We start from the raw sequence: 1,061,757 nt of genomic DNA, 5'->3' as shown, positions 1-1,061,757 counted from the left end.
AGGCGGCGCGCGCGACACTGTCGGTGCCCTCCATGGTGCGGGCGGACAGAGACGCCGATGCGTGCAGCAGCGTGCCACGCTTTGCTCATGTTTTTTTATTTGTGTACCAAGAAAATGCTGCTCGCCTTGTGAGCCAACATGTCTGCAATAAAACAATGAAACGGCAGTGAAACAAGAAAAACCACGAGAAAGAGACAAAGCGATGCAGGTCTGTTTTTACTCCTGCTTTTTTGTTTGTTTTAACAATACCTTGCGAGCGTTGTACGACGAAATAGTGTACCAGACCACCGTCTTTGAAGTTCATGCGCATTTCCTAAGGGCTATAAACTTGTTACACTATAATCATTCCAGGTCATCAAATATTTTTTGGAACTGCTAAACTTGACAGAACAGAATGCGATTCAAAAGAACCTGAAGCATTTTGCATCACACCAAACGACAGAGTCGCCGCGAGTAACTCTGAGACATTATCGATAATCTGCTGCGTCGGCGTGCGCCCCATGTTTTGACAGCCAAGTTAAATCAAGATCCATTGGAGGTACACTGTTCACATTTGTTGTGACTGCATTCACATTGCACTGTTTGCTAGGAAATTCACTCTCATGTTTTTTCAGCGACACTTTGGACTAGTGCGTTTCTTCGGTGGAGATGAGACCCATCCAACTATAATCAACTTCACGCGGATATCCCGCCTTCTAAGCCTGTACCTGTTAAAACGGCGCTACGTGGGAGTGTGGAAGTATATATGCCAGGCCCTGTGCTCGTCGGCGTCAACGACACATTCAAGCAGACCAGAGAAGCCTGCAAGTCAAAGCCTAGTCTTCGCAATGCCATTGAGGCGATGTTGATAAGTTGCGTGGAGCCAACCAGCTCACCAGAATGTGCTCGCAATGAGCATACTTATGCTCGAGGGGACAATGTTGGTTATTATCTGTGTGGATATGTCATTCATGAAGTCAGAAAGGGTACACCATGTGATCTATGCATAGCTGGACACGCATGGCGGCTGTACGGCCGCCATTATCCGCAGTGGCGTAGCCAGAAATTTTGTTCGGGGGGGGCTACGCCACTGGCCTCATCTATATATATATATATATATATATATATATATATATATATATATATATATATATATATATATATATATATATATATATATATATATATATATATATATATATATATAAATGGTGCCAGTGGCGTAGCCAGAAATTTTGTTCGAGGAAGCTTTAGCTCGGGTGCTCCTATTTAAATACATGTAGAAGGAGAATCCGTTTTTCCCTGCAACCACTTCACCAAATTTGAGGAGGTTTGTTGCATTTAAAAGAAAAAGTTTAATTCTAGTGACTACTGGTTTCGAATTTTTCATTTAGGTGGTCAATTATTTATTAAAAATTGGCCAAATCGAAAATTTTCAGAAAACGAAACTATCATGTTTAAAACTCCGTGACTCAACAATGAAAAATGATATCACAATTCTGTGAATTGGATCTAATAGTACATCTAGAGCGGACAAAATGAATATGTTACACATGAATCTCAAAAAAAATTAGTATTGTGGAAATATGGCTTGTGCAGAACCCTTGTACACCACGTAACCAATTCACGTAAGATACAAATTCAGATACCAAACTTGTCCGCTTTGACTGTTATAATAGATGCCGTTTACAGAACCACAACGTCTGTTCTTCATGCATAGCTATTAGTTTGTAAGCGTCGTGCTTCTCTTTTTTCAAACTTTCTAATTTTTCAAAATATTTTAAACAAAATTCAGGCCCTAAATCGAAGTTGTTTCCAACAGAACTAGGATTTAGCTTTCTCTCTCAAATACAACGAATTTCAACAAAAGCGATTAGCAGGATTTTCTAAGAAAAGCGTTTCTGCGTTTTACAAGTATTTGAATAGGCCGCATCGGATTGGGCCCGAGCTAAGGCTTCCTCTTAAACAATTTGTCAAGGGATCAAATCCATGAATAATAACTGCATTGTCATTGCCAAAGATGCTGCAAACGAATTCTTTAACGCTACGCACAGTCAAAACAATACAATATGTATTTTTTCATAAAAGAATATACTCGTACGTGCCAAAAATTTTGCCCAAAATAACTGATATCAATGCTTCCATATTTTTGTCTATTTAAGTAAAGAAAATATCGCACGAACTTTAGAACTATATCAGTTCAAAACCAGGAAAGCAGTGCATGCCACTGATATGAAAAATTAAAAGGCAATGAACTGAACAAGTTGAGGACAAATATGTTAACGAAACTTTTTCATTCAAGAACCGTGCTTACATTCTTGTATATATGCAATGGCCAGTGAAAAATCTCAATGACGCTGTAATTTGTTTTAATGTATTACGCAGGAGCAGCTGTCACCGGTCGTGTATCGTGAGTAATTGCACCGAAATCATAGTCGCAACAGAGGGCACGTATAAAAAGCAGGAATTCTGCAAGATATACGAGGGTAAGTCAAATGAATGTGAGCCAACAACGGGGTACTTTATTTAAAAGTAGTCTTCATTAGAATTTAGACATTTGTCCCATTGACTAACGAGTCGCGTGATTCCCGTCTTATAAAGCTCCTTGGGTTGCTGCTTCAAAAAGTCTGTATCTGGTTCCCTTGAGCTGTTTTTTCGGTTGCCCCAAAATGTAGAAGTCCCAAGGTGACAGGTCTGAGCTGTATGGCGGATGCTGCAGCTTTTTCCACTTTAACTTTGCCAGTTTTGTATTAACGCCATAAGCGACGTGGGGACAGGCATTGTCGTGGAACAAGATGACCCCATTCGTCAATTTTCCACGTTGTTCGTTCTTGATTGCGACTGCTGTTCTGGCGTTTCACAATATCGGAAATAATTGATAGCCTCTCAAGATTTAGCAAATTCTATCAGTAATGGACCCTGACGACCAAAAAGAAGTCAACAACACCTTTCCAGCGGAAATGATGGCCTTTGCGTTCTTTGGGCTTGGTAAATTTGAATGTTTCCACTGTAAGCTTTGCCGCCGTGTTTCAGGCTCGTAGTAGTGGCACCAAGGTTCGTCCCCGATCACAAATGCAAAGAAGAAGTCGTTATCCTCATTGTGATACCCGATCAGATGAGTCAAGGCAGCGCGAAACTTCTCCGTCTTCTCTCGATGGATCAAAATCATGGGGATCCATTGCGCACCATAGAGCCGATAACCGAGAAGCTCATGAATTATGGCGTGAACCGAACCGTGACTGATGTTCAGACGGTCTGCCAGTTCATCGATGCTTATCCTCCGTTCTTGTTTCATCAGCCCATGAACCTTTGAAATTGTGTGGGGGGTGATTGCACGATGGTTTTGGCCCGGTCTTGGAATGTCTTTACAACGTCCTTTAAACCGTTTGCTCCAACGCTTCACAGTGGTCAATGAAATGCCGTGTTCAACGTAAACGGCAGCCATACGGCGATTAATTTCTGTTTTGGAAACACCTTTAGCTGTCAAAAACTTCGCGACACCGAGCTGTTCAACTTTTGAAGTGTCCATTATGTGACGCAACCATATTCAACCCAGTGTATGAGAGCATTAAAGAACAGTTATCTTCACACCTGCGTAAATGAGACATGCCGTTCTCCTACGCGCATGCCTCGCAGTATGAACCGTATGAACCGAACCATTATTGCGAGGTTAGGGTAGGCGCACTTTCATTTGACTCGCCCTTGTACATTAGAAATGCAGATACAATGGGATATACAAATGCGAAAATACGGCTTGATAAAGGACAAAAAAGTATCACTGGAAACAAAGTTCACTGCATGTATACACAAAACCTCGCAACAAGATATTTAAGTATACGTATAAGTCTCCAATGAGTCTATGTATGTAAGAAAAAGTAACTGTATGTAATGCGTGAAACAAGGCAAATAAACATGTTGCACAATCATAGATTCACAGAATCCTAGATTGCGCCCCCATTCCATCCACTCCCTCCGATGTATTGCGCGCGACGGAAGGCGGCGCGCTTGCTCCCCGCTTTTCTCCTTTGCGCACACAAGACTGAGCCACCACAGTCGGCTCACCCATTCCACCTCCCCTCCTACGCTTTCACTCGCACATACAGAATGCAGCGCGGGGTCACGATTTGATCACCCTTGGACTTTATACGAAACATGAGGGCGACGGCGACGGCAGGAATGAGCCTGGAGTGTCCATATAATTGCTTTCGCAATGATATAATAAACGTATCCGGAAACTGAAGCGTGCCGTCGCCCATTACTTTCCGCAAAAGAAGTATCAAAATCGAACTTTCACCATGCGACAATTCGCTGCGCCGCAACAATTAATTTTTTTTCTGTGGGGCGGAGGCACCGAAATGAAAAAAAGAACGCATAGGAAACTATGTTGGCCAGAATCGAATGCCTACATCGGGCACCTAATGGGGCTACGGAATTAATACCGAAGAAAACATGAGACGATTGGCCCACTGAGAACCATACGCATACTGCTCAGTATCCTACACCGGCGAAAAAAGACTTTCCGGAAAGGTTCCGCTCAAGGAACGCGATGCAATCCTTAGAGTCCCCACAGTGCTGGCGGCGAGCGACCATTGTTTTTTTTTCTCGCCTGCTATCCAGAAATCTTCCAAAACTCTGTCAGGTGAAAATCCACTCAGCCAGAGCAAACCGAACGCCCACCGAAGTGCACCGCGCGGTGGTCGGGGCCATACGAGAAAAACATATGCGCTCTGGCTCGCTCTGGCAGCCCGCGGGTAGGGTAGCGAGAACAAAAAAAAATTGAAGGGGCTCAATGTGTCCTCGGCGAATAAAAGTCAAAGTAGAAAAAATAAATAAGAACGTAGTTACTTTGGCTGGCTTTAGTGTCTTGACATGGATGTTCTGGCGTAGGTTGAAAAAAAATGGTGACATTTTTTATGTGACATGATGGCACAAATGAACCACCCCAACGCATCGTCTCATTGGACCTCGCTGCGTGCTTTGTCAACTCGTCTGCTAGTGTGTTGATTTGGCTTGTCTCGTTGTATGTTCCGATGTAAGACTTTAGAAAAGTCAACGGACCTTTGGCGTCAAATGTTTATAACAACAATAAACTCACAAAGTTCCGCAATTGAAAATTTAAAGCACAACTTTGGAAATGTCAATGCACATTTCACATCAAGAGCTTATGAGATTTATACCTATAAAGTTTCGCAATGGATATCCGCGCTCCATAGATTCCGTGGCCTCAGTGAGATGCCGTGGTGAGCCCGCTCACAATCAAAGTGCCCTTCAAACTTTGTGCTCGGATGGGACGGCTTGGCGTTATGTGACTGCCGGTGTATGGGCGTTGCCACGAAATCCAGCCCGAGTTGTCTTTTCGAGCGTCAAAAAGACATTCTAGACAAAATCCAGGGTGATTTCCGGCGCCGGGGGTCGCTTTGGTCGGCGATGCATGGACAGCACGAAAAAATTTCGGGGGGGGCTGAAGCCCCATAAGCCCCCCCCCTGGCTACGCCCCTGATTATCCGCCATGTTTACTCTCTGATTGGCTGTCGAAAGGTCACGTGTTTTGAAATTTGTGCCGGGAAGCGGAAGTATTGCAAAATGCAATTTTGCGTTTTCATCAAGATGACGAAACGTGACGTGGAGCTGCAAATGTTATGGACTAATACATTTTTTTGGTCCTTGGCAGATATATTGTGATGTTAGCGCTTCAAAAAGAATGTGAGCGGTAGCGTGCAGAAGCCAGTGCAATGCATCTGCAATTGCGCGAATATGTGGTGGCGATTCAAGATATGCGCCATGCCAGCTTGCTGATTGGCTGAAGGAATATCTCATGAGGAGCGTCACAGGAAGGGCTGTTTCGTAAACGTCATTTTGACGATGCGTGACGTTGCGCAGGGCCGCCATTGCTGAGATTTTCCGCCATAATTTTTGCTGCGACGAGCCGCGCGAATTATGCTAATGGGCAGCCATATGCAATGGCAGCCGAGAGGAATGCGTATCGCCACATTTTCCCCGTCGTTTGGCGCCACGAAAATCTTTTGTTCATAACGCGTGCTCATAGTATTTGCATCGCTCTCGGGTGGTGTTGGCATTTGTGTTTTGGGCCATCGTTTTTTAAAAGAACGCGTAAATACGAAATAATATTGATTGAATATAGCAAACTTTCAGCAATGTTGTCCACTTTTCACTGCTGCATTTGTATTGTAATCGAGATTAATGCCTTTTCGCACAATCAAAAGTTATGACAACGGCCTTTTTCTAACTTACAAAAAGAAATGTACGCAAGGCGGCGCCTTGAAGTTTCCTCCCGCGGTGCGAGTAACCAGCGAAATGAACAAGAGATGGCAGCGCCGGCGCTTGCGTCGCTCTAGTGGATATCTCTGGCGCGCGCAACGCTATCGGTGATATTCGGCCGTTTCTAAGCCAGCCGAGTCGGGCTGAGTCACTTGCGTTTCACGAAATAGCGATAACGTGGCCTAGAACGTGCGCGCATCACCACTGGTAGTTCGCGTATGTTGTCTCAAGAAAGAAAACAAGCGCGTTGGCACGAACATGCGATGACTCATTCCATTTTCCAGGGACACGCATCCGAGCTACTGAAGCAGACGACGGCTTGTACGCAGCAGACGACGGAAGCGAGAAGCGTTTTCGACAGAATAATCATACGCTTTGAGATAGCTGCTTTATTTTTACTGCCGAGGAAAACTGTTTTGCTTTACCGATAACGCTACATTCAGTGCCTTCATTTCAGTTTCTTAGGCGAAACGTCAAGTTGGCGTCACGTTACGTAAGCAAAACCGGGCCACCAGCGCCATTTTGTTTGCGTCGCGGCTACGTCACGCTCCGAAGAAAATGGCGGAATGTCCAGAATAGCGCCCAAGCTCTGAAATCCCAGCAGTTGGCTGCGACAGTTACTTGAGTATAGAAGACTCAAGCAAGGTTCCTTAAAGCACCCAACGCCGAAGATGCTGGGCTTTATGAACGCTGCTAACAAAAGTGTGTCAGCTTCCCTGGATGAGGCAGGCCTTTACGGAGAGATATTTTGGAAGGTTTTAGCTAGATGATCTCCCTCTTCTTGGTTGTCCAGAGCATATGTTCGCGTTCACGTGCGAAGTACTGAATTTCTTCATTGTTATACGAATGCCTTTTTAGTCCAGGGATACAAACTGTCAACTAGAAAGCAGTCACAAGGTAGCTGTAGCAACCAAGAAAGCGCGTCTTTTGTGAATATCAATGCAGCATGCTTATAGATTCATCAATCCGGCGTTGTACCGGTACTATATATATATATATATATATATATATATATATATATATATATATATATATATATATATATATATATATATATATATATATATATATATATATATATATATATATATATATATATATATATATATATATTTCATGTGTACATAAAACAACATGCCACAAACGAAAAGCCTCACTCTCCTCTTCATTCACCTATTAGCTGCTTTTTACAGAGTGCACAATGCAAAAGGCTATTCTTTGAATATTTAGCGCCACGAAGAGCAGTAAAAAAAAAAACGAAAACTGGCTTTGAGTTGGCGGCGCGCTGCTGCCTTGGGAGCCAACCAGGCTGGATGGATGGATGGATGGATGTTATGAGCGTCCCCTTTGGAACGGGAGGTGGGTTGTGCCACCAAGCTCTTGCTATTATACTGCTTTACACTCTAAGAACAGTTTACACCCTTTGGCTTGCCCCTTCTGCCACACAAAAATAATCGTCATCTGCCTTGATGCGTTTCCTTTCTTTATCGCTGCGAGCCCGGAACTTTCCAGTAACGAACGGCACGCGCGTTATCAGCATAGAACAGTTTACACCCTTTGGAGTGCCTCTTCTGATAACGCGCGTGCCGTTCGTCACTGGAAAGTTCCGGGCTTGCAGCGATAAAGAAAGGAAACGCATCAAGGCAGATGACGATTATTTTTGTGTGGCAGAAGGGGCAAGCAAAGGGTGTAAACTGTTCTTAGAGTGTATGTCCTACTTAGGTTAAAAAAGAAAAAGAAGAAAAAAGCGCACGATGAATTCCCATAACCAATTTTTCTGACCCACTATTGTGAACTTTGTTTTTGCACGTCTCCGTTTTTTGTCGTCTGCCTACTTTTCTTACGCCCAACTTCCAACCGCCTCTTACTAATCTCTGTTGCGGACACGTTTAATTTCCCCTTGCTCTCGCTGAATCCCTTTAAGGAGTCCAGTGGTGCCTAAATCGACTTCTGGGCAGATATATTTACATGTCAATAAAACATGCTCCATCGTTTCCCTAGATTTACCGCAGCAAGCACACAATTCTTCTTCCTTCTTATATCTCGCTTTATAGGTGCACGTTCTCTAAGGCATCCTGATCTCGATTCGAAAAGTAATGAGCTTCCCTTTGAGTTATCATAAATTGTTTCTTTCCTGATTTCGCTTTTTCCTCTTGGCAGGTTTCTTTTCCATTACCGCCACCCACGAGATTATTTCAGCCTCTCTGACTTTCCGCTTGACGTTCTTTGTTGCGGTGTTGCTCACCCTACAGGTCACCTACTTGCTGGTAAGCTTCCTAGTCATTTTCCTGCACTGTGAATCAATGTTCTTTCTGTACAAATACCTTAACACTCTCCCATACCAATTACTTTCTTTCATATTCCTCAGTCGTTGTTCATAATCAATTTTATTGTGAGCTTCCCTCACTTCAAAATTTGTCCAGCCCATATCACCCTGCGCAGCTTCATTTGTAGTCTTCCCGTGAGCGCTCATTGCGATCGCGTCCCACTGACCGTTGGTTGACATCGAGTCCTGATTGTACCCATGATTTCAAGCAAACAACCGCATTTCCAAAAGTAATTCCTTAAACCATTACACCCTCGCACATACACTCTAAGAACAGTTTACACCCTTTGGCTTGCCCCTTCTGCCACACAAAAATAATCGTCATCTGCCTTGATGCGTTTTCTTTCTTTATCGCTGTGAGCCCGGAACTTTCCAGTAACGAACGGCACGCGCGTTATCAGCATAGAACAGTTCACACCCTTTGGAGTGCCTCTTCTGATAACGCGCGTGCCGTTCGTTACTGGAAAGTTCCGGGCTCACAGCGATAAAGAAAGGAAACGCATCAAGGCAGATGACGATTATTTTTGCGTGGCAGAAGGGGCAAGCCAAAGGGTGTAAACTGTTCTTAGAGTGTAGTTCCCCGTTACATTCAACTGCAGGGTGAAGTTGCTTACAAGCAAGCATCAGGTGTTCAGCCGTTTCCTCCTCCTCTCCACACGCCCCGCACAACAAATCTATCTCCTGGCATCTGGCTCGGTACGTTTTAGCCTGCAGTACACCTGTCCTGGCCTCAAACAACAATGAGCTTCCCTTAGAGTTATCGTAAATATTTTCGTTGGCTATTTCTTGCGTAAACGTCCTGTATGTCTCTAATGCTGATTTGGTTTGCATACCTGTTTTCCACATGTCCCTTTCTGTCTCCTTAACCTTTTTCTTGACGGATGATTCCTTACCTGTCCCCCCACTGCTGGCCAATTATTTGCTTGACAATTTTCTAGTTCGCTTCCTCCACCTTGTGTCAACATTCCTCGTGTATAAGTAACTGAAAACTTTCCTAGCCCACCGCATTTCCCCCATTTTTCTCAATCGCTCCTCAAATGGTATCTTGCTACTAGTCTCTCTGCCCTGGAAAGAAGACCATCCCAGATGCCCCTGCACCCCATGATTTGGTGTCTTGCCATGTGCTCGCAGAGCGAGCCTACCCACACCACGTTGCCTAGTTTCCAACAGTGCCCGGGTCTCTGCTCTCATACATAGAACTGCAGTGGCAAAAGTCAGGCCCGGAACCATCACCCCCATCCATATTCCTCGTACTACCTCATATAAATTGTAGTTCCACAGTGCCCTACTCTTCATAATCGCTGCACTTCTGTTACCTTTAGTCGTTACATATTTTTCGTACTCTGTCAGATACTCAATGCCATTATTTATCCACACCCCAAGATACTTGTGTTTATCGACTATCTCCAGCGTGGCCTCCTGTATCTTATGCTCGCCGCAAATGTTATCACTAAAAATCGTGACTGCTGATTTTTTTTTTTGCTAAACTTCAAGCCTAATCTGTCTCCTTCTGTACCACATATGTTCATCAATCCCTGCAGATCTTCTGTATTGTATTCATGGCTGACAATATCATCAGCATACATCAGTCCTGGTAATGACTGTTCACTCAGTTTTCCTTGTTTGAAAAATGATAGGTTGAAGCCGAGTCCGCTTTGTTGTATTTTGGCCTCTAAACCTTGTAGGTACAGCATAAACATCAGAGGTGACAATGGACACCCCTGCCTAAGCCCCCGCCGAATCATTACACGCTCCGAAACCTGCTTTTCCCATTGTATAATCACCCGGTTACATTTATAGATTTCTTTTAAGAAATTGGTTGCTCCATCTTGCATTCCTAATGTTTCTAGAATGCCCCACAAGCGCTCTTGAAGTACACTGTCATAGGCTCCCTTGATATCCAAAAAAGCCAGCCATAGGAGTCTGTTCCTTTTCAGCTATTTCAGTGCACTATGTTAGTGAGAACAGATTGTCTTCTAGCCCACTATGCTTCCGGAACCCATTTTGTAGCTTTCCAAGCCCCCCCTCGTTCTCTACCCACGCCTGCAGTCTGTCCTTTATAATCTGCATAACCACCCTGTAAACCACTGACGTCACTGTTATAGGCCGGTAGTTATTTATGTCAGCTTTGTCCCCATTTCCCTTATATATCATTCTCATCCTACTTAGCCCCCATTCGTCAGGTACTTTACCATCCATTAGCATTTTGCTCACCACCTCCCTTAATGCTTTCTTAGATTTCGGGCCCAATTTCTTTATTAACATAATTGGAATACCATCGGGGCCTGCCGATGTGCTACTTGGTACCCTCTTCTCGGCCCTTTCCCACTCTCTTTGTCCAAGCGAAAGCAGTGGATTGACCGGGCTATCCCTCTCCGACGTACTGCATGTACCGTTCTGTAATTTTTTCCCTCATCATGGTTCCTATATATGTTCGATTGCCTCCTCTCCTTCTAACCGAGTACCTTAAGCTGTTACTATATACCTTTGCTTTTGGCTTGTCCTATTACCCAAGGAGTTCAGATGTTGCCAGAATTTCCTATCTGCCTGTTTATGTTTTTTATTGCTTATTTCTGACAGCCATTGGGACCCTTTTGTCTTGATTTTCTCGTTGATCAAACAGGATGCCTCCCTTCTGCAAACGATCTCTCCGTCGCTATTCACAGCATCTTTACAGAAGGTATTCAGAGACCTGGATTGGGAACAATTGGGGATGATGATGTGTGGTGTTTTGTGGCGCAAGGGCCAGGTTTGGCCAAAGAGCGCCATGACAGGTGGTAGTGTTATCGATGTATTGTGGAAGATGTGAATTGGCTGTAAAGAGGCCTAAAAATAGTCGCTGTAAATGGGTAAAATCTATGTACTATAAAATTATGGCGATGACTAATGACGAATACTATGAACAATAAAATCTATCGTAGAAGAATGATGCAAAATAAAAATATATAGGATGGTAAAAAAACTTGGAGCACTACTGCCTCGCCAGAGCCCTTGAAACCCAAGGGCCTAGAGGCATGTGCTATACTAAAGAGCTATCGCAGCGGCATCCTCTGAAGAGAGGACCCGCTACGAACATGTGGGGCTAAAAACATGCAGGACAACATCTTTCAGGAAACTTAGGACTGCGTTGGTGTCAAATAAAGGTTCTGGGCCGAGTAGCATTACGGGATGTAGGGGGATGTGCTGCCGGTATGCTAGCGAAAAATGTTTCCTTCTTTCGGATTCGGCTGCCCGACACTCCAGGAGGACGTGGAGGACGGTCAGCCTCTCCCCGCATCTACCGCAGGTTGGAGGATTATTTTCAGTGAGTAAATAGTTATGCGTGCCAAATGTGTGTCCTATTCTGAGGCGACAGAATAGGACATCTGTTCGCCGCGATTTTGTTACGGAGGGCCAAGAACCTAACTGTGGCTTTATTACGTGCAGTTTATTATTTACTTCTGCGTCCCACATACGTTGCCAGTGGTTTCGCAGTTTTCTTCTTAGGAAAGGCTTCAGGTCTGTGACAGGGACCGAAGCAGTAGGACTAACTGAATGCAATGAAATGGATGTGGCCATCTGGTCAGCTAGTACGTTTCCCTCAATGCCCCTATGACCAGGTACCCAGCATATAATCACATGTTGGTTTGATATATATGCTTTACACAGTGCGGAGTGGAGTTGATTAATTACCGGATTTTTGTGGCTACAGAAAGACATCAAGGCCTTCACAACACTAAGGGAGTCTGTATATATAACTGATTTCTGGAGTTTTGACTTATTTATATGCTTTGCGACCGACAGCAGTGCGTAAGCCTCAGCCGTAAAGATACTAGTTTCCGGATTCAGTACATCGGTTTCAGAGAAGGATGGGCCGACGGCTGCATAGGACACCCCGTCGTGTGACTTCGATGCGTCTGTGAAGAACTCCGTGCAGGAGTATTTGTGCTGGAGTTCCCGGAAATGCATTTGGATTTCAATCTCTGGAGCATGTTTTGTAACTTGCATGAAGGATATATCACATTGTATCAGCTGCCACTCCCAAGGAGGTAGCAGCTTGGCTGGATGCATTGGGCAAAGCTCGAGGATTGGGACACGCATTTCGTCACTAAGTTCCCTCACACGCAGCGAGAAAGGCCGTCTTACGGAAGGACGATTATTAAATAGTGTAGCATATGTCGTATCGTTAATGATATTAAAACACGGGTGTTGAGGATTAGAGTGGACTTTCAAAAAATATGTTTGGCTGATGTATGTTCTCTGCAGATGAAGTGACCACTCATTTGATTCTGCATATAAGCTTTCAATAGGACTTGTTCTGAAAGCTCCAGTGGCCAGTCGGATTCCTAGATGGTGGACCGGATCTAGCATCTTTAGCGCGCTCGGGGCTGCAGAATGATAGATCACGGTACCGTAGTCCAACCGTGATCGGATGAGGCTCTTGTAAAGATTCATTAAACATTTTCTGTCGCTGCCCCATGTTGTGTGGGATAGCACTTTAAGCAAGTTCATTGTTTTTAAGCATTTGTCCTTGAGGTACTTTATGTGTGGAATAAACGTTAATTTGGAATCAAGTATGATGCCTAAGAACTTGTGTTCTTTTTTCACAGGAATTCGCTGACCATACATTTCGATAGTGGGTTCTGCAATGAGCCCTTTTTTCCTTGTGAAAAGCACAGAAGAACTTTTGTTGGGGTTAACTTTAAATCCGTTTTCTTCTGCCCATTTGGACACTTTGTTCAAGCCCTGTTGAACTTGCCTCTCACATACAGTAAGGTTGCAGGATTTGAAGCCCATCTGTACGTCGTCTACGTAAACAGAATAAAAAATGGCTGGCGGTAATGAAGCACGAAGGGTGTTCATTTTCACGATGAAGAGCGTGCAGCTAAGTACACCTCCTTGAGGTACACCAGTTTCCTGTATAAAAGGCCGCGACAATACATTGCCGACTTTCACGCGGAATGTACGGTTGGACAAATAGCTTTCTATTAGGACGAGCATATTGCCACGGATGCCAATTCCCGACAAGTCTCTCAAGATTCCATAGCGCCACGTAGTGTCGTACGCCTTCTCCATATCGAGGAATACGGATAGGAAATATTGTTTATGTAGAAAGGCGTCGCGAATGTTTCCCTCAATGCGCACAAGGTGATCGGTTGTGGACCTCCCTTCTCTGAAGCCACACTGAAAGGGATCGAGGACATTGTTAAGTTCAAGGAAATGTACAAGTCTGCGGTTAACCATTTTTTCAAAAACCTTACAAAGACAATTTGTAAGAGCTATCGGACGGTAGCTTGCCGCCAAGCAGGGGTCTTTACCCTGCTTAAGAACAGGGACCACAATCGCTTCTTTCCATGCGGATGGGAGGCATCCCATAGCCCAAATAGCGTTGAAAAGCGTGAGTAGTGTAAGTTTGGTGTCAGTGTGTAAATTTCTGATCATTTCGTACATGACTCTATCAGGTCCCGGTGCAGAGCTTTTGCATGTGGTCAAAGCAGCTCTCAACTCTGCAATACTGAACGGCCGGTTATAAGGTTCATTCTGTCTGGATTTTTGTATTATTGGCTTACATTCTTCTATTTGTTTGTATTTCAAAAATGATTGCGAATAGTGGTTTGAACTCGACACGCTCTCAAAGTGTTCTCCAAGTGTGTCTGCCTGATCTTTCAGTGTTTCACCTTGTGTGTTGACCAAAGGAAGTGAATATGTTTGTCGCCCTTTTATCCTATTAACCCTGTTCCAGACTTTGGCCTCATCTGTATAGGAGTTGATACCAGATAAAAACTTCTGCCAACTCTCTCTTCTGGCTTGTCGGCGGGTTCGCCTGCCTTGGGATTTTACTTTTTTAAAATTGATAAGATTCTCCGCAGTGGGGGAGGCGCGTAGCATCCCCCACGCTTTGTTTTGTTTCTTACGAGCGATCCTACATTCGTCGTTCCACCACGGGACTCGCCGTTTGCATGCCAATCCATTTACTTGTGATATACATTTAGTTGCGGCATCTATTATAAAGGCTGTAAAATATTCCACGGCAGCATCAATTCCTAACGAGGACATGTCATCCCATGATATACTAGTTAAGTTACGGAATTTCTCCCAGTCTGCTGTCTCAGTCTTCCACCTAGGAGCCTGTGGTGGATATTCGTCTTCTTTAAGTGTTCTTAATAGTACGGGGAAGTGGTCGCTTCCGTAAGGATCGTTCGTAACTTCCCATTCTAGTTCAGGCAGTATGGACGGAGAAACTATGCTCAGATCAATTGAAGAAAAGGTATTGTTTGCAAGACAGTAATATGTGGGTTTCTTCTTATTCAGAAGGCACGCACCAGAAGAGAAAAGGAACTGTTCAACGAGACGACCTCGCGCATCGATACGAGAGTCTCCCCACAAGGTGCTGTGTGCATTGAAATCGCCAAGAACAACATAAGGTTCTGGCAATTCATCTATGAAGGACTGAAATTCAGGTTTCTTTAATTTGTAATGTGGGGGTATGTAAAGCGAACAAATAGTGATGAGTTTGTTCAGCAGGACAACTCGAACCGCCACTGCTTCGAGGGCCGTTCGTAGCTGTAAACGTTGACACGCTATGCTTTTTTGAATTACAATGGCAACACCACCCGATGATGCGACAGCATCATCGCGGTCTTTGCGAAAAGTAACGTGTTGTCGAAGAAAATTTGTGTGTTTTGGTTTTAAGTGTGTTTCCTGTAAACACAGCACTTTTGGATTGTGTTTATGGATAAGTTCTTGCAGATCATCGAGATTCCTGAGAAGACCTCTGACATTCCATTGGATGATTTGTGTATCCATATTTAAAGAAAAATTGGTGCTGTGTTTACGGAAACGGAGGTGATGCCTTAGGTTACAGAGCTCTTTCGAGGCCCTGTAACGGGAGTTCTGCCCTTTCTGGAGCGTTCGAGGGAGCCTCGCCGCTCCTTAGGCGCTTGGCGCGCCGTGGAGATAGGTGTAGTGTCCATTGCCTCCTGTGAGGCGCCGGACACGTGCTCTTGCGAGCGGGAAGTTACCAGCGAGGGTCCCGACTTGGAGGGCAAGACCCCTGCGCCCACCAGCCCGGAGGTCGATGGGGCACTGTGCGGGATTTGGCTGCGCCGGCTGTTGCCAGCGCTGGAAGGGGCCGGGGAGGTTGGGGCAGCCTTGGCTGCGCCAACCTTCGGGGTCGATGGCCCCTTTTCCTCGGTTGGCGGAGCAGCGCTAGCTGCAACCACCGTGGGGGCAGATGGCGTAACTGCCGACTCACTGCGTGTGGGTCGGACAGTCGCCGGAGGCCGTTGTGACGCTGCCCCCTGACGCGCCACTTCGGCAAAGCTTTTCTTTGGCAGGTATGCTACCCGCCTTCTTGCCTCTTTGAACGATATATTCTCTTTCACTTTGATCGTTACTATTTCTTTTTCCTTCTTCCAGGAGGGGCACGACCGCGAGTACGCGGCGTGCTCCCCATCACAGTTTACACAGTGGGGAGCGTTCTCACACGTTTCAGTGGTGTGTTCTTGGGCACTACATTTAGCACAAGTTTGGCGGCCTCGGCAACTCTGCGAACTGTGGCCGAAGCGCTGGCACTTGAAACAGCGGAGTGGGTTGGGCACATACGGCCTAACGCGGAGCTTGATGTACCCGGCCTCGATTGACTCGGGCAGGACACTTGAACCAAAGGTGATTATTAAGTGCTTCGTTTGAATCTCTTTACCATCTCGCCTTATCTTTATTCTTCTAACATTGATAACATTTTGCTCACTAAAGCCCTCCAGGAGCTCCGCCTCAGTCAGCTCAAGCAGATCATCATCGGAAACAACACCGCGGGTGGTGTTCATTGTGCGGTGTGGCGTTACTGTTATGTGGGTCTCCCCGAATGACACTAGTTTCTGTAGTTGCTCATATTGCTTTTGGTCGCGGAGCTCCAAGAGGAGGTCACCGCTTGCCATCCTGGACACCTTATAACCTGGTCCAAAAACATCAGTCAAGGACTTTGAGACAAGGAATGGTGATATGTTTCGCACTGCTTTGTTTGGCTTTTCAGAGTGAATGACGTGGAACCGGGGAAAATTCTGGATTTGGTGTCCGAAAAACTGAAAAACATCTTCGGTGCGCCCTCGTTTCGGAGGGCGATCAGGAAGTTTGGGGAAGGGAGTTTCCATGGGAATATATAAGATTCGGCAACAGCGCCGACCGCCCACCACGGAGCCCAACGAGGGGACGCGGCAGAGCTTGTGTACAAGCCTGCACGACGCCAGCCGTACGCCATCACTATAACCCAATATGGTGTACCCAAGGTAGGATATCCACACAAGGTTAACCCTAGCCGCCGTGGAGAAAGGAAGTAAATGGAAGAGAGAAGGAGACAGGAAAGATGTAAAGTGAGAGATAAAGACGAAGGGTTTGAGAAGAGAGAGACAGGAAAAGGCGACTACCGATTTCCCCCGGGTGGGTCAGTCCGGGGGTGCCGTCTACGTGAAGCAGAGGCCAAAGAGGTGTGTTGCCTCCGCCGGGGGGCCTTAAAGGTCCGAGCACCCGGCATTGGCTCAACCCCCAGGATCCCCTTTTCCCCGGACACGGCTAAGCCGCGCACGGCTACACGCGGGAGGGTCCAACCCTCGTGTGCTCGGGTCCGTGGTGTCGCAACACACCAAACGCCTGCTTACGCAGACGCCCCTGCGGGGGACAATTGGGGATAAGAGTTAATGGAGAATACCTTAGTAACTTGCGATTTGCTGGTGATATTGCCTTGCTTAGGGAACAAACTGCAATGCATGCTCACTGACCTGGAGAGGCAAAGTAGAAGGGTGGGTCCAAAAATTAATCTGCAGGAAACTAAAGTAATGTTTAACACTCTCGGAAGAGAACAGCAGTTTACGATAGGTAGCGAGGCACTGGAAGTGGTAAGGGAATGCATCTACTTAGGACAGGTAGTGACTGCGGATCCGGATCACGAGACTGAAATCATCAGAAGAATAAGAATGGGCTGGGGTGCGTTTGGCAGGCATTCTCAGATCATGAACAGCAGGTTGCCATTATCCCTCAAGAGAAAAGTATATAATAGCTGTGTCTTACCAGTACTCACATACGGGGCAGAAACCTGGAGGCTTGCGAAAAGGGTTCTACTTAAATGGAGGACGACGCAACGAGCTATGGAAAGAAGAACGATAGGTGTAACGTTAAGGGATAAGAAAAGAGCAGATTGGGTGAGGGAACAGACGCGAGTTAATGACATCTTAGTTGAAATCACGAAAAAGAAATGGCATGGGCAGGACATGTAATGAGGAGGGAAGACGGACTGGATTCCAAGGGAATGGAAGCGTAGCAGGGGGCGGCAGAAAGTTAGGTGGGCGGATGAGATTAAGAAGTTTGCAGGGACAACATGGCCACAATTATCACATGACCGGGGTAGTTGGAGAAATATGGGAGAGGCCTTTTCCCTCAACTGGGTGTAACCAGGTTGATGATGATGATAATAATGATGATGATGATCTAGGGGCTTTTGCTCCTTGAATATATGACTCTGCCTAGGCACTTAAAGAGGAGGTTTCTTAGCGCGTGTTGTACGCGTTTGTCCCCTAGACATGCTGACATTGCGAAGTGCGGCCGAGTTTGTTACGCTCCACCGCTGGCTACCCGCGCGGTGAGGCAGCGCATGGACGCCCCATATGGTGATCGCTGGGTCTGAAGGGGCAATGTTCTGACTGGTGCTGTATAAATCGCAAGTCGCTTTTTTCGTCGCGGCGATAGATTGGACTTTAGAAGCACTGCTCCAGGAGGGCACATGCAACTGGCAAACTGAGGCCTCGTGACAGCACGATATAGTTTTCATGTGACGTCATGGACGCAGCTCTCACTGCGCTAGTACTCAAACATGGCGGTCACGATGACGCGCGTGCGTGCATTGTAATATCACGCGCACATTGTTTCGCTTATTGACAGCGAATGTTTTTCACCGGTGTATCACTGTTATCGATTTGTCGTTCGACACAATATGGACCCGTCGTCCTGTCAACACTCCTTATCGACGTCCTAGTGCTACTTGAACCTCACCGATGGCACCGGCTGTTGGAATCTCAGCGCTGCCACCAGCTGTTGGAACCTCAGTGCTGACACCCGTTGTTGCAACCGGACCGTTGGCGCCCGTTGTTGCAAATGGGTCGCAAGCCCCAAGGGTAGCGTTGGCCTGGCGGCCTGGGGCACACTGGAAGCATCCGAAGGTCCCAGCAAAGCATGAGTCGACTGCTAACAGAACAACTTGTTTATTCTAGCATCGCAAAGAGCGGGCGGTCAGGTCGACCGAAGTAGAGAGCCGGGAGAGCACGTTATTCAACAGAAGAAATCGGAGCCTCTCTCCTGGCGTCCGGGGGCAGCAGCTCTTATACTCTTGGCGTCGCGGGCAAGAAGGAAGGTCACGGGATGACACCACGTGACAGTGAGGCACGGACGGACTGAGACATGTAGAGACGAGTGTAGTGACGCATCAGCCGGGCCGGCCAGTCCTCCTCGCTTCACACTTGGGGAGCTCCTCTCCCCGGCTGCCGCGCTTTGACAAGCGTGGGCACACACACACACACGCACACACAAAGACACGTGGCACTGAACATGCCGGGACGCGCTCGGCGGGGATGCGTCGCGGCCGCTCTGAACGGGCCAAAATGTCCGCCGCTTTGAATGAAGCCCCGGCTACCGGCGTCCGCTGCATCCGCGCAGGCTACAACGCGCGTCGTAGGCGAAACGTAACAGACCGCCCCGCCGGGGGAAGGAGATCCCGATGGTCAGGGGACTGCATCCGCTGTCCGGAGGGATGTCGCTCGATGATGCTCATAACCGAAGTCGGTCGTCCCTCGGCGTTTCTTGAGCGCAGCGCACCGAGAAGGCCTCGTTCTCACGTGCAGGTTCACACAGGACACTGCAAAGTGACTTCAGGAGAGTTGCCATTTTTGTTCTCTTTCCCAGCAAGCGTTAGAACTGCGCCGAAACTCAGCCGCTCAGTCAGCAAGCACGGCACAACCCTCACTAAGCCATGCCAGGCTCTTTCCCTTTTTATACTACTGCCTAGTTCCTTACAGTAGTCTAGCAGCACTCAGAACGCGTCCACAAATCGGAAAATTGCACTAGAAAGCACATCATCACTTTGAAACACTACACAAAAGCAATATGTTAAAAATCCTGCCTCAGGAAGAAAAACATCAATAACAAACAATTTTGAGGCTGATTCCCACGTTAGGGGCTTCGACTTAAGCCATCGGCGTTACCGTTGAGACTCCCCTTTTTGTAACGCACCTCAAAGGAATATTGTTGCAAAGCGAGGCTCCAGCGCAGGAGGCGGCCATTTGTGAAAGAGATGGTCTGCAGCCATTGGAGAGGGCAGTGATCCGTTTCGAAGCATGCGAAGCGGAGATCGCAGCGAGCGACCGTACACTAGCTCAGCTGGCGAAAACCCCGTAGCCGCATGCGGCGCGCTCCTCAATGCAAACATCACCCCAGGCAGAAACAGCTCCCAGTCAGTTTGTTCTTCAAACCACAATGCTCTCAACACGCGCTTCATGACGGAGTGGAGCTTCTCAATGGAATTCGACTGGGGGTAGTACACTGAGCTGTGTAACAGCTTTACCCCACACCTTTCGAGAAAGGCTGTCGTCAAAGCGCTAGTAAACTCTGTGCCCTGATCTGATTGGATATCCGCAGGAAAACTAACTCGCGCAAATATGGACAGTAGTTCTTTAAGCGGCGCTGCTTCAGGGAACTTTGTCGCTGGGCAGATCACAGTCAAAATGTGTCTGTACCCCGTGGCTGTTACCGGCAGAGGTCCCACTGTGTCAATAACGAGCCGTCTAAAAGGCTCCGTAATGATAGGTACCAACTTCAACGGCGCCCTCGATTTGTCCCCTGGTTTGCCCACCCGCTGACAGGTGTCACATGTCTTCACAAAGTGGTCTGCGTCCCGAAAACACCCTGGCCAATAGTACTCTTGCAAGAGACGGTCCTTAGTTTTCTTAACTCCTAGGTGTCCGGACCACGAACCCCCATGCGACAAGCGCAACAGATCCTGACGATAGCATTGAGGCACGATCAGCTGATCGAACTCCACTCCCCTGCGGTCTAGATACTTCCGGTACAGGACTCCACCTCTTTCCACAAAGCGAGCATTTTTCTTGGCGATACCTTCCTTGACAATGCAGCGTATGTTTTCTAGGCTGCCATCCTTCTTTTGCTCGGCTATCAAAGCCGACCGGCTGACTTTTAGCAACCTATTAAGTCCGTCTGACGTAGGCGCGATGAGCAAATCTTCAGATAGCTCTTCTAACTTTCCCGTGTCGGGCATTTCCTCTCCAGTATCTGGTGCCTTTAACGCTACAGGCTCAATTTTATTCAGTTCGGGCGTGCTCTGAATATCAGCTTGCTGCGCCTCTGACCCTTTCTCATTGTTCGACAACGTCGGCCCCGCAACTACCGCCTTTGCAGCGAGCTCCCGAACCTTCGATCTGGCTAAGGCCTGAACGCTAGCCTCACCAAACAAAAGCCCCTTCTCGCGCAGGAGGTGATCGGACCTGTTCGAAAATAGATACGGGTACTGGGGGGGCAGCATAGATGACACTGCAGCCTCCGTCTCAAGCGCTCCGAAAGGTCCTTCAATAAGCACTTTTGCTACGGGCAGACACACGCTATGAGCTTCCACGGCTTGCTTGATCCATGCGCACTCGCCCGTGAACATATCGGGTTCTACGTAAGAAGGGTGAACTATATCCATTGTAGCTGCGGAATCGCGAAGCACTCGGCACTCTTTCCCGTTCACGAGGAGGTCTCGCATGTAAGACTCGAGAAGCTTCATGTTCTCGACAGTGCTGCATAATGACAAAAACACGACTTTTGTTTTTGTTTCTGGACACTGCGCCGAAAAGTGACCCGGCTTCTGACACGTATAACAAACGCGCGCTTGCCTCGTCTCGAACCGCTTTCTGCGTTCGGCTTCGGTTGCCGCTGTCTCCTTATGTTCGGTCGGACTGCTTTCACTCGCATCCGCACTACGTGTGTCCCCCTTTGCTCTCATGGGCGTGAACTTCGGCCTCTCAAACTTGGAGCCAAATTCACCCTTTTGACCGTCCTTAGCACCGCGAGCCCGACGCGTCACAAACTCTTCGGCTAGCTCAGCGGCTCTAGCCACCGTACTAACGTCTGGCCTATCCAAGACCCAGTACCGCACGTTCTCAGGTAACCGACTATAAAACTGTTCCAGCCCGAAACACTGCAGAACTTTCTCGTGGTCACCAAACGCTTTATCTTCTTTGAGCCACTCCTGCATGTTTGACATTAGCCTGTAGGCAAACTCTGTATATGACTCACTTTTGCCTTTCTCATTTTCTCGAAACTTCCGACGGAACGCCTCCGCTGACAGCCTGTACTTTTTTAGCAGACTCGATTTCACTTGGTCGAAATCCTCTGCCTCCTCTCTATTCAAGCGAGCGACTACGTCGGCCGCTTCGCCGGGTAACAAAGTGAGCAAGCGCTGTGGCCACGTTTCCCGAGAGAACCCCTGCTTCTCGCACGTTCGCTCAAAGTTAACCAGGAACAAACCAATGTCCTCTCCAAGCTTAAACGGCCGCATCAAGTCAGTCATTTTGAACAATACTCGTTCTCCTGCACAGTGTGCCTGACTTCCATTACGAGCGCGTTCCATCTCTACCCCGAGACGCTTCATTTCCAAAGCGTGTTGACGGTCGCGCTCTTCTTTTTCTTTCTCTTTTCGTTCTTTTCGTTCAAGCTCATCTTTCTCTTTTCGTTCTTTTCGTTCAAGCTCATCTTTCTCTCTCTGTTCTTTACGTTCACGCTCATCTTTCTCTTTTTGCTCCTTAAGTTCGCGCTCCTGTCTTTTTGTCGTCTCCCTCTCCTCAATGGTCTCAAGGCATTCCGACAGCTCGTCATCCTCAGCTCCTAACTCAAGAATAGCCCTTAGCAGTTCTGGTTTTCTGAGTTTGTCTGAGACATCCAGACCCAACTCTCTTGCAAGCTCCAGCAATTTCGGTTTGCGCAACGACTTCAAATCCATGGCTGCTCTGAATGCTGCTTTCTCTGCTGCCTACTATTGTCTTGCCGCAAACTAACCCGGCAGCAACGACAACCACAATTACCAGCTCTGTTTCTGACACTAACAAAAGCCTGGCAAAACTCAGAAGAAGAAAGTCCCGCACTCACCAAACCTCGCAGCCAAGTATTCAGCGCAGTCGTTCCGCTGCAGGCAACCAGTCATCACACAGGGCTCGTTGCACTGCTCCCGGATGGTCGTTGTGCTGCTCAGCATACAGTCAACCGCATATCTTCGCTGCTGGCCTCCGTTGTCGCCATCTCACCGCTGGCAACCAGCTATTTGAACCTCACCGATGGCACCGGCTGTTGGAATCTCAGCGCTGCCACCAGCTGTTGGAACCTCAGTGCTGACACCCGTTGTTGCAACCGGACCGTTGGCGCCCGTTGTTGCAAATGGGTCGCAAGCCCCAAGGGTAGCGTTGGCCTGGCGGCCTGGGGCACACTGGAAGCATCCGAAGGTCCCAGCAAAGCATGAGTCGACTGCTAACAGAACAACTTGTTTATTCTAGCATCGCAAAGAGCGGGCGGTCAGGTCGACCGAAGTAGAGAGCCGGGAGAGCACGTTATTCAACAGAAGAAATCGGAGCCTCTCTCCTGGCGTCCGGGGGCAGCTGCTCTTATACTCTTGGCGTCGCGGGCAAGAAGGAAGGTCACGGGACGACACCACGTGACAGCGAGGCACGGACGGACTGAGACATGTAGAGACGAGTGTAGTGACGCATCAGCCGGGCCGGCGCCGGTCAGTCCTCCTCGCTTCACACTTGGGGAGCTCCTCTCCCCGGCTGCCGCGCTTTGACAAGCGTGGGCACACACACACGCACACACAAAGACACGTGGCACTGAACATGCCGGGACGCGCTCGGCGGGGATGCGTCGCGGCCGCTCCGAACGGGCCAAAATGTCCGCCGCTTTGAACGAAGCCCCGGCGTCCGCTGCATCCGCGCAGGCTACACCGCGCGTCGTAGGCGAAACGTAACAGTGCCTAAAGATGGCGGCCGCGATGACGTCTGTGCAAACTGTGCGCAGGATCTCCAGAGCATCCAAGTGGTAGCGGGGAGATCAAAGCTGGAAGCATGGAGGCCGCGGAGGTGGTGGTGGTGGTGAAAAGGCTAAACCCCATGAGCGGCAATTTTGTGCGCGACAGCGACGAGCGACGGCTTCGAGCGACGGATCGGGCCGTCGCTTGAACAGATCGCGCGGTCTTGTCGCACGATCGCTCGGGTTTGCAAATCTAGAATCTGTCGCTCGTCGCCCGGAAGTGCTATGAGCGACTAGCCAATAGCACGAAGCCGGAAATGGATGTACATAACCCAAGTGCTTCCTATTGTCGCACGGAACGAGAAAACGATTGAATTTTCATACGTGCAAGGATAAGAACCTACTGGAAGACCTTCAGCAATATTTTATGCTGATTTTTACAGTAAAACACATCAACTTAAGGTAATAAAGCGCGCGTCACGCTAGTTTCGGCGATTGATTGATTGATTGAAACGTTTATAAGAAGGGATGGCCCGTGGCCTAAGATAGGGTTGGGGGTCAGGTGAAAGGAAGGATGCCTGGCTCCTTCGCAAAGGAGAGCAAAGCGAAATGGGAGCAAAGCGTTGATTCTTCTGGTGGCATCTGCTTGAGGTGCGACCCAGTCTTCGCACGATGCCACCTTTAGAGGTCGGGCGTGCTTGTCCCTGAGGGTGGCTGTGGCAGGACAGGACCAGATCATATGTTTAAGACCGACGTTGATCGCAGGGCAGTTGGGGCATTTCACTTGTGTTCTCCACTTGCCCAGGACCTCTGGCTTTGTGGATGAGAATCTGGGCTGTTCTAGGAAGGCGAGTGGGAATGGGAGGAAGGATGCTAGGAAGGGACTCCCGTAGTAGAGCCTTCCTCTCGTGTTTCAACCGGGCAATCTGTTGATCTGGTACAACGACGGATGACGGGGAGCTATAGGTATGGTCCAGCAGGGACGGGCTCACTTCACGGCTGCGATGGCAGTCTTCTCTAATTTTCTCGCCTGCAGCTTCATGGGCCGCCTGTTCCCCGCTCCCCTCATATTGTGACCAGGTGTCCAGTGTACGAAAATGCGTGCATGTCTATTGTCCCGCAGGTGGCGGCAGGCTTGTTTTATGCGGTGCGCTATGGTAGTCGTGTAGGATCGGGAGTTCAGTTGCTTGACGGCCTCTTGACTGTCGGTGTAGATGTGAACCGCGTCTTCGGTGTTCGCCTTACAGAGTTGAATGGCTTCCTCTAGATCAAGATCGGTGGCTGTCCAGGAAGCACAGCCGCTGTGGCTCACGGTGTGTGCTTGCCCGTTTTCTCTGTAAAAAGCGGTAGCGGCATACATTTTCCTGAATGTTCATCGTATTGTAACGCAGCATCAGTATATATTTTTGTTCCTTCATGCTTTTGTTGCGCTTCTAGTACACTTTGTTGTCGGTGTGCCCTGCCTTCACCTTTGGTGTTCGTAAGTAGTGGTCTGGGTTCCGTAACCCTTATTTCATCCCAGGGTGGAAGGAGGTGATCCAGCTCTGGCAGGTGCAGGTTGGTGCCATGCAGTGCAGATAGCAGTCGCTGACCATTCCACGTGTTCTTCAGCCTCGTTTCATGGTTATCCTTGTGGGGTTTAACCACTGCTTCCACCGTCGGGAGGCCGGAGTATCTGTGCAGGTTTTCTATTTTTGCGTGTATTGGTAGGCCGGTGATTGCCCTCATAGCCATGTTGTGTAGCTTGTCAAGTCGCTTGTAGTTTGCGGCCGTCAGGTCGTAATGTGGAGCTCCGTATCTTATCTTGGCGACGAGAACAGCTACCGTAAGCCGCCGTGCAACCTCTGTTCCTGCCCCTCCGCTGTTGTGGGTTAGCCTCCTGATAAGGTGCACCATCGGTTTCCATTGCTGCTTCAAATGTTGCAGCCATGTGCTTGCCGTACCGTCCTTGTTGATTGGGATGCCCAATATTCTGAGGTATCCCTCTTCCGGTTGGCGAATTTGGTGGCCATCGAAGTAAAGGGTTACGTCGGACCTTCCATGTTTGTCGTGTATTGTGATGTAGTGCGTCTTCTCCGGCGAGGGCCTCATGCCTGTTGGTTTTAGCTCCTGATCAATTATGTCCAGTGCATTTGTAGCGTTGTTACTTGTTCAGCTGAACTGAGCCTATAGGTCGTCCACAGGGTTATATCATCAACGTACATTGCAAACCAAAGGTTTTCAACTGCGTTTAACTTCCACGCGATCTTGGCCATGACGACATTAAAGAGTGTAAGGGGAGATGACTGACCCCTGTGGGCAGTGGCGTAGCAACAGGGAGGGCCAGGGGGCCGTGGGCCCCGGGTGCAAGGGGCCAGTGGGAGGGGGGGGTGTCATATACGCCTGAAGACACCCTTTCCGCCGGCTAAACCCGGGGGGGGGTGACAGAAGACCTATGGGCCCCTGGTGCCAGACGACCTAGCTACGCCACTGCCTGTGGGACTCCTACAGAGTTGGTGAAGTGCCTGGCTAAATGACCGGGAGATAGCTGAAATTCATATGTCCTGTCTTTTAAGAATGCTTTCACGAAGTTTACAATTCTGGTGAATGCTCGAGTGCTTTCGACTGCTTTTATAACAGCAGGGTGGCCAATGGTATCAAAAGCTTTCTTCAAGTCAACTGCTACTAGAATGTGTGGTCGTCCTGTGCAAAATTTCCTCTCGCGGATGATGGTGGTATGCAGAAGATAGAGGCTATCCTGTGTGCCCAACTGCGGCCGGAATCCGGTCTGGAAGGGGTGGAAGTACCCACACTCTTCGAGGTGTACGAGAAGCGTGTAGTAACCATCTTTTCCGTTAACTTACAAATGGTCGGAGTAAGTGAGACTGGTCGCATATTGTCGAGTTGCGTCGGTTGCTTCCCAGGTTTCGGTATAGGTACGACAACGGAGTGCTTCCAGTGCTTAGGAATGGAGCCGTCTTTCCGATGCTTGTTTATCGATAAACTCTAGGAGCTTGTGCTTAATATTTGTGTTTGCGTTGCGGGATATGCGCCAGGAGACCCCGTCTTTTCCTGGGGCACTGTTCTGCTTCACTTGCGAAAGGGCTAGCTCCAATTTAAACAGGCTAAATGGAGTATTGATGCCGTCGGAGTTCTCAGACGGCAGAGGGGTGTAGATATCGTATGGTGGCAAATGAACGGGCTGCGGGAAAAAGGTGTATGCTGCCTCATGCTCTAGTCATCGACGGTCTGATCGGTGCGGATCAGGATGTTCTCTATGTTATTCCTAGTCTTCTTTTGACCATTCATAGCTCGGAAGGTGCGCCACAAGCGCCCTGTACCGGAACGGTGTGACAGAGTGCTACAGAAGTCTAGCCATCTCTCCCGGGTGAGCTGCTTAGCGTATCGTCTCGCCTCTGCTGTTCTTTTGCGCAAAGTCAGCAATTCTTTATAATCCTTTCTTGATAATAGGTATTCTTGCTCTGCCTGCTTCCTGCTCTCCCAGAGATTGAGGAGGTGGGTATCTAGTGTCGAGACATCTGTTGTCACCAGTGTGGTAGTGGTGGCTTGTTCTTTGGCCCTGCGCAGGAGGTCTTCAAAAGGAAGTTCCTCTAGATGTTCATCGAGTGCCTCTCTGAACTTTTGCCAATTGACTGTTTGAGTAGTGCGTCTTCGTTTTCTGAGAGTCGAGTTCAGCTCAATCTAAATTGGGTAATGATCACTACCCATTGTCTCATGGCCGCACCGCTAATCCTTAAGGATGTTTCCAGAGTGCCAGGTCAGGTCTGGAATCGTGTCACGTTGCCCATGTTGCATACCGCTTCGCGTGGGATAGTCTATATCATTGGCCAACAAAAGCCCTGCCTTTTCCGTGGCTGCATTAAGTCTTGTTCCTTTTGAGCTTGAGTTTCGGTAGCCCCATGTTTCATGCGGCGCATTGAAGTCCCCAGCTACCAGAATGGCATCCCTTGGGTAGGCGTGTTTCAGCTGCCATAACCAATCATAATTTGTATCCTGCGATTTTGCCGATGGTCTGTAGTATACGCTAGCGATGACTATATGCTTGTTGTTGTAGCGTATTCTCGCTGCCAGAATTTCTTGATGTGGTGTGCAGAAGGTGGCGGTGTCCAGCTGCGAATGCGGTGCGTCTTTATGTACAAAAATGGCGGCTTGCGCTTGTATTTTCTCCTGTCCACAATGAGCATGCGTGATGCTGGGAGAAAACAGAGCTTTGTTGTGATGAAGACCCGGAGATGTTCCCTTGGTCTCCTGCAGCAGAAGAATGCTGGGATAACCTATACGCTCGAATAGTGATGCACAGGCTTGAAGACCTCGACAATTCCACTGTAGGATGCCCGGTGTATCTTCGGGGGAAACAGGTGCCATATTTATGCTGTTAGTAGGGGGCCGACCTTTGCTTTCCGGCGGAGATGTGCTTGGTTGGGGGTGGCTGCTTGTTTTCTAGGGCGTCCAGGCGCTGTAAAATGTAATCTTGCTCAAGGCGGAGCCTCTGATATTCTACGTGATCTACGCGAAGCTGGTTGCTAATCGTGTCTAGTGCACACAGTTTCGTCATGATTGTGGCCAGTTGGGTAGTTACGTTGGTCTGTTCGGCTTGCTTCTCCTCTTAGGCGTACAAGTCTTTTCCCGATATCCGCCAATGCTGCCGTAATCCTTTCGTTCGCAAGCATATCGGGCTTTTCGTATGCCGACTGCGATGTGGGCGGCGGCCATACCTTTTGTGGGGATGGGTTTGGAGGAGCAGAGGTCTTATCCGGCACTGGAGGAGTAAGAGGGCTGGTCAGGGGGTTTTAGGCCCAGAATCTAGCTGATGCCTTCTGAAACTTCTCCGCGCTTTCGACTTTTTTTCTTTTCTTCTAGTAACTCGCTGAAAGCACTTTGTGTCGTAACTACTTCAAATAATTGATCATCAAAGACCGTGCCTTCTCTAGATCGGCTTGCGCTTTGGCTATAGCTTAGTCAAGCTTAGACAATGACTGGCGAGGTTGCTTCGGTTGACTTGACGGACTGCGGTGCCTACTCGGTGTTTTGTGTGGATGGTGCTTGGATTGACCGCTTGCTTCCTGTTGTGGTGCTGGTGACTTCGATTCCTGTCTGTGCATTGCTTGGGTGAGTGACCTTTTGTTATTACGTCTAGTGGCCTCATATCGTCGCGATGGGCTCCTTGACCGTACTGATCGAAGCGAAGGCACCTAGGATGCTCTGTACGGACACGTGGTGCTTGTTGCCATATGGCTTTCTTCTTGGCATCTGACACAAAAAGGCACTCCGCACTGGGTGTCTTGGTCATGGTCGACTCCACACTGGGAACACACCGGTTGGTTTGGACAAAATGTTTGCATGTGGCCACTTCTCTTTGATCTGAGGAGTTTAGTGTGCGATCTGATGAAACATTTGCGCAGCTAAAGTCGCGTAGCATGCGTTGCACCTATGTTTTCGCCACGCTGATCCTTTCTCTGTACATTTCAGAGCATGCAATTTCCTCTTCGAAAGCTTCATCTTCAACGCCTTTTTCTATCTCCCGATCTAGCTCTTTCAGTGAGTCTTCTTTAAGAGTAAGAAGATTTAGCTTTTCTTCCAGCTCACCGATTTATGCGCTGTCGTCCATGGTGGATACTTCATTGATCAGCTTGGTTGTAGATGATCGCGCCACGGCCCTTTTTCGCTTGATTCTGTCGATGTCCATCTTTTGACGTCTCTATTCCCGGATTTCGGCACCAAAAATGTTGTGGAATAAGAGACGGAGAACTTTGAACTTATGGAAAAACGACAGACGTCCTTTCGCTTCGAGCGCATCAAGAAGACTGCTTTATTTTTCACTAGAAGGTATGGGAAATGGGAGAGAGTAGTGAGAAGGAGAAAGTCATAATACACCATGCCACACAAGCATTCTTGCACCACGCACGTGCCAAAAGCCATCGCCACAGGCCGGGCTGCCAGCGTCAGGAGCCTCCGGGACATGAACGTTTGAGTGCAGTAGGGCCGTGCGGGGACCCAAGGACCTGCGTGTCCGCAACTCCCCTGTATGCAATAAAGTTATCACCACCACCTCCACACTTGGAAGACACCACCACACCGCCGGTTGGTTTGTATACATCGCGCCCGCCAGTAAGGCACGTAGTTTGAGGGGTATCAAGTGTGCGGCGCCTCTGAGTTCTCCTTGCCACTTCGTCGGCGGCCCGCAGCGCGGGGGTTTATCAGATGTCTGGCGCCGCTGGGGAGGGGGACTTTTGCTCCAGAATGGAGGATATACAATATTGGGAGGACCTTGAACCAGATCACAGCCCTCTTCTGTCTTTTAAAGACATTACTGAGCACTATCGTGCCCAACACCGCCGTTAGCCGGTTCCTATGAAGGACTGGGTAAAGCTGACGAACGAATTCTCCTTAGGCTCTTTACAAATGGCCCAGTATTGCCCAGTATTGCAAGGGCTGCGATCCACTAGAGGTCTCTCCCCAAGCACCTCTCTGTATATATAGCCCAATAAATGCTTTAAGTATAAACCCCATGCAAGTGATCTTGCACGCGACAGCGACAAGCGACGCGATGGAGATGACTGTCGCGTTTGCTCGTCGCTTACAAGTGGTACCCCATGCGAGCGACGATTTCGAGCGACATCTCTCCAGTGTTGCCGGTATGAGGGCAGCAATATAGGCGGCAAAACTAGGGGGCTCGCTTGGCGACAGGTCCACGTGTTGACAGTGCGGCTTCCCACGGCATCTACTTTCGACCTGACCAACCCAAATGCGGTCACCGTCACCTCATGCGCACTTCGACAGCAAGTTGTAAGTTCTGCGCCCTTTTCACATTGTGATTTTAACGCCGCCTTCACTATAAACGTGATCATTAGAGTTGGGCCTAGCGTTAGGTCTAACGCTATAGAAATATATCTCTACCAGCTTTCCCTTTGGGCACGGCGCCGCGTTCTTCCACCATCAGACTTTATTTTCTTAAAAATAATCAAATTCTCCGTAGTTGGAGAGTCTCGAAGGTTGTTCCAAGCTTTATTTTGATTTCTAAGTGCTTTTTTGCGGTCATCGTTCCACCATGGAACACGTCGCTTACAGGACGATCCATTTGTTACGGGGATACATATTGACGCCGCATCAACTATGAACGCCGTGAAATATGCCACTGAATCTTCGATAGAAAGATTACAGATATCATTCCAAGTCAAATGTGTCATGTCCCTGTATCGTGTCCAGTCGGCACAATCGACTTTCCACCGGGAGTCATGTGGAGAGCACTCATCACCTTTTGTTAGTTTTATGACAATGGAGAAATGATCGCTCCCGTAGGGATTCTTAATTACGTTCCACACCAGATGCGGCAAGAGTAAACTCGATGCGATGCTTAAATCGATAGATGAGAATGTTTTGTTTGCGATACTGTAAAATGTAGGTTCTTTCCCATTAAGCAAGCAAGCATCTGTAGTGAGGAAGAAGTTTTCAACTAAGCGTCCTCTGGCATCACAGCGACGGCTTCCCCAAAGGGTGTTGTGTGCATTAAAATCTCCAACGACAATGTATGGTTCGGGCAGTTCATAGATAAAGGTGTGAAATTCTGTTTTTGAAAGTTGGTAGTTCGGGGGGATGTATACAGAGGTAATTGTGATCAGTTTATTTAACACATAGGTAATTGTGATCAGTTTATTTAACAGTACCGCACGGTAGTTGCCGGCAAGCAACACCCTTAATACTATTATTGCCACGCCGCCAGACGAGGTGAGGGCGTCGTTGCGGTGTTTTCGATAAACGGCCGGTATACTGCCGGAGAAAGTTCGTGCGTGAAGGATTAAGATGTGTTTCTTGGACACACAGCACCGTTGGACTGTACTTATGTAAAAGTTCCTTAATGTCGTCTAGGTTGTGGAGTAAACCCCTGACGTTCCATTATATTATCTGTGTATCCATAATGTATGTGTTTTGTGCTGTGTGTCTAAGAAATATGGATTAGATTATCTCACGAGACCTTTCCAGGCCCCGTGAAACGAGATGTCTATATCTTCCGGGCGCGCTCAAGGGAGCTGCGCCGTTCCTTCGGCGTCTGAGATGCCGGATTTGTATTTGTATCCATTACCTCGTCTGAGGCGGTGGATAGTGCCTGCACAGCGGGCACGTTCGCGGAGGCGGTGGGCCTATCTGCACGCGCAGTTGCCTTGGGTCCAACAGGCCCGAGGGTCTGATGGTCCTCCTTTGTGGGGGCCGGTACAGCGCTGGCTGTTCCAGCCGGGGGGGCTGATGGCGTGACCGCCATCACACTCCGTGTGACTTGGGCGGCCGCCGAAGGATGTAGCGCTGCCCCCCGGCGCGCCACATCGGCGTAGGATGGTCTAGATTGATTGATGGAGAAGCGTTTGCGCGCTTCTTGGAAGGAAAAGTTCATTTTTACTTGGATTTCGATTATTTGTTTTTCTTTTTTTCATGATGGGCAAGAACGAGAGTATGCATGCGGGGTGATCCCCTTCACAGTTAGCGCAACGTGTGGCGGAAGTGCAAGTGTCGGAGGAGTGCTCGTTTGATGCACATTCTGCACAAGTAGTGCGCCCTCGGCAACCTTGCGAACCGTGCCCGAACCGCTGACACTTGAAGCATCGGCGTGGGTTAGGAATGTATGGCCTTACCTGCAGTTTGCAGTATCCTTATTCTATTGAACCTGGTAAGTTGCTAGTTCCAAAAGTGATGATTATGTGCCTGGTTGGTATTTCTTTGTCATCTCGCCTTATTTTTATCCTTTGTACCTTGACGACGTTCTGTTCTTGCCATCCTTCTAGTAATTCACTTTCGGTAAGTTCGATAAGGTCATCTTCCGAGATGACACCGCGCACTGTGTTCATCGACCTGTGCGGGCCTACAGAAACGGGAATGTCCCCAAATGCTACAAGTTTTGAAAGTTTGTCATACTGTGGCTTGTCGCGAACTTCGAGTAGAAGATCGCCACTTCCCATCTTCGTTACTTTATAACCTGGGCCTATTGCTTCAGTGATAGATTTGGCAACTAGAAATTGTGATATCATTCGGACTGTCTTCGTTTCGTGTTGACTGTGGACAACGTGGTATTTAGGAAAGGAGACTTTCGGTTGCATAAAAAAGTTGAATTGTTCATCGGTGCGCCCCCTCTTCAGGAAGCGATCAGGTAGTGGGGGAAAAGCGTTTGTCATACAAAGTTTGCAAGTTCAGCGGCGATGGTGGCCACCCACCACCGAGCCCAACAAGGGCACACTACAAAATTGGAAGAATACCTGCAGACGCCAGTCATGCATCGCCGCTATAACCTAATATATATACCCAAGATTGGATATATTACACACGGTTAACCCTTGCCGCGGACCCGCCGTGGTTGCTCAGTGGCTATGGTGTTAGGCTGCTGAGCACGAGGTCGCGGGATCGAATCCCGGCCACGGCGGCCGCATTTCGATGGGGGCGAAATGCGAAAACACCCGTGTACTTAGATTTAGGTGCACGTTAAAGAACCCCAGGTGGTCAAAATTTCCGGAGTCCCCCACTACGGCGTGCCTCATAATCAGAAAGTGGTTTTGGCACGTAAAACCCCATATATTATTATTATTAACCCTTGCCACCAAGAAATACGGAAGTAATAAGAAGTGAAGAGGAGACAGGAAAGATGGAAAAGTGGGAGAGAAAGACGAAGACTAGAGAGGAGGGCAGGAAAAGGCGACTGCCGGTTTCCTCCAGGTGGGTCAGTTTGGAGGTGCCGTCTATGCGAAGAAGAGGCCAAAGGGGTGTGTTGCCTCCGCCGGGGGGCCTTAAAGGTCCAAACACCCAGCATCGGCTCAACCAGCAGGATCCCCCTTTCCCCAGACACGGCTAAGCCCCGCACAGCTACACGCGGGAGGGTCCAACCCTCGTGTGCTCGGGTACGTGGTGTCGCAACACACCAAACGCCTGCTAACGCAGACGCCCCTGCGGGGACCGTGACTGGGACTTGGCTCTACCTTACATTACCTTTGCATACAACTCTTCCCGTCTCGAAACTGCTGGCTTTTCCCCGTTTTACCTCTATATGGCCGGGAACCAACGCTACCACTGGACACTGTGCTTCCGTCCGCCACAGCTTCAACGAGTGATTATGCCCGTGATGCAATAGCCCATGCTGACCATGCTCGCCAACTTGCGCGCGCTCGTCTACAAGTGTCGCAAGACAAGCAGAAACAACGCTGCGACCTCCGTCACCGCGATGTCCATTTTGTGCCCGGCGCCCTCGTTTTGCTTTGGTCACCATCGCGTAAAGTCGGCCTATGTGAAAAGCTGCTTTCCTGTTCACACAGGCCCATATCGCGTGCTCCGCAGAGTGACCGATGTCACCTATGAAATCGTTCTAGCCACGCCCACTACGTCCTCCGCTGTGACAACAAGTGACATTGTCCACGTTGCCCGACTCAAGCCCTACAACTATCCACGTACCTTGGATATTTAACAGCACCGTGACGGTGCTTTTGCCACCGGGGGGTAGTATTACGCTATCATCGAGCTATGCTCAAGAGACGAGCCGCCGCGAGAACGACGATGAAGTGGGTCTGTGCCCTTGGCGCGAGCGAATGTCGGCCTGGCGCTCTGGCTCCAGTCCAGTGTAAATTCGTGTAAATAGCCTGTAAATAGCCTCTTTCCTCTGTGTCTTTCTACACGTAACAATATATATATATATATATATATATATATATATATATATATATATATATATATATATATATATATATATATATATATATATATATATATTACGCCAAGTGATGCCGCAAGGAAACAGGAAATGACGCGTAAAAGCGGGTGCTCGCAAGGCGCAATTTGTTCCTCGTTACTGCGAACTGCCGTCGCAAAATACAGTGAAAGAACGAGTGCCTGCAGCAGGCACGTACCCAGGATTTTTTCCCGGAGGGGGGGGGGGGGGAGGGGCAACCCAAGGTAACCTTTCTATGCAAATTAAGGGGGAAAATTACCTTTACTAGTACAAATGTGAATAGAGCCCACCATTCACCATAAATACGCGTGAACCCGCAAAAGAGAAATGAAATAAGGTGTAACTCACAGATACGCCTGTGAGATACACCTCTCCTTTACTTGGCAAATAAGGAACCACATCAAACGGACTCGCGCAGAGAGAACACTGCCGACAACAGGTAAACAAGCGAAAGTGTAAAATAAAGATTACTGTAGTAGAATACAACTTAAAAAAAAACAGCAGTTTGCAACCAAGGCGCACAAACCGCGCGGGGTTGTGTTACTCCGCCAGCCACTGACAGAAGCCAACATAATCGTCCTCATGCGGCCTTTTGAAAATGGTGCCGTACTTGACACCTCCGGAGCGTGTGCTATTCTTGAACAGTCTTTTCATCGGCGGAAGCAATGAGGTGTGCAACAGACATGGACAAAGTGTATGGAGTCTGAGCACTTCACTCTTCAAAAGTCTGCGATATACAGTTCATTTCACCGCTTAACCCGTTTCACTCATGAAACTTCGCTGCCAACTCAAGTGAAACTTGACAATAAATATAGTTTCTGAGAAGCAAGCATTTTATTTCAGTTCAATAAAAAATTAAGCTTTCGCCATTCGACTATAGTAGGCGAGAGAAAACGTTTAAAATTCCGTGCTAAAAATTAAAATTTTTGTGGTTACCGCCTTATATATGTAACAGGAAGTGTTTGAAATACGAATCATTTGCAATTTCGGGAGGAACGATGCTGACGGTTATGAGGGCGTGGGCGGGGCTTCACTGCAGATTTAAGTTGTATCCGACTATAGTAGCGTTTTTTGAATTAGCTCTGAAAGAATTATAAATATACGTATTTGCGGAACAATCGCAGTTCTTTTGGATCCCTCGTTTACTGCTCTACCAAGTGCCAAAACCTACTCCGATTGTTATTTGCAAAGTTGCGTAACGAAGCGTGGCCGATAGTCCGGTGCAACCGCGTAGAGGCAGAACGCTGCGGTTCTAGACGTACTGCGCCCGCCGCAGAAGGTTACAAAAACACCTATAGCGCAGCAGAGAAGTGGATACGTCAGGCGGCTTGACTGATAACTGTGGAAGCGTTATTCAACACACACGGAATTGTTCTCCGCTTCCGGCAGCGTTTTCTTTACATCCCTTTTAAATAAAAAGATGTTAAATTATTTCATAAATAACGGTTAAATTTGTTAATTTTCACTTTTCCTTCCTGTTCGGCTATTGCCTTGGCTCTCTCCCTTATTGGATCGCTTAATTTCTCAACTACTTGCGACTCCAGTTGCCAATTTTGCACGAAAAGTGCTGTACAATAAGGGAAAAACCAGACGAGGTGATGGGTGACAGTCATATTGCTTATGGGTTTAAGGGTTATTACAGGGTTTTATTATGGACGCTGTCTCGCATTATTTTATTTTTCACCTTGTCTAACTCATATCACGGGTATATGGTTCCGAGGATGTGCCAGCGTCGCGGCGAACCATCACTCGAGGAAATAATGAAGCAAAAGGAAAAGACTGCGAGGAAATAAATCTAAGCTTTTTAATTAAATTATGGGTTTTACGTATCGAAACCACTTTCTGATTATGAGGCACGCCGTAGTGGAGGACTCCGCAAATTTCGACCACCTGGGGTTCTTTAACGTACACCTAAATCTAAGTACCACGGATGTTTTCGAATTTCGCCCCCATCGAAATGCGGCCGCCGTGGCCGGGATTCGATCCCGCGACCTCGTGCAGCCCAACACCATAGCCACTGAGCAACAACGGCGGGTAAATCTGAGCTTTTTCACAAACGAAAGGTGGCTTCCTTCTAGTCAGCACTATATATGTTGAATCAGAGAAATCCGCGCTAGGGTTGAACAAAGCAAGCGGTCGCGAACAAGGACAGCAAGATCGGCAAATACGCGACAAACACAATCAAAATACCATCAAAATACTTATCAGAATAGATATAAATAACGCTAGCAAATATAAAGTAACCCTACAAAGCAGCTGTCACGCATATAAAAGGATAAAGTTAAAGGCTTGCGAGGATGCAGCAGAACCAGGCCTTGGGACCAGCGGCAGCAGAAACGCACGAGCCGCAAGCGCGGCTGACGGGGTGCGTACTGAATGTCACGTGCGAACACTCAATCAAACCACGCGCCCTCGGAAAACCAGAAATACGCATGCACGTGATGTTGTCTTTTCGTGACGTCACTTCCGTGCGTTGCAGGAGTCGATTTTGTGTGGAATCATCTGGGGAGCCGCGCGTTGCATCAGTCTCTGACAAAACGTAAACGCAACTGGCGTTTTCTCCAGCCGCAACTCGTTTCTCAAGCATGCAGACCAGCTGATCACGAACCGAATCCCTTTCCTAATCTCTGGATCAGTCTAAACAAAGAAGGTTAAATTAACGAAGCAACAGCGATGCACGTGACCGTTGAATAGATGGTGACAACGCATCTCGAGGTAATCGCTCGGGCACCGAATCGGTGAGGAAACTGGCCTTCACAGCGCAGGAGATGTCAATAACTACCGCCATCCAAAAGGAGTGAAATAGGCAGCAAACTGTTGACCGTCGAAAAGCTGTCAAGTCTCAACCTATATAGATTTGGCCACGCGTAAGGAATGTGTGTGAGGGAGTGGTGGCGTGGGCGGGAAAAAAAGGAACAAGAAAAAAGGAACCTAAATAGTATTGCCTATTGTAAGCCGTTCCATGGGTTTGAGACAATTATTAGGTAAAGCTATATAGGTAAAACTATACTGAATAGAAAAAGATACTCCAAATCGTCTGTACATTTATTGCGACGCACTATAGCGCATGCATCCATGTTAATTTTTCCGCGTGCAAGTGCTTTTGGGGTGCTGCCTTTGTCGTGTTTCTGAATTTCTCATCTCGGGCTCGGATAGATCGCACCGTTTATTCAAAATTTACTGATGACAGACACCGCTGGCTTCTCTGCCGCAAGCGCAGCGTACAACTCCAGACGATGTCACCCAGCTGCAGACTGGTCGAAAACATGGAGGGAAAGAAAAACGGCCGGAAAGATAAGTTTCCCGCGCTTCTCCGCCTGCCTTCCCTGGTGGCACACGTTCTTTTTTTTATTTTATTCTTTTTCCCCCTTCTAGCTCCATACCGCGGTTACCCGGCCACGCTACCCGGCCTTGGCTCGGTTCTCCCCTCTTGCCCGCATTCTTCCCCGCCGCTGGACCGTTTTCCTGTACTTCCTTTATTTAAATTTTCGCTTAGCCCGAGCCACCAGAGGGTATGTCAGCTTGTCGTTGGAAGTAGGCATGCGCGTTTGCTCTAACATGCTTTAAAAGAGTCCTTTACATTGCTTGGCTTCTTCGTTCGCACTCGAATTTCGCAATGAAGTCGTATTCTTTCTTCTTGTGTTTTTCACAGAGTGTTTAATTAGTATTTCTGCTTTCCATGGTTCATGCGAAAAGGCACCTCCTACCCAGTCGAACCAGACCAGCTGCGTACGAACTACGAGTACGAACCAGTTTAATAGCAATGCAAAGCGTTTTACCAATGCAAACAAACAAAAAAATTCGACCTTTTAGCGAAAACATTGGAGGACGCTTTAGCTTCACCTTCAAGAGTGGAACGCGATAGCGTTATCGCACCCCGTTCGCACCGCCTACTCAAACGCGCTACGCCAGCCAAACGTCGCGATCGGCAGAGATAGCCGGGCCCCGACGCGCCATGAAGGCGGACGCGGTCATGGGGCGAGTGGCGCGCCACGTGTCGAGGCAGCGCCGTACATTGCGAGGAGGGGGTCTTCTGTGTTTGCCGCAAGATGGCTCTGCGTGTGGGCAGAGCGCAGAAGTTTAGCGGAAACGCACTTCGCTACTCGTGAAACTGCGACTTCTGTAAGTTACATGGTCATAATTACCGATATACACCGCAGTAGAACTTTCTACGGCGCGTTTCTAAGGCAACACCGCTACACTAGAGGCGATTGGTTGAAATTTTCAGAAATAAGTACAATGTATGCGTTTGCCACGCGAGTGGTACTTCTGGGGGCTGCCTTTTGTTTATTAGAAATAGCATTGGGATAATAGAGCAACAAGTTACTTCATGTGAAGGGGGGCGTTTGCTTATTTGTGATTTTTCTTTTTCTGGATTGCTGTGGCGGGCGGTTTGTGTATACGCCCCTAATAATGCTCGAGAACGTGAACAATTTTTCGTTTATCTGAGGTCTTTCTTGCGGTGTGAAAGACACGTTCTAATGTTTGGCGACTTCAATTGTGTATGCCGGCCGATAGATCGATCGAAAAAGCAACTTAGCCACGATAAAAGTGCCGCACTTCTGCATGAAATTTTGTGTGATGTTGATCTAGAGGATGTTGGGAGTGTTCTTGGTTCTTACAGTCATGTGCAGTATACGCATTTTCAAAGAGACAGCCACTCAAGGTTAAACCGCATCTATGTTCCTGTTCACTTAGTTCCACTACTTTCTGAATATGGTGTAGAATGTATCAGTTTCAGTGATCATTGTTTGGTAACGGTTACGATAGGTATGAAAAAGAAAGAACAGAAATTTAATTGGCACCTATGGAAACTTAATGACAACCTTAGGCAAGATGAAGTATTTCTTAAAAGAATAAAAGAGAAATTAGACGCTGTTCTCCTTGAGGATGCAAAAAATGTTGTAGAAGCTTGGGAGATGTTCAAAACCGAAGCGAAAACAATTGCTTTAGAGAAAGCATGCGTGTTGCGGCAGAAACAAAAGCAAGAAGAAAAGCAACTGCAATGCACGTTAACATACCTGTTGAACATGGAAAGCGGCGGGGCTGGTATATTTGCACATGATATTAAACAAATTAAAGCGAAACTTGAAGTGATTGATGAAGAGAGATATCGTGGCGCGGTTTTAAGAGCACGCGCTGAACGTGTATGGCTGGGTGAAACGCCCACCAAGCGAGCTTTAAGTGAAGAGAAGAGGTACGCTATGACCAAGGAAGTAAAAGAAATCGTTTTTCAAGGGCAGCTTACAAATGACGGGGAAATGATAGAACGTGCTTTCGTTGACTATTATAGCACGCTGCTAAGCAAGAGTACAAGCGAGATCTCTGCGTTTAAGAGTGAATATTTACCTCTTATGCCGAAAATTGATGGTCAACTCAAGGATGCCCTTGAGAGGCCGATTTCTGTAGCAGAAATTGAAAAGGCTATAGATGACCTTAGTGCAAGGAAATCGCCTGGACCGGACGGACTTGGGGCAGCGATATATAAAATTTTCAAGGTTGAAATGGCTGAGGCTCTGCACCGCGTCATAACCAAGTGTTACGAACAAAAATGGACGCCTCCTTCTTTCCGACAGACACACGTAGTACTGATACCTAAATCAACAGACCCCATTAAACTTCAATCCGTAGAGACCTACCGGCCAATAAGCTTAGCAAATATTGATTATAAAGTATTTATGAAGGTGCTCGCCCATCGCCTTCAAAGTGTAGTCAAATCCCTAGTAGGTACACATCAGACATGCGGTATAAAAGGCAGGACTATATTCACAAATATACATATAGCGCGAAGCATACTTGAATGTTGCGATACGATGGGAGATCATGTAGCTATGCTACAACTAGATTTGGCCAAAGCTTTTGACAGGGTGTCCCACGAAATCCTGTTTATGCTTCTTGATTATGTTAATGTCGGATCAGTCATTTTGGACGGGGTAAAAATGATGTATGATGATTGTACCACAAACTTAATTATTAACAACAAACTGAGCAGGCGGATTGCAGTAATGCCTAGCATAAAGCAAGGCTGTCCGACCTCGGCCTTGCTCTTTGCACTTTATTTAGAACCTTTCTGTTTAAAGTTACTACATAGCCATAATATTCGCGGGTACACATTCTTTGGTAGAGAAATAAAAGTTTTAGCTTATGCCGACGACATAGCAGTGTTCTGTCGCGATAAACAGAGCATTGCAGAAGCTGTGAGGGAAGCCCAAGCTTTTTGCAAGGCTTCCGGTAGTGCCATAAGTTGGTCAAAATGTTTAGGGCTTTGGCAAGGGAATTGGCCAGATGCACCAGAGGTCTTTTGCAAAATGCAGTGGAGTGTATTACCCGGCACTTATCTTGGGGTTCCGCTCAGCGCCTACCGTGAGCCAATCGAATACTGGACGAGCGAGAGAGACGGAATGAAAGAGCAAACTAACAAATGGGGAGGCCACAACCTTTCTATGTTTGCTAGAGCCAAAGTATGTAATATCTTTTTAGTAGCTAAAGTGTTCTACGTCCTTCAGGTCCTATGCATGAGCCGATCTTCAATTCAAAAAATACACAGAGTGTTTGCAGAGTTTATTTGGGGTTCGGTGTGGGAACACACGAGCAGAAGTAATTTGTTTCACACATTGCGCAATGGGGGACTTGGTTTAACGCATTTGTTTTTCAAGCAACTTGTATCGAGATTTGTTTTCTTCCGCGACCAAAGCGATGGGTTTCTGCGGAAGGTAATCCAAGTGAGATTGCGCAACGCTTTGCCCGATTTTGTTGTATCGTCGCACGCAATCAAACCGATGGCACTAAAGGGCTATCTGCGTGAAGTTTCCATGGCGATACGTCTTCTAAATGCTCGGTTTTCGAAAGACTACTTGTTTGCAGTGTCACGAAAACAATTGTATAAGGATCATGTTGAAGTGTTTATACCTACACCATTGTATCGTTCTATGTATTACTTAGGGCCTGAACGAGATGTTTTCAAGCGAGTCAATAATATGCCTGTACGAGCTAACACAAAATCATTCTTTTTCAAACTGCATACCGGCACACTGCCTGTTAAGCCATGGCTAAGAAGCAAGGGCTTGTTTGTCCCATGGTCAGACAACTGTCTTATTTGTAACAAGGAAGAAACTGTCGAACATATTTTTCTTGACTGCCACGATGCCCGCTTTCTTTGGGACATCCTGCAAAGAACATTGAAAAAGGAGCTTCCTATCACTGCGTTCGGAATAAGGTTTTTGCCATGTGCTGAACCTGACGGTGTGCCGGTGGACATGTTGATGCTATTGTGTATGCAAAGTGTGTGGCGAACTCGTATGGCTGTACGCAATGCTGATGTTGATGCAAGGCCAGCAATGTATTATTTTACTGAGAATGTTAATTATACAAGCGAAGTGTTGAAACTGCTAAGTGATCCGCCAAATTGGCTTTCAGTGTTGGACAGTTTGGCTTCGATGAAGCTATTTTAACATGACACGTCAGTCTTAGTAACGACTAGACGTTTTAACATTCGGTTTTATTTGACAATATTTGTATGTACTTGCCAAGCCGGTAATAAAGAAAAAAAAAACTCGTGGCTGAGTGGTAGCGTCTCCGTCTCACACTCCGGAGACCCTGGTTCGATTCCCACCAGCCCATCTTGCAAGATGTTTTTTTTTATTTATGAAGTGCCTTCTGGGATTTATGACCCACGACTAACGCCGCGGACGCCGACGACACCGGCTTTTCTGCGACACCAGCTCCTTAACGCTGTCGCGTTGAGTTGAACCAAGCAGCAGTACGTGCAAAGTCATTAAACAAAAATTTAAGGAAGTCCGGAGTCGCAGTCTGGTGCTCCTGCAGTCTTCATCAGCTGTGGGAGCATGCAAAATGATTGTTATTATTGCAGTTATGTACTATCGGCGTCAAATGAAAGTTGAACAGCGGAGCGCGTGGCCCAAGCACAAGTTAAGATATAGTGCGCGCCGTCCAGTCATCACCATTGACAGGCGCGCATATCCGATGTTGCCGCACTGCGCGATCCCCCTCTAGTGAGATAATTTCGCTTCTGTCCTGGTTCTTACATTTGAAAGGGAGGATATAAAAAATAAAAACGAAGCTAAAATATTGCAGTTTACGGCGAGTCTTGTCGCACAGATCGCCGAAGCCACAAGTGGTGTCAGCGCGAATAGCGGTGTGCGTGGTGCAGTTTGCACCGTCATCGCCCGCACCGTGCACCGTCATCGCAAGGTAGATTCGCCTGGGCAAAGACCTCTCCCATACTTCTCCAACAACCCCGGTCATGTACTAATTGTGGCCATGTCGTCCCTGCAAACTTGTTAATCTCATCCGCCCACCTAACTGTTAAAGAGGCGGCATTAGTCCTTAACATTAGTCATGTAAATAAATATGCGGTGGAAATTACCAAAAAGCGATTGGAGGACTGGTGGCTCAAAAGCAGAGAGGTGACAAAAGGTTAAAAGTGTAGGAAGACGTATTTAAAGAAAATGGCGAATTTTAATAACTGAAAACACAGTTATACAAAAATAAGCTGAGCATGGTGAAAACTGCCATCACCCCGTTTCAAAGGGGACGCTCCTACTTTCCACCCATCCATCCATCGTGCTCTGATAGAGGCCCGGCAGCGTATTTCCAATTGCTAGTAGGTACAGCGGGACGTGGCACTTGTGGAGACGACGGACGTTTGCGCGCATGCGTGAATAAGAGCGGGTGCGAGAGAGGAAATGTGGGGACTTTTGCTCTTTGAATATACGACTCTGCCTAGGCACAACGGAGAAGTTTCTTAGCGCGTGGTGTATGCGCATGTTGTCAGAGTTGTCGGACGATCCTACCGCTGTCAAGCAGATGTAGGACTCGTCGGACTACTTCGCCGCTGCCACCATTTGAAGGAGTCGAAGGTCGTAGATGAGGAACTCGGTTAACAGGATTTATTTACAGGATTTGACATTTTAAGACAAGATACATTGGTTGTCTAGCGCGACTCCCATATGGAGCCCGCAAGATTAACATTCAGCAAACAGCATTCGAGCACACAGCTCCCTGCGACGAGCACGACACGAGCACACTCTAGCAGTCGGCAAACGCTGCTTATAAGCTCTCCGCTTGACGTCATAGTTCGACGTCATCGCTCGGCGTGGACGGAGTGCGAGTGGTCGGAAACGTTCGTCCAATCATTGTAAACTTGCCGCCGCCCCGCAGTACAGCCCACACACACAAAGGCTAACACGTTCGAGCCTACACACACAAAAGCTAACACGTTCGAGCCTACACACACAAAGGCTAACACGTTCGAGAGCCCCGTGGACGGAAATGTTCGTGTTGCACACACACACAGCTCTCAGTGCCGCACAGCTCTCGGTGTTGACGTCAGAGGGCTTCGTGGAACTCTGCTCCGTACCACATTCCTGAGCTGACCGCGCGCCACGTGGCTGCCGGTAATCGGCAGTTCTCGGAAGGGTGTCTCGTCTCGTGGGCTTGGAACACGTGCAGCAGGCTGAAAGCTGGCACGTTGCCACCCCGTACGGCCATTCCTAACAATGTCCCCAGCAGAAGTCGCGGGGCGCGGTAGTGCTTAACCTAGCATCGCAAGTTAGCGGCTCGACGCAATCATATTGATTCACTCGTGTTGTTTGCTCATTAAAACAACGTGTCACTATTTCGCATTATTGGCGGCGCCTCCAGTACACCAAAGCGGCAGCGGGGACATCAAAGCTATAGAAGCCGGACTGGTCCGTGGGTTGGGGCTCGCAGAGGCCTGCGCGTGCCAGGGGAGTATAAGATCGGCTGTCCGCTATGAACACCCCCTGGCACGCTTCGGCCTCCGCGGCCACAACCCACGGGCCGCCCTGCTTCCAGCTTTGATCCCCCCGCTACCGCGTGGGTGCCCCGGAGATCCTGCGCCGCCTGCTTTAATAGCCTGTCCGCTATTCCGGCAAATAGGGGCGGTTTGGGCTGAGGATTGCCGGATTTGCGGGGGCGTAAACGTGAGCGACCAGAGCGGTGCAGCCGCCTGGTGGCGTAGAGTTCAACCAAACAAACACAGAGCTAAAACTGCGTGTAAAGGATGTTGACAAACGGCATGAAGGCTGGGAGGTAATTTCGGCCGAGAATTGTGGGAGGTCGCCGTTTTCGGCTTCGCCGAGAGTAAAACCAGCCGGGCGCTTCGGTAATGAGTTGGGAGGCGCTCTTTGGCGGCAGATAGCCCGCGCCGACACCTCGGGACATCTTAACCTGTCGCGCGTGCGGTCTTGAAACGTAAGAAAGGGTGCGACGTTGGGCGCCCTTTGGCCCGGAAGCGCGGACGGAGGCGCCCTACCCGGGACGGACCACGGGCAGAGCGTCGTTAGGGCGTCAATGGCATGCCGGGGGTACAAAGGGGCAGCTTAAAGCCAGAGGGATCGGTGACCCGATGCGCGGTCTCTTGAAAGGCAGGCTGGCACCCGAGACAAATCCATCTCTGCACTTAGCTTTATGGGCCCGCCGGAGGAGACGAACCATGCACAAGACGGCATGGTGAATCGGCGGGTGCGCTTCGGCAGGGGTGCCCTTTTACGGCACGCAGTGCGCGATGGTTTTAATTAAGGTGCGAGGACGGGGCGACGCAGATGGTCGTTCCCCGTAAGTGCTTTTCAAAGTGTCGGGAGACTTTCCAGTACGTGTCACAGAGCTGGACAGTTGGGATGTTGTTTGTTTATTTGTTGTTTGGTGGTTCCTTTCTCTCCCTCTATCTTTCTGAATGTTCCGAGGAACGCAGGGAGAGGGTGAGAGAGAGAGAGTATGTCCAATGAGTGACAGCCCAGTTGACCCTATCAGGTCACTGGGGTGTCGTGATTTGCCGTGAGGGGATTCGGGAGGAGCAACTGAAGGGTTAAAACCTGACTCCCGACCTCTCACGGGGGGTTCCGGGCGCAGGAAAGGTGCTCTGCACTTTCGACTCTGCCGAGTTAAGGCGCCGGTCCCAGTTCGTACGTCAAGACCCCAAGGGTCTTGACGTACGAACGGTGCTATGAACTATCGGCTATGTCGAGTTGATACGTCAGAGCCACTGTAAATTGCTGTCAATGTAAATATCGTGTACATAAAGTCCATTCTCCAAGTGCAACGTCTATGGCGTCCCATCTCTGATGGAAGAGGAGAAACGACGACAGCTGAAGCAAAATTTTCTACCAAGTAAGCTGGTTACGCCAGCTTGGAGCACTCGGTGCTCACGAAAGTAAGAAGAAGGTAAAGAAAATTTACTCTGCGCATTAACCCACCATATTCTGCTGCGCTGCAGATGCAAATTTTCGGCAGCGGCGTAATTGTGAACACGATTACGCCGCTGTCGAAAATTTACACCAGCAGTTAAGCAGAATATAGTGATTATCTTTGTGTTTGTGTGGTTCATGTAACCGGCAAACCGCCCAGCTTGCCGGGATACCGACGTACTAAAATTCTCCAATATAACCTCAGGTGCTCTCCTCCCAAGCAACCCTAGCCGACTGCCAATGATTGGCCGATTGTTGGGAAGTAGTCGGCAGCCGGCTTCACTGGCCGCCAGACTTCCGAAAACAGTCGGCCTGACGTCTCCTTCCAGCTACATCGGCACGCGGCCGGCCGCGCGGGCTGGGCCTCCGTCAGGGCACGACTGAACGCCGAGCGCGCCAAACGCTCGTCGGCGCGACAAGCCGGCAATGCATCGGGCCGGCTTTAGTTGCCGACTGAACTTTGGCTCCACGTATTTTGTTGTTGTTGTTGTTGGACAGCATAAAATGTATTGCACTAAGTAGATAACTACAATAATAACGAGCATTTTGCATGCTGCCACAAATGATGCACACTGCCGAAGCACGAGACTGCACATCTGGACCTTTTTTTTTAAATTATTTTTTATGAGTTTGCTCGTGTTGCTGCTTGGTTTCAACTCACGTTTCGCTAAATAGCGGCATTCTTTTGTTTCTCAGCATTGGTGAAACGCTTTGCATTGCTTTTAAACTGGTTCGTTCGCAGTTGGTTTGGTTCGACTGTGTAGGAGGTGTCTTTTATGCGAAGCATATTACGAGGGCTCAACCCAGCTCCTCAGGCGCGGCGGTGACCATGAAATCACGTGACACCGTGACGTCACGACAGAGGAGAAGTGGCTTTGGCTCAACTCTTGCAAGACGGGCTGGGTGGGAATCGAACCAGGGTCTCCGGAGTGTGGGACGGAGACGCTACCACTGAGCCACAAGTACAACGCTTCAAAGCGGTACAAAAGCGCCTCTAGTGAATGCGGTGTTGCCTTAGAAACGCGCTGTTTCTAAGGCGTGCGTCTCTTGCTCAGGCGCACATTTCGTTGCCGCGCCGAACGCTGCTTTGCTCGACGCTCACCGCGTCCAATGCGGGGCGCGTAGTCGCTGCCCTGTAGCCCATTGTCTTACACCCCTTGGCGGGTCGACGGGAACGCTGTCGCGTTCCACTCTTGAAGGCGAAGAAGTAATGCATGAGTTGTTTCTTCGTCTAGCCGAACCAAATATAGCCAAGCAACAGCAGTTCACCAGGCTAAACAGTGGTTCAACAACTAAAATAAAGGCTAGTATGCTTCGCATCCTGGGCTTAACCTTACCTAAGCCACAGCCATTTTTTTTCGCATGAACCGTGGCAAGCAGAGATTAATTAAACACTTTGTGAAAAATGCAAGAAGGAAGAATGCGACCTCATTGCGAAATTTGAGCGCGAACGAACAAGCAATGTAAACGCGCATGCCTACTTCCAACGACAAGCTGATATAGCCTCCGGCGACTCGGAGCAAGGGAAAAAAAAAGTAAAGGAAAATAGTCCAGAGGCGGGGAAGAATGCGGGCAAGAAGGGAGGACCGAGCCCAAGGCCGAGTAGCGTGGCCGGGTAACCGCAGTATGGAGCTAGGAGGGGAAAGAAAAAGAATAAAGAAAAATACAAAACGTGCGCAACCAGGGAAGGCAGGCGGCGAAGCGCGGGAAACCTTTATTTTCGGTCGCTGTAGGCTGCGCTTGCGGCCGAGACGCCAGCGGTGTCTGTTGTCAGTAAATTTTGAATAAACGGTGCGATCTATATCTGAGCCCAAGATGAGAAATTCAGAAACACACCCAAGGCAGCACCGCAAAAGCACTTGCATGCGGAAGAATTAACATGGATGCATACGCTATAGTGCGTCGCAACAAATGTACAGTTTAATAGTAAGATTTTTTTAATCAGTATAGTTTTACCTGTACAGCTTTGCTTAATATAGTTGTAAGTTTCTGGCTGAAAATATGTAACGGCTTACATTATGCAATATTGTATAGGTTTCTTTTTTCTTGTCCATCAATTCCTGCTGTCAACTTTATACGTTTTCACGTATAGCGTTTTCACATATCGCTCTTGCGCAAGAGGAAGGGCCTTCTCGACAATGGCGCCACTCCCCAAATGGCAGACTGCGCGCTGCATGCAGGCGGCCACGTAACCTATAGCTCTCATCTAAAATAAAGCTTCGTCATTACAATATTTGACTCATGCCTGTACTGCCTCAGTATACGAAATCGCATCCGTCGGAAGTCTCATTGTGGATATTTTACATATGAACGTCCGGTAGATATCCCACACTTCTAGCTGGCACATAAAAAAAAAAAGTCGTTTGACGTGATCGAACTTTCGGTTCCCGCGTTCGAATATACATGTTTTCTGGTTTTTATATGGGGCTATGATGCACTTATGTGACAAATCGAGACCACCGAACATCCGAAAGGACGTCTAATTGATAAAGACACCATAATGCATAAACGAGGTTTACGCCTAAATGAGTATTTGTAATTAATGACATAATGTAGCGAATGGGTACAACCACACACAGAGACACACGTAGCTATAGAGTACCTGAATGCTGGTGTAAGTTGACCATTGAAGTAATGAAATAACATTACTATAAAGGAGGTGTTCCTTACTTGCTGCTACCAGCGTGAGCCAGAGAAGAGGCGACACACGAGAGGTGCGCACTTAATATTTGCACGAATATAACGCAAGTTATTTCCCCGAAATTTCGAGTCTTGGAACGCGCCTCGCATTATATTCGGGTTCGTGACATGAACATAGCGTGTGCTATTTTTATTTTACTTTATCTAACGCTGACATTTCACCGTGCGCAAGAGCACGCGAGCTGGGAGTTCTCACTGTTCATTTCGCGCCGCCTTTATCCTCCCGGTTGAAAACGCTCTTAGTGCCGCATCAGCATGGTTACGGCGTATTAATCGAAACCTTGTGCAAGACGATCAGCGGTGATGTGCAGGCGCGCCAAGCGAGCGGCCTTCGAAGTCGCCCGGAGAATCGTCGCACAGTGCCTTCGCCGTATTCGATTCTATTACGGGTATGTCTGAAGTGCTGCCTACCGAATAACTATGGTCGCATGGGGGGCAGAAACCGTCATCGCCGACGGTGACAAAGAAGTCAGCAGTAACAATGAGTGATTGTGCAGGCACTTCTCCTTTCACGGCATTTTGCGACGGCAGTTCGCAGTAACGAGTAATAAATTGCGCTTTGCGAGCACCCGCTTTTCTACGTCGTTTCCTGTTTCCTTGCGACATCACTTCGTGTAATATATATATATATATATATGTCGTTTTTTTTTTGTGAGACCGAAAGTCCCCTCTCATGTTATATTAGTGGTCGCGTCATTTTGTGCATATACGCTAAGCGTTTAATTGTTTTTTTAGTGACGTGCCACAAGGGACCATGCACACTGTCCGACAGCCGCTGAGCCAATTCGTATATTTAAGAAGCTGTGTTGATGCAGCTTAGTCTTGCAGAGGCCGCCAAATTTAATGTCTTGTCATCGGTCACAAGAAAAGCTAGCATAATAAAGTAACGGGGCACGAAAGGTCATCACGAATGGTTCAGGCAGCAATTGAACAACACTTTGAAATTGAACCTTCAGGCCACGCATTCACACGCGCCAGTGCGTTCCGACAGGCTGCGCAGTGCTTTGAAGAAGTGAGAGGCAGCAATTTTTTGTTGTTGTTGCTTTTGCGTAACAAATGGTTGAAGGACGAATATATATAATGACGGAATATATACCAGCTATACAAAAGCGATGATGGCGGTTCATCACAAGGGGAAAAACAGCAACCATCACATACAGACGTTAGTGACAGTTCATCTGGCAGTTAGATCACCTTCCGGCTAAATGATGGTTCTGTGTTTTGTTCTGGACTGATAGAACTCTAGTAAATAGAGTGAATAATGAAATCAGAATCAAATTTATTTTCGCCATACATGCGGGCGCGCATGCAACGACCACTATTATGAGAGCAAGAGTACGTGGAGACCAGTGTGCAAGTCGCAAGAAGAAGACATATCGCGTAAGTATTACATTTGCTTTACCAAAAAGCACAAGATTTCAATACTTCAAAAACGGATATATTTGCAACACTATTGTGTCGTTCATTATTGCTTTCTTCTTTTGTAGTTAAACTATCGAGAAAATAACTATTTAACGGGGAACAAAATTTAATCAAGTGGATATTGCATTAGACAGTTCTCGTAATAGTCATCTGAACTGCAGAAAGAATCAAGCAAAATTGTTCGCGAACGACGCGTTAATTGTAAACGGCCCTGTCGCAGCACAGAAAAAATCGTCAAACGAACTAAGCGCAGGCGACTCGTGGACTGTACAGTTCTAGGAAACATTTCAGTTAGATGTTTTCTCTGGGAAGGGTGAAAGAAGCGATTATACGAAGGCGAATTGTGAAGAGATGTCAAAATCTGCAATTTTTCTAGCTATTGTCGATTCGTCTAAGAATAATTAAGGCTGCATGCCAATCAATGTAAATCATAAAATAGAGCATTTCTGCTGTCGACGTGGATTTGATTGGGAAGAACTAGAGTTAGATCAAATTCTTCCAATTTTCGCTCAATTAACTAATGACGTTTAACAATCAAGCAGTTAAGAATTAATAAATTCATGGTATATCATGAGGGTTTTTTCAAGCGTCGTCTCCTGTGAAGCATATCTACCATTTTCGTGCAAAGCTCCCTGGAAAGCGTATTGACTGTGTATGCATGCATGCACCTACCGAACTTCGTGCACATATAGACGTGATGCTTTGACGATAAATACTTATTAAAATTCAAATTATTTATTTCTGTCTTGTAAAGGTACAGACAGCAGAGGCGCAGAAAAAGCTGTCAGATACAGATTGACAAAGCCGCAGCCCCCTTTCGCTTAGCAGAGCCTTTACAGCGACACTTTTAAAACAAAGACAATTGCACATGGTAATAACAGGTATATATAATAGTGAGCAAGTACAAAAGGAAACAAATCAAGATTATACGATATTTGTACAATACTCCCAGAGTGAGTGAGTAAAGACTTTATTTGAAAACAAGGTATTGACGGATGACCTTGAAAACAGAACCTACATGCTAACGTACATAGCACCCAAAGTACTGTTCGACGCGTTGAAGAGGTCAAAATTATTGTTCACATAAGCTATATACATATTCGTATAGCGCTACCCATCCCTGCAAAATATAGAACGCAGATTTTCATTACACACACGCACCACGCATGTGCACAGCACACACACCAAAAGGAAACGGCAACGCGCTCACAGGAAGCGCCTGAAAAAAGAAAAAAAAGGAAAAGTGTGGGGAACCGAGGTCGTCTTGGAAGCTCCTGACAGTGGAGTTTCCCGGCGACGGCCGCGCCACCTGTAGCGTCGAAAGCGCAACTCTGGTACTGATACAACTTCAGTCGACGGCGTAGTGGCGCACGTGTTGTTGTTATGACCGCGTGTTATTTGAAACTTCTGAACCACGTGCGCCACCGTCCTGCGGGTAAACGTTCTCATACCGCTGCTTTACGATGGCAAATGTGCAAGACATCTAAAACAGCCCAGGAAGAAAAGCGTGGGGACAGCGGTATTACGGCCGTGCAGGGCTGCCTGCTAGCTCTTCGACTCCACATTTCCTGGCCGGCCGTCGTTTTGTGCTCGCGCTTCCTTCCTGGAGGATCGCACTAGAAAGTATTGTAGTCAGTAGACTGAAGTTTTTGGTCAAGAAAGAGTCTTGCCGGGCAGCCGACTTACATATTTTTGCAAATTATCCGTATCTTTTAGAGCTGTTTATTTTGCTGTATACGAGGCGTACTGCGTGGTGGCTGCAGGTGTTCTGGCTTGCGTGAGTCGCTCAGCACTTCACGCTGTATGGCTCTGCTTGGGTTCAGGTTGCCGGATACGGTCACCCGAGTCTTGGCGGCAGGAGCGGCCCAAGCTTGGTCGTGCCGGTGCCTCGGCAGTTGTAAACAAAGTACTGCGGTTGCTTGTCTAATAGCAGTCTAATAAAAATTTTCTGCAAGTTGTTTACAAGAGATTTTTAGTAATTTTAAAAGATATGGCGCCTATCATCCCTGGCCAATGAGGCTTTGCAAGCGTGTCAAAACAGCATCACGGAAGGACACGTTTTGTCTACGGCGCGGGTGTACGGTAACTCAAATGGTTGGATAAGAACACCTACGGTTTAATTTGTAGCAATTGCTACGAACGGGTGGATGTCCGAATTTCCCTTCTTTAATTACTTATCTCCGCCTTGCGGGTTTCCGCAGAACTATTACGTCAAACTCTTGCCTTTGCTTGGTGTTGTCGATAAATTCGACTTCGCACTGTCATCGGCTAGCCGCCTGGTTAGATGGCTCAGATGGTAGAGCGGCGGCCCCGGAAAGGCGGTGGTCCCGGGTTCGAGACCCGGACGAATTTTTCTTCAACTTTAAGGCTTTTCTTTCGAGGAACCCGTTTAGGTTTCCTTTGTAGCACGAACGGGTGGATGTCTGATTTTCCCTTATTTACCTACGCCTAACGCTTAATAAGCTCCGCCATGCCTGCACTCAATTGAGCTGTTTGATCAAAGCATAATATGATAGTTGAGTGTACTCAGGCTACAGATACGCTGCTGTTGTGTTTGCCTTAGTGGAAGTGACACTTCTCACGATTCAGTTCTCATGAGATGAATAATAAAAAAATTGGGCCCCTCGGTTAACCCCCTTTTTTTCTTGTTTACTTCGCCAGCACAGTCACACCGGCGACTTATTTCACGCTGTGAACGTGCCCGGCAGCGTAGAACTTTTCCCCTTTACGACGAATGGCAGGGCGTATCCGACCGGCTAATCTTAAGATTGGTCTGAAACCCCACAGCAAAACTTGCGCCATTTGCTCGTTTCAAAACAAGCATGAACAAGCGATCACGTTGGCAGATCCGCGTGAGTAGCGCGGTCCGTCAGTGTCAGTTTTGACGGAAGGTGCCGCAAGAGGCGCTGACGATCGCTGCTCGGTCGCGCCCCCCCTTGGGCTGTCGCCTCTCCCTCTCCCAGAAGGAATGAAGAGGTTCTTGGAAAGCAGGGACGGGCGATCCTCTCTGTCAGCATCAGCTCCAACCAGCGAGGACGGGGCGAGAAAGCGAAACGGGGCTTTCCTTGCTGTCTATTTTTTCTTCGTCAGGACAACGCCGCTTGCTCACAGGGGCGCAGGCGAGTTCCCGCCAAATGGCGCGGGGGCGCAAGCAGTTGCGTGAGTTGCCGCCAAATAGCTCTGGATGCCAGCTCGTTCCGCGTCTCTTGGTAGACTAGTTGGTGCATTTCTGCTATCATGGACTGCGCATATAAACGCAAACTACACAAAAGTGACATGGACAAGAACAGCGCAAGGCAGTGGAGCCGCCGTATCTCGCCGTTCAAGATATGCGTACTCGTAAGTGGCATTTTAATTTCACGTTGTGTAATGCATGACTGTCTTTTTCAAGTGAACAAAGGTCGCTTTGTATTGTGTAAATGGTTTTGCAACGTATGATAAACTCCTTGTTTTTCAGGCTTATTTTTTTCTGACAGGAAGAAAAAAAAAAAGGCTTTACATGAGAACTGATCAAGCGTTCGAGAGTTGGGACAGGGAAATGTGAGACGTACTTTCATGTATATATTTATAATATTATTTTTTCGTCTTGTATTTTCGTTAATTTTTTTCTAGGAAACACTGGAACGACACTGCTTAAATTGAAGCACAGTGTGCGAATGACCTGCTACGCTCGGAACTGTTATCACCATTCGGGAAGAAATCGGGTAAGACGCTTGTCTGGTTATTATTGCGGAAAAGTCATAATTAATTAGAAGTTGCTTTCGTTCCTTCCCACAGATGAAAAAACATAACTGTATGATATACGTCTGGTGCATTGCAGGTAAGAATGGATTGTGTGTGGCGCGCTTCACCGCATGTGGACTAGAGTAGATCTAGGAACATCAGACAAGAAAACACGTATGTGAAACCCTGCGGATAGCCCATATGTAAGTTCTTCCTCAATTATCTTTTGTTGCATTTTCATAGTTTACGTGTAATACTTTGTCACCGCGGTCTCGACGTTATGTATACCTATACATTTGTCTCGTGGCAGTCTGCGTGCTATTTTGTTTGTGCAACTATGTGTTGTATTCATTTATCGCGCTGCCTGGGTGTTTTTTTTTTTTTTCACTGATATTCCGACCAAAGTCAGTAAACCTATCCTTCCTGTCCTCATGTTTCCTTGGGCGGCTCTAAAGCGTATCTTAGAGGAATATTTAGCTTCAGATTCCCGCGTGGAACAGATGGTGAGTGACATGCTGAGTTTTCTTTTTAGAGGAAACTATGTATTCATGTTTAATATTTGGTTGATTTTCATTTTCCCATTCATACAATACCGCAGCCATATGCCATTCTGTCATAGAACGTTGTTTCTAGATATATTTGTTTTATGTGGCTAAAACATTTAAAACGAGAGCGTTTCTTATCCTGGCCATTATTTTTTACAGACCACGATAACCACGTATTTGGATGTCTGGTTTAACTCTACGTGCGCTGGTTCGTGCAGGTGAACTTTTTTTCCATATACGGAGGAACGGACACCGGTCGTGCCGTGAGCACTATTCTGCAGGGCATACTTACAAATGAAGCTGCACTGCAGTTCAGCTGGAAAGGGTCGCAGGGGACGAAGCACGCCTTCGTGAAGCTCATGGCCATCACGAATATAAGTAAGAAATATGGCATAACAATCAGCTTTCTAGTGCACGTTGCGAACATCCGTACCAACTGCATGCTTAGTTTTTTTTTTCTTCATTCAAACAAGCTGCCTGCTGCTTATTGCATCTTGCTGCGTCCAGTATTAGCATTTTCTTTAATAAAATAATGCCGTAATAAGTGAGTTCTATTTGCGGCGTCCATATTTTGCCACTGCTTTTGAGGAGTTTGTTTTGCTTCACCATATAATATATGCTGTATATGCTGTTTCTGCTTTAACCCATGTATGCTAACTGTTTTCTGCAAAACATAGACCTATCATCGTTGCCATCATGTCAGCAAGTATATGTATCATGCCATAAGCTTCCCCTCTTGCCTCTCCAGACATTTACCTATTCACCTCCTTGTGCCGCTTGGCGCTCCGGGCTCCGGCGCGTTCTTTGTCTCAGCGTTTCAACTTGGCTGTTTCATACAGTGCTCAGGGGAAGCAACAAGACCTATCGTGGTGTAAATAGCCGCGCTACCTATAGACACAGTAGTCACTGTGTATGCGTGTTTTGTTATGGTTCCGTGTTCAGTCCCCCCTATTGCTAACGACATATAAATTACCAACTATCCGGTACTTACACGATTTGTGTCGTCCAGCCACTCTTCCTGACAGCTTCGATACTGATTTGCACGTCCCTAATATTGCTTTGTTGTCGTTTCTTTAATGTTTCGTGAATATCTGGCTTATGATGTTTTTGATTGTTTCACTTCAAATGGAATGCGACTCACCAACTGAACTATAAAGCGGGGGCAGCTTTCTTATATGTGCCGCTTTATTGCAGCATCTGTGAGAAGCACCTTCCCTGACGCTTCACTGGCATCAGTGGCTGGAGTCGCAAAACGCTGGTTAGTGGGAGCAGCTGACAGGGATGGAGGCCGGAACGAAAGAAGGGGCCGTGACCCCGCTTTAAGCCCACCATGAACTAGTGTTTGAAACTTGTGAACGTGTGGGTGTATATATCCAATTTAAGACAAATACAAGAAATAAAGACCTGTATAAGAATCTTTTGCCTGGCATTTATGTGGCATGAAAAGTACAAAAAAGCGTTCGCTTTCGTGTGGTACTTCTATGCCGGCCACCACACAAGCATGATGCATGATGCGCATGCATGATGCAAAAGCTACGATTATTCGGAGCGTCAAAAGTAACGTCGGCTTTCAGCACCGGGCCGATGCAATGCCGACCATTATTGTCGTCAGGGCCATGGCTTGCCCGCGTGTGGCATGTGGTCGGCTACGTTGGCCAAATAGAATGGCCTTACGGCTGGCCGACTGACTACGTACCTAAAACCTTGGTAGACCCTCGTATGGGACGCCGTCGGCCAAGTCGGCCACAGTGGTCGGGCCTAGATCGATTGCCGACGATCGGCCGACGTTAGGCCAATGTCAATCCCCAAAGCTGGGCCGCCCTTGGTTGCCGAAGTCGGGCCAACCGTTTTGCAGTCGGCCGCGGAGACGTCGGGCCGACTTTTTGCCACGGACTTTTTGTTGCTTGGGCTGAGGCCTCGGTTTGCCGGTTACACGTGCCCTCCTGGAGCAGTGCTTGCAAAAATTCCATCTATCGTCCGCGACTAACAAAGTGACCCGCGTCTTATACAACACAGTCAGTACCTTGCCCCTTCAGAGACAGCGATCACCAAATGGGGCGTCCGTGCCCACTGCCTCACCGCGCGGGCAGTCAGCGGCGGAGCTTACTCGCGCCTGCGCAGAAACGTCGAGCGCCGTCAAATGCGCCACGCCCCGCTGTACCCGGCCTGGGGCTCGGCCCATGTGGCTGACCGCGTGCCGATGTAGCTGGAAGTAGACATCGGGCCGACTGTTTTTGGAAGTCGGGTGGCCAGTGAAGCCGGCTTCCGACTATTTATTTCTCAACAATCGGCCAAGCATCGACAGTCGGCTAGAGTTGCTTGGGTACCCACTCTGATTCCAAAACAATTATCTCTGACTCGCGAGGGGCCTGTCGGAACGTCGAGCAAGGCTGGGCTCCATACTTAGACCACCGACTACTTCAAAGTTGTACCTACACCGGGGACCCCGCTCACCGCGGAACATATAGTATGGGATAGTATGGGCTCCTGCTCATATGGGTCTCGAGGGGAACGAGGCAGCCGATGCCGCCACCCGCACGCTCTCTCTCCGGGCCTCCTTTCTCGACCCCCTAGATAAGGATCTCGAATTCAATCCCGCGTATTCTTTTAAAGACATTGTCCTGCATTATCAATCTGGCCATAGCCATTAGCCTCGCCCGAGTAAGGGACTATCGAAGACGGAGGAGCGGCTTCTACTCCGTCTCTACACGAACACTCAGATGTGCCCGGCAGCACACAAACATTTTGATCCTTCCTTCGCGGGCAGTTGTCCGCACTGTGCGGAGAAGTCTTCGGACAGCTACCACAAGTTGTGGGCCTGCCCATGCAACGCAGCTATTGCCCCTCACCCCAACCCCGCCGGGGAGGACTGGGCTCTAGGACCCTGCTCGGCTGCTATGACCTGCAGGCCCAAAGGGCCTTGGTCAAGCGCAGCCGGGCAGCAGCCGAAGCCACATACCTCCATGTGCTTCTCTTCTGAGAGCAATAAAAGTTTTGCACCACCACCACCACGACGCGCATTTAGCCATGCCAGATTAGAGTGACTCTACGCCAGATCACGATGTCCCAACGATTACGAAGCGCCTGCCGCTCTCGGCACGGACGGACTCGAGAGTCGAGTCCGGCGTTGGCCGACGCTTGTATTGGCGGCGAGGATTACGGAGTCGCCATCTAGCGGAAGCGCCTCGCTGGCGTAGTATGAGGGATCAGGCGGCGCGCTCCTCATATATGTTTTCATAGGTTTTGCTGTCAGCGCTCACTGAAAACACCACGCGCGAGCTCTCCCGGACATTTCTGCAAGTACTTTCGAAACGAGAGAAGTTTTTTACTGTCTAAATAATAACCTTGGGCAAACTGAAAGCACACAATCGTTTACAGACGCTATCTCTTTACCGAATACGTACAGTGAACGCCACTGCGCGCGGTCGCAGCGATGGAGTCTCCCGAACCGGCTTCTTGCGTGAAAGGTAGGTGAACGCTGAGAGCAAGCTATCTGAAATATGTTCTTATAGTGTTTGTAAAACTAAATGGAGCGTAATAGAACGAAGCCTCAATGAAGCGATCGCGAGGATTCCCAGCGACCGGCGCGTCTGGATGCTTGTCCGCGCACTGTTTCGCTTTCTCCGCGCGCGTTTTCGCACCGTGCCATGAGCTTTAGGCCGCAGAATATGAGCATTTGACAGTATACAAGCAACCATTGCTGCGTGGGTGTTATCAGAGCTGTTCAAAAATAACTTCATTGTAGAGACTTCGAGGCCTACGGGGACTGTGATGTGCCGTCGCGACGATTCAATCTTTTTTTTTTCTTCTAAATTCTTTGACCTTTCAATATTATTTCTCGAGTTGCGTCACACTGTATGTTTATCGGTGTTCTCAGCGTGCAATTTCTCGCTGCTCCTTTTTTGTAATCCAGTGCATGCATTAATTCATAACACAAACATGACCATATGCCATGCTTTTTTAAAATGTGCTTCTTACTGCTGCCTTTCGACTCCACTCAACTTGCCACTATCTATAGCATCGACAAGTTCATAGACCAAACCGTCATGACATTAGTCGGGCAGCGGACTCGGGCGAGCGCCTCAGTGCGCGTTTTCAGAGCATCGCAGACCGGGCGCCGTAGCAGAAATCTTCCTCGCGTATGTGCTTGCTGCATACCCGAGTTGTAGCCGATGTGTGCCGGTTTTATGTTTCGCGAGCCAAACTTCACGCAGCTTGTCCTGCGGCTACGTGTGAATAAGGCTGACTGCGGGCTCCGTTGCGTACATCTGGCATTGTGGCACCGAGCAGCAGCCTACCATCTTGCGCGCCTTCAAAGGCAGCCACTACCTATTGTAGTGCTTTTAAGCGTTGTAAAGGAGACACTCGAAACGGGAAAATTTCGCCACTAAATGAGGACCGCAGCGTACGAGGGAATTGAAACTCTCGTTTTCAGCTCGCTTCGGCGCTCCCGAAGCAGCCGACGCGGCCGTGATCGTGATCCACGTGATCCTCCTAGCACGTCACGCCGATGGTGGCGCCAGCTTTTCCAGTGGTGGAACTCTGGCGCTTCTTCCATGGTTGGCACCATGTTGGCACTACAGTCATCTAGTGTTCTAGATGGCACGGTCGGCCGTGCTCTCGCTTAGCCACTAAGATGATGATGATGATAGTCATCTAAAGAAAGGAAGGGCGCACTTCAGCTGCTGCAGCAGCACACTCCGGTGAGAGGAGGAAAACGGCGACCAATGGCAGCTACGCGCTCCTGCCAGTGCCTCCTCTATCGTGTACCTCTCATTTTCCTCCTCGATCGCGAAAAGAACCGACAGACAACGAACGCGAAGGACGAGACTTACGTCCTTATTGCTTCAAAATAAGCGTTTTTACAGTAGCTGCGAGTGGTGGAGGTGCTTAATCAATGGAACAGCTGACAGAAGACGGCGGGGTGCTGAAGGAGGTGGGTGCCGACGTGCTGTCCTTTTATCGTTACGCGCCGTGCCCAACTGTACACGCAGCTCGGTCCGCTCGGTCGTAGCGTATACGTTCAGGTTGCGTTTCTCGCTGTGGTTTCTACATGGTCGATTTAAATGCATGTGGCAAGGAGGATTGATGTCATCTTATTAGAACTAAATGAGAATTTGTACTATCATGCAGGGGTAGTTGCAGCTAGGTCGCATTTAAACCTTGTAACTGTGAAAGAAAGCTCCACAAGGATTTACCCGAGAAACGCCGATCGGCGTTCGAGGTTCGACAACCAGCCACATAGTGCTTCATTTTTAAACTGCAGCGACTGCCCATGTTGGTTGACGTAGTGATGCTCAATAAGCCATCATAAGGCGGCAAAGTCAAAGCGCGCGTCTCCGTACGGTTTCAGCCCCACGTAACTTGTCCCCCGTAACTTGAGCGAAATACAAAAAATATGCAAATGCCACGTAGCTGGACAGAACCAAGGGAATGTCGTTTGCCGTAGCTTGGAGATACTCAGATTATTCCTTTTTCATTCCGCCTAATTAGATAATTAGCCTTGATTAATTAATCAACTTCTCAAATATTATAATTATATAAAAAGTGTCGACGAGAAAATTGCAGAGCGACATGAAAAACTCCCGATACATAAAAGCGCTTTTCCGAGCGCGAAAGAAGCAATCGCAAATACACCCAAAATTGCCGCGCCACTTGCCGCTCGAGCACTGCCGCCTTTACATTGGCTCGAGGCACCTCGCGTGTATTCGCGGGCCTCATTCACGCTCGGAAAGCCCAGGTGTAAGAATGCGGAGAACACTTTCATGTAGCGCTTATATCCTGCAACAGAAAGCTGTATCGGGAGTTTTTCATGTTCCACAGGTTTCTCATCGACACTTTTCATCCAATTATATTTGAGAAGTTGATTAATTAATTAGACTAGTTATCTAATTTGGCGGAATGAAAAAAATAATTACAGGGTCTTGTAAGATCCCTCTTAACAGGTGAACGGCGAAAGCCTACTCTCTTAAGCAAAGTTACACCCTTTGGGGTGTATCCCTGCCACACAACGGTAATCGTCCTCTGCCTTGCTTGCGCTTCCTTTCTTGAAAACGCCGCGCCCGCTACTTTCCTGTGGTAAATGATATGCCATGCTGTTAACGCGCATGCCGTTCGTTGCTGAGAAGTACCGGGCTCGCCGCGTTAAAGAAAGGAAATGCGGACAAGACAGATGACGATTATTGTTGTGGCAAAAGGGCGTAATTTTTTTTAAGAGTGTACTTGACTACAATTGGTCATTTCATACCCATTACAAGTCATTAAAAGCCATTTCAGTCATTTTTAGTAATTACTGCTCACTACTAAGCATCTTTAGTCATTTGTAATCAATTGTGATCCTTACAAGCCGTCATTAGACATTTTGGTCCTATCATTATATATAGTCATTTTAGTGGTCATCACAAGTCATTTCAGTCATTACTGGTCATCACTAAACATATTTAGTCATTTTTAATGAATTGTGTTGGTTTGCTGAGCACGAGGTCGCGGGATCGAATCCCGGCCACAGTGGCCGCATTTCGATGGGGGCGAATATGCGAAAACACCTGTGTACTTAGATTTAGGTGCACGTTAAAGAACCCCAGGTGGTCGAAATTTCCGGAGTCCTCCACTATGGCGTGCCTCATAATCAGAAAGTGGTTCTGGCACGTAAAACCCCATAATTTATTTTACATTTAATTTGTTTTTAATGAATTGTAGTCGTTACAAGTTGTCGTTAGACATATTGGTCATTTAGTAGTAATTACAAGTCATTTCAGTCATTATTAGTCATTACTGCTCACAACTAAGCATCTTTAGTCATTTGTAATCAATCCGCCTCTTTCACTATCCTTCATGTTCCTGTGCTGCACTCTGACGCACACCTCTGGAAACGTTTTGGAAGAGTGCCGAGGATTTTGCCCATATTGAGTGTACGTCGGTTGTGCGTTTCGTGAATCGCGATTGATTATTCATGGCTTCTCCGGGGCAGCTTGTCGTTCACCCATCGACTATACTGGGTGAACAGGCCCGAGTGCACTATTGGGGTAACAGTGCGGCCGATAAAGGTACGCTGAGCTTCGTCTGCCGACGCGGCTGCCTTAGAGTTCATTGTTGCTGATGTCAGCGCTTGCACATCACTTTCTGTATTCCTTTTACACATTCACTAAACATTTTGCACATTCAAGAAGCCTTTGAGCGCAGCCTTCCACATCGGATTTGCCAAAGCGGTGCATTTGTTTAGATCTACAGCTTCAGATCGCTGTTAGCTTCCGATGTTGTAGAAACGGTGCATTACTTTCTCAAAACATAGGAAAACATACATATCTGCGCATATGAGGTGTATTGTTCCACCTTGAGACGAATCAATATGAGCAGCCGAGCCACTGAAACAACTGCAACTGTCATCCGGACACATATATGTTACGGGCTGTTAATACTGATTCTCACTTTTTTTTAACTTCATCATACTTACAGTTTGCGAGTACCATAACCTTTTATTAGAGAAAACTGTGCTCGGCATAAGCCCTCACTTATAGGCCATGTAGTTCCCTCGCGAAAACGTGGATGCCATCGCTGACACCATTGGTAACTGAGCGAGTTTATGCTGCTGTACTGAATGCACCGTTTTTTATTTCCTGTTTCACGTAGAGGTAAAAAGTGCTTCTCTGGAATTAAGAAATGTGTCAGCATAACAACACACACAGACTCACCATCTGCGTGACTGCGACTGGCAGCGTTAGGGGCGGTGACCAAAGTACAAGATGTTTTATTGTCGCTGCTTGCCGCTTATTCTGCGCGTGCCGTGTGAAGTGAAGAGTTATGAAACATAGTTCCAGCGCACAGTCCCCCACCCCCTCCCCCTGTGTACATAAAGCCCTGTTTTCCATGAATAAAATTCACTTAAGTCCGGCGTTCGTGTTGTCTTTCTCTCCTCGTCCGTGTCCAAATGTGTGCTGGAACTATGTTTCATAATGCTAATCATAACCAACTAGCCCAGCTGTCCGTACTTAGCGAAGTGAAGAGTAGTTGTTAAATCCCACAACTGAACTATGAAAGTGGTTTCTTCATCCTGACTGCTTATTTTTTAAGTTCAGGTCCATCGGTAGCGAGTGCACGAACTCGACGGGGTGAGGCTTAACTTAACCTTCGCTAAACAGGATCAACTTTGGCTCAAACTTCATGTGCATGGCTTGAGAGGACTGAGGCTCGTGCATTTCAACTTCGAAGGCATGTCGACGCATCTTGAGGGCGAATAATTATATATATAAGGGAATGAGCGCTGCAGCTATCGTGTTGTCGGTTCGACGGCTGATCGCGTAGGGTTCTGTCAAGCTATCATATGGTCGGCATGCTGATTTTGTCAGTGCCGTCGACAAGAAAGCCCGTCGCGCTGTATGACAACTTGCACCCGTCTGTTGCGTCGTTGTCGGCCTGTTATGATCAGATGGTCTCAGTGACACTATGCCTGGCTAGTCATTCGCCTGTTGCTAGGCGACGGAAGTAAGCTGCAAAGTTTAATTTAATTTATTGCAGATATTTTTACTTTTGCCAAAAGACAATAAAAAAAAACAATTTCTGTTAATCTCACTTCACATTCTTTTTTTTCGATGCTCGCGGCAGCAAACGGTCGTTGTTAGTACTATAGCGTGACATATTTCCTGTTGCCGCTTTTTGCCGAGTGTCTCCTCTTGTTACATTTCTTTCTCTATGGTGGCACAGTGCTGAATAGTCATCCAATCGTCGCAGTCACCGTCTTGTCCGTCTCGTATCGACCGAGTGTTACCAGGCCTTAAACGAGTATATGCAGTCAGGCATGCGCTGCCATCACCAGCAAGAGTGTGCTGATGCTGCAAGAAAGCTGTGTCAGCGGAAACTACGTGCTTCAGGGTGCAGTCTGGACGAAGCCCTACACTACGCATGTTTTCTGCACTGCGCCGATGTCGAGCTACCAGTAGAGTTTCAACGCGGTACACAGCACAAGTGTTCGCTGCAGTGAGCGTCCGTGTGTTTCTATTTTTTTTTTCCGGAGTACTTTCTCTCGATATCTGGCCGCTAGGGCAGATATCGGGAGGGCAGATATTTTCATTCATATGCCTTATGGCATAAGAATGAAGATACGCGTCTTATGGTAGAGGCATGGCATATCTATAATGGTGGAAGTGCATGCGTGAGTCAGCCTTCGATTACTTTACATAAGGAAGAGATTAAGTGCCTTAACAGTTCTCTCACGTAGACCGGCACATGTACCCGACTGACACGTGGTGATACCATTCCTGAGCTTGTGTAGATGAGTTTTGTGTCTTTTTTCTTTTTTCGCCTCAGTGTTCCCTTCAGTTGATAGTTGGCGTTCGTGTTGTCCACTTCTCTACTCTTGTGTTCTGTCTGCACACCTCACCTCTTTTTTGCATAATGAATCCTTACCAACTAACTCAGCTTTCTGTCGTTCGAAGAAGTAACAAAATTGAACTTTGACCATGCGACAATTCGCTGCGTGCAACGATGTCTTTCTTTAATTCTTTCTTTTGTGGGGCGGGGGCACCGAAATGAAAAAAACCTGAAGGAAAGCATGTTGGTCACAATCGAATGCCTACTTTGGGCACATAATGCGATTACCGAAGGAATAACGAAGAAAACGTCAGACGCTTGGTCCACAGAGAACCACATGCATACTGCTTGGTATCCTACACCGGCAAGACAAGACTTTCCGGAGAGGTTGCGCTCAAGAAAGCACGTTGCAATCCGTCCGTCACAGTGATGGCAGTGAGCGACCATTATTTCTTTTTCTCGTCTGCTAGCCGGAGAACATCTAAAACTTTGCCAGGCAAAAATCCACTCGGCCAGACAAAAACGAACATGCACCAAAGTGGCCACGCTGTAGTTGGGCCAACACTAGAAGTACGTAAGTGCTCTGGCTGGCTCTGGCAGCCCGTGGGTACCGAGAACAAGAAAATTAAGGAAGCTCAATATGTCCTCGTGAATAAAAGTCAAACTACAAAAAAAAAAGAAGAAGAAGAAGAACATAGGTACCTTTGCTGGCTTTAATGTCTTGACATGGATGCTTTGGCACATGTGAAAAAAATGTTGATATTCTTTTCTGTGACATGACGGCACAACTGAACCACCACAATGCTTCATCTCATCGGACCTCACTGCGTGCTTTGTCAAGTTGTCTGATAGTGTGTTGATTTGGCTTGTCTCGTTGTACGGGCCTGTGTACAACTTTAGAAAACTCAATGCACCTTTGGCGTGAAACGTTTATAACAACATTAAACCCCCCAATGTTCCAGAAATTAAAATCTAAAGCACAAGTCTAAAGTCAACGCACCTTTTACGTCAAAAGTTTATGGGAACCTTATATACCCATTAAGTTTCAGAATTGAAATCCTCGCGCTCCGTAGATTCCGCGGCCTCTGCGAGACACCGCGACGAGCCCGCTTGCCATCAAAATGCCCTTGAAACTTTGTGCTTTGATGAGGCTCCTTGCATTATGTGACTCCAGGCGCATGGGCATTGCCACAAAATCCAGCCCAAGTTTGCAATGTTCGAGCTGAAATGCCTATGTCTTTTCGAGCATGAAAAGGACATTCTAGATAAAATCCAGAATGATTTCCAGCACTGGGGGTTGTTATGGTCTGTGGTGCATGCAGCACGAAAAAATTTCGGGAGGGGGGGGGGGGGGGCTGAAGCCCCGTAAGCTGTCCCGCTGGCTACGCCCCTGCATCTTGCCTAATCCTCAGATCATGCCTCTTCCTTACTGCAACATTACCCTACCAACACAATGTTTTCCTCTTTGCAATTGTTTCTTTTCTGTTTTGTTTTTCTTTTTCAACTTTTGGTGTTGTGTTCGTTTGTTCCGACACTTTCACATGGAATGAAGCCCTCCCATATGTAATGCCTCCGGGCCTTTAAGGCAGAAATAAATGAAATGCAATACTTTTGTGCAGGTGGTTCAACCTGGTGTGGGCCTACTGATCCCTGAAAATTGCACTGTCATCTTCCACTACAATGCCTATGTAAGTGACAATGAGAGTGAGCCCTTTGACTCTACCTGGCTGCGGAACCAGCCTTACAGATGCAGGTCAGTACACCTGCTTCACATCATAATTCCACACAGAATCTCCTTAATCATAAAACACTAGCTTGCTCATTTGTGTATGTCACATCTGGCCAACCACTGCCTATAGACGGCAAAACTCGTGCATTGGTGGCTACTTATCATACGCTTAAAAGGCATTAATTTTTACCCTGCATTGGCTTTGTGTCCCAGCAGTAAATGATGCCCACTATTCATAGTGACTGTAGTACCGATGGCTGTATATTTTATTTGCTAGCTGGGAACTAACCAGGAGCTTTTAGCTTGTGCTATTTCAGTTTGCATTAATTAGTCACTATAAAATCCTTTTTCTATTGAGTGGAAATGTTTCGAGTTGGTGCATTGATTGTGGAAGTGTTTTTGTCGCTGTCAGTTTTCAAGCTTGGTCCCAAAGAAAGATGTTATTAAATAAGCCCAGCAATAATTCCAATACAAAAGCTAATAGCCCATCAGGGTTATTGACGCCAATGAGCTACTAGTTTAGCATACATATTATTAGTCTACTTTTCTTCTGTGCACAAGTTATTTCAGGACATAATGACAACTTTAGGACTAGCAGCAATAGTTCAGGCAAGATTAAATATGTTCATTCCAAATATATTACAGTGCTTCTTTTGCTGCTGCTTTAGTAGACTGTTAAATAAAACAATCTTTAGCCTCAATTATTGACTGAATTCAGCTTCGATAATAGCTGCATGCCCACATCAAATAATGCATGTTGATGTTGGGCAGTGCTTCCGCAATCACAGCCTTCTTTGAGTTTTTATCATTGTGTGGCTGCTTGTTAGTCTCCCTTTCAGTGATACCTGGCATACATAGTAGCACACATTTAGATATACGGAATTTGGAACTAGGAAGCTTATGTACATGAAGGGTGATGTGACCGCGGAAGTTCACAACCAGACATCCTTGGATTGTGCATGCACTGTTGGAGAAAGCAAACCCATTACTTAGGAGTGGCGCCTAATGAAATCGTGCATAGGAAGCTTTAATATTGACTCTGGCACTTGAAGCCGCTTTGAAATGCCTGTAATCGATCCTTCAGGGTTCTCACTCATCACGACCTCCACCTGCTGGAGAAACTCAATAGTCTGTATGGCTATTGAATCTCACCAGTGGTAGGGCCTATTTGTCTTTTTCACAGATTATATTGACCTAAAGCTCTTGTCTCACATTAAAAACAAAGGACTTTGTGACATTCAAGAAAGTCGCAATCTCCAAGTTGCCGTGGTCAGTGTGTAAGGAGGCTACTGGAATGCACGGCTTCATCTCCAGCACCAGACTGAAAGCTGATACCCTGGAATAAGTTTTCTAGATAGATCACAGAGGAGTTGGTGTGGACCATGGAGGAAAGAATGCATAGAAGAGGCCCTGGCTAACACGGGTCAGTTGAAGAGAGTGTGGTGGCAGTCACGTGGTGTTTTTCGCAAAGGGGCACTGAGACTGGTGTGCCAAACATCAACGTTGCCATAACAATAGCGCACCTGAAGCTGTTGCTGCCACTCTCAGCCTCTGAAAAGTGAGATAAGGTTTTTCGGCTTGTGTCTTTCTCTCAGCACACTCTGTTCATGAGCCAAGCTGACTTTGGAGTGTGGTGTGTAAGCTTGAACATTGCATTTTGGGCCTGTGAGTGCGAGTGTCAGCTAGCAACACACACACTCAAGTAAGCACAGTGCAGGTCTTCGTCATCATCTTCAATGTGCTGCGGAAAAACATGGGGTTGCATCTGCTTCACTAAAATTGTTGCAGAACTTTCGTAGGCTTTTTTCTGATGCGCTTCAGCAGCAGACACCTTGGACAGCTCATACCAATGCAAGTTCAAAGCTCATACCTACCTGCTCCAGCGAGCTGATTGGAGGTGCAAAGAGAGATGGCACACCAACATGGCTGCACTTCCGGCTTCAAAAACGTGATGTCAGGGCCTCTCCTATTTTGTTTCTTTCCTTCATGGTGTGGACGGAGTAAAGCACCTAGGCAGATGGAACACAAACGTCTATGTTTATAGGAATTCAAAGTTGTGTCCTCAGAGACCTTGCGCACCCAGTAAGTGCTGTGGGCATGTCCAACAGGTAGTGCACATATGTATTGTAGCTGAAGGGCGATGAAAAAAAAGCAGTGTTTGGATGACCATGTTGTTATACACTTGCAATCTTCTACCCTAGTAAAAATTCCAATAGAAATACTAGTAGCCTCTAAGTTTAATGACAACTAAGAGCTTACTAACAAGTCATAAGGAGAACCTAAGTTGCTACAGGGAGAACCAATGGTCTATTTGCTTGTTGAAAGTCAATAGCCCAGTCAAAGAAAACACCGAGATTTCTAATTGGTCTTCTTAACACAACTGGACACACCATATGGTCCAACAGATGTTTGACACCCAATCTGGGATGCTTGTATACTCATATGCATGAACACATTATGGCAATTTGCTTCAGCGACTTACCCACCATTTCCCCATGTGCACTCTCTCTCACATGCTATGTATGAAAGTTAAATTTTGGTCACCAAGTACTGCCAGTGGTGCAAGACAAATAAGTTTTATGGCAGATTTTCAACTTAAAGGAGCCCTGAACCACCCCCTCGGGTTTGGTGAAATAACATAGCTTGCGGGTAGCATACGCTGCTGTGAACATCTCAGCCAAGTTTCGCTGTCGTACGCGGTGTGTGGAGATCGCAAGCAGATTGCAAAGTCGCCTTTCTCTCAAACGCTCTCTTTTAAACAGAAGGCCCTGTCCTCAGCCTCTTCTATATGCTTTATTTCATCATCAGACACTTTATTTTGTCATTCCTTTAGACGGCTGCTATTGGCTGATAGCTGACATGAAGCTGCAGTCGGCTACATGGGTAGATACCGTGGCCGCCACAGGGTGCCACCATGAGCCCACTGGCTAAGCGCACTGCAGCTCGCTGAGAACAACGCATTTGGCTTGTGTTTAGCGCATTGCAGGCACCAAAGACAGAAGTTGTGACATCTAGTTAACATCCAAAATGAAATTTGAACTGCTCGCCACGGTGACATCTAGAAGGTGAAGATTTGCCCCACCACACTGTAATCTTCGCAGTGTAAGGCATTGAAAAAGGAACGGGAGCACAGCGGAAGCCGTGTTTGATTGCAAATAACTCCACTTCTGCTCAAAGCATTGAAGTACGTCTTGCGGCAAGGTATTTCTAACATCATCATCATCATCATTTATTGGACCCTTAAGGACCCTTTACAGGGTATTACATAAGGGGGGGGAGTCATAGATATACATAAGTCAAAGATGTTACATAAAGAATGAATTGAAATAGCGCAGGTTAAGAAATGCAGGAATACAAAATAGGAGTACAGGCGACTTCAAATGCAACAACACTTGGAATGAAAGGAGAGATTGTTCAATTGTAGTTTCCAAAATGTGAAAGCAACCGCTCTTTAAATTCTTCAGGATCCTGCTCCCTGACAATTGCATCTGGGAGTGCATTCCATTCCTGGATTGCTGTGGGTAAAAATGATTTATTGAAGGCAGCAGTTGATCCATACAGGCGCTGTAAACTGAGTGAATTGAACAGGCGTCGTGACGAACGTGCTGGTGGTAGAAGAAGTGATTCGCGCAGATGTTGAAAATGGTAGTACAGCTTGTGGAATAAGCATAGACGTGCTATCTTGCGTCGATAGACTAATGTGGGTAAATTGAGCGATGACTTAATACTACTGATACTAGTTTTGTAGTCATATTTTGAAGATATGAATCGTGCAGCACGGTTCTGGACCGATTCTATTGCATTGATTAGGTATGCTTGATGTGGACACCAAATCGCGGAAGCGTATTCAAGTTTTGTTCGAACAAAAGTTTCGTATGCCAGTTTACGGACGGAAGGGGGTGACAACGATAATGTTCTTCTGATGAATCCTAGTGTTTTAGAGCTGTCGGCTATCAGTTTCGTGATGTGTTCCGACCAGTTAAGATTGCTAGTGATTAGGATACCGAGGTAGCGATACGTTTGTACTTGCGAGATGTTGACTGTGCGCAATGAGTACTCATGGGTGATGTTAGTGTGCTTGCGGGAAATTTGAATAAATTTGCATTTAGAAATGTTAAGCTGCATCAACCATTTGGTACACCAGTTATCTATTAAGTGCAGGTCATTCTGAAGAAGGGCCTGGTCAGACTCAGTAGAAATTCGACGATACAGGACACAGTCGTCCGCGAAGAGGCGTATGGATGATGAAATACCACAAGGGAGGTCATTAATGTAGATGAGAAAGAGAAGGGGACCAAGGACTGATCCTTGTGGAACTCCAGAAAATACCTTGCTTGAGGCTGAAGAACATCCACCTATAACGGTGTACTGGAGGCGGTCGGTGAGGAAGCATTTAATCCAGGCTAGAATTTGCGGGTGTAGGCTGAGAGAAGAGAGTTTGCAGATTAGTCGTAGATGGGGAACACGATCGAATGCCTTTGAGAAGTCTAAGAATATTACATCAGTTTGAAATAATGAATCTAGGTTTAAATGAAGCTCGGTGGTAAATTCAAAAAGTTGCGTTTCGCAAGAAAGACCAGACCTGAAACCGTGTTGATTGGCGAAAAAGAACCCGTTGTTATCAAGGTGTAGGGCGACTTGGGAATAAATTATATGTTCCATTAGTTTGCACGCAATGTATGTTAAAGTGATGGGACGATAATTTGAAGGATCAGACCGGTTACCACTTTTGAATACTGGAACTACTTTGCTTACCTTCCAGTCATCTGGAAGCGCGCCTTCATTGAGGGATTGCGTAAAGATTATTTGTAGTAAACGACTTGATGGGATTACGGTTGCTTTGAGCACTTTAGCAGATATGTTATCGGGGCCGGGACTGCTTGATAATTTCAACTTTTCGATCAGCTTTGCGATGCCTTCCGCCGTAACTGTAATGGGCAGCATCTGAGAAAATTTGGGATCAAAAAAGTTCGGAATGTTATGATGCGGTTCATGAGTGAATATCGAAGAAAAGTAGGAGTTCATAACATCAGGACGTTCGTCAGGCGACACATGCGAACCATCCGGGTTAGAAAGAGATATGTTGTGCGATTGATAGCTAGAAGGGGAAATCAGGTTCCAGAATTTTTGTGGATTTTTGCTCATTATGTTAAGTAGATCCTGATGAAAGAATTTCTTTTTGGAGGTCTTCAAGAGGCTTGTATACTCTTTCAGACATTTGAAGTATTTTTCCCACCTGAGGGCTGAACTAGAACGCCTAGCTATGCGAAAAAGACGTTTTTTCTTCCGGGATAGTTTAGTTAGGGCACTACTGAACCAGGGTTTGCCAGCGTCGCCACGAATGCATATGACTGGAACACAGGCTTCAATCAGTGCCAAGAGTTTGCGCTTGAATATTAGCTATTTAATTGAACATAGCCTATTTAATTCACTTCAAATGCCTTTCTCCACTTCGATAAAAAGGGGTTCAATGCCCCTTTAATAAAAACCTAAATGCTGCCCTTTACTGTTCATGCCAAACTACAAAAATCTCTTATGACCACTTCCTTCTTTCCTGATGCAATCGTTTATTGGAATGCGCTCCCTGACAACTTCGTTACCTGTACTGACCGAAAAAAAAATCGTGAATACCTAACAAATCACTTTGAATAACTTTCTGTTCCCAGTGTACATCGTTCATGAACCCATCATAAACCACTCGGAATAGTCTATTCTTGTCAACCCTTCCACCTAGTTTTTTTTTTTTGCGAATGTATTGCGGTGTTATCTCTTTAAATTCGAAATTTTTCTTTGATTGTTGAAAGTCATACAAAATCAGCAATGTTTCTTTTCTTGGTTGTTTTGTACGTAACCACTCTTACATGTGTTTGTATTGTCCCCTCCCCCCCCTTGTGTAATGCCTTCGGGCCTTCAAGGTGATAATAAATGAAATGAAATGGAAGACTCATATTATAATTCTGCTATTATTATTTATGTGTTTTATAATGAACTATTTTGTTGTTTCATGGCATTAATTATCCAGTGGGTTCCATTTGGGACCTACTGAAATTAGCTGACATATCGAGATTTATCAAAAGTGATTAGCATTGATAGTCGAGCCCACATATAACACCTTTGTTGCACTAAATGTGTTCCATATATAAGAAGTTCGTTATAGCTGAACTGTCGCTCCGTACTACTGTTTAAGATTCATCTAAGATTTGGGCTGGTCATATTAGACAGGTCAAGATTTATGCTGTGCTGCAACAATATTAATTATGAGATTCTGCTGTCATACGGATTGTGTTACATCGGCCAAACGGGTCAATGTTTCATAAGAGGTTGTGAGAGCATTCTTTTAGAATCCAGATGGAAGAATGCAGGTCAGGCACCCTTGGCATCGCATTGCTCAGTGTTTGGTTGCACGCCTGTATTTTATTCTACTTGTGTGCTTTGGAGGTATGAAGACGAAAAAGCCTGCCTCATAGCAGATGTATACCGAATCTAAAAAATGCGACAAGCATATAAGTGAGGTGTTGATAGTGCTACACTGCAAATAAGTACACTTCCTGGATACACATAAGGATTGAACTTGCAATCGTGTCTCTGGGGTGTCTTTATCATATTTCGAGTATTTTTTTTTTGCCACTTTCAATTTGGTTTGTGTGCACGAGTGAGTTGTTTTGTTTATATTGGATTTATTAGCAATAAACTTTGACTTGAGTCAACACTCACATTGCTTGGTCCTTTATTAGTGTCCAGTATGCTTAATTAATTTATGTATATTCAAAACCTACAGTGCCCATTGGACTTGCCAAGGTTGAAGACTGGGCGTGTTGGTATAGCATGTCAGAGGGGAATAAAGCTATTGTTGCAAGTAGTGCTCTGTGGCGCATGTTTCTCTTCTGTGTGTCTCGTCAAAATATTGCACAATCCAACCTCTAAAAGCCCATTGGGCATCATAGTAGGGGGATTTTGTTTGTGCTGTAGGTAAAGATGCAATTGCATTGAATAATCTGAATAACTACGATAGCTTCAATTGAACAGCTGGCAGTAACCTGAAAGTAGCAAGTTTTAGACAGCATTTTAGACAAGTACTGTGTGGAGGTCACAGCGTGCCTAGTGATTCTCACTTTATATCTGCACAAGTGCTGAGGGTTGCATGTGAAAGCACCATTGAAGGTTAAAACACGTTGGCGGGCTAGTTGGTTAGAATCCATGATAAAATGTGCAAGTGTGACTGAACGAGGACGTAGGATGGAACAGACACACAGACAGTGCTACTTTCAACTAAAGATTTTTATTTTCGCATGACCTGATAAATATATACCAAACAAATGGAAACAAAAAAGCACACCAAGTGGTGCATATCGAAGAACTGTTCATGTGTCCAAAACATGATCAAAACATACACTGCAATAGTTACAGCAATACACCGAGGAATGGTATCTCTTTTTCAGATAGTAACACTTAAGGCTTGCTTATGCATCTTTTTTCCAATTTTGCAATTTCATAGGCCTCCACAATCTCCCGTGTCATCCTGCTATGAGCCCTATACAAAATAGAAGTACTTTCAAACGTGGAATTGCAGCCACAGTCTCAGCAATGAACACTCAAATGTCATGTATTGCTCCCTGCTTGGGACTTATATCTAGCTAACCATGACTATGTGGTATAAAGTTTATAAACAGGGATAAGATGCCTCAGAAAGGCTGGCCAACGTTTCGATAGGAGGACCTATCTTCGTCAAAGGCGGCCTCGTCATCCTCGGCGTGTTAGTTTTAAAGGGTTAGTGCAGTGACGTCACGTGTGGGTGTTGTCGCTGGCGACTGGTTTTAAAGAGAGAGATTACCAGAGGAAACAAGCGCTGTCGTCCGACGTCTGTGAGCTTCATTCCCAAGACGAGGGGACAAGAGCGTGAGAGTTGGCACGCGGGGAGAAAAAAAAGAAATAAAAGCAGAAAAGAAAAAAAAGAGAAAAAAGGGGGGTGGGGGAAGAAAGGGCGGCACCAAGACAGACAAAAAAGGGGGGGGGGGTCGTGAAAGAAAAAGAAAGAGAAAAATGAAATTTTAAAGAAATACGGGGGCTTGGGAGCGTGTTGGGGATGCGAAAGGTTAAGAGGTATTCAGGGGGAGTCGTTGGCGGCATGTTTTTGAGGCATTAGAACGGCCGGTCAAGCGGTCAGTGCGCGAGTAACACAAGACACAAAAAAGAGAAAAACAGACACACACATACACACAAAAAAAACCATGAGCTGTAAGTGACTTGAGTAGCATAGCAGCAGCACGTCGATTAATTCTGAAATAGTTAAGATGGCGACGAGGAGTCTGCGGCGCAATGTGTGGGGTGACTGAAAGGCAGCGGCATGGTCTTTCAAGGGGCACTGCCCCAGTCGCTCATCGTAGGTGTCGTTACGGCGGCATCCAGAAATGGCGATTCTCTGGGTTGAGGCGCCGAAAAAGGCATATTGACTTCGGAATGTGTTGATGAGGGGGTTTAAAAAAAAATAAATAGATTTTAAAAAAAGGGGGGGAGGGAAGGGAGAGGGGGGGACAGAAACCGGAATAACAAACAGGAGGGTGACGCGCGCAGAAGCGGGCGGGGGCAAGTGTACATGGAAGAAGGGGTCGTACAGTTGGTATAGACGTAAAAACCTGAAAGAGCACATTAAATTCAGTAGTAGGCCGGAAAAAATTCTTTAGAAATGGAAGAGTAGGTGAGGTTAAGAATTAAAGTTAGCTGGTGGCCTAATGTGTTTTGTGTCTTGGTTGATGATATGAGAGTTTCAGATTTAAGTTACCGCTTTTAAAGATTCTAAGTTGCCGCGTGCCAAATTAATTCCTGTCGGGTGTAGGCAGTTAAACTTACCTCATACACAAGTTTAACTGCCTACACCCGACAGGAATTAATTTGGCTTCCCCCACCCCCTTTTTTCTCTTTTTTTTCTTTTCTGCTTCTATTTCTTTTCTTTTCTCCCCGCGTGCCCACTCTCACGCTCTTGTCCCCTCGTTTTGGGAATGAAGCTCACAGACGTCGGACAACAGCGCTTGTTTCCTCTGGTAATCTCTCTCTTTAAAACCAGCTGCCAGCGACAACACCCACACGTGACGTCACTGCACTAACCCTTTAAAACTAACAAGCCGAGGATGACGAGGCCGCCTTTGACGAAGATAGGTCCTCCTATCGAAACGTTGACCAGCCTTTCTGAGGCATCTTATCCCTGTTTACAAACTTTATACCACAGTGTGCTATTCCATCTGTCAGCCTCTTTCTTGTTTTTAACCATGACTATGTTCTTGAACACCTGAAATATAACACCGATGTCCTGAAAGTATTTGACTGATGTCTTGACGATTTTTTTATTCACGAGAGACGTTCCGACAGTAAGTTTCATAATTTATTTTCGCTTGGAAACTTTATTGCCAAAAGAAAGATACACCATGGCATCATGAACTATACACCTTGCACTATTTTTCCACATAGTCACCACCGACATTGAGACATTAGTCGTAGCATGCAATCAGTTTTAAGAAACCGCCCTGGTAAAACTTGATGCCCTGCGATGCAAGGCGTCAGGCTTGATCTCTTCATCATACATGATCTGTAGGCATTCATGGATGATGGACACACCAGTCCTACCTGCCCATTCATACCGGATAACAGCACGCACTTCCATTAGCGACCACGTTGTGAGGACACGTCTGTCTGCCATGGTGTTTTGTGCTCGAATAACCTTCTACAACACTTTGATCTTAGCCAAAAGGCCGAGAAGCGATCTCGAATAACCTTGGGCACGCTGATCTGCTGCTACTCTCTCTTTGGCACTCTGTGCATGCGTCATTCCTCCTCCGCTGGTGCTTCTTCCGTCCTTGAACCAGGAACGGGCATGGATTCTTATGGCGATTGTTTGTTTCACTTGGTGTACCATCTTCTCGTAAAAAAAGAGACAATGAAATTTAGTTTCGGAACGTCCCTTGTATTTTGAATAATGATTTGGGTAATTTTGACTCTGTGGTTTCAAAAGCCCTAACCTCATTCACTGAAGTGTTTTCCCCTTTGTCGTTGATGCATGAAGTCTCCCCGTAGGCGATTACATAAGGTTTTTAGACTTGGAATTGTACTTTTCACCACAAAAGGTCTGCTGGAGTCATCAGCCAAGAGGCAACAAGCCAGTCCTACCATTTTCTTCAGCTCACTCAAAACTTGTAAAATGTGCGATAGTAGCATCTTGTTTCAATGATTTTCTCATGAAGTCATCTGACCACGAAGTGGAAAAAAGTTCCAGGTATCAGGCCAAGTGCCTGGCAGATTCTGGTTACTCGTTGCATCTGCTCACCTTGGTCGCAGAGGGCTTGAGCAGGAAGTATAAAAATGCATCAAAAGGGAGCAGTAGCACTGCTAGAGCAAGGAAAGTTGCTGTGGAATTCGTTGTATTTCACTTAATATCAGAAGAATAGCAGGGAAGTCTGGGGTGGACATGGTTTTCGTCTGCTCCTGAGCGTCTACAGAAGCTATGCAAACAGGTTAGCTCAGAGAATAACAAGACAAACACATGTTCTGCACAACATTGCAAACATTTTGTAACCTGCATCCATAACGTTGTCTATTCCATTCTGCTTTCACGCAAACGAATGTGTGTTGGTTAAACTGGCAGATACATCGATCAGAGACTAAAGGAGCGTCAATATAGCATCACTAGAGTAACCTTGAGCCATTTGGGCATTCATTGCCGAGATTGTGGCTACGATCCCATGTTTGAAAGTGCTTTCATTTTGTATAGAGCCCATAGTAGGATGACAAGGGAGATTATGGAGACCTATGAAATTGCAAAATTAGAAGAAAGGTGTGTAGGCAAGCCTTCAGTGTTGCTATCTGAAAAAATTCAGAGCCACTCCACTATGTGAAGGTGGATGACTAGCGGAGCTGTATATAATTATAAAGAAAATAAAATGAAACAATATTGCACAAGTGTGCACTTCTTTTATGTTTATTTGCATTTATGTTTATCTTGTGACCACAGTAATTATTGCTTTATGGTCGCTACGATAGACGGCCATGGGCTCTGTGACAACATTGAAGAACTTACCGAACGTTAGGTCTATGCACGACTGATGGTGCGTCATGGAGACATTGGTCTTGGGGTAACATTGAAGGCTGAACCTTCCCAAGAGAAACGCCAAGAACCACTTTCTGTCGGGAGGAGACACATTGATGTTAAATTCACCCACAATGGTGATGGGATTGGTGTCCACCGGGAGGATCCGCCCAATTGTGTCATTCATGAATTCTTCAAGGCCCCTCTTTGAGGTTGTGGTATGAACGTATACGGTGGCAACAACGATTCTGTACCCAGTATGTATGGTGACCGCACTAGCTTGAACGATCAGAAACTGCCTTCGTCGGCAACTCAGTTCAGTCTTTCCATCCAGGGTGAGGCGAAGGTATGCAACTCGATGGGCACCCAGTCAGTCATGATCTTGATCCCCCATCCCTGAGCAGCATGTGTGAGGGGCTTGGCTTTGATATAAGCCAGATGGCCAGTATGTGGCACATCAAAATTTACCCAAATGCACACTGCATCGCGCGAGTCACCTTCTATGTAACTCATCTCTCGAAGTGCACCGATGTCACCATTCACGAGTTTGACCTTCATGTCAATGTTGGATGTGACCACGTAGGGCTTGTCCCGAGCAAGCACCATCATATGGGGTAAATTGCCCATTTTGACATTCGTCATACCGGCGACCTCGGCTTATGCCCGAACACACTTGTCGTTGGATCTGTATCCGAGGTACACATCAACTGTTCTAGCCTTGTGAACGTCTCCCACACCCTATAGGGCAACATCGGTGTTGAACGCATCGGCGTCCTTATTGGAGCAGAAGATTCGCACAGCACCGGGCCCAACCACCAAGGCTCGATCAGCGCTGACAAACCGACTCTCGATGATGCGCACCTCTTCCGGTTGGAGGGCCCTCCCATCCCTAATTTTCGTGAGGATTGCCGAGAATGCGGCATACTTTTGATGCACAACCTGCTGCAACTGGAAGTAGGAGGGATGCCACTTCACCTCTAGGCTGAACACCTTGTTGTGATCACCGCTTGAATGCCTATAAAGACCGGAGAAAAGACGGGGAATGCGGGAGATGGAAATTCAAGACGATGAGCAAAACGTGAACAAGGTGAATGCAGGAGCCAACGTTTCGACAAGTGGACTTGTTTTCTTCAAGGCGACATATGCTTTCCTCGCCACAGTATATATAGGTGGGGTTCTTCTAAAGGGGAGAGGGTGTGAGGTGAGAGGACGTGGAAACGATGGAAATTGTGTTAGTGTGTCGAATTGAGAGTAAAGAAACGCTGTGTACAAGGTCAAAGCCAGGGGGGGCCACCACCCCGGTCTGTCAACACACACGTGTTAGCAGGCGTGTCAAGGGCGTCTGACAGGCCGGCTGACAAAAAAAAAAAAAAAAAAAGAAAGGAAAGGAAAGGGGAAAAAAGGGGGGGATACACCAAGAAATCAACTAAATGTTGTTGCCTATAGCTTGAAGTTTAGCATAGCGAATAGATTCTAAAGCTCCCTTTGAAACGTTTATGCCTATTGGTTGCAATGTCTTGAGCTTATGGATAAGGTATGATTCTCTGTATTTTCTTTCTCGTTCAGAATGGATATTTGACTGTAAGATGTAGAGTTTAAGTTCATCAAAGTTATGACCTGGTTGGTTGAAATGCTCAGCGACGGCTTTGGGAAGCTTTTTAGTTGTGCCGCGCGATGTCTGTTTAATCTGACGTTCATTGATCGTCCTGTTTCACCGATATATTGTTTCTTACAGAAGGAACATACAAGCATATAAATCACATCCGAACTTGTGCAAGTGAAGCTAGATTTGCCTTCATGTGTATGACTACTTGTGGTGCTTTTAATTTTAATGTCACTTTGAAGGTGCCTGCAGGTTTTGCACCTAGGGTGACGACATGCTTTTATTAAGGGGGAATGCTGCTGGCTGACTTTTGCGTGCACTAACATGTCTTTAAAGTTCTTGTTTCGGCGATAGGTAACCCTGGGTACATCCGGGAACGCTTTTTGCAGACGCTCGTTACTTGATAATATTGGGTGGTATTTTCTTAGGATGTTGTTTATGTTTGGGAGTGCATTATAATATTTTGTTATAAAGGCCGGCGGTCTGTCAGATTCTAATGTGGGCTGTCTCTTCGCCAATTCCGACTGTCTCTCCAATCTTGATGCGGTATTAGAGTTGTCGGACGATCCTACCGCTGCCGACCAGATGTAGGAGTCGCCGGACGACCTCACCGCTGCCACCATTTGAAGAAGTTGAAGGTCGTAGAGAGGAACTCGGTGAACAGGATTTATTTACATATTAACATTTTAAGCAAGATACATTGGCAGTCTAGCGTGACTCCCATATGGAGCCCGCAAGACTAACAAACAGCAAACAGCTTAGGAGCACACAGCTCACTAGTACATTTTAGCATGACGAGCACTCAGCTCCCGATGACGAGCACACTCTAGCAGCCGGCAACCGCTGCCTATAAGCCCTTGGTCCCCCCCCCCCCCCCCCCGCCCCTTGAGTCCCAGTGGACGGATACATTCGTCCAGTCATCGTTCGACGTCACCGTAGATGACCCGCCCTTTTGGGGGAGGCGGGCTCACATATTCGTGTTGCACACACACACAGTTGTCAAGGTCCGGAGCCGACGTCAGAGGGCTTCGTAGAACTCTGCTTTGTCCCGGACGGCGCAGCCGATTACCACAGTCCTGAGCTGACCGCACGCCACGTGGCTGCCGGTCATCTGCAGTTCTCTGAAGTGTGCCCCGTCTGGTGGGATTGGAACATGTATTAGCGGGCTGAAAGCTGGCACGTTGCCACCCCGTACGGCCATTCCTAACAGCTCCTCCATGGCCCGGAAAATCTCACCTGTGCAGTGCTGGCAACCGCTGGGCAGGAAGAGAATGGCTGGCGAACAAGACGATGGCTTTGCTCTCTGCAACCCCTGCGTACTTGGAATGCCTTCAACCATCTCACAACAACTGGCACAGAAGAGTCGACCCGGCAACACAATACCGCTCAGCGTTCAAACGCCCGGAATTAGCTGTTAACCCACCAGGCCTCCAATCAAAATTTCAATGCAAGTCACTCAACTGGGAAACCCAAATTTTGCCCCAAAATTTTGTGCCGCCAAAGCGAGCGTTCACGTTCCCCCTGAGTTTGACCAAACCTGACCGTCGCGCTGCACAAGAGTAAAGGTTCACGCAGAACTAAACTGAAGGCTCTCAAACACCAATACCCAAACATAACTTAAGCAGGCTAACTTTGCGAACAGCCTGTTCTTATCCTATCACAGTGGCGTACTTATCTCATGTACTGCTGCCACTGAACAGTCTGGCCAACTCCACAGCTACGTAAATACAATCGCGCTAGCTTTGTGGTCCCTATTCCAAACGCGTACTTGCGAAGCTTACTCACATTTGTTCCTTTAATCCACACAGGACACGTTCCTTAAACAAACAACCAAACTTGCGCAACTTACGCAACACAGAGGAACCTTTGAACAAATGTGTCTTTTACTAACTAGCTCTGCGCACGCGTACTAGAGAAGTTGAAATATGGCTGCCCTCGACACACACGAGCAACCCAGTCATAAACCTTTTGCTTCCTTTCGTCCGCACAGGACACGCGCTAATGGACCTAAGAGCTCTTCTCAGTGCAAATTGTGCACTTACTGAATACCTACGCGCTTAACCTTAGAAAATAAAAAAACGCATAGAAAAAAGAAGGTTAACTAAAACACACGCGCGTTACTATAGGCCTCTCAACGATAACCTTGACACTCAGGTTACTCACACACACACAAAAAAAGAAAGCCTATCTACTTATTAATGAACACCTCACGATACTACATGTTTACAAAAAACGCGTCTTTCAAATTTCGAGCTTCTCTAACAAAACACAAACTAAGCTCATACTTTTACATATTGAAAGAAACTTAAATCGCGAAAATTATCTGATGCTCAAAAAATAAAACAAAACAACGTGTTTCACTTCTACGGAAGTTGCCTTCGCCTCCAGTTTCAAATGTTTACGACTGACTCATACTTTGAGCCGTACTCGAGGGGGTCGCGGTCCGAAAGCTACCCTGGCTACCAAGGAACAACAAAAGGGCTGCCTCACTATCAGCTCCCCCAAGACGTTACAGTCCCCTGCCAATTTGCGTCCTGGCGCCCCGCTTTCATCATGACCTCGATTGACCGCATCGCTACTCCCCACCTGGTCTTGTCTTGCCACCTTGCGCTTCTTCATACTGCACGCTGAGCTTTGAAAAGAACTATGGAACAACGAGGAATTTAACTGCCCCGTGCCCTTTGCTCGCGTCCGTGCAGAACATGCTTCTTGGTCTCTCTTTGAGCAGTGGCTCGAACGTGCTTGATGCGCATAGGTTGTCCGTGATGACCGCACCTTTCTTTTCTTCGCGCCCTGCCCTCTTGGGTCTCTCGCCGTCTTTGGCAGCGCTACATGAGTCACTGTCTTTCGGTCTTTACTGTGCTTCTTTTTACAGCGCTTTTTCCTCAAACTAGATTTCATGCCGTCATCTCGCGCCTCGTGCTGGCCGTTACACATCTCGTCGGCCCGGATCAGTCTCTTACTTGCACAGTCTGAGTGATTAATAACTAAATCACCCCTCTCTTGGCTATCTAGGCTGGCGGAGAGCTGCACCAATCCCTGAACAATGCAGTTGTCTTCTCTTGAGCTATGTAGCTTGCAATCCTGAGAACTACCCTCAACTGCATCGTCCAGCTCGCACATCACTTCTGCACGCAGATCTGGCTCGACATGGGTGCTCGCGTCTGTCATGTCCGCAGTATTCTGTACCTCGCTAACGACCTCGCTACCATGAGATGCGACGCACACGCGCGGTAACTGTGCCAATTTGTTCGCAGCTGGCCTAGCTGTCTCTACAGTCCTCTGTTGGCACAGCACCTCGTCGCTCTCACTCTGGCCTTTAACGGCCTCTGCTGCCACTAAGGCATTGTTAGCTGCTAGCACTTCGAGTTCACTTATGAACGTGGTGCTAATCTCACAGGTACTACTACTCTCGGCTTTCGACTGAAATCTGCTGTCGACATCCTGCCACTTTCGCTGCGTCCAGCCTACAGATTTTTCAAGCCGCTGTTGACTTAGTTCGATTGCCTGCTCTAAACCTTGAATCTCTCCGTTCAATGCATCAATGTACTGCCTCGTTACTTCTGTTAGGCCTTTTTCTTGAGAAATTCTTTCCAGTTCCTGCGTAGCTTTTTCCTGTTCTTGCTTAAATTCTTCCTGTTCTTGCCTGTTCTTCCTGTTCTTGCCTTCCTGTTCCCGTTTTTTCTTTAGAATTCGTTTACTCATTTGTTCTATGAATTTCGAATCAGTGTTACTTTCTAGAATTGTCTTACGAATGTCTTCTTCCGTCAAGTCCTCCTCTACGTTTACCTCGATCTCTTCACACAACCACAACAGGTCAGCTCTCGTCAAACTCATTAGGACCATGGTTGCTACTTTAAGCTTTGGCTCTGCTGTCACACAATAGTTGCTGCAATACCCACGCAGATCAGAATACAAGTAAAAGATTGCAGCGAATCAAATCCAAAAACACAGAGAAATGGAAGCCTGGTAAATCTTACAGCCAAAACCAAACGCTTACCCACTGAAGCAGCGCCATATCACCAGTCCTTACCCGCCGTATCCAGTCAGTTGCAATAGGTGGTCAACCTTAAGTTGCCTCCAACTTGATCAGGATGCCGGTCGGTCACCATGTGCCAACGTCTGTCAGCTGCCGTTGCTGTCTCTGAGTCGTAGGCCGATTTACGAGCCGTAGGCCGATCTCACCGCTGCCATTCAGTTATTAGATTCGTTGGACGATCCTACCGCTGTCAACCAGATGTAGGAGTCGTCGGACGACCTCGCCACTGCCACCATTTGAAGGAGTTGAAGGTCGTAGAGAGGAACTCGGTGAACAGGATTTATTTAAATATTAACATTTTAAGCAAGATACAATGGCAGTCTAGCATGACTCCCATATGGAGCCCGCAAGACTAACAAACAGCAAACAGCTTACGAGCACACAGCTCACTAGTACATTTTAGCATGACAACGAGCACTCAGCTCCCGACGACGAGCACACTCTAGCAGCCGGCAACCGCTGCTTATAAGCCCTTGGTCCCCCCCCCTTGAGTCCCAGTGGATGGAAACGTTCGTCCATTCATTGTTCGGCGTCACCGTAGATGACCCGCCCTTTTGGGGGAGGCGTGCTCACATATTCGTGTTGCGCACACACACAGGTGTCAAGGTCCAGAGCCGACGTCAGAGGGCTTTGTAGTACTCTGCTTTGTCCCGGGCGGCGCGGCAGATTACCACAGTCCTGAGCTGACCGCGCGCCACATGGCTGCCAGTCATCTGCAGTTCTCTGAATTGTGCCCCGTCTGGTGCGATTGGAACACGTGCAGCGGGCTGAAAGCTGGCACGTTGCCACCCCGTACGGCCATTCCTAACAGCGGCATCATAAGCTCTATCGAGAGCAACTTGGGGATAGTTTCTTTCTGCTAGCGTTGATTTAAGGTCATTTAGGTGGTGGATATAATCGTGGTCTTCGCTGCAGATTCTTCTTATACGTTTCAATTGTCCAACAAAATTTCTTGCGTGCAATGTCGCGGGTGATAACTGTTGTAGTCTAAATATTGCTGGCTATCTGTAGGCTTCCGGTAAAGTGTCGTTCTCAGTTTTCCGTTTTCTATGTAGACCGTCGTGTCCAGGAAGTTGATCTGACTAGGAGAGTGGTTAGCAGTAAATTTAATACTCGGGTGAAAGCGATTTAAATGGCTAATTAAGTCGGTTAGGGCGCTTGTGCCGTGTTCCCATATTATAAATATGTCATCAATGTAACGAAGATAGGTGTGGGGTTTTAAAGGGTAGGATTTCAGCAGGTCTGCTTCAAGCTGTTCCATGAAAATTTTCGCATATGTGGGAGTGAATGGCGTACCCATGCTAGTGCCGAAAATTTACAGGTAGTGTATAGAATCGAATTCGAAATAGTTGAGCGTGAGAACTAACCTAAGGAGCGATAAGTAAACTTCAGGAGCGGGTGCTTGGGGATTGATTGCGAGGGATCTAGAAACGGCTTCAATTCCTTCACGCATGGGAATGTTGGTGTAAAGGACAGAAACATCCAAAGTGACTAGAATGGCACGGTCGGAAAGGATTTGGTTGGCGTTGATGCCATCGATAATTCTAAGGAAGTGCGGCGTGTCTTGAACGAAGGATGGGAGGGTAGTGGGTATGTTTGACAGGTGGTGATTTAAGAATTTAGATAGTGACTCAGTAGATGTGTTGTTATTAGACGCAATAGGCCGACCTGGGATTTCTGCTGTAAATATTTCTTCAACTGGAACTTTATGTATTTTAGGAAGAAGATAAAAGCAGCCTGCTGTTTTGTTCTTGGGCATCATGAAGCGATATTCAGATTGCGTGATTAGTTCCCTGGACCGGAGCTCCGCTATTGTGCTTAACACAATATTGCTGTAATCTGAAGTTGGGTTAGAGTCAAGTTTTCTGTAATGGGTATGGTTGCTCAGTTGTTTAGAGGCCTCATTCTTGTACTTTTCTATAGGCCAGATTACGATACTGCCGCCTTTGTCTGCTGGTTTTATTACAATATCATTCCTTTTCACAAGTTCTTTAAGGTTTTGGTGTTGAGCAGGGTCAAATTTTTGCGTTACCGGCAATGCCGCGTTGACTCTAGAATTTCTTTTGATATCAGTTTTAAGTATAAATCGAGGTCTGGGCACTGTTCGGTTTCCAGTGTCCACGTGCTAGGTGGTCTAAGAGAGTCTATCTTCTTTTCCTACATCTGGTCTACCGAAAAAGAACTCCTTGATGCGCATGCATCGTGAAAACTCTGTTATATCTTTGTGGAGTTCGTATTCATTTACTGCGTTGTTCGTCGGACAAAACGTTAGGCCACGTTAGGAGATCAACTTCTTCGGGGCTTAGACTTTGGGATATGTCTACTACATTGCTGCAGTGCTCTGGATGCTCTCCTGTAGGACTGTCGGTGAAGCTACATGCTGCTGGGGTTACATTAGTTTCTTTGGGTGGATCTGCAGCTCTGATGTTTTTGCGCTGGTATTTATCTAGTAATTTTTCCTCCTTAGTTTGGACGAATTGTTTAAGTTCTCTTCTTTACGTTTCAGTTAACCTTATGCTGTCGAGTTGATCAGAGATTATCATAAGTTGTTCTTTGCAGTGTTCTTCAAGAATGTCGATAAGAGAGAGCGATGCATTTTCTAGGACAGCATTCCACTTTAATAATAGCCTGGAGGGTAAAGAACCAAGGGCGCATCTAACCTTAATTCTGAGACCTTTTGGGATTTTCCTCTGTTTAATGCAGCTAGTGTAAGTTTTTAGGTGAAATCTGTAATTTGTTTGTTTGGTGACGAGTTTGTGGGATTGGAGGAAAGGGCGAAATTTGTTGTTGCGTGTGCCATCCCTAGTGCGTGATAGTCATTTCTGTTTGGTTCGGGCAGACCTCTGGGGCGAAAAATCTTCAGGTGGTGTCTTTTTACGCTTAATTTTCTTGTCGAGGCCTGCACCGATGTCTGTCTGCGTATCGGTTTGCTTGTTAGTGTATGTAGCTGTTTGCGTGAAGGCTTCGAGGGTAGTTGTGGGCTTCCGTATGCGCGGATGTTGTAATAGTGGTGTTGGTTCCGCGTCCACCGTTTGTGTAGATGCTTCTTGGGTTACAGCTTTGGTGGAACGTGCGTGCGAGCTGGTGTTGAAAATATCAGGCGTGTGTTCCTGTGCTGAAGCTAACTGGGATGCAGGATTTATTGTTGTTGTAGGTTGCGTCGATTTAAAAGAGTCCCTGAGCCTGTACTTGATGTTGTTAGCCATTACCTTGACGCCAAAAAAATTGGGGTGAAGTCCGTCCCGGGCGAGCAGAATGTCGGGGTCCTGGTGTATTTCAGCGTGGTGGATGACATCGACGTTTTCGTGTTGGTTTCCAATATCAAGAAAAAAATCATTGAGCTTACGTGTCCCTAGTGCGTGAGCTAGGAGTGTCGCTGATTGTTGAATAAGTGGCCTGTGTTTGTTTGCGATCCTGATGGATGGATGGATGCGAAACTTTAATAAGGTCCTGAGGCACGCGACTCAGCGCGCTGCGGGCCGCTCCCACGTTGGGACAGTCAGGCCTTGCCCGACCGCCGCATCGTGGGCCCTCTGGACAGCCCATAGTTGCACCCCGGCATCAGGGCTCTTGATAGCGGAGAACCACTTGTCTTCATTGATTTCTTCTGTGCCTCGTAACGAGGGGCAACGCCAGAGCATATGATCTAGGCTAGCGATGTCATTGCAATGCCTGCAAGAACTAGTGGCATAGGTGTCGGGATAAATTTTGTGGAATAAAGCCGGGCTGGGATATGAGCCTGTTTGCAGTAATCTGAAGGTCAATGCCTGCGCTCTATTTAACTTCTTGTGTGGAAGGGGAAACTCTCTCCTGCCGAGATAAAAGTGCTGCGCAATTTCGTTATATGTGGTTGGTTGATCTCTATTCTCCACCGCTGCGGGCCGGCGTTGGAGTTCTCCATGGTCGCGGAAAGTGAGACCTCGCGCCTTGGAGTGGGCCAGCTCGTTGAGGTTTGTGGGGCCTCCCGTGATGGATCCCATGTGAGCGGGGAACCACGTGAGAGTGTGGGTGGTGATGCTTTTGCCGTCGAGGATGCGACAGGCTTCCTTACACACGGCGCCGACGCTGAAGGCGCGGATGGCTGCCCTGGAGTCGCTGAAGATATTGGCATGTCCGTCATCCAGGAGGGCCAAGGCAATGGCCACTTGCTCCGCCGCACGCGACGACGTGCTTCGTACCGAAGCCGCGTTAACGGTCGAGCCCCTGTGGTTGATTGACACCACCGTGAAATTGTCGCTGTTGCCATACTGGGCCGCGTCAACGAAGCAGCTGCCTCCAGGGAGTTCTGTTGCGCGGCGTAGGAGCGCCACCGCTCTGGCCTTCCTTCTTTCTACGTTGCGCTGGGGATGCATATTGCGCGGGGCGGGCGATATGATGATGTTATCTTTCTGCTCTTTCGGTAGGCCTTGGTAGGCGTCTTCGACAGTGGCCGGAGGGACGCCCATCTCAGTTAGGAGTCGTCTGCCCGCCCTGGTGCCGGAGAGCCTGAGAATCTGTGCCCTTTCTTGTGCTTCTGCAATCTCTTCCAGGGTATTATGAATACCCAACTGCAGGAGTCGGTCGGTGCGTGTGTAGTTTGGTAGTCCGAGCGCGCTTTTGATCCCCCTCCTTATCATGGCATTTAGTTTGTCTCGCTCGGCCCTCTTCCAGACGTGCATGGCCGCTACGTACGTAAAATGGCACAACAAGAAAGCGTGGACTAGCCTTAACAGATTCTCTTCGCTCAGGCCTCTCCTTCTGTTAGCTACCCGCCTGATGAGACCGATGACGCTATCCGTCTTCTTTGCTAATTTGTGAATGGTGATGCTATTTGTGCCTGTCCCTTCGAGTGTCATTCCCAAGATTCGAATGGACGCGACTTTGGGAATGGGATCTCCGCAACTGGTGTAGAGATTAATGTCAATTTCATTGGGGGGTTTCCAGTTCTCTGGCTTGCGGCCCTTTCTACTTGGGCTGTAGAGAAGGAGCTCCGATTTCTTTGGGGAGCACCGGAGTCCCGTGTTGGTTAAAAAGCGCTCTGTAGTGTCGACAGCTTCCTGGAGAGCGGCTTCGACTTGTCCGTCACTGCCACCCGCGCACCAGACAGTGATGTCATCCGCGTAGATCGTGTGACCGATGCCCTGGACCTTGCCTAGACACCTTGAGAGGTCAACCATTGCGATGTTGAAGAGGAGTGGTGAGATGACTGATCCCTGGGGGGTGCCTCTTCTACTCAGCTCCATTTTCTCCGATTCCAAATCTCCAGCCTTGAGGATGGCGCATCGTTTGCTCAAGAAAGACCTGACGAAGGCATGGAAGGACGAGCCCAGGTCGAGCTTGGAGATGGCGTCGAGGACGAACTCGTGACGGATGTTATCAAAGGCCTTCTCCAGGTCCAAACCAAGGATGGCTCTCGTGTCCCGAGTGCAGCGTTCCAGGATTTGGATCTTGATAAGCTTCATGGCGTCCTGAGTGGAGAGGCCTGGCCTGAATCCTATCATGTTGTGAGGGAAAAGGTCGTTGGTCTCGATATACTCGGCAATTCTGTTATGGATGGCGTGCTCGGCCACCTTCCCTACACATGACGTCAGTGAGATTGGGCGGAGGTTGTCCAGGCTCGGCGGTTTACCGGGCTTTGGGATTAGTATGACCTTCGCCAACTTCCATTCTTCAGGTACAATTCCCTGCTCCCAAATCCGATTTATCTCATCTGTAAGAAACTCGATCGATGCGTCCTCTAGGTTTCTGAGAGCCTTGTTGTTAATGTGATCCGGGCCGGGTGCTGACCTACCATTGAGGTCGTGTAGGGCGCGGCGGATTTCACTGATTTTGAAAGGCTCGTCCAGCGCGGAGTTCGGCTTCCCTTTGTATACCGGGTATGCCGCCTCATCGGCCACAGTTTTGAGCGGCAGGTACTTCTTAGCCAACATTTCCAGCATGTCCTTTTCCGAAGACGACTTCTTGGCTTCGTGGAGCGCTTTAGCGAGGACACTTCTCTGGTTTGACTTGGTGCCGGAGTCGTCGAGCAAGTGTTTGAGAAGATTCCACTTCCCTCCCGTGCGCATCTGCCCGTCGATTGAATTGCAAATTTCGTCCCATTGCTGCCTAGACAGGGCTTGGCAGTGCTCGTTGATCTGCTTGTTGATCTCGGCTATCTTTTTTCTGAGCTTGCGATTCAAGCGTTGGCTTTTCCACCTCTCGAGAAGTGATTGCTTAGCCTCGAGAAGGTGTGCTAGCCTGCTATCCATTTTGTCTGTCTGTAGATCCGTCTCTATGGTTTTGGTGGTGGAGCAGACATCTTGCAGAATTAGTGCGCACCACTGGACGAGACTCTCTGGCTTTTCTCCACGGGCGGTGCGGGCCTTGCGAACCTCACGGAATTTGTCCCAGTCAGGCACCGAGAACGCCTTCTTTCTTTTCTGCTCCACTTGTAAGCTGGTGACCGTGATGTAGTGATCACTACCGAGGTCTATGAGCAGATTCGACCACATGGCTGAGCCAGCGTTTTTAACAAAGGCGAGATCCGGGACAGAGTCCCTGGTCGAGGAGGTGCCCCGTCTGGTGGGAAAGGCTGGGTCCGTCAATAGAGAGAGTCCCGCATCTCCCGCCTCCTGCCACAGGCTTCTGCCCTTGACCGTGTCGTGCGTGTAGTTCCACGCGTGAAAGGGGGCGTTGAAATCGCCGGCCACAACCAGGGGAGAGTTTCCGGCGAGTTTCGTTGCCCTAGTGATGATGGTTTTGAAACGTTGTCTGTGATCGCTCGGGCTGCTATATACGTTAAGTATAAAAATGCTAGAGGTATTGGATTGGCTTGGGATGACTTCTACTAGGGAGGTCTCCGTCTTGCTAGGCCGGACCCCTAGATCGTGTGCGACGAAAGTGAACTTGTTGCTGACTAATGTGCAGATTCCTCTGCCATCCCCACGGAGAGTAAGAGCTTTGTATCCCTGGAGTGAAACCTGATCAGTCATCGTTTCTTGCAATAATATAACATGTGGCTTTTCTTTGTGAGTGCGAACAAACTGCTGCAGGGTGCATCTTTTATGGCGGAATCCCCTGCAGTTCCACTGCCAAATCCTAAATTGGGTGTGTGGCGCCATCCTTGCTGTATAGAGCGCCTTCCGGCGTTGCTACTGTCATGATATATGGTACGCGGGAGTGCGAAGCCTAAACATATGAAGACAGTGCGCCGTGCGGTGGCGAAGAGGACCATCATCATCATCGACACCAATTTGGCAGCGCCGGCAGCGGCGCCTCAAAAAGCGTGGCGCGAGAGTGTGGCCCGTGGCCTGTGGCGTGAACAGTGCGCGAGGTTCGGCGGTCGCCGAAAAGCAGCTTCCTCGCTGGGCGTCTGGCCCATAGGAGCTATCGCCGACCGCGCCAATACGCCACACCTGAAGCAACACTGTCGCCCGCTGGGAGGCTACCTCGCCCCGCTCTTCCGCTGGGCACTGGTCCAGGAGGGCTGGCGGTCCGGAACCAGGGCACTCGAGCGTTCGGGTGAGCGGCCACAGGGCTACCCCGCCAGCTGTGGACGCGACCCGGTGACTGCGGCCGGCTACCTGAGCGCCGCGAGGCGGTCCGACCCGGCCGTCCAACCCGGCCATCCGACCCGGCCGACCGTCCCGGCCGTCCGACCCAGCTGTCCGACCCGGCCGTCCAACCCGGCTGTCCGACCCAGCCGACCGTCCCGGCCGTCCGACCCAGCTGTCCGACCCGGCCGTCCTACACTGTTGTCCGACCCCGCTGGCCGGCATCGGTTCAACGAGGTCTAAGACACGGCGACACAAGCTGCCGCCGGAACTGTAGGCCGATCGTAATCCACCGATACATATAGTGCATGTCGCCTATGAGGCATTTTGGGACATTGTGACGCGTGTGTGCCATTATCCGTGTTATGTATGTAAATACATGTCTGATGTGTGTTTTTGCTTTGGCGTGCTGCTTCTCCCTTTTTCTGGAGTGATCCGGCCCAATAACATCACAAACTGGCGAGCCTGCCAGGATCCACTCGTAAATACAGTGAAAGGGGGCAGTTTCGCTTGAGCGCAGACACACATTAGTAGACGGCACCATGGACTTAGAGAAAATCACGGCTATAGGACTCCAAATAGGATTGTCAGGCGCAGAACTTCGCAGATGGATTGAGGCCGAACAGGCAAAACAAAGGGACGAGAGAGCTGCGGAGCGAGAGGCAGCGAAAGAAGCTGCTGAATTAGCGCGCTTAGCTGACGAGAGGCAGCGTGAGATCCTCCAGCTAAAGCTGCAGCTTCAGGAAGGAGCTCGCAATGTGCCGGCAGCTGCTTCTGAAATTTTGACTGCGCCCAGCACCTCGTCGTCATCCCTCAATCCACAGAAGTTACTTCCTTTGTTCGACGAGAAACGCGATGACTTACACGCGTATATACAGCGATTTGAGCGCGTAGCGACAGGGCAGGACTGGCCACAAGAAAAATGGGCTCTTGCTTTGAGCATGTGTCTGTCTGGGGAAGCGCTAACTGTGATCGGTCGGATGACTGCCACCGATTCATTAGATTACTCAAAGGTAAAGAAAGCTTTGCTACAAAGGTTTCAATTCACGGCTCAAGGCTACCAAGAGAAGTTTCGTAAAGCACGAGCAGTAGAGGGCGAAACTGGAAGACAGTTAGCAGCAAGAATTTCAGCCTATTTTGACCATTGGATTGAGATGGCTAATGTGCCTAAAACATATGAAGATCTACGAAATCACATGATCTCTGAACAGTTTCTGCGTTGTTGTGAGCCAAAGCTAGTCATTTTCTTGAAGGAGCGAGAGTGCAAATCTCTTGACGAACTTGCTAGCTTGACGGATCGCTTTCTTGAAGCGCAGAACTGGACAAACCTAGGAAAGGGTCCCGATAACGCAAAGGATTCTGGTGGAAAGAACATTGAAGCTCCGAGGAAACCACAACTTATGTGCACCCTTTGTCATCGGTTTGGACATTTGGCTCCTGACTGCCGTGCCCCACCTAAGCGTATGCTGAAGTGTGAGTTGTGCGACAGAACGGGACACACAGCTGAAAATTGCCGAACTCGGTACGGGGCCAACAAACCAAGTTCAGCGTGTGCACTCGCCAAATCTCAACCAGTCCGAACTCGTCCAGTGAATGAATCAAAGCGTCCAGGAAAGAAGACTCGCCGATCAAGCGACAGCGATGACAAGAACCCTGGGACTGCTGTAACTTTCCTCATCGACCGGATGCCAGTGGTTGAAGGCCGGCTGCTAGGAAGAAGTGTTCGTGTATTACGAGACACCGGTTGTAATACCGCAATTGTCAGACGAGAACTCGTTCCAGAGGTGTATATGACGGGAAGAACGAGCAACGTTGTTCTTCTGGACGGCTCAACAAGCCACCTACCTGAAGCTGTCGTACAACTGAACACGCCGTACTTTACAGGAGAATTAACCGTGGCATGTATGGACGAGCCCCTCTACGACGTAATTCTGGGAAATCTTCCAGGCGTCAGAGGACCATACGATCCGGACTCTGACTGGAAGCACCCCGCTGCTCCCTACGCTGAGTCGTCGCCGATAGAAATGAAGCTGAATAAGGCGCCTAGGAAGCCTCAGCATGTATCGAGCGTGGCTGAAGCCAGAACTGAAGAACAAGGCAAGATTCGTCCCTTGTGCGTTCCGACAATCGTCTTACGCGACGTGACAAAAGGACAACTCATTGAAGAACAGCGGAAAGACCCGACGCTGAAACATATTTTTGCGAAAATAAGCAAGTCGTTTAACTCGGGAAAGGGCCACAGCTACGAATTCGTGGAAGAAAAAGGATTGTTGTATCGCCTTTACCACCGGGCCACTGGCAGAACCTTTAAGCAGGTGGTAATACCAACAGCATTTAGATGTGGCATATTAGAAGGGGCACATGGAAACATCATAGAAGGGCATAAAGGTTTCAGGAGAACAACCAATCGTATCCTACAAGAATATTATTGGCCAGATGTACACAAAGACGTAAAACGCTTTGTGAAGTCGTGCGACAAGTGCCAAAGGACAACAGCTAAAGGGAAAGTACAGGCCGCTCCACTTCCTCGTCAAGGTGTGCTTGTGTGTGCGTGCAAGAATGCGACAAGTTCGTTCGGTCCTGAAGTTTTAAAAACGCCGACACAAAGGCCGCCGAAGTTGAAAAAGCACCGGAGACCAGGCCAGCGAAACCAAGCCCACAGAGGAGCACGCCAAGAACGTCAGCAACAGAGTGTTGCGTTGGAGTCTCCTTTTGCAGGAGTCTTCTTTTACTATTGACTATATAAAAGATTGTGACAATGCGACCACTCAAGCGCTTAGTGTTTAGTACAGACTTGTGTGTTAGTACTTTAACTGGGCGCAACGCCCTGTGAACAGTGTGTTGTGAGCTCATATGAGCAATCGGACAAAAGTGCATGACAATTTTCCTTTTTCTTTCTTTTTTCATCCCGCGTCCATGTGTTAGAATAGTTGTAAACAACTTTCTCGAAAAGGGGGGTATTGTCATGATATATGGTACGCGGGAGTGCGAAGCCTAAACATATGAAGACAGTGCGCCGTGCGGTGGCGAAGAGGACCATCATCATCATCGACACCAATTTGGCAGCGCCGGCAGCGGCGCCTCAAAAAGCGTGGCGCGAGAGTGTGGCCCGTGGCCTGTGGCGTGAACAGTGCGCGAGGTTCGGCGGTCGCCGAAAAGCAGCTTCCTCGCTGGGCGTCTGGCCCATAGGAGCTATCGCCGACCGCGCCAATACGCCACACCTGAAGCAACACTGTCGCCCGCTGGGAGGCTACCTCGCCCCGCTCTTCCGCTGGGCACTGGTCCAGGAGGGCTGGCGGTCCGGAACCAGGGCACTCGAGCGTTCGGGTGAGCGGCCACAGGGCTACCCCGCCAGCTGTGGACGCGACCCGGTGACTGCGGCCGGCTACCTGAGCGCCGCGAGGCGGTCCGACCCGGCCGTCCAACCCGGCCATCCGACCCGGCCGACCGTCCCGGCCGTCCGACCCAGCTGTCCGACCCGGCCGTCCAACCCGGCTGTCCGACCCAGCCGACCGTCCCGGCCGTCCGACCCAGCTGTCCGACCCGGCCGTCCTACACTGTTGTCCGACCCCGCTGGCCGGCATCGGTTCAACGAGGTCTAAGACACGGCGACACAAGCTGCCGCCGGAACTGTAGGCCGATCGTAATCCACCGATACATATAGTGCATGTCGCCTATGAGGCATTTTGGGACATTGTGACGCGTGTGTGCCATTATCCGTGTTATGTATGTAAATACATGTCTGATGTGTGTTTTTGCTTTGGCGTGCTGCTTCTCCCTTTTTCTGGAGTGATCCGGCCCAATAACATCACAGCTACTAGGGTCTCGAGGGAGGTGGTTCTATTAATCGGTCCGGGAATGTGCAGTGGTGGCGGCGTAGGTACCAACGCGCCATCCGTGAAGTAAACTGGACGTACGTGGGTTGACGTCATGATGTCCATTTGCTGCACCTTGGACTCTATCTCTGGCATTCTGTTTTCTAAGCATTGAATTTTGACATTTTGTGCGTCTAACTTCTGATCCACGACCAAGAGTCGCTGATCCACTGCAGATAGTCGTTCGGTAATCTTCTTGATCTCGTAGCAGATTGAATTCAACATTTCTCTGACTTCGGACTTGGCTTTAGCCGGTACATTTTCGGGCATGCTGGGAACGGCCTTTCTTTTGGCTGGGTTGCCCGAGTGGCTCGCATCCACAACCATGGGAACGTCTGCGGTTAGGGGAGAGGGGCTCCCCGAAGGGGATGAACTAGGGACTGGAACGGCGTGAGGTCCCCGAGGGGTTTGGGGAGAGGGGGTCGCCGAAGGGATTCCTGAAGGGGTTGAACTAGGGACTGGGACGTGGTGAGGTTGATTAGCCTTTCTGAGCTCTGCTATTTCGGCTCGCATTGACTCGATTATGCTGCGCATCTCGGCATTTTCTTTTCTAAGCTGAGCTATTTCCGACGAACCATGCTCTGGCGCCGCACCCCCAGTTACCTTTACGGCAGTTCTTCCTCCACTCCGCACCCTGTCTGCCCAAGTGGCGCCTTGTTTCCCAGCACCGGCTGGCTCCTCGAACCGGACCCTGTTCTGTGGGCCCCGGGAGTGGCTTCCCGATCTGGAGCGGCCGCGGGACCTGGACCTGGAACGGCTCCTGGACCTGGACCGGGAACAGCTGGACCTCGAGCGGCTTCTCGAGCGGGAGCGCCTGCTCGATGTTCTAGCTGGTTCGCTGTCGGCGCTTGTCTGCGCTGGTGACGGGTCTCACTTCCTGGATTCCGCATTTCTTTCCCTTCTCCTCCGCCGAACGATGTACGGGAGTTGGAACTTTTGCTTGCAAATCTTGTCCGCTGTGGCGTGCGGGCCCCCGCAGAGGCTGCAAGTAGGCGAGCAGGTGTGGTTGTCGTCGGGGTTGTTGGCCCCACATTTCCTGCATAGCTTGTCCTCCGGCGCTGGGCAGACGTCGGCTCTGTGGCCTAGTCTACCACAGGCATAGCAGCAGTCGTGCTGCCTGAGGTACAAGGAACACTTGACTAGCGCCGAGCCGTAGAATACGAAGTTGGGGACCTTGTAGCCATCGAAAGCGATGACTACCGTTTCGCTATTCTTGATTCGCTTGGCTCCCAGGGCTAACGGATTTCTCTCGTTGAGAATGCTTCTGTCCAGGTCGGCCTGGCTCTCCGACACATCAATTTGACGTATGACACCCTTACACGTAGCGTGCGGTGCGGCTTCGTAAGTGCTGAGTTCGTACTGCTTGATGCCCAGGGTGATGCAATTCATTTTTAGATAAGCATCTGCGTTATCGCGAGACGCGGTGCTGAGGACGATAATATTTTGTGTTGCGTTGGGGCAGACGATGTCATGGCTAGCTTGCTCGGACGCGAGTCCTGCCGCGGCGGCGACGGCCCGACCAAGCCGAGCGGAGCCCGTTTTCTGAACATCCAGACCACCCCTGGGGCGGGCGATAATCTTCCAGTGTTCCTTCGGGAGCTGAGGCATTCGCGACGACTTGATGATCTTGTGCTTTAGGCCAATGGGCTTTCTGCTGCCATTGAGACGCTCGCGGTGCCCCTGGCTGCTTGCCGCTTCACGGGTGCTGTCGCGACGAGAGACGCGCAGGGCGTTTTTCTTGACAGCGGCAGAGCGCCAGCCGTGCTCTTCACCAAATTCTTCCGGCGGGAGATCGTCTCCATCCGTTGCAACAACCATTCTCTCTGCCATGACGAGGCGGGGCTAACCTTGCCCGGCGAGCGCTGGTTAGGCCTTGCCGTCAGACTGAGGGGAGCGCGGTGTCACGGAAGAGAAGCAGCTCGAAAAACCAACGAAAAGGCCACCCACCGTAGAAAAGTTGGTATCTGTGGGTTCCTCTTTTCCTTATGCATCCGTCGGTGCAGAAATCATAGAGATTGAGATGAATTTCTCAACGAAAATATCGAAGAAAGCAGCAGCCGGTGCGGGCACGACCGTACTACTCGGCGTCTTCTTCTTCCTCCTTTGCGATCCTGAGAAGTACTTTTATCAAGGTGATTTCTGTGTTTGGTCTGTTGGTCTGCAAATCGTTTATGAGCGTTTTTATGGCCTCAACTGTGTTGTCACCGGTGTCGTGGTTAAGGTCATTAGTCCCACAGTGAATGAAGAAATGTGTGATGTGCTGTGGTGCTGCAGCAATGAGGTCTCGGATGGTGTGTGTTGTGGCGCCGCTCTTAAAGCTAATATATGCTGAGTGTTGGCCTGGTGGGAAGTGTTCGTGCATGTACTTGTAATGACTGTCTCGAATTAGTGCTACGTGTGAAGAGGAAAGCAGAGGGTGCTCACCTTGTTCCTTCATCTTCCGTCAGGAGAAATCCAGAGAAAAGACGGGGAATGTGGGAGATGGAAATTCAAGACGATGAGCAAAATGTGAACAAGGTGAATGCAGGAGCCAACGTTTCGACAAGTGGACTTGTCTTCTTCAAGACGACATATGCTTTCCTCGCTACAGTATATATAGGTGGGGTTCTTCTAAAGGGGAGAGGGCGTGAGGTGGGGGGATGCGGAAACAATGGAAAATGTGTTAGCGTGTCGAATTGCGAGTAAAGAAACGCTGTGTACAAGGTCAAAGCCAGGCCCCCCCCCACCCCCACCCACCCACCCACCCTGGTCTGTCAACACACGCGCGTTAGCAGGCGTGTCAAGGGCATCTGACAGGCCGGCTGCAAAAAAAAAAAGGGAAAGGAAAGGAAAGGGAAAAAAAGGGGGGGGGATACGCCAAGAAATCAACTAAATGTTGTTGCCTATAGCTTGAAGTTTAGCATAGCGAATAGATTCTAAAGCTCCCTTTGAAACGTTTATGCCTATTGGTTGCAATGTCTTGAACTTATGGATAAGGTATGATTCTCTGTATTTTCTTTCTCGTTCAGAACGGAAATTTGACTGTAAGATGTAGAGTATAAGTTCACCAAAGTTATGACCTGGTTGATTGAAATGCTCAGCGACGGCTTTGGGAAGCTTTTTAGTTGTGCCCGCGCGATGTCTGTTTAATCTGACATTCATTGATCGTCCTGTTTCACTGATATATTGTTTGTTACAGAAGGAACATTCAAGCGTATAAATCACATCTGAACTTGTGCAAGTGAAGCTAGATTTGACTTCATGTGTATAACTATTTGCGGTGCTTTTAATTTTAATGTCACTTTGAAGGTGCCTCCAGGTTTTGCACCTAAAGACCGGAGGCAGTTGTCGCAGACAACCGAATGGCTTGTCGTAGTTGTGCATGATCTGTCCGTTGTTCGCTATAGAGTCATACCCCCTACAGGCTCATACCCCCTCAAGCCATGGCTCATACCCCAGTAACTGTGGCTCACATGATGATAGCTTTTGCACACACACATCACAAAATGCTGGAAACTAACCTAATACAGCTCTGCTGTAGAGGAGATTTGATTCCTTGGTTTATCGCTGTAGCTATTGCAGTGTATGTTTTGATCGTGCATCAGGCACATGTACGGTTCATTGATATGCACCACTGTATGGTCTTTTTTGTCTATTTTGTTTCTGCTCGGTCGGTATATACTTACCGGATCAGGCGAAAATAAATATCTATAGTTCAAGAAAGCGCTGTCTCTGTGTTTTGGTTTCTTTCTACGGCCTCGTTCATTCGTGCTTACACATTCTATCATCCACCACTGAAGGCTTGCGAGAGGACATCTCATTACAACACAAACACAGAAATAGCAGGTGCCTGCATGTAAATAAAAGTTTGCAATCAGCAGCAATATAGCGTACATGAAGCTCTGTACATAATGTACATGAAAGTTTTTCAAAGTAACCTTGGAAGCACATCCTTTATCCTGCTGACTGCACCTAACCCACGAGTGAGACATTCTTCTGTATTCTTCAATGCTCATAATACCTATTTTCTGGACTCTAGTCCGTGGACATATGTCTTTACAAGTGTAAATTTCACATAATGCAGACTATTGCTCACTGTAGGCTGTACTTGATTAATTTTTTTTAAAGATTGTAGACACACTTGGAATAAAACATTCAGCATAGACACTTAAGACTGCTTATGTGTGGGAATGTGAAAGCATTAGACTGTTTGTAGACCTCGGAACATCATGAACACCCTCATCGCACGTGTCAACGCGCTCATTAACACACGCACTAGGTGCACCTTTTGTCAACCAGAACTGTGGAGCTGCCATGGCGTTGCGGAAATGTGCTCTTCTCACACCTCATATGCCCTGGTTCGGTTCCCACCCAGACCAAAATGTACCAAATTTTCTTTTCAAAGCCATTTATTTACCTTGTTTACTAGAACTTTCCTGAGAAAATTGACCTCAACCTGAGCGTCTTTTTACGTGTTTTTACCCTTTGCACCATCAACCATTTTTGGTACAATCTTTGAGTCACGCAGACACCGATGGATTTTCGCGTAATGTGGGCATATAATGCTTTCGCATTAAAACAAACCCAGGCTCGACTGCTTCTGAAACATTTTGCTGGTATGTGCTATACACATAACAAAGTTAACTGTATAGCTGGTTGCTGACAATCTATTTAAAAGTATACATATTTCCAGACAAAAGCCCTCCTTGCCCAGGAAGGAAGCAGGTGCAAACTATCTGAAGAACATTTTTACTTTACACCCAGATTTGTCCCTGTGGAATATACACCAGGAGCAGACTATTGTCCAGAAAATATGGTAATGTTTGTATACGGTAATAATTGCTTGCACTGTTAAAGCTACAAAAAGGTTTACGTACGCACCATTGTATCACCAGTTTTTTAATATATTCGATGACAAATGAACTAGTTATGTTTGCCTAAATGGAATGCACACGGATAGAAAAGCTTATCTCATTTGTGCACAGCTTCATGCAAGTGAAGGACAATCAATGCCTAAATTAAAATATGGCTTTCTCCTAAAAGCATTGAGTGATGCCACTGTTACTGAGGTGGGGAAAATACATAGTTGTGATTTCCTTTCGGTTGCACAGATTATTTTGCACACAATGCGTGCCTGTGCTTGAAAAGTGTTACGTGCATGCAAGGTATCGCTTTTGCAAACATTATTGTTGCTAACCTCTTGCTCTTCTTCGCATTCATGCCTTGCTAGCTGATTGCAACTAACTGCTTTGATATTCGTTATTGTAGGAAGGATAAGTACTTTGGACATTTCTTTTCGTTTTACTTTTCCATCGGTCATGGTTTTGCGACCATGGTATCCTAAGTAAAGTTAGTGCTATGGCAGAGCTGGCATAGCAAAATGGGATGGGATGGATGAGTGAGTGAGTGAGTGAGTGAGTGAGTGAGTGAGTGAGTGAGTGAGTGAGTGAGTGAGTGAGTGAGTGAGTGAGTGAGTGAGTGAGTGAGTGAGTGAGTGAGTGAGTGAGTGACGAAACTTTGTTGTGAACGCCTGCAGAACGGTTAGCCTTCCCCTGTTAGGGAGGCGTTACCGTGACGGCGTTACTGTGCTCTGTGATTCTAGGATGGCAGTGGGATGGATGAGATTTTTTTGATGACTTCACATTGTTTTAATAAATGTTGGATTACTGCTGTTGTGATATCTTAGGGAGAACAGTACATAAAAGAATGGTGGGAGAGGGAAAAATACAGGAACATGCACCAATGCTTACTCACAACTGAACAGTTGACTGGACACAGAACATCACATGTAGGTTACCTTTATCACTGGTGCATAAAAAATAAAGTTTCAACAGAGGAAGTACTGCATTAACATCAATTCACTTGCAGCCATCCTTTAGCCATATTGAAATGAATTAAATTTCTCAGTAAATGATAGAGTGATGGATGAATTCTAAATGTGTACATGTTTGTTATTCTCAATGTAATACATTTCAACAATAAGGCTGTAACATCATTGTTGTCATTCCTTCCATGTCTTTTGTCTTTATGGCTAATGCTCTTTGCCTTTCTGCCAATTACACTCTCATTTTGGAAGGCCTAGCTGTGATCATGTCATCTGTGTGAAAGGATTGATACATTTATGTCTGAACAGAGTTTCTGCATTGAAAATAACCGGTTTCTCATTGCAACAGAGATGTGCAACTATGGTCTGCCTGCATCAATACTTTCAGGGGATGTAATATCCAATATTTATGAATCTAAATTGCTGGACAAGAGATAAAACTAATTTGCATTTGTTTTTGTTGATACACTTTCTTCTCCACTGTGTACTGACTTAAAATGATTGTGCAATGCAAAATGCATAGTCTCATGCCTTTTTCAAATGAAATTTATTGTATGGAACATGCATTGCCATGCAGCTAGTAGGTGTGCAAATGTAAGGTCTTCTATTTCGAAGTGAACTCGAATAACAAATATCAAGAGCGAATCGAATTTAATATTTTATGCGAAGCATATTACGAGGGCTCAACCCAGCTCCTCAGGCGCGGCGGTGACCATGAAATCACGTGACACCGTGACGTCACGACAGAGGAGAAGTGGCTTTGGCTCAACTCTTGCAAGACGGGCTGGGTGGGAATCGAACCAGGGTCTCCGGAGTGTGGGACGGAGACGCTACCACTGAGCCACGAGTACAACGCTTCAAAGCGGTACAAAAGCGCCTCTAGTGAATGCGGTGTTGCCTTAGAAACGCGCTGTTTCTAAGGCGTGCGTCTCTTGCTCAGGCGCACATTTCGTTGCCGCGCCGAACGCTGCTTTGCTCGACGCTCACCGCGTCCAATGCGGGGCGCGTAGTCGCTGCCCTGTAGCCCATTGTCTTACACCCCTTGGCGGGTCGACGGGAACGCTGTCGCGTTCCACTCTTGAAGGCGAAGAAGTAATGCATGAGTTGTTTCTTCGTCTAGCCGAACCAAATATAGCCAAGCAACAGCAGTTCACCAGGCTAAACAGTGGTTCAACAACTAAAATAAAGGCTAGTATGCTTCGCATCCTGGGCTTAACCTTACCTAAGCCACAGCCATTTTTTTTTTCGAATATGAACACTATTAATTTTGCAGAAACCTTCCACCAACCAGAGGTATGAAAAAAAGAAAAAGAAAACTCAGTGCCCTTCCACTCTGTGAAGAAGGATGACCAGCAAAGTTATGTAGAACATGGGCTCCTTAATGGCGAACTGCACGTCTGCCGTGGGTGGGCCCGGTATTGCGCTATCTTCGAGACTGGCCCATGTATGGAGAGAGCTTAATGCCTGCTTCACCTGTGCTGCGGATCGGCCCGGTATTGCACTATCTTTGGGATCAGCTCACGTATGAAAAATTGTTGATTCATGCGCAGACGCAATCCGCTAGATCCTAGCCCTAGGCAGCTTCGCTGTAAAAAAAAAAAAGGGAAGTTTATTGCACAGTAAATGATGTACAGAAAAATTATGCTTTGTGGTCAACAAAATTATCTAATACAACACTTTTGCTTGATAATATCATAACTGCAATTATTTAATGCTGTCATGAAGGAAGCATAGCTGGTCAACATGTTTGGGGAGCAGCGACACCTATTTGCATGTCACAATTCCTTCAGACACCAAAAAGAGCCCCTTACTGGACACATTATATATTGACACATGTACTTGTCTTTATCGGGCGACACGTTTCACCGCCTAACAAATGTTATCGCACAGCGCAGGACGCGCTTGCGTGTGTGGGAAGTTTCTGGAATGTTATCGATGGTTCCATCCACTGTCTGTGACCAAAACTTGTGTAATATGATTGCATGTGTGCACGATGCGAATAATGTAGAACTTTGTGGAAGGTGCGCGGGTCCCAGCGATTAGTCTGGAACGTTCGACAATTGATGTATAAAAGCCGACGCGCTTGACCCATTGATCAAATTTTCGTCGATCGCCGACTGTGTTCGCCACTCTCGTTGTGCTTTAAGTGTAGCCTGTTTTGTGGGCACAGGTTTGCCCAATAAAAGCTAGTTGTGCTTTCACAGTATTGCTACTGTGTTCTTTAACGTCACGACCACGAGGCATCTGGTGGAGGTGCTTTGCGTTTATGTACCGGACGCCCCCACAAAGCCGTGACCCAAGCCCTCACGCGGAAGACAACACCAACGTCGCCAAGAACCAGCAAGGTAGCCGCTGGCTGCAAGGACTGCCCCTGGAGCATGGACTTTTGCCTGAGACGACCAGGAAGATCGCCACCAAGTCCACCCCAATGGCAGCCCCAGCGTCCCCCGCCGTGCTGCTGCAGCCCAGCCTCCGACGTTCCGCGGTTCAACGTTCGAGGACCCGGAAAGCTGGCTTGAGATGTATGAGAGAGTCGCTACATTTAACAACTGGAACAGCGACGACAAACTGTGACATGTCTTCTTCGCATTGGAAGACGTGGCCAGGACGTGGTTCGAGAACCGAGAAGCCACCTTAACGACCTGGGAACTGTTTCGAAGCGGCTTCCTGCAGACATTTGCAAGCGTCGTGCGCCGAGAACGAGCCCAAGCGCTATTAGAAACCGGGGTGCAGCTACCTAATCAGACAACCACGATCTTCACGGTGGAAATGGGCCGTCTATTCCGCCACGGTGACCCTGAAATGCCCGAGGAGAAGAAAGTCCGCCTACTCATGCGTGGTGTGAAGGAGGAACTTTTTGCCGGAATGGTTCGAAGCCCATCAAAGACCGTCGACGAGTTTTTTTGCGAGGCCACCAGCATCGAGGAGACACTCAAGATGCGAAACTGGCAATTCGACCGCCGCACGAACTCGACAAACTACACCGGAGTTCAGTCACTGGCCACCGACGACCTACGTGAGGCTAGCCGAGCGGTCGTGCGGGCGGAGCTCCGGAAGCTGTTCCCATCATCACAGCCTCAAGTGGCTTCGATTGCCGACGCCGTACGTGAGCAGCTCCAACAACAACTCGGAGTAGCCCTGAATCACCGCAAGCGATGACCTACGCCACTGTCGCCCGTCGTCAAGGACCCCCTCCACGACCGTGCCAGGGCCCCGTAATGCTGCAGTTTCGTCGACTATCACCGCCGCCGTCAGCACGCCCACCCGTCGCCCAGTGCAGCTACCCGAGGAAGACAGACGTTTGGCGCGCTCCTGACCACCACCCGCTCTGCTACCACTGCGGAGAAGTGGGTCACGTCTACCGAAAATGCCCATACCGGGAGATGGGACTGCGAGGTTTCGCCATCAACGCTCCGTGCCCACAGCAAGGTGAGCGCCCTCGCGATATCGCCGACTACCTCGCTGCTACTCAGTGGAGCTCTCGACGACCGTCGCGTTCGCCATCACCAGGCCGCTACCTGTCACCGCGGCGCCGACCATACACTTGCCCAGCCCGGGGCCGCTCTGCGAACCCATATCCGGAAAACTAAAAGCAGCAACTGATGGAGGTGCGGTTGCTGTTCGTCGAACTGACGAAGATCCTCCGCCGCCGCCGAAGATGACAAAAAGACCACCTCGATGACATAATGACACGCCGCCGTCCCGACGAAGTCAGGAAGCCAAGACTGCACCAACGAAAGACGACTTGACCACGCAACGTTCCAGCTTCAGTTCAACACGACGCAGCCATGAACCGATGCCAAGACCTAATTGCAACGCCAGACAAAGAACCACCGACCTCGACGTGCTTCTCTACGGCCACGCAGTCACAGCCTTAGTGGACACAGGAGCCAATTACTCCGTCATAAATGGACCCATGGCCGCGCACTTGAAGACATTTAAAACTGCATGGGAAGGCCCTCAAATTCGAACCACTGGAGGACACCTCATTACGCCGACTGAAATCTGCACTGCAAGAATTACCGTTCATGACCGGACTTACCCTACCACCTTCGTTATCCTCCAACAGTGTTCACGAGACGTCATTCTTGGCATGAACTTCCTGAACCAACACGGCGAGATCATAGACCTGAAGTCAAAATCGATAACGCTGTCGGAAGATCAAGCGATACCGCCAGAGAGCTCTCGTAGTCACCAAGCCTTGAGTGTGCTCGAAGATCAAGTGAGCATCCTGCCTTGCTCGAGCATTGTTATTTCGGTCGGCACAGAAATACCCGCTGGCGTAGAAGGCGTCATCGAAGGCAACCAACGTCTACTGCTCGACTGTGAAATTTGCGTCGCTAGAGGAATCGCTCGACTGCACGGAGGAAACAGGAAGGTGTTGCTGACAAACTTCAGCCAGCAGTTCAAGCACATCAACAAGGGCATGACGATCGCATGCATCGAGGACATTCTGGAAACCAGCAATGTGTTTGTCCTCTCGGATTCTGCCGCATGTACCCTGATGACCGTAGTTCCCGAACCAGACCAACATAAATCCAAGTTTCCCCATGATTAAGCAACAACAGCTGAGAAGCTTACTTCGATGATACAAAAAGTGCTTTTCGACGTCATCAAGGATTCGACAAACGCCAGTCGCAAAGCATCGCATGATAACCGAAGTGTGTGCTCGACCACTCCGCCAGAGCCCTTATCGAGTTTCTACACGAGAACGCGAGGCTATAGGGCACCAAGTCGGCGAAACGCTGCGCGACGACATCATCCAGCCGTCCAAAAGCCCATGGGCATCTCCTGTAGTCTTGGTGAAGAAAAAGGAAGAAACCCTACGTTTCTGCATCGATTATCGTCGTCTGAACAAGATCACGAAGAAGGACATATACCCCCTCCCATGAATAGATGACGCATTGGATTGGGTCTGTAACGCTAAATACTTCTCGTCGATAGACCTCAGGTCTGGCTATTGGCAAATAGAAGTCGACGAAAGAGATCGCGAAAAGACGGCCTTTATCACCCCAGACGGCCTCTACGAGTTCAAGGTTACGCCATTCGGATTGTGCTCAGCGCCTGCAACGTTGCAGTGCGTGATGGACACGGTTTTAGCAGGATTGAAGTGGCAGACCTGTCTCGTTTACTTGGATGACGTCGTCGTCTTCACCGGAAATTTTGACGATCACCTCAGGCGGCTTGTGGCAGTACTAGAGGCCATCAAGTCATCAGGGCTTACTTTGAAGCCGGAAAAATGCCGCTTCACTTACAATGAGCTTCTGTTCCTAGGCCGTGTAATCAGCAAATCTAGTGTCCGTCCAGACTCGCAAAAGACAGCTGCCATCGCACAGTTCCCGCAACCCATCGACAAGAAAACAGTGCGTAGATTTCTTGGCATATGTGCCTACTACAGGCGCTTTGGCAAGGACTTTTCACGCATCGGTGAGCCGTTGACACGTCTAACTAAATGTGATGTTGAGTTCAAGTGGGAAACCCCGCAGGCTGGCGCATTTGAAGAACTCAAACGATGCATGCAGTCGCCGCCGGTACTTGCACACTTCAACGAGTACGCCGATACAGAAATCCATACTGACGCCAGTAGCCTAGGCCTCGGTGCCGTTCTAGTACAGAGGAGAAACGGAGTCGAACAGGTGATAGCTTACACTAGCCAGTCACTGTCAAAAGCGGAAGGCAACTATTCTACGACCGAAAAGGAATGCCACGCCATCGTTTGGGCTACAGCTAACTTTCACCCTTATCTTTATGGCAGACCATTCAAAGTCGTCAGCGACCATCATGCGTTGTGTTGGCTAGCGAATATAAAGGATGCTTCAGGACGACTGGTGCGGTGGAGCCTCAGACTACAAGAATACGACATCACTGTAACCTACAAGTCCGGACGAAAACACTCCGATGCCGATTGCCTATCATGCGCGCCCATTGACCCGCCGCTGCAAGATGACGAGAATGACGACGCCTTCCTTGGAATGATAAGCTGATAAGTGCGGAAGACTTCGCTGAACAGCAACGGGCAGACCCGGAACTAAAAGGCCTCATCGAATATTTGGAAGGGCACACGGACATTGTCCCTAGGGCATTTAGGCGCGGATTATCTTCCTTCATGCTTCAAAACAATCTACTCGTGAAGAAGAACTTCTCACCAGTCCGTGCCAACTACTACCTTCTTGTTGTTCCGTCGGCACTGCGTCCCGGAGTACTGCGCGCCCTACATGACGATCCGACCGTCGGGCACCTCGGCTTCTCCCAGACGCTATCGAAAATACAAGAAAGGTATTACTGGCCGTGCCTAACGGCCGACGTTGCCCGTTACGTCAAGACAAGCTGAGACTGTCAGCGATGCAAGACACCACCCACAAGGCCAGCCGGATTACTACAGCCGATCAAGCCTCCTTGCCCACCTTTTCATCAGATCGGGATGGACTTGTTGGGACCGTTTCCGACGTCAACGTCTGGAAATAAGTGGATAATCGTGGCGACGGACTACCTCACCCGCTTCGCTGAAACTAAAGCTCTGCCAAAAGGCAGCGCAGCCGAAGTGGCAAAATTTTTCGTTGAACGCATTATGCTGTGACATGGCGCCCCAGAAGTCCTCATCACCGACAGAGGAACGGCCTTTACAGTGGAGCTCACCCAAGCCATTCTTTAGTACAGTCAGACAAGGCACAGGAGGACAACTGCCTACCACCCACAGACGAATGGTCTTACGGAGCGCCTGAATAAAACCCTCGCCGACATGCTAGCAATGTACGTCGTCGCCGAACACAACACCTGGGATGCCATCCTGCCGTACGTAACATTCGTTTACAACACGGCGGTGCAAGAAACAACACAGATCACGCCGTTTAAGCTGGTTTACGGCAGGAACCCGACGACGACGCTCGACGCCATGCTGCCGCACATCACTGAGGAGGAGAATCTTGACGTCGCTATCTATCTCCAGCGCGCTGAAAAAGCCTGACAGCTCGCCTGCCTATGGATCAAGAACCAGCAGCGTACCGACTGCCGACATTACAACCTCCAATGATGCTTCGTCCAGTACCAGCCCGGTGACCGTGTTTGGATTTGGACCCCAATACATCGACGTGGACTCAGTGAGAAACTATTGTGACATTACTTTGGACCCTACAAGACCATCCAACGGGTTGGCGAACTGGACTATGAGGTCGTGCCAGACGGCATTTCGCAGACACAGCGGCGCTGGGCGCGATCTGAAGTGGTCCACGTTGTGCATCTGAAGCCCATTTATGCATGCTGACAGACTTCCTTATTTTTGTTTTCTTTGCTACGAGTGCTTTTCTTTATTACTTTTGTTTGTTTGCAATATCGGGTCGATGCTTTTTAAGAGGAGGGTATTGACACGTGTACTTGTTTGTCGATATCGGGCGGCACGTTTCAGCGCCTAACAAATGTTATCGCGCAGTGCAGGAGGCGCCTGCATGTATCGGAAGTTTCTGGAATGTTATCGATGCTTCCATTCACTGTCTGTGACCGAACCTTGTGTAATCTGATTGCATGTGTGCACGACGCGAATAATGTAGAACTTTGTGGAAGGCACGCGGGTCCCAGCGATTAGTCTGGAACATTCGACGATTGATGTATAAAAGCTGACGTGCTTGACCCGTTGATCAGATTTCCGACGATCGCCGACAGTGTTCGCCGCTCTCGTTGTGCTTTAAGTGTAGCCTGTTGTGTGGGCACAGGTTCACCCAGTAAAAGCTAGTTTTGCCTTTCACAGTATTGCTACTGTGTTCTTTGACGTCACGACCACGTGACAATATGTAGTGTCTGGTATCAGCAGGTATTTCTTCGCAAGCCAAGCCAACAGTGGGCGCCATGCTTGCACCACCAATCACATGGATCTCTTTTTGGCCTGAAATTTCATAATGCAGCTATCCTTTAACCTGTGCTTGTGGCAGTGAAAACTGATGCTACAAGCAAGTGAAATTTGCTGCTGGTTGATATCAATATCTTTCCGAAGTGCTGATGTGGAAGAAGCCTCTTCAGAAGCTTTCATTGCTGAGGACATAGCTGGGTTCCTTGCTGTTGAAAGTTTCCTTGCTTCTTCTAAAGCCAGGTTTTTAATCCTGTTTGCCACTGAAGCGTCCTGGTGGTACTCAATTAATTTAGAATGAGGCTCTAAATACATCACCAAGCTTGCTACTTGGTCAAATTTGTAATTTGAAAACTGTGTTTTTAGCTACTTAGCCAGATTAGTAGCAGAGACAGAAGTTTCCACTTAGCGGCTGGTATTGTCAAAATGCATGAAGAGGCCGCACAGTGTGTGTACTTGAGCTGATAGTGTCAGGTAGCCATAAGCACCAGCAGGGGCCCCTTGAGTGTGTCCAATCTTACTTTTTATATGCTTCACTGTACAGCACGTATGTTTCACACAATGCAATTTATATGCTTTGCCGCATAACATAGTTGTATGCAGCGAAGGGGACAAGAAATTGACATCAGCAATTTTCAGGAGTTCAAATATTTCAAATAGTAAAACTGTCTTTATGAGTGTCGTTTGATAAGTGTAGTAAAAAGCAATTAAAAATACCATGTTTGTAAGAAGCAATATTTTATTTTTCTACATAGTTCCCTTCCAGCTCCACACACTTCTTCCAGCAGTGCTCAAATTTTTTTTATCTCTTCAGAAGAAAAGGATGGCTCGAGGCCCTTGAAGTAGTGATTTGCCACTGAGATAACCTCTTCATCTGAAGAAAATGTCTTTCCACCCAGCCAATTCTTCAGGTTTAGAAAGAGGAAAATGTTGCATGGAGTCAAATCCGTAGAATAGGGTGGATGAGGCACAGCCTGAAAGCCTAACTTGCGCAATTTGGCCATTGCAACAAGTGATCTGTGGGGTGGTGCATTGTCTTGTTGAAAGAGGAGTTTTTTCCGTGCTAACCCAGGTCATTTAGCACGCAATTCTTTTTTCACTTGATCTGGGAGTGTTGCATAATATGGTCCTCTTATCGTTTTGCTATTTAATTGTAAGCAGTCTACAAAGATTATTCTTGTAAATCCCCCAAAACAGTCGCCATTACCTTTCCAGCTGAACAAACAGTCTTTGCCTTTTTTTTGGAGCACCTTCATCAGGCCCAGTCCACTGCTTTGACTGCTGTTTAGACTGTGGTGTGTAATGATGCATCCATAACTTGTCAGCTGTCACAAATCAACGCCAAAAGTCCTGCGGATTGCAATCAAGCATCGATAAACACTGCTTCGAGATGTCTGCCCTCATGTGCCTTTGGTCGATCGTCAGCATTCGCGGCACCCAACGTGCACAGACTTTCTTCATCTGCAATATCTTATGAAGAATATTGTGCTCTCTCTCTGCCGAGATGCCTAGAATTTCAGCTCACGTACCTTCACCCGGCGGTCTTCCATGGCAGTTACATGAATTTTTTATACCATTCCTGCCGTGCTGACCTCCACTGAACACCCAGGACGTGCTTCATCTTGTGTCTAAGTTCAGCCATGTTTGAATTCATTTATCCAGTAGTAAATGGTCTTCAGTGATGGCGCAGAGCCTCCGTGAACTTCACTGTACTCTAAATGTGTTCCAAATAAAAATGTTTGATCACTGCTCGAAATCCACCTTTTTCCATCATGGTGGGGACCACCACACAGCGCAGTGCCAATGGCTGTTAAAAGCTTACTAACTGTCGGTACGAGTGTAAACAAAGCTCTGTGGTCATATGAAGAGTGCTTCTCGCGTGCCACCTAGAAGCAAGCAGAATTGTAGCGCCATCTCTTGTATTTTTACCATACATCAAATGACCCTTGTAGAATCGAATATACTAACCGATTTGAATAGAATATTTGAAGTTTTCAATATTTGCTTACTGCTAAGTAAAAGTGCTGGATTGGGTTATTGATATCAATCATTGGCACAGCCATGAAACGATGCCATTCTCTCTTCTCTTTCTCTCTCTCTCTCTCTCTCTCTGCAACAGTCTCGAAGAGCTGGTGGTCCCTGGTTTGGCAGTGGCAGTACGAAGTATGCGTCGAGGTGAACAGTGCCGTGTAGTCGTCTCACCTAAATATGGGTTTGGTGATCTGGGCTGCCGACCCCGCATCCCGCCACATGCCACTCTGCTCTATGAGTTGACGCTGCTTAATTTCATAGAGATCGAGTTTGATGGCGACATGGATGGTTTGGAGCGTGAAGACTACAGGGAGCTTCCCTTTAATGTTGTGTATGAGGTAAAATTATTGTCCTTCTGCTTTTTCATGCTGCACAATAGGCCTTTCCTGTATAACTGTAGGGGCTAGCTGTTCATCGTATTTATTAATTAGAAGGGAGTTATGACTAGAAAGTGAGTGTGCTCTAGGAGAGGAGAAAAAAAAAAGACATTAGGCAGATCCGCTGCAGTTGTAATCTAAGTGAAGCAGAGCTTTGTTTGGGTGACAAAGAGTATGGAAACCAGTGTTTATGGCTGTGTCCTTACTCAACGATAATGCGAGGTCACATTCAAAGCCATTTACATGGTCTTTTAGGAGCCCAGTAGATTGCCTTGTGAATGAAATGGGCTGTCTTGTGAATGCTCAATGCTGTGTGTATTTGGCACCAATCTGTGTGAGGTATCTGATGCATCTTCTCAGGCACCTAGTTTTGTATGGGCTATAGAATGTGTGCATGACGTAAAGCTGCCCTTCCTGTCACCATGCACTATCCCTCACCTAGCCACACCATCCACATTAGAGCCTACAAAGCACAAATTGCGTGCACATTTCTCTCACTTGGTGCCCCTCCGCACCTATAACTGCAGATCCCTTCAACTCTTATGCATTGTGGTTGGAAACATATGCACCAAAAAACAAATAAAGCACATGAGTTTCTCCCTGTTGGCAACCTGCAACATCCTTTCACATTCTTGCCCATGCATTTTAGTCACTCTTGCATGTAGTGCTTAGAAACATGTAGTAGTGTTTTTCTGTATCCTGAGCTTGAGCCAAACTTGTATTGCACTGTTTTGATATAAAACCTGGCCGAGATGCAATAGGCTGTGGGGTAGGCTGGGAAAGCCTTGCTTTAAAAAGCAAGCATGTGTACACAAATATGAGGCAAAGCAAGGACATGCAAAGCCACAAGCATCACAGTACAGGTTGACCTGTTTCAGATTGGAGTAGGTCTGAAGGGCTGCCGGTTCTGCTTTCTGTATTGGTTAGAGAGAGAGCCCTACTGATTTACTCTGTAGCTTGGTGTACTAGCCTAGAAAAGTTTCTTTAAAAAATACATTCTATTAAAAATTAAGAAACTGAAATTAAATTGGTGCATGGTCTACAACTTTCAGGCACATCCCCCACTGATGTTGACCTGCTGTCAAGGCAGTGGCAGATTGAAGGGTGGGTGGGGCAAAGGGCAACAGTCTTCTTTGACATACCTTCACTTTTTCTAAAAGAAAAGAAAAAAAGGTCATATGTAATGTATGATAACATGTAATAGCATTCTCTCAGGTATTTGTGGCACCTCTTTAATTAAGCACGAATGATTCACATCGACAGAATAAATCGAACCCTAAACTTGATTCATCTGTGTTTGTTTAAATGTTTATTCATTGTATGAGCAGTAATAGTTTCAAATAGTTTATAGTTGCATACTTTTACTTTCAGCAAGTGTATTGCAAGAGATGTGTGATTCAACTATAACACCAACCACAAAGAAAAACGCAGTGTATTGTTTTACGTGTTAGAGATGAACATTTTCCAAGGGCAGCAAAAAAAGTTAGAGGTTTACAACCCAATCATGCATCACTTATCGAACAGGTTTTCTGTATACTGTAATGATGTGGTCAGCATTTGAAAGTAGATGAGATTTAATATGTATATACGTGCTACAGGTCTTATATGCTTAATCTTATTCGTAAAAGAATTTGCTGATTATTATGTTACTCTGTAATGCGAAATTTGAGTGCAGCTCTATGTGTGTTTTCATTTCGCAATATATTGAGGCAAAGAATTTGAGAGAGACATACAGCAGAGTCGGCAATCGTCGGAAATCTGATCTTCGGGTCAAGCACGTTGGCTTTTATACGTGATTTGTCGAAGGTTCCAGTGTAAATGCTGGTGCCGCTTCGGTTCCAGAATGTTCTACACAATTCGCGTCGCGCATACAATCAGATTACAAAACAATCACAAACCATGACAGTTGAACAAGTGCGAACAAGACCAGGCCAAGCAAACCAAACAAGCGTGTGCGAGAGCTGACGTGAGCAGACATTGGTTTTAAACTAGTGGTCCAGCTGAGACCAGATACGAGTATGCATCAAGCGGTCGGCCGCGTCCGCATGAAACCAGTTTCCTGTGCCCACATCACTGAAGGGCCGCTCTCATTGGCGTCTGCCATTCGCGGCTCACGTCTTTCTTCATCTGCCACTCTGCATTTGCTCTTTTATCCTTAGCTGTTGTGCTCATTCGCTCAGTTATGCTGAGATCGACGCTGACGCTTGCCGCAGGAACAGGCACCTAAGATCTCCACTCTGCAATCAAACACTTAGTGTAAAGACAATGAACAGACGAATAAAGACAGTTCCTGTTGCCCCCACTTAGACGCAGAAAAGATTTATCGATTAGTCTATGTCAATTAAGATATGATGCCTGCTCCAGGAAAATGTTTTTCGAGAAGAGTAATAATAAGGATTAGTAATCTACCTCATAGAGCACGTTTTCCTAGGCAAATTGAAGTGTTATACCAGAATGTGTACAAAAATGTGAAAATTCTTTATTCAAAAATTATTGACAAATGTGAGTTGCGTACCAGCACTTATAACGTAAATTTAGCTCAACATAATAAAAAATGTTTAGCAGCCACATAGGAGAGATATTGATCTGTGCAGTGAACCAAAACTAACGAGATCTGAACGATCTTGGGAGAGTAATGATGAAATAACCAAAAAAAGCATGCTCCTCTGACAGGCGCGCCTTGCAATTTTAGACAGAGCCTGTTCAATGACTGGACACCCATTGCTGCCCCTGTTTGAGTGCAGATGTGCTGCCGCAAGCACCGAAATGGAAACCGCTTCTATGATGCTGACGAATATGCAAGTGCAGCACGCTGCTATGCTGCGGCCACCAAAGTTTTGGAGTGGACACAGGAGAATGCAGACAGCATGGACCGCCAGCGCGAGCTGCTCTTGAAGCTCTACACCAACCAAGCACAGTGCGCACTGCGGATGCGTAATGCAAAACTGGTAGGTTCCGGAGATGGGGGCTTACAATGGAATATTGGAATACTTATTAACAACTGAGATAAGCAAGGCATTCCACTTATTGTAGCATGTAGTAGCGAAGTACCAATTCAATGGATCGGTATGACCACAGAGCAAGGCCATGTGTCATAGCCAAGCGAGCAATTGCACAGCTATTGCGTGTTTGTGTTGTGCATCTCTAGAGTACTATAACCACCTCAGGTGCTGCACATGCTGTTGTACACTTCAAGGTAGTACTTAAAGACCAGAAGCACGAATAAAGATAGTGATGTTTAAAATGCATCGCATACATCTCGCATACATCGCACCATCTACAGTTCAGAGGACGACAATGTTTTAGCTCTGACTGGTGCTAGCAAAAACTATGTCACACCAGCTGTGTTTTGGAGATAAAAGGTAAGGGGAGTGCTGCATTGGATTATCATTTGGTGGACACCAGAGGAACTTGCAGACAAAAGTCTCTATGACATTCGAACTTCTCATTCCGATGGTTGCGGTCACATTAATTCACTCAGGATAGTGCGAATATGTGTGTGCATTGTAGGTATACAGGGTGCACCAAATAGTGTTAGGCAACCCACTGAAAACACTTTGTCCATAGGACATCTAAGTCATGTCCCAATGTCTGTGCACCATTTCGGAGGCAAATAGGACATCCGCCAGACGTCTAGAATTGGATATCCTACCACGGATGTCCCAAGAATATTGTACATAGACTTGTTTTGGATATCCCGTCCGAACGTTATCCCCCAGACACCTTTTTTCGCCACACACATGAATGTTTGTCCTCCAATTGAGACTTTTTGAGACTTTTTCCTCATTACAGAATTATTTTTTTTCATATGTTCAAATTACAATCCAAAGCTATCATGTATAGCTAGTGTGTACATTGTATTTTACGAATTGCCTGGTGCAATTTACTTTGGAAACTTCAGTTCATTGAATAAGCCACTTTCGTTTGGTGGAAAGCCTAGAAGAATGAAGAGTATACTGCACTGCCGCACTTGTGTGTGCATGCATAACATGTGCGCACAATATATCTGTTCTAGATGCGTGGGCACTCTGCCTGTTGCATCTGTACATAGCCTGTGCTGCAACTAAAATATACATTATAATAAACTATATGCAAAACTTTCTGGCTTATGTTCATCAAATGTACTGTCGGCCAAAAAAGTAGACGGACCACGACTTAGGTGGCCGGAGCGGCTGTGGGGCAACACCAGGGTGCTGCTATCTCGCTCCGCACGCTGACGGTGAGAGTGCCCCGAGTGACGCCAGACTTCGCCCTCACTCTCATGCGAGGCCTTGTCATGCTTAATAAATTTCTAGCGCGCCGTTCGGTTGCTCTGGTGCGTCAAAGGAGACCATGCATTGCCGGTAGTCTAGCATATGGTGCTGTAGCAACAGTAGCTGACGACAGCGGGGCATCAAACCACGGCACTGAGAAGGAACGAAGTCAGTTCTGATTGCTGTTTTGCTTATATTCACCTTATGTTTCATATTAGTGCATGTCGCCAGTGTCCACTGCTGCTCGATTTCAGGCAACATAACGCAAGTAGCTGCGACGGCGGCTACGATGATGCGCGCTCTTTCATGATCGTGATGACTCGGCTTACTCACCTTGGCATAGAGAGCTTAAAACTGAGCAACAGTGGACGCTGGCGACATGCACAAATATGAAAGATAAGGTGGATATAAGCAAAACAACAGTCGGAACGGGTTTTCGTTCCTTCTCAGTGCTGTGGTTTGATGCCCTGCTGCCACCTGCTACTGCACGACAGCGCCATGTGCAGGACTATTGGCGATACATGGTCCCCTTCGTCGCGACCGTCAGCAGCAGAGCAACTGAACGGTGCACTAGAAATTTATCAAGCATGATGAGGCCCTGTGTGAGAGTGAGGGTGAAGTCTGGTGTCACTCGGGCTCGTCATCAGCATGCGGAGCGAGATAGTGTTGTGTTTCGAGGGAATGTCTCGGTAACACAAGCGGAAAAAGCCTCTTTTAATTTGCGTGGATCATCTTTATATGCTACTACGGTTACGTCACAATGATAGGCAGTATGTTGTCACTCGAGGTGTCATCACGAGCTATGCTTACTGCTGTCGGTTGATGACATGCTTGCATGACGCAGCATATCTCTCCCTTTTACCAATTAAGCCTATGAGGTTGTCATCGTTGCCTGATGGACCAGCGAAGCGGCTGTGGCTCAGAGCTACAGTGGGTGGGTTGGGGGTGGCGATTTGCCGGAGCGGGGTTCGCCATGCCGGCTGGCTTGGGTGAGGTTTGGTCAGTGGTGGTGATTGCTGTGGTGCAAGCTGGCTGCTTTGTGTCAGAGTTCTTGGGGTCGCGCGGTCACAGCTGGTCCACATGACGACGTTGCTTGCTGTTTGGTGAGGACACAGTCGTCATCTGAGCCCTTTGGGTGCTTGTGACAACTCCAGGCAACCATCTCGGCCGGCAGTGGAAGCTTCCGAGTCACACTGGCTGTCCTGCAAAAAACGGCATAGTAGACGAGCGCGCATCAAAGTGCGGTTCATCTCCTGCACTCGGAAGGCAACAGTCCAGCCTGGTAGCTGGTAACCCAACAGCACTTCGGATGGAAACTTCCCAGCCTTCACAGGTGTCGGTCGGTAGCGGAATAAAAGCTGACTGAGGCAGTTAACGAAGCTGCCCCTTGAGCTTTTTGAAGGCCTTCCTTGATTGTGCGGACTGCATTTCCCACCAGGCCATTGGACTGCGGATCGTAAGGTGCCGTCGTCACATGGTTGATCCCGTTCATTCTTACGAATTTCTTAAACTCTGCTGAGACAAATTGAGGCCCATTATCTGAAACCAGTGTATTGGGCAATCCGAACCTGGCAAATATGGCCCTTAATGCTTCCACGGTGGATTCAGACGTCGTACTCTGCATAGGTATGGCCTCTAGTCACTTGGTCTCGGCATCCACGATCACCAGCAGCATGTGTCCCTTGACGGGGCCTTCATATTCAATGTGCACCGAAGACTATTTCTGGCCTGTTTCAGGCCACGGTGTTAGTATCTGCGCAGGAGGCATCGTACTGGATTGTGCACATGTCTCACACTCGCGTGACATCCTCTTGATGTTGGCATCGAGCCCTGCGTACCAAAAAATTGTTTGTGCAGGGTTTTTCATCACAGCCATTCCTGGGTGTATTTCATGAAGGAGCCTCAGAAGACCTGCAGCAGCCGCTGACGGCACTACTATTCTGTCCCCAGTAAATGAGGTCAGGGGTCCTATAACGTAAAACTATTCCAATATGTTTTTATTCTAATCTCCTGACGTCATATTTGCGTAACCACCGACGCAAGCATCTAGCAGTCACCCGCAGTGTTGTCTGAACAGACAAATCAAATGCTGTCCTCATTCATAGGAGGTCACTTTTGTTTCCTTGAAAAATGAATAAGATTGCCTACACTGGGCGGCTTGTCTTATCTAATTCGCTGACAAGAAGTGAGCACGCTCAAGTGGAGAGGGATTCGATGGGGCCGAGCCACTGCACTGAAAATCGATAACCGGATTAAGAGGGTGATGCCGGCATCCGCATTGGTCCGCTTTCCCTTACTGAGCTTGAGGTGGCTGGTCGAAAATCGTGGCGGCATGAAACGGAAGCTTAAGAATGACACTAACATGGATCCTCAGCAAAGAAGAGTTGGCAGAGCAAGGTTATAAACTTGCCGAAAGTGCTCGAAAAGGTTACACGGCCACGCAGAAAAATTTATTGTACGAAAATAAACTGATGCTCTCCGGCAGGCGCGAATAGCCAGTGCGAAGCGATCGGCGGCAGCCATCTTTTATTCCTTTTGGAACGGGGCAACCTGAGGTTATTCAGAAAAAAATTCAGTTTTGTTCGGCATATTAATGCTTCTTTAATGGGTACACGTCACTTTGACGCAGTAAGTTTTTGCAGTTTTGTGACGTCGCATGACAGGTAGGTGAAGTGGGTGCAGCCCAAAATCTTTTTACCAATAGCCGACGGCTAATGGCGAAAAGGTGTCGAATCAGAAATAACTATGTTCCTTTGGTTCGGTCAAATCATGACAATCAGCGTGTACACGTCATATCAGATGGGGAGCTATTGTGGTTTTTGTGACGCCGCGTGATGGCCAGGTGAAGTGGTGATGGTCCAAAAAAGTTTTTAACCAATCGCGGAGGGCCGATTGCAGAAATGGAATAGGAAAGTTTGGAATAGTTTTACATTATAGTGCCCCAGGACTTAGTCAACTCACACTTTTTCTGAAAGAAAGGCCGGAACCGCCCCTCTGTCTCTGTCAGGTAGGTTGGCCAGCCCTGCAGGATTAATTTCCACGCTTGCTGTAACATAGGATCACGCATGGTTATAGCCGCCAACTCTTTGGCACTGATGGGTGTCACATTCACAGTCTCAGCGTAGAATACATACTCGGGTGCATCTTCCTGTTTTTTATCGGGCTGCCTCAGGGGAATAGGGAGTTGGCTGAAGGCATCGGCATTCACGTTTTCGGATCCCTTATGGTAGGCCAGACTGTACCGATATCCGCCCAACAGCAAGGCCCAACGCTGAATGCGGGTAGCGGCCATTGGTGGAATCACCTTGTCCGGGCTGAACAGTCCCGTTACAGTATTGCGGTCTGTTATCAGCTCAAAGTGGTTCCCATACAGCTGGTCTCTAAACTTTGTCACGCTGAACACGAGAGCAATGGCCTCCTTCTCTAGCTGGGAATAGTTATTCTCAGCTTTCGTTAGGGTTCGTGAGTTAAATCCTATAGGGTAGTCAACGCCGCCAACTCGATACGACAACACTGCTCCCAGACCTACTGCTGATGTGTCACACTCTAAACGAAGGGGCTTGTTTGGGTCAAAATGCACCAGAAGTTTTGCATTCTTCACTGCCTCCTTGGCTGCTTCGAAAGCAGTCTGCTGCTGTTTGCCCCAGAACCACTTCCCGCCCTTTGCCAACAATGCATATAAGGGCGCTAGTAAAGTTGACACATGTGGCAAGAACTTGCCATAGTAATTTAAAAGGCCCAAAAATGCTTTTAGTTCACTCATTGTGGTGGGTCGTAGGGCGTCAAGCAGCGCTGTGATGTTATTGATTTTAGGGCGTAGGCCGTTGCTATCAGTGCAGTGCCCAAGAAACGTAACTTGCTCTTGCTGGAACTTGCACTTCTCATGCCTTAGATGCAAGCCTTGTTCCCTCAGATGCTGTAGCTTTTGCTCCAGGATCATGTAGTCGTTCGCCTTTTCAGTTACAATAATGTCGTCTAGATACACTTGCACCCTGGGGATCTCGCTGAGCATGGCTTCCATGCGTCGCTGGAAGATTGCCGGCTCTGACGACACCCCGAAGGCCAGTCTGTTGAAACAGTATAGACCCTTGTGAGTGTTCAGAACGGCTAGCTCCTTCGATTCTTTGTCTAGGGGCAGCTGATTATAGGCGTTCCGCAAATCCGAGGTGCAGAAAACTTCTCCACCGTTGAGATTCGTAAGGATATCGTCAACCCGCGGCAGTGGATATTGGTTCATAAGGGTCGCAGCATTCACCGCAAGATGGAAGTCATCGCGCAACCGCAGCCGCCCATCCTTCTTGACTACAGGCACGACAGCTGTGGCCCATTTAGAAGATTTCACCGATGATAACACCTCTTCGTTGACTAGCCTATCTATTTCTTCTGACACCATTTGCTTGAGCACGTAAGACACCATCCGAGCTTTACAAAACTGAGCCCTGGCATCTTGTCTGATGGTCAGGTGGACCGGTTGTCCTCGAAGCAAACCCAGACCTAGAGCAAAGACGTCATTCTACTTTGAAAACAAGGTGTCCAACCTTCGGACTGTATTGTCTGCTTGTACGCATGCCACAGCATTTTCAGTGAGTACCAGTACACCTGCTGTATTGAAGCTTTGGGTAGTGTCACGGCCGCAAAGCGTCGGTCCCAAAGAATCAACGAAGACCAGTTCTGCTTGAATTGTCGCGCAACCCATGGTCGCATTGAGTTGTAATTTCCCAGTGATAGGAAGTGGGCCCTTGAAACACAACAGCTTCATTGTTGTTGCCTGCAGATGTGGCCACTTGCCTCAATGTTGCTCGAACACGGCATGTGGAATCACACTCATAGGTGACCCCCTGTCTACCAACATTCTGAGCGGCACTCCGTTCCAACTTATTTGGCGAAGAATAGGCTTAACGTGAGCTGTTCGTTGCTTGATGTGCAATCAGCATGTACAAGGCTTCGCAGTTTTCTGAATTATCTTCTGGGCTTTGAGAAAGCACATACGCGTGTCGTCTCCCCTTAATGCCTTTGTCCGAAGCTCTACACATTTGAGCTAAGTGACTGCACTTCCGGCACCGATGGCACACTGTTCTGAGATGATGGCAATCATCTGCTTGGTGTGAGGATGCGCTACATCGGGTGCAAGGCCGGTGCTCATTGCATGGTAGCCCGCTTGGTTTCCTAGACTGCGGACGTGAGTGGACCTACTGAACAAAATTAGCTATGCCTGCCTCCTGGGAGGGTAGTCTCTGCATGTGCTGCACGTTTTCTGCTGTGGCCTCAGCAGAAATTGCAAAGTCTTCTGCTTCCTTCAACAACAGGGACCTACATGTCAACAATAGACGTCTTATGTCTATGCTTCTATACTGTGCTGTCCCGCAGCACGATGCGGTGCAACATGTTGCCCAAATTACAGTCTTCGGCCATGCGACGAAGTGCGGCTACGAAATCCCAAGCTCTTTCACCTTCTGCTTGTGTGTGCATAAAAAACCGGTAACTGGCTGCTGTTTCGTTGACTTGTGGCTCATAGTGGCTCTGTAGATGCTTGATGACATTGCTGTATGTGAGGTCGTTCACGCTTTTGGTTGGCATCATCCCTGAAGTACCTTGACAGCGGTGTTGGACAGAGCGGCCACCAGCAGTGCTCGTTGTTTTGCTGTATCCGTGATATCTTGTGATCGAAAGTAAGCATCTAAGTGCACCTTATAGATGGACCGGCCTCCTTCCTCTTCTGTGAGTGTGGGCGCTTGCCCCGGTGCCATCACTGCCTGTTTCAGTAGACACACTTCAAGGCACTCCCCTACCGCGTCGATCCCACCCTCGTTGCCACTGTTGTGTTTCGAGTGAACGTCTCGGTAACATAAGCGGAAAAAGCCTCTTTATTTTGCGTGCATCATCTTTATATGTTACTACGGTGACGTCACGGTGATGGGCAGTATGTTGTTGCTCGAGGTGTCGTCACGAGATATGCTTCCTGCTGTCGGTTGACGACACGCTTGCATAACACTGCAGATAGCAGTGCCCCAGTGTGGCCCCGCAGCCGCTCCGGTCACCTAAGCCGTGGTTTGTTTACTTTTTTGGCCGATAGTACACATCATGTCCCCGCAATGTCGCTCGCAGACATGCTAGTGATGTCCACGGGACACAAAAAATGTGGCCCATTAGATACGGACAGCCGAGCATCTGCTTCCTCTGCTTCTAGCCAGGAATCACCCGCTGTCGCAACTGCACTCCCAGGTATTCGACACGGCTAGCCAAGTGACAGCTGGGCACTTACTACCACTGCTCGGGGCCAAGAATGACTCGACGTCGCACTGCACACCATTGTTCATCAGCAACCTATGCTTGTGTGGTTTGTCAGGCTCGCATCCCCCTAAGTGCATATGCTCTTGGATAAGTGGCCTGAATGTTGACCCCACTCCGTTGTTTGCCTTCCAAGAACCACCCAGAGAGCTGGAGGCCACCATGACTGCTGAGCTGATGTCACATGTTGGGGAGTGGGTGGAGACCCCAAAGAGAAAAAGCCCTTTTTCCTTCCGGCGGGAGAAAAGGGCATAAAAAGCTGCAGTGCGAAGGTGTGAGGAGGCACTTCCTGAAAATTTTCAAGCCCAGCGCGCGTTTTGCTGCCGTCTCATATTTCTTTGCATATTATTTATTTTCCTTCTTGACCTAATGCCGGCAAAAATGTGAAATAAACCAAGTTAATTTTTCCTTCACCAAGCGTCAGTGCTCTTCAGTATGCAGCATCTCTGTCCGGAGAGCATTGGAGGTTTCTGGACAGCGACCTGGGCAGGGGAAACTACCATGTGTCCTGGAAGAAACTTCCAACTTCAGAAATCCAACAGGCCAAACAATTGTGAGGGATGTCTGCTGGACATATTCAACACATCCCTAGGATATTTATGTCCCAGCACTGGAGGTCCATGGGATGTCATGGGATATCCATGGGATGTCATAGTTGTCACTGGGAAGTTGCTGAAGAGGCTAATAGAGTATGCAGTTTTGGGATAAATAATGCTTTTTCAGGAGGTCTCCTCTGCCGCCAAGATAATATTTGTGTACTGATTGCCTTTATAATTAGAAAAGGTTATGTAAACAAGTTTCTCATTCTTTTTATCTGATCGAAAAGCTGTTATTGCTTCCTAAAGCATCCCATTCAGTGGTCACCACTGCACTGCATCCTGTGTAATTATTTTTTCCATGCTTTACTGGTAGCATGCAAAATATATGAAAAATGCCACATGTTTGAGCGCCCTTAGCTACAGCATCAGAGGCCTGAAAAGTTATTTGAAGGAACTAACTCCGCTCACTGCCTGACTCAGCAGTTGCCTTGAAGTGTGCAGTTGTCAGTGTTGGTGCTGGCTTTCATTGATTGTGAGCTGCGCCCTCTGAATGTCAGTAGCAGTTTACACAATGACCACACAATTGCAGAGTCAGGCAATGCGTGGTGTTAACTCGTTGAAACAACTTTTTGGGCCACTGCTGTCTTGGCACACTAAATCATGCGGCACTTTCCATATTTTGCGTACACGGTTCTAGTATAGCGAACAAAAATAATTATATATTTATATAATTATATATAATTATATAATTATATATGACAAATAATTATATATGACATAGCATATTGAAAATGACTGAAAGGGGCGTTTAAAAATAACGGCTTTAAAATCGGAAGTCATGCCCTGTAACTTATAAACTTAGGTAATACTTGTTCAAATATTCTTTTCTAATTACCATGTAATTAGAACACAAACATTCTCGTGGCCAAACACAACTGATGACTGGAAACTGTTGGTCTCATAATCATGTATTCTGTGCTCTGCCATGAGCTGCTTTAACTCTCACTTTGGTTAAAGCTAAAAAGCTGGCACTGAAACAGAGAAGTTGCCCAGCTAAGATTGAGAAATAAGTTTAGTGCTACCCAGTGTGGTTCTCACTTTTCTATAAATGAGCAAGCATGTAATGCATGCAGGTCTGTACAAGAAGATGTATGCGATGCATTTTAGACATTGTTATCTTTATTGGTACTTCTGGTCTTGAAATGTCATCTTGAAGTGTACAACAGTATGCATAGCACCCGAGGTGGTTATAATACTCTGGATGTGCTTAGGCTGAAAGACACTGCACTGAAAGTCATTCCCGTACTGGCTTTAAATGTGGCAAATGAGTTCCACAGTCAGAGTGGCATGCCTGGGAATTCTTGTGATACATGCACATAGAATTGCTGCTGTCTCTAACAGTGCAGGTAATTTAGAGCAACCCAGCAGTAAATACGAAGAGAAAATAAATAAGTACTGCCATCGAAGTAACAAGACAGGGTGCTCCACTTTAGCCTATTGAATTGCAAGAGTGTTAAGTGAATGCTTGATCACAACAGCCAGAGATTGTTAGGGTTGTGTGGACCAGCAGCTCCTTGCCTTGCTACTATTACAGTGGCATGGAAAAATTTCGCTGAACACTGCGGCGTTGCACTATGCCAAGTTTGCAATTGAGGTCAAGCAGCTCTGAAGACGGCCTTGCCGGTAACACATTTGGCGGTAGGAGCTGTTGGCATCTAGTTGCTCTGCATCCTTAGTCACTAGAAACATGGAGAGAGCACAACAGGTTAGCTCCACGTGTACCCTTTGAGTGTTTGTCATGCTTGAAAGACACACAGTTCCTCAATCGCCTGCAGGCAGTGGCCAGTGCGCGGCGTGCACTCCAGCTGGACCCCGATTCTGCCAAGGCACTGTACCGGTGCGCGGTAGGGCTGCGCATGCTCGGAGAGTTTGAGGAGGCGGCTAAGCTGCAGCGGCGAGCCTATGCTCTGATGCCCAACTCGTTGCTGATAGAGCGCGAGCTCTGTGCTCTCAACAGAGGCCTCTTTAACCAGAAGCAGGAGGTCGCTCAGCTATGCCGGTATGCTCACTTGCTGCATGCCCTTTGCATGTCAGAAGAGGCTTTCTGTTACATAAGAGCACCCACCAGAAGCAGTGTTGTGTCTGTAACGTTCAACAAAATTTTTGTTCTATATTCCACAGTGCTGGTTGCTGTATGTGTAAGGAATGAAGTTAAATCTGATGTCTTGTGTTGGTACAAGTGTTATCATACAAACACATATTAAGCAATTAGGGTTCCTACACAGAAGACTGAGTAAAGCACCTCAGGCCGTAAAATTAACTGCCTATAAAACTCTGGTCTGACCTATTTTAGAATACGGAAGCATAGTGTGGGACCCTCATCAAAAGTACCTTCGTGATAAGCTTGAAAGATTACAGAACAGGGCTCTTAGGTTTATCTATTCAAAGTATTCTTGGCACGACAGTGTAACGGACATGCGCAATCAAGCGCATTTGGCAACTCTTTCCTGCTGGCGTCATGTTGCATCTATGAAGTTTTTTTATCTCCTCTTTAATGGACACATCAAAATCGGAAAAGACAACTATATTCATCCGCCTGGCCGTCGGTCTAGTAGGACAAACCACGATAAGTGCGTCCGGCCATTTAATATGCATTGCAATACGTTTAAGTTTTCCTACTTCCCTCGCGCTGTGAACGCTTGGAATGCACTACCAAGCGAAGCTGTAAATAATCCAAATTTAGATCAGTTTTGTTCTCTAGTGGAGCAGCTAATGGACCCTGTATAACTACTTTTCTTGTTGTAAAACCCCAGAAAGTATCTTGTAGTGTTGTATTATTTTCGTGTGTACATTTTCCCCTGTATAACTACTTTTCCTGTTTTCCTGACCCTGTATAACTTTTCTTGTTGTAAAACCCCAGAAAGTATCTTGTAGTGTTGTATTATTCTCGTGTGTACATTTTTCTTATGTATAGCATACGATACATAATGCTAGATTTTCTGTTTTCGTGTACGCGAGGCGTAACCATGTATGTAATAATATATTGATGCACTTGTTGTTGAAGTGTTCTGATCTACCTCATGTTTTCCTGTTGTCTTTTTGAGAACTTGATGTATATTATTACATGCCTATGATGATGAAAGCCCGCTCCCTGTATGGGTCTGCAGAAGACCTACAGTATTGATAAATAAATAAATAATAAAATAAATAAAAAAGCGAAAGCCTTAGATGATTCATGGGACAAAAAATCAGATGTCCGGTGTTACACCGTCTGGCGTTATGGCACCAAAATTCATAGGGAGTCGAACCCTCTACCTTTGGTGGGAGTCGAATCAACTACTTGTGGTGTTAATTAAGGCAAATTTAATTAAGACCCTTGACTTTTGGTGGGAGTGGAATGCTCGACCTTTGGTGGGACAAAAATTCAGTGGCACCAAAATTGATAGAGCCACCACTGACGGTCGAACCAACAACCTTTGGTGGTAGTCAAACCCATTACCTTTGGTGCTAATTAAGGCGAAGCTAATTAAGATATAGTTCATTATGGCACCCAAACCCACGATCTTTGGTGGGACCAAAAGTCAATGGTACCAACATTGATGGTGCCACTGTTGATAGTTGAACCCACGGCCTTTGGTGGGAGTTGAGCCCACGACCTTTGGTTGGAGTCAAATCCACGAACTTTGGTGGGACCAAATATCAATGGCACCAACATTGATGGTGCCATTGTTGATAGTTGAACCCACGGCCTTTGGTGGCAGTTGAGCCCACGACCTTTGGTTGGAGTCAAATCCTTGGCATTTGGTGGGACCAAAATTTAATAGCACCAAAATTGATCATGCCACCATTGACGGTCGAATCCACGACCTTTGGTTTTAATTGGTACTGTTGGAGGTCCCTCCCCAGTCTTTGACTATAGGACCTCCTAGAGTTACTTTTTCTGTAAAACATTTCAAGCGCATCAATAAACTGAAACTGAAACTGAATTAAGGCACTCGAACCCATGACTTTTGGTGGGAGTCGAACTCACAGCCTCTGGTGTTAATTAAGGCAAAGTTAATCAAGGGCAGATAATCAAGATAGAGATAGTTAAGGATCTCGTATCCACAACCTTCGATGGCAGTCAAACCCGCTTGGAGATATGGGTGAAATGGCTGTTTCTCCAAGTTGGATTCCGATTGACATTGTGAAGGTTGAGAGTCCAACCAACGACTTTTGGTGAAAGTCAAACCCACGACCTTTGGTGTTAATTAAAGCGAAGCTGATCAAGGCACTTGAACCCACAACTGAACATGGAGATATGGGCGAAGTGGCCGTATCTTCAAGTTTGATTCCAATCCTGATCATGAAAGTTTACAGTTGAACCTACTACCTTTGGTGGGAATCAAACCCGCAACCTTTGGTGGGAGTCGAACCCCCTTGGAGGTAAGGGTGAACCGGTGTTGCAGCCCGGCCTCCTTCTTATAAAATTTGTCAATGGATAAATTACACGAATAATAGCTGCATTCTCATTGCCAAAGATGCTGCAAAGATATAATAGGTAAAGAAAATATCACATGAACTAACTACATCACTTCGAAACCAGCAAAGCAGTGCATGCCGCTGATATGATAAATCTAGAGGTCATGAAATGAACAAGTTGGGGACAAATATATTAATGAAACTTTCTCTTTCAAAAACCTTGTTTACATTTTTGTACATATGCAACCGCCAAGGAAAAATCTCAATTACGCTGTCCTTTGTTTCAATGTGTTGTGCAGGAGCAGCTGTCTCCGGTCGTGTATTGTGAGTAATTGCACCTAAATTATAGTCGCAACGGAGCACATAAAGAAAGCAGGAGTTCTGCAAAATATATGAGGGCAAGTCAAACGAAAGTGAGAAAATGTGAATATATGACAAACGAGGTACTTTATTTAAATGTAGTGTCCATGAGCAGTTAGACATTTGTCCCACTGACTAAAGAGTCGTGTGATTCCCATCTTGTAAAACTCCTTGGGTTGCTGCTTCAGAGAGTCTGTAACTGACTCTTTCACACCATCGTCGAACACGAATCTGGTTCCCTTGAGCTGTTTTTTTCAATTGCCCCAAAATGTGGAAGTCGCAAGGCGATAGGTTTGGGCTGTATGGTGGATGTTGCAGTGTTTGTCACTTGAACTTTGTCAGTTCTGTGTTAACCACATCAGCGAGGTGGGGACGGACATTGTCGTGGAGCAACATGACCCCATTCTTCAATTTTTCACATCGTTTGTTGTTGATTGCGACATGCAGCCGATCCGGTGTTTCACAATATCGCAAGCGATTAATAGTCTCTCCAGGTTTATCAAATTCGATCAGTAATGGCCCCTGACGATCGAAAAAAAAAAATTCAAGAACACCTTTCTGGTGGAAATCTTTCTTTGGAGTGGTGAATTCGAATGTTTCCACTGTAAGCTTTGTGTCCTGTTTCAGTCTTGCAGTAGTGGCACCGTGATTCATCCCTGGTCACAACTGCATACAAGAAGTCGTCACCTCCATTGTGATACCGGATCAGATGAGTCAAGGCAGTGCCGAACCTCTCCATCTTCTGGCGGTGCTTCAAAACCTTGGGCATTCATAACGTGCACAAAAGCAGATAACCAAGAGAGAGAAAGAAAACATTTATTTATCATGAGTTTGGGCGACTTCCTCGCAGGGTGGAGCCCTTAGTTCAGGGCCCCAGTGGCTCGCGCCACTCCGTGTGCCTGCCGGATCAGCCGTCTCTGCTCTTGCAGGTCTGAGCTGGTCAGCGCAGTCTCCCAGGAGGAAGGGGAAGGTGAAGGAATAGGGGAGTAGCCCGGAGGGTGTGGGCACTGCCAGGTGCAATGATATACTGTAGGCTTAGCTCCACAATAGGGACAGTATGAGGGATATTGTGTGGGGTGAAAGAGGTGAAGATAAAAGAGGCAGAGAAATGAATTAGTTTGAAGCTGTCGCCACGCGACGGCATCTTCTCGATTAAGGGAATCATGTGGTGGAGGGAAGTGTCTCCTGGTACCTCTGCAATATTGTAGAGTTTCAGTGTAGCTCAGTGGTTCTGTCGGTGCGTCGTCTGGGTTGGACAGCTCTTCCAATGGCACCCGGTTAGCGAGCTCTCGGGCTACCGCATTAGCGCATTCATTACTATGGAGAGAGGCGTGTCCAGGTGTCCAGACGATACGCACCCTGTGTAACGCTGTGGGGTGTAATGATGTAAGGATGCGGTGTGTGTAGGGTGTCATCCTCTCTTGTGCCAAAGTCCTGCAGGCGGTCTGAGAATCAGTGACCACTGTGATAGGTCCATCCGGTGCCGGCATGGTTGAAGCGTGTATGATGGCTAGGGCAATAGCAGCCTCTTCCGCCGTGCCACTGTCCACAGTGTTGAGCGTGGCTGAAGCTGTCAGAATGTCTGCACTATCTAGTACGACTAGACATAGGGCACGTTTCTGTGGGTAGCGGGCCACGTCGGTGTATAGGACTGGAGTGTTTGATTTGTGATCGCCAAATAAGCGAGCCAGGGCTTGTGCTCTTGCCTTTCATCAACCTTTATGACGGTCAGGGTGCATAGTCTGGGGAATTGGGGCCACGTGAATTATGTTGCGAATGCTAAGCGGAAGAAGTGTGCAGTTTTCCCATTGTGGTTTTCTTGGTATTTGGTATCCTAGCCGGGATAGAATGTGGCACCCTTGCATTGTTCGTTGCAGAAGTTGCAATGGGCTGTTAAGATGAACTTCAACTAGTTCGCGAATGGGGTTGTGCACCCGCAGTCGTAGTAGGAGCTGCGTAAACGCATGTTGGGGTAGTCCCAGCGCTGCCTTTAGTGTCGTACGGAGGAGGGTGTCCATCTGGTGCGTCTCAGTCTGAGTCAGGTTATGATTGGGGAGGTGGTAGGTTAATCGGCTAATTATGAGGGCTTGCACGATTCGGAGTACGTCTTTTTCTTTCAGTCCTTGTCGGCGGTTTGTAATGCGCTTTATCATGTGCGTTATTTGGGTAAGTTGTTGGCGGAGCACATGTAGGGTATGTGTGGCCTTCCCGTTGTGTTGTATGTGAAATCCTAGTACACGTAGTCTGTCTACCCTTGGAATAACGTTGCCATTGAGATGCAATGTGATGGCTAGAGGAATATCGGCCTTGTTCCGTTTTTTGAATACAAGCAGGAGCTCTGACTTCTCAGCTGCGCATGTGAGTCCTCTGGCTGTTGCATACTCTTGAACTATATTTACGACTTCCTGTAGTGCGTCTTGAATGGCGCCGTCTGACACTGTGGTCACCAAGATTGTAATATCATCGGCGTACGGGGTGTTCTGCGCACGTTCAGAAGTTTGTTGAGGAGCGGTGGTAGCTTTGCCATCGCCACGTTAAACGGGGTGGGTGAGAGAACCAAACCCTGGGGAGTCCCTTTGCAGGAAAGTTTTATGATATCCGACCGATTATCACCTAGGCCGATGGTGGCTGTTCGGTCAGATAAAAATGCTCGGACATAATCATAGATGTGCTTTCCACATCGGGAGAATGCAAGGTTGTTTAGAATGAGGTCATGTGAGACGTTATTGGAGGCTCCTTTGAGGTCCAACGCCAGAATGGCTCTTGTTTGAGCTTTACTTGGACCATCTACAACATCCTCCTTAAGTTGTAGGAGTATGTCCTGCGCAGACAGGCCTGGTCGATAGCCGAATAAGGTATTGGGAAAGAATTGGTTCGCTTCGAGGTGAGGCTGGAGGCGATTTAGAACTATGTGCTCGAAGAGTTTGCCAATACACGAAGTCAGGGAAATGGGTCTGAGAATTTGGAGGGACAGCGGTTTCCCGGGTTTCGGAATTAAGGCGATATCGGCGTGTCGCCATTCCTGTGGAAGCGTTCCGTTTTGCCAATTTTCGTTGTAGTATGCAGTGAGTTTCCATATGGCTTGGTCGTCGAGGTAGTGTAGTAGTGCATAGTGAATGCCGTCTGCTCCGGGCGCCGTGTTTCGTCTTATGCCGTGTAGGGTTGCCCTCATTTCTGTCTCTGTAATATCGCCGTCCAATTGGGTTTTTTCCTCATGTGGATAGTCTTTGTACTCCGGTCGGTGGCCTGTAGCAATGTATCTTTGTTGCAGTGTTTGGAGGGGCGCGTCATCATTCATTTGTTCTTTGTGGATGATAGTGTGGACTGTGTTTATTGTGTGCGTGTTTGTGTGCGTTGGGTCAAGTAGTGCTTTGAGGAGGGACCACGTTTTGGAACTACTTTGTGTGCCATTAATGCGGTCGCAGAGGTTGTGCCAATTGCTATTAGTGAGGCTGGTGGCGTGTTCTTAAGCTTCTGCTGTGATCCGGGCGATTCTTTGTTTCAGCCAACGGTTGTGCCTCTGCCTCTTCCATCGTTTGGTCAGGCCTCTTCGAGCATCCCAAAGATAGAGCAGATGTCTGTCCACATCCAGTGTCTCCGTTGTTGCAGTAAGTTGCTTGATAGCTGCTTTAAAATCTGCTTGTAGCTGTTGTGTCCACTCGCGTAGAGATGGCGGGTCGTGTTGTTCAGATTTGGTTCTGTTGCGCCGGAAAGTGTCCCAGTTTGTTATTTTAATTGAACGTTCTGGGGTGCGTATGGCCACCAGTTGGACGTCTGTGGCTAGAATGCTGTGGTCACTGCCCAGATTCTCCATTAGTTTGTTCCAGGTGCATTGAGTCAACCCCTTGACCATTGTTAGGTCAGGGCATGTATCCCTGCTTACACTGTTGCCCGTTCTGGTTGGTTTGTCAGGTTCTGTCAGCAGAGTGAATTGATGAAGGTTCATGGCGTGGGCTAGATGGCGGCCTTTTGAAGTTTCTGTTTGGTACCCCCAGGCTGGGTGGGATGCATTGAAATCTCCCAGAATAATCAATCTTTTCGCTTGTTTACTGGCGGCCGAAAAAAGTTGTCCGAAGTCGTCTCGTCGCGATTTGGGTGCACTGTAGATATTAAGCAAAAACAAGCTGATTTAATATTGATTCCTAGGTACAATTTCTAAGAGCACATGCGGAATGTGGGAGCTGTCGAGCGTACGTGTGCTCGGTCACTGTGATTTGTTTGGACCCAAGGGTGGCAGCTAGTGGTTGTTTGGTGGTGTCATGCTTGTCGGTGTATGCATTGTATCCACTGAGTGTGGGAGTGCAATGTACTTCTTGAAGTGCTATAACGTCGGGTGGGTGAGGACGTGTGGCTAGGAACTGTGTGAGGGAACCCTTCTTCCTTCGGTACCCTCTACAATTCCATTGCCACACCCGGAAGGTGGTGGTAGTGCGCCTCTTAGGTTTGCTGGCCATGATTGGTTGATACCGCCTCGCTGGTGAGGGCAGGTGTTGTTGTACGAGCCGGACGGGTATAAGGTATAAGAACCTTCTTGGTTCTCTAGTGGCGTTAGTGTCATGTGGAAGTGAGTCGTTTTGATTGCTGAAAGTTGAGCTAAAAGTTGCACTGATGAATCGTTTCATGTCAGTCATGGCTTGTTGTATGACCTGTTGTAGCATGTGCTTGACATCAGCCATGATCTCTTCCTTCATTTTTTGCATCTCCGCTCTTAAAACAGTTGCCATTTCCTCTATCATTTCGCACTCTTCTTGTTTGGTGCAGGAATTGTGAGGGAGTTTCTCAGGTGCGAGTGTGTGTGTCTGGGTGAGTGAAAGCGTCGCTGTGGGAGACAGTTTGTTTTGTTTGTTTGTTTGCTGTGCGGACGGAGGTGAAGAAAGGGAGGAGGAAAGAGGGGGAAACTGCACTGACCAACTCACTGCTGTCGCCTTCCTGGTGTGATGGTCGGGCGTTTTCGTCCACGCGGCCTGAGGTTCCTTTGGTGGCTGTTTCTGCTGCGTCAGGCTGCGGCTCCCAGATCGGCTTCGGCCACGTGGTTCCTTCTGGTCCTTGGACGGTCTGCGGACCCTGGACCTACTGCGACTTTGGGACTGGCTGTGTCCCCGGGATCGGTAGCGAGGACAACCATGTGTTGCATCAGTAGTCGCAGGTGCCGCGCCGTCGAATGTCGTTACCTTGCAGGACTTCTTGTCGTGCTGGAATTGTTGCTCCGCCATTTTCTGCTTGTCCCGGAAAATATGGCTCTTGTTAAATGGTTTGCATTCCCTTACAGGACATCGAGAGTCAGTGGTGGGGTGCTCACCACCACAATGAAAACATTTCAGCATGCAATCATGTCCTTCGGAGGGGTTGGAAGTTCCGCACGCAGCACACCGGGGTTTATCCGTGGTTGGGCAAACCTCTGCTCGATGACCCGTAGAGAGGCACACGTTGCACAGCTGCTGTCGGGGTTTATGAATGTAGCACCGGTATTCTGCTCCATAATAGTAGATGTACCAGGAAACCCGAATGCCAGAGAATGTGATGATGGCCATGGCTGAATTTCCTATCATTCTTGCACGCAGGACCTGAGGCATCGGTGATCGGATATTTGTAATCGGCGTTGTCGGCGTTGTGTTCTTTTCTATGCCGGAGATGACTCCTTTGCAGGAAGCATCCGGAGCAGCCACATAGGCCTGAACCTCGTACTGCTTGTTTTCCAGGTATATAGACTCGATCAGCTGCAGTCTTGCCGCTAGTTCTTCGTCCGGTGTGCTGACCACTGCGACGTTCTGCTCTCGGCGTATGCAGATGGTTAGCTGGTGGAGCGTGCTCTCGTTTAATTGAGCCGCTGTGCCTATAGCTCTGGCTATAGAGTGCTGCGGCCACTCACCGAGATTCAGTCCATCTCTTGGTCAGAAGACTACTTTTAAATCGTCGATCGGTAGCGGGGGCAGCTGCGAGCTCTTATTGCGCAATGTCATATGTAGGTGGTCCTGCTGTGCGGGTTCGGTGTTGGGTGGCAAGCTCGACGTAACTTGGACCTGTTTCTTGCGCTTTCGGGCCACGAGAAACCAAGTCCCGTCTTCGTTCTTGAGTCAGTTCTTGAGTCAGTTCTTGATCCATAGCGGCGGCTGGTGTGGTTTCGTCCAATGATGCAGCAGGCAGGGGTCTCGGGCAGCCATCGTCACGGTAGCAGTGCAGTGGGCATGTGCGGCACGCGATGCTGTCACGCCGTAATCGCGGCGCCTACGTTAGGCCTAGCGATGCGGCCTGCTCGCCTCGAAATGTCCAAGGGCCGAGGTCTCACCGGATCTGGCAGACCTTGGTCTCAAAAGATTTCACCCATTAAGATCCGTTGACTGGTGGTAGTAAGCATGTTGTAAAAACAAAAGATCAGCTGTGAGGCGTTCCAAGAGCCGGAGCTCATTCGGAGTTCGTCCTTCACACGCGGTCTTCTTCTTCTTCCTCTAGAAATGTGTCTGTGTAATGGGCCGAATTGGAAATGTACTCGAAATGGGCACCTAGAAAATTAGCCTGGTCTTCAACCGAGATGCTCATGAATTATGGTGTGAAACAAACCGTGACTTATGTTCACATGCTCTGCCAGTTCATCAATGCTTATCCTCCGTTCTTGCCTAATCAGCTCATCAACACACGCAATTTTGTTGTGGGTGATTGCACGGTGGCCTTGGCCCAGTCTTGGATCGTCTTTGCAACTTTCACATCGTTCTTTGAACAGTTTGCTCCAACGCTTCACAATGGCAAATGAAATGCAGTGTTCAGTGTACACAGCAGCCACATGACGACCAATTTCTTTTTGGGAAACACCTTCAGTTGTGAAAAACCTCACGACACCACGCTGTTGAACTTTGGAGCATCCATTATGTCCCGCAACCATGTTCAGCCCAATTTATGAGAGCATTAAAAAATGTTTATCCTCACACCTGGGTGTCACTTCTGTAAATGAGAGATGTCTATGTGCTACGCGCATGCCTCACAGATAATGAGCCGAACCATTATTGTGCGGGCTTGGTTGGCTCGCTTTCGTTTGACTCGGCCTCGTGCATTCGAAATGCAAAGATACAATGCAATATACAAATGTGAAGATACAGTTGATAAAGCGGAAAAAAAATGTCACTGGAAATAAGGTACACAAAATACACAAAACATTGCAACAAGATATTTAAATATACGTATAAGTGTCCAATAAATCTACACATCTAAGAACAACTCTTGGTATATAATGCGTCAAACAAGGCAAATAAACATGTTGCGCAATCACAGATTCACAGATTACAGAATCCTAAGGCCCGCCACCCCTCCCTCCACTCCCCCTGATGTATCGCGCGTGACGGAAGGTGGTGCGCTTCGTCCCCGCTTTTCTTCCTTGAGCACGCAATACTGAGTCACCATGGTCGGCTCACCCATGTCACCACCACCCTCCTAGGCTTTCACTCGCACATATAGCATGCGGTGCGCGGTTTTTATGTTATCGCCCTTGGACTTCATACAGACCATAAGGGTGACGGCGACGGCAGGGTCTTCGCCTAAGTGTCCATATAATTGCTATCGCAATAATATGATAAGAGTATCTAGCAGCTGAAGTGTCCCGTGGCCCATTACTTCCCGGAAAAGAAGTAACAAAATCGAACTTTCGTTATACAACAATTCACTGCGCCGCACAAGATATCCCTTTATCTTGTAGGGCGGAGGCACCGAAAGGAACAAAAAAGAATATACGTAAGGCAAGCATGTTGGCCATAATCAAGGGCCTACTTTGGGCATCTAATGTGGCTACGGAAGGAATAGTAAAGAAAACGTGAGACACTTGGTCCACCGAGAGTCACGCGCATACATGTACTGCTCGCTATCCTACACCGGCAAGACAACACTTTCCAGAGAGGTTGCGCTCAAGCGGATGCGTTGCAATCTGTCGAGTCACCACAGTGATGTTGGCGAGCGACCATTGTTATTGTTTCTTTTTCTCATCTGCTAACCGGAAAGCGTCCAAAACTGCCAGGCGAAAATCCACTCAGCCAGAGAAAAACAAATGCGCACCAAAGTTCTCTGTGCACTGGCCGGGGCAACACGAGAAAAATGCATGTGCTTCGTCTGGCTCTGGCAGCCTGCGGGTAGCGAGAAGAAGAAAATTCAAAAGGCTCAATGTGTCCTCGCGAATAAAAGTCTAAGTAGAAAAATAAATAAGGATGTAGTTACCTTTGCTGACTTTAATGTCTTGACATGGATGCTTTGGCATAGGTGAAAAAATGTTGATATTCTTTTCTGTGACATGACAGCACAAATGAACCACCACAACGCTTCGTCTCATCGGACCTTGCTGTGTGCTTTGTCAATTTGTTTAATAGTGTGTTGATTTGGCTTGTCTCGTTATATGGTCCGATGTACGACCTTAGAAAAGTCAGTGCACCTTTGGCGTGAAATGCTTACAACAACATTAAACCCACAAAGTTCTGGAAAAGAAAATCTAAAGCACAATTTTGGAAATGTCAATGCACCTTTCGCATCAAAACTTTATGAGAACTGTATATGTACCCATAAAGTTTAGGAATTGAAATCCATGCGCTCCGTAGATTCTGTGGCCTTCGTGAGATGCCGCGACGACCCCGTTCACCACCAAACGGCCTTGAAACTTGGTGCTCGGAGGGGGCTCCTTGCGTCATGTGACTCCCGATGCATGGGTGTCGCCATGAAATCTGGCCCAAGTTCACAATTTTCGCACTGACATCTCCTTTTGAGCGTGAAAATGACATTCTAGACAAAATCCAGAAGGATTTCCGGCGCCGGGGGTTGTTTTGGTCACCGGTGCATGACAGCACAAAAAATTTCGGGGATGGGGGAGGGGCTGAAGCCCCATAAGCCCCCCCAGCTATGCCTCTGGTCACAGAGGCATTGCGTAATCAAAGGAAACAGGAGGCACACGTGAATATTTTGGGAAATAAATACAAAGATTGCACAACTACTTTGGACTTCCACAAGAAAAGTAGAAAATTGCCTACCAAGAAAAGGGTGAGGCATGAGAGACACAATGTCTCCAATGCTATTCACGGCCATTGCTTTCTTTGGGGGTGGTGAATTCGAATGTTTCGAACTGGAGAGGCTTAGGAGTGAGAATTAATGCCTAATATCTTGGCAACCTTCGGTTTGCAGATAACATTGTCCTGTTCAGCAACACTGGGGATGAATAGCAACAAATGATTGAGGACCTTAACAGAGAAAGTGTAAGAGTGGGGTTGAAGATTAATATGCAGGAGACAAAGGCAATGGTCAGTAGCCTGGCAAGGGAAGGAGAGTTCAGGATCACCAGTCAGCCTTTCTGTACAGGAGTATGTTGAGTATAAGAAGGAAATTTACAGAAGAGTAAAAATGAGTTGGAGAGCACATGGCAGGCATTACCAAATTATGACTAGCCACTGTCATTGAAAAAAAAAGTGTATAATCATTGCATTCTACCAGTGCCAACTTACGGGGCGGAAACATGGAGGTTAATTAACAAAAGAAGCTCGAGAACAAGGAAATTACCACACAAAGTATTATGAAATGAAAAATGTTAGGCCTTACGTTAAGAGAGAGGGAAAGAGCGGTGTGGATCGGAGAGCAAATAGGGATAGCCGATATTCTAGTTGAGATTAAGAGAGAAAATTCATGCAGAAGCTGCTTTGGGAGTTGTCTAAGTATGGGTAAGAATTTTGCCACTTGCTCATTTCCATGCAGCCCGGTGTCATTATCTATGTTATGAAACTTAATGAGGCCAGTACTAATAGCAGTGCAGTGGTGACATGAACTGGTGCCGACGGCAGCGCAAGGAGCATTGCTGACGCAAGCAAAGTACTGCAGGTGGAGGTACCAGGTGCACTGATGATATTCCGACCAATGTAAGCCGTTATGACTATTTAGCACCTTATCAATTCTTGTCAAACCCTATGAACCGTAACCAAACATACTCAAGCGGTGGCTTAGTATGGCACCATTGCGTCGGCTGCACCTTGAAAGCGATCTGCGATGCCGACAGAGAGTGTCGACTGCTCATAGCTTCGGGCACTGTGTTGTCGCCGCTTACTTAATGTTGAAGAGAGGATGTGCATGCCTGTATCTTGAAAGCCATCTGCGAAAGTGACAGAGTGAGGTGTGTGCTGAGAGCTCCATGAGCGCTGTTTCTGCTGCTTCATTGACATTTCTATGCTTACCCAACAAGAAAACCCTTCAGTTTTCTTGTCGGGTAAGCATAGAAATGCTTACGCATTTGAATAGTAGAGCTGGGCGAGCCATGTAGTGCGAATGGCAGATAACTGGTGGACCATTAGAGTTAAAGAATGACTTGCAAGGGAAGGAAAACACAATTGGGGATGGCAGAATATTAGGTGCAGTGATGAAATTAGGAAATTCACTGATGCAAGTTGGAATCGGCTATAGTCGGATACAACTCAAGTCTGCAATGAAGCCCCGCCCATGCCCTCATAACCGCCAGCCACTGTTCCTCCGCAACACTGCAAATAGTTCGTACTTCAAACTTTCCCTGTTACCTAAATAAGGCAGCAACGACAAAAATAAAATTATAAGCGCGTAACTTTGTACGTTTTCATTAGTTTATTATAGTGGAACGTTGGAAGCCTAATTGTTTATTGAACTGAAATAAAATGCTTGCTTCACGGCAACTATCGGCAAATTATTCCGTTCTGCAAACTCTACTAATAACTCTCCCCTGCTATTCCTATAACTTATGCCATATTCCCCCACTGACTTGTTTCCAGCCTGCTTCTTGCCTACCCTGGCATTGAAGTCGCCCATCAGTATAGAGTATTTTGTTTTGATTTTACCCATTGCCGATTCCACGTTTTCAGAAAATCTTTCGGCTTGCTGGTCATCATGACTGGATGTAGGTGCGTAGACCTGTATGACCTTCAATTTGCACCTCTTACTAAGTTTCACAACAAGACCTGCCACCCTCTCGTTAATGCTATAGAATTCCTGTATGTTACCAGCTATATCCTTATTAATCAGGAATCCAAGTCCTAGTTCTTGTCTCTCCGCTAAGCCCCGGTAGCACAGGACGTGCCCACTTTTCAGCACTGTATATGCTTCTTTTGGCCTCCTAACTTCACTGAGCCCTATTATATCCCATTTACTGCCCTCTAATTCCTCCAATAGCACTGCTCGACCCGCCTCACTAGATAATGTTCTAGCGTTAAACGTTGCCAGGTTCATATTCCAACGGCGGCCTGTCCGGAGCCAGAGATTCTCAGCACCCTCTGCTGCGTAGCGTCGCAGGTCTGACTGCCGCCGTGGTCAGTTGCTTCGCAGCTGCTGGGGACTGAGGGCCGGGGTTTGATTGTTGTGTTCATATAGGAGGTTGTGGCCAAGTACTGCACCAGGGTGGCCAATGCTGCTCTGGTGAGGGAGTGCATTACCGGTTCTGGTCACCGGGATCAGGCCGCACTCCAGGCCTGTTTATGCAATTTTATCGACACGCGGATTATTTTTTTTTAATCCGGTGGAAAATTGTGCAGCGCCGAGATTTGAACCACAGTCCTCTTGCATGCGAGGCGGATGCTCATCCTACCTCTACAAGTACCTACCCACGAGCAAAATGTATGTAATAACTGCACTACGAAATGGTACAACAGCAGTGATGCTGGATGCTACAGTTGCTCCAGTGGCACCTATTTTGCACTAACAGCACATTTTAATAAAGGGGAGAAAGAGTGAAAGAAAAAGGAGACAGGAATAAAAGAGAAAAAGAAGAAAGGGGACCAGACTTGGGCATTTTCTGCACCTTGCTTAAGTAATATTTCAGTTGAGCATATTGGCTACTTCTTAGGTTACGTTTCAAAAGTATTTGCTGTAACTACATAAAGGAAATATCCCGGTGGTAAATGCTCCATTTTATCTCATTTGCATCTATTCGGCTGTTTGACTGATCAGTTATGTTAGCAGCAAAAGGCTGTTGTCACCACTGAGCTACTGCTGCAGGCTGAAGTATTTTTGCATACTTCTGTCAATTGATAAAGCATTTGCCAACCGTGCAATCCAGTTGACTTGGTGGGTGCACCTCTGCACACAGTTGGTATTTTTCTTAGCATGTCCAGAAGGCTGCAGTAATAGTTAAGCAGTCTTCTAAGAATGTCTTTCTCTCCATTACCGAAAAGGTCACATTCTTTAGCATCATTATCACTATGATAACCATGTGCCTCATTACAGTCACTGTTCATGAACAAGTATTCTGCACCTGTAGTTTCAATTTCAAATGCGCCATTCTTTTACACCTTCAGCCATTCTAGTGTTAAACAGCAAGTTTAAATAGACACGTATGAACGCTAATACTGTGTCATGATTGTTCCTTGCATGGAGCCCTTAGGCGCTTATAATCAAAAACGCTGTCTGCAGTCGCCTAGCCTCGGCTGCTGAGGCTTACTATATAATCAGTTCGACGCTGTGCCCAGCAATGTAAACATTGTGCTCTTTTTAAGCAATGCATTTGAACATCAACACTGTAAAGGAAATATATATGCGCAGAATAGATCTAGTTAATTATTCTGTAAAGCATTATGAACACAAGGCAAGATTTACAAATGCGATGACGAATGCACTTATCTTCGTTTAGAGCTCATCAAAATAACCTGGAAAATGGCAGCACGCAGTGACGTGCTGCCATTTTGACGAGTGATCATCTCGATACTTGCGGCAGTTTCAGGATAGCAACTAATCACCCTTGTGATCTTTAAAGAAGACCCGCAATCGAACATGGGTGACATAAAGATAAAGATAAAGACTGGAGTTTAAACAAAGATGTTTTACCATCCGCGCATTGTGTAGCATGGCAACGCACATGGTTTGCTACAGCCGCAGCGCGCTACACCGCTGCTACACTGAAGCGATGCGGGAAAACAAGCACCAAGTCTTGCCGCAGAGCAGCCGCCATTCCGACATGGCGACCAAATGCTGACGTACAATAATGCACTTGAAAACTTCATTATTAGGTAATAAATCTCCTGCAACGCAGCATTCGAGGCGCGGTCGATTAACGACGCCATTCACAGTAAGGAACGAAACACTCATCACAACAGCTAATTTTAGTTCGTTATAGGTGAACTTGAGTGTATGGAATTATCTGATATAGTAATAGAACTGTTTTTAGCACATAAGCTTTTTCATTATTATCATCATCATCATGACCCTCAGCCTATCTTTATGTCCACTGCAGGACGAAGGCCTCTCCCTGTGATCTCCAATTACCCCTATCCTGCGTCAACTGATTCCAACTTGCGCCTGCAGATTTCCTAATTTCATCACTGTACCTAGATTTCTGCTGTCCTCGACTGCGCTTTCCTTCTCTTGGCACCCATTCTGCAATTCTAATGGTTCACCGGTTATCCGTCCTACGTATTACATGGCCTGCCCAGCTCCATTTTTTTCTCTTAATGCTAATTAGAATATTGGCTGTCCCCGTTTGCTCTCTGACCCACAGCCCTCTCATCTTATCTCTTGACATTGCCCCTAAAATTTTTCGTTCCATCGCTTCCTGCGCGGCCCTTCATTTGTTCTCGAGCTTCTTTGTCAACCTCCAAGTTTCCGCCCCATATGTTAGCACCGGTAGAATGCAGTGATTGTACACCTTTCTTCTCAATGATAGTGGTAAGCTCCCAGTCAGAATATGGTAATGCCTGTCGTATGTACTCCAACCCATTTTTATTCATCTGTAAATTTCCTCCTCATGATCAGGGTCCCCCTGTGAGTAATTTACCTAGATAAATGTCCTCCTTTACAAATGGTAGAGGCTGACTGGTGTTCCTGAACTCTTGTTCCCTTGCCAGGCTATTCAACATTATCTTTGTTGTCTGCATATTAATATTCGACCCTACTGTTGCACTCTCTCTGTTAAGGTCCTCAATCATTTGTTGCAATTCGTCTGCAGTGTTGCTGAACAGGACAATGTCATCTGCGAACTGAAGGTTGCTGAGATATTTGCTGTTGGTCCTCACTCCTAAGCTTTCCCAGTTTAATAACTTGAATATAGTACTTCTTCAAAGGATGCAGTGAACAGCATTGGAGAGATTGTGTATCCTTGCCTGACCCCTTTCTTGATAGGTAACTTTCTAGTTTTCTTGTGGAGAACAAAGGTAACTGTGGAATATGCAGATATTTCGGAAGATATTCATGTATGCTTCCTGTGCTCCTTGATTAGTTAATGCCTACATTACTGCTGGTATCTCTACTGAATCAAATGAATTTTCATAATCTATGAAAGCCGTATAATTGGGTTAAATTGTATATAAATAGTCTACTTCTGTTAATTTGACCGTAACAGGACTGACGAAATTGGTTGAATTAAACAGTATGTCAAGGAGGTGGCATGTTCTCTTAAACTGTTCAGGCAATGCTCTGTCTGGCTGAAAAATACCTAATTATCTATGGATATGTATGTCAGCCTGCTTGCCAGCTTGCCTGAATGACGAGCTAAGGAAACAGGCCGCCTCCTAGACCATAACTTGAGGAGCACCATTTGGCCTCGCACTGCAATTTTTGGGGCTGTCGCCCCCCATACCACGAGACTCAATGTTTTACATTGTGCTGATAAAAGATGGCAATGGGAAATATTGGAGGCAGCCGAAATAGAAAAGCTAGGTTGTGGTATTTGTGTAAGTGCACCTTCCGTGGTTTTGATGTAAAAAGGATGTCTCTATCTTCTGAGGTGGTATGGACCCTGATTCTGTGGTATGACCTAACTCTCATGTTTAATCAGCTGCCTGTCAGATGTTATCACTGGGGGGAAAAAGGGGGGGGGGGGGGGAGTGCAATAAAAGTGTATATTTTATTCCCCTTTCGGTGAAAGTGTATTACTGAAAATAATCTGCTGATATCACTGCAGCAGTGACTTCTACTACTAGAAAGAAAAAAAAAAGGAAATCTGCCGGAAGGCTTGATGTATGTGTGTATGATGGTTTGACAAAGCCAAGGTTTCCCATTGTACATTAATTTGGTTGCAAATTAACGCTTGTGTTGTTTCGTCTTGCTGTCTGTCCTTTTTGTTGCGCTATTTTGTACCTGACAATGCTATTGGGGCCAAGGACTTGTGGAGTCACCGTCTGTTGGAAGCGCCTCGCTTGCGTAGTATGAGGGATAATGTGGCGGGCTCCTCATAGATTTGTCTTACGGCACTTAATGAAAACACCACACGGCAGCCCTCCTGGACGTTTCTGTAAGTATTCCCAAAACGAGGGAAGTTTTTTACTGTCAAAATAATAATCTTGGGAAAACTGAAAGCACAGTATCCTTGACAGACACTATCTATTTACCGAATATGTACAGTGAACGCCACTGCGTGCGGTCGCCGCGATGGGGTCTCCTGAATCGGCTTCTTGCGTGAAAGGTAGGCAAATGCTGAGAGCAAACTATGTGAAATATGTTCTTATAGTGGGCTGTCTGTGTAACCGAATGGAGCATAACAGAATGAAGCCTCAATGCAGCGATCGCATGGGTTTGCAGCAACCGACTGCACATCTGCACGCATGTCCGTTTCGCACCATGCCGTGAGCTTTAGGCCACAGAGTATGAGCTGTAACAGATGTGTTCATCTCAGCAGCATGGGCACGGCCTCTGGAAAAGGGCCACTAACACAAGGCAGCCACAGCACGGAAAACCAACAGAGTGAGACACACACACGAAAGCCAACTTCTTCCTCCGTATTGGCACAGAACTGGCACCGAAGTGCTCCCAAGCAGAGCATTTGACAGTACACAAGCAACCATTGCTGCATAAGCACTGTCAGAGCTGTTCAAAAATAATTTCATTATAGAGACTTCGACAACTACGACAACTGTGATGTGCCGTCGCAACGATTCAATCATTTTTTTGTTCTTCTAAATTTTCGGACATTTCAATATTATTTCTCGCAGTATTTCTCGCAGTTTCAAGCAGTGCGATTTCCCACTGCTTCTTTTTTGTAATACAGTACATTAATTCTTAACACAAACACGACCATATACCATGCCTTTTTTTAATGCTTCTTACTGCTCCCTTTCCATTCCAGTGAACTTGCCAGTATCTAGCATCAACAAGTTCATAGACCAAAGTGTCACGACATTAGCTGGACAGTGGGCGCCTTATGCTATTCACCGAACATCACAATCCCGACGCCGTAGCTGAAATCTTTCTCGCATCTGTGCCTGCTGCATACCTGTGTTGTAGCTGATGGCTGTTTGCCAATTCTAAGTTAGGCGAGCCAAACTACACACAGCTTCTTGCCCTGCAACTAGATGGGAATAAGGCTGACACCGGGCTTCGTTGCGTACGTCTGGCACCGTGGCACCGAGCAGCAGTCTACCATGCTGCATGCCTCCAAAGGCAGCCACTACCGCTATATAGTCGCTATATAGCCACGTGCTTTCGAATGTTGTCAAGCAGATACTCAAGGCGGCAAAGCCTCACTGCTTAATCAGAACTGCGGTGCAGGTGGGACTTTCAACTTCCATTTTCAGCTCGCTTTGGCACTTTCGAAGCAGCTGCTGTGTCCACGTGATCCCTCATGCCACTACACGCCGACGATGGTGCAAGCTTTTCCAGTGGTGGAGCTCACCCCCAATACCAATTGGCCTGCATTCCTTCACTCAATAACAATGCCTTGCTTATAAGCAATCTTTGAATCTGCTGTCTTGATTGAAGTGAAACAATTCATTACTTGGGTAGTTGCTATGTGTGCATACCATTAGAACAATGTGGTGCTTGTCGTATGCTATATAATAGTCTGTCTCTACTATATCAGAATGTATTTGCACATGTACCTACAATGATGTTTATTTAATCTCTGTTTACTTACACCAAGCTGGATCACAGCTCTCAAATGATCAAGTTCACCCACCAGGGGGCAGGACCTGTTAACTCCCTATACTACCACAGTGCTGCAGTAGTGCGCAATTATCTCCTTCAATCAACATTGTGCTTGCCATGCATCAGATTACTGTTGTTATGGTGCATGATATAACTGAATGCAGTTGTATAAGCTCCTCAGTTGAACCAATGTTCAGTTGTGAATGACATTACATGTATGTATCAAATATTGTGAACAAGCTTTTCACACAAAATGAATCCCATGCTGACTTTATACTTTGCCTTGTTTAGAAATTAGAAAATATTTGGTGTTCGATGGCAGTTCTTCTTGAATATTCGTACAGTCAACTTCTGTTAATATGACCCTGACGGGGCCAATGGAATTGATTAATTATCCGGTGGCTCGAATTAAAAAAGATGCTGAAAAAGAAAACCCAGAACACGCTGCCGATCCATTTGGCAGTACATTTGGTCGAGTCTAACATGCCTTCGATATCAACTCAAATGCCCGCCCACTTTCTATGTGTCCGAAGTAGAAAACTAACATTGAAATGACATTAACGCTCCTAAACAAAGTAGAAATCTAACGTGCACCCAATTTTTTAGCAAGACATATGGGCGAGAGTCTAATTATTAATGTTTTGAACAATGGTGGCCAGTTTGCAAAAGTCAACTTGGCTGCCTAGATTTTAAGGTTAGTTTCACTGCAGTAAATTTTTGTTATGCAGTAAAGCATACAGACACCACGACTGTTGTTTTGGTTTTGTATTTGACTGCACCAAGCAGGGCAGTTTCCAGCCAAATTTTCTTGAAAGGAAAAGAAAGAAAAGTGTGCATTAAAATCTAGTAAATGCGGTGATCAGACATTGTGAGCTATGGTTATTGCTTGAAAATCTTCCTTGGGCAGGCTGGAAATAAATATTTTCGAAGGGAGATTATGTATGTTCAATGCATTCACTGTCCTCTAAGGTCCACCGAGGAAGACACTGCCACTAAAGGAGTCACTATCGGGGTCACCGTATGGGTCAGGCGCATGCGTGCTGACTGGTCCAGTTTAAATTATCCAGCGAAGTCAAATTTTAGGATCATCAATGCTACAGGTACATTTAGTGATAAAACTATAAGTCTGGCAAATCATTAAGATGCACATAACTATGTTTCTGTCGCACAGGGAACCCATATTGTTTTTGCTAGGGATAAGTTTCCAACTGAACATGCGATTTTGATATTGCACACTAGCTCCTATCGAAATAATGAAACTTTGGGTCCATAGAAATGCGTGGGTGCCAAGCTAGGACCTTCAGTCAGGGTTGAATTAACTGATAAATCGAATTGAACAAAGTCAAATAACAGAAATCTACTGTATTCAACTTCATTGGGAAATCAGTATTTGAACACCCCCTCCATAGAAGTCATCGTTGACATTAGTACACATGATTCTGATATATCGACTTAGTATGCACAACTGTGGACAAAGTGCCACAAAGGGTTAACAAGAAGCTAAATCAGCCAAATGAGAATTGTTAGCTGATCGTAAAGAAAGAGCTGTTGATGAAAGAAAAAGGGGAAAGGCTGTGTGGGACATGCTTTCTCAATACTGCATTTGTTAACAGCATGTTAGCTCCCAATCCAGGCGTAGTTTTGGGGACATGATGCATCATACTTTCTTTTTACCTGTAGGAGACGAGAATCTCTAATGCACATGCCGAGTCATGAAAAATAGGGGCCTTTTGGTCATTCTGAAACTGGTACTGCGATTAAAGAGGGCTGCTGGTGCATGCCGTAATTTATTTATTTATTTATTTATTTATTTATTTTCACATACTGTCAATCCCTCATGGGATTATAACAGGAAGGGCAAGTACATAGGGTAGTGTTTGTGAACAAAGAATATAAATAGATTATATAATCATAAGTGTGTTATTGCAAAGGTTTGGTTTCACTAAACAAAAGAAATAAGTAGTTGATCACAAATGCAATATTTGGGCACAATATACTATAACAAGGAAGAATCTGAGAAAACAAGAAACCAAACAAGAAAAAGAAAAAAATACACCTGAAAGCACATGTGATATACAATACCTAATGAACATGACAAACAGGATGCAGTCATGCGTATGATGCATCATACAAAAGGCACACTCGTAGATTAAAGTGTTAGGCTATGAAGATCGGTAACAAACCTGGCTATGTGTCGGAGCTGTAAGGCAAGGAGGTGTTCTTCCACTGAATTAGCAAATGTATCTAGTGAGGAGCTGTTACTAATGGATTCACTCAGTTTATTCCACTCTCTTATCGCTAAAGGAAAGAAAGAATTCTTAAAGCAATCGGTATGAAAAGAATACTCATTGAGTGTTTGTGTGTTTTTATGCCGCGTCGGCCGTGTTTCATTTCTGGAGATATATCTAGAGGTATCAATATTTAGCTTGTTATGTAAAAGCTGGTACATAAGTTTAGAACGGGCTAGTACAGCTCAGTTTTGTACTGTTAGGATTCCGGCTTTGTTAAGTAGTTCGGTGGGCGAGTCTGTTAATTTATGTTTATTGTATATATACCGTAGAGCTTTCCTTTGTACACCTTCTAGTTTTTTAATTAGTTGTTTAGTGTGTGGAAACCAGATAACATTTGCGTACTCAAGGACTGACCTGACGAAAGTTTTGTAAGCCAGAAGCTTTGTATCGGGTGGTGCTAGTCTGAGGTGCCTTCCAAGAAAGAAAAGGCGTTTCATTGCAGTTGCTGTGACATTATTTATATGGGAGTTCCATCTGAAGTCATGTGTTAATGTTAATCCGAGGTACTTGTGTTCATGAACTCGTATTAATGGCACGTCGTTAACGGTATACGTAAAGCTCAAGTTATTTTTTTTTCTGGTGATTGAAAGAACAGCAGATTTCTTAGTATTGATGGTCATCTGCCAGTGGGCACACCAGTTAGACACAGCTTTCAAGTCTTTGTTTAATGTTATATGGTCATCATACGAGTTAATATTGCGATAAAGGATGCAGTCATCTGCAAACAGCCTAATGTTTCCTGTGATATTTGCAGGTAGGTCATTAATAAAAATTAGAAATAAAACGGGAGCCAGAACGCTTCCTTGGGGGACTCCCGATGTTACCCGGGCTGTCTGGGAATCTGGGAAATCTGTCCATTCAATTCCACAAACTGGGTACGGTTAGTAAGATGGTTGCAAATCCAGTCAATTATGGGGCCTGTACCTAATGTAGCCTCAAGTTTCCTTATGAGCTTTTTGTGTGATACCCGATCAAACGCCTTCGAGAAATCGAGTAGGATGAGGTCTGTTTGTCTGTGTTGGTCGATATTAAATGATATGTCGTGGGTTAGTTCCAGTAGTTGAGTGATTGTAGAAAGGCCTCTGCGAAAGCCATGTTGATATGGTGATATGATACTCTCCTTGTCTAAGAAAATGGTTATATGTTTTAGTATGATGTGTTCTAGAAGTTTGCACACGGTACTCGTAAGCGAAATCGGCCGAAAGTTGGACGGGTCGTCTTTGCAGCCTGACTTATGTATTGGGACAACTTTTGCGGATTTCCAATCCTGTGGAAGAACAGATGATGATAATGACTTGTTAAATATTATACAAAGGTACTTCGTCATCCATTCTGTGTACCTTTTCGAGAAAGCGTTGGGTATTTTATCCGGGCCTGGCCCTTTTTTTGTGTCCAGGTTTAGGAGAAGGTTCAGTACTCCAGCCTCCGTGACGGTGAGGGGGCTTAGTGTGCTGTTAACGGTGATGTCAATTTGGGGTAGTTTCCCATCGTCAGATGTGAAGATAGAAGAAAAGTAGTTATTTAGTGAATTAGCACTTTGTTTGCTAGTTTCGGGCGACACTTGGGGATCACTTGATGCCTTAGGATTAAGGTAGTTCCAGATTTTGCTTGGTGAATTTCTTAGAAATCCTTGAAGTGTGTTTGTGTAAAACTTTGACTTCGCTGTCTTTATTTTAGATTTCATGTCTTGGAGATGTCACACCGCCAGGTGCCTTCAATTTTTGAGTGCCATTTCTGCTTTAGGAAATGCTTTGAGGCATGTCACGCACCAAGACACATTTTTGGATGAAAAGATGATCACGTGATCCGTCCTTTTTGAGCAGTGACATGATGCGTGCACTGGGGACTGACGGCAGAGCCTGTGAGGAGCGCAAGGCCAACTGGAGGCGCCTACGCCTGACCACTGAACAGGCTGTGGAGCCACTCACCCGTCACATGATCCGCAAGGCAGTCGAGGCACTGGCTGCTGCAGAACCTGGCACCGAGCTACCGTTTGTTGACGACTTCAGCAAAGAGGAACTGGCATATGTGCAGATGCTGTGCGACGACCTGGGTCTCCCCTGCCGTGAAGTTGACGGTGGGCTCAAGGCACATCAGGCAGCACTGGTCCGCGACAATTTCGGATGCACCTGAAAAGTGCGTCATGTGCATTAACACATCACTAATAGGTTGACGTTACAATGAAGCTGGAAATACTAAGTGAAATAAAAGAAGCAATAGACGTAAACTCTGTGGAGTGTTGGTGCATAATTTTAAACTGATACTGCTGAAACAGTGCATTGCTCGCTGCTAAACTTTTGAGGTGCAGAACAGCTAGATTACTTAAGGAAAGGACTTCAAATGAGTAGCGTGTGGAAATGTAATTTTCGTTGTCAATGTACTGTAGGCAAGAAGACGACGATAGTGGGTCTCGGAAGACACACGCTCACTCATCCATAGCTTTGACTGCCTTTTACGAAATCTGTTGTGTAGCTTCGCTGAGAAGTGGCAGCAGACCAACACTCTCATTATATTATGGTATAAACTTTTTTAAAACAGGGTTGAAGTGCCTCAGACAGGCTGGCCAACGTTTCGATAGGTGGACCTATCTTCGTCAAAGGCGGCCTCGTCATCCTCGGCGTGTTAGTTTTAAAGGGTTAGTGCAGTGACGTCACGTGCGGGTGTTGTCGCTGGCGGCTGGTTTTAAAGAGAGAGATTACAAGAGGGAACAGGCGTTGTCGTCCGACGTCTGTGAGCCTCATTCTCAAGACGAAGGGACAAGAGCGTGAGAGTGGGCACGCGGGGAGGAAAGAAAAGAAATAGAAGCAGAAAAAAGGGGGAAAAAAGGAAAAAAAAAAGCAGGGGGGAGCCAGAGCCGTACCAAGACACAACAAAGGGGGGGCGGGTGAAAGAAAAAGAAAGAGAAAAATGAAATCTTTAAGAAATACGGGTGGACTCTCATTATATTAGTTTTTCCTAGGGCAAGATGCTTCAATATCATGAAACTGTTGATTTCGATTGAATACAACGGACTTTCATAGCTCATATGAATGGGAAGCATTTGAAAAATTAACCTTCTCTGAAACAACTTGCACAAATAGGTAAGCACTACCAGCTAAGTTGAGATAAAGGCTAACAGCTGACTCTTAGACCTACCACACAGTTATCATTTGTATCTGTGCTTGCCTTGTAAACTTGGAATATCAAAAGCTGTTAAATATGAAATCTTTCATGGAGTTCAAATCGAATTGCAGAACTATATTCAATTTGTGGACATCCCTAGTTTTCATATCCAGGCTTTTGCCAGAGAATCCATGCTTCTACACCAGTTGAAGATCCTGCTCCACGTAGTGCAGCTTCTCCTTTCCTTGTATTAGGCAAAAGAGCCATCTCTTCAAAAATACGACATTTCTTAAGCTCACTCAATCATTCAGATGTGCAGAACTCCATAGAAAAAGCATGTCACACAGTGGCAGGCTTGTATGTAACTATTTTGCTATGTACGTAAATACCCTGCTCAACTTGCTGTAACCTAAAAGGGTGCTGACATCTTAATTTCTTGCATTATGTGGCAGTCCTGCAACTCAAAACCCTAGAAGAAGTATGCAGGCCTCAGAATTCCATAAATATACTATAACAGCTTTTCTATGGCCAGGCTCGGTTAGGTGATGTATGTGTTGTGACGTCATGACACAGATGGTCGTCATGTGAGAGCAGCACGGTGTGACGTTATGGCACCTGCGCGGCTGCCCATCATGCTGCTCTATCAGGCCATGCAATGAGTGGCAGCGTTGTGGATGGCCGAATGAGCCGGAGTAATTGCAATAACGTAACGATGGCCTGCTGTCATGTGACCACATCTTCAGCGTCATGACGTCACGACACATATACAGATCCTGGGAAAAGGACATCGAAACTGGCCATAGAGAAGCTGTTTATAGTAAATTATTTAGGGCATGTGATGTAACAACAACAGTTGAAAAGTTCAAATAAAGATTTTCATCAAGTAAAAGAAGAAAAGGTTGTAGTTTGCGTCCATTTATTTCTTCTACATTTGCACTTATATTCGTTTTCGTGGGTTTTCGTTTGTACTCCTGTAGATCACGAGCATGCATTTGCAACGGTGAAAGGTCATTGGTACGCTTGTATGGTTTGCCTAGCCGAGTTCACGGCCGCCTGCACACGTGAGATTACAGAACTACTAGGCCAGAACCGTTTAGAAATCATTCTATATTGAGTTACCCATCACGATCAGGAAAACACACCGTGCAAAAATCAAACAAGTTTTGAGGCACGTAGGGCCCCCTGGGCTGTACTTGTCGACGATAAGGTAGCCTTGCCGCCTATGGGATTATCTGACTGACCTATGTCGAATGCTCGGTTGCCATAGTCGGAAGTTTGAATCCTTTTATAAGGTGGTTCTTTCTTTAATTTGATGATGGTGAGGTTGAAATTCACCTCCTCCAGTGCACAACATCTGCAGACGTGGGTTTGGAGTGACGCCTGACACCGGCAAAAGATGCTGAGAGCGGGTAGGGCTATACTAATCCAGGTACAACCAAATTAGGAAGGCCCGCTAAGCTTCAACAAAGACACTCCCTCACCAGAACAGGAATTGGCCTCCCTGGTACAGTATTCGGCCACTACCTCCCGAATGATTCATACAATTAACCCATGGCCCTCAGTCCCCAGCAGCTGTGGAGCACCTGACCAAGGCGGCGGTCAGACCTGTAACGCAGCAGAGGGTGCTAAGAATTTTTGGGTCTGAACAGGCCGCCAATGGAAACTTTAGTTGCCGAACTCTGTTGAGTGAGGCTGGCTTAGCAGGACTCTTTGAGGAACTATCAGACATTGTTTGGGATATCACCGGCTTTAGTGAGATTAGAAGAACTGGTGAGGCTTATACATTGCTGAATAATGGAATATCACCGGCCTTAGTGAGATTAGAAGAACTGGTGAGGCTTATACATTGCTGAATAATGGACATGTCCTCTGCTATAGAGGTCTACCAGAGAAGAAGCAACACGGGGTAGGATTCCTAATCCATAAGGACATAGCGGCAACATTGACGAATTCTACAGCATTAATGAGAGGGTAGCTGTAGTCGTAATCAAACTTAAAGGGACACTAAAGCAAAACAATAAATCAGTTTAGACTAAGGAAGCATTGTTTGAGAACCCTGCATGCAGTCATTTAAAAAAGATAGTTTGATTATTAGATGAGAAAATGAAGGTACAAGTATCAGTATTTGAATTTCGTGCCAAAACCCCAGCGCCGGTATGTCAGCTTGACGTCAGGGATTCCAAAGTATGTTTTCGCATTTGGGCCGTGTTGGCGGAATAAAGGTTCCCGAAACTATCCATGTTTAATATTTGGTTCCTTTAGAACACAATGTAGTCAATCCGTACCGCTCTGTATAATTAGTAGGCCCTAGAAGATCCCATCAAAATCCAAGACGTCACAGCCCCCAGGTGCGGGAACTTAAGTAGGCGTTGCCATTCGTATTTCGTTCTTGAACTTTTTCTGGGTTACCAAACGTCTTAGCATTGTAGGAGCAGTGTTTTTGGTGTTGTAGAACGGTAATTTACTGATGCAGAAGAAATTATTTTTCACTTTAGTGTCCCTTTATTATGAGGTATAGATTAAAGGTAGTACAAGCCTATGCTCCAACATCTAGTCAGGTTGATGTTGAAGTAGATCAGTTTTATGAAGATGTTGAATTAGCGATGAGAAAAGTGCAAACTCAGTATACTGTAGTAACGGGCGAGTTCAATGCAAAGGTGGGAGAAAAGTAGGCTGGTGAACAAGCTATGGGCAACTAGGGCGTTGATTCTAGGAATGCTAGAGGAGAGATACTGGTAGAATTTGCAGAAAGGAACAAGCTTCTAATAATGAACACCTTTTTCAGGAAGCATAGCTACAGAAAGTGGAACTGGAAAAGCCCTAATGGTGAAACAAGAAATGAAATTGATTTCATACTTTCTACTAATCCCAGCATAGTGCAGGATGTAGAAGTGTTGGGTAAAGTGCAGTGGTCTAGGTTAGTGAGGGCTAGGGTTCACCCCAATTTGAACAGAGAAAGAGTGAAATTGGTAAAGAAGAAACAGGTCTACCTAGAGGCATTAAGGGTAAAAGCAGACAAATTCAGGTTGGTACTCGCAAAGAAATATGCAGCCTTAGAACAAAGATGAAGATGACATAGAGGTAATGAATGAAACCGTAACTAGGTTGGCTTCAGCGGCAGCAACTGAAGTGGGGGGCAAGGTACCAAGGCAACAGGGTGTCTACCAACCGAGAAAACCGGGAATTCTCAGGGATTTTGAGTAGTCTGGAAGTACTCACGGAAAAGTCAGGGAATTTGTGCTTCTATCAGGGAAAATTAGCTGTAATTTTATTGAAAGGGAACGAAAGTCGCTGTAATGCTGGCTCGAGTAAGAGAGAGGAATCGCAGCGAATTGTCTTTGACGCCGTGTCATCGGCTGGAGGAGTTGCTAGTGTACAGTCAATGGCCGACTTTCCGGATGCCCGATAATTCGGACGGCTTCGCGGCACCACCATGTATTCCATAGAGCGTCTCTGAAAACGTATCTGAAATTTGGGACGCAAGAACCCTTCGCCATCCGATTTTCCGGACTTATTGCCGTGACCGAAGGTCCGAAACGGCGTCAATCAAAGCCACCACCGCTGCCGTTTTGATTGCCACGCAGCCTCGAACCGGCGCTCTCGCACGCAGATCCGATGGCAGCCGTAGCCACCACCACTGGCGCAACGCTAGGCCCAGCTTCTTCGACGTTCGCTATTAAGATTCTTGCTGTTCGGTGCCGTGTTCTTCATTGAAAAAATTGCCACTGTTAGCAATGGCACCGACTCCGCCTTTGTGGTCATCGCGATTCCATGGCTTCGACGCTCGGAAAGCACAATGCGTTGCATAAAGCCGGTTTCCGAAAGTTAGTTTTACCTTTGTACAATTGTACCATGCGGTGAAGCATGCGCAACTGTACTGCGGTGAAGCATAACAATAGCGGGATATTGCTGTTCCGGCTGTTCGGTGTGCTTTTCTTTTTCAGTCATACTAGACTGATGAAATGTAACGTTATCCACCCTTCATGAGATATTGTAAATAAATCCCATATTCCTCGTTCTCGATGAGAACAAGTCCCTCCCTTCAACAACGTCCTTAGCGTGGATGAGTCGGACGACGGCATGGGCCAGCTACCACTTATTTCATGTCATATCCCAAGTCTTACAACTGGCTGGTAGCGGTGAGACGGACTTTGCGACGTGGTGCTGTGTCTGCGGTGAGTGCTTGGTTCTTGCTTTGACTATATAGGCTTCATTTTGTGGTTGTTCTATTTAGAACAGTAAGGAAGCTGGATTGTTGATTGTTCGCTAGGTTGTATTTACCTACGTAGGTTTAGCGAGCAGGACTAAGGCAGTAAAGCAGCAATCATGAAGTTTAGGATACTGCTAAGAGACGAACTGTTGATTGTTGGTGAGCCACTAGGCCTAGAGGTACACAAGGAAATGCTAAAATGGGAATTATTGAAGCTGATTTTCGACCAGGCGAGGAGGACATTGAAATTGGGTTAGAACTTTTTAGGAAAAGAGAAACGGGACAGAGAGAGAGAAGAACGGGACAAAGAAAAACGGGACAGAGAGGAATGCGAGAAAGATCGCGAGTTAAGAAAAATGTAACTTGACCTTGAGAAAAAAGAAAAAAAAATTACCGACGATTACGTTACTTCCTAATGCGAAATTTGAGCGCAGCAAATAAGCTGTTTCACCTTTTCGATAGATTGAGGCAAAGAAATCGAGCAACACATGTATGCGCTATCACAGAATTTTTTTTTTTTCACACGTATTCCTTTAACAAAGACTCCACTAACAGTTCTTGACAGCCGTGAAGGAAGCTTTGTGGTCGGAGAAATAGACTGATATATGTTTTGCGAGCCTTTGTTTGCGTTTGGCCTCGGCCTGGGCCGCGCGAACGGAGTCTTCTCCGACGGCGGCGATGAGCCTCCGCTTCGGCGGCGCGAACTGCAGGGTCTTCTCGGCGGCGGCGATGAGCTTCTGCTTCAGCCTCGCTTACTGCTGGTTGCTCTCGACGGCGGCGATGAGCCTCCGCTTCGGCGGCGCGAACGGCAGGGTCTTCTCGGCGGCAGCGCTTAGCCTCTGCTTCGGCGACTCGTACTCCTGGATCATCTCGACGGCGGCGACGGTAAGCTTCTGCTTCGGCGGCACGCACCTCTGGATTCTGACGGCGACGGCGCTGGGCCTCTGCTCTGGCAGCTCGTTTAGCAGCAGCAGCAGCAGCAGCAGCAGACGGAGGACTTCCATCGGTCGTCTCGCTCATGGCTCAGAAAGAACTGGCAGATAATTTCGCAGTGGCGAACGGCAGCGGCAATTTCGGCTCGGGCGGTGCACATATACAGATCCGCCGCCACCGATCTGGCTCTCTGATTGCCACCGCACAGGGCGAACGGCAGCGGCAATTTCGGCTCGGGCGGTGCACATATACAGATCCGCCGCCACCGATCTGGCTCTCTGATTGCCACCGCACAGGGGTTGCATTGGAGGAGGAGCGAAGGAATTAAGTTCGATCCGGCGCTTTGACAACCGGAGACTCGCAGGAAGAGGGGGGAGGGGGGCGGCGTGTACACCCAGCGGCAAACGATGGGGGCAGAAGCGCGCGCAGCAAGCGGACAACACGATAAAGGGAGGAGGGAAGAGATAGCAGCGACTGACTGATGCCGCTGACGCCGATAGTGAGTCAACCCCAACTGCGGAGTTGGTTTCAGGGACAACGCCGCCGATGCCGACACAAACAATATGATACCCTCGCTTCCGCAGCGCTAAGAACCAGGTCTAGCCGTGGGAAGGTGGTCACGTATTCGTCGACGTGCCGGGGCCTACGTGAAATAACCGGCGCGTCGGCAACTGAAGAGCACCCTATCCGCCACACAAGAACAGGGGGGGGGGACCCTTTCCTCCTCTTTCTGCATGGCGGCGACGGTGTTCTATGCAGTCACGTTATCTTGACTCTCTAGCGGCGTCAGCGGCATCCAGCGGTATCAGTCGGTCGCTGCTAGCGCTGGGGGGATGAAAGGGGGGCGGAGCTGGTTACGAGGCCGACGACAACGCCGACGACGACGCGAAACCCAGGAACGGACGCCAAAGAGCTGCGCTCTAAAACGTTTGGAGTTGTAAGGCAGTGAAGGGGCTCTGGAACGATCAAGTGAGGCAGTATCATACCGCGTGGACAGGCTGTTAAAGCCATTTGAGGTCGGGAACGACACGTGCTTGTTCGTACGAAATATTGAAGGGACTGGCGAGATGATGAACTTCGGTCCGAGTACATGGCCACATCGGCTGCTGTCTATGTTGCCGTGTGAGGCTGCGGAAGTAAGCGCCAGACTCAGCACAAGATGCATATGATTACGCGAAGGTTAAGACTAGTCTTTTGAAGAAGTACCGCCTTTCAGCCGAAGCTTTCCGGCAAAGGTTTAGAAGCATGGCCAAGTAGGATAGCGAGGGGTATCCGGAGTTTGCATACGGCTTAGAGGCCAACCTAGTCGAGTGGTGCACGTGGAAAAGCGCGAAAGCGTACGAGAGCAGAGACATGATTATTGAATGCATGTGTAATGCAAAAGCATACCACAATCTGTGAAGCTGTGGGTGCAAGACAGAGGAAACGTAAACACCGTGAAAAGGGCGGCTGAGGAGTACGCAACGCGTAGAAAGCTGAACACCGGGGAAGGAAATTGGGATGGTCGGGAATGGACCGCGGAAACCATTTACGTTCAAAAGGGGTTCGCAGACTAGACGACCGGAGTCTGTAGACGTCAGGATTGGGGGCTCAATCCCATCGCTCGTGATCCGTTGTCAAGATTGGAGTCCGGCATGAATTCGAAGGTAGCTGGCCCATGCCGCCGTCCAACTTATCCACGCTGAGGACGTTGATGAAGGGAAGAACTGCTTCTCATCGAGAACGAGAAATATGGGTTTATATTTACAGTATTTATATCAGTCTAATACCCGTGTCACACGGGCACATTTGGAAGGCCTTCCAGTCGACGGCCTTCGAAACGCCAGAACTCTATCGACTCAAAGGAGTTGTCGAGCTGCTACACTGCACTTTTGAAAGGCCGTTGAGTGGTTCCGGCGTTTCTCGCCAAATTGTGTGGCGTTGCGTATCTTTATTTTCGTTTTCATGTCGCAAAAAAGTTAAACAACATTAAAACCACTTAAAAGCACTATAATTTCTTTTATGTTTGTTTATAGATTAAAACAATTGTTTATACATTGCCTTACATGTATGTTTAGTTTTTAAGTTGTTGAGTAGCGAAACTGCGGCAACGTTTGCGTCGCTACACGTCGCTGTTGTCGAGAGTGTTGTATCTGTGCAACGTTTATCAAGCGTATTCTCTTGTTACTGTGCGCCGCGTATCTGATGCGCGCGGTCATTGTTCACATGTGCCATTGTATCGCTAGCCAATCGCATGCCTCGGCTGCACCCATGCTCCCTTTATAAGGCGAAGCCACTGAATCGTTGCTGTCTGTTATGTTCATGTTGCTGTCCGAATAAATACTTGACTTCACGGCGTCTATGGTCAACATGGCGACGAGGATGGGATCGTTCGGGCAGTGGCAATGACCAAGCCTGAGGAAACGGCAACGACGCCACGGCAAGCGAGGACATCAGTGATGACCAACACCCTGGGATCTTTGGCCGAGTTCTGCCCAGACTCTGGCAATATCGAAGTCTACCTGGAAAGGTTCGACCTGTATGCAACCGCCAATGGAATAGACTCAAGTAAGAAGTTGCAAGTCTTCTTAACAATCCTGGGTGAAAAGGCTTACGTGACTCTGCGTAGCCTGCTGCTGCCGAAGAAACCAACGGAAGTCAAGTACGAAGAAGCTACAGAAGCTCTCCGAAAGCACTATGCTCCAAAACGGTCAGTGGTTACCGAACGGTATCGCTTTTACCAGCGAAAGCAAGAGCCGGACGAAAGCCTAAAGCAGTTCATCGTCGAGCTGAAAAGACTGGCTGCAACGTGCTCGTTTGGAAGCTTTTTGGAAGAAGCGCTCCGGGATCGACTGATTGCTGGACTCAGGACGGATTCGATTCGATGCCGTCTTCTTGCCTTGTCAGACGACGAAGTCACCTGGGAGCGAGTATGCAAAATTGCCACCGCCTGGGAAACGGCCCAGAAAGACACCCGAGAAATGCTACCGGAGGGGTCAACCGCCAGTCCTGCCGACGTTTACTGGCATCGGGAGCCCACCACGCAAGGCAGGCGACACGCGACGAAGACCGCTAGCAGCGAGCAGCGTGCCCCCCAAAACGGTCCAAGGAAGCAACGTGGGAAAGGCATTGTTCGCGCCTGTCATAGATGCGGCGGACTGCACGCGCCAGTGAGTTGTCCTTTTCTCAAAAGTACCTACTTCAAATGCTCGAAGTCAGGGCATGTAGCGAAAATGTGCAAAACTAAGGTCGTGCACAAAGTTAAGGAGACCTTGCCGTCAACAGACTTGCTGACTGTTAGTACGACTAACCAAGTTCATAGCTCTCCGCCTATTGTGCTTAAAGTAAAAGTAAACGGCAAGGAGATTCCGATGGAACTAGACACGGGAGCAGCTGTGACCATAATGTCTGAAAGAGACTTTGATGAAAATTTTCCAAATTACCCATGTTCCAAAGACGACGTGCGTCTAGGAGTGTATAATGGCACTGCACTCAAAGTGAAAGGCGTAGCAAAGGTCAATGTGTCTTATCAGAACCGAAGCTACGATCTGCCTCTGATAGTCGCAAAGCAAGAAAATGAAGCCCGCATGCCGACGCTTTTAGGTCGAGATTGGATGACTACACTAAAAGTTGACCTGCAAAATGCTGTTCAGCCGTTGCAATGTGACGTGGATAACGTACAGGAGGGCAGGCAGATGGTAGCAGCGGAAGCTGAAAAGAAGTTGAAACAGTTGTACGGTGATGTGTTTGAGCCAGGCTATGGTTCTATCAAAGGATTCACTGGTATTATACGAATGAAAACCGATGTGCATCCAACTTTTTGTAAGGCGAGACCAGTACCATATGCCTTGCGCGAACAAGTGGAGAATGAATTGCGTGACCTTGAGAAAGCTGGTGTGGTGTACAGAGTCGGGCACAGTGATTGGGCTACACCGCTAGTTATCGTGCCAAAGAAAACAGGAAAAGAAATTAGGATATGTGGGGATTACAGAGTCACGGTCAATCGAGATATTGAACTTGACCACTATCCACTGCCTCTGCCAGAAGACATATTCGCGTCACTGGTTGGCGGGACCGTGTTCACCTTACTAGATTTGTCGAAGGCTTACCTACAGCTTGAGCTGGATGAGCAGGCACAGCAACTGCTCACGGTGAATACGCACATGGGACTTTTCAGGTTCCGGCGATTGCCGTACGGAGTGGCAAGCGCACCCGCAATGTTTCAGGCCGTGATGGACCAGGTTTTACAAAACATACCTGGGACAGCCTGTTTGTTACCTGGACGATGTGCTAATAGCAGGTAAAAACCTGACGGAGTGCTATCACCGTTCCCAGAAAGTGCTAGAAGCGCTTAGTAAGCACGGCATTCGTGTAAACGCAGGGAAATGCAAATTTTTCCAAGAAAATGTTTGTTACTTGGGGCACGAGCTAGACAAGCATGGCGTACACCCAGCAGCGGAAAAAGTAAAGGCGATTCGAGAAGCGCCAAAACCAAGTAATGTGACTCAGCTAAAGGCATTTTTGGGCCTAGTAAACTACTACGCTAAATTTTTGCCTGACCTAGCAAATGTGCTAGAACCTCTCCACCAACTGTTGCGCAAGGGCAGCACATGGAAATGGTCGAGCCAGTGTGACGCATGTTTCAGTCGCTGTAAAGATTTAATCAGTGAAGACACGGTCTTGGAACTGTATGATGTAACGAAAGAAATACAGCTGACATGTGACGCTTCTGCTTACGGCTTAGGCGCAATGCTGTCGCACGTGGTTGAGGGCGTAGAGCGACCGATCGCGTTTGCATCGCGGACAATGACGCCTGCTGAGCGTAACTACGCGCAAGTGGAAAAAGAAGCGCTTGCAGTTGTTTTTGGAGTGAAGAAATTTCATAAATATCTGTACGGGCGTACTTTCAGTGTAATCACTGATCACCAGTCGCTCACAGTCATATTTGAAGCAAAGCACCACACAAATGCAGTAGCTGCAGCTCGTGTGCACCGCTGGGGAATTTTTCTTGCTAACTACAGTTTTCGTATTTTGCACAGACCAGGAACAAAGATAGCCAATGCAGATGGTTTATCACGCCTTCCACTGCCGGAAGCCGGTGACGAGGCAGAAGAAATCTTATTTTTCGCCTGTCAATAAACTCCCTATAACTGCGAAAGATATCGAGCGTGAAACTGTGAAAGATCCAGTTCTCAGTGCTGTTCGTGAAATGGTATGGCACGGATGGCCGCGGGCTGTGGACGCTCATTATCAGCCTTTCTTCGTGAGGCGATTTGAACTTTCAGTGGATTGCGGCTGTTTGGTGTGGAACAACAGAGTCGTGATACCACATTCGCTTCAAAGTGAAGTTATGTGTTTGTTGCATGAGCAACACATTGGCATTACAAAGATGAAAGCTCTTGCAAGGTCAATGGTTTGGTGGCCAAAGATAGACAACTGCTTGGAACAAACTGTAAAGCAGTGTGAAATTTGTCAAAGCACAAAATCTTTGGTGCCACTTGCGCCGCTTTCATCTTGGAAGTGGTGCACAAGCAGTTGGGAGAGGATACATCTAGACTTTGCTGAAAAAGAAAAAAATATGTTCCTTTTAGCTGTAGATTCCTATTCCAAATGGTTGGAAATAAGAGTCATGACGTCAACGACCGCGCAAAGCACGATCGAAACAGTGCGCTCGTTGTTCGCAAGTCACGGCCTACCTAAAGAAGTAGTCACTGATAACGGGCCGCAGTTTCGTGCAAAAGAGTTTGAGGACTTCCTATTGTCAAACGGGGTTAAGCACACGCTTACTCCACCATATCATCCTCAGTGCAACGGTTCGGCTGAACGTGCGGTTCAAACAGTAAAGCAGTCGCTGTTGAAGCAATTGCTGGAAGACCAAAGGAATAAAAGTTCCAGGTCACTGCAGCACAGAATTGATAATTTTCTGTTCGCTTATAGAACAACGCCGCATACATTCACCGGCCAAACACCAGCTGAACTCTTTGTGAGGAGGAAGTTGCGCACAAGGTTGTCGTTATTGAAACCAGATATGCAGGATGCAATAAATGCCAAATGTGAGAGTACTGTACGTAGTGCAAACAAGAGGAGGAGTTCACCCAGAGTATTTTCTGTTGGGGATAGAGTGTTTGTGCGTTCAGTACGTGGGGAACAGGTGAAATGGCGTCCAGGCAAGATTGTGGATGTGAAATCGGCAATGACATACCTTGTGGTTGTGGATGGACAGACGCGGTTTGTGCACGCGGATCATTTGCGACATTCTTGTGTAAAGCTTGGTAGTGTTGTGAAAGAAAAGGATGTACCTTTGCCACATGCAAGTGAACTGCTTGAAAGTGAAAGTTTCCTTGCACCCGCCTCAAACCGGCCAGTGTTGGATCGTAGTGATGGTGGCCCACTCTCACATGGAGCCCAAAGTGCATCAATGTCAGAACAAAACGATGCCGGTTCACCTGTGCTACCCAGGCGCAGCGCTCGTGATAAGCGGAAGCCGGATCGTCTGACGTATGACAGATTCTGATCTTGTTGGAGGGGAAGTGTTGTATCTGTGCAACGTTTATCAAGCGTATTCTCTTGTTACTGTGCGCCGCGTATCTGATGCGCGCGGTCATTGTTCACATGTGCCATTGTATCGCTAGCCAATCGCATGCCTCGGCTGCACCCATGCTCCCTTTATAAGGCGAAGCCACTGAATCGTTGCTGTCTGTTATGTTCATGTTGCTGTCCGAATAAATACTTGACTTCACGGCGTCTATGGTCAACAGAGAGTGTGTGTAGTTCGCGCATATCAAGTGGCAAAAATACTTTATTGAAAAATTGATAACACTCATATATAGTATTTTTAGAGCATTTTGGTTTGATTTGTTTTTTCTAACCGTGAGTTGGAGCACACTGTGAACGAGAGGGCATGTTCGCGCCGTTTCCGTTTCCGTTGTTCAAAGGCCATCGAGATTTCGATAGAGTTGTAAGGTGCTCCGTTGACTCGATAGACTATTGACTCGGCGGCCGTCGAAACCGCCCGTGTAGCAGCTCGAACTTGACCTTTGAGTCAACTGACTATCGGTTGGAAGGCCTTCCAAACGCCCGTGTGACACGGGTATAACATGACTGCTTGAGAAAAGTGCATCAGTCTAACATGACTGCTTAAGAAAAAGAGTGTCAGTCCAACATGACTGCTTAAGAAAAGTGTCTCGAGCATTCGCACCACAGCAGTTTTTAAACACTCGGTCCTCCCGCGATACAAGGTGACGCGAACGTTCGTTTGCTCATTGTAAACTCGCCGCCGCCCCGCAGGACAGTTAACACACACAAAAGCACCCACGGGCGAATGTCCGGAACCGACGTCAGAGGGGAGCCGTTCCGGGTAGCTCGGAGCCATTCTGGGTAGCTCGTTGTCCTACGTCCCGGTCGGCGCGTGGGAAGCAACAAAAAATGGCTTTCCCGCGGCAGCTCGCGCACGCGTAGCAGATCAGGTCCGCGCTGGGGAGTTTGGGCACAAAAGTTCGCCCGCCGAACTCATTCCGTCACAACGGCGATGAGGCTAGAAGTTCGCGGTGATGCTCCCGAGATGTGGCTTTCCCCAGTCGTAACTGGGTGGCAATCTTGCATTGCAGCTCGCCATTCTTAACAACGTAGAGGAAAAGACATCAGGAAAGAGCGAGGAGAACAAACGGGCAAAGCGCACAAAAAGAATGGAAAAGAACAATCGAACCTTTTAGACCGATCCGCTGCTATAAATGCCACAAACTAGGAGATACCGCTGTAAACTGCGGGGAGCCTAGCGTAGTTTTCTCCTACGTGGATGAAAAAGACGAAAATATGGAACTTTTAAGCCCATATCTTCACGACCTGCAAGTTAATGGCAAACCATGCTGGGTGCTGCGAGACAGTGCCGCCACTATGGACATTGTCCATCCGTCTCGCCTGACGGTAGATGACTTCACTGGAGAAGTAGGATGGATCAAACAGTAAGTATAGAGGAACACAGCGTGTTTGTGCCCATGGCGAAAGTCAAAATCCGTGGACCGTTCGGGGGGCTCGTGACCGAGGCTGCAGTTTCCAAATTCTTGTCGCTGCAATACCCTTACATTTTCTCGAATCGGCCGGATCAGTTACTGCTGGATAAGGGGCTTAAACTGGGAGAGGGCGTAGTGCAGACGTTGACGCGAGGCCAAGCTCGTAAAATCGCGTCGCTTTCGGCTGAAAATGCAAAAGCTGCTCCAACGGAAGTAGCAAAAGAGGTAACTTCAGTAACCGAATCCGAACTAGGCTCGAGGGACGAAAAAACGGTTGAGGAAACCCTGCCAGCTGACCAGCTCAATGAGAGCGTATCACTAGGGTGTCAAGGTTCACGCCTGCAGGAAGCGCCAGCTGACGCAATCGCAAGCGATACAGGGTCGTTACTATCATCGGCCTCAAGTAACTTTGATCGGCTTTTACGTGTGGACAGAGGGTCACTGGTAGCCGAGCAAAAGAATGATGACAGCTTAGCTAAATTGCATCACACAGCTGAAGAGAGAGGAGGATTATAGTATCGGCACTACAGAGACCGAAAGGGCAAGATTCTAGATCAGTTAGTCGTACCTAAGTACAGGGAGGACCTTTTGTGTCTCTGTCATGGAAATGGGTGGTCGGACCACCTAGGCATAAACAAATCGAAGGAAAGAATGCTTATGGACTACTACTGTCCTGGCTGTTTCAAAGACGTAGAAAACTTTGTAATATCATGCGACGCCTGCCAGCGCTCGGGTAAACCAGGAGAAACCTGGAAAGCTCTACTAAAGGTAGTGCCATTAATTTCAGAACCTTTCAGACGACTTGCGATAGACATGGTAGGGCCTCTACAAAAGGCAAAGTAGGGTTACAGGTACTTATTTACCGTGCTGTGTCCGGCTACAACGTTTCCGGAAGCAATCCCTCTGGAAGTGCTCAGCTCCACCGAAGTAGTAGACGCGCTTTTGTCAGTATTCGCACGAGTTGGGTTTCCAGCCAAAATTCAGGCGGATCAAGGGTCAGTATTCACCAGCTCGCCGACTTCCACATTCTTACAAAAGTGTGGGGTAAACTTGATACACAGTTCCGTCTATCACTCTGAGTCAAATGGTGTAGAGAGGTGGCATTCAGTGCTTAAGCGAGTTTTGCGGGCGCTCTGTTACGAGCACAAGGAGGACTGGGAGAACTGTCTTCTGGCTACTTTGTTTGATTTGCGGACGGTTCCTCATGAGGCTACGCAGTTCTCGCCAGCAGAACTAGTGTATATGGGAGGACACTCCGTTCTCCATAGAGAATGTTAAGATAGATGTGGGAGAAAAGAGGAGAGAGTCGAACAGTGGTAGAATACGTGCTAAATGTGCTGGAACTGCTAAGTGGAACCCAATAACTAGTCGAAAAGAACATGGGAGTAGCTTAAGAGAACGCCAAGTTCTTTTACGTCAAGAATGCGAGGCTTCGTACGTTTAACGCCGGAGACCAGGTAATGATCTTCAAACCTTCAAGAAAGAACAAGCTTGAAGTTCACTGGGACGGACCCGTTAAAATGTTGCACAAGCTTTCCGATACTAACTATGCTCTGAAAGTGCCCGGTCGCGGGAAGGAGGTGAGTATACACCATTGCAGTTTGATGAAACCGTACGTAGAGTGGAGTAGAGTCGTTAACTGTACCATCAATGAGCAGGATGACACTAGTACCCAGTTTAATGAGTATAAGGCGACCTCCAACTCTGAAATCAGCCTGGAAGAAGTCGTAAAACAGTCGCTAAGCTCGCATGCTCTTAGACTCGAGTAGCTAGATGAGCTAAAAGGGATGTTAGGGGAATATCTCGACAGATTCAGCGATCGGCCAGGCAGAACCGAACTACTAACGCATGAAATAGAGCTGACATCAACCGAACCAGTAGAGAAATTAGTAGAGAGTAGAGAAAACGACAAAGAGAAATTATGGAGGCAAAGATACAGCGCATGCTAGAGTTGGGAGTTATTGAGCCCGCTGAGAGTGACTACACGTCACCGCTAGTACTTGTAGAAACCCCTTATAAGGACCCTCGTCCGTTAAATGCCATCACTAGGGATCAACTGCACCCGATACCCAACATTGAGGAACGAATCGAAAGGGTTAGCGCTGCTAAATACATTTGAACTATAGACCGTTTTTGCGTAGGCGCCGCCATATTGTGAACGCAGTGGCGCCGCCTATGAGCAGCGCCATACTGGCTTGGGTGAAAGCGGTGTTTTGCATGGCAGGTATACGCTCCTCGGTAGTTTCTGGTGTTTGTTTTCGCGCGCGCGTGGTCTATTTAGCATTACGTGCGTCTTCTACGCGCTTAACGGTTCTGTGAGACGTACTGAAGTGGTTTAAGTCGGTCTAGCCGGACTTTCTGCTGACATTGCGGCGGACGGAGCTCGTAGCTCCATGTGTACGCGCATATATTTGAGCCTACTATCAGCCTCGGAGACCAGTTGTTTATTTCTGAATGTTCCATTCACTAATGTTACCTTATTGCGGTATTATCCTCTATTTCTAAGCTGCGGTTTAGGAGCCATGAAACATACGCGACGATTGCAACAGCGTGGGTACCGTTCTGCTACGATAGGAGCTGTGGTGTTATACTTTGACAAGCGTTCAAACTGTTCGCTGCAGGTTACATTGCGTGACTACTTGGTTCGATGGATGAGGTTTCCGCCCCTGAATAAAATAGTTTTGGCAAGTAATATCAGCATACCTTACAGTCTAAATTAAGCTTGTCCAGCAAAGGGACTGCTTACGAACTGCGCGAGCGTCCCAAGCAGTGGTAGGTGCTGGATTACTGATATCTTTGTTCTATATACCGCGTGGCCCAAGCACACGGCATTAGCGGTTATATATCTATAAACCTTGTGTGGCGTGACTATGCGAGGTCGTATTGCGGCGTTAGCCCGTTTTCTCTCGCTTTTCCGAGAATAAAAGATGATAACAGATTTTTTTTTTTCCGGTTGTGTTCGTTCCGTTCTCTACGATGCACTCGCACGTGTTACGGAAATTTTGTCCTCAAAGATAGCCATCGCATTCTTTTTATGCGAACCCTCTCATATATTATGGCTGTATATAGGCCAAAAAGGCAATGCCGAAGCGCACAGCTTACATATGTATCGTTCTGGTTCATCAACCGCAGTGATCGCTGTGTTGAGCAGGGCCATTGGCCTCATGCAGGAAGGCTAACGTAGACATATAGTAATTTCAAGCCTACTAGACTTTACATGCGTGAGAACGATGCCGGTACATCACAAATATTTGATAGTGCCTGCCGCTTAGATGTTTAATGGTTCCCTTATGTTGGCCGTGCACGAGCATGCGCTCTTATGCTTTATATGTTTTACTCCCTACGCTAAGCGATCAGACAGTGAGCTGATTTATAATTTAATACTGGTAATACAGAGACACCGGTTTTCTTTCTTGAATTAAAACCGACATAAGCAAAATAGTTCACAACACATACACACACCGCGACTGATAATGTGCGTACGCCGCGGCTGATTAAGCGCGTCACATTTTTGCGCCCCCAAGACATATTTCCGCCTTCTGTAGTTACCGATGCACCGAAAGGCTTCCCTGACGACCTTACATGACCAGACATGGCGTAAATTTCACAAAGTACGATCTAAAACATCTCGAAGTCGTTCCGCAGCACGCGACAGCAATACTTTCAAGCAGCGCCGCGCCGGATCGCCCAATCCAGAGAGGAGGAAAGGCTCTCCGCGCGCCCTTTCCTCCTCGCCCGATGAAAAGGTGTATAGATCTCGTGTGGGGATACTGGCAAGTTTCCCTTTGAGAAGGTGCCAGCCGCTATGCCGCATTTATCTCACCTGTAGGTACTTTTCGCCCTCTGGCCCTCAGCTTCGGGCTGAAGAACGCGCCGTTTAGCTTCTCAAAGTTAATGGATATTGTCCTAAAAGATTTACAGGAGTTCTCTTTGCCATATTTTGATGATGTAGCAATTTTTTCGGATAGCTGGAAACAGCACGCATCGCACCTCAAAAAAGGTGTCCTCACGGTTGAGGGAAGCAGGCTTATTAACGATGAAGGCGGAAAAGTGTAGGTTTGGCTGCTCGCAGGTTGCTGATCTGGGCCATGTTGTCGGTCAGGGCACGAGACGGCCGGCTGAGCTGAAAACAGCTACGACCGGAGATTTTTCACAGCCGCGCACGAAAACAGACATTCGTTCATTTTTGGGATTCGTGGGGTACTATCAACGGTACATTCCGAATTACTCGAAAATAGCAAGTCCTTTAACGGACGCGCTCCGAAAGGGAGCACAGTAGCGTGTACTGGGATAGGGGCAAAGAGAACGCTTTCCAAGGTTTGAAAACGCTATTGGTTTCTCGTCCTGTGTTTCGCGCGCCAGACTACACGACGAAATTCATAGTTCAGTGCGACGCAAGCGACAGGGGTATGAGCGTGGTACTTAGCCAGGTTGGCGACGATAATGAGGAACATCCTATCCTCTATGCCAGTCGTAAACCAACTGTAAGAGAGGAAGCCTACAGCGCTTCAGAGAAGGAATATGCTTGTTTAGTTTGGGCAGCTCAGAAGTTGTCGTGTTACTTGTACGGAGCGAGGTTCATCTTTGAGACCGACCACTGTCCTCTGACGTGGCTCAATCAAATGTCACACAAAAATGGCCGCTTGCTCCGATGGAGCCTGACTCTCCAAGAGTACAACTTCTCCGTTAGATATAAGAAGGGAAAGTTGCATAGCCATGCGGATGGTTTGAGTAGGCTAATTTGAATTCTGCGTTTAGGGATCCCGCCTAAATTTTGGGGTTGTTATTATTAATTTTGTTAAGCCGAGAAGATCCTCTCTAATTTAGCAGGACTCCATCCATGATTGCTGAATTTGTCAACACGAAATTTCTTCAAAAATTGGCGTAGCGAAATGCAGGATTTTGTTTCTGCACTTATGTTTTCTTTGAAGCCTAGTAGGTTTAAAGTTAGATTCAAGATACGTCATTTCGGTGCAGAGGAGTGTTGTGGGGTTCGCTTTGGATTTGCCTGTCGTTGTTTGATGTTTTGGGGCGGTGTCATTATTTCACAGCTGGTCGCTGCAAGCCAAGGCATCCACCCCCTTGCCACCATCCAGTCTCTTCCTGCCCAGCGGTTTTGTCAGCACTGGCCAGTCGAGATGTTCCGGGCCATGGCGGAGCTTTTACGATCGGCCTGCAGGGGTACTGAACTGCAAACGCTTCCCAGCCCGCTTGGAGGTGTTTCGGTCGACTTGCACGGGTGGCGATTTTCGGAGAAGTGACCTTCGAACCCTTCCCTGCCCGCTGCGCCGAGTCCCTTTGTAAAGCCAACAATGCGCCGCTTCGGACAGCCCAACGGCGCCAGGAAGTCTAGCCACGTTCGGCGGACCGAGTATTGTTAGTTTGTTCGCTGTCGCCTTCACGGTCTACTTGGAGAAAGGGAACTCCTGGAAAAGGGTGCTTTGCGGTGCTTTCTCACGGGCCCCAGAAATCGTCACAGTCAATGAACAGACGCGGCGTCTAAGTACGAGGTCAGCTCTGAAATCAAGAGGCGCCTGCTTGGGTCAAGCGTATCAACTTCTATCTACGAGAATCCTCTCACCTCGGTGTGTTAAGTGAAACCAAAGTGCGGAAGTGAGTGTGTGAACCCCTCCCTCCTCCTCAAAGGCGGGTAGACAAACATTACTGCGGACGCTCCCATTGGACGAAGGTTGAACGGCAGTTTTTCCCTCACCCAGGCTTCTGGGAGCACAGAGGGTTTTTAAGCAGCCGTTTTCTGTTCGGTGTGCTTTTCTTTTTCAGTCATGCTAGACTGATGAAATGTAACGTTCCCCACCATTCATATAGATATTGTAAATAAACCCATATTGCTCGTTCTCGATGAGAACAAGTCCCTCCCTTTAACAACGTCCTTAGCGTGGATGAATCGGACGACGGCATGGGCCAGCTACCACTTATTTCATGCCCGCCCCCAACTCTTACAGCGCACGGCTACACGCTGGAGGGTCCAACCCTCATGTGCTCGGGCACGTGGCGTCGGAACACATGAAATGCCGGCTTACGCAGACGCCCCTGCGGGGATGGAAAACATGAACAGCTAATTACATCTAAAGAAAAAGGAAACGCGGATACAATGAAAGCGCTATGATCGCGCTGGAACACCGCTTTCTTCTGCAGATCCAAGACAGTGACGAGTTATCTGACTCCCGTCTATTATTGTTTTCGATCCCTTCGTTTATTCAAGCGCTTCCCTTCTTTCCCCCGTTGGGTTTGCAACGTCGCAAAGAACGACAAGGCAACTTGATGCATCGGTGTATTTCAAAAGGGGCTCTGCCGATTGCAGCCACGTGTGTTTACTCACGCTTAGATCATGTGGAACGGGCTTCCAATCTAAAAAAGTACGTTCTTTTTCGTTTTCAAAACACAGAAATATGAGATACTTCTAGAGAAAACTTGAAACGATCGGTTTTCAAGGCGATCTGGTGGCGTATTCTTCAAAAGCATTGCATTGTAGCGATACCTTTGAGCCGTAACCTAATGCGACCGGAGCGAACGCCGTATTTCCTCTCTCAGTGATTTTCAGAAACCACGGTATATACCTAGAACACTACACTGCTCAAGCACGTATCTTGTACCATTGGCTTAGACTTCGCGCTTATTTTTTCAATTGTATCACTTTAGAGGCTTGGAAGCGTCACTGAGAGAGCAACACCGCATTGACCTTTGATTCACGAAACGTCTGTGTGCTTCCTGCGCTCCCTTGTTTTCGTCGATTGGCAAGTGTGAATGCATCGGCACCGAAATATTTACTAAACACGACTCTCATAGTGAGACTCGGCAGTCGGCGCCAAACTTGTATATTTTGAATTACAATTCAATACGTCCAATCAATTAAAGCTTATTGCAAATTTGATTATGCGCATATTTAAGCAAAACATTTATAATATATTAATTCTTTTGAATAATATGTTACTAGTAATTAGTTACCGCCACCAGAAAAGAGTATTATTAACCATCAATAGCACATCGATCATCTGGATGCGGTGGCGCATGGTGACGTCAGCGGAGATCCAAGACGGAGCGACAACAAACCTCTTATAGTATAAGTGTTGCGCATGCTCGATGGAGCAGATAATTGAAATTTCCTTGCCCAACTCGCCTACCCACGCTGTACTATTAAATAGCGAGTCTTCTTATTGAGACCGGATATGAAATGAATACATGATTATGAGGCACTCATAATCATAGTGTGGTTTTTGTAAGTAAAACCTAAAAATTTAATATTAAGTCTTGCGATTCGCTATAGTGTCGATATAGTAGCAGGTTTAATTTTACCGCGATATGGTGGCAGCACATGGGAATGCTAATGCTGAGAGCATTTTAACTTGGTTTACTCAGATGCATTGGTGAAAGGTTTCATAAGAAGCTACAATAACCATTATGTAAGTAGGTGGCCTGCTTACAGACTTAATTAGCATTGATCCCAGAACTTTGTTTGTACGCAAGCGACAGAGTAACGCTGCCCTTCATACAGAAGACATCAATGCATCGCGTAATTATGAATTGGAGTTGCGATAGCACATATACAGCATCGCCCTGGCCACGATCGCATGTGCTGAGAGTGTTCTCATTGCGGCTGCGAACATATTTGCAAGAAAAGCTGGTGGCGAAAATTGTAGAAAGAGCTGCTCGCGTGCGTCCACTATGGGTCAACTGAAATATGTAGGCCACACACGAAAGAGCAGGACGAGCTCGTCTTATTCGTTCAAATAGGTTATAAGGAGAGTAATAAAGAAAACAATTAGTCGATTACTTCTCTGCAGTCTTACAGTTCTAATTTTGAAGTTTTAATTGATAAGTAAGCCAAGTACATTTTGGAGTCGAATAGTTGCATGTGTAATTTGCTCTGTATACGTACAACGCTTGTCTACGCTGTGGTAAAGGACGACTCAATGCGGCTTTAAGAGAATGCCTTCCCGAGAAGCAACGTGAGCTCGTTATGCCAAACATAACCACCACTTTCCTAACCATGTGGTAGCAAGCTACGCGGTGTACATATATATTTCGGTTTTCCGTGCTAAACAACGGAAACACCATGTGCAGTTTGATGAAAAAAAAATTGACAGTCACTTTAGCATACGCCAAAGAGGGTTAAAGCGAAAGCCAGCGCGCTCGAGACACATCCATTAAATTGACATTCACATTCAAATGCGTTGTTACTTCTTATTACTTACTTTCTCCCACTAAAGGTCGTGAGTTCGAGTACCTTAATTAAAGCTACCTTAATTACCTAGGCTTTAATCAACTTCGCCATAATTAACACCAAATGTCGTGGGTACGACTTTTACCAAAGGTCGTGGGGTCGAGTGCCTTAATTAACTCTATATTAATTAACTGTGCCTCCTTTTGTATGATTAGCGGCATCGATGTGGCAGCGATGCAGAACAGTTCAGCCGTGAACGTGGTTCCCCTGTCGGTTACTGTGACCGCTGGAACACCGTGCCTCAGCACGAGGTTTTCGATGAAGAACTGTGCGGCCTCGGCTGCTGTGCTGCTCGGAAGTGCTTTGGTTTCAGCATATCGCGTGAGGTCGCAACTGTTATCTGTCGCAACTATTATCCACTTATTACCGGCAGTAGAGATTGGGAATGGGCCCAAAACGTCCATCCCAATTTGTGCAAACGGCGTTTCCGGCCCTGGAACAGGATGTAATAGTCCGGCATGTTTCGTAGGTGGCATTTTCTTCGCTGACAGTCAAGGCAGGTTCGAACGTAGTGCTTCACCTGTGCTGCGAGTCGTGGCCAGTAGTAGTTCTCTTTGATCCGAGCTAATGTTCTTGTGTAGCCTAGGTGACCTGAGGTAGCTTCACCGTGACAGGCCTGCAAGATTTCATTGCGGAGAGTTTTAGGGACGACTAGTAGATAGCTTTTCCCTGTTGAAGAGAAGTTCCTCCTGAAGAGAACACTTTTGCTTATGTAGAATGATGACAGGTGCCTTGAGAACAATCCGGGTTTGTTTGTGGTGCGTCCTTCTAAGAAATCAATTAGTGAAGCAAGCTCCTGGTCCTCTTGCTGTTGTTGAGAGATGGTGGCCGCATCAACAACTCCTAAAAAGCCTGCGGGTTCGTCATCATCTCCGCCTGCTGATTCGATCGGCGATCTGGAAAGGCAGTCAGCGTCTAAGTGCTGCTTTCCCGATTTATAGACCACTGTCATGTAGTACTCTTGAAGCCGTAGGCTCCAGCGTGCCAAACGTGCAGATGGATCTTTCACGTTGGTAAACCAACAAGGAGAATGGTGGTCACTTATCACTTGAAATGGGCGGCCGTATATGTACGGGCGGAACTTGGTAACTGCCTATACTACAGCCAAGCATTCCTTCTCTGTGGTGGAGTAGTTCGACTCGGCACGTGACAGTGTTCTACTCGCGTAAGCGATGACTCGCTCAGCGCCGTCTTGCCGCTGAACGAGGACGGCGCCTAGACGTACGTTGCTGGCATCGGTGTGGATTATTGTCGGTGCATCCACGTCAAAGTGGGCAAGAACAGGCAGAGTTCGTAGACGGTGCTGCAGCTCGTTAAATGCTGCCTCTTGCTCCTCGCCCCACACAAACGTGACATCTTCTGTGGTTAAGCAGGTGAGCGGTGAGGCGATGCGTGCGAAACCCGCAATAAATCGCCGGTAATATGCGCATAGGCCCAGGAAGCGTCTGAATTCCTTCTTGTCTGTAGGCCTTGAAAACTTTGCGACGGCTGCTATTTCCTCAGGATCAGGTATGGCACCTGTGTGACTCACAATGTGGCCCAAAAACTGTAGTTCTCCATAGCCAGAGTGGCACTTTTCAGGTTTTAAGGTAAGCCCAGCGGACCGTATGGCTCGAAGAAACGACCGTAGTCGTCTGAGATGTTCATCAAATGTGGCAGAATAAACAGTGACATCGTAGGTAGAGTAAGCAAGTTTTCCACTTAAGGTCTGAGAGAACAGTGTCCATTAGCCTTTGGAACGTGGCTGGGGCGTAGCACAAACCAAAAGGGAGAACTTTGAATTCATAGAGCCCATCAGGCATTACAAAAACAGTCTTTTCGCGATCCTGCTCATCGACCTCTATTTGCCAGTATCCACTTTTTAAGTCCATCAATGAGAAGTAACGTGCATGCCGTAGCCTGTCGAGGGAATCGTCGATGCGTTGTAAGGGATACACATCTTTTTTGTGACCCGATTGAGCTTGCGATAATCGATACAAAACCGCAGGCTACCATCCTTCTTAACGAGTACCACGGGCGATGTGCAAGGGCTTTTTGACGGCTGGATGACATCATCTTCTAACATTTTCTTGACTTGCTGCTGTTTGCTTCACGCTCTTTCTCAGTCACGCGATACGGATGCTGTCGGATGGGTATTGCTGTTTCCTCCGTAATGATGCGGCGTTTCGTCAGTGGTGTTTGACGCACTCGGGACGTTTATATTTATATTTCACGTCCTTTCAAGGCCCGAAGGCGTTACAGAAAGGAGTGGAGTCAAAACAAGAAGTAATGCACTAAAAGTACAAACAAAAAGTATTAACAAAAAATATTAACAAAAGGCATTCTGAACAGCGGTCTTGAAGTTGGGGTTGAACCCAACTACGTAACTGGGGATGTGGCTTGCAAGCGACTGTTCTTTGCAGTACGAAACGTTCGATTATGACAATTTATTTTTGAAAATGCACCGGTTTTCTTTAACACAGTGCTAATCGCAATTACCGATGTAAGATGCTGTGAAATTTTCCATTTCAGCGGTAATGGAAGCCAAGTCGGCTTTGCTGTAATCGCGGATCACCTTCGTAGTTTTCTTAACAGGAGCCCGTGTGTTGATATGAAAAGTGAATGCAAGGTGATCACTTAAGCCTTTTAAGTAAAGAATTGGGGAAACTGCGTCAGTGTTCGTAGTGAGAATCAGGATTAGTATTTTAGATGAAGAGGCAGACACGCGCGTTGGTTTCAGTACAAGCTGGGTGAAGTACAAGTCTAAACAAGCGTTTATAATGGGTAATCTGAGAAGACTGGGACGTTGCCGTGTCGATATGCCAAATGATATCGTGAAAGTTGATGTCACCAAGAAGAAAAAGGGGCGCGCTAGGGTATCTGACAACTAATTTGTTCAATGCGTCATCAAGGTCATCGCAAAATGATGTCAAAACAGTTGGAGGGCGATAGCATGTGCAAAAAATGACATCTCTGTTGTAGAGTACAACGCGCACGCAAACAAGTTCAAGTGGTGTATCTATGGAAACTCAGTTCGAAGTGAGCGTTTCAGTAACTGCAATCAAGACACATCCACCTGATCACACACCACGATCGCAGCGACATAATGAATACAGTTTCTCACAATCAAACATTTCGCTATTTTTTATCCGAGCAGAGAGCCATGTTTCCGTGAAATATACGATTTCAGCAGCGCATGAATCAATCAGTGAGGACATTGCAGCATGTTTGTTTAGTAGACTTCGCACGTTAATGAAAAAAAATGATATGCTGTTATTACATAGCGCATGTGCTAACTATGTCGAACCATTTCCTTCGATAGCTTGACGCGACCGAACTGAAGAGCGTGCTGCACGTTGCATGTCGACTTCGCATACATTGTCAGTGGTAGAACAGTAAAGGTAGCACTTTTTGTTCAAAAATAGCTTGTTTAGCCGCATTCAGTAAGTCTGGCTTGATGCCTTAGCAAAATCAAGTAGGTTTTTCCTAGACTGGCGCGTTGCTCGGCAAAAATCTTCGCCCACAGATACCCTGGTGAATTTCAGATTAGATTTTAGTACCGTAGAGAAGCAGCCCTTAAAATCGTAAAGCAGTTCCCTGAGACTTTGTTTCTGTTGCGGCGCTAAACCTACGTCAACATAGACGACGGGTGCACGTGGCATCGTGTCGGTGGTCAATTCCTCTTTTACAGCAAATCAGTGTTGAACGTGGTCAATTTCGTAAAAGTATGCCACAGCGGTGCATTTACTGATTTGCCGGCTTTCATTGGTGAAATTTGTCAGAAGTACCTCTGTGCAACCACCGATTAGGCTGACGATACCCCGAGCGATGACAACACCCTGATGGAACAGAAGTGCAGTTAATTTTTCGGCTACACCGTCCTTGTTCAACTGTTCTCCGCAACTGACGGAGACAATACTGCATGATAGTGTTGGTATACAGACATCGTCGTCGGCGACACGTAACGATGTACGTTGGCGCTCTTCTTCGTGGCTCATGTCTGTACTAGTTGACAAGGTTATCTCGCCGTTCCGTATGTTAACCATGGCCCCGTACTCCCGCAAGAAGTCCATTCCAAGGATGAGGGGTCTACAGCACTCTTTTAAAATCATAAAAGTGGCGACAAAAGCTGTGTTTCCTATCTGAAGTCGTGCAGTACATTTTCCTATAGGTGTAATTATCTGGCCCCCGGCATTTCGAATATAAGGGCCCGTCCATTGCATTTTGACTTTCTTAAGCCGGTCTGTTAACGGCTCACTCATTATGAGAAAGTCTGCGCCAGTATTAACTAAAGCTGTCACGTCGTGCCCATCAATCTTTAAGAGTAGGTCGGCACCCTATTCTAACACCATGGTCGGCACTCACAAATTCTTCGGCGTTCCGTTTCTCCGGCTTGCTCTGCTCATTTCTCAGTAATAATGCGGGTCTTTCGGCGGTTCGACGACTTGCAACCTTCCCCCGGAGCTCGCTGATTTCAGTGTCCCCGCTGTGGGCTTGGAGAGCGGCCTCTTACCAAGTCGGCGAAACTGCGACGGTTCGGTGAAGAATAACGTAACTGAAACGGCGAGCGCGGCCGGAGATTAGCTGAGCTGCCTTGTTCCCGAGTGACACTGTCGTCGAAGCGTGGATGTCTCTTTGGAAATTGTCGCGAAACGGCAGGTGACATTTCCTGAATGCCACTTCGGCGATGAGGGCAAAAACGGTAAATATGCCCTGGTTCGACACAGTGAAAAGACAATGGTCGGCGATTAGCAGTGCTCCATACGTCGGTGCTGCGAAGCTGGGGTCGCCTGAAATGCTCCCTCTGTATCCAAGCATCAACAGGTGGCCGCTGTTGGTACTGCTGTACTGGCACGGTAGAAAGCGGTAGAAAGTAACTGTATACGCGCGGCTCGAAGAGCGGCTCGGGGCACGATTCAGGGAATGGCTCAGGTGATGCAAATGCTTGCCGGATTTCTTGGCGGACAACTTCAGCGACAGAAGCAACAGTAAACTCCTTCGGTGTCACAGTTTGCTTCGCATTCTCCTCGCGCACGATGTCTCATTAGTTGACGCATCGATGTCTCGTCTGTCACTGTCAGTACTGTGGCTCCTGACAGCATGTCGTTAGTCAGGCGTTCGTATTGCCGGCAACGCTGCTGCAGCGCCCGCTCGATTGCTGTAGCTTCCTTAATGAGTTCTTCCACTGTTGTAGGCGGGTTACGCGCTAGACCAGCGAATAGCTGTTCTTTGGCGCCGCGCATGAGATGGCTCAGCTTCTTCGATTCAGGCATGTTGGGATCCGCGCGGCGAAACAAGCGAGACATGTCCTCGGCAAACATCGAAACACTTTCTTTGGGCTTCTGAATGCGCAACTCGAGAAAGCGTTGTGCATTATCTCGGCGATCAGTGCTTCCGAAGGTATCAAGCAGCCGACGGCAAAATTCGTTCCACGTTGTCAAATGTGCCTCGCGGTTTCGGAACCACGTCCTTGCGCTACCTTCAAGAGACATTGGAAAGTTTCTGGTCCGGACGCCACTGATTGACCTTAGCTACGCGTTCGTACTGGTACAGCCAGTCTTCGGCGTCTTCATATGTGTCACTGTGGAAGTTTGTGGGGACTAGATTGTTTTGAACAGTCACCTGTGTTGGACTTGCAAGTGCCATTTTCTAAGTCGATGAGGTCGCTGACAGTGTTCCTCGCAAGATGCCGAATTCCGAGCACAGATCTTGCAGGTGGCGGCTTGCGCGGTGCACAGGTGTCTCGACGCGTGGATGTCTTGAAGGGCTGGATGCAGAGCTACTCGCAGGAGTCGTCCCTATCATTAGGCGATGATGCAATACCCAGCACGTCCACCAGTGTCACGGCTCACTGGAGACAAGAGCGGAGAGCGGTATTTAATCGAGATAATAAGGACAAGCGCTCAGTTCAGCCTTCTTCTCTAGCACCTCGCTTGCACACACGAGGTCGTCGTCTTCGTCGTCAGCATTGTTATATAAGGCGTCGCTGCCTACCGCAGCGCCATGAGAAGGCGCGAGCTTGGAGCCGCCCAGGGGAGAGGAAAAAGAGGATAGAATAAATGCAGAGGATGAGTAATGTCTCCATTCCTGTCGTACTGATTTAATATGCACGATATAACATAATTGGCGACGAGGATTTAACAACCCATGTGCTACCGGCTTGCCCTTCATCTGTGCCGTCGATTGCTGCATATCACCCTCTACGATGAGTATTTCGGGGCTACAACCGCCACCCCCGTTCCTGTCATCACCTGGAGACCCAGTCATCCCATGGGAGCAATGGATTCAAGCGTTCAGGAACTACATGGTGGCGTCGGGCGCCTCCGACCTACCTGCCATGCGTCGGAAGGCGATTCTGCTCAACTGCTTGGGCTTGGAAGGCCAACGCATCTTCCAGACTCTCACGTCGGAGGACGACCCGCGCTTTTTGGCTTCGAGCGCCACCGGAGGGCCGTTGACGACTCCTGCTCCAGATGAGTTCGACTGCGCTGTTGCGACACTTGAAAGTCACTACAAGAGCTCTGTCAATGTCACCGCAGCGCGTCACCGTTTCCGTCGACGTGCACAAGCCCCAGGTGAGACTGCGCTCGATTACGTCACCGCGCTACGAGATCTCGTAGCAGCGTGCAACTTCGGTGACTTGGCGGACGACATGATGCGCGACCAGCTTATAGAAAAAACTACTAGCGAATACTTGCGTGAACGTCTTCTACTGGAAGTGTCTCTTACGCTTTTCCGGGCCCTCACCATTGCGAGACAGCATGATCAGGCGACTAGAGAAGCGAGAGAACTTGCACGACATGAAGCACAAGTGCATCACGTTAAAAACACAAACACTTCAAATATGAGAGAAAAGCACTGTGGCACGTGCACATGCTATACGACGCCAACTGAAAGTCGTCGAGCTCTGAAAGAGCAAGAATGTTATCGTTGTGGTTCTTTGGACCATCTGGCGAATAGCCCTCACTGCAAAGCTAAGACACTTAAGTGTCGCAGATGTGGAAAGACTGGCCATCTGGAAAAGTTGTGCAAGTCTTCCCGAAAGTCTGAAAAGAAAATTCAGCATGTCCCGGAAGGCGACGCAGATACAGCTGACACGGACGATCACATAAGTGTTTGTCGCATCTGGAGTCGTAAGAAGGGAATTTATGCAGTTTTGGAAATTGAAGGAATTTCCGTGTCGTTCCTGATTGACACTGGATCATCAGTTTCAATCCTAGCCGAAGAGCTTTACCGACGCCATTTCGATACTGTATTTCCCCTGTCATCAACATCCGTCCAGCTCCTCGATTATTCTAAGTCAGCAATTCCTATAAAAGGATGTTTCATTGCTCCAGTTTCATTTCATGGCCGATGCACTTCTGTCCTTCTGTACGTTGTGTCGGGAGGAACAACCATTCTTGGTTTAGATGGCGTCGCGGCTCTGGATATGAAGATTCAAGGGTCACCTCTCAGGTGTCTGCTAACGACGCAAGAAACTCCTGTGCTCCCTCCTGAATTACGTTCCGAGTTCGAGCACTTGTTTGAAAAGCAGCTAGGAACTGTCAGAGGTTTCACTCACAAGGTCCGAGTTCGCGCATCTGTTCAACCAGTGGCCAGCAAACTGAGACGACTACCACTTGTCATTCGTGAGCAAGTCTCGGCAGAAGTACAAAAATTAGAAGCCCAGGACATCATTGAGCGCGTCGATTCTTCAGAGTGGGTCTCGCCAATTGTCGTAGCCAGAAAAAAGGATGGCTCGATTCGCATGTGCGTAGACCTACGAGAGCCAAACAAATCTATAGTAGTGGACAGTTTTCCCCTGCCACAAACTGAGGAACTTTTGAACAGCTTGGCTGGTGCACAGCGATTCTCCAAGCTAGATTTAGCTTCTGCATACCATCAGTTACCACTAAGTCCAGAGAGTCGTGATCTTACAACGTTTATAACCCACGACGGACTATTTCGCTTTAAGAGGGTGTGCTTTGGACTGGCATCGGCACCGTCAGCGTTTCAGAAGATGATGCATATGATCCTCCAAGGATGCAAAGGTGTCTTGTTTTACATTGACGACATAATCGTGTACGGACGCTCCAGAGAGGATCACTTGGTCAATTTGCGCACTGTTTTGAAACGGCTCTCTGACGCTGGCCTCAGGCTCAACTATAAATGTGTTTTCGACGTCACAGAGTTGACTTTCCTAGGCCATGTTGTCAGCGCCAAAGGGTTATTCCCACTGATGTCATCTATCGAGGCGATAACCAAGGCACCATCACCTACAAATATTAATGAACTTCGCTCGCTGCTGGGACTTGCAGGTTTCTACTCGAAGTTCATCCCGCATTTTTCTGATGTTGTGGAGCCAATGCGTGCTTTGCTTCGCGGAAACGCGCCTTTCGCTTGGACTGCGGCAGCCCAAACCGGCTTGGAGCAGCTGAAAACGTTGATAACATCTTGTGAAGTTCTTCACCTTTTTGATCCTCAATTACCCGTGTACGTTACAGCTGATGCCTCGGGATTTGGATTAGGTGCTGTACTGCAGCAGGATAACGGAACATCACTGCAGACTGTCGCGTTCGCCTCACGCACTCTTCAACCGCATGAACGGAAGTACTCCGTCGGTGAACGTGAGGCCCTTGCCTGCGTCTGGGCCTGCGAGCACTGGCACATTTACCTGTGGGGCCGACCTTTCATCTTGCGGACAGACCACGCTGCTTTGGTGACGCTCCTCTCAACGAAAGGCACAGGTCACCGTCCTTTAAGGATTGCGCGCTGGTCATCCCGGTTGCTGTGCTACAACTGCATCATGGAATACAGGAAGGGTAGCGAAAACGTCGTGGCTGACGCACTCTCCCGGCTGCCCGTACAGAGTTTCATCCATGATGCACCCGAAGAAGAATTTATATGTCTCTTGTCCCCAGTAGTTACCATGCAGGAGCTTCGAGAAGCAAGTGCCGCCGATCAGGCTATCTCTCAAGTTAAGCAGTTTAACACTACTTCTTGGCCTGACAAGAAATCCTTGTCAAAAGAGCTGCTACCTTACTTTCACGTGCGATCTGAACTCTCTGTTGTTAGCGACATTCTTTGCCGGGGTGACAGGATTGTCGTGCCTTCAGCTTTGACCCGCCGTCTTATGGATCTGGCTCATGAGTCACACCCAGGAATTAGGTACCAAAGCTCGTCTTAGGGAGTCATATTGGTGGCCGTGCATGGATAATCACATTTAAGAACTTGTACGCACATGTGTAGCCTGCCAGTCATGTGACAAATCAGCACATACTTCTGCAGCCCCAATGCAACCCGTCACTCTTCCTGAGAAAGCCTGGGACAAAGTTGCTATCGACATTGTGGGACCTTTCACGCAAGCTCCAACTGACTGTCGATTTGCCATTACGCTTATTGATTACTACAGCAAGTGGCCTGAGGTGACTTTCGTACGCGATGCGACCACGTCTACAGTGACCAAATTCCTACTTGAACTTTTCGCGAGAGAAGGATATCCACGTGGGATCGTATCCAATCATGGACCACAATTTTCTTCAGCGAATTTTGAAGATTTTCTCCCAGAGCGCGGAATCACCTATTACAACTCTTCAGTGCATTACCCGCAAGCTGACGGTTTAGTGGAAAGATTTAACAGGGTATTAAAGTCCTATATTCAATTAGCCCTGTTAGAACGTCGTGAGATAAGAACAGCGATGTTTGATTACCTACAAATATATCGCTGTACGCCTCATGCGACTACTGGTGCTGCACCCGCTATTCTTCTTCACGGACGCCAACCTCGCACCAGACTTGACATTGTGGGATTCCCTGACAAATGTTTCACCAATGACCCTTCAAAGGCACTACAGCTGTTGAGAGAACTGCATCAAGAACAAGCAAATGACGTCGAAGCGCTACACCGATCAAAAACGCGGTGCCAAGGAACCCAACTTCGCCGTTGGTGACTACGTGCGGGTTAAATTACCTGCAGTCCATGGGAAGTTATCTTCACAGTTTTCTGCGCCCAAGAAAATTATTGGAAAGCGCGGACCCGCCTCCTACCTCTTGGAAGATGGGCGGGTGTGGAATGCTTCCAAATTAGCGGCCGTTCACCCTGAAGCTATCAGCAAAATGAAATTAGGTACCACGGCTGTCATGAACTGGTCACCGGCATCCGATCACTCAACTAGTGCGGCTGTAAGCCATCCGTCACAACCTGGCACATCACGCGCAGATAATGCACCCCTGATTCCTGAACCACGTGCTGCAGGGCACACGCAACAAGCTTCAGCTAATTTGCCAAGATGCGAAGAACGCGTGAGGAGAAGCGCCCGCAACAAGAAGACACCAAAGAAGCTGCACGACTACATCAGGAAGTAACGGACCATTTTTTTTTTTTCACGAGGGGATATGTTATATAAGGCGTCGCTGCCTACCGCAGCGCCATGAGAAGGCGCGCGCTTGGAGCCGCCCAGGGGAGAGGAAAAAGAGGATAGAATAAATGCAGAGGATGAGTAATGTCTCCATTCCTGTCGCACTGATTTAATATGCACGATATAACAAGCATGGTCAGGCACAGATGGCGTCACAGTATGAAAAATACTACGTGAGTGTGCTCCCACCCACATCATAAAGCAGCGCTCTCAAATAAGCTGACTGAAAGCAACTGCATTGCCTGTCGAAAATCCGAAGAGATAGCACATCACCTTGATAATGGTACGGAAGGAGCAGCGACAGCAGGTTTCGCGGCTTCGCAGCTATTCCTTCTTCTCATTTCTACGTCACACTTATTATTCGTCTTTCAAGGCCGACTGATCACATTGATAACAAAAGCCCATTGATAACGCGGCCGAAGCGCCGCTATGACCACGCACGAAATGCGAAAAGCAATAGGCATAGAATGTTTCCAAATCCCGGCTTTGCTTGCACTGCAACGAAAGAGTGCGCGCGCGAAGCTATATTACGCGCCAGAAGCTTGCTTCGGACCAGAGCCAAATTAAAGTGACCGTTTTATTGTAGATGAAAGTGCACACGTGCTGAAAAAGCAGGTTTGTGTCAAAAAATAAAAACGAAATAAACAGACCAGGAAGCGACCAACGTGTAGTGATAATGCAAAACTGATGCGTTCAAGAAAGTAAATATACCACTTCTAAATGAGCACACATCCTGATTTTCGTCTCAAAGAACACACACAAAAAACATAAGATTTCAGTGTGCCCTTATATCTATGAATTCGTTAGCTACGTTGAACACCAGCTGCTGCCCAGAGGAAGCGTTCGAATAGGTCTCGTTTTGCAGCTACGCAGTAGTGTGTCGGTTTTATCACATCTTCAGAGGCTTTCTTGATGACCGACGCCGGAATTCTACGGCAGACGTCCGTTATCCTTGCCTTGAAGTAATCTTAATCTGACTTCCGTCTCAATCATGTAAGCACGACCTTTCACATAACTCTAAAGAAAGAAATCGTGTGGAGAGAGGTCGGGTCAGTGAGTGAGTGAGTGAGTGAAGAAACTATTGCAGGTCTGGCGAGGACGCGAACTCGTCGCGCACCCGGCTAGTCCCACGTAGGGACAGCCAGGATTTGCTTTTCTATAGCGGGGCTACGCAGAAGCGAGTCCCACTCCTCCTTGATGAACTTGGGGTATGTTGACCCGCACTCCCAGATATTGTGCGCTAGAGTGGAGGTCTGCCCGCAGGACGGGCAGGCGACGTCGCGATACACGTCGGGGTAAGCCTCGTGGAGAACGGACAGGCACGGATATGTGCTGGTCTGTAGAAGTCTGAGCGATTCGGCTTGCGCCCTATTCAGCTTGGGGTGAGGGGGTGGAAAGACCCTTCTAGACATGTAGAAGAATTTAATAACTTCGTTGTGAGAAGCGGGAGCGTCGCTGTGGCCGTAGGGAGGAGGGGAGTCGGCGCTCCTTACAGAGGAAGCGCGGTCGGTCGGTGAGGTCACGCGCAGCCTCGTGAGCAGACTCATTCATGTTCGGGGGAGCACCCTCGACCGACCCTACGTGAGCGGGAAACCAGTGCATTGAATGATGCGGGGAGCATATGGACTCAAGCCGCTAAAAAGATGAGCAGCTTGCTTGGCGGTGCAACCCTTTTGAAAAACCCTAATTGCTGTTTTCGAATCGCTATATTTCGGACCCACGACCGCCTAGCAGGGCGAGGGCGATCGCGGCTTACTTGGTGACTCCGGGGTCTGAAGTGCGAATGGAGGTGCTATAGGAAATCTTGCCGCTGGAGTCGACCACAACGACGGCGAAGGTCTTCCCATCGCTGTACTCCGCGGCGTCGACGAAGCTTGCTCTAATGTCTTGTTGCTTGATCCGTTTGAAGATGGCTGCTGCTCTGGCCTTGCGTCTGCCCTCGTTGTGGAAGGGATGGACGTTTCGCGGCACAGGGGCCACTTCGAACTTGTCTCGAATGCACCTAGGGATCGGGGTATTGACCATCGGGAACCCCGCAGTGTGGTAACCCAGCCCTTCGAGGATGCGTTTACCTGCCGCTGGGGTGCTCAGGCGAGTGAGTTGCGCGTGTTCTTGGGCTTCGGCAATCTCCTCGGCGGTGTTATGCACCCCCAGCTTGAGGAGATTCTCGGTATGAAATCGTGTACGTGAAGTGGCATAGTACGAACGCATTGATCAGCCTGAGGAGATTGCTTTCCTTCATGCCTCGTGCCGGTTTGAAATTCTGCGAACGAGGCGCGTTGTCCGTCTTTGCGATGATATTGCGGAGAGTCGTCCCGTTCCAGCCATGAGTTCGACAAACATGCCCAGCACCCGAATAACGTCGTCCCCGAATAACGTCGTCACTAGATAACGTTAGAACGTTATCTAGTGAGGCGAGTCAAGCAGTGTTATTGGAGGAATTAGAGGGTAGTAAATGGGATATAATAGGGCTCAGTGAAGTTAGGAGGCCAAAAGAAGCATATACAGTGCTAAAAAGTGGGCACGTCCTGTGCTACCGGAGCTTAGCGGAGAGACGAGAACTAGGAGTCGGATTCCTGATTAATAAGAATATAGCTGGTAACACACAGGAATTCTATAGCATTAACGAGAGGGTGGCAGGTCTTGTTGTGAAACTGAATAAGAGGTACAAAATGAAGGTTGTACAGGTCTACGCCCCTACATCCAGTCATGATGACCAGGAAGTCAAAAGCTTCTATGAAGACGTGGAATCGGCGATGGGTACAGTGAAGACGAAATACACTATACTGATGGGCGACTTCAATGCCAAGGTAGGCAAGAAGCAGGCTGGAGACATGGCAGCGGGGGAATATGGCATAGGCACTAGGAATAGCAGGGGAGAGTTATTATTAGAGTTTGCGGAACAGAATAATATGCGAATAATGAATAGCTTCTTCCGCAAGCGGGATAGCCGAAAGTGGACGTGGAGGCGCCCGAACGGCGACACCAGAAATGAAATCTACTTCATACTCTGCGCTAACCCTGGCATCATACAAGATGTGGACGTGCTCAGCAAGGTGCGCTGCAGTGACCATAGGATGGTAAGAACTCGAATTTGCCTAGACCTGAGGAGGGAACAGAAGAGACTGGTACATAAGAAGCCAATCAATCAGTTAGCGGTAAGAGGGAAAATAGAGGAATTCCAGATCAAGCTACAGAACCGGTATTCGGCTTTAACTCAGGAAGAGGACTTAAGTGTTGAAGCAATGAACGACAATCTTGTGGGCATCATTAAGGAGTGTGCAATAGAAGTCGCTGGTAACTCCATTAGACAGGATACCAGTAAGCTATCACAGGAGACGAAAGATCTGATCAAGAAACGTCAATGTATGAAAACCTCTAACCCTACAGCTAGAATAGAACTCGCAGAACTTTCGAAGTTAATCAACAAGAGTAAGACAGCTGACATAAGGAAGTATAATATGGATAGAATTGAACATGCTCTCAGGAACGGAGGAAGCCTAAAAGCAGTGAAGAAGAAACTAGGAATTGGCAAGAATCAGATGTATGCGTTAAGAGACAAAGTCGGCAATATCATTACTAATATAGATGAGATAGTTCAAGTGGCTGAGGAGTTCTCTAAAGATTTATACAGTACCAGTGGCACCCACGACGTTAATGGAAGAGAGAGTAGTCTAGAGGAATTCGAAATCCCACAGGCAACGCCGGAAGAAGTAAAGAAAGCCTTGGGAGCTATGCAAAGGGGGAAGGCAGCTGGGGAGGATCAGGTAACAGCAGATTTGTTGAAGGATGATGGGAAGATTGTTCTAGAGAAACTGGCCACCCTGTATACGCAATGCCTCATGACCTCGAGCGTACCGGAATCTTGTAAGAACGCAAACATAATCCTAATCCATTAGAAAGGGGACGCCAAAGACTTGAAAAATTATAGACCGATCAGCTTACTGTCAGTTGCCTACAAAGTATTTACTACGGTAATCGCAAATAGAATCAGGAACACCTTAGACTACTGTCAAGCAAAGGACCAGGCAGTTTTCTGTAAAGGCTACTCAACAATAGACCATATTCACACTATCAATCAGGTGATAGAGAAATGTGCGGAATATAACCAACCGTTATATATAGCTTTCATTGATTACGAGAAAGCGTTTGATTCTGCCGAAACCTCAGCAGTCATGGAGGCATTACGGAATCAGGGTGTAGATGAGCCATATGTAAAAATACTGGAAGATATCTATAGCGGCTCCACAGCCACCGTAGTCCTCCACAAAGAAAGCAACAAAATCCCAATAAAGAAAGGTGTCAGACAGGGAGATACGATCTCTCCAATGCTATTCACAACATGTTTACAGGAGGTGTTCAGAGACCTGGAGTGGGAAGACTTGGGGATAAAAGTTGATGGAGAATACCTTAGCAACTTGCGATTCGCTGATGATATTGCCTTGCTTAGTAACTCAGGAGACCAATTGCAATGCATGCTCACTGACCTGGAGAGGCAAAGCAGAAGGGTGGGTCTGAAAATTTATCTGCAGAAAACTAAAGTAATGTTTAACAGTCTCGGAAGAGAACAGCAGTTTACGGTAGGTGGCGAGGCACTGGAAGTGGTAAGGGAATACATCTACTTAGGGCAGGTAGTGACGGTGGATACGGATCATGATACGGAAATAATCAGAAGAATGAGAATGGGCTGGAGTGCGTTTGGCAGGCGTTCTCAGATCATGAACAGCAGTTTGCCATTATCCCTCAAGAGAAAAGTGTAATAGCTGTGTCTTACCAGTACTCACCTACGGGGCAGAAAGCTGGAGGCTTACGAAAAGGGTTCTACTTAAATTGAGGACGACACAACGAGCTATGGAAAGAAGAATGATGAGTGTAACATTAAGGTATAAGAAAAGAGCAGATTGGGTGAGGGAACAAACGCGAGTTAATGACATCTTAGTTGAAATCAAGGAAAAGAAATGGGCATGGGCAGGACATGTAATGAGGAGGGAAGATAACCGATGGTCATTAAGGGTTACGGACTGGATTCCAAGGAAAGGGAAGCGTAGCAGGGGGCGGCAGAAAGTTAGGTGGGCGGATGAGATTAAGAAGTTTGCAGGGACGACATGGCCTCAATTAGTACATGACCGGGGTTGTTGGAGAAGTATGGGAGAGGCCTTTGCCCTGCAGTGGGCGTAACCAGGCCGATGATGACGACCCAGGGTGGAGAGTCCGGCGCGGAAGCCGATCATGTACGATCATGTAAGTGTAAACCTCGTTGTTTTCGAGGTACCCGCCAAGCCTGTTGAGGACGACGCGCTCCGTGACCTTGCTGACGCAGGAGGTTAGAGAAATCGGCCTGAGGTTAAAAAAAATTATGGGGTTTTACGTGCCAAAACCACTTACCTTATTATGAGGCACGCCGTAGTGGAGGACTCCGGAAATTTCGACCACCTGGGGTTCTTTAACGCGCACCTAAATCTAAGTACACGGGTGTTTCCGCATTTCGCCCCATCGAAATGCGGCCGTCGTGGCCGGGATTCGATCCCGCGACCTCGTGCTCAGCAGCCCAACACCATAGCCACTGAGCAACCACGGCGGGTAGGCCTGAGGTTCTCGATGTTCTGGGCCTTGCCCGGCTTGGGAATGAGCACCGTGTAGGCCATCTTCCATTCTGCAGGAACAATGCCGCTCTTCCGGGACTCGTTGATCTTGTCGGTCAGAAAGACGATCGACTGTCATCGAGGTTTCTCAGCATTCTGTTGGTGACTCCATCCGGACCCGCCGCAGACTTGCGGTTGAGTGCGACGATGTCTGACCTCGGCACGTGGAGGGCCTCGGTAGTCTTTGAGTTGAGTCGACTTTCGTGGGCTCGGCGGCTGTGCACAGACGCAGATCGCTAAACCGTTCACTCTTGTCATGCAGGTGTTTCAGCGCGCATTCGTGCGCCTGTTGCCTCCAGCCCTAGTGACGGCTTCCCTGTCAGCTCCGCTGCAATGTCGTGCTTGGTCAGGTGAAACTGACAGGATTGCCTGTCACCTCTCCCTGATGTGCGCCCCTGGTTCTTCAACTGCACCACCCTTCAAGCCCCTGGATTTCTTCGGGAGCGGCGGATATGCATTTTCGGTGATACCACTACTAAAGACGGTGGTGCTCGATGCAGCATGGACAAACCCGTCGTCATCGACATCAACTTTACGGTCAACTATAAAAGAGCAGGCACTACCGGTGGCGCCTTGTGGGCTCGGCGGTTGTGCACAGACGCAGATCGCTAAACCGTTCACTCTTGTCATGCAGGTTGGTAAAGCTTACAGTCTTTTTTGTAAGAAGTCTAGCAATTATTTCCTGCTTCAACTGCCGAGCCCGCACTGCTGCCTTCTTGTCGCTCTTGAGTGCTCTCATGTAATTCGTGCCTTGTTGATGATGTCGGGCGATATCGAAAGCAACCCGGGGCCGGACTCCAACGCATTACTAGCTGAATTGAAGAACTTATCTGCTGGCCAGTCGCAATTAATCAGTCAGGTTCAAGACCTGAAAGTTCATTTATTGTTGACGGACAAAGCTATTGCGGATATGGGCAAACGCATGACTGATCTAGAGGGGCATTATCAAAATCTTGTCTCCCTGCGCTCTGACTTTGAAACCGTGAAAACCTGTACCGCTCAAGTGGCCACCGGAGTACACAGGCTTGAAACGTGTATTCATGACGCCGAGAACCAGTCACGACGCAATAATCTTTTTTATGGCCTCCCTGAATGAACTGTATCAGAGGCGTTTGCCCAGACCGAGCAATTTATCAAGCACTGCCATGATCATTTGAATATTTGTATCGAGCCGAAAGAAATTGAGCGCGCACATCGTCTCGGTCATCGCACATGTACTAACCGCCACCGTCCTATCATAGCAAAATTCACCTTCCATAAAACAAAAGAATTGATTCTTTCTAACGGCCGCAAGTTCAAAGGAACCAGCTTCAGCGTTGGAGAGGATTTCACTCGTTCCGTACAAAGCGCTCGCAGGCATCTCATTACTTACGCAAAAAGCAAATCATTACATTTTTCTTTGCGATTTAAAACACTGCATATGGGCCATAAGCGCTACGTCTACGACGAGCAAACGCAGTCTGTCAAAGAAATAATATAGCAATTTCCCTGTCGTAAAAATGTCTGCTACACTGTTAAACCCAAATCTAACATATCATTGTTTGTAACCTTCGCAAACGCACGCAGTTTCCTTCCCAAACGTGACGCTTTTTCCAACCTTATTTTATCATCCAACAGTAATATAATGGTGATAACCGAAAAGTGGCTAACAGAAGATATCAGATACAGAAGTACTACTCGACCTACCGGAATTTCATGTCTATCGAAAGGATCGCAAAGGCATGCGGGGGGGGGGGGGGGGGGGGGGGAGGGCGGTGTACTGATTGCTGTGCACCAGCAGTTATCTTGCTCCGTAGCCAAAAACATCACTTCTGATCTTGAAATATTATGGCTAATTATTCATGCTTCCCCCCACACTATCATTCTAGGTGTTTGCTGCAGGCCTCCAAACAATATTCCAGATTTCACATTTAAACTTAATAACACTTTGAGTGACCTTAGAATCAACACCCGCAAGCAGAAGTCCTCCTTTTTGGTGATTTTAACTTTCCTCAAATAGACTGGAGCAATGACGTCCCCATAACTATGGGCATTGAGCCTGCCAGAGATCTTGTGGATTTCTGCCTTAATTTCAATTTAACCCAACTTGTATCAGAACCTACACGCGTTGCACTGAGCACATCTAGCATCCTAGATCTCATCCTAACCAGTAATTCGGAAAGCTTATTATCAATAGCATATCTACCTGAAGTCAGCGACCATAAAGTGATTCACGCCACATTTTCGTTTCAACCCGTAAAACGCCATTTAGTCAGCAAAACAATTCGCCTGTACAATAAAGGTAATTATGATGCAATTAATAGTGATCTGAGCGCATTTCTTTCTACGTTCGTGAGGTTATGTTCTACGCGCTCTATAAATGAAAACTGGGCAATATTTAAAAACAAACTAGGTGATCTCGTTGATAAGTTCATACCGAGAATAACGTTCCGCGGAAACCGAAACAAGCCATTGTTCACTAAAGCGCTTAAGCGACTTGAAAACAAAAAGAAACGTCTCTTCCGCTCAGCCAAACTAAACGGACACCCCTCTGCTTGGGAGAAATACTTTGTGGCTGAAGACGATTATGTGAGGGCTATACGGAATGCTAAATTCTCCTTTTTCCACGATGAACTGCCTAAAATGCTTATGAACAGCCCTCGTCAATTTTGGAAAACAATAAACCCTCAGGAGGCGCGCATGATCAGCGTGTTAAATGCACATGGCGAAGTGGTCAGCGACAGCGAGTGTGCTGACATTTTTAACGCAGCTTTTTTTTCTGTATTTACTAACGAGACTTCAGCTCCATATCTTCCCACATCTACTAAAATAACTGCGCGTATGTCGCCAATTATATTCTCGGCAGACGGGATCACCTCGATTATTGATAACATCAAGCTTTCATCGTCAACAGGTGTAGATGATATTAATTCCAAACTCTTAAAAATATTAACCATGTATCTGCTGCGTACCTAACTTTGTTGTTTTCGCAGTCACTTTCTACAGGCATCTTACCATCCGATTGGGAAGTGGGCAAGGTCGTTCCAGTCTTCCAATCAGGCAACAGAGACACCCCATTAAATCATCGTCCTATATCATTGACTAGTGTCCCCTGCAAAATCATGGAACATGTCATATACTCGCATATCATGAACGTTTTAGACTCAATCTGTTTTTTTCACCCTTGTCACACGGATTTCGAACAGGCTACTCTTGTGAAACACAGTTGGCAATTTTCATTCACGACCTGCATGTTAACCTTGACAGTAACTTTCAGACTGACGCCATATTCCTGGATTTTGCAAAAGCATTTGACACAGTTCCTCATAAACGTTTGCTGCTAAAATTGTCTCAGTTAAATTTACACCCGGGCGTACTAAAGTGGATAGAAGCATTCTTGACTAACCGCTCTCAGTTTGTTTTTGTTAATAACCATTATTCTAGCAGACTCCCCGTAACATCAGGCGTCCCCCAGGGATCCGTCTTGGGACTACTTCTTTTTTAAATTTACATTAACGATCTACCAACGCATGTATTATGTAACACACGCCGTGGTTGCTCAGTGGCTATGGTGTTGAGCTGCTGAGCACGAGGTCGCGGGATCGAATCCCGGCCACGGCGGCCGCATTTCGATGGGGGTGAAATGCGAAAACACCCGTGTACTTAGATTTAGGTGCACGTTAAAGAACCCCAGGTGGTCAAAATTTCCGGAGTCCCCCACTACGGCGTGCCTCATAATCAGAAAGTGGTTTTCGCACGTAAAACCCCATATAATATTATTATTATTATTATGTAACATTCGCATGTTTGCAGATGATTGTGTAATCTACCGCAAAGTTACTAACACATCCGACCACAAACTGATCCAGAACGATCTCAATAATGTACAAGAATGGTGTAATCGCTGGCTAATGAACCTAAATCCTAACAAATGTAAACTCGTGTCTTTCACTCGCAGCCGTAACCCCGTCACATTTACCTATTCCATTGCTGATGTTCCAATAGAATCAGTCCAATCATTCAAATACCTTGGTGTCATCCTATCTTGTGATCTGTCCTGGCGCTTGCACGCTACTAACATAATCTCAGCTGCTAATAGATCACTGGGATTTCTTAGGCGACATCTGCGTCATACCCCACAACAAGTAAAAGCGTTGGCCCATAAATCATTTGTAAGATCAAAACTTGAATATGCATCAGATTTATATCATAAATTCACTTGAGGCTGTGCAAAATCGTGCAACTAGGTTTATTCAATCTTCAGATTCATACGTTATCAGCATTTTATTGATGAAAGCGGAATCTGGCTTGGAAACGCTTTCTTTCCGTCGACAGGTTGCCACCCTCTCTCTCTTCCATTCATTTTTTTCAGCTCCCTAAACCACCCACCCTACATCACGCCCCCTTCATACATATCTCATCGCACCGGTCATCCGCTTCAAGTTACACGCGCACGTGCCCGGACCACCACTTTTCAAGCATCATTTTTTATTCGAGCATCAAGGGACTGGAACGGCTTCGCACACGCCATCGCAGCCATCACAAGCCCATCTGCCTTTACTGAAGCTGTTGTCACCCATATCTCAATATGAACGCCTGCTTCTAATGTTTATTTTATTAACCACCCCTTATGTAATACCCCTCCAATGGGCTTTTTAAGGCAATAAAGTGAAGTGAAGACGGATGTCCGTCGCGACGGACGGGCAGGTACTACTGTATGAGTTTTGAGACAAGTTCATCGACCGTGTGAGACCTGGTGGCTTCGTGAAGGGCCCGGGCCAACGTATGCCTCTGCTTTGACTTCGAGCCACTTTCGTCAAAAAAGTGCTTCAGCATACCCCAGGATTTGCCGTTACGCATCTGTCGGTCGATGGATTCGCAGAGCTCGTCCCACCGCTGCTGGCATAGCACCTTGCAGTGGTCATCGATGGTCTTGTTGAGCTCCTAGATCTTTCGGAGTCTGCGATTGAGCCTTTGACTCTTCCATCGGTGGAGCAGGGCGTTCTTGGCCTCGATCAGGTTGGCGAGTCTGCTGTCCATCCGCTCGACGTCCAGATCGGTTACCACTTTTTTGGTGGCCGCGGAAGCGTCGTTTCGGACTTCGCGAATCTTGCGAAAATGATCCGAATCGATGAACGTAAATTCCCTGACCCTACTCCGAGACACCTTGAATTTGGTCTCGAGAATGTAGTGGTCGCTGCCGAACTCCATGGCGGTGTTCTCCCAGTCCACGTCCTCAGCGTTTCTGTGGAAGGCGAGATCGGGTGTCGAGTCCCGGGTGACGGAGTTGCCGATGCGCGTAAGAAAATCCTTGTCAGTGACCAGAGTGAGGTCCATCTCGTTGGCGTCTTGCCACAGGTTGCGCCCCTTGGTAGTGTCGTAGACGTAATCCCATATGCCGTACGGTGCGTTGAAGTCACCGACGACGATCAAGGGTCGAGGGCCAGCCAAGTTGGTCGCTTTCTTGAGGATGGTCTTGGACTGCTGGCGCGAGTTCCTGGGGTTGCTGTAGACATTGAGGATGAACCCGCTGTTTCTGCGCTGATTCCGCCTCGGCACGTCGAGCAGGATCTCAACCATGGCATATTTGATTCTACCACTCGCCAGCTTACCACTAGTCAGCGTTCGTGTTGCCCACTTCTCTGCTCTTGTGTCCTGTCTGCACGCCTCACCTCTTTTATGCGAAGCATATTACGAGAGCTCAACCCAGCTCCTCAGGCGCGGCGGTGTCGCCTTGAAACCACGTGACACCGTGACGTCACGACAGAGGAGAAGTGGCTTTGGCTCAACTCTTGCAAGACGGGCTGGGTGGGAATCGAACCAGGGTCTCCGGAGTGTGGGACGGAGACGCTACCACTGAGCCACGAGTACTATGCTTCAAAGCGGTGAATGCGGTGTTGCCTTAGAAACGAGCTGTTTCTAAGGCGTGCGTCTCTTGCTCAGGCGCACATTTCGTTGCCGCGCCGAACGCTGCTTTGCTCGACGCTCACCGCGTCCAATGCGGGGCGCGTAGTCGCTGCCCTGTAGCCCATTGTCTTACACCCCTTGGCGGGTCGACGGGAACGCTGTCGCGTTCCACTCTTGAAGGCGAAGCAGTAATGCATGAGTTGTTTCTTCGTCTAGCCGAACCAAATATAGCCAAGCAACAGCAGTTCACCAGGCTAAACAGTGGTTCAACAACTAAAACAAAGGCTAGTATGCTTCGCATCCTGGGCTTAACCTTACCTAAGCCACAGCCATTTTTTTTTTGCATAATGAATCCTTACCTACTAGCTCAGCTTTCTGTCGTTATAAGCCAGCTTGAGGTCGTGGGTGAGATGAGTCAGCTTTTTATCGATCAAGGGTGCAAATTCCTCGCCCCCCGGGCCGGCCCGACACGGCTTTGTAGCCCTGGAGCAAAACGGCGGATACTAATATAAAATAAATATACAATATACTGTAAAAGCGTAAATAAACTCGACCCCACTCCACAATGCCGACACGCCTAGGGACAAACGCCTACAACACGCGCTAAGAAACCTCCTCCGCAGTGCCTAGGCACAGTCATATATTCAAGGAGCAAAAATCCTCGCATTTTCGCTCTCGCGCCTGCGCACGAACAGCTGGCGATCCCTCAAATGAACGTCTCGTCTCGATGTCTTCCTCGCCCAACGCCCAGTACAGAGTGGAGACAATGCGACGTCACCTATGGCGTTGGCCATGGGAATCGCGGACGCCGTGGTAGACGCCTTCGGCGGAAGCTGTAGGGACGCGTTGCCGGCGCTCGTTTATCTTGAAAGCGGCCTGCGACGTGGCTAAAGTGCGCGCCTGTGCGTGCCTCATCTTCAAAGCGATCTGCGATGATTGCAGAGCGCGCGTAGTGCCGGTAGCTTCGTATACCCTGTGCGTTGGGTGTTTCGTACGCGTTGAAGCAACATATGCACGGAGGTCAATTGGCTCGCGACTCCTGCGGCGATTTCTAACTCCAGCGTTTTCACAGACAGTTTCCGCTGTCATCGAGCGATGTGTGTTCATGTTTACGTGTGCGCGCGTGACGCCACGCTGGTTAATTCAGTTAAAACAGGAGAGCACGTTGTTGGGCGAGTCGGTCGTACATACTTAAAGAAGGGAATTGCGCTAAAAAAGACACGGACGAGTAAGGACATGGACGGGCGCAAACTCGCGACTGATTTTATTCAGAAGGAACACAAATATATATACCTAGATTCTTATTGCCTAATCATTGCCTAAGCGCACATGCCAAGAACGTTTTTTCTTTCTTATACAAATTTATACTGGAATCGCTTACACAATCATCACCTGACTTATCAATGTAAAAAGCTTCTGCGAGTTCACGTGCTACCTGGTTACGACTGCGCCTTAAGATTTTGGTTCTAGCCAGCAAAGGCTGGCATGCTTTATCAGGCGTAGCCAAAGGGCATGCGCCGCAATGTAAGGGCAAATTTGACCCGTTTTCGTTAACCATAGAGAGCTTGTGTTCCCTTAGTCGTTCATTTATACAACGGCCCGTCTGGCCAATGTAAACTTTTCCACATGTCAGGGGAATTTCATACACAACCCCGACCGAACACCTGACAAACTGGGTGGCGTGACGTTTGGTGCAGTCTCGCACGCATTCCTCGCCGGAGACAATCCGGGGGCACAAAGAGGCCAACTTGCGCGGGGCAGAAAATACCACCGGCACACCGTAGCGATTGGCTACATTCTTCAGGTTGCGGGAGACCCTATGAATATAGGGGAGAACCGCCGGTCTGGTCTTCGGTTGACCGCCACCATCTTGAGGTGTTCTAGGTTTCAAGCTTTGCAGAAGCTTCTCTGCCACAGCAGCCACGACGGAAACGGGAAAACCAGCCTTCTGCAACCTGCCAATCTGATTGTTGAGGCTGTCATTTACCAGGTGAACACATGATTTCTGCAGGGCTTCTTTCAGACACAGCATACACAGACTCAGTTAAAACGCCTTGGCTGGCTCGTTGGTTTGAATCCATAATAGAATGTGTAAGCGCGACTGAACAAGGACATAGAAAAAGAAGTAGACACACAAAGGCAGTGCTGTCTCCGTATGTCTGTTTCTTTCTATGTCCTCGTTGAGTCACGCTGGTCGTGTCAGCTAACTCCAGGGTAAGAAATTTTGAACGTTTATTATTTCTGAGCGGGTTGCTTCTACCGTTGGGTTGCAAGCCTTGTTTACAACTCCTTTGTAGCACATAAGGGCCAAATGCGTCACACACAGCCCGCGATGTCAAGTAACCGAGCTTATGCTAGGATACATTTATATTGTTTAGGTGTCCGAGCGTCACTTTAAAGCCGAAGACACCGTTCGAGAAACAAGCTTTATTGACGAAGCCACCGGCCGCACAGTGACAGCGTCGCTCTCACGTTTACAGCTTCGACTTGATGCTATACTGACGGTATTTCCCGATTGCCCAAGCTACCTGTCCAGAGAAGGGACCAGACGAGAGAACCCAAAGAGCAAGCGAATGCGCTTCGACTCCGCTGCCCGTGAGAAAGTGCTTGCAGAGTCAGTTATCACTGCTCAGAAAGAGGACGAAGCAGACAAGCTTTGTGATTTGGAAGAATTGGCAAACTTCTTTCAAGGCAAGCAGCTGAAATTTTGACATGTCATCGAATGCAATGAACACGACATTTTGGCTCACATTTGTAACGATGAGGCTCCTTAGATTAAATACTCTGTTATAAAAGCAGACCTAATTCTAACAGTAAATGTCGCAAAAGCACCAGTCAAACGGCTCGGCCCCAAATTGCTAGTTCCGTCGGCGGTCGATAGCAAACGACGGCTGCTGGAGTTGCTTGAGGGAGTCGAGGGGTTCGATAGTACCGTGAGTTCAAGTTCTGAAAACTCAGATATGGGCATCTGCGAAACTGTCGTTTCTCTTCTGAGGAAAATATGTGCAACACAAGGTGACGATAACTTCGCGGCCATTCAACTGCTCACCGAGCAAGTGCAGCTGATGTCAACAAAAAAAAAGAACGACGCCGTTACTCTGTTGACTTCATGGTGTACTGCTGTATACTTTTTACAACATCGCCCCATGCATACAAGTACATGCGCAGTCACGGGAGCATCATCATGCCACACCCAAGGACTATTCGATCAATATGTTCATTATTCGGGATGAACCCGCAATTGGAGCATCAAGACAGTACATTCCTCCGCTACATGTCCAAGAAGATATCCCAGTTAAATGAGCAGCAAAGCTACGTGACTTTGATGGTGGATGAAATTCACCTAAAGTCCTTTTTTTGACTACAAGGGAGGCAACATCGCTGGTATCGCATTGAACAACGCAGAAACAGCAAACAGTGCATTTGTGTTCATGGTGCACAGCCTCATGTCAGGCACGTACCCAGGATATTTTTTCGGGGGGGGGGGGTACCTTTACTAGTACAAATGTGAATAACGCCCACCATTCGCCAAACGAAGTGTACAACCCAAATTGCCCTATCCCTCGCTAGCGGACCTATACCAGAACACGACAGGATAAGAGTGTTGGGAGTTAAATTCTAGTGACTGTTGGAAGCGGAATTTCGACTTAGGGCTTGAATTTTCTTAAAACAATTTTCAAATATTTGACCATTTGAAAAAAATTAGAAGCACGAAGTTTACAAATTCATAGCTCTGCATCAAGAACTGATATCGTGGTTCTGTAAACGGCATTCATTAGATCATTCAAAGCGGACAAATTCAGTATGTCATTTTACATCTTACGTGACTTTGTTACGTTGGTTACAACGGTTTTGCAGAAGTTGTATTTCCCTATGATTAATTTTTTATGCGTTGCATATTGCAATCACTCAGTTCAGCCCTTGGGCGCGGCCGGGCAGCCACCATTGACCTTGAGCACAACCACGTGACGTGACGTCACGACAGCCGGAGGAAAAGCTGGGCCCCAACTCGCGCGGTCGCGCGCGGCCGCGCAATATGCAACGCATTCTTGGCTTAACCAAGCTAAGCCTGGCCATTTTTTTTATATTCATGTGTAACATATCAATTTTGTCCGCTTTAGATGTACTATTAGATGCAATTCACAGAATCGTATTATCATTTTTACTGGTTCAGTTACAGAGTTGTAAACTTGATAGTTTCGTTTACTGAAAATTATCGATTTTGCCAATTTTAATAAAAAATTGACGATATAACTCAACAATTTGAAACCAACAGTCACTAGATTTTAAGTTTGTCTTTTAAATGCAACAAACCTCGTCAAATTTGTTGCCGTGGTTGCCGAGAAAACGATTTCTCCTTTTACATGACCTAGGAGCACTCGAGCTAAAGCTTCCTCTTAAGAGGAAGCTTTAGCTCGGGTGCTCGTATCTAAATACGTGTAGAAGGAGAATTAGTTTTTCTCCGCAACCACAGCACCAAATTTCACGCGGTTTGTTGCATTTAAAAGAAAAACTCAAATTCTAGTGACTGCTTGTTTTGAATTCTTCATTTAGGTTGTGAATGTTTTATTAAAATTTGGCATAAATCGCAAATTTTCAGAAAACGACACTATCAAGTTTAAATCTCTGTAACTCAACAACGAAAATCGAATTCTGTGAATTGCATCTAATAGTACACCTACAGTGGACAAAATTATTATGTTATACATGATTCTAACAGAACTTATTACTACGGAAATACGGCTTTTGCAGAACCCTTGTACACAACGTAACCAATTCACGTAAGATACCAATTGACGTACCAAATTAGTCTACTTTGACTGTTATAATAGGTGCCGTTTACAGAACCGCAATATCTTTTCGTGATGCAGAGCTATTAATTTGTAAACATCGTGCTTCTATATCTTTCGAACTTTCGAATTTTTCAAAACATTTTAAACAAAATTCAGGCCCTAAATAGGAATTTCGTTTCCAACAGACACTAGAATTTAACTGTCTCTCTCAAATGCAACAAATTTCATTAAAAGCGATCCAGGGGTCATCTAAGAAAAGCGCTTCTGCGTTTTACATGTATTTGAATAGGCCATATCGGAGTTGGGCCCGAGCTACACCGGCTCGCGTCGGGCTCCGTAGTTTCGTGAGTTTTTTTATGGTGTTTTCAACAGAAAACGACACGAAACGCTTTCACCAGCTTCCTAACGTTATAGGGACCGCATCGACGCCACCCCCGTGGAAATCCGACCACCGAGGGCCCCAGGAGTATTCTTGAAAGTTTCGTCACCACGGGTGAGCCGCTAACCTTAACCGGCGGCGGCAACCGCTCGCTTCGCCGACGGGGATTCCCGCGACGGCACTTGGCCTAACCATGGTGAACGAAGCGACTACGATCGTTGACTCCCTCCATACAACTTCCGGAGGACACGAAGAAGAACGCATGGACCAGACTACCGAACCGGTGAGCCAAGAAACTCTGTACCATAGCACTATGAGAGAAGATCTCAATTGGCAATCCGTACGAACACAAAAGCAACGCAAGCAAGAAGCCTTGGAGAGGCGACGCGGTAGCGTGAAGCCCCAAGACCCCGAAACTACTACTAAGACATCAACAACGCGGAGAGTCGCTAGACCTCCGCCGCTTCCGAAAAATGACTACAAAATAATCATTCGTCCAAACCAAGGTCTGCCATTAAGAAACGTGCTCACTCATACGCTTGCACGAGCGATCATCGACGCTTGCCACAACGAGTTCACGGATGACAAATTCATACTGAGAATCAACCCGGGATCCAACATGGCCATCCTATCGACCCAGTACGAAGAGGTCGCCGAAAAAGCAAGACACATCCACACCTTAACGCTTAGTGGCAGAAATCACGTAGTGCGCGCATACACCGCTCAAGGAGAAGGCGCCCTCAGAGGAGTGGTACATGGAATACCGTTACACACAACCACTGAAACCCTCATGACCCACCTCAGAGTGAGAACACAAGGCGTGGAAATCCTTACAGCCAGGATGATCGGTGCCACTCAAAGTGCAGCGCTTACCTTTATTGGTCCCCATCTACCACGATTTGTGTACTACGACGGAGGTGAACTCCGTTGCTACCCATTTAGACCCACGCTCCAAGTCTGCAAGATCTGCGGGGAAAAGGGCCACCGTACCGACGTGTGCCCAAACCCAGACAGACCCATCTGTAGATTGCGCGGACTGCTTAACCCAACCGACGGACACAAATGCGAGATAAACTGCGCCTCGTGCGGGGAGGCCCACCCAACCGGTGACCATTCGTGCAAGTAGCGACTCAAACCGGTTCGACCCCGGCCCACACCATCATCAGCCCCGATGAAGTCGAAAGCCCCACGATGGTTCGCCTCGGAAGACGAAGAAGAGACCTACAGGGCGGACACTCGCGGCCGGCCGGTCAATACTGAGGAACGCTCCCGCTCCCAATCCCGCTCCCGTTCCCGGTCAGCGAGCCGCGAGCATCGGGCACCACCGACACCCAAAAGGAACCCGTCGCCTCTGGCCAGGAAGCAGAAGCCTTCACACGAGGTAAGCTGGGCGGAAGTCGTCTCTCCCAAGCCACGAAACACATCCACACCCATCGCACAAAATCCAGAATACCAGAGAGTCATTGAGGAAAATAGACAGCAAAAACAGCGTCTAATCGACTACGAGCATAAAATCGAAACTTTAATGAAAGGAGTAGCCATGCTTGAATCGGCACATGCTGCGACCTGTGAGCGATCGCCACAATCTCAATTACCACAGCTAAGCACTCTCACCGGACATCCGCCACTACAAACACAACTGCTCCCCTCCCCCCAAACAACACAGCCAAAGCAGCCTCAGGCGCACTCACCGTCTGAAAGCAACCTGGTAACCCAGGACCAAATGCAACAAGCACTGCAACAATCACAACAACAAATAATACAACAAATACAGCAACAATTTCAACAGTTCTTTAAGGAATTCCAAGAATTAAAGAAATACGTTAACGAATCCCTAACCAAGGAACCCAAGCGTAAACGAAAAAGTAGCAAAATACCCTCTCAGACAGATGACGGTAGCATGCTAACTTCCGACACAGACCGCACAATACCCTCTAAGTCCCATCATGGCCCGTAAACCTCAAATGGAAACCGAAAGCATCACGATCTGGTCTTGGAACTGTAGGTACATCAAAAGCAAGCACGCATCCCTCTCGCTATACGTACAGGCGGCGCTAGTACCCCCGGATATTATCTGCTTGCAAGAGGCGGGAGAGCAACCGAAGCCAGTTATGGGGTATAAAATACAGTACGACCCCAGCTACCGTAGAGTGGCCACGCTCGTCCGCAAAGATTTGGCAACAACCCTCACAGTGCTCCCCAGTGAGGAAATCCCACATCTCATCACCACGATATGGCCTGTCAAGAAGGGAAGACCTAAACAAGTCGTATGCAACGTATACAGTCCCCCCCGCGACAGAAAGGCTGACTTCGCGTCATTGTTCCGGCACCTACAGGGAATGCTGGAGCACCGCGATCGCCTAATTATAACCGGCGATTTCAATGCAAAGCACAACACGTGGGGCTACTCGAAAGCAGACACCAAAGGCGCCAAGCTCTTAGAAGCCATAGAGCGCCACAAATACACACTAATTACAGTACCAGGTACGCCTACTCGAATAGGAAACAGTGCCAGCAGGGACACGACTCCTGATCTCACCATCACCAACGATACCGTGGGAACAAGCTGGAGGGTCCTATACGACTCACTGGGTAGTGATCACTACATTATCGAAATCACCAGCGCCTCGGCCAAAATACGCCGACCCCTAGGGAAGGCCAAAATTACAAATTGGCCTAAGTTTAGGGAGAGGCAACAGCTCGATTTAGATACAAGTCTGCCCTTCCCGGAACATCAAGGCCGCTTAACCACGATCAAGGAGTGGGCCAAACGCATCAAAGAACTATATGACGCCAACACTAAAGTGTACCAAACCGATACCGACACGCTGGCAATCGACAACCATCTAATACACTTATGGGAAGCATGCAGAGGCCTCACAAGAAGATGGCGCAAACAGAAGCTAAATCGCAAACTTAGACTTAGGATTTCAAACATCACTAAACAGGCTAACGATTATGCCCTGAAGGTTCACAGGGACAATTGGCGCACGTTCTGCGATTCGCTTAAAGGCACGCTAAGCACCAAAAAGACATGGAACATACTCCGCAGCATCATCGATCCTTCAAATACCAAAACAGAAACAAGCACAACCCTACAAAGACTCGTTGGCGAATATCCGGGAACCGAGGATGAACTCATACAGGAACTCCAGCAAACGTACACGGGAATCCGGACCGGGCATCCGAAACCATACCCTCAATATCCGGGAGCTCCGAACGAGATACTTGATGCACCCATCACGTATGCGGAGGTATACGCGGCAGCACAGAGCTTCAAGAAAAACACGGCACCGGGTCCCGACGGGATCACCAACGCCATCTTGAGAAACCTAAGCGATGAAACCCTGCGAGCCTTTACAAAGCAGCTGAACGAAGAAATATGGGCACCGGGCGGAACATTACCCGAGGAATGGACTACAGCTCACATAGTCCTTATACCCAAACCAGGAAAACCGCGCAGGCTCGATCAATTACGACCGATCTCGCTTACGTATTGCCAAGGCAAGCTTCTTGAACGAATTGTACTCACTCGAATGGAACAACACATGGAAGAACATGGACTATACCCCAATTGCATGTACGGCAGCAACAACAACATACTCCTAGCCCTCGACGTAGAAAAAGCATTTGATAATCTAGCACACGAAACCATCCTAGATGGCCTCGCCGCCATAGGATGCGGAGAGCGAGTTTACCATTATGTCGTGGCTTTTCTCAGCCACCGTAAAGCTCGCATCGGCATAGCAGGCATACAATCGGACATATATGATCTACCGCAGAAGGGTACTCCGCAAGGGTCAATATTATCTCCTTTCCTCTTCAACATCGGACTTAGAAAACTTGCTTTACAACTGGAAAACATACCAAAACTCGGATGTGCCTTCTGTGCCGACGATATCACTCTATGGGCAACCAAGGGTTCATACGGCGACAGAGAAAACACGTTACTCACAGCTATCGGATACATCGAGTCATACCTAAGCACAGCAGGAATGAGGTGTGCCCCACACAAGTCGGAGTACCTTCAAGTCCGGCCTAAGCAAACTAAGGAACATCGAGCCCCGCCAATACATCTCGAGATTGCCGGGCAACCTATAAAGCGCGTCCCGACCGCACGCATACTAGGTATGCACATCCAGGAGAACAACGGCGTAAAGCTAGCCTCAGAGAAATTAAATCACGTAATAAGAAGCACCGCATCACTCATCGCCAGAGTAGCGCGCAGCAAAGATGGTTTCACAGAGGACGAAACCTTAAGACTGGTACAAGCCCTCGTCATCAGCCGTGTCACGTACGCGCTACTGTATCAAGTCAAGCGCAAAAGCGAGACAGAACGCATGGACACTCTTATAAGAACGGCGTACAAAACGGCCTTACAGCTACCGTCAAGCACAAGCACAAAGAAATTACTAGCGCTAGGCGTATACAACACCTTTGAGGAGCTAGCAAGTGCCACGCTCATAGCGCAGAGGGAGCGCCTCAACAAGACTCAACAGGGAAGACACCTTCTTCAACGGCTAGGGTACCCGCTGACACCTCAGTACTGCAAAGAAGAAACACAACTCTTGCCTAACCACATTAGAGAGAACATTGTAGTAGACCCTATCCCCAAGAACATGCACCCCACCCACAATCAGGAGAGAAGAGCAGCACGTGCCCGCATGTTGCACAAACGTTGTTTCAGAGACCCGGATACGTACTACACCTACGCTAGCCCGTATCCCTCATCGCCACGTTGCGGGCTCAAATACACAATCGCCGTTGTCAATCAGGGGAACCTGGTAGCCTCAGCCTCCATCCGCGCCACATGCAACGCAGCAGCAGAACCAGCAGCAATCGCTCTCGCACTTCGCTGAGAGCAAGGGAAGGTCCGCCCATGTCCTTACTGACTCACAAGCGGCTTGTCGTTTATACCTGAATGGAACACTCCCTATACAAGCCATTCGAATCCTGGGTCGCACAGTACAATGGACCCATGGTATCGTCTGGTGCCCCGGGCACGAAGGCCTGCGGGGCAACGAAGAGGCGGACTGCGCAGCTCGAGGTCTCACTAGCCGAGCGGCAGACCACACCGTTCTTCAGCCCCCGACAGACCGACGAGCGACCCACGAGTTATTAACGACAGGTCAACAAATACTACAGGACCAACGGATCGGAAGAACGCAGTACGCTCCCCCACACAAAGCTCTCAATAAACTCCAGGCAAGGGACTGGCGCCGCCTGCAAACTAACACATACCCACGCTTGTCTCGTCTACACGCAATCTACCCAGAATGTTATACGTCCCGAACATGTCCCTGGTGTAGCAACCACACAGCGACACTCGCGCACATAACACACGAATGCACCGACCGTCCGGGCGACGCAATTTCGCCACGAGTCACAACACACACACTCACTACGTGGTCTTGGGAGGCGAGACTCTCCGAACTAGACCTGGGAAGCCAGCTGGCGACCCTCGACCAGGCCCGGCGAGCCGCGATCGCCAGTGGAGCCCTGTCAGAGGGAACCACCCAGGAATAAACCGCGCAACGGTTTCTGCAATAATAAAGTTTCTCCTCCTCCTCCTTCCACTTAAACAATTTGTCGAGGGATCAAATGTATGAATTCATAGATCAAATATATACGGCATTCCCATTGCCAGAGATGCTGCAAACAATTTCTTGAACGCTACGCACTGTCAATACAACCAAAATATGTATTTTTTCATAAAAGAATATTCTCGTATGTGCCAAAAATTGTGCCTAAATTTGCGCCCAAATTAACTGATATGAATGCTTCCATATTTTTTGTCTATTTAATAAGTAAAGAAAATATCACACGAACTTTAGAATTATATCCGTTCGAAACCAGCAAAGCAGTGCATGTCGTTGATATTAAAAATGTAAAGGCCATGAAATGAACAAGTTTAGGACAAGCATATAATGAAACTTTGTCATTCAAGAAGCTTGTTTACATTCTTGTACATATGGAACGGCCAGTGAAAAATCTTAATGACGCTGTCATTTGTTCTAATATATTATGCACGAGCAGGAGGTCGTGTATCGTGAGTAATTGCACCGACATTATAATCGCAACAGAGAACACGTATAAAAAGCAGTTCTGCAAAATATACGAGGGCCAGTCAAATGAAAGTGAGCCAATGCGACCGTATGACAAATGGGGTACTTTATTTAAAAGTAGTCTAGACATTTGTCCTATTGACTAGCGAGTCGCGTGATTCCCGTCACATAAAACTTTCTTGCGTTGCTTTTTCAAAACGTCTACAACTGACTCTCTCACGTCATCGTGTATCACGAATCTGGTTTCCTTGAGCTGTTTTTTCAGTTGCCCCAAAATGTGGAAGTGGCAATGCGACAGGTCTGAGCTGTATGGCGCATGTTGCAGCGTTTCCCACTTGAACTTTTCCAGTTTTGTATTAATCGCATCAACGACGTGGGTACGGGCATTGTCTTGGAACAAGATGACCCCACTCGTCGATTTTCCACGTCGCTTGTTTTTGATTGCGATACGCAGCCGATCAGGCGTTTCGCGATATCGGAAACAATTGATACTCTCTCAATATTTGGCAAATTCTATCAGTAACGGCCCCTGATGATCTAAAAAGAAGTCAACAACACCTTTCCGGTGGAAATGATGGTCTTTGCTTTCTTTTGGGGGTGGTGAATTCGAATTTCTCCATTGTAAGCTTTGCCGTCGTGTTTCAGGCTCGTAATAGCAGCACCATTGTTCAGCCCCGATCACAATTGCTGACAAGAAGTCGTCGCCCTCACTGTCATACCAGATCAGATGAGTCAAGGCAGCGCCGAAATTCTCCGTCTTCTGGCGGTGGTTCAAAATCTTGGGCATCCTTTCCGCACACAAGGGCCGATAACGGAGATGTTCACGAATAATGGTGTGAACAGAAGCGTGGCTCATGCTGACATGCTCTGCCAATTCGTCGATGCTTATCCTCCGTTCTTGTCTAATCAGCTCATCAACATTCGCAATTGTGTTGGGGGCGATTGCACAATGACTTTGGCCCGGTCTTGGATCGTCTTTGCCACTTTCACGTCCTCTTTGAACCATTCGCTTCAACACTTCACAGTGGCCAATGAAATGTAATGTTCAGCGTACACGGCAGCCATACGGAGAGTAATTTCTTTTAAGGAAACACGAAGCACTAATCAAACGCTTTGATTCAATGAACAGCAAGTCAGTTGCGTACGTGGACGCGGCAAGTGGCAAGTCGGGTGCGGCGGTCGCCTCGGTGGTCGACGGCCGAGGTGCCCCCGTATCGGCCGCCACCATTAGAAGCCGCAACTCGGAAACGGCTGAAGAAGTTGCGATAGCGCTCGCTTGCGTGGGAACGGAAGCAAATTTCATAATTAGCGATAGCAAAACGGCCATCTGGAATTTTGGAAAGGGCAGGATTTCGCCCGAAGCGGCAAGGGTTCTGGCCAGTAGACGGCTGAACAGAAAAATTAGCCTAATTTGGACCCCTGCACACACGTCCGTTCCTGGCAACGAGGCGGCCCACGAGTTAGCCCGAGCTCTCTACTTCCGGGTGGCTGTGGAACCGCCCGACTGCCGGAACATGGACGAGCGTGTGCAAAATTATACGGAGATTGTCGAAAATTATCGGCTACGCAGGAGACTGGTGCCACCACCGGATAAAAGTCTAAACAATAGAGAGGCAGTCGCATGGCGGCGCCTGCAAGCTGGGAACTTCGTAAACCCGGTCTGGGCATACCATGTTATGCATGACAGAGAAACCGATAAGTGCAAACACTGTGGGGCGAGAGGGACCCTCGATCACATAATCTGGGAATGCGCTAGCTCACCAGGGGCTAAAGCAAACATAAATTGTAGAGAGGCCTGGGAAGCCCTGCTGCGGAGCGAGGACCCTACTCCACAGCAACACGCCATCCGCCTGGCGGAAGAAGCCGCGAAGAGTCAAGACCTCTTTGCTTGCTTCTAATCGCGGAGGTTCCGGCCCCCGTCCCCAAGGCCTGTGTGCCGGGGACGGGGAGTAGGGGCCTCCTTATCCGGCGGTACAATAAAGTTGCTATCATCATCATCAACCCAGTGTATGAGAGCATTAAAGAACATTTATCCTCGCACCTGCGTGTCACTTTTGTGAATGAGAGATGCCTGTGTTCTACGCGCATGCCTCTCATGTAATGAACGGAATCATAATTGCGCGGGGTGGGTATGCCCACTTTCATTTGGCTCGCCCTTGTACATTAGCAACACAAATATACAATGGAATACACAAATGCGAAGACACACGATGATAAAGGGCAAAAAAGTGTCACTGGAAGCGAAGCTCACTGCACGTATACACAAAACCTCGCAACCAGATATTTAAATATACATATAAGTCTTCAAAAAGTCTACGTATCTAAGAAAAAGTCACTGTATATAATGCATGAAAGAAGGCAAATAAACATGTTGCGCTCTCACAGATTCACAGAATCATAGATCTCGCCCCCATTCAATCCACTCCCAACGATGTGCGCGATGGAAGGCGGGGCGCTTGCTGCCCGCTTTTCTCCTTTGCGCACACAAGACTGAGCCGCCATCGCTGGCTCACCCATTCCAACCCCTCTGCCCCTCCTATGCTTTTACTCGCGAGTACAGCATGCGGCGCGCGGTCACAATATTATCGCCCTTGGACTTTATACGAAGTATGAAGGCCACGGCGACGGCAGGAATGGGCCTGGAGTGTCCATATAATCGCTATCGCAATAATATTGCTACGAGATAGTACTTCCAATGACGAAAAGCCGAGCAGTAAGAAGACGATGACAACGATTGGAAGCTTGCGCGGGCTGTTCCCTCTTGGCCAACTGCGGCGTATTGCCTTGTAAATATACTCGTAAATAGCTTTTCGTCGGTGTCTTCCTACGTATACCATATCTGGTGGAGGTGGAAATTCCCTGTACCTCGTCACGGAGCTTCGCAGTGGACGGTACGTCGAGCCTTCCTTCATGGCTCCCGGCGACGACAACTCGACTCCGCCGGCTCCGACACCTGCTGCCACTTCAACGACCTACATCACTCTCCCCGCTCCCCGTGATCCTGGCGTATTCTCGGGAAAAGATGGGGAAGACGTCGAGGACTGGATCAGTCTGTACGAAGACGTCAGCCGCAATAACCGGTGGGACCCTACTATAATGCTCGCCAACGTAGTCTTTTACCTCGGTGGCACACGTCGAGTTTGGTATCGGACGCACGAAGATGAGCTCACCAGTTGGGATTCGCTCAATCAAAAGCTCCGAGACTTGTTCGGCAACCCCTACGGTCACCAACTTGCCGCGCAGAAGGCGCTTTCCGGTCGTGTGCAGACGTCAACGGAGCCCTACGTCACGTACATTCAGGACGTCTTGGCTGTGTGCCGCAAGTTGACGCACGCATGACTGAGTCCAACAAGGTCTCCCACATCCTCAAAGGCATTGCCGATGACGCCTTCAACTTGCTCGTATTTAACGAGGTGGCGACGGTGGATGCAGTTATAGAAGAGTGCCGCCGCCTGGAACTCGCTAAAAGCCGACGTATCGACCAACAGTTTGCCCGTCTTCGCAACACCGCAGCGACATCTTCCAGCGCCGACGCTCCTCGTCCCACCAACATTGGCGATGTTACCCGGAATTTCCGGCGTGAGATCGAGGCCGCCTATCCGGCTGCCTTCGACTCCAGCCCCTCCAATGCACCTGCAGTCACTGTTTCCCTGATCCAGGCAGTTGTCCGCCAGGAGTTCGCCAACATGGGTATTCACATCATCTGCTCGGCCCATCGCCCTGATACCCACCCGGCTTCTTCGATCCCGCCCCGTCCCGCACGTTTTTTGGCGAGCCGGTCTGCAACTCAACGCATCGAACTGCCGATTCGGCCGTCGCCAGATTACCGTCCTTGGACATCTCGTTGACGCGAACGGAGTGCAACCGGACCCAGGCAAGATCCATGCTGTTACGCACTTCCCTGTTCCGAAGTGTGTCAAGGATGTGCGCAGCTTCATCGGCCTTTTCTCGTACTTCCGCCGTTTCGTGAAAAATTTCGCGGCCATAGCACGACCACTAACCGAGCTTTTGAAAAAAGCCGCCCCTTTCCAGTGGGGCGATAACGAGGCCTCTGCATTTTCGCTTCTAATTGACCTTCTCACAACGCCTCCCGTTCTGGCCCATTTCGATCCTTCTGCGCCTACCGAAGTCCGTACTGATGCCAGCGGTCACGGAATTGGCGCAGTACTGGCACAACGCCAGCGTGGCCACGACCGTATTATCGCTTACGCCAGCAGGCTCCCCTCGCCCGCGGAGCGCAACTATTCCATTACTGAGCCTGAGTGGGCCCTAGTTTGGGCGGTTGCGAAGTTCCGCCCATACTTATATGGGCGACCCTTTTCCGTTGTCACAAACCATCACGCGCTTTGCTGGTTATGCTCATTTAAAGACCCTGCAGGAAAACTTGGTCGCTGGGCGTTACGCCTCCAAGAATATTCGTTTTCTGTCACCTACCAATCTGGCCGACTACGCAAGGACGCTGACTGCCTGTCTCGCTACCCGGTAGACGAGCCTGACGTCGATAAAGCTAGCCTCAGAGAAATTAAATCACGTTATAAGAAGCACCGCATCACTCATCGCCAGAGTAGCGCGCAGCAAAGCTGGTTTCACAGCTAGGACGAAACCTTAAGACTGGTACAAGCTCTCGTCATCAACCATGTCACGTACGCACTACCGTATCAAGTCAATCGCAAAAGCGAGACAGAGCGCATGGACACTATTATAAGAACGGCGTACAAAACGGTCTTACAGCTACCGTCAAGCACAAGCACAGAATTTGCTAGCGCTAGGCGTATACAACACCTTCGAGGATCTAGCAAGTGCCACGCTCATAGCGCAGAGGGAGCGCCTCAACAATACTCAACAGGGAAGACACCTTCTTCAACGGCTAGAGTACCCGCTGACACCTCAGTACTGCCAAGAAGAAACACAACTCTTGCCTAACCACATTAGAGAGAACATTGTAGTAGACCCTATCCCCAAGAACATGCACCCCACCCACAATCAAGAGAGAAGAGCAGCGTGTGCCCGCATGTTGCAAAAACACTGTTTCAGAGACCCGAATACGTACTACACGTATACGCTAGCCCGTATCCCTCGTCGCCACGTTGCGGGCTCAAATACACAATCGCCGTTGTCAATCAGGGGAACCTGGTAGCCTCAGCCTCCATCCGCGCCACATGCAACGCAGCAGCAGAACCAGCAGCAATCGCTCTCGCACTTCGCTGAGAGCAAGGGAAGGTCCGCCCATGTCCTTACTGACTCACAAGCGGCTTGTCGTTTATACCTGAATGGAACACTCCCTATACAAGCCATTCGAATCCTGGGTCGCACAGTACAATGGACCCATGGTATCGTCTGGTGCCCCGGGCACGAAGGCCTGCGGGGCAACGAAGAGGCGGACTGCGCAGCTCGAGGTCTCACTAGCCGAGCCGCAGACCACACCGTTCTTCAGCCCCCGACAGACCGACGAGCGACCCACGAGTTATTAACGACAGGTCAACAAATACTACAGGACCAACGGCTCGGAAGAACGCAGTACGCTCCCCCACACAAAGCTCTCAATAAACTCCAGGCAAGGGACTGGCGCCGCCTGCAAACTAACACATACCCACACTTGTCTCGTCTACACGCAATCTACCCAGAATGTTATACGTCCCGAACATGTACCTGGTGTAGCAACCACACAGCGACACTCGCGCACATAACACACGAATGCACCGACCGTCCGGGCGACGCAATTTCGCCACGAGTCACAACACACACACTCACGACGTGGTCTTGGGAGGCGAGACTATCCGAACTGGACCTGGGAAGCCGACTTGCGACCCTCGACCAGGCCCGGCGAGCCGCGATCGCCAGTGGAGCCCTGTCAGAGGGAACCACCCAGGAATAAACCGCGCAATGGTTTCTGCAATAATAAAGTTCCTCCTCCTCCTACTCCTCCTCCTTCAGAGTTGTTGATGAGTTCGACTTCGCCCTACCATCTGCTAGCCGCCTGGTTAGCTAATATAGTAGAGCGGCTGCCCCTGAAAGGCGGCGGTCCCGGGTTCGAGTCCCGCACCAGGACTAATTTTTCTTCAACTGCGAAGCTTTTTCTTTCGAGGAACCCGTTTGGATTTCCTTTGTAGCAATTGGTACGCTTGGGTGGATGTCTCATTTTCCCTATATTATTAAGTACACGGATGCTTTCGCATTTCGACCCCGTCGAAATGCAGCCGCCGTGGCCGGAATTTGCTCCCACGACCTCGTGGTTAGCAGCCCAACGCCATAGCCAACGGCAGCAAGTACTCCTGAAATCGTTCATAAAGTACGTGTCACGTAGTTATCTTGTTCTGGAAGTGTCTTGTTCTTGTTTGTCATTCGTTCCTGACTTTCTATGCATGATTACACGAAGTTGTACCATAATGTCGTCCCTGATAAGCTTGATCATCAGGTACCATGTGGCGAATGAATGTCTTAAAAAAATAAACAGCACTCTAGTTTTATATTTGTTTGCCTCGTTCTGCCTTTACAGAGGCATATACAGAGACCTAATAGGACAAGGGAAACGGCTCTTGTAATCCAAGTAGACCCGGCTATAATGCTGGTAATTATAATGCAGCTGTGTTAGTAGCGCTTGCTTCGTCTTGTAGTTCGTGAGTGCATTATTAGCGGTTGCTACATTTTTGTGAGTCCTATTAGGAACGGTTACTACATTCTTTAGTAAATTAATTATTCAACTTATAGGGTTTTACCTGCCAGAACCACGATCTGATTATGAGACGCGCAGTAGTGAAAGGCTCCGGAATAATTTGGGCCACCTGGGGTTCTTTAACGTGCACCTAAATCTAAGTACACGAGAGTTTTGACATTTCGCTCCCGTCGAAATGCGGCCACCGTGACCTCGATACCTTCTTTATTAGGTTACTACTGTCACTACCTGCATTTCACTACATAGGTAGCCAATATTGTGACAATAATAACTTAAAGTTAGCAAATACAACCACATTTTTACTAAGAGTGCGCGGCGATGATGAAACTCGTAAGCAGTCGTCGTCAGCGTAGCGGAATGGACGGATGTTCAAGGCAAACTCAGTTTTTTTACCATTGCCGAGAGTGAGCAGAACTTGTGTATATACTGATGTCTCCCTCAGCATGTGTTCTTTAAAATCCTGGAGCCCGTAATTAAAAAAAAAGATTCAACTAGCCTTGGAGTAGCGAGTGGATGAAGATGCCCTTCAGTGACCTTTCACTCTGGGCGCCACAGGAGGTTATCTTCGCATGTAGTACAGATAACTCTTACAGCTAGTAAGGCTGCAGTAAACCTTGGAAGAGAAGAGAAGAGACGGGCGCTGCGGCAGAGGGCATCCTCAAAGCTTCTAACAGGCATATGCAGATTTGAGCGAGTACTACAGCACCAGCCAAACATTGTTTGGAAATACTTGCGGACACAAGAGTTTGCTCTTGGCGGACACTGTTCTCGATGTATGCCTACCAAGAGTTTTCATTGACCTAGTTAGGGTACATTTTCCTTTCTTTCTTTTTTAACTTCCGCCATCGACAAAATTGCGTCTGTAAGTGTCCACAATTTACGGACACTACGATCGCGAATCGGGAGCAGCGCTGTCCACTGCGAAAGCGTGTCTAGAGAGGGCACCAAAAAGGAAGTTCAGAGCGCCCACACCCACATCGAGCTACATTCGTCTCGAGAATTCACGCTCCACCGCTAAAGCAGGTCATGCGCGTACGTCGATAAGTCAAGTGAGTCTCCAGGTTCTACTTGCGTTTCACTTCCGAATGAAGTTAAACAGAAGTCAACGAGACGCAACTTTACATTCGCGGCTCCAAGGCTGATGTAGAAAAAGAAGGTCTAATCTTAAAACACTCTGAATCAGAATTGAAGTCTTTTCTTTTGGTGTTACATATAGTCATAAACAAAGATATATGGGGTGGCGCTGCGAGCAGCCGTCCCGATCAGACGCACGTTGGCATCGCTCCGACGTTTTTGAAGCTTCGGGCCCGGAAGTTTTTGGGCTAGGCTCCCAAAGATGGATAGGCCACCACCTTCATGTTCCTCGACACCCCAGGATAACGTTTCGAACGTTTCCACGTCAACGAGTGGTCCAGGAAACCAGTTGGAATCATCGGACACGCCCGCCGCCGGTGTCAACATGGCTTCAGAGCAGCTGCAGCAAGACGCCACGGCAGCATCGCTTCAGAGTGGTGGCAGAGATAACGCGACGGAATCTTCCGAACTGCTTGACGCCAACGCAAGCATCACGGATGCGGATGACGAATGCAGACAAGTGGTTGCGACGATACCTGTCTCCAATTCCTTTTCTGTTCTTGCCACGGAAAACGCGCCTGGAAAGAGCCGTTCTCAGGTAGGATCTTGCAATTTTCCATCTGCGAAATTTGCCAAGAAATCAAGGAGGCCGTTCGGCGCTCCCAAGATAGTTCAACACAACGAATGCCTCGCGAGTAAACAGCACGGCGGACAACTTAGCAGCTCCAACGCAGCTAACAAAGCCCGCAACGCGAATGCGCTTTTCCGAGTGCAGGGCTGTGCGTCAGCTTTCACGGCCACTTTGTCAGGCAGGCTAGATCGCTTTGCTGGTAATGGGCATACTGAAGAGGATGACTGGCAATATGTCCGGCGAAAGAACAAAACTACATCTGCCGATTCAATCAGTGTTAAACACACTGTGATAATTAGGCTCACTTCGCCTGGTTTACTAGGTACTTTGCCAGCACACTGGCTGCACGGAGCCATTGCCGATGAGCTGCAGACAATTCATTTTCACTCAGGCTTTCGAGTACGGCCTCTTGAACGAAGCAGTCAGTTTGCAGTTGACGTTTCGCACACTCATGCTAGGGACCGTCTTCTCGGACTTCAGTCTCTCATAATTTATCGAAGGGAAACACCAATGCAGGCTTATGAAACCATTCGCCCGGGCCAGATCCGCGGTGTCATCTATCGTGCCAATGGGCTTACAAGCGAACAGCTTATGGCCAACCTCAAGTACTACTCGTGCAGGATAGTGAGTGCCAGGCCCATGGGAAAGAACGGAGCAGCTCTTATCACGTTTGAGAGCTCTAAACTTCTACGCAAGATCCACCTATACAGCACTCTCCTACCGGTAATACCTTACCATCTTAGAGCTGCCATATGTGAGACCTGTCACAAAATCGGGCACCAAAAATATTCGTGCCCGCTAGTCGACCAACGTGGATGCTCGGTCTGCGGTCGCCCTGCATATGGCAACCTCGAGATCTGTCAGGCAGAACCCCTATGCCGCAACTGTGGAGGTCAACATGTAGCCACAGACCGGAAGTGCCCTGCTCGGCAGCTCGCTATGAAAACCCCGAGGAACACAAACCCCGAGCCCTACAATCTGTACTATCAGCTCTGCATCGCGGGCCATTCGAACAGCTCGTATTCGATATTAGATGCCTACTCCATACATCACAGGAGAAAGGACACCATGTGACGTTTCAGTGGCTGCCAAGTCACTGCGGCGTCACTGGAAATGAAGACGCCGATAATGCCGCTCGGGCAGCTCTTGAGGACGCACAAGAAGAGGCCATACCGCTTTCACGATCCGACGCAGCTAGCAGACTTCGAGTGCTTGCACATGAGATCACGCTATCTCTATGGTGCACACCAAACAGCCAGACCACCCAGAGCAACCGTCAATACCACCTGCCCTCTTTGATGCATCTCTATATGCCAACTGGACTGCGTCGAAGAGAGGCGACCCTGCTTTATCGCTTATGGCTGGGGGTGGCTTTCACCAAATCTTACTCCTTCCGCATTGGAATGGCCGACAACGATCTCTGTAATGCCTGCCTTTGCGAGGAGACGCTGGAACATGTTCTGTGCGACTGTCCTGACTATAACGTTCAGCGACAGTCCCTGGCATCTGTTCTAGCGCGCCTTGAAAGTAGACCATTGTCGCTCGACACGATTTTCACATGCCGCCGACAGAAGATATCGCAGGTGAAGGCGACAAAGGCACTACTTCGGTTTTTGAAAGAGACGGGATTGGACAAGCGGCTGTGAGAGTGACGTCGCGTACCATGCCAGAATGATGGACTCCAACGGACCATGTGTGTGTGCTGTGATATGTGCTCTCTCTCCCTCTCCCCCTTCCCCATCTTTAATCTCCCCCATCCCTCTCCCATGTGTAGGGTAGCAAACCGGTTAAGCCATACTGGTTAACCTCCCTACCTTTCCTTCTCCACTTTTTCCTTCCTTCCCGAGGAACGGCATTCTGTGCCGTATCCGACTGTCCCGACGGAAGGAGCGTCAGCAACGAGCTGAGCTTCATCGAGGCAACCAAACGTTTACGCAGGCTGTGCAAAAGAGCCCTGCCAGTACACAGCCGTCATCCTCTGGGCAATACTTGTTTGCTCCCAAGGGCTTCCCTCCGATACAAAACTAGCCACTGTCAAAGACAATAGATAGTAGGCGTAAACCTAAGGGGGAAGGCCTTCGCAAGCGATCCCCCAACCTGAGAGCTTTTGTCAAACGAATGCCGCTCCTTCATCTTCACAAACAACACCCTTTGAACAACAGGTGACGGTAACCAAGTAGGCACGCGTACATAGGGCCTATGCAGAAGCCCTCTGCAATACACGACAAGGTGCAGAAATGCATGCTGATACTGACCGCTCACGCACCGTATGCTTAGACAATGACCAGCTTAGGCAAATAGTCGAACTAGTTACAACCGAGGTTATCAAGCGCATGCTTCCAATCTTGGGCCCGCCGAAGATTTCTCCAAGGCAAGAGATCGAACTTGGGCACGCATCAGCTTCAATTTCGCGTACTTCTCAGTTTAACAATGGCGGGTATTAGCGCGAAAACTGATAGTTTTGCTCCGGATTCTCCTGTTTGGTTCTTACAATGGAACTGCCGGGAAATCTGGCGTAAACGAGCAGAACTCCAGAGGAGACTGTTCATCACGTGCACGCTTCCGATAACTATCTTACTTCAGGAGACTAGTAATAATAGCCCTAATCTAATAGGGTACAAAGCTTATTGCACCCCTTACATTCAACACCGACGTCCTGGGCCAGGATCACGAAGGGCGCCTGCAGTAGTCAATGGGCAAGCATGCGTTCTTGTCCTCTCACACGTGGCCCACACAGAGCTTGATACTTCCGCACGGTGCACGCAGACGCAGGAGGTAGTGGGAATGCGCCTCACTCTAGACGGTGACCAACAAGCCTTGGTGTTTTCAGTTTATTCCAGGTCGTTCGGCACTACGACATATCGAGTGGGTATATCTTTTGTGACACATTACTTAAGAATATACCCACAGGATCGCGTTATAGTTGGGAGCGATTTCAACGCCATGCACACATGCTGGGGCTACCACAGGTCAGATGCCCGTGGAAGACCCTCATAGCAGCACATTGCCAAAGCCAAACTAACCATCGTGAACGGACTAACGTTGCCCACTTGCCTTGGTCAACACGGAGGCCAGCAAGATACTTCTCCAGACCTGACACTAGTTTCTCATCCCCAAGAAATTGCATGGACGCGGGCTGAGAATGTCATGGGCAGCGACCCAGTGGTGGTGTCATGGACCCCTCGAAGGCAGCAATCTTGGGAACTTCAAAAACGCCATCGCATAGAGGATCACGTCTCATGGGATCAATTCCGGCAAGCTCTTGGCGAGGATCACATTCCCACCCATTTAGATAAGATCATCAGTCAAATTAACGATGCTAAGAAGAAAACTACAGCAAAGCTTTCAGTTAAATTCGATGCCCCGAAGCCGGACTCCCATCTTTTGAGTCTGTGGAATCGTAGCCTCCGTGCTCTCAAGGCGTATCGTCGATCTGGTCACACAGCTCATCGTAGGCGAGCGCTTTCTTGCATTATTCAGGAGGCTGAGCGGTATAGTATGGATCTCGCTCTCAGAGATTGGCAGCTGCTGTGCCACTCGCTTAATGGCACAGGTAACTTATCGAAGGCCTCGCGCATATTTCGCGCTATCCTCAGACGCAAGTGACCAAATTCACCCCCCCCCCCCCAAAGCATAGCTCTGAAACTGAACGTCTCCCCGGCTGAGCTAGCTATTCAAGCAGGGAAGGTCTCTTTTCCCCAACCTCAAAATGTGGGTTCCTTCCCTGCGGACTCCTCGTCAGACAAATCCCACGAATACGACGTCTCCTTCATGTTGGATGAACTAGAGGCAGCACTGTATGACTCCAACCACAATAGCACTCGAGATCGGATGGAGTACGCTATTCAACGCTTCTGAACCTACCCAAATAGTATAAACTGGCCCTGTTGAAAGTGTTCAATGAAGATTGGATCAACGGTGATCTTCCTCCTGCCTGGAAGAAATCGGTGGTGATACCGATTCCAAAATCTGCCAGGCCAAGTCGGTCATTACAAGACCTCAGGCCAATTTCCTTAACGTATAACATTTTAAGGTATCTGGCTTTACGTAGACTTGAATGGTGCTTAGACAAACATAACATTCTGTCCCCTATGCAAGTAGGACTTCGCCGTGGGCATTGCGCGCAAGATATTCCCAGAAAGCTTCATAGGGACGTTCTCGCATACCCTAGAAGTGCACAGCTCCGAGTAGTGGTTGGTGTCGAGTTCAAAAAGGCGTTTGATTCCGTGCCCCACACTACCATACTTCACCGACTTCAGGCAGTGGGGATATGTGGGAACCGGTACCGTTTCGTGAAAGCATTTCTTGCGGACAGAACATTCGCGGTGATGGTTGGGGATACGCTCGGCGAATGGAAACATAATGAAATCGGAGTCCCTCAAGGTGCTGTCATATCTCCCGCTCTTTTTAACATTGCCATGTCAGGCCTTCCACCCATGCTGACATCGATACCCGGTCCTAATTATGCCGTGCATGCGGACGATATAATCCTGTGGACCAAATCGGGGTCCCCCAGAGAGCAAGAACTAGCCCAGCAGGCAGGCCTCAACGCCGTCCACGACTACATTAAGGAGTGTGGCATGCAAACCTCACCGCAGAAAACCGAGTACGTGACTGTCATTAATGGACAGTGGCTGCGAGCCGAGGCCGAACGCAATCTTATCTCCCTTCGTTTAGGGCACTGTCATTTGCCAGAAACAAACAATCAGCATATTCGGCATGTTAATTGACGAGGATGGATGAGTCGAAAGCTGGCTTCGTGGCACAGTTCTCAGTCGCCATCAGGCCTTACACCTCATGCGCAGCGTCCCTGCGCGTAGGTGGGGAATTACCGAAGTTGGGCTGCGTCAAATAGCCCTAGCTCTCGTCGCATCAAAAGTACTTACGCATATCTTTACATGCGACTTAACGCGACCCAATGCCTTCAGCTTGAGCGCATCAACAGCAAGGCGATCCGCCTGGTTACCGGCCTACCACAGTACTGCTCTATTGTCGACCTACACGCATGTAGCAGAATCAATGCCCTGCAGGATCTGGCCGAACAGCAATTGCACGCCCAGCGTGTCCGTCTATCCCCAACGGTGGCTGGCCGTCAGACCGTACGGACATTAGGCTACAATGTCGATAATCTAGAGCCGCTCTCATCTCCTGCTCCACCATGGAACTTATCGATCTTGTAGATGGTACGTCGCTACCACAAACATGAATTCCGCTAATCCACAAAGGCGTAAAGCTGCCGCAAAACCCCACGCGAAGATGTCACGCGAGCTAGCCGAAAATGGGTCATTCAACTTTACACAGACGCCGCTGAATCTCCAAATGGTGCCGGCGTGGCTTGTCATGATTTGGAGTCAGATACCACGGCAATCCAACGGCTTCCCGACGATCATACTGTCACTAACATTGAACTCATAGCCATACGCCTTGCCATCACTCGCATAGTAGAAAGACAGGATCCGGCTCTTTGCACCTATTATGTTTATACTGACTCGAAAGCAGCCTACACCGCCTGTCGCTCAGAGGGAGCAGACTATGCCGTTCTTAAGACCATCCATGCTGAAGTCCACGGCCTGCGAGGGGAAGGCTACACCACAATATTCAAATGGATTCCTGCACATGAAGGAATCATTGGAAACGAAAAGGCACATGGGGCCGCGCGCGCTGCAGCTCTTTCCGCACCTTTGCTAGGGCCCACTGTCGTTCCCGCTTCCTGGGCCCCTGCCGCCTTTACACACCCGACGTCGCCCCCTATGGATAGGGCCGAGACATGGCACCGCGCACAGTGCTACCGCCGCAACATTCTCCTGTACTTGGCCAATCCTGAGAAACTATATCGCCGCCCACCCAGCATATTTCGCAGGATAGAGGCGGCTCTTCTTCACCGAGCCCAGACGGGCCAGCTTTTGTCATGTCACCAGTAAGGCTACATCTCATCAACCTACACTCATGCCCGGCATGCCCGCCAAAGGTACGGCCGAGCATCTTCTGTGGAGCTGTTTTGCCTTTGACACGGTTCGAGAAAGGACACTCCACTCCCTGGGCGGGAACCGACCTGGCACCCTGCAGGGGTGGCTCGACCCGCCATCGCACATCGGGCCCAAGGATTCAGCCCAGCTTTGGAGTGCTTTTTTGGACTTTTTCAGGGACAAGGAAGGGCCTGGCCGCCTCTTTGCCAACCTCGGGACCACTCCACATCGAGGAAGAAGAGAGTACCGGTCCCCCTCCCACATAGGCACCCCTTTTCTGCCGCAAGGCTTCGCCTATTAAACACAGAAATAAAGACGTTTAAAAAAGATATATGGTGGTACGGTTGGTAGCCTGGGTACTCGTTTCAATATAACTTGAAGAAATAGAAGGACGAATATTCTGAATTTACCTAAGGTAGCCCTACGTACGGTAGGGAGGGGGGGGGGGCAAAATATTACGGGATCTGAGAGCATTCTTGCGCCCTTTAACGAAGCAAGTACGTACCTTCTGTCATTTTGTGCTCATGTATTTGGCAATGCGCCCACTGTTTGCCAGCCTGCTGTCGGAATTGCCACACTTGCAGACGACCATGCTAGAAGAGCGCTGTCCTTTTCGGCCGGTAGAGTGTGCAGCGAATTGTCACACATCCCAACGGCCGAAACAGACACCGCTAACCTTGCGTAATCTTCTGCAATGATCGCGATTTCGACAGCAGGCAGGCAAAAGGTGAAAGCATTGGAACGGAAGGACGCGCATGCGCAATGTCATGTCTCCATAGAAGGCGCTTGCTTCGGCAAAGGGCGCAAGAATGCAGTTTGCACGTTCTCGCACGTCCCGTATTATTTTTGCAGCATGAGCTGTTATCAGTTTATTCCAATAGCCATTTCGGTTGGCGATGGTGTTGGCCACCGCGGTGCCCGGTGTCCGTCGCAGCTATGGCCTGGGGCGCGAGAATTCACGCGATGTCCGGCTCAGAGGCGCGCCGCGTAGCGTCGAGACGTGCTCACTTTGCATTTCAGTTACATACTGTGGTGCGTATAAAGCCATACTTATCTGAGTGATTCGTGCTTTAATGCTTCGTGCATACACACACTCAACATTCACATTGGGAAGATGCGTCCTTTGAAATTGAGGAAAAATTTGGAGGACGCTTAAGCTTCGCTTAAGAGCAAGCTTTAGCTCGGGCCCAACTCAGATACGACCCATTCAAGCACATGTAAACGCAGAAACGATTTTCTGAAATAACTCCTGGACTAATTTTAATAAAATTTGTTGCATTTGAAACAGAGAGGTAAATTCTAGTGACTGTTGGAAGCGGAATTTGGAGTTAGAGCCTGAATGCTGTTTAAAAGATTTTCAAATATTCGAAAGTTTGAAAAAATAGAAGCACGAAGTTTACAAGTTAATAGCTCTGCATCAAGAACAGATATCGCGGTTCTGTAAATGACATCCACTAGATCATTGAAAGCGGGCAAATTTGGTATCTTATTTTATATCTTACGTGAACCAGTTAGGTTGCTTACAAGGGTTCTGCAAAAGCTGTATTTCCATATTACAATTTTATTTAGATTCATGTGTAACATATCTTGGCGCTTCACTGTCTTACTTGCATGGCGCTCTTTGGCCATACCTGGCCCTTGTGCCAATAAACCTCAAACATCATCATCATCATCATAATCATCATAATCATCATTGTCTTCCTTTCTTCAGTCCCTTTTAAAGAAATGTATTTTGCGCCACAAAGTACACCTCGGACATGTAACATATCAATGTTGTCCGCTTTAGATGTACTATTAGATGCAATTAAAATAAATATCATTTTTATTGCCGAGTTACAGAGCTGTTAACTTGATAGTTTCGTTTTCTCAAAATTTGCCATTTTTGCCTATTTCAATAAAAATTGACGACATAAATAAAAAAATTCGAAACCAACAGCATCTAGATTTTAAATTTATCGTTTAAATGCAACAAACCTCGTCAGATATGGTGCAGTGGTTGACGAGGAAAACGAATTCTCCTTTTCCATGTATTTAGATAGGAGCACCCTCAAAGATCCCTGACTGCTACTCACGCTTGCCGGCAACTGCAGCTTATGTAGCCATAATGTACCTGGAAACGCTGGCGGCGAACGAACGCTATGCACGAAGGCGAGTTTTCTGGTAGAAGCGCGGCCTCTTGTGTAAGCCGATCCCGGAAGTAATCCACAGCCACGGCCAAAAATTGCGTCAGCTTTCAGGTTTCACACTTTTTTTATTGATATGATATAAGGAGATGTTGGCGCACAATTTAAGGCGCCGGCTACTCCTTATCTCTTGAATGGTTCCGTCATACAACATACAGGGTTCAAGATTAGATATGAAATTATCTTTTCACAGAAGCACCAGGAGTTATCACGCAACGTTTTCACAGAAAGACTGTGACGTAATAAACACATGGTACATACAATATACAAGGTAAATGTCTCCACAGTTATGTAGATAAAAGTCTCAAAAATACAAACGATACTGTCGCCTAATGACACAGTCTCTAGTCAGCGGGTGGTACATTCATCGTGTAAATGCATTATCACGTATAGTCACAACAAAACAGTCAACATAGCATAATTGACAAATACATGCATATATACTGCGACAATGAAATGAAAGGAACAATAAAAGCGCTAATAACGACCAAAAATGCCGTTGTCTTCAAGAAAAGTATTTAGTGCTCTTAAAGAGCTCTTCTGCAAAGACGTTGTTGGCCAAGGACCCAAAAGTTTCTTTAAACTGAAAGGTCTGCGGTCTAATTTAATGAGTGTTGAATTAGGTCGGCATCTTGGTGTGTCGTGACGTGGGCAATCTGGGAGGAGGTGGTATATATCTTCGTCTACAAATCCAGAATCACATTCGGAGGTTTCCGCACGGCCAATTCTGTGTAAGAAATGCTTTGTGTAGGCAGTGCCTAGCCTTAATTGATGAATAAGGGTTTCTATAGTTCTGTCTAATGATAATGAAAATTTGAATTCAATGAACGGATCAATATAGCATAAGCCCGAGCTCTTAGAGTTCTGGTAAAACCAAGTGTTTCTACACATTTTGAAAGACGTTGTCCTTATAATGCAACGTAACTCATTCTTTGATATTGGGAGCGGAACCCCATCATCTTTGAGGTGTGCTTGTCGTGTTGCTTCATCGGCTGCTGTGTTGCCAGGAATGTTGCAATGTCCTGGTATCCACTGGAATGCTATTGCATGTTTCGCTTCGCTTGTCTTTGTGAGGTGTTTAGGTGTTTCGTATATTATATACTGTCACTGAATGGTTTCCCTTTTGTGCTGCAGAGGGATGTTAGAGCCGCCTGTTAATCGCAGAAAATTACCCATTTTTGCGCATCTCTTACTGACAATATAAATTTTATCGCACATAGGATTGCTAACAGTTCAGCCATTGTGGACGAAGTCGGACGAGGTAACTTAAATGATTCTTGTTTGTTGAGGTGCGGTACAATGAATGATGAAGTTGAAGAGGTTGCTGTACTGGAGCCATCTGTATAGACGTGTGTTTATCCTGAATACCGCATATATATCTGGTAAAGTGTTAGTTGTTGAGCCGCTTGAATGGACATTTCTGTTTTTTTTTAATATCCCGTGTACTGACAATTAAATTTTTGGAAGTGTGAGCAGCCATGGAGGATATTCGACATCTGAGTTCAAAAATTCATTTCTTGGCAATATGTGAAGATTTACTCGAATTTCTATATAGACATAACTTCTATCTCGTTTCATTATGTCTAGAGCCAAGGGGTGGTTTTTATGCTTTGTTTGAAGACGGAAATAATGTGGGCATGTTTCTGTAGTTCGCATAACTGGAAATGGTGATTGGCGAGCCTCAGCTATTACAAGAGAGCTAGAAGTCGCTCGTGGAACTCCTAGACATATGCGTAGTCCTATAACTAAATGTCTCTGAAGTCGCTCTTCTGACGTGTGGGAAAGTCCTTGTAAGATGGGCGCGGAATACTCAATTTTTTGTCGTATTAATGCATTGTAAACAGTCAGCATGGACGATACTGATCCGCCCCATGATGTGCCTGCAAGTCTGCGAAGTACAGTCACTATGGCATTGACCTCGTTTTCGAGCTTTTTTATGTGGGGTCCCCAGGATAGCTGCCTATCAATTATTATGCCAAGAAATCGATGCTGTGTGACAATAATTAGAGGGTGTTCTTCCAGATTAAGAGTGACATTTTTAAACTGCCTCTGAGGGAAGGGCAATACAGCTGTCCTTGCGTGTGATAGAACCATTCCTGTGATAGAACCATTCCTCTCTCTCTCAAAAATTTGTTAATGATATTTATGCCGTCTTGCAATGCCATCTGAAGTAGTTGAGCATTAGACCCAGATGTCCAAATACACACATCATCTGCATACAGTGAAAACTTTAACTGTGATGGCAGTCTTCTTGTTAAATCAGCCATGACGCAGTTAAAAAGAAAGGGGCTGAGTACGCTTCCCTGTGGTACTCTCTGTTTGACAACATGTTCAGCGCTCTTTCCTTCACCCGTCGGAACAAATATTTTGCGACCTGATAAAAATTCAGAAATCCATCGCAAGGACCTGTCAGACAAGTCAAGTTCGAACATGCTTAGCAGAGCATGAACGTGACTAACAGTGTCAAATGCCCTCTTGATGTCTAGGAATACTGCTATCGTCATGTTTCCACGTGCACGCTCGCGTTCCACACAGGTTACTATATCTAATATTGCATCCATTGTGCATCTATGTTTTCTAAAACCTACCAAGTAGTTGGACAACCACATCCGTACACCACCATTGAAGTCGCGCGTCAATAATTTTCCCCATTACTTTGCATAAAAAGCTTGTCAAACTAACTGGGCGGATAGATTCAAGGCACAAGGGCGTCTAACCCGGTTTTAAAATTGGTATGATTCGAACGACTTTCTAAGAGTCAGGTACAGTTTCTTCTATCAATAAGTTATTATAGATGTCTAAGAGAGAATTTTCACGTGTCGGTCCAAGATTTCTTAGCATATTGTACGTAATGCCGTCCGGCCCAGCAGCGGACCTTTGGCGACATGATGCAATTGCACATTGAAGCTCGCTTAATGTGAAAGTACGATCTAATTGAGGATGTTGGGCCCAGTAGAAAGCAGTAATTTTTTGCTTAGCCAACACTACTAAAATATCAAATTCTGCACTTTGCGATGAAAAAGCAGGTCTAGAAATAAGCTCACCAAATTCGTCTGCAACTATTATCTCACACGTGTCCCCAGCTACAGCGAGAACACGAAATGGGAAGCTCTGTGTTACAGGCCCGCTTAAAGATCAAATTACTAGAAAAATTCGTGGGACAGACGTGTGAGGAGACAGCGTGCCGCAGAAATCGCGCCAGCGCCGTTTGCCTAAATTTTCCACGCGTCTGCGCATTACATTGTGTATTTTCTGATCATTTCTGTATGTTTCTAAACTTTCGCTCCGTTGGTACGCTCTTTCGGATCAGCATCTGATGGCTCTTAGGTGTTCATACTCTCCGTCAACTTCAGCATAATCTTTTAGAATTGGGACCTTTTTTGTGCATATGTTCATATTATCCTGCGAAAATTCTGTAAAATTTTCCGCTGTTGCATGTTAATTTGATCCCTTAGGCGGCATCGAAAAGCTTGCCAGTAGGTTAGTCTGCTGTAACGCCTGACATCATAGTGCATGCTAGGGTGATTTACAAGGATGGGAAAATGATCACTTCCGCGCGTTTCCATATCTGTTGTCCAACCCACACCATTCACTAGATCATGTGAACACAGGGTAACATTTATGCAGCTTGAGTAATTATATCCACGAAGAAATGTTGGCGACCCATCGTTTAAAACAGTCAAGTTGCATTCATTCATGGCGCTCTCAATAACGTTACCACGTGCATCACAATCATCACTGCCTCAGATGACGTTGTGTACACCGAAGTCGCCACATATAAATACATTAGAATGAGCCATTTTGAAGATATCCACTAGCGCTTCAACTTAAATCCGGTTTGAAGGTTGTAGATATAGATTAACCACTGTTATACACAGCTTGCCAAAGGATACCTTACATGCGATGAATTCCGGGAAGTCTGAATCACTGGACTGAATTTGATAAGATGGTAGGTCATTTCTGACGCACAGGAGCACTCTGCTAACTGCACCTTGACGAGTAGCCTTGTATATCACACAATTCGAGATGCGAAAGTCGTCACTGATTCCCGCCTCTTGAATGCACAGTATTGGAAAGTTGCATTGCACAAGCAGTTTACGAAAGTCAGCACACTTCGAAGACTGTTGGCATTCCACTGAAATATGGAGACATTTTTGTAGCGATTACTCATGTACTGCCTGCTGTAGTTTCGGCCCGGATTGTTGACACAATAGTGCTTCCAGAGGCAACAAGGCTTTCACTTCTGGTAGGTTGCTTGCTTCCGGCAGAGCAGATAGTATTGCCTTAAGAGCTGCGAAAAGCATTGGCAAAGTCAGTTGTGTCACAGATGCGGTGGTATTCGCTATTAGCTGGCGTTACTCCTGCAGTAGGTGCATAAGGTCGCTGAGAAGAATGTGTGCGAATATTGGAGCTTCCTTGTGTATTACTTTCTACCTGTTGTCTGGGTTTCCGTAGCACTGATGCATAAGACTCGGTGCTTGACTGTGATTGGTCTCTCGATTGCACTATCGTTTGTTCTCTTGAGGAGGATTAGCTTGTTGATTCTCTTGGCCGTAGTGGTTCCGGTGCCCGCTGTTGTGGGTGATCTTGCACTGGATGAACAATCTCAAGGTTTGGGGCGGGTTCCTTGCGTCGTGGTTGTCTTCCATGGATAAGTTCATGTCGACGTATTTGTGCCGCTGCCGTGTTCTGAGGGCAGCCTGAGAAGGAGGCGGCACAGTTCCCCGCACAGTTCGCACATTCAGATTGAAGAAGTGAGTTGCACTCCTTGTGGTCATGATCTTCTGAGCAGATTTTGCATCGGCGTGTTCTGCGGCAGGTTTTCGACATGTGCCCAAATCTCCAGTAATTATAGCAGCGAAGTGCTGGTCGTAGGTATTCCTCGACAAGATGACTGGTGAAGCGCAGGTAAATTCTTCCTGGAATAGGGCGATCGTCTCTGAAAGTCAGAATTACCGTGTGAAATGGATGTGACTTTACTGCTCCATCTTCATGGCGGGAATACCTTATCTGTCTGCCTGCCGATATAACTCCTGCGTCTTTAAAGAAGTCTAGGAGTTGTTCGTCTGTATACTGCAGAGGCACATGTCTTACTTTCCCAACGTTTCGCGTGTATGACTCTGGGATGAAGGGCTTGACTTCCAGATCGCCTACACTTGAGAGCATCAAAAGGCGTTTTGTGGATGCAGAGGAAGCAACGCTGACACTTGAACTTCCATCTCTGTTCGTCCTGAAAGACTACTTTTTCTTTGGCAGCGGAAACTATTTCGGCAGAAACTCGGGTTGGATTTACACGTCAAAAAGTAGTGCTTTCATTTGTTGGGCGAAAGACAACCGGAATGCCTTCTGCTCACTTTTTCTTATACGTGACCAAAGTAAATGGTGCATCTTCACCCATCTCTTCTTCATCACTTAGCTCATAATTCGATGTTGTATCATCATATTCGCTGTCTTCTAGGCGAGGTTTCTTGGTCTCGGCTTCGCCGTCAGCCATTATTCCTGAATTCGCCGAAGTTGATTCCGAGTTGTGGAGAACCAAACGTGCCGGCTTTATGGAGCTTTGTGACGCTTGCAAGGCCCAGGCTTTTCATTATGGCCTGTATCATCATTCATATGGCTTGCTACACTTGCCCGAGCATAAGGTTCGTGACGATGTTCTTCGCTTCCGACCACCGTAGTGAAAGGGCAATAGCCAGGTCCTCAAAAAAGAAACGTCGTACCTGTAACGCGCCTGGCTCGCTGAATCTTCGCCCGACGTCTTGTTAGTCAATCGTCGTCAATGGTAACCGTAAATGTCCAAAAAACCAGAAAAATTAGAATACCACACAATGACAACGACCAAACAGATACACTTCTTCTCTTTCGCACTTTTAATATTGTTGTCTGAGAAGATTTAACATATAAGGCATGCGCCGTCGGTGTTTTCTTTCATGACATTTGTTTGTGGGGTGTCATTCTCAACATGCGTAGGAATAACTTAGTCAAGAATCTAAGGCAAGGTATCAGCAACTTTAGTGATATAATGGTGTGGCAATATAACCCGCGTATACAGCATGTCACATGGCAAGGCGTGGCATATACATATACCTAATTTTTTACGGAAATTTTCGCTCACAGACAACTACGCCGACGCCGGATTTTCCGCAACACGGGGCCCTTAAAGGGCCCTTCACCAGGCCCCATAGCAAATTTTGGTCATACGCTGGACGTTGTTACGTGTCCTCTAGGGAGAGTTCTGCCGCAAATATTTTTCAAATCGGCTCATTAATAGCCGAGATAGAAATATTTCAATGCCGCGAACCCATGATTTCAGCAGGCAAGCAACAATGCATAGCGAGATGCTCTCTCCATTCGCCCCATCTAGCCTCTGCAAGCGCAATTCCTTCCCTGCGTTCTCCCATACCGGACCTCGAGGATCGCGTGACGCATACGTCAGGGGCCCCGCCTTCATTTCTTTTTTCCCCCCGCTTTTTTTCCCCCTGCGCTACGCATTTCCTATGACCACGCCGCGCGCGAGCTATTGTCTCGTTCGAGCAGCGCACGATTTTGCGCGTTGTGCACAAGGAAACATAACTAGCGGTATAATTCAATGCTGCACGAACACTGAGGCAGAACAAGCGGATCGCAGCGCATGATGATGCGCTGGTACACGGTAGAAAATGGCATAGTTTCGGTACCTGCGCAGGTGACCGCACGACCATGGGAACAAGCAGACGACGAAGTACATCTATCTCTCTTGCTTCGGTGCGAAGTAAAACAAGAAACACGCAGACATTCCGTTTGTGTATTGTATTATTTCTCTATACTTCAATTCGTCAATTAAAGCAACAGATCTTGCAGATAATAGATGTTGTCTTGAATAATTCTCGAAGTCACATGTCACCACGAGCGACATCGCACTGCGGGCGCAACTTCGTAGGCGCAGTGGCACGACTACGTCACCGTCCGGCTTGGAGCGCGGCGGCCGCGAGGAGAAGGAAAAACGGCGTTCGGTTTGAAATTTCAGATCTTTCCGCGGTGCGTAGCGATGTAATACTTTGCAGACACAATTGTTATCGCGCAATGTATGTTCTGCGCTTGACAGCTCAAAATGGCCAGACCTGGTGAACGGCCCTTTAAAGGGCAACTCCGGCGATTTTTAGATGCCCAGTGATCTTAATAAAAAAATTTTGAATATATGTTCTCTTTTGCACTCTGATTATCTATGCCAAATTGTATGGCTGCAAGTGATTTAGTTGTCCTGAAAATGAATTTTAAGGATTGGTTGCGTTCACGACTCATGACTTTCTACTGGCCACCCTGTGTTTGTTACGTCAGAGACTAGATTACACTGCTGCTGAAATCCTTGCTTGAATCGCCGCTGTCTAGTTCGGAAACTCTGTAAAAGCTCCCTGTTTTTTCAGGAGGCATCAGCTTCGCTCCTTCGGCATTAGCGCTAAGTGTACTGCTTGCTTAGCAAGTGTTCTGCATGTTTACATTATGGTAGTGTAGGATGTGATGTCATCGACTTATTGTGACGTCACAGGAATCATCTGCCCGTTTCGGTTTTGGTATCTCGTTTACTGGTTGTTTAATATTATCGATGAATTTTTAAGCAAATTGAATCACCCTACCGGTGACAGGACTGTGAATGCCATTTGAAAATGACAATATCCTAATATGGTTAAAAAAAGCGCAGGAGTTGCCCTTTAACGCTTTCGCGTTAAAATGCCGCGTCTGTAGTGCGGTGTGGGCAATGAAGAAACGAAGACATATAGCCATTTACAAGAAACATAGCGAACTAGAAGAAGTGACTAGCGCGCGGTATTAAGTAGTCCGTTCTTGTTACTGTTCCTGTGGATTGCGTGCTTTGGAAACTCCATGTCCACTTGCACCGTATCGTGACACGTATCAAGGAATGTGACACGTGCGCCGCGCAGTCTCGATACGTGTGTTACCTCTTCGCAATGCGTTATCGCGCCTCCTCACCAGATCCGAATCGCTGCTGAGGAAGCGACTCTCAGAGCCACGCGCGCGGCTGCAACTAGGCAACGTCGGGCTCAGCTGACGGCACAAGCCGCACGTCGCCGTCGACGCCGGGCGGACGGCATTATTTATTATTTTATTTATTTTGTGATACTGTCAATCCCATCAGGGATTTTTACAGGGGTAATTTAGAAGGGTCTGTAGACATTGTAGTACAGGCATTTACATAAGGATACAGAAGGTTACCTAGTAAGTGTTAAGGATAATGGACCTATGTTAACGGCAACGAGTATGGCAAAGACATAACGCATAATCAACTTTTTCAATTACATGTGATGTTCTGCAAAAAGACAAAAAAGAAGAAAAGAATGACAAGCATATGAGATATACATTTGATAACATCATCCATAATTTCACATAACAGATTTCCAAAAACACCTGGTAATTAAAACAATGACAGACACAATAATGATAACATCACTTACTCGTTGCTGACAGTACTGTTTGGCCAGCAAGTCCAACAAATTTGTCAACAGTGGGCTGTGCGACTGCCGTCTGCGCTAAAGCATTCCAGTCGCGAACAGCTCGCTGGAAGAACGAAAACCTAGATGTATTGTTTCTCTTCCCCTTCTCCCTTCCCCCAGTGTAGGGTAGCCAACCAGACTATTGACTGGTTAACATCCCTGCCTTCCTGTATTCTTCTCTCTCTCTCTAGATGTATTGTTAGCGCAAAAATATTCTTGAAGTGTAAGGTGATGCTTATGACGGGTTTCTCTGGATGTGTTATAGGAAATGTAGGTGTTAGAATCCACATGAACCTTATTATGCAGGATGGAATAGAAAATTTTAGTCGGTACAACATCGCACGACTAAGTGTCGAAATAGAGAAGGCCGATCTCAGATAGCATTTGAGTGGGCGAGTCGGTGCGCCTGTAGCTGTTACGATAAAACGCGCGGCTTGTCGATGGGCAGCCTCAAAAGTAGCTATCTGATTTTGAGAAAAGGGAAACCACGCCACATTCGCATATTCTAAGATAGGACGTATGATTGTGAAATGGGACAAGAGCTTGGCTTTCTTCGTAGAGTATCGCAGAGCCCGATTTAGTAACATATGCTTTCGCCTCGCTTTCATTGCCACGTGCTCTACATGATCCAACCATCCTAAATCTGATGATGAGACGACGCCCAAGTACTTATACTGAGTGACAGTGTTAAGGATAGTATTATCACAGTCGCATGTAAAAGTAAGTTGGGATTTCTTTTTTGTTTCTGACATTGACAGTGTTTTATCAAAGTTGATGGCCATTTGCCAGTTTTCACACCATTTAGCTATCAAAGCAAAATCCTTATTAAGACTAATTTGATCTTTTCGGTTTATTACTTCTCTGTACAGGACGCAGTCGTCTGCAAATAACCGAATCTTGGATTCAACCTGACTAGGTATGTCGTTTACGAACAGAAGGAACAGGATAAGGGCCAAAACGGAACTCTGGGGTACACCAGAAAGTACTGGCACAGTTTCAGAAGTGCGGGAGCCTAACTGAACAAACTGGCCGCGGTCAAATTGAATTTTCCCTCGACTCTGAGGCTTTTCTTTCGAGGAACTCGTATGGGTTTCCTTTGTAGCAATTGCTACGAACGGGTGGATGTCTGATTTTCCTTTTTAATAATTACTCCTCTCCACCTTGCGGGTTTCCGCAGAACTACTACGTCAAACACTTGCGTTTGCTTCGTGTTGTCGACAAATTCAACTTCGCCCCATCTGCTAGCCGCCTGGTTAGCTCAGATGGTAGAGCGGCTGCCTTGGAAAGGCAGTGGTCTTGGGTTCGAGTCCCGGACCAGGACGAATTTTCCTTCAACTCTGAGGCTTTTGTTTCAAGGAACCCGTACGGATTCCCTTTGTAGCAATTGCTACCAACGGGTGGATGTCTGATTTTCCCCTTTATTGACACTTCGGTTTGGGGCGGTCTATACAATGCGCCAACATTGATGTGGGTCTGGCCCAACTGAATTCTACGTCAGACCGCCTCCACACCTGGGACATGTGGCATCACTGAGCAATTTACGCCTTGGCCTATGAGCAAAGCAACACGACCACCTCTAGTTCTATCTTTTCGGACGATGGAGTAGCCTGGTTGGGCCACTTCATGGTTTCCGATGTCAGCGTGCAGCTATGTCTCAGTCACGCAGATAATGTCAGTTTCAAGAGCGATCAGAATCGTCTCTAGCTGTCAGATTTTGTTCAAAAGGCTGTGCGCATTAACAATGAGAACAACTAAAGCCGACGGCAGTTTCGAGTTCACTTGGCTGGTCCATGTTTTAGTTTTTGTAACTTCCACTATGTCTAACGTATGATCATCCCAGGTGTACAGGCGATTATTTATTTTGACTTTATCGTAGGACAAACTAGTTCGTTCTTGAGAAAACTCAGGCACAAGCAGTGACCACCTTCCTATACGTTTTGAGCTCGTACGCCCATTGACTAAAATTACTATGCATTAAAACACTTTTGTTAATTTCAGCGCATACAAAAATGTCTTACGCATGACTTTATCGAATCAGAAATGGGATAATGAAGAAAATGCCATAAATTTATTGTCTGTTTTAAAAGATTCCGAAAAAAAAGAATCTCAATTCAATGTGCAACCCTTGGTGGAACGCAGAGTGTTCACGCGATTACAGGACAAGAAAAGCAGCGTTGCAAAAACTACTTCATAACCAGTGTCCTAGCGATTGGAGGGACTGTAATTTCGCGAGAGCAACAATGAAAAAAACAACATTTGCAAATGTGAAAGATAACTTTGACTGCGAGCACTTCGAATTTCTTTCAAAGGCCACCAACAAAGAGGCAATCTTTCGATTTCAGATAAATAAAAAGGTCCTTCCGGCCCTAATAAACGGCGACTCAGTGGTTCCGACATCCTGCGAATTGGCCAAATGACTGGAAGACATTGTTAAAGGTTTGGAATGTCTCGTTAAGTCGATTTTGTCCAATCACGCAACACCGCCTACTCATGGTGAAGACTTCCAAGAGGTTACGACTTCTAAGCTGAATAATGTACTAAGCCAGCTGCCTAATTAAGCGCCAGGCACCGATGGAATTACTTCGGCAATAATAAATACTTAACATATCATCGCACGCATTGCTTACCCTGGTAAACCATTCTATTATATATTCGTGGATTCCCCCGAAATGGAGTCTTGCAAGAGTAATCCCACTATTAAAAAACCAAGGTGCCGGTTACGTATTAGATAACATTAGGCCAATATCTCTCACATCTAACCTAGTAAAACACGTTGAAGGAATCTTACACAACCGCATAGATAATTGGCTGATAGAGAACATGATTTTGAGCCCATGCCAAATTGACTTCAGACGTGGGTGCTCCATTTGATGTGCCCATGTACACCTAGAAAGCTGTATTCAACTAGCTCGACGCCGGAAAAAGAAAAGCAGTTTTAGTCATATGGGATATTACTAAGGCGTATGACAGCGTAGAACATCTAGGCTTAATAAACGCGCTTCAGAACGCCGGTCTGCCAAAATATTTTGTCGCGTGGGTTTATAAATTTTTGAACGACAGGGAATTTTGCTGCTCTCTACGCGGATTGTCTTCATCATCGTATCAACAGTCAAGAAGTCTACCATAGCGATCAGTCCTATCACCATTACTGTTTAATGTTTTACTGAGTACTGTACCTTTGCAACATGATGTGCATGTACAACATAGTATTTCGTGCTTCGTCGGTAGACTTGCATGCTTTGTGCCAAACTCTACTGTCCTATATGAACCGCCTATAAATGTGGCTTGATGACATTAACCTCTCTCTTAATATCAGAAAAATCGCCGTCCTAGTTCTCCTTCAAAGCACACCTGTGAAAATTTCGGCTCTTTGGTGAATTCACTGAAATATTTCGGTGTTATGTACACCGAAAACCTTAATTGGAGTCTGCGTATAGAGCACGTACCTCAAAGGGAGCACGCGCAGTAGGAATGCTGCGTAGACTGCAGCAATCGATCAGGGTTGCGTCGGCATGCTCTCATTATGATCTGTTGCATGTATGTTCGCCCGATAATAGGGTCCGGCTGCGTTTTGTTTTCTGGCGGACCTGCATACGAAATTCGGTCTCTGATTCTATTAGAACGAGACATTACGTTTATGACTTGGGCGTCCTAAATTTGTCGCCAATGATAACTTACATCAAGAAGCATGCCTGCCTTCTCATACGATTTCATGTCCTAACAGTACAAACTTTTCTAAAGATATATGCGTCACCACAGAGGTGATTACAATGGGTTTTCGATAATGAACCGGCCTCATTCTTTAACTATCAATGGTATCGCCCACGTTGCAGTCAAGTTGTTTTCGTACAAAAACTATTGGACCCATTACAGCCTTGCCACAGTCGGCGGCAAGGCTTTACCATGTACTGATCCGTTATTTTACTGTCGACAGGCTTTCCGGTTGCGCACGCACTCGAAGCTACCGGTCCGGTTATCAGAAAACACGCATCGACACGTGTTGGCTGCCTGGATCACCGATTTTCGCATCAAGATACCAAAGGTCCAACCAAGTCTGACTACCGTCTACAAGAAGACTGCTCTCGCTGACTTCCGCCGCAGTCGGCGGCAAGGCTGTACCATGTATTGATGCGTTATTTTACTGTCGACAGGTGAGGTCAAACGACCACCTGGCCGCGTTCCTTTTCTATTTTGTTCTCTGCCGCCGACTGCACCACAATGCCTGATTGTACCACTTGTGCGGAGCCATTGCCGCGAAACGATAAGTTTCTGACGTGCTCTGTTTGCAATGAAGCTTTTCACCTAGGTAAAAACTGCTCGACGGTTGCTGAATCAACTTTTTAGAAAATGTCGGCAGCAAAACGGGGATATTGGGTATGCCCGGCATGCAAGACGCAAGCCGTCAAGCAACCTGCAATGGGTAATAAATCGGATGATGGAGCACTAGAACAGGAACTTATGACTGAACGATAAACCGGACCGGCTGACGACTACAGTCGTATAGTAGGCTAGTCGTGTGGAAGAACTACTGACCTTTAAAGCTTTCGGAGAAAAAACGGCACAAACTGTTCTGCAGACACAGGGTCGCTCGATTCCCTTGCTGTTAAATATGAATCGGTGTCGTCCACTGTAACTGCGAACCAGATAGCAGTCGGCGAGCTTGGCACGCAAGTCGATACACTCTCCTCTAAGATTGTTGCCCAGGCTGAGCTGCTTGAGAAGATTAATTCGCTAAACCAGAACCAGAGCAATACAGCCGACGCTGCAATTTTGAGATTCGTGACCTGCAATATAACCCGAACGAGGATTTGCCTTCCTTCTTGTCAGGACTGGCGGCGAAGCTAAACATTTCCGAATTCAGACCGACCGATGTTTCTGCCGTTCACCGACTTCCCGCATGCAGCAATACCATTCCTGTAATCCTTGTGCAAATGCACACTGTCTCGGCCAAATAGCAATGGCTCGCTGCAAGAGGAATCCTACGTGAACTTGCTCATGACATTACCTTTCCGCGGCTTTACTTCAACGAAAATCTTTCGCGTGCCCAACGGGAGCTGTATCGGCTGGCAAGACAGAAACGCAAAGAAAAAAATTATTCGTTTGGACCAAAAACAGCAGGATACTAGCTAAGAGAGATGAAGATGCACCCATTCTGTATATGAATAAGGCATCTGATCTCGAGAGTATTGCATGAGCATGAACAAAGATGCATTCAAGGTATGTACTAATATGAACGAGGTCTGTAGTTTCTTTTCAAACCCTAATGGTTGCGTCTTCCGTGCTGTTCACGTCAATATTCGCAGTATTGAAAAACATTGGGACCATTTTCAGGCCTTAATTACTCCTTTTGAACTCCTATTTTGATGCGATCGTGCTTACCGAGATTAACATTCCGTCCGCCTGCATCAATCAGTATCAGATAATTGGATACCAAGTTTTTTTCATGCACTAGTCCAATTAAAGAGAGGAGGCGTGGCAGTTTTCATCCGAGACACATGGGCCACAACTGAGCTGACTTTCTCGTTTTCTCAAGCTGAAATTGTGGCAGTGCGTCTTTGCGCACCTTCCTTGTCTCTAATTCTGCCTGCAGTTTATCGCCCACCGTGCTGCAATGGTCGTATATTCCTGGATTAACTGGATGTCGCGCTGGCTTCGATGTCGTCAATGGACCATGTTTGCCTAATTGGAGATGTCAACATAGATACGCTACGCCCTTGAGCGACTACAGTGAGTAATTATTTGGACGTCATTTCCAAATGGGGCTTGCAAAACGCGATCTGTGAACCTACGCGCGAAGAATTCCTTGCTGGTCATCTTGTCACATCCTGCATAGATCATATAAATATACGTGCAGATAACTTGAGTGTCCAATCTGCCGTTATTTCAACGAAACTTGCTGATCATTATATGGTCTGTTGCTCTCTAACTGATGACACTACTCACTTGGTCGCTTCAAACGAAGTCAAACAAATCTCAGTTGTTCGACCCCTTGGCTTTCGACAAATTTGTAATGAATCACGACTGGTATAACTTTTTCATGACTGTTCCTCCAGGCGACGCCTATGACAACTTTGTAACACTGTTCACCGATTTCCGGCTTGCAGCTACACGGGTCTGTAAAATCAAACAACGGAACTTGGACCAAAAATGGATGTCGACAGAAATACTTGCGGCAATAAAAGCAAAAGACTTGTTACGGGTTCAAACAAAGAGAAGTCCTAATTGTACTGTTTTGCGGCTTCGGTTCAAAGAGCTTCGAAATAAGGTCAACGCTATGATACGTCAAGCAAAATGTAGTAACATACGAGCAAAATTCACGGACGCTCGTTGTGACAGCAGGAAAACGTGGTCCTTAACAATCTTAGAGGTGGTGATGTAAACGCTAATCGCCATGTTGATCTGATGTCTCGTTTTTCTTCAAATGATACTGTCACCGCTAATAATTCTAACTCTTTTTTTTTCGAAAGTGTCTGATGTAGCGAGACCTCATCCATATATTTGCATATTGCAAACTAGTATTTCAGAATCCGCCTTTCTTCCCATGTTTTCGGAACATGATCTGAAATCAATCCTTTTCAGTCTCAAACCATATAAGTCTCCAGGACTTGATGGTATTTCAATGTTAGAGCTGCGCAGAACTTTCTAAGCAATAAAAGATGTGCTACTACTCATTTTAAACAATATAATTACCACTGGTATCATTCCCGATAATCTGAAAAATGCGCTGGTCATTCTTCTTTTTAAAAGTGGCGCACGCAACAATATCGAAAACTACCGGCCTATTTCAATCCTTTCATGCATTTGGGAATCCTTTCAATCCTTTCATGCAGCAGATGTTTTCCCAATATCTGCCCAAGACAATGAGCAGCTTTTTAAACAACCATGGCGTGTTATCTCCTCGCCAGTATGGCTTTGTACCGAATCAGGGTACGCAGTTGCTGCTTCAAGATTTTACCGATACACTAAACTCTGCGTTTGAGCACAATCCGATTGCTTGTGCACTGTTTCTCGACATTCGCAAAGCGTTAGACAGCGTCTGTCATGCATATCATATTGACCGCAAATAAGACGGGGACAAAGGGAGAGAACACATAAACAGTACGGGCGGTAACTTTCAACTGTTTTATTCACAGCAGCCCGTGGGCATATATAGGCAAAAAGAACATGCGCAGATCGCAGCAAACAAGAATACACATCAGCTTAGCGTGGCAACCAATTATCAAAAAAATCTATTTCCGATTGAAACAACCTAATGGAGGTATCGCTAACACAGCCTTCGCCTTTCTTTTTCATGTGTTAAGCCTCCATCAGTTCACGGGCAGTCTGGTCATGGCTTCTCCCCAGAATCTTTATCTCCTCAAAAAGAGGTGCATAGCGACAGGCATTGCAGTGCGCAGGTAAGTGCGCCAATTCATCTTTCGTTAACTTTTGTTCATGTTCCCTGGCTCGATCATTTAGGCACCGTTCAGTCTGCCCTATGTAGGACTTGCCACACGCCAGGGGGATTTCGTACACAACTCCTACACAACTCCTGTGAATAAAACAGTTGAAAGTTACCACCCGTGCTGTTTATGTGTTCTCTCCCTCTGTCCCCGTCTTATTTGCGGTCAATATGATATGCAGTAAATACCAACTAGGCCAAAGTGAAGTTCTTCTGGAGCGTCTGTCATAGTGTACTACTAACCCATCTTTCTTAGCTAGGCTTTCGGGGTGCGTTTCTGCGGCTTCTGGAAAACTTCTTATCTCACAGGCACCAACTTGCGTCTATTGGAAAATTTCGTAGCAACCTGACCGAAATTAAAGCTGGCGTCCCCCAAGGTTCAACTTTAAGTCCGCTATTATTTACTTTAAATTCTAACGATTTATCTAATGTTGTGAACGTCAAATTATATCAGTATGCAGATGACACTGTCCTTGTTTCACACGCTCTAAGTTACACTGACGCCATCTCTTCTTTACAAATGGCAACAACAAAAGCGATGGACTGGTTTCGGAATAATGTAGTCCATATCAATGCGTCCAAAACTCAACTAATCTGTTTCCACAACCCTGTCAAGCAAGTTACCCTATCGTCCCCATTATATCTGCACACATCACATTGCAATCCCTGTTCGTGTGACCCTGCGCAATACGCTTGTTCAATTAAATACCTTGGTGTTTTTTTGAGAGTGATTTATCCTGGAACTCTCATTTCGCATATATTTGTCAAAAACGTCGCACAGTGTCTTATTTTTTGTATAATATTAAATTTTACATGCCATTGTCTGTCCGAAAGCTTGTAGTACATGCCTTATGTTACAGTGTAATCCAGTATGGAATATCTACATATGGTCATGGCGCTCAACATTTGGTAAATCGGGTCAACTTCGTCCTTCGTGGCATTCTGAAGCATGTTGCTTTGATGTCTTTCCCAAATCTGATGTGATGGGTTGACTACAGGAAGTTAAATGCCATCACTAGGGATCAGCTGTACTCGATACCCAACATAGAGGAACGAATTGAAAGAGTTAGCGCTGCTAAATACATTTCAACTATAGATCTCGTGCGGGCGTACTGGCAAGTTCGCCTTTCAGAAAGTGCCAGCCGCTATGCCGCATTCATCTCACCTGTAGGCACTTTTCGCCCTCTCGCACTCAGCTTCGGGCTGAAGAACGCGCCGTTTAGCTTCTCTAAGTTAATGGATGTTGTCCTAAAAAACTTACAGGAGTTCGCCTTGCCCTATCTTGATGATGTGGCAATTTTTTCGTACAGCTGGGAACAACACGTATCGCACCTCAAACAGGTGTTCTCACGGTTGAGGGAAGCCGGCTTAACGATGAAAGCGGAAAAGTGTAGGTTTGGTTGTTCACAGGTTACTTATCTGGGCCATGTTGTCGGCCAGGGCATGAGATGGCCGGACGAGCTGGAAATAGCTACGATTGGAGAATTTTCTCAGCCGCGCACGAAAAGAGACCTTCGTTCATTTTTGGGACTTGTGGGGTACTATCAACGGTACATTCCGAATTACTCGCAAATGGCAAGTCCATTAACGGACGCCCTCCGAAAGGGAGCACCGAGTAATGTACACTGGCATAAGGACAAAGAGAACGTTTTCCAAAGTTTGAAAACGCTATTGGTTTCTCGCCCTGTGCTTCGCGCGCCAGACTACACAAAGGAATTCATAGTTCAATGCGACGCAAGCGACAGAGGTATGGGCGTGGTACTTAGTCAGGTCGGCGACGATAACGAGGAACATCCTATCCTCTATGGCAGCCGTAAACTAAATGTAAGAGAGGAAACCTACAGCGCTTCAGAGAAGGAATGTGCTTGTTTGGTTTGGGCCGCACAGAAGTTGTCGTGTTACTTGTACGGAGCGAAGTTCATCTTCGAGACCGACCACTGTCCTCTGACGTGGCGCAATCAAATGTCACACAAAAATGGCCGCTTGCTCCGATGAAGCCTCACTCTCCAAGAGTACAACTTCTCCGTTAGATATAAGAAGGGAAAGTTGCATAGCAATGCGGTGGATTAGGTGGATTAGGTGGATGGATTAGGTGGGTGCATAGCAATGCGGATGGAGCAGGTGGCTCGTCTGGAAGCAGCGGACTATCCTAGACATATCATTATCTCGGTTGCTGAAGGCCTGCATCGTCAAAAGAAACTAACTTCATGCATGAGCGATGAGCAGAGAGCGGACCACGTAAGAGAAAGGAAAGAAGAAAGGGAAAATCGAAAAGTGGCGGCAATTCTTTACTTTCATAAGGTTTCCCACAACCTAAAAAAGGTCGGGCAACGTTCTGGTGTAAACGTTGTGTTTACAGCACCTAACAAACTCTTGAGGTTGAGTGTGATGAGCTGTCCCATGAGGAAACCAAAGCCTGGTTGCACTACCGCGCACAAAGTTCCTTTTGTTGCATGCACTCGCAATGTTGTGTATAAGATCCCACTCTCGTGTGGGAAGTACTACGTGGGCCAGACGGGCAGATGTTTAAGCGTGCGTCTGGCGGAGCATAGTAACAAAGTGGAGAGCATCGCAATAGATGGGCATCTGGCTGCCCATTGTAGAAAATGTGACGCGAAGGCTCCATGCTTCCCGCTATTATAGACAACAACGAACTGTTGTTGTCTATCGCCACAAGAATAAGATTACGAGGGAAATTGTGGAAGCAGCTGAGATAGCCAGAGCAGGTGACGAGTGCGTTAGCACGCCGTCTATATTTTTATCAAGGAAAGAGCTTGAATTTTTGGGCATAATAGTCACATGACTGTCTTTTCCCCCTTCCCTTCAGTGTGTTCTATTGTAGTGGCGTCCCAGTGAGTATATATTACACCTTGCTAACAGAGATACCAGACTTCGCGCATACAGTTCTCTTATCAGGCCTTCTTTAGAATATGCGTCAATAATTTGGCACCCCCATCACTCTAATCTCACGAACCTACTTGAATCAGTTCAAAATAAAGCTGCGCGGTTCATCTTAACTTCATACTCTCGCTATCAAAGTGTGACCGCCTTAAAGAAATCACTTAATATCCCTTCACTTGACATGCGCAGGAAATTATCACGGTTGACCTTCTTCCATAGCCTTTACCACAGCAACATTGCATTCGCTCGAGCCCATATTCTTCCCGCTCCCCACATCTCTACCCGCACAGACCATGTTCATAAAGTAAAACCTATATTTGCCAGGACTAACGCTTATCAAAATTCGCCTCTAGTTTTATCTATTGCCGAATGGAACTCGCTACCTGCTAACATTGTCTCGCTTACGGAATCATCATCATTTCATGCAGCACTGCTAACCTTTTTAGAGTGTGTCAACCTGTCAGATCCCACGTTTTCTTGAATATTTATATAAACAGTGTTTTCAAGTGCTTGGCATTGTGTAAAATTCATTCCGTTTCATCAGATATGTGTCTGTGTAGGCTGTTTACCTAAGTGTTTATCCCTAACCTCTTGTTCTGATGGGTACTGATTGTTTGCATCACATTTTATGTTCTTATGCGCGTTTCACGCTACTAAACATTGTATAAATTTCGTTACCCTTTTCTTTGTTTCTTTTTTTTTTGTTTGCTTCTGCTAGATGTTCTTCATGGTTCCTAATGCCTTCATATATTTACATTGTACAGATTTCAATCATACTTGAACTTTTTCGTCCCCCCCTATGTAATGCCCTAACGGGCCCTTAGGGTACTCAAATAAATAAATAAATAAATAAATATATACTCACCAGCTGCAATAAATCAATTGTTGAAAGTTAGCGCTCGTCCTGTGTTCTGCTTGTCCGTGTGTAATTTTTTGCGCTATGTATCCCAGTCTGGATGGATTAAGCAGGCTAATTTGAATTCTGCGTTTGAGGGTCCCGCCTAAATTTTAGGGTTACTAGTGTTAATTTTTTTAAGCGAAGAAGATCCCCTCTCATTTAGCAGGATTCCCTCCATGATTTCTGAATTTGTCAGCAGGAATTTGCTTCAGAAATCGGCATAGCGAAGTGCAGCATTTTTTTTTGTTTCTGCACTTATGTTGTTTTTTTAAAGCCTAGCGGGTCTAAAGTGAGAGCCAATGCACGTCATCTCGGCGCAGAGCCGTGTTGTGGGGTTCATTTTGCAGTTGCCTGTCCTTGTTGGATGTTTTGGGGCGGTGACATCAATACACAAGTGGTCGCTGCAAGCCAAGACATCAATTCTCTCCTGACCACCAGCCGTTCTCTTCTTGCCTAGCGGTTGTCAGCGCTAGACAGTCGAGATTTTTCGGGCCATGGAGGCGCTGTTAAGAATGGCGAGCTGCAATGCAGGATTGCCACCCAATTACGACTGGGGAACAAGACGCGCATCCCCCACTCTCCGTCGCTTCAGCTAGGATGCGTTCGATGAAGCGGGCTTTGTGCTGAAACCGCCGCCATCCTCTAGCCCCATCGCCGTTGTGACGGAATGAGTTCGGCAGGCGAACTATTGTGCCCGAACTCCCCAGCGCGAACCTGATCTGCTACGCGTGCGCGAGCTGCTGCGGGAAAGCCGTTTTTTGTTGCTTCCCACGCGCCGACCGGGACGCAGGACAACGAGCTACCCAGAATGGCTGCGAGCTACCCGGAACGGCTCCCCTCTGACGTCGGTTCTGAACATTCGCCCGCAGGTGCCTTTGTGTGTGTAAATGGTCCTGCGGGGCGGCGGCGAGTTTGCAATGAGTAAACGAACGTTCGCGTCACCTTGTATCGCGGGAGGACCGAGTGTTTAAAAACTGCTGTGGTGCGAATGCTCAAGACACTTTTCTTAAGCAGTCATGTTGGACTGACACTCTTTTTCTTAAGCAGTCATGTTAGACTGATGCACTTTTCTCAAGCAGTCATGTTAGACTGATATAGATACTGTAAATAAACCCATATTTCTCGTTCTCGATGAGAAGCAGTTCTTCCCTTCATCAACGTCCTCAGCGTGGATAAGTTGGACGACGGCATGGGCCAGCTACCTTCGAATTCATACCGGACTCCAATCTTGACAACGGATCACGAGCGATGGGATTGAGCCCCCAATCCTGACAGCACCGGCACATACGATGGCTGGAGTAACCGGTGGAGATGTCGGGCTGGGGTCGTCAGGCATGACGGATGGCAGGGTTCGGGTGCGTAATTCCAGGTTGGGGAAAATCGTAGCACCTCCACCAGAATGTAATAGCAATACAGCACAAGAGAGCAGCAGAGAGAGAAGTGGAAAACCGTAGCACCTCCACCAGAATCTAATAGCAATACAGCACAAGAGAGCAGCAGGCAGCGTGTCTCAAGGCAAACTCCAGCTCGCGCCTCCCGGGCGACTGGCGATGTGGCTGCGGCGCCGGGCATTCCTCTTCACTACAATTTATTTATTTATTTATTTCGGTACTCTCAGGGCCAGAGGCATTACAGAGAGGAAGGGGCGTACCAAATCGGCGGCAGTTTTCTTCAATTTATTGACGTCGATGATGGCAGCGATGAAGGCAGGGAATGGTTGCAGTCATTTCCAGTTCGAGAAATAAATGAATTTATAAAAAAGCTAATTCGGCATTGCGGTCGGTGTCCCTACCTTGAAGTTGTGGTCAGTGCGTGATGATATATAAGATGGAGAGAGGAGTAACTTATCTTTGAGAATAAGGTCGGTATGATAAATTCTATGAAAAAGACGTAAGCGAAAATATTTACGGCGCAGAGAAAGAACGGGGAGACCAAGTGCAGATTTCATTGCGGATAGGCTTGCAGTTCGGGAATAATTTAAAACAATAAAACGGGCGGCGCAGTTTTGAACAGAGTCTAAAGTGGTACATTCAGACTGGGATATATACATAGCGCAAAAAATGACACAGGGACAAGCAGAATACAGGACGAGCGCTAACTTGTGAGTATATATATACTCACCAGCTGCAATAAATCAATTGTTGAAAGTTAGCGCTCGTCCTGTGCTCTGCTTGTCCCTGTGTCATTTTTTGCACTATGTATCCCAGTCTGAATGTATCCCACCAACACGCCCAAACTTCTTCCCTTCTAAAGTGGTAAGTAAAGTTATCTGATTAGGATCCCAAATGGAGCAAGCATATTCTAATTTAAGTCTTATTAAGGTCCTATGCAGATGAAGCTTAACGGTGCTGTTAGAAGCTATGAAATGTCACCGTAAGAACCCGAGCATGTTGTTAGCCTGGCTAGATATGTAGCTCCCGTGCATTTTCCAGGACAGATTGTGTGTTAAGTGAATGCCCAGATATTTGTACGGTGAGACAGGTGATAACAGAGTGTTATTAAGAAGATAGCGAGGGATGTATTCAGGAGGACGGCTGGAAATACACAGGTGCTTGCACTTAGTGGTGTTAAGTGTCATGAGCCATTCGCTGCACCATGAAGAAATAGCGTTCAAGTCCGATTGCAAACATGCTTAATCAGAGGGATTAGTAATGCACACAGTCATCTGCAAAATATTTATATGGGAGATAACGTTGTCAGGAAGACGACTAATGTAAAATAAAAACAGGAGAGGAGGGACCTAACACAGAACCTTGAGGTACTCCAGAAGTTACGGAAACAAGAGGTGAGTCATAATCATTAGGTGAGACATATTGACTACGGTTGGAAAGAAAACATTTGCTCCAGCCTAATACCTGATCGTTAATATTAGGAGCACTGAGTTTAATTAGTAATAGATCATGAGAAACGGTGTCAAACGCCTTAGCAAAGTCTAAAGAAATTCAATCCGCAGTAACGTTGGGATCCATAGTGCGAAACAAATCATTAGTGAAATATAGGAACTGTGTCTCACGCGAAAAAAATTTTCTGAAGCCATGTTGACATGAATTGAAAAAATTTGTAGTTTCAAGGAAGGTAATAAGATGAGAATAAATAATGTGCTCAAGAAGTTTACATGGTATGCTAGGTAATGAAGTGTGGCCGATAGTAAAGTATTCAAGCGTTACTACCTGATTTATGCAATCGAACCACCTTCCCCACCTTCCAGTAGAGAGGGATGGAACAACTCTGTAATGACTGTTCAAAGATTTAACGAAGAATCGATGAGGAGCAGGTAGATGTACTTTTCAAGAACTTTGTAGCAATGCCGTCCAGTGGCGTAGCCAGAAATTTCGTTCGTGGGGGGCTCACTTCTCAGCTCGGCCTCCTCCTTATAGAATTAGTCGAGGGAACAATGTGTATATATATATATATATATATATATATATATATATATATATATATATATATATATATATATATATATATATATATATATATATATATATATATATATATATATATATATATAATCTGTCATTCAACAACCTTGTTTACATTTTCGTACACATGCAACGACCAGGGGAAGATCTCTATGACGCTGTCCTTTGTTAGAATTATTGCGCAGGAGCAGACCGGTTGTATTGCGAATAATTGCTCCGAAATTATAGTCACAACAAAGAGCACATGTAAAAAGCAGGGGTTCTACAAAATATACGAGGGTGAGTCCAATGAAAGTGAGCCAATGCGAATATATGACAAACGGGGTACTTTATTTAAAGGTAGTCACCATGAGTATTTAGACACTTGTCCTACTAACGAGTCGCGTAATTCCCGTCTCATAAGACTCCTTGGGTTGCTGCCTCAAAAATCTGCAAATGATTACACGTCATCTTCCGACACGAATCTGGTTGCCTTGAGCAGTTTTTTCAAATTTTACCAAATGTGGAAGACGCAAGGCAACAGGTCTGGGCAGCATGAGGGATGTTGCAGCATTTCCCATTTGAACTTAGCCAGTTTTGTATTAACCACATCAGCGACGTGGGAACGGGCAACGTCGTCAAGCAGGATGTTCCCAATGCTCAATTTTCCACATCGTTTGTTCTTGATTGCAACACGCAGCCGATCCGACCTTTCACAATATCTGAAATGATTTAGAGTCTCTCCAGGTTTAGAAAATTGGATCAATAATGACCCCTAACGATCTAAAAAGAAGTCAACACTCTTCCGGCAAAAATGACGGCCTTAGTTTTCCTTGGAAGTAGTGAATTCAAATGTTTCCACTGTAAGCTTTGCCGTAGTGTTTCAGGCTAGTAGTAGCGGCACCATGAGTCATCCCCGGTCACAATTGCAGACAAAAAGTCGTCACCCTGATCACCAGATCAGGGTGACGACGTGCACTTAAATCTAAGTACACGGGTGTTTTCGCCTCCATCAAAATGCAGCCGCCGTGACCGGGATTCGATCCCGCGACCTCGTGCTCAGCAGCCCAACAGCATAGCCACTGAGCAACCACGGCCTTTTCAATTGTGTTGGGGGTGATTGCACGGTGGCTTTGGCCCGGCCATGGATCGTCTTTGTAACTTTCATGTCCTTCTTTGAACAGTTTGCTACAACGCTTCACAGTGGCCAATTAAACGCAATGTTCCACGCATACGGCAGCCATACGGCGAATAATTTCTTTTTGGGAAACATCTTCATTTGTCAAAAACCTCACGATACCAAGCTGTTAAACTTTTGGAGTGTCCATTATGTCACGCAATCATGTTCAACCCAGTGTATGAGAGCATTAAAGAACATTTAACCTCACCTCTGCATGTCACTTGTAAATGAGATGCGTATGTGCTACGCGCATGCCTCTAAAATAATGAACCGAACCATTATTGCGTGGCGCGGGTTGTCTCACTTTCATTTGACTCGCCTTCGTACATTAGAAATGCGAAGATACGATGGAATATACAAATGTGAAGATACAGATTGATACAAGGCAAAAAATTGTCACTGGAAACAAAGTTCACTGTGCATATACACAAAACCTCGCAACAAGATGTCTAAATATACGTATAAGTCTCCAATGAATTACGTACCTAAGAAAAAACCACTATATATAATGCATCAAACAAGGCAAATAAACAGGTTGCGCAACCACAGATTCACAGATCACAGCACCCCCCCCCCCCTCGCTGCACTCCCAAAATGTATCGCGTGCGACAGAAGGCGGCGCGCTTCCTCCCCGCTTTTCTCCCTTGCGCACACAAGACTGAGCCACCATCGTCGGCTCAACCCCTCCCCCTCCCCCCACGCTTTCCCTCGAACATAGAGCATGCGGCGCGCGGTCACGATGTTATCGCCCTTGGCTTTTATTTATACGGAATATGAGGGCAACGGCAGGAATGCGCCTGGAGTCTTCGTATAGCTGCTATCGCAATAATATAATAGTATCCGGTAGCTGAAGCGTCCCGTGGCCCATTACTTTCCGCAAAAGAAGTAACAAAATCGAACTTTCACCATGCGACAATTCGCTGCGCCGCAACAATGTCTTCTTTTATTTCTTTTGTGGGGCGGGGGGCGGCGAAATAGAATAGCGCAAAGGAAAGCATGTTGGCTACAATCGAATGCCTATTTTGGGCACGTAGTGTGCCTACCGAAGGAATATCGAAGAAAACGTGTGACGCTTGGTCCAGAAAAAAATATACGCATACTGCTCGGTATCCTACACCGGCGAGACAAAATTTTCTGGAGAGGTTGCGCTCAAGCGAATGCGTTGCAATCCGTCGAGTCCCCGCAGTGCTGGATGCGAGCGACTATGCATTGTTTCTTTTTTTCGTCTGCTAGCTAGAAAGCGTCCAAAACTCTGCCAGGTGAAAATGCAGTCGGCCAGAGAAAAATGAACGCGCATCCAAGTGCGCCGCGCGGTTGTCGATGCAGCACGAGAAAAACGCATGCGCTCTGGTTGGATTGACAGCTCATGGGCTGCCGATCCAACCAGATAGAAAGGTAGAAAAATAAATAAGAACTTAAATAAGTCTAGATAAATAAGAATAAATAAATAAATAAATAAATAAATAAATAAATAAATAAATAAATAAATAAATAAATAAGAATAAGTCTAGGTAGAAAAATAAATAAGAACTTAGTTACAATGGTGGCTTTAGTGTATTGACATGGAGGCTTTGGCGCAGGTGAAAAAAAATGTTCATATTCTTTTCTGTGACCTGATGGCACAAATGAACCACCGCAACGCTTTGTCTCATCGGACCTCGCTGCGTGCTTTGTCAACTTGTCTGATAGTATGTTGATTTGGCTTGTCTCGTTGTATGACCCGATGTACGACTTTAGAAAAGTCGATGCACCTTTGGCGTCAAATGTTTACCACAGCATTAAACCCACAAAGTTTCGGAATTGAAAATATAAAGCACGACTTTGGAAATGTCAATGCACCTTTCGCATCAAAATGTTATGAGAACTTTATACCCACAAAGTTTCAGAATTGAAATCTAGGTGCTCCATAGATACCGCGGCCTCTGCGAGATGCCGAGACGAGCCCGCTCGCCATCAAAACGCCTTTGAAATTTTGTGCTCGGTGGGGCTCCTTGCGTTACGATATGCGAGTCCCGATGCATGGGCGTTTCCGCGAAATCCAGCCCGATTTCTCAATGTTTGCGCTAAAATGTCTTTTCGAGTGTGAATTAAGGACATTTTAGAAAAAATCGAGCATGATTTCCGGCACCCGGAGGTGTTTTGGTCGGCGGCGCATGAGAGCACGAAAAAATTTCGGGGGGGGGGGCTGAAGCCCCATAAGACCCCCCCCCTGGCTACGCCCCTGATGCCGTCGATACCTCAACAAGATGAAATCTTCTATCTTTCAATTAAACATGTCACACCAACGGAATCAATAAGTATTAAATCCATGGGTAAAAATTCAGATGTACAAGGATGAGGGAAAACATTCGGCAAAGTAGAGGAAATACACGAAGGAAAAATATCATTTAACACTTTGCAGCAGTCACCCTGGTGTATTGGAGTGTTGTGATAATCGCAAAGATCTACTGTATTCGGCTTATTCCCGCTGACCACATTCCAAAATTTACTTGGATTAACTCTAAGAAGGAGCGGGAGCGTCTGCTGGGAGAATTTTTTTTTTGCTTCAGACGAAATTTGTTTTTAATCCGTCTTAGCGGTGGCGTAAGCATGCCAGCGTTCGGCCGTTTGGGGTGCCTTGACCCGCCGGAATAGTCTTTTTTTCTTATGCAGCAGGTGCCGCAGACGCACGTTAAACCACGGAGCATGAGAGTTAGATATGATGCGTTTCTGAAGGATGAATTGATTATTAAGTCTTTTTCAACCTTACCAGATTTGGTCTAACCCTTATCGGCCCTTATCAACGTTATCGCAGTTGATACGATCTGTATCAACCATTATCTATCATTATTCACATCATCGGATATGATCCGACCTTTATCAGCCTTTATTGCTCCTTATCAACCTTATCGAAATTGCTCCGACAATTATAAGCCTTTATCGCTCTTTAGCGCCTTATCCATCCGCGTCGAACCATAATTAATTTTGCTGAGGCCAACATATAACCCCTCATGGCTCCTTATGATTCTTATAAACTCATTGACTGCTTATCTGGCTGAGTTGCGCTCCGCGAAGCGTATGAGCCCCCAGAGGTGGGTGGCATTTCCGTCGATGAAGGAACGCCCCGAAGGAAGGCGCATCCCGCGACCACTGAAACACATCGGAGATATGACGTGTTTGGCATAAATAAATTTGGCAAGTCCGAAATTTTCCTGAAGTCTACAAGGCTCTAAATCGTCACTACAGGTGGTCCTAAGACTGATTTTATTCCACCGTTACCAGATCTGTCAACAAGGCCTTTACACAAACTGTTCTTCTTTGACTTCGTGCGTCTGTCCTCCTTTTGCAGACCGTCGAATCGCATGAAATCTTTCAAGTTCAATGTCGAAATCCGTTCGGTTTGACGACAGCGATCATGAACACTTGGTAGCTTTCATTGCATCTGCGAGGGTGTCGTCGACGTTTCAGGCGAAATCTTCCCGACATGCTTCTTCCACCAGCGACTAAATCAATTTATGGCCTAAGAGACGCACCACGCATTCAGAAGAAAGTTTAGTGTCACATTGACAAACTAGATAGTGAGCGATGGAAGACATGCTGTGAATCACTGGACCTTTGCATGCCGCTTTCACGTAACTGAAGGACAGTGCGTGGTCTTCGTTCATAACCACAACAACGACACCCACCTTTTGTATGGCCCTCCATCTTGGCCAAACTGAGCTTGGTGTGGCGGAGAAATTCTATGAGAAAGCAACTGGCGAGCCTATCTACACCAACGTTGATGTAAGTGACCTCCCTGAGGCTGGGGTACCAGAAATGGACGTGTCCTTTACCATGGAAGAACTCGATGCTGCTCTGGGGGTTTCTAAACGATCATCTTCTCTAGGGCCTGACAGCATCACCTGTGCTGCCTTGGGACACCTTGGATCAGACTAGAAGACCGCTTTTGAACAGTTTTAAGAACCCATGGCATAGTGGTACAGTTCCCCGGCAATAGAATAAGTCGGCTGGTACCATTGCTAAAGCATGGAAAACCTCCGTTGGACTTTGCGGCATATCGCCCTATCGCTCTCGCCTGCTGCATCGGAAAGGTGATGTAACGGATGGTCCTTGGACATCACGAATGGTATCCCGAACGACACAATATCTACCCCGCTTCCATGGCAGGCTTTCGTCGGGATCGTTCCTCACCTGATAGCGTCATTGACCTGACAACGTTTGTGCAACAAGAGAAAAGCCGTAAGCGTATATCAGTTGCTCTCCTTTTTTACTTGAAAGGCGCGTATGACACCATTGCACATTACGCCATCAACTCCCTGGAAAATATTTGAATAGGCGGCAGCATGCTTCATTGGCTATCCGACTACATAACTCGCCGGTTGTTCTCTGTACAAACAAAAGATGGTCCCACAAGTCAACATTCCACATACTGCGGCATGCCTCAGGGAGGAGTATTGAGTCCCACGTTGTTCTATGTGACACTCATTGGACTAGCTGAAGTTTTATCTGAAACACTCTACCTCTCGATGTACGCAGATGACATTTGCCTTTCGACTTCTGCGGTTACTCGCCTTCAGGTGAGCGCGTGATAGAAGCGGGCATCAACCTTGACATCATCATACATTCAAACACAAGGCTTAAAAAAATTATGGGGTTTTACATGCCAAAACAGCTTTCTGATTATGAGGCACGCCGTAGTGGAGGACTCCGGAAATTTCGACCACCTGGGGTTCTTTAACGTGCACCTAAGTCTAAGTACACGGGTGTTTTCATATTGTTTTGTGTCTAGCACAATGGAGTAGTAAAATCAATGGAACTGAAGAGAAAGCGGTGAGGTAAGTCCACGAAAAGTACTCGAGGATCACTGAGCATCAACGCCGACTCGGCCTGACTGTATGGACTGAGAAATGTGCATTTATTGCATTCACACGTAAACATATGACGCCATACCCAGTCTCCATTAATGGACACATTATCACTTATAGAAAGACCCATCGATTCTTGGGTTTCATGATCGACCGAAATCATTCCTGGAGCCCTAATTGCACCTACCTGAAGAAAGAACTGTCGTCGGTTGCCCAGTTACTGAGATTCTTGTGCGAGAAAACATGGGGTGCATCTTTACGCTCCATGCTTCAGTTGTAGAGATCTCTATTACAGTATTATCTACGCTACAGCCATCCTGTGTTTTCCAGTAAGTGCAGGTCAAATGCACAAAAGGTATCATACACACTACCAACACTTCTAAATTTGTTTCTATAATCAAGTCTTGATATTTGTATAACTGATGTGCGAGCTTTATGTTCACAATTTGTCATTCAATCTTTCTTAAATAATTGAAGAGATTGAAGAGCGTTTTTCAGGAAGTTAGTGTTCTTGCGTTTATTTTTGGTGCATATTTCACATGTAGTCAATCGCTCTATATATATATATATATATATATATATATATCCTGTTCAGTCGCTGTTTGCCTTGTAAAGGAGGCTGCGGGCGCTAGTCAGGTCGCTTGCCTCTAAAGTGACTTATACCCGCAGTCTCCTCCATCACTGATGGAAGTAAAGGAGTTATTATTATTATTGTAAGGAGGTTTATTGGACGAGTCCAACAAACAGGCGGTAGCTCAGAACAGTAGGTCGGGAGAGCAAGATGGGGGTGTTCGAGTGCCGATCTCGTGCCCTCCGCTCTTGATGATGATCGGGATGTCATTTCTTCCTTTCTTCATTACAATTGCCCCCGTCGAGAAAGGTGGAGCCATCCTGGCGTTCTAACAGGTGGGGGGGGACAAGAGGGTCGAAGTACGGCTCGAGACGGTCTATGTGAACATCACGTCCACATCGACGACGGTCACCTTGCAGCGTAAAAGGTTCAATGACGTGGTTTACGGGCGAAGTAGTACGCTCGACGACGCGGTAGGGACCATGATAATTTGGGAGAAGTTTGGACGACAAGCGAGGGGCGCAGGGTGGTACAAGCAGCCACACAAGTGCTCCAGGAGCGAATGTTGCGGCAGGAGAGTGGTCATCATCGCGGGCGTTTTTCTGGCGTTGTTGGTCGGCTGTAATAAAGCGCTTGGCTAGTTGTCGGCAATCTTCAGCGTAACTGGCGGCTTCCGACAGGGGCGTGCACTCTGAGGCATCTGGTGCGTATGGCAGCAACGTGTCGATAGTGTGCGTCGGCTGGCGACCGCACAGAAGGAAGAAGGGGGAATACCCGGTTGTGACTTGCGTAGCGGTGTTGTACGCGTATGTCGCAAATGGAAGAACCAGGTCCCCGTTGAACTGATCAGACGCAACATGTGTCGCAAGCATGTCGCCCAGTGTCCGATTAAACCGCTCAGTGAGACCGTTCGTCTGAGGGTGGTAGGCACTACACGTCCGATGTACAATATTGCACTGGTGGAGAAGTGCTTGGATTACATCAGAGAGAAATACGCGGCCACGGTCACTGAGGAGTTCGCGAGGAGGACCGTGTCGAAGCACAAAACGCTTGAGAATAAAAGAGGCGACGTCCTGTGCTGTAGCGGTGGGAAGAGCAGCGGTTTCGGCGTATCGTGTAAGGTGGTCGACAGTAATGATACCCCATCGGTTTCCCGCCGTGGTCAAAGGTAAAGGTCCATAAAGGTCGATTCCAACGCGGTCGAATGGGCGGTCTGGGCATGGAAGGGGCTGTAATGAAGCTGCGGCAGGATGCGGTGGTTTTTTTCGTCGCTGACACTCGTGGCAGCCGCGAATGAACTTGCGGACAAAGCGACACATTCCGCGCCAGTAGTACCTTTGGCGTAAGCGTTCATAGGTCTTGAAGACACCGCCGTGAGCACACTGCGGGTCGGAATGAAAGGACGCGCAGATTGTAGAGCGCAGCGTTCTGGGGATAACTAGGAGCCACTTCCTACCATCCGGCGAGTAGTTGCGCCGGTACAGGAGGCCATCACGGATGCTGAAATGCGAAGCTTGGCGTCGCAGTGTTCGAGTGGTCGAAAGGGTGGGTGCCTCGGATAAAACGTCAAGAAGCGAAGCGATCCAGGGATCGTGGCGCTGTGCAGAGGAGACGGTGGCGACGTCAAGAGCTGACAATGGGTGGTCTATAGTGGATATGGACGCAGTTTCGGTGGATAGTGGTGACCGCGACAGTGCATCAGCATCGGCATGCTTGCTTCCGGAACGATATATAACGCGGATGTCGAACTGTTGAAGTCGAAGAGCCCAGCGGGCAAGGCGACCTGGCGGATGCTTCAACGATGACAACCAACATAATGCATGATGATCCGTCACTACATCAAACGTCCGGCCATATAAGTAAGGGCGGAACTTGGCAAGCGCCCAGACTATTGCCAAGCATTCTTTCTCGGTGACGCTATAGTTTGACTCAGTCTTGGTGAGCGTTCTTCTGGCGTATGCGACGACATACTCTGCCAACCCAGGCTTTCGTTGTGCGAGAACAGCACCGAGGCCGACACCACTGGCGTCTGTGTGCACCTCAGTTGCTTCCGTAGGATCGTAGTGGCGCAGTATAGGTGGTGACGTCAGGAGACGGCGAAGGGTGGAGAAGGCTTGGTCATACTCAGAAGACCATGACGAAAGATTGGAGGCGCTACTTAAAAGTTGGGTCAAAGGCGCAATTATAGAGGCGAAGTTGCGCACAAACCGACGAAAGTAGGAGCATAACCCTATGAAGCTTCGTAACTGCTTTAGAGTCGTCGGTTTTTCCTCAGCGACGCGTAATTCAGTTTCTTGACATTTCCTTGATCTTCGAACAAAATCATGTTTGTTGGCAGTACTCCCCATGATCTTCGAAGCCGTTGCCAAACTTTCAATCCAAGCATTCTAAATGAGTAAAAAACGGAATTGCCATGTCGTGCCTTATGTATTCCCTCACCACATCCTGCATGCACAAAATGAGCGCCAGTTTTAATGCGCAGGTCCGGCGCCTATTAGAAGCAGGTTATCCTAGTGTAGCGGTGGCTACTGTGGCTGAGCGCCTAAAGAAGTCGGTTTCGAGAGGGACGGACGTGATTACAGAATGCAGTAATAGCAAAAAAAGAGTAGTGGCTATTCCGTATATTCATTCAGTGTCGCACAGGCTTAAAAAAAGTTGCAAGCAGATATGATGTTAATGTTGCTTTCACTGCTCCCAATAAGCTAGGTAAGATATGCGCTGCCGTACAGAATAAAAAGGAGCGGGTAAAAGGCGAAAAGCGAAAACAGATATTTCTCCAGTGAAACACCATAAGCACAACAGTTTTACTGCCTGTCGTATGGGTGTGGTTTATAAAATTCCCCTTAGCTGTGGCCAGAGAGAGAGAGAGAGGGCTCTTTATTAGAAAAACAGAGAATTTTGCCGGCACGTATATAACCGCTGGCATGCTACTCTGTATAGGGATGGGGAATGGGATTAAAAGATTGCAGAAAAGAGTGGGAGAAAAAAAGGATAAAAGTAAATATGAAATGTCTGAGTGGACCTGATGCTAATAATTACAGGTGACATGGCGGGTAAATTTAGGCTTTTGTATAGGAAGGATGCAATTTTTAAAGCTTTCCTATTTGACTAATTTCTGTCAGGTATTTGAACAATAAATCCAAAACCCGTCGCTGTTTTGCAGGGCCGCGCATAGGACCTAAGATGCTCGGTAACGTTAACGGTTCGTGGCAAATCATGTCCATTTGGTGCTCAAAAAATTGTCTCTCGTCGCGGTACGCGGGGCATTCTAGTAATATGTGCTCAATTGTCTCTAAGTTGCGACAGTTATCACAGTATGGGTTAGTGGTAAGTCCTATGCGGTACAGATAATTGTTCGTGTATGCCACGTTCAGTCGAAGACGATGGTACAATGTCTCTAAGTGTCGAGGAAGTGGTCGTGGAATTTTCGGTCTCATTTCTGGGTCAATGTAACGTAGGAAGTTATCTTGGTGAAGCGGCAGATTCAAGATGCGGTCTTTTTCTTGATAGGCATACTTTTTGGCCATGTTTGAAGCTTCGGCTTTTGTAAAATATGTTCTTTTGAACTTTGCGGTATTGGAGTCCATTTCTGGCAGCTTCGTCCGCTCTTTCATTTCACGAAATGCCGGCATGGCCAGGTATCCACTGGAACTTTATGCAATGCCCAGCAATCTTAGCCCTGTGATCAAGATAAGCAATGTCAAATGCTGCTGGTTGATTATTGCAACGCTTGTGCCTGTTTCACATACTTTGTAGGGCTGCTTTTGAGTCTGAAAATCAGCCATGTCTTTGGCGGCTGCTGTCGAAGTACATACACAAGGGCCTCCTTAATGCCATATAGCTCCGCTGAAGTAGATGATGTCGCTCGCTCAAGACGAAACGAGAATCGTTGCCCTGTAGAGGGAACAAAAAGTTCGCATGATGAACGATGTGGAGTTGTAGAGCCATCTGTGAAAATGTGCGTTGCGGCTGCGTATTCTTTGTGCATATATTCTAAAGCTATCTGATAAGTCGCTGCTTGAGGCATTTTCTTTTTCGCACTGATTCCAGGTATATATGGCACGATTTCCAGTGGGGACAGTGTCCATCGTGAAATGTTTCGCGGCATAATTTGTGACGCCTGAGCAGGAATTGAAATAGATATTCTTCCGACGGCCTGCCCAAAGCTAGATGTAGCACGGTTTCTGGAAATATCCTTTAAAAAGTGAGTCTTCGTATAAATGAGTCTTCGTATCGTAAAAGTGAGTCTTCGTATAAATGTATCCGAAGTGTCTCCTGCGAATATAGCACTTCCAGAGGCAGGCATCCGGCTTCTGCTACAGTCCCTGAGCGGGACGACCCCTTCGGAAGGCCAAGACATACGCGAAGGCAGTTGTTTCGTGCTGCCTCTAGTTTTCTCTTGCTCGTGGGCGATATTTTGTGCAGGATCGGGAGGTAATATCGTAGTGTTCCGTCGACGTAAGCCTTATGGAGGAGCACCATTGATCGACGGTTGCTGCCCCACTGTGATCCGGCTAAAAATCGGAATACGTGCGACGCCGAGGAAATCTTCTCACCCAGTTTTTTCACTTGGGGCGACCATGTGAGGTTCCTATCGATCGTCACTCCAAGAAACCTTTGCGTCTTGACCTATGGAAGGGCACGACCATTCAAGACTAGTGGGTATTTTTCCATACTTTTCCGCGTGAAAGCCATGGCAACGCTTTGTCGGGGGACAATTTCAGACGCCTTCGGATTTTGGTAGGCCGATATATTTGCTAGCGCTCGCTGGAGGCGTTGTTGGGTGGTACTGCGGGAACGCGCCGCACTTCAAATGCAGATGTCGTCCGCATACAGTGTGATTTTGACGCCAGGGGGCAGGTTTCTTTTCAGATGGATGAGGACTAAATTAAATAATACCGGGCTTAACACAGCTCCTTGTGGCACTCCCTCCTCGACGGCATAAAGCGCCGTGGGGCCATCCGGGGTACACATGAAAAGTTGGCGTCCTTGAAGATAGTCTTCAATCCATGCGTAGAACCGTCCTCCAAGACCAAGGGTTTCCAAAGCGTCAAGTATTGCTTTATGATACACCGAATCATATGCTGCCTTAATGTCTAAAAATAAAGCAGTATGTATGTTTCCAGAGACCAATTCCTCTTCAATTGATGAGACCAAGGCAATGACATTATCAATTGCGGATCTATTTTGCCGGAAGCCATTCATTTCCTCCGGGTAAACTTTTGCAGTTTCCAGGAACCAATTTAGACGTTTGTAGATCATTTTTTCGAATAGCTTCCCTACGCAGCTAAGCAGAGATATGGGTCTGAAGGAGGCGTAATTTGTTGGCTGCTTCGCTGGTTTCAATATAGGAATGACTTTCGCAAGCTTCCATTCCGTAGGAACCTCCCCAGTTATCAATGAGGCGTTGTAATACTCCAGAAGGCGTAGGCGAGATGTGTGGCATAGATTTGCGAGCGCTTCATAACTCACGCCGTCATGGCCAGGTGATGATCGCTTGTTTACGTCGCCGATTGCTGCCGTGAGCTCTTCGATGGTGAATGGTAAGTCAGGTAGGATAGCTCGAGGTGGTCTAGGCTGACGACTTGCAATTTGCCGCAAAGGTTGTGCCCCGTTGGAAAGGAGCCTGCAGTACCGCTCTGCCACCTCTTTCAGGGATGCGCGCTCATGTAATGAGAGAGCGATAAAAGGATAAAGCTGTTGCGGCTCTTTGCGAATGCCTCTGACGACTCGCCAGATTTTGCTCAGCGGTTGTCGTATGTCCAGTGTCCCACAAAAGTTCCTCCACCTTTTTCGGTCCAGTTTGGTGGGGTAACGTCGTATATGTCTTTGTGCCCGTCGACAAGTCCTGAGGTCTTCGATATTCGATACGTAGAGCCTTTCTTTCGGCACGCCTTCGAATGGCACATAACCCTTCAAATTCCTCGTCGTTTGTTGGTACATTACAATGCTTAGTGGCAGAGCGGGTACTTTGTTTGAGGCAATGAGCTATTGTCGGTATTATTTCTGTATTCGTAGTCGAGGCTGTGATTCTTTTGTCCACGGCTGCTGTGTAAGCTTCCCAGTCTACCGACTTCAGTTTCACTTTTCTGGGCGACGTCCGAAAACGAAGGGCAGAGATTAGGATCGTGTAGGGATCACTACCTCGAGTCTCGAAATCTGTACACCATCCGAACATAGGGGCCACTTGACTTGATACGAATGTGACGTCAATGCAGCTAACAGTCGTCGGATTTTTCAGGTATGTTATGCTGCCATCGTTCAAGGGCTCTATATTGTATTTTGCAAAAAGCTTCGCCAGCTTGGCACCCCGAGCACATGTATGTGAACTGCCCCAGATCTCGTTATGTGCGTTGAAATCGCCACAAATACTACGTGGAGACTAAGTGTTTGTCAACAAGTTTTCCAATATTGTCACGTCGAAAGGTGATCCTGGTTCCAAGTAGACGCCGATCAGGGTAAACACTTTGGATGCAATCACTGTGGTTGCGCAAATATATTCGTTCTTGTCACGTGGTGCTACGTCAATCGCAGAGGCCGGTATGTCGTTGCGAAATCCAACGAGCAGTCGGCTAATTCCATTTTGCCGCCTTGAATGATGAAAATAATACCCCTTTATCCTAAAGTGCTCGTCGACGCGAGACTCGGACATGACTAAAAAAAGGAATCGGTACACTCGCGTAAGATGCTTAAAGTCTGCTAACTTCGAGCGCAATCGAGGCTATTCTCCGTGCCAGCCCATCGTTTAAAATCATCCCTGAAGTAGAGGCCGTCCTGGCTTTGGAACCGCTAGTGTCGTCTTCTTTCACGGCGCAAAGCCATGATTCCTCGCAGTAGCAACTATGGCTTCGCCAACAATCGTCTCACAAGCGGTGTCCACCAACAAACACTTCCGCACATGTACTATATTCCAGTGGAACGCTGTGGCCAGTTCTACGTAGGGAAAACGGGATCGTGTATCAATCAGAGGCTAATGGAACATAAAAGGTTGTTAACCGGTGGATCACCTTGTAATCTTTCACTACATTGCCGAGATTGTAACTGCACGCCAGAGTTAGATGAATGCGTGATATTGTATAGGCATAAGAATGAAGGTACGCGTCTTATGGTAGAGGCATGGCATATCTATAATGGTGGAAGTGCGTGCGTGAGTCAGCCTTCGATTACTTTACATAAGGAAAAGATTAGGTGTCTTAAAAGTTATCTCTCACGTAGACCGGCACGTGTACCCGACTGACACGTGGTGTTACCATTACTAAGCATGCGCATATGAGTTTTGTGTCTTTCTTTTTTCGCCTCTGTGCTCCCTTCAGTTGATAGGCGGCGTTCGTGTTGTCCATTTCTGTACTCTTGTGTCCTGTCTGCACGCCTCACTTCTTTTTTGCATAATGAATTCTTACCAACTAGCTCAGCTATCTGTCGTTATAATAAACACACACACACACACACACACACACACACATATATATATATATATATATATATATATATATATATATATATATATACATATATATATATATATATATATATATATATATATATATATATATATATATATATATATAATTCAATGAGAAGTTCTGTAGGTCCGGTGCATAAGTAGATTTAGAAACGAAGGTGCGCACTTACGAAAATTGCATCTTTAATGTTTGTAACGTTTCGGCCGTGGCACGGCCTTCGTCAGAATAAACATACATACAAGCGCGCAGCCGCTTTTATGGGCATGCGCACGTGGGCGTAATCAGTAGTACATGCACGTGTACACTTGCAAATAATAATAATAATAATAAAAAAAAGTACAGCAGCAAATATAACTTAAGCACGATAAATGATATGCATTAAATATCATTCACGTGAAATGATGATTGTACATGAAGTACAGCATGATATCGATTGCGATATGGCAAAACTGATTTGGCATGCTTTGTCAATTCTTTACAAGGACAGGGACATCAAGATATGGCAGAAAGGCACGACACTTTTCCTACGCTCTCGTTAATACCGGATGACACAGTGTTAAATTTGTGGATGAGAAAGGATTCTCGTACCTCTCGATCATGGTGCGATTTGAAACCTGATTGTATTATGGTTACACTGATATTGTCAAACGCATGACCTGGCAGTCGAACATGTTTAGATAATGGCAGGTGTGGCAAGCTGTTAACGTGTGATTTGTGGTTATTGAATCTGACACGAAAGGATGTTTCGGTCTGACCGATATACTGCATATGGCACACTGAACATTCAAGCAGATAGATGACGTTAGCGCTGTCGCAAGTGTTTCACGAACTAACCTTATCCTAACACACTCTGCATCTATTCCTAACGTGTCCCACATTCTCAGGAAGCATTATAACTTACTAACACAAAGCGACCGTCTTAAACACATTTTCACGGAATCGCCAAGGGTTGTTTATCGTCGCTCTAGAAACCTGCGTGACCTAGTAACCTCTTCCAAGACTAAATCGATTGCTCCTGCTGGTTGTCATCCCTGCAATAAGCCCCGTTGTAAAGTTTGTACACACATGACCACATCAAAGACTGCTAGAAGCACTACATCCAATTTTTCTGTTAAAATCAACGGCGACTTCACTTGCGACAGCGCTAACGTCATCTATCTGCTTGAATGTTCAGTGTGCCATATGCAGTATATCGGTCAGACCGAAACATCCTTTCGTGTCAGATTCAATAACCACAAATCACACGTTAACAGCTTGCCACACCTGCCATTATCTAAACATGTTCGACTGCCAGGTCATGCGTTTGACAATATCAGTGTAACCATAATACAATCAGGTTTCAAATCGCACCATGATCGAGAGGTACGAGAATCCTTTCTCATCCACAAATTTAACACTGTGTCATCCGGTATTAACGAGAGCGTAGGAAAAGTGTCGTGCCTTTCTGCCATATCTTGATGTCCCTGTCCTTGTAAAGAATTGACAAAGCATGCCAAATCAGTTTTGCCATATCGCAATCGATATCATGCTGTACTTCATGTACAATCATCATTACACGTGAATGATATTTAATGCATATCATTTATCGTGCTTAAGTTATATTTGCTGCTGTACTTTTTTTTTATTATTATTATTATTTGCAAGTGTACACGTGCATGTACTACTGATTACGCCCACGTGCGCATGCCCATAAAAGCGGCTGCGCGCTTGTATGTATGTTTATTCTGACGAAGGCCGTGCCACGGCCGAAACGTTACAAACATTAAAGATGCAATTTTCGTAAGTGTGCACCTTCGTTTCTAAATCTATATATATATATATATATATATATATATATATATATATATATATTGTTACGGTTAATGTTCAACTGGCTTTATTCAAAGGACGAAAGGACGAGATTGATGGTAAAGTCAAGATGTCCTGAGGCTGCACCAGCTCACGTCTTCTTCCTCTTCTCCTCGCCCGGCTCATGCCGTAGCAATCCCCGGTTGCCAGACGAAGCCCGCTGGACAAGTCCAAATCACTCGGAAAGCGTAGGGTCAAACCGCTTAAGACGGGCAACATGTACTAACTGGGTCCGGCTAGACCGACGACCAGCCGACGGCAAGCGTGCCACCACGTACGTCAAGTCACTCAAGCGATCTACAATGACGAATGGGCCCGTGTACTGGGGTAAAAACTTTTCGCATAAGCCACGTTTACGTTGCGGAGTCCATAACCACACAAAGTCTCCTTTGGCGTACGAGACAGCCGACACGTTTTAGACGCCTTTTTTTTACAAGCCTAAAACAGTCATGACATACCAACTCGCCCAAACTGCCACGCTTTTGTCATAGCGCTCTTTCGATCGGTTTTGCGATGCCACAGTACGAAGACGAGCGATACGCCTGGCTTCTTCGGCAAGACAAAGCGTCTTGGCAACAGAGTACTCGCTGTGAAAGTCAAACGGTAGTATAGTATCAATGCAGCTTAGCGGTGAACGTGCGTAAAGGAGATAAAAAGGACTGTAATCGGTCGTCTCATGCTTTGCAGTATTATAAGCATAAGCGATGAAGGGGAGTACGTCATCCCAGTCCTTGTGATCAGAAGATACGTACATGGCCAGCATGTTAGTTAGAGTTCTGTTCGTACGTTCTACAAGCCCATTTGTCTCAGGGTGATAAGGCGTTGAATGACGGAACTGCGAACTGCAGAGACGAAGCAGTTCTTCTACGGCGTCCGCAACGAACTGACGACCGCGATCGCTAATGATTACACGGGGGGCCGGGGGGACCATGTCGAAGAATAATGAATCGAATCAAAAACGTTGCAACGGACGCAGCTGTTGAAGATGGTACGGCCGCCGTTTCCGCGTAGCGGGTCAGATGGTCGACACATACGATCACCCATCGGTTGTCGTTAGATGATCGGGGAAATGGGCCCAGAAGATCGATACCCACTTGTTCAAATGGCAGGCGAGGCGGCGGCAGAGGTTGGAGAAGACCTGGCGGAGCGGTCGTACGGCGCTTGTAGCGTTGACATTGTTCGCAACTGGCGACGTAGTGCTTGACTGTGTCCAGCATTCTGGGCCAACAAAAACGATCCTGTGTCTGGTTCAAAGTTCTGATGAAACCTAGATGGCCAGAGGTCACATCGTCGTGCATGGCTCTCAGTATGTCCGTTTGCAGACTTTGCGGCACCACCAGAAGGAAGCGTGCGCCTTTAGCCGAATAATTGGTCTTGTAAAGCAGGCCATCACGGACACAAAATCGACCGGTGGCTCCAGGACGCGATGCGGCTACAAACAGAGGTTCCAAACTAATGTCATTTTCCTGCTCTGCTTTGAAAGTCATCGAGTCTGGGAATGTAGAAGAAATAGGAGCAAAACAGTCATCAAAATTATCTACGTCACACTCCGTCGTCGTCAGAGGAAGGCGGGAGAGACAGTCCGCATCTGCGTGGCGACGCCCGGACTTGTAGGAAATAACGAAGTCGTACTCCTGCAGTCGAAAAGCCCAACGTGCCAGTGGTCCACTAGGGTCACGGAGATTCACCAACCAGCACAACGCGTGGTGGTCAGTAATGATAGTGAACGGGCGTCCGTAGATATAGCGCCGAAATTTGTGGACAGCGAAAACAGCTGCCAAGCATTCTTGCTCGCTCACACTGTAATTGCTTTTCGCCTTAGTCAAAGAGCGACTAGCATAAGCCACAACGTGTTCAGCTCCTTGATGACGTTGCACAAGTATGGCACCGATGCCGATGCCGATGGCATCAGCGTGCACTTCCGTAGGTGCGGATGCATGGAAATGACGCAATATGAGCCCTGACGTTAGTAGAAATTTTCGCTGATGGAACGCGTCGTCGCAAGCCGATGTCCAGTTGAAAGTGACAGCTTTTTGGAGAAGACATGTTCGGGGGTACACCACGTCGGCGAATCTTGGAACGAAGCGACGAAAATACGAGCACAGGCCCAAGAAAATCCTCAACTCCCGCACTGACTTCGGTGCTTCGAAGGAGCTGACTGCCTCAATCTTCCGTGGATCTGGCCTCGCACCGTTTTTGTCGACCAGATGCCCAAGTACTAACGTCTCGGTTTCTCCGAAACGACATTTCTTGGAATTTAAGATCAAGCCGGCTTGTTTGACACAATCCAGAACAAGATTGAGATGGCTGTTATGCTCACTCAATGTGCTGCCAAAAATCACCATATCATCGAGGTAGCACAAAGAAATTTCCCATTTAAGTCCTCGGAGGATAGTATCCATGAATCGTTCGAATGTTGCTGGCGCGTTACAAAGGCCGAAAGGCATAACGTTAAATTCATAAAGACCGTCTGGTGTCACGAAGGCCGTTTTCTCCTTATCGTCTGGCTGCATGGGTATCTGCCAATACCCTGATCGTAAATCCAGTGATGAAAAGTAGGCAGCGGAATGTAGACAATCGATGACATAATCAATTCTAGGAAGCGGATACACATCCTTTTCGGTGACCGCATTCAGTTTCCTGTAATCAACGCAAAACCGCCACGATCCATCCTTCTTCTTTACTAAGATTACTGGTGCTGCCCACAGACTAGAAGACTCTTGAACAACATTTTTCCACAGCATGTCTTTCACCTGTCCAGCAATAACTGTCCTCTCTGTTGAAGAAACGCGGTAAAGCCTTTGCCGAATGGGGTGCGCAGATCCGGTGTCAATTCTGTGGCGAGCACGAGAACGCGGGAGTGAAGCCTGCTTGTCGCCTTGTGTGAAATCGAACACAGAAAGATGTGACCACAAAACTTGTGCGAGAGCGCGGCGCTCATGTGAGGGCAGTGCCTTGTTGATCATTCGTAGGATCTGCTCTTCAGAAATGGGCTTCTTCAATTTTCCACTTCTGGCTACCCGCGGGATGCCAGAGCCAGCCAGAGCGTCTTCGTTTTTCTCGCGTTGCTCCGCCCACCGCGCTACGAACTTTCGCCGGGCGTTCGTTTTGCTCGCGCTGGACGGTTCTGGCTACCCGCGGGCTGCCAGAACCTGCGAAGACGATTTTGGTCTGGCTGCTCTCTGGAAGTTCTCTGGCTAGCAGACGACTAAAAGAGGCGATGGGCACTCGCCGCCATCTTTACGGGGACTTCACGGATTGCAACGCGGGCGCTTGAGGACTTAAATTTACCTCGCTCAGCCAACTGTCTACGGTCATCTTCGGATTTCCTTACTTCTAGCGTTATCTTTTTAGGTGCTAATGCTCCGTTCCGCATCGCGAAGCGGTGTGATACGAGCCGTGGTGAACCGTTTGAAGCTTTCGTGTGTGTGTATGTGTGTGTGTCCTGATTGCTTCTTCGCGGCGGTGAACAGCGCGCCGCGCTCTCATGCGTGCATGTTATCTACATCGTGTTCCACGCAAGTTGTAGACGCTCATTCACACATTGCGGTACATTTTGGGTTCGTATTTCTCTGGTGGCGTTCCTTTTGACATATCTCGCGTATGTACATCTTTCCTTTCTCTGCAGTTAGCGAAGGCTTTGCAGCTAGCCCGTGTTCGCTCCGTCTCTCCGTCGTATGCTTAGGTGGCAGCTCGAAACCGATATGTGTTTGAACTGCAAGCCGTTGATCTAAGAATACACTGATTGCACTCGGTACATTTAGACACACGTACATTGGCTTATCGCTCTCATGATTGCGACCAATGTTGTTTTTCGTGTGGAACGTTTCGCTGGTCACAGGCGACGTGCATTTTCACGCGCCAGCCGCGTCCCCAGCTCCTTAAATGAGAAGCACCATCAGCCGCAACAAACCTTCTGAAATCGAAGCACAAGCAGGTCGGCGCGAAATTTTATGCGTATGAGACGTACCCCATAACCTGCTTTTTCATGTCTTGTGATGACACAACGCTAACTCATCAATGTCGCCGGTGGTCAACGTGATCGCTGAGAGCAGGGATCCTCCAGCCATCGCTTTCGAGTATACAATCACGATTTCACGTCTTGTCATCCGCCGCGTCGGAGGCCATTTGTTGCGCGGCGCAAGGCGAAGTTGGCCGAGTACGCGTCCTGCGCCGAGTCGCGCGAAAGTGATCGTATCCCTGAATGCAACTATATATTTTCAAGCTGGCAACGCATAAATGGGCCGACTACGCCAAGCGCGCCAGCCTCGCCGGGCGCTGCCATACTGGTAGCATGTTTGCATTTGGCCAGCTGAATCGGCGTTCGATTTTGCAAACTTCGGGCAGGTTCGGGTTGTCTTGGGATCCCAGCCCACGTGACTTCCTGTCAGAACCGGAACTAGCTGGCTGCCGTCTGGCTCCCAGCGGGCTGCCAGAACTGCGAAAATCGAAGAGGCCCATGCTTCGCTGGGGATCGCTAGTATGAGACTGCTCCTCCTCGCTTAGAACTGTAATGGAGCCTAAAGTAATCTCGTCAAATTCAGCGAGCTTCATATCCCGCGGGAGAATGGCAGGGATGCAAGAACAATTGAAAGCCCACAAATTTGAGGCGCCATTCACTACTCTCACGACAGAGCGTGGTACAAGTACATCTTTCTTTGCGCAGCTCGATGTAAGTGGCTGGACTTGCGCGTCAAACGATGAAAGGTCGGCAGCAACGAAATTGACAGGGATACGTGACAGCGACCAAAGCGGTAGCAGCAAATCGTTCGAAACAACACAATAGTTTTTCACTGGTAAGGATGTGTCGGCAAGGGTGGCGAGAAGTGCGCTATTCAAAGTAATTTCGCCTGTGCCACAGTTAACGGATGCACCACAATCCTGAAGAAAGTCAATCCTGAGAATCACATCATGAGTGCATCGCGGTAGTACGTGAAATTCTGTTTTAAGTTCTTCTCCTCCGATTAATGCAACACAAATACCAAGGGGAACTAGGCACTCTCCACTGACACCACGAAACGTCACACCATCATTCCACGGGAACATAACTTTCCGACCCAGCCTCTCTTTGAAAGTCACACTCATGACGGAAACGGTAGCACCAGTATCCACTAATGCTCTCGCAGGTATACTATCAATTAACACACGCACTTTGTTCTTCACCATCATAATAGGCAGAGGAGTATTTCGCAGAGACGCAGACTGTCCGGCGACCTTACCTCCATCGGCCTCGCCGGCTAGTTTTCCGACGGCGGTGGAGACGTAGCACGTCGCCGTGGTGACGGTGAACGGCGTTGGCGACTGGCTGGGGCGTCAGGCTGCGGTCTGAAGCTGGCGAGCCACTCCTACTATACTGACGGAAGGTATTCCGAGGTGGCGCGCCTGTGGTGTTTGCAGGGTCTATCGGCCAACGGTCGTCATAACTATCACGTCCAAAACTAGGCCAAGTTGGTGGTGGGCCATATGTTATTGTCTGTCGGCGCCGGCGACAAAAACGAGCAATGTGTCCTGAGGCACCACAGCTGTAACATACAGGCGATGCGCGACCGACGTTGTATGCCTCGGAGTCAACCCTGGGACGCTACGAATAATAAACGCGATCTTCCGAATTCCGATTCGTGGTGGTAGCTCGACGAGTTCGTTGATCATGCGTCATGTCGTCGGAAAAGGTACGTCGGTGCAGTCGCAGCTGATCGACTCGACAGTCTGCAACGCCTGGCATGGCAGACAATGCTGACACAGCAGATGCATGTTCTTGAGGTTGGTTGGAAGCGCAACGAAGCTGTTCGACATCCGCCCCTTTGGTGTGTCGTTCAAGTTCTTCGCGGACAATTTGCCTTATAGTTGCCGCAAGGTCAAATTGAAAACCGTAGTTGTCGTTTTCGTCAACACTTACCACCATTGTGACATTTGCTAGCCTGCCAAACTTTGGCGTGATACGGCGCAGCTTCAAGGCCTCAAATGTGCGGCAATCCTTGATGAGGTCGGCGACTGAGGCGAGACTCTCCTTTCCGATTAAATAATTGTAAACATCCTCGGCTATGCCTTTGAGAAGGTGTCCAACCATGTCCTCTTCGGACATTCGAGGATTCACAGTCTTACAAAGCTTCAGGATCGCCTCTATGTACGTAGTACAGGTCTCACCTGGGACTTGAGCGCGCTGAAGCAATGTCTGCTCGGCCCGCTTCCTTTTCGTGGTGGAATCGCCAAAGCACTCTGTGAGGTGAGTAACGAAGCTGTCCCACGTTGAGAACGTATCTTCATGATTCTCGAACCACACAAGCGCAGTGTGTGTGAGGAACAGAACCACATTGTTGAGCTGAGTCGTGGAGTTCCAGCCGTTGTACTTGCTCACACGCTTGTAGTAGGTGAGCCATTCCTCCACGTCCTCGCCGAATTTTCCAGAGAAAGGGCGGGGCTCCATCTGATGCAGCCAGGCGCCGGTTTTTCGCACTGGAGCAGCGGGACATCGGGATCTCAAGTGGTGTTGGAGGCAGTAGAGCGAGGCGTCGGCTCCGGCTTGGCACTTGCTGCAGCAGCTCCGTCGTCTTGGTCGACGTACCCCGCACCTCCACCACAAAACTGTTACGGTTAATGTTAAACCGGCTTTAGTCAAGGGACGAGATTGATGGTAAAGTCAAGATGGCGTTCTGAGGCTGCACCAGCTCACGTCTTCTTCCTCTTCTCCTCACCCGGCTCCTCACCCGGCTCATATATATATATATATATATATATATATATATATATATATATATATATATATATATATATATATATATCGTGACCGGCTTCCCACACTTCACATACACCTTTTTCCCACTTTGACACTTCTAATGGCAACCCTTTAAACTGGAAGTGGGCTTCACGCCAAGTTACCTATAGCTTCGCTTGGCATTATCAAGAATGGCGAACTGCGAAACAAGATTGCCACACAGTTACGACAGGGCGACACGACGCGCACCTCTCCCTCTCCGTCGCTGCAGCTGGGAGGCGTTCAAAGAAGCGGCCTTTGCGCTGGAATCCGCCGCCTTCCACCCGCCCCATCGACATTGTGACGGGACTAGTTCGGCGTGTGTGAACAATGATTCCAGAGTTCCCCAACGCGGGGCTGATTTGACACGCATGGACAAGCTGCCGTGGGGACGACGTATTTTGGTGCGTCGCACGCTTCGGCCTAGCACGGAACAACGAGCGACCCTCGATCGGCGCCGATAGTTCCCGGAACGGCACCCCGCCAACGCCGTCGTCGGGCATCAGAGCGCGGTTGCCTTTGTGTCTGTAAACTGACCTGCAGAGCAGCGGCGAGTTGGTGATGAGTAAACGAACAGTCGCCGCGTCGTAGGACCGGCGGATCGAGTGTATAAAAACTGTGGTTGTGCGAATGCTGAGGACACTTCTCTTGAGCAGTCATGTTAGACTGAGTCACTTCTCTCATGCAGTCCTGTTGGACTAATACTCTTTTTCTCAAGCAGTCATGTTAGACTGATTTAGTTTCTGTAAATAAACCCTTTTCCTCGTTCTCGATGAGAAACAGTTCTTCACTTCATCAACGATCTCAGCGTAAATAAGTTGGACGACGGCATGGGCCAGCTACCTTCGAATTCATGCCGTACTCCAATCTTGGCAAAGGACAACGGACGATGGGATTGAGCCCCCAATCCTGACAGCATTTGTACAGACAGCTCTCGTCGTATGTGAACCATAGGAGTGCATTTCATTCGCTGTACGTCACGTATGTGACGCCAGTGTAGCCGGACATATTGAATCAATCTGTCTACTCCGATCGCGCTTTCGAAAGAAAGCGAGTCGCATGCCGAGATTCTTCTAGTCATCCTGGGTTCCTACGCTAAACTAACAAATGATGCTTGCTGCCTGTCAATAAGTGTTGGCCGAAAAAAGTTAGCCAGAAACGTCGTTTTCAACAGCGAAGCTCAGCAATAATTTTTTTTCTGGTATGTTGCCTGTGGGCAACATTGGTCAATAAAAGGTCAACTGTTGGCATCAATAGCATACCCTTAGGATGGACGTTGAATCCTTCTATCAAGCGGAAGCTTGAGCTCAAGAGCTGATATATATATATGGAAACGGAGAAATCGTTTTTCTGGGCGAGTACTGCACCGATTATGATGAGCTTTTGATGCAATAAATGAAAAGGCTAAATTCTCGTTGCTGTGAAATGCAAACTTGTTAATTATGCAACCCTTGTTTAAAGGAAGGTTCTTGAAAACCAAAAAAACAATAAAAAGCTCAACTTATGTTTGCAACTGTGTAACTCAGCCAAGAGAAAAAGATATCACAGTTCTGTAAAATCCACCTTTGAATAGATATAAAATGCGAAAAAAGATTTCTATTATACACTGCTTTGCGATCTACTGTTCATTTGTAAATAAGACTTTTGCAAACCTTATTAAACATAGTAACAATTTCATGTAAGTTGTCGATTTATGTATCAAGTTTGTCTTTTTAGATGCTCTAACAGATGCAGTTTACAGAACAGCGATATCTTGCTGCAAAGTTACGAATTTGTAAATTTCGTGCTTCAATGTTATTTGAAGATTGCCAATGTTCTGGAATTTTCGTAAAATATTCCTGGAAATTGGCGGTGTACTTTTGCACTGAAGAAAGTGGTATTTCCGTACTATCGCTCTAAAAAAGTTAGAATTTCTTTTTGTACTATGGAAGACACAATATGGCTTATCGCACTTTGCAGACAAGTCAGCACGCGACTATACTGTCGCTTGCGAACTCGAGAATGCATACTGACGTTTGTATGATTTTACACAGGGAACTCCTACTGCGCGCTGCATGTGCGGTTACTTGTGCCCTTTTGCCTGCTTTAAAACCGCTGAGTGCCAAGTAATACATGACCTCCAACACACGACGTCACGAAGTCTCCCGGTTATCCTTTCATTTCAACATAAATACAATGCACACAGTGAATTTCTGAGAAGCCCAAGGCTGTCTGCAGGGGGGTACGAAGTAAGAAAATAGAAAACAAGTTTACTCCAGCTATTTCATAGAGGAGATTTGCGACTGGCTGTAAAAAGCCGGCAAACTCGGCGAACATCGTTTAACGTTTAAGGAGGAAAGCTCGGAACGCGAGCAGAGCTTGAAAAAAATCAGGACGGAGAAAAAGCAGAGCCAGAAAAGAAGACGCCGTCGCCTAAGGAAGGCGAAATGCAGGCCAAAAAGTGTGGGCCTCACTGAGCATAGCACTAGAGCGACGGCGGAAATGTCAGGCAACGTAAAGTATGCGAGAAAACAAGTGCTCGGTCCTAATGCACGCATACTTGCGAGAGCTTGTGGGTGCAAACAAGGCGAAGACTGGAAGTAAACCGCTAACACCACCTGGAGTGCAGACTCGTCAAGCGGAAATAAATGTTGCGGCAGCGGCATGGATGCGCCCTCTGAGCAACCGGGCAAGCTTGGTGCTCACTGTTGTGAAGCGAGTGGCCAGAGCATCCCAATTGCTTCAGATTCCACGACCATTGTAAAGATCCTTGCTCAAAGAATTATCCGGTAAGACATTCCTTAGGGTGTGGTTAAAGATACTATGGAATGCTAAGGAGGTAAACTGTACTTAACATTAGTAAGCGTGCCACATCTGTATGTTAGCACCCATATAGTTTGTGAAAATAGCATGCGTCAAGACTAAAATGAAATTTAAGTGTTTGACGGTCCTGTTCTAGACAGACGAGGTAACAGTCTGCCTTTGCCGCTGCTTATTCGTTAAGCTTAATTTTTTTATTCTCAAACAACAACAACGACGATGACGACTACAGCAACAGCAAAGTTGTACAAGGTGGGAACTGTACCTTGTAAACATTACTGTACTGTACTGATAAAGAACGCCGGAAAATGTGGCGCATCGATGATAAGAAGAAAATCCTGATTCTTCGAGCTTTTAGCCTTTGCCAAAAGGGCGCGTCTTGGTTAAGTTCACTAGATGCACTGTTGCCCAGAAACGAGTGTGTGGCTACCAGTGCAGTTCGTGTGCACTCTGTCTTTCGCTACTGCCAAAACGGGGCTTCTTTTCTTTCCGGGATTAGTCCATCACCTAAGTGCCTTTCTCTTGAGCAACCTGCTCAGAAAGCTCAAGAATCAACTTCCTCGCTTTACCGCCGTCGCTTGGCAAAGAGTTAAGCTTTTATGCGAAGCATATTACGAGAGCTCAACCCAGCTCCTCAGGCGCGGCGGTGTCGCCATGAAATCACGTGACACCGTGACGTCACGACAGAGGAGAAGTGGCTTTGGCTCAACTCTTGCAAGACGGGCTGGGTGGGAATCGAACCAGGGTCTCCGGAGTGTGGGACGGAGACGCTACCACTGAGCCACGAGTACGATGCTTCAAAGCGGTACAAAAGCGCCTCTAGTGAATGCGGTGTTGCCATAGAAACGAGCTGTTTCTAAGGCGTGCGTCTCTTGCTCAGGCGCACATTTCGTTGCCGCGCCGAACGCTGCTTTGCTCGACGCTCACCGCGTCCAATGCGGGGCGCGTAGTCGCTGCCCTGTAGCCCATTGTCTTACACCCCTTGGCGGGTCGACGGGAACGCTATCGCGTTCCACTCTTGAAGGCGAAGCAGTAATGCATGAGTTGTTTCTTCGTCTAGCCGAACCAAATATAGCCAAGCAACAGCAGTTCACCAGGCTAAACAGTGGTTCAACAACTAAAATAAAGGCTAGTATGCTTCGCATCCTGGGCTTAACCTTACCTAAGCCACAGCCATTTTTTGTAAAGAAAATTCGTAGAGAAGTTAGAACGTCGTGTTCCGAACGCTCATTTGTTCAAATTAAAATTGTCCGTACATCAACTATCATCGCAATACCACGTCCGCTCGATGCAAACGCACAGGGTGCGGCCCGCTGCGTCGCGTCTGAACGGCGTATCGGGCCTAGTTCTCCGCGCGCCCGCTGCGGCACCACTGGTCGGGGACGGCTGCTGATAGAGCGCCTTCACAGCTGCGTCACCACGCGCGATCTCCAGTCCAGTCCAGTCAAGGCGTAAATAATGCGTGTTATATTTGGAAATTGCAGATAAAATATTTAAGTTGTCGTTAGAAGTGCTGATTATGCCACAAACGCCGACAGATTGTCACAAGGGTGGAAATCTATTCTATACATAATACGCCTGAACGCTATCCGTGACGGTTGCCCGTACGATGCACGACCGGGTAACGCACTTCCATAGAGAGGTTCTGCTTGAAGCAATCTATCAGTACTTTTATTCACTTCTCGTCAACATGTACGCAAAGTATAAAGTTTACATAGGGAGAACTTGTACCGAGTTTCCCAAGTAATGCAAACTAACGCGGCTGAAATAAAAACGCTTATCATTGCAAATAATCATAAGTAGATGTTTCTCATCTACTTATGATCTCATCATCAGCATATTGAGTGATGCTGGAGCTTATATAAGGAGTGCGCCCCTTATAACGCCTCCCTCATCCCTATCCTGCTTGTTATCAAAATCACCTCAGGCCCTGTTAAAAAAAAAAAAATCTGGCTACATGCCGGGTGTCCACATTTAAGTCATTAATAGAAACAAACAATTCAATAAAGGTGCAGTTGTCGGAAGTTTACAAGTGCAGCTGCCGCCAAGAAAAGTGCAAAATATGCCTTAGCCAGCAGCTTGACATGTTTATTGCATTGTCATAAGCAAGGAACAATATATTCACTGGTATTCACAAACCGAGAACCTTCCTTGAGAGGGGTTTATACGACAACTTTAAAAGTCGCTCCACTGTTGAATTAACATTCCCAGCCCAGTTGGCTAAGAGGGGCCGCAGCAACTTCCTCAAGAATATTCTGCAAAGCTTCACAGTGTGAGCATGGTCCTTTCTCGCACACATTAACTGCCGATGCTGTGTGAAATGTGGAAGTAATGCTGATATCAACAGGTGGCCCAGATTGCTGCTTTTTCGAATCTAATCAGTCTTCATGACCCGCTGAACAAAGATGCAAGTCAGCTGGCAAAGCTTAACAACTTCCATTTTAGGGTATGTCAAGCCTCCATTGTTTGCTATCAGCCTGTAGAGTGGCCCGACACTCCTTGGCGAGAGATATTGTTCAGCCACGCTTCTCGACGCTTCAAGTCGCAAGGGAACTCGTGATATTTCACAGTGGGGTCCTTTTTGGCATTTGTGTCGCAGAGTGGCGCAGAACAGATGCGCGGCATCGCGCCAAATGAACAAGGCTGGCTATGGCACACACGCACACCGAAGAGCCTTAACAAAGCACAACAAGCACAGGAAAACTTGCTCACTCGCACGTACGCTAAAAAGCACGAGATAAATGCATATCGCACGAGGCAAACACCTTCTGACGCTAGAACCAACGCCCGCTTAGCCCCGGCGCGAAGTCGCGAAAGTATCCCCGAGCAGTGGCGCCCTCACCAAGAAAAGTGGTCGCAACTTTAATTTTGGCCAAGACGTGCCCGCCTATTGTCCGCGGCGCGACGTAGCTGGCCACACCTTGCTTTGCATCGAGCGGCCGTGGCAATGCACAGCTTTAAGATGTTGCGTGCGCAACCTCCTAAGCTTATCGTTAGTAAGCTTGCAAACAGCCTAAAGGGAGTATAGAAGGGTGAGAGAGGCACGAGTCAGAGAGAGGAGAGAAAAAAATGGCTGTGGCTTAGCTAAGGTTAAGCCCAGGATGCGAAGCATACTAGCCTTTATTTTAACGCGACAGCGTTAAGGAGCTCGTGTCGCAGAAAAGCCGGTGTCGTCGGCGTCGGCTCAGGCGTGCGGCGCTTGCTCAGGCGCACATTTCGTTGTCGCGCCGAATGCTGCGTTGCTCGACGCTCACCGCGTCCGATGCGGGGCGCGTAGTCGCTGCGCCGTAGCAAAGCCACCTAGAAACAGTCTCTGTAGCACGCCGCAACCTTCGCTTCTCATTCCAACGAGCAGCTCTGCCTCCAGGAGGCATCTTACCTCGTGAGTGTCTAGCAGAGGCAAGCGCAGCTGCTTATATACCGCCGCGACGCCGCGAGCGACGGCGCAAGTTGGAGCCCCGTTTCTCCTCTGTCGTGACGTCACGGTGTCACGTGGTCAGCCTTGAAGGCGACGCCGCGAGCGACGGCGTGAGTTGGAGCCCCGTTTCTCATCTGTCGTGACGTCACGGTGTCACGTGGTATTGAAGGCGACACCGCCGCGCCTGAGGAGCTGGGTTGAGCTCTAGCAATATGCTTCGCATAAAAAGGAACGCTTCTAGAATGGAAAAAAACAACAATCGGCGTACAGCGCGTGACCGATCGAAACTGCTACCTTTCTGCGGTAGTCGCTATAATGTATTCAAGTGCGTCGGGAAATTGCCGCATATTCTGGCAGACGGGGTTCAACCAGGATATGTACGCACAAAACAATGTTAAAAACTAAGTAGCTGAAATTTAATGCAAGACAACGCTAGACACACTGTGCGCGCGTTACGAATCAGGGGTCTCCAAACTACGGCCCGCAGCGGTCCATCTGTGACTGTTGGCTCGCAGGTGGGCTGTTTTTCTCAGCAAATAAGCCTCCACAACGCCTTAGCCTGAAAGAGGGGCTGCTCCAGAAAACGTTGCGGTATTGCGGTTTTTCTTGGGAACCGGCTCCATTGGCAGTTACAAGATCACGCCACGAACCTTACTACCGTGGTGGCTGGCGTTTGCACCGATCTTTGTAGATAAGCATTCAAATTGGAGGTTTGCAAAGACAAAGCAATGTGAGGTGATTCAATGCTTATAGACTACGTGCGCTATCAGTTACCACTGCAGAATTTAGATTTGCCCAAGCACGTTAGGAAAGCAATATTTTTAAAGGTATTGCGCGCAGATAGAGTGTACCTTTTTTTTAATGTTTTAAATACCACTCTATAAATTAGAAACGTCGAAAAGGAAAAAGGTTGTCGTTTCGAGCGTCCTATGATATATTATATATATAAGGGGATTTATTGACGGCACGCGACAGACGAAAAACCAACGCAGTCCCAAAAGAACAACGGTCACGGCGCCAATATCTCGTGATCTGCGCTAGCGCACTGCATCGATGATAGCGCCCCTCTACTGCTTGCTTCCTGTTGTTCTTATTCATCACACACACACACACACACGAGCGAGAAGAAAAGGAACCGAGGGGCCTGATTTTTATTAAGCATAAGAAGCCGACCAACAAGGACATCAAGGACGAAATAAGGGAAACGCCTAGGCTTTTGAGTGGTGGCGCTGGCTAACACTCCCAAAGTTAGTTCTCGTAGTAAAACATAAATACCCGAGAAAATGGATGTAAGAACGGCGTCGCGGTAGCTCAATTGGTAAGAGCATTGGACGCGCAATGCGAAGACGTGGGATCGTTTCCCATCTGCGGCCAGTTCCTCTCGCGATAGCAATCACACGGACACTCCAAGCGCATTTCTGCCGTCGCCGTGATGTTCTGCAAAACATCCAAACACGATAACACCGTCGCCGCGCGCCGTACGCTGTATGTGCGAGTGAAAGCTTCCGAAGGTGAGCCGACGATGGCGGCTCAATCGCGCTCACGAGAAAGGCGGGGCGGAAGCGCGCCGTATTCTGTAACGCGCGAGGCATGGGGGGGGGGAGGTGAGGGAGCGAGGGGGGGGAATTGTAACGGCAGGGCCGGGCGGGCGCGCCCGATCTTGCAAGTGATCTGCGACACGCACAAAGTGCGCGCCCGCGCCGGCCTAATCTTCAGAGCGATCTCCGATGTGGACAAAGTAGCCGGAGCGCCGGTAGCTACGCATGCGCTGTGCTTTCGGCGTTTAGTCCGCGTTTCAGCGAGCGAGAGCGCAAAGGTCAATTCGCTCGCTGCTGCTGCCGCACTTCTGCCGAGCTTCCGCGGTCATTTAGCGAGGTGTGTTCATATTTACTTGTGCGCGCGTGACATCGTGCTTGTCAATTTAGTTAGCAAGCGAATGCGTGTAAGCTCATATGACCAATAAAACTGATATCCTTACTTCGTATGGATGTCCATTACTCTAGTATCGCATTCGATGCTTTGCGTTTCGGGTGAAACTGCACGCTTTTATTTTTCTGCGGCCTGAACTTTGAAGGGACGGTAAACGTTTTCCGTTCTGTCGTTTTTATTTCCGTTTTACGGGACGATGTCCTATTAACCATAGAAGCTGTCATACCATAGAGCGCTTCGAGGCTTTTAGAGCGAACCTGTATATAGCTACCCTCCCGTGGTGGCCCATGTATGTACGTCCATCTACGCGTGGCATGGACACGAAAAAAAATTTCGTCCACAGTTTCTCGTCGCGCATGCTCTGTAGTTCTCAATCTAATGTAGGTATCTTGGAAAAAATCAAACTAAAATTGGCCCCTAGGACAACCCCATAATTACGCCGAGTTTCATTTACTTGTCATGACCAGTTAGTTCGCAATGAAGTTGTAAACGTTACAGTATTCTTGTTTACTATCAACAAATGTCCGTCTGCAGAGGGAGTATGGTTACAGAAAATTCGCTTACCCATACATTCAAGAACAGCACAGCTTCATGATAGTTTAACGTACAATGTCTGTAGCTTTGGCACTTTTGCTGCTCTTAGGTTTGTTGCTTCATTCTTCTTCTCCCATCGTAGGCAAAGAAGCAGAAAAAAAGCATTTTTTTTTCGTCGCACACATCCAGCAGTGCTTGTGGGGCCGCTCCCATTGGGATGCAAAAATGAGTGGGCTGCTGTTTTCGCGCCTTCGGGCGCGGCTAAGCGAAGTGGTGTTACCACCGTTTGTCACTCCCTGACATATTATGGATCACGCGTCCGTCCTGGCGTTTTCTTTCCTCCTCTTTTCCACTGCCTCCATTCGCTACGAGAAATGCAAAGTGCGAAAGGGCACGTACGCACTTCCATGAAACAAGCTCGCAATGAAAAAAAAAGAACCATCCAAAACTGAAGAGGCGACAAAGTGGGATACAGCTGGTCGCGCTCGGAGCCTTAGCGACGTCACGCTGTACACACAGCTCCCCTGCGTGCTTCTTTGATGTTTGCCTCTTTTTACTGAACTAAAATTTGTAGAAAGTCAGGGCCTCTTATTTTGAAATTCTTTCGTGTGTGTGCCAAAATTTACATGGGAACGTTCTCCCCACGGTGCAGTAGGAATGCAGGCCATCATCATGCGCCGGTCTCCATCACTGTAACGCGAAGGCTGTCTGCGTTTACCCGAGCCCTGCGGCTGCAGACAGAGTGAGCTGGCTTCAGGATGACTCGCGCAAGGTGTGTTTTGCACTCTTGACAGCGAAGTCGGAGAACACAGAGTCACTGTACTCAACCAGCCCCTGTGTTCCACCTCTGCCTTCAGCTGAAGGTATGCTTGCATAAATGACTTCGGGAAACAGATGCTTTAATCCATGGTCGGACCGTGTTTATTCTATTGCCGTTAATTAATGGACACTCTGCTGCACCAGTACTGTGCTGCATCCAGCGTACTCAAGTCCATTTACTCATGCCTTGCTTTTATCTTTTTTATATGGAGAATATCGCAAGGTTTTGTCGGATGCATAATGGACATCATGCATAATGCACATCATAGGTGCACGATGCCCCCGGTTATATTGAAGTCAACTTTGCATAAGGTGCATTAATGTCTTCCCCAGATGCTTGTTTTTGACGCAGTCCACCGGCTTTTTGTATAGCTGATGCAAACAAATTTGTTCACTTCTACACAGTATTTCGTATTTTTTCATCGAAGCGAGAATACATGCAAGTGTTTTATACGTTTCCATTTACAGCGCACCATTGCTGCTTCTACGAGACAATGCCGATTTTCGTAGCTCAGAGACATAGCTCAGCGGCTCTAAAAGCGTTTCCGCAGTTCTCCGCATGCATCGACAGTTGCGTTGAGGTCTGCAGTGAAGTGTTGTAGCAATCCTTACTACAGCAATGGTAGACCACTTTCTCTTTTTGTCGTTAACCTGTGACTTGCCACGCCTCTAAGCACGGTCTCTAGCTATCATGCTTCACCAAATGGCCCCGTCGCGGAATTACGATTTCATAAGCACCCTATCACGGGGTACTACGACAGGCAAGGCGGCTGTAACGAATCCTAGGGCGCAGTGCATCCATACGTATGAGTACACTATGTACTGCACTATCAGCTTGGTGGGCTGTAAGACATTTTGCATAAATAAAATGAAATGAAAAAGGAATGCTTCTCCTGACGGCGCAACTAAATAGCATCGCACTAAGGCTTGGCTTACAACGCAGATGCGTTGTGTAGGGCTTGCACGGAACAATGCTTTAGCGGCATTTCCTTCAGACTCAATTTTCGTCTCAGAGCGCAGCTGTTAGGCGCCCGTTCCCGCGTTGAGCGTAGGCCTGCCTCGGCGTCGTACCTTGTAAACGAGCGATCGAGCACAGCCAAAGATGAAAGACAACGAGGAGGGCAGTGGGAAATCAAAGAAGAGAGCACGATGAGGAAAGTGGAGGAGAAGCGGAGAGGAAACGGCCAGTGCATGCGCCGAATTGCTGGTGGCTATGGCGTCCGCAGCCGCGTGGAGGGTCTTATCTACGCTTCCGAGGGGAAGCCAAGGTGGCGTGAGGTGTGGAGGGCTATTCTTGTTTGCGGCGTCAGCTGCTGAGCTCAGTCCGTGGTAACAGCGTGTGTGACTCCTGCAAGGGGCGACGGCAATATACTGGTGGCACGACTGCTCCGCAACGAAGGGCCACTCTCGTCGTTGATGGAACGAAAACGTGACAAAATAGCAGTCTCACCCAAAAGGCGAAGCATTGATTGGGATAGCAAATTAGCAGATGCCTAAACGAAGTGATAGCAGTTTTATCGGCCGTATAAACTTGTAAGCATTCGCTTACTAACTAAACATTGATATAAGATGTAAGCACGGCTGAGCGAGGCCGTAGAAAGAAACAGATGTCCTCGTTCAGTCGCGCTTACATATTATATCATTCAGTTAGTAAGCGAATGCTTACAAATTTATACGGCCGATAAAACTGCTATCACTTCGTATAGCTATCTACTAATTTGCTATCGCAATCGATGCTTCGCCTTTTGGGGGAAACTGCTAGTTGTTTCTATGTGTTTTTTTTTCTACGTCCTCGTTCAGTCGCGCTCGCACATTCTATCATGGATTCAAACCAACTAGCCCGCCAACGTGTTTTAACAAAATTGACAAGCACGGAATCGCGCACGCACAGGTAAACATGAACACATCTTGCTCGATGAGCGCGGAAACTCGCTGTGAAAATGCTGGAGTGAGGAATCTGAATGAGAAATTCTGGAGCGATCGAATTGACCTTCGTGCATCTCTCGTTTCAACGCGAATGAAACGTCGAGTAGCCCGCGTCGTTTGCATGGAAGCAAAGCGCTGTATGAGCGGAGGTCTGTCTGCGGCGGCTGCTGTGAATCGCGCCTACGCGTCCAACACACGCTGCCTCTCTCGACCTCCCGATTAGCGAGGCAGGTGCGCCACACTTTGTTTCGTTTGCAATGTGGCGTATGGGACAGACCGTCCGCGCCAGTTATGCTACGCCCTTCTCTTCCTAATATAAACCGGGTACCTATAAAGCGTGTCCCAGCTAAATTTAGACAGGGTTTCGAAATATGTCGATGCGCTCTAAGACGACGCGACCAACTGCATGTTGCTGACTATTGTATAGAGTAAGTCACACTATTTTGTGTTCTGCTTAATTGCATGAATAGTCAATATCAATTACCAACTCCTGAAATAAAGAAGTTAGGCAAAGATTTGCAATTAGAAAGTTGTAGAGCGCTTTGCAAAACGTCTGATTACAGTTTTCAACTCTCTATCTACTAGGTAATAGTTTTTTTTTGCTTACTGGAGAGCCCGCGAAATATATATTAAAAAAATATCACGTGATAAGCCCGCTTGCGCGTTGTGCTAGCAGCGCTCATCCCAAACATCTCTCGTGTAAACGGACATAGAATGTAGCAGGGCGTGTTGCTGCTGCGCCTGCTTATCGCTATCATGAATCGCCGCGAGTGAAGCACATCGGTGGCGTAACTCGCACAGCCAACGCCTGCGTCACTGTCCTATTGCCTTTAAGCGGCATCATACCTTGCTGGAGTGCGGCCTGATCCCGGTGACCAGAACCGGTAACGCACTCTCACCAGAGCAGGATTGGCCACCCTAATGCAGTACTTGGCCACAACCTCCTATAGGAATACAACAATCAAACCCCGGCCCTTAGTCCCCAGCAGCCGCGAAGCAACTGACCACGGCGGCGGTCAGATCTGTGACGCAGCAGAGGGTGCTAAGAATACCTGGCTCCGGACAGGCCGCCATTGGAATCTGAACCTGGCAACGTTTAACGTTAGAACGTTATCTAGTGAGGCGAGTCAAGCAGTGTTATTGGAGGAATTAGAGGGTAGTAAATGGGATATAATAGGGCTCAGTGAGGTTAGGAGGACAAAAGCACATACAGTGCTAAAAAGCGGGCACGTGCTGTGCTACCGGGGCTTAGCGGAGAGACGAGAACTAGGAGTCGGATTCCTGATTAATAAGGAAATACCTGGTAACATACAGGAATTCTATAGCATTAACGAGAGGGTGGCAGGTCTTGTTGTGAAACTTAATAAGAGGTACAAATTGAAGGTGGTACAAGTCTATGCCCCTACATGCAGTCATGATGACCAGTAAGTCGAAAACTTTTATGAAGACGTGGAATCGGCGATGGGTAAAGTCAAAACAAAATACACTATACTGATGGGCGACTTCAATGCCAGGGTAGGCAAGAAGCAGGCTGGAGACAAGTCAGTGGGGGAATATGGCATAGGCTCTAGGAATAGCAGAGGAGAGTTATTAGTAGAGTTTGAAGAACAGAATAATATGCGGATCATGAATACCTTTTTCCGCAAGCGGGTTAGCCGAGAGTGGACGTGGAGGAGCCCGAATGGTGAGACTAGAAATGAAATCGACTTCATGCTCTGCGCGAACCCTGGCATCATACAAGATGTAGACGTGCTCGGCAAGGTACGCTGCAGTGACCATAGGATGGTAAGAACTCGAATTAGCCTAGACTTGAGGAGGGAGCGGAAGAAACTGGTACACAAGAAGCCAATCAATAAGTTAGCGGTAACAGGGAAACTAGAGGAATTCTGGATCAAGCTACAGAACAGGTATTCGGCTTTAACTCAGGAAGAGGACCTTAGTGTTGAAGCAATGAACGACAATCTCATGGGCATCATTAAGGAGTGCGCAATAGAAGTCGGTGGTAACGCCGCTAGACAGGAAACCAGTAAGCTGTCGCAGGAGACGAAAGATCTGATCAAGAAACGCCAATGTATGAAAGCCTCTAACCCTACAGCTAGAATAGAACTCGCAGAACTTTCTAAGTTAATCAACAAACGTAAGACAGCGGACATCAGGAGCTATAATATGGATAGAACTGAGCAGGCTCTCAGGAACGGAGGAAGTCTAAAAACAGTGAAGAAGAAACTAGGAATAGGCAAGAATCAGATGTGTGCGTTAAGAGACAAAGCCGGCAATCTCGTTACTAATATGGATGAGATAGTTCAAGTGGCTGAGGAGCTCTATACAGATTTATACAGTACCAGTGGCACCCACGACGATAGTGGAAGAGAGAATCGTTTAGAGGAATTCGAAATCCCACAGGTAACGCCAGAAGAAGTAAAAAAAAGCCTTAGGAGCTATGCAAAGGGGGAAGGCAGCTGGGGAGGATCAGGTAACAGCAGATTTGTTGAATGATGGTGTTCAGATTGTCCTAGAGAAACTGGCCACCCTGTATACGCAATGCCTCATAACCTCGAGCGTACCGGAATCTTGGAAGAACGATAACATAATCTTAATCCATAAGAAAGGGGACGCCAAAGACTTGAAAAACTACAGACAGATCAGCTTACTGTCCGTTGCCTACAAAGTATTTACTAAGGTAATCGCAAATAGAATCAGGAACACCTTAGACTTCTGTCAACCAAAGGACCAGGCAGGATTCCGTAAAGGCTACTCAACAATAGACCATATTCACACTATCAATCAAGTGATAGAGAAATATGCAGAATATAACCAACCGTTATATATAGCTTTCATTCATTACGAGAAAGCGTTTGATTCAGTCGAAACCTCAGCAGTGATGGAGGCATTACGGAATCAGGGTGTAGATGAGCCATATGTAAAAATACTGGAAGATATCTATAGCGGCTCCACAGCCACCGTAGTCCTCCACAAAGAAAGAAACAAAATCCCAATAAAGAAAGGTGTCAGACAGGGACATACGATCTCTCCAATGCTATTCACAGCATGTTTACAGGAGGTGTTCAGAGACCTGGAGTGGGAAGACTTGGGGATAAAAGTTGATGGAGAATACCTTAGCAACTTGCGATTCGCTGATGATATTGCCTTGCTTAGTAACTCAGGAGACCAATTGCAATACATGCTCACTGACCTGGAGAGGCAAAGCAGAAGGGTGGGTCTAAAAATTAATCTGCAGAAAACTAAAGTAATGTTTAACAGTCTCGGAAGAGAACAGCAGTTTACGGTAGGTGGCGAGGCACTGGAAGTGGTAAGGGAATACATCTACTTAGGGCAGGTAGTGACCACGGATCCGGATCATGAGACTGAAATAACCAGAAGACTAAGAATGGGCTGGGGTGCGTTTGGCAGGCATTCTCAAATCATGAACAGCAGGTTGCCATTATCCCTCAAAAGGAAAGTGTATAACAGCTGTGTGTTACCAGTACTCACATATGGGGCAGAAACCTGGAGGCTTACGAAAAGTGTTCTGCTGAAATTGAGGACAACGCAACGAGCTATGGAAAGAAGAATGATGGGTGTAACGTTAAGGGATAAGAAAAGAGCAGTTTGGGTGAGGCGACAAACGCGGGTAAATGACATCTTAGTTGAAATCAAGAAAAAGAAATTGGCATGGGCCGGACATGTAATGAGGAGGGAAGATAACCGATGGTCATTAAGGGTTACGGACTGGATTCCAAGGGAAGGGAAGCGTAGCAGGGGGCGGCAGAAAGTTAGGTGGGCGGATGACATTAAGACGTTTGCAGGGACAACATGGCCACAATTAGTACATGACCGGGGTAGTTGGAGAAGTATGGGAGAGGCCTTTGCCCTGCAGTGGGCGTAACTAGGCTGCTGATGATGATGACACCTTGCTAGATGCTATGTTTCGTTTGTACGAGAAACGTTGGTACAGTGGAGAAACGTCTGGAGGATGGTGCAATTGATCACGCCCTTTGCACGGTGCAATCCTTCAGAGATGACAAATGAATGCCTCAGAGAATTCACTTGGGCATCACTAGCCCGTGGTTGCAAAGCGGCATGGTTTTATCGAAGCTCGAAATTTTCACATTTATTTCACATTGACTCATCGCTTCAATTTAAGATCCTGTCCACATTAAATAGAAGAGCCTTTGAAACGATCATTTACTGTCTGTGGTTTGGTACCGCGTACACAAAACGTTTTATGAAGAAAATTTCAAGAGCTGATAGCCCGGAGTGCACATGTGACCACGCGATTAAGGATGTACACCCGGCCACAAAATATTACGGACCATGAAGTGTGAGAAAAAGCTGAATGTCTCCGCAACCTCGCAACGCAGCCTGCTATTTGCATTTCAGGCCTCGGCTATAATATGCTAACAACAGTGTCGTGTACAGTTTTACTGGCTATTGCTACAGGCTGTTTTGGAATTAAACGTTTTCCGAGATCCCGTGGTCCGTAAACTTCTGTGGCCGGGTGTACATCTTCCGGTAAAATGCCCGTGACACGACGCACACAGACAACGCTTATCACGTGATTTAGGGGAATAAGATCGCAGGCCCTTCAGTCTCGGGAAGATCTTAGGTCCTTAGCCAACTTACTCACTGTAAAAAGGAGCGTTACTGGCCATTGAAAGATTTAGGGAGGCGAGAAATATTATCGGAAACTACTGAGTAGAGCTTTTAAATGTGGTAAGCGCATTCTATTGTCTTTTTTTTCATCCGAATTTGGTCAGTTCGATACCTGGGTTTATGTACCTTCATTTGAATCTTATCCGTGCTTTTTATGTGCCCTGATTTTAGTCAAGCTATGCGACCGGGCTTTGTGTTGACTTTACTGCACCTATGTGACTGGACTTTGTGTTATTGTGATTTGGAGTAGACTTTCAGTTATAGTGTGGAATTAGTGTAACTACGTGACTGGAATTCGTGTTATGATTTATTTTTTTATTATGATTTGTTCGTTTGTTTAAACCTTTAGGTGAAGATGGAGTAGCCGGCGCCAATTAAGGGCGACAGTATCTCCTAAATACCATATAATAAAAAAGGAATTTGAAAAAAGTTTAATATACATCTTTCAGAGGCTTCAGAATGTAGTATCAGCAGTTTATCGATAGTAAATTATTTTGCAACTGCCGGATTTGAGACGTGCTACTTATAAAGCACTAGACAACTGCATTCCTTATTGGGTGTGGTATAATTTTAAATATTTCTGAACTCTGATGTCCCACTTCTCTCAACGCACGGTAGTTTGCTCATGAAAGTGGGAAAAGTCCTGCGGAATCACAATGTCGTGCAATCGGCCAAATAATTTTTTTCTGTGTTTCCGTAGATACTGTGGGCTCTTTCCTTGCAATGACTTATATATATATAAGCATACTGGCATATGGCTGCTGTGGGCTATGGGTAATTAAAATGCAAGCAGGTCAACTTTATGAATTCCTACCCTGTAGTGTGTGGGGATGCGTGACTCTCACGCCTCCCCTGAGATCTAGTTTTCCCGCATAGCTCGTCTCCTGCAGGGCGGCTTCGCCCGCCGTGTGGCCTGGCGCCCGCGGCGGTCGGAGTGGTTGAAGCGCCGCACGAAAGATGGCGCGAGTGTTGCGCTGCTGATGCCGCCTACAGGCGGGGCTTGGGCGCGGGAAAGGAAGGCTCGCTCTCTTGAGCGGCGGACTGGCGAACGCGGCAGACGTTCCGCGCGTGCGCCGAACCAGGCTTCTGCGAGACCGTCTCGCGTGGCCGCCTTCGAACGCGCCACCGTTCGCGTGACCGTACGCGCGAACGACCAGGCGTTGGGATCCAGCATGGGGCGAACACATTCGCTCGTTATCCGGTCGCGGTGAGTCGGACTTCTAGATTTGTCGCGCGCCCATCGGCATGTTTTGTGGATAGCACCTCGGCAAGCAGGCATTGATCTATGAAAGGCGCAATAAATGCCCTTGTGATTGTTTGCCCTACTGTGTTGTCGTTCCTTTGTCCCAATAGTACGGGAGGAGAACCCCACAAGTGCTAGAATAATCCGCCGTGGTTGCTTAGTGGCTATGGTGTTGGGCTGCTAAGCACGAGGTCGCGGTATCGAATCGCGGCCACGGCGGTCGCATATAAATGGGGGCGAAATGCGAAAACACCCGTTTACTTAGATTTAGGTACATGTTAAAGAACCCCAGGTGGTTCAAATTTCTGGAGTCCCTCACTGCGACGTGCCCCATTATCAGATCGCGGCTTTGGTACATAAAACAATTTTTTTTTTGCCAGAATGCATTCACACGCATCAAGTGTAAGCAGCGAGTAACACCGCTTCTTGCTGATAAAGCAGTGTAGCATATTGTGTTGATTTGGCGAAGGCTCTCCACCCTTGTTAGCTTATATAGGGCGATTATAAAAAGGCTCGACTCTTGACTACAAGATTTCCATTGCTTTCTATCCACTTTCGTATTAAGAGCTCCTTGATTTTTACACCTTGAGGGTTAAAATTGACTGCAACAGTTCTGCAGAGTCTGTAGTGGTAGACCATTACATCACAACCACACTAAACTCGGTAATCGAAAGCGTGCAGCCATAATTTCAACATTACTTCAACAAAGTTACACTAATAGTGCATCGGCATAGGAAATACGCACAGAAGAGAGCGCGCCTGAAAGCTTTTCATCTTATCGAATCAGCACATATTATTTTGCTTAGCAAAGTAGTTGGTGCTTTGTATAGCAAAGATTACCACTTCATCCACGAAAAGCGTTTTCAGTGTATCTACTTCAGTCAGGGTTGCTTCTTCGTGAATTAAGGTGCCGCAAGCCTATAGGCGCTAGGAAAATACTTTCAAGTCAGGCTAACGCTCACTTTTTACATATTTTTTTGAGATTTTACTGGTGGCTGAGTGATAGCCTTGTCATCAGCACTGCATTAGAAAGCTTTGCCTACTGCTTCAGCCACGAAAGTGCTGCTAGACGTGTTGTACATGCCGGTGGCATATTCATGCCACCGGCATGAGAAAGCTTTGCATTAGAAAGCTTTGCCTACTGCTTCAGCCACGAAAGTGCTGCTAGACGTGTTGTACATGCCGGTGGCATATTCATGGCTGCTTTGTTCAGTTCAGTTCAGTTTAATTCCAACACAATGTTGGGGGTCCTCCAGGCAAAATAGTTGTTATAGACAACTTGAGGGGACCTGAGGACGATACAGACAGCAGGTAAAGTGATACATTTACAATAGAACAGTTTGAAGGACTTTACATCACAGGGTATTTTGAAATGGTGAAAATAATGTGCAATGCAAGACAATATCAAATACAGATATGGCAACTACGAGCATACAATGAAAATACAGAAACATAAAAACAGATATGCACTTGTGTTAAAGGGTTCTTTACTCATTCAACAAAAAAACATCTTATTTGCGACTTGAATTTATAGAGTTGCATGCTTAAATTTATTTGTGAATTCACACGCTTTATTAGTGTGGGTATTTGAGATGCGAGGACTGCCCTTCCGCAATTTGTACGTGTTCGTGATGTTGTTATCCGTTCGTTACACAGTGCATAACGAGTTGAGGTTGTGTGTGCTGAATCTAACAGGTTATGTTTATGTATGTGCAGCAGGAGTTTGTAGTCATATTTTGCTCGCTTTGGAGCAAATTGTGTTTAATAAACAAAGGATTAGTTGGTGGATCTTTGGGATCACCGTGATAATTCTCAAGAATCTTCAGCACTTTCTTCTGCAATACCTCCAGTTTGTTATAACTCGTAGTAGTTGTAGTACCCCAAACTAGTGGGCAGAAGGATAAACGAAAGTAGAAGTGGGCATAATATATCGCTTTCTTTAGCTGCAGAGGAATTAGATCTGACAAGTTGTACAATAAACTAATTGTTCTGCTTAGTTCTGAGGTTAGTTTGTTTAGGTCTGTATTCCACGACACACTTTCTTCAAACCACACACCTAGAAATTTTAGTTGCTGTAGCAGCGTAATTTTCAGGCGGATTATTGGAGTCTGTTGAAGGCGCCTCATCACGAGTGCCAATGAGGTTGAAAATTACCTTCAGCTTTTGTGGAGCTTTGTTTGCAAAAAAAAAGCCGGATAAAGGAATCTCTTGCTTATCTACAAAAAGGAACGAAGCGGTTTATGTGATACACACGAATTCGTGATTATGTTAGCCTCTCTTTGATAGGATGTCCGGCACACCGAATGCTATGGCTCTCGAAACCACACCCTATCTGCCTAGTGTACTACATATAGGGCACCGGTGTTTCAAACGCTGCAAAAAAGTGTGAAATGCAGAGCATAGATACTCAGCCACATATGCATTTCGTCCGTTATGAACAGGTAATGACATTCTCAGCAATAATATATAATTCAATCAATTTAGGTAAGATTTTCTACCGTAAGGTGATGTTCATCTTGAAGTTGCAAAATCCGCGATGTTGCAGCTGTCGGTACTTAGAAACGTGTTATACAAACCTACCAAATTGTGCATAGAGAACAGTTATGAAATTATGAATACAGGCTGGGAACCACAATATATTCTATTAGAAATGTGAGGAGTTACTGCGAACAGGGAAGGGGTATTGCATTATAAAAAACTAGGTACATATGAGTTAAACTTTTTACCGGAATCAGGAAGCAGAATACTACACCTCCGCAGTTTAGGTCGCTTCTCCCCCACAAAGCCATTTTCCTAAGGGTCATGGCTTGCTCACTTTTAAAGCGAAGCTTTGTTTGCCTCTTCCTTCGACTTTCCCACTGCTGCTGCTGCTGCTGCTGCTGTCTGGCACACCACGTCAGGTGGTGGTTCAGAACGTGTATGCATGACAGGAGCGCGGCAGAGAGCAAAGGCGACGCAAGGAACTCGTTTGGACCTTTGCATTACTGGATGAATGGATGGATGGATGCTATGAGCGTTTCCTCTGGAACGGGGCGGTGGGTTGCCACACCAAGCTCTTGTTATTATATTACCTAATCTTCTACCTATGTTAAAAAATGAAAAAAAAAAACAGACAATGAATTCCCATAACCAAACTTTCTGAACCCCTATTGTGAACTTTGTTTTTGTACGCCTCCGTTGTTTGTCATTTCCCTACTTTTCTTCCACCAACCTTCCTATCGCCGCTTTCTAATATCTACTGCGGACATGTTTACTTTCTGCCTGCTGTCGCTGAACCCAAGCGATTCAAGGAGGCCAGAGATGCCTAAACCGACCGCTGGGCAGATATCTTCACATTCTAATAAAACATGCTCCATCGTTTCCCTAGTTTACCGCAGCAAGCACATGCTTCTTCTTCCTTCTTATATTTCGCTTTATGGGTGCGTTTTCTAAGACATCTTGATCTCGCTTCGAAAAGTAATGAGCTTCACTTTGAGTGATCACAAATTATTTCTTTCCTGATTTCGTTTTTTCCTCTTAAATTGTTGCTCACAGCAGGTTTCTTTTCCATTGCCGCCACCCATGAGATTATTTCAGCCTCTCTGAATTTCCACTCGACGTTCTTTGTTGCAGTGTTGCTCACCCTACAGGCCGCATACTTGCTGGTAAGCTTCCTAGTTCTTTACCTCCACTATGAATCAATATATATTCTGTACGAATATCTGAAAACTCTCTGAGTCCGTTTAATTCCTTCCCTATTCCTCAGTCGCTCTTTGTAATCAACTTTGCTGTGAGCTTCCCTCACTTCAAAGCTTGTCCAGCCAATGTCACCATACACAGCTCCATTTGTAGTCTTCTCGCGAGTACCCTCTGCGAGGCGTCCCATCGACCTTTCGTTGCCATCGAGACCTGATTGTGCCCCTGATTTCAAGCAAACAACCACATTTCGGAAAGTAAGTCCTGGAACCATTACACGTTTCCACATACCCCGGAGCACCTCGTATCCCCATAGAGCTGTGTGTTTCATTATGCCGCATTTCTCTTCCCCTTTGCCGTTATTGTTTTCTCCTGCGTTTCCATATATTGCCTTCGTTTATCCACATACCAAGGTATCTCTATTCTGTTATTTGAGGTATTTCGTGGCCGTGAATTAACACTGCCTGTTCACTGTTTTCACTGAATACCATAACACCTCATCTTCAACGCTAAATTTCAGACCTAAATTCTCGCCCTCCTGTCCACAGATATTAGCCAGACGTTACATACCATTTTGCTTATTAGCAAGCAGACGGTAGTATCTTGCTTGTCGGTGGACTGATATTACTACAAAATCTTTCAAAAAGTCGAGCAGTTTTCCTTCAGAGTACTGAAGTGGCACGTGGCGCATCTTTCCGACATTTCGAGTGTACGAAGCCAGTACGTAGGGCTTAACTCTTAGTCCTGCTACTGCGTGCAGCAAAAGCAGGCTTTTCGCAGATGCACCGAGGTAACACTCACTGAAAAATTGCCCTCTGTGCTTACTCGGAAAGTCTGAACATCTAAATGCGAAGCATTTTTCGGCAAACACTTGCCACTTTGACAGTATCTATCTATCTACGCCTGCGTCTCGGTGCTCTCATGGTCGTTTCGCTAACTTGGTAGGTACCAAAATTTGCATAGTATGACAACAGTGCATGAGGAACACAAATGTCATGACATAAATATCATGACATGTGTGTCGTGTAGGTAATGAAACAGCCGCTTAGGTCTTGGTGCTTTCATGGTCGTTTCATCAACTTGGTAGGTACCAAGATTGGCATAGTATAACAAGAGTGTAGGACTAACATGTATGATAGGTCATGACATGAATGAAGCGATCTGACGAAGAAGATGGAAACAGAATAGGGAGCGGGAAAGGGGGAAAATAAAGAAGTGACTAATGGTTAAGTGAATCATATTTGTTCTGTGTTATTATGTACAGTACCACCACATATTTTGGCGCAGCGGTCAGCTATTCTGCAGTGATTGGAGATACAGCAGCAGCAAAACAAGCTCACTCAAACGTTAATGTCAGCAGTGAATCTTGGTGAGAGTCACCGATTTGAAATTTTACGACCAAAAAGATTCAACCGCTGCTCTGACTGTCCAGAAAGCTGGATAGATTTCTACAAGCAGGCTGCAGAATACAATGAATGGAAGACTGACAGAGACCGTATAGTTAACACGACCATTTCTTGCTGGACTAGCAAGAAAATGGCATGTGTCTCGTTTGTTGGAATGGAAATCTGGACCATGGTCCAAATGGAAAGCATGCTTTATAACAACCTTTCAAAGAAATTCAGTAGAAAGATGGGACCAGGCTATTTACTACCGCTTCAGGACTTGAGCTACACTAGAATATTTCATTGAAAAGTAACGCCTCCTTTGTACTGCAGAGCCAAAGCTGGCGTTGAAATCCGTGTTAACACTCATTACTCAGGAACTACCAAAGGAACTGCAATAGGTGGTGCAGGTTAGATGTCCCGAAACGCTAGAAGCAATGTTAGAACTGTTGCAAGCTTTTCCGCACAACTAGATGGAGAAAGCAAACTAACATCGACAAGATGCTCACGAAATATCAATTGGTAGCTTTCACACCACTTACCAACGCTTTTCGCAGGAGACATAAGAAAAACTTCTGAACTTGCTTCGGACATTTCAGGACCCAGTAATACCTCATGTGGTAAAACATTTGGTGACGGAGGGCAACGAGAAACAATAGATGTCAAAAGTGCGCCTTTATTGACTACAGAGACCGTCTTACTGATGTCGTCAAGCCTTATATATATATTCAACTAAAAGTGAACGGACAACCTATGCGAGCTCTGTGGACAGTGCTTCGGTGTCCACAATTAAGAAAATCAGAGTAATACCTGAACACATATTTCCTGGCAAACTAATACTTGTACGGAGCTATGACGGCAAGGAACGTGAACACTGTGAATGGGTATGTATTAAGTTGAAATATCAGTCACAGATTACAGAAGTACTAGCTTTAGCTATTGGAACCATGGAATACGATTTTCTGCTCTCCCGTCCGAACATGAAGTTAATGAAACTGAATATTTACTATTTTGACAATATGTGGGTGTGCCCTGGCGTAGATAATATGGACTGCAGAACACGGCTCGAAACAACTGCGGGTAGTGAAGAATAGAGACGACATTCGCCAAGTTTACCCAGAACTGGTCTGTTTAGGAGGATATTCGCCAGCCACAGCCAAGTTTGAAGTCCCGTTCAGGTTAAACGACACAAGTGTCGTACGAAAGAAGCCATACAATCTGACAAGGGAAAAGAAGGCGTGGCTCAAAGAAGAACTCCTACAGATGCTGGATGCCAACATCATTCGGCCGTCCGTGTCCCCGTTTGCATCACCGATAATAGCTCCGAAAGAAGACGGTAGCCTGCTGCTCTGTACGTACTATAGAATAATAAACAGCCAAACACACCTGATCCCTTTTCGAATGCCCAAGATAGACACCGTGAACTGAACGGCAGATTGGGTGAGTTGGTGGTTTTCCATAATGTCTAAAGACAGCGCAACGACGTACACCGGACAACAGAATAGAGGATGGGACACACACGTCGCTGACTTACAGCTGTGTTCATTCGAAAAAAAAAGCACGATGGCTTTTTAAAGCCTTACATCGAGCGTGCGCGCATGCTCGATGTTAATAAAAGCACTTGTCACTCCCAACACAGTGCCTCGGGGTCGCCGGTGAGACTAACACCGTTGTTCACCCCGCTTCAGCAAGCCCATTTCCTTCAAAGATAAGGTTACGGAAGGCTGACTAACACACCGACTACCTTCTCTCATTAGGTGAAATGCTTCCGCCACTTCCCTTGTAAATGCTACTATTACAATATCATCGAGAGATGCTTAAAAGACGAGCCGCCGCAAGAACGACGATGAAGTGGTTCTGTGCCCTTGGCACGAGTGTCGGCCTGGCTATCTGGCTCCAGTGTAAAGAGCCTGTAAATAGCCTCTTTCGTCTTTGTCTTTCCACACGTAACATTCTGGTGGAGGTTACCGATCCCCGTCCTCACCACGGAACTCCGAAGTGGTCGGTACATCGAGTTTGTCACCATGACTCCCGGCGACGGGGCCCCCTCTGCAACAGTTTCGGCTTGTCCGACTGCTCCAATCATCACGGTTGCCCATTATCGCGACCCTGGTGTGTTCTCTGGCCCGGAGGGACAGGAGGTTGATGAATGAATGAAGCTCTATGAACACGCCAGTGCTAATAACAGGTGGGACCCAACGATTATGCTCACCAATGTCATCTTTTGTCTCGACGACACCCCACCCATGTGGCACCATACGCATGACGACGGGATAACCAGTTGGGACAGTTTCAAAGAAAAGCTACTGGAACTGCTCGGCGACCCCATTGGGCACAAAGCTGCCGCGAGAAAGGCTCTTGCGTCTCGTGTTCAGTCATCTACAGAGCCGTACGTTTCCTACATCCTCGACGTCTTGGCTCTATGCCGCAAAGCTGACGATACTATGTCAGAAGCAGATAAAGCGGCACATGTGGTAAAAGCCATCGCGGACGACGCTTTCAATTTGCTTGTTTTCGGCAACGTCTCGACTATCGACGCCATCATAAAAGAATGCCCTCGCCTTGAACAAGCTAAGAGCCGCCGTATCATACACCACATCTATCCACCGCCGTATCATACACCACACCAGGCTATCCTGTCACGGCACTTATCGATACTGGAGCACATATTTCTATTATGAGTGATGCCTTCCGACGACGACTGAACAAGCTCCTCACCCCAGCGTCGGCACGCGTCTTCCGCGCTGCGGATGGTCGTACTGTGCCTATCATCGGCATGTGTACGGCACGTATCAGCATCGCCGACCGCCACACTCCGGTTTTCTTTACCGTGATTGCTCGTTGTCCCCACGACCTAATTCTCGGCCTCGATTTTCTCTCCGCGCATTCTGCTCTTATTGACTGCTTTGTTAGTACCCTTCGCCTTGAGTTGCCTATTCTCGGAGAACCTTCTGCCACACCCCAGTGCCGCCTACGCCCCACCGGCTTTCTTCACCTGCCGCCAAAGTCAACAGCCTATATTGAACTGTTGTCTTCCCCATCAGTTCCTGATGGCAAGTACCTGGGCACTCCTCTGCCCAGCATTCCACTACAGTATGACGTTACCGTGCCTCAAAGTATACTTACTATTACTGCAAACCGCATTTGCATGCCTATCTTTAACTTCTGATTGGCAAAGTAAATTGTACCGCCAGGTATTTGCCTTGCCAACGTTGTCTCGGCGACCATCACGTGGCAGCTTTGTCGACCGATAATTCTTGCGAGCTAAGCAGGCCTCTCGCGCCAGCCAGCTTCGAGCGCCGATCCCAACATAAAGAAAATGGTCGCGACGGACTTATTCTCTGCGCAGGCTGAAGACCTTAGCAAGTATTATCGTTCTACCGAGATATTTTCGACTTCGACAATCGCCCTTTAGGCCAGACGCTCGCGGCCAAGCATTGGTTTCTTACTGGCGATGCTACGCCTATTCACCAACGACCGTATCGAGTCTCTGCGTCGGAAGGCCGAGTAATTCAAAGCGAAGTTGACAAAATGCTAGATAGAAACATCATTGAGCCTTCTTCTAGTCCCTGGGCGTCACCTGTGGTGTTGGTTAAGAAGAAAGACGGCACATGGCGCTTCTGTGTAGACTACCGTCATCTAAACAATATTACTAAGAAGGTAATATCATCGTCTACCCGCTTCCACGTTAGACGACGCCCTTAACTTCCTCCACGGTTCCAGCTATTTCTCTTCTCTTGATCTTAGTTCTGGATACTGGCAGGTTGCTGTTGACGATATGGACAGAGAAAGAAACGGTCTTCATCACACCTGATGGCCTATACCAACGCCCCTGCCACCTTTGAGCGTATGATGACTCCTTGCTCCAAGGTTTCAAATGGTCCGCATGTCTCTGCTATCTCGACGACGTCATCGCCTTCTCGCCAACGTTCGACACTCACCTTTAGCGTTTAACAACTATACTTGATGTATTTCGAAAGGCGAAGCTGCAACTTAACTCGTCCAAATGTCGTTTTGGCCGCCGCCAACTTACTGTTCTGGGCCACCTCGTTGACGCTTACGGAGTACAGCCTGATCCCGACAAAACTCGCGCTACCGGAGACTTTCTGGTTCCGAAGGCAGCCGCAGACGTTCGGAGTTTTCTATGGCTGTGCTCGTACTTTCGCCTTTTTGTTGAAGATTTTGCGGCAATTGCTAGACCCCTCACTAATCTTTTTAAGAAAGGCGTACAATTCTCGTGGGGTAGTTCAGAAGCCGCCGCCTTCTCTCGTCACGTCGCTCCTCTCACCTCAGCACCCATTCTCGCCCACTTCGGCCCTGATGACCCTACAGAATTGCATACAGCGGTCATGGCGTAGGTGCCCTCTTAGCCCAGCGTCAGCGAGGCCATTGTGCAGAAACATGATTTTTGTGTCATCAAAGACCGGTGTACACTCGCATTGGAAACAGTGCTTTGCCAGGTTTGTAGATTTCTTGTCTAAAGAATTCTGGTGCTCCCATAGCCTCACATTAATGCATCGGCCTATCTGCCCTACGTACGAAAGGCCGCAGGGCAATTGAATTTGGTAAACAACAGCTATATTATAGGGCCCAGGCGTTCTTCCATGGCTTATTTTACAGCCTGTGTTCTTTCCTAGGCCTTCTCTCTTGCTTTGGACCGCTGCTCCCGCCTTACCAACTTTATTAGGCGCTGAAAACAAAACTTGGACACCATAGCTGGCGCCTACTTTTTTAAATGTGTGAAAGAGTATAAACGCAAGGCATTACCGCTACTTATTTAGTCCATTCTACCGGGCTATTACGCTGCTCCAAGTCGCATTCAAATGGCTTTACCTTCCTGAGGCTTTTGCTTGCATATGAGACAAGGACCGAGTCATTGAAACCGGCCTCCCTGCATCGATGTATCTGTGCTTCGAGACTAGTGCTCATCTTATGATGACCAGACTTCTTGACTGCCATACCCATGCAGCCGGCTACTATTCCATTTTTTACAAGCTTTGAGCGACCTTACTTGTAGTTCAACAGGGGCTTCTCGCTCTTAGGGGAGTACTGCCAACACAGGTGATTTTTCTCGGAGGTTAGCTTTAAATCTAAGTATTGCAGTATGCTATGTTTTGGGACTTCATGCATGAATTTGAGTTCGGAACCGTTTTGTTTAAAAACATCAAGAGCCTGTGGCACACTTTCAGGTTCGAAGGATTCGACAAGCACAAGAAACTCATCTACGCACATAAAAATGCGTATAAGATCACCGGCCAAGCGTTTCTCCATTTGTTTGATCAACACGGCTAAGAAGAATATTACTTAGGACAGGGGCTACTTTGGCACCTATACACAAACCAGACTTTTGCATGAATGTTTGGGCTTCCCAAACAACGTACGTATTGTTGAGGTAGAAAGGCATCCTGTCTTGAAAGGATCCAGTATTAATGGAACGTAAATACACGCTCATCATTTTCACCCTCTATGCATTCTTGAACGTACTGCAGGAGCAGTACTGCAGGACGACGACGAAGTGTTTTTGACACAGAGCTGTTCTTCCTTGCTCCAGTTTATTTCTGTGAAATTCTAAGTTCATCCGCTGGTCCTCGCTCCCTGCTCGGTCGTGATGGAAGTGGACGACCCCGCACGTCTGCCGGCGACGGCGGCGTCAGCGGCGGCCGCCTCCAGGAAGCGGAACGGTCAGCAGAGCGACAGCGACAGTGAGGACACCCATGTCTACTCTCTCAGCAGTGAGGACACTTCCGATGACGACTTCCAGCTGGTGCAGAGCCGCAGAGCGAAGAGAAGAAACACCAGGACGTCCTCATCGTCAAGCACGCAAACAGTAAGACACACGCAGAGGCCGGACACCAATACTATCATATTTGTGCCCTTGCTTCCCACCGTCAACATGAAGCTACTCAACAGGCAATCTGTGTCGATGTCACTGGAAGCCCTGGTGCCAAATGAAATATCGGACATCCGAGTCAACAGTCGGAAAAATCTACTGGCGGTTGATGTCCAACATGCGGCTGCTCTGAGCACTCTACGCAGCGTAACGGACATCGATGGCATTCAGGTGCGCTCTTACATCCCTCTGGGATCTGACGTAGTCAGTGGCGTTATCTACGACGTAGACGTCGCCATCCTTAATAACGACTTGCCGATTCTTATCAAGCCAGCCAATGATGAGGTCATTGTTGATGTTAAGCGCCTAGGCAGTTCACGCTGCGTGAAGATTGCATTCAAGGGTAAATATATACCCTCGCATGTTAAGGTGGGACACTTCAGACATGCAGTGCGGCCTTTCATTGCGAAACCTCTTCAGTGCCGCAAATGCATGAGACTGGGACACGTGAGCAGCGTCTGCGAAAATCAGGCAGCATGCCCCCGTTGCGCCGAGCCCCACGCTGCAGATAAATGTGGCGCGACTGTGATGAAGTGTTCAAACTGCGGAGGGTCACACGAAGCTCCCTCGAGGAAATGCCCGCTTATTAGGAAGGAAATGGCTATCTTGAAAGAGATGGCGAGAGATCATTCATCTCATCGCGAAGCCGCCGAAAAAGTCAGGAAGCGACGTTCCCGTCGCCGGCGCCCCTCAAGGAAGGCTGTTGTCTCTGCGACGCGCATGCCACTGCCTACAACACCTGCTCCTCCTCTGCCGCCCGGGCCAGACACTGTCGAAAGGACCGCGAAGAACAAGGCAACTGAGAAGACCACACCTGCAGAATCTTGGCTGGCTCTACCGAAACGACAGCATCCACCGACAGAATCACAGCAAATTTTTGCTGGACAACCCCCGAAGTCTACTGTCCGTGATTTGTGCGACCAAGACAAGCAGGTGGCTGATATGCTGCAATCGCTAATTAATACAATGCAAATCATACTGAACAAGCTGCAAACCCCAGCAGCTGGAAGTGCTCTGCAAATACTGGATGCACTAAATCCAGTGCTTGCTAGCATCGTTTAAGCATCATGGCTCGAACAATAGTCCCCTTCCGCACTGAAGTTAAAGGTGCGTCGATCTTTCCGTGGAATGCTAGGGGTCTAAGGACCCGCATAGCAGACTTTCGCCAATTCATTTTTACACATCGCTTTCCCATACTGGTCATTTGCGAGCCAAATACGTCAACACCACTCAGACTGTCCGGTTACGAATCTTTCGTCTCGTCCACATGCGGCGCGAGCACGAAAGTAATCATCTACATCCGCACGGACTTTACATATGTCGCTAACGCGGTAGAGCCTCACGACGACAACCAATATGTCTGCCTGAATATCCAAAAGAAAGATGTGTCATTCACACTAATTGGAGCCTATATATCCCCAGCGGGTCACTTTGACGGCGAACGACTCAAGAAAATATTACTGATGAACAATGGCCCCTGGGTTATCACAGGTGACTTCAACGCGCATCACCAGCTATGGGGAAGCACTAAAATTGATTCCAGAGGCAGGAGTCTCGCCTCCTTTGCTGCCGACCATGATTTGTGCTGTGTGAATGACGGCAGCCCTACGTTTTTGCGAGGCACCACCTATAGTAGCTGCTTGGACTTAACTTTGGTGTCACGGCGCTTTGCCTCGAGCGTCGACTGGTTCACGGACATTGAAACACGTGGAAGTGACCATATTCCAACCTACATAAAGATTAGAGGAGTTGAGCAATGCTCCTCTACTGTCTTGCGTACAGTTGATTGGACAAAGTTTAAGAAGGATATGGATGACGCATGTCGAGAAGGCCTTTCACACACCATCGAAGAAGCAATCGCAGAGACATTGAAAACATCCATCTGCTCGCTCACAAGGTCAGCAAGGCGAACAGACTCAGATATGGAACTGGAGAGGCTTCGTGCGGAACGCCGACGGGCGGAGAGGAGGTATCGGCGCACTAAGTCCGTCTTGGATCTGAGGGCTTCACCACGCATACAGAAGAAAGTACAGCGTCGTATAGATAAACTGGATGACAAGCGATGGAAAACTTTCTGTCAGTCGCTTGATCCCAGAAAATCGCTCTCGCACATATGGAGAACTGTTAGGGGACTTCGCTCAACTCCGCATCAAAGGAAGCCCTTTGCTGCTCTGGCCCTATACCAACTCCGCTCGGAACTTCAAGTGGCTGAAGAGTTCTGTGCACGGGTTGCTGGGTCGGCGGCCACCATTACTGACGCAGCATTGAATGACATCCCTTAGGCACGTGTACCAGAAATGAACGTGCTCTTTTCACTCGAAGAGCTCGATGCTGCGTTGGCGACCTGCAGACGTTCGTCGTCACCAGGACCTGATGGCATCACGTATGCTGCCCTATGCCACCTTGGACATGACGCACGTGATGAGCTGCTCAGCTACTACAATGAATAATAATAATAATAATATTTGGGGTTTTACGTGCCAAATCCACTTTCTGATTATGAGGCACGCCGTAGTGGAGCACTCCGGAAATTTTGACCACCTGGGGTTCTTTAACGTGCACCTAAATCTAAGCACACGGGTGTTTTCGCATTTCGCCCCCATCGAAATGCGGCCGCCGTGGCCGGGATTCGATCCCGCGACCTCGTGCTCAGCAGCCCAACACCATAGCCACTGAGCAACCACGGCGGGTAGCTACTACAATGAGTCTTGGCAGAATGGCGCCGTTCCTAGACAATGGAAATCGAGCCATTTGATCCCCATACTGAAACCTGGAAAGTCTCCCCTTGAGCTCTCATCATACCGTCCGATTGCGCTTTCGAGCTGCGTCGGTAAACTGATGGAAAGAATGATTCTTGCTCGCTTGGAATGGTACCTAGAGCGATTCAACATCTATGCGGACGCCATGACGGGCTTTCGTCGAGGTCGCTCGTCCATCGACAACGTCATTGACCTCATAAACTGGGTCCAAAATCAACAAAGCCTCAAGCGCCTATCAGTGGCACTTTTTCTAGATATTAAAGGAGCATACGATAACGTCGCCCATGAGGCCATACTGAACTCGCTTGAGGCTGTTGGAGTTGGTGGCCGGATGTATCAATGGATTCGGGACTATTTAACTGAGAGGTGCTTTTTCTTACAGACTGAAGACGGCCCAACTTCGGAACATTACATCAGGCATGTTGTGCCGCAGGGTGGAGTGTTGAGCCCCATTCTGTTCAACCTCGTCTTGGTAGGACTAGCGGAGTACCTACCACGGTCAGTTCACGTCTCAATATACGCCGACGACATTTGCATCTGGGCTTCTGCGGTGACACGACCTCAGGTACGAGCCAGGCTCCAGCGGGCGGCAACCATGACGGCATCTTATCTACGAGAACAAGGCCTCAGCCTGTCTACTGAAAAGTGCGCATTGGTTGGCTTTACGCGCAAACAAATGTCATCATATCCTGTTTCAATTAATGGTCAGGCGGTATCCTATTCTAAGACACATCGTTTTCTGGGTGTAATCATTGACCGCAACCTCTCGTGGAGCCCTCACTGCGTCTATCTAAAGAAGAAATTGGTTGCCATTGCTCAGGTCTTTGAGTTTCTCTGCGGCAAAAACTGGGGTACACCAGTCCGTTCTATGATGCAGCTCTACAGGGTACTGTTTCTCGGACTCCTACGTTACAGTCTACCAGTGTTGTCAAATGCATGCAAGACGAACTTTCGCGCCTTGGAGAGCATACAAGGTCAAGCCCTACGCACGTGTTTAGGGCTGCCTCGGTGCACGTCAACAGCAGCAACAATTGCCATCGCTGGGGACCATATGATCCAGACACACGTAGTTGTCGACTCTCTCAGAGCGCACATTCGCCATCTGTCAAAAATCCCCGACCATCATTTGACCTCCCTACCAGCCAAAAGACCTCAAGCGACCTTTTCACGAGTGATTAGCGCTCACCAAGAGTGCATACCGTCATCTTTTACACCGGCGACAAAGCCTTCATCTCCCCTGTGGTGCCTACGACAGCCTCAAGTGAATTTTGATATTCCTGGAATTACAAAAAAGTCCAATCATCCATCGCCGGCTCTGAAGCAACTTACGCTCCTATTACTACACCAGACGTATCATGACCGCATACATATATATACCGATGGTTCGACCTCACGTGCCAGCTCAACTGCCGCATTCGTCGTTCCAGCCAAGAAGGTTACAGTTCAATTCAAATTGTCGCACACGACTACATCGACATCAGCAGAGCTTGCAGCTCTCCATGCCGCTATGATGTACGTCACCGAAGAGCCCACAGAGAAATGGGTCGTATTTTGTGACTCTAAGGCAGCCCTTCACAGCATCAAGTCTGCATTACGTCACAGAGTATACGAGCAAATGATATCTGACATCAGGGAAGTACACCACCATGCTCTGGAAAGAGGGCACACCATTACATTTCAATGGATTCCTGCTCACTGTGGCATTGTCGGCAACAACCTAGCAGACAAGGCTACCCGGTCTGCCCACGAAGATACTCAGACGCGTTCCATACCTTTGGCGAGGTCTGACGCTGCCAGGGAACTTCGCCTACATGCACGCAAAAAGTCGCAAGAACTCTGGAGTTCAGGTGCCTTCAACTGCCGATTATATAAACTGGAGCCCATGCTATAGCTACACGTGCCATCTAGCCTTTTCCGCGGTGAAGCAACCTTGCTGTGCCGCTTGTGGCTGGGAGTAGCATTCACAAACTCATATTCCTTTCGTTTGGGAATGGCCGAGAGCCCGATGTGCGATTACTGTGGGTGCGAGGAGACCATCGAGCACCTATTGTGTACTTGCCCCCACTATGATGTACAACGCCTCTCTCTGCAGGAAACTTTACACCGACTAGACTTACGACCTTTCACCGAGTCAAAGATACTCGGACCGTGGCCACACCCGTCACTGGCACGAAAAGCGAATCGTGCATTACTGCAATACTTGAGGTACACCGGTTTAAGAGACCGTTTATAGTGTCCCTGTGCATAGTGTCCCTCCCACACGTACTCTGTGCTTACTCTCTCCCTTTCTTCTTTCTATTCCCCTTTCCCCCACCCCCAGTGTGGGGTAGCAAACCGGATACTCTTCTGGTTGACCTCCCTACCTTTCCTGTCCTTGCTTTCTCTCTCTCTCTCTCTCACTGCAGGAGCGTGCTATTGTGGAAGGGAAAAGACCAAATCTTCGCTGTTCACGCTGAAGCCGGAACATGCTCCTGGGCTACCCTTCATTAGGAACTTTACGATATCCTCCGAATTAGGAACCAGGAATGAGCCTGCTACACTAAGCGTGGACAGATGCTGCCACGTAGTGGAAGGGCGCTGAATTTCCTTTTTTTCAAGTCACGAATGTGAAAGGTGCTTCATCGCACTCAATGGCTTCATAATCACTTTGGTCATAGTTTGAAGTACTGTCGTTCTCCTGATTGGGTGTTTCACCAAGACGAGGTCCCTTGCTCTCACTTTTGCTGGGTTCCATCATAGTCACCAGAGGCGGGCCGTCAACGCCTTGATGTTCAAGGACTAGTCCTGGCGACTTGATGACGCCAAGCGCACTGTGTGATTTGGCAGAATCTTGGAAGCGCTCCTGCGTTGCACGCATGTGCCTCAAAACACACTGGCGGCCAAAGGGCTCGTGCCACCGTTCTCGGCTGCCTACCGCCGTAGCGGTTGCAGACACTCCGAGGGAAAAGGCAAGCAAGAAGGATTGGCACTGCCTTGTCTCAATGAGCTTGTAGGTCGCTACACTTCTATATTCCAGAGCATTGAAGTCCAGGCAAACTGTAAAATAAAATGCTAGTTGAAATTGAAGTAAAAAGCGAGCAGCAAGAAACAGTGCCATAGCCTCGGAGAACTTCGTTTTCTTCTTTCTTCAAATTTGGGCATATATGGGTCAAGAAAGGCCACGGGGCAGAATTGAGAGAGCGCATGGTAAATCTAATAGGCTTCACGAGACCGCTTGCACCTTCGCTACTGCTTCACCTCTTCCAATCAGAGCAGTTTGTATTCTGGAGAAAATTAATGTCGAGAAATATTGTTATTAACGAAAAAAAGAAAACGTCATCGTATAACAAGAAAAACAATTGGCGACGGGAACATATTCGTGGTGCTCCACATATCAAACAATTAGGTTAGAATAGCCCTTTCTACTGGCCGTAGAAATCTGAAAAACAGATATAATCTTTAAGCATGAAATGCTTTTAGCTCCTGTTGTCGGCGACCTTCAAGAGAATTTGAGCCAGAAGCGGTTATCCAGGCATTCAAGGCGAGAACGAAACGAGAACATCCAGGCATCGTTGCGAGAAGAACACGCGATCATCCGGGCAACCGGTCAAAGCTTAAGAGAATGCGGTCTCTGGCGCCCAACCCTTGGCACAGGACCGCAACATACGCCAGTTACCCCCCAAGTGTGTAACAAAAAATAGAGCTTCCGATTTCTTCCCAATGTTTGTTCACAATATCACTCAAGCTGTAACTTCTAGTACGCTGAAGTTTCATTCGTCGTTTCTAACAGCGACGTTCAACATGCAGATACCGGGTGCCATATGCTTGATTGCCATCTTTTCGCCCTGAGACAAGGTTGCCTGTGCTCTTTTAAGCGCCAGTGGTCCACGAGTTTCGCGGCGCGGGTTTTGCTCCGTCTCTAGAGATTGCGCCACGCTATGTGGCCAAGCCGGCAGTGTCAGGTACGCCGCGGACACCTATCAAAGGGCGTACATTTGCAACCGACCACTTCGACGCGACAAGAAAAATAGCGACAGACGGTCAGCGCGCTGCACTGTTGGAAGGAGAAAAGAGGTGGAAGGCGGCGGCACCACAGGCAGCCAAAGAAGCGATATGGACCCAACTGTTTGCTGTCACTGTTACAGGAAACAATTGCATCCATATAGACCAGTATACTGCTACGCGCGTGTGGTATTTGATTGTTTGAACGAGGCACGTGGGCGTCATCCCTCGAGAAATAGGAGGAAGAACGAACTGGGCTCCCGCTGTGAATCTAACAGGTCAGCGCTGCAACCGCTGTTGTAAATATAACCTGTAAATGGTGGCTTGTCTTACTGACTCGTCCTTCGCGTAACATTGTGGTGGAGGTGGAACGTCCCGCGTGGAGTTGGAACGTGTGGTGGAGGTGGAACGTCCTCGCCACGGAGCTCCGAAGCGGCCGCACCGTTGCCTTCTCAGCCATGGCTTCCGATGGGACCACCCTGTCGCCACCTACACATGCGGCGTCAACCACAACGTACGTTATGGTTCCTAGTCTGCGTGATCCTGGGACACTCTCCGCCCAAAATGACGCTGACGTCGAGAACTGGCTCAGCATGTATGAGCGTGCTAGCCAAAGCCACCACTGAGACTCCACCATCATGCTTGTCAATGTGATCTTTTATCTGGATGGGACACCGCGTGTCTGGTTTCGCATCCATGAGATCGAGCTCTCCAGCTGGGACATTTTTATAGAGCGGCTTCACGACCCATTTGGCAACCTATCAGGTCGCTAACAGGCTTCGCGCAAGAAGCTTGCCACCCGTGTTCAGTCGTCGAACGAATCGTATGTCTCCTACATAAAGGAAGTGCTCGAATTTTGTCCGAAAGTCGACGAGCACGTGACCAAGGTTGACAAGGTGGGCCATATTCTAAAAGGCATCGCGGACGATGCCTTCAATTTGCTCGTCTATAACGACATTTGTGACCAAGGCTGACAAGGTGGGCCATATTCTAAAAGGCATCGCGGACGACGCCTTCAATTTGCTCGTCTATAACGACGTTCCTAACGTCGATGCCATCGTCAAAGAATGCCACCACTTCGAGGTAGCCAAAAGCCGCCTAGTCATCACACAGTTTTCCCGGCCTCCCAAACACCCCTGCCACGTCCTCTTGCTCCGCTGTTACCGCCACACGACCATTTCAAGAGAACGTCACACGTATCGTTCGCCGTGATATTGAAGCGACGTGTCCAGCCCCCCTTCATCCATGACCCCTGACTGTACCTTTTACCAAGCGGCCCCCACTATTTGCGTCATTCAAGTAGTTGTGTGGCAAGAAATTGCAAACCTTGGCATCCCTACCGTGTGGTCTGTCTCCCGACCTGATTCGGCACCCGTTCCCATGTCCACAACCTGTAATGACCAATATTTCGCTCCCAGACCACGCAATCCCGCTGAATCGCAAACCCCAGACAGATCTGCTTCTGCTGCCACGGCGCTGGCCATGTATCCCGCCACTGCCACACCACCTGGATACCACCGTACGGGAGCTCATTCCCTGCTCCTCGCCATTACGCCGACGCTCGCTGTTATTCACCTCGCCGTCTGTGCCCTTCTTGTGATGACCCTGACAGCCGCTCCTCCGTGCAATCGCCGTCGCCTCAACGCCGTCGCTCCCTGTCACTCCAACCTCGCCGCTTTTCCTCGCCAAACCGACGGACGGAAAACTAGGCCATGCAGCTCTTGGAGGTAGAGCTTGTGGGGATGCGCGACTCTCGCGCGTCCCCTGATGTTTTTCCCGCATAGCGCGTCTCCTGTGATCCGGCTTCGCCGCGTGGCCTGGCGCCCGCGGCGGTCGATTGGCTGAGGCGCAGTACGAGAGATGGCACGAGTGTTGCGCTGCTAACGCCGCCTACAGGCGGGGTTACTCGGGCGCCGAGAGACAAGGCACTTCCTCCAGGCCCCGCACACTCTCAAGTTCAGCAAATGGCCACAGAGGGCGAAAAATCAATCAAGGCGTGTTTCAGCGTAAGCGCGCAAGTGGAGCTACTGTAATTTGGTCGAATACTTTATTTTTGTTCTTTTTCTGCTAGGGGCGTTGAACATGCTAAACTTTTTACTTTACACAAACCACTGACATAAACAATCGAGCTGTCTAAGGATGTTTTTTTACCTCAGGTAAATAGGCAGTTGATTTTTTTTAATTTGATTGTTGAAGCTGCTTTTTAGTCATAGCGTCAAGGTTTTTGTATTTGATTACCCACCGACAGCCGATTGGTATCGATGTGTTTCCTGGCCGTTGGCGTTCGAATACTACGGTGGTAAAACATTTTCGAAAGCGTGCTGGTTTTGTCTGCGAGTCATTACATAGACTTGCTGTAAGAAGTTCTACTCTTGGCAAAGAATAGTGCCTCATTTTGTTTAGGCGCTGATTATCATAATGAATGCGGTGGAGATTGAGGGAGTACGCTTGAAGGTACGTTTTTATGCCGTTGATCTCTATAACACCGTAAGTACGCAAACCGATGTCACAGAACACCCGATGCATCATTGTGTGTTCTCCGTCATCGTTTGTTTGCTGTACGCCTACTAATTCTTCATTTCTTCTTCAAGTGTTGTATCCTCCTTTTGTCCTTGTTCTCTTGTACTTCACTTACAGTATGGCGTTCCGTCAGCTGTAATGCGCATTTGCAAAACCAATACGTTTGATAAGACGCAGTGGTTATCATAATTTCACTACACATGTATTAAGCTGGCACATATGGTTCAGATACAGATACCTGTATGCGGACTTGCACGACGTTGATGCGGAGATTAGGATAATTATGACACCCCTAAGGAAGAGGCAGCTGATGGCCGTAAGCTGTTGCGTTCTTTCCGCCAAACTACCCGCCCTGGTAGTGCTGTAAAGATGCTATATAAAAGTGACACGCGGTGACAGGGAAATTATTATACTTAGCAGCCGACCGTACGTTCTGTAGCTTAGGTCTTCTTTCTTGTGCGTTTGTGCTACCTTTATTAATGAGCCATTTCTTGACTATGTTCTTGACTACGCAACCGCGTTTGTGTGGATGCGTAGACGTGTGCTTTTTGTTGTACTTGTAAAATGCAAATAAAATATTTTCAGGCTTACTCAGTCTTTGGTGTCGTGTGCGTTTATTCGAGTCGAGGCCATCGTGCCATTTGGAAACCGCATTCTGTCAGTAGCCCTACACGAAATGCAACAGCTGGAGCGCGGCGGCAGAACTCGGGGTAACGGCGGCGTAATAAATGAAAAACCGCTCGGGATGCCCTTAAAAGTCAGTTCAGAGTGTGCCTTAACTCGATATGAATCATCGCTACATGTATTCTGCTGCTCCTTGATCGTGTTCCCGCCAGTTCGGTTGCTGTGTGGCAAACGTAGCGGCTACATAAATATGTAGGCGCTACGTTTGCCACACAGCAACTAAACTGGCGGGGGCACGATCGAGGTGCAGCAGCCAGAAACCCAGTAAAGCAAAAGAACACCTCGTAAACTGTGCAAAACCCCGTTTCCGTTTCCTGTTGTACAGCGCCACCCGTGGTCGCATACTTTAGTTCACGACGCCACCGCTACGCTTATTTCCGTAGCACTGTGGAAGGCACAGTTTCCCTTCTCTAAGTTTGTATTGTGTTCTGTGCTTCCTCTTGGGGGTTCGGGAAGCAAGCGGGACGGACGTACCGTGTCGCGCGTGCGCCGACCCAAGCTTCTACGAGACCGTCTCGCGTGGCCGCCTTGGAATGCGCCACCGTTCGCGTGACAGTATGCGCGGACGACCAGGCATTGGGAGCCAGCATGGGGCGAACATATTCGCTCGCTATGCTGTCGCGGTGAGTCGGACTTCTAGATTTGTCGCGCACCCATCGGCATGTTTTGTGGATAGCAACTCGGTTAGCAGGCATTGATCTATGAAAGGTGCAATAAATGCCCTTGTGATTGTTTGCACTACTGTGTTGTCGTTCCTTTGTCCCAAGAGCACGGAAGGAGAACCCCACGAGCTGCATTACGTTCGTCCTGTCCAAATCCTCCGTTGACGCTCCTCACCAACACGAACCTAATTGAAATAGACGTAGACGGTGTTCCGTTGACGGCAATAATTGATACTGGAGCCCAAGTGTCCATAATGAGCGCTAACCTATGTCGTCGCCTCAAAAAAGTTCTTACGCCTGCCATCACTCGAGCCGTACGGGTCGCCAATGGCGCCACTGTTGCCGTCAGGTGTAGGTGCACTGCTCTCACAGGAATTACTGGCCGCCAATCTCCAGTCCTGTTCACCGTGCTGTCTAGTTGGCCTCATGATCTAATCTTCGGGCTCAACTTTCTGGCGGCGCATTCTGCACTCATCGACTGTTCCACCGGTACGCCGTGCCTCGAGCTTCCCCTTCTTTGAGACGTTCGCCCCGAACAACCGAACGCCCTCTGCACTACAGCGTTTGTTCGCCTACCTCCAAAAGCCCTAACCTTCGTCAAATTGGCCTCAACGGGAACCATGTCTGATGGCGACTATGTCGTCGCACCTATTCGTGATGTCCTCCTGGCACGCGACATCTCTGTGCCACATTCCGTATGTAACCCTTGCTCCTAATCGGATGTTTCTCCCCGTTATCAAATTTGGCTTGACGAAGCACGTGTTACCTGAAGGCATAGCGGTGACCACGCTCCTATCTGTGACAGACGACCGCGTCACTGCTGTTGCAGCCGACGCGTCTCTAGATGATCCTGATTACCCGCAGGATACCTTGAAGCTCGACGGCCCATTACGTCCCACGGTCGCTCCGGACCTCGCATCTGCCGAAGCAGCCGCCCTATATCGGCTTTTGCTTTCCTACCGCGACATATTTGACTCTGACAATTGACCAGTTGGTCAGACGTCCCTTGTTAAGCATTGGATGAGCACTGGTGATGCTGTTCCCATTCACCGCCGACCGTATCGCGTGTCCACAGCACAGCGGCAAGTTATTCAGCAGGAAGTAAATAAGATGCTCGCCAGGGGCATTGTTGAGCCCTCGTCGAGTCCTTGGGCGTCGCCGGTCCTGCTCGCGAAAACGAAAGATGGCACGTGGCGTTTCTGCGTTGATTACCGCCACCTAAACCGAATTACTAAATAGGACGTTTAGCCTTTACCACGTATCAGCGACACTCTTGATTGTCTTCACGGTGCCAAATACTTTTCGTCCATCGACCTTGGATCTGTTTATTGGCAGATTTCCGTCGATGAGCAAGACCAAGAAAAGACCGCTTTCGTTACTCCAGATGGCCTCTACGAATTCAAGGTTATGCCGTTCGGTTTACGCAACGCCCCCGCCACGTTCGAAAGGATGATCGACTCTCTGCTTCAAGGTTTCGAATGGCCAACTTGCCTTTGTTACCTCGATGACGTCCTTGTGTTTTCTACATTTCAGACGCACCTTCAGCGCATCGCAGCTATCCTTCAGAAGAACTTCATTTTGTCCTAGTTGGTATTTACTGCATATCATATTGATCGCGCATAAAGACGGGGACAGAGGGAGAGAACACATAAACAGCACGGGCGGTAACCTTCAACTGTTTTATTCACAGCCTATATATGCCCACGGGCTGCTGTGAATAAAACAGTTGAAAGTTACCGCCCGTGCTGTTTATGTGTTTTCTCGCTCTGTCCCAGTCTTTATTTGCGGTCAATATGATATGCAGCAGCTATCCTTGACGTCTTCCGCAAGGCTGGGCTCCAATTAAGCACATCGAAGTGCCAATTCTGGCGCCGACAGATTACAGTGCTAGGCCATCTCGTCGATGCTTCCGGAGTACAACCCGACCCGGAGAAGGTTCGAGCAGTAACGGCTTTTCGTGCACCTTGTTAGGATCGGGGGCTGCTCAATCCCATCGCTCGTAACCTGTTGTCAAGATTGGAGTCCGGCATGAATTAGAAGGTAGCTGGCCCATGCCGTCGTCCAACTTATCCACGCTGAGGACGTTGATGAAGGGAAGGATTGCTTCTCATCGAGAACGAGGAATATGGGTTTGTTTACAGTATCTACATCAGTCTAGCATGACTGCAAGAGAAAGTACCTGTCTAACATGACTGCTTGAGAAAGTGCAGAGCATCCGCACAACAGCGGTTTATAAACACTCGGTCCTCCCTCTATGCCAAAGTGAGGGAAAGGTTCGACCAGGAGACGAGCCGCCTCTCTGCGGGACGGCTTACACACACACATACTCACACATAAACTTTCTTGCACGAAGTTCACGGTCCCCAACCGAGGTCAGCCGGCCTTCGTAGAACTCGGAGATGACCCCCGCAGCGCGGCCGTCGTGGTGTCCATTGTCTTGCGTCTCGAATGGCGCGTGGGAAGGGGCCTTCGTAGACGTCCCCGCGGCAACTGCCCCACTCATAGCAGATCAGGTCGGCGGTGGTGAGTTCGGTAACAATAGTTGGTCCGCTGATCGCATTCAGTCACAACGGCGACGAGGCTAGAGCGTAACGGTGGCGTTTCAAGAAAAGGTTGCCGCCGCTGTCGCAAATGGCTGGCAAAACTTGCACCTCAGCTGGGCCGTTCTTAACAGCGCATCCATGGCCCGGAAAATCTCGACTGTCCAGCGCTGACAACCGCTGGGCAGGAAGAGAACGGCTGGTGGCCAGGGGGTGATGTCTTGGCTCGCAGCAACCACTTGTGTAATGATGCCACCGCCCCAAAACATCCAACAAGGACAGGCAACTGCAAAACGAACCCCACAACACGGCTCTGCGCCGAGATGACGTACCTTGGCTCTCATTTAGACCCGCTAGGCTTCAAAGAAAACATTAGTGCATAGACAAAAAATGCTGCATTTCGCTATGCCAATTTTTGAAGCGATTTCGTGCTGACAAATTCAGCAATCATGGAGGGAATTCTGCTAAATGAGAGAGGATCTTCTTGGCTTAACAAAATTAACACTAGTAACCCTGAAGTTTAGGCGGGACCCTCAAGTGCAGAATTCAAATTTGCCTGCTCAAAGCATCCCCATTGCTATGCAACTCTCCCTTCTTATATATAATGGAGAAGTTGTACTCTTGGAGAGTGAGGCTCCATCGAAGCAAGTGGCCATTTTATTGTGACATTTGATTGAGCTACGTCAGAGGACAGTGGTCGGTCTCGAAGATGAACTTCGCTCCGTACAAGTAACACGACAACTGCTGGGTGGCCCAAACTAAACAAGCGCATTCCTTCCCTGAAGCGCTGTAGGCTTCCTCTCTTACATTTAGTTTACGGCTGGCATAGAGGATTGGATGCTCCTCGTTATCGTCGCCGACCTGACCAAGTACCACGCCGATACCTCTGTTGCTTGCGTCGCATTGAACTATGAATTCCTTTGTGTAGTCTGGCGCGCGAAGCACAGGACGAGAAACCAATAGCGTTTTCAAACTTTTGAAAGCGTTCTCTTTGTCCTTATCCCAGTGTACGCTACTTGGTGCTAACTTTCGGAGGGCGTCCGTTAATGGACTTGCCATTTGAGAGTAATTCGGAATGTACCGTTGATAGTACCCCACAAGTCCCAAAAATGAACGAAGGCCTGTCTTCGTGCGCGGCTGAGAAAATTCTCCAATCTTAGCTATTTTTAGCTCAGCCGGCCGTCTCGTGCCCTGGCCGACAACATGGCCCATATAAGTAACCTGCGAAGATATTCTACTTGCAGTTTTTTGCCAGGTTTTGGAATCACGTGTTTTTCCCAGCTGTCCGAAAAAATTGCTACATCATCAAGATATGGCAAGGCGAACCCCTACAAGTCTTTTAGGACAATATCCATTAATTTAGAGAAACTAAACGGCGTCTTCTTCAGCCCGAAGCTGAGTGCGAGAGGGCGAAAAGTGCCTACAGGTAACATGAATGTGGCATAGCGGCTGGCACTTTCTGAATGAGGAACTTACCAGTTCCCCCTTACGAGATCTATAGTTTAAATGTATTTAGCAGCGCTAACTCTTTCAATTCGTTCCTCAATGTCGGGTATCGGGTACAGCTGATCCCTAGTGATGGCATTTAACTTCCTGTAGTCAACACACGGACGAGGGTCCTTGTTAGGGGGTTCTACCAGTATTAGCGGTGACGTGTAGTCACTCTCAGCGAGATCAATAACTCCCAACTCTAGCATGCGCTGTATGATGATTAGTAGAGTTTATTGGCGCAAGGGCCAGATGTGGCCAAAGAGCGCCAAGTCGATGATCGGTGCTTCTCAATGATATATGGGTGTTAATTGCGGGGATTAATGAAACACGGCTGTATAGTGGCCTAAAATATTCACTAAGAAGTGCAAAATATGCATGTGGTACAATGTGGCTGTAAAAGGACCTAAAATTTATTCGCTCTAAGGTGCGTAAAATACAAGTATGTGCATATTAATGATGACAGTGATTGATCGTTTCTCTGATGACAATAGATGTTTCACGAGATAGGCATGATCAGTAAAATATGTAGTATCTGTAGCACTAGTGCCTCAGCAAGGCCTTGAAAGCAAGGGCTGGGAGGCACGTGCTCTAGAAAATAGTTTCATTGCAGCTACGACCTCCAGGTGGAGGCCGTGCTACAAGTAGCCTGGCCAAATTGCATATAAGGTGCCACTTTCAGTTAAAAAGTTTAATACTGTTTGAAAAGTACACAGGGGTTCTTTGTTCAGAAAGAATGCTGGGTGTAACGGTATGTGTTGGCGATAAGCAGAGGGGAAGTACTTTTTCCTTCCTGCCTCTATTTCAGTGCATTGGATAATAACATGAATAACTGTAAGCCTGTTGCCACATTTGGTACATGTCGGAGGTTCGCTACCCGTCAAAAGGTAGGAGTGCGTGGCGTACGTATGTCCTATTCTTAATTTACACAGAAGCACTTCCTTATGTGTTGCTGTTCTTTCAGATATCCAGTTCCCTAATTTGAGTTTGATAACGTGTAGCTTGTTCCCTACTGCATTATCCCATTGATCCTGCCAGTACTTCCTCAGTTTATGGCGTAAGAAGGACTTAAGTTCTGTTGCTGCTATGGATTTATTCACATCCGTTTCATTAAAAGCGACTGACGTTGCTCTTTCGTCAGCAGCTACATTATCTTTTATGCCCCTATGGCCAGGTACCCAACATAGGACGATGTTTTGGTTCTGCATTAAGGCTAGGCTTAGTTGTGTGTATAGTTCATTAAAAACAGGGTTCTTATGTTTTCGAAAACTCATTAGGACCCTTATTACGCTTAAAGGGAAGCTGAAGAGTCTGTCGAATTCAATAAGACGCTCATATACGGATGCGGGAACCTTATAAACCATGTAGGTCAAATTTGGTTTTTTTTTTTTCAAATAGGAGCGACGTAATCGTCGGTTGAAATTGCGCTGTAGCTCCGCCCCCCGTCGAATGCCGCGCGCTGCTGCTGACGCTGACGATGCGAGCGGAGACCGGAAACCGCGGTGTTGTGACGTCAACTTTAGTGTTTTGCTCCTTCGCAGCCTGCGCGACCGTGCCTGACCGTGCTTGTTTCTGCGTGCGTGCCGTCGTAATCTGCTTCGATCGACCCTGCATTTCTTTGTTGGTGCGTCTGTGTGTATGTAGAGTGGTGGTCAACGTGCGCAGCATCAACTGATGTGGTGGGCCGATCATGCCGTCTTTCTGTGCAGCCTACGGTTGCACGAACACCAGCGGCCGCGAAGATGTTGTCTTCCATTGCTTCCCACAAGACAAGAAGCTTTTAAGGAAGTGGGAGGCTGCTGTAAAGCGAAAGAATTTCAAGCCCTCAAGAATAACACTGCTGTGCTCCAGCCACTTCCGTGACGACGATTATCACCAGAAGTTCCACTAGCAGGCTTTCTAAACGCAGCGCGAAAAGATCGGAGCAATGAAAACAAAGACGGCACGAGTGCGAACTGACTGATGATAACTGGTGTTGGAAGGCCTTATGAATACACGAACTCGCCCAAACGTGGATTTTGATTTACTGCGAGCTCCTTCATGTTAGCACGCTGAACGGAAGGTGCATGTTTATTTCCCGCCCTCGGCGCAGGTTTCGTCGCAAAGCGCCGCGAATTTTCTATTTGCACGTGTGTTGTAAAACAGCCTGCACGCAGCTACCATAACGCAGTGCAAATGTAGAGTTTGCATGTGCTGGAAAGCCGGCGCACGCCAGGACGCTACGCTCCCCCCGTCTCTCGCGCACAGCGAGAAACCGACCGTCTCACGTAGCCGACGGAATTCGCCACCTTTACGACTTCGGTTGCGAGTAGTGTGCGGATGGCGCACAGATGAAGGTCACTACACGTACTGCATGAACCGGGAAGCTTTTCACGCGTTTGAACCGTCTTTGTAGGTTGCCGACAGCTTTGGACAGCGCACAAATGCCGACGATCGCATCCCCGCTTACGTTCCACGAGGAGGCATGTAGGAACACAACACTGCAGTTGTTTGACCGGAAACGAGCTCACTAGATCGGCGAAAGATCGGCGAGTTCACTAGATCGCTTTGCAAAAAACATATTCACCAAAGAGCATTTCCAACGCGAGGAGATCCCAAGACTTCGCTTTCGTTCTCGTCGAAAGCACTGCTCGCACCAGCATCGTTTGCTTCTTCGAGAGGCCGGCTCTTTGCAATCGGCTCGTACATGTAGGGAGCAACGCCGAACTCTTCAGAAAAACGCAGTCTCTCTAAATTTTCTATTACCTCTGAAATTTCTATTACGGCACCAAACTTCCTGGCACCGCGCTTCATGTGGAGCGGCAGCGGCCGGTCGCTAAAGTTGACGTCACGGGTCGCCCGACCAATCACAGGCGGAAACGAGACACGCGAGCTGGGCGTGTCCGCTGCTGCACTTTTCGTCGAAATAAAATATATTTGCGCTTTCTTTCGCTCAATTTCGATATGATATTCGAATTCGGAGGGTTGAAAACCATTATGTACACATGTTCACTCATTTTTTCTGGAAAACCTTTCAGCTTCCCTTTAATGAATATGTGAAATTGATGGCCTTATTGAGATTTCGTTGTCTGATATGTTTTACAGCTGAGAGTATCGCGTACGCTTCAGCTGTGAAAATACTTGTGTTGGCATTTAGAGCACCGGAGGTGCAAAAGAATGGCCCAAGAGCTGCATACGCGACACCAGCAGATGATCTGGAAGTATCTGTATAAAACTCGGCACAGCAGTACTTCGCTAGGTGATAGTATTTGTGCATCAGGTGCATGTTTCGTTATTGCAACAAAAGAGATATCGCACTCCATGGTCTGCCGTTCCCAAGGCGGTGGAAGACGAGTGGGAGGCATTATAATATTTTCTGGGAAGTGAATGTCTGTTTCTTCTGCCACTGCTTCCAAGCGCAGGCTCAAAGGAGTTCCAATAAGTGGGCCGTTACGGTAAAGTCTGGCAGCGGACACATCGCTAACGATGGAATGACATGGATGTTCGGTGTCTTATTTTACCTTAGTGTAGTATGATAAACTTAGGAATGTTCTGCGTAGATGTAAGGACAACGCCGACAACGCCACGCTACCCAATAAGGAAAGGTCGGTCAAGCTTCGAAAGGCAGGCGCCGCTACTTCTCGGCAGCAGTACGGTACGCTACCCTGGAGTACACAAGAGACAGGTCGCTAGCAGTGGGATCGCCTACCAATGCAACAAACTGGTTGCTAACGGTGGGATCGCCCCTCAAGCACAACACTATCCAGCGCTGATTCACCTATATCGAAATGAATTCGCAGGTTATACCGCGAACGGTGACGGGAGTGACAGCTTTTCAGGGAACACCAAAAAAGAGAGAGGGGAGCTATCTGATGTTTCCCTCTCGACCGACGGTGATGACGTAACGTGGCGCTGCTCGTAGTTTAGGCATAGAGAAAGGAATGGTTTAGGTCGCCGCTCGAGCGATCACCTTCAAGTTGCTCGCGACTGTATACGTGCGAAGCTCGCGTGCTCGGCGACCCGTCTGTTTTGGATATAGCCCCCTTTTTAGGCTCCCGGCGTTCTCTATGCTTCAGTTGCGTATCGTCTGCATTTCGACTCGGCGCCACGGCACTACTGGACTACGGCAAGGTGAGAAATTGTGTTTGACAGTGTGCGGCCCATTTTAAGCACATTTAGGCTTAGTTCGAGTGGCGCAGTAAGCGAAAAACAGCTCCGCCGTCCTGGCGCAGGTAATTGGAGTTAATGCCTCGTCCTGGGAGATGTTTGCGACGCCTTCTATGAGTCCCAACATTACTGTAACTTATTTCGGTAGTTTTTGGGCACGCTTGCCGCGCCCGGCTCGGCCGTCACCGCGTCACCGGCTTCACCGGTGACGCGGTGCGTCACCGGCTCGGCCGTGTGACGCATTTGCGCGTGTACTACATGCGTGTACTACGTCGTAGCGCCTAAGACAGACAAGTTTTGGCGCATTCTGTGGCCCCCAACGATATTGTAACTAACGTCGTTATATTTGGGGTAGTTTAGAAGCACGGTTGCCGCGCCCGGCTTATTGACGCAGTTAGCGAAAAGCAGCTCGGCTGTGTGCCGCAGTTAATTTCGCGTGTACTGAATCTTACTGGTAGAAGTTCGTGACGCATCCTCTGACCAGAAAAAGTATTGTAATTGGTAACTTTTTGGGATACCTTGAGGATTGCTCGCCGCGCCTGGGGTTGTGAAGCTGTTAGCAAAAAAGCAAGCCGGCCATAGTGAGTTAGTTTTGCGTGTATTGAATTTTAGTGGGACAAGTTTGTGACGCATTTTATAGCCCTACAACAACACATACCTTATTTCGGTACTCACGCTTCTCGAAAACGCGACGAGCGATTGCCGAGAGTGATAACACGGGAGTGTTGCATGCGCCGGCAGGACGCGTAAAAGATAACACGGAGGAGCTCAAGAACATGACATTTATGTATTCTGAGCGACTGAAAACAGGCTTTGCACCCACGAATCTGACTTGAGTGCGATCAGAAGGCATTCTGCGAGCGTGTAACATGGTCTGGCTGAGCCTGTGTTGTAGCCACTTTTGTGTACTTGGCGTACCATCGTGTCGACTGAGGCCAAGATATTTTGGAAACGCGCAGTCACCCGTGTATTTGTGCACCTAAAGTTCACAAATAATAATAATAAGGAAATAATGCCCGGGAAAGGAGGGGTGCTTGAAAATCGGATGTTCAGATTTTATGGCATTGTTTGGGACGAGCCTTTGCTGCGAAATGTACGTAAAAGTGAATTTATCTGTAATGCCGCTCATTCACCACTTACGCACGTTTCGCCTCTACACTCAATACTCCTGTTAGGTCAATATACCGAAATGATACATGCTTGTAATTTACTTTCTTTCAGCTGCTGGCATACGGTGGAGCACCGTACGGCAACGACTGCTGCTTACCTGGTGCCACAACTTTGGATGAATGCAGAAGCCCGGAAAGAGCATTTATATAGAGCAAAATAAACATTTCATCATTTCAGAAGACGTCTTTCGTTTTCTTTATGAAATTGCACCTGACAGATTCGGCGCAGTCTTGTACAGGTCAATCGCAATCATTTCTACTTAACAATGAAACGATTCCACGCCAAGGCCACGCGAGCTTCAGCAGAAGCGAGAAAAAAAAATGGCTGTGGCTTAGCTAAGGTTAAGCCCAGGATGCGAAGCATACTAGCCTTTATTTTAACGCGACAGCGTTAAGGAGCTCGTGTCGCAGAAAAGCCGGTGTCGTCGGTGTCGGCGTCTGCGACGTTGGCCATGAGCGATAAATCCCAACAGGCACTTCATGAATAAAAAACAACTTGCAAGATGGGAATCGAACCGGTGTCTCCGGAGTGCGAGACGGAGACGTTACCACTGAGCCACGAGTTTTTTTTATGCGAAGCATATTACGAGAACTCAACCCAGCTCCTCAGGCGCGGCGGGGTCGCCTTCAATGACCTTTGACCCCATGCCATACCACGTGACACCGTGACGTCACGACACAGGAGAAACGGGGCTCCAACTCACCCCTTGGCGGGTCGACGGGAACGCTATCGCGTTCCACTCTTGAAGGCGAAGCTTAAGCGCCCGCTTTGCAGCTGTTATGACGTCATATGGTAGCTACGCGGCCGCGCGCGGCGCAGCAAGGAAGAGCGTGGTTGTGCGGCTAGTATGCTTCGCATAACAAAAATGAATGCCGCGCCGAGCAGCCGAGCCAGCGCGGCGTGTACCAACTCGTGTGCAAAACGCGCGCGCCCAAAACCGAAACCGGAAGGAGTCAACAACATCCGCTTGGTGTGCTACAGTCAATTCGGCCGCTGGGCCCTATGGGAGTGTCCGCTCTTGTTGAAATTTCTTTCTCTATGTTAAAGGTGTCTTTTTATTCGAGCTTGTTCGCTTAGCTGCGAAAATCGTAGTACATGCGTCTGCTCGCTGTCGGCCGAAATGCCTTGTGAATCTAGTTCTGCGATTTCCGCGGCAAGAGCGAGGGCCTCGGCGTCAGCCTAAGCAAGTCTTTCTTCGCTAGTCGCCGTTTCTGTAACCTTTTGGACCTTACACTACACACTATCCGGTCTCTTATGTTGTCCAACATTGACGGAAATCAGCAATCATTCGCCATTTGTTGTACGGCCACAATGAATGCGTGCATAGGCCCACTTTCTGGCTGGCAGCGATGATAGAGCTTGAGCCGCTCGGTAATTTCATTCGGCTGTGGGTTAGAATAGCTGTTTAAGGTCGTCAAAACCTCATTGTAGCTCAAAGAACTTGGTGGTAAGGGCGCTACTTTCCCACATAAGACTTCAACTGTCGAAGTTCCGAGCGCGGCAACAAGCAAGGCTCTTCGCATCTTCGGTGATACTGATGTGTGGTTGCCACTTATCACTCCTATCATTGAAGTCTGGTAGCTTGTGGGCCATGGCTGGCGTTGGTTTCGGGCGGTTTTCAGGTCCTGCAGGAAGCTTCCCTTGTGTCAATCCCACCCTCGTCGCCACTGTAGCCAAGCCATTGGAAAATTCCGTGCATCTGGAAGCGAATCAGACAGCCTCTCCAGGCATAATCCGTGTTTATTTTCGTCTCGGAAATGCATATACGAAAAAAAAGGGGGGGGCGGAGGTAGGAAAGAAGAAAAGGTGGCACATGGCGCATGGGCAGCTGCCGCATGCAGATTCGGCGGACGTAACAGTGATAGCAGTTTCAGTCATGGGTGGAGTCTTCAGCTCGCGCACTTTAGTTTTCCTGTGCTTTGTTGAGCTGAAAGGAGATTTCTTGTGGCGCACGTGATTGTTTTAGGTTGTTAAGGTCGTTCGATGGTAGATTAATGAAGTCATGAACTGTTTCTTTATCGGATGACGGTGCTAGTATGGCAAATGTAACGCAACGAAAAATTTGCTATTCGTGCCACCTAGGATCCAAGAGTTGTTCAGTGCGTACAGCACGAATTTTCTTAAGAGCTGCTCCTATGTTCCTAAGAACATGACTGCGAAAAAGAATGTAGATGGAGGTTCAGTTTCCGATCAGAGCGCTCTTATAGTTACGTTTCCTTGTTGAGAGCGAAGCTGTTAGCCTCTAGTTGGTGGGCGTTTTCCCCGTCCCCGTCCGTCAGCGAAAGTGTGGGCCGATCCCGGCGGCAGTGCATGATTAGAAGCAGTGGCTCGTACCTCCGTAAGGCGGAGGCTTCAAGTAGGCAGCAAAGTGAAGCGAATAGTGCATAAGTCCATACATTCTTTGGAATCACGCATGCAACATACCGAACACCATACGTTTCAATAAATAGAACGCCCGAAACAAGCATCCGAACAACATAATATTTGCTGAAGATTGTGCAAGTTATCGCTCAATCACCAACTGCTCTGACACCACTGCTCTTCAAGACGATTTTACTCGCATCCAACAGTGGTGCAACACTTGGCTAATGTCACTAAACTTCTCTAAAACAAAGCTAATATCTTTTCAGCTTCGCCGTAATTATGTCTCATCCAATCATACCATTACACAACCAGTTGATCGACACTACTGATTCGTTAAAATACCTTGTCGCTTATATTTCATCTGATTTAACTTGGTCCACTCACGCTAACAGCATAGCAAATTCCGCTTACCGTGCGCTTAGATATCTCCGCCGTAACCTTGCCCTGACGTATTCTTCAGTTAAATTGCTCGCCTACATCAACTCTTATACGACGTAAGCTTGAATACGCTAGTGCTGTTTTTGATCCTCACCAAATTACCCTGATTAATGTGCTGGAATACGTCCAAAATCACGCAACAAGATTCATACTTTCCGAGTACTCTCGTTGTTCAAGCACCTCCGCCCTGCAAACCCAGCTTAACCTTTCCACTCTTGTTTCGCACCGCATAATCGCACGACTTTGCCTGTATCACAAGTTTTTTGCCCATTGAAAATAACTACATCAGAAGAGCTCACCGCATTTCTCGCACCACCCATCCATATGCAGTGTATCCTGAGCATGACCGCACCACTACTTCCCAGCAATCGTTTTTCCTGCGCACTGCTCGAGACTGGAGTGACCTGCCAGGCCGGAACCGCTATTATCGATTCGCAGCGTTTTAAGCGGACCATTGAAGCACGCCCATGATGTTTCGCGATAACCCCATCTGCCGTATGTACGCCCACTCCTGATGTAATGCCCCTCGGGGCCCTTGGGCAACCAATAAATAAATAAATAAATAATTGATGATAAGGCGGTTCTGATAACAATGCAAAGGCCGTAGCGCTCTCTACCTACGTTTTCCGGTAAAGATTACTGTTAAGCAAGCTGTCGTACCGACGGCAGCTGCTTGCGACGTGGGGAGTGACGTCCTTAGCCTTTCGTATATAAATGAACCAGCGTAGGAACTGATTTTAATCTTGTTGCAGGAGAGCTATGGGCGGCGGCGTGCTGTCAAATTATCATTACTCCCATTACTCCAAATTACCATTACTACCATTACTGTAAAGTAATAGCGCATCGCATGCCCCCATCCCCACGAGCAGTTTTAGTAGTGGTTTTCACCTGCTTCGCTCGACGTCCACTTTCGTAGGGCCGGAATGGTGAGCCATTTTTTTAAGAGCTCTCCCGTGCGACGTTAACCATCCCATAATTTTTTTAAAAAGTAACCATTGGGCCGGAATATGCGGCAGCATGCGCTAAAAATAATAAGAAATAATTAAATTCAATATAAAATTCACAAGCAAGAAGACACTATGTGTGATATGTATGCTCAGACAGCGCCAAGGTGTAATGACTTCACAAAGCTGACATGAATGTTCAGCGAAAGTTCACAGCTCGAAGATTACGAAGTTACAATATTCGAATTCTAAGTGCACGCCATAGTCGTAGGTGGAATGAGACATACTTTGTATAATGGATGAACATGAAGATAACATTTTAAAAAATGGTACAACTAAGTACTCTATCCTATGGAAACTCAGTTTCCTGGATAAATGGCCTGGACAGAGCATTGAAAATTCTACCAGGGAATTCATGGTTTTATGCAATAATAAAATTATTATTATTTTGGCAGTAACGCCAGCCGCCCACCTTGGAGCCTAGCAAATCCTGTGGGCGCCAACTCTACGTTTCTGCTATATCAAATCTGTACAGTAAAGTCATACCTTCCTGCTTGGAAAATCGGAAGTAAACGGAAATGAATAAAAGGCAAGAAATATTGACAGTGAGAGAGAAAGACGAATGTTAGAGAGGAGGAGGACAACAAAAGGCAACCATCGATTTCCTGCGGGTGGGTCAGTTAGAGGGTGCAGTCTACGAGAAGCCGAGGGCAAAGCGGTGTGTTGTCTCCATCGAGGGCATTAACTGTCAAAGCACCCAGAATCGGCGCAACCCCCGTGATTTTTTTTTCAAGATACACAGCTAAGCCGCGAACGACTAGACGCGGGGACGTCCTATCCCCATGTGCTCTGATGCGTGGTATCTGAACCCACCAAATGCCTGCCCACTCGGTTTTCAGATATCTTGTAACGACTCACGTCAGTGAATATCTGACTGTATAATACATAACTGTTTCATTATAAAGATGTGACATATAAGCTGTTCGAACACTACAGTTCTTACGTACTAACTCGACAAACTCTAATACAGTATCTTAGAAATCACACAGCTTGCACTCCCCCGAGTCGAGGACTATTATTCAGCTCTAATGACATGCACCCCTTCATTTGAGCGATCTGTTTGCAGGAGCAATGCTCAGGACTTGCCCAAATTTCATGGTGTACTTGTCACTTGTCACTTTGAGCCTTTGCAAGTGGTCAAACGCATCCAAGTGGCCGTTTGGCTTATCGGTGAAATTCGAAGTTCTCCAGTGCGTCAGAACCATAAGTCCTGGAATAGCCCCACTAAATAGTACACGTCGATAACGAAACGCAAGGAAGCTTCCTTGTAACATGTAGCACGACTTGCCTTTCTTGTCTCCACTGTGTGTACGGCATATGTTAGGAGCCAAACCTCTAAGGGCGCCCTTCAACAACCCGAATAAGTTTCTTGAGGTGAGTTTGCCGTGAATTCTTGATCCCAGCACTCAAACACAGATGCTCAAGCGTCAAAAAAAAAAAAGCTTGAATTTGCACCCGCAAACAATTTGTTTTCGGAGTGTCCTTTGTGCTCTTGGAATACCTTTTGAATAGCGTATTCCGCCTTGTAGTGGAGTATTGTATTCCACTTTGCAGCGAAATGCAGTATAGCATGCGTGAGGAGGCGTTATTTTATGCTGTAAATGTTTACAAATAGACGGTGTGGGTGACGGCGTCAGCAAGGAGAAAAGTCAAAGCGGACAGTTGAATTTGCTGGGTGTGCGACTCAGGATGATGTTCGCACGTTTCTCGTAAATTGAACTGGGTGGCATCCACTTCTTAAATATTCATGCAGGCGGCCGAGAAGAACGACCGCCGCAGCCAATTGCTTCCATCGCAACTTCGGCCCTCGCATCAAAAGGCGATCTTCGCCTTGCCGCTGCCTCGTTTCGCACCAGATCAATATGAACGTGAGAGCTTCTCTCAGCCAAGTTTCTTGCGTTCCCGTCACTATCACTGCTCTGTCTTCACGGCCTGCATTTTAAATGCAACTATAAATGCAGCCTGGTGGGTTGCATCTCGTTCTTTGTCTCTCGTCTAGCATTATAAAGTACTGAGACGCCCTCGGAGCAAATTTCTTATGTTCACTGTACCTTTCATTTGATGTATTAGATTTACTGCACGCACCGACACGGACAACTTCGACTACGTTTGTTGAAAGAGACAAGGGAGAGCGCTGGAAATCATCCCGATGTTGCATGAAAGCGAGAACGAAGCGGACAAGACATAACGACAGCGAAGCACCTTTATTAATATGAACAACAGGACCGCTGTAGACACTAGTCAGAATCGAGCAAATAGGTTTAGAAGTTCACTTGACAAGGGGGGCCTCCCTCAGTGTTTGAACCCGAGGTGTACGTGCTGAATAAGACGATGTGGAGAAGAAAAGAACAAGGTCCCACTCAGCGAGATGGTAAAGAAAATAAAGAGAGAAGGCAGCTCCAGAGAAAATGCCTAAGAAGCTCGTGCTCACGGTTGCAAACCGCCACCAGAAAAGCCACGACGCCGTACAAACCACATATATTCGACGAACCAAAGAAGTTAGTTAATTCGGGTTTAATGGCGCAAAAGCGACTAAGGCCATACTGCGCCAGTCACAGGACAGTATACGATCCAATGTTAAGGCCGCAATAGCTGCGTTACGTTAAAGTCGATGTAGATAACCGGTTTCATCTAAAAACTCGAACAAGTTAGTGAATGGCACTAGTGGATCATCGCCCAATATTAAGGCAGGGTGTAAAAGTATATGCAAGTGATACAATTTTTTTAATGTTTCCGCCACTGTGTTCCAGTGTGTGGACATTGGTTCAATTTCACTGCACAATTGCTTCACTGAACATGCAGAAAGCAGGAGGGGGGGGGGAGTGCTTTGTAGACACTGGGTTGTCATGCTTGACTCAAGCTGCCACGCCTTGGTTCCTGATATGACCCCACCGTTAGCTGGGGCGTCTGTCAAATGACCGTGGCGGTTACCGGAGTTCGTGGGGCTGCCGTGGAAGACCCTTTTCCAGGAGTTTTCTTGCTCCCATTGGTCCGTGAAGGCGACAGCGACTAAGCTAACAATACTCGGTCCGGCAAGCGTATGCCGCCTTGTGGCCACGGGTGGTCTGTCCGAGGGCGCGCATTGTTGGCTGCACAAAGCGATTCGTCGCATCGGGCTAAGAGAGGTTAGAAAGTCACTATCCCCGCTGGCCGATCGTAACAACAACATATTTCACAGGCAGGATATTCGTTGACACTTGCAAAGCTCTTGGCGTGCAACACTAAAGACGACATCCTAACACCCTCAAGCCAACATCACAGAGAGGGTCAACAGAAACCTTAAGACAATGCCGGTGGCTTTCACAAGGCGGCACAAGGACTGGGACTTTGGTGTCCAGGAGATGGCTTTCGCCACAAGGAGCACAGTAAACCGGTCGACAGGGTTTACGCCGGTGACTATTCTTCTCGGTCGCGAACTCCGGTTTCTTATTGAGCACGCTTTCACCATTGGCTCTGAATTACCAACTTGTAATTACTATACGCTCACACAATATCTTCCCAGTCGCCTGACCCACACTCTGAAGGAGGCCAGAGACAGCTTGGACTTTGCCCACCTGGAACATGGCAACCAATACAACAAGAGCAGGCAGCCCCTGAAGTTCGCGGTCGGCGACGGTAGGCGGTGATAGTACGGTGATGGTAGTAGAGTAATAGGGCCCATAAACGTATACGACCTCAAAGCGTACTACGAGCGCCCAACAAACAGTTACGCATACTTCAGTCATTAGACGAGTTGACAACATCAACCCAGCTGTGCGTGTGTGTGTGAAAACTTTTATTGTACTGAGGTCCGGAGGCTCGACTTCTCAAGCCAAGGCGGGCCGCTCCCACGTTGGCACTGTCAGGCCAAGCCTTTCAGCGACATCATGGGCCCTCTGGACTGCCCTTAGTTGGTCCTGAAACAATGGACTTTGAATCCTTTTCTCCCACTGTGTCCATTCTTCAACGAGGTTGGGGAGAGTCGCGGGACACCCCGCCAGCATGCCCTACATCCGTTGTCCCCACTATAAAACAGAATTAAACCCTTTGGGTTGTATCTTGCCACACAACGATAAACGTCATCTGTCTTGTCCGTATTTCCTTTTTTTAACGCTGCGAGCCCGGTACTTCCCAGTAACGAACGTCATGCGTGCTATCAGCATTACGTAGCATTCCGGACAGGAAGGTAGCCGGCGCGGGGTTTTCAAGAAAGGAAACGCAAGCAAGGCAGGTGACGATTATTGTTGTGTGGCAGATATACACCCCAAAGGATGTACCTTTGTCTAAAAGTGCATTATTCGCGACGTTTTACACATGCTATCATCGGATATTCTTGCCTTACGCAGAATGCCATGCTACAACTCCAACGGGCGTGATCACCCTGCACTCTAAGAAAAGTTCACACCCTTCTCAGTTGTATCTTGCCACGCAACGATAAACGTCATGTCTTGTACGCATTTCCTTCCTTTAATGCTGCGAGCCCTGTACTTCCCAGTAACGAATGGCATGCGCGTTATCAGCGTGACATAGCATTCCGGACAGGAAAGTAGCCGGCGCGGGGTTTTCAAGAAAGGAAACGCAAGCAAGGCAGGCGACGATTATCGTTGTGTGGCAGATGTACACCCCAAAGGGTGTGCCGTTGTCTGAGAGTGTGCACTCTAAAAACTGTTTGCACCCTTTGGGGTGTATATTTGTCCCACAACGATAATCGTGATCTGCGTTGCTTGCGTTTCCTTTCTTGAAAACTTGGCGCTCGCTACTTTCCTGTCGAGAATGCTGCGTCACACTGATAACGCGCATGCCGTTCGTGACTGGGAAGTACCGGGCTCACAGCGTTAAAGAAAGGAAACGCCGGCAAGGCAGATGACGATTATCGTTGTGGGAAAAAAAACACCCCGAAGGGTGCAACTGTTTTTAGAGTGTGGCTGCTGCACTCTTCACTCTTAGAAAAATTTACACCGTTTGGGGCGTATCTTGTCCCACAACAATAATCGTCATCCGTGCTGCCCGCGTTTCCTTTCTTTAACACTACGACCCCGGTACTTTTCAGTCACGAACGGCATGCGCCTTATCAGTGTGACGCAGCGTTCTCGACAGGAAAGTAGCGAGCGCCGAGTTTTCAGGAAAGGAAACGCAAGCAAGGCAGATGACGATTATTGTTGTGGGACAAATATACACCCCAAAGGGTGCAACCGTTTTAAGAGTGTTAAGCAAATGTACACCTTTGGGGGTGTATATTTGCCACACAACGATAATCGTCATCTGTCTTGCTTAGGTTTCCTTCCTTGAAAACGCTGCCCTCGCTACTTTCCTGTCGAGAATGCTCTGTCATGCTGATGACGGGCATGCCGATCGTGGCTTAGAAGTACCTGGCTCGCCACGTTAAAGAAAAGAAATGCGGACAAGACAGATGACGATTACACTCTACACTCTAAGAACAGTTTACACCCTTTGGCGTGCCCCTTCTGCCACACAACGATAATCGTCATCTGCCTTGATGCGTTTCCTTTCTTTACCGCTGCGAGCCCGGTACTTTCCAGTAACGAACGGCATGGGCGTTATCAGCATGATAGCATTTAATGTTGGCAATGCTATCATGCTGATAACGCGCGGGCCGTTCGTTACTGGAAAGTACCAGGCTCGCAGCGTTAAAGAAAGGAAATGCATCAAGGCAGGTCACGATTGTTGTTGTGTGAAAGAAGGGGCACTCCAAAGGGTGTAAACTGTTCTTAGAGTGTATGGTTGTGTGGCAAAAGGGCGTAATTTTGGTTAAGTGTACGGCGGTTCCCCGGAACATCACCACCATCGTCGTCGGCCTCACAGATGTGGCCAATGTGCGCTGGCGTCGGTTCGGTGAAAAGTGCATCGTCTCAGAGAGCGCACGCCTCACTCTGTACCATCGCGTGCCAACAAGGACGATACATGGTGCGATACATGGGCAAGGTGTTGATTATACTGTGCTGTTGGACACACAGGGGGTGTCCAGTCGTGTGTGTGTGAGGGGGGGGGGGGAATTGAGAGTATCGGGCCTTTGACCCTCCTTTGCAGCATGCGCAGTGGAGGCCTTTGAAACGCGCGCCACAACAGCACGCGTCGCATGGAGCATACACACCGATTGCGTTGGCGTTACAACTCGAACAGGGGCGACCGGGAATGTGGATGCCCAATAAGGTAGCGGAGACTGCACTTGGGGGGTGGGCCTGGTAAGACGCTGGTGGGACGCGACCCATCTGGGATTTTTTTCCGAGCTAGGTGCAGAGTAAGAGAAGACGTTTCCATAGTGTCCGCGTAAACGAAGTCTGCTTTTCGCATTTGCAACTGTTTGCCTGCCCGGTTCGGCGCTTGCGTTTCCGCTTTATGTGTTGTTATCGACCACACGATTGTGGTGTTTGACTGTCTGCTACGGCTGTTCTTTTGCCGCTCCCTTTGCCAGTACGCTTCGTTGCCTCGCTCTTCTTGTGCTTGCTTCTTCGCCTTGTTTCTGCTTTCGGCCGAGAGTCTGCCGTAATTGTTTGATTGTTGCGTTACATCGTAAATTAAAGCGGTTTCTGTTCCTTGCGCCACTAGTTCTTTGTCGTGCTGGTCGCGGCTCACAGACCCCCTGAGCGATAGCGTGGGGCCTTCAAGGGGTGTATATATATTGTTGTGCGACTGGATTTCTCAATGAGCCAAACGTATTTAGAAGGATGATAAGCATATATTCGCATTCACCTTCGCTTTATTTGTCCAACACGTTCAGTAGGTCCATTACCCGAAAGCAAAGGGGTGCTTCTCATCCTTTACGCTCACACGCACTCGCAAATCCCCCCGCCCCCCCCCCCCCCCGCTCACCTCCACACGTACAGAGACAATGACTGAAATCTGACAAGATCGACCTTTATTCCAAAAGCTTCATGCGGGAGGCATGCTCTAAATACGGCCTCCTACCGAACGCCACTGTCAACTAAGGGGTTCAAAAGACCGCTGTACGACATTGCAGCGATGTGCGACGTTTAGATACAGGCTCTGTTACAAAAATGTTACTAGTGGAACATGCAGTTTCACATAAAAAGAAATCGACCCTCTAAATTTCACATTTTGCCATTTTCGCGAAACAAAAATTCCGAATTGTGGCCGCTATGAAGGACGACGACGTGAGATGCGCCCCGAGCGACAGACGAGCCGAAAGCAGTGCGCAAACAAAGTATTCTTCCCTTTGCCCTCCTCAGTCGTTTCATCGGCACTTTTTTTTACTTTTTGGATCTCTGATGGGAGGAAAGTATAAAACAGCTTGAGAGATCTGGAGAAATGGCGAGTGTCGTTCCCACAAAGAAGCGTCGTTATGCCTCGCGTAGTCACCTCTGCAACCTGAAGCTCAGATCTCACTTACAGTTGTTGCGTGTGACAGAAACGGGTAAATAAAGGCAGAAACAAAAAGACTAATCGCAAAGGAGCAACTCACAAAAGCACAGAAAAGAGCAGCGAATGATGGGGAAGGAACAAAAGGGCCGTAAAAATTGATGACCGAGAATATAAGGAAAAGAAGGATCCCTGCTCAGCCAACTGCGAGCCCCGAATTGCCGCGCAATCGAGGCAGTCATTCTGGTATGCCGCGGACCCCTGCTTCAATCCCAGGCGGTCAGCTTGCATCGACACACGCGCTAAAAGAAAAAAAAAAGGAAAATGAAAACTAAGGGCCGCTGTAGCATAGAAACAAGCTTCGGGCTACTCCTATTTGACGGCACAAATGTACCCACTGGAAAGCGTCCACTCGATCGTGGGCCAGAAACGCAGAAACGTGGTCATACGCGCGACATGTCCAGGGTGACCGCACGTGGGGCTAAGGGGAAAGGACAAATGGCTGCCAAATGCGACGTGTAAATGCGATTTCAGGAGTACGCCACTGAAATATCGACGAAGAATCGATTGAAAATGATGTGCGGCTGCGGAAGGCGAAGCACCTGGATGATGTTAGGGAAATGGTCATCGACATCGGTGACTGAGCGAAATAAATACATATCTAGATGAGCAATTAAACAAGTAAGACGAGAAGCCTTCCAGAGAAAATTGTGCAGTAGCTTGGGATATCAAAAGTATCCATGTTTCTATCTTATTTCAGCAGGTGCCGCGCTATCAAACTTGTTGCGCGTGATGACTACGGCATTTGCCACCATATGAGAAGGACTTGTATGAATACCTTTCGTAAATATTAAGGCAAAAACTTGCACAGATGGCGAGGCATCACATGTATGTGACTGTTTCGAGCAGCTTGCGCACTAAGGCTCCTTTTGTAGTCGCGTCAAGAGGCGCCCCTCATGATTTTCGGTTCTCGGAACTCCGAAATTCCTCTAGTTTCCCTCTTACTGCTAACTCATTGATTGCCTTCTTATCTACCAGCTTCTTCCGTTCCCTCCTCAAGTCTAGGCTAATTCGAGTTCTTACCATCCTATGGTCACTGCAGCGCACCTTGCCGAGCACGTCCACATCTTGTATGATGCCAGGGTTAGCGCAGAGTGAAGTCTATTTCATTTCTAGTCTCGCCATTCAGGCTCCTCCACGTCCACTTTCGGCTATCCCGCTTGCGGAAGAAGGTATTCACTATCCGCATAATATTCTGTTCTGCAAACTCTACTAATAACTCTCCCCTGCTATTCCTAGAGCCTATGCCATATTCCCCCACTGACTTGTCTCCAGCCTGCTTCTTGCCTACCCTGGCATTGAAGTCGCCCACCAGTATAGCGTATTTTGTTTTGCCTTTACCCTTCGCCGATTCCACGTCTTCATAGAAGCTTTCGACTTCCTGGTCATCATGACTGGATGTAGGGGCGTAGACCTGTACGACTTTCAATTTGTACTTCTTATTAGGTTTTACAAGACCTGCCAACCTCTCGTTAATGCTATAGAATTCCTGTATGTTACCAGCTATATTTTTATTAATCAGGAATCCGACTCGTAGTTCTCGTTTCTCCACTAAGCCCCAGTAGCACAGGACGTGCCCGCTTTTCAGCACTGCATATGCTTTTTTCGTCCTCCTAACTTCACTGAGCCGTATTACATTTGGTTTGAATATATCTTTATTTCCAACTGATTAGGGGAGACAGGGAAGAAAAGCTGCAAGTGCAGCTTGAAAAAAAACACCCTGCCCCCTATGACCACAAGACATCGGCAGCGTGGAGCTTCCACGTGTTTTTAACAATACAAAATGCACAGTTTGCAAGAATCCATAAGAATCACTAAGTGAAAAGTGAGTAGTTTCGCGTAGTGAAGTTACAAAACGTTTCACACATGACAGATGAAAAAAAAACATATATATACACATATATATGTAATATAAATGTGAAGAAAAAGCCCATTTACTGCATTCTAATTCCTCCAATAGCACAGCTAGACTCGCCTCACTAGATAACGTTCTAGCGTTAAGCGTTGCCAGGTTCAGATTCCAATGGCGGCCTGTCCGGAACCAGGGATTCTTAGCACTCTCTGCTGCGTCGCAGGTCTGACCGCCGCCGTGGTCAGTTGCTTCGCAGCTGCTGGGGACTGACGGCTGGGGTTTGATTGTTGCATTCATGTTTTTTGTAATGTAACGTTAAATACAACTGTTTTACATATGTATATTGCCCCCTCCCCCACCCCACTGTAATGCTCTCTGAGCGAAAGTGGGACTGTATTATAAGTAAAATAAATAACTAGTCCGAGCATTCGTGGCCTGTTGACATAGCCCCTCGTGCTGCGACGCGGCGACACTCGCGCACGTGCTGTGTGATTGAAGAAACACTCTGCCCGACTCTACCTCGGACAAGTGGGAAAAAATTGGAGGACGCTTAAGCTTCGCCTTCAAGAGTGGAACGTGACAGCGTTCCCGTCGACCCGCCAAGCGGTGTAAGACAATGGGCTATACGCCGCAGCGACTACGCGCCCCGCATCGGACGCGGTGAGCGTCGAGCAACGCAGCGTTCGGCGCGGCAACGAAATGTGCGCCTGAGCAAGCGACGCACGCCTGAGCCTTAGAAACAGCTCGTTTCTAAGGCAACACCGCATTCACTAGAGTCGCTTTTGTACCGCTTTGAAGCATCGAACTCGTGGCTCAGTGGTAGAGTCTCCGTCTCACACTCCGGAGACCCTGGTTTGATTCCCACCCAGCCCATCTTGCAAGTTGTTTTTATTCATGAAGTGCCTGCTTGGATTTATCGCTCACGGCCAACGCCGCCGACACCGACACCGACGCCGACGCCGACACCGACGACACCGGCTTTTCTGCGACACGAGCTCCTTAACGCTGTCTCGTTAAAAACCCTGCGAAGCCCGCTACTCTAAGACCAGCGATGGGCCGTCCAGCAGGCCCGCGCAGCGGCCGCCAGGTACTCCCTGTCGGTCACTGCGTGGAAGACGCCCGCTATGCGCAGACGCGCGTCCTGCAGGACCTTTAATAACGTTTCAATCAAAGTCCTGGCAAATTAGTGCGTTGCACACTCCTGTTGTCGTCTTAGATTCTCCTGCAACCAGTCATCGCATCGCGAATGACATAGGAGACCATGACATTGAGAAAGGCCCACTAAAGGATGTGCCGACTTGAAGTATTAATAAAAAAATACGATGAGCTTTATAATTTGACCGTATATATTTGGTGACTAAAAAATATTTTTCGTATTGTTTATTGCTTTGCTACAGAACTTTACATTCAGATTAAAATTTACACTTTACACTTGTAGCAATTAACCCACTTCTATCCTTCGGCTAAGTTCGAACGAGCATTTCCCTTCATCTGATCTAGTTCCATTGCTCTTTTCGTTCCAGTGAACTTAGGTTGCCGCATTACAATGCGAGTTGGTTTCTATGACAACGAACCTGCGAAATAGCTATCCCTCCGGGTCCGCTGTCAGCACGCTATATACATTCTCTGCGCGAGAAGCGCGAGGTACTGGGCACTGGATGTGACAACCGGAACCTAATTCTGCGGCCCTTTCCAGAAACTATTCAGACATTGACAGCAGCGGCAGCGTTGGCGAATGAAATTAAGCCCCAGAGAAGTGGAGTGAGGTGCATGCACTTCGAATAATGTGACAACACGCCCTCGTGTTCCTGAGGCCACATGCAGAGAGTGAGGGAATAACGTGCGCTAGAACGCACTCGCTAATGATTAGATGCGAGGGCTCTCCTCTCTCGCATGATTTCCGAAAGCCGTGTTCCCAGAGGCAGAAATTGGACAGCTGGCCAGAATGTCCGCTTACCGCATGAAGTTGTGCGCCGGCACGGGCGTGTCTCAACTAATTGCGATGCGGTGGACGCGCACTTCTAGCTACCACAGCACAACCTTCGCAGTTCGCAAGACCCAGCGGCGAGAGGAAGCGAACTGCATTAGCATCTTGATCTCCCTAAGCGGATACAATAGTTCTCACAGCCACAAGTGGTTCTGGAGCACTGGAGCAATCTGGGGTTGCAGTAACATTCTGCAATTCCTTACCTTCAATGCAACTTACTGCTGCAATGCACCGCACGCCGAAATGATGGAGTGCTGATATGCCGAGCAGGAGCAATGCGGAAGATGTCTCCAAATGAAAGACACAGTTTACTGCACCAGAGTCACACAAATTCCGCACGGGTTTATGGTGTGCCAAATTTTTGCAGCGACGTTCAGAACTCGGCATAGGCACCGCCTATATTATTGTGATTAGTGTTATTAGCACTTCGTGATATTTCACTGTCTGTCTATATAAATGCCTCTGTGGTGTATCAATGACGAACTGGGACAACACCTAATACGGTTTTCTCGTGCCGGGCTTATCAGCCATCAATCATCCTTGCCCAGAGATGCGTTTATGAGCAGCTGCCTTTATGCGGTCACTTCTAAATTGACCTTATAGTTGTTCACCGGCAGCCAGGCTGCTGCCCGGATACCTTACCAAGAGCTACGGTCTAAGAATATTATGGGAGGTGTCCAAATTGCGGCGCCTTGCCGTTTAGAGGGCGCGTCGACAACTTGCGTGCGCTTCTGCCATCTTCTGAGTGACGGCGCTTCATGTTCGGGGGCCGTAAGGTCCCTCTATAATATTCAAGGTAGCGACACATGCCGCGCGCGCGACCTAGGAAGTTCCTGTAGCAGACGGCGACCACGTTAAACCGCGGAGCCATGGCATTCGTGAGGTGAAAAAATATCTGCACACGTGCGGAAATATAAGCTACTGGTGCCTGACTGTGGTGAAAAACGAAAGATAGGCCCGAACTGCTAAATCTAGTCCTTTAATTTCAAATGAGCGCTGAAAGAAAAACGCTCAAGAGAGCCGAATGAGGGCTTGATCGCCTCGATTCCGCATGTTTACATTTTGCTCGTGTGCACTCAATCACCGCGCCAGCCTTGGTGACTGCTTGCGCTTAATCCCATTTCTTCTGTGAATTCTTCTGCTTGTAAGTGTGCTGCGTACACGTAGCGCTTACTTTGAACGAAGAAGTCGTTTAAAAAAGAAGGTTGACGGTCGCTTGGAACGAAAAACTTACGACATACTGTCGCTGGAACGTGCGACCCTCACGGCAACTAAACAATATCCTGTTTGTGTGGAAACGAGTGCGCCGACAGTCTTCTTGACGCTGAGTGTGTCTGTCCTGTATCGATTACACGACGACCGTTGTGTTTTATGGTTCAGTACTACTAGCCAGTGCAACTAGCCAGTGCAACTGTCGTTACATTTTGAAGCGGCGGTATGGATCGTGTCCGCGAGTCTCCTTGATCGTGTTCGGGCTGCCAGCGCGGTCTAATCTCCCGGCACATCAACATCGAGCGTAGTATGTGCGCGTGTGTGAACGCGGTTGACTGCTCTCGTGAACCGTGCGACGTCACCACGTAAACTCGAATCATGACGCGCATTGTTTGGTTTATGCCTTTTCGCCTCCGTGGACCGCTAAAGCCCCGTAAGAATTAGAGGGCCCTTATACGAAAGGCACCTACGTGGATTGGCCTAGCTATTACTGCACTGTGTTTTGCCGGCAATCCGTGTATCGCTTCTGGCGTTTTCCTTATGTTAATTTGCAGTTGTGTGTCTTTCTTCAGTAAAATGGCATCGCCGATTACTGAAACCTCTGCGAGTGTAAGGGAAATTCTGAAGGAACGAGCTCGCAGCTGTATGTAATGTACTTTGATTTATTGTATTATACTTTATTATTTGGGGACCAATAGCAGTGGCTATGCAGTATTTGTTTTTAAAAGCAGAGTAATGCAGGCACTTAGGAATATATTTATTCACGTATGCAATGCACAAAATAAGATTAGGATATTAGAAATGACGTTTTGGACATATTGTAAAACGCAGTTAACAACACGTGCACAAACACAGGAAAGTGTAAAAGTAGAATTCGCAGCTGAAATTTATTATTCTTTATCGCACGTCATAATATTTGTCAGCGAGTTAATGTGCTTCTCCCCTACTATTTACTTGCAGGCTAGGTCATATTGCACTTGCTAAGTTAACGGGCTCATAATGCACTAAAATCAATAATCTCCACAAACTCCGGCCGCCAACATTCATGCGCGCGAATGAAATACTATCGCAGCTCTGCACACACACGTGTATACTATCTCTCGCACCTGCGTATCGCTCTACGTTACTTTCCTCGCATAGTCGTGCAGTTACCGATGGTTCAGTCTTTCCGTCCAATTCTGTGCGACCATACTTTTCTTCTAGTTAGGTTCTGGTGGCCGCGCGGGATGCAAAATAACTTTTTGCCATCCTTCGTCCGGTTTCGGCACCCAACCGTACAGCAACAAGGCATTTCGGGCCTCTCGGGACGAAATTATCCCAGCAATGTGCATAACACAATAGGCGAAACGTGCGCACTTCGCCCGGCTCGCAGGAACTTTCATGGCGGCAAAGGGGTGGAGAACGGTCACATTTCACCGATAAGCCTATCGCTGGCTTCGTCGGCTAGATCAAAGCCTTTCGGTACTTTAAAATTATTGAGGGATTTTAGGGGGCCGCTGTTTGTTTCAAATCAGGTGTACAATCAGGACTCGATGGGAACCAAAGATCAGTGGGTCGCCTCGCATTGGGCGCTCACGGGAAGACTATATATGAAGCTGTGCAGGGTGATATGGGTTGGACTGGTTTTGAAGTGAGGGAAGCTCACAGTAAATTTCATTATGAAGAACGACTGAGGAATATGGAAGAAAATAAGTGGGCTGGGAGAGTGTTGAGGTATCTGTACAGGAAAAACATTGATTCACAGTGGAGGAAAAGAACTAGGAAGCTTACTAGCAACCATGCGGTCTGTAGGGTGTGCAACACAGCAACAAAGAACGTCAAGCGGAAAGTCAGAAAGGCTGAAATAGTCTCATGGGTGGTGGCAATGGAAAAGAAACCTGCCATGAGTAACTACTTAAGAGGAAAAAACGAAATTAGGAAAGAAACAATTTGGGATAACTCAAAGGGAAGCTCATTACTTTTCGAAGCGAGATCAGGATGCCTTAGAACACGCACCTATAAAGCGAGATATAAGAGGGAAGAAGAAACATGTGCTTGCAGTGGTAAAGCTAGGGAAACGATGGAGCATGTTTTATTAAAATGTGAAGACATCTGCCCAGCGGTCGATTTAGGCACCACTGGCCTCCTTTAAGCCCTTGGGTTCAGCGAGAGCAGGGGAAAAGTAAACATGTCTGCATTAGAGATTAGTAAGAGGCGATTGGGAGATTGGTGGAAGTAGCAAAACGACAATAAACGGAGACGTACAAAAGCAAAGTTCGCAACAGGGGGTCAGAAAATGTGGTTGTTGGAGTTCATACTGGTTTCTTTTTCTTTTTATCTTTGTTAACTTGGGTAGGACATGAGGCAGTATTATAGCAAGAGCTTGGTCGTGCAACCCACCACCCTGTTCCAAAGGGGACGCACTTAACATCTATCCATCCATCCACGAATCATCCGCGCTAGAGGCGCCGTAGTAAGCGCAATCTGAACCTACAATCTTTCTTCAACAATAAACAAAGCGTTTTTATTACATGACAAAGAGTAAAACATTATCATTCATATTTTAACTGGTACTGTTTATTACCAACTTTGTTGTTTTTTGCCATTTTAAATTCAACATAGCGTTCAGCATCGTCGACCTCCCACATGACTTCTGGCCTGAATTTAAATTTTTTACCGGTATGTTCGCGTGCATGGCAGGCACAGATTCTTTGGTTCGTAGATCGGTTAGTTATTTTGTGCTAAAACCAGTTTACTGCGCTTCGTCTTTCTCGCGCTATTTAACCAGGGATGTAAGCCCGAAAGGTAGGTTTCAGTCGTGAGCCATATGGAACTCGTATGCATCGAAGTGGGAGCCGGATTTTGCTGCGACTGGGGACGGCAGTACCAGTGAGTCGTTTAACATCGCTGCTTCAATCACTATGTACTATATTCGTCTCGTTAAGTTGCAGGCGGAGGCAAGTTAACGAACCAGATGCTGCATTACGTATGGGCAGTCGGACCCTCCGTTGCTGTTTCCGAAATAAACTTTCAGTTACGAGGCCATCATTATATCCCTTACAAAAAATTTTATAGAAAGTCCATAGACAGTCTATAGACATTTGTCTATGAAGTCTATAGACCGTCTATAGACATTTCTTTAGACTAGTCTATAGACAGTCTATAGACTCATGGCCATACACTATTTATAGACTAGTCTATAAGAAGTCTGAGTCTATAGACTGTCTATAGATGGTCTATAGACTTATGGCCATACACTTTTTATAGACTAGTCTATAAAAAGTCTGAGTCTATAGACTGTTTATACACTAACTATAGACAGCCTATAGACTTATGGCGATACCTTTTACAGACTATCTATAGACTTATGGCCATACACATTTTATAGACTAGTCAATAAGAAGTATGAGTCTATAGACTGTCTATACACTTATGGCATACACTTTTTATGGACTAGTCTATAAAATGTCCGAGTCTATAGAGTGTCTATGGATTAATTAAAATTTATGGTTGTAGACAGTTGTCTGCAGAATGTCTATGAACAAGTGTATAGGCTTACAGTTCTACTTCGGTAGGCTGAAGTCGATAGAATGTCTATAGATGACATTTTTCTGTAGACATTTTATACACTTCAGTCTACAAAAGTAGAACTATATATACAGTTCTACTTTTGTAGACTGAAGTCTATGGAATATGTACAGACAAATGTATATAGATAGTCTATAGACATTCTATAGACTTCAGTCTACAAAAACAGAACTTTATAATCCGATACACTTTTTTCTATGACATTCTGCAGACATTTGTCAACAAACATGAATTTTCATTAATCTATAGACACTCTATAGACACACCCATTTTACAGACAAGTCTACAAAGATTGTATAAGGCCATAACTCCATAGCGGCTATCTACAAGTTAGTTTACATTTTTCTTTACATGCGGTAGCAAAACGTTTTGAATGTATTTATGCATGTGCATCTGTTCCTTTTCATCTGCACTTATGCATTACCGTCAGTAGATTAATAATGCTCCTGAACCAGCTGTACTTTCATATATGTTGCATAAACAGAAAGAATTTATGTAGTGCTGAATCATGCAGTGCAAAAAATAAAACAAATGCACCGGCAATGCTTTAACCGTTTCCGGCAATGCATTAACCGTTTTTTTGCTCGATATAATAGATGAATTCCTTAAATTAATGTCTTATGCTATTATGGAAACAGATTAAATATTTACACTACTCCTTGGCAAGCATGGTCGCCAGGCTGGCCTTGACCTTTGTGTCATTAGCCCCAAAGGTGCTGCAGGTGTATGCCGCAAATAAGTAGCTGCAGCAATATGAGGCAAAAATAAGAAGTATGTGTTTTTTGTATGTTCATTAAGCAGCTTAATATGTTTGCTCAAACCATCTAAGTCAATAATTAATGCGGTTTAACTATGACTAATGGCTGCTTGTCAATACAAATCAGTACCTTTATACAATCTTTTATTGCATGGTATAGTGAACAATTAAACAGTCACAACTGCTGCTCGTGCCAGCAACAGTATGTTCCTTTTTATGAAAAGTTCACATATGATGCATTAATGTACTTATCCCAAATGGTCTCTACATTTATTGCTGAAACGTTACCCAGTTGGGCTATCTGTACGCTTTTTTGGCTCGTGGTTAAGTATGCCCGTGCAGAGGGATATCTTCAGAAGACATGACTGGAATATTCACAGTATCATGCCTAAGATTGTAATTTATTTTGCTTAATACACATTTAAATGTCTTTGTCATACTTTTATATGAATAGGTGATTGGCCATAACTTCAACAGAAGGCAGATGGGTTGATTGTATTGATATGGTCACTTAATTTCTTACAGGTAACGAGGCATCTTGGGCATGCTAACAGGTTTCAAAGTTAGGCATACCACATGAGCACCCGAAATACCACACGAGCACTTTGTGTCATGGCATGACAGATATGCACCTCCTAGGAAACAGAACTGATAGTATAGTTCGAATGAATTCTATCACAGTAAATTATTTAAGGTACTTTGAAAGATGAACATTTTTTCTAGGCTATCGAGGTTCAGGATGTTTAGTTAACGCAAAAACAAACACATTCAGTAAGAAATGCCCTGACAGTATGCTTGACTTTCTTTTTTTTCAATAAATAGAAACAATTTCCCTCAATTTATGAAATGAAAAGTTTTAAAAATATATTTAACACAGAGATACACTGGAAAATTTGTATGACATAACGAGACAGCATACCAATGTGGCCATTTTAAAATTTGCCGATCATTTTCCAAGCCTTCCCTGGCTGTCTTCATGGAAATTTTCTGGCAATCTATGACGCCTTCAGCTTAAGTGCAATAAAAAATATTGTGGTTTAATGCTTGCAAAGTACTGCCAGTCCATAATATTTAGATAAAACGAATAACACGTCAGTCACTTGACATGTAGTATTGGATGCAACTGACTTGAATCCCTTGTTTAATAAAGCTGACAAGGGCTTCGGCAAGTTCGTAATTGATGGCCACACGAGTACAGCATGGAAGACACAGAGACACACGTAAAACAAATGCAACAATGTGAGGGAAAACTATACAATGAGTTATTTTTACGGTTCAATAGTAGTTTTCTATATAATATGCTCTCATCACTTAAGCCTCTAGTTAACTTTGTTTACCTCCGACTAAAGACTACATGGCAATAATAATCAGTACCATTATGATGTTTCGTTATATTACAGTATGATAAGCAGTTAGACAACCGTAATGGTCGCCGGTGCCAGCAACGGTACGTTTCGTTTCAAGACAGGTTCACGTGACACACAGTGTACTTATAAAAATAAAAGAAATGCGAGAATCCAAAACGATTCCTATAATAATAATTGTTGAAACAAAGATACCAGGCTGGACTGTGCACATTTTTCAGGTGTTAATGCAATATACCCGTGCCGAACGAACATGCTCAGCATACTGACTGCAGTTTTGAACAATCACGTTAACATTTGCAATTTATTTCCGTTTAGAACAGTCCGCAATGTCTCTTTTCTCATACTTCGAGATGAATACATTTGCCATACTTTCAGTAGAATGCACATGAATGGGGGCGTACTGATCAGGTTACTTATCAACTAAAACATGTTACGATCTCTTAGGTGTGTTGATAAGGGTAGAACAAATGCAATGTCCACTGAATTATTTGAATCATCTGTGCGTTACCTACCAACAAAAGACCACCAAATTGATAATCTGGCTCTTTTTTTTCTTTTGTACAGCGCATATAGTATGCAGTCTGTCCAAGACGACGGCACTACATGCAACAGTAATGAAAACCGGAACGCTTATTACGCACGACAAGGGCTTCATACAATGCGAATCTGCGCCAGCAGCTGCCTAGTGATTATGAGCACGTAAACTGCATAACGCCGAAGCTTCGAAAGGCGCTTAACGCTTTTCATATAGCTCGAAAGATAACTTCTGCTGCTAAACTGTTTAAAAAAGAGACAAAAAAAAAATCTTCCAACTACCGTCAAACGCAATGCCTTCAATTTGAAACGTGTAAAGGTGCTTCGCGGAGCGACTAATTTATTGTTCTCCAATCTTTTTTCGGCTAAGTTGCGAAGCTGCGAGTGACTGAGCTTATCGCAGGTTTCATGCTCCAAAAGCGTTTGTGGTTGCATATGAATAGATTGGGTGAATCTAGAGATTTCTGCTTGATATTTCTTCAAGTCTCGTGTTTTGCTTGCGGTAACTTCCCAAAATTATTTAGATTGGTTGCCAGGAACCTTAAATATACTGCTACTTTTAAACAATGCGAAAACGGCAGCGCACACACTGCTGATGCATGCCCCGCAAACACGGCCTTTCATCCGAGTACGTTAGCAGCTATTCAACTATACGTGTCTGTCTGAACATTCTTGATGATAACACAATGTCGAGATATATACGTAAAGCGCGCCACGATAATTTCACTACACATGCGGCGCAGCATTCATCGCGGCCGGATCAAGCGCCACGAAATGAGATCTACCACACTGGCTGCCCAACATACACAATCCGCTTAGTGGTAGCTCAGTATCAAGTTAAAACATGGTGCACTTCTTTCTTTACGCACCTAAACTATAATGCTAAAATCAACAAGCCCCAGCGATCGCTCGCCGTAAAACATACCGCATAGTAGAAGCGAGAACAAGAGCGCGTTATCAAATCATGTCAACGACAAACCGACACTATACCCGAGTCGCCAGCGCTACATGCAGCCGCTTCGCGCTACGAAATGCGCTCACATAATCATGAGCTATTGACGCAAAACGTATTTGCTAAAGCTTACCGTTCAGTGTAGTTGACGTGTGATGCCACAAAGACACGCATACACTGACACCAACGTGCAGGCAGACCCTGCACACCGGCACAACCGTTTACGTGCCTGGCGCACTCGTTGAGATGGCGCACCGCCGCGCATGCGCAAGAGCTCCGAGCATGCGTAGGAGCTCCGCGCGCGAGGGCGTGGGCGCTCGGAGGAGTGTGAGCGCCTTTTCCTCCTTCATTTTTTTTGTCTCTCTCTCTCTCTGCGCGCCATGCGCGCCGGAACGGGTGGCTTATTCATCTTTATCACCATTATTAATCTTTTTTCATGGACGAAGGAAATGCGCTGGCAGGTTGTATGACAAACGCTGTGGGCTATCGTATGAGACTGGAACGCTAACATGAATGCGCTGTTTGTAAAAGCCGTTACAGGGCCCTTCAGATGTTTCAGATGCATTATTTCCAGCGTGGATTAGTAATACAGCGTACTTGTAGCATATCTTCCAGCGTACCGCCAAATGTGATGCCCGCATGTATGTTAGTGCTAATTTTCTGTTCCGATGATAGGTCAAAGCAATCAGTACAGCATTGAGGTACTCATATGCGTGGCTGCGCAAGCATACCGCCGGCGAAATACTGGGTGGGCTCAGAGAATTTGGCACCTATCTTAAGTGAATGAGAAACTTTGATGGGTTTATAGTGCAGGATATCAGTCAACAAAAAACCGCCCGATGTTACTGACGCAGCCGAGAAATGAACAAAATGTGAAAAGTATCCGAGAATCGGACGACACACAAAGCGAACACCACATGCGCGACATCGGTTCATCGCACACTCGCAAAGTCCGCGTTGTCAGCTACAAACATTACGAGTGTCTTTGCTGTTAGCTTGATGCCTGTTTGAAATCCAGTTGTAGCTGAAGCTGGCGTTCATAACATCTATTATAACAATTGGATCGGCGTTTTGCTTTTTTTTATTGTACTGCCGCAAAAGTGATGCGATAACTGTGGAGACTGTCTTGGGATTGCCGAGAGGGACTACGTAGATCATATCATGTCGTCAACAAATGCGGAGGTATCCACTATGTGTATACTAATGTCTACAAATAGGCTCTACAGCAATCTCAGCAGAATACAACTTCAGTGGCTTATATCAAACGCAGCTACGTATTATCCACCGGTACCTGCGCTTGGTTACAGCGTACACGGGTTGGGCCCAGATTAATGATGTTTGTCTATTGTTAATCAATAGACATGCAACACCACGACAACTCAGAGGCAGACCAGGTGGTTACTTCACCACCTCGTCTGCCGGCTTTCGCCACTTATTCACCACCTTTGCCACATCATCACCATCTGACCTTCACCACCTGGTCTTCGCGAAGTATACGTCCGGGAAGCAGCCAGATTTAGGGCCTTCGGGTGCCTGGAAGACCTTGGTGACTCGGACGGTGCCTGCTCCGCCGCGATCCTCGTTCGGTGCAGCTGCACCGAACGCAGACTAGCAGTCTGCACGGTTTTACCGCCGCGCCGGGGTTGCGGTGCCGTCGTGCATGAACCAGTGCCATATCATCGCGTTCGCATAGGGCGGGGGGTTCCGTAAAGGCTACTCAACAATAGACCATATTCACACTATCAATCAAGTGATAGAGAAATGCGCAGAATATAACCAACCCTTATATATAGTTTTCATTGATTACGAGAAAGCGTTTGATTCAGTCGAAACCTCAGCAGTCATGGAGGCATTACGGAATCAGGGTGTAGATGAGCCTTATGTAAAAATACTGGAAGATATCTATAGCGGCTCCACAGCCACCGTAGTCCTCCACAAAGAAAGCAACAAAATCCCAATAAAGAAAGGCGTCAGACAGGGAGATACGATCTCTCCAATGCTATTCACAGCGAGTTTACAGGAGGTATTCAGAGACCTGGATTGGGAAGAATTGGGGATAAGAGTTAATGGTGAATACCTTAGTAACTTGCGATTCGCTGATGATATTGCCTTGCTTAGTAACTCAGGGGACCAACTGCAATGCATGCTGACTGACCTGGAGAGGCAAAGCAGAAGAGTGGGTCTAAAAATTAATCTGCAGAAAACTAAAGTAATGTTTAACAGTCTCGGAAAAGAACAGCAATTTACAATATACAGCCAGGCACTGGAAGTCGTAAGGGAATACATCTACTTAGGGCAGGTAGTGACGGCAGATCCGCATCATGAGACAGAAATAATCAGAAGAATAAGAATGGGCTGGGGTGCGTTTGGCAGGCATTGTCAGATCATGAACAGCAGGTTGCCATTATCCCTCAAGAGGAAAGTGTATAATAGCTGCGTCTTACCAGTACTCACCTACGGGGCAGAAACCTGGAGGCTTACGAAAAGGGTTCTACTCAAATTGAGGACGACGCAACGAGCTATGGAAAGAAGAATGATAGGTGTAACGTTAAGGGATAAGAAAAGAGCAGATTGGGTGAGGGAACAAACGCGAGTTAATGACGTCTTAGTTGAAATCAAGAAAAAGAAATGGGCATGGGCAGGACATGTAATGTGGAGGGAGGATAACCGATGGTCATTAAGGGTTATGGACTGGATCCCAAGGGAAGGAAAGCGTAGCAGGGGGCGGCAGAAAGTTAGGTGGGCGGATGAGATTAAGAAGTTTGCAGGGACGGCATGGCCACAATTAGTACATGACCGGGGTTGTTGGAGAAGTATGGGAGAGGCCTTTGCCCTGCAGTGGGCGTAACCAGGCTGATGATGATGATGATGATGGGAACTCGGAATTACATATTATCGACTTTCTTCTATAGACATTCAATACACCGGCAGTAGGGAAAAAGAAATAGAAACCTTGTCGACTATTGTCCATAATATAGAGAGTCTATACACAAAGTATGGGCAAAAATAAATAGAAACTGTATCGGCTTTCGTCTACAGGTAGTCCATATATAGGGGAAATAGACAAAGAAGAAACAAACACGTTATCAAATTTTTTCTATACACTGTCTATAGACTGCGAGTAGACAAAAAGAAATTGAAATCTTATCGACTTTCGTCTATAGAAAGTCTATATACAAAGTATATGGACAAAAATAAATAGACACTGTATCGACTTTCGTCTATAGGTAATCCATAGAGGGGAAGTAGGCGAAAAAGAAACAAACACCTTATCGACTTTTTTCTATAGACCGTCTATAGACTGCCAGTAGACAAAAATAAATAGAAACCTTATCGACTTTCATCTATAGAAAGTCTATAGACAAAGTATGGACAAAATGCATAGAAACTGTATCGACTTTCGTCTATAGGTAGTCCATAGAGGGGAAGTAGACAAAAAAGAAACAAACACCCTATCGACTTTTTTCTATAGACCCTCTATAGACTGCGAGTAGACAAAAAGAAATAGAAACCCTATCGACTTTCGTCTATAGAAAGTCTCTAGACAAAGTATGGACAAAAATAGGTAGTGACTGTGTCGACTTTCGTCTGTATTTATTTTATAGAGGTGAAGCTAGCAGACAAAAAAAACACCATATCGACTTTTTTCTATAGACTGTCTATAGACTGCGAATAGACAAAAAGAAATAGAAACGTTATCGACTTTTGTCTATAGACAGTCTATAGACTTTGTATCAACAAAAGTCCAGATGTATAGAAAGGCAAGGTCGTCTATAAAAAGTCTATAGACTTTCTATAGATAGTCTAAAGTCATTTTTGTAAGGATACACACATTCACGAAAGAGAAAGCGATATCAGAATGCGCGTCATATTTTTTATCTCGTTGTAGTAGTAGCTATGGGTGACTCAGTAGCCTTATCAATGTATGTTTTTTTCGAGTCCGCCGGCAACTTCTTTCTTCCACGGAACCTAATAACCCTTTGATAAACTGAAGCTAAAGTACTGATTTTAATGTATTAAACTGTTGCACGCATGATAATTCACCCATATTTGTTACCTGTTGGTTCGAAATGTTCTTGCTGTTCAGTTTGGTTTACCTCGGGACATTTATTTTTGCAGTAGTGAAGCGGTGCACCACGTTCATGCAAAAAAAGAATAAATCATTTCTAATAGTTTCATGTCTTTCATGCATTTGCTTGTGAAGCCAGCAGTGTGATCTCTTCTAGTGTATGAATGAGTGCACAAATGTTCTCAATTGTGATCCTAATAATACTTGGCCTGTTGACATGCATTATAGTTAGGCAGACATCAATTTTACGGCGAGTAACAATATTTATTTACCATGCTGCTTAAGCACGCTAGAACAAACAGTGTACATTTTTATGTGTTCTGTAGTCACAAAATATTACAATGTATATGTCACACCTTCTCGCATTTGATATTGGAAGATTGTGCTTATTCAGTTTCTGATGCGCTCAAAATTTCTGTTCCCGACATGCAATAATGAGGACGGCACTAGTAAAAAGCAACACACTCCGCGCTCTAAACAGAAGCTGCTGCCTGCTACAACAAGCTCATTGTGCGGACTTGGGCTGCTACTACGAGGTAAACAACATCTGGTTCATGCATAAGTATGCTTCATATATGCTGTATTGGCTTGCTAGTCTTGAGATACATGTCATTTGATTGTAGCAGATGATATGAACGTTTGTTCGCGTTTACAGTTCAGCATAATTGGTTCGAACATAAAAGAAAACACTACATGAGTTCGGATAATCTCTGCTGTACCTCATGTGTCACTGTTCTGCCCCAACAGATTCTGCCAAGTACATTTTGGTCATCAGAGGAGCCCCATCTACACCAACAGGAAGCGGCTGTAGCTGAATTCGCAAGGCTTTACACCACGAACAAAGAAGCCATTCCTGACTTATTTGGATAAAATATGAAGTCTACGGACAACTGTGTCAAGATTGAAAAGATCCTCCGCCATCATTCCACCAGCACGGATATTGGCCGAGACATCCGGGTACATCAACAACAAAAATTCTGTGTCTTCAGATGTACCTGCAACTTCTGAACAAGCACAGACGACGCTGGCCAAAAGAGTTCCGTCAGCTTGCCCTTCCTTATGAGCTTCCTGGCCTTGCCAATTCCACTTGTGGTAACTGCAATGTTTTCTTCAATGAATGCAAGCTTTTTCATTCGAAATTCCTGTTAGAGATGATTCCTCTTCTTCATCGAAACATTAAAGGTCAACCGATTCTGTGCTCATACTTCATACCAGTCACCGTCTAGAAGCATAACATATCTGTAGCAATATTTTCTAGTGTACGTTACCATGTGCACTTCCTCTCCTGAAATAGCTGATGCGGCAATGGTGTGTCTTGCATTAACCTTTACACTGTGTGCTATGTAGCATTTAACTTTTCTTAATGTTTTTGGCTTTCTGTGCTTGCAAGGTAGAGTGGCTTCTTTCTTGAATGCAAGCTTTCTCATTCCCATATTTAATTCCTAGTCTCGGTCAGGATTGCTATTCTTGCTCGACAGCCTGTATTTTTGCGCAAGCTACATTGAAGTGATTCATTGCAGAATCTGGTTTCGCTGCTGTCTGACTTGGTAGTTGTCACCGTGTCACGTTTCTCGCATGTGGGAGCCTGGTCAGTTCTATTGGGAAATAGTCTCTCGAGGGAAGCACCTGCTCCTGCAGTCCGCACAGTGACATAGACTGCGAATTTACACGCAGCGTGGTTGGTGCTCCCCATTCCGTCCTTTCCTACTGCTGCCATGTGCAAGTTTTGTTTGTGGCCTTCCCTCGGCCATGAATTGGCGTTAACGGATTCTCTAATACATGATTATATGGTTCTAAGCGCATGAAGCTGATATGCTTATGTGTGGAAAGGCCTGCAAAAGTGGCTGCAGAATGGTGATGTCCACAAAACCGACCATGCCCATATTTAGAGAATGTGGGGCACCAAGTGTGAGCAACCAACACATTTGCGGCCACCGAAAGAAAAAAAAATGGCTGTCGCTTAGCTAAGGTTAAGCCCAGGATGCGAAGCATACTAGCCTTTATTTTAGTTGTTGAACCACTGTTTAGCCTGGTGAACTGCTGTTGCTTGGCTATATTTGGTTCGGCTAGACGAAGAAACAACTCATGCGTTACTCTGCTTATTCCTTTATTTTCAAACCAATAAATACGCTGTGGTGATCAGTAAAGTAGTGGCTCTTTGTTTGAACATCGCCTATCTCGTATTTTCTCGCCACATTTCTGTGTAGGATCAAGTCCAAGCTGCTACCCCAGTGGCTCGTAGACTTCGGCTGTAATGAGCACAAATCGAGAGAATATCTCGACGAGAGCGCGTCGCTCTTCTATACAGCTGTTATGACGCCAGTGCCCTAGCGGGAGGAGCGGGAGTTAGGCCGCAGTACCATCTGTGCGACCGCAGGCGAGCGCATGAGCTGAGACCCGGCTCTGTAGCTACTCGGCCGCAAGCGAGCGCATGAGTTGAGCCTCCGCTTTTGCAGCTGTTATGACGTCATATGGTAGCTACGCGGCCGCGCGCGGCGCAGCAAGGAAGAGCGTGGTTGTGCGGCTAGTATACTTCGCATAAAAGAAACGTGCATGTAGGAAAGGACGCAACGCTGGAATACCGGGTAGTTCATGTCGCTGTGTTGGCTATGGCAGCAGGTGCCTGCGTCTCCCGATTGATTCGCAGTGCAAGTTCCGGCGACTGTCAATGCAAACAGATGGGGCACTGTCCAATCTGCTTGCACAGCTGGTTGTCACTCGTTACTAAACCGCCATGTGCGACGTAGGCACTGTACATGCGACCGCACATGCGACGCACATGCGATGACCGCACATGCGACGTAGGCAAACGCAATGCCTTCAGTTTGAAACGTGTAAAGGTGCTTCGCGGAGCGACTAATTTATTGTTCTCCAATTTTTTTTCGGCTCCGTTGCGAAGCTGCGAGTGACAGCTTATCGCAGGTTTCATGCTCCAAAAGCGTTTGTGGTTGCATATGTATAGATTGGGTGAATCTAGAGATTTCTGCTTGATATTTCTTCAAGTCTCGTGTTTTGCTTGCGGTAACTTCCCAAAATTATTTAGATTGGTTGCCAGGAACCTTAAATATACTGCTACTTTTAAACAATGCGAAAACGACAGCGCACACACTGCTGATGCATGCCCCGCAAACACGGCCTTTCATCCGAGTACGTTAGCAGTTATTCAACTATACGTGTTTGTCTGAACATTCTTGATGATAACACAATGTCGAGATATATACGTAAAGCGCGTCACGAGAATTTCACTACACATGCGGCGCAGCATTCATCGCGGCCGGATCAAGCGCCACGAAATGAGATCTACCACACTGGCTGCACAACATACACAATCCGCTTAGTGGTAGCTCAGTATCAAGTTAAAACATGGTGCACTTCTTTCTTTACGCACCTAAACTATAATGCTAAAATCAACAAGCCCCAGCGATCGCTCGCCGTAAAACATACCGCATAGTAGAAGCGAGAACAAGAGCGCGTTATGAAATCATGTCAACGACAAACCGACACTATACCCGAGTCGCCAGCGCTACATGCAGCCGCTTCGCGCTACGAAATGCGCTCACATAATCATGAGCTACTGACGCAAAACGTATTTGCTAAAGCTTACCGTTCAGTGTAGTTGACGTGTGATGCCACAAAGAAGACACGCATACACTGACACCAACGTTCAGGCAGACCCTGCACACCGGCACAACCGTTTACGTGAATGGCGCACTCGTTGAGATGGCGCACCGCCGCGCATGCGCAAGAGCTCCGAGCATGCGCAGGAGCTCCGCGCGCGAGGGCGTGCGCGCTCGGAGGAGTGTGAGCGCCTTGTCCTCCTTCATTTTTTTGTCTCTCTCTCTCTCTCTCTGCGCGCCATGCGCGCCGGAACGGGTGGCTTATTCATCTTTATCACCATTATTATTCTTTTTTCATGGACGAAGGAAATGCGCTGGCAGGTTGTATGACAAACGCTGTGGGCTATCGTATGAGACTGGAACGCTAACATGAATGCGCTGTTTGTAAAAGCCGTTACAGGGCCCTTCAGATGTTTCAGATGCATTATTTCCAGCGTGGATTAGTAATACAGCGTACTTGTATTAGTCGATACAGCGTACTTGTATACAGCGTGCATGTAGGAAGCGTCGATTAGTAATACAGCGTACTTGTAGCATATCTTCCAGCGTACCGCCAAATGTGATGCCCGCATGTATGTTAGTGCTAATTTTCTGTTCCGATGATAGGTCAAAGCAATCAGTACAGCATTGAGGTACTCATATGCGTGGCTGCGCAAGCATACCGCCGGCGAAATACTGGGTGGGCTCAGAGAATTTGGCACCTATTTTAAGTGAATGAGAAACTTTGATGGGTTTATAGTGCAGGATATCAGTCAACAAAATACCGCCCGATGTTACTGACGCAGCCGAGAAATGAACAAAATGTGAAAAGTATCCGAGAATCGGACGACACACAAAGCGAACACCACATGCGCGACATCGGTTCATCGCACACTCGCAAAGTCCGCGTTGTCAGCTACAAACATTACGAGTGTCTTTGCTGTTAGCTTGATGCCTGTTTGGAATCCAGTTGTAGCTGAAGCTGGCATTCATAACATCTATTATAACAATTGGATCGGCGTTTTCCTTTCTCTATTCTACTGCCGCAAAAGTGATGCGATAACTGTGAAGACTGTCTTGGGATTGCCGAGAGCGACTACGTAGATCATATCATGTCGTCAACAAATGCGGAGGTATACACTATGTGTATACTAATGTCTACAAATAGGCTCTACAGCAATCTCAGCAGTATACAACTTCAGTGGCTTATATCAAACGCAGCTACGTATTATCCACCGGTACCTGCGCTTGGTTACAGCGTACACGGGTTGGGCCCAGATTAATGATGTTTGTCTATTGTTAATCAATAGACATGCAACACCACGACAACTCAGAGGCAGACCAGGTGGTTAATTCACCACCTGGTCTGCCGGCTTTCGCCACTTATTCACCACCTTTGCCACATCATCACCATCTGACCTTGACCACCTGGTCTTCGCGAAGTATAGGTCCGGGAAGCAGCCAGGTTTAGGGCCTTCGGGTGCCTGGAAGACCTTGGTGACTCGGACGGTGCCTGCGCCGCCGCGATCCTCGTTCGGTGCAGCTGCACCGAACGCAGACTAGCAGTCTGCACGGTTTTACCGCCGCGCCGGGGTTGCGGTGCCGTCGTGCATGAACCAGTGCCATATCATCGCGTTCGCATAGGGCGGGGGGTATGGGAACTCGGAATTACATATTATCGACTTTCTTCTATAGACATTCAATACACCGGCAGTAGGGAAAAAGAAATAGAAACCTTGTCGACTATTGTCCATAATATAGAGAGTCTATACACAAAGTATGGGCAAAAATAAATAGAAACTGTATCGGCTTTCGTCTACAGGTAGTCCATATATAGGGGAAATAGACAAAGAAGAAACAAACACGTTATCAAATTTTTTCTATAGACCGTCTATAGACTGCGAGTAGACAAAAAGAAATTGAAATCTTATCGACTTTCGTCTATAGAAAGTCTATATACAAAGTTATGGACAAAAATAAATAGACACTGTATTGACTTTCGTCTAAAAGTAGTCCATAGAGGGGAAATAGACGAAAAGAAACAAACACATTATCGACATTTTTTTATGGACCGTCTATAGACAGGGAGTAGACAAAAAGAAATAGAAACGTTATCGGCTTTCGTCTATAGAAAGTCTATAGACAAATTATGGACAAAAATAGATAGAGACTCTATCCACTTTCGTCTATAGGTAATCCATAGAGGGGAAGTAGGCGAAAAAGAAACAAACACCTTATCGACTTTTTTCTATAGACCGTCTATAGACTGCCAGTAGACAAAAATAAATAGAAACCTTATCGACTTTCATCTATAGAAAGTCTGTAGACAAAGTATGGACAAAATGCATAGAAACTGTATCGACTTTCGTCTATAGGTAGTCCATAGAGGGGAAGTAGACAAAAAGAAACAAACACCCTATCGTCTTTTTTCTATAGACCCTCTATAGACTGCGAGTAGACAAAAAGAAATAGAAACCCTATCGACTTTCGTCTACAGAAAGTCTCTAGACAAAGTATGGACAAAAATAGGTAGTCACTGTGTCGACTTTCGTCTGTAGGTATTTTATAGAGGTGAAGCTAGCAGACAAAAAAAAACACCATATCGACTTTTTTCTATAGACTGTCTATAGACTGCGAATAGACAAAAAGAAATAGAAACGTTATCGACTTTTGTCTATAGACAGTCTATAGACTTTGTATCAACAAAAGTCCAGATGTATAGAAAGGCAAGGTCGTCTATAAAAAGTCTATAGACTTTCTATAGACAGTCTAAAGTCATTTTTTGTAAGGATACACACATTCACGAAAGAGAAAGCGATATCAGAATGCGCGTCATATTTTTTATCTCGTTGTAGTAGTAGCTATGGGTGACTCAGTAGCCTTATCAATGTATTTTTTTTTCGAGTCCGCCGGCAACTTCTTTCTTCCACGGAACCTAATAACCCTTTGATAAACTGAAGCTAAAGTACTGATTTTAATGTATTAAACTGTTGCACGCATGATAATTCACCCATATTTGTTACCTGTTGGTTCGAAATGTTCTTGCTCTTCAGTTTGGTTTACCTCGGGACATTTATTTTTGCAGTAGTGAAGCGGTGCACCACGTTCATGCAAAAAAAGAATAAATCATTTCTAATAGTTTCATGTCTTTCATGCATTTGCTTGTGAAGCCAGCAGTGTGATCTCTTCTAGTGTATGAATGAGTGCACAAATGTTCTCAATTGTGATCCTAATAATACTTGGCCTGTTGACATGCATTATAGTTAGGCAGACATCAATTTTACGGCGAGTAACAATATTTATTTACCATGCTGCTTAAGCACGCTAGAACAAACAGTGTACATTTTTATGTGTTCTGTAGTCACAAAATATTACAATGTATATGTCACACCTTCTCGCATTTGATATTGGAAGATTGTGCTTATTCATTTTCTGATGCACTCAAAATTTCTGTTCCAGACATGCAATAATGAGGACGGCACCAGTAAAAAGCAACACACTCCGCGCTCTAAACAGAAGCTGCTGCCTGCTACAACAAGCTCATTGTGCGGACTTTGGCTCCTACTACAAGGTAAACAACATCTGGTTCATGCATAAGTATGCTTCATATATGCTGTATTGGCTTGCTAGTCTTGAGATACATGTCATTTGATTGTAGCAGATGATATGAACGTTTGTTCGCGTTTACAGTTCAGCATAATTGGTTCGAACATAAAAGAAAACACTACATGAGTTCGGATAATCTCTGCTGTACCTCATGTGTCACTGTTCTGCCCCAACAGATTCTGCCAAGTACATTTTGGTCATCACAGGAGCCCCATCTACACCAACAGGAAGCGGCTGTAGCCGAATTCGCAAGGCTTTACACCACGAACAAAGAAGCCATTCCTGACTTATTTGGATAAAATATCAAGTCTACGGACAACTGTGTCAAGATTGAAAAGATCCTCCGCCATCATTCCACCAGCACGGATATTGGCCGAGACATCCGGGTACCTCAACAACAAAAATTCTGTGTCTTCAGATGTACCTGCAACTTCTCAACAAGCACAGACGACGCTGGCCAAAAGAGTTCCGTCAGCTTGCCCTTCCTTATGAGCTTCCTGGCCTTGCCAATTTTTTCTTCAATGAGTGCAAGCTTTTTCATTCCAAATTCCTGTTAGAGATGATTCCTCTTCTTCATCGAAACATGAAAGGTCAATCGATTCTGTGCTCATACTTCATACCAGTCACCGTCTAGAAGGATAACATATCTGTAGCAATATTTTCTAGTGTACGTTACCATGTGCACTTCCTCTCCTGAAATAGCTGATGCGGCATTGGCGTGTCTTGCATTAACCTTTACACTGTGTGCTATGTAGCATTTAACTTTTCTTAATGTTTTTGGCTTTCTGTGCTTGCAAGGTAGAGTGGCTTCTTTCTTGAATGCAAGCTTTCTTATTCCCATATTTAATTCCTAGTTTCATTCAGGATTGCTATTCTTGCTCGACAGCCTGTATTTTTGCGCAAGCTACATTGAAGTGATTCATTGCAGAATCTGGTTTCGCTGCTGTCTGACTTGGTACTTGTCACCGTGTCACGTTTCTCGTATGTGGGAGCCTGGTCAGTTCTATTGGGAAATAGTCTCTCGAGGCAAGCACCTGCTCCTACAGTCCGCACAGTGACAGACTGCGAATTTACACGCAGCGTGGTTGGTGCTCCCCATTCCGTCCTTTCCTGCTGCTGCCATCTGCAAATTTTGTTTGTGGCCTTCCTCGGCCATGAATTGGCGTTAACCGAGACTCTAATACATGATTATATGGTTCTAAGCGCATGAAGCTGATATGCTTATGTGTGGAAAGGCCTGCAAAAGTGGCTGCAGAATGGTGATGTCCACAAAACCGACCATGCCCATATTTAGAGAATGTGGGGCACCAAGTGTGAGCAACCAACACATTTGCGGCCACCAAAAGAAAAAAAAATGGCTGTCGATTAGCTAAGGTTAAGCCCAGGATGCGAAGCATACAAGCCTTTATTTTAGTTGTTGAAGCACTGTTTAGCCTGGTGAACTGCTGTTGCTTGGCTATATTTGGTTCGGCTAGAGGAAGAAACAACTCATGCGTTACTCTGCTTATTCCTTTATTTTCAAACCAATAAATACGCTGTGGTGATCAGTAAAGTAGTGGCTCTTTGTTTGAACATCGCCTATCTCGTATTTTCTCGCCACATTTCTGTGTAGGATCAAGTCCAAGGTGCTACCCCAGTGGGTCGTAGACTTCGGCTGTAATGAGCACATATCGAGAGAATGAATATCTCGACGAGAGCGCGTCGCTCTTCTATACAGCTGTTACGACGCCAGTGCCCTAGCGGGAGGAGCGGGAGTTAGGCCGCAGTACCATCTGTGCGACCGCAGGCGAGCGCACGAGCTGAGACCCGGCTCGGTAGCTACTCGGCCGCAAGCGAGCGCATGAGTTGAGCCTCCGCTTTTGCAGCTGTTATGACGTCATATGGTAGCTACGCGGCCGCGCGTGGCGCAGCAAGGAAGAGCGTGGTTGTGCGGCTAGTATGCTTCGCATAAAAGAAACGTGCATGTAGGAAAGGACGTAACGCTGGAATACCGGGTAGTTCATGTCGCTGTGTTGGCTATGGCAGCAGGTGCCTGCGTCTCCCGATTGATTCGCAGTGCAAGTTCCGGCGACTGTCAATGCAAACAGATGGGGCGCTGTCCAATCTGCTTGCACAGCTGCTTGTCACTCGTTACTAAACCGCAATGTGCGACGTAGGCAAGCACTGTGCCTGAAGTCGGATAGCTTAATGTGCTTTAAGCATCCGTATCCAGCTTTTCTGGACACGAGGGTTTAGTTCGCGGGAATGCCACCACGTGGCGTACTCACCTTAAACTTTTCAAACTTCCCGCGGTGACGCGTGATGACGTCAACCAAACAAAAATAAAAAAGTAAAAGCTATCCCTGTGCATTGAACTTCGCCACAATGCTTGTCCCGCCAGCGTTATCAGTGTTCTTGATCAAGCGTATTCGCTCGTCGCCTGGAAATTGCTCGTCATCCAGCGTTTACTCGCGACGAGCAATTGTTGATTCTGGGCTTTTGATTCGGTTCTTATTTTTTTCTCTTTTCCTTTTCTTTTTCTTTTTTTCATTCTACGGAGTAAAGAAGATAGCCTAACCGTCAGAAGCACTTCGGGGCAGCCTTTCTTCAATCGGCATACATTGTTAACGTCCGAACATCGCACCGCGCCTACTAGAGACGCCGTCGTGGATGGATTTTGATTTTCCCTTATCGAATTCATTAAGGTGCACACAATTATTTCACTAGCGACTTTGCAATGCGCACTCATGGGCTATCGACGCAGCTGCAAATCTAGATGTGCTTAAGTATCAGGACATATACATGGATATGTCGGTTTTTCACCTTGACACAAAAGTCACGAAACAAGAGTTGAGCAAACTGTCCCTGTGTCGTCGCAGGGTGTGAGAGGGGGCTAGTTGGTATTCCATGCTAAAGTGACTAGCGCAAGAGTGGACACGGGACACTAAAGAGGCGACAAGGATAAGCGCAAACTTCCAACTGGGCGCTTGTCCTTGTAGCGTCTCTCTATTGTCCACTATTGCGCTAGTCACTTCAGTCTGTGTCGTCATCCGTTAGCATGCTATGGCCGAAGCTGCTCGCAATATTACGTCACATTTACTGGCCACCAGGCCAGGTACACCCTTGGGTACGACATATACAGTACTTGCAGTTAGTTTCCAAAGTAGTCTCCTATGGCGGCTATCCACGTGTGTGAAGCAAGAACGCTATTTAAAATTATTGTGGAATAATATATGCGGAATTTGTATGTTCTCCACATTTTCTACCATGTTGCCGTTCCACCTTTATTATATAGCCGCAATGTAGACTAGCAGCTATCGAACGCCATAAAGGCTATCCACATATTCAACCCTTAATGACCATCGGTTATCTTCCCTCCTCATTACATGTCCTGCCCATGCCAATTTCTTTTTCTTGATTTCAACTAAGATGTCATTAACTCGCGTTTGTTCCCTCACCCAATCTGCTCTTTTCTTATCCCTTAACGTTACACCCATCATTCTTCTTTGAATAGCTCGTTGCCTCGTCCATAATTTAAGTAGAATCCTTTTCGTAAGCCTCCAAGTTTCTGCCCCCGTAGGTGAGTACTGGTAAGACACAGCTATTATACACAGACTGGATTCCAAGGGAAGGGAAGTGTAGCAGGGGGAGGCAGAAAGTTAGGTGGGCGGATGAGATTAAGAAGTTTGCAGGGATGACATGGCCACAATTAGTAGGTGACCGGGGTTGTTGGAGAAGTATGGGAGAGGTCTTTGCCCTGCAGTGGGCGTAACCAGGCTGATGATGATCATGCTGCTGCTGCTGCTGATGATGATGACATATTCAAGGACCTCACGCGCAACTCCTGACACTTAATTGTATTCAAATTCAAGAGTTGTGCGACTGCCCAGGACATCCTCAACGAATGTTACATAACGTATTATGAGGTTTTACTTGCCAAAACCACGATTTCATTATGAGGCACGCCGTAGTGGAGGATTCGGGAATAATTTAGACCACTTGGGATTTTTAACGTGCGCCTAACCCTAAGTACGCGGGTTTTCGTATTTCACACCCATTGAAATACGGCTGCCGTGGATGGGATTCGATCCCGAGACCTCGTGATTAGCAGCCGAACCCAATAAAAGCTAAGCAACTACGGAGGGAAACGAATGTTGGCAGTAGGAGGAAGGTGACGGCCGGCCCGTGGGACAATTTGTTCCCATCCTCATTGCTGGAGAATGGGTACCATCTGTCCAAGAATGACACCGTAGAATGCACTGTATTCAATGTGATGGAGTCCGCGTCCAATATTTCAGAGCCGAATCATACTGTAATTACTGACGACCAGGTATCTCGCTAATACGTGCAGTCGTTTGACAGCTGCCGAGCGCTGGCGTCGGCCACAGGACCTACTTGACCTTTTTTTAACACTTGCCGACATTCTCGCCTTATTTCGCACTTTTGCGTTTCAGCTTAACTGCTTCAACAGCCGATTTATTTGTGCCAGAATTTGGCCACCCTGTCAACGTTATGGTTTCTTATGTTAAGTCATCTTTTATATTGACACGTATACTTATCTTTATCGGGCAACCACGTTTCGCAGCCTAAAAAACGTAATCGCACAGCGTGGGACGCGCCTGTATATGTATCCGAAGTTTCTGGAACGTTATCGATGCTTCTATCCGCTGTCTGTTGTCGCCGAACGTTATGTTATCTGATTTCATCACCTGACGCGAATGGTGCAGAACTTTGTGGAAGGCACGCGGGTCCGAACGATTAGTCTGAAACATTCGATGACTGCTCTAAAGAAGCCGACGCGCTTGACCCGCTGATCATATTTTCGACGATCGCCGAGCGTGTTCGCCGCTATCGTTGTGCTATAAGTGTAGCCTGTTTTGTGGGCACAGGTTCGCCCAATAAAAGTTAGTTTTGTCGTTCACAGTACTGCTACTGTGTTATTCAACGTCACGACCACGTGACAGTATTTAGGCTAAGGCTGTCGTGAAATTTCCAGCGGTTTCACCTTTCCCAAAATGCCCGCATTTTCGTCGGCCTCTTAATATTTTGGAGGATTTTTAATAGACGTGGAAACCATTGCATGGCCCCCTGGCCAAGCTGCTCAAAAAGTCATTTTATATCCCTGAGGTCATGCGCAAGCTTCCGCCTTCGTGCCGTTCCTCAACCTCCTGATTTCCCTGTCACCTGTATTCCATTTTGACGACTCCATTCCCACGGAAGTTGGCGAAGATAAGTCCATGGGATTAAAGCCATTTAAATCAATTCTACTGTGGATACGACAGCCGCTTATGCTCACTGTGGATGGAAATGTTGCGTTAATGAGCGCCATTCTGAGGAACCTAAATTGATAGTCACAAAATTATGCGGATCCCACGTATGTGCGAATCGATGTAAGCAAAGCTTTCTGTGTTTGTTGTCATTGTTAAACGTAATCTCCACAGAGTAGTCAGGCACCCTCTAATGAAATGCTGTCAATGTTTGCCTGATTACGCCCACCATTGTGATGCAAATAAACGTAACTCCAACTCATTTTCTCAGAAATAAACGCTGAATGAAACGCTGACGTCATCCTGAACAAGATCAACAAGCGCCCTAGTGCTCGATCTTATGATGCCCCTATTCGTAAGCTTATATTCGTGATTTAGTTACTTGGGGGGGGGGGGGGGGGGGAGGGGCGAGAGCGATGTGTTCTTATACCGTAGAAACATCCCTCAGACCTCTCTGATGTGCTCGTTTTTATTCTCAAGTACCCAATGAAAACTGTAATCGCTGCAACTTCATGATGTCCTGGTGGCAGGCCACCATGGCATGTCGCGCAAGTATGACCGCGCTGATTCATTTGGGTTGGCATATACTATTTGGTGCGTCATACTTCGCCACATGCATTTTTCAAGCAGAGCTTGAAAAGGGCGGCCAACTCACTACGTCCCTTTCCTCTGTTTACTTCCGCAAAGTGTGTGTCTATCGCTGTGGTTACCAAATACGCCCAGCGGTATGCTACCACTCAAGCCTTTCTGTCGGCTGAGCAACTGAAGTCGCAGGCTTTCTTCAACACGGCGTCGACGTTCAATACGGCTATCCTCAATTACTTTTCGCGGACTTCGCTCACCGCCTTCCCTCCAGTGTCATCTCTTACACTACTCGCTCCTGCTAGACACAACACAAACACGCAACGACCCTAATGAAGTATCTATAACACGCTAGTTGACATGCTGTCGACGTATATTTCCGCTGAGCACCGGGATTGGAGCGTGGTCATGTCTATGGTGACATTATCGGTCTACAGCTTCGCTCAACAACACCGCTCGTTACTCATCACTTTTTTTTTCCCGACAAGAGTATAGCGTATCTCCGCTGAATGTACTTCCGCTTTAAGTGGGACCTTGCACGCCCGCTTATTCTGTTGCGTTGACGGCGACCGTTGTCGTCAGGCTGCCGCCTAATTCTGAGCGTCGCAGTCACCAGAGTGCACAGAAAGCTGTCTTCCCAAACAAACCACCGGGATTCGAGCCCATCTCCCAAATGCAGCATCTTGCATTTGGGAGATGGGCACTCTAACCATTACGCTACCACCTGCCTCCACCAATTTCCGTTTATCTGCCTTCCCACTTCTCGTTTTTGCCGCAGACGCAGGAAGAACGGATGCAGAAACGAAAAAAAGAAGTAAAGATTGCTTGAGCCGCCAGTGACGCATGACTTTAACTTTGGCAGGGGACCTTCATTGGATCGCATGTAGGCTTGCGGCATCGTGCAGATTGTGGGTCGCCTTAGCTTTAATGTAAATTTGCTTTCACCAACTCTTTTCAGCTAGAACTGAAACGCCAGACAAAAATGAGACCTATCGTTGACTATTTTTCTTGTTTTCAAGGTTTAAAGCAAAAATGCTCATTAACACAAACAGTGATTTGTTTAAGAAATGGCATAAGGATACTGTATTTCAAGGTCATGTTTTGTCAATACGGCCCGGCACCACGTATCGACGAAAGGGCATCACAGTGCCGATGCACGCGGCAGGTTACTGAATGAAGAAAACAGGAAACGACTGTTTTTCAGTTCTCGCAACACATTGTACACAGAACACAAGGCACCCACCATCATGACATTCTTTTTTTTTTTACAACAGCGACACACAATGCCGGACTGATATACTTCCTAAAAGGGTCTCATTTGATTTTTCATCGCAGAACTGCAAGCACAGTTGCGTCGCGCGTGCTTGCAGCCACGTACTGTAGCCGTGCTCCTTTTCCTCTAACAATATGGCTACCGGCGGCTTCAAGCGCTCCCGTAGGTGGCCGATTGGACTGTCACTCGAGAAGTTTAAATACATAACCTCTTTGCATAGAAATGACGGCATGATTGTTAACATCATTGCTCTCCAGACTGATCTTGATGAGCTAACTCATTGGTGCGGTAGGGCAGATGGTAATTAACGCAGACACAACTATACATCTCAAGTTTACTTCCGCTGCTAAGACGATTCCTAATGCCCACACAGTTAATAATACTATCATTGAAACTTCAGCGGCGGTAAAATACCTCGGTGTAAATTTTAGCTCTTATTTATCGTGGAGCACTCATATTGAACTGATTACTACGAAAGACTTAAAAAAACTTTGTCTTCTTAAACGCCGACTACGCCAAGCCAACCAGGATACAAAACTACACGCATACAACGCGCTAATCAAGCCTGTGATAGAATACGCACCCGTGATCTGAAACCCTCATTTTATCTATCTTGTTAACATGTTGAAATCTATACAAAACAAAGCTGCTCGATTCATCCTTTTCCGTTACTCTCGGTATCAAAGTGTAATGGTGCTGAAAATATCGCTCCGTCTCCCGCCTCTGGTCATGCGCAGAAAACTCAGCCGTTTATCTTTTTTCCATACTCTCTACCACAGCAACACACCATTCGCAAGTTCACATCTTCTCCCGGTGCCGCACACACCGGCTCGTCTAGATCACATGAAGAAGACTAAACCCATTTTCGCTCGGACAGACCGACACAAATACTCACCTCTTGTCCTGGCTATTGAAGAGTGGGATTCGCTTCCTTCTAGCATTGCGGCTATCGCTGGACCATCATCATTTCAAACAGCTCTTTGGTACCCCCCCCCCCCCCCCCCATACTGAGAACATTCCACTGTACAATGATGAGCGTTTTTTTTTCGTTTTTTTTGCAGTGTGTGCGTGTGGGCCGTAACGTTCCGTGGAATGTTAGATGGCATGTTTTGTAACTTCTGAAGGTGCGATTTTTGTTTTGTTTTGTGGGATTTGCTACATGTGCATTTTTTCAGCACCTGTTCCTAGCCACTTCTTCCCCTGTCAACTTGTACCTGGCTTATTAACTTGTTTATTCCTGTCTTCAGCCATTTATATTCTGTGTTGTATATTGTTAAGTTTCTTTGATGAATCCCCCCCTACGTAACGCCCGCATTGGGCCTTTAGGGTATTGAAATCAAATAAATATTGTTGGCTTGGATATGTTTGGCACGAGGCCCAAGTCGGTACCCTGTCTTCTAACGCGTTCTTTTATTTTTGTCTCTGTCTTGAAGGGACGCGCACCGTAACATGCTGCAATGGTGATTGCGTTGCGCGTATGTAAGGTGAGAAACGCGGTTCTAAAATGTCTGTTCACTAACTTGTGTAGTAAACCCATGTTTATAGTATTCGCACAATAGTAAGAGTCACGAGTATGGCAACCGTAACCGCAAGCGCCACGTTATAGTCGTAACTTGTCGTGACAGCGTAGTTGAAATCCACTGACCCTGCCACTAAGAAATACGTGGCGAGGTATGGCTGATGAATAATTAATTGCGAAGATTGGTTTTCAGTAAACGTTTGTTACCAAGAACGGCGGGTGCTTATACTACCGCAAATGACGGACGCTTGGCGGTGACTCCAATCATTTACTCGCCACATCACAGATCTACACTAGAATTCAACTGGTTTCACCAACTCTTGCTTATATTCTCTCGCCCCTAAACTGCGACTTCGCCTACCACCCGGCCTCCAGCTTTTCCTCTTTGTCCCCCGCTTCTTTCCCAATCTGCTGAGACGTGCTTCCACTGATGTTTGGTCTTATTTTTTCTCAATAAATGAAGGCATTCATTCATGCTTTCATCTGTTACTGCAAAAAATAGCGTGTCTTTATCTACATAACCACCCTGTCTCTCACCTGGACTCTCCAATCGCGAAACAAAGTTGCGGTGTTGCAAATGACTGGGCGTCACATATACAATTTTCTAGGAATGGCCAGTAGCACGGCGGGCAATTTTCGGTGGGTGACGAGACAGTATATAGAACACTTTCTCTGCAATATCCACACTCAGTGCTCTGCTTCGTGAGCTACTATTAGCCGCTACTACGAAGTACGAAATGAAAGAAACCTAGCTGGGCTGGTCACGGACAGCTCTTTTTGGATTCGTGATGCGTCAATATAAAATATATATATTTCGTATATAATCCTAAATGACAGCGATATAAGTGAGGTGAGTTACGCTAGCTCGTTGGTCTTGACTAACGACACTCTTCATGCAGCACTTTCGTCTTATGCGTGTTTGCGAACGGGAATGAAAGACAGGAGGGTAACACGCCTTCCTGAAATTAAGCATTCGGAATAACTCTTTGTTTGACGGTTAGACATGTGTTGAGGGCCCCGATACGAACCACCTGCAAGTCTGTATCAGCTTGCAAAGAGGAACTCAGATTAAACGTTGTCAAGAGGATAGGCTTTTAATTACCATAAAGATATCTTTATTGAAATTCCTTACCATTAGGTGAAAGCCGACTAATAAGCATTCATATTTTCTGTGTTATTAAAACGACCTGTTAATAAAAGGTTGCTGTGTTCTACAGCCTCCTAAATTAGGGCATAAAAAATAAATTGATGCGGGAAGTGTGTAAACGCAGACGCAAGAAAAGGCCGTGTCCGTTTCCAAGTATTCACTCAATGAAGAAGGAGCGCCTCTATACTCTCACATTGTAGGGATGTCAAGAACAAAACACTTCCAAAGAGTGAGTCACGAATATAAGTCATTATAAGGTGAGCTTGCGCGGGAAAAGAAAACGCTCAAAGCGCAACGATGGCTGCGCGCAAAGTGCTTGCTCTGATTCCGATCTACGGATCAAGGCGTCAGTTCGTCAGACTGAAATGGTCGTACATTACAGCGCAATCTCGGGTCCTCAAATGTGACGGCGAATGTAGGCCCGTATTCGTTTCACGCGCGCAATCTGATAAGATAACGCTCTTTCGCTATTGAATCCGTGACAACATACTGGATGTTAGAAACACATGCAGGCACATCTTGAGCTAACTGATAACTCTGGAACTGTGGTTAGACGCTAAAAAAAGCCTCCCCCATAAAAAAAGAATACAGTTGCTTTCAATATTAGCTGAAAAATAGTGCTTGTCGTTTAAAAAGGGCCTCCAACACTGCACAGCGGCACTGACATACAGGAAATTCAAGCGCGAACTATCAAACCAGCGTATCGTGGTTCAATGTATCCCAATAGTTCAGGGGCCAGTTCCACCACGGGTACTGTGTCGGAGCTCATATTTCATGTCAGCATTAATTGTCACAAAATCACAGTATTTTTTCTTTAGATCTTATCATTACACAGCTAAAATACATCCAGCGAAATCCTCATCTTAATATTTCAGTACTTTTCGTTCTAACGTACACATCCGTGCTGATTCATATGTTACAAAGTACTGAAAATGTACCCTATGCTTTCCTCCAGGCAGCAGTTTTTATTCCATATGATGCCAGGAAACCGAGCCTGATGCCACCAACACTCAGGAACCTAATCGGGAGCGCGCACAATGTTCTCGCACACCTTGTGGGATGTACCGTAACGCTGAGGTGCGTCTTGTATAATATATGAGAATCGGCTGTAAAGGCAGTCGTGCAAGGTTTGACACATGCGCTTAAGCTCATGAAGTTGATTTGTGTCAAGATAACCTGTCCAAGCTTTCACAGTTACTTTATAAGATGTCTACAACACCATCAATATGCCGGCTGCTTTTAACTGCACGAAACAAAACTATTGAAATGATACAAACAATGTTAACATCATTTTATCATTCGAGTGTTCAGATTGGTAATCTCTAGATGCGGAGTAAGTTGAGAAGTTGTTTGCGTAATTAACAAAGCTACGTTAATTAAATTTTCAGTAATGGTTCTTACGTGGCTAAAGAAAGTGAGCAGTTTGGAGCCCGTCCACGAGATTATGCAGCCAATCGAAAAACTTTCGACTAAACATGCTTCTGTAAGAGCCATGCGAACAAAAATTTTCCAAGTAAACACTCTTGGAAGGCGTAACTGACGCAGAAAAGGAACATCTGTAAAGCGACAGAAAGAACAGCAGTTCACGACGGGACACAAAAGAGGAACCACACACAAACTGCGCTAACCTTAAGCGCTGTTCTTTATGTGATAATGAAGCAACTAGACCGTCAGTCATTCCTTCCAAACCTGTAAAGTCAACCTGACCACATCTAGCCTTTCGGGATTCTGTCATCAATAGTATGGCCCCGCGAACATATTCCCCGTGGCCTTATAGTCGCGTTCCATTTTTATTCATGCTGTTTTCTCGAAAGCAAGCAGTTTAAAGTTTTGGTGTCAATGCGGCATTGTACGTGTGCCGCAGAAAGCTTGCTTGGTCGCAGGAGTGATGCATGACGCAATGATGGTGCAGATTTAGCGCGTCGCTGGCATCAAGACAATGCGCTGCCGCCGAGGGAAGGAAGATAACGAAAGTGAAAGCTTGGTAGCTGCTCACGGAGCCGTGCCGATGGGGACGGTGCCATCATGACGAAATCTGAGCCGGCGATATTGATGGCTGCAGCGTTCTTGTTTTCTTTTATTCTTTTATACTTTTTTTTACAGCGATGTCGTTAAGAGGAAGCTTTAACACGGGCCCTACTCCGACTCGGCCTATTCAAATAGATGTAAAACGCCGAAACGCTTTTCTTAGATAACCCCTGGACCGATTTTAATGAAATTTGTTGGATTCGGGAGAGAAAAGTAAATTCTAGTGACTATTGGAAGCGGAATTTCTATTTAGGGCCTGAATTCTGGTAAAAGATATTAAACAATTCGAAAGTGCGAAAAGTACACAAGCACGAAGTTTAGAAATTATTAACTCCACATCAAGAACTGATATCGCGGTTCTGTAAACAGCATCCATTAGACAATTCCAATATGCCGAGTTATATCTTACGTGAAGTCGTTACGTTGTGAACAAGGGTTGTGGAAAAGCTGTATTTCCATATTACTAAATTTTTTTAGATTCATGCGTAATATATCAATTTTGTCTGCTTTAGATGTGCTGTTAGATCCAATGTACATAATTTTGATATCAGTTTTCATTGCCGAAAGAGAGTTGTAAACTTGATGGTTTCGTTTTCTGAAAATGTGCAATTTTTGACAATTTTGAATAAACAAATGATGACCTAATTCAAGAATTCGAAACCAACAGACACTAGATTTTAAGTTTTTGTTTTAAATGCAACAAAGCTTGTCAAATTAGATGCAGTGGCTTTCGAGAAAAAGGAGTTCTCCTTTTACATTTATTTAGATAGGACCACCAGAGCTAAAGCTTCCTCTTAAAGGCTACTTTCCCCACTATCGCGTCCGCGTGTAGAGCCAAATCCCGAAGATAGCGTAATACCGGCCCGACCCACAGTGGTGGTGAAGCATGCGTTCCGCGCTCCTCATATGTGGGCTGATCCCGAATGTAACGCCATGCCGGGGAGACCCGCGGCGGAGATGAAGCAGGCGTTAAGCACTCCCCATACGTGGGCCGATCCCGAAGACAGTGCAATGCGGGGCCGACATACGGTGGAGGTGCAGTTCGCCATTAAGGGACCCACATACACAGCTTTGCAGGTCATGTTTCTCCACAGAGTGGAAGGGCACTGAGATTTTTTAGTTATCCGCATTTACCCTGCATGCGTCTGCGATGAAAACAAGAAACAGGTATGCCTGGAAAATCTAAGGTGGTGGAAGCAGGTGGTAGCGGAGAGGTTAGCATACTCAGCCCCTGCACGTACTTATATCTGCATTGACATGGGTTCATGGTAGTGATAGCGACCAACGCTCTACTTTTTCTTCGTACTCTAGTCATTGTGAAAATAAGGATGTGCTTAGCATCCTTACGAGTGGTGAAATGTGAGTGGCATCCTTACGAGTTACGAGTGGTGAAATCCCACTGGGGCTGATTGTGAAGAAAGCTTCCTTCCTCTGTCCACTCTCGCGATGGTGAAGCTAAAAATGAGGAGGAGGCCTGACGGACACAACGTTGATCGTCACCATAACAGAATGGATGGACGACCTGCGGAAAGGACAAGGCACACCAAGTTTTTAGCACTTAATTTGTCCTACAGTAAAGCGCTACAATGGCTAGTATGCCCTCATGGGAATGGTAGACCGAACTGCTGCTCACTGCTAACACTGGACTGATACTAAGAAAATACTCCGTCCGCAGGCACCACGCTACACTGAAACTAGTAAAACAATGTCAGTTTATAAACTGATATTGCCAATTATCTGGTGTCCTTCTTGTGTGTGTGGAGGGCATAGAGGTCCTGGCAATGAAATGGTATTATTTTCGTTTTTGCTGCAGTTGCACACAAACAAAATTCTTTGAAGTTATCCGACAGCGATCTACCGGTGGAGAAGACCAACCCACAAATTAAAAATAATTGCTGGTTTCAGATCTTCCAATTTACTTCGCGCTTAGCTACCATCTGTTATATTCTTCTTTTTGTGCTCTTATAAAGAAGAAAACTCCACATTACTACAATATCAACAACCGTACACAAAATAGACTGGCTTTGAAGCTGTGACCACGCACCGCACTTTTCTACATTTAACACATGTAGTATTGGGGCAACACGTTTGAGCAAAATGATTAGGTTTTCGATCAAAGCACTGTGACAGGCGGGAAAAACTCGTTGTCATGCCCGGTCGAAACAATACCATCTGAAATCTTATTTATTTATATTGATTTTTGAAAAATCACTATAACCGTTTATACATTTGCTTCGTATGAGTTATATACTAGCTTGCCTCGTCAATCTCAAAAATGTATTCTCTTTTCGGGAGACGGCCTTCGTGAAAAACGACGCAACACGACAGTAAAACATCCAGCAAGGCTCTATCCAATGATTGGCGAAATAGTGCACTGAGAGCGTGTCGACTAGCGTGCAATGGAAAGTTGAATTATGATCGTTGTAGGCTTGTGTTACGTCTAGCACGCGCGAGTAGTGTTAACAATGACATTGGTGTGAAAATGGTCAGCTCTATCTGCGATTTGTTCTTGTGGATCTCCACATTGAACGTCGCAGTCGTCACGATGAGAGCACTCCTGTGACATTATTAGCTCAGTGGGCTGGGAAGGCTCGAGTGGTAGCTCACTTTGAGGGGTATTGGCTAACAATTATTAATGTACGTACTTTGCGATGATGAAAAAGATGCAGAAACACCACTGGTGTTGTCTAACTATTCGTAAACAGGCCCCCAAATTTCAATTGGCCCACCCCAAACATTAAGTAGGCTCACCCCCGAATTTCAAGTTGGCACACCCTCAAATTTAAATTGGCCCACCCCCCTCAAATTTAAATTCGGCCACGCCCGATTTTCTTTTCGCCCAGCCTTAGAGGAAGCTTTAGCTCGAGTGCTCCTATCTAAATACATGTATAAGGAGAATTCGTTTTTTTCGGCAACCACTGCACCAAATTTGACGAGGTTTGTTGCATTTAAAAGAAAAACTTAAAATCTAGTGACTGTTGGTTTCGAATTCTTGAGTTAGGTTGTCAATTTGTCGTTAAAAATTGCTGAATATCGAAAATTTTCAAAAAACGAAACTATGAACTTTACAACTCTGTAACTCAACCACTAAATATGATAATACAATTCTGTGAATTGCATCTAGTAGTACATCCAAAGCGGACAAAATTGATATGTTACACATGAACATAAAAAAAATTTAATCATAGGGAAATACAACTTTTGCAAAACCGTCGTAACCAACGTAACAAATTCATGTAAGATGTAAAATGACATATTGAATTTGTCCGCTTTGAATGGTCTAATGGATGCCGTTTACAGAACCGTGATATGAATTCTTTATGCAGAACTATGAATTTGTAAACTTCGTGCTTCTATTTTTTTAAAACGGTCAAATATTTGAAAATCGTTTTAAGAAAATTCAAGCCCTAAATAGAAATTCCGCTACAACAGTCACTAGAATTTAACTTTCTCTTTCAAATGCAACAAATTTCATCAAAATCGGTCCAGGGGTTATCTCATAAAAACGTTTTTGCGTTTTACATGTATTTGAATACGCCGCGTCGGAGTTGGGCCCGAGCTAAAGCTTCCTCTTAAACTCAAATCGCAATCCCAAATTTCAATTGGGCCACCTCTAATTTTCAAGTTGGTGCATGCACGCATGAATTTCCGTAAATCGACGTCCAAATTTCGAGTCGGCGCACCCCAAAATTTAGGCTTGTCCACCCCCATATCGCCCCCAAATTCAGATTGGCCGACCTCGAGATTGCCCCCACATTTAGGTAGGACCAACCCCATATCACCCCCGAATACAAACTGTGCTGCCTCCACAACACCACCAAATTTAGGTTGGCCCACTCCAATACCACCTGCAAATCGAGGTTGGCCCACCCCCATATCCGCCCCAAACTAGCGCTGGCCCACCCCTCGATCACCTCAAATTTATGATGGCCCACTGCAAATCACACACCAATTAAGGTTAGTCCACCCATATATCACCCCCCAATTCAGCTTGGCGCCGCCGCACATCACCGCCGTGGTCAGGTTAGCCGGTCCCAATGTCACCCCAAATTTAGGTTGGCCCACCCCCATATCATCCCCGAATCCAGGTTGGCCCACCCCCATATCAGCCCCAAACTTAGCCTGGCCCACCCCTCTATCACCTCAAATTTAGGATGGCCCACCGCAAATCAATCCCACATTTAGGTTAGCCCATCCCCTTTACACCCCCGATTCAGCTTCGCCCAGCCCCATGTCACCCCCATGGTTAAGGTGTCCCACTACCCATATCCCACCAAATTTAGGTTCTCCCACCCCCGTATCATCCTCAAATCCAGACTGACCCACCCCCCATATTCCCCCAAACTTAGGCTTACCCACCCATATATCACCTCAAATTTAGGTTGGGCCACCCCCATATCAGGCTCAAATTCAGTTTGACTCATTACCATTTCACCCCAAATTTAGGTTGGGCCACTCCCATATCACTACCAAATTCAGCTTGGCCCATCCCTGTATCACGCCCAAATTGATACTGATGGCACTTCCAATTTCAAGTTGGCCACCCCAACCCTTTTTATGAAGACCTATGTATTCATATGGGAAATGCGTCAAGTTTTTTGGCGTTACAGACACGATTTTGCACGATTTTGCTACCAAATTGCTGGGGTACTCGCCAACGAATGCTGCGCATTAAAAGCAACTGCACCGAACGAGCGACGCCATGTGTTGATCCTAAATACTGACGGCTAGCCAAGCTAGCTTCTCTGTAGAGCGACCGGGGCAGCCACAACACGGGACATTTATTCAAATGGATTTTTTACGGGCACACCTACACATTCATACCACTTGGCTGTAGGCAACACATTAACAGTAGCTATTAATCCAAACGCTGCACGTCTTCTCCTAGTTGGCGCATTTTTTATTTGAATGAATCTTTAGAAATAGTTAACGTTCGGGCAGCGACTCAGCTTAGCAGACCCTTTGTTCCGCACGAATGTTGCATAGGAATAGCACTGGCCACCGGGTGGCATTGTGGCCCAGGTGGACCTAATTCGCTCGGAGTATGTGCCATTAAGGACAGGCGAAAGTCGTGAAAACGGACCTTCCAGAAGAACGCAATAAGAATAGCCATTTTGTTCTCCCAGGTTCCAGCTACTAAGCACTAAAGTGTTTTTTTTTTGCATAACACAAAGCTATGCGCAAGCTTCTAGTTATGATGTCCAATGAATAAAATATTCATAAATGCGGTGACCTAACTAATGAACACAACACTGCTATGTTTTAGGAAGGAAAATAGAAAACATAATATTTCAAGAGAACCACTGGAAAACTAGAAACGAAAGCAAACCATGAGCTTTGTGTTTCTGCCATCTGTTGGGAGACTGTAAAACTAAGTCCTATGGCTTCTAAAAAAAAAAGAAACTGCAACGCTGCAAAACCAGAACCGAAAGCAAATATTGGATTTTGTGTTTCTGCCATCTAGTGACAGACTATAAAACTAGGCCCTATGCGGCTTAAAAAAAAAGTGCGAAGCGGGAATCGAACCGCGGCCACCGCGAAGGGAGACGAAAGGTGCGCGCGATTCTACCGCTCGGCCACGGCTTCCTTTTTTTTTTCTTTATTACATGGAAAAGAAAACTGAAGGTGTATTACAAAGTGGACACAACTACACACTTAAAACTCAGGCAAACACACACATGCATCCAACAAGTGCATCCAGTCTGGCGGAGGTTCCTGCGCAGCGTAGACACTTCTTACATAAGCAGCACTTTCGCGAAAGAAGGACTTTGTAGATCGCGGGCTTTCGGCATGGCGGTCACACAGTCTACTTCTCCATAGGCTATGTAAGCCAAGTACTATGAACATGTCATAGGGAGGACCACCCGTAACCTTAAACGGTAGAAACCTAATTGTATATGGAGTCATGTCAATGTCCTTTTTGAGCGTCCGTTGGAGAATGTCCCAAAAGAATACAGCGTCCCTACAGTCTATGAAGCAGTGATCTATGGTTTCGGCACGTGGACAGAGCCGACAGTTTGTTGACCACGGCACAAAGCAACTCCTCGAATTCAACCAAGTTTTAACAGGGAGTGTTTCCGAATGTAATTTAAAGAAAAATGTTTTTACTCCAGGAGGTACACACATTTTTCGGACGCGCTTAAGTACATCCTGATAAGGTCGGCTTAAATAAGGTGCACGATACAAGGGATCTGGGAAAATAGAGTCAACCAGTGCCGCAGAAATTGCTTTTCGACTCGCTGTGAACACGTACTCCAGGTTGAATCTAACTTTCAAGAAAAGAAATGTGTCAACAACCTCCTTAAGAAAGCCCCAAGGAGCCTGTGGGACATCTTTGGCATTTGATGACACTACTATATTAGGAATATAATGAACTAAACGGAGTTGCAACATTTCACGCAAAAAAGGATGGTCATTGTCTCGAAAGAAGAACAGGCGTGAAACAATTTGCCTGATGAAGAGGTGTACTAATCCTAGACCACCACGTTCAAGAGGGAGGAACAGATTGTCGCGCCGCATCGATTCACAACTGGAACTCCAAATGAATGTTGCAAATACGCGATGCAGTGCCTGAAGGCGAAGTCTTGAGCAGTGCAGTACTTGCAGTACATACATAAGACGGGAAGCTAAGAAAACGTTACACACTTCAGCACGAAAGAACATTGACAAATTCCGCCCTCGCCATGAATTCACTTTACGTTGAATTTTGCCAACTTCTCCCGACCAATGAGCGTTGCTATTTCTATACTGTGAGAGAGGCACACCTAAATAACGCAGATCTTCTTTCCATTGAATGCCTGCGTAATGTGATGGCATTGTGGCCCATAATCCAAACCAAAAACCTGAACTTTTTTCAAAGTTAACGCTTGCACCAGAAGCCGCACAATATTCTTCTGTAATTGCAAGAGCAGTCTTCACACTCTCTTTATCTGTACAAAAAAAGGCCACGTCGTCTGCATACGCAAGAACCCGAACCTCATTAGTCAGTAATTTAAACCCTTGGAAATTTTGTTCTTTAACAATGCTCATACAAAGTGGTTCTAAATACAAGCAGAACAGGAGCGGTGACAAGGGGCATCCTTGTCGTACTGATGATACAAGCCTAATCGAATCGGAGAGAGAGCCATTCACTATCAGCCTCGTTGAACCATTAGCATAGCATATCCTGACACCTCTAAGGAGCAGGGACCCGATATTTATATGCTCTAGTACAGTAAACAGGAATGAGTGATTTACCCTGTCGAACGCCTTAGCCAGATCTAGCTGTACCATTGCCACCTGTCCAAACCCTTCAGCTACACACTCTAGCACCGATCTCGCAACATGAATGTTCGTCTGAATGGACCGGCCCCTGATGCCACATGTCTGATGATCACCGACCACAGATCTTATTACAACTTGCAAACGGTTAGCTAATACCTTAGCAAAAATTTTATAATCAACGTTGCATAAGGAGATAGGCCGATATCCGTCAACTTTTTGCAATTTAGACTCATCATCGCTTTTGGCTATAAGGACGGTGTGTCCTTCGTACATTGTGGCGGTTAGGTACCCTACTTCCAAGGCCTCACGGTACACCTGAAGTAACAATGGTGATAAGAGGGAACGAAAACACTGATAAAATTCGGCACTAAGGCCATCGGGGCCGGGCGTCTTGCCCTTCGCTAACGCATCGATGCATGAAGTTACCTCATTGATATCAATGTTTTCATTTGTGTAATCGTAATCATCCTGATTTAACTGGGGCAGCAACGATACAATTTTTTTGGCAGCATCTGTATCCAATGGCTTGTGTTCTCGAAATAGTTTTTGATAATGCTCGAAAAACGCTTTAGTTATTAGAGTAGGCTCGTTAACAATGATTCCACCATACTCTATATGTAGTATTTGTTTCGACAGCGCGTGTCGGCGTTCATCACCAAGGGCCCTACTGCAAGGCTGTTCTTCCAGGAAACGCTGCTCTCGCGCCCGCACTAGTGCACCTCTGTATTTTTCTGCATTCAAAGTTTGTAACTGTGCCTTCACCTTATAAATATCATCAATATATTGACCCGGGTGTAGGCATTCAAGCTCATGCAATTCATTCAGAAGTTTATACAATGCTTTGTAATTATTCTTTTTTTCAAAGGCCAATATCGACGATTCTTCGATAGCTATCATTTTAACTTCCTGTTTGAATAATTCCCACACAGCAAAGAGTGGCAAGTCCTTGCGGCATGACGCATGAGCTATAAGCTCAGTAACACGATTTAAGAAACACTCACGCGAAAGTAATTGGTTATTAAATTTCCACAGCTCCCAGCACATACGCCGACTTTGATACCGACGGCTGCCAAACGATGCTGAGACTAAGCAATGGTCACTAAAGAATATAGGGTGCACAGTGTAACCATAAATAAGAGGTAGTGCGCTAAGTGAAACATAAATTCGATCAAGCCTTGCATGCGAGGTGCCCTGGAAGTGCGTATATCGACATCCTGCCTTTTCATTTTCCCCAATGTCCACAAGCTGATAATCACATATCAGGCGTTGCAATGCATCACTACTTGGATCATGTCTCAGCTTCAGTGACGTACGATCTTGCGCGCTACATACACAATTAAAGTCTCCAAAGAGGACCAATGCACGATCAGTACAGAAATGATGTTCTAGAGATGAGAAGAAGCACTCGCGTTCACGTAACTTGGTCGGAGCATAAATACACACAAATCTAAAGCTCATACCACTGATATCCATATCGCAACATATTAGGCGCCCTTCCCTATCTGTAAACAAATGTAGCAAATCACATGGTAAATGTTTTCTAACAAATAACATACAGCCTGCGGAAACGCCGACTGCATGGCTGACACAAACATTATAGTCAGATAGGAATGGAGATAGAGCTACTTCTGTGTTTTCGTCCGATTCAATCTTTGTTTCTTGGATAGCCGCAATGTCTAATTTTCTATTGCGTAACAAATGAAGAAGCTGTACTTGCCGTCGCTTACTTCGTAAGCCACGGACATTTAAAGTGCCAAAATGGAAGGGAAGAGCGCCCGCCATGATTACCTATGTAGGTGCAGCGTCTAAACACTGCTCCTGAGGTGCACCACTCCCTTCTTGATGAGGTGATGCACAATGGGCCTTCTGGTGCACGTTAACACAAGGGACATCTGCAGGAGTAGGCGTTCCCCGGAGCGGTTTTGTCAACTTTGACACCTTGGGAACGCGAGCCTCTTTTCCGGAGGGCGATGAATTGTCAGATGGCGCTGGACGCTTCTTAGCGGCCTCGCACATCGATCCAGATTCCCCTGACGGTGGGCGATCTTGAACTGGTGGCGATTCTGCCCATGACACAGATGGTTCGTCGTCAGGCGCCTTAGTCTCATCCTCGCTCGTAGGCTTCTGGCTGAGGCTAATGTCAGCCGATGACGGCTTAATCTGTTCTTGTCAATGAGTCTCAGGGAGTGTTTCTCCAGTTGCATCCACAACTTCGCTCACGTCCATGAGATGATCGGTGATGGTATCATCCTCAGCTGGTCTATTTGCACGAAGCTTGTCAGCGTAGGTTCCGACGCATGCATCTGCAGGGTGACCGTAGCGGTGACAGTTACTGCAGCGTGGTGTTCGACATTGTCGCCGGATATGCCCAACTCTGTTGCACCGGAGGCAAAGTGGTGGTCGGCCAGGTACCAAGATAAGACACTGGTGGCCATATATGTTCAACAGATGTGGCAGATTACTGGCAGAAACGCCATCTTTCAATGTGAACGCCACGTCTCGGTTAGTCATTTGCCAGCCCTCCATGCCGTCACACCGCCACATTTCTCTCGTGATGGACTGCACTGTGCCATATGGCTCTAGCGCTTCAACAATCCGTCTCTGTTCGAGGTGTGGGGGAAGCCAAAGGAGCTTCATCTTGATATTTTTGCATTCCGGGTCAATGACAAGGCACTTGAGGCCCTTCACCAACAACTCGCCTTTGTCGACAAGTTTCTGTTTCGCGATGCTATTAACACATGTCACCAACCACAAATGGCTCATCTGGTATTGTCCAGCACCGAGGATATCAGTTGCACTTAGCACTGAAAGGAGAGCGTCGCGAAAGTCCGGGGCCCGATACGGCCGCCCTGCCAGGTCAGCATGCAGGAAAACTGAATTGAGGACGGTGTTGCCAGTCGGTAGACGAGGAAGAACGACTTTATAATTACCGGAATCGGTAGATGACGGTGGGTGTGATCCTCGGCCAAGGGCCGATGCGCTGTTTCCAGCGGAGCTCATCGCAAACGTGGCCGTTCGAACAAGCCTCTTCTTCTTCTAGCCACGGCTTCCGTGGCTACGCGCAGTGTTACGCTCATATTTTTATAGATACCACGTGAATTTTCACGACAGTGTTTCAAAAAACGCTTTTGGGAACAATGTTGCACCATGTGTGGAGAGTCGAGATAGGCATCAATCGAAAGCTGAGTCTCCGGACTACATACGCTGCACTGCGTATTACGATAGACGTCGTAGGTTAATTACAGGCACCGTTCGTGCCTCGAAAATCGAGTACAAATTTTCGTCGTTTCCATAGGCTCCCATTGCTAAACCTTTAACCGCTGTGGGAACAAAATTCTTACGTGCCTTAGCGTGATCACTGCATTTGGCTCGTGTGGATTGTCTTCCAGAACACGTCTGTCGCCTGCGTTTTTCAATAATCGACCTGCAGCTTTTGTTATTCGCGAAAAACCCGCTCGTTCCATTGAAAACGCGCTAGCTTCGTGCCGGGGCCGCTTGGGGCGCTAGTTGGTACGTGTCCAGAAAAGCTGGATATGCTGTAATGCGTGAATGCCCACTGTTGTCATGTGGATCTTAGCCAATGTACAGTATATTGCCTGAACCTTATGCGGCGATTGAATGTCGAGTCTCATTTGATAATGGTGGCCGTGTTATCTTTCTTGGATGTGGCGACCTGGTCAGCTGCATGGGCAACAGTCTCTCGAGGTAACCATCTGCTCCTGCCGTCCACACAGCGACAGACTTCCAACTTACATGCAATGTAATTGGTGTTCTCCCCGTTCGACCTTTCCCGCTGCAGCCGCGGGCAAATTATGCTTGTGAGCCTTCATCGGCCGTGATGTGGCGTGAACGGAGACCAGCACACGTGATTACATGGTCCGAAGTGTATGAAGTTGGTAGCCACATGGGAGGAAAGGCCTGCAAAAGTGGCTGCAGAATGTTGATGCCCATATTGAGAATGTGGGGCACCAAGTATGAGTTACACATTAGCGGCCGCCGAAAGAACAAACAGAAACGTGCAGGTTGAAAAGGAGGTAACGCTAAAATGCCGGGTAGCCCATGTCGCTGTTTTGGCTACGGCAGCAGATGCATTGCGACGCCCATTGCTTCGCAATGCAAGTTGCGGCGACTCTCGATGCAAACAGGTGGGGCACTGCCCAATTTTCTTGCGCTGCTGATTGTCGCTCGTTACCGGACCACCATGTGTGACGACGAAAGTGAGCAGTTTACACGCTCGCGTTAATAGTTGCAGCGCATGTGGACATGCAAATTTTATTTCTGCTCTTGTACGAGAAGGTGCACTGCTTTTCTTCCGCCAATGAAGTCGCACGTCCTGCTCACTCACTTGTGGCTTGTTTGCATGGGCGTCAGTAGAGGCTCTTTAGTCTCCTGGCAATTAAAACGTGAAAGCTGAGACGTGCCGCAAAGCCAGCAAGGCGAGCACGGCTCGTACCCAGCGTACGCCACCGGTAAAAAGCAGCCATATTGGATAATGTTTAATGAAACATGTTTCCTTGTTACGCAGATATGCAATGGCAAGCCCTTCCGTGTGTTCCAAAGGTAAAATTTAAGCTCTAAAATAAAGAAGGCATTTCTAGTCCGAAACAACAAGCAAAAATGGTGAATGCATAGTATCAGAAGCCCAAGGTACAGAAATTATGAGAAGTGTCGAATGATTTTAAGGAAAGAATGCTATTTCAAAATGCAAGACTCTTTAGTGGAGGTCAAGCAAGTCAATATAGGTAGAATACTCTGAAAAATTATACGAGTGAGGGGATGTCAAACAATGGGTCAGGAAATGCGTTGTTTTTATGCAAAACAAAAGCTGAAGATTCTCATTACATAAGTCACTTTAGCATCATGAGACTGCTGCTTGATAAATTCAGAAATAAACCAAAAAACAAGACACGCAAAAATAAAAATATTAATGATGCTCTCTCCACACTGGGATAAATAAAAAGAAGCACGTCACATCTAAAGTGGACATATCAGACGCTTTGTGAAACATTAAAGGAAAAATTCAGTTTCGAGCTAAGGCACTTGCCGCATAGATGTGGGGGGCCTTGCACTAATAGTGATAGTTACCACTGCATTTACAAATTGAAAGCATTCATGCAGACAAGGATGATTCTTTATATTTTTGGCTACCACTTCAAATGCCTCCGCCAAGTGTTACAATGCTGCACGCAGCCATACTAAGGATCTCGCAGCAACACCTGCAGGTAAAAAGAAAAAAAACAGTCAAAGTGCTGGTGTATTCTGGACACTATCATCGAAAACTTTTAGGCAAGAAGAGTGCAAGAAGCAGACATAAGAACTGCACTTACTTTCATAATTCCCCGTTTGAATGGCCTTTTCTTTTTGCTAAGACAATGCCTACGCCTAGCCACAGGAGCTCCCTCATACAGACTCCGCAAGCCAAGAGGCCGTGGAGGGAAATGCAGGTAAGAGGCAAGAAGCAATAGCACTGGTATAAACATTAATCTAATTTCTTTCGTTTTCTATCGGTTAGGCAGCCAGCACACCTCGAACAGCCCTTGACTGCGGGTGTGTCACCCTAGTTGCCAAGGGAACATTTGAGGGAAAGTGACAGGCAAGGTGAACAGCCACTTCTCCATGTAAACGATACTCTTTCTCTCGGATGACTCCTACGCCTCGCCACGCCAGCTCACTTGCGCACAAAGATGCCGCCGAGGCACGTGCAGGTCAGAGGCAAGAAGCAGTGGCACTGATATCGACATTCACCCAATTTCTTTCTTTTTCTTACACTGAGGCAGCCAGCACACCTGGAACAGCCACCTTCACTGCGGGTGTGTCAGTAGATTCTTGTTGTACATATGCTCATAATAAACTTCAGTAAATTTGAACTTGATAATAAACTTGAAGGCAAACGGGACATTGATGCATTGTATTTTTGAACATTTATTGTGCACATGCAATATATGTTATACTTTGCGGTGCAACATAGCGTATTTTGAAGCTTTCCCCTATATTTTGCACCATTAATTATTGTTGCAATCGCACCGCTGGCACGAGTTGTTGCAAATGGGTCGCAAGCCCCAAGGGTAGCGTTCGCCTGGCGGCCTGGGGCACAACTGGAAGCATCCGAAGGTCCTGGCAAAGCATGAGTCGACTGCTAACAGAACAACTTGTTTATTCTAGCATCGCAAAAGAGCGGCCGGTCAGGTCGACCGAAATAGAGAGACGGGAGAGCACGCTACTCGACGGAAGAATTCGGAGCCTCTCTCTTGGCGTCCGGGGGCAGCTGCTTTTATACTCTCGGAGGTGAGGGCAAGAAGGAACGTCTCCGGATGAAACCACGTGACGGCGGGGCACGGACACGCTGAGAGACACGTTGAGACAAGAAGGTGACGCATCCGCCGGGCCGGCGCCGGGCGGACCTCCTCGCTTCACACTCTGGGGGCTCCTCTCCCCGGCTGCCGCGCTTTGACAAGCGTGGGCACTAACATGCACACACACACACACACACACGCACACTTGAAGACACGTGGCATTGAAACATGCCTGGACGCGCTTGGCGGGGAGGCGTTGCGGTGGCGCTGAACGGGCTAAAATGTCCGCCGCTTTGAACGAAGCCCCGGCGTCCGTTGCATCCGCGCCGGCTATACCGCGAGTCGTAGGCGAAACGTAACATTATGTATGTGTTGTGTGGCCCTCAATGCAGTTCATGTTGTAGCAGCTGCTTTGTCAGTGTATCGCACATTGGCTTAAGCTTATGATATGCACATAATTCTCTCACATATACAAAAAATGGCTGTGGCTTAGGTAAGGTTAAGCCCAGGATGCGAAGCATACTAGCCTTTATTTTAGTTGTTGAACCACTGTTTAGCCTGGTGAACTGCTGTTGCTTGGCTATATTTGGTTCGGCTAGACGAAGAAACAACTCATGCATTACTTCTTCGCCTTCAAGAGTGGAACGCGACAGCGTTCCCGTCGACCCGCCAAGGGGTGTAAGACAATGGGCTACAGGGCAGCGACTACGCGCCCCGCATTGGACGCGGTGAGCGTCGAGCAAAGCAGCGTTCGGCGCGGCAACGAAATGTGCGCCTGAGCAAGAGACGCACGCCTTAGAAACAGCGCGTTTCTAAGGCAACACCGCATTCACTAGAGGCGCTTTTGTACCGCTTTGAAGCGTTGTACTCGTGGCGCAGTGGTAGCGTCTCCGTCCCACACTCCGGAGACCCTGGTTCGATTCCCACCCAGCCCGTCTTGCAAGAGTTGAGCCAAAGCCACTTCTCCTCTGTCGTGACGTCACGGTGTCACGTGATTTCATGGTCACCGCCGCGCCTGAGGAGCTGGGTTGAGCCCTCGTAATATGCTTCGCATAAAATAAGCTTCTATGTAGTCCTCAGTGTTACAATAAAAACTGAAAGTAAACAATCCGATCATGTAATTTGTGTTTATTACAGTGATTCTTATGACAGTGACTGACAAGTTGACATCTTGAACTGGTCAATCCGTCATGGCAAGGAATTGTATGCATACATATAGAAAACGAAGGGGGTATGTGTGTGTGATTGTAGTGGGGGGAGGGGGGTATAGTATTAGGCCGGTACGAAAAAACGTACCAACACCATTCTCTAGACCCATTCCGTTAGGGCACCGTAACAAAGCGTATTATGCAGAAAGTTCATACAAGTAAGTCTGATATTACTACATACGCCCGACGACGCGAGCTACATATGCCATGACTCGCATTCGCGACTGCACCGGATGCCTCCCACATTATTCTGGTTAACTGTGCTCACTGCACCAAGGTGAAAGAAAGATCATGGGCGCAGGTGCCTTTAAAGTATCTCGACCTTGCGAGGAACCACTGCGCGTGCCAGGGGAGCTGTCCGTGCGAACACTCCCTGGCACACACCTGCCTCGGCGGCCCCAGCCTACGTACCGTTCTGTTTCGAGCTTTGATCCCCCCACTGTTCCTTGGGTGCCCTGGAGTTCCTGCGGCGCCTGCTTTATTATAATCTCAGGAGCTCTCCTGAGACTTCCGTTTGTCGGTTACATGTGCCCTACAGCTGGATCATTACTTATAATAATAAAAAAACCCGATCTATCGTCGCAACGATAGATCGCGAGAGCGGCTTTTGCAACGTACCGCGCCCGTGCGAAGAGAATTACGGAACGCCAACGAGGAATTTGACCACAGCTTCGAACTCGTTAACTCGTCGAGTGACACTACTGCAACAGGCGTGACCGCTGAAACCCGCACGCCGCTGGAAACTTAATCAGGATCATCCTTCGGTTGCAGAACCGCCACCTGCACGGCCAACATGGACCACACCCACACCATTCCGCAAGATAGAATAAAGAACCAACTTATAAAGCCCAAACACACGGCTGCACGCACACCACTTCACGATACTACAAGCGAGACGCCATGCTGCTACGCTGCTACGGTTGCCGGATTAAAACTGACTACTGTAACCAAGTCTAGCAAGCGTCTCAGGAGCTGGCAACCTCAGCGCGTAGCAACATGGCGGCGCTCTTGCGGTTCCCGATTTCAATGCATTGGGCCCTATGGGTAGCTTGCCCTCTAGAGTCAGTATAATAACTCTGTTTTCGTACTACTGTGGAACGTACAGTTTCCTTTCTCTAATGTTGGTTCTTTATGAGCTCGCCTTCATCAAGGCCTCCTAGACCTTTCAGGCCTGCTTGTCACGCGTCATGACGTGAGCCACGTCACGAGTAACAGTGTAGACGCCGCCACGCTGCTTCGGACGCGTTCTTTACCCAACCAGGCTGTTGCTGTATCCAAAGCGTGCGCGCCGTTTAATCAAGCCTTATCAAGGAAAATTCTATCTATTAGCTCTGCTGATTGGTGCGCTGCATGCAAGCTCTGCTTAGTCAGAAAATACGCTTTGGTTCCGATAGTGGTGCCCCGGACATTTGGTGGCATGAGTTTATTATGTACATTTAAGTAAGCACAAGAAGACCACAATAGGAAATGACACTATATAATACAAAAACCGCAAGCAGCACTTCACTTCGAAGTTAAGGTTTTCAGTTTTGGCGCTTTCGCGTCGTCTTTTGCAACAGCAGCAGCGTCGTTCCGTTGCTTACTGTTGCACTTTGCACTGTTCCGTTGCACTTTGTAATCATGCTAGTCAGCAAACTTCGATCATGACCATTCGAGCATGTCACCAGGTGTTCGAACTCTGGCAAGGATTTGATTACCAGTTGCATAACAACGTTCCTCTGTTTTTTTTTTGCTGAAGGAACGTTGTAGCATTCTCTGGTTGCAGTACCTTTTTTACTACTACTTCAGTGTGCATCACGAGAGTGATGACACATTCTCTAGGAAATTTCAACCCACCTCGAGTTAGACTAGCTACCAAAGTAAGCACATCGGCATCATACTTTGCTGCTGTTTCGAACTCTATGACAAGCTGCTGTCGGCAGAAATCGGACTATAAAGAAATCGGACTATAACAGAATGAGCAACGGGCCCAACTTTGCTCATTCGAGGATCACTCTGTAGCATCGATTCCAGTACACGACAATTCAGCCGATCCTCCTCTACTATCGCAGTCGGCAATTTGTACCATCGCCAACTTACAGAAAATGATTGCACCCGACATGCCGTCCGAGCACGCTCGTGCGCTCAACCGCGTTCTGATTTCCTACCAAGATATTTTTGACTTTAACGATCGTCCTTTGGCCCAAACAACAGCTGTTAAACATCGCATTAATACCGGCGATGCCCCTCCTATTCATCGCCGCCCGTATGGAGTATCACCGGCTTAACGTCAACTTATTCACACCGAAGTTCGCAAAATGCTTGCCAAGAACATTATTGAACCATCATGTAGTCCATGGGCGTCACCTGTTGTGCTGGTAAAAAGGAAGGATGGCGCATGGCGCTTTTGCGTGGATTATCGGCACCTTAACAGGGTTACCAAAAAGGACGTGTATCCCCTACCCCTGATTGATGACGCCCTTGACTGCCTCCACGGTGCTCGCTATTTCTCCTCTATTGACCTTCGCTCCGGCTATTGGCAGATTGCCGTGGACGATCTCGAACGCGAGAAGACTGCCTTTGTAACACCCGACGGTCTTTATCAATTCAAAGTGATGCCGTTCGGTCTATGTAACGCTCCTGCCACTTTTGAACGCATGATGGACTCCCTTCTTCACGGTTTCAAATGGTCCACGTGCCTGCGCTACTTGGACGACGTTGTAGTATTTTCCCCAACATTCGCTACGCACCTCGAGCACCTCTCAGCAGTATGGACGTTTTTCGGCGAGCCGGTCTGCAACCCAACGCATCGAAGTGCCGATTTGGCCGTCGCCAGATTACCGTCCTTGGACATCTCGTTGACGCGAACTGAGTGCAACCGGACCCAGGCAAGATCCATGCTGTTACGCACTTTCCTGTTCCAAAGTGTGTCAAGGATGTGCGCAGCTTCATCGGCCTTTGCTCGTACTTCCGCCGTTTCGTGAAAAATTTCGCGGCCATAGCACGACCACTAACCGAGCTTTTGAAAAAAGCCGCCCATTTCCAGTGGGGCGATAACGAGGCCTCTGCATTCTCGCATCTAATCGACCTTCTCACAACGCCTCCCGTTCTGGCCCATTTCGATCATTCTGCGCCTACCGAAGTCCGTACTGATGCCAGCGGTCACGGAATTGGCGCAGTACTGGCACAACGCCAGGGTGGCCACGACCGTGTTATCGCTTACGCCGGCAGGCTCCCCTCACCCGCGGAGCGCAACTATTCCATTACTGAGCCTGAGTGTCTGGCCCTAGTTTGGGCGGTTGCGACGTTCCGCCCATATTTATATGGCCGACCCTTTTCCATTGTCACAGACCATCACGCGCTTTGCTGGTTATGCTCATTTAAAGACCCTACAGGAAGACTTGGTCGCTGGGCGTTACGCCTCCAAGAATATTCGTTCTCTGTCACCTATAAATCTGGCCGACTACACAAGGACGCTGACTGCCTGTCTCACTACCCGGTAGACGAGCCTGACGACGCCGACAGTAGTACCGCCCACGGCATTTTCTCTGTGTCTGCCTTCGCTAACATCGCCGATGAGCAGTACCGAGACCTACCACTGCGAGCACTCATCGAGCGTCTGCGCTCTACACCTACCGACGCGTCCGTTCGCCGATATGTCCTCCAGGGCGGCATTCTGTACCGAAGGAACTTCCTCCCTGACGGATCTGATCTTCTTCTTGTCGTGCCAAAACATCTACGACAGACTGTGCTCTTTGAAATGCATGACGCACCCACTGCAGGACATCTTGGGGTAACCCGCACGTACGACCACGTCCGCCGCCGCTTCTATTGGCCTGGTCTCGCTCGCTCCGTCCGACGCTATGTTGCAGCCTGTGATCCCTGCCAGCGTCGAAAAACGCCTCAGGTGCTACCTTCCGGTCATCTCCAGCCGATCACCGTCCCTGTGGAACCGTTCTTTTGTGTTGGATTAGACCTCCTCGGTACCTTTCCCACGTCATCCTCTGGGAACGAATGGGTAGCCGTCGCAACTGATTACGCCACCCGATACGCTATCACGCGGGCTCTCCCTACCAGTTGCGCCACTGACGTCGCGGACTTTCTCTTGCGTGACATTATCTTAGTGCATGGCGCCCCGCGACAGCTGCTTACTGACCGTGGTCGTAACTTCCTCTCGAAAGTTATCGCCGACATTGTGCGTTCCTGCTCTATTCAACACAAGATGACTTCCTCATACCATCCTCAAACCAATGGCCTGACAGAGCGGTTAAACCGTACTCTTACCGACATGCTGTCCAAGTACGTTTCGAAGGACCACCACGACTGGGACGTTGCCCTTCCTTACGTCACATTTGCTTTTAATTCTGCCCGGCACGACACCGCCGGTTTTTCTCCATTTTATCTACTCTACGGTCGCGAACCGACCTTGCCCCTTGACACTGTACTTCCTCCTGATGCGATCTCAAGAAGCGAGTAAGCGCGCGACGCCATCGCCCTCGCCGACCTTGCACGCTAGCTTGCCCGTGCTCGACTGACGGACTCGCAAACCACGCAGCAGCGTCAGCACAACGCCCGCCACCGTGACGTACAGTTTTCGTCTGGTGCACTCGTGCTCCTGTGGTCGCCCTCTCGTCACGTCGGACTTTTAGAAAAGCTCCTTTCGCGATACACAGGGCCCTACCGCGTGTTGCGCCAGGGGTACGAAAAAGACGAGCAGTAAGAAGACGACGAAGACGATTGGAAGCTAGCACGGGCTGTTGCCTCTTGGCCAACTGCGGCGTATTGCCTTGTAAATATATTTGTATATAACTTTTCGTCGGTGTCTTCCTACGTAACAATATTCTGAGTATCTCCATGCGACGGCAAACAACATTACTTCAGTTCTGTCCAGCTACGAGGCATTTACACATTTTTAAACCTTCGTGTAAGATTACTTCAGTTCTGTCCAGCTACGAGGCATTTACATCTTTTTAAATCTTCGTGTAAGATAGTTGGGACACCCTGCATATGAAAACAAAGCACTGCATTAGCGAAGATGTCCTTGCGGCGGCTGCTGTGAATCGTGCCCACGCGTTAACCACGCATTACCTTTCCCGATGAGCGAGGCAGTCGCGTTACACTTGGCTCAATTTGCAACGTATCGCACGAGACAGATTGTCTGCGCCAGCCAATGTATTGCGAAATGACTCAAATTTCGCGTTAGGCAGTGTCGCAATCATTGGTGAATTTTTAGAGCGCAGCTCTAAGGCGCCCGTTCCTGGGTTGAGCGTCGGCGCCCCTCGGCGTAACCGCGCGAACGCCCTCGTGCCACTGCTCGCGTATACGTAGTCGTCTTCTACTACAGTGGGCTCGTCGGCGACCCTCTGCGTAAGTGCGCGAACGCGCTTGCGCCACTGCTGGCGCATTCGTCGTCGTCGTCTACCACAGCTAGCTCCTATGCCGCTCATCATGTCAGCTGCCCCTTCCTCTGCGTAGGCGCTGACGGCACTGGCCCACTGCCAGTCGGTGCGGTCATTTGGGTCTCCAATTTTTTGCCTCAATATACTGACACGTGTACTTATTCTTTTCTCGGGAACTGCATTACCGCTCAGTGCACTACGCGTCTGCGTGAATGGAACCTACTGGAATGTTATCGATGGCTCTACCCGTCATCTGTTGTCACCGAAGCTCGTGTAATCTGATTTTACATGCGGCGCGAATTATGTAGTACTTTCTGGAAGAAAGTACTGCAACAGCGATTACTCTGGAAACTTCGATGACTCATGCATAAAAGCCGACTCGCTTGACCAGCAGATCAGATTTCGACGATCGGCGACTGTTTTCGCCCCGCCATCGTTTTCCTTTGAGTGTAGTTGCTCTTGTGAGCACAGGCTCCCAGAATAAAAAAAAGTTATTCACAGTTTCGCTGCTGTGTTTTGAAGCGAAAAGCTTCACTACGCTAGTCGACACCGCGCTTCGCGCGAGCCGGCGTATGTCGGAATTGGCTCCGTAAAAGTGTGTTCGGAGTCGGCGCAGGTGGCCACTGTCGCGCGCTATGCGTCATCGTTTGATGTTCGCCGGAAGCGCGTGTTTATAGCGGAGGCCGACTATATAACCGCTTGCCAGAGAATAGGCGTGCGCATTCAACATGGAAGGAGAAGAAAGTGACACTACCGATACAGAGAGCTGTGGTTATGGCTGTACAGAAATCGCAAGACAATGTGCCCAACAATGATGAATAAAGAAGTTTAATAATCCTGCATAACTTATGGTACATATCATTGATAAGCTATTTGCATAACTACACAAGGCACACGTGTAACATAACCATAAGCTAACCAAAGCATATCCATAAGTTAAACCGTAAGCATATCCATAGACTAAATCATAAAGCATAACCATAAGCTAAACCGTAAGCATAACCATAGGCTAAATCATAAAGCATAACCATACGCTAAACCATAAGCATCACCGAACCTTTTCGCTTCCAGATATTCAGGCTGAACCTTAGCTAAGCCCCAGCCAATTTTTTGCACCTTCACTGCTACATGACAATATCGCCAAATTCAAATGAATACACGTATCGAGCCGCGTTCAAATTTCGAACTAAGTGGTGTCGTAATCGTCGGACAATTTTTTTTACTTTCACTTTTTTTTACTGCCAGTGCGACAAAAAATAAAAGCGGGAACGTGACAAAAAAAAAAACAAAGGAGGGGGGAGGGGGGTATGAGGTTTCCTAGCCGTTACAGATGGCGTCATCCTTTAGTTACAGCAGAATCAAAAACTTCTGACTTGCGTTGCCGCAGACGACACTCACATTTAATTTATCGCGGTCGAAACTGGTAAGCAATAGCCTTTAAAGTAGTATCAAGCTAAAGTCCATGCAATACAGTACTTCTGTACCTAATTCGAGCAGAGATCAGCCAGCGGCTTAGCAGGAAGAGCAGGATGGCACTCTTATTTACACAAACGTCGAGTAAATTATCCTGATGTAACGGTCCGTTGGGCAGCAATGTTGACACGGCGTAGCAGTCGATGCATGCGATGAAGTGACCCCATGCGCACGAATTCTGTTGGAATGCGTGCGTTCATCATGCGCAGAACATTTAGGCGTCAGCGTTAAACCAATTAAACTAGGCCGATAGTGCCGAGCGCAATGCACTCCCGCGTTCACTCTCAAAAATGCCTGGATAGTAAACGCGACATTTACAGAGGTCAAATTACACAGAACAACTTCCAAACTCTTACAGCTGAGAACATCTTCTGTGCAGTAGTTGTTGCCAAATTTCTCTCAAACTGTGTCGATTCTTATCATGGGGTAGTGAGACACACGCAAAATCACGTCTTCGGTCGCTTTCCAAGTTAATCGCTCGCGCAGCGAACACAGAGCGACGTCGTGCTTAACTAATAACGGTCGTACTTGACGCTGCCTGGGTGTAACCGCGCGCCTCAAGAGAGCCTGCTCGTACGCAGCACGGATAGCAGCAGTTTTACAAATCACGAGGGGACCAGCCTCAAGGCACTTACCTCATATTTGCACCTCCATGGCAATGGTCACTGGTGTTCAGCCAGCCTGGGTCCGCGACAACGGCCAAATCTTTCAAGAATATGCGTGCCATCCACCACTGCCTTCCGCGCCGGTCGAGAACTTGCAGTCTCTCTCGACCTGACCTATACGGCTTGACGACGACATCGCATGAAGCTGAGTCCAGGTGACACTTCAACAGTCCAGAGGCCTCGATGCACTTGAACTGGGTCCTGCCGTGCCTGAGCACGACGCCGTTGTGCACATCGGCTTTGCTGCTATTTTCGTCGCTCATCGTACTCGCGCTGCTCTTCAGGCAGCGCGAGTACTGCGCGCTGCCTAACTGCGCGTGGCTTGTTTTAAGAAGGAACCGCTGCGTCCTACCTAGGGTGAGCACGACGCCGTTGTGCATATTGACGTTGCTGTTCCCGTCGCCGCTCATAGTGTTCGCGTTGCTCTTCGAGAGTCATAACTATGCGTTACTTTTCCATATCGCGACCAAAACACAAATGGAACCAGTTTCCAAGCGGACAGTCCGGTTATTCTTTTATATATGAAAGTGTAGTTACCTCAGCTGTGGCATCACCTGATCCGATAGACCAATGTGCCAGGCTACGTCACATTGGTCTATCGGATCAGGTGATGCCACAGCTTCGCTGGCAAACAACCTTCGCAGCATAGATTGAATCACAGTTTTAAATAAATACTTTACGGCGCATACTGCAATTTACGACTTACCCGCCGTGGTTGGTTAATGGCAATGATAAAAAATTATGGGGTTTTACGTGCCAAAACCACTTTCTGATTATGAGGCACGCCGTAGTGGAAAACTCCGGAAATTTCGACCACCTGGGGTTCTTTAACGTGCACCTAAATCTAAGTACACGGGTGTTTTCGCATTTCGCCCCCATCGAAATGCGGCCGCCGTGGCCGGGATTCGATCCCGCGACCTCGTGCTCAGCAGCCCAACACCATAGCCACTGAGCAACCACGGCGGGTCTGGCTATGGTGTTGGGCTGCTAAGGACGAGGTCGCGGGATCGAATGGCGGCCACCGCGGCCGCATTTAGATGGGGACGAAATACGAAAACACGCGTGTACTTAGATTTAGGTGCACGTTAAAGAATCCTAGGTGCTCCGAATTTCCGGAGTCCCCCACTACGGCATACCTCATAATCTGATCGTGGTTCTGGCTCGTAAAACCCCATAATTTATTTTTAACTGCTATTTGCGAATTGTAGCCAGCGAATTCCCAAGCGGTATGCACTCGAAACGACTCTTCAGAATGACACCAGCCTTGACATATTCATTCCCAAATTGCGTGTCGAAATACACGGGCATCTCACTTATTTTAGTGCTTCAATGGATCAAACGGCGCTTTGTTTGAAGCATCGCAGTTTCGCGCGGCCGCGCGCGGCCGTGCAAAGGCGCACTTGCTGGCGGAGTCGCCCCTTCCCTCCCTCGCTGCTTCTCCGCTTGCCTCCACATATGGCGCGCGAGCTCGTGTTCGTCAGTTTCCCTTGCGCCCGGTCGCAAAATGCGCAGTTGGTGCCAGAGCACAACGCCGCTCCCTCTTCCTACCGTGCCCTTAGGGCCTTTGGCGCGACGGAAAACGGCGTGTTTGCTCTCCGCTTTCTTCGTTCGCGCGTGCCAGATTGAGCCGCGATCGTCGGCTTCCCTCGCGGGCTTTCACTCACACGTACGGTATACGACGCGCGGCCACGGTGTTATGGCCCTTGGACTTTGTACGGAATATTACGGCAACGGCGACGGCAAAATGCGCTTGGAGTGTCCATATAATTACTATCACAGTAAAATGACAGCAGACTTCAGCTATTACTTCGGCTATGAACTCATTAACTGCGACAGAAGCATTCCCCCCGAGTGAAGACCACCATCTCCTTTGTTGCTGTTCGTGTTGTTGTGGCCTTAACACATGGCTTATGTGCTCACCAAGGTGGACTCGGCGATTGCGCCAGAACGCAGCCACTTAATTAACTTACATTTGCAATGCAGACGACCATCCTAGCCAGTGCCAGCCCGCTGCTGTCGACCGTGACCCACCTGTCTACGTGGCGTTCATCGGTGTTCACACTACTGGGCACAGAAACTGAACTGGGCTTCTGCCAGCTGCCGCCGGTCAACTGCTCATCCCCGCTGAATGTGCCGCCAGAGGAGCTGCGGTCACCGGGAATCATCGTGCCATGGGCGGCCGCATCGGCAGTGGTAACAGCACCATCGTGTATAAAAGAGCTTCACCCACTGACACCGCTCCATGGCTTCGATGACTGCACCACAACGTAGCCACTTATTCCACTTACCTTTCCGATGCAGGGGCGCGACTGAGATCTTAGTTCGCGTTCTGTTCGGTTGCTGCAACGACAAAAAGTGGCAGTATGCAAAATTTGTGAGAACGGTGCGCTGAAAACAGCCAATCGACAAACGGTGAACTCCCCGGAAGCTTACTTCCCTCGTTTGCCGCCTGCTTGCAGACAGTATACTACGAAACGGAATGTTTCTCGTCTTCCAATGAATGAAATCGTTATCTAAAAATCTATTTTTTTTTCTCAAGCTTAAACACGTTTTAAAATAGTAATACGTGTGACTACTACAATTTATAGCTATTCGTTTCTCAGCGTTGTCCCTAGGTGGTATCGCGCACAGCGAGGAAAAGGAACAGTGGCGCACTTTGCAAGAGGCAGCAGCAACATTCTAGTGGTTCGCTGGCACCCGATGATGAGGTCGAGTTCGCCGCACAACCAACGCACCATTTGTTCGAGAAACGAAAGCGACGCCGGTATTCGCTTTCTGCCATTTCTTCAAATGTTTTCGCACCTCCATTGCACTTGTTCTTCCTCAAGCAACGCCAATGCAACAACCGAAGTTCCCATCGCAAGCGCCATTTTCTCGAATTAAACTATGGATTGGATCCCAACCTGCCATTTCGAGGCCGAAGCCGCCGTTTGCATCCAATCCAATCCACCAGACGCGCGATCTGAAGCCACTCTCGTACGAGCGTATGAGCGCTCCAAACTTCCAACTCCCAAAAGGACTTCTTCTTGGGGAAGTTGGTGCTTAGATTTCCTAGGTATACGTTGTGGCGCAAAATACATTTCTTGGAAAGGGACAGACGAAAGGAAGATAGTGAAGCGCCTGTCTGGTGTCGCTTCACTGTCTTCCTTTCATCCGTCCCTTTTCAAGAAATGTATTTTTCGCCACGACGTATACCTAGTATTCCCAACTCCCAGCGCGTTCAGCGCATAGCAGACGACGTGCTCAATTACAAGATGATTGACAGGAGCTTGTCGTCATTTTGACGTAACCAAAAACGTGGCCACGCCCTGTGGCTGGCGACGTCGGCGCAGAGTAGGCCAATCACGCGTGCCGGTAACCGAACGAACGCGCCGAACAACAATCTCCGATCGCACCCCAGATCAGTAAATCGTACGTTTTCTTCGTTAGAAAATCAATTATTTCCTGATGAAGTGTCCGAGCCCGCACTGTTGTATTGCTATTGCCGTTGAGTGTGCTCCTGCAAGTCGAAACACCCTGGCCCTAACGGGAATACCGTTGTGCTGGCTGAGCTACAGAAGCTAAGTGCTCGCCAGACCCAATTGATTACCGAGACACAGGGGTTGAAAACTCAGCTAAGCACAACGGATATAACCATAACAGGTTTAAACGAGTGCATGGCCGATCTTGAAACTCATTACCGAATATACTGTAGCGAAGTGACGCAGCCGTGAGACATCTGACGCATCAGCTCACCAGGGAGACGAAGTTGAACAGGGATGAGCTCTAGCAGGGGCAAGTACAAATCCACAGATACGATGACGAGAAGTAGCATTTCAATAACTAAGTTTATTCACTTGAGATTTACTTTAAGTTAACACTGTATAAAAATATTTACAAACAGATCGATGTCATACCCGTCGTCGTCGGCCTGCCTGACCGGCCTGGTCTCCCCTGGTGAAGTTGCGCCGTGTCTGCTGCTGTCTACTTGCTCACTCCAAAAAACTACCCCAAACTATTCCTTAAATAAGTTTCCCCAGCATCCAAGGGACCCGCGGACCGGCGGGAGGCGCAGGCTTCTCCACCAATGGGTTACTTCGTTACTCCGACCAATCAGCCAAGCCGACATCATCCAATGAGTGTAAGAGTTCAAGGGGTCAAGAAATGGTCGCGTCAACACTCCGTACACAAAAGCACTCTGACCATAACTAATCGGCTTTTGACAGCCGAGCGTGGGACAAAGACGCGTCAGGTGCACGTGTGACGTCAGGCGCGTCTTCGTCCCACGCTCGGCTGTCAAAAGCCGATTAGTTATGGTCAGAGTGCTTTTGTGTACGGAGTGTTGACGCGACCATTTCTTGACCCCTTGAACTCTGACGCTCATTGGATGGTGTCGACTTGCCTGACTGGTTGGAGTAACGAAGTAACCCATTGGTGGAGAAGCCTGCGCCTCTCGCCGGTCCGCGGGTCCCTTGGATGCTGGGGAAACCTATTTAAGGAATAGTTTGGGGTAGTTTTTGGAGTGAGCAAGTAGACAGCAGCAGACACGGCGCAACTTCACCAGGGGAGACCAGGCCGGACAGGCAGGCCGACGACGACGGGTATGACATCGTTCTGTTTGTAAATATTTTTATACAGTGTTAACTTAAAGTAAATCTCAAGTGAATAAACTTAGTTATTGAAATGCTACTTCTCGTCGTCGTACCTGTGGATTTGGACTTGCCCCTGCCAGAGCTCATCCCCGTTCAACTTCGTCTCCCTGGTGAGCTGATGCGTCACATATCTCACGGCTGCGTCACTTCGCTACAAAGTGGTGGAGGTGCGGGGTACAAAGGTTTCCCCCGCGTCGATGAGCCCACAAAATTCCCGGAAAACAAGCAAAGAGGCCCGCGCTATACTCTTTTCGCGACAATATCTTACCTCCAGAAAAGATGCCGAAATAATGCAGACTAACACAATCAACATGGCTGGAGAGACTCAGGAGCTAGAAGAGCGCCTAGATGACCCAGAAAACAGGTAGCGCCGGAATAACCTGCTACTTACATTTGCAAGCACCTTCTGACAAGTGCTCCTTCCGAATCAAAACACTGCACATGGGGTCGAAACGCTGTATATTTGATACGTCTTACGATGCCGTTAAGGAAATAGCATAGAAGTTGCCCCGTCATGAAGGATCAACCAAACGCCGACCCGCTGCACCCTGGAAAGCTCTATCGTTTTTTGTAATATTCGCTAACATCGCGAACATCATTTCGTCATCCAAGAGCAATATACTCATACTAACAGAAACCTGGCTAAACAGAGACGTAACGGACGCTGTAATTTAAATGATTTACCCAATTTTCGCGTGTATCGAGACAATCGAAATTGTTCAAGGGGGGGGGGGGGGGGGAGCGCAGTTTTTGATGCAATTCATCGGGGTGTATCACGCTCTGTTCTTAACGGCGCATCGGATATCGAATCGTTGTGGCTCATCTGTCATGCTCCCCCGTAACAGCGCTGCTTGGCGTTTGCTAAGACTTCCCACGTCATCTGAATAATGCCATTCATAAACTTGTTTCCACTTATCCGTATTCGCGCATTCTTATTTTTTGTAATTTAGCTATCCGGACATTGACTGGCAAAACAAAACTAGTTCCAGATTAAAATGTCATGCAGAAGAGAAAAAATTCATCGATGTCTGTTTAAATTGTAACCTCACACAATTAGTCTTCAATCAACTCGTGCATCACGAGGATCAGCAAACACCCTCTATCTGATACTAACCAATAGCCCCCAGAATCTATCATCCATCAGTTACCTCCCTGAAATTAGTGATTACAAAGTCTTACATGCTCTATATTCATTTACCTCGACTCAAAAACCAACATCCAATAAAACAATACGCCTCTAGGATAAGGGCGACTATAATGCAATAGCTTGAGACCGCAACACCTTTTTTCCTTCCAATACGAATCCGCTTTTTACACTCGCTCAATTCATGAAAATTGGTTGATCTTCAAGAACAAATTAAACCATCTTACTATGTTTATCTCGAAGGTTACTTTTCACACTAATCACAATAAACCATGGTTTACCCGGCGCTTAAAACAACTCGAAAACAAAAAGAAACGATTGATTCGTATACCTGCTACATGGGGAAAATATTCGAAGCCGAACAGTTCTATTACTTCCAATTCGTAAAGCTAAATACTCATTTTATCACGACGACTTACCAAACCTACTAATCAGGAATCCCAAGTAACTCTGGCAAGTTTTAAATCCTACGCATCCTCCCAATATAACACTGATGAACGTTTCGCACGAGGCAGTTACTTACCATGGTTGTGCAAAAATATTTAACAACACATTCGCATCTGTCTTCACTACTGGACTTGTCGCGTCTTCACAGTCACCATCCGTAAACTTATAAATTTTCATGCCGGCTGTCACCTTCGAAAAAGGCATTTCATCCATAATTACCAAAATGATGTTTTCATCGTCAGCTGCTCTGTACTTTAGCAATTCGAAACTGCTGAAAAACCTGGAACAAATTTGCGCAGCATATTTATGTTTCTTTTTGTCACAGTCACCCTCCTCGACAATTATGTCATTTGACCGGAAAGCGAGCAAGGTCGTTCCAGTCTACAAATCAGGTAACAGAGACTCACCCTTGAATTACCGCCCCATTTCATTAACTATAGTGTGCCTTGCAAGATCATAGAATACGTCATCAGTTCACAAATGATGAACTTCTTGGACTGTAACGAATTTTTTCATCATTCCCAACACCGATTTTGTAAGGGCCTCTCTTGCGAAACCCAACAACCGCTATCCTTACGCGACTTGCACACTAATCTTGACTGTAACATGCAAACTGACTCCATTTTTCTTGAGTTTGCGAAAGCATTTGACAAGGTTCCTCACCGTCGTCTGTTACTAAAGCTTTTGAAGTTGAACCTTGTGGGGATTTGGGGAATTCGACGCGCCATTGCGCGGGCGCATTTCACCCATGTCTGCGATTCTTAAAGCCACGTCGTTCTTGCTCCGAACTAGTTTTGGCGGTGGCGCTCCACTCGCGGTGGTTCGCGGTGAGGGCGGAGCTAGTGACGTCACGAAGCGGCCCCTGGTGGCTACTGCCGTGACGGTAGCGGCTCTCTTCCTCCTTCGGACAGCACCCGGTACGTACATGCTCCCTCTCGTCTGCCGACACCTTTATGACTAGGATTGAGCTCACGCACGGTGCCTTTGCCCATGCGGGAGCGCGTACCTCGTGTTGTTCCTATCCCGACCCTAAGCCGAAGAACGGGTGCCTAGTGCTCGCGCGAGGTCGTACCACGCCGAGCCGCACTCATCGGAGGCCCAAGCCGAAGGAGATTGCCCGAGCTCTCGCGAGTTGGTCCATTGGTTATCGCGAGAGCAAGTAGCATAGCCGCCGGGACTTTTCCTAGCGGCGCGTCCCAGCTTGAACCTGTGCTCTCGCAGCGACGTGCTACAGGCGCCCCTAACTGTATTTTTCGCCCTTGGTGCGGGACCCCTTTGGTTCCCCGCCGTCCCGGGACCGGGCGTTCGTGCAGTGTTGGGTGCCGTTGGAGACAATAAACGGTTTCCATCAACTTAGGGCAATACTGTGTTCTTGCGTGCGTCGCTCGGTAGCCCCTTGTGGCCTGAGCTCGCGCGCAGCGGCGCTAGAGGCTGACGGCTGACGCGGCCCTGTGGCTCGCTAAGCTCGAACCCGCGGTGGTCGGTACTCCTGTGAGACCCTAAGACCCCACAACCTGCATCCCGATATTGTTAAATGGATTGAAGAATTCCTAACTAATCGTTCTCAGCCAGTCTACCTAAACGGCCACCTGTCCGAACCCCTCCCAGTTACCTCAGAAAATCCGCAAGGGTCTGTCCTCGGTCCCCTCCTGTTCTTAGTTTGTTATAACGACTTACTGCTGCCTGTTCCTGTAGTATTCGAAAGTTCGCTGATGATTGTTTCATTTGCCGCATCATTACTAATTGTCATGACCAAAATATCCTTCAGACAGATCCTGACAGCGTACTAAATTTGTGCAATGATTGGCTAATGTCCCTCAATTCTGCCAAATGTAAACTAATTTATTTTGCTCGTCGTCACATTTTATCTCGCTTTGATTATTCCATTTCTAACACATCGATTAAGCTAGTAAAATCATATGAATGTCTAGGCGTCACCTTCTCTTCCAACTTATTATGGCGCACCCATATTAGTAACATCATTTCAGCATCGAACAAAGCACTCGGTTTCTTTAGGCGCACCCCCGCCTTGCTCCACCACAAGTTAAATTGCTCGCATATAAATCACTTCCAAAACCCAAATTAGAATATGCATTTGCCATCTGGAGCCCGCATCAAGTGTATCTAATCACACCATTGGAAACCGTTAAAAATCGTGCCACCCGATTCATTCATTCCTCATATTCATAAGACGTAAGTAATTCCTCTCTGAAAGCATAATCCGGACAACCGTCCTTCTCTTATTGTCGCCGCATTGCTAGCCTCGCCCTTTTTCACAAGTCTTCTTTTTTAATTCTTCTCTTAACCAAGCACCGTAATTACAGCCACAGCACGCATAGGATACAGCACGAGTCATCCACTTCAAGTTGCCTTCGTGCAGTAACACACTACTATGTTTTCTGCTTGGTTATGTTTTAGAGCAGCTGCAGACTGCAATGGCCTACCCGATGACATCGCCTTCATCATCTGCTTTTGCAAAACGCGTAACTGATCACCTTCAATGTTAAATAACCTTCTCTGTTTTTCTCATTCGAAATGTAATCCCACCCCTTATGTAACACCCTCTCAAATGGCAGCCCTCAAGGAAATAAATCGAACTGAACTCATACGCAAGAGGGCCATTGGCCACACTGGAGTGAATGAGTTTGTTTTGGTTACATGGCTTCTTCCCTAAATAATTGCATTCACCCACAGCGGGGAATTGGACAAGAACCCAGCGTTTATGAACCATAGAGCGGTTTGTTAGGGGGGAAGGATCAGTAAGAAAATGTAATTTAAAGCTAGAAATACAAAAATAAATGTATTTTTAAAAGTAATTATAAATATTTGAAATGTAATTAAAATTTTGTAACTACAGTAAAATATTGTGAATTAGGTAAGTTCTCATATTTTCTTCCCTCTGATGTAGGTAACTTCCTTCCTGTATGACATAGTAATGCATGTTGTGCATTTCGAACTACGTACATGGACAGACTTCACCGCTCTCAGACTCCTCCTGTCTAGGTAGGCTTATATTTAGGAAAGCGAGGAACGGGGCTAGTTGGTGGACGTTCATGATTGTATTGCGCTTAGTGTTACACTCATGGGAAGAGCTAAAGAGCGAACATAAACGAAGAAAACGTGGACCTATGCGGCGCAATCAACAACTCGTTTAATACTGCTAGAGAACACGCTTATAAACATGGTGAGGGGGGCGAGGGGGTAAAACACAAGACATCACAAGTGTATCATATCAGCACAGGTGCCTGCCTGTCATCATCGGCTGTTCCTGTTCAACGTGCCGTACTTCCCTCTCTATTGTTAACACTAACCTTCTCTCCCTACGGAGCTATATATGTACGAACGGCAATAAACCCGCATGGATTGTGCTTTGAACTTGTGCCGCCCGCAGTCCCGGTTTCTTGTTGATACATGGTGTCAGGAGCGGGGTAGCTGCCCGCGTCAGAGAGCAGCAAGGGCGGTCGCCAACTTCAGGCAGCAAGAATGGATAGCATCAGACCTCTCGAACAATTGCGCATCACCGGAAACGGCGATAACAGTTGGAGACTTTTCAAACAAAAGTTTGAAATTTTTTGGCGAGCAGCGTCGTGCGCCGGAAAGCCAAGATCAAGCGGAGGTAAAACAGCACAGCTTCTCAGCTTGGCGGCTGAAAACGCGCTAGAGGTCTTCCATAATTTTACTTTTGCCACGGGGGAAAGCAAGGAGGACGTCGACACAGTGGTCGCCAAGTTCGAGTCGTACTGCGTCGAGCAGCAAAACGATGTCAATGAAAAAAACATATTTCGCACTCACCTCCAAGCTCAGGGGAACCCTTCCAGCAGTTCCTGTGAGACCTGAAGAAACAAGCCAGGCACTGCAACTTCGGCGTCATGGTCGATGAGATGGTGCGTGACCAAATTGTTTTGGGTACGAACTTGTCCAAGCTTCGGGAAAAAATGATAAGGGACACAAAACTAACGCGTGAAAAGACTGTTACGTTGTGCAAGACGGCAGAGACTGCAACATGTCAAAGCGAAGTTTGGAACACAGGAAAGCTAGAGGCGTAAGTAGCCGTAGTTAGCTGAAGCCAGCATACGCCTAAATTACCGAAACGACGCCCACAACCTGAAAGCCGATGTACTTGTTGCGCCCAGGTACACGCCCCTCGTCGATGCCCAACGCATGGAAAGACATTTCACTCATGCCACGGGCTCAACCATTTCGCGTCTTACCGCAGAACCACTGGCGTAAATGAGGCTCAGAATGAAGAAACTTCGAAGTGCTAAACGTTGCTGTTGAAACTGTGACACCAATCATGACTGGCGGGTGAAGGCGAAGATTGGCAGCCGAGAAGTGGTGTTCAAAGTTGACACCGGCTCGCAAGCAAACATCATACCCTTCCCGATGCACCGCAAGTTACGTATTGCTGCACTAAAGCTCAGTGGTGCTACACTTCGCTCGTACAACGGTGCGCTTATGAAATATTGCGGCGTGGTTGCAGCAAAAGTAGTAGTCGGAGACAGCGAGGTGGCTGCTCAACTTTTCGTGGTAAAAAAGAACCACCAAGCCATTTTGGGACTCGATAGTAGCGAGCGATTGGGCCTGATCCAACGAGCGGTGGAAGCGATCACGACCACAAATAGTGTAGCACAACAGTTTCCTCAACTGTTCGAAGGAACTGGATACATACGATGAAAGCACAGAATTATGCTCCGCAAAAAGACGCCGTCCCCCGTCGCGAGCCAGCGCGATGAGTGCCCCTGTCGCTTCAGCAGCCCCTGCATGCCGAACTGGACTGGAAGGAGCAAGAGGGCATCGTTCGGAAAATGAGCGACCCAACAGACTGGGTGAGCCCATCAGTCATTGTACGCAAAAAAGACGGAAAGTTGAGAGTTGTCTTGACCAGAGAAAACTTAACGAAAGCCTGAAACGTGCACATTACCAGATGCTTCGTATAGAGGACATTCAGGCGTAGCTGACAGGTGCAAAATACTTCTCGTGTTTAGACGCCAATGCCGGGTTTCATCAAATTCCTCTCGACGAGGAGTAATCCAGAATATTCCAACTCGCAACGCCCTTCGGTGGTTATTGTTTTTTGCGGCTTCCTTTCGGCATTGCCTCCGCCAGCGAAGTATTCAAGAAAGTTCTAAATGAAATATTTGATGGCCTTCCTGGTGTTCGCGCATGAACCGACGATGTGCTCATCTGGGGTACAACTAGGGCAGAGCATGACGAACGACTGCGTAGCGTGCCGAGTGCGGCTAAAGGTGCAGGAGTGACCTTTAACGCGGCAAAATGTCAACTTGGCGTCAAGGAAATCGCATTTTTGGGCGACATTACTAGCAGGAAAGGCATAAGAACAAACTCCGCTCTGGTGAAGAGCCTTGTCGAAATACCAAATGCAAGCGGTGCAAAGAATGCTTGGTGTTGTGAACTACTTTAGCATTAGCTCAACGAACATCAGCGTTGCGCTCCCTTATCACGCAGGACGCGCTGTTTGAGGGAACCGCGAGAGGGACTGGCAGGACATTTGCAATGCTTTGACCGAAGCACCCCTTCTAGAAAACTTAGCTCAACTCATTTTCTCTTAGCGTCCCTTTAACTCATACGTGGCGTTGTGATAGCGCCTTTAATGTGTGTTTACAAACGGAATCCCATTTTGATATTGACACGTGTACTTATTTATCTTTATCGGGTATCCGCGTTTCACCGCCTAACAAATTTTATCTCACAGCGCAGGACGCGCTTGCATGTATCGGACGTTTCTCGAAAGTTATCGGTGAGTCTATCCAATGTGTTATCACCGGACCTTGCGTAATCTGATTTCATGTATGCGCGACGCGAATGGTGTATAACTTTAGGGAATACACGCGGGCACCAGCGATTACTCAGGAGCCTTAGATGACTGATATATGAAAGCCCATGCGCTTGACCCGCTGATAAGATTTTCGACGATTGCCGACTGCTGTCGCCGCTATCGTTGTACTTTGAGTGTAGGCTGTTTTTGAGGGCACAGGTTCGCCCAATAAAACGCTAGTTTCGTCATTCGCAGTTTGTCTGCTTTCTTCGCCGTCGCTACCACGTGACAATAGGTTCGTTTGCATTTATATGGAAACGGTGCTTAGTCATTAAAGGGTCAGAAATGACTGGAAGCATGTTAAGAAAGTACCTGCATTTTGCAAATAATTGGGTAGGCAATACGAGGGATAGAAAGGTTAGGACAACATCTCATTTCCATCCTTGTCTCAGTCGCCTTGTAACTCCGAGGTGAGAAACATCGAACAGTAATGCGAGAAGAAACGAGTCGAGATTAAGAAAGTGCATCAAAGTGATTCTTCTATAGAATTGAGCTCATTGCTAGTAATAAATAATTGGTATTTATTAGTATTCTTGAATCGCGGAAAGAAACATTTTACAAAATGTGGGAAGGAGTTGATCAAGCGACACGTGATGAGCATTTTATCTTGCCGCCACAAGACAGGTTATGGCGCGTTAATGTTACTACGCAACATTTTCGTCACGTTGTAAAAAGAAGTGACCAGATTCATGCAAGTCCTTCTATTTCGAAAAAACAAAGATGTTCATATTATGTAACATGCACAATGAGCAGCTGATTATCTGGCAATTATTGTCACCCTTTGTCAGCAGCTAATGCTTGTCGCTGGCCTGCGGTTTTATATGCACATTTACTTTGATATACTCTATTTTCGCTCTTATTATAAGCAATGTGAGCATTGCTATAGTATGCATACGAACTTTCCAAGTAAAGTTATTGTCTGAGGCGGTGTAGAGCTAGTGAAGTCCTGGAGCATATAATGGCATTGAGCTATGGGGCACATGAAGACGATCGCGATTATCGAAAGGAAATAGAACTTTTGAAAAATAAATAAATAAATAAATATATATATATATATATATATATATATATATATATATATATATATATATATATATATATGTATATATGTGTGTGTGTGTGTGTGTGTGTGTGTGTGTGTGTGTGTGTGTGTGTGTGTGTGTGTGTGTGTGTGTGTGTGTGTGTGTGTGTGTGTGTGTGTGTGTGCTTTTTTGAGTTGAAACATAAAGCGTGTTGATAAGTCAACGGAAATTCTCCGAATTTCGGCCTGCGGAGCGGCAAACTACAATTTAATATCCGTAACTACTGAACGACCTCACAAACCAATTAAAGCACCGCAAAGAAAAGTGAGAACACAGTGGGAAGAAGTTTATTTTTTTAGCAATGCCCTGTTATGTGCATTAACTCCTTCCAAGAAGAGCATTTTTTACCAGAAGACAGGCGATGTCAGCAATTTTATAAAATTGCACCCTGATGAGATACCACAACGAAACGAGGAATCAACTAAAATCAGAAAACTGGTTCAAATGCCTCCATCACGAGTGATGCTGATGATCATTCCATAAAAATTATGTGAGAAAGGTTAATTTTACAGCTGTAAATGTGCGATTGCCGATGTTAGCAGCGCAGTCTGGATCGCAATTGACTGCTTTCTCCTAGCATGAACAAAACAAGAAGGCGGGTAGAAAGACTCGCTACTAAAGCACCTACGGGTCGCATAAAAATGACGGAAGCTATCTTGTAACAACCACATAACTGCTTCGTAAGGGTAACAACTGGAAAAAACTAATGTAGATTGCACATTTTCTTAAAGCCGCCACTTGTGTTTATCTTCAGTGAGATGAAAGGAAAATAAATAACTAACATGTTACACTCCGAAAGGCACTGCCACGCAGTTATCAATACACGGTACATTGAATGATCTCATGAGCGACACCTCATCACGCTGGCGACAAGCTAAGACAGGAAGAGTGATGAGTGGGAAAAGTACCAGGGTGAAAGTATGTCCTTTTCCTCACTCTTTTTAATAATAGCAGCACCAAATGAGAGAGATATGCCACTTCTCAAAGGAAGTACGAACATTTAGGCAACTCAAACGACCTGTTTACTCGTGTATACTTTAATGGGAGAGCACCCAGGAATAAAATGCAATAAATTATCTTTGCGCGCTCACATGTGATGCGCGAAAGAACTTGCTGAGATTGTGCTGTGTTTTAGCTGAAATTTTGGAATAGCGGGCTGTTTAGCACACCCCTTTTGTCGCAGTTATTGTTTTTGTTGTTGACCTGAGTGGCTGTGGCATATTAACAAACAACATAGTACACGAGCGCTCAAGTGTTCTTTCAGCATCACTTGTACCTATCGACATGAACGCACTGTAGTAACGGGCCCATCTGACTCAGTCCGCAGACACTTTGCACACAGGAGAACGCGAAATCTGAGTACGTCACATAACAAACAGAGAGACACAAAAAAAAGAGACACTGCAAAAGGAATGGATCTAGATGAATTTTAAACTATGGAAAACTGCCGTTCTCAATCGCGATGGAATTCTAGCAGTACCAAGATGAAATAAAACCTAAGCTGCCTGGTTTCACGTCGATGATCGCACTGTTGCAATATCCACAACAGAGTTGAGTGTCCGAGCGCTGAAGCATCCGTAGCAAATGTTTCCAAGTGTGTAGACGTGTCACGTGGTTGCCATTAGGTCCTGCTCCTCCGACACTGGCTATGTTCTACGCGTAGGACGACTTAGAGGTTTGGTGTGTCTGGATGAAGAAACGGGAAACGCGCACGCATTTTCACATGTGCATGCACGAACATGATCTAGAGCACTGTGCAGACGTGAGCAACTGTGGCACATAAATGTCGAATATACAAATGCAGTGAATTATGTGGTCGGAAGGGTGCCTTGGCAGTAATAATTTAAAATGCACACTTATTAATTATTACAGAAACGAAAATATTAATCTCAAGTTGTAGGGATGAACCACAGCGACTCACTGAAACCTGAAGAACGCTGAAGTAGAGCGCTCACTGAAGAAAAACGCTGGGCCGCACGGATGCAGTGAGTTAACGAGGGTTGCAATGTGGGCTTGTTGGTAATGCATCTTCAAGGGGAGTATGGTAGCGCGATTCAAAGACGGGACAAGAGAAGACACAAAGGGACACACACAGCGCTAACTTCCAACACTGTTTATTGTCGAAAACCAGGTCGTACTTATACACTCAAAGAACATGAGTCACATCCACGTGAACAGATTAACACATAGCGATACATTTTTGTGATAAGTTAGGCCATGCGCAGAAATTTCAGTTCTTTTTCAGAGAGAGCCAATGATGGTTTGCTAATACATGTATCTCCTAGGGCATCAATCTGCTCGGCTTCTATTATAGTTCTAGTGAGTTCGCACTTGTTTCTACCGGTAATGGTTGTTGACTCGAAGATAGGGGAGCAGTTATGTTGCTTACAATGAAGGGAGAGAAAGCCATCTGATACAAGTTTGTCGACTTTATTTTTGTGTTCGCGCAGTCTATCGTTTATGCATCTGCCCGACTGTCCGACGTAAAACTTCCCACACGATAAGGGTATACGAAGTGCCCTTATCTGTATATAAGTGCCCCTAGCTGCCAAGTTAAACACAGGAAGAAGTTCAGAGAATGTAAGACTTCAATTGTATATCGTATACCCTTATCGTGTGGGAAGTTTTACGTCGGACAGTCGGGCAGATGCATAAACGATAGACTGCGCGAACACAAAAATAAAGTCGACAAACTTGTATCAGATGGCTTTCTCTCCCTTCATTGTAAGCAACATAACTGCTCCCCTATCTTCGAATCAACAACCATTACCGGTAGAAACAAGTGCGAACTCACTAGAACTATAATAGAAGCCGAGCAGATTGATGCCCTAGGAGATACATGTATTAGCAAACCATCATTGGCTCTCTCTGAAAAAGAACTGAAATTTCTGCGCATGGCCTAACTTATCACAAAAATGTATCGCTATGTGTTAATCTGTTCACGTGGATGTGACTCATGTTCTTTGAGTGTATAAGTACGACCTGGTTTTCGACAATAAACAGTGTTGGAAGTTAGCGCTGTGTGTGTCCCTTTGTGTCTTCTCTTGTCCCGTCTTTGAATCGCGCTACCATACTCCCCTTGCAGTGAGTTAAGCTTCATCTGCTGAGACGGTTATTGAGCACTGACTATGGTTAATGATAAAAAAAGAAAGAAAAAAGAAAAGTGTACGTGTTCTGTCCAGATCATCATCGAAGAACACGACGCTTTTGCTGGTACGCGCTTCTATTAGGCGAATATATTTTTTAGACTTTAGTAAGTCATTTTAACAATATTGATGCACAGTCTTAACAACAAGTAGTAATATTGTCATCAAAGCTGTAGGTACTGTATTATAGAAAAACTTTAGTGCTTTGACCTTCTCTTGAGGTCATATTCATTCTTCCATCCCAATTACCAATAAAAAATTCAACATATGCTTCACGACGCTGCATTTCGGTTAAATCTTTAAAATGTTTCCACTTCAGGCATGATGAATAGGCTTGGCCATGCTCTTCAAATTGTTGCTGCATCATCATTTATAGGTTTCTATAAACTTTGATAATGAAAACGTAAAATGATCATTTGTCATCTCTATCAGAGAACGGGGTTGACGGCAAAAGCTCACGTTCAGATTGCCTTGCCCGCTAGATACACACCACTCTCTAGAGAAAAAGAAGCCTGTGAACGGTGCTGGTGATATTAATAGATTGCAATTTCAGTCATGAAAAAGACCTGCAGAGAGACTCAGGATATATCGAGTTTCTCTCTTGCAATTGCTGCAAGAGTATCCGAAACTAGTCGATAAGAGTGGCTCCTAGCAGTTTTAAATTTATTCCGCCATGCTGTATAACCAAACTCTCTTGTTAAAAGGTGCTTCATTGTTGCAAAAGGATTTGCGGGCTTGCATGGCCTTCAAGTTACGTTTTAGCACATATCATCCCAAAGAAAGGACGTTTGCATTCTTTAAATGCAGATATTATTGTGACAGTTGCTTTACAATATCAATAAGTGAGAATAGTTGTGACAAGACACCCTTCCGATGTCTGTTGGCAAGTTTTGAACTCGTGTTCCGGTGTCAAGCGAGGAACAGAAAGAAAGCTATGCACAGGAGGGGTTGGCGGAATCGAGTGGCCGTCTGTTCTGCAGAAGGGAAGAGTCACTTGCTGTCACTGCAGATTCCTCTCGTCGACGTAGGAAAGTAAGAGATCGCCGTCGTTCCTCCTATAGTCTTGCACCAACCGCAGTTTGCATGGTACGGCAAGGACAGCCTTGTTTCAGCTGGAGCGCTAAACTCTGCCGGCTAGTTGCACCGCGACCATGCCGCTGTGGTCGGCCGGTCACCCTACTTTCACGGGTCGGCCGCTCTTCACGCTGAGTGCAGGCCGGGCCTCGATGACAGCGTGTTGCTGCGTCCAGCTGCGACTCAATGCGGCTGTATCTGCTAGTCACAGCCGAGATTCAGTTGCCATTGGCCAGTGGCTTGAAACTCTGCACGAAAGTAAAGGGGACGACAGTGGAACTAGTTACTCGCATTTCTTGGTGACGACCAAAAGCGCACAAATTGCACAAAGGGGGACGCAGACGCGGCGATGAGTACCGACTGCTCGGTCTTGATTGCCTTCACCGCGTAGCAGACGAGACAATATTATAATAATAATAATAAGCAGGACAAACCGAAATGCAGAACGCAGAAAAATAATTAATAGAAAAACACAATAACAAACAAAACAAAAGCACGAACGACATGGAGATCAGTAAGATGTTGCGGCTTCCTTCTGGTCGCCACTTGCCCTTGAATGTGGCAACCAACATGCAAACAGATAGGCACCGCGCAAGACATCTGTTCTCTATCCAATATCCCTTTCATGTTGTCGGTCTTATGTGGGACAGACGGGAAGTTGTATAAATATTAGATTAGGAGAGGTATAGATGTAGACAAGAAAGGCAGAAAATATTTGGATGATCGTTGTGTAGACAGTGGCTGTTTGCTATCGTTCAACAACGCAGGTATCTGGTTCCGGAACAGTACTACAGTTATAGGAGAAAATACGGAAGCATACCATATCATCAAGAACACCGGTGAATAAGTCAAGTGGTCATTCTGTGGCACCATCCGCTAAGGAGCTATATCTTTTGGAAGGCACGTGAATAGCGACGCTGTTTGCTGCAACTTGGTCATTATTAGCTTAGATTCTGCACATGCGTGACACGTGTGAGGGTTTTTCTCAACTATTCCTTCACGTAGCTTTAACGAAGTCATAAGTTGCGAGTGGCATCGTTGTCCTCTGTGTTATTGCTTAGTGCCTGAGCCACTGCAATTAATATATATCAACTATCACAAATATCAGGACAGAAAATGACAGCCCGGGCCCTATCTTCAAGTTTCAGCGCAGGATGACTAAGACAAAAAGCAGGAAAGACACAGGACAGCGCTGAAATCGCAACTAACTTTATTTATTTATTTTATTTATTTACATATACTGCCATCTTGCATAGCAAGATATTGCAGGAGTGAGTGCATACATATGTCAATCAGTTGAAGAATAAATTTGAGTGGCAAAAAGAAAACAAACAATAAAAAAACAATATCAGGAATAGCTAGTTGATTAATGAACATGATTAGGTAATAGGTTGGCAAATAAATCACTTGGTAACTCGCGCAAGGACCCCTCAAGGCCATTCCAAATCACAATTGTATGCGGAAAAAAGGAAAACCTAAAACAATCAATCGTTGCATTCAAAGGAACAATGTTAAGATGATGACTTTTTCTGGTGGGCCGAGAAGAAGGGTTAGTGAAAACAATAGGTGCATAGACATAAGTTTTCCCATGAGCAATTTTATGTAGCAGAACAACACGGTCACAAGTACGTCTATGGGGCAGTGGCTTTAGTAGTAGCTTGCTCGCATGTGATGTCGGTGAGAAATGGCGGTCATAACGATTATATATAAACCTTATGGCCTTTTTCTGAATAGACTCAAGCATGTCTATGTCTTTGGAATGATGTGGCGACCACACTACCGACGCGTATTCAAGTAGAGGCCTTATTAGTGATCTGTATGCCGTTAATTTACATTCTTTAGTTGCATCTCGTAAGGTTCTTTTAAGAAAACCCAGTTTTCTCAACGCCTTGTTGGTTATACAGTTAATGTGAGCATGCCATTTTAGATCAGGGGAGAAAGTAACACCAAGGTATTTAAACGTGTGGACGCTTGCAAGCTTGTGCGCTTCATTAAAATATGTAAATTGTAATGGTTGTCTTTTATTCGAAAAAGTCATTGATACGGTTTTCTTAAAGTTAAGTGACATTTGCCATGTTCTGCTCCATTCGCAAAAACGGGTGAAGACTTCATTCAGCTCTAACTGATCATGATTATTACTTATAGTAGAATAAAGGACGCAGTCATCAGCATATAGTCTTATTTTGACAGAAGTGCCCGCGGTTACTTCAACGACATCATTTACATAGACTACAAACAGCAAAGGACCCAAGACAGACCCCTGTGGTACACCGGATATAACATTGACACGAGATGAGTGAACATTGTTAAATGCAACAAACTGGGTTCTTGTACTTAGCTAGTCCTGTATCCAACCTAGTAATTTATAATCATGAATTATTGCCTTGAGTTTAATGAGAAGCTTTTTATGGCACACTGTGTCAAAAGCTTTACTGTAATCAATAAAAATGGCATCAAGTTGTCCTCTAAGGTTAAGTGTGAATGCAATATCATGGGAGAATTCTAGAAGTTGTGTTACCGTGGAGAATCCGGAACGGAAGCCATGTTGAGCATGCGAAAGAAGATTATGTTCAGATAAGTACTCAATGATATATTTATGAATAATGTGTTCCAATAGTTTACAAGATGTTGATATTAAAGAAATAGGTCTGTAGTTAGATATTTCCTGCTTATTACCGTCTTTGTGAATTGGAACAACTTTAGCACATTTCCAGAGTATTGGAACAGTGGATGATTCTACAGATTTCGAAAAAATTAGGGATAAGTACCGAGAGCTCCATTCAGAATATCGCCGTAAAAACATATCTGGTATATTATCTGGCCCAGTACTTTTCATAGTATCGATCTTGAGTATATGATTGTGTACACCAGCTGAAGTGATTGCCATACTTGGAAAAGGTGATGACGAAAGAGTAGTGCAAAACGTGGGGGTGCGTCCATCATCACAGGTGAACACTGATTTAAAGTAATTATTGAAAGCTTCAGTAATGCTAAGATTATCTGAGCATGGTTGATCAGCAATTATGAATGAAGGAGAGCTCTCACTTGGTGGACTGATGGTTCGCCAGAACTTTGATGGCTTGTTTTTAATGAAGTATGACAAGGTGCTATTAAAATAGAAACTTTTCGCATTTGACATAGCAGATTTTAAGTTGTTTTTAAGTGTGGTCAATACTGAAGCTTTCATTGGATTGTTTGCATAGGGTTGTTTGCGCAGACGCCTGATGCGACGAATTAGGTGTATAATTTCACGTGTGTACCAAGGGTGCTTGGGATTGCGCTTTATACACTTGGTTGGAATGTAATCAGCTATACATTGATTGACAATTGAGTAAAAACGGTTCACTAACACGTTAACAGAGGAATGGTTTACGCAACTCGAAAATTCATCAAAAGAGCATGCGAGCAACTCAGTTATGGAGTTGTCATCAGCACGTTCAAAGTTCAATACTGTCTGATGTGAGGGGCGCTTAGGCATAGTTGATAAATTCAAATAAACAATGACCCCCTTATGGTCCGAGAGGCCTTCAACGATAGTACTATCGTAACCATTTTGTCTAATTTGTTCATTTATGAAAACAAGATCTAAAATTGAGCTTTCTCGGGTTGGGGAATTCACAATTTGCGTCAGATCGAAAGAAATAGACATGTTAATCAAGTAATTACAAATGGCTTTGTGACGGCCACCAGCAGATAGCGTTGGCCAATCTATGCCAGGGGTGTTGAAATCACCAGCAAGTAACATTTTACAACAGTTAAGTTTATGTTTGGTTATATAATCGGTAAGATCGGAAAAGACACTGAGATCTGTGTCAGGGGGTCGATAAACAGCTCCTGCAGCCAAAGTGAATCCACAAAGCCTTATTTTGCACCATACTGATTCGCAGTTAGGAACGTCAGGCAATGCTGTAAACTCAATGTCTTGGTTTACGAAGAGTGCCACACCGCCACCGCGCCGGTCACTTCTATCTTTCCTGAGGACGCTGTAACCTGGTGGTAAAATTTCAGTATCTAAGATGTGTTCAGCAAGCCATGTTTCAGTCACGCAAATCACAGAAGGATGATAAAATGCCACGAGGTGGTGAAAGTCTTGAATTTTGTTAAGAAGACTGCGGGCATTAACGTTTACATACTTAGAAAACGCATACATACTTAGGTAACCACTTATACCTATGTGCTTTCCCATCGATGGCGTCGTCATCAGTGCACAGGCAAACAGCAAAACCATGTAATCTAATGCTATATTATGAAGCATTAGATAACAGGGTAATCTAATGCTTCATAGTAATTGTAATTTATTTAGCACCAATGCTATAGAACGATACTATAACATACCACATGATGATTTCATGGAAAGTGTTGAGCTGTGTATCACCGAGGTCACCAATAAGCTCAAATTTTCTAGAATCAGTGATGTATCTGTTAGTAGTTTTCTCGAGATTCACTCATTTCACTTAGCTTCAACTTTTGTTGAATGGAAAGGAAATTTATAACTACAAAAATATGGCATATGCAATGGTTCTAAAGTTGCTCCAGTACTAAAATTCTCATAGGTAGGGTTGATAGAAGTATAGAAAATAACCTAGATGACCAAATGATGAATGTGCTAGGGGATGTTGCTGGTAGCCTAATCTTTATGAATGGGACCCGCTGTGGTTGCTTAGTGTCTATGGTGTTGGGCTGCTAAGCACGAGGTCGCGGGATGGAATCCCGGCCACAGTGGCCGCGTTTCGATGGGGGCGAAGACACCAGTGTACTTAGGTGCTTAGATTTACGTGCACGTTTAGAACCTCAGGTGGTCAAAATTTCCAGAGTCCCCGACTACGGCATCGCTCATAATCAAACAGTGGTTTTGGCAGGTAAAACCTCATAATTTATATTTTAATTTACATTTTTGTGAAGACTCATAAGTTCAAACCGACGGTTGCTAACATAGTTCAAGCGCTGTACAAGTGTGGCTGAGGGTTAGCACTAAGTAACGGAAGTGCGAGCTAAGAACGAGTTACATTTTTTAGATGCGAGGCTTAAGTTAACTGAAAAGCATGTGTGCCGGATGTATTGCCCAATGGGAGAAACACCAATAACTCCGCACATTCAAAAGTGGTGAAAATGGCATTGCATTTCCGATCCTATTTCGCGCACTTTCTAAGGTTTTTCACCAGACTTCTGACAGTTTTTCAAAACAACTTGAGCATTTGAGAGCGGCTAGTTTTCAGGAAGGGCTATCCGCGTGATCGTGCGGAAGCACGTTAAGCATGTAAAATTAGGAGCGCCTACAAGAATGAGTAATTCAGAGCCTGCTGAGAAGAAAAATGTAGTTGTAATTACATATGTACATAAACTGTCGCGCAGCCTCAGGAATGTAGCAGGCAGAACTAGGGTGGTTGTTTGGGCTAGTTGGTAATTCATGATAAAAAAAAGATGAAAGCCACCGTGGTTGCTCAGTGGCTATGGTGTTAAGCTGCTGAGCACGCGGTCGTCGGATCGAATCCCGGCCAGGGCGGCCGCATTTCAATGGGTGCACGTTAAAGAACTTTATATATATATATATATATATATATATATATATATATATATATATATATATATATATATATATATATATATATATATATATATATATATATATATATATATATATATATATGTGTGTGTGTGTGTGTGTGTGTGTGTGTGTTCTTCGTTTTAATAAAAAACTTAGTTGAGAGTTAGCGCTCGTCCTGTCTGTTTCTAGTCTGTGTCCGTGTCACTTCGCGCTACAATCCAGTATCACGTTAAAGAACCCCAGGTCGTCGACATTTCCGGAGTCCTCCACTACGGCGTGCCTCAAAATCAGAAAGTGGTTTTGGCACGTAAAACCCCATAATTTAATTAATTAGTGATGAAAATGACGTACAGCGCGAAGGACAAGGACTGCGAGAGACGACGTACACTGCGTTGAGTTCCAACAATACTTTATTGCCTTGCCCCCTCTTGTATATATACACACGATGTGGCAACGCAATAAAATATTGTTGGAAGTCAGCGCAGTGTATGTCGCCTCTCGCAGTCCTTGTCCTCCACGCTGTACGTCATTTTTTATCATGTAGCAGGCAGGCTTGATGTAAAGGTTGTGTTTAGGTCGCAGCTCTTAGGCGTAACTTAGGCGAGCGTCGGCGTAACCGAGCGCCGCGGGAGGTAGAACAAAGGTCATAGCGCAGGAGGAGGGTGCAGCTGTTGTAGCGACTGCCCGTCTCTTCATCGTGCCTCGCTATGGGCGTCATTGCCCCTCGCTTCGGAAATCCAGTTTGCCTAGTCTAAGAAAGAGCATGGGTCATTGCCCCACGCTCTTTCTTAGAACCGAGGTGGCAGCCCGAATGGTCCGCCACTACAGCCACTAGGCAAACCTGCGTTTACATTTAAAGGGGGCATGGCGCCCAATTTTCGATCATAATCTGTATTGTGTGAGATAATCTTTGTGCGTTCATGAACATGCTGGCAAAATTTTAGCGCATTTGAGCGAGCGCGTAATTTGCAATTGATTTTTTTATATTACGCCCGAACGGGATAACAGCAGGGCAACACTGGTACGCTCATGAGCCGTGACGGCGCAGGCTGCGTGCCTGTCGAGCGGGCGATGAATCGGTGTGCCAGCTGTGCGTGCATGCGGGAAACTTCTGCTTTGTTCAGTTTGCCACTGGAATTGTAGCGGCTCAAACGATGCCACCGCAACGCCTATGTAGCGCTGTTGGGTGCTAGAGCGAACGGAGCAAGAAGTGCTCCGTATCGTACTTCAGTTTCCCCAAGGAGCCCGTATAAATGAAGGCTTGGAAGATTAATGTGAACAGGAAGGAATGGCGCTTATCTGACGCTTTTGTATTGTTCTCAGAATATTTCACGCCAGGCAGCTAAACGACGATTTGCGCCTGCTCGTACCCGCGAAAAAGCTGAGGCTGCGGCCAGACGCGGTGCCGACCGTGTTCGCGCACCGACCCATCCGGCAGGCAGCGCCCGGCGATACGTTAGCCTTACTATTTGTTTTGTGGATATCGGGTACAATAACGCAAGTTGAAGTAAAGCTTCAACGAAAGCGTACTTCACGCCAACTCCTTGCGCCGCGGACACATACATGTGCGCGGGGATTCGTTTACATATACTGCATGCAACTACAGTGGGGGAAAAAAACTGGTGAGAACGCGCTGCAGCTTAACAACATCGCAGTTTTGTTGAGTACGGATCCGAGAGAAATGCATGCCAGCAAACAATCTACGCGCGTAACAATTTGCATTGTGCGAAGTAGCACCAGACTTTGCCTCCCGTGAACGGATGGCTAAGCAGTGCTGAACGCATGAAATATCGAGTGCGAAAAGGCATCAGCAGCATTTAGCACAACACCAATGTCGCCATCTATGTTGACGACGTTTACTACGCGGTCTTCGTCCATGGCATCCAAAATTTCTGCAAGCCAGCCGGCGCGCGAATCTCGGAGGCCGTGTTTCGTCACCTTAGCTGGTGGCGATGAGGTCGAAGTCAAAATGCGCAGCGTATACTACGCCATCGCTGCATGTGCTGTACAAAGATTCCTCGCTTGCTTTATCACGCGATGTTGGCAATGTCGAAGACATGGCACGCGACATCTGGAGCAAATGCGGCAATACACGGCAGCTATGCCCCGACCTCACTTAGCGCAGTGGCCGATTTTGTAACAGACGACGGCTGCGTTCTATGCAGTGCATTGCGTCACATATGGCTTGGCAATATGGCGGTGAGCGCCGGAGGGCGGGGCTTAGAACCAGCGAGTTCTAGCTCATATTTTGGACAGAACTGCACTTTTCCTGCCCAGTTTTTATGCGTGTAAAGCCATAATAAACCCTCTGCTACAATTTCTCGCGGGAAATCGCAAATGGTTGGGTGACTGTGTCACGCCCCGTTTAAATAAAGCCAGTCGAGTCTCCATTCTCAACCTGTGAAAACGTGTATTGCTTGCCTCCGGTAAACCTAGGTCATAACAAGTGATGACCCAGGACATTTACGATTGTTTCAAACATTATCCATATACGACGCTGCTCCCACTCCTGCGGACAGAGACGACGCCACAATTACGCCTGCTGTCATTGCAGAAGAGCTTCGGCTTCTCAGCTTTTGGCCCGAAGATCCACGAGTTTGGTTTATGCAAGTAGGGGCCCGTCTTCAACTCCGGTGCATCACTTCACAAACAGCAAAGTACCTGCACGTCGTCACCGCGCTACCCTCGGACATCGCCGATGCCATAGGCGACTTTCTGGTGGGCACGCCTTCAGCAACAGCATACTATGACCTGAAACGCACGGTCCTGCAGCTGCTCGAGCCATCGCGAAAGCGTAGGCTCAACAGCTCCTCTCTGAGGAACACGGCGACCAACGACTGTCACAACTCCTCAACCAGTTGCGCAAGTTACTGGGTGAGCACTCCGCAAACGAGAGCCAGCTTCAAATTTGGCGCGAGGTGTTCTTGCAACGCCTCCCACCGTCTGCACGCATGTTACTGGCTGGTTCCGACGAGGCGATTCTCGATCGGCTAGCTGCACACGCTGATTGCATATGCTACTGCTCGCCTGCGGCACAGCTACCTATCGCCGATGTGAGTCTCAGAACCAGGAGACCGACTCTCGCGTCTGGAGGAAACAGACGACCGCCTTATCACTGCACTGGAGAAGCTGACGACGGGTGGCAACATTGGCAGCCAACTTGGGCGCAACCAGTCGCTTTCACAATCCCGCATCGCATCTGGTGATTCGCCGTGGCTCTTGTGCTGGTACTACCGTCGCTTTCGCGAACAAGTAAGTCGCTTTACCCAGCCCTGCTCGTGGACGGTGAACGGCCCGGCCCGTCGCTAACGGCGGCGTGCGACATCGACCATCGCGCAAGCCGCCTATTCTTCGTAGTCGACCGCATCACCGGCACCCGCCTCCTCGTCGACATCGGAGCCGAGCTGTTTATCATTTCCGCCACGGCCGCAGATCGCCAACTTGGCAAGTCCACACGCACACTCCACGCAGTGAACACAGCCATCGTGTCGTATGGGCTCTGGTCAAAAACACTAGACATTGGACTCCGGATCGTCGACGTCAGCTTTGCCATACTGGGAGCCGATTCCTCAGCCATTTCAACCCAGATGTCAGTGTTTGCGATCGGCACCTAAACGATAACGTCAAATCCCTCGATGTACTTGGCCTGCAGTCCAATCTCACCTCTCTTGGCATCCTTTCGTTTCGGCGGTTTTAACGTGCCACAAGATAGTTGCTGAGTACCTGCAACTCACGAAGCCCCAAAATGATGCGCTTCCCGTGAAACACAAGGCGTCGCATCATATCACCACCACCGGCCGCCCTGTCGCCGCCCGACCACGAAGGCTCGGTGGACGAATATTGGAAGTCGCCCGCCGTGAATTCGAACACATGCTTCAGCTCGGCGTTATTCGTTCTTGCTCCAGTAATTGGTCTTCACCTCTGCATCTGGTTCTAAAACAGGACAATGGCGACTGGCGGCCTTGTGATGATTACTTTGAATGCCGTCACCACTCCGGATCAATATCCCCTTCCCCACATACCTGACTTCGGCGCTCGTCTTGCAGGAACCAAAATATACAGCAAAATCGATTTGGTGTGCGCGCACCACCAAATTCCTGTCGAAACCAGCAACATTCTGAAGAGAGCAATCACTACTCTATTTGGTCTCCTTCAGTTTGTCCGTATGCCTTAGGGTTTGAAGGATGCGGTGCAAGCTTTTCAAAGGATAAAGGACGAGGTTACGCGCGGACTTCCATTCATTTATTAGGCGCGGACTTCCATACAAGCTCGTTGCAAGTCGCACATACGAAGAGCACGAAGAGCGCATTCGCCTTCTATTTAAGCGACCGGATAAACACGACCTGGTTCTGAAGCCCTCGAAATGCAATTTCGGAGTTGAAGCCCTGGACTTTATCGGCCATCGCATTTTGCCCCCAAGGCACCAAGCCACTGGAATCACGGGTGCGGGCAATCGAGGACTTCCCTTCTCCAACCTCCTTCCGAAAGTTGCGCAAGTTTCTGGGGCTCGTGTATTTTCACAGGCGCTTCATACCATACAGTGCGCAAGTTCTTCAGCCGCTTATCGATTTACTGCGTCGCGACTCCAAAAAACCACCTACCTTCCACTGGCCCTCATAATACTCACACTCCTTCCAGGAAGCCAAAACGCATTTGGCGACTGCAGTGTTGTTGATTCATCCGTTGCCCGACGCGCCAACTCGCCTTGTGGTAGACGCGTCCACTACGGCAGTGGGTGCAGTACTGCAGCAGCTCGATGGCACAGATTGGAGGCTGCCAGGCTTCTTCTGAAAGCGTCTCAAACCTACAGATGCTGGCAAGGCACCTTCGTCGTTGGCCTGCTGTTGCACTGTCAAGCATTCCCGTTTTTTTTTTGAAGGCTGTAGCTTTTGCGTTCTGACCGACCACACGCCCTTAACGTTCGTTTTCAAGAACAACAGTTCCTCGTACTCAGAACGTGAGCTCCGGCAACTTTCCTGCATCTTCGAAATTTCTACGGACATCCGCCATACTTCTGGGACCGAAAATAAGGCAGCTGGCGCACTGTCACGGATCGGCGCTTTGCCTGCTAGTCCTGTGTATTTCCAAGCACTAGTCTCCGCCCAGCAAAATGACCAATCGCGGGAAAAAGGCTCGTCGCTCCAGGTTGCGGAGGTGCCGCTTCCCTACGCAACAACATCGGTCACGTGCGACACATCGCAGGAAGCTCCTCGCCCGTTCGTGCCCCATCAGTTTCGGCGACCAAAATTCGATTCACTTTACGGGCTAAGCCATTTCGGCATCATAGCGACACAGAGGCTTATCACAGGCCGCTTCATCTGACCAGCGATCAAGAAACATGTTCGAAGCTGGGCAAGAAGCTGCCAATCCTTTCAAGCCGCCAAAACGATCCGGCACAGGCGTTCGATCAGCGGTGCAGCCATTTTGACCTCCAGAAAGCCGTTTCGATCATGCGAAATTAGACTTGGTGGGGCCTCTTCTGCCCTGCCAATTTTTCAGGTACCTCATCACATGTGTCGATCGGTACTCAAGGTGGCCTGACGCGACGCATCTACAAGACATCACGACCGAAACAGTGGCGGAAGCATTTGTTGCTACGTTGGTGTCACGTTACCTTGCACTTTGCGCATAACTATTGAGCGAGGCGAGAATTCCAAAGCTCGCTTTTTTCTGCGCTGGCGAGACTGCTCGGCATGCGCCTTCAAAACACCACGGCTTACCACCCACAGAGCCACGGCATGGTCGAGCGTCTCCACCGACAACTGAAGGCGTCGTTGACCGCCACGCGCGACAGACAGCACTGAGTGGAAAGGCTATCTCTAGTGTTACTGGGGCTGCGATCAACAATCAACGATGATCTTGGAGTCAGCGCAGCCGAGATGCTCTATACGTCAGCAATCCGCGTTCCAGACCTGTTTTTCGGCACCCAGCTAGGCACTCCTCGACCATCCGCGCAGTGCTTAGAGAGGCTATATTCCTGGCTCGACCAGCTTTGACCTACACCCTATTGGGATTGGAGCGGTCGTAGTTGTAGGGAGGACAGGACTAGGCGAGCATGATTTATTTACATTATTTACATCTTAGACAAGACATATATCGACAATCTAGCGTGACTCCCATATGGAGCCCGCAAGACTAACATACAGCAAACAGCTTACGAGCACACAGCTCACGAGTACATTTCGAGCATGACAACGAGCACTCAGCTCACTAGTACATCTCGAGCACGACAACGAGCACTCTCCAGCAGCCGACAATCGCTGCTTATAAGCTCTCTGCTTGACGTCACAGTTCGACGTCATTGAAGATGACCCGCCCTTTTGGAGGAGGATGAGGGCTAACGTACACGTGCCGCACACACACACTGGTGTAAAGGTCCGGAGCCGACGTCAGAGGGGCTTCGTAGAACTCTGCTCCGTCCCGGGTAGCACATTGACTGGTGTCTCGAAAACCTCGTGGGTAGGTTCCGCCAGTTACCTCCCCTCGAGAACTCCCCTGAGCTGCCCCCGCGCCACGTGGCTGCCGGTTATCCGCAGTTCTCTGAAGTGCGCCCCGTCCGGTTGGATTGGAACACGTGCAGCAAGCTGAAATAGCTGGCACGTTGTCACCCCGTACGGCCATTCCTAACAACCCCAACGTATCGCCTGCGAGGAGCCTGTGCTTAAATTCCCGACAGTGGACACAACCACGCACGCATTTCTGCGGCGCGACTCTCTCAATTCACCATTGACGCCTTCCTAAGAAGGCCCCTTTCGTGTGGTTTCGCGCGGCAATCTTGCGTGCGTTTGTGGTCTTCTTTCACACTCGGAAAAACAATTTTATATGGCACGTATTGAGGAATAGACTGCTGTATCGGGAGTTTTTCATGTTGCTCTACAATTTTCTCATTGACACTTTTCATTTAACTACAGTATTTGATAAGCTAATTAATTAAGACTAATTATCTAAGTAGGTGGAATCAAAACAATAATATGAGTATCTCCAAGCGACTGCAAACACCATTACCTTGGTTCTGTCCAGCTACGTGCCATTCATATATTTTTAAACTGTGGCTAAATTTAACTGGGACACCACTGTATATATACACTCTCAGTACTTCCTTTGTAGCATTTAGCTACGTTTGGGTGGATGTTGTTAGATATGGGGCTCTTTCCTGTGCCTACTTCGAGTTCCCCAGACCACATCGAATCGCAGCACAGCTAATTCAGAAGCGCAGAAACACGGAAAGCACATTCCAGAGGAGCGCACGTGCAAACAAGTTGAAGGCCCCCACTTCGTACGCCGCCGGTAGCTATTCACTGCTTGACTCTTCCAGAAAGCGAGGGGATATCCCGGCACTGTTGGAAGTAAAGTGGGTCCCGAACAGAGACGGCGGTATTGCGCCGGGACGGCCTGACGGCGGTATTGTGCCGGGACGGCCTGACGGCCTGACGGCCTGAGGCTGTGATGTAACGGGACGGCCTGGCAGCGTCGCACCGGCCGCCTTTGAAGAGGGCATTTGCAAGCCAGCGTGGCCATACCGCCGGGAGTAGGGGGCCCTCGGACAATTGGGGCCCAAGCGTCGCCCCCCCCCGTCCGCCTTTGTGACGGCGCGTAAGTAAGCATCGTAAGTCGTCAAGGCAAGACCGCAGGGAGCCGCCGGATGTGACACCACCGCACGGGCGCCTACCATTGGCCGAAAATGGCGTCATCTGAGCGGGCTCTCCCATTGGCCGAACATGACGCGTCTTCCAGACGTCGAAGGGCTTAAAAGAGAGACCGGGAGCAGCAAGAGCATTCCAGGATTCGTAGAGCATTCCCGGATTCACCTCTCTCGAACTTCTTGCCGCGGGCCGCAGTGTCCGAGTTGCTGCCGGCCCGTAATGATTGTACGACTGTTCATTGACGTCTCACTGTAAATAATGTAAAATAAACCTCCCAAGTATTTCATCCCGAAGTCCGTCCTCAACTCCTACAACTGGTTGGCAGCGGTGAGATCGCCTCCGAATGCAAAAGCTGGTGGCAATGCTACGGATCAACCTTCGTCGAGAGAGATCCTAAGGAACCGGGAAGAGCGAAGAAGAGAGAGCCTTCGTCAAAAGAGGTCCGAAGAAACTGGGAGTGGCGAAGAAGAGCGAGCCTTCGACCCAGGGAGTCCGGAGGAACCGGGAACAGCGGACAAATGAACCGGATGGCAGGGTGCTGCAACCGTAAGTGAGCGCGTGGTTTTTTTCCTTTTGATTCGCCAAGACTCAAATGTTGAGTGTTCATTTTGATAGTTCTGGGAATCGGGAGTTTGTTGCATTGTGTGTTTGCACAAATTAAGGAAAACAGTTCTAACCACCTGTCGGGGCAGCTGCCATGGATCTTAGAAGGTTGACGAAGTTAGACTTGTTGTTGGTGTGCGACGATTTGGGAGTTGAGGCGGACGAACGGATGAAAACGCCAGCTATAATAAAGGTGATTAACGATAGTGGCAATGATGGCAAAATCATTGAGCTTGCTTGGGAGGTGATACAGGAACCACGGGAGCGTGAGCGTCGTGAACGTGTGCGTGAGCGTCGTGAACGTAAGAGTGAGCGTAAGCGTGAAGAACGCGAGAATGAACGGAAGCGTGAGCTTCAAGAACTAAAGGCCAAGATATAGTCCGGCGTTCTCGGCGCGCCAGGCCGCGGCAGGCGAAGTCGGATACGCTGCGCTAGCGACGCCAGGGCTGCAAGAAATTTGCTTCCTCTATAGTTCGGCGTGCGCGCGCAGCTCGAGGCTGGCGCCATCTGTGCGTCCGGGAGCGCAACTTCACCGCCGCGGCGAACAGTTGTTTACATGGCGCATGCGCGTCTAGCATATACCCGCGCTGTTCGGGTAGCGCGCGCACTTCTCGTTTCGCGCGCTGTTTGTGCGCTAAAATGAAAACTTTTGCGGGATGGCGTTAACTTGTCCTGACAGCCAGAAAAAAAACATAAGGTTTTACGTGCGAAAAACACTTTCTTTCTGACCTGTGGTTCTTTAACGTGTACCCAAATCTAAGCACGCGGGTGTTTTTCGTATTTCGCCCCCATCGAAATGCGGCCGCCGTGCCTGACAGCCAGAACATCGCACTCATATTGCTAGTACTTCGGCTACGTCAAAAACGGAAGCGGACCATGTATGTACATGCGAAAGCTATTCGACAAGCGCCCTCAACTCGGCGACTACCACCAGCTAGTACAGGAGCTGCGAAATGCAGCTTACCTGTGGCGAGACCACACTGCTTTCGTATAGCTTCCCACGCGATGTTCTTGCGCTCTGTGTCGCGGTAGTCCATGCGTTTCACATCGTATACACATGGAAGGTTGCAAATCGCTTCAAGCAGGCGTCCTCACTCGCGCTGTCATCCCACACGGATGTTGAAAAAAACCACAGCCGCACTGTCAGTACGCGCACCGCATGCCGCCATTCTGCCTTCTGCTCGCTGCCGCTGCAGCGCGCAGTGCATTTTGGTCTAGCGGCAGCCGCGTGAAATAGAACACGCTCTATGTCCGCGCCAGCGGCGTTGTGCTCGCCAAGCGCGCCTGGGCACGCCGGCTACGCCGTGACGCCGGACTGTAGAGTGCGCGCTTTTCACCGATGTCGCTTAACCGCGCCGCACGTGGCCGCGCATGCGCGTTACGCCGGACTATATCTTGCGCTTTACTCTTAGGTGTGAGCGTCACGAACGTGAGAATGAACGCGAACGTGAGTATCAAGAACGTAAGCGTGAGCCTGAGCAAAAGTATGAGAGAGAGAAGGCAGCATTGTTAAAAGAGATACAATATTGTGACCAGTTAATGGCACAGCGTCAACACCTGTCTGAAAATTTTGTAGGCAGTACAGAGCACAAGAATGAGGAAGTGTCTAGCGGATTTTCGCCAAAAGCCGACGAGAACAGTACTGTCTGTGAGATTGGCTGCACATTCATAGGAAAAGGGAAAAGGCCAGCTGCTAACGATGCCTTAGTGGCATCAGAGGCCGTTAAAGGCCGCAGTGAGAGCGACGAGGGCTGTGCCATCATATGACTGTGGAGACAGCTAGGCCAGCTGCGAACAAATTGGCACAGTTACCGCGCGTGTGCGTCGCTTGTAATGTTAGCGAGGTTGCTGGTGAAGAAAAGGGTACTGCTGACCCGACAGACGCGAGCACCCCTGTAGAGCCAGATCTGCGTGCAGAAGTGAAGTGCGAACTGGACGATGCAGTTGAGAGTAGTTCTCGGGATGGCGAGCTCCGTAGTTCACGAGAGAACAACTGCATTGTTCAGGGATCGGTGCGGCTCTCCGCCAGTCTAGATAGCCTAGATAGGGATGATTCCGTTGTTAATCATTCGGACTGTGCGCGTGAGACAGCGATCGATACCGACGGGCTGTGTGCCGATGCACAGCGTGAGCTGGGCAATGCAGTAGAGGGCAGTTCGCAAGAACACGAGTTGCATAACTCGAGCAAAGCCTGCTGCATTGTGCCAGAGTCGGTTGGGCTGTCCGCTAGTCGAGGCAAAGTGAGAGTAGATTTAAATGTAAATCACTCAGACTGTGCGGGTAAGAGACCAATCCGGGCCGACGAAATGTGTACCGGCCAGCACGAGGCACGAGAAGGCGACATGAAAGCGAGTGCAAAGAGAAAGCGCCGTAAAAAGAAGCGCGGTAAAGAGCGAAAGACGGTAACTAATGTAGCGCCGCCAAAGATGGCGAGAAACCCAAAAGGGCAGGGCGCGAGGAAAAAGGTGCGGTCGTCACGGACGATGTTGACGCATCCAAAACGTTCGAGCCACCGGTGAAAAGGGGACCGCGAAGCATGTTCTGCATGGACGCGGACAAAGGGCACGGGGCAGTTAAACTCCTCGTCGTTCCGTAGTTCTTTTCAAAGCTCAGCGTGCAGTACGAAGAAGCGCAAGGTGGCAGGACGAGACCAGGTGGGGAGTAGCGACGCGGTCAATCGAGTTTGTGAGGAAAGCGGGCTGCCAGGACGCAAATTGGCAGGAGACCGTAATGTCTTGGGGGAGCTGATAGTGAGTCAGCCCTTTTGTTGTTCCTCGGCAGCCAGAGTAGCTTTCAAACCGCGACCACCTCGGGTACGGCTCAAAGTATGAGTCAGGCGTAAACGTTTGGAACAGGAGGCAAACAGAGCTTCCAGGATTCGTAGAGCATTCCCGGATTCACCTCTCTCAAACTTCTTGCCGCGGGCCGCAGCGTCCGAGTTGCTGCCGGCCCGTAATGATTGTACGACTGTTCATTGACGTCTCACTGTAAATAATGCAAAATAAACCTCCCAAGTATTTTATCCCGAACTCCGTCCTCAACTCCTACAATGTCTCATTTTCTTTGATTAATTACTTAGCTCCACCTTGCAGGTTTCCGCAGAACTATTGCGTGGAACTCTTGCCTTTGGTTCTGAGTTCTTGATAAATTTGACTTCGCCTGCCATCTGTTAGCCACCTGGTTAACTCAGATGGTAGAGCGGCTGCAACGGAAAGGCGGTGGTCCGGGGTTCTCGTCCCGGACCAGGACTAATTTTTTCTTTAACTGCGAAGCTTTTCTTTCAAGGAACCCGTACGGGTTTCTATTGCAGCACTTAGCTACGTTTGGGTGGATGTCTCATTTTCCCTTTATTAATTACTTCTCTCCACCTTGCGTGTTTCCACAGAACCATTACGTCAATGTTTTCCTTTCGGGGTGAAAAAATAAATAAAATGAAGCTAGCACTATTCCTTTCATCACAACACCACATCCACAAGTGCAATGTTAAAATATACGTGAGATTTTCTCGCTTGCGACCAGACTTGCACATTCAAGGCAGGTTCTCGCTGCAGGAACGGAGCATAAATATGCATTCGCGGCATCAAATAAAATTGGATGATACGGGCCGTAAACTCGTTAAAATGCACATGGCATTGAAAACGCACAAGTGTGCTGCAAGAAGCATCGAGACTGCAGCAAAACACGCATGCATACAAACAGCCAAATCACGTGAACAACCGCGGACAGTGCTTCGCCGCACCGTCCGCGCTGTGCTGACGGAGTAAAGTTTAAAGCGAAGTGCGACAGCAGCGCCACGAGATGCGAGGATCGGCGCATGGTCCACGCAGTCACAGGAGTTTGAAAACTGAGCCTAGTCTAAGAACGTTGGGGAGGGCTACGCTCGTCCGTGGCAGTTTTTCCAGGTTTGGCTATATATAGCCAAATTAGGCTACAGAAAAAAAAATTTGGCGTCGAGTTGGGTGACTTGGCTATGAAGCTATATTTGGGCTACTGAATATGCGCAACTAGGCTTTGTTTGGCCAATAAGTGGCGCCCTAATCCAGGCTCCAGAAGCGGCTCACATCGAGTAGGAACAAATCTCGAAGGCTATGTTTTAGCAGGCGGATACGGCAGCGCGGCTGTGCGTGTATGCATGCGTGAAATGCACCCCATGCCCTCAGAGCGCGGTTGTCTGAGCTGATGGCTTTGATATTTGATGCACTTAAAGTTACACCGCGCTTCACCATGCTAATATTTGCGCGAGCAACATCGCCGCATCTTCGTCTTATCGGTTTCACTAACATGTCTATGCTGAGAAAAGGAGAGCAATAAAATCCGGCAGGAAAGAAGGGAAGCACGGGTACACGACACGCTCGAATGTGTTCATGACCATAGCTTCTCGGTAAAGTATCGCACCGGGCCCAGCTTTCGACCTACGCCACGTTTCTAACTTTACTGCTATAATTCCCTTATTTGCGAGATGAATTTTAACGCGATAGCGATAAGGGCTCCGTGCCGCAGCATATCCGGTGTCGGCGCACGGTGGCGCCGCCGTTGTCTGTATGATAAAAATGATCCCGAACCACGCCGGCCTGGCGCCATAGGCGTTAGTGAAGTAATCAAATTTCTCAAAGTAAGATCCGTCAGAAAGTTCGCGAAGTACGACTTACACACAACGTGCAGACATGACAGCGTCGGAACTGTAACTTGAATGTACGAAAAAAATATTTCTGTTAGGCGGAAACTTAAACACAAGTTAAAACGGACGCTTGGGAAAGTTGGTAAGCCACATTTGAAGCGGAACCAGGTCCCGCCCACTCTCAAGTTCAACAAATGGCCACAGAGGGCGAAAAAATCGACGGCCCGCTGCTGCTAACAAAACTAGCATAGTAGAATCACTTCGGGATGCTTATGTTAGCTTTAACATGTTCCGCTAGAGGTGCCGTAATAAGCGCAATTTTATCTTACAAACTTTCTCTTACAATTACCGAAGAATTTTCATTACATAAGAAAGAGCGCGAAATTATCATGGGTAATTAGATATTGTACTCTTTGTAAGTAAGTTTATTGTTTCTTTGTCGCTATAAACGCAAACAGCGTTCAGCATCATGGATCTTTCACGTGACCTCTGGCCTGGATTTAAATTTTTTAGCCGTATTTTCGAGTGCACGGCGGCACGGATTCGTTAGTTCGTGCACTTAGACTGGTTGCTTCTTTTTTGCTAAAACTAGTTTATTGCGCTTCGATGCCTCGCGTTATTTAACCTGGGGTGAAGTGACGTGTTTGCAAGCGGACATGTAGGCCCGAAAGTTGGGTTTCGGTCATGAGCGATTCGGAACACGTCTGCATCGAAACGGGAGCTGGATTCTTCTGCGGCTGACAACGGCAATAACGGTGAGTCGTTTAACACAGCTGCTTGAATCGTTATATAATATCAGTCTCATTAACTTACAGGCGGAGACAAGTTAACGAACTAGATCCTGCACAACATATGGCAGTCGGGATCCTCCGTTGCTGTTTCCTAAATAAACCATTACTTGCGAGGCTGTCGTTACACACATATAATCGGGAAAGAAAGAGCGATATCGGAACGCGCGTCTCATTTTTCATCTTATTGTAGCCGGGGCCATAGGTGACTGGGTAGCCTTAACAATACACGTATAAATCTTTCTTTTTTTTAGTCCGCCGACAACTTCTTTCGTCCACAAAACCGAATAATCATTTGGTAAAATGATGTGAAAGTACACAATTTAATGTACTAAACAGTTGCATGCGTGATAATTCTTTCTTATTTCGTATTTGCTGGTTCCAAATGTTCTTGCTGTTCAGTTTGGTTTACCGTAGGGCATTTATTTTTGCAGTAGTGAAGCAGTGCATCACGTTCGTGCAGAAAAATAATGCACCAGTTCTAATAGCTTCATGACTTTCATACATTTGCTTGTGGAACCAGCACTGTGATCTCTTCCAGTGTATAAATGAACGCACAAATGTTCTCATTTGTGATCTTAATAATACTTAAGCTGTTTACATGCATTGTATAGTTAGGCAGACATAAATTTTGTGGACAATAGCAATATATATTTAACGTGCTGCTTAAGCACCCTAGAAAAGACAGTGTAGATTTGCATGTGTTCTGTAGTCGCAAACCATTAAAATATATATGTCACACCTTTTGCATCTCATATGGCAAAATTTCGCTTTTTCAATTTTTGATTCAGTCAAAATTTCTGTTCCAGACGTGCAGTAATCAGGATGGCACCAGTATAAAGCAACACACTCCACACACTAAACATAAGCTGCTGCCTGCTACAACAAGGTCATTGTGTGGACATTGGCTGCTACTACAAGGTAAACAGCACGTGGTTCAGCAATAAATATGCCTGATATATGCTGTATTGGCTTGCTAATCTTGAGATACATGTCATTTGTTTGCAGCAGGAATTAATGTTTGTTCATGTTTATGGTTCAGTATAATTGGTTCGAACATAAAAGAAAGCACACATGAGTTTGGCTAATCTGTGCTGTATCTCATGTGTCACCGTACTGCCCCAACAGAGTCCATGCCAAGCATATCTTGATCATCACAGGAGCTCCTATCCACATCAACAGAAAGGGGCTGGAGCCGAATTTGCAAGGCTTTTACACAACGAACAAAGAAGCACATGCAGAAGAATTTGCATGAGATATCAAGTCTGCACAGCACGGTGTCAAGACTGAAAAGAGCTTCAGCCACCATTCCATCAGCACGGACAAATTGGCTGAGTCATCCAGGTAACTGAAAAAGGACTTTATGGAAATTCTTCGTCTTCAGATGCACCTGCAACTTCTGATCAAGCATGGACGACGCTGGCCAAAATAGTTCCGTCAGTTTGCCCTTAATCAGCTTCCTGGCCATGTCAATTCCATTTGTGCCAAGTGTAATTTTTCTTCTATAAATGCAAGCTTTTTCATTGCCCATTCTCGTTAGAGATCATTCATCCTCATCCAAACATAAAGGTCAACCGATTCTTCGCTGATACTTAATACCAGTCACTGTCTAGTAGCATAACATATCTGTAGCAGTACCTTTTAGTGTATGTTGTAATGCACAATTCCTCTCCTGAAATAGCTGATGCAACATCGACATGTGTCTTGCATTAACCTACGCACCGTTCGCTATGCACCATTTTACTTTTCTTGATATTTTTGTCCTTCAATGCTTGCAGAGCAGAGTGGCTTCTCTCTTGAATGCAATCTAATTTTCCATATTCCTAGTCTCGTTGATGATTGCTCTTTTTCCTCGATAGCCTGCGTCTTTGCGCAAGCTACACTGAATGATTGAATGCAGAATCTGGTTTTGCTGCCCCACTTGGTTGTGGTCACCGTGTTAGATTTCTCGGATGTGGGGGCCTGGTCAGTTGCATTGGTAAGCAGTCTCTCGAGGTAAGCATTTGCTCCTGCAATCTGCACAGCGACATGGACTCCCAATTTACACACCGTGATTCGTGCTCCCCGTTCAGCCTTTCCTGCTGCAGATATGGGCAAATTGTGCCTGCGGCCTTTCTCGGTCGCGATTAAGCACGAACGGAGACCAGCATACGTGCTTACATGGTCCGACGTGTTTGAAGTTGATAGCCACATGGGTGGAAAGGCCCACAAAAGTGGCTGATGAAGGTGATGCCCGCGAAAGCGACTTGTCCATATTGAGACAATGTGGTACACCAAGTGTGAGCCACACATGAGCGGCCCCCGAAAGAAAAGAAATGTGCAGGTTAGAAAGGAGTCAACGCTAAAATTCCGGGTAGTCCATGTCGCTGTGTAGGCTGCAGCAGCAGATGTCTGCGTCACCCGATTGCTTCGTAATGCAAGGTGCTCATCGTTAATGACGACTGTTGCTGCAAACAGGTGGGACACACTGTCCAATCTGTTTCTGCTGCTGGTTGTCGCTCATTACCGGACCACCAGATGTGACGAAAGCAAGCATTATGCCTGTAAGTAGGCGGCTGAATGTATCCTAAGAAACCCGTGTATGTGAATGCTCACTGTTGCCATATGGTTCATAGCCAATATATAATGTATTCTATGAACACAATGCGGTGAATGATTGCCGCTTATTTTTGCTGTTATATCACTTGGTTACGGTCGCCGTGTTATGCTTATCGGATGTGGCGGCCTGGTCAGTTGCATTGGGAAGCAGTCTCTCGAAGTAAGCATTTGCTCCTGCAATCTGCACAGCGACATAGACTCCAAATTTACACACCGTGATTCGTGTTCCCCGTTCAGCCTTTCCTGCTGTAGCCATGGGCAAATTGTGCCTGTTGCCTTTCTCGGCCGCGATTAAGCACGAACGGACACCGGCATACGTGCTTACATGGTCCGACGTATGTGCAGTAGGGTGCAAAGGCCCGCAAAAGTGGCTGATGAAGGTGATGCCCACGAAAGCGACTTGTCCATATTGAGACAATGTGGGACACCAAGTGCGAGCCACACATCAAGTGCGAGCCACACACTAAGTGCGAGCCACACAAAGAAAAGTCACGGGCAGGTTGGAAAGGAGTTAAGGCTAAAATGCCGGGTAGTCCATGTCGCTGTGCTGGCTGCGGCAGCAGATGCCTGGTTCACCCGATTGCTTCGCAATGGAAGTTGCTCATCTTTAACGGCGACTGCCGCTGCAAACAGGCGGGACACTCTGTCCAATCTGCTTGCGCCGCTGGTGAGTGAGTGAGTGAAGTAACTTTATTTTGGTCCAGAGAAGACGCAGGGGAGACCCCGCGCCACCCGGCTAGTCCCACGTAGGGACCGCCAAGCCGAGCTTGACGGCCCGGTCGCGGGCACTCTGGACGGCCAGGGTTTGGTCGCTGAGTTCGGGGCTACCCAAGAGCGCAGCCCACCTATCCTCGCTGAAGGAGGAGCCGATGGCTTCACACCCCCACAACACATGGTCCAATGTTGCCCTTAGTCCACAGGCAGGGCAGTCCGCACTGGGGTATCTTTCGGGGTATATGGCATGAAAAACCGCGAGGTTAGGGTACGCACGGGCTTGTAAAAGTCGAAGGGTAACCGCCCGCGCCCTACATAAGGCGGGGTGCGGGAGGGGGAAGACCCGTCTTGACAGATAGTAGTGCGTGGTGATCTCGTTAAACGTAAGCAAGGGTTCACCGCGGGGCTGAGGGACTGCTGAGGCGGCGCGGTCAGTGAGTCCTCGCGCGGCCTCGTGTGCGCCCTCGTTAGGGTTAGAGGGAGAACCCTCAATCAACACCAAGTGAGCGGGAAACCAAAATAGAGAATGCGGAGAGATACTTTTGGCGCTTTGGAGAATGCGGAGGGCCTGGGGGGAGACCATACCGGTTTGGTAGGCCTTAATGGCTGCCTTGGAATCACTATATATTGCCTCTCTGCGACCATCGAGCACAGCCAGCGCGATTGCAACCTGTTCGGCTACCACGGGCCTTGAAGTGCGTACCGTAGCGCAGCAAGTGAGCCTTGAATTGGAGTCTACGATGGAGACGGCGAATGCCTCTTGTTGGACATATGCCGCGGCATCCACGAAGCTTGCCTCAATGTGGTTATTGCGGACATGCTCGAGTAGAGCTCTACCCCTGGCCCGACGTCTGCCGACGTTGTTTGCGGGGTGCATATTGCGAGGCAGGGGCGCGATGTGCAGTTGAGACCTGATGTCGCTGGGAATCCGCATGGCGTCAGGGCACTGGTCGACAGGATTGAGGCCCATCTCGTCGAGTATCTTGCGGCCCGTCGGGGTGCCGGATAGCCTGAGCAGCTGTGAGTGCTCTTGTGCCTCGATAATCTCTTCGAGCGTGTTGTGGACTCCGAGCTTCAACAGGTTTTCGGTTTGGGTGCTTGCAGGCAAGCCGAGGGCAAGCTTAAAAACCTTTCTGATGAGTGAATTGAGCTTGTTCCTCTCAGCCACATGCCAATTATGCATGGCCGCCGAGTATGAAAGGTGGCAGAGTACAAAAGCATGTATAATGCGGATGAGATTTTCTTCCTTGATTCCCCGGTGCCTGTTGGCGATCCTCCGAATGAGGCCGAGAGCACTCTCCGTCTTAGCGGTGATCTTTCTGAGTGCGGTTCCATTGGAACCGTTAGAATCGATATACATCCCCAATATTCGGAGTGAGTCCACTCTAGGCAGCGGAGACCCGTCACCAGTGAAAAGCCGTATTTCGCTTTCGGACGCCGGTTTCCAATCACGATGGCCGCCACCTCTGGGTCTTTTCTTGTAGAGAAGTAGCTCAGATTTTGATGGAGAACATCTGAGCCCAGTGGGGCGGAGGAAGCGCTCGGTCTCATCGATGGCGCTCTGCATGGCGGCTTCAACTTGGCCGTCGCTCCCGCCGACGCACCAGATGGTGATATCATCTGCGTAGATAGTGTGGTTGATTCCTTGAATCTTCGCGAGCTCCTTAGAAAGCCCGATCATTGCGATGTTAAATAATGTTGGCGAGATGACTGAGCCCTGAGGCGTGCCGCGTGAATCGAGGGTGATCTCTTGCGAAAGGTATCCTTCGATCTTGAGCTTGGCAGTTCTCTGGCTAAGGAAGGATCGGACGAAGTCGTAGACCCTCTTCCCGAGCCCGAGGCCGGCAATAGACTGGAGAATGAACTCGTGTGAAATATTGTCGAATGCCTTCTGCAGGTCTAGTCCAAGGATGGCTCTGGTATCTCCCGTGCTCCGGTCGATGATCTGATGCTTTATCAGCTTCATGGCGTCCTGTGTCGAGAGGCCAGCTCTGAAACCAATCATATTGTGGGTGTACATGTCATTGGCCTCGATGTGCACCTTGAGCCGGTTGAGCAGGGCATGCTCTGCAACCTTACCAACGCAGGACGTCAGGGAAATTGGTCGTAGATTCTCTATTCCTGGTGCTTTACCGGGTTTGGGGATGAGTACCGTGCAGGCCGCCTTCCACTGTGTGGGGACCTGTCCACTGCGCCAGACTTCATTAATCCTTTCAGTGAGGAAGTCTATCGACTCATCATCGAGATTCCTCAGCATCCTGTTAGTGACGCCATCTGGACCAGGGGCAGATTTGACGTTGAGCGAGAAGAGGACATCTCGGATCTCGGCCGCGGTAAAGTCCTGGTCCAACTCCGGCACCGCACACCCCGCGTAGTCCGGGAACTGGGTAGGGGAAGAGCTATCCGCGACCGGCAGGTACTTCTCTATGAGCCTGTCGACAATAGACACGTCCGGGGTAGAGTCCGTAGCGAGGTGGATGGCTCGCGCGAGGGATCGTCTCTGGCTGGATCTGGTGCTGCCCTCATCGAGAAGGTGTTTGAGCAGACCCCAGCTCTTGCCTGATCTGAGCTGACCCTCGACGGATTCGCAGAGCTCATCCCATTGTTGCTTACACAGGTTCTTGCAGTGATGTTCGATCTCTCTGTGAACTTCCGAAACCTTCTTGCGGAGCCGCCTGTTATGCTTCTGCCCCTTCCATCTCGTGAGGAGGGCTTGCTTGGCTTCCAGCAGGTGCGCCAATCTGCTATCCATCTTGTCAACGCTGGTTGTTGCTCGTTACAAGACCGCCATGTGCGACAACGACGGTGAGCCGTTTACGAGCTCGCGTCAAAGATTCCAGCATATCTTGACATACAAGTTCTATTTATGCTATTGCACGAGAGTGTACATTGCTTGTCTTCTGCCAGTGAAGTCGCACGTTCTGTTCACTCACTTGTGGCTTGTTTGTATGAGCGTCAGTAGAGGCTCTTTGGTCTCCTGGCAATTAAAACGCACCGGCTACGCGGCAGCCGAGGCATGCCGCATAGCCGGCGGGGCGAGTACGGCGCGTACGAGCGGATACAAGCGTACACAACCGGCAAAAAGCGGTCATATTGGATGATGCTGTAAAAAAAATGCGCATTTCCGCCTCCTATTTTAGCAGCGCTATCTGGCGTCCACCTAAGTAAGTTCTATGCGCTGCCGCTGCTAATTTTCGAACTACTGCAGAAGGTACAGTTTCCCTTCTCTAAAGTTGGTCTTTATTCTATGGCGGAACAGCGCGGTTTTGACGGAGACAAGCAGAGAGAAACCACAGCGCTCGTCCGTGTCGTTTCTCTCTGCTTGTCCCCGTCAAAACCGCGCTGTTCTGTTTCAAACAGAAGCCCCTTTTCCAGCTGCCGTTTGAAGACTGTCGCTTCTTGCAATCTACCCGCTTCTTGCAAAGCTATCCGCGGCAGCAGCGGTGGCCGCCGAGCAGGGGAAAGAAAACAGTACCAGAAAGCTCGCCTTCGTGCACGACATTCGCCGCTTGCGTTTGCAGGTAAACATTACGGTTACAAAATCTGTACTTGCCGGGAGGCGTGAGAAGCACGCCTCCCGGCAAGTACAGGGATTTTGAATGCTACCACGTTCCACTCTTAAAGGCGAAGCTTCCTCCAAGTTTTTCTTGCTTACATTCGAGATTCGTTTTGATAGGTTCGCCCGCTGCAGCGATTCGCTACAACTAGAGTTTCCGGCGTCAGCCAAGAAGTGTTCTATGTAAAAGCATGATGTCGCTGTTGTTGACATCAAGGGTCCATCACGGCGACACGCACATTTTGTTACGACGGGCTGAGAAAAAAGGGATTGCCGTATAGTCGAATGCGAAAATGTACATACAAATAAAACTGAAAATAAAAATGGCTACATTGGGCTAAAAGTCTTTTTGCTCATTTTTCTGTTTGGCGGCATTTGGGCTACAATTTCAATTGCTTCGCACTAAGCCGCCTTGTCCGACCTGGCCACACTGGTGCGCGGCGTCAGTTGCTGAAGTATGCTTCATAGTCATCTCCAATTAGACGCCACGGCCTTCCAGCGGCCACATAGACTGATCCGCTGTTCCCGGTGCATTCCGGGCTCCATGCGCTGCGAAGCCTGCTTGAGGTTATAGATGCAACTGGAATCGCCAACCTGTGAGTGCCCGCTGCAACACTGGCCCTTTTGTCTGGACTGCCACCTGTCGCACGCAGTGGAGTCTATTGGGCCTCACCCTCTCTATTTCTCTACCCTCCTTCACTTTTCCCTACCCTGACGCCGCTTCATTGTGACCTTGAGGTGAAACTTTCATTTGAGGGATCGCCAGCCGTTCGTGCGCAGGCGCGAGTAAGAGCGGACGTGAGAGAGAAAATTTGGGGGCTTTTGCTCGTTGACTGCCTCGGCACTACGGAGGAGGTTTCTTAGCGCGTGCTGTATGCGTATGTCCCCTAGACATGCCGGCATTGCGGAGTGCGGTCGAGTTTGTTTACGATCCACCGCTGGCTGCCCGCGTGGTGAGGCACTGGGCACGGATCAGTGATCAGTGATCACTATGCCTGAAGGGGCAAGGTTCTGACCGGTGTTGTATAAGTCGTTGGTCGCTTTTTTCGTCGCGACAATATATTGAATTTTTCATAAGCACTGCTCCAGGAGGGTACATGTAACCGGCAAACAGAGGGCTCAGGAAAGCACCTGAGGTTATAATAAAGCAGGCGGCGCAGGATCTTTACGGCACCCAAGGTGTAGCGGGGGGATCAAAGCTGGGAGCAAGGCGGCCCGTGGGTTAGAGCCGCGGCGGCGGAAGCGTGCCAGGGGGTGCTCGCATAAAAAAATTGGCTGCCCGCGATAGCGGACATCATCATCATCATCATCATCATCATCATCATCCTGGTTACGCCCACTGCAGGGCGAAGGCCTCTCCCATATTTCTCCAACAACCCCGGTCATGTACTTATTGTGGCCATGTCGTCCCTGCAAACTTCTTAATCTCATCCGCCCACCTAACTTTCTGCCGCCCCCTGCTACGCTTCCCTTCCCCAGGAATCCAGTCCGTAACCCTTAATGACCATCGGTTATCTTCCCTCCTCATTACATGTCCTGCCCATGCCCATTTCTTTTTCCTGATTTCAACTAAGATGTCGTTAAATCGCGTTTGTTCCCTCACCCAATGTGCTCTTTTCTTATCCCTTAACGTTACACCTATCATTCTTCTTTCCATAGCTCGTTGCGTCGTCCTCAGTTTGAGTAGAACCCTTTCGTAAACCTCCAGGTTTCTGCCCCGTAGGTGAGTACTGGTAAGACACAGCTATTATACACATTTCTCTTGAGGTATAATGGCGACCTGCTGTTCGTGATCTGAGAATGCCTGCCAAACGCACCCCAGCCCATTCTTATTCTTCTGATTATTTCCGTCTCATGATCCGGATCCACCGTCACTACCTGCCTTAAGTAGATGTATTCCCTTACCACTTCCAGTGCCTCGCTACCTATTGTAAATTGCTGTCCTCTTCCGAGACTGTTGAACATTACTTTAGTTTTCTGCAGATTCATTTTAAGACCCACTCTTCGGCTTTGCCTCTCCTGGTCAGTGAGCATGTATTGCAATTGGTCCCCTGAGTTACTAAGCAAGGCAATATCATCAGCGAATCGCAAGTTACTAACGTATTCTCCAAAAACCGATAGCGGACAGCCGATCTTATACACCCCTAGCACTCGCAGGCCCCGGCGAGCCCCAACCCACGGACCAGTCCGGGTTCTGGCTTTGGTGTATCCGTTGCCGCTTTGGTTTCCTGGATGTGCCGCCGATAATGCAAAATAATGAAACGTTGTTACAATTAGTAAAAATACGATTGAATAAATGTAATTACGTCTAGCCATCAACTTGTGACGCTAAGCTAAGCACTACCGCGCCCCGCGACTTCTAAAGCGCTGTTTTCTACATATTCAACACATGCTGCCCAGAATCTACGACGGCCGCTATTGCTCCCACCGAAACATCTGTGATGTTATTTACAAGGTACATCTCCGCACGGAACGAGAAAGCGATGATCTGCCACGATTCACTTAGCCCGTTGCTTCACCCATTTTACCGAGCCGGCAGCCAGCGTCCGGGCGTAAACAAACTCGACCGTCGACCCAACTCCGCAATGCCGGCACGCCAAGGGACAAACGCCTACAACACCCGCTGTTAGGGTTGGCGTCTGACAACACGTGTTGAAAGGAATTTCAGCCGGCCATCTCACCCTGCCTTGTCAAAATGAGGCGTGACCTCGCCTGCTTTTGTGGGCGTCCTGATCCACGTGCAGAAAGAACTTTCTCTCACCGGACCTTTTACCTGCAGGCCTCGTCGAAATGAAGCGTGACTTTCTAATTCGCCATGACCGTTTCGAGTGTGCCTGTCTGCCCGAAGCAGTGTACAGCCTCTTTTGTGCGTGTGTGCGCGCGCGCGCGCGCGTGTGTGTGTGTGTGTGTGTGTGTGTGTTTGTGTGTGTGTGTGTGTGTGTGCGCGTGCGTGCGTGCGTGCGTGCGCGCGCGCGAGTTTAGAGAGGCTCTTTCCTCGAATTGGACCTAGAAGAGAACTTCCACGAACCCGCAAAACGCAGAAGAGGCGGACAGGCGTCTACAATTCCGGGAAGCGGGACGACTTCTTCCTTTCAGCAGGCTCGGTATAACCAGAGGACGAGGGGCCCTATTTCCGTGCCGGTCACGTGACATCGACCGAAGCAAGATCCCGCCCACGATTGCAGAGAGCCTATTTAAGGGGCTCCGAAATGTACTTTTAAAAACTTCATGCTCTTCTCATTTTCTTTCATCTACCTTTGAATAAACCGTGCAAGTTTCGCACTAGAAATCGTCTCGTCCTTGCTTCGTCGCCATGGTCTACTGGATGCTGCCTGCAGCCTGCCGACAACGCCACGCTACCCATTAAGTAACGTCGGTCGAGCTGCGATAGGCAGGTGCCGCTACTTCTCGGCAGCAGTACGATACTGTCACGTAGGTGACGGTGAGCTACCTGGCACGCAGGCAGACAGGAAGGGACACTGCGTCGGCGTTAGACGTAAAGAGAGTTTAATGGGCGAACTTGTGCCCGAAATCAAGTGAACAACGCGGTGACGGCGAAAGCAGCAAGCGCGTCTGGGGCGTTCGTCGGACTGAGCCAGCGCAGGCGGTGGTCCTGTATTTATACGTTTCGCGTGCATGATCGAAACGCATCAAGCGACGCCGCCTGCGCCGCAGCGACGCCGGTCGCGTCGCTAGAAGCCAAAATAAACGCACGTGGCATTACGCTACCCTGGAGTACGCAACAAACTGGTGGCAGCGATGGGATACGGAACCATGGAGACCCCAACTTGGAAACGCACGTGGCATTACCCCCCCCCCTCCCCGTGAAAAAGCATCGCCCAGATGCTAAAGAAAACTAGAGAGCTGTAAGCATGCAATCAACCAAGGATAACGAAAAAAAGAAAAATGTCTGTTAGTCCGCTAACGCTAAAAAAACTTCTTGAGGCGCGCGACGCGCACCATCTCAGGTCGTGCGCGACGTCGCTGTGACTGCGTCACTCCATTGGGCACAACCTCGTACACCAGCGGTCCAAGTCGTCGAGTTATCTTGTAGGGCCCGAAGTAAAGGCGCAGGAGCTTCTCACTAAGCCCGCGCCGACGAATCGGTGTCCACACCATAACGCGGTCACCAAGTGCGTACTCTTGGTCTCGTCGTCGTAGGTTGTAGAGTCGGGCGTCGACGTTTTGCTGCTCTTTAATACGCATTCGGGCTAGCTGACGAGCTTCCTCGGCACGTTGAAGGAAGCCGGCAACGTCTGCATGGATGTTGTCGTCTTCAACGTGAGGCAACATCGCATCAAGCATCGTGGCGACTTGGCGACCGAAGACAAGCTCGAATGGCGTCATCTGCGTTGTCTCCTGTGGATCGTGGTTGTAGGCAAACGTCACGTACGGAAGGACTTCGTCCCGAGTCTTGTGCCCGACGTCGACGTACATGGCGAGCATGTCGGCGAGGGTTTTATTTAAACGCTCCGTAAGGCCGTTTGTCTGCGGGTGGTACGCTGTAGTGCGCCGATGGCTCGTGTGGCTCAAGTGCAGAATCTGTTGCGTAAGTTCAGCTGTGAATGCCGTACCTCTGTTGGTAATAAGGACCTCGGGTGCACCATGACGGAGACCGATGTTCTTTAAGAAGAATCTGCCGACCTCAATTGCATTTCCCGATGCTAAGGCCGCTGTCTCGGCATAGCGCGTCAGATAGTCCGTTGCTACCACTATCCACCTGTTCCCGCAAGTAGACGTCGGGAAGGGGCCAAGCAGATCCATGCCTATCTGCTGGAATGGTTTCCATGGTGGCACGATTGGTTGCAGGAGGCCGGCTGGCCTTGTAGGCGGTGTTTTCCAACGTTGGGAATCTCAGCAGGTTTTCACGTAGCGTGCGACGTCTGCGTGCAGGGCCGGCCAGTAGTATTTTTCTTGAATTCTTCTGAGAGTTCGAGTGAATCCCAGATGCCCTGCTGTCGGCTCATCGTGAGACGCTTCTAAAATATCTTGCCTTAGCTTGACTGGCACGACGAGTACATATGCCGCTTTGTACGGCGTGAAGTTCTTTTTCACAAGCACATTGTCGCGCAGGCATAGCGATGAAAGTGCGCGTCTGAATGCCTTTGGCACTGAATCGGTCTTCCCTTCGAGATATTGAACCACACAGCGTAGATCAGGATCGGCACGTTGATCTTGTGCGAAGGTGTTAGAGCTTATGGACCCAAGGAAGGCATCGTCGTCATCGTCGCAGGTCGGGGCGGATTCCACAGGGGCTCTCGAAAGGCAGTCGGCGTCTGTATGCTTTCGGCCTTATACACGACGGTGACGTCGAACTCCTGCAGTCGCAGGCTCCAACGAGCCAGGCGACCTGACGGGTCTTTCAGGTTAGCGAGCCTGCACAGAGCGTGGTGGTCACTGACGACCTTGAAGTGCTTCCCGTAAAGATACGGCCGAAATTTTGTGACCGCCCAAACGACAGCGAGGCATTCCTTTTCGGTCGTCGAATAGTTCAATTCGGCTTTCGACAGTGATCTGCTCGCGTAGGCGATGGCTCGCTCCAGGCCGTTCTTCTTTTGAATCAACACAGCACCGAGTCCTATGCCGCTTGCATCCGTGTGGATCTCGGTGTCATCGCTCTCGTCGAAATGGCCGAGTACTGGCGGTGACGGCAAGCGTCGTTGAAGTTCGCGAAAAGCGTCTTCTTGGGGCTTCTTCCATGTGAACTGCGCGTCGGCTTTCGTAAGGCGAGTGAGAGGCTCTGCGATTCGAGAGGAATCTCGGACAAAACGCCTGTAATACGCACAGAGCCCCAAAAATCTATGGACAGCTTTCTTTTCACTAGGTATCGGGAAACTTACGATGGCTGCCGTCTTTTTGGGGTCCGGACGCACGCCTTCGCGATTAACTACGTGACCGAGGAACAGGAGCTCTTCGTAGGCGAAACGACATTTCTCTGGTTTCAGAGTGAGTCCCGACACCCTAATTGCCTCTAGCACGGTCTCCAGCCTAATAAGGTGCTCGTCGAAGGTGGATGCAAAAACGACTACGTCGTCGAGATATAGGAGGCATATCTGCCATTTCATCCCAGACAACACGGTGTCCATGACACGCTGAAATGTCGCCGGCGCTGAGCATAGTCCGAATGGCATGGCTTTAAATTCGTAAAGACCATCCGGCGTGATGAAGGCAGTCTTCTCACGGTCCCTCTCGTCGATCTCAATCTGCCAGTAGCCGCTCCGGAGGTCCATAGACGAAAAATACTTGGCACCGCACAGTCGATCTAACGTGTCGTCGATTATCGGAAGCGGGTAGACGTCCTTTTTTGTGACGCTGTTGAGACGCCTATAACGCAAAATCGTAGGGTACCGTCTTTCTTCTTTACAAGCACCACCGGTGAAGACCACGGGCTCTTGGACGGCTGAATGACATCGTCGCGAAGCATTTCTTCAACTTATGTCTTGATTGTTTCACGTTCTCGCGCTGAAACGCGGTGGGGACTTCGGCGGACGGGACGAGTCGATTCATCAGTTATAATACGATGCTGCGCTATGTGCGTTTGCCGGATCCTCTACGACTTAGAAAAACATTCGGAATATCGCAGAAGAAGGCGACGTAGCTTTTCTTGCTTTTGTTGAGGCAGGGCGGGGTTAATGTCGAAGTTCACCTCATCAGCCACCGTCGACGACGCCTCATGGGCCGACTCGGAGAGTGCTAATGCGTCGCTTATTTCGGCGAACTCTTCCAAGAAAGCGACCGTCGTACCCCTGTTGAGGCGCTTGTGTTCCGTGCTGAAATTGGTTATTAGCACAGCCGCTCTGCCTTCACGCAGGTGGACGACACCGCGTGCGACGCATATTTGGCGATCCAGAAGCAGCTGCAAGTTCGCTTCGACAATCGCATCGCCGCTTGAGGTCGCGTCTGTTTCGACGAGTGCCATGACGCCAGCATTTGGCGGGAGGCTCACTTGATCGTCTAGGATGATGAACGCGGCACGATGATAATGATTGCTTTGCATTCTTTCTGACCGTTTTGTCGTCAGTGTTATGGTTTTCGTCTGCAGGTCGATCACCGCACCGTTTTCGTTCAGGAAGTCCATCCCGAGGATTACGTCGCGAGAGCAGTGCTGTATAGGATGATGAAGTTCACAGGGTAGGTGTGACCGCGAACAGCCACTCGCGCAGTGCATCGTACCGTCGGGGTTATGAGGTGGCCTCCTGCTGTGCGTATTTGAGGACCTTGCCATGCGGTTTTGACTTTCTTGAGTTGTGACAAAAATCGTCCACTAACGACGGAGTAGTCGGCCCCGGTGTCGACGAGTGCAACCACAAGTCGACAGTTGTGGTGGCAAGGTAGTGTTGTGGCCTTCAGCCGCGTCATCGAATTTGTGGTGTCGGGTCGCGGCTTCGTGTTTTGTGGCGTCGCTGCGTCGGGTCGCGTCGTGTTGTCGGAATGCAACGAGGCGTCGGAATGCGTCGAGGCGGCGGAATGCATCGTGGTTGTAGGAGGGTTTTTCGGTCTTCGCTCGAGAGCGGCGTCACCTCCTCACGTCGCTGGCTTTAGTTTCCCCAACGAGGGCTCGGTGACCTCTCCCTCGCGTACCATTGGTGCGGCGAAGACGAACGGCGTGGGTAGGGTGACGGCGACCTGAAGCGACGTGGGGCGGCATCTTCGGTTGCTCGAAGACAGGCTTCAATTTCTCGAGGCCGTTGGCCAGGAAGAGGTCGTGGGGCGTCGATGTTGTACCCGCGGAGGCCCATCTGACGGTAGGGGCATTCTCGTAGGAGGTGACCGGCTTCACCACAGTGAAAACAAAGCGGTCGTCGATCTGGGGTTCTCCAGATGTCAGTCTTCCTCGTGGTGGTTTGCCGAAACGTGTTTGAGCGGACGGCCTGCTGCGGACGCGGCGGTGGCGGGTAGACTTGGCTGCGTTGAGGTGGCGCGTACGTTTCCCGTCGCCAGCTGGTCGGCCTCGCTTGGTTTTGCAGAGCGGCGGCGTAAGTTGAAACGCGTGGCTCCTGGCAAGGTGGCGATATGGTTGGCGCCATTTCGGCAGGATCGAGTGTGCCCAGCGCTTGTTGTACCTCGTCCCTTACAACATCGGCGAGCGAGGATATTTGTGGTTGCGCACCCGGTAGCAACTTGCGCAGCTCGTCGCGCACGATGGCACGGATGGTATCTCGAAGGGCCACTGCGGAGGTACTTCGGGAGTCGTCGCAGTCTGACGGAGGAGCGCGTAAGTTGCGGTCGTATTGCTTTGCGCTAAGCTCGAGCGTCTTCTCGATAGTGCCCGCTTCGCTAATCCATTCGGCGACGGTTCTCGGCGGGTTGCGAATGAGAGCGACGAAAAGTTGCTCCTTGATGGCCCTCATAAGGTACTGAAGCTTCTTGTCTTCAGTCATGTTGGCGTCCGCGCGGCGGAAGAGCTTTTGTATTTCTTCCGCAAAGACGGTTACGGACTCGTTTGGATGCTGCTGGCGAGTTTGAAGCAAGGTCTCAGCTCGTTCTTTGCGCAGAATACTTTCGAAAGTTGCAGATAAGTGCCTCTTAAAAGCCTCCCACGTTGTCAGGGACAGCTCCTGGTTCTCGTACCAGGTTCTAGCAGAGTCTTAGAGAGAGAAGAAGACGTTCCGAAGTTTGTCTTCGTCAGACCACTTGTTGAAGGTTGCCACTCGTTCGTAACGTTCCAGCCAGTCTTGTACATCTTCGCAAGTGGAGCCGCTAAAAAGCGGAAATACTCGCGGCTGCTGGACGACGAGCGGCGCAGGTGTAGTGGCGGCTTGCATTGGTGACGTCGAGCGGTGGTTCACACGGCGACCAGGGGCTGGTAGTGGTCTCAATTCAGCCGGCAGTCCTTAAAGTCGGCGGCTGCTCCGGGTTTCTTCCTTCTTGTCTTCTCTGGAGCTGTCTTCCGCGTCGCCAGCTCCAGATGCACTTGGGCTGGTGTCCCGGCTTTGAGGGGGTGTCCGGAGCATAAGCACCTCCACCAAAATGTCACGTAGCTGACGGTGAGCTGCCTGGCACGCAGGCAGACAGGAAGGGACACTGCGTCGGCGTTAGACGTAAAGAGAGTTTAATGGGCGAACTTGTGCCCGAAATCAAGTGAACAACGCGGTGACGGCGAAAGCAGCAAGCGCGTCTGGGGCATTCGTCGGACTGAGCCAGCGCAGGCGGTGGTCCTGTATTTATACGTTTCGCGTGCATGATCGAAACGCGTCAAGCGACGCCGCCTGCGCCGCAGCGACGCCGGTCGCGTCGCTAGAAGCCAAAATAAACGCACGTGGCAATACGCTACCCTAGAGTACGCAACAAACTGGTGGCAGCGGTGGGATACGGAACCATGGTGACCCCAACTTGGACGACAACTACGAGATCGTAGCCTCTTCGTCCTGGTGACAACGTTCGGAAGGAAGGCGTCTGGATTCATGACTGCATATGGTGAGTCCACGGCTTTTCTTCACTAAGATATCACTTGGCTTTACGTATTTCTTGGAAAGTACATTGCAGTGATTTTTTCTTTAACCGTTGGCGGAAGTTTGAGTATGTCAAGGTTGTATAGAGTGAAGAGTTAGCCGCACTAAGGGCAGCCATGAACTTGAAGGCACTTAAGAAGCCGGAATTGTTGAGCTTGGCCAAAGAGTTATTGGGCCTCCAAATTGCCGAATCAAAGAGAAAGCCGGAGATAATTGAGGCGATCGAAGCGACCGGGGCAGACGACGAGGAACTGACGGAATGCCTAGAGAGCATCGCAGAGAAAGAGGAGGAGCATAAGCGCCTAGAGAAAGAGGAAAAAGAAGAGCGTAAGCGCCTAGAGGAAAAAGAAGAGCGCGAGCGCGCCGCACGTAAGGCCAAAGAAGAGCGCGACCGTGTTGCACGCGACGCACTCGAAATGAAGCGCCTACAGATTGAGCTTCTGAAAGCCCAAAAAGTGAAAGACCTAGCACAGAGGCACGTGAAAGCGAGCGCAGAATGACAGACTTGATGGCACCCTACGCAGTAGGAGGGGACATAGGTCCTTTTCTGGTATAGTTTGAGCGCACGTGTGACAAGGCAAAATTCGCGAGAAACACGTGGCCGCAACGCTTACTTACGTTGCTGCATCGTGAGGTAGCTGATAATATCACCCGCATGAGGAAGAAGAAGCAGAGGACCTCGATGAAGTCAAAGCAAATCTGCTTAAAAAGTACAGATTATCAGCGGAAACATTTAGGCGAAAGTTCAGGGAAGTCGAGAAGACCAAAAGTGAGTCATATTCAGATTTTGCATACACTTTGGAGGTAACCTGAAGGAATGGCTCAGAGAAGAGGGTGCACTTGGCGAAGCCGAAAAGACAATGCAGTGCGTTGCTTTAGAACAGTTCTATCGCCGGCTGCCAGTAAACATCAAGCATTGGGTTCAGGATAGGCCAGGTGTAGACACTGTTACGAGAGCGGCAGATCTCGCTGAGGAGTACGTAACTCGCCGTACGGACGAAGGCAATGAAGCTCCTAAGAAGGAGATGAATAAATACAGAACCGACAAGCCAAAGCGATGGTCAAAGTCGAGTCGGTATAAAATAATGGATAGGTCAGATTCGGTGAAAACTAGTGACGGGGAAAGCGAGGGAGAAAAGGAACCACCCGAACGGAGTGCAGAAAGGCAGAAGGAAAAAACTTTCGAGGCCAAGAAACCAGTAGTTTGCTGCAACTACCAGCAAACGGGGCATATCTCCGTGGGGTGCAGAAATCACAACTAGTATTAATGTCACTAAGTAGTAACGTAGAAAATCTGAACTTGCTAGAGCCATACACTCGAGACGTCGTGTAAACGGCAAACCGTGTAGAGTGCTTCGCGACTCGGCAGCCACAATGGACGTAGTGCATCCGTCGTACGTAGAGGAAGATTAAATCACAGGAGAATGTGCTTCGATAAGGCAAGCCGTAGAGGCCTCCAGTGTTTGTCTCCCTGTGGCCAAGATTCGTATCGAAGGCCCTCTTGAAGTACTAGACACTGAAGCTGCCGTCTCGGCACATCTCCCGCCTCAGTATCTGTATTTGTTTTCTAACAAATCAGATGATTTGCTACGACGTAAGGGAATCGGGTTTAGTGAGGGAACAGTGCAAGCCCTAACTCGTTCCAAGGCAAGGGAGCTCGAGGCCAAGGCAGTGTATGCATATCCAGTGGTGGAGGAAACCGGTTTGACGGAGGATTCGTCAACCATCACCAAACAGGACAGCCCTATAGGGGATAATGAGGAAAGTACACCAGCTAATAAAGAGGTCAGGAAAGCAGCAGAGCTTGAAATGTCTCGCGAGGCAGAATGCAGAAAGTTATTAAACGTAAGCTCTGCCACAATGATCGCTGAGCAGGAAATGTGTAAGGCAGAAAGCAATGCTGAGCATTACTATGACAGGACGGCTAGCACGCGACGCTTTGAAGTTGGGGAAAAGGTAATGATCCTGAAATCCTCGTTGCTTAACCAACTTGAGGAGATGCCTGTCGACTTTCCAGAGTTAACAGCAGTGACAGAGGCAAAAGACATTCACGAGACCATTGAGAAGTTAGTAGAACAGGCGGAGTTGAATCCCAATCAAAGGGCCGAACTGAGGGAACTCGTGTTTGAATTTAAAGACGTATTTTCAGACACACCGGGCAGGACCACTGCGATTGTTCGCGAGATCGAGTTAACCTCATCGGACCCAGTTCGTTCGAAAGCTTATCGCGTTTCGCCTCGTCAACGTGAAGTCATGACCGCTGAAATAAACAAGATGTTAGAGCTAGGTGTAATCGAGCCAGGAGAGAGTGATTATACCTCGCCTGTTATCTTGGTTGAGGTCCCAGGAAAAGAGCCGCGACCATGTATCGACTACCGCAGGCTCAATTTAATCACGAAGGACCAGACTTATCCTATACCGCATATCGAGGAAAACTTGCGAAAGTGAGCAGTGCTAATTTAATCTCTACGCTCGATTTAGTCAGAGGGTATTGGCAGGTACCGTCGACCGAGAGGGCAAGCAGGCTTGCGGCGTTTATTTCCCCGATGGGAACCTTTCGTCCGAAAGTCCTGAGCTTTGGATTGAAGAATGCGCCGTATTGCTTCTCTACCCTCATGGACCAGCTGCTACGAGGAATGGAAGACTTTGCACTTGCGTATCTCGATGACATAGCAATCTTTTCTCCATCATGGGCCGACCATAGGCAACACCGGCGAACCGTGCTGTGTCGTCTACGAGAGGCCAACTTAAAGGGCCCCTGAAACGATTCGGACAAATTTTGTAGACGCGTAGGGTACAGCTTAAGTGGAACATCCGCACCGCAATTTAAGTGAAGCGTTACGTATTAATGGAGCTACAAGCGATTAGAAGTTACCCTCCTCCCTAGCCATGCTTTTGCTCCTCAACTCGTTCGCCGAGCGGTCGGGGCTAAGCTCCGCCTTCAGTGGTTCTGCGTCACGATGCGACGTCACATCGTCGATTTCCGGTTGTTTTGGAGCCCATCCCCACCCGCGCGAAACCTCTCTGCTAGCAGCTTGGCCGTCGAGCCCAAGCGAGAGCTATCAAAGGAGCGTGCGTTGTGAGCATTCTGTCGTAGCGCCGAACGTGTCTAGTATTCGGGTAACCACAGGCAAGCTGGTCATTTCGGCAAATGACTGAAGGCATAAACTCAAGCTGATGAAGGAACTTTAGCGTAGACGTACGTGAGCGGCCTGATCGGTCTGCACGGTCCGGCCACTTGACGGCGCAGCGCTTAACCAGCCAAATAAAGCGCTAACAAAGTGAAAAACATTTTAAACATTTATAAAAACAACGTGTTGATGATTACAGTCCTGCGAAAAATCCACACCAGCAGCAAAGAAGAATACACTTCGTTACTACTACTGTGTGTGGTTGAGCTCTGTGCCACCAGGTGGCTGCACCATGCAGACCATTCACATTTGCGCTGCTTCTCATCGCATGACTCATCGCGTTACAGCACAGTAAAACCGCCAGACCCTGTCCCATTGCGCTTGCGCTTGCCCTAATACCGGACTCGTGAAAGCCATTGCGTTAGTAATCTACTACTGTGTGTGGTTGAGCTCTGTGCCACCAGGTGGCTGCACCATGCAGACCATTCACATTTGCGCTGCGTTAGTAATCTACTACTGTGTGTGGTTGAGCTCTGTGCCACCAGGTGGCTGCACCATGCAGACCATTCACATTTGCGCTGCTTCTCATCGCATGACTCATCGCGTTACAGCACAGTAAAACCGCCAGACCCTGTCCCATTGCGCTTGCGCTTGCCCTAATACCGGACTCGTGAAAGCCATTGCGTTAGTAATCTTCCGGTGTAAAGTGACGACCACAAACGCGCAAATCCCGGCGCCGATCGGATAGCGGCAGTCCGATGCGCAGCAGCCAGCTCGCTCGTATGCTGCCTTGCAGAGGGACACGATGTCGCAGCTTGACATATTGCCAGTCGCTACGTTTGCAGTCCACAAGGCAACAAAGTCGAATCATAGTGCTCGCGAAAAGACGGAGACCGACTCTGACCGCGGAGCTCTCTTCAAAATGGAGTACGTTGTAACACAAGCAGACGACACTTGCTGTGTGCCGGAAGTGCTTAAGTGTACTGAAAAATTGTTCTTGTGCATTCTCTTTATGTTACTTTCTTTTTATAAAAACAAATGAACTAACATTACAACAATTACGAAGATCATTTGTTTACCATGAAGTTGGAAAAATTATCGATCACGCGCTCTGGTCAGCCAATCGTATAGCTCACCTCATTGACGTCATATGGGTGATTTCCGTCATATGGGTAGGGGAGGCTTAAAATTCCGCCGAGCAGTGTGCTGCGATCGGCAGCGATGTGCATATCTAAAACCTTATAATAAATTACACGCTTTACGCGGAGCACTTAGATGTGTCAATTAATGATCAGAAGGACCTACTCTAACGACTCAGTACGTTTGTAGAAAACCGTCAAAATCGTTTCAGGGTCCCTTTAACTGTTAAGGCTCCCAAATGCCAATTAGGGCGCGCGGAGGTAGCTTATCTAGGTCATGTAATAGGGCAAGGCCATCGTCGGCCTTCCGAGGTTAAACTGACCGCAATAGACACCTTCCCGCAACCACGCACAAAGCGGGACATCAGATCATTCTTTGGCTTAGCGGGTTATTACCAAAGATATATCCCGCGGTATTCCGAGACTGCGAGTCCTTTAACGGAGGCTCTCAGAAAAACATAACCACAAACGGTAAAGTGGGATGACGCAAAAGAAAAGGCTTTTAGTATGCTGAAGAAAGCATTAACGAGCCAGCCATTGTTTAACGCACCCGACTACTCTAAGCCATTCATTCTTCAGTGTGATGCCAGTGACAGGGGTTTGGGGGTGGTCCTCTGTCAAAAAAGAGATGACGAGAACGAACACCCTGTACAGTACGCCAGTAGAAAGTTTTCAGTTCGTGAGGAAGCATACAGTGCATCAGAAAAAGAATGCGCCTGCGTAGTATGGGCGGTGCAAAAGCTAGCTTGCTATATCGCTGGTTCAAGGTTCACCATAGAGACTGACCACGGTCCCCTCACATGGCTGCAGTCCATGTCTACGAAAAACGGTTGTCTTTTGCGCTGGAGCTTGGCTCTTCAACAGTACACCTTCGATATTCGCTACAAGAAGGGTAGGTAAGCTTAACGGCAATGCCGACGGTTTGAGTCGTTGCTCCTGGAGTAACGAAAGCCTCATGCTGATCCGGGTTTCCGTGGCATTTTTACGTTCGTTCATCCGTTTTTCCGAATTCATATGTTTTTCCGAAGTGAAGCCGATTGCTAGCTGATTTTAATAACCACGTCTTAACGCTTTCAAGAAATGGCTGGTTTTAGTGTCCAGGGGGGGGGGGGGGACGCGCGTAGGGAATGGGAAAGGTGTAGCAAATTTTCTCTTTTTTTTAAAGCCGGGTGTGTCTCGGGGGAGGGTGGCCTTGTGCTCGCTGCTTTGTGGTTGTGGGTCCGGCACAGTTCTAGGGTGATTGCTTGCCCACGCAGGAGACGAAAAGTTGCGAGACCTGCTTGCAAGACCAATTTCATTGGACCGGACCAGGAAGAAAAGTCACAAGAGCGCCACGAGGACTGATGACCACTTCCAGGAATCTACCTGCCATGAAATAAGGGTTCGTCACCTCTAAGGAGAATTCTGCTACCGAAACGCCGATCCCTCGTACAGCGGCTGCTGGCCCCTACACGTCGGGATCTTCCTCCCCCGCCGGAGATGATGTTAGGGCTGGCGTTTGACAACACGTGTTGAAAGGAATTTCAACCGACCATCTCACCCTGCCTCGTCGATATGAGGCGTGACTTCGCCTGCTATTGAGGGCGTCCTGATCCACGTGCAGAAAGAACTTCCTCTCACCGAACCGTTTACCTGCAGGCCTCGTCGAAATGAAGCGTGACTTTCTAATTCGCCATGACCGTTTCGAGTGTGCCTGTCTGCCCGAAGCAGTGTACAGCCTCTTTTTTGTGTGCGTGCATGTGTGTGTGTGTGTGTGTGTGTGTGTGTGTGTGTGTGTCTGTGTGTGTGTGTGTGTGTGTGTGTGTGTGTGTGTGTGTGTGTGTGTGTGTGTGTGTGTGTGTGTGTGTGTGTGTGTGTGTGTGTGTGTGTGTGTGTGTGTGTGTGTGTGTTGCTACGAACGGGTGGATGTCTGATTTTCCCTTTATTCATTATCAGCACTCTACACCTAAAGCTTTCGTGGGCCTCCAAAGAAAGCATGTTCTGTGCAGGGGTGAAATTTCGACAACCGTATACGGCTGGCCTCTTCCTGCATCTCTTTCCGCGCTAAATGTTCGAAACGCCCATGAAGTCGAATGGCGGGGCATTTGAATATATAGCTCCAAAGGCAGGCCAACAAAACAAATTTTGCGCCTTTGAAAACAAAATGACGTCACTTCTGTTTTTAAGGGATCTGGCGCCACATTATTTTTTATTTCGCAGGACATGTTCCCTCCACATACAGATGGCGCTAAGCCCCATGAACCATCGATGAACTGCCATGTTTTGAACGTATGGGCTCCTATGGAAGCTTCTCTATCATGTGTGTGACGTGGACCATTGCTCTTGCTGCATAGAGGTGTGCGCCGTGTCGATTTCGACCGGCGGCGGCATGGAAACCGGAACCCCGAATTTATAAAGCCGTTTCGCTACATCCTTCTTTGCTAAACTAGTTGAAATTCTGGCCTTTTCATACTGAATGCTGAAAGGACCAAATACAGAGGTGTTGAAAGTGAGAGAAATACAAAACGTTTGGTAAGTCTTTTGCTCTTCAGCCGACATATTTATTAAAAAAAAAAGATTGGGCGCATATCTTAAAGCGTCTATGACGAGTGTGCTTATATATTCCTTCCTGCACGAATGTGCAGAGCCTTGCTGTTGCGCCATAGTCGCAATTGTTTTCTTTTTTGCGCTGCCTCGGTTTATATGAAATATGTTTCCATTGAGCAAAGAGTCAGTGCATTCGTCTAGAATTGTTAAACCAGCACCGACGCGCGTGACACTCTCTAGATATGTTAACTTTACCTCCACTTGTTCTAAATGAGATTGTGCTTGTACAAAATGCTTTACGTAAAAACAAAAACAGACCTCTTCTATGACCAACTCTTGCTGTGTTCAGCCCCTAAGCTGCCAACCAATCAGCAGACACAATAGCGCACATTCCCGAGTGGACAATAAGTGAAATCACTTGTTCTTAATATTAATCATCCTTTAATAATGTAACTTTTCTTATAACGTCCTTTTTTCGTGAATAAAAAAAGAATCAAAACACCTTTTTTTTTCTGCACCAAGTGAACATTCTTTTTTCAACTGAGATATGTTATAATGCTGTAGAAAAGAAATTTCCTCAATTCGTCAACTCGTCATAACAATGTTGAATGAACGAAGGGTGGATTAGTAGAAATGCAGGCCTTGCTCGGATGCACAATTATTTTCGAAAAACAAGTTCTTTTTACATTATGCAAAAAAGAAGTGAGGCGTGCAGACAGGACCCAAGAGTAGAGAAGTGGATAACACAACTTCTCTACTCTTGTGTCCTGTCTGCACGCCTCACTTCTTTTTTTCATAATGAATCCTTACCAACTAGCTCAGCTTTCTGTCGTTCTAAGCTTCTTTTTAACCTGCACGTCCAAACTGTTTTATACTTCAGTGTGGCTATTGGTGTCAATTGCATTCAAGCTTATATATGAATGCCAAAAAGAAGCAGAGCCATGCAGCAGAGACGTAAAATTATTTTTTTTTTCGTGTGGAAATGCAGAAAAACTCTTTCGAATGCAACGGCCGTAGAAATGCGAAAACTTCCAACCGGCATCTTAAACACATAGACGCATGAAATTTCTATCCTGCTACAAATTGCATCTACCGCGTTGATGCCGCTATCAGCCTTATCGCCGATTCTACCCATGTCTACAGTGCCAACGACCCTCAAGCCTAATTCCGACGTTCCGAGGCCACTGTTTCTTCTCGTTGCGACATATTGCGCTTTTGAAGGAGAAGTTTCGGAATCCCACGTTGCGCTGACTTGTGAAGACACGCATGCGCAGACACATGGAGAACAGGGTTACTTTTGTTTGTATTGTGTTGTTCATTGCTCCCCTGCTTGACATGATTCTGTGCTTGAGACAGGCAAAAGAATAAAAAAAAGACAACACAAAATCTCAAACGAAGCTGGAAATCTTTATTCCTATTTAAACGACGGGCCGATCTCGCGGACAAGAATCATCGGCGGCGGCGGCGGCGCCGCAGCGAGAACAGTCGGTGGCGACGCACGGACGTCTGGTCGCACACCTCTACTCTTACAAGGGACGATAGCGAAAGGCTACGAGTAAGGCTCCATGTGGCGCTCCTTTGGGTGTTGTCGCCGCCGACACTGGTGGCACGGCTTCCCCGCTCACAAAGGGCCGCTCTCGTCGCCGGTGGAACGAAAGCGTATGAAAAGCGTAGTGCCGCGCAACACGGGCTTTGCGGCGACAATGGATACTATATGGCGCGAGAGTAGCGCGCGTCGTCTGTATGGAAACAAAGCGCTGAATGAGCGGAGGTCTGTCTGCGGCGGCTGCTGTGAATCGCATCCGCGCGTCAGCCACGCGCTACCTCTCGCGATCTCGCGATAAGCGAGGCAGGTCTAGTCGACGAGCCAGATATTGCTCCGTTTGGAACGTGCCGCGCGAGACAGGTTGGCTGCGCCAGTCAGTATATCGCGAAATGAAAACACGTATAGAGTTGAGCTCAAATTTCGCATTAGGAAGTCTCGTATTCGTCGGTGAATTTTTTCTGCGCCTAACAATATGAGCAAAATTTGTGGTAAGATTGATAGGAAGTTGGCACAGGTTGCTTCCACATTTAACAATTCAGGCTGCGCTGCCAAGCAAGCGTCTCCGTTTGTCTTGTAGAATGGGAGTTGTTTACCAGCTTCCTTTTTACTGCGATCAAGTCTATATCGGTCACACCGGTCGCTGCCTGATTATTAGATTGTCGAGCATAGGCACTCGCTAGTAGGTAATGTGCACTCACATGTCGCGCTGCATTGCTTTGAACATGGGTGTTCTCCACTCTTTACAGATATCACAATTCTTTCGGCACATAGAAATCAGAATACGAGGGAGATTACTGACACCTACCATATCAGGAAAAAAGGAATGCGTTGCACAAGCATGCTTCAGTAACTTTGCATCACAGTGAATTTGCATTTTTAAACCGTTTCATGGTGTAGCACTAGATTACAGGGTTTTGCAGGGTTGTGCCTGTGCACTGATGACAACGCCATCGATGGGCGAGGACGTGGGTATAGGTGGTATAGCACTTAAGTATGTGTGTATTAAGTCGTTAAGTATTCTTCATCATCATCAGCCTGGTTACGCCCAATGCAGGACAAAGGCCTCTCCCACACTTCTCCAACAACTCCGGTCATGTACAGATTGTGGCCACGTCGTCCCTGCAAACTTCTTAATCTCATCCGCACACCTAACTTTCTGCCGCCCCCTGCTACGCTTCCCTTCCCTTGGAATCCATTCCGTAACCCTTAATGACCATCGGTTATCCTCCCCCCTCATTACATGTCCTGTCCATGCCCATTTCTTTTTCTTGATTTCAACTAAGATGTCATTAACTCGCGTTTGTTCCTTCACTCAATCTGCTCTTTTCTTATCGCTTAACGTTACACCCATCATTCTTCTTTCCATAGCTCGTTGCGTCGTCCTCAATTTAAGTAGAACCCTTTTCGTAAGCCTCCAGGTTTCTGCCCCGAGGTGAGTACTTAAGTATTAGATATACTTAATACTTAACCATGTGTGTGCTTTCTAATAAAGTTAGTTGTGAGTTCGGCGCTGTCCAGTGTCTTTCCTGCCTGTTGTCTTAGTTGTCTTGCACTGCCTCTTCAGGATGTTCAACCAGTACCAACTTGCCCAAATATCTATTCTTCTGGTCCTATCTCTCCTCGTCTTTACCTCGTGCTAATATTACCATGAGAAAAATGAGTAGAGGGGGGGAAACGCGAGCCGAGAGCATCAACCTTCAAAGCCATAGGTATAAAAATGTGCAGATCCCACGCACTGTGGGAATCGATGTAAGCGAAGCTTTGTCTGCTGTTTGCGTTCATTGACGTTATGTGGTGGCAATATATTGACGGCATGCGACAGTCGTGACGGGATGTGAAATGTTACCTTGCCTGCTCCGCCCGACGCTTTATGCGAGCCTTTCTCTCGTCTGCAGGCTCCGGCGCCATTCTGTGTTGTAGCGTTGTAGCTCACAAAATTGCCTCCTCTCTCTCTCTCTCTCTATTCTCTCGCTACTATTCTCTCCACCTCCTCGCTTTACTATCATTGCTGTTGCGGGTGAGCACAGAGACAAGCGCGGCAGCTCCTGCATAGTATTTGTGAGGGGTCATGCCTAGTTTTGCGTCCAGAGGCGTTGTGCAGATGCGACGCGGCAACTACGTCTTGACGTGGCCGGCGTTAGCGGCGTGCCGGACAGCAGCAGCGGCAATGGAAAAGTCGAAGGAAGAGGCAAAGAAAGCTTCGCTTTAAAATACCTCATGCGAAGCCAACCAAGGCAAGTTGACACACAAAGGACCCTATGCGTAAACTGCATAAACCCCATTTGCTGATTACGGCCTCAGCTTATTGACTATGAGATCTATTCATTAGAAATGGTGTTGGCATCTGCACAGGGCGTGCTGCACAGTCATAGGCTACCCAAGCACCGCGAGCGGCGCCACTGCTCCTGACGGGTAGCGCCATCTGTGGCAGAAAAAGTCGCAACTGGGAATATCCACTGCGCATTTCTGCTGCGCCGCGCTGCAGCCGCTCGCTTTTTTGTGCACGTGCAGGGCCCTCTCGTCGCTTTGCACGTGCGGCGCGTCACAATGTATCGCCTTCAGTGCGGCTTCAAAAAGATCGGCCAGCTATTTTTAGGAAAGCCAACTTGTAAAAAGGAGAAAAAGCTCGTCAGTCACGTAAACTCTGTGGAGCAGACAATCAACGGCAACGATGCACAGCTCAATGCAAAATGTATTTCATATCGTGTACGGCGTGTACCTCGAGGTGAGGGTCATTCTGTCATATGCTAAAAAATATTGATTGTCTATACACACTGCGAAATGAAGCCGCGCACTCTCGATGTTTTTTCGTTGTCGAATATGAAGCGTATGCTTTAGTTGTTTTGATATGGCAGCCTTACAGTTGTTGTCGTCTACTGTCGGAGTCGAACGTTTGCGGCGTGCGAAAAAAAAAATTGTACGGCCATGGCATCCCAATGAAAAGCCTGGGAAGATACAACACTTGTGCTTCGTCCGTTGGAGGATCACCCACTGACTTGGTGGCGAGGCAGCTGAAATTTAAGCACTGCGAAGCTAGTTGAACTGCTCACCTCGTTGATTTCGGCGGTTGCGTCATGCCTGCACTCGAGTTTTGTGAAAGTATCGGCTTTACAGGCGCATAAAACCTGCTGCGCGAACGCAGTTCAGTGTGAGTGATGCAGAATTAAAGGCGCGATATGGTATCGTGCGCGTTATGCGCTCGCGTAATTAGCGCGCTAGTGAACGCACACTCGAAACACTGTGCTGAATGTTTATTAGTAAACGTAAGCATATTATGTTGCCTTTATTTTCGCTTTATAGGGCAGCCTGGAGTATTGTGGCAGAGGTGCAAACTTGGAGTTAGTTTTGGAAATGCGCACCATGCCATGTTGCTGAATATTTGTAGAGGCAACTTTGGAAGGCAGCTGCATTTGAAAAGTAGTGGCAAATGGCTTCACTGTCTCGCCCTTATTTTCATTCTTTCATAGCTGCAGTGGTCGTGTCATGAAAAGAGGAATTCTTGCTTTCGAGAAGGAGATGCACCTGCAAAGCTGGCATCACGGCTCAGTGCAAGCACGCAGCTGCGGTGTGCATTTACGTCAACAATAAAGAAGTAAATTCATGCATCAGCCAGCCCCAGAAATGGGGCAAGCCAAGCGGGAAGCCAAAGAGACGCCTAGAACAAGATGTCTCGGACCTATTCCCAAATGAGTTATAAAAACATTCATGCTGTAGAATGCACTGCTTCAGTGAAGTAACTGTGCCAGTACTGAAGGTACGAGAATTAGGGGCTCGTTACGGCACACCCGCCCACGACACAGCAGTACTTCGGACCGCGCTTTCGCTTCGGTGGGGCCGCTTTTGCCATTGTGGAAAGTCAACTTCGCGCAAGAAGCCTTTTGACAACGTTCCCAGCTGGCGGCGCGACGCGCCAGTGCCCCGGCTCGACTGAATAGCGCGGGCGCGCACGTGCAGTGGCCGCCTGCAAACTGGTTGCGCCTGGCGGCGCGGGCGCCGTCTATCCCCAGTTTTGCACTGCTCGCTCGCTGGGGCAGCAGTGCGCGCTGTCGTCGCGCGCCCAAACTTGAGCTTGGGTTCCCTATAATGCTGTCCGTGCTTCGCTAACAAATGTTAGTGTTGCCGTAGACGGTTACTAGCACAACGACCTTTCTGACCAAAACAGGAAGGACCAGAGACCTCCTAATCGGCACCGGTCTTGCACGCATGCGTGCCATGTGCGGCCAGGCGGAAACCAGCACTTTATCAAGCGAATTTAATTGAATAATCCAGCTGGTCCGCCACTCACAGTTAGCTGTCCCATTGACTGCTCAGACAGTGCCTTGTCAAACTCCTTGCTGCTTTCCGAGTAAGCGGAGTACTCTTGAAGCGGTGTCAACAGGATGGTGTCCTTTTCCCGCGCGGCGCAAGGAGAGCCCCATTCCTGCAAGAAAGGCAATGAACGATAACCTATCGCCTGACGGCAAAATGACTGTGAGTAGAAGCAATTCCTTCACGCTATGGTGCGCCTACATACAGAGCTGGTAAAGCAGATCGTGCGTGTATCATTACTCTATTTATGTGCTTTGTAATCTGGAAGCGCGCAAAAAGACATAGGAAAGACAGACAACTGCACAAGCGCTCACTAGCGACAGACTTATTTTGGGAAAAAAAGAAACATACCGATGATGAATGAATCAATGTAGCGACACAGGGTATATATTCCTGTAGGTAAAATGACTTTTGTATAAGACGTGTAATACAGCGGGATTCTACCTCCACACTTCGGGTGGATGGATTTGTGGCAGCTATGAGCGTATCCTTCTAGCAGGGCGGTGGGTTGCGCCAACTACCTAGCTCATTTTCCTGTTTTACCTAATGTCTTATCTATATTTTATTGCGATAGGAATTACATGCTCTCTTCAGGAGCATGGTTACCACCGGCGTCGCCGTGGTGTTTCGGATAAAGCCCAAGGGCGATAACATCGTCAACGCGCGCCGCATGCTGTAGGTGCGAGTGAAAGCGAGCAAGGGGAGCGGGCGATCGCGGCTGAATCTCGCACGCGCAAGGGAACAAAGCGGGGAGGAAACGCGCCGTCTTCCGTCGCGTGAAAGACCCCGGGGGAGGGGGCGGCGTCGTACTCCGGCAGCAACTACGGATTGCGCGACCGCGCCCGGAGGAGTGCCGACGATCGCGGCTTAATCTCACGTGTGCAAGGAAGGAAAGCGGGGAGGAAACGCGCCGTCTTCAATCGCGCGCATGACACCGGAGGAGGGGAGGGAGGGGAGGCGGCATTGTACTCCGGCAGCAACTGCGCATTGCGCGACCGCGCGCGCCCTATCTTGAAAGCAATCTGCATCGGCGGCTGAGTCTAGGTGCGACGGCGGCTCGTACTTTTGTGCTTGCTGCGTTCTCGCTGCTCAGTTTGCGTTGAAGCGATACACAACACGAAGGTCACTTTGTTCGCTTCTGCTGCCGCACTTCCTCACGCTAGCGTTTTGACAGCGGGTGTCCGCGGTCATCGAGTGTGATATGTTAAGTTTCGCCTGTCTGGCCTGACACCATGCTTGCTAATTTAGATACTAAGCGAATATTTGCGAGTTTATACGGCCGATAAAACTATCCTTACTTCGTATAGCTGTCTATGCATTTGCTGTCGTAATCGATGGTTCGCCTTTCGGGCGAAACTGTGGCTTTCTTTAATAGACAAAAGTTTCCTCGCATCAAACCTAGCGAATCATTATTGGGAAGTTTATTTTTAACACCACTATTACTTGCGGTTTCCTTACTTTTCTGCCACCAAACCTCCAATCGCCTTTTACTAATCTTTGTTGAGGACATGTTTGGTTTCTCCCTGCTATCCCGGAATCCAAGAGTTTCCCGGAGGCCAGCGGAGCCTAATCCGAGAGCTGGGTGAATATCTTAACATTATAATGAAACGTGTTCCATTGTTTCCCTGGCTTTACTGCAGCAAGCACATGCTTCTTCTTTTTTGGTGCACCTCGCTTTATAACTGCGTGTTCCTAAGGCATCTTGATGTCGCTTCGGAAAAAAAAAAAAAACAATCTGTCAGTCGAAGCACTGCGTACAGATGGTTAACCAGCCAAGCTGAAATGCACGGCCCCGGCGTTTATCCTGATGGTTCATTAAAGTCTTTCTCAATGATTGGTTACGTCTTCGCGTTTCTTTATTTATTACCTGTTAATTAGTTTATTCGATAATACCTAATTAATTGATCATCTAATTAATGGCGACGACGGAAGCGGGTGCAGTGGCACGAGCGCGTTCACGCGGTAGCGCCGGGGAGTGGGGAAGGGTAATGAAGCCGTGGAACAAAAAGCCGACGCTGAAGCCAACGCTGATGATGATAGTTTTGCGTCTACATACCGACGCGATCCTGGGAGAACTAGCCCTTGGCAGCTTCGCTGTAGAAACTTCCTTTTAGGCCACCATAAATTCTGTCTTTCCTTATTTCGTTTTTACCTCTTAGGTAGCTAACCATAGCCGGTTTCTTTTCCATTGCCGCCACCCAGGAGTATCAACCTCTCTAACCTTGCGTTTAATTTTCATTGTTGCCACTTTACGCGAAGCATACTAGCCGCACAACCACGCTCTTCCTTGCTGCGCCGCGCGCGGCCGCGTAGCTACCATATGACGTCATAACAACTGCGCAACCTCGTGCGCTCGCTTGCGGCCGCGTAGCTACATAGCCGGGTCTCAGCTCGTGCGCTCGCCTGCATGAGTTGTTTTTTCGTCTAGCCGAACCAAATATAGCCAAGCAACAGCAGTTCACCAGGCTATACAGTGGTTCAACAACTAAAATAAAGGCTAGTATGCTTCGCATCCTGGCCTTAACCTTAGCTAAGCCACAGCCATTTTTTTCTCACTATACCGGCTGCATACCTGCTGGTAAGCTTCCTAGTCTCTTTCCTGATGATGATGATGATTTATTGCCATCCCCTTTGAAACGGGTCGCTCACAGGTAGTCACGTAGCCTGCTTGAGTTACTCAGGTATGTTATACATGCTTTTTATTCTAGCATTTTTGTATACATCTCCTTAATCTGTTTCCTCTTCCTAAAAACTTCTCAATCTACCTGGTACCGCTATCTACACCTCTAAGGGATCCGGTTGCACCAGCCAGTCTCTTCCCTGCTTCTTTTCCACCAATACTCTAAACGTCCTTTGCTTATGTCGACTGCTGACCAGTTGATGCTTCGGTCCCCTTTAAATCCAAGTGCTTCTGGAAGGTGTACGTTACCTATGGGTCTCACTGGGTGAATCTCTTCGCATTTGATTAGGATGTGCTGACTGGTCTCTGGATTTTAGCTGCAGCATACACATGCCTCATCTTGTTGCCACCATTCCACTATCAGCGCCACCTCGGGGCAGCGCTTGCCGTGTTGCAGTTTTACGCGTTAGGTGTTTGATAATCCGTCAACGAAATCGGTGAGATTACGTTTGCGGCGGAGGAGGAAGGCGCCTGGAGGCAACGTTACTAGTCTAGTAACGTTGCCTGGACAACGTTACTAGACTAGCTTCAGTTGTAAAACTCTCCGCCCGCGCGCTTACAGCCGGTGTCGCCACTTCTGTGACAGCCGCCAGATGGCAACGCCGTTCCATCGGGCTCCACTGCAGACGCCTCGCCGCAGCCGTCAGCCCGTGCGGACGGGCAGTTTGCGCGTGTTTCACGCTCGCTGGCGTTCTCCCTTGTCCGAATTAGTGATACCATGAGAAAGCGGTATCCACCTACAGCAATAAGATTTATCGGGCCAGTTGGTTCATACTGTAATAAGGGTAAACTGCACGAAAGAAAGAAACGCATAGAGCGAAGCGCGGAAGCTGTGTTTTTTTCCTGCCGTCTTAACGTTTCGCGCAGTTTAGGCTCAGAAGCCTGAACATTTGGCCAAAGTGTATGATTAGGATGATCTTCATCCCCACCGAGGCTTCTCGCCACGCCAAAGAAGCGCAACAAAAAGAAAGATGAGGTCAGTCTTTGAACACACAAGCCACACACACACACACAAAAATATCATCTGCTCTTCCACTCCGTGAAGATGGTTAACCAGCGAAGCTGAAACGTGCGGCCCGTGTTTATCACTGGGTTAATCTAGAGGATTCATTAAAGTATTTCTGAATTATGCGGTAACACACACAATCGGCTGCGACTGAGAGAACGACGTCACTGACGATATGCCCGTAGTCCGCCGTTGTCGCTTGCGTTCGATGTCTCGAGTTTGCTCGGAGGCGTGATTAGCTGCTTTCGCCCGATTTGCGATTATTCAAAATTAAGTTTCTTCAGAAATTAAATCTATCCGTTACGTAAGACAATGAGTGGCTCATACTGCCTTAAGCAATGGCCCCTCCCACCGTAAACGCGGCCTCCCCATTACGATGACAGAAGTGAAATTCTACGCTGGAATGATGAACGGCAACGCAGCCAGCTGTGGAAGACGACGATGAACGTAGGAGCAGTGGCACGAGCGCGTGTGCCGGTCGGCACCAGGAATAGCCGAATTCATGGCCGTGGTGCTAGCATTACGCAAATTAGGACCATCAATTACGTCAGCCGTGATAGTCACTGATTCTTTATCATTGTGCTCATCCCTTACTGCTTCTAGTGATTCTCGCGTGATGAGGACATTTCAATCATTGGTACCTGGTTACTTGAGAAGCGTGCGTTTGATTTGGGTGCCCGGCCATAAAGGACTAATCATTAATGAAATTGCAGACTCTCTAGCCAAGGCATCGATAAGTGGCCCGATTCTTCCTTGCTGCCCTTTGACTACTTATGTAATTGCAGCTAGATTTCGCAGGAGTATCATTATACAGTCAGTATCAGGCTCCGAAATTACTAACACTGTGGATTACTGACATCTCCAGCACCCTTGGAACAGAGATTTCTGCCGAACACGGAAAATTGAAGTGTCCATCACGAAGCTGCGCTGCCGTATACCTGCATTGAACTTCTACCTCCACAGGTCTGGTCTGGTCCCCTCACCACTATGCTCATTCTGTGGCGAAGCGGAGACAATCGACCATTTCTTGTTGTCTTGCAGACGTTTTTCTATTATAAGAAAACGACTACTCGAAATCCCGCTTCGCTCTATTGGTCTGACTTTATCAGTGCCTGTGATCCTATCTTTTGGAGCCTCCATTGTTGGGTTCAGCAACAGAAATGTTTGCTTGGCGATCCAAAATTACCTCTATGAAACCAATCGATTTCCATGTTAGATTGATCGTTCTCCCTCCCAACCATAGCTTTCTTTTATTTCTTATCTTTTATTAATTATTATTATTATTATTATTATTATTATTATTATCTTATACCCGGTTTTCATCTGATTATTTCTTTTTTCTCCAAACACAAAACGTTTACTTTTAAACTCACACGCCCACATTGTTAACTCCCTTGTTATCATTATTATTTTAGGCACCTAATTAAACCGCCCGATTCTTGGCCAATCCCCCACTGTGGGTATGTGCCACGGCCACTCAGGACAACAACAACAACAACAACAGAATCGCTCTGTTCCACGCCGAGCGAAGCGTCGCATTGCTGGCGGCACAGAAAAAGCAGCGCGCCGAACTGTCGACATCGTTCCGATAGCCGCCTATGCAGCCAGGTGCGCAGCACCTCGGCATCGTCTGCTTATATTCTCAACAAACTCGGCGAAAGCTACAGTTTCGCGGATTACATGCTTGCTGAAATTCGCCTTCAACAACGAACCACACAATACGCTGCACCGCGCGCTTAGTCCGGCCCTCCCGCGTAGCCGGCTAGTAGGCTGTTTTAGCAGAGCGTTTTTGACGGTCCGCTCCGCTCAGCGGGCTAGCGGAAGCGCAAGTGCGCATGCGCGACCCGTTCAGCAGTGAGCGGGCGAGCGGACGGGAGCCCCCTCTCCGCTAGAAAGCTTTCTCAGCGGAGCGCGGCGAGCGCGTCAAGCGGGTCTAGCGAAACAAAATGGCTGCCCCCAGTGCTGATGGCCCGTCCACGAGGTCGTTTGAATCGGGATTTGTAAAGCGCAAACCTAGAGTACACTTTAGGAGACACGAAGATCTTCTATTATTCGGGAGGTTGTGGCCATGAACCCGTTTCAGAATCATGCCATGTGTGCACGTTTGTTTATGCGGACCACGTTTTAGGTGTACTGAAAGAGCAAAAAACCTTGTCTTGGCTACAACAGAGCGTAACGGCTTTGTTAATGTATTATATATATATATATATATATATAAGAAATGAAAATGCAATGTATTGCGTGAAATGCCTTCAGACACTTGAGCAATTCCAAATATATTATTTTATTGCGGCAATTCTTACAACTTGAATATTATGTTCATAGCGGTTTTACCTTCTGCGGCAAGGTGGCGCGTCAGGCAAGCACATGCCTTTCAGACGCAGCCGGGCGCTCCGCTAAAACTGATTCATCGTCCTCCGCTCCGCTAACTGTGAGCGGGTACGCGATAGCGGACCGGACCGTCAAAAACGTTCTGCTAAAACACTCTAGTGAGGAAGTGAAGCCGGGCGCGACTGCAGCGCCACGAAGGCGCGGGCGGGTGGCGGTTCCGCGCAACGGCGCCGAGTTTTCAAACTGAAGCTAGTCTAGTAACGTTGCCTGGAGGCGTAGAAGAGAACCGTCGCGTCGCGCTCTTTACGTTTGTTCTTCGAGGCCGCGGTGCCCGTTGTGCGTGTTCGCGGCACCTCTTCTTTGGACGTGTAGCACTTGCGCTTTCCCTGTGGCACACGAGGCGTCGGACCGTCGAGATCAATGTGGCGTCCGCGATCGCGTTCGTGCCCTTGCCGTATGTGCTTCGACGCCGTGTTCGTTGCGCGTGTTCGCGGCGCCCATGTGGTTGTGCGTAACCCACGTTCACGAAATAAACCCTGACTGTAACTTCATTTGCTGGGGAATGCTCCGAATGCGAGGGCCGGAGCAAAGCCTGCTGAGCGAGTAATCTCGGAAGTCACGTGTCTCATCAGTCAACTACTCAGAAAAAAACATTGTTTTAGGTTGTCTCAATGGTCGGAAAGATTGTTTTTATGTTTTCAGATGCAAGAAAGGTACATCGTGCCTCAGGACCAAAACTTATAATTTTTTTTCGTATTGATACCTTAAGGCAAACGATTTAGACATTTGCCCATATGTAAAGGAGAAAAGTGTCTAAAATTTGAGAGCTGGTTCTTCAACGCACTCTTGCTAATCGCCGCTTCCTTTCTTGCCCGCTAAATTTAGCGCGCTACGTCAGTAGCCAAAAGCGGAAGCCTTCCAAGGCCTTATAATTGCAAACAACGAAAGGGTCGATCTATAGTTATTCACAATATAAATCAGTTGCTAAAAGCGCCTGTGCTGCTGTAATTTCTTTTTTTTCTCGTTGTTGTTTGCGTGGAACGATAAGTATAAAACCAGGTGCGGAGGGCACAGCATCTGTTTAAAAATGTAAGCTAACATTTACTGCAATTTAAACGGGCGATAAAAGAACATATTTCCCTTCTTGCAGTTGCGTAATGTTGTCTAACACTTTGGTACCTCTATCAAAGCTTCGGGTTTCGGGGGAAACTGTGACTTTCGTTTCCAGCCATAGCTTATCGAAGCTTTCGCGCTCGTAGTAGAACAAATAACTCAGTTGACAATAGGTTGCCTCGACCTACCGGGTTCATGTGGTAGGCAACTCGGCTGATGGAGCCAAAGTGCTGCGTCTCCCATGACTTTGTAGCGCCACCGAAGCTGCTCTCTAAGACGGGGCCTGCGATTGTCTCTCCCATTCGTACATCTGCAAGATTTTAGGACAAAGGTCTCGGTGCACTGTATCATGGCTAGCATTAATATTTTTTTTTTTTTTTGCAGACGAGGTTGTCACATACCTGGGATAATATCCGGGCATTTTTCTTCGTCATGGAAAATGTCCGTGGTGTCGTCAGTGTCTTTTTGAAGTGGCATGTGACATCTATGAAGAAAGATCAGTTGCACTTAGCAGCTGCACTTCAGCCATCATGGGTAGACTACAACGATATCTGTATGCCCGAATTCCGGAGGTCTATTAGTCGTGTGGAAAGTGCGATGCACACGTGCAAAGCAGAAAAACATAGCAGTGGCTTAGCTCGGCTATGTCGGGATATACATAGCGAAAACTAATGCATAGCATGGTTAGCCTTGGTTAAGCTTAATTGCAAGTCCAGGTTAGTCTGGTTGTCTAGCTATGTTGCCGCGTTTAGCCAGTCGTTCGGCGCGCTGTTTTTCTGTTTCCTGGGCGATTCGTTTCCGCTTCATCTCCTTCCGATGTCGATTCGAGGACTCCTGCTGCTTGTCAGAATCATCGCCGTCCACACTGCAGCCTCAACTGTGGTTGCGGCGCACGCGAGTGCTCCTTTTAGATCCTCCGACATGGTATCAGGCATGCGACGCAGCTAGCGAAGCGCGCGGAGGCGAGCGCAACGACGAGGAAAGCTGTGTGACGTCATACCAAACGGCGGCGGAAACGCGCGGCGCTGCGCAGCGGCGGAACACCTTTGGCTCGGTTACGGTGGCTAGTAGCCACCCAAGCTCGATGCTACTAGTGGCGCATGCACAGTAGTGATTAGGGAGCGAGAGAGAGATAAATATCCGCGGCGAGGCGCGCGTTATGACGTCATGTGCCTCCTAGGAGCACCGCCACGGCGAAATCGCAAGTGCGCGGCCAGTAAAGCTTTCGCTTTGAAAGTTCCAATGTTGCTAAGAGTAGTGAAGACGCTCCGCAGCCATGAGATACTATTTTCAACGTGGTATTACTGCGACAGCAGCCAAAGGGACACTAAAGATAAACACAAAACACAAGATCAGTTTAGCCTGATAAGTGACTCTTTGAAGGCTCTACTTTTAGTAATTTTGTGATTATAAATTGATTATTAGGAGAAGAAAGTAAGGTCAAAGTACAAATTCTCAAAATTTCCAGTACGTGTTACTTCATGAACTTCAACGTACTTTTAACGCGACAGCGTTAAGGAGCTCGTGTCGCAGAAAAGCCGGTGTCGTCGGCCGTGAGCGATAAATCCCAGAAGGCACTTCATAAATAAAAACATCTTGCAAGATGGGCTGGTGGGAATCGAACCAGGATCTCCGGAGTGTGAGACGGAGACGCTACCACTCAGCCACGAGTTTGTTCCTTCAAAATGGGACAAAATCGCCTCTAGTGAATTCGGTGTTGCCATAGAAACGTGCCGCAGAAAGTTATACCGCGGTTTACATCGGTAATTATGACCATGTAACTTACAGAAGTCGCAGTTTCACGAGTAGCGAAGTACGTTCCCGCTAAACTTCTGCGCTCTGCGCACACGCAGAGCCATCTTGCGGCAAACACAGAAGACCCCCTCCTCGCAATGTACGACTAGAGTGTACTAGAATGGGGGAGTGGGTCCAGCGGAGGCCCCGACAAGCGGCGAGAGTGAAGCAAAAAACATTGAAATTTGCGGCGGCGCTGCAGTCGCCTTCTTCTGACGTTCCGGCCGATCCGGTGCCTCGACGGCCCGGCGGAACCACGCCTACCGACGGGGGTTACGGCGGCGCCCAGCTGTCGTCTGCTCGACGCGCCGCCGTCTCCTGAACACGCCGTCGTGCTTGTGTTTATTTCGTCATTTTCTCTCTAATTGATTTGTGTACCAGGAATGTAAAAAAAGAATGCAATATAATTACTGCTTTGCCATGAATTGAGGCTCCTCGCTTCCGTCAAACGATGCCGTCTGCACGATATCTACGCGCGCAGACGGCCCTCGCAGAAGGCCAGGAAGTATCTACACAGCGTGGAAAGCCTGCGATTCGGTCTGTTGCGGTACCCACAATCCTTTGCCGTATTTTCAGGATTATCTCTACGAGCAGCCTACACCCGAGTAGCCCACGCGAAAGAGAACGACCTCATGTGCAACAGATGAAGGCCGGTCAACAAAGAGAACGCTCCCGCTCTCAGTTGAACGGTCACTCAGATTGGAGGCATGTGTCAATGGAAACCTGCGCGAGCTCGAAGACATAGACAACCGATAACATGCTTCCTATATAAACAATGTGTTTTGCTTTATTCACCCAGGGGGTCTGGGAAACCAACTACATCTCAGGCGTATATGACGCACAAAAATAGGGAAGAAAAATGCTATATTCCGTAAATATTTTCAAAACACACAATTGCCCTACAAAAAAAAAATGTGCTGCAGGTAAAGAATAATGTGACCCATACAGGCTCCCTAAATCTCAAATCGCTGCCGTTATTAGGGCATCGGGGAAATTTTGTTAGCATTCAATATATCGCCTTAAGAAAGGAAGAAAACAAAGGTTTACCAATCTTTATTTAACACCTAATTATGCCACACAGTTCATTAATTCCTGTAACTCATCCCATTACGGCACATGATCCCCATTTCTTCGGAATATCAGTTATGAATTTCGTTTTCTCATGACACAGTGAAACACGCACATAAGGTGAGGAAAGCAAACTGCAAACGCGATCCATCTGACTGCGTGACTCCAGCTAATCCAGGCACGGTCATCCTCGAACGGAACTACAACGCTGCGCTCGACCGCGGCCGTGCTGTTTTTATGGGGGGTGTTATGTTTGTGCCTGGGGATTTGCCTGACGGCAGGCCAGTGCGGTGGTGTGTCGACCGTGGAGGCAGCGTTAATCCCCACATGGTGCCCGCTTCGGGCACGTGACGACTAAGTGCGCGGCGTGGGTGTCCTCGCAGCTGCACGGCGTCAACGACGGAAGCGGCCGTCGGCTTACCGACTGCTATTCGGCCCCTCCTCGTGCGGACAGCAATGCACCCCACCCCTTCCTTCGTGCGGCGGCGCCAAGGGGCAACCCTTTTACCGACCACCCAAAGACTATGTTTCGACACCTTGCCTTGCAGATCGTTCGTTCCCTTTGTCGTATGCCGGGCCACTGAACTTGCCCGGCGCCCCATACCGACCGACCGCCAGATTAGCCTGACGGCGCAGCGCGGTGCCCGGAGGCGCCGGCCACTGAAAGCGGCGTTGGGACCACCGAGGCTGCCCGGACCCTCTCTCTCTCGAACTTGTTCGTCCTTAGGGACTATCTGGGGAATCTGGGGACGGGAAGTGTTATTTAAGCAGCTTGGAGCTGCTCGGTTGGTCTCTCCTGATATCCACGCCAACTTGTACATACTGTATAAAGAATTCTTCGCCGAGAAAGCTCTCCTCGACTCTGACTCTGCGTGAAGTGGGGTCCGAGACCTCCTGCCGGCCACGCATACCTCGGCACACGCAACAACTGGATGGCGAGCGGTGGGATCGAGCCTGAAGTATGACGGACGACAGCACACCGAGATCACGGGCACGGACAGCTTAGGGCTGGTGAGTGTTGGCTTTGCTCTTTTGAGTGACCAGGCTGACTGGATAGAGGTGTAATCCTAGTCGCTGGTAGGGACCTGCCGCAGAAGCGTGTGTTTTGGTACTTCTGGGTAGAGGTCGAGGCATTGTCACACCAGTGTTCCGTGATGGATCTCAAACGGTTGCTTAGAACTCAGCTCATATCCCTTTGCGAGGAGCTAGGCGTTCAAGTTCAGCTTCAAATGACGAAAGCAAGTATCATTGAAGCGATTGAGAGCACGGATCTTGCGAAAGAGGAAATCGTAGAAATTTGGAACGAAATCCTAAGGCGCAAGGCGGACGAGCAGAAGCTAACAGAGCTTCAGATAGAGAAACTTCGACTTGAAGTCGAGTTGAGAAAGACAGGTGTGGTTCCGGAATCAGAGGGAGCAGGTAGACATGACCTTTATGATCTATCTAAACTTATGCAGCCCTTCAAGGTTGGGCAAGATATAGGCCTGTATCTGGTAAATTTCGAGAGAACTTGCGAAAAGTCAAAATTTGTTCGCAGCACTTGGGCGCGGCGCTTGCTTAGTTTGTTGCCCTGCGAGGTAGCAGATGTGCTTGCGAGGTTGCCTGCGGATGATTCTGACGACTATGATCAGGTAAAAGAGAGCCTATTGAAGCGGTTTCATTTATCAGCAGAGGCATTCAGGCAGAGATTTCGAAGTCTGAACAAAAGGCAGGGCGCCACTTTTGCTGAGTTTGCTTATGAGTTAAAGGTAAATTTGGCCGAGTGGTTAAAGGGCGCCAAAGCTTTTGGCAGCTTCGAAAAGGCGTTAGAAGTGTTTGCCTTGGAGCAGTTCTATTCAAAGGTGCCGGAGGCAATGAAACTTTGGATCCAAGACAGGGATCGTGTCGAGTCGGTGCAGTCAGCCGCTGACCTGGCGGATCAGTATGCCCCACGCAGAGGAATTAAAGAGGAGGCTACGATCGCCAGTGCCAGGGAAAAGAGAGGCTGGGAGGGTACAGCTAGGCCCAGTAATGGGAAAGATGCTGCGAAAGAAGTGGAGCCGAAGGTTCACGAGCAGCCGATAGGGGAACAAGAGAGAGAGATTCGCGAGAAGCGTTCACAGAAGAGCTTGTTCGGAGAACGGAGGCCGGTGACGTGCTTTAACTGCAACGAAACCGGTCACATAGCTGTCGGCTGCCGCAAACCAAGGGTTGTGTTTGCGTACGTTTCTGACTCGCAGACTAATGATGAGCTGCTCAAACCGCACCTGTCTAAACTGCAGGTGAATGGGAAAAGCTGCAACGTGTTGCGGGACAGTGGAGCAACCATTGACTTGGTGCACCCAGATTATGTGAAGCAGGAGCAGTACAATGGCAAATGCGCTTGGATAAAGCCTGTGTTAGAAGACACGAGTGTCTGCCTTCCGGTCGCAGATGTGGTGCTCAGCGGGCCGTTCGGTGAAGTGTGTACTGAGGCGGCTGTTTCTAACAAGCTGCCGCTGCAGTACACTTACTTGTTCTCTAACCGCACCGATCGCCTACTGAGGGACCAGGGTAAAGATTGGGTAGAGGGTAGCGTTCCGGCTCTAACGACATCTAAAGCGCGTGCCTTGGCTGCTAAGCTGGAAATGAAAGAACGGGATACCGACGTGGAAGTAAGCAATCCACTCGGCGATGAGTGCGAAATTGAGCCAGAGAACCCTTCAGTATCTGTGAGTAGTGAGGGAGAGACTGTTAAGCATGAGAGAGAGATTGCAGAAAATGCAGCGGTGAAGGCTCTTGGGCAATCAGGCGGACAAACCAAGTTCGAGAGCGCATTGATGAAGGACGTCGAATGTGTCGACGGGCTGTTTGTCCTGCCGTGCTCTATTTCACTAGATAGCATGCTAGCAAAAGTGACGAGAGAGGTTCTCATGAAGGAGCAAACAGTTAATTTGCCTCTCAACATGACGGAGGAAGTGGCGACAGAAATTCCGCGTCTAAGCGAAATGAAGGAAATTACGGGTGCGAAAGATGTGATGAGGGTCGCTGCGTCTCGGGAAGCTTTGACAGACCTGCGATTGGCTGATCCAAATAACTTGGTAGAAGAGAACATGGATTTGTTTTCTCAAAATCCAGGAAAGACGGAACTGATGGCTCACGACACAGAACTCGCATCCGAGACTCCAGTGAAGTCACGAGCTTACAGGACGGCACCGAGACAGCAGGAAATGTTAAAAAGAGAAATTGAGCGGATGCTGGAACTTAGAATAATCGAGCCTTGCGAGAGCTTCTATGCTTCTCCGCTCATTCTTGTAGAGGTCCCGGGTAAAGACCCACCGCCTAGCACTGAATATAGGAAGCTGAATGCGACAACCAAAGATCAGATGTGTCCCATTCCCCAATATTCAGAACAAGCGGCTCCACTGACCGATGCCCTAAGAAAATCGGCTCTTGAAAGAGTAATTTGGGATGACGCCAAGGGGGACGCGTTTCAGGGGCTAAAAGCGGCTCTCTCGGCTTCTCCCGTGCTGCGTGCACCGAACTACGACCGACCCTCCATTGTACAGTGCGATGCAGGCAATCGTGGGTTGGGGGTTGTGTTGTGTCAGGAGGGTGACAATGGTGAAGAGCACCCAGTGTTATGCGCCAGCCGAAAGCTCACGGTGCGAGAGGAGGCCTATAGCGCATCGGAAAAAGAATGTGCATGCCTTGTTTGGGCATCTCAAAAACTAGCCTGCTACCTTTACGGAATGACATTTGTCTTTGTGACCGATCATTGCCCGCTAAAGTGGCTGGCTCAAATGTCAGGCAAGGATCCCCGATTGTTAAGGTGGAGTCTAGCACTTCAGGAGCTGAATTTCAGCGTGCGCTATCGAAAGGGAGCGGCCAACGCCAATGCTGATGGTTTAAGCCGCGCCTTTTAGTTTATCTTGCCAGCTTGTACTAGATTTCTTTTGACTGCAACTGTAAAGTTTTGTTTATTTGCATTGTGAAGAAGCGAGAACACTTGTGTGACTGCCAGAAGTTAACGAAGTACATGTTTAGGAGTTTTCACTGTCAATGTCAGCTTGGTCGCTTGGCGAGTACGGCTTGCACTGCCGAGCCAGTGGTTTCGTCCTACCTGATTTAGGAGAAAATCAAGAGACAGGAGGCGAAGCAGATCTCTTCCGTCGAGCAGCTGAGACTTCTCACCGTACGAGATCTTCCCCGTCGGCGGAGGAGCTGTTATGTTTGTGCCTGGGGATTTGCCTGACGGCAGGCCAGTGCGGTGGTGTGTCGACCGTGGAGGCAGCGTTAATCCCCACATGGTGCCCGCTTCGGGCACGTGACGACTAAGTGCGCGGCGTGGGTGTCCTCGCAGCTGCACGGCGTCAACGACGGAAGCGGCCGTCGGCTTACCGACTGCTATTCGGCCCCTCCTCGTGCGGACAGCAATGCACCCCACCCCTTCCTTCGTGCGGCGGCGCCAAGGGGCAACCCTTTTACCGACCACCCAAGGACTATGTTTCGACACCTTGCCTTGCAGATCGTTCGTTCCCTTTGTCGTATGCCGGGCCACTGAACTTGCCCGGCGCCCCATACCGACCGACCGCCAGATTAGCCTGACGGCGCAGCGCGGTGCCCGGAGGCGCCGGCCACTGAAAGCGGCGTTGGGACCACCGAGGCTGCCCGGACCCTCTCTCTCTCGAACTTGTTCGTCCTTAGGGACTATCTGGGGAATCTGGGGACGGGAAGTGTTATTTAAGCAGCTTGGAGCTGCTCGGTTGGTCTCTCCTGATATCCACGCCAACTTGTACATACTGTATAAAGAATTCTTCGCCGAGAAAGCTCTCCTCGACTCTGACTCTGCGTGAAGTGGGGTCCGAGACCTCCTGCCGGCCACGCATACCTCGGCACACGCAACAACTGGATGGCGAGCGGTGGGATCGAGCCTGAAGTATGACGGACGACAGCACACCGAGATCACGGGCACGGACAGCTTAGGGCTGGTGAGTGTTGGCTTTGCTCTTTTGAGTGACCAGGCTGACTGGATAGAGGTGTAATCCTAGTCGCTGGTAGGGACCTGCCGCAGAAGCGTGTGTTTTGGTACTTCTGGGTAGAGGTCGAGGCATTGTCACACCAGTGTTCCGTGATGGATCTCAAACGGTTGCTTAGAACTCAGCTCATATCCCTTTGCGAGGAGCTAGGCGTTGAAGTTCAGCTTCAAATGACGAAAGCAAGTATCATTGAAGCGATTGAGAGCACGGATCTTGCGAAAGAGGAAATCGTAGAAATTTGGAACGAAATCCTAAGGCGCAAGGCGGACGAGCAGAAGCTAACAGAGCTTCAGATAGAGAAACTTCGACTTGAAGTCGAGTTGAGAAAGACAGGTGTGGTTCCGGAATCAGAGGGAGCAGGTAGACATGACCTTTATGATCTATCTAAACTTATGCAGCCCTTCAAGGTTGGGCAAGATATAGGCCTGTATCTGGTAAATTTCGAGAGAACTTGCGAAAAGTCAAAATTTGTTCGCAGCACTTGGGCGCGGCGCTTGCTTAGTTTGTTGCCCTGCGAGGTAGCAGATGTGCTTGCGAGGTTGCCTGCGGATGATTCTGACGACTATGATCAGGTAAAAGAGAGCCTATTGAAGCGGTTTCATTTATCAGCAGAGGCATTCAGGCAGAGATTTCGAAGTCTGAACAAAAGGCAGGGCGCCACTTTTGCTGAGTTTGCTTATGAGTTAAAGGTAAATTTGGCCGAGTGGTTAAAGGGCGCCAAAGCTTTTGGCAGCTTCGAAAAGGCGTTAGAAGTGTTTGCCTTGGAGCAGTTCTATTCAAAGGTGCCGGAGGCAATGAAACTTTGGATCCAAGACAGGGATCGTGTCGAGTCGGTGCAGTCAGCCGCTGACCTGGCGGATCAGTATGCCCCACGCAGAGGAATTAAAGAGGAGGCTACGATCGCCAGTGCCAGGGAAAAGAGAGGCTGGGAGGGTACAGCTAGGCCCAGTAATGGGAAAGATGCTGCGAAAGAAGTGGAGCCGAAGGTTCACGAGCAGCCGATAGGGGAACAAGAGAGAGAGATTCGCGAGAAGCGTTCACAGAAGAGCTTGTTCGGAGAACGGAGGCCGGTGACGTGCTTTAACTGCAACGAAACCGGTCACATAGCTGTCGGCTGCCGCAAACCAAGGGTTGTGTTTGCGTACGTTTCTGACTCGCAGACTAATGATGAGCTGCTCAAACCGCACCTGTCTAAACTGCAGGTGAATGGGAAAAGCTGCAACGTGTTGCGGGACAGTGGAGCAACCATTGACTTGGTGCACCCAGATTATGTGAAGCAGGAGCAGTACAATGGCAAATGCGCTTGGATAAAGCCTGTGTTAGAAGACACGAGTGTCTGCCTTCCGGTCGCAGATGTGGTGCTCAGCGGGCCGTTCGGTGAAGTGTGTACTGAGGCGGCTGTTTCTAACAAGCTGCCGCTGCAGTACACTTACTTGTTCTCTAACCGCACCGATCGCCTACTGAGGGACCAGGGTAAAGATTGGGTAGAGGGTAGCGTTCCGGCTCTAACGACATCTAAAGCGCGTGCCTTGGCTGCTAAGCTGGAAATGAAAGAACGGGATACCGACGTGGAAGTAAGCAATCCACTCGGCGATGAGTGCGAAATTGAGCCAGAGAACCCTTCAGTATCTGTGAGTAGTGAGGGAGAGACTGTTAAGCATGAGAGAGAGATTGCAGAAAATGCAGCGGTGAAGGCTCTTGGGCAATCAGGCGGACAAACCAAGTTCGAGAGCGCATTGATGAAGGACGTCGAATGTGTCGACGGGCTGTTTGTCCTGCCGTGCTCTATTTCACTAGATAGCATGCTAGCAAAAGTGACGAGAGAGGTTCTCATGAAGGAGCAAACAGTTAATTTGCCTCTCAACATGACGGAGGAAGTGGCGACAGAAATTCCGCGTCTAAGCGAAATGAAGGAAATTACGGGTGCGAAAGATGTGATGAGGGTCGCTGCGTCTCGGGAAGCTTTGACAGACCTGCGATTGGCTGATCCAAATAACTTGGTAGAAGAGAACATGGATTTGTTTTCTCAAAATCCAGGAAAGACGGAACTGATGGCTCACGACACAGAACTCGCATCCGAGACTCCAGTGAAGTCACGAGCTTACAGGACGGCACCGAGACAGCAGGAAATGTTAAAAAGAGAAATTGAGCGGATGCTGAAACTTAGAATAATCGAGCCTTGCGAGAGCTTCTATGCTTCTCCGCTCATTCTTGTAGAGGTCCCGGGTAAAGACCCACCGCCTAGCACTGAATATAGGAAGCTGAATGCGACAACCAAAGATCAGATGTGTCCCATTCCCCAATATTCAGAACAAGCGGCTCCACTGACCGATGCCCTAAGAAAATCGGCTCTTGAAAGAGTAATTTGGGATGACGCCAAGGGGGACGCGTTTCAGGGGCTAAAAGCGGCTCTCTCGGCTTCTCCCGTGCTGCGTGCACCGAACTACGACCGACCCTCCATTGTACAGTGCGATGCAGGCAATCGTGGGTTGGGGGTTGTGTTGTGTCAGGAGGGTGACAATGGTGAAGAGCACCCAGTGTTATGCGCCAGCCGAAAGCTCACGGTGCGAGAGGAGGCCTATAGCGCATCGGAAAAAGAATGTGCATGCCTTGTTTGGGCATCTCAAAAACTAGCCTGCTACCTTTACGGAATGACATTTGTCTTTGTGACCGATCATTGCCCGCTAAAGTGGCTGGCTCAAATGTCAGGCAAGGATCCCCGATTGTTAAGGTGGAGTCTAGCACTTCAGGAGCTGAATTTCAGCGTGCGCTATCGAAAGGGAGCGGCCAACGCCAATGCTGATGGTTTAAGCCGCGCCTTTTAGTTTATCTTGCTAGCTTGTACTAGATTTCTTTTGACTGCAACTGTAAAGTTTTGTTTATTTGCATTGTGAAGAAGCGAGAACACTTGTGTGACTGCCAGAAGTTAACGAAGTACATGTTTAGGAGTTTTCACTGTCAATGTCAGCTTGGTCGCTTGGCGAGTACGGCTTGCACTGCCGAGCCAGTGGTTTCGTCCTACCTGATTTAGGAGAAAATCAAGAGACAGGAGGCGAAGCAGATCTCTTCCGTCGAGCAGCTGAGACTTCTCACCGTACGAGATCTTCCCCGTCGGCGGAGGAGCTGTTATGTTTGTGCCTGGGGATTTGCCTGACGGCAGGCCAGTGCGGTGGTGTGTCGACCGTGGAGGCAGCGTTAATCCCCACATGGTGCCCGCTTCGGGCACGTGACGACTAAGTGCGCGGCGTGGGTGTCCTCGCAGCTGCACGGCGTCAACGACGGAAGCGGCCGTCGGCTTACCGACTGCTATTCGGCCCCTCCTCGTGCGGACAGCAATGCACCCCACCCCTTCCTTCGTGCGGCGGCGCCAAGGGGCAACCCTTTTACCGACCACCCAAGGACTATGTTTCGACACCTTGCCTTGCAGATCGTTCGTTCCCTTTGTCGTATGCCGGGCCACTGAACTTGCCCGGCGCCCCATACCGACCGACCGCCAGATTAGCCTGACGGCGCAGCGCGGTGCCCGGAGGCGCCGGCCACTGAAAGCGGCGTTGGGACCACCGAGGCTGCCCGGACCCTCTCTCTCTCGAACTTGTTCGTCCTTAGGGACTATCTGGGGAATCTGGGGACGGGAAGTGTTATTTAAGCAGCTTGGAGCTGCTCGGTTGGTCTCTCCTGATATCCACGCCAACTTGTACATACTGTATAAAGAATTCTTCGCCGAGAAAGCTCTCCTCGACTCTGACTCTGCGTGAAGTGGGGTCCGAGACCTCCTGCCGGCCACGCATACCTCGGCACACGCAACAGGGGGCACGCTCTCCGACCGGCGCCGCCGCGGCCTCCGCCGTGCGCGGGTGCGTGGCCTCCAGAAGAAGGCGATGGTGGCGCCCTCTGGATTTTCAATAGAAAATGCCTCAGCGCGGAGCCCTCGTTGGACCCACTCTCCGAATCTAGTACACTCTAGCACGGCGCTGCCCCTACACGTGGCGCGCCACTCGCCCCATGACCGCGTCCGCCTTCATGGCGCGTCGGGGCCCGGCTATCTCTGCCGATCGCGACGTTTGGCTGGCGTAGCGCGTTTGAGTGGGCGGTGTGAACGGGGTGCGATAACGCTATCGCGTTCCGCTCCAAAAAAAAAAAATTGGAGCGTCAAAAAAGAAAAAAATTGGAGCGTCCTCCAATTTTTTTCGTATTTGGGCCTTGTTGACCCCGTAAGAGTTCGCGAAGCTTGCCAAGTTCAATATTTATAAGCTAGTCCAAGTTTATTTTTAAACAATTAAGTAGGCCCTGGCAGACGTCGTCAAAATCTATGACGTCATGGCGAGCCGGAACTTCAAGGCGGCGTCACCACCATTCTGGATTCCCAAGCCTCTTCAGTGGTGCCAATGACTTCTGATATTGCAGAATGGGCAGCAAACTAATGCAGTCGAAGCTAATTTTCCCTTTGGTGTCCCTGGAGAACCTCGAAAGTGGTTTCACTGCATCCGCCATTTCCGTTACGCCGACGACGATGGCGTCATCGCCAGGTTTCTAGTGAAGCCGCCTTCGCAACCTAAGCTTCGCACTCGCCAGCGGGCTCCAAAAAACAATACTTTGCCCTCTACTGGGGTTCTCCACGCGGCAGTGTGCAGTTGGGTGCAGGACCAATAAGCCACTGTGCTATAGCGATGTTTCGTAATGCGCGCGCGGCATTCTGCGCCCCGAGTACACTCTGAGAATGGTGGAGTGTGCGCGTGCATTTCGGAGGCCACACAATTACTGCAGCGAACGAGAACGGGGCTGTGAGCATCGCGAAAAAGTTGTTCTTGAGAACATGGCGGTGTGCGCTGTGACAGCCTGCTCTCGCATTAATTTAATGCAAAGCAGCGGGAATCGCCTACGTCTGATAATACCACTATTGTCCCTTGCCGAGCAGTAAACGTATCACGTAACATTCTATGAACTTACTTTTCATCCTTCTTCAGTCGTTCTTGCACTGAAAAGAAGGGAAGAAAATGCGAAGCTAAGCGTTAACACATAATATTACGAGGGTGAATCAAAAAGTATTTACCCCTACTCTTTATTAGCCAAAGTAAGGTACATACAGCCAATTACAAATATACGCACGTACTTTTCTACGTACTTTATACCATTTTTCTACATAGTCCCCACGTCGGTTCCGACGTTTGTCCCGTCGCAGCACTAGTTTAGAGGTGCCCCTGTCGTCAGCAAGCGAGGCACGCGGCCTTCCCGAATGCTCATTGTAATGCAAGTCTTCACAGCCTTTTGCGAACACACAACACCACAATCTCACACTTCTCAAAGCGAGACACCTTTCCCCATACGTGGACTGCATTTCCCTGTAGATTTCGATGGGCGTTCGTCTCTTGGTCCATAGAAAAGAAATAACACTTCGTTGCTCGTACGCCATGGACGTGTGAAGCACTACCGCCATCATAAACAACTGACAGCATAGCCGTGCCGCGGAGCTACCGGCAGTTATAAAGCCGGGCCGGTCCAAGAAAAATCCACCGCTGAGCACGGATATGTTGAATTCGCATTTACAGCCGTAATTTAGCTTTTAAAAAATAAGGGCAAAGACTTTCCAATTCGCTGTCGTATTATAATAAAAAAGGAAACCTCAGATGTGCATGCTAAGATAATATAGCCTAATAAATGTGGTCAATGACATGAATATGTCTTATATTTCACTACGTTTCCTGCGTCAGAAAGTCGGGCCATTGAAATGATGTATTTGCCGACCAGTAATGCACGAGAGCACCTATCTGCAAAGTTTTACAGTAGGTCATATTCATGTTTTGCAACGTATATATGTATCAGCAGGAGCTTGATGTGGGCGAGTTGGTGTAACATACTTGAAGACGAAAACAGTGCTGCACAGACGCGGACTAAAAGAAGAAAAACGAGATAGACTAGAAAGGGAGATATTAGAAGTGTTTTACATTGCTCGTGCCGAGGGCACGTGCATTAGCTGCACATCAGTGGAACTTGCCTAAAAAGAGATTGCATTTCTGATGCGATAGAGAGGTCTTGACGTCACGGTGGTACTATTCCGTCATACATGTTGTTCTATTAGTCACCGTCTTTCTATATCTGTGTTTTCTTCAGCATATATGTATCGTTTGTAATAAAGAAGTGAGCGTGATGTTTACGTTTTCTGGAAGTGCTAGTGCTATTTTGCGGCATATATGTGTGTAATGTTGCCTGTCATATCTTTCTCTTTTTTTGTGGTTCTGCTGACGAATAAGATGGCTTACTGTGCTAAGCACTGTGCAATTTGGTCGTTAGGGAGCTGGGGTTGGTGCATTGTCAGGCATTCAGTTGCCTTTGTGGCAAAGTCCTCCCATATAAAACCAATGCATACATTGTAAGCATATTGTCTGCATGAGTAAACAGAGCAAATAACCAAGTTAACAAGCTGTAGACGTGTGGTAGGAAATACTTGACTTTGTGCTTCAATAAAATTATGCCTTGAAGGCTGTTGTAGAACTCTCAAGGCGACACACGCTGTTCGAACACTTGCTCACTAAGAGCGTCAGCTCCTAGCAAGGCGTTCTTACTAAGTTCGCTTTCTGTAGTGAAGTACAAGCCATCCTTGGAACACGCAGAGCTTGTTTCGTGCGCATTATTCAGAACCCTCATGTGCCAATATTATTTGTTGAATGGTTTCATGCGGGAGGTGGATTTTCACTTATATGTCTCACTGCGGGCAGCACTCTGGAGTTCTTTTTTCTTTTATGCGTTGCATATTGCAATCACTCAGTTCAGCCCTTGGGCGCGGCCGGGCAGCCACCATTGAGGGTATGAGCCATTGTTCATTGCTGCGCGTCTCATATGTGGGTCTATTCTCTTTTAAGTTTGCTATATTTGTTATTAAGTTGCTTCTATTTTTATGCGTCGCATATTGCAATTACTCAGTTCAGCCCTTGGGCGCGGCCGGGCAGCCACCATTGACCTTTAGCGCAACCACGTGACGTGACGTCACGACAGCCGGAGGAAAAGCTGGGCCCCAACTCGCGCAATATGCAACGCATTCTTGCCTTTTTTTTTTTACAGGCGTTCAATTTGTCCAGTGTGATACGCACCACCCAAGTGGCATACTTACCGGCTTTCATACGATCACGCCAGTGACAAATCATGACCGTCATTGGTCATGACGTGCTTGCTTTGAGCATAGGACACCGTTTACGCATATATACTGGCAGGCTAACAGAAATCACACACTGTACATTGACGCAGAAAAACAAAAGAAGAAATATTCGACAGGAGCATATAGACACTCTTGGCTGAAGTGTTGACCTGCGGCGGTATTTTTTGCAAGTGTCTCTTCTGCCGGGGTGCGCTCGTGCTTGTCGTGAAGCCTCCCGCATCGTATGCGAGATTATATGAAGTTTGCAATATTACGGCCTAAATAGACATGCAGACGACTTCAAACAAGATAAGCATATAAAGCGAGCGTTTGTGAAGAGTGCGATGCTTGAATTGAATAAAAACGGAACATTCTTGCGCTACACATTGTAACCTAATTTACACCGATGAGAATTTTTTCTGTCTATAACTCACGCCCTTACACCTTTACAAGTGTATGGGCGTGAGCTATAGATCAATTTGCATCCAATATGCAGCAGGTGTAAATCGGTTTATAGTGCAGGTGTTTTGCGTTCACACGTACTTTAGAAGAGGCATTGTCAACTCTTAAACATTAGATATGGAAAGCCATGCCTGTCACGTACGATATGCCATGTAGGAAGTAGGTTAAGAATCAACGAAAGCCTTATAGCAATCCCAAGGTAGACATGCAAGCGCGTAGAGTTAGTAGATGCAGACAATGACTCCTCCGAAGCAACTTATTTTTCTTCCACGTGCGACAAAGTAAGCATATAATTGCTGAGGTCAAGTCAGAAGAAATGCTCAGTGCGAACTAAGCTTTCCAAAAGGATAGAAAGTTGGGCGAGTTGGTACGGTAACATATTCTTGGTTTGTAGCGCGAAGTGACACACACGCAGACTTGAAGACGCTCGTGCGGACTTCTAGTCTGTGCGTGTCACTTCGCGCTACAAACCAAGAATATTAACTAACCTTTGTTGCCGTCAGGGTGGTCCCTGAACTTCATGACGATGACTATGGCGATGGCGATGACTGCAAGGCCCCCGATGACCGCTATGAGTGCCGCAAGGAGAGGGCTAAAGTTGAGCTGCCACACACCCTCTGCACAAGACAAGCGATATAACATGTGCTTAGCATCGGTAGCAATACATGGACAAATAAACGTCTCACAACGTTTCAGTGAAATAGAAAGTATTAGCCAATCTTCACACCAGATCTAGCTTCAAATGGCACAGCTTTGGGAAAAAAATAATTGTTTCATAGGACGTCTACAAAAATAGTTCCTCGTTGCCACGTTTCCTGTAATTCGAGTGGCGCATTTTGGATGCGCCAGCATCGTCTCTCTCGAGTGACACCGAAAGGAACAGACGTGCCGAATGGAGGAGCCTTCTCAGCGCAGCAGGAGCAGCGTGCCCAAACGACAAGTTTTATTAAATTTGATATTTCGCTCGTTTGTCTCTAGGAGTGTTAGGTTAACTGAGCAATATTTAAAAATTATTTTTCGTGCTTTTCAGTTTCTAAGGCTTCTTGCTTAGTTATAGTAGGTAAAGAATAATTTTTTCCAACAAATAGGGCTACATTGTACTGCGCCTTGTTAGTACAAAATGATGGTTGGTACCAGGTGGAACCCACGCGTACGTTGTGAGTGAAAGCACTCTTACGCGTTGGAAGAAACACGCTTTGAGTCAGTTCGCCAAGCGAACTGGGTAGCTTTTATCTGTAGGATGTGTGTGCTAGGGAGGATCGCGGCTAGACTGGCCGGAGCAGGAGAAGGATAAGCTAGCTAAGGGGGTTGGAAAGCTCGACAAGGAAGTCAAGAGAGAATAGAAGCAGAGAAAGGAGGTAGAAAAAACGCTAGCCAACGTAGAAATGAAGCTGCGGGGCGCCATTCCGCAAAGCAATGGCGAACACTTCGATGCGAGCACGGCGAAGGGGGCTGGCAACGAAGCGAGAGCAAGTAAGGAAACCGAAACCACCACGCCGGACAGCAGTGGCGGAAATGTCAGTGACAGCCACGAAGGGGCTACCACTGACGTGCCGGCTGCGGAAAGCGATAGGTGTGAGGGGGGGGGGGGGCATCGAGGGCATCGCGGCACCAGGTGGAGCTGTCGGCGACCAGTTGTTTTACAGCGAAGCTGTTTACCTGACGGACCTGTATGGATGAGCCGTATGCGTGGTCTTGTTATCTAGGCTGGCTATCGTCCGTAAAGCGAACAAAAAAGATGGCGGCGCTGCGTGGTCTCGTAGGGGCAACTATGCTAGCCTAGGTTCCGTTGTTGAAGCCAATCAATCAATCAATCAATCAATCAATCAATCAATCAATCAATCAATCAATCAATCAATCAATCAATCAATCAAATGTTTTATTTCCAACAAACTTGTTGGGGGTCTTCCAGGCGAAAAGCTGCGACATACAGCTTGAATGTGCCTGACGGCCCTCACATGGCAGCAGTACAAATACAAATACAATATACAAATACAATACAATGTATTGTTACAAATACAATGGGTTACATTTACAATAATGACAAAGATCACATTTCAAAAATTTCTTTACAAAAATATGCTCTAAGCTGTTTTCGGGTCAAGGTATTTGTCATAACAATTTCTTTACCAAATTTATTTAACAGTGAAGGTAGCGTGTGTCTTAGCGACTGCATGAGGTAATTTGTACGCCTGTACGGTACTAACCCCCTGTCTTTGCTGCGGGTACGCGCATCACTTCTGTCATATTCAAGTCGTGACGTATTTTTTAAAAATATTTGAAACTTTTCGGAGCCGAAGCAAAAAGAATACAGTAGCCTGTATTCGTAAATGTTAGTTACTTGTATTATGTTATAACTTTCAAAAAGTTGCGCAGTAGAATGGAAATAAGGTACATTCGCTACATGTCGAAGTGCTCGTTTTTGAAGTTGAAGAAGTAATGAAGATTACGTTTCGTGGTGGTAGCCCATACAAGCGCACAATAATTCAGATGCGATTGAAACGAAGCATAATATATACACAACTTTACTTTCTCTGGAAAAAAAATGACTGCTACGGGACAATGCACCTGCGGCAGATGACAATGATTTCATAATTTGTTCAATGTGATATGCCCAGTTCATATCTTCTGACAGTGTCACGCCCAACACTTTGTATTTGCTTACAATCTCAATGGGCGCGCCATCCAACAATAATTCTTCATTTAAATAAGACTGCCTGCCTCTTGCCTTGAACAATATGGCCTTTGATTTAGAGCTATTAATTGTTAGAGCGTTATCACGAGACCAACTCGACAATTTAGAAAGGATGCTGCGAGATCTTTGTAACAGATCATCAAGATCATTGCCAGAGACAAACAGGCTCGTATCGTCAGCGTATAGTACAACGGATGTGTCACTTACTATTTCAGCAGTAGCGTTTACATAGATATTAAACAAAATCGGGCCTAAAACGCTACACTGGGGCACACCTGATTTAATTTCCCTATATGAAGAGCAGTATTTTTCGATAGCAACGCACTGCGTCCGCCCAGACAGATAAGATTGAAAGAGCTGATTTGCCACGCCACTGATACCATATCCTTCTAGTTTACTTATTAAAATTTGATGACTTAAGCGATCAAATGCCTTGCTATAATCAATAAATATACCCAACGTTAGTTTTCCCGCATCAATATTATTAATTATTAGTTCTTTTTGGCGTAACAAAGCTGTTTCGGTTGACCTGCCCGAGCAGAATCCGTGTTGACATTCAGAAAGAATGTCATTCTTCGCAAAGAAATTGTTCTGTAGAAAAGTCTCTGTAGGCGCCGTATATTGCGGGCGCCTCCGCGCTTTGGCTTGCCAACAGATGGCTGGAGTGCCGCGTGTATCTCTACGCGGGCGGCGAAGGCACATAGGCCCTCCGACTCGGCAACTTACGTACGCAACAAGTGTTTTCACTGATGCATTTTCAATGTTTGTATAGGCTCGCGTTTAGCAGATTGATTGAAAAACATTACTGAGCTGTAAAAATGCTGCTGCGCGTCTCTGCAGTGCGAGTGAGTGAGTGAGTGTCAACTTTATTATTAGAAGGGGTAAGGGATAAGGGAGGCTAAGCTACGTAGGCTTCCAGGTTGTGCTTCACGATGGAGTCTTCAGCTCGTGCCAGGACCCGTGTTTGGATGTCTCGGTCGGTGCTGGAGAGAAGAGCCTCCCATTGTTCGTCGGTGGGGGGTGACGAGACGAGGTCGGCGGCCGGGGGATCTTCCGGGCAGCCCCAGAGGATGTGGTTCAAGGAGGCAACGTCGCCGCACAGGCAGCAGCGTGGATCAATGACACCAGGGTGGATGTGCGAATACACTAGGGGGCACGGAAAGGTGCGGGTCTGGAGGCGACGCCAGGCGATCTCGGACCGCTTGGGAAGACTGCCATGTGGAGGTGGGTAGGCGTACCGTTCGAGGCGATAGTGCTGGGTAATGTCGTGGTAGGTGACCAGGGGCTCCGGCACCGGGGCGTCCAACGCGGAGGGGCCCACCGCTCGGTCGACGAATCCTCGAGCGTGTTGGTGAGCCGACTCGTTGCCGGGGTGACCCGAGTGGGCGGGGACCCAGACCAGTTCAATGTGACACGGCTCGTCCTCCAGTAGAAGTGGGCGAAGGAGCCGTAAGGTGGAAGGCGAGACGAGACCTCGGGCGAAATTGGAGATGGCGTGCTTGGAGTCGGAGAGTATGACGCTGGCGTTGGTCGAGGTGGCGGCTAAAGCGATGGCTGCCTCCTCAGCCTCGACGACGTAGGGCGTTCGAACGGTGGCGGCCGTGATTGTCGGCCCCGAGGGTGCCGAGGGTACCGAGGAGGGCGAGACGGAGACGACTGCGAAGGCGTCCCCGCGCGAGGTGTATCTGGCCGCATCCACGTAGGCGATGGCCGGGTGGTCGGCGTACTTGGCGTGAAGCATGGCCGCACGGGCTTGGCGACGGGCGTCGTGGTGTCCCGGGAGCATATTCTTGGGTAGCGGCTTGATAGAAAAGGCTGCCCGAAGAGCATGCGGTAGTGAGACCAGGTCTGGCGGGTGAGAAGAGGTGTCATGACCGATGGAAGAGAGGATGTAGCGACCGGTCGGCGAACGATGAAGGCGTTGCACCTGAGCGGTGCGGTGAGCTTCGATCAGTTCGTCGAGCGTGTTGTGTACTCCCAGGCGGAGGAGACGTGCCGTGGACGCGTTGGGGGGAAGGCCGAGAGCAGTCTTGTATGCACGGCGGATGAGGACGTCGACCTTGTCGCGTTCCGATTTGAGAAGACGAGTATAAGGAAGGCCGTACGTGAGACGGGAAACGACGAAAGTGTCCACTAGGCGGAGGAGATCGTGTTCGCGCATGCCCATGCACCGCGCTCTGACACGAGCAAGCATGCGCGCGGTTTGCTGAACCGAAAGCGAGAGCTGGTCGATGGTGTGAGCATTATGGCGGTTTGACTGTACTATCAGCCCGAGCACCCGGAGATGCGAGACGACGGGAACGGGAGTGGAATTGGCGTGAATCGTGATGGTGGGGTGAGGCGTCTTGTGGCGACGCCGGTCGGGGGGCCGCATGAGGAGGAGGGCCGATTTGGCCGCCGAGCAAGCGAGACCGGCCGCGTGCACGTGACTTGTGACGACGTCAGTTGCGCGTTGCAACGTCTGCTCAATGTGCCCGTCGGAGCCAGACGTGACCCAAAGAGTTACGTCGTCCGCGTACAGGGTGTGTTTGAGATCGGGGATACGGTCGAGCTTGGCGGGAAGTGAGCGAAGGGCGAGATTAAAAAGGAAAGGCGACAAGACAGCGCCTTGAGGGGTACCACGAGATCCAAGCGCATACGTGGGAGACGAGAGATCTCCCACGATGATTTCGGCCGTGCGGGCCGTGAGGAAGGAGCGAATGTAGTGGTAGGTGCGAGAGCCGGGGTTGATGGTGGCGAGTTCGGTAAGAATAGCCGAATGGGAGACGTTGTCGAACGCCTTGTGAAGGTCGAGGCTAAGGAGAGCCTTAGTGTCCGAGAAGGTGGGCGGATCGAGAAGGTCGTGGTGGAGTTGCAAGAGGACGTCTTGTGTGGAGAGGTGGGGGCGGAAACCAATCATGGTGTGGGGAAGGAGGTGGTGAGCGTCGGTGTACGTTTGCAAGCGAGCTAGGACGACGTGCTCCATGAGCTTGCCGACGCACGATGTGAGTGAGATGGGCCGGAGGTTCTCGATTGTGAGTTTCTTGCCCGGCTTCGGGATGAAAGCCACGCGAGCGTGTTTCCACGACTGGGGGAGGTTGCCGGAGCGCCAGCACTCATTCAGGAACGAAGTGAGGGCAAGGACCGAAGGGGCATCAAGATTTCGGAGTAGTTTGTTGGGAATGCGATCTGGACCGGGGGCAGAGGTGGTGCGGAGCTTGTGTAGCGCCGCGTAGACTTCAGCTTCCGTGATATCGGCATCTAGTTCGGGGTTGGGGGCCCCGGAGTAGGACGCGAGAGGGGGAAAAGAGGTGCCAGGGGGTGTCAGCTGGAGGTATTTGGCGGCCAGGTCTGCTATCAGCGATGGTGTGTCGCCGGGGTAGGCCCGGACAATGCGTTGTAATTGTTGCCGAGCGACTGACTTGGCGGAAGCAGGGTCGAGGAGGTGGCGGAGGAGATGCCACGATTGCTTGCAGCCCAACTGACCGGAGATCCCTGAGCAAAGCTGCTCCCACTGTTGGCGGGCGAGTACAGTTGTGTGATGCTCGATCTCGCGATCGAGGTATGCGATGCGGCGGCGCAGGCGACGGTTGTGACGTTGCTTATGCCAACGGTTGGTGAGGCTCGTGCGAGCGGCTAAGAGGTGGGCGAGGCGGGAGTCAATTGCCGGATGGTCCTCCGTGGTGGGGATCGAGGCGGTGACCCCGTCGAGGTCCGCCAGTAGCTGGTCGGTCCACATCGAAAGGTCCTCGATGTCGGGGGTGGCAGAGTGCAGCCGGCGGGCTCGGAACGCATCCCAATCCGTATAGCGGGTCGTGTGTGGGCGCGGCTTGCACGGGGAGGTACGGGCTTGGATGGCGAGGACGTAGTGGTCGCTGCCCAGGGACTGATGTGTATTGGACCAGCGCGCGTCGTGCACGTAACGGCAAAAGCTGAGGTCCGGAGTGGTGTCGCGGCACACGCTGTTGCCGATGCGCGTGGGTTGCGTGGGGTCGGTAAGCAGGGAGAGGTGGAGGTCGTGTGCGAGCTGCCACAGCCTCGCGCCGGGGCCATCGGCCTTGGAGTAACCCCAGTCCGGATGCCTGACGTTGAAGTCACCGAGAACGAGGAGGGGGGATTTGGCTGCTCTCGCTGCAGCGGCACGGAGCAGAGCAACGAGCGACAGGTCTTTGTTGACGCGTGGGGGGGTATAAACATTAAGAATAAAAAGAGAGGGGTCTTCACGTCGCTGAGGTAGGACCTCGATAAAGACATGGTGGACCGTAGGGAAGGGCAGATCGGCTCGATTGACCGTGAGCGTCCGCCGAGTGAGGATGGCCGTGACGGGATGGGGCAGAGGGTGATGAGCTACTTGGTCATGGGCGACGTAACCCGAGAGGGAAATGGTGGCGTGAGTCTCCTGTAGAACGATGACGTCAGGAGAGACCGAGGGGTCCAGTTGTTGAAGGTGTAGAAGGAGGTGGTTACGCTTGGGGCGAAAACCACGGCAGTTCCACTGCCAAACGGTGACGACAGAGCGGTCAGCCATGATTAGTAGCGGAAGAAAGAGGTATTGCCTCGGCTGGTGCTTGCGAGGGTCGGGCGGTAGAGGATGAGGTGGTGCGGACGTGGAGCGGTGGCTTGGCTCGGATGGTTGCGAGCATGGAAGCTTGAAGGCTATCCACCGTCTCTTGGAGAGATTGGAAGGACGTGGCGGGGGGATAGGCAGTGAGGTCGGTGCGCATGGCATTGAGGGCTTCTTGTTGTGCCGTGAGAAGCTGGTATATCGAGGTGAAACGGCTATCCAGCCGTTTTTCTAGGTCCACCAGGGTCGTCTTGATGGCTGCCTGGATCTCTTCGGAAAAGTGGAGAGATGCAGGAGGGGTGTTGGGTCTGCGGCGTTTGCTAGTGCCTCCTTCGCAAGTCTGAACATCCATGTCAGAGGAGGAGGCGATTGAGGAGGGCAGACATGATGGGAGCGTGATGGCTGCCTCAAGCTTCTCCTCAAGAGCTCGTAGTTGGGCTTGGAAGGATTCAATTTGGGTCTTCTGTGCCGCAAGTGTAGCGGTTTGTGCAGTGAGCTGCTGCCGTAGGGAGGCGTTTTCCTGCTGCAGTGCGACGACCTGCGGCGAGGAGGACGCCGAGGGAGCGCCGGGGGGGCCGCGGGACCACGTCGACTGGTTGGGCTTAGAGGCTGGTTTGGGCGCCGCTGGAGCGAGGGGTGGGAAGTCACTCGTCGACTTGGAGGGCGGAGGCGGCGGAGGCGGCGGAGGACGGCGCGCCGTTTGCTTCGGGGGTTGAGGGCGCTGCACGTAGCGGTGCTTACAGTTGGAACTATGCGTTGAGTGATTCCCGTTGCAAACGATGCAGCGGGGGGTGCAAGTCGGGGGCGAGCCCTCGAGCGGTGGGGGGTGAAAGTCGCCGCAACGACGGCACCTGTCTTGCTGTGGCTTGGGGCACACGTCGGTCCGGTGGCCAGTCGAGCGGCAGTTGAAACAGGCCTCCACCTTGTTGTGGAAAGGGAGGAGGCGAAGGTGGACTCCATGGTAGAAGATCCACCGGGGTAGTTTGGGGTCCGTGAGGGTGACCAAGATGTGGGGAGTCTTGCCCATACGGCGGGCACCCACAATAGAAAGTGCAGGATTGCTTGCCTGCAGATCGTCAAGGATGGCTTCATCTGTGAAGTCGTCGAAGGCGTGGTAGAGTATGCCCCGTAGGGCGTCGTCCGGCGGTGGGGCGTAGAGGTGGATGGCGATAGTGGTGCCGGACACCGTGAGGGAGGTGATGCGGAGGTAGGCTTGAGCGCGAGCCGATTCCGCGACGCGGAGCGTAAAGGTGTTGTTGACCGGGTGGATCCGCACCGTGTCGCGAGATGCGGGCGGGAGGTCTTGCAGGCTCGCTGCTTGCAGCAAGGCGGTGTACAAATGCCAAGGCTGGAGTTTGGTGAGGTCGACGGGGGTTTTGGGGCGGCCGACGAGGTGAATCGTGTCGGCCGGAAGGCGAGGGAGTGGAGCGTGACGGCGGGGCTGAGGAGGCGAAGCACTTGCCTGCTTCGAACGCGGCGATTTAGCTGCGTCGGCGGCGGCGAGGCGCAACGCTGCGCGGCGTTTCTCTTGGGCGCGGAGGCCTGGCGTCTGCCAGGAAGCATCCGAAAGTTCATCGGGGGTCACCTCTTGTCCTTGGACAGCGATCTCCATGGCGGTGGGTAGCCGGGAGATGGGCGACGAGGCGGCGGCGGGCGGCCGGGTGGTCGTCCCTTCGTCTGCGCGCTGGCGTGCTGGCGGCCGCACTCGAGCTAGGCCGGATAGGCCTAGGTCGGCGCACGGCGTGGTCAAGGGCTTCCCAAAACTCTCCTGGGCCACCCCGGGCGAGTATTGGTATACAACTGGTATCGATATGGTCCTGACGACTTGCTTCACCCACTCATGAAGAAACTGTCCGGATAGGGATAGAAGAACCGGCACGAGGGCCGAAAATTGGCGGATCCGACGTGAGGTGCGACTGCTCTCGACGCCGATGCCAGCGTCCTCCCCTCTGCAGTGCGCTGTTGGAGTCCTTAGACGAGGGCCCCAGCAGCCCTGGCCGTCCACTGCGCTCTACGAGTCAGCTGTTGCTAATTAGTACTAACTTGACTATACTGTTGGCCAAACTGGTGCATAGCTTTAACGAAAGATTTGTGGCGCATAGTCAGTGACAGGAAATACAAGAGGGACAGGATAGGATGCCAGTAAGTGACAAGAAAGCGCAAAGCATAAGCATTTCATAACACATGGCAAATCAACTCTTAAAGTAGCACAAGTAGCCACAGCACCAACACCGCAGTTTTCTCTTATTCAGACAATTCTTACTTAGGTATCCTGTCCATCTTGTGCTTCCTGTCACTTACTTTGAGCCAGGGAAAACACGGGGAATGCGGAAGATGGAAATTCAAGACGATGAGCAAAACGTGAACAAGGTGAATGCAGGAGCCAACGTTTCGACAAGTGGACTCGTCTTCTTCAAGGCGGCGTACGCTTTCCTCGCCTCAGTATATATAGGTGGGGTTCTTCTAAAGTGGAGAGGGTGTGAGGCGGGAGGGTGCGGAAACGAGGGAAGGTGTGTTAGTGTGTAGAATTGAGGGTAAAGGAACGCTGTGCACAAGGCCAAAGCCGGAAATATGTCGTTATAGCACTAATTAATGATGCACGATTAAGTAATAACTAAGTAATGACTGAGTACTAATAATTGCAAGTAAGCATCAGTTGTAACGGTCAGCAGGCCAAGCGGCTAGTCCAACAATTGTTTTGATTAACTATGTAATTATTAATAATTCATAAGTCCGAACAAATAAAGGGAAAATCAGACATCCACCCGTTCGTAGCAATTGCTACAAAGGGGTTTCCTTTGTAGCAATTGCTACGAACGGGTGGATGTTTGATTTTCCCGTTATTCATTGCTTCTCTCCACCTTGCGGGTTTCCGCAGAACTACTACCTCAATCATAAGACCGAATAGTTGCTACTAATTAGCAGTTGTATACAGTCAGCAGGCCAATCGGCGCACTTCCTTTAAAATAGCAGAAATACATCAAAGGCACCTTCTCTACATATATACAGACACTCAGCACTTAATTTTAGCATTAAGAAATGAAGCTAGCACTATTTTCTTCCATTAGAGCACCACATCACAAGTGCAATGTTCAAACCTACGTGAGGTTTGCACGCTTGCGGACAGATATTACTTGTACATTCAAGGCCCGTTCTCGCTGCAGCAAGCACGCATAAAAATGCATTCGCTTCACCAAATAAAATTTGGTGATACGGGCAGTAAAAGTGAGAGAGAGCAAATGATAAATGAAAGGTAGGGAGGTTAACTAGGACTGAGCTCGGTTGGCTACCTTACACTGGGAAAAGGGAAAAGGGGACGGAAAGATTAAAAGAAGAAGAGAAAGTCTACTAAGGATATCATTCGATCACTCAGTCGGGATCACAGACGGTGACTCAATCCCGTAGCTTTCAAAAATCGCAGCAACGCTTTTGTGGCTTTCTGTAGCTGCGATATGAGAGGCCATGGTCCCAAGATCTTGTGCAAGGTGAACGGTGTTCTATCTAGCTGATTGAGAGCTGTGCAGAAGTAATGTCTTTCGTTTTCAAAAGACGGGCAGTAGCTCAGTAGATGTTCTATAGTTTCCTCGACACGGCAGGCATTGCAGTCGGCGCTATCAGCCATTCCAATGAAAACGTATATGCATTGGCGAATGCGACGCCCAAGCGTAAGCGGCACATCATTGTTTCCTCATTTCACGGTAGCTCTGGTAACAGCCGCAGTTACATAGAGGGGTCGAGGGAATGCAATCGATCTTGGGTGAATTAGGGTGTGTGCCACTTCTCTAATGTCATACGGTGCGCTAGCTTACTTAAGTGTTGGGCTGCGTCTGTCCGCGATAAAGATACAGAAACAAGGGTTGCTTCTTCGTGTGCTTTCCTAGCAGCTTCGTCAGCGAGGTCGTTGCCGGAGATACCGCAATGTCCAGGCAGCCACTAAAACACGACGACGTGTCCTTTCGCTATCATACGATGGTGCATTTCTCGTAGCTCCGACACTAGTTGTTCACAGGACCCGCGACGAAGAGATGACAGAAGGCATTGTAAGGCCACCTTCGAATCGCAGAATATTGCCCACCGATTAGCGGGTTGGTTCTTAATATAATCAACGGCACCTCGGAGTGCAACAAGCTCCGACTCTGTCAATGTTGTCAAGTGAGAAATCTTGTATCGGATGCCAATTGATCGCGATTAACCACTACGCCGGTGGAGCTGGTCTGAGTGGAAAAGCCATCCGTATATATGTGGACTCGGTCAAAGTAGACAGTGTTCAAACAATCCCGAGCTGCTTGCTTCAGGGCCAAGGTCTTCTTTCCCTGGAACCATAAGGCGCACTTGAGGTTGTTTTAAACACCACAAAGCTGAGGTTGAACGTGCTGAGTGTGTGAAGCCCGATGGTGGACAGGCACGATGGATGCTGACCTCGTTGGAGAAGGGCGCCAGTGGTCGTGGTTCTCGCGGGCAGGCAAGAGAGCTTGACTGCATGCGTGAAACATGACGAACTTGGGCCCTAAGCGTGTCGGTGCTAATGTAAGTAGTGATCGGAAGGTCTTGAGCCATTATAAGAGTTCCTGCTGTTGAGGCGCTCGGCGGAAGGCCTAGGCAAACACGTAGTGCCTGTGCTTGCACGCTCTGAAGTTCTCGAAGATTTGAATTGCATGTTTTGCCAAGCACGGGAGAACTATAACGTAGCAATCCGATAAAAAGTGCTCGATATAACTGTAGCATGGAGCCCAGTGACGATCCCCATGTTTTCCTGGCGATGAACTTGAAGACATGAACAATAGATGTGAGCTTCTTCAAGTGGGCGAACTGAGGGCCCCAAGTGAGGTCCCGGTCAACAATGACACCCAAAAACCAATGATTTCTCTTGTAGGGGATAGGCTGGCCATTGATGCATACGGGATAACGAGACGGGCAGTAAACTCCCCAAACCCCACACTGCATCCAACACGCACAAGAGTGTCGCAAAGAGCCCCGAGACTGCAGCATAACATGCATGTATACACACCGCCAAACCACGTAAACAGCCGCAGACAGTGCTTCGCCGCGATATGGTGTACTGGAATAAGGCAGTGTGCCGTCCGGCGGCGAAAACGTAACTCTTTTTGCGATGACGGCCGGGGGTGCTGGAGCACGCCGGTCTACTGCAGCGCCATCTGTCACTGCAACATGGAGTCATTGCTGGAAAGAGGAAAAATAATGGTGCAACACAGGGCCTCCGGGATCGGCACTTATGGTTGTCGCGGATGCCATGCATGTACGTGCGGAGAAGGCCGATTGCTTGCGTGGTTTTTCCTGCCGCGTTCGCACATTCTTTACGCGCACGGCGAGCGCTGGGTTTCTAAATGTCTTTTTCTGTGAGTGCGTGTGTGTACATTGAGGTTCCTGCATAACGATCATAACACCGCGCTGCTTCAGATCGGGCACACTGAGAACATTGGCTGTATTCTTGCCCTTCGGCGCCGTTTTGCAGAGCGATATATCGGAACGATGGCGGCTGCATTCGTCGCAGAGCAGTACATTTTTCTTCAGGGAAACCTAGCGACCGCTTCTAGCTGATGCACCATGAAGGCAACCCTCCAGGCACAATGCAGGTGCAGCTTGCGGGCTTTTCATCCTCGTGTGTTTCGAAATACTGAAAACATATGCGTACTTAGCGAATTGAGCGAGCAGACGAGCGCTTGTTTGTCTCCTGCAAACGAAACGTTGAGCAGACCATCAGGAACACTGCATGATCTATGGTTGGAACCGTGCAAGTTAGACGGTGTTATTGATGTATCCTAACAGTTTGTATTATTTGTTTTTTGCAAATTGTAATAACTTCCATTGTGTTTTGAGAGCGTTTTAGTTTATAAATGCAGAAAGTTTTGCACAACATTTTTAAATGTCACGCGCTGGGCACGCCGGTCGGTCGAAGCGCCTCTCTGGTTGCGTCATCGCAGGAGCGTCCCCGGTTCTCCCATTGTTTTTCTGTAAGGACGACACTGCCCCATTCCAGTAAGCAGCAGCCGCGCCGTGCTGACCGAGCAAATGTAAAACTCCTTCAATAGCGACGGCAGCGCTACGAGACGCGAGAATAGGTGGCGGGTGCACGCATTCACAGAAGTTTGAAAACTGAACCTAATCTAGTAACGTTGCGTAGCAGGGTATCGGCTGGCTGACGTCTGTAATGTGAACAAAAAAAATTGTGCAGATCCCACGCACCCTGGGAGCCGCTGTAAGCGAAGCTTTCCATGCCGGATGCTTTGTTTGACGATAATTAGCGGTCGTGTTGACGGCTAAAGCTTCATTTCTGCAACGTTTAGGCTAACACGAGAGTAGTGAGTTGATGTTAAACGTTACCTTGCGTGCACCACTGCTGTTTGTCTGCGTAGTACACAGAAGACATAGGGAGAGGTATTTGCTTGAGGCGTTGTTGTGCGCCATATTTCATATGCTCTGAGAGGGTTGAGCATAGTCATTGTCTCCCATGGGACATCGCATTGTTGCAGAAGTATTAAACGTGAATTGGATTATGGGACTGTGCGTGTGAAAACCACACTCGGATTATGAGGTAAGCCGTAGTGGGGGACCCCGTATTAATTCTGACACCGTGATGTCCTTTAACACATCCCAAAATCTAAGTGCACATGTGCTTTCTATTTCGCCCCCACCGAAATGCGGCTGCCGTGATTGGGATCACATCCACCCCATCATGCAATGCCATAGCCGCAAAGCTAACGCGGCAGGCACAGAAGTGTTGATTTGACGGTCTATCGCTTCCGTAGTGTCTCCTGGACCCTGCGGTGCGGTTTATAATGTGGCTCTGCTTCTGCACGCCCTGCGTAAGTTGCCCGCTGTAAAGAACGGCCAGCTGCAGTGCAAGTTTGCCACCCAGTTACCACTATGGCGGCAACATTTCGGCGCTGTTAAGAACGGCCAGCTGCAGTGCAAGTTTGCCACCCAGTTACAACTATGGCGGCAACATTCCGGGAGCGTCGCCGCCAACTTCTAGCCACAGCGTGACTAAATCGACTTTGTGTCGGGGAACAATACGGGCATCCCCCACTCTCCGTCACTTCAGCTAGGATGCGATCGATGAAGCAGGCTTTGTGCTGAAACCACCACCAACCTCTAGCCTCATCGCCGTTGTGACGGAATGAGTTCGACAGCCAACTATTGTTCCCAAGCTCCCCAACGCGCTACCCGGACCGGCTCCGAGTTCTACGAGGCCCCTCTGACGTCGGCTCCGGACATTCGAACGTGTGTGCATTTGTGTGTGTAGACCGTCCTGCGGGGAGATGGCTATAGTTTCGGATGACGAAACGAACGTTCGCATCAGCTTGTATCGGGAGAGGACCGAGTGTTTAAAAACCGCTGTTTCGCGGCTGCTCAGGTCAGTCTCTCTCTCTCTCAAGCAGTAATGTTAGACTGATGCACTTTCTCAAGCCGTCATGTCAGACTGATATAAATACTGTAAATAAACCCATATTCCTCGTTCTCGATGAGAAGCAGTCCTTCCCTTCATCAACGTCCTCAGCATGGATAAGTTGGACGACGGCATGGGCCAGCTACCTTGTAATTTATGCCCGGCTCCAATCTTGACAACGGATCACAAGCGATGGGATTGAGTCCCCAATCCTGACACCGCTTGACATATTTGCAGGGCGTTTATTTTTCAGAAATAGCAGCAACGTTCTGTACCGTACCTTGAACTTAAGCTTATCCTGTTTCCCCACAACCGCTGCCGTATTGCAGTGGGGTTTCCTTGCTTTCTCACGTCACCTCCCCACCCTCTCTTTCAAGGGCGCCACCATATTGCAACGCGGCATGCAGACGGCATGCTGGCTTGGGCGAGCGCTTCGTCTTTCAACGCTCGGCGGTAGTTCTGGCGTTTGTTTTCGCACTCGTGCGGTCTATTTAGTATGAAGCGCGTTTTATACGTGATAAACAGTTCTGTGAGACGTACAAAAGTGGTTTAAGTCGGTATCGCAGGACTTCGTGCTGGCGTTGAGGCGGACGGAGCACGCAGAGCGATGTGTGTGCGAGTGTTTGAGCCTACAGTCAGCCTTGGAGAACAATTGCGTATTTCTCAATGTTTCATTTGTATCATACTTGGCCACCACGGAAGCAGACGAGCTGATAGCAGCGCATCCTTCTTTCCCCTAACCACTTCTGCGCATGCGGCACCCTCTCACACGAAGATAGAAAAGCAACCACAATAAAGAGACAGCCAGTTTTTCGATGCCCAACCACTGTGTGTGTCGACTTGCTCAGAGGCGCACGATACACCATTCGCTAATGCGACTTTATTGCAGTATTATCCTCTAGTTCTAAGCTGCAGTTTAGGAGCAATGAAATATACGCGACGACCGTAACAGTGTGGGTACCTTTCTGCTACGATAGGAGCTGTGCTGTTATACTTTGACAAGTGTGCAAACTGTTAGCTGCAGATTACATTGCGTGACTAGTTGGTTCGGTGGATGAGGTTCCCCCACGAACAAAATAGTTTTGGTTAGTAATAACAGCATACCTTACAGTGTGAATAGGGCTTTCCAGCAAAACGACCGTTTTGAGGCACGTCATAGTGGAGGACTCCGGAAATTTTGACTACCTGGGATTCTTGAACATGCACCTAAATCTAAGTACACTGGTGTTTTCGCCCCCATCGAAATGCGGCCGCCGTGGCCGGGGTTCGATCCCGCGACCTAGTGCTCAGCAGCCCAACGCCATAGCCACTGAGCAACCACGGCGGGTAACATTCTCGAATCTGCGGAGCGCACTTCATCACCGGCAACTGTCCTTAAAGAAAGATCTCCGAGCGACCATCGTGTCGCAAACTCCCTCTGCCAAGCGTACGCCGGCCGTCGAAGCTGATAAACCATCCGGACTACGCGCCGGCAGTGATCACGTACAGCAAGACTCCTGGCGAGGCTGCTGTACGGCGACAACACCCTTGCGTGAAAAGGCAAAGGGGCTGCAACCTTAAGTAGATCAACGTGCTGTGAAAAAAATTTGTATTGCTGCCCTGTGGGTCACGATGTTACGAAAACCATGCATAGGGACTGTGAAAGGAGTGTAGGATCCCGTCAGTGCTCATTGCTTTTTTTTTTTGTACACACCCTTTAGCACTGTGCGCTACTTTGATTTGCACGCCGCAACACTGCTATTATTGTGTAATGTAAACGCAGCATGGGAGTTATTTTATGAAAACGACAAACTAAATCGCGCAGTCAACTCCATTTGCTTGTAACAGAAACATGTCAGTACATTGCTGTCAACAATGTGGTCCACTAGCATTTCCGCTTACTGAAAAGTTATCATGACCTGAAGCTTAGAGGCAGCAAAATAGTGTTATTTTCATACAATAGCTAGTTATCTTAGTATAAAGAAATTTTTGGCGTTATTTTAACAATTCCAAAAGTATGTAAATACTGCTGGTTGGCTGTATATAACATATCGTGTTATGTATAAACTGTATAGGATCTGCCATTACCGGTTCCGGTCATATACCACGCCGACACCACGTAAACGCTGCCCGTATTCATGGACGACTTGCATGTCGCTAGTACCAGTCAGTCCACCTTCTGAATCAGCTGTGGGGAAGCTTAGCATTTGATTTCCCACGTAGCCTTCGTCATGTAGCGCCCAGCCTCGATGCGCCTGACGAACGGTCGAAGTGTTCGAGGGCAGATTCCGCCTAACGCCGTCGCTCGTTACGGGGCACTTCGAGAAGTCGCGTGTGCACAAACGGGCGGGCTATATTGTCTTCTTCAATCATTACTCGCGCACTCATTGAAAGCTATTCAATAAAGCACTGAAACGACGCAGAAAGCAGGTCGTATCGATACACGGAGCACGGAGTGCAAACTAGCCTAGGCCTTATTTTCCAACCAAACGGCGTGGCGCCAGGTTCTGCGTTTTCCCTGCAGGTGGCGCTCACAATTTTGGAACCGGTCAATTGATCTTCGTGCCCCTGTCGCTTCAGCGCGAAAGAAACGTCGAAAGCACCGCGCATACACGAAGCTACCGGCACTACGCGCACCCTGCAAACATCGCAGATCGCTTTGAAGATGTGTACCGCGCGGGCGCGCATTTCGGCCACGTCGCAGGTTGCTTTCCAGACACACGAGCGCCGGCAACGCGTCTCTACGGCACGCGCCCGTCTACTACGACGTCCGCGATTCGCGGGGCCAACGCCGTAGCGTAGACGCCGCGGCTGTCTTCACTCTGTAGGAGCGGCGGGTGAAGAGGACATCGAGACACTCTGGCAGCCGCCGGAGAAGAATGCACCTGCTTCCAGTCCACAACTTTGCGAAAGGTCGCATCTCCTCCTCTGCGCTCAGTATATTTGAGCACTCGCCTCCCTCTTCTCGTCGTATCCAACTCCTCTGGGTTCCGGCTCACGCGGGGGACGCTGGCAACGAGGCGGCAAATTCCATCGCTCGCGAGATGACAGACCGAGCTGGCCCCCTCCACTGCGGGACGGACACGCGTGACTCCCTTCTCACCTTCCATGACATCACCCTTCATTACCGCAACTCTCGTGTATCCCCCCCCCCCTCCCCCACATACACACACAGAAATCCCTGTCTAAGCTCCAACAGAGCACGTGGCGCCATTTACAGGCCCACACTTTCCTCTCTCCTGCCCGACTTGTCCTTATTCATCCCGGTGCCTTCTCACCCGAATGCACGCTCTGCAGACACCCACAAGCCGACTATGCTCATATTCTCTATTCATGCTCGAAACACTCTCCCACTGGCTCTTGGCACGTGTCGAGTTCGCAGCTGTGGGAGGCTGCTTTGGCCAGCTCGGAGCCGGATGTCCACCTACGGCTAACGATCTGGGCAGCGGAAGTCGCCGCCAGGCATGATCTGGTGGCCACGACCGGCAGCCTGAAGGCCACCGACGCAACGACGGCATCTGAATTTTCTATTCATTTTCTGGCCCTCACTAAATAAAGTTTGTACCACACCACCTCCTTCTTCTCCTTACCCCTCTAGTGTTCCTGCCGATTACAAGATTTCACCGAAAAACAGCTTGTCCTAAAAAGTGCGCACAAGTTAAAGGGTAGTCGAATATCGATTCAAAACGATTACTCGCGCAGCACACTAAGGAAACGAAAACGCTTGTGGGATAGTGCTAAAAGTGAAAAAGAACGAGGCAAGAAAGTTCGCTTAATTAATGATAATATGCGTGTTAACAATGAGATGTTCACATGGGATGACAGTAAGAACATGGGGATAAAAATTGACGGCCATGAAAGTACTTCGAAAAATGCTTGACTTGCCTCCGCTGACACTTGCCCTGGTGCTAAAGAACTAAAAATTTTAAACAACGCCGGCAGTGTCGCTAATAAACCGGAAAGTCTTGAGCCAACTATAATGGGCTACAATCCCCAGGTATCTGTGATAACAGAAACATGGTTACATGACAATATTGAACATGCTGTTGTGTTTCCTCCATCTTATCGAGCGTATCACCGTGACAGCTGTACTAGAGGGGGCGGGGTAGCAGTTTTGGTAAAGAAAACTATATCCGCTACTCTGTAATGACAGGCCGATAACTTGGAATCTATTAAAATAAAGCTTACTTGCTGGGATAAATCATTTTTGCTATTTGCAGTACATCGAGCACCTGGCTCGCCCCCAGAATTCTCTCGTGATCTTTTTCAGCACATGGTTTCATTCATAAGCGATAAAGTACTACTTGTAGGCGGCTTCAACCTACCACATATTGATTGGGAGAACGGGTTTTCTGCACCGGGATTAATTCACACTTAGGTTACTTGCATGACATCCTTTTGTCTCACAATCTACAACAGATTGTAAAACAGCCATTGCACACCTATGGTACGTTCCCAACCATACTTGACCGCGTTTTTGTAAATCGCTCATTAGAAAACTTTTTTTGTTTTGGTTGAACCTGGAATTTCTGATCATAGGCTGGTATATTTTTCTTGTTCTTTGGAAGTGCTTAACAACACAAAATATAAAACAACCACTGTTAGAAATTTTTCTCGTGCCAGAGACGAAAATGTCTTGGGTTATCTTGAACAATGCCTTGATAACTTTCACGGTAACAATGGTAGTGTACTTTGGGATAAATTTAAAGAAATTATCACTCACGCCTTAGCAACCTTATTCCCTATAAAACTTAAAAAACTTCCAAGACTACTCCCTGGATAACGAGAGAGATCCTACAGCTTAAAATAAAAGTTAAACGCTTAAGACGACGATGTGCTTCACGTGTTTCAATTCACGAAATCCAACATAAGCTAAACCAAGAACTACGGCAAGCTAAGTGCTGGTATTTTCAACATACATTGCCAAATTTCATTCAAACGGCACTCCAAAAAAACTGGCTGTGGCTTAGCTAAGGTTAAGCCCAGGATGCGAAGCATACTAGCCTTTATTTTAACGCGTCAGCGTTAAGGAGCTCGTGTCGCAGAAAAGCCGGTGTCGTCGGCGTCGGCTCAGGCGTGCGGCGCGTGCTCAGGCGCACATTTCGTTGTCGCGCCGAACGCTGCGTTGCTCGACGCTCACCGCGTCCGATGCGGGGCGCGTAGTCGCTGCGCCGTAGCAAAGCCACCTAGAAACAGTCTCTGTAGCACGCCGCAACCTTCGCTTCTCATTCCAACGAGCAGCTCTGTCTCCAGGAGGCATCTCACCTCGTGAGTGTCTAGAAGAGGCAAGCGCAGCTGCTTATATACCGCCGCGACGCCGCGAGCGACGGCGCGAGTTGGAGCCCCGTTTCTCCTCTGTCGTGACGTCACGGTGTCACGTGGTCAGCCTTGAAGGTGACGCCGTGAGCGACGGCGCGAGTTGGAGCCCCGTTTCTCCTCTGTCGTGACGTCACGGTGTCACGTGGTATTGAAGGCGACACCGCCGCGCCTGAGGAGCTGGGTTGAGCTCTAGTAATATGCTTCGCATAAAATTTTGGGCTTTTCTAAGCAGAATGACCAAGTCAATTGACCAAATTGTTCACGCGGGCCATGTCGTTGTCAAAAAACAACGTATCGCGGAGAACTTTAATAATTATTTTCAGAGTTTCTTCCAAATTTCGATGATGGTATAAACCTTAATCGCATGCCATGTAACTCGACCCCTGATATTGCTTCGCAACCGGGTGTAGTGTCGATGTTGCTGAACCTTAAAGCTAAATCATCTCCAGGACCAGACAACATACCGAACGCTTTCCTGCGCAGGTATGCTGAAGTGTTAGCCCCTTTTCTTATTGTTATCTTTCGTTCCTCGTTATCTTCGGCTAGTCTTCCTCCAGACTGGCTAACTGCACATGTCGTTCCCATACTGAAAAAAGGCGACACATCCTTAGTAACCAGTTGTCGTCCGACATCATTCACTTCATCATGTTGTAAGTTAATCGAACATATTATAGATAATGAAATAACTAAATTCCTACGTGACAACAACGTCTTGTCTCCTCATCAGCACGGTTTCCGGAAGAGTTTCTCTACTGCGATATAATTAACCACAATTATTCAAAACTTTGCAAGTGCCCTTGACAAATCAAGTTAAATTGACAAAATATTTTTAGACTTGAAGAAAGCGTTTGACCTTGTTCTTCACAATAAACTTATAGAAAAACTACAGTCGCTAGACTTTCCAGCCTATATCATTAACTGGGTGGCGGCTTATCTGCCTAATCACATGCAGCTTGTTTCAATTGATAATTACTCTTCTAACGAACTTTCAGTAACCGCTGGAGTACTTCAAGGTAGTGCGCTAGGAAATTTGCTATTTATAATACACATAAACGACATCACTAACGAAATTTCTCACCCTGTTCAAGTTAGACTGTTTGCTGACGATTGTGTGTTGTTTAACGAGGTTACTTGCCATGAAGACCAATTAATGCTTAACTCTGACTTTCAAAACATTCTTTCGTGGTGGAGTCCGTGGGGCATGGAATTGAAGAGAGAAAAAACTGTTTTGATATCCATAACAATAAATAAATAAATAAAATGTCGTTTGTCTATAACCTCGGCTCTGTACCGCTGACTAAATTCAGCCAATATAAATATCTTAGCATCACAATAACCAGTCACCTCAGCTGGAATAGCCACATATAATAACGTATGCAACTTGTCTTTTAGGAAGCTTTGTTTCCTCAGGCACAAACTACAACACGCTCCCTCTCGTACTAGATTACTGGCTTACACTTCACTCATCCGACCGAAACTAGAATATGCATGCATTGTGTGGGATCCCTATAAGAAAATTAACATTAACGCATTAGAGATGGTCCAACGTAATGCTGTCAGTTTTATTTTTTCTAAATATAGACTGAGCGACTATCCCATTAGCCTAATGAATCAACATAATATTCAAACGCTACAGCTACGTAGGAAAATACAACCGCTGAAATTTATTTTCTTGCTTAAAAACAACTGTTTGTCCCTCCACACATAGGCTTATGTTAAACCACTTGCAGCACGTCGAACACGGCATCGTCACGCTGATTCTTTAACACCCTAAAACACCCGAACTAACCTCTCTTCTAAGTTTTCCTTCTTCCCGCGCACTGTAACAGATTGGAACAACCTGCCATTATCACATTTGATAAGCACCGATTCTACTGAACGCATGTGTCTTTAATGTTAATGGTATTAGTATACGTCGGCAAGCCTTGCTATTTTTTTTCGTACTGCACATTTTTCGTATATTTTGCGTATTGCCGTTATTCCTGATGCCTTAAACTCCATGTGATACTGGTCTAATGTTTGTCAAGTTGTATTCCTTCAGTGTACCTTCTATTAATCTTATTTAGTCTTTGCTTTCATTTGTTTATCATTACATATGCTGCAATGCTTTTGTATTTCTTTTGCTTGTGTGTATGTATATATATATATATATATATATATATATATATATATATATATATATATACGTGTATATGTAAATATTTATGTATTCTGCCCCTCCTGCTTGGGCCCCCATTTGAGCATGCACTATTGTATAAATAAAATAAAATAAATGAATATTCTCCCGCAGGGAGCAGAGTTGCGCTTAACTTCACCGGCGCCGCTCGCATCGCTATTCACCGAGTGCTATCACGTGGTTCAAAATGACGTCAAATGGTCAACTGCGCCGCTGCGAAGCCAACTCTACGGGCGCGACGCAGACTGCTCGTTTCCGGCAGTGCCATTGACATTACAATCAGCGGACCATGGAGCGTGCGTTGCATTCATCGGCTCCGGGCTGTAGGTACGGTGTTCGACGATATGAAGTCACGGACCTTGCTGAACTGATCCGAAACACATCACATTGACACTTGTATTCTAGTATGACGGGGTGCAGCGTACCAAAGCACACAAACCGCTCGGAAAGCGGCAAAGCTTTCTACGCGGTGCTGTGCGGACAGACAGACGAGCGCCGGCGACTGGTATGGCTACTGCGCACGGGTGGAGACCGGCCGGCTCCGAAAGGGGCCATAGGGTATGCGAGGTGCGTTGGCTATGTCTACATAGGTGAGTTCGGCTTGTTTACGCTAAAGCAACATTGATCTCGAGTAACACCACTATTAACGCTGATTGCGGCTGGCATGAGAGGTTGCACGATTTTTGGCCTACATGTGCAGCGCGACAAAGACGCGGTACAAAGATTAATGAACGACACGTCTCTGTCGCGCTGCACATATACGCCAAGAATGTTCAGTAACTAACTCGCCCCATTCGCTGTGCTGCTTGTACGATAGTTCTGACTATGCGGGTCTAGACCAGTGTGCTCAAACCAGAGTAAATACTAGCAGATACAACTTGCCCGTTGCACCCTGGTTTTCGTCTCCTCTGTTATTATTTTTTTTGTGGGCGTTCTAATTTTCCTGTAAGGTTGATCTGCTTCTTCAAGGGGAGTACGGTAGCGCGATTAAAAGACAGGACAAAAGAAGACACATATGGACACACACAGCGCTGTGTGTGTCTACAGGTGTCTTCTTTTGTCCCGTCTTTTAATCGCGCTACCATACTCCCCTTGAAGATGCATTACCAACAAGCCCACGTTGCAACCCTCGTTGATCTGCTAGTGTGTGTTACTTGTAGTAAGCGAAAACCTCACGCGCTCCCGCTTGTGAGACAGCTGTGGTAGCTTCAGCATTTACAGCCTGCAATATCTTTGTTGTTAGATCAGCCTTAGTTGACATGAGGAATGTAAAATGGTGGCTGCATGCTTAGAAAGCGCTGTCTTACAGTAACTTGACCTGAGTTGTGTGAAGAGGTCAAGAAAAGGTGTTCTCATATTACAGTGTGCAATGTGTGAATAATTACTTTGCAAGTTTGCCATCTTATTGTGATTAGCGCAATAAGAATTACCTCTTGTTACTGTTAATAGCCTGTTGCCTTTCCAATTGCTTTGAATTCTGCCCCCCGAGGCTTCAAGAACCAACAAGCTTGCCCTGCTGCCAGCAGCCATTGGTCAACCGTTCTCTAGTATAAAATAAATTTGATATAGAGGCTCCTGTATCTTGAATGTTTTTCCACCTGCATATTTGCTGCTACGAAGCAGGTGTTTACTATACGGTATGAATGAATCATAAAACTAAGCTTTGCATAAAGTGTGCGCATGAGAACATTTGAAATGCGTTGGAATCTACGTGTCTGCACCGCATATATCGAAAACGTGCAGCTTCTGTGAATGACGGTTAGTGATAAATGACGCTCTGTTAACGGTCACTGACATAACTGCATGCACGATAGTTCGCTTAGCGACGATCATTAATCGGCTTTTCGGCAGCCAAAATTCGCTTCGCATAATTGTCCACTTTATGTGGGGGAAGTTTTCTTCAAAACCCTTTAAAACACTTCTTGTCTTCCGGCGTCGGTGACAAAACCACGTGCATGCTGGAAAACATTGCAGCGCTGTTTGTTCCAAGGTATTGCGTGTTTGCACGTGAACTTTTGAACTGTTCGAGCCGCGGGCGTAGTGAGGGTTTTATTTTGGAGGCCCGAGGGAAGTCCTACCTGAGTGCGTGTGTTTACATGTACATATATATAAACTAAAAATTTCGGGCGTTAGCAACCCTACCTCGCACCGGCTGCGCGAATGGTTAAAGCGTACAGCTTGCATCAAAAGGTCCCATCTTGCTCAGCACTTGTGATGAACTGCCGCATTTAGCTCGCGACCAGCAGACAAAAAAACAAAACAAAAACGGAGCACCGCGTTGCATTTGTCTCCTGCGCGCGCACGCGCGCGCGAGAAGTGGCTTCACTGCGGAGCATACAGACAACAACGAAACTGCCGAGCGGCGCTGTTGGATGGATGGATGTTATGAGCGTCCCCTTTGGAACGGGGCGGTGGGTTGCGCCACCAAGCTCTAGCTGTTATATTGCCTAATGTCGTACCTAGTTTAACAACGAAACAAAAAAGAAACACTATGAACTACCACGCCCAAATTTTCTGATCCCCTATTGCGAACTGTGCTTTTGTACGTCTCCGTCTTTTGTCGTTTCCCTACTTTTCTTCCACCAATCCTCAATCGCCTCTTACTAATGCCTATTGCGGACATGTTTGCTTTACCACTACTCCCGCTGAACCCAAGGGCTTCAAGGAGGCCAGTGGTGCCTAAATCGACCGCTGGGTATATGTCTTAACATTCTAATAAAACATGCTCCGTCGTTTCCCTAGCTTTAACGCAGCAAGCACATGTTACGCCGGCGTGAGAGCGCCGCATGCGGGGTAAAATTCAACTAGCGGGTGGTCATCTCTTCCATCTCTCGTTCACACCGCCCTGATTGCCTCTTGCACTGCACGTGTTTGGGCACGTTGCGTACCACGCGCGGGTGCGTGCCTGCGTGTTTATGTGAACGTTTTATTCGAAGGACCATGTACACGCTTGTATTTGCCTTTAAGGAGATCGGTGCGCTAGTCGATTATTTTCATGGCTGCAATGCGGCGAAAGGGAAGCCTCTGCTTACACATGTAAATGATGCGGAGCAGGTAATCAAAAACAACACCGTATGTACCGCCGGAAAAATCGCCCGCATATACGATGCGCGTTGGCTAAAGTCATTTTTACAGTTTCCCACAAAATGTTTCCTACAAATTCGTGTTGTCTCTGTTGGCGACAACGGACTTCCGTCGACACTGTGCTGAAACCTACGAAATATATCAACGCATAGCACAAATACAACATGCACACACAAACTTAACTAGTGCGTCCCCTACAATATAGAACAGAGGGAGCAGCGTAAATAGACGAGGCAACCTAAAGTTTGCCCGCGCGGCACCAGCGCCGAATGCTCCCCTAGCGGACCGATGGAAGTTTCGAGGGTCGTCGCTGCGCTGGCGCGCGCCCGTGTTCTGTACGGCGAGAGCGCTCGTGCGCGTGGTTTTTGCGATGCCCAGTGCGACCTCATCAGCCAGGAAAGGTGGCACGCAATACTGATGTGTTGTCGATTGCCACAACAGCCTCGAAAACACGAAAGGTCCTACGCCACCCGTGAAGTTCTACAGATTTCCTGGGAAGTGGTACGAGAAGGACAGACGACAAGCATGGATAACTGCAGTGTGCGGCCGAGTCAAGTAATAATAATGTCTTTATTTGTGTCCCGTAACAGTACACGACACGGGAGACCTGCAGTAAAAGCTGTCATGAATGACAGCTTGACAGAGCTGTAGGTCCCCCATACAAGGGGCAGTTACAAACGACAAAAAAGACATAATACATTGTCACAATTGAAATTACACATTCCGAGCGTACAATGTAACGTACACAAAAAATAAGGCAAGATAGAAATACAAATTGCAAGTTCACTCACACAATAAAACATCACAGTCAACTACGGGGTAGTCACAAAAGAAATAACATAAATGCAGTTTCACTTATCCGCAAGAAATAATAACAAGAAATAACTAAGAATGTGTGCAGTGAATCTGTCGTAATTCACGTTTAGATAGTTTAAGTAGGTCAGTCCCGGATTTTTTGCAGTTGTTTAATAGAGTTGGAAGTGTGAAGGATAATTTTTCCATTGTGTAATTGGTTCTAGGAGTTGGTACAATCCACTCCTCTTTATGACGGGTAGTGTAAAACACAGTGCTCTTTTTCAGTAATGACAACTCATGCAGATATTTAAGATGATTTTTTAGTTCACGCTGGAATGCAAGTGCTAGCTTATAATTGTAAAGATTGAATACTGGTATTATGCATGCTTTGGAGAAAAGACCTTGCGAGTGACTGTTGTATGGTAGATTAAAAAGTACTCTGATAAGCTTTTTTTTAAGTATAAAGATCCTTTGCAAATTTGTATACGTGGTTGTGCCCCAGACCAAGAAACAGTAATTAAGATGAGAGTAAAATAGGGAATTATAAAGCAGGAGCTTTACTTGATACGGGAGATATGATCTGTAATGGGAAATAATGCCTACTGCTCGAGCTAACTTAGAACAGCATCAATGTGACTATCCCATAGCATGTTCTGAGAAAATGTAACACCCAGAATTTTAATGTTATTTGTGATTTCTATTGGTGCGCCACCATAACTTAAGCTTACATGAGAATTTAGCTGCCTCAATTTAGGTCTAAATATTACAGCTTTCGTCTTATTAACGTTTATGTTCATATGGTTTACTACTGACCACGTTTTAAGCTTAGTAAGGAGAGAATTCGCATCATTGTGTAAGATATGACAGTCTGGAGCAGATAGAAATACACTAGCGTCGTCAGCATACAAAACATATTTAGGATTAGTAGAGAGGTTAGTGAGATCATTTATGTAAATGTTAAAGAGAAGCGGACCAAGAATGCTGCCCTGAGGAACACCTTTAACTATGGATTTTAAATCAGAACGATACGTTTCAATTTGAACGAACTGCTGTCGAAAACTGAGATATGATCTAATAAGTTCGAGAAAATGACCTCGGATTCCATACTCGGATTCTAAACTTTCGCATTCGCGTGTAATATCTTGAAAGCGGAATAGTCATATGCCTGTTTTTAGTGCACGGCCGTTTGTTTAGTCGTGTCGCGTTGTTGAATTGTGGTGACATCCGCCGTTTGTTAGCGGTAAATGCATGCGTGTTGCGCCGCTAAGCTCTACGACGCGTGCTCGATTCCCAGCCACGGCGGCCGCATTTCGAAAGGAGCAAAATGCAAGAACACCCTTGTTACCGTGTGCTTTGATTTTTGTGCACGTTAAAGAACCCCCAGAGGTTAAAATTATTCCTGAGATTCCCCATTACAGCGGGCCTCATAATGATTTCGTGGTTTTGGCATGGATTTGGCACTTAGAACCCCCGAATTTATTTGATTGCACTGTGCCTTCCCTCGCGATCAGCATGGACGAGCTCAAGAGAATTATTTCCCTTTTCCAAACGCTGCAACTTAAATTACTAGTTGTGCAGGTAACGAAAGGGGCCGCGCGCTACTTTTGTGTGGTAGCAGACCGTATTCAATGCAAGCCGCGGTCGTCGCGTGCGTCGGGAAGCTGCAGATCGGAAAGCAGCCGCTCGAGACGTGCGCGTTATTTTTGTTGTTTGGCCACGCTTTCTAAGTATAGAAGTGTGCAAGTATCATAACTTGTAGTGGTACCACTCTTGTAGAATAATATATGCACACAATCACAGAAACGTTACCTTTGCAAACATATTATTGGGAGTAATTTAATCCCCACAACAAATAGGCACACATACTGTTTCATTTATATGCGATGCAGATGGAAGAGGCGCCAAACAGACCAATGGCAATCACAACAGTCTTCTCAGCAGTCAGCACCACCGGGACATGTGCTTTCGTACTGCAGCGACGCAGCTCTTGAGCAGCAGCAAGACACGTGTGAAACAGACCCCAGAACATGTCTTTGTGAAGTGACGCAACCGTCAAGAAGCAGCCCAATGGATCTGCAGTGATCGAGTAGTATGACAACAGAAGTTCCTGCTGCCAGTGTTACTTATGGTGTAATTGAAATAAAAGTGGTTAAATTTCTGAACATGGTGCGTACCTCTAACTAGACGTCGTCTACGATCTTGTCGGACACCTGTGACACGCACTTGGCTTTCACTCTCACATCACCGTCCACAATTTGTTCAACGCCGTACACGTTCGGAAGCAGACGCTCCCCTATCGTGAGGTTGCCGCCACGAAAAAAAGCTGTCGGCGTCGGCAACCTTCTTGAACCCGCACGGCAATCTTTGCATCGCTGTTGCGCTGTGAGAACGGAGCGCCGTGAGAACGAGCAGCGAAGAAAAGCGCGGACGGCACAACGTAAACGAAGCGGAGACTACGCCTTGACGCGACTGCGCTGCTTGGCGTTTCCACATTGGGGCGCTGTCAGGAGAGGCGCAATAGCGCCGCCTGGCCATGGTTTTCTCGTCTATAGCTTGGCAATATTTTAACAATGGTCAAGAGACGGAAGTTGAAAGCATTAGTAATCATTTATTATTCAGCAATGCCGGCGCGACCAACATGCGGGCGTGTATCGTCCAGTAACTCCATCGATCGGTGCAGCGGTGATTCAGGAATGAACTCCGGTCATTTTCACTGCATCGTGCACGTATGTAATTTCTCGGCATGCGTAAACTCTGGCCACTGCCAGTGCATGCAACAGAAGTGGTTTCCATTGTTTGGCAGCGCACACACCAAAGAAACACGAGAAAGAAGACAGGACAAGCGCTGGTGTAATAACTGAAGGTTTTATTTGAATAAAAGGATCATATACTTAGTAATCATGAAATTCATGTGGACTACATGTAAAAACTGTCATACACTCACAAGCAGTCAGTAAACGAGATCGCTTCATTTGCCAGTTGTTTACTTTGTTCGGCGCACCGCAGAATTCCATGTTTGTCGTCTGCTTTTTACGTACCATTTTCTTGTGAAACGGCAGAATTTCACTGGTGGCATCAACCCTATCGTGTTTACATTGCTGTTGTGGCAGTTAACAACACAATAATAACGTCCAGTGATCCGAAGAGGCGCCGTCGCAAACAAGAGACGTTTCGCGCGCAGCGGGAGCCATGCGCGGGTGCGATCTTGAAGTGAAGCGGCGGAAACGTACGTCCACACGTGGGAGGTGAAACCGTTCCGACGAAACGAGCGCTGGCGTACAGGATGGAACTTGACGTGCGGACGTCTATACAGGAACGCTAGACTTCCCTTGCTTCGCGCGCCACAGGACAGGGCACGCAGCCAGGCCGCTGTTCCTCGCTCGCGCACGCGAGAATGAACCACGTTCACCGGCTCACTCTCACACGCTTTCACTCATACGGAACCTCACGGCGATGCCGACGGCATAAATGCGCCTGGAGTGTCCATATAATTGCCATCGCAATAAAAGAAAATAAAAAGTTCGGGACCAGCGGCGCATATAGAAGCGCGTTCGAAACGCGTTGACTGCACGCGGGCGCAGCGCGCTTGCGTACGTAGAACCATTTGTTATGTGCGTTGAAGACACGGACGAGCTGAGACGTCCTTATAGCGCAACGCTGAGATGACATCAGAGCAAACAAGAGCGGGAGCGAAAAAATAAGGAAGGCAAAAAATGTACAGCTCTGTGATATGACGACAAATGAGTGGCTCTGCAGGAGGCGTTCGCAGGAGTTGGGAGCGAAGAAGCTGTTCTCCAGGCAACGCGCCTTTCGTCCGAAAAATGGCAATGCGCCCAGCGTTCCCGCTCTACCCTGAAGAGGGCAGCAGGCGCATGAATAATTGAGGGAAAGCAAAGAAAAGCGACAAAATTCTACCAGTGCAGCATGACAGAAAAATGGTACAAGCAGAAGGAGTGAATGAAGAGCAGTAATATGGAGGCCAGCACTCCGCGAGAGAGGCCCAATTCTTTAGAAATTCGGCAACAAAGACGCCTCTTACGGGCCACTCGGGAGCCTCATCAATTAGGAGAAAATGTACGCTAGAGCAAAAGAGAGGCGAGAGCGCCCTCTTTCAGACTTCAATTCTCTCCAAAGAAGAGCCTAATGAAGGACGACGAGTGACCCGAAATGTTTTGGCTTCTGCCGGAACGCACGGAGCACTCGGGGCCTCGCATTAAAGACAGCGCGCCGTACAAAAGGCTCTGCTTGGATCCCGTTGAGCGCCACGCCCACGATCGCTGCGGGAATAGGAATTTGAGGAGGGTTAGTACACCGGGACGTCCGGACGGTGCACGGGCGATGGAGGTTTAGTGAGCCACTCTATCGCAGACGACGGTCAATGTCTTGCGCAGACAGGATGATCGAGGCTCGTCGGGTATTCGCTTAAGCCAATGTTGACAGATGCGACAAGGCAGTCGTTAAGTTCCGATAGACTTCCGACGATAAAGAAAGTAGCGCAGCTATATTCATTTCTTTTCGTTGTAGACAGCTTTCAAATTAAGGAAGAGCGGTATAGGTAACTATAGCTTACCCTCACAGGTGCGAAAATCACTGCTGAAGTGAAACATCTCGGTGTTCACTGGTGTTACAATTTACAAATCGGATGTTATTGTTATTGTTGAAAATGCTAAACATGCGTTTTGAACATTACCTGGTGATGATGATTATCTATGGTGTTTAATGGCAAAAACGCTACTACAGCCAGAGCGTCAGAGCAATAGTGATTGGTCCGCTCAGGGTAATGGGAATAAGATGGTCTGTGTATTCAAGTGAGAATAAAAGCTGTGGCATATAGTACCACATAAAAATAAAATGGAGTAGTATATATTTCAATACAGCCATTTTCGGAGATGAAATGAGTATGTCTGATGGTTAAAACAGCTACAGTGGTGGTGACGAAGGAGCTCTCATTAGCCCTTGCACCAGCAATGGTAGCGAGGTCCAGTGTCATGTGAAATATTTTGATCTACGCCAGTACCTGCCTCATCAGTGAATCAAGATAGGGTTTGGTGAGACGCTGAAAGTACGTTTAAAGCTCCAAGAGGCTTCAGGAAGTCACAAATATGTTTAATAGAAACCAAAGATGCAGGATATAAAAGCATGGATGAATGCAATGGTGTGCGTGACTTGTTGAGTGAACTAAGGTGCTGGATCGTTCCTTGCTCTGTCTTGTTGCATTCACTTATGATATGTAGAATGGTGAGCGGATGGTCGTACCTACTGCAGATGGGCGGATTAGCCGCAAGGAGAAGGTGTGAGTGAGTAAGAAAAGTGTGTCCTGCTCTCAAGTGGCTGAAAATCGCTTTCTCGTGTCTCTGGCGGAACAGTGTATCCAGACCTAATCGTGGTTTATTAATGTGGAGCTTATTTTTGGCTAGGAGATTCCATTTCTTCCGCCAGTGCACGGGCAAGTGCTTGCGCACTAGTGCTCGAAGGTCTCGGTATGGACAGAGAGAGACATAAGAAAGCGCAAATGCAGGGAGGTTCACAAGAGGGGAAGATCCGGTTTGCTACCCTACGCTGGGGATAGATGGGAGGGGAGGTAAAGTGACAGGAAACTAGAGAAAGGGAGAGAGGGAGAGCACATATACACATACACAGTTCGTCACTGTCCCCGCATACTATCGCAGCACAGCACAGTAGCACCTGTAGAACTATAAACATCAGTTCAGGCTAAAAGACAATGAGGAAAACAAGAACAAGGTGAAAGCAGGAGCCAACGTTTCGACAAGTGGACTTATCTTCTTTAAAGGGAAGCTGAAACGGTTTTCGATTTCCATGAATTGCTGGGGTTGGGAAGAACAGACCTATTAATTTACGGTTCTGAAATTTTTTCTTTGTATTGTCAGTATAAGGGGCAGAAATCGCCTTCTAAGTCCCCCCCCCCGCGGACACGCCCCCGTCGCTTCCCGGAGCGCCGGGTGAGTAGGCAGCCGGATGAGAGAACCGGCGAGAGTGGCGTCATTCCCGGGCACCGCAATGTGCTGGCATGTTGCTTTCCGTCCTGCGCTTTACTAAACGACGCTACCAGAGATCTGCCACCGCTCACGTTTGTTTTCTTTTGCGATTTTCGTGAACTGTGCTTCCTTTTTGTGCTGCGTGAGTGCCCAAAGCCGAGGGCGCCCAACATGCCCTCGTTCTGTGCAGCATTCGGCTGCGCGAACACAGGCAGGCGAGACGATGTGGTGTTTCACATGTTCCCGAAGGACAAGAAACGTGGAGCGCAGTGGGTCCGTGCGGTGAGGAGAGATAATTTCTTGCCGACGAAATTAACTGTGCGTTGTTCGAACCATTTCCGCGACAGTGATTATCATCGGAGCTTGACAACCGTGCGGGCAATCGGTATTCCAATTAAATCGGCGCGACTGAAGGCCGGCGTTGTTCAGTCTATATTTTCTCACAAGAGAAACAGCTCGCCACTTGCAAGTGCGGCCTTCGTCAAGAGGAGAAAGGGTGAGATAAGGGTTTTAATGTGCACACGGGCACTTTTTTAAACGGATGATCACCTGTGTGTCGAACAAACGGCCTTACAGCGGCCTATGACGAAGCGACGTGGAGGCACAGCCGGGAATATGCACATGCGTGCAAAGTGCTTGCCGCTTTCATTCTCTTTTGCCACTCCACTTTGTCACGGAACACTGTACTACGTCTGTTTGTTCGGCGCTCTTTTAGTACGGTGAAATAACTGGCCGGGAGTACGCTTGCGCAGTCAGTGATATTTGCTATTCGTCCTGCCACGCGGTGCCCGCAGGTTTAGCTGTTCAGCATTCGTGTTCAAATTGCACGACATGAGGCGTTACGGTACTATTTTCATGCTCGCGTTAGAGTAGTTGAACTCGTCGTGTAAAAACTTCGTTCCGTTGATTTCGCACTCACAGCTTGCTACCAGCAGCGAAATGCCGCAAAAACGAGCGTCGGCACAGCCGCGCCCTTGGCAAGGCGAACGGGCTCAAATAATGAAGTAACGTTATGAGGTATTGAACTTGTCAGCGTTCGACGCGGTCTAGCCCAATACAGGCATCGCTGCTGGACAAAATATGTTTTCTTGCCTTTACCTAGCTATGCATCACGCATGGCAAAATTATTATTTGAAAATAAATATAGTACATTACTCATTACATTCTTATTACGCTAATTGATTTGAATTACATTACCAATTACCGCTTTCAAAAAAGTGATGGTACTACTTTACGATTGCTTCCGAAAAGTTTTCATCGACACAAGAAGCAAAAAGCAAAGTATAAAGGGACGCCAACCTTTCTTCAAGGTAAGATACACTTGCCAACATTTCATGCCCCCCCCCCCCCCCCCCTTGTGCCTCCACGACACCTCACGACACTACCAACATTCTGGCGCCGTACGCAGCTTACTGGTGCATATTTAACGCAATTAATAAATTACTTTAGCCATGAAATTACAGACACCAAATAATACACATTACTAAATCACTAGTAAACTAATCCATCACATACATTACTGCAAAAGTATTTCAATTGCTGTAAGTAATCCAACTGTTGTTATGTTTGCTGATATGCATGATATGCTAAAATTCATGACATCCACGCCTTGCAGTCTTTCAGATTCTTGCAGAGCACCTTGAGAACCGAGCCCCTAATGAACCTGTTCCACTACCATCACCAATCGAAGAGTTTGAAGCAGCTAGTGTGACACAGGCAGATAATGTTGAAAAGTGTGAAGCAGCGAAACGCGGCACTTATGTTCGCGATCGTGTATCAACACGCAAAAAACCACGGAACTTTGGACAAGCAGCGGTAAGGTGCATGACATCGTGGAATTGCACCCGTGTTTACAATCTAATGAGATGTTAGTGCTTCGGCATTCTTCCAGCAGCAAGTTCCCAGTGACACTTTAGCGCGTTTTTTCTCCCGTCATTGGAACGTGCAGCTACATGAAAAGACATATGTACCAGCTAAGATTTCCAACGCGCGAGAAGGTGCACACATCGCTTTCGCTGTTGGCACACTCAACATCGTCGTTGCCCCCGTTGCCGCCATCGTTTTCTGTATCGGCTGTCGGTTCGAACATGTACGGCGAAAATACAAGCTCTCCGAGACAGCGAGAACGTTCCATAATGCTTACAACTCAGCTGTGAAGCCAGAACAGAGCAGCGTGCTAAGCTCTGAAACGGCGGCGCCGACGGGCGATTCCCGTGAATGACGTCAAAGCGGTTCCGGCCAACCACGGGCAACAGCGGCGCTCGCGCGATGCCCTGAAACGCTGGTGCGCGTTTTCATGCAAAAAAAAAAAAGCCGCTTTCGTTTGTTCTCGCCCTTTTTAAACGAGATATTCGTGTTCAGTGGACTCAAAACTGAAAAATGCCGCAGGGAACTCATTTTTTTCGAAAAGTGTTTCAGCTTCCCTTTAAGGTGACATATGCTTTCCTCGCCACAGTATGTATAGGTGGGGTTCTTCTAAAGGGAAGAGGGCGTAATGCGGGTGGGTGCGGCAACGAGCGAAGGTGTGTTGCGGCGAGGGCGTGGAATTCACAATAACGGAGTGCTGTGAACAAGGCCAGTGACACGGCCGTCTGTCAATCACGTGCCAATGGCCGTGTGTCAACCGGCATGCCAAAGGCGTGGAAAGCCCTCTATTACTTGATTCGCTGGTGGTTGTGGGCTATCGTGTCTCTGAAAGAGATAATGGAAGGAGCGGCAGAAACCGGCGCTCGTGAAAAAGAAAAGAAAAAGAAGCCAGACAGAAACTATCCACATGCTGCTCTCGGTAGAGCTGATTTCTCGTCAAGATTGGAGAGACTGTCGAATTAGCGAAGAAACAGCCTACACCCGAATCTGACAGACCACCAACCTTTATAACAAAATATTTTAATGCACTCCCAAACATAAACAACATCCTACGAAGATACCACTCAATATTATCAAGTAACGAGTATCTGAGAAAAGCGTTCCCGGATTTACAAAGGGTTACCTATCGCCGCAAGAGGAACAATAAAGACACGTTAGTGAACGCAAAAGTCAGCCAGCATCATTCTCCCGTAATAAAAGCATGTTGGCGCCCCAGATGCAAAACCTGCAGGCACCTTCAAAGTGACATGAAAATTAAAAGCACCGCAAATAGTTATACAAACGAAGTCAAATCTAGCTTCACTTGTGCAAGTTCGGATGTGATCTATATGCTTGAATGTTCCTTCTATAAGAAACAATATATCGGTGAAACGGGACAATAAATGAACGTCAGATTAAACGGACATCGCGCAGACATAGCTAAAAAGCTTCCCAGAACCGTTGCCGAGTGTTTCAACCAACCAGGTGGTAACGCTGATTAACTTAAACTCTGTATCTTACAGTCAAATTTCCGTTCTGAACGAGAAAGAAAATACAGAGAATCATACCTTATCCATAAGTTCAAGACATTGCAACCCATATGTATAAACGTTTCAAAGGGAGCTTTATAGTTTAGTCGCTATGGTAAATTTAAAGCTATAGACAACAACACTTAGTTTGGTTGCTTAGTACTTTTTCTCTTCTTCTCTTTTTTCACTTCCTTTGTTCATTTCATTTAATTATTTAATTAATTAAATATTCAATTTTAGTATTTCATTTTATTTATTTATTTAAACTTATTTTCCCGAGCGCCGGTTTCTGCCGCTACTTCTATTATCTCTTTCAGAGACATGGTAGCCTACGACCACCAGAGAGCCCACCCACCTTACGCCCTCTCCCCTTTAGGAGAACCCCACCTATATATACTGTAGCGAGGAAAGCATATGTCGCCTTGAAAAAGACAAGTTCACTTGTCGAAACGTTGGCTCCTGCTTTCACCTTGTTCTCATTTTGCTCATCGTCTTCAATTTCCATCTCCCGCCCTCCCCGTGTTTTCCCTGGAATTCAGGCTACAGCCACTTAACCAAGTCTGTTGTCCTTAAGGACTGCAACAGTGCCCATGTCGCCGTCCGCTACGACGGCTTGTTTTGTTGGTATTTCACAATTATTTCATCAGTCAAAGGTGTTTGCTCAAAGCGCGCTATCGCGATTGCGAGCGATCGTCCCTCTATATTGTAGCGAGGACAATCAGAGAGTAGGTGTTGAAGAGTCTCCTCGCTACCACAGTCATCAGACGAGGCGTCGTCGACTCATCCGATTCGGAATAGAAAAGACTGCATAAAGGCCACTCCTAGCAGTATTCGACAAAGCAGGGCAGCTTCGCGTCTGCAGAGTCCAGCTGGGATTTGACGGCGGAGAGAAAAGTCTACGTGGTGCAGCCGGTTGCTTTGAAAACTTCGTGTGATCATCATGGAGAATGTGTTATCTCGGGTGAGCATTGGAAGTTTTCTATCGGCATCTGACCTTGATAACTGTATCTACTCCTCTTCGTCGCCTTTGGGAGCCGACCGAGCCGCGTTGTCGGAGCCACGTGTAGGTAACACGCGCACAATGCGGCTCGGTCGCATATATGCGTAATATGTGCGTCATATATTTTCACTGTGCATATATTTGCCTTTGCATTTTACGCATATATGCGTAAAATGCAAAGGGGTTGTAGATATCGACTGATCCAGCTATAGCGTCTGCTTCCTCATTCCCAGCTATACAACGATGTCCCGAGACCCAACAGATGGTTAGTCAAGATTCTCATTGTATGCTGCAGATATTTATTTGATGAGGGACTTGAGCACAGCAGTATTATGTGTTTCACATGTACGCAGCGCTCGCACGAAGCTCAGAGAGTCACTGAACGCGACTGATTTGGGTATGTGATTTTCTTGCACTTGTTTCACAGCCATACTTATAGCGTACGCCTCGGCTTTGAATATACTTGACTGACCAGTTAAGCTGTGCGAATCAGACAACTCGAGACCTTAGGCTTTAACACTAAGGCTTCTACAGACGGGGACATACCCAAACCACCTACTTCTTCGCAGGATTTACCCCGAAATTCAGACAACAAATGCATGTTCACTGTGCAGTGACTTAGATCACATGCTCTGGCGGTGTCCAGCGTTACGCGGCGATAAAAGCAACACTTCTTCACGCTGGGATGCAGTTCTGTGCAGCCCTTACCTCGAAGAACAGTTATGGGCTGTCCAACGGGCCCGCGACGCGGTGGAGAGGTTCGGCCGCTATGTCCCTACGTGGGAACGGCCCGCTGCACGCAAACGCGCGTCCTAAAGGACCACAATAAAGTACATCCATCCGATAAATCTGGTCCTACTGCAGCAGCAACAGCCCTGCCTGCAGTTTTCGATGCATCTGCGTAGGATTCTGTGGCGTTTATTCGTGTTTTGGGGACATAAAATCATACGCGATTGGTACTGTTCGTGCAAAGTTAGCGTATACTTGAGTAAATGATGTATCGCACTGGATGAAAGAAATATTGCAAGGCAGTACGAACCCCCTCATGTTCTCCGAGTATGTTTCAGACAGAGGTATACGACTGTCGGAGGACGGCTTTGCCACTATCATCAAGAAGGCTACTGGTTGTGATGGGCGCTTAGCACACAGGGCAATGGTATTCACTCTCAGGAATAGTTGCGCAGAGGTGCTCAGACGCTGATGAAACTTTAAAGGCATCAAGTTGCATCAGGATACATCAAGTTGCAATGTTCTATCTAATGCGTTAAGGACCACTGGTTACATGTTACATGAAGGCTTTCCGCTGGGCTTGTACAGAAAGGGCGAGTGGCAAGCCCAAGGCCCTGGTGTAGTACAGTGTTGAGTTTTAAGGGCTGTTTTTATCGCAGACTGTTAGATTATGCAATCATAGTCTATTCGCGATTGAATTAGACTATTATATAAAGAAAGGAGGCGCTTTTTGTCGGTGCCCCACGATTGGGGAGCGAGGATTTTCAGAAGGTTCACCGCTTTAATGCATGTGTTTTTGGCTTGCACAATGTATGATATAAGCGACAGCTCTTGGTGAAAAATGACGCCAAGAAACCTGTGTTGTTTCACCAAATTAAGGCTGTGCTCATTGATGCTAATATTATAAAATGCAAGTATGTACATAAGTTTTGAAAATAGCGCATATATGAACCTTTCTGCGTTAAAGTTAAAGCCATTTTCGTCTGCCCGTTTAGGCAACCGGTTCAGAAGGAGATGAATTTGGCGTTCACAGGTCGCCAAATTCATCATCATCATCATCATCATCATCATCATCATCATCATCATCATCAGCCTGCTTACGCCCACTGCAGGGCTAAGGCCTCTCCAATACTTCTCCAACAACCCCGGTCAAGTACTAATTGTGGCCATGTCGTCCCTGCAAACTTCTTAATGTCATCCGCCCACCTAACTTCCTACCACCCCCTGCTACGCTTCCCTTTCCTTAGAATCCAGTCCGTAACCCTTAAGACCATCGGTTATCTTCCCTCCTCATTAAATGTCCTGCCCATGCCCATTTCTTTTTGTTTATTTCAACTAAGATGTCATTAACTCGCGTTTGTTCCCTCACCCATCTGCTCTTTTCTTATCCCTTAACGTTACACCTATCATTCTTCTTTCCATAGCTCGTTGCGTCGTCCTCAGTTTGAGTTGAACCCTTTCGTAAGCCTCCAGGTTTCTGCCCCGTAGGTGAGTACTGGTAAGACACAGCTATTATACACTTTTCTCTTGAGGGATAATGGCAACCTGCTGTTCATGATCTGAGAATGCCTGCCAAAGGCACCCCAGCCCATTTTTATTCTTCTGATTATTTCCGTCTCATGATCCAGATCCGCCGTCACTACCTGCCCTAAGTAGATGTATTCCCTTACCACTTCCAGTGCCTCGCTACCTATTGTATATTGCTGTTCTCTTCCGAGACTGTTAAACATCACTTTAGTTTTCTGCAGATTAATTTTTAGACCCACTCTTCTGCTTTGCCTCTCCAGGTCAGTGAAGATGCATTAAAATTGGTCCCCTGAGTTACTACTAAGCATGGCAATATCATCAGCGAATCGCAAGTTACTAAGGTATTCTCCATTAACTTTTATCCCCAATTCTTCCCAATCCAGGTCTCTGAATACCTGCTGTAAGCACGCTGTGAATAGCATTGGATAGATCGTATCTCCCTGCCGACGCCTTTCTTTATTGGGATTTTGTTGCTTTATGGAGGACTACGGTGGCTGTGGAGCCCCTATAGGTATCTTTCAGTATTTTTACATACGGCTCGTCTACACTCTGATTCCGCAATGCCTCCATGACTGCTGTGGTTTCGACTGAATCAAACGCTTTCTCGTAATCAATGAACGCTATATATAAGGGTTGGTTATATTCTGCACATTTCTCTATCACCTCATTGATAGTGTGAATATGGTCTATTATTGAGTAGCCTTTACGGAATCCTGCCCGGTTTTTTGCTTGACAAAAGTCTAAGGTGTTCCTGATTCTATTTGCGATTACCTTAGTAAACGGTTTGTAGGCAACTGACATTAAGCTAAACGGCCTACAATTTTTCAGGTTTTTGGCGTCCCGGGACCTTTCTTATGGATTAGGACTATGTTAGCGTTCTCCCAAGATTCCGGTACGTTCGAAGTCATGAGACATTGCGTATACAGGGTGGCCATTTTCTCTAGAACAATCTTCCCACTATCCTTCAACAAATCTGCTGTTACCTGATCCTCTCCAGCTGCCTTCCCCCATTGCAAAGCTCCCAAGGCTTTCTTTACTTCTTCCGGCGTTACCTGTGGGATTTCGAATTCCTCTAGACTATTCTCTCTTCCATTATCGTCGTGGGTGCCACTGGTACTGTATACATCTCTATAGAACTGCTCAGCCACTTGAACTATCTCATCCATATTAGTAATGATATCGCCGCCTTTGTCTCTTAACGCATACATCTGATTCTTGCCAATTCCTAATTTCTTCCTCACTGCTTTTAGGCTTCCTCCGTTTTTGAGAGCATGTTCAATCCTATTCATATTATACTTCCTCATATCAGCTGTTCTACGCTGGTTGATTAACTTTGAAAGTTCTGCCAGTACTATTCTAGCTGTAGGGTTAGAGGCTTTCATACATTGGCGTTTCTTGATCAGATCTTTCGTCTCCTGCGATAGCTTACTGGTATCCTGTCTAACGGAGTTACTACCAACTTCGACTGCACACTCCTTAATGATGCCCACAAGGTTGACGTTCATTGCTTCAACACTAAGGTCCTCTTCCTGCGTTAAAGCCGAATACCTGTTCTGTAGCTTGACCTGGAATTCCTCTATTTTCCCTCTAACCGCTAACTCATTGATCGGCTTCTTATGTACCAGTTTCTTCCGTTCCCTCCTCAGGTCTAAGCTAATTCGAGTTCTTACCATCTTATGGTCACTGCAGCGTACCTTGCTGAGCACGTCCACATCTTGTATGATGCCAGGGTTAGTGCGGAGTATGAAGTCTATTACATTTCTAGTCTCGCCGTTCGGGCTCCTCCACCTCCACTTACGGCCATCCCGCTTGCGGAAGAAAGTATTAATTATCCGCATATTATTATGTTCCGCAAATTCTACTAATAACTCTCCCCTGCTATTCCTAGAGCCTATGCCATATTTCCCCACTGATTTGTCTCCAGCCTGCTTCTTGCCTACTCTGGCATTGAAGTCAACCATCAGTATAGTGTATTTTGCTTGGACTTTCCCCATCGCCGATTCCACGTCTTCACAGAAGCTTTCGATTTCCGGGTTGTCATGACTGAATGTAGGGGCGTAGACCTGTATGACCTTCAATTTGTACCTCTTATTAAGTTCCACAACCAGACCTGCCACCCTCTCGTTATTGCTGTAGAATTCCTGTATGTTACCAGCTATAGCCTTATTAATAAAAAATCCGACTCCTAGTTCTCGTCTCTCCGCTAAGCCCCGGTTGCACAGGACGTGCCCGCTCTTCAGCAGTGTATAAGCTTCTTTCGTCCTCCTAACTTCGCTGAGCTCTATTACATCCCATTTACTGCCCTCTAATTCCTCCAATAGCACTGCTAGACTCGCCTCACTAGACAACGTTCTAGCGTTAAACGTTGCCAGGTCCATATTCCAATGGCGGCCTGTCCGGAGCCAGGGATTCTTAGCACCATCTGCTGCGTCGCAGGTCTGACCGCCGCCGTGCTCAGTTGCTTCGCAGCAGCTGGGGACTGAGGGCCGGGGTTTTATTGTTGTTTTCATATAGGAGGTTGTGGCCAAGTACTGCACCAGGGTGGCTAATCCTGCTCTACACACTAAACATTTTAACACCCTTAAGGGTGTAAATCAGTTTGTCGCCAGACGAACACCCTAAGGGTGCTGTTGTCTACACCCTGCAGTTGGGGTGCCATTATAGCACCCTAGTGGAAGGGTGCCCAGCAAAATAAATTTAGGGTGTAAGCGTGCTCGTCCAAATTAACACCCATCTGTGTGGGTGTTGGAAGGGTGTACACTCTTTTATCTCTAGCGTGTATGGAAGGCAGGTTCGGCAGTACACGCCTTCAATTACTACTATGTACAGCGATCCACGCACAACTATTGCGTGTGCCAGAAGTTTCAAGTTCGGCTACCAAACGCACCGTCGAACAGCCGGCCTTAAAGCTTCGATGGGCATACACAACACCTATAAGTGTGGATCACATTACATATTAGTAATTCATGGTGTATATTGGAAAAACCTGTATTCACTGCACAAATACAAGCTAGCAAACTTGACAATTTTGAGCATGTATATCAACACCAAGGCTATCATGATTTCTATATCCAAATAACATGCAACACAGACTGGTAAGATATATGCTGCATTTTCAAGAAAATGCAACTATATTTATTGCATGCTGCAATACAGAGTACAATATATACATAAATCACATTAAATATAAACATGCACAATCACCAAACACATCGGTAAGTACAAGAACATGTACATTTCCCACAAAGGTATCTAAAATATAAGTATTGATCAAATCTGTTATTAGAGAAGAAACTATGTATAGCGGCACTGAAATAGCCTGGGTTGATTCGCAGTGTTTTGGGCCACATAAAGGAATAAATTTTTAGTATTAGGCTCCAGTGAACGAAAATTCAAGTTCTGATGCCTTAAAAAAAGGCATATTGCAAAGGTGAATTAGGGAAGCAATTGAAATGCAGAGCAAACGCACAAGAAAGACACCTGTTATTTTGTACACTAATGTAATCCCAAAACATTATGAAAAGTTTGGAAAGTCGATGTAAAGCAGAACTGGCCAACATTTTTCAGACTGAAACAATACTTCCCAAGCATAGAAATGCTTTAAGTGAGGTTTAAGCCAGGAGCCTTATTGGTAATTTTCTATTTCCCACAAGATTACTTGAGCACAATAATACGTAGAATTTTTTAGTGCCTACATAGTTTGTCCTCTTTTGTGAAACGAGAGTTCTCTGGGCTAAAGGTGCTGTGTAGCGGTTTTTCTAACTACAATACCAGTCTCTATAAATTTTTGTTTTGTAACTCGAAGGCACTGGTACATATACAATATGTAGTTTGAAAATAGGTTCTTTTCTTACTATAAATCAAGAGTGCATATTCCAGATCTACTAGTGCCTGGGTGCAAACTGCAGTAGGAGGCCTGATAAAACCAAACCACTGTTGATTAAACGATTTAGCTGAGTACAAAATGTAGACAGTGTTTTAAAATACCGAGTAAATTTCTAAATTATTTGCACTTGGATGCAGTAATTCAAGATTAAGGCGTGCTGTAGCATGTGAGCATGCAAATTAACAAATTTCGTTTAATAAATTAGCCATACTCTGGTTACTAAAAGAACACAGGCAGAGGCAGTCATGCAAAAGTTCAAGTTAAATATCACACTGTTAACATTTGCCAGCAAATGGTCGTATCAAACATGATAATTATACTGAACAAGGATAGTTTCTTGGGATAGTTTGCAATGAATGAGATAAAATTACGTACAGCTTGAATGACAAGAACTGCGAGAGATGACAGACTGCGTTGACTTCCAACATTTTATTACGTTGCCACATCATGTGTATATGTACAAAAGCGGGCATGCGCAGAATGAGTCACAAGGGGTGTCTAACAGCAAATTACTGTAGTAAGAACATCGTCCTTTGAAAAAAATAAACATTAGAATTTCTATCTGTTGAGATACAAGACTTCACAAGGGGTCAGCACGATAGAGGGGTCACTAACGCACACACTAACCAGTTTTCTAGTGGAATCTGCTTCTATAGTTACCCGGATGACCTGTGTCTCGCTAAAGCGTCCGTACCTTCAAAGAGGGGCACGCAGCCGCAGTCCCAGCAATGGATGCCGAAGTGGCCTTGAACAGTGTTATGGACGTTGTTATCGTGCTCTCCTAAATGATTGTTTAGGCGCCTGCCTGTCTGTCCAACAAAGTCAAATGAGATATTGTAAAGCTTTGCCTCCTTAACAGCCTCAATAAATCTTGCTCACACGAGATGCAACATAGTGTTGCTGCACAGGTTGATTGCCTTTCTTGGGTTGGCTACCCTTTGGCCTTAATTTCAGCCATAGCGGAACAGCTTCTGAAGTGCATAAAACATGATGAGCACGCTCGGTCAAGGAACCAGCCGGTTGAAAGACACAGGTTTGCAGTGCTATTGTATGTTCATGATGTCTCCCATAGGCTAAAAAAGATTGGGGAACCTGCAGGAATCACAGTCTTTTCTCAGCCCCGGAAAAGCTGGCAAGGCTCTGTAAGCGTGTAAACGCGCCTAAATCGCATCAGAGTTGTTGCTCTGCCGGGCACAGAAAACGTTTTGCGATGTGTGCAACGAATGTGGTTTCCCAAATTCCCATTTTGAGGCAGTAAATATATTGGACAGACAGGCAGGCGCCTGATTGATCGTTTAAGAGAGCACTATAACAACGTCAATAACACTGTTCAAGGCCATTTGGGCATTCATTGCCGGGACTGCGGTTGCATGGCCCTCTTTGAAGATACGGAAGTTCTAGCGAGACACAGCTCACCCAGTAAATTATTGAAGCTGATTTCACCAGAAAACTGGGTAGTGTGTGCGTTAGTGCCCCCTCTATCACGCTGACCCCTAGAGAAATTTTGTATCTAAACAGATAGAAATTGTGATGCTTTTTTTTTCAAGTAACATGTTCTTTTTACAATGACTTGCTGTTAGAACACCCCTTGTGACTGGCTTTCATTTTCTGCACATGACCCCTCTTATGTTTACACACACGATGTGTCAACGCAATAAAATATTGTTGAAAGTCAGTGGAGTGTGTCTGTCGCAGTCCTTGTCCTTCACGCTGTACATCATTTTTTATACTGAACAGTCAATATTGATTCAAAATTAGAAAAATATAGTACACATCCGAGCTGCAAAAATGCAAGTCATGCAGCGAATGGCCTTTAGCTTTCCAAAAGAAAAAGAAATGTTCACGGTTAACCACGAGGTGCAGGGACTCCATTCTCTGAGCATCTTGACCAACGCAGCGCATGGCATTGCTGGAATCTTGCATCCTGCATTAGCAAAATAAGAAGAGAATCATGAGAATTCAGTCCGTGCAATTACACATGTACTTTGCGGAAAATTTGATAAAGCAACAAGCTCCTCAAAGTAACAAACTTAATTAATGTGATTGGGCAGAATGCACCGCTCAGGCAACTGGGCAAGACAAGTGAAAGGTAGAAGTTTCTATTTTGCAAATTAAGGAATTGCATGTTACTGTGAATGCTAAACCACTATATCATTGTGAACACAAGGCACATACAGCAGCAAAAACATATAAATTTACAGTAGCCTTTTCATCATAGAAAATAAGAGTGAATAAAATTTAAAGACTACCAATGACATCTCTCAACATAGACATTTGTCCAAGAGTGTGTATGCGACCCTAATACAAAATTGACATTATGAAATCTGCAATATATCTGCATTACACTTTATAAGTACTACAGGTGAGAAGCTTACGGGATATGGCACATTAAGAGTGAAATGCACAAAGCATTAAAAAATGAGTGTTTTTACACAACATTATTACACTAGGAGACAAAGAGTACTGTTTTCCAGAGAGTGCACACAAAATGAAAATGAGGGAATCCCCACTGGCATTCTCATTTGCCCTGCAATACATGCATCCAGCCCAACAATATCCAACCCTCCAATGCACTTTATTAGACACTTTCTGCATCCTAAAATTTATCGTGTATTTCTTATTTACTAATTTAGTAAGAATTGGCATTTTGGCATACTTTCCTCGAAAATTTAGCATGTGTTGTCAACTATTTTTCTTAGAGCACGCCCCCTTCTTTCAATGGGTTAGCTTGGCAATGCACTGACAAGTAATATTCCCTTATTTAAACTTATGATCCTTCCTCATGCTCCCACTTCATGCTCTAAACTGTGATGCCCCTCCAACGCAGTTTATGTTAATCTGCGACTATTTACATGGTCCTTCTTTCTGTAGCCTCTCAACTAGAGCCTGAAATTTCTTGTCTCCTAGAACAATCGTCTTTCTTGCCCAAAACATATTGCACGGTTACCCCTCATAGGGGGGGGGGGGGGGTTACTGTATATGAGTTTTCACATATTCAATGAACCTCAGGGACACAACCATTTCTCATCCTGTGTTGCTACTACCCGCATGAGTCACAATGGTTGTAAATTGGCTACCTGCCCTCTCTCGCTTAAAAGCACATTTTGCCATGTCGAAAATGACCACAAGCATCGCATTTCATTGAATGAGTGCTCCTGTGCATGTTTTTTGGTTAGGTTCAACATGGTCAAGTTGTTTGAATAATGTCTAGCCTCAACCAATACTTTGTGTAGTTTCAAAATTATGAAACATTCATTTTTCAAAATTTGTCCCAAATTAAGCATGAGACATTTTCATGATGCAAATGAGGTAAGGTTGTGCTTCGAGACTATCATAGGCCTGCTATATCCTGCAAAACTGTGTGAAATGAAATATGCTTGCAATTTTCATGAGCAGCTAGCTCAGTACAATTAGGCACATTACCTGCGGAAACGTTTTTTTAACGCTCCCGAGAGGTCCTGGTTTCTTGTAATTTCTTCAAATCCCTTGCAGTCTAGATTGCAATCCGGTGCATTTTGATTTCGATATTGTATCCAAAATAAAAACAGCTGAAATTTTAAGGTATTGATAATTATATGGGAATAAATTAAAGGTAGAAGAGTGTAATGCAATGAGCAAATAAGCTCATTGCAGGGAGTAAACAAATATTCCTTTCCTGCAAATAAATTGGTAGCAGAAAGGTCATACAAAATTAGCAGTGAATGCACAATAAAGAATATGATGCGGAATTAAAGGTAGAAGAGTGTAATGCAATGAGCAAATAAGCTCATTGCAGGGAGTAAACAAATATTCCTTTCCTGCAAATAAATTGGTAGCAGAAAGGTCATACAAAATTAGCAGTGAATGCACAATAAAGAATATGATGCTACAATGCCCCGGCATTCTGTGAATATTCTTGCACAAAGAAAATCCTCATTATGAAAGACCATCAAGAAAATGCAAATGTATACTTTGGATCAGCAGTCATACCTGCAGTATGCACTGTACCATTGGCAATATTTACAACCACAGACAACTGCACATCATATCAAGCTTAGGCGGCCAAGGAGCCTGAGTTTTAAATTATAACTTGACTTATAATATTACACTACACAACTATATCTACTTACAATGTTGTCTTCTCAACCGCTTTCAAGAAGACATTAACCATCTGTCTGAAGGCGAACGCAAGTGGCTTGCTCTTGATGGGGGGCGCCAAGGCTGGGCATTGTGAAATTGCTGCTGCCATCTGCATGACCTGCGAGAAACGACGCTCTAAGTACAAGATAAACAAATGCTATTAGAGCAAAAGACAAGATCATTGGCAATGAGCCTCGTTTTGGTTTGCACAAGAAAAGCAAGAATATGGACTTTGTGCTGCTTACTGAAGAGGAAGCAAGCCTCCTTCCAGATGCTGCAGTCATGCATTAAGATTGTCACACAGCTGCATGCTCATATGCTGCTGTCGCCAGTACGCTTTGAAGTTTATTATTTCAAGTTAAATTGATTATTGTGTTTTCTTGCCAATTCTTGGCAAACAGACCAGCAATGAAGTAGCTCACTTACACGCATACTCCCTTTTGAGGAGCGAATTCACACACACGCACGCATGCATGGGCGCGCACACACACACGCACACACATGCCTCTACCACATGAGCAGCTTCCTACGCTTGACACACATTTTTTTAATCCTGTGTCACTCCTACTGCTAAGGCATAAAAAATTCTTTGAGTTACCAACCCCAAACTCCTCAACCTACACCTCCAGCTTAAACACTTTCTCGAGAGCCAGGACAAGCCTTCTAGCTTCCCCAGTGCTCCAAACTGTAGTTACGAATTTCAATAGGGCTATAGGCGACAGCTCTCGAAGGGCATGCAAACTACCCGGAGACCTAAAGCTTGTATATGATACCTCTAAAGCACAACACTTCAAATTTTCAAAATTCATTAAAGCTCCTGAAGACAATTGCTATATACGTAGAACGTCTCGAATAACCTGCCGCTAATAATTTCAGCGGTTGTCTGCATCAAAAGAAATGTGGGCTAATGAGAAATCCACGTCTTTAAGATCGGAACTAGTGTAATGGCGAAACACACTACCAGATTTCTTAATCATTTATTTATGCTCTGGATGTAATGTTCCTTTCACAATAACAATCAAGGATATCGATCCATCAGGGCATGGGAGAAAAAAGGACGAAGCGTATACCTGGCGCCTTCCCACTGGTGCTCCAGAGAAACGGCGCCTCATACAGCAGTTGTCCAGAGTGGCTTGAAACCAAACTCGGCTTTCAGGCGGGAACACTCGCTGCACCAAATCGGAAGAGTTTTATTGCGAGTAAAACTACCGGCCTCATGCAATACATACGCACGCACACACAAGTATACGCACTGTCAAAGCGCAGACACAAAAGTGCGCACGCACACATTGATGCACACAAACAAGCACACATACATGCACGCAGGCAGACACGCTAACACGTGCTCGCACACACAGCGACCCACAGGCAACACACTCACAAAACACGTACGCACTAGACACGCGCAAACACGCCGGCCCATACAAACCGGCATGTACTGTGCGCGCGCGCGCGCGCGCGCACGCACGCACGCACACACACACACACACACAGCGAGCCGAGCGCACGCACACACACACACACACACACACACACACACACACAAAGCGAGCTGAGCTGAGCGCACACGCACGCACGCACACACACACAAATCGAGCCGAGCGCGAGCACGCGCACACGCGCAGACAAAGCGAGCCGAAAAAATGCTGAAGGCGTCCGGCAAGCAGCAACAGCAGCACGCGACCGCATCAGGGAGAACCAATACCGCGCCGGTTCTTTCGAAAGGTGGCAAAGCCAGTCGTCCCTTTTCTACGCGACACAAAAGTGGTCGACCACATTTAACTGAAGTGCGAACGACCGTATTACAAGCAGCCGCGCTGAACGCACAAGAGAATCACATCAATGAACGCCCAAGCGCTGAGAAACAAAGCGTAACTATGCAGGCGCACCACGCCCGATGTAGATTTGACAAACATTAGTCACACGGGACGCGATCGAGGTAGTTCACTTGCCCTAGTAGGAGTGCAGCTGCTCTTGCTCTTAGATTAGCGAATTATGAATTATGCTACGAGATCACAGTGAGATATTTCTAAAGCGAACAAAACAAATACCAAATAAACGGGCACTTGCCTGAAAATTTCCGTCATGCCAGTACAACCGACCGGGCACGTTGCAACTTCTCGTTTCAGCCTTCGTGGATCCATCTTCCAGTGCGTACGAACGCTTTGCTTTGAAGTGGGGCACGAGTAATACACAAAGCAAGGGCCACATCTTTTGCTACCCCGCGCGCAAAACTAATCACACGTTTAAAATTATTTCGCACAGCGCGCGACGCGAACGCACGCGAAAACGAGCATGATGGCGCAGCTTCCGCCTTCCCGTCCTGCCGCGCGCCGAGGTGATGGTACAGCGTCGGCCGTCACTTCCGGTCGCTTTTCATTGGGCATGGGATGGCCGCGCAAATTGAACGTTTATTCTGACAGGTTTGCTTGCTCGCATGGCCGCCTGTTTGCTGCTGCTTCGTTGTGGTCTCTAACTAGAGCGGTGAGGCGGGTAGTTGCTACTACGGTTCGTGCCGAGCATTTTATTTTGGGGTGGGGGGCGCAGTCTGTGCTGCATCACTGAGGGTACAGTACACAAATCGGGACCATGAGCGAGACGATCGGCGCTCTTCTGCTGGTGCGATTAGATTATTTGCTGCGTCCGAACGAAGCAACTTTGCGAGGTCACAGCGTAGTTTCAGCGATAAAGACGCGCACATCTTGGTCGTGCGACAGCGACGCGTAAACATTCATGAGGAGACTGAAGACTGCGTTTGCAAGTGCGTATGCTCTGGATAAGAAATTACAGCTTTGACGACCCCAGCCCTTAATATATAGGCTCAGCCTTACAAGCTGTATTTGAGGATGCACTTAGAAAGCACATCAGTAGCTTAGTAAACCTCTGAATGAATTAGGCAAGGTACGTGGAAATTCGGGTTTGAGAACTTCCAACGTGATCTCGCCTCTATAAGTGTTCTTTATGGATTCACCATGCAAATTGTACGTTGATGCCATTGTACAGCAGAGGCTCGTCTAACAGCACGTCCCTGTTTGTTCAGCAATGTATCCAAACAGCTTCTTCCATTTCACCACTTTTTGTTGGGCTATTAAGGGCACCGAAATATTAGTGCAGAATTGCGCAAGTTGCTCTCGTATTGTCGCTCTGCTACTGCAGTTTTTCTAGAAGTGTTTAATTGCATGTTAATATTCCTGTGAGCACGAAAAATAATGATAATGGAATTGTAAGTGAAAGGGCGTTCTTTTTCTGGATGATATATTTTTGGAGTGGCCGTCATGCCAGTAACATCAGAATCCTTGAAGAAATATCGACAGTCACTTAGGAATGCGAAAACTTAATCCCTTCACGCATCTACACCTGCAATTGTCACGTGACCATGATACGTTAGTTCGTACATTGTATGTGTTCTTCACAATTCTACCTTAATCTCCCGTAATGCACCGTGCTATAGTTTGTACGAACCTTAATGCAATTTATTCCACCCTTATTGACATTATTTACCCATAATTGCTCATAATTAACGTTGTTGTATTTACTACCTTCTGTATCACTACTGACGTCATACAAGACGGTGATGACTTCACATTTTATTTATTTATTATACATACATTCAAGGCCTAGTAGGAACAACAGAAAGGAGTGGTGAAGATATGCAATAATTGCAATGCAACGCAAGAATAGAAAATCAAACCATAAGATAATTTTAACGGCGACCTTGAATTAGTGGTGTCACAAATTGAGACTGTGGAGGCGGGAAGGCGGTTGCATTCAGTGGCTGTTCTTGGCAAAAAGGAAGAATGGCACATCAATTTTGTGTTGATGGTCGATGCGAGACGAGAACTTGGTGTGGTGAAAAGATTTTCTTTACGAGAAGGGTTAAATTAGCATATTCTATGAAAAAGACAGAGACGAAAGTATTTGCGACGTAACCAAAGGTAAGGTTCACCTAGTGTTCTTTTCATGGACGTGACGCTAGACTGAAGTGAATAATTTGAGAGAATAAAACGGGCGGCGCGATTCTGAATGCTCTCTGAATGCTTTCAAGGGAAATGACAAGATTGGCCTGAGTAGGGTCCCGTATGGATTGCTGTTGCAGAGAACGCCACCTTTCCTACCTGAAAGGCCATGAAATGCTTTCGCATTAAAAATGCAGTACATACACACATTGCTCAATTCGTGGACGTGTACACGTTACTCAGATTTATGCATCAATACGTTCAACACCCTTCAGGCGTCGATTTAACACCCTTCTTCGAGCAAAGTCACACCTTATGTGTGGTATACACCCTTGTGATAGGGTGCTTTGGCCGAAAAGGGTGCTAAAAGGGTGTGGGCGTGGGTGTAAATGACGAAAGCACCCCTATTAACACCCATAAGGGTGTAAAAATGTTTAGTGTGTAGTGAGGAAGTGCGTTACCGGTTCTGGTCACAGGGATCCGGCCGCACTCCAGGCCTGCTTATGGAATTTTATCAACACGCGGATTTTTTTCTTTTCTTTAGTTTGGTGGAAAATTGCGCGGCACCGGGACTCGAACCACGGACCTCTTGCACGCGATAAGGGTGTTCTACCTCTACGCCACCACTGCACCCTTTGTGCAGCGGTGGCCAGGGTTAGTACATGGCCCAAAATGTGCACCAAGTGTATCGACTTGCTCTTGTATTGTATTTCCCACGACGTTCACGAGTGGTAGCGGGCTGGGGGCTTGCCCTTGTAACGCGGGCACCTTGTTGTGAACCCTCTTGTATAGGAGTTTATGGATGAAATGTACTTGCACCAAACATTGATTTTTGCTGTGCGACGTCTCCCATTCACTTTGCATCGTTTAAAAGCTTTTAGGTTTTCATGAGTTTGGAACCTTGAGAGTGAATTCGGCACCTTATTCTTTGCTAGTGAGCATTCGTCATCCCACCAACGATTTGGGTTAATTCAAGTGCCCGAAGATTGAGGGATGGATTCGCATGCAGCGTTAATTATATGGTCTGTTAGGTATGTAGCCATTATCCCCATTCCCAGATATTGTACCGAGTGACGTGTGAGGGTGGAAAGCTCCTTGAATTTATCCCAGTTTGCACGACGTAGATACGAACGCTTCGTGCATGCGGGATATATATACTCTTCAGTTGTCTCTAGTAACACAGGGAAATGATCACTACCTGATGGATATTAAACAACTCGCCAGTGCAGCAATGGGAGTAAAGATGCAGAGCCTATGGCAAAGTCTACTGAAGAATAGCTGTTGTGCGCATGGCTGTAAAAAGTAGGCGCCTTTGAATTAGACAGACATGCCGCAGAAGACATCAGATGATTCTCAATGAATTTTCCTCAAATATCGCATGTTGACCCGTCCCGCAAGGGGTTGTGAGCATTCAAGACTCTTACAAGAGTGTATGGGGAAGTACGTTGATCAAAAAATTTTGCGAGATCATAAGGTCCAAGCTGCTGATCTGGTTGTATATATAACGAGCACACTGTTATCACTTTGTTAAATAAAATCACTGGTATCGCTACAGCTTCAAGTGGCGTATGCAGGTTCACGTGTTGACATGAAATGGACCTATCTACTACATTTGCCACTCCACCTGGGAGATGGGGACAGTTGATTGATTGATTGATTGATTTTCCATACCCTCAGCCACCGAGGCATTGCAAAGGGAAGTGGGTTACCGTATACTAAAACAAAGAAAAGAACAGAGTGAAACGTGAAGCATTATACAATATTAGCGGCAAAATATAAACGTAAAAGAAATATTAGAAAGGGAGGGAGAAAAAAGAAAAGGGAAACAAAGAAAGACGTGATCTTTGCGAAAACTCATATAATGATTTAAGAAATTGGTATGTTTGAGAGTAAGGTAAGTTCTTGGAGACAGAGTGCCTTTGCTTTAAAATTGGATAGGAGTTCTTGAAAGTCGTCAATGTTTCGTAGGGTACCTGTAACGTTCCATTGTGCTATTCGTGTAGCCATTGCGAGTGAGCAAAAAATTAAAAGCAAGAGTTCTGCACGTGGTACTCAAACTAAACGGCATGCCTATCAGAGGGGAATCGTTCCTCCCCAATCAGTTTGGAAGTTAGGCTAGATGATCTTGACCTGGTATCTGTACGAGAAGCCTGGGATGTGGGTAAGGACTGCTCCCCAGAGTCAAGCGAGAACACTGGAGGAGCTGAAAGTCAGAGGACAAGGTGGTTTATCCTTCCGTCAAGGTAGTTTATCCGCAGATGCACCTTGATAACTCAAGGTGCCCCTGCATTGCAATCAATGTAATGCAACACACCATCCTAGATATTATCCTCTGCTCCCTTGATTTTGCGCTGTTTCTTTCTTAGCTGAATGTGATAATTTCGGAAGCTTCCTGCAAGAAATAAGCCAGAACACATTCCTTTCGGCAGGATCTTCCTAATGTATCGAGATTTCGTATATTGTCTTCGCTATTGTCTAAATCCCTCTTAATGTCATATGCATTAGGGAAAATATGAAACACCCGCCGTGGTTGCTCAGTGGATATGGCTGCTGAGAACGAAATCGCGGGATCGGATCCCGGCCACAGAGGCCGCATTTCGATGGGGGCGAAATGCGAAAACCCCGTTGTATTTAGATTTAGGTGCACGTTAAAGAACCCCGGATGGTCGAAATTTCCGGAGTCCTCTACTACGGCATGCCTCATAATGAGAAAGTGGTTTTGGCACGTAAAACCACATAATTTAAATATAAAATATGAAATATTTACCACATTTTATTTTACTTCTAAGACGTTATCGGATATATAGGATATGTTCGTTGCGACCGTATGGGAACTTGTGTGCTGGCCCTTCATGCAATACGCACCTTCTGTGCATGTCTAGATATTTGCAAGGACCATGTGCGTCATGTTCTCTTAGATGCACGAAGAAGCCTGCAGAGAATCCACTTGTATTCTGAAAGGAAATCTGAAGCGCAATCTCATGAAACCTGAATGCCTTCAATTCATGCGTTCTCACCACCGTGGCTTAGTGACTTCGCCATTGCGCTGCTAAGCACGAGGAAGTGGGGATCGAATCCCGGCGGCTTCATTTCGATGGCGGCGAAATGCAAAAGCGCCTGTGTACCATGTATTGTGTGCCCGTTTAAGAACCGCTGGCGGTCTAAATTATTCGGGAGTCTCCCACTACGGCGTGCCTCATAATCATATTGTGGTTTTGGCACGTAGAACCACATAACTTTCTTGAATTGATGCGCCACCTCTCGAATCATATATACCGAGCAAAAAATTTTACAAAATGACTCAAAATAATGGGCATACTAAAAGGGCAACGCCTATGTCTCCTTTTTCTTTTGGACGCAACCATCCCTGCGCCCGTAGCCATTTCCCTCCTCTCGCGCCACTTCCCCTATAGCTAGCTACAACTTTGTGCATATGATAGACTCTGAAAACAAAGGTTCAGTAAAGTTGTAAACATGACTCTATGAGTGGCGTAGTTGTGTGCTACATACGCGACACTTCTTTAGAGCACGTGTACTCTACGTATTGCCAACTCTGCCTCTTCCGAAGGGGATAGTAGCAGTACAGTACGTCCACTCTACTCCGTGAACAGGGAGTAACTAACTGCGCAGGAGTTCATTTTAATCTACTGCAGCTGATTCAGGCAGTTTCGCCCCTGCTTGTGTAAAAAAAAGAATAATAACTAAAAGCTTGTCCCAGAAATTACAAGTGCAGCGATGTGAGTGATTAGTTACGCCTGTACGTAGGTATACGCGACATTTACATTTCAGCCACCGCCAGAGGCACCAGCGACGCACGTACCTTTCCGGGTGAGGCTGACGGGCGCCGGCAGCGTGCTGACCACGAGCACCGTCGGCTGGGAGCGGCCGCGTGAGTTGAACGCGTACACGGCCGCCACGAAGCTGGTGCCGGCAGGCAGGCCACGCGCCACGAACGCGGGCGCCTCGGCCGAGCTCACGTTGGCGCGCAGCCGCCGCCGGGCGGTGTCGTGCAGCTCGAGGCGGAACCGCTGCTGCAGGCCGCCGTCGTAGCCCTCCGAGCAGGCCAGGGCCACGGAGTCCTCGGTCTGGTTCTGCACCGAGCAGTTCTGCACCGCATCGGGAGGTCCTGCGCAGGCCGAGGCGATTTTTCTACGCATATGAGGCGGGGGCTACCTTTACTAGTACAGATGCGAATAACGCCCACCATTCGCCATAAAGACGCGTGAACTCGCAAAAGAGAAATGAAACACGGTGTATCTCACAGTTTATAAGTCACTAACAAAGTGTATCTCTCGTCTTGCTGATTGTGTTGAATTTCCATCTCTCGCCTTTCCCGTGTTTTCCACAGGTACACCTGTGAGATACACTTCTCCTTTTCCTGGCAAACAAGGAACCACGTCAAATGGACTCGCGTAGGAAGAACACCGCCAAGAACAAGTAAGAAGTGTGAAATAAAGACTACTATAGTAGAATACAACTTAAAAAGCACCGCAGTTGGCAACCAAGACACGCGGACTGAGCGGGGTTGTGTTACTTCTCCTGCTAATCACACAAGCAAACAAAATCCTCGTAAGGCGTCCTTTTACGATTGGCGGCACTTGAAACCTCCGGAACGTCTGCTGTTCTTGAAGAGTCTTTTCATCGGTGCAAGCAATGAGGTGTGCAACAGACATGGGAAAAGTGTATGGAGTTTGAGCACTTCACCCTTCAAAAGTCTGCGTTACAGTTCATTTCACTGCTGAGCCCGTTCTACTCTTGAAACTTCACGGCCAACTGCAGTGAAACTTGTCAATAAAGAGTTGCAGCGAAGAAATCATTTTATTTCGGTTCAGTTAAGAATTTGGCTTCCGCCATTTCACCATAATACGCGAGGGAAAGCGTATAAAATTACACACTAATAATTTTATTTTTGTGGTTGCCACCTTGTTTTGGTAACAGCAAAAGTTTGAAGTACGAATTATTTGCCGTTTCAAGGAGGAACCGTGGCTGACGGTTATGAGGGTGTAGGCGGGGCTTCACTGCAGATTTGAGTTATGTCCGACTACAGTAGGCTTTGTTGAATTAGCTCTGGAATAATTACAGAGAAATATATATACTTGCCGAACAATGGGAGTTCTCTTGGATCCCTAATTTACTGCACTACGAAGTGCGATAACCGACTCGTATTGTTATTTGGGAAGTTGCGTAACGATGCGTGGCCGCCAGTTCCGTACAACCAGGCAGAGCGCAGGACGCTGTGGTTGTAGACAAACTGCGCGGAAGGTTAGAAAAACACCTACATAAGTACAGCAGAGAAGCGGCTACGTGAGGCGGGCCGGCCCAACTTATAACTGTAGAAGCGTCATTCAAAACGCAAGGACTTGTTCTCCACTTCCGGCGGCGTTTTCTGTACTCCCTTTTTAAACAAAAAGATGTCGATCCATAAATATTTTCATAAACAATCGTTGAATTTGTTAATTTTCACTTTTACTTCCTGTTTGGCTGTTGCCTTGGCTCTCTCCCTTAGTAGATCGCTTAATTTCTCAAATCTTTGCGAGTCTTGTTTCCAGTTGGCAGTTTTACACGAAAAGAGCTGTACAATTAAGGAAAAACCAGACGAGTTAAGGGGTGACAGACATATTGCCTATGAGTTTAAGGGTTATTGCACGGTTTGATGATGGACGCTGTATAGCATTAAAAAATTTGCGATAGCAATTATATGGACACCCCAGGCGCACTTCTGCCATCGGCGTCACCGTCGCCGTGAGGTTCCGTATGAGTGTAATCTTGTGAAGGTGAGCCGGCGAACGCAGTTCATCTCGCGTGCGCAACACAGGAACGCGGCCCGGATGCGTGCCCTCTCGTGTGGCCGCTACAAGGCTGTGAGGCGAGGTAGGAAGGGGCGTTCTTATCCGGCGGCTGCTACGGTGCCTCGATGTCTGTCTCACCCGCCGCTCCGTCATAGAATAAAGAAACAACTTAGAGAAGGGAAACTGTACTTTTCGCAGTGGTTCGAAAATAAGCAGCGGCAGCGCATGGAACTTACTTAGGTGGACGCCAGATGATGTTGCTCAATCCGGAAGCGGAAGTACAATTTTTTTTAGAACGAAATCTAATATGGCCGCTTTTCGCCAGTCGTGTACGCTGGTACGCGCCGTGCTTGTCCTGCCGGCTATGCGGCATGCCTCAATGCCTTCGCTGCAGCGTAGCTGGTGCGTTCCAATTGCCAAGAGCCTCTACTGACGCCCATACAGACAAGCCACAAGTGAGTGAACAGAACGTGCGACTTTATTGACAGAAGACAAGCAGTGTACATTCTCGTGCAATAGAAGAAATAAAATTTGCATGTCGAGATACGCTGGAATCATTGACGCGAGCTCCTAAACGGCTCACCGTCGTCGTCGCACGTGGTGGTCAGGTTAACGAGTGTCAACACGCAGTGGAAACAGATTGGACAGTGTGCCACCTGTTTGCAGCGACAGTCGCCGTAAAAATTCCCAAATTGCATTGCGAAGCAATCGGGTGACGCAGGCGTCTGCTGCCGCAGCCTTCACAGCGACATGGACTACCCCGGATTTTAGCCGTTCACACCTTTCCAACCTGCACGTTTCTTTTCTTTCGGGGGCCGCTAATGTGTGGCTCACACTTGGTGTCTCACATTGTCTCAATATGGACAAGTCACTTTCGTGGGCATCGCCTTCATCGGCTACTTTTGCAGGCCCTTCCAACGATGTGGCTATCAACTTCATACGCATCGGACTATGTAAGCACGTATGCTGGTCTCCGTTCGTGCCTAATCGCGGCCGAGAAAGGCCAGAGGCACAATTTGCCCATGGCTGCAGCATGAAAGCGCGAACGGGGAGCACGAATCACGGTGCATGAAAATTGGGAGTCTATGTCGCTGTGCAGGCTGCAGGAGCGAATACTTACTTCGAGAGACTGCTTCCCAATGCAGCTGACCAGGCCGCCACATTCGAGAAGCATAACACGGCGACCATAACCAAGTAAGATAACATCGAAATTAAACAGCAATCAATCACCACATAAGGTTCAGACAATACATTATACATTGGCTACGAATCATATGGCAACAGTGAGCATTCACATACACGGGTCTCTTACGGTACATTCAGCCGCCCACCTACAGGCGTAATTGTTACCTTCGTCGCACGTGGTGGTCTAGTAACGAGCGGCAACCAGTAGCAGAAACAGATTGGACAGAGTGTCCCACCTGTTTGCAGCGACAGTCGCTGTTAAAGATGAGCAACTTGCAGTGCGAAGTAATCGGGTGACGCAGGCATATCTGCTGCCGCAGCCTACACAGCGACATGGACTACCCATAATTTAATATTGACTCCTTTCCAACCTGCACGTTTCTTTTCTTTCGGAGGCCGCTAATGTGTGGCTCACACTTGGTGTCCCACATTGTCTCAATATGGAAAAGTCGCTTTCGTGGGCATCACCTTCATCAGCCACTTTTGCGGGCCTTCCCACCCAACTTCATACACGTCCGACCATGTAAGCACGTATGCTGGTCTCCATTCGTGCCTAATCGCAGCCGAGAAAGGCCAGGGGCACAATTTGCCCATGGCTGCAGCAGGAAAGGGCGAACGGGGAGCATGAATCACGGTGCATGAAAATTGGAAGTCTTATGTCGCTGTGCAGGCTGCAGGAGCGAATGCTTACTTCGAGAGACTGCTTCCCAATGCAACTGACCAGGCCGCCACATTCGAGAAGCATACCAGGGAAACTATAACCAAGTGAGATAACATCGAAATTAAACAGTAATCGATCACCACATAAGACTCATACAGTACATTATACATAGGCTACGAACCACATGGCAACAGTGAGCATTCACATCATTATTCTAAAGACTAGCGCAAAATAGCAGGGACAAAGACAGAGCAGACGACAGGACGGGCGCTAATCCTGTCCTGTGATTAGCGCTCGTCCTGTCGTCTACTCTGTCTTTGTCCCTGCTAGTTTGCGCTAGTCTTTAGAATAATGATGACACACCAACTAGCCCAGCTTTCTGCCTTGAGCATTCACATACACAGGTCTCTTAGGGTACATTCAGCCGCCTACCTACAGGCGTAGTGCCTGCCTTCGTTGCACGTGGTGGTCTAGTAACGAGCGACAACCAGCAGCAGAAACAGATTGGACAGAGTGTCCCACCTGTTTGCAGCGACAGACGTTGTTAAAGATGAGCAACTTGCAGTGCGAAGCAATCGGGTGACGCAGGCGTCTGCTGCCACAGCCTACACAGCGACATGGACTACCCATCACTTTAGCATTGACTCCTTTCCAACCTGCATGTTTCTGTTCTTTCGGAGGCGGCTAATGTGTGGCTCACACTTGGTGTCCCACATTGTCTCAATATGGACAAGTCGCTTTTGTGGGCATCCCCTTCATCAGCCACTTTTGCGGGCCTTTCCACACAATTTCATGCACGTCCGACCATGTAAGCACGCATTCTGGTCTCCGTTCGTGCTTAATCGCAGTCGAGAAAGGCCAGAGGCACAATTTGCCCATGGCTACAGCAGGAAAGGGTGAACGGGGAGCACAAATCACGGTGTGTGTAAATTTAGAGTCTATGTCACTGTGCAGACTGCAGGAGCAAATGCTTACTTTCAGAGACTGCTTCCCAGTGCAACCGACCAGACCGCAATATTCCAAAAAGATAACACTGCAACCGTAACCAAGTGACATAACAACAAAATTAAACAGCAGTCGGTCACCGCATGAGGTTCAGACAATACATTATACATTGGCTACGAACCATCTTACAGTCATAATGCTTGCCTTTGTCGCATGTGGTGGTCTGGTAACGTGCGACAACCAGCGGTACAAACAGATTGGAGAGAGCCTCGAACCTATTTGAACCAACAGTTGCCGTTGAAGATGAGCAACTTCCATGGCGAAGCAATCAGATGACGCAGGCATCTGCTGCCGCAACCAACACAGCGACCTGGACTACCCGGCATTTTAGCATTAACTCCTTTCCAACCTGCACACTTATTTTCTTTCGAGGGCCGCTAATGTGTGGCTCACACTTTGTGTCCCACTTTGTCTCAATGTGGACAAGTCGCTTTTGTGGGCATCACCTTCGGCAGCCATTTTTGCGAGCCTTTCCATGGAAACCCATACGGCTATCAAGTTCATACACTTCGAACCATGTAAGCACATATGCTGGTCTCCGTTTTGAGCAAATCATGGCCGAGGTAGGCCACAAGCACAATTTGCCCATGGCTGCAGCAGGCAAGAACGAACGGGGAGCACCAGTTACGGTGTGTGTATACTGGGAGTCTATGTCGATGTGCAGATTGCAGGAGCAAATGCTTACCTGGAGAGACTGCTTACCAATGCAACTGACCAGGCCCCCACATCCGAGAAATGTAACACGGCGACCACAACCAAGTGGGGCAGCAAAACCAGATTCTGCAACCAATCATTCAGTGTAGCTTGCGCAAAGACCCGGGCTATCGAGGAAGAAGAGCAATCGTCAACGAGACTAGGAATATGGAAAATTAGAAAGATTGCATTTAAGACAGAAGCCACTCTGCTCTGCGAGCATTGAAGGACAAAAACATCAAGAAAAGTAAAATGGTGCATAGCACATGGTGCATAGGTTAATGCAAGACACATGCCGATGCTGCATCAGCTATTTCAGGAGAGGAATTGTGCATGACAACATACACTAGAAGATACTGGTACAGATATGTTAGGCTAGTAGACAGTGACTGGTATTAAGTATCAGCGAAGAATCGGTTGACCTTTGTTTGGATGAGGATGAATGATCTCTAACAAAAATAGGCAATGAAAAATCTTGCATTTGGCACAGACGGAATTGACATGGCTAGGAAGGTGATTAAGCGCAAACTGACGGAATTCGATCGTTTGGCCAGCGTCGTCCGTGCTTGGTCGGATGTTGCAGGTGCATCTGAAGACGAAGAATTTCCATAAAGTCCTTTTTCAGTTACCTGGATGACTTAGCCAATTAGTCCGTGCTGGTGGAATGGTGGCTGAAGCTCTTTACACATTCCTCTGCAGACTTGATATATCATCCACATTCTTCTGCATGCGCTTCTTTGTTCCTGGTGTAAAAGCCTTGCAAATTTGGCTCCAGGCCCTTCCTGTTGGTGCAGATAGGAGCTCCTGTGACGACCAAGGTGTGCTTGGCATAGACTTTGCTGGGGCAGAACGGTGACACATGAGATACAGCACAGATAGCCAAACTCATGTGTGTTTTCTTTTATGTTCGAGCCAATTACACTGAACCATAAATATGAACAAACATTCATATCCGCTGCAAACAGCAAGCCAATGCAGCATATATAAAACATATTTATTTCTGAACCATGTGTTGTTTACCTTGTAGTAGTATAGCCAACGTCCACACAACGACCTTGTAGCAGGCAGCAGCTTCTGTTTAGTGCGTGGAGTTTGTTGCTTTATACTGGTGCCGTCCTCATTACTGCATGTCTGGAACAGAAATTTTGACTGAATCAGAAATTGAAAAAGCGAAATTTTTCAATATGATATGCAAAAATGTGTGACATATTGTTACGCTCTTAGGTGTGTAGTGGACTCGCGAATGTGACACTCTTAGGAGCATAGTGGGTTCACGCCTCAACAAACAGTATGCGGGGGCACCGGAGGGTGGTGAACGAAGAAGACGACGTGTGGCTGGCTGGCTGAATCTCGCCAGGCGCTCAGCTGATCCAGGCCATCGCTGCTAACTCTACCCGGCTTCAAAGTAACGCCTTTTGCGGGCGCAACAGAGTGGTGGAGGTGCGGGGTACGACAGGACGTACCACGGAGTCGCAACATCCAGAACTTCGCCGGAGCCGTCGTCTTGCCGGTCTCTTGCCAACGACCTTCCCTATGGCTCAGGACGGTGATGGACAAATGCCAGCACTAGTTTCACCTTCTCAAAGGTCAACGCCAGTTGGACCTTTGCGGCACTACATGGAGCCACGCTCGTTCGCGGGAAAAGTGGGCGAGGACGTCGACGAGTGGCTGATGCACTACGCAAGGGTGAGCCGCTACAACCGTTGGGATTCTGTCACTCAGCTTGAATATGTCGCGCTCTTTCTGAGTGAGACGGCGCTGATGTGGTATGAAAACCACGAAAACTCCCTAACAACATGGGAGCACTTTGTAGAGGAAATAAAGAAGTGTTTTGGCGACACCCGCGCCAAACAGAAACGCGCCGAGAGAACACTTGCTCAAAGAGCTCAAGCTCCTGCAGAAACATGCACTATATACATCGAGGAAATCCTCAAGCTGTGCAAAATCGTAAATCCGCAGATGTCCGAGGAAGACCGAGTCGGACATCTCCTCAAAGGAATTGCGGAAGATGTATACAATTTCCTCATAAGTCGGGAACACGTTGATTCCGTCTCAGATGTCGTACGTCATTGCCGTACGTTTGAGACGTTGAAAACACGTCGCATTGTGCCAAAGTTTGGACGCCTGGCGAATGTGACAACCATTGCCAGCGTAGATGAGAGCCCGTCTGCCGATCTTTCGTCTACTATACGGCAGATCGTGCGTGAGGAACTGCTGCGGCACCAGGAACTTGCGCGCGACGTCATACGACAACCTGACGGTTATTACCCGCAACACATGGCGCCTGCCGCACCCTGCGCTTCCTGGCAACCGGCGGTATGTGTCACAGACGTCAACCGCAGAGGTGCTCCATGGCCACGTGAGGACACATTTACGACCGAACACCGACCTGCAGAACACCCTCGCTCCAGCAGGTTTGCACGCAGACCGACCGTTCCTCCTGTGCAGCAGGCTCAGCCGCTTCGCTCTGCTACACGACCCCCCACGGCTGAGCGCTTCGAAGGGCAGTTCATCGATCGTCGTTTGCCTGTGTGTTATAGCTGTGGCGACTTGGGTCACATTGCCAGGTACTGCAATCGCCGCCAACCACCGAGGTTCGACCGATCGACGATGTCTAGGCGGTACCGCGCTCCTCTGGGCGAAACATACTCGCCTTCGCACACTGTTAGATATGGAGCTGGTTCCTGAGGCTACTTCGAGTTCCCCAAACCGCTTCGAGTGGCAGCACAGCTAATTGAGGAATGCAGGAGCAGGAAAGCGCATTCCAGAGAAGCGGCCGAGCAAACAAGTTTAAGGCAACAAGTTCGTGCGTCGCCGGGATTAGAAGGGGGCCTGGGACAATGGAGCGCAATCGACCCCCTTCGTCTTTGAAGAAGGCTGTTGCCACCGCTGCGGAGCCGAGTCGCCGGGATTTGCAGGTGGGCGTCGGACAATGGAGCAGGTGCAGCCCCCCCTCCTTCTCCAGCCTACAAGTGGATTGCCAGTCTGCGTGGCAAGTCCGCAGAGAGCCCCGACAGGTGTGCCCCGCGACACGGGCGCCTACCATTGGCTGCAAGTGGCGTCATCGGAGTGGACTCTCCCATTGGTCAAACATGACGTGACTTGCAGTGCTCGAAGGGCTTATAAGAAGCCTTCCAGAGAGACCTGAGCATTCTGGGACATTCCCTGATTCCCTGATTCACCTCTCTCGAACTTCTTGCCGCGGGCCGCAGCGTCCGAGTTGCTGCCGGCCCGTAATGTCAGTACGAATGTTACTGGACGCTCACCTCTCCTGTACATAATGTAGAATAAATCCCTCCCAAGTTTTGGGTTTCCATCCCGGAGTCCGTCCTCCAAACCCTACATCTGGTTGGCAGCGGTAGGATCGCCTCCGAATACATCAGCTGGTGGCAGCGCTACGAATCAACCTTCGTCGAGAGAGATCGTAAAGAACCGGGAAGAGCGAAGAAGAGTGAGCCTTCGTCGAAAGAGGTCCGAAGAAACTGGGAGTATCGAAGAAGGAGCGAGCCTTCGACCCAGGGAGTCCGGAGGAGCCGGGAACAGCGGACAAATGAACCGGATGGCGGGGTGCTGCAACCGTAAGTGAGCGCGTGGTTTTTTTCCTTATGATTCGCCAGACTCAAAGGTTGTGTGTTCAATTTTGATAGTTCTGGGAATCGGGAGTTTGTTGCATTGTGTGTTTGCACAAATTAATTAAGGAAAACAGTTTTAACCACCTGTCGGGGCAGCTGCCATGGATCTTAGAAGGTTGACGAGGTTGGATTTGTTGTTGGTGTGCGACGATTTGGGAGTTGAGGCGGACGAACGGATGGAGACGCCAGCTATCATAAAGGCGATTAATGATAGTGGCAACGATGAGAAAAGCATTGAGCTTGCTTGGGAAGTGATACAGGAGCCACGGGAGCGAGAGCGTCGTGTACGTTTGCGAGCGCGTCGTGAACTTAGGAGTGAGCTTAAGCGTGAAGAACGCGAGAATGAACGGAAGCAGGAGCTTCAAGAACTTACTCTTAGGTGTCAGCGTCACGAACGTGAGAAGGCACGCGAACGTGAGAATCAACGTAAGCTTGAGCAAGAGGAAAAGTATGAGAGAGAGAAGGCAGCACTGATCAAAGAGATACAATATTGTGATCAGTTATTGGCACAGAGACAACGGCTGTCTGAGAATTCTGTAGGAAGTACAGAGCAAGTGTCGAGCGTATTTTCGCCAGAAGCCGACGAAAAGAGTAGTGCCTGTGAGATTGGCTGCAGATTGATAGGTGAAGGGAAAAGGCTAGCTGCTAACGATGCCTTAGTGGCAACAGAGGCCGTTAAAGGCCGTAGTGAGAGCGACGAGGTGCTGTGCCAACAGATGACTGTGGAGACAGCTAGGCCAGCTGCGAACAAATTGGCACAGTTACCGAGCGTGTGCGTCGCTGGTAATGTTAGCGAGGTTGCTAGCGAAGAAAGGGGTACTGCTGACCAGACAGAAGCGAGCACCCATGTAGAGCCAGATGTGCGTGCAGAAATGAAGTGCGAGCTGGACGATGCAGTTGAGAATAGTTCTCGGGGTGGCGAGCTCCGTAGCTCACGAGAAAACAACTGCATTGTTCAGGGATCGGTGCGGCTCTCCGCCAGTCTAGATAGCCTAGATAGGGATGATTCCGTTATTAATCATTCGGACTGTGCGCGTGAGACAGCGATCGATACCGACGGGCTGTGTGCCGATTCACAGCGTGCGCTGGGCAATGTAGTAGAGGGCAGTTCGCAAGAGTGCGAGTTGTCTTACTCGAGTAAAGCCTGCTGCATTGCGCCAGAGTCGGTTGAGCTGTCCGCCAGTCGAGGCAGAGTGAGAGTAGATTTAAATGTAAATCACTCAGACTGCGCGGGTAAGAGGCCGATCCGGGCCGACGAAATGTGTACCGGCCAGCACGAGGCACGAGAAGGCGACATGAAGGCTAGTGCAAAGAGAAAGCGCCTTAAAAAGAAGCGCAGTAAAAACCGAAAGTCGGTAATTAATGTAGCGCCGCCAAAGATGGCGAGAAACCCAAAAGGGCAGGGCGCGAGGAAGAAGGTGCGGTCGTCTAGGACGATGTTGACGCATCCAAAATGGTCGAGCCACCGGTCAAAGGGGGACCGCGAAGAATGTTCTGCGCGGACGCGGACAAAGGGCACGGGGCAGTTAAGCTCCTCGTCGTTCCGTAGTTCTTTTTATAGCTCAGCGTGCAGTTCGAAGAAACGCAAGGTGGCAGGACGAGACCAGGTGGGGAGTAGCGACGCGGTCAATCGAGCTTGTGTTGAAAGCGGGGCGCGGGGACGCAAATTGGCAGGAGACCGTAACGTCTTGGGGGAGCTGATAGTGAATCAGCCCTTTTGTTGTTCCTCCGTAGCCAGAGTAGCTTTGAAACTGCGGCCTCCCCGGGTACGACTCAAAGTATGAGTCAGACGTAAGCGTTTGGAATGAGAGGCCAAGAGAGCTTCCGTAGTAGGAAAACGTGTTGTTTTGTATTTTATTTTGAGCATCGGAAAGTTTTCGCGATTTGAGACTAGGCTTTCTTTCAAGGTGTAAGGTTTGAGCTTTGTTCATGTTTTCGTTCGAGAAGCTCGAGATTTGAAAGATGCGTTTTAGGTAAACATGTAGTCTCGCGAGATGCTCGTTAATAAGTAGATAGGCTTTTTTTGTGTGTGTGAGTAACCTGAAGGTCAAGGTTATCGTCGAAAGGCCTATGGGAAAGCGCGTGTGTTATTTAACCTTCTTTCTTTTTAATTGTTTTTGAATTTTGTAAGGTTAAGCGCGTAGGTTTCTAGTAAGTGCATGATTTGCACGGAGAAGCGTTCTTAGTTCCATTAGCGCGTGTCCTGTGTGGACGGAAGGAAGCAGACTTTATGACTGGGTTGCTAGTGTGTGTGAGGGCAGCCGTATTCTGACTTCTTTAGTGAACGTGCGTGGAAAGAGTTAGTAGAAGACGCATCATTTTAAGAGTTCTGCGGAGTGTGTAAGTCCCGCAAGTTTAATTGTCCGTTTATGTCACGTGTCCTGTAGGACTTTCAGGACAGAAACGTGAGTAAGCGTGAATGAAAAGTTTGCCTACAATGCAAGTACGCGTTCTGTTTAGTGACCACAAGGCTGGTGCACTTGTGATTACGTACTTGTGAAGTTGACCAGATTGTTCAGTGGCACCATTACGTGCGATAAGTACGCCACTGCGATAGATTGGAAACATGCTGTTCGTGTAGTTAGGCCACTTATGTTATGTTCGGCTGTTTTCATTTGTTGTTTGCATCATCAACGACCCTTTTGTTTTGCAACAACAATAGTACTCTGGTCTTGTCGGCAATCGAGGAGAAATGGATAGCTGTTTGGAAGGGTGGTTGGAACTGTTGTCAAAATTGGGGAACTAAAAGATCAGGGTTGATTTTGACTCAGTAATAGTCTGGCGAGTCAGGGGTGAAGAGCCTGCGCTTACGCGTGGTGCAGCGCTGTGCTGTTTTGTTTGTTTGACGTTTGTTCTCCAGGGCCTAGGATCCCGAAGTTCGTCAAACGAGGCTCGACCCCAGTACCCTGCAGCTTCTGTCAGCGTTCCTCCTGGCCAGCGAATTGAGTTCACCGGCCATTCAGAACAACCGGGGCGAGGACGAGCTGTTAGATATGGAGCTGGTTCCTGAGGCTACTTCGAGTTCCCCAAACCGCTTCGAGTGGCAGCACAGCTAATTGAGGAATGCAGGAGCAGGAAAGCGCATTCCAGAGAAGCGGCCGAGCAAACAAGTTTAAGGCAACAAGTTCGTGCGTCGCCGGGATTAGAAGGGGGCCTGGGACAATGGAGCGCAATCGACCCCCTTCGTCTTTGAAGAAGGCTGTTGCCACCGCTGCGGAGCCGAGTCGCCGGGATTTGCAGGTGGGCGTCGGACAATGGAGCAGGTGCAGCCCCCCCTCCTTCTCCAGCCTACAAGTGGATTGCCAGTCTGCGTGGCAAGTCCGCAGAGAGCCCCGACAGGTGTGCCCCGCGACACGGGCGCCTACCATTGGCTGCAAGTGGCGTCATCGGAGTGGACTCTCCCATTGGTCAAACATGACGTGACTTGCAGTGCTCGAAGGGCTTATAAGAAGCCTTCCAGAGAGACCTGAGCATTCTGGGACATTCCCTGATTCCCTGATTCACCTCTCTCGAACTTCTTGCCGCGGGCCGCAGCGTCCGAGTTGCTGCCGGCCCGTAATGTCAGTACGAATGTTACTGGACGCTCACCTCTCCTGTACATAATGTAGAATAAATCCCTCCCAAGTTTTGGGTTTCCATCCCGGAGTCCGTCCTCCAAACCCTACAACACATACTTAGGACGCTTGCCTCACCAGCACCCGGAGCCGCTGCGGAACCGTTCTCCAGCATCCGATCGTAGCTTGACACCACCACCCGCTCCTCGTGTAAGCCGATCGCCCTCTCCGCGGCGTCGATACCCGTCGCCACCTCCGGAAAACTAGCCAGCGCGGCCGTTGGAGGTGAGGCCGCTGGACAATCTTCGCTGTCGACAGAGATACCTCCACCACTCTGTTGCGCCCGCAAAAGGCGTTACTTTGAAGCCGGGTAGAGTTAGCAGCGATGGCCTGGATCAGCTGAGCGCCTGGCGAGATTCAGCCAGCCAGCCACACGTCGTCTTCTTCGTTCACCACCCTCCGGTGCCCCCGCATACTGTTTGTTGAGGCGTGAACCCACTATGCTCCTAAGAGTGTCACATTCGCGAGTCCACTACACACCTAAGAGCGTAACAATATATATTGTAATGGTTTGCGACTGCGAACACATGCAAATGTACACTGTCTGTTCTAGGGTGCTTAAGCAGCATGTTAAATAAATATTGCTATTGTCCATAAAATTGATGTCTGCCTAACTACAACGCATGTCAACAGCTTAAGCATTATTAAGATCACAAATGAGAACATTTGTACGTTCATTTATACACTAGAAGAGATCACACTGCTGGTTCCAAGAGCAAATGCATGAAAGTCATGAAACTATTAGAATTGATGCATTTAATTTCTGCACGAACGTGATGCACCACTTCACTACTGCAAAAATAAATGCCCTACGGTAAACCAAACTGAACAGCAAGAACATTTGGAACCAACAAGTACGAAATATGGGTGAATTATCATGCTTGCAACTGTTTAATACATTAAATTATTTACTTTCACTTCATTTTACCAAAGGATTATTCGGTTTTGTGGACGAAAGAAATTGCCGGCGGACTCGAAAAAAAACTTTGTTATGTATATTGGTAAGGCTGCTCAGTCACCTACGACCACGGCTACAACAAGATGAAAAATGAGACGCGTGTTCCGATATCGCTATTTCTTTCCTGGTTGTGTGTGTATAACGACAGCCTCGATCGCAAGTTAAGTTTTATTTAGGAAACGGCAACTGAGATCCTGACTGCCCATATGTAATGCAGGATCTAGTTCGTTAACGTGTGCCCGCCTGGAAGGTAATGAGACGGATATTATATAACGATTCAAGCAGCGGTGTTAAACGACTCACCGTTATTGCCGTTGTCAGCCGCAGCAAAATCCAGCTCCCGTTTCGATGCAGACGTGTTCTGAATGGCTCACGACCGAAACACAGCTTCCGGGCTTACATGTCCGCTTGCAAACACGTAACTTCACCCCAAGTTCAATAACGCGAGACATCGAAGCGCAAGAAACTAGTTTTAGAAACAAAGAAGCAACCAGTCTGAGTGTACGAACGAATGAATTCGTGCCGCCATGCACTCGAAAATACCGGTAAAAATTTTTAATCCAGGCCAGAGGTCACGTGAAAAATCGATGATGCTGAACGCTATTTGCGTTTAAAATGACGAAGACACAATAAACTTACTATCAAAGAGTATAATATCTAATTAGCAATGATAATTTTGCCCTGTTTTTTATGTAGGGAAAATACTTCGGTAATTGTAAGAGAATGTTTGTAAGATAAAATTTCGCTTATTACGACGCCTCTACCCGGAATTATTAGAACTAACGTAAGCATCCCGAAGTGATGCTACTACGCTGGCTTTGTTAGCAGCGGCGCGCGGTCGATTTTTTCGCCCTCTGTGGCCATTTGTTGAACTTGAGAGTGTGCTACCCCTGGCTCCGTACCGAGTGGCGACAACCGCGGCGTTTACTAAGGCTATGGCCACACGAATCGCGGAAGCCGTAGTAGACGTCTTTAGCGGACGCCGTAGGGACGCGTTGCCCGCGCTTGTGTCTTGAAAGCGGTCTGCGATGTGGCTAAAGCACAGAACACCTATATAAACTTAGTGAAGGGAAACTGAAAATTCCACAGCGCAACTGAAATAAGAGTAGCTGTGGCGTTGTGAACTAAAGTATGCGACTGAGAGATGGCGCTGGCAAAATTGAAACCAATATCTACATCATTACGTAGTGAGCAATATGGCCGCTGCAGTGGCGGCTGGTGGGGCTCGTTACGCTGCTCGCTCGCTGATTTGGGGCGTTTTCTTACTGCTTTCGCGGCGGATTTCTTGTGTACGGTACTCTAAAATGACTACAGATATTTTTATTAAATTTCCAGGTGCCGGAGAGGCCTCAAATGGCAAAAAATGGCTGTGGCTTAGGTAAGGTTAAGCCCAGGATGCGAAGCATACTAGCCTTTATTTTAGTTGTTGAACCACTGTTTAGCCTGGTGAACTGCTGCTGCTTGGCTATATTTGGTTCGGCTAGACGAAGAAACAACTCATGCGTTACTCTGCTTCGCCTTCAAGAGTGGAACGCGACAGCGTTCCCGTCGACCCGCCAAGGGGTGTAAGACAATGGGCAACGGCGCAGCGACTACGCGCCCCGCATTGGACGCGGTGAGCGTCGAGCAACGCAGCGTTCGGCGCGGCAACGAAATGTGCGCCTGAGCAAGCGACGCACGCCTGAGCCTTAGAAACAGCTCGTTTCTAAGGCAACACCGCATTCACTAGAGGCGCTTTTGTACCGCTTTGAAGCATCGTACTCGTGGCTCAGTGGTAGCGTCTCCGTCTCACACTCCGGAGACCCTGGTTCGATTCCCACCCAGCCCACCTTGCAATACTTGAGCCAAAGCCACTTCTCCCATGCTTCTCCTATGTCGTGACGTCACGGTGTCACGTGGTATTGAAGGCGACACCGCCGCGCCTGAGGAGCTGGGTTGAGCTCTCGTAATATGCTTCGCATAAAAAACACGTCAGACAAGTCAGCTTACATTGTTTATTGTCAATCATGAATGAAGCAGTACATGCCCACAATTTTCGTACAGGTCAGGTGGAGTGCTGTCAGTCACTGTGTTTACAACATACAGAGATGGCAATCTATTTAACGGAATTGACAACTGAAATCGAGCGAAGCTTTCTCATCCTGTTTGGCGTGCCGCTAAAGCAAAGAGAACCAAGCTTCCGACAACGATATTCGTGCTGGGCTACACTCGTATTGCGTACAGTTCTATTAGACGTGTTTCATACTATACGTTATATTGCCTGCCTTCCACGATTTCAGCTACAATAAAGAAAGCAACATAAGAAGTTCTCGGCAAAGACCTACTGTCAGTAAGATAAGCTCGAGCTGCATTGTTGCATTGTTTTCATTACACATTGGCGATAGGCTCGAAGTGTAGAGGAAAAAAAAACGTTGTGCTAAATTTTATATCACGTGTTGTCTGTTCTTGATATTTCTGCTGCACATATAGTGTTCAGGTGCAGCATTAAAGAATTTGACACAAGTGGAATACTCGTAGGAAGGCGAGAAACGTTATGGAGACAACAGTGGTTACACGGACCTCTGAAAATATTGCGTATAAACAAGGACGCTAAATAAAAATATAAGTATGCCGAATCAATTCTCACGGATTCCTATAAAATACTATTTACGGTTTCATGTCGAAAAAGAAAGAAAATCTCGGTTTGTGTGTTCAAACAATGCAAGAAGGTTACAAGGAGACGAACACTTCAGTTGAGTAAAGCCTCAGCCTGTAGCCAAGGTTTCAACAATCAAACCCATTTGCGAGGGCAGTGACGAAGACAAATTCCCACACTGAGGCTTCCCTTGCTCGTCCACTGTTGAATAGCGGAATGTGAAGCCAAACTTCAATCCTACTTGAAAAACTTTTTGTGACCACACTGTCCTTAGGTATGTAATCTGCTGTTTGAAGAGAAAGAAAATTTGTCTTTATCAGTTTGTCTTGTTTGAGAAGTGTGGAGTAGGCCGGATCTGTGAAGTTGCCTTTTCTAGCCATCTCTTACGGTGCAGGGCTAGCCCAGTTACTGATTTCATGCAAAATGTACATGAGCCCTTTGTAGTTAACAAATAAAAAAACAATGCATATATCAAGATCTAATTCCGATCCTAGCACTTACCATCTTAAAAACGTTCCCTTAGATTTCTTCATGTCCTCTAAATGTATTGGTGTACACATCGCAAGTAACTTAAATTCGATCAATATAAAGTACATAATTAACAATGCTATTCACATGCTCAGGTACTTACGGCTCAACTTTTCAAAGCACTGTCTACTTTAAAACTACACCTTTACAAGAATCTAATACGCTCAAAACCTGAATATGCATCGGCAGTATTGGATCCGAGTCGCGTTAATCGTATTACTTCACTTTAACTAGTACATAATGACTCTGCTCGTTTCATTCTTTCAAATGATAACCGTACCGCGAGTATAACCTCAATGAAACTAAGCAGCACTTACTCCTCTAGCTAACCGCTGCAGTCACCCGTGTTTTGCTACTTCATAAAATTTTCCATCATGCCACACTTCATGACGACTTCGTACCGCGGCCTCAAGTACATTTCAAACTACATCGATCATCATAGTAACGTAGGAATTGATTCTTGTTATGCGAAGTATTTCTTTCAATCTGTCATCGCCCATACATCTCAGGGACGGAGGCCACCAGTATCGTAGCCATCACCAACAATAAACTTTTTTTGCGAAACATAAGCTAGCGTTGTATAATCAGGAAAATCGATGTGTTAGAGAACGCGCTGCTCGTGTTCGTTTGTTTTACCCTACTGCTTTGTAACCACTTCCCTCTTTGATGACATATGGCCCTGAGGGAAGTTTATATGAAAAAAAGATAGAATAATAAAGTGAAGAGTGACTGCCAGAGTTTCAACCAACATGAAGCATCATTTCCTCAAAATTGCACTGAGCGATTGTGAAGATTTTAAAATTATTTGCAGTATCGTGTAACAATTTAACGCTGTGAGGGAGCATGTGATACTTGGCGGTAATGCCCGTCAATCTGGTTTGCATATAGCAGATGGCAGAGTTTGTGAGTTAGCAAGTTACAGCCTGCTACATTGTTTCTATTCTGATCGTCATGGCTGTAGTGACGACAAAAGAAACCAGTTGGGACTGAACATGTTACTTCTCCGATTGTCATAAACGCCCTTATTAAAAGCAAGTAAGCTTCTATGTCCAATTTCCGCATTCCCGCTCGGTATGATACAAAACTGTAGACTGCCGCTTTCCTGATAGGGCTCACAGCCCTCTCTACCTGGTAAACTTGTAAACATTTCATGGTGAGGCACGTAGTCCAAGAAGACCTGTTGTCATCATGGTGATCGTTGAGCTTCCTATAGCTTGGCGTGGGCAGTTTGAACACAAATAATCTCTCTTTTGTCCTTCTTCCTGAAAAGAATAATCATGCAGTTATGACAGACATGCAAGCAAAAGATGGTGAAACAAAAGTTAGTCGAATAAATGAACAGACCACAATTGTAGTTGAAGTGTTCAGAAACATACCTAGCGAGGATTGTGGCTCTGTGGTGACACATCCACTGTTGACTTGTACGTCCACGGACAATAGAGTCCAAAGGAGTGAACAAATATGAGCCGTGGTTTGGAGGATGGAGGCAAAAGAAGAGCCTCAATTACTATGGTGGAAGTGTGGGTAAGTATGTGATTCATGTATGACTAAGAACAAGGCGCTCCACAACAGAAAGGCACACACGCACGCAACACTGTTTTGAGTGTGCATTTCTTTCAGTGGTGTCCTTGTGTGGGCTGTGCGTTGTGAAGCCTCGATTAGATGAATTTTTTTTGCCAGATACTAGGTAATAAACACAGTAAGTTTATTATGTATCAAATGCTATTAATCTAACCGTATCACCGGAAGTACATTTGCACTAATGTGCAGTGCCTTTACCACAGTGTGTCATTCATGCAGAAACAGCCAAAACTATTTATTTTTTAAACTGCACGCCCTTTTAGGAATCTTAGCAACGCGGTAAAATAGCAACAGCCTTGTTTGAATTGCCTTTGAAGAGCAATAAATTTATAATTATCATTATTTTCCACTTTGAAGATATGACTACAGGAATCTGTTTTATCCACCTGGCAGGCAAAGAAATTCAAAGTTGATGACGTGAAGCAGTGCTTTTTACTCACCGGTGCACGCACCCACAGGCTGCAAGATTAATCTGCTTTCGTGGGTAGTTTCCAAAGATACTGTGCTCGGTTCCAGCGATGAGTTTTCACGCTAGCTAGCACATTTTTTTAATCAACGCATCATTACGCGGCCAGACTCGGCAAATTACTGACAATGGAACCTGTGCATGCAGCCATTATGCCAGTGAAACACCGCAGCTGATAAAATTCACTGTCTTTAAACACGTTCACCTGGTAGCGGCTATGGAATGCAGGACGCACAAAATGGCTGATATATTATTGTTATGTCATCAAAACGACTTTGCGTGACGCTGCTCAAAGGAAACGACCGCTCCGTTCGCAAATACAACCGCCGTACAATTTGAATCGATCCACAGCACGTACTGCAATCGATAACAGTGGGCTGCTGCTTATCACACGTGACTGACTTCTCAAAACGACGTACAGCGCGAAGGACAAAGACTGCGAGAAACGACATACACTGCGCTGACTTCCATCAATATTTATTGCGCTGCCACATCATGTGTGTATATACAAGAGGGGGCATGCGCAGAAAATGAACGGCAGTCCCAAGGGGTGCTAAAACAGCAAGTCATTGTACTAAGAAAATGGGCACTTGAGAAAAAAAAGAACGTTACTATTTCTATCTGATGAGATACACGACTTCACTGCGGGTCAGCGCGATAGAGGGGCACTAAAGCACACACGCTACCCAGTTTTCTGATGAAGACCGCTTCTATAATTTCCCGCGTGAGCTGAGCTGTCTAGCTGAAACTTCCGTATCTTCAAAGAGGGTCACGCAGCCGCAGTCCCGGCCATGGATGCCCAACTGGCCTTGAAAAGTGTTGTGAACGTTGTTATACTGCCTAGAACAACATGGTCGAGGCATGAACATATCAATAATGGTCGAAGTGCGAGCGTGAGTCAGCCTTCGATTACCTTACTTAAGGAATAGATAAAATGCCTGAACAGTTACCTCTCGGGTAGACCGGCACGTGTACCCGATTGACACGTGGTGCTACCATTTCAGAGCATGCGCAGATGAGTTTTGTGTCTTCCTTCTTTTTTCGCCTCAGTGCTTTCCTCAGTTGATAGTCGGCGCTCGTGTTGTCCACTTCTCGTGTGTCCGTGTCTGCACGCCTTACCCTTATTAGATTCGTCGGACGATTCCACCACTGTCAACCAGATGTAGGAGTCGTCGGACGATCTCGCCGCTGCCACCATTTGAAGGAGTTGACGGTCGTAGAGATGAACTCGGTGAACAGGGTTTATTTACATTATTTACATCTTAGACCAGACATATATCGACAGTCTAGCGCGACTCCCATATGGAGCACGCAAGACAACGCATACAGCAAACAGCATACGAGCACACAGCTCACTAATACATTTCGAGCACGACAACGAGCACTCAGCTCCCGACGACGAGCACGCTCTAGCAGCCGGCAAACGCTGCTTATAAGCACTTGGTCCCCCCTTGATTCCCAGTGGACGGAAACGTTCGTCCAGTCATCGTTCGATGTCACCGTAGCTGACCCGCCCTTTGGAGGAGGGCTCAGAAACACGTGTTGCACAGGTTTCAGTGCCGCACACACACACAGTTGTAAAGGTCCGAAGCCGACGTCAGAGGGGCTTCGTCCCAGGTGGCGCGGCCGGTTACCACATTCCTGAGCCGACACCGCGGCACGTGGCTGCCAGTTATTCGCAGTTCTCTGAAGTGCGCCCCATCCGGTTGGATAGGAACACGTGCAGCGGGCTGAAATAGCTGGCACGTTGTCACCCCGTACATCCATTCCTAACACCCTCTTCTTTGCATCATGTTATAGTGCTCTCTCAAACGATCGTTTAAGTACCAGTTTGTCTGTCCCACATAGACACTGCCGCAAAACAGGGGAATCTGGTAAACCACTTTCGCTGCGCATGTCACGAAACGTTTTCTATGCCTGACAGAGCAACAACTCTGACGTGATTTAGGCACATTTACACGTTTACAGGGCCGGGGCTTGATTGTCGTGTTCATATAGGAGTTTACAGAGCCTTGCCAGCTTTGCCGGGGCTGGAAAAACGACTGATTCCTGCACGGTGCCGAATCTTCTTTAGCCTATGGAAGACATAATGCACATACGGCAGACGTGCAAACCTGCGTTTTCCAACCGGCTGGTTCCTTGACTGAGCGGACTCATCACGTTTTGTGTGCCTCAGACCGTCTACGCCAAAGAAAAAGTGGCGTGAGTTGTCTGCTATCGTCGACAGAACTACTTAATTTCTCTTGCAGCATACGCTACTACAACTACGTGCCATAACTCCAAAGAAGCCACCCCCGCGGAGGAACAATATGCATCATGTTGGAGATGTGACCCTTCCAGAAAGGGTGCAGAATATGTTAGCCCTTGGGCCGAAGTTCGCTGTGGAACCATATCAAAGGCACGGGACACGACACCGGACCCGACGGCGGTCTGAAATTCCTTCAAGCGACGTGGTGCAATAACATTGAAAATTTCGGTAGTGACTACATGATCATAGAATCACGAATTCCTCAGGCAGGTACACCCCATCCTCCCAAGCTATTCAAATGGACGGACTGGGACACGTTCCGAAAGCAGGGAGTAGAACAGAGAGGTGCGGAGAACATCGACGACATCGAGGCACGGATGGAGAGGCTCAATGAAGGCATGAACAAGGCAACACCTAAGGTCGCACCCGTAGTCCAGGTTGACAAGATCAACAGCCGACTAGCCCACCTCCGAGAAGCCAAGACATCATTATACGCAAGATAAAAGAAGCAAAGGCACAACCGAAAGCTTCGTAAGAAGATCGCACACATCAATCGCCAGCTGGAAGAACATTGCCGGACCTAAGCTGCCAATAGTGGTATGAGATCTGCAACGCAGTCGATGGGCAGCTCCACAATGGCAGCACATGGCGTCTCCTTCGTCACCTCTTGGGGAAAACGCAAAGAAAGTCTGCTCAGCGAGCAAACCTGCAACGCCTTTTGCACAAGGAAGGGGCTACCACTAGTGATCAACAGCTTGTGACCCGCCTGCTAGACAAGTACTTCCCTCAACGACTCGATGTTATACACGTAGATTACACTGGAGAGACAAATGTGACACTCGATGAAGAATTTCACGAGTCAGAGATCCCCGCAGCTCTCCACGACCTTAATGGCAAATCAACACCTCGTCCCGACAAGGCTACGAACAACACTCTACAAAACCTCGATGATGGCTCAATAACCATTCTTACGGCATACGTCAAGAAATGCTGGCGAGCAGGTCGCATCCCAGAGGCGTGGAAACGCTCTAAGGCAGTCCTGATACCGAAGCCAGGCAAGCCTTCCAGCCTCGATCCCTTGCGGCCCATTTCCCCCACATCCTGCGTTGGCAAAGTGATGGAGCACGCGTTCCCCTGCCCCATCAACCGCTCCGTCGAGGACACTGGAGCGTACCCACCCCACCCCCTCTGGTGGGCTTCCAGTCACACCTCTCCACTCAAGACGTCATGCTCCAGCTCTACCACCACATTATCAAGGATCCAACTAGCGGCAATCGGGCCATCCTCGGCCTAGATCTGGAAAATGCATTTGACAATGTAGCACATGCAGCAATCCCGAGCCGAATACACAAGCTCAACATGGGCGAGTGAAGCTACAACTACATAAGATACTTCCTGTCACGCCGCACAGTCACCCTCGCGGTCGACAGCATGACATCCGACGAACATGCACTAGGAAGCACCGGCACTCCTCAAGGGTCGGTCATATCCCTGCTGCTTTTCAAACTCGTGATGCTATGTCTCCCGGCCTACCTCGACGAGATCGACGGCCTCCATCACGCCTTATATGCAGATGACATCACCCTGTGGGTCGACAAGGGCAGTGACGGTCACATAGAATCCACCTTACAAGCAGCGGTCTCTGCAGTCGAAACCTACCTCCAAGACACAGGTATCCGACTATCTCCACTCAAATTGGAGCTGCTCCTCTACCGCCCGCGCCGCCGGCCCAAGGCTACAGGCGGGTTGCGCCAATGTGATGAAATAATCCTATATACGCAAGATGGCTCCTGTATTCCACAAGTCCCGAAGATGCGCATCCTCGGCATTCATATAGCAGCCAACGGATCAAACAGAAGCTATCCGCAAAATCGAAGGCAAGGTTACAGCGGCTACCCGCCTGATCAAACACATTACAAACAAGCACACGGGCATGAAGGAGTACAGCGTCGTGCGCCTCATACACTCTTTCGCAATCAGTCACATTTCTTACGTGGCTACCTTCCACAAATGGAATCTCACTTCGGTGACATTCCATTTGTGGAAGGTAGAAGGAGAAAACCAACGCCCTTATACGCAAGACTTACAAGATCGCCCTTGGCCTACCGGAGTCCACAAGCACTGCTCGTCTGCTACAGCTGGAGGCAGGGGCGTACCCAGGAGGAAGGGGGGGGGGAGGGTTATGGGGCTTCAGCACCCCACCCCCCCCGAACTTTTTTCGTGCTGTCCATGCACGGCCGACCAAAGCAACCTCCGGCACCGGAAATCATTCTGGATTTTGTCTAGAATGTCCTTTTCACGCTCGAAAAAACATTTCACCGCGAACATTGCGAGCTCGGGCTGAATTTCGCGGCAACGCCCATGCACCGGGAGTCACATAACACAAGGAGCCCCATCCGAGCACCAAATTTCAAGGGCGTTTTGATGGCGAACGGGCTCACCGCGGCATGTCGCGGAGGCTGCGGAATCTACGGAGCGAATGGATGTCAATTCCGAAAATTTAAGGGTATAAATTCTCATAAACGTTTGATGCGAAAGGTACAATGACATTTTCAAAGTTGTGCTTCAGATTTTCAATTGCGGAACTTTGTGGGTTTAATGTAGCTATAAACATTTGACGCCAAAGATGCATTGACTTTTCTAAAGTCTTACATCGGAACATACGAGACAAGCCCAATCAACACACTATCAGGCAAGATAAACCAATAAAGAATGAATGAATGAATCAATCAATCAATCAATCAAGTTGACAAAGCTCGCAGTGAGGTCTGATGAGACGAAGCGTTGGGGTGGTTCATTCGTGCCGTCATGTCATATAAAAATATATATATATTTTTTCACCTACGCCAAAGCATCCATGTCAAGACACTAAAGCCAGCCAAGGTAATTGCGTTCCTATTTATTTTTTCTACTTTGACTTCGAGGGGGGGTGGGTGGAATGGGTGAGCCGAGGATGGTGGCTAAGTCTTGTGAGCGCATAGGAGAAAAGCGGGGAGCAAGCGCACCGCCTTCCGTCTCGCGCGGTACATCGGGTAGAGTGGATGGAATGGGGGCGGGATCTAGGATTCTGTGAAGCTGTGATTGCGCAACATGTTCATTTTCCTTGTGTGGCGTATTATATATAGTGATTTTTTCTTAGGTAGATTTATTGGATACTTATGCGTATGATTAAATATCTTGTTGCCAGGTTATGTGTATGCGTGCAGTGGACTTTGTTTCTAGTGACACTTTTTGACACTTTTTTGCCCTTTATCAAGCTGTATCTTCGCATTTGTACATATATTCAATTCTGTCTTCGCATTTATAATATACGAGGGCGAGTGAAATGAAAGTTAGCCTGCCCACCCTGCACAATAATGGTTCGATTCATTGTCTGCGAGGCATGCGCGTAGCACACAGGCATTTCTCATTTACTAAAGTGAAACGCTGGTGTTAGGATAAATGTTCTTTAATGCTCTCCTACACTGGGTTGAACATGGTTGCGTGACGTAATGGATGCCCCAGAAGTTGAGCAGCGTAGTGCCGTGAGGTTTTTTACAGCTGAAGGTGTTTCCCGACAAGAAATTAGTCGCCGTATGGCTGCCGTGTTCGTTGAACATTTCATTTCATTGGCCACTGTGAAGCATTGGAATAAACGGTTCAAAGAAGGACGTGAAAGTTGCAAAGACGATCCAAGACCGGGTCAAAGCCATCGTGAAATCACCCCCGAGAAAATTCCAAAGCTTGATGATCTGATGAGACAAAAACGTAGGATAAGCACCGATCAACTGGCAGAGCGTGTGGACACCAGTCACGGTTCAGTTCACGCCATAATTCATGAACATCTGGGTTATCGGCTCTTATTTTATTTATTTATTTTTTATTTTATTTCAGAATACTGCAGGCCAACAGTTATGGCCCATGCAGGAGGGGCTATACAAGGCATGTAAATACACTGGAACATCAAAAAATAAAAAGAAAGAACGGCAGTTTAACAGATTGCCGCTAACAGACAAGCAGAAAAATATGTATACACATGTACATATTCATATATATATATGCTTTCGCACATATGCAGCTCTCATTCACTCAAACAAATGCTCTTCTAGAGCTTTAACAAAATTAGCGGACTGGAAGATGGCCCCTGGAAGACAGTTCCAGTCGGAAACGGTCCTCGGAAAAAAACTGTGTTTGAATGTTTCAGTTCTTGCAAAAATTGGTTCCAGTAAATGACTTCCTGTGTGGTGTGTTCGTCTAGACGATAACTGTTTAAGTTCTGTGGGATGCGAAATGTTTAGTTTATGTGCTAAAAGGTTATGCAAAAACAACAAACGGGACATTTTCCTACGTACTTGAAGTAGTTGGATGTTATTTGTTTTCATTAGTGTCGTAGGTGAATCAAGCCTTCTGTATTTGTTATAAATAAACCTAATCGCTTTCCTTTGCACCATCTCAAGCTGGTAAATGTCCTTCTTTATGAACGGGTCCCATAAGACCGACGCGTACTCTAATTTTGCTCTGATGAATGTTATGTATGCAAGACGTTTAAGCTTACTTGGAGCGCCTCTAAGCTTCCGCCTCAGAAAGCACAGCTTGGAAAATGATGAGGAACAAATGTCTGAAATATGCTCAGACCAAGTTAAATCGTTTGTTATTGTAACCCCTAAGTATTTATGATGTGTGACCTCCATAATAGAATGATTTAGAAGGCTGTAAGAGAAAGGAGAAACCTGTTTTTTGCGCGAAATTCGCAAGAGGACAGTTTTATCTAGGTTAAGTTGCATATTCCATTTAAGGCACCATTGATGAACAGCTAATAGTGAATTTTGTAAGAGGTAATGATCATTACGCTCGTTTATGCTCTTGAAGAGAATGCAATCATCTGCAAAAAGCTTGACAGAGACATTTTCGGAAATAGCAGCCGGCAAATCATTAATATAAATTAAGAATAGCAGTGGGCCTAAAACGCTTCCTTGGGGTACACCTGACGTAACTGGAAGCACTTCAGATTTACAACCGTTAACCTCCACGTACTGTGTCCTGTGTTTTAAATAAGCATTAATCCAATTAACAAGGTAAGTAGGGACGCCAATACTTTCCAGTTTATAAATAAGTTTACTGTGGGGAACTGTGTCAAATGCCTTGCGGAAATCTAAAATAAGTACATCAATCTGCCCCGATTTATCAAGCACAACAGAAAAATCATGAATTGTTGTAACTAACTGTGTCACAGTGGACATTTCTTTCCGAAAGCCATGTTGTGCAGGTGATAAAATGTTATTTTCAGCAAGATAAGAGTTAAGATAACCCGATACTATGTGTTCAAGCAGCTTGCAACAAGAGGAAGTGATTGAGATTGGCCGATAATTAGAAATGGTTAGCTTGTCCCCTTTTTTTAGAATTGGCACAACGCGGGCCATCCTCCAGTCCTCCGGTACATCTCCCGATAGTAACGAGACTTGAAAGATCCTCGTTAAGAAAACAGATACCTGTGCTGCAAAACGCTTCAAAAAGGCATTTGGAAGCCCATCGGGACCCGCGGATTTTTTATCTGCGAGTTTACGCAGCATACACACAACACCGTCCACAGAGATAGTTGGTACGTCACCAGGATCTTCAACTGGAATTCTTGCTGTGGTTGCCCGTTCCACAAGGAACACGCTTTGAAAATACGAGTTAAAACTTTGCGCTATGATCGTGGAGTCGGTTACAACGCTGTTATTAACTTGAATTTTGGTCAAGTGGTCAGTCCTGCGACCTAGGAAATTCCAAAATTTTTGGGGATCACTTCTGATAAATTCGGGGAGCGTCGTGTCAAAATAACGTGACTTTGCTAGTTTTAACTTATAGGCAAGTTCCTCTTTTAGAACCTGGAAGTGTTGCGGACAAGGTAATTTTTTCTTCCTACAGCGCCTTACTTTACGTTTCATTTGAATAATTTCGCGACTTATCCAAGGATTGCGGCGATTAATACAAACCTTTCTAAGGGGAACAAAATGTTCTATAGTATACTGTACTGTATTCTTAAAGTGCTGCCATAAACTATGAAGGTCATCGCTGCTAGGGTTATCTAACTGTGATTGTAAAGAGTCGATGATTGCGTTATCGTCAGCGCGTGCGTAGTCCTTGATCATTTTAATCGGTCGCATCCCGGCAACAACTGACGAAACACAACAGAAGAACAAGAGACGATGGTCCGAGATTCCAGCTTCAACACTAAGCACTCCATCAAAAAAGGTTTGACTAACAAAGAAAAGGTCTAAGACAGATGTCTCTCTGGTGTATGCATGAACGGTTTGCTTAAGGTTTAAAGAAAACATCAGATCAAGAATAATATCACATGAGGCAGACAGGCCATAATACGGTTTATCCCAATCAATAGCAGGGAAATTAAAATCACCGGTAATAATTAAGTTCCTGTTTTGGTAAGGCAGTAAGCGGTCAAATAAACTATACATGAAAGAATCCGCTGCATCAGGGGCACGATACACAGCACAAAGAAGAAAAGTGAGACCATGCGCAGTAACGTGCAACAACAAACTTTCATGCTGATCAATTTGTTCAAGCAGCGTTACGCTTACTGCACGTTTCGCAATCACAGCAACGCCTCCACCACGTGAACCGCGATCGCGTCTGTATATGACGTAGTCCGGTGGCACAATTTCTTCATCAAGAATACCGCTATGTAACCATGTCTCGGAAATCACCAGTAGGTGAGGATCGTAAGAAATGAGCAGAACTTCAAGGCTATCTATTTTGTTAACAATGCTTCTAGCATTCAGGGATATCACACGTAACTGGCACGTATCTGGCGATGGGGTCGTCTTGACGTCACGACAACTACCGGCATTAATATTAATCGATGGTGGTTTATGCTTCGCTTGATTCGAAGAACCATGTGCGTAAAAAAAAGACAGTGATTCTGAACCTGTGGCTTGTCAAGTACTAGAAGCATTGGCGCGTTTCCTTCGCGGACGACCTGCATTTTTCCCTGGTTGTGAGGCTTGCGTTACACCGCTCTCATAACTGTGATCAATACCGCGTGAAGCGGCTTCAGGTACTTTAAACCTTTGATTTTTCTTTTCGTCCCACGCGTAGACCTCTTTGTTAATGACTAATTTATCATACTTAAGGTACACTTTATCCTCAGGCGCCTTATCTTTAGCAGTAGCCCAGAGCAGCTTTCTAATTGTTCTTAGCCTAGGTGAGAAGTCTTCCGAAATGTACGTTTGAGTTCCCTTCAGCTTCGAAGCATTTCTGAGAAGTTCCGCTTTTTCAGTGAAGTCAAAAAACCTTATAATCACCGGACGCGCTTTCCCTACCGCTTTTCTTCCTAGGCGGTGTAAACTTTCTAGGCTCTCTACTTTTATTTCAAGTTTACGTTCAAAAATTTCTGTTAGAATATGTTCCTTAAGACTATTTACCGTCTCTGCTTCAGACTCCTGAATCCCATACACGAGCAGATTGTTTCGTCGAGAATAATTTTCAATGTTGTCCACATTTCTCCTTAGTGAAGCAATCTCTTCGTTTAGTTCCACAAGCGTTTGCTCGCATGTCTCCATCCTTTTAGCTGTCTGTGAAAGCACTTCCAGTTTACCTTCAATGGAAGACAATCTCACGTTTGTCGAGGTAATGTGCGAGTCTAGCTTAACTCCGATAGCCTTTAGTTCACATGAAGAAGCTTTTTGATTTCGGAGAATTTCTTCGAGTTGATCTGCTATCCCTGGGCCTGGATTAAGCTCAACGTCCCCGCTTAACAACAGTGCAAGCAGACAAAATGAGTCAAAACACTCAGCAAAACATTCAAGCAAGACGCCTGGGCAAGGCAGCACAACCAAACAGAGGGAATCGCTTTTAAATTCACAGGAATTGCGATATCTACTAACCTGCATGAAAAAGACGAACAGGTTTAGCCGTGACTGCATCCTTCGGGTGCTGCCTTGCCCACTGGCGAAGAAATCTTGAGGCGCAATGGATGCCGAAGATTTTGAACCACCGCCAGAAAACGGAGAAGTTCGGCGCTGCCTTGACTCATCTGATCCGGTATCATAATGAAGGTGACGACTTCTTCTCTGCAACTGTGATCGGGGACAAACCACGGTGCCACTACTACGAGCCTGAAACCCGACCGCAAAGCTTACAGTGGAAACATTCGAATTCAGTTTTTTTTTTCGATCGTCAGGGGACATTACTAATAGAATTTGCTAAATCTCGAGAGCATATCAATTATTTCCGTTATTATGAAACGACGCATCGGCTGCGAGTCTCAATCAAGAACAAACGACGTGGAAAATTGACGAACGAAGACACCTTGTTCTACGACAATGCCCGCCCCCATGTCGCTGTGGTTAATATAAAACTGGCAAAGTTCAAGTGGGAAACGCTGCAACATCCGCCACACAGCTAAGACCTGTCGCCTTGCGACTTCCACATTTTGGGGCAGCTGAAAAAACAGCTCAAGGGAACGAGATTCATGTCGGAGTATGACGTGAAAGAGTCAGTTGCAGGCTTTTTGAAGCAGCAACCCAAGGAGCTTTACGAGATGGGAATCACGCGACTCGCTAGTCAATGGGAGAAATGTCTAAATGCTTATGAATACTACTTTTAAATAAAGTACCCCGTTTGTCATGTATTCCCACTGGCTAATTTTCATTTGACTCGGCCTCGTATATTTTGCAGAACTCCCGCTTTTTATACGTGCTCTCTGTTGCGACTATAATTTCGATGCAATCACTCACGACACACGACCGGACACACGACTGCTCCTGCGTAATACATTCGAACAAATGACAGCGTCATTGAGATTTTTCACTGACCGTTGTATATGTACAAGAATGTGAACAAGGTTATATGAAATTACAGTTTCATTAACACATTTGTCATCAACTTGTTCATTTCATGGCCTTTGCATTTTGCATATCAGCGGCATGCACTGCTTTACTGGTTTTGAACTGATATAGTTCTTAAGTTCGGGTGATAATTTCTTTACCTATTAGGTAGACAAAAAACATGGAAGCGTTGACATCAGGTATTCTGGGCACAATTTTTGACACATACGAGTACATTATTTTATGAAAAAATACATATTTTACTTGTTTTGACAGTGCGTAGCGCTCAAGAAATCGTTTGCAGCATCTTTGGCAATGACAATGCAGTTATTATTCGTGCATTTGAAACCTCGACAAATTGTTTAAGAGGAAGCTTTAGCTCGGGCCTAACTCCGACGCGCCCTTTTCAAGTACATGAAAAACGCAGAAACACTTTTCTAAGATAACTCCTCGACCGCTTTTGTTGAAATGTGTTGCACTCGAGAGAGAAAGTTAAATTATAGTGTCTGTTGGAAGCGGAATTCGATTTAGGGTCTGAGTTTTGTTTAAATATCTTGAAAAATTCGAAAGTTCGTAAAAGAAATAGAAGCACGACGTTTAAAGCTCTGCATCAAGAACAGATATCGCGGTTTTGTAAACGGCATCCATTGTAACAGTCAAAGCAGACAAATTTGATATGTCAATTTGTATCTTACGTGAACTGGTTACGTTGTGTACAAAGGTTCTGCAAAAGCACTATTTCTAGAATATTACATTTTTTGAGATTCATGTGTAACTTATTTATTTTGTGCGCTGTAGATGTACTATTACATTCAATTCACAGAATTGCGATGTTATTTTTCATTGTTGAGTTACACAGCGTTAAACTTGATAGTTTTGTTTTCTGAAAATTTGTGGTTTCCCAATTTGTAATAAAGAACTGAGAACCTAAATGAAAAAAAAAATGGAAACGATATATGAGTACAATTTAAGTTCTTATATTAAATGCAACAAACCTGGTCAAATTTGGTGTAGTGGTTGCCGAGAAAAACGTATTTACATGTATTTAGATCAGTACCCGAGCTAAAGCTTCTTAACGAGGAAGCCGAACTGCAATTTGAGCCCCCCCCCCCCCCCCCCGAACGAAATTTCTGGCTACGCCACTGGCTGGGGGTATACAACACGCGTGAGGAAATCGTGGATGCGCAAAAAGCTTCGCAACTCGAACGCATGTCCCTGACAGCCACGGGCCGGTACATCCCGCAGAAACTCGGCTTCAATTACCACGTCCAACACGGTCAGAAACAAGTCATCCCACTCGACCTCAGCGACACGCTGATCGTCGCCCCTATCCCTCGAAACATGCACCCCGAATATAATCGGGGCCGACGCCAGGCCCGTGCCAAGGCACTGTTGCGCTCCTTGGGCGGGAGGAGGACTACCCGCTTCGTAGACGCGACAGAATATACAAGAGAACACGGGTTAACGACGGTAATCGTATACGTTAACTCCAGGCTTACACACGCGTGTGGTCTCGCAACGGAACACACAGAAACAGCGGAAGAGGTAGCGATTGCGCAAGCGCTTACGGACCCTCTCTGCGAGGTAGTACTTAGCGACTCACAATTCACATTTCTCAAATACGCGCGGGGGCGCATTTTTTCCGAGGCTCTCCATATCCTAAGGAAAGCTGGTTGACAGCGCTTTGATAGTACCGCGATCATGTGGTTCCCAGCGCACGTCACCACTCCCACCGACGAGGGCCCCCTAACTTGAACGAGGAGGCACACCGTTCTGCGCGAGAACTGACCCGCCGTGCAGAATCGGAGACCACCTCTTCGAGTTCGGAACTCCTGGTTCAAAACACGCAAGAACGCTTGGTCAGATAAAATGACATCACCAAGCACAACCAGCTAGGCAGGCGGTACTGCCCCTCCCCCCACACCCCTGACTGAAACATCGCCAGGCAGTCGTCTGGCGATAACTGCAGACACAAACCTTCCCCAGTCCGATGCGATTGCGACACATTTCCCCCGCTCTCACACATGTTGTAGGAGTGTCGTGTTATATCAACTACAATGGCAGTAGCTCCGGAGGCTCTCGCGCCGAAGTGGGCGGCCGCTTTGCGCAGCTCCCACCTCAAGACGCAAGAGTGGGCTGTCCAGCAGACTCGACAGGCGGCGCCGAGGCAAGGCCTCGAAGTCCCCTCATGGGAGACCTGAGCCCGGGTCGTTAACTCGCCATGTTGGGAAACTCGGCACGCGAGCTTCCCAACATTCCCAGCTTCCCAACGCGAGCTTCCCAAGCAAGTTGCAGGACGTGCCTCGGATACCGAATCTGAAAGATGTGTTATAGAAGGTGTGGATGTTTTGAAGCATCGCAAACCTTCCACAAAGTACTCCCAATCGGATATGTTGCAAACAATAAATATAAAAAAAACATCGTAATTTTTTTCAAGATATCGTAAACAGCTGTTCACAGGCACTTGAAAAAGAATGTTAAAAATTGTGTTGCATTATTTTGTTGCTAATGACAATACAGCAGGTAGAGACCTTCGCCAGAATGCAGAAAGGTGCTAAGAAAAAGGAACATCGGGATAAAAAGAACGTGCATAAGGCTTTGACTTGCTTAAACTTGACGGTGATTTCGTTATGAAGGCAGTTTTGACCTTATGTTTAATTCATCATCATCGTCATCATCATCATCAGCAGCCTGGCCACGCCCACTGCAGGGCAAAGACCTCTCCCATACTTCTCCAACAACCCCGGTCATGTACTAATTGTGGCCATGTCGTCCCTGCAAACGTCTCAACGTCATCCGCCCACCTAACTTTCTGCCGCCCTCTGCTACGCTTCCCTTCCCTTGGAATCCAGTCCGTAACCCTTAATGACCATCGGTTATCTTCCCTCCTCATTACATGTCCTGCCCATGCCCATTTATTTTTCTTGATTTCAGCTAAGATGTCATTAACTCGCGTTTGTTCCCTCACCCAATCTGCTCTTTTCTTACCCCTTTACGTGACACCCATCATTATTCTTTCCATGGGTCGTTCCGTCGTCCTCAATTTCAGTAGAACCCTTTTTGTAAGCCTCCAAGTTTTTGCCCCGTACGTGAGTACTGGTAAGACACAACTGTTATACATTTTTCTCTTGAGGGATAATGACAACCTGCTGTTCATGATCTAAGAATTCCTGCCAAACGAACCCCCACCCATTATTATCCTTCTGATTATTTCAGTCTCATGATCTGGATCCGCGGTCACTAGGTATATGTATTCCTTTACTACTTCCACTGCCTCGTTACCTATCGTAAACTGCTGTTCTCTTCCGAGACTGTTAAACATTACTTTAGTTTTCTGCAGATTAATTTTTAGACCCACCCTTCTGCCTTGCCTCTCCAGGTCGGTGAGCATGCATTGCAATTGGTCCCCCGAGTTACTAATGGTCCCCTGAGTTAGTTATCCAGGTCTCTGAATACCTCTTGTAAACACGCTGTGAATAGCATTGGAGACATCGTATCTCCCTACCTGACACCTTTCTTTATTGGGATTTTGTTGCTTTCTTTATGGAGGACTACGGTGGCTGTGGAGCCCCTATAGAGATCTTTCAGTATTTTTACATACGGCTCGTCTACACCCTGATTCCTTAATGCCTCCATGACTGCTGAGGTTTCGACAGAATCAAGCGCTTTCTCGTAATCAATGAAAGCTATATATAAGGGTTGGTTATATTCCGCACATTTCTCTATCACCTGATTGATAGTGTGAATATGGTCTATTGTTGAGTAGCCTTTACGGAATCTTGCCTGGTCCTTTGCTTGACAGAAGTCGAAGGTATTCCTGATTCTATTTGCGATTACCTTAGTAAATAGTTCGTAGGCAACTGACAGTAATCTGATCGGCCTATAATTTTTCAGATCTTTGGCGTCCCCTTTCTTATGGATTATGATTATGTTAGCGTTCTTCCAAGATTCCGGTACGCTCGACGTCATGAGGCATTGCGTATACAGGGTGGCCAGTTTCTCTAGAACAATCTGCCCACCATCCTTCAACAAACCTGCTGTTACCTGATCCTCTCCAGCAGCCTTCCCCCTTTGCATAGTTCCCAAGGCTTCCTTTACTTCTTCCGGCGTTACTTGTGAGATTTCAAATTCTTCTAGACTGTTCTCTCTTATATTATCGTCGTGGGTGCCACTGGTACTGTATAAATTTATATAGAACTCCTCAGCCACTTGAACTATCTCATCCATATTAGTAATGATACTGCCGGCTTTTTCCCTTAACGCATACATCTAATTATTGCCTATGATTAATTACTTATGCATAAAAGTCCGTTTAGTACAATGCTCATTCGCTTGAAAGGGAATAAAGCATTGACATAACCTTTACATGGCTCATTTTATTTAACAGCAAATGCTTGTGCCTTGCAGCATAGATCATTTGTGCCTTGTAATAATGTAGGTTTGTATTTCTTTGTGTGCTACAGAATCAACCATTAACTTTCTGTGATAGTACACAGGTAACAGAATGTACGGCAGGTAAGTGCCTCTAAAAATGTCGTACTGGTCGTTATGTACACGTCGTTACATAACATAAGATGCGGTGGTGGGAGTGGCGATGGTGTTGGTTATGGCAGTCTTAGCTGGCAGATAGTGCCAGCGATTGCTCATTTTACCGGCTCTCAAAGGTACACTAGAGGCTAGTACAAAGTCGACGTAGACTGTTTAAATACCATTCCAGAAACCGCGCAACGCTTAGAATTAGTTCACGAGAAAATTGCATCTGAAGGGTCCGAATACATTTATCGCATTTCAAATCTCCCACCCTGAGCCAGGGGAGTTGTGACGTTGCATACGCCAGCGCCACCCTCTGCTGCCATCAGTCAGTAAAACGGCGCCCGACAGGCGGCGGTACCGAGCCATGACAGAGCGGTAAACGGGAAGACTACAAATTAAGCTGTTTAACAGGGATAAGCGGGCTAGTTGGTGGTCGTTATTGGAATGCATCATGTAACCACACAAAAACAAGGGACAAAGAAGGTACACACAGGACAGGCGCAGAACTTCAACTGAAGTTCCGCGCCTGTCCTGTGTGTACCTTCTTTGTCCCTTGTTTTTGTGCGGTTACATGATGCATTCCAAAAATGAAGCTGTGCAGGGTGATATGGGCTGGACTAGTTTCGAAGTGAGGGAAGCTCGCAGTAAAATTGAGTATGAAGAACGACTGAGGAATATGGAAGAAAGTAAATGGGCTAGGAGATTGTTGAGGTATCCGTAGAGGAAAAAGATTGATTCACAGTGGAGGAAAATAACTAGGAAGCTTACCGACAAGTATGCGGCCTGTAGGGTGGGCAACACAGCAACAAAGAACGCAAAGCGGAAAGTCAGAGAGGCTCAAATAATGTCATGGGTGGCGGCAATGGAAACTAAACTTGTCATGAGTAACTACTTAAGAGGAAAAAACGAAATCGGGAAAGAAACAATTGATGATAACTCAAAGGAAAGCTCATTACTTTTCGAAGCGAGATCGGGATGCCTTAGAACACGCACGTATATAACGAGATATAAGAAGGAAGAAGAAGAAGCATGTGCTTGCTGCGGTAAAGCTAGGGAAACTATGGAGCTTGTTTTATTAGAATGTGAACACGTCTACCAAGCGGTCGATTTAAGGACCACTGGCCTCCTTGAAGCCCTTGGGTTCAGCGAGAGCAGTGTAAAAGTAAACATGGCCGCAATAGGGATTAGTAAGAGGCGATTGGAGGATTGGCGGAATAAAAGTAGGGAAACGACAAAAGACAGAGGCGTACAACAGCACAGTTCGCAACAGGGGATCAGAAAATTTGGTTGTGGGAGTTCAGTGCTTTTTTTTAAAGCCTTAAGTAGGAAATTCGGCAGTATAATAGCAAGAGCTTGGTAGCCCAACCCACCGCCCTGTTCCAAAGGGGACGCTCATAACATTCATCCATCCAGAGCGGCGGATACGCCGCTGCAGCTGCTTTTTGGTTGAGTGGCGTAGACCATTCGGGCATCCCGCGTCATCTTATTGGAAGTTGAATTCTCTACTACTTGTAGTTTGTGCGAGTTATGCGAGCCAGCAAAACCAGCGCAGCGCTATGCGATGACGAAACAACTGAACCGGGAAAGCTTGGGCAGCGCAGAGTCGAGCGAAAACGAAACCCTTCGACCACCCGCATCGCTGTGAGGATTATTTCAATTGGTACGTTTTTCTAAAACTGGAATAGAACTGGACAAGTAGCCTTTTATTTCGTCCTATAATACAATACAAGGATGTCTTGTGCAACGAGTGGTTGAGTACTAGTGAAAGAATGTAACTGAGGAGTGCTTTCGTCATCGGGCAAGTACTTGAATGTCCCGGGGGAGTCTCTAATCATGTCCTGCACATACCTCAATTTCTCGATTAATAAGTCTCTGTTCGCGACAATATTAACGCCTTAGAGATTCTCAAGCACTAATCTCACTTTAGCTTGACTTAATGTTTGCCTTTAGTGTAGCTTTAAGAAAAATAATATAAGGAACTCTCGGATTACTATATATTAAAGGTTCACAGTCCCCAAGGAATGTGAACTTCTCGGAAAGTTCACAGTTTCTTAGAAAAGGTGGAAAGAAGCACATTTCCTCTCTCCGAAACTTGGGCCTTTGGGGAAGCACTACCTGCTACGCGCACGCATGAGGGAATTGCCTTCTGTGCAAAGCTTTAAGTAGAACATTTCTCTCTTCATTGAAGTATTGGAAGAGAGAGAGAGAAACAACTTTATTGGAACGATCACATGAACTGTTCCGCGTCGCCAATTTCGTCACACTCAGTACAGAGCGGAGAACCTTGTCCAACCTTAAAGGCCCAAGTTGGGGTTTCCGCAGAGCTAGTTCTTATTCTATGAAACAGCGCATAGGTCCTGCAAGGTGGACTTCTTGAAACATGCCTGGACATAACGTGATGTCGAACACGCTCAGAAGTGCGTTATCTTTGCATAAAGCGTGATTCATCGGTGCTCTTAGTTTCATTTGCTAGTTCATTGCCTGCAAGTCCAACATGTGGCAGTACCCACTGAGAATTCCGACTAAAATGACTATTGCTGAGCTCCTTAACCAACACCAATGATTCTCGGCCGAACTTTCTGGTATATAATGCACGGCATAGTTGTTGGAGCACCTCTAACGATGCGAAACGATGATAGCGTGCTGAGAAAACGTCCTCAGTTTACGGAGCGCTGCAGTAACACGGCTTTTTCCGCATTTTTTATAAGACCAACTGATCCAGAGGGCCATATCACGTAATTCTAATCAAGCGAATCCGATACGCAGTTGCACAGTTGCTTGCCTGTTGGATTACTGACCCGTCAGTGTGCGCTTGTTGATGATCCGGATATGCTACATTTACGTGCTGCAGCATGGAGGCAGGAAGAGGGAACAAGGCACTTCGAGCATAGCCGATGTATACGCTCAGAAACGCTTGATAATTTTCCAATTACCTACAGCACTGCAAGTCACTAAGACGACGCGATGGAAATTGGTGGCGTCAGGCTCGCTTAACCAAATGTGCCAAGACCGTATGCCTGGAACACGTGGCAAAGATTTCCACTCGTACTTTTTCAGGCGGCGAAAGTTCTCTCCGTCATCCGCACGTGCATAGAGCAGTTTAACGTTTTTCAGCGTTGGAGTCGTCTGCGCCACAATTTCAAAAGGCTGACCTAACGACTGTAGTGCTGGCTGCTCTAACATTGTACAGCGAGGCTTGGCGCTTTACTAAGCCACTAACACCATCGCAAGCGTTCTTGCCATGTCTCGTGGCCGAAAAAAGCCACTTTGTTGACACGTGATTCTTCTGTGACAGCTCGTAGAGTTGATACTTATTTTTTTAATGGCTGCTGGCGCCATCAGACACGTATGCAACGTGTGTCACGCTGAAGCTCTTCCTTCATGCACTCAGATTTTTACCAGTGCAAAGCAAGCGTGTGCATCATCATGACATATGTCATCACTGATGACGGCAAAACTTTGGGTAGATTCTCGACTCGTGACGACACACTTAAATAGCGAGACCTGTTTTTTGTGCCAATTCGTGTGCCAAGTTTCTTGTACCTGGTTCGGTACAACAGCTGTCCAATTCTCTGCAAATACAAAGTGGAAGACACAGGACCCGTGCTGTTGATTGCGTTTGGCATTGTGTATTGCTGATCCTCAATTGACCACCCTTTATGTAACCAGAGGTGATCCACCTGACAAGCCATACACCAAGCTCCTGCAGAAAGGCAGTAGTCTGTGTTGTCTCTTTTACGAGGTCGCCATTTTCCCATACTGCATAATTTACCTCTGTCTCTTCAGTGATTCCCAAAGTTGTAGCAGTGAAAGCATCCTATTTTGCACGATAATCACAATCGCCCAGGAAACAATCAGTCGTGTGCGAGGTGCAAAGAGAGTTATTTGAGCTGGTGAATTGTGTAGGCACCTTCAGTGATCTCTTCTAGCGCGGAAACACACTGCGTGGCATTGGCGCAATACATGCAAAGGTACGCTCCTGGTTGTGGAGCAAGAACTCATTTTGGCTGCGGGGGAATAAAACTTTGAGAGCCCAATAGATGTATCCGGATCGGCTTCCTTAAAGGGACGATAGGTCTCTCGTACTCAGCGGGTCATGAACCTCTTGACAGCATACTCTTTGTTCCCATCAATCGAAACGGACACTACATCTTTTTTTTGTTAGGACTCTGCCAAGAACATGCATGCTCGTCTTTGGTATAATATTCCATAGCGGTCTCTTGGGTTTAACCGTGTTCTCTCAGGTGCGTCTGGTGCCGACCATATTCCATGCTTCTCGCGCCAGCATCGGGATTTGTATACCGCATAGGGTGACAAATTTGGAATGAGAGCTTGGACTTTTCGGCGCTCCAGTTGGTTTAGCAGTCAACAAGCGCATTCGCTCTGAGCACGAAGAGCGCGTCTCATAGGCTTTCTTAAGGCTGGTGAACCACAGGGTGCATAGGTCGCATTTTGTACCTGAGGGGCTCGAATAGCGATTGCATTCTACGCAGTGAGATTTGGAGCTTACAGTGCCACCGATTTGAATTTGCTTTTGCACCGAGCGAAAGTTCCTTAGTCGCGAATCCGACTTCTGCTGACGCACGTGAGGCAAGAGAGAGAGAGAATGAACAGGAAAGGCAGGGAGGTTAACCAGATATGAGTCTCCGGTTTGCTACCCTACACTGGGGATGGGGAATAGGGGTTAGAAAGATGACAGAGAGGAAAACACTAAAAAAGCAAAAAAAAGAAACACGCACACATGGAGGCCCATACAGAAAAGGCGTTCCAGTTAAAGTCGTTCACACAGGCCGGTAGATCGTAAAAAAGCGCAATAGCGCTTGCACGGCCTTCTTCTGTGACGGTAGATCCTTTCGATGTTGTAGAATTTTTTTTTCGGATAGCGGTTGGTCGTCCAGTTGGTCAAGTTCGTGGCGAAGGCATGCCCTCTGTGTACTGTACTGCGGGCAGGCACATAAAATATGGCCAATCGATTCTTCATGGCCGCAGTGGTAACAGGTTGGGCTGTCGGTCATCCATATGCGGAATGCATAGGCTTTAGTAAAGGCAACGCCCAGCCAAAGTCGATATAAAAGCGCGGCGTCTCTACGGCGAAGCTGTGATGGCGCTCGAAGACTTAGTGTCTGATCAAGTGAACAGTCGCGTATTTCTTAAATGTGGCTCATTCCATTGCGACGCGATGCACTTGGGAGCAAGTAGGCGGAGCTTCCGTGCTGCGTCAGTTCTAGAAAGAGGAATTGGGACGTGGCGCTCCTCAGTATTGGTTGAGCGGGCAGCGTGATCCGCCCATTCATTGCCGATTATCCCGCAGTGACTTGGAAGCCACTGAAATGTTGTTTCATGGCCTGCATCACTTATATGTTGTAACGTCTCTGTAATATGGAATATTAGTAGTTCGTGCGGTCCGCGTCGTAAAGGTGACAGTAGAGACTGCAGTGCCGCCTTCGAATCGCAGAATATTGTCCACTTGTGTGGTGGTTCATCACCAATGTGATGAAGGGCAGTAAAGAGCGCTGCGAGCTCTGCTGCCGTCGATGTTGTCGCGTGGGTCGTCTTAAATTTGATTGTTGTAGCTTTCGCTGGTATGACGACTGCCGCCGCGGAGCTGCTTGGAAGGACAGATCCATCAGTGTAAATAAGCGTAGAATCACAGTAGTTCTCGTACAAGTGTAGTAGCGTGAGCTGTCTAAGGGCTGGCGATGAGATATCAGCTTTTTTCGAGATATCAGGTATTGTGAGATTGATTTTTCGCTGAGCGAGGCACCATGGAGGAATCGAAGGTCTCGCAGCCGGAGTGAAACGAGCTGGCAATGACTCATCATATGCGGTTATCGTCTGGCTGAAAGATGTGTGTGGTCTGTCCGCTGTTAGGGATGCCAAGTGGTGACGAGGAGTCCTGGTCAGATGCTTTATATGGGTCCTGAATACTTCAATTTCAATGTGGGTCCTGATAAGGTGGTCTCCAGCAATTGCTATCGCAGCCGCTGTTGAAGCACTCTGAGGCAGGCCTGGACAGATCCGGAGCACTTGACCCTGAAGATTTTGTATTGTGCGTAGATTTGTTTTGCCTGTGTTGTTTACTGCTGGCAAGCTGTATCGCAGAAATCCTAGAAAAAGCACCCTGTACAGTTGCAACATGGCACTTGGCGACATTCCCCAGGTCTTGCCAGCGAAAAACTTGAGCAGGTGACAGATGCCTGTCAATCGTTTTTTCACGTATGATACGTGCGGGCTCCATGACAAGTCCCTGTCGAACATGACACCTAGGATCCTGTACGATCGGACCCGTCGTATTATTTGGCCATTTCTTATTACACTGTAGTTGGCCATGGGTTTGCGCGTAAATGGCACTAGTGCGCATTTCTCGGAGGAAATTTCCAGGCCTTGATTACGGAGGTAGATGACAGTTTGTGTGGCGGTTCTCTGAATTCTCGCGCGCAACTGTAGGCGTGTTACTGCAGACGTCCATATGCAGATGTGATCCGCGTACATTGATAGCCTGACTGTAGCTGGCACGTGCTCAAGGAGAGCAATTAGTGTTAGATTAAATAACACAGGGCTAAGTACACCGCCCTGGGGGACGCCGCGGTAGCTATAAAGTAGACAATATGGCCTTCTTCGGTGCTTACAAAAAAGGATCGCATGGATAAATAGCTCCGTATCCATTTAAACATCCGCCCACCCACTCCTACCTCTGCGAGAGCAGAGAGGATGGCTTCATGCGTAACGTTGTCATACGCCCCTTTGACGTCGAGGAATAAAGAAGCGCAGAGACGCTTACGGCATTTCTCATGTTGAATGTAGGTGACCAGGTCGACGACTTATCGATCGGTGATCGACCGCGTCGGAAGCCCGCCATGGCATCTGGGTAGGTGTTGTGGTACTCCAAGTACCACTCCAGGCGCCCTAGGACCATCCTCTCCATTACTTTGCCCACACAGCTCGCCAAAGCGATCGGGCGATATGGTGATAGTTCCAACGGCGACTTGCCAGGCTTCAGCAGTGGAACAAGGCGACTTGTCTTCCAGGTTGTTGGTAGTGTGCCATCTCTCCAAGATTCATTGTACACCTCAAGGAGAACTCCTCCCGCTCGCTCCCCCAGGTGACACAGAGCTCGGTAAGAAATTCCGTCAGGCCCTGGCGCTGATGCGCGGCTACACAAAGCTAATGCTGCCATAAGTTCGTGGATTGATAATGGTAGATCCATCCGGTGATCACGTGGTGGCGGACAGTTACTCGAAGGCGATGGAATGTTGGTAGCTGTGAGTTGGCCGGATAATCTGGCGCAGAAATCCTCTGCCACGTCAATCTCCGATCTCTTTTGAGAAAGGGCAAGCGCCTTGAATGGGAACTGCTGTACCGGGAGTGTCCGGAGACCGCGCACCGTTCTCCAGAGTTGCGATAAAGGCTTGCGTGGATCTAGCGACTCACAGAAGGCAGTCCAACGTTGCGATTCGAGCTTGTCTAACCGGCGCTGTATCTTCATTTGCGTGTGCCTGGCGGTCCGTAAATCGTCCAATGTCTTCGTACGTCGGTATCTTCGTTCAGCACGTCATCGGATTGCTCGAAGTCGTTCTAGTTCCACATCAAATTCATTCGCTTTCGAAGAGCATGTGAGAGTACGCATAGTGTCTTGCACCGCGCTCTTGATTGCCTCTTCCAAGTCGAAAGATGGATTGGCGTGGCAGTGTTCCTCCATAATAGACTGAAATTTAGGCCAGTCCACTCTTTGGATCGTATGCCGTATTTTGGAAGGGGACAATCCTCTGATCTTGATGTACGTGGGAATATGGTCGCTTCCGTGCGTCCCTATGTCCGCCAACCACCCTGCACGTCTGACAAGGCTTCGTGAGACGAAAGCCAAGTCAAGACAGCTGCTGTACGTGGAGCCACGTAAGAAGGTAGGACTTCCATCATTCAGCAGCCAAAGTTCATTGCTGGAGGCGAAAGATGCCAGAGCGCTGCCTCTTGCGTTGATCATCGGACTTCCCCAGAGTGTATGATGGGCGTTTAAATCTTCAGTGATGACCCAGGGATTGGAGGTTGAGGAAAGGATGTCTTGTAGTCTTTTGTAATCAAATTGACTTGACGGAGATAGGTAGGCGCCCACAAAAGTAAAGGCCAAATTCCTTTTCCTTACGTTTAGGCATATATATTGATTATTGTCATTAGGTGGTACAGGCTCATGAGTGTAGGTGAGGTCACGGCGAATACACACCAAAACCTTACTGTTTTCATAAACAGTTGACGACATAAATAATTCATATCCACAAAGCCTGATCGTGTTCGATAAGTTCGGCTCGCAAATGACGATAATGGGGAAGATATTGGCGTACACGAAGGGACGGAAATCCGAAAGGCGCGCTCTGAGTCCGCGCACATTCCACTGGAAAATAGCTGCTTGTCGGACCTCTTCCTTAAAGGATCGTGGCTGTGGAGCCATGACCTACTCAAGAGTTGCAAGCACCGGACTCAGAGCGTCCAGTACTTGAAGCGCACTTCTGGCAGACGGTGTGTGAATGTTGCTTAGAAAGACGCGAATGGCATTCATTAAAGGCCTAATAAGTGCTATCACTTGCTCAACTGTTTTCCGCGACTCCTCGGATACAGCACCTTGCTGTACTGGGGGCGGCTTCTTCTGCGGCTCCTCTGACGGTCGTGTACACGGAAGTGGCGGCCATTCCTTCGTGGAGAGAGACCTGGCAGTTTTCTCCCTTCCAACATCGGTGTTCGGAGTGCTGGAAACTTCCGCTGATGATGATGCTTGACGAGTTGACTTTTCCTGAAAGCTTGATGTTTTCCGTCGTGAAGACCTTCGACGGTGACGTCGTCTTCACCGTACTTTCACAGCGGCCTCTTTGTGGGTACAGTTGTCTGTCACCATTTGTTTAAGAATGGTGATCTCTTTCTTCATCTGGCGACAGTCTTTGGAAGAGGCGCAGTGATCATCCTGACAGTTAGGACACTTCAACGTGGTTGCGCTGCAGTTGTCTTCTGAGTAGGGTTCGGCACATCGAGGGCACACGGCCGAATTTCTGCGGACACCCTTCACATGGCCAATCTTCTGGCAATTGAAGCATTGCATTGGTTTTGGAATAAATGGTCGAACCTGGTGGCGAAAGTGGCCGACCTTCACGTAGGGTGGCAGGCAGTGAACGTTACCCTCACACAACGTGTGTTGCCGAGGCGACAAACATGCACAATGACGTTGTGTTCACTTGCTGGTTTTATGAGAACTGGGAGGTCGGCATTAGGAATTTCATTGTCAACGTCATAGATGACTCCTGTTATTGTGGCACCATTCGTTGGCATGATGGATCGGGCCTTGATGTTTCCCATCTGCGTTACATGTTCTAGTATGGTCAGCGCGCTTGGGTTCATCACATCGATTGCCGGGATGTTTCGCCTAGTGTTTATCCTGACATCCTTGATCTTGTTTGGCACAGTGTTTTCGAGATACACGGAGAGTGCTTGCCGGTTGAGGACGCGCAGGTTGTCAGTAGCATTCTGTGGCACAAACAGGATGGAGTGAGGCCATCGTTGAGGCGCTGTTTTCACAGTGTTCGAGCTGGACGCCGAAGATGAGTTGATAATTCTTCGTTTGGCCTTGCGGTACTGGACAAGTCGAAAGCTGTCTTCCGAGGACTCGTCACCTGATGCGGAGTACAGCTCTGTGTCCTCGCTACCACTCGACGTATTTCCTCGCTTTCTCGAACCGATGTCCGCGGGTGAAAGGGAACCGGGAGGATCCTCGGGGTGTTGCGCATCCATCACCGCGATGGAGGGGGCGGTAGACCCCACAGGTGCAGTGAGAAGTCCAGAAAAGTACAGAGACGGGCGAGATGTGTTCCGCAGGAGAAGCACTTTTCCACGTGATGCAAAGTTTCGAGTAGGTCTAGGCACTGCTTTCTACCTGCAAGGTCGTCCTCTCCCGGTACGATATCATCAGTTGTTTCAGCAGGGGAGGCACCTAAAAAATTGAGAATTTCTTTTATTCGCCGGAAGCAACTTTGGCATATCTGGTCGTCATCCTGTGCATGGTGGGCAGCTTTGCGGCAAGAGCTCCTGCAATGCAGATACACCGATGTCGCCAACCTTGCTGAAATTTCTTTGAAACTGCAGTTCCTTTTTGTGCACCTTCAAGTAATCTGCACAAAAAACCATATCACCCCTTTAACGGTGGGCCATCTCAGCTCTACTCGCAGCTCAAATCACTGCGAACACTGTTAGCGCTGGTCTATGATGAAGTACGACTGCGGGATGTGCGCAGAACGCTCAGCAGAAAGCTGGCCTGTCGCCTGTTTCTAGGTCGTTCACACCTGATACTAGCAGACGTAAAACTGGCAGCTCCTACCTGAACGAAGTGGACGCAAAAACTAAGGTGAACTGGATTGACTCTGTAGTTAATCCACATCAGGTTCACAATGAGCTTCGCCGTGAGGTTCTTTTTTTTAATATGTAGGATAACTGTACCATTTCGTATAGGTGGTATCTAAAGGATGGTACCTATGACGCATTACGGGTTTCCCAATTGCTTCCGGCGGATGCAATCAGCAAGAGCATGACGTTCGAGATGAGTTGCGTTACCCAAAGAGTGCCATCGCTGGGGCAATAACTGGGACAACACCAGTACCTGAAACACCATAAACTAAGTCATCGCTTCTGAAACGGGGAGAACGGCGTGCAATCTCGCAGTCGTCGAGCAGAGGGCAGCTTTTGAGCAGACGACAGACGACAGCGCATCTCAAACAACCAGAGTGCACGTATCTTCTTATGGTTAAGGCGGCAGCCGCGCTGTCAGAATATTTCCACGTGTTTTACTTCACTTGCTTCGTCTACCGCCGCCTCCCGTGTACCCCCACTCCCCTTTCTGCTACACTCTACCAACTCGATCAAAAGAGACGATTTTTACAGAAGCCGCAGCTGAAAGCGCGAACTAAATATGGGCGCGAATGATCGCTGATGAGAGGAATCACTCCACGAATTTAAGTCAGAAAGTTAGACATCTTAGAACGACATGCATGAAATAATAATTTTAGTTTGCCAGAGCTGCCTTTATGTCGCAATAATGGTCAGGTTTAGGCAAGTCGGAGGCTTAGGCACGTTCTTTTTACCCCGATGTCCTTTTTTCTCAGCACCTTGATGCATTCTACCACTTGTATTGTCACTACAAAGAAAATAATGCAACATGTTTTTAATATTCTTTTTCAAGTGTCTACAAGCAGCTGCTCACAATATTGTGAGAAAAAAATTACGGTTTTTAATATTTAGTGTTAAATAGCGTTCATTTTTGACAAAACGTCACATTTGAGGCGATTTGTAAAAATGGTAATTTGTGATACAGCCAGAATATTCGGCACAATTGTTGAATAGGTTAACGTGAAGCAGTCCACGAAATTTAGTAAGGCTGCATGGAGTGGTTTAGTTTTAAAAAAATCGTAAATATAGCAACTCTTCAAGATTGTAGCAAATTAAGTAGTTTTTTCAAAGCACTTCCGTTTTCCCCGGAAGCCACAAACAGGGCTTGCCGACCCCTCTTTACGGCTACGTTTTACACACAAAAATGTATTCTTTGTAGCTGTAATATATTGTATTTCACATTGTCGTGAATTTGCGAGAATACCTTGTGCATGAAATAGGCGGCTCCACACTCAAGAAACTGGCTATTTTTTCATCCTAAAATATTCATTTGGCAAAGAAGCCACGTTCACTTTCGTGCTACCGAGTGATATGCGCGTAAAATACAGAATATTCAATGAAATCTAAAATATGAATTTTTTGACCCGTGTTGATCTCTCGTGGAGTCATCCACATACAGGATACGTCGCGTGCCGACGATTTCATCGCCCTTGAAATTTACAGGGAAGCTCACGGCGACGGCAAAAATACGCCTGGAGTGTCCATATAAATGTTATCGCAATAATACAAGGACCACTGCTGTATTGAAGGGTACGAAGCCACTTACCGGCCTGAATAAGCGTGAAGATACACGGTTCGCGCTGTATGCCGATGCCATTCTTGCCCCAGCAGAGCAGCGCTCCATAGTCCTCGTCCGTCTGCGGCACCACAGTGGCCCAGCTGCGCGTTCCCTCGCTCATCACGTTGGTGGAGCCCAGCATTTGCTGCGACGCATTGAAGCGCCACCGAAACGCGATGTCCTGCGCTGGGTCGGCCTCCAGCTCGCAGCTGACGCGCACCGCCTCCTTCCGGGCCGCGCCGTACACCGTCTTCTGGCCAGGCTTGCACGTCGGCGCAACTGCATGGTTGATGCGCTCGTCAGTGGATGCACTGAAGTGTGGACAGCTATTGTGTCGCTGGCGCAGCCACACACACACACACACACACACACACACACGCACACACACACACACACACGCACACACACACACACACACACACACACACACACACACACACACACACACACACACACGCACGCACGCACACACGCACGCACGCACGCACGCACGCACACACACACACAAACACACACACAAACACACACACACACACACGCACACACGCACGCACACACTCACACACACAAACGCGCGCGCGATCAAAATCTGTTGGAATCTAGCCTGAATATATAAACATACGAAAGGAAGGAAAGAAAACAGGGGGAGGGGAGGAAATTCTCTCATTATTGCCCGATGACAACATGAAGTGAAATAAGGACATGCTGCGCGATCTGCGCTAATACCCGACCGAAGAAAACGGAGCAGTAAAACGAAACCTGATGCGGTTTTGGGGAGTGGAGGCTAGTAAAAGAAGACGAAAAAAAATAACATTATGGGGAATTTAACGTCTTAGAGCAACAAACGGGCTATGAGCTACATCGTAGTAGAGAGCTCCAGAGTTGGGCTTCTTTTAGGTGCACCTAAATCACGAAGGTTCTAGCGTTCTGTCCAATCGAAATGCGACCACCGCGGCCAGTAAACGGAACCCGCCCCCAACTTCGTGCTTAGCTGCAAATGTCACACGAAAGTATACCTCCGCGGCATGTAACACAAGCCAATAAAGCACCACTAGCAAAAGCTCAACAGTAAGTAACGTAAATATGGGATAAGTCTAACGAAATCATCTTCGCAATGACACACGCAAAATAAGAACCCTCCCCATTCCAGACTTGCACCTATAGAGCACAAGCCACAAAAACAATTGCCAAGCAAAGTTCAAATACGCTCTCAACTTCAAATAACAACAACAAGAACAACAAAAACAACAACGACGACGATGACGACTACGACGACGACAACAACAACAAATCATGCAGATCCAACAACGCATATGCTGGATCTATGTGAAGAGAAGCTTTAGTGAAGTGGTTAATTGCAGAATATACAACTCAGTGCGATGCATACAGTTGTCTTTATTTTTATCTGATCATACATCCAATCTCATTAGGCTATTGTTCGTCCTGCTCGTTGTTTATGTGTTCTGCCTTCTCGTTAGGGTTCATTCTATAAGCAACATACTGAGGGACCATCGATTGTAGCGCATGCCGGCCACTGTAGTGTCGCCTGATTCACGCCGCGACTGTTACACGCAGAAATATATTGTTAAGCACACATATACGTTTCTTTTACTGTGCTGTCCCGCCAAGATTCGACGCGCTCCCATCAGCCGTCTCGTTTTCCACACGCCTGCGCTTCGCCGCATCGACGCTTCTGAACGCCCATGAGCGTTCGGCCTTTTCGGCCGAGCGGTGTCCTCGCGCCCGCTCCGGCAATCAGACAACATCTGCCGGTTTCACGACATAGCAGTGCAACCCACGGTGTAGCCAAACGCGCCACCCTGTGCTCAGCAGTCTCGCATGGCGGCGTCGTTCGGCGACCACCGCACCGCGTCATTTAGGATGAGGTAATGCGGTGACAGTTTGCTTTACAGGGCGTCGTCGACGCCACATTGTACACACTGGCCACCATGTCTCGCCATCAACCTGATCTTATCTATCAGGCTTATCCATGATGATGTTTATCTCTGACCATGGCACTTTTACAGCAAAACAGCATACATCTACCGTCCAAGGAAACTTTCCTGTCGTAAGCAAAAAATTACCCATACGTGGGCCGATCCCGGAAATAGTGCAATACCGGCCCGACCCGCGGAGGAGGTCAAGCAGGCGTTCAACAATCCCCATACGTCGGCCGATCCCGAAGCCAGAGAGATGCCGGGCAGACCCGCGCGGAGTTTAAGCAGGCGTTGAGCACTCCCCATACGTGGGGCGATACCGAAGATAGTGCCATGCCGTGCCCACCCACGCGGAGTTGAAGCAGGCGTTAAGCACTCCCCATACGTGGAGCGATCCCGAAGATAGTGCGATGCCGGGCTGACCCGCGCGGAGTTGAAGCAGGCGTTAAGCACTCCCCCCATGCGTGGGGCGATCCCCCGAGTGTCAAGAATCGGGTTTGCATTCCCTGCGTTCTGTTAACGCTAAGAACATTTTAATAAATGAACAGCACGGCTTCTAAGGCTGTCACGGTGTTCAATAGCTGTTCAAATAGCTGTTCAATGAACAGCTATTTGAGACTGTCAACAGTGTTCATCACTGCAATGTCCTCCAAAACGACATCTTTTTCACTCTCAAACTGGTGCAGAAATAACGTATTTTTGAATGCTTCCAAACCTATGGTATTAGGTTATAAGCGGAAAACACACCATGTGCAATTTTGATACACCCTTCGGGATGCTCCACTGTCGAGGATCAATGAAATGAAAGATCATGGTGTGTACTTCGACATACCGGTAAGCTTCTCTTCACATGTTAAATATGCACAACGTGCCCTTCACGCTCCAGGAATTGTATGTCATATATTGCATGATTTCCATTCACCTTTTCTGTTTCTGAAAATATATTCTGCTGTGTACCTTCCACTAGTAGAGTATGCCTCTGTGGATGGAGGTGCAACGTGAAAATTTAATGCTGATCTCAGTGAACGCGTCCATAATGAATTGATATTTATCTTCAAGCACCACTTTTGCCATTCTGGCGACCATATATCCAGTCCTCTCGAGTATACCCTAGATTCTCGTAAACTTCAAAACGACATTAATAACGTTTTGTTATGGTGTAACAAGTGGTCTATGAAGCTTAACTTAAGCAAATGTGAATGCATGCGCGTATCACAGCGTGCCAATACTACTAATCTACATACATATTTCCTCAATAATAGCCCTCTCTCAATTGTCTCATCGTACAAATACCTTGAACTGAACATCACCAGCAACCTTTCCTGGCACATGCATGTCGACATTATATGTAGCAATGCCACTCGCATGTTGGGCTATTTGCGCCGAAACTTCTCATCTGCACCATCGTCACTGAAACTAACTCTCTACAAAACATTAGTTCGCTCCAAACTAGAATACGCATGCGCCGTTTGGGACCCAGCAAACATTACACTCATAAACAGCACAGAAGCCATTCAAGATCGTGCAGAGCATTTCATCTTATGAAACTACTCTCGATATGCTAGCGTTACCTCAATGAAAACAGCACTTAACTTGCCAGAACTTCTTTCCGTCGCGGATGCTTCCGGCTTTCGCTCTTCCATAAAATCTACCACCACAACCCTTTGTTGAAAGAACAGCTTATCACCCACCGTCATACATATCATCTCGCTCTGACCAGAGTTTCAAAGTTGGTGTGCCGTCTTCACGTACTAAACTTTGTAGCAATGCTTTAATCCCGAGCACAAGCAAATATGGGAACCACCTTCCCGCTACCATTGCAGCCATCCTGGATACCGACCCCTTCAAAACCAGCATTCATGAAACGTAACGTTGAATATGTCTTTGTTATGTTGAATTTCTTTGTTATGTTCACCTACTCCTTTCTGTAATGCCTTCGGGCCTTGAAAGTATCTTAAATAAATAAATAAATAAATAAATAAATAAATAAATAAATAAATAAATAAATACCCCAACTCACGCCTCTAAACTCAAGACTTAGTTATACATACCTTTCGTTCCTGTAGAAGGTTATCCGTGGCAATATACGTTCCCCCATAGCTTCTGCATCATATGCAATTTTCATGCCACAAGAGTATACCAGGCAGCATTCCGCATTCTCTGTCTGGTCTTGTTGTATTGTAGACAGTCCTACATATGGTTCGACTCCAAAGAACATGTAATAAGAAGTGTGCCTATATTGGCATATTTCAGAGTTCACTTCCTGCGTTTTATATATATTGTCAAGAAGAGTTGCGAAGAAATGGTTTTATTTACAGGAGATGAACGATGATCGTAGCGTGATCGCAGCGCAGCCTCTCAAACTCCTCGTTCTCTTCGTCTACTCTTTCTTTTCTTCTTGTGCGTGCCTTTCGTATATGTTACATTTCCCCGCAAGCAGACGAAGCCCGTGAGGCGAGTCAGGATGGACAAGCAGGGTAAAAAGGCTTCAGGCGAGCAATACGAGTCAGCTGATTTCTGCTTGATCGCCGACCATTGCACAGTAGGCGAGCTATGACGTACGTGAGTTCGCTCAGGCGCTCCACAACTACAAATGGGCCTGGATACTGTGACAGGAACTTTTGGCACAATCCAAACTTGCGTTGCGGTGTCCGAAGAAGGACTAAGTCACCTTTTTCCAGCGATACTTGTACGTGACGGTCATCGTATCGCTCTTTCGAACGACTCTGCGAGGCCAGACTACGAAGACGAGCTATTCGACGCGCTTCTTCGGCGAGACACAGTCTTCGATAGAGAATCATCACTGTGCAGAACGAAGGGTAAGAAAGTGTCCAGAGGGCTTCGCGGTAACCTTGCATACATGATATAAAATGGGCTATAGTTCATGGTTTCGTGCTTCGCCGTGTTGTATGCGTAAGTGATGAAGGGCAGCACGTCGTCCCAGTTCTTATGATTGGAGGAGACGTACATGGCAAGCATGTTGGCTAGCGTTCTGTTTGTCCTTTCAACGATGCCATTGGTCTGTGGATGATACGGTGTGGAATGACGGAACTGTGAAGTGCACAAACGAAGTAACTCTACAATGGCATAAGCCGTGAACTGGCGACCACAGTCGCTGATGATGACATGTGGTGGGCCATGACGAAGGACCACGGAACGCAGCAGGAAGGCTGCCACGCAAGCAGCGGTGGGAGACGGTATGGCTGCAGTTTCTGCATACCGTGTAAGATGGTCTACGCAGACAATTATCCAACGGTTCTTGTTGTTAGTTAACGGGAATGGACCCAAAAGGTCAATGCCTACTTGCTCGAACGGCGTACTGGGCGGTGTCAATGGCCGAAGGGGACCCGGGCCTGCGGTGGTCGGTCGCTTGTGAAGTTGGCACGTTTCACAACTAGCGACATAGCGCTTGGTTGTTTCGCGCATCTTGGGCCAGCAAAAGCGCTCCTACATGCGGTGCAGCTTTCGTACGAAGCCGAAATGGCCGGATGTCACATCGTGATGTATGGCGCGTAGAACGTCGGAGCGGAGACTCCCGGGGACAACAAGCAGAACACGTGCTCCATGTCCGGAGTAATTAGTTTTGTAGAGCAATTTATCACGGACAATAAAGCGACCGCTGCCTTTAGATGTACGGGCGGCGACAAAAAGCGGATCGAGGGTAACATCATATCGTTGTTCTCGCTGAAAGTCTGCCGCGTCAGGGAACGTAGAAGTAACAGCAGCGAGACAGTCGTCAAAATTCTCAGCATCGCAGTCGGTAGTCACAAGAGGAATCCGAGAGAGGCAGTCTGCGTCAGCGTGACGACGGCCACTCTTGTACGATACCACAAAGTGGTATTCCTGGAGGCGCAGCGCCCAACGTGCGAGGCGACCAGAGGGATCGCGCAAACCGACCAGCCAGCATAAAGAATGATGGTCGGTGATAATCTTGAATCGTCTACCGTAAAGATAACATCGAAACTTTTGTTTGGCGAAAACTGCTGCCAGGAATTCCTGTTCCGTAACCGTATAAATGCGTTCAGATTTGCTCAGACAACGGCTGGCATATGCGACAACATGTTCTGCGCCACTGTGACGTTGTACAAGCACCGCTCCTATCCCGATTCCACTAGCATTAGTGTGAACTTCAGCCGGGCAAGATGGATCGAAGTGACGCAAGAGGGGTGCTGACATTAGTATAAACTTCACTTGAGAGGATGATGTGTCACACTCTGGTGTGCAACTGAAGGATGCATTTTGTCGCAAAACACTTGTTAACGGGTAAACGATGTCGGCGAACCGGGGAACAAAACGACGAAAATACGAACATAGGCCAATGAATGAGCGGAGTTCTAGTGCTGACTGCGGTGGCTCGAAGGAGCTCACTGCTTCAATCTTACGAGTATCGGGTCTGACGCCATCCTTGTCGACTAAGTGTCCCAGGAACAGTGTTTGACGTTCGCCGAACCGACACTTTTTTGAGTTTAGGACCAGTCCAGCTTTCTCAATTCAGTCGAGAATGAGGCTGAGGCGTTCGTTATGTTCTTCAAACGTGCGGCCAACGATTACAACATGATCGAGGTTACACATGCATATCTCCCACTTTAGACCATGCAGTAATGTGTCTATGAATCTTTCAAAGGTGGCAGGAGCATTGCAAAGGCCAAAAGGTATAACATTAAATTCGAATAGGCCATCTGGAGTCACGAAAGCGGTCTTTTCCTTGTCGGCAGGGTCCATAGGTATTTCCCAATACCCCGATCGCAAATCAAGTGTTGAGAAGTAAGAAGCAGCGTGTAAGCAATCAATGGCGTCATCGATTCGCGGTACTGGATAGACATCCTTCTTCGTCACTGCGTTTAAATGCCTGTAATCCACGCAGAATCTCTAGGAGCCATCTTTTTCTCGGGTCAGGATTACTGGGGCTGCCCATGGACTAGATGACTCTTGAACGACACCTTTGTTCATCATCTCCTTGACTTGCTCTGCATTAACTTTGCGCTCGGACGATGACACTCGGTAGGGCTTCTGGCGGATGGGGTGTGCTGAGCCGGTATCTATTCTGTGACGAGCGCGGGACGACGGTAAATGAAGGGTGTTATGAACTTCCAACCGGTGCCACCAGTGTTACGACACCCTACCGGTGCCGCCAGTGTTACGAACTTGCACCGCTGCACCACGATTACGGCTTTGTGGTCCCGTAGCGCTCGTCACCCGTTTCGTGACAGAGCGTTGGTAGCGAAGACTCCGAGCCTGGCGTCGATGAGAATAACAAAAGGGACTTTATACATTATATACAGGTTATCATACAGGACATGAACGGGGTCGGCACTGGGGCCGAGTGCTCACAACAAACGCGACTGTTCTCGCACGACGACGTCCGGCGAAAACGCGTGACACATCTCACCCCAGTCGGGAGCGACACTCTCTCCCGGTGGGTTGGCGGATCCTGTTTTTCAGGCAGCGCGTTGCTGCTTTTATAATCCCCGAGCACCATTGTCACTCAAACGGCCCAATACAAAGTCAGCACACGACGGTCGTCCGAGGGGTCCAACCAGCGACCGCGATGGCCACCCGGTTCAAAGTTCGCGCGCGCGGTGACCTCCAGGCAAAGGGAGGTGCGGCGCCGGGCTGTCTGGCACACGCTGACACGTCCAAACTTGCGGCTCGCCGAGGCTTCTCCCGCACGCTGCCTGACGGCTCAGCATCTTGACTTGTGAAGGGAGAATTAGGGCGCTCGCAGGATAGATTCCGCATCTTGCAGATTCGGAATCCGGGCTTGTGGTAATGGCACAACAGCATCCCCGCCCTCAGATAAGGCGCCGGGAAGACGAGCTGCCTCCACGTGGCTCGGATGCCGGGCGCGCACGTTCGTCAGGCTCGTCCAAGTTCACGTCCAGTGTCGGGACGCCAGGTAACTTCACGTGCCCAGGTCCGACTCGCCAGGACAGGAGCTCTGCTCACCGCGTCGTCGCCAAGGCACCTTGACCAGCTCCGCTCGGGTCGTTCCTAAGACCTTGCTTCTCGCCACTGGTCCCGCTTGGTCGTTCTGCAGCTTGCAAAACCGACCGGCAAAAGGCAACACCCAACACGAACAAGTGCCCTCTGTCTCCCGTCAAACACCAGACAAGGCCATAATTCAAATCAACCTAGCTAAATCGCTATCCCCTTTTTTCTCCCGCTGCAACAAGAGGCAGGTGTACGATCTAGTACACAAGGCTGAAACAACCAGTTTTCAAATTAACAACTCAACAAAATAGAAACAATTATTAATCATCAATAATAATTACAAATGGAATGGTCCCCTTGAAATCACTTGGACCGAAAACATACCACTGAGGAAGCAAATGAGGTCATTCATTTTTCCCGGCGATATTTTCGCGGAATCCGAAGCTGCTTATATTTGCGACCCTGCTTATCTGTGTAGCGGCGGTACAATAAGCCAGATTCTTTGCCAAATGAAACCCTCTTTTTTTTCACTCCCCGTTTGACGCTCTTCCTCAGATCGGCTAATGAACAGTCTTCCTGTTGCTCGCGAATCAGACTTTCTCTTTCAACTGCAGCCTGCTCCTGCCGGCTGGCGGAAACCGGAGCGAGTGTGGAGCCCGCGTCGCCTAATTGCGGCGTCGCGCCTATATCGCGGCTAGCACTGTACGCGTCACTCCCACTCACCTCCAGGACCCGCTCGTCTAGGCCAGCCTCCGAGCTCTGCCTCTCCCGTGACTGCTCGCCACTCAAGTTACCGTGATCGGTCCGGGTACCGCACCGCTGTTCGCTCACCGACGCTAAGTCAAGTTCCCTCGACAGCGGGCGCGCTTTGGATCGCGTGGGGGCCATGTACGCCACGTCGGCAAAGAATGATTTGCCCTGATCCCTCAGCAGCTGCTCCGAGCTATTTGAGAAGAGGTAGGAAAATTGCTCCGGGAGGGCGGCTGACACAGCGGCTTCGGTGTTAAGTTTTCCAAACTCTCCTTCAATGATAACCGTTGCGATCGGTAAACAGACACTCTCCTTCTCGGCCACTTGCCGTATCCTAACGCACTCTCCCGTAAAATCACTCGAGGAGACGAAAGACGGGTGAACAACGTCCATAGTTGCTGCAGAGTCCCGCAGTGCTCGGCACTTCTTGCCGTTTACCTTAATTTCCTGCACATAGGGCTCCAATAGACGTATGTTCTTGTGAGTTTCCTGTATCGTTGCAAAAGCAATTCTCTCTGGGCAGCTTGCAGCGATGTGCCCTTGCTTTTTGCAATTGTAGCAGGTTAACGGTTTCCGTTTTTCAAAAGAACGCGTCATTTCGTTTCGCTGTTTCGGACCATCGTCATCATTCTGAGATGCATTCTGTCCTTCCCTTACAGTTTCTTTGGTAAGGGATTCGTCGTCCCGAAACTCGCGACGCGTGATTTGCTTCCGTTCGTCGGGCTTCCCGGAAAACCAATCTCTCCTATCAGCTTTTTCTACGCGCACTGCCTTGCTGTGCAAGCTGCGGCGTGTGTAATACTCTTCCGCTAACTCTGCTGCCTTGTTTAGCTTAACATCCTTTAGCCTATCTTGCAGCCAGAGCCGGACATCCTCATCAATGCAACGGTAGAACTGCTCCAACGCGATGCATTCGACAATTTTGTCGCGGTCGTCGAAAACCTCCTCGCCCTTCAGCCATTCCACCAGGTCGGCTTTTAGACGAAACGCGAAGTCAACATTCGACTCCTTACCCTTTTTTGCATACCGGAACCTCTGCCGGAAAGCTTCGGGCGACAATTTGTACTTCCGCAGTAGCGCTTCCTTCACATCACTGTAGCTCTCAAACGCCTCTTTCGATAAGCAAGTTATTACGTCTGATGCCTCCCCAGGAAGCAACGCTAACAGATTCTGTGCCCAAAGGGATCGCTCAATGCTATTCCGTTCGCACACGTGCTCAAATTTCACGAGGTATTTGGCCATATCCTCTCCGACGACAAAGGGTGGAAGTTGATCGCGTATTCTTGGAACATTAGAAGTGAGACTAGGCGCCGGCGAGTTATTTCGGATCTCCAACTCTTTCATTTTAAGCTCGTGCTCACGTCGCTCCCTCTCTCTCCTTTCCTCCCTTTCCTCCTCGCGAAGTTCCTTTTCCTCCTCGCGACGTTGCTGTTCTCTCCTTTCCTCCTTTTCCTCCTCGCGACGTTGCTGTTCTCTCCTTTCCTGCTCGCAACGTTCCTTCTCCTCCCTTTCCCGACGTTCATTGATACCCGCCAAGGCCTCTGCGGCTTCCTCAGCCGTTACGTCCCCAGTCCTCATGACCTCAAGGATCGCATTCTTTCTTTTGGTTGAGCCCAACTCAATGCCCAACTCCTCACAAATTTCGAGAAGTTCCTTCACCTTGTACTTCTCCATCGTTCACACTGTCCTCCTGCTGTTTACCCTTTTTGAATATACCTGCCGTACGCTACTATAACACTACTAGTAAGACATATGCAAGTATTTCACACACTGCCCTGTTTACCCCCTCAGCATCCCCTGGTTTTCAAAACACTCTTACTAGGCTTGAAACACACAAGGTTATCACAATGCAACACCAAATCAATCCCTGAGCTACTATAACCTGTGTCAGAGAAAGTCTGGTGTTTGAGGTAAACTTCAGGCACTCACCGCGCCGAGGTAGCTGATGCCGGTCAATCCCGTAGCTGCCATCCAGTGTTATGAACTTCCAACCGGTGCCACCAGTGTTACGACACCCTACCGGTGCCGCCAGTGTTACGAACTTGCACCGCTGCACCACGATTACGGCTTTGCGGTCCCGTAGCGCTCGTCACACGTTTCGTGACAGAGCGTTGGTAGCGAAGACTCCGAGCCTGGCGTCGATGAGAATAACAAAAGGGACTTTATACATTATATACAGGTTATCATACAGGACATGAACGGGGTCGGCACTGGGGCCGAGTGCTCACAACAAACGCGACTGTTCTCGCACGACGACGTCCGGCGAAAACGCGTGACACATCTCACCCCAGTCGGGAGCGACACTCTCTCCCGGTGGGTTGGCGGATCCTGTTTTTCAGGCAGCGCGTTGCTGCTTTTATAATCCCCGAGCACCATTGTCACTCAAACGGCCCAATACAAAGTCAGCACACGACGGTCGTCCGAGGGGTCCAACCAGCGACCGCGATGGCCACCCGGTTCAAAGTTCGCGCGCGCGGTGACCTCCAGGCAAAGGGAGGTGCGGCGCCGGGCTGTCTGGCACACGCTGACACGTCCAAACTTGCGGCTCGCCGAGGCTTCTCCCGCACGCTGCCTGACGGCTCAGCATCTTGACTTGTGAAGGGAGAATTAGGGCGCTCGCAGGATAGATTCCGCATCTTGCAGATTCGGAATCCGGGCTTGTGGTAATGGCACAACAAGGGGTGCATCTCCATGCGTGAAGTCGAATGCAGCCTCATGTCTGGCAAGGACTTGTACCAGTGCTTGCCATTCCGATGTACCGAGAGCCTTGCTGATCATGCCAAGCATTAGCTCTTCAGAATGGCGATTATCGCAAGGAGAGCAAGCTGTAGAGACGTCCGTAGTTACTGCCGCTATTGAGCTACATGCGGCTTCATCAAAGAGAGCGATTTTCATACCGCGAGGAAGTACAACCGGCGTGGCGGAACAGTTCAGCGCCCACAATGTGGCGACTCGTTTCGTCATGCACACGACAGAGCAGGGCACAAGTATATCTTTTTTAGCGCAATTTATGCGGAGAGGCCTAACTACAAGGTCAACACAATCAGAATCAACAGTAGTTGCAAAAACACGAACGGCCGTCAGGCACCACGATGGTGCAATCACTTCATCAAGAACACTGAGTGTGTCAATGTCCCCGTCTTCACCACCCGAGCTTTGTTCGGAATGTGCTGATATAAATAACTTGTTCAATGATATTTCGCCACAAACACAGTCCACGGAAGCGCCGCACTGTTAAAAAAAATCGATACCAAGAATAACGTCGTGCGAACAACGAGAAAGAGCAAGGAATTCCGACACAAACACTTTCCCAGCCAACAAACCACTCACAGCACAAACACCAAGGGGATGAAGCCACTCGCCGCCTACTCCACGAAAGGTAATACCGTCGTTCCAAGAAAACATAACTTTGTGGCCTAGCCGATTTTTGAAAGCGAGGCTCATCACAGACACAGTCGCCCCAGTATCAACTAACACCATGGTCGATATTCCATCAATCGAGACATTCACTTTGTTTTTGAGCATCACAACAGGCAGAAGTATTTTTTGCAAAGACCGTCCGGCGACCACACCTCCATTGGCCGCGGATGCTAGTTTCCCGGCGGCGGTGAAGAAGAACGGCGCCGAGGGGACGGAGAGCGACGGGGACGGTTATTTGGTGGCGTCAAACTCCGCTCAGATGCCGGCGAATCGCTGCGCCTGGTTTCATGTGAGAAGTGGTCCATTGGGGGCAAATCGGTCGTTCGCAAGTCATATGAAGTACGGGTTCTGGGTGGCTAGAACATCGGCGGTGTCCTACGTGATTGACGGCCTTGGCGACAATACCGAGCTATATGGCCAGTGGAACCGCAGTTGCAGCACACGGGATGGTCGCGGTTCACAGCGTCTTCCTCGAAACGAATGGTAGGCGGCCGCTGTCGGCGAGAAAGTTCGTTGTCATGCGGATAACGTGTCTCTGCTGCTTGCTGAAATCCGTTATATCGTTCATAATTCGCGTCGTGGTAGTAGGGCCGGTGCTGTTCTTGTCGTGACCTGACAGAAGTCACAGGGCCTCGGGGGTGAAAACGCGGCTGCTCTCGTTGTGGCCGAGCGCCATAAGTAGAGCCTCTGTCGTAGAGACGTGGCTGCTGTCGGGGCGCGAGTTCATAATCCTCCGTGCCTCTCGCCGCAGGATACGGGGAGAAGGATGCCACGTTTGGCTCGAAATCTGGAGATAGGCGGAAGCTATGAGTGCCTGGATGTGTCACTTGCGCGTGCAGGCTGAGCTCCCAATAATCATCATCATCAGCCTGGCTACGCCCACTGCAGGGCAGAGAACTCTCCCAAACTTCTCCAACTACCCGGTCATGTGCTATTTGTGGTCATGTTGTCCCTGCAAACTTCCTAATCTCATCCGTCCACCTAACTTTCTGCCGCCCCCTGCTACGCTTCCCTTCTCTTGGAATCCAGTCCGTAACCTTTAATGAGCATCGGTTATCTTCCCTCCTCATTACATGCCCTGCCCATGCCCATTTCTTTTTCTTGATTTCAACTGATTTCCTAATTTGACCATTCTTTCCTCAAGCCGCAGTTGCTTATTAGGCATATTCGCAGGACAGAAAATAAGATATTATGAAACAAAAGTCATGAGAACTGAAAAAGGCGAAGAGGTTGAGAACGCGTGAAGCGAGGGTTCGTGCTTGCGACATGTTAGCAGTTCGATTAATCAACCGCATCCGACGGACGTCAGTCTGGCTTCAACATAATTTTTGGTGGCGAAACCCGGGAGAAGACGATGGGTCGACTGCGACGCCGCAGAGGCGCAGTTCGACCGCTGCTAGAAAACCCATCTCGTCCAGGACCGAAGCACTAAAAGCCGAATATCCTTCATCCTCCGACCGGCAAGTATTTTTTGGATGATCTGCAGGACATCCATGGACTCGGCTCTTGCAGCGCTCAGCGTGAAGACTGTCAGCCTCGATCATGAACGACTGTGAAGAGTATCAGGCGGAAGCCACCGTAGTTCTGGACCACCGCGATACGCAACGCCACGAGCCGGGTCCGCTCCGTTTTGAAGTCTGCTGCAAGGCCCTTAGGCAGTGTCACCCAGAGCGTCCTCAGCGATACCACCACTCAAGGCGGCTCCGCTCAAGCAAGATCCCGAGTAACGATACAGCAAGTTGCCCCCTACCGAAACTGCAAGGTACCCGCTTTCTCTCGCCAACTTCGTGAGTAGCAGGGCTTCTGTGAGCATTTGAAGGCCACGATCCATAACAACCGCCGGCTGTCCCACATAGAGAAGCTTCGTATTTAAGGAAAGCTTTGGCTCGGCTACTCCTATCTAAATACGTGCTAAAGGAGAACTCGTTTTTCTCGGCAACCACAGCACCAAATTTGACGAGGTTTGTTGCATTTAAAAGAAAAACGTAATATCTACTGACTGCTGGTTTGAAATTATTGATTTAGGTCGCCAAGGTTTTATTAAAGATTGGCGAAAATCGCAAATTTTCAGAAAACGACACTATCACGTTTACAACTCTGTAACTCATCAAGGAAAATGATAGCACAATTCTTTGAACTGCATCTCATAGTACATCTAAAGCGGACAAAATTGATATGTTACGCTAAAGTCTGAAAAAAATTCAGCAATATGGAACTACAGCTTTTGCAGAACCCTTGTACACAACATAACGACTTCACTTAACATTTAAAATGACACATAGAATTTGTCCGCTTTGAAAAATCTAAAGGATGCCGTTTACAGAACCGCGTTATCTGTTCCTGATGCAGAGCTATGTATTTGTAAACTTCGTTCTTCTATGTTTGCGAACTTTCGAATTTTTGAAAATTCTTGTAACGAAGTTCAGACCCCAAATCGAAATTCCGCTTCTAACTGTCGCTAGAATTTACCTTTCTCTCTCAAATGCAATAAAATGCATTAATATCGTGCCAGGGGTTATGTGAGAAAAGCGTGTCTGCGTTTTACATGCATTTGAATAAGCCGCATCGGAGTTGGGCCCGAGCTAAAGCTTCCTTTTAAGCTCATACTTAACCGGAACAGCAAAGCGTTCAATCGAAGGCGTACGTGCGCCTGGCGGAAGCGAACTACGCGGTCGCGGTGAAGATGCTCCAGAGGAGGCTCGGCCGTCACACCAACCTCGCTGGCAATCACGTTGACAATTTGCTTGCCATCGCGCCCGTCGATTGCTCTTGCGGGAACTTCACGAAGAGCTGCACTTTCGTGCAAGCTGTCTCGACACCCTCGGGGTTCCCGTAGCCGCGATATCTGAGAAGAGCGATCGACGGATGCGATGACAAGCAAACTGTCAATATTGTCATAACAAGGGCGGTATGACAGTATTCAACAACAGGCAACAAATAAACTGCAGTAGTTACAACTGTCATTGGCAATAAAAAAAGTCGCTTTGCGTGGTATATCTCTGGAGCGCGTTGTTTCAAAGGCAAACTGCGACGACTGGCTTTACTAATTCGGCCTGCGCTCCGAGTCCCACTGTGCCAAGCATGTCATTACGGAAACAAAGGGAAACCCGTCGGCGATACAAACGACGTTGAAATCCAGAGCGACGCCCTCTTCTAGCAGGAGAAAAATAAGTACCTTCGCACAGATCAGCTCTTTTGGCATCTCACGCTGCTTTTTTATATCTGAGTAACGCTGATGTAGACGAAGTCCTCGTTATCGGCCTGGCTATTCTGTGCGCACGAAATATGCAAGCGGGCGCGCCACCGTAGCCAGTCTGATAATCGGCGGGTGCGACATGAGCGCCCACCGTCTGTAATGGTCCTAACTCACGCCGGCGCTGCTCCGCTTAGCTGTGGGCAAATGATGCTGTTCGGCAAGTAGGAGCAAGAGAAAATAATAAGAGTACGGCTATTAAAAATAAACATAATACGGGTTTCTGTTAGCTTTTGTGGCGTTTAAAGCGGGACCCAGCGAGGGCTCCTTGCCGTCCTCCTGCGTGCCCGTAATTGAGTCCCACAAAAAATGCAGATTTTCTAGCGCGATTATTCCATCGCAAATGACGCACATGCCTAGATGTCGCCCATCTGGACAACCGTAGGCAGGCTACATCGCTACAGTCAGCAGCCGATGATGGTGAGCAGGCAGAGCAAAAACGACGTGCTCTTCGTCTTTATTTTTCAGTCGCAGAAAACGCCCGCGGTGTGACCTAGCAATTTTGATGTACGGGTAACTACTGCAAGGCAGAACAAGAGAAAAAAAAACAGAGCTCACAGCAATTTCCTGCTGCGCCGTTTGTTAATGTACCCAGTGCTGGAGCTGTCATTATGTAATAAACGCGGCCAGCACCGTGAAGCACGAAGTCGAGGCGTCGGCTTCCGACAGCGGGCGAACGCCGCGTTGTTAAGCTGAATGCGCAACGAGTGAAACGGAAAAACCATTTGCGAGCCAACACCGCTGGGCGCTAATGTTTTTTCACGTCCTCCTGCTGCCAAGTGCGGTGAAAAGCTCACTCTGCTGTTCGCTCCTACGTTGAAAAGCAATATTTACTGCTTACTTGTCTGCGCCTAAGTGGCGACGCTCAAGCTCCTCCTCAACTTGAGCTGACATTTGTCATTTCTCAAAACTGTTTCTTTTTTCATTATTCTTTTGCCCACTCGGAAATAGGACAAGTCAGTCACTGCCATCATGCTTCTTGTCTTTATAACTGACCTGATCCGATTTTGTGATGCGCTGTTGTTGTTCTGCTCCGTAGCAGCTGAGAAACGATGAGGAAAAGGAATGAGCCACGTGTTTTCGCGCCAAACTCGAGGACGAACGCGGAGAGCATTGAGCCCAGAAGCAGCGATTTCGAAAGGTGCATCTGACGCCTGCGCGGCGCTGCTCTCGAGGAGGTTTTAAAACCTCGGGTCATTCATTCCTCGACACTAGCGCTCGAGTGGACCTCCGGCGGGAGCTTTCCGCTTCACGTGGATGTGCGTTCACACCACTCCGCTGCAATACCACGTTCGTGCTGTACCAGGAAGGTCTTGTTTTTGACCGCTGCAGCTTTGCTGGCGCCGAAAAGTAACATTATACTTAACACATATGTGCTGATAACAGCGGTGAAAATCTACAATTTCGGGAAGAAATGGCACGAGAAAAGCAGACGAAGCTTTAACTATATCGTCGGGGGCACTTTTTGGTGACAATGCTGTGGCACTGCGGCACCGAAACACAGCGTCTCCTTGCACGCTACAAAAGAGTTCCCTAGTTTATTAATAATTTGCCCATTTCAATAGCTTAATGAAAAATTCTATTCAATTTATTGGTACGTACGCTAACAATGTTATAGGAAGTCGCACATAATGCAAAATAATATTGAGCTTTAGAATGGGATTACTTCTATTTCGTTTTTTTTTCATTTCTGGGATCCCGTATCGTTTTTTACTCTCCTGTTCTGTACAGTAAATAATGCGCGTGCTCTCGGGCAATCGAGTTGGAGGACACGCTGGTCGCCGAACTCCAACAGTAAGTATAATATATTAAAAAAAACACTTGATGAGAACGCAGTTATCACAAACATGCGAGATCTAGATAATGTATTTTCAACGGTAAAATAAACATATTGTCAAATTTTCTTGATATTAAGGACTACTTTGTGTTTGTGAAGAGAGGCAATAGGCCAACACAGCGTGCAAAGAAAACTTAAATTGGAACCGAAACCAGCCGCAAGCTGCTGCACTACTCGGCGGAGTAACGTAACACGATTGCGCAGAAGCTCCACCCCCCAAGACTTGTTCGCTTCGTTGCCGATATAAGTTTCCGCCGAGTATACTCAGCGAGACGACAAAAGTCGAGTTCCGCGGCCACGCCGTAAAGGGCGCCATGATCGAACTACGGCAGCGCCTCTATGCAGAGGCAAACTTAAGCCTATTTAGTGTATTCTTCTTATTCAACATATTAATACTTAGATATTTCTGTTTTGCTCGCCGACGTGTAACATTCATTGAGTAACACCAGCCGCAGCCCGAAGTGCGCTCTTGTTTTGGGTTGTGAGTAGAGGCGCTTGCGCAACGGCGGCACTTCCTTCGCCTGTCGCAAGCGCTTGACGTCCGGAAAACATATTTACGTGCATTACAGCTTTAGTTTAGCCTACGCTACTTACAGCGTAAGCTAAGCAGTACACGTTTTTTAGTTTTAGTTGGCCTGCGGGATCTTCGGATGTCAGAGGACATATACCGTCGTTGAGGCTATCGCAAGACTGTAACGACAGGCGGCGCTGACACCTCGATTGTTTCGAATGGAAAGGTGTAATGGCTCCAGGACTTACTTTTGGAAATGCGGTTGTTTGCTTTAAATCAGGGGTACAATCAGCACTCGATGGGAACCAAAGGTCAGTGGTACGCCTCGCATTGGGCGCTCAGGAAAGACTACAAATGACGATGTGCAGGGTGATATGGCCTGGTCTAGTTTTGAAGTGAGGGAAGCTCGCAGTAAAAGTGATTGTGAAGAACGACTGAGGAATGCTGAAGAAAGTAAATGGGCTCGGAGTGTGTTGAAGTATCTGTACAGGGAAAACATTGATTCACAGAGGAGGAAACGAACTAGGAAGTTTACCAGCAAGTACGCGGCCTGTAGGGTGGGCAACAGAGCAACAAAGAACGTCAAGCGGAAAGTCAGAGATGCTGAAATAATCTCGTGGGTGGCGGAAATAAAAAGGAAACCTGTCATGAGTAACTATTAGGAGGAAAAAACGAAATCAGGAAAGAAACAATTTATGATAACTCAAAGGGAAGGTCATTATATTTCGAAGCGACATCGGGATGCCTTAGAACACGCTGTAAGATTCGTCGGACGGTCTCGCCGCTGCCACCATTTGTTAGAGTTGTCGGACGATCTACGAGCTGTAGGCCGATCTCATTTGGCAGTCGTAGCTGTAGGAAGGAGCTTGACTCTTCGCCGGGACTTAGAGAGCAAGATTTATTTACATGTTATTTACAGTTGAACGTGAGATACATCGACAGTCTAGCGTGACTCCCAAATGGAGCCCGCAAGACGAACATACAGCAAACGAGCACACAGCTCACGAGTAAATTTCGAGCACGACAACGAGCACTCTCTAGCAGCCGACAATCGCTGCTTATAAGCACTCCGCTCGACGACATAATTCGACGTCATTGTAGTTGACCCGCCCTTTTGGAGGAGGCGGGCTCTCGACTTGGTGGAGGAGGAGGGCTCAAACACACGCACACATACACACACACACACATAGGTGCAATGGTCCGGAGCCGACGTCAGAGGGGCTTCGTAGAACTCTGAGCCGACCGGGTAGCGCGTCCGGGTAGCACATTGTCTTGCGTCTTGGTCAGCGAGTGGGAAGGAGCCCTCGTCGGTGTTCCCGCGGTAACTCCCGCACTCATAGCAGAACAGGGCGGCGTTCTCGTGTTGCGCACAAAGCCTGCTTCGTCGAACTCGGAGCCGTCCCGGGTGGCGTGACCGGGCAGCACATTGTCTGGTGTCTCGAAAAGTGCATGGGGAGGTTCCGCCAATTACCTCCCCTCGAGAACTCCCCTGAGCTGACCCCTCGCCACGTGGCTGCCACTTATCCGCAGTTCTCTGAAGTGCGCCACCATCCCGGTTGGATCGGAAGACGTGCAGCGGGCTGAAATAGCTGCAGGCCGATCCTAACAGCTCCTCCATGGCCCGGAAAATCTCGCCTGGCCAGTGCTGCCAACCGCTGGGCAGGAAGAGAATGGCTGGCGAGCAAGACGATGGCTTTGCTCTCTGCAACCCCTGCGCACTTGGAATGCCTTCAACCATCTCACAACAACTGGCACATAAGAGTCGACCCGGCAACACAATACCACTCAGCGTTCAAACGCCCGGAATTAGCTGTTAACCCACCAGGCTTCCTATCACAATTTCAATGCAAGTCACTCAACTGAGAATCCCAAATTTTCCCCGAAAATTTCGTGCCCCCAAAGCAAGCGTTCACGTTCCTCTTGAGTTCGACTAAACCTGACCGTCGCGCTGCACAAGAGTAAAGGTTTACGCAGAATCAAACTGAATGCTCTTAAACACCAATACCCGAACATAATTTAAGCAGCCTAGCTTCACGAACAGTCTGTTCTTACCCTATCACAGTGGCGTACTTATCTCATGTACGGTTGCCACTGAACCGTCCGGCCAACTCCACCGGCACGTAATCACAATCGCGCAAGCTTTGGGGTCCGTATTCTGAACACGTGCTTGCATCGCACGCATACGTTTCGTCACGCTTACTCACGTGTCTTTCTCTAGTCTATAGTGGACACGTTCCTTAAACGAACAACTACGTTGCGTAATTCATAGCTCCACGCACGCTTACTAGTGAAGTCAGAACACAGCTGGCCTTAACACACACGAGCGACCCAGTCATAAATCTGCTTCCTTCCATCCACACAGGACACGCGCTAATGGAACTACGAACACTTAGTGCAAATCACGCACTTACTGAAAATCTACGCGCTTAACCTTCGAAAATAAAAAAATCTAATAAATAAAAGAAGGTTAACTAAAACACACGCGCGTTACCATACGCCTCTCACCGTTAACCTTGACACTCAAGTTACTCACACGCAAAAAAAAAGAGCCTATCTAGTCATTAATGAGCATCTAGCGAGACTACAGGTTTACATAAAACACCTCTTTCAAACCTCGGAGCTTTTTAAACAAAACATGAAGCTCATACCTTACTATTGAAAGAAACTGTCTCAAATCGCGAAATTTTCAAATGCAAAAAAAACACACCACGTTTCACTTCTACGGAAGCTCTCTTGGCCTCCCGTTCCAAATGTTTACGTCCGACTCATACTTCTGAGTCGTACTCGAGGCGATCGCGGTTCGAAAGTTACTCTGGCTACCGAGGAACAACAAAAGGGCTCCTCCAAGACGTTACAGTCTAACGCCTATTTGCGTCCTGGTGCCCCTCTTTCATCACGAACTCGATTGACCGCGTCGCTACTCCCTATAACCTCGCTTCGTCTTGCCACCTTGCACTTCTTTGTACTATACGCTGAACTTCGAAAAGAACTACAGACCGACAAGGAACATAACTGCCCCGTGCCCTTTGTCCGCGTCCGTGCAGAACATGTTTCTCGGTCTCCCTTCGACCGGTGGCTCGAACGTGTTGGGTGCGTCAACATCGTCAACGACGACCGCACCTTCCTTTTCCTCGCACCCTGGATTTTCGCGCCTTTCGCCGTCTTTGGCTGCGCTACATTAGCCACCGCATTCCGATCTTGAGCGCGCTTTTTTCTGCAGCGCTTTTTCTTTAAATGCCCTCTCATGTCGCCTTTTCGCGCCTCCTGCTGGCCGGTACACAACTCGTTGGCCCGAATCGGTCTCTTACCCGCCTATTCTTAATGATTCCTAACTAAATCATCGCTCTCGTGGCTACCTAGACTGGCGGAGAGCCGCATCTATCCCTGAACCATGCAGTGGTCTTCTCTTGAGCTACGGAGCTCGCCATCTGGAGAACTACTCTCAACTACATCGTCCAGCTCGCACATCACTTCGGCACGCAGATGTGACTCGACATGGGTGCTCGCGTCTGTCGGGTCAACAGTACCCTGTACCTGGCTAACGACCTCGATACCATGAGATGCGACGCACACGCGCGGTAACTGTGCCAATTTGTTCGCAGCTGGCCTAGCTGTCTATACAGTCCTCTGTTGACACAGCACCTCGTCGCTCTCACTCTGGCCTTTAACGGCCTCTGCTGCCACTAAGGCATATAGCGGGTAACACTTTGAGTTCACTTCTAAACGTGCTGCTAATCTCGCAGGTGCTACTACTTTTCTCGGCTTTCGGCTGAAATCTGCTGTCTACTTCCTCCCACTTTCGCTGCGTCCAGCGTACAGATTTCTCCAGCCGCTGTTGACTTAGTTCCATTGCCTGCTCTAAACCTTGAATCTCTCCGTTCAATGCATCAATGTACTGCCTCGTTACTGCTGTTAGGCCTTCTTCCTGGGAAATTATCTTCAGTTCCTGCCTAGCTTTCTTCTGTTCTTGCTTAAATACTTCATTTTCTTGCCTAATTGCTTCCTGTTCCCGTTTTTTTTTAGAATTCGTTTACTCATTTGTTCTATGAATTTCAAATCATTCTGACTTTCGAGAATTGTCTTACGAATTTCTGTTTCCGTCAACTCCCCCTCTTCGTTTACCTCGATCTCTTCACACTACCACAACAGGTCAGCTCTCGTCAAACATATTAGGTACATGGTCGCTACTTTAAGCTTTGGCTCTGCTGTCACACAATACTTGCTGCAATACCCACGCAAATCAAAATACAAGTAAACGATCCCAGCAAATCAAATCAACAAACACAGATAAATTAAAGCCTGGTAAATCTTACAGCCAAAACCAAACGCTTACCCACTGAAGTAGTGCCATATCACCAGTCCTTCTCCGCCGTATCCAGTCAGTTGCAAGAGGTGGTCAATCCCAAGTCGCCTCCAACTTGAGCAGGATACCGGTCGGTCACCATGTGCCAATGTCCGTCAGCTGCCGTTGCTGTCTCCGAGTCGTAGGCCAATCTATGAGCCATAGGCCGATCCCACGGCTGCCAACCAGACGTAAGATTCGTCGCACGATCTCGCCGTTGCTACCATTTGTTAGAGTTGTCGGACGATCTACGAGCTGTAGGCCGATCTCACCGCTTCGATTCACATGTAAGATTTGGCAGTCCTAGCTGTAGGAAGGAGCTTGACTCTTCGTCAGGACTTAGGAGAGCAGGATTTATTTACATGTTATTTACAGTTGAACATGAGATACATCGACAGTCTAGCGTGACTGTCGAGCACGCAGCTCACGAGTACATTTCGAGCACGACAACGAGCACTCTCTAGCAGCCGACAATCGCTGCTTATAAGCACTCCGCTCGACGACATCGTTTGACGTCATTGTAGATGACCCGCCCTTTTGGAGGAGGCGGGCTCTCGACTTGGAGGAGGAGGAGGGTTCACACACAGGCACACACACACACACACACACACACACACACACACACACACACACACACACACATAGGTGTAATGGTCCGGAGCCGACGTCAGAGGGGCTTCGTAGAACTCTGAGCCGACGCGGGTAGCGCGTCCGGGTAGCACATTGTCTTGCGTCTTGGTCAGCGAGTGGGAAGGAGCCCTCGTCGGCGTTCCCGCGGCAACTCTCCCACTCATAGCAGAAAGGGCGGCGTTGTCGTGTTGCGCACAAAGCCTGCTTCGTCGAACTTGGAGCCGTTCCGGGTGGCGCAACCGCGTAGCACATTGTCTGGTGTCTCGAATAGCGCATGGGGAGGTTCCGCAAATTACCTCCCCTCCAGAACTACCCTGAGCTGACCCCTCGCCACGTGGCTGCTTGTTAAACGCGGTTCTTTTAAGTACGCCACCGTCCCGGTTGGATCGGAACACGTCCAGCGGGCTGAAATAGCTGCAGGCCGATCCTAGCAACGCACATATAAAGCAAGATATAAGAAGGAAGAAGGGGCATGCGCTTGGCTGCGGTAAAGCTAGGGAAACCATGGATCATGTTTTATTGGAATGTGAAGATGTCTGCCCAGCGGTCGATTTAGGCACCACTGGCCTCTTTGAAGCCTTTGGCTTCAGCGAGAACAGGGGGGAAATAATCATGTCCGCAATAGAGATTAGAGGCGATTGGAAGATTGGTGCAAGTAGGGAAACGACAAAAAACGGAGACGTACAAAGACAAGTTCGCAATATGGGATCAGAAAATTTGGTTGTGGGAGTTCATAGTGTTTTTTTTCTTGTTTAACATAGGCAGGACATTAGGCAGTATATTACTTGAAGAGCGCTACGAAGAGGCGGACTAAAAGAGGAACATGTACGACGGACAAGGCGCTACTTCCAACTAAATGTTGTTTTTAAGTAAATACAAGCTAGAACAGGCCATCGTGACATCACAACCTCCTTATCTCATTAGAAAAGCTTTCACTTTTTCGGTAAGTGCACTGAAGGGCAGCTAATGCACGTGCCGTCGGCCTTTGCAATGTAGAAAGCTTCAAATATCTCCCGTTCTAGTCTATCTCTAGACCGTGTCAGAAACCTGATGTCACGAAGACACGGACGGCAATTGTGACGTTTGCAGTGTTCTGCCAGATGGCTCCCCGCATTGTTATTTACGGCCCAATTATGCTCACGCGCTCTTTCAGTAAAACACTGTCCGGTTTGACCGGTATAAACCTATTGGCAAGTTAGGGGTATCTCATGTACGACATTACTTTTGCAAGCCGTGTACTGCGCTGCATGTTTCTTAGAGCATGGTTCGGGTTTTGGCTTTGTCAGCATAGGGCATATCTTGGCCAACTTGCACTGTGCACTGAAGGGAAGATTAACACTGTGCCTTTGCGCCATCTTCTTGAGGTTGTGGGGCACCCTGTGCCAATAAGGAATCACATGTAATCTCTTCCTATCGACTGGATTTTTTGTGTTAATGCCCTCTTTTGCCTGTTTGATCTTTTGAAGAAGTTTATCGCAGACGCTGACATCAAGAGTGAAGGGAAACCGGCTGGGCGTAGCCTTGAAACCTGGTTATTAAAACTGCTTTCTACTTTGTGGGTGCAAGATTTATTTAGACCTTCTTTCAGACAAGTCATTGCAATTCCTGTTTTTACTAGCTTGGAGTGCGCACTGTCGTATGAAATTAGCTGCTTGTTCAACCTCGGCTGGTATTCGAAACAGACATGCGTGTTCATTAGAGTGAGATTGAAGTCCAGAAAGCGAATGTTGTTATCACAAGGCCTTTCGCACGTTAAGTTTAGAGCCTCCGATGCATTTCGAAAAATGTTAATGATCGATTCTACAGTGTCATCTAGCCTGGACCCTGGAACCTCGTTAACAACCACCAGGTTGTCCCCGACGTACCTCGTTATGGAAGGAGCACATGAAGGCCGAGGGCACGTGCATTAGCTGCCCATCAGTGACGCTTACCGAAAAAGTGATAGCTTTCTAACGAGATAAGGAGGTCGTGATGTCAGGGTGGGCTATTCTAGGTTGCATATATTTAAAGAAACATTTAGTTGGAAGTAGCGCCTTGTCCGTCGTACATGTTCCTCTTTCCATCCATCCATCCATCCATCCATCCATCCATCCATCCATCCATCCATCCACCCACCCACCCACCCACCCACCCACCCACCCATCCATCCATCCATCCATCCATCCACACATCCACCCATCCATCCATCCATCCATCCATCCATCCGTCCGTCCGTCCGTCCGTCCGTCCGTCCGTCCGTCCGTCCGTCCGTCCGTCCGTCCGTCCATTTCTTTCGTTAGGCTTCGACTCGTTCGAAACGAGAAGCGGTCTCTAAAACATCACAAGGATATCCATAATACTCTGTCGTCGAAGCGGCCTGACAGTAAGCGAAGGCCGTTTACACAGTCATTTACTACGAACGAAGTGCATTTTGCAAAAGCAACGCCAAGTTCAATTCGAAGCGGGCAGACGGCACCGCCGCCATGTTTGACGCACACTCCGTAAACCACGTAAGGACGCTAACGCTAAATCTCAGAAATAGCGTGCGTGCGCTATACGCTATGGGTCGTTTAGCGTTCTGCGCATGCGCAGTGACGACCCGCCATTTTATAGCGTACGCAATGGTATAGCGTACGCTAAAGTAAAACTGTCTATTATTTTTGTAGCCGCTTTCAGTGTCTTAAAATTACAATTGCATATTTGTTTGCAAGTACCAGTCTAAATTTGTCTGCTTTTACCCTTACTGCCTTTAAGGGGACAGGGTAGTTCCTATTCTAGCCATGCATTTTAGGCTATGTTCGTGACCCTTTTTCTCGTGATCTGCTGGTGTGAGAAAAATAATCTTGGTGGCATTGGAATCATCAATGTTAGGTAGTGGTACTGAACCAGGATTCTTTCTTTTTAGAGATTAGATTTTTTTTGTTTTCATTTTTTTACTGGAACCACCAAATTTTAGAGCCAGAATCTTCAGTAAATAGCCTGTAAACAAAAATCCCCTGCAAGAATATTTAAAATCCTGGTCCAGTAGACTTTCTGTAATGTTTGCTCAATATCTGGAAAATGTTATCGCACTAGCGCTTGTAGTTTCTGAAAAAAAGGGTCAAATGCAGCAAAATTCGGTGTTTTGAGATAATTGGCTTTGAAGTGGAAGAAAGAGCTTTATTGCAATATTGTACTATAGAAACAAATTCTTGCGCATTTTTTCAATAGCCACCAGCCTGGTAGCCCCCTCTATCGTCAACACTTCTTTTCTGTGCTAGCTCCCTTGTTTTCCGGGCCTCCTTAGTTACCAGTCGTGTAGCCCTCTCTGCAAAGTACAGTCGCCGCCTGTCAACTTCACGCAACCTCTGGACTGTGAACCGTCGTGGAGAAACTCCGAATGACCTCAAAATGTCGGCTCGAGCAATGCTGCGGTCATTAAAAGTTAGCACAGCATCCATTGTCGCTATTTTCAGCGTCTTGAGGCCAAGAAAGACATTCTTCGGGGCGCGCTCCCATACAATCTTTTTGAACGCCTCATTCGCGTTCTGAGTTTTTCCATGGAGACATTTCTGGAGAAGCTAAGGCTTTTAGAGCTGCTGAAACACACGCGTTCTGCTTAGAGCGTTCCGCCGAGCGCAAAAGCTTCGAAGCAGACGCTCATGTGGTAGTAAGATCTTGATGAGGGCTAGTTGGTTCATACATAGAACTGAGGTGAAACAGCGCGAAAAAGACGAGGACACAAGGAAACAAATACCACAGACAAGCACTGACTGCCAACTGGAAGTTTATTTGAAAATCACCGGACATTTATAGCTTTCATCAGCATAGGCATGCGCACATCATTCACAAAAACATCTGAAAATCATCATTTTAATCTTTCTTCCAAAAATGTTATTTCTTTTCCCGACAAGGCAAGAGAGGGAGTGCTCACACATTTATCGCCTTCCTTTCTTATATGAAAGGCCTCTATTATCTCCCTTTCCTTCTTGCTCTTTCCTTTTCCTATGAATTTAGTCTTTTCAAATATGGGGGTGCATTGACACTTGTTACAGTGTCCAGCTAAATGACTCCCATAGCCATTCTTTAGGTTAGTGCTGTGCTGACGAGCTCTTTCATTGAAGCACTGTCCCGTTTGACCTATATAAGATTTCCCACAGCTTAGCGGTATTTGATAGATGACATTGCTCCTGCACTCAGTGAAACGTGTTTTATGATTAGTGGTGCACAAGTGCCTTTCGCGCTTGTTCATGCGATTGCATATCGAAGACAACTTGCACGGGGCACTGAAAACCAAATTAATATTATGTCTATTAGAAACTTTCTTCAGATTGTGAGACAGCTTGTGTAGGTATGGCACCACTTGCACTAGTCTTTTGTCTTTGTTTTTTTCTTGGGAAGCATCGGAACTTCTTCGACCCACGGGATTAAACTGTTCGGCTAAGAAGTCAGAGCTTTTACTATACCGCCCCTTAAGAAGAGGTCGTAAGCCCATGGGCTGGAGACCACTGTCTGACAGCACCATTTGTCTTCGCACGGGCAAGGGAGACAAGATTCCTAGGGTCGACGCAATAAGAATACTCGGCATGGTAATCGAATCTACTGGCTCTAACGCGCAAACGATAATCAAGCTCACGACCAAGACGGACAACGCAGTACGTCTCATCCGAAGGGTGGCTAACCGCCATCATGGCCTTAAAGAAGATAATCTTTACGGTTGATTAACGCGTTTGTGCTTTGCCACTTTGCCTACGTGGCGGCTATGCACAGATGGCAAAGAGCAGAGAGGAACAAACTCAACACGTTGCTCAGGAAAATAACTAAGCGAGCCCTGGGTATACCGATCTTCACCAACACCAATCGCCTCCTCCAGTTAGGTGTGCATAACACTCTGGAGGAGATTGCAGAGGCTCAGGAAAGAGCGCAACTTGCCAGACTCTCCACGACCGCCGCCGGCAGGAGGATATTACAAGAGCTCGGCTACCCACCATCTGCAGAGGCACCAAGAAAATGCCAGTTAGCACGGGACATACGAGATTTGATCTCCGTATCGCCGATACCAAGAAATGTACACCCTGAATATAACAAGGGTAGAAGGAAAGCAAGAGCTTCAACCACACTCAAACAGATCCAGACAGAGGGGCGTAGAGCCTGCTTTGTTGACGCGGCCGCATATCGGAAGGGGTGCTCCTTTTCTGCAGTAGTGGTGGATTCCAAACAGCGACTCACGAACTGCGCATCTGTACGAACCGGAGATCCGGCGATAGCCGAGCAGGTGGCCATTGCCTTGGCGATGCTTGATGACAGCAGCGACGTCATCTACAGTGACTCACGGTCAGCCATTAGGGCATTTCAGTGTGGAGTGATCTCCGAAGAAGCTTTTGGGCTGCTTCGTAAGGCAGGTCCGGATAAAATCAAGCATCACTTGCTTACTTGGTTCCCAGCCCACGTTGGGCACATGGCGGGTGTCCCGACGAACCTCAATGAGACGGCCCACGCTGCCGCGCGCGCACTGACTGACCGCGCTGGCGCTGTAACGGCCGAAGAGAGGGTTACGCATGGTAGGGACGCGCCTGCCACTTATAATGAACTTCTTAAACACTTCTATCTCTCGCGGCGAGAATACCCTCCTCCTCACCCCAAGCTCACTAGGCCTCAGGCACTGACATTCAGACTGTTGCAGACAGCAACTTATCCCAACCTTTCCACGTTACATGCAATATATCCGGAGATTTACACTGATGACGCGTGCCCTGCTTGCGGGGATAAATCAACACTTTCGCACATGCTCTGGGGATGTATCTCTATAGCAAGCCCTGACCTCAGCTCAGCTAGGTGGGAGGCGGCCCTCCGCAACCCACTCCTGGCTGAGCAACGTTGGGCTGTCCAGCAGGCCCACGATGCGGCTGGCAGGCTAGGCCTGTCGGTCCCGACGTGGGAACGGCCCGCGACGTGCTAATACGCGTTCTGCAGGACTGTAAAATAAAAGTTACTCAATCAATCAATCAATCAATCAATCAATCAATCGGAACTTCTTTTCTTCTTCTGCAAAATGGCTTCGCATACTGAAGTGATCACAGAACTGGGAAAGCCTGCGTTCTGTAGTCGCGATATCTGATTTAAAAAACTATGATCGCACTCATGCTCACATGACTTACTAAGTACTGCCTTAATGCACGTTGTCGCTAAGCCTCTCTTAATCAATTTAGAGTGTGCGCTGTCGTAACGCAACAAAGTTTTCTTAGATCTGGGATGATATCGCCAGCATACGTGCTCGTCCAAAGAAAAACAGAGGTTAATATCTAGAAACTGAATACGGTTGTTAATTGGCAATTCATACGTGAACTTAAGTCCTCCCGATGAGTTGATGAACAGGTTCAAAATTTCTTCGACCGCGTCATGAAAATGCATACAGGAATCTTTCTTCATAACAATTAAGTAGTCGTAAACATATCTAAACACTCGCGTTACAGGCATGTCAAACAACTTAGCAGAAATTACATTGTCAACCGAGGATAAAAAAATGTCACATAAAATGGGGGCGATGGCTGATCCTATACAGATGCCAGTACGCTGGATGTAAAATTGGCCATCATAATTAACAGCAGTCGAATGAAGATAAAAGTCTAAAAGCGCTAAAAAAGCGCTAAAAAAGCGCGAAACAAAAGAATGGCTATGGGAGTCATTTAGCTGGACACTGTAACAAGTGTCAATGCACCCCCATATTTGAAAAGACTAAATTCATAGGAAAAGGAAAGAGCAAGAAGGAAAGGGAGATAATAGAGGCCTTTCAATATAAGAAAGGAAGGCGATAAATGTGTGAGCACTCCCTCTCTTGCCTTGTCGGGAAAAGAAATAACATTTTTGGAAGAAAGATTAAAATGATTATTTGCAGATGTTTTTGTGAATGATGTGCGCATGCCTATGCTGATGAAAGTTATAAATGTCCGGTGATTTTCAAATAAACTTCCAGTTGGCAGTCAGCGCTTGTCTGTGGTATTTGTTTCCTTGTGTCCTCGTCTTTTTCGCGCTGTTTCATCTCATGTGGTGGCCGCGGCGCCCACTCCGGGTTTGTGTTGCGGAGAATTGGCGTCATTGGAGGTCGACTTACGCCGGTTTCCGTGGAAGAGACGTTTTTTTAAAGCACTTCTTTGGCTTCGTCATTGCATTACCGCTAAAAAACCAGCACCAAAGTATAAATAAATTCGATTGTCCGCGAAAACACGCCAAAGCACGAGCAAAACGCCCCGCGTTGCCAGTAATCCAGCTGCGTCTTAGGATTCGTTTGGCTAAGTGAAATATGCTAGCTAGGTTTTCACTGTTGCCAGATGAGTGACAGGTATTCCTCTAAACGTGACAAAAAATAGGCGGTGACAAAAATTTTTTTTTTCAGTTTAGGAGAGGCAAAGATCCCGATCATGTGTCAAAGGGGGCGTGGCTGGATACTGCCTAGGTTTCGAAAAATGTTGATTTTGAGGTAAATATTTCGCGTACGCGCAAACGAAACACTGGCCCATGTTAAGGAAAGAATATAGATTTTAAATTACACAAAAACAAAAAATCGATTTTTTTTTCAGAAAATTTGCCTACCCTGTTCCCTTAAGTTGACATGTTTTTCCGTGACCAATTTTGTCCTTTCTTTGTTCAAATTGAGGCGAATCCTAGCCCTTACTAACCTATGACCACTGCACTTTGCCCTACCTGTCACGCCTACACCTGCACTATGCTGGGTTCGGCAGATGGTATGAAATCAATTTCATTTCTTGTTTCACCATTAGGGCTTTTCCAGTTCCACTTTCTGTTGCTACGTTTCCTGAAATAGGTGTTCATTGTTCTCAGCTTATTCTTTTCTGCGAATTCTACCAGCATCTCTCCAATAGCGTTTCCAGAATCGACGCCGTAGTTCCCAATTGCGTGCTCACCCGCCTGCTTTCCCCCCACTTTTGCATTGATGTCACCCATTACATTACTACTGTTTACCGAGTTCGGACTTTTCTCATCGCTAATTCCACATCTTCATAAAACTGATCTACTTCCTCATCATCGTGACTGGATGTTGGAGCGTAGGCTTGTACTACCTTTAATTTATACATCTTATTAAGTTTGATTACGACTACTGCTACCCTCTCTCTAATGCTCTAGAATTCGTCAATGTTGCCTGCTATGTCCTTATGGATTAGGAATCCCATTCCGTATTGCTTCTTATCAGGGAGACCTCTATAGCAGATGACGTGGCCGTTATTTAGCAATGTGTAAGCCTCACCAGTTCTTCTCATCTCACTAAGGTTCATTTTTTTTCCATCCCTTCTAATAAAAGTTTCAATCAATCAGCGGGGATGCCGTATGCAACGTCACCACTCCACCGATCGGGTGGCGGGATATTTGAATTTTGAAAGGTATTCGGACCCTTCAGATGCAATTTTCTCGTAAACTAAGTTCTTTCCTAGCCCCAAACATGCGTTGCGAGCTTTCTGGAATGGTATTTAAACAGTACACGTCTTATTTGCCTTTAGTGTCCCTTTAACACCCGAACCTTCTCGAATTAGGCTAGCTTGGCAGGGCTCTTTGAGGAACTATCAGACATTGTTTTGGATATCATGGGCCTTATTAGTCCCCTTTGCTGCCAGCGGTGAGTAAAACGGTGCCCGACAGACGGCGGCACCGAGCCGCTGCAGCTGCTTTTTCGTCAAGTGGCGTCGACCGTTCGGGCATCCCGCGGCATAATATGGAAGCTTAATTCTCTCTTGCTTGCAGTTTGTGCGAGTTTCGCGAGCCATCAAAACCAGCGTGGCACGACGTGATCAGTAAAGTACTGAAACGCGAAAGCGTGGGCGGCGCAGAGTCAAGCGAAAAGGAAACATTTCGACCGCCCGCGTCGTTATCAAGGGCAATTTCAAGTAGTTATTTTTTCTAAAAATAAATAGAACTGGATAAGTAGCATTCTATTTCATCTTGTATTACGATACCATGCCATCTCTTGCAACCAGTACTAGTGAAAGAATTTAACTGAAGAGTGCTTTCGTCATCGGGCAATTGTTTGAATGTCCCAGGGGAGTCTCTAATCATGTCCTGCATTTACCTCAGTTTTTCGATTACTAAGGCGCTGTTCGCGATATTATTGACGCCTTTGAGATTCCCGAGTAATAATCTATTACTTTAGCTTGACTTAATATTTGCCTTTAGTGTCCCTTTAAACGTTGCAATGGTCAGTTTCCATTGGCGGCCTATCCGGACCCAGAGATTCTTTCCACGCTCCTATCTAAATACATGTAAAAGGAGAACTCGTTTTTCTGCGCAGCTATTGCACCAAATTCGACGAGGTTAGTTGAATTTAAAGGAAAACTTAAAATTTAGTAAGTGTTTGTTTGGAATTCTTTATTTAGGTCGTCAATGTTTTATTAAAAATTGGCATAGATCAAAAATTTTCAGAAAACGAAACTATCAGGTTTACAACTCTAACCCAGCAAGGAAAAATGATAGGACAATTCTGTTAACTGCACATCATAGTACATCTAAACCAGACAAAATTGATACGTTACACTAAAATCTGCAAAAAATTGAGCAATATGAAAATTTAGCTTTTGTAGGACCCTTGTACACAACGTAACAAATTGAGGTAAGATATAACTTGACATATCGAATTTGTCCGCTTTGAAAGATCTAAAGGATGCCGTTTACGGAACTGTGATATGTGTTCCTGATGCAGAGCTATGAATTTATAAACTTCGTGCTTCTATTTTTTTCCAACTTTCGAAATTTGAAATTTCTTGTAGCGAAGTTCAGGCACGAGATCGAAATTCTGCTTCCCACAGTCACTAAAATTTACCTTTCTCTCTCAAATGCAAAAACTTCATTATTATCGATGAAGTGGTTATATCAGAAATACGTTTCTGTGTTTTACATGCATTTGAATAGGCCGCATCGTAGCTGGCCTCTAGCTAAAGCTTCCTCTTAAGCCAGCGCACATTTGACTGAAGTACGCATTTTCGAAGCGCCAACGAGAAAAGAAAGAGAATACGCAGCTGCAGAGGCAGAGCCCCAGGGCTTGCGTGTTCAGCAGCGATCATGTTATGCGTCGCCCGCAGTACCGTCGCATGCGATGTTCACATTGAATTTTTTTCCTTATTTCATATGTCTAGCTTTTTAAGTCTGAACAGCTTCCAATTAAGGAGCTAGCCGGCAAAGCTACATGAATCGCAGCAAAATGCAATGTGCAAGAAACATCGCGCACGTCATTTCAGGAAACTCAAATCAGACGGCCTAAAGCAAACCAGAGCCGTTTATCGCTACACTTGGGGCCCTGTGATGAAGCCCACTGCTTTTCTTTCGGCAACGGGGTAGCCCTCTGCGCAGTGGGCGTACATGTGTTCAGACAGTATGGAGAATGGTATTCACAGAGCGATTCGCTTGGATCATTTTGCATCGGCCTGGCGATATTTTTTGTTTCTGTGCAGGCACATCCTATCTCTGTTAGTTGGAATTAAAGATATGGTGGTAAACTTAGCAGAACATTGTTTTGTGAACATGACCCACTGCGGTGGCTTAGCGGCTATGGCGTTGTCCTGCTAAGCGCGAGGTCGCGGCCTCGATTCCCGGCCGCAATTCCATGGGGGCGAAACTCAAAAGCGCTTGTGTGTACCGTGAATTGGGTGCCCGCCAAATAACCCAAGCCGGTCAAAAGCATTCCGCAACCCCCGACTATGACGTCCCTAATAATTATATCGTTATTTCGGCACGTAATACCCTAGAATTTTTCGTTTAACTGCTGATGAGATATGTGAGCGTTTCTTGTAATCACTGATATTTGGAGGCGTGCTTCAGGCTTCTGCATATGCAACAAGGGAGGTGTTGATGCGGTATAGGGTCTGAATGTATCCAAAGGAATGTAGCACCGAAATGTAGCACGAGGGCTGTTAACTGGCAAGAGATGCCTGACCACCAAAGATGACAAAGTGCCCCTAACGGCCTCACCGACAAAGCCACTGTACGCCGCCTGGCTCATACAAGTATGACACTCCCTCTCTGCGAGGATGCAAGTTCCGCGTACGGCATTTTGAGAACACTGGCAGAGCGCAGGCTTCTGCAGCCAATTAAATTGAATGCGCCATGTTTTAGAAGCCAGTAGTCAGCAGAAGAAACCATCTTACTAAAATTTTATTCTCCAACATCATGTCCATATTTCTTCTCTAAAATTTCACGTTCCCTTATGTACGCGACATTTCCCAATTTCCAAGTTTTCGTAAAGGCAGGTTAAAGTAAAATATTTTGTAGTAAACTATATTTAGCTCACAGCTCCATCCGTTTCCATCCTTTCCATCCGTTCGGATGGAAAGCCTTGGGAGCTATGCAAAGGGAGAAGGCAGCTGGGGAGGATCAGGTAACAGCAGATTTGTTGAAGGATGGTGGGCAGATTGTTCTAGAGAAACTGGCCACCCTGTATACGCAATGCCTCATGACTTCGAGAGTACCGGAATCTTGGAAAAACGCTAACATAATCCTAATCCATAAGAAAGGGGACGCCAAAGACTTGAAAAATTATAGACCGATATGCTTACTGTCCGTTGCCTACAAAGTATTTACTAAGGTAATAGCAAATAAAATCAGGAACTTCTTAGACTTCCGTCAACCAAAGGACCAGGCAGGATTCCGTAAAGGCTTCTCAACAATAGACCATATTCACACTATCAATCAGGTGATAGAAAAATGTGCGGAATATAACCAACCTTTATAAATAGCTTTCATTGATTACGAGAAAGCATTTGATTCAGTCGAAACCTCAGCAGTCATGAAGCATTGCGGAATCAGGGTGTAGACGAGCCGTATGTAAAAATACTGAAAGATATATATAGCGGCTCCACAGCCACCGTAGTCCTCCATAAAGAAAGCAACAAATTCCCAATAAAGAAAGGCGCCAGGCAGGGAGATACGATCTCTCCAATGCTATTCACAGCGTGTTTACAGTAGGTATTCAGAGACCTGGATTGGGAAGAATTGGGGATAAGAGTTAATGGAAAATACCTTAGTAACTTGCGATTCGCTGATGATATTGCCTTGCTTAGTAACTCAGGGGACCAACTACAATGCATGCTCACTGACCTGGAGAGGCCAAGCCGAAGGGTGGGTCTAAAAATTAATCTGAGGGAAACTAAAGTAATGTTTAACAGTCTCGGAAGAGAACAGCATTTTACGATACGTAGTGAGGCACTGGAAGTGGTAAGGGAATACATCTACTTAAGGCAGGTCGTGACTGCGGATCCGGACCATGAGACTGAAATAATCAGAAGAATAAGAATGGGCTAGGGTTCGTTTGGCAGGCATTCTCAGATCATGAACAGCAGGTTGCCATTATCCCTCAAGAGAAAAGTGTATAACAGCTGTGTCTTACCAGTACTCACGTACGGGGCAGATACCTGGAGGCTTACGAAAAGGGTTCTACTTAAATTGAGGACGACGCAAAGAGCTATGGAAAGAAGAATGATAGGTGTAACGTTAAGGGATAAGAAAAGAGCAGATTGTGTGAGGGAACAAACGCGAGTTAATGATATCTTAGTTGAAATCAAGAAAAAGAAATGGGCATGGGCAGGACACGTAATGAGGAGGGAAGATAACCGATGGTCATTAAGAGTTACGAAATGGATTCCAAGGGAAGAGAAGCGTAGCAGAGGGCGGCAGAAAGTTAGGTGGGCGGATGAGATTAAGAAGTTTGCAGGGACAACATGGCCACAATTAGTACATGACCGGGGTAGTTGGAGAAGTTTGGGAGAGGCCTTTGCCCTGCAGTGGGCGTAACCAGGCTGCTGCTGATGATGATATTTAGCTCATATAAATTTGCGGGTAAGCGTAAATCTTTTCATTCTCCTGAATTCCTAAACGTTATGAAGCCGTATGAACCGATTCAAACAGCTATATTTTTACTCCGGAGCTGAAGCTGCAACCGAACCCGAAATCGTTTTCGTTCGACATCCTAATAAAAGTAGTAATTGAACTGCTGGCCTTCGCCATCGGTGTATGTAGAAAGTATATGCGAAATGAGCAAATGAACTATTGTTTGACGTAACTAAAATATCCAGAAATTTTAGCCTTTTGATCACGTTTGGCGATAAGCACGAAGTTAAGGCAACCTCTGGGCTAAAATTGACGTCAACGTGTTTTTATTTCCGTTCTTTCAAAAATTTCTACCGGCATTCCCCTAACGTCACTATACCTTAAAGAGCTAACGATGATTATTGTTATTCAGCAAAGCGACAGTTCGTCTTGTCATATATGGGCCGAATTGTCACAAAGGAGCAGTGCGACTAATGAGCCTTTTTACCAGCTAGTTTATTGAATGTAAACAGGTGGCGCTTGCGACGCGTCTAGCCTCATCTAGCCTGGCTTACTGTATATGGCTCCCATTAGGGAGCCAGAGTCGCGCCATAATCCGCCATCTTGAGCTCTAAAGTTATGCGGAAAAGCTACTTCCCGTTCACGTTGGAACACCGCTCGCGCGGAACTTCCAACAGCGCTTTTGATGCCATCAAATGGCCCATTGGGCGAAACAGCTGGTGTCTGTCGCACGAAACGGCACCTAAATTCCCATTGGCTGCGAGGACACGTAACGAGCGCCCCTCGACGGAGCACAGCGGGCGAAACGGAACACCTGCGTTTAGAGAGCGCGCCAGCTGTTGCGTGAGGGGAGAACGCATCGACGCGACGTGCCTCTCTCCCAGCCCCATGCTGCGGTGCTGCGCGCGCCTGCCGGCTTTGGTGGTCGCTTCTGCTTCGTCGGACGGCGGCCACTTTTTGATAGGGGTGAAATGTGAAAACACCCGCGGTATTTTGATTTCGGTGGACGTTAAAGAACCCCAGGCGGTCCAAATTTCCGAAGTGCCCCGCGTGCCTCATAATCAGATCGTGGTTTTGGCACCTAAAACCCCATAATTTCACCTTTTTTTTTTGTTCTCCCGTAATCGAGAGCAGATGTAAGCATGAAATGGCTAGCGGCAAAGCAGAGTGGTAGGAAATGATATTAGCCGTAATCTGAAAATTGGTGCAGTGCATGTTCGTAACGGCTTGTATATCGCACCGCACCCTACTGTCCACTGGTCCATATGGCCGTAATTGTTTCCTGTCACAGACAGAACTTCATTGCAAGTATTGTCTCGGTCAACGGCCATTCGCGGTGCGGCAGACGCGCCACGGTACTCGCTGGCCGCTGGCATTGAAAAGAGCACTCAGTGCCAAAAGATGACCATCAAGTGCCCTGTATCTGCCTCTTGAACGTCGCTATTCGAAATGATAAATAAAACTTACTATAAGTTACCGCTTGAGTGATACTGTGAACAAGCATTAGGAAGAACTGGGAAGCAATATTTCTTTCGTAATTTATTTGGGAAGCAACTAGCGTATGTAATGCAGTCTTGACTGGTTACCCGGATGATCTCGTTTTGTTCTCGCAACTTGCCTTAATGTGCTCGTTTAAGTGCCCAGATAACGGTTCAAGGGTATGATTTACCGCTATTAGAAAGAAGGCACTTAGCACAATCTTTATTTTGCGCCCATGTGTGGTACGTTTGTCACGTTGTATAGCCACTATTACGGGTTACTATAGTCGTATACAACTTTAGAAAAAAGGGGGCGTTTACTCCTCCGAGGCGGAGGCACACGAGCACCCACCAATGGGCGCGCACTTTGGGCTAACGTCATCAGCCGGACGGCCGGTGAGCCCGCCGACAGAGCAGATGGCCGCCCGCGCTTCGAACTGGGCGAAGTCCCGTCAGCTGTGTGTTTCAGCCCCTCGTCAGAGGGAATTCCAGAACTGTTTGTGATGTTCTATCATGCCGGAAATATTACTACGAGCTTACGATGCGGCATTTGTGCCGCGTGCGTTTATTCTGAGCCGTGATCCGGCGAAGAAACATTGCAGCGAGCATCGCTGGCGCTGCGTTACGCTTTGCCTGAAAATAGGATCCCGCGGCTACCGCTACGAGCACACATCCTGCGTGTTTGTTCCATGTTGTTTTATTTCGCTCCCGAGTGAAGTTACGACGATAAAAGTTTTCCAAAGACTGGTGCCTGCTGTTAGCGGTGGATGTGTTCGTGTACTGTGTCGCTGCGTTTTTCGTCGGACGGGGTGAAGTGATGGAGAAAACCATTCTCAGGAGAAATCAGAAAAGTGCGCGCGCATGAAACAAACTTACGAGCGTCTCAACAGAAAATATTTGAAGAAAAAGCCTTCAACGCAAATATTTGTCGCCGTCAACTTAGCGTGAACGATCATTGTCAGCAGTGACATAGCCGAGCGTCTAGCGACGGTGTTCGAGCGTTGTGTAGCACCGTCGATTGATTGCTGTCCACCAGTGCTCACTGCACGCGCAAGCTGTAGAATGCGTGCTGTGAAATTGTGAAAACACAAACCAACAAATATAAATTTTATGCTATTTAAAACCAAGAGTATTTATTTAAAACGATGAATGAAGCATTTTTGTACTTTCCTGCCTCGACCGTATTCTGGCCCCAGGTTTGTAATGGTTGCGATAAATGCATCGTTTTATATAAGCACTTTTTTCAATAGCAACCGATTCATTTTAAGCTTGGAAAACGAGTAGTAGATACGCCGTGTACATGTAAACAAGCGCGAAAGCCATGCAGAGGTGCTCTTTCTACTTTTGTCACTTGCAATGAAGCTAAAGAGCAGACGGCGGGCAGCGTTGTTGAAGGCACGGGGTTATTATTCTGTCGCTATCCGGCATGTGCTGTAGCACATGAGAGCTCTACTAAACTAGTCATCAAAATACAAAAGTCTTTATTTATGTCGAGAATTACGCGTTTCCGGAGCACGATTTTTCGAGCGGGACTATTTTAGTCGCGGAGGCAATCGGCTGTCGCGCTTCGGTCATATGGGCGGGGCCTCCCCTTTTTTCTAAAGTTGTATCCGACTATAGGTACTTGCAGTCCCTTCTTGGTTCTTTCTGGTCGGTCAGTACGAAACTAGTTTGCGCGCGGCGCTTGGGCAACCACGCTCTCGCGGCGTGTTCGCCTTCCCATCCGTGTCCGCCTGCTGCCGGCTGCTTGCCCTGCGATTTGTGCTCCGCCTGTTACAACGTGATCAGTGTCCTGCACGTGAACTCGCCTGCTATTTCCTTGGCACGAAAGTTCACTACATGTTACCGGTCGTGCACTTAAATCGCGTACCACCAGTGTTAAACGCACCTGCGTTTTACTCTACGGCCGTGGCATTTTATCGCCACATACAACAGGTATGTTCTGATGCAGACGTTCTCGAAAACCGTGTTCTAGACACTATTTCTGCCTTAGTGCTACCTCTTGTTACCTCAGCGCGCCACACACGTTCCAATAATGTGTCGTGGGATGCGATAACGGTGTCATTTCTGCCTCACCACCTACGCGGCTTCATGTGGCGTGTAGGGTGGCAAGTGCTTCCAGCTCGTGACAGGTTAGAGCATAGTCCTGTCTTCGCAGTGTCCAAATTGCCCACTTTAGGAATCCAATAAACATGTGCTGCTGCAATGCGTCGTTGCCAGGGTATTTTGGAGGGCCGTGCATACTGGTTTCCGTGACATTGAAGATGACCGCTTCTTTGCATCTGGTTGCTGCTCACGTGGCCGCTTTGCGCGGTTTTAATTGCTGCGGGGGCCATTTGTCTATGGCGTAACCGGTGCGAGGCAGTTGCCGCGGAGCATCGTCGCCGCGCTCTGTTTCTACTTCTGGGGAGGCTCTACTCTGAGCCACTGTCGTTTCTGTCAGCGGAGTTGTTCTTCCATGGGAAAGAAGAGTTCCTTCGACAGTGGTCACGCCGTTTCCTGTCGGTGGCTGACGGACGCGTATGGCTTAATTTTCGACCAGCCTGGTTCTTATAGCCAGGCGATCAGAAGTATTCATTGAGTGTGACCAGAATGTAGGTGCCCGTGATTTATATGTGTGCGTGCTCTCGTATACTTGGTCATTTTTGTATATACACATATCATAGCATCACTTCAAAATTATATAAATTGTCTCTGTCACAACATCAATTTACATAATCATTGTGTACACTGCATATAAGGAACATCATTTTGTACGTGACAATTATTTTATGTGTAACTGTGCCTTTCGGTGGGTCTATGTGGTTATATGTTAGCGGGTGAGGACTCGGACACTACTTTGAAAACGTGCCGTGTATATAATGCTTCGTTTTTTGTATATGTTATCGTCCTGGTGGAATTGTGCCGTGATTGTGACGCAGTGTTCGTATCGTATTTTGTTGATCATGTTGGGTCATGTTACAAGCACAGCCGGAGACGAAGCTGAGCGCAATACAAAGGACGACGCTCGCTGATGTCGCGCGGACTGTCAGCCGTCTTGTATGCCAGTGAATGCATTGTAAATACCTGTAAATACATTTAAACCTCTCCACTCCCCGTAACAATATATATTTGGAGGTTGTACACCACGCGAAGACAAACTCCTAGCACTCCCCGTACAAGAATTCTTTAACAACGAGAATGCATGCTTTACGTTGCCGAAACACTTTGCTTAACTTCTGACAAAGATTTTTCATTGATAAGGTGTGCAGCCACATCACGTCAAATCATGCTATCATCCTTATTATATTTTCAAAATGATGATATTAAAGAAAACTATAACATATCCTTTACAAATTGATGCATTTATAGATGTAGGATGAAGACTTAGCTGGTACTTTACTTGGAAAAATGAACAGCCATAAAAACGGGGCCAAACGAAAACATGAGAGCGCACTGTCTCCTTTTTAGCAGCCCAGACTTGTCGGTGAGATTGTAGATTGGCGGTGGGCCGGTGTCTTCATGTCTTGAGTCCTGGCCGCTTCACAAGGTCGGCGCCCCTATTCCAGGGCACCGCTGAGTCTTGCTGCCTCGCAGGCGTGCTGCACAATTGCCCGTTGGGCTGCGAGCTCGCTGCTGGTGAGCAGACCCTCCCATTGTTCCGCACTTGGGTTATTTACCGAGACGTTTGTTAGAATGGGCTCTCAACAGTAATTGAGTAGAACTTGTTGCTGGGCGAGTTGGTTGAAATCTAATGAATACATTGTTGGCGCCAAAAGGAAAATAAAGACTGATGACGGATAGTAAGAAACGTCAGGTCGAGAGCTGAGTTGATGTAGCTTGAAGCAGACATGGTAAAGAAGGTGCCCACTGTACTAGAAATGTAGTTGAGTAGAACTTGTTGCTGGGCGAGTTGGTTGAAATCTAATGAATACATCGTTGCGCCAAAAGTAAAAAAAAAAGACTTAGGAGGGAGAGTAAGAAACAAGAAGTCGAGCGATGTCCTCACAGATTAATCGGTTCCACATATGATTGCGTATCGTATACGGCGCGCGCAGATTACCCCACGAACTACAATAAAAGCAGAACTAAACTATACTTTAATATATCGTACTATACTACACCATCTTGTGACGAAGATTTCTGCGCCGCCGTATGAAGACGTTGGCCGAAGAAAGAGGTGACGAAGATTGCTCCATGAAAGAATACAGCTGGCCTGATGTCCTCCCTGTTTATAATCTCTACGCTATGCGCTCTCCTTGCACATATACAATTGCAAACATTTCGATGGGGGCGAAATGCGAAAACGCCCGTGTGCTTAAATTTAGGTGCCCGTTAAAGAACCCCAGGTGGTCCAAATTAATCCGAAGTCCCCACTACGACGTGTCTCATAATCAGATCATGGTTTTGGCACGTTAAACCCCATAACTTAATTTAAACATTCTTACACGTAAGAATTGGTGGAAGTGCGGGGTACAGTCGCCACAAAGCTAATCGGGAATCCGCAGGAGGGGGGACGACTGGCAACGCTGTCCGGGTCACCGAGGTGCCGTCACCAGCCATCACTATTCAACCCACTCGACATGAAAACCACCGGCACCGGTGGCGGTGCCGACGTCTAAGGAAGTTTGCCGTCTTATGAGCACGCCAGCAGGTGTCACGCAGTGCTTACGCTCGCCTACGTTGTTTTCTGCTCTGGGTCACATCTACGCCATGTCTTGATAGACATCAGGGTGAGCGGCCTTGCTATGTCTGCAAAGCAAAGATACGTGAACCATTCACAAGAACTACTCGACAAAAACTGTATAGCAGGTAGAAAAGATCTCTATCCTCCAGCCTAAACATCAGTATCCCTAATTGACCGATGGACACATTCAGAACGGAATTTACTAGCTTGACCGTCCCAGAGAACGACACACGGGCTACGAAGGGCTCCGAGTCAAGTTCTACCATGCGGCTCCTTAGCGCGCACACAAATACATGTGCACTGTCCTTTTCGTATTTCATGCTGAGCAACATGGAACTAGCATGGCCAGGAATCGAGCGCGCAACCTTGTGCCCAACAGCAAAACGCAGCCATTGGCATTGTAACAATGCGGTTAACCGCGGTGGGTGGGATGCCTTCGCATTCGCATGGGAGAAGCGCGGGTAAGGATGAAATGAGAGACGTTTGGTTGCGTGGGACGTTATATGTGAACACGAACAGGTGCTGAATTCGGTATATATATATATATATATATATATATATATATATATATATATATATATATATATATATAGATTAGAAGAAAGGGAGTTAACCGAGGGGCCCGATTTTTATTAGTCATATAATAAGAAGCCAACAAACACTGACACCAAGGACAAGATAGGGGAAATTACTTGTGCTTAATAAATGAAATAAGGAAACGATAAATTAATGAAAATTAAAGTGGATGAAAAACTACTTGCCGCAGGTGGGAACCGAACCATGCACATACATGCGAAGGTTGTGGGTTCGGTTCCCAACTGCGGCAAGTTGTTTTTTCATCCACTCTAATTTCCATTAGTTTATCGTTTCCTTATTGCATTTATTAACCACAAGTAATTTCCCCTATGTTGTCCTTGGTGTCAGTGTTTGTTGGCATCTTATTATATGACAATATATATATATATATATATATATATATATATATATATATATATATATATATATATATATATATATATATATACGTGTGTGTGTGTGTGTGTGTGTGTGTGTGTGTGTGTGTGTGTGTGTGTGATTGTTACGATTGTAGAATGGATTTATTTACAGTGAAAAGGGTAGAGAAGTGTTTCTTGTGGGGAAACAGGAAAGGCAAGCACTATCTTCTGCAACCCATGTAGGAGTACGGCTCAGCGCCAGTAGGGTGAGGGAGTTGGGATTAAAAGAGAGAGAGGGCTGGACGGAGAAAGGTAGAGGGTCGTCCCAGCAGCATCAGAGCAGCCCGGCCGGGAGGTTAACCGACAAAAAGTACGAGACGGAGTGAAGGCAGTCAACAGCATGGTCAATGCGTTGTAAAGGATACACGTCTTTTTTTGTGACGGGAATCGGGCGGAGGTAGCCGACAAAAAATCTCCATGAGTTGTCTTTATTTCTCACTAGTATAATAGGAGCTGCCCAAGGACTGCAAGGCTCCTGAATAACGTCTTTCTGCAGCATGTCGTCGACATGTTCGGCGATCACTTTTTTTTCCGTGGGAGATACGCGATAGGGCTTCTGACGTATCGGAGTCGCTTGCCCTGTGTTGATGTCGTGGTGCATGCAGGATTCCGGCAACACCCGAGAAAGCTCACGTTGAGTAAAATCGAATACTAACGTGTAGCAGGCGAGCACTTGTTGGAGTACACCCTGCTCGGAAAACGACAACGACTTCCCTATCCTACGTCGCAGGTCATCCGAATAGTTGGGCAATGGCCGGCTGATGTCTGAAGACGCCGCAACTGTTCGTGCATCAATTGTGGCTTGCTCCTCAAACGTTGCCCATTTAAGTCCGACTGGCCGGGTAATAGACCCCGTAGAAGCGTTTACTGTGTCCAAGAAGGCGCGCCCTCCGATGGCTTGAACAATAGACTGAGAGACGAACACATCCTTCTTAATCGCGTTGTTATGATCTGGCTCTACAAGAGCGCTGTATGATCCTATCCGGACAATTGAAGAACTCACGGGTACAAACATGACTGTCCGACTAGGCAGAAAAACATCTGGAGACAGCGAAAACACGTCGGCTTGATCGGTCTGCAAATCATCAAGTATAGCGATTGGCAACGTGCTCCGTAGTAAAATCTCTCCAGTAATCTATGCCTAAAATAGCATCATGAGTTGCGTGGACCAATACAGTAAACTCGGCTCTAAAACTCTGTCCTCAAGTCGCAACCCAAACCGAACAAACACAAACAGGGCGCAACATTTCACCTCCAACAACACGAAAGGTTTCTTTGCGATCCCACGCGAACATAACTTTCTGTCCTAAACTATCTTTAAGCGAAGGCTCATAACAGAAATAGCGGCACCCGTGTCGACAAGAGCAGTAGGATTTACACCGTCTAAACACACGCAAACACATCTCGTTCTTCAGCATAACAGCAGACAGGGGAATGGGCGAGTCTGACTATCCCGCGACCGCACCGGCCGCAGCAGCTAGTTTCCCAGCTGTGGCGGGGAAGGCGACCGACAACGGTGCGCGGATGGCGAACGGGGCAGCCGGGTTAGCGGCAGTGTAATACTGCGCTCGGAGACAGGGAACTCATCACGCGATTGGCACGACCACTGCTGCCACAGAGGATGGACTCCAAATGGCGCGTCTTCGTGCACATGAGCTGTGTAACGCCGAAAAACGTGGCGCTCGCTGCAGGCGGCGGCGACAAAAGCGCGCAATATGCCCTCGGGAACCGCAGGCGTAGCAGACAGGTAGGTCGTGGTCGAAATTAAATGGAGCAGGTATGCGTGGCCCCGAGAATGAATCCGCAGGAGCCTGCCACGGCATCGGGTATTCCGCTGGAACACGTCGTGGTGTTGGGTAGTGCTCCGTAGTGCCACCACGGACTGGTGGGCACTGGCGGCGACTCAGATTCGCCTGGAGAGACCGAAAGCTCGTGTCATTTAAGTGTGGTTCTTTAGAAGACGGCCAGCGCTTGACGCGATGTTCTCGGGACGAGGGTGGTGTTTGGGAACGCACTCGTCAAAGGCGCACTAATAACCAACGTCTACTCCCTGAAGTCGTGCTAGCTCATCTTGAACCACTCGACGCACGATCGAGGCGATGTCATCGCAGGCAGCGACGTCCACACTTGCAACTATGGTGACGTTGTCCAAGCGCCCAAACTTCGGCAAGATCCTTCAGGTCTTCAGAGCTTCGAACGCGTGACATTGCTGCCTAAATTCATAAAGAGTGTCCAGGTTTTCTATCCTTGGTAAAAAATTGTAGACGCCTTCAGCGATGCCTTTTAACAGATGTCTTACTTTGCCTTCATCGGACATATTCGCGCTTACAGTTCCGCAAAGGTTCAATATTTCTTTAATATACATCGCACACGTTTCACCAGGCGGTTGGGCTCTGCGCGGAAGCGTTTGTTCCGCTTTATTCCTTTTGGAATTCGAGTCGGCAAAGCAGGCGTTCAATTCCCATACAAAAGTTTCCAAAGTGGTCAACATGCGTTCATGATTGTCAAACCAAAGTAAAAGTAAAGCGGCACCGGCGAGAAAAAATGCAACGTTCACAAGCTGCGCTGAGGTACCCCACTTGTTATGTCGGCTTACTCTTTCGTAGTGAATCAGCCAGTCATCCACGTCTTCAACTATTTTACCTGAGAATATGTGTGGTTTCGGCGTCCGGTAGCTGGGTTGCTTTGGTCTCTGGCTGACTCGAACGATGCCTTCTTCGGTGGTATTCGTTGACCGGCCTGCTTGGGCGTCGGCCATGGTTGTTGACTCTGGTGGTAGTATAGCCAGGCGTCTCCTTCTTCGAAGATCTTGTAGGCCTTGTGCAGGGCGTCCCGTGTCCAGCACCTCCACCACTTGTTACGGATGCAGAATCGAGTTATTTACAGCGAAAAGGGCAGAGAAGACATGGAGCGGTCCGAAACAGCGGGAATTGCAGCAAAAGGAATTGCTGCTGCACTGGTGAACCCATTGTTTCCCATTCCCCTTTATCGTGCACTCTACTTGGAACGCTATTACCCAGAAGTACTTAAGCGTGTCCGTCAGATTATCATTCTTCCAGAGTCCAGAACATTTTCCTTTTTGAAGCTACATTCAGCAAGCCTTTCAGTCAGAAAATGGCTCCAGAAAAGGAGCTGTTTTGTATCGTGGTCCACAAATAGTGGTCTGTGTCCGCGTGCTGAAACAATTGATCACCGATTTGTAGACGGTAGCCATTGCGCGCTTTCCAGCACTAAAAGAAACCGCTAAAAAGGCGCTCAAGAAAGATTTTGACATCACTACATGCATAATTCGTTTTATAACGTTTAGAAGTGCTTGTGACCCACCAAATCAGATATTCGTGTTATTTGGCCTCAATATTCTTCGTTGCAGCAGAATGTACGACAGGAACGCTGAAACATCGCGAAACACTCAGTTTTTATTTCTGGAATCTGCTGCCTACGTTCGCAGTGCGTAGGCAGCCGTTCACTGAATGCGAACTAACTAGTTAATTAACAGAGCGCTTCAGCCGCACTCCTGGAGAAATCCTTGCTAAATACGTCGCGTTTAGCCATTCGAATTGAGACACAGTTCTGCCTTTTCTAGTCTACACGTTTCACAAATTGTTTGTGACGTGCATACGCAGATAACACCGCCAAGCAAGCGACCACCGGCTTCTCGCCATTCGTTCAGTTGCATGAAAAACGTTATCACGGACGTTGGACACAGTACTGCCATTTTAACCAGAATCCTACGAATTCTGGCCCGTATTAGAAGTAGCCAAGTACGTCGAAGAGTGCCGACAGCTTACTCGCACTAAAGCAACGGAAGATCAAGCTTACCAACAGAGTCGTCACGAAAATGGCTTGTCTACCGACTCTATCGTTTGGCTGTGGATTCCGCCTTCGTCCCTAGTCTTTCATCGAAGCTTCTGACTTAATATCACTCGCACTGCCGCACTGTAGACCTTACGTTTCTGTCAAGCTAAGTTTAACCTTTAGCGCACGATAAGGGGAAGGGGGCTGGTAAACGCGCTTCTTCTCTAGTCTGACTGTGACCGCGCTGGCTGTGCGTATACGGCTGAGCGAATACGCCGCCGACGCGCGGCTTGTTAGATGTGATCAGCGGCGGGTGCAACATTTCACCGAGTTAAGATGGCCTATTGCTTCACGGGCGCTATCTTCCCGCGCGCCTAGTGTTGAAGGTTGCCTAATTTCAAGTATAGGGGTTGCGTACTGAAGCTATAGAGGCAGCCCGAAGCGCTCGCTTCCCTAGGCCGGCGCTCTTCATCAAACTCGCGTCGTAACTGCGAATGTCCGCGGTCATCAAGCGAAACGTGTTCATGTTTGCCTATGAGTGTGTGACACCATGCTTAATAATTTAATTATTAATCGAACGTTTACTGCAGTTTACACCACCGATAAAACTACGTGCCTTACTGTGCAGTTGTCTAATACTTTGCTATCGCTATCAACGCTTCGCTTTAATGCGGAACTGCGACATTTTTGCGACCCGAAAACTGACACACAACAGGTCAGGTATTCTGTAGGAGTGCACTTAGCTGAATACCCCCCGCCCCCTGGCTAGCCGGTTCCAAACATCATAATAGGGCTTGCGTTTTCACCAAGTCAACTATGGCAGTTTCTTTTATCGTTATTTTTTTTTCGCTTGTCGTACTCTACTGCATCTGGGTGTTTTCACAAGGACCCATGAGTTCCGGGCTCGCAGCGCTCGCACCTTCTGATAGCCGGCATCAGAATGAGTGGCACAAGTGAGGTACTCACATCGGACCCTCAGGTTGACGGGGTTGCTCTCGCCAATGCCCTCTGCGTTCGTAGCGGTGCAGGTGTAGCGGCCACGCGCTAGGCGGTTCACTTTCTGCAGCACCAATGATTGGTTGCTGACGATGAGCCCGGCCGACGTGTTGGTGGCCAGGTCGCGGCCTTCGAACCGCCAGCCGATTTCCGTGACCCACGGGCTGGCCCGGATGTCGCATTCGAGGAACACGTCGTTGCCCTCCTGGATGTGCTGGTGCCGAAGCTTACTGCCCAAACGGAGGTTCAGCTGTGGCACGTCTGAGTTTTGGAAGAAAGCGCAATGAAATAAATAAATAAATAAATAAATAAATAAATAAATAAATAAATAAATAAATAAATAAATTTACACCCAATTGCAAGAGTGCAACAGGAAGCAGTCAGCCACACAGAAGTTACAACCCAACGAAAGTTTCACGGATTTGGCCCCTCGTTAGCCTTTACAATCCTTTACTGTAAATTTATTTTATTGTGAGTAAAGACTCAGGCACAATCTATCCCTTGAAAATGTTCATCGTCGTTAGTACGATTAGTCTCAAGTGGTGGTGCACATGTAATCTTGGGGGTAGAATAATTATTGAGACGATTGGTAAACATTCGCTTAATGTTATGTAATTATGAAATTCGTGTAACTTGCGAAAATGATGAGAGATTAAATATTAATATTTTTTGTATATACAAGCGATGAGAACACGTAATTCGAGGTGAAAGTGTAACATGTTATCGTGGGAAGATTTGATAGAAGGTTTTGAAAGAGCCGAAACGCGTCACGTGTGAGCCGTGTGCTGCAGCCGGGTTTCTTTCTCGCACTTCCCTCTGTGCCCGCCGCACCGTCGTGGATTGTCAGCGCGCTCGCCCGTGCCAACGCTCAGACTTCAGGCCTCGTTTTATGCGAAGCGTATTACTAGCTCAACCCAGCTCCTCAGGCGCGGCCGCGTCGCCTTCAATACCACGTGACACCGTGACGTCACGACGGAGGAGAAACGGGGCTCCAACTCGCGCCGTCGCTCGCGGCGTCGCGGCGGTATATAAGCAGCTGCGCTTGCCTCTGCTAGACACTCACGAAGTGAGATGCCTCCTGGAGACAGAGCTGCTCGTTGGAATGAGAAGCGAAGGTTGCGGCGTGCTACAGAGACTGTTTCTAGGTGGCTTTGCTACGGCGCAGCGACTACGCGCCCCGCATCGGACGCGGTGAGCGTCGAGCAACGCAGCGTTCGGCGCGACAACGAAATGTGCGCCTGAGCAAGCGCCGCACGCCTGAGCCGACGCCGACGACACCGGCTTTTCTGCGACACGAGCTCCTTAACGCTGTCGCGTTAAAATAAAGGCTAGTATGCTTCGCATCCTGGGCTTAACCTTAGCTAAGCCATAGCCATTTTTTAAGCCCGGGATCGTGGCCGAACGATTAAAAAAAAAAAAACATCGGCCTGCTGTGACTGGAGACAAAGGTTTGATACCGACTAGTTCCGAAGTTCTTCAAGTGTTTCTTTTAGAGCGCTGCTTTTAGGCGCCCTAGTGTTCCTGTATATGCTCCCGCGGGGAGCAGAGTTGCGCATACCTTTTCGGCGCCGCTCGAACTGCTATTTGCCGAACGCGATCACGTGGTGCAAAATGACGTCAAATGATCAATCGCGCGCTCCGAAGCCAACTTTACGGACACGGCGCCGACTCGTTTCTGTCAGTGCCATCGAAATTGCAATCAGCGGACCATCGAGGGCGCGTAGCAACGATCGGCTCCTGGTCGCAGGTACGGTATTCGAGCACAATAAGTTAATGACTTCGGTGAAGTACTACGAAGCAGATCATTTTGACACTTGTATTGGAGTGTGACGGGTTGCAGCGCACCAAACTGCGCAAATCGCATGGAAAGTGGCAAAGCTTTTTACGCGGTGCCGTGCGGACGGAGGAGACCGGCCAGCTCCGAAATGGGCCATGATATGCGACGTCCGTTCGCCTTCTTTACTGAGGTGAGTTCGGCTTGTGTAAACTAAAGCAGCATTCATCTCGATTAACACTCCTGTAGACGCTGAAATGCGTACGCCTGGCATGAGAGATTGTTCAGTTGTGCAATTTTTGGTGTATATGTGCAGCGCGACACAGACGCGGTACAAAGAAAGGACGACACGTCTGTGTAGCGCTGCACATATACGCCAAGAATGTTAACTTACCAACTCGCTCAGTTCACTTTGTTGCTTGTGCGATTGTTCTGACTATGCGGCTCCAGAAAAGTGTGTTCAGAACAGAGTAAATACTAGCCGGTGAAATTGGCCCGCTGCACCATGGCTTTTCACTGCTCCGTTTCTTTTTTTTTTGTCGGCGTTCTGATATTCCATGTAAATTCAATTGATGTGCTGGTGTTCATTGTTTTCTAGTAAGCGAAAACACCGTGCGCTCCCGCTTATAGGACAGTTGGGTTAGCTTCAGCATTCAGCGCCCGCAATATCTTGCTTGTTCGATCAGCCTTAGTCGACGTGAGGAATGTGAAATTATTTTTGTACGTTTAATGAGCTCTGCTTTATAGTAAATTAACCTGAGTAGTATGAAGAGATAGAGAGAAATGTGCTGTCATAAGTGTCTGCAATGTGTGAATAATTACTTTGCCCGTTTGTCATCGTATGTGATTCGCTGGTCCAATAAAAATAACCTGTTGTTACTCTTAATAACTTGTCGCTTTTCCAGTGGCTTTGAATTCAGCCCCCCAAAGGCTCCAAGAATCAGCACGCATCTCCTGCTGCCACTGGCCATTGCTCATCCATTCCCTTGTACGAAATAAATTTGATCTAGAAGCTCGTGCATCTTGCATCTTTTTCCACTTGCAGATTTGCTGCTACGAAGCAGCTGTTAAGTTTGCGGTATGAATAGCAAAAATAAGCTTTGCATAAGATGTGCACATTTCAAATGCGTTTAAGTTTACGTGTCTGCACCACACATATCGAAAACGTACAGCTGCTGTGAACGACGTTTAGTGATGAATGACGGTCAACGGTCACTGACATAATTGCAGGCACGATCATTCTGTTGGCAACATCCATTATTCGTCTCGTTCCGGCAGCCAAAATGTGCTCACAGAATTGTCTACGACACGTGCGTGACGTTTTCTATAAACACCATTTAAAACATTTCTTGTCTTCGGCATCCGCGAGAAAACATCACATGCGTGCTCAAAAACATCGCACCGCTTTTTGTCGCAAGGTAATGCGCTTTTGCCCGCGAACTTTTAAGCTGTTCGAGCCACGGGCGTAGCGAGGATTTTATTTCAAAGAATCGAGAGGGTCCTACTCGTGCGTGCGTTCGTATATGTGCGTGTATATATGTACACATGAACTAAAAATTTCGGGGGGTTGGTACCTCTACAGCTACGTCAATCATTCGAGCTTGGCCTGCATTAAAAAGTGTCATATTGCTCAGCACTTGCGTACAGTTACCGCACGTAGCTCACGACCAACAGGCAAAAAAGCAAATGGAACACCGCGCGGCATTTGCCTCCTGCGCGCGCGAGGAGTGGCTCCACTGCAGAGCTGGATCACAAACCGGACCTATGCGCAACTATGCTCCCTGCGGGAGCATATAAAAGAACACGTCCTGTGGCATGCGTGGGCGGCGTCACCGAGCGAACGCGCACAGCAAAAGATGAAAGGGCGAACGCGGAGTGGGAGACGAATCACGCGAGCCGCGAACGGCGGAGACCAATGAGAGTGGCCCCTTCAGTGACGTGCGCGCACGATGCTGGTATCATGCGGACCCTCCTCACGGCTCGATTCGCACTCGTGTCTGGTCTCAGCCGATCCGCTCGTTTCGTACTATCGTCTGCTCGCGCCACAGCTCTCGCCCGCGCCTGTTTGGTTCTGTTGGGTCGGTCTCATTCGCGCTTGTTTTGGTTGTTATTGTGTGAGATTGTTTCTTAATCTGATTGTATGCGCTATGCGAATTGTATAGTACTTTCTGGAAGCCATGCGGCACCAGCGATCACACTGGAACCTTTGACGAGTCATGTATAAACGCCGGCTCGCTTGATCCGCAGATCAGATTTTCGACCATTACCGACTTTGCTACATGTCTCTCTCAAATTCTTTGCTTCAACATATCGCGAAATGGAAACACGTATACAGCTGCCCTCAAATTTCGCATTAGGGGGTATCGTAATCGTCGGATAATTTTTTATTAGAAAGACCGACGGAGCAGAAAGGCTAGAAACACTATACAAAGCGCAAAGTGGGAGAAATGGGATAAAAATGCTAATCGCATTAAAATTGTGAGATATTGTTTCGCGAAAATACTGCTTTTTCTTCTCAACGTTAGTATGTTCGTATAACGCGTGTTCTTCCGAAGATAATGTCGTATTCATTGCGGTACTCCTACTTTTTCCGTACTGGATGTGTGTGTGTTTCTAGACTGTTTTGTGGGCCGATCCTGGAGATATTGCAGACGAAAGATGTTTGCCGATCCCCAAGGTAAAGCAGACTAAAGCCATTTCGGTGGGTAAAAGCAGACTAAAAGTGTGGGCCCATCCTGAAGGTAGTGCCGTATAAAAACATGACCCGTACGTTCGCGTGAGTATTGGCAGTCTATAAACGTGGGCGAATTCCGAAGAAAGTACAGTCAGAAGCTTTAAGCAGTCCAACGCTCATCCAACTGCTCTCACGAGAGGGGTGACACGATAGATTGGCGTGCGCACTGAATCCGCACCATTTTCACCCACAACTCGCTAAGGAAGGCATTGTCTTTGATGACGTCAAGTAGAAGTGGAATCACCCTCCAACTTTCTCTTTATTTTTTTCATGCGGTTATTCCGTGTATACTTTTGTGCACTCGCTTCGGTGTCTCTTCCTGCTTCCTGGTGCAAGGCACACTTATACCTTCTCTCAGAAAAAAAAATTCACTTGATAATTCAGCATTGTCTGTGTCCATTCTCTTGTCCATGCCTAATGCGCTGGGATACAAAAATTTTGCAGTACCAACTAGCCCAACGCTCGATCTTGGCATCTGCTTGCTTACGCTAAGCTAGTTCATGAAATAAATAAGCAAGCGCTGGCTTTCGTCGCGGTGATAATCTTGGGAGATCAAACATGTTTCATGCTTTTGTAGAGGTTCTAGAGAATTTATCACATCGGCTTAAAGCGGATGAGATCACATGGACGATGTGAACTCTCGTTGTCTACGAACGGGTGTTTGGTAAGCTTGTTTTCGTGTCAAGGTAGGCGCCTCAATGATAACGCTGAGGTTTAGGTACTCTAGTGTAGGCTATGCCTTAGCCTAAGTGCTTTCCATGTGTTTTGTTCAGGAAAACTTAGATGTCGTGTAAGCCAATATAATTGCAAGGCGATGTTACTGCGAGAAGATTATGCTTAAGCAAGTAGCTCAATGTTGAAGGTGATCGCTCGCTTCTGGACGTCATCTGCTTCTACTGTTTGTGTTTACGATCATTTGCCACGTTGAGCAACAAGTTTAGATTAGGATCAGAGTCTGCTGGAGAGTAAGATGGACAGCATCGTTACAGGTTTTAATTAAGGTAGACTATGCAGTCAGCAGCCAATAAATGGGTGGTTAGTGTTATAGAAGATGGAAAGTAACTGATGCACATGCGGAACAATATAAAGGGCTTAAAACACTACCCTGTGGAACATGGCCATGTACGTAACGCCACATGAGCACGGAATTGGGATACCACGTAGCAGCGGATTACCGGTTACCTGAACTGCGTCAACAACGCTGGAAGCGAACTATTGTGACGTTTTGTCCAACGACTTAGTGTTAAGCACGTTTTCATGTAATTCAGTAATTATTTTCGAAGCATACTAAATTACAAAAGAAATTAAAAAAGGCATTCAGCACTATGGGAAGAAATTAGCTTTTGCATTGAAGCTAGCTGCACGGAAACGAAGCTTCTGCGAAGAAAAGGAGCCATCGACTGCAAAGCTTTACGCCTTGGAAATGAACGGACGTTCCATCTGCTGTCCGTAACTGCGCGATGAAAGCGTGGCGTGAAAAAAATAAGCTTTGCTCCTGAGAGGAGACGGGAGCTCTTAAGCTGCCGGCTGCAGATGCAAGACGGCAATATGGAGGAGGAGCTCGGCACGGGCCGGCACAGCGTTGCCTACAGCCCCGCTCGACTTATTATTTATCAGGAGCGGAAGGAAATATGAGCGCGGTGGAACTCAAGACGAAAGCCTATGCAATGAACTGACGAAGGTTCTTCAGCCGTGGCCACGTGCTGCAGATAGCTGTTTCCTTGCAGTCGACGGTAACTTTACGGCAGCCCGTATGGACATTTAATAAGAGGAGGAAAGTGTGCGAGAAGAAGCCTACGTGGAATTTCGGGTTAACGCACGATAAAGCCCAAAGTTGGCTCGTACGAGCGGGCAAGAAAAGACTACTTGCTCCATGCTCGGCAGTTTTGCTTTGGCGCTTTAGAAGTGTTCCTGGCTTCTGTTACGCTGTGACTGCTTGTATAGAAGAATGCTTAGGCAAACACAAGGGTCATGTCACCGCTAGTCAATAAACTCGGAGCTCGCGCATCATGAGCGACTTTTGGCAGGCCGATGCAACTGAACGAGCTCACCACCTGGCGCCTTACAGACCAAACAATGCCTACAGATTACTGGAGAATTCCGAGACTACAAAACCTAAGCAAAAGTACTGTCCGCGCGTACTAAACTAAAATACCTAAGCATAAGTGAGGCCTTCTCGCGCATCCCGCGCCATGCTCCCAAGAACTTTGCATTGTTTACTAAGAGCCAGCCTCAGTAAATACCATGTATACACAAAAGCATATATTATAACTCAAAATATATACTCTGGCATCATTACTGATGCTTGGGCTAATTGGTATAGGTATAACAGATGCAATGGCACGAAAGAGACAACGACATGAGATCACTCAAAATATGCACCACAAGCGTCAAGTTCCAACTAAGCTTATTCCGGAAACGGCATACATATATGTTAATATTTACCCAAGAGCCTCAAGTTTTCCTTTTTCTTTCATTGCCGATAATCATTTACACCTGGCCTGCTAAGGATAGAACAGGTGCCAAGTGAATTTCAAAAACATTCTTTTTCGAAGTCAGGTTGGCTTAGCGCTAGTGGCTTAGATTTTGTCATGCTCATTTTTGTCTCACCAACAAGAGCACAGACGGGACTCACAATGCACTTCGAGCTTCCAGCCGTCCTCGATGGCGCTGCCGGCGATGAGTGGGTTCTCGGCGTGGCACGACAGCTGCTTGCCCGAGTCTTCGCTCACGGGCACGAAAGTCAGCGCGCTGGTGCCGTTGGCTTGTGTGGCGTTCATTCGCACGCCGGCCTTCCACCACTCGACCACAGCGGGGGGTCTGGAACCCGCCGAGCGGCACCGCAGGGTGACCGGCTTGCCCGCCGACAGCGGTCGCTGCTCGCCCTCGATCCACACGGAGAGCGGACGGACTGCGACACCGACGAGAACGCTTGGTGACCAGTCGCAGCGCTCATGCAGGCAACATGCCAGAAAAAAGAAAGCGTGCTTATTTTAACACGCCCTAATTCAAAGAACCACTGCGCAAGTACCCAAGGTGGAGTCAACTTCATATCCACTTGAGAGTAACAGATCGAATGCTATGAAAGGATTCATCAATTGCCAAATACAAACCTTGCAGTTGAAGTAAGAAATTATGAATAAACAACCCTGTTGCTATCCGAGAATGCGTTCATCATGCTCTGGGGAGGTCTTTTCGTGGTACTACGTGGCATCATGTGTTCCGCTCCCCTTATTGTGTACGCGCGCCCTGGTGGCCAGTGGCTGTGGCGTGCTCGACCAACGTTGAAGTCAATCATCAGATCAGTGACTGAAGTCAGCGCTCGATGAACAATGTAATTCAGCGTTACGAAAAAAACGAACTTGTGCCATATGGCCAATGGTCTGTTGTCGCTTAGCCAGTTTCTTCAGCTTTTTCATTTTCTTTCTCGTCTCAACGTTTGTTCGCGTGCAGAATTGTGCATGCGCACGGCAACGCAATTATGTAACAAACTAGACATTATTTGTTCCTTTTGTCCCAGGCATAAAAATGCAAATTTTTTATTCTCGAGTGCGCTGTCCATTGTCATGTCATGCGGAACCTGCGTGTTGCGTAAGCTTGAAATTCTGTCTCAGCTTCACTGTAACATAGTTTTATAGAGGCAAAAGTCCGCCCCAGCTTTTGTAATGAACAAGGTTATTTTTAGGCTGGGATATAAACGTCGTTTCTTCACTGAACCACACCCAGCATTTTAGGCATGCCGTGATCAATAACATTTTACGGCACGTAACGTCTGCAGTGGACAGTCTCTGACGTGTCACACATGTGGCGAATTATTTCTTTACATCAACGATCTGGGTTACAAACTCATCCAGTTTCTCCTTTAATTTCTGTCTACCGGTTTACTGATCGCACAGCTTTCAATGAAAGCGAGCTCTAGGTATTGAAGAGGTAGCACAAGTGAGCCCTGAGCAGCATCAACTTTGCAGTTTCCAAATTTTGGACATTTCAGCAAAATGTATCGAGAGATGATATTATAAAGCTGCAAAAGCGTTTGGCATGCAAGGGTGGTCCTTCTGACCGCTTGCTTGACGAATGACTGAAAAAGGAAGTTTCACAATTTTCCGCATACAGTTCTCAGGCAGTGCCTATTCAAACTTGCATTCCTTGAGAATATACCTAGAAAATTTCTGTGTGAAAAAAAAAATGATATCTCTTAGGCTCCGGACAGTTTGGTAAATTAATTAAAAAGCTGGAATTGTAAATCATTCCAGAGATTACTTTCTTTTACTATGTGTTCGGCAATTGTAGCGAAGATTGAAGGATTGTCAACTATTGACTTTCTTTTCGAATGCCTTCTCTCAAGGTACTTCTGTTAGGGGCACCGAAAAGGTAATTAAGACTCAGTGTGAACTGTACAATTGCCTGAACATTAAATAGCCCTTGTATATTTCTCATGGTAGCCAGGGTACAAAGCTTCAAACTTCCCTCCCCCCTTTTCCCCTGCTTCTGGCTACTTTCCTGCGGCGAGCAATATACAACTATTTAACTTTAAGTCAACTGTCCAGTTTACACTATTTAGTTACTTTTCCCGTGCTCTGAACAGAAACGCGGTAAACGTAAAGGGGTCTCGCATATCTCTCAGAGTAAGAAGATAGCCCGGAGGGGGCAGGCTGGCTATTCCTTTGCCAGTAGCGAAAATTTTGTCCACTCTGCAAGACGTCAGTAGCCAGCGCCCGCAAAGCAGTGTGAAGAAACAAAAAAGCTCTCTCATTAAAAAAAGAACACAGGAAAAGACGCTGCAGAGAGCAAAGCAAAGCTTTTTCTGTGAAAGAAAAAAACTGGCGGATCCCACCCACTGTGGGAATCGATGTAGGCAAAGGTTTATATGCTGTTTGCTTTGATTGACGATAATCAGCGGTGGCGTTGATGGCCACTGTGTAACTTCTTCAGAGTTTAGTCAACACGAGAGTGGTGAGTTTATGTTAATTGTGACCTTGCGTGCACCACTGCTGCTTGTCTGCGTAGTCCACGGAACACACAGGAAGACGTCTTTTTCTTGAGGCGTTGTTGTGCGTCATTGTCTATAATTTCTGAGAGGGTTGAGCATTATCATTACCTCACATGGTACACCGCATCGTAGCCGCAGCGGCCTGCACCACGTCGCTTCATAGCGAAGCCGCTGCTGTTCCGCGCGACGCTTCATTCGGGCCTCGATGTCCTCGACGCAGAGTGCATGCCTTGGAGTCATTTTGCTGGCGCGTATTTACGTGCTTCTGCATACGTGGCCAGCACGTTGTTGAGACCCCAGCTCCAAGCGTTCTCTTCAGGCTATGGATGATTGTAATGTTTACGCTATCACAGACTAGCACGCGACCTCCACAGCCCAGCACCTGTATTTTTGTCGCATACGAAAGCAATCACAGCACGTCAGGGGCGTAGCCAGGGGGGGGGGGGGGGAGGGGGGAGGGCTCATGGGGCTTCAGCTTCAGCCCCTCCCCCCCCCCCCCCAAATTTTTTTGTGCTGTCATACACCACCGACAAAAACAACCCCGGCACCAGAAGTCCTACTGGGTTTTGTCTAGAATGTCTTTTTCATGCTCGAAAAGACATTTCGGCGCGAACATATATAGCGAACTCGGGCTGGATTTCGTGGCATCGCCCACGAAAACCTGGGATCACATAACGCAAGGCGCGCCATCTGAGCACAACAATTCAAGGGCGTTTTGATGGCGAGCGGGCTCATAAGGGCATCTCGCGGAAGCCACGGAATTTACGAAGCGCGTGGATTTCAATTCCGAAATTTTATGGCCACAAAGTTCTGCGAAATGTGCATTGACTTTAGAATTCTAAAGTCATACATCGGACCATGCAGCGTGACAAGCCAAATCAACATACTATCAGCGAGGTCATCACGCAGCGAGGTCCGGTGAGACGAAGCGTTGTGGTGGTTGATTTGTGCTGTCGTGTCACAGAATAGAATATAAACATTTTTTCACCTGCGCCAAAGCAACAATGGAAAGACACAAAAGCCAGCAAATGCAACTTACGTTTTATTATTTTTTCTACTTTCACTTTCATTGGCGAGGGCACATTCAGCCTCTTCAATTTTCTTGTTCTCGCTACCCGCGGGCTGCCAGAGCCAGCCAGAGCGCATGCGTTATTCTCATGTTGCCCAGACCACCACGCGGCGCACTTCGGTGCGCGTTAGTTTTTCTCTTGCCCAGTGGATTTTGGCCTAGTAGAGGTTTGGACCCTTTCTGGCTAACAGATGAGAAAAAGAAACAATGGTCGCTCACCGCCATCACTGTGGCCACTCGACGGATTGCAACGCTTTCACTTGATGTCATCAGCTTCACTTCCATGTTATTGCAACCTCTCCGGAATATATTTTGTCTCAACTGTATAGGATATTAAGCAGTATGGGCATGGGTCTCTGGACACCAAGCGTCTCACGTTTTCTTCAATATTCCTTCGGTAGCCACATTAGGTGCCCAAAGTAGGCATTGGATTGTAGCCAACATGCTTTCCTTTGCGTTTATTTTTTCATTCCGGTTTCCCCGACCCACAAAAGAAGACAAGGACATTTTTGCGGCGCAGCAATTTGTCGCATGATGATAGTTCGACTTTTTTACGTCTTCTGTTGTGGAAAACAATGGGACACGGGCCTCTTGATTTGCTCGATACTCTTATATTATTGCGATAGCAATTGTACTGACAGTCAAGCGCATTCGTGCCATCGCTGTCATGGTTCGATAAACTCCAAGTTCGATAACATAATGTATGCGCGAGTGAAAGCGTAGGGGGATGGGTGATCTGACGATGGTTGCTCAGTTTTGTGTCCGCAAGGGAGAAAATTTGGAGGATGTTTAAGCTACGCCTTTAAGAATGGAATGCGATGGCATTCAGATATCCGACTGCTTCTCACGCTTCCAGGCAACTGGAGCGTATGTAACCGTAATGTTTACCGGGAAACGCTGGCCGAGAACGCTATGCACGAAAGCGGGCTTTGTGGTAGAAACGCGGCCTCTTGCGTGGGCCGCGATGGGGCGGAGGTATTGCAAGTATAACTGGAGGTATTTCAAGTAGCCAGGCGCGCCGCTCCGTGGCCCCAGAGACACCCGCGCGCCGGCGTGCGCAAACGGCGCACGCCACGACTGGTCTGTGAAAGGGGCTTCCTCGAGTTCTCGTGCAACATAATTATGTTTTCTCGTGTAGTCAAAATACAATCAGAGAGCTATCATGTCTGTAGGTTGTGTGTATGTTGAAGTTTACAATTTTTCCAGGTATATTAACCCGTGAAATCTAATTAGTTCAGTAAATTCTTTGCATCACATGGATGGCCTGGGTATGGGTGGTTCAAAATCTTTTTGCGGCAACGACGCCCGACGCCGACGCCGGATGTTCTGCTACACGGGCTCCTTAACAATGCATCGCGCGCGATGCATTGGGGAGAGCGGGGCGAGGGGGAGGGGGTGGCCATACGGATTCTGTGATCTGTGAATCTGTGATTGTGCAACATGTCTCTTTGCCTTGTTTGACGCATTGTATACAGTGGCTTTTGCTTAGATATGTAGGTTTATTGGAGACTTGCACGTATACTTAAATATCTTGTAGCAAGATTTTGTGTATACATGCATTGAGCTTTGTTTCCAGTGAGGCTTTTTTGCCCTTTATCAGGCTGGTATCTTCCCATTTGTTTATTCCATCGTATCTTTGCATTTCTAATGTATATTTTGCAGAAATCCTTCTTTGTACATGTGCTCTCCGTTGCGACTATAATTTTGGTGCAATTACTCGGAATACCAGACCGGTAACAGCTGCTCCTGAGCAATACATTGGAACAAAGGACAACGTCATTGAGATTTCTCCCTGGCCTTTGCATATGTAGAAAAATATGAGGGAAAGTCAAAAAGTAAAGCGACTTTTGCAATTTCTCGCACTAGGGTCTGGTAACACTGCTAATATTCAACGCTCTGCAATACTTCTATGGAACATGTCACTCTTATTCCCGCCTAAGTCGTTAGGGTGTAGCAGACCGTTAAACATGGCAGCTCCATTGCCGATCTGCACCAAGGAAGAAATGAGGGTGGTGATTCGTTTTTTGTTTGCGGAAGGTGCTAAACCTGCGGAAATTATTCGCCGAATGCAAGCGCAGTATGGTGACAGTTGTTTATCGCGAAGCAAGATCTACGATTCGATAGAGCGTTTCAAACAGGGAAGAATTTCTTATGTGACGACAGTGGCGTAGCCAGAAATCTCGTTCGGGGGGAGGGGGGGGGGGGGGAGGGGGCTCACGTTGCAGCTTGGCCTCCTCCTCAAGAAGGAGCTTTAGCTCAGGTGCTCCTATCTAAATACATGTAGAAGGTGGACTCGTTTTTCTCGGCAACCACTGCACCATATTTCACGAGGTTTGTTGCATTTAAAAGAAAAACTTAAATTACAGTGGCTTCTGGTTTGAAATTTTTCATTTAGGTTGCCAATTCTTTATTAAAAATTGGCAAAAAATTGCAAGCTTTCAGCACACAAAACTGTCACGTTTAATACACTGTAACTCAGAAATGAAAAAATAATATCACACTGATGTGAATCGCATCTCATAGTACGTCTGCAGCGGACATAATTGATACGTTGCAAATGAATCTAAAAAAAATAATATTATCGAAATACAGCTTTTGCAGAACTCTTGTGCACCACGTAACCAATTCACGTAAGATATAAATTGACATATCAAATTTGTCTGCTTTGACTCTTATAACAGATGCCGTTTGAAAAACCGCGATATCTGTTCTTGGTGCAGAGCTATTAGTTTGTAAACGTCACGCTCCTATTTTTTTTTTTTTCGTGCTTTCGAATTTTTAGAAATATATTATATAAACTTCAGGCCCTAAATTAAGATTCCGCTTCTAACAGATACTATATTTTAACTTTCTCTCTCAAATCCAACAAATTATCATTAAAAGCGATCCAGGGGTTATCTCAGAAAAGCGTTTCTGCGTTTTACATGTATTTGAATAGGCAGCGTTGGAGCTGGGCCCAAGCTTAAAATTCCTCTTAAACAATTTGTCGAGGGATCGAACACATGAATAATAACTGCATTTCCATTGCCAATGATGCTGCAAACGAATTCTTGAACGTTACGCACTGTCAACACAAGTAATTTATGTATTTTTTCATGAAAAGATATACTCGTGTGTGCCAAAAATTGTGCCCAAGATTGCTGATATCAATGATTCCATGTTTTTGTTTATTTAATAAGTAAAGAAAATATCACACGATCTTTAGAACTATATCAGTTCGAAACCAGCACAGCACTGCGGTGCCTGCCATTGATAAGAAAAATGTAAAGGCCATGAAATGAACAAGTTGAGGGCAAATATGGTAATGAAACTTTGTCATTCAAGAATCTTGTTTACATCTTTCTACATATGCAACGTCCAGCGAAAAATTTCAGTGATGCTGTCATTTATTCCAAAGTATTACGTAGAAGCAGCTCTCACCGGTCGTGTATCGTGAGTAATTGCACCGAAATTATTGCCCCAACAGAGATCACGTATATAAAGCCATTCTGTAAAATATACGAGAGCGAGTCAAATGAAAGTAAGCTAATGCGAATTAATGACAAACGGGGTATTTTATTTAAAAGTAGACTCCATGAGCATTTAGACATTTGTCCCACTGACTAACGTGTCACGTGATTCCCGGCTCATAAAACTGCTTGGGTTGCTGCTTCAAAATATCTGTAACTAACTCTTTCACGTCATAGTCCGACACGAATCTGGTTCCCTTGAGCTGTTTTTTTTTTTCATTTGTCCCACAATGTGGCAGTCACAAGGCGACAGGTCTGGGCTGTATGGTGGATGTTTCAGCGTTTCCCACTTGAACTTTGCCAGTTTTCTCTTAACCACATCAACGACGTGGGGAGTGGCATTGTCGTGGCACAATTAAACATTCAATTATGGGGTTTTACGGGCCAAAACCACTTTCTGATTATGAGGCATGCCGTAGTGGAGGACTCCGCAAATTTTGACCACCTGGGGTTCTTTAACGTGCACCTAAATCTAAGTACACGGGTGTTTTCACATTTCGCCCCATCGAAATGCGGCCGCCGTGGCGGGGATTCGATTCCGCGATCTCCGTGCTCAGCAGCCCAACACCATAGCCAAGTTGTGGACCAAGATGACCCCATTCGTCAATTTTTCACTTCGTTTGTTCTTGATTGCGACACGCAGCTGATCCGGCGTTTCACAATATCGGAAACGATTGATATAGTCTCTCCGGCTTTAGCGAATTCTACACTCTAAGAAAAATCCCGGGGAAAACGGGAGTAACTGCGCCGTTAGTCCTTAAAAGGGCGCTTTCGTCCCATAAAGGACTAACTGCATGAATGTGCGTGCCGTGTGCAAATTTCGGAGAGTAAGTGTTTAGTCCCTGCTCGGAAAGAGAGCAATGGGAGGACGAACCGCAACAGTTACTCCTCAGGCACTTCGCTGTTTTCGTCCGTGTCATGGAGCGATGCGGCGAAAACGGTATTGTCTATAAATCGTGAATGGTTCGAAGTTAGTGCATTGTCTATTGAACTACATGCAAAGCAGCACCTTGCCTCTTCGAAAATTACGTGAAACTTAAAACTGGAATGTGAAGAGGCATGCCCTTCGTGCGCACCCCATAAGTGAGCGATACACATTAAACGCGCAAGTCATTGACAGACGGCTAGATTTTCTTGGTCAATAGTACCTAAGTTCCTTCCGTTCCAAGGAGGTTGCGAACTGAAGCGATGTGTAGCTCAAACGGTACACGCTAAGCGACAGAGAAATTGCCCTTCTCTGTCGTCTTCGGTGCCCCGTTTGAGCTCGCTACACGTATACATGGCGTAGTGCCTCAGATTAAATCACCCTAATAATACTCGGGCTGATTTCTTTTCGCAGTCACTTATGGTTGCAAGTACACTCAACGTTAGACTCTCACTGCATAGTTTGCACAAAATACGGAGTCACTTTTATATTGCCACACTTGTGTTCCCATGCTTAACCTTGCCTAAATATCCCGTCTTGTCAACCAAGTGGCGTGGTGAAGTGGTTAGAGTACCTGACTCGTGAGCGAGAGGACGTGAGTTCGACTCCTGCTGTCGGGCACGTGTTTTCTTTCAGCTCATTAATTGTTTTTATTATGGTATAAATGCCTAATTTAATTAATTACACCTTTGCGGAGCATCGGAACGAATTACCGTTACTCCCTTGAGGACCATCGGGCAGGGGCAACTGTTAGTCCCCGAAGGAGTAAGCGCACGGGGAGTAACAGTTCATCCCATGTCATTTCGTCCCCAAAAGGACTAATGGTTGTGGCAAATCAGTTAGTCCCCAAAAGGACTAACCTCCCTACCCCTTTTAGTCCTTTTTTTCTTAGAGTGTATCAGTAATGGCACCTGACGATCGCAAAAAAAGTCAACAACACTTTTCCGGCGGGAATGACGGCCTTTGTTTTCTTTGGGGGTGGTGAATTCGAATGTTTCCATTCTAATCTTTGCCGTCGTGTTTCAGGCTCGTAGCAGTGGCACCATGGTTCTTCCCCGATCACAATTGCAGACAAGAAGTCGTCACCCTCATTGTGATACCGGATCAGATGAGTCAAGGCAGCGCAGAACCTTCTTCTGGCGGTCGTTCAAAATCTTGGGTATCCAGTGCGCACACAAGAGCCGATAACCGAGATGTTCATGAATTATGGTGTGAACCGAACCGTGACTGATGTTCACACGCCCTGCCAGTTCATCGATGCTTATCCTCCGTTCTTGTCTCATCAGCGCATCAACCTTTGCAATTTTGTTGGGTGTGATTGCACGATGGCTTTGGCCCGGTCTTGGTTCGTCTTTGCAACTTTCACGCCGTTCTTTCAATCGTTGCTCCAACGCTTCACAGTGGCCAATGAAATGCAATGTTCAATGCACACGGCTGCCATACGGCGACTAATTTACGTCTGGGAAGCACATTCAGCTGTCAAAAACATCGCGGCACCACGCTGCTCAACTTCTGAAACGTCCATTACGTCATGCAACCATATTCAACCCAGTGTATGAGAGCATTAAAGAACATTTACCCTCACACCTGCGTGTCACTTTTGTAAATGAAAGATACCTGTGTGCCACGCGCATGCGTCGCAGATAATGAATCGAAACATTATTGCGCGGGATGGGTAGGCTCACTTTCATTTCACTCACCCTCGTTCCTTAGAAATGCGAAGATACAATGCAATACGCAAATTCTTGATAAAGGGCAAGAAAATGTCCCTGGAAAGAAAGTTCACTGCACGCATACACAAAACCTTGCAAGAGATATTTGAATATACGTTGAAGTCTCCTGTAAATCTACTTATCTAAGAAAAAGTCACTATATAATGCGTCAAACAAGGCAAATAAACATGTTGCCTAATAGCAGATTCACAAAATCCTAGATCCCGCCCCTATTCGGTCGACTCACCCCGACGTATCGCACGCGACGGATGGCGGCACGCTTGCTCCCCGATTTTCTCCTCTGCGCACGCAAGACTGAGCCATGATCGTCCACTCACCTGTCCAGCCTCCCCCTACTCTTTCACTCGCACATACAGCACGCGGCACGCGGTCAAGACGTTATCGCACTTAGACTTCATACGAAACATGAGGGCGACGGCGACAGCAGGAATGCGTCTGGAGCATTCATATAATTGCTATCGCAATAATATAATAATAGTATTCGGCAACTTAAGCGTGCCGTGGCCGAATACTTTCTGCAAAAGAAGTAACACACTGTCACCATGCGACAATGCGCGGTGCCGCAACAATGTATTCCTTTTTCCTTTTATGGGGCGGGGGCACCGAAATGAAAAAAAAAAACGCAAAGGAGAGTATGTTTGCCACACTCCAATGCCTACTTTGGGCACCTAATGTGGCTACCCAATGAATGTCGAAGAACACGTGAGACGCTTGGTGCACCGAGAACCATACACATACTGCTCGGTATCCTAGACCGGCAAGAGAAGACTTTCCGGAGAGGTTGCACTCGAGCGAACGCAGTGCAATAAGTGGAGTCTTCACAGTGATGGCAGTGAGCGACCATTGTTTCTTTTTCTTGCCTGCTAGCCAGAAGGCGTCCAATACTCTGCCAGGCGAAAATCCACTCGGCCAGAGAAAACCGAACGCGCACCGACGTGCGCCGCGCGGTGGTCGGGGCAGCACGAGAAAACCGCATGCGCTCTGGCTTGCTCTGGCAGCCCGCGGGTATAGGGTAGCGAGAATAAACATAATTAATGGGCTCAATTTGTCCTCACGAATACAAGTCAAAGTAGAAAAAATAAATAAGAACGTAGTCACCCTGGCTGGCTTTAGTGTCTTGACATGGATGCTTTGGCATAGGGGAAAAAAATTTTGATATTTTTTGATGCGATATGACGGCACAAATGAACCACCACAACGCTTCGTCTCATCGGATTTCGCTGCGTGTTTTGTCAACTTGTCTGATATTGTGTTGACTTGGCTTGTCTCGTTGTATGTTCTGATCTAAGACTTTAGAAAAGTCATTGCACCTTTGGCGTCAAATGTTTATAACAACATTAAACCCACAAACTTCCGCAGTTGAATATCTGAAGCACAACTTTCGAAAAGGAAGTATTTTAATGATTGGAAAATGTAGAGAGGTCGGCCGGATAATGGAGCATCTGGCCTGCTACTCTACGTAAGGGAGGGGGAAGAGGGGAAGAAAAGGGGTCACAATGATGGATGATAATGGGAGGAACGAGGTGAATGACATATTACACAACTGGTATCACAGGCGTGAGTCCAGGCCAGTGTCACCTAGGAAACGTGAAAGTGCACGCATTGTCTCTGTCGTCTGCCAACTCTGTGGCCACGCGCCTAGCAAGAGGTCCTCCGACAGTGGTCCATTGTGGAAATGTCTCAATGTATCTGCCAATGTCAGTCTTTCTCGCGCATACTCAGGGCACACCACGAGCACATGTTCTATAGTCTCTACAGCGCCACACACTGAACAGTCCGGGGAGTCTGTCCGTCCAATAATGTGCAAATATTTGCGCGTGAAGGCGACGCCTAATCGCAGTCTGTGTATCAGGCATGTATGAGGGCGTGGAATTCCACGCAGAATAGGAAATTTCCTATCGGGATCCAGGCTTTTAAGGCGGACGTGACGAGCGTCTGGCTGGGCCCAGTATGTTCTCGCCGCACTCCTCATTAATTCCGACAGGAGGCATGTGATGTCCGGTCTAGAGAATGGCACTACAGTTCGCATGTTCGCTGAGGGCGCGCCTTGCTGCAGCATCGGCCATCTCATTACCGTTGAGCCCACAGTGTCCCGGGATCCATTGGAACACAACTTTCGAAATGTCAATGCACGCTTTGCAACAAAAGTTTTTGAGAACTTTATGCCCACAAAGTTTCGAAATTGAAATCCACGCGATCCGTAGATTCTGCGGCCTCCGCGCGATTCCGCGGCGAGCCCGCCCGCCATCAAAACGCCCTTGAAAATTTGTGCTCGGATTGGGCTGATTGCGTTATGTGGCTCCCGGTGCATGGGCGTTGCCGCGAAATCCAGCCCTAGTTCGCTATGCTGGCGATGAAATGTCGTTTCGAGCGTGAAAAATGTATTCGAGACAAAATCCAGAATGACCTCCGGCGCCTAGGGTTGCTTTGGACGACGGTTTGTGGACAGCCCGAAAAAATTTCGGGGGGGGGGGGGGGGAGGCTGAAGCCCCATAAGCCCCCCCCCCCCCCTGGCTACGCCCCTGTGTGACGAGGAAAGATCGGGCAAGCCATCGACGACAAAGACTAATGAGGACAATTTGAAAGTCGTTGAGGGTATGGTGATGGAAAACAGATGTATCACAGTGGACTAACTCGCCAATACTTAACATATCAATCGTGGTTCAGCGCATTCCATCCTACGCGAAGGGCCAAATCTTCGGAAAGTGCGTGCAATGTGGGTCCCGAAAGAATTTTCAGCGCAGCATAAGGCACAAAAGTTGGACAACTCTCGTAAAAGTTTGGCCCGTTATCGTCGCGAGGGAGATGCAGTTTTACAGCAAATTGTTAGTGTAGATGAGACTTAAGTACATCATCTGGAACCGGAAAGTAAGCTGAGAGCATGGTTTGGAAACACTCATCATCAACAGAAGTTAAAAAATTTGAACGTCAAACATCGCCTGGTAAGATTGTGCTAACACTATTCGGGGACATGGAAGGTGTGATAACCGTTCATTTGACCACATGAGGCGAAGCTGTGAACAGTGAGAACTATTGTAATAAGTTGTGAACTAAACTGAAACCTGCAATCAGATCCAAATGTCGTGGAAAACTGCGAAAAGGTGTCATCCTGCAACAACAACACTCAGCCACATTCTGCCAAACGGACGGCCGACACAATAAAGCATTGAGTTGGGTTTAGAATTGCAGGAAAACCCGCCATACAGTCCAGACTTGTCTGCAAGTGATTTGAATATATTTGGACCAATCAAGGGAGAGCTTAGGGGAAGAGGATTTGCAGACGATGCAGAAGTCATTGATGCTGTGGAAAATTAGTTACACGCGCAACCAAAAACGTTTTTTTCCGACGTAATAAAAAAAACTTGTGAAATGTTGGGAAAGTGCGTTGTAGTGCAGGGAGGATATGCAAAGAAATAATGTATGTTTCAGTTTTCTGTCATTAAAATAAATGTGCCTTTTCTCAAAGTCTGTTTACTTTTTCACTTACCCCATTATAAAGAAGGTTTTTGAATTAGAAGGTTTCATTGAATATTTGTGCTCAATTTGTTCATTTCATAAGCTTCACGTTTTTTCATATCAGCTTTATGCACTGTTTGCTGGTTTCGAACTGATATAGTTCTAAAGTTCGTGTGATATTTTCTTCACCTATTAAATAGACAAAAAATGTGGAAGCATTGATATCAGTTATTTCTGTCAAAATTTTTGGGACGTACGAATATATTCCTAAAGACATGTTTTGTGCCGCAATTGAGCACTCACAAAAGGAAGACACATAAAGACAACACGGGCGGCACTTCCAATTGATTCATTTTGCGCTGTGACCCAAGAATATATATATATATATATACATACACGCATGCGCCGGCTGTTCCCACATCTACGTAACCCAGCGGTCAAACAATCTAGTTTCCGACTTATAGAGCACGATAGATATATCAATAATGCAATTTGTACCTTTCTTTTTTATATAGTAAGCTTCCATCAGCTCACGTGCTGTTTGAAATCTACTTCTGCCAAGAATCCTAATCTCAGAAAAGCGTGGTTTGCACATGCAGGCTTTGCAGTGCACAGGCAAATGTGCCACGCCATCTTTCATTAGATTTAGTTAGTGTTCCCTGGCTCGTTCATTTATGCAGATTAAGCGACTGAAAGAAGCACGGTTCCCTGACTCGTTGGGGACTCCAGTCACTGAATGCCTTTTACGGAAGGTTGAAGGCACCAGCGCCACAAGGGAGGAAGATAGAGCCACTACCGTAAGACCTGCAATGATTCCTTATGTTCATAAGGTTTCCCATAACCTAAAGAAGGTGGCAGGCCGGTATGGCGCACCCATTGCCTTTTCTACCCCCGTCGAACTGGGTCGACTCTGTTCGAAAACCACACGCGAGGAGACCGGTTCGCAAGGCTGTGGCAAGAAGCATAGCACGTCCTACGGGAGATGCGCTACAGGCGTGGTGTATGAAATTCCCCTTGAGTGCGGCAAGTCTATATAGGACAGACTGGACGTTGCATAAATGAAGGAGCCAGGGAACACGAACTAAATCTAATGAAAAATGGCGTGGCACATTTGCCTGCGCACTGCAAGACCTGCATGTGCAAGCCACGCTTTTCTGAGATTAGGATTCTTGGCAGAAGTAGATTTCAAACAGCACGTGAGCCGATGGAAGCCTACCATATAAAAAAGAAAGGGACAAATTGCATTAGTGATACATCTATCATGCTCTATAAATCGGAAACTAGATCGTTTGACCGCTGGGTTACGTAGTTGTGTGAACAGCCAGCGCATGCGTGTATGTACGTATATATTCTTGGGTCACAGCCCGAAATAAGTCAATTGGAAGTGTCGCCCGTGTTGTTTTTATGTCTCTTCCTTTTGTGAGTGTTCAATTGCGGCAAAAAACATGTATTTTAGCAAGCACCAACTAGGCCAACAAGCAGTTCTGTGGGAATATACTCTTTTATGAAAAAATACATATTTTACATGTCTTGACAGTGCGTAGCGTTAAGGAATTAGTTTGTGGCAACTTTGACAATGGCAATGCAGTTACTATTCAGGTATTTTATACCTCGACAAATTCTATCAGGAGAAAGCCGAGCCGGTACGCGACCTTCCCACCCCCCCTTCTCCCGCGAACAAAATTTCCGGCTTCACCACTGCAGGACGTGCCATAGGCACAATTGTGAAACGCTACCGCGGCGGCTGGATGGATGGATGGATGGATGGATGGATGGATGTTATGAGCGTCCCCTTTGCAACGGGGCGGTCGGTTGCGCCACCAAGCTCTTGCTATTATACTGCCTAATGTCCTACCTAGGTTAAACAATAAAACAAGAAAAAAAACACTACGAAGTACCACAACCAAAATTTCAAATCCCCTATTGCGAACTGTGCTTTTGTACGTGTTCGTATTTTGTCGTTTCCCTACTTTTCTTCCACCAATCCTCCAATCGCCTCTTACTAATCCCTATTGCGGACATGATTACTTTTCCACTGCTCTCGCTGAACCCAAGGGCTTCAAGGAGGCCAGTGGTGCCTAAATCGACCGCGGCGCCATCCGATAGCAGCGCCACCTGGTGGTGTTGCAACAAACACTGTGGCGCGCGAGCCAGACCACAGAAGCAGCAGCGCCCGGCAAGTCGGGACAAGAGGCAAATGGCGCTGACGCGCTGGAGTGTGGAACGAATCGTGACGCGACCTGGCGGCAGTCAACAATGTTCGCTGGGTAGTATGGAAAATATGCGGTGCCTTAGAGTAACACGAGTCTCGCTCGTTTCGTGCTTTGTTTTGAACACTCGAAAAGTGATCGACACGTACGTAGGGCGTTGTGCGCTACCGAATACAGCTCAGGTCATGGAACGCGGGCGCTTTTCGTCCGACAAACTGTGCTGAAGGCGGGCGGACTCGGCGAGTATACGGCTGACAGAGCCGAGCAGCGCGCTCTCCCCAAGCATCGTCACTGCCGTTATTGATGCGTGGTGAATTGTCATGAGGGTCGTGGGCCTGACACGCTGGAATTCTCAACACACTGTGGAATGACTTGGTCGCGAGAGACAAAGCAGGCTGGGTAGTACACAAGTCGCAGCTCTCCGCATTAAGTTATGCTGTTAACGGGCTGTTTACAGCTGGCTTCGCTTGGTTTGTGTGTGTGCTCAGGGTTCATTTCCTGTTTTATTTTGGTGATCAGCTATCGGAAAAAGCACCTGCGTTCACTATGAGTAGCCTGTGGATCATCTCGTCGAGAGTATTTAGCCATGCAAAAAGCAGTCGCCTCTATAGGTACATGCGGATGTTTTTTTTATTAGAAAACTGGTCACGCACAAGAATTTACACGACCTAAAGCAATTTCTTATGGTGAAACGGCCCGCCTGACTAAGCGAAAGTTCATGTAGAGCCGTTGAAACTATTTCAAAACGCGTTGATGAGAGAACAAGCGAAAGAAAATGGATCGACTGACATGCCACAGTCAGTTGCGGCAATAAGATCGGAAACTGTACATAAAAAGTGGTGTTTAAACAGCCTTTGTCACATTATATGTTACAGTACACAAATGAAGGACAACCAACGAAACTGCTGCAGCGAGTGCATCGTTTTTCCTAAAAAATAATAAAGAAAATAAAAAGAGGTACTGCGCGTCAGCCAGCGCTAAGGATACAGACACTCAATCACAGTTTTACTGACTGCCATGTCTCGAAATGCGCTTGTGCGGCATAAGCATGCATGTGGTCGGCAGTCTCAGCGTCAACACATACCAAAGCTGCTCAAGCTGAGTAACGGTGCTAACGACAGCAAATTATATTGCTGAAGTGCTTATAGTGCTGAAGAAACACAATGACCAGCTGGTCCAGGAGATAACTGAGGCAGCCGAGACTACTAGACTTCGTGACCAATGTGTTAGCACGCCGTCCTTGTTACTGACAAAATAAAGAACTTGAGCTTTTGCACGTCAAACCATTACCTTGAGTGCAAAAAAATAAAAAGTGCATGTTTAACATGATGTGCGATCACGTGAGTGCGACACATGCGGGCAGTGGTATAAGAAGCCGTTGTTACGTTTCGCCTCCGACGTGCAGTATAGCCGGCGCGGATGCAATGGACGCCGGGGCTTCGTTCACAGCGGCGGACATTTTGGCCAGTTCAGCGCTGCCCCAAAGCCTTCTGCTAAGCGCGTCCAGGCATGTTTCAATGCTATGTGTCTTCGGGTGTGTTTGAGTGTGTGTGTGTGTGTGTGTCTGTGTGTGTGTGTGTGTCTGTGTGCAGATTGGTGCCCACGCTTGTCCAAGGGCGGCAGCCGGGGAGAGGAGCTCCCCAACTGTGAAGCGAGGAGGTCTGAACGGCGCCGGCCCGGCGGATACGTCACTTCTTGTCACAACGTGTCCGTGCGCCGCCGTCACGTGCGCCTCTTCCGAGCCATTCCTTCTTGCCCTCAACTCCGAGAGTATAAAAGCAGCTGCCCCCGGACGCCAAGAGAGAAGCTTCGATTTCTGCAGTCGAGTAACATGGTCTCCCGTCTCTCCACTTCGGTCGACCTGACCGGCCGCTCTTTTGCGATGCGAGAACAAACAAGTTGTTCTGTTACCAGTCGACTCATCCTTTGCCAGGACCTTCGGATGCTTCCAGCCGTGCCCCAGGCCGCCAGGCCAACGCTACCCTTGGGGCTTGCGACCAATTTGCAACAACTGGTTGTCAGCAGTGAGATCGCGACAACGGAGGCCAGCAGCGAAGATATGCGGTCGACTGTATGCTGAGCAGCACAACGACCATACGGGAGCAGTGCAACGTGCCCTGTGTGATGATTGGTTGCCTGCAGCGGAGCGACTCCGCTGAATTCTTGGCTGCGAGGTTTGGTGAGTGCGGGACTTTCTTCTTCTGAGTTTTGCCAGGCTTTTGTTAGTGTCAGAAACAGAGCTGGTAATTGTGGTTGTCGTTGCTGCCGGGTTAGTTTGCGGCAAGACAATAGTAGGCAGTAGAGAAAGCAGCATTCAGAGCAGCCATGGATTGGAAGTCGTTGCGCAAACCGAAATTGCTGGAGCTTGCAAGAGAGTTGGGTCTGGATGTCTCAGACAAACTCAGAAAACCAGAACTGCTAAGGGCTATTCTTGAGTTAGAAGCTGAGGATAACGAGCTGTCGGAATCCCTTGAGACCATTGAGGAGAGGGAGACGGCAAAAAGACAGGAGCGCGAACGTAAAGAGCAAGGAGAGAAAGAGGAGCGCGAACGCAAAGAGCAAGGAGAGAAAGAGGAGCGCGAACGTAAAGAGCAAAAAGAGAAAGAGAATTGGAGCGCGACCGTCAACACGCTTTGGAAATAAAGCGTCTCGAGGTAGAGATGGAACGCGCTCGTAATGGAAGTCAGGCACACGGTGCAGGAGAACGAGTATCGTTCAAAATGACTGACCTGGTGCGGCCGTTTAAGCTTGGAGAGGACATTGGTTTGTTCCTGGTTAACTTTGAGCGAACGTGCGAGAAGCAGGGGTTCTTTGGGGAAATCTGGTCACAGCGCTTGCTCACTTTGTTACCCGGCGAGGCGGCCGACGTAGTCGCTCGCTTGAAGAGAGAGGAGGTAGGGGATTTCGACCAAGTGAAATCGAGTCTGCTCAAGAAGTACAGGCTGTCAGCGGAGGCATTCCGTCGGAAGTTTCAGGACAATGAGAAAGGCAGAAGTGAGTCATATCCAGAGTTTGCCTACAGGCTTATGTTAAACATGCAGGAGTGGCTCAAAGAAGAGAAAGCGTTTGGTGACCACGAGAAAGTTCTGCAGTGTTTCGGGCTGGAACAGTTTCATAGTCGGTTACCTGAGAACGTGCGGTACTGGGTCTTGAATAGGCCAGACGTTAGTACGGTGGCTAAAGCCACCGAGCTAGCCGAGGAGTTTGTGACGCGACGGGCTCGCGGAGCTAAGGACGGTCAAAAGGGTGAATTTTGCTCCAAGTTTGGGAGGCCGAAGCTCACGCCCATGAGAGCAAGGGGGGACACACGTAGTGCGGATGCGAGTGAAAGCAGCCCGACCGAACGTAAGGAGACGGCGGCAGCCGAAGCCGACCGCAGAAAGCGGTTCAAGACGAGGCAAGCGCGCGTGTGTTATACGTGCCAGAAGCCGGGTCACTTTTCGGCGCAGTGTCCAGAAACAAAAACAAAAGTCGTGTTTTTGTCATTATGCAGCACTGACGAGAACATGAAGCTTCTCGAGCCTTACATGGGAGACCTCCTCGTGAACGGGAAAGAGTGCCGAGTGCTTCGCGATTCCGCAGCTACAATGGATGTAATTTACCCCTCTTATGTAAACCCGATATGTTCACGGCCGAGTGCGCATAGATCAAGCAAGCCGTGGAAGCTCATAGCGTGTGTCTGCCCGTAGCAAAAGTGCTTATTTAAGGACCTTTCGGAGCACTTGAGAGGGAGGCCGCAGTGTCATCTATACTGCCCCCCCCCCCCCCCCCCAGTACCCGTACCTATTTTCGAACAGGTCCGATCACCTCCTGCGCGAGAAGGGGCTTTTGTTTGGTGAGGCTAGCGTTCAGGCCTTAACCAGATCGAGAGTTCGGGAGCTCGCGGCAAAGGTGGTAGTTCCGGAGCCTACGTTGTCGAACAATGAGAAACGGTCGGAGACGCAGCAAGCTGATATTAAGAGCACGTCCGACATGAATAAAATTGAGCCTGTAGCGTTGAAGGCACCAGATACTGGAGAGGAAATGCCCGACACGGGAAAGTTAGAAGAGCTATCTGCAGATTTGCTCATCGCGCCTACGTCAAATGGACTTAATAGGTTGCTGAAAGTCAGCCGGTCGGCTTTGATAGCCGAGCAAAAGAAGGATGGCAGCCTAGAAAACATGTGCTGCAATGTCAAGGAAGGTATCGCCAGGAAAAATGCTCGTTTTGTGGAAAGAAGTGGGGTCCTGTACCGGAATTATCTAGAGCGCAGGGGAGTGGAGTTCGATCAGCTGATCGTGCCTCAGTGCTACCGTCAGGATCTGTTGCGCTTGTCGCATGGGGGTTCGTGGTCCGGACACCTAGGAGTTAAGAAGATTAAGGACCGTCTCTTGCAAGAGTACTGTCGGCCAGGGTGTTTTCGTGACGCAGAACACGTTGTGAGGACATGCGACACCTGTCAGCGGGTGGGCAAACCAGGGGACAAATCGAGGGCGCCGTTGAAGTTGGTACCTATCATTACGGAGCCTTTTAGACGGCTCGTTATTGATACAGTGGGACCTCTGCCGGTAACTACGGGGTACAGACACATTTCGACTGTGATCTGCCTAGCGTCAAAGTTCCCTGAAGCAGTGCCGTTTAAAGAGCTCAGCTCAGTTGAGATAGTCAATGCACTACTGTCCATATTTGCGCGAGTTTGTTTTCCTGCGGAAATCCAGTCAGATCAGGGCACAGTGTTTACTAGCGCTTTGACGACAGCCTTTCTGGAAAGGTGTGGGGTAAAGCTGTTACACAGCTCAGTGCACCACCCACAGTCGAATTCCGTTGAGAAGCTCCACTCCGTCGTGAAGCGCGTGTTGAGAGCATTGTGTTTTGAACAACAAACTGACTGGGAGCTGTGTCTGCCTGGGGTGATGTTTGCATTAAAGGCCGCGCCGCATGCGGCTACGGGGTTTTCGCCAGCTGAGCTGGTGTACGGTCGCTCGCTGCGGTCTCCACTTCGCATGCTTCGAGACTCGTGGGAAGGCAGGGGCGACGACCCAGTCGTGGTGGAGTACGTGCTTAGGCTCCTCGAACGCTTAAGAAGGGCACAGGAGTTGTCAGGTGAAGCAATGGCAAAGGCCCAGCAGAGGGCCAAGGTTTATTATGATCGGACAGCCAGGGCCCGTCGTTTTGAGGTGGGCGATGAGGTCATGATATTGCGCACATCGCTAAAGAACAAACTCGACGTGCAGTGGGAGGGCCCAGCACGGGTTGTTCAAAAACTGTCGGACGTTAGCTACGTGGTGAGTCTGCCAGGAAAACTGAAAGCACAGCAAGTTTACCACTGTAATCTGCTCAAACCCTATAGACAACGGGAAGCAGTGGTGTGTATGATGGTAAACGTTGCCGAGGAGCTTCTGGTCGAGCTTCCGGTCCAGCTTCCGGGACTAGGCTCAGTGACGAACAGGGAAGACACCGATCAAGCCATTAGTGACTTAATCAGTAAAGCACCGCTGTCGCCTGAGCAGAAAACCGAACTACACCAGCTCTTACAAGAGTTTCAAGGTCAGTTCTCTGAGAGGCCTGGTAGGACTTCTGTCCTTACTCATGAAATAGAACTTACCTCCCCAGAGCCAGTACGATCCAAGGTGTACCGGGTGCCACCCCGCCATCGCGATATTATGGAGGCTGAGGTAAAGAAAATGCTACAGCTCGGTGTTATTGAGGCGGGTGAGAGTGATTATACCTCCCCTTTGATTTTAGTTGAGGTACCGGGCAAGGAACCTCGTCCTTGCGTCGACTACCGCAGGCTTAATTCCATCACTAAGGATCAAATTTATCCGGTCCCTAACATCGAGAAGCGCCTTGAGAAAGTTAGTAGCGCTCAGTTTATTTCCACCCTAGATCTTGTCAGGGGTTATTGGCAGGTTCCACTTACAGAAGAGGCTAATAGGTATCTGGCGTTCATTTCACCAATGGGAACATTCCGTGTTAAAGTTTTGAGTTTTGGTTTGAAGAACGCGCCATACTGTTTTTCAAGCCTCATGGACAAAGTGTTGCGGGGACAGGAAGAATTCGCTTTACCGTATTTAGACGACGTAGCGATATTCTCCGCATCCTGGTCTGAGCATATGGCACACTTGCGGGCAGTGCTAACCCGCCTGTGCGAAGCGGGCTTGACAGTCAAGGCTCCCAAGTGCCAGTTAGCACAGGCCGAGGTTGTCTACCTCGGTCATGTGATTGAAGGGGTCGTCGCCGCCCCTCTGAAATAAAGGTGGCCGCTGTGCGAGACTTCCCGCAACCGCGCACGAAGACCGATATTCGGTCGTTCTTAGGTATCGCCGGCTAATATCAGAGGTACATCCCAGGTGCTCTGATATCGCGGCTCCTCTGACGGATGCTCTAAGAAAAACAGAGCCCCAAACAGTCGTCTGGGAAGAGACAAGGGAAAGAGCTTTTAGCGCCCTAAAGAGCGCCCTAACGAGCCAGCCTGTGCTACGATCACCAGACTACACAAAAGGGTTCGTTATACAGTGCGATGCTAGTGAGCGAGGCATAGGCGTTGTACTGTGCCAACGGGAAAATGGAGAAGTGGAACACCCCGTCCTGTATACTAGTCGTAAGCTGACCAGTCGTGAGCAGGCGTACAGCGCCACCGAGAAAGAGTGTGCGTGTCTCGTGTGGGCCGTTCAGAAATTGTCATGCTACCTAGCCGGCTCGAGGTTTATTATTGAGACGGATCACTGCCCTCTCCGATGGCTGCAGACCATCTCTTCCAAAAATGGCCGCCTCCTGCGCTGGAGCCTCGCTTTGCAACAATATTCCTTTGAGGTGCGTTACAAAAAGGGGAGGAGGAGGAGGAATGAACGTTTATTGTAAGAAACAGCGAGAAAGTGTCCTTTCTTCGCCCTAGGTGGGCTGCTCTCTTAGTCCAGAAAGTCGTTGGCTAATGCTGCAGCCCGGGCCCGGTCCACCAGACTTCGCTGATCTTCCAGGCTCTGTGCCTTTAACATTGCCTCCCACGTTTCTTCTATCGCTTGTAGCGGTTCTGAGGCATCATCTTCACTGTTTTTCTCGCGGCGCGGGCACACCAACACCATGTGTGGGAGCGTGTCTGGTACGTCACAATACCGGCATAGGTATGAGAATTTGGTGGGGTGCAATCGGTGCATGATAATTCCATGTACAGACGTATTTGTTTGTAGTCTGCGGAGGGCGGTGGCTTCTTCCTTGCTTAATTTGGATGAGGTGGAGGATATTGTCTTCTTTCCACTCGGTAATGTAGCAATATTACGGTGTAGTTGATGGGAATGTCCTCCACCCTCGTCGCTTTCCGGAGACCGTGCGGCAGGAAATCCCGGCTGGTATGCTCTCGGACGACAGCATGTGCTGCTTCGTTTCCTGCCAGGTGTTCGTGGCCTGGGGTCCATGCGACGTAGGTGTCGGGTAGTTCATGACGTCTTGTTATTTCTTTTAGAATCTTCACTGCTGCGGCAGAAATTCGGCCTTTTCGTAGGTTTCTACATGCCGTTTGCGAGTCGCTCAAGATGATTGCTGTGTCTTTGCATGTGGCGATGCCGTGGACGATGCCCACTTCCTCCGCCGTTTCTGGATTTCTGGCCGGTATGGTGGCAGCGATTAGCTCCTTCCCTTCGTTGTTGGTCACGGTAATAGCGTATGCTCTTCTACCTGGGTATTTTGCCGCATCTGTATATCCCGTGTTGGGGTTCTTTGAGTATTTCTTGCTCAGCGCTCTAACTCTTGCTTGTCTTCTGTCTTTGTGGTATGTTGCATGCATGTTGCGAGGTGCTGCAGCGACTGAGATAGAGTCACGAAGAAGTGGCGGCAATCGGGCTTTCGCGTCTGAGTCTGCTATGAAGTTTTCGCTGTATGCGAGCTTGCGAAGTACTGCTCTACCTGTTAGAGTCAGCTTAGGGCATTCCAGCTGGCTGGCTCTGTGCGCTTCGCTCATCTCTTCCCAGTTGTTATGGAGGCCAAGTTTGAGGAGTGTCGTGGTTGAGGTCGTACTGGGGAGTCCTAGTGCGCTCTTGATTGCTTTTCTAATGATGATGTTGAGTTTTTCAATCTCAGCTTTCTTGAGGAGTAGATACGGGGTGCCATATGTGATCCAGCTTATAAGGAGTGCTTGGATTAATTGCACGGTTTCTTGCTCTTTAAGTCCTCTTCTTTGGGCGGTTATACGCCGAATGAGATGGGTTACTTGTGTTAGGGTCTTCTGAAGCTTTGGGAGTGTAGCTGCCCCAGAACCGTCTTTATGTATTGTGAGGCCAAGGACGCGGAGGGAGCCAACTTGAGGGATAGCGATTCCATTGAGTGTGACGTTGGGATCTGGAGCGACGTAGGCTGGTGGTCATCCCCGGGTCCTTGCCTTGAGTATAAGTAGCTCTGATTTTTCGGGGGCGCACTGGAGACCGCATTTTGAGAGGTACTGTTCTATCTGATTGATTGCCTCTTGGAGGGTAGTTTGCTGTTGGCCGGTTGCGGACGCTTTTGTCCATAACGTTATATCGTCGGCGTATATTGCATGGCTTAAATCTACGATGCCATCGAGCTGTTGTGGGAGCTTAATCATTGCGAGATTGAACAGCAAAGGTGAAATGACTGATCCTTCTGGAGTTCCTTTGTTGGGCATTTCGAACTTGTCGCTTCGGATGTTGCCTATACCCACCATAGCCATGCGATCTTTGAGAAAGTCGTGTTTCCGCAGTTTGTATCTTGGAGATTTTGGAGGATTGCTTCATGCTTCACATTATCGAAGGCTCCTTTTACATCTATTGTTAAAATAGAGAACTTTTTGTGGCGTTCTAGGTGGTCCAAGAGGTCTTCCTTGAGCTGTAGTAGTATATCTTGTGCTGAGAGGAGCTGTCGGAAGCCAAACATTGTGTCGGGCATGAGTCCTGAGTCTTTGAGGTATGTGGTGAGGCGATCATGAACCATGTGTTCGAGCAGCTTTCCAGCGCAGGAAGTAAGGGAGATGGGCCGTAGGTTGCTGATTTGTAGTGGCTTGTTGTGTTTTGGGATCATAATTACTTTTGCGTGCTTCCATTCTGCTGGGAGCACGCCTTTTTCCCAGCAGTTATTCATGTAGTCGAGGAGTGCATTGCGGGCCTTGTCCAGGAGGTTTCGTAGGATCTTGTTGGTCACCTTGTCATTTCCTGGCGATGTGTTACGGGTCAATTTCGCAAGGGCGGCATGGAGTTCAGGAAGCGTGAAAGGGCTGTCGAGGGTGAGATTTGGTTCACCTTTGTACGGTCGGGGATCGGTAACCTTGGGGGCATTGTCTCCAACAAGGTTACGCTTGATTTCTTCCAGAATTTGTTTGTCTCTTCCTGGATGGGAGGTAATCATTTTCTTGAGGTCATGTCTTTGCTGGGTCTTGGTTCTGGTGGAAGCTAGAAGGGCTCGCAGTATATGCCAGGTCTTCCTTGTGCTGAGCGTGCCTTGAAGTTGGTCGCACAGTTTATGCCAATTCTGCCTGCTGAGTTGACCTCCGTATTCTTCTGCTTGCTTTGTTATGTGAGCGATCCGTCTCTGCAGTTTGCGGTTAAGCTTCATCTTTTTTGACCGCCTCAGTAGTCCTCTTCTGGCATCCCAAAGATGTAGGAGGTGAGAGTCTACGGCCGGCGTGTCCATCGTGAGTTGGATGATTTTAGTGTGCTTCTCCGCCGTCTTGACCACTTCGGTGAGCCACTCTTCAATGTTTTCGATGTTTTCTTCTATGTCATGTTCTCGGAAGGCCTTCCAATCCGTCAGCTTTGCCGTTCCTGTTCTACTCGGTTTCTTATGGTGCAGGATTTCAAGCTGAAGGATGTGGTGGTCGCTGCGGAGATTTTCTTCCAGTCGGGTCCATTCCGCCTTGGATATTCCTACTGTAAAGGTGAGGTCGAGATTTGTATCGCTGGACACACTGTTGCCCATTCGAGTCGGTAGTTTGGGATCATTCCAGAGGGTGAGGTGATTTTGTTGCGCCGAATCGTGCACTCGCGCTCCTTCCTTGGTCGTGTGATGGTAACCCCATGCTGTGTGGGGGGCATTAAAATCCCCCATTATTACGAGTTTATGTCCTTGAGATAGTTTTCTGGCTTGCGTGATGAAGTTTTCAAAGTCGGATAACGGATCCCTAGGTGGGCTATATAAGCACAGTACGTATAGTCTTTGGTGTGCCTTCTTCTCAGGTAGCACTTCCACTAGGGTGTGTTCCACGGTTGTTGCCTGAATTGTGTGATCCTGCGCGGTGAGATTTTTCTTCGTCAGGATGGCTGTTCTCTGAGATCCGGTGTCTATTTCATATCCCTGTATGCGCAGATTGGTGTAATGAGTTTCTTGGATAGCGAGTCTCAACGGTAACGCCGATGGCTTAACTCGAGGCCCCTAAAATAGGAATCAGCCTCAAAGTTGTTTTTTACTGATTTTTTTCTTCCTGAGGCAGGATTTTTAACATATTGCTTTTGTTTAGTGTTTCAAAGACTTGACGTGCTCTCTAGTGCAATTTTCCAATTTTTGGACGCGTTCTGAGTGCTGCTAGACTACTGTAAGGAACTAGGCAGTAGTATAAAAAGGGGAGGTGCAGCGGTGGCGTAGAGGTAGAACACCCGCCTCGCGTGGAAGAGGTCCGTGGTTCGAATCCCGGTGCCGGCAATTCTCAACCGGATTAAAAAAAAACATCCGCGTGTTGATAAAATTGCATAAACAGGCGTGGAGTGTGGCCTTATCCCGGTGACCAGAACCGGTAACGCACTCCCTCACCAGAGCAGGATTGGCCACCCTGGTGCAGTACTTGGCCACAACCTCCTATATGAACAACACAATCAAACCTCAGCCCTCAGTCCCCAGCAGCTGCGAAGCAACTGCCCACGGAGGCGGTCAGACCTGCGACGCTGCAGAGAGTGCTAAGAATCACTGGCTCCGGACAGGCCGCCATTGGAATATGAACCTGGCAACGTTTAACGCTAGAACGTTATCTAGTGAGGCGAGTCTAGCAGTGCTATTGGAGGAATTAGAGGGCAGTAAATGGGATATAATAGGGCTCAGTGAAGTTAGGAGGCCAAAAGAAGCATATACAGTGCTAAAAAGCGGGCCCTTTTCCCTTTTTTGTTCCCTTTTCTCTGCTACCGGGGCTTAGCAGAGAAAAGGGAACTAGGCGTCGGATTCCTGATTAATAAGAATATAGCTGGTAACATACAGGAATTCTATAGCATTAACGAGAGGGTGGCAGGTCTTGTTGTGAAACTTAATAAGAGGTACAAAATGAAGATTGTACAGGTCTACGCCCCTACATCCAGTCATGATGACCAGGAAGTCGAAAGCTTCTATGAAGACGTGGAATCGGCGATGGGTAGAGTGAAAACTAAATACACTATACTAATGGGTGACTTTAATACCAAGGTAGGCAAAAAGCAGGCTGGAGACAAGGCAGTGGGGGAATATGGCATAGGCACTAGGAATATCAGGGGGGGGAGTTATTAGTAGAGTTTGCGGAACACAATAGTATGAGGATAATGAATACCTTCTTCCGCAAGCGGGATAGCCGAAAGTGGACGTGGAGGGGCCCGAACGGCGAGACTAGAAATGAAATAGACTTCATACTCTGCGCTAACCCTGGCATCATACAAAATGTGGACGTGCTCGGCAAGGTGCGCTGCAGTGACCACAGGATGGTAAGAACTCGAATTAGCCTAGACCTGAGAAGGGAACGGAAGAAACTGGTACATAAGAAGCCGATTAATGAGCTAGCGGTAAGAGGGAAAAAAGAGGAATTCCAGATCAAGCTTCAGAACAGGTATTCGGCTTTAACTCAGGAAGAGGACCTTAGTGTTGAAGCAATGAACGACAATCTTGTGGACATCATTAAGGAGTGTGCAATGGAAGTCGGTGGTAACTCCGTTAGTCAGGATACCAGTAAACTATCGCAGGAGACGAAAGATCTGATCAAGAAACGCCAATGTATGAAAGCCTCTAACCCTACAGCTAGAATAGAACTGGCAGAACTTTCGAAGTTAATCAACAAGCGTAAGACAGCTGACATAAATAAGTATAATATGGATAGAATCGAAAATGCTCCCAGGAACGGAGGAAGCATAAAAACAGTGAAGAAGAAACTAGGAATTGGCAAGAATCATATGTATGCGTTAAGAGACAAAGCCGGCAATATCATTACTAATATGGATGAGATAGTACAAGTGGCTGAGGAGTTCTATAGAGATTTATACAGTACCAGTGCCATCCACAACGATAATGGAAGAGAAAATAGTCTAGAGGAATTCGAAATCCCACAGGTAATGCCGGAAGAAGTAAAGAAAGCCTTGGGAGATATGCAAAGGGGGAAGGCAGCTGGGGAGGATTAGGTAACAGCAGATTTATTGAAAGATGGTGTACAGATTGTTCTAGAGAAACTGGCCACCCTGTATACGCAATGCCTCATAACGTCGAGCGTACCGGAATCTTGGAAAAACGCAAACATAATCCTAATCCATAAGAAAGGGGACGCCAAAGACTTGAAAAATTATAGACCGATCAGCTTACTGTCCGTTGCCTACAAACTATTTACTAAGGTAATCGCAAATAGAATCAGGAACACGTTAGACTTCTGTCAAGCAAAGGACCAGGCAGGATTCCGTAAAGGCTACTCAACAATAGATCATATTCACACTATTAATCAGGTGATAGAGAAATGTGCGGAATATAACCAACCCTTATATATAGCTTTCATTGATTACGAGAAAGCATTTGATTCTGTCGAAACCTCAGCAGTCATGGAGGCATTACGGAATCAGGGTGTAGACGAGCCATATGTAATGATACTGAAAAATATCTATAGCGGCTCCACAGCCACCGTAGTCCTCCATAAAGAAAGCAACAAAATCCCTATAAAGAAAGGCGTCAGGCAGGGAGATACGATCTCTCCAATGCTATTCACAGCGTGTTTACAGGAGGTATTCAGAGACCTGGATTGGGAAGAAATGGGGATAAAAGTTAATGGAGAATACCTTAGTAACTAGCGATTCGCTGATGATATTGCCTTGCTTAGTAACTCAGGGGACCAACTGCAATACATGCTCACTGACCTGGAGAGGCAAAGCAGAAGAGTGGGTCTAAAAATTAATCTGCAGAAAACTAAAGTAATGTTTAACAGTCTCGGAAAAGAACAGGAGTTTACAATAGGCAGCGAGGCACTGGAAGTCGTGAGGGAATACATCTACTTAGGGCAGGTAGTGACTGCGGATCCGGATCATGAGACAGAAATAATCAGAAGAATAAGAATGGGCTGGGGTGCGTTTGGCAGGCATTCTCAGATCATGAACAGCAGGTTGCCATTATCCCTCAAGAGAAAAGTGTATAATAGCTGCGTCTTACCAGTCCTCACCTACGGGACAGAAACCTGGAGGCTTACGAAAAGGGTTCTACTCAAATTGAGGACGACACAACGAGCTAAGGAATGAAGATTGATAGGTGTAATGTTAAGGGATAAGAAAAGAGCAGATTGGGTGAGGGAACAAACGCGAGTTAATGACATCTTAGTTGAAATCAAGAAAAAGAAATGGGCATGGGCAGGACATGTAATGAGGAGGGAAGATAACCGATGGTCATTAAGGGTTACGGACTGGATTCCAAGGGAAGGGAATCGTAGCAGGGGACGGCAGAAAGTTAGGTGGGCGGATGACATTAAGAAATTTGCAGGGACGGCATGGCCACAATTAGTACATGACCGGGGTGGTTGGAGAAATATGGGAGAGGCCTTTGCCCTGCAGTGGGCGTAACCAGGCTGATGATGATGATGATGATGATAAAAAGGGAAAGAGCCTGGCATGGCTTAGCGAGGGTTGTGTCATGCTTGCTGACTGAGCGGTTGAGTTTCGGCGTAGTTCTAACGCTTGCTGGGAACGAGAAAAAAATGGCAACTCTCCCGAAGTCGCTTTGCAGTGTCCTGTGTGAATCTGAACGTGAAAACGAGGCCTTCTCCTTGCGCTGCGCTCAAGAAATGCCGAAGGACGACCGACTTCGGTTATGAGCATCATCGAGCGACATCCCTCCGGACAGTGGATGCAGTCCCCTGACCATCGGGATCTCCTTCTCCCGGCGGGGCGGTCTGTTACGTTTCGCCTCCGACGTGCGGTATAGCCGGCGCGGATGCAACGGACGCCGGGGCTTCGTTCACAGCGGCGGACATTTTGGCCAGTTCTGCGCTGTCCCAACACCTCCTGCTAAGCGCGTCCAGGCATGTTTCAATGCCACGTGTCTTCGTGTGTGTGTGTGTGTGTGTGTGTGTGTGTGTGTGTGTGTGTGTGTGTGTGTGTGTGTTTGTGTGTGCGTGTGTGCGTGTGTGTGTGTGTGTGTGTGTTTGTGTGTGTTTGTGTGTGTGTTGGTGCACATGCTTGTCAACGCTTGGTGCCCACGCCGGGGAGAGGAGCTCCCCAACTGTGAAGCGAGGAGGTATGACCGGAGCCGGCCCGGCGGATACGTCACTTCTTGTCACAACGTGTCCGTGCGCCGCCGTCACGTGCACCCCTTCCGAGCCGTTCCTTCATGCCCTCGACTACGAGAGTATAAAAGCAGCTGCGCCCGGATGCCAAGAGAGAAGCTTCGATTTCTTCAGTCGAGTAACGTGGTCTCCCGTTTCTCCACTTCGGTCGACCTGACCGGCCGCTCTTTTGCGATACTAGAATAAACAAATTGTTCTGTTAGCAGTCGACTCATCCTTTGCCAGGACCTTCGGATGCTTCCAGCTGTGCCCCAGGCCGCCAGGCCAACGCTACCCTTGGGGCTTGCGACCCATTTGCAACACCGTGTTTCTTTCAAATAAACGTTGTTGGAAGTCAGCGCTTGCGGTGTCGTCTTCTCGTCTCGTGTCTCGTCTACGTTTTGCGCTCTTAAAGCTAGGAAGAAATTATACTAGTTTTATTAACTAATTCATTCTGATTGGGCCACGGTTCTGAGTTGCTGCACATGCTTAAGCGAATATACACGTATTGCATCAGTCTGCCGTTGCAGCTTGGCATCACGCGACTTGAGCAACACACGCATAGAAAGCGGCAGCGCACCGAAAAAGCGTCTGCGACTTCTCATGCGCAGTGCACGCATTCGTCACAACGCTTTGCTTTGTTGGCGCGCTACGGTGCATCGCGTGCACGAAATTCTCCTAAATTCCCAGCGAAGCGCAGCTGAGACGAGCGGATATACCGCGACGCCATGCATTCAAAACATGGGCATTGCGTTTTGTACTACCCGAAACCTATAGGCGCGGCATAGAGGGCTCTGTTGACCGGCGTTTCCGCAGCGCTGCCTAGTCACTCCATCAGGCCAATAAAGCATCACTTCAAAAGGAGAACGAAGTGCTACTAGACGAACGCGACGTGCGATTTATTGCTGATCGTCCCCCGACAACGAAGCAGCAGTCGTCTAAATTTGCAAGCATTTCTATGCTTACCTAACAAGCAAACCGTCCGTCCATCTCTCCGTAAGACGACCACTTTCGAAATAGCACCCGCCGCAGCGAGCGAATTCACTTCGTGCTGCCTCTCACTTCTACGCCAACGAAGCGGCGAAAACACAGCGCTCACGGAGCTCTCAGCACACGCCTCGCTCTGCCACTTTCGCAGATCGCTTTCAAGGTACGGGCACCCACGTCTCTCTTCAACGCTAAGTAGGCGGCGAGAACACAGCGCGTGAAGCTATCAGCAATCGGAACTCTTTGTCGGCAACGCAGATCGCTCTCAACGTGCGGCCGGCGCGGCGGTGCCATACGAAGCCACCGCCCGAGTTCGTTTGGTCACCATTCATAATGTTTGGAGAAGGATGGATGAGGCGCTAAAGAATGATGACGGCTAATAATGATCGGAAGGTCATCAGCGCATTTGGCGCAGCCACCTGCAGTACTTTGCTTGCGTCATCAATGCCTCTTGCGGCGCCGTCCGCACCAGTTCGTGTCACCACAGCGCTGTCGCATGCATACTGGCCTGATAAAGTTTCATAACATTAATAATGACACCGCGCTGCGTGGATATGAGGAAGTGACACAATGCTTACGCATACTTAGGCCACTCCAACAGGAGTTTCAGCGCGAATGGTTCCCTCTGCTCTACTGCGCGTGGCGTTCCTGTAGAGCATGCGGGAGAGAAAGACAGATACTATGCAATATTCGCAAAGGGGTCACGGTTACCGTACACACCAATGTGTCCTTGCCTCGACGGAATGCACATGTTCAGTCACATGATTTATTAGAACAACGAAGGCTCGTTCACCACGCCAAAGTTGACGCCAACATTTGGTACGAGAGAGTAGATGCGAGCGAAAACGCCAACTGCGCGGATGGTTTTTGCTGTTTCTGTTGACGTGCGATATTCTGAAAAAGTCCTCGCGCCGTTTGTAAAGATGACAATCTCCACGAAGAAATATAGTTCAAGAAAACAGGTTATTCCCAAAACTAATAACAGTAAGTAATAATAGTAAAATAATAACAAACTATAGAAAGCAAATATTGAGCACATGCTGTCATATTTAAGCTCCAGAGTGACTAACACCTCGAGTGAAACAGTGGCCGTCTCAGCTCCTGAACGTTTAAACAATCCTGGGAATCATATTGTTACGTAAGAAGACGCAAATGAAAAGCTATATACAGGTATATTTACAACGTAATACGCCGCACTTGGCCAAGAGGCAACAGCCCGCGCTAGCCTCCAATCGTTGTCGTCGTCTTCGTACTGCTCGCCTCTTCGTCATCGGTAATACTATTCCGTAGCACTACCCCCGGCGGCAAAAGCGCCGTCCCGGAGCGACTAAAGGCCGGACTTGGAAACAGTGTAGTAGGCCTTGAGCCTACTGACGTGCACAACATCACTAGGTGCCACAGTAGATGACGAGGTTGAGCTCACAGGGGCAATTTCGTACGTCACAGGCGTCACCTGGCGCAGCACGCGGTAGGGCCCTGTGTAGCGCGAAAGGAGCTCCTCTGAAAGTCCGACGTGACGGGAGGGCGACCAGAGGAGCACGAGCGCACCAGGCGAAAACTGTACGTCACGGTGGCGGGCGTTGTACTGACGCTGCTGAGTGGTTTGCGAGTCCGTCAGTCGAGCACGGGCAAGCTGGCGTGCATGGTCGGCGAGAGCGATGGCGTCGCGCGCATACTCGCTTGTTGAGATCGAAGCAGGAGGAAGTGCCGTGTCAAGGGGCAAGGTCGGTTCGCGACCGTAGAGCAGATAAAAGGGAGAAAATCCGGCGGTGTCGTGCCGGGAAGAATTATAAGCGAATGTGACGTAAGGAAGGGCAATGTCCCAGTCGCGGTGGTCCTTGGAAACGTACTTTGACAGCATATCGGTAAGAGTACGGTTTAACCGCTCTGTCAGGCCATTGGTTTGAGGATGGTATGAGGTAGTCAGCTTGTGTTGAGTGGAGCAGGAACGTACAATGTCGGCGATAACTTTCGAGAGGAAGTTACGACCACGGTCAGTGAGCAGCTGTCGCGGGGCGCCATGAAGTAAGATAATGTCACGCAAGAGAAAGTCCGCGACGTCAGTGGCGCAACTGGTAGGGAGAGCCCGCGTGATAGCGTATCGGGTGGCGTAATCAGTTGCGACGGCTACCCATTTGTTCCCAGAGGATGACGTGGGAAAGGGACCGAGGAGGTCTAATCCAACACGAAAGAACGGTTCCACAGGGACAGTGATCGGCTGGAGATGACCGGCAGGGAGCACCTGAGGTGTTTTCCGACGCTGGCAGGTATCGCAGGCAGCAACATACTGTCGGACGGAGCGAGCGAGGCCAGGCCAATAGAAGCGGCGGCGGACGCGGTCGTACGTGCGGGTTACGCCAAGATGTCCTGCAGTAGGTGCGTCATGCAGCTCAAAGATCACAGTCTGTCGTAGATGTTTTGGCACGACAAGAAGAAGATCAGATCCGTCAGGAAGGAAGTTCCTTCGGTACAGAATGCCGCCCTGGAGGACATATCGGCGAACGGATGCGTCGGTAGGTGTAGAGCGCAGACGCTCGATGAGTACTCGCAGCGATAGGTCTCGGTACTGCTCATCGGCGATGTTAGCGAAGGCAGACACAGAGGAAATGCCGTCGGCGGTACTACTGTCGGCGTCGTCAGGCTCGTCTACCGGGTAGCGAGACAGGCAGTCAGCGTCCTTGTGTAGTCGGCCAGATTTGTAGGTGACAGAGAACGAATATTCTTGGAGGCGTAAGGCCCAGCGACCAAGTCTTCCTGAAGGGTCTTTCAATGAGCATAACCAACAAAGCGCGTGATGGTCGGTGATAACGGAAAAGGGTCGGCCATATAAGTATGGGCGGAACTTCGCAACCGCCCAAACTAGGGCCAGACACTCACGCTCAGTGATGGAGTAGTTGCGCTCCGCGGGTGAGAGGAGCCTGCTGGCGTAAGCGATAACACGGTCGTTGCCGCGCTGGCGTTGTGCCAGTACTGCGCCAATTCCGTGACCGCTGGCATCAGTACGAACTTCGGTAGGCGCAGAAGGATCGAAATGGGCCAGAACGGGAGGCGTTGTGAGAACGTCGATTAGATGCGAGAATGCAGAGGCCTCGTTATCGCCCCACTGGAAAGGAGCGTCTTTTTTCAAAAGCTCGGTTAGTGGTCGTGCGATGGCCGCGAAATTTTTCACGAAACGGCGGAAGTAGGAACAAAGGCCGATGAAGCTGCGCACATCCTTGACACACTTCGGAACAGGAAAGTGCGTAACAGCATGGATCTTGCCTGGGTCCGGTTGCACTCCGTTCGCGTCAACGAGATGCCCAAGGACGGTAATCTGGCGACGGCCGAATTGGCACTTCGATGCGTTCAGTTGCAGACCGGCGCGACGAAAAACGTCCAGGACTGCCGAGAGGCGCTCGAGGTGCGTAGCGAACGTTGGGGAGAATACTATGACGTCGTCCAAGTAGCACAGGCATGTGGACCATTTGAAACCGTGAAGAAGGGAGTCCATCATGCGTTCAAAAGTGGCAGGAGCGTTACAGAGACCAAACGGCATCACTTTGAATTGATAAAGACCGTCCGGAGTTACAAAAGCAGTCTTCTCGCGGTCGAGATCGTCCACAGCAATCTGCCAGTAGCCGGAGCGGAGGTCAATAGAAGAGAAGTAGCGAGCAGCATGGAGGCAGTCAAGGGCGTCATCGATCCGAGGTAGGGGATACACGTCCTTTTTGGTAACCCTGTTAAGGTGCCGATAATCCACGCAAAAGCGCCATGAGCCATCCTTCTTTTTTACCAGTACAACCGGTGACGCCCATGGACTACATGACGGTTCTATGATGTTATTGGCAAGCATTTTGCGAACTTCAGCGTGAATAACTTGACGCTCAACCGGTGACACTCGATACGGGCGGCGATGAATAGGAGGGGCATCGCCGGTATTAATGCGATGTTTAACAGTTGTAGTTTGGGCCAAAGGACGATCGTGAAAGTCAAAAATATCGTTGTAGGAAAGCAGAACGCGGTAGAGCTCACGAGCGTGCTCGGACGGCATGTCGGGCGCAATCATTTTCTGTAAGTCGGCGATAGTGCAAGTTGTCGACTGAGATGGTAGAGGAGGATTGGCTGAATGGCTGTCTACCTCAATAGATGCTATTGAGTGATCTTCGAATGAGCAAAGCTGGGCCAGAGACATCCCGCGTGGCAGCACTTGTGTCGTCAAGCCAAAATTGACCACGGGCAGGCAGACGCAATTAGCCGTAATAGATAAAACGGTATGAGGCACCGTGATCCCGTGTGTAAGGAGGACGTCTTGTATAGGAGCCGCGATATAGTGACCGTCGGGCACTGGTGGGGATGACACTAGGGCAACGTAAGTCAGTGCCGTAGGTGGCAAGCGAACAAAGTCGACGGAACTGAGGCGACTGGGGTGTGGTTCAGCGGGATCCAGAACAGGCAGGTCAAGGCGGAGAGTACTGGCGGAACAATCAATAAGAGCAGAATGTGCGGAGAGGAAGTCTAAGCCGAGGATGATGTCATGGGGACAGTGGGCGATGACCGTGAATAGCACGACTGTTGAGCGATCGGCGAAGGAGACGCGGGCGGCACACATACCAATTACGGGGGCTGTTCCGCCATCGGCGACACGGACAACAAGCGTCGTGGCGGGCGTGATTATTTTTTTCAGGCGGGTACGAAAGTCCGCGCTCATTACCGACAAATGCGCCCCAGTGTCTATAAGAGCAGATACAGGAACACCGTCGACTTGCACGTCAAGAAGGTTCAGATGAGTGGGCAACGTCAGTGGAGGATTTGGCGGCGTAGGGAGCAATGCAGCGTCACCTCGAGGCGCTGCATCATTCAGTTTTCCGGCTGGGAGCGGCGTCCGAAGGGAGTCGGCGAAAAGGAGCGACGGGGCTGGGGAGAGCGGGATTGCCGTCCTTGGGGCGAAGGTGAACGAGAATAGGGGCGGTTCGGCGCAGGAGAGTCAGTGGCGGCATTATCGGAGCGTGCGGCATAAGGACGAGAAGGGCCACCCGAGGGTCGAGAATAGGCAGTATAAGCAGACCGGGTCGGGGAAGTCCAGCGACTTCGACAGTGCCGAGAAATGTGCCCGATGCGACGGCAGTGAAAACAAATGGGCTTGTCGTCAGCAGTGCGCCATTCAGCTGGGTTGCGGAAACGTGGTGGGTAAGACGATGCGGGACGGGGCGGAATCGAAGAAGCCGGGCGGGTATCAGGGTGATGGGCCGAGCAGATGGTGTGAAAGCCCATGTTTTCGAACTCCTGGCGGACAACTGCCTGGATCAGGGAAACCGTGACTGCCGGTGCGTTGGTGGGGCTGGAGTCGAAGGCAGCCGGATAGGCGGCCTCAATCTCACGCCGAACGATCGTGGTAATATCGCCGGTGTTGTTGGTACGAGGAGCGTCGGCACAGGAAGAAGTCGCTGGGGTGTTGGGCAAACGGACAAACTGCTGATCGATACGTCTGCTTTTAGCGAGTTCCAGGCGGCGGCACTCTTTGATAACAGCATCCACCGTCGCGACGTTGTTGAACACGAGCAAGTTGAAGGCGTCATCGGCAATGCCTTTGAGGATGTGGGATACCTTGTCTGACTCGGGCATGTGTGCATCAACTTTGCGGCACAGAGCCAGGACGTCCTGAATGTACGTGACATAGGGCTCTGTGGACGTCTGCACACGGCCGGAAAGCGCCTTCTGCGCGGCAAGTTTGTGACCGTAGGGGTTGCCGAACAAGTCTCGCAGCTTTTGCTTGAACGAATCCCAACTGGTGAGCTCCTCTTCGTGCGTCCGAAACCAAACTCGAGGTGTGCCACCGAGGTAAAAGACTACGTTGGCGAGCATGATAGTAGGGTCCCACCGGTTATTGCGGCTGACGTGTTCGTACAGGCTGATCCAGTCGTCGACGTCGTCCCCATCTTTGCCCGAGAATACGCCAGGATCACGAGGAGCAGGGAGAGAGATGTAGGTCGTCGAAGTGGCAGGAGGGGTCGGAGGCGGCTGAGTCGAATTGTCATCGCCGGGAGCCATGAAGCTAGGCTCGACGTACCGTCCACTGCGAAGCTCCGTGACGAGGTACAGGGAACGTCCACCTCCACCAGATATGTTACGTAAGAAGACGCAAATGAAAAGCTATATACAGGTATATTTACAACGTAATACGCCGCACTTGGCCAAGAGGCAACAGCCCGCGCTAGCCTCCAATCGTTGTCGTCGTCTTCGTACTGCTCGCCTCTTCGTCATCGGTAATACTATTCCGTAGCAATATGAAAGTTCATTTCTCTCGTTTGTCGTTTATCGATGGTCGTTGCTGGTATTCTTGCACAAAAGAAAAAACAATTGCAGAGAAAGCGCTTTCCTGCAGTATGTCAACGACAGTAGGTTGAAGCTGATGAAGAGAAATATGAAGAAACTACGCAATGATCGATGGAAGAAACACGAAATGGAAATACCTCGAGCGAATCAAAACTTGCGATAAAAAGACCATAGAATGGGAGAAATTGCGGGAGCAATAGCTGCAAAAATACGGGCTTTAAATTGACATATTATACCACAGTGACTTTGAAGAAAAGTTAATTTCCGCTACGAAGTGACGACGATTTAATTTCCGGACAACCGCGAAGTGAAACAGTTACATGCGCGACGAAAAAGCTTCGAGACGCGAAACCGTCGCACGTGGAGGCTGCATCGATTCAGCGTCTGTTCCGAGGATCCAAAAGCACTGTCAAACGCTGCCGGACTACTTGGCGCGGTGACGTATGCGCAGCAGCCACGTGACCGCAGCTTTCCCTTGAAAGCCACAGAATGTTGTCCGCATGTATGAAAAAAAATTATGGGGTTTTACGTGCCAAAACCACTTTGTGATTATGAGGCACGCCGCAGTGGAGGACTCCTGAAATTTCGATCACCTGGGGTTCTTTAACGTATTCGCATGTATAGTATGCCTATGTTCACAAGTTTAAACGGCCGATAATACTATCTTTACTTCGTAGAGCTGTCCACTATAATTTGCTATCGCAATCAATGCTTCGCCTTTCGGGCGAAACTGCGGTTTAAAAAAAGATGTTATAGGCTCATTCTATACACTCATGACGTGCGCCGCCTCCTACCCATTGGCTGCGCCGTCACCTGCCCAACGAGGCACGCGCTAAGCCACACGTTCAGTCAGCCGAACGGCTGTGACGTGTACAATGACGCACGCACTAGGCGCACATTTAGTAAATCGGTGCAATGGAGCCGCCGTGGCGGCGCGTGAGCATGCTCGTCTCACACTCCGGAAGCCTGGGCTCGATTCCCACCTAGTATTCCTTTCAAGCCATTAGCTTACTTTGTTTACAGGAACCTCCCTCAGAAATTTCAGGTCAAGCCCAGTATTCATTGACGTATTTTTGGTCGTTGCCTTCGGCCATTTTTTGTACCATAATTCGGTCGCGCCGCCGACTACAACGCCGGATTTTCGTGCAATGGGGCATACAATGCTTTCGCCCTTTATAGATAACTATACTACTACTACTACAACAACAGTAGCAGTGCCTACGTTACACTCCAAGCAGTAGGTCTGAACTTGTGGTACCCCAAAAGGGATAACTAAAGCACGTTGGGCAGCGCTATGTTTCGTAGCATGTTGTCTTATCTACAAACAAAATTATTCCGCTTCGTCAGTACACGAAGCACCCGCCGCAGAAGAAGACACCCAAACATCCTGAAAGTGTGCTTGGTTTTGAGCACCTCACTGAATTCTTGAAATTTCAGTGTGCCCCACAAAATTAATGAGGCCGCGATTTGTTCGCTGCTGCGGTGCGGTATCAGGAATATCCAGCTCAAATTGTTGGGCCGAGCCGCTGCATCAGCTTTGCGAAACAAACCTCTCGTAAGTACTCCTGGAGGAACACAAATCTGTAAATCGCTGACTTGAGTTGAACGTGCAGCAATAATGGGGAATACGTACTGTTCACTGCCTTTCAGCGTATACAGACGACAACTGACCAGTCTCGACTCTCGTTATAATGTAAGACCTCTCATAACCGGCGCACACAACTTATTTTTAGTAAGCAGTTCGCAAAGCAAACGGCGCCGGCAGAGAGAGATAGAAGAAGATATAAGGAAGGCAGGGATGTTAACCAGTCAAGAGTACGGTTGACTGCCCTATGCTTGGGGAAGGGAGTAGAGGAAGAGAAAGAAGGGAGAAAGAGAGATGGGGTTATAGAGACTGAACGGACAGTACTACAGAGTCAAAGGCACTCGTACAAACCAGACGTTCTCAGATAGTACAAGAGTGCCTTCACTGCCTTCTGAGCCGATAATCGTTGGGGACGGTGTTCTAGTATTGCCTGTTCACTCAGAGGACGATCATCCAGTTTGCTGAATGCGCTGGACATAGATTGTCCTTGTGCTTCACATTCAGGACACCGAAGCAATAAGTGGACAATGTTCTCCTCGCCTCCGCAGACATCGCTTGTAGGACTGTAAGCCTTTCGTATCCTAACATATCGGAGACCCCACCAGAAATCTCTACAGGGTACAGGTGCGAACACTCACAGGTAGCCGAGTACCAGGGCGGGGGACATCAATACCCATTAGAAAAAATTGGAGGACGCTTAAGCTTCGCCTTCAAGAGTGGAACGCGATAGCGTTCCCGTCGACCCGCCAATGGGTGTAAGACAATGGGCTACAGGGCAGCCATCACTTACGAGGCGCCCAGCATCAGACGCGGTGAGCGTCGAGCCATATGGTCGAGCAACGCGGCGTTCGGCGCAGCAACGAAACGTGCGCCTGAGCAAGCGGAGCGAACCAAAGAACTCGGTATAGACAAGAAAACCATGGCCAGGCGGCGCTACTGCGCCTCTTGACAGCGCCCCCAATGTGGAAGCGTCAAGTCGGGCGGTCGCGCCGTGGCGCAGTCTCCGCTTTGTTTACATTGTGTTGTCCGCGCTTTTCTTCGCTGCTCGTGCTCACGGCGCTCCGTTTTCGACGGCGGCAGATCGCCTGCTTGCGCAACAGCCATGCAAAGATTGCCGTGCGGTTGCAAGAAGGCTGCCGACGCCGACAGCTTTTTTTCGTGGCGGCAACCTCACGATAGGGGAGCGTCTGCTTCCGAACGTGTACGGCGTTGAACTAATTGTGGACGGTGATGTGATAGTGAAAGCCAAGTGCGTGTCACAGGTGTCCGACAAGATCGTAGACGACGTCGAGTTAGAGGTACGCACCATGTTCAGAAATTTAGCCACTTTTATTTCAATTACAACATAAGTCACACTGGCAGCAGAAACTTCTGTTGTCATACTACTCGGTGACTGCAGATCCATTGGGCTGCTTCTTGATGGTTCCGTCACTTCACAAAGGCTTGTTCTGGAGTCTGTTTCACACGTGTCTTGCCGCTGCTCAAGAGCTGCGTCGCTGCAGTAGGAAAGCACATGTCCCAGTGGTGCTGACTGCTGAGAAGACTGTTGTGATTGCCATTGGTCTGTTTGGCGCCGCTTCCATCTGCATCGCATATGAGTGAAACAGTATGTGTGCCTATTTGTTGTGGGGATTAAATTACTCCCAATAATATGTTTGCAAAGGTAACGTTCCTGTGATTGTGTGCATATATTATTCTACAAGAGTGCTACCACTACAAGTTACGATACTTGCACACTTAGATACTTAGAAAGCATGGGGAAACAACAAACATAACGCGCACGTCTCGAGCGGTTGCTATCCGATCTGCCGCTTCCCGACGCACGCGACGACCGCGGCTTGCATTAAATACGGTCTGATACCACACACAAGTAGCGCGCGGCCCCTTTCGTTACCTGCACAACTAGTAATTTAAGTTGCAGCGTTTGGAAAAAGGAAATAACTCTCTTGAGCTCGTCCATGCCAATCGCGAGGGAAGGCACAGTGCAATCAAATAAATTCGGAGGTTCCAAGTGCCAAAACCGTGCCAAAACCACGAAATCAATATGAAGCCCGCTGTAATGGGGAGTCTCAGGAATAATTTTAAGCTCTGGGGGTTCTTTAACGTGCACAAAAATCAAAGCACACGGTAACAAGGGTGTTCTTGCATTTTGCCCCTATCGAAATGCGGCCGCCGTGGCTGGGAATCGAGCACGCGTCGTAGAGCTTAGCGGCGCAACACGCCTGCATTTACCGCTAACAAACGGCGGATGCCACCACAATTCAACAACGCGACACGACTAAACAAACGGCCGTGCACTAAAAACAGGCATATGACTATTCCGCTTTCAAGATATTACACGCGAATGCGAAAGTATGAGACTTACTCGACTCGGCCGCGCACTGCAGTTATCCATGCTTGTCGTCTGTCCTTATCGTCCCACTTCCCAGGAAATCTGTAGAACTTCACGGGCGGCGTAGGACCTTTCGTGTTTTCGAGGCTGCTGTGGCAATCAACAACACATCAGTATTGCGTGCCACCTTTCCTGGCTGATGAGGTCGCACTCGGCATCGCAAAAACCACGCGCACGAGCGCTCCCGCCGTACAGAACACGGGCGCGCGCCAGCGCAGCGACGACCCTCCAAACTTCCATTGGTCCGCTAGGGGAGCATTCGGCGCTGGTGCCGCGCGGGCAAACTTTAGGTTGCCTCGTCTATCCCGGAGGGGGAAATGATGCACGCCAGCCAAACGCCGTGATCGGCACGGGCAGAGAGATAGAGAGATAGTGATCTAAAGAAAGGAAGGATGCTTGATTCTACAGAGGGAGCAAGGCGAAGCGTTGTCAGGGGAGAGAGTCCGAGCCGCGACAGCTCCAATGCGCGCGTGGCGCGCCATCTGTCGGGGCAGCGCCATACATGGAGAGGAGGGGGTCTTCTGTGTTTGCCGCAAGATGGCTCTCCGTGTGCGGAAAGCGCAGAAGAAATGCAGCGAAACGCACTTCGCTACTCGTGTAATTGCGACTTCTGTAAGTTACATGTTCATAATTACCGATATACACCACAGTATAACTTTCCACGGCTCGTTTCGAAGGCAACACCGCATTCACTAGAGGCGCGTTTGTACCTTTTGGAAGCATCGAAATCGTGGCTGAGTGGTAGCGTCTCCGTCTCACACTCCGGAGACCCTGGTTCGATTCCCACCCAGCCCATCTTGGAAGTTGCTTTTTATTTATGGAGTGCCTGCCGTGATTTATCGCTCACGGTCAACGCCGCAAAACACCGACGCCGACACCGACACCGACGCCGACGACACCGGCTTTTCTGCGACACGAGCTCCTTAACGCTATCGCGTTAAAACCGGTTGGTTTCCGGCTACTCCGGCATTCGAGCCCAGTACCTCCGGCGGAAGTTCTATCATTCTACCACCGCACATTTAATCCACACATGTTGAGCTTTCCCTTCACATTACTCATAACCGGCCCCTAATTTTTGCCAAAGATAAAAAATACGCCTTGTTTAGTGCAGCGAAGATATCTATTAAACCTACTGAGAACCTCGTAAAAAGTAACAAAATGAAAAAAAACGAGGGTTCAGTAATTGGAACATTCCTAATTAGCTAGAGCGGCGAATGTTTCCCGCACATTACACTTAAAATTATACTCACCTACACACGATGTAAACTTGGTCTAACTTCTAGCTTATCCAAGACACTGGAAAACGTAGCATAAAATAACCGTATAACGTTTCCGAGCAATTGCTAAAGGAATTTTTCACAGAGGCTGTATTTTTTCTATGGACATTGAACTTGCGAAACATATTTGCACATTATCTGTTTGGGAAGCACATAAGCACATAATTAACCCACACGCTGCAAACCTTGGTACAGCGTACACATAGCATGGCGCTGATTTTCTACAAACATAAAATCGCTGCTCTTTTTGGTCCTCATAGGGCAGTGGGGATACTGTGTAGGGATTTCAGATAACGCCTCTAAACAGGTCGAACACGAGATTTTATAAATATTCGTTTATCTCCTAAATATACACACACATTTCAAATTTGCCTGCACATGACACTTAACTTCCCACATCATTTCCTTTCAACATAAATTTCGTGAGTGATCCAGTTTCTTTTCAGAAAAGAGTGAAAACGGACAAAGTTCTTGCGCAGTTCCAGTCGCACTAATTCCTTGGCTGTAAAACAGACACAGAGTAAGCGGAGTATACTAGCTGCAGAAAGGAATGAACGAAGGTTCATTGACTGGGTAATCTGTGTTGTTGGACGCGACAGAGGGCAACAAGCTTCTTGAGGGGAAGAGTGGAGTGAAAGAAAGAAAGAAAGAAAGAAAGAAAGAAAGAAAGAAAGAAAGAAAGAAAGAAAGAAAGAAAGAAAGAAAGAAAGAAAGATATAACCCGTAAGTGAAAAGTGCACTCTGAAGATTTTTGACAAATTCTAAGGACGGATAGCGTGATGTAAAAATGTCGGACATGTGAGGAAAAATAGTATCCATTCAGCTGCTCCTAGGCGGATACATCGCTACAAAGACGGCGACCAGCGGCTGCACAAGTCAATTTAGAGGCCCTTTGTAGGCTGCCATCGAGGCCGCTGTGATTCTTTCGCCCAGGCCTCTGCACGCATATTGCAGGCGATGGAATCAGTGGACGTCTCGCTCCCTTTCAAAGAGCGGCGCTGCAATTTGCTTTGATCCACCCGAGGCGATGTCTACCGCCGTCTTCACACGTAAGGGCTGACCGTGAGCGTTTGCCGCGACGGTCAGCCCTGACATATGCAGACAGCGCGCATTGTTATTCTTGCTCCTTCTGCACAGGTGGTTATTTCATTGGCACAACAGGCGTGTCTCTAATTAGAGCGCGAATAATGCCAAATGACAATTTTTTTTTTGTTTACCAAAGTGACTCCCCACAAGCTTCATATTTCCCTTTATCTAGAAATGAAAAAAAATTGTATTCTAAGGTAGTGCTTTTCAATTATTCCCATACGATTCCATCGGCAAATTTTTCTATTGGAACGCCCCTTATTTAGAAGGAAAGAAGACAAAAGAACGGCAAGGAGACTTCAACATCTCAAGTGTCTAGCCCCGAACGCACTTACAGTTGAGGTCCACCGTGACGCTGGCGGACACCGGGAAGGAGATGTTGTTGTTGGTGGCCAAGCAGGTGAAGGTTGCCATGAGGTCGTTGCGTCCCAGCGAGGGAAGCAGCAGCTCGTTTCTCGAGATCCCCTGAGAGGTCACGTTGTACTGGTCGTCCAGCAGGAACGACTCGCGCCACCACGTGACCACCGGCGGAGGACTGCCTGTGGTCATTGCAAGGACACGACGTATATAGCGACATGAATGTAGTGGATACATCAAGGTAGTGGACGCTATCCTACCTTATACTCGATACTTACGTTATACTCCGTTTTCAGACATAAGTTGCAACGCTGGTGAGGCAGAGAGAGTTTTTGCAGTAACTGTGCCGTACTTAGATATAGTTCGATGTTCTTGATATTGGATTGGGAAAACGTTTATTGAGCCTGCAGTAAAGCGCGCAGGCACAGAAATTGTGCGATACTGTCCTTTATATAGGCTCAGTACTGAATGAAAAAAAGAAATGTTTTAATAATTAGAAACAAACAAACTGTGGTATACTGCTACATAATGCGTTGTTTTAGATCTATTTGTTTTTCTTTACGTCTCTCTTCGGCTTTCTTTATTGACAGCTCGTCGCGGCAGCCTCATGTGCACGCTATTAGATTCGTCGGACGATCTTGCCGCTGCCACCATTTGTCAGAGTTGTCGGACGATCTACGAGCTGTAGGCCGATCTCACCGATGCCATTTATATGTAAGATTTGGCAGTCGTAGCTGTAGGAAGGACCTTGGGGCGACAGGACTAGGCGAGCAGGATTTATTTACATTAGTTACATCTTAGACAAGACATACATTGACAGTCTAGCGTGACTCCCAAATGAAGCACGCGAGACGACGCATGCAGCAAACAGCTTACGAGCACACCGCTCACTAGTACATTTCTAGCATGACAACGAGCACTCAGCTCACTAGTACATCTCCAGCACGACAACGAGCACTCCCCAGCAACCGACAATCGCTGCTTATAAGCTCTTGCCCCCACCCCCCTTGATTCCAATCGGACGGAAACGTTCGTCCAGTCATCGTTCGACATCACCGTTCAACGTCACCGAAGATGACCCGCCCTTCTGGAGGTGGAGGAGGGCTCACATACACGTGCCGCACACACACATTGGTGTAAATGCCCGGAGCCGACGTCAGAGGGGCTTCGTAGAACTCTGCTCCGTCCCGGGTGGCATGCCGGGTAGCACAGTGTCTGTTGTCTCGAAAAGCTCATGGGGAGGTTCCACCAATTACCTCGCCTCGAGAACTCCCCTGAGCTGACCCCGCGCCACGTGGCTGCCGGTAATTCGCAGTTCTCTGAAGTGCGCCCCGTCCGGTTGGAGTGGAACACGTGCAGCGGGCTGAAATAGTTGGCACGTTGTCCCCCCGTACGGCCAGTCCTAACAGCTCCTCCATGGCCCGGAAAATCTCGCCTGGCCAGTGCTGGCAACCGCTGGGCAGGAAGAGAATGGCTGGCGAGCAAGACGATGGCTTTGCTCTCTGCAACCCCTGCGTACTTGGAATGCCTTCAATCATCTCACAACTGGCACAGAAGAGTCGACCCGGCAACACAATAACGCTCAGCGTTCAAACGCCCGGAATAAGCTGCTAACCCACCAGGCTTCCTATCACAATCTCCATGCAAGTCACTCAACTGGAAATCTCAAATTTTGCCCCAAAATTTCGTGCCACCAAAGCGAGCGTTCACGTTCCTCCTGAGCTCGACCAAACCTGACCGTCGCGCTGCACAAGAGTAAAGGTTTACGCAGAATTAAACCGAAGGCTTTCAAACACCAATACCCAAAGATAACTTAAGCAGCTTAACTTCACGAACAGCCTGTTCTTACCCTATCGAAGTGGCGTACTTAATTCATGTACTGCTACCACTGAACCGCTGGCCAACTCCACAGGTACGTCTTCACAAATGCGCTAAGTTTCTGGTCCCTATTCCGAATACGTGCTTGCATCATACAAAGTTTTCATCATGCTGATTCACATTTGTTCCTTTAATCCACACAGGACACGTTCCTTACACAAACAACCACACTTGCGTAACTTACGCAACACAGAGGAACCTTTGAACAAATGTGTCTTTTACTAACTACCTCTTCGCACGCATACTAGAGAAGTCAGAATACGGCTGCTCTCGACACACACGAGCAACCCAGTCATCAACGTTCCGTTTCCTTCCATCCGCGCAGGCCACGCGCTAAAGAAACTAAGAACGCATAGTGGAAATCACGCACTCACTGAAAACCTACGCGCTTAACCTTAGAAAATAAAAAAACACAAAAAAGAAGGTCAGCTAATACACACGCGCGTTACGATAGGTCTCTACACGATAACCTTGACTCTCAGGTTACTCACGCACACACAAAAAAGAAATTCTATATACTTATTAATGAACACCTCGCGATACTACATGTTTAGAAAAAAAAACGCGTTTTTCAAATCTCGAGCTTCTCAAACAAAACATTAAAAAAGCTCATACCTTACATACTGAAAGAAACTCAAATCGCGAAAATTTCCAAATGTTCAAAAATAAAACAAAACAACATCTCACTTCTACGGAAGCTCCCTTGGCCTCCCGTTCCAAACGTTTACGCCTGACTTATACTTTTGAGCCGTACTCGAGATGGTCTCGGTTCGAAAGCTACTCTGGCTACCGAGGAATAACAAACGGGCTGACTCACTATCAGCTCCCCAAGACGTTACAGTTTAATGCCAATTTGCGTCCTGGCGCCCCGCTTTCATCATGACCTCGATTGACCGCGTGGCTACTCCCCACCTGGTCTCGTCTTGCCACCTTGTGCTTCTTTGCACTACGCGCTGAGCTTCGAAAAGAACGACGGAACGACGAGGGACCGTATGGCCATTCCTAACAACGCTCGCGCGAGCAAACGCCGTTGGCGTGCAGCGAAGCATGGACGGACCGCGTGGAATGATACACTTTCGTTACCGCACTACTTGCGTACCTTCCACAGCGTAGCACCTGATGTCTGAAACGGAGTATAGGATCAACAAGCAGACGTCCATCGCCGAGTGCGTTTCCATCTCTGTCAAGTTTATAATGTTTATAGCTGTGCAGCACGCGATTTAGGGTAGGCGACTGCACCTGCGCAGCGCACCGGCAGCGTGCCTATCGCCATCCGATACTGCAGCGCTCCCCAAGCTTGTGAGCCTTTTGTCAATCTACATGCACTGGTGCGCAAGAAATTAATTACAATGCTCACTTCTGTAAGAGCTGGGGTGAGATTGGTGCGGAAGTAACTACTACGAGCACAAGTCATCTTGACATGTAAATGTATACATTTAATGAATTTTAAGCTCTGTAAAAAGACATCAAGAAATTACTCCGATCGCTCACCTCCTTCAACTTGACAAACCAGCAGCAAACGATCCCCCTCGTTGTATGGCCCGATGATGCTTTTGCTCGGAAGGATTTCCCCATTCTGGTCAGTGATGATGGGTTCGTTGGGAGGCACTGGCCGCATCAGAAAAGGAGGGAAGGACACAGCATTAGGCTATGCTTTTGTGCGAAATTTAGTTTGCATTGCCAAATCTTTAGCCAATCTCACAGCAACAACGTCGGTTTCACACTTTAGACATGCTCCTCCCTCGTCTACACTTATACGTAGCCTACACGCCTCACATCTTGTGTCGCATCAAAGGAACAATGTTTTCACATTGTATAGATTCACACAGTACACGGCAAGACATGGGAATCCATGGGCTGCCTCAGCACACCGATGAGAAGCTTCTGGAGAAAACCAACCTCCTGGCGAATGAACTTGAGATTTCTAAACTTTGCGAGGCTAATGCTGAGGCAGTCCATCGTCTTGCGCTAACGGGCGAGAAAGACACGACGGACAGGATTGCCCCTGTGCTAGTCCTTTTTTCCTCGCTTGTGACAAGGGATAAATGGCTATGCAAAAAGAATGAACTAAATAACAAAGAATCTAAGGTATTTTTAAACCAGAACCTTACAGCTCAAAACAAGGAGTTGCTATGGAAAATGAAGTCAAAGGCAAAAGAAAAGGAATGCGAGTTTGCTTGGGTCAAGAACGAAAAGCGCTGCGTCGGTCGCAACCTTCGGAGCCGGATTATCAGAATTGTTTCTATCGACGACTTAGAAAAAATACGATAGGCGTTCCGAAATGCGACAGAATTGCTTACGTGATGCCGTTATCCCATGGCAAACTGCATTTCTGAAGGAGGCTATCATGACTGATTCTTTCCTCGATTGCAAGACACGTTGTTATAAATTTTCTGTATGCCACTTATATGCACAAAGCTTATGAAATAAAAAGAAAGCGCTGTATATATTTCTGCAATCAATAAAACATCCATTTTACTTGATGGCCTTCTCGGAAACCTGGATACAAACATACATCTGTTTTTCGTAATGGTATGCGAGGTGGAAGCATCACGGTCTACAGGAAGGAACACTTGAGCTGCAGTGCCATTTTTAACTATTGCCAAATTAGTCCTCATTATGAAACAATTATGATAAAATGCGACAGTAATTTATGTGCAGTGGTATATGGACCTCCTTCAGGAACATTTTCCGTCTTTTATTTTCTTGAAGCAATGCTATAATGTTGTGTAGAACATAGTTCGTCGGTTGCTGTCATCGGCGATATTAACATAGATGTCCTATGCTCTGATTTCAATAAGCAAAAGCTTATTGATATGTTTGTTTCATACGGTTATGAAAATACCATTCAAGTGCCAACAAGGGTAACAAATACATCCGGAACTCTACTCGATTTTTGTTTCAGAAGCTATATGTAACTCGACCGATATAGAATCTGGTGTCTTATTAGCGGACCTGAGCGACCACTTACTGATCTTTATTTTTCTAACACACCTTGCGCAACATGCAACGCGAACCTAGCATCAATCAACTAAGTACACATTCATTAATGAAGAAATAATTCAATTTTTCCAAAGATGAACAGCAGAAACAAACTGGGATCATGTTTACCATTCAGAAGAGCCGGTCGTAGCATACGATTTATTTATTGAGAAAATTACTGATACTTACAAAAAATCATTTCCAGTCAAGGAATTTAGGAAAAATAGCAAAGTTAGGAAGCCATGGATCGGTAGAACCCTTTTAAAAGAATTAAGGAACGTGATAAACGTTTTACTCTATTTATAGAAACTAGAATTCTTGTCTACCTGGGTCTATATAAGAATATCAGAAACAAGTTGGGGCATGACGTTAAAAAAGAACGTTATGCATACAATGAAAAGATGTTTGCATGTATAACTAACAACTCAAAGAAAATATGGCCAACCGCGAACTACCTCATGTCAAAGGCTCCGAAGAAAAAGCTCCATGAATTGAGTATTGAAGGCACAATCTGTACTGGAACCCCGTTAGATAACAAGTTCAATATTTAATTCATCAATTGAGGGGCATTTAGTACAATAACCACGGATAGTTATAGCCTGAATTGCAAATTATAGATGCGCCCTGCAATTGCGGGCTCAATATATATGGCTCACACTACGGAAGCAGAAATCTGTTCGCTGCTGCTAAAGTTAAATAACTGTAGTGCTGGCGGAATCGATAATTTCAAAGCAGAGCCCATAAAAGCAGTTGCGCACATTATTAATCGTCCACTATCATATATACGGAACCTGATCCCAGGTTCGGGTGTTTTCCCTGATAAGCTAACGATTCCAAAAGTATCAGTAATTAATAACGACGGCGATAATGATATCTTGAGCAATTACAGACAAATTTATATCTTGCCAGTGTTCTCGAAAATAATAGAGCAAGTTATTAATGTACGCTTTCTAAGTTACAGTCAACAAAATAGCGTTAGAGTAGAGCAGCAGTATGTGTTTCAGAAATATAAGTGAAAAGAAATGACTCTGTTAAACACTAAAGATAAAATAATGGATAATTTTGAGCATAAGTTATACACCGTAGGATTGTTTTTTGATTTTAGAAAAGCATTTGACTCCATTAAACATGGTATTTTATTGCAAAAATTAACCAATTTCGGAATTAGAGGGGTTGCCCTATATCTAGTTACCAGTTACCTGACGAACAGAACCCATTACACTGCGGTAAACCAAGCTCAGTCTCATATTGGTGTTATCTCGTTTGGGATACCAAAAGGCTCTATGCTTGGACCATTATTATTTTTTCTCTACATTAATGACATCGTAAATATTCTGCTAACCCAAGAAATTACCCTCTATGGTAACTAAACCAACGCATTTTTTTTCAGGGGCTAATATAGGGGACCTAGAGAGACAAGCGAATACCTGGCTTTAAATGTTAGTGTGACTTGGCGTGAATAAATTAGTTCTAAACACGAACAAAACAAAATGTATTGTTTTTAGATTTTTAGACGAAAGAATAAATTTGTGACAGACATTGCTCTTCACTTCGGTGATCAGCAAATCGAACGCGCTACATTCCATAAATTTCTTGGTGTAGTTTTTCAGGAACACTTAAGTTGGTCAGCACATGTCGCAAAAATACAAACAGACATCTCACGAACACTCGCAGTCACTTATAAGCTAAAGGATCTGTTACCATCTTTGCTAAAAAAAACAATTTTATTATACCCTAGTACACTCTCGTCTGCATTACTGCGTTCTTGTGCGGGGTACGATCAGGAAAACAAACTTAAAAAGTTAACACGTACTACCGCAAAAATTGTTGCGCCAAAATAGAGAATGTTCCGCCCTCAGCACGCTCTGCCCTATTACTTCAATAGCATCGAATCTTGACCATCACAAGCATTCGATGTAAAAAATTTGCGTTAGTTATTTACAGTGTAGGAGTTGAGGACGGACTTTGCGAGATGAAAACAAACTTGGGAGGGTTTATTTTACATTATATACAGAGAGGTGAGAGTCAAGTAACCAGTCATACAGTCATTACGGGCCGGCAGCAACTCGGACGCTGCGGCCCGCGGCAACAAGTTCGAGAGAGGTGAATCAGGGAATGCTCTGGTCTCTCTGGAATGCTTCTTTTGAACCCTTCGAAGACTGGAAGTCGCGTCATGTTCGGCCAATGGGAGAGTCCGGTCAGATGACGCCATTTTCGGCCAATGGTAGGTGCCCGTGCGGCGGTGTCACACCCGGCGGTTCTCTGCGGTATTGCCTTGCTGACTTGCAATGCGTTCTTCAAAGGCGGAGAAGGGGGACGCTTGGGCTTCATTGTCCGAGGGCCCACCTACTCCCGGCGGTACGGCCCCGCTGTGGTGGTAAATGCCTTCTTCAAAGGCGAAGAAGGGGGACGCTTGGGCCTTCCCGGTACATCACAGCCGTCCGGCTGTCACGGCGCATTACCGCCGTCAGGCCGTCCTGGCACAATACCGCCGTCTTTTCGAAGGCAACACCGCATTCACTAGAGGCGCGTTTGTACCTTTTGGAAGCATCGAAATCGTGGCTGAGTGGTTATATATTATGTTTGGGACCCACTTTACTTCCAACAGTGTCGGGCTGTCCCCTCGCTTTCTGGAAGAGTCAAGCAGTGAATAGCTACCGGCGGCGTACAAACTTGTTTCCACGTGAACTTGTGGCCTTCAACTTGTTTGCTCGAGCGCCCGTCTGTAATGTGCTTTCCGCGTTTCTGCGCTTCTCAATTAGTTGTGCTGCGATTCGATGTGGTCTGGGGAACTCGAAGTAGGCGCAGGAAACAGCCCCATATCTAACAACAGTCAAATGAAAAAGAATTCATCATTGTTCTTAGAAAAATATGTCCATAAAGAACACCCGTACAACCTCCGGCATACCACTTATAACAAAGAAAACATTCGCACAAACTACGGTTCACAAAAATTATCATACCAAATTCCTGACTTCTTGAATTGACACAAAACAGCTATGACCGTTGTTACAGACAGCGTCTCAGCGCAAGCATTTAAATAGAGCATGAGCAGATACCTTTTGGCATAGAATTTTGAAATGTTTTTCGTTTTTTCTCTCAGGGTGATAAGTGAGCACGAAATGTTGGTTTCAGTTGTGAGTTTTGCTTTTTACTGTTCCTGTTTCATTGTATTGGTCGATTTTCATGTACATCATGACACAAATGTCATTCGTTATTAGTTGCGCATTAGTTGCGCTTAGTTGCGCATTAGTTGCGCAAACCAAGACAGAATAGTCTTGGTTTAAATGTTTTCGTTTTGATGCATTGTTGCCAGTGCTTTCCATCGATTTATGTTGAAAGTTTTGTCGCCAGGCAATGTAGCAATTATTACAGTGATGTTGGGTCAGATGTTTGGGGGGTGGCGGAAAGGGGGCTGACATACTGTAAGGCATTAATTGCCTTTATGTCTGCCTTCTAGGCAACCGATTCTAATGCGTAAATAAAAATACTTTGACTTCCAGATGGCGCTTGCCTCCACCGCACCACGGCCCATGCAAGAGCCCGCGTTCTGACCACAAAGCCCGCGTTCGTGCATAGCGTTCGCCGCGAGCCTTTCCCGGTGAACATTACTGTTACATACGCTGCAGTTGCCGGGAAGCGCGAGAAGCAGTCAGGGATCTTTGAATGCTATGGCGTTCCACTCCTAAAGGCGAAGCTTAAGCGTCCTCCAAATTTTTTAGTGGACTTACAGCACGGATCATCTTCTCTCATACAACGAACTCACGAAACACATTTACTTCATATCCGCCTCCGCACATAAAGCTAAACAGACCATAAGCTCTCAACCTGAGGCTCTTGCAGATGGGGACCTATCACTATCCCCTATTATTAACCAAAATATTTTCCGAAGCCTTGGCTACATTCACTTGCCCGCGATGCGGTAATACAGCAGACTTCGAACATGTGCTCTGGTAGTGCTCCGCGTTACGCAGCGACAAGGACAACACCAAAGACCGGTGGGACACAGATCTCCGTAGCCCCGGACTAGAAGAACAGACATGGGCAATCCATCAGGCCCGCGATGCAGCGAGAGGCTAGACGTTACGGTCCCGACGCGGGATCGGTCCGCTTTGGGTTAGGAATCTAGAGCGACCTGAAAGACCTGAATAAAGTTTTACATACCATACCATATCTGCCTGTATCTCTAACCCTTATTCCACCAACATGAGTCACTGGATAGTACATGGCCTAATGGGTAAAGCATCAGGCTGATGTCCTGAGGGAACAGGCTTCGAAACTAACAGTTAAACCACTGCGTGTCTGCCGCTCTACCACGAAAAAAAAAAATTGGAGGACGCTTAAGCTTCGCCTTCAAGAGTGGAACGCGACAGCGTTCCCGTCGACCCGCCAAAAGGTGTAAGACAATGGGCTACGGCGCAGCGACTACGCGCCCCGCATCGGACGCAGTGAGCGTCGAGCAATGCCGCGTTCGGCGCGGCAACGAAATGTGCGCCTGAGCAAGCGACGCACGCCTGAGCCTTAGAAACAGCTCGTTTCTAAGGCAACAACGCATTCACTAGAGGCGCTTTTGTACCGCTGTGAAGCATCGAACTCGTGGCTCAGTGGAGACGACTTCCGGCCACCGAGCGTGACGGACGTGTGCTTCATGGGCTCCCAAGGAGCGGCTTTAGCGGCCCAGCCGGGTGGCGGTATCAGGAGCACTGAAATGCCTGCCCAGGATTATGAAATGGTCGTTCCGCATCTGCCGTCAGGTTCGAGTGTTTTGAACACAGTATTTTTTGCATGGTGATGTCACCGCCAGGCCATACCGCATCGAGCATTTTCGCGACGCCCTAGCGCGTCTGTCATTTCTGCCGGATGTGGTTGCCCTTGGGGCATATCAGATGAACCACCTGTGGGCCGTTACTTTCAACAGCGAAGGAGCGAAAGCAAAGATTCTGCAGGCCGAAGCTTTCAATGTGAAAAACCACCGCTGCATGGTTATTGACCCGACCAACCGAGGTGTCAGGCTGAAGCTGTTTTGGCTGCTCCACGGTGTGCAAGACGACGACGTGCGAGTGGCATTAGCAGCGTTAGGAAAAGTGACTGAAATAACCCGCGATAAATGGAGGGTTAAAGGCTGCGTTGACAAGACTTCAACAACACGGTCGGTCACACTGAAACTGAAGGTGGGTGTTACCATCGAGGACTTGCCCCATCAGTTGCGTGCTGGTGAGGACGTTGCTCTCGTCCATGTTCCTGGTAGGGCTCCACTCTGCCTTCGGTGCCGTGGAAAAGGACATATACGCCCTGAGTGTCGGGTGCCACGCTGCGGGCTATGCCGGCGTTTCGGCCACGATGAGAGCCAGTGCGTGCGTAGCTACGCTAATGTTACGGGCCAGGCACGAAGTGATGAAGTGGCCGAACACATCATGGATGAAGCAGACGCGGTTGAAGCAACCCACGGAAGTGAGGAAGATGATGCCATCAAGGAGTTGACATCGAAGGAAACCGCACCCGCACCCCTTGCACATACCAGCCAAGCCGGTAAGGACCAAACCCAGCCGGCTGTCGCATCAAAGCCAGCGTTCCTTCCGGAAAAAGCGGATAGCGTGACTGCTGTAAGCCTGGTTACGACTGGGCAGCAGGGCGACAACCAGGAAGACGCCGATACCGAGATGGCCGCCGCGTCAAGTGTACCAGTGAAGCGGGCTCACGAGGATTCGGATATTCAGGAACCGAGATTGGTCGGTGAACGCGGCGAGGAGCCTCCGCCGAAGGCACCTTCAACGCGCCGCGGACCGTTCAAGCCCAAACCGAAATTGCCACCGGAACGCAGTACTGCGTCTGCTCTCCCCCCGCCTTAGCGGAGGCTACTTTTGCCACAACGGTTGAAGCCCGGTCTTTGATCGGGTCAGTATTAAGCTCAAACGCCTTAATGGATATGGTTTCACCCTGTTTGATGTGTGAGTAGACTGATCGGCGTCTCCCTTTTCCTTAGATGGCTACCAACCTCACGTCCAGCCTACGTGTTGCTACGCTTAATGTAAGGGGCCTGTCGGCGCGTAGAAGGCAACTGCAACTGAACCGCCTTCTGCGAGAAAACGAAATAGATTTGCTCGCGGTTCAGGAAACTAAAATTGAAGACGAAGAACAAACAGACAGAATGGTAGCGGTCTATCGTAGCAGATACAGCGTTTGCGTATGTCATGCTGTTGGAAGAGCGGGTGGATGCGTTATTTTTTTAAGAAATGGTATTGGAGCTGTTGATAGTGTGTTCTCGTGTGAAAGTGGGCGCCTTGTAATGTGTGATTTTGAATCGGATGGAGTGGCTTGGAGAGCTGTGTGTATACGCTCCGAATGCAATTGCTGAAAGGGAGAGTTTCTTCCAACAGGTGAAGCCTGTCCTGCTTACTGAAAGGCGGATGATCTTGTTTATTGATTTCAGTTGCGTCTGTAGACCAGAGGATAGGACAACAAACCTTTCCTTTCGAGATCGGAGCGCCGAGTTACTTTCCTAAATTCTAGGTGCGCACGACCTTGAAGATGTGGGCGTTATATCGACGCATGAAGGTCAGGCAATGTACACTCACTTTCAGGGAGGCAGCCATGCTAGATTGGACCATATATATGTTCCTGTCGAATGTTCGCTGTTATGTTCTGACTACCAGACGATCTATGTCTCTTTTTGTGATCACTGCCTAGTCATGGATACAATCAGTGCGAAGAGAATAGCTGCGAAATTTAATTGGGACTTGTGGAAGTTTAATGATAAATTACTGGAAGATGAAGACTACGTGACTAAAGTCAAGGATTATATAGCGAACATGCTGCGAAGTAACTCCGGAAGCTTTATGCAAGTATGGGAGCAGTGTAAATGTGATATTAAAATAGCCGCTATTGATAGATCATGTGCGCTCCGGCGAAAAGAAAAACAACGAGATAAAGAGCTGCAGAGTGCCCTAGATTTTATGCTAAGTACGGAGTGCTACGAGCCGGGATTGTTCACAAGGGAAATTAAAGAGACTAAAACTAAGCTCGAGGCAATAGACGAAGAAATGTACCGTGGCGCAGTGATAAGGGCGCGTAACGAGAAACTGTGGTCCGGAGAGACGCCTATCAAACGCGCGCTCAGTGATGAAAAAAGGCACGCTTTGTCGAAAGAGATAACGGAAATATGCTATCAAAACGAAACCACAAATCGAAGAGAAATGATCAAACAGGCATTCGTCGAACATTACACAGATATTTTCAGCCTTAATACTCCGGACACTGACTACTTCAGAACAGAATTCCTATCGCTGATGCCGAGATTAGAGGATGACCTTGTGCACGCTCTAGAAGCCAGTATTACGGCTGAGGAAATTTAATCAGCGATTCTGGAGCTTAGTTCAAACAAGTCACCTGGGCCAGACGGTCTCGGTGCATCTCTATATAAAGCCTTTAGAACAGAAATGGCAGTCGCACTTGAAAGACTGATTAGCGAATTCTATGAAACGAAAACAAGTCCTCCATCCTTCCGAGCGTCCCACGTAGTACTAATTCCTAAAACGACTGATCCGATTAAGTTACAGTCTGTTGAATCATACCGTCCCATCAGTCTAACAAACGTGGACTATAAGATATTCATGAAGATTTTAGCTCGACGCCTTCAAAGTGTTATTAAGTCACTTGTAGGGCCACATCAGACATGCGGCATAAAAGGCAGGTCAATCTTTACCAATGTTCACACAGCTAGAACTGTCCTTGAATGCTGTGACGGAATGTATGGGCGCGTGGCCATGTTGCAATTAGATCTGCACAAGGCGTTCGATAAAGTCGTACACGAAGTTCTGTTCTTGATCCTAGACCATATCAATGTTGGAACTGTTATTACAGAAGGTGTTAAAACGATGTACAATGGTTGTATAGCGAAGCTGATAATTAATAGGCAGTTAAGTGATGGCATTCCTGTGCTGTTGTCTGTGAGACAAGGCTGCCCTTTATCCCCCCTGCTTTTCGCTCTCTACCTCGAGCCCTTTTGTTTGCGGCTGCTGAAGAGCCCAAACATTCGGGGTTACACTTTCCATAAAACTGAAGTTCGAGTTTTAGCATATGCTGATGATGTAGCAGTGTTTTGTACGGACCATGACAGTGTTAAAGCAGTTGTACAAGAGGCTGTAAAATTTTGTACTGCAAGTGGAAGTGCTATTAACTGGAACAAGTGTCTTGGTTTTTGGCATGGGAATTGGCAATACAAGCCCGAGACTTTTTGTAACATGCAATGGGCGGTAACTGCAGGCACCTACCTAGGTGTCCCCCTCGAACATTATCGAGATAGCAAAGGATATTGGGACAATGAAGTAGTGCGAATGAAAACCCAGACCGTCAAATGGGGAGGGCATAAATTTTCGATGTTTGCAAGAGCCAGAGTTTGTAATTTGTTTTTAGTCGCAAAAATCTTTAATGTGATGCAAGCGTTATGTCTGACGAGGATGTCTGTGCAAAAGCTACATAGAGTATTTGCGATGTTCATTTGGGCCTCAACATGGGAATGTACAAGAGGTAGTAATCTGTTCCATAGAGTGTTGAATGGGGGGCTGGGGTTGTCACATTTGTTCCTCAAACAGATTGTAAGCAGGTTTCTTTTTTTGCGTGATCAAAAGGATGCTTTTCTGAGAACAATGATTCAAGCTAGACTGTGTGATTCATTGCCTGATTATGTGGTGTCGTCCATGTATACGGGGCCAATGCCTTTAAGTGCTTTTTTGCGTGAAGTGGTCGCGTCTTTCCGAATACTAAAAGCAAGAGTTTCCAGTGAAAATCTGGCCGTTGTTACTAGTAAGAAGTTGTACAAAGATCTTGTTGTATTCTTGCCTGTACCGTTGTATCGTACAGTATTTGTTTTAAGTTCAGAACGAGATGTTCTTAAGAGAGTTAAACGAATGCCGGTAAGAGCTTCTGTTAAATCTTTCTTTTTTTCAACTACATACAGGCACTCTCCCAGTGAAACCGTGGCTGCAAAGCAAAGGCATTTTTGTACCTTGGTCTGTGAATTGCTTTATATGCAAAAAACCTGAGACGATTGAGCATATCTTTTTGGACTGTCATGACGCAGTGTTTTTGTGAGATATTCTAGAACGTAGCCTTAAAATGGAATTGCCGTTAAGTGCTTTCGGAGTACGCTTCCTGCCATGCGCGGAACCAGAGGGAGTGCCTGTCGATCTGTTAATGCTTTTGTGCATGCACAGTGTGTGGCGAACGCGTATGGATATTAGACATGAGCGCATTGTTTAGGCCCCAGCACATGAACATTTCATTGAAAGTGTGTTATATATACGCGAATTTTTCTGTGCACAGAGTGACCCTCCTGATTGGCTATGTGCTTTGGACAAAGTGACTAGCCTACATCGTTCTTATCACACCACACTGATCCGGCATTGACTAGTTGTTTTTATGGCCATGTAATACTCACATTTTATCTTCTTTTGCCAAGCCGGTAATAAAAAAAAACTCGTGGCTGAGTGGTAGCGTCTCCGTCTCACACTCCGGGGACCCTGGTTCGATTCCCACCCAGCCCATCTTGCAAGTTGTTTCTTATTCATGAAGTGCCTGCTGGGATTTATCGCTCACGGCCAACGCCGCCGACACCGACACCGACGACACCGGCTTTTCTGCAAGACGAGCTCCTTAACGCTGTCGCATTAAAATTCCCTTCGAATTTCTGCGGAGCTTGGCGTAACCTGACCCACAACATACATATTCAGATAATCTAGTCTAACCCCCCTATTCAGAAATGCATCTTAATTCGAAGCCCATGCTTGACTTGATTTAAACGACGCCTGTCGCCAACGAACCAAAAGAAACGCAATGAGCGTCTTCGGCGCGTGCGCATAAGACGTCATTTATATTGTTAGGAATGGCCGTACGGGGTGGCAACGTGCCAGCTTTCAGCCTGCTGCACGTGTTCCAAGCCCACCAGACGGGGCGCCCTTCCGAGAACTGCGGATGACCGGCAGCCACGTGGCGCGCGGTCACCTCAGGAATGCGGTACGGAGCAGAGTTCCACGAAGCCTTCTGACGTCGACACCGAGAGCTGTGCGGCACTGTGAGCTGTGCGGCACTGAAACCTGTGTGTGTGCGCAACACGAACATTTGCGTCCACGGGGCACTCGAACGTGTGAGCCTTTGTGTGTGTGGGCTCGAACTTGTGTGCTTTTGTGTGTGTGGGCTGTACTGCGGGGCGGCGGCAAGTTTACAATGATTGGACGAACGTTTCCGACCACTCGGACTCCGTCCACGCCGAACGATGACGTCGAACTATGACGTCAAGCGGAGAGCTTATAAGCAGCGTTTGCCGGCTGCTAGAGCGTGCTCGTGTCGTGCTCGCCGTCGGGAGCTGAGTGCTCATTGTCATGCTCAAAATGTAGTAGTGAGCTGTGTGCTCGTAAGCTGTTTGCTGTATGTTAGTTTTGCGGGCTCCATATGGGAGTCGCGCTAGACTGCCAATGTACCTTGCCTAAAATGTTGATATGTAAATAAATCCTGTTCACCGAGTTCCTCTCTACGACCTTCAACTCCTTCAAATGGTGGCAGCGGCGAGATAGTCCTACGACTCCTACATCTGGTTGTCAGTGGTAGGATTGTCCGCCAAATGTTACATCTGGTTGGCAGCGGTGGGATCGGCCTACGACTCGGGAGACACCAACCGCAGCTGACGGACGTTGGCACATGGTGATCGACCGGCATCCTGATCAAGTTGGAGGTGACTTGAGATTGACCACCTCTTGCAACTGACTGGATACGGCGGGGAAGGACTGGTGATATGGTGCTGCTTCAGTGGGTAAGCGTTTGGTTTTGGCTGTAAGATTTACCAGGCTTCAATTTCTCTGTTGTTTTGGATTTGATTCGCTGGGATCTTTTACTTCTATTCTGATTTGCGTGGGTATCGCAGCAAGTATTGTGTGACAGCAGAGCCAAAGCTTAAAGTAGCGACCATGGTCCTAACGTGTTTGACGAGAGCTGACCTGTTGTGGTTGTGTGAAGATATCGAGGTAAACGTAAAGAGGACTTGACGGAAGCAGAAATTCGTAAAGCAATTCCAGAAAGTAACAATGATTCAAAATTCATAGAAGAAATGGGCAAACGAATTCTAAGCAAAAAGCGGGAACAGGAAGCAATTAGGCAGGAACAGGAAGAATTTCAGCAAAAACAGATAAAAGCAAGGCAGAAACTGAAAATCATTTCACAGGAAGAAGGCCTAACAGAAGTAACCAGGCAGTACATTGAGGCATTGAACAAAGACATTGAAGGTTTTCAGCAGTTCATCGAGCAAAGTCAACAGCGGCTTGAGAAATCTGTAGGCTGGACGCAGCGAAAATGGCAGGAAGTAGATAGCAGATTTTGTTCGAAAGCCTAGAGTAGCAGTACCTGTGAGGATAGCAGCACGTTCATAAGTGAACTCGAAGTGCTAGCAGCTAACGATGCCTTAGTGGCAGCAGAGGCCGTTAAAGGCCAGAGTGAGATCGACGAGGTGCTGTGCCAACAGAGGACTGTAGAGACAGCTAGGCCAGCTGCGAACAAATTGGCACAGTTACCGCGTGTGTGCGTCTCATCTCATGGTATCGAGGTCGTTAGCGAGGTACAGGGTACTGTTGACTTAACAGACGCGAGCACCCATGTCGAGTCAGATCTGCGTGCAGAAGCAATGTGCCAGCTGGACGATGCAGTTGAGAGTAGTTCTCGGGATGGCGAGCACCGTAGTTCACGAGAGAACAACTGCATTGTCCAGAGATCGGTGCGGCTCCCAATCAGTCTAGGTAGCCTAGCGAGGGATGATTTAATTAGGAATCATTCGGACTGTGTGCGTGAGACAGCGATCGAGACCGACGCACTGTGCGTCGATGCACAGCGTGAGCTGGGCAATGCAGTAGAGGGCAGTTCGCAAGAGTGCGAGTTGCATAACTCGAGTAAAGCCTGCTGCATTGTGCCAGAGTCGGTTGAGCTGTCCGCCAGTCGAGGCAGAGAGAATGTTGACTTAAATGAAAATCAAGCAGACTGTGCGGGTAAGACACCGATCCGGGCCGACGAGATGTGTAACGGCCAGCACGAGGCGCGAGATGACGGCATGAAAGAGAAGTCAAAGAGAAAGTGCCGCAGAAAGAAGCGCCGAAAAGATCGAAATGCGATGACTAATGTAGCGCCGCCAAAGACGGCGAGAGACCCAGAAGGGCAGGGCGCGGAGAAAAGACAGGTGCGGTCGTCACGGACGATGTTGACGCATCAAACACGTTCGAGCCACCGGTCAAAGGGAGACCGAGAAGCATGTTCTGCACGGACGCGGACAAAGGGCACGGGGCAGTTAAATTCCTCGTCGTCTCCATCGTTCTCTTCGAAGCTCAGCGTGCAGTACAAAGAAGCGCAAGGTGGCAAGACGAGACAAGGTGGGCAGTAGCGACGCGGTCAGTCGAGGTCATGTTGAAAGCGGGGCGCCAGGACGGAAATTGGCAGGAGACCGTAACGTCTTGGGGGAGCTGATAGTGAGTCAGCCCTTTTGTTGTTCCTCGGCAGCCAGAGTAGCTTTCAAACCGCGGCCACCTCAGGTACGGCTGAAAGTATGAGTCAGTCGTAAGCAATCGGGAACGGGAGGCCAAGAGAGCTTCCGCAGAGGAAAACGTGTTGTTTTGTTTTATTTTTGAACATTTGCAAATTTTCGCGATTTGAGACTAGGATTTATTTCAATATGTAAGGTATGAGCTCTGTTTATGTTTTGTTTGAGGAGCTCGAGATTTGAAAGACACGTTTTAAGTAAACCTGTAGTCTCGCGAGATGTTCATTAATAAGTATATAGGCTTTCTTTTTTTGTGTATGCGTGAGTAACCTGAAGGTCAAGGTTATCGTTGAGAGGCCTATCGTAACGCGCGTGTGTGTTATTTAACCTTCTTTCTTTTTAGGTGGGCTTTGAATTTTCTAAGGTTAAGCGCGTAGATTTTCAGTAAGTGCGTGATTTGCACGGAGAAGAGCGCTTAGATCCATTAGCGCGTGTCCTGCGCGGACGGAAGGAAGCAGAACGTTGATGACTGGGTTGCTCGTGTATGTCGAGGGCGGCCGTATTCTTTCTCTAGTACGCGTGCGAAGAGCTAGTTAGTAAAAGACACGTTTGTTCAAAGGTTCCTCTGTGTTGCGTAAGTTACGCAAGTGTGGTTGTTTGCCACACGGTTGGAGTTGGCCTGTGGAGTTGGCCACACGGTTCAGTGGCAACAGTACGTGAGATAAGTACGGCACTGCGATAGGGTAAAACAGGCTGTTCGCGAAGTTAAGCTGCTTAACATATGTTCGGGTATTGGTGTTTGAGAGCCTTCGGTTTAATTCTGCGTAAACCTTTACTCTTGTGCAGCGCGACGGTCGGGTTTGGTCGAACTCAGGAGGAACGTGAACGTTCGCTTTGGCGGCACGAAATTTTAGGGCAAAATTTGGGATTTCCAGTTGAGTGACTTGCATGGAGATTGTGAATAGGAAGCCTGGTGGGTTAGCAGCTTATTCCGGGCGTTTGAACGCTGAGCGTTATTGTGCTGCCGGGTCGACTCTTCTATGCCAGTTGTTGTAAGATGGTTGAAGGCATTCCGAGTACTCAGGGTCTGCAGAGAGCAAAGCCGTCATCTTGCTCGCCAGCCATTCTCTTCCTGCCCAGCGGTTGCCAGCACTGGCCAGGCGAGATTTTCCGGGCCGTGGAGGAGCTGTTAGGAATGGCCGTACGGGGTGGCAACGTACCAGCTTTCAGCCCGCTGCACGTGTTCCAAGCCCACCTGACGGGGCGCCCTTCCGAATACTGCGGATGACCGGCAGCCACGTGGCGCGCGGTCAGCTCAGGAATGTGGTACGGAGCAGAGTTCCACGAAGCCCTCTGACGTCGACACCGAGAGCTATGCGGCACTGAGAGCTGTGCGGCACTGAAACCTGTGTGTATGCGCTACACGAACATTTGCGTCCACGGGGCACTCCAACGTGTGAGCCTTTGTGTGTGTGGGCTCGAACTTGTGTGCCTTTGTGTGTGTGGGCGGTACTGCAGGGCGGCGGCAAGTTTACAATGATTGGACGAACGTTTCCGACCACTCGGATTCCGTCCACGTCGAACGATGACGTCAAACTATGACGTCAAGCGGAGAGCTTATAAGCAGCGTTTGCCGGCTGCTAGAGCGTGCTCGTGTCGTGCTCGTCGTCGGGAGCCGAGTGCTCGTTGTCATGCTCAATATGTAGTAGTGAGCTGTGTGTTCGTAAACTGTTTGCTGTATGTTAGTTTTGCGGGCTCCATATGGGAGTCGCGCTAGACTGCCAATGTATCTAGCTTAATATGTACAATATGTAAATAAATCCTGTTCACCCAGTTCCTCTCTACGACCTTCAACTCCTTCAAATGGTGGCAGCGGCGAGATAGTCCGACGACTCCTACATCTGGTTGACAGTGGTAGGATCGTCCGCCAAATCCTACAATATCAAGTCAAGCATGGGCTTCAAGTTAAGACGCATTTCTGAATACGGGGATAAGACATATTTACGCAGGCGTCACGCGCCGGCTTCGGTTTGGCGCCCATGACCATTGGTGGGGACGCGCATGATGAGCGTCATAGGAGTCAGGTGTGGAAGAAGACGTCCACGAACGCGCGAGCCGAGGCACGAGCGCCAGAGGCAGCATGGAAGAGCTGCCATGATGAGCGACATGGAATGCAGCTTTGGAAGACGACGATGACGGACGCGGCAGAGACGCAACCCAGGCCCGGCGTTCTTCGGACGTGCCTCGCATGGGCTCCGCGATTTCTTCTCCTGGCTTTGGCATGTCGCCCGGGATATCCTCCAATTTCTGCTACCGAGCATGCGAAGGTGTAAGGACCTTCCTGGCACCTCATTCGCCCGGACCCGCCGAGCACCATTTGACCAGGGCCTCATCTTTGGCCAGCCACGGGGCCGGCGAGCTAAGCCGAACGCTCGGCGCAACGCCACCTTGACCGCAGCTGCACCTAGCGTCGCACCGGCATCAGCTGCGCCGGCAAGCGCTCCCGGTACCTCGAAGCCGCCGATATGAAAAGTGCAGTCGACGGTACACTCATCGCCCAACAAAAATTTCATGACGACCCCCGCTGGACCCGAATGCTCCAAGCCCACCGTGGAGCATATATCCAAGGGAAGCCGTTTCAGCCACGAACGCCCACCTGAAGTTCGCCATGGCGCCCCCGCCATCGCTGAAGGCTTACCGCCTACGCCGTCACGTCCCGCTGCCTCAACTCTCAGCGGAAGACTATAAGATCTTCTTCCGCCCTGGAGGTGGCCTCCACCTCCGCACAACCACCAATGGGGGCCTCCTTGCCTTACTCTGTTTTAGCGCCAGCGTTGAGTACGCCACCTCCCGTGCTGAGGACCGCGTACGCATAAACCCATACAACAACTATTTCACCGTCAGTACGCCCTCGGAGCAACGCACCCGGCAGTACGCGCATACCTCTGAGTTGCGTCTCGGCACCCCGCTGTACCCACTGCGTGCTTATGTGGCCGCATACGACAACGCCCTCCGCGGCGATCGTCGGCTCCCCTCGCACTGATTCACTCGCACATACAGCGTAGGGCTCGCGGCGTTATCGCCCTTGGACAACAAGGACAACAGAAAGGTACATCTGACACACACAGCGCTGCGTGTGTCAGATGTGCCTTTCTGTTGTCCTTGTTCAGCTTGCGCTACAACAAAAAGATTTATACGGTACCTCACGGCGACGCCACCGGCAGAAATGCGCCTATAGTTTCCATGTAATTGCTATGGCAATAAAAGGAGTACGTACGTTTAAGAGGAAGCTTTAGCTCGGGTGCTCCTATCTAAATACATGCAAAAGGAGAATTCGTTTTTCTCGAGAACGGCACCAAATGTGACGACGTTTGTTGAATTTAAAAGAAAAACTCAAAATCCAGTGATTGTTGGTTCCGATAAGTTGATTTAGGTCAACTATTTTTCGTAAAAAATTGGCAGAAATCGATAATTTTGAGAAAACGAAATGATCAAATTTTCAGCTCGTTAACTCACCAAGGAAAAGCGATAGCACATTTCTGTAAATTTCATCTGATAGTACACTTAAAGTGGACAAAATTGATATGCTAAATACGAATCTGGAAAATTTCAGAAATATGGAAATAGAGCTTTTGCAGAACACTTGTGCACAACGTAACAAATTAACGTAAGATATAAATTGACATAACAATTTTTTCTCTTTGAATGATTTGATGGATGCCGTTTACAAAACCGCGATATATGTTCTTGATGCAGAGCTACGAACTTATAAACTTCGTGCTTCTATACTTTCAAAGTTCCGAATTGCTGAAAATCTTTTTTAACAACATTCAGACTCTAAATCGAAATTACGCTTCCAACAGTCACTATAGCTTAGCTTTCTCTTTCAAATGCAACGAATTTCATTAAAATCTGCACAGAGGTTATTTCAGAAAAGCATTTTTGCACTTTAGATGTATTTGAATAGGTCGCATCGGAGTTGGGTCCAAGCTAAAGGTTGCTCTTAACAGCGCACATTGCATTGCTTGTCGGTTCATGCTTGCACATAAGAAAGTATGGGCCGATGAGGGCCAATCAAATATGGACTGTTAAACACGGGTCACTTTGTCGCTAGTCGTCGAAATACGGGCGGCTATTCCTGCAGTGCACCGGGCCCATCAGAACCAGGACGCCACTCACGGATGACCTTGAGCACGACCTCGTAGTTCCTGGTGCGCGCCTTGCGGAAGTCCACCCGACACCGGTAGAGGCCCTCGTCTTCCTCGTGCACGGGGTAGAGTTCGAGGGCTGCCTGGCCCAACTCGCCGGCCAGGCGCAGGTACGCGCGGTGGCCGAGCCAGTCGGCAGGCGCGTGGTGCGCCTGCGACAGGTGGCTGCGGCGCGCGTCGCACGAGTAGATGGGCGTGGTCGAGTCGTCCTTGTACCACAGCACCAGGGACACCTCGTCGTCGGTCGTGTTGGGCGTCATGTCGCACGGCAGTGACACCCTCTCTCCCAGCACGCCCACCACGTGAACGCGCGGCTCCTCTGCAGAAAAGGGAAAAAAATTATTTACTTCCACTCGATCTAGTCATGTACGGCAAAAGGATAAATTGATGAATCGTGAAAAAATGCACCTCAACAATTAAATGTTGAAGGAGAAAATGTTTATCAACCATTTACGGTGCATAAACAGTTTTTAAATAAATCTCTCAAAATTTATTCCCACCTTACGAAGTATTACATTAACTTGAGCACGAGACACGTGGTGCGATTTTGAGTGCGATGCGTCGTACAGCGCGTCCTGTTCGACTTGCCACACACGACGATTCAGGACACGTGGTAGTGTCTGAATCGTCGTGTGCGAGCGGGGAGCGGGGAGTATCTCCGCCCAGAACCGGCGCCCCTGCATGTACAGGCGCCGACAAAAGTGATATACTCCACGCAGTCCACGCTGCGGGAACCGGAGCAACGGCAAACTAATACGGCAAACTAGAATCACTGGAAAAAATTTCAGAGTACCGCATTCGTTTTCCCCGCGCCGCCGACGCGTTCATTGGCCCAACCGTACCACATGACTTTGGAGTTCCCTATACCTTCCAAGCGCCGGGCGGGCCGGCTGATGTAGAGCGCAGGCAGCGCAGGTTCCCTACGTTTTTTGGTGTTCCGATTGTCGCGCTCGCGTTTGACTGCAAGGAAATCATGCCTGGCTGCTGCGCCTTCGGATGCAGCAACCGAACTGAGTCTGGAAAGACTTTTTTCTAGATTCCGACCGGGAAAAATGACCGAGGGCGTCATTCTGCGTAGTTACACAGAATCGGCCGGGAGAACTTCAAGCCTACAAAAAGCAGCCGCATGTGCGAGGTATAAGTACACTTTGCGTGTGCTCTTCGGCACTGTTTTAGCAGATATTTAAGCGAAGTGCACGCGGTGTTAGCGATGCTACGAAAATAGGAGTTCATTGCAGAGATCGTTCGCGTCTTGCACGTTTGACGCGGCCACACGGGTACGCGTTTGTTGCTCAACACACGCGCTTATTCCGTGCTCGTGGCACGCGAAGGCACACTTGTCGCGCGAGAATTCCGCGTTCTCACGTGCACCAGGTACTCGCATGATTTCTCCGCGCACGTGAACGAGCTCTCGCCTCGAGTCACTCGACTCATACGGCACTTATTTTTCGCAGATCATGACGATCGCAGTCAATAAAAACATGGTCAATACGAGGCTCATGATACTTCCTTTCTTCCACTTATCCTTTGCTCATTTATACATACGCATTTGGAGCTTGAAATCAATGACCAGGTGATATTAACAACACATGCTTCAAATTTTGAGCTTTTAAGCCGAGCACATACAATGAACTGAAGTCAGCATACATATTATGTTTTATGTTGAAATGCTACGGTGCATACCCAAATAATGTTGTGCTTGATGCATAATACGAAATACAAAACAACAGAACACCCTGTAGCTTTAGTTTCACTCTGTCACTATGAATGTTACATAAACCGCTCTAAAAGCACAAGAATGTTATACAACACCTATGTAACTTAGAAAAAAAAGGTGCTGCGTCACCAGCGGGCGTTCCTGCTTTTTTTTTACACAGGCAGCAAATCTTGGCAGTCTAAGAAAACAGTCATAAATAAAATGAGAAGAGTAGCCGCTAACGAACGCACTAGACAGCCGCGCTCATAAATCACTATGTAGCAAACTCGCTCATTATCAGTGTACAGAAGTACATATACGTTGCTGCAATCACGCAAATGGCTCATATTGGCCTTCCCCAAGATTTAGTGCGCAAAATGGTATTCGAAATTTGTGTTTACGCCTGCTGTGCACAGATCGTGTTACGATCACGGCGCAAACACCGGTGCGCACACGGCAGTCGCAGTGTGTCGTGCGTATACGGCGGACGAAGTCGCCCGGCAGAATCGAGAACGCGTGGTATCCGTTTGCAAACTAAATTAAAGGTATCCGATTTAGCTTGTGAAATTTACAATGAACGTACTATCGGCCAAAAAAGTAAACGGACCACGGCTCAAGTGGCCGGAGCGGCTGCGGGGCCACACCGGGGCGCTGCTATCGCGCTCCGCGCGCTGACGACGAGAGTGCCCCGAGTGACGCCAGACTTCGCCCTCACTCTCACGCGGGGCTTCGTCATGCTTGATAAATTTCTAGAGCACCGTTCGGTTGCTCTGCTACTGACGGTCGCAACGAAGGGGACCGTGCGTCGCCGGTAGTCCAGCACATGGCGCTGTCGTGCAGTGGCGGGCGGCCGCAGCGCATCAAAGCGCGGCACTTAGAAGGAACGAAGACCCGCTGTGATTGTTGTTTTGCTTATATTCACCTTGTGTTGCATATTAGTGCATGTCGCCGGCCTGCACCGCTGCTCGATTTTAGGCAGCATAACGCAAGTAGCCGCAACGGCGGCTACGGTGACGCGGGCTTATTCACGTCCGCGCAATAAGTTCTACGGGAAGCGCTGCGCAGACGTCCGAAGCTATAGTGGCGGCGCTCTACGACTCGATGCCAAGGCGAGTAAGCCAAGTCATCGCGGTCGACGGCAACTTTTCATCGCACTGAGGACCCCTTCAAGCCATGGAATGCTTCCGTGAATAAACTTTCACGACTAACTAGTTTCTCCGATTCGTCTTCCCAATTATCTTTTCCTGGCCGTACTTTTGTAAAGTTTCATAACGGCCTACGCATTGTAGTAGCTAACTAAAGCAGTTTTCACAGGCGTCACTAATGTAAATAGTAAACCCACTGCTGGAGACACTGCCGGAAAAGTACCCCTGAGAGAAAAGCCGTGCCCTCAGTAAAGCTTCGCGCCTGCAACTTATCGGGCTGGCGTGAAAAAGCGCGTATCACTATCACCACCGTTGCTGCTACTTGTGTTATGCAGCTTAATATGGAGCAGCGGTGGACGCCGGCGACATGCAGTAATATGAAACCCAAGGTGAACATAAGCAAAACAACAACCAGAACGGGTCTTCATTCCTTCCGAGTCCCGCGCTTCGATGCGCTGCGGCCGCCCGCTACTGCACTACAGCGCCATGTGCTGGACTACCGGCGACGGACGGTCCCCTTCGTCGCGACCGTCAGCAGCAGAGCAACCGAATGGTGCACTAGGAATTTATCAAGCATGACGAGACCCCGCGTGAGGGTGAGGGCGAAGTCTGGCGTCACTCGGGGCACTCTCGCTGTCAGCGCGCGGAGCGCGATAGCAACGCCCCGGTGTGGCCCCGCAGCCGCTCCGGCCACTTGAGCCGTGGTCCGTTTACTTTTTTGGCCGATAGTACGTGCCTGTGACACTGTCAGGTGTTACTTTCGTCCTGATTGGGAACATTCAATAGAAGCCGACGGCGGTCCACGATGTTCATGCCCAAAAGCACAAGCTTGCTTCATTCCGGCTCGAAGTGACGAAATCTTTCCTTCGTAGCTCGCTCCGCGAAAGGGGGGGAAAAAAACGCATGCATAAGCTCCCGATAGCTGCGCTAAGCTGCTGCCCACAATCGTGGCACAGTTCCAGCAGTAAACACGATCGGCGTGCAAAACAACCACCGGCTGCAGTACTTCGCACAAAATAACATTTTATTTTCGTTCTTAGCAACCATTATCTCCGGGCACAAAGTATTTGTGCTTCAGTAAACACTCAGCCCGATGTGTCACCGAATATCAAGCTCTTCCAACACGGCGGCCTTCCCGCGACGCAGTCGGCTTGGAAGGTATATGGCGGTGGCCGCTCAGTGTCGCCAATCAAATCCCGACATTTGCAGTACTCTTAAATTTTTTCCAGTGACTCTACGGCAAACAGCATCGCAGCGCCGTCCACAGGCAGTATCTGGGATCATGCCTGCCGATAATAAAGGGCACCCATTGGCCGTCTCGATCCTAGATGCCGCCTTTAGATGGCGTCGCGATGCAGTGTGCCGTAGTGTTCCTGTATATGCTCCCGCAGGGAGCAGAGTTGCGCTTACCTTTTCCGGCGCCGCTCGCACCGCTATTCGCCGAGCGCCATCACGTGGTGAAAAATGACGTCAAATGACCAACTGCGCGCTCCGAAGCCAACTTTACGGAAACGGCGCCATCTCGTTTCGGTCAGTGCCATCGAAATTGTAATCAGCGGACCATCGAGCGTGCGTAGCAACGATAGGCTCCGGGTGGCAGGTACGGTATTCGAGGATATTAAGTTAATGACGTTGGTGAAGTGCTGCGAAACAGATCATTTTGACACTTGTATTCTAGTATGACGGGTTGCAGCGCACCGAACTGCGCAAATCGCACGGAAGATGGCAAAGCTTTTTACGCGGTGCCCTGCGGATGGACGAGACCCGCCGGCACCGAAAGGGACCGGGATATGCCAGGTCCGTTCGCCTTGTTTACAGAGGTGAGTTCGGCTTGTTTACACTAAAGCGGCATTTACCTTGAGTAACACTTGTGTACACGCTGAAATGCGTACACCTGGCATGAGAGGTTGTTCACTTGCGCAATTTTTGGTGTATACGTGCAGCGCGACACAGACGCGGTGCAAAGAGAGGACGACACGTCTGTGTCGCGCTGCACATATGCGCCAAGAATGTTAACTTACCAACTCTCTCAATTCGCTGTGTTGCTTGTACGATTGTTCTGACTATGCGGCTCCACAAAAGTGTGTTCAGAACAGAGTAAACTGCCAGCAGGTCCAATTTGCCCGCTGCACCCTGGCTTTTCTCTACACCATTATTTTTTAAACATTTATTTCGGCGTTCTGATTTTTCACCTAAAGTCGATTGATGTGCTGGTGTTCATTGTTTTGTAGTAAGCGAAGACACCGTGCGCTCCTGCTTATGAGACAGCTACGATAGCTTCAGCATTTACCGCCCGCAATATGTCGCTTGTTCGGTCAGCCTTAGTCGACGTGAGGGATGTGAAATTATTTTTGTACGTTTAATAAGCGCTGTGTTATAGTAAATTAACTTGAGTAGTGGGAAGAGATAAAGAACAATGTGCTGTCATATTACAGTCTACAGTGTGTGAATAATTACTTTGCCAGTTTGTCATCTTATGTGATTAGTCCAATAAAAATAACATGTTGTTACTCTTAATAACTTGTTGCCTTTCCAGTGGCTTTGAACTCTTCCCCCCAAGGCTCCAAGAAGCAGCAGTCATTGCTCTCAGCACTCAGCACTCAGCTCTCAGCAATCAGCACTCAGCACTCAGCACTCACTCAGTCATTGCTCATCCCTTCCTTTGTACGAAATAAATTTGATCTAGAAGCTCGTGCCTCTTCAATCTTTTTTTCCATTTGCAGATTTGCTGCTACGAAGCAGCTGTTAAGTTTGCGGTATGAATCGTTAAAATAAGCTTTGCATAAAATGTGTGCCTGTGAACATTTGAAATGCGTTTAAATTTACGCGCCTACACCGCATATCTAGAAAACGTGCAGCTGCCGTGAACGACGTTTAGTGATGTATGACGGTCAACGGTCACTAACATAATTGCAGGCACGATAGTTCTGTTGGCGGCATTGATTGTTCGTCTGATTTCGGCAGCCATAATGTGCTCACATAATTGTGTACCACACGTGTGTGAAGTTTTCTTTAAACGCCCTCTAAAGCTTTTCTTGTCTTCCGCCTCCTCGAGAAAACTTCATGTACGTGCTGAAAAACATTGCACCACTTTTTATTGCAAGGTAATGCGCGTTAGGACGCGAACTTTTGAGCTGTTCGAGCCACGGGCGTAGTCAGGATTTTATTTCGAGGGATAGAGGGGGGTCATATTGTTTATATGTACATTCGTGCGTGTGTTTGTATATGTGCGTGTATATATGTACACACAAATTAAATATTTTGGGGGCTTGGCGCCTCTCCGTCTACGCCAATCGTTCGAGCTTTGCCTGCATTAAAGAGTGTCACCTTGCTCAGCGCTTGCGTACAGTTGCAGCGTGTAGCTCGCGACCAGCAGACAAAAAAGCAAATGGAACACCGCGCGGCATCTGCCTCCTGCGCGCGCGAGGAGTGGCTTCACTGCAGAGCTGGATCATAAACCGGACCTATGCGCAACTCTGCTCCCTGCGGGAGCATATACAGGAACACTAGTGTGCCGCTGCTCCGGCTCCCGCAGCGTGGACTGCGTGGAGTATACCACTTTTGTCGGCGCTTGTGTGCTCGGAATGCCGCGTAACTTGGCACAAAAAGTCAAAGCGAACTTGTCTGCACAGCCCTCTCGTTTTAAACAACCGATGACAAAAACTGGCTGTGGCTTAGCTAAGGTTAAGCCCAGGATGCGAAGCATACTAGCCTTTATTTTAACGCGACAGCGTTAAGGAGCTCGTGTCGCAGAAAAGCCGGTGTCGTCGGCGCCGGCTCAGGCGTGCGGCGCTTGCTCAGGCGCACATTTCGTTGTCGCGCCGAACGCTGCGTTGCTCGACGCTCACCGCGTCCGATACGGGGCGCGTAGTCGCTGCGCCGTAGCAAAGCCACCTAGAAACAGTCTCTGTAGCTCGCCGCAACCTTCGCTTTTCATTCCAACGAGCAGCTCTGTCTCCAGGAGGCATCTCACCTCGTGAGTGTCTAGCATAGGCAAGCGCAGCTGCTTATATACCGCCGCGACGCCGCGAGCGACGGCGCGAGTTGGAGCCCCGTTTCTCCTCTGTCGTGACGTCACGGTGTCACGTGGTATTGAAGGCGACACCGCCGCGCCTGAGGAGCTGGGTTGAGCTCTAGTAATCTGCTTCGCATAAAATTTACGGGCAATTTGGTGAGCTAAACTGTGATAAGTGAAAGCCTATCTACGACTGCCTCTGTTGCTGTTGTCTGAATCGTTCTGTGAACGGACGCCGCCGTGGCCGCGAGCATGGGATGAAATGACGGCCATATTGGCTGCAAAGTTTGTCGCCGATGTGCGCGCACCCCCACGCGCCCACTCGCAACAGCGCTACCGGCATGGCGCCTCCTCTCCTTGCTCCCCTTGCCGGTGATCACCGATTTGCTGCTTCCACCACGGACCGAGCCCGGACACTCATGAGTCACTAAAGGCTTGCGCATGGAGAAATAAATATAACAAGAGGAGACACTCGGCGAGAACTGGCAACAGGAAATACGTCACGCTAGTATTAACGACAACTGTTTGCTGCCGCAAGCATAGTAAAAAAGGAAGAGAATGTGAAATGAGATTAACAGAAATTGTTTACATTTTTTAAATTGTTTCCCGGCAAAAGCAAGGATATCTGCGTATAAGTTAAATTAAACTTTGCGGCTTACTTCCCTTCCCTAGCGCCAGGCCAATCGGCGAATGACGAGCCAGGTGCATGGCATCATTCTTCAGACACACCGCCAAAGCGAGAGAGCGGTCGCGCATGTGAGCGTTGGCCTATTCGGTGACCCGTCTGCCTGTTTTTCTATTTTTTGATTTAGCCTGGCTTGGTGGGCTTCCGGCGAATTCTTGCGTTCCTTCTGAATTTCGATATGGCAACACTGCACTATTGGACTACGGCAAGGTGAGAAATTTTGTTCGACTGTTTGGGACGCATTTCAAGTAATTAGGCTAACGACACGGCACCTAGGCTAGACTTGTGACGCAGTTAACGAAAAACAGCGCGGCCGTCGTGGTGCAGTTAATTTGAATTAACAAATCGTACTAGGAGATGTTTGCGACGCTTTCTATGAGTCCCAAATTTATTTTAACTTATTCCGGTAGTTTTTGGGCGCGCTAGTCGCACAGGGTGCTGTGACGCAGTTTCGCGTGTACTGAATCTTACTGCGACAAGTTTTGGCGCTTTCTCTGACCGCCAACATTGTTGTAACCAATTTCGTTACTTTTTGGGGTACATTTCAAGCGCAGTGGACGCGCCTGGCGCTGTGATGCGAATAGCGAAAGGCAGCTCGGCTTTGGTGCGCAGTTAAACTTCGCGCTTTAATGCACAGACAAGTTCATGGCGCTTTCTCTGGCGCCCAACTGATTTCGTTACTTCTTGGGGTACTTTTCAAGCCCAGCGGCCGCGCCTGGCCTTGGGACGCAGTTCGTGAAAAGAAGCTCGGCCGCGTGGCGCAGTTTTTTCGCGTGTACTGACTCTTACTGGGACAAGTTCGTCACGCTTTCTCTAACCCCCAACGTGATTGTAATTAATTTCAGTGCATTTTGGGAGAATATTAAGGTACACTCGCCGCGCCTGTCGTGACGCATAATAATAATAATAATAATAATATTTGGGGTTTTGCGTGCCAAAACCACTTTCTGATTCAGAGAAACTTCTGACGCAGAGAAAAGAAGCTCGGCCATGGTCACAAAATTAGCTAGGCGTGTACTAAATCTTACTGCTACAAGTTCGTGACAATTTTTATGGCCCCGCAACCACTTAAACCTTCTTTCGGTGCTCAAGCTTGTCGAAAACGCAACGAGCGATTGCCAAGAGTGATAACACGAGAGTGTGTTGCTTGCGCTGGCAGAACGCGCAAAAGGTAACGCCAAGGAGCTCAAACGCCAGGAACTATAGTAAATCTAAAATTCTGTCTTCTGAACGCCACCCATGCATTTGTCTTGAGTGCGAGTGGAAGGAATTCTGCGAGCGTCCAGCATGGCCTGGTTGAGAGCCTGTGTTGCGGCCACCTCTTGTATTCGTAGCGTACTATCCCGTCGGTTGTAGCGAAGTTCTGGTAACGCGCAGTAGCCCGTGTAGTCGTGCGACTAATGTGCAGGAAGTAAGGCCCGGGAAAAGGGGAATGCTGGGAAACAATGTTTTCGTGGTATGTACAGTATTGTTTGGGATGAGTCGGGTATTTTCTACGCCGTGTGTGTAAAAGCGAAGTGCTTTTATTTGCAATGCCGCCTATTCACCACTTTCGCACGCTTCGCCTCTACACGCATTATGTTTACATGTTATTACCGAAATGAGACTTGCTTGTAGTTTATTTTTTCAGCTGACGTCGTCTGGTGGAGCTTGCTACGGGAACTACTGCTGCTTACCTCAATTCTAAAGATGAACCAACTAGCTCTCATCAAGATCTTACTACTGCAAAACAGCTTCGCTTGGGACCAAGATTACTTGGAACCGTGCCAGGCTCCCGTTGTACTTTCGGGAAGAGTCGAGCAGGGGAACAAGAGCTCGACGTGCGGCGCACGAGGTGAGGGTCGCCGACTTGCTGACCGGTCCGGGAACGTGTTAGACGCGCTTCTGCGCACCTTAATTTAGTGCGACGGCGATTGGATGTGGTCTGGTGAACTCGAGTGATGCTAGTAAAAAGGTCCGTATATAACACCACATAAAAAATCAACGTGCATGGGAGGGATATGTTAAACAGGATGGTGCCTTTCCAAATTTATGATTTGCTTCTTTGTCTTTTTCGTGCAGTGCCCTGCCTGTACTTCGGCTTATGGCGCCTTTGATGCATCATATTTATCACATCTGATTCTTCGTTCCCACATGAAGCCATGCTATGCTTTAGTCAGATTGCATTTAAACTAGTCACAATAACTGATGATGCAATTATGCAAGCCGCTCCTCAGAATTATAGCGTTCATAACATAATCTGGAATGAAAAGCTACCATAGATGACAATAAATTAGATGTGTAAGATTTTAATGCCATCGCTCATTGCAGTTTTCTACTCATTTGCTACACACTAGAGAACATTGTACATTTAATTTATTTATTTGTGAGAAAGTACAACGAATCAATCCGAACGGCACCAGGAAACTACTTTCGTGAGGACGCCAACCGAATAGGAAATATGTGCCTCTGTAACGCATTGAGACCGGGCGGGATATTGCTGCAGAACCACGACAAGAGACGCTTAGAAACAATGGGGTGCAGCCCACACATGAATAACTTTATGTGAACTATTTATAAACAAAGACCTGTGTATAGACCTCTGGCCTCACATGCGAATACGCGACACATTTCTAAATGCTCTGCTCCCTCAGTCAGGAACATCCATACGTTGTACAGGACATTATCAAATGAAATGCTACCATGAAAAGCTACCATAGATGACAATAAATTAGATGTGTAAGATTTTAATGCCATCGCTCATTACAGTTTTCTACTCATTTGCTACACACTAGAGAACATTGTACATTTAATTTATTTATTTGTGAGAAAGTACAACGAATCAATCCGAACGGCACCAGGAAACTACTTTCGTGAGGACGCCAACCGAATAGGAAATATGTGCCTCTGTAACGCATTGAGACCGCGCGGGATATTGCTGCAGAACCACGACAAGAGACGCTTAGAAACAATGGGGTGCAGCCCACACATGAATAACTTTATGTGAACTATTTATAAACAAAGACCTGTGTATAGACCTCTGGCCTCACATGCGAATATGCGACACATTTCTAAATGCTCTGCTGCCTCAGTCAGGAACATCCATACGTTGTACAGGACATTATCAAATGAGCTTCTGTCGAAAAATATGGCACAAAAACGTTTCTTGCACAATTAATCTCCATTAACATCACCGTGCTTAGCAGCTCATCTGGTAACCTTTGCCATATAAGTGCATGGGTTTTGTGCTGGAAATGCCGTTGCTGGCGAGTAATGTGGCGCATATTTCTCTTCGATCGTAGTGTCAATACTTTGTTAGTTCGCGCACGTTTGTTCTGTCTCTAACTTTCCATTGCATACTTCATTTTAGAAAAGATGGACCCAATTGAAAATAAAGGACATTTCTACACTGTAATACTGATAAAACTTTAGAGCATATATTTACGTTTTATTACAAGATGCGTTGTAAGGTTCATGGGCATCATTGTGATTTGATTTTAGGTGTGTGTCAGTATGTTTCTCAAATTATTATTCAGTTTGTCTTGCGAATGATGAATAAAGATTTTGATCTTTTCAAGAAAGAAAATGTTCGATTTGAGTAACTCGGCGACTACAGATTACATCCGATTCACGAAGCATAAGTGCAGGAGCCCCAGATGTAAGTATTGCGAATCCCTTTTAGCGTGACCATGGCTCTACATTGTGAGCGCTTTCACACTATTGGGATGAGTACTAGACTCTGTTCTGAAGGAGTACAATCTCGCTGTTAGGGGTACAAGCACTCTTTTGGGGGGAGTAGAAACACTCGGTTTGGATAAGTAGAAGGACTCGGTCTGGAGGAGTACCTTTACAATTGTGGGGAGAGTATTAACACTCTGCGAAAGGGTAATAGCACCCCCTTGCGGTAGAGTAATAAAACTCTATCAGGAGGAGTTATTCTACCCGCTCTCAAAGGGGGTCGATCTACTCTCGAAAAGGGAGTGAAATATGGGACAAGCAGAAACCCCCTCGAAGTAAGTTCCCGGAACTCTGTTTTTAGAGTGTATGCGAAGCGGCTCGCCTGAGTGACGTGTTTTCTCATCGCTACCAACGGCGTCAGGAAAACATCGTATGTTCACTTCAGAGCGACATAAATTTCATTTTATTTCATTTCATTTAATACCTTAAAGGGACCCTGAAATGATTTTGACGATTTTCTACAAACGTACTGAGTCGTTAGAGTAGGTCCTTCTGATCATTAATTGGCACATCTAAATGCTCCGCGTAAAGCGTGTAATTTATTATAAGGTTTTAAAAATGCACATCACTGCCGATCGCAGCACACTGCTCGGCGGAATTTTAAGCCGCCCCTACCCATATGACGGAGATCACCCGTATGACGTCAGTGGGGCGAGCTGTACAATTGGCTGACCAAGGCGCGTGATCGATAATTTTTCCAAATTTCAGGTAAACAAATAATAATAATAATAATAATAATAATAATAATATTAATAATAAAGTTTATTTCTGCCTCAAAGATACATGGACAGAGGAGCTGCAGAAAAAGCTGTAAAAAATACAGCTTGACAAAGCCGCAGTAATAGTTGGAATGTTAGTTTGTTTTTATAAAAAGAAAGTAACAAAGAGAATGCACAAGAACAATTTTTCAGTACACTTAAGCATTTCCGGCACACAGCAAGTGCCGTCTGCTTGTGTTACAACGTACTCCATTTTGACGAGAGCTCCGCGGTCAGAGTCGGTCTGAGTATTTTCGCGAGCACTATGATTCGACTTTGTTGCCTTGTGGCCTGCAAAGGTAGCGACTGGTAATACGTCAAGCTGCGACATCGTGTCCCTCTGCAAGGCAGCATACGAGCGAACTGGCTGCTGTGCATCGGACTGCCGCTATCCGATCGGCGCCAGGATTTGCGCGTTTGTGTCCGTCATTTTACACCGGAAGATTACTAACGCAATAGCTTTTCGCGAGTCCGGTATTAGGGCAAACGCAAGCGCAAGGGGACAGGGTCTGGCCGCTTTACTCTGCCGTAACGGGATGAGCAGAAGCGCAAAGGTGAGTGCTCTGCATGGTGCAGCCACCTGGTGGCACAGAGCTCAACCATACACAGCAGCAGTAACGAACCCGCGAGTGGCGACACATAAGGAGTGGGAACAAGCATTCAGATGACTTATATCGTTCAATACAATGAGAAGTGATTTGTAACAATTTCAGCAAAAGTGGATGAGGACGTAATGACGGCGGTGTCGTTGGATAGGTCATTCCAGTCTGCTGCAACACAGGAAAAAAATTAGGCGGCAGAAGTGACAGTGCGGGCGCGTGGCCGGGAAACTTGAAATGGATGAGGCGTGCGGTGAGATATGCGGGCTGGCGGGACTATGTAGGGTGCGCAGCATAGTGAACCATGAAAGAACTTGTGAAGTAAGCAAAGACTGGCAATACGGCGACGAAGTGCAAGTTGTAACAAACCCGATTCCACTTTCAAGGGTGCTACGCTGATATCGTATGAATATGAAGAGTGAATAAATCGGGCTGCTCTGTTTTGAAGTGATTGAAGTGCATTAATACGGTAGGCGTGATGCGGGTTCCAAATGGGTGATGCGTATTCTAACTTCGATAAGACAAAAGTTTTGTACACTAGTAGTTTTGCGTCTTGAGGGGCATGGCAGCGATGACGACGCACGAATCTAAGCATCGTATTAGCAGACGAAATTACATTATTAATGTGCGAGGCCCAGACAAATCGTTACGCAGGATGACACCTAAGCATTTATATGATAGGACAGACTGTACAGGGATATTGGCTATTGGGTATAGGAAATCAAGCGAATGAGGGCGGCGGTGGAAATACAGGCGTTTACATTTATCAGGATTAAGTTTCATTAAACAATCGTCGCACCACTACTTAATGCTGTTAAGGCCGTCCTGAAGCATTTCTTGGTCAGCGATATTAGTAACAGTGCGATAAATAACGCAGTCGTCGGCGAGCATGCGTATATTAGAAGACACTTTGGTCAGTAATCATTAATGAAAATTAAAAATGGCAGCGGACCTAGTGCCGGCCCCTGGGGAACGCCGGATGTTAAAGGTAGGGTAGGGGAATTGCGAGCGTTAATAGCAACAAACTGTGAACGATTAGCCAAGAATTCTACGACCCATTCTAAGATATAGGGCGAGATGTTCAAAGAGGAAAGTTCGTTCACTCACTATTTCCTCGTGACCTATCCATTCAAGAAATGTGGTTGGCTTTCAGTACTAAAGTATGCATCAGCGAATACATTCCATTTCAAGAAATTCAACAATCGTCTAACGCCTCCTGGTACAATAAGCATCTAAAACGACTACCTAACAAGAAATGAATATTTTTACGTTCCGCCAATAGATCGATGAACGCCGTAGATGATTATCGTATACATATGCTCAAAAGCTTATACCGGCGTTCTAAATACAGCCAAGTTTAACTTCTTGAACTCCCTTCTACTATCCTTAATAAATAAGGACTGCACTCTCGGGCGACATTGCAGAATCACAGCCCAATTTCCAGCGAAGTTATTATTTTTTAGCATTTTCATTAACAATTTTAGTTGCCTGAAATTAAGCCCAGTGCTTTAAAGCTTTACCCGCATATGTGTCACCCGATTGAAACTTTGCCCGCATATAACGCTTTCGAGCACTTTCTTAATAAATTTTTTGAGGGGCTGTTTTTGATATAGACACATTAAATTGAGACATAAGAGGAAGAAAAACAGAACCATTTTGGTTGGCGTTCTGTTTTTCTTCCTATTATGCCGTTAGTTTCCGACCAGACCAGATTTCGTCAAACTCTTGATCTCAAATTAAGTTGATATGACATATTTTTCACACTATTCTTCCCATTTTGGCTAAATTTTATCTTGGTGGCACTGATATCTCTCTCAGGGCAGCGGCCAAGGTTCATCATTCGTATAACACAATTGTAACACTTCTGACTACTTGCATGAGCAATTTGCTGCTGAGACCATAATTTGTCCACACACTTCGAACTTCGGCTAGGCATTACCCATAACCAGCTCCTGCTTTCAGCGAAATTTAAACAAAGTGAATTTCTTAGTTCACCGAAGACACCTAGGAGAGCTACCAAAATACTTGTATAATGTATAAAATTGCAAAGAAGTAGACGAGGGTTCAGTCATTAATTACAACGCCTCTTCTTAGTCTATATGTGGAAAAGCTTTACCATACATCACACAAAAGATTCCCCTTTTTCTTACCAATTGTAAGTTCCGTGTGACCAAGTTTTCCGGGATAGTGAGGAACATAAGGCAAAATGGTGGTATACCATTTTGTAGCACTTGCTTAACAAAAGTGTTAACGTTATGTTGAATTCAGGCACACTTGATTTGAGCGTTTCTCTCCATTTTCGCAAAATATGATATCGGCATTTTCAGTTTTGCGAATGCAATGGCTAAAATCTTCCCAGGTCCTAAATCACACTCGTAAAAATCTGTAGCACTCGCATTCATGTACATTGCGAAGGCAGCACTTAACCCACACATTCAAAACTATTCGTACATGTCGCATATAAACTGTAATTTATTTGTAATAAATATTAACAAGGTATCTTGTCTACCCCACCGAGGGGGCCATCAGAACCTACAACGAACAACGTATAACGCATGAAAATAACGCTAGGACGACAGCTGAGCAATTATTTGCAACGTTCGCAAAAGAAACGTTAAGGTTCTGTTGAATATTACCCTTAAGTAGCCCACAATTTCTACTAAATATAAACGTATGCAACGTAGTTCTTTGGGACATTTGGAAACAGCTCAGAAAGGCCGCATGACGCTTTCGAACACTTGCTTAATTTTTCTTCTTGTGCGAAAGCTGCAAATAACTGACACCTTCCACACTTTTCAAACGCACCAAGAATAAGAAGCTCCTCGTTCGATCAACATTTCAGCTTTTTGGCACGTTGAGTTCTTTTGGGATATTGCGCAAACTTCCTGCGTGGTTCTAATATACGCTTATATTCTATAAAAAAGCAAAAGTCATCCCACCGAATACTTCTGTCGTAAACTTTCTTCTAATGGACCTCATTAACTTCGATCAAGCAGGCATTGGAGCTAAAACTTCTAAGGTGAGGCCGCCATCTTCTTGTGGCATTGGCGGTATTAGATCCCTGTTTCTTATAACGACTATAGTGCACAGTTCCACCACACTTAGCTTTATTTTCGTCAGATCATTTAAAGAGACTACGCTACTCATTGACTGAAAAACTGGTAAGCCGATTCCACTGTTATAAATTTAGAGACCAGCAAAAATCATTCAATTAGAGGCCCACTTCATTAACCTCGGTATCTTGCCAAATTTGTGAACGTGTCATTTTTGCAACTCGGGAATATCTTGGAAGCAAACAGTTTTTTTTTTCAATTGCTCGTAACACGGTATAACAAAACTTTTTAAGCCTATGAATTGCAGCTGCTAACTTTGCTAGCGACTTGCATGCGTTCTTGGACTGGGATTTCGCAACAGACTGCATTTCTTTAGATTTCTTCCAAAGCCGTTAACGAGAATGAATGAACGTGTATTAAAATAGACTGGGCACTTCCAGGCCTAAGTATTTTGAAAGCGAAGATTGGGAAAATGGTCTCAGTAGTGCTGACTCTGGCCTAGATCCAATGAATGACGCCTAAAAAATAAAAAAAAATAAAGGGAAGTTAACGAGAAGAAAGAAAAAAAAAGAAAAAAAGAAAGGAAATAAGGAAAAAATCGCAGTTTCGCCCGAAAGGGGAAGCATGGATTGCGATAGCAAATCAGTGGATAGCTGAACGAAGTAAGGATAGTAGTCTTAGCAGCCGTATGGTGCTGTAAACATTCGCTTAGTCACTAAATTAACGATGATAGAATATGTAAGCTTGACTGAACCAGAACGTTGTCTTCGTGTGTCTGCTTCTTTCTACGTCCTCGTTCAGTCGCGCTTACACGCTCTATCATGGATTCAAACTAACCAGCCCAGCAACGTCTCTGAACAAAATTAACCAACACTGTGTCACGCGCGCACAGGTAAACATGAACACATTTCATTCTATGAGCGCGGAAACTCGCTGTCGAAATTCTGGAGTGAGGAATCGCGGCAGCAGCAAGCGAATAATTGACCTTCATGCATCTCCCGCTTCAACGCGAACGAAACGTCGAAAGCACAACGCATGCGAAGCTACCGGCACTACGCGCACTCTGCTAACGTCGCAGGTCGCTTTGAAGATGAGGCCCGCGCGGGTGCGCACTTTGGCCACGTCGCAGATCGTTTCCAAGACACATGAGAGCCAGCAACAAGTACCTGCGGCGTCCGCCAAAGGCGTTTGTCTACTACGGCGTCCACGATTCGCATGGCCAACGCCGTAATATACGCCGCGGTTGTCTCTACTGTGTACGGAGCGGCGGGCGAGGAGGACATCGAGGCACCCCGGTTGCCGCCGGAGAAGAAGGTCCCTCCTCCCTCGCCTGACCCCCCTGCGTCGCACGCGACAGGAGAGGGCACGCGTCCGGGCCGCGTTCCTCGCTCACGCGCGCGAGATTGAACCGCGTTCGCCGGCTCAACCTCACACGTTTTCACTTGTACATAGCGCATACGTCGCGCGGCGACGATTTTATCGCCCTTGGACTTTATATTAAACCTCACGGCGACACCCGTGGCAGAAATGCGCCTGGAATATCCATATAATTGCTATCGCAATAAAAGAATGATCAGAGAGAATGCCCACATGATAAGATTTGTGAATATCCATACGGATACATAGGGCCCTCCATAGGCAATGCATTGTGAAGCCTATAGTTGGGATGGCCCAACTTAAATTTGTGGGTGGGTCAACTTGAAATATGGGGGTGGCCAACTGAAACTTGAGCATGGTATAACTTAAATTTGGTGGTCAGCCAAGCTAAAATTTTGGGGCGGGCCAACTTGAAATTTGGAAGTGGGCCAACTTCAATTTGGGGCTCTGCCAAATTGAAATTTAGGAGTGGCCAAACCTACATTTCGGGCTGGGACCACTGGTAATTTAGGGGTGGCCCAACTTACATTAGGGGTCGCGCCAACTTGAAATTTAGGGGTGGGCAAGCTGAAATTTGGGGGTATGTTTGTGCATACTTAGACAACTCCAGTGCACTTTCTTCATCATTGTTTTCTTCGTCAGCCGTTATATTTATCCTAGCATCTCTTTAGTAACGCTTGGTTTGCTTTGTGTGATGTGCATTTGGTTTTGTGCACGAGTGAACATACGAGTTTTTTTGCTGTGGGAGCATACAAACGGCCTTGTCATTCTTGGTGACAAGTTTGTTATCAAAAATATCTAAACACTACCAAATAGCTTGTGACACTCGACCACCCATGCTGTTCTCAGGTACCCTACTCCGATGATTATACTCTTTCTGAATGCATTCCAGCATCTATGCCCGCCGCAATAAATATGCGAATGCGTATGGGCGTGCAGAATAAACGCCTCATATAGGCAAGACACCAACATCGTTTCGTAATGACGCCACAATGAGGAGCGACGTCCCGTATGTAGGTCTCGCGGGTCTACTACGCACAACCGAACACAGGGTCTTGATTGCTGCTTTCAGGTTCGTTTGAGTCGCGGTCTGCCAAGCGCTCCTTGCCGCGCTCCCGGCGATGCTCATTCGCGCATGCCGCTCGCCTTCATTACACTTGCCGGCACCGAAGTGAGTCAAGCGAGCGCTGTTTGCCTGTCCCCTTTGCTGCGTGGCGCGTGGTTTCCCTCAACGACTCATCGTATTCGAGCGACGTACCGTGCCGCGGGCTGGCTTGCAAGCCACGACGATGAGGCATTGCCAACGAGCCGGCCTATAAAACCACACGAACGGAACATTCATGTTTGAAGAGAGCCGACCGGCGGCCCCCGGGGCTCCATTCGATGGCCAGTGCGGCACACGAGGTTTGCCTAGCCGCCGGTATACATGATCAAGACGGGGTGGGGTCATCGTATGCGCTGGATTTGACACTGTTTGCTTTCAGAGTTTGTTTCGTGGATTTTGTAGGCGGCTGGTGCGGCTTTGTTTTCGTGACTTGGATCAATTACGGGCTGTTGAGACAGCACTGATGGTAAAGGCAGCGGCGCGTTCTGCGCGAAAGTGGCGCTGCTGAAACTTTGATGAAAAGCGACCCCCTTATTTATGTACATTCTTTCCGCAAAGAACTTGGCTTTGTACACAAGAAACCTCGAAACACTTCTCGCTAGAACTGTTGTAAAATAATGGTAAGTCGCAATTCTCGTTCTATTGTCTTCGTGTAATTGTATAGTCGCAACTACATAATGGGGGAGAGGAAGACGACGACGTTTCCACGCAGACGTGGTTTCCTTGTGTTCCTTGGAAATTGCTCGACAGCAAAGAAAATCTCGCCCTTATCCGGATACGAAGCTCATCGGAAGCCTATGGGGACCTGTGGACTCTGGTGAGGACTCTTCTTTGCCTTGTCCTACTGATCCTGCTCGTCTGATAGACTCAAAACAAGCACGGCTGGCGCTGAGGCTTAGTGCGGCCGAGCCGCCGCGCTCGCCCGACGAAGAAGTGTTTGTGCCAGATGTGAGCTCCTCATCTGTACCTTCCCCTGGACTGCTGCGCGTGACAACATCCATGCCAACTATGCAGCCGAAGTGTGCATCCGATAGCTCGAATACCCAAGATGCAACACCGAAGGACAGTCCTCTTTGTGATGTGAATGTGAACCTATCCGCAGTCGTGCCGACGGACACTGGTGACCCTATGGACGTGCAGCCGTCTGGCGGTTCGACGAATGCAGCCAAGCGAGGTCCCCCTATCAACGTGCTTCAACAAGACGCCATCGCATCGGAGCCACCGGCAAAAAAGTAAGGGCCACCCCAGACTATTCCTCCACGGCCTCCCCTACGCCCGCTCCCTCTCAGTCTTACCCAACGCCCACCCCTTCTCAATCATATCGAGTTCATATACGGCCCCTTTCATGCTACGACATAACTTCAGTAGCCACAAAATATGTCCAAAGGGTCATCGACCAATCTCTTGAAACCACTGGATACAAAGGGTTCGCAGCATATAAATCTATCAACTCGATCACTGTGCACTTGGCATCTCTCAGTGATGTGCAGAAAATGTGCACTTTAACATCTATCCCGCTCTCAGAAGATCAACACCTGCCTGTGCAGTGCTACTTTGCATCGGGCCCTAATATACAGAGGCGTGTTGTCTATGGCATTGACCCAGAAGACACCCCTGAGATAATATGTCGTGAATTGACCTCCACGACACACAGGGTGCTCGCAGCTAGATTCATGGGCAAAAGCCGTACATGCTTAGTGACGGTGCAGGGCCCTCAATGTATCCCAGAACGGTTTTATTACTATGGTTGCATATTGCGACCTAAACCCTACCTCCCTCGAGCAATATTCTGCTACCGCTGCTTTCAACGTGGACACATGCAGGCATTTTGCTCACAGCGTACTATTGATCCAGAAAAGCTCACACCAGAAGGCCAACCACGATATCGACGTGGCTTATGTAAATCTGATGAGCACGATTTGACAAGCACAAATTGTCCGACTAAACAGAAGGCCACAATACGGATACGAAAGGCTATACCAAAAACGACTATAGTAACAACACACAATCGTTATGAGGTTCTTGCAGAAGAGCCAGAGATGATCCTGGCAGAAGAAGAAAAAGCCCCAGAAACACAACTGTATTCGTCTGTTCTTAAACATAGCAAGCAGTCGCAGACAAAGAAACAGAAATTACCGGAACCTCTGCATCAGTCAGATGATGACCATGATGACATTGACGCTCGCATAGGCGCACTGGCCAGAGAGATTGAGCGACTACGCAAACATAAAGAATTGGTAATTCTCCGTCGTCAGAAAATAGGACCGACACGTGACGCATCAACCACTGCTAATGCCACCATTACGCCTGGATCCCGTCCGGCACCACAGGTCAACCAAGCTGTTTGGACAGCAGTTTTAGATCAACTTGCTCAACTAACGTTGCTCATTCAGAATTGCCTGCATCATGGCTAATTCTCTGCAGCAGCTGTCACAGGATGGAATTCTACAGTGGAATTTTCGGGGCCTAAACTCCAAGTTAGGAGAAATTAAAACCAAGCTTCAATACAATAAGCTACATGTGTGGGCACTGCTTATTCAAGAGCATAAAAAGCTATGCTCCCTATGCAATTTTAATGGGTACCATAACCCATCTATTAGAGATAGACGTGCTACAACAATGGCTTCAGCTCCGGGAAAAGCTGCAGTTTATATATCATCGCATATTGCTCACACAGTGATTGACCTGGAGCCATGGTGTAGTGGTAATGAAGAAGTTGTCGTGGTCCTGACACGACCAGTGAAGACTCCTGTCATTCTAGTGTCATTCTACGCCAGACCGCAGCGCACACGCTTGAACTTGGGGTGGATAGCTCATCTCCGGTCTACGTACCCGGGAATTCCTATTCTCGTGGGTGGAGACTTCAATGCCCCACATACAGAATGGGGGTACAAGTACAACTCCCGAAGAGGATACCAAGTTAAAAACATCATGAGCGATGCCACTTTTACACTGCTGAACCATCATGCTGTGGCTATCTGTGCTGTACCCGCAGTATCTAGAACAAACGCTCCGGACCTCACGTGGTGGTTGGGTCCTGGAATGCCGCAGTGGCGGGTGGAACCAGATACATGGGGCAGTGATCATATGCCAATAATGATTGGTTTGCACAGAACGTGCATAAAGAAAATTCGACGACGAGTAACAGTCACGCATTGGGATAAGTTTCGGGAATCATCGATTGATAAAGTACCCTCAGAGCCCTCAGAAATTCTTCCCGCTTTGAAAGAACTGCTACGGAGGAACACCACTGTAACCACAGTTGACGAGGAAAAACCTCAACCGGACCTCACTCTTTTGCAACTTTGGGCAAAGCGACGTCAGGCAGAATTGTATGCGTCGAGGAATCCCGATGCACCAGGTAGCCGTGCACGTGCTAACCATATTGCGGCGAAGGCGCGTCAGCACGAAAAACAACTTTCTCGACGACGATGGTATGAGTGGTGCCAGAATCTTGGATCGGGCATTGGAAACAGAGCACTTCGGCGTACGTTCCGGTCAATGGAACGCGGTCATAAGCAACCTGACCCTGCAGCGAGCGTTAGGTTAGCGATGCAAAGTTCGCCGCATCAATTTGCAGAACACGCTGCTAGAGCGTTTTTCCCGAAATACGATCAAGCATCACCTATAAACTGCCCCGAAATTGATCAGTCTGACACAACCTCCAAATCCGATATCTCCAGCCCTTTCAGCATGACCGAACTAATAGCGGCGATTGAAACTTCGAAGCAACGAACAACACCTGGTCCCGATGGTATTCCTTATGAGGTTTTCAAAAACATGGAAGGAGCAGCTCTTGACGCACTTCTTCAGGCTATTAATAAAGTATGGGAGACTGGAAACGTTCCACCTCATTGGAAGCATTCAATTGTTGTCGCGATTCCGAAACCAGGAAAGTCTCCAAATAGCCTGCAGTCTTTGCGCCCAATTTCACTAACCTCAACTGTCTGCAAACTCACTGAAAAGATGCTGGCCACACGAGTTTCCTGGTGGCTTGAACGCCACGATAAATATCATCCTGCTCAAATTGGATTCCGTTCTTACTTGGGAACTGAAGACGGACTTTCTATGTTATCGGACGATGTTTTACAAGTTTCTCCACGCAGTCACGCTGCGCGCACGGTAGTAGCAACAGACATAACGAATTCTTATGACAATATAGACCATGAAATCATTATAGCCAACCTCATCGACCTGGGACTTCCACCGCGGGTGATAAGATTCATCTACTCATTCCTTCAGAATCGCACATTTGCGATTAGACTAGATCGAAGGCAAGAAGGATACTTCACATCGAACAGAGGAGTCCCACAAGGTTCGGTTCTGGCTCCTCTTCTCTTCAACGTTGCTCTAATACCTCTAGCCTGGCAACTACATCGGATTCCAGATGTGAGGTTCTTAATCTATGCGGATGTCGTCACTTTGTGGTCCGTGCATAAAGATATATCTAGACAAACTCAACAGCTTCAAGAAGCCCTAGATGTGCTGAACAACTACGCTCAGAAAGCAGGATTGGACATTTCCGCCCAAAAATCAAGCTGTGTTGTGGTGGCCAACAAGAAAGGACGCACAAGAATCACGCAGCACCCCTTTACATTTGGACTCGGCGCACTGACAATCCCTGAGGCTTCTGAGGTCCGCATACTGGGTCTCGATATTCACCAATCCGGCAGTGGTGCACACTGGCTCCGTAAAACTACACAGAGTTCGACAAAAACACTTCACCTTATTCGTCGCATTGCAGCAAAAGCAGCTGGAGCTCGTACTGACGTAGCTCGACGGTTGGTGCGTGCAGTCTTGCAGCCACGAATTTTATATCAAGCACAATTTCAACGGCTGACTTTGGCACAGCTGGCACAGTTGGAGACGATTAATCGCGATGCTATGCGCACAATCACAGCACTGCCCCGTATCACTCCGATACCAACCTTACAGGAACATGCCCAGCTCAACACAATTGCAGAGCTAATTTTGCAACGTGAAAAAGCACGTGAAATAAAAAAGCAACTTATTCCGGCTGTCGCTGCGTTGCATGCTCATTTTCACCGCGGCTCTCGGATTGACAATCAGCCCTACCCAATGCCTCCCTGGGAAGTCACCAGCATCACAACTAATAAGCCAACGAAGTTACGACGCAGCGATACAACAGGTACTATAGGCGAACACAACATCGTCGATGCATCATGCGTTAACACCTGCAAAGTCTATACGGATGCTGCCATTCTCCCAGACGGCGGAAGGACATCATTCCTGAGTACTGCGCATAATTTCATCAGCGGCCACCAGCGCTATTTATCTATGGAAGCCAGCGCTCTAGTAATGGAACTTCAAGCCATCCACGACGCTGTGCAAGATGCGACATCTAAGCTGCCTACCATCAAGAAACTAGATATCTTCACGGATTCTTCAGCGGCTATTCAGGAACTCAAGAAGCTTGATAAGGCGATGGAAATCTGCGAGAGAATACACACTATGAATAGTAAGACAGCTACTTGCGTCAAGGTACACTGGATTCAAGGCCATTCAGCGAACCCTCACAACATTGCTGCTGACCAGCAGGCACACTGCCCTCCTAATCCTGATCCTCCACCTATTCCCCTCCCACCCCAACCCCGTAACTCGCTGCGAACCCGTAAAAATGTTCTCCGGCAGGACACACGCGCTCTTATCCCACCGTGTGTCTGCTCCCTCCCCCTTCACCTTACTAGGGCGGAGGAAGTTGTGCTTAGGAGGCTTCGGGCCTGGGTGGCCCTTACACCGGCTGTTGTTTCAAGGTGGAACTGGTCGCATTTACCACTGGGTGCTACATGTCCATACTGCTCCGTTCCTGTGGTGGAATCAGATGCATACCACCTAATATGGACATGTACGGGTTTACAATCGGAACGCTCGCGTCTCCTACTGCAAGCCGGCCTCCGCTACAGTGTGACAACCAGCTATGACCGCTGGATACATGACAACAGATTTCACAAAACACTGCTTCAATTCATACACAACACAGGCCTCACACACAGTAAAATAATTTACACCCTTGATGGTGAGAATTGCGAATCATAACACCCTTGAAGGGTGTTTTCATTCAAGAAACATCCCATCATCATGACTTTTTGTGAAGCATAGGGAAGTTCTAGGTACCATAACACCCTTTTACCCACCGAAAGGGTGCACTGACTAAGAATATTGGGGGTGGGTGCAAGGGTGTTTTTGTTTGTTTTTATCACATTCACAAACATACAGTTGCACGAAGAGACGGCGTGTCCCACGGCACTAAAAACCAGTGGCGGATCCAGAAATGTGCCCTCCACTACCCCAACCGCTTCCCCCCGAGACATGTCGGGCTTTCAGTGCCGACAAAACTCCTGAAGAGAGCCCCCCTCCATTTCACTGTCTGTTTTGATGAGCCCTTTTTGAATATGTCCTGCGAAAAACCTGTTGCTGAAGCAATACTATCTACTATGTCACAGTGTTCCAGGTGGCACACAGTTCTTAAATGTGGTCACGCACAAATTCCGAGGAATCCAAAAGCGCGCACCTACTTTTTCTAGTATTGAGTATTTAACCAAAAGAAAAATGTTCAAAATGTTTTCAGCACGGCAGAACTAGTGGAGCTCTTGCTTTTGGGACGCCAGGAATCTAGCAAAATGAATAGGCCACGTGACAGCATGCAGCTGGACGCGCCACAATTGCTCTAAAGCAGTGCGGTCGTCTAGGTTTCTTTCAAGCATGACAAAACAGGCAGAAAAGGGTGCGACGAACCATACGCGGACAAAAGATACGCCGATTCGAGAAGCTTTGACCCCACCTGACCTTCTTTCGCCGAATCAATAACCCCAATTCGTTCTGCTTCTCTCAAGTTTATAAACAAGGTAGGTTCGTTGGCAAACTTGAGCCTTCTCACCCACCACAATGCTTTGCTCAAGCAGCATCTGCGGAAAGAGCCGTGCAAAACGCTCATGGCTTCGCGTCTGCGTCAATTTACGATGCTGGCTGTACAAAAAGAAACTGTTAAGTTTGTAGTTGTATAGTAAGGGAAAGTTCTACTGGCTTACAAACAGCTGCCTGAACGGAGTGCTCAAAAAGAAAGGGAGAATAATCTAAGAAAGTATAGAGAACCAAAGTACAACTTGCGATGCATAAAGTATTTACAACACCGACTAACAGCGGTATTTACTCAAATATTTCCCCTCCCAAACTGGAGACAGTATTATTGCATGCATGAATAGGGTATTAAGCCAATCATTGCAGATATAACGAGATTCCAGAAATTGGAGGGGCATTTGCAGACCCATCTTTGTTCACGGAACAGTGGTGAGCCATTTTTCAAGTGTGCGCGCTACTGCCCACCTGCCAAGTACGTTCGCGATGTCTTGGCATATGCAGACCCGTCTCGCGAGACTCGCCCGTCTCCCCTCGCTAGACGGGTAGGACAGATGCACATGCTGAATACGGGAAAGAAATACTTTGCAGAATGAAATTGAATTTTGTCAAAACACCAGAGCTTTGGATTGCAGGTTACAGCGTGCACAGGGGCGTTCTGCCAGATTTTAAAACGAAGCTTTCTATGCCTCCTCCCTCACTCTTTCCAATTCTGCTGCTGCTGCTGCTGTCACTGGCTTGCCAGCCGCGTCGGTGGGTGGTTTGAGGGCGTGCATAATGAACACGAGAGGGACGCGGGGAAGGCGTGTGCGAGTCCTTTTAGCGAGAACTTCGTGGGCATCGCTACAATACTTCTTGGACCTCTTTGGCCGTCACAATGCCCACTGAAACACCCTGGACATCGACACAATGCCCTCTGGAAGACTAATTACGCGTTAGCCCCCTTCTGCCCACCCCAACCCACCGCAAAAGTAGTGCAGAAGGTGCAGCACTTACTTTTTTGTACTCACATGCAACAGCGCAGAGGAGAGACAGTATGATACTAAGGGGAGACAAGAGAATGCTTAAAGCCAACACCCAGACGAAATGTCATCACAGTTCCCACACTTTACCAAGAAATTGTTGTTGTCATTCAATAGCCTTTACCACAGCTGCACCCTCGCCGAGCAAAGGGGTTCGGCGATGGTACAGGCACAGCTATTGAATAGGAACAATACTAAATTGCTCTGCTCCTGGTAGTTTGAGGGCGAGAGTAGTTGGGTTGAAAATGATTTGTCTACCGCATGCACAAAATACCTCGATTGTGAATATATCTTCCTCGTTACCCGTCAAACTGCTATTATAAGCAACTGCAGTAAGACAAAGACCGACATCAGATTGTAAGCGACAACTCACGGGGCTGTCCACCAAAGGGGAGTCGTTGTTATATTTGTTCTTTCTTTTGAGCGGTCATCGGCCGCACTTGCTCACCCGCTCTTAAAAAAAAGAAAGAAAAAAAACCCCCCGAGATCTGGATTCGCTTCGGTTGCACGTTCACGACACCACACAAAGACTTCGTACTTGGAAACTTAAGGTACGTTTTCGTGTAGTTCTGCACATGTTAAATTTCGTGGTGTCGCCTATACGTTTAGAAAGCTATTATGCAAGTACTTTTATATCTGCCGTTCGTCCAAGCTATTTAAAATTTGCGTGAGCACACCAGTTCAGAAATATGAGCATTGTGAACTTCTTGAAAATGCCAATTAAAGCTTTTTTTCTCTCTCTCTCTTTCTCTGCGCATAAAAGAAAAGACAGACTCGCAAGTACCTCTGTATCTTATAAAATCAGGAAGGGCCACGTCTCTTTACAAATGAACGTCCAAGCAAACAAACAAAAAAAAAGCATCGAGAAATAAATTCACTTACACGCAGTTACCCATAGAGTTAGTAGAACAACTCTAGAGGAAAAGCTGGGCCGGAAAAGTGGGAACCTCTAGGGCGCCGCCCTGTTGCTACTGGTCAATGTGGCCAGCGCAATTACTATTGAAAGAGCTGAGAACAAGTGCAGGTCACCTTATGCTTTGTCATCTAAAAACGCATACCTGATGGCTTTATGGAGGTGGTACGTTAATATTAAGTTTACAGAAAGCAATCACTAAGTCCGTGACCTATGTGAATCACGATGTACGCATTCATGCAATAAAGGATGACGCGAATTTCGGTTTCGAATATGTTTTTTGGATGCGTAGTAGTTTCGTTTAGGTTTGACATGCGATCGCGCGTCGACATCGGATGCTATGGCACACTCGTGCCTTATGTGCCACCGAAGCCCCGAAGTAGTCTGGAATATACCTTCACATGTAAGTAAACGAATGTATCCCCTTGTTGAGAATATCACGCGAGTAGGCAGCTCTTGTGGTGCATCACAATCGTTTGAGAAGCGTCACAGTAGAGCATTTTTCTGCATGCGGAGCGGTGTTTTTATTTGCAGGTTTCCCTTCAGTAGGAAATTGCTGGACAGGCGGACCAGCGCACTGGAATTGTACTGGCGAAGCCACAAGCAACTCAAAGAATCTGTTTATTTGTTGCACTTTGAACAATCATGCTTGTACAAAGGCCACAGCAGAAAAACAGCCTGATGCCGAGTATTTCTGTGCCACGAACTATTCAAGAGGCGAGTGCCTAATGCGGATGAAATCGAGTGCATCGAGACTTAGAATGACAGAAAGCTGAGCTAGTTGGTAAGGATTTATTATGCAAAACAGAGGTGAGGCGTGCAGACAGGACACAAGAGTAGAGGAGTGGACGGCGCTCGTGTTGCTTGCTTGCAAATACTCTACTCTTGTGTCCTGTCTGCACGCCTCACGTCCGTTTTGCATAACGAGTGCATCTACCCACATAATAATAGCGTAGGCGTTTTAGTAACTGTGCAATATTTTCAACACTTCCTTGCATGCCATTTCATGTGGAATATATTTTCTGGTCACGAATTTGTGCAGCGAATCTATTTGCATGATCGACTCCGGGCCTGTGGGACCGTTCACTTGCACTTGATGCTGTCTTTTACACGTATCCATAAACTGCAGATATGCATATCAGATCCCTGCGAGCATTTTCAAAATTCAATTATTTTCGACAACAGGCACATATGCAATACTGACATAATCCCGAATACCACTAAGCAGCTGGGACACATTTTTGTTGACCATACTCGCAGGTAAAATAAGTACATCATGTGGACAGCTCCAGCTCATTTTCCTAAAGTCAGTGTGTACAAGGGTTATGCAAAAATACTTTTTTCTCGCGCACCGATTATTTTGCTGTATAAGCAAGAGAACCCACCACGTTAGTGTAACGTATCTTGTGCATCACACTAATATGTGCTTTCATTTACCAAGTGACATGAGTTACTTTTATGGCTCATTCAGTCATATCACACTGCAAGCTGCATTCATCAATCTTCAATTGGATTTTGCAAATGTTTAATGAAACAGGTTTCCCTTTTATGCAGATATGCAATGGCAACCTCTTCCATGTGTTCCAAAAGTAAAATTTAAGCTCTAAATTAAAGAAGATATTTCTAGTCAGAAACAAGCAAAAATGGTGACTGCAGAGTATCAGAAGCCCAAGGTACAGAAATTATGAGAAGTGTCGAATGATTTTAAGGAAAGAGTCGTATTTGAAAATGCAAGACTCTTTTGTGGAGGTCAAGCAAGTTAATATAGGTAGAATACTCTGCAAAATTATGCGAGTGAGGGGAAGTCAAACAATGGGTCAGGAAATGCATTGTTTTTCTGCAAAACAAAAGCTGATTGCCATTACATACCTAAGTCACTTTAGCATCATGATAAATTCAGAAATAAACCAAAAAACAAGACACGCAAAAATAAAAAAAAAACATTTAATGATATTCCAGCAGAACTTTTTGTTGGGCTAGTTGGTGCATATTACTGAAGTACTATAGCGCCAAACAGAAGACACAAGAAGAAGAGACACGGACATAAGCGCTCGTCCGTGTCTCTTCTTCTTGTGTCGTCTGTTTGGTGCTATAGTACTTCAGCCATTTAATGATGCTCTTTCCACACGGATAAATAAAAACAAACACATCACATTTAATGTGGACATATCAGATGCCTTGTGAAACACTAAAGGAACAATTCAGTTTCGAGCTATGGCACTTGCCGCATAGATGTGGGGGGGCCTTGCACCAATAGTGATAGTTACCACTGCATTTAGAAATTGAAAGCATTCGTGCAGACAAGGATGATTCTTTATGTTTTCGGCTACCACTTCAAATGCCTCCACCAAGTGTTACAATGCTGCACGCAGCCATACTAAGGATCTCGCAGCAACACTTGCAGGTAAAAAGCAGAAGCAGTCAAAGTGCTGGTGTGTTCTGGACACTATGTTTGGAAACTTTTAGGCAAGAAGAGTGCAAGAAGCAGACATAACAACTGCATTTATTTCCATAATTCCCCATTTAAATGGCCTTTTCTTTTTGCTTAGACAATGCCTACGCCTAGCCACAGCAGCTCCCTCATACAGACTCCGCAAGCCAAGAGGCCGTGGAGGCAAATGCAGGTAAGAGGCAATAAGCAATAGCACTGGTATCGACATTCATCTAATTTCTTTTTATTTCGTTTAGGCAGCCAGCACACCTCGAACAGCCACCTTGACTGCGGGTGTGTCACCCTAGTCGCCAAGGAGACATTTGAGGGAAAGTGACAGGCAATGTGAACAGCCACTTTTCCATGTAAACAATACTCTTTCTCTTGGATGGCTCCTACGCCTCGCCACGCCAGCACACTTGTGCACAAAAATGCCGCAGAGACACGTGCAGGTCAGAGGCAAGAAGCAGTGGCACTGGTGTCGACATTTACCCAATTTCTTTTTCTTACACTGAGGCAGCCAGCACACCTCGAACAGCCACCTTGACTGCGGGTGTGTTAGTAGATTCCCGTTGTACATATGCTCATAATAAACTTCAGTAAACTTGAACTTCATAATAAACTTGAAGGGAAATGGGACATTGACGCATTGTATGTTTGAACATTTATTGTACACATACAATATATGTTATACTTTGCAGTGCTACAGAGCGTATTTTGAAGCTTCCCCCGATATTTTGCACCTTTAATTACGTATGTGTTGTGTGGCCCTCAATGCAGTTCATGTTGTAGCAGCTGCTTTGTCTGTGTATCGCACATTGGCTTAAGCTCGTGATATCCACATACTTCTCTCACATATACAAAATAAAGTTCTATGTAGTCCTCAGTGTTACAACAAAAAATGAAAGTAAACAATCCGATCGTGGAATTGTGTTTATTACAGTGGTTCCTATGACAGTTACTGACAAGTTGACAACTTGAACTGGTCAATCGGTCCGTAGCCTCCTCTATTTTTCAAAAATAAAGGAGGCTATGATCTGTCATGGCAAGGAATTGTATGTATACATAAAAAAGGGGGTATGTGTGTGTTTGGAGTGGGGGTATAGGATTAGGGCGGTACGAAAAAATGTACCAACACCGTGCTCTAGACCCATTCCGTTAAGGTACCGTAACAAAGCGTATTATGCATAAAGTTCATACAACCAACTCTGATATTACAGACGCCAGGCGACGCGAGCTACATTTGTCATGATGCATTCGCGACTGCACCGGATGCCCTCCACATTATTCTCGTTAATCGTGCTCACTGCGCCGAGGCAAAAGAAAGATCATGGGCGCAGGTGCCTTTAAAGTATCTCGACCTTGCGAGGCACGGCTGCGCGTGCCAGGGGAGCTGTCCGTGCGAACACTCCCTGGCACACACCTGCCTCGGCGGCCCCAACCTACGTACCGTTCTGCTTCGAGCTTTGATCCCCCCCCCCCCCCCCCCACTGTCCCTCGGGTGCCCTGGAGTTCCTGCGCCGCCTGCTCTACTATAATCTCAGGTGCTCTCCTGAGACTTCCGTTTGTCGGTTACATGTGCCCTACAGCTGGATCATTACTTATAATAATAAAAAAAAACGATCTATCGTCACGACGATAGATCGCGAAAGCGGCTTTTGCAACATACCGCGCCCGTGCGAAGAGAATTACGGAACGCCAACGAGGAATCTGACCACAGCTTCGAGCTCGTAACCTCGTCGAGTGACACTCCTGCAACAGGCGTGACCGCTGAAAACCGCATACCGCCGGAAACTTGAACAGGATCGCCGGAAACTTGAACAGGATCATCCCTCGGTTGCATAACTGCCAGCTGTACGGCCAACATGGACCACACCCACACCATCCCGCAACATAGAATAAAGAACCGACTTATAAAGCCCAAACACTCGGCTGCACGCACACATCACAACACTACAAGCGAGACGCCATGCTGCTACGCTGCTACTGTTGCCGGATTAAAACTGACTACTGTCACCAAGTCTAGCAAGCGTCTCAGGAGCTGGCAACCTCGGCGCGTAGCAACATGGCGGCGCTCTTGAGGTTCCCGATTTTAATGCATGGGCCCTATGGGTAGCTTGTCCTCTAGAGTCAGTATAGTAACTCTATGCAGTTACCAGCCCACCTTTGCCCCATTTGATTTGATATCAGCCCATGTTTCTGGGAATAAATTTCCAGTGAAACTACCCGTAAACACAGAAAATGGCTTAGAGGTAGCGTAAAATAAATAGCTCTGAAAGTAATACACACACGTAGTTTAAAAGAATATTTGTTTTTATGCCTTGAAAACGAAACCGAAATTGAAATAACTTCCCCCGACAGGTGTCGCCGCTATCGCCGCTACGTCATTTCCTACGTCTCGTGGCGGGCCGGCGGGCCGTCGGGTGCATGTGTGTTCTCCGTGACATTCTTGAAGTTGCGAGTAATTAGATTGTTTTTTGCTGCGTTTAGGTTGTACCACCTCATTGTTCTCTCGTACTTTTGTGCTCATCGACGCGAAGTGAGCGTCCGGAGTGAAGACGACGCGATTGTGCGTGAGAAAGAAGGGCAGCAGCGGCCTACGACATCGGTGTTTCTTTGTGACAGTGTGTTTACTACGCCTACGACGGCCGTCATTCGCGGCGACGGAGAAAACATCTTCCATTCGGCCTGAACAGTGATGAAGTGGACGTTTTGTTTTTCGGCGGAATCCATCGTCAACATCGTCCATCCACTACGTAATCGAAATGGTGTGCCCACAGTACACATCGTGGCAGCGCTCCGCCTTCAAACCGAGGGCCTTTTGCAAGGCGCATGAACTGCTCATATAAAAGGTACGTACGTAGCCACGTTCAGCGTCGCGTTTTTATGGTGCGTCATTGTGTTAGTAGTCTTCGCGCAATTTATTTAAAGGACAGCACAAGGTGTGTTGGATGCGAGTGTAGTATATGTACTCCAGGCGTAGCCTATGGGCACCGAATGTGAAAAAGAAAAAAAAAAATGAATGTTTCATTGTTCACGTGTCCTCAACTAGAGTTGTAGAGAATTAAGTACTGCTACGCGTCAGTATCCGGCGCAGGCAGGTAAATAATACTTTGGTTTGGCTAATTAGTTCATTCTGTTACTAAAGATGGGCGCATACTTATACCGGTGTCACACGGCCACTTTCGATCACGATTGAGCCTCGATCACGATTGAGCCTGTTCTGGATCGAAATTTTCGACCGCGATTGGCTCCCGTCCGCCGATTGTGCAACGAGGCCAAACGCCTCCAGAAATTCGATTCCAGTCAGGATCGATCGCGGCCAAAAGTATGCAGTGTGACAACCGTATTAAATGTCGCTTGCGTGCTTTCACTCAATTGTTATTGTTCTTTATTTTTGTCGGAGGTCCCGTGGTACGTAATGGCGCAGGCAGCTTGCAATGCTTGTGCTTTCATGACTAGAAGTAATGCAAAACAAAAGAACCACGACCGTCCCGGCTATGTACTTATCCTTCGCTTTAACTTGTGCTCGTTTGTTCAAGAAGCTCTTGTGCTGTTGCGGATGAACGCATGGTTGCGCTATTTGTTTATAAATTTATCTTTTTGTATAAATAAGCACACCGAGCCTAATCAATTTTTTTCTCGTCCTTGAACTCGTTTCTTGGTTTCACGCAGGCGTGCTTATTACTACTACTATTTGTTTTCTTGTTGTGTGACTGAACCCTGCCTATAAGGCGTGCTGTCAGTTGTCAACAGTATTTCTGAAATGAATTGCACTGAGCGTCCTACGGTTAGAGTACGTTTCAATACCTTATTTTAATGTCTAGTTATAAAGGGTATGGTTATTGTAACTATTCTTGGCCTTTATATATGTATTTATTAAGCTGGTAAATGCTTAATTGTATTTGCTGTTTTGAGAGGTTCTTTTATTGAGTGGTCAATCTCGGGTGGTATTAATGGTGGGTTGTTTTCTTGTGCCCATGCAGTTACAGTCAGCATGAAACAATTGCATGGGAACCGACTGGCTGTCTTGGGCCTACACATTGCTGAAAAGACAGTGAAGACGTCTGAGCCGACAGGTATACTTTTTTCATCACAATTGGCCTACATATTTTTTACAGGAGGATGAAGACCTCCCCCAGTGAGCTCCAATTGCCCCTGTCTTGCGCTAGCTGATTCAAAGTGAAGCCTGCAAAATTTTTTGACTTCATCATAGTCTACTTCTCTACCGTCCTTGACTACCCTTCTCTTCTCTTGGCATCCATTCTGTAACTCGAATGTGCCACCGGTTATATGCCCTATGTATTACATGGTTGAAGAAGGCACTTTGGCTAGTTGGTGCTCATTGCAGACTTGAGACATCAATAACTAGCGTGAAAAAGACAACATCAAGAAGCACATAAGGAAGAACTCTAAACTTCAACTGAAATTTTTGCTACACAGAAACATGGAATGCACAGAATGCCGACGGACAGAAACAACAAAGGAGCTATCGGAACAAATTTATGAACAGGTTAATTTCACTTACGAACATTCTTGGTAAGAGCCAGAGACGGGTGCTTACACACCTATTCCCCGCTGTTTTGATGCAAAGTGGTTCATATATTTCCCTATGTACCTGCTTCTGGAGCTGTCTGAGCACACGATTGCTTTGAAACTGCTCGGTGCATGAGCACGTATGGCGATGATTGGCCATGTGGCCACCAGCCACCAAGGCACTCAAAGCTGCCCTATGTTTCCTCAAGCCAAACAGGTCGGTGTTTAAACGACCGCTTGGGGAACAAAGATAGGGCAGCTGTCATGGCTGGTGGCCATCTGGCCAATCATTGCTGTAAGTGCTCGTGCACTGAGCAGTTTCAAAGCACTCATCTGCCCAGGCGGCTCTAGATGCAGGTCGACAAGAAAATATTCGAAGCACTTCGCATCGAAAAGCAGGTGATAGGTGTGTAAGCACCCCTTCCCTGGCTCTCGCCAAAAAAGAGTGTTCGTATCTCGAAATGAACCTGCCCATCGATTTGCTCCGATACCTCCTGTGTCAGGCAGGGAAAAGGAAAGATAAATGTTGCTTCCATGCGTCGAGGTCGCATCCCCTGAATCCTATGTTTCTGTGTAGCCAAAATTTCAGTTGAAGCCTAGAGTTCTGTCCTGTGCGCTTCTAGCTGTTGTCCGTTGTCTTTTTCGCGCTAGTTAATGATGTCTCAAGTCTGCACTACATGGCCTGACCAGCTCCCTTCTTTACTCTTTATGTCAGCTAGGATATCAGCTCCTTTGTCTGCTTTCTGAACCACGCTGCTGTCTTCCTGTTTCTGCTGCCATCAGGATAGGAGTGGACATGACAAATGAAACTGAATGTCATTTAGACAGAGGAGCAGTTAGACTTCCTGTGCTTTACCTTTTGTTGTTGTACATAATAGTTGAAATTGCACCAACACATCTTTTCCACCTTGTGATCTTCCCATAGCTGCGGCAAATAAATATATAGGTTTTAAGAAACTAGAAATGCAGTTTGCCTAAGAAAGAGAATACTCTTCCACTTAAAGGTAATGTGTATGATGCTCTGACTCCTTTGATGCATGTGCCTTGAGAGGTGTTGATGCTGTTCTTCATTTCTTTCTCAGCGAGCTTTACTTGATGGGTCTGACTTTGTATAAAGAAATAAGTTCTAAAGAAACCATAATACCTAACAAGCAGAATTGTCGAGGTTGAAAGCCAAGTTTTCTTTCATGACATATTTTTTTCAGACTGTACTAGTTGATCCACGATGTTCGACAGCGCAGACTTCTACAAGGGACGTCAAAAGTGGCGAGAAATGGAACAAATGCTATCGCCTCTTTCTCCATCCTTTGTCGTGTTCACATTGTCTAACGTCATCGACCAGTACCAACTAGCCCGTTTGCGTACCTGTACTAGTTGGGCCATTTATACTATGGTACTCTAAACCAAATGTGATAAATTCAAAATTGGTGCCTTTTCTATCTTTGTACAAATAACTGTTTGATAAAATAGTTTAAAGTGTTATGGTTTATATCATGTTTCGACACCACCATAACCTCATAAAATATCTTCATGGATACAAAAGGTGCCTCTTGTGCAAGTTCCGTGCTAGCCTGACATGGAGAACAAACCTGGCAGAAGATAGAGCACATGCTCTTTTGTAAACAAAACGCATGATTGCATTTTCTTGGCAGTTATTGCAATGTTTTCTGATGTTTATCTGCATGAACATTAATTATCTCAGCTGCTAAAGACACATCACTAGACACTGTGAGCAGAAAAAAGTCTGATTGTGCAGTACTGTTGAAGTCATGCAACATTATGTTTAAGCAAACTGGCAGGGATGCTAGCTGTTAAAAAGAAAAAGCTGACTTCAAGAAAAATTTGCACTCCTAAATGTGGAATTGAAATGCACTATGCTTATAAGCTACAAAAGATTTCCAGGATGATCAGACTAGTTACACTGGCCATTTGCTGATTCAGTAAGGTTCACTGAAGCTTGTTTTTAAGTTCACACTGTTTTTATACAAGGTGATGATTTTCAGTTTTGTGGAATTTTTAAATATAGCCCTGTTGCATATTGCATAATTCTAGTCCTTGAGCAGGAATATTCAAACAGGCAGATATATCTTGCACGAGAAACCGAAACATATCAAGCTAATTAGAAAATTTTATTATCTTTCGAATGAATTACATTATAGCTAATATAAACGAAAAGAAAGCGGCTTAACCGATGAACCCGATGTTTATTAATCATATCCTAAGAAGCCAGCAAACACTGACAGCAAGGACAAGTTAGGGTAAATTACTTGTTATTAACAAATGAAATAAAGAAAAGATAAATAAATGGAAAGGAAAGTGGATGAAAAAAGAACTTGCCGCAGCTGGGGAACGAACCCATGTCTTCGCATTACGCGTTAGATGCTTTACCAATTGAGCTACTGCGGGCGCCGTTTCCCCATCACTTTCTTGGGTATTTGTTTCCTATTAGAACCCTGGGAGTGTTTGCCAGCGCCACCACATATCTGGGGCACATATTGTAATTTACGAATCATAACCAGTGACATTACAAGGTGTATCTACTTGGAATTTATTTCCAGAATGGCGTCAGTTTGGAGATATGCACCATCAAACTTGCTGTAAAAATGCACTGTTGTTCCACTTACTTTTTTAACAAAATGCGCTTTTATGCACTGATGCACAAAAGTAACGGGAACACCCTTGTGTATTGGTCTTTATAAGGGAAATATTCCTAAACTGGTGTCATTCGGGAAGTTCAAATGCATGTCTTCCAAGCTCACTGGCTACAATTAATAAATTAATAATATAATAGTTATAAGTAATAATATAATTAAAGTAAAGTAATATAATTAGTTACGAAGTTAATTAGCGATTTTTTTATTTAGTTGAGCATGTGTTTCGATTTCTCATGCTAGTAATGTCCACCTCTTCAAATAATCTAGCTCAAGGACAAGAATTATGCCATCTGCCGCAGGACATTTTTTAAAATTCCATAAAACTTAAAAATGATCGCCCTGTACAAACCTACTACAGTGCTAAACAGCTAGCAGCCTAATCATCACATATAAGAATGCCGTAACAACACTGATAAGTGCACTAAAGTTTTCTGCTCTTCACAGATGAAAGATGTTGGCCATTAGAATGTTTGATCTCAGTGTAACTCGCAATCATATAACCAGCAAGATCAAGTGAAAGCAGATCACAAACTTCATACATGAAAGGCTTTAAGTGTGCTTTGATTAAAATAGCTAAACTTCTGTTGAGCATGATGGATTCACTGTGTTGTTTCAGTTAAAAGCATCTAAATGATCAAATGCTAAAGTGTTCTTGCTTGGAAGATCTTTAGGGAAAACCTCTGTAATAAGAATACCAGCAGGATTATGTGCTTGCTTAGTGGAGATGGCTAAGATGATGTCAGAAGGTGTAGGTAGGGCTTCTTTGTAGTAGAGATGCCAAATAGTTCTGACAGAGGGGTTGTTACCAGCCACTGTGTAAGTCAGAGATTAAGAAAAAATAAAGGTCAGCTTGTATAAAGAGAACAACAGGAAAATGAAACAAGTAATGCTCTCAACTAACATTTTAAAATTTTCGTTGAATATGTTACAAATAATTGTGTCAAATATTTTAGAGGAACGATGCTTGATAAACATTTGCAGAGCAACCACCATGACAATTAGGGATCAAGAGCACACCAGTGAGGCGAATTTAGAAGCCTAAGATCACTAAATTCTAGTTTTGGGTCAAATGTCACACACAAAAACAAACTGCACAGCGTTATTGCTGTAATATGAGGGCGGTTAAGAAAGTAATGCCTCCAAACCCACTACTTTACCAGTAGTACTGCAAACATTTTGGCTCTTTATCATTAATGCACTGATGTTTAAGCTATAGAATGTCACTTGACCCATCTTCCTATCTCTTCGCGTTCCAAAGTAATCGAGCAATGCATCGCATCCAGTGGTGATGTCCGGTTGAAACAGTGGGCTGTAATTGAATTGAATTTCTCACTGCGGAACGTTCTGCGCCCTTCAACATTCATTGCCATCTGAAAGTAGTTTACGGGGATGCCGGTGTTGAAGTCAGCATTGTGCGTAGGTGGGCAAGTACTGAGAAACATCAAAATCCAGCCGCATCAAATGTCCAGGATCAGCACCGAACTGGACGGCCCACAACGGCTTCTTATGAGGATCATCAACATCAGGCAAACGAGTTGAATCAGGTCAATCGTAGGATCAAGCAACACCAGATTGCTACAACACTCGCTATTTCCATTGGTTCAGTGAACCACATAATTAAAAACCTCCTGGGTTACAAGAAGAATTGAACTTGTTGGCTATGCTTCGACTTTTTCATGTCAGTTGTCAGTTACCGTGACACCCAACAAGCGCAAGTCTTCTTGTAACGCAGGTCGTTAATGATGGGGTTCACTGAGCCAACGGAAATGGCGAGTGTTGTTGCAATCTGGTGTTGCTTGATCCTGCGATTGCCCCGAGTCAACTCATCTGCCTGATGTTCATGACCCTCATCAGAAGCCATTGTGGGCCGTCCATTTCGGTGCTGATCCGGGAGATCTGATGAGGCAGGATTTTGGTCTTTCACAGTCCTTGCCCACCTCCGCACAGTGCTGATGTCAACACAGCCATTCCTGTAAACTACAGTCAGATGGCCATGAATGTTGATATGCACACAACCTTCCAGTCAGAAATTCAATTACAGCCTGTTGTTTCAACTGGACGTCACCACTGGATGCCATGAATTGCTCGATTACTCTGGAACGAGAAGAGATAGGAAGGCGAAGCAAGTGACATTCGATAGCTTAAACATAAGTGCATAAATGATAGAGTTCAAAATGTTTGCTGTAATATTGGCAAAGTAGTGGGCTTGGAGGCAATAATTTCTGAATTGCCCTCATGTAATTCTGTAGCCTGTCTCTCCTACATTCATGATGTGGCAGATTGAATGCCTTATTCTTTCGAAATAACGATTTCTTGGAAGTAAGCACTATCTGTGCTTGTTTCTTTAACCTGCTCTTCATGTGATCTTGAAATATTAAAGTGAATGATGCAGGGAAGCACAGCTTGTCATGTTTCGTGTACTTTTCCTGACATTAAATTGCAACAAATCATTTTGCAGGTAGAAAAGAAGCAGATGGCTACAGCGATCAGTGAAGAAATGGCTTCATCTATGATGGCTCGCCTTAGGACATTGGAATGCAGCTACACAAAGGCATCATCATCCTCGCCTCTGCCCTGGAACTTTGGTTTGAATGAGACTGTTCTTCAACATAGAACGGCCACAAGACTTGTCACCACATACAAGGCATTGTGCAAGCTCTAAATATTGTACAGGAGGCTAGAATAAATGACCCTCCATGCAGTCACTCTGTGTCTGTGGTAAATGGGACCATTTCACGCAGAACACTCGCACATGATTATATGTTTTCTCTCAAAGTTGCTATGCCGTGCGTTTGGAAACACATTACCTATTGTATGCACACCATACATAACATTTCTGTGTGCTAGCCTGACTGTAGACTTACGAAACAAACAATGAAGTGCATATGTACATGTTTCCACATGCCATACTTCAAGTTCAAGGGTTATTATATTGCTCATTACACCCGATAGGTGAAGGGGTAATATATTCCTGATCACACCCTTACACCCCGTGGGTCGAAGGGTAATATGTTGTTCAAAACACCCTCAAGGGATAGGGTGTTATTGGAATATAGAATAACCATCATAAGGGTGTAATTCCCTATAGAACCCACCTTTTTCAAGGGTGCTAGGGGGTTAGTTATAGACACCGAAAAAAACCCTTAGGGGTGTAAATTATTTTACAGTGCAGCACACATATAATACACATATACGCTCCAAGAATTATGCCTTAAAGGCGAGCCTTCATCGAATAAAAAAAAACTACATAATGAGCAAAACGCTACAGCATGAAACTTTACAGATGTAGTTTTTTAAATGGCCAAGTTGTTCAAAACGTTCTACTACTTAAAGTTTATTCACACATGCAGAAATGATACAGATATTTCCTAAAACAATATCTGTACGAGACAGGATGAGCCCGGCCGAAGCAAAATGTTCAAGTTCCAAACAAGTTCTTCTGCCGCTTCGGATCGAGATGCTTCGTGAGGCTTGTCGAAACAAATTCGAGGGTTAAGAAAGGCAAATATGTAGTTAGTACTGCTGAGAAACACCCACAAAGATTCACGATTATATTACGCAATAGTATTTCGCGTAAGTGAGGTGAATGAAGTGAATATGATCCCGGCCATCGAGGCCGCATTTTGATAGGGCGGAAATTTGAAAATACCTGTGATCTAGGTGCTCATTAAAGAACCCCATATGGTCCAACTTTGCCGTGGCCACTACAGCATGCCTCATTATCAGATCGTGGTTATGGCACGTAAAATTCCATAATTTAATTTTATTTATTGATGTGAAAAAATTGCTTTCAGCGGCTTGCGCGGGTCCCCGATAGGGGCCTCCGCTGAAGCTCCTCAGGATCAAATAAAGTTCATTGTCTGTCTGTCTGTCTGTCTGTCTGTCTGTCTGTCTGTCTGTGTCTGTCTGTCTGTCTGTCTGTCTGTCTGTCTGTCTGTCTGTCTGTCTGTCTGTCTGTCTGTCTGTCTGTTCCCTATTGCGGATTCAGGACTTGAGAAGCGTGGGGGATGTGCAGCAAGGCTGGTGTTACATCATGGCTAAGGGCATAATTGGACGTTTACCGCGATGCACTCCACATATTTATGAGCGCATATCCAGAAGTCAGCGCAGCATTGCCACCGACCGTTGACGGGTCAACAAAAGACCTCTCTACCTGCACCTGAAAACCTGATTTTATGATGGAAAGGGCCATCTTCGAATGCTACCGTAGGAACGGCTTCGACTTAGGATTTCCAGATTGCTACACGTTTGCGTGCGAAATATACGGAGGCGAAAGTAGAACATCGGAGGTGGAGTTCGGTGGGATGGTGCGATAACATGGGCGGGATATTGCGACCGATTCGACAATTGTGACTCCCCGACACAGTAATCAGATTCCCTAGTCTAATCACGTAGGCAAGAAGGGAAGGTATTAGAAGGGAATACATTTAGTGCAGTGAGAGGTGCTGACGTGTACTGATGTGAAGTCAGGCGTTTAAGATGCTCCTGCATGAAGTGGGCTTCCGTATCTGGAATCAGAGTAAATAATGTAAAATAAACCCTTTTACAGCGAAGCTGTTACGGGCTACTTTCCCCAGGATCGCGTCCGTGTGTTAACACAAACCATCATCATTACCATTGGATCGAGCGTCGTCGTCTTCTTCCAGAGTCGGCTCGTTGGCAACCCTCGGCGCTACCACGCGAACGCGTTCGTGCCAGTGCTCCCACGTTCGTCGTCGTCATTACCGAACTTATTAATTATTTAATTAAAAATACAAGGAGGTAACCAATTCTACAGCGAATCTGCTAAAGGCTAGTTCCTCCAGGATCGTGTCCATGTGTAGACACAAAATTCCCCATACGTGGGTCGATCCCGAAGATAGCGTAATGCCTCGCCGACCCGCGGCGGAGGCGCAGTTCGCCAATAAAGGGCCCACATACACAGCTTCGCTGGTCATCCTACTTCACAGAGTGGAAAGGCACTGAGCTTTTTTTCCCTCTATTCCTACTACCAGACGTGCTCGTCGATAGGCTTGGTCGATTCCTGGCCTAAACGCCACCTCAATCCGCAACACTGGAAATCGGGTTTTGGATCCCCTGCGCACGTATTCCCCAAGCACCCTTACGTTCGAGTTATACGGATGAGAAAAATGCTAGCCAACCCTGATCCTGGACACAATATCAGCAAAGTTATACTTCATCAGCACTTCTGTTCCGCGATTTCTCAAGAGCACTTGGTGCCTCCAAAATGCACGGCGCGATGGTGCGTACGAACGCTGAAACACGTGCCATTCGGCAGCGTGCCTCCTTTGTCGCGCTCCTTTATGAATACGCTGCGCCATCTAGTGTCACTGCCGAGAAGTCCGCGCGAGCCCTCAGAGACATGAAGCATGGCGCGCGAACGCTGATAACTGTCCGCTTGCTTACTGCACGCTCTGTGGCGCATACACAGTGAGCCGAGATGGCGAGTGGTTCATACATTCAAAAGCGGCATATATCCTGCGCATTTGTTGCGCAGCCAGCCACATCGTCAGGTTGCTGTCCTTGAGGAACGCGTGTGAGGTGGTTTTGATTCCGCTCAGCATCGGACACATTTAAAAGACCTGTTTTGTTTTATTGTAGAGCGGCACGTACCTACTGGCACACACCGAGTAAGTTAAGGTGGCATAAAAGGGGATTGTAAGGCGTGAACGGAAAAAAACGACCGACACGAAAGCTACAGAACTGATACTAAAGCCTACGCCCCACTACGCTCCTAATTTCGTTCGTTGTTCTTTCTGTGAGGGCCTTCTGGCTTTCAGCTAGACCGTAAGCGTGAAATGGACGCGAAGCGGACGTTCTTGAGGTTGTAATGGAAGGTGAGGGACTGTGTAATCCATATTCTGGAGATGCAAATGGTGTTAGGAATGGCCGTACTGGGTGGCAACGTGCCAGCTTTCAGCCCACTGCACGTGTTCCCAGCCCCCCAGACGGGGCGCCCTTCAGAGAACAGCGGATGACCGGCAGCCACGTGGCGCGCAGTCAGCTCATCATCATCATCATCATCATCATCATCATCATCATCATCATAATCATCATCATCAGCCTGGTTACGCCCACTGCAGGGCGAAGGCCATACCCATATTTCTCCAACAACCCCGGTGGCCAACTTGTGGCCATGCCGTCCCTGCAAACTTCTTAATCTCATTCGCCCACCTAACTTTCTGCCGCCCCCTGCTACGCTTCCCTTCCCTTGGAATCCAGTCCGTAACCCTTAACGACCATCGGTTATCTTCCCTCCTCATTACATGTCCCGCCCATGCCCATTTCTTTTTCTTCATTTCAACTAAGATTTCATTAACTCGCGTTTGTTCCCTCACCCAATCTGCTCTTTTCTTATCCCTTAACGTTACACCTATCATTCTTCTTTCCATAGCTCGTTGCGTCGTCCTCAATTTGAGTAGAACCCTTTTCGTAAGCCTCCAGGTTTCTGCCCCGTAGGTGAGTACTGGTAAGACGCAGCTATTATGCCCTTTTCTCTTGAGGGATAATGGCAACCTGCTGTTCATGATCTGAGAATGCCTACCAAACGCACCCCAGCCCATTCTTATTCTTCTGATTATTTCCGTCTCATGATCCGGATCCGCAGTCACTACCTGCCCTAAGTAGATGTATTCCCTTACGACTTCCAGTGCCTCGATGCCTATTGTAAATTGCTGTTCTCTTCCGAGACTGTTAAACATTACTTTAGTTTTCTGCAGATTAATCTTTAGACCCACTCTTCTGCTTTGCCTCTCGAGGTCCGTGAGCATGCATTGCAGTTGGTCCCCTGAGTTACTAAGCAAGGCAATATCATCAGCGAATCGCAAGTTGCTAAGATATTCTCCATTAACTTTTATCCCCATTTCTTCCCAATCCAAGTCTCTGAATACCTCCTGTAAACACGCTGTGAATAGCATTCGAGAGATCGTACCTCCCTGCCTGACGCCTTTCTTTATTGGAATTTTGTTGCTTTCTTTATGGAGGACTACGGTGGCTATGGAGCCGCTATAGATATCTTTCAGTATTTTTACATACGGCTCGTCTACACCCTGATCCCGTAATGCCTCCATGACTACTGAGGTTTCGACAGAATCAAATGCTTTCTCGTAATCAATGAAAGCTATATATAAGGGTTGGTTATATTCCGCACATTTCTCTATAACATGATTCATAGTGCGAATATGGTCTATTGTTGAGTAGCCTTTACGGGATCCTGCCTGGTCCTTTGGTTGACAGAAGTCTAAGGTGTTCCTGATTCAATTTGCGATTACCTTAGTAAATACTTTGTAGGCAACAGATAGCAAGCTGATCGGTCTATAATTTTTCAAGTCTTTGGCGGTCAGCTCAGGAATGTGGTACTCGGCAGCGCCACCGGGGACGGAGCAGAGTTCCACGAAGCCCTCTGACGTCGGCGCCGGACATCGGAATGTGTGTGCCTATGTATGCATAAACTGTTCTGCGGGGCGGCGGCAAGTTTACAATGACTGGAGGAACGTTTCCGTCCACTGGGACTCCGACCACGTGGACCTCGAAGGGTGACACCGAACGATGACGTCGAACTATGACGTCAAGCGGAGAGCTTATCAGCAGCGTTTGCCGGCTGCTAGAGTGTGTTCGTGTGGTGCTCGAAATGTAGTAGTGAGCTGTGTGCTCGTATGCTGTTTGCTCTATGTTATTCTTGCGGGCTCCATATAGGAGTCACGCTAGAATTACAATGTATCTTGCCTAAGTGTTGATATGTAAATAAAGCTTGTTCACCGAGTTCCTCTCTACGACCTTCAACTCCTTCAAATGGTGGCAGCGGCGAGATCAGCCGACGACTCCTACATCTGCTTGACAGCGGTAGGATTGTCCGCCAAATCCTACATCTGGTGGCAGCGGTGGGATAGTCCGACGACTCCTACATCTGGTTAACAGCGGTAGGATCGTCCGACCGCTCTGTCATCTGGTTGGCAGCGGTGAGATTGGCCTACGGCTCCTAGATCGGCCTACGGCTCGTAAATGGGCCTACGACTCGGAGATAGCAACGGCAGCTGACGGACGTTGGCGCATGGTGACCGGCCGGCATCCTGATCAAGTTGGAGGCGACTTGAGATTGACCACCTCTTGCAACTGACTGGATACGGCGGGGAAGGACTGGTGATGTAGTGCTGCTTCAGTGGGTAAGCGTTTGGTTTTGGCCGTGAGATTTGCCAGGCTTCAATTTCCCTGTGTTTTTGGATTTGCTTCGCTGGGGATCTTTTACTTGTATTTTGATTTGTGTGGGTATCACAGCAGGTATTGTGTGACAGCAGAGCCAAAGCTTAAAGTAGCGAACATGGTCCTAATGTGTTTGACGAGAGCTGACCTGTTGTGGTTGTGTGAAGAGATCGAGGTGGACGTAGAGGAGGACTTGACGGAAGCAGAAATTCGTAAGGCAATTCTAGAAAGTAACAATGATTCGAAATTCGTAGAACAAATGGGTAAAGGAATTCTAAGTAAGAAACGGCAACAGGAAGCAATTAGGCAAGAACAGGATGAATTGAAGCAAGAACAGGAAAAAGCTAGGCAGGAACTGAAAATAATTTCTCAGGAAGAAGGCCTAACAGAAGTAACGAGGCAGTACATTGATTTATTGAACAAAGAGATTCAAGGTTTAGAGCAGGCAATCGAACTAAGTCAACAGCGGCTTGACAAATCTGTAGGCTGGACGCAGCGAAAGTGGGAAGAAGCAGATATCAAATTTTGTTCGAAAGGCGAGACTAGTAGTACCTGTGAGGATAGCAGCACATTCATAAGTGAACTCGAAGTGCTAGCAGCTAACGATGCCTTAGTGGCAACAGAGGCCGTTAAAGGCCAGAGTGAGAGCGACGAGGTGCTGTGCCAACAGAGGACTGTAGAGACAGCTAGGCCAGCTGCGAACAAATTGGCACAGTTACCGCGCCTGTGCGTCGCATCTCATGGTAACGAGGTCGTTAGCGAGGTACAGAATACTACGGACTTGACAGACGCGAGCACCCATGTCGAGTCAGATCTCCGTGCCGAAGAGAAGTGCCAGCTGGATGATGCAGTTGAGAGTAGTTCTCGGGATGGCGAGCTCCGTAGCTCACGAGAGAACAACTGCAGTGTCCAGGGATCGGTGCGGCTCTCCGCCAGTCTATGTAGCCAAGAGAGGGATGATTTGATTAGGAATCATTCGGACTGTGCGCGTGAGACAGCGATCGAGACCGACGGGCTGTGTGTCAATGCACAGCGTGAGTTGGGCAATGCAGTAGAGGGCAGTTCGCAAGAGTGCGAGTTGCATAACTCGAATAAAGCCTGTTGGATTGTGCCAGAGTGGGTTGAGCTGTCCGCCAGTCGAGGCAGAGAGAATGTTGATTTAAATGAAAATCAATCAGACTGTGCGGGTATGACACCGATCCGGGCCGACGAGATGTGTAACGGCCAGCACGAGGCGCGAGATGACGGCATGAAAGAGAAGTCAAAGAGAAAGCGCCGCCGAAAGAAGCGCCGAAAAGATCGGAATGCGGTGACTAATGTAGCGCCGCCAAAGACGGCGAGAGACCCAGAATGGCAGGGCACGGAGAAAAGACAGGTCCGGTCGTCACGGACGATGTTGACGCATCAAACACGTTCGAGCCACCGGTCAAATGGAGACCGAGAAGCATGTTCTGCACGGACGCGGACAAAGGGCACGGGGCAGTTAAATTCCTCGTCGTTCCGTAGTTCTCTTCGAAGCTCAGCGTGCAGTACAAAGAAGCGCAAGGTGGTAAGACGAGACCAGGTGGGGAGTAGCGTCGCGGTCAGTCGAGGTCATGTTGAAAGCGGGGCGCCAGGACGCGAATTGGCAGGGGACTGTATCGTCTTGGGGGAGCTGATAGTGAGTCAGCCCTTTTGCTGTTCCTCGGCAGCCAGAATAGCTTTCAAACCGCGGCCACCTCGGGTACGGCTGAAAGTTTGAGTCAGTCGTAAGCAATCCGGAACGGGAGGCCAAGAGAGCTTCCGTAGTAGGAAAATGTGTTATTTTGTTTTATTTTTGAACATTTGCAAATTTTCGCGATTTGAGACTAGGATTTCTTTCAATATGTAAGGTATGAGCTCTGTTTATGTTTTGTTTGAGAAGCGCGAGATTTGAAAAACGCGTTTAAAGTAAACCTGTAGTCTCGCGAGGTGTTGATTAATAGGTATATTGGCTTTCTTTTCTGTGTATGCGTGAGTAACCTGAAGGTCAAGGTTATCGTTGAGAGGCCTATCGTAACGCGCGTGTGTGTTATTTAACCTTCTTTCTTTTTAACTGTTTTTGAATTTTCTAAGGTTAAGCGCGTAGATATTCAGTAAGTGCGTGATTTGCACTGAGAAGAGCTCTTAGGTCCATTAGCGCGTGGCCTGCGCGGACGGAAGGAAACGGAACGTTAATGACTGGGTTGCTCGTGTGTGTCGAGGGCAGCCGTATTCTGACTTCCCTAGTACGCGTGCGAAGAGCTAGTTAGTAAAAGACACATTTGTTCAAAGGTTCCTCTGTGTTGCGTAAGTTACGCAAGTGTGGTTGTTTGTTTAAGGAACGTGTCCTGTGTGGATTAAAGGAACAAATGTGAATCAGCATGATGAAAACTTTGTATGATGCAAGCACGTATTCGGAATAGGGACCAGAAACTTAGCGCATTTGTGAAGACGTACCTGTGGAGTTGGCCAACGGTTCAGTGGCAGCAGTACATGAATTAAGTACGCCACTTCGATAGGGTAAGAACAGGCTGTTCGTGAAGTTAAGCTGCTTAAGTTATCTTTGGGTATTGGTGTTTGAAAGCCTTCGGTTTAATTCTGCGTAAACCTTTACTCTTGTGCAGCGCGACGGTCAGGTTTGGTCGAGCTCAGGAGGAACGTGAACGCTCGCTTTGGTGGCACGAAATTTTGGGGCAAAATTTGGGATTTCCAGTTGAGTGACTTGCATGGAAATTGTGATAGGAAGCCTGGTGGGTTAGCAGCTAATTCCGGGCGTTTGAATGCTGAGCGGTATTGTGTTGCCGGGTCGACTCTTCTGTGCCAGTTGCAGTAAGATGGTTGAAGGCGTTCCAAGTACGCAGGGGTTGCAGAGAGCAAAGCCATCGTCTTGCTCGCCAGCCATTCTCTTCCTGCCCAGCGGTTGCCAGCACTGGCCAGGCGAGATTTCCCGGGCCATGGAGGAGCTGTTAGGAATGGCCGTACGGTGTGGCAACGTGCCAGCTTTCAGCCCACTGCACGTGTTCCGAGCCGCCCAGACGGGGCGCCCTTCAGCGAACTGCGGATGACCGACAGCCACGTGGCGCGCGGTCAGCTCAGGAATGTGGTACTCGGCAGCGCCATCGGGGACGGAGCAGAGTTCCACGAAGTCCTTTGACGTCGGCGCCGGACATCGGAATGTGTGTGCCTATGTGTGCGTAAACTGTTCTGCGGGCGGCTGCAAGTTTACAATGACTGGACGAACGTTTCCGTCCACTGGGACTCCGACCACGTGGACCTCGAAGAGTGATGCCGAACGATGACGTCGAACTATGACCTCAAGCGGAGAGTTTATAAGCAGCGTTTGCCGGCTGCTAGAGTGTGCCCGTGTCGTGCTCGTCGTCGGGAGCTGAGTGCTCGTGGTCATGCTCGAAATGTAGTAGTGAGCTGTGTGCTCGTATGCTGTTTGCTGTATGTTAGTCTTGCGGGCTCCATATGGGAGTCACGCTAGAATGTCAATGTATCTTGCCTAAAATGTTAACATGTAAATAAATGCTGTTCACCGAGTTCCTCTCTACGACCTTCAACTCCTTCAAATGGTGGCAGCGGCGAGATCAGCCGACGACTCCTAGATCTACTTGACAGCGGTAGGATCGTCCGGCAAATCCTACATCTGGTGGCAGCGGTGGGATAGTCCGACGACTCCTACATCTGATTGAGAGCGGTAGGAGCGTCCGACAACTCTGACAATGGGTGATTGGTATCTCCGCGACAGCCCGGAGTGAGCCGGTCTATAGAGTCAGTCCCTTGACGTCCCTGCTGCGCAATGACGAAATTACTGGTGGAACGGCGCAAAACCGGAAAGGGCCCGTCGTAAGCTGGCGTAATAGATTCCTGGGTACCGTCTCGCGTAAGAAAAATGAGCCTTCCACTCTGTGAAGGTGGTTAACCAGCGAAGCTGTTTAGCACACGAGACGGATGTGACATATAATTTTTCACAAGGTAACGAACCAATTTATTGTCTTGATCGGTAGTCATCGTGATGAACGGTACGCACACACATTTACTGCCTTGACCAGTCATCATTATTTCAATCGCCACTGCAATTGCATGCTTTGATAATGTCAAATCCATGCACGTACGCCGCTGGGTGGTCGCTTGGGCCGGATCGATGTGGGCATAGTAAGGGATATGTCTGCAACACCGAGTGCGTAAACCGCTCCCTTTTCGGAACCAACACATACACATTAAAATCATCGACAACCAGGGGCGTAGCTGGGGGTGTTTATGGGACTTCAGCCCCCCCCCCCCCCGAAATTTTTTCGTGCTGTCTATGCACCGCCGATCAAAACAATCCCCGTCACCAGAAATCCTTTTAGATTTCGTCTAGAATGTATTTCGCACGCTCAAAACGACATTTCAGCGCGCATATTGTGGACTCGGGCTGGATTTTGAGGCCACGCCCGTGCACTAGATTCACATAACTCTAGGAGCCCCATCGGAGCACAAAGTTTCGAGGGCATTTTGATGGGGAGCGGGCTCGTCGCGGCATCTCGTTGAGGCCGCGGAATCTGCGGAGCGCATGGATTTAAATTCCCAGACTTTTTGGGTACAAAGTTTTCATACATTTTTGATGCGAAAGATGCACTGACATAGTTGCAATCTTTCTGCATAACTGCAAAGGTTGATGAGCTGATTAAACAAAGTCGTGCTTTAGATTTTCACTTACGGGACTCTGTGCGTTTAATGTTGTTATAAACATTTGACGCCAAAGGTGTATTGACTTTTCTAAAGTACATCGGAACATACAATGAGACATGTAAAATCAACATACTATGAAACAAGTTGACAAAGCACGCAACGAGCTTTAAATGAGACGAAGCGTTGTGGCGATTCATTTGTGCCGTCATTCACATTTTCATTCACCTCCGCCAAAGCATCAATGTCACGACACTAAAGCCAGCAGAGGTAACAAAATTCTTATCTATTTTTTTCAACTTTGACTTTTATTTGCGACGACACATTGAGCCTCTTCAATTTTCTTGTTCTCGCTACCCGCGGGCTGCCGGCGCCAGCCAAAGTGCATGCGTTTTTCTCGTGTTGCCCCGACCACCACGCGGCACGTTCGATACTCGTTAGTTCTTCTCTAGCCAAGTGTATTTTAGCCTGGCAGAGTTAGCAGACAAGAAAAAGAAATGATAGTCACTCGCCGCCATCACTGTGGGGACTCGACGGATTGCAACGCGTTGGCTTGAGCGCAACCTCTCCGGAAAGTCTTGTCTCGCCAGTGTATGATACCGAGCAACATGCGTATGGTTCTCTGTGGACCAAGTGTTTCACGTTTTCTACGATATTCCTTGGGTAGCCACATTAGGTGTCCAAAGTAGGCATTCGATTGTGGCCAACATGCTTTCCCTTGCGTTTCTTGATTTCGGTTTCCCCGCCGCACAAAAGAAAAAGAAAAGACGTTGCAGCGCAGCGCATTGTCGTATGGTAACAGTTCGAGTTTGTTGGTTCTTCGGAAAGCAATGGGCTCCGGGACGCTTCATTTGCCGCATACTCGTATTATATTATTGCGATAGCAATCATATGGCCACTGCAAGCACATTCTTGCCGTCGCCGTCGCCCTCATGTTCCGCATAAAGTTCAAGGGCCATAAACTTGTGACCGCGCGCCACATGCTGTATGTGCGAATGAAAACATGGTGGGGGAGAAGGCATGGGTGAGCCGATGGTGGTGGTTCAGTATTGTGTGCACAAGGGAGGAAAGCGGAGAGGAAGCACGCCGCCTTCCATCACGCGTGATACGTCAGGGGGAATGGAGGGAGGGGTGGCGGGCATTAGGATTTTGTGATCTCTGAATCTGTGATTGCGCAACATGTTTGTTTACCTTGTTTGACGCATTGTATACAATTACCTTTTTTAGATACGTAGATTTATTGGTGACTTATGCTTATATTTAAATATCTTGTTGCGGGGTTTTGTGTATACGCAGTGGCGTAGCAACAGGGGGGGCCGGGGGGCCGTGGGCCCCGGGTGCAAGGGGCCAGTTGGGAAGGAGGGGGGGGGGGTCATATACGTCTGAAGACACCCGGAACTTGTTGATATCCTCGCGTTCCTCGACTACACCCGGGGGGGGGGGGGTGATAAAAGACCTATGGGCCACGGGTTCCAGAGGGCCTAGCTACGCCACTGTGTATACGTGCAGTGAACTTTGTTTCCAGTGACATTTTTTTTTGCCTTTTATCAAGCTGTATCTTCGCATTTGTATGTCCCATTGTATCTTCGCATTTCTAATGTACGAGGGCAAGTCAAATGAAAGTGAGCCTACCAACGCCGCTTAATAATGGTTATCCGTGAGGCATTCGGGTAGCACACAGGCATCTATCATTTACGAAAGTGACACGCAGGTGTGAGAATAAATGTTCGGTAATGCTATCATACACTGGGTTGAATATGGTTGCGTGACGTAATGGACGCTCCAAAAGTAGAACAGCGCGGTGCCGTGACAATTTGACAGCTGAAGGGGTTTCCAAAAATGAAATTCGTCGCCGTATGGCTGCCGTGTATGTTGAACATTGCATTTCATTGGCCACTGTGAAGCGTTCGAGCAAACGATTCAAAGAATGACGTGAAAGTTGCAAAGACGATCCAAGGCCGGGCCAAAGCCATCGTGCAATCACCCCTAACAAAAGTGCAAAGGTTGATGAGCTGATGAGACAAGAACGGAGGATAAGCATCGAGGAACTGGCAGAGCGTGTGAACATCAGTCACGGTTCGGTTCACGCCATAATTCATGAATATCTTGGTTATCCGTTTTGTGCGCGCAATGGTTGTCCAAGATTTTGAACTACTGCCAGAAGACGAAGAATATCGGCGCTGCCTTGACTCATCTGATCCTGTATCACAATGACGGTGACCACTTCTTGTCTCCAACTGTGATCGGGTACGAACCATCGTGCCACTTCTACGAGCCTGAAACACCACAGCAAAGCTTACCGTGGTAACATTCGAATTCACCACCCCCATGAAAGGAAAGGCCGTCATTTCCGCCGGAAAGGTGTTGACTTTTTTTTCGATCGTCAGGGGCCATTACTGATTATATTTGCTAAATCTTTAGAGACTATCATTTTGTTTCGTGACTGTAAACCGCCACATCGGCTGCGTGTCACAATTGTCAGAGTTGTCGGACGATCCTACCGCTGTCAACCAGATGTAGGACTCGTCGGACTACCTCATCGCTGCCACCATTTGAAGGAGTCGAAGGTCGTAGAGAGGAACTCGGTGAACAGGATTTATTTACACATTAAGCATTTTAAACAAGATACATGGGCAGTCTAGCGCGACTCCCATATGGAGCCCGCAAAACTAACATACAGCAAACAGTTTACGAGCACACAGCTCACTACTACATTTCGAGCAAGACAACGAGCACTCAGCTCCCGACGACGAGCACGACAAGAGCACCCTCTAGCAGCCGGCAAACGCTGCTTATAAGCTCTCCGCTTGACGTCATAGTTCGACGTCATCGTTCGGCGTGGACGGAGTCCGAGTGGTCGGAAACGTTCGTCCAATCATTTTAAACTTGCCGCCGCCCCGCAGTACGGCCCACACACACAAAGGCACACACATTCGAGCCTACACACACAAAGGCTCACACGTTCGAGTGCCCCATGGACGCAAATGTTCGTGTTGCACACACACACAGGTTTTAGTGCCGCACAGCTCTCAGTGCCACGCAGCTCTCGGTGTCGACGTCAGAAGGCTTCGTGGAACTCTGCTCCGTACCACATTCCTGAGCTGACCGCGCGCCACGTGGCTGCCGGTCATCCGCAGTTCTCGGAAGGGCGCCCCGTCTGGTGGGCTTGGAACACGTGCAGCGGGCTGAAAGCTGGCACGTTGCCACCCCGTACGGCCATTCCTAACACAATCAAGAACAAACTACGTGGCAAATTGACGAATGGAGTCATCTTGTTCCACGACAATGCCGTCCCCACGTCGCTGATGTGGTTAATACAAAAAAGGCAATGTTCAAGTGGGAAACACTGCAACATCCGCCATACAGCACAGACCTGTCGCCTTGCGACTTCCATTATTTGGAGCACTTGAAAAAAACAGCTCAAGCGAACCAGATTCGTGTCGGACGATGACGTGAAAGAGTCAGTAGCAGACTTTTTGAAGCAGCAACCCAAGGAATTTAATGAGACGGGAATCACGCGACTCGTTAGACAACGGGGCAAATGTCTAAATGATCATGGAGACTACTTTTAAATACGGTACCCAGTTTGTCATATATTCGTATTGGCTGACTTTCATTTGACTCGCCCTCGTGTATTTTGCAGAACTCTTGCTCTTTATACGTGCTCTCTGTTGCGGCTATAATTTCGGTGCAATTACTCACGATACACGACCGGTGACAGCTGCTCCTGCGTGATACATTGGAATAAATGACAGCGTCGTTCAGATTTTTCACTGGCCGTTGCATATGTACAAGAATCTAAACAAGTTTCTTGAATGACAAAGTTTCATTCCGATATTTGTCCTCAGCTTGTTAATTTTATAGCCTTTAATTTTTCATATCAGTAACATGCACTGCCTCGCTGGTTTCGAACTGATATAGTTCTAAAGTTCGTGTGATATTTTATTTACTTAAACATGGAAGCATTGATATCGGTTATGTTGGGCACAATTTTTGGCACATAAAAGTATATTATTTTATGAAAAAATACATATGTTACTTGTTTTGACAGTGCATAGCGTTCACGAATTCGTTTGCAGCATCTTTAGCAATGACAACGCAGTTATTATTCATGTATTTTATCCCCAGGCAAATTGTTTGAGAGGGAGCTTTAGCTCGCGCCCAACTTCGACGCGGCCTATTCAAATACATGTATAACGCAGAAACGCTTTTCTGTGATAACCCCCGCATCGCTTTTAATGAAACTTGTTGCATTTAAGAGAGAAAGTTAAATTATTGTGTCTGTTGGAAGCGGCATTTCGATTCAGGGCCTGAACATTGTTTAAATATTTTGAGGAACTCGAAAGTTAAAAAAATAGAAGCACGACGTTTAAAAAATAATAGCTGGGCATCAAGCCCACATGTCGCTGTTCAGTAAACTGCATCTATTATAACAGTCAAAGAGGACAAATATGGTGTGTCAATTCGTATCTTACGTGAATTGGTTACATTGTGTACAAGGATTCTGCGAAAGCCGTATTTCCATAATGCTAAATTTCATGAGATTCACGTGTAATATAGAAATTTTGTCCGCTGTAGATGTAGTATTAGGATCAATTCACAGAATTGTGATATCATTCTGCATTGCTGAATTACATAGCTTTAAACTTGATAGTTTAGATTTCTGAAAATTTTCGCTATTGGTGAATTTTTGATAAAGAATTGACAACCGAAATGCGAAATTCGAAACGAACAGTCGCTAGAATTTAAGTTTTTCTTTTAAATGTAACAAACCTCGTCAAAGTTGGTGCATTGGTTGCCGAGAAAAACGAATTCTCCTTCTGCATGTATTTAGATACGAGCACCTGAGCTAAAGCTTCCTCTTAAGGAGGAGACCGAGCCGAAATGTGAGCCCCCTCCCCCCCCGTACGAAATTTCTGGCTACGCCACTGCTGTATGTTGCATGCGTGATTAGAAAGAATTTAAGCATTGTTCGCATCACTTTGCTGAGTGTTTGTGGCCTCTTCTTTACGGGGCCATTGAATTTAGCAGCGAAGCTGTTTGGCTCTACCAACCAGCGATTCTTTCGTGGTGGTCAACAGACAGCTCGAATTCCGAGAAATCGACGATATAGCGCAAAAAAAATAAATAAACACATATAGCGCACGCGCAAACGGGCGGCATGGTGTCACCGTGCGTGATGGATCGCGGCGAGAGTCACCGAACAATGGGTTGGCGCTGCTATAAGGTTCCTGCGTAGAAGCGAGTAACGTTCGTGCGAGGTGCATCTGAATATTGACACGTGTACTTATCTTTATCGGGCAACCACGTTTCGCCGCTTAACAACTGCAATCGCACAGCGAGGGACGCGTCTGCATGTATCCGACGTTTCTGGAAAGTTATCGACGCTTCTATCCAAGTGTCTGTTGTCGCCGAACCTTGTGTTATCAGATTTCATCGCGTGACACGAATGGTGTAGAACTTTGTGGAAAACAAGCGGGTCCCATCAGTTAATCTGGAACATTCGACGACTGATCTATAAAAGCCGACGCGCTTGACCCGCTGATCAGATTTTCGACGATCGCCGACTGTGTTCGCCGCTTTCGGTCTGCTATAAGTGTAGCCTGTTTTGTGGGCACAGGTTCGCCCAATAAAAGCTAGTTTTGTATTCCACCGTACTGCTTCTTTCTTCGCCGTCACTACCACGTGACATCTGGTGGAGGTGCTTTACGTCCATGTACCGGACGCCCCCGACAAGCCGTAATACAAGCCCGGACCGCAAAGACAACACCAGCGCCGTACCGGAACATCGAGCAAGCCGCCGTCTTCAACAGCTGCCCCCGGAGCACGGACTTCTACCTGAGAAGACCAAGAAGATTGTGGACAAGGCAACCCCAATGGCAGCCCCAGCATCCCCCATCGTGCTGCAGCAGCCCAGGGAACCTCCGACGTTCCGCGGATCAACATTCGAGGACCCGGAAACCTGGCTCGAAACCTATGAGAGGGTCGCTAAGTTTAACAGTTGGGACAGCGACGACAAGCTGCGGCATGTCTATTTCGCATTGGAAGACGCCGCCAGGACGTGGTTCGAGAATCGGGAAGCCACCTTAACGACGTGGGACCTTTTCCGAAGCGGCTTCTTGCACACGTTTACAAGCGTCGTGCGAAAAGAGCGAGCCCAAGCTCTACTTGAAACCAGAGTGCAGCTCCCAAACGAGACGATCGCAATCTTCACGGAGGAGATGGCCCGTCTTTTCCGGCACGCCGACCCGGAAATGTCGGAGGAGAAAAAAGTTCGCTTCCTGATGCGCGGCGTCAAGCAAGACCTTTTCGCCGGACTTATTCGTAACCCACCGAAGACTGTGGCTGAGTTTTCTGCAGAGGCATCGACGATCGAGAAAACTCTGGAGATGCGCACCCGACAATATAACCGCCAGGGGCACACGCCGCAGTACGCCATCCAAGGACTAGGTTCGGACGACCTTCAAGAGACCATCAGGGCCATTGTGCGCGAAGAACTGCGCAAGGTCCTGCCTTCGTCGCAGCCTCAAGTGGCCTCTATCGCCGACATCGTGAAGGAAGAGGTGCACCGATCCCTTGGAGTTCCTGAGGTGCAACCAGAACCACCGCAGCCGGAAGCAATGACCTACGCCGCCGCCGTCGCCCGCCGTCAAGGCCCCCCTGCGCGACCGCGCCAAGGTCCTGCAACACCGCAATTCCGTCGTCCACCGCCGCCGCCGCCAGCGCGCCCACCCGTCGCCCAGCGCACCTATACGAGGAAGACGGACATTTGGCGAGCCCCCGACCACCGCCCGCTCTGCTATCACTGCGGAGAAGCCGGCCATGTGTACCGCCGATGCCCATACCGCGACATGGGACTGAGAGGGTTCGCCGTCAACGCGCCGCGTCCACAGCTTGGGGAGCGCCCACGTGATATTGCCGATTACCTAGCCGCCACTCAGTGGAACTCTCGACGACCGTCCCGTTCGCCGTCACCAGGCCGCTACCTGTCGCCGCAGCGCCGTCCATACACTGGCCCAGCCCGGGGCCGCTCTGCGAGCCCATACCCGGAAAACTAAAAGCAGCAACCGATGGAGGTGCGGTTGCTGTTCGTCGAACTGACGAAGATCCTCCGCCGCCGACGAAGACGACGAAGAGACCATCTCGACGACATAACGACACGCCGCCGTCCCGACGAAGTCTGGAAGCCAAAACTACACCGACGAAAGACGACTTGACGACGCGACGTTCCAACCTCAGTTCAACACGACGCAGCCGTGATCCAACGCCAAGACCTAACTGCAATGCCAGACAAAGAACAACCGACCTCGACGTGCTTCTCGACGGCCACGCAGTCACTGCCTTAGTCGACACAGGGGCCGATTACTCCGTAATGAGTGGACACATCGCGGCCCAGTTGAAGAAAGTTAAGACCGCATGGGAAGGCCCTCAGATTCGCACCGCTGGAGGACACCTCATCACGCCGACTGGGATCTGCACGGCAAGAATAACCATTCATGACCGGACTTACTCTGCCACCTTCGTTATCCTCCAACAGTGTTCACGAGACGTCATTCTCGGTATGGACTTCCTGGACCAACACGGCGCAATCATCAACCTGAAGTCGAAGTCAGTAACGCTGTCGGAAGATAAAGCAATGCCGCCGGAGAGCCCTCGTAGTCACCACGCCTTGAGTGTGCTCGAAGATCAAGTGAGCGTCCCGCCTCGCTGCAGCATCGTTATTTCGGTCAGCACCGAAACACCCGCTGACGTAGAAGGCGTCATTGAAGGCGACCAACGTGTACTGCTAGACCATGAAATTTGCGTCGCAAGAGGGATCGCTCGACTGCATGGAGGGAAAACTCAAGAGTTGCTGACAAACTTCAGCCAGGAGTTCAAACACATCAACAAGGGTACGACGATCGCGTACATCGAGGAAATTCTGGAAACAAGTAATGCGTTTGTCCTCTCGGATTCCGCCGCATCTACCCCGACGACCATGGCTCCCGAACCAGACTACGACATTAATCCAAATCTCCCTATGATTAAGCAACAGCAGCTCAGAAGTCTGCTCCGACGATACAAAGGCTGCTTTTCGACGTCATCGAGGATTCGACAAACACCAGTCGCCAAGCATCGCATAATCACCGAGGAATGCGCTCGCCCACTCCGTCAGAGCCCTTACCGAGTTTCGGCGCGAGAACGTGAAGCTATAAGAGAACAAGTCGACGAAATGCTCCGCGACGGCATCATCCAGCCGTCGAAAAGCCCGTGGGCATCCCCTGTTGTTCTGGTAAAGAAAAAGGACGGAACCCTACGTTTCTGCGTCGATTATCGTCGTCTGAACAAGATCACGAAGAAGGACGTATACCCCCTCCCACGGATAGACGACGCATTGGATCGGCTCTGCAACGCTAAATACTTCTCGTCCATGGACCTAAAGTCTGGCTATTGGCAAATAGAAGTCGACGAAAGAGATCGCGAAAAGACCGCCTTCATCACCCCAGACGGCCTCTACGAGTTCAAGGTTATGCCATTCGGACTGTGCTCGGCGCCTGCAACGTTCCAGCGCGTGATGGACACGGTTTTAGCAGGATTGAAGTGGCAGACCTGTCTCGTATACTTGGATGACGTCGTCGTCTTCGCCGGAAATTTCGACGTTCACCTTAGGCGGCTGGCAACAGTACTAGAGGCCATCAGGTCATCAGGACTTACTCTGAAGCCGGAAAAGTGCCGCTTCGCTTACGAGGAGCTTCTATTTTTAGGCCACGTCATCAGCAAATCTGGAGTCCGCCCCGACCCGCAGAAGACAGCTGCCATAGCAAAGTTCCCACAGCCCATCGACAAGAAGGCAGTGCGTAGATTTCTTGGCATGTGTGCCTACTACAGGCGATTTGTCAAGAACTTTTCGCGCATCGCTGAGCCGCTGACGCAGCTAACTAAATGCGACGTCGAGTTCAAGTGGGAAACGCCGCAGGCCGAGGCATTTCAAGAACTCAAACGACGCATGCAGTCGCCGCCCGTACTTGCGCACTTCAATGATCACGCCGATACCGAAATCCACACTGACGCCAGTAGCCTAGGCCTCGGCGCCGTCCTGGTCCAGAGAAAAGATGGACATGAACACGTGATAGCTTACGCTAGCCGGTCGTTGTCAAAAGCGGAAGGCAATTATTCTACAACCGAAAAGGAATGCCTCGCCATCGTTTGGGCTACAGCGAAATTTCGCCCTTACCTATATGGCAGGCCATTCAAAGTCGTCAGCGACCATCACGCCTTGTGTTGGCTAGCGAATTTAAAGGATCCCTCAGGACGGCTGGCACGGTGGAGCCTCAGACTACAAGAATACGACATCACCGTAACATACAAGTCCGGACGAAAACACTCAGACGCCGATTGCCTATCCCGCGCCCCCATTGACCCGCCGCCGCAAGATGACGAGGATGACGATGCCTTCCTTGGAATAATAAGCGCGGAAGACTTCGCCGAACAACAACGAGCTGACCCGGAACTTAAACGCCTCGTCGATTATTTGGAAGGGCACACCGACGTTGTCCCCAGGGCATTTAAGCGCGGATTATCTTCCTTCACGCTTCAAGACAGTCTACTCGTGAAGAAGAACTTCTCGCCAGTCCGCGCCAATTACCTTCTTGTTGTCCCGTCAGGACTTCGTCCAGAAGTATTGCATGCCCTACATGACGATCCGACCGCTGGACACCTCGGATTTTCCCGGACACTATCGAGGATACAAGAAAAGTATTATTGGCCGCGCCTGACTGCCGACGTCGCCCGTTATGTCAGAACATGCCGAGACTGTCAGCGACGCAAGACACCGCCGACAAGGCCAGCCGGATTACTACAGCCAATCGAGCCTCCTTACCGACCATTCCAGCAGATCGGGATGGACTTGCTGGGACCCTTTCCGACGTCAATAACCGGAAATAAGTGGATCGTCGTGGCGACGGACTACCTCACCCGCTTCGCTGAAACAAAAGCACTGCCGAAAGGTAGCGCAGCCGAAGTGGCGAAAGACGCGTCCCTCGCTGTGCGATTGCAGTTGTTAAGCGGCGAAACGTGGTTGCCCGATAAAGATAAGTACACGTGTCAATATGTATGCTTCGGCTTACGTATAAAATTAGACATCGCATGTAACGTATGCACGCGGTTTAATTACAATATCAGCTATGCGTAGGCCACGCAAAGTAAGAACTCCCGAGGAGCAAAGAAAATACGATGCGAAATATTTCAAAACAGCAAAACAAGTGGTTCGTAGACTTTGTCTTCGAAGGGTTTGTGCTCAGGTGTTACACAGAAAAGAAACTACCAACCACCATCCGTGACCTCTGTGTCGACCGAACGTTGGCGAAGAGCGTGGCAACTGTCGAAACCGAAAACTTGATTGTATATCACAGCGGTCGTAAAGCCGTCGTGAATGTCATTGTGAAATAAATGGTTATACACTGCATTTTATGGCGTACTCATTTCATTCGTAAGACTAGAATAGGTTATATGAATGGTAACATCTTCACTGGCAATCCACCTTCACCGAGTGGATTGGGCCTTCACATTTTTTGCTTGCTTAAGGGAGCATGAAGCTCACCGGGGTATGAACCACTGATGTTGATAGCTTTTGTTCACGGAGAACAAGAATGTACGGAACCCTATCTATATACAGCTTCGCAGTAAAAGATGCGTGGGGGTCGCAAGGTCCGGGTGTTCGAATATGTGTTGTTTGTTTGGCTGACCTAGGCTGCAGGTCGCAGAAGCAGTCGTGGAGGCGCTGAAGATAGGATTGATGTTGAGGAGTTGTCTTTTCTGTGGTGAAATGGTCGCCGGGAAGACGTAGAGGGACACCAATAACCAGTTCAGCCGTTGAGCACGCAAGGTCATAGCGAAGGACAGCCCGAAGGCCAAGCGTTACCAATGGCGAGTGGTCGGTCCACTGTTCACGATGACGGCATGCTGTGTGAGCTGTGTTGAGCTGCCGATGACGACGCTCGACGATGCCTGTAGCAGACAGATGGTACGCAGTAGTGCGGCAGTGCTTCACATCCAGAATGCGGGCAAGTGAAGCAAATAATGCAGATTCGCACTGCCATCCCTGTCAGTCGTTAAAATAGCTGGACTTCCGAAACATAAAACCCATGAAGAAAAAAAAGTGCGTGCCGCTGTCTGTGCGATGACATCAACGATGGGGAGCGCCTCGGGCCACCGTGGGAAACGGTTCACTATAGTCAAAATGTAACAGTAGCCGCGCGAAAGAAGAAACGAGCCAGCTATGTCGATATGGACATGGTCGAGGCGCTATTCGGGAGGCAGAAACCGTTGGTGTGGAGCAATAGTGAGACGCGACAGCTTGGTTGTTTGATACGCAATACAGGAACGGGACCATGCGCGAATATCTGCACTGACACGAGGCCAAGTGCATAGCGCTGCGTGGCAAGGTATTGATCGTCCCGTATGCCAGGATGAGCAATGTCGTGTAGAGAGTGAAAAATGGCCCACCGGTACATTGCCGGAATGAAAAGGCGCGGAAGAGGCCCAGACATATCGCACCACAGAGAAGACGGCGCGGATGAATGCCGAATAAGCTCGAGGTGAATAGAGGAGGGGTGTTGGCGTAACGCTTGTAGATCAGGGTCGTTGCGCTGTGCCTCCTATAGCGCGCGCCAGTCGACAGCAGTAGAAGTGAAGCCCATCGCCGCAACAGGGTACAGGACATCGGCTGCTGCGCTGTCGGCTCTCTTCACATGCCATCAGGCACGTACCCAAGGGGGGCCCGGGGGGGCCCAGACCTACCCCCCCCCCCAGAAATTAAGCGACATACCCCCTCGCACCCCCTTCGCCCTCACACACATCCCTAAAGCGCCTCCAAATCAATCGACGTCCCGAGACTAGACAACTATTCCTGAGCAATCCTGAGACTTGACAACTATTCGGCGGTCAACATTTCGCTGCCTTTTTCACTCCTTTTGGATGGCGGTAGTTATTGGCATCTCCTGAGGTGTGAAGGCAAGTTTTCTCATCGATTTGGTGCCCGCGTGCTTAGCTCGAGATGCGTTCGGTTGTCACCATCTATTGCAACGGCCATGCGCATCGCTCTTGCTTCGTTAGTTCAGCCTTCTTTGCTTAGACTGATCCAGGGACCAGGAAAGGGATGCGGTTCGTGGTCACCTGGTCTGTATGCTCGTGGAACGAGTTGCGGCCGGACAAAACGCCAGCTGTGTTTAACTTGTCCTTTTGCTTCATTATTTCCTCGAGCGGCGGCCCGCCGCGACGCTGGCAGATCCTCAGAACCATATACCCGCGATATCGGTCAGGTAAGGTGGAAAATAAAATCATGCGAAAAAACGTCCATCATATCAAACCCTACAATAACTGTTAAACCCACAAGAAATATGAACGTCACCCGTTACCTCGTCTGATTTTTCCCTAATTGTGCAGCACTTATCGTGCAAATTTGTGAGCTGGAAACAAGAGTCGCAAGGAGTTGAGAAATAAGGAAGAGAGCCGAGGCAACAGCCAAAAAAGTAGGAAGTGCGAAAATTAACAAATCTAACCGTAGTTTGTGAAAATATTTATGGATCATCTTTTTATTTAAACAGGAAGTAGAAAGAACACCACCGGAAGTGGACAATAATTCCATGTGTCTTGAATGACGCTTCTACAGTTATCAGTCGATCCGCCTGACGTAGACATTTATCTGGTGTGCTTATGTGTGTATTTTTGAAACCTACCGTGGTGGGCGCAGTACTTCTGGAACCAGAGCGCCCTGCGCTCTACGCCGTTGTACGGGACTGGCTGCCACGCATTGTTACGCAACTTCCCAAATAACAATTTGAATCTGTTTTGGCACTTAACTTGGTACAGCAGTAAACGATGGATGCAAAACAACTGTGAATATTCCGCATATTAATATATTTATCTACAATTCTTTCAAGTCAATTAGGAAAACGCAAATAGACATTTTTATTTTACACTTTCACTTGTTTACTTGTTCTTGGCAGTGTTCATCCTGCATTTCATTCCTGCGTGAGTCCATGTGATGTGGTTCCTTGTTTGCCAAGTAAAGGACAGGTGTACTTCACAGGCGTACCTGTGAGATACACCTTACTTCATTTCTCTTTTGCGGGTTTACAAGTCATTATGGCGAACGGCGGGCATTATTCACATTTGTACTAGTGAAAATACACCCCCCTCACCTTTTCATGGGACAGTTACCTTGTGTTGCCCCCTCCCCCCCCCCCCCCCCCCGAAAAAAAATCTTGGGTACGTACCTGCATGCCGTATATCCGTGGTGAACTAGGTGATGTATGCAAGATGCCCTATCTCCCGCGCGAGGTACTTTGAGGAGTTCGTGTTGAACACAAGTCAAATTCTTATGGTCAGTCATCACGTGGAATTCGCGTCCTTCTATTAAGTGGCGGAAATGTTGGATAGTGGAGTAGATGGCCTACAGCTCACGACTGAAGACACTGTAGCGTGTCTCGGTGGATTGCAGCTGCCGAGCGAAGTAAGCCAAGGAGCACCACTCAGAGCCAATATATTGTTGTAACCCCGCTCCGATGGCCAGACTGGAGGCATCTACCATTACTTTAGTCGGTGCGTCAGAACGGGGATGTACCAGCAGAGTTGCCTCAGCGACGGCTTGCTTAGCAGCTAGAAGGGCAACCTGAGCCTCAGGCTGCCATGGTATTGTCGAATACAAGCTCCGCGGCTCTTTCAATAGGTCGGTGATCGACTGCAGAAAGCTGCGCAGTGCGCAATAAAACGGCGTGAAAAATTGACGACGCCCAAGAACTCACGAAGCTAGCCAAGAGGGTTGAGCACCAGGAAATTCCTGAGAGCCTCGATGTGCGATGGTCAACTAAATCTAGCTTGGCGGTTCCAAAAGCGCGTTTCTGTGGATTCACGACGAGGCCATACTGTTGCAGACATTGTAAATGTTCACGCAAGTGACGGTCGTCGTCTTCCGGAGTGGCGCTAACGAATAGTATGTCGTAAATGCACACGAAGACTGCAGGCAAAGCTCGTGTCACCTCAGCGATAAAGCGTCGGAATATTTGTCCGGTGTTGCGCAATCTAAAAGGCATGCGTACAAACTCGAATAAACCGAAGGGTGTCGTGGTGGCACTTTTGGGAATGTCGTTGGGTTCGACTGGTATCTGGTGTTGCGCCGTAACCAGAACTGCTTTGCCCAAGATGTGCACCCATTTCGATTAGATGTGAAAGCTTTAATATGGGGAAGTGGGTAGTTGTCATGCTCGTTTCGAGCATTGAGAGTACGGTAGCCTCCACACGGAGGCCAATCATTAGGATCCTTCTTTGGTACCAAATGCAGTGGCGAAGCCCAAGCACTGGATGGAGGACGAATAATGCTGAGTTGCAGCATGTGCTCAAAGTCCCGGTGAGCGACGGCGAGACGCTCGTTGAATGAGCGGTGAGGACGAGAAGAAAGTGGGGGGATTACGTGTGATGATGTGGTGAGTAACCATGTGGTTAGGGCGTTTGTTCGAAATGCAAAGTTTTGTGACCTCGGGGAACTCGGCCAGGATTCTCTGATAAGGACTTGACGGCACAAGTTTTTAAATGTCAGTGCGACAATCAACTCTCGATAGAATCCAATGGTCGACAGACGAGCACTGCCAGCGATGAACAGTTGGCACCGCATGCTTACGTTAAGGTTGAAGAAAGACAGGAAATCTGAACCGATGATGACATGGGTGATGTCAGCGACGACGAAAATCCAGAGGAACGTGCAACGTCATCCGAGGTGAATGGTAAGTGAACGAAATCTGTATGTCACTACGGCAGAGGAGTTTGCGGTGCGGAGAGACTGTCCGCGAGGCTTCGAATAACAAATCATTTCTGGATGGGGGCACTACGCTAATATAGGCGCCCATGTCGATAAGGAAACGTATGCCCGCAATCTTGTCCGTAATCCGCCTCTTTCATGTTCCTGCGCTGCCCTCTGACACACGCCACTTGAAACGTTTTGGGAGGGTGCCGGCGATTTCGCCGGCTGATTTGTGTATTTGCGCCCATGTTCAGTGTACGTCGGTTGTGCGTTTTGTGGATCGCGGTTGATGATTAATGGTTTCTCCGAGGCAGCATGTCGTTCACCCATCGACTATACTGGGTGAACAGGCCCGAATGCGCTGTTGTGGTAACAGCGCGGCCAATGAAAGCACGCTGAGTTCCGTCTGCCGACACTGCTGCCTTAGAGCTCGTTGTCGCTGATGTCTACGCTTGCACATCGCTTTCTGTATTCCTTTTACACATTCACTAAACATTTCGCGAATTACAGAAGCCTTCGAGCCCAGCCTTCCACTTCGGATTTGCAAAAATGGTGCATTTGTTTACATCTACAGCTTCAGATCGCTGTTAGCTTCAGATATTGAAGAAACGGCGCATCGCTTGTTCTCAAAACGTAGCAAAACATACATATCTGCTCATATGAGCCGTATTGTTCCACCCTGAGACGAGTCAATATGAACAGTCGAGCCACTTAAACAAATACAACTGTGATCCAGACTACTGATTCGCTTTTTTGTTTAACTTCATCATACTTACAGTTTGCGCATACGATAAACTATTATTAGAGAAACCTGTGCTCGGCATAAGCCCTCACTTATAGACCGTGTATTTCTATCGCGAAAACACGGATGCGATCGCTGACACCATTGGTAATTGAGCGAGCTTATGCTGCTGTACCGAATGCAATGTCTCTTCGTTCCCGTTTGACGCAGAGGTGAAAAGTGCTTCTCTGGAATTATGAAATGTGTCAGCATAACGACGCACATAGACCCGCCATCTACGCGAATGCGACCGGCAGCGTCGGGAACGGTGACCAAAGCACAAGATATTGGCACATTGCTGTGTCACCGCTTACCGCTTATTGTGCCTACTTTCAGAATTGGGTGCTCAATCCTATCGCTCGTGATCCATTGTCAAGATTGGAGTCTGGCATGAATTAGAAGGTAGCTGGCCCATGCCGTCGTCCAACTTATCCATGCTGAGGACGTTGATGAAGGGAAGGACTGCTTCTCATCGAGAACGAGGCATATGGATTTATTTACAGTATTTATATCAGTCTAACATGACTGTTTGAGAAAGTACATCAGTCTAACATGACTGCTTGAGAGAGAGTACATCTGTCTAACATGACTGCTTGAGAGAGAGTGACCTGAGCAGCCGCACAACAGCGGTTTTTAAACACTCGGTCCTCTCCCGATACAAGGTGATGAGAACGTTCGTTTCGTCATCGCAAACTAACCGCCTCCCCGCAGCACGGTCTACACAAACAAATGCACACACCTTCGAATGTCCGGAGCCGACGTAAGAGGGGCCCCGTAGAACTCGGAGCCGTTCCGGGTAGCGCGTTGGGGAGTTTGGGAACAATAGTTGGCCTGCCGAACTCATTCCGTCACAACGGCGATGAGGCTAGAGGTTGGTGGCGGCTTCAGCACAAAGCCTGCTTCATCGAACGCATCCTAGCTGAAGCGACGGAGAGTGGGGGATGCCCGTATTGTTCCCCGACACAAAGTCGATTTAGTCACGCTGTGGCTAGAAGTTGTAACTGGGTGGCAAACTTGCACTGCAGCTGGCCGTTCTTAACACTACGTGCCGTGCGAAGTGAATAGTAGTTGTCAACTCCCACAAGTGAGCTATGAGAGCAATTTTCTTCGTCCTGACTGCTTATTTTTCAAGTTCAGGTCCACAGGTAGCGGGTGCACGAACTGGGCAGGGTGAGGTCTAACCCAACCTTCGCTAAAGAGGATCAACATTGGCTCAAACTTCACGTGCACGGCTTGAGAGGAGTGAAGCGTGTGGACTTCAACTTCGAAGGCATGTCGACGCATTTTGAGCGCAAATAATTATATATACAAGTGAATGAGCTGCAGCTATCGCTTTGTCGGTTCAATGGCTGATTGCGCAGGGTTGCGTCAAGCTATCATGGTCGGCACGCTGATTTTGTCGGCGCCGTCGACAAGAAAGCCCATCGCGCTGTATGACAACTTGCACCCATCTCTTGCGTCGTTGATGTCGGTCTATTATGATCAAGTGGACTGAGTGACATAGTGCTGCATAGTCATTCAATCGTCGGCGTCAGCGTCTTGTCGATCACTTATCAACCCAGTGTTACCACACCTTAAACGAGTACGTGAAGTCAGGCATGCGCTGCCACCACCAGCAAGAGCGGGTTGAATCTGCAAAAGACTGCGTCAGCAGCGTCTTCTTGAAGGGTCGCGCAAGTGTAACGCAGGGGTTTATCGATAAATTCGACAGCCGTCAATGCAGGGCGGCAACTACGTGGCTCTGACCCTTTTCTGTTTTAAAGTGGAGTTGCAGTCTTACGCTACGCACGTTTTCGGCACCGCACCGACGTCGAGCTACCAGTAGAGTTTCAACACGGTACACAGCCCAAGCATTCGCTGTAGTGGGCGTCCGTGTGCTTCTTTTTTTCTTTTTTCCGGGGTACTTTTTCCCGATATCTGGCCACGCGGCAACGCGCGCGTCTCTTCCAAAACGTTTTGCGACTAATCCGCCACGGCAGGGCACATGTGCCGTAACGCCATGAAAAAGGCGGATTGTAAGCAGGCGGCCAGCTCGAAGGAAGGGGTTCACGTGCGGCCGTCTTCCTAGCACGGTGAGCAAAAAACAGGTGACACCAGCAGAATCACTGGAACTGAGGTGTGTTACCCACGTGTCGATGGAAGGCGACGAAGCTCGCCGACTTGAAGAGCGCTGGTGTCGTCTGGGCTGGTGAGTTGAAGCAATGGCTCACGTCAGGTAGCTAAGCATCTTATCGGCGAGCTCAGCCAGGCGGTCTAGCGTCGTGTCATCAGCGGCAACAAGGACGAGGCGAATAGGTTGGGGAAGGCACTTCAGGAAAAGTTCCTCGTGCAGAGCGCTGTGGGTATTGATGTTGCCTTCGCCCAAGAGCTGCCGTATCCAGTGCAGCACTTGGGAGGGGCGTCTAGCACCAAATTAATCACTCGTCAAGATTTGTTGCAGGTGACTGCGTTCCGAAAGTAAGGCACGGGTCAGGATCTTTGCATTGAGGCGTTCATACGGGTTTTCCTTAAAGGCTGAGCGAAGACGTCGGTGAGGTCATTGATTACTTCAGGTGATAGTTACGAGATCCCTTTGCAGTACTATGTCATCTGTGAAGTAATTTGGTGCAGGTAGATTTGTGCCTCGGCCTATAGAAAATACCCCTGGGAATTCTGCGTCCAAAAGGATGTTAGCTGAAAGCGCACCTCTGCAATGTCGGGGAGGCGAGGGATTGACTCGATTGATGGTTTCGACACGGCGAGGGCTTGATGTGCAGCATTGTTGCTAAGCTCGGTCATGTTTTAGTCCTAGGTCACCAATGCAGAGCGCCAAAGGAAAAACGACCGGCACGTAAGCTCCAGAGCTAATAATGAAGCCTACGCCAAGCTATCCTCTCTATTTCTTTCGTTGTTCTTACTATGAGCGCTCTCTGGCATCGTAGCAGATACGGCGCTACATGTTCATTGAAAACTAGCGCAGAACTGTTTGCACATACCCTATGTTACAAGTCGGCGTTTCATTAAAAAAAATCAGGAGCCATTCCACTCTGGGAAGGTGGACGAACAGCGAAGCTGTATAGCACACGACAAAGAGGTGACACAGAGTTTTGAACAGAGGTACGAACACATTCATTGTTTTGATAGGCGATCATGACGAAAGGCACGCACACGGAATAATTTATTTTTATTCGCGTTCATTCATGTTATACATTCGTTATATACATTCGTGTTTTCATTTCGCGGCATATTGAGGCAAATAATTTGACAGCGAAGTCACCTCACCGGCTGGCAGTGGGCCAATGCCGTCACAGGCTCTGCAGAGGGAGGGGCAGTATGGGAACGCTAGCATGTTGAGCGGCATCGGAGCGAGCTGTGGAAAACAAAGACGGCGACGGAGGCGCGAGCGATTTACTGAGGAAGAGAATTTGAGATCGAAATAACCGCACCGACTGACAGTGGGCCAATGCCGTCAGAGGATTTGCAGAGGGAGGGGCAGTGTGCGAACGCTGGTATGATGAGCGTCATCGAAGCCAGCTGTGGAAGAAGACGACGACGAAGTCGCGAGCAGTGGCACGAACACGAGGCGAGCGAAACGCGAGAAGCAGCTCCCTGGTTGTCCCTGGTTCCTGTTGGCCTCGACAGAGCGACCGTTTCGTTGACCTGCAGTGGTGTTTTGGCTGAGTATCGGGTGGTTTAAGGTGCCTCATTAACCGTATTTTAGTTCCTGGTTGATTGGCATTCCTTGCGTCAGCCGTCTTGAGCCGATGTCGACCAGTTCTCCTGGCCAGGCGCGATCCGCCTGGTCAGCATCCCTGCCACCTAATGAATTGCCCATAGATTTATTTTTTTTTCGCAGTGGCGTCAGCACCATTCCAGTGGCGCTTGTGCCTACCAATGGAGGTTCCATCAGGATCACGAATCCACAGGCTGTCCAGAAGGCTCTTAAGGCCACGTCCAACCACTTCCAGATCATCACTGATGTGCGAGCGTTCAGACGGGGAGTATAGTGTGTCGTTCACCCGACCAGACCTGTGTAGAAGACCTCTTGAAATGCACTTAATTCGCTTCCACCCCGGTGAGTGCTTTCATTCCGCCTCACCTTGCGTGCACCAAGGGTCTTGTACGGGGCGTAGACTCCCGATTAAGTCCTGCTGAAACCCTGGACAAGCTATCCGCAGCAGGCGTCATTGCTATCTACCGTTGCAATCGACTGGCAAATAACGAGAGGGTTCCGACAGAATCTGTTATTGCAACGCTTCTGGGCACATCATGTCCATCTGAAATAAAAGTGTGGCCTCTTGTGCTCCGTGTAGAGCCGCTTGCATCACTTCCAATCCAGTGTAAGAATTCTTGGAGATTCGGGCACGGCGCAGGAGGATGTAAGTCTAGCTAGCGTTGCCGCACCTGTGGGAATGGTCATTCTTCAAGTGAATGCTGTACTCAATCTCAAAAGTGCTGCCTTGTGGGGGAGAACACCCAGCAGACTATTCGAACTGCTCAGCTCGCGCTCAAGAAATACAAATTCTTGAAATAATCGACCGCCGTCGCTGCTCCCGAAGAGATGCAATTTCAGTTATCAAAGACAGGGCCTTCGGATACTCTGGTGTTACAGCGCGCAACACTGCAAGCATATGAATCTTAACCTCTCAGAAGCAATTGACTCTGCTGTAGAAAAAGCAATGGCTAAAGCTATGGATAAATTGATATCCAGTCTCTCTGATTGCTTAGCGCAAATCATTTCCAGTCACATGATGCAAATAATGCAGCCCACTAAGACGCCAATGCAGTGCCCAGTATCTAACGCCACACCTCGAATGCCTAGCAACGAGGTAGAGACGCCTTCCACAGTTGCAGAACATACCACAGGCACTACTTTGCTAGTCCAAACACGCGAGGATGAGCCCTCTTATTCAGACAGTGTCACAGACATGGAACTTGACACTCGAGCTCCCAAATGTATGGGGTGCCCAATTTCAAAAACTATGAAACTAAAATAAAAAAAGTATCAACCAACTCCTTTGCTTACAGAAAATATGCTAAAGGCGGCAGTTGCCCCTGCTGTGCGTTGAACACCATTGGAAAGTTGAAAGTGCTGCAGTGGAACTGTCGTTCTACATTTTCAGCTTCAACAGACTTATCTTGCCTATCTATTCAGTTCAATCCAGATATCTTACTTCTTCAAGAAACGTGGCTTTCACCAGAGAAAAAGTTTCGTTTAAAAGGGTTTTGGTCCTTCCGATTAGATAGAGACTCGTGAGGTGGAGGACTAATGATACTTGTTTCCAGTAAAATTTGTCACAAGGCAAAAATTTCTTTTCAAATCATGGACTGCGACTGTGAAATTTTGGCCATAGATTTATGTTTCCCAGGATACCATCCATTTTCAATTATAAATGCTTATTTCCCCAGCGGTGTGCAAAGTACACGTCAACTTGATAGGGCTGTGGCTGCCTGTCGAAAAATTGGAGGACGCTTAAGCTTCGCCTTCAAGAGTGGGACGCGACAGCGTTCCCGTCGACCCGCCAAGGGGTATAAGACAATGCGCTACGGCACAGCAATCACTTACGATGCGCCCCGCATCGGACTTAGCGCCCACCTATCACGCGGTGAGCGTCGAGCAACGCAGCGTTCGGCGCGGCAACGAAACGTGCGCCTGAGCGAACGAAACGAACCAAAGAACTCGGTGTCTCGGAGGGGAAACGATCTACGCCAGCCAAACGTCGTGATCGGCACGGGCAGAGAGATAGATAGTAATCTAAACCGGGAGCACGGCGAAGCGTCGTCAGGGGAGAGGGAGTCCCGCGACGCGCCTGGCAGCGGTCCCAATGCGCGCGCGGCGCGCCTCCTGTCGGGGCAGCGCCGTACATTGAGAGGAGGGGGTCTTCTGTGTTTGCCGCAAGATGGCTCTGCGTGTGCGGAAAGCGCAGAAGAAATGCAGCGGAAACGCACTTCGCAACTCGTGTAATTGTGACTTCTGTACGTTACATGTTCATAATTACCGATATACACCGCAGTATAACTTTCCACGGCTCGTTTAGAAGGCAACACCGCATTCACTAGAGGCGCGTTTGCACCGCTTGAAAGCATCGAACTCGTGGCTGAGTGGTAGCGTCTCCGTCTCACACTCCGGAGACCCTGGTTCGATTCCACCGGGCCAATCTTGGAAGTTGCTTTTTATTTATGAAGCGCCTGCCGTGATTTATCGCTCACGGTCAACGCCGCCGACGCCGACACCCGACGCCGACGACACCGGCTTTTCTGCGACACGAGCTCCTTAACGCTATCGCGTTAAAATAAATTTTGTTTGTAGGGGATTTTAATTCGCATCACGTGTCGTGGGGGCTAAAAGCAGATTTATGTGGTAAGCGACTTTGGGAGTGGACTATTGATAGTCACCTTTCATGTCAGAACACAGGACAAGTAACGTTTGCTAGAGGACCCTTCCGCTCAGTGTTAGATTCGACATTTTGTAGCGCTGGCATCAAGGTTTTGTCGTGGGTAGCGGTTGACTCAGCAACCAACAGTGATCATCTTCCTGTGTCATTTGAAATCAATTGTCAAATAACATCTTTAGAATACCAGGCATGCACATTTATGGACCATACGAAATTTAAGACTTTCTTGCGTTCTGCCATTTCGAAACTTGCCAATGCCAATGAAAAGGAAATCGCTTCAACCATTTGCTCAATTCTAGAGTATTCCCGGAAGCAAGCTGAATTTGCATCCCTTCGGCTAAAGGCACCGCTTGTCGTTGGTGGAATAATGAGTGTACGCGGGACTATAGAAAAAGAAAGGCCGCTTGGAAAATGCTTCTGCATAATCAGTGCCCGACAAATTGGAAAAATTATCAGTTTCATGCTGGTGTATTTAAGCGTACTGTTAATCAAGGCAAAGAGGAATACGATATTAGACATTACAATTATCTATCTAATTCAGAAAATAAGCGTGCTTTATTTGCATTCCTTCGTGCTAGGAAGGTGCTACCAACACCCTTAACATTAGATTCAATTGTTTTGACCCAGCAGGAACGGAGCGCCTCCCTAGAAGAGATTGCCGAAGGCTTAGAAAATCGATTTACGGCCAGGCTTTCGGCTATTCATTCTACATTAGATCCTTGGGATGGCTTTACTCGAATTTCCTTAGCTGAACTAAATGAGACTGCACTATGTTTACCGAATTCAGCAAAAGTGTCATCCACGTACCTACAATACTTTTTTACCCGAAAGCGCAGGCGAGTTCAGTTCTGCACCGTAGCCCCTTGACAGCTACATTGATCCGTGACTCCCCGAAATATTCATTGCATAAATTGCACCGCTTACCTTTCTACTAATGCGCAAGTCCAGAGGGAGGCTAGATAGAACGGTAGAGAGGAGGGGGGAGATGAGGCAGAGAGAAAGGCAGAGATGAGGCAGAGAGGTAGAACTGACGCAGTCGCGAAACGAATAAATAACAGCCCTACCAAGGCAGAGCTGCATTACAGAGTTCCGTACGGTCTATGCGACACTACGGAAGCGGTCACACGTCATATCAACACTTCTGTGCCCGCCGCAATAATTTTGTAGGCTATGGCATTGCTCGAGGTCGCGCGTTTGATCCCCGCCACGGCAACTACATATCGACAGGGACGAAAGAAAAACACGTTTCCTGCGCTTAGATTTGGGGACACGTTGAAGAAAACCAGTATGTCAAAATTAATCCGGGGTTCACCACTGCGGCGTGCCTCATAACTCGATTATGGTTTTGGCGCGTACAGGTCCAGAATTGAATTAAAGTTTAATACTGCTGCTACGATGCGATGTGCCATGTGAGGCATTGAATATGCTCGACCCTCTCGGAGGTTACGAAGTCTCGCGGACAACAACGCTGCAAGCAAACACTGCGTGCTACGCAGACAAACAGCAGTGCTGCACGCAAGGCAACGTTTAACATCAACTCACCACTCCCGTGTTGGACAAAACGTTTAACAAGTAGCCGTCAACATCACCGTTAATTACTGTTAATCAAAGCAAACAGCCCAGGAAGCTTCACTTACATCGATTCCCCTAGTGCGTGGGATCAGCACAATTTTTCAATCATGAATTCACCCGGCTTTTGCAAGATTTTCTTGCATTTCCAAAGATGGCAAGTTTGTAAATGCCTAAGCAGTAATGCAGCCTGCATGTGAGCTCCTCCTAATGGGGCTGCGGCAGCAGAAAGTACGGTTTAAAAGGGTTCCTACCATCGCAGTCGTGGTGAACGTTGATTATACAAAACATCTAGATTGCGTAGGCAGGTGCACAGCCTCAATAATTCACTTTTATCTGTTTGGCTGACCATATTAAGGCCAGCGATGTACACAACCAAGTAGACACAGAGGTTTTATGATATCTAAATGCAGAAAAGCGCTTTCTTTCTCACTGCAAAGCCACTCGTCTTGCCATTGAAGCAGCAACGCCATTTCGATCGGAAAAAAAAAAGAAAGGAAAACGAGGACGTGACAGGAGTTTAAAATGGAGGGCAGGCTTACAAAAAAGGGGAGCACGGACAGGTTTTGTTTTCTTTCTTCTTCCAACCCGCTTTATTCGCGCTTCCCACGTCCTGCGCCAAAAGCGCGAAAGGAGAACCAGTGACCGCGGTGATCTACGTTGCCCCGAAGGTAGCATTAGAACGCTCCGCGCGACTTGAAACTTGGGTCACAGCGACACGCTGTGGCCGCTGATAACAGGATATCGGCAAAGTAATCAGAACAAAATCCGTGACGGCGCAACAAAGAGGCGCAGACACAACGTGAAAAAAGCCGAACATCACTGAAAACTCAAGAGTTCCGGCGGACAAGAGTAACGTGCCATCTGAAAGTCGACGCATTACGGGTGGGAAGGGAGGTCGTACACATGGCAGACACGCTGCGAATGGCTGCAACATTACTGCAGCCGTCGCTGAAAGCAGGATTTCCTTTATTTTGGTCATTTTTGTGATCTGCTGTGGCTACGCGTTTGGAGCAAAAATCTCGGTCCTGGGTGCGCTGCGCGAACACGGGAAAGAATTCGCGCATCCACAGAAAGAGTACGCCCAGTGGTTCTCACGATAAAAGGTTTTTAGAAAGAGGGAAGAATGCCCGGTACGTGGTCATCTTGTGACACGATCTGAGACGGCACGGAGTGAGACGGGACCAATGAAAATAGAGCGGGCAGAGTTGACTGCTGCCTTTACTATTTCATGAAAATCTTTTCTATAGATAGGAATGTATGTGGATACACTTTTTCGCATTTCTCCTTGCTTTGCTCGTCAGGGCGGCTTCACTGTACAATTTGACTTCCTTCTCGAACCAATTATGATCGCTTATTTCATACTGTTGGCTACGTGATTTCAACCTCGACCCTGACTTGACCTCTGGAAGAGAATGCCGACAAGCGTATATATCACAAGTTTGCCATCGCTTATAAAGACTTCATTCTCTTACACACCTTTTCCTCTCACCAAGACGCGAAGCACGGTAGTTTAGCTGTATTATCTCTGACTAATAACAGGCTCGGCAAACATTCATCAGACGAACGTGACCAACTTCATTAGGATGGCTGCCTTACACAAAGGCTGCTTTTTGTCAGCTATCAAGAGAGCGGCGGCTATCACTGCAATTATCAAAATAAAAACCAGCTAAGTTCGCTAGCTCGCCTCGCTGCAATACTCTACAGAAGGGGTGCGCGGCAGTAGGCAATGGTGAGTTATCGTGTAAGGCCATGATACAACCTCTCAAGTTTATGAGCACTTCCCGAATTCCTACAGGGACTTTCTTCAGAATTCACAAAGAAGTTAAGTATCATATAATGACTGCAAATGACAACGCGTTCAGCAACAATTAAGCAACGACCAGAACAGAAAGTTATTTTAAAGCAATGTAAAACACATGTAGTTCTAACTGTACCCGACTACAACTTTCTGTGGCAACGCAGCCAAAGCTACGCAGCTGAAGTGCACTTTTCTTATAACACGCCTGCATGTATTCCCCGAATTTAAACGTCTGTAGACTACGTAACATTATACAAAATGTACCGATATTAGTTTATATTGTTCTTCAATATTTATTTCTTCAACATAAATTTTAAAAATTGCTGAGCTTAGAGTTTTCGTTTCCCGTAGTTTCTGTTTTTCTGCAAGGTAAAGTTGTAGGCCAGTTGGATAGACATTGGGAATAAACCGCTACAGGCACAGTACGGAGGGAGACACAGGGCGGTTTGTTGCCTTTCCTGTGTCCGTGTCTGGTTTTACCGCTCCTGTAAACAAAGCTTGTGCTACTGTGTTGAAGCAAATATAAGCGAGTGTTCGTAAGTTGCTCTGAAATCATCTATCAGGAGCAAATGAAGACAGCGGTGTGTTGTAGAATATTTCGTTGGGTACATACGATGAGTAAAGGAGCTGGTTCGTGTGCAACTGATCGTCCCACCATGCAAACTATCATAAGCGATTCCAAAAGGGCAATTGTCAACTATTCGAGAGGCAGCATAGGCGTCGGCGCAGCGCGAGTGCTACGGGACTTTACAAATGAAAATACTGTTGAACTCGTGTGGGTCCCTGCCCATTCAGGGAATCAAGGAAATGAGGAGGCGCACTGGGTAGCCCGAGGTCTAATGAACCGGGAGGTGTGCCCCTCAGACTCGGATCCCATGGATGAGGCACCGACGACATACCACGATATAACAAACTACTACAAGCAAAAAAGGCGGATCTACCCGCCTCCAAACGCAAGCATCACGCGAGCGCAAGCCTTGATCCTGCGTCGATTCCATACTAAGTCGTTCCCCAGCCCACAGTGGCTGGCCATAATTACCAACGGGCAATGGAACCCAATATATCAAAACTGCAGAAATTAAACATTGCCTACCCAAAATCACATTCTTTGTGGGTGCGAGGGCTTACCCCCTACCAGCTCGCTCCTGCCAGCTCCCTCACAGCAGACGTGAGAGGAGCTGCTCAGAACGCCGGATCAAAAACTACAAGAAGCCCTCGTTGCCTCGGCCGAAAGGGTCATTCCTCGTGAGGGGCCATCCTAGGACTCGAGCCTGCCAGATCATAACTGAGCAAAATCTGAATAAAGTTGTTACCACCACCACCCTAGATGAGCGCGTCGCTGGTCGCGATGGCCCCATCGACGCCGCCAACCCGGCAGTCTTCAGTGAGTCAGGTAGCTGCGCAAGCTAAACTGCGATTAGAAACGGAACGTAAAAGAAACGAACAATTTCATAAAGCCCTGGGCATAAGTGGCGGTTCACTGTGGCGAATATAATCACTTCGGCAAGATTTCGCGTGTAGCACTGGACGCGTCAACGTGTACGGGCAAGAGCGTTCCTGGCACTTGGCGGTGACGGCGCTCAACTTTGGGGATACTTTGCAATGTTTTGCCTGTAGCAGCAGACGCATCAATGTCTGTTATACAGTCGACAACGTTCCTTCCACTGTGCAAAAACAGCATCCTTGGTCTGTACGAGGAATGTCGCAACCCGTAGAAGCTGACACGTCCCCAGCCTGCAACGCGAAATTTCTGTAAAGTTACTGTATCCCCAACAGTGAACTAAAAATGGCGACCTTGTATGCCACGGAATTTATGAAATAGCCTTTTACGTAGTAATTTGCATTGCGCATTTTCTGGGTGAACCACCATTTCTAAAAATAAATATAATAAGAAACTTCAATAAATAAACAAGAACAAAGAGAAAGAAAAGAGAAATAAGGAGAGTGCTTGCATAAAAAAGAAACTGCCTCCTACGCTCATTTGCGTCTTACCAGTACTCACCTACGGGGCAGAAACCTGGAGGCTTACGAAAAGGGTTCTAATTAAATTGAGGACGACGCAACGAGCTAAGGAAAGAAGAATGATGGGTGCAACGTTAAGGGATAAGAAAAGAGCAGATTGGGTGAAGGAACAAACGCTAGTTAACGGCATCTTAGTTGAAATCAAGAATAAGAAATGGGCATGGGTAGGACATGTAATGAAGAGGGAAGATAACCGGTGGTCATTAAGGGTTACGGACTGGATTCCAAGGGAATGGAAGCGTAGCAGGGGGCGGCAGAAAGTTAGGTGGGCGGATGAGATTAAGAAGTTTGCAGGGACGACATGGCCTCAATTAGTACATGACCGGGGTTGTTGGAGAAGTATGGGAGAGGCCTTTGCCCTGCAGTGGGCGTAACCAAGCTGATAATGATGCTGATGACGCTCCTTTGCAACCAAATTTATTGTCCCGCTTCCTATAGCGCATTATTGGAGTGCTTGTGCGTGTTTGCACCTTTAGTTGAGTAGCGTGCGTCTAAGCGCGAACTCAGAGGAGACCTTGAACTAATGTGATTTGGGGAAGAGATGCACTAACAATTCAAGTTATTTATTCCTTCAGAAATTATAGGAATATTTACGTTCACTCTTCCGAAAGGTTATGCATATCTGATTTACCTTGACACTCTTTCAGGGATAGTATTGTTATATAAAGCAGGCTCAATTGAAACGAGCTACGTAAAATGAAAAAAAAATATTAGGAAAGAAACTTCTCATGTGCTGAATGCGTTGGTAAACCCGACTAAACCGAGACACCCCCCCCCCCCAAAAAAAAACAAAAAACGTTCGATTTACTTGGCGCACGCATGCACCCACTGCGGCGCGCTCTGCCAATAGCGATTGCAGCACATGCAAATCTGTCCGCGAAAATGTGGCTGACGACCACCGCAATTAATTCTTCCAATGATCAGCGCGAAACGACCGTCACGGATGACAGCGATCGAACAACCACTGCAGCACAGCGCGACGTGGCTGCTCTCTCGCTGAGGTTACCCATACAGTAGTCGCCAGCAGTCGCCCAACTTGGTATCGCTACAGCAAACAGCCAGTTCGCCATCGCGCGAGTCACGTCGAACGCGGGCGATTTTCGTCGACGCGCGGCCGATCGCCGTCCTCGTCACGGCAAGGCGAATGCTGGCACCATCGTACCTTCGGGCAACGCAATGCGGAAGTGCACGGCACGCTGTGTTTTTCAGGACATCTCCCCGCAGCACCACCAGTAGAGACGAGTGATGCGAGCGCCGACGTCAGCCGCTTATTCTTCGTGACGGACAAAACCAAAGGCCTGCGTTTTCTGGTGGATGCTGGTGCGGAGGTCAGTGTCACCCCATCCTCAGCTGTGATTTGCAAGCGCCGATAAGTCCAATCAAGCCTACAAGCTGCCAATAAGACCCCATTGACCCGATTCCCACTTATGGGGAACAAGCACTGTCCCTCAATATCGGCCTCTGCAGGTGATTCGGATGGATTGTGGCGTGCAAAGTCAGTGACGACGATGAACCACAATAAACAGGAGCATATTTTTACTGAGCAGGAGGCCCTATCTGACGGTCATTCCAGGACGGATAAATCGCGTGGCCTTCACGCCGGCTGCGCGCTTTCTGAGCCACGCGCCCGCTTCCTAGGCAGCGGCCTCTCCCTAGCCAGCCGCCGTTCTCCTCATCTTCCTCAAGCTCGATGCTGCCACACTTTCACAGGGCTCGTGATATTGAGGCTGAATTCCAGCGAAAGATTGGGAGCACATCCAGATAAGCTGGAAGATGCCTTGGAATTGCCTGTGGCTCCTCTCGAAACCTCGTGTTCGAAGGCACTGCCCGATCAAGACTTTGATCAGCTTCGTTCTGAGGCGGCTTGCCTAAAGCGCACTGTTGCCGAACTAACTGCCAAATATGACGATCTTGAAAACCGTTCACAGAGAAATAACAGAATCCTTCAAGGCATATCAGAAGATTATAACGAGCATTGTGACACACTGCACTACAAAGTTTCGAACGTTTTCACTAGGCTTTCCCTTGACTGTCCGCGTATTGAATGTTTCCAGAGGTTAGGCAGAGTGCACTTAGGGCATTCTCGCCCTATCATTTTAAAATTGCTTGATTTCAGCGATAAGCAAGTGATGCTAAAAAGCGCTTATAAGCCGAGAACTTCCGGCTTGAAACTTTCCGAAGAATTTTGGTCCAGAGTGCGTGCTGTACGCAAAAAGCTGTGGGACGCTTCGGTTGAGCAGCGGAATGAGCGCGCTCGGTTATTAAAATGAGGTTCGATCATTTATTTATAGATAACAGTCGTTACAACGGGGACGGTGCCTCAAATAGTTTATTAATGGCTCCTGGTTTTGATTGTAGCGCAAGATTTCCAAATATTTCATCATCACTAGGTTGACAATCCCATCACTCTGTCAAAGATCTTGCACTTTGGAACGGTAATGCCAGAAGCAGAACTAACAAATTTTCACAATTTCTTTCGCTAGTTTCTTCATGTTCTCCTCGAGCTATACGCATTACAGAAACATAGCTTCATGAAGACATTCACAACACAGAATTCACGCCTCCTGCTTACATTGCTGTTTGGTATGACCGTCAGGATAAGAAAGGCGGTGTTGTTGCTTTGATTTTGCGTTCAGATTATAACTCTCATGTTTTACCAGGTCCTCCCAATGTGGAATCGGTTTGGTGCAAGTTACTAATGCATAAGGCATAAGAAGAATTCAACAATTTGTGGTCTTTATTGCCCCACTGATAGCCCTAGTGACTTGTTTTATAATATTTGTTATTTTATACATGACCATAGCCTCGACAATTCTAACCTAACCGTTCTTGGTGACATTAACGTTCCCGGCATTCACTGGCCTTCCCTTGGATATTCCGGAATTAGTGCCTCTGTTCGTAGAAACTTAATTACGTTTTCTTTGTCCTATAACCTGATACAATTAGTTGATAAGAATATATGACAGAACCCTATATTGACTTAGTGTTTATCAGTGACAGCCGTGCTCACTTAGGTTTTAACTGTGATATTCTGGAAGGAATGTCGGATCAAAACGCAGTTCATATACACATTAACTGTCCTATTCCATACGAATGCTTTAGCTATTCCACTTTTGACGATTTTAACAAGGTTGACGATACGTCTATCACTGATACTCTGGCAGGTAACTTTGACCACTCTTTGCCACTCAGTACCGAATGTCATGTTAAAAGTCTTGTTGATTGCTTTGAGTCGTTAGTGAAATCGTGCATCAATAACTACGTTCCATTAAAAACGAAAAAGAAAAATAGTAAACTTCCTTGGATTAACCGAGATATCCTGCCCCTGTCACGCCATGTCGGTAAACTATGTAAATCAAAGCATTCTAGTCCTGCGTTTCGCGTTCCTATTGAAAAAGTGAAGGAGAAACTTCGTACTCGTACAACAATGCTAAATATTTCTATTTTTCAGTGCAGCTTGTTACGAACGGCCTGCAAGGGTACCGGCCTACAAAATTTTCCACCCAGCTGCAGCTGCGGAGGTAACGAGCTTCCCAGCAGCGACCTCGGAACCCTTCCCGATCTCCTGCGGCGACTTGTTTTGTAGGGACGACAATGTGCCACGTAAACGCCCCCTCGGTGCAGCTAGAATAGACGCGGTCGGCAGACCAACTATTCTTAGTGGATTCGCCGTCACCGACACGGCTTGTTTGAAGCGGTGGAAATCCTGGGAGAAGATGTTTTGCGGCCGTTTCACGGGGTTTAGCAGTCATGGACAGACGCGGCGGCCATTGTCTGCGGAGTCAACACAGGGATGAAGAGGCACCTGCTTGGGTCAACCACCGTGTCTGCGAGAGCCCTCTCACCTTGGTGTGGTCAGTGCAACCTGTGCAGAAGTAAGTGCGTAAACCCTCTCCCTGAAAGGCCGTTCGGCTACGATGACTTTGGACGCTCCGAATTGGTCGACGGTGAACTGCCGTTTTTCCCACACCTAGGGTTCTCGGGAGGACAGAGTGTATTTAAGGAGGCTGCTCCTCAGGGTGCATTCCTCTTTCAGTCATATTAGATTGATGAACTGTAACGTTCTCATGTAAATACCGTAAATAAATCCCATATTCATCGTTCTCGATGAGAAAAAGTCTGTCCCTTCAACATCGTCCTCAGCGTGGATAAGTGGGAAGGCGGCACGGGTCAGCTACCATCCATTTCATGCCCGACCCCAACCATCACAAGCTCTCTACTAAATAAATCAAATCCTCGCTGGTTCTGGACATCAGTTTTACCAAGTGCAATGTGCAGTACCTCTTCCATGCTTAATGACCCTATTACTAACGACCGCACCGTTGTTTCGAATCCTTTTAGCTCGTACTTCCAATCTGTTTCCACCCTTGAGAACCATGTAGTTCCAAAGTTTGGTTATGATGCACAAAGTAATAAATTAGGCAATATCGTAATAAGTTCTCATGGTGTCTTAAACCTAATCGTGAATGTCGCCACTAAAACGTGCACAGGTTCAGATGACATCCCGAATACTTTCCTTGTAAGATACTCCCTATGGACAACACAGTACCTTACTATAATCTTCCAGAAATCCTTAGACACTGGTGAAGTACCAATTAAATGGAAAAAAGCCAAAGTCCTGCCTTTGTATAAATCAGTTAGTAAACAACTTCTCTCTAACTACAGGCCGATATATCTCACACCCCAGTCATGCAAGGTATTAGAACACATTATTCCCAAACATATAATCGAATTCCTTAAATCTAATGATGTTGTAACATCTGCCCAACGTTGTTTCTGTCGTGGTTATAGCACTGTAACGTAATTAGTCGATTTTGTTCATGATATGGCTTCTCAGCTAGACATAGGTAATCAAGTGGATGCCATCTTTATTGACTTCTCTAAAGCTTTTGACTCTTATCATTCATTCTAAACTACTGGTAAAATTAAACGCCATATTTCCTAATCCCTGTCATAATTGCGAGTTTTCCTCGTTGTCGCTCATAATTTGTTTGGTTTAACTCAGTGGACTCATCTCTTGTCGACGTTAGGTCAGGCGTTCCTCAGGGATCCGTATTAGGCCCTTTATCATTTCTAATATACATCAATGATTTACCTCATAGCACCTCAATTAAAGTCAAACTTTATGCAGATGACTGCGTATTATACGAATCCATGAACTCCATTGATGTCTACCACCGTCTTGCCCAATCCCTTATGTCTTTCTGCGCTTCAGGCAAAAGGTCTTAAATGAACATCAACTGTAGTCCAGTTGATGTAGTCCAGTCATCAACTGTAGTCCAGTCCAGTGTAGTCCTAAACAGTCATGATGTCATTTTCCAATAGACAGAGCCCCCTATCAATTGATTATTTTCTGGATGGCATCCAACTTAAAAGAGTGTCTGAATATGAGTACTTAGGTGTCACTCTAACCAAACATTTTTCATGGTTAAACATATTGAATATGTAAACGGCCGTTAGGTCTCACGCCATAGGTCCAGCTTCCGGCCGCCCCATCGAAGCTGTTACAGAAAGGCCTAAAAAAATTAGGTTATTTGCACCACACCTTAGCTAAGACGCCGCGCGATACTAAACTACTATTATACACAACGCTAATTCACCCTGTTTTGGAATATGCATCTGTCGTTTGCTTCCCCTACAAAAAATGTGAAGCACGCTCAGTAACGTTCAACGGAAGTCTATCCGTTTCATTTGCCAAAATTACAGCCGCACTTTCTCACTAACACAGGCTCAACAATCACTGAGCATTGAGCCATTACATTCACATTGTCACACTGAAGCCTTAAAAATTTTATCTGCAATTATTAACTCCACCTCTGGTTTCTCTAATTGTAACTATATCACATTTATTACCGCAAGTTGTACTTGCAGCTCCCACGCCTTGAACATAACACCTATTTATGCCCGTACTAACACATTCAAGTCCACTCTTTTTCCACGTACAATAGAGCTTTGGAATTCTCAACCCGGTAACATTCGGTCACTATGAATAAAAGATTTCATAGCCACCAGGGTTAAGCACTTAGCTAACATGTAAAACGTTTCTTTTTTAATATTCACCTTTTTGTGTTTATGTGTGTTTTTAAGTGTAATATATAGTAATGTACAATGTTCTCACTGCTGCAATTGGCCTCTAGCTCCACCCCGGGACGCCCTGGCGCCACCGTCGGCGTGACGTGGCATGAGGGATCACGCGGACACAGCGGCCGCGTCGGCTGCTTCGGAGGCGCCGAAGCGAGCTGGAAACGAGTTTAAAGTCCCAGCTGCGCTGCGGTTCTGCTTAAGTGGTTAGGCTTTACCGCCTTGGGTCTCTGCTTGACAACATTTGAAAGTACTATAATAGGTAGTGGGTGCCTTTGGAGGCGTGCAGCATGGTAGGCTACTTCTCGGTGCCGCAGTGCCGGACCTACGCAACGGAGCCCGGTGTCAGCCTTATTCACACGTAGCCGCAGGACAAGGAGCTGCGTGAAGCTTGGCTCGCAAAACTTAGAACCATCAGACAGCCATCGGCTACAACTGGGGTATGCAGCAAGCACAGAGGCGAGGAAGATTTCTACTACGGCGCCGGGACTGCGATGTTCGGTGAGTAGCAGAAAACGCGTACTGTCAGGATTCGGGGCTCAATCCCATCGCTCGTAACCCGTTGTCAAGATTGGAGTCCGGCATGAATTCGAAGGTGGCTGGCCCATGCCGTCGTCCAACTTATCCACGCTGAGGACCTTGATGAAGGGAAGGACTGCTTCTCATCGAGAACGAGGAATCTGGACTTATTTACAGTATTTACATGCAGTTCATCAGTCTAGCATGACTGCGAGAGAAAGTACGTCAGTCTAACACGACTGCTTGAGAGAGTGTCTCAGTCTAACATGACTGCTTAACAAAGTGTGTCGAGCATCCGCACAACAGCGGCTTATAAGCACTCAGTCCCCCCTTGATACCAAGGGGACGGAAAACGTTTCTCCAGTCATTAGAGACCTTTAGCGCGTCCGGTATTCGGGCAAGCGCGGGCGGTTTTCCGGTTTAGCGGGGGCGTCAAGGTGAGCGGCCCGATCGGTGGCGCCAGCTGGTAGCGCAAAGCTCAACCACACAAACACAGAGCTGATTACTGTATTCTGCTTAGCTGCAGGCGTAAATTTTCGACAGCGGCGTAATCGTGTTCACAATTACGCCGCTGCCAAAAACTTGCACGAGTGGCAAAGCAGGATATGGTGAGTTACTGGAGTTTTAGCTATGCGTTTGTCTGGTAGAGCTCTACAACACCAGGCGGCTTCACCGCTCACGTTTACGCCCCGACCATCCGGTAATCCGCCCAAACCGCTCCCGTTTACCGGAATAGCGTACAAGCTAAACGTCTCTATTGTGTACAGGCCGCCTCTCCCCGGGACGGGTTACACACACACGCGCGCGCGCGCGCATGAGTGTGTGTGTGTGTGTGTGTATGCACATACACACACATACACATACACACACACACACACACACACAGGTTCAATAGTCCGGAGCCGACGTCAGAGGGGCTTCGTAGAACTCGGAGCCATCCCGGGTAGCGCGCCCGGGTAGCACATTGTCTTGCTTCTTGGTCGGCGCGTGGGAAGGAGCCTTCGTCGGCGTTCCCGCGGCAACTCCCACACTCATAGCAGAACAGCGCGGCGTTGTCGTGTTGCGCACAAAGCCTGCTTCGTCGAACTCCTTCAGTCACAATGACGACGAGGCTAGAGCGTAACGGTTGCGGTTTCAGCACAAAGCTTGCTTCGTCGAACGCATCCTAGCTGAAGCGACGGAGTGGAGGATGCGCGTATTGTTCCCGACACAAAGTCGACTTAGTCACGCCGTGGCTAGAGGTTGGCGGCGGAATTCCAAGATGAGGTTGCCACCGCTGGCGTAAATGGCTGGCAAACTGGCACTGCAGCTGGCCGTTCTTAACAGTACTGAGACGCTCGCCCGCGCCCGCTGCCCGGTTAATGGCATGACAGTTTAGTCTATGAACTTGATGGTAGATACTGGCAAGTTCACTGAAACGGAAATGGAGCGGTAAGACGCACATAAAAGAAAGGCATGGGATATGGTCATGTTTCTCTTATGAATTAATGCACTGGATTACAAACAAGCAGAGGGAAATCGCACGCTGAGAAGACTGATAAATATACAGTGCGACGCAACTTGAGAAACAATATTGAGATGTCCAAGAACTTAGAAGACAAAATAGATTGAATCGCCCCGACGGCACATCACAGTCGCCGTAGGCGTCGAAGTCTCGATGACGAAATTATTTTTCAACAGTTCTGATGGCGTCCACGCAACAATGATTGCTAGTGTACTGTCAAATGCTCATATGCTGCAGCCTAAAGCTCGCGGCACGGTGCGAAAACGCGCTCACAGCTAAAGCAAAACATTGTTCGCGGGCATGCATGCAGACGCGCAGTCGGTCGCTGCGGTCCCGTGCGATCGCTGCAGTGAGGCTTCATTCTGTTATGCTCCATTTTGTTTTACAGACAACCCACTATAAGGACATATTTAACATGGTTTACTCTCACCGCTTGCCTACCTTTCATGCAAGAAGCCGCTTCGGGAGACTCCATCGCGACGACCGCGCGCAGCGGCATTTACTGTACGTATTCGGTAAAGAGATAGCGTCTGTAAACGATTTGTGCTTTCAGTTTGCCCAAGTTTATTATATCGACAGTGAAAAGCTTCCCTCGTTTTCAGAGTACTTGCATAAATTTCCAGGAGGGCTGCCGCGTGGTGTTTTTATTGAGCGCCGTAAGCGAAACCGAAGAGGAGCGCGCCGCGTGATCCCTCATACTACGCAAGGGAGGCGCTTCCGACAGATGGCGACTCCGTAACTCCACGCCGCCAATAGCCCTATATTTGGCTGCAGTATATGTAAATAAAAAATACAAACTAGCTAATCCACCTACCAGAGCTAACAAAAGATGACATTGATGTTATTCATAGACCTCCTGCAAAACAAAACACCTGGAATCATCATCCTATTTGTGCAGCGGTCGGTTCGTGGAATGCGGTTCGACTCACTGAAGCAGCTTAGAAATAGTTCATCGAATGCTTCACCGAAACATGACTAACCAGAACAGAGAGGTGTTGCGCCGCGCAAGGGTTTGGGTAAAGGACAATGATTATTAGTTTTCGTGGCACCGCAACGCTGCTTGGCGTTGGCCGGTGATGGTTCTCGAGGTGAAAAGTGGTGGCAGCGGATGCTGCACAATGAAGTAAGTGCTGGCGGACCAACTCGGAGCTGTCCACCATGCCCGTATGACGGCAGAGGGGCTCGGCCTCTCTGAAACGACGTGGGAGCGGCACGCATCAGTCGCAGACTGATCCCTCAGGACCTAGATAAGGTTCTTCATACCATACCATACCGCCACGGCATGATAGGAGAAAGGAAAGTGATAGCGCCAATCACATTCGCTGTGCCGCAGACCTTGACAGTCTGTGATGCCCCTTGACCTCGCATTCCTTCTGTTTTTTCCAGTGCCCTTTATTTTCAAATGTTTCCTTGTTTTACATCTCAAGTAGACTTGTCAAACGTTCTCAATGCTGATGATCGGCGACGCCTGAACTGTGTTCATTCTAATTTTTGGTATGGAAGAAATAAGCGAGATGAACTTGATTATTCCCTTACTGAAGCGCAAGTACGCTTTGATGTTGTGATGTTTTCTGAAACTTGCTGTGCCTCGTAAAAGGATGTGTATACATTTCAAACACACAGATCGTATTATATGAACCACAGTGACAACAGGGGTGGCGGCGTAGCAATGTTTGTTTGAAATTCAAGTGATTCCGAAATACTGTCTGAATTTTGCTTTATTACCCCCTTTTATGAAACCCTTCTGATCAGATGTGGTACAACAGTATTCTATGTATGCCACCGTCCTCCTTCGAGCAAAGTCCACTTGTTGTTGTTTTTGTTTTTTTGCTTTTTATTCATTTTTAGAGTTTGTGAATGCAGGAAAATATCAATTAATTATTGGTGGTGATTTGAGCATAAATATGCTCGTTGACAGCAATGCAAAATTAGAACTAGAACCACTGTTAAACACTGATTCCTGTCAGAATACTAAAATATCAGCAACCCGAATCACTATACAATCAATGAAGCCTTTAAACCTGTCTTTAACCACCTTTGATGCCTCCCTCGTTAGAGTTTGTACTTTATAGTGTTAGCAAACACTTGCCTATAGTTATATGAGTAAATCAGCCCATTAATATAGTAAACCGACGACGTTCCGTGTTCTCTTACCAGCTTATGAATCCTACAACGCTCTGCACATTTAGAGACCGTCTAACCACAGTCAGCTAGAACGACGTCTTCGCAGCAAGTGACCCGAATGTAGTGTATGACACATTTTTACGCAAGTTTTCTGAAAGGTACCTAACATGTTTTCCTGTGAAGACATGCAGAACAGATAAATAGGTCGCAAACCCTGGATAACTAAAGAATCGCTAAACCTTTTGAAGAAACGAGATAAATTACATAAAACATTCATGCGTACTAAATCTCCGTAAGCTCTGAAAGCATTCAAGACGTATAGATAGTTTGTCACCGAACACCTTCGTGCTGAAAAAAAAAGACAATATTATATTATCCAGTTTAACTCGACAGAAGGGCGTGCAGGGAATGTCTGAAAAGCACTAAAGGTTGCAACTGAAACTGCAACAGAAACAGTAAGTAAAATAACAAAAAATGGACTAGAGTTACGAGGTGCTCAACTAGCGAATACCTTTAATAGTTTTTTCCTGTCACTTGGTGACGTTAGCGAAAACACTCCTGAATTACCTCTTATGAATAACCCAAATTAACATGCAATATTTTAGAGCTAGTCTCGGAAAGTGAAGTTGTAACTACATTTTTAGCGATTAATAACAGTAAAGCAACTCATACCGGGGACACTGAAACAGAGCCTATAAAATATGTAATTAATGGCTCCTGGCCTTACTCCCATTTTCAATATATGCTTGCCGACTTGAATTTTCCCACATAAAATGTAAACATCAAAGGTCACAGCTATACTTAAGAAAAGTGACAGGAACGATAATTCTAAAGCGCCTATCTTCACTTTCTGACCTTCATAAATATATATGTTCAGCCCAATATGGGTTTCGGAAGAACACGTCCACAGAGCTGGTACTGTTCGCTCAAAAAGAATTTCTTCTGAAGAATTTCGAACGAAAAATTATGGTGCTTGGATTTTTTGGACTTTTCAAAAGCTCTTGATCTTATAAATCACATAATTTCTATTATAAACTTGAGCATTATAGCATTAAGGGGATAGCACGAGAAATAATCACATCCTATTTTCATCATAGAACTCGGTTCGTAGTAAGTGAAGAATAAAATGTTGCAGTAAAATCATTAACAACAGGTGTCCAGCAGGGCGGTATTCTGGGTCCATAACTGTATATCCTGTATGTAAATGAAATAGAACAGCTTGATGAAACTGCCTGCTATATGATCTATGCGGATGATACCAGTTCATTCTTTTCAAACAATTCACCCGAAAATTGAGCTAATCAAGCCAATAGTGCGTTGTGTAATATACACTGGCTCAAAGTAATTGCTTAGCATTTAACTTTAAAGGGACACTAAAGAGAACAATGACTTCTGCGTCAGTAACTTACCTATTTACTACACTAAAAACACTACTCTTACCACAGTAAGACGCTTGGTAAGCCCCCCCCCCCCCAAAAAAAAAAAAGAAAAGCGCAAGAACGGAGGACGGGTGGCGATGCCTCCTAGAAGTTCCCGCATCTGGTAGCTGTGAGGTCATGGATTTTGATCGGATCTTCTACGGTCTACTTATACAGCGGTACAGATTGACTACATTGCGTTCTAAAGGAACCGAATATTAAACATAGCAAGTTTCAGGAACCTGTACTCAACCAACGCGGCCCAAATGCGAAAACATACTTTGGAATCCGTGACGTCACACTGAAGTACCGGCATCGGGGTTTCGGAGCGAAATTCAAATACTGATACTTCGACCTCCATTTTATCATCTAATAATCAAACCATCATTTTGAAATGTCTGCCTGCAGGGTTCTGAAATAATTCTTTATTAGCCTAAACTGATTTATTGCTTCGCTTTAGTGTCCCTTTAACATAACCTTTCACTTTTGTGAAACTTTCGCGAGAACCGTATTTTATTGTTTTACTTATTTCAGCTACGTCAGTCTCATTTGATATTGCAGTATAAAGAAACAGCTGCCATAGAAGTGTTTTTTCCTAATAACTATCGGTGGGGACCCTTTACCAAATTAGTTTTTCCCAAAAGTGCGTACTTTTCAATAGTATACGTTATTTATGGTAAATAAACTTTCAAACTTTCATCACAAAACAAAAGCTGTCCTACGTCTCCCCCTTCACAGACAAATCCTATTGCCGCACATTGTGTTGAACAATTAACACCAACATCGAAACAGTAAAGACGTTTGAATCACTGGTGTATACTTTTCAGAAAATATGACATGAGATGAACACGTGAAGTATATGGTTAACAAGTTATCAAGGACTACTGGCATCATTTGCCGCCAGTGTTGTTACTTCGCTACCTCAGTTAATATCTTCATCATCAGCAGTCTGTTTTATGTCCACTGCAGGACGAAGGCCTCTCCCTGCGATCTACAATTACCTCTGTCCTGCGCCAACCGATTCCTACTAGCGCCCGCGGATTTCCTAATTTCATCGCTCCACCTAGTCTTCTGCCGTCCTCGACGGCGTTTCCCTTCTCTTAGTACCCTTTATGTAACCCTAATGGTCCAAAGGTTATCTAACCAGCACATTACATAACCTGCCGGGTTCCTTTTTTTTTCTTGATGTCAATAAGAATATCGTCTATACCCGTTTCCTCTCTGATCCAAACCGCTATCTTTCTGTCTTTTGACGTTATGCCTAGCGATATTCGTTCCACCGCTCTTTGCGCGGTCATTAACTTGTCCTCAAGCTTCTTTGTCAGTCTCCAAGTCTCTGCCCAATATATCAGCACTGGTAAAATGTACTGACTGTACACCATCCTTTTCAAAGAAAACGGTAAGCTTCCAGTCAGGAGCTGACAATGTCTGCGGTATGCGATCCAAGCCATGTTTATCATTCTGTGAATTTCATTCTCATGATCAGGGTTTCCTGTGATTATTTGACCTAGGTAAACGTGCTCCTTCACAGACTCTGCAGGCTGGCTGGTGATTCTGAACACTTGTTCCTTTGCCCGACTATTCATCATTATCTTCTGCATATTAATCTTCAGCCCCACTGTTACACTCTCTCTTTTACGGTCCTCAATCATTTGTTGTAATTTGTCTGCATTGTTGCTGAATAGAACAACGTCATCGCCAAACCGAAGGTTGCTGCGATATTCGCCGTCGATCCTTACTCCTAAGCCTTCCCAGTTTAATACCTTGAACACTTCTGCCAAGCACGCAGTGAATAGCATTGGAGAGATTGTGTCTCCGTGTCTGACCCCTTTTTTAGTAGGTACCTCCCTGCTTTTCTTGTGTAGAATTAAGGTAGCTGCAGAACTTCTGTAGATATTTCCCAAGGTATTTACGTAAGCGTTCTGTACTCCTCGATTGCGTAATTACTAGAACCTCTACTGAATCAGATGCCTCGTCATAATCTATGAAAGTCATATAGAGAAGCTTATTGTACTCTGCGGATTCCTCGATAACCATATTAATGACATGGATGTGATCCATGGCAGAGTATCCTTTCCTGAAGCCAGCCTGTTCTCTTGGTAGACTGAAGTCCAGTGTTTCCCTTATTCTATTGAATATTATTTTGGTGAATATTTTATATACCGTATTTTCGCGATTCTAAGCACCCCCCTCTACTTTCGCGAAAGGATTTGGAAAAAAAGTTCGCATGCGAATCTAAGTACCCCCTATTTGTTAGGAAGAGCGCGTAGCCAAGACCGCCAAGCGTGCTTGCTCGCTCTGTCATCGAGCCGGAGCCGTCGGAGTCCCGAGGTGGAACGGCGTCCGCGGCGCGATCTTGCCGCACAGCCGGACTGCAGAGCCGCGCTGACGCGTGAGCGGCAGTGGTAGTGACGAAGCATCCGACACAAGCGGTGGGCTCACTGTCTGCACCAATTTTTCATGTGGATGCTTGCAAAATAAGATGTTATTTCTTGCACCCGTCTCGTCATGATGCCGCAGCGAAAAGGGGGGGGGGGGGGGGGGTCAATGCAGATTTTTTGAATCTAAGCACCTCCCTTCACTTTGGGCATCGCAATCACGAAAAAATGGTGTGCTTAGAATCGAGCAAATACGGTAGTACTGGGAGTAAGCTAATGCGCCTATAATTTTTCACTTCTTTAACGTCTCTCTTTTTGTGGATTAGTATATCGTTTGCATTCTTCCAGTTTTCTAGGATCCTTGCGGTCGATAGACACTTCGTATAAAAAGCCGCCAGTTTTCCAAGCATTATGCCTCCTCTATCTTTCATTAAATCGACCGTTACTCCATCTTCTCCTGTCGCTCTTCGTCGTTTTTTGCCTTGCAAGGCCCGTCTTACCTCATCGCTAGTTATAGGAGGAGTTTCTGTATCCTGCTCATTACTATTTCTAATGGAGGTATCCTGATTCCTCTGGGTATTGTACAAGCCATTATAGAATTCTGCCGCTTTTTCTGTATCTTCGAGATTGCTGATGATATTACCGCACTTATCATTTGGTGCATAAATCTTGGTTTTTCCTATGCCAAGTTTCTTTCTAACAGATTTCAGGTTGCGTCCATTTTCCACCGCTTTTTCAGTCTTTCTCACGTTGCAATTTCGAGTATCAGTTATTTTCGCCTTGTTGATTAGTTTTCACAGTTCCGCGAATTCTATCTTGTCTCTGGAGCAGGACACATTCATTCTTTGTCGTTTCTTTGTTGGGTCCTTTGTTACATGGGACAGCTCGCCTACTGGTGGCCTTGGTGCTTTGCCTCCGACTTCAATTCCTCAATTGCTGCCTCTGAAACCAGCCTAGTTACCGCTTTATTCATTAGCTCTATGTAATTCTCATCTCCCTGCTCTAAGGCTGCAGGTTTGTTTGCAAGTACCAGCCTGAACTCGTCTGCTTTTACCCTTACTGCCTCTAGGTTGACCTGTTTCTTCCTGACCAATTTTACTCTTTCTCTCGTCAAATTGAGGTGAATCCTAGCCCTCACTAATCTGTGATCACTGCACTTTAGCTTACCTACCACTTCTACATCCTGTACTGCGCTGCGATCAGCAGAAAGTATGAAGTCAATTTCATTTCTTGTTTCACCATTAGGGCTTTTCGAAGTCCAGTTTTTGTTGCTACGCTTCCTGAAAAAGGTGTTCATTATTCGAAGTTTATTCCTTTCTGCGAATTCTACCAGCATCTCTCCTCTAGGGTTCCTAGAGTCAGCGCCGTAGTTGACAATTGCTTGTCCACCAGCCTTCTTTTTCCCCATTGCACTGAAGTTGCCCATTACCACCGTATACTGAGTTTGAACTTTTCTCATCTCCAATTCAACATCTTCATAAAATTGATCTACTTCCTCATCATCGTGACTGGATCCTGGAGCGTAGGCTTGTAGTACCTTTAATCTGTACCTCTTATTATGCTTCATTACGACTACAGCTACCCTCTCATTAATGCTGCAGAATTCGTCAATGTTGCCCGCTATGCCCTTATGGATTAGGAATCCTACCCCGTATTGTTTCTTATCTAGGAGACCTCTATAGCAGATGACATGTCCGTTATTCAGCAATGTATAAGCCTCACCACTACTGCTAATCTCGCTAAGGCCGATGATATCCCAAAAATGTCTGATAGTTCCTCAAAGAGTCCTGCTAACTTAGCCTCACTCGACAGGGTTGGGGTGTTAAACGTTGCAAGGGTCAGTTTCCAACATCTGCAGGCACATATGGAGTGACGCTTGCCACCGGCAAAAGGTGCTGTGAGCGAGTGGAGTTACACTTATCCAGGTACAACCAAATTAGGAAGGCCAACTAAGCTTCAAGAAGACATTCCCTCACCAGAACAGGAATTCGCCTCCCTGGTGTAGTATTCGGCCACTCTCTCCTCAAATGACTCACTCAATTACTCAATGGCCCTCAGTCGCCAGCAGCTGCGGAGCACCTGGCCAAGGCGGCGGTCAGACCGGTAACGCAGCAGAGGGCGCTAATATTCTCTGCGTCCGGACAGGCCACCAGTGGAAACTGATCATTGCAGTTAATGTACTTTTAAATAATTCTTTATTTTCTTCTACATCAAACTATGTCTTTTTAGTACGACCCACAACCACAGCTGCAAACATTATCAGCTGTTAATATTGCAGAAAAATGGCTGTGGCTTAGCTAAGGTTAAGCCCAGGATGCGAAGCATACTAGCCTTTATTTTAGTTGTTGAACCACTGTTTAGCCTGGTGAACTGCTGTTGCTTGGCTATATTTGGGTCAGCTAGACGAAGAAACAACTCATGCAGGCGAGCGCACGTGCTGAGACCCGGCTATGTAGCTACGCGGCCGCAAGCGAGCCCACGAGTTGAGCCTCCGCTTTTGCAGCTGTTATGACGTCATATGGTAGCTACGCGGCCGCGCGCGGCGCAGCAAGGAAGAGCGTTGTTGTGCGGCTAGTATGCTTCGCATAAAAGGTCTTACGCCTGGTCTGCAAATTTCCGTACGATTCCCATACTACAGACCTATTCAAAAACACAATATCGTTCCTATAACATCATTGTACAATTACAAACTATGCCGTCTTCATAAATCAGAAATATTGAAAAATAATGATGCAATAATTGACCTAGCCCGATTGCAGAAAAAGACACTACTAATAATGTACCTTATTTGGAAACATGATACGTCACCAAATGCCGAACAGAGTACGTGAAACACATTTTAAGATATTCATTGCCGACGGTTCTAAATAACATCTTTATGGATACAAATAACGATACATCTACAATTTCAATGGCCGATCAAGAGCAGATCGCGAGCCGACTATGGCCCGCGAATCAGTCGAGAGGGCTCTGCGAAATTCGCAGATTCGACAGAACGTATGCGTGACGTAGTTTCTGGAGCGGCTGTAGAATGGTCCCTGTAGAAGACGATACCATACTCCAATCATTCTGCTGTAGCCACACGCTATACTATTGGGATACTTTTCATTATTGCGAAAGTCGCGATTCTGAAAACAGCCTTTCCGGTGGTTAAAGCCACAAGGAATCTGGTTTGGGCAAAGGCGCTAACGCTCGTAAACGCGCGTTTGGTTGCACTTGGTACCCGCGCTGCTAGATGGCACAGCGTATCCAGAGAAAAGCGCGTTAGAGGAGCCCGGCTGGAGCACACGGCTTATACATTACGCTCGAGGAGGTCATCGAGGCACAGCTTAGCAGCCGCCAGAGAAGAACGCCCCTCCTCCCTCGCCTCACCCCCCTGTCTCGCGCACCATAGGAGAAGGCAAAAAAAAAGGAAAAAAGAAGGCACACATGCGGGCCTCGTTCCTCACTTGCGCACGCGAGATTGAATCGCGTTCGCCGGCTCACCCTCGCACGCTTTCACTAATACCGAACCTCACAGCGACGGCAGAAATGCGCCTGGAGCGTCCATGTAATTGCTATCGCAATAAAATTACGAACCTTAGTTCTCGTAGTTGTCTATTAGTTTGCCATTGCTATCAATGCTTCTTCTTTCAGGATAAGCTGCGATTTATATGCTTTGACAAGACGCCATTTTTATGCATTGAATGATTGATTCATAGGGTTTAACACCCCGAAGGAACATCGTGGCTATGAAAGGCGCCATGATGGAGGACTCCGGGTTAATTTTGATCGCGAGGTTGTTTAACGCGCAGCTGAATATAAATGTACGACCGTCCTTGCATTTTTCCGCCATCAAACCTTGTACTCAGCAGCGAAACGCCGCAGCCATTGAGCCACCGTGGCGAGTGTTTCATACATTGAAGCAGAAAAACAATTTGAACGCCAGACTATTTCACCGCTCACAGCGGGACTGAATATCGCGAAGCTGGTGGCAACCTGAAAATTCGAGGCAAATACGGGCCTTGCGAACTTACCGACTACAATTCGTAAATTGAAATCGTAGATTAGTAGCTAATGCATTTTGACTTGTGGTAATTTTGTCCGCGTCTGAGTAATCCAGTTCAAGAAGCAGAATTGCGCTACATGCCACAGGTGATCTTTAAGGTACACTGTGGAGTAAACACCCGCTATATGTACATGCGCAGCTCCTACGCGCTGCCATGGGCACTGAAGCACCTACGGAGTGCCAAGTCCCCGAAGCAAAAGGTACCAATGTCTAGCTCCGAGGACGATGCCAATAGTAAAAACGTACAAAACAAAAACAATAAAAATCATATCACTGTTTTAACCATGTGCCTAAAAAGTTACAACAATGTGGCCTCGTACGTGTTAATATTACAGTGCCATCACATTAGCAAAGATACCCATAGTGATGCGTGCTCCGTAATTTACGCAGGAAATGTATAGAAACGTTTCACAAACATTTATTACCACTGTGTTTGGGACCTGCATAATTTTTCTGATGCCAACGTATTATCGAACCATACGTAGATGTACCAGGTTGTTAATGGAGCTAGGAAGAGAACACATCAAGGTAAAAAACAGGAAATGCAGCAGAAAAGAAAGAAGAGTACATGATGATAATGGTATGCTTAAGGCGACACCTTGAGCCCGCTGCAGAATAATAGCACATATAGTAGAAAAACTACATACTTTCTGGCACAGTTGCAAGAAATCCTGCCATATTTCCTCTGAAAGTCTTAGTTTGTCAGGTGAGAAAAGCCAGCAGCAACGAAATATGTCCTTACTATTTGCACAAAATGGATCACCTTCCCGAGTGGCTTTAGGACCGCGATAAAAACGGTCGCTATCAACGAGTGAAAAATGTTTGGCGCAAGCGCACCGAGAGTTCTGAAGAAAGCCCCACGGGATAAACTCGAAATCCACACTTGTTCTGAACTATCCGTGGACTCGAATCACGGAGGAAAATGCGAACCTGCTCTCCCGCTCAGCGCAACAAAGCCGGCTATATGGTGCACACGCTCTGTTCCGCTCGCTTCGCTTTTATTTGAGTCAGCGAAGAAGCTGTTTCGTTTCCCGCTATCATAAAGCCTGAAAGAAAAGCAGAGCCGAACTGTGGGACAAGGAAAAGAAGCAAGTGGTAGAATAGCGTACATGCTCATAGAAGCCGGGCTGGATGTTGCCTGACGAAGTCGGAAAGTCACTCATCTCACGACAGCAGCGCAGATCTCTCGGAAGTGGTCATGCGGGGCCGGCAAATACTCTAACTATTAAGAGGCAAAAACGTATTGCGCAGTTATATTGACAACCATTGGAGAAGTAATTTAATGCACTGTTGCATCGACTGGCGTTGACGCTGTTCACCGCATGGCCAGTAAAATATCATTGCGCGTTTCTGTTCACGCGAAAAGAAAGAAAAACGAATTCCTTCGTAAAGCGCGTTTGCGTACGTCTCAGATCGGGAGATGTCTGGAAGTAACGATAGTACTGTTTTTGTCAGCGAACATCTTACTATGACCAATAAGAAGCAAAGCGCTTGCTCTGAAAAAAGGAAAAGAAATGAGCGTTCATTTGGAGTGATAATTGTCATATTAAGGTCCGTAAGTCTCATGACAGCAGGGTCTTTTGGATAAATGCGGAATCTGATCTTCGCGTATTCACTTGACGCTGATTTTTCTTATTTATAATATCTGTTTTATATCATCATGGCAGTGCTTTCAAATGAAGAAACAAAATTGTTGCTCTCTAAATCTGCCTGTTCGTTACTGCACATCAATGCGCGTAGTTTGTGCAAAAGCCATGACAGCATTGCTGAGTTCTCTGGACCGCTCTGTCGTTTTTTTTTTATTTATGCGCATTACTGAAACGTACATAGGCTCTTGTGATGGCAATCTGTATGGTTTTCGCTCGTACAATTCAGAATATTGTCACCGTGATTCTGGACGCTACGGCGGCTCGGCTATATCTACACCGTCTGAAATTAAGTACAAGCGTAAGTTTGTCTTTTCTTTACATGTCTTGAACTGTGAATCCGTGTAGATTGAACCTCATGTTACCCCTTCTCGCAATCTTAACAATTTGATCATTGCCTGTATTTACCGTTCCTTATCTTCATCTATCCCAGATTTTCCACGCAATTTTGCTGCAGCACTCAATTAATTTCTGCTGAAAACAAGAAAGTTGTAATCGTTCGTGATATCAATATTAACTTATTGGGCACACATAACAATATAGCATATACTGATTGTTTTTTTGGTTTCGTGTTTGAGTCCCTACTTTCATACCCTATGCGATTTTCACCCAGTGAAAATGGTGCTCTTCTTGACCATGGCTTAAGCAATATTACACCAACGCCACGCGCAGGCGTCATTGATGTACTTATCACCGATCTCCTTTCCGTACTTGTAACTTTCGCCACAAAATTAGCTCACTATAACACGTGTCATTTTACTTCTAGGTTAAATCAGGACAACTTTATCAATACATGCTGACTGGGCTTCCATTGGGAATTTGCGTGATCCTAAAAGAGCACTCGAGAATTTCTGCTCCTTGTTTCTTAAAGCTGTGTATGCAAACAACAAAAAGGTCAATTGCAAGAAAATATTTACATTTCCGCATAATCCCTGGTTAACATGTTTGTTAACGAGCATGGGAAAGAAAGATAATCTATATAGCAAAACTAAAAAAAAGAGCCATTCAATGTGGGTCGAAAACCTAGGTATCAAGAATATAGTAATCTGTTGAATACCCTCTAAAAAAATCTAAGCGACTTTATTACAAAAAAGAATTTTGTAACACCAGAAATAACCCCAAGAAAAAATGGAAACTTTTCAATGACTTTTGGAGTAGACCGCAGATTAGCTGAATAATTGATAAAATAAATTATAAACAAACAAATCTCCACTGAGGCATTCGTAATTGCAAGCTTGTTTAGTGATTACTTAATGAGATATATAATAATTGGCCTGCAGCTTCGTCGTATCATCTTACGCGTCGTAACCATACATTTCTTTCTCTTTCCTGTTACCCCTGATGAAGTTTGTTCTACAATCCTGAATCTAAAGAACTCTAGCGTCTGGCTAGATAATATATCTGTTTATCACTTAATGTTCGTTGCTTCATATATTGCGGGAGTATTAAGCAATATAATTAATCTCATCTTTAAATGTGGTACCTTTCCACGCTCACTTAAGAAGGCCAAATTAATACCGGTGCATAAAAAGGCGATATTATACAGGTCCTAAACTATCGCCCTATCTCTATTCTGTCCTCAATTAGCAAGATTATCGAAAAATTATTTCTGAAACGTATTAAGAAGTACCTAGACAAATTTAGGTCACTAAAGCCTTGATAATTAGCTTTTTGTGCAGATAGTTCCACCAACTTAGGTTTGTCATCATTAATAGATTTCTTGAAGTCTTCCATCGTCGGTTCTGTATTTCTTCATTTTGCTGAAGCCTTTGAAACCGTTAATCATAATACCTTATTTACTAAACTACAATAGCTCGGTATCACTGGTCCACCTTTAACTTTTCCTTAAAAGTTACTAACTTGATCGCAAACAATCAGTCCGCATAGGTGGCGTTTGCTCAAATGTTAGGGTCATTAATCAAGGGGTACCGCAGGGCTCAATACTTGGGTCTTTATTGTTTTGTATCCACATTATTAATTTACCTGATTGCATTAATCTTCCTATCGTTGTCCTTTACGCTGATGATACCACCATTTCCATGTCACACAAATTGTTAACAACGCTAATCATTAAAATGAACAACGAATTGACCAAAGTTATTGACTGGTGTTCTTAAAGCGACCTACTTCTTAACCCCCTTAAAACTCAGTTCATTATTTTTAAATCATCTCAAAAGGATCTCTCTTCTCTACGGCAAGTATCCATAGGCCACCATTTATTCCCAGCGGCCAAATGTGTAACTTTCCTTTGCATAAAATTGGATCCTAACTTGAAGCTCAATGATCATATTGCTTCTGTTAGGTAAAAAAACTGCTTTTGTTATAAGAGCTTTCATTAAATCTAGTCCGTTTCTCTCTGTTCACGCCTTATTCGTCTTTATACTTTGCCTTCATACATAGTTACTTTGCATATGGCATTACTACGTGGGGAAATACATATAACTGTCATCTTTCGTCCATACAGCACATTCAGAACCAGGCCAATCGGGTTATTACCAACAGTTCTTCTCAGGGATTCAACTTTGGTATGACTTCCCCATGCTCTTAAATCATCATAATCCTTGCATGCATTCAAATATGAACTCAAAAATATCATTTTGTATAACTAGTTGTCCTGCATGATTAACTTACTTTGCATATAAAGAATGTACTTCATTTATTAAATTGGTTATAACAATCTAAATAGGTAATGTTCAAAATTTTTTTCATGTATGACTCCTTGTATAAAAATCGAATGTATTCTTTTTCACTACTTCGTTCACTGTTTGTTTATTTATATATTGCATAATTTTATACTGCTGTAGTAATTTATTATTTTGCACCAATCTTGTTAACCGAGGGTACCGCTGCAGTCGTTTGACTTTGGGACCCTCGCCTGTATACTACTAACAACCAACTACGTATCTTAATAGAATAATGAACTGAAACTGAAACTAATGAGATTACCTATGCGACAAGCGCCACTTCAGCCAGTTGCAAGTAATGATGGCGCGCTAGTTAACTAGCTGCCATTATGGCTTTCATTTATTGACTGCAAGCACGAGACATAATGTAGTGGAGGAAAGCACGCAGGACTAGACATTCATTCGTATCGTCCATTGTGCTCCCACACAGAGCAGTGTATAGAACCTAACGATCGCCCGGCTGAAATATTGCTTGATTGTTTTATCTTCAATAGATCGGTAGCGGATCAGTAAGCATTCATCTAAGAATAAACTATGCGGCGGAAATAAAACCACACGAAACAAACTTTATGCCGCAGTTCACACACTATGCTCGAACTACTTACTCACAAGGCAGAATTTCGCCGAAGGCCGAGGCTATAGTCAAAGCTAATGCGAACTATATCAGCTCCGAGGAGATGGAGGAAGGACACATTACATGGTTCCAGGCTCACACGTCCCCCGACACCCACGTACCCAACCTCAACGAGGAGGTCCACCGGGTAGCGCGAGGTCTCCCATACCGCGCCTGCGTGTATATATATATATATATATATATATATATATATATATATATCGAAGGATCCCCTCTGGAGGATGGACAACAGGGACAAGAGGCACTTTGGCAGTAGCGGCAGCATCTGACGCATGACCGCTGAAACACGTTTTTGAAATATTACAGCCTCATTGCCGATACTGCGAGCCCATACCACCGCGCGGATTTCCCGGCCCTAGATCTACTATCAATTCACTTTTCGGAGCGCCCCCTGGTCCAGTGGCTATATCATGTCCTGACAACCGTCTTCCTGCGCACTTTGGCAGTAGCGGCAGCATCTGACGCATGACCGCTGAAACACGTTTTTGAAATATTACAGCCTCATTGCCGATACTGCGAGCCCATACCACCGCGCGGATTTCCCGGCCATAGATCTACTATCAATGCACTTTTTGGAGCGCCCCCTGGACCAGTGGCTATATCAAGCCCTGACAACCGTCTTCCTGCGCACTTTGGCAGTAGCGGCAGCATCTGACGCATGACCGCTGAAACACGTTTTTGAAATATTACAGCCTCATTGCCGATACTGCGAGCCCATACCACCGCGCGGATTTCCCGGCCATAGATCTACTATCAACGCACTTTTCAGAGCGCCCCCTGGACCAGTGGCTATATCAAGTCCTGACAACCGTTTTCCTGCGCACTTTGGCAGTAGCGGCAGCATCTGACGCATGTCCGCTGAAACACGTTTTTGAAATATTACAGGTTGGTGGTTTCTATCAGTTACCTTTTGTATGTGCCAGCCGCTGCTGCCAACGCTGCTTGAGATTTACGAGTGTTACTAGTACCTGTTGAAATGTCGCGTTGTTGTATGTGCCGCTCCGCGGTGCCTGACAATGGCTTGTACATGACTTGCTGTGAGTGCAAATTCAAAATTTCATTTTGGTTCGTACTCCGGTATAACGGAAAAAGCTTTTGCTGGAAAGCGCGACATGTCTAAGAAGGCATGGAAATGTGAGACATGTCGGGGGGTGGGACAAGGGGCAGGTGCTGAAATTGAGCGGCACACGCCGCAGAGAGACATAGCAGTTCTACTTCTAGCAATCGAAACCAAGCTATATACCCTTTTGGTTCTGCCTATCAAACTTGTGGAACTGGAATCGTCTGTGCAACATATTTCTGATAAATTCGATGAATTTCAGACGAGGCTGCAGGCTCAGGAAAAAGTTACCACGCAACTATCAAACAGAGTTGATCAACTTGAACATGCAGATTCGAGCAGTGAATTGTCCCAAATCAAACGGGATCTGGATAATCTTGAATGCCGTAGCCGCAGGTTAAATATTGAAGTACACGGTATTACTGAAAGCGAGAACGGAGACCTAATGATGAAGGTAAACGAAGTAGCGATGCAAATTAAGCTTCCACTATTGAACAAGAGTGATGTTATGGCTATACACAGACTTCCCGCTAAACCAGGCAAAACACGGGCGATCATTATCCGTTTTGTTCACCAGGAACTTCGCGATTCCTGGCTTGCTAACAAGAAGCAACTAAAGGACCGTGGGCACGTGTTTTTCTGTGAAAATATGAAACGGCTATCACGTGCCATTTTATCAAAGACGAAGGAATGGGCCCAGCCCTCAGGATACGCATACGTCTGGCACTCAAACGGTAAAGTTTTGGTGCGAAAAAGGAGCGGCGACCGAGCTGTTGTCATACGCGGCGAGGAGGATCTGGCCAGTCTTACAGCCTCGAAGTGATGGCGGCATACGTGATAGCAAAAAATGTGTTATGTTTACTAAACCCCAATGGCGACCCTGGAATTCCAATTTTCTGGGAATGTCGCGTCGTTAAAGAACCAATCTCCACTTTCAATATTTCATTTTAATGTGCGAAGTTTGAGAAATAAGTTTGATGAAGTCACTTTGTATTTGTCTGATCTGCAACACTGCTTCGATTTGCTTTGTTTTAGTGAAACGTGGTTTACATCAGAGGATGAATGCACTTCTATTTCTGGATATGGCTGTATCTCTGTTTATCGAACGAAAAAACGAGGAGGAGGAATTGCTATTTATGTCCGTTCTGGTTTGTCGTACAGTATAATTCCCAAGCTCAAGATTGTTAACGATTGCTATGCATGTATTGGTCTTCAGTGCATGAACACCGTGATTTCGCTAGTGTACCGCCCGCCATCTGAATCCATGTGTAAGTTCTTTGAATTTACTGAAAAATTATTAGAACTCAGCATCGAAGTTAAACTCCAAACAATGTTAATAGGCAATTTTAATATACATGCTTGCCCAGACAACCTAGAATATACGCGTTTTCAGGAAACTTTTGAATCATACGGGTGTTCAAATGTCATCAACGTGCCTACTCGGATCACACCTACAAGCCAGACAAAACTTGACCGCTGTGTGACGAGTTTTTCTGCTGAATATGTAAGAGCAGGAGTCTTGATGTGCGATCTTAGTGATCACTTGCCTATATACTGTCTGCTACCTCATAGACAGGCATCCAATATATGCCCTGAAAGCTTAAAAAGAATTTATTCAGAACAAAGTGTTAAGAAATTAGTTGAACTAGTCTCTGGTTATCGGTGGCACGAAGTGACCGCGGAAACTGATGTAAACAATGCTTACGATGTTTTTATATCTACCTTCGCGTTGTTATACAACAGATGTTTTCCACTTAAGAAGTTTAAAAAACACAACAAAGCTAGAAAGCCTTGGATAACTCGTGACCTCGATAAAAGGATAAAATGTCGTAACAAGCTCTTCCAAATCTTTTTGAGTAGCAAAAGCGAAGATGACTTTCGGTCTTTCAAATCTGAGCGTAACAAATTAAATTCTGATATTAAACGCTCTAAACAAGAATATTACACGAACAAGTTTTTCGCTATCATGGGAAATTCAAATCTCATGTGGAAAGCGATCAATGAAGTAATTAACAAAGGCGCTATCGCAAGAAAAGTTGCATTTCAGCATAGTGAATTGTCAGATATTGAGGTTGCAAATACTTTTAATTCTCATTTTATTGATGCTGGTGCGTCCTCACAAAATGATACACGTCTCTTGCACGGAATATATATCAAATCGATGTTCTTCTACGCTGTTCTTGGCGCCTACTGAGCAGCACGAGATACAGACAATAATTTTATCGTTGAAAGACAGTTGTGCTTCAGGTGAAGATGATATAAAAGTGAAGCCGTTCAAAACCGTCAGTGAAATTGTAAGCACGCCTCTTGCACATATCTGTAACTTAATTCTTTCTAACGGTGTGTTTCCAGATAAGATGAAGCTAGTCCGAGTGACTGTCATTCCTAAAAGTGGCCCAGTTAGCGACATGAATAACTACAGGCCAATATCCGTTCTTTCTGTCTTCGCGAAAATTGCTGAGCATGTAATTAATAGAAGACTTTGTGAGTTTCTAAACACGTATAACATAATAGCTCAGAAGCAATATGGTTTCTGTAAGGCTAAATCTTCAGAAACCGCTTTACTTGAAATAAAGGAACAAATCCTTGACAACATAGAAAACCGAATGTTAACTCTACGTACCTTTCTAGATTTTAGGAAGGCCTTCGATTGCGTGCAACATGATGTCCTTTTGAAAAAGCTACCTCTTTATGGAATTCGTGGTGTCGCATTATCCTTAATAAAAAGCTATCTCACCTCTAGAACACAGTACACAACAATAAATGGAGTTAGTTCCGAAATTCAGCATATTAAGTACGGCGTGCCACAAGGATCCGTCTTGGGGCCTGTTTTATTTTTACTCTATATTAATGATATTGTCAATATTCAAGGCTGTTCCAATATTATATTATACGCGGATGACACTAACGTGTTCTTCTCAGTAAGGGAAATAGGAAATCTTTTAGCAAGCTAACATCTGGTTACAGCAACTAAGCTTGTGGCTAAATGCGAATAAACTCCAATTAAACATAACTAAAACTAAGTATCTAGTGTTTAAATCAAAAGGAACAATAATCCACCCTCAGATAACACTCCAATTTCAGAAGGTCAACCTCGAACAGGCACCAACAGCCAGATTTTTAGGAATTACATTCCATGAAAATATGTCCTGGTCACCGCACGTAGATGTTCTTAGAAAAATTATTGCTCGTGCTGTCGGTGTGCTAAATAGGTCGCAATATTTGCTACCGATAAATGTGAAGCGCCATATTTACAACGCGCTTATACATTCTCGATTAACCTATTGTTTTCTGGTTTGGTCAACCACTACACAAACTAACTTAAAATCAATTCAAACACTCCAAAACCGCGCACTGCGCGCGATAGGTAACTTAGAACGTACTGATACCACTAAACCATACTATAACAAATATAAAATATTAACAGCATCAAAACTTCGCACTTCCAAATTATTCCTCGAAATTTCACGGCAATTCCGGGAAGACAAATGTTCCTTCCAAAGTAAATACCATGGCAGAACGGCAACCTATAACCTCAGAAAAACTCTGATAGGAAAACCACGTTGCAGAACGAAATACGGAGATCAAAAACTAGCAGTTCAAATTCCTAACCTTCTAAACGACTACCCCTTGGTATTGCACCTGCGAAATCCTGGAATTTCAAAGCAAAGCTTTAAGAAAACGGTAAAAGAATTGTTACTATCCGAAGACTAATAGAAATGTTCAACTACAGGTATAGAAAATTTTGTACATGTTTCTTGTTGTTGTTTTTAGAAAACAGTGTAAACTTTAACCTTTCAGCTACAGGTATGGAAAATTTCGTACATGCTTTTTTTTCCTGTCGTTGTTGTGCTTCAATTGATTAGAAAGCTGTATAAACTATAACCTTTTTTTTCTTCTTACGCGAATTGTGTACTCAAGTGTTGAAAATGTGTACTACTTTAATTTCATGTGTGACCTCCTGATAGCCTGCCACTGCCATGTCGCTGCCTATGTACGGGTGGCACGGCCTAGTCAGGCAAATGTTTGCCTTTAGCCGTGTCCCCTAAGACAATCTGTTCATTGTCTTAAATAAATCAATAAAGAATGAAAGAAAGAATGAGCAGGTGCTGTGACGTTACAACATTTTATTAACCCAGGCGCGTTTATCTACCCTTTAACACCAAACTCCTCCGAGCCCAAGCTGTAGACTGGAAGCAGTTAAAAACCAAGACCTTCCCCAAGCCTGTTCATCTCAGGAGGATATATCCGGCAGGGGTCACGCATCTCTTAGACACATTCTTTGGGAATGTGAGGTTATATGCAGAGAAAATGCAGCGTCCCCAGATGAAGCTGCGGCGCGGTGGATGGCCGCGCTGCGCAGCTCAAACCTCCAAAACAAACTCTGGGCGGCCATCCAGCAAGCCCGCGAGGCGGTCAGCAGACAAGATCTCCGGAACTCCTCGGGGGCGGCCTAGGCCCAGGCCTCGAATTTGCCACATTTTCAATAAAGTTGTTATCACCACCTGTTCACCAACAAATGAGCCATACTCTGCGCGAGCTAATGCATCACAACAGGCAAAGTATAGATAATAAATTACTCGTGCAACACAAAGTATAATGCAAGAGAGTGAGCGAGAAGGTAACTGCGAGAGAAGCACAAAGTGTAAAATAGCAATGAAAGATAGATCTCTCGTTGTGCTACTCTTGAGCGAGAGATATAGAAAAGCGTACGTGGTGTGCTTCTTGGTGTCTCTATACCTGAATTGTTAGTGTCTACATTGTTGTTTGCCCTGGCCATTGTCTGTGCACCACCTACTCATAATTGTTAATTCCTGAACCGCGTATTGAAGGACGACCGATAGTAGCGAACGCCACCCGCCATAGTGCCACATGATTCATGCCCCAATACACGCAGACTTAAAGGGACACTAAAGTGAAAAGTGATTTCTTCTGCATCAGTAAATCACCGTTCTACAACACCAAAACACCACTCTTACAACGATAAGACGTTTGGTAAGCCAGAAAAAGCGCAAGAACGAAATGCGGGTGGCGACGCCTACTTGAGTTCCCGCACCTAGGGGCTGTGACGTCTTGGATTTTGATGGCATCTTCTAGGCCCTACTAATTATATATAGCGGTACAGATTGACTACATTGTGTTCTAAAGGAACCAAATATTAAACATGCCAAGTTTTGGGAACCTTTATTCAGCCAACGCGGCCCAAATGCGAAAACAAACTTTGGAATCCCTGACGTCACGCTGACGTACCGGCGCTGGCATTTCGGCGCGAAATTCATATACTGATACTTGGACCTTCATTTTCTCATCTAATATTCAAACTATTTTCTTGAAATGACTGCCTGCAGGTTTCTCAAACAATGCTTTATTAGTCTAAACTGATTTATTGTTTCCCTTTAGTGTCCCTTTAAAGAAGGGAATTGCGCTAAAAAAGACACGGACGAGTAAGGACATGGACGGGCGCGAACTCGCGACTGATTTTATTCAGAAAGAACATACATATATATATATACCTAAATTTTTATTCAATCATTGCCTAAGCGCACATGCCAAGAACGTTTTCTCTTTCTTATACAAATTGATACTAGAATTGCTTACGCATTTATCACCTGACTTATCAATGTAAAAAGCCTCTGCGAGTTACACACGCCGACACGCATCTACACGCAGACGCATCTTATGAAGCGTACGCAATGTTTCACCTATTGTGTTGCACGCCCTCTGAAACTCGGCACCCGTCCTTCAGCGGCCTCCTTTTCCAATACGTTTAAACGGCAGAGTCGTCTACTGAAGTTGAAGAGAATACGATGACGTCATCCAAGTAGCACAAACAGATGGACCATTTCAAACCACGCAAGAGCATGTCCATCATCCGTTCAAAGGTCTCCGGGGCATTGCACAAGCCAAAAGGCATTACCCGGAACTGATATAGGCCGTCTAGTGTGACGAATGCGGTCTTTTCACGGTCCATTTCGTCCTCGGCAATTTGCCAATATCCAGAGCGAAGGTCTATAGATGAAAAATAAGTGGCACCATGGAGACGATCCAGAGCATCGTCAATGCGGGGAAGTGGATATACATCTTTCTTGGTGACCGTGTTTAGATGACGATAGTCAACGCAGAATCGCCAGCTGTTGTCCTTATTTTTGACGAGAACAACAGGGAACGCCCACGGGCTGGAAGAGTTTTCAATAATCCCTTTGGCAAGCATCTTGTCAACTTCGCTCTGGATAACTTGTCGCTCAGAAGGCGACACCCGGTATGGGCGTCTGCGAACAGGTGCCGCATCGCCGGTATTTAGGCGGGAAAGCTTGGTCGTGAATGGGCTGGCCAGTAACTTCGACAGTGGCGAGATATGTGGCCCACACGTCCACAGTAAAAGCAGATGGGTCTGTCGTCATGGGTGCGCCATTCGGCCGGGTTGCGATAGCTCGGATACGGACCGTATTGGCTCCGGTGAACAGGGGCAGAGGCAGCAGACGAAGCAAAGTCAGGACGGCTGGCGGAGCAGATGGATGGAAGACCTACATTGGCAAGTTCTTGGCGAATGACCGACTGAATGAGGGACACTAGCGGCCGGGAATCATCAAAGCACTGCGTGACTGGCGTGGAAGGAGACGCTGCTTCGATTTCTCGCCGAACGATACGTACGACGTTCTCGCTGGAGGTGGACTCACGCGGTGGACAAATGTCTTCGCACGTCGACGAAGCTGCGGTATTAGGTAGACGAGTAAACTGTCGAACTATGCGGCGACTCTTCGCGTCCTCAAAGCGGCGACATTCGTGAATTATCTCATCGACCGGTGTGATGTTCTTATAAACAAGCAGGTTAAACGCGTCGTCCGCGATGCCCTTTAAGACGTGGCTGACCTTGTCTGCCTCAGCCATATCGTTATCAACTTTGCGGCAAAGAGCGAGGACGTCCTGGATATACGCTACGTAAGATTCAATGGACGTTTGTACACGGGTCCCAAGGTCCTTCTTCGCAGCACGTTGGCGGCCGACGGGTTTGCCGAACAAATCTCTCAGCTTCTGTTTACACTGGTCCCAACTCGTAATCTCTTCTTCATGTGTTTCGAACCAGACCCGTGCTGTTTTCTTGAGGTAGAATATTATATTAGCCAGCATAAGCGTGTGATCCCACCTGTTGTGTGCGCTGACCCGTTCATAATTCTGTAACCAGTCGTCAACGTCAACGTTGTCAATCCCGGAAAACATGCCTGGGTCGCGAGGCTGGGCCAGGATGACCGTCGGTGGCGACGCCGGGGCCACGGTTGAACTCTCTCCTTCGGATGACATGGCGGCCAGGTTACGTCCGCGGCGGAGCTCCGTCTTGCTCAAGTGATTACCCCGCACCTCCACCAATGATGTTACGGGAAGGAAGAAGCGTTCGTCTATTTACAAGTGGCTTTTAATGGCTGAGCCAACAAGCGTAGAGCATCGATACTCTTAAACACTTCTTCGTCGTCTCTAAGACCACCATCAGCGTCGTCTTTTTTCCACATTACCGACTGTGCGTGTGCGTGTGCGTGTGTGTGTGTGTGTGTGTGTGTGTGTGTGTGTGTGTGTGTGTGTGTGTGTGTGTGTGTGTTTGAAAAGTCCTACGCTCACCCGAGGTCTGACGCGATATAGTGTGTCGCGCGCAATGACTGCGCCCCATTCAAACACCAAACTCGTTCAGGAAGAGATTGACTTTGATCGACTTGAACGAGAGGTTGAATCGCTTTGCAGCTTTTTTTTACATTATGACGTCCCTGCGCTTTGCCATTCTCCGCGGCATTCTGCATACCATCCCTTGACGTGTCATGGTCTGGCCGACTGGATCGCGTAGTTTCCTCTACAACAGTAGAAAGCACCGCAATCACCGCGGCTTTGCGGAAACTACGGGCCTTTTCTGCACGAGATGTCGTGGTGCTGACAGATTCCAAGTCAGCATTGCAGAGATTACATCGGGGCCTACCTCTAGAGAAATTTACAAGGCAGTCTCTGGCACTGATCGACGACTTAACGAGCAAGGGATTTAACATAAGGTTTCAGTGGATTCCATCACACGTAGGAATTGATGGAAACGAGGAAGCTGACGCCCTTGCACGCCTAGCGCTGACATGTGTCCCAAAAGCGAAAGCTCCAAAAGCTTTTCGAAACCCTAAGGGTGCAATCCGCCTTCACTTTAGAGAGATGTACAAGAATCCACACGAATCCTGTGTGACTCATGGATTTACACGCGAACAAGCGACGCTTTCATACCGCATCAGGACCGACTCCGCGTACACCCCAGCTTGGTTATTCAAGACTGGGCTTCGCGCTTCCCCACTCTGTGTTTTCTGTGGTGACATTGGCTACATCGAACATTTCATTTGGCTATGCCCGCAGTTTGACACAGAAAGAAAAGCGATGGTCGGCAACTTACAAAAAAGCAGCCTCACGCACAGGACCTTTGAAGACGTTGTTTTCCCCGGAGGGCCCGCGGCATTCAGGAAGAGAGCGCAACGACTGCTGATAGCCTTCCTGCGAGACACGGGGCTCATCGACACCTGGTGACACACCACTGATCTCAACTCGAAGGAGGATCAGGCGGAACGATTGCCGGCTATGTATGCCAGGTTAACCCCGCCTGCTTCAACATCACCACCACCACCATTACCAAGAGCTCTTAGTTCCTTTAGTGCGTGTCCTGTGTGGACGGAAAGAAGCAGATTGATGACTGGGTTGCTCGTGTGTGTTAAGGGCAGCCGTATTCTGACTTCTTTAGTAAGCGTGCGTAGAACGAGTTATTAGCAGACATATATGGGGAAGAGACTTGGAGAGTGACAAAGAAGCTTGAGGACAAGTTAAGGACCACGCAAAGACCGATGGAACGAAGAGTGCAAGGCATAACGTTAAGAGACAGAAAGCGGTTTGGATAAAAGAGCAAAGGGGCATAGACGATATTCTATTTTACGTCAAAAGAAAAAATGGAGCTGGGCCGGTCATGTAATGCACCGGTTAGATAACCGTTCGACCATTAGGTTTATAGAATGGGTACCAAGAAAAGCGAAACGCAGTCGAGGACGGCAGAAGACTAGGTAGAACAATGAAATTCTGAAATTTGCGGGCGCTAGTTGGAATCGGTCGGCGCAGGACAGGGGTAATTAGAGATCGCAGGGAGAGGCCTTCGTCCTGCAGTGGACATAAAACAGGCGTATGATGATGAGGATGAGATTAGCTGAGGTAGGGAAATAATAAAAGTGGCGGCGAATGATGCCAATAGTCCTTGATAACTTATTAACCATATACTTCACGTGTTCATCTCATGTCATATTTTCTGAAAAGTATACACCTAGTGATTTAAACGTCTTAATGTTTCTGTATTGGTGTTGTTTAACACAACGTGCGGCAATCAGATTTGTCTGTGACGGGGGTGAAATAGGACATCTTTTGTTTTATGATGAAAGTTTGAAAGTTTATTTAGCATAAATTAAAGTACGTACTTTTGCAAACCAACCAAATTGTTAAAGGGTCCCTACAGATTGTCATCAGGGAAAAATACTTCTATGGCGGCAGTTTATATTTATACAGTAATATCACATAAGGCTGAAATAACTGAAGTAAGTGAAACGACAAAGTACAGTAGTAGGGAAAGTTACCCTCACCATAGATGAATGCAACTTCATATTTCATTCTTAATAGCTAGGCAAGTAACAGGGTCAAGTGTTAATTGAACGATCCACGCCATAATATTGTTACGGAAGGATGAAAGAAGACAGAGGAAGAAGTAGATCGCGAGACGCTCGCTGCTGCGTGTTGTTGGTGGTCAGCCATCTTGTCTACGCTGACTCGTCCTGTATATATATTGTAACTACAGCCTTTATGTACTACTAACATCGCCGTAACATATTGGTAGGAGGTGCGAGGTACCAGGGTTGGAAACAGAGCTCCGTAGCGGACGTCAAATCACCGTCCGTACCATGAATGACGGTGAGCATGCGGGATCAACGTCGTTGCCGCCTCCAACGTCCCCGTCGCCACCTACGGTGCTGTCGCCTTCAGTTGCGGATGTGCAACCCAAGGATCCTGAAACTTTCTAGGGGACTGATGGCGCCGACGTTGAAGAGTGGGTGGCTACGTATGAACGCTTGAGGGGAATCAACAGATGGGACCCTACGCTTATGCTAGCCAACCTGTTGTACCTACGAGGCACGGCAAAGATGTTGTACGAAAACAACGAAGAGGAGCTGACCAGCTGGGATCAATGGATCAACGACATCGTCAGACAGAGTTGTTTGGTAAACCAGCAGGCCGCAACATTGCCGCAAAGCAGGAACTGGCCTCCCGTGCACAATCCCCCACGGAGTCCTATATTTCGCACATCCAGGACGTGCTGGCACTTTGTCGTAAAGCCGATCGCGACATGACAGAAGCTGAAGAGGTCGGGCACGTGCTTAAAGGGTCCCTGAAACGGTTCGGACAAATTTTGTAGACGCGTAGGGTACAGCTTAAGTAGAACATTCGCACCACAATTTAAGTGAAGCGTTACGTTTTAATGGAGCTACAAGCGATTAGAAGTTACCCTTCTCCCCAGCCATGCTTTTCCTCCTCAACTCGTTCGCCAAGCGAGCGGGGCTAAGCTCCGCCTTCACTGGTCCTGCGTCACGATGCGACGTCACATCGTCCACTTCCGGTGGTTACGGCACAGTCAAGCGGCCAGACCCTGTCCCCTTGCGCTTACGTTTGCCCTAATACGGGACTCGCGAAACGCTTTTGCGTTAGTAATCTTCCGGTGTAAAGTGACGGCCACAAACGCGCAAATCCTGGCGCCGATCGGATAGCGGCAGTCCGATGCACAGCAGCCAGTTCGCTCGTACGCTGCCTTGCAGAAGGACACGATGTCGCAGCTTGACATATTGCCAGTCGCTACGTTTGCAGTCCACAAGCCAACAAAGCCGAATCATAGTAGTCGCGAAAAGACTGAGACCAACTCTGAGCGCGGAGCTCTCGTCAAAATGGAGTACGTTGTAACACAAGCAGACGACACTTGCTGTGTGCCGGAAGTGCTTAAGTGTACTGAAAAATTGTTCTTGTGCATCCTCATTATGCTACTTTCTTTTTATAAAAACAAATTAACTACCATTCCAACTATTACGAAGATCATTCGTTTACCATAAAGTTGGAAAATTCTGGATCACGCGCCCTGGTCAGCCAATCGGATAACTCGTCCCACTGACGTCATATGGGTGATTTCGGTCATATGGGTAGGGGTGGCTTAAAATTCCGCCGAGCAGTGCACTGCGATCGGCAGCGATGTGCATTTTTAAAACCTTCGTCGTGCCTGCGCATCAAGTCATTCGACGGTTTCGTCTGCATAACAAGACGACTTCAACATCTACGGAATTAGTGGCAATAAGAGAGGCCGTTAAATATATTGTGCGACAGCCTCCTCAAATATGGACAGTTTTCAGTGACGCAAAATCGGCTCTTCAACTACTTAGAGTGGCGTTGAAAGAAAGCGCTTATAGAGTGTTGGCTCTTCAAACTGCCGAGCTCTACACTTTAGCGCAAGAAAACGGCCACCACATCACATTTCAGTGGATCCCTAGTCACTGTGGTATACAGGGCAACGAACTGGCCGACGCCGAAGCGAAGAAAGCACTCGAAGAACGAGAGTCCCTGCTTTCAATTCCCTTTTCAAGAGCGGACGCCAACTGTCTCCTCTCCAGTGTCATCCGCAAATTGACAGCAAAGCACTGGGACAATCCAGATAATCGCCACAGACGACTCCAGAGATTGGACCCCACCATGAATTTTAGGCTACCACCGAAAATTCAACGAAGCGATGCCAGTCTTCTGCACAGACTAAGGCTGGGGGTAGCGTTTACGCGCGGATACGTGCACCTCATGCGACGCACCGAGTCTCCACACTGTGAGGTGTGCAATGTGACTGAAACTATAGGTCATGTGCTTTGTGACTGTCCTAAGTTCGTGGAAGAGCGTGATAGGTTGGTCAAGGACCTTACGCGTCTCGACAGTGCACCGTTGTCGGAGGATATTATTTTAGGCTCTTGGCCAGACGCTCAGTCGAGTTTTAAGGCCATCAAGGCATTACTGAACTTTTTAAAAATTACAGGCCTGGACTGCAGACTTTGAGCATGCCCAATTGCTTGCCATATTTTCTACATCTTCCTTCTATCGTCATCGTCACCCATCATGCACCTCTTTCTTCCCTCTTTCTTTCCCACTTCCCCTTCCCCCAATGCCGAGTAGCTGGCTAGAGGAATATACCTCAGGCCGACCTCTCGGCATTTCGTGTCATTAAACTTCTTTCTCTCTCTTATAATAAATTACACGCTTTACGCAGAGCACTTAGATGTGTCAATAATGATCAGAAGGACCTACTCTAACGACTCAGTACGTTTGTAGAAAATCGTCAAAAGCGTTTCAGGGTCCCTTTAAGGGCATTGCTGACGACGCCTTTAATCTGCTCATGTGCAAAAGCTGTTTTAAAGTTGATGCCATCCTTAAAGACTGCCGACATTTCGAGCAGGCGGAAAGCCGACGCGTCTAGCAACCATTCGCCAGACTTCCCAATACTGCAGCAACGTCGACTTGTGAAGATAAACCCGCACAACAGCAGGCGTCGTCATCAGAGGACGTGATGCGAATCGTTCGACGTGAACTGGATGCGATGGCGACCGCAGCGTTCTGTTTGCGTAGCACTGATGCCACTTTTCCGGTTCTCTTCGTACGAGCCATCGTTCGTCCGGAACTTGAAAGCATTGGATTACATTCTGTCTGTGCTGTCGCCAATCCCAGAGCTAACGAACGCCCTTCTGCTATTTTCGCTCCACCCCGACGCTTCTTTTCGCGTTATCACAGCCCGACTGAGTGGAGAACTGCGGACGACCAGCCGATATGTTTCACCTGTCGCCCGTTAAGTACAGCCTGCCGCCATACTTCTGTTTGCTGTGGTTGACAACTGCCCTGATGACGTTATCCTTGGATTGGACATTTTATCCACTCATTCTGCTCTCATCGACTGCGCAACCGGCGTTCTTCAGTTGGAATTGCCTCAACTGGCCGATGCTCCGAGCACAGCCCCACTGCACTTGCGCTCGCTTCACGATGGGCGTCTTTCACCCGAGGCAATTACTTACGTCACTTTGACCACCCAGCCACAGGTTCCTGACGGTGAATATGTGCTTCGCCCCATCATCGACGTGCTTTTGAACCGGAACGTTCCTGTTCCCGATACGTTGGTCACGGTTACTGATAACGACGTCGTTCTATCTCTTCTTAATTTCAGCCTGTGCCCTCAAGTGATTGCGGCCGGCATGTTCTTGGCCAGCATTTCTAGTGGTTTCGAATTTGACATTTAGAGTCTGAATACTGAGAGCGGCTTATTAGCGCCAATTGCAGCTCACAGCTCTGGTTCCTTAACGGATGACTTCGCGAAAATGATTGCACCTGACCTCACCTCGGCGCAGGCCATGGACATACGTCTCCTGCTTGAATCGTACAGTGACATCTTTGATTTCGGCGACAGGCCTTTAGGCCAAACATCTGTTGTTCACCACCGTATAAACACTACAGACACGAATCATATTCGTCGGCGTCAATGTCGTGTATCGCATGCTGAACGTCGAGTCATCCAATCAGAAGTGGACAAATTGCTTCGGAAAGGGGTCATCGAGCTATCAGCCAGCCCTTGGGCTTCGCCGGTAGTCCTTGCGTAAAAGAATGATGGTACCTGGCGTTTTCGCATCGTCTAGTGCCACTTAGCAAGATCACGCGAAAAGACGCCCACCCACTGTCACACATCGTTGACGCCTTAGCCTGCTTGCACGGAGCTTCTCCTCCATCGATCTTCGATCCGGCTACTGAAAGATTTCAGTTGATGAAATGGACTGTGAGAAGACGGCCTTCATCACGCCAGGTGGCTTATATCAGTTCAAAGTCATGCCCATTGGTCTATTCAATGCTCCTGCGACATTTGAACGTATGATGGACTCTCTTCTGCGAGGCTACAAATGGACCGCCTGTCTTGGTTACCTTGACGACGCTATTGTTTTTTCTCCCACTTTCGGCAGCCACATTACCGACTCGTTGCCATTCTTGCGGTCTTCCGAAAAGCCGGCCTCAAACTGAACTCTACGAAGTGTCAATTCGGGTCTCCCTCAGATTACCGTGTTGGGACACCAGGTTGACGCATCCGGTGTTCAACCAGACCAGGAAAAAGTTCACGCCGTATGCAGTTTCTCTGTGCCACGTTCTGCTTCTGACGTCCGCTGCTTCGTCGGCCTGTTTTTACTTTAATCGTTTTGTCAAAAACTTTGCTGACGTTGCTCGGCCTTTGACAGATCTTCAAAAGAAGAACACGCCATTCTCATGGGGCCTGGAGAAGGCTCATGCGTTCGCCGCCCTCATCGGGTTTCTGACCACCCCTCCCATACGTGCCCGTTTTGATCCATCTGCACCAACTTAAGTTCACACTGACGCAAGCGGTCATGGCACCAGCGCTGTTCTCGTCCAACAACAGAATGGTACCGAGTGCGTGATAACTTACGCCAGCCGCCTGCAGTCACCTGCCGAAAGAAATTACTCTATCACCGAGCGGGAGTGCTTGGTTTTAGTTTGGGCTGTCGCCAAGTTCCGGCCATGTTTGTACGACCGCACGTTTTCGGTCGGTATAGACCACCACGCACTCTGCTGGCTGTCTTCCCTCCGGGACCCGACAGGACGGCTTGGTCGCTCGGCTTTGCGGCTCCAAGAATTTTCATTTATTGTCAGTTACAAAACTAGACGCCTCCACAAGGACGCTGACTGCCTCTCTCGTCACCCCGTGGATCCCCCTGATCCTGCTGCGTATGATCCGGTGACCTGCGTGATGGCTCTGACTGACGTGACCGACATGCGCGCTGAACAACAACGCGACGAATCCTTACAGTCCATCATCGCCGGAGTGCAATGTGGCAGCACTGACGGCACGTGCCACATGTTCGTGCTGCACGACGGCATCCTCTATCGCCGCGATATGACCCCTGACGGCTTTGGGTTGCTCCTTGTCCTTCCTCGTCATCTGCGATCCTTCGCTCTCGAACAACTTCACGATACACCGACCGCGGGACAATTTGGAGTTTTGCGTACGTAAGACCACGTAGCACGCCGGTTCTTCTGGCCGGGTCTCTACCGCTCCGTGCGTCGCTATGTCGCAACTTGCGAACTGTGTCAGCGCCGGAAGAAACCTCCCCTGCCACTTGTCGGACGACTCCATCCAATTGAAGTTCCCTCTGAACCGTTCTTTCGCGTTGGCCTTGACCTGCTTGGCCCTTTTCCGACGACAACTGGAGGGAATAAGTGGATTGCCGTCGCTCCTGATTCCGCGACACGCTACGCGATAACAAAGGCGTTGCCGACTAGTTGCGCAACCGACGTCACCGATTTTCTCCTTCATGACGTTATTCTCCACCATGGTGGGCCTCAAGAGTTAGAGACCGCGGCCGCTTGTTCTTGTCTCGAGTTGTCCACGACCTCCTCCGCTCTTGTGCCACTGAGCACAAGCTGTCTACCACCTACCACGCACAGACGAACGGTCTTACGGAACGACTCAACCGAACAATCACAGAGATGCTGTCGATGTACGTCTCCAACGATCACCGTGACTGGGACGCCACGCTGGCCTACGTGACGTTCGCCTATAAATCGTCCCGACACTACATCGCAGGATATTCACCCTTTTATCTATTGTATGGTCGCGACCCCACATTGCCATTTGACATCGTCCTCCCTTATGTGCCCCGCGTTGCTACAGAGTACGCTCGCGAAGTCATCGATCGCGATCACATGGCGCGTCAAGTCGCCAGATCTCGCTTAGTAGCTTCGCAGCATATACAAAAACAGCGTTATGACCAGTTCCACCGCTATGTTAAGTTCGCGCCAGGTGCTTGGGTGCTCCTTTGGTCACCATGTCGTCAGGTTGGCCTCTCCGAGAAGCTTTTCCCTCGCTACACAGGGCCTTATGAAGTCCTACGTAAAGTTAACGACGTAAATTACGAGACTTCGCCGCTACAGTTTGATGCATCCTCAAGTCCGGCGCCTCTTGACGTCGTGCACGTTTCGCGGCTCAAGGCATACTTCGCTCGCAATTCTTCGCCTACCATGCGCCGAGACGGCGCTTTACCACCCGGGGTCCTGTTACGGAAGGATGAAAGACAGAGGAAAAAGAAGATCGCGAGATGCTGGCTGCTGCGTGTTGTTGGTGTTCAGCCATCTTGTGTACGCTGGCTCATCCTGTACATATATATTGTAAATACAGTCTTTATATACTCCTAACTTCCCCGTGACAAAATATTCAAGCTTTCTGCGAAACTTGAGCAAGAATGGAGCAGCGGTTAGCTAAAAATCCTTTTCTTTTCTACGATTTTGAGCAAGAATCGCACGTCGTGGTATGATCTTCTCCTGTGAGGTGTGCTGTGAGTGACTACGATCACGTGCTCTCTATTTCATTCTTTCTACCTATCTTTCAGTAGTCTTCTAATGTAGTGTAGCAACCAAGATTTTTTTCTTACAGTTGACTTTCGTGCTTTGGTTTCTGTTTCTCTCTTTCAGGAGAAGCGTGCACGCCAAAGCCAGTGACCACTGGCTCGAAATACAGCTGCCATCTTTCCCACACAGCTGGGCGAGCCCATTGCCATGACAAACGGCACGCACTCGCCCATCACTTCTTCCCAACACATCGGCGCTCAGACGAGTGGCCACATTCCAGCGACCGCACAGCGATCAGTAGAGCCTCCATAACCGACCCTGTCTTACCTCTCCATCTCGGGGTAAGGAATTTGGATGCATCTCGTTCAACGGTGTCTCGAGATGACGCTCCCTCCCGAGAGCTCCGGTTCTTCCAGTCTGGTAGGATGGTGTGCGCTGAGAACGCACATTTATGAAGCTGCTCGTCCGCAAGAATTCTTGGTAAAGGTTATTGAAGGACGCTTGCGATGACGATTATATCGTAGACGCTGGCCATTAACAGAGCCTCAACGACTAAGTCTGCGAATCTTGGCCCGCATTTTTCATGTCACTCGTATGCTTGAGCGGTCCGTAATAACAGGTACCGGCGAACACTGATAGTGCAGATATTTATTCCGAAAGGCTGCCGGCAAACGACAAGCGGGAATGCAATGAACGTTTTGGATGCAGAGTCCTTCGCTCTAGCTTTACGTACATTCTAGATCGCGGGAAAACCTTGCAACTGTTGAGTGGCTATGATACTAATTATTCAACGACTGGCTGGTCAATCTCTGCTTAAATTTCTTTTTAAAGAAATAGCTGCATGCAGCACAATTTGTGGAACACGTACAAAGCACAGGGATTGGCCTCTAATGCTAACCCATCTGTGTAAAATATACACACTGACTTCGCCATGAACCTTTTCTGATCAACTGTATTTTGTTGTTCGCATTTTCCGTACAGACTCGCCGTTGTCAGCGTTCAGACTTGCACAGCAGCGACCACAATACAAGAATGCAAGTTTTTGGTTGGAAATATAGCTATAGTTTCATGTCAGCTAGCGTTATTGAAGTCTAGGGTTTTACGTGCCAAATCCACGATTTGATTATGACGTACGCCGTAGTGGAGGACTCCGGATTGATTTTGACCACCAGGGGATTGACAAAAATGCACGGGACCACGAGTGTTTTTGCATTTCGCCTCTATCGAAATGCGGCTGCCGCAGCCGGTATTTGATCCTGCGACCTTGTGCTTAGCAGCGTAGCACCACTTCCACTGAGCCACCACAGTGGCTCGGCTAGTGTTATTAGTCAGCGGGAGTTTCTTTCTTTCTTTTCTTTTTTTGCAATGTCCTCAAACGGTCACAATTTGAAAATCACGCACAGGGCTCGCGTTTACAAAACATTTAGTCCGTTAAGCTCGATCCTTTTACATTTAGTCCGATCCTAAACATTTAGTCCGTTAAGCCGTTAAAAGACGCCAGTTCTATCACCTTGATAATAAAAATCACCGGTTACTAAATAGAACAAAAATTGGTAGCGCATCAATTCTTAAGGGGTGTTTGGCGCCTTTAATGCTATAGTTGCAGCGCGTCGAAGGTGACGAAAAGGGAATATTGAAGCGCTGAGAAAAAAAATTACCGACGATTACCTTACTTCCTAATGCGAAATTTGAGCGCAGCAAATAAGCTGTTTCACCTTTTCGATAGATTGAGGCAAAGAAATCGAGCAACACATGTATCATCTCGACGGCGGCGACGGTAAGCTTCTGCTTCGGCGGCACGCACCTCTGGATTCTGACGGCGACGGCGCTGGGCCTCTGCTCTGGCAGCTCGTTTAGCAGCAGCAGCAGCAGCAGCAGACGGAGGACTTCCATCGGTCGTCTCGCTCACGGCTCAGAAAGAACTGGCAGATAATTTCGCAGTGGCGAACGGCAGCGGCAATTTCGGCTCGGGCGGTGCAAATATACAGATCCGCCGCCACCGATCTGGCTCTCTGATTGCCACCGCACAGGGCGAACGGCAGCGGCAATTTCGGCTCGGGCGGTGCACATATACAGATCCGCCGCCACCGATCTGGCTCTCTGATTGCCACCGCACAGGGGTTGCATTGGAGGAGGAGCGAAGAAAGGAATTAAGTTCGAGCCGGCGCTTTGACAACCGGAGACTCGCAGGAAGAGGGGGGAGGGGGGCGGCGTGTACACCCAGCGGCAAACGATGGGGGCAGAAGCGCGCGCAGCAAGCGGACAACACGATAAAGGGAGGAGGGAAGAGATAGCAGCGACTGACTGATGCCGCTGACGCCGATAGTGAGTCAACCCCAGCTGCGGAGTTGGTTTCAGGGACAACGCCGCCGATGCCGACACAAACAATATGATACCCTCGCTTCCGCAGCGCTAAGAACCAGGTCTAGCCGTGGGAAGGTGGTCACGTATTCGTCGACGTGCCGGGGCCTACGTGAAATAACCGGCGCGTCGGCAACTGAAGAGCACCCTATCCGCCACACAAGAACAGGGGGGGGGGGACCCTTTCCTCCTCTTTCTGCATGGCGGCGACGGTGTTCTAGGCAGTCACGTTATCTTGACTCTCTAGCGGCGTCAGCGGCATCCAGCGGTATCAGTCGGTCGCTGCTAGCGCTGGGGGGATGAAAGGGGGGCGGAGCTGGTTACGAGGCCGACGACAACGCCGACGACGACGCGAAACCCAGGAACGGACGCCAAAGAGCTGCGCTCTAAAAAGAAGGAAGGTGACGTAGTTTTTGGGCTCATCCCCGACTTTATGCTTCGGTTCTAGCTGCCTCATTTGCGCCAGGTTAAACCTCCCTAGCGCAAGTAACACGATTATCGGTAGGTGCAAACTTTGTGCCATGTCGTCCGCACGGCCCCGTCTCAAATGAAAGCGGCACATGAAAGGCGGCAACTATCCAGAATCTACACGAAGGCGGCACATGCCTAGAGTTTCTGTGAACGGCAGCGCGCATCCAGTAACACGCGCGCAGTGACTCAAGTCGGCAGCGAAGAGGTCCACTGAACAGCGGCGCATACGCAGTGACACATATCCAGTGACCCAAGTTGGCATTAAATAGATCAAAAGGCCCGGCACTCTAGCCCCACTCACTGCACCACCCGTTGACCTACGCTGGCGGGATAGACGTTAAGCGCGGGCATACACAGGCATATAAAGACACACGGCAAACTGACTGAAGTTTTCAAAGAACGCCAATAGCACTGAAGTAACTGAATTTGGCGACAACATCGCTGAAATGGGAATGCTGGTTATAGCGTGGTTTGCACAGCGGCGTGCACAATAAATTTGTGACCCTCTGAGCGGTCATTCAAGATTAAGGATGGCTATAGGCTGTGACGCGGTTACTGCAGCCCTAGTACACTGAGCGTTGTGCAGTGCAAAATAACGTGCCGTGATCTTTACGTGCTACGCTTGACTTGGCTGCAAAAGTGATCACGTGTTTTTTATGCCTGGCCTATTGATACTGTACGCTGGAACACTACCTTACACAGAATGCTAAAGAAAGATGAAAATCACAGAGAAAGAATAGAGAGACAGAGCTATGACATATCTGATCTTTTATTGGGTGTTGACGACTCGAACCTGACTGGCTTAACATAGTGAAGTCCCTATGCGCAACAGCGCAAACGAAGAGAACGCAGCGGATTCAAGTGAAATGAGCTCGCTAAAAGGCTGAAAATACGAGAACTCCACCATTGTGATTGATTTCGGCGCAAAACTTCGAAGGCGATTCTAATATAATGGAAATCTTGTGCTTCTGAGGTGTGTAGTAATACCAGCAAAGCCTTCCTATGCGTGCTTGTTTATCGGGGAGGACGAACGTTTTGGGCGTGTGTGATCATAAATTTATTCAAGAAAAAGATGACCGATCGAAAGCAACCAGGCAGAAATGAGCAGGGAGTTTGAGTGAGGCCAGCTGGTGCACCACGAAACCAAGAGCGCTCTTGTGACGTAACATAACTTGGCGTGTTGTAACGATGAACGAAAAAAAAACGAAAATACCCAAGTGCAGTGGCGGTAGGATTTGAGAAAGAAAGACCGTAGTTAATGAGAACAGGTAGATGGTGAAAGCGGTACCCGTAGTTAGGAAACATGGAAAAACGTACACAGAGAGGCGCGCGTGCGAAAATCCAACGAACAATATAGGAAGTGGGCACAGGGACATAGTCGAAGCCCCGACACTACTGTAGCGCTAACTTGGCGACGCAGTAGATTTGACGGGGCATTAAATGTGCATGTAGACAAACGGAGAGATAAAAAGAAAAAAAAAGCGTGAGCTTCTCTGCCGAGTAGGGTCGAAAGTGGTGCGCAGGCTCACTAAAGGCGGCCTTGATGAAAGCGGTCGACATATTAGCATGTAGACGAGCGGAACCAGCGCTCAGAAGCGACCTCAAAGTAAGAATCCAGATGTCGGCACGAAGCGTGACTTTCAGCAACCGCTTAAAGAAGCTGGTTGCATGAAAGGTTGCAAGACTTGTGAGGATAATTATAGTTGGTGATGATTACTATTCTTAGGAGGAAGCTTCAGCACGGGCCCAACTCCGACGCGGCCTATTCAAATACGTGTAAAACGCAAAAACGTTTTTATGAGATAGCCCCTGGACCGATTTTAATGAAATTTGTTGCATTTGAAAGAGAAAGCTCAATTCTAGTGACTGTTGGAAGCAGAATTTCGATTTCGGGCTTGAATTTTCTTAAAACGGTTTTCAACTATTTGACCGTCTGAAAAAAAAAAAAAGAAGCACGCAGTTTACAAATTCATGGCTCTGCATCAAGAACTGATATCGCAGTTCTGTAAACGGCATCCATTATATCATTCAAAGCGGACAAATTCAATGTGTCATTTTACATCTGACATGAATTGGTTACGTTGGTTACAAGGGTGTTGCAGAAGTTGTGTTTTCATATGAGTAAATTTTTTTATATTCATGTGTAACATATCAATTTTGTTCGCTTTATATGTACTATCAGATGCTATTCACAGAATTGTATTATCATTTTTCGTTGTTGAGTTACAGAGTTGTAATCTTGATAGCTTCGTTTTTCGAAAATTTTTGATTCTTGCCAATTCTTATTAAAAAATTGACAACCTAACTCAAAAATTCGAAACCAACAGTCATTAGAGTTTAAGTTTTTCTTTTGAATGCAACAAACCTCGTCAAATTTGGTGCAGTGGTTGCCGAGGAAAGCGAATTCTCCTTTTACATGTATTTGGATAGGAGCACCCGAGCTAAAGCTTCCTCTTAACTAACTTCCAAGTACCTTCTATAGGTGTCAGGGTATGAGTTAACCGGGACAGCGAGCGCCGGCGCGCGCGGGAATATTACTCGCACACGGGGCCGCACGTGTACACAAACACGCGAACAACAACAACACTAATAATATTAATGCATTTTATTAGCACCGCACCACATCATTCTACAATTAGCAAAATGCACCATGCTTGCGTTTAGATATCTAACACCGCTGCATTCCATCATCATCGATAGAACGATCACCTTGCTGTCACCTAAAACATGTGTTTAGGTGACTATATAATCCACTGGTGGCCTCGGACTATACTTAAGACCAAGGTTGCAATCTTCGCGAAAGTTCTCCCTGTGATATAGCACGAATGACATGTGGTTCACTGCAATGAAGTTTGCTTCAACATCACATCAGGGACACCTTGTGGGTTCACGTGCTTCGACATTTATGTGCTCTCAGCAAGGGTTCATCATTTGCACGTACGCTGGAAAATACTCATGTACAAGCCGTGTGGGCAGTCCTATAGATTCGCTGCGCTCTGATATTTGAACCAGGAAGTACGGGCCTACCTGATTTACGTCTAGAAGTCCTTCACACCTTCTTGCGATTATCTTAGCCTGTGTGGGGTTCTCAAACGTGCTCTTGGAACAAAGGAACGACAAGACAATAGTGCAAATAATCAAGAAGGCATTTATTGCACCTTTGGTACACTAGTGCGTGCTAAGCAAATTGCTTACTACACATAGAAGATGCTGATGGACGCGCGACAAATAAAGGACGTCAGCCTCGCCGCGACCGCATGGCGAGCAAATATGTCCTGACACCAGCACCTAATCGTTCGCGTGTACAGTCACGCGAACGGTGTTGCGTTCGAACGATCCTTCATCCATCCTGGCGCTCCCAAGCTTTTCTCGGGATGGCCCCACGAAGGGTATCGCTGCACGCGCGATACGTTCACGTAGCTCGCCGATCCTGAGCCAAAGAGGAACCGCCCGAGTAACCTCGCCATCAGGTGGCGTTAGCAGCGCAGCATCTCGCGCCATCTCTCCTACTAGTCTACAACCCCACCGACTGTCGCCTGCGCAAAGCTACGCGGTGAAGCCGGTTACAGTAGACCCGAGGTTAATTCCGGGAGAACATCAGGGACGCGTGAGAGTCTAGCGTCCTCACACATGTTGACTACGCACCGGTGTTATTATTTGTCAGAATCAACGCCAGCCTGTAGTAGTAGTACCTGGTGTCCTCGGTGCAAAAAACGAGGCACCTGGTTTAGATTGAGTGAAAATAAGTGGCAGGTTATAGGGGACATGCAGGCAGTTGTAGTTCATATAGTGTGAGTAAAATACAGCCTTGAAGTAAGTCACTAACTGTGCAAGCGCTCCGGAGCGTTATAAGTGTGTTTTACGAACGCCGAGAAATATTGCCTGCTGCCCTGGGGGAACTGTACTACAACCCATGTAAAATTTAGTGATAATGAGCAGACCATAATGGCCGATGTACGAGCCAAGACAAATATGTCTGGTTGAATTACGGTTATTGCAAAATCGGGTTTCAGCAACCGTTCGACAGCGTTAATATTTATAAAACAGTTATTCGCCTCTATTTTCAGGTGTCCCGGTAAAGTCTAAGGAACAACGCGTAAATATTTGGGGAAATCGGAAGCATGTTAGTTGTAATGTGTGACGCAGCATTAATGTTTTGGAATTAATTCTTAGCTTTACAAATATACTAAAGCCTCGTTTTTTCCTTTTTTTCCTTTTTCCTGGTTTCAAACATTACACGAGACGCCTACAGTACCCTCGGTAAACTATACGAGTTATCGCGTTTATGTTTCGGGGAAATAGGGGGAGGTTATGGGTGCCGTGTAGGCAAAATTCACAGCGTATGGCTTGATTATGGTCTCAGAAACAGGCTACTTCAGCTAGCGCTCCATACTGCTGTTACACGTCTGTTTTAGAAACCGCACATAATATAGTTAGCTGTACTCGAAGAACTCCGTATAACAGCCACCGAGGTCAAATTCGGTGAAAATTAAGGTGATGTTATGGCTTGTGTGCATGCGAAGTAAAAAGCATGTGGGTACAGCACGGCCTTCGCTAAAAATTTCTTAAGCAAGTGCTTCAATGCGTTATATGGGGGCAATGCATGAAACGGGTGAGTCATATGCGGACAACATTCCAAAGTGTGTGGTTTAATTACAAGCAACTGAAATTTTTAACGCAACTGCTTGGTGAAAGAACTTTGTTGGAAACTGGGCTGTGGTTTTGCAAAGTCGCAAAAGACTGCTGCGTATTTGGTCGAAGCTTTTTGTAAGTTGCTAGCATCTTACTATAATCTGCCAGAGGCCACTTCAGAAAAACACAAACAAGCACTACACATATAGTAAGGCGAGCGCTATTGCCAAATGCAGGCGATCGGCGAGATATTCTGCTCCGTTGCAAGCCTGCTTTCTGCACGTTTCTACCCAGGAACTAAGCACGGGTAATTAAAGTCGGTTTACTATCTTAGATGGAATAACTTTACCCGCTGTTATGTTATCCGTCGCTCCTTGGTCCGAGGGGACAAACTGAAAGCAGAACTCTACCGTGAACATTAACGTTCATTTGAAGTAACGTGCACACTTTGTACGTTTTCGCAAATCTCCTCCGTCGTTTCATCCACACCTGTTTACTACCACCTAGAAAGTAAAAGACTGTGGCGCAGCGTACTGTTTACGAATACTATCGCGTCTCTGCGTCACGTGCCAACCTATTCATTGCACAACATCCCAAGCGTGATGTGGGGCCGATTGCGTAACTACAAGTAAGTTCCAGGACTGAGGTAGTAGAAGTCGTTATTTCAACTTAGAAACTAATGACTTAGTCTTGGAAAAGTATAGGCCCCTCGGCTGTGTACACACAGCTCCCACAGCTTCCGGATCTCATGAAGTCAAGCAGAAATGCATCATCCTGGATGCTCTTCACCAAGTTGGTCAGGGCAGTTTGGGTTGCTGCCATATCTTTATGACGCTTCCCTTTCCGCGGGCAATTTCCAGCAAACAATAAAAATAAGTTACACGAGTAACTTCTTTTTGTTCGCAATACTACGAACAGGTAGGGTGGATGAGGGCAATATGACTGAGCAGGAATTCTGCCAAACCATCTTGGACGGAAACAGAAGTGTGTGGCCTTGCGTTGTAGTGCAACAAGGACCACTGTGTATAAAAGATAATAAATAAAAACAGCGTCGCCGAATAGCTTGGCGCGAACGCTTCAACACGTAAATGTGGAAGCGCCAATTTATTGGTCGTCTCCAGATGGATGAAGCCGCCAGCAAAAAAGAAAAAGGGATCAGCATTGTTTTCGTTTTCAATAATTACCGCGTCACTACTATAGAAGGTGCATTTTACATAAATTTGGGGTCACTTCTGTCCCTTCCACAAGTTCAGCCGCAATTGTTCGTCTGCGTTCTATCTATGCGTCTCTCAGTGTGTGACAGACGTTTTTTGCATTCAGTTTCAGTTTCTCTAAATTGTTGCGGAAAATTTGATTACACCGATCCCTGTTCAATTTAAGATCTTCTGATATCACGCTTATATTAACACTGCGCATTTTCATGAGATAACTGTCTGACACGTTCCACATTTGTAGCGGTATGTGACGCTGGCGGGTAGCCAATTCTGGGATCACATTGCACTGACTTTCTCTCTTGCAGTAGCCTTCGATTTCCGTCCAACCACACGGGTTCTCGATAATGCTTCGCAACCATGTAACTACAGGATCATGTTACATGTCTTATTATGAGTTTTCCGTAGCCTAACGCAGAGCTTATTATCAACTTTCTGCTCAGAATGTGTCCATCACGACTTTCTGCACAGAAATTATTTCTATCACGTCACACAAGTACGGTTCAACTAAATGCGCCAACAAAGCGAAACACTGTGCTGGTAAACACAGATCTTCTGCCTAAACAGTATACGGGGAAACCCTACCAAGGTTCAGGGTGTCTACCAACCGGCAAAACCGGGAATTCTCAGGGATTTTTAGTAGCGTGAAAAAACTCAGGGAAAACTTAGGGAATTCGTGCTTCTATCAGGGAAAATTAGCTGTAATTTTATTGAAAGGGAACGAAAGTGGCGGTAATGCTGGCTCGAGCAACAGAGAGGGATCGTAACTAATGCCCTTTGACGCCGCGTCGGCTGAAGGAGTTTCCAGAGTAAGTCAGCGACTGACTTTCCGGACGCCAGAGAATTCGGACGGCTTCGCGGCACAACGACGTACCCAATAAGGTCAATGTATAAGAACGTCTAAGATTCCGCACATAATAATGCTTCACCATCATATTTTCCGGATTTTCGCCATGACGGCGCTAATCCGAAACGGGGTAAATCCAAAACGGCGTTAATCAATACCACCACCGCCGTCATTTTGATAACCTCGCCGCCTCGACCCGGCACACTCGCACGCAGATCCTCCTGAAGCCGTCGCGGCAGTGCTAGGCCCAGCTTCTTCGAGGTTCGGTATTAAGCTTCTTACCGTTCTGTGCCGTGTTTTTCATTGAAAGGATTCGCCGCTGTCAGCAATGGCACTGATAGCGCCTTTGTGGTCATCGCGATTGGCATCGAAATTCGGAAAGCACGGCGCGTTGCATAATGCAAGTTCCCGAAAGTCAGCTTTGCCTTTTCACAGTAATGTTACGCTGTGAAGCATAACAAGTGTGAGAAGGGCAACTGTCAAGGGACACAGCATGTATTCCTTAATTATACACGCGTGCACCCGCCTCTCCTGTTACAGTACAAGTACCGATATGCCTAATAAATGTACTGGCCGGCCTTCAGAGCTTTTTCGGACGTGGCTGCGGCGATTTGAACCCTTAAGGGCTGTAAAAGACATGCATTCATTTTTTTTTTCGGACGTTTTCGCGGCCACTGGGGAGTCCGAAAAATCGGACGCTGACAGTACAATTGTCCAGAAGGGTGCTTCAAATGGGCCATGTGGCAAACGCGCAGCCGAATGAGAACAAAAAGACGGACCTACGCATTCAGAGAGAACAGGAAAGGAAGCATACGACCACTTTTTTGAAGGCGCTTGCACTCTAAAAGCAAAAGTGATGGCTGATGCCGTGATGCAGGTGTCCCTCATCCAAGCAAAAAAAAAAAAAAATCTTCAGAACAGCGAAATGCAACACTGAGGCACTGTGTGCAGGCTGAGAGTATGTCAGGACAGTTGAGGTTGACTTACCAGCTGTTGCGAGATAATCTCACTAGTGATAAAGTTCGGGACTCATACCAATTACCTTGCTATCAGTTGATAGAAATAGCTCATATTCGAAAATATTCTGCGTGCATCTCTTTCTTATTCGCATTTGAGAATGTTCGATTCGATTTTCAATGGGTTTTACTATTTCTTTCGAAGATATTTTATTCACTGTGCATTTTACTAACCCCTCCCTTCTGCTTTCTTTCTGAATAAAATAAACCCTACCCCTTACTATTCAAAGTGGACTAAGCTGTTTTTTTTTATTCTTTACCATGCTTACTAGACAATGACGCCATTGGGCGACATGATGTAGGGAGCCCGCTTTGACATAAAAGAAAGTTATGTGTCAATCGGGAAATATTGCAATTTCACTCAGGGCAAACGTGGAAAACTCAGGGAATTTGGAAATGTAAACTTGGTAGACACCCTGAAGGTTATACTTACCTTCATGACAAACAAAGTGACTCAATAACGTCTACTTCTTGAGTTTGACTATCATAGAAAAAAGTAAATAACGTAGTTCTGGAATTTTCTGGCGAAGAACTATACAAGAAAATGACCAACCCTTCCCAAGCGAAGTTTCCCTGCGTACAACTGACCTTCGTCACGGTTAAGCAACCCACAGGTAACGGTGCCGGATAGCTTCGGCCTCCGGCTCCCTCAGCTCGTGATCTCCTCGTTGCTGTGGTATTGCGTGGGGCTCGGGCGGCAGCGGCTGGATCGGCGCGACGACGGCGAGCCCTTTCACGGGCAAGTCCATGAGCATACTCGTCGAACGCTGCCCGTTCCTCGGGGGAACGCACAACGCATGGCCGTGCCATCTGTTTTCCGAGACTGAATTTAACGGAACCAACAGAACGGAAACGCAAACCCTTTCCTTCCCTTTCCCACCCTGGCGAAAGCGAAGTGGCTCTCATTAGAGAGGTTTAGCTTCTCCGGTATCCCGGTAAAACGCAAGCCAACGGGGCATGTGGGCGGAGGTGTAAACGTGAGCGGTCTGCATGGTGCAGCCACCTGGTGGCGCAGTACTCAAACAGACAGAAACAGCTAATATTGCATTAACAGAGCGTATTCTTCTTCGCTGCTGGTGTAAATTTTCGGCACTGGCGTAATCGTGTTGCTGCCAAAAATTTATACCCGCAAAAAGGTAAAATATACTTGGTTACTGCAATATTAGCTATTTCTGTCTGTTTGAGCACTGCGCCACCAGGTGGCTGCACCATGCAGACCGCTCTAAAGCCCCTTAAACTTTGTAAAGTAGTGCCACGCTTTGAAGAATGCCGCCTCCTCCTCGCGTGCTCTGGCCGAGGCCGACACCGCGTCGCTATGGACGTCAGACTCTGGAGTTTTGCAAGACGCGTAGCGCCAGCTGCCGGTGCGAAGAGGCAGTAGTTGAGTAGTGCGAAGCCCGATTCTCTTGCTAAGTTGCCTATGCAGCCAGCGACGCCGAAAGAACGATTTAACTAGATTTTGGTCCATATTTCGAGTGTTTTGCGAATTTAACACCCAGACAGAGAGCTATGAATTTCCACGCTAGTCGGACGCGCCGCTGTACTGCCATAAAGTGCTTGCTGGCTCACCCGTCAGACTGATGGCAGAAACGAAGGCAACCGCGATAGCTACGCGCGCTACGAAGAAACGCCGCAATCGACGCTGCTGTTGTGTTGTAAATTGCCATGAACGTGAAGGACTGAATAACAACGTTCAGTTTTACCGATTTCCATCGCGATCGTATGAAGGGGAAAGGCCAGAGCGCTGGATGCGGGCCGTTCAACCTGTTGGGTAGTCGGATTACTTGCATTCCCCACAACACAGCGGCTCGCATGAGAAAGTGCGACAATTTTGTTCTTCTGTAATTTTGTTGCGTAGCCCTCACGGAGGACCGTGGTGAGACTTGTGACCAAGCGAAAACTCAAGAGTCCGCAGTAGCCACTTCATTGGTAACAGAAAAAACAACGCTGCGAACCATCCTGCTTATGTGCCATCGATATCTCGCCTTTTAACAGACGTCCGCCTCCGCTTGACTGAACAAGTGGAACGGAGTGATTTGGCAAGTCAGCTTAACCAAACAATTTGGTTTGTTTATGAATTCAAAATCCTGTTCTAGAGCATCGTTGTATCGCGAGCTCATTTATACTTTCGGTATTTTGCATGTCCTGCGCCGATACAAGAGAGAGAGAGAGAGAAACAACTTTACTGCTCCATTATGAACTGAAACGCGTTAAGCGTCTGATGGGGTGGCTCCCTCTTCGCGGGCTCCATATGCTTCCAGGGCCGCCTGGCCCCTGTGGATCAGTCGGAGCTGGTCTTCCAGGGCGGGGCTGGACAGCATGATCTCCCATCGCTCGGAAAGAGTGGGGATAGCAGGGGGGTTAGTTATGGGTATAGGTGGGGGGTGGTCTATGGAAAAATTGCACTTTCCTATGACGTGCCGAAGGGTGCCTAATGCATTGCAGTGAGGACATGTGTTCTTATATCTCTCTGGGTACATTTTGTTCTGGAGGCAGGGGTGGGGAAAGGATCCTGCCTGGATTTGCCTGTATATTGTTTGTTCGGCTCTGGTCAAGGAGTGGTGGGGGTGCGGGAATGTCTTCCTGCCGTCCCTGTAATATTTGACTATATCTCTGTAATTTGTGATGGGTTGCCATCCCCTTGCCTCCTCCTCGTTGGCCCGGGAGTTTAGCGCTCGGGCCTGTTGATGAGCATATTCATTGCCCTCAACTAAGGAGTGAGCCGGGACCCAAACTAATTCGATTGCTTGTTTAGGAGGCGTAGCTTTACCAAGAATTTTTAGTGCCCCAAGGGACACCCAGCCAGATCTGTAGTTCTTGTATGCAGCTTGTGAGTCCGTGACGATCTTGGTGACGTTTGGTTGCAGGAGTGCGAGAGCTATCGCTGCTTCTTCTGCTTCCTCCGAAGACGGAGTGTAGATTGATGCGCAGGTGACCAGCTTTTCCAGCCCGGTGACCACGACTGTTGCCCTCGTGGAGCGTTTCGATAGAGAGGCGTCTGTATATAAAACAGTGTCGTCTTCCTCCAGGGTCCTGGAGATGGCTCTTGCGCGGGCGTCGCGTCGTCCGGCATGCCTTGTGGGGTTCATGTTGCGTGGTAGTGGTTTGCATTCCAACTTCTCACTCAACTTTTCGGGTAATTGGTCGTGGCGGGTGTAGTGCGATTCTTGCCATCCTAGCTTGCGGAGGACGCTTCTGCCCGCCTTGGTCTGGCTAAGGCGTACCCTTTGATTGGATAGGTGGGCTTCTACGAGCTCGGCTACTGTGTTGTGGACTCCCATTTGAAGTAATTTTGTCGTGGATGAATTTATGGGAATACCCAGGGCCTGCTTCGTGGCTTTCCTGATTATTGCGTCAAGTAGTAAGACGTCCTTCTTGAGGAGCTGCAGGTACGGCGCCGCGTAGACGATTCGTGATATAACAAAGGCCTCAACGAGGCGCAAGGTGTCCGATTCCTTCAGACCCCTCCGCCTGTTGGCCACTCGTCTGATCATGTTCAAGATTTGGTCTGACGTGAGCTTCATTTTTCTAATCATGGCTGTTGCCTTGCCGTCTGCCTGGATCAGGAGGCCCAGGATCCTGAGTTGTGGTACCGGGAGGATCCGGTTCCCTTCCAAAGTGATTTCTATATTTTCTGCTTGTGTACTTGATGCACGTGGTCTGACAATGGTCAGCTCCGATTTTTGAGGCGAACAGCAAAGGCCACATGTCTTCACATAGCTGTTGATCGTGTCAGCCGCTTTTTGGAGTGTGTTTTCTATCCAGCCATCCGACACAACAAGCACGCTTCGCAATGCGCTGAACCTGCTCGACTGCGTTTTTCAAGTGTGAGCAATAAAGTTGCTGTAGGAGCACTGGATGAGTAATTGCGAAGCAACGCACGTGTGTAAAAAAAATGTCGCGTTTATTTACATTTCTTTGTGCGCGCTTGTTGCTCGAAGCATCTGCGAAAAGGTTCAAATTAAGGTACTGAGCGATGCTGTGGCTCCTGCGAGAAAGAAAGATGCAGCGCGTGGGCACTGTAGGAAGCTTACTTTCGTTATGATCGCACGCTGTTTGCTGCCTTGGAAAACGTTTTCTGTTTGCTGCCCTGGAAAAGGCTATGAAATGATTTACTCCGTAAATAATTGCGAGACAAAACATTACGATAAATACATAAAAATATAGGAGATACTTAAGTCTTGTGTTCAGGAAATTTTCAATATGAACCAATTTGAAATGCTTAGATCTTTATGCTGATATGCTATAGACAGCCGAGTAGGCTGGGTCGATCCTAGAAAAATGGTAATAGCAAACTCGGGCCATTCCGGAGAGAACGGATTCAAAGATAGCGGCTTGGTGTGCCAATCTTGATACCAGTGCGCAGCAGGTAACGCAAGAATAGCTTTAAGGAGTAATTCCGGCGATTCTTTGACCATTGTGAGGATTGGAGGGTCAATCCCGCCTCTCGTCACCCGTTGTCAAGATTGGAGTCGGGCATAAGTTAGATGGTAGCTGGCCCATGCCGTCGTCCAACTTATCCACGCTGAGGATGTTGTTGAAGGGAAGGACTGCTTCTCATCGAGAACGAGGAATATGGGTTTATTCACAGTATGTACATCAGGACGTTGCAGTTCATCAGACTAGCATGACTAAGAGAGAAAGTACACTGAGCAGCCGCACAACAGCGGTTTATAAACACTCGGTCCTCCCTCGATCCGAAGGTAAGGGAAACGTTCGACCAGTCATCGTAAACGAGCCGCCTCTCTGCGAGAGGGTCACACACACACTTCCGCACAGGTTCACGGTCCTCAACCGACGTCAGACGGTCTTCGCAGAACTCGGGGCTTACGTCAGGAAAGGCGCATCTTATTCCCCGAGCTGACCCCCGCAGCGCGGCCGCCGGTTGTCCATTGTCTTGCGTCTTGAAAGGCGCGTGGGAAGGGGCCTCCGAAGACGTCCCCTCGGGGCCTCCCTTGCTCACGGCAGATCAGATCGGCGGTGGCGTGTTTAGTCGCAAAGCCTGCTTCGTCGAACTCATCTCGGCAATCCCGCTACGCAGAGTGGTGGACGTTTCGCATTGTCCTGCGGACACAGTAGGCTTAGTGACGCCGTGTGGCTAGAGGGTTGTGGTGGCGTTCCAGGAAAAGTTGACGCCGCTGTCGGAACTGGCTGGCAAGACTTGCACCTCAGCAGGCCGTTCTTAACACCATGTCAAGGTAATAGAATACTTCGGTTCCTAAGACTCCTCTGTCACGCGCCTAATAGTGAATTGCTCCGCGAATTAGAAAATAATTTTAAATAGGCAAGAAAGCGCAAGAACTAAACGGAGACCTGGCCATGCAGGCGAGCGAGCCTCTTCGTGTGACGTCACGAGTGTCCCCAGCGGAGAAGGCGCGCAAGGCATGGCGGTCTCACCCGCTGGGCAAACGAAATTAGCGAAGAGCAGACGCTCAGCTGATTCGTGACTTCGCCAAACCTTCGCGTGGCAATGTCAGCTGCAACAGCTCTCCGGATCTGTCAGATATTGACAGTTATGAGTCTAACGAACTCAATAGCCACGAATGGCCGTTCACATTCGACCCGCCACCACGAGAGCCAGCGTCCATGCGCTACATATTGTGCTGCAACATGAGGACCAAATGTAGCGCTAACCACTGATTTTATTCGTGCTGCTTGCTTCGCTTGACATTTAATGCTAGCCGCTCATCGTTGGTATCAATTAATGTCAGAACATATTAAAACAGGCAGATTTTGTACATGTAAGCACCATTGCATCATTCTGAATCGCGCTGACATGAGCGACCATACACATTCGAAAACAGCGAGCGGGAGACCGTATATAGAACGGGAACGTTGTTTGCTGCCTACTTATCATTCTTTGTATTCTCTTGATTCACTCAATATGTTCCGTAAGGTAGACGCAAATGAGGACTTGGTGTGTGATCGTTCATTTAGAGAACGCGTAGTTTTCTCGCGGAAACCCCGATGCCAGTATTGACACATCCAGTTGGCAGCTGAAAGAGGCGGTTGTTTACACTGCTATATCGAACGGGTCTACGCTTAACGTCCATTTGGGATACGAAGCAAGAAGTGCTACTCAGAAACTAAACAATGAGTTTGCAAAAGGATACGTAAAGATTGTAGGGGTTGAAGGACGGACTCCGGGATGAAGACAAAACTTGGGAGTATTTATTTTACATTATTTACAAGGAGGTGAGACGTCAATGTAACATTCGTACAGTCATTATGGGCCGGCAGCAACTCGGACGCTGCGGCCCGCGGCAAGAAGTTCGAGAGAGGTGAATCAGGGAAGCAGGAAATGCTCCAGAATGCTCAGATCTATCTGGAAGGCTTCTTATAAACCCTTCGAGCACTGGAAGTCGCGTCATGTTCGACCAATGGGAGAGTCCGCTCAGATGACGCCACTTTCAGCCAATGGTAGGCGCCCGTGCGATGGTGTCCTACCCGGCGAAGAGAGTCGCCGCTTGGGCCCCCTTGCTTGATCACTTGATCCCCCTGCGGTCTTGCCTCGCAGAGTTGCAATGCGCTTCTTCCAAGGAGGAGAAGGGGAGGGGGGTGCTCATGCTCCATTGTCCTAGGACCCACCTGCTCCCGGTGCTACGGCCGCGCAGCGGTAGCAAATGTTTTCTTCAAAGGCGAAGAGGGACGATTGGGCTCTTTTGTCCGAGGACCCCTTCTAATCCCGGCGGCGTACGAACTTGTTTGCAAGTGTCCTGCCTCAGGAATGTGGCACCCCTGCTTCTGCATTCCTCAGTTAGCTGTGCTGCGATTCGAAATGGTTTGGGGAACTCGAAGTAGCCTCAGGAAACGGCGCCATATCTAACAGCTCGTCCTCGCCCCGGTTGTTCTGAATGGCCGGTGAACTCAATTCGCGGGCCATGAGGAACGCTGAAAGAACCTGCAGGGTATTGGTGTCGAGCCTCGAATGACGAACTTCGGTATCCTTGGCCCTGGAGAACAGACGTCAAACAAACAAAACAACACAGCGCAGCACCACGTGCAAGCGCAGGCTCTTCACCCCTGACTCGCCAGGCTATTACTGAGTCAAAATGAACCCTGATCTTTTACTTCCCCAATTTTGACTAAACAGTTCCAACCACCCTTCCAAACCGCTATCCATTTCTCCCCGAATGCGGACAAGACCAGAATACTATTGTTGCTGCAAAACAAAAGGGTCGTTGATGATGCAAACAACAAATGAAAACAGCCGAACATAACTTAAGTGGCCTAACTACACGAACAGCATGTTTCCAATCTATCGCAGTGGCGTACTTATCGCACGCATTGGTGCCACTGAACAATCTGGTCAACCTCACAAATACGTAATCACAAGCGCACTAGCCTTGTGGTCACTAAACAGAACGCGTACTTGCGTTGTAGGCAAACTTTTCATTTACGCTTACTCACGTTTCTTCCCTGAAAGTCCTACAGGACACGTGATTTAAATGAACAATTAAACTTGCGGGACTTACACAATCCGCAGAACTCTTAAAATAATGCGTCTTCTAATAACTAGTTCCACGCACGCTCACTAAAGAAGTCAGAATACGGCTGCCCTCAACACACACCAGCAACCCAGTCATAAATCTGCTTCCTTCCGTCCACACAAGACACGTGCTAATGGAACTAAGAACGCTTCTCAATGCAAATGATGCACTTACTGAAAACCTACGCGATTAACCTTACAAAATTCAAAAACACTTAAAAAGAAAGAAGGTTAAATAACACACGCGCTTTACCATAGGCCTTTCGACGATAACCTTGACCTTCAGGTTACTCACACACACACACAATAAAAAAAAAGCCTATCTACTTATTAATGAGCATCTCGCGAGACTACATGTTTACTTAAAACGCATCTTTCAAATCTCGGAGCTTTCTCAAACCAAAACATAAACAAAGCTCAAACCTTACACCTTGAAAGAAATCCTAGTCTCAAATCGCGAAAACTTTCCGATGCTCAAAAATTGGAGGACGCTTAAGCTTCGCCTTCAAGAGTGGAACGCGACAGCGTTCCCTTCGACCCGCCAAGGGGTGTAAGACAGTGGGCTACGGCACAGCGACTACGCGCCCCGCATCGGACGCGGTGAGCGTCGAGCAGCGCCGCGTTCGGCGCGGCAACGAAATGTGCGCCTGAGCAAGCGACACACGCCTGAGCCTTAGAAACAGCGCGTTTCTAAGGCAACACCGCATTCACTAGAGACGCTTTTGTACCGCTTTGAAGCATCGAACTCGTGGCTGAGTGGTAGAGTCTTCGTCTCACACTCCGGAGACCCTGGTTCGATTTCCACCCAGCCCATGTTGCAAGTTGTTTTTATGCGAAGCATATTACGAGGGCTCAACCCAGCTCCTCAGGCGCGGCGGTGACCATGAAATCACGTGACACCGTGACGTCACGACAGAGGAGAAGTGGCTTTGGCTCAACTCTTGCAAGACGGGCTGGGTGGGAATCGAACCAGGGTCTCCGGAGTGTGGGACGGAGACGCTACCACTGAGCCACGAGTACAACGCTTCAAAGCGGTACAAAAGCGCCTCTAGTGAATGCGGTGTTGCCTTAGAAACGCGCTGTTTCTAAGGCGTGCGTCTCTTGCTCAGGCGCACATTTCGTTGCCGCGCCGAACGCTGCTTTGCTCGACGCTCACCGCGTCCAATGCGGGGCGCGTAGTCGCTGCCCTGTAGCCCATTGTCTTACACCCCTTGGCGGGTCGACGGGAACGCTGTCGCGTTCCACTCTTGAAGGCGAAGAAGTAATGCATGAGTTGTTTCTTCGTCTAGCCGAACCAAATATAGCCAAGCAACAGCAGTTCACCAGGCTAAACAGTGGTTCAACAACTAAAATAAAGGCTAGTATGCTTCGCATCCTGGGCTTAACCTTACCTAAGCCACAGCCATTTTTTTTATTCATGAAGTGCCTGCTGGGATTTATCGCTCACGGCCAACGCCGACGACGCCGACACCGACGCCGACGACACCGGATTTTCTGCGACACGAGCTCCTTAACGCTGTCGCGTTAAAAATAAAAAACAAACACTTCATTACTACGGAAGGGCTCGTGGCCTCCCTTTCCAAACGCTTACGTCTGACTCATACTTTGAGTCGAACGCGGGGTGGGCGCCGTTTGAAAGCTACTCTGGCTGCCGAGATACAACAAAAGGGCTTATTCACTATCAGCTCCCCCAAGACGTAACGGTCTCCTGCTAATTTGCGTCTTGGCGCCCCGCTTTCCTGACAAACTCGACTGACCGCGTCGCTACTCCCCACCTGGTCTCGTCCTGCCACCTTGCGGTTCTTCGAACTGCACGCTGAGCTGTGAAAAGAACTACGGCACGACGAGGAGTTTAACTGCCTCGTGCCCTTTGTCCGCGTCCGTGCAGAACATGCTTCGCGTTCCCCCTTTGACCGGTGGTTCGAACGTTTTGGGTGCGTCAACATCGTACGTGACGACCGCACCTTTTTCCTCGCGCCCTGCCTATTTGGGTTTCCCGCCATCTTTGGCGGTGCTACATAAGTTACCGTCTTTCGGTCTTTACTCCGCTTCTTTTTACGGCGCTTTCTCTTTGGACTCGCCTTCATGTCGCCTTCTCGTGCCTCGTGCTGGCCGGTACACATTTCGTCGGCCCGGATCGGTCTCTTACCTGCACAGTCTGAGTGATTCTCACTTAAATCAACACTCTCTCTGCCTCGATTGGCGGGCAGCTCAACCGACTCTGGCACAATGCAGCAGGCTTTACTCGAGTTAGACAACTCGCACTCTTGCGAACTGCCCTCTATTACATTGCCCAGCTCACGCTGTGCATCGGCACACAGCCCGTCGGTATCGATCGCTGTCTCACGCGCACAGTCCGAATGATTAACAACTGAATCATCCCTATCTAGGCTATCTAGACTGGCGGAGAGCCGCACCGATCCCTGAACAATGCAGTTGTTCTCTCGTGGACTACGGAGCTCGCTATCCCAAGAAATACTCTCAACTGCATCGTCCAGTTCGCACTTCACTTCTGCATGCAGATCTGACCTGACATGGGTGCTCGCGTCTGTCGCGTCAACAGTACCCTTTTCTTCGCTAGCAACCTCGCTAACATTACCAGCGACGCACACACGCGGTAACTGTGCCAATTTGTTCGCAGCTGGCCTAGCTGTCTCTACAGTCATCTGTTGGCACAGCACCTCGTCGCTCTCCTTGCGGCCTTTAACGGCCTCTGTTGCCACTAAGGCATCGTTAGCAGCTAGCCTTTTCCCTTCACTTGTGAATCTGCAGCCAATCTCACAGGCACTACTCTTCTCGTCGGCTCTTGGCGAAAATCCGCTCGATGCTGCCTCATTCTTTCACTCTATACTACCTACAGAATTCTCAGACAGCCGTTGCTTCTGTGCCATTAACTGATCACAATACTGTATCTCTTTGATCAGTGCTGCCTTCTCTCTCTCATACTTTTGCTCATGCTCGCGTTCGCGTTCATTCTCACGTTCGTGTCGCTCACACTTAAGAGTAAGTTCTTGAAGCTCATGCTTCCGTTCATTCTCGCGTTCTTCACGCTTACGCTCACTCCTAAGTTCACGACGGTCCCGCAAACGTTCACGACGCTCACGCTCCTGTGGCTCCTGTATCACCTCCCAAGCAAGCTCAATGCTTTTCTCATCATTGCCACTATCTTGAATCGCCTTTTTGATAGCTGGCGTTTTCATCCGTTCGTCCGCCTCAACTCCCAAATCGTCGCACACCAACAACAAGTCTAACCTCGTCAGCCTTCTAAGATCCATGGCAGCTGCCCCGACAGGTGGTTAAAACTGTTTTCCTTAATAATTTGTGCAAACACACAAAGCATCAAACTCCCGATTCCCAGAACTATCAAAATGAACACACAACATTTGAGTCTGGCGAATCAAAAGGAAAAAAAAAAACCACGCGCTCACTTACGGTTGCAGCACCCTGCCATCCGGTTCATTTGTCCGCTGTTCCCGGTTCCTCCGGACTCCCTGGGTCGAAGGCTCGCTCCTTCTTCGCTACTCCCAGTTTCTTCGGACCTCTTTCGACGAAGGCTCTCTCTTCCTCGCTCTTCCCGGTTCCTTAGTATCTCTCTCGACGAAGGTTTATCCGTAGCGCTGCCACCAGCTGATGCATTCGGAGGCGATCTCACCGCTGCCAACCAGATGTAGGGGTTGAAGGACGGACTCCGGGATGAAAAACCAAACTTGGGAGTATTTATTTTACATTATTTACAAAGAGGTGAGACGTCAATGTAACATTCGTACAGTCATTACGGGCCGGCAGCAACTCGGACGCTGCGGCCCGCGGCAAGAAGTTCGAGAGAGGTGAATCAGGGAATCAGGAAATGCTCCAGAATGCTCAGGTCTCTCTGGAAGGCTTCTCATAAACCCTTCGAGCACTGGAAGTGCTCTGATGACGCCACTTTCAGCCAATGGTAGGCGCCCGTGCGATGGTGTCCTACCCGGCGAAGAGAGTCGCCGCTTGGGCCCCCTTGCTTGATCACTTGATCCCCCTGCGGTCTTGCGTCGCAGAGTTGCAATGCGCTTCTTCCAAGGAGGAGAAGGGGAGGGAGGTGCTCATGCTCCATTGTCCTAGGACCCACCTGCTCCCGGTGCTACGGCCGCGCAGCGGTAGCAAATGTTTTCTTCAAAGGCGAAGAGGGACGATTGGGCTCTGTTGTCCGAGGACCCCTTCTAATCCCGGCGGCGTACGAACTTGTTTGCAAGTGTCCTGCCTCAGGGATGTGGCACCCCTGCTTCTGCATTCCTCAGTTAGCTGTGCTGCGATTCGAAGTGGTTTGGGGAACTCGAAGTAGCCTCAGGAAACGGCGCCATATCTAACAAGATACAGCCATGTCCCTAGTCGCATTCAGTTTAGGGAAGTGCCAGTCAGTGCGGCAGGTAGCTTTCCGTCGTAAACGGCAACCTACCGATGTCGACATTGGTCCACGTCATCGCTTCGCGCTTTCTGTGCGTGCACTGCACGAAATGAGGAATGGCTCATTTCATATCCGTATGGTCAAAACTGAACTACAGAAGGAGTTTTCTTCATCCTGATGGCCTAATTAGCTTGAGGTCAGCCACTCAGGTCCGGCCACAGTAGGCGCACCAACTACGCGACTGTGACATACAGGCTTAACCTCGGCTGAACGCGAGAAGCACCGGCTCAAACTGTGTGTGCGGATGGCGGGGGCTGACGTTCGGGCAACCAATAACGCAACACCACTTGCCTCTCATCTCTTGCTCATCTATATGGAACGCAAGTTCTCGCGACAGCATCTTCCCACGCCATGCACAACCTTACGCTCGTCGACTCCTCGACGCTCTCGTCGCTGTCGTCTGCATGATTCCAGCATGCTCTGCATGGAACACTCCTTATGTCATGTACAATGTGGCCTGTAACAGAGGAGGAGGTAATTCATGGTGTTCGACGCAATTATATAAATTCATTTGTAAAAAAAATTATGCGTAGCTCTGCAATCGCAACAACCACAGCTTAGTGGAGCTGGGGTAAGGCCGGTAAAGTAGTGCCAAACGGCAAACAAGGCACACGAGTGGCGGCGGCGGCTTCTACGCCGCGATTGTCTGCACTTTGTAGGAAGCCGCGGGCGAGGAGGACCTCGAGGCACCGTAGCACCCACCGGAGAAGAACGCCCACTCTTCCTCGACTGACCCACCCCCTACCTGGCGAGCCAGAGTAGAGGACATGCATCCGTGCCGCGCTCCTCGCTAGCATGCGCGCCGCTCTTTCTCCCCCGCTAGGCTCCAACCAGCCTCGCCGCGTTGCTATGCTGCTCGATGCTATTTTTATGGTCTGCTTTCACTCTCTGTCAGCTCTCTCTCCCACGGCTCGACGAAGCTCCACACATCAAGAGAAACCCAGCGAGCTTCTAACCTCGCTCGCGATGAACCGCGTTCGCCTGCTCACCCTCACAAGCTATCACAGAACTTCACGACGACGGCGACGGCAGAAATGCGCCTGGATTATTCATATAATTGCTATCGCAATAAAAAAAATCTCAATGTCGATACACTCTGTGGAGAAGGATGAGCAGCGAAGCTGTGTATGTGGGCCCCTTAATGGCGAACTGCACCTCCGCCGCAAGTCGGCCCGGCATTACACTAACTTCGGGGTCGGCCCACGTATGGGGAGTCTCTAATGCCTGCTTAACCTCCGCCGCGGGTAGGCGCGGCATTGCACTGTCTTCGCCATCGGCCCACGCATGGGGAGTGCTTAACGCCTCGGGTCGGGCCGGTATCGCACTATCTTCGTGATCGGCTCAAGTATAAGGAGGGCTTAATGCTTGCTTCACCTCCGCCGCGGGTCGGTCCGCCATTGCCCTATCTTCGGGATCGGCGTACGTATGGTGAGTGCTTAATGCCTACTTTACCTCCGCCGCGGGTCGGGCAAGCATTGCACAATCTTCGGGATCGGCCCACGCATGGGGAGTGTTTACGCCTGCTTCACCTCCGCCGTGGGTCGGCCCGGCATTGCACTTACTTCTGGATCGGCCAACGTATCAGGAGTGCTTAATGCCTTCACCTCCGCCGCTGGTCGGTCCGTCATTGCCCTATCTTCGTGATCGGCCCACGTATGGGGAGTGCGTCATGCCTACTTCTCCTCCGCCGCGGGTTGGGCTGGCATTACACAATCTTCGGGATCGGCCCACGTATGGGGAGTGTTTACGCCTGCTGGGTCGGGCCGCTATTGCATTATCTTCGGGATCGGCCAACGTATGGGGAGTGCTTAACGTCGTCTGCTTCACCTCCGCCGCGGGTCGGGCCGGCATTGCACTTTCTTAGGGATCGGCCCACGTAAAGGGAGTTTTTGCTTACGACAGGAAAACTGCCTTGGACGGTAAGAGGTATACAGCTTCGCCGTAATAGCATCGCACAGCATAGCGACACGGCAAGGGTGGGTGGAGCGGCGCGCACGCGAGCGAGGAACGCGGCCCGGATGCGGGTCAGGCGAGGAAAGAGGGGCGTTCTTATGCGGCGGCAGCTAGGGTGCCTGAATGTCCTCCTCGCCCGCCACTCGGACAAAGTTTAGACAACCGCAGCGTCTACTACGGCGTTGGCCACGCGAATCGCGGACGCCGTAGGGACGCGTTGCCGGCGCTCGTGTCGTGTGCGCGGTTCGGCACTACTTTACTGGCCTTCCCCCAACTCCACTGGGGGGGAGGGGGGTTTCTGTAAGAGTCCATTTAGTGGACTGCGCATTTCGGCAGCTGCTGATCGGCTAGGGCCGCTCGTCTGCTCCTCTCTCGTACAGCTGCATCCAATCAGCAGCGGCCCAAATGGACAGTCCACTGGTCTCTTGTGTTTGCGATAGCAGAGCGACGCATATTTTTGAGGACATGACGGAAGTTTGAGATGAACGTACCCGTCAAATTTCACCGACATCCGTTGACATCGAAAAATCGCAGGAGTTGCCCTTTAATGCGGTTCGCAACGCGTGCACACCACCAGAGACAGTGTAATCAACGACGTTGGTGGACCGATCCTATTGTATTACAGTGGCTGTGCCGTAGCACGGTTGCTTCCCTTGGCTACTTTGCCTTTTAACGCGATAGCGTTAAGGAGCTCGTGTCGCAGAAAAGCCGGTGTCGTCGGCGTCGGTGTCGGCGTCGGGTGTCGGCGTCGGTGTCGGGTGTCGGCGTCGGTGTCGGCGTTTGCGGCGTTGACCGTGAGCGATAAATCACGGCAGGCGCTTCATAAATAAAAAGCAACTTCCAAGATTGGCCCGGTGGGAATCGAACCAGGGTCTCCGGAGTGTGAGACGGAGACGCTACCACTCAGCCACGAGTTCGATGCTTCCAAGCGGTGCAAACGCGCCTCTAGTGAATGCGGTGTTGCCTTCGAAACGAGCCGTGGAAAGTTATACTGCGGTGTATATCGGTAATTATGAACATGTAACGTACAGAAGTCACAATTACACGAGTTGCGAAGTGCGTTTCCGCTGAATTTCTTCTGCGCTTTCCGCACACGCAGAGCCATCTTGCGGCAAACACAGAAGACCCCCTCCTCTCAATGTACGGCGCTGCCCCGACAGAAGGCGCGCCGCGCGCGCATTGGGACCGCTGCCAGGCGCGTCGCGGGACTCCCTCTCCCCTGACGACGCTTCGCCGTGCTCCCGGTTTAGATAACTATCTATCTCTCTGCCCGTGCCGATCACGACGTTTGGCTGGCGCAGATCGTTTCCCCTCCGAGACACCGAGTTCTTTGGTTCGTTCCGTTCGCTCAGGCGCACGTTTCGTTGCCACGCCGAACGCTGCGTTGCTCGACGCTCACCGCGTGATAGGTGGGCGCTAAGTCCGATGCGGGGCGCATCGTAAGTGATCGCTGTGCCGTAGCGCATTGTCGACCCCTTGGCGGGTCGACGGGAACGCTGTCGCGTCCCACTCTTGAAGGCGAAGCTTAAGCGTCCTCCAATTTTTTTTCTCCGACGTCGCTGTCTCGCCGGGTAAACGTATAGCGACGGGTATCTCACACTGTTGTCGAGCTCGCGTCGGGGAGGTGTTAACAGTGGTGCAGGAAGGGGAAAAAATATTATGGGGCTCCCACGCACAGTGGGAATCGATATACGCGAAGCTTTCTGTGCTGTTTGCTTTGATTGACGATTAGGAGCAGTGATGTTGACACCGAATGTTTGATTTTCTTGAAAGTTTTGTCCAACACGAGGGTGGTGAGATGATGTTAAACGTTACCTTGCGTGCACCACTACTTTTCATCTGCTTAGTACATCAAACATATGGGGACCTGTTTGCGTGAGGCGTTGTTGTGTGCCATACTTCAAAACATCTGAGACGGTTGAGCACATTCATTGCTTAACATGGCACGTCGCAACGTAGCGAAGACATTAAACTTTAATTGAATTACGGGGCTGTACGTCTAAAAACCACAGTCGGATTATAAGGCACACCGTAGTGGCGGATTCCCGATTCATTATGACACTCTGGTGCTCTTTATCGTGTCCGTAAATCTAATTGCACGAACGTTACTTATTTCGCCCCTGCTGAAGTGCGGCTGTTGCGGTTCATATCAAACACGCATCCTCGACGATCGCCATCGGCGCAAAGCTGCCGCGGCGGGCACAGAAGTGTTGATTTTACGTGTGACCGCTACCGTAATGTCTCCTGGACCCTACGGTGCGCTTTTGTGCGCCTCTGCTTCTGCAGGCCCTGCGTAAGTTGCCGCTTGACAAATGTGCACGGCTTATTTTTCAGAAATAGCAGAAACATTCCGTAGCACACCTTGAACTTAAGGTTATCCCGTTTGTCCGCAACCGCTATGTTGTCTATAGTAGAGAGTTTGTTTGCCTTCTCACGTCATCTTTTCCCTATCATCTTCCCTCCCCCCGACACCCCCACCCCCTTCTACGAGAACTGCCAGCGAAGAGCGGCAAGACTGTCCACTCGTTTCACGACTTCGTCGGTTCTATCCATTCTCTGTCTCAGCTCCGCTCTCCTCTCTAGTATTATATCAAGCATCCCTCTGGACTTGCACTTTAGTAGAAAGGTGAGCACTGAAATTTTTGCAATGCTTTTTGCGGGGACTCACGGATAACTACAGCTGTCAAGAGGCTACTGTGGCGACGCTCAAGCAGCTGCAGATGGCATTGTGCACATTCGACGCGATGCAAAGGTCCAAACAAGTTTCTCGCATCGCCTTTCCACTCTGCCGCGCCCCTGTCATGTATACACACGCTCTGAACAAACCTCGGACGCGCAGAAGACAGCTGCAGAAGCAGACAGCAGCAAAATCAGCAGCAGGACGGGGAAAGTCGAAGGAAGAGAAAAAGAAAGCTTTGCCTTAAAACAGCGCCGTAGCACGTGTGTACGAATTAAAGCTGTGACCGCAGTACGGTGGAATTAGAACAGCAAATACTTCCCTTGTGACGCCAGTTTATACATCACAAATTGTCCTAGTATAAATCAGTGCAACTCGGAATGACATTTACGAACGTCTCGATTGGGAAGTGCAACTGATTGTAACCTTGCAATGGCCGTAGGCGCACTAAACATCAAACGGCACATTTCTTATTGCCCGTACGCACACCCTTTCTTACAAGCCTACCGACACTACAAGACCAATGGTGTTTCGGTATTTGAAAAGTTGGAGGAAGCCGTCGCAGGAATGAACGTGCTCGAGTAAGAAACAGTCACGATAATTTATTCTGTTCGATAAATATGTAAGCAAGCGTTATTCTTTATTGGGGATTTCTTCAGCTCGAGAAACATCGTCACACTCATGACATGTGCAACGCTTGGACACGGCGTCACTTCAGGCGTGCGGACGTGCAACAATCCGTTCGTCTTCCTTGTGCAGGCAAGGAGACGATACGGAACATGTGAGCAGCTGCCGTTCCCACGGCACTTAGCTCTCCTATTTCGTGTCACACTGTTCTTTCAAAAATTACTGCTCCTAGGAGGAGACATCACAACGAATCCATGATCTAAGCAGGACGAAATCAAAAGTTTAATAAAGGAAATTGTCGTGAATAATAAACTCGCCAAGGAAAAGTGGCTTGTTGATATAGATAAAAAAGCTAGATGAAAAGGTTAGCTTTTGTCAAGAAGAAATTGTCAACATGAAGCACACATATGAAAGCTCATGATTGAAAGTCGTCGACCTAGAAGATCGGAGTAGGCAATCAAATTCAATTCTTTATTTTTAATTCTTTATGTACGTCCAGAAATTGATGGAGAGACGAGCGAAATTCTTGAACAAACAGTGAACAAAACTGCTGTCCAAGGGACTTGTGGCTTAAATCTGGCTACTTTGAAAACCATACATCGTCTTGGAAAAGCAGAACTGAACAAATACAGGCCAGCATGTTTCAGGCATAAATCATGGTACAAACTGAAAAAGACAAGCTTTTAGTTCGGAGAAGATTTTTCACCCAGAATCAGATATATTAAAGGGCCCCTCAACAAGCCCCATAGCAAATTATGGCTATACGCTGGAAGTTGTTACGTGTCCTCTATGGAGCATTCTGCCACAAAAATTTTTCAAATCGGCTAATTAATAGACGAGATATAAATATTTCATTGCCGCGAACCCATGATCTCAACAGGCGTGCTCCACTGCCAAGCGAGGCGCTCTCTCGACTCGCCCCGTATAGCCTACGCAAGCGAAATCGCTTCCCTGAGTTCTCCCATACAGGACCTCGAGGATCGCGTGAAGCATACGTCATAGGCGCCGCCTTCATTTTTTTTTGTCCCTCGCTTTTTTTTTGGGGGGGGGGGCGTTACGCACTTCCCCCGACGGCGTCGCGCGCGAGCTGTTGTCTCGTTCGCGCAGCGCACGATTTCTTGCGCTGTGAACAAGGAAACATGACTAGCTGTGAGAAGAAGTGCATATGTTCGGTCACTGTTTTTGTGTGGTGCTCAGAGTTTTCTGGTTTTTGGACATTTACGGTTACCATTGACGACAATTGATTAACAAGACGTCGGACGAAGGTTCAACGAGCCAGGCGCCTTACAGGTACGACATTTCTTTTTTGAGGACCTGGCTATTACCCTGCCGCTACGGTGGTCGGAAGCCGAGAATATCGTCACGAGCCTTATGCTCGTCCAAACGTGACAAGACATATGAATGATGCTACGGGCCGTAATGAAAAGCCTGGGGCCTTGCAAGCGTCACAAAGCTTCATAAAGCCGGCACGTTTGGTTCTCCACAACTCGGAATCAACTTCAGCGAATTCAGGAATAATGGCTGGCGGTGAAGCTGAGAGCAAGAAGCCTCGCCTAGAAGACAGCAAGTACGATGACACAACATCAAATTATGAGCTAAGTGATGAAGAAGAGATGGGAGAAGATGCACCATTTACTTTGGTCACGTACAAGAAGGCATTCCGGTTGTCTTTCGCCCAAGTGAAGGTACTACTTCTTGGCAAGTAAATCCAAACCGAGTGTCTGCCGAAATAGTTTTCGCTGCCAAAGAAAAAGTACAGCCCTTCAGGACGAACAGAGATGGAAGTTTCAGTGTCAGCGTTGCTTCCTTAGCGTCGGCAAAACGCCTTTGGTGCTCTCAAGTGTAGGCGGCCTGGAAGTCAAGCCATTCATCCCCGAGTCATACACGCGAAACGTTGGGAAAGTAAAACATGTGCCTCTGCAGTATACAGACGAACAACTCCTAGACTTCTTGAAAGACGCAGGAGTTATATCGGCACGCAGACAGATAAGGTATTCCCGCCAAGAAGATGGAGCACTACAGTCTCATCCACTTCACACGGTAATTCTGACTTTCAGAGACGATTGCCCTATTCCAGGAAGAATTTACTTGGGTTTCACCAGTCACCCGTGTCGAGGAATACCAAGGACCAGCACTTCGCTGCTCTAATTGCCTGAGAATTGGGCACATGTCGAAAACCTGCCGCAGCACACGTCGATGCAAAATCTGCTCAGAAGATCATGACCACAAGGAGTGCAAGTCAGTTCTTCAACCTAAATGTGCAAACTGTGCGGAGACCCATGCCGCCTCCTTCTCAGGCTGTCCTCAGAAAAAAGCAGCTCCACAAATGCGTCGACATGAACTAATCCATGGAAGACAACCACGACGCAATGAACCCACCACAAACCTTGAGATTGTTCATCCAGTGCCAGATCACCCACCTCAGCGGGCACCGGAACCACCACAGCCAAGAGCACCAACAAGCTATTCCTCCTCTAGAGAAACCCAACAGTGCAATCAAGAGCCCAATCAAGAGGATCACAGTCAAGTGCGCAGTCTTATGCATCAGTGCTACGGAAACCCAGACGACAACAGGCAGAAAGTAATACACAAGAAAGCTCCAGTACTCGCACACATTTCTCTCAGCGACCTTACTCATCTACTGCAGAAGTAACACCAGCTAATAGCGTGTGTACCACAGCATCGGTGACACAACTGATTTTGCCAATGCTTTCCGCTGCTCTTAAGGCAATCCTATCTGCTCTGCCGGAAGCAAACAACCTACCAGAAGTGAAAGCCTTGTTGCCTCTAGAAGGACTATTGTGTCAACAATCCGCGTCGAAACTGCGGCAGGCAGTACATGAATAACCGCTACAAAAATGTCTCCATATTTCAGTGGAATGCCTACAGTTTTCGAAGGAAGTGTGCTGACTTTCGTAAACTGCTTGTGCAATACAACTGCCCAATACTTTGCATTGAAGAGGCGGGAATCAATGACGACTTTCACGTCTCCAATTATGTGATATACAAGACTTCTCGTCAAGGTGCTGTTAGCAGAGCGCTCCTGTGCGTCAGAAAGGACCTACCATCTTATCAAATTCAGTCCAGTGATTCAGACTTCCCGGAATTCATCGCATGTAAGGTATCCTTTGGCAAGCTCTGTATAACAGTGATTAATCTATATCTACAACCTTCAAACTAGATTTCAGTAGAAGCGCTAGTGGATGTCTTCAAAATAGCTCATTCTAATGCATTTATATGTGGCGACTTCAATGCACAGAACATCATCTGGGGCAGTGATCATTGTGATGCACGGGGAAACGTTATTGAGTGCGCCATAGATAAATGCAACTTGACTGTTTTAAACGATGGGTCGCCAACATTCCTTCGCGGATATAATTACTCAAGCTTCATAGATGTTACCCTGTGTTCACATGATCTAGTGAATGGTGTGGGATGGACAACAGATATGGAAACGCGCGGAAGTGATCATTTTCCCATCCTCGTTATACCACCCTAGCATGCACTGTGATATCAGGCGTTACAGCAGACTAACCAACTGGGAAGCTTTTCGGTACCACTTAATGGATCAAATTAATCAACATGCAACAGTAAAAAAATTTACAGAGTTTTTACAGGTCAATATGAACATATGCACAAAGAGGTCCCAATTCCAAAAGATTATGCTGCAGTTGACGGAGAGTATGAACGCCTAAGAGCCATCCGACGCCGATCCAAAAGAGCTTATCGACGGAGCCGAAGTTTAGAAGCATAGGCTTTCCAGCCACTGCGGAGCTGCGCCAAGACATCGTTACCATCAACCCCACCACCAACACAGTTACCCTCAGCACGGAAAGCTGCGATCGCTTGAAGAAATACCTCGCCATCAAGTCGCTCACAGCCGACGGCCAAGAGCACGAAGTCACCTCCTACAGCGTTCCAAACTCCGAGACGTGCAAATGCATTATCTACATCGACAGAGTATGCCTGGGAGAAGTTATCCATGAAAAAGACATTCTGCCCATGCTTCGTGAGTGCAACCCACAAATGCACTTTTTAGAAGCCAGACGAATGGGAAAAACTTCCGACGCAGTCCTCGTGACTTTCATGGGAACGAAAGTTCCTTTTTGGGTCAAATATGAAATGGCGATGCTCCGATGCAAGCCTTTTCAACAAAAAATCGAGGCCTGCACACGCTGTTGGAAAGTTGGACATCGACCGGACGTGTGCCCTACGCATACTGAGGATACTTGCCATAAATGCGGAACTGTGAATCCTCCGACTGATCATGTGTGCATTCCTAAGTGTGTACTATGTAGTGGAAGTCATGAGACTGGATCCATTCAGTGTCCACTACGATATAAGCCCAAAATCTCACTCCTCAAGGCTGACAAGACTCCTCCTCAATCCAAGACCAAGTCTTCTCCTTCACCCAAGAAGCAGGGACCTCTTCCTAAGAAAAAACAAGACGAAGATTGGCCTCTTCTATCCGCTGCTCCATCTAACAACAAATCAAGCTCTCCTCAGGTAAGCTGGGCATCGGTAGCTTCCCACAGCTTACCTAAACCTAAGCAACCTGATGCCCCAATCTATGCCCTCCTACAGCAGTTACAGGACGAAAATCGTCTTCTGCGTAAACAAATTCTCGACCTCCAAACCCCTTCTCCATGTACGACTACTACGACTCGATCTCAACCCTCTGCTGATGAGCAACCCACTGTAACTCCTCCCCCTGTCAGTGAGAATGGCGATCAATCTCTAACCATGGACACTTCTCCTCCTCCCACTACCATAACCGCCACAAAGCGCAAATCTAGTGATGATGGGAGAGATACTTGGGAGGAACACGATAAGCTAAGTCGTAAACTCACCGCACACATTAGAAACTCTAACAATCGCTTTGAGGCCCTTGAAAAACGCATGGATGCCGTAGAAGCCAAGCTTGAGTCCCTCACTACTAACGTTCATAGCCTCAGTGCCCATATCAATGCTAAATTTAACCAGGATGACGCGCGACTTAGCCAGATTGATGAGCGATTCAACCAAATTATCGAAAGACTCGATCGACTGCATGGCCGCATCCCCTAAGCGCTCCAACCTAGTTGTTTGGCAGTGGAATTGTAGGGGCTTTTCGAAAAAGAAGGCCAGTCTGCAACAATACATAGCCACTCTCACGCAACCGCCTGCAGTCATTGCTTTACAAGAAACGAATGGTTATGTTAAATTCCCCGGATACAACACATTCCAATGCAAAAGATGCGAACGTCCCAATACCGCGATCCTAGCACAAAAACATTTGACTGTTACTTGCTCCCATTTTGAGAATATCGACATTGATCACGACTTCGTAGAAATACTTCCTAAAAAGACCAGGTCAGCTCCTATTTACATCCTTAACGTTTACAGCAGTCCCAGCTCTAAACACCACCGTTTTACTACCCTTTTTGCTCGTGCTAAACAGGAAGCTCGAAGAAACCCGCTCCTCATTGTTGGCGATTTTAACTCTCCAAATCAACTATGGGGTCACACTACTTCCACACCTAAAGGTCGAGCTTTATGGACCCACATTCAGGATCATCAACTCACCCTCCACAATGACTTCGACACACCCACTCGCTTAGGAAATAGTGTCTCCATAGATACATCACCAGATCTCACCCTCAGCTCTCGGGTTAGCTTAACTAAATGGGAAAACCTTCAAATCAATTTTGGTAGCGATCACTACGTCATACAGATTTCTGTTACCTTCTCTCACAAGCCCTTTCACACTCTGCCTCCCAAACTTACGGATTGGAACAAATTTCGGAAAACTCGTGCAAATAATGCTCCCAATTCCATTCTTGATCTACAGCAATGGATAAGTCAACTCCAAACGGACGTTGACAATCATACTACAACTATGCCACCTGATGCTCCTTTTCAAACAGCTGATGCCAAACTATTACACATGTGGCAAGCGAAGGAATCACTATTAAAGCGGTGGAAAAGACGCCGCCATAACCGCAGGCTTCGCATACGTGTAGCTCGACTTGACGATGACATACAAGCATATGCGACCCAACTAGTTAATCAACAATGGGGCCAAGTATGTGAGAGCATGCATGGTAATCTCAGTAGTAAAAAGACTTGGCAACTGCTGAGGCATTTGCTTGATCCCTCGACCTCGCGCGCGCAACACAGTCACTACATCACTCAATTATTGCACAAACACAAGGATAATATTCCCCATCTTTTTCAGGAGCTTGCACGATTACACCTCCCTCCTACCACAACCCATGAAAATTCAGATTATACAGGCGATGTTAACGAACTTCTAGACGCCCCAATAACGGAGGCAGAAGTGCGACATGCCTTAGCTTCCCTTAAAACTACATCTGCTCCCGGTATAGATAATGTAAATAATAAATTACTCCGAAATCTGGACGACAAATCAATCTCTGCCCTCACAGAATACTATAACCATTGCTTCGATAACAGCTCTCTTCCGAGCTCGTGGAAAACTGCTAAAGTAATCTTTATTCCCAAACCCAATAAACCCTCTGACATAGCTAATCTTAGACCTATTTCCCTCACGTCGTGCTTGGGCAAAACGCTCGAACATGTCATGCTTAATCGCGTCAATAAATACGCGGAAGACAATCAGTTATTCCCGCCGGAGATGATTGGCTTTCGCCAGTCGCTTTCTTGCCAGGACGCCATGCTAAGGCTCAAGCATGACCTTCTCACTCCTACGTTTAGTAAAGACACCCAAGCCATCTTAGGACTCCACCTTCGCGGTGCATTCAACAACATAGATCATGGATCTATCTTACGTGAGTTGAATGTTATTAACTGCGGTAGAAAAATGCATGACTACATCCGCGAATTTCTTACCAATCGCACAGCTATCATAAGTCTCAATGATCAAACTTCGCCCCCAATCACCCTAGGTAGCTGTGGCACTCCTCAGGGTTCTGTGCTCTCGCCGTTTCTATTTAACCTAGCTATGAGGTCCATTGCTGGGAAGCTAGCACAAATACCGGATCTCCAATATTCTTTATATGCAGACGACATTACCTTATGGATTAAGGGTGGCTCGGATGGCTACATTCAAGATACCTTACAAGAGGCTGCAGACGCAGTGGCTACGAGAGCTGGGTTCATGAACCTCGAGTGCTCGTCCACCAAATCTGAGCTGTTAATTCTATCCGCAAATAAACGTGTTACGCCGAACATTCAGATTAACATTAACGGGAAGGAAGTTCCCGTAGTAGACAAAATCCGTGTACTTGGCATGCACATTCAATCTAACAGACTCAATACGTATACACTTCAAACGGTTACTGCCAGCGTAGGTCATACCACACGGCTAATAGGAAGGGTGTGCAATAAGCACGGAGGTCTCCGCGAGGCAGAATTGCTAAGACTGGTACACCAAAAACAAGAAAGGGGCTGGCAGATGGAATGGCACACTGTGGTATAAACTTTTTTAAAACAGGGTTGAAGTACCTCAGACAGGCTGGCCAACGTTTCGATAGGTGGACCTATCTTCGTCAAAGGCGGCCTCGTCATCCTCGGCGTGTTAGTTTTAAAGGGTTAGTGCAGTGACGTCACGTGCGGGTGTTGTCGCTGGCGGCTGGTTTTAAAGAGAGAGATTACAAGAGGGAACAGGCGCTGCCGTCCGACGTCTGTGAGCCTCATTCTCAAGACGAAGGGACAAGAGCGTGAGAGTGGGCACGCGGGGAGGAAACGTCACTGCACTAACCCTTTAAAACTAACACGCCGAGGATGACGAGGCCGCCTTTGACGAAGATAGGTCCACCTATCGAAACGTTGGCCAGCCTGTCTGAGGTACTTCAACCCTGTTTTAAAAAAGTTTATACAAGACTGGTACAGGCGTTTTCTGTCAGTAAAATCACATTCTCCCTACCCTATCTCCACTTAACTAGGGCCGAGGAAGATAAAGTTAACTCACTGATGCGCAGACTCTACAAATTTGCCCTTGGAGTGCCAAGTAGAGCTTCTACTGAGAGACTTTTGGCTACAGGTACCTTTAATACATTTAGTGAGCTCGCAGAAGCCCACCTGACCGCACAATACCAGCGCTTATCGAACACCCACACTGGTAGGCACATCCTAAACTCCCTAAGTATTGCCCCAGCACCCATGACCAATGAGAAATTCAATATACCCCACTCGATACATGAGCACTTTCATATCCCTCCTCTACCTAAGAATATGCACCCTGTTCATCACGAGCATAGAAGGCAACAACGAGCTAAAGCCCTGCAGAAAAAGTTATTTAACTACAAAGACGTGCGCTATGTCGATGCCGCAGAGTATCCATGTGGACATAAATTTGCCACATCAGTCGTTGACTCCACTGGCAGTATTGCGACGGGAGCATCCATTATAACCTCTTCCTCGGAGGAGGCAGAGGAGGCGGCGGTGGCACTCGCTGCAACAATACCCAATTACTCTGTCATAGTAAGTGACTCCAAAACTGCCATACACAACTTTGGAGCGGGTAGGGTTTGCAGGACAGCCCTGGCCATTCTATCTCACAAACCGCCAGCCCAACTTCTGAGTTTAATCTGGACACCTGCTCACGCAGGCCTAATCGGCAATGAAGCGGCCCACCTAAGTGCTCGAGCTTTCACGAACCGAGCACAGGCAGGGGACGGTTCAGACGCCAATAATCTCCCTCTAGCATTCACTTCCAAAGACAGATTACTTACGTACCACGACATTTGCGGGCATTACCGCCTAGGTCGCCTAACCCTCCCTCCTTTAACGATTCGGTCGTCACGCATACACGAGGTATTATGGTGTAAACTACAGACTCGCACTTTTCTATCTCCTGCCTTACGTCACAAAATTCACCCGGGAATATACCCTACTTCAGCCTGCAAGTTTTGTCCTGGTAGCAGAGCGGACCTTGACCACATTATGTGGCAATGCAAGAACCACTCCCCTCCCCCTAACCTTTGTAGAGTTTTAAGTAGTAGGGAGCTGTGGGAGGCTGTCATGCGCAGCTACAACCCCGAACTTCAGGAAGCTATCCTGAGGTGGGCTGAGGTGGTAGAGGAGGCCTACCGCGAGTAGGATAACCTCCCTCGCCTTCTTCCCGCACTTCCTTTCCCTTTAAGATGGGATAAATAAAGTTGTCTCTCTCTCTCTCTCTTAGAAGCATACAGAAACGCTCAGAAAATACACAATGTAATGGGCAGACGAATAGAAAATTTAGGCAAACGGCGCTGGCGCGATTTCTGCGGCCGGCAGTCTCCTCACACGGCGGTCCCACGAATTTTTCGAGTAATTCGTTCTTTAAGCGGACCTGTAACACAGATCTTCCCATTTCGTGCTCTCGCTGTAGCACGGGACACGTGTGAAATAATAGTTGCAGATGAATTTTGTGAGCTTATTTCCAGACCTGCTTTTTCATCGCAATGTGCAGAATTTGATATTTCAGTAGTGTTGGCTAAGCGAAAAATTACTGCTTGCTACTGGGCCCAACATCCTCAATTAGATCATACTTTCACATTATGCGAGCTTCAATGTGCAATTGCATCATGTCGCCAAAAGTCCGCTGCTGGGCCGGACGGCATTACGTACAATATGCTAAGAAACCTCGGACCGACAGGTACTAATGCTCTCTTAGACATCTATAATAACTTATGGATATAGGAAACTGTACCTGACTCTTGGAAAGTCGCTGTAATCATACCAATTTTAAAGCCTGGTAAGACGCCCTTGTGCCTTGAATCCTTCCGCCCTGTTAGTTCGGCAAGTTGTTTATGCGAAGTAATGGAGAAAATGATTGACGCGCGACTTCAATGGTGGTGTGATAAAACGAATGTGCTGTCCAACTACTTAGTAGGTTTTACAAAACAGATGCACAATGGATGCAATATTAGATATAGTAACCTGTGTGGAGAAGCGCTAGAAGCCAAAATCATGTTACCGTACCAACTCGCCCAACTGTCTATCCTTTTGTATGACACGTACTGTCGTGGAAGCTTTGGTTAACGGCGCATTAATAATAAAAAAAAATATGTTTACAAATCGGAGAGGTAAACGTGATATATTAGGTATGCATGGTACTGCGTAGAGCGTCTGTAAATTTCAAGGCATTTGTTTCGGTGACAATGTGCGATGGCAGATTATTCCATTCTTTCGCGGTGCGAGGTATAAATGACTGACCAAATGCGAGCGAATGACACATTATGGATTTGACTTTGCAAGAATGATGCCGACGCGGAAAAATGGCTGAGGGTTCGCACAAGAACTCGTTATGAAGAGATACGTGATAGTAGAGCTTATGGAATAGTGTTAAAGGAGATATATTACGGCGAAGTGACAAAGCTTCAAGCTCGGCGCGTTTTTTTAATGCTGTTACACTGTTTTCTCGTTAATAATCTGAAAAGATGAAGCGTACAGCACGGTTCTGCAGGGCTTCTAAGTCAGTTATTAGGTATGCCTGATGGGGATCCGATATGGCTGACGCGTACTCTATTTTAGGGCGTATTAGTGTTGTGTATGCAAATTTGCGTAAGTGTACGGGAGCATGTTTGAGTTTATGTTTAAGGAAACCAAGCGAACGGTTCGCAGAAGCGAGGATATGGTTAATGTGATTATTCCACGTCAAGTTAGGGGTTAGGTGTACGCCAAGATATTTGTAGCTGGAAACTTGCTCGACAAGGCTGTTTAAGATGTAAGACGATGATGTTCGGGGCGCCTGATTAGTCAAAGACATAAATTTAGTTTTAGTAAGATTTAGAGGCATTATAGTTGAACACGATACGTTTATTGCGTTTAGGTCAGAATGAAGAATGTCGTGATCATAGTTAGAGTGAATATTACGATATATGACGCAATCGTCAGCAAATAGTCTAATATTGGATTTGATGCCGTCTGGTAGATCAATTATATAAATTAGAAAAAGTAGGGGCCCAAGCACACTTCCTTGTGGTACGCCAGATGTTACGGGGACTGGAGATGAGTTGTGATTGTTAACCGATGTAAATTGCATCCTGTTAGAAAAAAAGTCTTTTATCCATGTAACAACAGTAGAGTCAATGTTCAGCTGTGTAAGTTTGTGAATAAGTCGACGATGAGGGACACGGTCGAAGTTCAGTAAAAATGCGGTGAAATTATGCTGTTAACCCATGAGAGTCGTCCGGTTGGCGATAAAAGACACCAATAATTACGTTACTTGATCTGAATTTAAAACAGGTTACTACGCATACAAGGAAAGTGCTAATAACCACGGGCACTACAATATAATGTCTGTTTATTGCAAGGAGGACACCACCACCTCGACGATTTTTCCTATCGCAACGAAAGATATTGAAATCAGCTTCACAAATGAATATGTTTTCATTAGGAGTAGCATCGCTGAGCCAAGTTTCAGTTAATGCTATTAATGTTGCCGATGTTGAGTCGATTAGTCAAGATAGTGCGACATTTTTAGACATAACGCTTCTAATGTTAGTGTATAAAAAGCAGCAACCGTCCTCAGTATTCATCGTGCTATTTGTTAATGTTTGTGGTGTCTGTGGAACTTTAGGTGAAGTTGAAAGGTTGGCGCCATGTCAAACTGGAGACACAACCGGGGAAACGAGCTTCGCACAATTTGCTTGAGTGCCCCATACGTACACTTCCTTGTTAATATTTAGTTTGTTAAAGACAAGGCTTACACGGTCTTTTCTTTCTTTATGGTTTTAGAGAACTACCAAAGTTTACGTCTTTTATCGCGAACCGCCTCAGAGTAATCACGAGAAATGCCAAAGTTGGTATTTTTCAGCTTGCGGCCATTACTAAGCACTGTTTCGATTTCTTTTTCATTGAAAAACTTCACAATAAGTGGTCGAGTTCGTTCATTTGAAAATCGTCCGAGGCGATGCGCACGTGCGATTGATGCTCCTCGTCGATCTTTGCAGAATTTAGTTACTATTTGATCGGACGTTTCCCAGTCTTCCGAATCACCCGTGTCTTGTATGCCACAAAAGAGGAGATTGCTGCTGCTGCTGCTGCTGCCGCTGCTGCCGCTGCGGCTGCTTCTGCTGCTGCCGCTGCCGCTGCCGCTGCCGCTGCTGCTGCTGCTGTTCCTGCTGCAAGACTGAGGCGACACTCCTGATGCAACTTTTGATTCTAAATCCTGGATTTGATTTTGCATTTTGGCTAGATTAACGTCTTGGCTTGAGATTGGTCTCTCTGAGGAAAGTGACTCAAGTTTACGTTCAACTTCATGTACGCGTTTAGTTAGTACTTCAAGATCATTTTTTAGTCCAATGTGTATGTGTAACACTTTGTTCACTGATTCCAACAAGTTAGAAATACTCGCTTCAAAGCGTTGTACGGCACTGAATATCATGTCAAGTTTTTCTTCTTGCGCTTTCGTCATTGGACCAGGATTCGCTTCAATGTGTCCACCTAGCAATAACAGGCGCAAAAGATACAGTGCTGTACGCGCAAACCGATTGATACCGTTGGACATATCAGGGGGCCACGACACCGCAGTGAGACAAGGATTGTTGCTACGATAACATGAAGCTTCAAGGTAACTAACCTGTACGAGTGCAAACTGTGAGCGAAACATTCCAACTGCGGTGGCGTGGCGCGAAGTGTGGAAGAAGGGTGCGTGGTTATATGCAGGCGGGTCAGTTGACATGGTTCCGAGTTGCCAGCCGAGTGTATGACTATCAATTAGGTTTGGCGGCGCGACATCTGCTGGATCCCGGCCGCTTTTTGTAGATAATGGCTCGCTGCTTGAGAACTGGTTGTGGTAGCACCATCCGCTCAGCCGAGGCCCAGCCAGTGGTGCCGGTGACGTGGAACAGGACTGGCAAAGCAACGCCACGAACAGGACCCTCTCTCCCGTCGGATGCGTCGCCAGCAGAACGTTAGCCCGCGCCCTTAGACAGCTGTCCTGTACTGTGTGCTTCAGAGCATCCAGTCCGCGCACGGACGGGCCTTTGGGATCACAAGCCAACAAATCGCCACCAGCATCAACCGAAGATGTTAAAAGATGCGGCGCGCTGGCACTGCCATAAAGAAAATCTGTCCCCCAGATATTTGGACCTTGCCGTTGGGTGCGAGATTGCCCGATGTTGAGGGGGACGTCGGGATGAAAACTGGAGGTTTATTTACATTGTTTACAGTGAGAGTACAAAGAAGTTAACAGTCATAAAGTCATTATGGGCCGGCAGCAGCTCGGACGCTGCGGCCCGTGGCAAGAAGCTCGAAAGAGATCAGTGAAGGAATGCTCTCTTGCTGCTCCCGGTCTCTGGCTTTTAACCCTTTCAGTGTCTCCAAGTCACGTCACGTTCGGCCAATCGACGAGCCTGCTTAGGTGGGGTCATTTTCGGCCAATGTCACACCCGGCGCAGAGGGTCGCTCCTTGGGCCCCAATTGTCCGAGGGCTTACTTCTCTCTGCGGTATTGCCTTCCTGGCTTGCAACTGCCTTCACAAAGGCGGATGGGAGGATTGCTGCCAGGGCTTCACGGTGCATTACAGCCATCTTGCCTTGGGACCCACGTTACCTGGAACCGTGCCAGGCTACCGCTACAGTTTCGGGAAGAGTCAAACAGTGAATAGCTCCACCTGCGGTGCACGAGGTGGGGGACGCCAACTTGTTTGGACGTGCGGCGCCTCGCGAACGTGGTAGATGTGCTTCTGCGCTCCTTAATTAGCTGTGACGCGACTCGATGTCGTCTGGTGAACTCGAAGTAGGCTCAGGAAAAGGTCCCGTATCTAACAGTATGCATAATAGATTTACCGGCCGATATCCTCTATTAGTACTTCGTGTAATTTGCTAGAACACATTATCGTAAAACACATAGGTCCACCTATCGAAACGTTGGCCAGCCTGTCTGAGGCACTTCAACCCTGTTTTTAAAAAAGTTTATACCACAGTGTGCCATTCCATCTGCCAGCCCCTTTCTTGTTTTTGGACTTTTTTTAGAAAGCGATTTTCTGGTCTCCTAATCAGCATGGATTTCGTAGCTGCTTGTCTGGTAATACTGAGCTAATCTAGGTAGTTAATGCCTTCCCACTCATGGCCAATAACCTAGACCAAGCGCACATGATGTTACTTGATTTATCAGTCATTTGATTGCATATGTCGCGGCAAATTATACGCAAAGCTCAAAACTGCGATCGGAGAGGGATTAGTGTTCTTATGGATTATGTATATATATATATATATATATATATATATATATATATATTGTAATGGAGTGTTTGAACAGTTCAGTTGGCAGCGTCTGTTCGTAATCGAGAAGGAAGGTCACGCAGAGCAGGAACAGCTGGTTGCCCGAACGGCTCACGCTCGTGCTAAGCACTGGCGATCCGGCTGGCCAACTGGTTGCACTGCAGGCACGGAACTGACGATCTGGCTAACCTTGTCCTTGTGCTCTTCTTCTTCATTACAATTACCCCCGGTGCAAAAGCGGAGCCATCCTGGCGACTTACGACGTGGAGACGAGCGGGTCGTAGAATTGTTTCAGGCGGTGAACGTGAAGAACATCCCGTCCACGGCGGCGCTTGTCGGATGTCGGTGTAAGCGGCTCTATGACATAGTGAGAGGTGCGTTCGACGATGCGGTATAGTCCATCATACTGCGAGAGAAGTTTTGTCGAAAGTCCAGACGTGGTAGCAGGCACGGACAGCAAGACAAGTGTGCCGGGAGCGAAGTTCGGATTCGTAGCGTCGCCATCACGATTGGCTTTTTGTCGTTGTTGGTCGGCGGAGGTGAACTTTCGGGCTAATTGACGGCATTCCTCGGCGTATTGGGCGACGGCTGAAACGGGAGCACACTCTGACGCGTCTGGTGTATAAGGCAAAACCGTATCGATGGTATGGGAAGGATCGCGACCGTAGAGAAGAAAGTATGGAGAAAATCCTGTAGTACTTTGTGTAGCCGTATTATATGCGTATGTGACAAATGGGAGGATGATGTCCCAGTTTGTATGCTGCGATGAAACGTACATGGCGAGCATATCACCTGGGGTGCGATTGAAACGCTCCGTAAGCCCGTTAGTTTGAGGATGGTACGCCGTGGTGGTCCGGTGAACTATGCGGCATTGAGCAAGCAGTGCTTCAACCACTTGCGACAAAAACACACGGCCTCTATCACTCAGCAGCTCCCGATGTGGGCCATGACGAAGAATGAAACGATGGAGCAGAAAGGATGCAACGTCACTGGCGGTCGCTGCAGGGAGAGCAGCGGTTTCAGCATAGCGTGTAAGGTGATCAACAGCGACAATAATCCATCGTTTGCCAGCGGGTGTTAGCGGTAGCGGTCCGTACAGGTCAATTCCCACACGGTCGAAGGCACGAGCAGGGCACGGAAGTGGCTGTAGTAAATCGTGGGCTGGATGAGGCGGAGATTTGCGGCGTTGGCATTGCGGGCACGAGCGGACAAACTTTTGGACAAAAGGAAACATTCCTCGCCAGTAGTAACGTTGCCGCAGACGGTCATACGTCTTCAAAATGCCTGCGTGTGCACATTGTGGGTCAGTATGGAAAGACGCGCACATGTCGGAACGCAAAGTCTTAGGGATAACCAGGAGCCACTTGCGACCATCGGGCTAGTAGTTGCCTCGATACGAGAGGTTATCCCGGACAGCAAAGTGGGCAGCCTGGCGACGCAGGGAGCGGGAGATGGGAGATGCAGGCGAGCCTGAAAGGAGATCCAGAAGAGAGGCCACCCAAGGATCCTTGCGCTGTTCTGATGCGAAGGTGTCGATGTCGACCGAGGATACCGCCTTAATGGTGGAGAGGGAGGCCGTGTCGGCTGGCAGCGGAGAGCGGGACAGAGCGTCAGCGTCAGTGTGCTTGCGACCTGAGTGGTATATGACGTGTATGTCGTATTGAATGCGCAGAGCCCAGCAGGCAAGGCGTCCAGACGGGTCTTTTAAAGAGGATAACCAACAAAGGGCGTGATGGTCAGTAACCACATTGAAAGGCCTGCCGTATACATAGGGGCGAAACTTCCCGAGTGCACAAACGATGGCCAGGCATTCTTTTTCTGTGACGCTGTAATTGCGTTCCGCTTTGATCAGCGCACGACTGGCGTAAGCAACGACGTACTCGGAGTAGCCAGACTTGCGCTGCGCAAGGACAGCGCCAAGGCCAATACCACTGGCATCGGTATGCACTTCACTTGGGGCGGTGGGGTCGAAGTGTCGCAGTATAGGCGGAGACGTCAGGAGACGGCGTAAGGTCACGAACGCGGTGTCGCATGCAGGAGAACAGGAGGAAAGGTCGTTGGCGCCACTTAAGAGTTGTGTCAGAGGTGAAATTATTGAGGCTAAATTGCGAACAAAGCGCCTGAAGTAAGAACAGAGGCCGATGAAGGCGCGGAGTTCTTTGAGTGTCTTTGGTTTCGGAAATTCTGCCACGGCGCGAAGTTTTGATGGGTTGGGGCAAATGCCGTCTTGTGATACGACGTGACCTAGAATCATGAGCTTGCGCGCGGCGAACTGGCACTTTTTCAGGTTCAGTTGCAGGCCTGCGTTGGTCAAGGAGGTCAACACTTGCCTAAGGCGAAGAAGATGCGTGCTGAAATCAGGGGCGAACACAACGATGTCGTCGAGATAGCACAAACACGTGCTCCATTTTAGGACGCGCAGGATATTGTCCATCATTCGTTCAAAGGTAGCAGGTGCACTGCGTAGGCCAAATGGCATCACATTAAATTCGTATAAACCATCTGGTGTAATGAATGCAGTTTTAGGGCGATCAACTGCTGACATCGGGACCTGCCAGTAGCCCGAGCGTAAATCCAACGAAGAGAAGAATTTAGCGCCTTGCAAGCTGTCCAGAGCGTCGTCAATGCGCGGTAGAGGGTATACGTCTTTGCGCGTTATCTTATTGAGACGGCGATAATCGACGCAGAACCGAATGCAACGATCTTTTTTTGTGACGAGAACGACCGGTGATGCCCACGGGCTATTGGAAGGTCGAATGACGCCGCGCTGAAGCATGTCGTCCACGTGCTCACTGATTACCTGACGCTCCTTGGCGGATACGCGGTACGGGCGCTGCCGCAATGGCGCGTTGGAGCCAGTGTCGATGTGGTGGCTGACGGTTGACGTGCGACCCAGAGTAGGCTGAGCGACATCAAAAGAAGAACGGAACTGGGAAAGCAGATGAAGAAGCTGGGAGCGCTGCTCGGAAGTAAGGTCATCGGCAATGAAAGGTGTGAATAACTTATAACTGATCTTCATCAATCTGTTCACGATTCCATAAAATTCGATGCCATATTTATTGACTTCAAGAAAGCATTCGACAAAGTTCCCCATTCTCGCTTAGTAATGAAACTTAGCCGGTTTAACATACATGGTAAAATTGTTAATTGGATCTCAAATTTTTTAACCAATCGCTACCAATTTGTTTCCGCAAATGATCACTTTTCCGCTTTAGCACAAGTTAAATCTGGCGTTCCTCAGGGATCCGTACTTGGCCCAATCTTATTCTTAATTTACATTAATGACATCAGTAACAACCTGACCTCAACAGTTCGATTGTTTGCAGAAGACTGCGTTCTTTACAGACAAGTTATCACCTCTGAAGACACTAATATTTTACAGGCCGACCTAAACAAAATTTCACTTTGGTGCGAGCAATGGCAAATGGAAATTAATGTTTCTAAAACAAAAACAATGACATTTACCAGAGCCAGTAACGTTCACTTAAGTTCATATTTTATGAACAGCATATGCATAGAGAATGTGTCTACATTAAAATATTTGGGAGTCCATTTAACTTCTAACCTTACATGGAATGATCACATTGATGAAATAATTTCGAAAGCAAATAAAACACTTGGATTCATTAGGCGAAATTTGTATTTAGCAAATCAGTCAACTAAATTATTAGCTTACACAGCCCTAGTTCGCTCAAAGATTGAATACGCTTGCATAATATGGAATCCAAATCAGACTTACCTAATAAACAAGCTGGAATCTACAAAATAAAGCAGCACGCTTCATCACTAAAACATACTCTAGAACATCCAGCATCACGGCTATCAAAGAGTCCCTCCAATTACCGTCTCTAGAAACACGACGACTGTTAGCACTACTTTCCCACTTTCACAGATTGTATCATACCCCGTCATCCTTTACAGCATCCCATATCAAACCCCCACAAAAGATTTTCGCCCGCCTCGACCATCCCTTCAAAGTGCGTCCCATGTTTGCGCGTACGAATCTCCTGCGACAATCACCGCTCTTTCTAGCTATTCATCACTGGAATAAGCTGCCAAAAGAAATTGCTTCTATACGTGGTCATGACTCATTTGTAAGTAATTTGAAGCGCAGTTTTACGCAAGTTGGGTAAAAGCAGAATTGTATGCCTTTGACGCATTGTAAGTGTATCTACATGCTTTGTACGGAGTGTTGTTGTTGGTTTTTTTTTTCAACAATGTGTGCAATTCTCTCCTTTTTTTTTCTTTTTATATTTTCTTGTTGTATTCGGTGATCTTTACCACGTTGTTCTATATTGCCTTCCCCCCCCCCCTAATTGTGTTTGAAATATCCTGTTGTTAACACCCCCCATGTAATGCCCATAAGGGCCTTTAGGGTATCTGAATAAAAAAGTCAGCTGATGGCGGAGCAGAAGTGGAAAGTGCACAGAAGTCAGTGAGCTCTGTATACGAAGCATCCGGCACGGCGGTTATAACCATTTCATCAAGAGGCTGAACATGGCCAAGTGCTTCACCGCAAAGAGCCGTCAGGGCTGTAGGAAGCGGATTGCAGACAACGATGGCGCTGAGTCCGGCTGAAATGTCAAGCGTGGCGAAAGGGAGGGGAACATCTTTGCGGGTTATGAAGAGTTCCGAAGGAGTGAAGAGGACAGTGCCTCCAGAGACAGCGCCACAGAAGACGGGAACAATGGCATACGAGTACGGCGCTATGGTGATGTCTTCCCGGAGGACTAGCTTAGCGGGAAGAGAAGTGGCGCCGACGAGGGGTACGTCACACAGAGGCGATAATTCGACTTCAGCACGTGCACAATTGATGACGGCGTTATTTCGCGATAGAAAGTCCCACCCAAGTATCAGGTCGTGAGAGCAGGACTGAAGAACCACAAACTCCACAATATAGAGAACGCCCTGAATAACAACTCTAGCTGTGCACTGTGCATGCTGCTGAAGGCTGCACTGGCTGGGCGTTTGCTGTGCGAAGAGAAAATTCAGAAAGTGGCGTCGTAACTTTTCGTAAGGCGCGAGAGAGGCGTTCGTTTAGGACAGACACGGCTGCTCCAGTATCAATTAGCGCAACGGTAGGGAGGCCGTCCACAGTTATATCAACAACGTTCGAAGGCGACAATGGAGGACTTGTACAGATCGATGGCGACGCAGTTCTTGCCTCCTGAACTGCGGCGCTTAGTTTTCCTCTTGCGTGGGTGAAGGGCGCCGACGCAAGGGGGATAACGAGCGGCGACGCGGGGAAGGCGAACGACGTGGAAGGACCGGGCGCTCGGCTGGTGACCTGTTCGCCTGCCGACTAAGATAAGTGTCTTGAAAAGGTTGCACGTCGGCGTAGGAAGGCGACTGCACCAACCCATCAGAGTGCAGCATGCGGCGCCGGCAGAGTCGTGCAACATGGCTGGGAATGCCGCAGGCATAACATATGGGCCTGTTGTCTTGCGTGCGCCAAGGATTAGCAAACGCAGGAGCAGGCCGATGAACGGGATGACGAACGGGTGGTAGCGGCCGTGGATGTAGCGAAACGAGTGGTTGACGAGGAGGCTGCGCGGCGACGGATGCGTAAGTAGGTGGCGCGGCGCCAGGGTACAGCTGATGCTGCATTAGTAGAGCCTCAGCAACTTGAGGCTGCGCGGCGACGGTTGCGTAGGTAAGTGGCGCGGCGACAGGGTACTGCTGATGCTGCATAGGTAGGGCCTCAGCAACTTGCTCTTCAATAACCCGCCGGAGCGTAGGGGCGAGCTGTGTAGGAGGCTCTGACGGCAGCGGCTGCTGCTGGGGTAGCTCAGCAAAGGGCATTAGAGAGAGCTGACGTGCAATTTCCTCCCGCACGAAAGCTTGGATTTGTGTGACCAGGGGGGGAGCGATCAGGGAGGACGGTCATGGAAGAGAGGGCCTCGTCAGCCACTGAGGGGCGCCTGGTCGAATCGCGTTGCCTTCTCAACTCGTCGTAGCTTTGGCACAAGTTTATGAGCTCTGCTACGGTGCGCGGACTCTTGGCGATCAACATTTGAAAAATGTCATCGGCGATGCCCTTCAAAATGTGCTTTAATTTCTCATTTTCGGGCATAGAAGCATCCACACGTTTGCACAGGTCGAGAACCTCTTCGATGTAACAGGTGAATGTTTCACCGGGTTGTTGCGCTCGCGCTCGTAACCGCTGCTCGGCGCGCAACTTGTGGACGGCGGGGCGACCGAAAACTTCAGCGAAACTGGCCTTGAACGCGGACCAGGACTGAAAGTCGGCTTCGTGATTTTTAAACCACAGGTGAGCCACTCCCGCAAGGTAGAAGATGACGACATTTAACTTGGCGGTATCGTCCCATCGATTGTACAAGCTCACCCGTTCGTATGTAGACAACCAGTCATTGACGTCCTGCTCATCCGCACCGCTGAAAACCGCTGGATGGCATTGCGGGACAGCGCCAGAGCAGGCAACGGAGGGTGGCGGCGACGTCGGCTGGGGAGAGGCAGGCATGACGGGAGGCAGAGTCGGAGACCGGAGTTCCAGGGTGCAGATGTTCTAGAATACCCCGCACCTTCCACCAATTGTAATGGCGTGTTTGAACAGTTCAGTTGGTAGCGTCTGTTCGTAATCGAGAAGGAAGGTCACGCAGAGCAGGAACAGCTGGTTGCCCGAACGGCTCACGCTCGTGCTAAGCACATGCGATCCGGCTGGCCTTGTCCTTGTGCTCTTCTTCTTCATTACTATACATACATATATATATATATATATATATATATATATATATATATATATATATATATATATATATATATATATATATATATTTAGCAGACCGCTCACAGTTCGTGGTTTTCGAAGGTGTTAAATCAGGAACAGTAGCCGTCACTTCTTGAGTTCTTCAAGTTCCCGTCCTGGGACCACTATTATTTTTTAGTCTTCCTAAATGATGTTACAGGAAACATTGACTGCAGTGTCAAGCGCTTCGCAGACGACTGCAATATTTCAAGTTCAGGAATCCGGGGCATCGACTACTGCGGCGAAACCGATCCAGGGGCGATGCGGTCGGCGTAACTCTGTTGGAAGCATTCTTTTTTAATCGATTGCTGAGCAATGCCTCGTTTTTCGCGAATTTCACTTTCGTACTTTCGTCCTTAATCCCGAGAACAGACTCACGCTTTGTGGCATCTAGTTTAATTTCAGTGGTTGGATTTTCTTCCTGGGACACTTTTGTAACTTCGTTTAAAATGCATGGGGCGATTTTTAAATGCGTAAGCATTTCTTTGCTTACCCAAGGGGGAAACCAACTGTCGGCTGGTCCGGTTGGGCGACCGCTTAGCGCCTGCAACAGCAAGCCAATGCACCTTCGTGCTTTCTCTCGCTTCAAGGCCAACGAAACGGCGACAACACAACGCTCACGGATCTGTCTGCACACGCCGCACTCAGCCACTAACGCAGATCGCTTTCAATATACTTGCCCGCGTGTCTCTCTCGAACACTGAGTATAAGCAGTGATAACATGGCGCGCGCAACTATCAGCGATCGGCATTCTTCGTCGGCATCGCCAATCGCTTTGAAGGCACAGTCCACGCGGTGGTGCTGCCGGCCGAGTACGTTTGGTCATGGTTCATAATGGTTCGACGCGGATGGATGAGGCGTTAAAGAGCGATAACGGCTTATAATGATCCGAACGTCATCAGTGTACCTGGCGCTGCCACCTGCAATACTTTGCTTGCGCCACCAATGCTCCTTGCGGCGCCATCCGCAACCAGTTCGTGTCACCACAGCGCTGCCCCATGTACTGGCCTGATAAAATTTCATAACACTGATAATGGCACCGGGTTGCATGGGATGAGCAAGTGGCATAATGCTTACTCACGCTAAGACAACTCTCACAGCAGTTTCTGCGTTTATTCTTCTAATGCAACCTAGTGGCACCCCCCCCCCCCCCCCCCCCACTCTGGGTCTGCCTCTATATGTAGTTGCAGTTTCGTTTTCTTCCGCTGGCTGAAAATTGTTTTCCTGGGTGCTTTTTGTTCGGCTACTATACGGCGAAGCAGCGCTATACAGGGACGAAAGATTCGTCTGTGGTTCTATTGAAGGGTAAAAGTTCGTCGATCATGCTAAAAGCGATGCACTCGAATGTGCAGCTATGATGCACATTCGTACCCAGATGTACAAGGAAAGCAGACATTGCCAGATTCTGCAACAAGCAACGGACCGAATTGCTTTATGAAATGACATCGAAGCATTAAGGCTTGCTACGCGCGTAGTTTTTTTCACAGATGTCGGCACATGGTAAAATGTTTTATTTAGTATTTAGAAACATGAGCATTACGTTCTACCTTATGATTGATAGGTGTATGAAGTTTTATGGCGCAAGGACCAGGTGTCGCCAAAGAGCGCCATGCACATGGTGATGGATTTTCATTGAATCGTTTATGAAATGCAGAAATGCAGTGCAGCAGAACTGGTAGTTCGGCGAGTTGGTAACATTCATGGTGAAATTTGTAGCGTGCACAGTAGATGAGGACGCAGAGAAAGATGGACACACGAGCGCCTACTCACAACTGTTTATTTTTGGAAAGGGACAGAACATGTTCCAAAAATGAACAGTTCTGAGTAAGCGCTCGTGTGTCCACCTTCTCTGCGTCCTTGTCTACTGTGCGCGGTACAAATTTCGCCATGAATGCAGAAACGCCATTTGAATGGTGGATGTAGTATGGTTGTAAACAGGCCTAAAATCAGTCCTGTAAATTGCGTAAAATATATAGGTAATAAAATAATGACAATGACCAGTGATGTGAACTATGATCTTAAACGTTTTGTTACGCAGAGATGGTGTAATAAAACGTGTGGTGAACGCAACATCATTGCCTCATCAGGGGCCTTGAATCAAGGCAGGGCCTGGAGACACGTGCTGTACTAGGTGTACCCAATGCAGCAGCAGCCTTTGGTAAGGAGCTGTCCTACGTAACTTTTGGTTTCATTATTTGCAACGTAAGAATGCCACTGAAAAAAATTAAAACAGATTTGATGTCAAATAATGAGTTTGTGCCAAGAAACAACTGAGCCGTATGTAATGGGATATGTTGCCGATATGCTAAAGCAAAGTATTTCTTCCTCTAGATTTCTGCTTCCTGACAATCCACAAGGACGTGGATGACGGTCACCCTTTCGCCACCTCTGCCACATGTCAGCGAGAAGTTGTATGCACCGCATGTGTGCCCTATTCTAAGTCGATATAACAGCACATCGGTATGTGGTGCTTTTACTATTCATAGGAAAGTTCTGAAATGTGGCCTAATTAGATTAAATTTATTCGAGGTATGGGCGTCCCACAAGCCATTGCGAATAGTCTCATAATTTTTTCGAATGAAAGGTTTCAAATCAATGGCAGGAGCAGCTATGGAAGAGCTGAAATATTTTGTTGTGGATATGGCTATTTCGTCTGCGAGTACATTATCTGGATGCCTCTGCTTCCAGGCACGCAGCATATTATGACACGTTGATTACATGCATAAACAGTGCACAAGAAGGTATAGCTTTGGCAGTTACACACGCGCATCACTCGGCACAAACAGGGGAAGGGGGATCGTACACTGACTCTGTCCCCGGCGTGGACGTGCAAATATGGGCGGCTGACAGGTCATAGACCGTATCCTTGCACTATTGGCCAAAGCCTCTCCTGACCGAGGTACTCGCGTGCTGGCCATAAATCATCCCTTTCGAGAACCATTTTGACGAGGCCGTCGGCCTGTTCCCTATAATCGCGCTAACTGTGACTAGAGGTTCTCGCGGGGTGAACGACCGATTACAACAAAGCTCGAAATTCATTTTATGTAGATGTGTCTTGCAATCTCACTGGCTAATTATTCGCTAATTGCAATGTGCCGTAAAATCACTACTTCAAAAATTAATTAGTAAATATATGCTAGTTAGCTGAATTTGTGTTCCGATTTCGCGTGCTGGTAATGTCCGCCTCTTCGAATAATCGATGTCAGCCAGAATAATTACGTTATCGGCCAGAGGCAATTTCTAAAGATTCCGTGAAACTTAAAAGTGATCACCCTGTATATTTTCGGTGGAGAGCATCATAAAAACGGCTGCGTTTTCTGGTGCCATGAAACAAGACGACGGGACGGTGTGCTATTACACAGGTTCTCGAGAGGCTGCTCTTACCGCGTAACTAATGTTATGGCTATAGAGATGAGCCCCCTCACTACCGTAAGTTCCTAAACATAACATCAATATCGTAACATTATCATGACATCCACATAACTGTGACACAATATCTGGATCATGCAACATCACATACTATTAGCTTCCTTTATGTTGTTGCTCTGTTAATAATGTCAAATGTATTAATAATATTTCTGTAATACTATTAACACATTTGGCTTTATTAACAGGGCAACAACATAAGGGAAGCTTCGTGTCCACCGAGTTTTCTTAGTGCGTGGGATAGCACTTGCATTAAACAGAGGAAATAAGCGAGGAACGAAGTCAGTTGGCAAGAGTTAATTTGATGGCACCTTTAAAGTCGCTTTGCTTGTGCCTCACGTGGACGCGTTCCTGAAATACTGCCCATTCGAAATAGACCTTAAAGCCGGTAGATAAAAAGGTAAATGACCTAATTTAGATTCATATTCGTATAACATCAGGGTTCCATCACGGGAGACAAACTCCGGTCTTGAAAGCCTCTAAGCTCGCCGCCGCATCGCCAGCCTCTGTTTGCTCCACATGTTTTACCGCAGCACACTCCAAATCAAACACCTTGCATTACTCATCCGAACCGCACATCTCACCGCACTGGGCATCCTCTTCAGGTTGCCCGGCCTCTTTCTCGAACTACGCCTTTTTCAAGTTCCGTTATTCTCCGCACTGTTATGGACTGGAGCGCTAGAACGACAGAAAGCTGAGCTAGTTGGTAAGGATTAATTATGCAAAAAAGTGAGGCGTGCAGACAGGACACAAGAGTAGAGAAGTGGACAACACGAACGCCGTGTTGTGTCCTGTCTGTACGCCTCACTTTTTTAGCATAATGACTGGAGCGCCCTCCCCGCCAGCGCGGTCGCCATTACGTGCCCATTGTCATACAGAAATGCCGTAACCGCTTATGCTTTGAGGAAGTCACTTGTATTTATTTGTTGAATATATTAACTCACCCCTTATGCAATACCCACCGGGGGTATTTAAGGTGAACAGAGTGAAGAACTGAAGTGAACTATCGAACGGTCAGCGATCAGTACTCTCCGATCCACTGCACGCACAGTAATGTAAGTGCACCTGTGTGACAATTTCTTCAAGAAATTTGCTCCCATTAAAAAGCTATTACCGATATACTATCCAGTCTACACTGTACTTATCACTAGTCTGCTTAGCAGTAGTCACACCATTCGCGCTATTTGCATATATCGCATATGAACAAAGTTCACCGAAATGTTTTCAAGTTAAATGCTTGGATGAGCCCTCCCCCGTCTACCTATATTACTTCAGCCTATAAAACACTTACAGAAGTTTAACCAATTTCGTTCCAGCAAAAAAAGAACGATTTTCACGTTTAGAAAGACAAGGAAGTACGCTGAGCGCACTTTGTCCTTAAGGACAACCACGTCTTTAAATTAAAGGGAATACAGCATCAAAATTTAAGACACAGTAGGGAAATATAAAATGCAAAGAAGTACCAGATGATCACAGGTATCGAACAGAGTGCGTAATGCACCTTCGGGCAAATCGTAAAACCAGGAATGGCGCAAGGCTCAGACTCTAAAGTGTGTAAGTACCACTGGGCTTCGTAAAGTAAGCAGAGTTGTAACGCACAGTGCGAGCGAAAAAGATAAAAAAAAGAAAAAGAAAGCTGCATCGAATTCCTCTTTTTCTCGCTTCACTCGGTGGGCGCACCGTTTCCAAGGCGACGACTTCCTATCGAATAGACAGGACCATTTTCGGCCATAGTTTGGAAAAGCGAGCAAAAATGGCAGTAGGAGGGGTTTAAGTTGGTCTTGCTGTTTCCAAACTTCGAAGAACTCACACTTGGCTTCACACGCGCTCTGGTTCCCTCCCACGAGATGTCCGCTGACTCTCTTCAATTTTTCTTCGATTTGCTTCGAAGATTTACACATGATTCGCAAAGCATTTTTTTTTCTACGATTGCTTTTCTGGGCCAAAATATACCGGGGGACGCCGAGCTTGTTTTGCTGCCGGAAACAGCTCATCCATAAATGCGCATAACCAGTTGTCGACGCATCACCGATGCCGACCACCGCCGGGCTCGGAACGACGCAGAAATCTCTTTTTTGCAGATATACATTCGGACAAGAAAGAAAAAGAACGAAGCACACACGACCCACTTTGCGTTCAATGCAGTCACACAAAAGTGCCTCCGCGCTTCCATTGGAGCAAAATTATGAACGGAAAATATTTCGCTGCATCGCACACCCAGGCATGCGTCTTTTGAATGAAAATATCTTCGACCTACACCAGCATGTTTCTACTTCACTACTGACTTCGAACTCTTAGCTACACGTCATATAATCGCAATTGAAACGCATACGAAATGTCTATATCAAGGGCGCAGGCCTGCAATGGCATGCCACAGCTGTGAGAAGCGACTCCTAATTATTGGCTCATGTTTGAACCTACGTGCCACAACTTATTGACGAAACAAACGGACAGCTACAGCCTGCATACTAGTGAACAGATGCGTGAGGCTTTATCACCGAAGACAAAACATCAGCTTTGAATGGGGCGCCCCAACACGTTTTATTCCGGTAGCAGTACTGCGCACATACAGGGCCGCCCATTTCAAGCGCTCCTTTTCCAATCGACAACTGAGCATGGTCCTGCGCAAAGCAGAATTTCGTTCCTTCGTTGTGCCTTCTCACGCCGACGTAGACGAAGATCCCGAGGAGCCCACCTATTGCAATTTCTGAAGCTGCCCCTTAAAACACAATTCACTAATGAAAGTCATGCATTCTGCACACCGGTGCTGAAATGAACTTTCACGATGCTTCTCCTAATTAGTTTACTTGACGAGGCGGACACTAGCTCCATGATGTGTCACAGTAAATGCTTATCGTAGGAAGATTTACCTCGTTTACCTTCTAAGTAATTAATTTAGGGGACATGTTGCGATTCATGAACAGTTTGTGTGTCCAAGCAACTGTGTCCAAGCAATCTGTGTGTCCCAAGCAACGTTCACAAAGAGCGAAGTTTGAAACTATAGTACCAGTTTTCAGATGAGCGCCATCAAATTAGCGGTAAAATGCATTACTATTCACATATGTCTTTTTTTCTTCTTCAAACAAAACGTTTTCTGAAGCACTACGAGAAAAGGTTCACGGGGAAATTAACGCATTTTGTGGCACAACTTGGGAACACATATACCAAAGCTGGTATATCAGCAATCGTAATGCTTTTATTAATGGATATGTCTTGTGAACTAACCGGCTTGAACTCGTAAATTGCAGAAAGTGCGATAAAGTGGTTATTTAAGAGGTAAGTGTATAAATTTGTCTATTCAATGACACCTTCCTATCTACTGTGCAAGCAATGTCCGCGTTTTTTGAGTAATATAAACCATAGAGCAGAATCGCGCTATCTGACAAAGGCAATATTTAAAAATTCCGTGAAGACAAAAAAACAAACGAACGACGAAACGCAGTCGGCAAATTGTAGATACAGTCTATTGCTTGTAACACTACCGGAATTAGCAGCCAATGTGCAACCTTCAGAAATCAACTGCTACAGGATTCTAGACACAAAAAGGGCCAAACTACGACATAAGGAAAACTACGGGATAAGGACGTTGTTGGCTGCAGGCGAATCTACGGCGTTGCGGGAATCGCCAGCAACCGATCCGCTCGACCACTGCCTTTCAGCAGAGATTCGTAAACCTAAAATCTACGTCGTCCGATGCACCGTCATTCCAAGCGTGGCGTGAGCGGACGCAGAATAGCACCGCGCGCGCACCTTCTGAGCCACGCAGCGCGCGATACTCGGCCGAAACAATACCCCGACACAACGCAGACCTGGAATGAGTCTGGCAGGCGTCAACAATCGCAAATTAAGATCACATTACTAAGAAACTTAAAAAGAAGCCACAACGCCTCCTTCCATGATAGGTCGGTAACCGGGCAACTTCGTGGTTTGTGCAGCGCTCACGAGAAAACAGGAATAACGGGAAGTGCACAGGACACGCGCTTGTCCCGTGCAATTCCTTCTCCGATGTCCCCGTTTTTCCGTGAGCATCACAAGGCGAACATGTGCCCTCCTCAATGTTCATTATTCTCGCGGAAACACCATGTCGTCCACACTATAACCTATGGGTTGCCTCTGAGCAGAAGTGCGTTAAACGATTCTTTTCTACGCTATTGCCAAGTATTTCTTCGCAAGCCTATACAGAGGAATTTTTTCTCCCCTCTTCGACGTGTCTGCGGCTAAAAAAGTTATGTAGCAAGTGTCCCTACTCAAGTAGTATGAAAACAAGTACGTTAACGTCAACTAGATTTCAGGGAAAAACAATAAATAAAAGCTTTCTTCATACTTTAGCTTTTCTTCTCGCAACAATCAAGCAATGTAACGCGCACAACTAAGTGTGGTTTTCGCCCTTTGTACATAACGCCGTACTAATTGAATGCCCCAATTTTAATTGCTTTTGGCTGAGAGAAGTAACAGTTTGCAGGAAATTACGGTCTCGTATATAACGGCTTGTACAAACTGTTTCAATAAATGCGTGTGAATTTCCTTAAATATAGCCAACGTGTGATTATTGCACACTTTTTCGAGATAAATTTTGTCATCGAGGCATACATATTAAAGTGACTCGATGTAGTAATTATGAAGATTAGAATATGAGCGTTTTACCCAAAGGGGAGTCGGATAATTGATCCCAATGGAAGACGAAGGCCGCCATCTGCGGAGTTCATAACTGGTTGCAGACATGAACGAACCTGATGCTGCTAATTTCTGCAGCGTTGTGATCTCCGTCCTGTTTGGCTTAGGAAAATCAAATGAACTGCCGAAGAACGTAAGTGTCCTTAGAAAACGTCCTTGGGAGACGTGACTGTTTAACCCTCATCGCCGTTTGTGTAGGAAGAGAGTGAGATGGCTGCTCGATCAGGACGCTTACTCAATATTGACACGTGTATTTATATTTATCGGGCGACCAGGTTTCGCCGCCTAACAAATCTTATCGCACAGCGCGGGACGCGCTTGCATATGTATCCGAAGTTTCTGGAAAGTTATCGATGCTTCTATCCGCAGTCTGTTCTATCCGATGCTTCTATCCGCCGAACCTTGTGTTATCTGATTTATTCGCCTGACGCGAATGATGTAGAACTTTATGGAAGGCACGCGGGTCCCAACGATTAGTCTGGAACATTCGACGGCTCTGTATAAAAGCCGACGCGCTTGACCAGTGCCTCCTAAATAGCAGGCCTGTGCACTCCGATTTGTGACGTCATGCTACTTGGACCGAAATTTCCATTGCCAAGCCCAGCGTGACGAAGGCGATGACGCCAAAATCACCGCAGCTCGATCGGGAGCGTCCCCATTATATTCTATGGCAGTCGGGCAAGGTAGCATGACGTCACGGATCGAAGTGCACCGGCCTTGTGCTATCTAGGAAGCATTGGCTTGACCCGCTGATCAGATTTTCGACGATCGCCGACTGTGTTCGCCGCTATCGTTGTGCTTTAGGTGCAGCCTGTTTTGTGGGAACAGGTTCGCCCAATAAAAGCTAGTTTTGTCTTTCACAGTACTGCTACTGTGTCATTTAACGTCACTACCACGTGACATCTGGTGGAGGTGCTTTTGGTTCATGTACCGGACGCCGCCGACAAGCCGTGATCCAAGCCCGGACCGTAAAGAGAGCACCAACGTAGTCACGGACCATCGAGTAAGCCGTCGTCCACAACAGCTGCCCCCGGAGCACGGACTGCTTCCTGAGAAGACCAAGAAGATTATGACCAAGGCAACCCCAATGGCAGCCCCAGCGTCCCCCATCGTGCTGCAGCAGCCCAGGGAACAACCGACGTTCCGCGGTTCCACATTTGAGGACCCCGAAAGCTGGCTGGAAACGTATGAGAGGGTCGCTACGCTTAACAGCTGGGCAAGCGACAACAAGCTGCGACATGTCTATTTCGCACTGGAGGACGCCGCCAGGACGTGGTTCGAGAATCGAGAAGCCACCTTGACGACGTGGGACCTGTTCCGAAGCGGCTTCCTGCAAACATTTACAAGCGTCGTGCGAAAACAGCGAGCCCACGCTCTACTGGAGACCAGAGCGCAGCTGCCGAATGAGACGATTGCGATCTTCACTGAGGAAATCACCCGCCTGTTCCGCCACACCGACCCGGAAATGTCAGAGGAGAAGAAAGTCCGCCTACTGATGCGTGGTGTAAAGGAGGAACTTTTTGCCGGAATGGCAAGAAGCCCACCGAAGACCGTCGACGAGTTCCTTCGTGAGGCGACGAACATTGAGAAGACACTGGAATTGCGGAACCGGCAATTCGACCGACGCACCAAGCCAACAAGCTACGCCAGCGTTCAATCAGTGGCCACCGACGACCTGCGCGAGACCATCCGGGCAATCGTACGAGAGGAGCTTCAGAATATCTTCCCTTCATCGCAACCTCAAGTGGCCTCAATCGCCGAAGTTGTCAAAGAAGAAGTACAACGATCGCTCAGAGTTCCCGAGGTACAATCACAATCATTGCAGATCCAGCCAGAAGCGATGACCTACGCCGCCGTCGCCCGCCGTCAAGGTACCCCACCACGACCGAGCCAGGGCCCTGCAACGCTGCAATTCCGTCGTCCACCGCCGCCGCCGCCGCCAGCACGCCCACCCATCGCCCAGCGCAGCTACGCGAGGAAGACGGACATTTGGCGAACCCCCGACCACTGCCCACTCTGCTACCACTGCGGCGAAGCCGGCCATGTGTACCGCCGATGACCATACCGCGACCTGGGATTGCGAGGGTTCGCCGTCGACGCACCGCGTCCTCGGGAAGGTGAACGCCCTCCTGACATCGCCGACTACCTCGCCGCTACTCAGTGGAGCCCTCGACGACCATCCCGTTCGCCGTCACCAGGCCGCTTACCTGTCGCCGCAGCGCCGACCATACACTGGCCCAGCCCGGGGCCGGTCAGCGAGCCCATATCCGGAAAGCAGCAACCGATGGAGGTGCGGTTGCTGTTCGTCGAACTGACGAAGATCCTCCGCCGCCGACGAAGACGACGAAGACGACGAAGAGGCCATCTCGACGACATAATAAAGACACGCCGCCGTCCCGACAAAGTCAGGTAGCCAAGACTACACCGACTAAAGACGATTTGACGAAGCGACGTTCCAGCTTCAGTTCAACCCGACGCAGCCGTGATCGGACGCCAAGACCTAATTGCAATGCCAGACAAAGAACCACCGACCTCGACGTGCTTCTCGACGGCCACGCAGTCACCGCTTTAGTGGACACAGGAGCCGATTACTCCGTCATGAGTGGACCCATCGCCGCGCAGTTGAAGAAAGTTAAAACTGCGTGGGAAGGCCCTCAAATTCGGACCGCTGGAGGACACCTCATCACGCCGACTGGAATCTGCACGGCAAGAATAACCATTCATGACCGGACTTACCCTGCCACCTTCGTTATCCTCCAACGGTGTTTACGAGACGTCATTCTCGGTATGGACTTCCTGAACCAACACGGCGCAATCATCGACCTGAAGTCGAAGTCAATAACGCTGTCGCAAGATCAAGCGATACCGCTGGAGAGCCCTCGTAGTCACCACGCCTTGAGTGTGCTCGAAGATCAAGTGAGCATCCCGCCGCGTTCCAGCATTGTTATTTCGGTCGGCACCGAAACACCCGCTGTCGTAGAAGGCTTCATCGAAGGCGACCAACGTCTACTGCTAGACCGTGAAATTTGCGTCGCAAGAGGGATCGCTCGACTGCACGGAGGAAACACGAAAGTGTTGCTGACAAACTTCAGCCAGGAGTTCAAGCACATCAACAAGGGCACGACGATCGCGTACATCGAGGAAATTCAGGAAACCAGCGATGCCTTTGTCCTCTCGGATTCTGTTGCATCTACCCCGACGACCGTAATTCCCGAGCCAGACTTCAACATAAATCCAAGTCTCCCCGTGATTAAGCAGCAACAGCTCAGAAGTCTGCTTCGACGATACAAAGACTGCTTTTCGACGTCATCAAGGATTCGACAAACACCAGTCGCAAAGCATCGCATAATAACCGAAGAGTGCGCTCGACCACTACGCCAGAGCCCTTACCGAGTTTCGACGCGAGAACGCGAAGCTATAAGACAACAAGTCGATGAAATGCTGCCCGACGACATCATCCAGCCGTCGAAAAGCCCGTGGGCGTCTCCAGTTGTTTTAGTGAAGAAAAGGACGGAACCCTACGTTTCTGCGTCGATTATCGTCGACTGAACAAAATCACGAAGAAAGACGTATACCCCCTCCCACGGATAGACGACGCATTGGATCGGCTATGCAATGCTAAATACTTCTCATCGATGGACCTCAAGTCTGGCTACTGGCAAATAGAAGTCGACGAAAGGAATCGCGAAAAGACCGCCTTCATCACGCCAGACGGCCTCTATGAATTGAAGGTTATGCCATTTGGACTGTGCTCGGCGCCTGCAACGTTCCAGCGCGTGAAGGACACGGTTTTAGCAGGATTGAAGTGGCAGACCTGTCTTGTTTACTTGGATGACGTCTTCGCCGGAAATTTCGACGATCACCTTAGGCGGCTTGCAACAGTACTAGAGGCCATCAAATCATCAGGGCTCACTCTGAAGCCAGAAAAGTGCCGCTTCGCTTACGACGAGCTTCTGTTCCTAGGCCACGTCATCAGCAAATCCGGAGTACATCCCGACCCGCAGAAAACAGCTGCCATCGCAAAGTTCCCGCAGCCCATCGACAAGAAGGCAGTGCGTAGATTCCTTGGCATGTGTGCCTACTACAGGCGCTTTGTCAAGGACTTTTCACGCATCGCTGAGCCGCTAACGCATCTAACCAAATCTGCTGTCGAGTTCAAATGGCAAACGCCGCAGGCCGACGCATTTCAAGAACTAAAACGACGCATGCAGTCACCGCCTGCACTCGCACATTTCGACGAAGACGCCGATACCGAAATCCACACTGACGCCAGTAGCCTAGGCCTCGGTGCCGTCCTAGTCCAGAAGAAAGACGGACATGAACGGGTGATATCTTATGCTAGCCGGTCGGTGTCAAAAGCGGAAGGTAATTATTCTACGACTGAAAAGGAATGCCTCGCCATCATTTGGGCTACAGCAAAATTCCGCCCTTACCTATATGGCTGGCCATTCAAAGTCGTCAGCGACCATCACGCGTTGTGTTGGCTAGCTAACTTGAAGTACCCTTCAGGACGGCTGGCGAGGTGGAGCCTCAGACTGCAAAAATATGACGTCACAGTGATCTACAAGTCCGGACGAAAACACTCAGACGCCGACTGCCTATCACGCGCCCCCATCGATCCCCCGCCGCAAGACGACGAGGACGAGGACGCCTTCCTTGGAATAATAAGCGCGGAAGACTTCACTAAACAGCAGCGAGCAGACCCGGAGTTAAAAGGCCTCGTCGAGTACTTGGAAGGGAACACCGACGTTGTCCCTAGGGCATTTAAGCGCGGGTTGTCTTCGTTCACGCTACAAAACAACCTGCTCGTGAAGAAAAACTTCTCACCAGTCCGCGCCAGCTACCTTCTTGGTGTAGCGTCAGCGCTGCGTCCAGAAGTACTGCACGCCCTACACGACGACCCAACCGCTGGGCACCTCGGATTCTCCCGGACGCAGTCGAGGGTACAGGAAAGGTATTACTGGCCGCGTCTCACCGCCGACGTCGCCCGTTACGTCAAGACATGCCGAGACTGTCAGCGGCGCAAGACACCACCGACAAGGCCAGCAGGATTACTACAGCCGATCGAACCTCCTCGTCGACCATTGCAGCAGATTGGGATGGATTTGTTGGGGCCGTTTCCGACGTCAACATCCGGGAATAAGTGGATCGTCGTGGCGACGGACTACCTCACCCGCTTCGCTGAAACTAAAGCTCTACCAAAAGGCAGTGCAGCCGAAGTGGCGAAATTTTTCGTCGAGCACATCCTGCTGCGACATGGTGCCCCAGAAGTCCTCATCACCGACAGAGGAACGGCTTTTACAGCAGAGCTCACCCAAGCCATTCTGTAGTACAGCCAGACAAGTCGCAGGAGGACAACTGCCTACCATCCGCAGACGAATGGTCTCACGGTGCGCCTAAACAAGACCCTCGCCGACATGCTAGCAATGTACGTCGACGTCGAACACAAGACCTGGGATGCCGTCCTGCCGTACGTAACATTCACTTACAACACGGCGGTGCAAGAAACAACACAGATCACGCCGTTTAAGCTGGTTTACGGCAGGAATCCGACGACGACGCTCGACGCCATGCTGCCGCACGTCACTGACGAGGAAAATCTTGACGTCGCTAGCTATCTCCAGCGCGCCGATGAAGCCCGACAGCTCGCCCGCCTGCGGATCACGAACCAGCAGAGGACCGACAGCCGACACTACAACCTCCGACGACGCTTTGTCGAGTACCAGCCCGGTGACCGTGTTTGGGTTTGGACCCCTATACGCCGACGAGGACTGAGCGAGAAGCTTTTGCTTCGCTATTTCGGACCGTACAAGATCATCCGACGTATTGGTGCACTGTACTACGAGGTCGTGCCAGACGGCATTTCGCTGTCACAGCGGCGCCGCTCACGACCTGAAATTGTCCACGTTGTGCGGCTCATGCCGTACCACCAGCGTTGACGAACTTTGGGACTTCGCGTAACTGACCTTTGGACTTTGTTTCTTTTCGTTGTTTTGTTACTTATGTTTAATAAGTGTCCTTTTGTGTTTCGCTCTCTTTGTAGCATAGGGACGACGCTTTTTAAGAGGGGGGTATTGACACGTGTATTTATATTTATCGGGCGACCAGGTTTCGCCGCCTAACAAATCTTATCGCACAGCGCGGGACGCGCTTGCATGTATCCGAAGTTTCTGGAAAGTTATCGATGCTTCTATCCGCAGTCTGTTATCGCCGAACCTTGTGTTATCTGATTTATTCGCCTGACGCGAATGATGTAGAACTTTATGGAAGGCACGCGGGTCCCAACGATTAGTCTGGAACATTCGACGGCTCTGTATAAAAGCCGACGCGCTTGACCCGCTGATCAGATTTTCGACGATCGCCGACTGTGTTCGCCGCTGTCGTTGTGCTTTAAGTGTAGCCTGTTTTATGGGCACAGGTTCACCCAAGAAAAGCTAGTTTTGTCTTTCACAGTACTGCCACTGTGTCATTCAACGTCACTACCACGTGACAATATCACCCACTCCTAATGCCGCTGCTAGGCGCTGCTGCGTACTCCAGGGTAGCGTATGCAACTGCTGCCGAGTAGTAGCGACGCCTGTTTATCGAAGCTCGACCGACATTACTATTGGGTAGCGTGGCGTTGTCGGCGGGCTGCAGGCATCCGGTAGACCATGGCGACCCGGCAAGGACGAGACGATTTCTAGTGCGAAACTTGCACGGTTCATTCAAAGGTTGGTGAAAGATGACGAGAAGAGAATGAAGTATTTTAAAAGTACATTTTGGAGCCCCTTAATTAGGCTCTTTAAAACCATGGGAGGGATCTTACTCCCGCAGGTGTCACGTGACAGGCACAGAGTCTGGTTTGTAGATGGGCGTCCCGCATCCGTAGTTACCAAGCCTGCAGCAAGGAATGAGCGTCCCGCCTCCGTATATACCAAGCCTGGAGCCAGGAAAATGCGTCCTGCCTCCGTAGATACCAAACCTGCAGGTCCGGGAATGTAGACGCTTTTCCGTTCTTCTAGGCGACATTGGTTCGCGGAAAGGGCGTCTAGTTGAGAAAGGGCGACTGATCCATTCTCCCACTTGAGGTATTCGCGAGCGCGCCTCTGCAGGCGCCAGTCTGCGGTCCTGGGAAGAGTAGACAGCTGAACCCCTGTATTTCGCGCATTGCTGGTTCGCGGAAGTTCTCCTGAAGAGCTTGACAGGAAAGGGTCCCTATAAAGTCGCACACACACAAAAGGGCCCTGTAAACACTGGGGGGCTTCTGCCAGACCGGCACAAACTCCAGACAACCATGGCGAATTAGGAAGTCACACTTTGTTTCTATGAGGCATGGTGGGCGAGAATCCTCTTTGCACGAGGTGCTATACGTCAAACGTAACATCGCACGGCCGCATAAAAAGGCACAGTGGAAGACCTGGAACACGCCTGAACATTTAATAATGCGAAAGCATTATATGCCCCATTACGCGATGATCCGTCGCCGTAACCGGCGTAGCCGAAAGATGGTACAAAAAATAGGCGACGGCGCAAAGCGCAAGAAATCGTCAAAAATGCTCCGATTGACATCGGATTTTCCTGTGCCCGCCTTCTGAAATCCCAAGAGAGTCAAAGGCGTTTGTATAAACAAAGTAAACTAATTGTTTGGAAAAGACAATTTTTTAAATTCCAGTCTGGGTTGAAATCGAACCCGGCCCTCCGGGGTTCGTGAAGAGCCAACGCCTGATGAGCATGCTTCCCCGACGCCATGATGGCTCGACGGTTCCGGTTGTTTAAAGGCATGGAGGACGGCAAAAAAAAAGGAAGAAAGAAATTCGCGGATGCCACGCGCTGCGGGAATCAATGTAAGCGAAGCTCTGTATACTGTTTGCTTTGATTGACAATAATCAGCGGTCAGGTTGGCTGCGAATGCGTAATTTCTTCGGCGTTTAGTCCAATACGAGAGCGGTGAGTTGATGTTAAACGTTACTTTGCGTGTACCACTGCCACTTGTCGGCGTAGACCACAGGGGAGACGGGCTGCTGCGTACGGTGCGCGCTGCCGCGCAGGCGCCCATACCTTAACGCGATCTGCGGTGCGTGCAAAGTGCGCTGAGTGCTGGTAGCTTCGTATGCGCTGTGCTTTCGACGCTCAGTTCAGGTTGAAGTGACACGCAAGACGACGGTCGATTCGCTCGCTCCTGCTGCCGCGCTTCCTCATTCCAGCGTTTTGACAGCGAGTTTTCGCGGTCATCGAGTGAGATATGTTCATGTTTACGTGTGCGCGCGTGACACCGTGCTTCTTGATTTAATTAGTCAGCGAATGTTTACAATTTCATACGGCCGATAAAACTACTATCCTTACTTCGTATAGCTGTCTACTAATTTTCGATCGCAAGAGAGCGTTCGCCTTTCGGGCGAAACTGCGACTTTTTGCCGCACAGGAACGCAAGCACACCACGCGCTATACGCATCATGAACTGTTAAACGCTGCCATGGCGGCGCCAACTGAGGATGGATGGATGGATGTTATGAGCGTGTCGCTGAGATGCACGGAGGCGAGCGCCATCTGGTGGTGTTGCAAGAAACCGAGGGCCCCGTGCGAACAAGCCCTCAGTTGCAGCGCTCGGAAAGTCGGGATAAGAGGCAAGGAAAGCTCCGCTTTAAAAATAAACAAATAAATAAATTACTCCTTCATGTTCACCCGGCTGTTTAGTGTGTAGCTGCACGACTGTCGTCTCCAGAGCCGGCGAAGAAGAAAACGACTCACGAGCGCCGAAGGCGAGAATAGAGCACGCTGGCGCGCTCGGCTTGAGCGGCCGCGGTATCAGCCGATCCGGAGATTCCGCGGTACCGTGGCTGGCCGGCCTACGTAAACCGTTGATCCGGCGGCTACCTCTTCGCGCCGCCTTTCACAAGTGTGCATGTCACAAGTATTGGACATTCCAGGAGGACGTGGTGCGCTCCATCGTCTGGGTAACCGCAATGGCACCGCTGACTAGGAACATGCGGTATACTGCTCAAAAAGTGCCGCGTGTATGCTGTACCAACCCCAATAGGTGCAGTAATGTTTGAAATTTTCTGGTATGACTCAGCTTTGACAGATTTCGTTTTACACATGCGTCTACAAAGATCAATTCGGAACTTCCATATGTTAAACGGAACTAAATGTGTACGACATTCTCTTTTTATGATCTTTGCAGGCATGCAAACGGCAACATTGCCATTATTTTTCTTCTGTTCTTCTTCGTGCCACATAACCCAGCAAACTATTGGGAGGAACAAGCCACAGCTCCACAGGGCAAAGCGGACGCCGACTGGTGTGCATCTCTGAAAGCTTCTGAGTTCTTTATAATGATCACTTTGTATCGTATACGCTCTGCCTCTCCACGAACAGTCGGCAAGAAAGCCCGAAGACACTGGACGAAGTGAACTGAGGCTGCGAGTAAGTGTCGGTCGCTTCCTGAACTGAGAAAGGTGCGAGCACCTGTGAGGGCCATCTGCTAAAAGCAGAAGCTCATTTCTTTCAGCGCAATTGCGCCTAATCTACCGACATGTCGCAGGAAGAAGAGCGGGCTGCTGCTTAAACACAGCTAATAAAAAAATTGGGAAATACGTGGAAGGTACACCATTACTTATGCGCAAGCAAGTACCGACGTTCCGCGATAACGAACGCACTTCGTATTGACAATGCATTTCGTTCAGCGATAACGCATTTCGTAGCGCGCTTCTGGTACGGTAAACGTTTCTCTAGAAGAGCCCCAGCGACGCCTTACTCGCCTAATATCATTGACTCGACACGTCCTCGTGTTTCTTGTTACAACACTTTCTATTCCTGGTAACCAGCCCACAGAGTAGGAAGAGCGACATCCTATCGTCAACTCACTGCCAAAAAATAAAGAAAAAGAGAGGTCCAGAGTGTTTGCCTGGTTGCGTTGCGGAACGATGGGGCACCGGTAATGGGTGCCGTCACTATGTGCGCCTGATAGTGAGGTAGTAATATTTTTCTTCTTTTTATTTCAAGCCAGCGGCGTCCTATAACTCATTTCGCTCAAAGCCATCGAGAGCAAGGCGCTGCAGCACGCAAGCCGTATATCTATAGGGGCGCGCATGGCGTCGCTGATGAGGCAGATATCACGGAGCGCGCACAGCCCCCGCGCGAGGCCACGCGTGTCGCTATTTTATATCAAGCGCGCCTGCATCGCGTCTATGCACGGTTCCTCCCTAAAAGATGCGCGCCTCACTTGGGCCTCGGGGGGATTAGGCGTTGCCGCACCCTGCTGCCGATCACCTTCTCTTCCGAGTACCGAAAAGCGTGGCCTCTAATTTGCGATGAACGCGCTGCTTGCGAACCGGTGAGTACGCCGCCTTAAGGGCGCCGTTCCACAAGAAAAATGGCCCTTCATTGCCTGCTACCCTGCACCTCTTGTTTGTTCTGCGCGCCTGAAATGACTTTTATAGCCGGCCCGCCAGTAGACTCACCTGCGGCAAGCCCAAGGGGCGGGAACTCTCTACAAACCTCGTACACGCCTAGCGGGACGTTTTGTGTAACTTAGTCGTTTTAAAGAAGACGCGCATTGGCGACGTGGACGCAATTTATTCTACAGCATTGTCTCCCTACAAAACGCCTGCCTAGCAAACCAGGCGGGGAGTGTCTATTATTATTTTTTCATGCGACACCGTTATATAGGTCGACCTCACACACTCTGCAGGTATCCGTCTGACTAAAATGTGAGCCAATCCCGAAGGCAGTGCAGTCAAACACAGCGTCTCAACGCGCTATAATGTAGCTCAAAAAGGACGTGGTTGATCCTGGGTACGGCACGGGCACGAAGGCTATCTTGGGGCTCGACCTCACAAAGGCCTTTGACAATGTCACCCATGAGGCAATATTAAGGAACCTATCGGACATAGGACCGGGGGGTAGAACCTTCCGATACATCAGATCATTTCTGGAGGATAGGACTGCGGAGATTGTAGTCGGAGAATTTAAATCGGATCCTTTCCCGTTGGGGGGCAGGGGGACACCACAAGGGTCGGTTTTATCGCCGTTCTTGTTTAATCTCGCCTTGATCAAGATACCGCCCAGGCTGGCAATGATATCGGGACTTAAACATACATTTTATGCGGATGACATTACTCTATGGGTAACAAAGGGAAGCGACGCACAATTGGAGGAAACTTTACAACAGGCAGTGGATATTGTGGAGGAGCTAGCGGGGGAGGCAGGACTCTCGTGCTCTCAGCCCAAGTCCGAGCTTTTTGTGCTTAGGGATAAACCAAGAGGGATACATGCGAGGCACTATGTGCCGCCACCACCGCTGAAGGTGAAAGTGGGGGGTGCACCGGTCGCTGAGGTCCAAACGATCAGGATCCTGGGGCTGTATCTGCAGACTAACAGGAAGAATAGGGAGGCCTTGGAAAGGCTCAAAAATACTGTCAATGCTACCGTAAGACTTATCAGGAGAATCGCCAATCGTAAACAAGACGTCAAGGAAAAGGACTTGTGTAAGCTGGTACAGGCGTTTGTGCTCAGTAGAATAGTGTATGCGACGCCTTATATGAAGATGGACGCGACGGAGAAAGGCAAGGTGGAGGCTATGATTAGACAGGCGCATAAGGCGGCCCTTGGGTTGCCTGACAATACTTCCACCGAAAGGCTGCTGGGATTAGGGGTGCACAACACCTTGGAAGAACTGCGGGAGGCACACTTGGCGATGCAACTCAGTAGACTTTCCAAAACGATAGTAGCGAGGGATATATTGGAAGGGATCGGCATTGGAGTTGATCCTCCAGCTGGGGACATGAAAATTCATGTGAAGCGAGAAATGCACAAGGGCTTGTACATAAAACCTTTACCTAAAAATATGCATCCGATACATCACGAGAACCGTAGGAAGGCAAGAGCCAGAGCTTTACATGCTAAGTACGGGAAGTACAACGGGGCGGTCTACGTAGATGTCGCCGAGTATAAGAACAAGGACGCATTTGCAGTTGCGGTGGTGGATGGGCGGGGACGCTTAGTCACCTCTGGATCAGTCAAAACCCGCTCCTCAGAAACTGCAGAGGAGGCGGCGATAGCGCTAGCTATAGGTAATACTGAAGCTGACCTGATTTCCAGCGACTCTAAAACAGCCATCCGAAATTTGGCGAGGGGCAGAATCTCTGTCACAGCGGCAGGATTACTAAATCGGGCCACGGGGCGAGGGACTACGGAGGTGGAAATTGTCTGGGTACCGGCCCACTCTGGGAACCCTGGGAACGAGGCGGCTCACATGAATGCTCGAGGTTTCGTCAGCCGAGCAGGTGAGCCGGACGTTCCAGGGAGGTCCACGAGAGATGGGCTGGTGTCCTTTCACGACATTACTAACCATCACAAACTTGAGCGGAGAATTTACCCTCCACCGGACAAGCAATTGGTGAAGGCGCAGGAAAGCGTCTGGCGAAGATTGCAGACGAGATCTTTCTATAACCCATACGTGTTAAACAAAATCTACCCGGACGTTCAGCCGGAATGCAAATGGTGCCAGGAACTGGCCACCTATGACCACATATTATGGAGCTGTAGCATAGCGCCGCCACCAGCGGATATTATGCGTGATCCTTCTCTCGAGCAGTGGGAGGCCGTGTTGGCCAGCTCAGACCCGGTCGTCCAGACCAGGGCCGTGGAGTGGGCCACCCAGGTCGCCGTCAGCCATGAGCTGATGGCCATCTAGCACGGAATCGTCCGCACATGCGTTCTGACGAAAATAAAGTTTTTCCATCCGTCCACCATCGAAGAACAAGCTTGGCACGAGAGAAGCACGCCTGAGATCATGGTCTAGCATTGGGCTGCTGCGCCGAAAGACAAAAAGGTTCGACCCCACCATAAGTCACGCATTTCTCGATAGCATCATAGAGAGGCTTCACCCGCCTTGCGAGGCATATAACTGAAAACTCGAGGTGTATTGGGCGAAAGTTTACTGGTGGAAGAAGTGTAATGAATTGATGTGCTGTAATATCCTTCAGCTTTTTGTTGGCCTAATTTCGTCGCTGCCGTCCTTATGTCGGTGTTGTTTATTCTTCCGTCCTCTGAATCTTGTTTTCTTCATGGTCAGAGCTCAGACCATTTACAATTTGGCTCTTTAACTCCTGGTAACTTCTTACCATGAAGGAGCGTTACCCTAAGCAGCATATCTTGTTTAGTGATGGTCTTTGCGGGCCCATGCACTATGCAGAGAGAAGCTTGACATCACAGGTATCGGTGTGTCTGTGTATCCTTGCGAATGATTCATGTTGACGCTATTGCCATACTCATGCCACGTATTATTTGTCGGAATGCACTGGTATATGCTCCGCTCATAGTAACTTGTAGAACCAACTCGCCCAAAGAGAAGTATTTATGATCATAATAATAGAAAAGGCAACGATGCGCATGCGCTTAATAAGACCGATAACAACGGCAGGCATACGCCGAAGCCAGAGATTTTAAGAGACCAGCAAGTAGGACGGTGAGATGGCTGTTAGACTAAGCGAGAGTTGAGGATACATTGTAAGCGACGCGATTGAGCCCGGAATAATTATCTTTCAATTACGTGTAAACAATATGCAGCAGCAGGCATGTGAAGGCTGTGGACAACGAGGGCGTCGCCTTGGAAACTTGTAAAGGCGGAGGAGCCGAAACTCATGGCGGGGCAGTTGACACTAGTGTTCAATTTTCTCGCGAAAACTATCATTGCGCATTTAAAAATATCTGGACATATTTTCTACCATGAGCACCGATGTACTATCATATAAGCACCAGAATATTTGTAGACTGATACTTCTGAGAATGACAGAAAAAGGAGACGCTTCGTCTTTTGAGTTTAACTGCACTGCTAAAATGTTCAAGTGTCTGCTCAAATTTCTGCTGACAACCTATATACCGTACAGTAGCCGTACGGAAGCGCGATAGCGAACAAGGTTCCCGTTCGGGGCCCGAAACGTCTTATTATTTACGTTTGTTGTCTACGTCCATTTTAGCTATGTTTAACACAAACTAACACATGGGGTTTTCCAGCTACGTGCTACATATAAAAGAGCTAACAAGACCGACTTTCTCAGCCCCAGAACGTATCAGAAGCGGTTGGCCAAACGAAGGGTAAGTGGGCAGGCGATCATATTTAAGAGCGCTGTTGAGGAATTAAGCAGGCATGCCAGCGCAAGAAGAAGCGTACATGACACCCTTACTGAACATTAGGGCGGCTGTGCGCTTCGTTGGAGGCACGAATGGTAGCTTTCTGCTTACATCTGTTCTTCGAGATTTCTGATCTTCTTAGTATTACTTCTTTATCTATCCTGATTTTTTTTCTTTGGCATTTGTGTTAATGCTGGACCTCTAGGGAGATGTACAGTGCTCTGCTTTTTTGTTTTGCTTCGAACATTCTTTTTAAAAACGCGTACAAAATTTGCTCAAGTAACAACACTACACATTATGTGCCTATGCAGACATCAATTGCAAGAGAAATTAAACCAATCAATTCAATAATTAGATTATATGTATATTACTTACCTTCTAAGTTGCAAACCTTACGGCGCATGTTTATATTAGAAAGTTGAAGGGAATCGTCATGAAGGTCTACTTCCGTGTTTCAACATTTCAGAATGGTCATGTAAACTGAAATGTTTGATCTCAAATTATTTCCTGCAATTATTGTTGCATTTAAAAGAAAACATTAAAATGTAGTGACTGTTGGTTCCGAAATTTCGATTTAGGCCATCAATTTTTCGTAAAAAATTGCCAAAATCGAAAATTTTCAGCAAACCAAACCATCAAGTTTACAACTCTAACGCAGCAAGGAAAAATCCTAGCACAATTCTGTGAATTGCATATGATAGTACAACGTAACAAATTCACCTAAAATATACATTGACATATCGAATTTGTCCGGTTTGAATGATCTAATGGATGCTGTTTACAGAACCATGAAATCTATTCCTGATACAGAGCTATTAATTTGTGAACTTCGTGCTTCTATAATTTTCAAATTTCCGATGCTTTGAAAACCCTTTTTACAAAATTCAGGCCCTAAATCAAAATTCTGCTGTCAACAATGACTAAAATTTAACTTTCTCTGTCAAATGCAACAAGTTTCATTAAAATCGGTCCAGGGGTTATCTTAGAAAAGCGTTTCTGCGTTTTTCATGTGTTTGAATAGGCCGCGTTGGAGTTGGGCCCAAGCTAACACTTCCACTTAAGCGTCCTCATAATGTTTACATCTAGGAAGATAACTATGATGATTTTTTTTTGTTTAACGCACGGTTTACTGCTTCTGCCACAAAATTTACTGCAGTAGCCGTACAGTATTCCTTTCTATAGACATGTTGATTCGGAGTTAGGATACTGTATTTTATAGTAAACTCGATCATCCTTTTGAGTACTGTTTCTTGAAAATTATGTTCGCGCATGACAAAATTGTTATGGTGCAGTACTTTGCTTTGTTGTCGGGACATTTGCCTTTGTGTATTGGTGTGATACTCCCTATTTTGAGCTCTTCGAGGTACATGCCTGTCACGAATGACTGGTTCAATATTACTGCTAGAGGCTTGCATAAGGTTTCAATGTTGTCCCTCAGTATCTTAAGTGGCGTGTATACCACCATGACCCATAGCCTTGTGCGATAGCACCTGACGTGCAACTGTAATGATTTCAGCTCCTGTAATTTCTCGAAAAACGAAGAGTGAGAGTGAGAGAGAGAGAGAGACAAAGAAAAAACAGAGAGGTTAACCACAAATTATCTCCACTTGGTGACCCTGTACCGGGGGAGGGGCAAAGGGATGCGATAAGTGCGAGAGAGAAAAAGGTGAAAAAAGGGGGAAAGAAACCACACGCAGGTACATACTGTTTCTGTCGGCATTGTTACGCAGTCTGCGAAGGCTTTCCTAGTGTTACACAGTGTCACCGTCGCATCCTACGTCACACAGTGTGCAGTCACAATTTGTCACAAAGTCCTGTGTCGTTTAAGTAGCGCAGCAGCGCATTCACAGCGGCTCATGCTGATGCGAAAAACGAAAGCATCCTTGTGAACAGTCGGGATCGGTGAGTCATATTCTTCGTTTGTAACGGTTGTCAGCTCTTTTCCTACGGTTACGAAATAATCATTGAGTAGTTCTGCAAGTTCCCTTTCATTACAACCTACAAAACTTAGGTCAGATAAAACAAGTTGTTGCGGTTCAGGTCTTGCCACTGCCTTTATTGTACGCCAAGTTTCCTTTCTATTACCATTAACTTTCACGATAAGATTACTGCAATATTCTGTGATATTCTGTAATTAATATGGCGCGAGCACATGCACGCGGCAGTTTAAGCCAGAGAGGCAGCAATGGAATGGGCAAACTTATAGAATTTCATTAACCGCTCCATGAAAGCTTCGCTTCACACATATTCCAAAATGTGCATTGCCTCGGCATAATTCTTTTTCATTCATGTTTCCAAAAGTAAGGTGAGGGTACAGTATAATTCTAAAATAGCTTTAGGGCACCACGCGGGCGCGAAAAAAGAAACAACTTTTTAACTCGTTTTAGCATATATTCCTGGCTTGCTGAGTGCAATAAGTGATACTACAGTGAAACAAAGAAGAATATATTTCCATCGTCCTCGTATAATTTCTTGCCTCACACACTCTTTAAGTATTCGTAAGAAACGTCATAAAACAACAACCTCTCTGTAGTAGCCAGCCACGTATGGCTCCAGGAAACCCAGCAGACGATACAATGAACTCAGGTCGCCCAAACACTCTTGACAAAAACTAGTCCGCAGGAAGGAGCGTAGATTATTCCGCAAGAACCGTCTAACCAACTGTTTCCCAGACGGCAAAAGCGAGCTGTTCCTGCCGAGGTCGCGCCGAAAAAGGTTGGTCCGCTTCCACGATGACCTCCAAATGAACGCGGCAATAACACGACGCAATTTGAACAGACGGCAGCGCAAAGCTCAATAGTTGTAATACGTGCCGAGTTTTCAAAGAACCTATTACGAGCTGCCGAACGGGCTAAGGTTAGTAAATCCCAGCTCTTCTGGTTGACCTCCTTTCGTGTACGCCAGTGAGGCTCAGCGTCATCGTAGTACACATAGGAGGCTCGACGCTGCTTCACTGCAGTGTTGCCACGACACATTAAAAAATAGTAGTAGATTTTTTCGCGAAAAATCAGTAGAAATCAGTAGATTTTTTAATTTCAATTTTTGCACTCAGTTTATGAGCCCACGAATTCAGCGCTTATATTAGTACTCTCTTGAAGTATTGTAGCGTCCAGGAAATAGTACGAAAATTGACCCCGAGATTATTAGCGATACTTTTGAAAAACCCGGGGATCCAGATAGCCATTGTCAAGCACGAATTTAAAAGCAGTGAAGCCCTGCGATGGCCTATTCAAAGGTGTCAGATGGTAGTTAATACCTGAAAGCTTTAGAGTATAGTATCTTCCAGACAGGGATAATTGGAGATCGCTGGGAGAGGCCTCCATAGAGGCCTCCGTGTTGCAGTGCACATAAAGATAGGTTGATCATGGTGATTGTGATGATAATGGTGGTTTCATAGTTGTGGGGTTCGGTATGCACCCACTTTCACAAATTCACGGCCTCAGCTTTTCCCATAGAGCATAGAAACTCTATGCCTTGTTAGCGCCTCGTTTGAGAGTCTGGAAACGCAAGAATGTGTGTTAACCTCGGAGCCAACCACGTTTTTTCTTTCTCTAGCTAGGTGGCATTACATTAATTAATATAACCTCTGTAACCTCTATAACCATCCGTCCATCCATCCTCTGTACTGAAAAAGTTGCAGATTCCGCTTTCGTTTCAGTAGAAAAGCAAGAAAATCAGCAGATTCAAGCGCTTTATCACTGAATCAGCAGAAAATTTTTTTAAAATCAGTAGATCTACTGATAAATCAGCAGCCGTGGCATCACTGCTTCACTGGCGTTCACCGACGCCAGAGGGCGGACCATGACTGGCCCGTTTCTGCTCTGGTCTGCTGAATAGCGCTGTCGTCGGCGCCTCCTACGTCTTCTAGCGCATTCTCGTCTCTGTGGCGGACAGCACCTTCATTCTTTTCCCTCTCAAACGGAGATTTATTGCGCACGAGTATTTACCGCAACCGAATTCGTACTCAAGAGTGACGTACATCCTTGCTCCACACAATATTGGGCCACATGTGGCGTCGCTGCTTCGCATTATGGTGCAAGTGCAACATTTTTTACAGCTCTCAACTGCACGCCTCCCATTTTGTCTTCCGCTGCTCCCAGCGCGGTCCTGAGCGACATCGTTAGCCTCCAAGTTTCGCATTTATGGAACAGATATGGCAAGACAGGCCGATTACATTTACAGGCTACTGGTCGTAGCGATTGAGCGTGTGCCATGTGCACTCCAAAATATAAATATTTATATATAAAAATATTTCCTTTAATTACCAGCCGCCTCCAGTGATTGCTTCGCGTGTACAATTTTACTCGTTCTCTGCACCAAACCGCGATTACAAACTAAAAGTATAGCTCTCCCTACGCTATGGGAAAGCAATTTTCTTATAAATAATCTTCAATCTTGGCCTCAGCCCTGCCATAGACATAGATGACGTGGGGTCCTTGCGCCGTGTGCCTTTCCGTCTTTCTGCCTCGCACATTTGTTCAGTGTGAATGCTCAATACAAACTCAGTTCTCGGTTTCTCCACAGATGATGCCACTCACCACCAACAAAGCCGCAAGCTTTATGTAGCAGGAACAAACGTCCAGGAGCTCACCTGCAAAGAGGAATGAAATCGACGCACACTGTTAACGTTGAGCGCAATATAGATGCAAATGTGCGCAGATCATACCTGACTACTGGTTTGCAGATTATCCTAGTTACAACGTGTGTTAAGGAGTAGGAAAATCACTTGACCAGCTTTATCACATAAATATGACAGTTGCTCTGAGGTGAGTGACGTCAAAATTTTTTTCTGACATCCACTCTTCGGAATACACCATCACGGGTATCACTTAACGTTACCGCCATCCTTCCTGCTCCTTACCAACTACACTCAACACACAAACACACACACACACACACACACACACACACACACACACACACACATACATACATACATACATACATACATACATACATACATACATACATAATACATACATACATACATACATACATACATACATACATACATACATACATACATACATACATACATACATACATACATACATACATACATACATACAGGGTGTTTTTAGCTGCACCGAATTTTTTAAATTAGAACAAAATATAAATCACGGTAACGTTATGTTTACCTTTCGAGTGCACGGATAGGCAGCCTCTAGGTACAGAGCAATTTCTGCAATGAGGTGCGTAATTAGCTAAGTCACAGTAATTAATGCAATTATGGGGTTTTACGTGCAAGAAACACTTTCTGATTAGGAGGCACGCCGTAGCGGAGGACTCCGTAAATTTCGACCACCTGGGAATCTTTAACGTGCACCTAAATCTAAGTACACGGCTGTTTTCGCATTTTTCCCCCATCGAAATGCGGCCGCGATGGCCGTGATTCGATCCCGCGACTTCGTGCTCAGCAGCCCAACACCATATAGCCACTGAGCAACCACAGCGGGTGTAATTAACTTTCTGATTATCAACAGTAAGTGGCTGCAGCAAATGAGTACTTTGGGTCCCGTCCTTGACGCTACATATCCCAACGATGAAGTTTTGAATAGCGGATGTCGTGTGGTAGCTACGCGAACAATTATTTCTCCTTTGCAGGCTCCTTGAAACCGAAACTGGCTGGAAAAGAGCGTCTGTGTCGTCGATGTCGCAGCCTCTCCCCCCGCCTTTCGCCACGTTTGTGAGTTCACCACAGGTCCGGCCCCTCACAGCTTGCGTGTTTTCCTTGCTGTCTGCGGCGTTGGCGTAGCGCTCCAATGCCAGCGGGCCGGCAAATTTACTTCGTCATTCCGTTCGGCCCCTGAAACGGCTTTTCGTCGATGGAAGTGGACACGTGGCGTGTTCTCTATTTATTTTACAGTTACCCTTCGTGTACATATTCGACGTGCGCTAACGAACAATAAACAGCTGAAAGTTTACGCACATGTGTGTCTGTCTGTCTCTTCTTTTTTTGTCCTTCGTGTAAACAGTATGGCGCAGCAAGCTGAAAGATCACTGCAGAAAAACTGCGGCGGCTATACCAGAATGGTTCTCTAGTCAAGTTATTTTTCAACAATAACTTGACAGAAGCAAATCGTAGTTTATTTTAGCGTGCAAGAACAGCGCCTAAAGAAAATGGACACAAGTTCGCTTGGGCTAAACGCGGCAGGATTTTCGTAAAGAAGGCAGAAGGTGCACTTTTTGTGCGAGTAATCGGGTCAGCTGATATTTCTATGAGTGTGTAAGCAGCATGGGCTCTAGTTTCTGTGTGATTCCTGATTTTTAAAGTTTCAAAGGTGCATTTGGCCTGAGTTCACAACATAATTTTACTCTAGTAAATGTAAACATAAGAAGTCTCCGAAAGTATTCGAATGAATTTAGAGACAGAGCGGAAGCAGCTAACAATTACGTTGACGCCTTTGTTCTCAGTAAAGTAAATACGAGGGTTGATGCAGGAATAAGGTTCCCATCAATTTTAGAAACAGACAACATTGTTTATTCTCATAGAAATTTACATCATCGGAAAGATGAAACTTTACCCTATTTCTCTACGTAATGGCCATATCTTGCTACGCATTTTTTGTAGACGGTGCTCCAATTTTTGTATCCCAGTGCCGTAGAACTCCGCCGCCAGCCTGCTGAGGAAACATTTCACCTCTTCTTTGACTTCATCGTCACTCCGGAAGCGTTGGCCACTCAAATGTTCCTTTAACTTGTCGAACAAGTGATAATCACTAGGCGCGAGGTTCGGACTGTACGTTGGGTCGGGCATGACAGTCCACCCAAAGTTTGTCAAAAGTTCTTGGGTTTTACGAAAGACTTGAGGTCGGGCGTTGTCGTGAAGCAGAGTTACACCAGCTGCCAGTCGTCCTCGCCGGCGGTTCTGGATCGCTCGCCTGAGTTTTCTTAATGTTGCACAATAACTGTGTGAGTTGATTGTTGTCCCACGTTCCATGAAATCGATTAATAGTACCCTCTTACGATCCCCCCCTCCAAAAAAAAAAAAACACTGACCATGACTTTGGCAGCAGAAGGAGTTTGAACTTCTTTGCGACTGGTGACTCTAGGCCACGCCACTGTTTGCATTTTTGTTTCGTTTCGGAAGTGAAATGGAACATCTACGTTTCGTCTCCCGTAACAATGGAGTCCAACAATCCTTCCTTATCTTGACACTTTTGAAGAAACTGACAAGCATAGTCGAGGCGTTTCTCCTTGTGATTTGATGTCAATAGCCGCGGTACCCATCGAGCACAACACTTGGGATACCCCCTTTTTTCAGTCAAAGCTCTTTCCACTGTACCGTAAAAACTCCCAGAAATCTGAGCAACAAGTTCACGGACGGTGATCCTCCTGTTATTGAAGCACTTCGCGTTGGACCGTCTCGATAACGCCTCCGAAACTGACGGTATTCCACTCCGTTCTTCATCGTGGACTTCCTTCCGAACGGCACTAAACTCCCTGCACCACTTTCGGAGGTGTTGAACGGACATACACTTGTCGTCATACACCTCTGTCAACTGAAGATGAATATCCACGGATGGAGTCCCTTTGGCCTGCAAAAAGCGAATTACGGAACGAATCTCGCAGTTGGCGGTATCAACAACGGGAACCTCCATGTCGGACGGCTGCTAAGCCAAGACTGAGCGGCGCAGCGAAGCGCGACCGGGGAGAATCTAGAGTTGGGGAACAGCCGCGCGCAGCAGTGTTGCCGGATTTCGCTTCGCACCTTCCCGTGTGACTGGAGCTTTTTGGGAACTTTATTTCTGGATCAGCCCTGGTATACCGCATGTATGTGCCGATATGTTTACGCTTTCTGGTTATCGTTTACGCTTAGTGACCCGCCCACGAGGGCGAGGAGGTAGTATAGCGATTTTTGTTCGCGACGTGTTATGTTACGTCTGTTACACTCCTTGATGCAGAATGCCTGATCATAAAAATAAATATTTCAAATGCCGAATAAATCCTTCTCGCGTTATATTGTACACCATGTAACAGTACCCGCCGTGGTTGCTCAGTGGCTATGGTGTTGGGCTGCTGAGCACGAGGTCGCGGGATCGAATCCCGGCTTCGGCGGCCGCATTTCGATGGGGGCGAAATGCGAAAACACCCGTGTGCTTAGATTTAGGTGCACGTTAAAGAACCCCAGGTGGTCAAAATTTCCGGAGTCCTCCACTACGGCGTGCCTCATAATCAGAAAGTGGTTTTGGCACGTAAAACCCCAAATATTATACCATGTAACAGTGTGAGGCTATTTTTGGCAGAGCTCGATGAAGTCCTGGGCAAATGAGGTTCCGCTGTGCAGTTATGCTTAGCTGGAGATTTGAACATGAATACGCTATGCGTCATGTTAACTAATGTGTCCGATTACTTGTCCATTTCGTTTTCTTACGCTTTGGCGTCCACCATAAATCACCCGACTAGCTTGAATAACTGAACAGTACAGCGTTCTGCATAGATCACATTGCGGTGCGCGCATCCTTGGCTGTTTGCGCCATAAGTAAGAGCCTGCCGCCTGTCGATGCCTTCTCTAACTGAAGAACACGACTCGGCTGGGAACAAAGAAATTAATAAAATGGTGATTAAAATCACTAATACAAAAATTTGTGACCAATGCAACTCTAATTTCGACTGGTCTTGGCTGGTTGATGGCAGTGCAGCCGATATGGCACATGAAAATTCTACGATCAACTTAACCAGTTTTAGCGCCTTACTACATATTGCCGCATCCAGCACGCGGCACGTAGCGGAAGGCGAAGACCTCGCGCATTGCGGAAGAGAAGAAGAGGTCCCTGCGCAATCTTCTTTCTGCTACCCTTTCTTTATCAGTTCCTGCTGCTTGTGAATAGTGACAATATACTGCAATGAAAAAGTGCAGAAATACTGTTAGCTGGATTAATGCCGTTGTTATGCATGCCACATAGTTTAGAGGTTGGCTCTGGGAGCGCTGCAAACGTGCTCCTAAAAATGAGGGATCAAGAGCTCAAAACAATCGGGCGTTTGCAAACGGAGAAAAAACTGTATTTTTTCAATAAATTCAACCAATCGCGCAAAAGTCCTGCGAAAACGTGGTCGTTAATAAATATTCTTAGGAACGGAAGTCACGCGCTTTCTAATCCCATTTACTCATTTCCAGATGGCAAAACAGTGGTAGTTAACCGTTTCCTTTCACGTGCTTCTGAAAAGGCTTTATGCCAACCGGGAAATGACTGTACGTCGAAGGAATTTGCGTCGGCGTCCGCTTTTTTTGCTTAGCTTGACCTAAAAAGGATTATTTTCAATTTGCGGCGAAATAAATCACAAGGAATAGATGGGATATAAGTCGGCACTCTGCAAAGAAACTTCGATGTGCTTTGAAGCATCTTGCTTTTCAAATTAATGACTTTTTCGTAAGCGCAGTAATTCCCGAGACCCTGAAAACGGCTATCGTTAATAGGAAGCTTTAGCTCGGGTGCTCCTATCTAAATACCTGCAAAAGCAGAACTCGTTTTTATCGTCAACCACTGCACTACATTTGACGAAGATTGTTGCATTTAAAATAAAAATTAAAATGTAGTGACTGTTGGTCTCGAATCTTGGTTTATGTCGTCAATTTTTTATTAAAAATTGGCAAAAATTGCGAATTTTCAGCAAACAAAGCTATCAAATTTACAAGTCTGTAGCCCAGCAATGAAGAAGGATATCACAGTTATGTGAATTGCATATGATAGTACATTTAAGGCGGGCAAAATTGATATGTTACACGCGAATCTGCAAAATTTCAGTAATATGTAAATACAGCTTTTGCAGAGCCCTTGTAAACAACGTAACAGATTCACGTAATATATAAAATGACACACCTAATTTTTCCGCTTTCAATGATGTTGTGGGTGCCATTTGGAAATCCGTGATATATGTTCTTGATGCAGAGCTATTAACTTGTAAACTTCGTGCTTCTATTATTTTTTTCGAACTTCCTAATGCGTGAAAATCTATTGAACAAAATTCAGCATCTAAATCGATATTCCGCGTCCAACAGTCACTAGAATTTAACTTTCTCTTTCAAGATCAACAAATTTCACTAAACTCAGTCCAGAGGTTATCTTGCAAAAGCGTTTCTGCGTTTTGCACGTATATAAATAGGCCGCGTCAGAGTTGAGCCCGAGCTAAATCTTTCTTAAGCCGCTGTATAAAGTGAGGGAGGAAAGATAAGGTACAAATTATATATTAATCTCAATTTTGCCGTTGCTTTCCCAGACACTAGAAAAAATCATGTACGATCACATGACGTCCTTTTTAACTAAGTTTTCGACTTTATCACCCAGACAGCTTGGTTGTGTTGCGAATCGAGGTACCACAGCCCTATTAGAAGAATTCTCAGATGAAGTATATTCCGCATTTGAGAACAACTTATTCACCTGGGTGCTATTTCTTGACATAGCCCAAGCCTTTGATACAGTGAACCATAACTTTTCACTGGCGAAAGTAATTTTGATGAGATTCAGAGGACCAATTCACAACGTACTGCGAAACATGTGTGGAAGTCGCAGATAGTTACGGCCGACAAGGAAACCGTCAGTAGCAAGCAATGGCTTACAGCCAGTGTTCCCCAGGGATCGATTTTATCACCTCTATTGTTTAACATATTTACAAATGATCTTGCTCTAGTAATTTCTAAAGGCACTATGCATCAATATGCAGATGATACGGTAATTTTAACAAAGCATTTCAATCATGAAAAGGTTGTGGCTGCCTTGCAGTATACAATGCATAGTTTCATGCGCTTCCCTGTGAAAAATTGTATTAACGTAAATATCAATAAGACACTGTTAACATGTTTTAGAAATGCCTTAAAGACCACAGCAATAAACAAACCATCATACTTCCATGATCAGGACTGTACTTCATGTACCCCCGTTCAGTATGGAGACGGTGTGCGATATGTCAGTTTATTTTTTGATAGCAGCATGTAGTTGCAGAACCATCTTGCCTATCTGTGTGGTAAACTTGGGAGTGTCGCTTGGGTGTTTCTTAATATAAAAAGTTTCACACCATCATCTGTAAAGAAAGCCGTAGTGCATGCTCTCGTGTACAGCATAATACGATGCGGAATCACTGCATTCGAGTTCTGCGCATTGCGGTGGCACTTATTAAAAATATATATTGACAAGTGTGGCGTCTGGCTGTGGCCAAGTGTCAGATAATAATTTGTTTTCAACACTACGGTTTTCCTTCATTTTAGTCCTTATTAAAGCAAACTGTGGTTCTTCGTAATTTTTGGAATAACCAATTCAGAGAGAAATACGTAGCCCCGCGACTTTAAGAGGGACAACAAGCGTTTTAAAGTTCCTCGTTCATTAATTAGCTATAGCGAGACACGAAGACGTGCCTTTACCAAAAAAACTTTAATGAACTGCCAGACGAATTTTTATCCGGTTCACTCAACAAAAAATTAAAAGAAATTGTGTACACTGCCAGATGCCCGAAACACTGCAACACGTACTGTGCGACTGCCCAGCATATAAGCTGGAGCGAACGACGTTAGACAGTTTCCTAGCCAGCTTAGGCAGACAACTACTATCGGAGGAAGCTATATTCGGCCCATGGCCTGACACTGCAATTTAAATGCGTGCAACAAAAGTATTGTGGAAGTTCCTGCAGGACACCAAGCTCGACGAGCGGCTCTAGCGAGGCAACTGTCTCATGTACATAAGCACTCACCACTTCTCTTATCATCATCATCCATCCCAATACTTTCACTCCCCTTCCCTCTTCCCCAGTACAGAGTAGCAGACTAGAGCGCACTAGCTCAGGTCGACCTCTCTCTGTCTTTCCTATCAATAAATTCTATTCATTAAAGAAATTGCGATCTTCCATGGGAGTTTTTCGTTGTTCTGTTGGGTGGATATTTGTTTAACATAATTTGGTTACCTTGACCTGTATTTGTAATTAAGCGTGAAACAATGTTCACTCTACGTTGGAAGAACGTGTAATACACTTTTTTTTATTTTCCTTAGTTTGCACTATGTTTTGTCAGCACCGAGGTAGCGCCTGTACACGTCCCGACCTTATCGCTGTTGCCAACGCTGCCGGGCTAGTCGGAAAGCCATTCGGGCTTCGGGACGCCCGCTTATCGTGTATTTCTTCTACTGGTGCATAATAAAGATTGTTATTAACGCGATAGCGTTAAGGAGCTCGTGCCTAAGAAAAGCCGGTGTCGTCGGTGTCGGCGTCCGCGGCGTTGACCGTGAGCGATAAATCACGGCAGGCACTCCATACATAAAAAGCAACTTCCAAGATGGACTGGGTGGGAATCGAACCAGGGTCTCCGGAGTGGGAGACGGAGACGCTACCACTCAGCCACGAGTTCGATGCTTCCAAGAGGTACAAACGCGCCTCTAGTGAATGCGGTGTTGCCTTCGAAACGAGCCGTGGAAAGTTATACTGCGGTGTATACCGGTAATTATGAACATGTAACTTACAGAAGTCGTAATTACACGAGTAGCGAAGTGCGTTTCGCTGCATTTCTTCTGCGCTTTCCGCACACGCAGAGCCATCTTGCGGCAAACACAGAAGACCCCCTCCTCTACATGTACGGCGCTGCCCCGACAGATGGCGCGCCACGCGCGCATTGAAGCTGTCGCGTCTCGGACTCTCTCCCCTGACAACGCTTCGCCTTGCTCCCTCCGCAGAATCAAGCGTCCTTCCTTTCTTTAGATCACTATCCGTCTCTCTGCCCGTGCCGATCACGACGTTTGGCTGGCGTGCATCATTTCCCCCTCCGGGATACCGAGTTCTTTGGTTCGCTCCGCTTGCTCAGGCGCACGTTTCGTTGCTGCGCCGAACGCTGCGTTGCTCGACCATATGGCTCGACGCTCACCGCGTCCGATGCGGGGCGCCTCGTGATGGCTGCCCTGTAGCCCATTGTCTTACACCCCTTGGCGGGTCGACGGGAACGCTGTCGCTTTCCACTCTTGAAGGCGAAGCTTAAGCGTCCTCCAATTTTATGCGAAGCATATTACGAGAGCTCAACCCAGCTCCTCAGGCGCGGCGGTGTCGCCTTGAAACCACGTGACACCGTGACGTCACGACAGAGGAGAAGCGGCTTTGGATCAACTCTTGCAAGACGGGCTGGGTGGGAATCGAACCAGGGTCTCCGGAGTGTGGGACGGAGACGCTACCACTGAGCCACGAGTACGATGCTTCAAAGCGGTACAAAAGCGCCTCTAGTGAATGGGGTGTTGCCTTAGAAACGAGCTGTTTCTAAGGCGTGCGTCTCTTGCTCAGGCGCACATTTCGTTGCCGCGCCGAACGCTGCTTTGCTCGACGCTCACCGCGTCCAATGCGGGGCGCGTAGTCGCTGCCCTGTAGCCCATTGTCTTACACCCCTTGGCGGGTCGACGGGAACGCTGTCGCGTTCCACTCTTGAAGGCGAAGCAGAGTAACGCGTGAGTTGTTTCTTCGTCTAGCCGAACCAAATATAGCCAAGCAACAGCAGTTCACCAGGCTAAACAGTGGTTCAACAACTAAAATAAAGGCTAGTATGCTTCGCATCCTGGGCTTAACCTTACCTAAGCCACAGCCATTTTTTTATTATTATTATTACATATTATTATTATTATTATTAAAGCTGTGCATTATCTTTTCGGTAGAATCTCACCCGTGCTCCAGCATTAAAACCCCATGTTTCTATTCTGGGCATATCATCTAAAGGCTGGGTTCATTATTTATTTTTATTGACTCACAGAATGGTCGTGTCTTTCTCCGTCTTTTCCTTGTGAATTCATATTGGCGCTTGTTGATTGTAAACTGTAACTTCTCATAATTGCATCTTCCTATTTCATTTTTTTTTATGCGAAGCATATTACGAGAGCTCAACCCAGCTCCTCAGGCGCGGCGGTGTCGCCTTCAATACCACGTGACACCGTGACGTCACGACCGAGGAGAAACGGGGCTCCAACTCGCGCCGTCGCTCGCGGCGTCGCGGCGGTATATAAGCAGCTGCGCTTGCCTCTGCTGGACACTCACGAGGTGAGATGCCTCCTGGAGGCAGAGCTGCTCGTTGGAATGAGAAGCGAAGGTTGCGGCATGCTACAGAGACTGATTTTCTAGGTGGCTTTGGCTTAACTCTTGCAAGATGGGCTGGGTGGGAATCGAACCAGGGTCTCCGGAGTGTGAGACGGAGACGCTACCACTGAGCCACGAGTACGATGCTTCAAAGCGGTACAAAAGCGCCTCTAGTGAATGCGGTGTTGCCTTAGAAACGAGCTGTTTCTAAGGCTCAGGCGTGCGTCGCTTGCTCAGGCGCACATTTCGTTGCCGCGCCGAATTAAATAAAGTTTATACACCACCACCCGAACGCTGCGTTGCTCGACGCTCACCGCGTCCAATGCGGGGGGCGTAGTCGCTGCGCTGTAGCCCATTGTCTTACAACCCTTGGCGGGTCGACGGGAACGCTGTCGCGTTCCAGTCTTGAAGGCGAAGCAGAGTAACGCATGAGTTGTTTCTTCGTCTAGCCGAACCAAATACAGCCACGCAACAGCAGTTCACCAGGCTAAACAGTGGTTCAACAACTAAAATAAAGGCTAGTATGCTTCGCATCCTGGGCTTAAAGGGACACTAAAGTGAAAAGTGATTTCTTCTGCATCAGTAGATCACCGTTCTACAACACCAAAAACACCAGTCTTACAACGATAAGACGTTTGGTAAGCCAGAAAAAGCGCAAGAACGAAATACGGGTGGCGACGCCTACTTATATTCACGTACCTGGGGGCTGTGACGTCATGGATTTTGATGGCATCTTCTAGGGCCTACTAATTATATATAGCGGTACAGATTGAGTACGTTGTGTTCTAAAGGAACCAAACATTAAACATGCCAAGTTTCGGGAACCTTTATTCAGCCAACGCAGCCCAAATGCGAAAACAAACTTTGGAATCCCTGACGTCACGTTGACGTACCGGCGCTGGCGTTTCGGCGCGAAATTCAAATACTGATACTTTGACCTTCATTTTCTCGTCTAATATTCAAACTATTTTCTTGAAATGACTGCCTGCAGGGTTCTCAAACAATGCTTTATTAGTCTAAACTGATTTATTGTTTCCCTTTAGTGTCCCTTTAACCTTAGCTAAGCCACAGCCATTTTTTTCTCTGTATTTGTACGTTTAATTTCTTTTTACCGCGTGCCAGCACTCAGAAGTTACGGATGTTCCTGGGCACGTTAAATAAACATGTTTGATTGACTGACTGGTTAATTATACTGCAACTTGTTCAAGCACTGTTTCGTTGCCCTTACTTCGCTGCCGACGCAATCGCCGTCACCTCCTGTTTCTTTTCAAACGCCTTCACAGTATCCTCACCTGCCGCAAACTCCTTAGTTGCATCATGTTTCGTATGCCTCGCAAGATCACCAGAGAACACAGACCTTTCAATGTTACTGGCTGTCATCCCACAGAATATGGATTCTTTATAACGCTTGTTTCCGTGATCTTGATATTTTTCATAGCTCGCTGTCGTTCTTTTCCGAGCGTTGCGTTCCTGCGCCGTAGTTTAACACATTCTTCAAGTGACATTTTCCTCCTTTTTCTTGTATATTCACCTTGGGCTTTGTTGTATGCACACTGTTGTTCATTGTTTTTACAGCGAAGCTGTCTACCTCTACCGTCCAAGGAAATTTTCGTGTCGTTGTGGTAAGCAAGAAACTCCTCATACGTGGGCCGATCCCAAAGATAGTGCAGTACCGTTCCGACTCGCGCCGGAGGTGACGCAGGTGTTAAGCACTCCCCATACGTGCACCGATCCCGAAGATATTGCAATGACGGGCCGACCCGCGGCAGAGGTGAAGCAGGCGTTAAGCACTCCCCATACGTGGGCCGATCCCAAAGATATTGCAGTGCCAGGCCGACCCGCGGCAGAGGTGAAGCAGGCGTTAAGCACTCCCTATACGTGGGCCGATACCGAAGACACAGCTATGCCGGGGCGACCCGCGGTGAAAGCGAAGCAGGTGTTAGAGCACATTCACACCGAAAGCGGAACGTCTAAGCGGCCAAGCGGATTTTCAACGCGGTGAGGCGGTGAGCGCGCGAGCCTGTTCTGACCGGACGGCTTGCCTGGCTGCCCGCGCCGCCGAGGAGGCGGAGTATCCAACGTTTTCATGGCGCACGTGTCGCCATCTCGTAGCACCCGTCATTCGTACTCATCGCGCGCGCGCCAGCGTCGTCCCTTGCATCACCGCGCCACCGTCGTCTGGTGTTCTGATTGGCTGCGGCAAAGTGGAGAGCTCCGGCGGACGGAAAAAAATTGGTTCGCGAGCAACCGGGCTCACGGCCTCGTTTTCCGCCCGCTTTTACCCGCCTGGCGAGGAGGTTTGCCCGCTTTGCGCTCGCCCGCTTACCCGCTTTGGCCGCTCCGTCTTTGTTGTGAACATGCCTTTAAGAACTCCCCGTAGGCCGATCCCGAAGATAGTGCAATACCGGGCCCATCCGCGGCGGTGAAGCAGGCGTTAAGCACACCCCATACGTGGGCCGATCCCGAAGATAGTGCAAAACCGGGCACACCCGCGGCGGAGGTGAAGCAGGCGTTAAGCACACGTACCCCATACGTGGGCCGATCCCGAAGACAGAGCTATGCCGGGCCGACCCGCGGCGGAGGGGCAGTTCGCCATTAAGGGGCCCACATACACAACTTCGCTGGTCATCCTTCTTCACAGGATGGAAGGGCACTGAGATTTCTGTTTTTCTTTAACCTACACTCCCCTGCGGATTTATTTGTTTCACTTTTAATGTATGCGTGCGCCAGCACTCATACCTTACAGTTGTTCCTAGGCATGGTAAATAAATATTTGATGCATTGATTGCTTGCTCGATTGATTATTACTATGAAAGGAAAAGCTTTCTTTGCCCACTTTCCCGGGTTTCGCATGCCTGCCTGGCTGCTGGGTGCTGCCCGTGGTCGGGTCGGTTGCCATCTCGGCCGATGTATTTGCGGGGGCATAACGCGTATGCCGAAGCTTATATGAAACTACCAGCGAAGTGGCTTATGCAGTCACCGTGTGCTGACCAAGTATCCAGATAATAATATTTATTTTAATTATTATATTACACCTCCAACATAAAACCTCAACATATAATGTGGTGGTGGTGGTGGTGGTGGTGGATTGTAGCAATAGGCGGGTTTAGCCTGGCGAACAAGGCCGGCAAATGCTCCGCCCGAGCGTCTCGCACAATACCGGTAAAGGGTTTCACCATATGTCCATCAAACCAGTCTCTCTTAAGAATTCGATGAGGAGACGTGAAGTTTCTTTGCGGGCTATAACTGATCCCTCGGGAAATAGAAGGTGTTGCAGGCGCGCATGCGGAAGGTCCTTGTTTTGCAGATTCTTCAGGAGAGTGTCTCTTTCATCTTGGAATTGCTGGCAGGACCACAAAAAGTGCTCAATGTCTCCTGTCTCGTTGCATGCCGTACAGTTCGGGGAATTGATTCGCCCCGGTTTAAATAACCCGGCCGGTGTAATAGCAGATCCTGTCCTTATTCAATATAGAAGTGAGGCTTCCTCTCGGTGCGATCTCTTGGTTACACAGGGCATATGCGGTGGAGCCCAAAGCGACGCAAAGTGATTTTGAATGTCAGATTTTTGCACTTGATTACTCTTTGGACCTTGATTTTGGGAGGATGATAGAGCGCTGCGTATGCAAGCGCATCAGCTTTTTCGTTTCCTGAGATACCAATGTGGGAGGGAATCCAGTGAAACTTGACTGTGAAGCCTTTGTTGCTGAGTTCTTTCACGATGGCTAGTGATTTGCGTGGGAACTTGCGGGAAGGCAAACCGCGGTATACTTGTTGTAATGCGGCCTTTGAGTCCGTAAGGACAACCACATTCTGCGGAGACAAAGTCTTCAATTTGCCCAGAGCAGAAGCTACTGCTACTCCTTCCACAACTGTCGACGAGGCTATACAGTCCAAACGGCCAGACCACGTATATCTTAGAGAGGGAATACAGAATGCAGCTGCGCAGCGGTCTTCGTCTGCCTTGACAGAGCCATCTATGTATACTTGTAGGTGATTCGGGTAAGCCGTGTTCAGGTGTTCCAGGACTAATGACTTGGCTTCTGCAGATGGAATGGAGCTCTTTGATTGCAATCGTGGTACACTTAAGTTGCATGTGATGTCCTCGAATGTCCAGGGTGGTTCTATCCTTTCCCTCTGTCTCGAGCAGCGCAATCCTAATACGCGAAGCGTGTTCAGTGCTGCATAAAAATGTGAGCGCGGCCTGTTACCTATACGTCGTAAGATGGCTCTACCGGGCGTAGACTCACTCAATCGTAGTAGCTGGATCATCAGAGCCTGGGAAGCCTGAAGTCGTAGAGGACGTGACTCAGCTTCGTAGAGCACTTTCTTGTTTGACGCTGGCTGAGGGACTCCAATGCAAAGTCGGATACCTTTTCTGTGGATGGCTTCTAAGCGCTCGTATTGGCTGTCTGAGGGTGACATCAGAGATAGCTGATACAGGATTCGACTGGTAACCAACGCTGTATGTAGCCGTAGCATCGACGTCGGGTGGTTGCCCCAGCGTATGCCAGCGACTCGCTTGAGCACATGTAGCCTGGGTGACGATGACGCCACAACGTGGTCAACACCGCGGCGCCAGAGTAGCCTGTGGTCTAAGGTAACGCCCAGAAATCAGACGTTGGTGACCTGTCGAATCTGGTATCCGTCCAAATTCAGCGTCAAGCGTGTACATTTTCTTTTCACTTCAGGAAATTGTACGAATGATGATTTCTCTGCTGACAGTGATAATCCAATCATTGCCAAGTGGCCCTGAATGGCTTTTACTGCTCCCTACGTGCGAGGCGGCGATGCTGGTAGCCGGAGACCTATATGCAGATATCATCGGCATGTATAAATATATTCACTGGTATTCGATGGCTTAGTACTCTTGGGAGGCTACTCAATGGCAATGTTAAATAACAAGGGAGATAAAACACTCCCCTGTGGCACACCGCGAGATATACGTATTTCATCACTCAAAGTGTCGCCAAGACGAACTCTGATGCGACGATCATTGAGGAACGCATGCATGAAGTGCAAGAGATGACCCGTGACGCCTATAACTTGCAACTGGCTGATGATGGCTCTTTGAGACACGTAGTCGTAAGCCTTAGAAACATCCATGAAAACAGCAAGTGTCGACAGGCCATCCGCACTGTAATGTTCTATGTGGCTTAGCAGGTCCAGCACATTGTCTTGAGCGCTTAGACGCTGCCGAAACCCAGTCATGCACGATGGTAGTTTTCGACCCAGCTCGACATACCAAGTGAGTCTTGTGCACGCCATCTTCTCCATTAGCTTCGCTGCACACGAGGTCAGTGATACCGGTCTGCATGAGTCCAGAGCTGTAGGATTCTTTCCAGGCTTCAGAATCGGTACCACCCATGCTACCTTCCATAAATGTGGGATAGCCCCACTGGCGCAGACTTGGTTAAAAAATGCCAGCAAATCACGCCGTCTCTCAACCGGTAGGTTAGTGAGCATCTGATTACTGATAAGGTCAGGTCCCACCGCACAGCGACGTCGGAGGCTGCTCATAGCTAGTTCCAGCTCTCTGAGTGTGAAAGGAGCATGCATTAGAGACGACGATAGCGGCGGAGGCGGGTTGGTTGTGCCTGCTGACCTGTCGGAAGAGTATGTTTCCGTGACGGTATTCGCAAGACAAGCGAGTGTCTTGCCTAAGTTCAATGCTAGGGCTTCAAATGGCTTGTTTGGTCGAAAGTTTCCAGCAAGGTTATTAACGACCCACCGTATCCTTGGAAATAGCGTGAGGACCGATAGGCTTGCACAAAATGATGCCCATTGATCTCTTCTTAGTTTCCTTGTACAACGTCGAATCACTGCGTTAATCCTGTTATATATAGTCTTCATTGGTGGGTCGCCCTTCCTCCTCATCAGCCTCCGTTCCGCTCTTCTACGGGCAGCGCATAGATTTTTTATCTTTAGATCTGGAGCGGTGAAGTGGTCGGGTAGCTTCAGCTCAGCGGTAGCCAATCTCTTGCCACGTAGCATGTCCGCGAACAAGTCTCCAGATGATTCGCTTAGGCCGTCCCTGTACGTATCCCAATGCGTCACAGGACAGGATCTTCGGCCGTTGGTTCTATATCCAGCAATGTTAACGAAGACTGGAAAATGATCACTGCCCATTCTATCTTTACTAGTCGTTGACGATGCGAGGATGTCCGTTGAGTGTAACGTCAAGTCAATGACACTGTAAGAGGCCGGTGGTCGAAAAAACGTTGGCTGTTTGTCATTTGCCACACAGAGCCCCTGGGTTTTTAGAGCACTAACAATTTGCTTTCCACGTGCGTCAGTCGCCTTGTCGCCCCAGAGAGTATTGTGCGCGTTGAAGTCCCTACATATAATACTTGGAGCTGGGCAGCGGCTGCAGAGGTCTCTTGTAATTTCTCCCATCGAGACCTTCAGGCGAGAGCTCACACGGAGGCCACGCTGAGGCTTCGGTTTCCCAGTCGCACTTGTACAGCAGTGACTTCCAAAGCACTGCTGCAAAGGTCTTGAACTGGTAGAACGTAATGTGGTACATCACGTCTCACATATAGCATGGCGCTTGCGTTCGGAAATGTCGGAATACTTTGGTTTCCATGTGCGACATAACCAGCAATTGATCTGGAACTTGGAAGACCAGCCTCGGACAGGGCCAATATTGGCACAGGCATGTTGCGTAAGAAAAGCGACAGTTCAGGTAAATGGCACACAAGACCAGCACAGTTCCATTGCATAATAAGTGGCACCTGTGGACGAGATGGTGAACATTGTGTCCTGACCGCATCCATATTGCTAGGTGTTTTAAAAAGAGGCAGAGCTTAGAATCACTGACTCGAGAGCCAGGACTACTTCGAGCATTTCCTTCATGAAGCTCGCCGGCATCTTCTCGGCATCTTCAAGGCCTTGAAGAGAGCACGTAGCACCTGCTGACAGTCCTCCTGTGGTGTTTTTTCATCGCAACGCGATTGGGGTCTCTGCAGTACAGACACATAACTTCGCTGTTCCGGTTGTTCAGCAGTCTTCTCGTCTACGGGGCCTCTCTTCATTGATTTGACTGCTTTAGCCGGTCCAATGCGCGATGGCACCACTGTGTCCTGGATTGCTGGAGAAGGCTTCAGGCTTGGAAAATCAGTTTCACTCTTTGAGCTCCATTTGATTTCGTGTGACTCTCTGTGACTTTCTGTATTTTTCTTCGTCGTATTTTTCTCATCGTTTCCTGTTGGCCTCAAGATAAACGTTTTCTTACGCTTTATTGCCGCTGCCCGCGTACGACACTTGCTATAACTAGCTGGATGACCACCACTACAGTTTGCACATAGAAAGTTCTCGCTGCACGTGCATGTTTTGAAATCGTGCGGTCCTCCACATCTCTTACACCGCTGGTCACCACGGCAGTACTTGGCCACATGTCCACAGCGCTGACACTTGAAGCACCGAGGTGGTGTCTCAACGTAGTCAATGGTCTCGTGTCTTGTGAAGCGCAAGTCGATCTTCTCTGGACGGTCCGTATTTGGAGCGAACGTAAGAACCACGGAGCTGGTTCGCCTGGACTCCCAATCGGATTAGGAAATTTGGACGCGTCGCGTGACTCTCCTTGCATGGTAAACACCTTGTGGTTTTAGGTATAGCAACAGTTCCTCGCAAGTGTACCACTTCGGTACTCCTCTAATAATGCACGTGTTTTGCAGGTACGAATTGGGCACTCGTGCTGAGATTGCAGTCCCTGAGATTGGCTTGCAGCTGAGAATGGAATTCACGTGCTCTTCTGTCTGTACATCTAGAAGCAGGGCTCCTTGAGCAGTAAATCGGCTCCTAACTGGCGATGCGCCAAGAATTTGTTCAATTTCTGTAGACAGAAATATGGGATTTACTTCTTTCAGGTCGGCTCCTTCTGTGACAGGCGTAACAATCACTGGGATTCTGACGGTCCTCTTCTTGCGGTGACGCACAAGCCTGAAGCCTTCATCGTCCGCTATGTCAGCTATGTCATAATCGTCAATAAGCGTAGGGTCATCGTCTGTTTCTGTAGCCTTGTACCGCTTACAGTCACTGTTGCTCTCAGGGTCAGTCGGTGGCCTTTGGCCCGGTGTCAGATCAGACGTAGTCACGACGGAGCTCTCGCCGCTACCAGATCGGGCTCTTCTGCAGGCTCCTATCGAAGCGACGGGAGGCGAAGGCCCCCCCTACCTCCGGTAGGGAAGGTACCTTGGCGAGTCGTCCGACGTCTTCGACAAATCTATTTGACAAAACGTCGAAAAAATTCAAAAACACTAGGGAGCGAGACAGCAGTGCGACTCTGCCTAACCAAACTTCTTCTTCTTCCTCAACATATAATGTAGGCTCACATATACTAAGTATAATTTACCAATATAGTAAAGAAATCGGTGTTTGAGAGATATGTGTGAGTCGAGGTGAAATCGTGTTTGATGTAGGAATCGTTGTGGGAAATGCCTATTCTGGATGATTGGGTAAGAGCAAGCATGGGCACATACTAAGTATATGTGAGCTCAACATATAATGTAGGCATGTGTGTGTGTGTGTGTGTGTGTGTGTGCGTGCGTGCGTGCGTGCGTGCGTGCGTGCACGCGCGCGCAGTCGCCTAATCCGCTTTAAGAACGCGCACATGTCACACGTGAATGAGAATGCCCGAGTGTTGCTCGACACGTGTCGTAGTAGTAGTGCATGCACCACCACAAGCATCGTACATCGCCTTCTTGTTCTTCTAGTCTTTTTTTTTTGTGATATTGTGTTTGAGTTTGCATTTCGGCATAGCCTGCGGACTATTTAATGCAGGAACACGAAGATTTGTTCACAGTAACGTTGTGACATCTATCATGAATAAACAAAAACATTCCATGAGGTTACTCGTTGCAATAGGATGAAAGTAAACAAAATTGTGCCCATCGCCGTTGGTGTAGAGCATGTAATTATCCACTTTACAAAGCTTCGCTTCACATAGATTCCAGTATGTGCGTTGAATCTGCACAAATATGTTATTATTATTATTATTATTATTATTATTCAAAAGGATCTGGAAGAACCAAGTACGGCGCTGTTATTTGAGAAGGTTGTTCTTTACGTCCGCATATGCTCTGAAAAAGAATATTGAGTACACGAGTGCAAGGTAATAACTTGTCAGTGTGGCTACGAAGCCGACACGTGTACTCTCGGAAGTCTCAGTTCCTAATGGAACCGTTTCCTGGAAAGCTGGACCCTGAATTCTTCTATGTTTTTTTTTTTCATCCAACGAAAACTTAAAGGCCGTCTCATGCGATCAAAATATTTGTCCCAAAGATAAACAAACGATTGACACGGCAGACGCTTCATTAATGATCATCGCAGTGTTATCGAAGAAAAATGCAGGATTACGCTTTTATCTGCGGTCATTTGGTGCTACATGGTAACACAGCGAATGAAAAGAGATGGAAGTCATTACAGCAACGGGCTTGTGCCGGAAAAGATGATTTTCAGTTGAACGACCCCTTCTATGAAGCAAACAGCCGCGCCCCATTGAAGGAATACCAGCTCCGATTTCAGCAAGCGAGCCCTTGAGGGGCGACAGAGCTTTGTGCGAGAAAAGGTTACGGAAACACAATGAAGTCTTCGCAGATAGGACGTGCGGGGTGGGGAAGCCGCAGACAATACAGGAGTCTAAGGAGGCCCCGCGCAAGAATAATATTTCGATCGTGCAGTGCGATATCGGCACCGGACGAAAAGGCATTTCGAGAAAAGACAAACGATTTGGACTGCGCGGGGAATGGCTGCTTTGCCGAGAAAAAATAATGACAACCGGTGCATTCGGGCCGCATTGATGGCCTTCGCGAGACCGCGCGGTCGGTCTCCGTGACAATGCAGCCGGCGACAGTTTCCGGCTCGCGACTGAAACCACGGCTCATCGCGGGACCAGTGCGACGATGTTGCGCTTTGTGCCGGGTTATCGCTCTCTCTCTTTTAGACCCACTTTTCCCCCATGCGTGCCGATACCTTTTCTAAACATTTGAAAGGCCTCGTGTGAATGTACGCCGAATTCACTCCGGGGGGAAACAGGCTTGCGTCTAGCTTCGACGAAGGATCGATGACTCGTATTGCTGCAGTTGTGCAAGTGGGCCGTTCACGATTGTTCGCACTTTTTCTTTTTTTTTTGCGAAATACGTAAAAGTGGCAAGAGAAACATCATGACACTCTGCTTCTCGATATTCACATCAAGCGGCTAATTAAAAAAAATAAAGAACTGCGGCAAAAACGTTAAAGGGGTTGGGACACCAAATTTTGAGGCTATAAAAAGCATGTTGCAGGCTGCTTCCGTATGCAAGGACACCCAGAACGAGGTATCGGACGCTGCAAACATTTCAAAATAATTTTAATTCAGCTCCAAAAAGTCATTAAAAACTCCTTCTCGTAGTCGAGACCCATCGCTAGCGCGGCAGCTACTACGTCACAGAGGAGGAACGAAAATATTGACGTCATAGCACACCAGCACAAAAACGTGACGTATGATGAGTAGCGATGAAATGCCGATTACGGAGCCTGCTGAGCCGAGCGACCGAGCATAACCTCCACTATGACCGAGCTACAGGAATATAGAAATCCTTTCTTAATGCAAAGAAGGGGTAAGGCGTGCAGACACAGACACAGGAGGAGAGACGTGGACAACACGAACGCCGCACGGCGGCCCGCGAATGGCAAACTGCGTGCAGCGAGTTGCCGTGCCGACGGGCCTTTGCACGTTTGAGTGTACAACAGTAGCCGGCCGACTCCGAAAGGGACCAGGATATGCGGCGTTCGTGTTGTCCGCTTCTCTCCTCGCATAGTCGCATAGTTCGGCAGCTCGGAGCGGTCTCTCCTTCGCTTGGCCTTTCTCAATGTGAAGGCCCGTCCACTTTACCGGCACGGAAGCTCGCCGCACGCCGTTTGCCGTTCGCGGGCCCCCGTGCGACGGCGGTTTTGCTCGCGAACGGCCAGATTTCCTAGCTGTAGAGAGCACGGGCCCGGGACCCATTTGTGCGGAAGCCGCACGGCGAAGCGGCCAATCAGCTTCCGAGGAGTGGTCACTCTGTGCACCGACGGCAGCTTCACCGCCTCTGATCGTTCGGCGATATCGTGGCTAGGCCTTTTCCGGTTCACTTCGAAGCTAACGCTTACGGCGCTTCGGAATGAATCACCGACTCCCACAAGCCGCAATATTTCCTTACCGTTGTTGTCGCTCTTCGCAATAATTATAATAATCGCGACATGCACTTCGAGTCGCCAATTATTTACCTCTGGCAGAGCCCGCGTATGCGCGAGCAGACGACGCAGCATAGTTTTACGTCACTATTTTTTGTGGCCCACGTGACCAAGCCATGTTGCGTTTCCTCCTCTGTGACGTCATAGCATCCCCCGGAGCCCATAAACCGAAACCGAAATCGCTCGGTATAATAATGCTATTATTAAATTATTTATCGGATATATATGAATCCCGCTGTGTGTATCGTGCTCCCTGAAGCATGACGCAACGTTTGAATCAACAAACGCATGAACGAAAATTTTGATGTCTCCACCCCTTTAATTATAACTACTTTAAGGCGCCGAAGAACAACACACAGCACATAAGGGAGGACAATGGGACAAAGCACCACTCACAACTGCGTTAGTTTCACAGAAGACAGACACGCAGATATATGCTTTCAGTCAGTGCCTACGTAAGAAGCATATTCAAGCGTCGAGTGCGGCCAGATAAGGAGCTTCCAACAAACTTTTTCTCTGGCTTATACAATGATATGAACGTTTTACTGACGCAAAAGCTACCTTTCTTTCTGATGTAAAATGTTTCCATACGTTTCAGTAAGAAGGCCGCTTTACAAGTTCTTCACTGTCAGTAAAACCTGACAATTGGGCGCGAGTTAAACGCACCTGGAGGCACCTGATCAGCTGACCGGGCCTTCCTGTGGCCGCCACCCATACGAACATTGCGCTAACACCCACCCCTCCCCCAACCCGCCGACTGTTCACGTGACCTTCGCCAATGGACGCGTCGCCTTTGCAACGGCTACTCCTGGATTTTGTGAAGCAAACAGGTCTTTCTATCTTCCTTTAAATTATGCCACAGGGCGTACTTGCTAAAAAAAAAAGAAACAAACAAACAAACAAAGGAGTTGGCGCAACATCTGTGGTGCGGCCCGCAGATGCGGTGCCGATTCCGTGCAGAGTCAATTGTCCCGAGGAATAACTGGGACCGGAACCGCATACGGCGGGAAAACATTGCTTGGATATAACGTGGAACGCGACGTGGTCGCCGAGGCCAATGTCGAACTCTGCTTCGCTGCAATTTGCATTGAGACTTTGAAACGATGCACCAATCGACTGGGTTCCTTATATTATTTTTTGGAGCATTTCCTCTACAGTTGCAATGTGTCGACTAGAATGTCTCATAACGAGTTAACTACCCAGTTTGAGCAATTGTGCTCTCTCTCTTCGCAGTAGTAGAGAGTGCGATGTGGAGAAGAACGGAGCGCTGCACCAAATTGACGTCATAGTTTCTTTACCTGCGCTTAAGAGGAAGCTTTATTTAGCTCGAGTGCTCCTATATAAACACTAGCAGAAGCAGAATTCGTTTTTCTCGACAACCACCGCACCAAAAATGACGAAGTTTGTAGCATTTCAAAGAAAAATTTAAGATCTAGTGACTGTTGGTTCCTAAATTCTGTTTAAGTCGTCAATTTTTCATTGACAAAAATTGAAAATTTTCAGGAACCGAAACAATCAAGTTTACAACGCTGTAACCTAGCAAGGAAAAATGATAGCACAATTCCGTGAATGGCATATGATGGTACATTTAAAGCGGACAAAAATGATATGTTACACAGGAATCTTGAAAATTTCGGTAATGTGGAAATACAGCTTTTGCAGAACGCTTGTGCACAACGTACACAAATTCAAATGTTATAAATTGACACATCAAATTCGTCCGCTTTTAAAGGGACACTAAAATAAAATAGAAATTCTTCTGCATGAGTAAATTACCTTTCTACAACACCAAAAACACCACTCTTACAGCGATAAGACGTTTGGTAAGCCAGAAAAAGCGCAAGAACGCAATACGGGTGACAACGCCTACTTGAAGTTCCCGCACCTGGTGGCTGTGACGTCTTGGATTTTGATGGAAACTTCTAGGGCCTACTAATTATATATAGCGGTACGGATTGACTATGCACTGTGTTCAAAAGGAACCAAATATTAAACATGGCAAGTTTCGGGAACCTTTGCTCAGCCAACGCGGCCCAAATACGAAAACATACTTTGGAGTCTCTGACGTCACGCTGACGTACCGGCGCTGGGGTTTCGGCGCGAAATTTAAATATTGATCTTTGGACCTTCATTTTCTCATCTAATAAACTATTTTAAAAAAAATGACTGCCTGCTGGGCTCTCAAACAACGCTTCATTAGTCAACTGATTTATTGTTTCGCTTTAGTGTACTTTAATGACCTGATGGATGCCATTTATATAACCGCGATATCTGTTCTTGATGCAGAGCTATTAACTTCTAAACTTCGTGCTTCTATATTTTTGAAACTGGAAAATTTTTGAAAATTTTTTTAACCAAATTCAGGCTCTAAATCGAAATTCCGCTTGCAACAGTCACTATAATTGAACCTTCTCTTTCCAATGCAACGAATTTCATTAAATTTGGTCAAGTGTTATTTCAGAAAAGCGTTCCTGCATTTTACATGTATTTGAATAGGTCGTATCGCATTTCGGTCCGAGCTAAAGCTTCCACTTAACGAAAATAAGCATGGCGAATGCTAAGAAGCACATCATAAAAAATAAAATAAAAGGTCCTTCCTTGCGCGTAGTACATAAACAAGTATTTTATTTTTAATCATCGATAAAAACTCAGCATGCACTTCGGATAAAGAAAGGATGAAAAGGAATGAACTTGAAAAACATTATGGGGTTTTACGTGCCAAACCACTTTCTGATAGTGAGACAAGCCGTAGTGGATGACTCCGGAAATTTCGACCACCTGGGGTTCTTTAACGTGCACCTAGATCTAAGTACACGGGTGTTTTCGCATTTCGCCCCCATCGAAATGCGGCCGCCGTGGCCGGGATTCGATCCCGCGACCTCATGCTCAGCAGCCTAACGCCATAGCCACTGAGCAACCACGGCGGGTAAGAAGGAATTTAGGTTACTCGCTGAGTAGGAGCACTTAATTCCCGAGAAACGTTCACACTTAATAGCTATCAACGAACACAGGCCGCCAATGGAATATGAACCTGGCAACGTTTAACGCTAGAACGTTATCTAGTGAGGCGAGTCTAGCAGTGCTATAAGAGGAATTAGAAGGCACTAAATGGGATATAATAGGGCTCAGTGAAGTTAAGAGGCCAAAAGAAGCATATACAGTGCTAAAAAGCGGGCACGTCCTGGGCTACAGGGGCTTAGCGGAGAGAAGAGAACTAGGAGTCGGATTCCTGAATAATAAGAATATAGCTGGTAACACACAGGAATTCTATAGCATTAACGAGAGGGTGGCAGGTCTTGTTGTGAAGCATAATAAGAGGTACAAAATGAAGATTGTACAGGTCTACGCCCCTACATCCAGTCATGATGACCAGGAAGTCGAAAGCTTCTATGAAGACGTGGAATCGGCGATGGGTAGAGTGAAAACTAAATACACTATACTAATGGGCGACTTTAATGCCAAGGTAGGCAAGAAGCAGGCTGGAGACAAGGCAGTGGGGGAATATGGCATAGGCGCTAGGAATAGCAGAAGAGAGTTATTAGTAGAGTTTGCGGAACAGAATAATATGAGGATAATGAATACCTTCTTCCGCAAGCGGGATAGCCGAAAGTGGACGTGGAGGAGCCCGAACGGTGAGCCTAGAAATAAAATAGACTTCATACTCTGCGCTAACCCTGGCATCATACAAGGACGTGCTCGGCAAAGTGCGCTGCAGTGACCACAGGATGGTAAGAACTCGAATTAGCCTACACCTGAGGAGGGAACGGAAGAAACTAGTACATAAGAAGCCGATTAATGAGTTGGCGGTAAGAGGGAAAATAAAGAATTCCAGATCAAGCTACAGAACAGGTATTCAGCTTTAACTCAGGAAGAGGACATTAGTGTTGAAACAATGAACGACAATCTTGTGGGCATCATTAAGGAGTGTGCAATGGAAGTAGGTGGTAACTCCGTTAGGCAGGATACCAGTAAACTATCGCAGGAGAGGAAAGATCTGATCAAGAAACGCCAATGTATGAAAGCCTCTAACCCTACAGCTAGAATAGAACTGGCAGAACTTTCGAATTTAATCAACAAGCGTAAGACAGCTGACATAAGGAAGTATAATATGGATAGAATTGAACATGCTCTCAGGAACGGAGGAAGCCTAAAAACCGTGAAGAAGAAACTAGGAATCGGCAAGAATCAGATGTATGCGTTAAGGGACAAAGCCAGCAATATCATTACTAATATGGATGAGATAGTTCAGGTGGCTGAGGAGTTCTATAGAGATTTATACAGTACCAGTGGCACCCACGACGATAATGGAAGGGAAAATAGTCTAGAGGAATTCGAAATCCCAAAGGTAACGCCGGAAGAAGTAAAGAGAGCCTTGGGAGACATGCAAAGGGGGAAGGCAGTCGGGGAGGATCAGGTAACAGCAGATTTGTTGAAGGATGGTGGACAGATTGTACTAGAGAAACTGGCCACCCTGTATACGCAATGCCTCATGACCTCGAGCGTACCGGAATCTTGGAAGAACGCTAACATAATCCTAATTCATAAGAAAGGAGACGCCAAAGACTTGAAAAATTATAGACCGATCAGCTTACTGTCCGTTGCCTACAAACTATTTACTAAGGTAATCGCAAATAGAATCAGGAACACCTTAGACTTCTGTCAAGCAAAGGACCAGGCAGGGTTCCGTAAAGGCTACTCAACAATAGATCATATTCACACTATCAATCAGGTGATACAGAAATGTGCGGAATATAACCAACATTTATATATAGCTTTCATTGATTACGAGAAAGCGTTTGATTCTGTCGAAACCTCAGCAGTCATGGAGGCATTACGGAATCAGGGTGTAGACGAGCCGCATGTAAATATACTGAAAGATATGTATAGCGGCTCCACAGCCACCGTAGTGCTCCATAAAGCAAGCAACAAAATCCCAATAAAGAAAGGCGTCAGGCAGGGAGATACGATCTCTCCAATGTTATTCATAGCATGTTTACAGGAGGTATTCAGAGACCTGGATTGGGAAGAATTGGGGATAAAAGTTAATGGAGAGTACCTTAGTAACTTGCGATTCGCTGATGATATTGCCTTGCTTAGTAACTCAGGGGACCAATTGCAATGCATGCTCACTGACCTGGAGAGGCAAAGCAGAAGAGTGGGTCTAAAAATGAATCTGCAGAAAACTAAACTAATGTTTAACAGTCTCGGAAGAGAACAGCAATTTATAATAGGCAGCGAGGCACTGGAAGTCGTAAGGGAATACACCTACTTGGGGCAGGTAGTGACGGCGGATCCGGATCATGAGACGGAAATAATCAGGAGAATAAGAATGGGCTGGGGTGCGTTTGGCAGGCATTCTCACATCATGAACAGCAGGTTGCCATTATCCCTCAAGAGAAAAGTATATAATAGCTGTGTCTTACCAGTACTCACCTATGGGGCAGAAACCTGGAGGCTTACGAAAAGAGTTCTACTCAAATTGAGGACGACGCAACGAGCTATGGAAAGAAGAATGATAGGTGTAACGTTGAGGGATAAGAAAAGGGCAGATTGGGTCAGGGAACAAACGCGAGTTAATGACATCTTAGTTGAAATCAAGAAAAAAGAAATGGGCATGGGCAGGACATCTAATGAGGAGGGAAGATAACCGATGGTCATTAAGGGTTACGGACTGTATCCCAAGGGAAGGGAAGCGTAGCAGGGGGCGCCAGAAAGTTAGGTGGGCGGATGAGATTAAGAAGTTTGCAGGGACGGCGTGGCCACAATTAGTACATGACTGGGGTTGTTGGAGAAATATGGGAGAGGCCTTTGCCCTGCAGTGGGCGTAACCAGGCTGATGATGATGATGATGATGAACACTCCCGGTTCTATCTTATCGTTTTCCTTTTTTTTGCACTTACACACCTTTCCTCCACAATGGCTGCTCCATAAATAAATTTACGCCGACTCTCTATGCACCTGTTTGTTGTCTGCCATGAGTCACTAAGCAGATAATTTCGATTTCAGGGGAAGACGAACGCAAGCACAACAGAGCTGATGAAGCAAAGACGAAGCACAGACTATTTAGGGCTATCCAAGCGGTAGCGAGACATCGCGAATGTTGCAATCAGTGTGCAGACTGTAGTAGGACTGCACGAGTCGGGCGACCGCGAGTCGGCTGTGGCTATCGTGAAAAGGCTTTTGTCCGCGACCGTTCACACAGCCACAGAGCGGCCGCCACGGCAAAGGACTGGTGCATGTGACACTAATAGAAGGAAACAAGAATACATGGCGCAAATGGTAGACGCCGTAACCTTCCTGTAGTATTTCTACGACTGCCTGCTCTGTTGTGAAATTTTATACGTGCGGATCGGCCTCATTACGTCTTTGCAGCCAGTAGAAATGCACAAAAATATTTTTAGAGCCCAGGAAGCATGAGGTACGTGACATTGCAGTGGGAGTCTTGCTTTTAATTTTGTTTATTGTGATATCAATGAAGTGGACAACCCAAGCGATTTATCGCCGTCAACGTGGGCGTCGCCGGGGGGCTCGGCATATGTTCCGATATGTGCGCCCTTTACGCTTGCCCATTCCTTGTATGCGGGTTATCTCGCCACACTATTCACTCAGTAAATCTTATAATACCAAGCCTTACGTTACTGACTAAAATGTTCATCTAGATTTCGAGAACGTCAGCCTACAAACAAATACCACCAAACATCCCATTCACCGCTCACGACCTTCGTCTTAAATCTCCTCAGACTGGTAAATATCAAAGGTGCAAAACAATGTCAGTGCTCAAACCTGAGAGTAGTGTAATTTTACTGGCGCGGCTCCTTACAGGCAGTGTATAGCGGCTCCTGTGCGCCTTCATTGCAGGCCTTACACGGCGTGTTCCTAAGGGTGCCAGAAATTGCGCTGCACCTGCGTCTGCGTTATTCTGACCCACGCATAGTTGGAACACCATCCGAAAAGTTCAAGCGCAACGCTGTGCCTTGCTATCGCAGTCAGTGCTATCGCCGTTGGGCAAAACTGCAAATTGCTTAAATATCAGGACTCAAGCAAACACATACACATAAGAGTATTTAACCGTTCATTGGTCGGACGCGGGTACGTAGCGTTGCCAGCGAGGCCGCTGGGTCACTCGCCGTCGTGATCCCAGCTGGGTTTGCAGAGTTGCTCCGGATGAGATTGCACACAGGGGAGCGGGTGTCACGTCGACGGTGCTCCGCCTCGCACTGCCCACCACGGCTTGAGAGGCGGTTAAAGAATGCGCGTCGCCTGCTACATCCCGCGGGTCGTCTCCCCATTCGATCGGTTCGGCTACACGAACGGCTTCTGCGGGCAAGGCCGCACTCTTGACGACGCGGCAACGCTTGGACGAACATCAACGAGAGAAGGCGGCCGGTTCCCCTCCGTACCACGACAGACGGCGCGGAATGCCTCCGTCAAGCGTGCCGGCGACGCGTGCACCACGTGGCAGCCATAGAGAAAGAACAACCACTGCGGGGTAGCTCGCTTATCATTCATTTATTTATTTTTTAATGCCAATAGCTTAAATCAATAGCCGGTTGACGTAAATGAAGATGTAACGCTGCGGCCATTGAATTAATACTGAATAACAATGTCGCCCAGGTGACGGTGCTTCACAGCACACACTGTTCAAAATTTTCAAAATGTATGCGAGATACCGCAGTTGCATGCATGCATTTCAGCCAGCATCAGTTATTGGCACTTGTTACCTACAGCCATAGAAAAAAAAGAATAAATGTTTGAAAAAGGCAGACGATTCGCATCCTTGTTTTTCGTAGTGATTCGAATCAGGTCACACGTTCTTCTCGGTTGCATTACGACATAAATGTTTCAAGATATTCGCACGAAAATGAAAGAATAAAAACTCGTTTAGTCGCTTGTTGTCTATGAAAAAGGATATCAAATTTAGATCACAATCGCTTGGATGTGCCACGTTTTGGAGTCCGATGGTAACGCCTTTTTCTCAGTATTTTACTTATAAAACTACAATTTTCACAATCACGCGTAACCGTAAAGATGACGCTTTAGTACATAAGAGAAAATATGGCAAGGGGAGGGGGGGGGGGCAGTGTGTAGGTTAAGGAAGTAGTGCAAAAGAAGCTTCGGTGTCTTCGTAACTTTTATTATTATTACTATTTCTTACTATACTATATATTACTACTACTATATATTACTACTTACTACTACTACTATATATTACTACTACTACTATATATTACACCAGCGCTGTCCAATGCGATCACAACTAACATCCATGTCCTACACAGCACTCAAGGCCAAGCTCTTCGAACACATCTGGGGCTACCTCGAAGTGCTTCCAGCGTAGCAACCATGACAACCACGAGAGACCATTGAATACCGATTTGCATAGCTGTCGACGAACTCCGGGGGCATGTTCGCCATATATCCAGAGTCCCTGACCACCATCTCGGTCGCGTGCCTGAGAAAAGACCCAAGGCAGCGTTTCCTAGATCAGTTAGGCAAACCAGCACTCTTTGTCAATGAGGCACACGCCCGCAACAAGAACGCCATCGCCTCTGTGGTGCTTGAAAAAGCCTCCTGTGTACGTTGGTGTTCCAGGAATTATGAAGGTGGGTAGCCTGACCAACACGTCTCTCAAGCAGATCACATAGTAAGTTTTGCATTGTTTGTACGCTAACCGAATCCATGTTTACACGGACGGTTCGGTCATGGATTATTCCACGGGTGCCATCGTTACACCATCTCAACCGGTCGTCATCAAGTTTAAGACTTCACATATAACGACATCTACAGGTTCCGAACTGGCCGCTCTTTGAGCTGCTATCGAATACGTTGAATAGAACCGCTTAACAAATGGGCAATATTTTGAGATTCGACATCAGCCCTCTAAAACTTGCTAAGTATGGACAGCTGGGCTAGTTGGCTGTGATTGACATTATGAAACATCGTTCCAGAGCACAATTGAACACGGACGAGAAGAAAAGGACAACACAAACGCCGGCATTTGTGTTGCCGTTCTCTGTTGTTTCATAACTCAAAAGCTTTCGAGGTTTACGTTTACAACGTGGTAATTACGAACAGCTGGTGTCCCAAATCAACGAAATTTGCCATTGCGCTTCTGAACGAGTACATGATATAATCTTTCAGGGGCTGCCGGGACATTGTGGCATCGTTGGTGATCACCTCGCCGATGACGCTGCCCGACGTGTCCAGGCTGCAGCGCCGACACCCTTTACACCTTCATCGAGAGTACAGGCTGCAAGAGAGCTTCGCAGTCTCACTCGTTCCATCGCGTTCAGTTACTGGCATTGACCTCACTTTTACTGACATTGACCCATCACTGAAACTGAAATTAGCTGCAAACTTTTCACGACATGCCGCAACCCAGCTGTGTCGGCTGTGGGTAGGAGTAGCATTCACTAACTTCTACAGCTATCGTATAGGAATGGCGGATTCACCGATGTGCGCTAAGTGCAAGTGTGAAGAGACCATCAGTCATCTTCTGTGCCACTGTTCTCGCCTTGATAACCAACGTCAGACTCTCCAGTGTGCCTTGAATAGACTGGACGATAAGCCATTCCAGAAGCAAAGGTCTTGGGAGCCTGACCTCGCAGTTCATTAGCCCAGAAAGCAATTCGAGCGCTTCCTCACTTTTCCTCTTCCTCTCTCTCACTTTTACGTAAAGGACTCCGCTGATTTCATCGACAAGGTGAGGAACGTGACTATAGACAGCGAAGACGTCATGGTTTCCTTTGACGTTAAGTCTATGTTCACAGGCAGACCTGTGGATTATGCTGCTGAATGCTGCCAAACAGCATTGCAAAAGGACACATCTCTGCCTTTGCCCACCCCATTCGGAGTCGACGACGTGTGCGGCCTCTTGGAGTTTTGCTTACGCAACACATATTTTTCATTTAATGGATCATTTTACAGGCAGGTGTTTGGAACAGCAATGGGAGCATCGGTGTCAGTGTCTTGTGCCAGCATTGCTTTGGAAGCCCTCGAAGATAAAGCCCTCACGAAGTTGCAGTCCGCCCGCAAATTCTCGACGATTGTTTTTCCATTATCCGCCGCGAAGACGTCGTACCTTTACTGCAGCACCTGAACTCTTTCCAAAGCACAATAGAATTCACGGTTGAAAAGGAGTAAATGGTCGCTTGGCCTTCCTTGACGTTGAAGTCATGCGCACTGCGTCCGGCCTTTCCACTAGTATTTATCAAAAGCGCATGCCTACACAGGGAAATATCTGCACTTTGATTCGGCCCATCCCCTTGGACAAAAACGATCTGTTCCCTTACAAAAATGACTTTAGACTGTCTATAGAAAGTCTATAGACTTCTTATAGACGACCTTTCCTTTCTATAGATTTGGACTTTTGTTGATACAAAGTCTGTGGACTGTCTATAGACGAAAGTCGATAAAGTTTCTATTTCTTTTTGTCTATACGCAGTCTATAGACGGTCTATAGAAAAAGTCGATAAGGTGTTTGCTCTTTTTTGCCTACTTCCCCTCTATGGACTACCTATAGACGAAAGTCGATACAGCTTATATCTATTTTTGTCCATACTTTGTCTATAGACTTTCTATAGACGAAAGTCGATAAGGTTTCTATTTCTTTTCTCTACTCGCAGTCTATAGAGAGTTTATAGAAAAAAGTCGATAAGGAGTTTGTTTCTTTATTGTATCCTTCCCCTCTATGGACTACCTATAGACGAAAGTGGATTACGGTCTCTGTCTATTTTTGTCCATACTTTGTCTATAAAATTAAATTAAATTATGGGGTTTTACGTGCCAAAACCACTTTCTGATTATGAGGCACGCCGTAGTGGAGGATTCCGGAAATTTCGACCACCTGGGGTTCTTTAACGTGCACCTAAATCTAAGTACACCGGTGTTTTCGCATTTCGCCCCCATCGAAATGCGGCCGCCGTGGCCGGGATTCGATCCCGCGACCTCGTGCTCAGCAGCCTAACACCATAGCAACTGAGCAACCACGGCGGCTATACTTTGTCTATAGACTTTCTATAGACGAAAGTCGATAAGGTTTCTATTTCTTTTTGTCTACTCGCAGTCTATAGACAGTCTATAGGAAAAAGTCGATAAGGTGTTTGTTTTTTTTTGTATCCTTCCCCTCTATGGACTACCTATATACGAAAGTGGATACGGTCTCTATCTATTTTTGTCCATACTTTGTCTACAGACTTTCTAAAGACGAAAGTCGATAAGGTTTCTATTTGTTTTCGTCTACTCGTAGATTATGGACGGTCTATAGAAAAAAGTCGATAAGGTGTTTGTTTCTTTTCTGTCTACTTCCCCTCTATGGACTACCTATAGACAAAAGTGAGTACATGTCTCTATTTTTGTCCATATACTCTGTCTATAGACTTTCTATAGACGAAAGTCAATAAGGTTTTTATTTTTTTTTGTCTACGCGCAGTCTATAGACGGTCTATAGAAAAAATTCCGTAAAGTGTTTGTTTCTTTTTTGTCTGCTTCCCCTCTATATGGACTACCTATAGACGAGAGCCGATACAGTCTCTATTTATTTTTGTGCATACTCTGTCTATAGACTCTCTATATTAGACAGTTAATAATAATAGTCGGCTAAGGTTTCTATTTCTTTTTCTCTCCTGGTGTATTGAATGTCTATATAAGAAAGTCGATAATATGTAATGCCGAGTTCCCATACTCCCCGCCCTCTGCGAAGGTGATGATATGGCACTGGTTCTTGCGCGACCGGCACCGCGTGCAACCCCGGCGCGGCGGGCAAACCGTGCATACTGCTAGTCGTCATTCGGTGCAGCTGCACCGAACGAGGATCGCGGCGGAACAGGCAACGTCCGAGTCACAAAGGTCTTCCAGGCACCCGAAGGCCCTAAACCTGGCTGCTTCCCGGACGTACACTTCGCGAGACCAGCTGGTGAAGGTCAGATGGTGATGATGTGGCAAAGGTGGTGAATAAGTCGCGAAAGCCGGCAGACCAGGTGGTGAATTCACCACCTGGTCTGCCTCTGAGTTGTCGTGGTATTGCATGTCTATAGATTAACAATAGACAAACATCGTTAATCTGGGCCCAACCCGTGAACGCTGTAACCAAGCGCAGGTACCGGTGGATAATACGTAGCAGCGTTTGATATAAGCCATTGAAGTTGTATACTGCTGAGATTGCTGTAGAACCTATTTGTAGACATTAGTATACACATAGTGTATACCTCCGCATTTTTGACCACATGATATGATCTACGTAGTCGGCCTCGGCAATCCCAAGACAGTCTTCACAGTTGTCGCATCACTTTTGCGGCAGTAGAATAAAGAAAGCAAAACGCCGATCCAATTGTTATAATAGTTATGAACGCCAGCTTCAGCTACAAGTGGATTCCAAACAGGCATCGAGCTAACAGCAAGGACACTCGTAATGTTTGTAGCTGACAACGCGGACTTTGTGAATGTGCGATGAACCGATGTCGCGCATGTGGTGTTCGCGTTGTGTGTCGTCCGATTCTCGGATACTTTTCACATTTTCTTCATACCTCGGCTGCGTCACTAACATAGGGCGGTTTTTTGTTGACTGATATCCTGCACTATAAAGCCATCAAAGTTTCTCATTCACTTAAAATAGGTGCCAAATTATCAGAGCCCACCCTGTATTTCGCCGGCGGTATGCCTGGGCAGCCACGCATATGAGTACCTCAATGCTGTACTGATTGCTTTGACCTATCACCGGAACAGAAAATTAGCACTAACATACGTGCGGGCATCACATTTGGTGGTACGCTGGAAGATATGCTACAAGTACGCTGTATTACTAATCGACGCTGGCAATAATGCGTCTGAAACGTTTGAAGGGCCCTGTAATGGCTTTTACAAACAGCGCATTCAAGTTAGCGTTCCAGTCTCATACGATAGCCCACAGCATTTGTCATACAACCTGCCAGCGCATTTCCTTCGTCCACGAAAAAAGATGAATAATGGTGATAAAGATGAATAAGCCACCCGTTCCGGCGCGCATGGCGCGCAGAGAGAGCGAAAAAAAAAAAATGAAGGAGGAAAAGGCGCTCACACTCCTCCGAGCACGCGCACCCTCGCGCGCGGAGCTCCTGCGCATGCTCGGAGATCTTGCGCATGCGCGGCGGTGCGCCATCTCAACGAGTGCGCCGGGCACGTAAACGGTTGTACCCAACGTTAGTAGACTAGCTTCAGTTTTAAAACTCGGCGCCGTCAACGGCGCCGTTGCGCGGAACCGCCACCAGCCCGCGCCTTCGTGGCGCTGCAGTCGCGCCCGGCTTCACTTACTCACAGGCCGGCTACGCGGGCGGGCCGGACTAAGCGCGCGGTGCAGCGTTGGTGTATTCTGTGGTTCGTTGTTGACGGCGAATTTCAGCAAGCGTGTCATCCGTGGAACTGTAGCCTTCGCCGAGTTTCTTAATGTCAGCAGACGATGCCGACGTGCAGCGTACCTGGCTTCAGAGCTGCTATCGGAACGATCTCGACAGTTCGGCGTACCACTTTTTCTGTGCTCTCAGCAATGCGACGCTTTGTTCGGCGTGAAACAGCTATTCTTCGTGCCGACCGGGAACTCTCTGCGAAATCAACGGCACGCGCTCGTGCCACTGCTTCACTTCTGTCATCGTAATGGGGAGGCCACGTTTACGGGGTATGAGCCATTCCTTAAGGGAGTATGAGCCACTCATGGTCTTACGCAACGGAAATTGGCCTCGAGCTCCACCACTGGAAAAGCTGGCGCCACCGTCGGCGTGACGTGCTAGGAGGGATCACGTGGACATAGCGGCCGCGTCGGCTGCTTCGGGTGCGCCGAAGCGAGCTGAAAACGAGTTTAAATTCCCTCGTACGCTGCGGTTTTCATTTAGTGGCGAAATTTTCCCGCTTCGAGTGTCTCCTTTACAACGCTTGGAAGCACTACAATATGTAGTGGCTGCCTTTGAAGGCGCGCGACATGGTAGGCTACTGCTCGGTGCCGCAGGGCCGGACACACGTAACGGAGGCCGGTGTCAGCCTTCTTCACACATAGCCGCAGGACAAGAAGCTGTGTGAAGCTTGGCTCGCGAAACATAAAACCGGCAAACAGTCATCGGCTACAACTCGGGTATGCAGCAAGCACAGAGGCGAGGAAGATTTCTGCTACGGCGCCCGGTCTGCGATGTTCTGAAAACGCGCACTGAGACGCACGCCCGAGTCCGCTGCCCGACTAATGTCATGACGGTTTGGTCTATGAACTTTTCGATACTATAGATACTGGCAAGTTCAGTGCAGTGGAAAGGCAGCGGTAAGAAGCACATTTAAAGAAAGCATGGCATATGGTCATGTTTGTGTTATGAATTAATGCACTGGATTACAAAAAAGGAGCAGCGGGAAATTGCGCGCTGAGAACGCCGATAAACATAGAGTGCGACGCAACTCGAGAAATAGTATCGAAAGGTCAAAGAATTTTGAAGAAAAAAAAAGATTGAATCGTCGCGACGGCACATCACAGTCCCCGTAGGTGTCGAAGTCCCTACAATGAAATTATTTTTGAACAGCTCTGATAGCGCCCACGCAACAATGGTTGCTTGTATACTGTCAAATGCTCATATTCTGCGGCCTAAAGCTCATGGCACGGTGCGAAAACGCGCGCGCGGAGAAAGCGAAACAGTGCGCGGACAAGCATGCAGACGCGCAGTCGGTCGCTGCGAATCTACGCGATCGCTGCATTGAGGCTTCACTCTATTACGCTCCATTTAGTTATACAAACACTATATGAACATATTTCACATAGTTTGCTCTCAGCGTTTACCTACCTTTCAAGCAATTAAGTAGCCGGTTCGGCAGACTCCATCGCGGCGACCGCGCGCAGTGGCGTTCACTGTACGTATTCGGTAAACAGATAGCGACTGTAAACGATTGTGTGCTTTCAGTTGGCCCACGATTATTATTTAGACAGTAAGAAACTTCTCTCGTTTCGAAAGTACTTACAGAAATGTCCGGGAAAGCTCGCGCGTGGTGTTTTCAGTGAGCGCTGACAGCAAAACCTATGAGGAGCGCGCCACGTGATCCCTCATACTACGCCAGCGAGGCGCTTCCGATAGAGGGCGACTCCGTAACTCCTCGCCGCCAATACTTAATTTTGAAGAAATTTATATCGAAGAATGTACAAGCGGCAAATCGCAGGCGAAGGCTGCTAACCACGCCGCCGAGCAAACTCGAGACATCGAACGCAAGCGACAACTGCGGGCATACCGTCAGTGACGTCGTTGTCTCCGTCGCAGCCGCTTGTGCGTGTAACCTCATAACTGAGAAATACTTTAATGAACCCTCGGGATTAACCCTGTGATAAACACAGGGGCCGCCCGTTTCAGCTTCGCTGATTTACCATCTTCACGGAATGAAAAACCCAACTTCTTTCTTTTTTTTTTTGTGGCTAGTGTGTACAAAGACCAACCTCATCTTTCTTTTTGTAGTGCTTCTTTGGCGTCTTGAGAAGCTTCGGTGGGGATGAAGTTGATCCTACAATCACGCACTTTGGCCAGATATTCAGGCCCGTGAGCCTAAACTGCGCGACGACAGGAAGAAACACACGGCATCTAGAAACGCAGCTTCTGCGCTTCGCTGTATGCGTTTCCTTCTTTCGTGCAGTTTACCCTTCTCTCAGTATTAACGAACTCGCGCGATAAATCTTATTGCAGTAGGTGGATGCCGCCTTCTCGTGGTATCACTAATTCGGACAAAGGAGAACGCCAGCGAGCGTGAAACGCGCAAACTGCCCGCCCGCACGAGCTCAAGGCTGTGACGAGGCGTCTGCAGTGGAGCCCGATGAAACAGCGCGGCCATCTGGCGGCTGTCACAGAAGTGGCGACAGCGGCTGTAAGCGCGTGGGCGGGGAGTCAGGGGTGGTACACTCTCAAGTTCAACAAATGGCCACAGAGGGCGAAAAAATCGACCGCGCGCCGCTGCTAACAAAGCCGACCTAGTATCGTGACCTCGGGATGCGTTCGTTAGTTCCAACATTTCCCGGTAGAGGCGTCGTAATAAGCGCAATTTTATCTTACAAACTTTCTCTTACAATTACTGAAGCATTTTCTTTTACATAAAAACAGGGCAAAATTATCATTACTAATTAGATATTGTACTCTTTGTTAGTAAGTTTATTGTTTCTTCGTCATTATAAACGCAAATAGCGTTCAGCATCATCGATCTTTCACGTGACCTCTGGCCTGAATTTAAAATTTTTACCGGTATTTCCGAGTGCACGGCGGCACGGATTCATTCGTTCGTACACTCAAGACTGGTTGCTTCTTTGTTTCTAAAACTAGTTTCTTGCGCTTCGATGTAACTTGGGGTGAAGTTACGTGTTTGCAAGCGGACATGTAAGCCCGGCAGTTGGGTTTCGGTCGTGAGCCATTCGGAACATGTCTGCATCGAAACGGGAGCTGGATTTTGCTGCGGCTGACAACGGCAATAACGGTGAGTCGTTTAACACCGCTGCTTCAATCGTTATATAATATCTGTCTCATTACCTTCCAGGCGGGCACAAGTTAACGAACTAGATCCTGCATTACATATGGGCAGTGAGGATCTCAGTTGCTGTTTCCTAAATAAACCTTTACTTGCGAGGCTGTCGTTTGGTTTACACACACAACCAGGAAAGAAAGAGCGATATCGGAACGTGCGTCTCATTTTTCATGTTATTGTAGCCGTGGTTGTAGGTGACTGAGTAGCCTTATCAATATACATATTAAACTTTTTTTTCGAGTCGGCCGGCAACGTCTTTCGTCCACAAAACTGAATAATCCTTTGGTAAAATGAAGTGAAAGTACAGAATTTAATGTATTAAACAGTTGCAAGCATGATAATTCACCCATATTTCGTACTTGTTGGTTCCAAATGTTCTTGCTGTTCAGATTGGTTTACCGTAGGGCATTTATTTTTGCAGTAGTGAAGCGGTGCATCACGTTCGTGCAGAAAAATAATGCATCAGTTCTAATAGCTTCATGACTTTCATGCATTTGCTTGTAGAACTAGCAGTGTGATCACTTCTAGTGTATAAATGAACCCACAAATGTTCTCATTTGTGATCTTAATAGTACTTGCGCTGTTGACATGCATTGTAGTTAGGCAGACCTCAATTTTATGGACAATAGCAATATTTATTTAACATGCTGCTTAAGCACCCTAGAACAGACAGTGTACATTTGCATGTGTTCTGTAGTCGCAAATCATTACAACATATATGTCACACCTTTTTGCATTTCATATTGCAAAACTTTGCTTTTTCACTTTCTGATTCAGTCAAAATTTCTGTTCCAGACATGCAGTAATGAGGACGGCGCCAGTATAAAGCAACACACTCCATGCACTAAACAGAAGCTGCTGCCTGCTACAACAAGGTCATTGTGTGGACATTGGCTACTACTACAAGGTAAACAACACATGGTTCAGAAATAAATATGTTTGATCTATGCTGTATTGGCTTGCTGTTTGCAGCAGATATGAATGTTTGTTCATATTTATGGTTCAGTGTAATTGGTTCGAACATATAAAACACCCATAAATTTGGCTAGTCTGTGCTGTATTTCATGTGTCACCGTTTTGCCCCAACAGAGTCTATGCCAAGCACATCTTGGTCGTCACAGCAGCTCCTATCTGCACTAACAGGAAGGGGCTGGAGCCGAATTTGCAAGGCTTTTACACCAAGAACAAAGAAGCACATGCACAAGAATATGCATGAGATATCAAGTCTGCAAAGGACTGTGTTAAGACTGCAAAGAGCTTCAGCCACCATTCCACCAGCACGGACATTTGGCTGAGTCATCCAGGTAACTCAAAAAGGACTTTCTAGAAATTCTTCGTCTTCAGATGCACCTGCAACATCTGACCAAGCACGGACGACGCTGGCCAAAAGATTGGGTTCCATCAGCTTGCCCTTAATCAGCTTCCTAGCCATGTTAATTCCGTTTGTGCCAAGTGTAATTTTTCTTCTATAAATGCAAGCTTTCTCATTGCCCATTTTTGTTAGAGGTCATTCATCCTCATCTAAATATAAAGGTCAACCGATTCTTCGCTGATACTTAATACCAGTCACTGTCTAGCAGCCTAACATATCTGTAGCAGTATCTTCTAGTGTATGTTGTCATGCGCAATTACTCTCCTGAAATAGCTGATGCAGCATCGGCATGCGTCTTGCATTAACCTATGCACATGTGCTATGCACCATTTTACTTTTCTTGATGTTTTTAGCCTTCAATGCTTGCAGAGCAGAGTGGCTTCTCTCTTGAATGCAAGCTTTCTCATTTTCCATATTCCTAGTCTTGTTGATGATTGCTCCTCTTCCTTGATAGCCTGGGTCTTTGTGCAAGCTACAGTGAAGTGATTGATTGCAGAATCTGGTTTTGCTGCCACACTTGGTTGTGGTAACTGTGTTACGTTTCTCAGATGTGGGGGCCTGGTCAGTTGCATTGGTAAGCAGTCCCTCGAGGTAAGCATTTGCTCCTGCAGTCCGCAAAGCGTCATAGACTCCCAGTATACACACACCGTAACTGGTGCGCTCCGTTTGTTCTGGCCTGCTGCAGCCATGGGTAAATTGTGCTTGTGGCCTACCTCGGCCATGATTTGCTCAAAACGGAGACCAGCATATGTGCTTACATGGTTCGAAGTGTATGAAGTTGATAGCCGTATGGGTGGAAAGGCCCGCAAGAATGGCTGCCGAAGGTGATGCCCACAAAAGCGACTTGTCCACATTGCGACAAAGTGGGACACAAAGTGTGAGCCACACATAGCGGCCCCCGAAAGAAAATAAATGTGCAGGTTGGAAAGGAGTTAACGCTAAAATGCCGGGTAGTCCATGTCGCTGTGTTGGTTGCGGCAGCAGATGCCTGCGTCACCTGATTGCTTTGCAATGGAAGTTGCTCATCTTCAACGGCAACTGTTGGTTCAAACAGGTGCAAGGCTCTGTCCAATCTGTTTGTACAGCAGGTTTTCGCTCGTTACCAGACCACCACATGTGACAAAGGCAAGCATTATGCCTGTAAGATGGTTCGTAGCCAATGTATAATGTATTGTCTGAATCTCATGCGGTGACTGATTGCCGTTTAATTTTGCTTTTATGTCACTTGGTTACGGTCGCAGTTTTATGTTTTTCGAATATTGCGGCCCGGTCGGTTTCACTGGGAAGCAGCCTCTCGTAGTAAGCATTTGATCCTGCAGTCTGCACAGCGACATAGACTCCCAATTTAGACACACCGTGATACGTGCTCCCCGTTCACCCTTTCCTGCTGCAGCCATGGGCAAATTGTGCCTCTGGCCTTTCTCGGCCGCGATTAGGCATGAACGGAGACCAGCATAAGTGCTTACATGGTCGGACGTGTATGAAGTTGGGTGGAAAGGCCCGCAAAAGTGGCTGATGAAGGTGATGCCCACGAAAGCGACTTGTCCATATTGAGACAATGTGGGACACCAAGTGTGAGCCACACATTAGCGGCCTCCAAAAGAAAAGAAACATGCAGGCTAGAAAGGAGTCAATGCTAAAATGATGGGTAGTCCATGTCGCTGTGTAGGCTGCGGCAGCAGATGCCTGCGTCACCCGACTGCTTCGCACTGCAAGTTGCTCATCTTTAACAGCGACTGTCGCCGCAAACAGGTGGGACACTCTGTCCAATCTGTTTCTGCTGCTGGTTGTTGCTCGTTAGTAGACCACCACGTGCGACGAAGTCGGGCACTACGCCTGTAGGTAGGCAGCTCAATGTACCCTAAGAGACCCGTGTATGTGAATGCTCACTGTTGCCATATGGTTCGTCGCCAATGTATAATGTATTGTCTGAACTTCATGCAGTGACTGATTGCTGTTTAATTTTGCTGTTATGTCACTTGGTTATGGTCGCAGCGTTATGTTTTTAGAATATTGCGGCCTGGTCGGTTGCACTGGTAAGCAGTCTCTCGAAGTAAGCATTCGCTCCTGCAGCCTGCACAGCGACATAGACTCCCAATTATCATGCACTGTGATTCGTGCTCCCCGTTCGCGCTTTCCTGCTGCAGCAATGGGCATATTGTGCCTCTGGCCTTTCTCGGCCGCGATTAGGCATGTACGGAGACCAGCATACGTGCTTACATAGTCCGATGCGTATGAAGTTGATAGCTAGATGGGTGGAAAGGCCCGCAAAAGTAGCTGATGGAGGCGATGCCCACGAAAGCGACTTGTCCATAGCGAGACAATGTGGGACACAAAGTGTGAGCCACACATTAGCGGCCCCCGAAAGAAAGGAAACGTGCAGGTTGGAAAGGAGTGAACGGCTAAAATCTGGGGTAGCCCATGTCGCTGTGTAGGCTGCAGCAGCAGATGCCTGCGTCTCCCGATTGCTTCGCAATGCAACTTGGGCATTTTTAACGGCGACTGTCGCTGCAAATAAGTGGCACACTCTGTCCAATATGTTTCCGCTGCTGGTTCTTGCTCGTTAACCTGACCACCACGTGCGACGACGACGGTGAGCCGTTTACGAGCTCGCGTCAATGATTCCAGCGTATCTCGACATGCAAATTTTATTTCTGCTATTGCACGAGAATGTACACTGCTTGTCTTTTGCCAATAAAGTCGCGCGTTCTGTTCACTCACTTGTGGCTTGTTTGTATGGGCGTCAGTAGAGGCTCTTGGCAATTAGAACGCACCAGCTACGCGGCAGCGAAGGCATTGACGCATGCCGCCTAGCCTGCGGAGCAAGCACGGCGCGTACCAGCGTACGCGACCGGCAAAAAACAGCCATATTGAATTTTGCGCTAAAAAAAAAAATTGCACTTCCGCTTCCGGATTGAGCAACGTCATCTGGCGTCCCCCAAAGTAAGTTCCATGCGCTGCCGCTGCTTATTTTCGAACCACGGCGGAAGGTACAGTTCCCCTTCTCTAAGTACCTTCTTTATTCTATGGGGGAGTCTTACAACTGAAGCTAGTCTAGTAACGTTGGGTTGTACCGGTGTGCGGTGTCCGCCTGAACGTTGGTGTCTGTGTATGCGTGTCATCTTTGTGGCATCACACGTCAACTACACTGAACGGTAAGCTTTAGCAAAGATGTTTTGCGTCAATAGCTCATGATTATGTGATCACATTTCGTAGCGCGAAGCGGCTGCGTGTAGCGCAGGCGACTCGGGTATAGTGTCGGTTTGTCGTTGACATCGTTTCATAACGCGCTTTTGTTCTCGCTTCTACTATACGGAATGTTTTACGGCGAGCGATCGCTCGGGCTTGTTGATTTTCGCATAATAGTTTAGGTGCGTAAAGAAGGAAGCTACACCATGTTTTAACTTGATATTGAGCTACCACTAAGCGGATTGTGTATGTTGGGCAGCCAGTGTGGTAGATCTCATTTCGTGGCGCTTGATCCGGCCGCGATGAACGCTGCGCCGCATGTGTAGTGAAATTCTCGTGACACGCTTTACGTATATATCTCGCAATTGTGTTAGCATCAAGAATGTTCTGACAGACACGTATAGTTAAATAACTGCTAACGTACTTGGATGAAATGCCGTGTTTGCGGGGCATGCATCAGCAGTGTGTGCACTGCCGTTTTCGCATTGTTTAAAGGTAGCAGTATTTTTAAGGTTTCTGGCAACCAATCTAAATAATTTTGGGAAGTTACCGCAAGCAAAACACGAGACTTGAAGAAATGTCGAGCGAAAATCTCTAGATTCACCCAATCTATTTATATGCAACCACAAACGCTCTTGGAGCATGAAACCTGCGATAAGCTCAGTCACTCGCAGCTTCGCAACTTAGCCGAAAAAATTGGAGCACAATAAATTAGTCGCTCCGGGAAGCACCTTTACACGTTTCAGACTGAAGGCATTGCGTTTGACGGTAGTTGGAAGATTTGTTTTTTGTCTCTTTTTTAAACAGTTTAGCAGCAGAAGTTATCTTTCGAGCTATATGAAAAGCGTTAAGCGCCTTTCGATGCTTCGGGGTTATGCAGTTTACGTGCTCTTAATCTCTAGGCAGCTGCTGGCGCAGATTCGCATTGTGCCAGTCGTGCACGGTATGAAGCCCTTGTCGTGCGCAATAAGTGTTCCGGTTTTCATTACTGTTGCATGTAGTGCCGTTGTCTTGGACAGACTGCATACTATATGCGCTGTACAAAAGAAAAAAGAGCCAGATTATCACTTTGGTGGTCTTAGTAGATAACGCACAGATTATTCAAATAATTCAGTGGACATTGCATTTGTTCTACCCTTATTAACACACCTAAGAGATCGTAACATGTTTTAGTTGATAAGTAACCTGATCAGTACGCCCCCATTCATGTGCATTCTACTGAAAGTGTGGCAAATGTATTCATCTCGAAGTATGAGAAAAGACACAATGCAGACTGTTCTAAGCGGAAATAAATTGCAAATGTTAACGTGATTGTTCAAAACTGCAGTCAGTATGCTGAGCATGTTCGATCGGCACGGGCACATTGCATTAACACCTGAAAAATGTGCACAGTCCAGCAGGGTATCTTTGCTTCAACAATTATTATTATAGGAATCGTTTGGGATTCTCACATTCCTTTTATTTTTATAAGTACACTGTGTGTCACATGAACCTGTCTTGAAACGAAACGTACCGTTGCTAACACCGGCGACCATTATGGTTGTCTAACTGCTTATCATACTGTAATATAACGAAACATCATAATGGTACTGATTAATATTGCCATGTAGTGTTTAGTCATAGGTAAACAAAGTTAACTAGAGGCATAAGTGGTGAGAGCAAATTATATAGAAAACTACTATTGAACCGTAAAAATAACTCATTGTATAGTTTTCCCTCACATTGTTGCATTTGTTTTACGCGTGTCTCTGTGTCTTCCGTGCTGTACTCGTGTGGCCATCAATTACGAACTTGCCGAAGCCCTTGTGAGCTTTATTAAACAAGGGATTCAAGTCAGTTGCATCTAATACTACATGTTAAGTGACTGACGTGTTATTCGTTTTATCTAAATATTATGGACTGGCACTACTTGGCAAGCATTAAACCATAGTATTTTTTATTGCACTTAAGCTGCAGGCGTCATAGATTACCAGAAAATTTTCATGAAAACAGCCAGGAAAGGCTTGGTGGTGGTGGTGGTGAAAACGTTTATTTCCTCTGAAAAGAGGGAGTTACATGGAGGGTGCTCTGGAGTCAGGCTTAGTGCCTTTCCCCTCACAAACACTAGGTGGAGTCCCTACTACGGGACCCCAGTGGCTTCCGCTGCCGCCATAGCTCGTTCGACCATCGCCTTTTGGGCTTTCAGGTCGCAACAGGCGAGTAGGGCCGCCTCCCAGTCCTCCCGGGTGGGGTTTGGGTGTGGAGTAAAAGCAGGGTTGGAGGGGCACGCCCACACCATGTGGTAGAGGTCCGAGGATCTCTCCCCACAGTGCGGGCACTCCCCGGAGAAGGCAGGAGCAAGTGCTTTAGCGAGGCCGGGCACATCACGGTGTTCGTGACAAGGCGGAGGAACAGGCGTTCCTCCGCTCTCGTTAATCCTTTACACGGGTAGGGGTACAGTTTATGTCTATCTTTGTATAATTGTGTTATTTCCTTGTAAGTGTAGGTCGGCGTGGCTTCCGCTGCTTCTTCAGAAGTGGCGGGGGACGAGGTTGCCCGGTTAGAGAGCGCGCGGGCGGCTGCATCTGCTGCCTCGTTTCCTCCTAGCCCCGAGTGGGCCGGAGCCCAGACTATGAAGCGGTGGGATGGATCTCCTACGTACGAGCTATTTTGCAGTAGCCGGTAGGCCAGGTACGGGACCCAGCCTTGTTGGACGTTCCGACACGCCCCTCGCGAGTCGGTTATGATTGTCTTGGAATCGGAGTGTGTTGCCGCTAAAGCGATGGCGACTTCCTCTGCTTGAGTGACGCTTCGGGCTTTGAAGGTGAGCCCGTTCACCGTTTTGGACTCGTGGATCACTGCCGCCGTGTACCACCCGCCATGGTGCGGGCCGGATGCGTCCACGTAGTATACCCCGGGTTTCCTTCCGTAGTGGTGAGCTAAGGCCTCTGCCCTGGCCCTGCGTCTACCCTCGTGGTCGTCCCTGGACATCTTAATTGGGAGTGGTCTTACGTGCAGGGCGTAACGCCATTCCTGAGAGAGTCTTACTCTCTCCTCGGTTAGAGTCGTGTGTTCTATGTGCAGACGGGCCAAAAGGCGGCGTCCTGACGGCGTCTGCGATAATCGCGTGTATTGACCTGTGAGGTGGGCTTCTCTAAGTTCATCGAAGGAGTTCGTCATACCCAGACCTTGGAGTCTCAGGTTAGACGTGGTTATCGGGAGGTCGAGGGCCTTCTTCGCCATTTTGCGTATTATCACCTCGATGATGTTCTGGTCGTGTTTGTTGAGGCGGAGATAGGGGGTCGAGTACAGGATTCTGCTTGTTACAAAGGCATTGGCCAGCCGCAAGGCGTCTTTGCTTCGCAGTCCCCCTTTCTTGTTCGAGACTCTGCGGACCATTCGGCCCACCTGATCTCCCACCTTCTTTAGTTTGTCGAGCGTGGTCGTCGCCAGCCGACGCTGGTGGATGAAAAGACCTAGGACTCTAATTTCTTTTCTTTCGGGTATCGGTTCCGATCCAAGTCTCAATTCTATCTTGTTTGTGCATTTTTTGTTGGGGCGAATGTGCACGAATTCGGATTTTTGAGGGGAGCAATGAAGGCCACATCTTTTCGCGTACTCGTTCGCCGCGGTGGCCGCCTCCTGCAGGCTGGCCTCCATTTCACCGAGAGAGCCCTGCGTGGCCCAAATGGAGATGTCGTCCGCGTACAGCGCGTGTTGCACTCCCGGGACTTTCTCCAAGTGGACCGGCAGGTTCTTCATTGCCAAGTTGAAAAGCAAGGGGGATAGCACCGCTCCCTGTGGCGTCCCTCTCGTGCCTAATAGAAAGGGGCCGTGTTCCGCGTTCTGGATCCTCACGTAGGCCTGTCTGTCCGTGAGGAAGCGTTTTATATACTCGAAAGCGTTCCTGCCGCATCCCGTCTCTGATAGGTGTGTGAGGATCGCCTCGTGTGTCACATTATCGAAGGCTCCCTTTAGATCTAGGGCCAGCACTATCTTATCCCCGTTCGGATGTTCGATCGGGTTTAGTACCTCCCTGCTGAGTTGCAGCAGGATGTCCTGAGCCGATTTATTTGGCCTGAAGCCGTACATCGAGTCGGCGAAGACTCGCTTGTTTTCTAGGTACTCAGATAGTCTGTCTCTGACCATAGCTTCCATCAGTTTACCCACGCACGAGGTGAGAGAAATAGGTCTTAGGTTATCCGTATCTATGGCCTTGCCCGCCTTGGGGATGAAAGTTATCAGCGCCGTCTTCCACTCCGTGGGAAATGGAGCTTCGCCCACCCAAATCGAATTAAAGTGTTCTAGGAGGGATTCGTATGCGCGGTCCGGCAGATTGGCTAGGAGTTTTACCGAGATCCCGTCCCTTCCTGGCGCGGTCCCGCGTTTCATCCTCGCTAGAGCGGCCTTGAGTTCGTATATTTTGAAAGGTTCGTCCAGCTCAGCATTTTGGGCTCCATTGTATCTGTAAGCGTCTCCCCTTGGATCTTGGGTTGTGGTCAGGTACTGGTCCCGAAGCTTCAGTGCAAGCTGGGCCGTATATCCTTGAAATGCATGTACCGCTCTCTGCAGGTGCTTGTGCGTCTCGGTGCGCGTCTGGTTGGGATCTATGAGTGCCCGGAAGAGGCGCCATGTGTTCTTGCTAGACATCTGCCCAGCGGCCGCGTTGCACCTATCTACCCAGTTCGCGTCCGCGAGTTGCGCCGCGTACTCCGCCGCTTCTTTAGTGATTGCCGCGATCCGAGCTCTTAGCTTTCGGTTATGCTTCTGTCTACGCCATCTTTTGACCATGCTGCGTCTGGCTGCCCAGAGGTGGAGGAGGTGGGTGTCCACGTCCGTCACCGCCTCTGAGAGCTTTACCTGCGTTTCCGTCGAACGCAGGTTGATCAGCAGCTGTTTTGTCCAGGCTTGATATCCCTGCTCCTGGATGGAGCTTACCTCGTATTCCTTTCTAAATTTCGTCCAGTGCGGCAGCATAGTGTGCCCCGTAGGCCTGGTAAGGGGTTTCGTACGGATCGTTATGGTGATCAGGCAGTGGTCACTACCGAGAGTTTCCTCCGTATTCGTCCACTCCACTCGCCTCGCGTTTTTCGTGAAGGTTAAGTCGGGACACGTGTCCCTCTGCACCGAGTTCCCTATCCGCGTGGGGCACGCCGGGTCAGTGTGTAGGGTTAGACCTAACGCGGACGCCGCCTCCGCTAGCTTCCGTCCTCGTATGTCTTCTCGATGATAGCCCCATGAGGGACTCTGCGCGTTGAAATCTCCCATTACTAGTAACGGGTCTCGTCCTGCTACCCTGATAGCTCTGCTCAGGAGTGTGGAGAAGGTTACGTTTTTTGCTTTAGGTGGGCAGTACACGTTCAGGATGTGTAGCGGCGAATCCTCCTTTTTCAGTGGCAGAAGAGTCACCATCACGTGCGAAAAGCTGGTTTGTAATTCTAGATCTACCAAATTTGCAGTGTAGTTTTTGTGCACAAAGATGCACGTTAGGGGGTCGAGTTGGAACGTTTTGTAGTTTGTGAGGCTCACGTTCCCGCCAGGTTCCTGTACGGCCACCACTGCCGGAGTATGCTCGTACGTAGACAGGTGCATCCTAAGATCCGCTCTCTTAGTCCTCGATTTCAAGCCTCGACTATTCCACTGCGTTAATGTTATGGGACTCTTTTTAGTTTGTCTCGCCATGTTGTATCTGGAGATTGTTGTTATTCTGGAGGGGAAATTGCTCCTGGTGGTCTTCCTCCTCGTCCTCGCTTATCACCCTACGCATCCTGTAGGCTCGGGGAGTCTGGAGTCTCCTCGTGTTAGCGTATTTGCGAACCGTCATCGCTTTCGCTATCTGTTGTGAGACTATGGTGGGAATGGATTCCTGGACCCTTCTCATCATAGCTTCTAGTTTATTTTCAAGACTAGGTTCTGTGTCGCTTTCCATCGCCTCCTCTTGCTGAGGTGGCTGGGGTTTAGCTAGCGCACTTTCTAGTTTGCTCGTTAGCACCGCGATCTGCGCTTTTAGGGCTGCTATCTGGTTTCGTAACTCGGTTTCTACTGGGTTGGGTGTGGGTGGAGAGGAAGGTTTGGGAGGAGGAGGAGGAGAGGCGGTCCCACTCACCTGCCGCATCCCGTTCTGGACTATGCTGGCCCAGGTCTTCTTTTGCTTGGGTTGATCAGAAGTCGACTCCCTGCTAGGTGGAGGGGGCGGGAGATTCCCGCTTCCTCCCTTCTTCTTCTTCTTGTTTTTTTTCTTCTTTTTCCTCCTCCTTTTCTCCTGATTGCTGGGTTGTTGCTGCGCGTTCGTGCGAAATTTCGCCGTGCAGTCTCTGGAGTTCGTGGCGTGTTCGCCGCCACACACCGCACATTTTGGGTTGCACAGGTGAGGGGACCGCACTCCCTCCACAAACGGGGCTAGCGTTCCGCAGAGTCCGCAGTTTTCTTGTCTCGGTGTCGGGCAGGTATCTGGCCTATGCCCCACTGTGCCGCACAAGTTACACGCTGGTATGGTGCGGCGGTACCTTGCTACCGGTATGACTTGCGCGTTGTACAGTACAGCTCTGGGCTTGTACTTGCCTTCGAAGGTGATTCTGGCTTTGTTAGAAGTTCCGAACTTTCGGATCTCCAGGATGGTGCTTTCTCCGTGAAAGCTTTTCACCTTCCCTCGCAGGGACTCGGTGGTTTCCAGATTGGCCACTGTGATGACTCCGTGAATCTCGTTGTCTTCGCTCTGTTTTACGTACCCGTGCAAATGGAGGTCTGCTCCTTCTTGGATTTTTATCGCAAAGTCCCCGACCAGTTTGTCTGCCGCGTGGATGCTCGACGTGCCCACGATGATCAGGTTTTGGTCCGGGGATATTGTGAAGTAAAAGTTGTCCGCTTCGGTCTCCCCGACTCGCTGTCGTAGGGCTAGGCCTAGCTCACCGTGTTGTAAGTTCTTCAAGCTTGTCGCCGTTAATGGTTTGATGATTAGCTCCACATCGTCTGGTCTAAATCTGCAGAGAAACTTGGGTTTCCATGCAGCTTTGACTTGCCTTGGGCCTCCGGCTGCGCGCTCATCGGGTGCCTTGTCGGGTTGCGCATGGTGGCCTCCGTGAGCTGACGTGGCCTTCCCTTGTGCGCAGGCTTGGAGTTTCTGGGCTCTTGTTTCAAAGGCCCGGATCACATTAGCGTTGCAGGCTTGGTCCCGACTGGTCTGCGGCACAGTTGTCCATGCCATGCCTTCCGGGTCGTAGCCGCGTTGCTGGTTTGCGCTTGCCATGTTGGCTTGGAGCGGCCTCCCCGCCGCCGAACGCCGGCGTTCAGCCTTGAGGCTGCGTCGCGGCGCTATGGCGGATGGGAGGAAAAACGCTTAAAAAGGTCAACAAATCGGCCCACCGGAGTGGGAGTGGTCTCCCTGCGTGCCGGCTGACTTGCTGGTCCTGTCAAGTCCAAAATTGTCGGGATCGAACGCGTTGGGCCGCCGCCACGGTCGAAAATCGCCGGAGCCGATGTCCCATGCGTCCGCTCGCTACGCGCGCTGGTAGCGTCTCAAGGCTTGGAAAAAGATCGGGAAACATTAAATTGGCCACATAGGTATGCTGTCTTGTTACATGTCAAAGTTTCCAGAGAGTCTGTGTTAAATATATTCTTAAAACGTTTCACTTCATAAAAATTGAGGGAAATTGGTTCTATTTATTGAAAAAGAAAGAAAGTCAAGCAGACTGACAAGGCATTTCTTACTCAATATGTTTTTTTTTGCGTTAACTAAACGTCCTGAACCTCGATAGCCTAGAAAAAATTTTCATCTTTCAAAGCACCTTAAATAATTTACTGTGATAGAATTCATTCGAACTATACTATCAGTTCTGTTTCCTAGGAGGTGCATATCTGTCGTGCTCTGACACAAAGTGCTCGTGTGGTATTTCGGGTGCTCATGTGGTATACCTAACTTGGAAACCTGTTAGCATGCCCAAGAGGCCTCATCACCTGCAAGAAATTAAGGTACCATATCAATACAATCAACCCATCTGCCATTTGTTGAAGTTATGGCCAATGACCCATTCATTTAAATGTATGAGAAATACATTTTAATGTGTACTAAGCAAAATAAATTACAATCTTAGGCATGATACTGGGAATATTCCAGTCACGTCTTCTGAAAACATCCCTCTGCACGGGCATACTTAACTACCAGCCAAAAAAACTGTACAGACAGCCCAACTGGGTAACGTTTCCACAATAAATATAGGGACCATTTGGGATAGGTACAATAATGCATCATATATGAACTTGTCATAAAAGGGAACATACTGTTGCTGACCCGAGCAGCAGTTGTGACTGTTTAATTGTTCACCATACCATGCAATAGAACATTGCATAAAGGTACTGATTTGTATTGACAAGCAGCCATTAGTCATAGTTAAACCGCATTAAGTATTGACTTAGATGGTTTGAGTAAATATATTCAGCTGCTTAATGAACATACAAAGAATACACATCTGTTATTTTTGCCTCATATTGCTGCATGTACTTATTTGCAGCATACACCTGCAGCACCTTTGGGACTAATGACACAAAGGTCAAGGCCAGCCTGGCGACCATGCTTGTCAAGGAGTAGTGTAAATATTTAATCTGTTTCCATAATAGCATAAGACAAGAATTTAAGGAATTCATGTATTATATCGAGCAATAAAAACGGTTAATGCATTGCCGGTGCATTTGTTTTATTTTTTGCACTGCATGATTCAGCACTATATAAATTCTTTCTGTTTGTGCAACATATATGAAAGTACAGCTGGTTCAGGAGCTTTATTAATCTACTAACGGTAATGCATAAGTGCAGATGAAAAGGAACAGGTGCACATGCATAATATCTGCATTCCATGCATTTCCATGCATTTCATATCTATAAAATGAAATGAAATACATTCAAAACGTTTTGCTACCGCATGTAATGAAAAAATGGCTGTGGCTTAGGTAAGGTTAAGCCCAGGATGCGAAGCATACTAGCCTTTATTTTAGTTGTTGAACCACTGTTTAGCCTGGTGAACTGCTGTTGCTTGGCTATATTTGGTTCGGCTAGACGAAGAAACAACTCATGCATTACTTCTTCGCCTTCAAGAGTGGAACGCGACAGCGTTCCCGTCAACCCGCCAAGGGGTGTAAGACAATGGGCTACAGGGCAGCGACTACGCGCCCCGCATTGGACGCGGTGAGCGTCGAGCAAAGCAGCGTTCGGCGCGGCAACGAAATGTGCGCCTGAGCAAGAGACGCACGCCTTAGAAACAGCGCGTTTCTAAGGCAACACCGCATTCACTAGAGGCGCTTTTGTACCGCTTTGAAGCGTTGTACTCGTGGCTCAGTGGTAGCGTCTCCGTCCCACACTCCGGAGACCCTGGTTCGATTCCCACCCAGCCCGTCTTGCAAGAGTTGAGCCAAAGCCACTTTTCCTCTGTCGTGACGTCACGGTGTCACGTGATTTCATGGTCACCGCCGCGCCTGAGGAGCTGGGTTGAGCCCTCGTAATATGCTTCGCATAAAATGTAAACTAACTTGTAGATAGCCGCTATGGAGTTATGGCCTTATACACTCTTTGTAGACTTGTCCATAAAATGTCTGTGTCTATAGAGTGTCTATAAATTAATGAAAATGCATGTTTGTTGGCAAGTGTATGCAGAATGTCATAGAAAAAAGTGTATTGGATTATAAAGTTCTGTTTTTGTAGACTGAAGTCTATAGAATGTCTATAGTGTATATACATTTGTATGTAGACATTCCATAGACTTCAGTCTACAAAAGTAGAACTGTAAGCCTATACACTTGCCCATAGACATTATGCAGACAACTGTCTACAAACATGAATTTTAATTAATCCATGGACACTCTAGACTCAGACTTTTTATAGACTAGTCCATAAAAAGTGTATGGCCATAAGTCTATAGACGGTCTATAGACAGTCGATAGACTCAGACTTCTTATAGACTTGTCTATAAAAAGTGTATGGCCATAAGTCTACAGACAGTCTATAGACAGTGTATAGACAGTCTATAGACTCAGACTTTTTATAGACTAGTCTATAAAAAGTGTGCGGCCATAAGTCTATAGACTGTCTATAGACTAGTCTAAAGAAATGTCTATAGACAGTCTATAAACTCAGACTTTTTATAGACCAGTCTATAAACAGTGTATGGCCATAAATCTATAGACTGTCTATAGACCAGTCTAATGAAACGTCTACAGACAGTCTATAGACTTCATAGACAAATGTCTATGGACTGTCTATGGACTTTCTATAAACATTTTTGTAAGGGAATTGCCTCGACATTGTGCACCCGTGCATTCCGATTGTGCTCGACTACTAACGCACGCAGAGCTGAGTTGAAGAGAGTGACATAGGATTTGGTCAGCAATGGCTACCCAGGCCAGTTTATAAAGACTGAAGAAAAGCGTGCAGCTGAACTCCCTGTAAGGCCAATGAGAACAAGAAAACGGGCGTCTCTCCTCTATGCACGAGGCGTGAGCGAGTCAATATCACGAATCTTCAAAGATTACGATGTACAAATCTGCCACGTCCCTCCAAGCAAGCTAAAACAACAACTCGTCCGAGTCAAAGACCGCCTCGAAAAAGAAAAATTTCCGGACGTCATCTACAAAATTCCTGCTAGGACTGCCAGGCGTGCTACGCAGGCGAGACAGGGAGGTTTAAAAGAAGGCTACAGCAGCACCGCAATGATGTAGCCAAAAGACACACGGTTTCTAGCGCACTGGCAGAGCATCACGAGAAGACTGGACACAGTACTAACTGGTATTGGGCTTCTATCATCGAAAGAGAGGAAAAATTATCATCCCGATTGCTCCTTGAATCATCCTTCATACAATCTACTACTAATACGATAAACCGGACACGGGGACCCCTACTTGAGTTCTACGCAAGCGCATTACGTCTTCCGACGCATATATAATATAAACCATCATGCATTCGTTCATTGTGAACAAGGCACCCGTATTGGGCGCCGAAACGTCAATCAGTGTTTTGAATTTTTTCAGTTGGCGAGTGTACGTTTATTCATCTACTTCCTTACTGCCTGAAGGCAACAGGCTTGAGTGCCCGACTGTAGACATCCTGCACCTAACTTATCGCATGTGAAAGTGCGATATAGACTAATGTTTCCTCTTTCTCTTTCCCTCCTCAGGTGTAGGGTAGCAAACTCGACTCAGTCTGGCTAACCTCCCTTCCTTCTCTCTATCTCTCTCTTACTGGGTGTGACCCCTAAATTTACAGGGGCAAACAGTAACCTAAGGCCTGACATAAATGAAATTGTTTTCTTGAACAGTGCTATAAAAGCAGAACTGACATAAGTAAACATGTAAAGGGTCTTTCTGAATGATAGTTGGGAAGGATTAAAAGAGAAAATCAAGGCGCTTCGACAAGAGCCTGAAGGGATATATTGAATATCAAAAAAGAAGAAGAAGAAGGAAAAGAAGCTAGGCAATGAACCAAACTAAAAAAGAGTTTGTGGAATTAAACCTAATGCGTGGAACAACAATGTTCAAGGGTGTGGAATAAAAGCTACCACTAAATTGACAAGGTTACTTCTCTCTCCGTCTTCCAAGAATTCGACTGTGTGAGGCTCTTTCGGGCAGCGTAGCCGCGCACGCAGGAGCCTCGGAGGAACGAGGCTCACTCGTTGGGGTTCGCCTCAAGACCGAATGTTTATTTTACAAGAGGCATAGGACGGCAGTGAAGTATAGCGTACATTTACAAAAGGAAGAGAAAGCACAAGCGCTCAGTTTGCCGCACCGACGCTATCCGTGGACGAGCCGGCAATTTGCATCATTCAGCAGACGGCAATGGGATGGACGGCTTGCCGAAAACATGGCGGCACGGATAAGGCGGAGAGTGGAGGCGAGGGCCGGGACGCTGGGGCCTATCGTCCGTTCGATGATTCTCTCTGCGCTACGCCGTCGCGCCTGTAACCACGGATGAAACAAACGGGTGGTGGTCGCTTGCAATTCTAAACGAAAGCTTGTCCTGGTTACAAAAGAAGAAGAGCTAAGCCGAATAATTCACACGGTGCACCAAATGCTTGTGCATTAAGCACTAGCTGCGATCGCAATATTGATGCTGCGCATCGTGTTCCAACAAAGGGCATTGAACCTCCACTTATTACATTTATTCACATTTTAGGCAGAATCTGAAATAGTGGAAGTGAAGCAGCTTGATAGTCAGGAGGAGGAGGAGGAGGAAAAAACTTTATTCTGGTCCTGTACAAGGTGTTGCCACCTGCCTGGCTAGTCCCATGTCGGGAATGGGAGGTCAAGCCTCCTAGCCCTATCACGGGCGTACTGGACAGCCAGGACTTGAGGGATATGATCTGAAGATCTGATCATTCCTAAAAACCGATTCCGGGAAATGCCAGGGCCGAGCGACCCACACTCCCAGAGCAGATGTTCAAGCGTGCATATCTCCTTTTCGCATGCTTTGCATAAAATATTCATGTCTGTAATGTCATACCATTCCTTTATTTTTGTAGCTGAATAATAAGACTGTGTTTGTAATTGCCTAAGTGTAACTGCTTGTGCTCTGTTTAGCCTATAGTGAGGGGGTGGAAACTCCCTCCTTTCCATGTAGTAATGTTTTGTAATTTCATTGTATGTAATGAGCGTATCTCTCTGTAGGTTCTCCAACCCAGCAGCATCAAAACCATGTCCCGGTCTGTAAGGTCGCGGGCGACGCTGTTGGCCGATTCATTTGGATTGACAGGAATGTCCTCAAGTGAACCAAGGTGTGCCGGGAACCAATAAATGTAACGTGTAACATTTGTTTGCATTTTGGTTAATTATTCTAGCAGCCTGTGGGGCAATCTTTCCCCTATTGAAAGCACTAATAGCTGTTTTCGAGTCACTGTATATTTCTGTGAATCTATCGTCTGTTAGTGCCAGTGCAATGGCAACTTGTTCAGCGATTTCAGGTTTGCTAGTGTAGACCGTGGCGCAGTTGGTGCATTTGCCCTGATGATCCACAACCGCCGCCGCGAACTTTGTTCGATCCTTGTAGGCAGCCGAATCCACAAAGCAGGCTCCTCTTCCCCCTTTATCCATTTTCTTGATTAACGCCCTGGCTCGTGCAACTCTCCTGTTGATGTTATGTTTTGGGTGCATATTCCTGGGTAGCGGTGCGACAATTATGTTGTCTGCGAAATCTTGATGGACTTTAGTGTAATTTGCTGGATCCGTAATGGGGTTGATCATGATCTTGTCCAGGATTGATCTTCCCGTGCTGGTTGTAGATAATCTCGCTATTTGTGATGTTTCTTGGGCCTCCGCGATCTCCATGGTCGTGTTGTGTACTCCTAGCTTGAGCAATTTTTCAGTGCTGGTTCGAATTGGGAGCCCCAATGCGCTTTTCACAACCTTCTTGATCACTGCGTCAAGCTTCTTGAGTTGAACCTGCGTCCAGTTGTACATTGCAGCGGCGTATAAGATATGACAGAGTACGAAAGAGTTGATTAACCTGATGAGGTTATCTTCTTTCATGCCCTTGTGTCTTCCTGCCAGGCGTCTGATCATCCTGTACGCGTTATCCGTTTTAAGGGTGATTCTCTTGAATTCCGTATGGTTTCCACCGTTGGCATCAATGAAAAAGCTTAGTACCCTGATCACGTTGACTCAGGGAATATTGACACCATTTTCTGTATGTAGGTATGCATTGGTTTCCGATAGAGGTTTCAAGCCCTTAGGCCTGCCCCCTTTTTCACGTCTATAAAGTAGCAACTCCGATTTATGTGGGGAGCACCTGAGTCCAGTAGGTCTCAGGTATTCCTCCACTATCTTGATTGCTTCAGTCAGTGCGTCCTGTATCTGCCCTTCACTGCCACCAGCACACCATATAGTCAGATCATCAGCATATATGGTATGGTCAATGCCCTTAATGTTGCGCAGCTTTCTGGACAGACCAATCATGCAGAGGTTGAAAAGCACGGGAGAGATCACCGATCCTTGGGGGGTTCCTCGATTTCCGAGCTGAAACATTTCCGAGTATGTGTCGCCGACCTTTATCTTTGCTGTGCGTGCTTTGAGAAAGGATTTCATGTATTTAAACATCCTCAATCCCAGTCCAATGTCTTCTATCGTTTTGAGGATGTACTCATGCTTGATGCTGTCGAACGCTTTTTCCAAGTCTAATCCGAGTATGGCCTTCGTATTTCTAGAATATCCGTCGAGTATGTGGTGTTTAATTTGCTTCATGGCATCCTGCGTGCAAAGCGCGGACCTAAAACCCAGCATGTTGTGAGTGTATATAATATTTTCCTCTAAGTGGTCTTTCAGCCTATTAAGGATTGCGTGCTCAGCGACCTTCCCCACGCATGATGTCAGTGATATTGGCCTTAAGTTGTCCAAGCTTGGGGGTTTACCCGGTTTCGGTATTGGTATAACTTGGGACGTTTTTCATTCGTCTGGGACCTCGCCTGAAATCCATGCTTCATTGATGATGTCTTTCAGCGATTCAATTGACGGCTCGTCGAGATTGCTAAGTGATCTGTTTGTTACTCCATCAGGACCGGGGGCTGACTTTCGATTTAGTTCACTTAACACCCTCCGGATTTCGGATGTGGTGAAGGGTTGGTCGAGCTCAGGTTGAGCGGCTCCCCTGTATTCTGATGGAAGTGGTTGGTCCTGCTCATTTCTAACTGGTAGGTATTTGTCAACTAGTTGTTTGGTAACTGTTTCGATGGGCTGATCCTTAAGGGCTACGTGTATAGCTCGGGCAAGGCTGTGTCTCTGGTTGGCTTTCGTGCCTTCTTCATCCAGCAGATGCTTGATTAATTTCCACGCCTTGCCGTTCCTTATTTGCCCATTGATTGACTCACAAAACTCGTCCCACTGTTGCTGGCAGAGGGTGTTACAGTGTTGTTCGATTTGTTTGTTAAGTTCTGCGATTCTTTTTCTCAGCCTACGATTTAGCCTTTGGGCCCGCCACCTTCGGGTTATGGCTTCCTTGGCTGCTATTAAGTGGGCAAGTTTCGAGTCCATTATCTCTACATTAGTGTCTGTAACAAACCTTTTGGACGCTGTTTCGATGCCCCTACTGATGCCCTCACACCAGTCTCTGAGATTGAGTTTGGTGGTTTCTTTTCCGTTTTGGGCTCTTAACTTACGAAAAAGGTCCCAATCTACTACCTTGAATTCTCGAGTTCGGCCTTTCTCAACTTCCAGTTTGACTTCTATCACGTAATGATCGCTGCCAAAATTCATGTTTGTGTTAGTCCATGAAACATGCTCTGCGTTCTTAATGAACGTAAGGTCAGGTGTGGTGTCTCTGCAGACAGAATTGCCAATTCTTGTGGGATGAGTCTTATCCGTGATTAAGACCAGGTCTAGCTCATCTGCGTGGTTCCACAGATTCCTGCCCTTGACATTCGTCGTAGCGTAGCCCCATAGCTCGTGGGCTGCATTGAAGTCTCCTAATATAATCAGAGGTCTACTTCCAGCTACATTAGTACCCTTTTCGAACAATCTCGTGAACTGTTGTTTCTGGTGTTTCGGATTGCTGTAGACGTTGAGAACGAATAAGCTATTGTTCCTTTGATTTTTGTGTGAAGTTGGAACTACGACCTCAATCATGAGGTACTCTAGGTTTTGTCTATGATGCCTGAGTCATGTGAAATGTGTGTAAGCTGCTTATTTACAAGCACGTACAGGCCCCTACCAAACGTTTGACACTCTATGGCTCTGTATCCAGTGAGTCCTATCACTTGATAGTCACTAAGTAATGTCTGTGGGTTGAACTAAACCTCTGAGATTAGGAAACAGATGTCTGCAAATTTGGCGACGAAATAAATTGATCGATAGCGCATTGACGGGCAAAACTAATCAAACCATCGAATTACGTCGCATATATAGAGGAACAGGATTTCGAAATTAGGAACAACCTCAGAATTTCTGATAATTCCACATTATTTTATTACCACCAGCCTTCAATGGCGCATTTGCAGCATGTGCATTAAAGCTCATTCACTATAAATGCCTCGAAAAGTGAGTTAAATGAACAAAAAATCTGCAGCTTACGCGGGCTCTTTGGCTGCGGTAGATCACCCACGATGGTAGATTAGATGTGTAGATCACTTACGAAAATTGCGCTACCTGCCGGAAACAACTTGAATCTATTGTTTAAAAAAAGAGGAAAAAAAATACACGCCAGAGCGCTAGATAAGGCTCTGCATTTTCCGTACATCGTGCTATATGGTCCACTGTCGTCGATTTCAGTCGGAAAGACAGACTTTATTGCATTGCGACGATTGGACGATCGGCCGTTGTCCGTTGGCCGTTACAGATGCTACTTGAAGACCAACCGTCCCTCGTCGCTCGTTGGCCCACAGAGCTGTGGGCCTATGTGAACGATTTTGACTTGCTCAGGCCGTCCGCGTGTGTGCGCGAGCTTACCGCGACTTTCCTCCTCCTCCTCTGCCTCTCTGTCATATCTTTCGATTGCCTTTTTCCCGGCCCCAGAGTAGGGTAGCCAACCAGACGCATTTCTGGTTAACATTCCTGCCTTCTCACTTTATTTCCTCCTCCTCCTCCTCCTCCTCCTCCTGAGACAGATCTAAGAAGGAATAACACGATGCAGGGACTTGCTACAGTATGTAAATTCCCCACGGTTGCCATATTGCATCGCGTGAGGTTACCTGATGTCACGCGTGCCAATCCCCCACGATAATCCAACGTAGTGGCGCCGTGTTCAGAGCATGAGAACGCACAAAATCGGGGACACTAAAAGAGCAATATCAATGTTGCTAACGGCATACGGGCGAACGTCCTAACAGCCCATTTGCAAAGAACGATACGAGCGAATGTGAACTGACGCGACGCCATCCGTAAGAGCTTCTTGTAAAAGTCGCACATCGGCTGACGGGAGGCGATCCAGGAGGGACGCACCAGCTCATGGCGGCGTCAAGAGGCGAGCGAGAGCGGGGCACGACCACGTCCGTCACGGTCGATGGGGGAGTGTCGCAGCAGGGGAGAAATTCTCTCCTTATATTTTTTTTTTATTTCCCGCTTTGCGCCTCTGTCGACGAGGCAGGGGAGCATCGCGAGGTCCTTTAGAGAAAACGCTCTGTTCGATTCTGTAGTCCTACCTCCCCGGCTCACCGTTTTTCTCCCGAACAGCGCGAAAGAAAAGAACAGCACCGCCGTACGAAGCAAGGCTGGAGGCGTTGCCTGCCGAAGGGACCTACGGAGAAGACCACTGACGGAAGACGGCAGGTCGACTGGCAGGGGTCTCTAACAGTTTGCAATTTGTTTCTAACGCTGCCAGACAGCGACCGCTCACATAAAAGAAACAAGATAACCGCACAAAGGGAGACATCCACGCACTGCCTTCGAGTGCATGCGCATAGAAGAAGGGATGTCCTGCAGAAGGCAGTCGTTTTTCCTTGAGTTCGGGCGATTGATCGTATGAAGAGGAAGTCGATATAGCGCTCCGTGTGGAATTCCTTCGTTTTCTGAATGAAATCAGGTCCACGCATAGTATAACTAAAGACGCAACATAACCAACATTGCTGACATACGAACTCATCTAACACACTTCATAACACAAATTCATGCGTAATGCTGAAAGAAATCGACAGAAAACTCTGCGTCATTTTTTATCTGCATTTACGGTCTTAAATGTGCAGATAAAAGCCTATAGGATATAACAATATAACAACTAACGAAACTAGAATTTAGCTAGCGTACGGCTGTGTTTAATAACTGCCCCGCAGTAAAGTTATATCGAGTGGAATAAGTAGCGTGATGCGTTCTACCATTTCGATGCTCTCATTCAGCGTAACGACTCACAAAGCCGGCCACGTAGCTACAGCCATAACCGTTATTGTGCTTCCAATTTTGTCAAAAGCGCCTCCACGCGTCAACAGCGCGCACATCGCTTGGGGCGAACGGCCAGGACGTCGCGCGCCAGCAAACTGACTCGCCTGCAAATGAGGGTTAGGAATACGCTAGGAGAAATGTGAGATCGCCGTAGTGGTTTTATTAGTGCATTAGTTCTTCTCAGACATACGGTGTACGTAGAGATGAATGAGATACTGCGCTCTTAAAAAGAGTTTACACTCCTTGGGTCGTATCTTCTCCCACAACAATAATCGCCATCTGTCTTGCCTGCATTTTCTTTCCTTGTCGCGAACGGGTTGCGCGTTATCAGCGTGACAAAGCTCTCTCGACAGGAAAGTAGCGAGCGTTGAGTTTTCAAGCAAAGAAACGCAAGCAAGGCAGATGACGATTATGGCTGTGGGACAAGATAAGCTCCAAATAGCGTAAACGTTTTTAAGAGTGCACATTTAAATGTCTGGTGCGGGTTTAAACCAAACTTTTCGCTCTTCTTCTGTGCAGTGAGAAAACGAGAAAGGTATGGGGCTTCACGGAAGCAAACCATCTGAGCGAAGCACAAGACAGAAACGCACGTCATGAAAAAAAAAAAAAAAGAAATTCCAGCCACACGAGGCAGTTCATGGGCATACACCAAACGAGAAAATATCGCCACTTGGTCCTTGAATTGTGTCTGGTTCATCTGCGCCTCAATATTAGCCGCACAACAGCGCTAAAACGTTGCTGCAGTAGGAAACGCCGCTGCACGCACAAAGCTCTTGCTCGTGCATAGACTCGGCCTGCACGAATGAGGATTGAAGCGTGGGCGAGAAAGGGCGTCCCGATCAGCTGGCCTCAGAGCATCGCTACGGAGAACGGCTCCATTAGCACACATGGCGACAGCTGCTCCCTAATGAGGTGACAGCTGGCATTAAACGACAACCAGGGGCTAATGCATGAACAAATTAAACAAAGTAGAAAGCGCTGTATCAGCGGCGTCGGGAGGCGCGCCAAGACATGCACCATTTATGTAATATATTCGCCCCAGCCGGCCGTTTCCGAGTTTATTTTGCAGTGGGAGAAGCGCGAAAAACGCAAACCCACCGGCCGCACAAGGGTCAAAGCGAAGCGCAAACGAAACGCGGAGGCGATGCCGGCGCGCCTGCCGTTCAGCTCAATAACATCCGTGTATGCGACCGCGCATGCGTGGAAGAACGAGATGGGGCGGATCTGACAGCGGCCGCCAGTGCATCGATGTCATCCGGCACAGGATTAGCGCTCGCAGGCGTATGCGGAATGTGTTGGCGCTTCTCCCGCGTCTGATTTGTATGAATAAAGAGCGTTTATTTTGCCGCGAACAAAGCCGCTTGAGAACACTGCGCGAGAGTTCATGCCGCTGTGTACAAAGGAGGCCTCGATGCAGAGTGTTTCGGGATGTGCATTAAAATATTGCAAGACTATTTACTCTACTGCCTACCAACCTTTAGTTATAAATACCTTTCACAGCACCATACCGGTGGGCGCCGCCATATTCGTGAGCTCGAGCAACCGCCGTCGAGTGCCTTCTGATCGGCGTTTTCTCACTTGTCTACAATGGCCACGGCAGCCGCAAGCGCGGCTCAGACAGCCGCTATTTCGGCCACCACGGTGAGCGGTGAGTGGGTAGACGACACAAGACTTTGGCCAAAGCTGCAGAGGTAGCGTAAGTACAACTTGGCTAAGCGTCGTTTGGTCCGTTATATATCGGCGCTGCAATATACTGTGCAAGCTTCCCAAATGAAGGCGACGAATGTAGCAGCCTGGTGTTTGGTTTAGTATTTTACCCATTATACTCTAGTCGTTAATGGTGTATATTTGTACGGTTGATGTGGCCGTGCGCCAGTCGTCGCTATTAAATATATGCGCAACAACTTCGGTCGGCTAGAAACGTGTTTGCGCGCGCAGAAAATGTCTGTTTGCGACCTGCGACGACCGCGGCGGTGGGTTCCGACCGCGTAATTCTTGTCGGCAGCGCCGACAATGTAACTTGGGGATGGTTTTCTGATTTCCTATAGCGGTGACTTAAATACATTTACGCGCGCGTGAGCAAAAAAATAAATAAAAAATTCGAAAAAATAAGTATGCGTGCTATTATGATTATATAGGTACACGGTTTATGCTAGGCATAGAGAGCGCTGCGAATAGAGCGTCTCGTGCGGCACATTGCAAATCGGGAGATGGCGAGAGGCATGGCGCGGGTGACGGGTTGGCGCGATTCAGACATATTCAGAGCCGCCGCGTCACCCAGCTAGTGCGTCTGTTCCACGTGTGATTTATTCGCGCTTATTTTTGCAGTGCGACTTGTCTGACCGACTAGCCCAACAGTTAGTCCTTCTAAAGTATAACTATGACCAGAGACAGAAAACATCTTAGCAAATTGCACACTAACCTAAAATGCGCTGCGCGTTTGTTACCGACAAAAGATGACGACAGCAACACGACGCCTACGTTATCACACTGCTGCGAAAGAGGCGGCAACGAGAATAAACGCGCAATTTGGCAGAGCGCCATACGAGTCATGCTTATAAGTATTGTCTGCACTGGCATAGCCACTCGGGCACAGCGTCGCAGAGCGCACTAACTTTATTATACGCAAAAAATGCAAGGAATAAACGTGACGGCATGCGTTTAATACTGCCCTGCGCGCGATGAATAATAATTGCTGTTCCCAGCCAAGCGCGAAGCTCTATTTAAACGGAGTCGCATACGAGACAGCATAAAGGAGCTCATAAATCAGAATATTCGGGGCAGCCTGAATATCGTAACACTCTGCATTCTTTGAAAGAGAGAGAAGAGAATGACCGAGAAAAAAAATGAAAAAAAAAACATACCAAGCAGAACCGCAGCTCGGCGGCCTACGACATGAGCGAAAAGTCGAGAGCAGCCGAGAGCTGAACCTAGGCCGAAAGTACAGGTATTTCCTCCGGGAGAGCCGCGTTATCAACCCGCGTGGGAACAATACCGCAGTCCTGTAGTGCGAGCTGCTTATCGCACGAAGAGGACTATATTTGTTTCGTTTACTCACGCTTGCATCGTCGGCTACAGAGAGAGCCAGCGAGAATAAAGGAGTGGGCAGCGGCGAGGCGTGGTCGACGCGCAAAAGTTGTAGTGTGCCCACGACTGAAAGTTCCATTTAAAATTAGGTTTTAAACGAATGACTTCTGCTACGCATGGTCATCTAGCGGACAAAGATCAATACAGTGGTCTCCGACTGAATCACTTTCGAATGCACTTCCGGCACACACAAGACGTTTCCACGAGGCCCTGCGGTGCATACGCTTAGGCTGCGGAGAAAGAGAAAATATCTGGGGGATTCAACACTACTGCACCATGCTCATTCCAGGCCACGGCATCGACGGTGTCGGCAGGGCCCAATAGGGCTGAGAAACGGCTGGCTCGGCACAGTTAAGAGAAAGACTCTTGGTGCGGCACTCTCGCATATTTCAGAAGCTCGAATCGAATTTGGTAACCCCAATGGCTTCATGGTCACCTGGTCAATAGCAAAAGCAATAGAGAATCGAAAACAACCGCTCACAGAACGCTTACGGCATTTATTGTATTCATCAAACAGTCGTAAATTTCCTGACATATTTCTGTTTTTGAGCCCTCAGGTAAATAAATGACCATGTGCTGTGAGGGCACGTTAAGGAATGGTCAACAGAGGCATATTGCTTACAGAATTAAGAGTGGTGCCTGGAAGCATTCGTTGGATTGGAGCGATTCTTGCGAGATATAACGGCAAGAGTCAGACAGCGAAATGCAAGCAGTAACGCCATTGAGTGCAGTGTGCCGCGATATGCCCGTTCGGGCCCTTGGCGGCCATAGCGTGGACGCAACCGAGTTGTGAATGAAGATCAAAATTGTTGTGCTGTCGACATTCATCCCAAACGGCAGGTCTAAGCACGCACGCATTTACCACGGAAGATGAAGAAAGAAACACATGACTGAGTCATTAAATGAATGGCAACATGGTGGAAGGAGACAAATGCCTCTATTCGGGAAACAGCCCATAGGGTAGCGCTCTAAAGACTCCTTTATAACTTCCCTTTTGGATCTAGACGGAGCAACTTTGAAAATACAGTAGGGAGAGTCATCAATGCACCAAGCGAGGAGAAATTAAGAATAAATATAAATCGAGCAGACAGTACAAAAGAAAACGCAATTACCCGGCCGATCGATCATCCGCCAGTGCTGTTAGCTCGCAGCGGGAGAAACAGCGAGTCGGGTTGAGTGCGCGGACTGACCGCCAACTGAGATGATCTTTACCCGGAAAAGAGAGCGGTCCCTCCTCTATGCGAAGGCGTAGCGAGCGTGACAACGAGAGGCAGAGAAAGAAAGAAAAACAAATGAATCCTAGGATGTCGGTGACTTCAAGACAGCAGAAGCGGGCGGGTCAGCCGGCGGTCACCACAGACGTCCATAACTTCATTCTCTTCCCGCATTTCACCACTGAAGGAGAAAGCCCTCGGAAGCTCACGGCGGGGCGGCTATAAGCGGCCACCGCAGAGGAAGCAGGCAGTGACCCCAGGAGTCACTCGCCCCCGCGCTGTTCGAACCCGCCCATTAAGGCTCTCTGCTCTTTGTGTTTAGCCTGACACCACTCGGCGCGCTCCTCGAGCCGCGTTCAGTCGGCGGCTTCATGCTCTGCGGAACTGCCGGGTGTGTGCTGTCGCGTTATTTTGCGCTCCCAGCACATCGGAGGAGGCAGGGAAGAACGGCATCTGGGAGGCGCGAGAAACATCCCGCTGTTTAGAGGACGTAAAGACGCGTACGTGAGCCGGAAACTCGGCTTCTCCGTAGTTTAGCCGCTGGTCAACGCTATACGCTCGTGTTACATTTAGGCCGTCAATTTCGACGGCCAGAGACAGCGAAGAAGGGAGGGCTAGCTTGTTTGCCAGTAGATTGGACCTTGCTGCTTCTTCAAATGCAGGTTTCGCGAACCGAAGCAAGCAAGCACAACGTGTGAAAATGTATTATGAACAAGTATTACCGAAGGAGGGACACTCTCTTCATGCTACACTTGAGCGAAACATGAGCGAAGTGGTGTCCCTCTGTGTGTCTCGACACGTTTTTAAATTGCTGTTTGTCCTGGTCATTGCGAGTGCTCTGTTCAGTCGTTAAGCTAAAAAAAAAAAAAAACTATGCGACGTGCATGTGAAAAACCACAATCTGATTATGAGGCACGCCATAGTGGGAGACTTCCGATTAATTTTGACCTTTCATAAACTTTCTTTCTTGAATTTAGACATGGATGTATTAAAATGGCTAGAAACGTTCCTCACTAACCGCGAGCAATTCGTTACTATCAACGACCAGTCCTCCGTCAACCTTCCGGTATCATCAGGTGTCCCTCAGGGGGTCTGTTCTTGGACCACTTCTATTTTTAATATACATCAATGACTTACCCCTTCATGTAACTTGCAAAATTCGGATGTTCGCTGATGACTGCGTGCTTTATCATACCATTAACAATGAGACTGATGGAGACAATTTGCAACAAAATCTCAACCATGTACAGTCTTGGTGTGCCCATTGGCTGATGACTCTGAATCCCAAAAAATGTAAACATATGTCATTTACCCGTAGTCGTACACCCTTCTTACCTTCTTACACAATAGCCAACAATCAGATTGAAAGAGTAAAATCATTCAAGTACCTAGGCGTCATAATTTCCTGTGATCTTAACTGGGGCACGCATATCAACACCATAGTATCATCGGCGAACAAAACACTCGGATTTATGAGGCGCCACTTGCGTCATGCGCCTCAGGATGTCATACTTGCGGCGTACAAATCGCTTATCAGGCCTAAAGTCGAATATGCGTCACCAATCTGGAACCCATATCAAAAATATCTCGTTAACGCACTTGAGCGCTTCCAAAATCGTGCGGTAAGATACATTCATTCATCCTATTCATATGACGTAAGCATATAATCTTTAAAAGAGAAATATGAGTTACAGTCTCTCTCGCACCGCCGTAAGATAGCCAGCGTTGCTCTCATTCATAACTTTTTCTACAGTTCCCTTAATCGTGAGCCATACATCATTCCACCCGCATGAATATCGCAACGCGCTCGTCATCCACTCCAAGTTTTAAAACCACGCTCACACACAACTATCTTCTCTGCTTCTTTTTTTCGCGAACAGCAACTGATTGGAATGCCCTTCCCAACCATGTTGTATATACAAATAATCACCATGTGTTCATTGCTGAGGTTGCTTCTATTTTGTCAAATTAATTACCATTTTGTACAAATTCATCACCTACTGTACTTTTTTGATTGTATGCAATGTGTCTACTTTTCTTCATGTTACACTAGTTACTAAAACGATCCATTACCACTGTTTCTTCTCTTCGGCCAAACTTACTGTTGCTTTTTTATTCTAATTGACAATTTGACACGAGTAAGCACTTGTTTGTACAAAGTATCTACCACTTTTCAAATGTTTCGTTTGTTATCATGTTGAATTTTTGTAACAAGATGTACCCCACCCCTTATGTAACACCCCTGATAAAGGGGCCTTTAAGGAAATAAACTGACCTGACCTGACCTTCTATGGTTCTTAACGTGCACCACAATGCACCGTACGCGGGCGCTTTTGCATTTCGCCCCTCACAACTCCCTCACTTTCGATTGTCTCCGCGCGCGCACCCGCCGGCCCGGCGCCAGCTTAGCCCGCTGCATGGCGTTTCATGTTTCGTTATCTGCTGTTATCGGGAAGCGCGCGCTGCTAAGCTGGACCGGCGCGGGCAGTTTCATCGGCTTCGCGGTTGTCCATAGCAGTGCGCTTCTGCTCCGCGATGTTTCAACCGTTTCACGACTCGCACCGCTCGTGCATCGTGCAGTGGTGCACGAATACCACAAAAACAAGCCCTGCAAGGTTGTTCCGGGTGCCTAAAGACGACAAGTGAGCGCGCAGAGCCAAGGACAACAGAAGGGCCACGTACACGAACACGGCCTTATGCATGTGTGTGTTCCACGAGTCTCCGGACGTCGTTGCGCCTTGATTATGCAACACTTCCCTGTTACCAGTAGATAAAGCTGACAAATCGATGTTCCTCCTCATTGTCACCTGGTTTATGACTTATGCTATTCTGTGTCAAGCCTCATTCTGCAACTTGAGAAACTCGCCCAGTTTTCCGTTCCACTCTCAGTGCTTTTTGTGTGTCACCGTTTTACAAACGTACTAACAGCTGAAAAATTACTGTTCGTGTTTATGTATTATCTGAGTAATCACTGATGGGAAAACCACGCGAACAACCTTCATGTGTACTCATGATATGTTTTTTTTTCTTGAAAGCATGAGCATTGTAAGTGTCTATATGCAGATTTTTGCAGTTCGCGTTTATTACACAAAGGATTGCCCAGTATGTTTGACGTAGTGCCTTAAGTGACATAATAAACGAGTTTTACCCAAAACCACACACACAAGAAACGAGACAACTCTGGCGCTTTGTTGCGTTTGTGGTAGATAGCGTATAGTAGATAGCGGACGGGAGCGCGCCAACCCACGACGAAAAAAAATATCGAAAGTGCGCGTACAAACCCAAAGTGCCGCGAGATGGCGGCACGCCCCTGAAATTACAGGAAATACAGGAAATACAGGAAATACAGGAACACTAGAAATTGCTACAGAAATTGCGAGATGCCCCGCCTTCCCTGTGACGCGGGCCGCCAGGCAAGCCGTCCGGTCTGAACAGGCGCGCGCGCTCACCCCCTCGCCGAGTTGAAAATCCGCTTGGCCGCTTAGACGCTCCGCTTTCGGTGCGAATGAGCGTCTTTACGGTACGCTCCGCTCCGAGCTGCCCCGCTAAGCCACAGCGGAGCGGCGGGCGATTTTCACGTTTTCGTTATACGTTTAGCGTAGCGGAGCGGGCCTTTCGTAGTTGCAGCGCCCCCTGGTTAAATTCAGGGTAATGAAAGAAAATAAAAACACTTTATGATCACTCTTATACAGCAAAACGTATATATGCATATATATAACTTATTTCTCCATGAAGTATCTAGACGTGCGCTTGTAATACGTTACCGATCCATTTTATCCATTGGAAAATAAAGCGCCGTCTTGGAGAACGCCACGTGTTAGCCAGCGCGCTTGCTTTCTGCATCCAATCCAATCCGTTCTGACGCCAACGCTAGCCAAACCGCTGCGCGGCACGCTCCGCTCAGGCAGCTTCTACACTCTTAGAAAAATTTACACCCTTTGGGGTGTATCTTGTCCCACAACAATAATCGTCATCTATCTGGCCCGCGTTTCCTTTCTTTAACGCTGTGAGCCTGGTACTTCCCAGTCACGAACGGCATGCGCCTTATCAGTGTGACGCAGCTTCTCGACAGGAAAATAGCGAGCGCCGAGCTTTCAAGAAAGGAAACGCAAGCAAGGTAGATGACGATTATTGTTGTGGGACAAATATACACCTCAAAGGGTGTAACCGTTTTAAGAGTGTAAGCGGACCGTGTTCCTCGTTACGCTATCCCGCTTACGGCTAAGCGGACGGCGCATGCGCATTCGCGCTTCCGCTTCGCTTAACTGCTTAGCGGAGCGTAAACACGCTCAAAGAAAACACTCTAATGTGCATTAAATGAGGACCGCAGCGTACGAGGGAATTTAAACTCGTTTTCAGCTCGCTTCGGCGCGCCCGAAGCAGCCGACGCGGCCGCTATGTCCACGTGATCCCTCCTAGCACGTCACGCCGACGGTGGCGCCAGCTTTTCCAGTGGTGGAGCTCGAGGCCATTTTCGCAACAGATAGATAGGCTCGAGAAGGCTGGTTATCCTGTGCATTTGTTGTCACTAACCTGCGAAAAGGTTTCGAAATGGGTTAAAAGCCCCGCTAGGAAACAATAAAAATATAAAAAGGAAAAAAAAAGGTTTGCTGTGGTACCCTATGTACAGGCTCGTCCACTCGCGCTCCGCGGGGCGCCAGTGCGTCCGGCGCGGCGGCGCATCGAAGCGAAGCGGCGCACGCGCACACGGACTTCAGGGAGGCGCTTCGCGTCGTCTGCTACAGCGCTGGAGCGCGCCGCTCTGGCTTTGCTGCAAAGTACACTACGCTAGACCCAGGTTACTCAGCGACCGAGGCGGCATGGCGGGAAGGCGCACTTCACTTGCTGGAGCATTTTCCAGCTGGTTCGCTCTACAGCTTGTGAACAGCCTGCTTAATCAATATACATTAACAGAAACAAGCTGATCACCAGATAAATCACTTAGCATGTTTTTAATAAGTGATGAGGGTAAATACAGTCATTTCTTCACGCTCTTTATTAGGTTGGTGCCATTTTATTTGACTCTCATAGCACTTGGTGTAGCATACCGAGAAACCTATTAGGCGCGCTCTTCTTCGTTGGAGTCATCATGTGATGAGCCTAGCGCGCCATTTCGCGCATGTCTTGATGCTAGGACGAATGTGCTTAATTGACCTAAAAAAGCGACCGAAACCCGCAATAAATTCCACAGAAAGTTAGAGAACGATTGTTCAATCATGCATCATCATGTTTTCCATTGATTTTACCATTAAGGAGGGCAATAATATTACTTCGATAGCAACTAAGAAGTGACATCCGCTACTTCGCGACTTTCTTATTGACGCGTTAAAGTAGCTGGTAGGGGTGCATGGAGCGCTTTAGGCGATGTTGGAAAGGGCTCTCCCCTGCATAGCAACTGATTTGGCGGCAGTTTTACTCCCCCTTTTCATCTTTCTACATCATATTTTTGTTGTCACAGATTGGTTAAAATCACCGAAGCGGTGCCGGTCCTTTGACGGCTACCTGACGTGAGAAGTGCATTCTTATTTAGAGGAATCGTCGGTCAGTTATTTGATTACATTGATTAGGTGGAGTGAAACATGTGGCGCCGTCGTTTATTTGGTTGTTTGTTTTTTTCTCCTTGGGGTCGATGCACACCGCATGCGAATGCCCTTTCTGTCCGTATTGAATAGGTAATTGAATGGATGGATGAATGGATGCAAAACCTTAATAAGGTCCTGAGGTACGCGACTCAGCGCGCTGCGGGCCGCTCCCACGTTGGGACAGTCAGGCCTTGCCCGACCACGTAATCGAAGTGGAAAATCTATAATCTACATGTATCTTTTCTAGCTTAAATTACGTCTTGCCAGGTAATTAAGTCGTTACTCGCTTGTATTTCATTTCAGTACTTCCTCGGAATCGGTCATATGTATATTCTCACTAGCATATAATTGCGCGGTATGCGTCCCGAAGCGGCACATGGCCTCTGCGTTACGCCATATAGGGGGGCATCGGATAAATTTGGAGAAAAGGAGGAATTGATTTCTCTTTTTTTAGGGGTTAGGGGGGTGGCGAGGCTGAGTGGGTAAACCTCAAATATGGATACGGCACAGGAACCCTTGCCTTGAACAAGCGATGCTGTTGCCGTCATGGGGAAGTGGCCGGTCCGTGGGTTGGACGAACGTGGCCACGATAATTAAACCGGCGGTCATGAGGCCGGCCCGGTGTCGTCTGCCGACACCATGCCGGTGGTCGGCCAACGGGCTCGACATTTGTAAAGCCAAGCCCGGCCCAAGTCAGATTGCTATGTTCTACTTTTTAACTGACCATGGGCGTCAGCCGGATCTACCACCGAGCCCCCCCCCTCCCCCCCTTTTTTTTGGCTTAGGTCATGCTGCTCCATTTTAGCTTAATATGGTGATGTGGTGCAGCCAACGGCAGCTCAAGTGAGTGACTGGCCGCTCACGAGTTAAATATTCTGGGATGACTCGTCAAATCGAATGACACCAGAGGTGTTTCGATTAAACGCATTTCTATCGACTTACATGATGAATTGCATTTTGTTCGGTTGTCGGTTGCCGGGGCACTTCACCGACAAAAACGCTGTAACAGTGCAGGATATTATTTCCCCAGTGCACTTTCGGAAACTAGCCATGTCGCGGGTACCGGAAAAAGAAAGACGACGCATTGTAGATCTGTGCCTACAAAACTATTCTCAACGCGTTATATCGTAGATGACAAAAAGGCCACTGAAAACTGTGAATCGAATAGTCCAGGCTTACAAGAAGAATGGAAGAATTGCGGATGCTCCCCGTAAAGCCCGGCAAACAGTGACCGCTGAAGCTGAATACATGACCATTGTTGCGGCGGCTGCTGCAAACCCGACCTTTATCGCTCGGGAAATTAAGAACAGCCTCTGGCTGGGTGACGTCTCTGACACGACTATCAAGCGTCGCCTCTACGCCCCAGCCTAATAAAGAGCGCGAAAAAATGACTGTATTTTTACCGTCATCCCTTATAAAAACATGCTAAGTGATTTATGTGGTCATAGGCTTGTTTCTCTTAATGTACATTGATTAAGCAGGCTGTTCACAAGCTGTAGACCAAACCAGCTGGAATATGCTCCAGTAAGTGAAGTCCGCCTTCCCGCCACGCCACCTCGGTCGCTCAGTCACCTGGGTCTAGCGAAGCGTACTTTACAGCAAAGCCAGAGCGGCGCGCTCCAGCGCTGTAGCAGACGACGTGAAGCGCCTCCCCGCCCCGAGGTCCGTGTGCGCCTGCGCCTGCGCCGCTTAGCTTCGATGCGCCGCCGCGCCGGACGCACCAACGTTACTAGACTAGCTTCAGTTGTAAAACTCCCCGCCCGCGCGCTTACAGCCGCTGTCGCCACTTCTGTGTCAGCCGCCAGAGGGCAACGCTGTTCCGTCGGGCTCCACTGCAGACACCTCGTCACAGCCTTGAGCTCGTGCGGACTAGCCGCCGTTGGTGCGTGTTTCACGCTCGCTGGCGTTCCCCTTCTCCGAATTAGTGAGACCACGAGAAATCGATATCCACCTACAGCAATAAGATTTATCGCACCAGTTCGTTAATACTGAAAGAAGGGTAAACTGCACGAAAGGAAGAAACGCATACAGCGAAGCGCAGAAGCTGCGTCTCTAAATGTCGTGTGTTTCTTCCTGTCGTCCTAACGTTACGCGCAGTTTAGGCTCAGGAGCCTGAATATCTGGCCAAAGTGCGTGATTTTAGGATGATCTTCATCCCCACCGAAGCTTGTCACCACGCCAAAGAAGCGCTACAAAAAGAAAGATGAGGTCGGTCTGTGTACAGACAAGCCACACACACACACACACACACACACACACACACACACACACACACACACACACACACACACACACACACACACACACACACACACACACACACACACACACACACACACACACACACACAAGAAGCCGGATTTTTCATTCCGTCAAGATGCTTAAAGAGCGAAGCTGAAACGTGCGGCCCCTGTGTTTAGCACTGGGTTAATCCCGAGGGTTCATTAAAGTATTTCTCAGTTATGAGGTTACACAGACAATCGGCTGCGAGAGAGAACGACGTCACTGATGGTATGCCTGCAGTCCGCAGTTGTCGCTTGCGTTCGATGTCTCGAGTTTGCTCGGCGGCGTGGTTAGCAGCCATCGCCTGCGATCTGCCGCTTGCGATTCTTAGAAATTAATTTTTTTCAAAATATAAATCTTTCCGTTACGTAAGACCATGAGTGGCTCATACTCCCTTAAGCAATGGCTCATACCCCCGTAAACGCGGCCTCCCCATTACGACGACAGAAGTGAAGCGAAATTCTACGCTGGAAAGATGAACGGCCATGCAGCCAGCTGTGGAAGACGACGACGAACGCGGGAGCAGTGGCACGAGCGCGTGCCATTGATTTCGCAGTGTTCCCGGTCTTCCTCCCAGTCTGCATCTGAGGCGGCGGCACTCGCCCCCTGACCTGCGTGTCGGGGGGTGGGTATACCTTTTCCGTTGGACATTAAAGTTTATTCTATCTATCTATCCCGGTCTTCGTTCGTTCGGAGCATCCACTTTGGGATTCAGCCGCAGGGATGCATGCTTCGCTGTCGGAAAATTCTTACGGAATCTAAACGAATGCCCTGCTAAATTCCTTTCTTTTTGTTTTTACCATTAAATTAATTATTACTCATTCAATATGACCTTCCTGATTTTATTTAACAGATAATTCTGCGCTATTCAATGCTATTTGAATAGTTATTAGGAAATTTCTGCTCCATGATAATTTCGAATAATCCACCCATTTCTTGGCCAATGCCCCATCGTGGGTAGGAGCCACACGCATCACAGGCTACAACAACAACTGTTCCCGGTCGGCACGAGGAATCTCTCTTTTTCACGCCTAGCGAAGCATCGCATTGCTGGGAGCACAGAAAAAGTGGTGCGCCAAACTGTTGACATCGTTCCGATAGCGGCCTATGCAGCCAGGTACGCAGCACGTCGGCATCGTCAGCTGATATTCTTAAGAAACTCGGCGAAGGCTACAGTTTCAAGGATGACATGCTTGCTGAAATTCGCCGTCAACAACGAACCACAGACTACACCAACGCTGCACCGCGTGCTTAGTCCGGCCCGCCCGCGTAGCCGGCCAGTGAGGAAGTGAAGCCGGGCGCGACTGCAGCGCCACGAAGGCGCGGGCGGGTGGCGGTTCCGCGCAACGGCGCCGAGTTTTAAAACTGAAGCTAGTCTAGTAACGTTGGGACGCACTGGCGCCCCGCGGAGCGCGGCCACGGTGAGCTGTGTTCACCCTAAGAGTGGACGAGCCTATACATAGGTTGTCCCATGGTTTACGGAATGTGGCCAATAAATATGACATCAATACAGTTTTCTCGGCCGCCCCCCCCCCCGCAAATTGTCTATCATGTTTCCTATGAAAAATAGGAAACTTGAACACGGTGGCAAAAAAATTATTGCTTCAATAAATATTTAGTAGAGAGTTAGCACTCGTCCTGTCTGCTTCTATTCTCTGTCTGCGTCACTTCGTGCAGCAATTCAAGATCATGTTACTGTGCCAACTCGCCCAACTTTCTATCCTTTTGCATTACGATAGTAAAAGATAAAAAAGCAGCAGCTTCACTCGAAAGGCGAAGCATTGATTGCGATAGGAATTTTTTACTAAATGACAGCTATACGAAGTAAGAATAGTAGTTTTATCGGCCGTGTAAACTTGTAAACCTTCGCTTACTAACTAAATTAAGAAGTACGTTGTCATGCGCGCACAACTAAACATGAACACATCTCACTAGATGACCGCGGAAGCTCGCTGCCAGAACGCTGGAGCGATGGAGCGAGGCAGCAGCCGCGAACGAAATGACCTTCGCACTGCTTCTCGCTTCAACGTGATCTAATCGTCCGAAGCACCGCACATACGAAGCTACCAGCATTCGATGGACTGTGTCCACATCGCAGATTGCTTTCAAGAAACGGCGCCCGCGTGGCCGCGCCGTACGCAGCAGCCGCCGGACTAAAACGCACCCCCCCTCGTACCTCGCCCGCGGTGGAAGACGGCGCGCTTCCTCCTCGCTTTCCTCCCTCGCGCGCGAGATTGAGCCGCGACCGTCAGGTGAACCTCTAGGGCTCCACTGGAACATAGAACATATGGCGCCCGGCAACGATGTTATCGTTTTCAGATCTCATACGGAACATCACGGCGACGGCAGTAATGTGTCCGGAGTCTCCCTAAATTCTATCGCAATAAAATAAAAAATAAAAACACAGCTATCCGTTCTTGAGCCACCCAGAAAGCTACAGCACAAGTGGCTAAATGTGTAATAACTGCTCGTGATCGGTGAGTCGCCTTCGCAAATGCTCTGTTCGATATCACACTGAGCTGGAGTTGTTTTCCTGTACGGATGGATCCGGGTATGAAGTGCTTCATGAAAATGCACCAACTGCATGGTCTTGAAAAGCGAGCACAATGATGCAAATGCATATACCTCAGGCGGCGTCGTTCCATTGTTTTGGTCTGTATGCGCACTGTAGCACCCTTTTTGCAAGATCAATGTGCTAAATAGCCTGTGATCAAGTTTTGCGGAGCAGGACCACTATTCACGAAGCTGCAATCACGACTAAAAGCGCTTAGTTTCAAAGAGAAACACTGTAAATATGTCCGGAATAGTTCAATTGAAGAACTGCAGCGCATTGAGGACTGATGCCAAGATGGATGTTATTGTTCGGAAAAAAGGGGAATCTAAATAGCTGGAAACGGCACGGTGCCAGAAAACTACAGGAATCACACTGATTAGCGAAGAATTTGGCTATTTGCCCCGAGAACGGCCTAGAGAGGCGCTGCGAGCGCCGCTCACCTGACGTCAGGGCACGGACTCGTACCTGTCGGCTGCTGCTGTCCGGGCGGGGTCCGGGCGCCTTCTGCAATGTTTCCGTTTGTTCGCTCTCATTGCCTATGCTTGTACACTTATGACGGGCCTCTCAAATATATTGCTACGGAACAGCCCCCACAGTGTGGCTGCACTGAGGAGGAGGAAGACGACGTGGGCCCGCTTGATATAGCGTCGCCATTTTGGCCTTCCGTTAGCGTCTCTGTAAATAGAGTGCATATAGCATTGGGCTTCAGCTACACGTCACATTAATTTGGTGGAGGTGGACGTTCCCCGTACCCGTCATGGAGCTTCGCAGCGGTCGCAACGGCGACAGTGCAAATTCGGCTCCTGCTGGCGGCACATCTTCTACACCATCGTCTCCGCCTGCAGCCCCGACCTACGTCACCGTCCCCCCCCCCCTCGGGATTCTGGTGTTTTCAACGGAGCCGGCAGTCCTGATGTTGACGACTGGCTCCGCTTATACGAACGTGTCAGCACCAGTCACAGGTAGGATCCGTCTATTATGCTTGCGAACGTTCTTTTATGCGTTGCATATTGCAATCACTCAGTTCAGCCCTTGGGCGCGGCCGGGCAGCCACCATTGACCTTGAGCGCAACCACGTGACGTGACGTCACGACAGCCGGAGGAAAAGCTGGGCCCCAACCACCCAACTCGCGCGGTCGCGCGCGGCCGCAGCCACCACCTGACTCCCGCTCCTCCCGCTAGGGGCGCTGCGCCGGGCGCGTGACGTCACGGAGGAAAAGCTGGGCCCCAACCACCCAACTCGCGCGGTCGCGCGCGGCCGCAGCCACCACCTGACTCCCGCTCCTCCCGCTAGGGGCGCTGCGCCGGGCGCGTGACGTCACGGAGGAAAAGCTGGGCCCCAACCACCCAACTCGCGCGGTCGCGCGCGGCCGCAGCCACCACCTGACTCCCGCTCCTCCCGCTAGGGGCGCTGCGCCGGCGCGTGACGTCACGGAGGAAAAGCTGGGCCCCAACTGGCGTGGTCGCGCGCGGCCGCATATTGCGCGGCCGCACAATATGCAATGCATTCTTGGCTTAACCAAGCTAAGCCTGGCCATTTTTATACCTCGACGGAGCTACACTGGCATGGTTCCAGACTCACGAAGAGGAGATCTCGAGCTGGGATCTATTCAAAGAGAAGCTCCGCGACCTTTTTGGCAATCCGTTCGGTCGCCAAGTCAATGCCAAGAAAGCCCTTTCCACACGTGTACAGACGTCGACCGAGTCCTACGTGTCGTACATTCTCGACGTCTTGGCCCTTTGTGCCAAGGCTGACCCGACCATGTCTGAGGACAATAAGGTTAATCACGTCCTCAAAACCATTGCTGACGACGCCTTCAATTTACTGGTGTTTACGAACGTCACCAGCAACGATACGATCCTCAAGGAGTGCCGCCGTCTCGAGCATGCTAAAAGCCGCCGGGTATCCCAGCACATCATGCGACTTCCCAACACAGCCGCTAAGCCGCTACGTCATCCTGTGAGGACCTCTTCCACCAGCCGTCGCGATGTGACAACTTGACCCGCATCATTCGTCATGAGGTTGAAGCAGCACAACCGGCGGCCCCTTCATTGCCGTCACCTGATCAATCTCCGCTGACAATCTCCTTGATACAGGCCATCGTCCGTCAAGAGTTGTCCAACGTCGGCCTGCACTCCATTCGTTCCGTATGCTCGGAACCTCTCTCTCCACGCACGGCCCCACCGCGCCTTTCTTACTCTTATGGACAGCGCAACCCCTCCGAATGGCGAACCGTGGACGACAAGCCGATTTGTTTTAACTGCCGACGCATTGGACATGTCGCTCGCCACTGCCGTAGCCGATGGACTTCCCCGACACGCTATTCTCCTAATTACCACCCTCGCCCCTCTAGCGCGTCCTTTTCCTTCGCCCCTTCTATGCCTACCCCATCATCCGACCCTGCGACGCCTTTGACACGACTCCACTACTCCCGCTCGCCTTCTCCCTCCCGTCGTCAATCTCGCTTGCCCCCATCTCGCCGTTCTCCTTCTCCGACCTACTCGCCGCACCCCGACCGGAAAACTAGACAGTGCAGCTTCTGGAGGTGAAGCTGCATTGACGACATTGGCACGAAATCCTCGCTTCACCTTACCCACGAACAAGAATCTTTTGGACGTTCTCGTCGGCAATGTTCCTGTGTGCGCTTTAATTGACACCGGGGCGCATGTGTCCATTATGAGTGCTGCTCTTCGCCGTCAGCTAAAGAAAGTTCTGACGCCTGCCCCGAACCGAGTTGTACAAGTCGCCGACGGAGGGACTGTCGCTATTGTTGGCATGTGTTCTGCCCGACTCACCATTGCTGAGAGACACACCGTCGTTCTCTTCACCGTCATCGAGCATTGCCCTCACGAACTCATTCTCGGTCTGGATTTTCTTGCCCATCATTCTGCCCTCATTGGCTGTTCGGCCGACTCACTTCGCCTTGACTTGCCTCTTCTTGCCGACACTGTGGACCCGCCTCCAAGCCATCTGAGCTGCATAGATTTTATTCACCTACCACCTCACTCTGTGACACACGTAGACTTGTCCTCACCACCTGTACCTGACGGCAATTACGTGGCCGCACCGATTCCGGCCGTTATGCTTACACATGGTGTTATCGTGCCGCACACTGTGCTGAAAATCACTGGCAACCGCACCTGCCTTCCACTTGTCAATTTCGCGCTAACCACGCAAGTTCTGCCTCAGGGGATCTCCTTGGCTATAATTCGCGCTTTGCAGGATGATGAGGTCGAGCCATTCACAGTGGAAGATCATTACAGCTCAGCCCATACTGTGACGTCATCGCACGGTACTGACGTCGACATTAAGAAGGTGGTCTCCTCTGACCTTACACCTGCTCAAGCTGAAGCCTTTTGCCACTTTTTGAAGGCTATCGCGACATTTTTGACTTTGACAATCGACCTTTAGGTCAAACGTCCGTCGTGACCCATCGCATAAACACTGGCGATGCGAACCTTATTCACCGACGTCCATATCGTGTTTCTGCATCAGAACGAGCTGTTATCCAACAGGAAGTCAAAAAGATGCTTGGAAAGGACATTATCGAGCCTTCCTGTAGTCCCTGGGCTTCTCCTGTCGTACTTGTCAAAAAGAAGGATGGAACGTGGCGTTTTTGTGTAGATTATCGCCACTTGAACAAAATCACAAAAAAAGGACGTGTACCCTTTGCCACGTATTGATGTTGCTCTAGACTGCCTGTACGGTGCCACCTATTTTTCTTCTATCGACTTACGGTCCGGATACTGGCAGATATCCGTCGACGACATGGACAGAGAGAAGACTGCATTTGTTACCCCTGACGGCCTTTATCAGTTCAAGGTGATGCCTTTCGGTCTCTGTAACGCACCCGCCACCTTCGAACGAATGATGGACTCTTTGCTTCAGGGGTTCAAGTGGTCCACCTGTTTGTGCTATCTGGACGACGTCATCGTTTATTCGCCCACATTTGACACGCATCTAGACCGTCTTTCAGCGATTCTTGACGTGTTCCGCCACGCCGGTCCACAATAGAAATCGTCAAAATGTCACTTCGCTCGCCGCCAAATCAGCGTTCTTGGACACCTCGTGGACGCCAGAGGCGCGAGACCTGATCCGTACAAGATTCACGCCATCACGAACTTTCCTGTTCCGAAGTCTACAAGGACGTTCGTATTTTCGTAGGGTTATGCTCTTATTTCCGACGCTCTGTGAAGGATTTTGCGACCATAGTACGTCCCCTTACCGACCTTTTGAAGAAAGACGCCCCATTTTCTTGGGGATCTGACCATGCCGCATCTTTTTCGCAGCTCACTACTCCCCTTACCACGCCTCCAATTCTGGCCCACTTTGACCCATCTGCCTCAACGGAAGTTCGAACTGATGCCAGTGGTCACGGCATAAGAGCTGTGTTAGCACAACGCCAGCGTTGACATGATCGTGTTATAGCCTATGCCAGCCGACTTCTCTCACCCGCCGAGGGCAATTATTCAATCACAGAGCGCGAGTGCCTCGCTCTTGTGTGGGCTGTTGCGAAGTTTCGTCCATACTTGTATGGACGCCCCTTCTGTGTCATCATATGTCATCACTGATCACCACGCGCTCTGCTGGCTATCCTCGCTTGAGGACCCCACGAGACGGCTCGCTCGCTGGGCGTTACGCTTGCAAGAATATACCTTCTCCGTGGTATATACGACGGGACACTTGCACCAGGATGCCGATTGTTTATCCCGCTACCCCGTCGACGAACCAACTGATGCGGACGCCATCGCTTGCGTTATCTCTGTGTCCCAGTTGTTTGAAATCGGCAACGAGCAACGCCGCGATCCTTCATTACGAGCCCTCATCAACCATCTGGAGTCAACGCCTGGCGACGCCTCTCTCCGGTTGTTTCTCCTTAAGGAGGGGACATTATACCGCCGCAATCTCGATCCACACGGCCTTGATCTTCTACTCTCAATTCCATCGCACCTGCGTTCGACTGTCCTCCAACAACTTCACCATGCTCCCTTGGCTGGACACTTGGGCATCTCGCGCACATACGACCGTGTACGACGTCGATTCTTTTGGCCGGGTCTCGCCCACTCCGTGCGGCGCTACGTTGCCGCTTGTGAGCCCTGTCAGCGCCGGAAGAAGCCCTCCACACCTCCAGCTAGATGTCTCCAACCGATCGACATCCCACCGGAACCCTTTTTCCGTGTTGGCTTAGACCTGCTTGGACCGTTTCCTCTCTCTGGCTGCGGAAATAAATGGGTCGCCGTCGCTACTGATTATGCTACGCGGTACGCAATCACCAGAGCCCTCCCGACAAGGTGCGCTACTGACGTTGCTGACTTTCTGCTCTACGACATAAGTTTAGTGCACGGTGCTCCGCGCCAATTACTCACTGACCATGGCCGCAGCTTTATGTCAGCAGTCGTCGAGGACATCCTGGGCTCCTGCTCGACTAAGCACCAGTTCAGCACGTCCTACAACCCACAGACCAACGGCCTCACGGAGCGCCTCAACCGGACCATCACCGACATGCTTTCGAAGTACGTCGCGACCGATCACCACGACTGGGATCTTCACTTACCATATGTGACGTTCGCGTATAATTCATCGCGTCACGACACCGCCGGCTATTCACCATTCTATCTCCTATATGGCCGAAAACCCGCGTTGCCCTTAGACACTTTGTTGCCCTCGGCCAAGCGATCAGCCACTGAATACGCCAGCGACGCGATCGCACACGCCGACCACGCGCGCCAGCTCGCCCGCACCCGTTTCGAGGCTTCACAGGAGCATCAGAGACGCCTCTATGATTGCCACCATCGCGACGTGCACTTTACTCCGGGTTCTCTGGTGCTTCTCTGGTCACCCATTCGACATGTGGGCCTTTCTGAAAAGCTGCTGTCGAGCTACACTGGCTCATACCGTGTGGTGCGACAAGTGACCGATGTCACGTATGAAGACATCCCCGCCGACCTCTCAGCGTCATCGTCGGCTGCAAAGACATCGTTCACGTGGCGAGACTAAAGCCATACCATACACCTTTAACCGCGGATGTTTAGATTAAGCACCGGGACGGTGCTTCTACTGCCGGGGGTGATGCTACGGAACAGCCGCCACAGTGTGGCTGCACTGAGGAGGAGGAAGACGACGTGGGCCCGCTTGATATAGCGTCGCCATTTTGGCCTTCCGTTAGCGTCTCTGTAAATAGAGTGTATATAGCATTGGGCTTCAGCTACACGTAACAATATATTATACAACATCTTCGTTCGCGAAAAAGTAATCAAGGAGCTTATTTCCTACACGACAATATATTTCTCAAAGGCAACGCTATAATCCAACCGAGGGACCTCAGACCATCCCATTACGGGTTTTTTGTTCGCGGATCTACACTTTGCAGGGGTAGCTCACGTGAATAATGAAAGCATAGACGCAAAAGCACTGCACATAAGAATCCAGTTAGTATTCAATGCTCACCCTTGTGCAGCATGCGTGTCACAATTAGGCGCTGGCTATATACGACTTCTACAACATTTACCTTGATTTTAATCCTTTAAAACATGTTTGCTCATGACGACTAGTTCACGGTTTAATATCGAATTTTTCTTTTACATTACAGAAACACTTGGCAGCGACACGAGGACTTTACTAACACTGCAGTTTAGATTTTGCCAGGCACCACTTGCATATTTAACTGCTTCTCAAAAGTAGGCCGTTCTTCAGCGGTTAAATTTAAGTGGCGGTAATTTGAAGTAAAGCTGATTGAGGCATACATCTGCTTGCAGCACACGGAAAGGAATGTGCGAATATTTATTCCCTTTCCCTGCTACACGTCCAACTCACTTGAGCAATTTACTGGTGCTTCTTGCTTGAGAAACCGACATGATGAATCAGAGAACTGACACAGGCTGCTCGGGCCAAATATTTGAGTGAAATATGCCTTTTGGACCGTTTCGCTGCAGTCAGCAAGAAGCCGAAGCCTCGTTCATTAGTAGTGTGGCACCTATTAAAGATATCATTGTTCCCCAGTGGAGGTCAAAAGTCAAGTGAATTCGTGTGAGGCTTGTGGTGTCTTCTTTATGAGGCGGGTATGCGAAGTTCTCTCTTATGTACTGACGAAGCGAATAGCTTTCAGTTTAATTAAACAACGCAGGATCGAGACATTGTGAGGCAGAATGTGTTTGAATTTTCCATTTCAAGGTAGCCTAAGCTGCGCTGTAGTGCCTCGACTAAGCTATAGGCATTTTAATTGCAGCTGTAAAGAGCTACTACATAGTTTCAATTCGAAGTTGTAGTGAGTTGCTGGGTTTCGCGAACAATGCGCGCCTCGCCATAACGACAGTCGGTCGCTTCCGTTGCGGGAGTGGTGCGCCATATCGTCTATAAAAGCTGGTGAGGGCCACTACGACACACTTCATCGCTTACAGTTGATTTATTCTCGATATTAACCACGAAATTTTCTTTCATGTGATTAGCGTGTGCTGCTCTAGTGCGCATGGACACGAGCATAATGAACAAAATGTGCAAACCTGCAATGCAAGTGTATAATAGCGGGAAGAAAGAGCATGGCAAGAGGGAATTACAAACTCACCGATCTAGTTTCAAACGTAGCGCAAGATTCCACTGAGCTGATCGCGACAGGGGCGGTGTCATGACTGTGGGAAGAGCCTAGCAGACGCAACTTGCGCTTCGAGTGAACTTGGTGCGCATGCGCTACTGCTGCTGATCTCGTCGCTTAGAAGGCACTGTTAAAGAATCGCGCGGTACTGTTAAAAAATCGGTCAACTGTACAATTTGGTTAGTTCATCGCACAAAATAAGTTATTTTAATGAACCAAACGATTTGGCTAGAGATATCCACCAGAATTATCGTTTACAAGATTTGAAATTTTGCAAAGCGCATTTGCACCTGTTGATAAGCAGCAACATAAGGTTGAGCAAGTTCGTATGGATTCATGGTACGGAAATGCAGGCATGGACACAGGTAGAATGAAAAGAATCGTGTTCCTCTTTTTCAATTTCGTTCTTTTTGTCTTTTATGTGCATACCTCTATTTACCACGGTCTGTCCACTTTTCAAGTCCCCATTTTTTCATTACCAAAGTACGGGCATGTACTGTAATCAGAAGTACAGGGCTCAATTTACAGCATTTCCGTTCTCCGGAACTCGACACTTCTCTTTTTCTTTTTTTCAGAATACGGACAATTCCATGATCCCAACTACGGGGCTCACCGTTTTCCATTTAACGGAAATTATTTTCACAGACTGTGCGTTCTACGTAAATCCCGCTTTTCATCTACAGAAAACTGTCCTGCAACGTTTTACCTTCAACTTTCACCGCAAACTGATGATGTTTTTGTTTAACAGTGTCGACGAAAGTTTTGTCTTTTTTTTTCCTTTCAACGTTGCTTCCCGGCACTCCAGTAAGACGTGGAGGACGGTCGACCTCTGGCTACATTTACCACAGACCGGAGGTAGGTGGACAGTAATGTGCACCGGTGTAGCGGCGACACTATCCAAACACGCCTTATGGAATGCGAATTGCACACGGCGCACCGCGGCCCAGCCACTCCTGGTCACAGCGCTTGACACCCAGCGCCGGCTGCAGTCGGTTGAGCCCACACGCGGCCACGATGACGCATGCTTAGCCCCGACACGCCGAGTCTCTGCGAGGGCTTTGCCGAGATGCCAATTCGGGGTTATTAATGGCGCGTTCGGATTCCCGCTGCGGCTCGGTCCCGCAGAATGGCGGCCTCTGCGGGCTTTCTTCTTCTATAGTTCGGTGCCTCCTTCCCGCGGGCCGAGGAGTGGCACGACCAGCGAGAAGCCCACTGCAGATGGCCTCGATCAGCGCGCAGCCTGCAAGCGGTGCACGGCAGTGCGCGACCGAAAGGCACGCGTGTTTCCGTCTCGGGCGCCACACGTCACGGCTGGGCACCGACGGCAGGGATCATCGTCTCGAGTGATGGGGGCGAGGATAGTTTTCGACACAGATTGTCTCGATCCTGGGACACTCGAAAAAACAATAACACGTGGGGAAACGGCGCTGCAGCCCCCATCTCCTCAGGAAACAACAACAAACATTGCGCAATCCAACTAAATGTCACGGGTATCGCAAAGGTGCCGTGCCCATCGCAGGAAATACATCCAGGATACTAAAGCGTGAAAACATCGAACTCATTAAAAAAAAAATAAGTTCACATTCACTGCAGCGCGCGCTGAACAGGAGCATGGCGAAAGCCTGCGCGATCACGAGGCAATAATTACATTACTTGACATTTTCATTCTAATACGCTGTAAGTTCCTATTACTTGTTTTATTGTATTACTTGTATTACTTGTCCAAGCGCTTGGATTACCTCACTTTAAGTAACACCGAAGAGAGTGGGTGCGACTCTCGACCTTCACGATGTCAAGTGGAATCTAATTTGGAGATATGGCCGGCCGTCACCGGTCACCGGTCTACATGTGGGTTCGACCCCCATCAATATTGGTAGTACACTGTAAAAAATTTTACACCCGCAAGGTTGTTTTCTTGTCGCACTGGTAACACCCTTACCGTTAGCGCCTTAAAAAAATTTATAGAAGCCTACAACTGAGCTCTAACTAGACGTGTGATGACAAAAGACGTAGTTGAAAACTGCGTAATAAATGTGACAACGTTGGGCGCACAGAAATATCCGACAGGAGAGTTTCATATCTCTCCCTGTTAAATCCTCTTGTCGGATATTTCTGTGCGCACAAGGCTGTCAGATTGATTACGCAGTTTTCAACTGTATTTTGTCATCGCACGTCTAGTTAGAGCTCCGTTGCCGGCCTCTATATTGCCGCTAGGTGTCACGAGCCAGCGCTGAAAGAAAGAAGTTGGTACTGGAACACGCGCTCAGCAAGAGACGGGCGCTGAAGTAGAAGAGGTAGAAGCTGAGGACGCCGGCTAAAACTATTGCACGCCATCTTGTACAACCGTCTCCCTCGCCGACGCCGGGTACATCGTCCATTGTCTTTTCGTGACAATATATTTCTGTAAGGCCCCAACAGTAAGGGTGTTACCAATGCGACAAGAAAAGACCCTTAAGGGTGTAAACATTTTTACAGTGTACGAGTCTCTTAAATAACTCTGCCCTAATTAAATGTACCGTAATTAATTATGCCTTAAATAACACCAGAGGTCGTGGGTGCCAGTCCTACTAAGGGTCGATGGTTTGAGTGTCTTAATTACCTGTACCTTAAGTGAGTTCGCCTTAATTAAAACTAAACGTCGCGGGTTACACACCCACTAAATGTCATGGGTTGGAGTGTCTTAATTAGCTATATCCTAATGAGCTGTGCGTTAATTCACTTCGCCGTAATTAACACCAAAGGCCGTGGGTTCGACTCCCACCAAAGGTCGAGGGTTCCAACCCGGTTCCATTGAATTTGGTGCCGTAACGGCGGACGCTCACATTCTCGTCCAATGAGGCGTCTAAGGGCCCATTCATACTTGCGGGTCAAAGAGGTCGAGTATATAACTACGAAAGAGCAAATGTAAGCGAGTTAAATGAAGCGTTGAATGAGTACCGGACGGTATTTGAAACATGCCGACTACACTGGAATAATTGTATCACGGCTTATATTCAAGGAGAATATGTTTGAACTTAGGCAGCGCTTTGTTCCAGCACAGATATTAACGAAAAGAAGAAGTACAAGTAAATATTGGTTTACTCGGGAGTAACGCAGTCTTACACGCAAAAGGCAACTAGCTCACAGCAAATATAAAGGAAAGCCGACACGTGAGCATTGGTTGAAGCTACATGAAATTGCCGAAAAAATGAAAGTTGCAGTGACAGCTGCAAAGCATTTATTAGGAACTTCAATGGAGTCGAAATTAAAGGATAATTCAAAGGAATTCTGGAGACATGTCAACAGAAATGGAAAAAAAAACACTAACTATACCACCTCATGTGTCTGGTAACAGCGTTATTGATGATGACGTAGGAAAAGCTGAGTTCTTTAATACGTATTTTAGCTGTGTTTTCAGCTGTGGAATTGGACATGATGATACGAATACTTTGAATTTCCAGCCGCTGACGAGTGTTATGGATGATGTTGTTGTTAGCACTAATGGTACAGAGTCTCAATTGCAGAATCTGAGGATTGCTAAGGCTGGGTGTCCTGATGACTTGCCAAACAAGTTGTATAAATTTTGTGCTCAGTCGGTTGCACCCTACTTGAATATTGTCTTCGAAAAATCGCTTGACGAATCCTGCCTTCCAGATGACTGAAAAATTGCAAGCATAGTGCCAATTTACAAATCTGGTCTTTGTAACACCGTCTGAATTTATAGGCCATTATCACAAACTTCAGTTGCGAGCAGGACCCTTGAACATATATTGTATACTAGTATAGTAGCACATATGGACGCACATTCATTGTTTAATCCTCGTCAGCATGGTTTTCGATGGGGCCTATTTTGTACTACAAGGTGCTAGAAGGAACCAAGCTGGCACCGACGAGCACCCCGCCATGACCTCCCAAGGGCTGACACCGGGTCAGAAACGCCAGCTGGTTTGTACAAGCCAGCCTGACAGCAAACGACAAGACACTGGTGAATCTGACGACGAGTCAACTATCATCGAGGGCGACAACGTGGCAAACACTTCAGACCTGGACATGGCCGAGGGTGGTTTCCGAATTGTGCGCCATCGTAAAGACAGGGCGGAGGGCATTCCAGTGTTAATCACTGCAACATCCGAAAGAGCTGATCTAAGGCAAGTAAACCCTATTGCCCTGTATTCTGAGCTTGAAACGATCCTCGGTGGAGCACCAGTGAAGAGCCACTTCACAGCACAGGGAGCATTGCTATTAGACGTAGAGACAGAAGGACAAGCCAGCGTCCTTCTAGAGACCAAGAATATCGGCGGCATAGACATATCTACCCGTGTCCCGCACAGTTATATGAAAAACACGTGCATTGTTAGAGGAGTCCCTAAATGGTACTCGGATGAAGAGCTGCTCACCTACCTGAGACCTCAGGGAGTATTCCATGCAAGAAGAATCACCCGTCGGGTCCAAACCTCGTCATCTGAATGGGAGTCAAGGCGCACTAACTCGGTGATTCTCACATTTGCTCCAAATTCTGAACGCCCGGAGAAGATCAACCTTGGTTTTACCAGACACGAGCTTATCGACTACGTGGAGACACCACCACGCTGTTTTAAGTGCCAGCGCTTCGGACATATCGCTAAGTACTGTCGTGGAGAACAGAGGTGCAAGCGCTGTGGGGGACCTCATGACTTTAAGACTTGTGCAACTAAAGACAACTTTGTGTGTGCAAATTGCGGCGGTGACCATCCTGCTAGCTACGGTCGATGTCCTGCGCGGACAGCTGCTCAGCGGAGAAATAAGTTGTTTGTTCTGGGTCCAAAGAGTGCAAGCGCACCATCGACCACGAAGAAGACGTCCAGAGCGCCACAACTAACTGGTTTGGAAACAGAGTACGCATCTCATTTCCCGCGCCTCACACCGATAAACGAAGTTATTGAGCCAACGCAAACGGTCACAGCGGCTGAGAAACCTGTTCGAAAAGAGTCCGAAAAACGCACCTATGCGGCCGCAGTAAACCGACCTCAAGTACCACTTGGCAACAGTCAGCAGGAGAACTGCCAGCATGTGATACGCGCCTTGTTCACGGCACTACGTTCCCACGTCGCGAAGATGCCTGCTAGTTCAACGAAGGATATGTTGGAAGCAGTGCTGGCTCTTGAGTCAGTAATACTCTGCTCTACTTCCGCGTACCCTCAGTAACATAATGGCAGCTTCTCGCCCACTTGGTCCATTCCGTCGTCCAAAAGTGCCCTTAATAATGCAATGGAACTGCGCCGGCATTCTACAGCGTCTTTCTGAACTCAGCCTTTTCCTTCGAGACATACCTATACCAATTCTAGCCCTCTCGGAGGCCGGTCTCCCAAATGGAAGGACGATCCCAGGGTACATCAGACATGGAAATCCGAGTATACCATCATTTGCAAACGGAAGTGCGATGATATACATCAGGCGAGAAATACCTCACGTCACCTTACCAGTGCAAGACCTTTGTTCTACCTTATTGGAAGTCGCCGCTGTGCAAGTGTGCCTAGGAAAACGAAAACTCAGTGTGGTGTCGGTGTATATAAGCCCGCGCAGGAAGGTCTCCATGGAGGCGTTCATAAAGGACCTTTGCATTCGTTGCCCCTCTCCTATAATAATATGTGGCGACTTTAACGAACATCATTCGCTTTGGGGAGATAAGACTGCAGATTACCGAGGCAAGGAACTTGTCGCAGCCATGGATGCTGCTGACTTATGTATCGCGAACGATGGCAAACCAACTTTCTTCAGACCACCAGATTCATGGAGTGCCATAGACCTCGTGATCCATTCTACAGACCTTGTCGTATCGTCAACAACGGCCCCAGACAGGATGGGCAGTGACCACTTTCCGATCTTCACCACCATCACCGGATTTCACACTGCTGGGAGGCAATTCTGTGCTGTGACCCGCTGGGACACATACAGAGAAGCGTTGGATGAATCCCCTGGTGAGCTGTTCGCAGATATGCTGCGGAGCAAAAGAGTGGCTACCTCAATGTTGAAACTGCCAGACCATTTCCCTACTCCTGATTTGAAACTAAAGAACCTCTGCGCAGCGCGTAGGAGAGCGGAACGAAAACTAATGAGAAAAACGGGAAATCCATCTGCGAAAACTGAATACAACAGGATAAACGCTGTCATCCGTCGTCACACAAAAAGATTAAGACGAGTTCAATGGGCTGCTTTCTGTGAGAGTTTATCAGCGTTTACTCCCATGACAAGAATATGGGGAGTAATGAATAGCCTATCTGGAAAGATTCGCCTACACAGGCCATTTGAAGCACTTGCTTTAAAGCAAGGAAAAGATTTGCAAACCCTTGCAGAAGATTTTGCAGACGTATACACATATGGCAGATCAGCAGGAGTATCGAACCCTCTGTTGTCTGAAGCATCACATACCATGGATACGCCGTTCACCTTTCGTGAGTTGGATTTGGCGCTTAGCAAATTAAGAAGACGCTGTGCTGTGGGTCCCGATTCGATCAGCAATCAGATGCTGACAAATCTGCCATATGAACGAAAACGAGCCCTTCTGGACATATATAATCACGTCTGGAGCACAGGAGAGATCCCAGAAGCGTGGAAGACAGCATGGGTGGTTCCAGTGCTCAAGTCCGGAAAGGATCCTGCAAACCTCACCTCTTATCGGCCGGTATCGCTCACATCATGCGTATCAAAGTTGATGGAAAGACTAATATCTACGAGGTTAACTTGGTATCTTGAGCAAGGAAATAGACTGCCATCATGTATGACCGGATTTCGTCCACGGTTGAGTGCCCAGGACAGTGTCTTGGATCTACTAAGCCATATCGAGCACCATCGCGTAGACGGCCTTTCCACACTCGCCATATTTATGGACGTTGCCAAGGCATACGACTGTGTGCTTCACACAGGCATCATCAACGGACTCCGAGCCGTGGGCGTGTCTGGAAATGCTCTTCGATTCGTCCATGAATTTCTCAGTGACCGATGTGTCCAAGTTAAGCTCGGAAGTGTAATGAGTGACAAACGACGAATTTCCCTCGGCGTCCCACAAGGAAGTGTCCTGTCTCCCTTGCTTTTTAACGTTGCCATGGCCAGCCTCCCAGATGCCCTGAAAGTAGGTCGGACGGCAGTTAAAATGTCCATCTACGCAGATGACATCTGCATTTGGATCTCGGGGTACCAACACAAACGTTTGGCCCGGATAGCCCAGGCCGCAATCTCCACTATCGATCGCCACTTATCGACGCTTGGCCTGTCTTTATCAGCAGAAAAATCTGCCTTCATGCTTTTCCCGGGAGTGAGACGCAAGTCAACACGTCTGACGCTGAATATCAGAGGGCATTCAATTCTTTGTGCAACTCATGTTCGATTCCTGGGCGTCACCATCGACAACAAGCTACTTTGGCGTGGTGCGGTCGAAAGTGTTGTGGCTGCATCAGTGCAAAGAATCAACGCACTTCGTCAATTGGCAGGTGTACGTTGGGGAAACAATCCTATATCCATGCTTAAACTGAACGCTGCACTGATAACAAGCCGCATTCTCTATCAGCTCCCTCTGATATCACCGTCAGCGACTCAATTCGAGCGCTTGGAGGCAGTGCACAGAAAGGGACTTCGCTTGGCGATGGGAGTTCCAACGGCGGCTTCAAACAAGAAAGTCACTAATGAGGCAGAGTCTCTCCCACTCCGCCTCTTGGCATCTCAGGCCTTGCTGACGCAGCTATTAAGGCTGGGCGAGTCACGCGCTGGCACGGCGCTTCTCCGACGGCTAAGAGCAAGAACTCGCTCACATTTTCATGCGGCGCTGAACACCTTCCGATTTTTAGGACTGCAATGGCGTAAACAAAGCCGCCTTGACCCGCCATGGTCTTTTCCGGACGTTACCTGCAGCCTTAATGTACCCCACCTACCGACGAAACGCACCATTTCAACTGCCGAAGCCAAGTTTCTTGTGCTGAACCACTTGAGCACTGTGTTTCAAAGCCACCTACAAGTATACACAGACGGTTCGGTGTGCGCACAAACAGATAGCTGTGCAGCGGCATTCTGCATACCATCCCTTGATGTGTCATGGTCTGGCCGACTGGATCGCGTGGTTTCCTCTACAACAGCAGAAAGCGCCGCAATCACCGCGGCTTTGCGGAAACTACGGGCCTTCTCTGCACGTGATGTCGTGGTGCTGACGGATTCCAAGTCAGCATTACAGAGATTACATCGGGGCCTACCTCTAGAGAAATTTACAAGGCAGTCTCTGGCACTGATTGACGACCTAACGAGCAAAGGATTTAGCATAAGGTTTTCAGTGGATTCCATCACACGTAGGAATTGATGGAAACGAGGAAGCTGACGCCCTTGCACGCCTAGCGCTGACATGTGTCCCAAAAGCGAAAGCTCCAAAAGCTTTTCGAAACCCTAAGGGTGCAATCCGCCTTCACTTTAGAGAGATGTACAAGAATCCACACGAATCCTGTGTGACTCATGGATTTACACGCGAACAAGCGACGCTTTCATACCGCATCAGGACCGACTCCGCGTACACCCCAGCTTGGTTATTCAAGACTGGGCTTCGCGCTTCCCCACTCTGTGCTTTCTGTGGTGACATTGGCGACATCGAACATTTCATTTGGCTATGCCCGCAGTTCGACACAGAAAGAAAAGCGATGGTCGACAAGCTACAAAAAAGCGGTCTCACGCACAGGACCTTTGAGGACGTTGTTTTCCCCGGAGGGCCCGCGGCGTGCAGGAAGAGAGCGCAACGACTGCTGATAGCCTTCCTGCGAGACACGGGGCTCATCGACAGCTGGTGACACACCCCTGATCTCAACTCGAAGGAGGATCAGGCGGGACAATTGCCGGCTATGTATGCCAGGCTAACCCCGCCTGCTTCAACATCACCACCACCACCACCACCACCTACGCATTTGACTGAACTTGTGCACGACCTGGCAGAGGCACTGGACAGGCGTCTTAGCATGGACTGTGTGTTTTTGGATTTCAAGAAGGTATTTGATACTGCGACGCACTGTTTACTAATTAAAGATGGCCTTTTACAATATTAGTCCTCAAGTGATATCATGGGTGAAAGATTACCTACGTTTACGTCAGCAGTTTGTGGTAGTGAATGGTACTCAGTCTCAGAGGGTGCAAGTTGTGTCCGGTGTTCCGCAAAGCTCCGTGTTGGGGCCGCTATTGTTTTTGCTGTACGCGAATGACATTAGAGAGTTTTAGCCCAGCGGGTTTACGGCCAGCGGAGCGGAGCGGTCTCCACCGTTGCGCCAGCGGAGCGGCTCGCGAAAAAAGAATTTTAGCCCAGCGGATCACCCGCTCGAGCGGGGTAAAGAGCGGGGCGCTCTGCTGCCCCACCTAGTGGTTCGAATAGGAGTTACTGAGAAATGAAATTGAATTACGCTTGCTTTTATTATGCAAAAAATGTTGAATAAAGATATATTACATGTTCTCAGTGCATTATTTGTTAATAATGTACTGAGTACTAATGTACGGGTCAGCGCGGCAGTCGCCGTCTTCGATGCAGAACTGCCGGCGTTCATGATCGCGGCTGCCGTCTTGCATTTCCCATACACGCCCGCGCGCCCTTACGCACGCTCGCGCCCTGCGTATACCCTCCGCTGGGGAGTGCTTTGGGCGTAAACGCTGCTCCGTAAAACCGCTGGACGCCTCAGCGTGGTGCGCATGCGCAGTCGCGTCTCCGCTCGCCCGCTCCGCTCCGCTGGCCGTAAACCCGCTGGGCTAAAACTCTCTATTAGTGACGGAATAGTGTCTCAAATGCAGTTATTTGCGGATGACTGCGTTCCCTATAGAGTAGTCACTTGTGACCGTGATGTTGAAATGTTTCAGGAAGACTTGAACAGAATTTCAGAGTGGTGCGTCAAATGGAATAGGAATTTGAATTTGTCTAAAACAATTCTTACGAAGTTTACAAGAAAGGAAAACGCTGTTGTGCAACCATATGTTATTCGGAATGTAATGTTTCAACAGGTATTCGGGTTTAAATATTTAGGTGTTTGTTTTACTCATGCATTGAATTGGCGACGTCACGTCGATTATGCCGCTGCTAAAGCATGCAGAACCCTAGGATTTCTTCGCTGAAATGCGAACACTTTTCCACAGTCATGTCGGGACGCGTTATAGAAGACCTATGTGAGGTCGAGTATGAAATACGCGTATGGTTTGAGACCCTCCTACTGGGAGAGATAAAGATAAATTGGAGCGGGTGCAGAACATTGCCTCTCGTTTCGTATCTGGCACACGCGGGGCTCCGTAGAGTGCATCGCGTACGAAGGAAGCACTCAACTGGGAATTGCTCGACACGCGCCAAAAGAAGTTGCGTCTGAAAATATTTCATGCTATTTATTATTCAGCTGTTCGGGTTGATCGCGAAACGTTTGTGCAAGAGCCTTTTTATAGATCCAACCGTGTTGACCATGATTTTAAGGTCCGTGAATTTGCGACAGAAACTGAATTGTTTAAAAGGTCTTTCTTTCCTAAAACCATTAGGGAATGGAATAGACTGGCGAGTGATGGTGTGAGGCTTGAGTCAAATGATGCTTTTTTTTTGATGTTGTAGATTGTAGGTGTGCATTGCTAAGGACTTTGCTTTTTTGTTCGTTTTTTCTTATCACTTATAACACTGTCCAGGAGCAGAGGTATCATATGAACTCCTGGTACCCCCCCCACTGTAATGCCTTGGCCGCTGTGGGTTCCTTGATAAATAAGTAAGTAAATAAATAAATAAATAAATAAATAAATAAATAAATAAATACACAGGGAGCCCATAGCGCAGTCACATGAGTTAAATGAATAAGTATGATTGTTTGAAATCTGTCCCCTATGGCTTCCATAATTTCTGTTTTGATTTGTATGCGTAATTTGGGATTCATCGAAGCGCTTTCAAAACTGCGAGTGCGAACGCGGCTCCAGTGATCAGCCAGAGTGCTTAATTCTTGCAGCAAGCTGCTCTACGGGCCAACGCGCGAATAAACGCGGTAGACAAATGACCATCGGCGAATGGCATAAGAGCGTTTATTTAAGCACTTGCCGAGGATATCGCAGCACACTTCAGGAACCATTACCAAGCCAAAATTGTTCGCTCATTCCACTTCTCATCATCGTCTGTCCCACCGTAAGGCCAATCCTGATGATAGCGTCGATGTGGCTTTGTGCCGGAAAGTAAGTACAGAGAAAAAGAAAAAAAAATGGCAGCTTCGCCTGAAAGGCGAAGCATCGATTGCGATAGCAAATTATGAGACAACTGTACGAAGTAAGGATGGTAGATTTATCGGCTTTACAAAATTGTAAATATTCGCTTACTATTGTAAAAGTACTGAAAGTTGGCCGAGTTTGTAGCTATTCATTATGAAACTGCAGCGCGCTCGACAAATGAAACACATGGCAAAGGTAACACACAAGCGCTTTGCTTTGTGTCTCGTTTCTTGTGCGCGCTGCAGTTTCATAATGAATGCGCTTCTAAACTAACAAGCATGGTGTCACGCGCACGCAGGCGAACATGAACACATCTCACTCGATGAGCGCAGACACGCGCTGTAAAAGCGTTGGCGTGCGGGAGAATGGCAGCAGCAGTGAGCAAATTGACCTTCGCGCTGCCTCTCGCTTGTATCCATCGCAGATTGCTTTCAAGATAAGGCCCGCGCTACGCGCACCCCCTCCGCCCGGTCAGTGCTATGCGCACGGTGGAAGAATAGCGCGCTTCCTGCCCACCTTGCGCGCGCGAGAACGAGGAACCATCGTTGGCTCACCCTCGCAGGCTTCCACGCGGAAACACAGCATACGGCGTAGACGATGGCGGAAGTGCGCCCGGATCGTACATACAATTGCCATCGGCATAATGAACGAAAAACGAAATGATCGTTATAAAACACAGCATTGTGGTTAAGCCTGGCCGTATGTGAAGCAGGGTTCGTTCCTTATCGGAAGTATTGAGCTTGTATGGTCTGTTTAGAAAGCACTGTATAAGAGGGATTGTCAGCGTTACCTAATGATAAATGGATGATGCTCACAGGAAACGGAGTCGGCCGCGAAGAACTGACAAGGCACACGCCGAGAAATTCCAACGCCAACAGTAAATTTCTCACTTTGGTATTGGCACTGGAGTCACTGGTCATGTGTCTTACGCCCTGGACAAACGGCCGCTTTCAGTGGAAAAAAGTAACGGGGCCGTAATTTATCAACTACACAAAATTACGCTATTAGTGCCTTGAAAGAATCTTCGGAAGAGACACGATTGGCGGATTATTACTAGAGCGGTTTAACATGTGCTCTATGCACTGTGTTCCGTGGTTATGAGCAGCAGTTTGAAGTTCTGCGAGGTGTTTTTGATGTTGATTTGGTTCCAACGCATGATGTGACCTTGTATATATTGTTTTAGAATATGCTTCCTTAAAATAGAAGTGAACTACAGGTGACCGCTCTAGCTTTTTAATTGGCATTACTTGCTGTGCACATGTAGCGTTTTGTGAGCTACAGTGTGTTAATTTGAACTTTATGTGAACTCTCCGTGGGCTTTGTAAGACCTCTATATACAAGCTTTGTTGCTGCTCTATATTTTTGTGTGCTTGTTTGAGCTGGCCTATCATTGCACTATGTACTGTTTGCCTTTTTAGCTCAGTTTGATTGTGTGTTTGTTTCAGCCCGCTTTAAAGCAGTGATTTGGGCTTGTTGGTAAGACATCGTGAGGCTTATAGCGCGTTAAAAAGACAAGGACGAAAGTGAGACGTGACACACACAGGCGCTAACTTGCAACAATCCTTATTTCGAGCAAGAGACCCATACATATATACAACTTTTTCGCGTACATCATACGCCCATCAGCCCGCTTCTTTTTGCTATGTACTGTTGGTCCATACTCTAAACATTTTCATACCTTTATGAGTGTGTAGAGGGTGGTCGCTTGTCCCATGGCTAACACCCTCGCATGTAAAAGGTTACACGAAATTGTTGGAGGGAACCAATGATGGTATCTTGTTTGCCGACTTCTTCTAGGCAGTAAAAATGACGACAGCTGTGGCAGGTGAGATAAAAAATGCATTAAATAAAGTTTTAAATCTATCGCTGTTAAATTCTCCTGTCGGATATTTCTGTGCGCCCAAGGCTGTCAGAATGACTACATAGTTTTCAACCGCGACTTTGCTCATTGCACGTCTTGTTAGAGCTCCGTTGTTGTCCTCTGTGGAGAGAGGAACGAAGAGGGAAAGGCAGGGAGGTTAACCAAGGACGTGGCCGGTTAGTTACTCTACAGTTGGGGAGGAGGAAAACGTAAGAACAGATAAGGAGAGAAAAGAAAAAAATAATAGTCAGTCATTCACAGTCAGTCGCAGAGCTATCTCCACTGTCACAAGCGATCATACAATCCAGTGTCTTTCAAGAAACGCAGTAGGGCTTTTGTGGCTTTAATTTACTGCATCTCATAATCACAAAACATAATTGATAGAGCACATGCGTAAACTCTCTAGTAATAATTCGCACTTCGTGTCTTTTCCAAAGATAGTTTTAAGGCACTAACAGCGCGCTTTTGTATAGTTGGCAAATATGGCTCCATTACATTTTCCACTGAAAGAAAAAAAAATTATTATGGGGTTTTACGTGCCAAAAAAAAATTATTATGGGGTTTTACGTGCCAAAACCACTTTAAGATTATGAGGCACACCGTAGTGGAGGACTCCGGAGATTTCGACCACCTGGGGTTCTTTAACACTTTCGTGACCGCACCTATTCCCGTCGACAGTATGTTCTCGGTGGTACAAGTTCGAATTTTGGTGCCTCTCCAAGCGCTTAGGACAGCTAGCGCCATCGAACAGGTTAAAGAGAGACTATTTTATCAGGTTCAGATTTGTGTTTCTCTTTTCCACCGTGTAGGGATTTTTAAAGCGCCTGCATGGTCGGGGTGACGAGCACTCGTTGTTTTCGAGATGGCATTTTCGTCGTGCGCATCCGCTCCATGGAAACGGTGAGTTTCGACGGATTCCGACGCATCTGGGCTCGAATTTGTGGATGATCACAGCACCACAAACTCGGAAGACGACTTCAATTCGTCGTACTTCAGTACGGACGACGACAGTGCAGCAAACTGCCGTGGAACATCGACAGGTATCCGCCGGTGAGTTTTGCTTTCTTCTCGGACCATGTTATCGCATCGTAAGGATTTCCGCCGTGTTCTAAGGGTTACAGTTCCTATCTGCAGGGTGTCAATGTCATTCAGACAGGACCATTTGCCGGCGGCCACGCAGAGAGTGGAGTTTTGTATATGAAGACCGCCGGGAGTGGACCTTGGTATCGCGCTCCGGAGTGCTGCGCGGCGGTTCGTAAGAGCCGTCAATTTCTTGTTGTTTTTCGCCGCCGAAATCATCAGGGATATATGCAACAACACAAATAAGTATGCGTGGATGCATATTTTCGAGAAGCCCACGTACAGCGAGAGATAGATCGCGGAAGGAAGTCACTCAAGAGGAGATGCTCAAGTTCATCGGACTTCTCGTATACATGGGAATCGTGCAAGTCCCATGCTTGCATTGTTATTGGAGCACATGCAGATTATTCTCCGGGCTTCTTCTGCCTACAGTGACGCCAAGGAAATGGTTCAAGGCGTTGCTTTCCTTCCTGAGGGTGTCTGATCCAGGGAAGACGACCGTCGCATCCCATGGCAAGCTTCACCGCATATCCTCTCTGCTTCAGCACATCAACGATTCTTCCACGTTATTTTTTCAACCGCGTCGGAACCTATCCGTCGGGGAGAAAATGGTGAAATCAAAAGGTCGGTCTGGAATTCGCCAGTGCATGAGGGATAAAGTGTTACAAATTATGGGTTTTGGCAGATTCAGAAACGGGGTACACTGTTGAGTTCAGCGTCTACACGGGAAAGCGCGAAGAGCCTAGCGTGCAAGGTTTGGCATTCGATGTTGTGACGCGGCTGTGCAAAAATTATCTTGATCAGGGTTGCATCATTTCTTTGGCCAATTCCTACACTTCCACATCTTTGTTTGTTCATTTACTGGAGCGCAAGACACTTCCATGTGGGATAATGTGGAAAGATCGGCGTGGCTTTCTAAGTGAACTCAAAGGCACACAGTGGGAAAAGAAAGCGAAAAGAGAAGGCAGAGTTCGATGGCTGCGGGAGCAGGATGTTTTGTACTTGCAATGGAAAGACAGGCGGGTTGTGAATATGTCTACCGCGCAGACAGCGAATAAACTCGTCCTTACAAAGCGAAGAAAGAAAGTTGGGAGTATGAGGACAGAAGTGTCCGTGAAGAAGCCGGTGCTGATCAAGAAATGCAATGTGGGCATGCTTGGAGCGGATAAATCTGACCAGCTCATCGGATCCTACAACATTCTTATGAAGTCCGTGCGTTGGTGGAAGACACTGTTTTTCCACTGTATCGATATAGCTGTAGTAAATAGCTTTATGATGTTTGACGAGCATCATCAGCAGCATCCAGAAGTCCCAGAATTATCGCGAAGTTTGCACTTCAACCAGTTTGCCTTCAGGTTAGACTAATCGACCAGCTGCTGGGATATGATGAGCCACATTTTGTGGACCCCCCAGTTGAGCCTGTTGTTCCCTCTCGGAGCGCACCTTAGGTTCAAAAGTGTAAACTGTGCTATGAAGAAAGAAAAGTTGCGCAGAAAACAAATCTGCGAAACGTGCAGCTAACCTCTGTTTCACTTCATCGAGAAACTGCTTCGCACGGTGGCACGATAGACGACACTAGGTCTAATGTTTTCTAGTGTACCTGAAGAACTGTTGTAGATACAGAGCTAATATTTGCAGGCTGATTTCATATGGCCCTTTTGTTGAAAATGTATATTTCGATTTTTGTAAATATTTTTTTGTGCTAAGCAGCATTGATGTTTTTATCGATCTTTCTCTTTTTTGTTGCAATTTTTTCGTTTGCTTAATTTTTTCGTACTATTATTAATTAAAATGTTGTTTGAAATTAATACCGTTAGAAAGATAATTTCTTCTTCTACAATTTGATATCATACACTTCAACATGAATCATTTCCTGTGGCAGGAAAAAAAATAATTATCAGACTACCCTAAAACTACCAATTTTCCCGCAGTCACGAAAGTGTTAAAGTGCACCTAAATCTAAGTACATGGGTGTTTTCGCATTTCGCCCCCATCGGAATGTGGCCGCCGTGGCCAGGATTCGATCCCGCGACTTCGTGCTCAGCAGTCCAACACCTTAGCCACTGAGCAACCCCGGCGGGTTCCACTGAAAGCGGCCGTTTGTACAGAGTGCAAGACACATAACGAGAAACTCCAGCGCAATAGTAAAGCAAAACAATTACGAGCAGCTGGTGTACGAAATAAGGCACGCTGATAATCACGCGCTCGAGAATAATGACAAATTGAATTTCAATGATTGTCAAGCCATTGCGGAATTGAACGATAGCGCAGATGAAGCTGCGCGTTCGACTCACCAAAATGTGAGCGGGTTCCGATACCACTTTCAAGAACTGATGCTGCGCGAACACTTCAATCACTTGCTCACCCCATCACACTTCTACGATGGAATTCGCCCGGGTTTCACAAACTCACACTTGCACTCTCTCGACCCAAACATGAGACTTCGCCTGCCACCCGGACTCCCGTCGCGAAAGAACTTTGCCGCGTCGCATTTATAAATTATTATTCATTCCTCATAGGAATGGCCAACGGTGCGGCGTGCAGTTTGTGCGGGTGCGATGAGACTCGAGCAGTCTCTGTGTCATGCCCATCTTTCGACACTCAACGACGTACTTTACAAGCGAATCTCAACCTGCTAGACAATAGAGCGCTCTCGGAAGAAAAGATCCTTGAACCATGACTTATGCGTTGTCCTCTATAAATATTAAAGGCCCTAAGGGCATGGGTGTTACCCATGAGACAAGCAAACGCCATTAAGGGTGCAACATTTTTAGAGTGACAGAGAGACTGAGTAGCGGACGTCATCGATAATGCCAGCCTCGTCTACCTACACACAAACATTTAATAATAATAATATTAATAATAATAATAATAATAATAATAATATTAATAATAATAATAATAATAATAAACTCATTTATTCACCATGTCTTGAAACAACCGTGAAGTCTGAGTGCTGGCGCACGCCCACATTGGAAGCCAAAAAGAAACAAAAAACCTGCAAGGGAATATCAGTGAAACAAACAATGAAGGAAAATAATATTTATGACAAGAAGGGCGCCCCTACAACGAAGCGCAAAGTAAATACAACAAAGAAAAAATTCACCGACGATTACGATGCTCCCTAACGCAAATTTTTAGCGCAGCTGTTTAGGTGTTTTGAGTAAGCGATATACGGCGGCAAAGAGTTTGATTCCAAACGACAGGGTCCTCTCGGCGGCGGCGACCAGCCTCTGCTCGGGAAGCTCGTTTAGCAGCAGCGGCAGACGAAGGATTTGCACCGGCTGCGTCGTTCATTATTCAGAAACAAAGCGTGAACACGTGAACGCGTCGTTCGCGCGGAGCGGATTCTCCAGCGGCGGCGGAACAGGCGAAGTAGCGCATGCGCAGTGGGTCCAAAGCCCACGCTAGCGCTTTGTCTGCGTATGTCTCGCCGCATGTCTACTCGCCGCCGTGGAGCACGTCTCGTCGGCATACCGCTTTCCTCCTCACTCTTTCGCCATACTCTCCCACTCCGCTGTACTACTCATGCTCCCGCTTGTTCCGCCGCACCCTCTTCCACCGCTTTCTTCTTCGCGATGTCTTCGCTCTCACCGTCTTGCACCCCGGCTGCGCTCCGCCTTCGCTCTTTCATCCTTGGTAGAAAAGGTAGTGACTACAGTGACGGGGCCCGGCACTTTAACATCTGCACTACGGTGACGGGGCCCGGTACATTAACATCTACACTACGGTGACGGGGCCCGTCGCTTTAACAACAGCACTGCAGCGACGGGGCCGTCACGATGTAGGTATTGGGGGCGATTACGGAGTCGCCATCTGTTGGAAGCGCCTCACATGCGTTGGCGCTAAATAAACATACTACGCGGCAGCCCTCCTGAACAATTGTGCAAGTACTCTCGAAATGGCAGTATTTTACCTTTAAAATAATAATATTGGACAAACAGATAGCACAGAATGGTTTACAGACGCTATCTGCCTACTACGTACAGTAAGCTGGGACTCCGTGGCAGGGACACTGCGCGCGGTCGCCGCGATCGATTCCCCCGAACCGTTTTGCGTGAAACGTAAGCGATCGCCGAGAAAACTATGTGAAGTATGCTCTTATGGTGGGATGGCTGTTTCTGTAACTAAATGTAGCATAACAGTTAATGCAGCGATCGCGCGGGTTCACGGTGACCGACTTCGCGTCTGCATGCATGTCCTCGCACGATGTTTCGCTTTCGCTCCGAGCACGTTTTCGCACCGTGCCTGAGCTTTATGCCGCAGCATATGCGCATTTGACAGTACGCAAGCAACCATTGTTGCATGGACACTATCGGAGCTGTTCAAAAATAATTTCGTTATAGCTAGGGTCTTCGACGCCTACGGCGACTTGTGATGTTCCGTAGCGATGATTCAGTCTTAATTTTCTTTTTCTTTTCTTCTAAAGTATTGGAAGCTTCAATATCATTATTTCTCAAATTTCATCGAACTGCATGTTTATCGGTTCTCTAAGCGACCCACTGATTCTTTTTCTTAATTCAGTAGAATATTCATTGTCTGGCGTTACACAAGCAGGAACATGTGCCGTGCCTTTTTTATGTGTTTTTTATCATTCCCCTTCCATTACAGTGAACCTTCAAATTTATTATAATCATCATAGGTGTTACAGTGCATACGCAAAAGATTCAAGCTAGTGGTTGGGTCCGGATGTGAAATATAATGGGGACAGTACTGCAATAAAATATCGCGGTCCGTGAAGTGCTCGGCATCCCCATAGACGCCAGCACCACGAAGCTCATGCAGCTGGGGGTCAACAACACCTTCCATGAGGTTGAGTCACAGAAATTAGTCCAGGTTGTCAGGCTCGCTTCCTCGCCTGCGGGGAACCCGTCAAACCCGTCAGGGAAAGGCGGTGCGCGCTCGACGCGTGGTCGCGGGAGGCCGTCACGGTCTCGCTGTTCCCGCACAACGTGCACCCGCAACGCAATGTAGGCAGACGCTGGGCCCGGGCGGCCGCACTTCTCGGATCCGTCGCCGACGATCCACGATCGGTCGCGTTCGTCGACGTCGCCCAATACGGTTCGTCCGACCGGTTCGCAGCGGCCGTTGTAGATCACAGGGGCACGCCGCGTCCGTGCGGGGCTCGTGTCCAGATTGCGGAGGTCCATTCTGCCCTTTAGAACACATGCTCTGGCGGTGTCCCTCGTTACGGGACCACGATCATCTCACCACGGAAGAGTGAGAGGAGGCGGTCAGGTACGGCCTGCCCGTCCCAACGTGGGAGCGGCTCGCGGCGGCCCCTCCCTCATAAGAGAGTTTCGGAGTCGCTCCTTAGGACCTTAATAAGGTTCACTGCCTGCCGTGAAGTGCTCGAAGTTGTTTGCATAGAATGCTGTTTGAAAGAAGTGCGGCCATTGACGTCGCTACAGTGTTGACGTTAAAGTGGAGACGGGACCCGTCACTGCAGGGCAGATGTTAAAGCGCCGGGCCAGCCGGGCCCCGTCACTGTAGTACAGATGTTAAAGTGCCGGGCCCCGTCACTGTAGTACACATGTTAAAGTGCCGGGCCCCGTCACTGTAGTCACTACCTTCATCCTTAGCTGTGCTCTTTGGCTCAATTACGCCGGGGGACGCCGAGGCTCAACGCAGGATCGGGCACTTAAGAGTGGCGCTATAAAAGAAGGGCACGGAGCAAGAAACGCTTAGGAGAGGATACTCCGCTGTTTGCGGCGACCAGAAAAGGTCACAAGCCCGCGGAGCCGTTATCGTGCTGGCGGCGCCTGGCGGCCTGGAAAGAAATTATCGCCGTTGAAAGCGCGCCGGAGCAGCCTGCCCAGGCGCTGCATTTTTTTTATTTTTGTCGCTGCGGCCTCTACGCCGCGCCGCATGGCGCCGCCACTGTATACAGCCCCGTCGGCGCATACAACAATTGTGACCTTATCTGGTCGCCCGCGCTCGCTCGCGCTGACGGGAGTTTCACCTCCTAAATGTCTTACTCCGTGAAGGAGGGGAAGGGCAGTAGAATAATGTATGAAACTGTGACACAACAACGCAAAGCTCGGAAAAGAACAACGATAGCGAGTTATGAAAAATGTCGAGATCATGAAAATAAGCGTTATAAAGACTGTATTCTGTGGACGGGGTTCACTGTTGGTGATGACAGACATGGAAATGTTATGTCCTCTGCTGACCTTGCGTGGAATACGAAACATTATACAACTGAAGAGTTCGGGGCAGCTGAGGATACCGTTAGGTTTTAAAAGAAGCAGGTCAGTGCGATTACGTTGGAAGCGAAGCAAGGGCAAGGACAATAATCTAGATTGCTAGAACAAAGTCCAGTGTCAGTGTTAGCAAAGCGTTGATGGTATATGCTTAGAAACTTCTATAATAATAATAATAATAATAATAAGCTAACGTCGCAGTTTCGCCCGAAAGGCGAAGCACCGATTGCGATAGCAAACTTATAAAGATTAACTTACGAACTAAATTAGCAAGCATGCTGCCAGCGCGCACAAGCAAATTTGAAGACATCTCACTCGATGACCGCGAAATCTCGCTGTCAAGACGCTGGAGTGAGGAAGCCCGGCAGAAGCAGCGAGCGAATCAGCCTTTGTGATGCCTCTCGCTTCACTGTGAACTAATCGGCGAAAACACAGCGCCCACGAAGCTATCAGCACTTGGCCCACTGTGTCCCCATCGCAGATCGCTTGTAAGATAGGGCCCGTGCGGCTACACCACCCGTGGCAGCTAGTAAAGCAATGAAGGGGGCTAGTTGGTGAACGTTCATGGTTATATTGCGCTCAGTTTTACACAGACGAAAACACAGGAAAAAGAAAAATTGAAAAAACGCGTGGTGTTGCCTTACATTCATGGCTTGTCACATAGGATAAAAAAGACAGCCCAACGCCATGACGTTCAAGTTGTGTTCTCCGCTCCACAAAAACTAAAAGGCATGTGCAAGAGGGTGAATTCAGGATCCAAAGAGGCAAACACTAGTGCTACGATCTGTCAAACTAAGCACGTGACAAAGTATGTGGAATGTGCAACTTCAGTTGTTTACCAAATCCCACTAGATTGCGGGAAAGTATACATCGGGCAAACTGGACGCTGTCTAAATGATAGGTTACGGGAGCACAAATACACGTGCCAGCTTCTGACAGCACCCAGCAACCTGGCTGCACATTGCAAACAATGCAAATGCTCTCCGCTTCTAGAAAGCGCCACAGTCATTGGCACACCAAAAACAAAAACGGAGCGAGAAATATGGGAGGCGCTTGCGATAGCAAAAGAAAAAGAAATGTGCGTAAGCACTCCGTCCATCGCACTTATCAAAGCTGAGGTTGAGTTTGCCAGGGCGAACGGGTGCCAGTGAACCATGTATGCCTGACCCGAACTATGATCACATTCCGTGAACTTGTCATATCTTTTATACCCCCCCCTCGCGCCATATCACCTTGTATATAAGCGCGTTATTTAACATTAGTAAACAGTTGGTAGTTTGCGCTACGTCCGTCCACGTCCTGTCCTTTCTTAATATCGTCTGTGTAAAACTGAGCGCAATATAACCATGACCCGTGGCAGCCACCGGCGTAAAGTGCCCCCCCCCCCTCCCCTCGCCGGTGCCTTGAGCCAGCATTGACGGCTCGCTCTCGCACGCTTGCACTCGCACATACGCATACGATGAGCGGAGACGAGGTTATCACCGTTGGTCTTTATACAGAACATCACGGCGACGACAGAATTACGGATGGAGTGTCCATATTATTGTTATCGCAATAAGAACAAAACTATCAACCGAAGCGCTCCGTACATATGGTTAACATGCGAAGTTGAAATGTGCGTCCCCAGTGTTTGCCACTGGGTAAATCCTGACGATTCTATAAGGTATTTATCAATCATTGGTCACGTGGCTGCCTTTTAATTAATTAATTACTGACGATGACGAATGCGGGTGCAGTGGCACGATGCGTAGCGCCGAGGGGCTCCAACGAGCCAGCTGTGGAAGACAACGACGCTGGAGCCATTGGTGATGATGATAGTTTTTGAGCCGAAAACTTTTCTAGGCTCACGTGAAGTTTGTGTCCGCAGATCAGAACGCCGGAGTGTCCGCCGAAGTGTCATCACGGCATATGAAGACACATTAAAGACAGATAAAAGAATGAAACATCATTGATAATGACAGTAAATGATAGCGTTATAATAGGTTGGTAGAGGTTAATAATGACTTGTAATGACTGATAATGACTACTAATAATTTGTATTGACAACTTATGACTGCGAAATGACCAATATGTCTAACGCGACGGCTTGTAATGTCCACAATTCATTAGAAATGGCTACAAATGTCGAGTAATGAGTAGTAGTGACTAAAATGACTACTAATCACTTTAATTACTACTGATGACTATGAAATGACCAATATGTCTAACGACGGCTTGTAATGACCACAACTGATTACAAATGACAAAGTGCTTACTAGTGAGCAGTAATGACTAATAATGCCTGAAATGACTTGTAATGACTAGTAATGATTATGAAATGACCAATATTTCTAACGACGAATTGTAACAACAATTTATTAGAGAAGACTAACATGCTCAGTAATGACCAGTAATTACTGATAATGACTGAAGTGACTTGTACTGACTACTGATGACTGTGATATGACCAACGTGTCTAAGGACGCCTTGTGATGACCACAATAGATTACAAATGACTAAAAATGCTTAGTAGTGAGCAGTAATGACTAATAATCACTGAAATGTCTTGTAGTAACTAGTAATGACTACGAAGTGACCAATATGTCTCACGACAACTCGTAACGATTTCAATTCAGTAGAAATGACTAAATGTGCTTAGTAATGACCAGTAATGACTAATAATGACTTAAATGGCCTGTAACGACTACTACTGATTATGATATATATGACCAACATGTGTAACAACGGCTTGTAATGATCACATGTGATTACAAATGACTAAAATGCTTAGTAATGAGCAGTAATGACTAAAGGAAACAAGAGAAAGAGGAGAGGGAAAGAGAAAGAGGCGAATGATAAGAGGAGGAAGAGTAGGCTTAGGCCGTTCACCTCTTAAGAGAGATCAACACTAATTTTTCTACACGCGGACACGATACTGGGAAAACTATAGCCCTTCACAGCTTCGCTGTAAAAGCTCCACTGCCCGCGAGTTGCTGACCATGCCGTAGCGATAACCAGTGGCTTCCCTATATACGAGCGTCCGCAAGCCGTCAGGCGACTTATGCGCAGCCTGCGTTCGTCGAGGCTGGAGCGAAGTGATTAATGCTGGGCGGCGAGTTATCGACGCCCGCAGCGTGGCGCATTAAGTGCGAGCTGCAACCACGTTGTTACCGGCAGTTTCGGGAGCGCGGGCCCGGCGGGGCAAAATAAACCGGCAAGCGACGAGCCATGTGTCTCTCGTTACGCAACTGATTGATTTTGTAATCGTAGTTTAGGCAGCTGGGAGGGGCCTCTTTTTTGTGCGAGCCCGTGCTGGTCGTCGGAGAAGCCACGGGCACTGACCCAAACATGGAGAGCGTAGCATATGCGTGTCTAGCTGCAACCATTCGTTGAACTCCAGACAATGTTATCGCTGTATGGGGTGCCGCTCCCCTCTGGTGAAGAACGTTGGGAAACCTGTGTGCTTAACCTCACTTCCTTGCCGTTCCTATAACTTGCCGTTTCAAGCTACAGGCCTGCGACGGCCGACGGACGCTTCAAGCTCACATGCTATGCGCACGCCGAAGCAAGTGAAAAAAGAAAGAAGGGAAAGAAAGAAAAGAAAGGAAGGAAGGGAGAAAGAATGAAAACTGGCGCGTTTAGCGTAAGAGCAAAAAATGGAGGAAGAACGTCTATAGTGGGGCACGTAGGTTCATGGCAATGGCATGTAGGCATAGCAACGCTCCTAAAGCAGGCGATAGCTAGTTGCAACCGTTTCCAAGTAATCATGCGAGTAATCATGTATTTTTATTTATGTTCGCAGGTAAGTTTACAGGACGACTTCCCAGAATAAGGTCGCGTGGGACCTCCTGTCAGCAATAGGCAAAAAACGGGAAATGCAAGAGCACTATCTTCATAAAAGACAAGAAGTCAATGTACTAGAATCTTTGCAATACAAGACGTGATAAATCTTCAGTGTAATGCAAATTGCCAAGGATGCTTAGTAATTCCTTATTTACAGTGCCTTCTACTTGCATTGTGGTTACAATAACTGGCTACTTGTTAAACAGCATCGTTCCCTGTTGACAGATGCTACCTGCAACTTGTCGGAATCGACGCGGCGCAGTGGCTTCATGGGTACCGCTCGTTCTGCGCACCTCCATTCAACGCGATTATGCCTTCTCTTGGACACATGGACATGAATTACGGCGCACCATCTTCGGGGCACGCTGACATCACGGGACCGTCACCGGACAACAAGGCCTGTGGCTATAAAAGGCGCATCTGCATGTGTAGGGTAGCAAACCGGTTAAGCTAAACTGGTTAACCTCCCTGCCTTTCCTTCTCCACATTTTCCTTCCTTCCTTCCTGCTTCAGCTGACACGGCAGCACTGGCGTGACAATGTCACCGAACGTACCCTTACTTATGCATGTTGAAGAAACAAAACATGGCTTTCGTAGAGACAATCTCCGTTTAACAGCGCTGCCGTGTCCACATAGGCTTGTGCATTGTGTATGCGACTGCTTTTGGATGGCGTTCATGTAAGTCAGCCTTTCTGGAGATATCGAATCTAACTTCCGTCCTATTATTGCAAAAAAAGATAAAAAATCGACGAAATGATTAACACGCAGAGATCAATTTTGGCTAAAATCTCAAAAATACAGGAAAGCCAGACATCTTCTGAAGCACGCATTCGTGAAATACAAGCCAGGCTTCAGACTATTGAAAATGAAACTGCAGAGCACTGAGGAAAGGCGTAAAAGGCTTGCCGACTTAGAGGGCGTTATTAGTGGTCAAGAAACAGCGATGAGCAGCATCTCCAAGCAGCTTGGACGATTTTGAAAAGCGATCTCGCCGCAACAACCTCATAGCCGGATGTGTAATAGAGGAAGGGTGCGAAACACAGGAAACATTATTGAAGAAGGTTAATGACTATATATTTGAAAATAAACTCGGACAAGAACTAAATTCTTTCGACCAACCTGTAATTCTCAAGTTAACTGATTTTAGAGATAAGATGAAAATTTTTCTGGACAGTCACAAGCTCAAAAATACGGAAATAAGCATACCATAACATTATTTTAAAGGGACACTAAAGGGAAACAATAAATCAGTTTAGACTAATAAAGCATTGTTTGAGAAACTGCAGGCAGTCATTTCAAGAAAATAGTTTCAGTATTAGATGAGAAAATGAAGGTCCAAGTATCAGTATTTGAATTTCGCGCCGAGACGCCAGCGCCGGTACGTCAGCGTGACGTCAGGGATTCCAAAGTTTGTTTTCGCATTTGGGCCGTGTTGGCTGAATAATGGTTCCCGAAACTTGGCATGTTTAATATTTGGTTCCTTTAGAACACAATGTAGTCAATCTGTACCGCTATATATAATTAGTAGGCCCTAGAAGATTCCATCAAAATTCAAGACGTCACAGCCCCCAGGTGCGGGAACTCAAGTAGGCGTCGCCACCCGCATTTTGTTCTTGCGCTTTTTCTGGCTTACCAAACGTCTTATCCTTGTAAGAATGGTGTTTTCGGTGTTGTAGAACGGTGATTTACTGATGCAGAAGAAATCACTTTTCGCTTTAGTCTCCCTTTAAAGGGGTTACTGAGACCCGCAATGAACTATGGAAATCCTCAGACCAAGAAAGGCGTATTGGCACGAAAGTTGAATTAATCTTCGACAAGATTAAAATTGGCGATGTTCTGTACACCCGGGACGAAGTTACCGGCGCAAGAGTCAAGTGTGATACTCCAACAAAGGCCGATCATATGAGACTCAATAAATGCACCAATGCATGCTTTGGGGTTAAACGCCCCGAGTTTAGTGAATACAGTAGCCGTCACTGAAAGTATATTATTGGAGCATGAACCACATATCGTGGTAATAACTGAAACTTCGCTTCACCAGGACATATCGAATGCCGAGGTCACGACCCTCAATAATACGATGATAAGATACCAGACAAGAAGAGGAGGGGAGTGGCAATTAGGGTTAAAAGTGATTTATTATTTTATGTACTTGATGTTACGAGGAATATAGAGTCAGTTTGGATTAAAATTACGATGAACAACCGCGCGATGTATCTCGGTGATGCCTACAGAGCTCGAAACTGCCCAATAGACATGCTTATTAATCTGAGAAATTTTATGGGCACGAACCTAAATCATGATGACGCAATACTACTTTTAGGAGATTTTCATTTGCGTTCGCTAACCTTGGGTTTGCTAACTGCGTTTGCGGAGAACTTGCGTTTTGCTATAATTGAACTGGAGTCGTAGAAGCATATACCAGAATACATGCAACAATACCATCACTACTTGACCTAGTCTTTGTATCTTTCAAACTGCTGTCATATCCCTGTACATGTGACCTATATGAGGGCTTGTGGGATCATCATCATCATCATCATCATCATCATCAGCAGCAGCAGCAGCAGCAGCAGCAGCAGCAGCAGCAGCAGCAGCAGCAGCAGCAGCAGCAGCATATTATTTTGTGTCTGCTGCAGGACGAAGGCCTCTCCCTGCAATCTCCAATTACCCCTGTCCTGCGCCAGGCGATTCCAGCTGTCACCCGCAAATTTCCTAATTTAATCGCAACACCTAGTCTTCTGCCGTATCATGATCATCAGCCCATTTTATGTGCGCTGCAGAACGATCATTAAATATTTAAAATAGATTTAGACATGACGCCATATCAACCGCGTAGTAAACCTTCTAACATGGTTCTCAACTTTGCGGCGGCTGATGAAGTCACTATGTTGGACTACCTGGAACGTTCACTTGACAATTTCATATGTCTTTTTGAGGCCAGTGCTACAGTTGGCGAATTGTGGGATAGGTTTTCCAACATAGTTGACTACTGTACCAGGCAGCTTATCCCGAAGCGCTCAATACGCACAAAAAAAGAAGAATCCGTGGATCACGAGAGAAACTGTACACGCCAAGTAAAAATTAAAACGGAAGCGGAGGGGCAAACATGATTATGTGTGATCCTTATAAATATAGTGCGATTAGTGACATGAGTAAGGACCTGAAGCGTCTTGTCAGGCAGGCTAGGGAGAAGTGTTACAACGTAAGACTCAAAAAATTTTCAAACAAAGCTCCTAGAAAATTTTGGCGCTATGTCAATCCTTCAAAGTTTCAAAGTATGGGAGGCAAAAATAGTCAAGAACGAAATGAAAGCCTTAATTTGTTGTTCTCTTCAGTTTTAACTTCTGACGACGGTTTGTCACCGATCTTCACACAATCTCCTGGCTGCGCTCCAGTTCAAGACATAGAAATCACAGAGTGAGGGGTCTTAAACTTACTTCTTCATTTGTGCGTAAAGAAAAGCCCTGACGGCATTCCAAATGAATTTCTCTTTCTATACGCTGAGTGGGTTGCCAAATATCTCACAAAAATTTTCCAAACATCTATTGCCACAGGGTCTTTCCCGGCTGCATGGAAACGTGCAAAAATTATTCCGATTCATAAGAGCGGTTCCACATCCATTGTCAATAATTTTCGCCCGATTTCTATTACATGTACTTGTCCCAAAGTCGTGGAACATATTGTGTTTAAACACTTGATGGCATACCTGAACGGTAACGACATCCTACATCCCTCTCAACATGGGTTCCATAAAGGTTTATCCACAGTTACTCAGCTTACAGGAACCGTTCACGATCTCTCTCAAGCAATAAAGAGCCGCGAACAAACTGATATAATATTCCTGGATTTTGCAAAATCCTTCGATAAGTTATCCCACCCAAAGTTGCGGCAGAAAATTTACGCTGTTTTCAGAAACCCCAAAATAACAAAGGGCTTTTCTTCTTACCTCAGCTTTCGCGAACAGTTCGTCGACCTTGGAGGTTTTGAATCGATTCTTTCCCCGGTGGTCTCAGGTGTCCCTCAAGGGAGCGCTTCGGGCTTCTTTTGTTCCTGGTTTTCATAAATGATCAACCAAAATCTATCACAGTTACAGTAAGATTGTTCGCAGATGAATATGTCGTATACGACACAATTAAATTCCCAAGTGACCAAGAGAAGCTAAGCACTAAGAAATCTTGCAAAAAAAAAGAATAAGTTCCGAACCATCACAGAAGCAAAAGAATAAAGACAGCGTACATGGTGCCATACTTGTACAAGTTGTCACACAATCTAAAGAAAGTTTCTGATAGACATAATGATAATTTGCTTTCGGTGCCCTGTGCAAGCGTTCGCGGGTTTGTACTCGTATGAAAACGCGCGAAAGGCACCAGGAATCATAAATCTCGTTTCACTGACTGCAGGCGCAACGTTATCTATCAGATACCACCGAGCTGCGGAAAAACTTACACAGGTCAAACGGGACAGTGTTTCAATGAAAGAGCTCGTCAAAACAGCAGTAACCTCAAGAATGGCTATAGGAATCATTTAGCAGGACATTGTAATAAGTGTGCCTGCACTCCCATATTTGAAAAAAAAAATCACAGAGAAAGAAAAAGGTAAGAGAGAAAGGGAAATAAATAACAGAGGCTTATTACCTTAGAAAGGAAGGAGATAAATGCGTAAGAGCTGCGTCTCTTGCCTTGTCGGAAAAAGAAATAGCTTTTTTTGCATGAAATATTATGATGTTGCCGATTGCAGATGTCTTTGCGACTGGTGTACGCATGCCTACGCTGACAAAGGTATAAAAACGTATAAGTAAAATACCTGGAGAATTTCAAATAAACTTCCATTTGGCAGGTATTTGTTTCCTCGTGTTCTTGTCTTATTCGCGCTGTTCAACCTCAGTTCTATATATGTAAACAAGCAACCTTGGAACTCTTGAAAGCAGAACAAAGGTTGAAAGGATGAAGTTTGTTTTCCTACTAATTCACGGTCACATTAAGATTAATACAACGCAGTACTTTACAGCCCACCCCGACGAACCATCTAAACACCGCACCAGTATGTACATTCCTGTGCCACTTTCTCGTAAAGATTGCTTTAAATGCAGCTTCTTTTCGTCGAGTTATTAAACTGTGGAACCTGCTGCCAGACTCCATCGTGAGAAGTGACTGTCCTGATGGCTTTATTGAATGCCTCTAATCATTCACACCCCACAACGCACCTAGAAAATAGCACAAGTCCCTGCCTCAACTTGTGTATTCTGAATTAATTTAGCTGTCTTTTTTGTCCAATGCATTTGTTTATATGTTGTGTCGGACGCGGTAGTTTAACTTATGCCTTTGTACACATGCTTGTTTCCACTCCCGTAATAGCCTGCAAAGGCTGTCAGTATTAATAAATGAATGAAACAACCAACAGACAAAGTTAAACACGTTATACTTAAGAGAAATTATTGGTTCAAAGGGATCTCTGAAATCTATTGGTTATATATATTGACAAACATATATTGACAAACATAAACATGACCATTAAAATTTGCAGTCTTACATCTGGTCAGAACAAAACTACCAATAGCATTATTTAGGGTACTTTCTCACACTCCAGTTTCTTTTAGTAATTTCGGTCTCTAATATGTCGTCAGTCTTCGAAATTCTATCGTTCTGACCACTTAATAATGATTTCAGATTTACTTTTTCTTATTTTCTTTATATCGACAATCGAAAAGACACGTATTTACATTAAATAAATTGTTTTCCTATTGGCACGAGCCGCCTTGTTGACTGGATACTTTGTGACAAAACATTTTATCCCTCATTATCGCATTTGCTCGTTTTACCACTCTGTCTAACTCAGCGCACTTCCTACTTTTGGGGAAAAGTATGCCTACCGCGTCGACAGGTCGTGTTTACACGCCAGAGTTGCGCAGCTTTATCGAAAATTCCCTCAACAAATTTCGACGCTATATGAGCACTTAACTACCACCCGAACGGCGTTACCTGCCGCATAAAGAAAACAAAGGCAAAGCTTTTCAATTCTTACTTCTGTTCACATTTTACTGGTCGTATTAACCTGAAGAAAAAAAGGGGAAGGCGCGTCCTAACTAACAAGACCAAGCTACAATGGTAGCCCCTCTAGGAATTGCAGAACCGCCGTGGTTGCTTAGTGGCTATGGGCTGCTAAGCACGAGGTCAAAGGATCAAATACCGGCCACTGCGGCGACATTTCGATGGGTGCGAAATGTGAAAACACCCGAGTACTTGGATTTAGGTATGCAGTGGCCAGTGGCACGGCATTATTGCCTGTATTCGCGGGTTTCGTTCACGCTCGGGAAAGAACTTTTATGCAGCACTTACGGCGCAAGAGAAAGCTGTATCGTCAGTTTTTTATCTTGCTCTATAATTTCCTTATTTACACCTTTAATTCAATTATTATATGGGTTATATTGATTAATAAATTAAGACTAATTATGTAATTCGGCGGAGCGCAAGAAATACTCTTGAGAATCTCCAAGCGACGGTAAACAACATAACCTTGATTCTGTCCCGCTACGTCACATTTGGAAATTTTAACATCTTGGTGCGTGATAATTGGGACAACCTGTATAAAGAATATCTTTCTAATACAAAATACATTTGGTATTTCTTTTCTTTCCCACATGTAGTTAGGGAACAGAACGCCTTGATTAACTTATTATAGAGCAGCCAGCAATAGAAAATTCTGTCGAGAAAATTTAGAAAAGTATGTTGGGCCTGTGTCCTCGATAAGGTACCGAACATTTTACACGCGCGGCGTTAAATTCGTGAGTGTTTTCTTTTTCTTTTGTTTGCTTCCTTGTATATGAAGTGCATTGCTATTATTTATGTTTCCCTTATTGCACTTCCACTCCTATGCGGCCGATGGAATTGGAAGTATAGCTAAATAAATGTAAAAATGATGCCGGCTAGATTGTACTACGTACGCACGCATTCGACACAAGCGAAAACATTTCCACGAGTGACGGAACGCAGAAAACAGAAGCGCCCTCTGGATTCAAGCCGAAGTGCACCCCCCCCCCCCCCCCAAGTTCGATTGAATCTCGGTCGGGTACTCCCAATGAACGGTATCCGTTTTTCCATTGCGCGGCTCAGAACCAGTAGAGGAAAGCACTGGGACGCTCATTTTCGTTTTCGCTTTCCTCCGTGTCCTACATGCCTTATTTGCTGCTGTAGAAAATGGGGAGACACAGTGTTCATCGGGTTGCGGCGGCTGAGGGCTGCTGGCATTATTAATGCCGCCACCCCGGCGCGGTAATTGGCGGCGTGCAAGCTGGGCGTGCACGGCAGGGAAGCCGCGCTTCGCTGGGGCCGCACGAGGGAGGAAGAGACGCAGCGAGAAATGCAACGGGGGGGAAAGGAGGCTGCCGACCGGCGGCTCCGAAGGGCGAGCGGCGAACATCAAAGGCCCTCGGCGGCGTCAACGCATCTGCCGTTGCCCGGCGACGGTTCCTTCGCCGGCGTTTGTTTGCCTGCGCGCGGTGGCAGCGAGGAAAGTGGGGAATGCAGGGAGGATGAAAGAGACGAGCCGCACCGAGAGGGCGAGGGCTGCAGCCAATTTCCAATCGACCGCGTGCTCCAGCTCGCAGGTGGGCACAAAACCCCCTCGGCTTGCTTCAACGGAGGGGCAGTTTTCTTGTTGTTTAACTTTCTGGCTGTTTTAGGCGAACTGAACGCTTGCATGCGTGAGTTGAAATGACTCCGATAAATATACATATATCGGAGGTGTGCGCTATGCGCTGTCCTGACATGCAATACAGCTGAGCGTGCTCTCGGCATGGCTGAGTTTTTCCTCAAGAGCATTATGTTAAAGGTGGCAATGAGAAATGAGAGCGGAAGACGGGAAGGTTACCTATAGTAAGACTCGGTTCGATACCTGCGAGGCTAAAGCGATTGCAGTAACAAAGATCGATCAGCACGCGTTCCGATCTTAGGAAACAGCACACGAAGGCTCACTGTAAATTCCGCATTAATTCTTGACACGGGTCCTACTCACCGCATCCGCACTTATTTATCTTCATCCGGAGACTATGAACAAACAAACCAGCCAGCCCAGCGACGAGTGACCGTAAGCTTTTGAAGTTAGACAAACACAAGACGACAAAAGAACGGATAATGTGTGCACAAAAGCGGACAAGCTTCACCGAGCATGTTCAATAACGGCTCTCACATAGCATTTAGGCACGGGGTCCTGAAACTGTTCAGATGAAAGTGGAGAGAATCTGCATGCTTCATTTTTTTTTTTTTTGCTGTAACCATAGATCCGTTCCCAAAGAAAATATTTCGTCCATGTTATTTATTAGTTACCTGCATCGCCCCGTAGGGCATTACAGCAGGGAGGTTACAAACTTTAATCAATACATCAACAAATTAGTTCAATGCGTGGTAAAAAGCATCATTTTCTGTAATATATACAATGGTCGATGGCAAACTGTTCCAATCTCGAACAGTTCTAACAAAAAAAGAATAACGGAAGACGTCACCCCTACAAGAAAATTCCCTGACCTTCAAACAGTGGTCAAGTCGCCTAGATATATAATGTGGTGCCTGGATATATTTATCGCGGATTATGCCTGTTTTAGAATAATAAATATCGTGGAAAAATTTTAATCTAATATGCCTTCTACGATCCTTCAGCTCTTGCCATTTAAGTTTAAGTTTGCTTTCTGTCATGCTAAGCTGCCGGCTATAATTACCAAGAACAAATCTAACTGCCCTATTCTGGATTTTTTCTAATTTGTTTATAAGCTCAGATGTGTGTGGGTCCCAACAAACACATCCATATTCAAGTATTGAACGTACATGACTAAAGTACAACTGCGTCTTCAAGTTACTCGGTAAATGACTAAAATTGCGCCGCAAGAACCCCAAGACTGATGCTGCCTTATTTCCAATATAGTTAACATGCTTGTTCCATCGTAAATCAGAAGTGAAAAACACACCTAGATATTTAAATTCCTTGCTTACTTTTAGAGTTGAATCATGAATTCTATACCTATAGGGATGATTAGCTCGTTTTCTTGTAAAGGTGACGTGAACAGTCTTATTTATATTTAACGACATATCCCAACGCACACACCAGTCTGCGATAGTGTTTAGGTCAACTTGCAGGATTTGTGAATCGGAAATGGCATTTATGACTCTATAAACAACACAATCATCGGCAAACATCCTGAATGAAGACTGTATACCAGCTGAAATATCATTGATATACAACAAAAACAATAGTGGCCCCAACACTGAGCCTTGGGGAACTCCCGACGTAACTGATGCATATTGCGAAGATATACCGTTCAGAACCACAGCCTGTTTCCGCAATGACAAATATTCGGCAATCCACGCTATTATTTTACCATCCAAGTTATAAGCTTTTAATTTGGAGAGTAGGAGACTGTGTGCGACTACATCAAACGCTTTACTTATTATTTAATAAATAATCCATGTGATCAGGCCCGCGAAGAAAGTCAGTACTGATTTTGACAAGGCTTTGTCACCCGCCGTTATGGCGTTGAGCTGCTGAGCACTAGGTTGCGGGTACAGTCCTGGCCGTCTTTCGATCAGGGCGGAGTGCGAGAATGATCGTGTCCAACGCATTTGGTTCCCGTTATAAAACTCCAGGCAATTAAAATAATAATAATATCTGGAGCCCTCCATTCTCATAACCCAGCGAACAGTTTCCTAAGGTTAACCCTAAAATGTAATGCAAATAATTAATAAGGAATGAATCACCCATTGAAAGGTGATAGCAGCCGGCAGATATATCGTTGCCGCTCAATGGGTGGCATCTTAGCATTCGCACAGAGGCGCGTCGCGCCATTTTGATAGGGCTGCGCCCCCGCCTGTAATTGTGGAACATTTACACTGTTACACTAGACAGCCACATGCGCCTTACACAAATGTTAATACTTTCACCGGAGACCAGGGACAATTTGACCCTTAGGCGGCAAAACTTCCTATAAAAATGGTTGCCGGTTGCCGCTTCCGCACTTTTCATTTTCATTTGATTCATTGAAGAACGGGATGCTCCGCCCAAGCAGCTGCAACTTCTTTAACTTACGACGTAACGTTGCATTTCGACGACTGCATCCTCTAACAAAAAAAAGAAGATTAAAAAAAACACCTGCCAAATGCACATCTTAGCTGTACATGCGTCATACTAATTTCGTTATGCAAGGGAAAGTTCGAGGCCCTATAAAAAGTGCTACTCAAATAAAATTCATTAGTGGTTTTGCAACAAATGCTAAAGAAATATGTTCACATGAGGTCGCATCTCTTTGAGGGACCGGACCCATGAGTTAAACAGCGTTGACCATATTGCAAGTTGTTGTGGAGGCGCTCACTCGACACACGTCCTACATGTCGAGGATTGAAGTGCAACTGGCGGTGGTACGGAACAGACCGCCGTGATATTGCCCTACTATATATATATATATATATATATATATATATATATATATATATATATATATATATATATATATATATATATATATCGTAGGGAAACGGAGAGCCAACCGTACGCAGGAACGCCTGTATTTACTTTGCTTTTTCTTTGAAAAGCCACCACCATCCAAGTGCGTCTCTTCGTCTTCTGTGCACTACATTCTCCATTCCTCGCGTTGCCTTGTGATTGACCAAAGCATGCAAATTCTTTACTCGGCCACACTGCAAGTTTAGGTGCCACTGCGGCGTCGTGGCCCCCCACTCTGGTCTCCAAACACGGCTCTGGCGGGTGGCATTGGCTGTTTCGGGACGGTAGCAGATCTCGTAAGCAATTATCTTGTCGCTCTTGCAAAGCACGGCAGCAGATCTTGTACACTAAGAAGCGGTTGGCCGCTCCAATGCGCATGCAAGCAGCGAAATCCCCTGCTCAACCATCGCGTGCGTCTTGGCAACGTCGCAGGTGAAATATCGAGAGTCGTCGACGCGATTGAACTTGCCGAGATCGACAAAGTGTCCACTGCTGCCGAGACGTCTACGTCCGAAGGTGGAGTCAAAAGCGATGCCTGGTCCGAAGGCGCAATATTTTCCGGGCTCGAATCAGGGAACAGCTGTAACTGCGCCTGAGTCCATGGTCTCTTCTCGGTCTAGCAGGGATATTTGGGCGTTACCACGAGGTCTTCGACGATGACGGCCTCAGCGATGCTAGCAGTCTTGGCTTCCTTTAGCGAGATCCCACTATGTGCTGAGCGAATGGCCGCACGTTCGGCCAACGACTGCTGCGAAATCCTGATGCATGGCTCTGACGGGTGCCGAAGTATATTGCCGGCGGAATCCCTAGAGAGATCACGGTTGCGGAGCGGTATCTGTCCATCATCGCAGCTCGACGGGCCCACGATGTTCATAGGCATTGACGGCCGTCGCTCGTGAGCTCGAACTTCTCTTCCGCCCGTCGTTGTTATGGCTTTAACGAGCTTCCGGAAAACGCGAGTTCGGAGGCAGCTGGCGGTGGGTGACAGTAGGAGCAGCGGGAGACTCCCACTGGCTGGAGTGAATCGGACGGCTTCAAGCGATGAGCCGGCGCTTCGCAAGTGACGCAGACCTCGTAGGGTGCGTCGCTGAGCGCTGTGGACGGAAAGCGGACGCGTCCAGGCGGTGCACCTCGCGAGCCGCGACCGCGGAACAACGCTGGTCGGAGTCGTTGCAGGCCGAAAGCAGCCAGCACAGCTTCGCTCCATTCAGGCCAGGACCAGCACCTGATGCCACCGCGAAGTCGGTTTACTGCAACCGCCCATTTCTCGCGGTCCGGACAAGCATGGCGTTATCCTGGAAGCCACGAAACTGCGGCAATTCCCAAACAGCTGACAGTGCTAAAGCTGCAGGAGAGAGCCCGGAAGTGCCGTAGTCTAGTTGCTGTGCGAGCAGCGGGATGGCTCGCATGACGTGCCTGACGCTGTCCGGTGAGCACCCGGAGAAGCACCGGGCGGCGTCCGCGAAGTACACGGGAGCCCCGACACTCATGCTACCGCGCTCTACAGGGCCAAGGAAGCGTGTGCGGCATCCCTTGACAGCCCAGAGGTGGATGGTGTCCCGAGGCAGGAATCCATGGCACAGGAAGCGTGGACGGCGTTCCCTGGCCGCGGGAGGCACCCAGGACAGCGAAGTCCCACGAGGACTGTCCTTAAGGTTGCGCTGCCTTCGGCTGCATTTTCGCAGTCTGTGTCATTGTAGGGAAACAGAGATCCAGCCGTACGCCAGAACACCCGTTTTACTCTGCTCCTTCTTTTCTAGCGCCCTAGGTTTGTTTGTTTGTTTGTTTGTTTGTTTGCATCTACGAGTGGCTCATACCCACTATAAGGGACTAGCCAAGAATCGGGCAACTTAATGAAACAGGTTAAACGAACTTTAGAATAAGCACTATTGAAAAATTTGAATAGCTGAGAGATTGAAGTCAGATAAAATTTAAGAATTTAGCAAGGGAATCTCCCTGATTCAATTATGTATATCCCAACAGCTGAACCGACATTCCTATGATAGTGTCCCATAGAAGAGGCTCCGAATGATAGAATATCAGGATTCGTTATATTCAATCCAGCACCATGAAATTGCTTTTCGAGAGTATGTTTTCTTAATGATGAAAGACGTCGACATGGCACCACAGTAAGAGCACAAGAAGGAGTGCGCCAGACCGGATCGACGCAGATAACAGTATCCATTCGACATCTAAACTTTGTAAAGACGACTTCGCCAAAGTGCGTCTTTTTATCTTCGGTGCACTTCATTTTGCATTGCTCGCGCTGCCTTACGATACCAATTCCTGCCATGTACATTTGAACAACAAAGGGAACCGAGGGGTTAAATTTTTATTAATCATATCACAAGAAACCACCAAAGACACCAAGGACAACATTGGGGAAGTTATTTGTACTTACTGATTGAATTTTTTGTTTTATTCAAGTACCCTAACAGCCCATGCGGGCATTACATAGGGGTGTTACAATGAATTAGTGACATATACAGTATACGCATTTAAACAGATAATGCATACTACAATAAAAAGAACACAAGCGGAAAAACAGGAAAACAAACAAAAATAAACAACTAAGAGCAATACAACGACACGTCCGAAACGCTGAAGATACATATAGATTTAAACTGGGTGTTACACAAAATCAATGTAACTTGGTCACTTTATAAAAGCAAAAATACTTGATAAAAACGTACACATACCAGCAGATACTGCATGAAACAACGAAAAGCACAAGCAGAAAAAAATTTTATGCAGTACAAGTGACCCTGCGCTAACCTAGAACAAAACCGTTTGCGCAAGGAACATCAAAATATGGTGAGAAAAATAGGTAAGATAAAAAAAGCGCGCAACAACACAGTGATGCCTATAACAAATGAGCAAGAGAATACTGTGTTAGTCCGTTAAAATACTGTTTTAGTTTTGCTAGGAAATCATCATGACTTAGAGCTGATGCGATTTCATTTGGTAAAATATTCCAATGATATATCGCGAGAAAGAGGGGCGAGTGCCTCAAGAAGTTAGTGCGTGCGAAAACGGGCTGAACTTTAAAGGAATGATCAAGGCGCGGGAAGATACGATGGCCGGGCCTGATGTGGCATGCGCTGAAAGACGACCTGCAGTGATATAGCTTGTGAAAATGGGAAAGAAGTCCTGTCAGCCTTCGATTTTCTAGCGAGGGGAGATTTAGAGATATTTTTATGTTAGTGATGCTAGAAGTTCGTAATTTTTCGTGATGAAGCGGGCTGCTCTGTTTTGGACCGACTCGAGCTTGTTTATGAGGTACGATTGATGCGGATTCCAAATAAAAGACGCATACTCCATTTTCGAACGAACTAGCGTCGTGTAGGCTAATAGTGTAGTGGACTTGTTTGCCGAGTAAAGGTTGCGCCTAATGTAGCCTAGGGTTTTACAAGCGCTGCTAGTAGTAATCGCATCGATGTGATGATTCCATGAAACGCTTGAAGATAAATGAATTCCCAAATATTTTATTGTTTGCGCATGTGCAATACTAATGTCGTTCACCACGTAACGGGTAACCCTAGGGTTACTAGATCTAGTGAAGGCTTATAGCCTTAGTTTTTGAAACATTTATTTCCATTTGCCACTGTTTACACCAGTCGGTAATCTTCGCGAGGTCAGATTGCAAAATGTCAGTGTCGAAAGAGGTAATTATTCATCTATAAATTACACAATCATCTGCAAATAGTCTTATTGCAGATTTGATATTATTGCTGATGTCGTTGACGTATAGCAGGAATAAAATTGGTCCCAATACAGATCCTTGCGGCACTCCGGATTTAACTAGTGATCGCGGAGAAGAAAATTCATCAGTAGTTAGAAATTGCTACCGGTTAGATAAAAAGTTACTAATCCAATTCGTAATCCTAATATTTATATTAAAATGGGAAAGTTTTATTAATAAACGGTTATGAGCTACCTTATCAAAAGCCTTCGCAAAATCAATAAATATGGCGTCTATTTTTGAGGAGTCGTTGATAGCTTGGTGCAGGTCAGAGACTAGCTCGAATAACTGCGTCTCAGATGAACGACCCCGTTGGAAGCCGGGTTGGTTAATGAAGAGGATATTGTTATCGGTTAGGTATTTCATAACTGCTGATGATATAATGTGTTCTAAAAGTTTACATGGAATACTGGTCAGTGAAATAGGTTTGTAGTTTGAGACAGATGACGGGTCACCGGACTTAAAGATTGCAATTATTTTAGCTATTTTCCATTCGTTAGGAACACATCCTGAATCAGTAGAATGTTGAAAAAGAGCGGCGAAAATGCGAGATATCCCTTGGTTTAGCCATGTTTAGTAGTTTTGGACAGATTCCGTATGGACCGGGAGCCGAGCTGTTAGAAAGACGATCAATAGCAGCTTCAATGCCCTTTTGGGTGATTATATTTATGATTAAATTAATCATAAATATAATCAAAATGCACGAAAAAACAACTGGCCGAAGGGTAGCAACGATCCCACGTCTACACATTACGCATGCGCTGCTCTTACCAACTGGGCTACCGCGGCGCTGTTCTCCCATCCTATTTCTGGGGTGTTTATGTTTCACTACAAGAACTAAATCTGGGAGTGTTAACCAGCGCCATCACTCAAACCTTGGCGGCGGATGTGGCACATCCTTTCCGCCGCAAGCGTCACGAGTATATCGTCATCAACATCATCATTGGAGCAATAGCATTGGAGAGATCGTATCTCCCTGCCCGACGCCTTTTTTTTATTGGGATTTTGTTGCTTTCTTTATGGAGGACTACGGTGGCTGTGGAGCCGCTATAGTTATCATTAAGTATTTTTACATACACCCTGATTACATAATGCCTCCATGACTGCTGAGGTTTCGACTGAATCCAACGCTTTCTCGTAAACAATGAAAGCTATAAATAAGGGTTGGTTATATTCTGCACATTTCTCTATCACCTGATTGATAGTGTGAATATGGTCTATTGTTGAGTAGCTTTTACGGAATCCTGCTCGGTCCTTTGATTGACAGAAGTCTAAGGTGTTCCTAATTCTATTTGGAATTACCTTAGTAAATACTTTGTAGGCAACGGACAGTAAGCTCATCGGTCTATAATTTTTCAATTCAATCTTCAATAATTCAATAATTCAATCTGGCGATGAGCTCACTACCCAAGCAACTGAAGCAAATAGAAGGGATTGGTCACGCAATATATGCTGACGACCCACCATCTGGACTACGGGAGGGTCGACAGGTAAACAGCAAGACGCTCTGCAAGAAGCGGTTGACACTACGGAAAAGTACCTGGAAGCATGTGGACTGACGTGCGCACCTGAAAAATCGGAGCTCTTGGTGCTAAAAAAACGCACAAGAGGCCGAAAACCACAGCAGATACCAGACCCGGTAGTAAAGGTGGGAGGCATCATGTGAGAAGACGTGTATTGAAAATTATCGCCCTATTTCATTAACTTCAACAACGTGCAAATTATTGGAACACATCATTCATAAGCATCTAACTAATTTCCTCGACGAGCATAATGTATTGGCAGCTGTTCAACACGGTTTCAGACGAGGGTATTCCACATGCACTCAGCTGGTCGAAACAATCCACGATTTTGCGACAGCAATCAACGAAGGAAAACAAACTGATGTTATCTTTATGGACTTTCGAAAAGCTTTCGATAAGCTTTCGCACAAGAAACTACTTCATAAACTCAGTTTTATTATAAATAATAAACAGATATTAACATGGATACAATCGTACCTATCTGATCGCGTCAGTTTGTCGAACTGCATAAAACTTGCTCCAATTACGTTCCTGTCGATTCTCGTGTTCCCCAGGGATCCGTCCTCGGCCCCCTACTGTTTTTATTGTTTATTAATGATATTGTTAAAAACCTGTCAGTACGTGTTAGGTTATATGCGGACGACTGCGTGCTGTATGAGAAAATAAGTTCGACTGATGATCAAATTAGGCTGAATAATGATTTTGCAAAGATAGTTTCTTGGTGTGAGAAGTGGCAAATGTCAATTAACTTTGAAAAAACCGTATTTATGAGAATACCACTTAAAAAGATCCCTCTTCTATATTACTACACTGCTAATAATAATTTTCTTCATGAAGTCACAGAATATAAGTATCTAGGTCTATGGATCTCTGATAATCTTTCTTGGACAAGGCAAGTCGACTATGTTTCAGCAAACGCTCTCCGAAAGCTTTTTTGTTGCGACGCTCGCTTAAGCTAGCAACCCCTGGTACACGCCTCCTTGCCTAAAACACTATTATTAAACCAATCTTAGAATATGCAGTGATTATTTGGGACCCTTTTACAAAGGTAAGCATAAATAAACTTGAAAGAATCCAAAAGAAAGCAGTAAAGTTTATATATAACACTTACGGGCGAGCATCAGTCAGTGACCTCCTCAGAAAAAGTGGTTTACCCTCTATTCCTAACAGAAATCACATATGTCGCTTGAAGTTTTTCTATCAATTCATTAATAATAATTTCAAAGTTGACACCTCCAATATCCTTATCTATTCCTCGGGGTACCAAACTAGAAATCGCCATTCTCTTTCTATAACACCATTAAATCCGCGAGTTAATTGTTTTAAATATTCCTTTTTTCCAATGACCATCACTGATTGGAATAACCTCACGGATGATGTTGTCAAACAGACATCATTACATTCATTTCAAGAGCATTTGAATTGACTGTTATTAATTGACCTTTTCGCTGTATTCTCTTGTTGAATTTCTACGTGCAATTTTGTTCTCTTTGTGTCTGTAATTCTGTATCTTAACACAATGTTTCCCACCTGCTATGATCTTGTGTACAAGATCGCAGTATTCATAAATAAATAAAAATAAATAAAAAATGATTTCGCAGGTTACGACGCTCCGCATCCTCGGACTCCTGATTCAAAAGGACGGGGCCGGGGGAGCAGAGTTGGAAAAAATTCAGAGAACAGTGCAACAAATAACCCACCTTATCAAAAGAGTGACGAGCAAAAGCCACGGACTCAAGGAAGAAGACTGCACGAAAATGATACAAGCGCTGCTCACAAGCATCGTCACGTACGGGACCCCATACGTTGACATGAACAGTCGACGAGACAAAGTAAATGCCCTCATCAGAAAATCATACAAAATTGCCTTGGGTCTGTCCCCCTCCACGTCCACAGCGAAATTACTCAAAATGGGAGTCCACAACACGTGGGAAGAGCTCGTGGAGGCGCACAACGTCAACCAACTGGAGAGACTAAAGCTGACAAAGACGGGAAGATCCCTCCTGAAAGATCTGGGCTACCAAGTCGAGGATGAAAGGCACCTACCTCAGCGTATCCCCCACACGAGATCAGAGACAAGCTACACATGAGTACCATTCCCAGAAACATGCATCCCGAGTACGACATGGAAAGGAGACAGGAGAGAATACAGGCGCTCAAGCGCATACTCGAACGCATTAACAGCAAGGAAGAAAACGTTAGATATACGGATGCAGCTGCGTAGAGTACCAACGACCGATTCGCAATCAGCGTGGTCGACGAGAAGGGCGAGCAACTTACAGCCACATCCATACGTGCCAAGGATGCGAGCACTGCGGAAGAGGTGGGCATAGCCCTGGCCATCGCAACGTGCAAGAAGGCCATGGTTACCGTGGTGACGGACTCACAAGACGCATGCAGAAGGTATCTGAATGGAAGGATTGGAAAGGCAGCACAAATCCTCTGGACGCCGGGACCTCAGGAACATCGACGCAGCTTATTGGAATCCCACCGATGGCACCGGTTGTTGGAATCCCACCGATGAAACCGGTTGTTGGAACCTCTGTGCTGACGCCCGTTATTGCAACTGGGTCGCAAGCCCCAAGGGTAGCGTTGGCCTGGCGGCCTGGGGCACAACTGGAAGCATCCGAAGGTCCTGGCAAAGCATGAGTCGACTGCTAACAGAACAACTTGTTTATTCTAGCATCGCAAAAGAGCGGCCGGTCAGGTCGACCGAAGTGGCGAGACGGGAGAACACGTTACTCAACAGAAGAAATCGGAACCTCTCTCTTGGCGTCCGGGGGGCAGCTGCTTTTATACTCTTGGCGTCGTGGGCAAGAAGGAAGGTCACGGGATGACACCACGTGACAGCGAGGCATGGACGAGCTGAGAGACATGTAGAGACGAGTGTAGTGACGCATCAGCCGGGCCGGCGCCGGTCACACCTCCTCGTTTCACACTTGGGGAGCTCCTCTCCCCGGCTGCCGCGCTTTGACAAGCGTGGGCACACACACACACACGCACACATAGACACGTGGCACTGAACATGCCGGGACGCGCTCGGCGGGGATGCGTCGCGGCCGCTCCGAACGGGCCAAAATGTCCGCCGCTTGGAACGAAGCCCCGGCGTCCGTTGCATCCGCGCCGGCTACACCACGCGTCGTAGGCGAAACGTAACAAGCTCAATTTCCCTCACTTCTCGAGGTTTTCAACTCCGTCTGGCGCAGCGGCATCATCCCCGCCAACTGGAAAGAGGCGATCGTCGTTCCCATTCTGAAGCGCGGCAAACCAGCCTCGAACATCAGCTCTTATCGCCCAGTATCGCTGACCTCGGTACCCGGCAAAACGATGGAGTCGATGGCTTTGAACCGACTCGAATGGATCGCCTCCGCCCTCGACGCTCTTGCCCCGGAACAGAGTGGCTTCCGCCGACTCCGCTCGACAGCTGATTCCATCGCGGACGTTGTCGCCACTCTCGAGCACGCTGCAAGCTGCCACGAAGCCACATACCTGGTGCTGCTCGATGTCGAACGCGCGTTTGACGGCCTCCCGCACGGCACCATCATCCAGGCGCTTCGCGAGTTGCGCATCACCGGCCGCCTACTGGACTATGTGTCGGCCTTTCTTAGCGACCGAAATCTCAGAGTGCGTGTTGGCGACGCGCTCAGCACCCCCCGTAGCGTGACCGCTGGTGTTCCTCAGGGCAGTGTTCTTAGCCCCTTTCTATCCAACTTGGCGCTTGCAAGGCTCCCCGATTTCATCCCGAAGCTGACAGCCTTCGAAGTCCGCGTGGCGATTTACGCCGACGACATCGCTCTTTTCGCTTCCGGGCCCACGGACTATGGCTACCAAGTGCGGCAATCACTACAGTCTGCTATCAACGCCGTGGACGAATACCTCACCAGCGTGGGGCTTCAGCTCTCGGCGTCTAAAACCGAGGCGCTAATGGTCCACCCCCGTGCTAGCCGTGCTCGCTCCGAAGTGCCCACGCTCTCGCTGCGCGGAAGCCCCCTCCCGTGGCAGAGAAAAGTTCGCTACCTGGGCCTTCACATCGACTGCCGCCTGAACTTTAATGCGGCAACCACACAGCTCTGTAGGGACGCCAGGAAAGTTGCAGGCGCCGCACGCTCCCTGCTCGCCCGTGGCCGCGGCTGCACAACGCATCTTGCGCTCCGAGTTTATAACTCGATCGCTACTTCGCGAGCGCTCTACGCGCTCCCGCTCACCAACGCCAGTGCAGCCAACTGGAGGGCCGTTGACGTCGAACACCGCACTGCAGTTCGCCAGATGTACGCGCTTCCCCGCTTCTCGCAAGTGGGGGCAACTCTCGCCGAAGCGGGCAACTGGCCGCCCTCACTTCGTGCGAGGAAACATGCGCTTCACCACATCGAGCGCCTGCAACGGTCGCCACAGGGCCAGTCTTTCGTGTGCCGCCTCCACACCCTCGAGGGCTCGGGCATGGGTCAGCATGCCACCGACTTCAGCGCCCGCATCGCGTCTCTGCCGCAGCTCCTTCCCTCGCCGCCATCGCCGCACGCTTCCCCGCTGCTTGACGTTAACATCAGCGTCCCGGGCGTCACGAGCAAGCGCCGAACAGCACTATGTGCCATGCAGCAGGAGACGGCTGCACTGCTTCACGAACACCTACGCGACCGCCTCCTAGTCTACACTGACGGCTCTGTCTCCAGTGACGGCTCCGCTGCTGCTGCGTGCACGGCACCGGACATTTCTGCGTCCCGGCAGTGCCGTCTCCGTTTCCCTGCCTCATCGACAGTCGCCGAACTCGCGGCCATCGACCTTGCGGCTGACCCTCTTCACCAGTGCGGTGTCTCGTCTGCTGCGATCCTGAGTGACTCGCGCGCGGCTCTGTGCATGCTGCGGAAAGACTATGCCGGTGTGCCACTTGTGCAGAGCGTGGGATCGAAACTGCGCCACGTCGTAAATCAGGGCTGCGACTTGGTTTTGCAGGGGGTCCCCGCGCACATTGGCCTGCCCGGAAACGAAGCAGCGACGCCCTTGCGAAGCAAGCACTCGCGGCTCGCTTCCCCCTCGCAGCCTCCGTCACTCGCTTCGACGTGGCCAAGACGGCCATACTGCGCACCCTCCGCGCGCATCAATCCGACTCACGTGTTGCTGCGGGGACGCCCCCTCGCCTCCTCCCCCGCGCCGGCCTCTCCCGCTGGGATCGTTCCTTTTTCCTGCGGCTGCGCGTCGGCTGCTACAGCACGGCCGCCCGATTGCACAGACTGCACGAAACAGGCAGCCCCGCGTGTGCGGAATGCGGCGAGGATGAGACACTGGAACACCTTCTCCTGCGTTGCCCATCCTTCGACGTTGAGCGCACCTCGCTCTGTGCTTCATATCGCCGAGTCGGACTACCGTGCAGCACGGAGGGTGACCTCCTATTTCCCGTAGCCCCCGCCTCCATTGCCAAGAGAGCGCTTGCTGCCCTCCTTGGCTTTCGTGACGAGACTCAGCTGAGAGCGCGGCTGTAAGCCCCGCTTTGCTTCTTCTTTAACCTTCTTGTTTTTTTTTCGTTCTCTTTCATTCTCTCTCTAATCTTTTTCTCCCCACTCCCCTTACCCCGTGCAGTGCTGTTGAGGTGCCCTCCCTTGAGAGACAGTTACGGCACTGCACTTTTCTCTTCCTTTCATCTTAAAATCACTACTACTACTACTACGCCGGGACACGAGTCTCTCACGGGGAACCAGGCGACGCACGCCGCGGCTCGAGATCATGCACGCCGAGCCATCTCCGACGCGCAGAGAACACGTACCAACGACTGTGACGAGGATGATGAACGCATATCCAAGAAGTACTCGGATATCTTGGCGCACTACAGGAAGCAGAGGCGTTGCTACCCACCCGCGCATAAGACGATGAGTAGGGACCAAGTGGTAACCTGGAGAAGACTACAGGCTGGAACCTACCCACACGGAACACTGCTGCACGCCATGTACCCGGGCATCTACGGGCGAGACTGCAAGTTCTGCCCGCCGGGCACGCCCAACAGCTTGCGACATATGGTGCTTGGATGCAGGAATAATCGAGAAGCACCACCATCATCGCCACCAGGCGATAACATGCAGAAAGAGGCGGATTCAGAAGAAAAATTAGAAGACCAGTGGGAGGCTCTGCTGGTGACGCAAGACCCTGACAGCCAGCTGCGGTTGGTAAACAGGGCTCGGGCGGCGGCAGCGAGCCATGGCTACCTGGACTGAGGAGGCCACCCACCTTTGGGCTCAAGAAGCCTGGTCTCACAATAAAGTTTATTTCTCTCTCTCTTTGGCGTCCCCTTTCTTATGGATTAGGATTATGTTAGCGTTCTTCCAAGATTCCGGTACGCTCGAAGACATGAAGCATTTCGTATACAGGATGGCCAGTTTTTCTAGAACAATCTGCCCAGCATCCTTCAACAAACCTGCTGTTACCTGATCCTCCGCAGCTGCCTTCCCCCTTTGCATAGCTCCCAAGGCTATCTTTACTTCTTCCGGCGTTACTTGTGGGACTTCGAATTCCTCTAGACTATTCGCTCTTCCATTATCATCGTGGGTGCCACTGGTACTGTACAATATATATAAGAAGCCAACACACATTGACACCAAGGACAACATAGGGGAAATTACTTGTGCTTAATAAATGAACTCAAGAAAGGAAGAATTAATGGAGATTAAAGTGGGTGAAAAAACAACTTGCCGCAGGTGGGAACCGAACCCACAACCTTCGCGTTTCGCGTGCGATGCTCTACCAATTGAGCTACTGCGGCGCTGTTTTCCCATCCAATTTCTTGGGTATTTATGTGTCCTAGTAGAACCCTGGGAGTGTTAGCCAGCGCCACCACACAAGTGTCTTTGTGTGGTGGCGCTGGCTAACACTCCCAGGGTTCCACTAGGACACAACAATACCCAAGAAAGTGGATGGGAAAACAGCGCCGCGGTAGCTCAATTGGTAGAGCATCGCACGCGAATAGCGAAGGTTGTGGGTTCGGTTCCCACCTGCGCGAAGTTGTTTTTTAATCCACTTTAATTTCCATTATTTTTTCGTTTCTTTATTTCATTTATTAAGCACAAGTAATTTCCCCTATGTTGTCCTTGGTGTCAATGTTTGTTGGCTTCTTATCATATGACTAATAAAATCGCGACCCTCGGTTAACCCCCTTTCTTCTCGTTTATATATATAGGTAACATGGAAAAAAATAAAAGAAGGAGGTTATTGCATATGTTTCTACTGAGGTTTCGGGGCCGGAGGACCGGCCTTCGTCGGAGTGAATGCGAGTGTAGTCACGTCACAGTTGTATATTGACACGTGTACTTATCTACACCAATATCGACACCAGACACTTATCACTTTGTTCCACACGAACATGTGCATAATCAAGCCCCAGCGAAAAGAAATACAAAGCGAGTACACGGTGAAAAAACGTAAAGATAGCCAGGCAGTTCTAGAAAACACAGCAGATAGGAAACGTCACTACATGTAATCCCATAATCATGTGGTGCTAAAGAAGCGCAAGCTACACATGAGTAAAAGACGAATGCTAGCGCTGTATTACGCACTGCAGCAGAAAGCAGGATATCAAAACGCACACACGAACAGGTTTCACAACGCGCATGTGGACAAACACCGGTATATAATTCATTATAAAACCAAACCTTTCTATAGAAGAAAGCTTTCTAATTCTGTTTATATATTTAGGCAGAGAAAGGCAAACACAAAAAAAGAAGGATAAGACGGAAAAAAGAGGAAGAAGAGAAGGGAAAAAGAAAGTAAGAGGCCTGAGGGAGAGAACCTAGGACCATAGAGATTAGCGTTGGTAACGGGGTTATTCACGGCGCATTCGTCACCCTCCTCATCATTGGCAGAGTACATGCCGTTGACAGGGTCCCCGTTACGCGTGGTGTTGCATGATCTAAGAACACGCAAACCATTTGAGTAGAATTCGCAAAAAAAAGAAAAAGAAGAAAAGGAAAGCCAACGGCTAAAAGATTTACTCCCTGGTAACGGGTTAATTCATGATGAATTCGCGGGGTCATTCCCCTCATCATTGGTAGTGTTCAGTTAATTTACACGTTCTCTAGGACTGGTGTCAAAGAGTTATGGGGTGAAAGGTGTGAGAAAACGCATTAGTGACGCATGCTTTTACACGGTATACAAACACGCGAACAATTTTGTGGTGTCCTGATCAAACAAAAGCGTTGCAAAATTGGTAGAGTGAGTAAAAGAATAATAACAGGAAATACACTTTTCATTTACTGTAACCAACAATATTACAACAAAATGATACAAAAATAGAACGGAAAAGAGGCGGGGGGCACAGTCAGCTCCGAGGAGTGCTTGCAACTACTGATCGTGGCAGAAAAGAAATGGGGAAAAACAAGAAATAGAATAGAAAAAACAATGTAGTAAAAAGAAAAAAAGGAAAAAGAATATTTAATAATAATAATAATAATAATAATAATAATAATAATAATAATAATGTGGCGAAGTAAGAATAACAAGAAAAACAAAACAAGGCGCAGTAATGTGGACGGGTCGGCCCGCTCCCCCAATGGAGGTTTGCCGGGCATTCTTTCACCATAGACAACGCATACGGTTTGTATATGCGGTGACTGAGTTATCATTTGGTTACTCTAACTTATGGACTAAGAAACAAAAGTTTTCCATGTGTTCATTTATAACGTGCATGATTGTTCTAAATCTGTGAATAAAATATCATTCCCTTTGTTCCCGTTCACGAGAAGAGCGGAAGCCTCCCTGGAGAAGGGTGACACTCATTTTGTCAAATGAATGCTTTGGCAGGCTGAGGGGTTTTGAATATGGGAGACGCGCGGGCTCTCCGATTACTTGGACGAAGTCTGAAAGAAGTCCCAGTCTGGCACATGTACTCTTGGTCGCAGACGCTACAAAGGAACATGTAGGCCGCATTGCTACTGTCACAATTTAGAGGTTCCTTAATTTTGAAATTAAAATCAGAGGGAGTAGCATTCGCAAGGCAGGTTGGAGTAGAACAGTATGCCTGCAAACTTTGCAGCGTTGTTTACCACAAAGCCTGCAGCCTGATTCCATGTATTGAATGGTGCTTCTTCTAGATCTGACGAGGATATATCGCTTAGGTTCCTTCCCTGGCGACTAACAACTTGGGATGGCTCTGTGAAAACGTAAAACACACGTGTGCTCTGCTGAATACTATTGGAGCGTTTAGATAAGATGCTGTTGGAGTTGTTAAGAACGGCCAGCTGCAGTGCAAGTTTTGCCACCCAGTTGCGACTATGGCGGCAACATTCCGGGTGCGTCGCCGCCCACCTCTAGCCACGGCGTGACTAAGTCGACTTTGTGTGCACAACAATACGTGCGTCCTCGACTCTCCGTCGTTGGAGCCGAGTTTGACGAAGTTGCGATTGTAACTAAACGGGCTCGGCGGACCAACTATTGTTACTGAGCCGCGAGAACATCTACTGAGACCCCTTCCCACGCGCCGACCAAGACGCCAGACAATGGGCGGCCGGCGGGCGCACTGCAGTTCGGGGAATAAATGCCCCTACGGTGCCTGGTCAACTCGCCTACGCTGCTTAGATGGCCGTTTCCGTCACCTGGGTATCGGGAGAGGACCGAGTGTTTAAAAACCGCGGTTGTGCGGCTGCTCAGGACACTCTCTCAAACAGTCATGTTAGACTGATGTACTTTCTCAAGCAGTCATGTTAGACTGATATAAATACTCTAAATAAACCCATAATCCTCGTTCTCGATGAGAAGCACTCCTTCACTTCATCAACGTCCTCAGCGTGGATAAGTTGAACAACGGCATGGGCCAGCTACCTTCTAATTCATGCCCGACTCCAATCTTGACAACGGATCACGAGCGATGGGATTGAACCCCCAACCATAACAACTGGCTGACAGCGGTGAGATGGACTTTGCAACGTGGTGCTGTGTCTGCGGTGAGTGCTTGGTTCTTGCTTTGACTCTCTAGGCTTCATTTTGTGGTTGTTCTGTTTAGAACAGTAGGGAAGCTAGATTGTTGAGTGTTAGCTAGGTTGTGTTTTCCTAGCTAGATTAAGCGAGCAGGATCAAGGCAGTAAAGCAGCAATCATGGAGTTAAGGACACTGCTGAGAGACGAATTGTTGATTGTTGGTGAGGAACTGGGCCTAGATGTACGCAAGAAAAAGCTAAAATCGGAATTATTGCAGCTAAATTCCTATCAGGCCAGTGAGGAAGAAATTGAAATGAGGTTGGCACTTCTGAAAAAAAGAGAAGAAGGGGACAAAGAGAGAGAGGAACGTGAATTAAGAAAATACAACTTGAAGTTGAAAGCAAACGTTTGGAGTTGTCTCAAGGAAGTGAAGGAGCTCTGGAACGATCAAGTGAGGCAGAATCATACCGAATGGACAGGCTATTAAAGCCTTTTGAGGTCAGGACCGACATAGGCTTGTTCCTAAGCAATTTTGAAAGGACTTGCGAGAAGATGAACTTCGGTCTGAATACATGGCCACAGCGGTTGCGGTCTATGTTGCCGTGTGAGGTGGCGGAAATAATCGCCAGACTGAATGCACAGGATGCATATGATTATGTTAAAGTTAAGGCTAGTTTCCTAAAAAAAATACCGCCTTTCAGCCGAAGCTTTTCGGCAAAGATTTAGAAGCACAGGCAAGAAAGATAGCGAGGGGTATCCGGAGTTTGCATATAGCTTAAAGGCCAACGTAGTCGAGTGGCTGAAAAGCGCGGAAGCGTACGACAGCAGAGACATGATGATTGAATGCATGTGTCTAGAGCAGTTTTACAAAACCATCCCCCAAGCTGCGAAACTGTGGGCGCAAGACAGAGGGAACGTAAACACTGTGGAAAGGGCGGCTGAATTAGCCGAAGAGTACGCAACCCGTAGAAAGCTGAACGCCTAGGACGGAAATTGGGACAGCCGAAATAGACCGCGGAAACCATTTCCGTTCAAAAAGAGTTCGCAGACTAGACGATCGGAGCCTGTAGACGTGGAGGAAAAGCCCGTAGAAAAGAGCGACGAGAAACTTAACGGGGAAACCGCACAAAAGAAACAGAAAAGAAAATTCGAATGCTTTAGGCCGATCCGCTGTTATAAATGCCACAAACTGGGACATATAGCTGTAAACTGCGGGAAGCCTAGCGTAGTTTTCTCCTACGTGGAGGAAAAAGACGAGAATATGGAACGTTTAAGTCGATATCTTCACGACCTGCAAGTTAATGGCAAACCATGCCGAGTGCTAAGAGACAGCGCCGCCACAATGGACATTGTCCATCCGTCTTACGTGACGGTAGATGACTTCACCGGAGAAGTAGCATGGATGAAACAGGTTGTAGAAGAACACAGCTTTTGTCTGCCCACGGCGAAAGTCAAAATCTGTGGACCATTCGGGAAACTAGAGACCGAGGCTGCAGTTTCCAAATTTTTGTCACTGCAGTACCCTTACATCTTTTCGAATCGTTCAAATCAGTTACTGCGTGAGAAAGGGCTTAAACTGGGAGAGGGCGTAGTACAGGCATTGACGCGAGGCCATGCTCGTAAAATCGCGTCGCTTTCGGCCGAAAATGCACAAGCTGCTCCAGCGGAAGTAGCAAAGGAGATAACTGCAATAACCGAATCCGAGCTATAGTCGGATACAACTTTAGAAAAAAGGGGGCGTTTACTCCTCCGAGGCGGATGCACACGACATCCACCAATGGGCGTGCACTCTGGACCGACGTCATGCGCCGGACGGCCGGTGACTTCGCCGCTTCGGTCATCTGGGCGGGGCCTCCCCTTTTTTCTAAAGTTGTATCCGACTATAGGCTCGAGTGATGAGAAAACAGTTGAGGAAAGCCTGCCAGCTGACCAGTTCAATGAACGCGTAGCACTAGAGTGTCAAAGTTCAAGCCTGCAGGAAGAGCAAGCTGACGCATTCACAAGTGAGACAGGGTCGTTATTATCACCGGCCTCAAAGAACTTTGATCAGCTCTTAAGTGTGGATAGAGAGTCATTGGCAGCCGAGCAAAAGAATGATGAGAGCTTAGCTAAATTACATCACACAGCCAAACAAGGCATTGCTAGGCGCAACGTGACGATACATGAGAGAGGAGGATTGTTGTATCGGCACTACAGAGATCGAAAGGGTAGGATTTTAGATCAATTAGTCGTACCTACTAAGTATAGGGAGGACCTCTTGAGTCTCTGTCATGGAAATGGGTGGTCCGGCCACCTAGGCATAAACAAATCAAAGGAAGGATTGCTTATCGGCAGGCTTGTGAATACGGGACGGCTTTATTACAATGTTGTGGATGCCTACTTCGGAAATGAAGATATTGATGGTGGTCTGTTGGGTTTTTATGTAAGGTTGTGAATATGCGATTATTTTTTATATGTACAGGAACATCAGAAATGTTTACATTTATCTGGCCCATCGCGGAGCCAAATAAAGAATATATCTTCTAAGAACTTTTGCAGATGAGCGGCTTTAAAAGCCTGGCCGCAAGAAAGAGTTCTTCAAGCGATGCCATAAAGATATTCGCATATTTAGGAGTCATCATCGTTCCCATGCCGTTACGTTTATCTGGCGAAAGTGTTTCTCGTCAAATTTCAAGTTACTGTACCCTGTTCAAGTACTGTACCCAGTTAAATAGAATCAGGAACACCTTAGACTACTGTCAAGCAAAGGACCAGGCAGGATTCCGTAAAGGTTACTCAACTATAGACCATATTCACACTATCAATCAGGTGATAGAGAAATGTGCGGAATATAACCAACCCTTATATACAGCTTTCATTGATTACGAGAAAGCGTTTGATTCTGTCGAAACCACAGCAGTCATGGAGGCATTACGGAATCAGAGTGTAGACGAGCCGTATGTAAAAATACTGAAAGATACCTATAGGGGCTCCACAGCCACCGTAGTCCTCCCTAAAGCAACAAAATCCCAATAAAGGAAGGCGTCGGCAGGGAGATACGATCTATCCAATGCTATACACAGCCTGTTTACAGGAGGTATTCAGACACCTCGATTGGGAAGAATTGGGGATAAAAGTTCATGGAGAGTACCTTAGTAACTTGAGATTCGCTGATGATATTGCCTTGCTTAGTAACTCAGGGGACCAACTGCAATGCATGCTCACTGACCTGGAAAGGCAAAGCAGAAGACTGGGTCTAAAAATTAATCTGCAGAAAACTAAAGTAATGCTTAACAGTCTCGGAAGAGAACAGCAATTTACAATAGGCAGCTAGGCACTGGAAGTCGCAAGGGAATACATCTACTTAGGGGAGGTAGTGACTGCGGATCCGGATCATGAGACGGAAATAATCAGAAGAATAAGAATGGGCTGGGGTGCGTTTGGCAGGCATTCTCAGATCATGAACAGCAGGTTGCCATTATCCCTCAAGAGAAAAGTGTATAATAGCTGTGTCTTACCAGTGCTCACCTACGGGGAAGAAACCTGGAGGCTTACGAAAAGGTTTCTACTGAAATTGAGGACGACGCAACGAGCTATGGAAAGGAGAATGATAAGTGTAACGTTAAGGGATAAGAAAAGAGCAGATTGGGTGAGGGAACAAACGCGAGTTCATGACATCTTAGTTGAAATCAAGAAGAAGAAATGGGCATGGGCAGGACATGTAATGAGGAGGGAAGATAACCGATGGTCATTGAGGGTTACGGACTGGATTCCAAGGGAAGGGAAGCGCAGCAGGGGGCGGCAGAAAGTTAGGTGGGCGGATGAGATTAAGAAGTTTGCAGGGACGGCATGGCCACAATTAGTACATGACCGGGGTTGTTGGAGAAATATGGGAGAGGCCTTTGCCCTGCAGTGGGCGTAACCATGCTGAAGATGATGATGATGATGACCGCAGTAGTGTAGGCGGCGTGTCCTAGCTCGTCTAAAGTTACAGACGTGTTTGCCTTCATGTAAGCGATGACTGTCGTCTCAACGCCATCGGCTTGTGGTACGTTTCTGTACGGGGATACTACATCCATTGTAACCGGGAAGCTCTGTTTGGGGATCTCGAGTCCAGTTATTATTGTTTTTTTAAGTTATGGGGTTTTACGCGCCAAAACCACTTTCTGATTATGAGGCACGCCGTAGTGGAGGACTCCGGAAATTTCGACCACCTGGGGATCTTTAACGTGCACCTAAATCTAAGTACACGGGTGTTTTCGCATTTCGCCCCCATCAAAATGCGGCCGCCGTGGCCGGGATTCGATCCCGCGACCTCGTGCTCAGCAGCCCAACACCATAGCCACTGAGCAACCACGGCGGGTCGAGTCCAGTTATTATGCCAAGAAATTGGTTGGTGTCCTAAATGTAAGACGGAATAGTCGGAACTGTGTCCTTAATTACAAAATCCAAGGCACTCGAAATTCTTTCAATTACCATGCCGTTGCTTGAGACAATACAGGCGTGGTTAGTTTTGTGGATTTTAGGAAGCAAATAAAAACGGTCTAGGGCTGGCTGGAGCGGCTGCATTGCGTTAAGCATATCGCTAGATATTTTCCCCTCCTTATGCGGTGAATTTATTTCGCAGCCTACTTCTGATTCAAACAATTTAGTGGAGTCCTCTGTGAGTTCCGTATAGAAGTCCTTACTTTCTAATTGCCTATATTCTTCTTTCAGGCAGTCGGCCTTATCCAATGTTACTATTGCGCCACCCTTATCCACAGGCGTTATTATCACATCCGATCGGCTGCTCAGCGACTCCAGCGACTTGCGCTCGTCGTATGACAAGTTTTGTCAAAAGAGTTTCAATTTTGAGCATGCCGTCGTCATATCTTTTTGGACAGCGGATGCATATATTTCCACATATCTGTCCTTCTGATCAGGTGGCGACCAATTTTTTCCTGATGCACCGGGGAAGGCTGCACGCCTGGGTTTGAAGTGAAAATGTGTCCGCATGCGAAGGTTTCACCCCCCTACCCCCACACACGTATACTATATATATATATATATATATATATATATATATATATATATATATATATATATATATATATATATATATATATATATATATATTTTGACGTGCGCACTCCTTTATCTTTTACGGGTGAGCGTTTTTAACGGCTAAGAAATGTTATCGCTCAGCGCGGGACGCGTCTACATGTATCGGAAGTTTCTAGAATGTTATCGATGCTTCTATCCGCTGTCTGTTGTCGCCTAACCTTGTGTAATGTGATTGCATGTATGCACGACGCGAATTGTGTAGAACCTTGTGGAAGGCACGCGGGTCCCAGCGGTTACTCTGGAACGTTCGGCGACTGATCTATAAAAGCCGACGCGCTTGACCCACTGATCAGATTTTTGACGAACGCCGGTTGTGTTCGCCGTTGTAGCCACGCTTTAAGTGTAGTTTGGTTTTGCGGGCACAGATTTACCCAGTAAAAGTTAGTTTCGTCTTTCACAGTATTGCTACTGTGTTCTTCATACGTGGCTCCACGGGACAATATATCTATATCTATATATATATGTATGTATGTATGTATGTATGTATATATATATATATATATATATATATATATATATATATGTATGTATATATGTATGTATATATGTATATATATGTATGTATATATATGTATATATGTATATATATATATATATATATATATATATATATATATATATATATATATATATATATATATATATATATATATATATATATATATATATATATATATATATATATATATATATATATATATATATTATGGCAAAGAAGTCCGACACGAAGGACGTGGACAAGAAGATGCAACAGCGTAGGCTTAGCCGGTACAAAACCAGGAACAGCGTCTAGCCCAAGCCCCACTTCAGAGGCATTGGCGATCCGGCTGCGGAGCTCTGCACGGCGCACTTCTTCTTCCTTACAACTTCCCCCCTCGCTGAAGACGGAGCCGCACAGGAGGCCTAAGGCGTGGTGAGAACGAAGGGCTCGTGATACGGCTTGAGCCGATCTACGTGCACAATTTCGCGGCCTCGGCGTCGCAGGTCCGTAGGGGGCGTCAGAGGTTCAATAGCGTACTTCACAGGAGAAGTTTGGCGTAGAACCCGGTAAGGTCCATGGTATCGGGATACGAACTTGGAGGAGACACCTTGTGTCGAAGTAGGAGGCACCCACAACCAAACAAGAGCGTCAGGCGAAAACTGGTGGTGGGGGCGCCCGTCGTCATGACGAAATTTCTGTAGCGCTTGTTCTTGCGTTGTAAGGGAGCGAGCTAGTTGCTGACATTCTTCAGCATACCGGGCGGCTTCGGAAGCCGGTGTACCCTCTGATAAGTCGGGACGGTAAGGGAGAATGGTATCAATGGGAAAGGATGGTTCCCGGCCATATAGAAGAAAGAAGGGAGAAAAGCCCGTCGTTGACTGGGGTGCCGTGTTGTAGGCGTACGTGACATAGGGAAGGATGAGGTCCCAGTTGGTGTGGTTGGAGGCGACATACATTGAAAGCATGTCGCCAAGAGTTCGGTTAAAGCGCTCTGTCAATCCGTTTGTTTGCGGGTGATATGCACTGGTACAGCGATGAATGATGCGGCATTCAGCGAGAAGTTCTTGAATGACGTCGGCGAGAAAGACGCGACCTCGGTCACTCAGGAGTTCGCGGGGAGCGCCGTGACGTAGAACGAAGCGGTGAAGCAGGAAGGAAGCAACGTCACGAGCCGTCGCGGCTGGTAGAGCGGCCGTTTCTGCATACCTCGTGAGGTGGTCTACAGCTACAATGACCCAGCGATTGCCAGCAGCTGTGTATGGCAGAGGCCCGTAGAGGTCTATCCCAACCCGGTCAAAGGGCCGCGAAGGGCATGGCAAAGGTTGCATTGGTCCAGAAGGGCGGCAAGGATCAGGCTTGCGGCGTTGACATTCTGTGCAAGAGCGAATGTACTTGTGCACAAATATGTACATACCACGCCAATAAAACCTATGACGTAGTCTGGTGTAGGTTTTGAAGAGACCAGCGTGTGCGCACTGAGGGTCGGCGTGGAAAGCGGCGCATACATCAGTGCGGAGCTGCCGAGGTATTACAAGCAGCCATTTGCCGCCGTCGGAACTGTAGTTACGGCGATAGACAATTCCGTCGCGGATGGTGAAGTGCGAAGCCTGTCGGCGTAACGCTCGGGATGGTGGGCGTGCAGGTGAATTAGAGATGTAATCTATTAAAGACGAAATCCAGGAGTCCTTGCGCTGCTCCAAAGCCATGTCGACAGAAGCGAATGGGAGAAGTGGGTCGTCTAGGACAGACACACTGACAATGTCGGCGTGGACAGGCGAGCGCGAAAGAGCATCGGCATCGGCGTGCTTTTTGCCTGAGCGGTAGACAACCCGGATATCGTACTCTTGGAGCCTCAGTGCCCACCGGGCTAGGCGGCCGCAGGGATCCTTGAGAGACGACAACCAGCAAAGTGCGTGGTGATCGGTGACGACATCGAAGGACCGGCCGTACAGGTATGGGCGAAATTTTGTGATGGCCCAGATGATCGCGAGACATTCTTTTTCCGTGACGGAATAGTTCGCTTCAGCTTTCGTCAGAGTACGGCTTGCGTAAGCAACAACATATTCTTGGCAGCCGGGCTTTCGCTGGGCGAGCACAGCGCCAAGACCAACACCGCTAGCATCCGTATGGATTTCCGTGGGAGCAGTTGGATCGAAATGGCGCAGTATCGGTGGTGTTGTGAGCAGGCGACGTAGCGTTGCGAAGGCATCATCGCAAGTCGGGGACCACGCGGAAAGATTGGGGTCTCCCCGAAGAAGCTCTGTCAGAGGTGCCATAATCGAAGCGAAATTTCGAATAAAGCGGCGGAAGTACGAGCAGAGACCAATGAAACTGCGCAAGTCTTTGAGAGACGTTGGCCTCGGGAATTCTTTAACAGCACGGAGCTTAGCGGCATCAGGGAGAACGCCGTCCTTCGACACGACATGACCGAGAATCGTCAGCTTGCGTGCCCCAAAGTGACATTTTTTCAGATTTAGTTGGAGGCCAGCATCACTGAGACAGCGTAAAACCTGCTCCAAGCGATGAAGGTGAGTAGGAAAGTCTGGTGCGAACACTACTACATCATCCAAGTAACACAAGCACGTGTTCCATTTGAGGCCTCGAAGAATAGTGTCCATCATCCGCTCAAAAGTCGCGGGCGCGTTGCAAAGTCCGAATGGCATTACACGAAATTCGTATAAGCCATCTGGTGTGATGAAAGCAGTTTTAGGCTTATCTTCTGCAGCCATAGGCACCTGCCAATAACCAGAGCGTAGATCGAGGGAGGAAAAGAACTCTGCACCTTGTAAGCTGTCGAGGGCGTCGTCGATCCGCGGCAATGGATAAACATCCTTTCGGGTTATTTTGTTGAGGCGGCGGTAATCCACGCAGAAGCGGATCGAGCCATCCTTCTTTTTAACTAAAACAACTGGCGATGCCCATGGGCTGTCGGACGGTTCAATGACACCACGCTTTAGCATGTCACCGACTTGCTCATCAATGACGCGTCGTTCTGTCGACGAGACGCGGTAGGGTCGCTGCCGTAGCGGTGAGTGAGAACCGGTGTCAATACGGTGACATACAGTCGTCGTTCGGCCCAGAGAAGTGCTATGACTGTCAAAAGCAGGGCGGAATTTCTCGAGGAGACGGAGAAGGTCATGGCGTTGCGTGGGGCTTAAGCCGTTGTCGATGACATGGCTGAAAACGGCTTCAGGCGATGCGGCAGGTGCGGGACTACAGTAGAGGGTGGTGACCTCTGATGATCCATCAGGAAGTTCCGACGTGGTAATGGTGTCATAAGGCTCCACAGTGCCGAGAGATTCACCACGAAGCAACGCAATCGAGAATGGGAAGTGGTTGCGTATAGGAAGGTGAGTAGCACCAGCTTGAAGGCTAAGCAGCGCAGTTGGGAGTGGTGAGAGGTGGCGGTGAACGAAAGCAGTCGAAGGCGTGAAGAGTACGGTAGAGTCGGAGGCAACGGAACAGGATACAGGTGCCAGAACGAATGCGTGCGGAGGTATATGGATGTCGTCAGTGAGGGACAACTTGGTGCAGGAAAGCGAAACGGCATCAGATATGGCATTGCCAAGCGAAGAGAAGGCGACTTCTGCACGGGAGCAGTCAATAACAGCTTGGTGACGGGAGAGAAAGTCCCAACCTAAAATAATATCGTGGGAACAGTGGGGAAGAACGACGAACTCGACTGTGTAGACCACTCCTTGAATTTCAAGTCTGGCGGTGCACGCAGCCACCGGCTGGACGTGCTCTGCTGTGGCTGTGCGGAGTAAAGGACCGAAGAAAGGCGTCGTGACTTTTCGTATTGAGCGGCATAGTTTTTCGGCAATTACAGACATGGCGGCACCTGTGTCAATGAGGGCAAGCACAGAGACTCCTTCAACAGCGACATCAATAACGTTGGGCGGCGAAAGAAGAGGGCTTGAGCGTTGTGACGATGACGCAGTTCTTGCCTCGGGAACTGCGCCACTTAGTTTTCCGTGTCAGCGGTAGAGGGACGTCGACGCATCGGGGAGAGCGAGCGACGACGAGGAGAAGGAGAACGGCGGTCGGAAACTGGGCGAAGGCTCGGGCGGGGAAGGGGTAAATCGCGGTCTGGAGCGTAAGACGACGGATAGTCGTACGCGGCTGGGCGTGGGTCATCACGTGGATGAAGTGGACGGCGGCGGCAAAGGCGTGCGACGTGCCCGGGAATACCACACGAATAGCAGATGGGCCGATTGTCCGGTGTGCGCCAGGGATTAATCACTCGATGGGCTGGAGGTCGTGGCGGCGTGGGCGTAAAAACAGGGCTAGGCATCGGAGGCGAAGCCCGGAAGGTCGGTGGTCGTGGTCGTGGTCGTGCGACGGCGTCGGCGTAAGTCAATGGGGCGGTGAGTTGAGGCGCCCGTTCCAGAGGAAGGACCTCGGACACTTGTTCTTCTATAACGTGTCGTAGGGTTGGGCGAAGGGACGAACTTGACTCTGGTGGGTTGGAGATCAGGGAGAGCTGGCGAGCAACTTCTTCCCGGACGAAAGCCTTCATTTGCGAGAGGAGGGTGGCATCTGGAAAAGGAGAAGTCAAGCCGGACAACGATTCCTGATGGGGAACAGGACGGCGAGTGAGGAGGCGTTGACGGCGGAGCTCGTCATAGCTTTGGCACAGTTCAATAACTTGTGCAACAGTAGATGGGCTCTTTGAAATGAGCATCTGAAACGCGTCCTCGTCGATACCCTTCAGGATATGCTTGATTTTATTGCCCTCAGTCATGCATGCATCGACGCGTTTACAGAGATCGATGACATCTTCGATGTAGCTGGTAAAGTTCTCACCAGGCTGCTGAGAGCGCGACTGCAGGCGCTGTTCGGCACGAAGCTTTTGCACAGCAGGGCGGCCGAAGACCTCGCTGAAGTTGTCTTGAACACCGTCCAGCTTGGAACTTCGCTTTCGTGGTTCCGAAACCACAAGTGGGCAATTCCGGTGAGGTAGAAAGGGACGGTGGTCAATTTCGTGATGTCATCCCATTTGTTGTTCCGACTGACGCGTTCGTATGATGAGAGCCAGTCATCAACGTCATGGTCGTCAGTGCCGCTAAAGATAGGAGGGTCCCGCTGGCGGAACGTGCCGGGGCATACGGTAGACTGGGGAGCAGATGGTGGTAAGCTCGTGGCGCTTTCGGTGGTCATGATGGCAGGGAGAGTCCGGCTTCGCAATTCCAGGATTGCAGGAGACCCAGCAAACCTCCACCAATTATGGCAAAGAAGTCCGACACGGCTGTGGACGACACGAAGGACGTGGACAAGAAGACGCAACAGCGTAGGCTTAGCCGGTACAAAACCAGGAACAGCGTCTAGCACAAGCCCCACTTCAGAGGCATTGGCGATCCGGGTGCGGAGCTCTGCACGGCGCACTTCTTCTTCTTTACAATATATATATATATATATATATATATATATATATATATATATATATATATATATATATATATATATATATATATATATATATATATATATATATAGTCTTCTGTTTATGCCCCACTTATTAAACTACTGCTCACTCGTACGAGGTCATTTTTTAATAGTGGGGAAAGTTTGTCTCTGTTGGCGGTTATTTAAGTTTCTGTCACGTGACTTCGCTAATTGTCGCTCAAGCTTCGTCTACTATTTGAGTTTGCTTCGCGCAACCATGCGATTGCTAGAGCAGTCGTAAAACAACGTCATGTCGGTATATATATATATATATATATATATATATATATATATATATATATATATATATATATATATATATATATATATATATATATATATATATATATGGGCAGGTAACTTATTTCACAAGAGGACACGAATGTATTTTGCAGCGAGAGTATAGGCACAGTAAACTACGTTTCACACTGAGAAAGCTAGCGTTCACGTTTAGTGGAACCAACGCCTGTTGTAACCTATGCTTAAAAGACAGATTAAGATTCTGCCGGACGTTGATTTAAGTAAGACTTAGTATTCAAGGCGAAGCAAAGCTAAGTCATAAGAATTTGCTACACAAACTACTGACAATCTAGGTGGCGTTTACCCGCCATTACCATCACAAGATAGGTCGCGAAACCGACACCAAGAGTCAGGCATGTGACACTTCGGAGACGATCTCGCATATCTTCGGCGACTGCCCCCATTGAAGCGCAACACGTGAGACAGTTAATGCAAAGTTGTATTGTTTGGGCGACCGACTTTCGCTTTCGGAGCGGTATATACCGCGGCCATCGTACAAATCAAAGTAAACTTGAGCAACTAGAGGGCCTTTGACACTTCCAGGCTCTATCACTGCATGACAGGCGCCTGCGACATGTTGTACGCAGAACATGTACGCTCATCACAGGCGTACATAGTTGACGGCACACCATCATCGTCATCCGCACTATCTCTTTCCTTTTGCTTAGCCCTTTCGTATGCGTAAAATAGAAGAACTCGGCCAGAGACGAAGTTTCTCCAGCCAAACACTAGGGGCCAGACAATGAAATCTTCCTTACCTCAGTAAGGAAGCCTTCATTGCAGTGAGGCTACCTTATGTCACTCTGAAAGGTTCCTTACTGAGGCGCCCTCGGTGAAGGCTTCCTTGGTGCTTCCTTGGTACTTCCTCAGCATAAGAAGCCAAACAATGAAATCTTCCTTACCTAACTAAGGAAGCCTTCATTGGGGTGAGGCTACCTTATGTCACTCTGAAAGCTTCCTTACTGAGGGGCCCTCGGTGAAGGCTTCCTTGGTGCTTCCTCAGCATAAGGTAGCTCCAAAGCTACCTTCATGCATCCTTACGCCGCTCCTGGTCCTGAACGAGCGCTTCACCTCACTGCTTAACCACGTGGCATTCGCTTGCGCATGCGCACTGTCGCCCACCTGCGGAGAAGCGCGAGCACGGTACGTCTTGCCAGGCATGTTCGTTTCAGTCACGCGTGCGGCATGCAAGCATTGCTAGGCGTTGCTAGGCGTTGCAAGACGCCGGCGTGCCAGCGTTGCTGGAGCACATCAAGTTTTGCACTGTAATGCGCCTTTTTTTTTTAACTTTAGTAAACGAAACTAGAAGAAAGCGTCCACGCCTCTCTATATTAGTTATTCAATTTAAAGATTGTGCGACGATACAACATTTTTTAATAGAATAATGGTGTTCGCGGAAAGATTTGAAGAGATAATCTCGAACCCAGGCACGCGGCAACCGCTCCTTAGGTGAGGACGGGTGAATGGAGCTTTCAGAGTACGCTTGCTTCCTCCATCGCTCCTTCGCTGTAAGGAGGCCTCATGTAAGGTTAGGAAGCGCTCGAAGGAAAGGAACTAGGGATGTGCGAATATTCGGAATTTCGAATACGAATCGAATATTTTTCATATTCGAAGCGTATTCGGTTCGAGAAATGCATGTTCGGAAATTCACGAATATCCGAGGACGGCCGAATAACGGTGGAAACGGCGAATATTCGGATAGACTGCGAATAATTGAGCAATTAACCAATTGTATGCTTGCTGCGCATTCTCCTAAGAACCTGCTTATTAACTGAGAACTTCGCATGATCCGCTCATCTGTATGCTCTGTTTCAGTCTATCTGCTTCAGGCATTTGAGACATGATCAGTTTTGGTTTCTTTTTCACCAAGCTTTATAATTCCAATTATTTTGGAATGCCCCATTGCCTTGAAGGTTGCAAAGGCAACTCAGGGTTGCCTTTGCAACCCTGAGTTAAAGGGAGCTCCAGGAAGCCGTCGTGGAACACCGTGGGGACACCGCCGTGCCAGCGTCGACTTCGTGTCCACTGGTGGCATCGAGTGTATGGAATGCTTTTGACGATCTAGTGATGAACAAAGAGAAGAAACATTTGGCATCTGCCCCTGAGAGGGAAGTTACAGACTACGCGCAAAAGCCTCTTCTGGAAAGGGGCATGAATCCTTGTGAGTGGTGGCAGTCCATTGGCCGCTTCAGGTACCCGCTTTTAAATGCACTCGCCCGGAAGTACTTGGCGATCCCTGCCACTTCAGTTCCTAGTGAAAGAGTCTTTTCTACCGGTAGAAATGTGACAGTGCATAGAGAGCGTTTACTTTCTGGCCATATTGAGCAGTTAATTTTCCTTCACGACAATCTGTAACAAGCGTTTTACCTGACTGAGGGCATTACCTGAGTCCATTATCTATAATTGAGTACCTCTTTAATTTGAAGCAACCTTGTAAAATGCAATGTTATTTTTAAAAGGGTAATAAAGCTATTGTTACCTCTCTTGCAATTTTTTAATACTACACATGTATTCGATATTCGATTCGATATTCGAAGAGAGTTCTTCGCCTTATTCGTATTCGATTCGTAATCGAAAATTTCAATATTCGCACACCCCTAAAAGGAACGTTTTATTGTTTGGGCCAAGCTACATTCATGCGTCCTTACGCCGCTCCTGGCCCTGAACGAGCACTCCGCCTCACTGCTTAACCACGTGACGTTTGCTTGCGCGTGCGCGCTGTCGCCCACCTTCGGAGAAGCGCGAGCACGGTACGTTTTGCCAGGCACGTTCGTTTCAGTCACGCGTGCGGCATGGAAGCGTTGCTAGGCGTTGCACGACGCCGGCGTGCCAGCGTTGCTGGAGCACATCAAGTTTCGCACTGTAATGCGCTACTTCTTTAGGTTTAGTAAACAAAACCAAAAAATAGCGTCCACGCTTCTCTATATTAGCTCATCAACTTAGAGATTGTGCGACGATACAACCTTTTTTATTGAATAGGGGTGTTCTGGTGTTCGCCTAAAGCTTTTAAGAGATAATCTCGAACCCAGGCATGGCGGCAACCGCTCCTTACGTGAGGACGGGTGAAGGGAGCTTTCAGAGTATGCTTGCTTCCTCCATCGGTCCTTCGCTGTAAGGAGGCCTCACGTAAGGTTAGGAAGCGCTCGAAGGAAAGGAACGTTTCATTGTTTGGGCCTAGCTCTATCTGCTTAAGACTATCTTAGCCGCTGCTTAACGCTATCTACATTTACTCTGGACTGATACGCGCGCTTCACCTACATATGCATAACGCGTTGAAAAAACCGCTTTAGACAAGCAGGATTAATCAGTGCATATAGAGCCTCAATTTATATAATGACAGACGCATGCCTGTTCCGCTTGAAAACCTTAAATTGTGCGCACGAAATGAGAGCAGGTGGGGGCTGCGTGCATTTGGATATACTTAAGCTGTTCTTGCTTTCGTGACAGAAGTATTACAGCACTGAAAATAACACCACGCCGCTGTATAGCGCCATATGGATGGCTTCCCAAGAGGGAAAGCCATCCAACCGCCCCCCCCCCCCCAAAAAAAAAACAGAAAAACGATTCACGCATGCCAAACTGAACTACACGAGATGAGGCGCTTATAGGCCAGCGAGCCGTGCATAATCGATTCTCACTTGCGCAAGTCAGCCTGCATCCACGACGGACGCGCGAAAAGCCTATTGCTTCGAACCAAATTGCGGCCCGCCAGAATTACGCCTACCTCGCGAATGGTGTGCTGCAAATAACACGGATGCATCGCGCTGCCTCAGCCGCCGCGGTAGTGCGCTCAGGTGTGACGGATCAACACAGGTCAGCAGGCGCGCGCGCAGAAGGGAGACGAGCCGCTGCTGCGTTCCCTCGCGGCCGCGCTGTTACCGTGCCACTTGCGTTGCCTGTGCAGCATGCCTCTCGGGATCCTCTTTTTTTTTTTTTTGCGCACTGCCTCTTCGTGGTTCGCGTGGAGAGGAACAGCTCTTTTGTGCGCGTTCATGATCGCCGCAGTTCAAGTCAGCTTCTTGCGTGCGTGCACGCCACGACGACGCCCGAAGTGACGTCTAACGCAGCGGTAATAATATTCCACACTGATTCAGTTCTGAGTACTTCAGGCCGTCACGGTACGTTGCGCTCACTATTTAAATACAAGGGCTTTGTTACCGAATTACCTTGTCTTTTGCGCGTAGGGTTTGCGTGTTTCTACAGCCGCGCTTTCCTTGGCCAAGATAGTGCCCACCAGGCCACGCTATATGCAGCCACCACAGGAATACGGTTGATCACGTTTGATGATGGTACGACGCAGATGGATAGGAAAGCAGGTAGAGCGTTTGGAGGCGGCGGGTTATTTCAAACATGTCACTGTTTCCATAGACGAAGGCTTGCATCGCAGAAAGAAAATTATATCACGCATGAATGACGAGCAGAGAGCGGAAGAGAAAAAGAAAATAGAAGAAAAAAGGAAGAAAGAAGAAGTAGCCGTGATACCTTACCTGCATAAGGTGTCTCACAACCTAAGGAATGTGAAGCAACGTTCTGGCGTTAAAGTGGTTTTCACGGCGCCGAGAAAAGCTGTTGAGTGTCTGCAAAAAGAGCTGCCCTACTCGAACGCGGAAGCCTGAATGCACAATTAGACAGAGATGCCTATGTGCTTTGCAGGAGGGGGGTTGTGTACAAAATGCCACTACGCTGGCCAAACGGGCAGATGTTTGAATGTGCGTCTCCAAGAGCACAGTAATAAAGTGAGTAATATTTCCACAGACGGTCATCTGGTGGCCCATTGTAAAAAGCGTGTTGCACAACCACCTTGCCATCCTTTGCTCGATAAGACGGTCATTCTGTATCGGCACCGCAATGACCTGACAAGGGAAATCTGGGAAGCATCCAAAATGGCACAGGGCAGGTGATGTATGCGTGAGCAGGCCGTCTGTGGCATTATCATCTACAGAGCTTGAATTTATGGTATGACGGCATGTGGCGTTCTTTGTCAAGCTGTTGTCCTTCTTTCCCTTAGCAGAATCAGTTGCGTATATATGCTCCTGTTCCGCAATAAACGCTGTGTTGAAAGTTAGCGCTTGTCCTGTCTAGTCTTTGTGGATCGTCCTTTGCGGGCTATGCTTCCAGTGTAACTATGTTTTACCAACCAGCCCAAGCCTATTGGCGGCGAGGAGTTACGGAGTCGCCATCTATCGGAAGCGCCTCGCTGGCGTAGTATGAGGGATCACGTGGCGCGCTCCTCATAGGTTTTGCTGTCAGCGCTCGCTGAAAACACCACGCGCGAGCTCTCCCGGACATTTCTGTATGTACTTTCGAAACGAGAAAAGTTTCTTACTGTCTTAATAATAATCTTGGGCAAACTGAAAGCACACAGTCGTTTACAGACGCTATCTCTTTACCGAATACGTACAGTGAACGCCACTGCGCGCGGTCGCCGCGATAGAGTCTTCCGAACCGGCTTCTTGCGTGAAAGGTAGGTAAACGCTGAGAGCAAACTATGTGAAATATGTTCTTATAGTGTTTGTATAACTAAATGGAGCGTAATAGAATGAAGCCTCAATGCAGCGATCGCGCAGATTCGCAGCGACCGAGTGCGCGTCGCCATGCTTGTCCGCGTACTGTTTCGCTTTCTCCGCGCGCGCGTTTTCGCACCGTGCCATGAGCTTTAGGCCGCAGAATATGAGCAGTGGCAGTATACAAGCAATCATCTGTTCAAAAATAATTTAATTGTAGAGACTTCGACGCCTACGGGAACTGTGATGTGCCGTCGCGGCGATTCAATCTTTTTTTCTTCGAACTTCTTTGACTTTTCAATGCTATTTTTCGAGTTGCGTCGCACTGTATGTTTATCGCTGTTCTCAGCGTGCGATTTCCCGCTGCTCCTTTTTTGTAATCCAGTGCATTAATTCACAACACAAACATGACCATATGCCATGTTTTTTTAAATGTGCTTCTTACCGCTGCCTTTCCACTCCACTGAACTTGCCAGTATCTATAGCATCGACAAGTTCATAGACCAAACCGTCATGACATTAGTCGGGCAGCGGACTCGGGCGAGCGTCTCAGTGCGCGTTTTCAGAACATCGCAGACCGGGCGCCGTAGCAGAAATCTTCCTCGCGTCTGTGCTTGCTGCATACCCGAGTTGTAGCCGATGACTGTTTGCCAGTTTTATGTTTCGCGAGTCAAGCTTCACACAGCTCCTTGTCCTGCGGCTACGTGTGAATAAGGCTGACACTGGCCTCCGTTACGTGCGTCCGGCCCTGCGGCACCGAGCAGTAGCCCACCATGTTGTTCAAAGGCAGCCATATCTATTGTAGTGCTTTCAAGCATCGTAAAGGAGACACTCGAAGCGGGAAAATTTTGCCACTAATTGAGGACTGCAACGTACGAGGGAATTTAAACTCTCGTTTTCAGCTCGCTTCGGCGCTCCCGAAGCAGCCGACGCGGCCGTTATATGTCCACGTGATCCCTCCTAGCACGTCACGCCGACAGTGGCGCCAGCTTTTCCAGTGGTGGAGCTCGAGGCCAATACTCTTCTGAGAGAGAGAAAAGGATGCATAGAAAGGCAGGGAGGTTAATCAGAGATAGTGGCACAATGCTTACGCATACTAAGCAGCTACCAGGGCAATTTCAGCGTGAATTTTTATTAGTGAAACGTAGCTGCTAGCTCCTAAGCAAATGTTGTGAGCTCTTAGTGAAATCTTGTGTGCCTTTCCGCGCCCGTTATCATGTCTCCGGACATTTATTACGCTAGTATTTGCGACGACACATGGGACGAGTGACTAAGAAAAAGCCCATAGTCTTCTGGTTTTCTGATCATGGCTCGTGGTGATAGATATGCCGTATGTCAGCAGGACTAGGTCGACCCTTCAGAGGGCAATGTCGCGATTTGCGACGCGTGTGAGGTCATGATATGCTGGATATTAAAACAGATGTGTAGTGTCAGCCTTCCTCGATATGCCTGTGCGTAGCCGAGCTTTGGAATGACGCGTACTCGCATCTCGTCCACACTAACGGTGCAGACGCGTGTGAATCGCGACACTTGTGCAGCACGTACATTCGGGCCTTACTTAAGAGCTGGAGTTGCGACAAGCGAGTGAGCTGGGCGGGCAACCAACTAAGAAAGGTATTCCCGTTCTATAACGCGGTCTCGCCACGTGGCGGCTCGAATCTCTCTCGAACCTCGCGCATGCCAGAAACGCTTCTATGCGCTTCTTCTTTTCTTTCCAGTGCTGCCGTTGGGAACGAGATGAAGGCGATGTGCAGGCGGTCCGCCCCGTCGCAGACGATTCGATCTCTGGGATGCGAAGGAAGCGTCCAAACTAATAGAACACGTTTGCGCGCAGTGACGCATTCCTTCGCATATGGCACGGCCAGCGCTGCAATGTGCTCCCTCGCATTCGTCTTGGCAACGGCAGCGGCCGCTTTCTCTAGGCCAAGCCACTCGATGGGAGCATCCTCTCCGGGGAGTGCTACCGAGGCCCGAGAGATATTCTCTGCTCTGGAGAGTAAATACGTTCATGCTGGCAGCCAGCGAGCATGTTCGCCAGCGCACGCACTTCTAGACATAGGCACGATAGTAGCATTCGTGGTGGACGCCCAATGGGACACACTCTGGCAGCCTATCGCCAGAATCCACATCGGGAATGCGGCTGCAATGTCCGATCTGTCTCCGTGGCTTTGCCGTAGTGTTGAAGAGAAAGAAAAGTGACTGCCCGGAACTGGGCATCCTTATCGTGCTGAGGAGGCCGTCATTATGTGTTCCCGGACAACGTTAACCGACCGCAAGCCTCACATTTCAGAGACCATTTACTTTCAATCGCGTGGAAAAGTGCGCGAAGCTGCGAAAGAACAAATATGCTGTTGCAAGTAGAAGTAAAATTAAGTGAATGAGCAGGTGAAAGTAGGAAAAGTGCATGCATGAAAGAGCATGTCTTTTTAGCAACTCAATTATCAGCAACACTGTACAGGCGGATGCGTAGCGCTTCCATGAAGTACATGTTTCTATTCGCAAAATAACGTGCTATCCTGGTTAGTGCATAATACCAATGTTGCATGTGATGGGAGATAAATGCTGGACATCAAAGTCGGCACGGTGGGATTTGCAATTACAAAGACAGTATTTACTGTCGTTAAAGGAAGCAGAACTTCCTATAAAGATGCCGGGTTATTTTCGCGATATCTTGTGGCTATAACATTCTTTCAAGATTTGCCTAAAACTCAAGTCCGAGATGATGAACCACCTTATGTATTTTGTTGTGATTCCGATCAGAAAACTGGTTGGACGCCCGAATAAACGTCCTTGCAACTGCCAATCTTGGAGTCGACGCGGATTCATCCTTTCGTGATTATCCCACAAACAGTATAAAGAGTATGCATCACATCCTGAAGAACGCATTCATTGAACATTTTGCAAGCCATTGTAGGCATCACGATTTGACTCCGAGGTGTTATGACGTGAACGTGCTGCAAGAGTTGCGACAGCGTGGTACTAGAAATTTAAGAGCAAATACAGATTGCTAGTCTCACTGATAGGTGTATCTGTGTTCTGCTTTATCATGGAAAAAATAGGAATTTTCTTTTGTTTTCTCGATACGATCATCCGAATCGTTCAACCTGTCATTATGTCCTTTGTGCCGTCGCTAGTTATCTACTCGATTTCTGAGAGTATATTTTTCAGAATGAGAGGCAAGGAAAGGCACGAAGGTTAACCAGAACGTTCAGATTATGGACCGGCCAGCAAGCTTAGGCGAATCACACAGAAAAGAGCGATACACGCTGAGCGCAGTTTGTGTTTGTGTGTGGCCTAAGCGCTGGCCCTGCATTACCTGAACTGGCCTACAACAACCGGCCTAAGTGTCTACTTGCACCGGAAGGGCGTATGGGGAAGAAGAGAGAGAAATAAGAGGGGAGAGAGAGCACTGGTTGCGCGCGCACGTGAAGATACACAGCAAGTCTATAAACAGTCCCAGATACCTGTCAACCTTAGGTACTGCAGTAATGGAGCAGTAGTGCTCCATGTTTCGAACAGTGCGTTAGTGAAAACCTAGTCGCATTTCCGGCAGTTGATCGCGTAGAGGCAGGGCAGAAGAGGTAATGATTTCGTATTCGTGCGCTTTCGCTGAGGCAACGTGCGGCGCTCCACCGAAAGTGCCATCTAGTTTCTCTAGAGCAAACTGCTTCGCGAAAGGGGCCAGTAGATTTATTAAAAATTATGCGTTGCACTGCTATCGCAAACCTCAAAGATCAGTGGAGCTGGGGGAAGGCCAGTAAAGCAGTGCCGAACCGCACACAAGAGAGACGAGCGCCGCTAACGCGTCCCTATGGCATACGCCAAAGGCGTCCGAGATTCGCGTGGCCAACGCCGTAGTAGACGTCGCGGTTGTCTCCACTCTGTACGGAGCGGCGGGCGAGGAGGACATCGAGGCACCGTAACAGCCTCCGGAAAAGAACGCCCCTCCTCCATCGCCTGACCCCCCTGCCTCGCACGCGACAGGAGAGGGCACGCATCTCGGTTCGCGCACGCGAGATCGAACCATGTTCGCCGGGTCACCCTCGCGCGCTTTGACTCATACGGAACCTCACAGCGACGCCGACGGCAGAAATGCGCCTCGAGTGCCCATATAATTGATATCGCAATAAAACAGTCGACATTCGCTCCACCACAGCCGCTCACAGTCACTGCTCGTGAGCCGCCATTCCAGTATGATTTCAAAATTTTTTTTGCAACTTCTGCCAAACTCTCAAAAACGATTAATATAACAGGTCTAATCAATGAAGACGATTAAATGAAAGGTGGACATCGATGAACACTAATCGTTTTGCGATAGACATTTAGTCGATTAATCATTCATCGATATTACCAACCATAATCGCGGCCCACGCAAGAGGCCGCGTTTCTACTAGAAACCTTGCCTTCGTGCTTAGCGTTCGCCGCAGCGTTTCCCGGTAAACATTACGGTTATATAAGCTGCAGTTGCCAGGAAGCGTGAGAAGCAGTCAAGGATCTTGAAATGCCATCGCGTTACGCTCTTAAAAGCGAAGCCTCAGCGTCCTCCCAAGCTTTTTTCACACGTATCTGGCCTCTAACGCTCAACGCATTCATTTGTATTGGTGGCATCATGATCGGTGCAGCGAAGAGGCGGTCTACGAGTTCACCGTTTCAAGGATGCAGCTTCCCAAAGCAATTACTGGAATCACTACACGTGAGCGACAAGCAGGGCGATTTAGCCAGCATGGGAATGATTGCTAGTTCATTAGTCAGGTAGGTCTAAGCAGCATTGTGACTTTGCAAAACAATTATTTACAGCAATGTAAAAAGCCTTATCAATAAATAAATAAATAAAGATTATTACAACGTCGGAGTTTTGCCCGAAAGGCAAAGCACCAATTGCGATAGCAAGTTAGTTGGTAGCGCCAACGGCAAAGATGCGCTTGGTGTGTCCATATAATCGCTATCGCAATAAAATTGTCTGAAGGCAGCATTCGAACACTGGATCTCAAGCCCACACGCCTGATATTGAAACCACATGGGCCCACAAGCATCATAGATCGCGGACAAGCAAGGGCGTTGAGACGCTTGGCGCGTTTCGATCGGCAGTCGCACTAGAAGAAACAAAATGCTGCATATGTGCATTGACTAAGCATGTGTAATATCCAGCCGGTCTATAATTAACGGTAAACAGAATAATTTCTTTCTACAACAGCTGCTCTTTAATAATAATAATATATATACCTCGAAAACAACAGCTCATGTATCGACAAACATAGTTCATGAGACAATCACACCACGAATGCTTCGCTTTACGTAGACGTGAACTTGAGTTGAGTCTGCCTGTTTATTCTTTCTTTTATTGTTGCACATATTTCTTTCGCATGATTCGGGTCCCTTGTGCCTAACTGACGTGTGTTATGTTAGCGTATATTTATACACCTATTCTGCGTCGAAGCACCAACTCAGCCCAGTTTACTTGGCTTCGTATACGCGGCTCCAGGGTAGTTTCTGCAATTAGAATGCCTTTCAGAACGTTGCACAGTTATTTAGAGACGGCATATGGTGACCAGTTCTTCCCGTGAGAGTGTACAGTCCAGCATCCACTAAAATACTAGAGGGCAAAGCACTCGACAAACTTTCCACGCAGCACGAACGTCTAGCAGTCTGCGTGCCTTAACCGATGGGTTTGCGCGATGCTTCCACCGCTCTGCGGCCTGGTTTCCGCACCGTTCCTTTATTGGGTCTAAACAAACTGCTTCCCTCGCCTCCCAATTCGCCACAGGTACAAGCTCGTCGACACGAGTGTCCCGGCGGCCGGGTTGTCGTTGCACTGGGAGAGGGGCGCCCGCCGGAAAGGACTCGCCCTCCGGGTACGGAGGGCAGCACGCGTTTATAAATTGCTCCCAAGGGCCGCTTCGTCGTCCCCTGCATTCAGCGTACGATTCCGGGTTTTCGCATTACGCCCAGCGAAGGTCCATATCTGGAACCTACTACACGTCCTTTAGATCTGCGATAGAAGCTGCCCTGCACTTTGCATAGCGAAATTCCTCCGCTGCCCACAGCAGACCTGAAACTGGCTTGGCGTGAATGTAAGTGGCCGGGAAAACGCGGTCATGTTGTTAGTAATCGTTGACTTTCACGCTGTTCTGTTGCCGCAAGCAAGCGTAGGTGCAAAAGCTGCGGCAGCCCGAACGATTTCTAATCGGTATTTGCTAAGCGCACAACCACGCGAAACGTGGGTAACGCGGGAGAGGCTTGATCATTTTGTGTAATCGTGCTTGAGCATTCAACACATAAATTCTTAATGACGAGCACATACGTACCCAGGATATTTTTTAGGGGGGAGGGGGGCAACCTAAAGTAAGATTCATATGCAAATGAGGGGGAGGGTATCTTTACTAGTACAAATGTGAATAATACCCACCTTTTGCAGTAAAGACACGTGAACCCGCAAAAAAGAAATGAAATAAGTTGTACTTCACAGGTACGCCTGCGAGATACACCTCTACTTTACTTGGTAATCAAGGAGCCGCATCAAATGGACTCGCACATGACAGAAGCGCAGGAAAAAACACTGCCAAGAGGAAGTAAACAAGCAAAAATATAAAATAGAGATTTCTAGTTGCGTTTTTTAATTAGCTCTGGAAGAATTATAGAGAAATCTATATTCGCGGAACAATCACAGTTCTTTTGGACGCCGCGTTTATTGCTCTACCAAGTGAAGTGCCAAAACCGACTCGTGTTGTTATTCGGGATGTTGCGTAACGATGCGCGGTCGCCAGTCCCGTACAACCGCGTAGAGCGCCGGCCGCTGCGGTTGTAGATACCTTGCGCCCACCACGAAAGGTCAGAAAACACCCACATAAGCATTGTATAGAGAAGTGGCTACGTCAGGCGGCTCGACTGATAACTATAGAAGCGTCATTCAAGACAAACGGAGCCATTCTGCACTTCCGGCCGCGTTTTCTATATTTCCTTTCTTTAAAAAAAGATGTTGATCCATATATATTTTCACAAACAACGGTTAAATTTGTTAACTTTCGCTTTTGCTTTCTGTTTGGCTGTTGCCTTGGCTCTTTTCTTTAATGCTATTTTCTCAACTCCTTGCGACTCTTGTTTCCAGTTGCCAAGTTTTCACGAGAAGTGCTGCACAATTAGGGAAAAACCAGACGAGGTAACGGGTAATATTCATATTGCTTATGCGTTTCACGGTTCTTGCAGGGTCTGATGATGGACGCTGTTTCGCATTGTTTTATTTCCCACCTTACCTAACCCATATCAAATCATATAAAATAAAATCAGCTTGTTATTATTACATCGTATGTTAATTACAGTATATAAGTATACAGACGAGGGTATATTGTTCCGAGGATCTACCAGCGTCGCGGCGAGCCGTCAGGAGGAGGAAATAATGAAGCAAAAGGAAAAGTTCAATGCAAGTGGCGGTTTCTCCGACCGCAACTCGTTCCACCAGCATACAGACCAGCTGACTACGAACCGGATCCCTTTCCTGGTCCCTGGATCACTCTAAACAAAGGAGGTTGAACTAACCAAGCAACAGCGATGTGCGTGATCGTTGAATAGATGGTGACAGAAAGTGAGAAAAGCATAAAGGAGAGATGCCACGGTCTGACAGATGGTGACAACTGAACACATCTCGAATTAATCGCGCGGGCAGCGAATCGATGACAAAACTGGCCATCACACCCCAGGAGATGCCGATAACTACCGCCATGCAAAAAGAGTGAAAAAATTGACGACCATCCCACTCCGTGAAGACGGAATGGCAGCGAGAGCTGACGACAGTCAAAGGTCTCAAACGAAAAGCGATGTGCTTCACCTGCGCCGCGGATCGGCCCGAAGGTAGTGCAATGCCGGGCCGACCCGCGGCAAAGGTGAAGCAGGCGCTGAGCGCTCCGCATACGTGGGTCCATCCCGCAGTTTTCGAAGGGCGTGTTACTCGTTCCCGAGCCCAGAGGGTATCTCCCATTGAGCTTGGACTCCTTCTACACTATCACCAGGATCGGCCAACACGATGATTTTTTCAGTTGACGGTCGCCGAAAAAATACGCAAGGTTAGTTATATACAGATTTCGCTGGAAAAGACAGCAAATTGTTGACCGCTGAATAGATTGATTTGTCGGCGCTTTAGGAATGTGTGTGAGGAGTGGCGGTGTGGGGCGGGAAGGGTATGCTGCTTAATTTCGGGGGGGGAGGGGGGGCGACCCGAGCCCCCCCCCCCCCCCCCCCCCTGGGTACGTGCCTCGTGCCTAGGTCTCCCGAGGTTTCATTTCATCACCAGCCTGGTTACGCCCACTGCAGGGCAAAGGCCTCTCCCATACTTCTCCAACAACCCCGGTCATGTACTAATTGTGGCCATGCCCTGCCTGCAAACTACTTGATCTCATCCGCCCACCTAACTTTCTGCCACCCTCTGCTACACTTTCCTTCCCTTGGAATCTATTCTGTAACTCTTAATGACCATCGGTTATCTTCCCGCCTCATTACATGTCCTGCCCATGCCCATTTCGTTTTCTTGATTTCAACTAAGATGTCATTAACTTGCATTTGTTCCCTCACCAAATCTGCTCTTTTCTTATCCCTTAACGTTACACCTATCATTCTTCTTTCCATAGCTCGTTGCGTCGTCCTCAATTTGAGTAGAACCCTTTTCGTAAGCCTCCAGGTTTCTGCCCCGTAGGTGAGTACTGGCAAGACACAGCTGTTATAAACTTTTCTCTTGAGGGATAATGGCAACCTGCTGTTCATAATCTGAGAATGCCTGCCAAAGGCACCCCAGCCCATTCTTATTCTTCTGATTATTTCAGTCTCGTGATCCGGATCCGCCGTCACTACCTGCCCAAAGTAGGTCCCGAGGTTTAAAGTCAGACAAATTAGCAGAGCTGACGCCAGAAACGGGACATATTTCACTCAATTAGCAATGTGCAATGGGAAGGTAAGCTTTGAATCGGATGAAATAGCACCCGAGGGAACGTGGGCTGCGAGCACCACAGCCCCGACCTAACCATTAGGACACATATTTCTTTTTTCGCTTTACTGCCTATTTTGCACATACAGCCATCATCAAAACAGTTAACCGTATCTATGTGCGATACGTATACCCCCTATTGCAAAGACACTGTCATATAAGAAGTAACATGGTGTTCTCAAGGGTTGTTCTCAATGACGATCATGGCGGGGCGCATTACTGCGCTGTTCGCACTTCCAGGTAGGCGTTCGTACTTCCTCCGAAGTACATCTGCGCAGATAATGTATCTAGATCACACCGATAACCAGGCATTCGGGAGCACCAGAAGTACGAAGGACCGCGAGAATGATTAAATTAAAAAGGGCCTCATCTTCATTTTCGACTGCTACATTCTTGATGCCATGGACATCCAGCGGTAATTATTGTTAACTGTCGTATGTAATATGTTTCCAGATGTAAACACGTTCCGTACGCTCCCCGCAGAAATCCTGCTGACGCGTTATGCAGTCTAGATTTCCTGGCTTTAGTCCGCTAGGTACCCGCTACCACTTTTACTATCTCTTGCAGAAAGCATGGCGCGGAAGAATGGCAGATCGTCAGAGGTATCTTCACCGCAAGGAAACAGCTTCGTTGCGTTAGCGTATTGCCGTATATTCACAAAATCACGCATAATCTAAAAGAGACGTACGTAAACGCGAAGGTGTAGGTGTAGTTCCTTCGGGCCTTACAAATGTCTCCAATTGAGGTCGATGGGCTTAACTGTGATGGACTCCTAAGTGAATTGCGCAGCAGCATGCGCTGCGCCAAAAAATGCGCACATGCAAAGCTCTCTGGCCTGTACTCATGAAGAATTTCTTACGCTACAGAACTGTTCCCGAGAACAGTCACCAGCTAATCGTATTATTAGCGAAGACATGTTCATTGCAAACAGCACTTGTAGGTTTTTAGTTATTTATTTATTTATTTATTTATTTATTTATTTATTTATTTATTTATTTATTTATTTCAGAATACTGCCGGCTTCCATTTGGAAGCCCAGACAGGAATGGTACAAACATCACGTGATTTCAAACTTTTTCCTCAAGGGGATAAAACAAAATAAAAAGAGTAAAAAAACAGCCTAATAGGCAAAGTAAACATATGCAAATACACAAAAGAAATACGATGATGCCGTCACATTGCTGCCAATAGGAAAGGCGTAATAAATGAGTCATCAGAATATGTAACAAGCAAAGGTACAGTGAATGCATGACATTACAAGCACGTCTGTACTGCAGATAAGAAGGAATCTGGAGTGGCTGAGTTGACCACGCTTTGCGGAAGAGCGTTCCATTCGCGAATTGTCTTGGGCAGGAAGGAATAAAGATATGCGTTTGTTCTAGCGCGCGGCAATAATATTGTTTGATTGTGCTTACCTCTGGTCAGTCGCGATTTGTTAAATTGCATGTAGTTGTCAAATCTCATTTTAGTGTGGTTGTTAACTATGTTATACGTTGCTTGTAGACGGTGCATTTTGCGACGAGTTTCTAGTGTCTGGAGCCCAGATCGCAACCTTAAAGAGGTGACTGAAATGAGCCAATTGTAAGCATTGTAGATAAATCTAAGAGCTTTCTTTTGTACTCTTTCAATAATGTCTATACCAGCCTTCGTGTGAGGGTCCCAGACTATATCGGCATACTCGAGTGTTGGCCTAATAATTGCCTTATATGCGGTTAATTTGGTAGCACTAGTGCAGTTTTTTAAACGGTGCTTTAAAAACCATAACTTTTTCATTGCTGCCGCAAAAACATACCTAACGTGAGCGGTATAGCTCATCATGGAATCAATTGTAATTCTAAGATATGTGAATTCCTCTACCTCTTTAATGTCCATATTATTTACCGTGTAAGTGCAAATTAGCGGATTTTTTTACGTGTAATAACCATGTGCGCGCATTTCGAGATGTTTAGGGTCATATGCCACTGGATACACCAGTCGTGTATTGCTATTAGATAGTCAGTTAAGCTAGATTGGTCATCCATAGATTGAATGCTCGAGTAAACAATACAATCGTCCGCAAAAAAGCGGCACCGCACGGAAAATTTCCAAGCCAGGTCGTTTAGGTAGATAAGAAAAAGAAGTGGCCCTAAAACCGAGCCCTGTGGAACGCCCGAAACTACAGAGGCGAGCGATGAATTCGAAGCACCCATGCTGACAAATTGTTTTCGATGCGTCAAGTACGAATCAAGCCAACGCAAAATTTGTTCGTTGCGTATGATGCTGTTTAGCTGTATCATCATTTTATTGTGTGAAACCCGATCGAAGGCTTTCTCGAAATCTAAAAAAAGAATGTCTACCTGCCCACCTTGATCCAAGATTGCCAGTATTTCGTTGGTCATATGAAGTAACTGCGTAGTGGTAGAAAAGCCACGCCTGAATCCATGCTGACTCTCACTAAAGAAGTGATTATTTTCTAAAAAGGAACTTAAATGCTTAGAAATAAAGTGTTCCATAACTTTAGAAGCGGTGCAGAGTAGGGAGATAGGTCTGTAATTTTCTACATTATGCTTGTCTCCCTTTTTGTGGACTGGGAATACTTTGGCGACTTTCCAGTCGTTAGGCAGATCCCCTTCGTTTAAACTTACGTTAAATATTATGAACAGGTATTTCGCGGCCCATTCGGCGTACCGATTAAGAAAAGCGTTAGGTATGTCGTCAGGACCTGCAGATTTTTTTGGATCTAAGTTTAGCAGTGACGAAAATATGCCTTCCTCAGATATGACAAGATCTGGAAGCTTGAGACCAACGCCATGAGTATCATCTTTCTGGGTGGGTTCACGTAAAAATACTGACGAAAAAAACGTGTTAAAAGCTTCCACAATGCGCTGAGTGTCGGTAACTTCGACATCATTCAGTTTTATCTTGTCTACAAGACTGTTCCGCTTCGATATATGCATCCAAAACTTCCTTGGGTTGTTTTTTAAAAAGTTGTGCATTCTGACATTGAAGAAATGGTATTTACTTAATTTTAATTCGGATCTAAGATCTGCTCGGAGGGACGCCAGAACAGAGTGGCTTGACCAATAGCATGATAAACGTTTTAATCGACGCTTTAAGTGCAGGATATTACGAGTAATCCACGGGTTTTTTCGGTTGACCTTCTTCCGCTTTTTAGGAACGTACTTTTTGATGCATTCGTGCACGGCGCTCTTAAAGTGCAGCCACAGCTCATTGACGCCTAGGAAACCTTGTCTTTGTTTTGGGGAAAAAGTGTCAAAATCTTTTTCTAAGTAGTCGAGAATGCTTTCGTCTTCGGCGTAATGAAATCTAAGAATTCTTTCATAGGTTCGCGCGATCGTGCTAACGCAAAGTTACATTTTAAGAGAATAATTTTGTGATCGGATATTCCGGGTAAAACTTCCACGGAAGGGCCCTTTTCAAGAATGGCTTGAGAAACAAAAGCAAGGTCAAGTGTGGTGCTGGAACTGGAAGTGACACGTGTCGGTATCTGCACAAGCTGTGCGAGATTAAAGCAGTACGCAGTTTCAAGCATCATTTCAGACTGTGCGCAAGGCGGTAGTGAGCTCAGTTGTTCCCAGTTTATTGTGGGCAGATTGAAATCGCCACACATTATAATCTTGTTGTATCGTTTGGTGTTTATTTGAAGAAATTCATGCAGTGACTGGAGCAACGAAACATCGGCGCTAGGAGGCCTGTGGACTACACCGACTAGTAGGCTGCATTCACACAAATGAACGAGAATCCAGACCATTTCCACGCTCGTCTCGTGAGGAGTAATAGCGAAGTCCATTCCCTTTTTTAGGATAATTGCTACGCCACCCCCTCTTGAGCCACGATCCCTCCTGACCATAATGTGAGAGCTTGGTACTATGTCAGCATCCGAGATGTTTTCGCTTAGCCAAGTTTCAGTTAGGAGTGTTACGTCCGGACGAAAGGCCAAAAGTAAACTTTCTAGTTCTACAGTTTTATTCGTTATACTCCTAGCATTAGCACATAGCATGGTGAGCTCTCGTGGAGGCAGGAGCATGCCCAATGATTTCTTGTTCTGTTTGCGCTTTGATATGTTGCTCGTTCTGTTTACGACGCCTGGTCACTTGCCATTCATAGGGACTGCCTTATTGAGTGTATCGTCCCACCTGTGCAGCTTGCCGTTAATTGTTACCTTGTCGTAAGTTAAAACCACTTTGTCGTGATTTTTCCTGTTTTGCTTTGTGCATTCCCACAGCCTTTTTCTCAATAACTGAACACGAGGCGAATTCAACCCCTGGAGCGTACATCGCCACGGGGAATCGTGTCAGGTTCATGACGTCGACCCCTTTAGTGCAGTACGCCAACAGCAAACAGCTCTTGTGTGCATGAGCGATTCGGATGAGCTTGCTGCAGCGCAAGTGAAATTCGCTTGTTATACCTTACTGGTGTTCTAAATGTGCAATGCGCAAGAAAAGGAAATGGGGCAACGGCATGCTCCGTTTTACAAAATGCACACTATTCCAAGGACGGGCCGGACGAGCTGCCGCGAAATCGAAAACGACGACCAACTAGCTCGGTCGTCGCCAGCATCGGCAGGTGTTTGAGAAGGCATCTGTAAGCACAGTGTTTCCAGCAACGACAATGAATTATCCCGGTACCCTTTCTAACTTGACTAGTTCTGGCGTGATCGGCTATCTGCAGGTGTTTTGTACAATTCCCTTTGCCCATCACGCCCTGTTTACATATGCCACGCGCCAGTGCTCGGCAGTTCCCTAGCGGGCCATAAAAAACTGGGCCCGTTAACAGTGGCATCCAGCGCTTTCTTTTGGTGAAGACGGGCGCCAACGAATGAAGCGGCATTCCACTGGCGAGTACTGTGAAATAGGCGAACTGCGGGACCAGCAAACAGCCAACGGTCGCCGATTAGAAATTATTACATTTGTTGTCACGGCACTTTCACTGCGTGAAACATCGTAGACGAGTGTGCGCGGAGCAAGCATAGCGCGCACGTGCGTCAGCTGGCAGTAGACAGCCGATGGCATCCTCTGGCGAGAGAGAATGCCTGGTACTTTGTTCGTGTTTGCCTCCACGCACAAGCAGCACGGTTGAACTTCACAATATTGTGGCGAGCACGCTTTCTCTTGCTTGTACTATATAGCTTCGGAAAGTTTGCAAAACTTTTCGAAGCTGTGCCTAAACTGTGCATAAAATAACGCCACCACCCGTAATGAGCCTGTCTTCTGGGCTTGTATAAATCATATACTGTCATCGAGATCACATGACGCGTGACATTGAGTAAGGCTCCCATTAGCTTTATGTATTTAATGGTTTACATTGCCAATATGTATTCAATTATGTATTTAATGGTTTACATTGCCAATATGTATTTAATGGTCTACTTTGCCTAAGTCAATATAAACTCATTTATTGTGCCATAGCACTGACACCACCCTGTTTGCCGACAAACGGCAGGAGAAATGGTGTGGCGATTTCAGGCGGACCTAGCTTTGCGAAAACGGCCCTGCCACAGCGCCAATTATCAAAGAGCGCGGTAGGTTTAAATGCGTCTTAGTTAACGTACGTCTCACATTTAATTATGATATTTTCTCTATGAAACGGTGCTTAGTAATGAAGTTCAAATAAAAACACCTCGCTCTGTTCAAGCAACCCTTCTTCATTTCATCCTATTTATGAAACAAAGATCTTGCGTGCATGCAAACACGAGAGAATATAGTTTGCACCTTTCATTCTGGTGACGTGCTTCAAGTGAATGCGCCTTTGTATTTTTGCCCGTGTGAAGACAGTGTATTCTAGTAGCTACGGTTATAAAAGGTAACAATATAAAAGCAACGAGAGGAATTCCGGCTGCAGAACATTGATAATTGGATTGCACTCAGCGCAGCGAGGAAGCGGCAATCAAGCGTCACGAGGATGCACGCACGGAGGTGCACGCAAACACCTCAGCCTGCGAAGAGTACAGAGAACAAAAGCTGGACGGCAAAAAGGAAAGCGAGAACATTTCACGCGGCCGCAGTACACAACTCTCAGTCGAGCGAATGACCCCGGCTCACTGAAAAAAAGCACAACACTGCGCTAGTATTTGACGTCGTCACCCGTTGTTCTGCAGTGTCTCGCAGGACTAGCGTGAAGGGAGCTATTCCTTATTCAAAGCGGTGGGTGCCTCGTGAGAGCCTCCAAACACGCAAGAAAGCACGAAACGTGGCGATAGCGAGACGACAAGTGGCGTATACATAGCATTCGTAGAGGCAGATAGAGTAGAAAGTTATCGATACCGGAGCATCGCGTGTACCTATTCCAAGAACTACAAACAAATAACGGTACTTGTATCTTGTGTCCTGTACCGTGGACTTCTTCACGGCCGGTGACAATGGCGATAGCTGAGAGGGACAGCACGTAGCATAGGCAAGTAGAAGTGCAGTACGTTATGCTGCAGTTGCACGGTAATACTGCAGAAACCAGCAAACTGCAGCAAGATTCATGAAAGGCAAAAATCATCATCCGTCAGGCAGTATAGCAGGAAGCTAAAAAAACAAGCACGCACGGGTCTCAGGAGGACAGCGTCGCAGCTCAAGACAAAATGTCGCAGCAGAAAGCGTGGAAGGCAAGGCTCAAATCTGCGCGAATTGATTACGCGCACCAGAGAAAGGCAATCAACACACTGCAGCAATACTTCCGAGGTACACTGCTGACGTAGATGTGGGTGTTTGAAGGTGCCAGCAGCAATTATCGCAGACATGTTTTGGTAGGGCGCACGAGAGTGCGACGACAACCTTGTGATGACTGTAGAGGTGACTCAACGACAACAGCAATATGACTAAGACGGCACGACAACAGTGACAGGTCAACAGCAGCGCCACCCGTGCTTTCCCCTCCACTCATTTGCTCCACAGAGACCATATACTCCTCCGACCATTCGCCTTGGAACCACGCAGAGTTCTCTTGCTGTGTGGGAATTGGTCTAAGCGAAGCTGTGGAGAGCTGGCCAAAAAGACGAACAGGTGCGTCTCGGTATACATTTCAACAGAATCCCAACAGGCACGTCGGGTCTTTCTATCAGGACACGGCATCCCTATAGCGGGACACGGAATTCTCAGTCAGATTCCCCAAGCAAAATATACCCCGCCCTACCGCCTCCGCCTTTTCGCACTTTCCAACGCCTATAGGTGGCGCGGGGAACGTTTCAATATGGCGGGGATAGAGGTGATGGAGGCAATACGAAAGCGTGCGCATCTCCAGAAGTAGGCAGCTTACAGACCTTTGGTATCCTAATGTGCGATCCTTGACATTGCTAAGGAAATGCAGATATGTGCTACAGAGGGAGAGGCTACGTTTAATGCTGGCCATATATGGTCTGAAATACGACAGACGACCAGCGCGGCTGTCCAGGTCGAGTCACTCTGCCTGCAGGCAAGCGCCGTGAGATGCCCGCCGCATACTATAACAGTTCAAGCTTGCAATGTAACCGGCGCCGTAAAGGTCACTATTTTTCCTTACGTAATGTGATCTATACGCGATGTACAAGAATTGACACCAAGCAGTTAATCGGTAGCGCTCGGATTTAAACAAAGCGCAGTGCCCCCCATGCCGCTGTATAAAATAGACGTTTTGTGCATTCACGACGAGATAAATGGCTCCATGCACTGGCGTAGTTGCGGAATACTTGTTAATGATGCCAGATAACACGAAAACATTTCAGTAGTGCCGATTTACAATACATGAGCGAGACGATGTGTGCCAGCGCGCTCCGTTTACAGCACGATTAGCGTTTTCGCGTGCTGTAGGGAAGCTCGCATGCGCAGTCTTCATCAATGACCGCTTCAGGTACGTAGTCCCGGCCCTTGTTATCTGCAAAATTGTTATAGAAGAGATGCTTTAAGACCATACAAAAATACAAAATCAGAAACGCGTGCGCTCGACCTCCGATAGGTACACACATTTCACTAGGGCCAAAAGAATCAGCGAGCGCCTTGTGCATAGACTGCCTGTTTCATTCTCACACAAAACGACTAAGAACAGTTGCGGAATACGTTCTCTAGTTTGCAATGCTCGCGACGCAGCGTCAGGCACCGTCGCTGAGTATTTGCCGAAACAGCGCGAGTGTAGGCAGAAGACGTAATAAGCGGTGACACTTGCGTACTTAAATTTATTTGGGTACCTGTAGAGGTCGTTCTTCGGCCAAGCCTAGGTCTCACGCTTGCTTCCTGGGACCGCAGCGCGATCTCTTGGGACGGCACGGCGTTTCCCTTCAGCCGCTTTCGTAAGGGCTCGCCGCAAAAATAAAGTGGAATCATTGAGCAACACTCAATTACACTCACCAAGGTGGCCCCAAAAGAAGACGTCTTTGTTGAAAAGCTCGCTACATACGACCATTTCTTCGCTCACTTGCTTCACGATGCGGAGCTTGGTAACTCGCAGCTTCCTCCGTTTTTTTGTTTCTTTTGGAAAATGGTGCAGGTTTACTTTTCCCAATATTGCACGATTTGTGCATTGTAGCCAACTGCACATGCGTTTGCTCTTCGCTCGTCGACTGTTCTTTTTTTTTTATATCGAAGAGTACCAAAACGCCAACACAGCTGCAGAAACCGCGTCAGTGGGAAATCCACCACCCCCTCCCGCGTTCCGAAAAAATCCGCGCGGCGGCAATAGCGCATCTGGAAAGCTCTCAGAGTCAATTGTGGAGAGGTTGAAAGGCGATAAAAGAGTGGCAGTCGGGTCATTTCCAGGGCGGATACTGGGGTATGTCCTGGAGCGAGCAAAAGAAAAGCTCGCGGAAAATGCCCACGTGCGCAACCTTGTCATAGTACCAGGTGGGCTAAATGACGTCCTAAACAGGAAAGGGACAGGACTAGCCCAGCGCTTGGCGAAGGGGGTTAATGACTTGCGCGAGCTATCACCTCAGGTGCAGATCGTGGTGTGGACGGAGCCGGAGGTGCCTGTACGTGACAGTCACGTAAAAAGAGCCATAGTGGCTGCTAATGAGGCGATATAGAAAATGAGCCGAGAGAAAGGCTTCGAGATTGTCGAAGTAAACAGGGAAGTGAGAAAGCATGGAGGTTTCAAACGAGACGGGATCCACTTCAATTACAGGCTGGCCCAAGAAGTGGGCTGGCGACTTGGTCGTCACGCTGTTGCTTCTTTAGCGGGCCCACGCGCGCTCAGGAGGCCAGAGTAGGTAGCAATGAAGACGGTCCTCTATGGGAACCTCAGAAGAGCATCGCCGTCGATAACAGAAAAAGGAGGAAAGAAAGAAAGAGAGCTCGCCATGCAATTGGCTACATAAACATGCAGGGCGGCAGAAGAAAGGAAAAGTGGCCAGAGATTGAGGAACAGTTAAATAGCGAACAAACAGGAGTGTATACGGTGACAGAAACGCACCTTAGAGATTCAGAACAGCCGCCAGTGATTGAGAATTATGCTTGGGAAGGGTGCCACAGAACTAAGTCGGAAAGAAAGGGAGGGGGAGTCGGAATGCTCATCCATCAGGGAGCCAAATGGAAAAGAGTAAATTCAAAATGTCAAGAGCATCTTTAGTTATCAGGTACAATGAGTGGGAAAAAATTGGAGGACGCTTAAGCTTCGCCTTCAAGAGTGGAACGCGACAGCGTTCCCGTCGACCCGCCAAGGGGTGTAAGACAATGGGCTACAGGCAACACCCTCTCAATATTCTTCAGGCCTATCCTGACCCTCCTTTCCACACGCGCTACGTCACACCATGTGTCCGGCTGCTCGACCGGCATGGCCATTCCCGCAAGAGACAGCACAAACGCCAATGCCGACGCCATCCCTGTTCCCGCGTTCGCCACGAACGCGCGTGGAGCGCGCGCAAGTGAACTTGAGCGCAGCCGGCGTCTCACCCAGCGTCTAGTTCAGTTGACTCGCTAGCAGCGTCAGCGGCGTCAGTCAGTCGCTGCCATCTCTTCGCCGTGCAACGGTCCTAACGCAATACAAGTGTTTTGTTGTGTTTACTTGTGTTTACTTAGACAACCTCTGCAACGTCAGCAGTATCTTTTCCGTGTGGCTGTTCCTTTGTGGCCTGTATACGTGTACTATCGTAGGAATGGAAAGTTCACCCGGAGTTCGTCGCTGAATACCTGCCTTGTTGCGGCGAGTGTAACTTTGTGAAATATGGGCCGGTGCTGTGTTCCCGGGTGCCGTGGAAACTATGACAATGGCCCAAAAGTGCGTGTTTACTGCTTTCCAAGAGACGAAGCGCTGAGGAAAGCATGGTTGCGAGCCATTCCACGGAAGGATTTCACACCTACAGCGCATTCGAGGGTAAGGCACTGAAGCTTTGCTTCAGGTAATTTTTTTTAGTGATGAGCTTTTGCTATTGTATGGACTGTGACTCCAAGAATGGAAAGTACCCTTCGTAGGCAGTGAGAGCATTTTAAATAAAGTACGGATTGGACAGCAGGCATTTATTTCTGCGGATGAGCGCTAGACTGTGCGTACATCCGTACAGGAATAATAACATCTTTAAGGACGCTCGAACGAACTTCATTCTTACATTTTAGCTCGTATACCTAGATTATCGCCCTTAGTGTAAATTGCGTCACTTCTGCGTGCTACAATTTTTGTCTGTTTGCGTGGAAAATGTAGAAAATGTCCACGCTCTTAAGATGCTTTTTACTGAGCGTTTTATGCAATAGACAGTTCTGACGAATGGCCTTCCCTCATTTCATTTTCTCACGCAGGTATGTGAACTGCACTTCCACACAGATGACTTCATCATGACGTTGTCTCATCAAGATGAACAGACAGGAAGAACAATAGAGATGAAGCGTGATAGACTGCAGTTGAAGAAGGATGTTGTGCCTTCCCTGTTCCCAAACTGTCCAAAATATTTTTCCTCAACGCCAGCACGCAGTGAATCGCCAGACACCAAAAAAGCAAGAAGAGAAAACGCTGCGCTGCAGGAGGCTATGAGAAGATCCCTTGAATCTAATGAACTAGAACACAAAAGAAACAAAATTTCATCATACGAGGAACTGAAAGCTAAGCTATCTGGGATTTGCAACACAACGTTTTGGACTATTTCTGTCGATGAAAAGCGCGTTATGTTTCTTCTCATTGAGCACGATCCTTCACCTAATGTGAAATGCGCCTTGCTAGTTCTCCCAGATCTATCACTTTCCGTTTTCCTGAACGGAGTGAAGCTTCAGTCGCTTCCTTGGGGTAGCACTGTGCCAATTCAAGTATGTGACACTTCCAGTCTGTCCTTGTTGCTAGAGGAGATCGAGAAACACTTCCATGATATACCTGGAGTGACGAAAGAGTCGAAGGAAACTAAAGTATTGCACTTAGTCAGTTCACTTCTTGCAGACGTCATTGAGGACAGTGATACGCCGAAAGAACACTCTGCTTTGTTGCAATTTCTGTGTGAGCAAATAACACTTCTTCTTGCGAAGCAGCGTGTGTATAGTCCAGAACTATTGGTATTCGCAAGTATTATGAATTCAATTTCTCCTCATGCTTATCACTTCACAAGAGCTGCATCAAGAATTATCTTGCCCCACCCTTCCACACTCCGGCGTGTTTGCTCAAATTACAAAGCTGACCCTCTTCTAGAGCAAAAGCAAACGCACTACCTTTCCTACATTCTAGAACGAGTGAAGTCAATGCAAGACCATGAAAAGACCGTCACCCTGATGATTGATGAGATCCACATAAAACCGTACTTTGACTACAAAGGGGGCACAATAGTAGGGTCATCGATTAATTCCACAGAACCCGCCACAACAGCTCATGTGTTCATGGTACAGTCGCTCCTTTCTGCAAATAAAGATGTCATTCACATACTGCCTGTGAGCAAAATGAGCGCAGAAATTTTGCACGAGCATGCCAAGAACATAATCTTAAATGTTGAGAAAATGGGCCTTAAAGTTATCGCTGTAGTAACAGACAACAATGCTCTGAACCGCAAGATGATGTCCTTATTTGCTGCAAGCCCTCAACTGAGCATTGTTTATCCCCATCCAGCAGACAACGTTCGTCCTCTTTTCTACGTTGTAGATCCTGTGCATCTGCTGAAGTGCGTCCGGAACAATTGGATCAACCAAAAAAATAACGTAACATGTCTCTATTTCCCTGAAATGGACTTGAATGGAACCATGCCAGAAGGGCCTCCTCGTATGAAAGCTGCTTCTTTTGCAGCTGTGCGGCAGCTTTATTCTGCAGAGAAATCATCGCTTGTGAAGGCTGGCTATAGATTGAACGCAAAAGCCGTGAATCCCACCCCTTTGGAGCGCCAAAAAGTGAAACTCGTCCTGGATCTCATGAATGAGTTCGTGTCAAATGCACTTAGAACACATGGTTCCGCATTGAAGATTGCTCAAGCTGAGTCGACCGCTCTTTTCATTGACATTATACTCACATGGTGGCGAATAGTCAACGTTAAAGACCCCTGCAAAGGCCACAGGCTTAGGGACAGCATGCAATATCCTGTAACGTCTGTTGGCGACACACAGTTAACTTTCCTGAGTGCAGTTGTCGACTGGCTGGACGCTTGGATACGAATTGGCGCCAGCAGTGGCTCGCTGACGAAAGAGACGCACAGTGCTTCGGGACTGACGTGCTATTGCCTGGTTGAACTCTCGCGGTACTGCTTGGAGGAACTTCACTTTAAGTACGTCTTGTTGGGAAAGTTTCAGACGGACGCGCTAGAAGACCGGTTTGGCCGTTACCGCCAACTAGCAGGAGCACAGTACCATATTTCGGTGCGTCAACTCTACGAATGTGAGAAAAAGCTTCGTCTTCAAAAACTTTTGACATTTCCACGCGATGAAACAGAGTGTGAAGGCATCAGTGAAGAACTTGTAGGATGCAACTTTTCCGTGGCTGTCAGTGACGACGATATTGCACGTGCCCACTCCGATATGGATGCCATTGTTTACATTGCAGGATACGCTGCTCATGCTGCTTTAAAGAAGCTTTCATGCTCCATTTGCTCCAGTACACTGGTTATTCGAAACCGTGAGATTGAAGCGGAAAACACAGCCATGATAGTTAACCTATCGAGAGGAGGGCTGAAATTTCCGCAGCCATGCACAGTGCATATGGTACTGATGACTAAATTAGTTGCAGAGAAATTGTCTTTCGGAGCCAACGCGAAAGATTTTCTCTCCTGTGGTAATCAGCGTGGTGTTGAGTTCGCAGACGATCTCTCTCCTGGAAGAACCAGACATTGAGACATGCGAGAATGGTCATAGTGCACAAACTCTCTTGCGTTTGGTAGTTCGTGTTGCAACCAATGTAGTTTTAAGCAACTTTTGCAAAGTAAGAAATGACACTATACAAGACAATGCGCAGCAGAAGGCGGCAGCCCGCAAAGCAGCGACGCTGAAGAAAAAGTGAATGCAATAAAAGTGGATGCAAGTTCTTTCTAACGCAATAAAAATACTTTTGCGAACACTTCACTGCTGGCGTCTCATGGTTTCTTATTACAGTGGTTGGACTAGCTACACAATGCTTCCCTTGTGCACGCGAAGAAAACTTATATGGCGTGCCGTAATAGTATTTTGCCCCCATTAACACATATGTATGAACTCTGACAGCTCAGCGTTCCTGTGAGTGCACGCCATTATATCTGAATGTAAAATATTAACAGCGAAGCAGAAGACTTTTTATAAACTTCCAGAATGCTCAATATAGTATCGTCGCAGAGTATGTGAAAATGTTTAAATTAATAAGGGAAAAAGCTTGATTAGGAGCTGAAAGCGGGAATATTTTTCAGTATATAAGGTGTCCTGTAATAATGAAACCAATTATAAATAAAGCAGATAAAAACCAGTATTAGGCATGCACAAAGTACTCCGCTTCATTTTTTTTTTGCGCTAACCACGAAAGAAAAATGAAGAAATCACTGTATCAGACAGTTTGGAACTTCTTGGCAGCTAAGCGCGGCAGTACCCTAACTGCAGTGCAAACGGGCGCAACACTGAGATAGCGAAGCGCAGCGCCGGCAGGGTCACTTGGCGTGACGTCATGCGACCGGTGGAGAGGCCTTGAAGAATATTGAGAGGGTCTTGCTACAGGGCAGCCATCACTTACGAGGCGCCCCGCATCGGACGCGGTGAGCGTCGAGCCATATGGTCGAGCAACGCGGCGTTCGGCGCAGCAACGAAACGTGCGCCTGAGCAAGCGGAACGAACCAAAGTACTCGGTATCTCGGAGGGGGAAATGATGCACGCCAGCCAAACGTCGTTTCGGCACGGGCAGAGAGATATACAGATAGTCATCTAAAGAAAGGAAGGACGCTTGATTCTGCAGAGGGTGCAAGGCGAAGCGTTGTCAGGGGAGAGTCCGCGCCGCGACCCGCCTCGCACAGCTCCAATGCGCGAGTGGCGCGCCATCTGTCGGGGCAGCGCCGTACATGGAGAGGTGGGGGTCTTCTGTGTTTGCCGCAAGATGGCTCTGCGTGTGCGGAAAGCGCAGAAGGAATACAGCGGAAACGCATTTCGCTACTCGTGTAATTGCGACTTCTGTAAGTTACATGTTCATAATTACCGATATACACCGCAGTATAACTTTCCACGGCTCGTTTCGAAGGCAACACCGCATTCACTAGAGGCGCGTTTGTACCGCTTGGAAGCATCGAACTCGTGGCTGAGTGGTAGCGTCTCCGTCTCACACTCCGGAGACCCTGGTTCGATTCCCACCCAGCCCATCTTGGAAGTTGCTTTTTATTTATGAAGTGCCTGCCATGATTTATCGCTCACGGTCAACGCCGCGGACGCCGACGACACCGGCTTTTCTGCGACACGAGCTCCTTAACGCTATCGCGTTAATACGTAACGCTGGGCGTTACGTATTTGTGGACCGGAAATAATTGCATAGAGAAGACTAAAGAGTTAGTGGAATGCATAAGCGCTGATATTAAGGGTTTCGGCAATGGTGCTGAAATTATGCTATTGGGTGACATGAATACCCACATGCAGGATTTAGATGACTATACTGACAACAACGGGAGGTCAATGCTAGACCTTTGTGAGCAACATAACCTCATTATCGTGAATACAGGGCCTAAGCGTGAAGGACAGATCACGTGGGAATTGGGAAACCGGCAATCAACCATTGATTACTGTCTGATGACAGAAGGAATTCATGATAAGTTAAGAGAAATGGTCACCGATGAGGAAGGGTTTAGCAGCATAGGGAATGACCATAAACGCATCATTTTGAAAGTGGGATATGTAGTTGGGAAAGAGAGCAAGGAGTGTAAAATGACCAATCCAAATTTGAACGCTGAACAAATAACAAATATAGTCACTAGAGTCGAGGAAGAACTTGGCAAGTGGCCAAATAAAGTGTGGGAATACGGTGATCTTCTAAGTGTAATACCGACAGAAATACGGAAAGAGAAACAACATGTTCGTTGGAAAAGAAAAAAAGAAACCGATAAGGTGGTGGAACAGGGAGATACGAGAAGCGATCGCCGAACGACAGAAAGCATCCCAATAGCCCAGGAAGGCAAAGAAGGCTAGTAACAGCGCAGAATGTAGACAAGAGACGAGACAAGAAGACACCACAAGCGCTGACTTTCAACAACGTTTATTCCGAAAGAAACACGGCTTCTTATAAACATTGCCCACACGTGTCGCAGTCACGTGATCGCACATCATGTGAAACAAGCACTTTTTCTTTTATGCACTCAAGATAGCGGTTGCACGTGCAAAAGCTCAAGTTCTTTTTATGCGAAGCATATTACGAGGGCTCAACCCAGCTCCTCAGGCGCGGCGGTGACCATGAAATCACGTGACACCGTGACGTCACGACAGAGGAGAAGTGGCTTTGGCTCAACTCTTGCAAGACGGGCTGGGTGGGAATCGAACCAGGGTCTCCGGAGTGTGGGACGGAGACGCTACCACTGAGCCACGAGTACAACGCTTCAAAGCGGTACAAAAGCGCCTCTAGTGAATGCGGTGTTGCCTTAGAAACGCGCTGTTTCTAAGGCGTGCGTCTCTTGCTCAGGCGCACATTTCGTTGCCGCGCCGAACGCTGCTTTGCTCGACGCTCACCGCGTCCAATGCGGGGCGCGTAGTCGCTGCCCTGTAGCCCATTGTCTTACACCCCTTGGCGGGTCGACGGGAACGCTGTCGCGTTCCACTCTTGAAGGCGAAGAAGTAATGCATGAGTTGTTTCTTCGTCTAGCCGAACCAAATATAGCCAAGCAACAGCAGTTCACCAGGCTAAACAGTGGTTCAACAACTAAAATAAAGGCTAGTATGCTTCGCATCCTGGGCTTAACCTTACCTAAGCCACAGCCATTTTTTGTCAGTAACAAGGACGGCGTGCCAACGCATTGGTCACAAATTCTGGTAATCTCGGCTGCCTCAATTATCTCCCGGACTAGCTGGTCATTGTGTTTCTTCAGCACTTTACAGCGTTTAAATTCTGCATCGTCACAGATGCCGTCTGTGTCAATAACCACGAAGTCCAAGTCAGAACGAACGTACACTGATGGTTTTGAAGCATTGCGCATATACGCCGCTTCCACACACTCGAAAGAGCCACAAGCTGGTTCCGCGCATCGAGTGTTACTGTGGACACCCACGAAGCCTGGCAATCGATATTCGTCTTTCCTTACGTTAGTTTCCTGAAGCGCTACAATGTCTGGTGGAGCCTTCATAGCGACTAGTCGAAGGACTAAATCACCGTGCCGCGGTCGCATCGACTTGACATTCCATTGCAGCACAAAGGGGCGAGGCTGCTGACAACTGTTGGACTTGTTTCCGGTAAAACGTCTAGCGAAGGCCGTCGAGGACAGGAACGAGTGCCTCCAAATGTTGCTCTGCTGATGACGCGGCTGGTGTCTGGCGACCGGCGATTAGAGATCTGATGACGTTGACAAGCATCTTCAGAAGATTGACAAGTTGCACATCGTCGTTGGCTGATACCGGTTTACGTACTCTGTTTGCAATGCTTTCCACTGTAGTCGAAGACTTTGTAGATACTTGTTCCGGTGGTTTCGGTGGAAGCGCTGGCCACGATGTGTCTGAGAGGCAGAAGGTCCGCACCCCTACTTTCTGATGCGTTGTTTCTTTGTCACTCTTTGAACGCGCTGCTTTTTCAGTCACTGGGGCAGCACTACGACGACGGGGGCTCTCATCTCCTGCTGCCTTCTTTATGGCTTTCTCTTTTAGTGCCTTTAGTTCATTCTTCAATGAGGGACATCCTTTATCCATTGCCAAATGTTCACCATTACAGTTAGGGCACCGATATGCCTGACTTTCACAGGAATCTACATGGTGATTCCCACCGCATTTGGCACAGACCAGATCTCTGGTGCAAAAGCCCTGAACATGACCAATCTTGAAACATTTATGGCATTGCAAAGGCCGTGGTACGAAAGGTCGAACAGGATAGCGCACAAGTCAAGCCTTTATATGACTAGGCAGCTTTCCAGAGGCGAAAAGTATCTTCATGCACTTTGACGTGCGCAGCCTTCGAACGCTAATTATTTTGCATGGTGGCGTGCAAACGATCATGGTCTTAAAAACGTCGTCTTTGAGATCCAAGTCCACATCTGATACGACACCAGCCACTATATTTGTACCCTGTGGTATGTAGGGACCTGTGTGGACCCCACAGATTTCAGACAAACCAAGTAGAGTTTGCACCATCTTATCATCAGTCGTGTCAACGGCAATGACATTTTTCCAGGGGTTCACGCGAACCTCTTGGATTAGTCCAGGGGCAAGTTTGAAGAAGAAGTCATTAAGTTTCTGTCGACAGATAGCATTCAGGCATGCCATCGCGTCGATGGGAATGAAAGCTACTGTCGTAGTCTTGATGGTGCTGTATATGATAGTCCTTTCGCTTGAGGACGACGCCGGAGACGTCCGTCGTGGGCGGCGGTGCTTGACAGGTATGAAAGCATCCGAATCTTCCGATCTTGAGTCAGAAAGCTTGGAATCAGTAGCGTCGGACCCTACTGCCGAACTGAGCCGCTTCCGAGCCGCGGGCGGTCTATGCTGACTGCCAAACGCGTCCAAGACTGTATCTTCCATGGCAAGCTCCGCGGGGAGGATCTCCCAGCAGAGTAGAAGACTTCAGGGTGCAGCACAAACGTCGTTGCCTGTTACTGATGCACAAAATAATGTAAACAGAGAAAAATTGCAGCACCAGAAGAAAACCAGAAACCGAGCACAGTAACAACGCAGACGTACAAAAGCACAATTCGCAATAGGGGATCAGAAAATCTGGTTGTGGGAGCTTATTATAGAGTTTTTTATTATTGTTCAACCAAGGTAGGACATTAGGCAGTATAACAGCAAGGGCTAGGTGGCACGACCCACCGCCCCATTCCAAAGGGGACGCTCATAACATCGATCCGTACATCCAGCGCGAATAGTCTGGAAGCCCGGTCATACTTATCTGCACGCGGCCGTCGCATTCCACACCGCGCCATCCTTCTCGCGAGAGGAAGCAGCAGCTTTGCGCCAGAGCAACACTGTCCCCTATTTTAAATCTACCATGCAGGTCATTACGACAATTAAGATTCTTTGTTAATTATTGGATGCAAGTATGTGAGTCCCCCGCCGCGCGCGTAGGCGCTTGCATTCCGATATGCTGCAGGGGCTGCTCGCCAACCCCTTCTCCACGGTGAGCTCCCGTGACACGGGGACAGGATGAAAAGCACAGCACAGGGCTCACGCTGGTCTTTATCACGTCGCATGAGACAGTTCGCGTTCTGGCGCAACTTCAGAAAACACGCGATCAGACACCACAGAGGCCGCGCAGCCGCTACATTCTGTGTCGAAAAAACACGACGAATTAACGGAGGACAGACTCTTGAGACTGAGCACAGTAGATCAATTGAACGCGGTTTTATACCGAAAGTATTATATGGTCCATTACGCGAAAATCCGGCGTCATCGTCGACGGTTTGCCCGCGCGATGGCACCAAACATGGCAGAGGGCGCAACGAGTAAAAACACGTCAGAAATGCTCCGATCACAAATATCGCAGGGGGATTCCGTTAAACTAAGTAAATTAATGAGTTTGAAAAGAACGTTTGCGAAATTTCTCTCTGGGTGGGAATCGAACCCGGACCTCCGGCTTGCGAGACGAGCACGCTTCCCCGACGCCACGGCAGCTCCGCGGTTCTGGCTGACTGAGGGCGCGGCCTATTGCGCGTGCCTCATTGGTCCCGGGACGGCGCAGCAATTGGGGAGCAGGTGGTGGTGGCGCCACGTCACGAGTGTACAATGCGAGCGCTCGGCCTCCCACTCGAAAACATTTCCCCAAAGGGGCTATAATGCTTTGGCATTCCGACACGTAAGCAGTCTTAAGTGTCTCTGTCGAATTTCTTGATTCCTTCTATTCACCCTAAATACCGGCACGGGCACTGCGTCGGCACCGCAGACCCAATAAATGTAGAGTTAATAAAAGTAAGTTTCAGAATGCTAAGCAAGAGATAACTACGACAAAATAAATATGAATGCCACGGGGATGTTCTAAACGCCGCCGATGCTCGGAATGGCTCACTTTTCGTCTCAAGCAACCGAATTACAAAGAAGGGTGCGCACAGTTATATTTGTATACCTTTATTGAAATTAGGCTTTCTTGCTGCAACAATTTAAGCGTAACAGGTAAATGTAACACAATAGAACATCTTGCTAATCTTTAAAGCCATAAAATTACAGATAACAGGTCCCCAACTACTAACGTACTGCGCTGAAATACGAACAACACTCTCAATCCTGAACTGTGGAGCGTAAAACGCAATGGTACGATGGAAAAGAAATTTTTTCGATCGGTAATCGCTATCGATTAGTCATTCGCACAGCCGTTGCTTAGAGTGATCTGGTCATATTTTTCTTGGACCTGAGGAAGCGCCTGAATCCGCTGTTTTCCGGCCTTCCCGAACTCTTGAAAATTGTTTTTCTATGGACCATTATAGTGTACTGTGGCGCCATTTCCTATTCTGTATCGAGTTTGTTATTGCGTACTTTAATTCTCTGACGTGCGCCTGCTGCTAATTTTTGTGCACGCACGCACCCGCAGTGGAAATTTTTATGGAGAACCTTAAGCAGGAATGAAGATCAGTAGTCGTGAAGCAGTGGGGGCCTAAGTTGCCAATTCGTATGCGCAGTGCATAAAGGACGAGCCGCGCTGTAGTGCACGTAATGCAGAATGAAGCCTTCGGGATGAAGCCTCTGAGAGGAAATTTCACTCAAGCGCAAGCGACCACTTTCTGCCGACAGCAGCTAATTCAACGCCTGATTGCTTGCGCGGAGCATGGCCGCTTGGCGCAATATACGCGCTCACGCCGTTTTAGTGGGGGTCGCAGAATGAGGAACACTTATTGCTGATGCGCTCCAGCGCTCTACATTTACATGCGATTTCTATACACACGGACGCGAGTGATTTACACGACAGGAAGAGAATCTAAAGAAGGAAGAACTCTCTCGTGCTAGGGAATTTTGGAGGTCCAGTTAAATATAGCGGACAAAGGAAGTTCTCGTAAATGAAAAGATAAATAGCCTTCCGAGTTTCAGGATGTAAACGAAAAAAGAAGTTCTAACGCACCCGCTAATGAGTAAATTAGTACATATGCAGAAAACCGGCCTACTTGCCTTGCCGACTTTTTCTTTTTCACCTCGCTGCAAATACACGAGTGCTAGCGCTGAATCGCATGTTTAAACACCAGTGTTCCACGCATATTGGTCAAGGTGTGGTTTACTTTTAGGCGTCGTGTATTCCGCAATTTGTGCTCAACCGAGGACGCCAACAGCTGACGCTGTCTGTGACCCTCTGCGAGCAACGAGGGCTGCTCGGATTACATGCTCGATAAGGGCCACATGAGCTGCGCTGTGCTCTATAAAAAAATATACATTAGTAATATGACATGTCTACAAATGCGCGACACGAGTTGATGATGATCATGATGATGATTTAATGGCATCCACTTCGAAACGCGGCGGCGACAAGTAGTCACCTCGCCTGGTTGATTTATATCTGCATGCTATAGATGTTCTTTATAGAGCACTTTTTGTATAGATTACCTTGATATTTTTTTCTTCAAAATCTACCTTTTACCGCTACCTATGAATGTAAGAGATCGCGGTCGTATCAATCTCTTCCCCGCTTTTTTTTCCGCCAATACTCTAAACGTCGTCTTCCTTAGGTCCACTGCTGACCGGTTGATGCTACCATTCACTGTAAACCCAATCGCTTTTGGAAGGCGTACGTTACCTACGGTTCTCACTGGGTGAATCCCATTCGCATTCCATCAGGATGTGCTGAGTGGTCTCCATATTTTTGCTGCGGCACACACGCATGCCTCATCTAGTTGCGAATATTTGCTTCGGCATGTTTTTATCCTTAGACAACCGGCTCGAGCCTTCAATATCAAGACACTGCTCTTTGTGTCATCGTACAGATTTGCCTTCTAATTTCTTTCTTCTCATTCTTCTAAACCTCTACGGTCCTTTTCGTTTCCGTTTTTTGCATCCAATTTACTGCCTCTGTTTCTCTCGCGTTCTTTCTGATGACTCTTGGTTGTCTACTTACAGTTTAAATTGTCCCGTACTTTATTTCTCTTTTTTTTGCGCTTGCTTTGCCACGCGCATAACGTCATAATGGAGCTAAATATAAGTGGAACGCCAACTTCCTTGACCTCTTCCTCCATTCTGTGCCCACGCTTTTGAGGTACAGGTGCTTGTGCACTTTAGCCACTCGTTTATTTTCATCTATGTTCCTGAGTTTTTTTTTCAAAACTCATTTTGCTCTTTGCCTCTGACTTCAAAAGAGGCCAA

At 47.7% G+C, this 1,061,757-nt stretch overlaps 3 protein-coding genes, 7 long non-coding RNA genes and 2 pseudogenes across 15 annotated transcripts; 8 read left to right on the top strand and 4 right to left on the bottom strand.

The window, feature by feature from the left end:
* Positions 1-7,148: 7,148 nt before the first annotated feature.
* On the bottom strand, positions 7,149-10,170 carry LOC135896250 (uncharacterized; annotated as a pseudogene).
* Positions 10,171-52,652: 42,482 nt separating this feature from the next.
* On the top strand, positions 52,653-55,354 carry LOC135896258 (uncharacterized). Of its 2 annotated transcripts, none has more exons than XR_010562652.2 (6): positions 52,653-53,005; positions 53,124-53,206; positions 53,279-53,370; positions 53,487-53,592; positions 54,153-54,312; positions 55,129-55,354. It is a non-coding gene; the product is annotated as an uncharacterized lncRNA (long non-coding RNA). The 2 variants fall into 2 exon arrangements; XR_010562650.2 differs by having other exon boundaries at positions 53,444-53,592.
* Positions 55,355-58,630: 3,276 nt separating this feature from the next.
* On the top strand, positions 58,631-146,359 carry LOC135896246 (inactive peptidyl-prolyl cis-trans isomerase FKBP6-like). Of its 3 annotated transcripts, none has more exons than XM_065424606.2 (6): positions 58,631-58,870; positions 64,860-64,928; positions 108,831-109,080; positions 111,864-112,067; positions 122,035-122,258; positions 145,953-146,359. In XM_065424606.2, exons 2-6 carry the CDS (start codon positions 64,921-64,923, stop codon positions 146,263-146,265), a joined length of 999 nt encoding a protein of 332 aa, XP_065280678.1. In that variant the 5' UTR covers positions 58,631-58,870; positions 64,860-64,920; the 3' UTR covers positions 146,266-146,359. The 3 variants fall into 3 exon arrangements, with proteins under 3 accessions (XP_065280678.1, XP_065280676.1, XP_065280677.1); XM_065424604.2 differs by having other exon boundaries at positions 58,637-58,870; positions 64,860-64,993; XM_065424605.2 differs by having other exon boundaries at positions 58,640-58,870; positions 64,860-64,993; positions 145,956-146,359.
* A 38,651-nt stretch (positions 146,360-185,010) lies between these two features.
* Positions 185,011-186,105, top strand: LOC135896261 (uncharacterized; annotated as a pseudogene).
* Positions 186,106-370,543: 184,438 nt separating this feature from the next.
* On the top strand, positions 370,544-720,647 carry LOC139059432 (uncharacterized). Its single transcript, XR_011514182.1, has 3 exons — positions 370,544-370,583; positions 719,296-719,370; positions 719,435-720,647. It is a non-coding gene; the product is annotated as an uncharacterized lncRNA (long non-coding RNA).
* Positions 397,852-992,627, bottom strand: LOC135896262 (protein turtle-like). Of its 2 annotated transcripts, XM_070537869.1 has the most exons (16): positions 992,529-992,627; positions 981,480-981,552; positions 882,536-882,588; positions 689,757-690,104; positions 671,576-671,692; positions 668,185-668,388; positions 624,513-624,788; positions 617,340-617,630; positions 570,034-570,324; positions 523,554-523,859; positions 469,636-469,764; positions 466,504-466,531; positions 454,099-454,181; positions 453,886-454,007; positions 446,545-446,679; positions 397,852-398,648 (listed from the first exon to the last, which is right to left on the bottom strand). In XM_070537869.1, exons 4-16 carry the CDS (start codon positions 690,043-690,045, stop codon positions 398,619-398,621), a joined length of 2,301 nt encoding a protein of 766 aa, XP_070393970.1. In that variant the 5' UTR covers positions 690,046-690,104; positions 882,536-882,588; positions 981,480-981,552; positions 992,529-992,627; the 3' UTR covers positions 397,852-398,618. The 2 variants fall into 2 exon arrangements, with proteins under 2 accessions (XP_070393970.1, XP_065280687.2); XM_065424615.2 differs by lacking the exons at positions 882,536-882,588; positions 981,480-981,552 and having other exon boundaries at positions 992,529-992,550.
* On the bottom strand, positions 513,280-516,982 carry LOC139059744 (uncharacterized). Its single transcript, XR_011514341.1, has 3 exons — positions 516,848-516,982; positions 515,768-515,895; positions 513,280-513,582 (listed from the first exon to the last, which is right to left on the bottom strand). It is a non-coding gene; the product is annotated as an uncharacterized lncRNA (long non-coding RNA).
* Positions 664,405-665,908, bottom strand: LOC139059433 (uncharacterized). Its single transcript, XR_011514183.1, has 2 exons — positions 665,460-665,908; positions 664,405-664,677 (listed from the first exon to the last, which is right to left on the bottom strand). It is a non-coding gene; the product is annotated as an uncharacterized lncRNA (long non-coding RNA).
* Positions 694,085-695,314, top strand: LOC139059743 (uncharacterized). The gene is made up of 3 exons (XR_011514340.1): positions 694,085-694,226; positions 694,305-694,446; positions 695,163-695,314. It is a non-coding gene; the product is annotated as an uncharacterized lncRNA (long non-coding RNA).
* LOC139059742 (uncharacterized) lies at positions 721,618-728,994 on the top strand. The gene is made up of 3 exons (XR_011514339.1): positions 721,618-722,029; positions 723,164-723,256; positions 728,826-728,994. It is a non-coding gene; the product is annotated as an uncharacterized lncRNA (long non-coding RNA).
* LOC135896259 (uncharacterized) lies at positions 758,354-770,644 on the top strand. Of its 2 annotated transcripts, none has more exons than XR_010562653.2 (3): positions 758,354-758,474; positions 758,633-758,851; positions 770,020-770,644. It is a non-coding gene; the product is annotated as an uncharacterized lncRNA (long non-coding RNA). The 2 variants fall into 2 exon arrangements; XR_011514338.1 differs by having other exon boundaries at positions 770,015-770,644.
* On the top strand, positions 988,908-1,009,806 carry LOC135896251 (uncharacterized). The gene is made up of 5 exons (XM_070538006.1): positions 988,908-988,976; positions 991,093-991,235; positions 1,006,583-1,006,735; positions 1,007,539-1,009,205; positions 1,009,367-1,009,806. The coding sequence occupies exons 1-5, from the start codon at positions 988,908-988,910 to the stop codon at positions 1,009,804-1,009,806; spliced, it is 2,472 nt and encodes an 823-aa protein (XP_070394107.1).
* Positions 1,009,807-1,061,757: the final 51,951 nt, after the last annotated feature.

The sequence above is a fragment of the Dermacentor albipictus genome, chromosome 4 (genome assembly GCF_038994185.2).
Source record: "Dermacentor albipictus isolate Rhodes 1998 colony chromosome 4, USDA_Dalb.pri_finalv2, whole genome shotgun sequence".
Taxonomy (NCBI): Eukaryota; Metazoa; Arthropoda; class Arachnida; order Ixodida; family Ixodidae; genus Dermacentor; species Dermacentor albipictus.
Note: the sequence above shows the minus strand (reverse complement) of the source record. Positions and strands in the feature narration are given on the sequence as shown.

What these genes read in the sequence shown, in the direction of transcription:
- LOC135896246 (XM_065424604.2), top strand. Translation starts at nt 58,832, where the DNA reads ATGGAACAGCTGACAGAAGACGGCGGGGTGCTGAAGGAG. An exon ending in AACCAGCCTTACAGATGCAG is followed by an intron (nt 64,994 to 108,830) that starts GTCAGTACACCT and finishes TCTCTGCAACAG; the next exon opens with TCTCGAAGAGCTGGTGGTCC. An exon ending in GAGGTCGCTCAGCTATGCCG is followed by an intron (nt 122,259 to 145,952) that starts GTATGCTCACTT and finishes GTCCTTTTTGAG; the next exon opens with CAGTGACATGATGCGTGCAC.
- LOC135896262 (XM_070537869.1), bottom strand. Translation starts at nt 690,045, where the DNA reads ATGACGCCCAACACGACCGACGACGAGGTGTCCCTGGTGCTGTGGTAC. An exon ending in CGTCACGGTGGACCTCAACT is followed by an intron (nt 624,789 to 668,184) that starts GTAAGTGCGTTC and finishes TCGGTGTCGCAG; the next exon opens with TCCGTCCGCTCTCCGTGTGG. An exon ending in CTTCACGCTTATTCAGGCCG is followed by an intron (nt 523,860 to 570,033) that starts GTAAGTGGCTTC and finishes CGGCCTGCGCAG; the next exon opens with GACCTCCCGATGCGGTGCAG.
- LOC135896251 (XM_070538006.1), top strand. Translation starts at nt 988,908, where the DNA reads ATGGACATGAATTACGGCGCACCATCTTCGGGGCACGCTGACATCACG. An exon ending in GACCGTCACCGGACAACAAG is followed by an intron (nt 988,977 to 991,092) that starts GCCTGTGGCTAT and finishes GACCTATATGAG; the next exon opens with GGCTTGTGGGATCATCATCA. An exon ending in TCACAAGACGCATGCAGAAG is followed by an intron (nt 1,006,736 to 1,007,538) that starts GTATCTGAATGG and finishes CGTCTGGCGCAG; the next exon opens with CGGCATCATCCCCGCCAACT.